Source organism: Eulemur rufifrons, chromosome 13 (assembly GCF_041146395.1).
Source record: "Eulemur rufifrons isolate Redbay chromosome 13, OSU_ERuf_1, whole genome shotgun sequence".
In the NCBI taxonomy this organism is placed as follows: domain Eukaryota; kingdom Metazoa; phylum Chordata; class Mammalia; order Primates; family Lemuridae; genus Eulemur; species Eulemur rufifrons.
The window spans coordinates 8,235,335-9,388,767 of record NC_090995.1 but is presented as its reverse complement, the minus strand read 5'-3'; the positions used below and the strand labels follow the sequence as shown (position 1 = coordinate 9,388,767).

Below are 1,153,433 nucleotides of genomic sequence, written 5' to 3'. Positions count from 1 at the left end.
ACACATATGCAGACTATTAAATTTAATTGGATAGAGATTTCAATGTTTCTGAGAGAACATTTTTAAATAAAATAAGTTGGAGTAGAGCCATAAAAAGTAGTCTATTGACCATTTTGGTTAATGGCTGAAGAACACTTATGAACGTTTTAATCTACTGGCTGCTTCCCATGAACTGATAGAACCAGGGTGTTTTTTACACTGTCAGCTAAATGAGCACAGAAGAGTATCTGGAATTTCAACATTATGCATATGCATCAGGTAATTACATAATTGCAGATATGTTGTGTCTGCACACATCAAAAGGTTATGCTTTTAAAATGGAAAAGTGATGTCAAAAAGCAGAAGTCACAGGCTTATGTGATGATATTTATCTTCATCAGCCTAAATTTTAAGTATTTTTGATAAGCCACTGTACACCCTGGCTTGCACCAAAACCAATACCAAGAAAACTCACAAATGGTAGTTTAAATGCTACATCAGCTTTTAAAACATTCTAATGCAGCAGATCAAGATGACTGATAATCTTTACAGGTTATTCCAAATTTTATTAAATAGCATATGGGGAATAAGAGCCACAGTGATATTTTATTATTGAGATGTATCAATCAGGACACTTTGGACTTACTTTAAAGAAAATAAGTTAGTAGAACTTTAAATTCAGAAAAATAGTAATAAGAATGTAAATAAAAGAGTTCAAGACTTAGATTCTGCTATTTTTAAAATATTTGAGCCAAAGATAATTAAATGTAATTATAGTAGGAGGAGAGACAGGTTCCAGACAAAAGAAGCACTCTAAGAATATAAGACTATTTCTGTTCAGAAGGAGCTTTTTTCCCCCCAAATAAAGTCTTTTCCCACAGTGACCCCAATTTGATTCCCTCCAACATTAGTGAATGTAAGACCACTGGGGTTACGGTTAAGGACACCAAACATTTTGTCAGGTCTAAAAATCTTAAGCAATAAAAATTGTTAACAGTTTTTAAATTTACATATTTATGTATAGCTTCAATTAATCTTTAAGTATATAATTATCAGTAATAATTATTAATCTTTAGAAAGAACTAGTGCCCTGCAGCCCACAGTGGTTTTTTTTTTTTTTTTTGAGACAGAGTCTCACTCTGTTGCCCAGGCTAGAGTGAGTGCCGTGGCGTCAGCCTAGCTCACAGCAACCTCAGACTCCTGGGCTCAAGCGATCCTACTGCCTCAGCCTCCCGTGTAGCTGGGACTACAGACATGCGCCACCATGCCCGGCTAATTTTTTCTATATATATATATTTAGCTGTCTATATAATTTCTTTCTATTTTTAGTAGAGATGGGGTCTCGCTCTTGCTCAGGCTGGTCTCGAACTCCTGAGCTCGAACGATCCGCCCACCTCGGCCTCCCAGAGTGCTAGGATTACAGGCGTGAGCCACCGCACCCGGCCTGCCCACAGTGTTTTAATGCTTTTGTTTCTCTTTCTCTTTTTGATAAAATAAGACTACAGACAGTCTCAAAACATTGAATCTCTTTGACATCCAGGAGCTGGAATGCTGAGTAGAAAAAAGAGAGAGAGAGAGAGAGAGAGAGAGAGAAAGAGAATATGATAACATGGAATAATCAGAAAGGTTGAGCACCTCACAAAGAAACAGACTGTATACACTAGGAGTACATATGTCTTGCATTGTTTCCTATTTAGCTGACAAACATCAGGCTCAAGACAATGCTTCTCTGGTACCATAGCTTATTTTCTCTCTGCCTCCTTTTCCTTCTTTCTTCTTTCTCCACTTCCTCAACTGGGTTATAGTATCATAGTGTGCTGAATTTACAGCTAATATCTTAGGTATATTTTATTTTACTTTAAAACCTGACCAGTATCATTGAAAATTAATATAATAATCCTAGGGCATGCATTCAGCAGCAAGGCCTAAAAATAGGAGATATAAGATCAGGATTCAGTTCTCCTAATTTTTTAAAAATGTATATTATGGACCTAGACAAACCAACCACCCTTCTTTAAGTATCAGTTTACTGCCCTTCCTAAAACAAAAGAACAAAAGGCAACAACAGCAAAAATAGAATCTAGTTCATATTTCTATGGCCTACTTTACATTGGTTATATAATATATACATTTAAATTTATGCTACTCTGGCTTATATAGACATTTTCAAATATGCAACTGACTTCTCAGTAAGGAAATGCAGTAAGGAAGTGAAGAGAAACTTGTGGTTTCATATAGTGGGGTTTTCCACTATATGAATCATCCTGAAATAAAGGAGAATTAGAACATAAACATTGATCCCTGCACCAATTAAATTACTGCAGGTATCATTTTAATCATTAAATATATTTTTTAATTATAGTTGTCCATGTTTTCTTTTTGACCTCTCAGAATGTGTGAACCAAGTGGATAAACCAAGTCAATTAATAATACATTCACCTGAAAGAGCTGAAAAGAAAAGCATTCTTTTAGTTACCGGGGTAGCTTTTATATTATTTATATTATTCACGCTTCTCCAGTCCACCTTTGAAAGGAGTGTACGACGTAGGCATGTATTTAATTCTGTCCTATCTCAAATCTGCCTTAGTGCAAACTAAACCTGTTATACAGAAGTGGTTATTTGTTAGCCTCCTCAGTGGGAAAGATTTTGTGTTAATAATTAAACAGTACAATTACAATGTGATTAAAAAGAAAACTTTATAGGAGACAGCATGAATAAATTACATCTGTTTATTACTTTCTTTACTAAACAATGGTCACATGAGAAAAATGTGTGTAAGAATGGGTTTGCCATAAATATGTGAATAAATACTGAATTTCAGCCTTTAAGATCCTCCCTTTGAAAAAAAGCTAAGAGATAGCTAAGAAAAACCTTTAACTGACAAAACTCTATAAGACATTTTCTTCTATACTTTATCTGACATATTATTCTTTCAGTAGTGACTTAGTAAACAGGGACCATAGATTATTGACATTTTTTCTTGCCTACAAAGCCCTTGTATTTCCTTTAAAGTATGCAGAATACCCAGATTTTCAGAGTACATCACATACGTGTGGAAGAAGTGGTGCTGTATTTCATAGGCAGGAATTAAAAAAAAAAACAAAAAAACTAAAATAGCTTGTAGTTAAAGAAATGGAGCTGGCTCAAGGCAGAGAACGTCACATTGGAGGTCCCCAGGCACAGGTGAGCTCTCGCACAGCCATCAGAAGGCAGCAGGTTGATGGAGCTCTGCTGTTGAAGGATGAGAGTGTATCTTAAGGTTGACAGAAGGACATCGTTAGTGGTGGTGATGGGAGGTGTGCTGATAGACTCTAACTAGCTGGTTGCTAGCAGGTTGGAAACAAAAGGGAGGTCACATCTATTTAGCAGCTAAAATGTGCTAATACCAAATGAGGTGCTTAGTCGCTATAACCACCTCTGCATGTGGTAAGTGCTTAAACCTCAGAGAAGCAGTTAATTCTCTCTCTTTAATTTACCAGCCTCCACTTGAAACCCAACTTTAGCCATATATTTAATGCCATGTTTGTGGGAAATGTGTTTTCTCCCTTTGTGAAACAGAATCAATCTATTTCTTCCCGAGAGAGTGACATTTCATCACCCCGGTGTTGTTAGGTTTATGATTGGGATTATGATTATTATTCTCATTTGCCTTGGAGGCTTTGTGCTTCCAAAGCCTTTACAGCAAATCCCCTGTCCACGTACAAAGGTCCACTGATAACCAGTTCTCCAACCCTTTATCACATGGTCCTGGAGAAACTTTTTGATATTTCTTATCAGCGCACGGTCTTAAGTTGTTTTTATTCTACACGGAGTAGACGCAGGCCACACAGAAACACATTTTATTTCAATTAGTAATTATATATGAGTCAGCTTTATAAATTTGGTGTCTAAAATTAATACTTTGGTCAAGACTGTGGGTTATTCTCTGTGTCCTCCTGTTTTTTAATTTCAAAAACTGATAGAAATTACTAAAAGAGGGGGAATATCATTGTCTAATGTCTAAGAATTTATGTATACTTTCTTTTAAAGAAGTATAAGGGCCTTCTAGGCAAGAAAAAATGTCAGTAATCTAAGGTCCTTGTTTACTAAGTCACTATGGACAGAATAATATATAAAGAATAGAAGAAAATGTTTTATGGAGTTTTGTCAGTAATAAGTTTTCCTTAAATACGTCTTGATGTCTTTTAGCTTTTTAAAAAATTTAACATTCAATTAATATTTATTTTAGCTCCTAATACCTCAAGGTGATACACTATGTGTATTTGAAATATTAATATTTCAAAATATTATATACTTCCTCTTTGCCAAGCATTGTATTGTGTTTTCCATATAATAGCTCATTATTCATCAAATAACCCCACAAGAAAATTATTACTCTTATTTCTATTTTATTGAGGGAAATTGAGAGACAGATTAACTAATTTACCCAAAATCACACAACTTATAAATAAATTACCCCAAATTTGGACACAAGTATTATTAACTCGAGATGTTTTACTTTTTAGTTTTAAAAATGAATCTACTCTCTTCATTTATTGATATATATCTCCAGATTCTCTGGAAAAGTTTTCTCTATTTCTACTTTATTAAAAAAAGATTTAGAATTGTAATAAACCAAAACCAAATCAAATTAAATAAACACAGAACCTAAATCATATTCAGTGCTGATGTAATTTAATTATTTGATATACTTTCTTTGGTAAGTGGTTTAAGAGGTCATTTACTTGTTCTAAAAACAAATAAAAAACACACATTCCATGCTATTTGGGAAACAGAGCAAAAGTTCACATTAACACAAACCAGGACCAGCTATATTATTAGTAAAGTTTGTGCCTACTGCAAAATGAACATATGGAGTCCCTTTTCAAAAATTATTAAGAATTCTGAGATGGAGACAGCTGAATATTAAATCAAATGCACTGCAGAGGTCACACTTTCATGAAGCAGGCCCTGTCAGGAAACCTACATTGGTCATTGAAGACCTTTGGCCTGATTTGCCATCTCCTGACATGTGAGCCAGAAAAGACTCCTGGGGGACACAAGAGGCCATGAGGATGGACTTTTAAGGCTTTACTACTCCAAGTACCTCCTCCATTTCCTGTTTTTGTTTTGAGTTTTTTGCTTCACATTTTTACTTGAAAAAATAGGGTTTTCAATACACAGCAAGACTAGTATGGACAATAAATCTTGTCTCTGGTGCTAACTTGCTGCCCCAATGGGATTACAAGTTGATTTCTAATACCACAGCTGGAAGGTTGCACTCATTTAGGATGGTCAGAATTTTGCAAAGCTACAAGGACTGTGACTTTACAAGCAAAGCAAGTGTGTGCCAACTTTTCTATTATATGGCAGTGTTATGGGTACCCTGCACACATCCCCTAATCAAAACTGAGAAGATGGTATTTGTGGGATCATGTATTGCAAGCAAGACTAAATCAGGTGACTTCTAAGATCCCTATGGTGGCCATAAGATTCTGTGCCTCTGAAAGAGGAGAATATTAGATGAGAAGTGAGAATCACACTCCTGTGACAAAAAGATGTTGAACGTGTGTCCTTGATTCTAGACTTTGAGTGGGTGGATAGACTATGTCCCAATTTCTTCCAAATTAGGAAATAAAGATGGAGATAAAAATACTACATGCATTGCTGACAGAGTAAAGTTGTGAATGAGCCTGGACTGCTGTTCGAACTCCCCTTTCCCAGTTACACTCACACCTCCAGCCACACCCAGAGCATTTGAACAAATGCTGCTTCCCCCAGAGGGTGCTCTTAGGGAAGGAAGCAAGAAAAGATCTCGAGCTTCCTGCAGAGGAGCTGATCTGAAGATGAGAAACTAGGAAGGGCTAAACAAGCACTCTTGTCTCTGGAAAAGTAAGGAAGAAGGGTTGAAAAATGAGTAGAAATTACATTCTAATTATTCCAAGAGGGCAAAGTTCCTACATTGTTAGTTCACAGAAATGTCAGGAAAACTCACACACACCCCCAAAAAACCCCTTTCCACCTTGTAACTATACCAAGGTTTAAGTAATTTTGCATTGGAATCATGATAATCTCATGGACCTAAACCCATAGCTACTTGGCACCAACAAGAAGTACTGTGCTACCTTGGATACGTGTGTTAGATGTGATAAGTTGCAATAACACCGGGACAAGGATCCAAGCTTTGCAATTAAACTAACCCGGGTCTGAAACCTGGCTCTGCCATCGATCAGCTGTGTGGTACTGTGCATGTTATTACACATCCTCTTAGGTCTCAGTGTCTTTATCTTCAGCAGTAGAATAAAATTTAATTGTGCAAATTAACATAACAAGAATACATTTTCAATAACTTCTCTGTTATGGTTTGAACGTATGTGTCTCCCCAAAATTCATGTTGGAAGCTAATTCCCAAGGTGATGATATTAAGAAGTGGGGCCTTTGAGAGGTAATCCAGTGAATTGAATTGAATTGAATTGAATTAGTGCCATTATAAAGGGGCCCTATAGAGTTGCCTCGCCTCTTTGGCATGTGAGGACAGAGCCAGAAGGTGCCATCTATGAGAAATGGGGCCTTACCTTACCAGATGTCAAATCTCCTGGCACTGTAGTCATGGACATCTCAGCCTCTAGAATAAGAAATAAATTGTTGTTGCTTATGAGCCACCCAGTTTATGGTATTTGGTTAAAGCAGCACAGACAGACTCGGATACACTCCCTTCCTCACTCTCAGTCTGCTACTTCATATTCCACCTACTGAGATTACTCTTCAAATTTATCCCATAGCCATTTTCAAAATAAATGACAGTATTTCCAATTTCATAAATTATGAAGAAAATTAAGGAGGGGAAAGGTTTTCGGAGCTGTATGTCAGAAGACAGCACAAAGACCAAATGTGTATCTCACAGTATCACAAAACCCAAATGGCTCCACGCCACCCCTACACTAAAGACTTGAGGTGCTATCTTCAATTCAGTGTGATTTATATGTGCTGATTTTTCTTTGTATCAAGTTTATTGTATCAATCAATAAATATATTATCCATTGTTGTGAAAGTCAAAAATGTTATCGCCTTAGTGAATATATTTAGACTATTTTTTTTACCAAATACTTAATCAGATATATAATCCTAATTGATTCTAGAGCATATTGGTTAAAATAATTTTCCATATTTTTTTATTCAAAGACCTCATGACTAATTTCTAAGGTTTCTTTTTCCCAGAACTTAACAAACATTTATACTTCCTGCTCAGATTCAATTAAAAGTACTAAACAGTAAGGAAGTTTTTATGGCTATTAAATTAAAAAAAATAGAAGACAAAATTAGTATTTATCAAAACATGTCTCTGAATTATATACAACAAACAGCAATTTATATGGTAGAATTTGCATTTGACTTTAAAAATAGAACCTTGTGATTTACATAAAGCAAAATTTAATAAAACAAAGTAACCTATACACAGTGAGTGAGTATGATACTGTTTCCCTTTTCCTCACCACCCATTTTGGTAAAACAGGGAGAAAGGGCATACAGGAGACAGAGAAAAGGGAAAGACCTTTTCTTTTGTTTTAGCAACAAGGAAAATAAGACTACTTCCTGCCCTCATTCATATACAGTTATGTTTATGAATACATATGGCCAATAAAGAAATAGTGTTGCATTTTCTGTATTACCTTATTATTAAATGCTTGGTTCTTCATTGAAAATCACTTTTTTTGTGTTAAGAAGTTTGGGTCAGGTAGATTTAGGTGTCTTCAGTGACAGTTTCCAACACTATACAGTTGCTTGAAGGGAAGGAATGTACACAACTGACAGCAAGTACAACCAGGAAACACAGGGAGAACGTGTGTCACCACCATCCTGAAGAGCCTCTGTGAATGGCAGTGATGAACCTATAAAATACGAACAAAGCAGAGTCCTTATTCTCTAGTTAACGTAGCAGTAAATAACAGAGGCTTTTCTTTAGAAAAACCTTTGATAGGTGATCTGGAATTCTTCATACAAATTCAAGTATGTTTGAAAGCTCTTAAAGGGTTCATGTGAAATAATGAGAAAGCTGTAATTCCACAATCTGGAAAAACCTTGTGTAAATTAAACAGAACATTGTGCTTTGTGTTCTTTCTTTACTCAATCATATTCAGCTTCTGAAGGGTGGGGGGAAGGGTTGAATGGCAAAAGAAGGATAAAAATGCCTTGGTCTACTTGTCCACACCTCATTGATCCTTCAGGATGTTCACAGTAATACATTTATATCCTTGTCCTTGGCTTCATATGCATCCACAGAAGCTCGAAGTCATCCTGGTAATCGTAATTAAGAACTCTTCAAAAATATTTTCTGTTTTACCCTTCATCTAACTGAAGCCCTTGCTTTTAAATTTGCAAACAAAAATTTTACCTAGTAAAATGTGTCTGTAATGAAAGGAAAATGCAGTTTGTAAAGGGAAAAGCTGAAATCCCCCCTTTTTTTGACAAAATAAGTTAAGACAGAAGGCAGTATCATACAAGATGTACTAAGGCAGAAATTTTGACATACTTGCAATTATTTTGAAAATTCCAGCATGGAATAGCTTCAGGGTGAGTTGAATAATGGAAGTAAGCAAAGAGAGATAAATGATAAATAGTGTTTGTTTTGGGGAAAGACAAGAAAACAAAAAGTTTTGCAAACAAATTTAATTTAAAAATTAAAGTTCTTAACATGCTCAGGCTTATCATTTTAAGTAACAAGAAATAAATATATTCTAATAGAATGATAGAAAATTAGATACACACATACATATACAGACAGACAGCATGGTCAGTCACAGCCAAATGTTCTGCAATGGAAAAGGGAGAAAAATTTAGGGACTGGAGTCTGAACAAGGTAACATTTTATTGATTTTTTTTCCTATTGATGACCTACAAACAAATATATCTACGCTAGGTTTCCAAGAAGAAAAATAATTATTGCTTTGTAATAGTTGTAAAGTGGCAAAATTAATAATAAAACCACCTTACTGGGATTAAAAAGCCTCTGCTTCTGCTTCTCTCTTTGATTTGAAACAATGCACAAATTACTAAGGCTTTCTGCCATACAAGTGCCTCATTATGAAATTGATAATATTGACTTTCTTGCAGAGACTGAGACAATTAATGAGATAATAATCCTGATTCTAACATTAAGATAAAAGTCAGAAAAATGCCACATTACTTACTATAATGAGGAGCAAAATGCCGGTCCTAAAAAGGAAGTAAAATTGCTTTTGCTCAACTAAATGCAAGACCACTGACCTATCATCTAAAAATCTCCCCAAGCTCATACAACTGTGGTATTACTATTATTTTTACCAGAAATTCCCTGTACAATTTATTATCCTTTTTTATGAGACAAGGTAAATTAAAACCCAAGCACATGCAAAGCTATTTAATGATCACATACCTTCAACTAAGCATTCCTCATCACAAAAAGATCATTATTATATTACTTGTAATCTCACGTGTGCCTGATCATTCTACCACCATTTAATACACCACTGCCAGTGGTTATTGACAGGTAAATGACCACAGTGTCATAATTTTCTTCTGAATAAATAAATAATAACAGTAATAACTAACACTGAAGTGTCTGGCATATAGCATACATTCTCAAAGTATTGGCTGTTACACATGCCAGGCACTGTTCTTAATGTTTTACATATATTCTCTTATCGAATCTTCCAACAACTCTCTATGGGAAGTGCTCTATTATTACATTTTACCGATGAGTAAGCTAAGACATAGAGATGTCAAGTCACTTGACCAAGGTCACCCAAGTGACTACTAGAGCCAAGATTTGAACCTAGGTCATCTGGCTACAGAATTTGGGCTCTTGATGACCACTTTTTACTGCCTTTGTCAAAAATACAACATAGAATTGGATGCAACATCTTAATGTAATCTGTTAAATTCTAAGAAAAATGATCAAATGTTGAAAATGCAAATTGAGAAAAACAATGATAATTCATGAACTATGTAATATTTTCTTTGTTAAAGGTGGTAAAGTTCTAATAGTGCACCCAAATAATTTTTCTTTAACACAATTATGTAATTGGATAGGGACCAAAAATGTCCTTTAAATTCTGAATGAACTCATCTCCCCTTGCCTCCCAGTATGGTTGGGGGAAGGCACCTCTAACTCATAAATCAATCCACAAGTATGTATTGAGCATCTACACTGAACCAGGAACTGGAGAAGTCAAGCCAATACCTTAGGGTCTGCTTCTAAGCAAGTTTGGGATTGGCATGCAAAGTCTAGGTTTCACAGCTATTATACTTCAGAGATCTAAATAAAGATCAGTTGCCCACATGTGGACTTACATGTAATGAAGACAGAAAGGAAAACAGAGGAACTCTTGAATTGGGTTGCAATTTCCCATCTCTATCCAGTTATCAAGTTCTTTATAATCCAGCGCTTATGGAAACTTACCCCAAATTTCTTTTTGGCAGCCTATTTACAGAAAACTGCATGGCCTCGTAGTCAGATAAAATGATCTCAGATTTGGCTTCCCCATTTCCTATTTCTGTGTCATTGAGTGAGTAAAATAACCTTCATCTCAAAAATATAACTAATAATGATAAAATATCCCACCTGGGTGTTTTCAGAATGGGTAAGAAAGCACATGCAGTTAGCCCAGCGAGTATCAGCCCCTCCCCTACCTAAATATTTCAACATAGAATTTAAGACGTATTGATGGAAATTTTATATATTTTGAAAGAAATATCTTTTTCATGCAGAGGTCCAAGGAATAAAAGATGTGAGAAAAATCGAGAAGAAGAATCAGTGCAGGGAGAGAGCAGTCAGTTTTCTATTCTGGGATCAGCGAGAGAGGGGAATTAATAGTCTCTTCTGCATTGTGTTTTTGCAGAAGAAATACTTAGCATAAAAATTGTCTGGATTAAGGCAGATATAGGGCTTCCCTTAGGTGACTCTCGTGCAGAACTAGTTGAGTGGTCTTGGGGGCCCCAAATTCTCAGGAGATTAAGCCAGTGGAAATAGGCCTGATCAGGCACTGGTTATCTCTTTGTACCCAGGAAGACAAGCCGTATTCACAGTAATGCCATTTCTGATGACGTTTATTTTTTCCAGTTTTACTTGAAATTGATTTAAGTAACAAAGTGATAATCATGGGCATGTGCCAAGGGATCTTCATATCCAGGAAGAAAAATGTAAAAGCTTAGCCACAGCTGATGTTCAGCTTGGGGATTTAGGGAAAATCTGTGACACATTGCTTGTGAGGATGACTTCCATTCTGTGGCAGCCAGCATCTGTGATCGCATTTGAATGCAAACACCTGTAACATTTGGAAGGGTCTTTAATGCCAGCTTTCCCTGGGATAGAAACTATTAAAATCAAGTGAACTCATATTTTCCTTACCTTTCAAATTTAAGTCTTCCTTAAGGGAAAAAAAGGGGTGGGGGCATGGAGATTGTTTATTCCTTCCCATCTGTTATTGTTTTTGCCTGAAGGCCTGACTGCCTCCCAACTCCCTATAAACAAAAGGGTATTTTATTGACCAATTCATTTTCAATGAGATTTTAAAAGGCATTAAGCAATCAATTCTCAAATAGTGTCCACTTTGGGTCTCTCATTCACTCTCTTGCCTGAGAAAAAACCGAAAGCAATAGGTTTTTTGTTTGTTTGTTTGTTTGAGTCATAGTCCCACTCTGTCATCCTGGCTAGAGTGCCATGGCGTCAGCCTAGCTCACAGCAACCTCAAACTCCTGGGCTCAAGCAATCCTTCTGCCTCAGCCTCCCGAATAGCTGGGACTACAGCCATGCCCAGCTAATTTCTTCTATATATTTTTTTAGTTGTCCAGCTAATTTCTTTCTATTTTTTAGTAGACACGGGTCTCGCTCTTGCTTAGGCTGGTCTCGAACTCCTGAGCTCAAACAATCTGCCCGCCTCAGCCTCCCTGAGTGCTAGGATTATAGGCATGAGCCACCGCGCCCAGCCTGAAAGCAATAGTTATGTAAAAAAAAATTCACTCAAAGAGTGAAGTGTTGCTTCATGTGTTGATATTTAACACTATCACCAATCAAGTATAAGATTCTTGAATAATGTATCCCATACTGGAAGGTTTTGCTTTTTGTTTAACTTCCTTCCCCCCCCCCCCCCCCCCGTTTCCCTTTTTGGGAACAATATTTTAAATTTTAAAACGATTAAGTTTTATTTACTCTTATATATGTTGCCATGAATTCCTTGGAGAAAACCTAATGCAAAATCTCACAAAGAAATTAAAATGTTTACAGTGGTAGTTACAGAGGCAAAAGAATAACTTGCTCAAATACTACTGTTTCTTTTAGCTTATATCTTCCTTTCAATGACAATGATATTTTGACAGTCAGGGTCTTTTATTGTAAGCACCTGAGAGTAAACTTTGTATTGTTAAATTTCATTTCTCTTTGCTGTAAAATGCTTTATGAAAGAAAATAATGGTTTTTATTTTTCATTACCTTTCTAGTTCACCTCGAGGTATCTGAATGATAAAAGATACTTAATCACTTATTAAAGATTAACTTCAAATTCTAATTCCTGTATGTTTCCACAAAAATACATCATATTCTTGAATTTTACTGCTATGTAATATTGCTACCATATTATCATAGTCTTCATTAATGCAAAATTGCCTTCACCCCCTCTCCATATTTCTTTTTGCTGGAGACTAATGTAAAATTGCAGTTCATTAATTACACCAGCATAAAAATCCTTGTTAATTTGATTACTTCATGCATTTATCTATGAACCTCCCCTTTCTTGATTTTTCTCCCCTGATCTAGTTATGTTTATTTCTTATTGCCCTCATTTATCTTATCATTTTTATGCAACTGAAATCAATTTTTTAAAGTAGAACTGGGTGTATCTGTACTTGAGATCATAAAAACCTGATGTGCTGCAGGTGCTTAGATCAGAAATAATCATATTCAGTAGCATCCGTAATATTCCAAGGTGTATTTAAGGACTGAGTGGAGTAAAAAGGAAGATTTCAGGATACGACATGTACCTAAAACTCAGACTGGAACCCAAATACCATGTTGACAACACAGACAGCCAAATCATCAAGAAAAAGGGGGAAAAAAATCAATAAACTGCCTATTCAGGCACACGAAGACCTTACAGCTAGAATATTGGACAGATATTTCCCTTTCAACTAGTTTTTGAGGTTTTTTATGTTTTTTGTTTTGTATTGTTTGGAGATTTGGCACTACTTTTATATATTAAATATTATATAAACCTCATATGAAGAGAAAGCCTTGCCTAGAGAATTGATGAATCAACGAATGATAAAACATTACAGTAAGATTCTTTACAAACCACGTTAGGTTATCTTACTGACATTATTAACTGCTCTATTTTACAAAACAATAACAAAATATTTTATGAAGTCTTTTAATGGGTTGTTTTAGGAAAATAAGAGATGACTGACATTACTCCTTAGGAATACTTTACCATCCCTAGCCAGACACTTTGACTTTTGGGGGTTCCCAGTAAATGGGTGACTATGACATGCATTGACACTTCCTCCTGACACTTCCGTTTCTTGGCAAACTTCCCCTCTCAAACCTTCTGCCCTTCCTACAAAGCCCCTGCCAATGACCCCCTATGAGAGAGTTATTTCTAGGTTTGGGGAAAATTAAAACTTTTCTAGGTAAATACTTTCTTTCTACCTTCATTTATTTCACCCCATTTTATTTTACAGGTAATATAGTTTTTTTTCTGAAAATGCATTAATAATAAAAGTCAAATGTGTCTGTCACTTCAAAGTCCACAAAATGATTTGTTTGAATTAATGACGCCAGCTAGCCTGAAGTAAATCTTCTCATTGTTTGAATAGCCCTCTTATGATTTGTTTACATTTACATTTTCACATAGGAAGTATCTTTCTGGATCTAGAAGATCCTCTAAATGGCTATAATCTATAGATGCCTTCTCTACTACATTTTCCCATCAAAACTAGGTTTAAATGAAGCTCCGGGCCACCTTTAGTGGACAAAATCACAGTTATGAAATTTAAGATCTATATCAACTTCCAAAGGGTATAGTAATGAGAAAAGAAAGTGTTACTGTGATGGTGGTTGTTGTTATTGTAAATAATAACTAACATTTACATAGCATTTTGTAGTTTTGAATGTGCTGGCATGCCAATTGCCTTACTAAATGAGACAAATGAGGAAATTCACAGTTCATAATTTCAACTCATGAATGAGATAGTTTAATTTTTTCCTTCTCATTACCAGACCTGAGGAGCATGTCTATCAGGTTCACGTTCATTATCTGTGAGGATTTCAAATGCCGCTGAAACGGGTTACTGAAGTGAAGAAGAATGACGTACTGTCAAGCTGTGGGATTAGAAAATAGAAAATGATTTTGGCAACATTTTAAGTCTCGAGAAATTGCAGGACAGCAATAGATATACTAAAGAAAGAAGGTAGAATACAATTAACCCTTATAAAGCAAATAAATAGCATTAGTGCATTAGAATAATAAATTAAAGTATTTATACCCCTTTAGAAATTGCATGGTAGAGAAACGTGTCTTGAAAGCATTTACATAGATATAAGGATTTGATCTGAGCTCCTTAAGGGAAAGGAGCTCAAGTCAGATACATGATGGAAGAAATCACTTTGTCTACCAATACCAGCTAAAGTTAATTTGGTGCTTCCTGTTAAATAAAGCCCATCGTTATATATTTTCTCCCTCTCTAATTTAAAATATCTGCTATCTCACCGTACAATTAAAATTTATTATATTATTCCAGTATCAATAACTGAGAGATAAATCTTTATGTAACTGGAAAATGCGACATCCTCCTCGAATCTTCCACACCCCCTCCAACCCCAAACCCAGGTGATCGAAGAATGTGAGATGGAGATCTTGGAATTCTGAGATAAGTTCTCAGAATATGCAAAAAGTCTGCTGAATGTGGAGGTAGGGACCAGAGAGAACTGAGTAGCTAAGAAAATGGAGGATTGTTTTCGTTTGCTTTTGCCTCTGAGTGAGGTAAAGAAGGGAAGGAACAGGGAAGAAAAGAGAAAGGGGGCGAACAGCAGCAGAAAGAGGTAAGAAGGAAGTGGAATAGAATGGTGGGAAGCTAACGTGTGAGTCTGGAAATGTCTAAACAGATTTTAAGAAAACGCTATTTCACATTTAGTTTGTTTTGCAGCAGCGTATTTTCCAAGCCCCCAACTTTTAGTGATCTGTTATACACACAAAGGTTTCCCACGTGCTCATCTGAGTATGCGTGCTGTGTGTACAGGATGTCTACAAAATAAGAAAAAGCGACAGTTAGAAACCGACAGATGCATGTATTTTAAAAGAATAATTTAGAACATGAGTAACAGTAAGTATGCCAAAGAAAAACTGCAAAAGTCACAAAGTTAAATATTATGTAATTTAATGCTCTCCGGGTGCTGGCCCCCTACGGAAAAGAGCAGCATTAGACTTCGAGTTTCTAAGGGAAAACCAGATTATCATGACAGGGTAACCCTCCCTGTTGAATACTAGATAAGATTGGCTGATAAGCCAGGGTTAAAATGTTTTGCACTTTCAATACCCTCACCAGAATTTGCCAGAATTTCTCTGCATTCACAAGGGCCAGGGTTTGGGGCTGTGGGCGGGTGGGGGGAGTGCCTGTCTCAGGCTGAGGCAAGTAGGCTGGCTAAGTTTCCAGGATTACTTCCGGCAAACAAGCGTCACTTTTAGTGATTTACTTCAGTGTCGCTGTTGATCCAGACATGGAATCCAGCTTTTTTCTTCCATGTTCTTAAATACAGTGAGGCACTAACTAATAAAAAGTGGCCAGTTCTGAGTAGTCTTTACGTGGTACTTAGAAATGCATTTTCACTAAAAAGGCCTAAAAAAGCCAAATAGATCATTGTTTAATGATAGGATTTCTTCCACTTTGACAGCTGTAGAGTAGAATGAGAATAAAGAGAAGGGAATTTACAAAGCTGAAAACTATTTTATCTATTTATAATACCAACCCCATTGATAGTCAAATAAGTTTTTGATTCTTATCCACATGACTTGTCACTAGATTTCTATCAATAAAGAAAAATATTAGGCCGGGCGCGGTGGCTCACGCCTGTAATCCTAGCACTCTGGGAGGCCGAGGTGGGCGGATCGTTTGAGCTCAGGAGTTCGAGACCAGCCTGAGCAAGAGCGAGACCCCATCTCTACTAAAAATAGAAAGAAATTATATGGACAGCTAAAAATATATATAGAAAAAATTAGCCGGGCATGGTGGTGCATGCCTGTAGTCCCAACTACTCGGGAGGCTGAGACAGGAGGATCCCTTGAGCTCAGGAGTTTGAGGTTGCTGTGAGCTAGGCTGACGCCATGGCACTCACTCTAGCCTGGGCAACAAAGTGAGACTCTGTCTCAAAAAAAAAAAAAAAGAAAAAGAAAAATATTAAACACGTGTTATAGGCCGGGCGAGGTGGCTCACGCCTGTAATCCCAGCACTCTGGGAGGCCGAGGTGGGAGGATTGCTCGAGGTCAGGAGTTCGAGACCAACCTGAGCAAGAGTGAGACCCCGTCTCTACTAAAAAATAGAAAGAAATGATTTGGACAGCTAAAAATATATATATAGAAAAAATTAGCCGGGCATGGTGGCACATGCCTGTAGTCCCAGCTACTCGGGAGGCTGAGGCAGGAGGATCACTTGAGCCCAGGAGTTGGAGGTTGCTGTGAGCTAGGCTGACGCCACGGCACTCTAGCCCGGGTGACAGAGTGAGACTCTGTCTCAAAAAAAAAAAAAAAACATGTATTATAACTTTTTTGTTCTATCCATGGATTTGGGAATCATTACCTGTGAGTTACTCTAAATGTAGATTTTTAAAACAAACAAAAGCCTATGGATAGTCTCTTGACTATTATTTATTTCTAATTTTATTCTGTATCGAGAGGAGTTGGGTTGTAGAGGGAGGACTCCTCTAGCTAGTTCGAAAATAAGAGGACTTTTTCCTGGCTATTAAATGGCTCATAAAATTTTGGGGAATGTTAAAAGAAACTGCCTCATGACTGAACTTTGAGCAATGAGTCCTAAAGTCAGACAGCTTCCAGGGAAGGGTCCTAAAGCCCCACAGTAGAACTGGACCACTCAGGAGTCTGCTGACCCAGAAATTATGGGAACCTGTGGAATCTGGAAGTTGACTGGTAAATAAGAAGCTATTGCTAACAGCTTCTGGCTCCAAAACACACCGCTATTACTACAATAGGCACAAATGAAATGAATGCTTTCTGCTTGGTTCCTCTTCATATATGTCTCTCTTCCAATTCCAGGTGAGGACGGTGCATCTCTTCGGTGCAAATTAAATCATGGAGGGAAACCTCAGGGAGTCTGATAAATGTGGTCTTTACTTTCCAGCTTCTGCACACTTGAAAGAGGATGGAATGCATTTTTGAGTAAGCCACTTCATGCTATTGGCTACATATTCGTCATGATTGTGGCCTCAGGGAGTTAATTCAGTAATATATTCTATTAATTAAAATATTTAGAATAACCAGTATTTATGAATAAAACATGAGAATAAAATTTTAAAATCCTTACTAATATAGGAAAGAATAGCATGCATACTTGTATACCATAGATTTATAGTTCTCAATTAGTACTGCACACCCTCTACAGGGACATCTGAATATATGTGGGGATGTTGTTGGTATCACAATGACTGCTGAATGCTATGAGGAGTTAGGGGACAAGGGCCAGAAATAGTAAATTCTTCAGTAAATGGGACACAAGATAAAATTTACACAATGAAGAATTGTCTCACTGCAAATATAGCACCCCTATTGAGAGCTATTAACATAGGTAATCTCTAAATAATTTCAATAACTCACATTCTCATCAGAAAAATGTACTGAAATAAATCGTCTATTTTGTTTTTTATACTCTTTTAATGGAAGGGCACATACCCAGATGAAAGTTAATATGGAAATAGGTTAAAAAGGAGGAGGAACTAAAGAGATTACTATTTTATGAACAAAAGAAACATTTGACTTTACTATGTAGTGGTTTTCGAAGTATGTTCAGCCAACCAGCAGCATGAGCATCATCTGGGGACTTGTTAGAAATGCAAACTCTCTGGTAGGACATCAGACTTATTGCATCAGGGACTCTGGCTTTGTGCCCAGGTGGTTGTGATATACTTTAAGTTTCGACGCCTGCTGGTTTTGATGTACTTTTAGTGTTGATGACTGCTGGAATAAAAAGCATCAAGGAGTGAGTGTTGTAAAAGTTTGGTGTCATTAGGGAATTCAAGTCTTCATCTGTGAAGAGTGTGTTCAAAGGAAAGGAACATTTTGTATGAAATTAGCCTGCACTGAGAAGATCTTTGGTCCCTCTAATAATTATTCCTCCTAGGCATGCTGGCCAAGGAGATTTGGGGAAGAATAGATTTAAGACATAAGCCACACTAGGGAAATGCAACAGAGTAAATCAGAAATGGAGTGAATTGGTTTTCCATGTCTGCTGTAAAAAAATAATCACAACCTTAAGGGTACAACTTAATTATCTCACAGTTTCTGTAGATCAGAAGTCTAACAATAGGTCTCACCAGGCTAAAATCAAGGTGTCATTAGGGCTACATTCCTTATGGGAGGCTCTGGAGAGGAATCTATTAATACTTGTAAGCTCATTCATGTTTTTAGCCAAATTTATTTCCTTAAGGGTGTAGGACTGAGATCTCCATTTCCCTGCTAGCGTCAGTAGTAAGGCACCCTTGACTCCTAGAGGCCTCTCTCTAGCTCATGAATACAGCCCCCCACAATAAATCCTTCTCACACTCAGAATCTCTGACTTCTCCTGTCTTTCTTCCTACTCTGTCTTCCACTATATCTGTCTGGCTTCACTCACAGGAAGTTCTCTGCTTTTAAAAGATCCTGTGATTAGACTGGGCTGACCTGAATAATCCAGGTTAATCTTCCTAAAGTCCGTAACTTTAATTACATCTGCAAAAATCCCTTTTACCATGTAATATAATATATTCACAGGTTCCAGGGATTAGGGCATGAACGTCTTTGAAGAGCCATGATTTAGCCTATCATATTAAGGTATGAATTAATATATTCATACCTTCACTCACAGCATGAACTGCTTGGCTCTGAACTGTAAAACAATGAAGGCTGTAATTCCTCACTTCAAACATATTATAAGCAGATGAAGGAGTCAGAGAGAGGCACCATATCTTACTTATGAACTCACCAGTAATAGTAATTTCTAAATGTCCTATAAGATTTTTGTTGATATTTAATATTATATTAAATCATAACAAGAATCTCAGGCTCTAGAACTTTAACAGCAAGTATTCACCTCTTGGAAAATGTATCTACTCATTTGGGAGGACGCTTGGTAGAAGTTTAGTCTCCAGGCCAGATAGCAGCAGAGGACAAGGATTCCCAATGATTAAGCCAAAATGGGAGTCCAGATCCTCAAAGGGGACTAGTATCATGAGTGAAACTAGCGAGAACCTGGAAAGAGAGACTCATGTAGGAACATAGTGAAAGAACTCAATCAATTACAGTAGAAAAAAGGATGAGGACACCAGGATTTGGGGGACCCATGCACAGGGATTTCCCTTCTGTGGTTCTGAGTGCTGAGTCTGACTGGTTGCAAGCAGAGTTGGGGAAACAACCTGGGAGGACACTGGTCCTCACTGGGATGCTGAAAACCCTGTGTGTTTAGTAGCAATGGAAGCCTGGATGTCAGTACTTGCCACAGTGGCTCTACAGCAGGAGAGGACTAGTCCTGGGTGCTCTGTCAGGAGGCCATGACCTCACAGGACATGACAGTCCTTGGTTATTCTCTCTCTGTGTGAGTTTGGCAATTCTCTGTCAACCTTAAAGTTTTTCTCCGTATTTTAGATAAAAGGTGTAAAGATGAGTAAAACAGTATGACAGGTGGTAATGAAGACTAAGAATTTAAGGTCTGGGATACAGAAGATATATTTGGAAACTATATTATGTCACCTGGGACAACACCAAAATTGTTGAATTCAGTTTTCTTGTTTGTGGGCTTAAATATATTATATTGACTCATTTTCCTTCCTTTCCTCCTAAAGCATGTTAATAGGGGTTGCATTCAGACTTTTTACAATAATACATTAGAGAAGAAATTATGAGAATAGGAATCTTTAAATGTTTTTAATATTTAGTAAATAGAACAAAGTAAATAGAAGATATATATGCCAAACCCCAGCTCCACCCACAAAATGGGACATTACATAGGCAAACAAATAGAAATTGCCATTGTGTAAGTCCTAGACTCCAAATCTACCTCTCTCATTAAAGTAAAAACACAACAGAAAGAGATAAAAGATTTATCATATTCATATAGGCAAATCTTTACTATTAATATAAAATAAGAGAAATGAGAGAACCAAAGCAGACCTTTTAGGAGAGCCTCTGATTCAGGAAACAGCACCCAGAACCTTCTGAGAAATAAACGTAAAAGAGATCAGGTGATCGGGAAGCCCATAATGTTCTGAGTGTTCGGAGGAATTGCCTTTAAGATTTTTAAAAGTCACAGTTATCAGTTTTGAGGCTTTTTCCCTAACGAATGAGCTTGACTTTTAAAGAGCCACTGGCATGTATGTATATGGTTTATGGCTTCTACTTCAATTTTTTTTTTATTAAAAATGCCCTGGGAAAAGCAGTGAGGAGCTTGTACCAATCTATAATAAATGGACTCGAGTAACCGAAAATCACCCGTCAGTAGGGCATTATCTAACCCTAAAGCTGAGGCTCCAATTCCCTCTGCCTTTGGGGGTCAGATCTCACCTCCAATTGTATTCATGGCTGCCATGCATGATGCAGGGCCAATAATATCTGGCTGTTCTGATGCTCTATTTAATTGTGTATGTTCACATTATGGCTTTATTGCCGGTTGGATTCTGAACCTTTATGATATTATTGGGGAGGGGAGCATAAGATCATAGATAAAAGAGACAGGGTTTTATGCCTGGGTCTTTGCCTCATTCCAGATGTGACCTTGCATAAATTAATCACCTTTCCTCTGATGTAGCTAGAACTGCAACCTGTACTGGTTTGTGGCAAAGCTAACCGTGGGTGATTTCAACATAAAGTGTAGGGTGCATATAATGGGTTGTATTTTCCTGTAAATCTTATCTAGATTAATTTTTGCCTCCTAAGACCACAGAGAAGAGAAACTTCCAAAAATTCTTACAGAGCACTTGTGTTAAAAGTGTAATGTTGCTCTGGAAATGCTAACGAACGATAATAACTATCAGAAAAGAGCTTCATTGAGGGACTAATAGCTCACTGCAGGCAAAACTGAGCACATTCTTTTAGTTGTGCTAATATTATACAGAAGAAATAAGCAAAATTTTTTAAGATGATAATGTTTTATTCAGCAGCCTCACTGGCATTATTCTCCCGGGTCTTCTCATCCGAGATTGCTTCTACTAATTGCTTTAACATTTTCCAACAAGTGCATTTCTCAGCCAAGAATGCCCAGCGTCCAAATTACTGGTGTTTCGGGCAGGTGGGGCACAGCTGCATGAGACATAAAATCACAGCTGGAATCTGCTCTACTTTGTCTAAATCTATATATTTTATCTTAAAGGAGGATTCTTTTTTTTTTTTGTTTTTTTTGTTTTTTTTTTTTTTGAGACAGAGTCTCACTCTGTTGCCCAGGCTAGAGTGAGTGCCGTGGCGTTAGCCTAGCTCACAGCAACCTCAAACTCCTGAGCTCAAGCGATCCTCCTGTCTCAGCCTCCCGAGTAGCTGGGACTACAGGCATGCACCACCATGCCCGGCTAATTTTTTCTATATATATTTTTAACTGTCCATATAACTTCTTTCTATTTTTAGTAGAGATGGGGTCTCACTCTTGCTCAGGCTGGTCTCGAACTCCTGAGCTCAAACGATCCGCCCACCTCGGCCTCCCAGAGTGCTAGGATTACAGGCGTGAGCCACCGCGCCCGGCCTAAGGAGGATTCTTAAACCTGAAAAGATGACCATACTAATGCTTTAGGAAAATTATCCAACATTTCCAACTTTTTCTACCCTTTTAAATGAATACCTAAAAAGTTATACTACAGTCTCACTATTACTAAGGGTTGGTGTTCCTTCTACAATGTACAAATTACAGGAATTTTACTTTTTTTAAAATTTATTTTAATTAGTTTATTTGATCACCCATCATAGACAATCTACCATTTGATAAACCTGAATGCTGTAATAGTGGCAAAGTAAGGTTATATGTTTCCACGTATTGTCTCTAATACAGCAAAGCCATGCCTGAATAACGTTTATTCTCAAAGGGGGGGTGAAAATTATTTAAAAAGCACATTTAATAAAAATAGTGTATAACTTTACTTCTTTTAGATTCATAAGAAAATTATACATACAAATAATAAATCAATTAAGCTATTTTATTAAGTAGTAACCTGATTTACAATAATTTTTTTGCCAAAAACACTTGGCTCGAGACTTATTCAAAAATCCCATTTTCCCAGGAGTTAAAGCAAAGGATCCAGACAGGCATGTTGATTTTATTTAGTTTTCAGACAGAGAAAAGTATTTATGAAAAGGAATTTAAGGAAAAGTTCTTTCTCTTGGCATTTGTCAGTTTCTTTGTTTATTCCAACTTGTTCTCTCTCCTTACTGGGGCTCTTTCTTTCACTGTCCTATTTTTCTACCAGAAAAGGCTCATGGAAAGGATAATTAACATTTTCAAGTGGATATAAAGCATTGGTTTCCTATTATATAAATAAAGGCATTCTAGTTCTAAAATTCTGTAAGTAAATGCTGTTATGTTTAATTCTACTCAATTCGAAGGCAGGAATAGAAAGAAAGGCCTTAACATGTTATTGAAGATCGTTGCTGCCAATAATCTATGGAAGAGATAAAATACTGTTTAAAATTTTTTAAAAGCAAATTTAGATATTTTAAAATATTAATGAGCACCCTTTACATGGTGCAGCCAATGAAAGTTTGTGAATCTGCTATTTACTCAATCTTCTCACTACCTTTCTATTACACATGATATACACATCTAGCGTTACTTGCCATTGCACTAACACTGATGAGAGGTGTCGGTTATTTACAATTAAACTCTTTCTTCATTATAAAAGGCAAAGGTCCATCTCTCAATCTTTCCCTCTCTCTGTGTGTCTCTCTTTCTCTGCCTCTTAAATGACATTCGTCTTTTGCTTAATGGATTTCCTTGGAATATATCACTGTCATGGCTGGATGTTTGTGTTCCCCCAAAATTAAAATGTTGAAGCCCTAACTTCCCATGTTCTGTTATTTCAAGATGGTATGTTTGAGAAGTAATTAGGGTTAAATAAAGTCATAAGGGTGGGGCCCTTATGATAGGATTAGTGCACTTAGAAGCAGCACTAGAGAGCTTGTACAAAAGGCAGCAGTCTACAAGCCACGCTCTCACCAGGCCTGAGCATCATGGCACCCTGATCTTAGACTTCCCAGCCTACAAAACTGAGAAAATAAATTTCTTTTATTTAAGCCATACAGTCTATGGTATTGAGCTGACAAATACAATCACGACGTCCATTAAATACATGTGACAAGAACATACTAAATCGAAGCAGCTTTCTTTACCAAACCTCCCTGGCTAAAGTCACAATTCAATAACTCAGTGATTTCATTTTTCTGTGAATTTACTTAGCTATAATATTTTAACATGAGACAATGGTGTCTTGCAAATATTGCCAATTGTTTTAATAAAAAATATTCAGAAAGATGCAGACTCTTGCAAATGTATTCTAAAAAGTAGAAAAGGGAAAAATTTCTAAAGAAGTTGGTGGTAAGAAAATCTAGAACTGGAAATTTGCTTCTTGTTTCTAGACTATAAAAGATACCATGCAAAACTCTGCTTTTTCTTTTTTTAAAAAAAAAACTATGCCTGTATTCTTTTTATTAGTGCTATAAAACTGTTCATTACTTTGCAAATTGACTATACTGTTCATTACTAAGTGAAATAATAAATAGAAACAATGAAAAGAACAAGTTGCCTAATAAGGATAATTTATTTGCATCTAGAGAATTTATTATGCTTTCAAGCATTGCTATTCTTGTTGAGCAGCATTTACCTCCTTGTAGCTGAGACAAGCTTACAATTTTTTAATTAGAGGAAACTAGCAATTTTACCATTTCAGCTAGATTATAATATTTAATCTTGTTTTTTCTGCCACAAAGCTCTAGCTCCTAGTCTGTTATATCTATCATTGGAATGGTCATGTAATGGGCAAAAAATAAACATGTTTTCATATATGTGCAACTCTGTGTAAATTTTTTTTTACAGTGTTGCAATGAATCTCATGTTAGCGTCTAAAAGAAATTTAACTAGGCTAGTTGAATACACAGAGCAGATTAGGATGGACCTCATTTATTTAACATAGGCATGAAAAATTGAAAATGTCTTTTAAATTACCCAATACAGAACGAAAGAACATATTACTAGGAAATTTTTAATATGATATATAACCCATTGACATTTTAGTTAATATTAAGTCTGTATGTCATAGATAGGCACATCATAAATGAACACAGGTTAAAATAGAATGTTGGCTATTAGCAAATGCTATGAAAAATAAATACCAGTTTATTAATTATAATTCAATGTAAATAATTTAATTCTAAAACCTAAATATGTTTGATTTATTAAACTACATGTTTTCATAGAAAACCTTTTATCAAGTCTGTGTCCCAATAAACATGCAATTTCTCAATAATTTGATCATGAGAAATACAAAAATTTTCTTTTGTTAATATTATTGCTTCTAATATAGCATGATTTAATAAATACAGAGATAAAATAATTGCTATTGTCTTGGCCTTCATTAAAGGTAAAATTACAGCAAAATTTAGACTTCTGAAAAAGGAAGAGCTGTAAATTGATGGAATTCTGGATTATGAGAAATAATTTAAAGGATTACAGTTTTATTATGTTCACATAGATATCAAAAGTAGGTTAACAAAGTGATATCAAATAAATGACCTGAGAAGAACTGACAATAGATAAAAGAGAATGATTTATACAGTTTCTGATTTATCATTGCTTATTAATTATTAATGCTATCTTTAGATTTTATTCTCTTAACTAGTTTAGACACGCTCCTTGCAAACACTATTATCAAGGCTTAATTTTTTTAAGCTATCTGTATAGCCAGGGGTTAGAAAGTTCTAAGGGAAGAAAATGAGACTCTTTAAATTCCACCCTCAAAACCAGCTTCTTCTGACAGCATAAATGAGAACATGTTATTCTTGTTTTCCCTAGGAATAAAAGAAATTTTCTGGTAACTGATGTAGGAGCTTACAAGGCATATATATACTTGATATAAGTAAAAGCTATAATCCAGATAATATGTACAATTTCCAGTAAAGACCTAGGAAACTTATTGTGGCTAATCTAAATATTGCCTAGAATATATAAATGACATTTAACTTAACACCATGCTTTGTAATCTTTTTTTTAAATTTTGAGATTGACACAAGGAGATCTATACAAGGCTTAACACTGTCTAGTACCTATTTTCTCCCTAAGACTTAAGTAAAAGGTGCATTCATTCATTAGTTTAATAAAAATGTAATGAAAGCCGACTTTGTGTCAGGCACTAAGCTAAGTGCTGAGTATACAATTCAAAATAGACACAGTCCTCATCCTCGTGGTACATAGACTTAAATAGAAAAGCTGGATACTAAACAACTTACAATGCAAATAACTCATCACAATTGTTGCAATGCTATGAAAGAAAAAATAAAGAATGAGAAAAATGTTGGGGAAATGATTGACAGAGTGGGCAGAACCGGTTCCTGGAGGACTTTGCCATGATCTTGACCCTTTACCCAATTTATGGCCACACTTCATACCACCACTAACTGGTGCCTCTCCTCTCTGTCCAGATTTCTTCCTTCTTCCTAAACTTCACCCAAGTTCTTATTCGAACCCTGAACCTCTCTCTTGCCTGGCATATTGCCATGGCCTCCAAACTGCCCTTCCATTTTCCACTTTTTATCCTTATACCATCTGTTCTTCACACAACAGCCAGGTCACCTTAGTTCCTTGATTAAAATCCCTGAGGAGCTTTCTGTTAAATTCTGAGTCAATCTTTGTCTCAAACAATTTTCAACAAATGTTATCTTTGCTTGTCTTGGTTTGTTTTATGCTGGCCTTTGAAAATTCACAATAGTTTAAAAACTATGAAAGGGTATTATGTATGGGACAAATTATTATTATATGCTTGTCTTTTTGAAAAAAGCTCTCAAATGAACAATATTTTTAAAGAAAACAGCAAAAGAAAAAAGAAAGTTTATTTTAAGCCAGAAAAAAATAAACACTTTATATGAACCACCTGGTTAAACAACAGCTGTAACAATAGCAGGGAAATAAAAGTAAAAACTTTGTTCTATTGAACTTCACATTCTATTATTCCAAGTTAGTATTTGCGCTGACGCCCTGAAGTACAGACCTCTGAGCTCCTGGTTTGAGAGAAGGTACCCTCAGCACTTCACAGATCCATGGTGAGGTGCTCATTCAATGATAAGAAGTGAACACATCTATTCCACCTTCTTGTTTCATAAAAGAAGACAAACTATCTCTTTGCTGTGACTTGAACTGTGAAAGGGAATCTCATTTGCTTAAATATATCTCTCTCAAGAACAAACTAAATGCCAGAATACCAAAAAGTAGAGAAAAAGGATGCATTCATTGGATTTCTGAAGATTTTGTTTTATTATTAAGAGTCATTGGTTAATATAGAGATGTCTTTTAGGAAATAAAATACCTTAATCTTCCATCATCCAGTGTGTGTGTGTGTGTGTGTGTGTGTGTGTGTGTTGTTACAATTCTGCATTCTGTAAAAATGATACACATGTTCAATATCTGAAGGAGAGAGTACCTGGAAGGAGGATAAGGAATATAGTTTCTATAAGTTGAGGATCTTACAGAATCTTAATGAGGTGGTCATTAGAGGTACACATTTCCTGCCCTCCACTTCCTGGACACCCTGTAGAGTTGCATTTCTTGTGCCCCTAATAGTTGGGCAAACCCAATGATCAGTTCTAGCCAAAGAATGTGAATGAAAATAATGCATGCCACTGTTGTTCCATGAAAGGCCCTCTGTTGTCCTTTTTCCCTCTGACATGGTCATGTGATGTCCAGCAGGTGGCTGCTCTGACTCTGCTCTGGGTCTCCCAGATCATTCTCCAAGGACATACACCTTGGAAGAAAAATAAACCTTTTTGGTTTAAGCCATTATGATTTTGAGTTTATTATGCAAAATAACCTAGCCCAACCTTATTAATATATCTAATCACACTTTAATAATTTCACAATCTTGCTTAGGGCCTGACTTATCTATAAGCCATGAATATTTAGTCAAACTGTGTATGTTTTATTTCATATGGAAATATAAAATGATGAAGCCACTTTATACACGTATATTCCTTAATAATTTTCAAAATATTTTACATGAATTATCTGATTTATTTTATAAAACAAGCTTCCTAGAAAACCTGAGTACATTTTATTACTATCACTGTTGATGACCAAGTAATCAAGGTTAAGAATGGTCAAGTAGTTTGTTATTTAGTAGTTGAGCCAAGACTTAAATACTCGGGTGTATGATAATTTGTTCTTCATTTCCCTCTACCACTCTTCTTTTCCCAAATCATCATAGACATTCTGAATACTCAAAAGGTCTAAGCCGTGTGCAATGAGAAAGTTAACAGGCCACTCCTATAATGGGAAGTAACAGAAACTAAAAGAGAAATGTCCTCCATCAGAATGAAACCCATGACCACGGAGGACCTTAATTACAGAGCTTTGCTAAGAGAGCCAGGATCCCTACACGTATTAAAGATACATAGCCATTGATTTTGTGCAAGAGAAAACTAGTAACAAATTATGCATATGTTTAATAACCTTTTATCAAAGAATTATGGAAAAACCATCAATAATGTTAGATATTCACCAAAAAATAGTGCTATATATTTTCTTGAAATTAAGAATATGGAAACCAGTGTACTGCAATGAAATCGAGGTACCTGGTTTTATAATTTTTATTGGGAGTCATTGAAATAACTAATATTTATAAACATTCTCTATATTTCTGGGAATCTTAAGAGGATTCTTGGAAAATAGTAAATAATTCTTGAACACTAGTAAATAATTGCCAAATAGAATGCAGGTGGGATGAAGAAAGCAATAGGAAGAATTACAAAAGCACAATATAAGTATTTATTATTAAAAAGATTAAAAGAGGCAAAAGCATAAATATAATGAACTCCTGGGCATCCCTTAACATTTAAACTACTATCGATACTGTGTAAATTTTGCTTACATAAATGCTTAACACTTGGTGTTCTTAGGAAATGCTTCCTGGATTTGAAGAAAAATCTTCTATCTTTTGTCTTAAGAAGGAATCTGTCAAATGTTCTTAGAAATGCAGTGGCACTTCTGCAAGCAAACCTCCCCCATCTTCACATCTAGCCAAGTGTGAATCACAGAGCCTGCAAGTGTGACTTCCATCACAGTGGAAATAAGGAATAAATGAGGCTATTAAATGTAAACTCTCTTAAATGAACCACTTCAACATTCTCCTCTTCAAAGACAATCTTAGTTTTTGACACAGCCAAGCTTATTTTTATAAATGGCATTTCTTTGGGCTACCTCAATTTTAATATCAATTTAAGATTCAAGATAAACTAGTATCTCATTTGTCGTATTTTCGTAGTAAATATGAATTATGCACATGGACTATTTAAATATTGGTGTTTCTTCACAGAATTTAGAGTACAGTCTTGTACACAAAAGTTGCTCAAAAGCCTCTTTGATATAATTGTTCCATGCCATCAATTACCTAGGTATGTATGTATACAGAATAAGAAAATTTTCCATCTGAAGGGATTTAGAAATATTTTATTAATGTTAGAAACCTATACTCTTGAAATCAAGGAAAAGTTCTAGCCCTATGTCTGCACCTGTTCCTTTATGGATCAGAAAAGAAATAACTAATACTTTCAGGTTTCAGGAGATAAAGAATAGGATTTTCCCCATGTCAGCAGGAATAAGCTGTAAGAATCTGTAACTCTTATATTAGCTCTTTGTTCTGTTTCCCAGCTATTAAGGGCCCCTTCAGCACATCTGATTAGTTATATTTTTTAAAAGTCAGGCAATTTACACCTGTGATATCATAAATCCCTTGAGGCTAATGGGCCTGAAGTCCTTGGGATATTAAGGATTCTCTAGGGTAGGGGTCCCTAAACTATCATGAGTTGTGTAATTATTTCATTATATATTACAATGTAATAATAATAGAAATAAAGTGCACAATAAATGTAATGCACTTCAATCATCCTGAAACCATCCTCCCCCACCCCAGTCCATGGAAAAATTGTCTTCCATGAAAACAGTCCCTATTTCCCAAAAGGTTGGGGACCGCTGCTCTAGGATATGGGTAGGAAGGGGATTGAATGCAATCTGTATGGCCATAATTCAACACAGTTGCACTTTTTAGCAATGCTTAGGGTTTATGTGAGTGTTCCATTGAGGGGAATAGGTTCTCAAGTACATACATCAGTGAGAACTGGAGGCTCGTAGGGTGTGATTACAAAAGACAAAATTTCTGAAAGCTTTGCTTTGGCTAAATTTTCAGCCAACCTGAGTAGAGTTTTTATTTTATCCCATGAAAACAATTGGTGACCACCAATGGGAAAAGAGTCTTTGTGAGTATTAGCACATAGGCCATACAGAGATGTTTAAAGAAATGATCTTATGTACACCCATGTCCAATAAGAAGGCTAGTTTATGTCACAGTGTCAACAGTTGAGGAGGAAATCCGGAAGAAGACTGTGGCATGGGACTGATAGAGAGTATTAGAACACTGAGTAAAAAGAAAGTGTCTCTGTGAGTTAAAAAAAAAAAAAAAAATCTAGTTGATTCAAGTAACGGAATACCCTCATTCTTTTTAATTTAATGGCTCTAACGCATTTATTTCCATGGTTTACCAGTGTGTTGAAGAATGCTGAAGAGAACATAAAAATCACAACAAATATTTCAGAAGTTGTTGTTATGTTTCACAGACATGCAGAGAAGGAATTTGAAATAACAACTAGTTTCTCAAACTTTTAATTTATCCTTCTTCCTAGGAGGTGATTAACACCTTAAGTATAGCAATAAAATACGGATAGAATAAAAAGGTAGATTCTTAGTTTTTATTCTTCTCACAGTAGATGCGGGTTTTGTTTTCCTTTGTTTATAGAGTTATTAAAAGCAATAAAATATCATCAGCATCCATTGTGTTCATCACTGGCAAAGCTACCATAAACTTTACCTTAATTAAAAAGCAGTTGCTCGATTTTCTATGTCAGTGAACAAAAACGCCCAGATAATGAAATTTATGTTTAATCTATCCTTCTAGATTATATGGTATCTCAGTCATAAGGGAAGCAAAGAGCGGTGGATAAGGAATAAGAAGATCTGGGTTTCAATTCTTTTCTGCCACTTCCCCTATTACTGGGACCTTGGGCAATGTAGAATCAAGGCTCTTTGCCCGCAGTGTCAGAATAAAGGTCTTTTCTGGTTCTATGAACTACTAAGATGCTAACCAAGTGACTATGAATATTTTAACCTATGCCATGGAAGAGAAATGACAGGAAGTTATGGGTCCTTATACAGGAAGATGTAACAGACAGCAGGGTTAAAAAGAGACATGCTTGTATGTGTTACATCCCACGTAGATGAAGACATGGGCTTAAAAATTCCACCCTCTCTTTCTTTACTCATTTAGAATTTGAACTTATCCCTGAATCGTGTGGTTTCAGAGCCAGTTACTTGAAAGAAATTACAGAAACGGCAAATCTTTGAGACCCAGATTATCTAGTTACGTAGCATCTTTTAGAGTTTTGGAGTGAGGAGAAGTGAAGCATTTTGTATGCTACCACTTAGGTTCACCCTCATAGAGGTATAACTCTTCCTCCTGGGAAGTAATTTGGCATCTAGAGTTAGGAGAAAAGGAATATGAAGTTTATTTGTGTTCCGTTTACTATAGGGAGGACAAGGATTTTTCGATGCAAAGTGATGTTGTTCATGTGCCCCTTCCCTGCTGTCCTCCCCTTGTAATAATCCCAACCTGCTCAGATCGTCAAGAAAATAAAGCTACGATTTGGATTGAAAAGTTTGGAGAATGCCAGACAACTGTAATTTTTCAGAATAACTGTTACTTCTGTATACAACTCTTTCTCCTTTGAGAAAGGAATGAAATAATTTTGGTTCCTTGTGTCTTTATTGCATTGATGATCACATCTTGGACAAAGATCTTGAGACCAAGAAATGAAACGAATGAAAATAAGGTACCAGAATTGACATTTAGAGCCATAGGAATACATTTTTCTTTGTTTTTTTTTTTTTTTTTTTTTGAAAAGGCAAATTTTTTTTGATGCTCAGCGACATTGATCAGTCTGAGTTATAACCATTTTATTTATAATTAGATGAACTAACATCTATTCAGTATTTGTGTCAAGAAACAGTAGCTTCATTAAATCCTCATAACAACTCTATGAAGCAGTTATTACCACTACCCCTGATTTTTGAAATGAAGAAATGGAGAAAGGTTAAATCACTCATCAAAGGTCACAGAGTTAAAATATGCTGTAGGGAGGTGGGTAGGACAAAAATCTCTATCAGATGCCAATGCCTCCCACAATTTCATACCAATCTGCTTCCTATCAAGCTGCCTTCCAGGAGTTGATACAAAATTTTTAACATCATGTTTCATGTTTACTTATCCCCACATTTATATTGATATTTGAAAATAAAAAAATACCCATTATACCCATTCTGCCAATGGGTATAACTGTTAGGATAATAGAAGTTATGGTGAGGCACTCGCAGCATAATCACAAATAAGATTGACCCAAGAAGAGTTCAATTCAGAAAATTCAAATAAAACTGCTATATTAGCCATCTGCATTCTTGAAAAATCAAGATGGCATTCTTAAAAGTGTGAGTTTATGTTATAAAGACAGATCTGAGGATCACCGCAGAGACGATACCGTTTGTGTGCATCATCTGCCACACGGAGACGTAAATGGTTGATCCTATTTGGAGAAAGATTGTGGGAACAGAATAGGGGTGCTAAAGCCATGGGAGCAAAAGAAATAGACAATCTCAAAAACAAACCTCAGCATAGCATCTACTCACTGCCCTGGGAGGAATGAATCTTTGCTAAGCGGATTCAAGTGTGAGGGTTTTCTTGGCAAGTATCTCTCTCTCATAAATGAAAACAACTCAAGCTACCTTAGTTAAAAGTCACTTAAGACAAACTGATTTATTCAGATGCCAAGCTCACTGCTGTGGTTGGCCAATTTAAGTATTCTGGTCAGCTTGATGGCTATAAAGTAGTGGATTAATGCCCTGGTTTACATACCAATCTCTGTATGCTAGTGAATATAGGTCTATTTCTATAAATTAGAGAAAGAGAGTTCTTCTTTCTCGTTCTGCAGGTCAAATCCTCAATATGGCAAACCCACCAGAGTTAAAGGCTAATTTCTGGGAACTTCTTGAACTTCCAGGCACCTATCTCCACAGTACCCTTCTTTCACCAGATTTTTCACATTTTTTAAAGATTTCTATAATTTGCACATGTCTTGATAGCTATATTATTGGTACAAAGTAACCATTTGGTAGAAGTTGCTTGCTAACATATTTTGAGCCCTTAACTCTTCCTTAAATCATCTATTCATTTGTTTTAAGAGCTTCTCTCTTAACATCCTCTAATCTCACCTGCCTGAGGCATGTAGTAACTAGGAAGAAAAGAATTCTGCAAAATTTTTGTTTACATATATTTCTAAGTAGGATGTATGCGCAGTGTGACGCAGAACAGAAAAAAAGATTTAGTGAATTTGAGACTTTCAAACTCACTTTATAATTCTGTTCATATTAATGATCATGACTCTTTACACTCTAGCCTGGGGAACAGAGTGAGACTCTGTCTCAAAAAAAAAAAAAAAAAAATGGTATGGTAGAAATATAAGTTTGGTAACTACTATCTTTGAATGATGTAAAAACTCTAGGTATTGGGAGAAGCAGGACTCTGTTTAATTTACTTGTGTTTCTCCACACTGGAATTTACTCTTGTCTTATACACTAGCAATCTCTGTAGAGGAAGCTAAGCAAAGGCTTTGCAAACTGAAACCTACCTGGACAGGACTGAGAGCAGGGATCTTTGAGCACTCATGTCTTGTAGCTTTACTCTCCTGGTATACAGTTGTCTCCTCCTGCTGGCCTCTGCCACCCTCCCTTTCTCCATCCACTCCCCTCTCTTATGTGAGCCACAGATGGAAAAGGCATGGCTCACTAATGCTCTGCTCTCACTAGCTCATGTCTGCCACATTCAAAGGGACCCTTAGTTCTACCCTGCTAACAATGTGCTTCGTTTAAAGACTCCTGTGACTGGCGGTAGCCCACGGCTTCATCTCCCATTCCCCATAACCCTATTCCCTAGTTGTTGCTCAGTATTCAGTTAGGCAGTTCAACATAAATGTCAGTGTGCTCCTACAGGTACAGAATATGTTACGCCATTCCACAGTAAATGAGCCCCGGCTGTCCATTGGTAGCTATTTCCTTTTACCGAAGTGAAAAATAATACACACATATATACATGCAAAACTGTACCCTTGTGAAACCTCTGAAGGAAATACAAAGAGGAAGAGACATGAGAGTATTTCCAGAAGAGGCACTTGACGAAGAAGCAGAAGTATCAGCTCTACACAGTAAAATACTCAGGAGGAAGGAGGGTGGCTTATTTCAGAATCCTTCAAGCCATGGAATCCTCAATTAGTTGGTGATCAGTACAGAAATGACTAGAAATGCACTTGAGTTTGACTAAAATAGATTGCCTGAGAGAATCTGGAAGTTGAGAAGTTTCCTGCTAGGTAACACATCACAAGGCCCCTTGGACTTGGCCTGGCTTATTCGAGTCCATTGTAATCAGTAATTCTGTATTTTTTTTTTTTAAAAAAAGATGTCATTTGTCAAGTTACAAGTATTGGTCAAACCAAAGGCACACAAAAACTATTTATCAAAAGAAAACAGTTTTTGAATTTTCCTATCAGACGTCAAAACACAATTTACTAGAACACATTGAAGAACACAAGTATCTTAAAACATTTCTACCTTTTTTCAAGTTTAGCTATGTTATTGGACTTGTCATCACATTGGCTTTTTTTTTTTTTTTCACATTTCTGTCAGATGACTTCTCCTGCATGTCTCAAGAAGCCAGGTGACAACCAAAGAATAAAGAAGTGAGGGTGTTTGAAAGATAATCTAGACGTATTTTAACTCTTGAGTGGCTCTGTAACAGCAAAAGCAGAACAAAACAAAGAAGCATGCCGAATGTATAAAATGGTTTTAAAGTATCTTTTTTTCAATGATTTCATTTTAATCTCCTAACCCTGCAAGATTTTATTATTTTATTGTGCACAGGAAAAAACTAGACAAGAAAATAAAGAGGTTTGGCCACTGCCACAGCCCGCTCAGTAGATGAACAGACAAAGCCTAGAGAGAAACCAAATGTCTTGCAAGATACTAAGTCCTTTTTGTCTCCTCTTCTCTCCCTTGGATATAGAAAACCTGCAATTCCGGTAGCTGATCATAAAAGTGAAGAAGATAAGTTAATACAAGATGTTTTCTCAGTAAATAGAACTGTGTGCTCACATCACTAAAGATGAGGCTTTTCACAAAGAATGAAAGGTCTAAGTCTCTTAATGCCATCCGGAGGTTCAGATTAATTACCCTTTCAGTCAAGGTCACTGACAGTGTAAAGAATTTTCAGGCCCCCTAGAGCCAAGTGTTATCTTTCTCATACAGCAGCCATGGATGCTTAAGTAAATCAATACATGGCAATTAGCAGGTAATAGGCATGATTTTTAAGTAGAAATAAGATGTGATGATCTTGCTGTAGTACACATATGGCTAGCCATGAGTGAACCACTGCTGCTATCTTGCTGTTGTAATAAAATATCCATTTCAACATAGAGAGTAAAAGGGTTATCAAAAATAAAAAAAAAAAATCTGTACATGAAATTTCCAAATTCTGCTGGTTTTAAAAAATTATTTAAGGGGCATTTTATATATTCTTGGAACAGCATGCCTCTAGACAATGAGGATTTTCTAATAGTGTATTTTTTTTTATAATAGATTTCATTTTTTTAAGAAAAGTCTTCAGTTCACAGAAAGTACAGAGCTCCCATATGCTCTCTCCCTACACACACACACATACACACACACAGTTTCCCTACTATTAACATCTTGCATTAGTGCAGTATGCTTGTTACATTTGATGAATCAAAACTGATATGCTATTATTAACTAAAGTCCATGGTTTACATCAGGGTTCATTCTGTATTGTACAGTTTTATGAGTTTAGACAAATGCATAATGCCATACACCTGCCATTACACTGTCATTACAGAGAATACTTACACTGCCCTAAAAACTCCCTTTTGCCTCCACCCTAAATAAGTAATTCTATGATGTTGCATTTTTATGTATGAAACTCCGATGTGATTGTATTTTTGACCATAAAATTCTACTTTATGGGTATTTCAAGATTGATTTAGGAGCTAGAATAGCATGATTCTTCTTCTTAGAACACATTTAGCATTCGTTCATTATTCATCAATTTTATTAATTTTTTGTGGGTACCACTGTAACCAAGTAAGGATTTAAGACCTTATTCTTAACATTAAAAACGTGTAATTTAATTTAAATGAATAAATGAATGGATAAAAAGTTAAACACAAGGAATCACATGGCAGGCTGGAAGGCAGTAGGATTAAGTGCTCGATGAGTGACGCCATTGAAACTGGGGACGTGCTCCATGGTGCTTCATACACGAGGGCATAAGGTTAAGAGAAAGGCTAAGTGGATTAGGAGGGTTTTGGGAAGGAGTGGGATACAGGCAGGGTAAGAAAAGGAAGAACATTCGAGGCAGGTGGAAGAGCTGGTCAAGCACTCTAGGCAGGGGGAGTTTGTACGCTCAGCCTCTGTGCTCCTCTTGGAGCACAGGTAGTTTCTGAGGCTATGTTTGGTCCCATCTGCCCACATCGCTCACTGGGAACTTTAAGAACCTGGCAAAATAACATAAGGAGATGGTTAAAAGTCTGTATTGTGATCCCAGGACACAAGCTGCTTGTGTTCTGCCCCTTTATAAAATTACACTTCATGTGAGTGAGAGAAAGAGAGCCCCAAAGTTTGGCATTCGTCATCGTGCTGGGGCAGAGATTGTAGCTGTCTTTGCAGTGAAGTTGGAATAGAGTAGCAGAGACTGGGGAGAGATGACTATACACGTACTGTGTTTGCCTGAATCAGATGGAAAATGCTCATAGTTACTTAATGATTTCACTTACACTCAAAAATATAGTCTTCAGTATCTATCCCATTGCCTGGTCCTAGTTGGACAAAGGAAAAATCAATCGTCCAAAATTCTCTATGTCAACTTGTAGGAAATATTACAAATTATTACCATTTCTGAAATTCTTTGTATCTAAATCGAGATATCACAAACATAAAACATTTGTGGATGACCAGGTATCATAGAATCATTAAACCACGGAACATTAGAAAATAAGTAGAAAAGTACGTTAGTCTTGTTCCCTTTACCTACACATACAATTTGTTCTCTATCAGAGCACGTTCAAATAATTTTTTCAGAAATATAAGCATTCAGTATCAAATATTTACAAAATGTTAGTAACTAGGGATTAATTGAGTTCTACTGACATTACCACAGAAACTCAAAATCAGGTCAACCAAAAAAATTTAGTCATTATCACAATCCCTTTTTTTTTTTTTTTTTTTTTACATCTGATTAGAATATGACCAGGTCATAGACACTCAGGTATTTTTCAGCAAATACTATTTAAACATTTTGATCTGTGAAAATGCAAGATAAGCTCTTTTCTTTAATGTATTTTGATTTCTTTGAAGTGTTCATTTCTTAGGTAGAATACATTTCCTGGAAATACTTTTAAACCGTTCTTGAGGTAGAGTCCTTTGTTTTTCTATGGGGTGAGGACGTTGATTTATAGTCGTTTTCACACTGTCTCTTTAAATTTTTATATTCTCAACCTGCAAAGAATGAACTTTCAGCAAAAGCAAGTATGTCAGTAGGAAAACTCACAGTGATTGTTCTCTGCTGGAAGGATTAAATAAATGTAGACTTCCAAGCAGGCTTAGGCAGTGAACTGTAAAAGACAAGGAGAATGTGAGGGTAAAAAAATCTATCTTCCATCACCAACTGATTGTGTTGCCAATGGCATACTCTGGAGTAGCAATGAGATTAGCTTTCCCTTTCTCTGCCTCTCCAGTAGCTGAGAGTTGAAGGCTTCTGCACCAACACCTACTGACAAATAAAGGCACTGCTTACTGTTAGTAACAGGATAAGGCATGTAACCTAAGAGGCTGGCCACTGCCTGTTAGCTCTTCTAACTTGAGGGTTCCTTATAACTTGTAATACCTGCCTTGCGGGTTTCTCACTGAAAATCTAACAAGAGAATATTTATAGAATATTTATAGAAGTATTTTGTAAACACTATATAAATGTCAGTATGCATAACATTCTCCCAGGAAGTACATATATACATACACTGTAATCTAAATCAATTTTTTGATTTAGACATATATATACACATACATACCTACAGTGTAATGTAAATCAATTTTTTCTATTCACAGCAAAATCATTTTTAAGAACTGTTGTCTAATAATAAATAATTCTGTGAACCCATATTGTGCTTGTCCTCTTATGTCCTCTGAAAACATTTTATAATCAAATAAAATTAAAATTTGTCTTTAACACCCCAGTTCTTTAACTGAACTAAGCTCTTTAATAGGTTTATGCCTCATTCGTTTCTTAAAATAATCAAGAGACATAGGTATCATTATTTTAATTAACAAATGAGAAAACGAAATGCCAGAGGCTTTCTTTGAATTCTTAAAAATCATATTCCTGATTCAGACATGAGAGGAGAAACACAAAATGAAGGATACACACCTTTAGATTTATGATAGCTGAAATCATAAGCTGATGGTTGAGACAGGCATAAGAATTTAATTGACAGGTAGGTGTTTGTACCCTCATCTGTAGATGAGGAAATTGAAGGTAGGGCGTTACAGTAATTTGACCAAGTTGAAGATGAGAACAAAGACTTGCAATCAGATACGCTTGAGCTAGAGTTTGTGATATTTCCATTCATTTGTTTTTCGAAAATATTTCTAGAGCACCCTCTAAGATATAGAATTCCTGAACAAATTCCCATAGCTACTGCTACCATGAAGTTTACAGCTGAGGGAGAAACAGAAAATCTTGTAATCAAACAAGGAAATGAAACTGACTTATCATTCCAGTTTCAGCAAAATCCTTCTCTGGAGTAGCACCCTCTTCTCAATAGTCTGCATCACAACACCCTATTGTACTTTCCTCGTGGCACTTATTTTTTTGTTGAATTGCTTTTTTATATATTTATTACATATATTTCCACTAGAACAGAAGCCCCTGAGAGCAGGAATCTTATGTAATTGACAGTTGCTCCTCAGGGCCTGGAATTAGGTCTGTTTGTCCCATAATTTAATTACTCGTTAAATGTTTGTTGAAGGAAGAGAAGGAGGAAGAAGGACTCCTGAGGGGAAGTACAGAGTGCTATGAGAATGTATTTTACCTGATATGAGAAATTGGAGGTATTGGAAGAAGATTTGAATTGCACATCTGAAGAATGGATGAGGTTCTAAAGGAGTGTATGTGTGTGTGTGTGTGTGTGTATGTTTGTGTGTGTCTGCACACGCATGCATGTGTTGGGAAAGGGGGGGCAGCAACAAACTTCAGGTAGGGAGGAGTGTGTGCAAAGGCCTGTAGTAGGACAGGACATGCCAAATATGAAGAAAGGAGAGAAGGCAGCAGAAAGAGCCAGGGGCAGCTTAGTGCCACATGTGGCAGGCTTGTGCGAAAGGCTGAGTGTTAGGGAAAGCATTAGGGCAGAGCCCAAGTGTCCTCATGTCAGTCCTCTCTGCACAGGAGCCATAATAATGTCTAAATAATTACTAGAAAGGGTTACCTCCCTATGACCACAAATCTTACACTAATTTCTGAGCACTTTTACATTATGCAATAAATTCCTACAATAAACCTCAAATTCTAGATTATGTTTTGAACCATAAAGATAAGGAGATAGACATCCCCGCATGGCTTCCTTTTCATTTTTGAATCAAGAATAATATCCTGAAGAGTATAATTAACTATTTTCATTTGAATACATCTATCGGAACATTCTCAGGAGTTTCAAAGAATGCAGGAAAACTGGAAATAGGTAAATATTGGAATAAGAACATCCGGTACCTACAAGGTAAAAGTAGAATTGGATCTCATTATACAATATAAAAAGGATTACAAGACACACAGCACAAAGGAGGTCTGTGTCTTTTCTTTTGATGTGTCTGTGTAGTGAAACTGCAATTAGTGGTATTAGCAGTTGCATGTGTAGCTCAAAGGGGCTTGATGCAAGATTGCAGCAGGATACAAAATGGTACAAGCAAAATTCCATTCTCATTACCAACATATACTTTTATTGTATCCTGTAGATAGCATAATTTTTCTGTTATCAGAATTTCTCCAACCCATTACATCCCAAATGCAATTATAAATGAATTATAAATTCCCCCAAGCTGATAAAAAAATCAAATGTAGAAAACTGATTTGAAGTCAAGGAGGGGGTTAGACAGTAAATGGTGGTCAAGCTGTATGTGGAATTCATCTGCTTTTATGGTTCCAAGTGTGAACTACAATAAAATCTTAAGGCTCCCCCACCTACCGCTGACTGAATGGACCCCCTCTTGTCCAAGGGGATATCCTAAAACTAAATTGCTTGCCAGGAGGAGGAGGTCAGACATGCCTTATCATGCCCCCTCCCTTCTTGGAGACATCCTTTGTAACCCATTAGCAGGCCTAAGGGTAGGCCAGACAAACTTGCAGGTCTTCAATGTGCACAACACATGTATGTCCAGTGGCTTGTCTCAGTTAACAGAGCTGCTTATGTTAAAACATTCCAAGCCTTTAGACAAAGGTTCATGTCTTCAACCAATTACTAGTCAAAGAATCTTTAAACCCACAAATAACTTGTAAGCCCCTGCTTCAAGATGGCCCATCTTTTGGGGCCAAACCCATGTATGCCTTCCATGTATTGATTTATGATTTTACCTGTAATTCCTGTTCCCCCAAAATGTTTTAAACCAAACTGTAACCCAACCACAGCCAAGTCCACTTGCTCAAGGCTGCTTGGGCATGGCTCCAGGTCATGGTCCACAAATTTAGCTCAGAATAAACTTTAAAATTATTTTACAGAGTTTGACTTCTTTTCCATTGACATGAGGAAGACATACTTAAAGACAAATACTCTCTCTTCTGACACCAAAGGATCTCTTATTTTAATTGAGTTTATCTAATTTTATACAAAGATACTAATTTTATATGAAGATACTAATTTTATAACAAGATTTTTTTAAGGCAATCCCTTAAATTTTGCAATCTGGCATTCATGTCCTCCTTCCTATATTGATTTCTGTAGCATTTTTCTAGCATTAACCTGTTTTTAACACTCTTGGATTTGCTTAGCTCTGTAGAACTCACATGTATGTTAACATCTATTACACACATTCAAAGATACTTAACTATTTAAATTGATACGTATACCCTGTGTATATATTAATAATACGTGTATAAATAGCCAAATGGTTCTTTATGCCAAGAATGTACTTTTATGCACATATCACCATACACAAATAAGGCTTTTTAATTACAAGCAAATATGTTAAATATATCATAGTATTTATGCTATTTATCTTCCTTAAAAAGTATTTGACTAATCTTCTAAGTTAAATTGCCTAGATTGAGTCAGTTTCTATGCTTTTCTACATTTGATGGCTATTGTTCTGTCACAGAATAAAGTAATAAATTTATTTTCATCCTCTACATGATTTTTTGCATTCATTATGTAATATACAATGAACTTTAATTCATGTTAATAATTCTGCTGAGACTATCATGGTGAAATAGGTATTAACTTGAACATTGTATCGCCTTTTTCTTCTAAGGAGTTACTTGGTTTAATATATGAAATGATGTCACAGATTCACTCACACTACAATTTAAATGTAAAGCAAAAATATAATCTGCTTATTTTGTCTATTACCAGTCTAAAATTAAAAGCCCAGAATTTCTGGGTAGTAGGGGGGGGAAGTGTCCAATTTGTTTTAAACATAATTTGAGCAAAAACATAGTCTCTTTATGTAATGCTTAGTCTCTTTAGATAGAAATTCTCGGACTTTCAGACTAAATTGACCTCTCCTCTCTGAGATAGTACTTAGCTTCAAAGAAAAGTGGACCCAGGACCTGCCATGGTTTCCAGGAGGTGCCCAGCCTTGTCCCTGCTTACCTGGGGGCTGTGTAGCCAGCCCCTGGTTGAACTTCTTACCATGCCATCAAGTTTGGCTCTCATCCTCTTTTCAGCATTCTCAACTAGGAGCCAGCTAAGAACCTTACATTTTGGGGGTAGGTGGAGAATGTAAAAAGAGCAGATCCTGAAGGCAGAAAATGCCTGAGAACTGAGAAATATAATAGATGGAAACTCCACCAGACTTACACTGCTAAATCTGCACGTTCCCCTTCCTTTGCACCTGGCCTTTTTTTTTTTATCTCTTATTTCTCGCAGCAATGGTCTGGTAACTTTAGCATATATTAGAATCACAATGGGCTTGTGAAAACTCTAGATTGCAGGTTCCTTTTGTTTTCTGTGTCTAGGAATTTGCTTATTCTAGGTACCTCCCTTAAGTGGAATCATACAATATTTGTTCTGCTTGTTTCATTTAGCATAATGCTTTCAAGGTTCATCCAGGTTATAGCATTTCATTCCAGGTATTTCATTCCTTTTTAAGGCTGAATAATATTTCATTGTTTATATATACAACTTTTTTGTTTTTGCCACATTCATCAACAGATGAATGTGGGTTGTTTTCGTCTTTTGGCTATTGTGAATAATCCTGCTATGAACATTGTTGTATAATATCTGTTTGAGTCCCTGTTTTTGATTTTTTGGGGCATATAGCAAGAAGTGGAATTGCTGGAATAACAACTATATTTTAAATAATAGCAATACATAATATTTATTTTATTCAGAATGTTCACTATTAGAGAGTATAGTTCTCATTACATACAAAATTATATTTATTTAATACATCTACTTTTATTTATTAAATATGTGACACTCTGCTAAGTATTTTACATTCATTATGTTTTAGGTAATTATTGGCAGATAGTAAATACAAATTAAATGGTAGTAATTGATATGTACTATAATTTTTTTTTTTTTTTTTTGAAACAGTCTTGCTCTGTTGCCTGGGCTAGAGTGCCTATAATTATCTCAGTGAATGCTCACAGTAAGCCCTGAAGAAGGGATGTAAATATTTTTATACTATATTTATTAAATGGAAAAGCTGAGGCGTAGAGAGGTTAATAGTTTAAGGTTGCAAACATCAAAAGTAGTAGAGCCAGGCTTAGCAACTAGAAATGTTTGTCTCAAAGACTGTTCTCTGAATTATCACTCTATCTTACATTTAGAGAACTGTTAGACTTTCAGCCATATATTTACAGACTCATATTTACCTTTAAAAATGTACTTAATTACTTTTAAGAGTATAATTCCCAAATGGGAAATTTGTGGAGTTTTTGACATTCAATTTGTGTGTTTGTTTGCTTTATTTGGTTTTTTTTTGCAGCATATTCAGATATCTAATGAAAATATCAGTCAAGTAAATTATTTTAGTATAAGCATTTGACACAGTAGTGACGTTTTTCCTATATGTCCTCTAATTCCATGAAGAAACAAGAAATATAGGGCTGGCATAAGATGTGTATATTTTTCATTTTTACGTATGTGGGAACTGAAAGCAAATTAATTTTCTGCCTCAGATTTTTTTTGCTCCGTAAACACTATAGCATTTTAGAGTTTTTAGGCCATTTCCCAGAAATATTATTTTCTTTAGAATAAGTAGAAAGTTATTTGAAAATACTTTATCTTCCTTTTCAGAAACTGAATGCATATTTATCAGATAGTCAATTCTGTTTACACATTGGAAATTTTATTTTAAATCAAAATAAATAGAAAAATATTTTAACTTTGCTTTTAGCACAGTTATTTAAGACTTACTTGCTTATAATTATTTTAAGATAAAAGTATGTCACATGGTTAATAATGCATGTTCGTTTCTTAGTTTTTTTTTTATGGTTAGTCTGATGATAGATTTATAGGCAAATGATCATGCACAAAAAGTTAGTTTAACAAAAAAATCTTTTTAAAAAGTGTTTCTCTACACTATAATAGCTAAAAACTACATTGAGAAAAATGCGCAAAATATTCAAATAGTAGTTACCTTTTATTCTATTGATTTTTACATTTTTGTTAGAGCGGTTCTAGAAAGTGACATAGATATCTGTCTGAAGAAATGAAATTAAATCAAGGGGAAACCTTTCTAGGTTACATTGCTTTCATATTACATTAAATTTGGATTGTAATCTTTGGTCAGAATACTAGTTTTGCTAGCAGTTCCTTAATAAAATTTTCTTGTACTATTATTTATTCTTTTTTAAAAACCATCACATTTTTACCTGAACGTGGTTTGACTATATGAAATGAATATATGAATATGACAACTAAAATATGCTTGAGATTCTCTAAAAATTTATCAGTCTTCAAGGCATAAGAAACAAATGTCATAACTTAATGATATTATTAAGTGTATACAATCAAAACTGAAATGCTTAGCTTCTAAGCACAGCTTCACTTGAAATTGCTAAGTAAACTTGGTTTACATACATGTCAATACTTCTCACTCCAGGTTGATGATTTTGAACAGTTATTTTTTCAAATGAATTTTTCAAATTTGTCTCTCCAGAACATTATATAGATTGAATATTCTTTGTAGAAAATAGGTAAAATTTAAACCAGGAATATTTACAAAATTAGATAGCTGATTTAACGTCTAATTATTTTTATATGAACTTGGTTTATTCATATGCCATACAATATACTATGAAAGAAGCTTTATAAGAAAAGAAGGGATTATGTGAAATAATATTATGGTCAGATGAAGGAAAGATTTGATCATAAAGTTGTTCAATGTGTTATAATTTCCTATTCAAAAGAGAAGATGCACCAAACATTATGTAGAATTTTTCCTACGTGCTTTTTATATAAGAATATGTATGTCAGAAGAAGCTCATTTTTACTTAAAAAGTAAGACATGATTGTACTAAGTATGATAAGCATCTAAGATCTGGTATAATTTTCTTTTTAGGTTCCTGGAATCCATTGATGGAATGGCAAGAAAGTATACTACCTTCTTCTTTCCCTTGCTGCTCAAATACTAAACTTTGTTACTATGCTGCCTTATACCTCTCAAGTACTGTTAGAACAATTACAGGTCACCCAGTTACCTAAGAGTATTTTGAGAATCCATTTAATGTCTATGCCAGTGATGGAGTCGTAGAGGTGCTGGAGTTCTCTTGTACAAGTGATGATAAGATTTATTTTTATGTGGATCTTAGATGCCTTTTAGATAATAACAACTTCCAGGCGCTATCACTGCAACTCAGTGAGTTAAAGATTCTCTTGACCAGTTCTCTCACACAGCTTACCCTCCCTCCACTCCACTCTTAAAATGACCTGAGTTATTCAAGAAGGCTGTCAGGACCTTGGTGGAGATCTAATAAATAACAATTTGCAGGGAATCTGAATATATTGATAAGAAAGAGGAAGGCAGATGGAGAAGAATGGATCAGCTTTATTACGGAATTTACTACTTTACGCTAAATTAGAGAATGTACTCAGCGTTAAGAGCCGACTGAGCTCCTAATCAAACCCTAAATTTGAACAGACCTAAGCACTTAGTTCTGCATAAGACTTATGGCTTGGAAGTACCAAGGAGAATTTGTGCTATCTGTTGATACCGGCCTTCAGAGTAAACAAGGGAGGAGCTGATTTGAGCAGAGCATGCTCAATTTGTTTTTCTCAGATTAACCTGTCAGTTGAATCACACCCTTTCCCTTGGGGCAGAATGAATTCAGATTTCTCAATATGGAAAGACAGGAGAGGGGTATGGATGAAGTGTTCTCTCCTAACAATGTTATTTGAATGATTTTCAGAGAGGCAACTGCAATGTCATGGAACATATACACTGGATTCTTGAATCAAGAGACCTCAGTGAGAGTTTGGTTCTGCCGTTTAGATGCTATTTTACCTTCAAGATGTAAAAACTAATCAAGCTCTAGTTTTCTCATTTTTAAATAATGAATAGTAATAATAATAATAAAAGTACCTAGCTTTCAGAGTTATTTTAAGGGTTAAATTAAATCATGCATGAGAAAATGCATGAAACTGAAATATTAGTATTATGTTATTAAATGGTATAGGTCAACCAATGGTTATTGAACACTGGGCTAAGCATTGGAGATATAAAGATGAATAAGACATAGGTTTCGACCTTGAGTCTCATGTAAGAAATAAAAATATAAACAGATCATTTCAGGAAAATGGAACTAAGCCTGACTGCTTATGGGTGCACTGACTGAAATCTCATTCTTTAAAAGCTCAATGGAAATATTTAAGTCTCTCACTAATTTTAATACAGATCACATGAATCTATCAAATAAACAGCAGCTAAGCTTTACGTCCATGGCTCTCTTCCTATACTTACCTTCCTCCTCTAACTTACATTTATATGAATATAAATTCTGGAAAACCAAACATTGTGCAAACTAGGTCATGTCATGTGGTGGTAACATTGGACTGATCCACATGAGGCTGTATATTGTGAAAAACTAGGGAGCACATCATGGGATCAGCAAGCTTATAGAACAGGATTGACATCTAGGATGAAAGCCAAAGCCAAGAGATTGTTCCCAGTATAATAGGAGCTGTAAAAATGCAAAAGGCAGAATCTGTGCAGTAGTCCAGCATCAAAACCAAATACAGACTAAAAATCAGGAAAACAAATAGGAACTATAGACTTACAGAAGAGAGTTAATTCCTTGAACTGAGATAGTCGCATCTATCCCACTTCCTAAAAGGAGATCTTTCTTATGCAGGCAGCTGAAAATACTGGTCAGCCTATTTTTTTTCCAAATATCTCTTATTTCTTTAAATTGTAATAAATTATACATAAAATTTATTATTTTAACCACTTAAGTGTACAATTCAATGACATTAGCACACTGACAACATTGTATAACCATCACCACCATTCATTGCCAGAGTTTTTTCATAAAATAGAAACTCCATACCCATTAAAGGATAACTTCTATTCCTCCCTTTTGCCAGCCCTTAGTTACCTCTATTCTAGTTTCTGTCTCTAAATTTGTCTATTCTTGTTACCAAATATGAGTGGAATCATACAATATTTGTTCTTTTATGTCTGGCTTATTTTACTTAACATGTTTTCAAGGTTCATCTGTGGGTAGCATTGATCAGATTTTATTACTTTTTAAGGCAGAATAATACTCCATTGTATGCATATACCACTCCCCCCCCCACACACACACACAGTCATCTGTTGAGGGGCATTTGTGTTGTTTCCACCTTTTGGTTGTCGTGCATAATGTTGCTATGAACATTGGTGTGCAAATGTCTATTGAACCCCTGCTTTCAATTCTTTTGAATATTCAACCAGAAAGTGTAATTGCTGGATCTTATGGCAACTCCATGTTTTATTTTTAGAGGAACTCCCACACTGTTTCTACAACAACTACACCATTTTACATTCCCACCAGGGATGCATAAGAGTTCCAATTTCCCCACATCCTCGTCAGCACTTATTACATTCTGGTTTTTGTTTTGTTTTGCTTTTGATTATAGTCATCCTAATGGATATGAAAAGGCATGTGGTTTTGATTTGTATTTCCCTAATGATGTTGAGCAATTTTTCATGTGGTTATTAGCTATTCACATATCTTCTTCAGAGAAATATCTACTCAAGTCTTTTGCCCATTTTAAAATTGAGTTTGTTGTTGTTGTTGAGTTGTAGGAGTTCCTTATATATTCTGGAAAATAATCCTTTACTAGATGTATTATTTGCAAATATTTTCTCTCTTTGTGGGTTGTCTTTTCACTCTTGATGGTGTCCTTTGAAACAGAAATGTTTTAATTTTGATGAAGTGCAATTTATCTACATTTCCTTTTGTTGCCTGTGCATTTGGTGTTATAGCCAAGAAATCATTGCCAGACTACTTTATAAAACCAGAAAACAAGAAATAAATACTGGAACGATGCCCAATTAGCTTTTATATTAGTTGTTGTTCATTTTTATTTTTCATTTTATGAAGTAAAATAAGAGAAAATGGGATGGTGAACATTTACTGAGACTTAGCTAAACATACTTTTCTTATTGCATACAAAATTGTTACTAAACTCTGTTCTCTATTGCCATGCAAAAAAAATTGTTACTAAAAATATTTAAAGCATTAATAAAGAATATGCCTAATATTGTCACTGTGCTATCCTAAATAAAAAAGATAAACTGTCTCTTCCCATTGAAAACTTGAAATAGAAATTTTTCATAACTCATGAAATGCTACAATGCCTAGTTTGGTTGCAGTGATACATGAAAAAAACTGATATTATTACCGATAGGGAAAAATGGGCAAATGTCTTTCTTCTCATAGCTCAGTGTAATTTACAGGTTAATTGTGCATCACAAACACAAAGTATTTAGATTGGAGAGTTGCTTTATCTATATTGCGATTGATCTAAATTCACATGAAGAAAAAAGGCACTAATTTGAGGGCAAAGAGGTGTCAGAAATGATATATAGATTTCATAGAGTGTCAGGAAATGGACATCACTATCTCATAGCTTTAATGAACACTAAGATGAAATTCTGAAGGAACTAGGCTACAAAATAATCATTTCACAGAAGCAAAATATTGACATAAAACCAATATATCTTGTTCTTAAATGAATTGTACAGATGAATCACGGAGATTATGCAATATCATTGCTATGAGCAAGATGGTCTAACTAAACCTGTCTCCTAAGGGTATCAAAGCCTCCTTTTGCACTTTAAAAGTACTTTAAATTCCCCAAGACAAGAACCTGAAATAAGCTAGAATCACTCTCCCAAGCAGAATATAAAAGTCACCCATCTGTTTTAGACAACTGACCTCCGTATTTACATACCCAAAATTACCTGCTTAGAAAACCATCTGGATAGGGTTGCACTGTCCTTGTTCACCAGAATTTGTGTTAAGAGGGCTAGAAGCCACCAACAAAAAAGTGAATCAGATCAAGTAAGAGACAGGGGAAGGAATATAGATTCACATGTTCTTACCAAAAAATTAGAGTACATAACAAAGATTAATGTTTCAACATGAAAGAAAATTTGAGGTGTTGTTATCAGTCATCACAATAAGGGCAAATATCTGATGCAACAATGGACCCAGGCAGTGATATTGAAAGGTGGGATTTGGGTGGCAGAGGAAACTGGTATACCTCTTGCATATTTTTTAAAAAGCATCCATTTCAGTTGACATACATAGCTTGACAGCACAAAAGAAAATGTTTTGTGTTGTTCCCTCTTTGTATCCCTGCATGTATGTGATCTTAGTAAAGAAATTACAATAGATTAGACCCAAATATACAGGATTTTTCTTTATTAGTTTCTTCTGCAACCTTTTTGAGAGGTACTGCTTAGATGAAGAGTAAATTATTTCTTTCAACACTTCATTTCTCAAAAAATATTTTCCTCATTTTCCATCAATGAATAGGAGTGCCTAGAAGTTAACCTATTCCAGGCTAACGCTGCCTTCTTCAGATACATCAGGAAATTCACTCAAGTAGGTTTTCCCTGAAAGCGCCAACTCTCAGGCATATTCCTCCTACAGGGTTTTTAATTGAGAGAATATTTTCCCAGGCACTTTGGCATGGTTGTGGGTTTTATTTTATTCAAAATGACATCTAGTCCCTGTCATAATCTGAACTGTGGCAGGGCAGAGTAGGAGATGGGTGATCTATGGGGATGGTGATTATTCATAACTGCTGTGTTGAGGGATAGAATAAAGAAATGCTTTTTCCAGTACTCAAAAAATGACACTTTCTTAACTGAAAGTGATTTTATATTTCAAAGTTGTTTCCTCTCTATAAATACGATTTTCTGGTGACTCATCACATTTCAGTTTCTATCGTACTTCTGAAATTCAGGTAGATTCCTGAGTATTAGCTTTGGATCCCACACCCACGCCCCTAAAAAGGAAAAACCCAAATAGATATAAAGAAAAAAAAAATGGCAGCCTAAATAAAAATCAGTAGTATATAAGAAATGCAATGAAAATTCCCCGTGAGATATCTTTATATTTTATGGAAAAATATAAAAATCACTCTCACAGGCCACACTAAAAAATAGAGTTCAGTCCAGTTAAGTGCACTGGCACACACACTGTTCCATTTTCCTGAACTGTGTCATCTCTGGGCCTGGAAAATAGCACCGATATTAACCATACATGTGCTTCAAGCATTATTCTGACTAGCTGGGGAGGGTCTGACGAAACCAAGGGGTTTATCAAAATGGTGGAACAAATTACTTCAACATTGCCATTATCTGGCGGAGCAGGGCAGGGGTTAATCTACTGCACTGATGACTAACATTCAGCTGCGCAGGCATCAAATAACTCTGCGCAGTATTGTTAAAGGTCTTCCTGGCTCAAAGGTGTATTTGTTCTGAAAGGGTTTGCCTTTATTTGGTTGAGGGTAGAGGGTTTGGTTGTTGACCAGGTTGAGGTCACAGGGTGAGATTAGGTATTTGGAAGGAATACATATTTTGATTTCATTATTGAGGAGGTAAAAAAACCTGCAAACAGAGAAGGCCAGTCTGACTCCAACTCTTACTATCTATTGTTTTCCCTTATCCACTTCTTTTTAAAACAAAACAAAATCTTTGCACTATTTTAGGAAGTCCACTAATGCTTCAATCAATTACAATCTTTTCCTATTTACACTCTAGTCAGAGGGATGGTTGGGCGAGGGTGTGAGATAAGTCTTTCTTTCTAGCATCTTTGGAAGCCATCCAAATTTGTCAGTTGCCAATTTTCAGCCCTTTATCTAACGAGATGTGGTGGTCACAGCTGATTCTCAGGGCACACGTGAAATCTATGATAAACTGGAAAATCATTTAGCATCCTGGGAAACAGACGAAATTTGCAGAGGCATTTGTCATTGCCTTGACATTGACTTATAGTGTTTAGCATGGTACACTGTCAGGTTTTTTTTTTTTTTTAAGTGAATATTTAACAATGCTTGTGCTCTTTTTGCAAAGTGCTTTGGGGCAAGAAAGGAAAGAGGCAAATAGTAAGCAGAGTGCATCTCGATGGGGGAGGCTCTCTTGCAGGCTGTGAGGATTCAGACGGGATGCACAGGAAGCCCTCACCGAAAAGGCAGCATCTGAGTAAGCACCTATCTTAGTCTGTGCTGCTGTAACAGAATACCTGAGACTGGGTAATTTATAAACAAAAGGACTTATTTCTCAAAGTTCCAGAGGCTGGGAATTGCAAGATGAAGGCATTGGCAGGTCCAGTTTTCTGGTGAGGGCTGCATAGTCTAGAGAGGAGGAATGTTGTGTGATCGCACAGCATACCTGCGTGGAAGACAGAAGGTGATCTAGCTGAATCCTGTATGAAGCCTCTTTTATAAGGATGTTAATCCCATTTATGAGGCAGGAGCCATCATGGCCTAATCACCTCTTAAAAGCCCCACCTCTCAACACCATCACATCGGTAATACCCGGTAATACCGGAATTTTGGAAGGGATATATTTAAACCATAGAGCATTCTACCCCTTGCCCCCAAAATTCATGTCCTTCTTACATGCAAAATATATTCATTCCATCCCATAGCCCCCAAAGTCTTAAGTCCTTCTGGTAAGAATTCAAAAGTCTAAAGTCCAGACTCTCATCTAAATCAAATGCAGGTGAGGCTCTAGGCATGATTGATTCTTATGCAAATTTCCCTCCAGGTGTGAGCCTGTGAAACCAAACAAGTTATGTGCTTCCAAAATGCAATGGTGGGATAGGCACAAGATAGACGTTTCAACTCCAAAAAGGGAGAAATAGGAAAGAATAAAGGAGTAACTGATCCCAAGTCAGTCCAAAACCCAACAGAGCAAACAACATTAAATGTAAGGACTTGAGAACAATCTCTGACTCCATGTCTCGCCTTCCAGATGCAGTGGGGCAGAGGTTGTGTTCCCCAGGCTCCAGGCAGCCCCACTCCCACTCCTGTAGCTTTTCTAGGCACACCCACACAGCTCTGTGGGGTGGAATTGTGTACCTGAAGTTCTCCGAGGCTGGCATTGCATCCTGGTGGCTCTACAGATCCGGGGCGTTGGGGGACAGCCCTGCCCCCATGACTTCACTAGGCATTGCCCTTGTAGGGGCCCTCTGTGGCAGCCCAGGCCTGTGGTAGTCTTTGTCTGGGCCCTCAGGCTGTACAGGACATTCTTTGAAATCTAGGTGGAAGTAGCCAAGCCTCCACAGCACTTGTACTCTGCACAGTTAGCACTACCACAAGGATGTCACCAAGGCTCACCATTTGTGCATTCTGGAGTGGCGGCTCTAGCTACACCTGGACCACCTGAGCCATAGCTGAGGTCTGTGCTAGAATATGTATGTGGGAAGGAGAGACTTGAAGCCCTGGGCAGTGAGCCCTGAGGTCCCACAGGTGCCCTGGGTCCCTCCCTTGGAAGCATTCTGCCCTCAAGGCCCTGGCACTCTAGGCCTGTGATCGGGGCAGCCTAGATCTTCAGAACGGCTTCAGGGTCTTTCTCCCATTGTCTTGAGGAACAGCACCTGACTTGGAGTCATACTAATCTTATCAAACAGTTTCTTGGCCACACCCTTGCTTTTCTCTCCTAAACACACTTGTTTATTTTTTCCATGGCCAGGCTGAGAATTTCTAAATCATTATGTTTTGTTTCCCATTTTATTATAAATTCTTTTCTTTAGATCATTTCTTTCTTCTCATATTTTATAATAAGCAGTTAAGAGAACCCTCCCAGCACCCTGAACACTTTACTGCTTGAAGATTTCTTCCACCAAATATCCTACACCTCATCACTCCTAAGTTTTGCTTTCCACAAAGTCCTAGAACAAGGACATAATTCACTAGATTTCTTTGCCATTTTAATACAAGGATGGCCTTTCCTCCAGTTTCCAATACCTTTTTCCTCACTTCTGTCTGAGACCTCAACAGAATAGTCATCACTGTCCATATTTCTACCAAAATTCTATTCATAACCATTTAGATAATCACTAAGAACAGTGAAGATCTCCTCCTCTCCTGAGACCTCACTAGAATCACACTTAATACTGTGTTCATGGCAATACAAACTTTTTTCTGCATTGACTTCAAAAATGTTTCATCCTCTACTCATTATCCAGTTGCAAAGCTGCTTCTGCATTTTTAGGTGTTTGTTACAGCAACACTCCAACCCTCTGGTACCAATTTCTGTCTTAGTTCATGAGCACTGCTATGACAGAATACTACTGACTCAGTATTTTATTAAGAACAGAAAATTCTGGGAAGTCCCAGAACAAGGGAGTGGCAGAAACTGCTGTCTGGTTAGGGCTGCTCCCTCCTTCCAGTATGGCGCCATGGTGCTGCGTCCTCCAGCTGTACCTGGCCCCCCACTGAACAAATTTCAATGACCCCTATATAATCCTCTCCTTTAACTAACTTCTTGGCCTTTTGGGTTGTTTCCCAGAAATGTTGACACCAAGATTCATCATCCCCCACAACCTGCCCCCATGCATGCAGCAGCCCCTTGTCAGTTACACCACAACTTGCCCCATGGCACATGGCCCCTCCTTGAAGAGCCTATGATCTCCATTAGAGGGATGGATTTGAGGCAGCTTCTCCAGTTCTCCCAACAAGACATCTGTCCTGTTAAAAATTCCTTTCCTCCTTGGCACTCCTTGTTGTCTCAATACTTGGATGGTTGTGCAATGAGCAACTGGACCTAGGCTGAAACCTGCTTGCAATTTCGACAACACAGAGAAGAGGAATGCTGTGTCCCCATATGACAGAAGGTGGAAGGGCAAGCTAGCAGAGAGCTGCATGAAGCCTCTTTCATTAGGGTCTTAATCCCATTCATGAGAGGAGTCATCATGGCACCTCTTAAGAACCCCACCTCTCAACACCATCAAATTGGCAACACCTGAAGTTTAGAAGGGACACATTCAAATCATTACCTGAAGGAGGTAAGGGAGCAACATTAGGGATTTCTAGGAGAGGACCCTTGCAGAAAGAGGACTGTTCCAAGGAAAAATGCGCTAAAATAGGACTACTCCAGACATCAGTGTTGTACCGCAGAGTCAGGATGGATGAGATCAGAGAAGTAAGAGGGGCTACATGCGGCAGACTTGTGCATCATTAAGGAACAATTGGAGGATTTGCAACAAAGGAGTGACGTTATTTGACCAATATTTTAACACATTTGCTCTGTATGCTTTGTCGTGAAGTAAACTGCTAAAGACGGAGCAAAGAAACCAGTCAGGAGATTATTGCAATAATTAATAGTTCTTTTAAAAGATGAGATTTACACACATAAAAGTAATAGAAACGAATGCAAAGAAGAATAATTATTGCCACATAATCATTCTTTTAATCATTGCAAAGGATTGCTCAGCACTACCAAAATTATTTCACACTTTTCCTTCTTTCCCTAAGCCTGAAATTTCTATCATACTCCACTGTATAGCGAACAGAAAAAAATTGCCTCCAACTTTGTGAAAAATGTTCATTTATTTTTTCAATAAAAATTTATTGAGCATCAAGTATGTGCCAGGCATAAAGATAGTCACCAGAGATATAAAAATGAATAACAAAAAGCTTTTTCTTCAAAACTCTCACCATCTCATGAGAAAAACAGAAATATAGAAGATTTATAGATATAATACAATTTAGAAACACAATGCCAGATATGTACCCAGGGTATTATAGAAGCACAGAGTAAGTATATATAGAGTATGGATACATATTTTAGTCCAGAATGTTAGGAAAACTTTCTGGGTATTGTTCCTGGTAGTTTTAACTCTCCTCAAACCCTGATCCTCACACCCTTAGACATAGAGGAGCTGTATACCCAGTGCAATGGTTAATTCTGGGTGTCAACCTGATGGTATTAAGAACTGGTAAGCATTAGTTCTGGCTGTTTCCGTGTGGATGTTTCCTGAGGAGACAGGCACATGAGTCTGTGGACTGAATGGGGAAGATCCACTCCACATGCAGGTCGGCACCATTGAATCATCTGGGAGCCCAGATAGAACCAAAAAAGGAAGAGGAAAGGAGATGTCCTCTCTCTCTACTAGAGCTGGGACATTTTTCTTCTCTTCCCTTGGACATCAGAACTCCAGGAACTCCAGCCTTTGAACTCCAAGATTTATACCAGCACCACCACCCCCGCCCAGATGGTCAGGTCTTAGGCCTCAGACTGAGAATTACACCATCAACTTCCCTCTTTTTGTGGCTTTTGGACTTGGTCTGAGCCATGCTTCTGGTCTCCCAGGGTCTCCAGCTTGCAGATGGCCTATGGTGGGGCTTCTCAGTGTCTATAATCATGTGAGCCCATTTCCCTTAATAAATGCCCCTTCATCTGTCTATCTATATCTGTATATACCCTATATTCTATTGGTCTGTCTCTCTGGTGAACTCTAATGTACCCAGGAAACAGTTTTCAGAGACCTGATGAAATTGACTTTTCTGTAGTTCGCCAAGATTCATTTTAAAATACATTTAAACATGCAAACAACTTCAAAATATCTAATCATCGTATATTTAATTCTATTTTTCCCTCTTGCCTTCATGCCACCAGGATCCCTTGTAAAAACAGAAAGTCTGCAGCAATGTCTATGTACATCCATCCCTCAATCCATTTCTGGAAACCATCCAAATTTGTCTTTATAATGACAGTTTGCTGCTTCTAAATGATATGGTCATAGCTGATTTTCAACATCACTCACAAAAACCTATGAGAGACTGGAAAATCAAGCAGTGTTTTTGGGAAAAGAAATCACATTTGCAACCACAATCATTAGTAGAAGGTTCACCAAAAGGAAGAAATGGTAGTAACATGGTTTTTTGTCTCTATCTATCAGGTGAATACCATAGACATACTGGGTTTTGCTTTCAGCCTGGCATTTGACAGATACCTCACCTAAATCTAGTTTGGTAATTATATTCAACTGTATTAATTGGATAACATCAACTTGGAAGGTGATAGTCTTAATCCCATGCCACAAAATTCTCAATTTGGCTTTTTCATTCTTATATGAATAATGTTTAAGAGACCTTTTCAAAGTACCTGCCACATATACTAATTGCTTGGTAATGCACAAAAATATGACATTATAACAGTATCAAATTACATATGGCACAAAATGGGGATCTTACTTAAATTAAAACACCTATGATTAATCTGGATAGTTTAAAAGAATGGTACAAATTCTGTATAAATAAGTTCTAAACCCATATTAAAAAATCAATAGAAAAAAAAAAGTGGAAGAAGAGGATTTCTTGGCAGAAACAGCTAACTATTGCTCGTTTGCCCTTCCAAATTTCTCACAGAAACTCTTCAAGAAGGACACAAGAAGAACAAAGTTGTAGCAGCACTGGGAACTAGGTATGCTAATCAAGTTGTATCAAAATCCTGAAATACAACAGAAAGAATAAGCATGCAGTTGGCCAGAAGAGAGTTCCACCCACTCCAAGCTCAGCCTCTATCTCAGCAACACGCATCAGACATCATTGAACACATAGTTGTTGAACATATACTATGTTCTACGAGCAAGCCAAACTATAATTTGTAGGAGAAAAAGCATAGTTTTTACTTAGTACTTAGAAGGGACATCTACCCAAGCTTAGGGGAGTTAAGAGAGATGATTTTGGATATGATATGTGATGATTTGATAGGAGCTGACCAGGATCTAGCTGGTGGTGTGTGTTTGTGTTTAGTGGTGTCTGTAGTATAGTCTAGTCAGATGAGGGGATTGGGAAAGATGGTGAAGAGGTTTTAAGTCTGAGTGAGCAGCATGTACAAAAACTTGGAAGAAAAGGACTACAAGAAGTTTGTGGAATTATCAGTAGGTCCATGTGGGCTGAGAGTACAGTCCACTAGGACAGTAGTGAATAATGAAGCTACAGTGATCATAATCAGAGACCAACTTTAAAGGTCTTCTATGCCATTCTGACAAGTTTAGACTTTAGGCTTCATTTTAATGGGAAGCCGTCAAAAAGGTTTTAATCAGGGAGTGATGTGATTATATTTGCATTATTAGAAAAGTAGTTACACAGTGGATGATGGATTGGCCGAGAGGAAGACTAGTCTGAGAGACACTAGTTAGGAGGGTGTGGAAGACATGTATGCTAGCAGTAGTTGTGATCTAAACTAAGGTAAATGATTGAGATTAACAAATATATTAAAGAGATTTTAAATAGAAATGACAGTATTCAGAGAAAATACATTAAAAATAGAATAATTAGTTCTTGTCAGTCAATTGAAATAAGATATCAGGAAGAAAGATTCGATTAAAATGATGTCAGGTCTTTTGACTTGGGTAAATGAGTGGACTACATCAGCTTTTCAGATCAGCAGGAGTATATTTGGAGGCGGAATGGGAGGAATGGCAAATTTAGTTTCAAATATATTCAGTGTGAAATGCCTGAAGGACATCCAAGTAGAGACCTCCTCTGATAAGTTACACAGATGGATCTGGGATGTGGAAATGGTGTAGAGTAAGATTTAAAACTATGGAAATGGATGAAATCACGCAGGGTGAGCAGGAAAAGTGCTATGAGAAAAAGGCTGACGTCTTTGAAAAACATGTAAGGATGTAGCAGAACAGGAACGTATATTGAGACTGGGTCGGTGTAGCCAGAAAGGTAAATATAAACCAGATTATGGCAAAACAGAAGCCAAGGATTTTAAACAGTGTATAGCTACTATAAAATCATGATTTACTATGAATGAGTTAGTATTTATGAAGCACACAGGACAATGCCTGACCTATGGTAGGTTCTCTATAAATGACATCAAATGCTTCTGAGAAATTAAGGGAATTAAGTAAATGTAACTAAAATATTCCTCAACACCACAATCCATCAGTGAAGATGGAGACACTGTCTTATTCTGTTTGTGCTGATATAACAAAATACCTGACACTGGTAATTTATAAGCAGTGGAAACATATTTCTTACAGTTAGGAAGCTGGGAAGTCCAAGATCAAGGCACTGGCATTTGGTGTCTGGGGAGGGACTACTTACTGGGTCCTCACATGTAGAAGGCAGAAAGGCAAAATAAATAAATAAATAAAAAGCCTAAGTTAGTTCCCTCTAGCCCTTTTATAAGGTACTAATCCCTTCACGAGGACAGAGCCCTCATGACTTAATCACTTCCCCAAAGGCCCCACCTTTTAATACCACCACAATGGGATTACGTTTCAACATGAATTTTGAAAGAGACACATTTAAACCATAGCAGACATATTAGCAATGATACCACATCTCTTCCTTTTGTCTGCATCTGAACATGAGTTTCAGGGACAGGTCCTGGAATATCCCTCTCAAGCACTGCTCAAGTCTTTCAGCTCCAGAAACTGTGTGGCACATTCCCTTGGTAGCCACTCCTATTTTGACTTCTTCCTATCAATGTCCTCTATGTAAGAAAGTACCTCACTAGCACCACTATTAAGTGGGCCAGCTGTGTGAATCCAATACCTTGCTGTTTCCAAATGATCACAGATGGAACAGTCATTGAAATAATAAAATACTATTTGAACTCACTGAGAAAGATGGCAGGACTTAGCTAGGAGAAGAAGGTGGTGTCAGGTTCATGGTAACATTAGCAAATAAAAGTAAGTGACTACAGGCTGGCAGACCATGGTGATGTGGGATATAGGGTTGCAAAGATGGAGAGCAGGAGTAGCAAAGGCACGGAGGGTTTGACATAAAGGGGAAGACAAATCATCTGGAAGCCATGCTGTGAATGAAGAGGCTAAGTTGACTCCCACTCCCAAGACTGAAATGTGTAGAGCACGCGAGAAGGATCATCAATGGAAAGAGTGCCTTCAGGACTGAACCAAGTTTTAGCCAAGACAGGAATAACACATGCTACAAAGAGACTGAAAATACAGAGGAATTTGCTTACCATGCAGAAAGCCAGAGGGCACAAAGGGGGGTGGGGCAGGAATATTGGGAGAACAGAGCTGCAAGCCCATGGGCTAGAGGTGGGAAGAAGAGGGCTGTATGGGTTGAAATTAACAGAAGGTGGGAAGCTCGAGCAGCTGACCTAGGAAGAGAGTGCACTAGCTTCTCATGAAATAGACATCTGTGGCATAGTTTGATTCTCCTCCCAAGAGGGCAGTGACAAAGTGGACAGTCACAATCTCTCCTTCCCTCAAACTGTAAGATTTGTTCTGAGGTTGTCAGAGTCATTTTGCACCCTTCCCAGAATCTCTCTCAGGTTGTGAGGCTGAGGTTGCTTCATTTGTCCATCCACAGTTGCAACTGGGCAAGGGAGTACCAAGAGGCTCCCAAACAGATCACCTCGGTGTCACACGTTACTGTCAGAGAACAGTCCATCTCCTCTTGCAGATCAGCACCATTATGCCTGCCAAGGTGCTGATTACCTGGATAAAATTTAGGTACACTGACTTTACACTTTCTGTCTTGGAGTGTGCTCCCTGTTTACTCAAGGCATTCTCTGCCAAGAACAGAGCAAATATTAACCTATGTTGTTAAATTTCATTTCCAATTTTGCTTCCATCATCCTAGATAGAGCAGAGTTTCTCAGCAACAACACTATTCACATTTGGGGCTGGATAATTCTTTGTTATTGTGGGGGGCTGTCTTATGCAATGTATGATGTCTAACAGCACCCCTGAACTCTATCAAGCATACTAGGAGCATGCCTTGAGTGTGACAACCAAAAATGTCTCCAGATATTACCAAACATCCTCTGGGGAATAACATTGTCCCAATTGAGAACCACTGTCCTATTTATATGTGTGTGTGTATGTGTTTATTACATATATATATTTTTATACACATATAAATAAAAAATAATTAAGGATGGAAATGCAAACTTGGATATTATATATAATAAATTAAAGGGATATTATATGAGGCACATTAGGATCTTATGGATTTTTCTCAGCACATTCATTTTCTTTTATTACAAAAAAAGATATCTGTGAGTACCAAAAATTGTGAAAACCATATTTGGAGAAATCACAAAATCATCACAAAGACATGCCCCCTCCCCACACACACGCTGATGATTTTTTTTCTCTTGCATTTTAGCTTCAACCTTTATTAATCATTTTAAGTAGCTTTGCATTACTATCCCTTTGCATTACTTAAAATTATTACATAGATTCTTTGATTTGTTTTTTTTACATAACTTGATTACAATACTTTCAATAGAAGTGTTGAGCACTAATTCACGAAAATTATTAACTCTCGAGATTGAATGACTTATTCAAAAACACTAAAGCATCAACATTATGGAGGCAGGGGGAGGTGGGAAGAAAAGGTGGGCAAAGAAGAAGATTATAAAATATGTTCCCTGTCCCCTGCTTAATGGCAACCATTCCTGGAAAAATGGCAGAGAAAGGAAGAATCCCTAAGTCACAGCCTCACTTGATTTTAGAATCCAATTGACACTAAAAATTAAGTACCTGAATTTAAAAAAATTATGAAATATAATGAACTTCACAAATAGGAAATACAGTGCAATGATTAAGAGCGTAAAATTTGGAATCAGACAGACTTGTATTCAGTTCCATTTACTAGCTGTGGGCCTTGAGCAAGTTCTTTAAACTGTTTTCTCAACTATAAAATGGAAATATCATCAAATGTACTTCATAGATTTATGTTCTGAGTAAATGAAGCAACACATATAAATTACTTGCCATAGTGCTTGTCAAACAAGAAGCACTCAGGAAGTTTTTGTTGTTTTTATTATTATGTAATAATTGGTTATGTAAGTCTATATATGGAGCAGGGATAAAAACTGTGCAGTGGAAACACAAAGAAATGATAAATGCTTGAGGTGATGCCCCAATTACCCTGATTTGATCATTACATGTTATATGTTTGCATCACAATTTCACATGAATCCCATAAATATATACAACTATTATGTATCTATAATAATTAAAAATACAAGAAATTCTAAAAACCTGTGAAATGGATACATAAAAAATATGTGTGATAAATGCATTCACTTTGCTGTTTTTGTTAGACAAAGTTTCTCAATTGGGAAAATTTTTTTTTTTAATTTTTTTTATTTTTATTTTTATTTTTATTTTTTGTTTGTTTTTCAGCTCATTATGGGGGTACAAAAGATCAGGCTATATACATTGCCCATGCCTCCCCATCCCCCCCCCCCCCCGAGTCTGAGCTTCAGTTGTGTCCATTCCCTAGACAGTGCACATCACACTCATCATGTAGGTGTGCACCCCTCCCCTCCCCCCACCCCATCCCCCCCAGTCAGAACTTCAAGCGTGTCCATTCAATTGGGAAAATTTTGATGGAGAAACATAGGCTGTGGAAATAGACTTCAGAGTGGGTTAGCTTCAGATTGAACTCTCAGGGATTATTTATACTCACGGTTGTGAAAGGGTCTCTGTCTTCACTTGCACTTCACCCTGTTAAAAGTTTGAAACGGAGTGTATTTTCCTCAGTTTGCCTGAATTTAATCTGTACCTAAAATAGTAAAAAAAAAAAAAAAAAAAAGAAAGAAAGAAAAAGAAAGGAAGAAAGAAAAAGAAGGTAATGAAATTATTTTATGTAAGGGCAGGTGCTTCATAGTTATATGTACTGTATAGATAATTTATGCCAAGCTCAGAAATTTAATATACAAATAAAACAATAATCATATTGATTTAATATAATCTATAGTAGAGGTAAAATTAATTTTACTTGGAAGAGATGTGAGGAAAATATAATTAATTTAATGGACTTCTCATGAACTTCAATAAACCATAAATAAATATAATATCTTATGTAGAAAAATGGAAAAGTCTGGTATGAACAATGTTATTTTCTTTGCAAACACTAGCCAGTTAAACTGAAATAAAAAACATGCATAATATAAAAGTTCATATTATATAATATGGTATATTCTGTATTTTAATATCTCCAAATTTAGGTTTTCACAATTATAATTTCATATATATTTGCTAAATATCTTGATTCATATAATTATACCTATTCAGTAATTCAGAAAATTATATTTATAGACTGAAATTTAAAGCAGAAAAACAATAAATATAATTATAATAGTTATTGACAAAAGACAATAAAAATGTAGAGATAGATCTTACTTCCCGGTTCTGTCATGAATGTTACCCTTGAAGATCCCCAATATTGACTGCTAATCTTGCTTGATATAATGTGTCTCAAAATTTTTACAAAGGGAGAGATCTGGGGAAGTTTTGGTTTGGAAGTAAGAGTAGACTGGGCCCTCCTTAGAATGGAATTCCTAAGAGAAGCAGGCCCAATTGTTCCATTCCATCACAGAATCTGAAGTGGGGAAGGTGCCATTTCTATTTCTAGTGATGTGTTCTGGTGGGTGGAGGGCAAATATTGAGAATTATATCTTGAATCTACACACTGGCGCCTAGGTTGCAGCAAGAGACTTAAGTACTGAAGTTAACAGAGAACAGGAGTCAAATGAGGAGGACTACGAGAGCTGAAACGCTCAGAGCAAGCAGAGGAGAGTGGACAAGGGAGGTGGTACAGCTTACACTTAGAGGTGGAGTGTTGATTCCTGGGAGGGGAGCGGGGGGTTCTGTCCATTCTCTGCAAACCCCATAAGCATGACAGACCATAAAGGAGCCATACTGGAAGAGTCATGAAACCATATCTTACCAAACGAAAAAACCAAACACCTCATGAACTGCTATTTACTCAACTTCTCATTTATTTCATTCATTCATTCATTCACTTTTATTCATTTGCTCACCAAATGCATCAAACTCCCACTAGGTGCATGTAACAGATCTTTCTAACTGGCTTGAATGCCTTAGCCCCACAGGAAGCACAAGTCCATTTGATATCTAGGATAGCAGATAATTAAACTCTTTTATCTATGTTTTTCCAAGGTCTTACAGTTCCTGTAGTGCTAATAAAGGAATTATATTTGCACAAAACTCCCAGGGTTTTCCTAAGAGACTTTGACTACTAAGTAGGATTTAAGAAGAGCATTGCTATAGATTGTTTTCCAGTATTCATTAGAACAGAGAGCCCAAGAGTAACTCTAGTGAGTAGATATGATTCTGTACAAATCTGGGTTATATTTTTATCCAGAGATGATTTTTCAGATGTTTCATTAGAAGGAAGTTTAGGTTAGGACATACTATGGGAACAACGGAGTACCAGGAAGTGAGGGGTAAATAAGAGGGAGAGATTTGCAACAACGTGGATGGAATTAGAGAACATAATGTTAAGTGAAATAGGGCAAGCACCAAAAGACAAATCTCACATATTCTCACTCATATGTGGCACCTAAATATTAAAAACAATTGATCTCATGGAGACAGAGAGTAGAATGATGGTTACCACAGGCTGGGAAGGATAGTGAGGAGGGGGGAGATAAAGTGGGGATGGTTAATGGGTGCAAAAATATAGTTATATAGTTAGAGAGAATGAACAATGTTTTATAGCACAACAAAGTGACTGTATTCAACAATGAGGTAGAGTATACTTGAATATAACTAAAAGAGTGGAATTGGGGCCGGCCGCGGTGGCTCACACCTGTAATCCTAGCACTCTGGGAGGCCGAGGCGGGCGGATTGTTTGAGCTCAGGAGTTCGAGACCAGCCTGAAAAAGAGCGAGACCCCGTCTCTACTAAAAATAGAAAGAAATTATATGGACAGCTAAAAATATATAGAAAAATTAGCCGGGCATGGTGGCACAGGCCTGTAGTCCCAGCTACTCGGGAGGCTGAGACAGGAGGATCGCTTGAGCCCAGGAGTCTGAGGTTGCTGTGAGCTAGGCTGACGCCACAGCACTCTAGCCCGGGCGACAGAGCGAGACTCTGTCTCAAAAAAAAAAAAAAAAAAAAAAAAAAAAAGAAAGAGTGGAATTGGAATCTTCCTATACAAAGAAATGATAAACTCCTGAGGTGATGGTGATAAGGAAGACCCCCATCTATTACCTCGTGCATTAGCCACCTGAGACCCCACCCCTCAGACCACCCCAACCTAATAAAAGTGGGGAAAATCGGGTAGACGGGGCTCAGAATTTGGTGGAGACTCCTGTGAACCCAGCCCCGCAAATAAACCTTGATTCTCCGACTCTCCATGTGCCACTCGGTTTGTCCTCGGCCACCTGCTGTAACACTTGCTATAAGATTTTGGTTCTCTGACCAGGAAGACTGACCTCGCTGGCCCCTTGAAGCCTCCGGTTCCAGGACGGGCGCAGCCACCGGCGGGACCTCGGCAACAGAAGCGAAATGGCGCCAACCGCCATTTTGTGGAATATCTTCTCTCCTCAGGAACTCCTAGCGGCCGCGGGGTCCCAAACTCGCCCAGACACGCCGGAGGGAGGGACAAGTCAAATCAAGTCCAGAGGCATCGGACCAGGTAAGGTCCCGGGACCCATCCTAGTCAGGCCTGTCAGAGGACGGAAGGGGAGCTTGATCACCTCCTGAGTGCAGGGAATTCCCAGTGCGGGAATGTGTGACCTCGGCCTGGGTGACTGAGTGAGTGAAGAGTGACTGTTTGTGGTTCCACGGCTATGGCTACAGAACCTCAGTTGGTCCTTACCTGAGGTTCTGTGGCGGCGGCGTACGGCATAACAGTGATTCACGCCCCTGAAGGGAGCGCCCCGGGGGTTTATACGCGCACACCTTCGCCAAGACGAGCCTAAGTTCTCCCGAGGGACGCAGCCAGGCGGACACCTGAGAGAACCCCGCCTCTGTCTGTTAAGCTGCGACACCGTTCAAGGGTCTAGGGTCTAGGATGGGTAGCCTAGATTCTAAGCCTACCATCCTTAAATGCATGTTAAAGAACTTTAAGAAGGGTTTCATGGGAGATTACGGCGTCACACTGAGTCCCAGCAGACTTAGGGCCCTCTGTGAACGCGAATGGCCTGCATTCGGGGTCGACTGGCCCGTGACAGGAACCTTAGACCTCCCCACCAGGAGAGCAGGTGGAGAGTCGTGACTGGGACTCCCGGCCACCCCAACCAATTCCCTTACATTGATTCATGGCCAGAGATTACTCAGACCCTGCCCCCTTGGGTCCCGTTCTGTGCTAATAAGGGACAGAGCAGGGTTTTTGTGGCCCAAAGGACCAGAGGCTTCAAACTGTCCAAACCCGTCTATCAGGAAGCTCCTGAAGAGGAGCCACCACCGCCACCCTACAACCCTACCGTGACACCCCCTGAAGTGCCCCTGAATCCACCAGACACCCTGACACCGTCAGTCTCCCCGCCGCCAGTTCCGGACCAACCAGGTGCCGACACTCCCATCACCCGCCGGCTACGGTCAGCTCAGGCCCCAACTCAGGTCCTCCAGATGCCCCTGCGTGAGGTGCGATGCCCGACACAGGTTACGGAGGACGGGTCCGTTCCGCCAGGGCAGCCAGTCCTTACTACCAGCCCTTCTCCACCACTGACCTTCTGAACTGGAAGCCCAGATCACCTTCCACCCGAAGGGACCATGAGCTTCACGCTCCGCACCCCAGGGACTCTCATAATGGCGGTCACACTGCCCTGGGAATCGGAATGGAAGCTATATGACGAGGCCAAAGAGGAGCAGAACCCGCCTGACTTCCCGCAGGATTTTCCACCGGTATGGGAGGAGGACACCCCCCCCCCCCATGGAGGTGAAACAGGGAGCCCAACCTACCAGAAGACAGTACCCCATCCCCAAGGAGGCTCGAGAGGGAATTCAGGAACACATTGATAGGTTCAAGCGGGAGGGCATTTTGGTGGAGTGCCAATCCCCATGGAACACTCGCCTCCTGCTGTAACACTTGCTGTAACGATGGATACCCCAACTATCCTGATTTGATTCATTCACATTGTACGCCTGTATCAAAACATCACATGTACCGTAGAAAGATATACAACTGCTATGTACCCATAATAACTAAAAATAAAAAAAAAAAATTTTAAATACCAAACAAACAAGCCACAATAGGGCTAGTCTGTGACCCTCCTAGCCTGAAACACATCAATGCATAATACTGGAGGAGGTATTATATGTAATAGAGTCTGTTAGATTATAAGACCCCTGGAAAATCACTACCTGCAGGTTTTCCTGCTCCTTTGACCGGGATGCCTAATTTGTAGTGTGCTTACATCAAGTAAATGATCAGAAATCAGTAGTGAAGGTTTCTAGTGTTCTTGTTTTTCTTTTTAGGTTAACTCCTATTCAGTTCCGATTTAGCTCTTTGTAGGATTTATGTTTGTAAGCTATTTAGGAAAAAGAAAAGGGATTAAAAAAGAAGGTGAAAGAAGCAAAGTGGTGGAAACTGTGAGGCCTTATAGAAACATATAAAACTAGATGTCATGATAAATAGTGATTAAAAGAGAGAGAGCGCAAAGGAGATAAAGAAAACAAAGAATGATGATGTGATAGTGAATCAGCCCAGCGGTGAGAGATGGAGCTAGGAGAGAGATAAGGGAACTGATTGAGATCTGAAAAGTCACTTTTATCTGCTTTGAATTCTCTAATTTTTCCATTCAATGAGGACTGCCTTACAGTTTTGTAAAATTTGTTGAGTTTGGCAAATATTTCAAACAAGGATGGCCAGATACAGTATGCAAGGTCACCTTTCACATACTCTATGCTGACTGCTGAAATTAGCTGGAATGCTGATAATAGCATAGCAGTTTCTAGGATTGACAGAGGCTCTACAATTACCATTTTTTTTCTAACAAAGCCCTAGTTTGCTGATGTTCAGACCAGTGAAAAAAGAAATTTATCCTTTTCTAATTTAGATGACAACTGTGCCATTGAATGGAAATGTAGGTTTCTTTTGTCTTTTTAAAAAATGTATATGTAGGTTAATTTCCTGCTTAATCTTTATGCTATGCATATACCTTTCAAAAATTAAATCAGCAAAGTATCAAAACAGCTTCATTGTTTGTTTGCCATCAACACTCATTAAACTAGGAAAAAACCCCAGAAATATAGTATTTTGGGTATATGGTTAGTAAAATTTTTATGATAAACACTTGGTTGGTAATAGTCTGACTTACATAATCAGCCTAGTGAAATTTCTGGCCTTTGCATTTTTGTACAATTTTACTATAGTGTGATTCAAGTGATAACTATTGACAACTCTAAGAACCAGCGTGGGTTTCATCCTGGTTGTTTGCCTTTTCACTGCTCCTAAAATTAGCTAATCTTAGCCATACTTGATCCCAACCAAGTTTGGCATGAGGCTGCATCTTTTGCATTTGAATCTTACTTCTGTAGATTTCTTAACCCCTTTGAACCTCCATTTTGCATCTATGAGATATAAGTAATAGTATCTCTTACACCTGGCTGCTGAGATTGATGGAAAAACATATACTAGCTCCTTTTCTGAATCAAGCACACATAGCTAACACATACACTCCACTATTATTTCCCAATTTTTAGTTCTAGTAATTTCCCTGAAGCCACTGTCTGGGAAAATGAAGCAAAAAACTTCTGGAAGAAATGATCATTTTTCTTTAGAGTTTTATGCTAGCTTATAAATTTTGTAAAGCAAAGTGACATAAAATAGCAAAACACTTATACTATAGTATTTAGAAAGAAATAAATGCAGCAATAGATATATAAGAAAGCAATAATAATATCATCATTATTATAAATAGCTGTAATTATCTTCTGTTGAAGGCAAAAAGTGAGTCACATGCAAATAGCAAGCTCCATCTCCACACACAGCCTCACACATACACACACACACACACACACACACACACACTGAGCTGTCTCCACAGGGTTACTTCCATCTCAGCTTTTACACATGCCTTTTAGGAAACATGTAAAATGTTGCTGATTGTTAAACAGGTCTTATTGAAATTCAACATGACCTATCGGCGTTAATGCAGAAAGAGCTTTGGACTATAAGTTAAAGGGAACTTCCTGCGTTTAAAAAATGTGCACATATTTATACCAGACTTGAGAAGAATGAACTGACATCATATATATCTTGCAAAAAAAGAATAGTAGAAACCACTTAAAATTCCACTTGTGCTCTCAGGAATACAATTTATTCTGGCAGGATTCTGTGGCCCTCATTTATTGTAATAGCCACAAATTCACTCCATGTTTTCATCATGGATGTCTCTTCTTTAAGCCTTTATATTTAAAATGTATTTTAATATTTTACCTTTAATTGTGATGAAATTTTAACTCAATACTATATTAATTCCAAAATCTTCCTAAGGGCAGCTGCTTACTTCTCTGCAATTTGTAGCCTTTTAAACCTACTCAGATCAGCTTTAAAATACATAACTATACAGCTTTAAAAATCATTTGCAATAATAATATTTCTGTCTCATGTTTTAGATATACATGTAGCAACATTCAAACTACATCACTAATATTATTTGGGATGAATTTCAAAAACTACATTACTACTCAACTTTTTTACTTTAATAGTGTCACCATAGAGATCACACAGTGGATTTCCCCCCTCCCTGCCAGGCCAGTTTTTAAATTCAAAAGCTAGTAGTATTAAAAAGCTTTTGGGGGTTGAGAGGACAACTGGATATGTAGAAAGAACATAGGACTAAACAGAAACTCCAGCAGAGAGAAAACACCTCCTGTGTATCACAAATAAACAGTGCATGATCTCATTTGTACCTCAGTACAACCCACTAAAACCTGTGTTTAAAAAACAATGAAGGACTTTCACTGTAATACTATGGAATTCATTGTGGCTATTTTGATATTTATGGCAATTTCAGTTGGGATGTGTGTGTGTGTATATATATATATATAAAGTTAGAAGCTTCTCTATCTACATGTATTGTGTTTGCATGGGGGTAAAACAGCTGTTATTTAAGATAGGGAGCTTTAACAGCATACAGTGATATGTGAAAAATGGAATTATTTTTCTTTTCTTGGCTTCAAATAGAGTCAAAAGACTTTATGATAAGCAGATTTTTAAACAAAGAATTATGAATATGAAGGCATATGTAGGAAACATTTTCTTTTAGATCCCCTTTTAATGTTTCAAATTGGCTTTTATTTCCTAGTCATTTCTATGATATTTACATTCAGGTAGCTGACTCAGCAAAGGGGTTATTAGAACAGACTAGTAATGGAAATGATTTGCTCAGGGACCCCTGGCAGTGAAAGCTTCAGTGCAGTGGTGCCCTGCTAAATGATTTGCATGCTGGTGGCGTGAGGATATAACAGTTTTGTGTTCTCTATTTTCCCCCACCTCCTACTTCGGTTCCTGAAGATGGAAATAGACTCATTGAAACTTACTACTGAGTTAGAGAATTATTAGTTTTCACATAAACACTTTAAGCTTCTATGGGACAATATTTTCCAGCTTATATAAAAATCCAGGAATAGTCTCCTCCCTGTCTTTGACATAAAAATTTTGTAGAATTTTTAATATTGTCAATGATGTCAGAGTGTGCAGCGAGCATATTCTGGGACATTATAGATATTTTGGATTAAAAGGAAATGTTTCGTTCTAACATCAATAATAAACATGTCAATTAAATAGAAAGTAGTCACTGAGCCATAAAAGGGAAAACAAATGAAAGCACAAAATAAATTCTTCGAGCATTTTCCTTCCTCTAGATTGCTGAACTCCAGACACACATTGGCCTACTCTCTGCTCCTTCTGTATAGGAGGATATTTGATTTTTTCCCACTTTAGGGTCTTTGCACTAGCTATGTAACTGGCTAGCTTATCATTCAGACGTCAGGTTAGATATACTTTCAAAGAAGGTCCTCTCCTAGCACATCCCAACCAAAGAAGCCACCTAATCACGCGCCGAGTATCATTTTGAATTCTTGTTCTCAGACCATTTATTGTTTTATGAAATTATCTTATTTATGCATTTATTGACCCATTTGTTTTTGTAGTTGGTTTTTTTTTTTTTTTTTTTTTTTTGAGACAGGGTCTCACTCTGTTGTCTGCCTAGAGTGCAGTGGCATGATCATAGCTCACTTTAAACTCCTGGGCTCAAGCGATCCTCCTGCCTCTGCCTCCCGAGTAGCTGAGACTAGAGGCATGCCCCACCATGCCCGGCTAATTTTTTCTATATATTTTTAGTCGTCCAGCTAATTTCTTTCTATTTTTTAAGTAGAGATGGGGGGGGGTCCTCGCTCTTGCTCAGGCTGGTCTCGAACTCCTGACCTCAAATGATCCACCGGCTTCAGCTTCCCAGAGTGCTAGGATTACAGGTGTGAGCCACTGTGTCTGGCCTCAAAATGTATTCATTTCAATTAAGACATTTGAAGAAATAGTATAGTATCTACCATGTGAGAAAGACCTCGATTGAAGGCAGTCATTATAATTATGGTAAAGAAGAGAAAGAAATATTAATAGAAGTGGGAAGGATGATGACAAGGGGAAGAAAAGAAACAGGAGTCCCACTAGGAAGAGAAGACAGAGAAGAAACTATTGATGATGTAGAAAACAAAGGAGAAATATTTACCTTTAGAAACATTTGATCAACATTTTATTTAAAATCAAAGGATCCTTTTCTCAGAAAAGTATTATATGTATTTGTATTTGTATACTGCCATATATTATGCAAAAAATTAAATGCCTGCAATTATCTGAATTAAAAATCTACAAACACCTGAAAATGTTTAACAGTTAAGGGGAAAAAATCTTCTAGAGCTGTGTCCCCAAAATGTGTGCACAGTAATATGATTCTATAGGTTTTATAGAATACTAAGTGCAAGAACATTTAGGGGCGTAAATTCATGCAGATTGTTGAGGCATAACTTGCTATTGCCCTGGAGATGTAAAATCACTCTCGTTTTTAATTTATTTTTTCTAATGAACACATACTTAATATGGTAGCACATTCTACGTGCTTCAGCACTTATGTCACCTTTTAAAAAAAAATGTTTTCCAAGAAGTAGTTAATCGTCTGGGCTCTAGGCATACCTTTCCTAGGAAAACATTGAAAATTAACACAAAAAGAACACAGATGTGACTTCATTAGAAGAAAAATACCAAATTGAATAGATAACACAAGAAGCACAGACTCATGCTCTGAATTGGAAGAACAGGTGAATCATGTTAGTGCAAATACAGCATTAATCTGGACATTACAAGGAAAGAAGTTACTTTTCATAGGTAATCTAATGCTATAGCTGTATAATCTGATTTTATCAAGGTATGTTATTTCTAAAAGATCAAAGTTAATGCATAAGCCTTAAAAATTTCGATATGGATCTCTTTTAAACAGATCTTCACTGCTTATAATCAATGTCCCTTTGTGTTTACAGACAAAAGATATAGGCCTTTAGAGATTTTATAACTTATAAAAAAATAACAAAAAACCCGAACATCTATCTCTCTTTAGATAAATCTTTGGGAAAAGAAATTTCCCAAGTGTGTACTTGCTCTAAGCAGTCAGTAACACCCTGACCTATATTTTGAGGCTGCCGTTTTATGCAGGATATGGATAAAAATAGTACTGCCTGGAAATTTTTATGACATAAAACTATTGAATGAACTATGCATTTTAGCATAACCATTTGAATTCAGGAAGAATATCCTGGAAGAAATTCAATTTAAACTTGCTGGTTGTTGTTCAAATCTACTTCTAATTGTTGTCTTCCCTGAGTAGTAGCCCCAGGGTTTGCACCAAATACATAACTTAAACAAGTTTTCCAGTATACAATGCTTCTGCCAAGCAGCACATCATATTCTTTATTTAGGCATTTTACTCGAACCTAGGATTTAAAAACAGAAAAAATAATGCTTTTGCTATCAGCAACTAAATACAAAGTTAAATAGATAGAAGGTGACTAGAAAGTTATGTGCCTCTTTTTCCATATATTGAATTTCAAGGAAAAAAAAAAGAGAAATTATAGAACTGTTATTTTTTTTTTTTACTTTTATGGATCTAAAGAATATATAGCCACTGTGTTATTTTTCATGAGCAGAGATTCTCAAATATATAAGTGGCATAAATATTTTTCATTGTGTCCACATAAATCTGCAAAACATTGAAGACTTCTGCGTGAACAATCTCATCTTATTTTAGATTAGTAATAAAAATAAAAATTTGTAGATTAAAGACTGCCTTGCAAATTTAATGTTCATTTAAATAACATTCCCAAATGCAGATGTACTTTTAAATTATTTGGATATTAAAACATTAACAAGTGTTTGTTAAACTGAAAAAAAGTGAATAGATATACTGCCACTTGTCTAACGAAGTTTAAATAGTCAAGCAAGACATATTTTTTAGAACTCAGACCAGATATCACACCTGTTGGGAATCCTTTCTTGACAATTTACCCCTTAAGTTTGCATTATCTATACCTCTGTTATATAAATATTTGATTTTGCATCTATTGTAGTATTTACACAATTTTAGTTATTGCCTGTTTATTTATCCATCTTTCCTATTCTCACCTTTTTATTCTATTTTTTTATCTCAGTGGTTTAGCACTCTGCCTAGCATATTGCCAATGTTTAATAGAAGTTTGTGAATATTGCATTATTCACCTTTGTATCTAGCACCTGGTACATAGTAGTCATTCAATAACTGTTTGCAGACTGTGATGGTTAATTTTATGTCTCAACTTGACTGGGCTCAGGGATGCACCAACAGCTGGTAAGACATTATTCTGGATGTGTCTATGCAGGTGTTTCTGTAAAAGACTCGCATTTGAATCAGTACTCTGAGTAAAGTTCGTCCTCAACAATGTAGGCAGGCATCATCCAACCCATTGAGAGCCTGAATAGAACAAAAAGGCTGAGGAAGGGTGAAATCCCTCTCCCTGTTTCAGCTGGGACATCCATCTTCTCCTGACCTTGGATATCAGCACTCCTGGTTCTCAGGCCTTCAGACTCAGACTGGGACTTACACCATCACTTCATGCGCTTCTCGGTTCTCAGGCCTTTGAACTCAGACTGATTACGCCACCAGCATCTCTCGTTATTCAGCTTGCAGGTGGCAGAGGATGGAATTTCTCGGCCGCTATAATAGATGAGGCAATTTCCATAATAAATCTCTCTCTCTCTCTCTCACTCTCTTTCTGTATATGTGTGTATATATATCCTATATATGTATATATTCATATATATCCTATCAATATATATTATTCATATGTATCCTGTATATTAACATATGATGAATATTTATATGTTTGTGTGTGTGTGTATAAATCCTATATGTATACATCTATGTGTATACATATAGTCATGTGTCACTTAACAATAGGAATGTTCTGAAAAATGCATCATTCAGCAATTTCATCTATCTTCAAACATCATAGTGTACTTACACTATGATGCATATACCTACACTATGATGCATATACCTAAATGTATTACTATATACCCAGATGGTATAGCCTACTACATGCCAAGGCAATGTGGTATAGTCTATTGCTCCTAGACTGCAAACCTGCATAGCATGTTACTGTACTGAATACTGTAGGCAATTGTAACACAATGGTAAGTACTCATGTATCTAAACATATTTAAACATACAAAAAGCTTAGAAAAAATACAGTATAAAATAGGATAAAACATGGCACATCTGTACAGGGCACTCACCATGAATGGAGCTTGTAGGACTGGAAGTCCCTCTGGGTAGGTCTTTAGAGTGGTGACTAAATGTGAAAGCCTAGAACACTACTGTACCCTACTGTAGACTTATAGATATCGAACACTTAGACCTCCCTGAATTTATAAAAAAAAAAATTCTCTCTTCATTAATAAATTAACCTTAGCTACTGTAATTTTTTTTACTTCATAAACTTCTTTATTTTTTAACTTTTTGAATCTTTTATAATAACACGCCTTAAAACACACATTATATAGCCATACAAAAATATTTCCTTTCTTTATATTCTTATTCTATAAGCTTTTTTCTATTTAAAAATTTTCTATTTAAAACTTCTTGTTACAAACTAAAACACAACACACACACATTTCCCCAGGCCTAAGCGGGGTCAGGATCACCAATGTCACCATCCTCAGCTTATGGCTTGTCCCAGTGGAAGGTCTTTGGGGCAGCAACAGGCATGTCATCTCCTATGATAACAATGACTTCTTCTGGAATACCTCCTGAAGGTCCTGCCTTAGGCTGTTTTACAGTTAATTTTTTTTTGGTAAGTAGAAGGAGTACTCTCTGAAATAACAGTAAAAGGTACATATAAATAAATATAAATACCTAAATCAATAACATAGTTGCATATTATCATTATCAAGCATTATGTACAGTACATAAGTGTATGTGCTATACTGTTATACAGCTGGCAGCACAGTAGGTTTGTTTACACCAGCATTGCTGCAAACATATGAGTAATGTGCTGTGGTACATTACAATGGCTATGAGGAATTTTTTAGCTACATTATAATCTTATGGGACCAGTGTTGTATATGTGGTTCATCATCAACCAAAACGTTGTTATGCAGTGTGCAACTCCTTTCAATCTATCAGCAGCAGAGACCAACACTGAGCCCCTGATATGGCATCGTTCGTTCCTTGGGGTGACCAACCAGCTACCTAGTGGCAGGTTGATTACATTGGATTGCTTCCACCATGGAAGGTGCAGTGTTTTGTCCTTACTGAATAGACACTCTGAATATGGATTTGCCTTCTCTGCAATGTTTCTGCTAAAAATACCACCCATTGACATAGAGGATGCTTTATCCACTGTCATGGAATTCCACACAGGATTGCTTCTGATAAAAAAAATTCACTTCGCAGCAAAAGCAATTGGCAATAAGCCTGTGCTCATGAAATTCACTGGTCTTGCCATGTCCCCCACCATCCTGAAGCATCTGGTTTGACAGAACAGTGGAATGGCCTTTTGAAGATTCAGTTACAGGGCCACCTGGTGCAATACCTTGCAGGGCTGGGACAAGGTTCTCCAGAAGGTTGTATATGCTCTGAATCATCATTCAATATACGGTGCTGTTTTTCTGATAGCTTGGATTCACAGGTCCAGGAATGACGGGGAAAACGGAAGTGGCACCACTCACTGTTACTCCTAGAGATCTTCTAGCACAAAATTTGCTTCTTATTCCAGAGATTTTATGTTGTGCTGGCCTAGAGTTCTTAATTCCAGGGGAAGGAATGCTTCCAGCAGGAGACACAACAATAATTCCATTGACCTGGTAGTTTAGACTGCTACTGGATCAGTTTAGGCTTCTCATGCTTCTGAGTAAACAGATCTAGAAGAGAGATATGGTATTGGCTGGGTTGATTAATCTGGACTACCAAGGGAAATTGGACTATTAGTCCACAATGGAGGTAAGGAGGTATATGTTTGAAATACAGGAGATCCCTTAGCACATCTCTTAATAGTATCATGCCCTGTGATTAAAGTCAATGAAAAAGTACAGTCCAGGTAGGACTACCAGTGGCCCCTAACATTATTTCTTGGTCTGTGTGTGAGGGTGTTTCTGGAAGAGATTAGCACTTAAATCAGTGCACTGAGTAAAGATCACCCTCACCAACATGGGCAGGCATCATTCAATCTGGTAAGGCCCCAAATAAAACAAAAAAGAGGAAGAAGGGTAAAATCACTCTGTCTTTGAACTGGAACATCTATCCTGCCCTTGGACATGGAGTGCTCTTGGTTTTCAGGTCTTCAGACTTGGACTGAATTACATCATCAACTTTCCTGCTTCTCCAAGTTTACAGATGGCGGATCATGGGACTTCTTGGCCTCCATAATCCTGTGAGCCAATTACCATAATAAATCTTCTCAGATATATACATATCTGTATCTATATCTATATATAGATATAGACATATAGCTATATCTCCTATTGGTTCTGTTTCTCTGAATCCATAGACTGAATGGATAAATGAATGGATGCCATCTGCTTTTAGAATCTCTGTAAATATACATTTGTCAGTTACCACATGACTCATAAACACTGAGATTTATTAGAAAAAAAATCACATACAAAAATCTTTTTAAAATTTGTTAGAAATGGTGAGAGTTTATTTTTGCTTTTCAGAAAAGTCAGTGAAGATAGTTTGAAACTCTCTCTGTGTTTCTGTCATAATTCCTGTACGTGCTTCTATCATTGACTATATGGTTTTGTGCTTTTGTCAGTGATTTATCCTTCATTTAACAGATATTTATTGAGGGTCACTGTGTGCAAGAAACTCTTCTATGCATAGGAAAAAACCCAGAAATATCCTTGTGGTCAGTATCTTTCATATTAGTGGGGGAAAAGGACAATAAACAAGAATAAATACATAGAATATGCAGCATCTTAGATAATGATAAGTGCCAGGGAAAAATAAAGCAGGGAATGGGGCTTGGAAGTATATGTGAGTATGTGTGTGGGGTGAGCTTACTATTTTAGGTGCATGGCCAGAGAAGACATCAATGAAGTGACATTTAAGCAAAGTCAAAAAGAAAGGAAGGACCTCTGCATGTAGCTAGGAAGAGAATCTACAGAGAGAACGGTAACAATAAATAGTAGTGGGGGGGGGAGGGGGTCATGGAATGCAGACCCATGGTCCATTCTAATGGCTTGTACTCTCAGTGAGATGGGATGTCGTTAGAGATTTTAAGCAGTGGCCTGATGTGACTTAGATTTTAACATGATAACTCTGCCTGCTGAGTTGAAAGTATACTGTAAGGGTAGATGCAGAAATCGGTTATAAGCCTATTGCAATAAAGTAGGATGATGGTGACTTAGACTAGGTGGTAACAGTGGCATTTTTGAGAAGTGGTTGTATTCTGTATATAATGTGAAGATAATGCGAACAAGTTTTGCTGGCACATTAGATGCACATTGAAAGAGAAAAAGAAAAGCTAAGCATGACTTACAGGTCTTCAACACAAACAATTAGAGGAATAGAGTTGCCATTGACTGAGGGGGAAGATCATATAAAGAACAGGTTTTCAGGGGAATTCCAGATGGCTTTGTATATGTTAAGTTTGAGATACTTCTATGTACAAGCAGAGATGTCAAGTGGGCAGTTAGACACGAGTTAGGAGTTCAGGACTAGAGACACAAACTTGGATGTCATCACCATTCAGATAGTGTCAGAACTCTGAGCCTAAATGGGCTCATCAAAGAAATGAGTAGTAGATAGAAAACAGAAGTTTAAATCTTGAGTCTTAGAATATTCCAAATTTAGAGGCCATGGATGTGAGTCAAATCCAGCAAAGGTGACTAGAAAGTAGATAAGAGTTAGGTGTAAAACCAGGGACCTGTGGAGTTCCAGAAGCCTAAAATGGAAGAAATGTTTCAAATAGGAGATAACCAAAATTGTCAGGTTAATTTGTGACATAATCACTTTTGGATCTTTTCTTTCCTTTCTATCTACATCCAATCCTCGGTACTCCTTTGGCTCCTTAGAAATATATCTGTGTGAGTGCTTGTTTCGTCAGAGAAGCAGAACTAATATAAGTATATAGAATAAAGGATTTATTACAGGGATTGGACCTTGTGCAATTGTAGGGGCTTGGAAGATGTCTATGGAAGTTTGTTGCTACTGTAACTAATGGTGGGTTTAAATCCACTTATATCAACAGAATTCGTAATTGTGAAGAAAAACTGTCTGTGGACAGAGGACTAGCTGGGACAAAGTGGATATTTTGGATGCCAAAAGACAATCTCTACCTACATCTGTCTCCAGCCACCTGCCACCTCAACAATACAAGTGATGAGCAGAAGTACATGTCACTCTTCACAATGGAGATTCTCACACATTTGCACATGCACGTTCTCATAGGATAAAAAAGGAGATCTTGCAGGAGCTGAGGGAGCTTCAGGCACAGCTGCTGCCGCAAACCAACAAGGTGAACTAGCAGATCAACAACAAAAAGCATGAACAGAAAGAGCACCTGGGTCCCTATGCTGACCTTCTGCGTGTGATAAAGCTGTTGCTTTATTTCTTTCTTTCAAATTTCTCAGCCTTCTATTCTGGCTAACCCTAATGTAGAACCACACAAGAAAGGTAATTCTAGGAAGCACTGTTTCAGTTTTATAAGAAAACATTACAAAATCACTCCAATCCAGAATACAGCAAAGTAAAGCGAGGACTAACGATTGAGTCAACTATTGCAATTGTTTGTTGTAGTATGTCTATCATTGAATTGTGGTTTCCTGGAAGGCAAGGGGTAACTGCTTATATATCTTTTGTAAGATGTATAAGCAGTTCTCATTGTATACTGCAATGACTGTCTCAATGGTAATAATTTTTCCTCACCTTCATATCCCTACTATTTGGCTTGTTCAATATTTTCAATACAAATTTATTGAACGACCAAGGTCTCTTCAAATTTTACTTTTCTATAATTGTAAGGAAGGATGTTTTGTAGATACCAAACAACATGAGATTGGTGAGAAATTAACAGTTAATATAGATCTTGAAATAATTCTCATGTATCATGGTAGTGAGTATGCTCCTCCAGTATGTTTAGACTGATCCTCAGTCCATCACTTTTGTCTTGGTTTTCTAGGAAAAGAATAATTAATATATCACTTGTGTTTAAATTTTCTTAAATATATAGCATAACTACATAAATGATTATGCTTTATATAAGAATTCACTGCATCCAGGACTACTTGTGGGGTTATTTCATGTAAATTTGGGGCTGTTTTTCATCTGTCTCATTTTAATCATTTTAGGTTTTTGTTCAGTATTTAATTCCTATGATTCAAGCTTGTACCAGAAGCAACCAATGCACCAAAATTTCATGTTATTTTTCAGAGATATGACATTTTATTGGCTGGGACTTCCAATCATACAATCATATTTGGAAAGGGTGAGGAAAACTAACAACTTTTAATTAGTCAAAAAGGTAAACATAGTCATATAAAGTACCTTATCTCATTCCCTACATCAGTTGAAACTCTGTGGGACACTTGAGTTTATTTTATGATCTCTTCTATCCTCGTAAGTCTTGACCTACTATGCTGTTGCAACAATTGCTTCTTATGTTGCACCATTGCTTCTTATGACTGAAATATTACTTGGTTGAGTTGATCCAGTAATGCCTGCAACACTTACATTTATATTTATTATTTTTATTTCAGCATATTATGGGGGTACAAATGTTTAACTTACATGTATTGCCTTTGCCACACCCGAGTCAGGGCTTCAAGTGTGTCCATCCCCCAGACGGTGCACACCGCACCCATTCAGTGTGAATATACTCATTCCCTCCTACCCACTCCACCTGCCTGACACCAGATTAATGTTATTACTATATGTGCACATAAGTGTTGATCAGTTAATACCAATTTGATAGTGAGTACATATGGTGCTTGTTTTTCCATTCTTGTGATACTTCACTTAGTAGAATGGGCTCCAGTTCTATCCAGGATAATATAAGAGATGCTAGATCACCATTGTTTTTTGTGGCTGAGTAGAACTCCATGGCATACATATACCACACTTTATTAACCCACTTACATATTAATGGGCACTTGGGTTGTTTCCACATCTTTGCAATTGTGAATTGTTCCACTATAAACATTCTAGTGCAGATGTCTATTTTATAGAATGTCTTTTTTCCCTTTTGGTAGATGCCCAGTAATAGTATTGCTGGATCAAATGGTAGTTCTACTTTTAGCTCTTTGAGGTATTTCCATATTGCTTTCCACAGAGGTTGTACTAGTTTGCAGTCTCACCAGCAGTGTATGAGTGTTCCTATCTCTTTGCATCCATGCCAATATTTATTGTTTTGGAACTTTTTGATAAAAGCCATTCTCACTGGAGTTAAGTGATATCTCATTGTGGCTTTGATTTGCATTTCCCTGATGATTAGAGATGTTGAGCATTTTTTTCATGTTTGTTGGCCATTAGTTTATCTTCTTTTGAAAATTTCTGTTCATGTCCTTTGCCCACTTTTTAATGGGGTTGTTTGATTTTTTTCTTGCTGATTTTCCTGAGTTCTGTATAGATTCTAATTATCAGCCCTTTATCAGATGTGTAGCATGTGAATATTTTCTCCCATTCTGTAGGTTTTATGTTTGCTCTCATAATAGTTTCCTTGGCTTACAGAAGCTTTTTAATTTGATCAGGTCCCATTTATTTATTTTTGTTATTGCTGTAATTGCCTTTGGGATCTTCTTCATAAATTCTTTCCCTAGGTCAATGTCTATAAGAATTTTACCAACATTGTCTTCTAGAATTCTTATAGTTTCATGCCTTAGATTTAAGTCTGTTACCCACCATGAGTTGATTTTTGTGAGAGGTGAGAGGTGAGTGGTGCAGATCCTGTTTCAGTCTTCTGCATGTGGCTATCCAATTTTCCCAGCACCATTTATTGAATAAGGATTCTTTTCCCCAGTGTATAGTTTTGTCTGCTTTGTCAAAGATCATATACAATATGAGGATGGTTTTATATTTGGGATCTCTGTACTGATGATATGATCTTATATCTAGAAAACACCACAGATTCTTCCATAAGACTACTAGAATTAATAAACAAATTCAGCAAAGTCTCAGGTTACAAAATCAAAGTACAGACATCAGTAGTATTCCTATATGCCAACAACAGTCAAACTGAGAACCAAATCAAAGACTCAATACCCTTCACAATAGCAACAGAGAAAATAAAGTACCTAGGAATACATTTAACTAGGGAGGTGAAAGACCTCTACCTGGAGAAGTATGAAACACTGAGGAAGGAAATAACAGAGGATGTAAACAGGTAGAAAACTATACCGTGCCATAGGTCAGCAGAATCAACATTGTTAAAATGTCTCTACTACCCAAAGTGATCTGCAGATTCAATGCAATTCCTATTAAAATACCACCATCATTTTTCGCAGATCTAGAAAAAATAATTCTATGCTTTGTATGGAACCAAAGAAGACCCAATATAGCAAAAGCAATCTTAAGCAACAAGAACAAATTGGGAGGCATCAATTTACCAGACTTCAAGTTATAATACAATGCTATAGTAATTAAAACAGCCTGGTACTGGCACAGAACAGAGACATAGACCAATGGAACTGAGAACCCAGATATAAAACCAATCTCATGTAGCCAACTACTCTTTGACAAAGCAGACAAAAACATACACTTATATTTAAATCCCACTAGAGACACATTATTTTTCTTTTTTTTTTTTATTTTTTTATTTTTTAAAAAATTTTTTTTTGAGACAGAGTCTCGCTTTGTTGCCCAGGCTAGAGTGAGTGCCGTGGCATCAGCCTAGCTCACAGCAACCTCAAACTCCTGGGCTTAAGTGATCCTACTGCCTTAGCCTCCCAGGTAGCTGGGACTACAGGCATGCGCCACCATGCCCGGCTAATTTTTTCTATATATATTTTAGTTGGCCAGATAATTTCTTTCTATTTTTAGTAGAGACGGGGTCTCGCTCTTGCTCAGGCTGGTCTCAAACTCCTGACCTTGAGCGATCCACCCGCCTCGGCCTCCCAGAGTGCTAGGATTACAGGCATGAGCCACCACGCCCGGCCGAGACACATTATTTTTCATTATTCATTCTGAAAGATTATCAGAGACAAAAGATTATCAATAGTTTGAAGAAAAAGCTCTCAAAGGAATAATGAACAATAATGTGTCTCTATTGCATTCAATTTTTAGGAAACGATATAAACAGTAAATCCACAGTGACATACTCCACTCCTTATTTCACTTGTGTACCCATTATTTTGTTTCTACTAGGCACTGGGCATATAATGATGAGCAAATCAGTCATGGGCCCACCATTGGCTGATAGTCTAGTAGGATTTAAAGACTTAATGGAAAAGACATTTCTAATAGGCAGACTTCTGTGATGACCCCTAATAACCCTCACCCTTGTATAATGCCCTCATTTTCAATATAGTAAGAACCTGTGAATATAGTGGATATTATTAGCATGATTAGGTTATGCTGTATGACATGGTTGACCTTAAGACAGGGAGATTATCTGCTGCATGGGCTTAACATAATCACATGACCCCTTTAAAAGCAGAGAATTTTCTCTGGTTGGTGGAAGAAGAGCATGTAAAAGATTTGGAACATGAGGATTTGAAGCTGCTATTGTTGGCTGGAGACCTCAGTGGTACGACTTCTGGGAACTGAATTTTGCCAACAAGAATGAGCTCTGAAGTAGATTTGTGCCCCAGATCCTCTAGATAGGAACTCATCCTAGATTTCAGGCTTGTGATGTTGAGCAGAGAATAAGCCACACCTTGCTGGACTTCTGACCTACAAAACTGTGATCTAGTAAAGTGGCATTTATTTTTAAGCCATTATGTTTGTGGTAATTTGTTATACAGCAGTAGAAAATTATACAGCTTGTCTCTGTTCCACATGGTTGGCTGGAGTCCATAGATTGGGAGCTGGAGGATCTACTTCTGACATGGAGCACCTACATGGCTGGAAAAATGGTGCTCATTGTATGTGGGGTGCTCAGGAGTGGAGGCATCAGTTCCTCTCCATGTGGGACTTTACACAGGCTTTGACTTCCCTACAGCAGGAGCCTAGGTTCCAAGAATAAGAGTCCCAAGACAACAAGGAGAAAGCCAATGGTAATTTTATGACCTACCCTAGGAAACTACCTAACACCATTTTTACCATTTTCTATTGGTTGAGGCCATCACAAAGGTCTGCTAATGTTTAAGATGAAGTGACATAACTTTTACTGTTCAATCAGGATTTTCGACATCAACATTTAAGAAGGGCATGGGATGGGATATTTGTGACAGCCATATTTGAAACATACAGTTACATGCTGATTTAATGACTCACTCCTATCTTGATATCCATTTTGTTTTTAAAAATGGTAACATTTGAAGGAAAGTTGGAAATGATGACAGTGCAAAGAAAAGCATGGTTATACCCCAATGGTAGGTTAGGGATATGAATGTGTTTGAATACATAATGTATATATACATAATAAATCCCATAATAACAAATGTCAAATACACCTGCTAACTTTAACATTAACTTAAATTTTGAGAAAACATCCAAGATGTTAAAAACAGGCAGTGAGAATAAAAATTAAGATCTATTTGAATATAAATGTGCTATTTTAACCTCAGTTGACTTGAATAACTTGAGATATACCACTTGTGTTTCTTGAACATTCATTCGATATAGGTAGCATTAACAATAGTCACATTTCAAACATTGCATATTTTGATTTGTTTGATATGTGAATGCTAAGAAACTAGAAAACTATTATTCACCCAGTTAGAAAATGTAGGCAACTTTTCCATTATAGAGGTAAGTATATGATTTAGGCTTATTTTTGCCAGCAAGTGAATAAAGTTCAATTTTTTAAAAATTTACAGAATATAATGGTAGGTAAATAAAAAGCGATATAATTATTCCTCAGCAGATCTAGATTGCATCAAAACATACAAATTATTCTTCCTCATCTTCTATACTTGGATGATTAAAAAATAATTGAATCTCATTACTGAGTGAACCAGACATAAGGAAAACACACTTCAATTCATAAAAGCATACGCATTCATTACTGAAGTTAAAATTTTGGTCAAATTATGTGTAGATTTGTCAAAATAAAAATGACTTTCATTTTCCATAACTTCATAAGCCTAGAATTTCACAATAAAAGAGAAGCTTTATATAAATGACAAAACCTAGGAAATGCATTTTTCACATTTTAATTACAATTCACATGTCTGTATCTCCTGCTGTGATGTTTTGTTAAAAAGAGATTTCATTTGTGAAACTGCCAGTATAGAAACTGACAGATGGTAAGACCAGTTTCCAACCTGCTGTAGTACTGGTTTAATATGGTTTAGATTATTCTATTAGCATTGTTTATTTTTACTATATATCTAAGTAGTACCATAATACTATTATAGTTTTGTTTTATTTCTTCTATTGTTATAATTAGATCTATTTATTTGAATTATACCCAGATTTAGTGTTAGTTTCAGATTTTATGAATATACTACTTTTAGGGATGATTTAACTGATGCTTTATTTTAAAATATGTCAAGTCTTATTTGTTTTAATGAATTGCCCACAACCACATAAATGCCTGGGGACAATCATAACAGAACAACTCAAAAGTCCAATTAAAAAAAAGTCACTTTGATGTATATAACCCATAGACATCAACAAATTAACCAATGAATTGGGTTAATTTTAAAAAAAATATTGTAATCAGAAAAAAACAAGTACAGTAGTCCTCCCCTTATCCACTGTTGTGCTTTCGGTGGTTTCAGTCACTTGCGGTCAGTTGCAGTCTGAAAATGTTAAAGGGAAAATTCCAGAAATAAACAATTCATAAGTGTTGAATTGTGCACCTTCCTGCTCCATATTGCTGGGGACGTGAGTCATCCCATTGCCAGCATATCCACATCATATATACTACCTGGTCCTTAGTCACTTAGTAGCCCTCTCGGTCGTCAGATCAGAAAAAACAAAATATATCAGGTTCTGCACTATTTGTGGTTTTAGGCATCCAGTGGGAGTCTTTGAATGTATCCCCTGAGGATAAGAGGGGGCTACTGTATTCAGATATGCAAATTATCTTATGTGAAGGCAAGAAATCCTGAAGTCATGTTCCCAAAGACCTCATCAGTCACAATTCAAAATAGAGACAAAGATAAGAAAATTGTCTACAAAAACCAGTTTCTAATGGTGAATCTGTTTATAAAGATTCTCCTGTTTTATGTTAATAAGCATTATTTTAATATATCAATAGTTTACCTCCCTTTAAAAAACAGGCACAAATTTGAAGAACATTAATGTTGTTAGCGCTCTCCTTTTTTTTCACCATTTCAACTTCAGTTCCTTAAACTGGGTAGTCTTCCCTGGAAATTCAGGGTTACTTCAGTTGCTGGGTAAGAGATGCCTCTACACATCCTCTACTTTCTATCCTCTCAGCCCACTAAATGGACTTAGAATTATATCACTTGTAAACCTGGGACATGGGAGCTCAGATACAAAGACAGTGGCTTACATTCACTTTAATAGACTTGCTCCCATGTGTGCCCTACAGGATGAATCCTAGGTGTCTTTTGTAGTTGCCAGATCAAAGACAGCTCATGCAGTGAGTGTTTTGACCCAGTCACCTGGGTTTAGCTTCTGCCTAAGTTTCCACATGAATAGACCCTGCTGTCCTGCCACTGGGCAGAATTCCTGCTGCAAAGAGACAATTTATAAAGCATAGTTACCACTAACAGATTTCTGAAAAATAATTCTATCTAAATTCTTGTCTACTGTGCCTTGTCTATCTAGAAGGTTGCCCCAATTAAGATAGTATTCTCCATTAAGATTGAGTTTTTCTCTGTTCCCTGGGCCCAGGGCTGCAGCTGAGTCCATCTGCACTTCTCCTATCTCACACTTTATCATTTGTCACTGGTCTTGAACTAAGTGTCAGTTTCAGCCTTGATCTCAATTAACTGTTCTTGTTGCTCTGAGGTACCTATAATGCCACTTTCATGTTGCAAAAGCATCAGGAAAGGATAATTTACCTTTTAGTAATATGGAAGAAATCCAAAATGCTAATACCATATTTATAATATTTTCTTACATTTCTTTTATACCATTAGTCTAAATCAAAGGGGGGAAGTAGTTGTCATACAACTTTTTTCATAATGATTGAATAATCATGATAGAGTATGAAGTAAATAAATCAAAGAACAATAAAACAGCTAGGAAAGAAAAAAATAAGTGCAAGGTTTAAATTTTCAATGATATTTCATCTACAAACATTGTTTTGCAAATGTATTAAAGTTAATTCACTTTCTAAAATGCTGGAAAAACAAATTATCTCCCTTTCCTTTCCTTGGCTCTAATTTTACTTTTTAGGTACCACTACTGAGGAATTTCTAATTTGGCTCATCACTTCAGTGGGAATTCAGTGCACATAAGGGGCACATATGTAATTGGCAACCTAATTTTTCTGCTTTCATCAAATGGTGCAATGCCAAATCTTCATTGAACTTGCCAGTTAAATGCATTTGGGAACCAAACAGCAGCAAGCATACAAGAGATGAAAATGAACAAATTGGAAAGAGTCATTAACTTTCTGTTTTCCTATCACAACAAAAATTCTATCACTGAAAGTGTTGCAAAGTGGGGAATTCTACTTGAAACATTAAACAATCTTAAAAGAGAATAATTCATTTACTTAACTTCTAAAATGTTGTTCATTATAATTTATAAATGGGGTTTCTAGTGCAGATTTTTTTTCGAGGAAAATACAAAATAGCTAAAATGAATCAACTTTTTACAAGTGTGTTTTAGGTTACATATTTTCATATGTCTTTCTGGTCTATTGCATATGAATTCTAATCTTTATTTGGAAAGCAAATTTGTGAGAAAATTAAGCAAGAAATGTTAGCTATATTTAATACCTTAATGAATAAAGGCAATTGACAGATTGTCATGGTTCTCACTAATTATGAATGCAATTGAGAGTGTAAAAATTACAATCAGTTGTGGTTACCAAAGATGCCCTTGAAATATCTGGTCTAATACATAATTTTCAAGTATGCAATATAGAGTCATAATCAAATTATCATTATTGATGAAAATTAAACACAAAACCAGGGCAATGAAAGCACCAAAAACTTGTTCAATATGAGCATTGTCTTTCAAGACAGACAGAACTTACTAAATGTCTATTTATAGCACCTAAACCTCATATTTGTCCACTGGATACAAATCTTCAATAATGTATTTTCTACAAAATTTCTTTTTGCAATGACAGCAGGTTTCTTTCAGTAAGAACTGTGGAGAAAAATTTTCTAACTTTTTCTATCCATGAGTCCAAGTATGTTAAGACTTTTAAAATCCTTGCCTAGCCCTAAAAATTTAACATTTTGTAAACCGCTCCTGCATTGTACAAGGAAGGAGGGAGGTAGAAGAAAAATGCCAAAGGATTATAGATCAGCTTATTTCATAATAATTGAAAGCTCTAAGGAAATTCCTAAGATTTTTAAGTAAGCCAGGAGTACTGCATGGAAAGTAGCAGGGGCAGGAGAGTAAGACAGACAGGTAGAGTTCCAGCTATATCACTTATTCTTTGTATGATCTTAGGTTAACTACTTACCCTCCCAAAATTGACTTTCCTGATTTCATGGGCACACTCTAAATCCCCAAATCCTTTGTTAGTATATCCATTTTCCAATGCTTAAAGGAGCTATAATATCCCATATTTATACTTCATTGATATCCACTGGTCCCAAATTTGCTGCCCTTTCTTTCCAGTATCACTTTTTTTACACACTCCCATTAATATTTGTTCTAGCTAGTGTGCTTACATCATTTTTAATGGATGCTAAATTATGTGTATGAGACATGGAAGAATTAAGGCAGAGGAACGTCAATGTGAAAAAGGTAAAATACATGGAGCATCGATTATGTGCTGACATAGGGCAAAACCCTGAAGCTGTAGCAATGATCATGAGCCATGGGAGAAGATGTGAAAACTGAATCGTCAACCTTGCTGCCTCCTGTCTAGCCTCCTAAATGTTACCTTTCTTTTGTCACATTTATGATAAAAGGAGTTTTCTACAGTTGTCCTCCCAAAGCAGAGTTGTCATCCAGTTAGAACACACATCAACCATTAAGATTCAAATAGTACACCTTACTTTCATCCTCCATATAGCCACATTTCAGAAGTCATATTGTGGCCAGTTAGATTACATACAACACACACACACACACACACACACACATATACACACGCACACACAACCTTGAGAGAAGTGTAGATTGCTTGAATCCTGGAAGCTGTCTCTCAATACAGCACTGCACCAGGTCCCAAAGATCTTGTAAGCTGGGCAGGAGGCTAGAAAGGGGATAGATAAGGGGAGGTGAAGTCAGGTGCACAAACTTAACTTTGGGGATGCATTATCTACCTAGAAATTGTCCTATATTCTACCAGAATGGATTTAAAAACTGGTGTGCACACACACAAAAACAGAGTTAAATGCACTCCATTTGTTGTACTGTCTGCTAAAGGCATAAATATACAGGGGTAGAGATAAAGAAGGGGATGGATGGGAAAGAGTTCAGGACCCAGTGCAAACCTGAAAGGAAATGAGGCAGTGCAAGGGTCTGAGAGGATCAAGGGAAAATAAATTATGTAAGCAACAGCACCATGCATCAGAAGTCTTTTCCATCTCTAAACTGGCAAATTTTCCCCAGGGGGCCATCAGTCAAATGATGTCAAATTGGTAGCTGGTCGTGTTTGTAACGCCCGTATTGTGTAGGACCTTCTGTGTAGGGACACAAGTTCCATTCTTGGTCATACTCGCAATGCTTCCATTATCTTACAGAAGAACTGATTGCTGCAAATGGTTCCTGGGAGGTGTGACCTGCTTAAAGAAAAGCAGCCAGGTTTCCCTCCTCGCTCCTGTGGAAGGAAGAGACTTGTCAAGATGTGAATTGAGTAGGTGAGAAGGAAGAGCGGAGAAAGAACCTCATAATTTCCTCCCTTGGAGGTGGAAGGCAAGGAAGAGAGCATCGCAAGCTTGGAGAGGAAAGAGACATAGTGCATTTCCAGCGGTCACTTCGCTTCTCTTCAGACTCCCCCTATTCTCTCGTCTTGACCTGCCAACGCACTTGGAGTCGACGTACGCGCAAGGATGGGCTAGGAAAGCCAAGTCAGCACGGTGGACTACTGCGTCCCCTAAAACGAAAACTCAGCAGCCGGCCAGCACCGGGGCGCGCGCGTCAATGCCCGAGGATGCGTGCGCGGCAGCCTCGGCGCAGTTGGCCGGGAGCCGCCCTCGAAGCCGCCCCGCCCCAGCCCCCCCGCCCCCCCATAAAGGCCGCGCTCGTCCCCGCCCTCCTCACAGCCCGGGAGCGCGGCCTGCCGGGGAGGTGGCTCCTGCGCTCCCCGCACAGTCACAGTCCGCGCACTCACACACTTGGAAGCGCCTCCCCGCGGCCCTCCTCTGCCCTCCTCTTGCTCTGCTCTGCTTTTCCTCACCACAGACAGTCGCGGACCTACCGCCGATCCGCCTCCCTCTCTCTCTCAACATGACTGACTGGGAAGCGGTGGCTCCGGCAGAGCCGCTCTGCTGGCGCAGGCGGGAGGAGCAGGAGGATTATTAAATAACGCAGCTCGACTCCGCGCCGCTGGGAGTGGAGAGAAGGAGCCCAACAGCCACGAAGGGGAGGACGGGCAGAGAAGGGGGACCAGGAAGGACACCCCCGTGCCCCGAAGACACAAATCCCCGAGTGCCCGGGAGGAGCCTTCACGAGCGGCGGGGAACCCTCCAGGTAGTAACGCCCCCCGGTGCCCCCGCGCCCGGCGGGTCGCGCGTCGCGTGGCCGCTGCGCCCGGGCCGGCCCCCCGGCGGGCGCGGGGATGACCGCCCGGCAGGTGACCGCGCCGTGCCTGGGCCGCGCGGGAGCAGCCCCCGCCCAGGCCCGGGGCGCCGGCCGTGGGCCCGGCGTGCTCAGCGCAAGGACCTGGCCTTGCGGGCGGGGCGGGAAGGACGCGGAGGGGCTCGCCCGCCACCGGCCCGCGACTCCCGCTGCTCTGCGTGGCCATTTCCTCCGCGTTCCTGTGAGGTTTATGCCCCGCGGCCGCGGCCGCCGCTCCAGGGCGATGCGGAGCGCGGCCAGTCGGGGAGGCAAGAGTTGGCGAAGGCTTCGTGCCGCCGCTCTTCCCGGCCGCTCGCGTCCCGCAGGTAGGGGCGGCCCGCAGCGCTGGCGCCCCGGGCTGCGGTGCTGGGGCGGGGACGGCGGCGCAGGGGGGAGGGGAGGCGGGGAGGGGGGCGGGGAGCCTGAGGGTCCCTGAGGAGCCGCAGTGCCCGGACCGGGACCGCCTCTCGCCTCCGGCTGCCTGTCCTCTGGCGCTGGCTTCCTGGATCGGGAGCGAGACCTTACCCTGAGGCAGCAGGAACAGCGGCGACTTGGAGTGAACACATTGCTTTGTGGTGGCGCGTCAAGGGCTCCAGGGGTGTGTGTGTGTCTGTGTGTGTGTCTCTCTGTGTGTGTTCGTGTGTGATCGCGCTTGGGACTCGTCGACGCGTGGGTTCACCTGAGCAGAAAGTCAGCCTGGAGCTGAAACCGCAGGTGGCCCCCTGGCCCCTTCACCGTTTGGCCCGTGTCCCAGGGATTCGTACACACGGTGCCAGCAAGGGGTAGGGGTGACGGAGGGATTTGTGAATGGTGCTTCGCTGTGCGTGGAGGCTGAGCCTTGCTGATGTAAAGGAGGAGGTATCCAGAGTGAGAAGAAAGGCTATTTATGGCAAAGAGTTGTGAGATTTCTTGGGGTTTCCTTCGGTGTATCCTGGGCTGCGCGCGCTCTCTTTCCTCTGCCCTTTCTCGGAATTAGAAGCAATTCAGCTTTTTTCTCCCTCGCGTGGAACCTGGAATAGGAAATGAAGTGAGAAAATTACTCTTATTGTTACAAGTAGGAAAAAAAAAATGCTTCTTAGAAGTTACACATTCCTTGCTTTTTAATGTTATTATGGCCCCATTTTTCCATTCCTCTTACCTCTTCGGGCCCTCAACAGGAATTACAGGACAGGAAATACCTACTTGGTTTCAACTGCTTTCATTTTTGAAATCTTTATAATGAATACCTTCCTACTGAAATATGACACACAAGTCTCCCTTTCCCCCTCCCCCCGGCTATTAAAAATAATGTACACACATAATTTAAAGCCGGTTTTATTAAAAGCCTTGAGGAGGACAGAGAAGAAGGCACCTAGGTGGGTCTATTACTACTGATTCTTTAAAAACTGGTTGTTAAGAAAAGACCTAAAACACTGTTAATCTAGGTTACAGCATAATTTGTTTTGGTTTCCCTTTTTGTTCACTTTGTAACAGGTACAAATTCCAAAGACATAACTTGAAGCTTCGAGATGACTTAGGGATGGTGCAAATTAACGTTTGTCCTTAAAAGTAGCAACCTGTGCTTTTATAGAACCGATGATGGGATTGTGATAGTAGAATAGTGTCCTTAATCTATTAAACGGAGATGTCTGAAAACGCCCACCAACACAATGTTTTTAAAACATTAAAATTCCATGTTGTAACTACGCTTTGAATAATCTCACAGAGAAGAAAGAAAATTAAACTGGTCAACCTGTTGTCCGAGTAATTTGTCTTCGTTTCATATTAATTAAGAAGTTCCTTATTTTGATGAAAACAAACTGTTTTTCCTCCAACTTGAACATTTCCTTAACATGCCTGTTCATTTGAAAGGCATAGTGGAGTTAAGGATTTGATCTTATGATTTAGTTAGATTCATACTAGTTTAAAATACATTTTCAACATTAGCTCATGTGCAGCTTTTTATGTTAGCTTGGAACTTAGATGGAGAACCCCATTCATTGGAATGTAGAGATAATGGGGAATTAAAAAATGTAACTGATGGACAGTAACATTGCAATTGTTTAAAGTTGTATTTATGAGTATTTTGTTCTTCAACACTGTCAGCCAATCAGCAACTATTTATTATATAAAAATATCATACCATAGAATGTTAGTTTACATCAAACTCATGAAGTAGAAAATGAAAAATTTATTATATTTTTACAATAGTTATTCAACTTTGTACTGAATTTCATTACTCATCACAATGTTCATAATAAAAGGTCTATCATGTGCAAAGTACTGTCTAGACATTGTGGAGGAACACGAGATTCCCTTGTTCCCTATTTTTCAAGAACTTACTTGCCAGTTGAGAGGAATCTGATGCTCGTACTTGAACATAGAGTTAACAACCCATGACAATGAAAGATTACATGTTTAATGAGTACTACAGGAGTTCAGAGCTTGACAGTTAACATTTCATACTGGATTTTGTTTGAAAAGGCTTTGGGGGTAGGTAAGACTGGCTTGGTCTTGATCTTAAAGGATAAGTAGGATTAGTAGATTGTTAGTTTGTGGGTAAGAAGAAATACAAAATATAAGATGCAAGTCTCCTGGAATTGTAGAAAAGAAGACGCAAGGGAAGGTAAGTTTGCTTTGAAATAGATTGAGGTATTGTACAGAGTGCAGGGTGAGTCTGGTTTTGATGTTTATCATTCTGTACATTCTGTTCTTGAAGTTCATTGTCAGTATTTTTGCACCTGAGAAGACAAATCTTTAACTTTATATTGCCTTTTAATAAACAGTATGTACTTGTACTACTATAATAGTACAATAGAGTACGTATAGAGAATATGTACTCTAAATATTTAAATATAGACACATCACACTAAGGTGTTGAGTTTGGTATTAATAACAAGATGGTGCATGTGCAATCTCTTTACAGCAAGGTGTTTTGAGTACTTCCTTAATCAAACCTTTTTATGTTTGCTCTAAAGAAGTAGCGTAACATGTCCAACAACAGTATTAATTTAGCATTCAAGCATTCATTGAATGCTTAACATTTTATTCTTCATGTAAAATGTGTAACCCATTAAATGTTTTCTATAATATTTTTATTTTAAGGTTGCTAGATTTATTAGATATAATAGATTAGATTTTATTTTATTTATTGTGTGCATCCATGTAATAGTTCATCTGTCCTTAAATTATTTGCCATGAATATAGAGCTATGATACTAGGCTAGTGGGGGAACTTTTTAGAATTGTAGCAAAAATTTTAAGGGTATTTTAACTATCTTCTGATAAGTAACTTGTATTAATAATAAGAGCATGACTTGTCTCTAAGTATTCTAAACTTATTTTTTCTTTGTATGTATACTTGTTATTTGTTTTTGGACAAACACAAAACTATTTAAAATGTATTTCTTCATTTCAGTAGCAAAAGGGAAAATATCTGAATTGACTTTAAGCCTGTCTATTCAATATGACACCCCAGAAGTATGTTATGGTGACAGTAAAGAAATTGTACAAATATTAGATATGACTTCCAATAAATAAGCAAATGGAATTCTCTCAGATCAGTAGAAGTAAAATATTTTCATACATATATTTTGTTGACAGTGAATAGATAAGAGTTACTACAAAAGTGAAAGCCTATTAAGGCACCAATTTCATATTCCTGCAAGAATGGAGTGATTTCCAATGCAGTAAGGGTACAAACCAGCCTATCTGTTAATTGGTCCCTTTTGAGTTTGGTTTTTGCCTATGTGTCACAGGTGTATCATTTTGATAGTGTAACCTCGCCTACTGTATGACTGACAGTGTCTGTATGATTTCCCTATTGGGTAGTGACAAAATCTGTTTACTTTATATTGAGGACATGTACTTCTGTCTGCAATAATATCTTCACTATGCAACAGTGTCAGTTAACAATAAAACATGGAGTCTGGGGTGGGAGAAGAAGTGAGAAAAGATGAGGAGATTGAGGAAAAAACACTATAACAAAAGAAACATGTTTTACTATGAAGGTTAAACTAAATACAGAAATGTAAAGCTGACCATTTTAAACTGCAATTGGTGCAGTACCAAGATATTGTTATCAGTCTTATTTTAGACAACCGTATTGCATTTCAAGTTGTTTTCATGTTGGCTAAATAAAAAAAAAAAAGTGGTGGTCGGAAATGTTTACTGGGGTCTTTGATATGATATTAAAAATTGTTAAAAGATTTGTGCTTAAATCATTGACAAATGAAGTTGTTTGGCCAAATTCCTGGCCCTACCTCTAGATTTACTTAAAATATGGCTTTTGGTTTTGCTTTACATTACATTAACAATTTAAAAATTTTAGTTAAACTAATTAAAATTTTTAAAGTTTTTAACTATGCTTTGATACAAAATACAATCCAAAGGTATTTTACAAAGAAACATTTTGTTACTTAATGGCAAATACTTAACCCAGAGCAGTGGTTCTCAGAGCAGCAACACTAGCACCTGTGAACTTCTTAAAATGTCAAATCTGGAGCCCAGCCATGGAATGAATCAAAAACTCTGGGGTGGTGATTTCTTTTTTCTTTTTTCTTTTTTTTGAGACAGAGTCTTACTCTGTTGCCCTGGGTAGAGTGCAGTGGCATCATCACAGCTCACTGCAACCTCAAACTCCTGGGCTCAAGCGATCCTCCTGCCTCGGCCTCTGGAGTAGGTGCATGCCATGATGCCTGGCTAATTTTTCTATTTTTTGTAGATATGGGGTCTTGATCTTGCTCAGGCTGGTCTTGAACTCCTGAATTCAAGTGATTCTCGGGCTCCTAGAGTGATAGGATTATAGGCGTGAGTCACCACACCCAGCTTCTATGTGATTCTTATGGACTCTAAAATTAAAGAACCACTGACCTAAAGTATTTTAGAGTGATATTTGAAGGCTGTGTCTTCTTCTGTTTTGTATCTAAGTACTTTCCTCAACTGGTAGTAAACTTAGGTTTAACTATTTAGTCTTGGAAAATATTACACTATCAAAAGATTTTCAACTTAACTGTGTTTTTTGACCACATTTTAAGTGAGTTTTCAATTCCGTTGCACACAATTGTTGTTGGTTGGGGAGGGAATACATGAGAATTTAACTGGGCAGTAATGACCCCAAGCTGGACCTGATTGGTAGTCATTTATATAGGAATATGGAATACACTGGTGCATTAAAATAAAAGTTGAGCATTTTCTGTTTAGTCTTGTTGACTTTTATGTGATGTTTTTGGTCTTGGCATGTAGTAGTCATCTTTTTCTGTGTTAAGTTTACAGTTATTTTAACTGTATAATAATAGCATCACACATGTGGAATGTTCTCAAAGTCTAACTGCTGAAATACACTTTAGATCACAGCTCTACATCTTTCAAGATTACAGAAAATGTGTTCACATTCTGTGCCTCTTTTAGTACCACTATCCCTCTCCTTCTTCCCCCAAACTTTGCTTCTCTATTTCAGGTATGAACTCAGTCTTCGCTTCCCTAAGGATAGCTTTATTGGCTGCCTTTGCTATATCAGTTGGCTTATTATATACAGTTTTAGTTCCATATTCCTCTACCTTGTGGTACTTCCTGAAATTTTAATTTTACATGTATTTGTGTGATTGGTTCAATATTGCTTCATCAGGGTTAGCAGTACCCAGCATGTATTACATTAGATTAGATAAATATTGCTTAAAAAATGTATGAATAAATGACTAAGCATCTATGCCTTCATTCTAAGGATTTTTTATTTTTTCCAGAGAAAGACGCTTTAAGAAGCTTTAAAAATAAGGGGATTACTAGAATATTTGTAAACATAAGTATTTTTTTCTATGTTGCAAATGATGATATTTTATTAACAACAATAGCAGTGTCTATAATGTGCTGAACACGTCTTACATCGTAAGCACTTCATATATGTTATGCTATGTAATTCTTCTAACATTGTAAAGTTGGTTTTATGGTTATATTAAAGATGAAGAAACTGAGTCTCTGTTCTATGGTCTGCCAAACTATCTAGACCAAACATTGTAATTTTTTTTTATTACAGTGGTGCAAAAATTATGAATCCAGTAGGCAGAGAAAGTTTGAAGGAGGAATATATGTCTTCTCTTTATTCCTAATTTAGCTCAGGACCTAGCAGCAATATCTGTGCATTGCTTCTCTTTTGCCATCATCTTCAGTGATGCTGCTGTTGCTTCTTGGGTCATTGGAATAGATGATGGAGGACTTGCAAGGCTGGTACTTCCATGTTTTCATTTCCAGTACTGATACTGTATACCCTCAGTACCCTTCAGTCACAGTTCTCTTACCCCATGTTGTCAGAATCTCTCAATTCTGTAATAAGAATTTAAGACATAGCCAACTATAATTTTGCAAATGCATGCCTTTACATACAAAGAATGCTCAAACATTAAATATTCTACTACATATTTGGAGATGTGCAGCTTATCTTCTGGAAAGGTTCACAAAGAGCTTTGAGCACCTTGCTCAAAAGTTGGTGTTAGGTGTAAGCTATGAATCCAGCTTTCTTCCCATGCAAAGGAAACATGTCCCTGTGTACTATCGAACTTAATTTAGTTTCTATTGACTTGCAATCTTTACATCATCTATTTAAATGTAGGGTTACTCAACGTTTGAGTGTTTGTAGCAAGGGAAATATCTACAGGCTGATTTCTTAAAAGTCCATGGACAGAGAGTTGAATTTGGTTATTTTGAAGCCCTTGACTAGACTAATTGTATAACATTATATATTTTACAATGCATTTAAATCAGTCACTAACATAAATAAAATTAGGTGCATAATGTCAAGGAGAAAAAAGCAATTTTTTTTTTTTAAAACTAAGTATTTCACTTCTGGCCTATTTTGTAGCTTTTGTGAAAGTCTGTTTCTGTTATTGGGACTACTGAATCATCAACTTGAGTCTCAGCCATGCCGCTGATTCAGGAGCATTCCTTTTATGTGGTGGGAAGATTGACTGGTTTCTAGCACAGCACAAGCAACCTTTGATAGTCAGCTGTAATATTATAGCATAATTCTAGTAATTAGGCTTCTTGCTTATATAATTGAACTGATTTCTTACCCAATATTTTCTCTTGTATCTTAATAAATAACTCAATCTCAACATTTCTCCCAGCATTTGAGCAAGGCCTTTCTTTTTTCTTTTTTTAAAGGCATCTAACTAGCTTACCCAGGCTGGTCTTGAACTCCTAGGCTTAAGTGATTCTCCCGCATTGGCCCCCCAGAGTGCTAGGATTACAGATAGGAGCCACTGCACCCAGCCCACCAAGGCCTTTCTGTTGACAGAGTTTTCTATATTTCTGTAAAGACTGGGATCCTGCCTCTGAAACCATCTCATTTCCTGAGCCATTTTATCTGCTAGCAGACTCCCCAAAATAACACCTACTTTTCTGGATCTCTAAACATTGCCAGCTGTTAGAGGTATGCTTCATTTTAATCCTTACTCTTGGACTTCCGTGATACCAACTACTTATGGCATATTGCCATGCCCCCAAATGCTCAGGCTGATCGAACTTCTTGGGAGTATTCACAGCTGTGCCTCTATAGTACTTCCTGGACTATAGTGTAAGTCTAGTACCAGATTATGATGATCACCAGACTGTCTTATTTTGCTGCATATAACCTTTCCTTACTTGGCTGTGTCCCACTATAGAGCTACTCATTCATCATCATTGATAACAAACATTTTGCAAATGTTTGTTACAAATAAGTCAATCAGTTTCAAAAAGAATGGATCTCCTGTTTGTCTAATCTTGAAGTATAAATTGTAGATAACTTTTGTTTGCTGAACAGCTTAATCTGCAATAAATGAAATACATGTTGTTCCATGTCTTGTTTGATGCCCAGATGTGATACGTGTATACAAATATGTGCACAGTGTGAGTATGAATTCTTTAGAATTTGCCTATTTCTCTTTTTCTAGTCATTTATTAATTTCAAGATGATCTGGCTCTTCTGCATTAGACTTCATAATGTTATTTGAATATTGTATGTTTAGAATGTAGAACAGCTGAAGAAATACATTCCAGACAGTGAGGTGCCTTCTCTAATTTTCCCTATTTATTAATGAAACTTAGCACTATTCCTGTGCTCAAGAAGTGTTTGTTAAGCCAATTGTACTACCTTATTTCAATCTTTACGAGAGTATCAGTGATATATTTTCCTTACTAACCAAAGTCAGACTAAATTGTCATATTTACATACCTGTTCAGTGAAGTTAGCTCTTTCTTGGAAATAGTTAAGTATTGTGATTCTCTTAATGAGTTTTTACTGTGTGTGTTGGAGGTGGTGGTTGTTTTTTGCAAAAATAGCAAACAATGTACTATAAACCTTTATCACATTTCCAAATAAAACCAAACCAAACATGTATTAGAGGCATGGCAAAAATAAATGCAAATGTAAGCGTTAACATTCTAATTATTCCTTTAGAAACTTATTTTTATGTGTGTTTAGTTTTGTTTATTTCAGATTTATAAATTACCAGCACATTAAGTATGAATATATGAAATGTACTGAGTGCACCTTTATAGTATACAACACTTTTCAAGACATTTAGGAAAAGCTTGAAGGGAGGAAGGCATCCCAGAAACATCAGATGAGAAGGTTAGGAAAAGGAAGAAAGTACCTCTAAACCAAACTCACATTGAATCTTAGAAATGCAGACTAAGGGTAACTTATTGTAGGTAAAGTTTCCATATATTTTATAGATAACAAAACCAATAGGTTTTTACACTAAGATTCATAAATTTTGAAGGAATGTTACCTATTAGACAGATAGCTCAAGAATAGTTGTTTTTTTGGTGTTTAATATTGTACTCATGCAATAGACTGAAGAATACTAAAAGTATTCATTAATAAATGAGTTCTGTAAAAATTAAAATGTAACTCCTCTAAGATTAATTTTAAAAATAAAGTATAGATTACTAAATTGGGCCGTTGAAGAAAACATTTCACATTTGCATGCAAGCATATACACTTTTATTAATAGCAACATTATGACTAAAATTGACTTTGAGGTATTTCTTGCAGTGTACCTCAAGGTGTAAATATAGTAGTGTTGGGGAGATAGCTTCTTCATCAGCAGCAGTGCTGTTTCTAGAAGGGTGAAGGATCCTGCAGTGGGAAGGTCTAAGGTGATTACAGGGACAGGGTAATATGAAGCCCAAGGTCTGCTTGGAACACAGTGGGGATAAAGATCCCAGAGCACTAACTATCCAGAGAAGAAAAGGAAGGAATTGCCTCCCAGAATGTTTCTGAGGAGAGCCAGGTTCATTAAATGGTGATACAGAAAGCAGCCTCAGAGGTCTAATGCAGGAAATAAATGGATGAGCTATGTTAGAAGCCAAAGGGTTTTAATTTGAATATAAAACAGATCGGCAGATTTGAAATTCTGGAGATCCTCTAATCCCTCTTCCAATCTGCTAGACCTCAGTCTGTACAGTCACTTTGATACAAGGGAGCTATCCAGGGTACTAAATCCTGTTGCCCTCTCTTGCAAAAGTGCAAAATATATTGTTTTAATGGTAATCTTAGAGTCGCTGTTGCAGATGCTACATCACTTACTTGGAGTTATTAACCTACCATCATTTGGTTTATTCGGGTGGGTCCTTCAAGGCTCCATTCAAAGGTAAATTTGAAGCCCAGGTCAATCTCATGAAAGAAGCCTGTTCTGATTTCCAGTAACAGCCTGTGTATATCACTATCGAATCTTCATTTAAAGAATCATTATTCACTATGTGTTTGTACTTCTTGCCCACTAGATTGTGAGCTCTATAAGGGCAGGGATTTTTAAAATTTTATTTTCTTTCTCCACCAGCTGATCTAAATCAGAGATGTGAAGATCATCAGTTAACGAGAAATGAATGAATAAATGCACTACTGCTTAAGAATGACCTGGATTTTGTCCATGTCATGTGAGCTACTTCCAGGGCAAGTCACGGTCCTGAATAATACCTAGGCTCACTTTGAATATTCCCTTCCCTGCCTATTTCATAGGCTGAAAATTTCTTCTTAATTTGGAACTGAATAACCTATAATGTCTAAAAGTCTTAAAGGAAAATGAAAGGACTGTAGGAACTGTGGCATTTAAAACACGTGCATTTGGGGATTAGTGAGGTCTAAGGAAGCAAGAAGCAGTGACGTAGGCTTATTTGGCAAACGGAGGTCAAAGGAAGTGTCTGTTTTGTTACTTCCTCAAAGCAGAATCAGGAATATGCACTTCCACATTCACTTTCGAAGGCCTCTGGAATATGGCATTTTCTCCTACTTCTTACAGCCCAGAGTCACATTTTGAAATGTTCACAAATCTGAGGTCATGTAAGACTGGCAGAATTCTTTCATTCAGCCCACAAATGTTACTAAGCCTTGTATACATCGGTTAATGAGACAGGTACATTTCCTGTCCTTCTAAAGCTTAGAATTTATTTCCTGGTTGCAGAACCTATATAAGCATGGTCTTTGGTGAGGATGGAAGTTGGTGGACTTCTTTTTGTTTCTTCTTGCAGCCACATTTGTGACTTGCTAGCTTGCCACACAGAGTGAGTGTGCTTGTTTCTAGCACTCTACCTCTCACACATATCGTGGCCCTGAATTTCCGACGTGGCCATAAAGGGACTATGTCATCATTAAAAAAATCTTTTATTTACATGTAAGACATTCTGTCACCAGTGATGTTAAATTGTATGCCTTTGTAAATCTTCTTTGAAAGAAGAAAGTAATGTAGTTCACACTCCCATAAAAAATCAGTACATATTATTGAATTAAAAATTTTTGCTGGAATGTTTTTTGACACTAAGTCAAACTTGTATCAATCTTTGTTACGTGTGTTTGTACAAACACACACAGGTATATAATAATTGATTTCTTATTAAATCTCTCTTGTATTACTTTCTTCTAATAATGTAGGTAGTTTTAGCGTATTTTTTTTTAGGAGGAAGGGTTAGGCGTTAGTGTTATCCAGAGAAACAGAACCAATAGGAGATAGATGTGTGTGTGTATATATATTAATATATATAATCTATTTACCTATCAAAGATTTATGTTAAGGAACTGGCTCGCATGGCTGAAGTCTGTGGAGCTGACTGGCAGGATGGAACTCAGGCAGGATTTTTATGTTACAGTCTTGATGCAGAATACCTTCTTCTCCAGGAAACTTTAGTTTATGTTCTTGAGGCCTTCAACTGATTGGGTGAGAATCAGCAACATTATCAAGGGCAATCTGTTTTGCTTAAAGCATTATAGATATTAATCACCTCTACAGAATACTCTCACAGCAATATCTAGAGCCATGTTTGATCAACGAACTTGGCACCATAGCCTGGCCAAGTTGACACATAAAATTAACCATCACAGGGGGTGAAGGGTAATATGTTAACAAGCCCCTTCTGGTTTACCTGATATGTAGGTGTATACATATTTTTCCTTTGGCCAGAGATATTTTAGCATTGGTCAGTTATTGGCATCTGTAGACACAAGTCATCATTCATTTGTTCTTTATTCATTTATTAAGCATGTGATATGTGTAAGAGAGAATGATATGCAAATGAATAATTTGAAGAAAATGAATGACAGAGGCCATATCTTCTAAGTGTGTTAACTCTAGTGGAAGAACCACAAATGTCTTGGATACATGTATGGTAAATAAATTTGTGGAATCAAAATGTGCATTTTTCAACTTTGCCAATTAAATGTCATTTTTCCCATGAGCTACCAAAAAAACTTATGTCAAGTGTTAATATGCCAAGTTATTATGCTTATGAGTTTAAAGATGAGTCATATGTAAAATTGGATTATGAAGGGTATACTTACTCACTGCAGGTCAACTTTATTTGGACAATGTTGGCTATGCATACATTTATTTTAGCACATTAAAGAATTTGTATCTGTGTTTTACCTGTGCAAAGTTGATTCAGAGAGGTCTGCCAAGTGGACTGTCATGTTTTTTGATAGTCTTCTTATTTATGTAGCATAGCGCAATAAATATTGTATTTATTAACTCTTAATGAGTGTTTTTAATGACGCTTTCGTATTTCGAAACTATGGTTTGTTTCTATTTTCTTATTCAATGAACATAGAATTGTCTGCCTGGCTTTTGAGGCCCTTTGTAAGCTCGCCATGCTTTGTTAATCCAAACATAGATCTTCTATTTTCTTAAGGTCATATAACTCAGAGCACACCCATTATACACGTTTAATCCTTTCTGTTTTATGCAAATCTCAGCGTTATAGGCCTAACTCCATGAGACCTTCCATGATGACTTTAACCCTCCTGGGGAGTTTCCTTTGCAGCACTCTGAGTTGTAAGTAATACCTAGTTGGCACCAGACAATTAAGGAGAGTCTGTTCTGCTACAAAGCATTTTTCTGTAATGTGCATTAGCTCCTACATGATGGGTAAATAGGGGAATTATGTTAGTAAAATGTGGAAGTTGTTTCATGTGTGATTTTTTTTCTCCAGCATATTTGTACTTAACTTCACCAAATCACTACAGCTGAATGCAAAGTATACTAATAGAGGGATATCGTATCGTTTATTTACCCCATAATCTGTTACTGGTGTGGTGAGGCCACAATTTTAGCTTATTGTATGTATGATTTTTCTTGATCTGTGCAGCCACAGCTATCCTCACCTTTTTTTTTTTTAAAGGAAAATGTTTATGTATTTTCTGTATTAAGAATTTTACATGTCCTTTTAGGTATATATGATTCTTATAAAAATTGTTATGTTTTTGGTTAGCACTTTGTGTTATAAGTTGCATAGATTTTGAATATTTTTGCTACAACTCTCTTTTTGGTATAAGCTCGGTTATATTTATTGTTCAGTTTTTCAGAAGGAGAGAACACCTAATTGCAATAGCAGTAATTAAACAAATTCACTTCATATCACTTGATATTTATTCAACATCTACTATGTGTCACTCACTAGTACTAATGTTGATTGTATGAAAAGTGAGCAAGGCTTACGTTTTTGTACACTGAACCATCTAATCAAAAATCCTAAAGGGTGGTAGTTGTATTTCTTAGCTCAGTTTAAGGGGAGGAAGAAAGACAATAAGTAACTGACTTTCTTGCATGTTTTTCCCTCTGCCTGTAATGCTTTCCTGTTCCTGTCTTATTTAACTCATTTCTTCCCAAGCTTCACAACTCAACTCGTTCATCACTTCTTCATGCTATTTTAAGCTCTCATAGCAGCACGCACTGTGCACTTTTATTTCATAGCACTTAAGATAGCTGTAATTTTACAATTATTTATGAGATTATTTAAATAATATCTTCCTTCTTAGAGTGTAAGCCCCAAGAGAGCAGAGATCATGTTTATTTTTTCTCACCATTGTGTTTCCATTTCCTAGCAAGCACACGTACAGGCATTAATGTACATTATAAATGTATTATATATATTGTATATACATGTATGGAAATGTCAGGTAGTCAGTATATTTTAGGTGAATGAATGGATTAATGAATAAATTAATTTTCCTTTAGTTATTTATTTTTTAACAACTGAATCTTGAATATGCTTGCTAGAATCAGTCATTTTTTCCTGTCCACATCTCTTTTGTTATCATCACATTTCCTGGTCTGTGTACCTAGTGCTCGTAAGGCCACTTCAGCACTCAAGCTACAAGATATCTTTTTTAAGCGTGAAAGATATAAACTACTTGTCGGGTTACTCCATCTATTGTTTGTTCTCCCAAAACACAACAGTTGGCTTTGGATCTTGAAATTTTATTTTAGAATAGCTCACAGCTTTCCTGAACTTGCTCCCAGGCCTTGCTTGTTTAAGTTACAGCTAGGCGATGTTCAGATTCTTGCTAGGGCAACTGGATTGTAGAAGGAAAACTTTACTATTCACTGGATTAATTATAATCTCAAATCTTGTGGATGATATCTTTGTTTCCCATTAAATATGACATGTAGGTGATGAGATTATTTTAAGTGAAACATCATTAAGTCAAGTACTTGTGGATGAACGTATACCTATTGTAACATTCATGCCACCACCCACTGTTAACAATTGCTTCACTGCCACTGCCTTGGATATAAATTACCTGGAGGTGTTGTGAATGTGGACCAGATTTACTTAGTGTATCTAGTGAATAGCTGAGTAAACTCTTCTTTCAGTAGTGGGGAAAAATAAAAGTGATAAAGTAGTGGAATATAATTAGGGCATATATAGTCATTTCATACATGAAATATCAACTGGATTCTATGTGACCTTGGTGATTTATATTATTTAGAGAATACAGAATAATGATCACATAGTATTTTACACTTTTTATATACCTCAATTACATGCAACCAATTTCAGATATTCAGACTAGTAGTATATTTTACTAGATTATGTAGTAATCGTTGAATAATATGCCTATGGAAAAATTTCATTTAAAGTATTTTATTCTAATGCTTAGTTTCCTCTTTGTGAATTCAAATGCCCTATTTATTCATTTTGGTCGGTTGTATATTTTTTGTATTAGCCAATAATTAAACGGTTATCTAATTTTCTAAAATCCAACCAAAGATATCTAAACCCATCTAAACCCAACCCATCTAACGAATTACTGCTGAGTAATATTTCTACACCATTTTAGTACCATTATTGTTTTTATTTCAGTAAAGAGGCTACTTTCTGGCTAAATATGGTTTAATTTTGATAAGAAATGTTTGATGGCCGATAAACTTCCAGATATCAAGTAATATTATAAAAAGTCAAATAATTTATTTCTATTTGCTTAATAGATGACATTTGAAATGCTAATCCTATTCTTGTATTACCTTCTACCTTTAATATATTCTAATCTCATAGGCCCCAATTAGATTTCAAATCAAAATCTCAGAGAAATAGAGCACTTTTCCAATTTAACAAACAAAATAACATCATATTTTATGCATAGGGTAACTCCAACTAAGTGATTGTGGAATGCTACACAATCAAAATAATACTTAAATAATTAGTTACATTATTAACTAAAAGTAGGAAAGGTAAAAAAAAAAATGGTAATCTTGTCTGCCTTTTTGTCATATGTTATTGCCTTTAAAATAAAATTTCATTGTTATGTCAGTGTGCTTTTCAGTTTTATGCTCTGCATTCATTGTTAGGTTCACGTTGTCCATAGTGCTGGACTGAGTCACTGTATTTAATATTCCAATATGTATTGTACTGAAAATGATTTTGTTTTTTAAATTCACATCTATGTATATAGGAAGTGACTATAGATGTCTAAACTATAGAGGAATATGCAATCATTTTTAAAGATCATTTCATAGATTTTGTATTGTTTTGACTATGTTAATACATTTTCTACCTGTGAAATGTCATGTAATGAGAATTATAATTTTTCTTTTACTATGTCTTCATTCTTTGGAATTTTTAAACTCTGGAGCAAAAACTCAGCATCTTTGTCTAATATGTGCAATAAAAACAAGAAATAAAATTTTACAGATTGTGAAATTTTAAAATAAGACTAGGATTATCATCTTATGCTGTTCCATGTACTCGAGTATAGACATTGTTTTAGGATGCATGTTTCCTGTAACATTGACAGATGAAAGAGCTGATAGATTTCTTAAAATGATCTGTGAACTACTAGTGTGTAGTTTAAGAGTTGGCATTTGCTGCAAGCTAGCTATTATTAAGTATCTCTGAATAACACTCTTATCTCCCCAAAACTTAAAAAAGAAAATAAACTTTAAATTGGAAAAAATGTTTCCAGGTAAAATATTCAGCCGGACGTGGTGGCTCACGCTTTTAATCCCAGCTACTCGGGAGGCTGGAGGATAGATAGCTTGAGCCCAGGAAGGAGCTGTGGTCACACCACTGCACTCCAGGTTGTGCGACACAGTGGGACCCTGTATCTGGAAAAAAACAGAAGTTAAATATTCAGCAAAAGTAGTGAACAAGAATTAGCGAGATAAGTACTGATTTGGTAACCTTCCCATTTTTAAAATTCTTTTATTCCTAGTCTTTTGAAAAGTAGGACCAAATTTATATAGCACAGATGTAGAATTTTAACCCGCATCTACAGTGAAAGCATAGAAGATCAGAGGAATATTTTAATATGTAAGTTCTCTTTAAGTTTTTATAGAGTGTAAAATAATACTTTACCCACATTATACTTTTTCTTGTGTTAAAATTTAACAAACGTAAAGGGTCTGATCTTTAGATCAACTATTTCTTTGTTAAAATAATCTGTTTTACGGTGCATTTTATCTCTGAATTAGCCTGGAAAAACAGTTTCCATGATTCTAAATACTGGCAAGTTCGGTCTGGCAGCTTTTACTTGGTTCAAAGAGTAGATCACAATAAAGATGGCAGTTAAATAATAAAAAAGGGGTGGTTGTTGGAAGATTTAGTTTAGTATTGATAATTCTATTAACTTTTAAACTGTTATTGAAATTGGCTAAGATAAACAAGTGTAATTTTATATGAGCCAATTTTGATGTAACCAGATAAAGTTCATAAAATACTCTAATAGTTGGTCATTATTTATCCAAATAATGTATATCTTTTACAACAGCATATTTTTGAAAATATTTCACTAGAAGATGAGCAATTTTCCTTAACTTGGGGGTGTGGCACTACTTTGGCCATGCTCTGATGTATTTGACTTTTGTCAAATCAGCATCGATGCTCCTAATAGTCTCTGAAAACACATATTATTTCCCTTTTAAGACATCATGATAGCCTTATAAAAGTAATTAACATATACGATTAAATATTCATTTTCATGATCTCAATAATTTATGAAGTTAAACCACAATGTTTCTTTTGAGTGTCTTCAGGCTACTACTTGTACTTTGGTTATTTTATTTATTTATTTGCTTACTTGTGTTATTCATTCATTCAGTGATTTATTTATTCACTTTTGTTTTTATTTACTTTTACTACTTTGTTTAAGTACTTAACAGTTACTGAGTACTTTCTGTGTGGAAGGCATTTTACTGACTGTTCAACTCTAGTGATCTCATTTTATTCTGACAACAACCCTGTGAGATAGGTTGTTTTTAATTCCGATTTTTGTTTGTAAAAATAGAGGCACAGAAAAATTTATCGACTTGTCAATGATTACACAGTTTGTATGTGGTGGAGTAAGTTGTTATTTTAGTTTTATCTTAATATAACTGTGTGTTATATCAAATAAAGTGTTCCATTATAAATGGGACTTTATAAATCATGAGTTATTTCTGGTTTAATAAAATATGCATCTAGTGGCTACAGATATAAAAGTAATATGGCAATGTTTAAGTACGTAACAGGCTACTATGGAGTAGTTTGAAAACATAATTTTATGAAATACATAAATGTTAATTATGCCTCAAAGCTACTAGCATTTGAACAAATCAGTGTACTGAAAGCAGGAGGCTTAAATCCTAGAACATATTCATGGTGAAACTGTTTCGGGTTGGAAATAAGATTAATATATCAATAAATATAAACATTTAAAATAATTTTCGTATTTATATTCTAAAACAGAAATGCCATTCCATTGGCTATATGAATGTGCCAACATTTAAAAGAAAAAATAAGATTGTGAACTTAATAAAGGTTAGAATGTGATTAATTTGGATCCAGACAATTTATTTGAGGATCATAATTTAATTTTTGTGTTACAGGTACCTTTTTGGAGGTAAGGAAATTAGTGGCCTCTTTTTTTCCCTCCCAAATAAGCATGTGTCCATAAGCAAAGTAATAGTGTTTTTAAGTTCTTGTAGTTTTTGGATCCCCTAGTGTCCATGGATTTATTTTGGAGAACCCAGTACTAGTCTCTTGAAAATATTCAATCATGAAAAAAAAATATGTACAAATCTTTTGCATTAAGTTAGTACACCTGGATTGAAAACACTGTAAAACAAAAAGTGCACAAAGGAATGTATATGCTTTAGAAATTAGTAGAAAATGGTAGTGCAGAGTTGATACAGATGTGATCTTGGTCATAGAATAGAGAGGGCTTTTTAGTTGGAGAGAAGGATCAGAGTGAGGTAGGAATTTATCTACCTGCAGTAACAACACAACCACAACATTGCTTAGGAGAAGCTTTAGAGTCTGTAAATTGCTTTGCCAAACTCTATCTCATTGGAAGCTCACTGGGCAGTTATTTTGATTTCAGTTACAGTGGACAAACCTGAGGATTGAAAATTAAATGTTTTCCCTCTGATCTCACTGTTAATTAGTGCTTCTGGCTTTAGATAAATTATTTTTTCCTCTCACATTCCGTGGGGCTGTCACGCTGAATGTTTAACACAAATGCATCGGTATGTCTGCTTCCCTCCTGGAAGGCATAGGCATAGGAATATTGTCTTTTAATATCTTGAGTTATTTTTCTTAATGCCTTGTTTTGCAAGTAGATCATACCCTTAATAAAACACGCGAGGACTGACTTGTATTTTAGAACGTGAAAGGTATTTTGGCTTTGCTAGAACTTTATCCATGCTTCTTAGGACATCTGTTTCAGAAATCCTGTGACATTTATAATTGCAGGTAATTGCCAATACTGACCCAGCTTTTAGTATTTACCAGCTACTGTTTAAGAATTTTATACATAATAACTCATTTATGATAATACAGTGAAGTAGGTGATATTTTCCTTGTTTTGCAGATGAGGATATTGAGAGAGAGATATGTTAAGTAAATAGCCCAAGTTCACAGAGAACGTAGTAGAGCAGAGACCAATCTATGCAGTAGAGCTTTAACCACTTTGTTGTATAGACATGAAGCCTAATCAAAGTTTTCTTCATTAACATTTGCATATTTTGTGGTTGTTGTTAGGCAAAGCCATTTGGTGGCCCTATCAAAAATGGTGGAAATCTAATATTGGTGAAATTGACCACTTCTGTTTCATTGGTAATTAAAGAATGTGCTTGACTTTTATATTGAAGGCAGTGCCATTAACCCAGCATCAACTGGGAAATTACTTAAAGCAGTTGGACTAGTCTGAGGTTCCTCTTAGTCAATCTCAGTATTCAGTTAGTCTTAAAAAAATGTGTTCATCTTTGAGAGAAGGGAAGGAACTAATTAAAATTAGAAATATAATTATAAGTATCCTTGGCCACTATATGACAATTTTGGAACAACCGTTTATAATGAACTACTAAACCATGAAATGTCTTTAGGTCGTATTTTGAAAATCAGACTTGTTCTTAGGTGAAAATTTTATTACAAATCTGATCTTGAAATTATTTAGAACTTTGCTTAAGATATTTAGTGATGCAGGAAAAATAGAAACATCCGATAAAGGATAAAAAGACCAACATGTATTTTCCTATTCAAGTCAGGTTTGCATTATATTTAACAGCAATCATTTAATGTTTTTCAGAGTAAAATAGTTAGGAACTTTATACACAGGACAAAACATAAGGAAGTCAGAAATCATCAGTGACTTTTCCCGAGCTGTGCAGTTGACCATTGAACTACACAGGCTTGAACTGCGTGGGTCCACTTGTACACGGATTTTTTCAGTAAATACAGTGGGCCTTCTGTATCTGCGGGTACCACATCTGCAACCAAACGCTGATTGCCACTCTTCCCAGGATGTGAAACCCACACACAGGGAGGGCTGGATTTTCCTATCTGTGGGTTCTGCAGGGCCAATTGTGGAGACTCGAGTCTGCTGGGGTTTTGGTATCCTCGGGAGTCCTGGAACCAATATCCCCTGGATACCAAGAGACGGCTGAATTCAGTTTTCCAAAGGAGTACATGTCAATCTTAGTCTGAGTTTTACATTTATTTTTCTGTTCTTTTTGAATAGGGACCCCATAGGAATATCAGTTGCAGTTGCAGATGTGGGAAAAAAGTGGGGTTTCACACATTTGTGGTAATTTGCTGCCTAGTGATTAGGAGAGGCACATACTACTAATCCTGCCTCTTGCCACTTCAAGTAAAAGAGATGCATGATTTGTGACTCTTGTATGGGTGGAGACTCAGCTTTTTTTTTTTTTTAAAAAGATCGTTACTAGCTCATGAAGAATTCTGAATATAAAAACATTTATTTGTACTTGTACCTCATTCATCTTCTTCACTCTGGTCAATGTCCTAAGTGTAATAAGCAGTATGTTATTGAAACCAGTATTGGCCACTGTGATCTTTTCATGTATAAGACACTGTAATTATTAAAAAGAAAGACCAATATTGCTAAGAAAGCCAACTTTATCTCAATATCTTTATGGAAAACACATTTGGTGCAGTGCACTAGGTTTGGTATTTATATATAGATAGCTTTAATAATCAGTTTGTCTATTTAAGGATTTAATATTAATATATCCAATGTTTCTTATTTTGATATTATTTTATTGTTTTGTGGTTGGAGTTTATTTAAAATATTATTATTAAAATCTTTTTGAATAGATTGTTATTTTTTTTCCCCTTCCTTAGAAAAGTAAAGCATTTGATTTAATAAAAGGTTCCACAGCCATGCTCTGGCTTGACAAAGGCTTGCTTGGTTGATTAGCATGAATGAGAATATGAAAGATTTAAAGCAAAGCTGTCAAAGCAATTAGAACTAAAGTCCTCCTATCACTGAATAATGAAAATCCGTGCCTGGAACACTTTCAAATGTACCTAAGAAAATCATACTTATGCAAAATGAAATGAGAGTGAATAAAAGAAATGGAATAATAAAAGCCAATAGAGGTAAAATTGTCCAGGTAGCATTTTAATATATTCTTGCTGCTATATTTTAGATTTATGAAAGAACATCATGATACAGGGTTTCTGCTGAAAGATATATTTATAATTTTCAATTTAGGAATTATTTATTTAGATATATTATGTTCAATATCCAGTTAGTTGAAAAATGTTTAACTTTGAAGTCATTTCTGTAAAATCTACCATTTAAAATTTTTTCCTTATAATTTAACTTTTAAGTCAATCATTTAAAATGGAATATAGATATTGAAGCTACAAAGGAGATTACTAGACATGTAGTATTTAATATATACCTTTTCTCTTACTGCTTTTTATATCTTAAAAATCTGGACTATATTGATAGAGTGTCAGACTATTTTGTGTGATTAAGAAGATTCGTGGTACAAAATATACAATTGGAGAGGAAACCCAGATAACCATTTTATATTCTTAGTAAAACATAATTGATTCTACGAGATAATTACATCAATAGATTTTTTCCATTTATTCAGTTATTTAGTGATTCAGTTATTTATTCTTGTTGTTCATTTTTTTTTTTTTTTTGAGACAGGGTCTCAGTCTGTCATCCAGGCTGGAGTGCAGTGGTGTGATCATAGTTCACTGCAGCCTCAAACTCCTGGGCTCAAGGAATCCTCTTGCCTCAGCCTCCCAAGTAGCTGGGACTGCAGGAGTGACTCACCACACCTGGCCCAGTTATTTGGTACTAAATAGTTATTTATCCAATCTTTACAGTGTACATTTACATTATATTTACATGTCTATTTACATTTATAATACATTGTGAAAGATACCAAGATGAATCGGGCATCAAACTAGCATTAAAGGGCTTGTAGTCTAAGGCAGTAGCTGTGACAAATACTCTATATTCCCTAGTGCATTAAATAGGTAGAATATAAATAACATAGAAATGCCTATAAAAAGCTGTGTGATTTTAAAGAAGAGATTATCTTGAACCGTATTAAGTAGAGGAATCACTATTGAAGAAGTTATGTTTGAATTTGGTCCTGAAGTATGCGTATGCACATCAATTTAAAATATTTTCGACTGCAAGTAATCCAAATCAAAGTATCTTAGACAACACAGGGGATTTATTGGCTCATATAACTAAGAGGGTTCATATGGAGAGCAGTGAACAGACACAGTTCATTCAGAGCTGCTCCTCTATTTCTCCAGGCTCATCCCTGGAGCTGCAAATGGAGCTTGATTTTCCCTTAATATTCAGCTGCATGGGGGAGAGTTTTGGGTTACTGCAGTGAGCATGCATGTACTGTTGGAGATGGGAAAGGGAGAATGGGTCCATTTATAAATAGGCTGTGATTTAGACGTTTAGCTATCAGGAAGGACATTCCAGCACAGTGGGTCGTGTTAACATGTGAAGGAAGGAGAATATAATGTGCATGAGAGCAGTGATTATTGCCATTTGGCTGAGGTGGAGAAAGCCCAAAGGGAAGTTGTTGGAAATAACATCAGAAGAGTAAATTGGTATCAGAGGGTGGAATACCTCTTGAAAGCCAGGAAGTGAAATTTGGGATTTACTTTGTAGCTGATGGGAGGTGCTCAATGTTTTGAGTAGTAGACTAACACGCTGTTAGGATCTGAATTTGTCAGTGCCAGGTTTTATGAAAGAGTTATTGCAGGTGGATCGTGATTTTTGGCTTCAGCACCTGGTTGAATGGTGACATCATATTCTGACATGGGGAAGGGGAAGAGAAGCGATTTGTGAATGTCTAACTTAGTGTGTAGGACAGATGGTTGTTTCTTTACTAGAAAGAGGAAACACAATAAGCAAAAATTTGGGGTATGGAGAGATGAGAGTCAATATTCAGATATATGGAATTAGCTCTTCGTGGATCTTTTGCATGGTAACTCCTTAGGAATTTAATTTTTCAAAGCTTTATATCTTACAGGTGAATAATGTAATACAGAATGTAGTAACTTACCCAACTTACATTGTTTTACATTTTGGAATGAGTTTTCACATCCAGTTCTTTTGACTTTAAGCTCAATATTCTGTCCATTTTAACATAGCCACATCCATGCTTGAAATACAGATTGATATGTTTTGCCAGAATAATAATTGATGCCTAACATTTATTGAGGGTTGTTTTATTTCAGGCTGGGCAAAGACATTTTTACTTTTATTAATAATATTTGGTTGATAAATATGATAATTAAAATCTGATGTTACTAAATATTTACAACATGACTTTTCACTGTGTCAAGCAATTTGAATATATTATAAACTGTGCTTTTGATAATCACAATCCTATGGTAGGTAGTGTTGTTATTTTCATTTTATAGATTGAAAGGGCTGTGTAACGTGCCTAAGATTGCACAGCCTGATGGGGCAGAGCAGGATTTGAATCCATAGTCGTTGTTGCACTCAACCAGTGCACATTGCCACCTTCAAAGGAAGTCCTAAAAAGGGTGTCTGGGCATGGTGGACGAAAGGGGGTAACCTAGAAACAGTCGCACTTGGGAATTAGACATATGAGACTGGGAGTCCATCTACAGGTTAGGGATCCTGCGGCCTTCTAATTTCAAGATTGTTCTTTTGTAAGCACCAAAGGAGGCAAGAAAAGCTTCATCTTTCTCTGCTGTACCCCTTTTAATAAAAGGATTTGTCCTGTAAAATTTGGATTCAGTCAAAGGGCCGCACTTAAGGACCTAGAAGGCCACAAATGGCCTTAAGGCTGCAGGTCCCCCACCTCTGGTTGGGAATCGAAGCCATGAGTTAGGGTTTTATTTACAAGGGAGGGGGAGATCAGAGAAAGAGAAGAGAAGAGGGCTAGAGTCAGAATCTGGGTGCCAATGAATAAGAATGAACAACCATGAAAGTGGGACTATTAGGAGAGTTCCGTGACAAAGAATGCAATGTAGATGAGATTTTCAAAACAAAGAAGGTGGCCAAATTCTTCAGGGCAAAAGAAGAGTCCATTAGACTTGGTGACTAGAAGGTCTTTGGAGGCCTCTTGGGAGACCAGTTTGTATCAAGGGACAGTTACAGAAGGCATTGGAAATAGAGTTAATGAATGAATGCAATGGCAGTTTATAGTTGGAGAGAGAGAACATTGGAGAGGGAAATCTTGAAGAATCATGGGGTAGATAAAATAAGTAATGAAGCCTGGTATTGGAGGCTGTGGAATGACATAGAATGAAAAGCTCTAGTGAGAAAACTAACTCTATGAAGGAAGACTAAAGAGAAGAGTGAAGATTGATGAAGGTTGTTAGAAAAACAGCACAACTACAGTAACATGAAATTGGAAACAATGTTATTATTTATCTCTGTGCTCTCAGTCAAGTCTGTGACTAAGTCATCAGTGTGTTTTTGTGGGATGTTTTTGCCAAATGCCACATATACCATAATTAATAAATTCCCTAGAAACAAAGATTTTTTAAGATTCAAACCCAGCTGCCAAAAAGATAAGCTACCAGAATTAGAAATCATGCAAAATAAAACTGCCTCCTCATGCAGATGCTTGATAAAAATGTACAACCTATTATGTTGTGTCCTAAGTGAATGTAAAGAGAGAGGTGAACTTACTCTGTGTAAACTTGTGAAGTCTTTAAATTTACTCTCCTGTGTTTGCTCATCATGTGTGCTTTTCCTTCTTGCTGAAGACCTTTGGTTGGGTTCTTCCAAGTATACAGCATCTGCCTTCTCTTTTTACCCTGGTTCGTGCAAAAGAACAGCAGATTGCCTAGTAAGTTTACACTACAGTTTATTATTAATAGTTTAGGTAACTGGTTAACATTTAGCACTAAGTATGTCCCAGGAACTGATCCCTGTGAGTTAGATGTAATTTTTAGCCATATGTTGCAGGTGAGGGACTGATATAAATTACATACTTGTGGATGATTAACACTTTGCATTTTGCTATAATTAAACAAAAACATTATCATAATCACTGTAAAACTTTTTAACTATGTGAAAGTGAAGGGCTACCTTTTGTAAAATACAGTTTTTCAAGCAAGTACAGACATGTTGCTCTACAACATTGGAAAGAAAGGCTATGTCTGTGTATATATACATCAGGTCTACTCTCCTGGCTCAGAAAGTAAAATACAAACAAACTGGTGGGAGGTAGAGTTGATCAAGTGGGAAAGGGATAGGAAGGTGTGAGACAGCTTCTTTCAGATTGACCCTCTTTTTGACTTGGGAAGCTCATTTTTACTGCTACCCTCTCACTGAACTGTCTGTTGACAAACTGCCTTCCCCATTTCCTCCTGAGTGCAAAACAGAAAACCTTCCCTTTATAAACTTGCTTTCTCTTATTCTATTCCTAAATTGTAAGGTTGACATTTCATGTGTTTTACATGCTCTGTCACAGTAAGTGCTAACGTTTCATTAATTTTTAATAATTGTAACAGTAAAATTCATGTATATGTGTATGCACACACATGCATTTGTCATCTGTCATTTCTGCATCTGATAATGACATAGTGACATTTTTAGCAGATAAATATTTCAAAATTTAGTCTTAATGCTTGTATTTATCCCTTTTTACATAAAAGTTAATACCAATGGATTAAGTGTATTTCAGTTAGAGAAGAATTTCTAAAACTTATGCTTTATTTAAATGAGGGTTTCAGCACTCTAAACAGTATTCTAGAAATCTAAAAAAAAAGTTAAGACATCAAAACCTAACAGTGGTAGGAAGTGACTTGAGCCATGACAACAAGAGGGTCAGATGAGTCATAAATAAGTTAAATTAATTCAGAAGCAGCAGGGTCCCACAAAGATGTGGTTACTACCTTTTGATCTGTGACAAAAAACAATTCCTTTTGTTCTTCCATGGTATATAGCGATAGCCTTATGAGATTTTTATCAACTGAATTTACAATATTCAGTGTTTGAATATAAAAGTAAGAGGAACCATGTTCTTAAAAAATGGTGGATTAGAGTCTGCCAGAAACAGTGGCTTAGATAAGTGTATTAATATTTCAGATCACTAGAGAATCAGTTGAATAAATCTAAAATAATTTGTATCTTTGCCTAGGGAGTAAGAAACCATGGAAATTATTCAGATTATGTTACAATTCCAAGATTATTTTTATTCATGTGTTCATTTGGTTTTATCATATTTTTATAGATTTCAAAAGAAGAGATGCACATGATTTTTACTTTTCAAATTATTTGACACAGTTTAATTATGGTTGTTCACTTACATTTACATAAAATCATCTTTAAATGTATTTTCTTACACATTGATATTTACATTTTTCTGACATTGTTTATGGTGTAAAATGTCTGTTAGGCCCATTTATTCCAGAGTCTCGTTTAAGTCCAGTGTTGTTTTATTTATTTTCTGTTGGATGATCTGTCTCATTCTGTCTGTGGCGTGTTGAAGTCCCTGGCAATTACAGTGCTGCTCTTTATCCCTTTGCTTAGATCTGTGATAGATTTATCAGGACTTAGCTCCATCATAAATTGAGAAGTAGCTGTAATAGGAAAACTTAAATAGCTACATTCGGAAAAAAAATAAGTAAGGAATCCGAGATTATAAGACAGTATACTATATACTTGATACAGCAATTTTTGGAAATGGCACCCTCATGGAGGCATTTTTTTTAGATTATTAAAAGTTTGTAGCATTTCTTTAATCAATTAATGGGAGATTTTGGACTCTTTGCATAATATCTGTATTAGTAAAATGCGTATGTATGTTTAAGGAATATTATTCAATTAAGCTTTCCTTCTGTGATTTCTAAACTAATTTTTACAATAATAATGAATTGCAGCAAAAACAGGTCTAAGCAACAATACTAAATTGCATTAGTATAGTCAAATTTCAGGTCTTTTTCTTGCAATGTTGAAAGAATTCACTTATGTAAATACTCATTGTATATTAACTTGATTTAAATAATACATAATTAACCTGCATACATTGTGTAATTAATTTACCAGTGTTTAAGCAATTTAGGATGATATTCTTGGACTGAGGCTATATCCTTTTTTATGCAGGTTTTTTTTTTTTTTTGGTCATATTTTTATTCTTGAGACAATTGCTTATTGGAAACATCAATTTAATGAAATTTGTAGACTTTAGTCAAACATAACTTTATGTTATATTATCTTTTTATGTATATTTTTATTGGTAGTCACATAAGTAACTTCACCTTGCATTGTAAAACCAGGTAAAATAATATAATTTTGGAGTGCCATATTTGAATGTGAAAAGTATTTAAAAACTCAAAGAGTTGCAGAGATGCTGAATATTAATGTATCAACAAGTTAATCATTTAAAAATATCTGTATCTCATTTTAAGTATATAGTTGCTTCCTAAGTATTTTTTTCAATCACAACTGTTAGAAATGAATTAATTTTAAGGATACTATTATAAAGGTAAGAATGCACAATTAATTTAAGAAATTTACAAGAATATTGTCAGTAAGGTTTAACTTGTTATTCTATCCATGGCTAAGGAAATATTATGCACACAATAATGAGTAGTCATTAATGCCAAAAGATAATGAGAAGTATGGTATGGGACAGTTTTAATTGAGATATGACAAAACCAAGTTACTGTCAGGAAGAAATGGGATATCATTTGAAAAACTGTGCCACTGCCATTATAAATCATCATGTTGCTGAAATGCATAAATTTTAAAGGTCCGTCTGTACCACAATAAAAGTTCAAATGTGGAGCATGAGAACAGCTTCTTCCATTCTCAGCACATACTCAACATTTCTTCCTTCCTTGTTAGTTAGCCTTGGCCTGTGTGTCCTTACTTGTTGATTTCTATGGATGTGAGTCACTGGGTTCCCAGATGTACTTTTCTAATGTCCCTCTCATGCTTTATTCTTAGTTCTAAGCATAAACCCTTTCATGTAATTTTCCAGGCTGAGGCCCCTATGACAATCCGCTTATCCTGAACACCCTCTCCTTTCCTCTTCTCCTCTATCCTCCGTATTCTCTCTGTCCTCATGAAGTTTTCATGTCTACTAGCGGGATAACTACTCTATCCCCCTATATTAGTCTATTTGTGCATATGAATAGAAAATTTTCAAAAAAGATATACAAATGGCCAAGAAACATATGAAAAAAGGGCCAACATTACTAATCATCAGAGAAATATAAATTAAAACCATAGTGAGATACCATCTTACACCAGTCTAAATGGCCATTATGAAAAAGTCAGAAAGCAATGGATATTGGCGAGGTTGTGGAGAAAAGGGAACACTTATAATCCTAAGTGTCCATCAACCAATTTTTGGATAAAGACATAATTCCACGATCCCCTGTGGAATACTACTCAGCCATAAAAAGGAATGAAATCGTATCTTTTGGAGCAACATGGATGAACCTAGAGGCCATTATCTTAAGTGAAATAACTCAGAAATAGTCAACTACTGCATGTTCTCACAAGTTGGAGCTAAATAGTGAGTACATGTGGACACAGAGAGTGGAATAATAGACACTGGGGACTCAAAAGGGGAGGAGAGTGGGATGGTGGGATGAGAAATTACCTAGTGGGTACTACATACACTAATTGGGTGATGGTTACGCAAAAAGCCCAGATTCCACTACTATGGAATATACCCATGTAACAAAATGCACTCATACCCCCTAAATCTATAATGATAATAATAAAAGATAAAATATAAAAAGAAGTTCCTACTAAAATTTAAATTCTCATTCCAAATTGCCCACATGAAAAGAGTGTAAATATTCATAATGTAATGTAACCATTTACTACTATTAAACACTCTCTCATCATTTTCTTGCTTATTATATATCCTTTTTCTTAAATGCCTTTTAATTGCACACTTATTAATTTGGATTGCTTTTTGTGATCTGCCAGAGTAACTTCCAAATAATAAAGATGTTTTAAGTTAAAAACACTTTAGGAGTTTTTCTGCATTTAGAAACAAATTCTACTGTGTAAGTCCCTTGAAGTCAGTTATAATTATTACAGTCTGTGGGGATTAGTGCATTGTAAGGAGATTACTGGGCTTCTTTACTTAGCAGCACAATGAGCAAGGGTGCATTTTGAGAATATAGAGCAGTCCATGTCAGAGTTGTACGATTAGAAGAGTTCTGGACAAACGTGTTATGTTCCAGCACCCTCTTTAAAAAACAACATCAAACCAATACATTTTCATTGAGTACTATTCTGTTTATACTCTTTGCTCTAAGGGATAGAGAGTACAAAAATATAAGAAATGATTTTCAATCTAAAGAATTCTGTAATCGTTTTGAGGAAGGGACGTGTTCATGTTGCTGTAAGCATTTTATAGATTTATCTTATTAGCATTATTTTAATAATGCAGGCAGAGAAACTAAGAATCAGACAAGTCTCATAATCGCTGAAAATTGTACAGGTAGATAGTGACACATTGGGATTCAGATTTTTCTCTCTGGGTGAAAAGGTCATGCTCTTTCCTCACGTCAAATCAACTGGGTAAAAAAAAAAGATCATAAAAAAAACACTTATGTGATGACGACTTCAGCTGTGAGTATAGTCTAGAACTGCTCTAGAAGAACTCAAGGAGGGCTAAAGTAACCTATGACGGGCTTCATGGAGGAGGTGAGGCTTGGGTTGTATTTTGAAGAAGAGTAGGACAAATATATACCCAGAGAAAGTTGTAATAAAAGAGAAGGAATTGGTATACAGGCATATAAATGGGCTATATAGTTTAAATGAGGAAGCCAAAAAGTGGCTTTCTGTCATTATATGGTAGACCAGATTCGTTTAGTAATATCTTGGAAATAAGATTGGATTGAGCATAGTTATATTAGCTACATGGATTGATTATACACTAGCTATGGGTATAGCTAAATATTTTAAATATACTAATTCATTTAATTTCTAGAGCAACCGTATCAGAAGTGTGCTATAATTAATTCCATTTTATGAATGAGGAAATGGATTGTGCAGAGAGATTAAACAGCTTTTCCCAAGAACTTCTAACTGTAAATGTGGAAAACTGAATTCAAATTCAGATATTCTAGGTCTAGATGCTATACTCTTAACCCCTATACTGTCCAGTGCTCTGGTAAAATGAGATAATATTATGTACACCCTTGAAAGTCATGTGTATAGGTAGCTACATTTGGAACAGGAATATGGAATAATGACCTAAGATTGAAATGATATGTAGCCCTGGTAGGGCTGGAGTTAGATAGTGGGCGGTGTGTGTGGTAAAATTGGAGAATAAGATTGTAAAATCTGAAATAATTTGTGGTCAGTTGTAAATATTGAAAATGAGGTAAATATTAAAATTAGCATGGAGTTTTAGACTCTAGTGATTGGGATAGTGCTAGTGAGTGTCAATTATAGATAGGCAGGTTGGTTTTTAAGACTCTGTTTGGAAGGGCGAGTGGTGAACTCAGTTTTCCCATGCTGGATTTGAGCCGGCTGTGAAGCATCAAGATTGACACCCAGGAGGCATAAATATTTAAGTGCATAAAAAGTTGCTGAAGAAATGCTACAAAAAGTGGGTTCCATGGACCATTGTGGTCCACAGGTTGTTTCCTGTCGGAATTAAGAGTAATTCGTGTTTGTTTTATTTTACAAAAGTATTGTGAAATAAATCTTCAATTGGGGTTTTAAAAAACTGGTTCTTTAGGATATTTTGAGAAACATTGTTCTGAATGGTTACATCCCTTCAATGTAATGACCAATCGGTATAAAGTTCATACAGACAGATTGAGGCAAGTTCCAGCATTTTAGCGTCCAGTTAGGTTGAATTCACTTTATTCACTTTTGTCCCCTCCAATGCCCCCTCCCAGATAAGTAGGAGCCTGGGTCTGGGATCTTGCCCTGGAGTGCAGTGTCTAGGAGTTGCAGACAAGTAATGGCACAGGGCATTACTTTCCTGCAATATGTGATTAAGGTGAGCCATCCAAGAGACACAATCCTGTAATGAAACCAAAATTCAGAGAAATCATATCACTGTCATCATTCCATAAAGGCTAGGCCCAAGGCTAAAGGTTAAAAGTAAAGAATAGGAAGATAATCATTTTTCCCTTGGTTTGAGAAAACAGATAAAGTCATTTTCATAGGTCATGTAGGGATTGCTATGGTCAGTTATGAATTCTTTAGGCACATTGACTGGACCTGAATAATTATAGTCTGGCAGATATCAGATCTGATTAACTTACCCTCAACAGGAAGAGGGCTTGGTTTATATTTTTAAATTTTACCTGTACCATTGCTATACTTCCTGAGAATTCTCAGGCTATTTTGTAGGATTTTTTTCTTCTTATCCAACTCGGAGGAAATATATCTACATACTTTAACTATTTCCTAGTCAAAGCAGCTGATAGATTTGTTTAATATCTAAAGTTTCTCTGTAAACCTGAGTAAGGAAGCAAGAAGAGGTGGGTACAGAGAATGTCTTCTAAATTAGTTCATGTGATACGATATGATTCAATTTGCATAAAATTCTAGAAAATGAAACTAATTTATAATGGTAAAAAGCAAATCAGTGGTTCCTTGGGGAAGGAGTTGGATGTGTGCTGGCCAGAAGGGATGAGAAAGAGAAATTACATAAAGAATGAGGAAATTTTTAAAGCTGATAGATATGTTCATTTTCTTGATTGTGGTGATGGTTTTACAGATCCTTATACAGGTTGAGTATCCCTAATCTGAAAATTTGAAATCCTAAATGCTCCAAAATCCAAAAGTTTTTGAGCTGGCATGACACTGAAAGGAAATGATCATTGGTGCAGTTTGGATTTTGAAATTTTGAAATGGGGTGCTCAACCAGGAAGTATAATGCATATATTCCAAAATCTGAAAAAATCAAAAATCTAAAACATGTCTGATACCAAGCATTTCGGCTAGGCGATACTCGACCTGTAGAAGTAAAAATTTATCAATTACTATTTAAAATTTTTAAATATACAGCTTATTGTATGTCAGTTATCTTTTTTTAAGAAGCTAAAAAAAGGATACAGTCAAATGATATTTGCCAAATGAAAGGTAGGCACAGTAAGTGCAGTAGTTATTTAGAAAAAAGAGTGTGAGAGAGAAATAGAGAATTATGAATTACTTTCAGCTAAGGAAAGCTATACAAAGGAGATAGGATGTGTGTTAGAGCTTAAAGGTAAGTATTTAGTTAGGTAGGTGAAAGATGAATGGGGGTGGGTATAACATAAATAGAGTTATCGAAATGCATATAATCATAGATTTTCATGGATTGAAGAGGCTGTGACCTCAACTAGAGTGATCCCAACAAGTGTTGGAAAGAGGTAGACAAGAGGGGTGAGATAAGTGGGAACTTCTGAGGGACATCTTAAGGGGTCTTGCTGGTATATGTGATAAGGATGCTTGGATTGTCAGAACAGATGAGTTCTCTGAGTGAAGGAGCTTGATGCCAGAAGATCAGAGGGCACCAATCTGTCTTCATTAATTCAGATTAAATGAATTCAGGAAAAAGAGTTCTAAAGATAGAAAAGGAGTAGTCATAGTGTCAAATCGGCCAGTTGAGAGAAGAGCTTTAGACCCAAGGATCCAGTTTTTGAAACTTCAGCAGAGAAGTCCTGGAGAAAAGGAAGAATGAAAGGACCATGGCTTATTAATGAGAAGATGTTGGTTTCTTAAGTAAACATAATGAATATGTCTCTACTGGAAAGAGTATTGAACATAACCAGTTATCAAGAGGCCTTCTAACAATGTATGCAGGGAAAGGAATTCTGTTTTGAGGTTGATTATTTCCTATGAGGGATATTTCTCGAGGGCAAATTTGGCCTGATACTGATTTTTTTTCCCCATAAAAAGTTTGCTAACTTTTGAACCAACTGTGGGTATCCTGAAACACTGAGGACTCCTAGAACCATTCTAAGTGCTACTGATGCTGTGATAGATCCAGAATTATTTTGTTATCTTTGAACTTTAGAATGAGGAATATGTTGGAGACCTTAAGATTGGGAGGAACCTCCTAGGGAGGCCCACATTTTTCCTTTTGTGTTTTAGTGGGAACCAGGCAATTCTGAAGAATATAATAAATCAAACGTAGTTTAGACCACTGTGTTGTTCTCTGGGTACAGATGAGTTAGGCTGCTGTAAGTCACTTTCCCCTATTTCACAGAAGAGTAACCTGCTGTTGATAAATGAATTAGCATTACTTTATGAGCAAAACATGAGCAGAGGAGTTGCAAAGTTGTATTGGTCGATGAAGGTGACAGACTGAAGTGACAGACTTTACCAGCAGTGTATGAAAAGTGCCCTCTGGTAAAATTTACCATGATGTTTTCAGATGAACTGTGCATCCAGGACACATGGATGATGACAAGATCATGAATATCATCTCTCAATATGAAAGGCATGAAATGTGCACAGCTATCAAAGAGCAGTTCATTTTAAGATAAGCCATATTTTCCCGTAGTTGCAGGGCAAGGGAGGAAAAGATAGTTTATAAAGGGAATGAAGACGTTGATCTCTGACAGCTGATCTTTTCAATCTTTGTGAAAATACCCGCTATAGCAGCAACAGCAACGGACCTAGTGATTTCCCTTTTTATTTGAATGGTTCCTCAGACATTTAAAGTGCTTTTAGCATGGGGAGGAATGGACTGGCCTTTCAGCTTTGTCTCTAGATCTCTAATTAGGGGTGGGTAGCCTCTGTTTGGGGAGTCAGTGATCATCATTTCAGATGTGGGGAATACGGTTCATGGGATAGACTTAGAGACTGTCCTTCTGAATATGTTGTAAGTCTTACCAAAGAGGTCACTGAGATTCATCCACATTTTATTCCTCTCATGTAAAGACAAACCTCTTCAAAACATCACCCACCACACCAGGAAAAATCACTCTACGGTTGGAGGCTCAACCCATCTTTGCATTTGTAAGCCTAGAATTGAGGGAGTCTTCCCAAGACTAGCTCTTTTGGTACATTTTTCAGTATAAACAAAATGCTAAAACCATAAAATATCTCATAGCATGTCATGAACTATTTTGTATTTCAAGGAGGATGCACAGCTCTGGTTATTCCAGACATGCTTTATTTACATGGTCAGGGCCAGCCTGGCAATATAGGTTGGGTATCCTTAATCCAAAAATCCGAAATCCAAAATGCTCCAAATTCCAAAACTTCTTGAGTACCCACAGGATACTCAAAGGAAACGCTCAATGGAACGTTTCAGATTTTGGATTTTTAGATTTGGGATGCTCACCCAGGAAATATAATGCAAATATTACAATATCTAAAAAAATCTGAAACCCAAAACACGTCTGGTCCTAAGCATTTCAGGTGAGGGATACACAGCCTGCAGCACTGGTTGCCTAAATGGAAATGTAGAGCTATTAATTTTTTGGAATGCCTTATTTTACTTTGGAAGTAAAACTTGTAGTGTGCTTGAGCCCAAAATGCAGCAATTTAATATGACAAAATGAATTTAGAACATAAACAAGAAAGTATCCCTAGGATTTTGCAAAATTTGAATTTCAGGGTTGTTTTTGGCTTTAAAATGAAACTTATTGAAAGTATAGTAAAAATAGAGTAACTGGCAGGAAAATGAAATAGCATTAGTAAATGGAAACACTTTGACTGTGATAGAAATTTTTTTTCTATTTTACCTCCTCCTGTTTTTATGACAGTGTTTTAACCAGGCATTTTATGTTGGCTTTCTTTGAAAGATCAAATATTTGATGTTAATTTTTGTTTGAAGTAGTGAAGGCTTTGCTGGAAAACTGTAGGTTCAAAATGTGACATTTATTATAGTATTATATGTCCTTACTGAGGAAAATTGAATATAAATAAGCGTTAATGAGTATCCAGCTTGTCCTATGAAGCATAATTCATTCTCATTCAATAAAGGAGAAAAACAGGTGGTGGGAAGATAAACTATACCAGATGAGCATTCTGCACTTATGAAATGACAACAATAGTAAGGTAACAATAATGCATCCTTGCAAGACAATTGGAATTCTTTCAAGGCTCGTGGAATGATCATTTTGCTCCTAAGGAGAGAAGTCTATGGTAATTAAATTATGTGCATATAAAGCATGTTTGTATTTTTCAATGACATTCTATATGATATGCTCCCCAAATGTGAAATTATTTGATAAATGAATAAATGTTAATCTTTAGCACCACCTAAGTAAGCATTGAATGCTCAGGTTGTTTTTTCTCACCATTTATCCTGAAGGAGAAACTTACACATACACCTGCTCACAAATACACACACCACACATCCTCAGGGAGATTGTTTCTTGGTTTCTGTAGGTCATCAGACTTCTGGTGATGCTGGTGTAAGCACTGATTCCTGTTAGTTTTACAGAGCCGATTCTTTGTTTTATAAAGAAGATAGTACCCTGGGACGCTGTAGGAACAGTCAGATCAAGTAATCAGTTTTCTTTCCTTGAATAAATTAATTGAGTGAAAACTCTTGCCATGATATGTTTAAGAAGGAAAAAGTAAAGTTAAAATAGAATAAAATGGATATAGCCCAGACCGATAACCTAAGAGTAGGATCTGGAGTAAATAAATAGGTAACATGGCAGGAATTGAAAGTTAACTACGTGTCCCCACCATGTGCAAGATATTTTCTGAAATATAACTAGAAGTATTTTAACCATTTCCTCTGAGCGGTTCTAGACATGAGTGTCCAGTAACTTCCTTTGAATTGCTCTTCCATAGTCTGGTGTTTTTATTAGAAATTATTTCCTGATGTTTAAACTAATTTTCCCTCACCCAATTTAAACTCTATTACTTCTAGCTAGTATAATTGCAAACATACTAAAGAACCTTTCCTGGTTTTGTTTCTCTGCAGATCTGAAAGCTTCATTGTTTTGTACCTGTTGTTATTATTATTATTATTATTATTATTTTTTTTTTGAGACAGAGTCTCACTCTGTTGCCCGGGCTAGAGTGAGTGCCGTGGCGTCAGCCTAGCTCACAGCAACCTCAAACTCCTGGGCTCAAGCGATCCTCCTGCCTCAGCCTCCCGAGTAGCTGGGACTACAGGCATGCACCACCATGCCCGGCTAATTTTTTGTATATATATATTTTAGTTGTCCATATAATTTCTTTCTATTTTTAGTAGAGACGGGGTCTCACTCTTGCTCAGGCTGGTCTCGAACTCCTGACCTCGAGCGATCCACCCGCCTCGGCCTCCCAGAGTGCTAGGATTACAGACGTGAGCCACCGCGCCCGGCCATTATTATTATTATTATTTTTTTGGTAAAGCGTATTTAAAAGGAATAGGCAATTAGACAAGTTGAAACACTCCTTCCTAATATATGATATAAAAATTAAAAGAAAGAAAATTTTTAAAAAAGCAGGCTAAATTCTTATGGCTACAGACTTTTTTCCTATGAACATATTTGATTTTCTAAAACACAAAAATTGCAGTTATACTAGTCTTGCTTATGTGGTTATATGTATATAATTAGTAGTAGTGGTATATTTTTCTTTTGTTACGTTTAGTGGAGAAAAGATAACTAAAGATAGTTTTTAGACATTTTACAAGCCTTCTAATTGTGGATATATTTTTTAGAGTTGGAATAAACTTTCTCAAGTATCATAAGACAACTGTCAAAATTAAGAATAAACAGACAGGCTGGGCACGGTGGCTCACTCCTGTAATCCTAGAACTTTGGGAGGCCAAGGCAGGAGGATCACTTGAGGCCGGGAGTTTGAAGTTGCAGTGAGCTATGATGATGCCATTGCACTCCAGCCTGGGCAAGAGTGAGACCCTGTCTCAGGAAAAAAAAAAAAGAATAAAGAGACAACTGTTTATCTCCTTTCTAACACTCTTCCTTCTGTGTCCTCATTATTAAGAGTCAGCCACCTTCTTAAAAGACCTGTTTTGAAACACAGGGTTAACATATCCTTTCAGTCACCTACACTCTCACCATCGTATGAACCAGCACAGCATCACTCCTGTTAAGGTTTCAGAACCTGAGAAAGGGAATACTGAATACATAGGTATTCAGTAAACACTTCATGGCTTTGTCAACAAATAAAACTTAAAAATGAACTTCATATAAAAGGCATGTTGACAGCTAGGCTATGTGGGTTTGAATAGTTACTCTATTGTTTACTAGCTGGCTATTCTTGTGCAAGTTACTTAGCCAATCTGCCTCAATGTCTTTGATTATGTAATGAGCATAACAACAATCTCTACTTCGTATGTTGTCATGAGGGTCAAGTGAATTGATACACGTACAAAACACTTAGAAAATTTCCTGGTACATAGTGAACATTTAATAATAATTGGCCAGTGGTGGCAGTAATATAATTGTAATTCATAAAAATGTAAATTTATTTTTTTCACCAAGGGAAAATATGTGCAATGTGATATACAAAAGTTAATACAAAAATAGTCAAGTTTTGATACAGGCAACAACATAAACTTGAGAACATTATGCTAATGGAAATAAGCCAGACACAAAAGACATCGGTATCTCTTCACTCATCTTCCATCTTTGCTTTTGCTTCCCATTTGCAACCCATCTCAAGAGCGAACAATGAAAGGAAATGGGTAGAAAGAATATGTAAGAAAGACACAGGAAAAAGAAGGAAGAGAAAAAGTAAAGTAGTGAGACAGAGGAGGAGATGCAGGGGGGGTTAATTTGCTTTTTCCGTGGCTCCAGTGAACTCTTCAGTTTTATTTTCCTGGTTTGAAACTTCAGAGTGCAGGTTTCTGATTAAAAAATTAAATTTCCCAGTTAATTGCAGTTCTCATCAAGTTATGAATTGGAAGACCCTGTGATAGCTTCCAGATTTACTGACAAAAGAAAGAGCGGGGCTGATAGAGCGAACACTCAGAGCTGGTTGCCTTTATCCATCTTTTTCTACTTCACCCGGTCCTCTCAGAGTGAAAGGAAGGAGAAATCCATAAAAGAAGTCATTTGGTGAACATCTGAGGGTGGGACTTAGAAAAGATGGGTGTCGGAGTGGGTCACAGGATTTGGGATTAAGAGGTTTTATGACAATAACTGGTTGGTTTACATAGAGGCTGTGGGCACAGTCTGTTAATTTGCATAGAGGAAAAGAAGAATGATGATTTGATACTCAGATACTTTTTGGAAAAAAGAATTTTTATTTTAATGCTAGAAAAATATTAAAGATACCTTTAATTATTTACTACAATACATTGATATTGGCCTGATATTTATTCTTTAAACTTGGGGTGGCATTGAACTGCTTTTGTCTAATTATTTTAAATTACGACTTCTTGTACTTTGGAAAGAAAGGGTTATGGTTTTAAAACACTAGAATATATTTGTCTTTGATTTGATTCATTTTACTTGACCTAAAAGAAATAGAAATCAGATTATGTATGATTATGATGAATGGAATTTTCTAGGAAGGAAAATTGGTTCAATCAAGCAATTATTGTTTTTCATTGTTGTTAGCCTGGTAGAAATAGGACGGGTCTTTCTGCTGTTCTGTACTTATGTCTTTCAGGATGTTATAGTCAATTCGCTTTACCCAGAGGTGAAGGAGATGGTTCAGGCTAAGTTATTATACTATCAGAGAGTTATATGTGGATACTGTTAAGAGTCTTTGGTAAAAATCAGTGTCTGAGACTAATTTTTCAGGAAAAGATTTGACTAATTGTTAAAGCTTCTTTTATTTAGACAATTTCAGATAATTGTGTATCACTGGATAATTTTTGGTAAACGTTGTTCATCTCTATTTTGGGAAGGAAGACTTGAAGAAACAATATACTCTCAGAGGAAAGATTGACTTTTGAAAAAGTAAATCCACACCTAATACTTTGATGAAATATATACCTAACTAATATCTTTATCCTGAAAGAAAATTTCATTCTTCATTGACATGTGAATGGAAGAACATATTTTTAAAAGGGTTTAATAAGAAAATATACTACCTTGCTTTTTTAGACTGATGTTTGCTTTAATAAAAGTTACATTTAGTTAAATTGTATTTGTTTTTAAATGAATTGTTTTTGAAATGAAGGAAATCCACTTGTAATTAGAAAGAAAAATAATTTATTTTTCTTCTCCCTTTTTTCTAAGTTTTATATCCTCAATTTTCTTCATTAGTATAATGGTATAAGGAGAAACATATACAGTATGATTTTTCTATATATTATCATTCTGAAATATTATTGGTGGACCTTGAGGAAATGTTTAAATAATGATATCTAAGATGATGCTGAATTAAATATTCATTATTCTCTATAAGCAAAATTACAAGATAGATGAAATTTGTCTTAATTTCCCTTGTTATCTTTCCTCCCATTTGTATAACTCCTGTGACCCCATGACCTTCAAACACACACACACACACACAAACACACACACACACACACACACACACACACAAACACTACCCTATATTCCTGTCTTAACCATCTAGTGGGGACAATAACTAATCTCATACTACAGGTGTAACCTGATAAAAGTTTAGGTACAAAGTCTATGATGACTTATTTGCATTTTATAAAAGGAAAAGGGTGGGAAGGTTGGAAGATGAAATAGGAATCATAATCTCATAGTGAATTTACCTCTGGGTGGAGACCTTTCCATATTGCTCACTTTCCCTGCCAAGGACAGTGCTGCTTTCCTGCAACACACACACACACACACACACACACAGACACACACACATACATGTGTGACATGTGTGTTATATTGGAATGAATAATAAATAATAAATTTCTATTATAGTATCTCCAAAAAGGTATTCATCCAGCTGTACAACTATTCTGACTTGAGCTTCCCCCCCCCCGCCCCAACTAGATTTTTAACCCTCAAAGGCAGTCATAAAGACAACACTAGGAATCACTGTAAATTAAATTCTCTTCTCTTGTCACAGTGGGGCCGTGTCAAGGACAATTGCACTTCACTGCAAAAAATATAATTGAAGGCTGCTTTCGTAAACATTTGAGTGAAATTCCTTTTCAGAGTAATTAATTGTGTGTTAATTTGAGAAACTTCATTTAGATTTTATCTATATGATCATTTGCTAGATAAGGGTGGACAAATCAATAATTAATACTATAAAATTGTAGATATGTGTTTGTGCCTCCCTCTACAAAAGAGAAACAGTATTGTGGAAGCATCATGAAGCTTATCTGAATGGAAATATCTCCCCAGTGGCTACTGTGTGCCTGAAATATCCAGCACTTGTCTAGAAATAACACATAGGGGAAGAGATCCTATTAAATATGAATGTATTTTTTGAAACTAGTAAGACATTTAGCCATGGTTATAAAATAACAGGTTTGTGTGCCTATTTGATTATTACATTAGTTGATTGTCACGTTACAAAGTAGACAACACAACACTGACGGCATAAGAAATGGGGCAATAAAGATTTTATCTGAAGCAAAACAAAGTGCTGCCCAATCCTACAGCATGTTGGTCAGGAACCCCTGTTGGGAGTTGACAGAAAGATTTGTGCCAAGGAGCAAGTTTCCAGTTGATACGAAAATGATCTGTAGGAATGGCTCAAGCTCTGACTTTGACTTCTGAAAATTTTTCTTTGGAGATTCAGTACTCCTTGTACCCAGTGTCTGTTTTTTTGAAGGTGCTATTAAATCCTGGAAGTTCGAGAAACTGTCAATAGAAACTCTGACAGATAATATTCTGAGGAGACAGTGCAAAAGACTGAAGACTTAGTAGTAGTTTGTTGAAGCTTTTTATTAATTGAGTAATAGTGAAAGTTTTCTATGTTTTTGACACCCAGCTCTAATTAACTGCTAGAGAAATCAAAACTGTATAATTGTTCTGAACTGAAGCAGCCTGCTTAAGTTCTTGCTCAGCCCGCTGCTGACAGTTTGACATACCTGGCGTGGTCTTGGAAGGCCTGGGATGAGAAATGTAAACATTGAAACAAGGAAGCACAGTATGGTGATTATCTGAGTGTAGTTGGGTGGAAGCAGAGTGAGGGCAGAGGAAGGGGAGCAGAGGAAACGCAACCTCAGATGCCCGAGGGAATGAATGATGTGCTTCATGTGCCAGGCTGAAATGATAGTTCCTGCTGCAGTTCAGGATTTTCCACGTAGTTTGAGACAAAAGAAATCAACCATTCCAGTGTCTATGCCAAAACTTCCTGACTCCCTAGGGTTTGACAAGAATTTAGATGACCTTGACCTAGGGAGTAGGAATGAGGATAATCAGCATCAGTCTTTAACCGAGGGGAGGACAGTGTTCCCACCAGAGTCACTCACCGCCGGATGTGGCAGTCAGTAGTATTGGGTGAAGGACTGACCCAAAAGGAGTGTAAGAAGACACTTCCCATGTTCACGTAGGTTCAGATTAGGGATCTCCAAGTTTTTGTGAGGACAAATTGCTTTTTATTTCCCTGAACCTTGATTTTCAACATGCATTCGTTCCACAAATGTTTTCTAAGGACCTTCTATGATTATGACTGATGTTTTTTCCCCGTGGAAGCTTGCTATCGTATAGTTAAAATCTGTGGTAGCTGCTGGAAGGTAAAAGAGTAAACATAGCCTCATCATGTCTCCCCTAGTTGAGTGCCAGAAAGGCAAACGTGAGAAACTTGAGCATGTAATTTTTAAATTTTGATTTTGATACACACCTTGAAAAAGAAGTGGGATGTACGGTGTGGGTATATGCTGAGCAGAGGAGTGAGTTTGCGTCGTGGTTGGGGAAAGCGTCTCAGAGGATAGGACATTTGAAACCTAAAGGAAGTGTGGGTGCTGGTTAAAAAGTATCAAGGAGGAAGTGCTGATGGAAAACATGTGCCACTGTTGTCTGTGCCGCCTTCCTATACTCCCTTTATTGAGCTGAGGGACTCAGTAAAGCTTAGGAGGGACCATGTGCAATAATGTCCCCCAGTCATCAAGCAAAGTATCAGTTTTGCTTAATGGATTATACCTGCTATAGTATATAAATCTCCCTAATGAAAATGTCTAAAATGACATGATTTTTTGACAATTGAATGTGTAATTCAATTTAAAATATTTACCTCTGCTCTCTACAACAATTTCAAGGAAGTGAAGCATTATGATTAGTGGAAGAAATTTTGTTTTCATAAAGGATTACTGCATTCCTCATCAGAAACCAACCTAACGCCGATAACACGGGTGCTTTTTTGATGGCAGGTGCTAATGTGTTAGCTAAACTGAATTGCGGTTCGAATTGTGCCACATTAGTTTCCTCCCAATTAAGCATTTTCATGTTGAATTACAAAATTGCCCACTTTCAAGGAATAATGCATTCCACAGCTCTCAACTGTCTTACGTGTCTAAGAGTAGAATAGGCCAATGAATTAGATTTTCATCACAAAGAAATCATCTAGTATCTGCTGTCTTCAGGCAGGTATTGTCATCTCTACTTTAGAGATGAGGCAGCTAAAAGGTTAAAGGACTTGTTCAAGGTCCTACAGCACATTTGATGTTTTTATATAACCTTTCTTTCATAAATTAGAAGTGCTTACTGCCTCCCTCAAGGGATATGCGCCAGGTTGTTACTGTTACACCCCTGTGGGGTAACATTAAGTCCTTTCTACAGGTCTTGCAGGAAGTCGGTGGCACAGCTGCGTACAGAACCTAAGGTGTGTAACTCTGGGTGACTTTTTGCACTCCACCCTTAGGAGCAATAGCAAATACTATGACTCATTTTATACAAATCAGTGTCTTTCTGAAGCCTTAAAGAGAGAAGAGGTGTCACAGTTCATAAAATATGAATTAGAAACCATGAATGAGTAAAGTGCTTCCCAGTATTGAGAACAGTTGAAGTATTTATCATTTAACAATATAATGATACTGAATAATGAAATGTATACTTATAACTATCATTGGGAAATCCCCATGGTGAACATTCTTGAAAGCCTTAATAGAAATGTGGTTTCTTTAATGGTATCTCCTTTAACCTAAGAATATCTACTTTGTCTTCAGGTTAGAATATAGGTAAAACTGCAAAGTTTACTTTTTTCCCTTTCTATTTTTGCTGTTTTTACTCCTCTCATCCTCTGTGCTTTGTATCCTTAAACCACTACTTTGCTGCATGAGATTCCCCCATTTCCCCCCTGAACCATACCAGAAGCCTCTTTTGTGTGGCAGCCTAGATAAAGTGTACAAGCTAAGCACCTACCCTTCCTTTGTATCTCTTTCTGCATCCTTTTTTCCTTGCCACTTTGCTCTGATAATCTGATAAATTAATATTCCTTACGGTTTTAAGGACTGCTAATAGGTTAATGCATCTTAATGACTGTTAATGGCTTAATCTGCTACACCTCCTGGGTAAAATATTTGCATTTTAAAAGAGCTTTTAGAATCATAACCTTATTTAAAGAAATGACTCAGTGTGGGAATCAAAAACCTGTTGACAAATTACTTAGGACAAATACCATGTTATTTTTTTTTTCACATTTTAACATCCCTAAGAACAAGGATACATTAAAATTGGTGTGATAAGGAAACACTGTCATAAATTGATCGGAGCCGGTTTTTTTTTTATTCTTAGTGATGCATAAAATAATTATGACATCTTAAATTTGATAAAATACAGTAACTTTTTTTTTCTTTTTGCCACCCTTCATACCATACATGTGGTAAATGCCTCCCTTATCACAGTTCACTCACACACACACAAACTCAGTCCTGCACAAACCAAATATTCATAAATAAACACATATCCCTGCACCACCGAACCATTGGCATTCTCTAATTAGCTGCTGTGAAAGCTTCAATTAAAATTTTAGGTTTTTTTTCCCTTTGACCATATTGAAGAATGCTTCATAAACTTGGATTAAGACATTTCTAAGAAATCTGCACTGGAAATGACATTCTATTTATAACATCTTATTTTAAGAAAATGTCATTTATAATACTTTGGTCCCTCTTATTCTGTCTCACTTTGCTTTAACAGAGAGTGATAAATATGAGTAAATACCACAGATTAATACAGTGTCTTGAAGGACTGGCGATCTTTTTAAAGATGAAAAGGTTTTGTATGTGTAATTACCGATCATGTGATACACTATTTCAAATAAAAGAGTTAGTGTCGTCCTTTCTTTTGGGAAGACATTAGAAACAATTGCAGAATAAAAAGCAAGCTCATCAACAACAAAAAATCAGTCAGAAAATTGGCTAAAATTCAGCTCTTTGTGCACTTGAGACTGAAAGCCATGGCTGAAAGAAAGCTCTCCAATTTTCTACCATGTAAATCTATTGCTTCCTTTTAGATTGGTTTACTCTTTTGAAGCAGTTAAGTGGTAGTATTTCTTGGCAAAAGGAACATTTATTTAAATAATTCTTTGCAAATTCCGTTTATTTATTCTTCCCACCATTGCCCACCCTTATTACCAGATCCCACTCCTGCGTGGGTTATGAGCTATGGACACTAATGTATATTCCTTCGGGGTATCTTTTAATGTAGTTTTTATTTAAGTTCAAAATTGGCATAGTGGATTAGAGATTTTTTTAAAAAAAATATAGTAACAGTTATAGCTTCACTGTTTGACAATCAGTATGTATTTTTCAGTATTCCTTGTGAGTGAACAGGGTTTTCATTTAACTTCTATCATCGTAGGCTTATATTTAGAAGTTTTCCAAGAGTTTGAAAGTAAGGTTGGATTTTGCAAGGCCCCTTTTACGTATACACTTAGGAGATTGCAAAATAAATGGTGAAATTTGAAAATATTGAGACCTGTTATTTTCATGGACTTCTTAGCATGCATGGCACTTAGTAAAATTAAAAGCTATAGTTCTGTGAAAGGTTAATATTAATCCATTAGCTGCTTCTTTATATCTTAACCTGGATTAGTATTTTTCAGATTAATAATCTTCGAAGAGAAGCGACACGAGTAAGAAATAGGATAGAAGACTCTTACCCTGGGAGCACAGAAAGCCTGATGAACCTGTGTTGATAACTGATGGCAAGAGAAGGTTGCCACACATAAATAAAGAGGATTTGAGGGGATGCAGATACAGAAAACAAATTTAACCTTCTTTACGTTTTTGCCTGGGGGTAGCCCAGGGGCTTTGAAAATGAAATGGCTGGCCTGTGGCAGACAGCAGTGCTGCAAAAATTAGCATCATTTTTACATCCACGTCTGTACCTTTTGAACCCTTTGACTGCATTTTCCTGTGAAACGAAGTCCTTTAGCTGCCATGTTGTCACAGGGAGGAAAGAGGTGTGTATTTAGAAGGTACCCACAGAGGCCTGTCAGACCAAGGATCTGTGAAATACGGTTTTGTCAAGAAAGGCACCTGTGAGTCTATTACAAGTACAATACAATGTAGTCTGTAATGAATCTCCATCCCTAGAGAGCTCTAAATATAGAATAGAGAGCCAGGTCTTTGGATGGTTTAAGCATTAAACTGCCTAAAGGAAAGGATCTCCTCAGATGACCTCTCAGTGCCCCTTGCAGCTCTGTAATTCCAAGTTTGAGACAGTTGCATATGAAGTGCATGGAACATGTGAATGTATGCAAGTGTGCTTAGTGTGCATAGATAGATATGTGTGTATCTATATGTGTATATATATAAATGTGCATACCAGAGTAACATTATTTATGTTTAATATTTTTAACATTCCTTTTTTCTTACTCTGCTGTCCTGTACAGAATTTATTTTCTTTGTCTCTCCCCATATATTTGCTTTATACACAAAAATACATACATATCTACTTTTGCAGCTGGATGGCCAACATATGCAGTTCATAAAGGTTTAGTTTCCTCATTGAATATCCTTACAATTTTATCCCTGATATTTTCCTAACAGAGAGCTGTGTGTGTTGGTTTACTTTTAAATATGGTTGGCAGGGGGTGAAAGGCATATTTGCAATATAGTATGAGTTTTGTTGTTTACCAGGAGAAAGAAATGTAAAGCATATAATTCAGTTTGTTGACCCATGGTATTTACAGATATCAGTAGAGAATGAAAAGGTGGGATGGAATCAACATGTATTTGTATTTTGTTATTATTTGTGGAACAATAAAAGGTATTCTGGTCTAGTCTTTCTGAATGGAGGCTTGAGACTGCAGAGGATTAAACATTTATGCATTGCGATTTGGCTCTAATGCTTAATAGCTGCAGTTGGTCAAGAAGCTGAAGCACAGAAGTACCATGTTACTTATCAAGCACATCTGGAATAATGAATACAACCATTGAGCTCTGGGTGAGACACTAACTAGAGAAAGGACTCCTCCCCCAAAATAAATATGAACATTCTCAACCATATTTGCATTCAGGATGAAAAGCAATCTGTTCTATTGTGAGTCCTGTGGCAGTCATGGTGGGGAAAATCCATAGTGCTGTATGTTACTGTTTTAAGACCCACCACAGTAGCTGTTTCTTGATAATGAAATTATCCACAAAGAACCTGGTGGTCATGGTCAGAACAGGGATTTCATCAGGATTCAGATAATTGCTTACAGATCTTTGCTACTTTTTAATTTACACGTGAAAGGACAAATCATTTTCGTTTTTCAGCTTTCCAGAATTCTTCTTCACATTTTAACACCACAAGGACTATTCATAGATTTGTACATATGTGTGTGTAATGTGAGCTTGATAATAAACATAAATTTACAAATTTTAAAGGACAGGCAATTCTTGGCCACTTGCTCCCAGATAATGGTGATAGTATTTCACTTATCCCAAACCCTGCATTTGTTGCCTTTGCCAAATTGCCATCTGGTTACTCTGTCCTCCCTAGTCAGCTCTCTTATGTGATTAGGAAGGAGCTCTTCTTTGGGCAAGATGCTAGGTGCAGCTGTTAATTGGAGCCAACGATTTCTTCCCAGTACTTGGAACAAAATGATTATTATCAGCAGCAATTAAATAGAAAATTTGAAACTCTGCTCCTGTGACATAAAAATATTACCAGAAATAAAAACTTAATGTTTATGTAGCTACTACAAATTGAAAAAGAGCACCAAGTTTAGGCTCTGTTCTTAAAAAAAATCGGAAGAATCTAATGAGAATTGAGCATTATATCTAAAAATATTTAAGGAACTTTGCCTTACCTTTTAATTTCTGGTTTCCCTTTGGACTAGCCTGTCTGAGTGATTATTTATGTTCATAATGTGCTAAGTTGTTTTAGGGGTTATAGAAACATTGGAGGACAGGACTAGCCAAACTCTCGCAGTGCAAGAATCTCTAAAAAAGAGACTGCCAGATGATGCTTAGAGCAGAAGAATTGGTGAGTCTTGTTTCTCTTTGTGTCTCTGCCTATTCCTTAACTGCATTGTGACAATCTGCGTGTGGGTGGGCATAAAGTCTGGTGTGAAGCCCACTCACCAGTTCATAGGAAGAATGAGCTAGATGGTCAGAGAGAGGGTTTTTGACCCAATGCCTAATGCCAAGCTGGCCTGGATTGCCTGGTCTTTTTATGGCCAAGATCATTTAATGTGTGAACAAGACATGGAAACTGACGTTTAACTCACAGTGACTCGACTCACTTAGGAAAAGGGTCCCTGCAATGTGTAGGTTCTGGATAATCAGATATCTCCTATTAGTAGAGGGAGCTATAAGGAGACAGGGAGAAGGGCTTGATGGTATTTCCTTCAACAGTCTCTTCCCTTGAGGAGGAGAAATTCTTTCTTATAGAAAGTACAAACATGAGGCAAAAGAGTTTATCACAATTATTTTCCCTGTATTTAAGAAATCTACAGTTTCTATGGTGAATCCATAGCAATGAGAACAAAGTAGTAATAATAAAACAGTACCCAACAGTAAGGAATAAAGTGTTAAATTATGACTTTTAGAAAGGGAGTATTTTCTACTATACTTTGTAGACATTCCATTGAATTGGGTTATATAAAAGGTCCTGTCCCCTTACCCAGTACTTACCAAAACCACTACCACCAGTACCAACAAAAAGATTCCACATTAATTATAAAAGTTTAAAAATGACAAAATGGAGAGAATATGAGATAAAAATAGAAGGCACATCTCTTTAATTTTTTATTTTGTTTTTATTTTGAGAAGCACTATTATAGCAGTGGTGGAGAATTTCAGCTTGAGAGCTGTAAAGTCCTGGATTTGAATCCCACCATTGCTACACAGTAGTTGTAAAAGATACTCAGCTTCATTGAGACTATTTTCTTATGTGACAAATGGGGATAATAATAGTAATTATCTATTAGGATGGTTGTGAAGAAAAATACGCAAAGCAACTAGTACATAGTTCCTGGCCCATAACAGCTGATAATTTAAGGTTATTTATATTGCACTCCTTGTATTGGATGAAACGCAATAGATAAAAGTAAAATTCCTCTTTTGAATGGGAGGTGATTTGCTAAGAATGAAGTTAGCAAATATTTCTTTAAAAAGTGTTTTGTTTGTAGAGGATCAGGTTTAAATAGAAGGTGGTAGGGACAATTTAAAAAAGTATGCCACCAGTATTTTCCCTTGTGTCATGGAAGTATGTAGACATACTACATCTATAAAATAAAAACAGGAGCAGAAGCAATTTTTCTTTCCAGAGAACAGCTTGTGCACCACATATAACTGAATCTTAAAATAAATTTTATTAGGATGTCTATTATCACCTCAGCATGCAAGTGACACCCCATTGAGAATTTCAGGAGCAATTCCTGTGCATTGAGAGCAGCAATATATAGTTGTTTTTCTAATATCTGTGATTTGTTTATTTTTGAAAAAGTAAAATCTAATATTCTTAAACTGCATGTATAGTAACTGAATACATGATTTTGGACAATTAGACTGATTCTGAGAGTCATATAAGAGACCCAATTTCCTATAGACACCTTGAAGGCAAGACCAGGTTTTTCTTGTTCACAGACAAACCTCAGGTGTGTAACAGATGCTTAGCACATAGTTGGTGTTCAATAAATATACAGAGTTGCTAAATGAGTGAGAAATCTATGCTCTTAGTGCAATGTACTACTCAGAGGGCCATATTCTAGTATAGTTGGGAAGGATCTTGAATTTGGAGTTGAGGAACTATGAATACAAGAGAGGGTATCTTGGAGACAGTATTCTGTTTATGGAGTTGTTTTGTGGATTAAGTAAGGTAATAATAGAGATGAAATCATTTGGGAAACTGTAAAATTGTGATACATATTCTTGAAAGTTATTACTTCATTTGATCTCCTTAATTACCTAGTTCTTTTATCTCATCTGTACCTGTACTCCCTTGGATGCAATATAAGAAAGCCATTTAAACATTATTTTTGGACTATAACATTAATAATTCCAGTTAGTTTAAAATATAGGTCATTAAAAAGCTTAGAACACTTTTTACCTGCAGGAAGACATTTGTATATTCTTAACGTGTACCTCGTTTGATAAAAAGGATAGAAAACATGAGAAAAAAAATGTATGAAGAAAATGTCCATTGATGTATTCAATAAATTCTGCAAGTCTAGTGCCTAGAACAAGAAAGCTAAAGGAAAAAGTATGCACTAGAAGTTGTGAAATCAGGGCTTAGATTTTATTCTCTGTTTTACATATTAGATGGGCATGATGGACGTTTTTAAATAATTTAATCATTTGTAAACTTAGTAAACATTCAGTCATTCAATTCAAAATTTATGAAGTTCTTTTGCAATATGTTGATGTATTAATTTGGGCTGTCTTTGTAGGCCCAGTGGATTGATAGTAAGACAAGAGCTGCCTGATTTTTAGTCTAGAATGGTTATATTATGGCTAGAAGGCAATAGTTTGGAAAAAATAGCCTAGTTTAGAATTCCAGCCCACTTAACCTATTTGTAGCTTAATTTCATACAGCTTATTTAACGTAAGCTCAATTTTTTCATCTGTAAAGTAGGTATACTATTGTCTGCCATACTGCTCTTATGAAGATTAAATGAAATTATGATTGGAGGGCATTTGTTACAGTGTACAGCATGTACACCATGCTCAGTGACTGGCAGCTCTTGTTATTTATGTACTCTGAACTTTACCACTGTTAATTATCTATGTTATATATGTTAAGTACACTCTGTCTTATTTACCATATTTCAATGATGAAGAGGTTTGGACTTCATAGTGTTCTGTATTTTCTCCAGCTTTAAAACATACGATTCTTTAAAGTCTGAATTTTGTTAAATAGTTGTACTGTGTGTATACAAATTTGGCCGTGTAAATATGGAACTTAGTGAACTACAGAAAATCTGATCTCATTTTTGCAGTTTTAATTGATGCAAGTAATTTACCACCTGTCAATCCTTGTGGATAGCTAGAAAGCCAAAGATAATAGATTGTTTAAATGAAAGCACACTTTGTTTTTCAAAAATTGAAAAAAAAAAGAAAAAACCACAGAAGCTGTGAGTGACTAAACTAAGAATAAATCAGTAAAACACTTAACATAAGAGGAAGTAATTAGTGTAGTCTTAGTATAGTCATTGTAACTCGCTTACTCTTCTGAAGAAAATTCAAAAATAGTTTACTGAAAGCGTACTAAGTTCTGTGAGTTTCAGAAACATAGGAATATTCTTTTTTTTATTTCAGGAAATTATGGAGGTATAAACATTTTGGTTACATGTTATGACTTTGTACCTTTTACAATAGCCTCAAAGAAAATCAAATATCTAGGTATATATTTAACGAAAGAAGTGAGAGACATATACAGGGAGAACTACAAAACACTAAGAAAAGAAACTGTAGAAGATGTAAACAGATGGAAAAAATCTACCTTGCACATGGATTGGTAGAATCAACATTGTTAAAATAGCCATACTACCTAAAGTGATCTGCAGAATTAATGCATTCCCTATCAGAGTACCATCATCATTCTTTACAGATCTAGAAAAAATAATTCTACACTTTATATGGAACTGTAGAAAAACTCATATAGCCAAAGCAATCTTAAGCAAAAAGATCAAACTGTGAGGTATAAGTCTACCACACTTCAAGCTGTACTAGAAGGCTCTAGTAACTAAAGCAGTATGGTACTTGCACAAGAATAGAGGCATAGATCTTTGGAACAGGACTGAGAATCCAAAGATGAAACCATCCTCATATTGTCATCTAATCTTTGACAAAGGAAATATTCTGATGTAAACTACATGAACAGTTGAAATGAAGGCATTGGCTTGGATTGTCTTTGTTATCGCCTTAACTTACCTTAGGAGCATGCCTGTCATACTTTAATAAAAGGGAAGATTTAAAAAATTAATTTATCCAAAGGAATTCAAAACTTATGTTCACACAAAAAATTGCACACGGATGTTTATAGCAGCTTTTTTCATAATTGCCAAAACTTGGAAGCAATCAAGATGTCCTTTAGTAAGATTACATGCCATACATACAGACAATGGAATATTATTCAGCACCCCCCCCCCCAAAAAAAGAATGATCAAGCCATGAAAAGGTTTGGAGGAAAGTAAATGCGTCTTAAGTCAAAGTAGCCAATCTGGAAAGGCTACACACTGTATGACTTCAACTGTATGACATTCTAGAGAAAGGTAAAATTGTGGAGATAGTAAAAAGTTCAGTGGTTTCTAGGGGCTAGGGGGGAGAAGGGGATGAATAAGTGGAACACATGAGTATTTTTAGGGTGATGAAACTACTCTGATACTATAATGATGGATACATGTCATTATAAATTTGTCCAAACACATAAAATGTGCAATACCAGGAATGAATCCTAATGAAAATTATGGACTTTGGGTTATAATGATGTGTGCAAGTAGGCTATACTTGCAGGAAGTATATGGGAAGTCTCTGTAACTTATGCTGAATTTTGCAGTAAATATAAAACTGCTCTAACAAAGTCTATTGAAAATAATTATCATATCAAAAAAGATGTAATTCTCTCTGCCTAGAAATTACATATTTGGCATTTTTTCCTGAGGAAATGAGTATGTGAGCTGACAAGGATGTTTATTTCAACACAATGGATAATATAAAAATGTTGGAAATAACCAAAATATCCAGCAATATGGGCACTGCTTCAGTAAGTTCTATCTATATGCAAGTATTCAAAATAATGTTGTAGAGGTCTGGTTTGAGGCAAACCCTGTTAGTTGGTTGCCTAATGTCTTTCCTGTCTTCTGCTATGCTAACAGAACCTAGTTATTGTTCATGGCAGCAGTGTTCACTCCTCCAGGCACAAAATCATGACAATCCTGCTTCCACTTTCCCAGCTTCCTTTGCGCCTAGGAGTGGTGGGTGTGATCTAGTTCTGATCAATGAGATGTAAGTGGAAGTCTGCTGGGGGGTGAGGGGAGGGCAGATTTTGAGAAAGTTTTTGCTTTCCTAAAAAACGGGACAAATATTGTTGATATCAGCAATCATCTGCAGACCTTATGTTAAGTGAGAAAAAATAACTATTGTCAAGCAAGAGTTTGCATACAAGAGTTAAGCATACAAAAAGACATTTATAATTGGAGATTCCAACGGTTTTAGGAGCTGCTTGCCAGGAACCGGAGGCAGAGACAAATATATATTTATTGTATCACAATAACATATAGATTTGGTGCTATATAGGAATAGGAATAGAAACACATTTTTAAAAAGCTGTGTATATCATGATGAAATGTTTCTTGATCCTTGCTGTTGCAAATTGAAACCTTATGTTGGGTTGAACATGAAATTTCTGGTGAACTTCATCTTGGTGAATTTCAACTCTGGAAGGATTCAGCTTTTGCAGAAAACTTCAATTTACCTATCTATTGTCAGCACTAAAAAGGATACTTATTGACCTTTAAATTTCAAAAGAACTATTTCGAATCAATTTTGTAGGAGACCTTTTCATGGCACTGTACAAACCCATCAGTCCAAAAGTACTCCTGCTTTGAAAAAAGTCATGAAGAATCAATAAAAGTTCTTTTGAGAAATCTCTATCTGCAAGGCTTTGCATGAACAGGATAGTTTTGCTAGTATAAATGTTTTAAAGCCTTTCAGATTATTCAGATCTTTCATTCATTGTGACTCTATATGGGCTAAACATCGTTTTTGGCTGCAACTTAAAACCCGTTTTTTCAACAGATTTATCTGTCACTTATAAAATAACAAATTGTCAGTCTTTTTACTAATCTCTTTACCTGTCTGCTATAAATTTTTCAAGTGTCTGAGATTGTCCCGATCTTTTGTAAGAAATCCATTGCTGTATCCAGCTGAAATCAGTAACAGGTTTACACATATTGATTTTGAAATAGATTTGTGATTTGGATCTTTTCTGTTTTCTTCTTCTGAAATATCTACATTTAAAATACTTTTTAAAAAGGTGTTATAACAGAATATTAAATTAAAATATCATGGACCAAACTCATAAATATTTTAGCATTTTATTCATGTCAGAACAGCAGAATTGATCTATAGGCTGTATTGGGCTTCAATTTGTTATTTCCTTTTTCTCTAAATAAAGAACACCTAAAACTTGTGGAAATATTTGCTGAAAATCCTGTTTAATCATTTAATTATCCCCTTTGTTTTTCCAGAAAATATTATCTAACATCTAATGAAAGTCACTCTGTAATTGCTAACATTGTAATGATTTTGTTGAAATGAAATAATTTTTAACGGCAATAAAACAAATTATTTTTATCATTAAAAATTTACACAAACCCAACTGTATATAGCTAACACTTTCAGCCCTCTTCTTTGCCTCTCTTCTCAAGGAAAGTAAAACTGACGGAAGAAAAAAAGATGTATGGAGGGAGACTTTAGGTAATCAGTGTTTAATTCATCCAGTATAGAATCCTTCTTCAGAACCATAGGATCATCAAGTCCTGGTACTTATAAAATGACTGAGCTTGAGTTACAATGGATTTTGTGGGTTTTTTTTTCCCCACACTTGTTTATGGTAATTATAATAGTTACCACGTGTTGAAAACGTTGATATACAAGTCTCCTTACAGATAATATTTCTAATGCTCACAAAAGTTGATGTCTGCTTCTCACAGAAAAGCAATCCTACATGCACTTAAGAAATTTGCCCAATATTGCATAGCAAGTAAGTGGAAGAATTAGCGTTCAAATTCATGGTGTCTGACTCCCATGCAGTATTTTCCCCATTATACTAATGCTGTCTGTATTCCTGCCCTGGAGATGTGAGCACACACACACACACACACACACACACGCAACACATGCACACATACAAATACACACGCGTACACACACACACACACACACTTTTTCTCTGACTGCTGGTGGGCTTAATTCTTTGCACCCAGTTCCCTAAAAACTGAAGCCGTGGTGGCATATTGTGGTACATGTCTCGGGACCATCCCACATCTAAAATATTTTCTCAAAGTAAACAGAATCTCCCTGTCCCATATTTAATTCCTTCTGAGACTGCTCCCTAATTTCTGTGTAGGATTATATAATTAATAAGGGGTTACTATATTATTTTTCCTAGATATCAGGTCACTATTTTCAGTGGAATCTTTAATGCTTTAACCTAGAATAACTGGGCATACAAATATCTTGATACCTACTAGAGATCTTTTAAAATTAGAGGATTCTTTCAGCCACTAGAAAAATCTCATAAGCAGCAGCAAAAGCCCACTTACGAACAAGGGCCTTTGTAGAGCTTTCAACACATATTGCTATAAAGTAATGGTAATTTCTTAGGAAACAGATATGATTACAGTTCATCACTAGCCTAAAAGTAGATCAGTGTACTAATAAAAATTAACTTGACATGGCAAGATTTTTAAAAACATAGTAGTATATTACCAAGAGACCTGATAAAGATAACCTACTAGATCATTTTACATATATAATATATATAATAGATTGCCTACTAATCTACCTTAGCATCTTTAAAAACAGTCGACTTTTGTTTTTTTATAGGTCATTATTCCAGGATTTGTATGGCTCCTACTATGTGCCTCATACTATGGTACTTTCTATAAATGTAGAGATGAATAGGAAATGCTTTCTGTCCTCAAGAATTTCAGTCTGTGGGGAAAATCAGCAGCAAATTTTTTATTTTACGTTTATGGTAAAATATAACATATATACAGATTTCCCAAAGGAATACTTCCAAATGTTTTCAAAATAGAGTCCATAACTCCTTCTAAACCGTGTCTGTAAATGTGAGAAGGGGATTAGACAAATATTCCTCAATTTTTCTCAATAAGTCAATTTTTTTTTGATACAGTCTCACTCTATCACCCAGGCTAGAGTGCCGTGGCATCAGCCTAGCTCACAGCAACCTCAAAGTCTTAGGCTCAAAGGATCCTCCTGCCTCAGCCTGCTGAGTAGCTGGGACTACAGGTGCGCACCACCACGCCTGGATAATTTTTTCTATTTTTTGGTAGAGATGGAGTCCCACTCTTGCTCAGGGTTCAGGCTGGTCTCAAACTCCAGACCTCAAGAGATCTTCCCACCTTGGCTTCACAGAGTGCCAGGATTACAGGTGTGAGCCACTGCCCTGGCCTCAATAAGTCAATTCTTAAAGTGCATGATACATATGCAAATAAAGTTGCAGAAGCAGGTTTTGCTATGCCATCCCCTTACTATACCTAAGGTAAATTTACAAAATAAACTCTAATTTGAGAGTCAACTTACCAATTACAATAACTAATTCAATTTCTACTTGATATAATAAATCAAAGTGTATTTATTTATTTATGTTAATATTATGGAAACTTTTCTAGGTTCTATGTAGTTTGTAGACACTTGCCCTAAAAGAACATGCTGCAGAGATAAGTTAAAGAAAGTAGCACAAGATATTATGTAATTAGCACAAGATATTATATAATTGAGGAGAATGAATAGTATAGGCCAGAGTTATTCCATAGAAATATAATGTGAGCCACATGTATGATTTTATAGTAGTCACATTTAAAAAAGTTAAAATAAACAGGTAAAATTAATTTTATTAATAAATTTATTGAACCCAATACATCTAGAAAATAATTTCAGCATATAATCAGCATAAAATTATTGAGCCATTTAAGTTTCTTGTACTAAATGTTTGAAATTGGTGTGTATTTGCACTTACAGCACTTTTTAATTTGAACTAGACACATTGTAAGCGTCAATAGCCATGTGTGGCTAGTGGCTACTGTACTGAACAGTTCAAGATTAAAGTTAGAATTACAGTTGTTCTGATCAAATACAGAAGAAGTGTATAGAATCTGTAACACTTGTTCTGGGTCATGAAAGTTTAGCAAAATTTATGTAGATGGAAGGAAAGAATTTATAATAGTAAGGAGGAATGCCATTACTTGAAACTCAATTTACTGAAAATGATCATAATATTTCTATCAAGTTACCAGTTTATAATATGCTCCAGGTTACTATTAAGGAATTATATACTTATAATTAAGGGATTATATACTTATAATTTAAGGAGTGTATAATACTGAATTTGTTATTCTGACTATTTTTGTAAGGATATTGGACAAAACCAAAAGGTTATTCTGGAGTATTTCTAAAAAGGTGTTCAGGAGAACAGTAATGTTTCAAGATATGTGAAAATAGAACTCTTTGGTTTAAATGTGTCAAAAGCTACATAACCCTGCTTGGTGATTCACAGTAAGCCCTGACATACTTACTACATTTTCTTCTATGTCTTATAAATAAACCTTTTTAGTTTTGCTTATTCCATTTTTCCCAAACTTGCCAGAATAAGGGTACTATTTTCACAGTACTCCCGTTAACACCCGTGGATCTGGTACCTCACAAAACATATGCCTGAAAAACTGCTCTAATGTATTTTGTATTTTCACAAGTCTGTGTAAGATGTATTTGAAGAGTGTTTTATCATTACTTCTAGAATTTAGGAATACTTTTTAATTCTATCTTTTTGATTACATGGTCTGCCACATTTAGTTAGATGATGACATTTATTCATTTATTCACTTCAAATTACTACCTATCCTCTCATTTATGGAAATGCATTTTTTGTGAACCACAGCTGCTTATGTGATTTCTAATGATGCATATAAATTGATAAATGATAGGCACAGTACGCTATACCTCGTTAAATATTCTTTAGTTAAAAAGTCCGGGAATATTTGCAATCTGTATTTGATTATCCACTGATTTTTATCTGATTTTCAGAAAGTTATAGGAGACTGTAAATTTTTCATCATTAGTTTTTTTAAAAAAATGTATAATTACTTAACACTCACAAATGTTATGCCTACAACTTGTCTCCACAAACAACTACGATTTCTATAGATATTCTTAAAGTAGACATAGATGATAATTTGCCACCTGACTCTACTTTTAAATATTTAGTTATTTATGATAAAGTAATTGATTATTCTTTCTTACTTACTGTTCTTGGTGGGCTCTGTAGTGACAATAAGTGAAAATATTTGCCAGACATCAGTTTTAGGTGTCTTATTTTTGCCTTTTCAGAAGATGCCTAGAGGTCTGCTTGTGCATAAGAAATGGAGCCAGTGAGTATTTGGACAGAGTCTTCTGTTCTTTACTGCCTCCCTTCATTGGGTAAAGAAGCTATAAAGGATGCTCCACTGAAAGAGGTAGCTGTGTGGGTACAGAAAGGACCAGTGCTAAATGTTCTGTTCATGGGAGCCAACCGAGGGGCAGCCCTAGCCAAGATTTGCCTTTGGAACACCCTCATTTGAAGTACTAGCATTGGTAGGGATCTGGGCAAATGAACCCAAGGTTTAGCAAGGAGCAGCAGAGTAGGGCAGGTGATGGAGAGGTAGAATCCAACAGCACTGAGCTGTTCTAGGGTTAAGGAGGAGAGGTAGTGGCCTGATCACACTTTTGAACTGCATGTCTGGAACGACCAGAGAGGCCCATGAGGCAAAACCCCCCAGGCTTTAAAGTATAATACTGGATAACTCATGATCTAATGAGTGAGACCCCAAGATGGTTCTAATTTTATTTGAGAATAATGGGATGTATAACAACATATTTTCTGTGTCTAGGGTTAAACTTTGAATTTTAGTTTTCCTTTACTTCTGCTCAGATTAAATCCTTGGGACTTCCTCTCCAAACTAAATTTCTTTGAATCATTAAGCTCATTGTGTGTGTTTGCCTGCTGTTCTGTTTTTTTTTTCTTTTTTTAATTTTAAAGAAACTTTTTACTGTTTTAAATTATTAATTGCATTAAGAATTAATCTTTATCAATCACTTTTAAAGGCCTGCCCTATTTCATTTTATTTTTTTTCTCTCTAAGATTGAATCAGACCATATTATTCTATGTTTTTGTTTTTTTTTTTTTTGGTTTGTGCAGTAGTTTCCTCAGTTGTAATTCTACGTAGTAAGTTTTGTCTTGCAATTCAAATTGCTGCACTATTGCACTGTTTGGGGGATGGACACACTTGTAGCTCTGACTGGGGCGGGGCAAAGGCAATATATGTATCCTAAACATTTGTACTCCCATAATATTCTGAAATAAAAAAAATAAAAAATAAAATTGCTGTACCTATTCTATCTCAGTACCTTGCTGCTTTACTATGCTCTAATGTTACCATAGTACAGTCGTGGACTTCCTGCCTACTACTCTCGAGGAGAATCCCTCCTTTGCCCTTCCATGCTCTGTTTATACTCTTTTGACTGGTGCAAGAAACAGCTATGTAGGTGAAAGGTCTTTTGTTAAAAAGAAGGAAATTCAGCAGCTATTTCCCCTTTCCTTTTTTGACCTGCATCTGCAGGCCAGTGTTTGATGTCTGGATCTTTTCTGTTACATGGTTTTAAAAGAAATAAGAATTGTTTCACAGAACTTAACTTTGAAAAATCTGCCCCAAAAGAATTAAAAAGTAATGGTTTAAAATTGACTGTGCATATATCATGTGTTGTTTCTTAAAATGAGGTTATGAAGTTTAAGCAGTTGCATTCCTCTGGATTGATTCTAGCTGGTTGCTGTTGTGAGTTTCAGGTATTCTCCTGTCATTTCTTTTCTTTTTTTTTTTTGAGACAGAGTCTCACTCTGTTGCCCAGGCTAGAGTGAGTGCTGTGGCGTCAGCCTAGCTCACAGCAACCTCAAACTCCTGAGCTCAAGGGATCCTTCTGCCTCAGCCTCCTGAGTAGCTGGGACTACAGGCATGCACCACCATGCCCGGCTAATTTTTTCTATATATATTTTTAGCTGTCCATATAATTTTTTTTCTATTTTTAGTAGAGATGGGGTCTCGCTCTTGTTCAGGCTGGTCTTGAACTCCTGAGCTCAAACGATCCGCCCACCTCGGCCTCCCAGAGTGCTAGGATTACAGGCGTGCGCCACCGCGCCGGCCCTCCTATCATTTCTAATAAAATTAAAGGCACAGAGATGGCAAAACTCTCAATGATGTATGGTATTGTTACTCAGTTAGTTAATGGTCAAAAGGTATAGGATATAAAAATAAAAGTTATGTGTGGTTAGATGTCTGCTATGAATTGAATTTAGCAGAGAAGTGAAATTCAAATACCATTGATATTGTGAAAACAAACCAGTTGGTTTCACATAAATAATACTTAAATGAAGCCGATCAGAATCTTTCATGATCTTCATAAATACGTAATGAGAAATATCTATGTGCATGTATGAACAATAGCATAGTTTTCTTTCCCAAGTTTTCTTTTCATAAATTCAGTCACTATTATAATAAATATTTAAGTATGTTCTAGAACTGAAATATTTTACTCTAAATTTTAATTGTCATTGACCGCTGTTAAAATAATTCTGTTTTTCTTAATTATACTTTTGTTACGTGATTTAATTAGCATTATAATAATTATGTTGTCTTATGGGAGATATATTTTTTTATTTATTTCAGTTGTTTTGTGTGTATTCTCACACATTCAACATTTTACATTTCTCTTAAATGGTCTGCAATAATCAGAGCATCTTGTATTTAAGATATGCACATTAGAGTTCTATGTACCATTTTAACAGAGATTTCTGTTGCTATAGTAAAAGAAGTTTTAAAAATAAAACATGAAATAAGACATTAAACTTACTGTGAGTCAATCTGACTTTAATTATCTAGTCATATGCAACTATCTACATAGGCAGGGCAAGTGATAACTTTGTAGTGTCTTGATTTCCATAGGAGTAGTTTACTCTGCATGGGCTGGGAGTGGAGGTGGAACTTTCATGAAAAACTAAAAGTGATAAGAAAACCTGACACTTCTGAACAAGTTAACAAAGATGAGTATGCCTAGAGTAGAGGGTGTCTGTACATGTGCTTGTATGGTATTAGAGATGGGGAAGGGGATTATGTTGGTAAGTTATGAGATTGTTGCTCAAAGCCTTTAATGCCCTCTGAAAGGGTTTGGAATTTGGCCCAAGGTCAAGGAGAAGTTATTAAAGGGTTTAAGAAAAGGAGTGAAGTTGACATTTTAGAAGGCTGTTACTTGCTCCAGGGCAAAGAATGGAAGTCAAAAGACCACAGACAGAGAGACAAGCTAGAAATTATGTCAACAACCTAGGTGAGAATTATGGTAACGTGAATTAGGGATATGGAAAATAGGGGTAAGGAAAAATGAAGTATTTAAGGAGGAAAAATCTACGGGATGCATTGACTGATTTGTCGGGGGTTGGTGAGAAGGAAGACGATGTCATGGCTTATTCCTGTGTTTTGGGCCTTAAAAACATGGTAGAACATATAGGAAGAGGAGTAAGTTGGGAAAGAAAAGATTGATTGTGTTATCAAGTTATTTTTTAGATTGGACATCCGGTTTATGTATATTAAACAGGCATGCCTTAAATATTTAACTATCTTGAAAGGGGTTAGGGGTTATTTTTCACATGACGTACTTTTTATATTATTCATTCTCTCCATTCCAATTATTATACATATGTAGATGCCTGAAAATCTGCATTCTCAGTCTGAGTCACTCACCTGAACTCCAAACCCAAATATACTTAACTACCTCACTTGTGAGTTTAAATTTATTTTCCATAAAAATCATGCCTTGCTATTCATTGTAAATAGAAGTGGAGAATTTAGATCCCACTACTTATATAAGGCATATGGAATTATTATTCAGTTTTATATACTGAGAAACATAATTATTTTGGGGTAAGGTTTGTGATTGTACTGGTTTTGGTGTCATTTTCTATCTAAAACAACACCTTCTAAGTACCACATGCTCAAATAAATAGTTACTGCATTAAATGCTAGATAGAAGTAAGTCTGAATCTTCAAATTGAGGAAATGGATCGATGGGAAGCCAGCAAAATAATGGCAAATAAGTGAAATATTACTAAATATTTATATGGTGTGCTATTTTTTTTGTCTGAAGATTACTAAAACCATGTAGAGCAGTCCCTCCTTGTCTGCAGTTTCACCTTCTGTGGTTTCAGTTACCTTCCAAAAAGATGTGTGCAGTACAGTAAAATATTTTGAAAGAGAAAGAACACATTCACATATGCTTTATTGCAGTATATTGTTATGATTGCTATATTTTGTTATTGTTGTTTATCTTTTACTGTGCCTCATTTATAAATTAAACTTTATCATACATGTGTATGTATAGGACAAGACGTGGTATATGTAGGATTTGATACAAGCCTTAGTTTCAGGCATCTAGTGGGGGTCTTGGAATGTATCCCCTGTGGATAAGGGGGAACCGCTGAATTCAAAACATTTAATTTCATCACTTTAACGCTTAAACATCTAAAGCAAAATAAGTGAAACTGAGCAGCTCTGGGCCTTGTTCTCCCATGATCTATTTTTTTGACTTTGTCACCCATGTGATTTTTTCCCCCCTGCACATCAATATATGTTTACATTTCTTCTTGATTTTCTTTTGCTTTGGGGAGAAAATATAGATAAATTTAAAGATATTTAAAGTGCTACATCTTTTTCAGTGACTTTAGCTGTCATTCTTAGAAAGATTTTAATAAAAAGGATTTCTGTCAACACAAAACAGAAATCACGTTTGATGGGCTCCACATAGATGAGGAATATATCCTGTCTGAAAAAAAAAAAATTCAACACATCTGGCATGTTTTCTGTACTTTGTATCCATCTCTGCTCGCCAATCTTGTGCATTTGGACAAGGGCGACATTGATGAATCACTTTAATTTACCAGGCAACGAACAGTTTGCTGAAGCTATCTGTAGGAGCCAGCCAGAGCTGGTCCTGATCATTTCAGATATGTGTATTGTTTAAAGAAATGTAACCAATCAGAAGCAATTTAGATGTATCTTTGCACCAAAAATATATAGTAATCCATATTTTATTAGCTTCTGGATTTTTATTTTTCTTTCATTTCCGTCTCTGTTTTTTAATGAAAAAAAATCAATACTTATATAAATACATGCTAATTTAGCTGTTTGTCAAAATTGTGGTATAATTTGGCGTTTTGTGAGTTTGGAGGATCATTTAAAATTAAATTTGTATAAGCAGGAATTGATTTTTAGAAAACAGTGTTATCTTTAGGCCATTTAATAAGCAAGAAATCATTATTTTGACAATAGTAAGTTGTGATATCAATTTTTCATTTAGATAATTTCAACCCTAGATGGGGAACAGGCAATAGAATACATGAACTCCCAAAGTATTACATAATTTTAGTGAAAATACGCCTATAGTGGTATAAGAAGAGATAATCTTGGGAACACTGTGGAGAGAGAAGGTGTAAAATGAAGAGGTCATGTTCTCTTTATATGCAGAGGGAAGTTATATCTATCTATTGGAAATGCATTCAGAGCTAACATTGTATTTAGGTAGACTAAATAGCTTGTCCATGATTATGTGGTACTACTGTATTTCTAGAGCACCTACCATCTGCCAAGACCTGTACCAGACATTTTTCACATGTAGGCAGTGAACTAGACAGCATATTATAACACACAAGAATTGTCCTCCAAATGCCTTCTATTGTCATTTTGTTGATACCTGAAATTACTGATCAAACCTCAAAACTTAAAACTTATGTCACTATTAAAATATACATGTATCTCTATTTTTTAAAAAAATATTTATTCCTGGGAGGACTTATTTCTTGAGTCTTCCTAATTCTCTACCCTATGATGTGAATGATTATCATATAACCTCTACTGTAAGCGGACTTTGACAGAGGAGGTAAGAATGAGTTTAGAGGCTTTGACTATTTGAACTGAGCTGACACAGGACAAGAACTAAGAGCCAAGGTAAAATTAAAACTGTTTATTTGTTTTACCTGCATTACGTATAGAGTGAGACTGGTTCTGACTGCTTTTAATATGGTTAATTTAATAAAATATTGCTTATATATTAGAAAAATCAAGTCCACAATTAAAAATCTAAGTTACTTTTTTCTTTGTAATATTCTAAGAATGACTCATATGTTTTCACTCTGTAATAGTAGTGCAAGCATCATCGAAGAGTGAATTTCTCAGGCTCATGTAACGAAGCAAGCCGGTGCAGGGGAATGATTTCTGGGGTAGGGATGTCCATGAGAAATAATCTTGAATTAACAGAAAAAGTTGTGAATAGCTTTGTTTATGAAACTCCCTAAATCAGAGAAGTCTGATGTGCATGTTCACATTTTACGCCACACCCCTGTGTGCCATGGTGGAAAGTGGTCACGTCTTTGTGGGAAGAAAAAGTCACAGAAACCTGGTGTATGCACTAAGGAAAGAATGGATGTGTGCATTCAGTAGGTTTTTTGAGCTTAAAAAAAAATTTACAAAGCATATTCTAAGCATTATCTATGACATCGCAATCTTGACTTTTTTTGTTAAGGGAACTTCCTGGTTGTATGAACAATCTCTCAGAAGTCCATGAAAGCTTTAAACTTCATCTCCTTTCATTATTTAGGCCTGTGGGCTTGAGATGGGAGTAGTTGGTGGTGCTAAAAAATACATAAAATTTTATTTAAATTAGCATAATTATAATTTTTTTAAGAAGTGAGTTTGGCCACTGTGTTGTTGCCCTAGTATGATTTCTCTTTCGTAGGCAGTTTCCCTCCAAATGACCCAATGCCACGCTTGGGTAATAGAGGTCAGGGTGAAAAGGCAGGACCACAGGTAGAGTATAAGCTGGATCCGTGATAGATAAGGTGACTGTACAAAAAGGAACATTTGAGAATGAAAGGGAACACTGTTAATAGTGATTGAATAACATGTATAAACTAGGAGTGTCCCAAGTAAACTGGGACATATGGTTGTTACCCTAATTATAGAATTAATATAATTATTGAGGCAATGCTAGATGATTAAGGCTCCTTTTACTGAGAGTCAGAGGTCAGGTGAATGACTAGGAAACCTTCTTTAAAGGCATAGGGTCAGGCAGACATACCCCATATTTGGACAGTGACATATTTAGGTGAGATCTTCCTGGGGCCTTTTGTCCTTACATGGGTATCTTAGTTCTCATTGGCATATTAAAAAAGATACGTGGATAAAAGAATTGGAATTTAAAATATACTTTGATGCATTCCAATCCTTTGTGCTCTTATAATGAATTTTCCTTACTTTTCTCTCATCCCATAATTCATGCCACCACATTTGAACATTTCTCGTTGTTGTTAGTAGGAGTTACGTGCATAGTTCACAGGATGAATTGTTTTAATAGCGTTGCTTCTGTTCACAGGCAAGTTTGGACTTGGCTGGATTTAGGAGTTGCTTTGAAAATTTGGCTTAGCATATTGTTTCCAAATGAAAACGTGGGGAGTAGAATAAGGGAACAAATCACACGACTCATGCATGTGTATTTTATATTTGTATTTTTTGTTATTTAAATTTTGAAGTGCTTTTTTGTCCCTTAGTACTTATTACAACATTTTTTTTAATATTTGCTTTTTCTTGTTTTCAGTATATATTTTTCATATTCATATTTGCATGAATATCTTATTTCATATTGGAACTCCTATAAACACAAGCTCTCTCTGATTTCTTTTAATTCAAAATGTATTGAGTTAATTGTAGATTTGTATGTAGTTGGTACATGTACAGTAACAACTACAGTTTCTTCCAATGCTAATATCTTGCAAAATTATGGTACAATATTGCATGCAAGGTATCCACATTGATATAATCCACCAAACATATTTAGATTTCAACAGTTTTTCATGTATTCCTTTGTGTGTTATGTGCACCTATTTATAGTTCTATACAGTTTTTCATATATGTGGTTTCATGTATCCACCACCCCAGTCAAGATACTGGACAATTCTGGCACCACAGGGGTTCTCCTATTTCCTTTATATAACTGCACCCACCTCTCTTCTGTTCCCCACCCCAAATCCCATGAAATCACTGATATGTTCTCCATTTTTAAAATTTTGTCATTTCAAAAATGTTATACAAATGGAATGGTACAGTATGTAACTTGTTTTGATTGGTATTCCTTATCTGTTTTAAACAATATATATTTTTTCACTGAGGATTATGGTCATAATACTGTAAAAATGTGATAAAAGACAATGTTGATTTCACTATTAGAGATATAGATTATAAGTAGTACTTCTTTACATTTTAACATATATGGCAATAACTATTATTTGTATTAATGGAGGGAGCTGAAAGCCAATTAAGTGGTTAGGAATTCTACAGAATACAAACAAGAAATATGTAACTGTGGGTCACATTAATACTGATTGCATTGATTCTTTTTTTTTTTTTTTGAGACAGAGTCTTGCTCTGTTGCCTGGGCTAGAGTGCCGTGGCATCAGCCTAGCTCACAGCAACCTCCAACTCCTAGACTCAAATGATCTTCCTGCCTCAGCCTCCCGAGTTGCTGGGACTATAGGCATGTGCCACCATGCCCGGATAATTTTTTCTATTTTTAGTAGAGACGGCGGTGGGGGGTGGGGGGGGGTGTGTCTCACTCTTGCTCAGGCTGGTCTCGAACTCCTGACCTCAGGCACCTCCTGCCTTGGCCTCCCAGAATGCTAGGATTACAGGTGTGAGCCACTGTGCCTGGCCTGCATTGATTCTTAATATGGATGAATCATGTGGACATTGATCATTGGACTGTAATATGGATCACCTGTTCTCAAGGGTGTCACAAGTGAGTGAGAAAAAGGTGGATTTGGAATCAAAATGCCTAGTAATTTGCATTATCTTGAGCCTACATTGTGACCTTGAAGGACCCTTACTGAAGAGAATGTAATAAAGGTATATACTATTAATGCAGTGATTTTAGTGAAATGATGTTTGATCTAGAAGAAACCATAAAACTTAAAAAAACTCTGTACTGCATTGAATATGATACAGGTTAAAGAAATTTGTTCAGTTGCAGGCCCAAATTATGGGATGAGATTTTTAAATGTGGTTTCTTAGCTTGTTTGTCCTGTGAGAAAGGAAATAAATAAAATTAATATTCTTGACAATTAGACCTTCATGACTTCATGAAGTTAGATATTGTCTTGTTCGTCTTTGTATTCTCAATACTTAGCTAGATAAAACCTGTTCAGGAAATATGTGTTCAGAAACTTGGGAAGTTGCTTACTTGTGTATTATCCTAGTATCTTTTTAATAAGTCAATATTTTCTTCATGCGTTAGTAAGAGATTGGTTGGAATTCAAATCTTACTTAGAAGGGATTTTCTATTTACGTGTGTATAGAACCCAGCTAATCAATCTGAGTTCATAGTTAGAATTCCAACTTAGAGAAAAGGCAGACTCCTGAGGTTGGCATATTACAAAAGGATCTCTAGAGTTTGCATGTTGTTCACTTTTTTCCATTGCCTCTTTCTATTCTCATTGCTTTGTGGGATGTCAGTATCACCTGACAAACATTTGAAGTCATTTAAAAGATATTGTTATAAAACAGCAGTTGTAATGGATTGCTCAGGGTATTGCATTGTACAAGGAAAATAGGCTTCAGTTGAAAACTTCTGGCTCAGCTGAAAGTGGGTTTGTGGTAGGAAGTCTTTTAGATAGTTTCTTAATCATCTGTGTTTACCATTTGTTATCTGGTCTGTTGTAACAAGTTTTTTCTTTCAATTCCCTAAGTATTTTATTGACTATTATAAATAAATGATTATAGCATAGAGCACACGTAATTATTAATAAACACACAGCATGTTTTATTTCACACTTGGTTTAAGATATATTCTGTGGAGGAAGGGATTTTTGTCTGTCTCACAGTTGTGTGTAATGTTTGACACATATTAGACAGTTAAAACAGATTTTTTTTGAATAAATGAATGATAGTATTTGTCATGTGTATGCCTAAAAATGACGCAGAGGGGTGTTGCTGGTTCCAGTACTGGAAGAGCTCCACAAAGGCAAGTTGTGGGATTAAAATGAGCCCAATCCTTATTGGTATACTTCCAGATCACTCTGAATTTTCCAGTAACACCAGGGGCTTCTAATCGGTGGCTTGTATACCCTGGCAGCTCTCAGTGGTTCAGAATTTAGCGCCTTCTCTCTCTCATATAGATAACTTCCTCATCATAAGACAGGTCCATGAGATTCTGACAAATTTGGTTCAACTCATTCTGTTTCCACCTTTCGAATAACTAACCTTTTTTGAATCTCATACTTGCGTAAAGATAAGAAAAAAAAAAGGAAAAAAAAAAAAAGCAACTAAACTATACACCTTTACTCTAGATAGGACAGATTTCTATAGATCCATTACCTCATTAGAGTCTGAAAGTTAGATATTATTTTATTCTCTATTTGGTGGTTTAGAAAATAGAGCCTTAAAAAGAGGCTATGAAACTAGGCCAGTGTCGTACATCTCGTAAATGCTGGACCTCGTCTTTGTTCTTGTAGCAGTAAGACCCTAAAGCTATACAGCTAGGTTATTGCTGGATGAATCTCTCTTACCTTTGGTATAAAGCCTACTTTCTCTGTCTGGGCCATGTCTACTTTTTGCTCTATTTCTTTTTTCCTCATTTCTGTCTCTTCTCGGTCCCTGGAGACTGATGCTTTAGATGTGCTATTGGTTTGATAACGGCTTTGCCTCAGTGGTGGATTAAAGTTTGCCATAGACGCTTTGCTGCTTCTCTCATCAAGAAGTGGAGTCTACTTTTCCTCCTCTTGAATCCAGGAGTTTGATTTGTAACTTGCTTTTACCAGTACAGGGTAGCGTACGTAATGCCATGCCAATTATGGGCCTTGGCTTTAAGAGCACTGGCAGCTACCACCTTCACTCTCTTAGACCTCTGAGCCATCATATAAAGTGGTTGGCTTCCCTAATATAGATTCTGCGAGGAGGGCAGGAGAGGTGGCTAGTTAGCCTGCGGTTATTCCAGCTATTTCAGCTGAAGCACCAGGTACGTGAGCGGAGCCCCTTTGGATTTCGGTGCCAACTGAGCGTCCAGAAGACTGCTGCTGCATGAACGGTCTGCGTGAGATCAACAGAAAAGTCAGCCAGCTGAGCCTCACTCAGCTCAAAGAGTCGTAAGCAGATAAACAGTTGTTTTAAGCCACTAAATTTTGGGGTGTTTTTGTTAAGTAAAAACTGATATCTGAAATACCCACTGATTTCCAAATTTACTTTGTCTTTGTATACTGAAGACCTGATAATTAGTTGCTATCACCTCTATGCCCATCCCCGAATATTAGGACCTCAGGCAAGGTGAGGTTCTAGTTTCTCTAGAAAAGGGAAAAAGATTTAAGGGAGATGGGCTATTAAAACTGGACAAATGAAGATCTAAGCGGTGTAAGAAAATTAATTTCAACTATCTGAAATTGGCTGCTTTGGTAAGAGGAATACAGTTGGTTTTGAGAATTCAAGCAATGGAAAGATAAAACATGATCAGAACCCACATATGAATAAACGTGTTTAACTTCAACGTGTTGAAGCTGTCTTCACAAAGGTGCTTTGGCTTTTCCACCTTGCTGAGATGTGTGGCCACCATCGAGGTGTGCTTCTTGGTCTCTCTTCAAGAAAGAACTTGTTCTTAGCTGTGAGGAGTCCAGTCAACTGACAGGTCTTAGTGGCAGGACCTTTAGATTCCTTTGCGGCATTCAACCATGTTTTTCCAGATCGTCTCCCAGCTGATGACGGACATGATAGGACACTAGGGACCTGGCCATTTCTGCCAATGCAGGACTCTCTTGACAGACTGTGTTTGTGCTGGAGCTGCACATTAGATTGGCAGAGTTTGTGAGATCTGCCTTGTTCTCCATGTCCAATTCTTCTTATCCTTTTTCTTTTGACAAGGATCAGATCTGCCTTGCCGTCTGAAGGCTTTCCCTGCATTATCTTTTTCCTTCCTCTTTACCTTTCCCCTCAATAATTATCTTGTATTCCTAACTCTGACTCAGTATCTGCTTTTGATGGTACCTGAGCAAGATGCATGTGAGGGAACTAAACTGACAGATGGGTTAGATTAAAAGAGTTTTACATTCTCTTCCAACTCTGCAGTCCTATATTATTATGGTTTGCAGCCTGATCTCTCCTAAGCAGCATTGGATAATTATTTTACAACAATTCTAAGAAAACCTAGTGAGGTTTCCTACATGAGATGCCTTTTGAGGCAGAGAAGATCTCTGTCTAAATCACAAACTTTGGAAAATCTGTATTTTCTTCATAATTGTTTGAAAGATGCATTCGTACTGTGGTCCTTAGTGTTTATTTCACTTGCTAATATTTGTAACTATCTAGGGTCATTTGAATCTGCCAAACTCAGCACAAAAAGATGGAACTACATCAGAGTCTAGTGAAAGATGTCTATTTAAATTAAGGTCTTTGCTGCATACATGTTTTCTGAGCGGATAGCGCTAACACTGAAGATGATTGTAGAAAGAGGAGTAGAAAAACTATCATCTATGGTTCTATTTATTATAACTTGGAAATAATTTTTTATTTTGTTCTACTATTAATATGTATCTTATTAATATGAATGATGTACCCAGATTGTGCATAATTAGCACTTAACAAATAAATAAATAATAATAATCAGTTTTGAAATATGGACACTATTAAATTATGCATCTCTTAGAATATATTCTTTCTAGAAGAGATTAAAATGTGCTGAAATTTACTTTTTAATCTTGTCATGAAGTTTTTAAAGGTTTTTTTAATTTTATGCTTATATGAGTGGAAAACAAATACCTACTTCGAAGGTTTGCAGTTAGAAAATCAGAAAATACGGTATCAAGTTAGCCAGTGATTCCTAGACCTCTTGTGTTCACCCAGTGGGTAAAACTAGGGCAAAAATAACATCTAAAAGATAACATTTCTCTGTGGCTGTGCATAGTCCAACCTCTCTGATGTTCTCTTGAAATAACTTCTGGAGTCCCTCGGTGTATTGTGTGAGATCTGGTAGTAAGAAATACCCCTCATGGCACACAGAGTTTTTTATTTGCCCTCCTATTTTTTAAAACTGATCTTTACTGAGCCCCTACTATCTGTGAGATACTATGCTGAATTCTTTATTTAAATTATCTCATAATTATCACAAGTCATATTAGATAGAGACTACTATTATTTCCATTTTACACACAAGACATCTGAGGCATAGAGAGGTTAAATAATTTGACCGATGTCACCATAGCTCACTTTAAAAAATTATTTAAAGTATTAAATGGCCGTGACTGGTTTGACCCATTGCCATCATGACTGTGTTACCTGGACTCTTCTATCCTCCTACTTCCTTTGCTGGGCTCTCGTTCGCTGAGAGCCAGAAGTGCCGCTGGTTGGTGCAGAAGACACTGCTGCTGGTGCAGCGTCTCCTGTTGTCTGCCGTGTCTGTTGTTGCCATCGAGACCCAGGCTCTGAGTGCTCAAGGTGCAGAGAGCTGATGTACAAAGAGTTAAAGGAACGCTTGCGGCTGCCAAATGTGTGGTTATCACTAGCTACACTGCTGCTGTCATTAGTGCTGCCGCCAACACTGCCAGCCCTGATGTTCCCAGTGCCAGTGCTGCTGATGCCTTGGGCTCTCCGGGTCCCAGGGTAATGCTGTAGACAAGCAGCTTCTTTTAAGATTTTACTTGCTCATTACCTGTAGATCCTTTGCCTTAGGACTCAGGCTTAAATCCATTGAGCCTGGGATAGAAGACAATAAGTGGTATGTTTTATCTTCCCTAGCATCTGGGACAATTGACCTTGAACCAACCATGTGCACCTCAATTCTCTTTTCCCTTCTTCCCTAGAGATTTCTTTTCCCAGAGGCTCTTTCTTGCCTCATGCAATGATGCCCCACTAGCCCTGGAAACAGGAACATAAACACGTGAACTCTGGAACGAAAATAATTTAGTCAGAATGGGGAAGCCCCACTACACTACGTTAGCTATTTTAGTTTGAAAGGAATAATTAAAAGCAGTTAAATTTCATAATCATGAATACATGTGAATGTACGTTTATCTGTATAAGAATTGAATCATGGTAATTATTAAAGAATTACTATGTAAGTGTCAATAACTTAGGTATCAACCAGGAGTGGTTTCAATGGGGTTTTGTAAAAAAATAATTACTAGAGCTAAAAAAGTCAAATATTTCTTTGAAGCCCTATCAATAATTCATCCACCTCATATCAAAGGGCTTATAGGGAAAGGTGATTTCTTTTTTCCTTTTGCTTCCAACGCTAACTAACAAGAAGGGCAATGGGTGTCAAAGCTGGAAAATAAGGAAATAACATGAAAATTTGCAACCTCTGCTCATAATAAAGAACATGCAAAATAAGAAATTTTCAACTGGAGGAAAAGAATGTCATATTGTTGAATTCTTTATTGTCTTAATTGAAAGCAAAAAGCTGTTTGAAATTTTTAATTGAGAAAAGCAGATGGGGGGAAAAGAGCTCTAAATTCTATGCCAGACACCTTGTGCTTAAATTGTTTACCAGTAAGTAGTCTAGCAGGGAAGACACGAAGAGTTGTATCAAGATCTCGGTCAAGATCCTCTGCATCAGGACTGTGTTTCTTCTCTAAGGGCAAAGCCATCAATTGTCTTGTTGGAGTATAATAAAAGTTTATATTTCCATCCCACTTGCAATAATACAATTGAGACTTTTGTGTTTTGTTTTCTTAAATTAAGAATATAAGGATTAGTAAATAATATGAAATATATGCATTTTGAACAGGGTGATCTTCTTGATCTGTCAAATGTATGTAGAATGAATTTACATCCAGGAGTCTTTTTTTTTTTTTTGTTTTTTAGTAAATTGCATAAGGAATATAATTTTATTTAACAAATATAAATATGTGAATTTTGGAATGTATTTATATATTTAAAGTTATCCTAACATGTTAGATGGTAGTGTATTCTGTGTGTGAATGTGTCCTGTATGTGTGTGTATTTCACATGCACTTTCTTTTTAATTAATGTTTTTCTTAATTTTAAAGTTAGAGTGAAAGAAAAATATGTTAGCATATGATGCATAAAAAATGTTTTTGTGTTTAAACATTTATACATAGGCATGTGTTTTGTTATTTTGTGAGCTACATGCCAGAGTATATTGCAAAGAACTCTATATATGGATAACATAACAATGAGAAAGCAGTGCAGAGAGAAATTAAATATAGTTAACTGACATTTTTGATCCTCCTTCATTTTCAGTTTTTAATGGGAATTCATGCCTCTTGTCTTTACATGAAGATGTTAATGTTCTCTTAATGTAGTTGAAATCGTAGAGTAAGGGCTTTTAAGTTTGCAGGATGACAAATGGTATTTATAGATATTAGTGTTTATGAGTACTTAGTATCCTCTCTATCATCTGCACTTAATGTTTTCATTTCATTTTAACAGTATGTGCAAGAAATGTTTGTGTTGTGCTTAGAGTTCTTTTCCTAGTTTTTTTTTTTTAATGCTCTACACCTGTTTAGGCAGATGAGGTTTGAAAGTAGTTGAATTTAGAGTTCCTGTTTGAGCAGACTGGTGGGAGTATTTCTCAACAGCTTTTTCAAAGAATTACTAATTACTTTAATAAATAGTATAAAAATCAATTTTAATATTTACTGTACAGACCATAGAAAACTTCAGTTCATGAGTTCTCAGAAAATTAAAACAAGAAAAAACAATGATTAGTAAAATGAGCAATTAAAACCATAAACTATTTAGGTAGTCTCTGGAAATGGAAGGCTCACAACCTATATTTGAAGTCAGTATGCTAATTCTGAACTGAATTCTACCACAGGGTGGATTTTTTTTTTAATGTCTGAATTTATTAACCTGTGAAAGGAAAACTTTAAATTGAAAATAATGACAGCACCTTAATTATGGTGATTTTATTGAAAGCTTACTACCATAATAATAAGACGCATTCTAGGTTTCCAGAGCAGTGGCAGCTGTCAAACACCAATGTTTTTCCTTGAGAATAGGTTTAGCGTAGCATGTTTTTCAAGGACAAGTTGCTCAGCTATTGTCTCAGTGAGTACTGCTAGTTAATATTCAACAGTTCCTTAATCAAAATTGTGTGTCCTGCTCCCTAGAGTGTTTGTGAAAGTGATTGTATGTTTATCAGAACCTTCAACAGCAGAAACAGAGTATTCCTCCTGGTCGAAGTGCTGGTAATGAGAACCTGTATTACCCCAGGATGCTGATAAGAAAAGGAAAATGCTGTCAAAATACATTGTTTGTAAAAAAATAATTACTATCGCTCAAAAAGTGAAACCTTTCTTTGAAGCCCTTGTACTTTATATAACTTCAGCTGTTTATCCCAGATAATGGGGCGGCAGGGGTGTGGTGACATCCAGCTATCCACTCCAGGAGTGGCGTGCCAGTGATCAAGTAGTCTGGGGCTCTATTAATCATTGCTTCTGTTGGATGGCTGATTAAGGTTCTTCACAACATGTTTCCTCTAGATTACAAAAAGTTCTTAATGAAGTAAAGCTTGGGGGGCATTAGAGAGCTCAGTCTGGCATTGTACCAATGGTGTTGGAAGGTCACATGGGAGAAACAAGCTTTGCCAAAAGTAAAATAATGCAACAGCTAACATTTTCCATGAAATATTCTGCCTAGGATGCAGGTTTTATTACTGATTTTGTTTTTAACCCCAAACTATTTTATGCTGCCACATGATACTGCCCTGGAAGCAGAGCTGACCTGGTTGGATGTGATTTTTTTCTACCATGCGTACCTACCATTTCCTAACTCTCCGCCCACTCATATACACACACACACACACACACACACACCCTGAAATAATCAAGAATACATTGTTTGAACAATATAGTCCGTGTAATACTATAAAGAATGTTTATTTTTGGATTTTATTTTGTGTGTAGTGGGAGCTCCATGAGGAGTGAAGTCTTCTGAAAACAGTCCTTTTGAATTATTCTGTTGATGGATTTCCTCTAGAATTAGAGCATTCAATAATAAAAACATATTTTGAGGAGTTTTTCACATGAGAAAAAGCACACTTTGGACATCAATTAGGAAAATGCATGTACATCCCATAGTAGTTAATCTTTGTAAATAACACCAATTTTGAAGGCCATAGCCCCTGGCTATTGATCACTTCAGTGACACTGAGACATGTACTGCACTTTATGCATTAATCTTTGACATTGAAAGATGAACACATTAATGTAAAAAATTGCTGCTATATATTTTAAACTTAAGCCATACTATTTGCTAATATTCAAAATAACTTACTAATTTGATATTATATGCAGTCAATTGATTTTGCCTTTTAAATGAATTGATCCATTCAATGTTTTTATTTGTTCTTAGTTGAACCTTGTAAGTAATTCTTTTTTTTTCTCAGAATATTACAGAGGTGCAAATGTTTTGGTTACATAAATTGCTTTTGTACTGTTTGAGTCAAAGTTGTAAGTGTGCCCATCCCTCAGAGACTGTGCATTGTACCCATTAGGTGTGAATTTACCCATCCCCTCCTCCCCGCTCCCACCCACTTGATTTACGATGAATGTTATTTCCATATGTGCACATAAATGTTCATCGATTAGTTCCAATTTAATGGTGAGTACATGGGCTGTTTGTTTTTCCATTCTTGTGATACTTCACTTAGAAGAATGGTCTCCAGTTCCATACAAGTATTTCAAAATGTGAATCACAATCAGATGGATTTGATAACAGGTTTTGGAAGAATTGTGCTTTGGAAAGGTTATTACCAGGCTGACGCTACAAGATTGGCAAGGAACCACACACTCTGATCTCCCACATGTCTGAGGCAGAGCTCTACTGAATGTCCTCATACCTCCGCCAAAATCACTGACCCCAGTGCCACCAGAAACCCTGAAAGAGCCCCTTCCTCCTGCAGTGTCCTTCCAGCTTCCTCTACTGGGAAAGCTCAGCATCATACTCATTGTAAAGGAGAAATGCTTAAAGGAATTCCCTCTGTGATTATAGGGTGTATATTTATTGGAGGGTGCATTTGGAGCTAGGAGGCAATTAATTTATGACTGGCACACACTGCCTTACATATAGACACTGGATATAGCTAATATTATGGCAAAACTGACAGTTCCGATTGCCTTAAGAGTGTCATGTTGTTTTCAGGTACACTAATTTTAGCCTCTTGTATTTGTCTATCTTGATTTGTCTACCTTGCTTTTTTGGTAGCTGAGCTTAGGACTATGCTTATTTTTCACTGTATCTTTCACACACACCACCCATAGCTCTCTGCAGTGGGAATGAAAGCTGGTCTGTATATGTCACTGTAAATACATTAAGTATTTAGGTGAGCAGCCTCAGTCGAAGGAACTCATTGAGTATCAGTAGATTCTAATCTAAGAAGAACCATTCAGATTGCTTTTCTAAGCAAGTGAGGACACTGTTTACCCTTAGAGTCTGCACTAGAAATAGCACACAGTGTATTTGGCAAAGCATAGGGCAATATTGATTTTGGGCACTGAGGAACACGCAAGTGCATAGATAAATTTGTTACTAGTCAGTCGTTTTTGGGTTTTTTTTCCCCCTCTGCTATTAGTACAACCATTATTGTGGTTTAGGAAGGAAAAAGTTATTATTAGTGACTACTTTCTGGTGTTCTATAGGTGCTATCATTTACATTCATACTCATACACTGTTTTAATCGTGTATCAGTGAGTTGTTAAATTTTATGTATTAGGTGTATATAAGAAATGGGTTTACAGATGCACAGGTGTCAGTATGGTGTTTAAAAAGATATGTATTAATTAATAATTCCTTGATAAGCCTGGTTATTATGAACTATTAGTAACAGCTAGGCGCTAAATCATTCAGGATATTTATGCATATTGTTGCTTTGACAGTTATCGCTGGCAAGCACATTTTTTTTTCCTAGCAGCCAGGACATAGACAGTTTTGTTATAAATAGCTTATTTTACATATGACTTATTCTTTCTTTCTTAAAGGAAAAAAAAAGCCTTTGGTGGACATAATTGCTTTACAATTTGCTTTGGATTTGTACTCTTTTCTTAGGGTGCTTTATTTTTTCTCCTTAGGTAAGAGAAGGAAAGGGGGAGATTATTTTATAACACATGCTTAAAAAAATTCCAACATGAATAAGCCCAACTGATAAATTGTTCACAGTTGCATTTTTAAAAAAGTATTGCAGGAACATGAACATTGAGAAACTCATGTTTAAGCACAAATGGTTTGTTTGTAGTGTGGAAAACAGCTGATGCTATAAAAACCATCCATAAAATGGTGATGATCCGCATCTATAAAATGAGTAATGGAATGATCATAAGAAATATGTTTTGGCATGAAGCCATTTTCTAAGAATCTTCTAACATACAGGTAAAATCTACTAATCCTGTATTTAAGACCTATCAATGAATTTATCTTCATCTACTGTGAATATAACAAAGCATTAATGTTGTAGTGGAACAAGGAGTAATATTAGATATAATTCCCAACTTTAATGAACTTTAAAGCTTTTCAACTATAAATACATTGTTTTTACTGCAGTACCAAGAAATGTACAAAATAATTGTCAAAAGTAGGTAACCCATTTCGAAGAAAAAAAGTATATGTAAGAGATAAGGAATGATAGATAATAAATGAGTGTATGAAAAAGAGACTAAAAGGCTGGAAAAGAACATGGACCTAGTCAATGATATGTGGTAAATTATCAATTAACAGTTTAGCCACAAAATGCATTTCCTTGGCTCTGTGAAATTTAAGCTTGAAAACAAACAATAAGTTTGTTCTTTCCTTTTATTATAAAAGGTAGCATGGAATTAGAGAGAGCATTTATTGGGTGTCCACTAGGTACGTGTTTGATGTGTACAGAATTGGCTGTCTTAACTCATCCTTACTCTAGTCCCCTAAGATATATATCATTCAGGACTCTCATGAGTTTTAAACGGAATTTCAGACACAATGTGAGACTTGCCTAAGGTCACATAGCTCAAAGTGATGAACAGAGATACAAATCCTGGCTTGCACACCCCCCAAACGTAGGCCCTTTCTACTACACAGTGTGGCTTCTAAAAGTTAAAAATAGTTTAATAATTTGGTTCTTCAGGTGTTAGGGACTCGATAATTTTATCAGCTAACTTCCCTGTTGAATTTAAAGACTGAAAATTCAGCTAGTAATTCCTATTAGATATATGATTACTCAACTTTTACTATGATTTTCCCTGAAGTACATACATAGGTGAAAACTCAATGGGATATAAATAAGCAGAGTGAATACAGTATAATTTTTAAAAAAATCGTTTACTTTTCTTACAAGTGGGAACCTTCTTTCTGCTATTGTGGCCTTCACTGGTATTTTCGTGTTTCCCTCTTGATTTGTATAACAAAAATTAAGTGTGCTCATTTCAACTTTGTGCTTTATTTATAGATTATTATTTATTTAACATTGCTTCTTAACTATTACAGTAATGAAAACGATAATTATTGTCACAACAGTGAGTAATCAAATTTCCCTTTTATTTTCTAGTAACACATTATACCAATGAATATGTTGAGTATTTTGAGGATTACTTATTATACCTCTCCAATTAGAAAATAAGTTTATTAAAGGTTGTATTATCATTTTCTCTTAATGAGAGAGGCTGTATACAGAGGTTATTTAATAAATATCATAGATTAAACATCTGATTATTCTGAGTAGAGAGAGAATTAAGAAATAAGGTTTCACAAATGTAACAAGACGCTTAATGGACTCATGGAATTTGCAAACTTCTTGCCAAGATTAGTCTGTTATGGTAATATGCAAATTTACTAGTTTAGAATAAGAAATATTACATACTTATCAATAAAAGCCTTGACAAATATACAGCATTAGAAAAATAATCATCACACTTTTTATACTGAACCGGTGTGATACCATCAGGCAGAGGTTAAACATTTTATCAGTAAGATCCAGAAATGTGTAAATTCTAAAAGTTGCTTAGAAACATGATTAGAGGCATCATGGACAAGTGAATAGAGAATGAGCTTTAGAGTCACATGACCTGGGTTTGAATTCCAGCTCTATCATTAGCTCTGTGAGTTTAGCCAAGTTGAGTAATTTCATTAGCTGTGTTTCTTCACCTACAAAATTAAAATAACAACATCTCTTCATGCATGTAAAGCTTCTGTGAGGATTAACTGTAACAACACATGAAAAAGTATCTGGCATGAAGAAAATGCTCAACAAATGTAGCTACTTTTAATATTTTTATAGATATCCAAGTGGTATATTTGGTGCAGATTATGTGCTGAATATTATTATTGAATTTTGTGGGGAGAAAAATCAGGGGGATTTAAAACGTCATAAAAGGCCTAATTTTTCTCTATTTTAAATTGTGAATAGCATTTTGAAAAATAATTTTTATTCTGTTTTTGGGGTAAACATGTGCCATGCCTTTTAGTTTTTGAGAAAATGTAGCCAGATTTTTTTGTTATCGTTCTTTCATGGTGTAATTAGTTTCCTCATTTGAAAGGGTCAGGCTACTGGCGGCTGACCCTTTCTCTAAGCTAATGAGAGTGCTAGGATCTTTAACCAGCTTCTTTTTTTTAGCTTCCTTCTTGTAAGTCATAGAGTTCAGGAAAAAGACATTCTTGTTGAGTTGGGTTTATCGCATGCTCTTACAACAGCCCATTCACTGTTAGTTGAGAATGAACTACAGAGCTTTTATTTGTATGTCTTGTAAAAATGAGAGCAACTGTATAAAAATAGCCATTGTGTCTGAAAGTAACATTTATGTTTTATTTTCAAGTGGCCATATGGATCCGTATGTGAAGACTTTCTAGTTGAAACAGTTGTTTAGTGTTGCTGATTTTGGCCCTATTACCGAATTCCTTAAGGCCAATTTCATATACTCTCTCCTTCCCCTTCTGGTGTTTGTGAAACAAAAGGGTAAAAAGGACAATTGCAGTGATGCTGTTCAGTTCTGGAATGCTCAGCTTCTCTGTCTAATTGAGATGTCCCTGAACACATTATAAAATATTTGCATCCACAAGGAATCTATAGCCTAAGAAAATCGGACAAAATAAGTAGCTTTCCCTTTTGTTTTCTCCTTAGGGAATGAACACAAACAGAAATTATAGCCAAGATAATTAATATTGTTCTCTAAATATTCAGTCATCTTGAAATAGTTGACCCTGTCACAGGAGGAAGCATTACTATTAGAATTACAAGCCAGTGGATCAACTGACATCCTGTGGTTGATTGTGTATTGGTGTTTGAAGGAAAAAAACCTTGTGTTAAGCATCTGCAATTTTACGGTTGTATTTCATACATTACTATTTTGATTTTCAGTGACTTTTTGTGCTTAAAAATAATGTGTGTGTGTGTATGTGTATCCTCATTTTATACATGAGGTAATTAAAATTCAGACAAGTGCAATTTTTTTTTCAAGGTCATACAGTTGAAAAGTGGCAAAATCAAATTTCAACCCAGTTTAGTCTGATTCCAAATCCTAGTCTTTGCTGGCAAATGCCTTTGTTTTCTGTACGTGATTATAATTCTTAGTGCCTTGCTGACTAAAATACAGAGTTTGCTCATTTTTACACACTCTTATTTTTATAAGGGATACAAACAAAAACACTGTAGTTAATTCTTTACTAACAATGGTCTATTATAAGAACATGTAATAAACTCAACCCAACAAGAATGTCTTTTCCTGGAACTCTTTTTCTCTTGTTCTCAATAAAAATTCATTAATTTCTCAAAATATTTATTGAGTCTCTCCTGGTGCTTAGTATTCTAGTCTCTGGGTACAGCAGTGAACAAGATGGCACAATCTTTGCTTTTAAATGAAATTTATTTTCTAATTGGGAAAGATACCTGTAACCTGTTGGGAAAACAAGCAATAAAAATATTTTGTAATGTGCAGAATATTGGAATGAGGGGATTTGACTGAGAGTGACTAAGCAGCCTCTTTGGGTGGGGTCATCAGAGAAGGTCTCCCTGTGTAGGTGATATTTAAAGCTGACGTTTCATTGGCCAAAAGAGTCAGTCACATGACAACTGACAGTGGGGAAGGGATGGTTAATGAGGGCAAGGGACCTGAATGTGCCTGGACAGTAATGAGTAAAAGGCAGAGTAGTGGGCCATGAGGTCAGAAGGTAGGTCTGGGTCAGATGCTATATGAGGTAGGACAAACATGAAGGTAATACTTTTGGGCAAAAATGAAAGCAGAGATCCCAGAGAGGAGATAATGTGCTGTCGCCAGGTGAGAGAAGAAGCTTCATGGCTTCAGTTGCAGTGGGTTGGATGTGGGTGGTCAGTGAGAAGTGGAATCCTGAATAGTTCCTTGATTTTCATTGAATATACTGGAGAATGATGGCGTACATTATTTATAAAGGGAGACAAGAGGTAGAACAGATTTGATGGTGCCTGAGGAATTCAGGATTTTGTTTGGGTTCTTTCCACATCTTTGCAATTGTGAATTTTGCTGCTATAAATAAACATTTGAGTGCAGGTGTCTTTTTCTATAGAATGTCTTTTTTTCCTTTGGGTAAATACCCAGTTGTGGAATTGCTGGACCAAGTGATAGTTCTTTTATTTCTTTGAAGTATGTGCATACTACTTTCCATGGAGGTTGTACTAGTTTGCAGTCCCACCAACAGTGTATGAGTGTTCTTATCTCTCCACATGAATGCCAACATTTGTTGTCTTGGGACTTTTTGATAAAAGCCATTCTCACTGGAGTTAAGTGATATCTTCATTGTGGTTTTGATTTGCATTTCCCTGATGATAGACATGTTGAGAATTTTTTCATATGTTTCTTGGCCATTAGTCTATCTTTTTTGAAAAGTTTGTGTTCCTGTCTTTTGCCCACTTTTTAATGGGGTTGTTTGATATTTTTCCTGATGATTTGCTTGAATTCATTATAGATTCTAGTTATCAGCCCTTTATTGGATGTATAGCATGCAAATATTTTCTCCCATTCTGTATGTTGTCTATTTGCTCTAATGATTGTTTTCTTGGCTGTGCAGAAGCTTTTTAATTTGATCAGGTCCCATTTATTTTTCTTGTTGCTGTGATTACTTTTGGGGTCTTCTTCATAAATTCTTTGCCTAGCCCGATGTCTATAAGAGTTTTTCCAACATTTTTTTCTAGAACTCTTATAGTTTCATGCATTAGGTTTAAGTCTGTTATCCATCATGAGTTGATTTTTGTGAATGGTGAGAGATGTGGATCCTGTTTCAGTCTTCAACATGTGCCTATCCAATTTTCCCAGCACCATTTATTGAATAGGGATTCTTTTCCCCAGTGTATGTTTTTGTCTGCTTTGTCAAAGATCATATAGCAATATGAGGATGGTTTTATATTTAGGTTCTGTGTTCTGATCCATTGGTCTATGTCTCTGTTCTTGTGCTAGTACCATGCTGTTTTGGTTACTGTAGCCTGAAGTATAGCTTGAAATCTGGAAAATCGATGCCTCCTAATTTGTTCTTTTTGCTAAGGTTGCTTTGGCTATATGGGATCTTCTCTGGTTCCATACGAAGTGTAGAATTATTTTTTCTAGATCTGTGAAAAATGATGTTGGTATTTTAATAGGGATTGCATTGACTCTGTAGATCACTTTGGGTAGTAAAGATTCTGCCAATGTTGATTCTGCCCATCCATTATCATAGTATGTTTTTCCATCTGTTTACTTCCTCTGCTATTTCCTTCCTCAGTATTTTGTAGTTCTCCCTGCAGAGGTCTTTCACCTCCTTAGTTAAATATATTCCTAGGTATTTTATTTTCTTTGTTGCTCTGTGAAAGGTATTGAGTCTTTGATTTGCTTCTCAGTTTGACTGTTGTTGGCATATATGAATGCTACTGATTGGTGTACATTGATTTTTTGTAACCTGAGACTTTGCTCAATTTATTTATTAATTCCAGGAGTCTCTTGGTAGAATCTTTGGGTTTTCTAGAAATAAAATCTTATCATCAGCAAAGAATGATAATTTGACCTCTTCTGGCCCTGTTTGAGTACCCTTGATTTCCTTCTCTTGTCTGATTGCTCTGGCTAGGACTTTCAGCACTGGGTTGAATAGAAATGGTGATAGTGGGCAACCTTGTCTGGTTCCAGTTCTAAGTGGGAATGTTTTCAGTATTTCCCCATTCAGTATGATGTTGGCTGTGGGTTTGTCATGTATGGCTTTTATCATTTTGAGGTGAGTCCTGGCTGTGTGGCTGTTTTGTTCAGTGTTATCATAAAAGTGTGCTGAATTTTGTCAAATGCTTTTTCAGTGTCTATTGAAAGGATCATATGGTCTTTGTTTTTACTTCTATTTATGTGGTGAGTTATATTTCACATATGTTAACCTTTTAATTTACCGCATCTAGTTCTTTACATTTCTTCCTGTTGTTACCATCTGGTGTCATTTTATTACTACAGTACCACTCTTCTCCCACTCATTTCCTTTCTGTTATTATAAATATATTACATTTGATATGTCATAGGCCCAACCCTATTGTTATATACATATTATTTTATATTATTGCTTTTAAAATCAACTAGCAAATAAAGGAGATGAAATCTGTTTTAGTTTTCTACATAATTACCTTTCCTGGCATGTATTGCTTTTTTGTGGGGTTCAGATTATTGTTGGGTCTCACCTGCTTTCAGCCTGAAGAACTTCTTTTAGTATTTCTTGAAAGGCAAATATGCTGGCAATGAATTTTCTGAGTTTTTGTTAATCTGAGAATTCTGTATTTATCATCATTTTTGAAAGATTAATTTGCTGAATGTGAGATACTTGACTGACATCTTTTTCCTTTCAATACTTTGAATACATGATCCCACTTTCTCATATTCTCCTTTTTTTTTGATGAAAAGTCAGTTATTCTTATTGGGGATATCCACTGGATTTCAACATGAAAATATTTAATTTAGTATTATTGGTATCCTCAAAAAGTTTGGAAATGTAGCTTATAGATGAAATTTGGAGGTCTGCAGCCATATTACACTTTAAGCAAATCAAATCTATAAAAATTTTATTAAAGTAGATACATTTATGAATTTTTATTAATTTAAAAAATAAGGAATCCTCAGAGTTACTTCAAGTGGATTCCTCCCATAGTGTTCTTAATGTTTACTTTCATTTACTAAAATTTGTGTATGTTTATAAAAAAGTATATATTGATACATAGATACTTTATGAACATATTTTTCTTATCTATATTTATTCTGCCTCTACCAGTAAGGGCCTTCTTTTTCATTGAAATGATAGAGTTTTCCAAAGCATAAGTCAAACAAAATTTATACTAGTGCTTTTCATCAGCAATTAACAATCCATTTAATTTAATAAATACAATCTCCAGTCCTTTTTCAAATACCATCAGAATTTCCATTTATTAATTTACAAGGAAATTATAACAATTACATAGACATAACTATTTGAATCATCATAACCATTACATATTTTTTTCTCATTAGAGAGATCTACATGGGAAGCAAATTGACAATTAGAAGGTTGCTTGGTGACCATGGAGTCTGAACAGTAGTTACTCTTTTATAATTCATATGATTAACGGTGTCAAGCCATTTTGTTTTGCCTGTCTTTTTGCATTGTCACTGTCTCTGCTATATGGTTAATAAATTTGAATCAATTTATAGGAATAGAGTCTATTATAAATTAGGGAATTTCGAATATAAAATAGTAATTCTAAAAATTTAGGATATACAAATTGACAGTGGTAAATGCAAAATTTAGACATTTACAAAAATATTTTGCAAAGTTAGCATTTGCAGTTTCTAACAATTTTCAAATCTCTATTTTTAAAATGAGCTTTACAAAAACCACTGATTGCAGAATATACATCCAGCTTTTATGTGCAATCTATTACACTGAAATTATAACTGTTGCCAATTATCCAAAGAGAAGTAAAGAGTACAGTTAAAGTAAGAGAAGTCTTTATAAAATAGATACCAATCACCAGGGTACAAGCATGATAATATTTAATGTTCATTTTCAGTGTTTGAGATACTGTTCATTTTACCTGTGTAATGTTGCCCAATTGTCATAATCAGAAGGAACTTGTCACTCATTTTATAGGTGAAATGCAAGTTCTAGATGTTTATGCAACTTATCTAAGTTTGTACAGCTAGTTAATGATGGAACTGTGGCTGTTACCCCTGCAGCCTATCTGGAATTCACACTCTTATTCTGCCATATTACATACACAAATCTGCAAAGATTTTTCTTCATCTTTTTTTGTTAGCTCATGTTCCCCATATTTGAAAAACATGCTTATTGACCCTGTTCCACATCCACCTGGAATTCTTTCTGATCTTTTAACCTGGTTATTTGTAATGCTGGAGGAGCCCATTCCTATAGTCCTCATTCATGTTCAAAAATTTTCAGCAGACTTCGTGGCCCAACCCATTCAGTCTATTGCAAAAATATGTAATGTGCAAGATGGTTAAGATGAAGAAGGATATAGGAGGCCAAAACATATTGTGCCAGGCATGTTCTATTCTAATGCTTTGTATATGTTATCGTATATCATAGCTCAAGGCAACGTCAAACTAATAGGGTCAAGCGACCTTTTGCCTCAGTATCCTTAGTAGCTGAGACTACGGGCACGTAGCACCATGTCTGGCTAATTTTTTTTCTATTTTTTTGTAGCAGTGGGGTCTCTCTATGTTCAGGCTGGTCTTGAACTCCTGGGCTCAAGGGATCCTGCTACTTCCACTTCCCAGAGTGTCGCGCCGCAGTTGCCAGCAAGTACGACACGACCAGTTGGAGTTCTTCCAACAGTAGTTTAATGAGGCACCTACAAACGTTACATGGCGAGAGACCTCGAACAGGAAATGCAAGCTGCTTTTATAGCCCCGGATAGGTGTGTCCCACAAGCGTGTCCCACAGGGATAGGTGGAGGGCCTGACTATGCATGTCCTGGGCGGATACACTAGGAGGCCTAGACCGCTCCCCACAGCTCCCCCTTTTGTTTTTGCCTCATGGTGAACGGAAGCCCCAGTCCGGATCTAGGGTCACAGTTCACCAAGGGGCGTATGGTCACCACTCTTCAGTGCAATGAGCGAGAGCTCATGAAGGTGCAAGGGCTGACCACAAAACAGGGGTCGCGCGCCCTTCCCGGTGCAATGGGGACAAGCCCTCGGGGTGCAAGGGCCACGCCATGCTGTCAAGGGGAAAAGCGGTAGTTGCGTCCGTATGTAACATGCTTATCCACACTCCAGGAGGAGAGCCCTCATGAAGGGCAGCAAAGGCTTGAGCCATGACCACTCGATCCCTTTGTTGCTGCCAACGGACACGCATGAGCATCCAGAACACGAGGCCAAAAGCAAGACATCCCAGCAGGCCCAGGGATCCAAGACCTGCCCATTCCCGAACCCCGTGTAGAAGCGACAAAAAGGTGGGGAGGAGGCCATCAGTAAGCATAGGATCTAACCGGGTAGAATTAATATGGGTGATTTCTAGTTGTAACTGAGTGGCTAGCTTGGAGAAATTGGCAGACCAAGAGCCCTGTAACAGCCGAGAAAGCTCTTTAGAGAGATTGGCCGCCTGGGAAAGGTTAGAATATGGGATCGAAGTAATACACAATCCCGGCAGTCGTCGCTCGCAACCAAGCTGGGCGAGCTGTACCAAACTGTCCACCTGTTCTTGAACCAAGTCCACACGTTGATTTAGGAGCATAATCCCTCCCGCCAGGTGTGAGTTGATAGAGCTTTGTGTGTCCAAGGCAGTTGCTACTGTTGCTGACAGGTTATTTAGGACCTGTGCCGTTTGTACGGTGCCCGCCGCCGCGATCGAAGCGGCGGTAAGGGCCGCAGCGGAGGCCGCTGCAATAGCAAAGACAAGAGCTGTCACGCCAAAGTCCCTACGATGTCGAAAGAGAACCAACGAATCCGGTGCGTCAACCGGCCAGGGGACGTACCGGGGCATGCGTGCAACCACGGCCATCCTGTGTTCTGAGGCATTCCAGCAACGTGTATACGTGCAGTTTACGGTTGAGCAGTTAAGGGTGGCCGTATGGTTTTCCAGGCGGGCCACAATCCAGATGAATGGAGGCCAGAGACAAACAGGCGTGGGACCGAAGGTCACGTTGGAAAACTGAGCGCCTGACGCAGCGGTCTCAAATGTTCACAGTTTTGTGTAACGCAGGCCACATCCCTGTCACAAAAGTCCCATTAGCAAAGGTCCCGTTGCGGGGACGCGGCCGGTCCACCCAAGCACCCGTCTGGTTGGCAAGAAGTATACAGGACAGGTTGCCGTTAGTCGGGATAATGGTAGTAAAGCACAAGGACCCAGCAAGGATATAGGATTCATTGCCGGGAACCGCTCCAGACTCGTTGGACCACGGGAGGTAGGGAAGTCCTAGGGAAGCATTGGTAATAAAGAACCGGGGGAATATCTGCGAATCATGAGACACCGGCAGGGGTCTCGGGAATACAGGCAGGATGGCCCAACGACGTTTTGCCCTGGACAGCACTCCCAGGGCGAGGAGGGTCATGGTCAGGGAAAGCAGAATCCGCCACAACAGCATCGTCGTCAGGAGCCGGCTAGGAAGCAGCAGGATGACTGAGGCGTCGCGTGAGGCGTGTCGGAACCCAGATAGGGTCCGGGGCGTCCTGTGGAAAAACACAAACAGCTCCCCTGGATCTGCTGAGAATCAGATCCGGTCCTTTCCATTGATTACAAAGCACATCTTTCCACATCACCCGCTCGGAAAGGGGGGGGCCAGGATCCACATGGCGATCTGCCGCCGAGCGACCACGGTCATCCAGCAGCAAAAAATTTAAAGTATATAGAGTAAGAGATAGGGCAGATTTGGGAGACCTGCCACCGCCCAAAGCCCCAGCCTCCCCCTTTTGTTTTTGTAAGTAGACTTTGATTGTGCCATGGGCGCGTTCTACAATGCCCTGGGCCTGGGGGTTATAGGGCAAGCCAGTGCGATGGGTAACGCCGAGACGGCGGCAAAATTGTTGAAAGGCCCGGGAAGTATAGGCCGGGCCGTTATCAGTCTTAAGGACCTCAGGCTTGCCCCAGGCAGCCCATGCTTCTAGACAGTGAGTGACGACATGACAGGCGCGCTCTCCAGCTAAAGGAGTGGCGTGGATAACCCCAGAACAGGTGTCTACGGACACATGAACATAAGACAACTTACCAAACATGGGAATGTGAGTGACGTCCATCTGCCACACCTGGAGAGGCCGAAGGCCCCGCGGGTTGACGCCCACGGAAGGTTGTGAGCGGAAAGGTGCACAGTCCGCACACTGGAGGACCACTTCCCGTGCAGAGGCGCGGGGGAGACCAAATTTAAGGCGTAAAGTACAAGCTGGGACATGGTACAACGAATGGAAGTTGCGGGCACTTTCCAAAGGAGAAGCAAGCCAACATAATTTCGTGGCCCGATCCGCCAGGGCATTGCCGGCAGCCATAGGTCCAGGCAAGAGCGAGTGGGCCCGAATATGAGTGATAAAGAACCTCGCACTGCGCGAGTGGATGGCTGACCGGACAGCACAGAATAAAGAGAATACCGTGCTCCGTGGGTTCAAGGCGTGAGACACCTCCAACAACCGAACAGCCTGAACGACATAGACAGAATCAGAGACAATGTTGAGTGGTCCTGGGAAAGTACGGAGGACCAACTCAACGATGGCACATTCCACATGCTGAGGGGAAGAGTAAGGAAAAGAAGCGGTGAAGGCCTGGCCATTGACAACATAACTACCCGTACTATTAGAGGACCCATCAGTATAAACTGTAGTAGCATTGGGAAGAGGGTCAGAAGACGTGACACGGGGGAAGATAATCTGATGTCGCAGAGCAAACTGAAGAAGAGGGTGCTTGGGGAAATGATCGTCTATAACACCAGAAAAAGAGCATCGAAGGACTGCCCAACTGTCTACCGAGGCACAGAGAATCTGTACTTGAGCTCTAGTATAGGGGCAATGGAGAACAGAAGGATGGGCCCCAAAATGAGTTAAGGAGAGTTTAAGCGCAGACAACGCGAGATCAGCAACCGCGGTAGGATAGTGCTCAATGGCCCGTCGCGGAGAGGTATGCGCGTGAATCCAGAGCAGAGGGCCCTCCTGCCAAAGAACTGCAGTAGGTGTCTCCAAAGAGGGCAAAAGGCAAAGAGAAAAAGGCTGATCAGGCTGGATCCGAACCAACTGGGCGTGCTGTATCGCCTCCTCGACCAGCCGAAGGGCCTGTCGTGCGTACCTCCCCCGCCATCAACTGGTGGGGGAGGGGCGGAGGCATACGGAGGCGGGCGATAACGCTCCGCCTCATACGCCGCCGCCGCCTCCTCCAAGTCCGCCTTATCGGCCGGAGAAAGCTCCGCCTCCCTCTCGCGAGACGAGGAAGAAGAGCGGGACAAAGAAGAGGAAGAAGAAGAAGAAGAAGACAGACGGAGGGCGGCCATTTTACAAGCCACGTCCTCCCTAGATAACGGGCCGGGCAACGGGCGTCCCCGTCACCTTCCTGAGCGCCCTCCCTTGCGGGCGGCTCCCCGCTTTTCTTCCGACCGGGTTCTTGAACGCCCCGGCCGGTCCGGACCACCCTTATCCCTTTCTGACATACTATCTTGATAGTCACTCAGAGCTTGCTGCCCCTGCTGCACTTGAATACTACAAGGAGAGTCCTCTAGGCAGGTGCGCACCAATGCCCAAATAGGAAGGACGCACTCTCGAAGGGGCCCAGTAGCACGGGCACAGCGAAGGTCCTTCTCTAATTTATCCCAGCTCGGAACGGTGAAAGAGCCCGAGTGGAGAAACCATGGTGCCACACGATCTACTTCCTGCATAAAATGCCGTAAGACACGCTCGGGGATTTTCAACTCTCGTGCAGCCAAAAGCTCCTGTAGAGCACGGAGCAGCTGGGCGCTCGGGGAATTTCCCATAGTGAAGCACGATCAAAGGTGGGGGTCCAACTCTACCTCTACTACTGCGGTTCTGAACTCACCTCTAATGAGGTTGTCTCCGCCTGGTGCGAGAGTTCCCGGGTTTCGGCACCACTTGTCGCGCCGCAGTTGCCAGCAAGTACGACACGACCAGTTGGAGTTCTTCCAACAGTAGTTTAATGAGGCACCTACAAACGTTACATGGCGAGAGACCTCGAACAGGAAATGCAAGCTGCTTTTATAGCCCCGGATAGGTGTGTCCCACAAGCGTGTCCCACAGGGATAGGTGGAGGGCCTGACTATGCATGTCCTGGGCGGATACACTAGGAGGCCTAGACCGCTCCCCACACCAGAGTGCTGGGATTATAGGCATGAGCCACTGTGTACCACCGTGCTTGTTCTCAAGCTTTAACCTTTTGAATGAATTTCAAGATGAATCTTTACAGCAAAAACCTACTTTGATGGAAGGTTATTTTAACATTTAAAATAAAATATATTTGCATATATACATATATATGCATATCAAAGTTAGATGACAATAATGATTTATCACATATGTAAATAGTAACCTGATGAGTTTGTGGAGATTAAATTTCATCAGTGTAAAAGTAGGATTTGTTACAATTTTTTCTTGAATTTAATGATATAGAAACTAAAATGGGTAATTGTGTGAGTACATCAAAATCATTTAAAAGACATTTCTGTCCATATTGCTGTATTTTTTAAAATGCCAATGAAAGAAACTACCAAAAATTGTAATCAGATATTCTATATTTTCCTATTAGGTTATGTTTAGGGTTATTATAAGATGAAATGTGTCACTGTAAGTGTAATGAGGAGGAGATATTTCATACTTAAGTGCTGAATACAGTTGTTTTACTCTACGAAATATTAATTGCATGATCTTAAGGATAAGAATCTCTTTTATAGTACTTCCATAAGAGAAATAAATTGGTCATCATTGTATTTCATTTTCTTGATTAAATAGATACATAGAAGAAAATGCACTGCCATCTTCTGACAGTCACATTCTGGGGCTCTGATTAAATAGTTCTATTATAATCTTACAGCATTTTTAGGTTTTTAAATACAGGTCTAATTTTATTGTAGCCTTCGAATATTTTGCAGCAACTTGGTTGGCTGTTCAGCATCCCTGGATCTGGGGACCCTGAGACTTTCCCATTCAGATTTAAATGATTTCACTTACAACCTTAGATAACTGTTTAAAAATTCAGTCTCTTGATAAAACGGCTCTAATAAATAGCATAATCATTATAATAGAACTGACAAGAACTACCATCATTCATCTTAAAATTCCAAAATTTCAGGTTATATTTTTTAATATAAAAGTATTGAAATAGGTTTTTAGGTTCTAAAACCCAATTAACCTACCCTCCCTCCTTCCTTCCTTCCTTCTTTCTGCCCTTTCTAATTGTCATTAGAGAACTGAAATTGAATGTCAATGTGGCTAAGAAAACTCATGAAATATTTTTCTCTGCATTATTGATATTAATATTATAAATTATTGTTCCTTTGAAGTATGAATGCTATTTTTATCTATGTATTTCAAAAACATTTTAAAATTGAGGTATTTAATTTGAGAAAACATTTTCCTTTAGAGACTTGATGGACATTAATGAAGTTTTGATGTGAACTCACAAAACCCAAATTATGTAAGTTAATATACTGACAGCAAAATCAATTACCACATGGCAGTATGTCCTGAACATTTATAACTTTGCTTTGCTATTGAAAAACACATTCTGAAGTTAAGCTCACAACTGAGGAATACTTTCCCTACTTCAGGAGCCAACCTAGTAGAAGTAGTGGTTTCCTCCTCTGCACCAAGTCAGAGCAACAGGAGGAAGACAAGAAAGCAAGAAGGTGGGAAGCAGAAATCAAGAGGCTATAAATCAGACCTAACTTAGATCCTTGGTTATCGTGCATATAAATTCCCCAACTATTCTTCTGCAAGGAAAGTTACCAGTGTGTCTCCTTGCCAAATCAGAAAATTAGACTAAGAAAAGAAATCCCATATTCTCCTGACACATGAGGAGGAGAATGTCTTTAACTCATTAGTTTAAATATTTTATCACATTCATTGAAGATCCATTGGAACACTTTCAATAATAGGGTCATGTTTCAGCTTAGATTATTATTTTAGTAGTTCCATTCTTTTTGCTTTGTAAATCACATGTTCACAGTACACAGCCCAACATTCATTCATGAATAAAGTTATTTGAAATGAAACAGGTCAAAAATATTTGAAATCATACTGCTGTTTACATATGTCTATACTGCTTTCCAACTTGAAAAGTATTCCCAACACAATGGTCTTATTTGTTTACTAAACAAACTCATCCTTGTTGTAGTACAGATGTTAGGAATTTCTTGCATATTTTATATATTCTTTTAACTAGTGCTGAATTGAGTTATATAGCACCCCACCCTTGACCAGGCCTGGGCAGTGTTCTTTATTTATCACCTGATGAGAAGATAGACATAAAACTATACTCATTTGTAGTACAGCAATTCATAAGAATGAATCACTGACATTCTGAAGTCTATTTTTATTTAATTTTTTTATTATGGTGTTGGGAAGTCTGAAAACTATGGTTGGTAACTAGCCCTTTTAAAATATATGTGTAGGTTTCTTGTACTTTTTTACATTTACAACTACTTCGTAATCCTGAAGTTTTAAATTTGAACATAAGTAGAATTGTGTAACTAAGGCAGCATTAGTTTACTTAATCAAAAAAATCCAACCTGAGTCACCATGGGGATGCCCATGATTGACTTGCCTGTTTGGCTGCATTTCACTCTCACACATTGTCATGGGATAAAAACACTACATTTTCTAAACTGAATTTTCAAAAAAGCACTAAGGATGACTGAGCGAAGCATTCTGTTATCAATACTGCTGTGCTCAGATATACTAGCATGTGAAATCTGCATTTATGTCTGCAATTTTGGAGAACTAAGTACCATATGGTATCTTGGTTTTATACTTCCTGAATCAGCTTAATTGCATCTGCATGCCAATGAGACTTGCGTATACATGTTTGAGTGCTTTTTAGTTGTTGATATTTTGCTATAAAGCTTTTACTCCAGTTTCACTAAAAGCATTTTTAACTATACTTGGTTTATAAACAGGTTATCGTCTTATATTAATATATAGTATATTCTATACTATGTTATTTCTTACTATGATAGGAGCACTATTTGGTGTGTCTGTATTTCTTAGTGCTTATTAAGTAAAAATGATCTAGAAAGTATCTAATCCCTCTGTAAGCTAAGTTAAATTATGTATTTATATATATGTATACATATTTTATTATTTCTATTAGTTAATTTCTGTAATGCAATGTAGAATATGAATGAACTTTTAACTTGTTAGCATTAATATTTTTAAAACATTTTAAGTGGTTAGATAAATGTGTGTAAATATAGAACTGAAACTTGAGATTTACACACATTGAAATAATTGATGTTTAAGATGCTCATCTTATCCACATTACTGTATCAGCAGAGTTCAATTACAAATCCCTAAATATTATCAGTTAACAAACCTCATCAGTTAACAGTGTCCTCATTAGGTTACTGTAGCAAGGCTGAGATCCTTATGAGCTCCTTGGATATGATTCTTTAAGGAGTTGCATAATTCATGCAGGAGACCTTTATGGGTCACCAAATTTCACAAGAGTCAGATGAAGGTCCATTACTCTGTTCAGTCCACTCTTAGATCCTTTTGATGCTGATAAGAGTTTTCTAAACAGAATAAAGGAATAGGTGAGTGCTAAGTGATCAAAGTTACATCAAAGCATTTGGTATAAGGAAATAAAATGATGGTCATACAGCATTAATGTAGGTTTGCTTTCTCCTGCTTTGAAAATAAATGGCTTTGTTTTACCTGGATCTTTATTTCCGATATATTTCTTCCATGCAATCTCCCTGTATGGAACAGTGAGGGACCATTACCTAGTGATAACATGTTACTCTACCCACATTATCTTTTAAGTAAACTTCTTGGTGAGTCATCTTTCTCACAGAAACCCTAATACTTCATGGTATTTTGTGATTTAAAAGTATTACATCATTGGTGTGGTTTTAAGATAGATCCCATAGCACTGTTTTGAATGATTATGTGGTATTAAATACTACTACATACTCTATTAAATAGAATTTATAAAATTTAAAAACATCACTTAGGGTTCTTCCATTAATAAAAGTTCCAGAAACTGGGTTGTCCAAAATAAGAGGCATTTAATGCTATCAAGTTACTATTTAGGAGCAAACTGTGTTGGTTACTTTTACAATGATATAGAATAAGATTGTTACTTTTAACAGCAAATGATTGAAACTTCCTACATGTTTTATAATAGGAGAAACCTTACGTAATTTATAGTAACTCCTTTTAAGAAATACTACTCAACTGTTAAAACTTCTATGAAAAGTTGATAATATGTGACAGATTGCTTATAAAGATGCAATATTGTATTTGTACTTTATCTCAATGATGTAAAAATTTCTTAAAAAGATACAGACACTCCTCACTGCTTTGCATTATTACTATGTTACCTGACACTTGTGAGAGTTAAGCACCACAGAACCATGCAAAATGAGGGTGCAGTTCCCATAAGAACATGTTTCACTTAACATAGTACCATGCAAAGTAAAATATCCCTGCATTTAAAAATAAACTTAAATAGTACATTGATGGGATTAGGTTATTTTCATTTTTTTGTATTTTCCTGTATTCTTCATTTCTCCCAAATTTTTTAACCTCAAGATGAGAAATAAACTTATTTTTAAAGGGTATATTTTAGGAACACTTTGCTTTCAGTATGAAAAAGACATTACTTATGAGTCAATATTTAACCATAATTTAAGACTTTGGGTGTCTGTTTTTCATTTATCTATTCCATAATGACTTTACCATTATGATGACCATTTTGAGTAGCACTTCTCCCAGACAAAACTATCAACAAACCAACAACAATATTAAAAGACCAAAAACTAACCCAACAGAAAAACCCTAGGCATTTTCTTTGATTCCTGTCTTTCTCTCACTGCTCTCATTCCATCCATCAGCAATTCTTATTGGTGTTCCCCTCACAGGAACCAAGTTTGCTATCTTGTTTATCTGCACTGTGTCCGTCCCAGCCAAACCATCATCACCTCTCCTTTGATTATTGCAATAGCTTCCTAACTGGCTGGCTACTCTTGCAATTCATCCTCTACAAAGAGGCTTTCTCTCTTAATTTAGCTCTCTGATGGCTTTTCCTAGCAGCTAGAATAAAATCCGAGCATATTACCGTGGCCTTCGAGGCCCTCTAAGATCTGGTCCTCCACCTTTCTGACCTGCCTCATCTCATATGCTCATCCCCTTGACTCACATTGTTACTGGGATAGATTTGCACTCGAGGTTGCCTCTGCTGGAAGTGTTCTTGTCACTGATCTTCATTCAGCTTATCACCGCCCCCAGACTTGTCCCTTCACTCTTTATCTCATTACGGTGATTAATTTTCACATGGCATATATCACTGTCGAGATCGTCTAACATGTTTATGTGATTTCTTGTTTATAGTCTGCCTCCCTCGCTGGAATACTCCACCAGAAAAAGAACCCAGCCTCTCTTGCTTGTTCTCTCCTGTGTGCTCTGTGCCTGGAAGAGAGTAGGGCTCCCATTTTTGAATTATTTGAGAATTCACTGGGCACTTTGCTTATGCTAGGGCAATGGTATTGAGACTCTAGTTTAATAACCAGGGTCCCAGGACTCCCCCTGCCCTACATAGGCATGGATACCTTTAAGAGAACTAATTCTCAATCCTTAACTTTTTTTTTTTTTTTTTTTTTTTTTGAGACAGAGTCTCACTCTGTTGCCCAGGCTAGAGTGAGTGCCGTGGCGTCAGCCTAGCTCACAGCAACCTCAAACTCCTGGGCTCAAGCGATCCTCCTGTCTCAGCCTCCCGAGTAGCTGGGACTACAGGCATGCACCACCATGCCCGGCTAATTTTTTCTATATATATATTTTAGCTGTCCATATAATTTCTTTCTATTTTTAGTAGAGATGGGGTCTCGCTCTTGCTCAGGCTGGTCTCGAACTCCTGAGCTCAAACGATCCGCCCACCTCGGCCTCCCAGAGTGCTAGGATTACAGGCGTGAGCCACCGCGCCCGGCCCTCAATCCTTAACTTTTATTTGTGATTTTCCATACAACTTCCTTGCTTCAGTTCATCTTCCTCATGTTGCCTTTCATAGCCTCCAACTTTACAGAAAAAAAAAAAAAAAAAAAAAGCAAACCTATGCTGAATCTTTTTAGGATGCATTGTTTAGCCTCTAAAAACCTCCAGGGTATCAGTCAAAGGATTACCTAATCAATTAATCAAAGGGAGTCCTTTGAGTAATTCCTAAAAAATATTGGAGACTGCAGTGCCTTGCTTCATAGAGGCAATATTCTGGCAAGTCATTCTCTCATTTCCTTCCTCCTCCTTCTCTCCTTTTTCTTTGAGATTCCAGAAGTGAGAAAGTAAGAATGGTGATCTGGGGTATTAACAGGTTTATTTGATGCTTCCTTCTGAAGAAGAATCTTCACTGGCTGATTGTTTTTGACAGTGAAGATTGCCTTTGCCAAGTAGATGATAATGACAGACGTTTACATGTATTTGTCTTAAATCTAATGAGCTAAATATGAGGCTTGACAATATTGATGAAAATATATTTTAAGCACATTTAGTGTATATAACCTTCCAGAAAAATACACCTTTTGCCATATAAGCTTATGGAAAATTTGTCAGTGGTTAACTTTTAAGGGTTCTAGAGATTATATAGATTTTCAAAGTTATTTTAGTAAAAAAGAAGTTTGAAATTATTGTGCTAGATAATGTGAGCAGCATAAAATTGTCCAAAACATCTCAGTATAAAATACACTTGAATAGAAGAAAACTAAGAAGAGAGATCATCTTTCAGATAGAATGATCAGGTACCTCCAACTTTCTTCATTTCCAGACTAGCAGTACTGTTTTTTACCCTAAGGACTTGTGCATGGATTGTTTTCTCTTTATCCAAATCCATATTAACTTGTAGCTCATATAGAAGTGAATAAGCCTAATAAAAAAAAAATCTGGAAAGGGTGGCACTTCAGTAGTTTTCCACACTATTTAGTCAAGCATTTGATGTCTCAAGTAGAAAAGTTGGATTCACTTTACATAACTTTGTAATCATAAAAAATAACTACCTTTATTGTGTGTTTCTCTTGTGTTGGACACAGGTTCAAGCACTTACCCCATTTAATTCTCATAATAGTTAAATCTCGGCCGGGCGCGGTGGCTCACGCCTGTAATCCTAGCACTCTGGGAGGCCGAGGTGGGCGGATCGTTTGAGCTCAGGAGTTCGAGACCAGCCTGAGCAAGAGCGAGACCCCATCTCTACTAAAAATAGAAAGAAATTATATGGACAGCTAAAAATATATATATAGAAAAAATTAGCCGGGCATGGTGGTGCATGCCTGTAGTCCCAGCTACTCGGGAGGCTGAGACAGGAGGATCGCTTGAGCTCAGGAGTTTGAGGTTGCTGTGAGCTAGGCTAACGCCACGGCACTCACTCTAGCCTGGGCAACAGAGTGAGACTCTGTCTCAAAAAAAAAAAAAAAAAAAAAAAATAGTTAAATCTCTTTTGGTAGGTGCTATGTATGTCTCTATTTCACACAGAATAAAATTGAAGCCCAGAGGAAGATTAAAGTACTTTAGCTTATCCACAATTGTGAGGGCAGAAACCAAAATATTAATACAAACCCAGAAAATGTGGCTTCAGAATTTTTAACCCACATATTATACATGACAATACCAGAATGCCATCCTAGGTGTTCAGAAAAAAACTTAAAAAAATAAATATATATATATTTTTGAGACAACTTTGACCCTTGTTCTGTAATTATTCCTTTATATTGTTAAACATATTTATATATAGTATATGTTATAGTCTATGAAATATATACATAGGGGTCCTATACCAGCATGTGGTTTTTCTATAAGCAAAGCAAATAAGGTCTCTTTTAGGTTCTTCTTCCAGTTTCTGGGATGCTTTTGTTTATTGTATGATGTTCTTTCTCCATTCTGTTCAAGCTAAAGTGTCTGTTTTTTAATTTGAAGTCTTTATTATGGATCACAAAATGTTCTTAGATCCTGCTTACATGCTTGTTTAGTATTCCCTCTTGGGCATGAAACTGTTAGCATAGGGAAGTCTGTAGGATGGTACAAATGTCTCTCTCTCTCTTTCTCTCTGTTAAACTCAACTGCATTCCTTGCTAGTAGTTACATGTGTTTTCCCTGTGGAATTAATATTTCCTGTGAACCATAGTGATTGGCGAGTCATTTAAAACTCTTCTTTATTACCTGGCAATGGATCTGTCATTAGAATACTAACTTGGAATGCTAAGCCACTTCCAATTAAACATTCCTAGAGCAGCAATAGCGTTAGGAATATGATTATGTACCATTATATCATATTATTGTCATTGTTGTATATGTAATAGGAGGATATCTCTTTTGTGCATTGAGGCAGAGTGCTATAATTTCAAAATTTGTCTTTAGCATCAGCAAGGCCTGGGTTCAAATCTTAGCTTTACCTTTCTAACCCTAAATTTATTTATCTGATAAAAATAATTATAGTTATTTACAGATTTGTTAGGAGGATTAAATCAGAAAACTTATGTACTTGTTAAATATGAGGTCACCTCTTTCAGTGAATTTGTGACTAAGTTTAAAAAAAGCCACAGAAATAAAAAAGAGAGAAAACTCATTATGTTATTGTAGTTCCATAAAAATAAATTTTATTTCAAAGCTATAAAAAATGGAAACAATATTAAATACAATGATATGTCAGATACTTACAGAACATGTTTACATGGTTTTGTTTGTTTGAAATAAGGACATGTCCCTGGCAGTGAGAGTCTCTGCTTTTGATTGGATTAGATTTAATTACATTATCAGGAACACTGTGTTCTATAAATGTTAGTGCAGCTACTCTTTGTATGTCTTTGAATGAAGTACTTGGTCAATCTGGGTTTCAGTTTCTTCATCCTCAAAAAGAGGTCCACCTCCAAATAAAATAGTCTATGAAATAGTTGTTCACCAAGGCAGAACTCCTTAAAATGTTCCAAGATGCAAAGTCTCCATCTAGTGGCCACCCAGGTCATAAACACCCAGGTCTTTCTCCCATGAATTCTTTCTTACTATTCTATCAGGTTAACAGTATGTACTCAGTGTAGACTCACTATCAGTCAGTCATTCTTTATAGTAGTCTTTGACCACTATAGTCTCACAAAAAGACAATTTATTGTGTTTATTAACAAAGTTTAAGAGTTTTTTAAATAAAAAGTAATCAAATGAGCTGACTTTATTATATCCCCTTGATTATAATCTATGTTAGCAATTCTTCTTAAAAATAAATAAATTTTAAAGTCAAAGAGAAAATAGATAAGAAAATATTCTCCCATTTATTTAGTAAATTTCATTTTAAAATAAAATTTATGAATTACAAGCCACAAAATTAAATAACAAAAGAAATGTAAGAAAATATGTGTATGATTTACTCAACTTATTGATTACATAAGCAAATACAGTGTAAGGAGAAGAAATTTGTCATCGTATTTCTCATTTGTCATGTAACAGATAGACTGCATTCCCAGATGTACTTTTACTATCTTTTCTATCTTTTTGCTCTTTTTCTCTCTTTTTTCTAAAATACACTACATCTGTGTCTTTGTGATAATAGTTTATAGAACATTATTTGCACCTTTCTGTCTATGAAAGTATACTAAATATAGTTTGTTATTAACTTTGAAGTAGAAAAATGGTATTCAGATACTTGTATGTAATTGTGTATGTGTATACATGTATGTTTGCATATGTGTATGTGTCCTAAATTTCACAGACTGTATGCATGTGTTTTAATACATTAGAGTGTATGCCTGTAATCCTAGCACTCTGGGAGGCCGAGGCGGGTGAATCACTCGGGGTCAGGAGTTCTAGACCGAGTGAGCAAGAGCGAGACCCTGTCTCTGCTAAAAATAGAAAGAAATTATCTGGCCAACTAAAAATATATATAGAAAAAATTAGCCGGGCATGGTGGCGCATGCCTGTAGTCCCAGCTACTCAGGAGGCTGAGGCAGGAGGATCGCTTTTAAGCCCAGGAGTTTGAGGTTGCTGTGAGCTAGGCTGACGCCACGGCACTCACTCCAGCCTGGGCAACAAAGAGAGACTCTCTCACTCAAAAAAAAAAAAAAAAAAAATCGGAGTGACTCACAGAATTCATCTAACAAGTTCTCTAATCTTGTGAGTAAGAAAACAGAATTCAAGAGAAATAATACCCACACATAGATTGTAAAACAGTGTTATTAGTGACTATGATCATTATGTTAATATGTTGAGTTGAAAGATAACATTTTAAAAAAGGACAAATGCAAGATTCTGTTTTTAAAATGATTCTGACAGAATTGGTACACAATGCCAGTACACAACAGAATGGAATTGATACATTATTTAGCATGCCGCAGTCAGCATCATAAAGGAGACAACTGCTACCGTTTTTATAACAGAAGCAAGGCTGCAGTGATGTGCGGATATACTCATATCTTTTGCGGATATACTCATATCTTTTTTCCTTTTACCAGACCAATACTGACTTTCAGTGATATTGATTTAACATTTGCATTTGAACTGCAGCATACGCTGAAAATGTTGAATTCTGGATCACTGCCTATACTGATTTGTCTTGTCAGGTGTCTATATTACTGACTGTACATACAAAGACACAAACATAATTATAAATCTTCAATGTAGCCACCTTTTAATTTATTCTCCTAATATATATTATGATTTATAATTAAAAAATTTTTTTCCTCAGGTTTCGGTATTCATTCTCTATTGATATAAGGTAGTGTTTTTCCTTTCCTTGTTTATATTTGTATCTGTGACCATTAGCTATTCTATGGAATATATTAAATAAAATTAAAAAAATGAACTGATGGATATTTACAACTTACAACTGGAATAAAATACGCTACCATCTTTATACACCTTTTGCAATAATATGTTTCCTATAAGGCAGTGCAGTTTACTTTAGACATATGTTCATTGGGTTGTTTCAAAAACAAGGATAAGAAACTATTAGAAAATAAATAATGAATTTGAATTGATATATATGAATCTGAATTCCTTTAACATATGGAATTATATTTTATAAGTGAAAACCTAAAAACACTCTTATTTTTAGTATTCTAATTGTTTCAAACTTGCAAGGTAACAGTTGGAGTCTTCCTTAATTCAAAAGGCAATTTACTTTAATCAGATACTAATTGCTTTAATAAAGTTATAATTTGCAAGTGTCTTTGAAAACATTATTTTCCATTTAAGGACTTCGTGAAATTTTTAATAATTAAATGCCCAGTAAAAGTTGCAATAAAAATTGACTTTATTGTCAAAAAGAAAGATCTCCTACACCCTCTGCTGATATGTACCTGTAACTGCAGATTATGTCTTCTTGGCCCTTTATTTTTAGTGAAGAAAATAAAAATTTAAGGCATATCCAGTCATTTTAATATTTAGTAGACAAATGAACCATTATAGATGTCCAAAAAAAGCATGCATTTTGTTTATGTGTCGTTGGCTTAAAAATTAATTGAAAATACAAACTGACATGTCTGCTTAGTGAAAGTCATAATGCACGTTTCCAAATCATCGTATCACCCAAATTTGTTAGCCAACATATAAAAAGTCTTTGGTGGTTTAATATTTGTAATATGGAAATATTAAAACATTAAAAAGGTTGTGAAAAACCTGGAGTGAATTACTTGTGTCTGACCTCTCATTGAAAACATTTTAGATGAATTACCATGTTGTTAGGAAAAAAATTGACTTTTCTTTACTGTTTTTTTAAAGAGTAAGGAAATAGCTTTCGATAATGAAACTGAATAGAATTTGAGCTACTAGAAAAGCAAATCTGAATTCATAGACAGATATAATTTGGACTGAGTCATACAAAATATAAATTTCAGTGTCAAAGATATAGTTTAATGAAAAATAAAAAGTCTTTATATTATTTTAAGAATTCTTAGCACTTCTGTATGTTTTGTTTAAATATTCTATGTTAAAAATATGAAAAAAGCAATTATTAAAAGACTGTAATTGGTGTTTGTATTTTGTCGTACTTGGTAAAATTATTATTAGAAAATGCATTTTCCCACATGCCCAGTTTCCTTCTACTTCCCACAGGCAACCACTGTTATTAATTTTTGTGTATCCTCCAAGTTGCTTTTAACACATTTATATGCATATGTCTACATCCTTCTACATTATGTAATTTTTTGTTAGGCTGTATATTTTATACCTCTTAATTTGATTTTTTTTAGTTTTAATCATGCAAATAATTCATGAATTCATTCTGAGGAAGCTAAAACTTCATATTGCTTATAACACTAAGTCCACGTTGACAACAACCCCCAAGACAAAGGCATTCTTTCCGGATAACCACTGTTAACATTTTGATGTACATCCTTCTAGATTTTTTCCTATGTATTTATACACATGAGTCTTCAGAATATTTCATATACAGATTATTTCATAATACATTTGTAATTGGCATAAAATGTATACAATAAAGCATATCATTTAGCAGTTAGTTTTTATATACTACATGCCTTAGAAATGTTATAGCTGAAAATAGTATCTTATATTTTTTTCTGATTATTAATGGCATTGATTGTTCATATGTTGATTAATTTTTTTATGTTTCCCCCTCTATGAATTTTCTGTTTATATTCCTTGCTCGCTTTTATCCTTTGTGTTTTCTATTTCTTACTGGCTTATAGGAGTTCTTTCTATATTCCCTGATCACCCACTTGGTCCTGATCAGTCATCCTTTAAATAAATGTCTCTCATATTCTCTTCACTGACTCTACTGGTAGAAGTGGCCCTTGTCAGTATTGTGGGAGTGATTTAGCTGTTGTAAATGCCTCCAGTACTTCCCCATTCATTTAAGAGAAAACAATAAAATGTTTTGGAAATGCATTTAAAGACCAATTACAACATAGTTAGTTAAAGGAAAAGAATGTTGATGTGTAAAGAGGTCTTTCTAATAGAAAGAGCTGGGACCCAAAGGCTTTCCAGCTGAGCTCTAAGCACCTAAACAGGTGTGAGCCTCCTTTAAATCAGGGGTTCAATGACGTAACTAGATAAGACTGGGAAATTACTACAAGCTATTATCCTACTTAATTAGGGTAAGAAACGATCAAGGTCCTTTGATATATTTACTTTCTTAATGTTGAAAATTATTATCTCGAAATATTTCGTTTTTGTGAATTTTCTTTCTTGCATTTTCACAACGTATATAGAACATTTTCTTTTTAGTATGGTCACTTAGGCTCTACCAGGTTATTTCTGAAATCTGTTCTAAGAATAGGGCTGGGACCAGATTTAACTTATGCAACATTTCCTTCAAACCCTTTAAATAATATCATTTATTTATAAATTCCAATAAAAATGCAAACATAGGGAAGTTTCATCACAATTGTATATTTTACAATTAGTAAATCAAAGTTGATCTTTTCCATTAAGAAGCTTAAGATAAAATAGTAAATTCAGATAAATAAATGGATGCTTATGATGTAAGCATTAATGTTATGTTTTCATTAAGTATTTAGGAGGAAGAGTTACTATTGTAATTTTTTTCTGAAATTATTTTATTAGTTAAAGTCTTTGAGTAACTCACTAAAGAGATATGGAACTTAGCCATTCTTTTATTTTTAATGCTGATCCAAATGCAGGAAAAAAAAAGGCCAAGAAATATTTCAGTATAATGATTGTTAATATCCTGACATTAAATGCATTGAAGTCTACAGGTTCACAACCAGCTACAAATGATTATGGTTGACAATGCTCTAATTAGTGCAAAATTCTTCAGTAGGCACCAACTGGAAATAAATGTTGTGTATAAATGAAAAAAAAAAATCACAGCCGAGAATGATGTTAATTAAAACATTTTATAAAGTAAAATCATGAAAAAATGTATTATTCATTGTATCCACTTTGGAAATTCTAAGCTGTGAGGAATGTGAGACATTCTTGTGAAAATTTCAAGAGCTAAAATGTTTCTGTTTATATTTTAAGCTTTCTTAAACCAAAGCCTTATAAGAATACTGAAATGTTTTGGGAGTGGTTCACATATAGTTTGATTTAAGCTCAAATTCATGTGGAGAAAAGGACACTCTTGCACATTATTGGCAGGAATGTAAATTACTACAGCCATTATGGAAAACAGTAAGGAGGTTCCTCAGAAAACTAAAAATAGAATTACTATATGATCCAGCAATTCTACTTCTGGGAATATATCCAAAGGAATTGAAATCACTATGTCAAAGAGATATCAGCACTCTTATGAATATTGTGGTGTTTTCACTTTAGCCAAGATATAGAACAGACCTAAGAGTCCATCAGTTGATGAATGGATAAAGAAAATATGTTTTACTTCCATCTGTGTGAAATGTAGTGTAAATCAAGCAGGTGGGAGGGGGAAGGAGAGGATGTGTAAAATCAAAACTAACGGGTACAATGTACTTTTTGGATGATGGACACACTTATAACTTTGACCCAAGCAGGACAAAAGCAATCCATGCAACCAAACCATTTGTACCCCTGTAATATTCTGAAAAAAGATTAATACCAATAACATAATAGTAAAACAGCCTAATATTTATAAGAGTCAGTTATGCTTCTATTTCACACTTAAGTCTCATGGCTAGCCTGAGAGATAGATACTGTTATTATTCTCATTATGCTGTTTTACAAATGAAAAACCTGTGCACAGAGAGATTAAGTAGTCGATAGATGTTTAAATATATGGTAGATTTGAACCCAGGCATTCAGGTTCTAGAGTGCAAGTAATTAATCTCCACTACCTACTGCTCCTCATCTAATTGCTCCATATATTTTAGTTATTTAGGGGAGCAGAAGGCAGAGAACAGAACCAGTGACTAGTTAGGTGCTTTTTTGTTTGTAAAATGGTTTGAATATGACTAGATTAATATGTGTTTTAATACTTTCCTGAAGTAAAGTTAATCTCCTGTGTACATGAGTCATTATCTTTGCTAAAAAATGTGTATGCTGGGTACCGTTTCAGCATTGGCATATTCATTAAATTCAAGATACGTTTTGGGGGGATGAGATATGATGCTTCCCACCATTTTCCGTTGGCAAAGTACAGGGTGACACAGCTTTCCCATAGCTGCATCAGGAAAAAGGTATTTGGATGCATAAAAAATCCAAACTTCAAAATTAACAAGGAAGGTTTTCCAAAGACAGTTCCATTTCCAAATTACCGCATTAAAGCCAAAGATAGATCCAGCTGCTCTTCTCAGCTGTATGCTCTGGTAGCAACCATTCAGGAGCAGTGGAAACATATTGGAGAAACACTTAAAACAATCCCTGAAAAGAACCATCATCTATTGGTTTGCAAACAAAGCAGACTGCCAAATCCACACTAAATGAAAAATTAAAAAAAAAATGTGGTATATATGCACAATGGAATACTAATTTGCTTTAAAAAAGAATGAAATTTTGTCATTTGTGCCAACATGGATGAACCTGGAGGACATTAGGCTCAGTGAAATAAGCCAGGCACAGAAAGACCGATACTACATGATCTCACTTAGATGTGTGATCTAAAAAAGTAGAACTCATAGCAGTAGAGAGTAGAATGGTGGTTATCAGAGTCCAGGGACAAGGGTAATGGAGAGATGTTGCTCAAAGGCTGCAAAGTTTAGTTAGACAGGAAGAATAAGTTTTAGAGATTTATTGCACAGCTTGGTGACTATAATTGATAATATATATTTCAAAATTGATAAAAGAGTAGATTGATTACATGTTCTCTTCACAAAAAGTGATATGTATGTGACGTGATGGTTAATTAGCTTGATTTAATAATTCTACGATGTAAGCATATATTAAGACATCATATTGTACCCATGAATATACACAATCATTATTTGTGTGTTAAAAATAAAATCAATTTAAAAAGTTAACCCAAATTCAATGATTGCAATTAAAATTACCTAATAAAAATCTTAAAATGCAAATCTGTTGGATTTTATATTTTTTGGAGCGCAATATCATATATTTATGGATGCATAGCTGAAAGAAAATATTTTCCATTTTTATCACATATTTCTTCAAGGAAATGAAAGTACTTTATTTGATCGATTCTCATAAGGACAATAAAATGGAGGATATGTGATTTTATGTAGTATTTATTAGTGTTTAGTCAGGTAGTTTGGGTTGCAGAAGCTATTATAACATGAAGCAGAGTCTGATTCAAGTTGAAAAAGGGGGAGTGGACATTACAGTTGAAGGATTAAATGAAACCTAAAAATAAAACAAAACAGGAACAAAATCAGGTGATTTAAATCACTGATTTTTAAAAATCAGTGAAAAATAGCAGTCACCAAAATAGTCAGATTGGCTGTACAACTAGGAATCCCTGAAGTGGAAGCTTGTCTGGACCTTCAGCTTAGTGAAAGCAGTATGTTCCATGCTGGTTATAGCTGAACCAGTAGTTAGATACCGCCTAGTTTCTTATTTCTACTTTACTCTTGTTGGCTGAGTGACATTAGGCAAGTTCCCTTACGGCTGTATGTCCATAGAGATATTACCTACTTCTAGAGTCATAAGCAGTAAAACAGATAATCTGTGGAAAAGTATTAATATTTGGTGTATCACAGTTGGTGAACTGTAGCTGCCACTTTCTATACCTCTCCTCTTCCTCCTACTTCTTTATCATCGGCACCCTGAGTACACTGACATTAATATGGTTTATAAATCTTCTATGCTTCTGATTCTCTCAGTATGTGTTCTCACTTCTCTCCAGATTACCGATTAATTTAGCTTTCATTCCAGTCTGTTCTTCACTGCATAGCTGTGGTTCCTTCTTAAGTTTAGCTTGTTTATAATCCTACTCTGTATCATTTGTGATTTAGTTTCTTCTGCCACTAATTATGTCTGAGCTTCCCCAATCAAACTCCAAAGAAAAGAATCTGTCCCAATTGGTTTATCTTCCGAGTGGAGATTTTAGCTTCAGGCCATACATTGTCTGTGATTCTGTTAAGCTCAGGTCAATAACTTTTTGAGTCACATGGTGTTAAACATGATTGCATCTGGTGGTCTCCAACAGGGGCAGTTGGGGGGCATTTACCCAGAGAGCAGTGATCATGGCTGTCATGTGGCTATTACATCTAAATACATAAACATGAAAAGATTAAACAACTTACCAAAAAAAAAAAAAAAACTTACCAAAATCATAAATCCAGTTATACATAGTAAGGCTGGGTCTTAAATAATGATCTTGTGTTTCCCAGCCCAACACTTTTGAATAGATTTTAAATATTTTTGGTAATTTTGAAATTTTGGCATCATTATAAAATTTTTATGCAAATTATTGAATCATTTTGCAACTTAAAAATTCAAAAAATCCTTATTAGAATTTTAGCATATATTGTTCTAGTAGAAACTGAATTCTGTGCTATGTTTTGCAAAAAAACATTTTGCTTTAAAATGTCTTATTTATCAATGGATTCTATTGACTCATTCCTTTTGCTTTAACTCTCCTCAGGCTGCTAAGTTGGCTATCACAGCACAAGCCTCGGAGTCCCGATGGGGGACTCAGGATCAAGACGATCTACCTTGGTCTCCCGGTTGCCAATATTCAGAAGAAGTATTAGCAGAAGACATGATTCTCTTCCTTCTTCACCTTCTTCCAGTAATACAGTTGGCGTCCACAGTTCCTCTCCTTCCAGTACTAACTCAAGCTCAGGTAGTACAGGTAAACGCAGGAGCATATTCCGTACGCCTTCCATTAGCTTCCACCATAAGAAGGGGAGCGAACCTAAGCAAGAACCTACCAGCCAGAACCTTAGTATTTCGAATGGTGCTCAACCTGGTCACAGCAACATGCAGAAACTGAGTTTGGAAGAGCATATTAAAACCAGGGGAAGACATTCTGTTGGTTTTAGTAGTTCACGAAATAAGAAGATAACAAGATCATTGACAGAGGATTTTGAAAGGGAAAAGGAGCACTCAACTAATAAGAATGTCTTTATAAATTGTCTGAGTTCTGGCAAAAGTGAGGGGGATGATTCCGGATTCACAGAAGAACAAACTCGCCGTTCTGTTAAGGAGTCAACAAGGAAGCTACTCCCTAAATCTTTTTCATCTCACTATAAATTTTCAAAGCCAGTTGTGCAGAGCCAATCCATTTCATTGGTACAACAGTCCCAATTCTCATTGGAAATTACACAGTACCAAGAGAGAGAACCTGTAATGGTAAGAGCTTCTCCACCATGTTCTGTGGACGTAACAGAACGGGCTGGAAGCTCTTTGCAATCTCCTCTGCTTTCTGCTGATCTTACCACAGCTCAGACACCTTCAGAATTTTTAGCCTTGACTGAAGATTCTGTGTCTGAAACGGATGCATTTCCTAAAAGTGGAAGCATAGCATCCCACTGTGACAACTTTGGCCACAATGATTCTACCTCTCAGATCTCTCCCAATCCTGCTGCTGTTACAAAGACAATAGAACTTATGGGAACCGTTCCCTGTGCAATTATGTCTCCTGGGAAATACAGGTTAGAAGGTCGTTGTAGCACTGAATCTAATTCCTCGCCAGAAACCTCTGCTGCTAATCAGAAGGAAGTGTTATTGCAAATCACTGAACTACCTGTTACGAATATGAGCAACTCAGAGACTAACCCACCAGCAGATTCTGAAAGAGAAGGAAATATGGCATTACAAAACGGTGGAACAATGCTGGGGACATGCTCCCCAAGAAAACTTGGGTTTTGTGAGCAACATAAAGCAATAGCTGAACGTGTTAAAGGGATCCCTCCTATTTCAGATTCAAAGATAATACCCTACTGTGGTGATCATCATATTTTTAACAAAACATCATGTGGATATGAAGCAAATCCTGCCAAAGGTATGCTGATTTTCTTTGTATAATAAAGGGTATGAATTAATTTTCATTAAAATGTATTCAATATTCTTATTCCATCTCATGCATGGAGCCCACATTTTCCTTATTTTTCACTCTCTGCATTCTTTCCTGTTTATAATTTGTTTTAAATATTTCTACTGCTTGATTTTATACTTACCTCAATTACATTATGCTGACAAGGTAATTTAGCCATATTATTTATTTTTCTTAGTTATGTTACCCAGATTCTGACCCTCAGAAGAAAATGGAAGGAAACTAATTCTATTTGCAATGTGACTTTTTCTATAATAAGGATTATCTTTTTTAGAGTTCATTATGGAGGTATTTTGGTATTTCATGTAATGTAATTGATATATTCCAGCCAAAATCACTGTAAAAATTGGTATAATTCAATCCCATGTCCTATGTTAACAAAGCTTTTGTTATTACATAAAAATCCATGTTTCAGCATACATAATTCCTATCTCTAGATGCAACAGAATTTCAAGCTTTAAAAATACTGTCCTTGGAAGCTGGAGAACTGGGTTCCAACCTTGCCTCTGACATTAACTGGCTGTGTAACTTTGGACACCTTCTCTTTGATTTAAAAGAAAGGTGGAGTGTGTGTGAATTACTCTAATCTGGCTCCAGAAAACTACCTTTATTTAACATAAAATTCAGTTTAGGAAAATTGTTGAATATGTACCACCTACTGGACTATGTTAGACATTTCTTTTTATTCTTTTTTCTCTACTATCATTACCGCCACAACTGCTGCTACTGCTACTGCTACTAATTTTCCCAACTTTAAAAACAATTATTATGTCCTAGATACTATTCTATGTACTTTGCATACATTTACTAAAAAGTGATTAAAATTACTACTATTATGTTGCAAGCTCTTTTACAGGAAAAGAAAATTGGAGCACAGATAAGTTATTTGTCCACAGTCACAGGGTTAATGTGTGATTGATTGGGTTACAAATCCTGAGGGGTAGCCTTGTGTGTTTCCCATTTTACACATTTGAAAACTGAGGCTAAAGAAATCATACAGCTGGTAAGTAGCACACCCAAATTACAGCTGTCTGAATCCAAAGCTCGGGCTCTTCATAACATGCTTTACTACATGTCATGATCTAAAATATTAAATAAAATTCATAATAAATCAAATGATGTATTACTATGTCAAGAGTCATAGGGTTATATAATCCCTCCATAAACATATCAATGTTAACCTTTTAAATGCATCATTTAATTCTCCTGCTGTCTTAGTATTTTTCACATTTGATACAAGATCACTTTTATGTACCTGACTATTTTTTTTCATTTTTTAAACTTGGTAGTCTGTTCGTGCTCTTGGCTTTAGTCATACCTGCTTAACTTCTTTACCTATAATTATGAGAATGTAATGATAATGATAATCATGTGGATAAAGTTTACTGCTTTTGTACATTTAATATGTGCCCAAAAATGTGCTAAGAAATTTACCTGCACTATTTTATATAATCCTTACAAAAATTTTGCATGACTGTTATTAATAACTAAACTGCAAGATTAAGTTAAATAACTTTACGGTCACATCATTAGCAAACGGTGGACTTCAGATTGGAATTCAGGCAGTTTTTTAAAAAAATGGCACAGAAAAGGATAGAAATGTAATTATCCTTATATATCCAATTCTTACTTAGCAATGATGACTTGCTTTGTGTTTAATTGAATACTATATATTTTTATTCCTATGGAACTGGGCAGTGACCAGCAATTATCTTGGTGACTATTAATCTGTTGGCCGAGATCCTAATTGTGAGGCATTAATACATTAATTTCACAGATTTGACAATGCATTGCCTGTTCCTGGATAAATATGCTGGTAATACCAACAAGGAAAAGATGACAGGATGCTATCCTTTATTTTGTGAGAATATTCTTGTGCTATTCATAAGGATTTTATAATTTAGAAGTTCAAAATTTTAAAACCAGCTAAGTAAATGTATTTTAAGCAAGAGACAGTTGCTATACACACTAAATTCCACAATACTAAATTTATTTTGTATTTGTTATGAAACATTTAAATGAATACTTAATACACATCCACATGTATTAAGTACAATCATAGCACTAAAGCTATTTAAAAAGAACTGCTATATATTGGAGTAATAGGTTCTGGATAGTCTTTTAACTAGTAGAGGAGCCTAAATAGGACAATTCAGTCATTGGCTCCCTCATTCATTCATTCAACAAGTATTTATTGCTTTAGCACTGTTTTTGACACTAGGGATATAGCATTGAACAAAACAGTGCTAAATCCCCATATTCATGAAGCGTATTTTCTACAGAGGATACTCAGACAATTAACATGCAATTAAATAAAATAAGTATCAGATGGTGATAACTGCTGAGGCTAAATTTAAAGCAGAATAAAGGTTTCAGAGGTGGGAGGTGGGATTGCAGTTTGCAGTTTTAAATATGGTGAGGAGGGTGGTACCCAAGGTAACGTGTTAGCAGAGATTTGAATGGCATTTAGGGAGTGAGCCATACAGACCTTTGAGAGAAGTATATGAGTGCAAAGGTCATGGGTCACAGGCTGTGGGACTGGAGCATGCCTGCAATGTTCCAGGAACAGCACGCGGTCCCGTGTGGCATGAGTAGAGTGGAGGAAGGGGAGGGCAGAAGATGAGGTTGGAACAGTGAATAGGTAAACAGGGTGGCCCCCTCTCCCTGGAGTGAGGACAGAGAGATTGGTCATATCATGAGAAACCTATTAGGCCACTTGAAAGACATCAGCTTTCTGACTAGAGGGGTGATTGGTAGTGATGGATCTCACTTGTGTTTTAAGTATATCATTCTGACCACCATGTGGAGAGTAGATTGTGTGTTGTGGTGGTGAAAAGGCAGGTGGAGTATACGGAGGTGGGAGAATTGTAGCAAGAATTGCCCTAACCCAGGCAAGCGTGGCTGGGAATTGGTCCAGAATCTCAGTGGGGGAGGTGGTGAGAAGTGATCAGATGCTGTATACAATTTGAAGGAAATGAGGACAGGATTTGTTTATATGATTAATGCGAACTATGAGGAAGCCCCAAGGCTGAATCCAATAATTCTGGGCTGCAAAACCATTAAGCAAACCAAACTGCCACTATAAATTTAAAAGTTTTCTTGTGATAGAGAAGTTTTGAATGACACTAGAAGTTTTCCATTCTCTTTCAATGGAACGTTTATAAAAAACCACGTTTACATATTTACGTTAATTTTCTATTTATTTCTCTCTTAATAGTTCTTGCCAGTAGCCTCAGTCCGTATCGTGAAGGAAGATTTATAGAGCGGCGACTGCGGTCCTCATCAGAAGGAACTGCAGGGAGCAGCAGAATGATTTTGAAACCAAAAGATGGAAATGTAGAAGAAGTTAGCAGTTTAAGAAAGCAAAGAGCGGGCTCTTCGTCTTCAAAAATGAACAGTATGGTAAGTATATATGTCTGTCTGTAATAAAATGAAATCCATGTGTGTCTGGCATAATCATGACTTTTGTGAAATGAACAGAGACTGAAGGATGGACTCCTCATATTTTAAGGGAAAAATTGGTCTTGATATAGTTGATGTCACAAGTCAGAGGGGCTGATTTTTCACGTGAGATTCTCATGGGTCAGGACAAATAAGAGTGTGCCATGACAGCTACCCTTAGTTCCTGGGTATCCTAAGGTCTTCTAGAACAAGACCCTGAAATACACAAGCTAAGATAAACACTGATCGGGGGATCACCCACTGTCATTTCACACCACCTGTCCATCCTACAGTCCTCCAGAAAGTGTCCCTGTATAAACCACAGTTATGCCTGAGGCTGTCCTACTCTTAGACTTTTTAGTGGTCCTTACTCTGGCTGTGCCTCCGTAGTGCCCCTCCACGCAGGGTGAGGAGCGGGTATGGAGCCCGTGGGGGCCAATGTGAGATGCCCACCCGAAGCTTAAACACATTGGAGGTAACCGAGTTACCAGATTGCTGGTCCAAACTGCAGAGCCTGCTTTTAGGTTGAGGTTAGGGGTGGGGTGTGTGTAGGGAGGTGGGGTCTGGGCTTGCACTTGTGGGCTGGGGTCTCATAAAGCCAGGTGTCTGAATTTCCCTCATAGTGTGAGATGGAGCAAGGGCTGTGGAGAGATGAGGGGAGGACTGCAGCCCAGGGCCCACGAGGCCTCAGTTCTCACAATTATTAGACTGGGCTCACCGTTTGGAGACCCTTTTGCTTACTTTCTCACAAATGTGTCCTTTTTTTTAGCAGTATATTTCACTACTATTATTGACAAATGTTTCTTTAAAATAAATCATCTGTCTACCTACCCACCCACGTATTCATGGATATATGTGTAACATGCTCAAAAGTAAATCACTTGTGCTACCTCTATGTATTTTAGATAATTAGGATTCAGATGAAAATCGTAGATCATTGAGATCTGATAATTATATCGTGAAGACGCCTTAACTTAGTAAGGTAACATTGTGTGATAGCAAAACCATTGTGCTTAAAGTCAGAAGTTCTGGCCATTTTTCTGGCTTGGTCATTTCTTAATCTTGAGCAAATCGGTAACTAGAAAACAACAAATGACAATGGGCTGCCTCTTTCCATTATACTAAAAAATGATGGTGTGTGTGTTTACTTTGCACATATAGAAAGATATATTTCATCTCTCTTTTGTATGTTAAAATATTATATCATTATTATTGCAGTTGGTATTTTTAGTCAAAGTATGATAATATGTTAAATAAGACTATCAACTGATTCAACATTAAAAGGACTAATGACATATGAAACATTTCTCATCACAAAATTTTCATTATTTCTTCAAAGAGAGGTGCTAATATTAATAGTTGCGCACTATTCAACTTGCTCAAAGTCAGGCCTTTTACATATTCTTTTATATCTCTTGTGTTTTTCCTATTTATTTACATTAAATGTAAAATGTGCATTACATTTACATTACAAAATTATTATTACAGAATTTATTTACATTATTTACATTTAATTTAAATAATTCTAATTGTAACATCACAAAATGACTCTTCTTGTCAGATCGACTTTCAGGATTTAAAACTTCAAATGTCAAAACACAAAAAAGTGATTTTGTTCCTTTATTTGAGGCCTATGTATAAATTTTTGGAAGCGTCCTTGTAGTGCTATAGTTCTTCCACTAGATGGCAGCATGACACCGTTGGTGTCGTGGTGAAACGGCTATCAAGGTTGGAGGGGAAACTTGAAAAAAATACTGCCCATGTTCCTGGATTTACAGATGAAACTTTTTGAAATAATACTGAAACTTTTGAATTTCCAAAAGAGTCCTACCAAATTTCCTTCACGATTTTACTGTTTTCCTTTGGGTTTTGCAAGTTATATCTCATTTCTTCAGTTACTTTATAGTTTAATTGTCAATATAAAATGTATGAAACATATTCTTTAAATTTTAGCCATGTAAGGAAGAAATGCAAGGATTCTTTAGGTGATTCTAGATATATGTGAAACAAGTAACATATATTTAGGAAACTGTGGCTGTATGTGTGAAAAGTGACACATTTTCTATATTATTCTTCCAAAATAATTTAAGCAACTGTATGTGTTTAAGGCTACATCCATGGTTCAGTTATTCTTTTCTTTTAGAGTAATAATTAATTGTAACATGTATTTTTGATGTTTATTTGAACTAAGGAACTAATTTTTTAATTTTTAATTTTTAAATATTATGAGTACATATAGTTGTATATATGTATGGGGTATATGAGATGTTTTGAAACAGGCATACAATGTGTATAATCAAACGAAGGGAATTGGGGTATTCGTCACCTCGAGCATTTATCATTTAATTGTGTTGGAAACATTACAATTTCGCTCCTTTAGTTATTTTAAAATACATAATAACGTTGTTGGCTATAGTCACCCTGTTGTACTATCAAATATTGGATCTTGTTCATTTTATCTAACTATATTTTTGTACCCATAAACCATCCACACTTTATCTCATTGTTCCCTGTTACCCTTTCCAGCTCCTGGTAACCATTGTTCTACTTTCTGTCTCCATGAGATCACTTGTAGTAATTTTTTAGCTTCCATATGTGAGTGAGAACATGCAAAATTTGTCTTTCTTCACTTAACATAATGTTTTTCAGTTTTATCCATGTTGTTGCAAATGACAGGATTTTATTTTTTTTTATGGGTGCATAATAATCCATTGTGTAGAGATACCATATTTTCTTTATCCATTCAGCCATTGGTGCACAAGTAGGTTAACTCCAAATCTAGGCTATTGTGAATAATTTTATAATAAACATGGGAGTGTTAGCTATCTCTTCAGGATATTGATTTCTTTTCTTTTGGATATATAACTGGCAGTGAGATTGTTGAGTTGTGTGGTAGTTCTATTTTTAGTTTTTTGAGGAACCTCCAAACTCTTCACTGTAATGATTGTACCAATTTACATTCCCAGTAATAGTGCACAAGAGTTCCCCTTTCTCCATATCCTTGACATCATTTGTTATTGCCTGTCTTTTAGACAAAATCCATTTTAACCGGGTTGAGAAGATACCATATCTCACTGTAGTTTTGATTTGCATGTCTCTGATAATTACCGATGTTGAGTGTTTTTACATATACCTGGTGGCCACTTTTATGTCTTCTTTTGAGAAATGTCTCTTCAGATCTTTCACCCATGTTTTAATCCAGAATTATTTGATTTTTTTCTGTTGATTAATTGGAGCTTCTTATATATTCTAGTTATTAATCTCTTGTCAGGTGGCTAGTTTGCAAATATTTTCTACCATTATGTGAGTTGTCTCTTCACGTTGTTGGTTGTTTCCTTTGCTCAGCAGAAGCTTTTTAGCTTGATGTGATCCCACCTATTTTTGCTTTGGTTGCCTGTGCCTTTGAGGTATTACTCAAGAAATCTTTGCCCATACCAATGGCGTGGAGTGTTTCCTCAATGTTTTCTTCTGGTAGCTTCATGATTGAATGCATTTTGATTTGATTTTTGTATATGGTGAGAGATAGGGGTCTAGTTTCATTCTTTTGCATATGGATATCCTCACCCTCTTCCCTTGCTCCCACTTCTGTCTCCATAATCCCTTATACCCCTCTGTGTGACCATGTATACTCAGCGTATGGCTCCCACTTAAAAGTGAGTATGTAGGATATTTCCATTCCTGAGTTGCTTCCCTTAAAATAATGGGTTCCAGTTCTATTAAGTTGCTACAAAAGACATTACTTCATTCTTCTTTATGGCTTAGATGTACTCCATGATATTTATGTATGTATACACACACACACACACACACACACACCACTTTTTCTTTATCTACTCATCAGTTTATGGGCATTTAGGTTGATTCCAAATATTTGCATTTGTGGATTCTGTGTCTTTTGATATAATGACTTCTTTTCCTTTGGGTAGATACACAGTAGTGGGATTGCTAAATTGAATGGTAGATCTAATTTTCATTCCTTGAGGAATCTCAGTACTGTTTTCCATAGTTTACATTCCCACCACAGTGACTAAGCATTCCCTTTTCACCACATCTGTACCAACATCTCTTGTTTTTTGACTTTTTCATCATGGCCATTCTGACAGGTGTAAGGGAGTATCTCATTTTGGTTTTAATTTGCATTTCCCTTATGATTAATGTTGAGTATTTTTTCATATGGTTGTTGGTCATTTGTGTATCTTTTTTTGAAAATGTCTATTCCTATTGTCCATTTTTAAGGAGGTTATTTATTTTTTTCTTACTGATTTGTTTGAATTCCTTGTAGATTCTGGCAGGTGTAGACCCAGATGTATTTGGTGATCACTAATAGCTACCATGGTCAATTTTAACCATGGTCATTGTAGTTGGAAAAGATAAAAATATCTTTCAAGTTTTGTTCTTTGGAATGTGCTCTCTTCCTTACTTAAAGGCCTTAAGATGTGTATCTTAAATGAACTAAGTTTATTTTTTTGCTTGACTCAAGGAATCTCTACTATATTTACAAGAATTTATTTTTATTCCATTAAGCAGTTGGTTTTAAAAGTTTTGTTATCTTTAGATTACTTAGCAAATGCATGCACAAAATTGCCCGGAACTATTTGTGCTAAGTGATTCTGACAGTTTATGTCATTTATGGCCAGTTTTACTGTGACACAGCTTTATATCTCTTATTTGCAGCTTGGCACCGTGCAGCCTTTGTGTACAAACTATGAGTGGCACAGTAAAAACATAAGCTGTAGGACTTCTTTGGTAGAAGAACAGACCCAATTTATATCTGATTATAAAAGTAGCATCTCATGTTATATTTTAACTTTTGGTATGTTTCACTCCAGAATTTGGATAGTCTGGAGTATAAACTAGTTAAGATGTATAAATTAATTAAGCCTTATATGAGATAACCAAGTACTTTGCTGTGCAATTCAGTTTTCTTTTGGGACGACTGTTTTCTCATTCATTGGCTTATCCTTTATTCATTATAATTCTTCATCCATTTATCCATTCATTAATTCATGCACACTGTGTGTCAATAAATATTTATTCAGAACCGATTCTGAAGAAGCAAAGATGGAAGAGATAGCTCTGGAGGATTTTTGAGTCCCAGAAGGACAGACATTAAGGTTGAACATGATTTTGTTAATACAACAGATTTCACCATTTTGATAATCTTTAAATTTAGAATGGGTGGTGCATACTTGGTTGTGATTTTGATCATTGATATCCAAAGTTAAGAGGATTTAAAATGGGAACATGGACTCCTGTTTTCCCAATTTATCTGTACCTTGTATCACATATTCAATTGACATTATTAAATATATACATAACCTTCTTGTGTCTTTTGTGTATTTCTCCCACTGAGGCCCAACTGATAGTGCTGAGCAGGTGTGTTAAGAGGCAGTTGGGACAGTAACGAAGAAGGTACAAAATGAATCTCAGGATTAATGTTCAAAAAATCGGTAGCAGAACATCCCATCTTTACAAGCCACCAGGCCAAAGAGTTCTCTAGCCTTATGTGGTATATGCACCTTCATACTTCCATTTTATGGCATGAAAGTTGTTAAAGTTTGAAATTAAGAGAAAAAGATGATGATTAGAAAATATGATTCACACAGTTTCTCATCTTGATTCTGAAATCCTTAATGAGACTTTCCAATATGTTAATGGCCTTTTGGAGGTTAAATAATGATTGCAACTTTTGGTGTAACTCATTCTTGATAAAATTAAAGCAAATACCATTGCTTGGTACAGGGAAATTTAGTGAGAAAAGGAAGCCAGTAATGTTTTTAAGGAAATGGAGTCACGCCAATCATTCTCCTCAATTCTTATATATTTTAAGAAGAAAAATCACAGAAATTATATTTGTTGATAATTGGCATAATTTTAGATTGATAGCTCTAATCCATAATGCCTTCATTGGCTTTTCTAGTTATAGTACACTTAATACTATACTATACATTTCCTCTGAATGCTTTTCTATATTGTATTACATATATAGCACCCACCTCATAGTAATTTGACTGTGTTTCATTTTACCTGCTAGACTTAAGTCTTGTAAGTGGAAGAAATTGTGTATATACTGGCATTTCTTGTAGTAATTCATATGGCGCCTCGTGTAGAAATAGACATCTAATAATTATGAATGAAATAAAGATAAAATTCCTGGTTAGGAAGTAATATATGTTTATATAGCAGTGAATTAAGGCTTCTAATACAATCATTGTGTGTGGTGTGTTTATGTACATTTTTGACATTTTAATTTATTATACAAATGTACAGATTTTTTATAATGCATTATTTGATAAAACTCTGGTTTGATGCTAACTCCTCGAGCAGGAAGGCCATACCAATTATGGCATCATTCCAGTAGAAGCATAATTCATTTTAGGATTATCAACTTTTTGGAATGATTTTCAAGGATCATACCAGCACAGTAGTTAAGGACTGCGCATACGATAAGTATAAGAAATGGTCAATTATTTGTGATATTTATTGGAGAACTCATTAAAAAAATATAAATTCTTGGTCAAATATGTGTAAGGTGAGATTTTAAAACTCCCCTGCATATTTTGTCTAGTCCAATTTACTTCATTTCTTGTAAGCTTGTGGATTCAAAGTTGCCTTTAAAATCAGGGTTGGATAAAATATTCCATTCATTTATTTCTAATTTTTAGAATATGTCATTTTCATTTAGAAGCTGTCATAATTTTTATGTTCATTTTTCAAAATTCTAAATAAAACTATACATATATGTAGTTAAGTATATGTCTTAAAGTCATCTTAAATGACTTTAAGATCAGTTTGAGTATGTAGAATTGGAGTATCATCCTTATGACTGTTTCTCTTCATACAGTTCACATGAGAATGTGCTTAGCACCTACTTTTTTCTTTCTGTGGTTACATTATTAAACTGAATATAAATAATCATGTGGTAACAATAGCAATATTTAATAATATTTGTTAAAAACTTCATTAAAAACTGTACTTATTGTTATTTATCAAGAAAATAATTTAAAATGACAGCAGTAAAGGAGAATTAAAGATTTTTTCCTAACCATACTAATCTAGGATACCCTTTAGCTGGATATATCCCTTTAAAATTAAGAAATTAGAAAATGAGGTTGTTTACCATTTATCCTTGGGGTTCTATTATCTTCAGTTTATCTCTGACTTTTCTGTGAGGTGACAATTGCTTTATGCCTTTTTTCTAGGTAACCTCGTGGGCCGGTACAGCTTTCATAGCATAAGAGAGAATATTTATTGATTTGGGATCCCTGACAGTTCTCTGACTGTCCAAATAAGTATACAATCTATAATCTACAATTGTTTTACCTTGAGTAAAATAACTACCTTTTTTAAGTCAGGGGATAATCATTGGAATCTGAAGTTTTTATGTTTTTCTAGCTAGATAATGGAAAAAAATTATTTTTATGGAGTTATTCTGTTATTTTGAAATTTAAATACAACTCATTAAGTTAATATTAACAAATTAAATAAAACAAATTCTGACTTCCAAGGTCAAGAAATAGATTACTACTGAAGAATTATGTTGAATATTGGGCATTATAATTTGTAGAAAAATATGAATATATAAATACATTCTTACGATTTTTAAATATAAAATCAAGACAAACATTTATAAGTAACTCAAAAACCGTCATATTTGCAATGTCAGGGTAAAAAGGTATGATTTACAAATGTATCATGCATATGCAATCTCACAGTCTTCCTATGTGATGACATTTTTGTTTCAACTGCTCATTCCTAACTTTCAGTATCTGTCATTTTATCATTTCTATAATCTAATTCAGTGATCATTTTACTCTAATGTGAAAAGTTTTCTCTGAAATGCCTCTTTTGTTTATATCTTCTATTATTCTTAACTTGATACATCCAACTTGAAATAACCTATGTACCTATTCTTTTAGTTCCCTCTGTTAAGTTCTTTACTGTATATATATGTAACTACCTACAAAATTATGATTTTCATACTCAACTAGTTGTCTTCAACATCACTCAATGATTAGTTTATGTGTCAAGGAGAAACACAAAGGATTTTATTGTCAAGAGAGATTGACGTAAGTCAGAACTCTTACTAGGTACAGAGAGACACAGGTGGAGCAGGAAATGATCTAAAATACCTCCCCAGCTCCCCAGGCCCTTTCTTTCTGTATCTGATGGACCCCGGCCCAGATTGTTGGAAGAGGCTTGGCTTGTTGGATGTATACATTCCCTCATTTACACAGAAGGAGCCATCTCAATATGAAACATCTCCATTTTATACTCAGTTATATATAACACAGATGGACATTTTCCAGGGAGCCATATCCCATACATTTCTAGATTCCAGCTTTATTTTTCATAAACAATCCTACATAATTAGACATATTCTGCTAAAAGCAGTGCATAAATAAACTCTCCCTCTAGTAAAAACCAAGTAGTTTGCCAGTTTGTTTGCTAGCAAGTCTGTATGTTTACAAGGAGATTAAACCAGCTACAGGTCATCTGCTTTCTTACTTTCCAGGAGACGTGCAGCATTTCCCCCATATCACTGGGAAAATGGGTCACATACCAGCTGCTTAGCTTTGAACAGCGAGTGTGAACTTTAAACACTCTCCGCAAACTATTCTGTTCTTGCACCCTCCTCCCCCCACATTCATATTTTTACACATCCATCCTTCATTTCCTCTGATCTTAGAGAAATGTTTGTTCCTTCATTCTAAAAAGAGAGATATTTCTCCAAGTCATTCTGATTTCAGCTCCTCACCTACTTTAGAACAGTGCTTTATCAGTGTATGTCTTTTATCTTTCTTTAGTTTCTTCTCCATCTCTTCATTGCTATCAGTGGGCAATACTGCCAAGTTTTCAATCTTTAAGGAAAACAAACAAAAAATAACTTTTTCTGTATCCTTCCTGCTCCTGAAGTTCTCCATCTTTTTCCCCACAAGGCAAACAGTCCTGACTCTTGCCATATTCCTGCTGTAATACACAGTTTCTCAACATCCACATTATTGACATTTTTGTCCTACATAATTCCTTGCTAGGGGGAGTGTCTTGTACATTGTAGGATGTTTAATAGCATCCGTGATCCCCATCCACTAAATGCCAGTGGGACCCACATGCTGTGATACCTAAAAATATCTCTAGACAGTGGCAAATATTCCCTGGCAGACAAAAATTGCCCCCAGTTGAAAACTAAAGCCATCAGTGACTTTGCCAATTTTCATTTTTTTCAATCTTCATTTATTCTTGACTTCTCTTTAACATCTAACTCCGTTGAGGACTTTGTTTGTATACTTTTCTCTTCTTTTTGCAATGGTATTTCTCCTCTGGTTATTTTTCTCTTTGTCTCCTGCCAGACTCCTTGGCAGGCTGCTGCTTTGCACACATATTTTAAACACAGCTATTCTTTAACATTGGGTCCTAGACCCTCTTGCATTTTCATTTACAAGTCCTGCCTGAAAACAAGATGCAGGGGAAGTTATAGTGTATTCCAAACAAAAAGGCTGGGAATTTTTATTACGGCAGAAATCTGACAAAATCAAATAGGTATGGAAAATTACTATAGATTAGATTTATGGAAATAGAATGAGGTCTTATGAAAAATTTATTTGCATGAGGAGAATAGCTAAAACTCTGAGGGTGATTATCTTTGGAGTGGGTGTAGAGAAATATTCAGTGATTTTGTCCTAAGTAATTTTTATTACTTAATGGCTTCTCTCTCTCTGTTTTTTCCCTGTCTGTATTACTATTCTCATTTTTGTTTTTATATATGTATATTTCAGCCTCCTTTTAAAATACTCCTTTTAAAATACAGCATGCCCCTCTCTGTGTCCGAGGTTACATTAATGGAGAAGCAGCAATCATATCATTTAAAATAGGACGTCCCCTATTAGAATCAGTGTAATAAATTGCAATACTAATTTCTACCCTCATTGCTGTCACTCAGCATTGTTATTGTTTTTTCAACTTGACGGCAGCTTAAGTGGAGCAAAGGACAGACAGTGGCAACAGTTGCGGGCATTTTGCAAGCAGCATGTGTTTGATGTTGCAGGGAACTTGGCAACTACCAGAGGAGCACACATTGCCCACTTGTGCCCTCCACTGTGGCCTCTGCACCTGCTGTTTCTGCTTTGCCTCCTTCAGAGCCTCCCAGGGCTCAGGCCTCAGGCTGGCTCTGGTCCAAGAGGAACTTGTGGTGTGCAGAGATTGTGTGTCGGGGAGAAGGAGGACGTTTTATGCGTGACTTTCGGAAGTGAAAAAAATCTATAAAATACTTTTAGTTCCTAAAAATTAAAAAAAAAATAATACAGTAATAAAAATTTCATAAATTAGTTATATTAATTCTCTGTAAGGGTAATGTGCTATTTACTTGATTTGTCATTTGGTTATTTTTTAGAAACTCATAAACATTTTTCAAAATCAATATATATTGCTTAGGGAAAAAATAATTGGGTAGAACAACTAAGATATGAATACTCTACTGTATTTATATTACACTTAGAAAGCTTACTCAACCCAGTTATTCCCTGATTTTGGGAGAAAAGCATCTGCCCTTAAGACAGGTATCTTGGCTGTTTAAAGAGAAATTTAATTTGCATGTTTGGTTTCTTACATTAAAAAGCAAGTTTAACCATTGTAGACATTTATATGGACACTTACATAACTCATTATGTAATACCTTACCAATAAACAATAAATTACTAATGTAAAAGTATCTTTTGTTAATTTTTAAGATAATGCTATGCAAAATAGTAATTGGCAATAACTTAAAAGACAAAAAACATAATGTTGAAGAAAATCAATTATAGATTATTTATTTTCCTTTAAAAATAAATTTTGAATTTAGTGTATTTAGTAGTACTAGTTAGTCCTATGGTAATTTAAGATCTCTAAACTTTTGTGAGAGAAACTTTTATAACACACTCAAGTTTTTACACTTGTCTTTCTTACTTTTCTTCATTCTGTTCGAAGAATGCCTCTGCCATTAGGATATTCAGCTTCAATATTTAAGCTACGTGAGATTTGAGCTAGAGGGTAACCAGCTGTCAGATAATTCATATCATGTATTAGGCACTGGTTGGGATGAGACAGTATATCTCAGCGGGCTGTTGCTTTCAGCAGATTTATGTTCCAAAGTGTGGATACATTAATACAAATAATGATTTTCAGTGAAAAGGAGATCAGCCACCTAGCTATGGTTCATGAATCACAGTGATTTTCTCTCTTTCTCTCTCTTTTATTTCTTAATAATAATAAGTGTATAGAAAGTATCACTGAGCCAAGTGGGTATCAGAGTACGCTGATACTAAAGCTTTCACTTGACCCAGCAGTCCACTGGAAGTAGCGGTAGCTGAGAAAAAAAGAACTGAGGCGTAGATGCTGGGCTCACATTTAAAAAAAGAGAAAGGAACTATTAATGCGTGCTCTTCTCTAATAGCATTTATCTCTCTAGGAAGTCCTGCATGACAAAAGGGAGTTGGGATGCCATTAAGTTTTATGAAGTGATACTATGATTTCTTCAAGGGAACTTACTGTTACACAGCTGGAAGCCTGTAAGGTCTGTTGACTAAAGAAGTTCAAAGGTAGCCACTGTTGTTCAGTATATAGTTTTGCCTTGTATTTTTTGATTCAGTGCAGTGGGGTTGAACACAAAAGATGCTAGACTCTTCAGCTTTTCATGATTCTCTCCTTGTCATAAGTAGACTGTTAGGTAACTTTCCGGGAATCGGAACAATTGATCCATACAAATGATTTCTACAGAAATTGTTTTTTTGTTTTTGTAAAACAACAACTTAGAATAAAGTGATTTCCCAATGTCAGCACTATAGCTTTGTTAAAACTTCTTATAGTCTTAAAATGAGAATATTTTTACCATAAAATAACAGATTATTCTGGTTCCATAAGCAAGGCTATTTTACTAGAGCAATAGATAAAAGCTTCACTAAAATATACTTCTTTTTTTTTTTTTTTTTTTTTAAACCAAAACAGGATTGCATAATAAAATAGCAGTAGAATTGCTCAGGATAAAGTAGTGGCCCAGACTGAAGAAAAATTAAAAAGATAATTTTATTACATGGACTAATGACTAAGTAAAGTGAATTCTCAGTTCAACTTAGTGCTAGCTATGTGCCCAGCCCATGCGTTAGGCTCTGTTTGACAGGATGGGGTTGATATGGTCAGCAGGAAAAGATGGTCTCTTTACTCATGGCAGCTGAGTTAGATGGTGTTAAGAGAAAAATAAAAGAAAGTCTTGATTTTCAAAACTTAGATTTTCTGCTAGGGTCATAGCATACTTACATTCAGAAAAGAGAGGTTCCTTACCCACAAGAACACCTAACTAGGTAAGAAATTACTGGTTCTGGATTCTGACTATTACAGATCTAAGTAATCAAATAGTGAACAGCCCACTACCAACTTTGAAAAATAGAAGTGAGGGGATATAATTAGCTTTTTATTGCTGGTGAGGTAGAGCAAAGGTTTAAGTAAAATGAGTTCAATCCATTTCTTCAGTGACCCTTGTGGACTATCTACCTTCAGCTAGAAATTGGGCTAGGCATTATGTGTTTAAAGAAATGTGAAAATGTAAAACAGCTTTTTTTTTTTTTAAGGTTACATCGTATCTTTGTTCACCTAATCTCTCTCCATAAATTGCCAAACCCACAAAACCAAACTTATAGAAATTAGCACTCAGATAAGTAAAATGGGCTGTCTTTCTCTCTGTTTTTATTTCCTCCCTTCTATCTCTTTTTTTCGCCTCTTCTTAGTTTCAACTCACTTCTCAAAAATAAATATATTTGAAGTTTTTTTCCTTTTTTGAAGTGGGCACTTATTGCTGTAAACTTTCCTCTTAGTACTGCTTTTTCTGTATCCCATAGGTTTTGATAGGTTGTGTGTTTATTTTCATTCATTTCAAGAAATCTTTTAATTTCCTTTTTAATCTCTTTATTGGCCTACTTACTGGTCATTCAGGATCATATTGTTAAATTTCCATGAGTTTGTATAGTTTCCAATGTTCCTCTTATTATTGATTTCTAGTTTTATTCCATTGTATTTGGAAAAAATACTTTATATGATTTCAATTTTTTTGGAATTTTTAAGACTTGTTTTGTGGCCTAACATATGGTCTCTCCTTGAGAATGATCCATGAGCTGAGGAGAAAAACGTGTATTCTGCAGCTGTTGGATGAAATGTATTAGGTCCATTTGGTCTGTAGCGCAGATTAAGTCCTGATTTGATTGTTACACGTTGTATGCCTATGTCAAAACATCACAGGTACCCTGTAAATGTATACAACTACTTTGTACCCATAATAATTAATAATAAAAATTTTTTTAAAATAAAAAGACCACGACTCAGAATAGCAAAACAGTTGTATATTAATACTATTAGATTCAAGAGAGCAGGTGTTGCTTCTTCTACTGTTCCTTCACATGAATCTTTTACTTAAAAATAAAAATTAACCGTATTTACTTTTTTGCTTTATAGAACCAGCATCACTTTAGTTACAACATATCACTTAAAATTTACTAAATACCTTCTATTTTTATTTTATAATAATTTCCTGTTTAATGAAAGTGAGAATTGTACAAAAAACTCTTATATGTCCTTTACATAGATCACAAATTGCTAATCTTTACCACATTTTCTTTCTCTCTCTCTTCTCTCTTGGATGTGTTCCAAGACCTAGAGTGAATGTCCGAAACCTTACATGATACCAAACTCTATACATATTATGTTTTTCTGAGACATACACACTGGTGATAAAGTTTTATATAAATTAGGTACAGTAAGAGATTAACAGCAATGACTAACAATGAAATAGAACAATTATAACAATAAACTATAACAAAAGTTACGTGAGTGTGGTATCTCTCCCTCTCAAAATATCTCATTGTCCTGTACTCACCTATTTTGGAACGTGGTTGACTGCGGGTAACTGAAACTGGAAAGTGAAACCCCAAATAAAGGGAGGACCACTGTAGTTAGAAGGACAGACATGTACGAGTGGTAAATTCTTGAGTGTTCACAAAAGCTTTCATAGAGGAGGTAGTATCTTCATAAGAGAACTGCTGTAAAGTATAATTTTTAAAAGTTGAAACTGGGACTTTTAGACACATGTCAAAGACTTATTTAACTAATTAATTCATAAAGAATGAATAAAAATGAAAGCTGGGTCAGAGTGTTTGAGAAACTGAATATTTATAAGAAGCTTAAGAAAGAAGTATTAAGATAATATTCTTAGTTTGGTTATAGAACTGGGATGTCTTACAAGGCAATAAACCATAATCTTTGGGATTTTCTTTTTTCTACTAAACGATGTGTATCTCTGTTTGTGACAAATCTACAACCTACCCAGAATAACTTCACAGAGTCTGAGCCCTTAACTAATAGCAAATAACACAATCAAAAGTGGGACACTCTCATCGAATATTAAATAATCTGTTAGTATGATAATGAAAAGACAGGTATTCATCCTCTCGGAATTATTCCTACTATTTGGATAATTTTTCTTAACATTGTTCTCTTTGATCTCAAGTATTTTCCAAATACTATAACATTATTGTATATTATTATATGATAAATACATTACTATATTCTATTTGGTGTATATAATGATTATATGAGGTTATAATTGATCTCAGAAAAAGGCTGATTCTGTTTTGTATTATGGCCTAATTATTTACATTTTGGCAGCAAGAGATGTTAATTAATTGCATGTGCCTCCTTGAGCATATAGTATTGAGTAACTATTGTCTGGAAATGTCATTAAGAAATACAGGAATAGGTTTTTTAAAAGCACTATTACTTGCTTTTCATTCCTGAGGCTAAGAAACTAAGCTTGTCTCTTCATGAGATTTCATTCAGCTATAAATTTGGTGAATTCCATTTTTCTGAAGTCTCTACAATTTGCTAAGGTCCCTGCCCTTCCAGGAAGTAGCTATATTTAAGAGTACAGTTCTTCCCATGAGACTTTGAGAATGTATTTTTTGAGGACCCAGTTTCTGGCTTATGCCTATTCAGCTCTCGAAGAGCTGCTATGCTTTTCAATGGGGAAAAAATTTTAACTGATTTGAGCTCCCAAATTGTCAAAAGACTAACAGGCAGAAAACAAAAACAACATAATAAATCAGATTCTCTGTTGTTTTTTTACTTGCTCGAAAATAGATCTCCATCATCAACCCAATAGAGATAATCAAATAACCAGACCATTGAATTAGATACTTCACAAATAGGGAATAATTAATTGGTCATGTAAAACTGGATTCACGTATACACAGGTGCTTTCTTCAGCATGTGGTTGAGACTGGCCTAGGTTCAAGCTTAGTAGTGGTCCCTTGCCTGGCTGTGGAAAGCAACACAGCCGAAGCCATGACTTTTACATACTATTCTCTCAACTCTACAGTTGTAACTGGCTTAGTGGTTCAAGACAAGACACAGACTCAACAGCCTTGAGGTAGGTTTGTTGGATAGACAAGAAACAGACAGAATAATAGAATTGATCAGAAGCTAAAACAAACAAACAAAAACCCCCAAACAAATGAAGAAATAAAACCATGCAAAATCAGAAGAAAGTAAAAACAAACAGAAAGTCAGCAGAGATAAAATGCTATTACCGTTTGAAAGTGACTTTGGGATCCAAGAAGGGACATGCCTGGTCTTTCCCAGACAGTGAAGTGACTTTTCCAGCAATGCAGTTTAATTGGTTCTAGCATGTGAGATTATTTCAGTATCTCACTGGGTTCACCAAAACTGTCCAAGTATAATTTTCCAAAAGTTTAAAACATGATTTTGTACAATTATAGATTAGATAAGAATCAGAGATTTACTCAACTCCTTACTAGGAGAACTTACATAATGGTAATATGGTTCAAAGAGCATTGAGGAACTGGGTGTCTCTAGCAATTTAATAGAATAATATTGCAAAATTGGATACAAAACTGGCTAATGTCCTACAGAGCAATAATCCATTCCCAGACAAAAGCATTTGTATCGCCATTGGATGCAAATATATAAATTACCATGTAACTTCACTGAGTCAGAGCCCTTACAGTAAATAGCAAAATCAAACAATGATATAATCTCCTACAGAATTCAGTAATCCTTGGGAGAGGCTTTTAAACAATGCTTCGGTATGTAGTCCTAGAGCAATTTATGAGTAATTGCGTTAATGGATGAAACATTTCAGTAAGGCAGGAGTGTTGGACAAGAGATGAGGTGCTATGATAGAAAGGGTTAAGGAAAAGGGAAGAACCAGGTCAGAGAGAATCATGTATTATGTAATGAGAATTTTGGTAGGAAGTCAGGAGCCATTGATAGTTTTAAGCAGCACAGTGGCATAAAAAGATATGCCTTTTGGAACTATTCACTTAGTTTTAAATGGATTAACTGAATTCATTAGGTGGCTGTAAGTTACAGTAATGAATGTCTTACATGAAAAAAATGACAGTGTTCTTTAATTATTGTGTGTACGAAAAATAGTGTATTGCTTTTTTGTTGACATTTGAGATAAACTTTTATATTTCAATTTGGTTGAGACATTTTTCTGCTAAATTAAAACTCTTCTCTCAGCACTCAAAGTTTCATTTTATTTATTCCATTATGCATTGTTTTACTTTCTCTTGTTCTTGAAAATTGTGACATTATGTATTTAAAAGCTTTCCTATTAATAAATAGTTACTGAATAATGATGGATTTATCAATTAAACCCCTTATGGAGAATAACAACAATGGTATTCCTAAGAAAAAGAAATCATTTATAAAGTGCCATAATTTATTAGTAACTGGAGCCAACACAGCCTAATTTATGAACAGCACATTCTCTGGCCAAGCCACTTTTTCCCTTACTAACCAAACTGTCAACCTGTAAAATGTCCACATAATATTGCAGACCCGGTGTTATGAAAGGTGATACAAGATAATAGGAGAAATTTATAAAACAGAAAATCTTATTTGTAGGCAGTGATGGTTGTGAGTATAGTGATTGATACTCTGATTGCATTGTAAGTAGCAGTGGGTTTTTTTTTTCTGTTCTTTGTGTTTTGACTGTGTGTTCATTCTGGAATCAACTACCTTCCTCAAACTATATATTTTTTTTGTCTAAAAGTGGTAGACATGACTGAACAAACAGCCAGAGATACAATCTGTGTGACCTGATTGTAAGATTCTCTTCTAATCAAAATATGTCATGACTCAGAAAGAAAAATTAAGTATCACATAGGCTTCTTCACTGATAGAAAAGAAAGTGCCACACTTTTTTTCTAGACCATTTCCCAAATCACTTCAGGGAGTGAATTTAAAGATGCCAGACTAATAAATTAATGATGGGTGGATTAGAAATGAGAAATACAAACATGTCTGAAAAGAGGTAATGATCATATCTAAGCCTGCATGTTGTGTCAAGTATTGATTATGAGGAGACTTTACGTTTTGCCTGATACCTAATATCATACGCTTTCTGTGACTATTTCACTTTTGATTTTCACGACTCAATATTTTATAACCTTTTATTCTTCTCCTTTTTGAACCCTTTTCGAAGAAAATTTTTTTTGTTTGTTTTTGTCTTTTTTTTTTTTTTTTTCCAGATAATTTCTTTCTATTTTAAGTAGAGACGAGGTCTCGCTCTTGCTCAGGCTGGTCTCGAACTCCTGACCTCGAGCAATCCACCCGCCTCGGCCTCCCAGAGTGCTAGGATTACAGGCGTGAGCCACCGCGCCCGGCCGAAGAAAATATTTATTCCATAAATGTCTTCGTAGTCAGGGATAGAAAAGCTGGAAAGTTAATATTTAGTGGGAGTTTGTTACATATCAGGGATTACATAATGGGGGAAATATTATTTCATGTATATAACTCTTCTTAAGAAGAAATATTCTCACTAAAAAACTCTGTTCACTTTTATTAAGTGGATGTAGTCCTTAAAATTTTCTTTCTCCTATTGAACTAAATCCTACCTCCCTGTAACTTGTGCATTGTTCTCTGATGCTATGCATAATTCTAGTCCTTTAGATATATAAAACTTGTAAAAAATATTTATGGCTTTTTAAAAATGAGGATGCTAAAAACTTGCATATTCTTTTAATATTCAGAACCCTTACTGTTTCTATTTCACAGACAGTCTATTTTTGGGAAATAATCTTTAAAAACATGTAACATTCATTGAAAAATCATGTGTTTGTACCCTGAGTAGAGAGTGATAATTAATTCTCTTTTCTAGACATTGGACCCTAGATTTTCTTTAAATCGAAAAATTACTTATTTTATTTCCTTCAAAGAGATGTTGAGCTTGGCTACAAAATTTTTCACAGAATGATTATTTTGGCTGTTGCCTAGATTAATTTGACTGACAATTATATGTTTTGAGTTAAAGGACCAAAGAAGCAGTAGTAGATTTATTTATTTCAGTGGTTTGTATTTTGTTAAAGATATCTCCTTAGGATAACTGATACGTGCAACAATATTTTAGATTACAAACTTAGGATTCTGCATGTGTCATATAAGAAAGTCTAAAATAAGTAACAACACTTGTGACCAACTTGAATTAATAATTCTGTGTTTTCAATAACAGAATGTTATTTAATCTCAACCAGTTTTCATCTCTGTTCTTAATTTGAAGTGATTGGTTTTAAGTAAGAATGGGAACAGCCTGTTAAAGACTTCGAGAACATTTAGTAAATTTCTGATTGCCCTTATCATTATGCAAGGAGGGTTACATTATCCTGATCCCTGTCCTTGAGGACATGTATCTTAGATTTATGTCTGAGTAGCTATATTTATTAGGGGAGTTTACTTTTGCTTGTATTGATAGGAAGGTAGTAATTTCTGGTGACGCTGATGTGTGTGTTCTCTGTTAAAGTAAATCTATTATGGAAAAAGACACATTTATAAAACAAGTGAATTTGGTGGGTTTTTTTTTTTTCATAAAATTTATTATAAATACCCTCAATAGCAAATCCCTCTTTTGCATTCATTAGCAATAATAACTGATATTTATTAAGGGACATCTACCTGAAGGCCTGAGTGTCAAAAGTGAATCCAACATAAATGGTTTATTGCTATAATATTACAAAATGCAAGACATGTACTACCTGGCCCAGAAAATAATAGAAAGTGGAAAGAAAATAGAACTTGGAATCAGAAAACCTGGATTTAACAAGATCATCACGTTCTTAGATTTTTCAGGTGTCTTTAATGTGTATTTTACATAGTAGTTGTGGAGATTAAATGGAGCTTCAATTAAAATTGAGAAATTTTTCATGAAAACTGATAGCCAAGTTCTCTCTGTGTGTGTGTGTGCGTGCGTGTGTGTGTGTGTGTGTGTGTGTGAGAGATCTTCACAGGGAAGCCTGTTTTCAAGATCTCGGAGCACTACTTCTGTCATTATCGTTGGCAGAGAGGTTCAGCCATGGCAGCCAGCAGCCTTGAGTAGCGATGGGCTTCCCAGGAGCCAAGCCAGCAGCCAGGATTGTGAGCCATCTTTTTTTCCAGCATATAATAAAACCAGACCTCTGGTTCGTAAAAGTGTTACACTGAAAAATACAAAGTTCAAAGACTGAAGCCCAAGGAGCCTTGAGACTTCTGTTACCTTCGACTTAGAAAATGTGGTGAACCTGCAGTGACATTGAGATATCTTGTCCGGTCCTCACAAAGCAACCATCTCTGTGACTAACTTTGCTTGTAACAGAAGCAGTAGAACCTGCATATGTGTTCCCTGGCTCTTCCAGCGTACCCGTCCCCCTGCACCCCTGTGGATTATGCCTGTGAGGGGTGGGGGGAATAAAGGAAGTAAGGATTGCATGGACAGGTAAGCTGAACCGAGATGCAGTGGGAACAGCGCCTCAACTGATCCTACAGTGATCTCTCAAACGGGGGGTGGGGGGTGGGGTCTTCATATTTGTCCTCAATTGGGGTAAGAGGAAGCATTCTTTACACCTCCACATTGACCAATGAATGCAGGCTGCTCTGAGAGGCGGCTGTACCCTGGGCAAGGCAACAAGGGCTGACACCTGAGGCCAAGTCCTGGCGAGGGATGTAGTTGAGGGATGTCAGCTGTTAAAATGCAGCAACGGCGGGGGAAGGTGTGTTTCGGTTCGGACGTGGGGATCCGAAAGGTATCCTACTTCAGCCGTCTTCACAAAAAGCCCGTGAGTTAGACGTTATTATATTCTATATTTTACAAATGAGGAAACTGAGGTATGTAGTTATTAATACTGATAAATATTAGAAAGAAATCAGCTGGACAACTAAAAATATATACAAAAAATTAGCCAGGCATGGTGGCGCATGCCTGTAGTCCCAGCTACTCGGGAGGCTGAGGCAGGAGGATCGCTTGAGCCCAGGAGTTTGAGGTTGCTGTGAGCTAGGCTGATGCCATGGCACTCTAGCCCCAGCAACAGAGTGAGACTCTGTCAAAAAAAAAAAAAAAAACCAAAAACAAAAAAACCTGATAAATATGCTACTATAGTGGTTTTTCATATATTTCTTTTCAGGATCCCTTGATATTCTTAAAAATTACGGAGGACAAAAAAGAACTTTTGTTTTTGAGGGTTGTATCAATAACTATTTATCTTATTAGTAATTGAAAAAGACATTTGAAAACCAGTAAATCATCTTCAAATCACCATAATGAACCTATGATACGTTAAATACAATAACTTTATGAAAAATATCTATATGTTCCCCAAACAAAAGAATTGCTTTACATTTTTTTTGCAAATGTCCTTATTGTCTGGCTTAAGAGAGGACAGCTGGCATCTTTTACCTGTTTCTGCATTCAGTCCCTTGCGACACGTTGTTTTGTGAAGAGCAATGCACAGATATGTAGCTGGAAAAAGGTAGCTCCTTAAAGTTTAGTTGAATGTGGATCTGAAAGCATATCAGTGACCTTTTCATACTCTGAAATAGATGATGTTGCCGATATTCATATTGTACTCTTAGAAGCCCCTTTCCACTCATTGGTCTTAAAACGTGTCACATTCACTTCTGGTTTGGGGATTAGTTCCATCTTGTTATCCTCCCCTACCAGCGTCTCATGCTTCCCTCTTCACTTGCCCTTTTCTGCTTATTCTCGAACGTGTCATTCAAGTTCTCTTTCTCATGTGAGTATTTTTCCCTTCTTGAGTATTCCAGCTTTGACTGATACAAACCTCTGTTTTGGTCAAATGGTTTTCTGATTGCTTTTTTTTTTTTTCTCTCTTGTTGTCTACCTACCATTTTTTTTAACCCTTTGCTTGTGCTTTTCATCATCTTCAGTTGCATTAGTGACTAATTTTAAACAAAAACAAGAATTGAAAAATGGAAGTTCCTAGCAATGTTCGTTCGTTGACAGCTTACACGGGAAAAAGAAGCAAAACTGCAAAGTAAAGTATACCATCCTCTGTTATGAAGTAGAGATATTTCAACCTGATCACCCCGAGCTTGAGTCTCGTTGATTGCTATATCCCCAGCACAGTGCATAAGCATAGTGGAGTATTCAGTTAACTAATGTTTGTTGAGCTTAACTTAATTGACGACTTTCTGGCTCTGCATTTTCATTTATATGAGACCTGCAGAATCTGGCTGGTTTTCACCACGGCGGCCACGTGTGCAGCCCACCTCCGTGGCTGCGTTCCTGCCGTGGCCCCCCAGCAGCTTACTTGGTCTGTTCTCAGCAGAGCTGCTCGAGTGATCCTTTTACTAGCTGCATTAAATTATGTTATGTTTATTCTTAACACTTTCCAATGGCTTCCCACTCACCTAAAGAAAAGGCAAAGGTCTGACAATGGCCTTTCCCTAAAAGATTCAGTTCCTGGCTTTTACGTGCCAATTTTCTTCTCGATTTTACTTTTTGTTCTCTCATCTTCCCCCTCTGTCCTCCTTAATTTTTCTCCACCTTGTCAAGTGATTTCCCACCTCAGTGTCTTTGCACTTGGAATTCCTGCTGCTTGGAAGACCTTCCCTCCAGATTTCTGCATGGCGCCCTCCTGAATTTCCTTGGTGTTTCTGCTCAAGTGTCACCTTATCATTATGCCCTCCCCAACTAGTGTCTGTAAAACAGCAACCACTTTTTTATCCTCTGGTATCCCTTTTACCTGCTTCATTTCTCTCAATAACACTTAACACCCTTTTATATATTATATATTTGTTTACTTGTTTATTGTTGGGCTCACCCAGTACTGGAATAAAAGATCTTTTAAGGCATGGACTTTATATATATATGTGTGTGTGTGTGTATATATATTTATTTGTATTGAAACATCCCCAAGGCCTTGAACAGGGCTTTATGCAAAGAAGACATGGAATACATATTAAAATCATAGAAGAAAAAATTAATAATTGAGACAAAGAATTACCAATTTGTACTAACCTTCTGTTATTTTATACTTTCTCCTCAATGACAATTAAATAATCCATCTACTACTACATTTTTCCCCTAATACTTCAAATAGTTTTATGCCACTGGCATAGGACCTTGCTAAAAGAGGCTTTTCATAAAGCTCTAAGTTACATATTAATTTCTCTTTTGGCCTCACAGTGGGAGAATGAATTATTGTAAGTGGTAGAGAGACTTTTTTTTTTTAAATTCTTAAAATATACATCCTAATGCATGATTGTGAGGCCCCAAAAGTATTTGTGTCTTCTAAAACATTGATTTACATTTATCCTCAAACACTAAAAGCAAGGGGGAAGTTCACTCCTTTGTTCTTTCATAGGAAATTTTTGTGTAATGGGAGACTTTTGTTTCTAAAAAAAGTACCCAGAGAAAGCTGCACTACTACTCAAATTGTTTCTGTCAAACCGAATTTCATTTGTGAATTTGTGTCAGTTAAAACATTGAGAAATCAGACATTTTGGCATAGTTTTTGGATTCAAAGGAAATTATAATTATAGCAGTTATAAAGCAATGAAAAAGTTAAAAACTGTTGAATGAGCTATGGTGCTTATTGCATAATTTGTAATTTTAGACTCTCAGTAATTCAATTAATTTAATATGACAACTTTTCTGTGTTTTACAACTTGGCAATTTCTAGAACTTTAATAGGTTTTCCCTCTTGTATTTCTAATCATTCCCATATGATTCACAAGTCTTGGAAATATTAATATTCAGAGTACAGTTTTCATTAATTTAAAATTTCATTGTTAATTGTAGTTATTCACCTTTTTAGAGAGTTATAGATAATCCAGCCTAGTGGCATTTGTCAAAATGAGCGTTCATGTCATCTTGGATTTAGGTACTAAGCTGGAACGTTGAAAATTTGACCTAATGATTGGATATGTTTAGTAACAATAAAGTCTTACACAAATTTATAATGTATGTTCAATGCACCTTATAACATATGGGTTGAAAAGTGCTCAAGGCATGAATATCAATAATGGGTTTACATTATAAAGAGAGCTATGATAAAATGTGGGAGAAATTGAAATTGTTCCAAATAGAAGATAATTTTAAGAGCTGTTGCTGTCATTATAGGAATGATAATTTTATGCTCATTTTGAAAATCACTTCATTTAATAGATCAGCTGAAAGATCTATTTCCTCATATATAAGTTTTTAACAAAACATCTTTACTGCCACATCTTGAAGTGAAATCAGGGAAAGTGTTGTTTGAGGAAGTGCTTAGCTCTGTGATTTTATGAGAGTTTTATTATCTTCTTCCTGGATGAAAAATATCTCTTGTTTGTAATTATCTTTAACATTAATTTGAAAAGGTTTAGAAAATATATAAATCAGATTATGATATCTAACCATTAGTAACACAGCAAGTGAATTTCTGACTCTCTAAAGTTTATAAATCCACATGGAGCATTTTCCAGTATAATATTCTTTTGGTAAAACTATAAAGAGAACTAAAATTAATTTTTATATTATCCTCAAGGACTCCAAATATTACACTTCTTATTTTATTTCTTTTTACTAGTTCAGACAGGTCAAATAAAATAACCAATCTTGAATGATATTTATTTACCAATTTCATTTACATTTATACTACATTGTATTTTATGGTCAATGGATAAAAGGTTTAGCTTGTTAGCATGGCTATTAAGCTGTTTGGGCATTAAATCTAGTTTCCTTTTTTATTCTAGGCTCAATCTTATTTATTTATTTAACACCAAATAAAGTTAATAAATAGTTTTTCATATGGGAATCATTTATTTTGACCTGAATCTGCTTTAATCGTGGAGATTAAATGAGACTGTCAAGTAATGGACATGAAAGAACCTTGGGGTATCTTGTACCGTATTCTCTTACAGAATGTTTAAATTATATGCATAGAAAAAGCAATAAACCTCTATCAATTAATAGATATAAATGTTGGAACCCAGGGATTTAGTGGCTTAGATGGCATTAATCTATTCTTCTCATGACCGCCTTCCCTTGAGGTACTAAAAATCTGCATCAGCTTTACTGCTCAGAAAGAATTATAAGAGACCCACTAGCAAAGTAAGGTAGCCAATTATTTTCTTCTAAATGCAGACGTTATAAAAAATCCGAATTTAAGATAGGAGATTTGAAAGGGAGCAGTATACCAGGAGAACATGTTTATTTTGTAGTTTCTTTAGTGCAAGAAAGATAACACTGAGCTGAAAATGGGTGAGAGCAATGTAATTGATCTTGACATCTAATACTTTTGTGGAAACGGAGAGACTTGTTACCCCTGCATATACGAGGTCTTCACACTTGCATTATTCTGGCCAGGAATTTCACATCTCTCATCCTCTTGCTCTCTGTAGCTCAGGGTGGCTTAAACATTGACTAGTCTCACCTTTTACCCCATCCTCTGTTCTCAGCAGGTAATCCTGCCTACCTTTCTTTATGCAGAGAAAATGGAAACTAGGAGAACTGAACTCATTCAATTTCCCATGCTACTTCCTACTTCCCACATACACATTTCTATATTTTTGCATTGAATATCATTTCATTTCATTCTTGAAGGAAAGTTCATTAGTTAAGAATCTCGATTGCAAGTGAAAGAAACACAGCACTGAGTACCCTCTCTCACCCTACTTCTCATTTCCCTTCATAATCAATCACCCCGAAAGAGTAGTCAAAATTTTCTCTCACTTTCTCACCACCTGCTAAGTTTCCTATACTCTAGCACCTGGTGAAACTGCTCATGTTAAGGATGTCCATAGTTTCCTCATTGTTACCATCCGTGGACTTCTCCTCTGTCTCTGTCATTTTATGTTACTGATTATTTCTTTATTCTTAAAGCAAACTTTTTGGCTTCTAGACCATTGCATTTTTTTTTTCTTATCCTTGTATTCATTTCTTCTCAGTCTTGTTTGTTAATGTATTTTCCTTAAGTATTGATGTTCTCTAGATATTTGTTCTGGGCACCTCTCTTCTTTTTCAATGTATTTTCTCCTAAGTGATTTAATCCACTTCAAATATTAATTGATGGCAATAAAATCTCTTTCTTCAGGTCAACCTCTTTATCTGCATGACTTGCAGGCATGTCATCTTTATTATGTTCAAAATTGGCCACCTTTTTGTTCTGTAAACTCTCTTTTCTTCCTGTACTCTTGGGGCCTTTATCAGCTCGCTTATCAAAGTCATTTCTCATACCTTTTTATTAATATTATAAAGTCCTATATACAGCTTCTTAATTAATACTCCAGTCTGTCGTCCCTACTTTCTCACTGTCATTACCTGAATTCAGGGCCCATTGTTTAAAAGCTGGGTAATTGCAGTTAGCTTTCAAACTAGACTGTATTCTTAAGTCTTGATGGACTTTAATATTTTCTCACATTGTTGTCATAGAATCTTTTGTAACACAAAGTGTGTCGTGTTACTTTTCTGCAATTTAAAGGCAGTCAAAATAAAATCCAAAGTCTTTAGGAGACCCTTTAGAATGTAATAATTGCCTTCATCTCTGTCCTCACATCCAAATATTTTCACTTTTACTACTTACGTGAGAACCATACCCAGCCGAATTATTCAAAGCCAAATTAATTTAATTTAACCTTGCATTCATTTATCTCCATCTAAAATATTCTTGACATACAAATAATTTGCCACTTAATATCATATATGAAGATTTAACTCATGAGACTTCCCTCAAAGTACTCTGTTCTATGCATGTTGCTATCATCGTTATCACACTTATTTGAATTTATTTGCATAATGTTCATCTTTTTCATTGGTTTCTCATCTTTTTTACTGGTTTAGTGGTACAACATAAATATAAAGACTATATCGTACAGACGCTTCTCGACTTACAATGGAATTATGTCCCAATAAACCCATCATAAGTAAAAAATATCATGAGTTGAAAATGCATTTACTATCCTGATGAACCCATTATAAAGTTGGAAACCTTTCAAGTGGAGCCATTATAGTTGCAGATGTTGCTTGACTTATGATGAGATTATATCCTGATAAATCCATGATAAAGTTAAAAAAATGTTAGTTGAACTATCATTAGGTTGGCGGCCATCTGTACTTATCCATCTGCCCTGTGCCAAACATGGTAACTTGTGTCTAATAGAGTTTCAATAAACATTTGAATGAATGTTCTAATAGATATAACCAAATAAGTCCAAAATGGGGGTAATTTCAAAAGACAACTTGTGTATATTAAATATGCTGAGTTATTTTTGCAGAATTTATTTTCTGTGAGACCACTTTCTCATTGTATATGAAATATTAAATATATACAAATTCAGTCTCCTCATAACATTTATTTGGCCAACTTCAGTGAGTCCACGATTCCCACCTCTCGCTGTCTGTTCTTAATGCCAAAAAATGAAGAGAGAAAAAAAAGATAAAAACCATGCATTCTCCCTTAGAAGTCATTGGCACTATCAAATGTTTTATTGGCAGAACCGAATATAATTTTACCAGTGATAGTGACGTTTAAAAGAGTATACGTGTAAACTGGCTTTAAAAAAGAAGAGTTAGCAGATATATATGTGTAGAAATGTAATGGGAGAATCACAGAGGCTGAAGTCATTGATTGCCTTCTTCCTGATAAAGTATTTGAATAGAAGAAACAAAAAGAGATCGAGTTAGCTCCCAAACCACAGGGGGTACTACATGTGTTTTTGCCGTTTTAATACTTTAGAATTGAAAAATTTTAAGAAAAGTGTATCATTTGTGGTGGTGAATGCTAAACAAAGAATACCTTTACCAAAAAAGTTTTTTTGGGTGCTGATGGTAATCCTTCCCAGTGTGATACTTTATAATACAAATTTTAGGTACTTGTTGGTTAGTCTCAGGATGAGAATTGTATTGTTCCTGTTTGGAAATGTGCAGTATGAAGACTTCCAAATACATAAAGTTTCTAGTACAGGAAATACAATTAACTCTGGTTGAGAGAGTGACTCTCAATCTTATAATAAACAAACACCAGTATTTACTGAGCTCATGCTAAAGGTACTGAGAGAAAAACCATGAGCAACACATCTGGCCCTGATACCCACCAGCATCAGTTCTCTTATGGATTAATTTAATGCTTCCTGTAGGATCTTTCCACGTCTCTCTGACCATCTTCCAAACTATATTTCAGACAGAGCAATTATTATAAAATACAATCTTCTATCATTCCCATGATTAAATTATTTCAGAGATTAACCATTACTCTTAAACAGAAAAAAAATTGGCCTCTACCTGTCTTTGTAATCTCTTTCCATATTACTGCCCCCCCTTTCTTCCTCTTGTTTCCAACGACATTTTCTTTCCTTAGTTTATTCACATATTTTTCTTTTTTCTGCCATAGAACCTGTGCACATGCTATTTTCTCAGTATAAAATGCTTTTTAAATATTTTAATGAAGGTAAAAAATAATCCAAATAATGGATGCCACTTAGACCAATGGTGATAGAACATGTTACATAAAGAATCCTTTATAAAATTTATAGAAATGTTATGCCGTAAGAATTTCTTGCACAAATGTAAATAGACACACTATGATCATAAAGTATATTTAACACTGTACATTTAATCCAGATTTTATACAATTCAATTAGTAATATATTTCTTAAGCACTTATCATACAGAAGTCTCTACTACAGTAAAATTACAGGAATTTGTATTCATTTTGTTTTGTGGCATTTTATATAATTATGTGATATTTCAATGACAGCTAGATTAAGTGTCAGTGAATGCTTACATTACACTCAACATAATTCCACTTAAGTACAAGATTTAATTTGAATACTAAACCTGAAAGCTTTTTACCTTGGAATGCTTTCCATGATCAAGGAATGCTTCATTTTTTATTTGTCTACATTTGAGAAGAGCTTTGAAGTACTTGATGAAATTTTATTTGACTGCATCAATATGGTCATATTTTACTGTTATTCAAAAATGTGTGTGTGTGTGTGTGTGTGTGTGTGTGTCTGTGTATGTGTATGTCTATGTCTATGTTTGTGGCATACCTTCCTTCCTGGAAGGAAGTGGGAAGAGAAGTTTCTCCTGGTGCCCAGCGGCTAAATTAGGTGTCTTCTTCTATGTTCCTCTTCCGTTAATTCACAGTACCTTCGCTGGTATCCCTTACCAGAATGTCTGATGATAATTAATATTTCCTCTGTTTCTGAAACAGGTCTACATATTGTAGGCTACCAATAACTGTTAAACAATCACAGATGGTGTTAGTCAAGCAACAAAAATTGCTCTGGGGAGTGGTAAGCTAAACAAATTAAATTTTATTTTAAAAAAACACAGATATTTAATTTCTGTAGCTTTACAAAATATTTTAATAGCTCTTAAAAGAGCACCCCTTTCTAGTTACTGTAGCTTTGTATGTTTTAAAATCTGATGGAATTAGTACCCCTTTATTATTCTTCCATTTTTAAAGTGTCCTGGCTTATCTTACTTGTTCATTTTCTCCTAAGTGCTATAAATCATCCGTTATAATTCTTTTTAAAATCCCCTAATATTTTATTACAATGCAATAAATTTTCAGATTAACTTGAGGATTTTGACATCTTTATGAAACTAATTATTTTTATTGGGGAATATGGTCTACTATTCATTTCTTCGGGATTTGTGTGCCTCAAGATCTTTTCAAATTTTCTATGAAATCATCCTGCATGATTAGGTACAATTCCTTATGCATCTTCTATTATTGGAGCTATTATAAATGGGGGCTTTATTTCCATTATACATTTTAAATAGTTTTGTTAGAATATAAAAATCCAATTAATTTACTTCTGTATATAAATATTATTCTTGTCATATAAATTAAATTCTCTCTTGTTTTTATTTTTGTTTCATTACTTTTCAAATGATTCTCTTCATATGTTCAACACATAAAATGAAATATGAGTTACTATCCCTATTTTCAGATGAGAAAATTCATGTTTCAGAGACGATAAAATATTATAACTTGAAGTTCACACACACCCCTGCTAAGTGGGGAAGCTGCCGTGGGAAGCTAGAAGACGCCAAAGCCCATCTTCCTTCCATTATGCCATGGCAGATGGTGAAGAATATGCATAGATGGAATATTCTTTTTAATCTATAATTATATGTTTTACAACATTATTGAAAGAAAATCACCTTGGTTCTTGGAATCTGTTCAGATGCTGATTTAGTGCCACTTGTGGTGGTATATACTGACTTCTGCACTTGCTGAACCAATTGGAAAGAAAAGGTTTCCAAGGACCTTATGGCTGCCAAAGGGCTTCTGTGAATTATTGTAAATATAAATTATCCCCTTGCCAGGATACAGAGATTACTTTCATGTTAGAAATAGTCAAATGTGAATTGGCTCATTTGGTAGGCATTTGTGAGTAGTCCATTGTCTTAATTGGCCAACTACAAGTCATTATATTTAGATATTTTCAGCTATATCATTTGATTCATTGGACATCGTGTGTCTTTATAAAAATATATAATTAACAAGAACCCTTTTGTAATTATCCTGACAAATTTCCCTATTTCTTTCAATAAAATGAACAATTTGCCCAATTTAAAGTATATCAAAGACAGTATACACATCTATTGTATGGTTAGATTTTTTTTAGTATCTGTGTAGGTTTACTATTTTATAACTGCTAGTATTTTAAGTTTTACAACATTTCTTCTGTCCCACAACTTATATACAGGGTTCAACTTTCCTTTAAAAAACAATTAATTATTAATTTTAAGAACTAATGATTTGATTGTGATTGCAGTATTTGCAGTTATTTCACATTGATAAATATTGAAATAATTGTATTTATGGAATTTTTTGAAATAGATAACTATATGTGTTTTAGGTAAAAATTAAACGTGTAAACACAGCCTCTTGATTAATAGCTAGTATTTGGGAATCAGAATACCCTGCCTTAAACATTTATTAGCTATGTGACTGCATAATATCAAGTTAAAATGTCTAAACCTCATTTTCTTTATCTGCAAAATCAGGATAGTACCTACTTCATATATTTGAAGTAGGAATTAAATGAGATAATTAATAAATTTAAATTCTATAGGGAGACAGTAAATTTTACCTTCTATCTTTGCTTTTGTTGGATTTCAATATTATTAAAACATCTATTTATCCAATACAGATACCACACACACTCATACATTATATATGTAAATTTTTTTCATTTCTTTAATTATGGTAATATTTTAGAAGAGAAATTAAATAATATCTAGTCTAGCAGAAAAGATAAATGAAGCTATGATATTTATATCATAACCCATGAAGATTCTCTGTATTACAGATTTTGAAAATTCTGAGAAATTAAGGAAGAAATAAAGTGAGCTGGTAAAAATAAGTTAATATAGAAACAGACCTGCAGAAAACATTCCCCTTGACCAAATCTATTTGGAAGATTCAAGTATATTATAAAATTGCTTTTTAAGAGTTTGTTAAAATGGCAACACCTATCCCTTTTACCCTGATGGTAAATAATTTGGGGTGGATTCAATTTTTTTTTTTTTGCTTTTTTCATGAAACTTTAATTGCAGAATTTCAGTGCTATATTGAAAAATATATGTAAAACGTTACTTAATAATCACCTCTGAGATGGTATAAAATTATTTTTATATATGCTTGAAGATAGGTATAGGCCACTTATCAAAGGAGCTTGGATTTAGTATTCTGCACAGTTAGTCTTATTGTGGTCCACTGGGTGGCAGTATTGCACTTAGTAAAGTCAGTCTTGGTGGGTGATTCTTATACTTGGTTTCCTGTGTAATAGTGTCAATAAGCAGTTCCATTAAAACATAAATTATGAGAGACTTGTTTTCTGTTAATACCTAAATGGTTATGACTCACAAATATTTTGTGTGGAGGAACCAAATGGAACATCGTAAATGGTTACATGTTAGAGAAAAGGTATTCTTGAGAGATGAAGAAATCATGGTTTTCCAAGATTTAAGATTAATGACTCTGAAAGATTTTAGCCTTTATCATTTTTAATAATATTTTCACTTATAGAAAAAGGTAACCAGGGACTTCATAAATGAGAATGTGCATTCATTGGTTAATAAGTCAAGCAACAACCCTAAAATTTTATGAATCATGGTGTGTGCCACAAAAAGAATTGACTCTTTAATGGCAGGATAAATGTTTCTGCTTCTGTCCTATCGATAAGATTTAGAAGGTCAATCAAAACTCTCAGGTCAGCTTCATCACTAGCAGTCAAGAGCAAAAGGGCATTGCCTGCTTCTCAGTATGGTGATATTTTTGTATTCCTGAACATTTGTTTATTTTTGTGTGGTACACATTTACATTGCCTCGACTTGAGCTTCAGATTAAAAAATGAAGGTTCACATTCCATGTAGTCAAAGTGCTTCTATCTCAAGTCAGAAAACCTCACCAGGTTTAATATCCTCCACCACCATTAACCAGCTGTGCATGACTCTGACTGGATGACTTAACCACATTTCCCTCACCTGAAATCTGAAATTATTGATATTAGTTAAAACATGGAAAGTACTTAGAAACAGTACCTAGTACAAAATAGCTATCAATTAATGTCAGTTATTTTCTTTTTTCTAATCTAAACAGAATGTGTCCAATACTTGAGAATTAATTGTGAACTAGTACATTGAAAATATATCTTAAATACATTTTAGTAAAAAAAAGATTAAACTGATATTTCATGTTGAATGCCTGATGTATTATATTTATAATACAAAATATGAGTTATATTATTAAAATGTAGGCTATTTGGTGTTTTATGCAGAAGATTAGATTTAGGTAAGAAATAAATTTGAAGGCTTCATAACAGCAAAAATGAGCTTAGTCGAATGTCAATAATTTGAGTTAATAATTACAAACAAGTAACAGGCATTATCATTCTTGATTCTCTTGGCTGGGATGCAGGTTATGAGTGCTTCATCACAATTATTAACAAATATTTATTGATTACTTCATAAAGCACTTAGATCATTGTAGAGGATGCTGAGAATTATAAATGATCATTTCATCCATAAAGTACTCAGAATATAGCTGGAGATATGTTCTGTAAAATTCATGACAAAAGTGAAATAAAAGGGGATGACAGTAATTTGGTGTCACATGGCATCTTGCGTTCAGTTGCCAAATGAGCATCAGAAGGCATGAAGTATTACGAATTCAGAGAGGAGATATGACAGGCCTAAGTGCTGCTGAAACAGATTAATGGGAGAGATTATGCTGCTGCAGTTGAGCCTGAATAATGAGTAGGTTTTGCATAGGAATAACAGAAAGAAAAGACCATCCAGAGAGAGGAGTATTAGTCCACGTTACTCAAAAGGGAGAGTAATACTAACGAAGCAGTTTTGAATCATAGTGTATGACAATGCTTTAAAAAGTGTAAACCACTATAAAAAATTATAGCTATGTATTGTGGGAAAGAATTATTAAATTCTGTAGACTATATCTCCTTTATTTATTTGCTAGCCCTAGTAGTTTAGATACTGAGCCTATAACCTCGAGAACATGGTGTATAGGGTAAATAAGTCTTCAGCTACAGTTTTGTGGTAGATAACTTGTGCACTTAGATAATCAAAAAGCATCCACATGTGCAGGGTATGTTTGTTCTCTAAAGCAGAAAACTTGGAAATACAGAGGCTTCATCATTCTTTCACAGTCTTTTGTGTGGTGAGGTTCAGGAGTCCGTTCTGCGGAGAGGAGCTCCCTCATGACTGTGTTTCCGTCAGCATCCCTCTTCCTACCCGATAACGGTCAACATAATTACCATACAGAAAAGACTGTATACCTTCCGATATAAATTGTGCATTTTCAGTGCAGTAATCAAGAACAATAGTTAGGTTTGTTTACAGTGCTCTTTCATCACAGCATTTTCATTTACTCTAAGACTATATTCAAGAGAAACAAAATAGAATGATTTTTGCTATATTAGTTAAGATAAGTCTATAGGATGGCATATCCATAGTTCATTCTGTGCAGGTGAAGGCTTCAAAAAACCTGCAGGGTGACACGATCTCAACATACGTTGAATCTAATTTTCTTAAAATGAATCCAATGCAGATTTCTTAAAACATGACAGTCTATACTTTTCATTTCCAAAGACAGGCACTCTTCAAACATATACAATGCTTTCTATATTAGTAGGAAAATAGTTTATGATAGTAATTAAAAGTAAATTATTAAAATTATAGCTTTGAATTGTGGCTTTACCATTCTAAGATGTATCACACAATTAAGTCTCAGTTTCATCTGCAAAGCAGAAGTAATGTGTGTGTGAAAAATGTGTTTGTGCATTCAGAAGGATTAAATGAGATAATAACTATTAACAGCTTTAATATTAACTCGCATTTCAGCACATGGTGATTATTAGCAACCATTGGGGGGTGGTACAGTTTCTGTGACTCTCCATGGTGGCTTCTGCTCCACCTCTCCATCTCTTTTCCCACCTGCTCTACAATATCTAACTGAAATAAACCTACAGCTTGTTTTCTTCTATTTGTCCTCTTTGACTATTACTCTTAGAATTTTGGATTATGTCCAAGTGGGACAAGACATAATTAGAATGTCTTAGAATGATTTAGAATAAACTCTTCATTAATCAGTGTTAGAGTGGGGCCAGATGATGTTGGGAGACAGTTCTTCATGCGTCTCTGTGTTTCTGCAGGTCTTGTGAGCACAGGTACTGACTGCCTTTGATTTCCAGTGATCTTTTCAAGGAAGTTTGTATAGGAATGGTCTGTCTTGGAAGACAGTGTTATTGACTTGAACAAAGAGCAAGTTGTTTTTTACTCTCTACTATTATAATGTCTCCTCTGGGGCAAAGGTCAGACAGGCTTACTTTCCATTTCAGAAGGTTCAGGTTCTCTAAGCTTAGGATTCCTCTAGTTCCATGTGTCCTACTGTGTATCTGTGGGTATCGTCTGATCCTTTTTGTGTCACCTTAAAGAGAATTGGGGCTCAGAGAACCTATGCAAATGCTGACACTCTAGTTATTACTGTTGCCATGAGTAATAAAGTTCTTTGATTCTGACCAAAGGATCTTGTGTCTTATGTCACCATTCATGAAAGTAAATTTGGACAGATAATACCAACATCTATAGTTAAAGCTCATACCCTTTACAATTCTTGACAGGGAATGAAAGAGTTTTCATGAGAAACAACCCAGAATGCCAAAATGCCATGCAGAAGGTTTTAAATATAAACTTATACAGTTAAAATTCTATTGAAAATTAAAGAAAATATTTAGTGGTTTTTTTTTTTCCTGGATATCACCAAAAATGTAAAAATGGTTGAGAAGCATTAACGGACACATAAATTGTTTGATTTACAGAGACCAAAGGCTAGGTGTTATTGAGAATGATCACACATTGCTCTCTAGCTCTTAATTAAAATCTATTTTTTCACACATTGCTCTCTAGCTCTTAATTAAAATCTATTTTATTCACAACGAGAATATTAGAATCATAGAATGGGACAAAGTTAGTTAGAAAACAGTCACAGCTACATGTTCCCTAAAATTTTCTTTTCTATTCTTGTTTTGAGACAGAGTCTCGCTTTGTCACCCTGGCTAGAGGGTAATGGCGTCATCGTAGCTCACTGCAACCTCAAACTCCTGGGCTCAAGAGATCCTCCTGCCTCAGTCTCCCCAGTAGCTGTTACTACAGGCTGTGCGCCATGATACCTTATCCTATTTCTGGTAGAGATGAGGTCTTGCTCTTGCTCAGGCTGGTCTCAAACTCCTGAGCTCAAGCAATCCTCTTGCCTTGGCCTCCCAGAATCTAAGATGCAGGTGTGAGCCACCACACCTGGCCAGAATTTTCTTATCTTTTCCACTGGTTTCTCCACTTTCCCCACTCTGATTCTGCAAGGATATCACCATGGCCACAGGCATCCCTCTGTGGTTTTGGTCCTCAGTCTGCTCTGCTTTGACTTGCCAAGAGCTTTTGGTAAAGTAGAGAGCCATCACTCTATGGGCTACAGTCTGCTTGCAATGGACCAGGCTTTCCTCTGCAGTTAACACAGCATGACATCAATAGTTTCTTACAAGGGATGCTTTCTAAGTGCTGTGAGCAAATTTATTTTGTCTATCTGTGTATTTATAGATTTGCTCCTGGATAATTGCAAATTGAGTAAATTTTTATTATTAGAGTGAATATGGATCTAAGTATTTATTTATTAAACACTGACTGTTATACTGGCTATGACACTGACCTTAGGGGTATCATCATTAATCCACAAGATAATTCTATTATCCCTATTTTGCATATGAAAAAACTTGCCTAAGATTACATGGTAAATATATGGCAAAGCTGGGACTCAGGATAAGCCAAATAGGCAAAAGAACATAAAGTTAAAATGGCTCCAGTGCCTGTTTTCCAGTTTTCAATAAATTTTAGATCACTTCCCTTTGCCAGTTTCTAATCAAGCATTTTACATAGTTATTTTGTAGTCATAAGATTTTATCTCTTTAAATAAACAGTAAGCACCCCAGTAGCAGGAATACTGCTTGTATTAATACTAGTTATGTATTAAATTTGTTGATTTTTTCATTTTTGTATTGCTAATCCTGACGGGATAATAGTAGACTTTTCGACATATAATAGGTTCTCCAGAAATGCATGAATGAATATCACCATGACACCTGAAGTACACCAAATTTGTTGGGGTTTCTTCTTGTTTTATATTTTCTAACTTTAAGTACACTCATGTTTGAGAGTTTTATTCCAAAAAGACTCCTTACCCAGATGCAACTTTGCTTGCCGACTGTGATTTGGCAAATGTAGACTTTCAAGTGCAGAAAGGAAAAAAAGTCTTAAGATTATTTAATAACAGCATGTACCTTGCAAAGAAGCAAAAGAAAATTGTTAAATGAAACAAACAAAAAAGAAATCATTTTGTTCGTATATAACCTACAATTTTAAACTTAAAATATCTCATAATTTTGTTTTGCGGTAATTGTGTCCATTCCAATCACTCTTTTTTATGGCAGAGCCCTTCTGTAGTGGTCTAGGATTGCCAGCTAGAGTGTGGAAAAATTCTCTGTAAATACATGTTCATTCTACAAAAAGATGGAATAATATTTGTAATGTAAAATTATTTCCACAGTCACTTTATATGTATGCTATTGTGATGTCCCTTAAAAACAAGTTAGGGACCCACTTCTGTTTGTTATTTTTTTAAAATTAGCACTTGCTGTTTTAAAATTTGCTTTTTATAAACTTAGTTTCATTGTTGGAAAGCGAGTGAAAGAATAAAGGTAGGAAATCTTGCCTTAGTAAATTGGATTTATGAAGTCTCATGTAATATGGTGGGAGGAAAGAGCTTTCTACTCAAACTAAAAATAAATAATCTCTGGTCAACACCTACATTTTTAACTTTAAATAGATAATAAAATACATTTCTGGGGACTAAAGAGGGATGCGGAAAGTAGAATACTCAACCTTTTCAGATTGTCTGTTTCTTTCCCCCAAATTCAGGTAATCCTCTATCTTTCTGTACTCATATTGTCACTAGCCCAATCCTTTTTCTTGCCAAGGATGAACTTTACTGTCTTTAGTGAGAAAAATGTGATGATTTTATGAATTACCAATGAAAATAAAAGATTGGGAACCATTAAAATAGGTGCTGCTCTCATTTTAGAAGATAGAATAAAATTGCAATATATAAAACATGATATTTAACTTATTAATTGGTGAAAACAGAAGCTCTGGGATAAAATGTAAAGCCAAATATGTATTTACCAAAAATCTGCTTAAACATTATATAGGGTATATATGGTAAGAGCATTAAATCAGTTTTATGTTTAAAAATATCCAGTTAATTCTACTTTAAATTGAATTTTTTATTACTGTCTATTCAGCTCTGATTCAGAGGGTGGAAATTATTAATGTTTTGTGCCTACCATATTGATTGCTATGTAGAAAACAGTTGGTTTGAGAGTGTAAATATTAAACAAAGTAAAAGGCGATTAATGACTGAAAGTACAAAGATCTCCAACTTGCAGCTCACATTGAGAAGAAAAAAATAAAAGAAAATCTTCCTTAACAGTCAAAATAAAATTTTGAAAATATCTAACAAAAAAGTTAAAAAATTTTTTTAAGTCATTTCGTATAGACTGAGCATTCTATGGCAGTAATTAATGGTGTAATAAATGACCCAATGATGGCTATTTTTAAGAAACGCTATCCAAAATTCCAAATGTCAGACTTTTGAAGCGATGCTATGATCAGTTAAATTGAAACTGTTTTTAATCTTTGACATTTAGTGTACACTTAAGCATACAGTTAATAGTGATATGTGAAAAATGATTCTAGGTGAGTCTCAATTGATTTTGATTGATGTGAATGTTTAACGCAGGATATATAAGATTAATGCAGAATTGAATGATCAACATAATATTCATATTTTCATAACATTTGATTTGACAGCCGCAATACATGTTGGGTATTTGTGTGTGTATCCTGTGCTATTATAATATATATGTGTGAGTATGTATATATGTACATATGCACACACATATATGCACAGACATTTGTAGTATGATACTTCCATTTATTTCCGAATTTCTACGTGAAGTAGGAAAAAATATACAGACTTCAAAGATCATAGTTTAAAAAAATTGTGATCTTTTTAAACAATTATGTTCATGTAGGATAATTTAAAAGTTGATGTGTAGCAGTCACTTAATGGACTGCTTTATAGGATCCCGTTTGATGCTCCAGGCTATAAGGTAAAAACTGAATAGGCAAAGAATTCTTCAACAAAGACAACCCTTTGAATGCTTATCATTTTGAAATACTTGAAGAATCAGAAAACCATAAATATATAAGCAACTGCTGGATTGCGAGTCAAAGTCTGAGCAAGTTGCAAGAAGGAAGGTGATTGCATCATTTAAACCGTGTTTAAATACATGTTTAAATATTCTTGCTATTAATAGACAATCATAACTGATAAATGTGTGATACGGCACAGACATCTGCCCTCACTGACCTGTAAGTTACTTTGGCTGCTTTTCCTGGCCAGGTGTGCTTGTATCCTTTTTCACATCTCCATGCTGGGTTTCCTACACACATCTGCACATTCTGTGAAGATGTCAATCTCCCCACATGTGAGTAGATTTTAAAATTAAGGTTATAGGGAAAGGAGGGTAGCTTTCTAGGGCTTCTAACTAAGATCTTAAAGTCCATAAAAAGTATATTCATTTTCACTTATTTCTAGAAAATTAAATACAAATGGTAGGCTGCATTTTTACATTGAGCAAACTAAAGACTCAGGAATAGGTCATAGTGAACTCAAATTAAAAATAAATGAATTCACATATTTTCATATGCTTTTGGTCATCTACATTTCTCAGTTTTAAGAGTATAGTTGAACATTATTCATAATTTGGCATGTTTTGCATATCTTTTGTGGGAGAAAATCACAAGGTTTGCAAGGTTTGTATTTTCTTTTCTAGCCTATTATACACGTTCTTTTATGAAAGCCTGTTTTAAATGATCCTTTCAAAGGGTAAAAGCTTTTCAGGGTTTTTTTTGGTATGAAAGATATTTAAAAGCTATACTTTATGCACATGGCATTTTAATCATGATTGCACAGGATTTTGCAGATTTAAAGCTTCTACTGTTTTTTATTGTTATTATATATTTCCTTTTCCCTTTGAAGTATGTGAAATTGCGGGAGGTGGAATATTTAATTTTGACTATGAATTATTTATATTTATCTCTCAGAATTAACATTGGTTTAAATGGCTTAACATTTTTCTGTAGTGATTCTTAGATTTTCTAATGCAACTCATAAAGCTACACATTTCTTAGCTGGCTACAAAACTTGATGAATTAGCAGCTACAAGCTATCACAGGAAACAAACCCAGAGCTTGCCAATAAATAACTGTCTAATTTTAATCTGATTTTCTAGCATCATATAAAGTACAGCTGCATATAGTTTTGTATGTTGTGTGATCATATCTACTTTTTAGGGAGATGGTGGAAGCAAATGAATCCAGTTAATCTCCTTGAAGTACTCCTGCTTCAAGAAATCCATTATCTCTCTGGAAAATAATTATTATAGTGTTTTCTTTTTTTAAAAAAAAGTTTGAAGCGTAGATATAATATGTCTTTCAGGAAATAACACTTTTGATTCTATATTTCATAATTGTACTCTCATTTATAATTGATGTGAATAAAATTTGTTTGCAACTATATTGCTATGCCTTAAAATATCACATATTTTGCACATTTTACTTAACTTTATATTTAAATAGTGAGATAACATCATTATTCAAAATGTGAATGGGAGTTTATATGTACTGAAAATAAATAATAACCGATTCCCTGAAGACTAGTAATTAGCCAAAGAAAAAACATTTATGAAAGAGGTTAATGTAAAAGCACCATGGCAACAAAAATACTGTTGTTTTTATTCTCAACATTATGTTTGGGAATAATTTGGAACTACAGGAGGTCTTAGGGATCATCTAGTTCAACCTATATTTAACGTGAACAGACCTGATTAATAGCATCATAAACTGAAACCAGTGTTAGGATCAGGGACATATCACAGGTCAAATGATAACAAGAATTTCCTTGCTGATAATTATTTGATGAGAGCCATGTGAAAAACTGTCCTTAGAAGATTGCATGTGTCAATCTACTGTAAACAAAAGTGATTGGCCTGGAAAAATATGAATGTGAGTCGAATTAATTTAGAATACTGAATTAGAATAAATGGTTTGTGGCTGAGTAGAACTCCATGGTATACATACACCACATTTTATTAATCCACTCGTGTATTGATGGGCACTTGGGTTGTTTCCATATCTTTGCAATTGTGAATTGTGCTGCTATTCACATTCTAGTGCAGATGTGTTTTTTATAGAACATCTTTTTTTCCTTTGGGTAGATGCCCAGTAGTGGGATCGCTAGATCAAATGGCAGTTCTACTTTTAGCTCTTTGAGGTATCTCTATATTGCTTTCCACAGAGGTTGCACTAGTTTGCAGTCCCACCAGCAGTGTATGAGTGTTCCTATCTCTGCATACACGCCAACATTTATTGTTTTGGAACTTTTTGATAAAAGCCATTCTCACTGGAGTTAAGTGATATCTCATTGTGGTTTTGATTTGCATTTCCCTGATGATTAGAATTGTTAAGCATTTTTTTCATATGTTGGTTGGCCATTAGTCTGTCCTGTTGTGAAAAGTTTCTGTTTATTCCTTTGCCCACCTTTTAATGGGGTTGTTTGAGTTTTTTCTTGCTGATTTTCCTGAGTTCTATGTAGATTCTAGTTATCAGCCTTTTATCAGATGTGTAACGTGAATATTTTCTCCCATTCTATAGGTTGCCTGTTTGCTCTCGTGATAGTTTCTTTGGCTGTGCAGAAGCTTTTTAATTTGATCAGGTCTCATTTATTTATTTTTGTTGTTGCTCTGATTGCCTTTGTGGTCTTCCTCCTAAATTCTTTGCATAGCCCAATGTCTATAAGAGTTTTTCCAACATTTTCTTCTACAATACTTACAGTTTCATGCCTTAAGTCTGTTATTTACCGTGAAAAGATTTTTGTGAGAGGTGAAAGGTGCGGATTCTGTTTCAGTCTTCTACATGTGGCTATCCAATTTTCCTAGCACCATTTATTGAATAAGGATTCTTTTCCCCAGTGTATGTTTTTGTCTGCTTTGTCAGATATTAGATGGCTATATGAGGATGGTTTTATATCTGGGTTTTTAGTTCTGTTCCATTGGTCTATGTCTGTGTTCTTGTGCCAGTACCATGCTGTTTTAGTTACTATAGCCTTGTAGTATAGCTTGAAGTCTAGTAAATTGATGCCTCCCAATTTGTTCTTTTTGCTTAAGATTGCTTTTGCCATGTGGGGTCTTCTCTGGTTCCATATGAAGCATAGAATTATTTTTTTCTAGATCTGCAAAAAATGATGTTGGTATTTTAACAGGGATTGCACTGAATCTGTAGATCACTTTGGGTAGTATAGATATTTTAACAATGTTGATTCTGCCGACCCATGAGCATGGTATGGTTTTCCACCTGTTTACTTCCTCTGCTATTTCCTTCCTCAGTGTTTCCTAGTTCTCCCTGTAGAGGTCTTTCACTTCCTTAGTTAAATATATTCCTAGGTATTTTATTTTCCTTGTTGCTATTGTGAAGGGTACTGAGTCTTTGATTTGGTTCTCAGTTTGACTGTTGTTGGCATATAGGAATACTACTGATGTCTGTACTTTGATTTTGTAACCTGAGACTTTGCTGAATTTGTTTATTAATTCTAGTAGTCTCATGGCAGAATCTTTGGGGTTTTCTAGATATAAGATCATATTGTCAGCATAGAGCAATAGTTTTACCCGTTTTTCCCCCATTTGGATGCCCCTGATTTCCTCCTCTTCTCTGATTGCTCTGCCTAGGACTTCCAGCACTATCTCGAATACAAGTGGTGATAGAGGGCAACCACAAAAAACAATGGTGATCTAGCACCTCTTGTATTATCCTGGATAGAGCTGAAGCCCATTCTACTAAGTGAAGTATCACAAGAATGGAAAAACAAGTACCACATGTACTCATCATTAAATTGGTACTAATCGATCCACACTTAAGTGCACATATGGGAAGTAACACTCATGGGGTGTCAGGCAGGTGGGAGTGGGGAGGAAGGGATGGGTATATTCACACCTAATGGGTGTTGTGCGCACCATCTGGGGGATGAACACACTTGAGGCTGTGACTTGGGTGGGGCACAGATTACAATATATGTAACCTAAACATCTGTACTCCCATAATATGCTGAAATAAAAAATAGAATAAACTGTTCACCCTAAAATATATATTTAAAAGAGAAAATAGAAAATTATAAAAATCAGTCTAAAAGTGTGTTTATATATTACCCATACATATGAGTCTCTGAAAGCGAATATTTTGTTCAACTACTAATCAATAATCATTTGGAACTCTGTGGGTATGCTTGAGCTCTTTAATTGCCATGTACTTTTTTAGAGTACAAAGGACTGAGGGGCTTAGTTTCTGCCATCAGGGAGCTCAAAAATCTTCCTGGGAAAAAAGGAAATATAAAAATTAAACCAAAGTAAAAACTTAATCTGTGGCTTATATGACCACATCATTCTGTGGTCTAGACTAGATAATTTGTTCAGTAAAAGTTTGAAAATGGAGTAACTCACTTTGAATAGAGCAATAAGAGAAAGTTAAAACTTTGAGCAGCAATGAAATAGTAGCTAATGGGAGAAGAAGGCAATATTGTGAGAAGGAGGTTATGAGTGGAGCACAGAAGTGGAAATGTCTAAGTGATACTGGAGCATGGTGTGAGGTGTTTTATAGGTCATTTTGAAAAGCTAGATTGAGGTTATATTTTATAGGTTTTTGAATGCTATGTCGAAGCCTGAGAATCAATCCTTCATTTTATTATAAGATATTACAAATTTTTTACAGAAGAGAAGTGATACGATTAATCTGATGCTTAAATGACATTCATCTGATGGTAGTATGCAGCACACACTAAAGAAATGAAAGAAAAAAGGAGAGGCAAACTACTGCATTACCCAAGGCATGAGATGATAAGGACCTTAACTTTATTTTTTTTTTAATATTTTAAATTGACACAAAATAATGGTACATATTTATAGGGTACATAGTGATGATGCGATACATATAATGTATAGTGATTAGATCAGAATAATTAGCATATCCATTTTCTCAAACATTTATCATTTCTTTGTGTCGGGAACATTCGCTATCCTCTTTTCAGCGATTTGAAACTATATAATCTATTATTGTTAACTATAGTCATCCTGTAGTGCTATAGAACATTAGAATTTATTTCTCCTAGCCCACTGTAATTTTGTACCAAACTTTAAGTCTCAGTACTGTTTATGCATCCAACTATCCATCTGTCCATTCAACACAAAGATGTTGAGAGTCAACTGAGTTTTAGGTAATGTGCTGGATCAAACAGGACTCAAGCAGGTATCCTGTGCTCAATTCACCCCTAGTTTGCTTATGTATAATGTGTATGTGTGTGTGTGTGTGTTTATATGGGTGGTATGTAGTGAAGGGAGAATAGACATATAAGGTGAAAATTATCCTGTATTACTCTAAGTGACACGATAGGGTTATGTTTGCTCATAAAGACCCATAATCACCATGATTAAGAAGAATTTTATAGAAATGATGCTTGATGAACAACAACAACAACAACAAAAAATCACCGTGTTGACAAACATATTGGAAGCAGTGGAATTAGTGTGTGCAAAATATAGTACTGGAGAGTTGCATACTTGCCAAACTAGATATGGTGAAATATGGTTGGAACAAGTGAATATTTAGTGAAATAGTAAGTCATGCCACTAGAAATAGTTGTACTCTTTGAAAGTACCAATACATTGCTGTGTATACTGTTTTACCAGAAATGTAACTCTCTGCTGGGTGAGATGACTCATGCCTGTAGTCCTAGCTCAATCCCTTCAGCCCAGAAGTTCGAGTCCATCCTGGAAAACAGCAAGAAGACCCTGTCTCAAAAAAAAAAAAAAAAAAAAAAAAACCCAGAAAAAGAAATGTAACTCTGTTATTTTTCTTTTTAATCGGGTCATTTATTTTGTCATTAGTGACTGTAAGAATTGTAATTACACCTGTATTTTTCAAAGTGTGAAATAATGGTACAATGGATGCATATTTTATTGAGAACATTCTGGTACTTTGATGGGAGATGATTCTCAATGGGTTTGTAGCATTTTTCCAAGTCTCATGATTAAAGTAACTGTCTTTGGTACGGACTGTCTTTTCAAGGATATTTGTACAGAGAAAGTCTTAGAAGATATATTATCTCCCTTTGAAACAAAGGGCAGGCATGTTTACTACCCATTGTAAATTATTTGAGTTTATAAGCTCAGGGTTCTTCTCTTGTAATGCAACACCCTGCATGTATAGATGTCCTCCTTTGCGTTTCCCTATGGGAATTAGGTCTCTGAACTGGCAAAGAAAATATTGATATTGTAGATACTCCTATAGCTATAACATAGTCCTTTTCCTCTGATCCAGGAGTCTTGTGGCTTCTGCCAACATGCACGAAACTGTGTCAGGCTAACTTGTTAGCTTGCAAGTAAGGAAAAATCTTACGTCCTTTATAGTTCTTGACAGTTTTGGCTTTGAAGATGGGATGCTTACAGATACTTTATTTCTGAAAGAGGATAGATGAGAGCCTCATGGGTGAATTACCAGGATTTGAGGAAAGTCTATAGGAATTGGCAGCAAACGTGTTGAGCAGATCAATGGTCAACCGGGCAATAAATTATCCTCCACTTCATTGCTCTTTAATGAGCAGGAATTGGAAAGCTGGTAGCAGATTGAGTACTGGCAAGTAGGTGTAAAGAGATATGCTTGAACAGTGCTGGGGTTGTTGCAAATGCTCTTCGTTTTGGGGGGGGGGAGTGTGATTCTCTTGATCAAATTGAACTGTGGGAATTTGGGCAAGGTTTGCAGTGGAGCAAGGAATCTAAAGTGATATAGTGCGTCAGGTCCTTTGTGAAAATTCCATGTACTGTTTTTGTTGCTGTAACTTATGAATATATAGTAGAAAATTCATGTGTTTGTTATATGCTTATACTTCCCTGTCCAATAAGTGCCCAGGAGAAATCTCCCAATCACTAATAGTACGTAGAGTAAGGTTAGGTTGGGGACACCCTTGGGGTCCTACAACCTAATGACTCTTTCATGCTATAATCGCTGTTATTATTTTGTCAACTGGAATCTCTGGTAAAGGGAAACAACGTCCTCTGATAGGTACCCCTTGGGGTTTTGGACTTGCTGCCACTTATATAACTACCAGGAACTCCTTTAGAGAAACAGCTATTAGGTTGCCACTTGGCTCTTGTTAAAACTCAATGTCTGACTCTTGAAGGCCTTGTGATTCTGTGGCCTGATACTCCCATTTTGGGGTAGATCAACTCAACTCAATGACTAGCTAGATGGGAAGGATCCAGTAAGTCTTGCTTGCCAAATGGAAATGTTACATTGAGGAATGCAGCTGCTCTGGCCCCAGAGGCATCTCAGCTTTGAATGAAAAAGTGCCAGTTATCTCTTGGAAGGAGACTTTATGCCTCATTTCCACTAGCTGATGCAAATCTCCTAACTCAGTGAGGCCTTTGATTCGCAAAGTGAATCAAAGTGCCTGGGCCTGAGTCAGTGATGATCGGGCTTAGTTGAAACCCAGTACTGCCTGCTGGGCTGCAGAAGCTATAGAAACTCTGCACCAGCTATGCAAAGCCAAAAATGCACATGGTTGCTTTGCACAATGGGCAGATCTCAAGACTGTTGTCATAGCTCTGGCCAATAATATTTTTGATGAAGATTGTTAGATTTTTTACTGACCCTTTGGCAGTTCCAAGTAGCTTAACTAATCTGCCATTTGGAAAACCAAAGATGCATAAATTAAAGATAGCTTCTCTGGGGCCATGAAGAGTGGAGACGATTTGCAGCTGCTGATCAAGCTATTGGGCTCACTCATGTAGATACCCACAGTACAGGCCTCTTTCCTGGTAAGACCAACTGGAATCAAGGTGCTGTTCCAGGTTGCCGCCATTTCTGGATCCATCATTTTACCGGACGTGGAAGCACATCGACCGTCACAGACTAGCCACAAAGTGAAGGACCCTTGGTTTTTTATGAGGAGGCTGCCACTGCATGCAAGACTTGGACTCCTGCCAAAGTTAATGTGCTTTTCTTGCATGGTGTGGGAGGTCCCATTGGACAAGGCATTGCCCCCCCATTTCTGGGGCATTGACTACGTTGGACCATTGACTTCCTTTCATGGCTCTCAGTGGTACCTCACTGCTGGTGACATTTTTTCAGATTACAATGTTGTTGCAGTTCAATCAGCTGACTTTGGCCACACATTTATGGCTCCTGCAACTAATTGTCATCATGTATTTTGCTTTCCAGACTTTTGCAGTCTGACTTTAGTGCTTCTCTTATTATAAAAGTCAGAAAAAATGGGCTGATAGTTAAGGTATTTAATGAAACACACTCCCTACCATCCACAGGTATCTGTTATTGAGCTTTGGAATGGCCTCCACAATAATCAACTCAAAAACATTTCTAATGCTACTCCTTTTACTTCTTCCTGTTCAATAATCTTATAAGGAAGTTTGGTCATTGAGTTCAGCTGTCCCAGTTTGGCAACCTCAGTTTGGCCTGGTTGGTCTACTCTCTGAGTACTGTCTCTGCCAAAATCGGGAGTAAAGGAATCGAATTTAATTTTATTTCATCCACTTGGATTCTTTTGTCGATTGACAAGCTCCTAGATTGATTGAGTACACTGCTCTCTAATTGACCACCCCCCTCCACCCCCCCCCAGAAAGATCCACGTGAACCAACGTGGGTGTTACAATGGGTCTGTGTAGGATTTAGGAAAATGCCTTTGCCTTTTTCCACCTGTTACTTCCAGATGAGAAGGCTAGGCAGCAGTTGGGGATGACTGGAGAGAAAAAAGTAAAGCATAGCTACTAGAATGGGACATGTGAATTTTATGGCAGTAGAGCAACAACAACTCTAGAACGTGGAGAGAGAACAACTTGGACTCTAAGAGGTATGAGGGGAGGAAGGGCCATTAACGATCCTTGCTTTTCAGAACCACACCCAGATCCTCATGGAGGAAAAGACTCTGTTGTGGGGTCAAAGTACTGCAATATCCTTAAATTTAAGGGAATGCTGGGTCCACCATGCCCCACCAGATGGCTCTGACCATGATGTGATAATCATTCTCCTTAACCTTACTGAGAAGTCTGTTGGAGAGAGCTGGGATGGGCCCAGATTTTGCACCTCCCGTGCAAAACATGTGGCAAACTTCTGGATGTCTTCCGTACCCTGATTTCAGCAGCTGTCTCTCAGTCATTTTGTAGGGCAGACAAATGCCACCTACCTGGTGGCATGGACATCAAGACAGGTTGGACTGATTTTCCCCAGGAAGTCCCTCCAAAAACAAGGACTAGATTTAGTTATTTAAATTTAACCCAGTAAGGCTTGCCAGCCAGCTGGGACGGCACGTTAGAGGCACTGCCAACCTGTGTACCCCCACTTGGGGAGGAACAAAATTATAAAAACACTTTTGTCTCAGAGGCATCATTTATGGCCCTGGGGCTGTATATTTTGTGTAGAAGCCAGGAATTAATTTGACTCCTTTCTGAAAGCGCAGTTGTATGCATTATAGTGGTGATCATAAAAGACCTTCAGGTGTTTAAGGAAACCTCTCCCGTAGATTGTATGGCCCTCAGATGACTGCAGAGATCACTCCAAATTAGCTGCCTGTGGTTACTCAGGGGATTTTCTTGGAAGTATAAATTGTTTGTGAATCCTATATGGAGTTATCCTTAAACTGGGATTCGCCAATTTGAAACTATGGTACAAAATTTCTCCCTGCCTTCAGCTGAAGAAATCAATGAGATAGCTTTGGGCTCTGAAAGACATTCAGGTAAGCCTCAACTAACTGGCCAGGGTAGTTATAGATGAAAGATTTGCCTTGGACATTCTCCTTTCCTGCCAAAGCTGAGTCTATGCAATTTCTAATACTTCTTGCTGTACCTGGATTAATGCTTTGGGTCACATGGAAAGGTCAATAAAGAACGCCACCTGACTTTCTAAGGCAGTCCCTGATGGGTTATAGGATTTGTTCAGCTGTTTGTGTCTGGAACCCTTGAGCGGATTGAACGGTTGAGTTCAATATTCCTGTTGCTGCTCAGGGTCCTATTGTTAGTAGCCTTAATTAAATGCTTTATGGGACAAATTGAGTGGATTTAGTCCCAGCCTGTGTCAGTCAGGTTAATAAGAGTGGTTGATGGGGTGGTGTAACCATGGGAAAATGTCCCGAAAGTTAAGATGTTACGGAAGAGAGTTGGATATTGTTAAGACACAAATTTCCATGGATTTCTCATAATTATGCACTCACAGAATACATTTTTTAAGGATATTTGTATGGTGAACAGACTTGGAAGGTATAGTGCCTCCCTCCAGAATGAACAGCTAGTGTGCTTACTGCTCATAATCAGAGGTTTGCATTCCACCTGCACTGCACATGCAGGGCTTGTCTCCTGTACCACAACCCAGAGCGTGTGCAAATATTTCCTGGCTCTTTGTGTTGACCTCTGGGAACTCAGGGAACTGGCACAAAAAAATGCTGTCACTCTGGCCAATGTTATTGGTGTAAGAATTTTGTGTGTGTGTCGTGTCTTATTCTAGAATACACAAAACTGTGGTAAATTAACAGCTTATAGAGGGGGTAAAATTTCAGACACTTCACATACACTTCTTCATAGACACATTATTTTTGAAGTTATAAAATATTAATGTGGTGTTAAAGCTAATTTTCAGAGAGGGGATTCAATTCCACCAACATTTAAGACTAGGAAATAAAATCTCATTTTTTTGAAATTTAGCTCCATAAAATGCGTTGCTATTTAAAATCTGAACATGTGCCAAGCTATCAGTCAACACTGTATAACACCAGGATAATTAGGTAGAAGTGCTAAATAAATTGTGTATAATCTGTGTAGCAGAATCCTAAATCATTCTAATGGAAAATGGATTATACTAACATATGTAAATACAAAAGAACAGTGGTCTCCAAGGAAAATATCAGTAGCACATCAGAATCTGTTAATTTGTTGAAGAAATAACATTGTAGCAGGAACCAAACCAAATAACCAAAAATTCATGCCCTACTTTTTTTTTTTTTCCCTGAGACAAGGTCTTACTCTGTTGCCAGGTGTCATCGTAGCTCACTGCAACCTCAAATTCCTGGGCTCAAGTGATGCTCCAGGCTCAGCTTCAGAGTAGCTGGAACCACAGGTGTGCGCCACCAGGCCTAGCTAATTTTTGGTAGAGGCAGGGTGTTGCTGTTGCCCACTTTTTAGCAATGAAAATATTGCTAAAGTTGTAATACTAGGACTTACATTAACCAACTTGTGAATATCATGTTCTTCTAAGGTTTAGGAAACCCAATGTAACTCAATGTAAAATTTCATAATAGATCTGATTGTAACTAAGATGAGCATTTTTACAGAGATTAACAAAATATGGAGAATCTTCATAAAGGGCATAGAACATTAGTTGGACCTTGATGGAAGTGTAAATAGAAGAGAAATTTGGATAAATTTGCAACTTTGAAAAAGACAGGAAATGTCAAGGAAATTTAAAAGGTTAGAATTATTTTAAAAAACATTGTCAAGCAGCACAGAAAAGTATCATTTTATGTGAAACAAATTACAGATAGGGAAAGCAGATGATCATGGATGATTTGGTCAAATTTACCCTTACGTTAAAGAAAAAGGAATTATAGCCCAGATAGGTTAGTTAATTTGTTTGAGATTCCATAGAAAATAGTAAAAGTGGAAGCATAGCTTTTTGGGAAGGTATAAGGAAACCAGTTTAGACTTCTCTTTCAAAACTATCCATGCTCACTTATGGTCAGACATCTAGTAAAATGCTAGTAACCTTGAAAAAAATAGCTCTTAGTATTTAAGAGAATTATCTTCAATATCACCAACCATGCATGTGTGCGAACATACACATGTTAAGGGAAGCTTAGTGGGGAAAATTTTATGTTTCAGGCAAAATCTTGGTTCTGATGCTTTCTTGTGTTATGGGCTTAGCCAAGCTATTTAATCTTTCTAACCTTCGAGTTTTTCATCCATAAAACAATATATGCCTTTCTGGGTGTAGGATCCATTGAGAAAATATTTTTCTTACAAAGCGTTTTTGGCAGAACAGGCAGGGTGATTTTCCTAAAATGAATACCTGGGCATGTCACATTCCAGTGATTTCTAAACACTTTGCCAGCCTGAAAGGTGTCATATGACCTGGACCTTGCCTTCCTCTCTAACCTCCCCTTGTATCACTCTGCCTGTCCTCTATGCTCCAACCATTCCAGTCTTCTCCCCGCCCCAATAAGGGACCAAGCTCACAGCCACTTTAGATGATTTGCAGCTGCTGTTTTCTCTGTTGGGAATATTTTTCCTTCTGATTTTCAAATGCCTGCTTCTTAACATTTTTAGCCCAAATGACACTTTTAGAAAGGCTTTCCCCACCCACCTAATATAAAGTAGCTGCCTCCTGCAACTAGTATTATATTAATCTTTTAAATAAAATACAGCATTTATCAGTAGCTAAAATTGTCTTATTTATTTGTTTGTATATTTGTTTATTGTCTAGACTAGGAAACTTTTTTCTGCTGTCCATTGTTCAGAAATTAGATAAATTGGCATTTGGTAAGCATTCAATAAATACTGTTGAATAAGAGAATAAATTGATTTTTGTTACCAGAATTAGGCATTCAATGTGGAAAATTGGGGGAAAAGATAGAGAAAATACCCAATAAAGCTGTAACCTGGACAATATATATAACGTTTTGGTTATTTTAACATTATGTTACCTTAGGAGATCATTTGTTTATTATTGTTTAAAAATAAATATTGATTTAAAAAAATTAAACACTATGATACTTCCTACTTGTAGATACAGCTTTGGAATCTAACGAAGTAGAGAATGACTCATTTCTCTTTTGTATTTAGGCTTAAATAATTTAAGATGAAATTAGAGCAAAGCTATGCAGAGTCTATGGAAGCACAGTGTATGTGTAGTGAAGAATTTGCCATTTCTCCCGAAGAGGTCTATTTTTTGCCCTCCTCTTCTGGGAGGTAACGCACATCATACCTGATGGGAGTATCTTTGTTTAGAATGGAGCCTGGCCACAGTGGATCTTAGGGTGGGCTCGCCACACACGATAGTCTTAGAGTACGGGCTGGCCAAGTCAGAAAGACCAACCATCTAATTTAGGGTGGAGGTTTTGGGTTGTGCACTATCAGTCAACCTAGAGGCTGAGAGTAGCCCCAGAGGCAATTAATCACATTTGTGTAAGGAAGCCCCGGGAAAAACTCTGGAGTGTAAAGCTTGGGCAAGCTTCCCTTTTTGGCAGCGCTCCATGTGTATCGTTGTACATCAATGCCAGGAGGGTAATGCATCCTGAGCACAACAGAAGCTTTATATTTGAATTCTCTCAGTCTCTACCCTATGCATCTCTTCCATTGGTTGATTTCTGACCTCTACCCTTTCCCCGTAATAAACCACGACTATAATAGCTTTCAGTGAGTTCTGTGAGTCCTTTAGTGAATTAATGTATTGGAGGGTGGTTGTGTGAATGCTCCAAACTTGCTGTTGGTTTCAGAAGCAAGGGCAGTCTTGGAAACTGCTCTCAGACTTCGTGGTTTGGCTAGCTCTGGCCAGTGTATCATCGTGGGAAAGAAGCTCTTAGTTGTCTTACGAATTTTTAACATTTCGGACTTGGACGGGTTGCAGAGAATACATATTACAACATTTCATTCCATGGAAGAGCATCTGGGAGTTTATGATTTGCTTCAGTTAACGAGCTGGTTTGGTGGCTCGATCAAGGTTAGAAAGCAGGTTTATCCATCCCAGTATTTTGGGTTTCCCACTATATACTGTGTTATTTGACACAGATTGATATAAGTATCATTTGAATGTATTTGATTTCTATTTTAAAAATATTATAATGATTAACTTACAAATCAGTAAGATGTTCCATCAATCTCATAGTATTCTAAACCTAGGATAAAATCTGTATCTTGATTACAGGAAAAGTATCCATGCCATGCCTAAAAATACACTTTTTTTTTTTTTTACTGCAGCAGCTATCTTTACCAAGACGGTAATGATTTTGCTTTATGTTAATCATGGTGACTGGTTTAACAAGCTTACATATTAGGTTCCCTTTGGCAAATTCTGATTCAGCATATAATGAAATAGTAAAGTGATAGGAGACCCATACTATTTTCAGAATTACACCGATAATGGTGAAAAATAAGTATTTTCAGTAAGGCTGCAATGACAACTTTGGGGAGAAAAAGGCATAACTCAGAAATTCTAAGACAACCAAGGTAATGTAAGACTGGCAATTAAAAGTCCTTAAATATTCCTCTGTGTTACACATGAGTACTTTTTCTGGATAATACACTTTTATCAAAACATCTAATAGTTTTTAAAAATTGATGAAGAAAGATTTGTTCTTCATTGAAATAATTTGGTAACAGGACATCTTATTTCCAGATAATTAATTGAGATACTATTATATAATAACATGATAATGAAATATTAGTTAAATGAGATATTATTTTTCTGTATATTATAGTGATACAACACTGAAGATTCTGAAAGCACAAGAACTGTCTGCTCAGATGCAGCAGAGAGAGTGAGATAGTCATAAATGTTTTCAGGACTTCTTTAGTAGGAAGTACAGTGAATAGTCCATATTTACCTCTGGGCAAATATATTCTGCTTAATATAGTACAGTTGGTGATCTTATGTTCCATGAAGCCCAGCACATACTGCACATAAAAGGCAGTTTTTTAGAGAAAAGCTCTTTAACTTTCCTATCATTATCACACAGCATATTTAAAGCACCTATAAGTAGTGTTGTAAAAAAAAAAAAAAGCCTTTCATATAATAAAGTATAGATACATTACCTTGTATTTGCTCTTCAAGCATTTGAGGAACTCAGTAAGGTGCAATGAAGAATATGTAAATGGAAATTTTAGAAAACAATATATTTTGTTAAAGTTTGCAGGAGTCAATTTTGAACAGGTAGATGGAGATCAGATTGCAGGGTTTTGAGTGACAAGGGATTTAGTATTTTAGTATTCTATAGAACATGCCATTGACATCGTTTTGTGTATTAGGCAAAGAGGGAATATATACAAATGAATACTTTAATGAGAGTAGTCTCAGGGTAGTGTGTAGAAAGAATTATGCATTAGCGTTGACAAACTGGAATGTTTGTTGGCAAAAGGGTGACAGAGACACCGATTAGGATATAATGAAGTAGACTTCATAACTGGAATGTTTAATTCCCCTAGTACACAAAGAAGAATGAAGGTTAGAGATAATGACCTTTCCCAAGTATTTTTTAAAAATACTGGAGTTCCAAATATTTTAATTGTCTTATTGTTTTCCCCATTTTCATGTTCATCACCCATCAGTTACCCTCCGTGTAATCATGGTATTTTATGGAGAAATGTTGGTTTTAATGTTGGTTTTGTTGGAATTAAGACTATTTGATGAAGAATATTTAAGTGTTGCTTTATTAATGGTGACAAAAACTGATGTAGTCAGGTTTAGAGTCAAGGACATGGTGTCTGTGACATTGGTTTTACTTTGTCATGAAAACGGAACCCCAAAAGACATCATTTTTGTTTTTTTCTCTAATATTTTAAATGATGTTAAGAAAATTACCATAAATTTTTAGATAAACAGCAATCATTAAATTTTTAATTTTGAATTATTAAAGTTTTCTAATTGTGTAAGATATTTACACTCTCTAGTTTTCTATTTTTATTATTTAATAACATTTAATTTATTCCTATGCATAGATTAAAATAAAAATGTTTAAAGTTTAATTTTAAATTTTGTATGAATTCAGATATTGGTTTAAATTGATATAAAATGTTATATGAATCCATATAAATGTTAACTTTTTAAAAACAGTGAAATATTATGGCATATAATATTGCTATTAATATCTTTTATACTATAACATTGTTTTAGTATTTTAATATTATGCTACTCAGAATAACTCATGGAGTCATCTACCTTTTATTAGTATAAGAGCTAGAATTAGCAACTCTGAACATAGCTTTTAGAATCATATTTTGCTAAATATTTCACATTTAAATACAAAAAATGCACAATAATCAAAACTGATATTCTCCTTTGCACACATTTACAATGACAATATATTATTTTGATGAATAACATAAGATCTCCATTCATATTTTCAAAGTGTATGTTTTGGCCTTGTGGTGGGAAGCCTTCTGGGTAAGGGTTGATAGAATTAAGACACATTTTTGAAAATATTTACTAAAAATATATTGAGATATACAAAACCGTAAGAAATACTTTGTAGCTGCCGTGCTGAAAGTCGAAGGTAATTCTATCCTAAGGACTGAGTATTCTTTCTTAACCCAATCTGGAAATCACAACCAAATAACTATTCTCGGAGCAGTAATTATATAATAAAATATTGCCATGCTATTGCTCTTTCCAAACAACAGCAGTGAAATCACCTTATTAAAAATATGTACATTGCATATATATTATTTTCTCTTCTCTACTCCATATGTAGGTATCTGCAGCTCAACTTTTAACAAACTATATGTACCCAGTCTATTCCATGCCCTGTCTTTGATGATGTCACTTTGATGATCTTGTCACATGTACATCCCTTAGTTTTTGCAGTTTGTCTTTCTGGGATAATATTTACTTAAAGATCCTTACCAAGTTCACTATATCTTATTTCCCCAAGTAAAAATGCAGATATTATTAATTGTAAGACAAGTCTCAGAATGTATTTTTAGACTCACATGTGGAAATTTGACTGAGGGTCTTCACAATAACTTACTATGTCATCATTTCTTGATAAAAAAAGTGTTTGAGTCAATCTATAGAAACTTCTATGATTAGAAAAATGGAGAAAGAAATGTATATTGCAGCAGCACCTGATCATACTGTAGGGTGACTAGAAGGGGAATGCAGACTAGACTGTAATTGTGTTATTAATTTGAATAATTCACTCTTCACTTTTAGACCAAGTAATAATCAGAGCAGTTATACCATGCCAGCTCACTAATACATAAACAACTACTGATGCCCAGAACAACACGTCAGATCTTGCCTTTTATTTTAAACCTATTTGGATAGTCTTTTGACTAAAATATAATGGTATAGAAATACAATTAATAACTTCTTAGTAATGCCACAATTAATGACTATCTTAATAATTTCATCATCTGTTTTTGATGGAATTCTTTCTTTTATAAAGCAGTATTTCCTTGTGTAGTGACATGTCTCAGTTTCCTTTATTTTCAGCAGTATCATACTTGTTATCTATATTGCAATAAAGAGATAAATGAGGCTAATGAGTTCTTTTCGAACAGGCTTTATGGAATGGTTACATCTTAATGGAGTGATTAGAGATATTTTTCTCAACTTTGTAGCTTCAGAAATTCAATTTTATTATACCAGCCAATAGGAACCAGGCTCTGGAAAATTGATTGACACTAACCAAACACATTAGACTGATTTGTTAAATGATAATACTTATTTTATTTATTTATAAAAACAGATTAGTATTTCTTTACTAGAATACAGTTACCTATGAGACCTGTGAGGAAAGAAACCATGCCTGTTAGGTTCATTGTTATATCCCTAGTGCTTAGAAAATTAATTTTTAATTACCTCGCTAGTAATTATTTAGTTTATTCTTAATGGCTCTTGATATCAAGTCATTTGGGAGATTACATGAGTGATCAGTATTGCTAAAAGATTTTTAAATGACTGCTTAGAGAATACTTAGTAATATTTGTGTTTGGGTTAATGTGCAGTTTACTAATCTTATGACTTTAGTTAATAGTTAGTATTTCTTCACAGTTAAACAATCAACTCTTCTCAAAATATCCACATTAAGTCTTACATACCAATAATTTGAAATATTCATTAAATAAAATTTTGATAACCTTTAAATACTGGTTTAAATTTTATATAAGCAAATTCTTCCCCATGTATACTTAAAATACTAAGTCTAACATATCAATATATCTTAAATGCTTTAATCACTTTTATTTTTTCCTTTTATAAATGTGTTTTTTTTTATGATTCTATGATATTTTTAAATACACAAATAAAAATTGTATGGATGTCTAATATGTAATGTGATGTTTTGATGTATGCATACATTAGGAGATAAATCATATCCATTTTATTGGATAAGATAAATGATAAATTATTTCTACTTATTCCACTTAATTAACATATCGTCACCTCACATACTATATTTTGTGGTGAAAACATTTTACTCTTTTAGCAATTTTCAAGTATACAATACATTATTATTTACAATAGTCACCCTAATGTACAGCAGATCTCTGTAACTTATTTATCTTGTCTGACTGAAACTTTGTACCCTTTGACCAGCATCTTCCCATTCCACAGAGACCCAAGCCTCTGGTAACCACCATTCTACTTTCTGCTTCTATGAGTTCAACATTTTTAGATTTCCACGTGTAAGTGAGATCATGCAGTATTTGTTTTTCTGTGCCTGGTTTATTTCACTTAGCAAAATATCCTCCACATTCATTCATGTTGTCGAAAATGACACAGTGTTTCCTCCTTTTAGCCACAATTAAAGAAGAAAATTGTACATATTACAATGATGCCAAACCAAATCTATTGCTTCTTGGAATTTTTTATTGGACTGATAATTTTAAAGCCCATAAAAATTAAATAATTTCTGGGATTCAGTTGATACTTTTCGTTTCTGATCTTGAGTTCTTTCTGCTTCATGGCTTCTGCATGTAAATATTTCCTTAGTTCTTCAGTGTTTTGGCTGCTAACTATTGGTTTTGCTTTTCCTTCAGGATGTTTTGAATAATTTGGGTTCTTGTGAACTGGATGAAGATGATCTAATGCTTGATCTAGAATTTTTAGAGGAACAGAATCTTCATCCTCCTGGTAAGTGTTGAACAAATGCATAATATCATACAACTCTGATCTTGGTCAATCAGCTTTCATTGATAAGCTGAATACTGAGGCTGCCTGCAGTCTTTTCAGTCCTCAGTTTTTATAGTCTATGTGCCAGGAACATGCTCGGTACCCTGGATACATGATTCTGGTGTCTTAAATAATTTTAAAGTCCATTATGGAAATATAAATCCAATTAGAAGATAATTATAAAATAAAAAACTATTAAATAAGAATCCTTCCAAAGAAGGAAATATTCTAATTGAATACTTAATAATAAAAAAATTCACATTTTCTTTTTTATGGAAGAAAACAATGATTACAATCTCCTTATTCATTTATTTTATATAACCAAATGGAAGTTGTGTGGATCTAGATTTACGTTCCAAATCTTAGCCACTTCAATAATAACTACATAGGTTAATGTTGATGCAGTAAAGTTGACCTCAAAATTAATAATTACCAAGAGCAACCACATAAACACACACATGTAGAGTTATAGTATGAAATAAATAAATCTGTGTTAATGAATTAATGAGGGAGCTCAGCATATTTGTAATAGTTTAAATTTATATTAAATTATAAAATGTCATGTTTCCAAATTCTAAAATAACGCTCTTTGAAGTACATTATAGGAATTATTTGTTCATTCAAATTTAGATATTTGACAGCAAAAGTAACCTTTTACATTTAGTTTTTTGTTGCTAATAATATTAGGCTTCAGCACAGTCATTTTCAAGTAGAAATAGCGTTCAACTAGACCTACAGCATAAATTTAAGAAAATCAGCCCCGGGGGTGTTAGTGTTCTTATTTTTAACTTGTAGAAGTTAGATATAATCTCTACAGTTATTTTCAGCTTTAACATTTGATGATGAATTTTTGTTTATGCAGTATATTTATATCATAGATAATATCATATTAGCAATTATCAGAAGAAGGCAATAATGATATTTATATTTTATTACACTTTATTTTAGTCTAATGTTTAGCGAGAACTTGCTTTTTAAATTTTTTTTAGTTGAATACCAATTTAGGAAAAAATTTCTTAGGACATTCTTCCTGCAGTTGATTTGACAGATATTCTTTTAAAAATGTAGGTTTTTCTTACTTTTATGCAAATAGCTTCTACAATTATGTAGTTCATGTGTATTTGTCTTAAAAGAGTTATATATGCTAAGAATATGAACAGGTGTATCCTTTTGAAGGTAAATTTGTCAATATCTAAAAAACGATTTACCGTTAGATTCAACAATCCAACTTCTAGATATCTAAGCTTATGATACTGGCAAAATACAAAATAATGTATGCTTATATATAATTATTCATTGCAAAATATTAGTAATAGCAAAGTATTGGAAGCACTTCAAATATTCACCCGTAGGACACAGTGAATATATAATGGTGTATTAGGAATGAGGAAGGTGTCAACATCTTCTGTGGCATGATTGTAAGGATACATTGTTGATGGAGAACTTTACAAAGATGGAATAGACTGGGAATATCGAAACTCACTGATCAATCTCCTAGCATCACTAAAAGTGTAATAAATAGGTATTTAGTTCCTCTTGATGCAATGCTGAGTGAAATACACAGCACCACCTCTGAAGTGTTCTTGCTCCCTGCCCTCCTTCCCACCCCCTTCCTGTAAGTACTGAAATCCACTCAAGTAGATTGAACTTTGATTTTATAGGAAATATAAGTGGGCAGAGAGAAAATATTAAATGGCATGCAAGACTGTTGGCAACCAAATATAGGATGTGGACAATTCCACAGGAAAAGTGGTCTGGTTTCTTCAACAGATTAAATGACATGGTAAAAGGGGACTGGTGAAAGTTGTAGGTTAAAAAAGGCAAATGCATTTGGCATCCTTGTTGGTTTAATTATTTAAAAATTTATAATGTCTTTCTATTAAGTTGTTTCTGAGTTAATCAGAGGAATTTTAAGATTGACTGAATTATTACAGAATTATAGTTTATTTTGTTGGGTGTTGAAATGGTATTTTGTTTCGTTTTTTTAAGGAAAACTCTAGAGATGTGCGTGGTTGGAACAATATGATATTTGGAATTTGCTTTAATGAACAAGTATGGAAGAAGCAATAGTTGAAACAAATTGGACAAATTGTTGAAAATCACCAAAGCTGGGCAATAGATGCATAGGATGAAAGGGTCATGGAATAATTATAATATTCTTTCTATTTTTGTATATTTTTGATTTTCAAAATAAAAATGAAACAAAGTCATAAAATTTAAAAAACTACAATAAATGCAGCATTCTAAATTTTGTTTGGTAGTCAACCATGATGAAACGCAAAGAATGATTTAAAAATCTATGGACTTAACCCCAGTGTATTTGCTTGGGGAGAAAAATTAACCTCTTTAAACTTTAATTTCTCTTTAATAAAGTAATAATGGTACCACATACTTCATTAGTTTATTTAAACAAAAAATGATATAATAAATGCTATAAATCTTCTAAATTCACTTCAAGGTTTAGGTTGCTTGGTTAAAGCCAAAAGTAGGTTACCTTATCAATCAACTGCGTTATACAAATTGTTCATTAGACAGTGTTAGTTTGCATATTTGAAGTGCAGTTCTGATAGATGAAATATTACTTAGAGTGACTTGGGTTTGTTTAATGTCACTTAATAAAATGCCTTTTTAAAACCAATTTCACTTTAGATGCCACATTATGTGATTTTAGAAAAGCAGCAAATAAATGTTTATGTACATTAGCTGAGAAAAAAACCTTCTGGTTGAATTGGTTTTACACAATTTATTTTCTTTATTATTCAACATAATTAAAGGTCTTCTGAGATTATAAGAAGCTCATTATTGATAATTGATAAAAAGCTCATAAATGTTAAATGCTCTAAAATGTAGGTTTTAGTAAAAGAAAAGTGATTTTCAAAAGTCTGAAAACTAAAATAATGATACCATTAAATTCTACTGCTTATATTACTGGAAATCATTAAAGTATTTAAAAAAAAACCTTCGTTAAGACAAAGCACATCAATTTTTGGCTATAGAGGCTTAGTAAAGCAAAATTTAGAGAAGTTTATAGTAAGGCTTAGTATAATGGCCAAATGAACTTTTTAAAAGACCATAGAAGTACTTTTGTTTTAAAAATATTAAGTATACATTTGTAGTAATTGTTGTTCATAAAATTTATAAATTTCATTCAGCTTAACCTATAAGTAATAATGATTAGAGTTGCAAAGACTGGAGGAATCACCATGTGTAGAAAGCATACTGATTCTGCTGTGTAACTTGCACACATAGTAGATACTCAATTGATATCTATTAATGTGATTTTATTTAAAACATAGACATCTTTGGACATACATATAATGAATAAAAAGGAATTTAAAAATTTTTTTAAAAAATTAGTAAATTTTAATCCTGTTTTTTTTTTCTTCCCAGAAAATCAAATACCTTTAAAATTAAGACATCTATTTTACTGGGCAGAGTTCAAAAATCAATAATTAGAACATTCCTATTCATTTGTTCAAAATTTATATATTACAGACTGCTCATATTGAGTCATTTAATATGCAAAGAGACATTTTAAAGGATAATAGAATGCATAATAAATTTACATGTGCTAGTATTCATGCACTATTAATCGTTGTTGGTTTGTGTACTACTTGCAGTATGAGCAATAAGAGCTCAGCCATGTCAACCAGGCCAAGTCAAATGTCAGAACAGCACAAACAAAAGGGAAAAAGTCAATCTGAGTTGTGTGGTTCAAGGTCTGTGTCACAGAAGTGCTGATAAAAGTAGACATTTAGGTATTTACCCGTATATTCTATCATGTTGTTGTTGAATTTTGTGCCTATGACTACATTTACCTTGGTAAAAATACCTATCATTGTAGTCATAATAGTTCTGGACATCTTTTAACATAGTTTTAAATTATCTCTTTTAGCCCATTTTCCTCTTTTGTAAAATAGCAATAACTTGGCAATACCTATTGCCAAGTACCATCCTATTTAATTGAATGACATATTTGTATGCAAAGTTCCTTTCATAGTTGCCTAGAATAGAGTAGTAGCCCAGTACACATTGGTTACTTCTTGAAATTCTGGACAGTTTTAATTCCCCGTTAAAAGACATTGTCCTATCATTGGTTATTTTTCATACATATTAATTTCCGCATGATTCATCACTACTATAGATTATTTTTAAATGTACTTTCTGATCTAAATTTTATTAAATTATGCTAAACATTTTAAGAGATGGTTTGCTAGTACTAAATATTCAAAAAATACATTTGTTTGTGTTAAAGCCAATACATTTAAATTCATGAAAACATCTTTTCTCTGGATATTAGTCAAATGTCCAAAATACCACAACATATTTAACATAGCAATCTGAGAAAGAATAAATTCCTCTTTTAAATACATTAAAACTCATTAACCCAAATCATTAATGTTCAAAGGGAAGGCTAGGCTGTTACTTTGTATTAACTTTGATCTTTATACAATTTGCAGATGAGTTATTTATTTGAAAATATATTTTACTTATTTAGCATTCTTTGATAAAAAGAATGTAAAGGCATTTGTATGATAGAGTGAAGGAATTTTATTTATTTTTTGTTATTTATTTTGGATGTTAGATCTAAAAACACCTAGGGCAGTATCTCTTGGTATATGTCCAAATGCAAATGGGGAAGTAATGGCCCAGTGATATCAATTAGGAATTAATTAGGTAGTTGCTAAATTATTTTGAGTTTGATGAACAAGCAGTACAAAAATCTGCAGTGAGTTAGGAACTCCTCCTGTGCCTATTAATTAAGGAGGTAATTTTTGTTATTAATTTTTAATGGATAATAGCACAGCAGAGCTAAGACGAAACCCTAGTGGTTTTGCTAATATGAATGGTAATGTACAAAGAATTGCAACAACATTCACACAGGGAAAATTATAAAAATCAACTGTAAGTTTCTACAAGCTCTGATATGTCTGGGTCAGAAGAAGTGTGTGTAAGGTATCGTCAATCTGATTGTATAAAGCTAAGAAACATGCCAACTAATTTTGGAAGTATAAGGATAGTAGTTAAAAATAAAGACTCTGGACTTAGCTCTCAGCCACCAAGCAGGCTATATAAACTTGAGAAAATTATTTAATCTTTTCTAACTTTCGTTTCTTTATGTGGTAATGGGGGTAATGATAGTGTCCACCTCATAAGCTTTTGGAGGAATAATAACTTAATGCATAGTAGATACTCAGTCTCTTGTCTGGCATAGAATATGTTTTTAAGAACTATAGCTGATGTCACTTAAAAATATACATAATAAAATATGATGTACCTGAGGATCCATAAGAATCTGATCCTGACAAGTTTAGTGACCTTTCTAGTCTATGTTAGTCAAAGATCTAAAAAATGAATCATATTTTAAGCATAGAATGTCTCCAATTTTGAGAATAAAATGCCACAAACATGCAATTAATTTTGTGTCATTTATTTCTAAGCTTACAAAATTACAGCATAACATAAAATAATAGAATAATACATAATATTTATTCAGTCTAGGTACCAGTTAATGAGGTAAATAATACCGCTTTCTCATTTGAGAATATTGGAGATTTGACTGATAAACTATTACAGACAGTCGATAGCCCAGCTGGGCTCAAAGTATTTCTGACTCTGAGGCGCTGTGATTAATCATTATGATTCTCTTGACTAATAAAAATAATTCATATGAAATTTTAAAATCACAGGTACACTGAAGCTTTTGTTTCAAATTGGTCTTTTTTCTATTAGTTTTTTAGTTACGGGCATCATTTAATATATGTTTGCCTTTGACTCAATCCAAGAAGCTGTGATTAACTTACATTTATTTACTGAAGCATCTGCATCGTGACAAGCACTGCTCTAGGCACTTAGTGCTTTCTGTTTTTGCTTTCTTTTTAAGCTATTGTTTATAAGCATTTTGGATTATCTCATTTAATCCTTAGAGTAACTCTCTCAGGAAGTATTACTGTCCACTCTTTATGGATGAATAAATGGAAACTAAGAAAAGCATTGTTATTTTCCTAGGATTGTAGATCTAGGAAGTGGGAGAACTAGGGTTTAAATGATACCTTTGTGACTCTGGTACCTACTTACTGTTTCCGGTATACACAGCTCTCAATGATGTTTAGTTACTAGAAGGAGCAGTTGTAATAGAGGAGCAAATGTTCTCTTACCATATACTATTTTGATAATACTATAGTAAGGATTCTGTTGTGACATTAGTTGTCAATTTGTGTGTTTCAGCAGCTGGTTCTATTACTCTTCATTTCTGCTTTAGAAGGATTAGGGTACCTGTTATGGGCTTGGTTGCCATTAGGTGGCAATCTTGCTCTGATAATGATGATAGCAACCGTATTATAAATTTGTATTCAGCTTTATAGTTTACAAGGCATTTCAAATGTGTTATCTCATCAAATTATTGCAATAACACTCTGAAATAGGTGTTAATATATCCCAAGGACAGTGGAGGCAGCGAATACTCTGGTTGAAAAACTTATTCAGCCAATATTAACCCAGATCTTAACATTTTAAATGACAGGTTCTTTTCACTGTCTTTCTAGATCTTGCTGTTTCTAATTTTACATACAATTCTAATATATTTGGTTACATATTTTCCAAGGCCAATGAAAATTATAGGAACATCTTAGAAGAGGAGTGAGAGGTGACTTCAAGTAGACATGCTGACTGTGGTGGAAAATAAGGACTATTAGCCAGAAAGCAAAGGAGAAGACAAAAAAGGTTTGAAAAGTAGAGAAAGTCATACAGCAGAACAGTGTGAGGTAATTTCATGTCGGAACAAACATCTTTATCCATAGCAGCAGGGAATGAGGCATTACTGTATTGAAAGGTATTACTCCATTGCTTTTTAAAAATTACTCTTATAGCTCTGAATCATCAAGAGAAATACATTCTGCATACTGTGATAAGACGGGAAGCTATATAATTCACTTTGGAAATATATCTATATAAGCTTTTACTTATTCTTTAATATAATAAATGAAAAAAAAAACCCTGAATTCTTCATAAACTTGATCCACAAAGTATCATTTTATAAGGACTCCACATTGCAAAAATTTGAATGTACTTTAAACTACTTTTTTTATATACTTTGTACATTTTTCGCCATATAACTTCCCGAGGTTCTTGCAGGAGACTAACTAGACATAAGAATAGCCATGTGAAAGAGTTTACTAATATGTTATTCTTGAAAAAGCAGTGATTTATCTATCGTCCACTGACAGAGTATGGGAATCATGATATCACTTAAACATAAGACCATATTATGAGTAATAACTATCTTAAAGGATAGACATTTCAAAATTTTAATGGTTTTTATGTATTGCTTTTTGCTTGACCAATTCACTGATTGCCCAATTGATTAATTCATGAATTTGATACTTTGTTTTCAATTTCCATTTTTAAAATATCAAACTCATTATTTAAAATAGCAACATTTACCTTGGTGCATTCTTTTCAGTATTCAGTTCATTCTGTGTTAAGTGGTGCACTTAAGTGACAGGATAATGTCCTAACTGGAAGAGAATATCTGAAGTAGGAGCCCCTCCTGCTTCTACTCTCCGTGAATATTCACAGTTTTAAATATCTCGTTCAAGGTCACACAGTTAGTTTGCAGTAGACAGGTGCCTCTTAAGAAATTGACTAGCTACATGTAATAAGCATGACTGCAATTGATTATTTTATTTTTTATGGTAGTTGCCAACAGAGTAAATCATTTTTATTTGCTGATTTAGAAGTGCCTCTATTTGGCCTTTCAGACTTTGCTGTATTTCAAGAGGATTACTTCAACTACAGGGAAGGCTTTTTTAGATGGAAGAGTTTTCAAACTATAATGAAAAATAGCTGTAAAATGTTTATGCATTCTGAACTAATTTAATATTAAGTGACAATAATTTTAATGAAGTCATAGTATTTACTTGTAACCTGCTATTGTGGTATTTCCTACTGTCATAAACTCTCTTCTGCACAAAAGGGCAGTCAGTGGCCCAAGTTCATTAGAGGATGCGGTCAAAAGAAAAGACTTCTTTCATTCAGCATGGTTTTCTGGAGCAATTATAAAGAAAATGTGTGTCTCACTATAAAATTTCATGGCCTCTTACAATTATGTGGTGACATCTCCATACAATTGCTTGAATAATGCCAGCAACATCAGCTGTCACTATCAGAAGGAGCAAGTAATTAAGAAAGGAAATGCTGGTCTTTATTCTAAGGAAATAGAATATTTATGTATTTAAATTTTTTCACGAACAAGAAAAATAACCACTGACATGAAACATAACTTTCTATGGTGCCTGAGGCAGAAAAGAGAGAAATAATAATCAACATTCACACAATTACAACAAATTAAATTATAATTGTACATACTAAAAACAATTACAGACTTTCTCTTCCTTGGACTATAAAGTTTTAATAGTATAATTTTATCAGGTGCTATGATAGCATCTGCTTCTCCATCCATCTTATTAATCAAAATTTATTAATCAAAATTTATAAAAATTTACAGTGGGATTGGGAATCTCTTATTCTCATCAGGGACACCTTTTCTATACCCATATATTGTAGTGTGCTAGGATAAGTTAAATAAAGCGAAGTCTTGCCTGGATAGCAGAATGTTAGTAGATCTGATTGAAGCCACGATATTATTATAGTCTCAAATGCTGGTGTCCCAAATTTTTTAGTTCATTGCTTGCTGAGATGAGGGAAAACACCACTTTGACTGAACGCTGGTTGTTTTCTAGAAGAGAAAGAACAAAGTAGGATTTACTGAGAATTTGAATATGGTTTAAATCATACCTTTCAATTTGGGTACTTGATCAGGATAGGGTAAGAATTATATGATATAATGGCTTGGGGGTTGTAGGGTTGGTGGAAACAGCAAGGTGAGGATTTTAACATGAAGGGTTCAATGATTCTTAGGACATGAACTCTCTGTTTATGCTTCTATTGAAGAATTGATGGGCCCTGTGATGTAAAACAAAGTTATTTGGAATAATTAGGGTATGCCCAAAAGACAATGAAATAGTAAATTAACATTAAAGTTGACAGTCAGATGTTTGTGGGTTGGTGGTTTGGGGCCTCAATCTCCCTGTTGAGGGAGACAGAAAGACCATTTTTAACTAGGGACACAGATATTCACTACTATTGGAGGTGTCACAATTGCATATCAAATTTTCGGGTGCGGTTATCTCATACATCCATAAAAGTCAGGTTTTCCTCTTGAATGTCCTTTTCTTTCCTGGATCACTTGGTTGGGCAGCAGCTGTGTGACATCATTTTAAGACTCTGGAGATCGCACCTCTAAGCATCATAACATAGGTAGAAGGATTATGATCAGGGTTTGTGTCCACTCAGCCAGCAGCCAAGAGCATCCAGATTATACAACAGAATACATCTCAACCCCATTCTGCAGAGTCCACAGAACCAGGTATGGAGTTCTTAGCCAAATTACCAAATTACCTAGTAATTGTCTGACACCTTTGTTTTTTTAGGCAGGATATTTTGGGTAGCGCCATAGAAACATCTTTGGCCTATGTCTCCAATGAATATTCTGAACAACGTTTAAATGGAAAGAAATCTATTCCAAACTAAAATATTTCAAAACTTTGTCCCACATACAATATACTTTCAACACCCTCAAAGTTACAGGATACATAGAAACATTATCTGAATGATAGGTTAAATCAGCTTGTCACTGTAAATTTGTCAATGTTTGAATATGATGACTTGGAAAGTCTATTTTATAATATTTTTACCTTGTGAGATTTTGTCTGCTTATTAAACATTACTCACATGTACTGAAAAATCTATGCTTTTTTTGGATATCTTGGCATCAACGGTAACTTGAATGTAGAGCATTCATAGATAAGAAAATTATTAAAATATATATTAGTTGGGGAAAATAATTATAAAAGTATTCTAATGAAAATGGACATAGAGGTTATCATCGGTTTTACCACATGGTTCATTTTGATAACAGATGTCAGTGATTTAAAGTTTCATATCAGTTTACATTTTAATATCTCTGATATTTAGCATTGATTGACAGAATTTTTCTTCCTTTAAAGAGGTACATAAAATGTTTTAAAGCTTTGTTAAGTGACTATGACTATAGGTTGTATACTACAAGACCCTTCTATGACATCTTTTAAAAAAAGTTTGTGATTGATTATATCAAACAGCTATAGTCAAAAGCTATGGTGATTATTTTTATTAAACATTATCACACACCCAATGAAAAGAAAACTACAATTTAAATAAAATTTTAAGCAAGGATATTTCTTTAGCTACTCTATGATCTTCAGGGAATATACACATGATCAAATCTAGATCTGAAATTTCAAGTGTATTTGAAATTTTACTTTAATTATATTCTGTAATATATATTTATATGTGATAACTTTGAGCTTAGAGGCATGGTGAGATTTTTGTTATTCTAGAATAAAGCAAGCTATACTCTTAATGATTAGAATGCAATTTTAATCAGCCTCATTTTGTAAGCTAGCGTTTATTATGGCCATCAGGAACAGAAACTCATTTCTATAAGTGGCATACCTGTGGTTTAGTTATATTAGCCAGATCTTTTAGTATTGACTTGGTCCTGCCTGACACATTTTGCATATATGATGCCCATAGGTTCTAAATGAAGTAAATGTTACAGACGGATGTGGTAATCTAACTTTAATTTTTCATTTTCTACCTTTATATTTTCAATAATCTTGTGGAAATGAATATGTTTGCTAAAAATGCAAAAGCTTTAGACTATTGTGAAAATGCAGAATTGTTTTATTTGGAAGAATTTTAAAGCTGAATCTATCCTTTACATTTACCCCTTCTACATCACCATCTTTCTCTGACCTGTCTCTTTCTCTAACAACATAAAAAAAAAAATAATTTGGTACATTTAGTGGGTAACAGAATTGTGTAGGAAAATACACACAGTGGACCATTGAACAATGGGGGTTAGGGGCACTGATCCCTCACACAGTTGAAAATTTATGTGTAACTTTTGACTCCCTAAAAACTTAAATACTAATAGCCTACCATTGACCCAGAGCATTAACGATAACACAAATAGTAAATTAACACATATTTTGCATGTCATGTGTATTATATACTGTATTCTTACAATAAAGTAAGCTAGAGAAAAGAAAATGTTATTAAGAATATTATAAGAAAGAGAAAGTATATTTACTCTTCATTAAGTGGAAGTGGATCATCCTAAAGGTCTTCATTTTCATTGTCTTCACATGGAATAGGCTGAGAAGGAGGAGAAAGAGAAGGGGTTGGTCTTGCTTTTTCAGGGGCGGCAAAGGTAGAAGAAAATCCACATATAAGTGGATCTGTGCAGTTTAAATCTGTGTTGTTCAAGGGTCACCTGTATTTATTTTTGATATAGTGAAAAATTAAGTATGAAAATCAAAACGTCAAAATCATTTCATAAATGAATCTCTTAGGCAATGGTTAACCAAGTTTGCAGCCAAAGATTGTATTTTCATAGAAGAAATACTTTATGACATGTCTTACATATATTGACTTTAGGAGATGCTTTCTGTTTATCTGTAAGCACTTTTATGGACTTACCTCAGGCCTTTATACTTATCGTCACACATTTAATAATAAGTGTAGCTTTGGATGTGGTCTGGTTTGAATATGTTCCCTCCAAAGTTCAGGTGTTGCCAATGTGATGGTTTTAAAAGGTGGGGCCTTAAAAAGATGCTTAGGCCATGAGGGCTCCTCCCTGGTTAATGGCATTAAGGAGCTTATAAAAGAGCTTCATGTAGCAGCATTATGTTAGCTTGCTCTAGCTTACCATTCTACCTTCTGCCATGTATGGGTGCGGCAAGAAGGAACTAACCAGGTGAAAAGCTGGTGCCTTGATCTTGGACTTTCCAGACTCCAAAACTGTGAGAAGTAAACAGCCCAGTCTCAGTATCCTGCTGTAGCCGCACAAAATGGACTAAGACAGGATGTCCGCATAGGAATACCACTCATCCCATGATAGATGCTGTTTAGCTTAGAATTTGCAAAATTAGACAGGTGCTAAACATGATTTCAATCTTTCTCCCTATAAATAAAGCCATCGGAAAACTGTATCTCTTGAAAATTTAAGAATTAATAACAAAAATGTAACATTCTGTGGTTATGGAAGAATAAAACCAAATCTGTGGATAAATATCATTCAGAAACATTTACAAAGACGTGAATTTGTGTGTAACATAAACAGTAAATTAAATTGAACTTTATTTGTGTTTTCAGTGTTTTATTTTCTATATTATAAATAAGTAGAGTTCAATGAATAGGTTTATTACAACACTCTCATAGACTGTAGTAAGGAAAGGCATGTACCCTGTTCTTATATACATGCTACGTGCTTTTTTTGCTTACAGAAGAGATAGTTTTATGGGGAGGTGATGAGGGGCAGAGAGAGAGAGAGAGAGAGACAGAGAGAATGAGAGAGAATTAAGCAATTAAAAAAGTAATTTATAAGTCAATCATAAATATATAATGATAAAAACATTTATCTTATAAAATAATTAGAATACAATTCAGTGATCTGTAAGAATGTTTGGAAACCCCTGAGAATTGTTATAGATCATGAGTTACATCAAACGTATTTTATGAAGAAAACAAAATATATATAATTTATGTATCCTTCTCTTTAACCATTCCATGTGTGTTACAAAGTAAATTCCATTTATCAGAGATTTGCTGAAGTATTAAATATTTTATCAAAGTGCCTTTGGATAAAGAAAAATAATACACTCACTATCGTTTTCTCAATTGCTTTAGAGAAGTAAAAGTTAGTACATTAAAAATGTAAGTACTTACATAAAAAGTAAGTGGTGTAAATAAACCTATAGGTTAAATTGATAATAAATTCTTTTCTTTTATTGGAAGTAAATATCTTTAAAAGTATTCATTAAAAATTGCCATTTGCTCCAAATAAATTGTATACACACTCCAAATAAATTGTATACTATATATAGTCCATCCTAAAGGAGGAGGAGTATGACTTTTCACCCCAAAAGTATGGGTTGTGCATAGTGACTTCCTTCTAAGAGTACAGTATGGTGAGGGGGGAAAGTGTAGGGGTATAGTGGAAAAATCTGACAATCACTGTCCATGTGACAGAATGTCATGAAAATGATACTTTGTCTCTATAGTCCTCCTCCTAAAACCTATAACCCTAGTTTAATTATTAAAAAAAAAAAAAAAAACCTCAGATAAATTTCAATGGAGTAGCAGTCTATAGTATACCAGACCAGTACTCCTCAAAATTGGCAAGATCATCAGAAATAAGAAAAGTCTGAGAAACTGTCACAGCCAAGAGGCGCCTAAGGAGATGTGACAATTAAATGTAATTTTGTATCCTGGTTGGCATCCTGGAACAGAAAAGGGACATTAGATAAAAACTAAGGACATCTGAATAAACTGTGACTTTGGGTTAATAATAATAATGTATCAGTACCGGTTCATTAATTGTAACAAATGTACCATACTATATTGTAAGCTGTTAATAATCAGGCACACTCGGGGCTGGAGGTTTTATAGAGAAACCCCCTGTATTATCTGCTCAACTTTTCCGTAAGGTTAAGACTGTTCTAAAAGTAAAGTCTATTAATAAATAGAAAATAATAATGCTTTCAAAATTATTTTAGTGTTCACTGACAAAGAAATTAGGGTCAAAAGTGAAATATTGATGGCAAAAGATGTAACCACATTGCCACCGGGGATGTCTTTACATTATCGTTAGGACACTGGATCATTGGTTTATGTGCAGAGCTGTTGTGACGGCACAGTTCTGTTGAAAATCCACCAGAAGACAGGCATTTGCATTAGTACACTATCTGCACATGTGAAATGTGAGAAAATTTCCCATGTAATCTTTGCAATGATGTGTAATGTGAGATTTAAAAAATTAAGGGTCTAAGTCTTTGCATTTAAAGAAAATATAATACTATTATAGCTTATTCCTTTTGTTCCCAAGAATAGTAGGACAGTATTTCTGAAGAAGGTTTGAAATAACAACTAGCATTTGGAAAATATTGTCAGAAAACTATGTGTACACTGTGTCAAACTGCTTGGTGACAGTGTTAGAGACAGGTATTAGTCCAGTTTATATTTTAAATGACTTAAGCAGATGAAAATATACAGCTCAGAAGCTGTAAAGTGAAAAATTATTCTGACAATACAAAACAACAATATATCATGCTGGTAAAGATTATGTGGCTTATCAAAACTTAAGCAACAAAGGTTACTCTTACGTTTGGCAAATATATGATTTGAATGGTTTATGTATTCATTTCAATTTTTAACTCATTAGTTGGAATGAAGATCGTAGAGGTCAGAATAAATAAAGTCTTCATCATTTTAGAATTATTGTTTTGTGTTTCACATCATTTCAGCAGACATTATGTGTTTAGCAAAGATCTATACTAAGTTTCATGTGCAGTTCTTAAAATGAAGCAAGCCTCATGTTTGCCTGTAAGGGATTTAAGATACAATAGTTAAGACAGGAAAATAAATCAATCACTATATGAGAACCAAATAACTTTCTGTGAAAGCGTAAGGAAGGAATGGTCAGTGCTGATATCTGGGGACAGATAGTATCAGGAAATCTCCAGTCTTTACGGACCAAGTCTTGAAAACGAAATGGGATATTCACGGGAAGAAGAAGGTGTGTGTAGTAGCTGCAGCAAATGCCTTCCAAATAGTTCAGGCCCTCAGCATATTTTAGTAAAATTTAAATACTGGTAGTGATTATCATTTAATTATACTTTACACCTGGTAAACTTCCAAAGGTTTCAATCAGCGTTTTCTTTTTTGTATAAATTAATGCGATTGCAGTTAAAATTTGTACTTATTTTATCTAAAAAATGAATTTGGTAAGTTATGAAAGGGAATATTTATGTATCAAATTATATCTAACATTTGAATTTCTGTTTCAGAGATATTCTCAGATAAAAAAAACACCCATGATTGCACCTATACAAAATGGTGAAAAATGTAAAAAGGAGGTAAAAATCATTGTGACAATGTCACCATTCATTTTCAAGGAGATTTCTACTTTTGCAAGTGTAGAGTTTGTATGCATTTAAAACTCTAATACAAACTCTGAGTGAAATTCATCAAAAGGGAAATCAATCTATATTGTCTTAGTGCTCTTAAAAGCATATGTAAATTACAGTACATCACATAGCGAATTCCAATTTTATTGACAGTTCTTACTGCCTCTCAGGGATTTCAATGTTTAAATATTTTAGCAGCCACACTGGTAAATGTTTCAGGACTGTCAAAGCTTCAGAAGTATAGCAAAACTCACCTGCTGTGAAAGCCATACAGGAAACTTTTTTCAAGATTTTTCTTTTCTAACAGAAAAATATGTATTCCTATGTTTATGTATTCACTCTCTACCTTTTTCCTGCAAGAGATTTAATTAGCCCTGTAATAAATGCGTGTGGGTGTGCAGTGTGTGAGTGCGCGATTACTGACTAATGAATAACAAGGTGATCATTTGTACCTGGCACATTGCTTTTGGAAAACTTCATTAAGAGAACATTTGTCCGAGCTAGAGAAGGATTTGAAAATATTTTTAATACATCTGTGATAATGAGAACAAGTTTAACCAGTGGCAGGGGCTCAAGTGTCTGAGTGAGCATTATAAAATATCAGGAATGGAAGTAATGTTTTTTCATCCTTTATTATATGTATAAATCTAAATATATGCTAAGTAAAATTGGGTAAAGATGATCTCTATTTTGTAGAAGAAAAGGAAGAAGATAAATTTGACAGCAGATTGTAAGTAGAAATAAATTAGAACTCATGGAATTAGTTTTAATTTTAAGGAATTACGTTTGTGGACTTTTAACTATCTTTAATGATGGCCTAAAAGAGGAGGATGCTTAAATTTTAATAACTTAAATTTTCTAGGGGGTAGTTGCTAAAAGGTGGGTGTAAAAGTTATAAAATTGAGAGAAAGAACCCCTTTGAGCTAATTTTTCTCAGGCTAAACACAAAATTTTTTAAAAGGTAAAACTGATCGTTTGTTTTTAATTTCACAGGAGGCTCATTTAGTAGAGGGTTCATTTTTCATTTTAGATCCTCACTTGGCCCAAAGGAAGTAATGTTTCTAGAATATATATAAAGACTTTAAGTTCACTCGAAACTCTACTCTTCAAGAAAGTAAGTACAAATAGAGGAAGAAATGGATCACAACCTTAAGAATCTGAGAAATGTCTAAATGAATAGATACAGCTAGTTGGAGAGCATAAGAGCATCATGAGCAAAGCCTTCTGTGGCTAAATAGCACAAGAGAGCAAGTCTCAAAACTGCAACTCATAAAGGAAATGTTGCATAACTGATGTTAGTGAATCATTTGATACAGTTTATAAAAAAAATAAAAATAAGAAAAAAACCAAAAAACAACAGCAAACTAAAACCTTTCCTTTTAGAAATTTTTCAAGTTGACGTGGCTATAGCTGTACTCAGATAAATCTGATGGTGGGACCTTAATCTAAGCGTATAAATAAAGAGCACTGTCACTACAATAAAGAAACATCAGATCTACTCCTAACCGCTCAGTTTGGGAAGAGAAGTTAACCTTTACTTGAAATCTCAGCTATTAGCGAAGTTACAGTTGTATTGTACCGACTAACTTTGCAGAGGAATTAGTATGGTTAGAAAGAATGTTTAAAATAAAGCCACATGATTCGTCTTTAGAATGCATTCTATAAATCTAGGAAAATTCCCCAAATGCCTGTAAGAATAGTACAGTGAAGAGTCTTAGCACGGGGAAAGTCGTCTAGCACTGATAGCTCAATAAATAATAAAGTAATGAAATCCTATGTCAGTTTTCTACTCACTGTGTCTTGCAATGTTTCATGTTTTAAATCCCAGCAATTTACTGGCAATTAAATGAAGATGGAAAATTTAGAAATTCTTCTTTCTGTACCTAGGAGAATGTACAAAAAGTGAAATGGTAGTGGCTTGTTGCTTTTTATTAGTGTAGTCCTCATGTTTGCTCAGTATTCATAGATCTTCATAGTTTTATTTAATATTGTTGGGTTATTGAATGCTCCATCTCAGCACTTGTGATCTGATTGAAATAATGAGCATGTGCTCTTTAAAGAGTAACTTTAATAAATCAGTTCACAAACTTTGTAAACTTAACTAGTCACTTAACTGCATTTTAATTTTTTTCAGGACGGTAACCATAATACATGCCTAAATGACAAGATATTTCCTTTTTTTTCCTTTTAAGAGACAGGGTCTCACTATGTTGCCCAGCCTGGCCTCAAAAATTAAAATAAAAAATTTTAATGTCTATCATATCTTAGCAAAGTGCCTCACACAATATATATGAAATAATAATTTATTAAATTAATGATATCTGAGTGGTATGGAATAATTTGTTAAATATTACTAAGTATTTTTTGAAAGAAATTAGTGGACTACATAGCAAGTTAGGTGGCCTGATTTCCAGAGCCAGGATATTTACAATAAGACTATAGTCTTATCAAAAATAAGGTGCAATAATTTGTTCAAAAATTTGCTTAATATGGAACCGTTGATGGTTTTCTGTCTTTTCTTATAATGTCTTAATTTACATTCTTTTACATAAAAATTATGCTCTAATTTCCTAGGAGAGTACAGATAATAAAATTTTGGGATGAAAGGGTGTTCATAATTTTGATTCTTGAATATATATTGGCATATTGTATATGACAAGAGGATTAGATAAAATTATAAGTCCACAACTGCATATGAGAGGAACCATTTTACCACATTCTTTTAGGATTGTTATTATTTTTAAGTTTTTGTCATTTTGATAGTTCAAAAGATTTATATTATTTGAGTTTACAGCTTTCTACTCAAAATTATGGTTGATTTCTTTTGTTTGTATTTATCTTCTTGTCTCTTTTGAATTCTATTTATCTTTTATATCTGTCAGATTATTCTTAGTTTATCTCTGGTGATGTCAGATCATGGAGGAGTTTTCTCATTCCTTTCTCTTTATTTTGTTCTTTTAAATTAAGCAAACATGATATTTGATTTTTATATGAAAAAATATTTCAAATGGGTAGACAATAGTAGAATAATTTACTGCTAGCCTCTAGTATTTCAATAATTCTAACCTGCCCTCCTTTTAATTGACAAGCTAAGTTTTTAACCCTTTCCTATGTCTAGATATACTTAGACCCTGGAAAATGGGGCCATAATCTTCACCAGGCTCATAGCCTCTATTTGATGGTAACATTTCCAAGTCTTTAGAACATGCTCTGGCTTCATTGGGAGCCACAGCAACTCCTGGAACCCAACTGATTGTGAGTAGTAATACCTGAATAGCCTCAATCCATTCTCATTCCTTCCTCTTCTTCGTTTTCATTTTATTCTTTTCATATAAGCAAAAGTAATTTTCACCCTTCAAATCTAATATTAAAACAACATTAAAAACCTCTAAATGAGCACATAATGCTACAGTTTTCTCAACTTAGGTTTCGTTATTGTGAAGAAGCAAGGCAAATAGTAAATTTGTATTGTGAAGAACAAGGAGAAAATTAAATTTGCTAATATTTTTGTCAGAAAATTTTCTACTGACTTTTGTAAACTTCTGTTCATTTAATAATAATAACTTAAATGGAGATTTAAAAATATTTCTTAATATTTATATTAGGCCATTCAATTCAAAATTAATTTACTTCTTAGAAAAGTGAAAATATAAGATATAGGAACCGAAAGCCATGTTTCTCCAAGAAAAGCTTTATCTTTGGAAACATCTCATCTCTTAAAATTTAGACCTTGTGATTATGTATCTTGAAAGAAACTGAATGAATTAACTCCAGTATAGTGCTCCTTCTGTTGATAAATTCTGTAGAATGTTTATCTCATGAGTGAAAGAATGATAGAATAATAAGATTACAAAGTGCTACCCTACCACTAGTTCAATAAAGATTATTCCTTTGCCCACCACCCAAATAGTGTTCATTGGTAGTCTTTTGCCCGTCCCCTCCTCCCCCTTCCTCCTTTCCCTCCTCTCCTCCCCCCTTCCTCCTGGTTGATTTCCACTGAGTTTTACTTCAGGGGAAATCGCCTGGAACTCAAGCATTACAAAAGCAATCCATGTAACCTGAAACATTTGTACCCCCTTAATATTTTGAAATTAAAAAAAATAGGTCAGATGGCTTTTTCAGAAAAAAAATTTAAAAATATAACAGTATAATACAATTATGGAAATGAAAAAGAAAACAAAAAACAAAATAAACATAAAAGGAGCATTCCTTTGGCTTGTAACTAAGTTTGAATCTCTGTAAGAGGTTGGAAGACATTTAGCGATGGCAAATTAACAGTGTTTTACTTGTGCTGATTTATGTACATTATTAATATGGCAGTATTTCAAGTTAACTGTTTTCCACCTAATCTGTGTAATACGTGGCTGCCTAAGGTAATGATACTTAAAATTTCAATCAGCATTAAAGTTTACGTCTGGGTAATAGATGATACAGAATAGTATATTTAAAGTATTCCTTGTTGATGAATGCCTTAAAAGAGCATAGATTTTTATTTTCAATCCACATATATTGGATGTTAAATTACTGGGAACCTATACTACAAGGGCTACATTAATTTTTAACTTGCCCAATTTTAACTGCTTTCTTCAGTTTAAATGGATTATAATATTCCCAACTTAAGTCAAAATATTTAATACAAAAATTTCAATGTCCACAATAATATAGATTACTAGAAAATTATATTTTCACATACAAATATAATATACTTGACACAGACCAAAATTAAACTCAGATTAAAGCTCATAATAGAAGAGTTCATAGCAATCCTTACAAATAAGATTGTGTTCTTACTTACATATACTAGCATAATCAGTTACATTAAGTGAGATGTCATATCTTGATTAATGGCATTATTAACCAAGAGTAAATGAAAATATCTTTTTCTAGAATTTAATTTGGCATGTCTTTTAAGGAAATCTAACAGACAAAATTCTGAATAAAATGCAAATACTTATACATTTGTCGATATGAATCTTCAGCAGAAAACTAACTATGGCTAAAGCTAGAAAACACAATTAGATTCAGGTTAGCAATGATTTGAATATTATGAATACAAGGAACATTTTTGAATACCACTTGTATTTCAAACCCAAAAGCAGAGCCATAATAAGAGTGTACAGCTGGAAGAGAATTAAAAATCATCTGATTTTTAGTCTTTAGTATGTGAGATGAAGAAATTGAGAGTTAAAATCAGATCTATTTATTATATAACAAATTTCCTGACTCTGTATCTAGTATGTTAATACCACAAAAAATTGATTAATCTGATACTTCCAATTCTATACATAGCTTCAGAATTATGTAATAGTAAATATATATAATGTATAATTATTCACATATGCATTTTAGTAATATATATTAGTAATATACATACTGGCATATATTATATTAGCCTTTAGAATTAAGGGAAATATTATTTTATAGGATGAATAGCCTTCAAAGTAGAAACAGAAAGAGGAACAGTTCTTATTTTAATTTTTTGTTAGATTTGGAGATTTAATTGATACACATATATGTGCAAATGTATATATAATATGTTTATGTGTATATATATATATAATCTATATAGTGAATAATATAATTATATGTATTTATGTAGATATATATTTTCATCTCTTGAGTGATAGTTGTCCTTCATCAACACAGACAGAGATAGTATGATGAAATCAACATACAGAGATTGGAAGCAGAATACTTAAATTTAAATTCTCCTGTTTACTTACTAGCTGGATGTCTTTAAAATATTGGTTAGTATCCATGAATCCATTTTTCTTTCTTGTTTTGTACAATGGGAATACTAAAATCAAATTTGCTGGTTTGGGGAAGGTTTGAGATAATGCATATAATGTGGCCAGCACAGTCATTTCAGGCTGTTCAGTTGCTACCATGAGATACTTCAGCACGTTGAGGCCAGTGGCCTCTCAGTTTGTATCTCAACACAGTAGTGCCGATGTATAATACTAACATGATTAAAAACTGAACAATATAATACTACTGATTACTTGGGTACATAATTATTAGAAATGAAATTATAATATTAGTGTAAATGAAATGATCCTTGGATCTTCAATAGCCAGATGTCTAATTTAGATAATTGCAATTTGAATTTTTATCAGCAATACATAAAAATATGGACTTGGAGATCAGAGAGGCTTGGTTTAACAAGCTGTATTAGTCACTTAATAGCTGTATGAACATTTTGATTACAGCTCTATGCTTCTGTAAAATATAATAATACTTTTCTGAAAAAGTTATTGTGAGATTAATGAAATAATAGCACATTTAAAAAACTTATTTCTGTGCTTGGTACAGAAAAGTTAATAAACATTAGGTGTTGTTTTATAATGGCAGTTATTTTATTACTCAGCAGTGGCGTTTTTCATTTCTCTAAAGAAACCAAATGTGACCTTTGCACAGTTTTAGAAATATGAGAGTTAAGGGTAACAGGATAGACAGCAATGCTTTCAGAGCAAAATATATAATATAAGCCACAGATTCATTGGTATTAACATGGTGAAACAATCAGCAGAATCATTTATTTCAAGGGTCATCACATATCAGTTGGGATCCTTTCAAAGTCTGATTCATTCATTATTTCATAGCTTTAGTTTTGCTGTTACGCTGCCAAACATTAAGCAATTTCTATATACTCTAGGAGTACAAACTTATAAATGGCATTGGTAGTTCGCCCAAACAAACCTAAAACCAAAACCAGATTAGTACTATATCAAGGCAATAATGACAAGAGACAAATTTAGGAAAGCAAAAGGAAATGCTAAGTTATGCACGTGGTAAGATACTGGTAAAATTAATTTATTTTAATGGAAAAAGCATAAAGTCTAATCTAAAACATGCGAATAGACACACAAAGATTTATTGAAGGAAAACAAGATATTTCATGGTAGGTCACCATCCTTGGCATTAATCAAGATTGATGGTATCATTAAAGAAAAAGTTGCAGATTCCTATCATATCTACTATCTTTCTGTCTATCTACTTACTGTCAAAGAACATCATTGCACTTTGGTCCTGAATCATTATGAAAAGGGTTACTTGAACACAAGCACTGGGATACTGCCCCAGTCTATCTGGTTATAGAGACTGCGACTAAGGGACCGATGGGAGGGCAGTGTGGATACTGTGGACAGAGGGGTGATTCGCATCCCGGGTGGACTGGAGCAGGACAGCACAAGATTTCATCGTGCTACTCAGAATGTCGTGCAATTTAAAACTTACAAATTGTTTATTTCTGGAATTTTTCATTTAATATTTTTAGACCATGGTAACTGAAACTATGGAAAGCCTAACTGTGGGTAAGAGGGACGACTACATAAGAGTAGAACATATGGCATTATTTTGCTTTACTGAAGGACAAAATATATCTTATGTAAATATTTTTCATTGGCTTCATTTCTATAATAAAAATATAAAAATATGATTTTTATACCCTTAACAAATATTGAATGAAGTCATCAGGTGAGAGTAATTTATCCAAAAACACCTTACTCAATGCCTAATGTACTAAGTGCTGTTTTAGCCCCTGCCTTCATGAAGTTTAAATCCCAGAAAAAAGGGGAGGTAATTGATACTTTATAATAAATGCCTACGTATACGTATAGACTATACAAACAGAGTATAGACACATAAAAACAAAATCTTTGGGAACATTAAAGTTTATTATAATGAGTTTTTTAGGGTATCTGTGCTGGTAATATGTTTAATATTATTTAGAGCATAGAATTTGTGAATTAGTATTATGGGACAGCTCTCAGTTGGTGAGGACGGAGGGGATGGAGTGAAGAATACTCTAAAGTTCTTAACACAGAAAATGCTCACATTGCTTCTTATCTATAGAATTTCCTGCTTCCTTTTACGTTTTGTGATCCTGGCAAAGTGGGATGGAATTATATTGGCACAGTAAGGCAAAATAAGTTACTTTAAAAGCGGGGATCAATGTATGAGACAATTCAGTACTATGACCGGAGAAAGCATTCTTCATGCTTTAGTAGTGTCTTACTGTCATCCTTTGTTCTTTTTCACCCTGTCAAAGAAAGATAAGTAAGGGGAAAGCAAGAATGTACCCACCCATTTGAAACATTGGCCCTAGGCTACTTCCATAGCAATTTAACAAACCTAGCATTTTTCTCACAACTATTTTTAGTTAGCTTTATAGCTGTTCAGAGTTGTTTTTGCCAACTTATCAAAAATGCCACATCTTTCAAATTCCTTAAGCATTTTAGCATGCATTATTTAATAAAGACACATCTTAGCTTTTGTTTGTTAGTATTTGTACCCGCCATAGTAAATGGTGGTGCTGCCATTACTGTGGTGGTTCATGCCCTATGATGACACATTAAACCAGTATTATTAATGACATTTTGTGATAATAATATATCTCCTGTTTTATTTCATGTTGTCACAAAGATAGCACTGATAATCCAAGACAGAAATAGTCTATGCATCAAAGTTTGAATTAGAATAGTAAAAACTCATATTTTATATATAATATATATTTGAAAAATACCTTTATCAAAAGGGTGAAAAATTATGAGCAGCTATAGTTTCTCAACCCACATTTAACTGAAAATAAAAAAAAAGAACACATGTTCTTTTAAGCAGTTTCTCAGGTTCTACAAATATAATTTACAATGAATGCTTGCCATTTATCATATTGGAATCTAGTAGTACAGTTCCAAACTGATATTTATAGATACTTGGTATTCATTTTGAAGCTGATAAGTAATGATCATTACAGATAAAAATCATCCTTTAAGGAAAAAAATTAGACTACAGACTAGTCATTTATGAAACTGCACATAGAAAAATTATGAGAAAGACTTGGGCTGTCTTGAAAGAGCAAGCCTGTAGAAAGAGCTATTAGGTCTTCAACTTAAGGATGTCGATGAGAACTCAGTACACATCAGAGCTCATGAAACTGGATTATCCAAGGCGTAGTTCCCTAGCATTGTTTTCATACCAAGATTCTGAAACTTCATGAATCCAAATTATTGGATTCATGTCAAAGGATTTGAATATTAACCAGTCATACTAAAGAGCTTTTCAAAGAGTGATGCTTTCTCCGAGAAGAGGTCAGCAGATTTTTGGAAATGGTATTTCAATGGATGTTTAAGGAAGAGTTTGTGATTACAGTAATTATCTCAAGATCTTTGTCAACTGGGAAGCTTCGGTTCAACCTGGGATATGAATTAAATTATGCTCATGTCTTATTTAGATGTTCATACATAATTACTGTACACTGCAGTGACATAAAATGTAGACATAACTTCTATACCATCCAGGGAGGCTAGTGGGGCTTTAGGAAAGGGCTAGTTTTAATGTAGGAGATGATCCTTCAGAATTTAGAGATTTGTTAGCAAACTATGAAAGTTAGTATCCTTTCAATAACTAACCCTTTGGGGAGAGACGTAAAAGAAATCAAGAGAAGTTTAATATTGTTGGTGCTATCATTGTTTTTGTTTCCTTCCCTTTCCCTCTTAGATTGTTTGGGATTCCTATGGTTATATTGGGCTGTTACAGTTCCTTGTCACATTTGGTTGAATGCACACAGTGTTGCTATGTATCTTGACTTGACTATGTGTTTCTGTAGCCTTTTATTTTACTCACTGAACTAGCAGCAAATATTACTCAGGATTAGCTCCTCTGGAAATTTAGTATTTATTTATGAATTGAGAACTTGTGGTCCTACAGGATGAAATACCAACAACTTGTCTTGATATTTATGGTTCGGAATAACTTGGCCCCATTAACCTATACGATGGCACTTCCTGCTTTTCCCCAAGTGTTTCATGTGAAATGGGATAGAAGAAGGTAAAGGGAAGACAATTGGTATTTTTGGCAATTTAGGATCTATTCCAACCATAGCAAGGGGCGAGCAAACTAGAAGCATTAGTTGCAGTATATTTGAGATCTTTGTGTGACTTAAATCATTTGAACTTATACACTTTGCACATTTCCTTGTGATTTGTGATTTATATTTAAGAGTCTGAAGAGTGAATGTTTTTTAAGGAGACAATTGAATAATTTATTTAACTTCTTAAAAGTTAAGATATATATCCTTGATATATCTAATGTAATTTATTCAACAAAAATTTATAATTAATTTCATGCTTTTTCGTTTTATTCTGGTCAGCCCAAGAAGGTAGTGTAAGAAAGGGGCACAGAAAAGGTAGAAGGAGAAGAAAGGAGGAGGAGAGGAGAGAGAGATTTATTTTTCATATGATGATATTGGCTATATATTATGTTTGAAGTAAAAGGAGATATCTTAAGGACAAATATAAATATAGTTGAACCTTGAACAACACTGGTTTGAACTGCATGGATCCACTTATATGCAGATTTTTTCAATCAAAGTTATACCGAGTGTGCCTGCCTCTCCTGCCTTCCCTTCCACCTCTTCCACCTCTTCTGCCTCTGCCACCCCTGACACAGCGAGACCAACCCCTCCTCTTCCTCCTCTTCCTCCGCCTACTCAATGTGCAGACAAGGATGAAGACCTTTACAGTGATACACTTCCACTTAATAAATAGTAAATACATTTTCTCTTCCTTTTATTTTCTTAAATGTTTCAGTGTTCTGGATTCTAGGAAATTAGATGAAAACAATGTTAGGTTAAGCGTTATTTAAATAATACAGACCTCGTCATGTATGTTTTCCAAGAATGTTGTTTTCCCATACAACTATGATTTCATCTTATGCTGGGACAATTCATATAGTATTGTTTTGAGTGGAGAGCAGATACTTATTTGTCTGTATTTGCTATAGCAAAATTGCTCCAAGGATAGCTCCAGGGTGCTTTCGAAGTTTGAAATTAGAAATGTAACTGGAAAAGTCAGTACATTTATCAGACTGGATTTTTTTCCTCTAGGTGAATTGGCTATATAAATATGTGTGTGTGTGTGTGTGTGTGTGTGTGTACACACTCACACACATTGCTGCTTCTATTTTCTGTTTCTGTGGTATGAAGATGTAGACAACTACTGAATGAGAATTTTAACTATCAATCCATAAACTCCCTGTACATATAACATGTGGACAAGTCTTTGTGGCACTTATGTCACAATTTTTTTTCTTGTATCATTTAGGTAAAAAATTTAATGAAAATCTGTCCAGTGGGCTCAGAATATATTTCTTTTGTTAATTATAACTGCTTTTAACAAGTGTATTGTTTGTTGCTGTGTAACAGATTTTCCTATAACATAGTTGCTTTTTAAACATGATTCGTCTCTTCTAATTTTGGGGTCAGGAATTCAAACAGGGTGTGGCCTGGTGAATTTTCTTCTGCTCTCTGGTGTTTCAGGCCTCAGCTAGGAGACAAAGCTTTTTCACTCACGTTCTTGGTGCCTTTTGATGGCTGCTAGCTGAGGGCCTTCAAGGGACTGTCAAGGACAGGACATGCATTCGGACTTGGCTTCCTCACAGGGTGCCAGCTGGCTCCCAGCAGCAAGTGTCTCGGGAGAGCCAGAAAGAAGGCTCAGTTTTTTTATGGTCTTAGCCTTGAAAGCCACACACGGTCACTTCCACCACATTCTTTTAGTCAAGGCAATCACAAAGGTCCCCACAGGTTCAAAAGGAGACCCTGCCACTCTAGTGGAATGTCAGACACAAGCAGGATGGAATATATATCGGTGCAGGCATCTTTAGCAAATACAGTCTCCACAATGCCAGTGTCAAAATGGAAAGTTCTAATGAACACAGTATATACCTTCTACATGAATTACGCAGAAGTAGTGGACCACAGATGATGATGCCATTCTAATGTTATGTATGGAATTTGTGTCCATGCTAGACTTCACAGACCTGCAGTGCTGCTAAAGTTCCCATACTCAGCTTTCTGCAGAAGCTTGGAAAACGCCTAACCTAGGGTTTGTGCTCTAAGTGCTGACTGTGCCGATGAAGAAATGCTGATAAGTTTTTATTATCTAATTTATCAGAAAGAGATAATTTTTATTGACTCTATTTTTTCTGATCCTATCTATATTATATGTGTACATAAAATGTATATATATGTGTGTTTGTAATATGTAGTAATACATGCTGCATAAAATATACAGTATTATATGTGTATTTAATGTATACACATACATACACACACACACACACATACACATACAACTCTGTACAATCTACTTTTAAGTACACTAAAAGCTTAAGTCACATTCAGAAGAATGGAGCCATAATGACAAGGTAGTAAACTTTCCAGCCTTAAATCTATTGAAGCATGACCTAAATGGCCTGACTCAACATCTGTAAGAGATATTTGGAAGGGGAGAGGATAGTAGTAGGAACCATATAGATTCAGTCATTAGATGGGAGTTGGGACTGAAACTCTTAAGATCCCTTTATTTAATTATTAATATTAGTAAAAGTAATCATTTAGTCCTTCCCCTAAAATTACCATTACATTAGTTTGTTAGGGCTGCCATAACAAAGTACCACAGTCTAGGTAGCTTAAACAATAAAACTTTTATTTTCTCACAGTTCAGGAGGCTGGAAGTTCAAATTCAAGGTGTCGGCAGGGTTGGTTTCTTCTGAGGCCTTTCTTTTTAATTTATCTCTATGTCTTCCCATGTTCTTCCCACGTTCTTCCCACCATGTGTGTCTGAGTCTTAATCTCTTCTTTTTATAAGGACACCAGTCATATTGGTTTAGGGCCCACCCTAATGACCTCATTTTTAACCCAGTTATCTCTTTAAAGACCCTATCTCCAAATCTACCCACATTCTGAGGTACTGAGAATTAAGACTTAAAGAGATGAATTTTTGGGTAGACATAATTCAGTCCATAATAGCTGTCAAATAATATTTTCTGTTTATTAAAATAAAATAGCACTTTATCTGTAAATTTCTTTCTCTGTAGTTAGTAGGGGCTTTATAAATGTTTGTTTCCTGTTCGACATTCAAGGAAGCCATTGGCTATTTCAGCTTACATTTTAGTGCCACCGATAACATCTGTGCCTGCCCCAAACATACTAAAGTGTTCCAATAAAGAGTTCCAATAATAAAGTAAGTAACCTTACAAACAGAATTCATGCCTTTTTCTATTTTTCTCTGTCACTTGTGAGATTTCAATTTCATTCTAGAAAAAAAATTGCACCATAAAAGGTTTGTGAAAAGAACTATTCAAAAGCTAAGGCAAGAAAAAAAAAAATCAAGATTAAATCGTTAAAAACATGCCCTTTCAAGGAATAAAATTTTATAATAAACCTGGTAACCATCCAAACATGTGTTACAAGATGTAGAGCTACTATTGGTACACAGCAACAAAAGTACCAGAATTTGGATCTTGAGAGATAAGCCTGACTAAATTTAATGTTTTCTTTCACATTTTATATTTTTGTCCAAGTTACCAGGATATAGTTATTTTCATGTCTATTTTTGTATTTTTTTCCTCTAAGAAGGTTTTACTTTAGGATATTAACAGTTTCTATGCAATTCCTTCACATCTTTAAAAAAAAAATTCTCAAGGTGACATTAGCCATGACCAATAGGGTTGCATAAATTATTTTTAAATTTGTTATTATTTTAATTGTATTCTAATTAATTTGAAGGTCTTTGCTTTTTTGTGGCCATTTCTTCTCTCTCATCCATCTTTACTTTCACTCTATTTTCTGGTTTTGTAATATATTGAGAATTGTATTTCATCTTAATAAAGGAAACAAGTGCATATGGACAGTGACTATGGATTTGAAATAGAAGTGTTAACATTTCTGAATACTCTGACTGGACTTTTTCTTCTTTTCCAGGACACTGCTGCTTCCAGTAAGATAAAACTTTCACCCTTTCTCACTTCCTTTGTTTCAGTAGTGTTGTCATGGTCTCACCTGGTCTTGTTCCCATAGTTAGACATTGCCCAGGCTATTTTTAATATAAAGCTGATCATGTTGCTGTCTTGTTTAATGATTGATATCAATTCTCATTAACTTCAAGACCAAATACTAATGTTTGAGGAGTTGTTCAGCAGGTCCTTAAGGTAATGGCAGTAACACATGTAGCTCCACCTCAGTCTTCCTCAACTTTCTTGTGTCTTGTCCAGGACCCGACCACACCGAATTATTTGCGTTTCTCAAAATACATAACATTTTCTCATATCTCAAGGCCTTGTAGCACACTCTTTCCTCTGCTTGGCTAGCATCTCTTCTTTTCCCCAATGCCTCACTTCATTTTTTTCAATCTCTCATTTATTTAACAAGCATTATCGCCTGCCTCCTTTATGCCTGGCACCCTGCTGTGTAACGGGAGTGAACAAGACAGCAGCAGTGCTAACCCTGCTGATTACCTTACCTGGATGGCTCCTATAACTACATTTCCTATATGGTATTGTCCCCCTCTACACTTGAAGTTAGTGCATGGCAAATATTTTCTCTTTTATCTTCATCAGTCCAATACCTATTATGGTGCCTGGATATGGAATAGTTCAATGAATGCTAATAGGGAATGAATATGTGTGTTTGCTTTTGTTCAATGTGTGCTATTTATGGTTATGATGCAATGACTTTTATTTGCTTATTTTTTAATTCCCCTTTCAATTTTGGCTTAGTATTATTTCATCAAGATCCTTTGTATAAGTACTGGATTAATGATGTTAATTCAAAGGAAATATTTAGAGGTTCACCACAACTAGTATTTAATACCAAAATGTCATTGTTGACTGGTAGATTTATCAATCACAGAAACAGAAGCAGTAGGAGATGTACAGAAGTTTTTATAACAAGAAATTGACTTACGTGATTGCAGGGACTGGCTAGGCAAACCCAAAATCTGTAGAGCTGATCTTCAGGTAGAGAAGGATGAAACTTTTGGCTACAGTGGGATTTTTATCTCCAGGAAGTCTCAGCTCTGCCCTTAAGCCTTTATTAACTGATTTACTCAGGACCATTCAGATTATCTGGGTTAATATTCCTTACTTAAAGTCAACTGATTATGAGTTCTAATTATTACTATATAGAAGATACTTTCACAGCAACATTTGGATTAGTGTTTGAATAACTGAGACCTATAGCCTAGCCAAGTTGATGTATCAAAATATGATTATACCTGTGAGTAGCCACTGCATCCAGCCTGGGCAACATAGTGAGACCCCATCTCTTAAAAAAAATTTTAAATCCCATAAAAACCAGTTATAAATAATATTTGCTAATATTTTAAAAGCTTTTACCATTTCCCTGACATACTAAGCACTTTACATGAATTAATTAATTTAATCATCACAACAACCCAAGTGCACGATATTATTATATTTCACTGATGGAAAAACAACTACAAAGAGAGGTAAATTTGATATGAGAATCTATTCCAAAAGATCTACATCATACAAAAGCACGTATTTTTGTCATTTATATTCATTGGTATATATCTCAAGCACCTAGAACAGTGCTAGACAAAGAAAAACAACAGAAGTTGATTATAAATATATATATATGTGTATATATATATGCTTTCTAAATTATATATCTTCCTTTGCCACAGATAAATGTGGCAGGTTTCATCTTACCACTTGCCACTCATTCTCCAGTGGAGCAATAGGAGAAGAGTTGTAGTAAGTCGTTTTGAAAGACAGATCTTAGAATGCAAAGCATTTGTACGATGCCTCAGAGTGTGTTATGTCGGGAGGCAAATTGCTTAATGGTTACACAGTTTTCTCAGGGTAAAGATTTCAGTTACAGGAATATTATTGAATAGAAGCAATTGAAAAAGATAAACTGTTATTTACTCTATTACTTTAGAACACTTGATATATTTGAATAAGAATCAGCATGAAGTATGCTCAATAGCACAAGAACTAGAGGCAAATTGAGTGAATTCTGGTTTTGCTACTCCCAGGTTGTGTGACCTTGGAGAGTGTACAATGGGAGTAACAGTTGTACTTAGGCTGTAGAATTTTTCTGTAGGGTAAAGACAATACAGTGACTGTAAATCACTGTGTACTTAGTACCCAGTATTGTGTCTATCATGTAATGTCATTTAAGTGTTTGTTAAATAAATAAGTTACTTTTTTCTAGGTTAAGGTTTACCAGTAGAAAGTCACATGGTAAATACATGGATCTTAGATATTCAGAAAGGAAAATGGAAAAATGAACACTCTACCAAGTCAAAGCAAATTTTTTTTCTTTTAAGGTTACAGTTTCCTCATTGATAGTAAGCTGTTCTGGTGAATTGAAGTGACAACTTCAAGTGTAACAAATACATATATATGAAATATATATTTTTAAAGTATCAATACACACTATTATTCATAAGATAACTGAACTCTAGACATCTAGTAATTTGAATGTTTTAATTTTTCAGGAAAGAGATAAATGCCTTTCCTAATAAATCTTTCACATTTTTTTCAAATTTATTAAAATATAAAATATACTGCTTTCTTAATGCTTTAGGGTTGACTTTATAAATTAAAAAATCAAACAAAAATAGAAGTATAGTAATTAAATAAAATCATTTTGATATATAACAAACTGGAGAAAATGAATTATTTAAAATTTCAGTGTTTAGCTTTTGAATCGCAATGTATTATGAATCTGAAAGAAATATTTGGGAGAACACAGCAATAATGGAAGATCATTCCATGTAATAGCATATTCTTTGTGGTTTAATCAAAGGTTACTTGACAAAGTCAGACTACTCAGTTTTAAGCCTGAGAGTGATTTCTACTCTGCCCCGAGATTTGCAGATTTCTGACTAAGTGGTCTCTAGAAGGTTCAGTCATTTTCGGTGTTCATATATTTATAACTACCTAGAAATAAATGAGACTAGTGCTTAGAACCAAACCTAAGGATTGTGACTATCAGATGTTTGTCCTCCTTTTTCAATCCCTATTTGTATAATCTCATAATTAAATGTCAGTTTCACAAGTGTGAATCATTCTTTCCTTATTAAGAGATGGTTGCCGACAACTGACTTGTAGGTGCAGTTCTGGTAGTTCCACAGGTGACCTGCTCACAATGTTCTGATTAGTGACCCCAATCTTGGCAAAAAAGCCTCATCTGTCTCGAAAGAAATGGGGACTTTAATTTTCCAGTCAGCCTTGCTCTGACAGGCCTCTGACAGAGGCCTATGATGGAATGTTCTGCACTTCCTGCAATATGTTAGCCACAAAAATTCTTTTCACAGAAGAGCACATTTAAAATTTGTAGGTTAGCATCTCAAATTGCTGTTTGCATCTATAGTTAGAAGTAATAGTGAAAAATGTATTGATTTTTCAACCGTTGGGTGCTGCAAACCTACTTGAATATGAACTACCTTCACGCTGGCTCTTGTTTTATACATTGTTGTGTAATAATTGCTATTTCATAAATTCACCTTTTTAAAATTGAAAAATGAATAACACTTTGTACATTATTAAAACTAGCTTTATAAGTACAATTAAATAATAGAGTAATTGAAAGTTGGGCAGTTCTGTTTGTTTCACTCTCTGCTTTTTCCTAAAGGTGCAGTTTTCCCTGTTTTTAGAGTTCAATCTGAATAGTGAACCATTTGAGTTTGATGTGATTTGGAAAGTACAGAAATTATCCTTACCTCAGACCAGAGTTCCTACAATTTTGACTGTGCCTAAACTTGTCACTATGATTCAATCACCTAGATGACAAGCTAAAAGCCTATACTAGCATGTAAACGCATTAATTTAATGGGAATCTATGAAATGAGTGTCATTCTTTTAACAGTTGTGAAATGATTAATCAGCTATATTAGTCATTTACAATACCTTCTGTAAAAGAGCTTTCTTTTTTGGGGAGATGAGGAGAGGCATTCAGAAAATGAAATGAAATTTAATTCAATTAAATCAACAAAATAGTTTTCCTGAAGGAAATTCAAGAAATTCCACTATTTTCAAGGCAATGTCAGTATTCCACACATTTGTTCATCTACTCTGTTTTATGACTATATATTGACATATGTTTTATCTTTTCTGTTTTTGAAAGTAAGAGAAGATCACTATGGGAAATTTGGAAAATATGAAGACAATAAAGAAAAAAATGAAATCCGTTGTCAAATAACCCAAACTTTAACTCCTGTAATAATTTTAATACACTTATATTTAATATCAGAAAATCTTACTGATTTTTACTTTTCATTCAACATAATTTATTATTTTTAAATGTTTTCCATAGTTATTGGGCCATTAATTTTCTAATTATTTTAGTAAATTATTTATTTCAAAAATTCTCTGTGTCATTGAATATTTAGTATAATGCATGACTTTGAACATAATATTCCTTTTTAAATTTGGAATTTAATTTAAAGCTTAAGTATGGGTAGTGTGTTTATGCCCCATTTCTCATCTCTAATTTTGAATGTTTTAATTGTCCTTTGAATTAATCATTTTTCAAATTAATGTGGCCTTTGAAAAGCCAGTATATTATATTATTTATTGATTCTATGTATTTTTGTTTATGTTATTTCTTTTGTGTGAAATTTTTTCTCTTAATTTCTTTTGGTCAGTTTTGTTTTTCTTTTTCTAATAGCCTAAGTTAATAATTTAGTAATTTTTCCTACTTTTTGGGCTATAAAAACATTCTACCCTTGTGATTTCAGGAATTTAAGGGTTTATCATATTTTATCCAAAGGAAAGTATTGGAATGCACTTAATTTTTTTATGGTGTATTATATAAGAAATCTTTCTCAATCTTGAGAAACATTTTCATTCCTATTTCTTATAAAGTTCAATATATTTAGCAAACCATATAAAATTATCTTACTCTAGTCGTCTTTTTAGAAAATTTGTCTATTTAATTCTACAAATGTGAAAAACATGGACTCATAATGTCCCATAAAATTTGTATATTGTTTTCCTCTTATATCTCTAACACGTTTAAAAAATGTACTCATTGCCTTATTAATGAGGTAATAAGGTAGAGAATTATGTTGGCTAACAATAATGATTCTCACTTTATTTCCATTAATTTTTGTAGTCTAATTTCCTTTCCGAGTCTAGCAATAATTTAGCTATTTGTTTCAGGAATATTAAATTTTTCTGTGTCTTAAATAGGAATTTGTAAGATGGGTGTCAGGGATATTAAATAAATATCATTTTAAAATATGGCTTTCCCTGGTTCCCACTGACATTCATATTCTTTTATAAAATGCTCAAGGACAGTGAAAGTTTATGATCTTTCCTTAAAAAGCAAATGTTTAAGCCCTGCTAACTTTTGAGGTCTTTTTGATGAACTTAACTTTTAGTCTGGATCATCAAGATTTATTTTAATGGGAAATATAATATTTTCTCCTTCAGTTAGTAATATTCATATCATTCTCCCAAGGTAATTTATACATTTATGTAACATTCAACATCTTGTAACTAAATTGCTCTACAGAGTAGTTTATGTCATGGCCATTGTATTAATACTGTAAGATTCTGATTCACTTTTTACGTGGGGCTTTGGTTTTGAAGAATATCATTTGTCAGAATATAGTGATCACATAAATATCAACTACTTCTATGGACAGAGAAGTTCTGTCTCTTCTCAGTGACAGCTTGCTAAGGTTTCTTTTATTTCTTTTATTTTCTGCCTGAGACTGAAGGACAGCCTAGGCAGGATCTTTGTTTTAAAAAGTTTGTATTCCCTTTTATTGCTCCATTTCATCTTTTGTGAAGTTATAACTTCTCCATTCTTTATTTGCCTAATTTGCATTTATTATTCTAAATCTCTTCTTATAATAAATGAAATTTAAAGATATTAAAACTTGTGTGTAATTTAATTTCAGCTAAATATAAAAGCTCAGTCCTTAACATGGCACTCTCAATGATAAATCATTAGACAGGCCCATTAATTGTTACTTTTATTGTTTAACAAGGGCCTTATTCTTTCATTCGTTTAATTATTCATTGTTTTTTACTTTCAATACTTTTGAGTGCAATTTCAATTGTTCTGTTTCTAGATCATAAATATTAAATAATGATTCTCAAAGTACCTCGTGTAAAAACAAATGTCTTCTATTTTTCAACTTTTTTGGCTTAGTTGGCATTATTTCCCTGCTTACTGCTCTTTTCCTTTTTAGAAGTAACTTAGCTCCAATTTCCCTCATAAAGTTCTAGATAAATCCTTTCACCTGATCTGGTCAGAGGCTTGTTGTCCTAATATTTAGGAAGTATCTCTCAAAGAAGAAATCAAAGCTTCATTGGAAACTTGGGTCAGGGAATTTTTTTTTCCCCACAGTAGAATCTTTTTAATCTTAGAACATACCAGTAGTTCAGAAAATATTTAATGAATAAATGAATATTATCTCAGAGGTATGAATCAATAATGTTCCTCTTAGTCTGTATTTTCATTAGTAATATTTAAGGCAACAGTGGAAGTTTAAAAATGTAATAGAGTTTTCTGTTCCCAGCTATGGTGGAATTGTTTGGTATAGACACAAAGCTCATGCCAAGAAGCAGAGAAAGTTAAATTAAAAAAAAACAACCAAACAAATATCTGTTTCATGGCACTGGAGAGATAATGGAGAAACCATGAACCCTCCTCCTTGACACACTAATTTTTTATCTTTTGAGTGCCAGATTGTTTTAAATTCAGCTCTGCTTTTAGTGGCCATTTATTTTATATCTTAGACTCTAGCCTTGACCAGATTAATAAATCAGTAAATATTGTAAGGGGGGAACTGAAAAACATTGGGTTTTTATCTGACACCGCTTTCTCTTTGGGATCGTGGCCCCACACTTTTTGGCTGATTTGTACGCCCTGTTGTATCTTTGTCTTCTCTTTTATTAATGTATGCTCTCCTCTTTATTATTGCCTCTTTCTGCACTGGAGAAGAGGTTAATTTGTTACCCCCCACTCCTTAGTTCTTCAAGTAATTATGAACATTTAATTCTTAATCATTCAGTGAATATCAGCTTTCATTTATATTCAATTCAAATGTACACTGAATAGGCCGGGCGCGGGCGCGGTGGCTCACGCCTGTAATCCTAGCACTCTGGGAGGCCGAGGCGGGTGGATCGCTCAAGGTCAGGAGTTCGAGACCAGCCTGAGCAAGAGCGAGACCCCGTCTCTACTAAAAATAGAAAGAAATTATATGGACAACTAAAAATATATATATAGAAAAATTAGCCGGGCATAGTGGCGCATGCCTGTAGTCCCAGCTACTCGGGAGGCTGAGGCAGGAGGATCGCTTGAGCCCAGGAGTTTGAGGTTGCTGTGAGCTAGGCTGACGCCACGGCACTCACTCTAGCCTGGGCAACAAAGTGAGACTCTGTCTCAAAAAAAAAAAAAACAAACAAAAAAAACAAATGTACACTGAATATATACTGTATATATTTGATTTCATTAGTTATCAAGAGTATATCAATTAAAGCTACAATGCCATACCACTATATACTTAAAGGCATGGCTGTGGTAGGCAAAATTCTAAGATGGCATATAACTACAGCCATTGTTTAAGTCCCTTTACTGGGAAGATGATAGGACATCACTACTGTGATTATGTTAAATTAGGTGGCAGAAGGGATTTTCCATGTGTAATTAAGGTTATCAATCAGTCAATTGAGTTAATCAAAAAGGAGATAATCCAGGTGTCCCTAAGCTAATCATATGAGCCCTTGAAAAGCAGGGAGGGTTTGTTTGTTTGTTTGTTTTCCCAATTGGTAGCAGAAAAAGAAAAAAAAAATCAGATTTGGAGCATGAGAGGGCTTCGATGTGAGGGATGATCTCCATTGTTGAGATGGGTGGGCTGTGGCCCTGGCAGCTCACAGTGGTCCGTAGCCAACAGCCAGCACAGTAGAGCAGACTTGAGTCCCACTGCTGGCAGGAAGTAAATTCTGCTAACAACCTGAGTAAGTTTAGAAGTGGATTCTCCACACAGAGGCACTAGATGAGAGCCTGGTTGTGCTGACACCTTGATGTTGGCCTTGTAAGACCGTAATCAGAGAACTAGGTGAGCCCACCTGGACTGCTCATCCACAGAACTGTGAGAAAATAAATGGGTGTTGTTTTAAGCTGCTGAGTTTGTGTTAATTTGTTATGCAGCAACAGAAAATTAATACAATGTTAAAATTTTAATAAGAAAAAAACTGACAAAACCAAGTGTTGGTGTGGATGTGGAACAACTGAAATTCTCTGTTGGTGGTCATGCAAATTAATGGAGTTAATACTGTCAGTTCAGAATACCATTTGGCAGTTTCTACCAAAGCACAACATAGAACATATGAACTTATTTTAGGGACAAGTACAGTTCTCTAGATAGTTTTTTAATACAAATATATTTGTACATATATTAAAAAGTATAAGAATGTTCATAGACAACTGAAATAGCCCAAACTGGAAATACCCTGTGTCTATTACCAATAAAATATACAAATAAATTGTGATATAATAACCCAATGGAAAGCTACACAGTTATAAGAATGAACCAGCTACTGCTATACATGGGTGAATCCTACAAACATATATTGAGTGAAATAAGACACACATAAAAGACTAGGCTCTCAAAAGAGTATGATCCTATTTGTATATAAAGGTCAAAAATAGCCAAAATTTATCACATATATATCTAACATATGTGATAATAATAGTTAAATTTTGAGGCTACAGTAGTGTTTGGGATGGGGTACCACAGGAGATTTTAGGGTGCTGGTAATGTATTACTTATTGATCTTAATACTGATTTTAAGCAGGTGTGTTCATGTTGCAAAGATTTCATTTTACTGTAAAGGTATGGCTTGCACACTTTTCATTCTCCAGTGAAAAGCTTTTTTAAAAACAGACTGTAAAGTGTTTCTGCTGTGGGCTTAAAAAAAAGAAAAATTGCCCGAGGTCATACAGCTAGGGAGTGTGAGTGGAAAGACTTAGGGCGGAAAGCGATACTTAAGGATAATTTAATAATTAATGCTTTAATTGAATTTTATCTTTTATTTGACTGAAAATAGAAAAGGGGAAAAAGGATAAGTGAGAAGAGCCCATAAATAATTTTGACATTTACAATTAATTTTTTTAAAAAACAGTTTGCCGGGAGGATTCATACCATTCTGTAGTCTCGTGTGCCGCTGTAGTTCTCACTCCTCTGGAACCAACAATAGAAATGAAGAAAAGAGAAGAACCAAAATTTCCTGAGCCTTCCAAACAGTAAGTGGTTCATTTAATTTTTCAGGGCCTTTTAAAATCAATTAGGTAACTGATCAGAATTATATTGCTCATAAATTGTGAATTATAATAAATGTGCTAGTAGTAGTATAAAAAGAGCAGAAAATTTTTTTTTAACATTTTAAAAAATCAGTCTATTTCATATTGTCTCAATGAATAACTTCTGTGTCTCCTAATTTCATGTGTTTGAACCATTTTTCATTCAAGTTTCATTTCGTTACCTTAACTTAAGGACTCGGGTAAGTAGGCTGATACACTTTATTTCCTTAACACTGTGATTGTGGATACACTGTTTTTGGAGTGCTTATCGTATAGGTTTAGGCTTTTTCTAAAATGGAATCCATTTTTAATATAAAATTTTGAGCCTAAAGTTGGTTTGCATTTTTATAAGGAATATCGTATTATTTTAAAATATTTTTATTAAATTACCACAAATTAAAACTTTACATTATTTAATGTTTCCATATTTTTTGCTATTTAAACAGTTCAAGCTTTCATTTAAATTTAAATTTGATCTTATATTAAGTAAATTATAGAGTTCTATTCTCATAACAGCCAAAGAGACTTAATTTCATGATAACAAATACAAGATACATAGACTTGAAATATTAAATAAACTAGGTTTATTTCTAGTTATACATTAAATACATGAAAAGGAAAAACCTCCTGATGATTTTTCAAAGAAAATAGTACCATACCTGATTTAAGGTCTCAGATTGGATACTATGGGATATATAAGGTGCTACCAAGGATCGTGTGCTGACCACCACATGAACAAGCTGGGATATACCTTGATGCAAATTTTTTTTTTTTAGTGGCAAGATAGTTTTTAAATTTTAATTTTAATTATTTTGAGTACATTCTCCATGGTATTACATTGTATTATATTTTGCTTCTTGCATGTCTTTCTATGGGATAAAAAGTTCTTAAAGACAGAGTTTCCTGGAATATGACCATTTTGGTAGTCTTTGTGAAATCAATAATAAGAAAAACCTTTAATGTTACATTCGATAATGTTGACTTCAAATGGAGCAATGTATGTATTTGATTGCATGAAGATATTCGGTATTAATATTCTCATTATAGCGGAGAGAAACTCTCTCCAATTCAGAAAGTAATGATTGTAATTCAGTTTCAAGACAATCTAAAAGTGAAAACAATTTAACTGTTCTTAATACAGTCTAATTTTTAGGTTCCGAAAGCCATCTTTTATCTAATAGAAGGAATATTACATTTGTTTGTCAATTGAATTATATTAGAAAGCTCAAATGTGTTTCCCTGCTATATGTGTATAAAACTTTCCTCATCCATTAATTAGGGTGATAATACCACCCTTACTGTATTATGTAAAATGATGTTGGTAAAGGATCTGAAATCTAATAATGTATGAAGTGCTAATTATGTTACACTTTCCATAGATTCAACTATCAACATATGGATAACTTATAGATATATTAAAATTATTTTTTTTCCTAAAGGTGCTTCTGAATGCAAGGCTAATATTTAAAGTTGTTGATCAGACTTAGAGTCTCATACAGGTTTTGTATCCCTTATCTGAAATGCTTGGGACCAGAAGTGTTTTGGGTTTCAGATTTTTTTTTCATATTTTGTAATATTTGCATTATATCAGTTAAGCTTCCCAAATCCAAAAATCTGAAACTTGAAATACTCCAGTGAGCATTTGCTTTGAACATCATGCTCACACTCAAAAAATTGTGGATTTTGAGGCATTTCACTTTTCAGATTTTCAGATTTGGGCTGCTCAACCTGTATGTCTAAAACCAATTAAAAATATCCTCTGGCCTTAAATTCTCAATTCTTTCTAACTTCCATATTTAAGTAAAGCTACCATCATTTTTCTTTTCTTAAAATCTTGTTGTTTCTTTCCTCACATCTCATATGCAATTAGTTATCAATTACTTGATTAATATCTCCATTATATCTTTATGACCATTTTAGCTGACCTGGAAGGCATATACATCTTATGTTCTAAATTCTTCTAACACGTATCTTCTGCTGTGATCTTAATGATGTCATCTATCAAATGAAAATTACGTATGCCCTACATACCTCATGCTGTTATTTTGAGAATTAAATAATAGGTGTGAATATATGGCCAAGTTATAAAGACAGTGATTCACTCAAAACTCTTTATTTGCCAATGAGAGAAGTCCATAGCAAACTGGTTTCCGAAAAATTAAGCATGGTGGCAGTTACTGGTTCATGTAATTAAAAAAATATAAGGGTAGAAATTTCCTCAAGTATAGTTGAGTCTGGTCCTCAAAAGATTTCATCAAGTGTCGTTCTTTCTGTATGCATCTCTTTGCTTTCCCGAGCGGAGTTTCTGTTTCCTGGGAGGTTTCTTTAGTGGTGACATTGGTGCATTGGTGCAAGCTGGTGCTGTACCTCCTGAAACTTAGATGTAGTCAGGGAAACAGACAGCAGTTGATTAATTTCAAAAACAAATGCAAAATTGTGACAATGGCTATAATAGAGAGTTATATCTCATTATAAGGGCTTATAGTAAGGGATTTTAATGTAGCCAAGGAGGTCAAGGAAATTTCCCTGGGTAAGTGACTCTTGAGCCAACATCTGAAGGATATTAGTTAATGAAAAAGCACAGGAAGAACATTCTAGCAAAGAGAATAGCTTGTTAAAGTACTCTGTGATGGTGGGTGGGAACATGGAAAAATTGAAAGAAGGCTGGTGGGAAGAAAAGGAAGTCAAAGCATGTTTTTAAGCAGGGCCCAGGTGACATGATCAGATTTGCCTTTTGAAAACTTTCTCCTGGTTTGATAGAGAACAAATTGGGTGTGGTGGGGGCAGTGTGAGATGGAGCCAACTTGAGAGAGCCAAATTGTCAGCATTTCACCCCAACTCCTGGTGGAGTGACTTCACATGAAAAGTTTGAAATCAGCCACCGGGGGTAGGGGGCATTCTATTTATACTATAGAAATTGGCAAATTCTATAAATCAGCACTTTCCCCCTCCCCCAGAGAGCTAGTTGTTAACTATCAGCACATCACTAAATGGAGGACAGATTTAGTGGCTGTAGTGAGACCATTGGGTGATTGCTGATAGTACCTTGGACTAGAGTACTGGCATTAGTGATGGTGAGATGTGAAAAGAGAACTAAGTCAATATATATTTAGGAACCTTGGCAAATTAAATATAGTTATTAAACTAGTAGCTTATATTACTAAGTACTTGCAGTAAAGATGAAGATGAGATATCCATATTACTAGTTGTAATTAAGATAAAATGTGTAATATGTGACAATCCTAACATTATGTTGAATTAGTAATAATTAAATGAATGAGGAGTCTTGGTATTCTTTTAATTTATATTGAGTATTATTCATGGAACTATATAAATGGGACACACACACTCACACATTTAAATAAATGCATTTTGCATAGAATTCTTTTCTGAATCACTGTCATTGATTCTTGCTGAATATAAGTAAATATTTGCACGCACTGTAAGTAAATTCCACTTAGGTCTTTCTGTAAATTCTTATGATTCTTACTAACAATTTTCCTTCATTTACTCTCCACCACTTCGTGCCTTAAAACGCTTCCATTTAAAGAAAAAAAAATCTGGTACCGAGGCCTGGATAGGTTAAATATCAGGAAACTACTTTGAGTATGAAACAGTGCTCTTCCCCATGCAGATTTTCAAAAGAAACAGAAACCATTTCATGATGTTGGTCAATTCAAGGGTGGAAACAACTGTCAGCAGAGAGAAGTAAGGAGATAAAATTTCTATGGGAAGAGCTGTTGCCTAAATATAAAAGTCCCTTCCACAGCTTTTGGAGGAGGTTGCAAAGGGAGCTTTCTAACCACAAGCCTAATAGGGGATTTTTAAAGGAATCGTTCAGGGTTTCAAATGTGTGCTCTGCAGTTGGAAACGCAAGGGACAGATAGATGTTGATTCTGGCCTGAGAACCTGAAGCAGACCTGCCCAGAAAATCTAGAGGGTGAAGAAAGGCTTGCCCACTGCCAAAGCAGCACCATCTTGAACTCTAGAGCTGCTGTTAAGGGGGCTGCAGTGTTTCTGTGAGGAGAATGAAGAGACCCAGAAAAGAGAGGCGAAGGATTTCCACCCACCCATGACTGGGGAACTGCCAAGAATACTGGCCTGCAGAGAGACCTCTGAAGAGACACTTTCATGCCCATTCGCTAGTCCCTGAAGCCAGGCAAGATCTCATTAAAACTCCTTTGATCACTTAGGCCGGCCAGGTCCTGGATGTGTAGGAGGAGTCCAGGGTGGAAAGAATAAGGAGGCAGGTTACATGTCTTGTCAATTAAGCTGTATCAACTGATATCACTTGTGGGACAATTCATTGCCATTATCCTTTCGTGTTTTATATTATCTCTATTCAACTTATTGGAAGATGTGGGCTCATCATTCATTGGTTTGCTTTATGAAATTGGGACAGGACAAGGCTTTTTGGTTTTCTGAACCCTGGTTCTCTTACCTGTAAAACAAACATTAGCAACACAGACAAATTCTAATAAGCAAAAGTCTAGGAATCCATGTTGTAAAATGTGAAGGAGCAATACTTTTCTTCTTTGCTTTATAGAGATATCTAAAATAAACATTCATTAACATTCTCAAATCTCTTTGAATTAAAGGATCTCCATGATTGATGGAAAAATCAAGGTACCTGTAGACTAATTGACTCCTATGTGCTCCTGTAACACCTGGTCACGTCTATTATGGTACTTCTTAAAATTATAATTGCCTATATTTTTCACTCTCGCACCAGACTTTAAAGAGAGGTATGTTTTGAGGACAGGTGTTTTCTGTCAATCTTTTTTTTTTTAATTTCCCGTGCTTAGCACAAAATTTTATATATTGTGGACATTACATAATTATCTGGATAATTATTTGTTGAATTTATAAATGTATTGTTTAAAATTATCCATTTATTTGTTCAATAACACTGATATAGGTCATATCAGGTGTCATGCACTGTCCTCAGCTTTATAAATATTAACTCAATTCATCCTCCTCACATTATGGGCTGGTATATCCCCCAGTCACAGCTCTGGCAACAAAGGCATTGGAGATTAAGTAACTTGTCCATGATTAACACTCTTAAAAGAGAACATATTGTACTTTCTTTTAAGCTACTTTAATTACTAAATTTAGAATCTGACACACTATGCAATCATTCTTTTTTTTAAATATGGTTCTTTTTGTAGGCTTTTACAACCTAAAAAATACGAATGTGATTATAAACCAATAATGCCAAAGCTGATTAGCATTTGAAAATCAACAGAATGAATAGAAGAACTTGAGTAACAAAATTCTTCACTGTCGATTATCACAATTAATCAGTACCTCTTCATTTATGCATATATTTCTTCTCAAGTGAGCCAAAAAGAAAACTGTTTTTTCCATGCTTCTGTCCTACTTAATGTCCGTCATTTTACTAGCTATTTTTTACGACTTTTTTGTTGGTTTCTTTCTTTTACATTTCTTTGGAAAATAACCTTTATTAAGCTCATGTCAATAAGGCTAAAATTACACATTTTTCAGGGAATAAAGAGACAGATATGAATTTAGAGAACTAGTAGAAGATGGAAAAAATAAACAGTTTTTCTCCCAAGCAATGCATCCATTCAAAATGTCACATGCATTATGAAATACTATAATACAGTACACCAAAATACAGTATCATTAAAAGAATTTAGATACATTATTGTAACTTTTACTTTTTTTACATAATATAATTTAGTGTTTTCCTTGTAATTTGGGACCAGAAATAATGACATGTGCATGGTTCTGTGTGGGTATAAAAGTCATAATGAAGAGCTACAAGGAACATATGTATTATACAAAGACAGATTATGGTATAAGGAGTGATTTTATAACAGCCAATGGATGTAGTAGGCTTCTTGTCACTGAAAAGTTTATGTGACTATCATACAAGCATAATGTAGGTGGATTCAAACATTGTAGAGCTAATGGGACCCAAGAATCTTTAAAATCCCTTCCAATCCAAAGAATCTGTTCCTAACCAGGTCAAATGCACTTCATTGTTGTTGTTTTATTGTTAAAATCAAAATATTTTCAGTCTCTTTGATTTAAAAAATGTTATATTTAGTTAATGACAATTAAGATATAACTTGATTGATTACAAAAAGATTGTCCCCCATAATATGCTGAAATGAAAAATAATAAGTAAATAAATAAAAAATTAAAAAAACATTGTACAGCTATAAGGTGATTTTTATTTTTTTTAATCTAAACTAAGGTATAAGAAAAAATTTGTAAAGGGTGTTTTTTTTGTATCAGTTATTTTATTTGTATTTTCTGTGTGTTTAAGTTATTCTGTATCAGTTATAATGTCACCCCTGATTGATTTTTTTTTTTCCTACTCTTATTGGGAAGAGTTTTTGTTTTTGATTTAGTCTATTAGGATGGTTGAATATTTAAAAAGAAAAATCAATGTTGCACTTTTGGGATTTCTGATAAATTAGTGTGGTGCCAAATTTCTGTGTTCTCTGTAAAATATTAGTATTATGTGGTACTTCTTTATGTCAGTAGTTTACATAAATCTACTTTTAGTGTCAAATAGTTCATTATACTTTACTAAATTTAATTAAATTATAGTCTTCTCTTATGTGGATGTCAAGAAATTAGTAAAATTCTAAAATGTCAAGGATTCGTCATTTTAGAATTTAAATAAACAGCCATACCATGTCGTGGAGAGAACATAAATAAAATATATAAATTGGGATCATGTCCCTAGCTCTCTCATAATCTATATGTCTCACCTTAAGTAAATCATTTGATCTTTGTGTTCTTTAGTTAAAACCTCTTTAAAATGAAGCATTTAAAATAAATATTTTCTGAGGTCCTATAATCTCTTACTTTGACCATGTGTTGCTTTTTGAACATTTCTTTATGCTATATGATTTCAAAATATTTGATAAAATGAGGAATAAGAATTATTTGTGAATTTACAATAATTTTCTATTTTAAATGTTTTTGTGATTTAGAAGCCATTCTATTATGTTTACATCAAGCTATAAACTCTAATGTCTTCTGAACAAAAACCTGTCACATTGCAAATGTAAATTGAAACATTTTTCCTCTCTTAGTAACACATCATATTTCAACATGTTTTATTTTTTGTGTTCCAATCATAAACTGATTAACTGAATAATGTCAAGGACTGAGTTAAGTGTGTGACTGCCAAGAGTCAATATTAGACAAATAAAATGCACTGAGTTTTACGTTGATACTTTTCTTGTCCTAAGGGTATTATTTCTATTTCATTACAAATAACTATGGAAATAACCCCATGGACTCGATCATCCACTCTGAATGGGGTAATGTAGTAACACTAGAGAGTAAGCTCCTTTTTTTTTATTTCCCATTTTACCATTTGGAATTCAGATATTTCAAGAGAAACTGGCCGGGCGTGGTGGCTCACGCCTGTAATCCTAGCACTCTGGGAGGCCGAGGTGGGCGGATCGTTTGAGCTCAGGAGTTCGAGACCAGCCTGAGCAAGAGCGAGACCCCATCTCTACTAAAAATAGAAAGAAATTATATGGACAGCTAAAAATATATATAAAAAATTAGCCGGGCATGGTGGTGCATGCCCGTAGTCCCAACTACTCGGGAGGCTGAGACAGGAGGATCCCTTGAGCTCAGGAGTTTGAGGTTGCTGTGAGCTAGGCTGACGCCATGGCACTCACTCGAGCCTGGGCAACAAAGTGAGATTCTGTCTCAAAAAAAAAAAAAAAAAAAAAAAAAAAAAAAAAAAAAAGAGAAACATGTTGGGTAGCTAAAAAAATCATAACAAAATTATTGCATTATATTGAACTGTGTGCACATACTTAATCATTTAATTAGAATAAGAAACACAGTATAAAGCATTTTACAAATGAGTGAAAGTTTACTTTCAGAAAATTGATAATGTCAGAAAAATTTGAATGGAACCATCTTAGTGATATTAAAGACAGAAATTTTATGATTTAAATGTAATGTAGTTTCCATATATTTCAGATCATTAATTACCTGGCAGTTTAAATTTTTTGTGTGATAAATATCTACCATTTCAATTTGAAACTGAATACTTGATTAAATTTTACGGTTATAAGATTAATGTGCCACAAAGAAATATTTTTCTCCTTGCTATAGAAAGAAAAAAAAAAATAAGCAAGTAAAAACTTGTTATACCTACTTTACTATCATCCCAATTATTGATCATATTTCCTCCCCTACTTGTAGTTGATTTTGAGAGGAAAAGAAGTTATTAGAAACTACTTAATACTCCCTGAAAGAAACTGGACATGATTTATTTTCCTCAGTTGCACCAACAAGGGGGACTGGGAATGGTACAACAGCAACGGAACATTACAACTTCTTTTGCAGTTTTTATCTTCTTGGCACGGCTGAAATAGCTGTAAAAGGGCTTTGTTGATCTAGAAGCCCTGGAGAGTATTCTGTAACTACTCAGTGCACCATTGAGAGTGAACTGAGAGCAAAATGGAAGTGAAAAGCAAACTGTGTGCATTTTCAGGTGGTATTGAACACACTGTTCTCTAACCAATTTTCTTCAGAAACTTGGTTGAATTGATGCAACTATTCATGGAGGGTGTTCTGTGTCGCAACAGTAAGGACAAAGTTTGGTTTTTGTTTTACTGCTGTATCTTCCTACTATTAACACGATGGATGATTTCTAGTGCCAGGAGAAATTACTTAAGTTTTAAGGTCAGAGACACTCATGTGCATTTCCTGTTTATCGGTACTCTTTTATATTATAAATGGCAGATACCCAACTCAAAAAGATATTAATATTAAGGATCTTCCCCAAAGAAGTAGACTCACAGAGATTTAGAATGTAAATTTCTTCAGGCAACATTTCTTATATTTTTCTTCTGTAGATATTTTGTATATGTGTGATTATTTTGTACCACTGGGAAGAATACTGTTGTCAAAACAGGTGTTGTGTATACTTTATAAATTAGATTCAGTTGGCACAAAAATAACTCATTGTTGCAATTTCAGGTTTCATAAATATACCTGCTCTTGTTAAATTCATAGATACTAAGCATTAATCTGTGATCCTGTTCAAAATACAAGTATTAATAAAAAATCTCATATTAAGATTACACTGTAATTTTATATCAATAATGGTGGTATTTAACATTTATAAATGTTACGTTACAAACTAGCATTTCTACTTTATATGTGTAGCCCTGTTACCTCATAATAACAACAAAATTTTTCAAAAAACATATTAAAACCACTCATTGAGATATATATATGTTAATCTGAAAGCAGGAATTTATCAAGTGTAAATATTATGTCTAAACAATTTAAATTGAGAAAATGATAACAAATGTAAACTGTTTATTCACAGGAAACTACGTGACCATGTTTGTGATGAAAATTTGAAGAATAAGTTTAATAAGGTTTCACTGTATTGGCTCATGGAAATTGTATGTAAGAGTGAACCATGTGCTGTTTTCTATACCATTTACACCCTTACACTAAAGGGGAGTTTGTTTGGAAGCTGCAAGAATTTAATTTCAGGGTAGAACCAGTCAACAGTTTTATCAAAGTATTGAATGATGTATGAATCCTCCTTTTTAAAATTGTGATGAAATGCTGCAACTGCTGTAGAAAACAACGTGGTGGTCCCTCAAAAAATTGAACATAGAATAATATATGATCTAGCAATTCCACTTCTAGTTCCACTTCTGGTTATATATTCAAAAGAATTGCAAGCAGAGACTTGAACAGATATTTGTACCTTCACGTTTAGAGCAGTATCACAATAGCCAAAAGATAGAAGCAAACCAAGTGTCCATCACAGTATACAAATACAATGAAATATGATTTGGCTTTGAAAAGGAAGGAGATACGGAAGAAGGCAGGCACTGTTCCTCTTATTCACTGGTGCATTTGAAAGGCTTTGTATATAGTGCCAGATTCTAGAAGGGGCTCAGTAAACATGCATGGAGTGAATGGCTGAAAGAATGAGTAACTAATCTAGTATTTCAAGAGTTGTAGTAGAGATGTTGACACTTAGGAGAAAGGCTTCTTACAAGGAGTGACATTTGAACAGTCTTGAATGTTCATAAGAGTTCACCACACAGAAAAAAATGGGAAAGTTGGGCCTTCGGAGATCACACATTCCCTGTCCCTGAATGACCATTTGTGAGAAAATTTAAAATGGGTGGTTGTACTAGGTGATCATTTAAATCCTGTATTCCCATATTTTTAAGTTAAGAAGTCTCATGTATATATAAAGATGATATGTATAAGAAAAAGCCTCAGTATGAATCTAGTAAATATGGGGACCAAAATTTTGCAAGAAATGGTGAGAAAATATTTAGATAACTGGAAATGAGACAACATGAAGATAATTTGTTTACCTTATATTTTATAACATTTAGGTTATAATTATAACTTTGAGAAAGGTACAAAATAGGATTCTAGCTCTCAAGATATGATATCCTTCATTTCAGTTTCAAATAATGATGTTAAACAGGGTCATTTTCATAAGAATATACCAGGATTTCTTTGAGCTTCTGAATAGCCTTTTAAAATCATCAATTAACGTAAAAATCATCTTTCAAGCACCTTGTGCTGAGGATGGGGATAGGGATGGCAGGAAAGGCTTGAGGAAGGATTGATTTTATAAGCAGTCAGTTCACTAGTGAATATTGTAGTGTATGGCAAATTTTACTTCTCTACACAGAATCATAAATATAGCGTCTTGGATAATACATACCAGAATAATGAGACTGCCTTCTACTTTATTGAGTTTGGAATTAATAATTAATGATATGGGTAGATAATTCTCTGAATTCATGATTAGGTTTTCTCTGATAACAAAAGCCATTTTTCAACTTTTATTTCTTTCAAGGAGCATACTCCCTTGATTCATGTTTCAGTGTATTACACGGGGTCGTTAACACCAACATACCAGAAGAAGATAAAGAGAAAATATTTCCACATAGAGAAGTGGAATATGACCTCAGGTATTAAAAATGAATTCCAACATCTTGGATCTCAATCTTATAAGTTGAAAACCTTCTTATTTTGAGCTGCAAGTGAGAACTAGTGTGCTATTTTAAGATTTATCCTTTCTAGACAGGTTTAGGAAGTATATAGGACAGTGTTAAAGAGCTCAGTCTTTCTTAGGAGTCAGCATTCTTATAGTATCAATTGAAAGCTGGCTGATCTTGGGCAAAGTGGGAAATCGTTAACAAATTGGACTCCACTTACAGATTCTTGTTTTATTTCTTGCAAGTTAGATGACCTTTCAAACTTGAGCAAACTACACAATCTCTCTGAATCTCAGCGGTTTATACATTTGGAAATTTGTGCTTAGTTTGTCGGCTTCATTAGAGGGATAAAAACAAGTGGCTGCACAGATTAAAGTGTATAGTCAGTGGTCAATAAATAGTGGCTAGAAATTTTATGAAAGACTACCTGCTTTTCTCAAATAAAAGTTAAAATAAAATTCTATTAAATCAACTCCCTGCACCTTAATACCAATGGTTCCAATTCCAACCTACTTTTAGAACAGTTCCTGCCATAGACAGACGTAGCATTCCATATTTTATTAGTATTTTAATAATTTATATAATTATCTTTTATTGTTTGAATGAATTAGAATTTTAGTATGAGGACTAAAACATTTAGAATAATTACTCATATAAAATGTTATTTTTGCTCAAGCATTGCAGGGCATATATTTGAATACCAGTTTAATATGAGATTAATGTTGTGTAAACATCAATGTACCTTCTTTGTTTCATGGTTGCTTATTCTGGAGCTTCAGATATAAAGGAAAAATCCTCATATTATTTTTGAAATGGAATTAAATCTTTTGAGATTTCCACAAATTTGTTTTCAAATTGTATTAATTCTTAATTCAATATGTATTAAAATTAAACAATAATATAATTTCTCTATTTTACTGTGAAAGGACTATTTGGCCTTAGAATCATATTCAAATAATATTTGTACCTATTAAGGAAAATGTGTTGCATTTCATTTTGAAGGAAGCCTTCAGTAATCTGATACATTGTTGTAATAGCCTGGATCTCTGTGTGGATGACTAGATAAACATGGATATTCATTTCAAGATAGGTACTGATGCATAATTTAAGATGTATCTGGTTTTTATATGGATTAAGTTTTGTATTTTGGTATAGGCATTTTGCTGTATCTCATGAGGTTGTACAGAGAGGTTTCTAGTTTCTAAAAAACTTGCCTAATTTGTACCTGCTCATTCCTGCACTCATTAACTTTGAAAATTTCTATTTTTCTCTATTGATTGCAAAATCATATCATTTATATCAAATAGAGTATCCCTTGACCACTATTATTATTTATCTCACTTGCTTTGAGCCTTCACTTAGAAAATTCTTAATGTAATTGTTAATGAATGAACCCAGTCGTGATCTGTGGTAGTTTATATGTATATATTCTTATAGATAGGGGTGTATAAATGTATATATCTGTTTAGATATGTTATAGGTAGCTAGAGATAAAGATAGATTTAGAGATACAGATAGAAATAGAAATACATGTAGAGATTTTAAATAGGGGTGGAAAATAAGACAAAAATGCAAGATGCATTCCATAGTTTTTATGGTCTAGGATAGTCAATTTAAACTATATGGAATTTATCAAATATGGAATATAATGATAAATTAAGGTCACAGGAATGGTCACCAATATTTGTTGAATGGTTTTCTGCATTAGGCATGATAATAGGCACTTTTAAATCAAGACACTAATACTGCAAAAGGAAACGTTTTCCTTACCATGACATGATGAAGTGAATTCAAACCATCAAAAATTATCTAACTTCTCTGAGCCTTGGTTCTCTAAAATGGTGAAGAAGAATTTCATGCAAGTGCTAGACCCTCCAAAACTATTTGTTGAGATACTCCCATTAGTGTCTCTTCATCTTTCTTAACCCTCCAGGTAAAATTGCTCTCCTTTTCTGCTTCTACAAAGCTGGGATCTTATCTCTATAATCCACTTATAACTTGTCTTACAATCTCATTTGCATGTCTGCTTACAAACAAAAGGATGTTTTATTCAACTTCTACCCTCTGTACCTTGCTCAGCCCTAGCACCTGTAGTTGCCCAGTAAATGCTTCTTGAATTAGTGTATGAGTACAAGAAGCAAAGTTCTAAATTTTCTAGTTTTCCTTCTGAGTATATGGGTTATCTGTATCAAGAAAGAGATCATTCCTAAAAGGATAGCGTTAATCTAAAGCAAGCCAGTGATCATTTAAAAACATCATTTTTGAAGCATTCATGTAGTTAGTTTCCATGTAGTCAGAAGAAAGTGGAGTTTAGAAAATATTTTTTCATGTCATAAACAAAATTCTGGTGAAAAAACATAAGTAAATTTTAATAAGCTTAATAAGTAAAGTTTATAAGTAAAATAAAAACTACTCATGTTTTTCTTATTGAGTTTTTGGAACTTCATTAAGCACTATTATGCTTGGCTTACATTTCAGCTTACATTTTTTTATTCATGTAAATACATGTGTCTCAGGCCGGGCGCGGTGGCTCACGCCTGTAATCCTAGCACTCTGGGAGGCCGAGATGGGCGGATCGTTTGAGCTCAGGAGTTCGAGACCAGCCTGAGCAAGAGCGAGACCCCATCTCTACTAAAAATAGAAAGAAATTATATGGACAGCTAAAAAATATATATAGAAAAAATTAGCCGGGCATGGTGGTGCATGCCTGTAGTCCCAGCTACTCGGGAGGTTGAGACAGGAGGATCGCTTGAGCTCAGGAGTTTGAGGTTGCTGTGAGCTAGGCTAACGCCACGGCACTCACTCTAGCCTGGGCAACAGAGTGAGACTCTGTCTCAAAAAAAAAAAAAAATAAAATAAATAAATAAATACATGTGTCTCAGTACTTAAATATGAACTTTGAAAAATAACAAGCATTGTTAAACATTGTTAAACTAAGTAATGGGTTACATTCTGTATTCTATATTTCATTCAAGTTGCTTTTCATTTTGGACACTATGTATTTTTTTCTAGCTTATATACAAATAATTTAATTCTGTTCCGAACAAGTAGAGGGATAGGTTTGGTTGACGTGCTCTCTTTTCAGTTCTCTTGTCCTTTAAAGAAAATCCTTAAGTAGTTATTGTATGATTTGACTGTCTCTCTTTGATGGGGAATTTTGACATCTATCAAGGAAAATTGAAGAATTAAATGAAGCGTAAAGGAATGTGGTTTTGTACATAGAAATAAAATCCAAGCATGAAAGAACACACTAGTTTTGTTCTCAACACTGATCGCTATTTGCTAAAACAGCAGTGATTATCTCTTTCTTGTATCCCAGAGCAGTAAAATCATAATGGCTCAGAACAGGCTGGAAAAAAAAAAAAAAGGCATGTTTTAAGTTGTACCATTATTCCTTATGACCCTTTCTTCATCCCTTAAAAATGGGAAAGAGAATAAGAGGCATATGAGGAAGAAAGAAGAAAATAAGAATGATAGAGGATTTATACAGTCTAAGCAGTATCCAAATACTGTTTGGATGAAACAGTAGAAAAATGTACATCTATCTAATTTCCAACTGTGATAGTTAATCTCTGAGATTTTTTGATTTATTTTTCTTGCATGGAGAATTGCCACATAATTTCTTTCTGGTAAACAGAAATAGAGATAGAAATACATGTATACATCTTCTATAGGGGTAAAAGAAAAGACAAAAATACAAGCATTCCATAGTTTTTATGGTCTTTAATGGTCAATTTAAACTGTACAGCAGTTATCCAATACGGAATAGTGGAGAGAAAGAGATAAAAGGTGTGTTTTTGTATATATCCAGTCCCATCCTTTTCTAATCAAGGTAGGACTATTCCCTATCTGGCCACATCTCTTCAGGGCCTCTAAACTGTGAAAGCCAGGAGCTAATGCAAAGGCTAATTTTCAATGATTACTTAAGATTATCTTCAGTTGTGCCAGCATTCATTTCCACAGAAAACCTGCTTTTAAAAGACGATTTCCCTTTTTTAGAACAAACATTTGAAAACTCATTGAGAAAAAAATATAGCCAATTTTATTTTCCATGGATAAAAATAAAAATCTCTGAAAAGAAAGAATTTAATAAATGTAATAGACAATCTAATGTGTCTGCATAGAAATATATTAGGGCTTAAATGTTAATTCATTTGTGAATTTGACTTCATTTTGTATTTTTAGTGTTTAATATATTTAATTGATTATCTTTGGGTTGAGTGACTGTGAAAGTAATGGATACACAAAAATTTTAGGATTTTAGAAAACGTTATTATAAAGGACACTGAAATTGTTTCTCTCAAAAAAGCAGTTGTTGTCCTGGGAAATGGAAGCAACAAACATGAGTAGAAGAATGAAATTGTCCAGGTGTTAACTAATAATATCTGATAAAGGAGTAACAGGATTTGGCTATTCAGTCTGTCTGTCTATATACGTATCTATAAACCCATTTATCTTATCTTACATATTATTCAGCAATCTTGTTTATTAAAATTAAAGTTCTTTTTCTGCATTTTTTTTTAGTGAGACCTCACAGATCTTTTTCCTTATTCTAGATGAAACTCATTATGCTTATTTTAGTTCCTTCTCCCACATTTGAAATCATTTAAATCTTCTCAACATAAGAAGTTTCTAACCTGTTAATAAGCATTCAAGCCTACCCTCTCTCAAGAAAGGGACACATTCTAAATGTTTCCTTTTGTCTTCCTATTGAAAATTATTCTGAGCTTCACTATAATGATGAGACATCTAGGGAATGGTGATTGAATAGCTTTGTCAGTTATTTCTTGATCACTTCCATCATTAATTAGTTCCATTATAGTATCAGATATAAAGAAGACAGTTTTGCAACTTCATTACTGGTAACTGGGGGATCTATCTTAATTATAATATTCTTATATATTCAAAACATAGAGCTGATTTTAACAGAATTAAGCACTTATGCTCATTGACTATAGAAATAACTTTATCGTAGCCGTTGTCTTATTATCTCAAATATTAATACCATAATTAATGGGTTACTTGATTTCTTGATATTTGCTAAACAACCTTATTAAAATAGCATTGGCATTTATTAATTTAATATATTGCTATTTTAAGGAAAGTTTGCATTTTAAAATATTTTGTTATGCATATGTGTGTGTAAATAAATAAATATATGTATGTGTATGTATGCACACACACACACATTTAATAAATTTAAAGGATTAAGTGTCTAGTGGGAATCCCAATCATAGAGGAATCTGGGAAATTATACGTTTTTGCTCTTGCATGTTTGCATATGTGTGTGCATGAGTGAGCAGGTGTGCATGTGTGCTTATAACAAGAGACATGTTAATGACATACTTTTTCGTAGCATAAAGTAGCTACGTGTTTCATTTAACATCTAAACAGAAGGCCAACTTTTACTCTACACTGCCTTTCTAGAAGGTTTATGTATATGAAGGGCAGGGATTCTTCTGTTAATTAATACTATTCCAGGAGACTTTCAGTCTCTATAGTACCTAGGAAGAGGAATAAAAATCAAGGAATTACAAGAGCGGTGCATTGTTACATACCCTTTAAGAAGAGCTTTCTGAAATTTGCTGTCATTTGCCAACTGCACATCATAATAAGAGAGCTTCACTGATTAAAATAGGGGATTTAATTGTATTTCGCTTCACTACACCTGTGAGCCTTTTTTTGTTTTTTTCTATTATGGCTGTGCATAACTTGATTTGCCTCAAGCTAAGTACCATCTTTAACCTGACAGAGTAAACCTTTGATTTAGGACAGTTTTAGAGATTAACCTTTCCATTTTGCCTTGTTCCTGGCCACTGATTTCTTGACGATGGTACTCAAACATTATTACCACAATTATTTCCTGATTGTTTTCCTCATTTATTAGTTCCAGTTCTATCCTAAATTACTTTAGGATGCTGACTAGATACATAACGGGCTCAGTTATGAAACCTTCACTACTGATAGCTGGGTGGGCTGGCCTAACATTGATCAGCATGCTTGAATATTTAAAATATGTGCTTTATAGATCTAAATATCAAGGTTATATCTATTAATATGTATACTGAGTAGAGAAATAATTTTGTTTTAGCAATTGTTTTGCTATCTCAAAAATCATAACTAAATGTTTATGGGACATAGAGATTAAATCTGTATCTAAAGGCAATTAATGTCCTACATCTGTAGTAATGTCAGATTTTCATGGTTTATTAATCTCACAGTATGCCAGAATTTAAACATTTCTCCTTTAGATGTGCTCATTCACATTGGAACATAATATATGATATTAAAGGAGTTCTTAAAGGACAAACGCAGGCAAAAATAAATGAAATGGAATAAATATATCCTAGGATATGAAGCAAAATACTCCATTACCAATAATGTCATGCATTTTGAAACGTTATGTTTACTCTATTCTTTTAGGTATTTATTGCTTTTTAACCTTCCCTGAAATGAGATCGAGATCAATGAAAGTACTAAATGGTTTCTAAATAGCCAAAATATATGAAAATATTTTTGTATTCTAGGATGAGATGTTTCTTTTAATGAACTCTTTGATATTTAGTAATTGATATTGTCTTCTAAGTTTCTATCACATAAACAAATTATAGAGTAGAAACTATTATTTTTTTTATGTATCTTGTCTTTTATTTTAAGCGCTTTGAAAATGCATCTCAGCTGGTATAATCACATATGTGACAGAAAAATGAGAAGTTATAACTAGGCAAGTCCTGGACTTCAACGTTGTCTGTTCCAGCTTTTCCATGACACTCTTCCTGTTGTCTTGAACTCCTGAGCTCCAGCGATCCTCCCTCCTCGGCCTCCCAGAGTGCTAGGATTACAGGCGTGAGCCACCGCGCCCAGCCTTCCTGTTGTCATTGTTGCCTTATACCCTCTTTTACCCCAAAGAACATTCCTATTGCAACAATATAGAGGAGATGATTTGGAGAAATACAGGAGATGAAGAGTCTGAGCTGTACTGCTGTCATGAGCAGCCTTAAAAACTTGCTCTCCGCCAATATCCTGTAGCCAGGGTTATGTTGGAAGTTGTAGCACTATGTCCAGAGAGGTTCCAGGGACAGCAAGAGCAGTGCTGAGGCCCGGCCATCAGGGAAATCCTCTGGGTCTTGGTGGTGGTGAGTGAGAGTTGATAGTGAGTCACAGCCAAGTCAGCAGCAGGTGCTGGCCCAGACCGGAAATGACCAGTCGGACAAAGGAAATTGATGCAGGGAAAGGAGGCTGTGAGCCATTGCAGTTCAATGACCATATCCTGGAGCATTCCAGGATGAAGAGATAGGGAGATGAGGGAAAATGAGAAAGGAGACTGAGGAGTAGCCGCCAGTGGTATGGGAGAGAATTCTAGTAAATCAGGAAGCAAAATCTTCAACAATTGGGAAGGTGTGAGGAACATGCTAGAGGACGGCAAAGATGAGCAGTTCTTGGTGTAATCTGTTGACAAGAGACTTAAGGCTGGGGGTGGATTATAGAGGAAAGAGTGGGGATAATCTGAAAAATACAAAAGAAGCAAGAAGGGTACCTGTGCTGCCTACATGCTCAGGGCACATAGGTGTATGGTAGAGAAAACAGCCACCATTTGCGAGAAAAGTGGGAGAAGCTGTGACTTCAAGGGAGAGACAGATTTTAGCTGTAGCTAATAGACAAGACAATTGACAAGGGAGAAGGTGAAATTTTTGCAGACGACTGATGTGGAATTTCAGAAGAGAGCATGAAAGGGTTTTGAAATTGAGCAAGGCATTGGGGATTTTTTAAGTAATAGATTCCTTTATAAATGTCTTGAAATTAGATAAATATGTTGCAGTAATGATGGACTAAGATGGTATATATTTTCTAGTAAAATCTATTTATTTTCAATGATTAAAGATAAATTTGATAAAGGCATTGCCTTTGGTCTTCATTTTATTGTGTATGGAATTAATCACACATTGTTTTCTATTATGTATTTATTTTGATAACTATAGAATACAGATATATAATGATATAGCTCATATAAAAATTTTAATAGATTATTTCTATAGAATGATATGGGGTCGTAGTTTAGAAACATTTAAACCTTTGTAACCGTATGTATGATTATATTAACATATGACAGTTATGTGAATACATAATTCATAGTTAATTTCTGCAGTTATAAATATATCCATAGCAGAAAAGAGGCAAAATGCAAAGTATGAAATTTAAAAAGAAAACTGGTTTATGCAGTGACATTTAAAATCCTTACTGATTTATTTGGACATACTATAGTCAGATTTTCCACTTCATAAATAATATCTTGACTGGCTTGTGATGTTTACAATTTTATGCACCATATATAATGAATCATCATTATTTTCTTAATAAATTTGACTACTTTTTAAGGTTCTGTATAGCTTCATATATATTATGAGAAAGAGTGGGTTACTGGATTAGTGCTGATCTAGTGATGTTGATATTATTTTATATAAATCTTTTTTCTCTCTGCAGAGAAGTCTCCTTAGATTTAGTTTTTATTGTGTCTTCCTTGTTGTCTGTACTGCTTACATATCATCATCATCATCATCATCATATTTGTACAGCACTTACCAAATCCAGACCCTTAAATCTAAGCACTATACAGATGTTACCTTGTTCAAGTCTCACGACAAGTACATGTGATAATATGTTCTATTATTACCTCATTTATATAAGTGGAGGCAAAAATTGAGGATTAGAGATGGTGAGTGACTTGGTTAAGGTCACAGAATAGCGTATGGCAGAACTAGATTCAAACTCTGGAGTCAGGCTCCAAAGGCCAAGTTTTGGACTATCCTGCCTCTAGGGGGCACATGGCTGATAAATAGTTTGTACTCCATAGTGGTGAAAGAATGAATGTTTATTGGATTGATACTTTCTCACTCGAAAACCATGCTTTTTCTGTGACACCAGGTTGTCTATTATAAATTATAAATAATTGTTAAAGCAAAGTCAACATCTTCCTAGAATAGTGATAGAAAACAAAAAGAAAAAAAGTAATATGAATAAGGGAAGTAGTTTTAAACACTTCTTAATTTATATATCACCTCTGTGGTATATAAGTTAAATTATATTGAGTAACCTTGTTTTTTGATGATAATGGTTTTAAATCTTTTAAGTGGGGTTAACTCATACAACTAAAATATGTTTTAAAATAGATTTTGTCATAGAGTTGCCACCAATTTGGTTTTACTTCCTAATGGGTAGAAGCTTAATTTTATCCTCAATCTGGATTTATGAAGAGATTCGGTACTTACTTCCAACAACTGGTTTCTAATAAGGGAGCATGTAATTTATTACTAGAGACTAGAAAGTATATGTTTGAAATGTATAGTTGAAAACAACTCTTGATATTTAAACTTCATCACATAAAAATATGAAATCCGGCCGGGCGCGGTGGCTCAAGCCTGTAATCCTAGCACTCTGGGAGGCCGAGGCAGGCGGATCATTTGAGCTCAGGAGTTTGAAACCAGCCTGAGCAAGAGCGAGACCTCGTCTCTACTAAAAAATAAAAAGAAATTATCTGGACAACTAAAAATATATAGAAAAAATTAGCCAGGCATGGTGGCGCATGCCTGTAGGCCCAGTTACTTGGGAGGCTGAGGCAGAAGGATTGCTTGAGCCCAGGAGTTTGAGGTTGCTGTGAGCTACGCTGATGCCACGGCACTCTAGCTAGGGTGACAGAGCGGGACTCTGCCTCAAAAAAAAAAAAAAAAAAAGTGAAATCCATTATTTTCTATTAGGATATTAACAGTAGAGCTTTAAACATCTTTAGTAATGACTTCAGTTCCATAATCAGTCCATTAACTACAAGATAACTGTCATGAACTCAAATAAGTGTACATAATGATCGGTGAGTACTTCCACTCAGGCATCCATGTACTTGGGAGGGTGAAGCACCTTTCCATCTGTAATTTGTAATAACACAGCGGCTGTAATAAGTCCTGACTAGGAAATATTAATGAACACAGGTGACTTTGTACTGACTTAAGGAGTTAGGGTAGAAAATTTCATCTTAAACTTTTCATAGTTTGTAGCATTTCAAGCTATAATGTTTTTGCCATGTGAAAATCATTTATATATTCTTAATATTATATTATGTTTTAAACTTACAAAGCCTAAGAATTTATATAAAGATGTATAAATAAAATTGTTTCTATTTACACATTCTCTGATAATGGGCTTCAAATGTGTTTATATAGCAGATAATATTTAGGCTGAAAAAGAGGAAATTTGTTTCCCATGAATAGCGTTTCTTTTCACTTAAGAAAGTATGATCAGTAGAATTATGTTGTGAAATATTTTCTTAGAGGCATGGGCAGAATTTGTAATTTAAATTTGTGGTGAAAAAATTTTTATCTATTTATTTTTAAATTTGGAACTAATTTTCTTTCTTTTTTGGATTGGGCTTTCTCTTTGTAGATAACTTCTAAAATCTCCATTCATTCTATCTTTCATTTGCTAGACATTCTTCTACCTCCTGATAATATAGCTTTATATTAAAAAGAAAGGCAAAGTCTCCTCTCTCATGAAGCTTATAGGAATCAAGAATGAGAAATAATAAAGCAAATAAACATATTTTGATGTTGCTGTTATAAATATGTATCAGAAGAAAATTTTAAATGATACGGTTGATACAGGGTTATGTTAGTCTAATAATTTAGAACTCAGGATTTGATTAAATTGATGCAAGTTGAAACTTGACGTTTGTAATACGTATTAGCTGAATCTCCAAAGCAAGTGTTAAATAGGGAATGATAAAAACAATGAAATATTTTCAAAGTGATATTAATACATTATAGTATGGGCCGGGCGCGGTGGCTCACGCCTTTAATCCTAGCACTCTGGGAGGCCCAGATGGGAAATTTGCTTGAGCTCAGTAAGTTCCAGACCAGCCTGAGCAAGAGCAAGACCCTGTCTCTACTAAAAATAGAAAAAAATAGCTGGGTGTGGTGGTGCACGCCTGTAGTCCCAGCTCCTCGGGAGGCTGAGGCAGAAGGCTTGCTTGAGCCCAGGAGTTTGAGGTTTCTGTGAGCTAAGCTGACGCTGCGGCACTCTAGCCCAGGCAACAGAGCAAGACTGTGTCTCAAAAAAAAAAAAAGTATGAGTTTCTTATTACACATTCCTTATTTCTAAAATTGAGACTGATTTTATGAAATAAAATTGAGAAAAATAATGTAACTCCACTAATTGTAATTATGATGACTAATACTTACTAAATTTTGGTTTTCCCAGAATCAGATTTACAATATTGGTTTTAATACTGAGATGCTGTTGGTAGCATGTTTATCAAACTATACCAGATGTTAAGGAGTTATATAACTGTTGGACTAATGCTTTGGAACCAAAACATCATTTACCTTTCATTAATGTTTCATTATCTCAGAACATCTCTGTTTTACCAATAACTGATAGATTCAGAAAAGATTAAAATAATTTTAACTTTTATCCTATTTAAAAACTAGGTCTTCATTGAAGTGAAAACTGTGCTTTCGTCTAAAAATGTGTGGTGCAGTGCTTGTAACATGAACTTTGAAATTGGACTCTCTTAGATATAAATTTTTGTACCAACACACATAGCATTTTAAGCTTCTCAAAGGTCCATTTTCTTAATAAGATAGAGATATTTAACGTTATTTACCTCATAAAGTGATATTGTATGCGATAATCTATGTTAACCTATAACAACAGTGCTAAACACAAAATAAGCCCTTAATCAAATGCTAGTTATTATTTCTATAGTTATTTTATTTTTTTGTATCATTATTCTAATATAATTATATAGTATGAAAATTATAATCATATAAAATTGCAAAAATACTAAGAAAACATATGCTTTTTATAATGGAATTTTTATCAGTAAATTAGTTCCTATTACATAGGTAACATGGAATCAATCTCCTGTCACGTAAAAGGAGCTTGTGGATGTTAATGTCATCAGAACCTCAGTTAATCGGTTCTCAGTTGGTTTTACTGTGTTTAAGCATGTAGTTCCAGCTTCTTGTTGGCTTCCTTCTTTAAACTCTAAGGTCCTTCAAGACCTTAAATGTGGACGTCCCAATATTTAGCATATTTCCTCTTACATATGAATGAATTAATAAATTCATCAACACTATTTTAACATAAAAAAGCCTCACTCTTTAATGGTAGATAAAATGTGCTATGTTCTTTCATGAAGGGTACTGCATAGTGTATCTTAAAAAAAAAAAAAAAATTGGACACAAGGGAAAGAAGAAACAAATGGTCTAAAAACAATGTATACTGAAATAGATAAGTGAAGCCAGGTGTGGTGGTATGTCCCTGTAGTCCCAGCTACTCAGGAGGCTGAGATTGCAGAATCACTTGAGCACAGGAGTTTGAGGCCAGACTGGGCAACATAGAGAGACCCCATCTCTAGAAAATAAATAAATAAATAAAAATAGGTAAGTGAGTAAAACATATGACTCAGTTTTACCTTGCAGTGGGAGGAGGAATGTGAAGCCTTCCAGGTAGATTTAGCATAATTACTTATAATCACTGACATTTTTCATTTAAAAAAAATGTGAAAAGCACTCTAGGAATTGATTCTTCTTAGACTTAATTCAGGTTGAAAAACAGAAGCTCGGTTTCCTCTCTGATTCTCTTTGCTTTTAGCAGAAGAAAATTCTTTTCCTCTAACGTTCCCAATCTGTTGTTATCACTATCTAATGTATATGTATCCCAATACCATATTGGTTATGTTATATATCAAATATATATGTATACCAACAACAGACTAAAAATATTGTTTAGCAAAAAATTCATGACCTAACAAACTAGTAAGAAAAAAGGAAAGAATGACAAAAGGACCAACTGTGAAGAATATGGTTATGATCACACATGTGTTTGTCGGTAAGGGCAAGGTAAAGCTTTGAGATTTAAGAGTTCACAAAACTAGTGAAAAAGTGTGGGAATTTGGGACTATTAATGTGATGAAAGAAGACACACTTACCTGCATTTTCACCCTTGGCGTTCACCACCCACAGGCTTTTTGTCTTCAAGAACAGGGTAAGTCTTCTGAGACATAACTGTCCACTTGAGAGCAGGATGTATGCAATGCTCATTGCAGCAGGGAAAAGAAAGTGGTAACTATAAAACTAAATTGTAGTCATGAAGAGCAAATAGATGGAAGCTCATTTCTCTCTGCAGGTTAGAGATAGAAACACTGCAGGATTTATTTTGTAGGCTGAGCAGCCTTTTTTTCTTTCCTTTTGCCCTAGATATAATGGGAAAAAGAAAACATCAACTTATTTTCTTTCATTCTTTCTTCTTGTTTTTTTTTTTTTGCAAATATGACTCTTCTTTTCACATATGAGTTTTGGGACTTTCTGAAACAGGGGTAATTAATTTAAGCCTAAGAGAATATTGGTCAAGATAGCATTGAAAATGGAAATCACTCCCTATTTCTTGAAATTTTCTCCTATTAAGAATGTCAGGCCAAGCTGATTGGTGCTCCGTTTCAGTCTTCTTCATTGACTCCTTTTTCTGTTTCACTTTTTAAATGTTGGCTGTCTGAAATGGAAGTCATCGTTGTGCAATCTCTAAACACTCTGCTTGGGTTCCCTAATCAATTATTTTGATTTAAATGCTCTCTAATGAAAACGCCAACATCTGTTCCAATTTCTATCCTTGAGCTTCAGAACCTTATTTCCAGTTTTCTGCATGTACAGAAATGTAATTCCCGAATTGATTTTCTAGTCAATTCCATACAGTTCCTCCTCCTCCTGTATTCCCAGTCATAGTTAATAATGTCATCATCTGACCAATCTCCCAAGCTAAAAATCTACAGGCTTCTTTCTTATTCCCACACCTCAGCCTATAAATCTCCAAATTCTGCAGGTTTCATTTGTTATAGAACATTTCTCTTCTAAGCAAACTCCTTATGTGCCACAGCTTTAGGTCACACATTCTTCATTTTCCACTGATATTATCGAACAGTCTCCTACCTGAGCTTCATGCCACCTTTCTTAACCTTCAGGAGTTCATCATCTATATTGGTATGAGTTATCTGTTAAAATCTATTTTGATTCCATTGTTGTTCTACTAAACCATCAGCACACAGCTCCACTGACTATGGGCTCCACTCAAAACATAATTACCCTCCTATATCTAGACCTGAATTTACTCTCTAGCATCATTTATGACCGTTTCCCACTAGAGATGTGATATCCCATGATCCTGTACAGGAATTTCTTTTCATTTTCTTAGATCCCATCTCAGGGGTCTTTGCCCATGTTTTTCTTTCTTTATGAATTTTTTTTTTTAAATTTTAAATGACCAGCAAACTTTAAGACCCAGCATAAATATTACCTCTTCTGTGAAAACTTCATCTGTAAAGACTTTCTGTGATGTCAAAGTCTCAGAAGACTGTGAAGACTTTCCTCACATTACTCTTGTCTTTTGTGCTCCATTTCAGAACATAACACACATGTTATAATTTGTGTTTGTAAATGTTCACTATAAGAAAAAAATTTTTTCTGATGATGAGAATTATGCCTTTCTACTCCCTTTATATAACATAGTGCCTGTTTCAAAGTAGGCATTGATTAAATATGAATTGAATGATTACCTTCTATTTCTGCCATAAATGAAGTCTCTTAGTAGGAGTGGTTTACAAACTCTATGATATTGTTGGCTATTTGCTTTAACCTATTCTAATTTTAAATCTAATAATCATTTACCCTCACCTTCAGCTTTGTGCCTGCTCCTAGCTGTATAGCCAACCTGTCATTAGATTAGAGACATTAAAAGAATCTTCAGGTCAGCAGTATATTAGTTTGGGGTTAAGAATGGAAGAATCAAATTATTATTGACTGCTATTTTAAGCCAGGTACAATACTAAATATTTTAAGAACTTACCCACTAACTCTTATAACAGAACTATGAAATAACCAATATACCTGTTTTACTAATGAAGAAAATGAGAAATTGAGTAAGTGGTTCAAGTTTATATGCTAATAACTGACATGGCTGGGAATCAGACTCATATTAATCTGATACCAAAGATGTCAGTAGGATAGACAGTTCACCAATTTAAAATTGTGTCTGGTTGTATTGTGACTTCATACATAATTGAATTAACTAGGCTCTTGCTTTCTTCCCTGATAGCTTTTATTCTATTTCAATGTCACCTCTTATAATTAGAATTGATTAGTTGGCAAATAAAGGATGATATTTTCAAATCTTCTCTTACATGTAATATATATAACCACATATGTACAGTGACTGTGTGTACAACTCTATTAATTGAACCAGAAATAGCATTGCATTTGAAAATGTAAGTTATTGTTTTTGTCAGTTTTGGTGGTGTATAGAAGTAAAATAAAATGTCCAAGTTCTGTGATTCAGGAACTTTAAGTTCCAGACTAGATAGTATTGTTACTAGCAAATCAGTTTCATCATCTGTAAAGATGATTTTTGTGATTCTCCAAACTCTAAATTTTCATGGATTTGAAAGTATGAGTACTTTCCAAACGTTTGTGGAAAGGTTGAGAAAAAAGGAATATCTGAAAAAAATCACTATAAAATGCAAATAGTCATTAGAGACTTCTCATGAAATTCATTCTGTATACAATATTAAGCTAAAGATGTCACTATTTGAATAGCATATCCTGTGTTCATGGAGTTGAACACGTAGGTGGAGAGATGGAACATATTTCTAGGGTATAACTAGAATTCTAATAATTCTAATATATTTAGAATAATTATAAATATTATTTGTAATGTTCTAAGTCTAAGCTTAACACAACCAGGTGAAGAAAGCAGCATTTATTTATGAGAGTAGGAGAAGAGCATTTCAGACTGGGATAAAACTAGGAAGAAATTCTGAGAATGGATTAACTTTGTTTTTATCTTTTGTCTGAATTCCTTAAGGATGGGAATATTTCTTTCCTTTTAAGGATACCATAGGAACATGATCAGAAATAAGCTTAGTTGTGGGAAACAACATATTCTTATACCGATAAGGAAAATTTCACGCCTATTTTCTAGGGAGATAAGACTGAAGTATTACCACAGCAAGCCGCCATGTTAGCAGCCGATGGTGAAGCCACGGGGCAAACAGCTGGAGCAGAGCTGGCAGAAAAACAGTGGGATGTAGCTTCCAAAAATACAAGCACATTGTGTTGAATTCTTGCCTTCCTCTCTATGAAGATTAAAATTTTTAATACTACAAAAATCAGACAAATGAAATTTAGTTCCCTTTTTGTCACATGCACTTTTTGTTCCTAAATTCCTTTAATTCTCTAATTTTTGTCATTTTTTATTTTTATCATATAATAATTGCCAATATTGAGTATCTAGCTAGAGTGACAGAAAGGACAGTGAAAGCAAGAAAAAAAATATGAAACTTAATCTCCTCATTTAAAATTGTGCAAATGACTAAAACATTCTACCATAAGAACCCTCCTATCAGCAATGCTAGACAGTTAATATTAAAATACTGTTTTTAAGATTAAGGTTCTTTCTGGTTCTTGAACACTACATATATTTTTAATCCTAAAATATTTTATATCTAGATAAGATCAGTGTATCTAATATTAATTATCAAGATCAAAATGAATATCTTTCAAAAATAGAGTGTACCATTAAATGCAATTGTATCTATTGATTTAAAATTTGTTTAGGAGGAGGAAAAGCCCAAATAATTTTGTGCACGTGTCTCTGTTTTATTTAAAAAAACCAAAGGTAAAAGAAATATTCAATTTCACTTAATAAATATACATGAGCTTCTCTTATATGCAGCTCAGACAAGATAGGAAGAAATAATTTTTATTGAAAAGGAAGCAAATACCATCAGAGGTAAAAAAAAAAAACACACACACACTAGTTTCATATTTAAATAAAAACAGTACTTAAAATCAGTTATAAGATGTTTGCTGTTTTAATTGTTCAAATTATTGACTCCTTTTTATCTTTCCTAGGTGATTTAATGAAATAATGATCAATTTCTGAAAATACTTTTATTTATTATAAAAGATAGCTAAATGTTTTGGAGAATATTTTCATATATAATTCTGATCTGTTTAAAAAATTAATCTTTGTAAACTTAGATTTTTTAAAGGTTCCAAAGTTCTTAGATGAAATCGGTAGATTTTGGCAATTATATGTACCATTATTAGTATTGCCTTAAGTTCATCATAACAAACCAAAACAAAAAAATTATCAAAGTATAATTTGAAATATTATTACATAATAATTATTTTTAGTCAAATAATAATTTGAGTATTATTGTACTTTCTTATTGTAATAACCTACATTTTGTATCTTCATTTCAAAATTATCGTGCCTAGGCCGGGAGCAGTGGTTCACACCTATAATACTAGCACTTTGGGAGGCCAAGGCAGGGAGATCACTTGAAGTCAGGAGTTTGAGACCAGGCTGAGCAACATAGCAAGAGCCTGTCTCTACAAAAAAATAGAAAAATTAGCCAGGCGTGGTGGCACACACCTGTAGTCTCAGCTACTCAGGAGGCTGAGGCAGGAGAGTCGCTTGAGCCCAGGCATTTGAGGTTGCTATGAGCTATGATAATGCCACTGCACTCCAGAGCTTGGGCAACAAAGCAAGACCCTGTCTCCAAAAATCAAAACAAAACCCCCCAAAACAAAATTATTATGCCTGTGATCATTTTCAGATTTTTTGTGCCCTCTGTTTCTTAATGATTAAATCATCATCCAACTACATTTACTTTTTATGTTCATGACATGTGTGTTATTACATAGCAATCTAATGTATATAATTTTATCTTTCAGTGTTTTAGTTAAGATACCTATTTAGTTGAAAAATTTCTGTTGATAATTTTTCTTGTAATAGCTATAGTTTCCCACTTGTTGAAAGTTACTTAATATATGGGCCGGGCGCGGTGGCTCATGCCTGTAATCCTAGCACTCTGGGAGGCCGAGGTGGGCGGATCGTTTGAGCTCAGGAGTTCGAGACCAGCCTGAGCAAGAACGAGACCCCATCTCTACTAAAAATAGAAAGAAATTATATAGACAGCTAAAAATATATATAGAAAAAATTAGCCAGGCATGGTGGCACATGCCTGTAGTCCCAGCTACTCAGGAGGCTGAGACAGGAGGATCCCTTGAGCTCAGGAGTTTGAGGTTGCAGTGAGCTGGGCTGATGCCATGGCACTCTAGCCTGGGCAACAGAGTGAGACTCTGTCTCACAAAAAAAAAAAAAAAAAAAAAAAAAGTTACTTAATATATGCCTTTGATAGAAATATATCTTCTTGTGTATATTGAGAAGATATAATTTTCTTAAACCCAAAGAGGAGGAAATGCTGCCTTGACCCTTCCCAGATTCTCTCTTTACTTCTAATATACACTCTGATCTTGTGATTCTGGACCACCTTCCTTATCTTGGTGCATTATATATAACAAGAGATTGGTTTGACTCCAGCCGGATTTGAATCACAGCTCTCTTACTTGGTAGCTCAAGGGACTTAACTGCCCTGAACCCAGTGTTCTCAATTTTGATATGTAAGTAGCAGCATAAGGCTTTTTGACAATTGAATTGGAGAAGTAATACAATAATATCATACCAATGCACCTTTTATATAATGTTTTTATTAAATATATTAAGTGATGTTATTAATTACAATATTTGCCAATTTTAACATAAATTAGGACAATTTCCTACCAGCACATATTTTCCCTTTGAGGAAATGAAGACTCATTAGACTTTTGGTATAAAGAAATTTATATTAGCTAAAATTAAGTCAAAGCTAGACTAGTAGATACGGTTTGCAGAAAGCATATCATTTAAATTATTAACATAAAAGACTGATTTTTATTTTAAATTTGCTCTTATGTATATATTTGTTATATTAAATATCTTTATCTATCGTGACTTCTATGAAGTGCACATAAAGTACGGAATTTTAAATTTTGTAGGTATTGTATTTCAATAAATTGATGCTATTGCTTAAGTAGCAATGAAGAATATAGATAATAGTTTGTAAAGCTCTACATAAAATATATAAGTTTTAGAAGGAACATACTATTCTCCATTTATTTATTTATCACTATATTAAATCTTTTTGCTGACAGCATAGAGGAAATTATAATGATTTAAAGAGTGAATATTTATCAGTATTTGACAGAGAAGGAAAATGATGGTAACATGCAAACAGTTATTTATAACAAAATTTAACTTAAAAGTGACAGTTGCTCTGTATTTGATTTATGTGTATATTCTAGGTAGTAGAACAGAATTCCTGAGTCCATTGGGTCCCCTTTTAAGCAGATTTTTGCAATATGAAAATACACATTTTGGGTGTGAAATTATGGAAATGCAGATGAGGAAATAGTTGTGTGGCAGGTTTTGCAGATTTTTTTCTTTCTGCCCCATTTAGTTAAATGATAGTCTATGATTTTTAATATTGACATTAAATTTTCATTTGACCTTTTCATATTCTGTAATTGACACCAACTAGTTTTTCTTTGCTGTGCTGTAAATAAAAGTCTACACTACATAGAATCTAAATAGAACACAAACAAATATGATCCAGGTACCTAATTAATAAGGAAGATTCTGGATTTTGTGTTGCCATGCCTTGGTGGAGTCAGTTTGATGTAGAACTTTATCTTTAGCAGTGCAGTTTTAGAAATTTGATTTTTTTCCAGTTACTCATGAGTATTCTGGGTTAGAATTCATTTACTCCAACTAAAAATCAAAGAATTTTTACTATTATTTCCTTCATGATCAACAAGTTTAAGTGAAGAGATGCTGTTTATTTCTGCTATTTTCCATTGATTGTAAAAGTAAATTTGTCTGTTAAACATGCCGGTATGTTCTATTACCTAATGATTTCTTTCTAGTCACCTGATGAAGTAAATTTGCTTGAAATTTTGTGTATGCATAAATGTTGTTAAATGCAACTTGTTTATTCTAAATGGAGTATAGGGAAGTTTTACAGGCATATTAAGTCCTCTTGTCTGTATTTGCTTGTACACAATTATTTTTTATGTTATATTTTTCATTGCTTTGTTAAATGACTGGTGAAATGAGACTTTCAACATGTCCCTTGAAGAGAAATTACAGGAATTTGGTGACATGATGAAAATAAAGCTTTTTTAGGGGAGTGGGGGAGACAGGGATCTTGCTGTGTTGCCCAGGCTAGTCACAAACTCCTAGCTTCAGGTTGTCCTCCCACTTCAGCTTCCCAAATATCTGAGATTACTGGCATGAGCTACTATGTCTGTAATATGCCTGGCCTATAAAGCTGTTTTTGACAGTAAAATCAATTTTCCCTTTTTTGAAATTTAAATGATTATTGTCCAGTTACATTTGCCCATCATCCACATTTTTGAATGCAGTAGAACTACCTCTCCTTTTCTACATACTTTTACAACATTTTTAAATGTTAAACTTACATTTATTTATAATACACTTTTCAATCCTTAGGTTTTAGTTACATACAATCAACAATGGAAACGGTTGTTAGAATCATGCCTCATGTGACTAATGGTTGAGAAAGGATTTGTAGAGTCTTTGTGTTTGTGTACTTTTGTTCTCAACATAATGATTTGTATAACAGCTAAACATTGTCGACAGATGTCTGCTGTTTGATTTTAAAACTTGTGATGAATTCTTCTTGTTGATTAAATTAACATTTAATAAGCATCTTGTATAAGTCACTCTCAGGCATGAGATGAGAAAACAGAAATAATACATATAATCCTCTTACTTTTTTTTTTTTATTTTTTTTTTTGGAGACAGAGTCTCACTCTGTTGCCCAGGCTAGAGTGAGTGCCGTGGTGTCAGCCTAACTCACAGCAACCTCAAACTCCTGAGCTCAAGCGATCCTCCTGCCTCAGCCTCCCGAGTAGCTGGGACTACAGGCATGCACCACCATGCCCGGCTAATTTTTTCTATATATATTTTTAGCTGTCCATATAATTTCTTTCTATTTTTAGTAGAGATGTGGTCTCGCTCTTGCTCAGGCTGGTCTCGAACTCCTGAGCTCAAACGATCCGCCCACCTCGGCCTCCCAGAGTGCTAGGATTACAGGCGTGAGCCACCGCGCCCGGCCTAATCCTCTTACTTTTAAATGTATACAGTCTAATGACAGTCTAGTAACTTCCAGATCTTAGGCTGTAGTACGTGTATCTACACTTTGTGTCTCTGGGGCAATTTGGTCTTGTATTCACTACGTTTTAATGGATTAATGATCCACTATTGTTGTTGCCCAATACTCTCTTGTTAAGAATAGTATACAGAAACCAATTGTTTTTACAGATAAGAGTATGAATCTGCTGTTTATTTTTGTCATTAGCTTGTTATCAACATTTAAAAAAATATGGATGATGTTAAGATATATCCAATTTTTGAAAATAATGACATAAATTTTAAGTCCTTTTCAGCTCTTCTATTTAGAGTTCTTCTGGGCCCATAACATTCATGGTAGGTGTACTTTATGTTATTGAACTTTCCTAAAACTCAGTAGAAATAAAACTGATAGTTCTTTAGATGTAGAAAAAATATTACAAACTACCACATGGTGACTCACTTTTTTTCTTTTAAGGAACATGGCATTGTCAAGGAAAGGGGGAAGATAATGTATTATCCCTCAAACCACTCAGGAGTTTACAACATTCAGCAGCCATATTTATTTTATGTATATGTAAATATATATATAGATAGATATGGTTATAGATATCTCCTCTAAATCTAGAGAAGATCTGACCTGTTCTCATATAATTTTACCTCCTCTTTAATGTGCATGGGAATATATTCTATGCATTAAGATTAAAAGCCCAAATGAACAATATTCTGTAAATAAATTTTAGGAAAACACATAGCAATTCATTGAACACATACTACGTGACAGATTCTGGAGATGCCTACAGGAATAAAGGCATGATCTCTTAAAGTATGGAGCAGAAAGCAAATTGGGGAAATGCAGAACAGAATTAAACCAAGCTGTTAATCATTTCTACTAAAAATATTAATCATTCTAATAGTTTCCATAGACTATTGATGTTGTGAACTAAATTACAATCTTAAGCTCCCCACAGCTGACTAGATAGACCCCCTCTTGGCCAAGAGGGTACCCTAAAACTGAGTTGCTGGCCTTGAGAAGGGAGGTCAGACAGGACTCATCATGCCCCCCTCCTTTCTTGGAGACATCCTTTGTAAGTCATTAACAGGCCTAAGGCTGTGCAAGACAAACCTGGAGGTCCTCAATTTATATAACAAATCACTGAATCTGGTATATGGCGGGTGGCTTGTCTCTGATTAACAGACTTCCTTATCTTAACTTAAAACATTCCAAGGCTTTAGACAAAGCTTCATTTCTTTAACCAATTATAAATCAAAGCGTCTTTAAACCCACCTATAACCTGTAAACTCTCCCTCCCCCTTTGAGATGTCCCACCTTTTTGGGCCAAACCAGTGTATGCCTTCCATAATTTGTATAATTCCTGTATCCCTGAAATCTATAAAACCAAACTATAACCCAACCACAGCGAGTTCACTTGCTCAAGGCTTTCTGGGCACAGCTCTGGTCTTCAAATTGGGTTCAGAACAAACCTCTTTAAGTTATAGTACAGAGTTTGGCTTCTTTTCTGTTGACAATGACAATGAAATTGAGCCCAAATTTGTGCTCCTAATCAGAAGAAAAATGAAAATACCGTGAGAAGCAAATATTTTACTTAAAATTTTACTTAAATGATTGTCCTTAAAAACAGTGTGTATAGTTTACCTTAATTAGTAATTGGCTGAAAATTAGTGCCAATTTTAGTTCATGTTTATTTATTAGCCGTGTAACATCTGTGAATTAGTTTTATCTGAATTGAAATCTTTTCAGAAAAAAACGTAGGCTTTTTCTGTTTCTGTTTTTGTCTTTGTTTTTCCCCAAGGAGTCATAGTAGAAAGGGAAAGACATAAATATGCAAAAGAAACGACATTTTCCAAATATCCTTTTCTCCCAATATAAATACATTCATTGTTAATTTTTTTAAGTTGCGTTGCATTTTGAAGACTTTAAAATCTCAAAAATGGGTATTTACTTCCCCAGAAATTTCTTCATTGGGTTTAATAAAATCCTCAGTGCATTTCATATGCTGCAGGTTTCCTTTTTCTAGGAAAAAATAAAACAAGTTTTCTACTTTTAAAATTACAAGCTCTTACTCACCAGGTGTCTTTTTTATTAGTTTATGTGGCTCTGAGCCTGAATATTTATTTCACAAGTCCACTAAATCAGTAAGAAGAGGGGGAATACTTTCGTTGCACCTTTCAATGTAGATTATTTAAAGGATAATTACTGCTTCAATGGTAATGTAGAGTCAGAATAGTCAGGATACCCTGGCTGATTTGGAACTGAGATTAAATTACGTTGGAACAGAGAGCTATTTTGTACTCAAATGTATGATACTGTTACATAGCACCACTGAAAATTCTGTGAAAAACTAGACTGGACTGTGTGTTTCTTCACCCACAAACACACACACATATGTACATATATTTTGCCAGCTGAATCTTTCACAAGTCAGCTACCTAGTTTTCTTATTAAATTTTACTCAAATATTACCAAATAAGGAATCTGTTACCATAGTCTATGTAAATACAGACTTTAAATAGTTGGTATTATATGATTCAGAAAGCATTGCACTGGCATTATGGTTAGATTGAAAACACGTTTACAGTAACACAATGTGAAAACTAAATTCTTAGACTGTGATTTTAGAAGGTTTGGAGGGGAAGCAAGATAGCTGACATTAGTCTCCAGACCCTCTCAGAAGGAAGGAAAAGATTTAGATGGAATGAACATAGCCCAGGTGTAATTCTGAGGGAAAAGTGCCAGAACCTACCAGAGATTCCATGGGAAGAAGTTGAGAGCAGAGTAAGATGGACAAAGAGTTCATCAGAGATTAACTCCTAAGGAATTTGGAGCCCCGTGGAAAGGGTAGGTGGGGCGTTTGTTTTTCCTCCCCTCACACCTATGGCAATCTGCAGCCTCCTGAACTGCCAGAGAGTTCTCTCCCCTCACAGACCCAAAACCTGCTGCCACCAGTGAACTGGGAGCTTCTGGAGAGCAGAGCACTGGACTGCCAGCCCCCTGAGTCACCCTTCTTCACCACAGACCCCAGCCGAGGGGGCAGGCGCCATACTGCTTTTCCACCCAATGTGTGCCTTTGTCCTGCTCAGGGAGCTTCAGCCCTTCAGGTTTCTGGTCACTGGACCCCACAGAAACATCTCCCACCACCTGCCCAAACTACAGTGGCCACAGGGGGCCAGTGGATCCCAGGGGAACTGTGTGATCACAGAGCTTGGTCATTCAGGGCAGGCTGCCTTCAGGAGAGAGGAGAGTGCAGCAAACCAGGGGGCCCCCCAGGACAAAGGGGGCCAGAGCACCAGCTCTCCTCCATTCAGACTCTTTTCCTCCTCCTCCTCCTCCCCTCTCCCACCCTCAGCTGCTGGTGCATCCATGGCAGTTCCCACATGAGTTGGCACAGCTGCTCCAGGGGATGATTGAGCCTGAGCTCTCAGGAGCTGCTGCTTCCCCTCTGTTGGTGTGCCCACTGCACCAAGGCTTCCACAGAGAGTGAGACTCATACCTTTCCTCTTAAAGACCTGCAGTGGAACAAGGGGTGCCCAGACTGTGAGCTCCCTGCCCGCCAGCCCTCCCTGGTGCTGCCCACCTGGCTGGTATGCAGAAGCAGGGGATACCCTGAAGCAGAGGGGCATACAGCCTGTTTGAGATCTCTAAGGGTAACTCGGGACCAACACACTTCTCCCTGGCACAGTCAGGGGTTGAATTTGGGGGACCAGGGGACAGGCCCTCAGGCCAGATCCTGTACTCCCATGACTCAAGCTTGTCTCTTCAGTGCACAGAAGAGAGATTTGTGAACTAATCTTGGGAGGTGAGGGAGCCCATGCAGGCAGAACTGAAAGGAAAGTGTGGTGTGGGTCTGAGCCATTGGGAAGACGTAACCTAACGTTGAAAAATAGTATTATGCAATAGGTTTTCCTGATAAAATAAGTATAAAACATATATTTCAGGTTCATGAGTTCTTAAATTTAATAACTTGCACTTCATATTTATTCAAAACACCTTAAATAGATTTTATATGACATGGAGACAGAAAAGTAGATAAGGACTATTTTAAAAATTTTTTCTCTAATAGGAAAGGTCTGCATTTTTGTTCATTATCATGAGTGGATAATGGGATTAATGCTCAACATCTCTCCAAAGAAAGGTCAGCATGCCTGTTTAATAGCATTACTTATTTCAAAGGCTGTAATAGACAACAGCAGAACCCATGCTTGCAAATTACTTCATTTTTATGTAGTTAATATTTTGATGACATGGGAAAAGACTCCCATGGAGAAGAGACCAAAGAAAGCCATTTCCACAGGTTTTAATTAGGCTATTATTTTTCATTCACTCTGCTCATGGGAATCCACTTACCATATTACAGATCCTCAAAACTAAGGGAATCAAAAACATGCAAATATTCTTTAAAATCCATTGAAAAGTGGATGAATAAATAAGAATGCAATATGAGAATATAATTGCAGGGATATTAGCATCAATATTTTCTCATTCCAAATATTACTGTCTGGTTATAATCCTCTTCATTCCCCTTGGGAAATTTTTAAATTGATATATTTGTATTAATTTTTAGATCTAGCTGTATGCATAAGTGAAGTTACAGAACAGTATAGCTAAGAGCTTAGGATATCATGGACTTTCAGCAGACCTGGGTTCCAACACCTACTCTGTTGCCTCCCAGCTCTTGAGCCTTAGGCAAGTTGGGTAACTATTAAGAGTTTTAGTTTACATATATGTAAAACAGAAACAACAATAATGGCATTATTCTAAGAATTACATAATATAATGATTTATAGTGTGTAGCACAGTGGCTGGAATTTTAGTAAGCAATCAATAAGCTTTTGTTTTGTGGTTAGGAGATTATGATCGTGCTTAGCAGAGGTTCAAACTCTTGAAATACTCTTCTCTCAGTTTTCTAAAATCCTGCACTTAAATTTTTCACCAAACCCACTAATTGAAATTTCACCATTTATTGATTCATTGGATTAGAAAATTTCTTTGCCCCTGTAACCAAGGGAGAGTTGTAGATACTGGTCATTCACTTCTTTGATCCTGGTAAGAAGCTGTGGTTAGGGAAGTGAAGAGGGAAATGAAGAGGGTGAAAAGAAAATAACTGGAAGAAAAGGCATGTTGAAATTTCTGGATGTTAAAGCAGGCAGCCAGAGAACAACATGAGTAAAATAAGAAATTGAAGAAAGTCTGAGAACAAAAGTCAAGTGTGAGACTCTCTCTCTACCTTTCTCTACTACTTATGAAAATCATAACTTTGGTTAAATTAATTTTCTTACCTTTAAAGCCAGCTTTTCTCTGCCTTTGCCACGGGATACCGAGAGATTGTAGAGAGTACATGTTCAAGATTCAGATGGCTAGGTTTTCAAATCCTATCTCAAACCCTATAAATTGTCTGATCTAGAGAAAATTATGTGACAACTATGAATTCAAATTTCCCAATCTGTAATATGGTGAAAGTTTGTAGTAACTCAAAGGAATTAAGTTCAGCAAAGACACATAGCAAATTACATGGCACATAGGAAGTCTTCTACAGATGTTAGCTGCTGTGTATATGTAGCTAACATCTTCCCTCTCTCACTCTCTCAAAAAAAAAAATATATATATAGCAGCTAATGCCTATATATACATATGCATATATGATTTATAAATGTTATCTTACACACATAAAAATTATTTTCAAAACCGGCACCGTCCTTTATTTGTGGATACAAATAAATGTTTTTCTGTTGTACCACAAATCCTTTTCCTGGAAATGGTCTTTTATATGATCAACAACACTGTCATTTATCTCATGTGCATACTCTCAACTTTGTTACTTAATTTTTCATTCCATACCATTTATTTTTTTAAAAATTGAGAATCAGGATATTTCTCAATTTACTTTCTGGTTTTGTATGATTTCATGAAGTTGTCACATCTACAAATTATTATATAATTTGCTTCATTAGTAATACTGTCCTATGACTCAATATCTCAATCATATTTTGTAACCATTTCTTTAAAACACTGATTTGTGAAGAAAGAACTATCCAGAGAGAAACTAGATTAAAAAGCAAAAAAAATTCAGAAAGCCTTTTGATAAGGAGTACCAGTTATTTGTTCAAAATTGAAAGAAAAAGAAACAGTCGTCAAAATGACCAAGGATAATATAGCCTCAGACTTCGCTTTGTTACCTAATGACACCATTTAGGATGGACTGTCAGATCCCATTAGGTTTACTGATATATTCTGTAGTTCAGATGAAAATGGAGTTTTCACTCAGCAGGAAGAAGTGAGAAGTGCACTTATTCTAGTCAGGCTCGGAGATGTTATTCTTTTTCCGTTGTTGCTATGGGATAACAATTGCATCAATGATAGGAAAGCTATCCAGCTAAGCTTCATGCCCCACAATCAAGTGGTTTTGATGCAAATAAGGCTCATTCACTTAGGGTTCTCAGTTGTGACAAACTGTAAATCAAATCAGAATTGAAGTGCAAGTGTTTATGGTAGGTAAAAGTGGGGAAAAGCGTTTATCTTTTAGTAGGTTTAAGGGTTATTTTGCTTAAGTGTAAAGTCCTTTATAATATTTACTGCAAAACAAAAGTATGAATATTATTTTCAATAATTCTAAAAGGCAGTTTTCAGTACCACTGAAGTCTTAATGGCGTTTTTATTAAAACAATATCATGATGCAAGGAAGCCTATGTTACTGTATTTGGGATCGTATGTTTTGCTAGTATATGTGAACAGATCCCTGAAAATAGCATGTTTTTTTCTTTCTGTTTGGAATTGAGGTTGGCCTGGAGAATGAGGAAAAGGAATTTGCTAAAATTGTTTGCACTTTTAAAAAATGTTATGTTGTACGTAATCATGTTTAATTCAAAATTCTTACTTTTAAAAATCCGATTCATGGAAACATTGGCATTTAGGGCCCTTGTATTTACCTGACTGACGTTTGTTGGTAATACAAGTCTGTCACACTAAAGAATTGGAAACTGAAGGGTTTTCATACCAGATCAAAAGCAATTGCCCATGTTTCATATTATCGTGTCATTTGTTCACATTTCCTTCGGTGGTTGTTGAATAGAAATTATAATAGCTAAATATAGAGAGACCTTCCATGGAGCTGAAAGAACAGACACCAACCTAAAAACACACTGAGATACTATAAAAATCTTAACCACGTGTATCTAAATTTTCACTCTTCATTGCTAGGTGCAATTTGAGAACAGGTCTTTCCTATACAGGAAGACGTTTGGAATATGCAGATGAGCACTGAAGCCTGTTTTTGAAAAACAGTCATACTGTGCTAGCTTGTACTTACAAATGTTTCTACATGGGAATTAGATTTGGAAAATTTAGCAACCAGTGAAAATAAGCATTTTGAAACCTTGTGGGTGATAGTTTTGGTTTGTTTTTAATTAAATCTGAAGAGACTGCACAGGATGTTACCCAGTAAATAGGTGCTGTCATCTTAAATTGCCAGGCGCCCCATGACAGAGTTTGTTACTGCAGAGCTCTGGACCTTCACACCACAAAATGAGTTTGCTTATCAGGCATGCAGTGCACTGTTTGTGTGTCTCACAAGGATATCTGGTATTACGCTTCTTTAACTCCACCTATAGGCCTCTTCGCTGCGGTTTCAAGATAGTGTCTTATGTCACTTGAAGCCATTTTCAAACTAGCCATTTACTTACTCTTAGAATGAATTTGTGATTTAATAAATCTTTCTGAAGATGAGTGATGGGTAATTGGTCAGAGACGGTTAAGATTAGTGTTAAACCATTGAGTTAGAAATTATGAAAGGGTCTGAGCCTTCACACCACATTGAGCCGCTCTCAGTTTCACAGATATTAACAGAAAGATACAAGACATCTGGGTCACAGACGAAAGAGTTCCTTACAGTAAAAGCAAGCAGCCAGGGGCTGTTCTCTTAGCCACAATTCCCAGGGGGCTATGTGTTGAGGGCCGGGCAATGCCTGCACATGTGGGGAGGGTATATTACAGAAGAACCCTGAGATTAGGAGGTTCTGTCTTTTATAGAAGCTGTTGACATCCTCTATGCTGGCGAAAAACATTATTAGCCTGTGCAAAATTGGGGAGCAACCCACAAGATCATCCTCGCTTTTGGCATCAGTTATGAGGCCGGGTATCTACCTTCAGTTTGATAATTCACTGGATGGACTCACAGAACCCACTACAAGCTGTTATATTCATGGTTATGGTTTATTATGATGAAAGAATCCAGATTAAAGTCAGCCGCAAGAAGAGATGCATGTGGCAAAGTCCAGGAATGTTTCAAGAGAGGAGCTTTGGATTCTGCTCTCCCAGTGGAATTACGGACACTGCTGGTTTTCCCTGCAGCCCTGTACAACAGTATGAGTGGAATATTACCGAGCCTGGGAAGCTCACCTCGGCTTTGGCGTCTAGAGTTTCTATGGAGGCTGTTAGGTAAGCACACTCTGCTGCCGATGTGGCCAGTCTTAGTCTCCAGCCCCTTCACAGGGCGAGAGTTGAAACTGGGTGACCCAAGAACCCCACCTCAAATCACATCTGGTATGACAGTTTCTACCCTAAACCCTATTGTTAGACTATCTGGTAGCACCCAAGGCCGTCAGGCAAACAGAGACACTCCTCCCAGGCATGACATTCCAAAGGCTTAGAGACCTTGCAGAAGCCAAGGATAAAGGCCAGGTATCTCTTTGGGCAAGGTTACGTTTGTTTACAACAGTTCTTGGAATATAAACTAATCTCTTATTTGTTTACTACAGTTCTTGGAATATAAGCAGATCTTTTAGGGGAAGGGAGGAAGGTGACTTTATCTTTACTATTTCCATCTTTCCAGAGCTGTCTGCTTATATAAACTTCTCTGAAAAAAATTCTGGAGCTAATTGGCTGTTAATGCCTACATGTATAGATTCATGGAGGATGGTCTGCCAACATCTAGGTATTGCTTTGCATTTGATAAAACTCATCTTTGGAGATTCCCGATCTCCAATTTCTTATACTTCAGGGGGACTAGAGCCCTTCTCACCAAGCTGTATTAATTAAACCTAGAGAAAATGACCAATTTATTTTAATTAACCTCCATGTTGGTAATAAAGAAAGTCTTCCACGTTGGGAGGGTCTCTGACATTTTTTATGCATAGAGATAGGTAGCTTGACTAAACTTTAGGAAGCTTTTGATGGGAAGAGAGATCACAGACTACCTATGTGTGATAGCAGTTTCATGGTGGCATTATTGAAATTTGTTTCTGTTTTTTCCTCCTAAAAAAACAGTGTGATTCTCCAATGGCTATAGAATTAACAAAACCCCATGATTCAGAATTTAAAGAGATAATTTCGTGTGTTCCTTAAAATTTTATCCCATTGTTGAGAATAACAGAATCCCTTTTACCTCCCCAACCCCGTAGCTGGAAATGAGAGGATAGGTACTCCTCGTTGCCTCCAGATGTTCCTTTCTGACAACTACTATCCCCCATTTCTTTTATTATACTTATATTTTTGGCCATGACTTTTACCCCTCCAAAACCCACCATCCCTTTAGGAACTCCCACTGATCAACAAGGGAAAAGTGTCTAATACTCTTTTCTATCTATTTGGCTCATGTACCTTTCCTTGATATCCCAGAGTTAAGGTTGAAACATTAAAAATTTTTTTTCTGAAAGCTATGGCAGCTTTTCCAAACTATTTTTCCTGAAATATGAGTTCTTAAAAAAAAAAAAAAAAAAAAAAAGATTTCACTGTCAAGTACATTTCGAAAGTGTTGTAAACAGCATTTTCCTCTAGGGAAATTGAAAATACACATTATGCATAAAAGGCGATAGCAAAATCCTGCAGCAAAATCTGGACAGGAGAATAACAATAAAAAAATAAACACAGAGTATAACATGCAACGAATACATTTCCTTATAAGATATGGTTTCCCCCTATGGCATCAGATCTGAGTTTCAAGGGCTGCTCTTTGTGTGAAAGAGCTCTTTCTTGGCTTTAATACCGAGAAGCATGGCTGAAATAGTTTGACAACTTAAGGTCTAGACCTGAGAAAGTGAAGCTCATAGAAACAGGTTATTTCCTCTCCTGCTTACCTAATACTTCCTTCTAAGTTCTTCTTCTTGTCTGTGAATACTGGTGTGACTGGACCTACTGGGGAAGAATAAGTCCCTCCTCAGGCTGTGGCTTTGCTCTATGACTGCAAAGGGATGCCAAATTCAGTGTAACAATGACTGCATAATTCTTGCACAAAATGCAGTAACTAGAGCAGGGAGCACGTGATAGAGACACCAGTGTTCCCATTTCATTGTATACAATTGATATTTTTTAGGTATAGCTTCTGCGTAACTCGGGTCAGATTTTTCTGCTCTGAATCATGGATGGATGAATTGTTTCTTTTCTAGACATGCCCTACTATGCTTGGAAATGCCTTAGTATGCTAATGTTATATATATAGCACAACTAAAGTCAAAGCAGGATTATTTAGTGGAAAATCATTTCAATTCCTTATTTTCTATAAAACTTGTTATGTATTTTTACTTAGAAAATGACTTTTTAATAAAAAAAATTTCCTATAAAAGATATTGATTTTTTTTTAAATGAAAACAGTATGTTCCAACATTTTTTCCATTTCTTTGAGAGCCTAGCATTCTCCAAATACAAAAATCATCTACCTGAGGAACTTGAAATTCCTGAGAAGACTTAGAGGGGGTATATATATATAAATATACCATAATATGTCAATGTATAGTCATTCTTTTTCAGGTTTACTTTATTTTTTATTCATTTTTAAAACAACTTTTTACTCTTTATCAACTGGAGCACACTGCATTTAATTTTCAAAAGTATTTCCATTGCCTAATTAATTTATAAATCCAATGCTTCCTAAGTGTATGTTGCATACTTGAGGCTGTCATGTTTTGATTTGAACATGACATGAGCTTTAGTAGATTTGTCAGAATAATTATTAAAACATTTGATCTACATTTCATACTTGAAAGGTCAGAAATATAAAACATACATTTTCTGATAAATTTATATGCGTTTTAAAGAAATTAATCTCATGGTATTTAGGGCTTCAGGGCATGATGTTTTTTGTCTATGCCCATTTTGTTAAGCACTGCCAATAGAAGTCTATAATGTGACAATTTTACTAGCAAAAGACAAAGGATAGTTGTGTATTTTACAAAGTTTTCAAAATTGTTAATAATACTCTTTTGAAAGTGTTCCTATTATTAATAGAAATGTTTATACTTTATTTTATAATAAATTGTCTATTTCTTCACAATTTTTATCAAGGAAAACATTGCTATTTGCCAAGGCCAAAGAGAAATATGTTACATGAACATTTTCATAACTATTCACTTTCATTTTTCATTGACATTTTATTTTTAGTCTCATAGTCAAGTTCTTCTAGCTGAACTCTCTTGTGGACTCAATAAACACATATCATTCGTGAGAAATGAGAAAAAGTAAAAACATATTTTGTGTCTTATTCTTTGAAAGACTCTAGAAGTTGGAATTCTGACTTAGAGAAAGTATTCAGGAAGTAAGAACATTTTAAGGAAAATATCCTAGTTCTTTCTCTAAGATATACCTCTGCTAAACATTATTAGATATACTTTCACTGATCTTAATTTAGAGGATGATTTCAAATTAAGGATGACTTGCTAGACAGAAGATAATTTGGCTCTAAATTTTGTGTGGCTTTACAAATTGACTTCAATTCAGAGGAAAAGAATTCGTGAAAGGTTTACTCCATGCTGTTTGATTTATATAGCAGTGGCAAAATACGCCTAACTGGTGTGTTTTTAGGAAGATCTGTTTGCTAAGTTATTCTTTGTTAAACTAATTTCCAAATAATAAGGTTATCTCCTAGAATACTTATAATTGACATTTTAGCCAAAATTTCACCGAAATGAGCTAAAGAACAAGGCTAAGGCTTAAATTGGCACTTGGGGCATGTTCTTACTTCTCCGGAAGTAAGACCAAGGGCAATCACTCTGGGATGTTATTTGCATTACAGAACAGAAATGATCCTATAATGGTCATAAAGAGGACTGTTAGGAAGGCTAGGTCTGTATCTATCTCTTCGAGAACAAAACCCTGATACTACACAGGACTCTTAGGCAGCTAAAGAAAAGCAAGGTGGATCACTTAATTAGCAGTCACGAACTCCACTTCAGGGTCAGGCTTCAACGGTCCATCCGAAGCAACCCTATCAAGTGCCCTTTTTGTCATCCTCCAGCCCCCAATTCAGTCTTTTAGGACTTGCCTGTTTGTCACATGTGAGCAGGCTCACACATCTCCCCCCTGGTACAAGCAGTGTTATTTTCACCAACAATTTCAAAGGACAGAAAGAAAGGGAGCTTGGCACCTGGTCAGAGCCCCTGGTACTGGTGATTCTGAGAGTGGAGAGAGAGCAGGAATTCTGAACATCAAGATGTTAATTGAGTTGTGTTTCTAATCACAAAATATTTGTAAACTCCAAAAGTTCTTAAAAAATGAAAAGAAATACTAACTTTAAGGAAAAAGGACTAAATAAAGACAAGTTGATAAATTACTTATTTTTTATTTTTTTGTATTTTTTGGTTCTTATTTTTAATAATTAAATACATATTATGGCTTTAATGCATTAGACTATTAACAGAATATCTCTAGGTGATCAGGCTTATGTCTTGCTAATCATCTATTGTCCGCTAAGGAAGGAAGACCAAGTTAATTCCAAATTTGGGAAATAATTAATGCATTTGAACTAGCTAAAAAGTCTTATTTTACTCTGTTGTATCAATATCTTTACTTGATGCTTACTCTGCACATCTATTAGAACACTCTAATCAGAAAAAGTTATTGTATAGTGCAAAGAATTGGATTTCCAGATAGAATTTCAACTACTTCTTCATTCATTAACGATCTCTGAACTGCATTGTCTAATCTGCAAAATGATAAAAAACCAACCAAACAAAGTTACTATCTCACGGAGATGGTGTTCACACCCCAGATCATGAAATAAAATGACATAATTTAGCAGCGTGGTGTTACACACCTGTAGTCTCAGCTACTCAGGAGGCTGAGGCAGGAGGATCACTTGAGGCCAGGAGTTCCAAGCCAGCTTGGGCAACATAGTGAGACCACATCTCATTATAATAACAAAAATAATTTTAAAAGTAACATAATTTAAAACATTTTAAAACAAAAGTGCTCTAGATGTACTAGGCATTATTTCCAAAATTTTTATTTATTTTCCACATGTCATAATGTTCAACACAGCATGAACGGTATAAAGCAGCAAATTGGAGAAATTTAATGAAATATTAGTTCATTACTCAGGAAAGTCAGCAAGAAAAAAATCAAGCAACCCTATCAAAAAGTGTGCAGATGACATGAATAGAAACTTCTTGAAAGAAGATATAAGAATGGCTAACAAACATATGAAAAAATGCTCAACATCCCTAATCATCAGAGAAATGCAAATCAAAACCACAATGAGATATCACTTAACCCCAGTGAGAATGGCCTTTATCAAAAAAACCCAAAACAACACATGTTGGCGTGGGTGTGGAGAGACAGGAACACTCATACACTGCTGGTGGGACTGCAAACTAGTGCAACCCCTGTGGAAAGCATTATGGAGGTATCTTAAACAGATTCAAGTAGACCTGCCATTTGACCCAGCAATCCCATTATTGGGCATATACCCAAAGGAAAAAAGGTCATTCTGCAACAAAGACACATGTACCCGAATGTTTATAGCAGCACAATTCACAATAGCAAAGATGTGGAAACAACCCAAATGCCCATCAATACATGATTGGATTAGCAAGCTGTGGTATATGTATACCATGGAATATTACTCAGCTATAAGGAATAATGAAGGTATGACATCTCTATGGTTCTCCTGGAGAGAGTTGGAACCCATTATATTAAGTGAAGTATCCCAAGAATGGAAAAACAAGCATCACATGTACTCACCAGAAAATTGGTTTCCCTGAACATCACCTAAATACACATCTGGGAACGACACCAATTGGACATCAGACTGAGGTGGGGGGTGGGGAGGGGATGGGGGTATGCCTACACAATGAGTGCATTGCGCACCGTTTGGGGAATGGTAACACTTGAAGGTGCTGACTCGGGAAGGGGGGGTGGGGAAGGGAGGGATATATACCTACATGATGGGTGCAACGCGCACGACCTGGGGAACAGACACGTCTGGAGCTCTGATTTGGGGGGAAAGGCGGTACATGGGCAACGTATGTAACCTGCAATTCTGTATCCCCCATAACAATAAGATGAAATAAAAAAAAAAAGAAATATTAGTTCATTAATAACAGAACATTAATAATAAAGAAATGTTCAAATAAATTATAATCCATCCAAAATGTGTGATAATGTGCACTCACACCTAAAGAGTACAATGCACACTATCTGGGTGAAGGGCACACTTATTACTTTGGCTCAAATTGTATAAAAGCAAATTATGTAAACAAAACATGTGAACCCCTGTAATATTCTGAAATAAAAAAAAATTAGGAAGACTTTTATTTATTACCACTGGATAATGTCCATGATATGTTGTGAAATTAAAATTAAACTTGGGAACTCGGAAGCATAGATGCTAATGGAGTGATTATTTTGCAATAAAAATTGAATTTACTTTAATAAAAATATTTAATGAATTTCAAAGTACAATCATACAGTTGGGGGATATCAATTATATATGGGCACATCTGGATTCCTACATTGTTCCTCTGCTTTTGTGCATGGGGGACAGGGAACAGCTCACATATGAGATTATATTGCTGTTACCTTATGTGTACCAGCCAACTAAAAGCAATCCCCAAAAGACAGGAGATGAAGTATAATGGAGAATCCTCAAATTTTAAGGAAGTCCTTAAAAGCATTCCAGTGTTTAAGGGAACTTATCTTTCTGTAAACTAATGTAGATTTTTCTTTCCTTAGCACAATAGCTAAAGGGCCTGACTTGTCAGGATATCTTGTTTCTACTGGAGATATTTGGGAAGGAGAATCTGATGCTGTTTATGCTACTGATCCCTTTAGCACCCAGGAGGGTACGAAGGCCAGCACCTTCAAGTTAGTGAAGATGAGACGAGAGCCAACTCCTAATGAATATTTTCTTGAATCTGGCTGTAACAGGAGTGTTCTAAAACCTGATAAACACTTCAGTTACATCAAGGACTTTTATATTCCCTTCTTTATTATACCAGATGTATGCTGCCAAGTTAAGTAATTACTGTGTTCTCAGTGGGAAGTTTGCTAAAGGGTACTTTTGACTCAAAAACACGATAACCAAAAAATCCCATTTTTTTTTTTTTTTTACTTTTGGGGATTTTATTTTCACAAATGTGAAATAATGTATAAAGTTTTTTAAAAAATTTACATAGTAGCATTCATACAGGAACATTTTTTGATGTAGTACAGATATAGCACCCAGAAACTTGCCAGGAGGAGACTTTGCCTGAATGTTTTCAACTTAGATAACACAGTAGTAGAACGAAATTATCCACAGACACACGCTTTGGCAGCCAATTACTTTTCTTTTATCTTCTGTTAAAAATAATCAGTTACTTTTATTTGTGTTTAATATTTTGAGATTCATTTTCCTCATTTATAAATGATAATTTACAGCTCATTATTTTGACCAGCAGTTTTTGCTATTTGTGATTAAATTCCTATGAGAACTTGCCTGATATAAGATTGTGTTCCTTCCAGTTTCAAATAATTCTTCAATTTTAATTTCACCTTTGCAAATGTCAGAATGATATGAATATGAGAAAACAGATGAGGGGCATACTTAGAAAAATATATGTAAATGATGGTATCTTTATTATTACTTAATACTAAATACTAATTATTATTTGAAGCAAATTAGTAGTCATCAAATTCACTAATTGAAGTCCTGTTTACACTTCATTTGGTAATAATAATCACTAGCTTAAGATATTGCTTTAAATGTTTGTTAATACAGATGAATAAGAAGGAAATGATTTATTTTCAAGGTTGTGAACATCACACATCTTATATTTTTCTGTACAGACCATTGGTTACACAAGCATTTTACTTGAGAAAGCAATTTTAGATTTATATTAAAGTTTAAACCTCCAAATTTATTTACTAGTATTTTACCAGTTGGCATCCATAATGTAGACAGTTCAAGTTCTTAATAATAATACATATGCAATTAAATACAAATAGGAGATAGACAACAGAAATCTGTGTCTGATATGCCAAAATGTTAAACCACTCATAGGGAGGAAAAAAAATTTATGTTTGTTACTATTCATCTGGAGGATGGGGCTTATCTATTAGGCCAGTGGGTCACCTTTTATTAATTATTCCTTATTTTAACAATATATTCTGGGTTCTAATTCCAGAGATAGCGAATACCACATAGGAAATTTATCAGAAAGTGCTTTGGGGATCGCCATCTGTGGCATGAAAGGGAAATGGCAGGATTAGGCAGAGGAGGAGAGCTCTGAAGCTAGGATAGGACGGGGTGTGAGGAGGGGGTCCGGCTTTATACCCCCACTTGCCTTGAGCAGTGATGGAATCTGGCTGCTCTTGGGATAGGAACTCTCTTCAGCTGATTTGGAAAAGGGCTGACAGCTGAAGCTTTTTTTTATCAGCAGTATTGCCTTTCACTGTGCAAGTAATATAGCCTGCAATACCATATCCTAGCATAATAAGAATTTGTACCTTGTATCTTATAGTTGGTGGTTTGCTTGACCTCCATTCTCAAATATAGACTGGCTGTATTTTGTGTCTTCTTTTGGGAGAGAGGTGGGGAAAACCGAGGGGGAATAATAGGCCACCGTCTTCCACAAAGCCGAGACCAAGGGGGTATCTCTGCATCTAAATACGCTCTAACTCCAAAGCCCTGAACACCCTAGATCAGGTTGAGAAAATGGATAAGAAATAATCAGAAATTTCTGGAACTGTAGCCACTCTGTTGGAAATGCCAGCCAGACACAGAGCTCAGAATTGCCTTATCAATATTCAGTCTGGACCGTGCAACTTTACCAGTTGGCTTCAAATTGCCCAGTCCAGACAGGGATGAACCCTGATGGGCTGGCTGCACAATTAATTAATGTTTTTAATTTTGTTTTACAGGGATTGTTATCCATGTTTTACTGCCCATGATAAAGATGATGTGCTTACTTTGCACCAATGTCATCTTTGTGGGCCCTAATGGTACTTTGTGTGTATTTTAAACTATTAATTAAATTTATGATGTATTAGAAATTATTCCTTTATTCATTCCTCTTATTATATGAATGTCTTTCTCATATAATTTCAAGTTATTTAACACCTTTACTTTGAACAATATTAACAATAATATTTTAAATTTCTAGCTACTTTATCAGAATATCTGATATTCTTTTTTATAAGGTGATTCTTTCAACAAGAGCTTATTTAGATAAAGACTGAAACTGTTATTAATCTGGCTTAATTCTAGCCATTGAAGATTACTTCTGGTTGTTTAAAAAGCCTTAAGAAAGATAAAATGAGGCTGACCTCAAATCAGCCGGCAGGTGACTTTACAAGTAACCAGGAATTGATCAGTTGCTCAATGTCATTTAATCATAATATGTTCATTGATTTAATGTTAATAATATGTTCTCACTGGGTATTTCTTCTCATTTACAGTTTTATCACATTGATATAAAAATAGCAGAAGATCTGTTTCAGAAACCCACAGCACTGCACTTTCCATGAGATAATGTACAGTTAATCTGACACCTTTCATAGATCTGTCCAGAAATCTCTCGTATTCTCCTGATCCTTTTCTATCTCCTGCATCAAGTCTCAAATAATGTCTATATCACAGAACTCTTAGTGGCCTTCCAAAATTACTAATTTAAAAGATACTCACCAAGACTCTGTCCGAGAAGGAAATAGCTTATTCATGGATCCTTTCATTGGTTTATGGATCCAAGGCGCCCCAGAGAGTATCACAAATCTTCAAGATGTCCCAAGTGTTAACTTTAATGTTTGCACCTTTAATTTAGCTGAAAGATGTGTAAAATCTCATACAGTCAAATAGCTCCCTCTTGGCTGAACATATAAAATTGGGATTAAAGAATGCTATTACAATAGATATCAATCATAACTTATGCTCGGTAATTTATTTATGAATCTATATTTTAAGATTATACAGTGTGAAAGAGCAATTGATTTTTTTCTCCCCCATAGGGCTTATTTGCTGCCAAATCCTAGTTGTACAAAGATGGCCTTGGATATCCAGAATTCTCCTCTGGGTTTCTCTGCTATTTTCAGTTGTATAGCCATTAAAATCTGTTCATCAAGTAACCTCTTGCCACCACATATAGCAGGGGGGCAGTTATAAGTACATGTCTGTCTCTAAAAATAATATCTGCCTATTTATCCAGCTCGTTATAGGACTTTATTTTTACTTTACTATTCCAAAATTGGAAAATGATATTAATAATAAAGGTCAGTATACATTGGGAGGGATTTCAATATAAAGATCAATTTAAAATCAAACTGTTTCTCATGTGTTAGGTGCTTCACTGGTTTCTGCTAAAGCTGTTATTCAGCGTTGCTAATGACACTGACACATTCCCTATTTGTCACTCATCGGTTTGGTTTAATATCCACCCCCTCCAAAAAAGCTAATTCTGAATATTACACATATTAAGCAGATTAAAAGTCAAAGGGAAAACACATGGTGAATCATATTTTAGTGTTGTGAGTTCCATCAAAAACTTCTTTATATTCCTCACCTATTTGCAAAAGAAATTGAGTAAAGTTAAAACAAGATAGATATATTTTTAAAAAGAAGTGAGGCATGAAGATAGTTTTTAAAGTTTGAAAGGGTATTGATAAATTTATGCCAAATCCAAGGCAAAGATAATTTCTTATAATATTTAAATTTCAATTGCATTTAATTTAGTACTATAAAAACAAATATTGTAGTTGAATTTAATGTCCTTCTAAATTTCTCTGAAAATTGACCATTTGTAAAAATTGTTTATTGCTCTTGGCACTTTGTAATTTTATTTTACTTCATTTTTAAATTCTGTTATTTTATTTTTATTTATTTACTGTGTACAACATGATGTTATGAGGTATATGTACATTCTGTAATGGCTAAATCTGGCTAACTAACATATGCATTACCTCACATGGTTATCATTTTTGTGTTTAGAACACTTTTCAGTCACTCTCATAGTATGTTCCAAGAATACAATATATTATTAACTATAGTCACTATGTTGTACAATAGATCTGTTGAAATTATTCCTCCTGTCAAACTGAAATTTTGTATCCTTTGACCAAAATCTCTTCTCTCACCCCCAAACACCCCAGCCCTTGGTAACCACCATTTTACTTTATACTTTTATGTGGAAAACATTTTCAGATTCCATATATAGGTGAGATTACACAGTACTTGTGTACATAGAGCCAACTCATTTCACTTAACATGATGTCCTCCATGTTCATCCATGTTGTCACAAAAATAGAATTTCATTCTTTTTCATGGGTGGTTATTCATTTTGTGTTTATACCACATTTTCTTTGTCCATTCATCTATTGTGGCACACGTGGGTTGATTTCATATCTTAACTATTGTGATTAATACTAAGTTCATGTCCCTTAGGTATATTCCCTGTGGTGGGATTTCTGGATTATTTGGTAGTTTTATTTTTATTTTTTTGAGGAATGTCCTTACTGTTTTCCATACTGTTGTTCCAATCTCAGTGGAGAAGCTTTCAGTTGTTCTCTATTCAATATGATGTTAGTGGTGGGATTGTATTCTGTACCTAATTTGTTGCAGCTTTTATCGTGAAAGGATTTGGAATTTTGTCAAATGCTTTTTCTACATTTATTGAAATGATCATATGTTTTTTCTCCCTCATTATGTTAATGTGTGTCATATTTATTGATTTACATATGTTAAAATATCCTTGCATATATGGGATGAATCACACTTGATCATGGTGAATGATCTTTTTAATGTGTTTCTTTTTTTATAGTCTCTTTATCTGGCTTTGGTATCAGGGTAATGCTGGCCTCATAAAATGAGTCTGGAAATATTTTATCCTCTTCATTTTTTGGATGAGTTTGAGAAGAATTGGTATTAGTTTTTCAAACATATTGCATTAGGATTAAGTTTCCAACACATGAAGTTAGGGGTGCACATTCAAACCATACCACCAGCCATGCTATTAGCATGTGAAATTGCATCACTGTAATACATACCTCATCCAAACTCCAAATGTCCTCAATGTTACATAAACCTTTATGTATCTAATCATTTTTCTCTTTTACCTTATAGAATAATGCAAATACTTACTTTCCTCAAACACCCTTTTCCCTGTTTCTCATCTCACTCTCAATCCTTGTGTATTTGGAAATGTCCCCATTCTACTTCCATATTTAATGAATAGTTTGGCAGAAAATGTTTTTCTTAAGAATTTTTAAATTGTCAACAAGTTGTCAGTTATAATTTAGGTTTTTCTACTCCAGCATTGATTCTCACAGAGCTTTCTGCTTGTGGATTTTTGCACTAATGAATTGTTATTCTCTATGTTTACTTCTTTGTCTCTCCAATTTTTAGGTGAGTAGTTTGCCATTTAGCCTCACTTCTCTGATAGATCCAAAAAGAGTTGTTTATTTTTGAGCTTTCCATTTATTTGTAGGATGAAGTGATGACTCCCAAGCTCTTGTTGGTCTAGAATCCAAAATTCTAATATTTACTATTAAAATATTTTTTTATTATATTTTCAAAACTTCCTCTGAACCCTCAGATGCTAATACATGGAGATCATTTTCTGGGTTACTTATGTTTCCGCAGAGAAGAATTAACTATTTAATTTGAAAAAATTTTTTTTTAATTTTACGTAGGTGCATCGAAGACTTTATGACTTTCATGATATATAATGAGCTATCACTTGCTCTATTTAATAATGTCACTGCCCTCAATAACAATAATATTTATTAATTTATGTAAAGCTGCATATTTCCAAAATACTTTTAATATTTTTATAACTAGGAAGAACTATGATATAGTAGACAGGCCACTGACTTAGAGTATGTCAAATGTGGATTAAACGTGTGTTACTATTTACATTTAACAATATATTGAGACTAAATACCCTCTCCTACAATATGTGAATAAAAGAAAGAAATTACTTTGAGGACTTGTAAGAATTGAGTTTATATATAGAGATCATTATATTCTAGATATTGTATATTATACTTTTATATTTCACCCATAAATATTGCCACAAACTAAGTGGCTTAAAACAATGCAAATTTATTATCTTGATCTATTATAGGTCAGAATTTTAACACAGATCTGAACTGGGCCAAAATCAAAGAGTCAGCAGGACTCCTTTTCTTTCTAGGGAATTTAGGGGAGAGTCTATTTGTTGCCTTTTTCAGCTTCTAGAGGCCACCTGCATTTCTTGTCTCTGTGGTCCCCAATCTGGGGCTGGGCCATTGCTGGGCCTCACATCATTGCCTGAGCTCCGCCTCCCCCATCGCTGGTATCATTGCCTGAGCTCTGCCCCCTGCCCCCTGTCCCCTCTCCTCGCCCTCCACCCGCCCCAGTCCATGGAAAAATTGTCTTCCGTGAAACTGATCCCTGGTGCCAAAAAGGTTAGGGACCAATGTGCCTTGTCTCATGGCCTTCTTCTGCCATCTTTAAAGCCAACAAAGGCAGAGTCGGGTCCTTGTCATATTAGATCACTCTGATCCTACTCTTTACCTGTTTTTCCATATTTAAAGACTCATGATTACATTGGACATCTTTGGATAATGTAATCTCCCTTCTCAAATTCAGCTGATCACTAACCTCAATTGCACCTGCAACCTTAATTCCTTTTTGCCATGTAACACCATAAAATATTTACAAATTCCAGGTATTAGGATATGTACATATTTGGGGGTCCATTGTTCTGTCTACCACAAATATCTAAAAGAAAATCCTGACATGGACAATCAATAAATGGAAATTATTACTATTTGTTCAATAAAATATTTAGTAAGTAATTAACTTTATAGATATTATCTAACTTGGAGGAACCCTTGAAGTAGGCATGGCAAGTATTATTCTAGCTTTCCAAACATTTCAACCGATTTATGACGTTGGTATTAACAATATGGGACTGCAAACCATAATCCTCTCTACATACTTCGAGTGCTTATAAAATTTTTAAGTATTTTATCTATGATTGCTTCTTTACTAAATGGAAAGCTAATTTATTCAAGGGTTTTTGTCAAGAGAATAAACAATATCCTTGATCATTAAAATTATTTATACTTTTAAAGTGTAAAACTAAAAAGGGTAATGCTTATTTTGAATATTAGGTCACATAGAAGATTATTTTTTTTTTACATGCTAAGTTACAAGCTTACCATTGTTCAAATCGTCTTGTTTTTTGCAACGAAACTGAGATAGTCAAACTAATATTTTCCAGGGGTTTGTTTGCTTGTGTTTACTGCAGACCTCGCAGGTCTACAAGTATTCTTATAATCAACAGAGTTGTTTTGAGCAATGCGAGGTGATAACTCTACATAAGTGTTCTCTGATCTAACATTTTTTTCCTTTGGGAACAATTATTCTACAAAATGACAAAGTGATAAGGGCAAAAATCTAGTTACCAATGACATAAAATTACTCCTTTATTTCAGAGTTGGGATTCGTGATCTTATTAATGGCTTGAAAATGCATGACAAGCTTTTCCATTTAGACAATTAACATATTAATCCACTTCATGTGGTATCCATCCGCTCATATATAATTTTTTCAAAAAGGTTATCCATACCTCTTTGCATTAATGGCCCATAGCTATTTTCAAAAGCAGTGTATGATTACTAGATGGCATAAAATACGAATATAAACACATTGGAGGCGTTATTGGCCTTCAGAAATGAGAATTCACAGGCAAATCTTTCTGTAAATCTCTGAAACTTAGATAGTTAGGGATAGTATTGGGGTAATTCATTTTCCAACTCAATTCATTCCATGCCTGGCCTTTTGTACAGTTTGGGAAATCAAGACTTTTTGTGGAGACTGGAGGGTAATTTCCTTCATAGCAAAGAAGGATTTTCAGAAAAAGATAACTAAGATCATATATAGTTCTAACGAATTATTATACAGCTCTTTTTTCATCTTCCCTTTTGTTAGCAAAATGCATACTTAATAGTAAGGGAAAATAAAAAAGAAGAAAAGGTTCACCCCTTGGCAGTTTAAAAAAAAATTAATGATGTTTATGCAACAAATAAAATCAGGTTTGCTTTGTCTCACTTATATTTCCTGATTATTGGTGATCAGGAGAGGCTGAGTTGCATTACTTTTCAAAATATAGAAATATGAATATATAAAAATACATACGCATACATGTATAATTGTGCCAGTGGATATTGTAAATTATATATCTGTGCAGTTAATGGATTATTTCTGAACCTGAAGTACCACAGGTCAATTCCAGGTTCTCCTCTTTACTAATTATGTGACCTCAGGAAAATTATTTAACCTTTCTGTATCTTGTTTTTCTCATGTATAAATTGTGAGGTGGTGTCATCCAGAGAAGCTCATCTCTAACTCTTAGTGTCCAGGGTTTTTATTGGGGGTCAGATATGTAGGTAGGCAGTGGCTGTGTGACTTACCTTGGCTATTCAGCTGCCTTTAGCTCTCCCAAGAGCAAAAATAAGCTTCACTATATAAATCACATTGTTAACGTCAACTGTCTGATCAAACTGGTACTTGTGGCCCATGGCCCTGAGCATACAAAACACACTTCTCAGGCAGAGTATTCCAAGGACTCACAGCTCATCTTCCCCTAGGAGGTAGCCAAAGGCCTTCCTAGAAATATGTAGGATTTGAGCAACTCAGGCCTGTTGAGTTAACCCTTCCTTCTTCACAAGACCCCTAAATAAATACTTCTCAATTCTTTATTTTGTAAGTTATATCTCAAAACAGTTGAACAGAGGCATAGGTATTTGTTAAAAACTATTTAATTTTTTTTTTTTTTGCTACTACTATAACACTTATTTTAGCCTCTGTCAGTGAAAAGAGCCAAAGTGTATTTCTTTCATTTGAAAATGCATTTGATTTAAATTGGGAATTAAGATTTAGAACTGGATACCCTGCTTAATAGAATCCATGGGGAAAAGTGAGTTCTGATTAATTATGCATTTTATTTACCAAGGGTTAACTAGAAAGACCTTTGCATTTATAATACTTCCTTGTTGAAAATAATTCCAAAATATTTTAGAGTTATTTTATAACCTGGAAAAATCTGTTTTACTATCTTATACAGTAAATTGAGTATTTTCTGTCTGCAAATTTTAATTCAAACAGCTACAAAATATGGAACAAAAATGGGTAAATGAGTATGTAGTAAGTAATTTAATTTATAATGCTAAATTACAGATTGTAGTACCTCAAAATTATCCCCGTCAACTATTATTAGAATAGCAGATAGGGATGAATCAACACTAATCTCCAAAGATAGTGGTTAAAGAAAAGTCTTTAAACAATTTAGTTATGAAATGAGCACCCATAAAAGATAGATTATAATCCTTCATGCAAGGAGAAAAAGTCTTTTAATAGGCCCAGTTTATTTTTCTTTGGGACATTCAATAGGAAGATAGAATGATGATAATCATTGTGAGAAAGAAAGAAATGAAGGGTTATTAAGGATCTGTTTGATTAGGTTCTATTTAATGAAAGTTTATACACAGTAAAGAAGTGTGTGTGTCTGTGTGAAATACATGTATTGCACGGTTCTCATGAATGAATTATTTAATTAACATCTGAAAATTTGTCAAGAATTATTTTGGGGAAAGTCCCTTTAGTGGAAATAACTTAGGTTTTGAAAATAGAAACTCTGAGTCCCATGTCTGTCTTCTGCTCTCTGTGTGACCCTGATCAAAATATTTGTCTCTTTTTTGACCACAGTATTTTGTACCTCAGTTTTCTCATCTATAGAGTTGAGTTTAGGTACGGCAGCGGAAGGAATTCCTTGTGTTTAATTCTGGAATTTAGAAATGCATTGTTGTATTTGCCTTCCCTGATGGACAGTCAGGGCCAGGCTGCCAAAAACTACATTTGCATGGGGACTATTCAGTCCCTTGAGAGAGAACTGATAAATGAAGACGGAATCAGACAAAAAACCTTCACATCAGTGCAACACATCGACGTTTGGTGGGAAAGGAATGATTTTTTATGGAATTTTGGCAACAGTGGAGCAACGCTTTGTGTGTGTGGTGGGGGTACTTTGGCAGTACCTGGCGGGGTAAATACTATCATAGGAGGATTGGTTGATGAATTTACTGAGCTGAGTAGTTTTTCTTTTCCTTTTAATGTATAGGAATTCCAATGATTTCCTTAAAAATTTAGGGGAGGAGGAATTGCTGAATCTGGATTTCTGCATTCATTGGTAGCACTAGAGTATATAAAAACATAGGCTGCATGGGACTAGATTACTGCTCACATGATTAGTATTACTCCTTGACAGGAGTTTCTGTTGTTCTGTTCTCTTAGCTATGGACCACGTGATCAGATAACTGATTCAAATGTGGCGATAGTCTGTATGAGATGTGAATATTTCAAGAAGCTCTTTCAGGTATTATGTTCGTGATAATGTTTGTACTTTAAAACATCAAGAATGAAGCCAGAAAATTGATTCAATTACCGGTTAATTCATGCTTGAGAACAAGTACAATTTTTGTGGGGTCTATGAGAAGTTGACTAATATTATAAACTCAGCTACTTTTAACTCTTGAGGAATTTCTTAGCTTGATATGCTAATCTGTAATGTTCTTAAGAATCATTATTAATGACATCTGATAGTTCCCAAATACATTCAGTTGGTTTTATCTGCACTGAATTTATTTTTCATTGTGGTTAATAGATCCTGTTTACCTTTATTATAGCTCATATTAACCTTACCTACTATACTTACTCTGATCAGTTTTTTTGTGATTCAGTTAATTATATTACTTTCACATTTTAAAATTTGTAAATATGTTATTTGCGTTAATGTATACTTCGGTGAATTCTTTATATGCCCCCAAATCCTTTTTTATAGATATTAAAAAAGGAGAATATACTTTCTGTCAAGCGTGCTAAAATGTTAACCTATCTTAGTGATGACTGAACCTTTAAATAATTTTTTTGCAGAGAAATATCCTGAGTATTGATTTTCAGCCAAGCTTGTCTCTATCTCAAAGGTCACAATTTTCAAATGAGAGCACCTTTTTATGTGGCTTTGCAGCACATGTTTTTAGTTTCAGCTAAATATTTAATATAAGAGGTTAAGAATCAATCATGGATAAACATATTCAAAGATAAAAACCAGATTTCTTTTTTCAAATATCAAAAGACAGTCTTGTAAATGTTAAATAAAATTATTTTAGGAACAAAAGGTAATTCATGTTCTCTTTGGAATAGGTAGCAATTTAATTTTAATCGGAATATATTATTTTCATTATTAGTATCTAATAATATAAAACATACAATATAAGACAAAAAAGTTGTTTCAAGATTATAATTGTGTAAATAGAGCCAAACGTCACCGTGGTATGTGGAATTCTAAGATGGTCACCAAGGTCCCCACCCGCTGGTGTATATACCTTATATAGGACCCTATATGATGGCTTTCACTCTCCATGATCAAGTAATAAAGGTAAAGGGATTTTGCATACGTAATTGATCTCCCAGATCATGGACCTTAATATAGAGAGATTACCCAGTTTTGCCTTATACTCAGGAGAACTTTTAAGTCTGGGTCCAGAGTTCACAGAAAGATAAAGTCAGAGATTCCAAGCATGAAGATGGGACATGCCTTTGCCAGCTAGAACGGCCACATGGCACAAATGAAAGTGGCCTCTAGTTGCTAAGAGCCGGTAAGGCAATGAGGACCTCAGTTTCTTCAACCTTAAGGACGTTAACTCTGCCAACAAAAGGATGAGTTTGGGAGTGAATTTTTTACCCAGAAACTGTACAAGAGAACTGCACCCACCTGACACTTTAATTTGGGCCTTATGTGTGACAGTCTTCTGACTTACAGAATTGTTAACTAAAACACGAGTGTGGTTTAAGGTGCTAATCTTGTCGTGATTTGTTTTGTAGCAATAGAAAACTAATACACTTAGCATAAATTCATCCAGGAAAATATGCCATGTAACATAGTATTTAATAATATATTTTAATATAAAAACTAAATATCCAGTTAATTGGAACTATATTCAAAATAATATATCAGACTATGAAGTATGTATTTAAGTATATTCTAGGTTTTTTAAATATGATCTTCAAAACAAATTATAAACATTCTTCAAATTATGATAAAATCCTCTGTGTACAGTAAAACTCCCAATAATTCAACATTATAATTAAACTTTGATTGAACTATAACCTCCTTTGTAAAAAAAAAATAATTAAAATCACAATAGCAAGAAAGGCTTCTTTAAAAAATTTTTTTGAGACAGAGTGTTACTCTGTTGTCCTGGGTAGAGTGCAGTGGCATCATCGTAACTCATTGCAACCTCAAACTCCTAAGCTCAGGCAATCTTCTTGCCTCAGCTTCTTGAGTAGCTGGGACTACAGGCATCTGCCATGATGCCCATAGAATAGAAATACAGAATATAGAATAGAAATAGAAATAGTTTTTCCATTATTAGTAGACATGGGGTCTTCCTTTTGCTCAGGCTGGTCTCTAACTCCTGAGCTCAAGCTCTCCTCCTGCCTGGACCTCCCAGCAAGAAGGCTAAGATGTTTGTTTTTTTAATTGCTTGTGTGAAAATTTGCTTCACTATGTTCTAAAATGCTTTCTAGTTCTTGTAAATCTAATTAATTAATATTATATTAGGAGTTATCATTAGTCTATAACTTGAATTTTTAAAAGTATATTTCAATAATTATTAATATAGAATTTTGTAACTATGTTGAATGACTTTTCTTCCATTTAATGCTGACTAATGAAGCATAGACATGTTTAAAAAATAGTCATTTAAGTAATATAAGGATATTTGACTAAAAATGTTAATGGCAAAGCAATGATTTATCAGCCCTGATATTTCTATACTTACATAACTGCCAGTAGCATGTTAGTTCCAACTGAAATTCTGATTAAATATTTAATGATATAATATATATTCTATATTTATGGTCTATTATATATCAGTGCTACATTATCTCACTTATATCTCAAAGTAACATCTTGAAGCTTTCTTTTATTATTATAATTTACAAATGAAAAATAAGTGAAGTTCATTAGGAATAATGTCCACTTAGATGTCCCATGTGCATCTGAAACCTAACCATTTAGAAGATAAATGTTGGTAAAGAGTAAGTTTAACTTAAGTCTATTCTGCTTTGCTAGAATATAATTGTGAAAAAGTTGAAAACATGACCCTCATAAATATAAATGAACAAAGTCAGTGATTTTATTTAACTAATTAATTAATAGAGGAATCAGAAAATGCTAAAACCGGTTCAAAGAATTATTTTAAGTACTGAGATTAGTAGTCAGTCAGGGAACATTGAGAACAATTTGCTAATAGACGTAAAATTGCTTCATATTCTCCAGGGCTGTGAACTATAACATTTGAGGTTATTCCTTCCACCATCTGAAAATCAATCACATCTGTACTGGACATATCATTTTTATAGATTGCTATGGACAAGAATCAATTGCTTTGCTTTCAGAAAAGAATCACTTGCATTATCAGTTTTCCACAAATTAATTTCACAAATTGTTTATGCATAAATTTCATAGAATCAGGAAGTTTTCCAGAAACCTTATTAGCATTGCTAATGCAATGCTGTGGCAGGCAGAATAACGTCCTTGCAAAATATCCCTGCCCTAACTCCCAGAACCTATTGATATGTTACCATCCCTGTTAAAAGGGACTTGGCAGATGTCATTAAGTTAAAGATCTTCAGATAGGGGGATTGGCAGATGTCATTAAGTTAAAGATCTTCGGATAGGGGGATTATCCTGATTATCTGGGTGGGCTTAGTATATTCGCGAGGGTCATTAAATATGAAATGGAGAGGCAGAAGAAAAGTCAGTGCCAGAGTGATACAATGTGAGGAGAACTCAGGTGCCATTGCTGGCTTTGACAATGGAAGGGGGCCGTGAGCCAAGAAATGTGGGAAGCTTCCAGAAGTTCAAAAAGGCCAGGAAATGGGGTTATCTCGTATAGTCTCCAAAAAGGAATATAGCCCTGCTGTCACCTTGATTTTAGACCGATGAGACCTCTGTCAGACTTTTGATTTACGGAACTGTAAGATAATATATCTGTGTTATTTTAAACCAAGTTTGTAATAGTAATCTGTTGCAGCAACTATATTAATACAAATGCCTAACATAGAGTATATCATCCTTAAATAATTGTTGAATGGGCAAATTATTTAGGATTGAATAAATATAACTTGTGCAGGACATGTAGCTAATAAGCAGTGAATCTGGATTAAGACTTGCGTGCCTTTCCTCACAACCTGTGCCTTTACCACGTCAATTCCTCTATTTCTTACATAAATAGTATCCTTTAAATTATTTCCTTAGACTATTTTTCTTTTTTTCTTTTTTTTTTTTTTTTGAGACAGAGTCTCACTCTGTTGCCCAGGCTAGAGTGAGTGCCGTGGCGTCAGCCTAGCTCACAGCAACCTCAAACTCCTGGGCTCAAGCGATCCTCCTGTCTCAGCCTCCCGAGTAGCTGGGACTACAGGCATGCACCACCATGCCCGGCTAATTTTTTCTATATATATTTTTAGCTGTCCATATAATTTCTTTCTATTTTTTAGTAGAGATGGGGTCTCGCTCTTGCTCAGGCTGGTCTCGAACTTCTGAGCTCAAACGATCCGCCCACCTCGGCCTCCCAGAGTGCTAGGATTATAGGCGTGAGCCACCGTGCCCGGCCAGACTATTTTTCTTGAAAGATAGCACATAAAAACATGTGGAAAACTGTAGATTACCAAGCATTCATTCTCATAAGCCAATGGTGTATAGTCAATATTATTGTTAATTGTTTAGTTTTAATGCAATGAAAAAAAATCAATTATAGGCTTACCTTGGAGTGTTGCAAGTTTGGTAACAGACTACTGCCATAAAAGTGAATATCACAATACAAAGCAAGTCACACAAATTTTTTGGTTTCCCAGTGCATATAAGAATTATTTTTATACTATAGTCTATTAAGTGTGCAATAGCATTGTATCTAAAAAAATGTACAGACCTTAATTCAAAAATACTTTATTGCTAAAATATGTTATCAGTCATCTGAGCCCTCAAGTAGTCATAAACTTTTTGCTGGTTGGGGGTCTCATGTTGACGTTGATAGCTGTTGAGTGACCAGGATGGTGGCTACTGAAGGTTGGGGTAACTGTGGCAGTTTCTTAAAATGAGATAACAACGTAGTTTGCCACATTGATCAACTCTTCATTTCACATAAGATTACTGTGTTGCATGTGCTGCTTTTTAGTAGCATGTTACCCACTGTAGAACTTCTTTCAAAATTGAGGTTTGAAGATGCTATGAACATTGTTGAAATGACAACTGAGAATTTAGAGTACGACATAAACTTAGTTGATAAGGTAGGGGCAGGTTTTGACTGCCATGCAAACAGGCAGAATCCATATCATGCTATTCCAGTTTAGTTGAAATGAACACAGTTTCTATCCATGCAGTAGCTTATAATCTATTATAGATTGGTACAATATGGCAAATATACCAATAATTGAAATATCGGGAAAGTATACTAAAGAAGAATGAATGTACAAAGATGTGAGTCAAAGGGAGAAATTATTCAGTTGGGTAGACTAGGAAAGCATTTATTAAACTTAGAATGGTCAACAAGGTGGGAGTCAAATCTGAAGGATTTGGGGAAGGAGGGAGTAAGGCTCTCACATTCATCCCTTCATATTTATCCATACTACCACTTCCTAATTTTAGCCCTTTTGGGCTCATTCCTGGACTAGTTCACTGGCCTCCTAACTGATATCTGGCCCTAAATATCTACTCCCTTTATGCCCCAAAATTACTCATCTTAGAATATATCTTCACTTGTATTGCTTCCCTGAACACAAAATTCCAATAGCTTCCTAACAAAGGAGTATTAATATTTAGTTGTGCTAAAATGTTTTAATCTATTTTTGCCCAGGCGTCAATGGTCAGTCTTCAAGGTTCAGAATAAAGTGCCTCACTCTTATTTAATTCTCCTTTGCTAGTCATAGACAAAGGCAAATGTGATCGCCATCTTCTAAACTCCTGAAAGCAATTGCTTCGAATCACTGTAATTATTATCTCAAACTGCCCAAAACTATCATTTTTAGCTCATCTCCTTATGATGTAATATCTAAATGGCAAAGACTATGATATGTGTATATATCCACACTACTAAAATAGCGCTTTATCCATTGTAGGTATTCAATAAACTTTAATTCAAATGTTGAGTTTAAGCCTTAGCTTTACATCTTCTTTGGATTACTGCATTCAGTTAATGGTTTCTTTACTACATTTCTATCACAAGTTGAAAATGTAAAGCTAATGCATGCATTGCTGTTGTCAAAAAGTGTATGCATTTGTGATTTTTTTTTCTTTTTTAAATATATAGATTTATTAGATTGAAAAAGAGTTGCGTGTACCAGGGAAAGGTTCTTGATGATAGGGACATATCTTAAAATATGACAAATATTTTTTGACAACTTGGATTTTAATAATTTCCAAAATAGAGGGAAAATAGGCCAATATAACAGAAATTAGACATATATTTAAATTCATGGAATGTTCAAATAGTTCACATTATGATGAAGGCACATATTGCTATTTTGTAATATTATACAGACCCATTCATACATTAATTAAAATCTTGCTCTTCTGTGAGTTCCTCATAAGAAGCTCTGACTTGTTCCTCCCATTGTTCATCAAATATTCAACAGAGACTAGCTGCAAGAAGATATGATTACTCTAAGTTCTTTATGTTTACAAAATGTTGTGCAGCCTCTTTTAGGGCATTCTAAAAAATATTATCATACCCTATCTAAACTAGAAAATTTCTGTCAAAATAAGTGAAGTGTGGTTGACAGAAAAGAGTTCTCATTATGCATATTTGTTCATATTTTCCTTCTTTTGAAGTACTTTAGATTACTGGAATAGTTCCATTATAAATTAACCAGGTTGTGTTGTGTCTGTAATCTCCTTACTCCGTAGTGAAAACATTGTATTTGAACTCACACATTATGTTCTAATTGCAGGCATTAGGATCATTTATCCTCATGGTGATGCTTGGAAGTTTGATTATGTAATAGACCTTTTTGGAACTATTAGACTTTGAATCAAAAGACTTTGGTGTCTTTCTGTGTTCATTTAACAGCTTTAACAATATTTGCAGGGATGCACAGAAAAACAGTTACATGTACACGTGTGTGTGTTGGGGGGTGAACATGTGAAATACTCTACAGCAATTGCATTTAAATTTGTGATCCCACATCCCTTGTTACGAAGTGTATATTCTGCAGATATATTTATGTTAATGGTTAAATCACTCAGGTAAAATTGAACATATTTATAAAATTCTTATTCTAAATATATGAATTCTGGATTAACTTTATTATCTATTTGAAACCTCTGAAAATATTTGGACTTAAAAGTTTATATTCTGGCCGGGCGCGGTGGCTCACGCCTGTAATCCTAGCACTCTGGGAGGCCGAGGTGGGCGGATCGTTTGAGCTCAGAAGTTCGAGACCAGCCTGAGCAAGAGCGAGACCCTATCTCTACTAAAAATAGAAAGAAATTATATGGACAGCTAAAAATATATATAGAAAAAAAATTAGCCGGGCATGGTGGTGCATGCCTGTAGTCCCAGCTACTCGGGAGGCTGAGACAGGAGGATCGCTTGAGCTCAGGAGTTTGAGGTTGCTGTGAGCTAGGCTAACGCCACGGCACTCACTCTAGCCTGGGCAACAGAGTGAGACTCTGTCTCAAAAAAAAAAAAAAAAAAAAAAAAGTTTATATTCTTAGTTTGGGCTTCTGGGACATAATTTAAACGATTAATTTCACCAAGGAATAAAGAAAGTATAAACATTTGTTGGCTTTCAAAATTTAAACACCGCTGTGAAATTATTAGGTTTTTCTTGTCTCTGGTTTTAATTAGTAGCTTAAAATATTATGAAATGAGAGAACTATATGTTTCAATTTTTCGTATTAATACTATACTTGAAACTTTCCTTTGTACCCCTGAACCAGGCCTAGTTTTCTCTTTGAATTGAAACGTTCATTTCACAAAAATTAAAGAACAGTAAGGAACCTGGTATATTTTGATTAGACTATTCGGGCAGAACATGTCTTCCACGGAGTGGTGTGTTACAACAGAATTTATGTGGAAAGAGAGAATAAACTTCTAAACACTCATATGTTGAGAAAAACGCTTGACAAATTTTAGTGTTCATACAAATCACTTGAAGAGTTTGGTAAAGTACTGATTGACTCTTGGATCCCACTTCCAGAGGTTCTGATTCATTTAGTGGGGTCTGAGCATTTGAATTTCTAAAATGTTCTCAGACGATGCTGTTGCAAATGGTCTGTGGAGCACATTTTGAAAAGCACTTACATAGACTCAATTTGGAAAAAAAAAACTATTTCCCATTTTAAAAATCAAACTAGAAGAATTAAAATAAAGATTAAAATATGCATATTAAAACTAAAAGCAAATTAAAAATTAAAATTAATAACTAAAAGTCTAGTTGAAAATATGTAGAATCATTTATGTTAATTATATATAGTGGGAAATATTCTTATTTATTCAATTAAGAATGGTATTAAATGTTTTTCCAGAGTTTTTTTCATATCCAATTTTCATTATGGTGAAGTAAACATAAAGGATATAGATGTTGTATAGGTGTTAATGTATAGGACAGGCACCAAAAAGGAAATAATTTTTTCATATAGCTTTTAAGCTTGTTTCTATATTGACTATATATAGCTATAAAACACATCCCAGTCATGAGTCTACTTGAGTTTTCCTAGGACAATTTAAAGTGTCAGTTCAATAAACTAGCTCAGGTACATAGTTTACTGCTTTAGAAGTTCCTAGTGACAGTCAAGTACAATCAATATGAAGAAATAAGAGAAGGGTTCAATGCTCCTGTTACTGGTAAGTTCAAGAATATATCCACATAAGAAATAGTTGCTAAACCAGATATTTTTCTTTACCAGGAAAAAGAAAACTTAAAAGCCTAAATAATAATTTATATGTCATTTTAAATGATTAAGATCTGCCATAAGATCATTGCAAAGAAAATAACAATTTCAGAAAAGACCATGATTTTAAGAAATGTCAAGGGTATTGCAGTAATAGAATCTATAATAAATACAGACTGAAATAGTGAACCATGGACCTCAGATATTATCAAGGAAAGACAATAGAAAGAACAAATAATTTTCTATAGGCATTAAAAACTTACAGTTAAAAAGTTTTCAGTGTTTTTATGGTTTATTTTTTAATCATTCTCAGTCATATGATTTGTGTTAGCTGAATCTATTAAGTTACAAAATTCAGACTAAAATAAAATAAAACTAAACTACAATAAAAATAAAATGCAATGGCTATTTATATAGAAAAGTCAATTCTATCTTCTGATTGGTTTACTTAGCAAATATACCCATGGAATTTGTAAAGTTGAAATCAAGATTCATAGCACTCTGGATAAGCTGTAAAAATAACTGCAACAGAAAAATCAAAGATGAACTTGAATAAATCAAATTCTTATTATGATTAATTCATGTCTCTTGATCATTTTAAACTTAAGTGAATGGTATTATGAGTTCCCAACTGAACTTCTTCCATTCTATAACTATATTTACCATGTATTTTGTCTTACTAAATGTCACGCGTTACTTTTTATTTATGCAGCTTTATTAAGATGTCATGGGCATAAAATAAACTTCATAAATTTAAAATATACATTATAAGTTTTGACATAGGTATAGACTCATGAAACAATCTCCAAGATTGAAATAATGAACATAACACCTCCAAGAATTTTCTTTAAACATTTTTTAGTATATTTTACTGTATATTTGAGGTTCACAACATAATATTAATATTCTGAAATTCATATATATAGTAACATGGTTACTATAGTGAATCAAATTAACATATTTATAGTCTTGCATGGTTTCTTTTTTGTGTGACAAGAGCAGCTAAAATATGCTCATTTTACAAAATCCCTAGTACAATCCAGTTTTCATTAACTATTGACTTCATGTTGCACATTAGATCTTGAGACTTATTCATTCTATATACTGCTACTTTGTATCTTTTTACATGCATCTCACCATTTCCTCAACTCCCCAGTAGGGATCACTGTTTTATTCTCTATCTCTGTAGATTTGACCTCTATGTTTTTCAGATTCCACATCTTAATGCAATATTTCTTTCTGTATCTGGCTTATTTCACTTAGCATAATGTCTTCCAGGTCCATCTATGTTGTTGGAAATGGCAGTATCTCATTCATTTTTAAGGCTGAGTAATATTCCATTTTATTTCTTCATCTGTTGATGGACATTTAGGTTGTTTTCATATCTTAGTAATTGTGAATAATACTGCAGTGAACATGGGAGTGCAGATATATCTTTAGGGGATGGTGATTTCATCTTCTTTGGGTATATGCCTGGTTCACATGGTCATTCTATTTTTAATTTCTTTAGATAACTCTGTACTGTTTTCTATAATGACTACACCAATCTATTTTACCACCAACAGTGTACAATGGTTCCCTTTTCTGTACACCCTCACCAACATTTGTTATCTTTTGTATTTTTGATAATGGCTATTCTAACAGTTGTGAGGTGGTATCTCATGGTGGTTTTAATTTGCATTTCCCTGATGATTAACAGTGTTGAACACTTTATCATACACCTGTTGGCCATTTTTGTGTCTTCTTTGAAGAAATGTCTATTCAGATCCTTTGCCCATTTTTTTAACTGGGTAATTTGTTTTTCTGCTATTCAGTTGTAAGAGTTCTCTGTAAATTTTAGATATTAACCTTTTATCATATATGTGGTTTGCAACTATTTTTCTCAGGCCATTTGTTGCCTTTTAATTTTGTTAATTGTTTTTTTTGTTGTGCAGAAGCTTTTTAGTTACATGTTGTCCTTTGTATTTATTTTTGATTTTTAGCCTGAACCAAAAAACCAGTCAGCCAAAGATATCCAGAAAATCAGTCGTCATCAGGGAGCTTTTCTCTTATGTTTTCTTCTAGGAGTTTTATAGTCTAAGGTCTTATATTTAGGCCTTTCATCCATTTTCAGTTGATTTTTATATATGATATAAAAGTTCAGTTTCATTCTTTTGCATCTGAAAATCCAGTTTTCCTGGCACCATTTGTTGAAGAGAATACATTTTTTCTTACTGTTTCTTCTTGGTGCCTTTGCCAAAAATTAGTGTATAGTGTATGTTTGGATTTATTTCTGTTCCATTGGTCTATGTTTCTGTTTTTATTCCAGTACCATCTGTTTTGATTGGGGTTGTTTTATAGTATAATTTTAAATCAAGAAATGTAATGCCATCAACTTTTTCTTTTTCAGAATTGCTTTGGCTATTAAGGGATTTTTTTTTTTGTGGTTGCATACAAATTTTAAGGTTTTTTTTTATTTGTGTGAAGAATGCCATTGGAATTTTGATAAGGATTGCATTGAATCAGTATATTTCGTAGGGTATTATATATATTTTGATGATATTAATTCTTCCAATCCATGAACACAGGATATCTTTCCATTTATTTGTGTCTTCTTTAATTTCTTTTATCAGTGTTTTATAATTTTCAGTCTACAAAATTTCAGCTCCTTTTTAAAATTTATTCCTAAGTATTTTATTTTATTTTTGATGCTACGTGAACATGGTTGCAAAAATCCTCAATAAAATTTGTAAATGAAATTTTTAAAAATTCTTTTTCAGCTGTGTCATTATTTGTATAGAGTAATGCCACTGATTTTTGAACATTGATTTTATATTCTGCAGCTCTACTGTATTCATTTATTAGTTCTAAGAGTTTTTCTGTGGAATCTTTGAGGTTTTCTACATTATAGGATCATGGCATCTGCATATAGAGATAATTTTACTTCTTTCTTGGTTTGGATGACTTTTATTTCTTTTTCTTGTCTGATTGCTCTTTCTTGTACTTCTAGTAGTACGCTAAATTGAAGTGGTGAGAGTGGGCATCCTTGCCTTGTACCAGATCCTAATGAAAAAGTTTTCATTTGTTCCCCATTGATTATGATGTTAACTATTGGTTTTTTAGTAAATGTCTTGTATTATGTTGATGAACTTTCATTCTATGCCAAAATTGTTGAGAGTTTTTTTTAACAAGAAAGAATTTTGAACCCTACCAAATGCTTTCATTGCATCAATTAAGATGATCATGTGATTTTACTTTTCATTTTGTTAATGTGACATATCGCATTGAAATTGATTTGCATATGTTAAACAAGAATTACATGCCAGGAATAAATCCCACTTGGTCGTGATGTATCATCTTTTAGATGTGTTGTTGAATTTGGTTTGCTAAATTTCATTGAGGATTTTTGCATCCATGTTTATCAGAGAAATTGGCCTGTAGTTTTCTTTTCTTATAGTATCTTTGTCTAGCTTAGATATCAGGGTAATGCTGGCCTTGTAAAATGTGTTTTTATGTATTCCTTCTAGCTCTAATTTTTTGGAAGAGTTTTAAAAGAATTGGCAATGATTCTTTGAAAGTTTAGTAAAATTCAGCTGTGAAGAAATCTGGTCCTGAGCTTTTCCTTGTTGGAAGGTTTTAAATTTCTCCTTTAATCTCTTCTTTGTTATTGGTCTGTTCAGGCTTTCCATTTCTTCCTGACTTAATCTTAGTTAGTTATATTTTTCTAAGAATTTATCCATTTCCTCTAAGTTATCCAATCTGTTGGCATATAATTATTCATAATAGTCTCTTATGATCCTTTTTATTTCTGAGGCATCTGTTTTAAATTCTCCACTTTCATTTCCTATTTTATTTTATTTATTTGAATCTTCTCGGGTGCAGTTGCTCTCCTTGGCTGAAGCTTCAATTCTGCGAGGCTGGTTGTGGGGAGCCTAGGCACCAGGTTTGTTGGGGAGGAGGTGGACGGAAGCATAACTGCTTTGCTGGGCCTAGGCTCTGAGCAGAGGCAAAGAAGGATGTGGTGTGCGGTAGCCAGTGTGATCAGGCAGACAGAGTGCCTCCAAAACAGTTTGTTCTCAGGGCTAGGAAGCTGTAGCATTTTGCTTGGGGCTACCTTGTGTGGGAGTGTGGTGCAATGAAGACAGAGCCTCAGGGATGAAGGAATGTAGTGGCTACTGGCACCCTGAGCAGGAGGCACTCTAGCAGGGGCTCCAGTTTCTGGTTTAAAACTATGCAGTGCAATAGCATCTTGGGTCATGGGGTGCGGGGCACAATGTGGGCTCCTTCTCTGGAGGAGTGCATTGGTGTGAACTCTAGGGAGCTCGCTAAGCTGGGCTCAGGGCCTGTGAGGACCACAGGATTGGAGGGCTGGAGAGTAGCAAAGATTGCATATGTCTACAGTGGGGATGAGGGCTACTGGGGGTTTCTTGCTTACCTTTTCCTCACACAGAGAAGCCCCCTTTAGGTTCTGAGGCAATCAGGACATGGGGGATGGGGTGGCACAGGCAAGGTGGTTGCTCCATTATCTATGTGACTTTCCTGAGTTTCTGTGCTCCACAGGCTTCCTCCACTCACTCCCTGTACTCCAGCACTCTCCTTTAGTCAGTTTGGTTGGAATGTAATTGCTTATTTATTACTTTGATCCTTTTTTGTGGGAGAGTCATGAGCATTAGGCACTTCCACTTGGCCATTTTGTTGATAAGTGTCCCAGAATTTTCTTGTGCTGTTTGTAAACCTCCTCCTAGTTCCTCCTTTTGTCATCCCAGGCAACCACTGTTATGCTTTCTGTCACTATGCATTGCATTTTCTACAATTTTATATAAATGGAAACATTTATATACATACAGTATGTAGTCTGTCTGGTTTTTTTCACTCAAGATAATTATTTTGACATTCCTATATACTGCAGTGTGTATCAATAGTCCATTCATTATAATTTTTGAGCAGTATTCCCTTGTGTGGATAAAACTCAGCTTATTCATTCACCTGCTGATGGAAGTGTGGGTTGTTTTTATTTAAATAGTTTGAGGTCAATGCACATAAAGCTTCTATGTACATGAATGTAAATATATACATATGTACTTATTTATTTTGGGTAAATGCCTAGGACTACAATCATATGGTCAGGGCAGATTTGAATATTTAAGACACTGCCAAACTGTTTTTCAAAGTGGTTGTACCATCTTACATTCCCACCAGCAGCATATGAGAGATTTCCTACCCAACACTTGGTATAGCAAGTCTTTTTAATTTTAGCCTTTCTAATTTGTGTGTAGTAGTATTTCTTTGTGGTTTTAATTTGCATTTCCCTACTGTTGAACACTTTCTCTGAGCTTTTTGCCATATGTGTATTTCTTTGATGAAGTGTCTGTGCAAATCTTTTACCCATTTGGAAAAATATTTTTACTGATATTTTAGAGTTCTTTAGGTATTCTGGATACATGTCATTTATCAGGTGTATGCTTTGCAAATATTTTATTCCAGAATGTGGCTAATCTTCACATTCTCTGAACACTTACTTTTGAAGATAAAAAGTTTTTAATTTTTATAAAATTCAGTTAATCAATTTTTGCTATGGATTGAGATTGAAATTTTGTTACAGAATCTGAGGAATATCTCCCTAGTCTAATGTCACCATGTTTTTTCTGTTTCCTTTTTGAAGTTTTATAGTTTTAAGCTTTACAGTTAGGTATATATATTTTTTTATTTTTTATTTTTGGTTCATTTTTCTATACAATGTGAAATATGGTAAAAAGTCCTTTCTTTTTTGTATATTTGATTGTTTCACAACCATCTGTTGAAAATTATCCTTTCTTCAATAATTGTTTTTTCGCCTTTCTTAAAAATTAGTTCTCACAAATGTGGGTGTATTTATGGACTCTATATAATACTCCTCCTTTATCTGAAGGATACATTCCAAGACCCCCAGTAGTCCCCTGTATCCACAAATAGTACCAAACCCTACATATACTATATTTTTTCCTACCAGTGATAAAGTTTAATTTACAAATTGGGTACAGCAAGATATGAACAACTAATAATAAAATAGAGCAATCACAACAATATGCTGTAAAGTTATATGAATGCACTCTCTTTCTTTCTCTCAAAATGTCTTATTGTACTGTACTAACCCTTCTTTTTCTTATGATGATGTGAGGTGGTAAAATGCCTATGTGATAAGATGAAATGAGGTGAATGATATGGGCATTTTGACATAATGGAAATTTTCAGAAATAAATGATTCATAATTTTAAATGGTGTGCTGTTCTGAGTAGTGTGATGAAATCTCACACTATCCCTCTTCTTCCCACCTACATTGCCATTAGTTACTTAGGAGTCATCTGGGTATGAGAACAACTGTTGTGGTATTGTAGTGCTTGTGTTTAAGTAACCCTGATTTTACTTATTAATGCCCCAAAGCACAAGAGTAGTAATGTCATATTTTTAGACTGTGGTTGACACACAGGTAACTGAAACCATGGAAAGCAAAACTACAGAAAAGGGGAAACTACTGTATTCTGTCCCATAATTTATTTGTCTGTCTTTATGCCAGTATTATACAACATTATACACTGATTGTTATAGCTTAACAATAGTCTTGAAATGAAGTAACACTAGTTTTTCACATCTGTGATTCTTTTTCAAAGTCATTTTGGCTATTTGGTGTTCTTTAAATTCCTTTTTTATTTTTGAATCGATTGGTCAATCTCCACACAAATTCTGCTAGGATTTTGATTGAGATTACATTTAATTATAGATGAATTTGGGAAAAATTGTTATCTTGACAATATTGAGTCTTCCTATTCATTAACATAGCATATCTATTTAAGTGTAATTTATATAAGAAGTGTTTTATAGTTTTCAGTGTGCCGGTCGTTCACATTTTTGTCAGATTTTTTCTGATGTATGTGATCTTTTTCATGCTATTGTTAGTGGTATTATTTTATTTCAAGCTCTAATTTTTTGTTGCTAGAATACAGAATACAATTAAATTTTGTATATTGATCTTGTATCCTACGACCTTGCTAAACTCACTTACCTTACTAGTTCTAGTAATTTCAGATTTTTTAAAACAGTTATGTCATCTGCAAATAAAAACAGAAGACACATTTTGCTTATTTCTTTCCAAACTAGATTGTGTCTAAGTTTTATTCTTGCCTTATTTCTTAGGCTAGAATCTTCAATAAAATTTTGAGCAGCAGTGGTAAGAATAGACATGCTTGTTTTGTTCCTAATCTTTGGAGTAAATATATATATATATATATATATATATATTAGATTTTGGGGGGGGGCGGGGGGAGAAAGAGTCTCACCCTGTCACCCTGGGTAGAGTGCTGTGGTGTCAGCCTAGCTCACAGCAACCTCAAACTCCTGGGCTCCAGTGATCATCCTGCCTCAGCCTCCCAAGTAGCTGGGATTACAGGCATGTGCCACCGTGCCTGGCTAATTTTTTTATTTTTTTTAGTGGAAATGGGGTCTCACTCTTGTTCAGGCTGGTCTTGAACTCCTGAGCTCAAGCGATCCTCCCACCTTAGCCTCCCCAAGTGCTAGGATTACAGGTGTGAGCCACTACACCGGCCATAATTTTTAGATATACTTTATCAGTAAGTTCCTTTCTGATCCTAGTTTACTGAGACTTTTTACCAGGAATGTATGTTGAAATAAGCCAATGCATTCTCTGCCTCTCTCTCTTCTTCTCCCAGCTGTAGTGTTTATCAATTTTATTAATCGTCTCAAAGAAGCAACTTTTGGTTACATTTACTCTCTCTACTTGTTGTCTGCTATCTATTTCCATTCTCACGTACACTATTTCTTTTCTTTTACTTGCATTAGATTTGATCTGTTCTTCTTTTTTCAGTTTCATAAGATGGAAACTGGATGTTTTTATTCAAGACCTTTTCTTTTCTTTATCTCTCTGTCTTTCTAATATAGATGTTTAGTGTTGTAAATTTCTCCCCAGGATTGCTTTTGAAACATCCCACAAAGTTTTATTTGTTGTGTTTTTATTTTAATTCAGTTCAGTATACTTTCCACTTTCCATTTTTATTTCATGTTTGACCCGTGGGTTATTTTAAAGTATGTTATTTGTTTTCCCAACATTTCGAGATTATCCAGAGATTTTTTTCTATTATTGATTTTTATTTTAATTCCATTTGTTCTGAGAACATAGTTTAAAATTTTTTGTCCTCTCCAACTAACAACCCCTTTTATCAATATGAAACAAATTTCTTAATATCTGGTATCATTCCCTGAAATCTATTTTGGCTATTATTGATATAGCCTCATATGCTTTCTTTTGCTTAGAATTTGCATTGTATATATTCTTTCATCATTTTATCTTTAATCTATGACTTATATTTTAAGGTTTTTTTATAGGCACCATATAGTTAGATCTTGTCACATGATTAAACTTGACAATCTCTGCCTTATAATCGGGCTATTTTACTGACCCAATTTCAATCCTTGTACATTAATCTTGTTAATTTTAATGCATGCCTGGCATTCCATTATATTGTCAGTTGGCCAAGTAGTTTCTAAGCAGCAAGCAACTGCTAGGCTAGCTCACCACATTTTCATGGATTTGGCTGATAAAGAAACAATAAGCCCAAGTAGAGTGAGACAGTTTATTAATTATGACAAAGAAAACAACATAATCTTTAGGTTTGCATTGGTTCTCCTGCTTCCCCTTCCCCAAGTCCCATGGGAGCAATTTGGAAAAGAGTGCAGATGAATACTGTGCACTTAGAATTCTTTGTCACAGAGGAGGAGCACCCTAATCTTATAAGGAGACTGATAACAAACCTTCCCAGGTTTGCCACACAGGGAAATTTCATCTTTATTACCCTGTTCAGCAAACAAATCTGACCTTTCTCCTGGAGGGAGACACTATCTTTATCATTCTGGAAGGCCCCTGGGGAGGAGAGGGAGACTTTAGCTTTAGTACCCTGGAAGGTAAACAAATCTGTTCCCTGTCACGGAGAAGCTTTGACAAAGCTGTCAATGCCCTTTGTTCAGAGGTTGTGCAGAAATGGCAAACTCACTGGGAATTATCTCCCTATATAGAGGTATCAGTTAGAGTTCTGTCAGAAAAATAGAAGCCACTCTGAGTATTTTAAGTGAGAAAAGATTTAATGCAAGAAATTAGAGGCATATGCAATGGTTGGAAGGGCAAGGCTGGCAAATGTTAGAGAGGTTCATTACTTGCTAATCAGGAGATCTGGAAGTGCAGGCAGAGCAGGTAAGCTGATGCAGCAGGTCTCTGCTGCCTGTGGGATAAAAGTGTTTAATTCTCAGGAGGATGCCTGAAAGCTGTTGGCAAAACGCCAGGTCCTCAGCCTGCTGTCTGCCAATGCCCTTGTTCCTGTCCTCAGCAGTGCCAGAGAATAATGGCTTATCTTACTCTTCCGTAGTCCAGATCTCACTCAAGTGATTTTTATTGGCACAATCTGCTGGCACTCTGGAATTGGAGAAGGATGGTTCCCAGGCTCTTCCCCTGTATTTTAGGAGAGAGTCTAGATGATGGGCTGTGATGCTGAATTTGCAGACAATCTGTCAGAGTCTTTATTAATGCAATTCCTAATAGTTTTTCTCTTACCAACAATACTTTTGTAAATAACCTTGTACATCTATCTCCCTTTTGGCACATGGGAAAGGATTTCCACTGGATAGATTCCAACCTAGCAATGTAATGGTTCACAGTGTGTGCCTATCTTACGTTTTGATAGATGACACCAAATTACTCTGCAATAGCAGTTGCTTTCCAGGGAGCAACTGCAGGAGAATGGAGGGGAAAAAAAAGCCTGTTTGCAGATGATTTAGGAGCAGAAGTTGGGACCCAAGTCTCCTTCATGGACGTTGATTCAGTGCCTTTACGTGGTTACTCTGGGGCAATGGGAGGGAAGAAGAAAGTGTGGTGGCCTCTTGATACCTTATTATAAGACCTAACATCTAACATTGATGCTTTAACCACTGAGAAGGAAAGAAGAATTAAAAGATGGAATGTCTGCTCTGACAGACATTATGCCAACAGCTTTCACTTGAATTTTCCAAGTTAATTGTCAATGTAAATCTATGAAATAGGTATATTATTCTCACGATCTTATCTGATGAACTACAGGCAGTCCCCAGTTACGGACAACCCAACATTCGGCATTCTGTGCTTACAAATGGGCTGTCAGTCCTCCCCATAAGTATAATTTATAATTAAATAGTTAAATTAATAATTCAGAAACTAGTTTCTTCTGCATGTATAAACAAACCCGCATGATGTAAGCGGTTCATCTGCGGAGCATCTTTATGCCAGCGGTTGGTCTCATTGTTTGTATGGTCGCTTATGTACAGCATCACTTTCGTCTTAACTTTTTAATTCAATTTTCCGAGTCTGTGACGATGTCTTATGACCCTTCTTAAAAAGTGAAAGTCCACTGCAAGTCCAGGTCAGCCTGCAGTGGAGAGAAAGGTGATTACAGTGGAAATGGAGGTAAAAATAATTAAGTGTTCAGAGAAAGGCCAGACACCATCATTCACTGGGAAATTATGAGGCTTCAGTTGCTCAACTATCGGAACAATTATCAAGGATAGAGTGAGAATAATGGAACATGGAAAAGGCAGTGCTCCAATGAAAGCATCAGTTATTACTAAGCAGCATAGTGGATTAATTATTGAAATGGAAAGGTTATTACTGATTTGGTTAGAAGATCAAAATAAGTATAACATTCCTATTAGCCTAGTGTCAGTGCAGGAAAAGGCTCGAAGTATTTTCAACAGTTTAGAAGCTGTGTGTGTAGAAAGTGAAGGTAGTTGTGATGAAGAACTTTGTTGCAAGTAAAGCTTGGTCTAATTGTTTTAAAAATAGGGCAAATATACATAATATTAAGTTTCAAGGGGAGGCAGCCAGTGCCGATTTAGCTGCAGCAACTGAATTTCCTGAAATGTTGAAGAAAATTATTAAGGAGGGAGTAGTTATTTGCCAGAACAAATATTTAGCTTAGGTGAGAGTAGATTGTTCTGGGAAAAAAAAAAAATGCCCGAAAAAACTTAAATCTCAAAAGGAAAAAAAAGTGTCCCAGGGTACAAAGCAGCATGGAACAGACTAACCTTATTTCTTGGGGGGGTGGTTTCCATTTTATTTTATCATTGACCCAAGGATCATTCAGCAGCAGGTTGTGTAATTTCTATGACTTTGTGTAGATTTGAATGTTTCTCTTGGAATTGATTTCTAGTTTTAATTTGCTGAGACTTGTTTCATGGCCTGAGATATGATCAATCTTGGAAAATGTCCCTTGTGGTGATGTGAAGAATGAATATTCAGTAATTTGGGGGTAGAATATTCTGTAAATGTCTGTTAAATCCATTTGTTTTAGAGTCCCTTTTAAGTAAAGTGTTTCTTTATTTAATTTATGTTTCAGTGATCTGTCCAGGTTTTTCAGTGGGTGCTGAAGTCCCTGGCAATTATGATACTACTATTTATTTCTTTACTTTATTCTAGTATAATTTGCTTTATGAATCTGACAGCTCTTGTGTTAGTTGCTTATATATTTAGGATTGTTATGTCTTCTTGTTAAATTGCTCCCTTTCTCATTATATAATGACTGCCTTTGTATTTTTTTACCATTTTTTTAAATTTTATTTTTACCATTGTTGATTTAGAGTCTATTTTATCTTATATGATAATGGCTACAGTTGCTGTCTTTTGCTTTCCATTTGCATGGAATTTTTTTCCCCATCCCTCTGCCTTGAGTCTGTGAGAGTCCTTGTGAGTTCGATGTGTTTTTTGTAGACAGTATATTCTAAGAGTGTGTTTTTTCCATCCATTCAGCCACTATGTCTTTTAAGTGTTAATATTGATACATGAGATACTGTTCTCTTCATCATGTTGGATGATACCTTGTTATTCTGTTCTCCCTCTTGCGTGATTGTTTTGTTAGAGCTCTGAGTTTTACCTTTTGGGTGTTTTTACACTGGTGGGTATTTATATTTCTATTCCATGTATAAGAGTTTTTAGCATTTCCGGTAGGGGGCAGGTTTAGTAATGACAAATTCCATTAGTGTTTGCTTGTCTGGAAAAGTCTTTATTTCTCTATCATTCACGAAACTTAGTTTTGCAGGACATAAAATTTTTGGCTGGAAGTTGTTCAGTCTAAGAAGACTAAATGGGGCCCCACTTCCTTCTGGCTTGTAAGGTCTCTGCTGAGAAGTCTGCTGTTATCTGATGGGTTTTCCTTTGTAGGTTAGTTGTTGCCTTCATCTTGCAGCTTGTAGAATTTTCTCCTTCATTTTGACTTTGGACAGGTTGATTATTACTATGTATCTGGAAGATGTCCTATTTGCTATGAATCTTCAATGACCATGTTGTATCTGGATATCTGAATCTCTGGTGATACCAGGGAAGTTTTCCTCAATAATTCCTTCAAATAGATTTTCTATGCTTTGTCCTTTTTCTTTTTTGCCTCTCAGGAATACCTGTATTTCTTATATTGGCCAGTTTTGTATAGTGTCATACTTCTCTAAGTGATCTTTCTTCATTATTCATTTTTTTTTTTTTTTTTTTTTTTTGCACCTACAACTGACTGGTTGGCTGGGTTAGGTCAAAAGTCTTACATTTCAAGCTCTGAGATTCTTTCTTCTGTTTTGTCTAGCCTATTGTTGAAGCTTTCTGCTGTATTTTGAAAATCTCTAATTGACTCTTTCATTTCCTTAAGTTCTGTTATATCTTTTCACATGTTATCTATCTCTTTAGTGATTGTTTCATTTTTTTCACTCATCTCTTGAAACATTTTATTGGCTTCTTTTGGTGGGTTTTCAACTTTCTCTTTAATCCCATTCATCTTATTTGCCATCCATATTCTGAATTCCATCTCTGATATTTCAACAATTTCCATTAGGTTGGGGTTCATTGCTGGAGACCTATTGTGATCCTTTGGGGTTGTTGAAACCGCTTGTTTTTTTACGTTGTCAGAGTTCTTTTTCTGCCTCCTTTTCTTTTCTCAGCTCAAGACAGATAAACTTGCAGTGCACCTATTCTCTGCTGGGAACTCTCCTATTTACTGTAAAGAAGGAGAGGTTTCTGAATGATGCACAGGCATCCTACTCTGGAGGATTGACTTGGCCCAAGATGGATGGATGCACTATGAGCATTTAACACTGTTGTTCTTTATCTGCTTCCTCACCATTGCCCTGCGGTCATCACTGGCATTGCAGAATATGTGAATCCCACACTTAGTCCTTTTCAGCAGGGACAGTTGTCAGCCTTAGCCAGCTTGAGAGCTGCTCCACTCAGATCTGTAGGTAGCGGTGTTTGTCAACCTGTGCTGACTTGAGCACAACCCTGCTCACCAGGGGACAGATTGAGTGCAACCCCTTCCATGCCCTCAGACAGCAGCATTTGTTTGCTGGGCGCAGGCTTAAGTGCAGCCCCACCCAATTGTTGGCCCATCCTGGTTCTGCAGCAGCAGTGGGGGCATGTGGCTTCTGCCTACTGGACTCACAAGTGTGCCCAGCGCTCTCACTCCCTCCCTGCCCCCAGACCGGCAGGGGCAATGAAAAGGCAGTAGCAACAGGTCTGACCTCTCAATAGAGGCAGCACTCTGAGTCTAAAGTTTTTGCAATGGTGTCAGCTGCAGTATCCAGGGTTTTTGAGCCAGTGGGTCATTGCTGTCTCAGATAGCTCCCTATATCGCTCTTGCAGCCTTCTGTAGTGGAGGGTCCGTCCCACAGGTCAAATAGCAATGATCATGGGGGGAGTGTGGAGCCTCAGGATTCTCCCCTCTGTCTTCCCCATGTTTGCACTCTTCCCTGTGTACATCCAAACTACAGAGCAGATCGCCTCACTTCCTTGTCCTTCACTTTGGGTACTTCCTATCGCCTCTCCTTTGATTCACAATGCTCTCTCTTAGATGATTGATCTGAAAACGGATATCCATTAGCCACCTTCAGTGCTCCCCACGAGAGTGGCATGTGCAGGCTGCTTCTACTGCATCGTCTTATATTTATTATTTATATCTCATGCTATGATATTCTTTGACGAAAGTTGACAATGACCCTTTCTCCTGATCCTTTTTAATGACCCATCAATCCCCCCTGCAAGTCTGAAGTATCAAGACTTGAAAGAAGTAAGCCTAAAATATTTTATTTTTAGTTGCTTAGCAAATGCCATATTCCTTGTCTCTCTTCTCCCTTTAAAAGAAGGAAGTGTGAATTGGAACATGTCCTAGTTTCTCCTTTCCTTTGTTGGTATTCAAGTTTAGAATTATGCATATGATTCAATTCAACTAGATTGCATATCCAAACACAGGATTATTAAGAAATCACATACAATCACATACAATCACATATAATTCACTTGATTCCTAAATTTTAAAGTCATAAACACTTGATCAAATTTAAAGGTTTGCATTTTTTGTTGTTGTTTAAAATACTCTAATTTGGAGTGTTTCAGCATAACACCATCATTTTTTGGTTACCATATTTCTTCTATTTTCAATTATTTGTAATAGTGTCATTTTCCTCACAACTGAACCTTAAAATGTTGCTTGGTTTGTCATGATGTTTTCCTTTGACACATAATCCCAATTAACTAATACACATGACAGAAAAAAATATGAAGAGCTTCTCCTTGTGTTTCCCTTCAAGAAGAGAAGACAGTCTCTTTTTCTCTCTTCCTGTTTTGTACTTCTCATCTCAGTTATAGTTAATGTCAAGGAAAAAAACAAGTGTTTATCTGTTTTATATTCATTTCATAAACTAAATTATGAAGATTGAAATTATACTTTTTATTGTAGATTCTATAGTTGTGCCATTATGGAAATGCACAAAATATTTTGTAAAGAGTGTCTTATAGTTTTATTTTTCTTTATTTTAGAAGAGCAGAGAAATTTTAGTGAGACAGAATTTGGTAAAATGAAACTGAGATTTGTTTATGTGGTTACACTGCAAATTATTCTACTGGATCTTATGTGTTTTGAATATTAAGAGCATTATTACTTACTGAACTATTCCAGGTAAATGCTTTTAGATTTTATTACTCATTTTCCTGTGAAATAGCTATTTTTTAAAATAACTATATGGATTCTAGTGCTGTTAAAATTATCTGTAGGCATATAGTAATACATATAAACATTATATGAGGCATTTATTTATAAAGCACATAGTACAGAGTCTGAGACACAGTAGGAATTAAAGAACAGTTATTTGTTATTATAATTATTTTATTATGAAATATTTTGCAGACACGGAAAATTTGATTTTTTTTTTTACTTAGGGAAAGTTCTTTATATTTTAATAAGTAATATCAACATAAGGTATTTCCTAAGAGTATGTGGTCAGAGACACAGGACTGTATTACTCCGTATAGCAGTAGCTAGAGGATCAGTATTTTCTTCAGGAGGTTCTCAAGCTTTAATTAACATAGGGTGATGCAAAAACCTAGGTGACTTCTGCAAACACAGTGAGTTGTGTTACAAGAGGCTGACCTTAGGGAAATTTGATCTTTCATAACGAGCAGTAGCCATGCCTGCCCTTTGTTGCAGAGGGAGCCACCATCTCAAGTTTTTAAGGCTGTAAGCCAACCGATTCTTTGCTATTAAAAAAATACGTTGTATCTTTCAAGGCTGATTGCTATACAAACATTCATTTTTGCAAAGATATTCGGAAAAGAAGGGCGGTCACTATATTTGGAGGGAAAAAAAAATCTTACCAACTTTTACAAGTTACCTGTCACATGATCGTATATTCACTGTGTAAGGAAAGAGAGGAAGAGGCATCAAATTTTCTGTTGTCAGCATTTAGGGTTACAGTTTCTATGAGTAAGGAGTTTGAGCAAGGATTAGCTGAGTCCTCTATTCAGCATCTCACAGGTTGCCAATCATGGTTTTGGCCAGGCCAGGGTGTTATCTGAGGCTCCTCATCCAAGCTTGAATTATCATTGGCAGAATTCATTTCCATCTGCAGAACTCATGGAAGCTTCAGCTTCAAGGCCAGAAGGCTCATAGCTCTCTGATGCTTTTTCTTCTTGTAAAGAGTCTTCTGATTGGGTCAGGAGAATCCAGGATAAACTAGGTTTTAAAAATTATTATTAACTTAAAGACAACTGATTATCAAGCTAATCACATAATATCCCATCAAATTCAGTTTCCATACACAATCAAAGGGAGGAGAATATACAAGGTATGTACACCAGGGAGTGGAATCTTAGAGGCCATTTCAGAGTTCTTCCCACTATAGTAATACATATACACATTATCATTAAAATATCTACAATTAATGGATAATATTAATAAAATAAGATGAGATACAGGCTTAATTAAAAACTACATAAATGTTATGTTTCTATTAAACTCCTGATATATATACTAATGTGATCTAGAAAATAATATGTTCTTCCATCCTATTCAGCCTCTCCAATTTCCTTTATCCTTATTTTATTTCACTTGATTCCTGATCTCTCTGCTTCTGTAGAAAAGTTTTTAATATGGGCATTCTATGCAGTCCATTGTTTAAGAACTTTAGTCTGTGTTATAATAAAGGAAATAGTTCACTTTCCAGTCTTATATCTCTATACATGTATCTTCACTCCATGATTTTCTCCATGTGTTCTCTCTGTATGTGATTCTCTCCCCACTTCACCTCATTTGTTCTGATAGCATCATATTAAAATCCAACACTTATATCAAACTCTACCGCTTACAAGATAGAATCCTTGATTCCTGTAGTTATCTGTAATAACTGGATCTTGTTATGTTCATTGCACTTGGCTATAATAAGTTATGATCAATTTTCTTTATTTTGCCGTATATTTATGCTTAGATATTTGTTATAACTGCATCATGTCCCTTTTTCCAGGCTTAATATGATTTAAATTGTTTCATTTTTTTCTTTACTATAGTTGGTATTACTTGGTGTGTGTGTGTGTGTGTGTGTATATATATATATATGTTTTATAAGTGAATTCGGATGATCATGACATGTTGCTAAAAAGAATCATATGCCAGTTATATTTAAATACTGGTATGAAATTTTGTAGTCTGTCACATAAAGAGTATACCCACACTGCTATGTCAAAAAAAAGAAGTCTATATAGTTTTCCTTTTGATAGAAAGAGAAAAACATGTTCTGGAACAAGAAATAAAATATTCCATTTAAAGATAATACCCCAACCTTCAATCTGCAGTGGAAACACTCGGCAAAACTATTTTCGAAGGAAAACTATAGGGCATTATATCAGCATATGGCATATGAAGCTTTACAGCCTACATATATTGCCCGATTAGGATATTTACTAGGCACGGGATATTTATATCTCTAAGCAAGCTAGATACCTAGTTATCTAGCTGTCTTAGAGCTGTTTTGTGTGGGCATACACTCAGAAAATATTTATGAGTAAAAATAGATTAGGCTACTGAATTTAGTCAAATGCAACCCATTTAGTCAAATGTGTGCTTAGTAACCAGTGACATATTAGAGTCATTGGCTTCAAAATGTTCAACTCATGTTTTAAATTATTTCACCCTTCACATGAATGACATGGGATTCATATTGCCTAGTGTGATTTGAGTTACAGAAGAAAAAGTCATATTTACTCATATAGAATATCAGTTTGCATATGTGATTTCAGGAAACTGTAATCATAAAAGTTCCCAAGGAACCTGCCATTCCTCTGAATCAGAAATTCTACTGCTCTTCTAATGTCCAATCTTCTTACCCTCTAGTGTCCAAGGTTCCTATCTTAAACATCTGGGGACAACATTTGTGAATGCCTATCAACTACTGCTTTAGGATGATTGCTTACACATATTCATATGTGTATAGATAAATATATTTAATATGATATAAATATTTTAAGTGTTTTTGATTTTAGGGCTAACATCTTGATGTTGTTGATCTACTTGGGTTGCTAGAACAGAAATTTTAGGCTTCTTATGGTGCCACTAATGAATGATCTGCATTTGAAACTGTGAAAATATTTAGAAGTCAAACCAATAATTACTCTAAGCAATATAACAATATATTTTATCTGTTAATATTATTTTGAACATATTTTTTGATAAAAAGTTACCCACTTTTGCAAGCAAATAATACCCCATTCATTAATATGCATTGAACAAGTAGAGCCAGACTGTATAGACAGACTGACCTGTATCATATTATAATAAAGAGATAAGGAAAAATTGAACCTCAAAACAATGGCTTCAGTTAATATTCTTAATAAACAAACAGATAGTTAATATTGACAGAACTACAGAAAAAAAATGAAGCTATGTCACCTTTCTTTAATGATTGGATTATTTCGGTGGCTAATGTTACATTCTAGTCTCTTTTTTGTTATATATGGGTGCTAAGATATAAATTCAGCACATCTTTTTTGATGCATGAACCAGAGGTCAAAGGCACAGTGGTTTATCCCTTTGATGCCTTAATATCCCTATAAGATCATTAGGATTTATTCAAATCTCAAGTGGTTGCACAGAGAGAATAAAATGATCCCAGGAGTAGAAGATATTCATTCACCAATGCCTAGGCTGCCCAGTGTTTGAAAACTAAAACCAGATTTTTTTCTAAAATGGAAGTTCTTATATGATTAGTATATTTCATTTTTGTGTTTGTTCATTACTAAGCAAAGCCTCATAGGGACATTTTTATAATATCCTTTCATCTGAAGAAAACTATGACTTCCTGTCCATTTACTACATATGTATTTAAAATAATACATACAGCCTATTTCTTTGATACAAAAAACCGCCCACATAGCATGAAAAGAGTCTTCAGTATCTTAACCGGAAGAGACATTTGGCCTCCTAAATATAATTAGCATTTATTATAGAATAGAAACTTTTACACAGATATCAAATACTCAAGTTTTTCCTGACTTTTCACACTCTTTCTCAATACATATCTTTTCTTTCTTTTCTTCCTTTCTTTTTTCTTTTATTTTCTATTAGGTGATAGTTAGATAGATAAGCCAATTTCAAATATTTCAGTTGCTAGCTCAATAAAAGTGCAACTCAAAATTACTGAGTTCATTTACAAATAATATGTTTTAAATCTTAAAACTACATTAAAACAAAAAATATATTATTTAGGCCCACATTAAAGTTTGGTTAATCTCAAGGTAAAATTTTGGCTTATAGAAAACTTTTTAGAGGGAATCCGGGACAAAAAAGGTGGAATACCAAATAGATTATTATGTTTTTTAATGATATAGAAAGTGTATTCTGAAGTTCCTGTTGATAATTTAGTAGGAGAATATAGTTGGAGAATAGGGGATAGTCTATCATTTAAAAGATGAGATAATCACAGAAAACAACCATCAATTTTTGCCCCTCTAATGAATGAAGAAAGAAAATGAGTTAATGTCAGTTTATAGGAGCTACCAATGAAAAGAAACTTAGCATAACATAAAACTTCTAAGATTTATGATGCATGTAACTCCATTTTTAAAGCAGGGTAATTCCACATTAAAACAAAGCTCGTATAACTTTCTAATGCTGACCTTCAGGCCACTTTATTCTCCCTGGTGGAAAGAGGTCAGTCTTAAAACAGCTTATGTATTTTTCCTTCCAAATGCAGGAGAAACTTGTAGACAGAATATATGGCTCCCTATTTAGTAGGATTTGAGAAACCAAATGCCGCAAAATGTCTGTTTTTAGCAGACACTGTCCTCTAAACGTTTGTGTGTGGTGTCATTCCTTTTGGATAAGAAGTAATCTGTTAAAATGTCATACCAGTGCATTATCAGAGGCCAGCATATTAGCTGGATTAATTACATAAGCGGGGTCACTGTGGTGAGGGCCAGGACACAGCACTGGTGTGTTTTGACAGAGAAGTTACAGAAAGCAATTGGCCCCTGACTTAGAAAGAATAAAACAAAATATAGTGTCCCAGTGATGAATTCTGAATATCAGGGAACAATAATACTCTAAAGCAAACCTGGAGAACACAGAAAGGGGCATGACAGGACTATACCAAAGGCTGTAAGGGCACTGGAAGAACCTTATACTGCATTTCACACTTTGATCTTAGGCATGCCCAAAAGTATAACATAGAGTTCTTTGATACAAGTCCCAGAAACCTACTTTTGCTCACTTCATGAAAAAAATTTGAGCTGTTTATTGGAAAGCTATACAGTAGCCCACAGTAACAAAGAAAAAGTCAAACAGGGCTCAAGTCAAGAAAAAACAAGGCTATCTCTGAACTGAGATATAAGCAAGGGCAGCAATATAATTGTGGGGTCCAGTGCAAAATGAAAATGCAAGAGTGTTCAGAAATTATTGAGAATTTCAAGATGGAGACAGCAGAATATTACATCTAATGTAGGATCCTTCTAAGAGCTGGGCCTTCTGTGATTGCACAGGTCACAAGTCCGTGAATCTGGCTGTGGGTAGCAGGAACGAAAGGATAAGCTCTTCAGGACTCCACTAGTACAATAAGTCAGCCACTATGTTCTCTGTCCTTGTGCTGTGTTCCTCAAGATGCACATTTCTGAGAACCAAATTATGTAAGCCAAGCTCAAGTCCCATGACTACACAGGGCAAGACTGTGTGGGGCCTGTTTAGTGTCCCATCAAGACTGCATGCAGTTGCAGAGGAGAGGAGGGACTTTCTCAAGGGAAGGCAAACACACCATTAATAAGGAAAGGTGAGAATTTCTTCATGTGCAGGAAAAAGAAAAACAACAGATGTTTGCATAAAAAGAACAAAATAAGAATCCTTTTATATACTACTATGAAGTAGGCTTCTAAGAAGTTGCCCCTAAGAACATGAATAGTTTATTTAACAGTACTCCAATAACACCTCCAACTGGGTCACAGCCACTTGGGTTTAAATACAGGCATACCTCATTTTATTGCACTTTGCTTTACTGTGCTTCACAGATATTGTGTATTTTTAGAAATTGAAGGATTGTGGCAACCCTGCCTTGAGTAAATCTATTGGTGCCGTTTTCCAACAGCATATGCTCACTTCGTGTCTCTGTGTCACATTTTGATCATTTATGCAACATTTCAGACTTTTTCATTATTATATCTGTTAGGGTGATCTGTGATCACTAATCTTTGATGTTACTATTTTAATTGTTTAGAGATGCCACAGACCATGCCCATATAAAACGGCAAACTGAATCAATAAATACGTCATGTATTCTGACTGCTCCACCCACTGACCATTCCCCTGTTTTTCTCCCTCTCCTCTGGCCTCTCTGTTCCCTAAGACAAAAAAGTATTGAAATTTGTTTGGCTAACACCCCTACAGTGGCCGCTAAGTGTTCAAGTGAAAGGAAGAGTTGCATTTCTCTCACTTTAAATCAAAAGCTAAAAATGATTAAACTTGGTGAGGAAGGCATGTAGAAAGCAAATATAGGCCGAAAGCTAGGCCTCTCTTTTGTGCCAGTTGATCAAGTTGTGAATGTACGAAGGAAAAGTTCTTGAGAGAAATTAAAAGTGCTACTGCAGTTGAACACAAATGTTAAGAAAGTGAAACAGCCTTATGACTGATACAGAGAAAGTTTTAGTGGTCTGGATAGATCAAATCAGCCATAACATTTCCTTAAACTAAAGCTTAATGCAGAGCAAAGCCCTAGTTTTCTTAAATTCTATGAAGGCCAAGAGAGGTGAGGAAGCTGCAGAAAAAAGATTTGAAGCTAGCAGAGGTTGGTTCATGAGATTCAAGGAAAGAAACCATCTCCATTAAGTGCTGAGATAGAAGCTGCAAAAAGTTATCCAGAAGGTCTAGCTAAGACCATTGATGAAGGTAGCTACACTAAACAGATTCTCAATGTAGAGGAAACAACCTTCTATTAGAAGATGCCATCTAGGACTTTCATAGCTAGAGAAGACTTGTCAATGTCTGGCTTCAAAGCCAATGCTCATTTACTATTCTGAAAATCCCAGGGCCCTTTAGAATTATTCTAAATTTACTCTGCCTGTACTCAGTAAAAGGAACAACAAAGCCTGGATGACAGGACATCTGTTTACAGCATGGTTTGCTGAATATTTTCAGCCAACTCTTGAGACTTAAGGCTCAGACAAAAAGATTCCTCTCAAAACACTAGTTTATTGACAATGCCCCTCGTTACCCAAGACCTCTGATGGAGATGTACAAGGAGATTAATGCTGTTTTCATGCCTGCTAGTAAAACATTCATTCCGCAGCCCGTGGATCAAGGAGTAATTTTGACTTTCAAGTCTTAATATTTAAGAAATACATTTCATAAGCCTATTGTTGCCATCGTCATTCAGCTGATGGATATGGGCAAAGCAAATTGAAAAGCTTATGGAAAGGGTTCACCATTTTAGATGCCAGTAAGGGCATTCATAATTTATGGCAGAAGGTCAAAGTATCAACAACATTAGCTGGGCACGGTGGCTTGCACCTGTAATCCCAGCTACTCAGGAGGTTGAGGCAGGAGGATCACTGGTGCCCAAGAATTAGAAGCTGCTGTGAGGTATGATCACACCACTGTACTACATCTTGGGTGACAAAGTGAGACCCCCTCTCTAAGTTTCTAATAAAAAAAAATTAACAGTAGTTTGGAAGAAGTTGATTCCAACCCTCATAGGTGACCTTGAGGGGTTCAGGACTTCAGAGGAGACTTAACAGCAGATGTGGTGGAAATAGCAAGAGAATTAGAATCAGAAGTGGAGCCTGAAGATGGGACTGAATTGGTGCAATTTCATGATTAAACTTTCATGGCTAAGGAGCTGCTTCTTACGGATGGGCAAAGAAAGTGTGCTCTTCAGATGCAGTCTACTCCTGTTGAAGATGCTGTGAATATTATTGAATTGACCACCAAAGATTTAGAAAATTACATAAAGTGAGTTGATAAAGCAGAGGCAGGGTTGGATTGACTGAGGAGAGGGACTGACTCCCATTTTGAAAGAAGTTCTCTGGGTAAAATGGTATCAAACAGCATTATACACTACAGAGAAATTTTTCATGAAGGGAGTAATGGATGTGGCAAACTTCATTTTTGTCCAATTTTAAGACGTTGCCGCAGCCACCCCAACCTTCAGTAACGACCACCCTGATCAGTCTGCAGCCATCAACATCAAGCAAGGACCCTCCTTAAGTAAAAAGATTCCAGTTTGCTGAAGGCTCAGATGATCATTAGCATTTTTTAGCAATATTGTATTTTTTAATTAAAGCATATACATTTTTTAGGCATAATGCTACTGCTTATTTAAGAGACTACAGCATAGTGTAAACATTACTTTTATATGCATTGGGAAACTAAAAAATTATGACTTTATTGTGATATTTGCTCTACTGTGGTAGTCTGGAACTGAATCAGCAATATCTCTGAGGTATGCCTGTATACCAAAATTGTTAACATTAGTGATTCTAGGAGATGTTTAAAAAGTAAAATAGTTTTCAGTTACATTTTCCAATAAGTTACACTCTTCTAACAAACTATTAGAGACTAAGAGAAAACATGTTTTTAGATGTAAAGGAAATAAAAAGATTATAGAAGTTACCCTGAGGCAAAATCAGCCTGTATTTTCTCATCAGTATGTTTTTATGACTTTTTAAGAGTCTGGCTTACTGAGCTCATTGAAGATTTTGCCAAGCAGCTGATTCTGAAGGGAAAGGTCAGGACACATACTCTGGAGCCAGCAGCCTCTTTGTGTTTAAAGCCCAGTGTTGTTATTCAGATCCCATGCAATTCTGGGCCTTAGGAAAATATTAATATCATAATAGACCATCAAAATATCTTAAAAGGTGACATAATTTAAGGTGTACTTGGGACTCACTCCCATGTTTATTGTAGCAATAATAACAATAGCAAGATTTGGAATCAACCTAAGCGTCTTTCAGTGGGTGAATGGATAAAGAAAATGTGGTCCATGTTCACAGTGGGATATTATGTAGCCATAAAAAAGAATGAAATCCTGTCATTTGCCACAACATGGGTGGAACTGGAGAACATTATGTTAGGTGAAATAAGCCAAGCACAGAAAGACAAATCCACATGTTCTCATTCATATGTGGGAGCTAAATATAATATTAAAACAATTAATCTCATAGAGACAGAGAATAGAATGATGGTTACCAGAAGCTGGGGAAGGTAGTGAGAGAGGAGGAAAAGACGAGGCTGATTAATGGGTACAAAAATATAGTTAGTTAGATAGAATGAACAATATTTGATAGCATAACAAAGTGACTATAGTCAACAATGTTATGGTATACTTTAAAATTGCTATTAATAAAAGAGTGGAATTGGAATGTTCCTAACACAAAAGAAATGATAAATGGCTGGTGATGGGTATCTCAATTACAAGGATTTGATTATATTGCACCTTGTATGCTTGTATCAAACCATCACATATAACCTATAAATATATACAGTAAAAGACTTTTAAAAGGACAAAAAGAGAAAATAATTTATTCTTTTTAGACATCAAAAAGTACATATATAACAAACTATACTGTCATTTGGGGAATACTTGTTTTAGGAATGAAACTTGATTTCTTTTTGAGGAATTTTTTTTTTTTTTGTTATCCTTTCTAAATGGGTAGTTGTCTGTGGAGAGGTAAAAGCAAAATGGAGGTTATGTTTTATAGCTCTTCTTTGGTTCTGTTAAGAAAAGGACTGGGTATATTCTTTTTCATCCTCATCTCTGTTTCAAAGACAATTGAGCATTGATACCAATCTGTGTTTCTGCTGCTTGTGTAAAAGAGAAACCATCCTATGCCACCAGCAACCACTGTTATCTGGTTTTAAATGTCAAGTACCCTTCAGCATAGATAGAAAGAGACTGAGATAACATACAAAGAGGAATATATTGGAGCTGAAAGATAAAGTCCAACCATCCTATGTGTCTGTGTCCTCAAAACAGGAGTTAGGAAAAGATTCATCAACAGAAACCTAAAACATTTTGCAGCTTCTAACTTATCTAACCTGGCGATTTATAGCCACATTTAATGTTTATATGTGTGATTGTAGTATTTGTCTATGTTGGTGCTATAGTGATGAATAATGGAAAGGTAATTCAGCTACTTTACACTGAGTCACTTAAATCAGTTCAGCTATGACACTCTGTCTTTGTGTCATCCTTTTCAAGGTCTAGCCTCGGATTGCCCTACTAGCCTCAAGGATCTTTTGTTTGTTCCTTGCAACAGATATTTACTTTGACGTTTCTATGATGTATAATTATGTATAAACCATGTTATATGCTTTTAATTGACACAAATAATCTGATCTGTTCTTTATAATGAAGCCCAGTGGGTTCTCCATTTTAGAGAAAGGATGGACAATCTATTTCAAAGAGATTGAGGATAGACACGCTTTTATTGTCCATTTACAGTTAACTTTGTCATTGTTTACAAAATAACTACATTTTTATAATCAGCACTATTTGATGCTTCTACATGTTCACAGTCTGCTTCTTTCTATCCTGTCTATTAATATAATATTTGGCATTGAGATTTTAAATACAGCACCTTTTTTGAGGCAATTTTGTTATAAGCAACCCAGACATCTTCTTACGAAATTATTTATGACAATATTTCACAAATCTAATTTTTAAAGACATTACTAGGTGTTATGAGTGCTCAGTAAACATTTATTGAGAGTGAGTGAATGAATGAGTGTTCAAATGAGCTTAAGAAATACAGAGAAAGTTAACAGAATTCTTAACCAGGATATTTCAGGTATTATTATGTTAACACTACACCATGAGCTCCTAAGGACTTAAACATATTTTAAAAAGATATTTGATGATTAATGTATTGTTAAAAAATTATATGTATATTTTTATATTCCCCAAATCAACACCTGTTTTTTTTATATCACATGAGAATAATCTATTATAGAATTGGGTTTGCAGGGCCAGCTGTGTTTTATTTAACGTGCATTGCCACTGCACTTTGAACTAGCCATCAATAGCCTGCACTATAGCTTTGTAATCCAAACTAAAGTATCTCTAGGTTTGATAAACTGAACTATAGTTCATTGTATATTATCAATAGTACGATTGAGTCTTGAAATATCTTAAACACTGATATAATTAGGTCTGGTAAATTTAATTTAAAAATTGTTTTCAATTTATTAATTTTCAGCTGCTTTCTCATTTTACTTAGTCTTACTTCAGGCAAAATGTTGTAATTCCTTCAGTACTCCTGATTTCAAAAGCCTCTCAATTTCTAGGTTAAGGGCTTTGGGACAGCTATTGCCTAGAGCCTAATTTTGTGCTTTTTATTTAGTAGGAAAAATCTTCAAAATAAGTGGGAAACTATACAATGTTTTCTGTATTAAACAGAAAAGCTATTCTTACTCAAGCAATTGAGTCTTCACTACAGCTTTGTTTTACATAAAGTATTTCTCCCTGAGAATAAGAACCTCACTCCTGAGGAGGGGCTGGTTTTAAACTCAGAGGCTGTGAAAATGCGCGGGGTACTTTGTCCTCATGAAACAATTTGATATCTATGTTCTTACTCCATCCTGGTTTTCTTTGTTATGATCATTATTATTTCTGCCATTTTCATTCTACTTGTTGGTAATTTCTTCTTTATCTACCCCTAATGCACTGAGCCAGAATATTTTACTACCTTGAATAGCTTTGCTTTTGGTGAGGCTTCAGAGATAAATTCAAAAAGCACTCCAGGACATATTGTTATATGTAAATTTGCTACTTAGGATTAATAAGGCAGAATTCTTAGCACATGTGTTTGGTGTATGTGAAATTGCCATATATTCATTCACTCAAAAAATATTTATTGAGAGATAGCCAAGAGCTAAACATTTGGAAATACAAAGATTACCAAAAGAGGGTCTTCCACTATCAGAGTGGACAGTGATGTGAAGGGGATAGATTGGACTATGATAAGTACAATAATGGAGGTTTTTATAGGGCATTACTGGAGGAATGGGAAGAAGCAACTAACTAGTGCTGTCTAAGGTAGGAAGAAGGTTTGGAGAGGAGTTCCTGGCTGAGGTGTTGGTGCATTAGTCCAGTCTTAACAGATGAGTATAAATTAGCCACCTAGATTTTGTACTATATCATAAATTCACATACATCTAGGGAAAAAAACCTATGGCCAGTTAAGTGTGAGAAGATGTGTCTAACCTATTCTGCTATTACACCGTATGTTTTGTTTGGGTAAACTAAATGCATGGCAAAGCAATACAAGGTTATGACACAATGGGCTGGAGATAGAGCCCTGAAATTCATATGTTTAAAAGTAACCTAGATGATTTTTTTTTTGTGTGTGTATAGTGGGTCTGTCACAGCATTTGGCGATCCCTGATTTTGTGTGATATGGAAACTTTTTCTAATTCAAAATGAATATAAATCATTACAAATCCTTTTCTTACTCAGTTCAGGAATGGAAGGTATGAAATTTGGTTGGGAAGATTGATGTAGGTTTTATTAATCTTTCTCAAATTGATAAAGTTCTGTGGCTCTAAAGATCTACTCAAAGGCATAATTCTCCAACTCTTTTCGTTTTGAAAGGTGTTGAAAATTTTAGTTTCCTAGCCACCTTGTATTATGCCATTAGTACCAAGTTACAGAGCAAGAACTGATTTTCTTTTTGGAAACATTATTTCCTAGATTATAACTTTATGGCTAACACTTATCTCATTTAGATTACCACATGCTGAGTATTAAAAGTGAAGGGCATAGAACTATCTCCTAAAACTAAATAGTTGCCTGTAGGGTGTATAATTTAAGCATATCATTGATGGTATATATTATATCAGAATTTCATTTTGAGACAACTTTAAGAATAGCTTATTTTCATATATTGTAATTGACTCCAGCTGCTTATATTTATAAAACATTGTCTTATAACTTTATTCCAGCTTATAAAGGTTACTTAAATACCTAATTTGCTAAGTGAAGATATTCTGTAGTTTTTTTCTTAAGACATTCTAGTATAACACAAACTGTTAGTAGCCAATATGTATATACAGTAACCTATTCTTTATAATTTTTCTTATAAATTATATCTAAAAATCTCATTATGTGCACTTCTTAAAGGGCCATAAAAAGAAAATTTTACATACCAGCTCTTAAAACAATAACATTAGGTTCTAACTATTTTATGTGGTAATGAAATAGGATGGATTTTATGGCAGTAGTTTGGTTCTGAAAGATTAATCAAATTTCCTACATGATATGGAACTGAAGTAAGCAAGACACTGGTATTTTTGTGGCTTATTATTCTGGTATTGAAAGGAAGAGGGCAAACAACAAGTGGCACTGAAAATACATTTATTTCCAAGAATATAATTTCTATCTCTATAAATTATAATTCTCACCTTACTGATTCTATTACACTGAAAGTATGAAACATTGTAGAAAAGTTCATAATAGGTAAATCATATTAGAGCTGGAGTTTGTGACTTTTTTAAAAAAGTATTTTTTTCCAAAACAAAAATAAAATGAATAATGAATTCTCCCACATATTTATTAAAATTGCTTCAAGTTATTTATAATGTATAAGAAAAACAACAAATATACTTAACAGGTAACTATAAAATATGCATCATAGGTAACTATAAAAAATGCCCAGTGTCTAAAATATATTTATAGAATACTATTGTCAACCAAAATATTAACAAGATTAAAATAATATAGTAAAACTCTTTCTCCTTTTTAGATAGTTTTCATCTTTATAAATGCATTTGAAAGTAAATGTAGCAATAAGTTACTACAATGGAACTGAACTTTCAGCAATTTTTAAACGCTGTTCTGTATCATAGTGAGATAATTATTCCTCAGAGATCAGACCTTGTTCTACTCTAATTTACGTTTTTCGTGTAGTTTAAAATCTCCCAAATAAAATCACTATTCCATAGAATGATAGATGAAAAAGTGGGAAAATTTTTCTGATCCCCACAAAAGAGAAATGTGCAATTTGAAAAATGTTGAATATAAAATGTGCCAGCGCATCAGAGAATTTATGTTGTTTATGTGATGAATTGCATGAAAGACAAGAGAGAAAGAATTTTAGGGTTTTTAAAAAATATTTGTTTGGTATCTATTAGACATAGGAAGAACAGCCAGCCCGTGAGATTTTCCAAGTTGAGAACCATTTCTATAATATCAGGGGACAATAAATAAGAGTTTCACTTATTCCCATGTATATGAAATGTCTTTGATGATTTTATGGTCTTAACTTTCTGTCAGTTTTAGTGCTCTGGAAAAGAAACCCAGTGGGACTATTAATTCAATCATAGCATAATTAAAAGCCCACAATACCTACATTTAAATAGTACAAAGTGAAAAATACATAGATGTGCACAAACAGATTTGGTGTGCATATTGCATATATGGAATTTTTCCATAAACAATAATTTTCGTCATTCTTTGTTCAACCTTATTGTGCTTTCATCTCTACATTCATTAATTCTAATTCTTGTCATACGTGAAATCCTCTTTAACCTGGATCTCAACTCACATGTGAAAACTGTAAGGTTTTTGAATGAGCGCGCCAGAGAAAGAAAGACGAGCAGAATTGAAAGGGTTAAGCAACGAGGCTTTATTGGAGCGCTCCTGGGTTAGGTTCACTGGTCCTGAGAGAGGGGGCCCGAGAAGTCACCCCACCCAGAAGTTTTGAGTGGGTTTATATATGTGTTTTAGGGCTGGGGGTGGGAGTTTCTTTGGCGGAAAGATTTAGGGCGGGGAGAGCAAGGAATTTTCCCTTGCAGTTTTAGGGCAGGTGTGGAGAAATAGGAGGGGCTGGTGGTATGGGTGGACTCCAGGAACCATGAAGGACTCCAGGAGCCCAGACCCTTGTCAGGGTAACCATCCAGGTGTGGTTATTCTTTTAACTCAGCTGGGCCGAGCAGGCGTTGTTCTCAGCAGGTCTGCAGGTCTCCTGGGCTTTTTCTTTTTTTTCATTAGGGAGGGGAGGTGTGCCTGCCACCAGCCTTACAAAAACAAAAGTAGAACATGGGAAAGAAAAATGCTCATGACGTTAATAGCATGGAGAAAAGCTACCGAACATAGACAATCAAGTCAGCCTGTCCTTCTTAAGACTAAGCAAGAACTTGCAAAGTTTGTATGAGCAGATTTGTACTCATTAAATATTTACTTTCTCGGCCAGGTGCGCTGGCTCACGCCTGTAATCCCGACACTCTAGAAGGCCGAGGCTGGTGGATACTTTGAGCTCAGGAGTTCGAGACCAACCTGAGCAAAAGCGAGACACCCCCCCCCCCCCCCCCCCCCCCCCCCCGTCTCTACTAAAAATAGAAAGAAATTATCTGGACAACTAAAAATATATAGAAAAAGATTGGCTGGGTGTGGTGGCTCATGCCTGTAGTTCCAGCTACTAGGGAGGCTGAGGCAGGAAGATCGCTTGAGCCCAGGAGTTGGAGGTTGCTGTGAGCTAGGCTGACGCCACAGCACTCACTCTAGCCCGGGGAGAAAGAAGACTATGTCTCTAAAAAAAAAAAAAAAAAAAAATTTACTTTCTCTAAAATTTTGAACAAGGAAGCCATAACTAGTTTCGGTTAGTAGTGGGAGTCCTTGCTGTTTAATTTCCTAAATTGTAACTTAATAATATTTTACTGTTCCAGCTTCAGTGAAATTAGAATAGGTTAATAAGGTATATTTAAAATTTTAACCATATTAAAAGATGGTATAATATAGAGAAAAGAACATTGGACTGAAAGTCAGTAGACCAGGCCAGAATTTTACACCTTCTGTGTGACACAGAAAATTAATTTAGGCTTGAGTTTCCTTATATTAAATGGGTATGTGAAGCTAGATGGACTATAATAATCTTTCCGCACTAAATTTAATTATTCTAATGACTTGAATATCACGTGGAGGGGCGGGGCAAGATGGCGGAGGAGCAAAGTCGCCAGCCAGCGTGTCTCCACAAGAAAGGTAGATTTTTAGAAGAAAGTGAAAAAAAAATAAACAGGCAGACAAACATAGAGCTGATGGGGGTCGGCAGGAAGGGTGCCTAAAACTACAGGAGACTCCACAGGAAGCGGTTGCGGAGGAGAACTGGAAGGAGAAAGGCCCAGAGGCTTGGAGACCAGCGCCTAGGGTAAGTGGAGCGGCTAAATTTCCCTCCCTCGCGTCTCGGACTGCTGTGGGCTCCAGAGCGGTTGGGGACACCTGATAACACCAGCCCAGAGACGGCCACCCCCAGTGAGCGGTGAGCCTCTTGCGGACCCTGCAGGGCGCCAGGCCCCCAGCTCCGTCAGGCACCCCCGGCCCTCAGACCCAGCCCACGGGCAGGCGCCATATTGCTTCAGTCTCCCCTCCCCCTCCTTCCCCGGCGCTGACGAGAGAGACGATTTAGCCACCACCCGGAGGCGTCTGCAGCGAACGGGACTTTCGTTTTGGGGCCCTACAGTGGACTGAGGGGTGCTCGGACTGTGAGCTCCTCGCCTGGGGACTCCAGGAGAGCGGGGCAAATCCCGAGGTGGAGAGACATCGATCCAGCATGGGCGCCCTGTGGGTGAGGTGAGACCAGCACTCCTCCCCCTGGCAGGCTCAGGGATTGATCTCCGGGGCCCAGGGGACAGGGGGGACAGGCCTGCAGACCAGACTCCTACACCCAGGTCTCAGTCACATTGCCCGGGGGCACAGAAGGGATATTTGTGAAGGAGCCTACTGAGGTGTGTGTGCCTCCGGGGGCAGCTCCGCGTGCCTGAGGGGTGGCCGTCCTCCCACGGGAGGATTGTGGGCCTGGCTCAGGCTGCGACCCTGGGCAGGGACCCTCCCGCCGGCGTCACAGCCAGGGCAGATCTACTGGCTTGAGGTCCTGCCTGCCGGCAGAGAGGGGGAGAAACCAGGTAGTGGGGGACGGTGGACAGGAGCGAGGCCTGCTCCTGACTGCATGACTCAGCCCCACCCCCACACGCAGACTTTTCAGCTGAGTGGGGCCATTCCAGCCCCTCCCTGGCAGCTTTGCCCAGAAGCAGAGAACAAACCTTTGACCCGGCTAACAGCATTTGTGGAGCTTGAGGACAGGCTCAGCCCCGCACCTGCTCCCCATCTAGGTAGAGAATAAGGAGCACCTGGAAGTCCCAAGCCCCACCCACCACCTGAGGCACTAGGGTGCCTCTCCAGAGAAACTAGAGCTGGTTACGGGACCCAAAAACAACACCGCAGCTTGCTCCTTCCTCCCAGCAAGCACAACCTGACAGGGAGATCAATTTGCATCCCCTTTTACTGCATCTACTGACTCGTCATACAGGGTGTGCTCAAATCTCACCAACGAACACCACCTGCTGGCTCACAGACTACACAGGGCTTGTCAATGTCCAAATGAGAATCTAAAGGTAAGAATCAACAGCTGATCTGAGATGGGAAGGAATCAGTTAGGCTGATGGTAACTGAAGGCTACAGTATCTAAAGCAGCATGGCACTAGAACATAGACGGAACAGTGGAACAGAACTGGGAACCCGTATAAAAAACCATCCTCATATTGCCGTCTAATCTTTGACAAAGCAGACAAAAACATACACTGGGCAAAAGAATCCTTATTCAATAAATGGTGCTGGGAAAATTCGATAGCAACATGTAGAAGACTGAAACGGGATCCGCACCTTTTACCTCTCACAAAAATCAACTCCTGGTGGCTAACAGACTTAAACCTAAGGCATGAAACTATAAGAATTCTAGAAGAAAATGTTGGAAAAACTCTTATAGACATTGGCCTATGGGAAGAATTTATGAAGAAGACCCCAAAGGCAATCACAGCAACAACAAATATAAATAAATGGGACCTTATCAAATTAAAAAGCTTCTGCACAGCCAAGGAAACTATCATGAGAGCAACAGACAACCTACAGAATGGGAGAAAATATTCATGTTACACATGTGATAAAGGGCTGATAACTAGAATCTATATAGAACTCAGAAAATCAACAAGAAAAAAATCAAACAACCCTATCAAAAAGTGGGCAAAGGACGTGAACAGAAACTTTTCAAAAAAAGATAGCCTGATGGCCAACAAAAATATAAAAAAATGCTCATCTCTAATCCTCAGGGAAATGCAAATAAAACCACAATGAGGTATCACTTAACTCCAGTGAGAATAGCCTTAATCAGAAATTCCCAAAACAATAGATGTCTGCATGGATGCAGAGAGATAGGAACACTCATAACATTGCTGGTGGGATTGCAAACTAGTGCAACCTCTGTGGAAAGCAATATGGAGATACCTCAAAGAGCTAAATGTAGAACTACCATTTGATCCATCAATCCCATTACTGGGCATCTACCCAAAAGAACAAAAGGCATTCTATAAAAAAGACATCTGCACTAGAATGTTTATAGCAGCACAATTCACAATTGCAAAGATGTGGAAACAACCCAAGTGCCCATCAATAGATGAGTGGATTAATAAAATGTGGTATATGTATACCATGCAGTTCTACTCAGCCACAAAAAACAATGGTGATCTAGTACCTCTTGTATTATCCTGGATAGAGCTGGAACCCATTCTACTAAGTATCCCAAGAATGGAAAAATGAGCATCATATGTACTCATCAAATTTGTTTTAATTGATCAACACTTAAATACACATATAGTGATAACATTCATATGGTGTTAGTCAAATGGGAGGGGGGAGGAAGGGATGAGTTTATACACACCTAATGGATGAGATGAGCACTCTCTTGAGGGATGGACACGATTGAAGCTCTGGGCAAAGGCAGTATACATAACCTAAACCTAAACATTTGTATCCCCATAATATGCTGAAATTAAAAAAAAAGAATATCACATAAGATTGTGCATGGTCTTGTGGTACATTAGTGAACAAGGATTACAAGTACTGTTCCTATAACCTTGAACCATGCTAGTCTGAAATATAGAAACAAATACACAATATTGTTATACCACCCTTATTTCTTGATTTAATGTCCTTCTTATTGGCTATATCCTTGAGCAGTTTTGCTGGTTAGAATGTTGTCATCTTCAAGTAAAGGAAAAGCCTAAGTCAAGAAGAAATCCAGAGATAGGTAATCTCCAGAGTTGGCTGATTAAAAGGAGCAATGTCACCCACAGGGAGGCAGGTCTACTCAATATTTTTGCACTTCAATTTTCCCCCGGCTGACTCTCTTCATATTTGTGGGATATATCAACTGTTACAAACAATACATTAAGACAAAACAGCATCCAAAGGATGACAACTATCATTTTCCTGTTGCTTTCTTTACTGGAGGGGAAATATGAAGCCTCCCCGCAAACTTGCAGCCTCCCACCAGACTTCTTATTTCTCTTAGCCCTAGGAGAACCAGCATTTGAACAAATCAGGAAGTTTTGTTTTGCTTTTTAAAGAAGCAGGAAGGAGGTATAAATGAACAGTGGGCAGGCAGTGAACAATATCTGCCCATAATAATTCTTCCAGAAATGCTATCAATTGGTTCTAGAGTTTTCCATTTGGTTCTTTTTTTATAGTGTCCGTTTCTTTGCGGAGACTTACCATTTTTTAAAGACTTGGGACATAATTAAAATTGCTGCTTAAAATCCTTTCTGCTAATTTCAATATAGGCATCACCACATAGTTTCTGTGAATTGTTTTTCTGCTTTTTTGCATGTCTACTCATTTAAATAGTTGCCAGATATTAAGGATGAAATATTTTTGAGTCTGTATTTTATTATCCTCCTTTAGAGAAAGAATGGGGTTATTCTCGCAGGATGTTACTGATAATTTACCAATAGATTTGGTTGGTTTTTTGAGGCTTTTTAAAAGTTTGGAACTCTTATGTCTGCCAGCACTATGAGGCCTCTTTGTCAGTGGCAGATACTCTCATAGAAGTAGGCATTATCTGCATAGGCATAGAAGTTGCTGTAGCCTTTGTTTTTACAAACCCCATCCAAGTTCAACATCCTGAAACCACCACAATAGAAATTTGTATAATTATTGCTGTTTTTTCTCATTTGGCACCTGAAGTTCATCTGTCTTGTCCTTTTAGCACAGCAATACGTTTAGCAATAAATGTGATTATAACCTCTGTAGTACTTATTTGTATTTGGAGCATGAGATGAAATGTAGATCAGCTCAGTCCAGTGTGTTCCCAGAAGCCCCCCTTAGTTTTTTTAACTATATCTATGATAAGTGCTACAAAGGGAGGCTTATCACAGAAAAGAGGGCCCTGTGTATTTTCAAAGGGTGGGGTACCAGATGCAAAGGTTTCCCTAAAGAGGTGATATATTCTATCTAAGGGGAGATGTGAAGGTAGTTAAGGGACACTTTTTATGCGACATGCAAAGGCCCTGAGGCAGGGTGGAGCTTGGCACATTTCAGGGCCTGAATAAAGGCCCATGTGTTTGGAACTCAACATGGATTTAGATGTTATGAGATGAGATTTGGTGAGGCAGACGGAGGCTAAATCATGAAAGACCTTGTCAGCTATGTCGAGATATTTGGATTCTATCTTGCCTTTCCCTATATCACAGATCGTGGCAAAATAACTCGTCACACGTAAATTCTTACCTAAATGTAAAGTGTTAAGTTCTTATAACCATTATACTATTATAAAGGGAAATGCTGGTTCCATGCCTTCAAGAAATATGACTAAATATCCAGTATAGAACAAATTGAGATACAAGTTTTTCCTAAAATAACACTTTCAGACAATCTATTTTGAAAGGAAACATGGAAAACAATATATAGCTTATTTACCATCAGTAACCTTTTCGTGAGTAGTTTCTTAAACAGAAAGTTTTGGTGAGGTTCTGGGAATGCCAGTTCATTAATATAGATTTATATCATTGTGCCTGTCTTAGAATTATTCTAGCTATGATTAAACTCACCATAAATAACCTGGACCTTTTTAAAATGAGGTTTAAATAACAGTAAGTTTCCCAAGTTAAGGTTTAAAAAAATTATTATTTTCTGCAAATCTACTTAATGAAGCTTTGGAAGATAGTCATGTGCTTATTTATTATACTGGACAAATAGAAGCTGCTTTTGCTTTTCTGTGCCTTGGAAATTTGGTTCAGAAATCAGTCACATTATAAAGTGTGTCATTGAGATGCCTTTTGGCCATAAACATCCCCTACAGTGAAAGATATCAGTGCCCTGAATGAGGAAGGGTTTATGTGACAGATAAGGGGATCAATGCTATGCATCTGACATGAGCTTGTATTTTGTTAGTTATTTTCACCATTATATCAGGAAGTTTTCAAATGATTTGAAGAGTGCATGTGGGTGGGAAGAACATTTCTCACTATCAAAATGATGCTGCTAATTATAACTAAATGAGAAAAAATTATGAAAATACTTTTATTTTCTCTCTCTGCTAAGGAAAAATTCTTTAACCATTCTGTAGTTTTATATCAAAATGTATGTTTTCCCATTAAGCTTGTCTGTCATACTGAAAATAGAATTATAGCTGAACTTTTGAACTAGCTTGGTAGAAAATTCCTTTCACACGAAGGATCCCAGTGACAATAGTGCAAAGCCAATTCACCATGGTATAACACTTTAGGTTAAATGTTTTAAGAACTAGTTGAAAGTCTCAAATCCTCTAATCTTTCAAGAATATATTTAACGTCATATTTATGAGTTTTGCTATTAATTTTACATAGAACTATTATTTTGGTACTTATGGATGGAGAAAGGTTTCTAAGTCTCGATTCTGCTTTGTCTAAATGTCACTAAATTTTAAATTATAAAAACTTGGTCAGCATTCATAAGCAACAAGGCATGTGTAAATATTACAGAGCAATTTTGAAGATTCATAGGAGTTGACAAGGAGAGGGTGAACTGTATATAAATGTGCTCAGTGGAGATTACATTGTCTTTGTTTTTTGTTTACAATAGTTATGGTGATTAATGAACCACTGTATCCAGCTTCAATATCATACTTTTTTTTTTTTTTTTTTGCCAAGTTAAGGGACTGTCTTTTGTGATATAAAGCACATTTGTTCAGTTCCCTGAAACTATAATTCACAGAGTTGGCAGAGAGAGTTATATATCCCAAAGTGCATGAATTGTATTATCTAGTGTACCCTGCTAAATGCAGGAACATGAGAGTACCTGAATCTTGTTCTGCTCTCACTGGCCTTTTTATGGGTTGTCTGCACTAGAGGAAATCATGGCTTTACATTAGAGACTTTTCTTCTTTTTTCTTGTCAACCGCAGGCATATTTTTAGGTGAATCTACTCAAAGACACTTGGGTATTTTGGGCCCAATAATATCTATTGTTAAAAACATTAATGTTTAAAATATGGAACAATTATAAACCATAGGCACCAACAAATCAGAAGGACAGTGGCCATAAACATAAAACAGGATGACTGTGCTGGCCTTGGCAGCTGAGTGGCGAGTGGCTCTGTTAAGTCCCTTTGCTAACTGCCTCAGCCTAATTAAGAAGGGTTTTGGTTACTGCAACCTTGTAGCAGATCTCTTTTTTAATGTAGAAGTAAAATGTTTTAAGAGAGATTGTTTTTTTCATATGTGAAAGAATATTAGTTATTATGTTTCGGTATCGACTATTAAGAAGTTAATAACTGTGGTGAGTCTCTTGAGGTCACTGACAGAATCCTATTAATCTCTGCAACTTTAGCCACTGTTGCTCTTCTGGGTACAATGTGGATGTTCTCAATAATTGTGAAAAATGCCATCATTCTCTTTGTGTAATTAAGAGTAGATCCAAATTATTGATGTGTAAAACAAATGGCTAATTTTATCTTCTAAATGCATTTCTGTTTATGGCCCATCTTAACTGTTTGAAAATGACAGAGATACTTAAATTTGTAAATGGCAAGTTATAATCTTCAAAGCTTTAGTAAATTCCTGAAATATAGTCTTAGAACTTCACAGCAGCATGGTTCCTGAAAGTTGGGTCAGTCCTCACAGATGTTTAGATCCATGGTTGGACAGTTTTAAAGAATCAGCAAGCTGATTAAAAGCAATTATAGAAATGTTTGTTTAATTATTTTATTGTAAGAGTGCTGGAAAACTTGGAACCATGGGCGGTAGCCCTACAAGACATTAACAATTCACCATGCAGAAAAATTTCTCTGTGTAAATGAGAGTTGTATGCATAGATTATTATAAAGAATTGTGTTTTATTTATTCATTCACTCATTATCATATTTATTTAATCAATTTCAGGTATATAATTATTTACTGAGTCAGACTAATATGTGCCAAACATGAGGCTAGTTCACAACTTAAACCTGATATATCTTTGAAAATTCTATTATAATTAAAATAGTACTGTAACTTATTATATACTTGCTGTGTCTTCTAATTTTTATACTCTATTTTATTCTTCTTGGTCTTAGAAAAAATGGACATAGAAGGCATTAGCATATTAATAAAATAGAAACCTTTAAGAATGTTTGTATAGTTAACGACAGTTGTGTATAGTATAATTAAAATGATTCATTTATATCAGATAAATATATATTTTAAGGTGAAAACAATGATTCTTGGTATAACTGTAAGTATGTTGTTTTCGTTCATTTGCTTGTTTTTCACATGAGATGTAGCATCGGGTACTGGTTTAAGCCTAGTATACATTGCCAGCATTCAAATCTCAGCAATATCTCTTCTTGGCTGTGTGACCATTGGAAAGTTACTTAACCTCTCTGACTCAAACACCTCAACTGAGAAATGGGGATTATAATAGTACCAACCTAAAAGTGTTGTTTTGAGCATTGAATTTACATGTACATACATATAGAGTCTGTACAAGGCTGCCTGAGGTACAATAGGTACAGTATAAATATTGACCTTATATGTACACACATTGTGTGTTAGTAGGGAAAAGAATCTCATATTGCAGAAGTGCTTTTAGTTAGTTCATTTCAGGTCCACTTTTTATTAGCTCTTTATATCTGAGAAAAGTTACTTATCTGTGCCTCAGTTTCCTTATGTAATATGAAGATGCTCATTCTATCTACCTCCTTAACTTATTCAAGGTTTGAATGAATTAACACACATGAAATGGTTAGCACAGTACTTGGCCAATAATCGGTCCTCAAAAAGTCTTGGCCATGATTATTTATTATTTCATTAGAGATATAAAATGGGGGTAGTAATTACTATCTTACTCCAAAAGATAATTGTGATCAATAACTATTCCTGTGAAGACAAGTAAGCAATTGAATATAATCCAAAGTATGTTTTCTTTATTATCCAGTGATTTATAAATAAAATTATACTGTTTGAATAATCAATCAGATTTGAGAATTAATTAAGATATATTTTCTTATTTGTATCTTTGCCTGACCTTAGTGGCACGTACCAGCACATTTCATTGTTTTTCCTTAATTCAAGTTGGTAAAGAATCTCGTCATATAATTTAGAAAATTATGTATGTGTATATGTATTATTTATATGTATATAAATATGGTATTGAAATTCAGCACAAGTCCTAACCTATTTTTAATAAATATTCTGAACTATGTTATAATATTACAATTGTTATATAGGTCCCTTGGTTTTAACAAATGGAAACAAATTTATACAAACATTAAAAAAAGACAACTGTGATAGTCTTTTTTTGTATGATTTTTAGATCTGCCTTATTTTTGCTTTTTGAAAATTGTCAATCTTAGCCTTTTTTCACAGGTGTCTTCAGTATGAGTTATGTTAAATGCTTTTCAAAATGCATTATTTTCAAATAATAGCTGATTTTCAACTAAATCAAAATTAATGTGAGTGTTTTATTTTTGCATTCATTACTATCCTAAATATTTAACCATTATATGATAAGCATGTGTAGGGGAAGAAAAGTTTTCTTTTTATCCTACCCATTTTAGATTCATCTTGGACTGGGGTTTTCTAAATTAGGCTGGCAAGAGACAGATTAACAAGAGAAAAACAAACATAATTTTATAAACATGTATATCCTGGACACACACAGGAGCACTCAGTGATGAGTAACTCAAAGGGGTGGTCAGAACTTGGGCTCATGTAGCATCTCAACAAATAAATCTTTAGAGAAGTGACAAAATGAAGGAAACTAAAGATGGAAATCAGAGGACTAGAGGAAAGAGACATGAGTTTATTCTGGGTACTTATATGCGAAGTACCGGTGGGGGTAGGCGGGGCAGTTCCTCACAGGGCACCCAGAAATAGCAAGTGGTTATACAGGCAAGCACAAAGGAAGAAACATTAACTTGGGGATGCTGTGGGGGTAGGGCAGTCTTCTGTAAAGGTCAGCATGTTCTCAGTCAGGTCCGTGGGTGTGAGGGGTTTAGGTGGGTGGTGGTGGTGCTGGCCAGGCTCCTGGGGCTTTCTTTGTTTTTAACTCTTTTGGCTTCCTCCAGCAGGATTGGGGCCGGGATCTCCAATTACCCAACACAGACTTTGAGTTTTTAGGTTGGCAAGTTGTAGGAAGATAAATATATGGAGGAAGAGTGGGAGATGAGGGCTGTTCAGTGAGGTTTGTTATATGGCTTTCCTTGGGTAATGTCACCCAGCTGATAAGGACCTAAAATTGTCTCCTGGCTTAACTTCTGTCCTTCCTGGTAGAGAGGGAAGAAGGAACATCTTTGTAAACTGATGTTTGCTTTTAGGCAAATAGAGGGAGGGCAGGGAGCTTTTCTTGTGTAGTCTTTTCAATTGCCTTCAGCTCAAAATGATACTATGCCCCCGAGGCCTATTTTGGTGGGCCATAATCTACCTCCCTTCACATGCTAATTACATAAGAAGTGCATCTTTCATTTATTTAACTTTTTTTTTTACATGAACTAGTATGTATACTGCCTTTCTGAATCACTAAAATGATCATTGATTGCTTTCGTAATTTAATAAATAATTACCAAATTTATTTTCTCTTAACTTTTTGCTTCTTAATCTTTTCTTTCCAGTTAATTTTTAAGCATATTATCAGAAACCCTAGATATGAACTTTGTCTTTTATCGATTTTTGTTGACTTTAAACATTTTAAAAGAGTTAAATAAGTATCATGTATAAATGAAATGCTAATTGGGGAAAGATTATAATCTAAAACAGTAATGGTCATTGAATCTTGCCACAAAATATAAAGTTGACTCAATTTATAATTTCTACAGAAGGTCTGAGAATTTTCAAAGACAAATATGAGGAAGTGATGAGGTTCATAAGCAATTTTTCTATTGTACTAGTAACATTGATAAACAGCTTCAGAAATACTGCCCTAAGCATGCTGCGTTGTAATTTTTGTTCATTTTTTTTTTTTCTTATTAGGAACCTTTCCCTGAAATTAACAAAAGACGTCGATCAGGAAGCCAGGTGTTCCCATATCAGCCGAATGCCCAGCAGTCCATCTGCAGATTGGCCCCTGCAAAGTGTGGAAGAAAACGGAGGCATAGATTCTCTGCCGTTCAGACTGATGTTACAGGACTGCACAGCAGTCAAGACGTTATTATTAAAGATGAAGAGAGTTCTTCAAGAGGTAAGGGTTTACTCTAAGATTAATGACTTTCAGTGCTGGTAGACAGTGAAGTCTGCAGACCTGGTTAGATCCTGCTCTGTTCGTAATTAACCGTATGATGCTGGTTGGTATCTTCTTGGAGCTTAGCTTTAATCACATGTCAAATGAAGGGTTTGGGGTCCTGGTATGGAAGGTACTCTTCAGCTGTAAAATTCTAACATTTTATGAATGAATGGAAAAAAAAATTGATTTCAAGCTTTCCCCTATTTGTCAGGTAAGGAAGAATGGGCATCAGCTATTAAGTTATGTTTAAATGTTGTTATACAGCTTTTGAGAGACCTGCTAAATATACTTCACATTAATGATACTGGGACTTTATTTATATGATACCGTACAAGTAGTTTCTTTAGTCATTTTTGTTCCAATAATAACCAGTCCAGCAAAATTCAAACTGAAGGTTTGAATGATTTTGCCTGATGAATACAATGCCTTCCTCACAGCCTGTGCTTAGTTAGTCAAATAGTGAGCTAGTAAGGAAAATATACAATGAGATCCTTCCGTTTATGCCCAGAAATCAGCCATTCTTTAGGACTCAAGTATGTTATGATTTGATTTTTATAATTACAATTATTATTTTCTTTGGGGGATTTCTATAAAAAGTGTACATGCTAATATTACTTCATAGATATGAAAGTTAGGATCAGAAATACTAAATGACTTTTTTCTAGTATCTGTGAATTCAGAAAAACAGCCTGAGATTTGTGACTCCAAGTTCAGTGACTTTTTATTATATCCCATTATCTCTCAATAGATTTCTCTTTATTGATACAAGATATTAATAAATAGTGTGAGAAAAAATATTATTATTTGGAATGAATAGTATCATGACTATGTTTTAGTGATGATTTTTGTTTTGTTAACACTTTGACAATAATAATAATGCTAAAAGCTATCGATGGAGGCCAGAATTCAATCAGGACAAAGAAAGGCAATTTAAGAGAAATGATTGCCATAGACTATGGGGGACATCAGTTCATGGGTTCTCACCAATTGTTACAAACAAAAACTAGAAGAGATCTTCTCTGTATTCGAGTCCAATTTATCTCACTGGGGCAGTCTTTGTGTCTAGATCTTATATGATCTAGTATGCTAGATTGGTAACCTTATACCTGATCACTATCAGAATTTCAAGAATTACATGAGCTGGCAATTAAGCAAAGACATAAACATAAATTATTTAAATTTAAAATTAAACAGATCATATTTTTAGGGGTAATCAGTACTCAAAATATATTTCCTAATTATTGTACTATTACCTATAATTGTTAGTTTCCTTACATCTTTTAGATTTATATAGTAGAAGTAAAATATAATAGCTACTGTGCATATTTCCAAATTGTAGATTCACTTATGTCATTTTGAAAACTCAAAATCAGCCATGTGGGAGTATTTATGCCACAGAAATTGGCAAACACAGAAAAGTAGGGCTTTTTATTTTTGGCAAGCCTCTTGTTAAATATTTACCAGCATACCACTACATGTATGACCACATGATTTCTGTACTGACATCATAAATATGTTCCTGCAAATGAATGGATAAGTTAGAATCTTCCTGATCCTTGGCTTACCATGCAGTTGGAGCCTCTTTGAACAAGGCAAACTTAATTTTCTGACATTAGAAGATATTAATCTCAAAGTTTATAACATTCAACTATTTAGCTTTCCCTCTCTCTTTTGTCTAGATTTTAATAAAAGATCAGTTCAAGTAAAAGGGAGGTAGGAAGAACTGATAGCAAGTGTCAAGAGGCTTTCGTAGGGTACCTAATTTTATAATTTTAAAATATTCAGTGATCTTCACTATAGATTTAATATTCAAAATATATTGAGATTTTTTTTTTATGCTCTCATCTGTTTTTCTTCATTAATAGTTGAAGAAACTGAAAAGAATTGATCTTTAAAGCTCATGTAGAATGAGCAATAATTATATATGTTTTTATGGCCCATTCATAAAGCAGGGGGTCTTTATTGTCAACAAGGAATGGCAATATTATTATATGATTAGCATATACAACTGTTCTAGTAGTAGGATGCATAATAGATGCCTTTAAAAAATGTCTATTGAAATGTTCTTTGAGCTGGGAATTTTCAAACTACAATTCACATTTTATTATTAAATTTGAGTTTAAATACCAACTAATCAGATTAATAATGTCTTAACATAGAAAAAGTGTTTATTCCTATTTTATTATAAACTTATTTTATGAGGCACAGTAGTTCAACTTTTGTTCACAAATTATACTTTAACTATAGGAAATCCAATTATCTGATTTTTAAGCTCTTTAATCAATGGCAGGTCTTTGATGTTCCACAGCCCAAATATTTGTATCAACTACATAGGCCTGTAAAATTATATTGATTCTCAAGTTAATAGTTTTTTGATTTTCACTTATGGGCTATTTTGTTAGAATTGATTCATTTCACTGTATCAGCATATTTTTGTTTATTTGTTTATTATTTTCTACTGGAAAGCGTTTCTGTGAATATAACTTTCTTAAATTCTTTTGGGTTGCCTGTGAACCTTATTTGGGATTCACTCCATTAGACAGCCCCTTTAAGCTTTTAAAATTTTAATAGTTTGAGAAGTTTCATGGGGCATATTCTAAAACCTTAAACACTCCCCTTCTGTCTGAGTGAACCAGGCACTCTGCAGCACCACCCTTTATCTTTTAGGCTAGCTCTATATCCATTAAATCGATTTGTAAGGTAATAATACTTTTACATCTGGACTGGTGTGGTAGCTGCACAGGCTTGCCTGTTTATGAAAACTCATCAAATTATGCACTGAAGACGGCGACGCAAGAAATGTCATCACACAACTGTCAGCACCACTGTCAATGCTTCTATTTATGAAATTTTTGTTTTTCCTTTGTAAGACCTATAAAAGAACTATGACTATTTATCATACAAAGTTAGAATACTGCTATCAATTCCTACAAGTTGTTATAATAGCTTAATTTTCTCCTCACTTTTAGAATAACATAAAAAAAATCAACAGTACAACACCATCTTCATATACACCAATGAATCCCATTGTATATACTCCCTGAAGAAACCTCTGGTTTAGATAATGGCATATCTTGGATTCACTGAGGACTGATAGGTTTCTTATAAGATTTTTCTGTCTGTATGAGGCTTAGCTTTTTATGAGGCTATAAAACTTGATCTTGAAAATAGATAAGGAGGGGAGAAAAGTATAATTCCATGACTCTTTTGCTATGTAAGTAATTAGTTTCAACAATCCGTTGAGAGAGACTAGAGAAAGTGGAGAAAAATTCTTTTCTAATTCCATTCTCATTTTACTTAGAAAAATCAATGGGAAGAAGTATATTAGAGTGATAAAGACCACAGGTGTTTGGAATCGGACATCTAGGCGTATATCACATTTCTACCACTTAATATAATAGCTACTACAAGTTGATAAAGGTTTTTAAGTCTCTATTTCATCATATGTAATATTAGTAACTACCTCATAGGGTTATTTGGATAATTAAATAATGAAATGTGTATAACAGTTATCACAGTGGGAGTGTGAGGTAAGCACCCATGAACATGAGCTACTGCAATGATCTTATTTGTGTGATAATTACTGACTTTGTCAAACTGAGTGTAAAATATTTGAGATTTCTTCAACACTTGGGAATATAACAGTAAATGCTCTTTTATAGCATAACATGTATGCATTGAATCATAATTTAGTATTAATTGTTAAGGCTGTGCTAGCTGAAATTAAAAGTGGACGCATTGTTGCCATTTATGTTTTTCTGGGTTTATTCAATTATGTCAGCACATTTGACCTAACATTCCTTGGCAAAAGCCTTACTACATGTCAATTGAATTTACTGTTTATGGCCAACATTTAATAAGGTTGTTCCACAAGTAGGAATGTAATATCTTCAGGACAGCCTTTAATAGCTTTTTTAATAACAGTAGAAGAAAACAAAACAAAAAAAAATAAAAAATAAAATGTCATCTACTGTGAGCTCAAAAATAAGGTTGTTCCAGGTGAGAATTCATGGTGACAGATCAGAGCGGTGACAGTTGAGATAGAGAGAAGGCAAGAGATGTGTGGTGTGTTTTGAAAGTAATGTCTATAGTACCTACTGGTGAATTGGAATAGAGTAATGATAGAGAAAAAACAAGAATAACTCTGAAAGTTGTGACTTGAGTAGCAGACAAATATTATTGTCATTTTCTGAGCCTGGGAATACTAGGAGAGGAGTTACCTATGTGAGGCAGAAGGAAACAAGAGTTCTGTTTTGGACAGGTAAAGGTTGAGATGCTTATTTAAACATTCAAGTGTATGCATCAGGTAGAAATCTGAATTTAAATGTCTGCCTATCCAGAAAGATCAAGGCTAGAAATATAGATTGAGTATTCATGATCATATAGATTCTGTTTAAAGCTGTTGAACAGAGAATTTGTATTTAAAACCAGGGTAGGATGCCCCAATATTTAATGATCAGAATAATCAAGAAGAGTGTCCGGTGAGCTAGGAATAACAGTAAGAGTGTACTGTCTGTCAAGAAGCCAAGAGAAAATATTGCTTTGGTAAGGTCAATTTGGGAAGGTGCTGAGAAGCAAGTAGAATAAGAAATGATAAGTAATCAATAGAAATTAATAATCATTTGACAGTCCTTTGACGTTAATTCCAAAAGTATAGTACCTAGGCTTTAGGAATTTCAGTATGTAAAACAACCAATTCAAAGTGTTAATTTGCAACGCCAAAGCCTAGAATAGAAATAGTAATTTCCAGCAGGTTCTAAGTTGTTAAATTACTGGTCCATTCCTTTACAAAACATTGGTCTATGAATGTGAAGGATATTAAAATGAATAATACATATCTGGAGTTTTAAAAATATGCTTTAAAGTAAGACATGTCTTAGTTTTGGAAGGACATTATAGATTTTATTAGGTTAATCAAGAATGATAATCAAAAGTTCATTTTACATAGAATAGCTTCTCTGTTGAGGTATTATCTTCATTTAATAAGTATTACTTATATTACTTAAGGCTATTACTTATGCTGCAGAGGAAATCTAGCAGAGTGATCACAAGATACAGGTATTAGAACAGACTGCTTAGATTTGAATTTAAGCTCTCACTCACACTTAGTGAGTGCTTCTGGTTTGGGGCAAGGTGTTTAATCTCTGTGAAAATCTGGTCCCTTCCAGAAGTAAATGTACTAGGTAAGTGCATGTTCAAAACTACTAGATAATTTCAAGATTTCTCCAGTGTTTGTACTAAATTACTCTCTCAGTATAGTATATTCCTCTAAAAGTATGTTTTATGTTAATATACCTCGTATCCTACAAATAATATTTTGAGCACAAAAATCAGGTCACAGATAAATTCATACAGAATATAGAGTTCAAAAATATGTAAACTTAATATGTTATTAAGGAATAGACATGTGTATAGTAAGACCATCAGAAAAAAATAAGAAAAAAGTAAGGAAATGCTAAACACAATATTCAGCATAAGATTATCTGTGTAGTGAGTAGAAGGTATGTATAATTAGAAAAGGGCACACAGAGGTTTTTGTAGGTATCATTTATTTTATATTCACAGTATATTTTCTTAAACATGTCTTTCAAAATCATTATGTATACAAAATATTTTCTTATATATGTGAAATATATTAAAAACTCCATCTTTCCAAATTGTACTCTGAGTGGCTCCCTGTCCAGCAACTCTATTCCCTACAACTATTTTTTTCTATATTTCTACACCTGTGAAAGGGGTAGAAATATTTTGCCTAATTCTTTGCTGTTAAGTGTATCTTGATACTTAATTGTTGTCAAAATAAAAATGGAGAGGGATCAAGATAAACAAGTGTATGCTCGTCAGCCAGAGATTTCTTTCCTGTTATGTGTACTTGCATTATCTGCTAGTCATGTGTCTTATTTGATAGTTTATGAGAAAACAAAATGCAGCCCACAGTATTAACAGTAAATGCTACCCTCATTGTACCTAACTGCTGTGGTAATCTGCCTATTTGTGTTATAATCATATTCAATAATTAATCAAATAAGCACTAATGTGGTTTTGTTATGCATGTCTGACTTTCAATTTTCTTCATGAATCCAGCATTAATGTTTTGGTTGTAATACAACTCACACACTTTTGTGTAATTCAGTGGGCTAAATCTGGCATCAAGAATTTCGAGCTGCAACTTAAAAGATATACAGCAGATGGCACCCTACAGGAGTTCCAAGGAATACTTTTGAGTGATCAATGCTTCTGGTGGGAGAAGGAGGGAGACAGAAGAGAACCATTTAGGCAAATGATTTTGTGAAAAGGTTGCAATTGTGTTCCTCTGAGACACATTTTCACTGAAATTGTGTTTTGTTTCTGTTTGAAAATCAGAATCAAAGGCATATTTAACTACAGTGAAAATGCCTATTTTTAATCACAAAGTCTAGAAAATATGATGTTACAAATTTAGATAACATAAGGCAATTGCTCAGGAGTAATATAAACCTTAGAGTATTCACATGCTTACAGATAAGCAAAGCAGTGTTTTAGCATCTAATGACTCATTTAACTGGAGGGCAGCTCTATCTTAAATACATCTTTTTAATCTTGAGGAAAATGAAAACTTGAGGAAATTAACTGTTGACTTTAGGTTTGCTAATAAAAATACAGATATTCATTATTTCAAATATTGTATTTTTAAATATGTTCTTTTCTGTTGTTTTTTTTTTTTGAAAGTAAATGTGTACAGTACATATGGGGAGCAGCTATTGATATATTAATAATAGAAATGACTCAATTTATGTTTATGATATATATGTGTAAAAGTAAATACATCCATTTGCCTTGTTCTCTTTGATTAGATGGGCTTCTGGGCAGAGGGGGAGAAGTCAAGAGTTTAAAAAAAAGGATAATGATTTATTGGGAAAGAGTCATTTCCCTTATCCTGAATGGTCTACGTTAGGGGTCAGCAAATATTTTCTGTCAAGGCCAGTTAGTAAATATTTTAGGTTTTCCTGGTCATATATTTTTCGTATTTCAACAACTCAAATAAGCTGTTGTAGTGAGAAAGCAGCTAGATTACATGAATGAATGGGAATTACTGGTTCCCATAAAACTTTGTTTTCAAAAACAAGCAATAGGCCAGATTCAGAATTTGTCCTGGGCCTGTCATCCTGTGCTATTTCAGAGAGAGGTGATTAAAGTACCGTGAGGAGGCATCGTACCGTTAAGAGCATTAGTTTTGAAGGCCAGAATATATAGTCTAATTCCATTCCATTACTAGCTGAATGACCCTAGGCAAGTTAATTAAATTCCGTGCCTCTATTTTTTTGTTATTGGGATGAGGATAATAATATTGACATATCACTTAGGTTTGTTCAGAACGTTACATGTATTAATATACTTAAAATTCATGGAACAGTGTTGGACACACAGCAAATGTATCAGTTATTGTTTTATTATTATCACAAAATCTGAGGGCTGCTAGTGAAATAGCATGGATTTGCCATTAGACAAACATGAATTCAAGTCTTATATCTACAACAATTTAGCAATGTTATTTTATTCAAGTTTATTTAATTTCTTTGGTGCACCGCAGGTTTATTTATATATAATAAGAGGATAAAAATCTGTGTAAATTTTATTTTAAAGGTTAGATTTAATTTGTATCTAGCAAGGGAGAGGTTCCCATCTCTTTCCTCCTGCTACCCCTTTAAAAAAAATCTCATTCTAGCATTAATTTTAAACTTGTTGCCTAGGTTGGGTTTTGATCCTCAGCTTGATAGTACACACATGATTCTTATTTCCTTTAGAACTGGTCCTTGATTTTAGTATTTCTATTTCTTTCGTGTTCCAGAGCTGAAGTTTGGCCCATAAGGCCCACGTTTGTTGCAGAAATTCTTTTGCTAGTTCACAGAATTTCTAAATACAGGTTCAGTATTCCTTATGCAAAATCAACTTAATACCAGAAGTGTTTCAGATTTCAGATATTTTTGGATTTTGGAATATTTGTGCATATGTAATGAAATATCTTGGGGATGGGACCCAAGTCTAAACTCTGAATTCATTTGTGTTTCATATACACCTTAGAGACTGAAGTTAATTTTATACAATATTTTAAATAATTTTGTGCATGAAATAAAGTTGGTGTTAAGTACTTATGTGTGGATTTTAGAGCATTTTCGATGTCAGATTTTCAGATTAGGGATGTTCAATGTGTCCTGCTTATATCTACCTTTCCGAGTCTCTGATCAAATTGCATGGCTTTATACCACGTTTTGGGTAGGATATCAGTGAATTAACAGTATGTCCAAATATAATATCTACATTTACCTTGGTTTTAAAATCTTTCCAAAACTTTGTTTTGTTTTTGTTTTTTAAGAAATATTCATAAATGTTTGCTGAAATAGAGATATATTTTAAAATTCTTTTCTTGCAAGGAATTCTATGTTACAGAAATGATATTGTTAGCTTCTATTTGCATCTAAATGTAATTTTCATTCATCTACATCTTTCCCTAAACAATTCTGCTTTCCCTCAATGTGTACTTACTAATTTTCAAGGTGGTACTTTCTCTAGCTATGGAGAGATTTACCACTTAAGGATTTAAAACATTATTTTAACCATGTATTCACAAATGAAATTTTATTTTAATTTACTATTGTTTAATTATATTTATTTCTTATTTAGGGCTTTATGAAAAGCTCACGGTCAGCATATTGTTATTTTTCATTTAACTCTTGGACCATGTTATTGACACATGGTTATAAAAATATACTTTGATAAGGTGTGATTGAATTCAGTACCTACTAAAATTCGATGTTCCAATATGTTCTTATTGCTTTTAAAATTAAGGCTGTTTTGATTCTCAGGATGATTTTCTAAAATTGGAAGGCTTCCTCATTTATTACACATACTTGACAAAAAAATAATATGTATATATTATTATAGTAAGAAATATCCTTGCTAGGGCTATGTCAGATTTAAATACCACTGGAGAGATAATTACAAACTGTAAACATTCTTCAATTGTTTCTTCTGGACATTTCTCTTTACTTAGTTAACATCCAGTGCTATTCATCTTACTGGAAAATTATTTAATATCTACCAAAGTTACATTTTTCCCTCAAGGAACCCTCAGAAGAAGAAATAACTTTTTATTTCTTTCTTCTTTGGACCACGGGCCAAAAAACTGTTGGGGAAAGAAATCGAGCAGACAACATCTACATCTCTGTGCGTACAGCAAATACAGGAATTTGTGTTGAAAGATAATCTTACTTAAGTGTGGATTTGAGAATATGGTAATGTTAGAGAATGAAAGAGATGCCAGGATTCCTGATGTGCTTGTGTGTATGTGTGTGTGTGTGAACACGTGTACATGTGCACAAGTGCTTATGTACGTTGGAATTGTTGGGTGTATGTATTTGTATACGTGGGGGCTGGGAGACAGTTAGAAGTGTTCTCAAGGTGTTAAATCTATAGTTGACATCTATTTGCTTCCTCCCTGTCAGATTAGATTTGGCTCCATAAAAATACACACCCAGCCTTGAAGAGACTAGCAGGATGCTCACATCAGGACATATGTCTGCATTCAACGTTGCTTCTGAGCCGTTTCTTGGTGTTCGTCTTGTCAGCTCTTACTCGCTTTTCTTCCCTGTGTCTACTGAACTGTTTGTCTGCTTTTAGGCTCATCCTCCTTTGTTTCCTGTGTGCTGATTTAATTTCTTCCTCTCAGCAGTAAAGCAACGAATAGATTACTCTAATGACCCATCTCTCCCTGTCCCTTGTGTTATCCCTATGATATTTTATATCTTTTTACTACGTTAAGGTAGTAAAATTTTGGCTTGTTTGGCCAGAGCAAAAGTGGCCTGGTTTCCACCTAAATCTCCTTATACATATCATATTATAAGGAGAATTAATTTTTCTTAACCCCACCATTCCTGTAACTGCTCACAGTAGTTTAACTGCCATTTTCCTAATTATAAGCTTCTGTGAGGAGATTTTACTATGTATAAAGTGAGCCAAGATGACCACCTGCTACAAGCACCATGGCACTTTTTCCCTTTATAATTTTTGAGAGTGAGACAAGGATGGAGTAAATCATGTTTAAGTAGTATTTTTTTGTTTCTTTAATAGACACATATGGTTAGGTTAATCATTTTTAACAGGGCTTTCTAGATGTCAATCAACTATTGTCCAATTTAGCAGTTGTTGTTATTTCAAACTTCTGAGTCTGCCTTGAAAATTAAAACATAAAACTAGGAACACAAACTATCATAGCTTTTTTCACTAAGGTATTTGTAAAATAAGTAATATGAGTGAAATGAAGTGAATATTCAGTAATCAAAAATTCATTGTGAAGTATGGGATCTATTTTTAATAATTTAAAAGTTAGTATTGATATTCTCTAATTTATGTAAAATATTTCTTTAAAAGTAAAAGTGATTGTAGAACGAGATATAGGAAAACAAAAGAGCAAATTCTAAAAATAGTTTATTTTATACTTGGTTAGGACAAGTTCAAATGGACTTAAGTCATTTGTCCTAAGAGTTTAGGAAATGAAAATAGTTCAATATAATAAGAAATCCAGATGAGAAGGCAACCTAATCAAATAGTAAGTAATAACCATTGATATTTGGCACAGAATAGGTGTTATTTTTGTAAAGAAAAAAAAAGTGTTTATGCCTGAGTTTAGAATCTAAATGAGGAGAAATTAGCAGATTAAAACACATTTAAAATGTGATAGTTTATACATTGTTTTAATTGTGATTCTATTTATTAAGGATTTTTTTTATTCACTAAGTACCTGAGTTTTATGTTTATTTTTTATGTTCAATATTAGAATATAATGTGCATTTATTTTATAGGCTCCTTACTGTAATTATGTAGATTAAATTTAGACATAAACTTATAGTTCAGTTTATCAATGAATGTGCATTGAGTAACAATCTGGCTACAAAAAAGAAAGAATGAATGAAAGGAAAGAAATAAATGAAATAAAGGGAAGGAGGGAGAATGGGGTGAGGAGAGAGGAAGCATGGATTTATCCTCAAGAAATAAGTGCATGTTTCATGTATTCAAAAAATAAAGTCAAACTTAGAGCTTGAAATTTCTATAGTTGTAGAGCATAGAGGAAAAGATAGATCCAAGATAGATCCAACTAGCTGTTACGGAATGAATTGGTTTTTTCCCCAAAATTAATACGTTCAAGTCCTAACCTCCACTGTAACTGTATTTGTGTGTTTGGAGATAGGATCTTTAAAGAGGTAATTAAAGTTAGAAGAGGTCACCAGGGTGGGGCTCTAGTCCAATATGATTGACGTCCTTATAAGAAGAGAGCAACAGAGAAAAAGTCAACTGCGGACACAGTGAGAAGGCACCGTGTGAAAGCCTGGGGAGAAAGGCCTCAGGAGAAACCAAACCTTCCGACTTTTACCCTTCAGAACTTGGAGAAACTAGATTTCTGTTGTTTAAGCCACCCGGTCTGTGATACTTTGTTATAGCAGCCCTAGAAAAGTAATGTATCAGCTATCATCTCAAATGGAATAAAAAGAACCAAGCCAAACGCAGATTTTATACAGGGAACCTGAGAGCTTCGTCTGTTGTACTAATACAGAGAAGACCACCAAGAGAGTGACACAGTGTTATAGCATTGATCACAGAGCAAAAGCTGCTGCTTGTTTTTGCACATTGGTCTGTGCACATGGCAATAAGACTGGACAGCACTGCATTGATAATAAGAAAGTGGCAATGCTCCTTGAAGGTTTTCACTATTAGAATTGCCAAGAGGTTAAGTGTTTTATGCTATTTTTTGTGTGCAGAACCAAGTTGTGAAAATGGCAGTCCTATCTAGAAATTAATCTGCTGTCAGTATGTAGAATATATTGGAGTAGAGTTTGTTCAGGGGAATGAAGATCAGCTTAGACTGATCCAGGTGTGAGGTAGTAAGAGTGTGGAGTGGGGCAGTGCTAATGTGTATCTAAGAAAAGAGAGAAAGCTGAAGATTATATCAAAATTGGAAATGAGATTAATGACTGTTTTGGACAGAATGTATCCCCCCAAAATTCACACATTAAACAACTAATCCTCATTGTGACTGTATATGGAGATAGAGTTTGTGAGGAGGTTAAAAAAAAAAAAAAAAGGTTAAATAAGATCATAAAGAAGGAACCTCAATTTGATAGAGCGGGTGTTCTTATAAGAAGAGGAAGAGACACAAGAGTTCTCACCCTCTGACATATGAGGACACAGTGAGAAGGCACCATCTGCAGCCAGGAAAGGAGCCCTCCTCAAGAATTGAATCTTCCAGCCTCTTGATCTTGGACTTCCCAGCCTCCAGAACTGTGAGAAATAAGTATCTGTTGTTTAAGCCATCCAGTGTATGATGTTTTGTTATAGTAGCCCAGACCGAGACAGAGTGGTTAGGTACTTAGAAGCTAGGATTTTAATCAAGGCACTCTGAGCCTCAGAACTCATGTTTGTGATCACTGCATTATGCTAACTGTCCAAAAAAAAAAAAAAAGTATAGATTTGGTGAAAATAAAGAGTCAAGAAAGTTAAAAAGGGAATAACTTTTTTAAACAAAAAGGGAGAGGATTGTCATATTTTCTGCAGAAGTAAGGCTAATAAAAAAAAGAGCTTATTGAATTAGATTGGAAATGAGGTCCTTGATTAATAAAAGGAACCTATTAAGATAATGACAGGATAGGTTGGATGCATTAGAAGTCTTTATCCTAAGACTTATAAAGACTTTGGATAAAATTTATGGTCATAAAAGGAATGTGATGAATAGAAACAAGTAATTCTAAAAACAAAACAAAACAAAATTGTTGTGGAAGGAGAAGGGAAGATAATTGGTAAGTGAAAAAGGGCACCTCTGGTCCGGTCTCTTCAACTGCTATGTACTCTTAAATGTCACCCGACGTCACACTTAGCATGTTCATAAATAGTGCTTCTTAGTATCCATTTTCCCTTTCCCTAAATACCTACATGTTATTTTCACCCCTGTTTTCCTAAATACCAAGAAAAAACTTGGGCCCTACCATGACACAGCTTTCTTCTTAGCCAGTGTATCACTGAGTCCTGTTCTTTCTCCACAATCTTTTTTCTACCTCATCATTTGCTCTCCATTTCTATAACCAATGTTTTAGTGCAAGTTTTTATTTCTTTTAAATATATGAAATACTACAACAGTCTCAAGCAAAGCAGTACCATGAAATGTTTAAGAGCATTAAGCTATGAAGTCACACAGACTTTGGATAGAATCCCATCCCTGACATATGCATACTAAGTGCCTTTGGGAAGTTATTTAATGTCTTCAAATCTGTTTCCTCATTTGTAGAGTGAAGGATTGAATAATAATGGTACGTGTGGGAAGGACTCTTGCAGAGAGAGGGAGAGAAGGAGAGAAACTAGTATCTTCCTCCTTTCTCTTCACTAATCTACCCATATCTATTTCATCATGTTATTTTCTTCAGAAAATTACAGCAACTTCCTATTTCATAGAGAACAAAGTAAAATTCCTCACCCTTTATTCAAAGCTCTTCGTAATCTGGTTATCCAGCCTTATCTCCCAGTTACTGTCTCTGCACTGCTCTGGTCAGTGTGCCCGTTTCATTATTCTCTAGATATGCCATGCTGATTTCTTAACTGCAAAGTCTTGTACATTTTATTCCTTAAGGCTTGGCATGCCCTTCTACCCCTACTTTGTCTATGTATATCCTTAACCTCAAATTTCACCTCTTTAATAAGCCTTCCATGATGTTCTTATTGTCTTTTATGTGCATTCAATCATTCACATCACTGGACTATTATTTACTTTTTAAAATCAATGCATGCATTCCCAGCTAGAGACCAGATCCTTGTTTCCTTTGTATTTCTCAGAGTGCCTAGCATGATCATGGGTAAAGGGGAACTGACTAAAAATTCTTCAGCGCATTAGGTGAGTATGTGGACATTGCAGAGAGAAAGAACACAATTTTATGGTCTGAATAAATGTCTTAAATTTGCTTTTATAATTTCAACTGAGGTGATAGCACAAGTGGCTAGTGAGTACTTGTTTCATATCAAACTGATTCCTGATTTCTAGGTTTTATAAGAGAAAGGATATCATATTCATTCATTTATGAATTTTATTTCTTTAAGATATATTTTAGCACTATTTTAATTTAAAAAAAGAAAAATGAAAGCCTGAAAGCCTTTAATAAACATAATGAAAAAAGCAAATTGATACACATGTGCATGGATTGAATATTAAGATATTAAATTTTGTATAATTATTTTAAATATTAAACCAGCAGGAAAATTGACACTCATAGAAACCATTATGCCAATGGACCTAAATGGGATATTTACACACACACACACACACACACACACACACACATTCAATGAATAGATACATTGAGAGCCTTCTGTGTGCCAGGAACATGATAAAATAAAAATGAAAATGAAATCAAATAAGTTGCTTTTTAGGTAGACACAACTCAAGTAGTAAAGATGTAGGTACATATTTGGATGGAAGAAGTTTGTTGGGGAACACTTCTCCATTTCATTGCTGGTAAAGGCTTTTATTCCAGACTATCTTTTTAAAGTTTGTATGGAAAATAGCTTGGAAGAGACAGATAATGTCTCCCTCTATGGCAGAGGACAAATTCAAAAGATGTCTCCCTGTAAGACAATGTTTGGGCAGGTTTACTAGCAACACCTTTAAAAGATTACAGTTCCTAAGCTTGAGGTTCTTTAGCTGTGACATAATCTCAGTGTGTGCCCTGTCCACCTGCATTGCTTCACATAGCCCATGAATGTGGGGAGGTGGGAGGTGGGGTGGACAAGGAGAACTGATAAAAACATTGAGCTCATTCTGCCTGCTGTATCCTGAGTAATAATGTCCCTGTGTGTCTGACCCAGGATGTCTCAAGTCTTCAGCTAGCATTCATGAAACTGTGGAATGCTAATTTATTTATAAGTATTGAGTAAAACCTCAGACCCTTATTTTCAAAGTTCATATATAACATTTCTCCCTTTTAAGAGTAATTTACAAATAAATTTACTTCCTAAATAAATAGTGTGGTAAATTAAATTCAAAATATTTAGAATTGTATGCTTTACATCTTTCAGGATGATTAAGCATACAGTAAAATAATGCAATCACATATCACTGCTAGAATCAAGACTCCCTAGTTCTGTGGTGTCCTTTGTAAGAATGTTTCATGTGACTGTAAAAATAGTACTAAAATAGTACATTATCAGATTCATCAGCACTTTTCTGCTGCAAATATGGGCTATTACTTTTGATGTAGAGAATTGGTGGTCTGTTTGCATGCATGCATTATAAGTCTTTCAACTGCCATATATTTAACAAACCACCTGCTTGTTTTCTGAAATAGATTTCTTTGGAAATAAAAGTTCCTATATCTAAATAAATTAATCTTACTTTCAATTTCCAGTCGTCAAAACTGTGCAGTTTGTGTGTGTGTGTGCTTATTTTTACTTTTTAATGATAATAGATTATATCCTCTGTAAAGAAAAGCAAATTGCAAAATAGTGAATATAGAATAACACAATTTTTACAAAAAGTGGATCTTTATATGCCTGTACATTTGTATATGAGAAAGACTGTACCTTAAACTGGTATCATATGTTACCTAAGCAAGACTAGAGGAATAGAGGGAGATTGTTTACTCTATGTTGATGTATTTCCTTTCACATTGTGGTTTTGTGCTAAATAATGTGAAGTAATAAAGTATTCTTAATGAAACAAACAAATATTGAAGAAACAGAATTAAAACTATATATTAATATAAATATTCATATCAATATTTATATTAATAACATTACAATAGGGATAGCCATTCTTAAGCTTGAATAAAATTTTGAAATTATTTCTATAATTATTTCCTTATTTTTCATAATTTCTATGAGTTTCCAGTAAATTCATCTACCACTGTACCTATTTTGTATTTTATATAACATGAGACATCTTGATGCTCTATTTTCCCAAATAATATTTTTCAATATTTTTTTAATATTTAAAATATTAGACATACATTTTAAATTAATGCACTTTGGATTTTAAATATGCATTGCTTATTTACTGTATTACATAGCATTGTGAATTTTTGGAAATCTGCTCCCATCTTTTCTTTCATAAAAGCTAGTTTCTGAGACGGATTTCCCATTCATTCATATATTTGTTCAAAATCATGTATTTAGCCCTTTATCGTATGCCTTACTCCCTCTCAGTGCCTTGAGATTATTCATACCTCTGTAAGTCAAAGAGTCACACCCAACTTAAGCTTCTTTGGCAACCGATCACCCTACAAAACTAGGAAGTATAAGATAGAGTGTGGTATTCTTACCTGAAAAGACATTTAGAAGGGATACTTGCCATATCATAGATTTTCACTGAATGCATAGGGGTAGAGAGGAGGAAGATAAATACGGTAGAGATTGATTCTTATCTTCAGAAATTTTAGTTCATTTTAGTAGATAAATAAAGCAGTGCAGTCATTTATAATGAAATATTATCAAAAAAACATTTTGGATATTTAAATTTTGATTGATTATATTGGCAAATTGTTTATATTTTGAAATGAGTTTGACTTCGTACAGACTTCTGTGCTTGAAGATGGCATTAATATCACTGTAGAAAAAAAGTGTGCTTAATGTTTTGCTTGGTAATTTTTATCCATGTAAGTATAGGAATTTTAGCTTTGTACTTCTCAGGTCAGATCCATCAGGTTCAATAAAGAATGCAATGATTCTCTGTTTATCTGTGCTGTGGATAGTTAATCATAATAAAGTTTTACAATAGGATGCTCAGATCAGATATTCTTTACCTGAAAAGTCCTGGTTTGATGAGGTGAAAGACGCATTTTATGAACAAATTTCTATAGCACATTTTGTGGTGTGCTTCATGGCATGACATTAATACTCGAGTGTTTTCATGGCTTTTGATAACTATTCGTTGTGTGGTAAAAGAGAACTTTGGACAGTTTTTAATTCTATTTTCTTACACGTTGAAACAAAAACATTCTATTTTCTAATTTCTACCTTTCTTTTCCATACCATAAGGGCAACATGTCCCTCATTCCTACTCTCTCTTTCTCTCTCATATTTGAAGTACATTTGTGAAAGTGAAGATGAGTAAGATCGTTTAGACTAGAAATTCAGAACAGAACTAGTCTGGCCTAGGTCTTTCTGGAACAATCCACAGTGTTCTTAGATTGGTCCTGATGGTGTGGGGATTTTTTAAATAGTTTTCAATTTAGTGTTTCCCTGTGTCCTGGTTTGGGTAGTGTTAATAGTATCTTTAAATTTTTTTAGGGTTGCCAAAATATAGCTTGAATAAATATGTATGAGTGTTTGCTCAGTATTTAAATGAAAATGAAGAATAGATAGTATTAAACACTTGGATCCAAATAGAAGCATTATTAATCTTATATTATCTGATAACCTTAAACATTAAAATAGTATGCCTTAAATTCATGAAAATCAAAGGCATAGCAAACATCGTCAGAATACATATGACAATATATTCTAAGAGATTTTGCATAGTTATATTCTTAGCTTTTCTTTTACTAACGTCTGCCTCCTAAGTATAATTTGCCTTCTTTTCTTATCCTTTACCTCAATATATATATATATATATATATATATTTTTTTTAACTTCAATATATTACTGGTGTACAAATGTTTTGGCTACATGGATTACTTTTGTACTGCTTGAGGCAAAGTTAACAAGCGTACCCATCACCCAGTTAGTGTGCATTGTACCCATTAGGTATGATTTCACCCATCCCGTCCTCCCCCCTCCCACATGCCTGATTTCCATTGAGTTTTACATCCATCTGTGCATATGAGTGCTGATTGGTTAGTTCCAATTTAGTAGTTTGTACATGTGGTATTTGTTTATCCATTATTCTGATACTTCACTGAGGAGATGGTCTTTAGTTCCATCCAAATTGTTACAAAAGGAATTCCCTTTTTTTATGGCTGAGTTAGAACTCCATAGTGTACACACACACACACACACACACACGCACACACACACGCACACACCACATTTTACTAACCCACTCATGAATTGATGGGCACTTGGGTTGATTCCACATCTTCATGGTTGTGAATTACACTGCAATAAGCATCGAGTGCAAGTGTCTTTTTGATAAAATGACTTTTTTTCCTTTGGGTAAGACCACGTAGTGAGATTGATAGGTCTACTTTTAGTTCTTTGAGGAATCTCCATAATATTTTCCATAGAGGTTGTACTAGTTTGCAGTCCTACCAACAGTGTATAAGTGTTCCTTTCTCTCCATATCCACAGAAGCATCTGCTGTTTTGCAACTTTTTGATAAAAGCCATTTTCACTGGGGTTAGGTGATATGTCAATGTGGTTTTGATTTGCATTTCCCTGAGGATTAGTGACATTGAGCATTTTTTCATATGTTCATTGGCCATTAGTCTATCTTCTCTTGAAAATCTTCTGTTCGTATCTTTCGCCCACTTTTTAATGGGGTTGTTTGATTTTTTTCTCGCTTATTTGCTGAGTTCTTTGTAGATTCTGGTTATTAGCCATTTACTGGATATATAGCATGTGAATATTTTCTCCCATTCTGTAGGTTGTCTGTTTGCTCTATTGATTATTTCCTTAGCTATGCAGAAGCTTTTCAATTTAATCAAGTCCCATTTATTGATTGTAGCTATTTCTGTGATTGCCACTGAGGTCTTCTTCATAAATTTTTTGTCTAGGACGCTCTGTAGAAGAGTTTTTCCAACATTTTCTTCTAGAATTCTAATGGTTTTATGTCTTAGGTTTAAGTCTGTTATTCATCTTGAATTAATTTTAGTGAGTAGAGAGTGGTATGGATCCTATTTCTATTTTCTATATGTGTCTATACAATTTTCCCAGCATCGCTTATTGAATAGGGTTTCTTTTTCCTAACATATACTGTTGTCTGCTTTGTCAAAGATCAAATGGCAATTTGTAGGTGGTTTTATATCTGGGTTCTCTATTCTGTTCAATTGGTCTATGTTTCTATTTTTGTGCCAGTACCATACTGTTTTGATTACTATAACCTTGTAGTACAGCTTTAAGTCTGGTAAGGCAATGCCTCCAAATTTGTCAGGGTGACATGAACCTCATAGATTACAGGAATATTGCAGACTATGGAGTCGTGATAAATAGGGGCTAGCACTGATTGCCCTATCAAATGCTGAAGAAAGAGGTACCTCCAACTTAGAGAACTCAGCAGAATGCAAGTGTTTCTAGTGAATCCAGGTTCCAGACAGGTCAAACATTGGACTGAGTGATCTCTCAAAAAGCTCATGATGTTAAGAAGTTTGTTAAAAATGGAATAGACTTTCTAGGGGGAAGTAGAAAATTTGGGAGGGAGAGAAACAATCGGGGGAATGGATCAGAAGAAGGAATTCAAAGAGCATCGTGAACATGGGAGCATCAGAGAGAGATGACAGAAAGCGGGGAAAGGCAAAGTGGATTGAGTTTGCCACGTATTTGTGAATAAAATAAGAAATCACATAATCCCTTGGAAGTGCATGCATTTCTTTCAGGAGCTATCAAGTCAGTGGTCTGCAAAGGGAGTCCTGTAGCTGAGAGCTGCATGGTCTTCAGTGGTGAGTGACAGAGCTGACTGTGACTTCTGGAGCACATGTGGGCCAAGTCAACCACTTATTGCCTGAGTTACTTGCTATGTCTTGTGAGAGTCAGTACACCATAGGGGTTGAGAATACAAACTAAGGCACTCAGGTGCATGAGTTCCAGTCCTGGCCTTCTGACTTTGAACAAGTTAGTTAAAATGTCTGTGCTTCAGATTCTTAAGCTGTGAAGTGAAAATGATAACATTAATGGCTATTTCATTGCGTGGTTGTGAAGATTGAATGAGTATATGGCTCATTATAAGCATTGATAACTGTTAGCTATTATTAGTTCATGGCACGGCTACTATTTTTTTTTTTTTAACCTACTTACAAGAAATTTAAGTATTACAGACCATGCAAAGCAAATAAACAGTTTTCAGACTGGAGATCTGTGTTAAACTTAATAATTTTATGTATGTCATTTTGGTCCAATTGTGCTACTTACAAAACACAGTATTAACCTTAAGAGAGGTAGGTATTACTGCCTGTGTGTTATGGAAGGGCTTTGTCAGCATAGTTGATGGGAAAATAGGTTACAGTATTAAGTGATTTTAGTGGATCTAAAGATGCCAATCCTAGTAATGTAAACTTGCCTGATGGATTATTTTTCCTTTAATAAAAAGAGCCATAATCTTCTAGAAGTAATGTTCTTGAGAAATGTATCTGTCACTAAGAACAAAGGAGGTCAAATGATTTTTCTAGGTATAGTAGTCACAATAAATATCTACTGTCACCTGTAGGGAAGCAGAAGAAATATACTGTCACTTCTGCTATTGGAAAACTGTCCATCTCTTTTCTAGCGCTCTCCTCCAAGCACCCTTCAGTAGGGAATTACCTGTGTACAACTCAATTTGCAGCAGAGTAAAAACTTTTTACAATAAAGAGCCATCTCCTAACATGCTACCCATTTAGTTCAAACTGTACAATTGATAATGCAAAACCACTTACATGCTCATTTCTGTGCTCTATGAGTTGGTTATATCATAGAATTCATTCTAATTTGTTATTTTATGAAGAAAATATTTGAAATGCATTAAAGTATTATGTTCTGAACGTGGATTAAAAAATCATTTACAGTGGATATGAGATTAAATGTGTTTTCAAATACATCTTGATTAAAATAGTTAAATTCATAGAATGAAAAGCTTTTAAAGAATATTGATTTCAGATACTAAGTAATCGTTTGCTAATTGTTGTTTTGGGAATTTTCTAGGTCAACTTTTTGTAATCATTACTAGAATATTAATACTATCACTTCAGCATAATTTGATTAGACTGCTAGTTATTTTAAAAAATTGATATGTGTAAGGCACTTCGTTAACCATTTTAGAGAACGTTAAAATTACTCCATTTAGTTCTTGCCTTAGGGCACTAATACAAGTAAGGGGGTGAATCACGTACACATGTAATTGTTGCACAAGGTACAGTATAATAAGGGCCTTCAGGGAAAAGCACAGCAGAATGGAGGTCAAGACGGGAGAGATTACCAGAAGTTGGCAATCAAAACTCTCTTTTTACATTGCAGGTAGACAATGGAAATATTAAGTGGAAAATGAGGTATTGAATATACAATATAATTATAATATCGTAAACTCTAATCATGAGTATTTTTATAAACACATACATACAAGTAGAAAATATAGGAAAGAAATGCCTAAAAGCATAATGATGATCATCTTCCTTCTCCTCCACCTCTCCCTTCTCCTTTTCCTCTTCTTTTTCTTTTGAATTTCTCAAAATCTCTATAATAATTTTATTTTTCTCTTAAAATGAAAAATGTGATTAAAATATATGGCCAGATATCAATAGAAAATCTGAAGCCATGAGACCAATAAGAAAAGAATATGAGGAAATTTCTAAGCATATGTTCAAGTATAAATTTTATACTTTGCTCTCTTATACGTCAAAACAGATAAAACCCATTACATACCTGGTTTCAAAATAAGCAATAACTAGTCCTTAAGTAAAAAGGACTTGACAGCACCATTTGTCAGGCATAATTCATCGTAAATTTGCTTGGTAATTGGGGTGACCATCTGTGTTAACTAATTGGCTTTATCCAGAGGAGAAACAAACTTCTCATATTCTCATGACCGGAGGTAGTTTTGCAACTTGGAGAACTTGGAGCAAAGTGCTCAAGGAAGTAAGGTTCCTACCTTCCCACAGAAGCTGGGAGATAGAGAGGGTGCCAGCTCCCTTGATGTTTACATTTCGAAGAGATGATTTCCAGATCCTTGAGAAAAACATTCCTAGGTCACAGTGCTGACAAAAGGCTTACTTAGCTTTCAAAAGGATGTATGCATATTTCCTAGAGAGGACAAAGTACTTAGAAATTGCAAGTTTTCTAAGAAAATGTAGAGGAGGGAAATCTTTTTTTTTTTTTTTTTTGATAGAATTGAGCTTCTTAATTTTTATTTGTCCTTACACTGCTCATGTTGGAGTTCCTTAGCCCCCACAGGAAACATTTATTTATGACACAGTTACATAGTTTGAAATTCCATAGCAGATTTTACCTTGTCTGCCTGCATGCGTCTTGTTAGATGCATCTTGTTGCATAATGAAGGGACAATTGTCAAGTCTGACCATGAGAGAAGAGATAATACTCATAAAAAGCAGATGGAGAAGTTTTAAATGAAGAAGAAAGAGGGCAGAAAATAGAGGAAGTAGGTAGTCAGGAGCCTTTTCTAATAGGAAAAACCAGTCCTACCACTTTGGTGACTTTTGAGGGCATCATTTTATTACCACACAAAAATCATAATTGACCCTTAAAAATATATCTTTATGATCACTAAGAAATTGTTTAATACATTTAATCCACAGACAGTCTTGAGGTTGCTTTGAGGTCACATTCTTGTTATGCTTAAGTATCTTGAATGATGCCCTTTGCCAATGTCTCCTTCAGGTTCTCTCCTTCCTCGCAGCCTGTAAGAAAGTGTGCACATTTTCTGCTTGTGAGTGGTTGCTGGTTTTTATAAGTGTTATAGGAGGAGAACACATTATTGAGCTCAAGGGTAATTCACTCCTTAAGAAACAACGAACTCTGACCCAGGATGAAAGTGAAGAGCGATTGCATTTTATAAACAGCATATTATTGTCTCCCATTATTATGGCTATTTTTCAGTGGGTTGTTGAGTAAATGTAGCATATTCTTAGTAAATATGGGTGTCCGATCTCTGAAATTAGACTGCCTGGCTTCAGATCTCAGCTCTGCCATTTACTACAAAGAGTGTGACCTTGAACAATTTATTTCAACTTCTCTTATTTCAGTTTCCTCATTGATAAATGGTGAATATTAATAGTGCTTACCTCATAGGGTTGTGATGAGGATTAAATGAGTTTTCAGAGCGCGCACGCGAGCGCTGTGAAAAAGGTTGTCAAAACAGACCAACAAATACAAACTATTATTTATAAACTATTATATTACTTATAATTCAAAGCTTACTTCAACCTAGAGGCAATCCTTGCTTTATTTAAGAAAAAAATAATGCATGTTTTTTATTATATATAGAGAGTGTGCTCACTAAGGATGCAAGAAAAAATAAGTTGTACATTGCCATGTATTCAGTAAATGTTTAATGTATAGCTGATTGTAGTTAAGTTTATTTTGTAGATTCATAAAATATTAGTTTGAAATCATATAGGTATATTTTTCTAGTTTAATTATGTTGAACTCAAGTTTTGATGTCTAATCTTAGTGTATATCTTTATGATTAGACCAAATTTTTTAGCCTTTACTGACATATTTCAATCTTAATGATGCATTTGATGACTTTGTGTTAATACACATAATCTAATGTATGATAATATGTGTGTTTATATCTTATCCCACATGGTGACAGGTGTTTATTTGTGTACTGAATTAAGAAATGACAGTTGCACAAACTTCTCAGAACTCAGAAAAGTAATATATTTTTACATTTTCTTTGGGTGTTACAATCTTGGGAAATAAAGGAAAGGGAAGAAAAATAAAAATATTTTTAGTTTTCAAATATTGCCTCAAGATTGCTGGTTCTAGACTAAAAAAAAAGTTTTATTTCTTGTATTTTTATATTTTACTAAACTACCAGTGCTACAAGTTGTTGAAAAAGTGTAAAGCAAGGTTTCTTCTATCTCCTTTGATGTCTTAAATTACATTCTCACTCTGATTTGACAAACTTGGAGTAGGTAAATCACCTTAGATAATGCTTCCTAGAATGAGTTTAAAAACAAGTCTGCTTTATACTTTAAATTCTAATAATTCTGTTTATATTGATTACATCATAAATTGTGCCTGTGCTGAAAATAACAACCATTAGACTTAAACTTTATCATTGGCTTAATTATATCCTTTGCAGAGCTTAATTTTTGTTTGTTTGTTTTGTTTTTAGAGACAGGGTTTTACTCTGTTGCCCAGGCTAGGGTACAGCAGCCTAACCATAGCTCACTGCAAACTAGAACTTCTAGGCTCAAGCTTTCTTGTGGCGTCAGCCTCCTGAATCACTGGGATTATAAGTGTGAGCCACAGCACCCAGCAAAAAGTAATTTTTCATGTATAAAATGACAACAGGTGCTTTTTACCAGACATAGTAAATCTTGTCCTGATAAATGCCCTGTTTTTTTTTTCCCATATCTTAACATTTTATGGAATTTTTTCTCCGAGGGATTTCTGTTAATAACAGATAAACACAAACTCTCAGTGGTTTAGCATAATAAAAGTTAACTTCTTGCTTTGCTGCATACCAATTATGTAGCCAGGGCTCTGTTCCATAAAGTCACACAAGGTCCCAGGCTATTGAAGGTACCATATATCTTGTAGCTACAGTTTCTTTGTCACCACAGCTGTGAAAGATAGCCTATGTTGGGCTCATGCCTATTTTTCTGTGCTTTGTCCCAGAAGGTGCATACTTTATTTTTGATCACAGCCCTGCTGCCAGAACTAGTCCCATAACCCACCTAATTGAGTGGGATGGGAAAAGCATCTCTCCCTTTTCCTGAGAGAAAAAAGTACTTATTGGTGAGCGCTAGTAATCTTTACCAAGATCCGTAGCTCTTTTTGCCTTGAACATATGTAGCAGTTTGTGTAAATTCTCAGAATTTGGTGACTACATGAGTGTTACTGTATACTTTTATTAATCACTAAATAGGTTTAAGTTTATAATTAAATTTCATTATTAATTTTTGAAAGCATTTTTATTAATTTTTTATAGTTTGACAGCAAAATACAATCTTTTCAAGTTACTTTTGAACATGAAATTACAATAAATGGCTGCATTCCCTAATGGCAATCATACTGCTCTAAGTTAATCCATATTTTACATACCTCTCTATAAATCATAGTTTAGTTAAATAGCAAAATGGTGAATTGCCTTTCATTAATTAGAGTCATTTTAAATTGCAATTTAAAAAAAATCTTACCAGTTGCTAAATAACCTCATTAAGAAAAAACTTGCAAGGGGAATTAACAATTTATACAATGAAAATGGTTTTAAAACAGAGAAGCTCTAATTAAATTGCTTTGGAAGCAACATCTTTTTATTCATCAAGTATATGTATTTAAAACTATTTTCTGCTGTAATGATCAATTATGCTTTTTTTTATTTTTAAGTGGTTAAAAAGAAAAGAGTATACCTATTAAGTCAAGAGAAAAGTAGTATATCTCTAAAATGGAGAATTTGGGGTTTTGCTAAAATTAATAAAAAAGATAATGTCTCAAGTATTAAACTAATGAGGGATGTTATGTCTGATAATAGTGTGAAATTGTTTTGTGAGCCATGTTTCTTTGACTGAAAAAGGAATGGAACAAAATAATTGCCATCTTTTTTCAATCTTTTCCTCTAATACATTTCTAAGTCTTCAGAGGTTAATAGCAATTATACAAAAAATACTTTCTTATAGTTTGGAGCCTGTCATGTTTTGTTTTGTTTTATTTGTACTCTAGAGAATGCTCTGAGTTTGATTGATTCAGTTATTATGTTTTGAATTAACAGCTTCACATCATCTTCCAAATTTAAAATAATGTCTTATATCATTGTCAAAATTAGGAAACTAGTTATCGTTACAATTTTGTGTAATAAGGGACTGCATCTATGTTGTTTCACTTTATTTTGGGATGTAATAGTTTTCTTTGAGAAAATGTATGTGAGAAAGAATAATGGGCAATAGAATCAGAGGGACTTAAGTTTGAAACGGAAGTTTTCTTTGACTTCTTTGAGATTTAATCTTATTTTTTCCAAAATAAGTTTGTAAATATACCTACTTAAAAAATAACGTCCTATTCATTTTTTTTATCCTTACTGTTTAAACCTTGTGTTTATTCAAGTTTATAAATTCTTAGAGCTAGAAGGAATTTTTGAAATCCTGTGATTTCTTTACACTTTATATTTTAAATTATGCTTAGCAATTGTTTTTGATAAATGTATGCTTTCTGGTTGAGAATTGAAGAATCCAGGGGAAAATAGAAAACAATAAAATGGGTGGGCTAGAGTTATTAATATTATTAGTTTTATAGAGAGTAATAAGCAGTTATGGTTGTATTTGAAATTTGGACACAATTTTCTACTCACTGCTAATCTACTGTATAATGTAGGATGTTTTGATCTGCAAGTCACAGAAAACCTCAGCTCAAGCCTACTTAAATAATATCTCCAACCCGTGGTCCCAAGTTAGGATGAGCTCCGGGCACATACATAGTCATATCATCCAGAACTCAGGATCTTTCCAACAGTTTGTCTTGTGATTGCTGGTGATAGCATCAACTTCAGGCTAGAACGAGATGGCAGCAGCATTTCTAAGCTATACCCCCAGACATAGCCACATTCTAAAAAGATGAGATGTTCCTCTTTCTGTTTTCTTATTGTGATTGAGGAAAATATCCCAAGAGACCCCAGTCGATTTTTCAGAATTATCTCATTCCTACAAAAAAATACTAGAAAGCAGAATAAAGTTAATATTCATTTAGATATATAATGGATATTATTAGGGCATCCATCAAAAACAACACCATATGCCACACTTTTAGATACTCAGCATATAAAGACACATTCTCCCCATCCATGGACATTTAAAAAAAATTGTCCATGTTCATCAAATATATTCGTATCTTTTTCAGAATGAGACAACACAAAGACTCATACAATTACTAAAGCAAGTTCAGGGTACTGTGTTAAGTGAAGTCCTTTCCATCAATTCAGAATCTAACTGTTTATGGTTTCGCGAAAGAGTTTTTCACTCTCTGCCCAAGGTAGACAATTTCTGATAAGTGGAAAATAGGAAAGAACACTACCATAAAAACTCTCATTCAAAAAAATAGGAAAACAAAACACAGTGGTACTGATTTATAGCATGTTTCATATTCTGCTGGAAAATAATAGTGAGTATTTTTAGTTTGGTAGTTGACTAAATTCCTTGTTCTGCAAATCTGAGAGCTCTGTTTGCCAGGAACAGGGCGGTGATGGCTGTGGTGGGGTAACAGAGTTACTTTAGTATTGTATGTAGTTCCCTTAAAACCTTAAAAATTTTGTTGGCTTCTAACTCATTGGTGTTCAGCTCCATGGACTGGTAAGTTAGCCAGAGAGCTGGCTCAACAAGTTATTTATCCAGAAGTTAAGTCCTAGCCACAGGCCCCAGAGCCCTTCCACCCCTCTTTCTCAATTTTGATGGCCTCTACCAGGAAGGGACTCAAAAGAAGAGCCTGAGTGGGAAGACACACATACCATATTTCCTTTCTGTATGCATTTTACAAACAAGATTGTCGTCTTTTACTAGGTGAATAATCCTTATCTAGAGATGTTTGCTGGAAGTTTGGGGTTATAGATTTCTTTTTACTTTAATCAAATATTCTGCTCCATCTCCATTTTCCCTGTCTGTTCTTGCATTACCCATGGAAAATTTGGTTTTTCCAGCCCCCAAAATTCCAAATTATTGGAAACTAAAGCAGTTTAGATTACCATCCATAAACATGAAGAAACTCTCTAAGCAGAATGGTATTTTATTCTTTCTCTGCTTTCTAGTACATAGAGTTGAGCCCAGGCATAACTCTTCCTTAGTATTTAACTGAGAGCTGCAAGAAGTATCCAAAACACCAACCTTCTAAAAATTTCCTATCACTTCCCCAAATAGGCAGACATTTAGCCAAATGCTTCAAAACCACACAAGAATGGTGATTAACCACTAAGCTTAGAAGAGTGGAGTAGATCCTCCTTACCCTTGCTTTTCTCTGCTCTTCTACCAGTTCAATATTTTAAAGTCTGTTTCTTGTGGCAGCTCATTTCTGCTGGCAGATTTGGTATTAGGATGCTTGTGTCAACAAGTAACTAAAAACATTAACTAACCCACTTTACCAAAAAAAGGAAACTATGCCATATAACTGAATGTAGTGGGGTCCTATGTGCCACGATCAAGGTTCGGTTCCACTCTAATTTTCTTTGCGGCTGCCTTTTTCCAGACTGATAGGAGAATAGCTTCAGCTCTTTAAGGCAAGATATTTACAATGGGTAGGAAAGAAAAAAAGGAATTTTTTCTTTCCAGGTGTCTTAGATATGAGCATATTTTTCACAGAAGCACTTCAAAATTCTCCTTAATATAAAATTCTTTAAGTCACTTGTTTTTTTTAATGGCAACAACTTAAAGAAAAAGCTTTTAAGTTCAATAAATGGAATAAATAATATTTCATCTTCATATTGTATTTCTCATCCTCTCATCTTTTCATTCTGGAAAATTTCCAGGAGACTCTTCAGAAATGTCATTACATGGCGAGCTAGGGTTTGTTTACATGGTTGTTCACAGGAAAAAAAAAAAATGGACACGTGATGCTCTTTAGACTTCAACCACTGTTTTTCACCTGACTGAAAGTCACTAAGCATCTTGTTTGCATAATCTTGTTGTTCATTTGTTCTGAGTTTTGTTCAGGAACCAGGAAAGCTTGATATTCATAAACATTTTTTTAAATAAAAAATATATGTTATTAGTGTACATGTTTCTGAGATGGTGATGTAAGCCCAAATAGCAAAAAGCGCTAGCAAATGTTAGATAGTCTCAGCTCTAGAGGCTACCTGCAGGCCAGGTGTTAAGGGCATCTGTATACTTCCTCAGAGAACCAGAGGCCAGGGACAGTCACCCAAGACACTGTTTCTGTTCCCACTCTCAATACCCATTTCATACTCTTGTGTGTTCTGTATCCTTTGCTAAATAATTTCTGAATCTCTTAGTGTGTGTGTGTGTGTGTGCATGAATGTGTGTATGGTCTTTTCCTGAAAATCCAGGAAACACACACAAACACTGTACATGAAACTTCTGTGAAACAATCTAATAATATATACCACCTAATGGTACAAGTGTTCTTTTAAAAATATTTTTCTATCTAGGTTACTCCTTAAATGGTTGTCATAGTGCTAGACAGTTGTTTCCCTACCAAAACTCAGTACCCTAATAAACATACGGAATTAGAAAATTGCAATAAATGTCAGCCTCTCAAATGAATGAAGAAGACCCATTAAAATTTTCAGGTAAATAAACTAGTTAATCCCTATGCTGGATGATGTCTTATGGTGGCATTTATGTGTCTACTGTGAGCCTGTTCTCACAGCATTTAAATTATTTTATTCGTACACTGAGACAAAGAAAATGCTTGACAAACCCACTTAACTGATGAATCTGTGGAAATTTTAAACACTTTAAATGAAATATCTACTTTGCCTAGGCAGGTGTTTATAAAATTATCATCTGATAAATCAGTTGTGCTTTGGGATTCTGAGACATCTCAAGGCTCAGTATAAATGTATGGTATTATTTTTTTACTCAAATGCATATCTGAAAATATTTTTAAATTTCCATGCTACAAAGTTACTGAAATTGCTTTAGAAGATAGTTATTGTGCATATATACGGGCCAAGAAACATAAAGCAAACCTGAGACGTATTTTGAGTTAAAACAGTCATATGCATACAAGTGGACTCTGGTAAGATCACACATTTACCTAAACATTTAGAAATGGCAGTTCTTCTTAATTTGTACTCAATTCTGTTTTCAAAGCCTTGTGATATTTTAATCTTTGGAAATGTTGAAGATGTATGAGTTCAAACCTGAAGACATTTTCTCTCTGTCTTTTAGCATTCAAATTAATGCAGGGAACAGAGAATTAGTTCTGGAGCAGGGAAAGCAAGTTCCACGCCCTCTGGGGATGACTGAACAAATTATTTAGAATTCTGAATGCTCTTGGGCATTCAGTAGGTCGAAATTTAAGTCTTGAAGGCAAACAATGAGAAGTCAAATTGCTGGAAGCTCACCATGTGTAAAAAACAATCCTTTATACTACCCAACACATCTGGTTATGATATATTAGTTGTTGGATAAAAACAGAAGATTTATTTTTAAACCATTCATTAGTATAGATAAAATTGAACTAAAATTCCAAACACTTAATTTAAATATAATTCACTTATCACTCATGCAGCACTTGCTCTATGCCAGGGACTAGATTTGGTGCTGAGATCTCAAAAATAATTAGTTATGCTACCCTGATTCAAGGAGTGCCATAGATTGGATGCTCCAATATGTGGACCCTGTACTTAACAGTCAGGTCTAAGTGATTAATATTACGTAAGTGCTCCCAGGAGAATGCAGTAAGGGAGTGAGAAAACAGGAAATGGAAGACAAAGAAGCCAGGCAATGGAGAGATTTTGATTGAAGTTCCAGACACAGCCTGATCCTGTGGGAAGCTCTGGAGGGCAAATTACTCCTTGGAGTTTGTCCTGACTCTTGGTAAAGGAACAAGGCTTTTCCACTCCTGTTATCCAGCATGGAAGGCAGCGGAGGTAAGGAAGTGTGGTAGTGTTGTCCACACACACATCAGCACCTCCTACAGGTGAGAAGGCTCCAGTGCTCACAGCAGTCCTCTGAAGGAGGGATTCCAAAGGCTTAAGCCTTGAGAAACAAAGCAGGCATAAACTTGGGCAAGACATACCCAGAGCTGGCTAAAGCATAGTAGTCACTGCTGGTGCCCCACACAGAAACAGTATGTGTGGAACACCAGCAGCGGCTGCTATCAGAAATTCGTGTTCTGGAAGGCTTAAAAATGTTAGCACAATAAATGCAAGTTCATATTGATGTTGAAGGCACAATACTCAGTAAGGAGTTTGGGTAACTCTCTGGGTGGTAGGGATGGAAGTCAAGGAACACTTGAGTAGAAAGACAAAAGAATTGAAGAGAACAACTAAATGCTAATCTGCTTGCCACTATAAGCTAAGTGTTAAAAGTGTGAGTATGGTTTGAATGTCAATGCTTCTTTATGGGAGAAGTAATATTTCGCTCACTCCTTAGAGGAAAGTTTCCCATGGTCAGTTTCTTGTGTTTTCTTCTCAAGTCCTGAATTGTCCCACTGAGAGAATTAATTGATGTCCTCTACAACTTATTAAAAATTCTGTCATAGAGAAATCTGTTGTCTTGCATGTCATGTTTCTACAGGTTTTATAAATTCATGTTGGTCTTCTGCTTCTATCTAATTTCCTCATCATTTCTTCCAAAGTGTATTTCTCCTGCCCAGTCAATAAGACCATATTCTTTCCTCATGCATGAGCCATACTATCATCACCATTTCATCCTCTTCCAGCAGCCATAAAACACCTTAATTTTAATTGTATCCTTAATTTTTTTTTATGAATCTCTCTAGGCTAATATGCATGATTTAGTTCCCTAGAATGACATTTGGGATTGAAATCCCTGACTTCCTAATAAAATGACGTCACACAGACTATGACCCCAGAATATGAAGTTACATGTTTTTTTTTTTCTGTAACTTCCTATTTTTTACTTCAAGGCATCTGACTTAAACACTAAAGTGAGACGTATAATACCACTTATTTAGTGTAACTTTTAACACTATGCTAGCCTCTGCAAGTTTCGATTCTCCCATTTAGAAAGCAGAGGTAATAGTAGTTCATATCTAATATTGTTGCTGTGAGTGTTAAATACATGCTCAGTGCAGTATCTGAGACATGGTAGATCCTTAGTAGATAATAGCAACTATTATCTAATAATAGCAACTAATAATAAAAATAATAATATAGAGGGCTTCAAGTTTATTGGTGAAATAGATACACTACTCATATAATTTTATTAAATCTTTGCATATGGTTTATACATATATACACAAAACTGCAAAATCTTACTCAAAGGATATGCCTCTCTTACAGATATATATGCATCCTACAATTTAAATACTCTAGGTTATTTTATTCTTAAAGCCAATCACCACTTAGACTAGTAGTTCTCAAACCGTGTTCTAAAAAATTCTTATATCAAGTTAAATGTTTTTTTTTTTGAGACAGAGTCTCACTCTGTTGCCCAGGCTAGAGTGAGTGCCGTGGCGTCAGCCTAGCTCACAGCAACCTCAAACTCCTGAGCTCAAGCGATCCTCCTGTCTCAGCCTCCCGAGTAGCTGGGACTACAGGCATGCACCACCATGCCCGGCTAATTTTTTCTATATATATTTTTAGCTGTCCATATAATTTCTTTCTATTTTTAGTAGAGGTGGGGTCTCGCTCTTGCTCAGGCTGGTCTCGAACTCCTGAGCTCAAATGATCCTCCCACCTCGGCCTCCCAGAGTGCTAGGATTACAGGCGTGAGCCACCGCGCCCGGCCTTCAAGTTAAATGTTAATGGGAGAATGTTATGGGGAGAATACACTAAATATAGCTAAATAAAAGTTTTTAAAAATACTGCAATTATCTTTTTACAATTTATGTTACATATACAAATATATGAGAAATACCAAACATATTTATAAAGTTTTTGTGATTGTGAAAAAATTGCTTTAATAAGATATTTGTCATTTACATTGTCATCATATAGTTAAAGCTAAATTACTTGAAACATTAAGCAATTATGTTTAATTTTTTCTATTTTTTTGATTCCTAGATAGTTTTGCCAACTATCTGTCCAATAGCTCGTCTGTGTTATATGCCTTAACTTACAACTTTACATGTGTTTGTCATTTTACTAAACATTTTTTATTAAATATGATGAGCAAAATGCTGCTCATTTCTAACTTCTAACTTCAAATAAATTTGCTTTAATCCAGCAACACATTTATCTCATTGTGTTCCATTGATGCATTATATTTCAAAAAATTTTACATGGTCAAATACATTTGGAACAGCCTGGATCAAAAGGAAGAAGTAAGGAGGGGATTTTGCTAAAGGCATGATGACAGCAGGAACATGAAGGGACACTGGACAGAGTGGCAGTAATTCAAACTACAGTCTTAGCATAACAAAACACGAGAGTAGTTAATGCTTATAATGCTATTCCTGTGTCATACGTTAGTATTAGCTGTGGTCCAGTATACCCAAGTAAGGCAGAAGTGTATGTCATGGATTTTAGAATAATGTTTATGTACCATAGAATTTTTAAAGGAAATTTTGGCATTGAAATGGGAAATTCATTTACCTTGAAAAATGTAAAATGCCTCATTCTATAAGAGGTTGGTTAAATACAATGCTTTGTTAATGCTGAAGTATGAATTCTACTTGATGAATGACCATCTTTATTAACCATTTCAATTAGCTGACATAATTAGAATAATGCAATACCATGAACACATTAAATTAACCAAAATTGGTTTTTTAATAGGTATGTCCAGACTTTAACACTGTCCATCATAAATTACTATAATATTTCATTTTCTTTTAGTCCTTTAACACCAAAGGGCCATATCAAATAAGAGTATCAAACTAAACTTAAATTTAAAAGTTGTATTTTATTTTGCTCTTTTTTTCGTTCAAATATAAGGGATGACCTTTTGACTCTCAAAGTTATTCTTTGACATTTTTCTCATTTTAAATGCATGTTCTTTATTCTTTCTAAAGATGTTTGTCTATTTGTAGGAAGAAATTAAAGAAACTAATACTATATCAGAAAGATGGACACAGATTCTTTATGTCCGAGTCAGGGCTGAAGCTCAGTATAATGGGGCTTGCAGGGATGAGGCTGATGGTGAGGGTCGGGCTCACTAAATTTTAATGTCTTCACAAAAGCCTGAGTCTTCCACTTCCCTCATTAAAGGCAACTAAATTTTATTCAGTGCTTACTAAGTGGAAGTTATTGTTCTCAAAGCAGAACTTTACATGTATAAACTAATTCAATTTTCATAAAAATATCATGACAAAAAACCATAAGATCAAGCTTTAAAATGATTGTTTCCGTTTAACAGATGTGATGGTGGTTTATAGTGATGGTTTAAAATAATTGTTACCCCAAATTCATATGTTCTCTTTTACTCTTCCCAACTACAAATTAGAATTGGATTATCTAGATTATGAAAAAAAGGAAAGTGATTGTAAAACTAGATTTTTATTTCATTCAGGAAAGGAAAGTTATTAGCAGGATAAAACTAGTCGAGAGAAAATTTCATTGAGGTGGTAAAGACAGGAAAAGGATGTGAATGTATGATAAAAGGTGGAATATGCTTGATGATCTTGGAAAAGTGTCCTATTGATTGTTCAGTTGACAGGTCAGGTCAGGTGTTATGTGACAGGCTCTTGTCAAGGCTTCAACTAATTAATTGTGTAACCTCTGAAAAACTCCCCAGGCCTCAGTTTTCTAAAAAATAAGGTATGAGTCTAAATTCCTTCTAATTCTCTAATTTCTGTGATTCTCTGTTGTTATGTTACCAAAAATAAACCGCAGCCAACCAATTCATTGTCAAATGCATGTTTTGCAAAATGAATAGCTATTATGAGGAGCAAAGAGGAAATAAAGAGAGCACAGAAAGAAAGAAGGGGCAGAGAGGGAGGAAGGAAGGAGTGGGGAGAAAAATCTCTATCCTTCAGTTTGCAATTTAGTTGTCAGAAGAAGGGGACACTCATGTTAAAAACGTCATGAAAATTTATTTCATAACAATGAGAGGGCCATGGTGATTTAGAAATTTATATTTATACTAATAGTCTTAACCAGGACAAATGACCTGAAAGAGAGTAATGCCTACTGTGGTATGTAAAGAACTCTGGACCAAGAGTCCAAAAATTTGAAACAAATCCCAATTTTGCTACATCATCCTTATAGAATAGAAATAGTAATAATTATTGAACACCTATCATGAGTTAGGAACTTTGCTCACTGCTTTATATATTTTAATAATCGTCATCAGTTCTAATGTACCAAAGTTGGAGATTTCAAGTTTTAATAATTAATTGAAAAGCACAACTTACTTGTTTTCCTCATAGAATAATTGTATTTGTGTTCTGAGCTGTTCATGAGTTCTTATATTCAGGAGGCTAGAGAAGTTGAGTGAGAAGTTATTTAACATTGGCTAGGCGGCTGATTTACTTAGTCTGCAGCATCATGGTAACTGTCCTTGCTTAATTGGGAGAAAAAGTCTTGGGAGACTTAATTGGGAGAGAAATGTAGCAAAGGGAGCATTAGCATCTTTCCTTTGTGTTCACACTAGCTTTCTGTGCCAGTGGAATGTTTTGCGCCGTAGACAAACCGAACGTGTGTTCAAAGTGTTCTATTCTTTGGGGGCATAGAAAATGGTCTTATGTTTATTTGTTGTTGTTATTTTCTTCAAGAAAATTTCCAGAGATGAGAATAACTCCCGAAATCTTTTTTCAATCTTACAAAGAATCAGAGCACTTATTAAATGTGCCAACCTCTGCCAAATGTTCTTTCAGTATAAGCAGCTCCATTAAACCAGTGCATTTGGCACTCTCTCATCTCATGTTGTGCGTGTGTGTGTTTTAATTTATGAAACCAATTTAAACACTGCATTCTTAAAAAGCTGGCTACAATCCTCAATTTTTCAGAGAAGAAAAGATGTTTAGAAATCATTATTATATCACCAAATCTGAATGCCAATGAGCTACAATTTACCAATAACATACCTTCTTTATTAATGTTGCCTTCTTTTGCTTTCATAGGGCATGTAGGGAGATAGGCCAGAAGTGGAAAAAAAAAATAGATATGTTCTTCAAATCAAGAATTTGTTATTTCTACACACTTTGGCAATCACTGGGGAACTGAAAGATGTATAATTGAAAAAGAAATTAAAATGTTAAATTCAAGGACACAGTGCTTTGAATAAAAGCCTCAGATAATGTGAACCTGATGAGTTCTGCAGTTATAAATGAAAGATCTGGCAGAAATGATGGATTTTGTGACTTGTGAGACTAAAGATGTTTTAAAATGCATCTAGTACCATGCAGTATTATAAAGTATTACAGTTTAAACCAAATCATTGACCTGTAGAAATTAGATGATAAAATCTACTTTTATTGCACGTTTTCAATTTACAAGATGTTACATGAGAGTCCTAGAACTTGAAATTAAAACAAATCTTAAAAGCTGTCTTGACTAGTTTACTCTTTGGGTAGATATTATTACTTGAGGTGTCAGAGAATGTTAGATTTAGAAATGAGTAAGGTACTCCTTTAGGTGAATCTCGATAGCTTTTAAATGTCAGAAGAAAAAACAAATTGTCTCTTTAGTACATTTTGTTTTATTGCAGTTACTGATATTATTAAACCAAATATTTATATTTTGATGCACTAGTAGTGATGTTTACATTTTTTCAGGGAATTTTTGTCACATTGTTGCACAAGATTTTCATCATAACTTTGAGTGCAAGCATTCTCAGTATTATATGCATGTAGTTATATTACGATTATTTATTTAGAAATAGATACGGCACAAAAGATCTAGAAAACTGTAGGATAGATAATAAATTCAATACTACTTAAATTTATTCAATTATTAATTTGTTTAATAATTAAAATTCTGTACTTTCTTGAAATAAATATTCTTATTAAAAACTCATTGGTTACTTAGCACCAAATATAAACCTGATATCCAGCTATAAGTTTGAATTTATAGACAGTGAACATTAAAGCTGGATTAACATCATGCTGATTTTATTTTTCATTTCCTTTTAATTGAAAATAAAGCATGCCACCAGTCAGTGAATAATATCCGCAGATATATGCACCTGTGTTTTGTGGCTGAATTTATTTACATTCACATTAACTGATTATCTTCTGCCAAGCAATTCCTCATTCACCAATTATAGATAAAAAATGTCTCATTGCATTTGTCATATTTATCAGTTTGAATGACAAGATGACTATTCTAAGTGCTGGTATTTTATTTTTTTAAAGCTAAGAGAAAGCTACTTAATTCTTGTTGAGCCAAAACTAACCAAAATAAGAGCTTTCCAAAGTAAACACTTGGTTTTGTTGTTAACCCAATTATATAAATTCAACTGTATAATAAACCATAATTGAAGAATGATGGTAGTTTCTGTGATAGAAAGATAAAAAGCACATGAACCTATTCTAAAGTTGGCTTACCATCTTAGCAGACAGACACATAAACAAATCATTTCAATATAGCATGATAATCACTAAACTTTAACGCTTATTTAGCACTTTATGTGTGCCAGCTCTGTTTTTACTAGTTTTGCCTCATTTATTCCTTCCAACAACCTTTAACAGTGGGTTCTATTACTCTCTCCATTTTACAGAACTAAAAACACTGCCTGGAGGGGACATGTAACTTGCCAAAAGTCACACAATTAGTGAAGTTGCCAAGCTGAGATCTGAAACCAAACAGCCTTGAGACTCAGAAAAAAGAGTTCTACACAGTGTTCATTTGTGACAGAGAGGGGACGGCTGAATTGCAGTTGGAAAAATGAGTAGGAATGGACTAGTTAAGGGCTGCACAGCAGCAGGAAAGGAAGTGGACAGACATGGGAGGAGGGATGAGAAGCATTAAAGAGCTTTCTGGAATAAGACGAGGTTAGTGAACTCTGTGAGTCCAGTGCATGGATGCAGGGAACAAAGCAGGTTCTCATTACCGCAGCCAGATTTCTGAAAGAGAGTCTGCAGACTGTCTGAAGAATGAAGCCCTTGGATACCTGTTGAAAATACTGATTCCTAGACCGTGTCATAGACCTACTGAGTCAGAATCTCTGCACTGGCACCCCAAAATGAGCATTTTAATAGAGCGTGTCAAATAACTAACTGCTCTGCATCAGAAGTTTCAGGATCCTGTACAAGATTGTGAAGTTCAAGATGAAAAGTGTTAGGAGATGAGGCCAAGTAGGTAGATAAGGACTAGATCGTAGTAAGACTTTTGAATTATTGTCTTTCTGATCATGTCATTTCACATAACATAAAAACATTCAAAATACACAGTAAATATAAACAGAGGTTAAAAACACAGGAATAAAATAAGCAGTCCAACAGACAAAAATAAAATATTTATTGTCCAGATCTTTACTTCATTTATCGCCTAACGAAATCGTAGGAAAATACCAATTTTTACCTACTCTTTTATTGGGAATACTACATTTCTTTTCCCCAATCATTCTAGTCCATTTATTTGCTACTTGAGTAAATCCTTACCTCTGTAGGGAATCTTTTAAAAGATGTAACCAAGTTTGACATTCACTCATTCTGTTAACATGCTGATTCCGAATGACAGTAGCAAATAAGTAGATGACCTGAGGTATGTTTTAGAAAAGGAGTGTAAATAAAAGGAGAACAATTGATTGACAGGTATTTTTTCCTGTATCTACTGTGTGCACGCCTTTTTATCCTGTACTCTGAGGAATACATGTATAAGATGTGTAATACTAGCTCCATAAAGAGCTTGAAATCTAGAAAGAAAATAAGATACGAACACACACAAAAATGTAATAAAGGGTGGAACATTTTAAGAGCTCCAGAGATGTGCAGAAGATGCAGAGGTGTCCAGTAAAATGCAGAATTATTTACTGTTGAAGGCATTAGGCAAGTTTTCATGGAGAATTGGACATTTGAACTTGGTTGTAAATGATGAATGGGATCTTGGTATTAAGGTTACTAGAGAAAAGTATTTTCAAATGCAAAGGTGGAGAGATCATTGTGACTAAAAGCAAGTAAGTGTGGTGAGGAGAATTGTAGTTATTAACAAAAAGATTTTCGGAAAACAGCTGATAATTGTTTGTCTTGAGAGTTGGGCTCAGGTAAATGAGGGTGATAAGAATTAAAAGAGAAGGTTGTTCCCAGTTTGAGGGACTGAATGTCTGCCTAAAGGGTGTGGAACTTATTCATGGTCCTAAGTGTAACTTTGAAATCTCTCAGCAAAGGAGGGGCATGAAGAACCATGTTTCAGAAAGATCTGATGTCCAGGTGTGAGAAGGATTAGAGAGGAGGGAGACTGAGTCAGGCTGACCTTTTAAGACACCATAGCGCAGACAAGGATTATGAAGTTTTCAATCCGGTCTGTAGTGCAGTGTAGAGATGGGAACTTGGAGAATGATGGGGTTTGCAAAGCAAGCCCTATTTAGAAATTAATCTTTTCCATGCATTTTGTGATTATTTCTTTCTAGAAAGTGATTTATTAACTTTGCCAATTTCTGTGATATAAATGATCTTTCTGTGGCTAATTTTAAGCTGTCAATGTGATGTAACTGAACTCAAATTTGGGAAATGGTGGCCGGAAAAGTTCTCTACTAGCTTAAGTCTGGCCGGTTAGAGGCCTGTGAATTAACTGACAACAGACAGACTAATAGGAGCAAAGTTTATTACACATGAGAGGACACTGAGTAGTGAGGAGCTCACTGAATAGCCAGGGGTGACAGTTTATGTAACAACTCAACAAGAAAGGGAGGCAGTTCAGAGCTTCAGTGGGAAAGCATGAAAGGTTCTATGAACTTTTTGATGCTAATGGGCAGCGGAATTTGTACTTCCCTGAGCTAAGGGTTAGTCTTCCACCAAACAAGAAGCTCCCTCAGGGAGAGGCTCAATGGCAGCCTTTCTTTTGGGAGGCTCTGCTGAAGTATAAATAATATTTTAATAGGTATTTGCTGATTGTTAAGAAGTTTTCAGTTTAAAGTAATTTTCGTACCACTTTGGTGAGCTATTAATATTAATCGCTTCAGGAGGAGATGAACTAAATACATTCAAAGGCACCCTGGCAAAGCAGCTCCTGCTTTTCACTGCATGGATCTGCTATGATCTGAATGTTTATATCCCTCCGAAATTCATCCATACATTGAAATCTAATCACCAGTGTGATTGCAGTAGGATGTGGGGCCTTTGGGAGGTGATTAGGTCATGAGGTTGGAGCCCCAGGAAGCTGCCTAGTCCTTTCCACCACATGACGAAACAGCTAGAAAGCACTATCTATAGCCAGAAAACAGGCCCACATCAGACACTGAATCTGCCAGTGCCTTGATTTTGGACTTCCCAGCCCTTCAGTACTGTGAAAAATAAATTTCGGTTGTTTAAAAGCTACCTAGTTTAGGATATTTTGTTCTAACAACCCAAATGGAGTAAGACAGAATACCTCTTCAAAATTGTTTTTTCACATGAGGAATTAAATTATTTAAAAACCAACAAAGAAACAAACAAAAATACAACAAAACTTAAAGGTACCCTTAACGATTGTGATTTGTGCAAAGTGGAAGGGATGACACCTTTGGTAATCAGGATTCAACTATTAGGACTGGAGAGATTCTGGTGACTACTACAGATTTTCTTGATAGCCCAAGGAAGTTTGGACTAGGACAAAGTAGAGGAAATGAAGTAAACTGTACATTGCCCTCCTAAGATTAGAGTGTCTACTAGAGCAAAACAAAATTTTGACAATGGGTGTAAAGTTGAAGTAAATACTATTTTATCTGCTCATTTCCTTGCATGGCTTTCATTTGTTGTAAATTGATTAGGTTGTCTTAGGTATATTTGTCACAAAATGTGCTAAACCTCTTGTCATTTTTGAGGTTTAAAAAAACCACTGTCTTTCCTACCTCCCTAATAATTCTTGGCTTGAAGCTCATGCCATCAAACTATACTACTGACTACCTTCTTCAGTGCAGTGTTCATCAGAACCCCAGTACACTTCTCTCCATCCTTTGAAGATCGTAGATCCTTACTCATTTGCTTTTGAAATAGTCCTTATTACTACAAGATTATCCTTGCCTCACCTTGGATCTCAGTATTTTCAACTCCTGTTTTTCCTAAGATCTAGCTGTTGATCCTGTCTCAGCCAGTACATCCAAGTGCTGGTATATCTGCAGTCTGTCTCTACTATCATGTCCACTTGGAATTTCAAACTTAACTTGAACAAACTGGATTAATGATTTTCACTCCAGTTATATTCCTTCTGCAGTCTTCCCTATCCCATTAAATCCCTAATCTGTTTGTTTGCCCAGGCAACACCTTGGAAATCATCTTTGACTTCACTTTTCTTATGTAACGCATCTTCAAACCATCAGAAAATTCTGCGATTTCTGTCTTAAAAATATATACAGTATTCAACCAATTTTTAGTACCTTCACTGCTAAGAATTTTGTCCAAACAACTATCTCTCAACATGTTATAATCACCTTCTAAGTTGTCTTTTAGCTTCCATACTTGCCCTTCTGCAGTCTCTTTTTATTAACATAGCCTTTGCTGTATTTTATTCGTTACAACTGAGTTATAAAATCCAGCCCACTCTGAAGAGGATGGGATTACAGAAGAGTGCAAATACAAGTGTAACAGAGGGAATGGCCTGGAAAAAAAGCAGCAAAAGATGTTTTCTGTCTCTTTATAACTTCCCCCCCTTTTTTTGGAATTGAGGCCTATAATCCCTGCCTGGGGCAGGTGGTCCGGAGGGGCAGGGGAATGTCTTTTGTTCTCTGTGTTACAGGAGGTGGCTCAACTGAACTGTGGCTCCATTGGATATGATGAGTGGGCCTCCCAGGTAGGCAGAGGTCGCAGGCTTTGTCTTCAGCAGAGTTGGGACAATTAGAATCCTTAATGACAGTAGCCTAGAACTGAGGACCCTCCCTTTAAAAACTCTACATTTCTGCTTATTATAGAAATTTGGATTTGGAGATTATAGTCTGCCATTTTCCTCCTTTGCTGGCAAAGTAATAAACTTCTCTTTACTTCTCCTCAAACCATTTGTTCGTGTTCTTGCGATGTGGCTTTGAGGACAAGTGCTGAGCTTTTGGTAACACCAGGAGCCAGAGAACACCAGTAACATCCTAGAAGCTGCCTACCTCAGGAAACTTAGCTATTTGTAATTACTAGTCCTGACTGTCAGAATTTAAAGCTAAAAGCTTACTTGCAGTCTGTAGCAGACAGAACACAGCTGTCTTTCAGTTTAAAAGCTGCCAATATTATCCTACCTTTCAACACTAAAACAGCCCAAGAATGGAAAGACACTCTTTCCTTCTAGTTCAGTACTATATCAGCCAAACCTGTTCATGAAAAAATAGATCTATGTATGTAGTTCAAGGTCAACCAGCTGTACTTTGTACCTACAGAGGCCTTGGTCTCTGTGTTTTAGCTCAGGCTACCCCTGGTGTTTGTCTATTCTGAGGTTGTTAGGACCCAGAGGCTTTGCTGAGGCCAGTTCATCCCACAAGCCATCACTTCAGTCTCACTAGAGCAAGTAAAAATAGCTCCTTTCCTGAGGGAAAAGCCTTGCTAAGCTGCAGACAACCTTCCAGGTTAAGCCCTCTTAAGATCTGAGGCTTTCTCAGACCTTAGTAGTAAAAAGCCAGCTGCACAGCTGCTGAGCAGAACACATGTTCTCTGCATGTGATTCTGCCAGCAAAAGAAAGAGGAATGAGGCTTAACCAAGCACACCGAGTTCATCCATCCCAAATTTATCAGCAAGAAAAGTGATCCTTTCTTTGCTAGGGAGAGAAGCTGCAAGTGTCACAAGAGTAGAGCTGCTTCTACATAGAAGGAAGCACCAGGGATGAGGAATAAGGGTCCCTATCAAACCTCAAAATCTTCTAAATATTTTCTTTGTTTTATAATTTTATGATTTTTTTTAATATGTAAAAAAAATTTTAACATAGTCACATGTGTCAATCTTTGACTTTATGATTTATTTATGTTTATGTTTACAAGCCCCTCCATTCTATAATAACTGATAGGTAATGTTTACTTATATGTTCTTCAAGTGCTTATTGTGGGTTGATTTTATAGTTAGCGCTTTAATCCATTTAGAGTTTGTTTTAATGCAATTTAAGCATCTGGTATTTTTCCCCCTAATAATTAACCCATTGGCAAATCATAGCCTATTAAATAACCTGGTATTTAACCTGATATTTCTCTTTGCCTTTTGAAGGCACAATAAACTCTCAAATTTCTCAGGTGGTAGTAAAAATTAATATTTTAGACTTGAGGGGAAATTGATAATATATGTGAATTTATTCAGTTATGTGCATAGTGTTTAACTGAGACTTTATAACTCTATGAATGTGTTTAAAGAAATAATCACATACCTGTTTTAAGAATGTCATCATGGCATTAATTATACCAAAAAATATAGAAATACAAAAATGTCTAAAATTAGGGGCCTGGCAGGATGAAAAGATTATACTTATATGATGGAATTTTATGCATTCATCATAATGTGAACTGAAGGAGTGTATTTGATGTGAGAAAAATTCTGAGAATATAGTTAGGTGCAAAATTCAGGTACAATGTAGTAGATGGCAGAACAGAGAAATTTTCCTGGAAATAGGTGTTGTACCTTTTGAATTTTAGACTATATGAGTGTGTTATTTAGTCAAAAGTAAATAAAAATATATACTAAATTAAAAAAGTAGTAAATATACTTTTATATCCAGGCATTTTTGTGATAGAATATCATGATGCTCCTAATTCAAAAATACATAATCTGAGTCTTCAAGAATTTAGAAATTAATTTAAAAAATTATTGTCTTGCTATCATATAAATACTGCTAACTTCTCAGCCTAGAATAAAGTAGTAGCATGATCGTCTACTTTTGTCAGCCAATTCTAAATTTTTGGTTTTATAATTGGCAACTTCTCAACCATAGTGCTTATTCCTATATAATCATATGCTGTATAATGACATATGACTGTGTTAGAAAGAATGCTTAAATCGTAGGCCTACTGTTTATTGAAAATTATTTGGCCATGTAGAGCTGGATTATCAGTATGTCAAATATTTCCTTAGGACTTGGTTTCTTTCTCTGTTTCCTGGATTGGCCATGTGTTGGATTTACTCCGAGGGCTGTTGCATCTACTCTGCAGCAGCGTTAGCTGAATGAGAGCATCCCTTTCTCAGCATTCCAAAGCAATTCCCAGATTGAGCTTCATTTAAATAATTAGGCTCTTGTGTCTGTTTCTTTTTTTTTTCCTTCTTGTAAGAAAGGTTGACTAGGTCTCGATTATATGCTCACACCTATTTCGAGGGTATTGGACAAGCACTGCTCAAAACAAGTAGATTGACAGTTGAGAAATCACTCCCCAAAGAAAACAAAAATGTTATTAACACAGTAAAATGAATTGGATACTAGGAAAGCAAAAACAGCAGATATAAACATTAAGAAGGTGCTATAAAGAACAAAGGTTGCATTTTCATTTGGAGAAAACAGGACCAGTAAAAGATGGGACCCCACCCAAAGTACAAAGAGCTTGTCGTGATTTAGAGATTGAACTCAATTTCCTATGGCTCTCATTTTGATTTACTGCTAAAACAGCAAAGTAGGCATGAGGTATACACCACTTAAGGAATAAACTGAGTAGAATCAGCTCGCCCCTCGCTCCCCTTTTTCCTCACAGAAGCACGTTTGAAATTCAGTGGTCAGCACCATGGGGTGTTCTGCTCTGTAATGTGGTTTCTGAGTGGTTCTCTTCATCAAAAGGGAAGAGCTCAAATAGGTTACCACCCTGAGTAATTGTGCCAAGTTCAGTTTCTGTTATTAGTTAATATGGCCAATATCTGACAAAGCTCAGCCAATTACTCATTTAACTATTTGCAGTCATCCCCACAAAACCTTCTCATCCCTATGTGAATTGATATAATTTAATCCCTGATGTTTCAGTCAGTAATAGTGGTCTGTATAATACCGTATTTTTCCTGTACCTTTTCTGTGTTTAGATACACAGATACTTACCACTGTGTTACAATTGCCTATGAAGCGGTCCCCACCATTTTTGGCACCAGGAGCCGGTTTCATGGAAGACAATTTTTCCATAGACCGGGGAGTTGGGGTGGGGGGGATGGTTTTAGGATGATTCTAGTGCATTACATTTATTCACAGTCAAAGCTCTCTGCTAATGATAACCTGTATTTGCAGCCGCTCCCTAGCACTAGCATCACTGCCTCAGCTGCTCCTCAGGTCATCAGGCATTAGATTCTCATAAGGAGTGTGCAACCTAGATCCCTCACACGCGCAGTTTACAGTAGGGTTCGCACTCCTATGAGAATCTAATGCCGCCACTAATCCGACAGGAGGCGGAGCTTCCTTAGCTCACCTGCCACTCACCTCCTGCTGTGCAGCCCAGTTCCTAACAGGCCAAGGACCACTACTGGTCCCCACCCGGGGTTTGGGGACCACAGGCCTACAGTATTCAATAATGTAGCATGCTGTACAGATTTGCAGCCTAAGAGCAATAGGCTATACCATGTAATCTAGGTAAGTAGTAGGCTATACCATCTAGATTTGTGTACGTACACTCTATGATGTTTGCACAATGATGAAAGCATGTACCCGTACATTTCTCAGAACATATTTTCATCTTTAAGTGACACACGGAAGTTGCTGGGCCAACAGCAAGGCTAACCATGCTTTATCAGCAGGATGAATCATGGCAAAACTTAAAATCTAAGGGTAGAGAACTCTACTCTTTACTCAGTACTTGTTGAATGGCTGAATAAATAAATGACCGAATTTTCACAGAAAATTGGAATATCTAAAAAAAGGAAAACATTTTAATGAAAAATAGCCCATCAAAATTATCTTATGTACTTTCTCAATAATAATACCACTGATTATCAAAGCAGCAATACACTATAACATTTTCTACATAATTTTAGAACTATGAGAATACATCCTCAAATTAGAGTTAACACATTTAGGTGAGCATTTAATTTTATTATACCTAGAGAATCATTATTAAATTTACCATAGTGGCTTAAAAATTTTAAATATTTCACTTACACTTAAATCTTTTTATGTACTCAAAATATTTGAGCCCAGCTGATCATGTTTCACTTCAAGAAATCCTTGTAAATAAACTTTAATCCCATAGACCAGATCCATTAATTATGCTTTCAGGGGAGGTATAATTAATGGGTCTGTACTATGGAATTATGGCATTCAGTAAATATTAATAGTGCAGACTTTTTCTGCCAAGCACCTTAGCAGTACCCAAACAAATAGATCATTTTATATGGCTGAAGCTTTCCTTCACCGTTCCCATATGGAACATGAAAAGCATGCAAAACAATTTAACGTCAGCTTTTCAGTGAGATCTTCATAAAAGATTAAAGATTCCTTGGTGGAGAGGTTATGCATCCTAATAAAATGGTCTGTCAAAATTTATTTGTATGAAAGTTTTAAAAGTCCGGTTACAAGGTTAGAAGCTATGAGTAAAATGATTATATGTGTTATAATCATGAATATTCCTGGTTATATTGCTCATGAAGAATATTTTTTAAATAAACTTTTTTATTTTCGAATAGTTTCAGATTTACAGGAAAGTTGTAGAGATAGTACAGACACCTCCTGTATATCCTGTACTTAGTTTCTCCCAATGTTATCATCCAAACCTCAGCAGAGTACATTTGTCACAACTTAAGAAACCAACATTGGTACATTATTATTAACTAACCTGGGAAATGTATTCAGATTTCACCAGTTTTTTTTCTAATGCCCTTTTTGTTATTTCAGGATCACATCCAGGATACTTCATTATAATTGCTCATCTTGTCATCCTAGCATGTGGTCTGTGAAAGTTTCTCAGACTTTCCTTTTCCTTCATAGCTTTGAGAGTATTAGGGAGAACTGGTCAGATTTTTTGCAGAATGTCCCTCAATTTGAGTTTGTCTGATGTTTTTCTCATGATCAGGCTGTGGTTATTGATTTTGGGGAGGAAGACCATAGACATGAAGTACCCCTGTCATCACTTTATATCCAGGGTACATGCTGTCCACGTGATGTTAACCTTGATCACTTGGCTGAGGTCGTGTTTGCCACGTTTCTCTTCTGCTGTCAAGATAACGTTTTCCCCTTTTCATGCTTTACTTTTTGGAGGCAAATCACTAAATGTAGCCTGAGAGTAGAGATGAGGTGTTAAGTTTTATCTCTTGAAGAGAGGGAGTATCTACACAAATTATTTGAAGTCTTTCTGTAAAAGGATTTGTCTCTTCTGCCCAATATTTATTTGTGTGATCATTTTTAAAAAATACTTTGAGTTTTTCTTTAATGCCACATTATTTGGTTTGTTGCTCAAATTGTTCCAGCTTTGGCATGTGCAAGCTCTTTCATGTTAACGTCTTTGTATCTTTGGTGTACCCCCATCCTTTTGTTTTCTGAGCACTTCCTTCATTTCTGGCTCCAGGATCAGCTTGGATATCTTGTACATTTCTTGCCCCATCCTGACTTGGAGTCAGTCATTTCTCTAAGGGCCCCTAGTACCTTTGTTAGCAAAAAACCAAGATCTAGGAGCTGGATATTAATAAAGAATATTTTATTGAATAAATGAACACATTTTCTCTAGAACCAGAGGGAAAAACATACTATGGTTTATATAATATTCATAAACTATTTCTAATATTTGTAAAAATACTGTCTCATTCATGGATTAAGAAGTAACTCTAATTTATGAATTAAGAATATTTCAAAACTTAATTTTAGTTTCAAATTTTATGCTATTATGCAAATGGCTGACTTGGAAATTATACACACAGGACATTGATGGTGTCAACTGACAGATCATTTATAAATTAATTGAGAGTTCCTCATTTCTGCATGTCAAAAGGAAAAACAGAATACTATGTTTCTCATGCTATTAAAATAAGCACAAATTTATATTTATCAATAGTAAGTATAATAGTAGGAGGTTAAGAGAAGATGTGATACTCAAAATGTCAATGCTCTTTTCTGATTTAGTATTATCTCTTACCTTTGAAGTGTCCTGCTATTTTAGTGGCAGTGTGATGAACGTCAAAGCCCTCTACTGTGCACTTTGCCCATTGTCAGTTAAGCAGGTCTTTTATTGTGAACCAACCATTTCCAAAGTCTCTGAAATGTATCAAACTCAGACGAATCCATAATTCTAACAAAACATTTTATGAAGAAAAATATGGAGTAACATATAGAGTTAACTTTTAAAAACATCAAATGCAACTTATGAAGTTTTTTTTATTAATTGGTATTTAGATATACAGTTGTGTCACTATTGCTACAGTTGAATGAAAGGGTAAATGGATTAAAATATGAAATACAGATAAGACCTATTTCCAAAGGGTTTATAGTAATATTTTGTCTCAAAGAATAAACAAAATGGGATGACACGTAAATTGCAAATCACTGAAAAGCAAATGAGAGAACAATAAGATAAAAATGAAGATACTTTTATTTAATTTTTTGCTATGTATTTCTCAACTTGATAATTAAGTGCCGTTCATCAGATATTGTCATATAAGATTGATTTGTTTTTTAAAAACATTTGTCTCAAGATTTCCTAAGAGCAATAGAATTAAAGTGTCACACTACAAGATGGATTTGAAGGTTAAAGGTAGGACATGCTTTTCCCTAAGAATGACATTGAAAGAATCAGTGTTATGTGACTCAAAGTTTGAATCTGCTTTCTACAGTCCTTTGAATTACATTTATTTCTGGGAAGTTGTAGAACACCTCGCCTTTAAAGAAGTTTACCATGAATCTTAATTTTGAGTTTAGGTTCTTATGGAAGTTATAAACCTTCACTGGCAAGAATATGATCCATGCTTTTAAATTTTCACAACCAAATGTCACTTCTGTCTTCTCAATATGTAATTTTAAGGGCATGATACTTTATAATAAGCTATGCCGACTATCAGTACTATAGACAAATATAAGATAATCCAACCATTCTCTTACTTTCTTGAATTCTCATGAGAAATCTAACATTGAGAGAAGCTTGAATCTTTTTTTCTGTGATATTTTACTCTCTGCATTAAAGTTTCACTCATTTCTTATGTTAGAATCCTGTAGTAAATTAGTTTGTAAGACAAGCTAGTTTCTCTGTTAAATAATCAGATAGTGAGTCAGCAATTCATATTTTCTGGTTTTGATAAAACAAATGGCCTAGAACTCTGGATAAATTTAGAAATTGAATTCAGTAACTAATTCACCTCAATTATCTGGTGCATATATTTTCCTGCTTCCTTTAAGAGATTATTGTTCAGTTTTTGCTTCATTTCCTCCTTTAGGCATTTTAACTCAATGTGTACATACAGCCTTATATCAGTGTCTAAAATAGGTGTGGTACATGTTATATGAAAAGTATACTGAATAGCTTTAGTTTCCATGTTTATATTTCTCATCCTTGGTTTTTGGATTAAACTGTCAGTAGTAGTCCCATCTCAATGGATATTTAAAATGTATCCAGCTTATTGTACACTGAATAAAATGAATTGAAAATAATCTTTGAGTAGAAAGAGACTTTAAGAATGTGTAGCAGTTGTAGCATCTATTCTTGGAATGTGTTCTTCTATTGGAACTTGAGTCAAGTAAGCCAAACTTGTCTAATTATTCCCTTAATCAAGATAAAAATTAATTCTTTTGCTTTAATCTTTATTGCAGAATTTTCTGTATTTGTGTGCATGCATATTTGGAAAACAAGCTGAAAACTGTAGGTGTGCATCCTTTTCAGTGTTCTATTTGCTTATCTGCTTTTATGACAGAATTCCTCTGAAAGAATGGGTTAAAAATATCATAACAATCTTCTGTGCCTACCTATTGTCAACGTCTTTTTCTTGCTTTTAGAAAAGTAAATTAATGATGACCTTTTAACCCATAACTCTTTTTTCAGGCTAATCTCTTAAAAAGTTTTAATTGATGTTTTTAAAGGACTACAAGAACAGCATTAGCAACATTAAAATAATTCTCTTCTATTTATGTAAATCTTTTGTCTTTAAATTTTTTGTTGAACAGAATGTAAGAAAAGTTATAAAATATCAGGGGTTATGAATTTAGAAATTTTAAAAATTTAATGTATCTTCAATTGTGTATTAATGGCAGATGTGTTTACATAATTTAAAGAACTGGGTGCAATAATTTAAGTCTCCATAGAAGAAAGAAAATGTAATACTTGTTTGAAAATCAGTCTTAAAGACATTGAAATATCAACATAATAAATCATTATAGATATAGTTTAATTTTCAAAGAAAAGGTAAAAATATAAATTCAGCAAAACTAATGCTAATACTACCCTAACACAAAAGATGGCCATTATATTTAATAAAATGCACTTAAAGTGTACGTGGAGAGTAATAATTTGACTAATTTCCCCGATAACTATTTATTTCTATATAAGAAATGATTCATTACATAATCATGATTTGAATTTTTCTATGTCCACATTCTATTTTTTTATTCTAATAAGGAAAATATTTTGAATTAGGAAAAATAAAAATGACTATAAAAAGATGCCTTTTTAATTCAGTTTTTTTTTTTTTTTTTTTTTGCAGAGTGCAGATATGAGCCCAGCAAGCAGCACAACTTCACTTCCTGTTAGTCCTCTTACTGAAGAGCCAGTGCCTTTCAAGGTAAAATTAAGCAAACAAAAAATAATTATTTATAATAAATAGCTCAAATTAGATATTTTATGCATAGATGGTGAGGTGAACGGCTTTAAACTTTAAGGACCTGACTGCAAATGTTAAAATAATTTTCTTTTGGTTCCATTGTCACTCTCTTGCTAACTAAAGGTAAAGGTCTAGAACAAAAATTACTACTCTATGGAACAATTTTTTGCCTTACGTGTAAGAGATGGGGATTTTATTGTAATAGTTTGATTCACTTGAATTAGAGGTTCCAGATATTTTGTTTATATTAAGTTATAGGTTTAGAAAGAATCATTTATTTAGTGGTTAAATTTTTATTAGCTAGTTCAATAATTTCATGCTAGGTCACCAGTAATTAATGATGCAATCCCCACAAAATAATAGCGAAAATTAAGAATTCAAATATGGAATAATTCCCCCAAACACTTTATATTTAATAAGCATGTAAATAAGTATTTAAGTGGTACAACTACTGCCATTCTTCAGTTTGGGAGGCTTATATAGATTACAAATATGAAGAAGTTTTGTTTTGTCAGTTAAGATTAAATGTTTCTCTTTAAACTAAAACTTGTAGATCAGCTATTTTACGTTTGTACCAGGGATTTTTAGATCATTAGAATTATTATATATAAAAGCAATCCTTAAGATCATGAGGAAAAAACTTTAGAAAGTTGGGATGATGCACTTAAGTGCACCACTTTCAATATAGTTTTGTTCAAAGACAGATGAACATTTGGAGGTTTGTTATAACTTTCATGATTGGTGTATTTGATGATAAAATTGTAATTCTTTGGGGATTTTTTTCTTTTTCCTATAAGGACTATATATTATTCAACTTTGTATTGCTTACACCTAGTACAGTGGCTGGCATGGATTACCATATACATATTTGCTATGTTGTTGAAATAAAAATTATTAAAAGGCAATGAATTCCATTAAGAATATATAGTTTTGTAATTATGGACTTGTTTTGCTTAATGATAGGCAAATATTTATTAAAAGCTCATATCTATACCAGAGAATTGATAAATACTGAGCAATATTTTGATTTCATTATTTATTGAGAAATATTTCCTTTTTTATTACACAACAAAATGAGAAAATAATACTTATGCTGTCAAATTTAGTGTTACTTGATATTTCTACTTGATGGTATATGGGACAAAATTTACAGAAGCATATCTTTAACAAGACTTTAATTGAATTCTCAAAACTTCAGCAGAAACTATTTTCTCTTTTTAATATATTGATAATGACTACAGTCTTTTAAAATTAATGTATTTTTTAAAAGAGGTTATAAAAGGTCAGATATATTCAGAATATGCTGACATAAAGGTAATATAAATATAATTATTGAAGTTTCTCTGATGGGTTCTAAGAGATCACTATTGCTTTTTGGTTAATGTAAGTCAGTTTATAGGCACTTAAAACTTCCAAGTGCTTATAATATGTAATATAGACTTTCGATGGCCAATATAGTTATTTTAAGTGTCTCTTGATTTACTTCTTTTGAGAAAGGAATATTATTTACATTTTTCCAAAATAATATCATCTCGCTAGTGTTTAAAAGTACCTAAAGTTTGAAATTATGAAATAAAACTCCAGTATTTGCTTCTTTTCTTTTTAGTTTGTAAATTGTCATCATGTAAATGAATAATAGAGTACTTATTTATCTTTATATAAACACAAAATACATAGCAAGTATTTTGAGCAGTATCTTCACAGGATAGTGCATTATGACCTCAGAAATGTGTTGCAAAGTATTTAGCACATAGAAGACAGTTAAGTTTTCTTATAACCATATCCTGAAAAAAAACTGGTAATTTATATGTATCTTAAACTTTGACTAAAATATTTAATTAACAAGGGAACTAGAAAAAATGGTCGTTCTTTCTTCTTATTCCCGGTGAATGTGGCCTGCTCTTTCGTGTTTGAATATGATTAGTCTGTTTACCTTGCCTTCCTTTTCGGAAAGGTACTGATTCCAGCACTCAACCCTGTCACCATCCACTCCAGTATTAGAAGAACAAGGCCATCAGAGATAAGGGTGGGTGGCTGGCTGAGGGAGTTGATTTTTCGTTTTCTCCTGGGGAGTAATTAGGTTACTAAAACCAAAATCAACCAAGAAAATGGTTGATTTTGGGAGCTCTCAGAACTGCTGGAGGAAGATACCTTGTTTGAGGTCATGTATTTATCAAGGTGAATACCCTCCTTTAAACATTATCTTTGGAATGACATTCATATTAAGTTGATTTTAGCCATACTGTTTGAAATAATGACAAATGGTGTGTTTAAAACAAACAAATAAACAAAAAACTAGTAGGCCAGGTGTGGTGGCTTATGACTGAAATCCTAGCACTTTAGGAGGCTGAGGCAGGAAAATCAATGGCCTGAGTCCAGGAACCAGCCTGAGCAAGAGCAATACCCCTTCTCTACCAAAAAAAAAAAAAAAAAAAAAAAATTAGCCAGTCATGCTGACATGTGCCTGTAGTCTTAACTACTTGGAAGGCTGAGGCAAGAGGACTGCTAGAGGCCCGGAGTTGGAGGTTGCTGTGATGATGCCACTGCACTCTAGCTCTGGAGATAGAGCAAGACATTGTCTCAAAAAAAAAAAAAAAAATTAATAATTATTTTCCCACTAATATCTATACCTGTATTCTTGACTTGAACGTTAGATGAGAAATTCGCTATTGTTAGGAATGTATCACAATAAGAGCTATTACATTAAATATGGAAAAAAATCGGATGGCATCCTAAGGAGTATCCCAAGGCCTTTAGAGAGACAATTAAATCTTTTTTGCGACCAGATGTTTCTTTTTCTCAAAAAGGCAGTGTTTTCCAACTTTATTAGTATTGGAATTTTTCAAATTAAACAAAACCAGATCTGCACTGAAAGATAGTCTGAGCCCCAAATGCATACTCAGTTCTTTATTACCCCAATTCTACTGTTGCGTTTCCACGAAACTCGTGCTTACTGTTTAAAACCCATTGCTGTAGTGTTTTGTTTGGTTTAGCTAGTTGTTCGAAAATAAGGACATTTCCCACAAAAATCCATGCAGTCTTGTTTTAAACAATTGGGAGATCTGGGAACTCTGCACATCTCTTTTCATATAGAACTCTTTGACCAGAGACGAGCAGGGTTTCTCCATATGGACTGGGCACGGGAACTCCAGTCACCACAGGCATCACCATCTCCTACTGCACTTATGCCAGACCATCAAAGCATTTGAGTATATTCCTTCCTAGAAGATAATGCATGATGCACAATCTCCCACATATGCTACGTGTAATAAACTTACAGATTTCCTGGTCAGTCTCTTGGTACTGATAAATTTCTAGGATCCCAAATTCTTATAATTTTGCAGACTATTGTTACGGCCATGTACTTGGAAATAAAAAGAAAATGTATAGTCTTTTTGTAAAGTAGAGTATTCAGTATTACATCAAGGTGTCGCTGTGTTGTTCAGCATGGTCTGGAACTCCTGACCTCAAGCGATCGATCCTCCCATCTTTGCCTCCCAAAGTGTTAGGATTACAGGCGTGAGCCACCACACCCAGCCCCTGCAAACTTTCTGTTTAGATTTATAAATACTGCCTTTCTTGAGATTTTTCATAGCCAATCCCTGGAAGTTTTAGATACAGACTCATTTCTCCAAATTGGAAATCTTGAAAGCTGTCTGCATCATTAAAGTATTAATCATCAATACACAGGATTATTATCATATTTTATAGATAAGAAAATAGAAACTTGGAATAGTTAAGCTATTCTGACTAGAGATGCTGGCAAATGGCTTGACTGGCATTCTAACCCAGGTCTTTAAAATTCTCAAGACTGTGGTTTTAACTACTATACTACAGAGAGTCTACAGTGTTTTTATTTTAACCACGATTCTGATTGTCCATTTATCTTATATAACCGAGGAAGGGTAAAGATAGAAATAGAGGTAGAGGCAGAGGGAGAGAGTGAAGAGGAGAAGATGGAAGTGGAGGGAAGAGAGAAATGAAAAAAAAAAAAAAAAAGAAAAAATAAGAAAGCATCCCTCTATTATTAGGTTTGGCATCTATTGAGATCAAAACTCTACTGGAGTTATGTATTTCTTTCATTAACAAATATAAAAATTTGGAGCATATCTTCGCAATTCCAGAATGAACATTATCTAGGATAATAGTTAGTTTTCATTAGTGCTGGCAAAATACTTTGCCTTAGCTAGTTTAAATAGAAAGGATTTTGTTATGGAATATTTGATGGCTTACTGCAGCAGTCCCCAACCTTTTTGGCACCAGGGAATGTTTTCATGGAAGACAATTTTTCCATGGATCGAGGGGGGGTGGAGGAATGGTTTCAGAATGATTCAAGCACGTTACTTTTATTGTATACTTTATTTCTATTATTATTACATTGTAATATATAATGAAATAATTATACAACTCTCCATAGGTTGGGGGCCCCTGGCTCACAGAATTTCTTGGAAGGTCAGCAAACCATGCACAGATATATAGAGACAAACTACCAGGCAAGATTCCTGCTTGGAGGGGATAGGCTATAGTGCCACATTGAAAGCAATAAAATGTAAAAGGGATGGGGTTATGAAATTTTCAGCGTTCAGTGTAGAGAATTTAATTTAATGTACTTGTTTGCAGTAGTATACCCCCATTCTCAGGTTTGCCTGTTTCTTTAGTCCAGAGTTTACCTAATTTGCTGCTGTCTCTTCTCAAAGTGCTCATAGACATGACAAGGAACTTCTTACCTTAAAATGTTCCTTTCTTTCATTCTACTTTCTGTTTATATAGATAGGGATATATAACTTTTATATTCATTTTTAAAAAGAACTTTGAAGAATAGTTCTATGTTAAAAGCAAGCTGAATACTGCACACATGGTTATAAAACATAATAAATAGTAAATATTCAATTTTATATGAATATTGGTGAATAAATGCCTGCATCTGCTTAGCTTAACAGGACCAAATGGCATTAGTATTATGAATTTTGTTTTAAGTTTTTTTTCTTTCCTTGTCACGTAGACACTAATCATTAAGTGTTTAAGAAGATATCTTGTTAAAGAATTTGGCATTATCTCTTCTTTGAAATATGTCTGAATAAAGCCCTGGCTATGAGGGAGGTATCAGAACTTTGTTAGTAATCTTTATTGTATTATGGGAAACATACTGGAAATAACTTTTTTAATTCCATTTGGTTCATGCAAACATTGGCTGAAAGATTTAGTGAAGTTCTGCAAAAATTGGTGCATAAACTCAGATATGCAAAGAGATTCACATGTTCTAAAATTATCTTTAAGAGAAGAATATGAAGTACACATACAAAGAAGTAAGACATATCCATGAGCCACATGGTTTAATATCATTGCTTTACAGTCTTTTAGGTTACTTTTAATGCTTTAGTTAAAAATACAGAATGAGATTTATTAATATACACAAAATTCAGTTTTCAGCGAATAATTAGGTTATTAGCTACATAATTTAATACATTTTAGTTGGTAAAAACAGTTTAACTGGTTACAGCTGCTTCTAAAATAGCTTTACATTCATTTAGATTTAAATTACCTGTTGACTTGAGTAAGTAATTATAATTTTGTCCTAGCACCATGTAACATATGGTGTTTACATTCTTCTCAAAAGCTCCTTGAGGGAAAGAAGTGTACTGAAACAGCAATACAAATAGTGATTTAAGGAAGCAATGAAAAATATTTACAAAGACTAATGGCCGTTAATAGGATATTAAATAGTTTAAAGTATTTGAATCTGTCTTATTGAATGATTGATTTATGAGATTGTATTTTCGATTGTTTGCTTTGTGTTGGTGTCTTGATGTGTAATCTATTCATTTTGTGTGATGTGTTTTCTTAATAGAGGTTTTTAAAATTTATTCTTATAGAATTCATTTTATTTTTTTATTTTAATTTTAATTTCAACATATTACATGGGTACAACTGTTTAGGTTACCTATATTGTCTTTACCCTGCTAGAGTCAGAGCTTCAAGCGTGTCCATCCCCCAGATGGTGCACACTGCACCTACTAGGTGTGAATAAACCCATCTCCTCCTCCTCACTCCCACCTTCCCAAAAGCCAATAAATGTTACTACTACGTGTGCACATAAGTGTTGACCAGTTAATACCAATTTGATGGTGAGTGCATGTGGTGCTTGTTTTTCCATTCTTGTGATACTTTTAAAGCTATGTGTTCCTCTTTCTGAATAACAAAGCATTACTTTACATCTTTGTTTATATTTTAGACTTCAACTTACAAATAACCTAACAGATTTTTTAAAAATAAAAATATAGGACATAAAATCTGTTTTAAGACACTAAAAGTTATAAATCTATTCAATATGCTAGTATATGTAGGTGTGCTTTTAAAGTGTACCGTGTTCCCAGTTTTTACTCAGAAGTTATCTCTGTTTGGAGTGTTGCCCCTGCTAATCCACAAGCCTCTTTGAACACTTGCTTTTATCTAAAAGGTTAATGTATGGAGCTTTAATGTATGGAGCACTTCCAATGGGCTAGACACATTTTATTGTGCTTTACATGTTTTTCTCCAGAAAACTTTACAACAGCCCCATGAGTTAAGCTAGGGATTTTTCATCCCATTTTTTTATAAGAAGGTATGGAGACTCAAAGACGTTAACATGTCCAGGATGCTTTTAATAAATGTCAAAGCTGTACTGATTACAAAACTCATGCTTTTGACTAATATACTATGCTACTTCTCTATTAACATACATGTAGTTCTTCTTATATTGAAAAGTGAATTCTTCTGTTTTTAGTAGACTAATTTGTTACTCATTTTACCTTGGAATTTAAGAAATACTGTCTTCTGAATTCACAGAAGATGAGAGTCTTTCCTCCCTAACTTCATCTAGATTGCTTCCCGAGGCCTAGGTAAACAGGAACCTAAGTCATGTTAACAGCCTACCTTTGAATCAGCATAGGTAGGTAATAGTTACAATTTTATTTTTTAACATTTTGATGCTCTAATTTCTAAGGAGTCCTTTTCCAAACAGTGGGGTTGGTTTTCTTCCTGGGAGGTGAAAGTTTTGGAGGTTGATCTCAAGTGAGATGAACCAATATGTAAATATCATATTGCCTCCATCTCAGTCCTCCCCCTGCAGCCTCTTTTCTTCTCCAGATATAGTCACTTCCTGGGTGATTTCATAGCATCTAAAACCAATGCTTCTCAGTTATTTTATCAGTCCCAGATTCCTCTGAGTTCTAGACCTCTATATACAAATGTCTACTCATCTCCACCTGGATGGCTACTGGGTATGTCCAAATTGACAGAATCATTCAAAACTTTTGATTCTCCTGCTATTTACACCCACCTCACTGTGTTAAATCTATTTGTCTCCAAATCTCCTTCCTAATCTCAATAAATGGTTTCGTTGAACCCCTTCATTGTGTAAAAATGAAACATTTTTTTTTCCCTCAATCTTTATAAGTTCTTAGTTGGAATGTACTCCTGTAACAAAAGATAGATTAACAAGAGAAAAACAGTGCATTAACATGTACTGAGCACATGATGCGGGAGAAACTTCAACAAAAAGTAACTCAAAGCAGTGGTCTAGAACTCTGGATTATATAATATCAACGATGTAGACTAATATGATTGTAGTTGACAGGACAAAGAAATGATAAGACAAAGGAAAGAGGTTCTAGGTTTCTAAGGGCCAGAGACTATGAGAAGGTGAATAAGGTCCGGTTTGTTGGCAGATTCCTCTGTTGCCTCTCTGAGCTGATAAAAGTCTAGAGTTGTCTGCAGTAAAGGAGAATTTGTATCCTGCCTTTAGTCAGAAAAGGAGGAGGGTAGAGAGAGCTTTTCCTCCATTTGCCTTTAGCTAAAAATAATTTTATGTCAAAGAGGAATATTTTGAGGTAACATATTCTGGTTTTCTTTAGTTGCTCGGGCCAGAAATTAAAAAAAAATAGAGAAAAGAAAAAAGAAAAGAATAGAAATTCGTCCTTGATTTTCCTCATTCCTTCCCACACTCATTCCATCAGCAATTCTTTGCGCTCTGCCTTGAAAACATATAAATACATTCCAAATCTGTCCATTTCTTCCACATACACTACCATCATCATCATCTTGCACGCAGACCACTGCAGTGGTTTCTTACCCGTCTTTCTGTTTCCACTCTTGTCTCCCCTATAATCCATTTTCCTCATTGGAGCCAGAGTTGATCTTTTTAAAAAATAAATTGAACTGTGCCATAACCCTGTTTAAAATGCTTCAGTGCCTTCACATCAAACTCACGATTAAAGTGAAACAACTTGCCAAGGCCTTACATGTTCTAGCCTGTGGCAGCTTTTCCAATATTATTAACGTCTCCAGTTTCTCTCATGTCTTTTCTAGATCTGGCAGTGCTGACGTTCATGTTGTTACTTCAAATATGCTAAGTTCTCTCCCTCCTCAGGATGGTCACACTTTTTCTTTTGTCTACATTTTCCTTTCCCCAGATTGCTATGATAATATAGCTCATTCTATCACTGCCTTTACGAATCTGCAATGATATCAGCTTATCAAAGGGAAAAGACTTTCCTAACTACTGTCCTAAAATAGTTGTCATATGCAGCGGCTTTTCCTGCTTTATTTTTCTTCATGGTATTTATTATATTTTATAGAACAAAACCTTTGTAACCTGACATTTCATCGTATGCACGTGCTTACATGGGTAGGGACTTATTCATCAATATTTCTCTAGCTCATGCAACAATGACTGTAACAGAATATACATTTGCTAAAAGATACTGCTACTTCACGTTATTTTATTTTAATACATATATTTATATGTATATAATGTACACATTTGCCTAAGTGTGTATATGTGTGGCTGTCATATACAGAGGATTAAGGACTTAATAGAATTGTTTATATTAATAAAAATCATGAAACTATGCTGTTCTGTGATAATGAGTTATCTTGTCAAAACAGAATTTATTCTGTTCATAAATTTATTGTGATTCAGTCCCTGTCTTTATCCAATTTACACAGGTAACATAGAATTGGCCAGACAATTGTGTGTCATTCAAGGTACAGCCTGTTCCAGGAAAAAGAAAGTTGAGTTTTAGGTTGGTGCAACCCATTACGGTGAGGTCATTCAACATTCAGCTCAAAACGAGTCTCCTTCCTTGTATACTCATTGTTTCTCTTAACTGCTTTTTTCTGCCTTGAAATCTTGCTAGCATTTTTGGTACCTTGTTTTAGTAGAAATGGCTTTCAGCTGAAAAAAATAAAGCAAATAGAATAACAAAACCAGAAAACAAAATAACAGTGATTTAAACACTGTTAGATTTAATCTTACACATGAAATAGATCTGAAGGTAGGCAGTCCGGAGGGGTCAGGGCTGCTCCTGGAAGTTGCTGGTCACCCCGACTCCTGTTATCATTCACTCTGCTTTCTTCGTCTCCTGCTTCTGTGTCAGAGGCCACATCATAGTCTAACACTCCTAATGGCGCTCCTGCCATCACAGTGCTCCATGTATTAGCAGGGAGGAAATGGGGAAGGAAAAAAGCAAAGTACTTGCTGGCTGAACTCCTTTATATAAGGAGCCACCTTAGAAACCCCGCACACTTCTGCTTATGCCCCATTGGCCAAATCTCACTGCAGAGAGGGCTGGAAAGTGTAATGTGTTATTTGGATACATTGCTACCCCAAGCAACATCAGGGTTGTGTAACAGAGGAACAGGTAGATATCGATAAACGAATAATAGTCAAGGCCAAATATATCTCTTAGTTTTTTTTTTTATAGAACTCATTCTACTATTGCTATAGTTATTGTCATATGTTTATTTTTCCATATTTGCTTTATACCACTCCTACCCCCATACATCACATTACTGTACTTTCTGTATCTGCCTTCCCACCTAGAAGTGTCTTTTACACAATAGTCAGTCAGTAAATACTTGTTAAATTTGGATTCGAATGACTCAAACCTATTAGCTCGATTTCATTAGCTCTTTATTCTGGCAGATGCTAAAAGGCTGAAGAAGCGTTGTCTATTATATCCTCCACATTTTTACAGATACTTTGAAAACAAGAAAAATGAACGTGTTCTGTTTAATACTATACTATTACATATACATGGCCAAATTGTACACCTACATTTTAAAGAAAGCTCAACTGAGGTATCAGCAGAGTTGGAAAGGAACTATTATCAATGCAAACACAGCCTGCTATGGTTTGCATTAAATAAAATAAATGAAAAACTCGATCCTCCTACAGGAATTGTGAATAAAAGGACCATCAGTTACCTTATGTTAAAGTTAAGCACAGGGAAAAATCTAGCAATACTTTCTCCTTTGGCTAAATTATTTGTAATAAGGAATTTGTAGTTCTGAAATACTTTTGCTGTTTTACTCAAAATGTTTCCACTTTACCTAAAAACCTAGCTTTGGAAAATGTTTACTATAAAATCATTTACTTTCTTTTCAAATGCCAAACACCATCTCATGGTTTGTGTAATTTTGCAGTTATTTTCATGACCCTAACTTTTGTCTCTATATTCAACCCTTAAACAAAAAATACAAGCAACTTTTTAACATTTTTAGAAATGACTCTTGGAGAATGATATGCATGAAAATAATCAACTTAAGTTTTTAAATTGAAGTTTGCTAGTAAGAAAGTTTTTTCCAGTGTCTTAGTTTCCCAGCTCTCTATAGATTTGTGTTTTATGACATTGTATAATATATATGCTTATTAGTGACAACTTTATGTCATGTGCCAAATAGCCTCTAATTTTAATTTTGAGGTACTTGTGACACAAACGCACATTAATTCTCTTATAGTTTTCTTAGAACACTTGAAAAGATATGAAAATTTTGTTCCTAGTTCTTGTTATGGCAAATTGTGAAAATGTGAATTGCTAGAGGACAAGATCCACATACATATACTTTTTTTGTACCCATTAAAATACCTAGCAAAGTGCTTTGCATGTTTTAGATTTTTGTAAATTACTTATTGAATAAAAGTACTTCTTAAGTTTCATTAAGCACTTCTTGAAAGTACAGTAGAACATTAGGTTAAAATAATGAAATAAGGAGCCCAGAGGAGGCTTATATGTACTTTTCCCACTGATATGAATATATTATTGAAACTGAAAATAAATTTATGAAAGCTGAGATTTAACCCAGGTTAATACTTTAAGTAATTTGAGGGTAACTTTCTTTTCCTCTTTCATAATAAGAAAAAAAAGTAATTTCCCTTCCTATAAAAACATTTCCCATGGTTTCTTATTATTTCATCCCACTTTTAAAGTGGATTCAGGTAAGAGGTTGGCAAAGGACAAAATTGCAACAAATTCGTTTTGAAGATCTTAACTGGCTTTTATTTGTGATTCCAGAATCGGGCAACACCTCCTTCTATAGAGTAGAATGAATGTTCAGTGAACTGAGGAAAGGAGGTTCATTTTATAAACAGAAAAGGGCTCAGGAAAGCAGAAACAAAAAACAAAAAGCAAATTGGTTGTTTCAAAGTGACTTTCCTTGAAAAGGTTAAAGCAGAGAGGACTTCCTCAGTATGCCAGCTAAAATTGCCTTGTTCGGGATTTGGCTATCGCTTTGGGAAAAACACTCCCCAAACTGTGCTTTCCTCTAAACTCTGCAACAATCAACACCGGAGAGGACTTCTGTGACCAAACGTGGGGTTTTTCGCCACACATCAAGCAGCAGACACCAGCTGGGTGTCCTCTAATTCATTTCTGACACTGTCTACCTGGAGATACTGTCAGATCCTACAGAATGTGGTGGGCTCAGTCCCTGAGATCGCCCCCCGTCCAGACATCAGCTGCAAGTCCAGGCCTCTGGAGGTTCTGACTGACAGGCTTCAAGTTGGGGTTCCCACTATCCCCTACCTCTTTGGGTTCTATTAATTTGCTGGAGCAGCTTTCAGAACTCAGGGAAACATGTTTACTGATTTATGATAACACAAATTACAAAGGATACAAGTGAAGTGATACATAGGGCAAGGTATTGGGGAAGGGGCACGGAGCTTCCTTGCCCTCCCTGGGCACCTAACCCTCCAGGAATCTCGTGTTCAGCTATCTGGAAGCTCTCCAAACCCCATCCTCTTGGGGTTTTATGGAGTCTTCATTCCCTAGGCATAATTGACAAGTGTGTGTAAATCTGGCTGGACACAAAGCACATGATCTAAACCCAGCAAGACAAGACTTGTCTGTTCAGATTCTTCCTGGCCTCTCTGTGTCACATTCCTTTCTCCAGGAAATGGAGCTGGCCCTTCCCGGAAATGAGGGTCTTTTGACCCACAGTCAAATTAGAGTCCTGCCTTGGGCAGGTGAAAGGAGGACAGGAGAAAGTCAGAGAGAGAGAGAGAGAGAGAGAGAGATTGATTGATTCTATCTCCTGAGGCCTGAAGCACCTCAACATTATAACAATGACTATGGGAGGTATGAAACTTTATAGGAACTGTGGTTGAAAACACTCACACATGCACACACACGTATATATAAAATAACACCACAGCTATTATCTCTCACTCTCCTGATTTCTCTAAGATAAACAACTTAGTTTCACTTTGATGATGTGGAACTTTAGCATCCATTGGGTTTGGTTTGTTGCAGCAGGTACAGGAGCTCAGTCTGAACAAACAGCCTCCTATAAATTTTATTTAGCAAGGTAATAAGGCCTTGGTTTTAAGTAGTGCTCCGGAATCTTAGACACTTAATCCATTGAACCAAGGGAGCACATAGGTGCCAGATTCCATGTGGGCAAAGGATCCACATCGAGGTGCTAGTTACAGAGCTAGCTGCAAGGGGAATTCCAGGTGCATAAGCAAGAGAACGGCAGCTGGTGCTTCTCACTGTTTTAACAGTGGTGAGCTGAGCCAGGGAGATCATTAAAGAGACTGGAGTTTTTCATTTTAAATCCCAATATTTCCTTTTACATTTAAATGTGGTTTAAAACATAAAGTAGGCAAAGCTCAAAGTGGGAAAAAGAACTGCTGAGTTGTATGGTAGTCCCTGTTTCTCACATCAAGAACCAGCCTCTTTTGCTCCTGCCTTTAAGAGGAAAAGAACTGAATTCTATTTTTGTAGTCAAAACAATAAAGTTGTGAAATGAAAAATATTATAGCAGCTTTTACCTTTGGTACGCTAATGAAGAAATTGCTTGGAAATTTAAGACATCATTTTTTAAATAAAAAACTTAAGACTTTTATATTTAGGGAAAAAATAAAGTGGTTACCATCCAAATATCCAAATACATTGGTAAGTGATAATTTCTTTGGAAATAAAATGAACAGATTGAATTCTGTAAATATATAATTTAGATAGCAGTCACGAAATTTATTGTACATATCACACTTAATTTTGTTTCTAAAATAAACAATTTAGCTTTACTATGGTGCAAAACCAAATGTGATTTTTAAGTGTATGTATTTTCCAATATTTGGTCAATGATGTTACATTACTATGTTCAAATCAACAGATATGTACCCATCCCTCTAACCACAGGGTATTGTGTGAGATCCCATAAAGGATGTTAAAATGAGAAAGATAATAGATGCTGTTTTTTAAGAGATTAAAATATAGTATGTTGAACAGAAAAATAACACAGAAATACTATACTAGGATGGCTAAAATACTGAACCTAAGAGAAGTTCATATTGTTTCATGGTGATGATTAAGGAGGACAAACTGCCAGGAGCAAGAACTTAATGATATTTTAGACTGTTATATCTGAATTTTCCCCATTTTGTCATGTTCTTTTAGTACCATCTTACACCCTCCCTCCAATCCCTTTTCTCTTAAATCCTTTTTTGTCTTCTGTCCTAGAACATCTTGCACCTCCTCTTAAGCTTTCTGTGTGACAAAAGCTTAGTCATCCCTAAAATCAAAGATCCATTATCAAATTCTCTTAGTATTATTTTCAGACGCTAACATTTCCTTCCAAGTAGTTGAGCATATCTTTCTTTTGTGTAAATCCTCTTTATCCTTCAAAATAAACTCAATTATGACACTAAATTCGTACGATTTTTTAACTGTTCCTCCAATGGACTGTAATTGATCTGAAGGCAAGTATGATGTCTTATTTACCTTTGAATCCATTGTGCATATTGCATTATTTATAGTGATTAATCAATAATAGACTTTCAATAAAGCTCACTGAATATAGAGGATAACTAGAAAATTGCATTCATTGTTTTCCAAGATGTAGGGAATAGGGGGAAAAACCCCACAAAACTCAAAGCTACCTCAGTAAAAGTGACTTGATTTTGTAAATAAAACAGGGGATTAAGGAGGAAATAAAACAGTATTGGAAGCAAAATAGCCAGAACCAGTGATGCGCTGGTAAATGTTTAATAATCAGCTCTTTGAAAAGGAAACAAACAAACAGATTTGTAGCATTTGCCAATTTTTGTGGTGTCGTTGTTCCACCATGGCCAATTTCAAGCTACCAAGACAAGTCCCTGAACTTGGAGTTGGGAAATGAGAAGCACAATCAGCTCTTGCAAACTTGTGCAAGGGAACTCCAGCAGAGAACTCATGGGACCTGGAAAATAAATCATCCATCCCTTTTAGTACTTCACTGTGGTTCCAGGGTCTGATACCTGTTGGCCACCATAGTAGTTTGCCATCTTCCTGACTCTTCTGTGCCACCTGTTCTTTTCTTTTTATCCTCCAGCATATTATGGAGCTACAGATGTTTAGGTTACATGTATTGCCTTTGTCCCACCTGAGTCAGAGCTACAAGTGTGTCCATCCTCCAGATGGTGCGCATTGCACCCATTAGGTTTAAACATATCCATCTCCTCTCCCCACCCCCCATCTGCCCCGCACCCAGTGAATGTTACTACTTTATGTGCACATAAGTGTTGATCAGTTAATACCAATTTGATGGTGAGTACATGTGGTGCTTGCTTTTCCATTCTTGTGATACTGCACTTAGTAGAATGGGCTCCAGCTCTACCCAGGATAATACAAGAGGTGCTAGATCACCACTGTTTGATGTGGCTGAGTAGAGCTCCATGGTATACATATGCCACATTTTATTAATCCACTTATAGATTGGTGGGCACTTGGGTTGTTTCCACATCTTTGCAATTGTGAATTGTGCTGCTATAAACATTCTAGTGCAGATGTCTTTTTTATAGAATGTCTTTTTTTCCTTTGGGTAGATGCCCAGTAGTGGGATTGTTGGATCAAACGGTAGTTCTACTTTTAGTTCTTTGAGGTATCTTCGTATTACTTTCCACAGGGGTTGTACTAGTTTGCAGTCCCACCAGCAGTGCGTTCTTTATCTGCTTTTCTTTCTCTGCTATTGCCTAACTTCTCTCAACTTCCTTTGTTTCCAGCTGGTAACTTCTGCCCCAGGTTGGCTTCACATAATTCCTACCACGTCTGTCTTCTGTTCACTGATATCTGTATGCCTTTCTGCCACCTAATGTCTACTGTCCTCTCTGCCATATACATTTAGGATGGTTGATATTCAAAGTTGTTGAGAGGAATATTTATCGATGTGGCAAGTTACTATCTTATATAAAATGCCAGAGTTAGTGCTCTCGTTTACAGCCTTTTTCTTTTTTTTTTGCTTGCTTCTCTTTTTTATTGTGGTAAAATACACATAACATAAAATTTACCATCCTGGTCATTTTTAAGTGTACAGTTCAGTGGCATATATTCACATTGTGTAACCATCACCACCATCCATCCACAAAACTCCTCTTATCTTGCAAAACTTAAACTCTGTACCAATGAAACAATAACACCCATTTCACCCAACCCCCATACCCTGGCAACCACTGTTCCTACTTTTTGTTTCTATGAATTTGACTGCTATAGGTACTTCATGTAAGTAAAATTGTATAGTATTTGTCCTTTTGTAACTGGCTTATTTTACTTGACATAATGTTTGTAAGGTTTATCCATGTTGTAGCATGTATAAGAATTTCCTTCTTTTCTAGGCTGAATAATCTTTTGTGTAAATATACCACATTCAGTTTATCCATTCATCCACTGATGAACATTTGAGTTGTTTCCACCTTTTGACTATTGTGAATAGTGCTGTATGAATATGAGTGTACAAATACCTGTTCAAGTTCCTGCTTCCAATTCTTTTGGGCGTTTACCCAGAAGTGGAATTGCTGGATCATATGGCAATTCTACTGTTAATTTTTTGAGGAAATTTCCATAGCAGCTGCCCCAGTTTACTTTCCTGCCAGCAGTGCACAGGGTTCCAGCTTCTCCACATCCTTACAACACTTGTTTTCTTTTTCTTTTCTTTTTAAAAATGTAATAGCCATCCTAATGGGTGCAAAGTAGCATCCCATTGTGGTTTTGCTTTGCATTTCCCTAATGAATACTTATGTTGAGCATCTTTTCATGTGTTTGTTGGCCATTTGTATATCTTCTTAGGAGACATATCTATACAAGTCCCTTACCCATTTTTAAATAGGAGTGTTTTCTTTTTGCTGTTGAGTTCCAGGAGTTCTGCATATATTCTGGATATTAACCTCTTATCAGATACATGATGTGCAAATATTTTCTTCCATTCCATGGGTTGCCTTTTCACTCTGTTGATTGTGTTCTTGCCCAACTTACTTTTGACAAAGATGCAAAAGCAATTTGATGGAGGAAAGGTGGACTTTTCAACAAATGATGCTGAAGCTTTTCAACATTCATAGGAGAAAAAAGAAAAAAGAGAAAGAACTTCCACCTAAGTCTTACAATAACTTGAAATAGATTACAGGCTAAAATTTTAAATGTAAAACTGTAAAACTTTTGAAAAACAAGAGAAAAATTTTGAGATCTAGGCCTAGGCAAGGAGTTCTTAGACTTGACACAAAAAGAAAAACTGATAAATTGGACTTCAAAATTTAAAGCTATTGCCCCAAATTCAGTGATAGATTTCATTTGCAATATTATTCAAATATTATTTTCTCAAAGAAAATAATGCAACCTAGGGGCCTCATTGCCAGAGAAAGGAATTACAAAGGAAACAACCATAACCTGCAGCTTTTTGTCCAAACAAAATGCCTGAAGGCGCAGATGACAATTTGAACAAACATAACAGCAGTTTAAGGAGGCTGAGGGTCGATTACAGTCATTCTAGAACTAACTAAATATATTGTAACTAAAACTATAAGGCAACAGAAAGAGAAGATATTCTCTTTCAAGGCCTGAATTAGTGACCTGAAATATCAAAAAAAGGAAATAAATCAAAGCAGAGGAAAAACAACACAGCAACAAAAAGGATGAAAACCATAAGAAAAAATTGAAGAGATTTGGAGAATAAATTCAGGAGACATAACTTGCAGTAGTAGAGTTTCCAGACTGAGGAAAAGGAAGAGATAGAAGAGAGATAGTAACTATTTGATAATTGAAAAAAAAAAATTACCCTTGAGCTAAAGAATGACTCAGGTCTGCAGATGGAAAGCACTCACTGAGTTCTCGGAAAGGTCATGCATCTAAGGGATCCATGCATAAAGAGATGCTTGATACATGAATCACCAAATGGGTAAATAAATGTGATTCTCTTAAAATAGAAAAAGTTGCTTACATTTTTGTTATACAAACACAAAAAAAGAAATGATTCTTCAGAAAGTATATAAGATATAAATAAAATATCAAATTGTAGACACATTCACTTATTTCTTAGAGGATTTTGTAGCATACTGTTATTCAAATATACTATTTTATGGAGACACAAGGAATATTATGATTAGAGTTTTAGTTCAGAATCAACATATTATTCAATAAAGTTTCCAGTCACGTCATAAAAATCTGAGAGGAAATGTGACAAACTTCAGTTCGCTTACTATTTATTATAAAAATTAAGACCACTTTTTGATAGGTGATAGATAAAAGATAAACTAAATGTATGCTTATTATTTATTGATGACTGCTCTCTATATGCTAATAGGTAAAATTTCTCGCCAAAATGTCAGATATAATTTACATTCACTACTGGAACAAAATACAAATATTCCAGTGTCATTGGAAAAACTGACAAGGAATTATAACTTTCTTACGGTATATCATTCAATCACCAGACTACTCTCATGCTTGAAAATGTTTCCATGCATGGGCTTATGTTATTATAGTATCAAACATTTGAGTTGTGGTGTAGCGGATAAAAAGAAGCTTCAAATCATTCTCTAATCTCAAGAACATCCTGGCAGAGTTACTGTGACTTGTCTGTTAAAATTGATTTCCTCTTAAAGAAAAATAGGCATTTCCTATTCTGTTAAAAAATGATTTTATCTATTAAATGTCTTTTCTTGTGAAGATCCTTTCCTTTTATGTTCCAGAAGGAAAAACATCCTTTTTCCTCCCGAGTTTTTTATATCCTATTTTATTAATACTCACTAATCAATAATCTATCTGTATTGCAAACAGAATGAAATATAATCCAAAAAAGTAGTGTTTAAACATGAATACAAAATGGGCATTTTTTTTTTGCAATTCAAGGAATAATTCATGTTTAAGTACTATTTAACATTATATTACATAAACCTGTTTTTTTCTTTTTGTGTATATAATATTTTAAAAATATCAACATTGGTCTCATAGTTTTATAACCAGATTTTTCATTCAATAATTTATCATAAATACTTTACATAAGATCAAAATATTTCACAATAATTTTTAATGACAGCATAGTGTAATGAACCGTCTAATGATAGGCATTTTGGTTTTCCAGTTTCTTTTGGTCACACACAACTATGTTATGAATAGTGCTGTTTAGTTTTTTTGTGTGTATTTTTAGGTTTATTTCATATAAATTCTCTTTTAATATTTTGATCAGAATTTTTAAAATTTCAAAATATTAAGATAGTACAAATGTTTTTGTTACATGGATATCTTTTATAATGCTTTAGTCAGGAATATAAGTGTGCCCATCCACTGAATAGTGTTCGTTGTACCTGTTAGGTGGGTTTTTATTCCTCCTCTCCTCTCCTTTCTTGCTTCTTGGTTTCCAAAGATTTTTTACTTCTTCCTGTGCCCATTTGTGGCAATCATTTTTAATATTACTGATTGTCCTTATCTTAATTCACATCATAAGTATTGTTAGATTTTATGATGCTTTTTGCCTTTAGTAAAAGCAATAGGTGGCAGCCTTCTATGCTAAATCAAAAAATCAGAATATTTGCAATATAGCTTAGAAGACTACTGGGGAAACTTAGGCAAGCAACTTTCTTTGGAACATTAAAAATACTTGTGGTTTTAGGCTGCGGTGCTTTGTTGTGGCTATTATTGTTAGTGATGATGGCTAGGTTTACTCATTTTTGTTGTTTAATAAGGAATAGAAAGATACATTTAAATTCCTTCCCACCTCATTCTCAATATTTTTAAGATTAGCCTTTATCCAACCTAGATGTTATCACATTGAATGGAACAAATAATTGTTTGTCTTTTGTGCATTTGTTGCATAAAGATAGCATACCGGACTATAATGCTTTTTAATTAGAATATTTCCAGTAAAAAAAAAAAAACAAAACATACAGTCATGTATTGATGGACACTTGGGTTGTTTCCACATCTTTTCAATTGTGAATTGTGCTGCTATAAACATTCTAGTGCAGATGTCTTTTTTACAGAATGTCTTCTGTTCCTTTGGGTAGGTGTCCAGTAATGGGATTGCTGGGTCAAATGGCATGAGTGAATTAATAAAATGTGGTATATGTATACCATGGAGTTCTACTCAGCCACAAAAAGCAATGGTGAGCTAGCATCTGTTTTGTTATCCTAGATAGAGCTGGAGCCCATTCCACTAAGTGAAGTATCACAAGAATGGAAAAACTAGCACCACATGTACTCACCATCAAATTGATATTAACTGACTTATCTGACCAACTCTTAAGTGCACAGGTAGTAGTAAACATTCATCGAGTGTCGGGCAGTTAGGAGGGTGGAGAAGGGGATGAATATATTCACACCTAACGCGTAACGGTGCACACCGTCTGAGGGATGGACATGCTTGAAGCTCTGACTCCGGTGGGGCAAAGGCCATATATATAACCTAAACATTTGCACCCCCATAATGTGCTGAAATAAATAAATAAATAAATAAAATGCGGTATACATACATACAGTAGAATATTATTCAGTCATAAAAAAGAAAGAAATACTGTCACTTGCCAACATGGATGAACCTGAAGGACATTATGCTATGTGAAATAAAGCAGACGCAGAAAGGCAAATACTAAATGATCTCATATATATGGAATCTAAAAAAGGTCAAACTCACAGAAGCAGAGAGTGAGAGAGTGGTTTCCATGGGCTAGGGGGTAAGGGAAATGGGGTAGGTGTTGGTCAAAAGCTACAAAATTTCAGTTTTAAGATGAATAAGTTCTGGGACTCTAATGCATGGCATGGTGACTATAGTTAACAATACTGTATTGTTTACTTGAAATTTGATAAGAAAGTAGATTTTAAGTGTCTTCAACACACACACACACACACAAATGGTAACTATGGGTGGTGATTGATGTGTTAATTAACTTGACTGTGGTAATCATTATACAGTGCATAAGTATGTCAAATCATCACCTTGTATACCTTGAATATATACAATTTTTATCTGCTAATTAAATATTTTAAAATAAAAAATAAGCACTCTGTGAGGCAAAAAAGATACAATACGGGGGAGGCCAGAAATTGCAGTTCCCACCCAAAATTGCAACAGTATTATTTCTGTAGTAGCAGAAGAGTAATTAGAATGTGTTGAGTTCATAGCTCACATATTTAGAGGAATGCCTTTGAATAGTAAAAGAACATACTCATAAAAGTAAACATTAGATTGAGTAGTCAGAAACTTCAACATGCTGTCAATATATGTAAAAATGTAATGATATTCATTTCTTGATCAGTGAAATGAGAATTGTGCGTCTTAGACAGCACTTAAGATATGGTGAAGTGCAATTTGCTAAGTTATGAATGCTATGAGTGCCTGAGAGTGAGATAGCATAGGGGCACATCATTTTTAATTTATTTTCCAGTTAGCCCATGAGATTGAACTTTCAGTACTCATGTAAGGCCAAAATCTTAATTATGAAATGACTGTAAGGTTAATTTTTGACCTCAAGTTAAAAAAATATTAAGAGCATTAAAATTGAGTATTTTTGTTAATCAGAACTTACCAAAAAAGCCCAATTCCTATTTAATAGATTTGTAATTTCTTCATTTATCTCTCATCTGAAATATGTTTTATGCTTGGATTTGCTTCCTTAAGGTTGTGACTTGATTTTTCTATTTGCTCTAAGTCATCTATAGGTGTATTTTTCCTTGGGGATAGTGATGGTTAAGAAATACTACATCAAGTATTATTACTTTATTAGAAAACTTAGTTACTAACATTTTCATGATAATATGAGCCATAGAAAATTTTCATTGAGATTTATTGGATAAATCTAACATATTTAAACCTTTTGCCATAATTATGAGTCTAGCATCTTGCATGCCATGACAGTATTTTGAAGTACTATATTTCACAGTCTCCTTCACAAAAATAGTTGATCTGATAAATTCCTTTTTGCTAGATTCTGTCATGTCCATCTTTTAATACCCTCCTTGTTCATTATTGAGTGCCGTTAGCCATACTGCCTAATGAAAGGTACCTCACATCAAGTCTGATTACTGCTCTAATGTTTTCCAGACGTGCTTGGTGATGAGCCTGGCATATGAAACAATTTCCTACAGTAATAAAACTAATTAAAGTAGGCAGTCATCCATATACCACTTTCTAATGAATTATAATAAGCTCATTAATCTCACCCACTCTTATTCCAAAAAGTCTAAAGATAGGTCCTGTACATAAAAGTAAAAATCCTCAGCTTAAAATGAACAACTATCACAGACTTTGTGGATTTAAGTTAAAAAATTATAAATTGCTAGCCAATGCTTTACATTAAATAAGTAGCTTCTAAACTCTGCCCAGATTCTTTATTGACAAGAACTCTACTTGTGTTCTCCTATAATTGATGTAACAAGGAAAAAATGATGTGTTGTAAAATAATAACTCTTCAGTACCTCAAAGATGAAAATTGAATAAACTTACTTACATTTCCTCATATATACATCATATAAGAGTGCTGAATTGAATACTTGAGATCAAGTGATAAAAATACAGCCTGTTTTCTCTCTAGAGAGGGATAGAGTATCTTCTCAAAATGTCAAAACATAATAATATTCTTTTGTTAACTGTTCCCCAGCTTTGTGAGGTACCTGATCAAGCAATGTAAGAATTATTATTCCATTCAATTACAAGTATTTGGCAATGTAGACCTATTGTTCTAGAGATAATCTTACCATAAAAGAGATATGGCTGTTAAATGTAATTGTTAAATGTAAAACATGGAGAGACAGTTTTTGAACTACACATGTTAATAGTAAGGAAAGACAATTTGAGGAAAGTTTATTTTATCTTCATTATAACTTGATTTTTAAAAAGTGTAGCAGTTTTCATTTTGAAGTTCATTGTTACTATGACACAACTATGGATCTCTCGCTTTAGGAGTGAATTATAAATATGTATATTTCAAAACAGAGTGGTGATAATTGGTTAACTGCAAATAGGCAGACACATTTTAACTTGTGGAATGAACATATTCAAAATTCTTATCAACATTCATGAATTTTTAGCCAATATTTCATACTCTTTGGAGGGGAAGAGATTGGATATTTGGTACAGAATATTTTCTTTTATAAAACAGTTGTTTAAAAATCTGACAGCTTTCGCAGGTGGATACTTTTACTACACCTGTCACCAAGCAAAATGTCTCCCAGTGAAGAATCAGCTATAACTACAGCAGTCAGTTGTCATCGTATGTGAAGGAGAGCTGGTTCCATGCTGTGAACAGGAATTAGGGGACCAGACTTTGGTATAGGATTCTCCATCATCCAGTTGTATGGCCTCGAGAAAGTAATTTACACAGCTTCTGGTTCAGTATCTTTATTTGTAAAATGAGGGGGCTGGGTTAGTGCAGCCTATCCCAAAATTTGGAAAGTGCCAGACACTAAATTTGATGTCTTAAATAAATTTTGAAAGCAATTTTATAAAATTATATTAATTAAACAATTTCCCTTTTTAATTCCAGTTCAGTTCTCCTAAAATCAAGGAGGTAAGTTTTATGCTATAAATCCTGAATTGACAAAACTGGTAGATCACCTTGTAGTTACTAAGAGACAAGGGATATGTCACTGAACAGAAGAATTTTGAATGTTAGTCTTCTAATTAAAAGAAGTGGAGTTTCTTAAAATTTATCTAAAAGATAATAGGAAAATACACAAAGGCCTTAGGAAAATTTTCAGTTTTAGTTGACTTTGTTTTGAACAGAAATTCTCATTTGAAAAAGACTTGCTCCAATTAGTAGATCTAATTAATGGCACCTATTAAAAGCTAGCTATCCATTGAATAAACTTTGATAATAGACTTTAATGTTAATAGGAAACATGGCTCATCATTATAACACTCAACATTTATTTAATGCTTATTAACTAATATTTATCAAGTCCTTGGAAGTCAGGCACTGTTTCTAAATTCTTGACATATATTAACACGTATTAGTGTTCATCATACAGGTTAACAACAACCATATTAAATATGCACTACTGTGTTCCTCACTTTACATTTGATGAAACTGAAATGCCAAGAGACTTGAGAAATTTGAGAAAGGTCAGATAGCTTATGAATGACGAAGTTTTTAAATTCTGTGCGTACCCATTACGCTATGCATTTCTATTTCTTAGCTGTTCCCTATCCCACACCACCCCCAGTAGTCTTTAATTAACTTAGTCCTCTCAGTTCCTAACTGTAAGCTTGTTTCTTTCAACATTATATTCTTAATATCTGCCACAAGGTAGGCACTCAGAAAGTATTTGCTGAATAAATGTATGAATTAATTAATCAATCTGTGCTATAAAACAGACAACTTAGAAAATGCCTCTAAACATAACTGGTTAGACTCTCAGATCTCACACCCACCACTTCCTATCCCCCTCCCTGTCTTAGTTTTCTTCTGGTGATCGGTTACCAAATCTGTTATTAATCATCAATAATCTGGAACTAGAAAAATGTGCTTTGATGTCAGAATGCATAGGCTCAAAACTCTGCTACTTGTCTCAGTTCACATACTTAACTGTGTGCAACTTTGAAAGATATATTTAAATTTTTCAGAGTTTTGGTTTTCTTATCTGTACAATATAGATATTAATATCTATTGTAACAACTCAAGAGAAGTGTGGCATTAACTAAATTCAATGTGTTTAAAATAACTAGGAATGCTTGACATATTGTAGATGTGTTATGAAAGAGGCAAGATGGCATCATATTGAAATAGCTAGAAATAAAAGCAAAATAGACCAAATGCTATTGCTGGGTAGTTCTGGGAGATTAGCTGCAATATTTACACATCTAAAGCATTAGTTTCTCAATGTTTAATCACAAAATACAAGTTCTTATTCTTAACTCCAAGATATTGTAAGGGTTAAACGAGATAATTTGTACAGAATACCTGATATACAGTTTAAACCAAATAAATATTAGCTGATGCTGTTTGTACTACTTACCTTTTTAAAAAAATGTTCTCATACTCATTTGATTTAATATCTGGAGGGATAAAAGAAGACAATTCAATGCCTCATGACGGAATACGTTTATTAGACTATTTTTCTGTAGTTCTCTCAAAAAATATAACCACTTCTTTTGCCCGTAACCATATAACTCAAATTATATTATCTTGAACACTATGCTTCTTAAAGTTACTACTGCAAGAAGTAGAAAATTCAGGCCTAACAAAAGCTAATTTGTTGAGTCTGTATTTTACAGACCAGTGGCAATACGAAGACTATGATAGGGAGAAGATTTATACTGTACCCTTGTATTCATAAGACCCTGACTAGAAAGAAACACAATTCAAGCATTTGAAAATTATATTGGAAAAGATTAATTTGAAAGTAGAAGGTGCGTGAGTGTGTGGATAAATGTATCTCTTGTTGGATGATGGCAAGTGAACCTTGCTGTGAATATATCTAAGAAGCAAAATTTATTGTAACCAAGTTCTCCATTAAATAGCAGTATTTTATTGGGGATGCACTCGCTAAAAAAAAACTAAACCAAACCAATAACAAACATATTAAAAAAGAAAATACATCATTTTCCAAACCAACCCTCAAGAGATTACATATTTTTCCTATATCCTGCTGTGTGTTTGAGGAGGGAACTTTTTTTTCCACTGAAGCAAATGAACTGCTTGTGGGATACCATGTTTAAACTAGAGGGAACCATCAAGATTCCTGATCCCTCAGAAATAAGGGCTAAAGGTTTTCGGCTGACTTTTAAAAACTCGTTATTTGAATTAATTTGCTATTATGTCTTTCAAAATCAGGTATATTAATAGCTTGGTAAAAATTATTTCAGAGTGTAGTTGAGAATTATCTAGACTACTTAGAATAAAATCTATAATTCAGGGCCACTACTATCCACCTAGGTAAATATACTATCGTCTCCTTCCTTTAATATTATAATAGCCTACTAGGTAGTATTCTCACTTCCTCTCTTATAACCTTATCTGCTCTCATTTCCCTCAATCTGTTCTTCCTTCCATATTTATACAATTATGCAGTATTCCTGCTAAAAAGTCTTTATTGCTTCATTCATTCCCCATATCCTTAAGATAAAGTCTAAGAAGCACACGTATTTTACAACATTTCAATTGTGATTTTGTCCCTTGTTTTTCATATTTCATATATACTAAATATCTTTTATTCCTTTGAACTGTCCATGCTCTCTCTTACACATATGATTGCCTTAATTCAGGTGTATTTTCTTCCTCTTCTTTCACAGAGAAATCATACTGATCTTTTGGATCTCAGCTTAAACATGACTTCATAAAAAAAGACTATGTTGGGTTTTCCTAGAACATAATAATTCTCTTACATAACACTATCCATACTTTAAAAACATGTGTCTCTTGTGCTAAAAAAGTATAAACGTTCTTTTACCTCTTTTGCGCTGCTGTATTCTGCGCCTTTTGCTCAATGGCCAGCATTGAACATTCACTTATTTCTAAATGTATTGCTGAATGAAAGTAATTTAAAATAATGAGATTTATAAGAGTGCAGGGTTATACCAGACTTTCCCTAAGGGTTATGCGTATGTCCTTACAATGTCATACTCTGTAGCAGTCACCCATTGATCCCCTCCCCACACAGACATTCTTGGCACTGAGCTAACCAGCTGAAAAATACCTGATATTAAACTCGGGCTTGGTCATGTGACCCAATCCTGGCCAACGGGCCAGAGGAAAGAATCTGCACTGGATGCAAAACATACGTGTGAGGAGAAAGTGTCCTTCCCAATATTAAATGCAGTTGACTGAGAACGTGCTTTTGGAATCTGTGTTTGCCTTCCTTACAACTATGAAAGGTCAAGCCTGAGAACAGATGCCAGTCCATTGAGGATGAGTCAGAATAAAACAGATGATATCTGGGCCTTGGATGATGTCATTGTGCTGCTAAATTAACTGAGCCTGGCGCCACGTACCTCTGGTCATCTTATTAAATGAGATAATAAATATCTTTTCTACTTAAGCCACTTATAAATATGTTTTTTATTTATTGTCAAAAGAACTTTCACTGATACAGATGCCCTCAGGACTTGAACTTGCTGAGTTCCTGCCATGTAGTTAGGCAGCGTCATCTGTTGGCAGGAACCCTACCTAGGTGGTCCACTTCTCAGTGAGGACACGTTTCGTCTCTAATTTTTGTGTTTCCCTTTTCCAAAAGGGAAATGGGCTAGAATTCCAAAAAAGTCAGTCTAAACGTCACTGTCCTTTTATGCTTCCCATCTGAATTATTTCTAAGAATATTTAAGGTTCATTAATGATCCCCAAAATAATTCAATCAAAATGCTGAGGTGGTAGAAGAAGTACAAGCATGGTCGCTTATTTTTATTGTGTTCACAGGCCGCGTGTGCTAGGGAATTCTGAAAACTTTCCCTGACTGATGTCAAATTGAGATCAGGAGTTAAGGAGGACAAGATTATCCACCAAGACTTATTCAGAAGTTGAATATGGGAGGCAGTAGAGAAAAGACTTTCCCATCCAGTTCTCTGCATCTGAAAGAAAAAGGGGCAGGCAAAGGACAGTAGGCTTTTCCATATCATTGGACATCCATTCAAATGATTCTCTTAAAATAATGATGAGCTAGGAAGGCTCTGTAAGCAAGACAGAGGTTCCTTGCTACAGGAATACGCCCGTTTTATTTATTGACATACTTTTTAAAGGTAACCTAAATTCGCTGAAGTATCAATATTTCTGTATATGTGTGATCTTCAAAAGACCATAAACCCTCAGAATGGAGAATAGAAAGAGTATTCCCTGTAACACTTTTGTCCTCTACAGAAACAGACACTGTGCTGAGCTCAAAGAATAGTTAGTTATTCAGCAACCATGAATGTGTAAACCTCTTTCGTAGTGTAGGTGTAACTGTGGGATCTTGGTTACTGGGGCTTTTCTGAGTTACTTTCCTATGAAATCTTAGTAATGCTACTTAACTCATAGGGTTTCTGTAAAATGAAATTTAATGAAATGACAGACATAAAGCCCGTAGAACTGAGTGGGCAATCTTTTCTTAGTTGACAGGAAGTTAAACTTGGAATATTTTTTTCTGATAAAATGTGAAATATATAGATGAGTTAAATTGCTTTCCTTGTAAAACTAAAAACAATGGTTTTTATAGTTTTTTCCTGTGTTCTTTTAAAAATATCTTCACACGTATTATGTAATCTTGACCTTAGATATTAAGGAAAATACAAATTTCTGTGTTTTTCTCAGTTTTGTATAGCTGTTGTCTGTAAGTACGAAGCCATGTTCTTGTTATTGAAATATTATCTTTTATTTTAGCTTTTTTGATAACTTTTATGTTTGCCTTGAGCAAGTCACTTATCTTTTCTATTTTCTATTTCCATTTACTTATGAAAGACAATAATGATGATGGTGATGTCCTTACAAAAAAGGATAAAATCACATTGAGAAGAATGTTGAAAACCAAAGCAATGTGTTAAATGCCAGATATGACAACAAAGATAAGATGAAGAACATTTTTATTATAAAGTATTCTTCTAAATGATTTTAGTATTATGAAAGGTAATAAAAAATATTTCCTGATAAATGTTTTCTTGAGTTTTCAGGGTTGAATTGTCCAGGATAAGAAAAAAAAAAACCCATAGTCTTGATTAAATAGCACATTTCCTGGTCTGCCTTCTCTGAATTGTTAATCAGAATACCACTGGGAGGCAGCTAGTGGCATCATTGATGGAATATATTTGTGGACAAAATATCATCCCTTAAGGAATTTTGGACTAATCTAAGGGAATCAAAATCAATTTTAACTTCAAATTTCAGCCTAATTTTTCATCTAAAGCCGTAAAGGCACAGAAGACAATGGATGACTCGTATATCCATTCATTTCAGTTAATATTTATTGAACTCTTCCTCTGTGAAAATTACTGGACTAGGTGATTTGAGATGTACAAAGATAAAATATGACTTCTATCCTCAAAGAGCTTATCATTAATAGGGAAGCTAAAAAATATACATAAATAAATCTATTTAGGTTCTATTAGTGAATGCTAAGTCAAAGGCAGAGAGAGTAGTTATGAATAATTTTAACTAGATGTAAAGGCCTGAATTAAGGCAGTGGCAAGGGGAAATGATGAAAAGGAATGGCTTAGAATTCTGGGTTAGAAAGAGGATTGTCTGTCAGTTGGAGTTGGAATGTGAGAGAAGGTAAAAATTTGAAGACGGATTTCTGGTTTCAGTTGCAACAAGTAAAGTAGCTTGGATGTCATTACTCCTGTTCTTAAAATTAAAAAAAAAAAAAAAAAAGCTGAAGAAACTGAAAGTCAACAACTGTTTTTCGACCGGTCAGAGAAATAAGGCCACAGAACAAACTGCCACCCCCAAATCTGTAGAGACAGGAGAATACAGAGACCCGTAGCTGAGTTCAGGTTACCTGCAGCAGAAGCCACTGAAACAATGATCTGGTTAGGGCCACTTACGTGGTGGTAATTTGATGAATAGCTGGAGGCTAAGTGTGGACTAGCTTGAGAGTAAGAAACTCCCGGGGGCTGCGTTCTTAGGGAAGCCTCTACACTTTAATCCCACCAGGTTCTCATAGTGAAGAACCAAGAAAAATCCCCTTGTGTCTTTGGCAGGGATAGGGAAAAGTAACCATTTGAAATCTGCCGAGAACATGCTTCATAATAAAGGATTGAGTACTCTGTAGGAGAAAAGACTGACAAAGCCTTATCTCCCCAAGGAGGAAGGGTACTTACTCAATCCCAGCCCTCTCTAACCTTCCTGTCTCATCTAAAGGGGGGAAACAAAACGAAGCATGATGCTTAATTTTAGGTTTCAGCTTGATGCACTAACACTTGTGAAGGACACAACCCAGGGACACAGACCCACTAAAAGACTGAGATTTAGTAAGATTCTAGAATGCTTTCCTTTCCCAGCTCCACCACCACATCAACAGGACTCCAATACAGTGACAGTGTATTCTAACTGAAAGAGCTTCAAGGCATGGACTACATCTAAGAAGGACTTCTTAGGATAACCCAGAGACCACAGGGGAGACAAAAATAGGACAATAGAGGAATTTGAAGACTCTGTCATCTACAGATTACGGCAAATATCAACCAGCCCAATTTCTAGCAAGATCAACATGAAGCCTGACAGTATTTACCTCAGTTATTATCACTCAACAGATCATGTCCAGCTTTACAAAAAAAAAAAAAAAAAAGCAAACAAACTAACCACGCTAAAAGGCAGATAAGAGAGACACAGTCTGAAAAAACGGCAAGCAGCAGAACCAGATTCCGATATGGCACAGATTTTGGAAGTATCAGGCAGGGACTTTATAATGAATATATAAAGGCATCTAATAGAAAAAATAAGCAACATGCAAGAACAAATAGGGAATGTAAGCAGAAAGATGGAAACTCTAAGAAGGAACCAAAAAGAAAGGCTAGAAATTGAAAACACTGTAACAGAAATTAAATATTTGATGGCTCATCAGTAGACTAGACACTGTTGAGGAAAGAATCAGTGTTCTCAAAGATATGTTAATAGAAACCTTCCTGCCAAAATGCAAAGAGAAAAAGGAATTTAAAAAAACCCAGAATATCCAAGAATTCTGGGATAATTTCAAAAAGTGCAATATCAACATAATTGAATACTAGAAAAAGGAATGAGAATAGAGCAGAAGAAATGTTTGAAGTGATAATGGTCAAGTATTTTTCAAAATTAATTACAGACACCTATTGCAAATCTAGGATATTCAGAGAACGCTAAGCAAGATAAATACCAAAAATCACACTATGCACATGTTAAAGTTGCAGAAAACCAAAGAGAAAATCTAAAAAAAAAAAAAAAAAAGAAAATGCTTTACCTGTAGAGAAACAAGGATAAGAACTAGAGAGAACTTCTTGTCATAAACCATGCCAGTAAGACAGTGGAGTGAAAGAAAAGTGTTAAAAGAAGTTGAGGATGAATCAGATTTCTCTATTAATTTAAGCACCGATGATGTTAACTGTATTAATTGATCAACACTTATGTGCACATATGGTAGTAACATTCATCAGGTGTCAGGCGGGGGGTGGGGAGGGGATGGGTATATTCACACCTAATGGGTGCAGTGCACACTGTCTGGGGGATGGACATCCTGGTAGCTCTGACTTGGGTGGGGCAGAGACAATATATGTAACCTAAACATTGGTACCCCCGTAATACACTGAAATAAAAAAAAGGAAAAAGAAACCAGAAGTGTAGGAGAAATAGCCTGTTGCTGCCTGCAGTGAAGACTTGAGCTTTGAAGACTTGAATCTGACATACATTGAATATACCAAGTCCAGGTCTCCAGGAGCAGGTAAAAATTCAGCACTGGATTTCAGAAGGTGGAGAGGATTAATGATAAATATTATTGCAATATTAATTATAGGTGGTTGTTAATACAATAAATTGCTGAGGTGAAACATTGAAGGGGGAATTGGGGAGAACATAGGACAGAAACCTGAGAACTACTAACTTTTAAAGGACAGGTGAAGGGAAAAAAATGCTAGTCAAAGAATTTGGAAAAGATCCGAACAGTTTAATAGGAGGAACTGAAAGTACAGAAGCCCAGGAGAAAGAGATGTTTTAAAGAAATGATTTTGTATTACCAAATCAAAAGCATAGATCAATTTGAGGACCAAAAAAAAAAAGGCTTTCTACTTAACACTGATGAGAAGAGTTAAGTGACTGGAGTGGAAACTAGCTTTCAGAGATGGCAATATTGAACAACTATTTGTTATTTATTTATGGTGGGCTAAATTGCAAATGCGACTGTGTATTCTGTAAATGCATTTCCTCTTCCAAGAATCTCATTAATAAAAGAAGGAGAGAGTCAGGAACAGAACTCAGAATCACAAAATTTTTGTTGTTATTTGTTGCTGTTATGTTTGTTTTAGGAAAGATAGGAACTTAAGCCAGTTTAAAGACTGAGATAATTAGTAGAGAGGAAATAAACTAAGAGGTACTTAAATTTAGAAGACTTTGCTCTCATACTAGCATTCTCAGTATTAGTGAACAAGCGTTTAACCTTGCCCATACTGCTCATGATTATATATACGACTAACTAGCTGAATAATTCTTGGAAAACCTGTCTTTTCCCACATCATCCCTGGTAATGGAAAGTGTTTGCCATGTGAGAACAATATATGGCACATTCTGATTACAATAAGGAAACATCTACCAGTTATAAATACATATGCTCATTTTATATATTTTGGTAATTGTTCCTTTATTCAATTGATTTTCTATAACAGTATGTTCCAAAAAGTGAGGTTACAAGGATGAAAATTATGGGTTTTAATTCATATCTCCAACTGGTTTTCATAAACCTGGAGCTGTGTAATGGGAAAGGGGAGGGTGATTGTAAATCTTTGAAATGGTTCCCAGATGATTTAGGTAAAGTCTGCATCACCCCCTGCTGAAAACTACCTATGTAATCTGTTACGCATGTACCTCAATATTGGCTTCTTTCACTACAGTTGACCCTTGAACAATGTGGGGGTTAGGGGCTCTAAAAGAGAATGATAATTTTCTGGGCAAACTCTGTGTATTTTACCTCTAGTAAATACAGTAACATAACCATTAAAAACATCATAAAATATTATGCCTTTTTTAGTTTTAAACAGTGTTCATAGAAAAAAAGCACACTTGTAAATCAATGGAATGTTAGTGCCTCTCTTAATTGAGCATTTAAAGACAGCTCTACAATCGTTTTTTAATTAAATGTTTATAAAAAGGAAATTTTATAGCATCATGTAGCATTTATTAATATTAAAATGGTTTATAGAATATTTTTAATTATTTTAAACTAAATATTAATTAAAGTTATGCTTTTATCAACCTTGTTTTCAATATCTGAAAAGTAGTTCCTCCCATGGAATTGTTTGGATGATTATATGGCTGCACTACTTTATTTCACTAGCTACCCAGATGTTGCAGACAGCATTGCTACTTTAAAGTTAAGTCAGCATAAGAATTATGTGAGGTCACTTATTTAGGTAGAGCTGCAAAATATATAGTCAATTATTTCACATTCTTGTGTTTTCTGATCTCTGCCCTGCTGTCTTCCCCACCAAATTCCTTTTTTCTTTCTTCTCTTTTTTTCACTTGCTCATAACATTCTGTCCTGTTTGCTCTTACTGAGTTGTCTGTTTCCTTTAATTTTTAATCTTTTAAACTTTGCATTTATTATTTTTTTTTTTTTATTTTTTTTTTTTTTTGTTGAGACAGCGTCTCACTTTGTTGCCAAGGCTAGAGTGAGTGCCGTGGCGTCAGCTTAGCTCACAGCAACCTCAGACTCCTCGGCTTAAGCGATCCTACTGCCTCAGCCTCCCGAGTAGCTGGGACTACAGGCATGCGCCACTATGCCCGGCTAATTTTTTCTATATAGATTTTTAGTTGTCCATATAATGTCTTTCTATTTTTAGTAGAGACGGGGTCTCGCTCAGGCTGGTTTCGAACTCCTGACCTTGAGCAATCCACCCGCCTCGGCCTCCCAGAGTGCTAGGATTACAGGCGTGAGCCACCACGCCCGGCCTAAACTTTGCATTTATAAGAATAAGGAAACGGCTTGTAATTCATAAAGTCATGCCCTCCAGAGAGAAGACCAGAAGTCAAAAATAGAAAGTCATGATGACTCAATAAAAATTTGGTGTGTTTTTGTAACTAGAAACTGAGACTTATGTTCATAATTTTATCTGAGGAATTATTAGGGAGGTTTGTGAGAATTAGAAATTACTATTTGATTTTTTGTTTGCATTTTAGCATAAGATCATATCATGTTCAAGGTGATTTATCGATTCTGCTTGTCTTTTTGACATATGATTTCTATTCACATAGTAGTCTTAAACAAGAGGTGATTGTAATTACAGGCAAAATATATTATAAAATGCATTGAACTGAAGTCAAGAAACTAATGTAGGAAAAGTTACCTAAATTTATGAGTATCTGGCTCTAACTTTCCAAGTTTATAAAATAAAAGTAAAGGAATAAAATAACTTGAAATTTTTATATCTGCATTTTATATTCTCTAGTAGGTTATATAAGAACATAAATATTCCTGATATTCTTCAAAGGCATTATTTAAAAACCATTCAAAATATAACTGCGATCACAAAAATCAAAAATTAAATCACAAAATATTTTGTTTTAGAAATTAGCTGTATACATTTTTATACTATAATAGGTCATAATTTCCCCCGAGTCCAACTATAATAATTTAGAGTTTGTCCGTATGTTCTTGTGATCTCTGTAACAAATTATCCCAAAACTTAGTGGCTTAAAACCATAATTTTATTACACTCACAATTCTGTGTTAAGTCAAGAACTTGGAAATGATTCAGCTAGACAGTTCTACAGTCTGGTTTTTCAGGCAGTTAGAGTGAGATGTTAGTTGGGGCTTCAGTCACCTGAAGATTCCACTAGACTGGATGTCCAAGGTGGCTCATTCTCATGGCTGGCAATTGATGCTGAGTGTCTTTTGGGAGCTCATATAGAGTTGTCAATGAAAGCACCTCGTGATTTGTGTTTCTCAGCATGGTTGATGGGTTCTTTTTGCAAAGGAATAACTCGAAAGGGAGCATTCTAAGAAACCATTGTGGAAGCCGAAAAGGCCTTTCCTGACTTATCCCTGAAAGTCCTGCAATTAACTCCTTCATATTCTATTGGGCATGCAAGTCAGTAAGACCAGCCCAAATCCAAGGAGAGGAGCATTAGACTCCAGTTTTCAACAGGAATACTAACAAAGGATTTACATCCGTCTTTAATCTGCCATATTGAGTTCCATATTTATGAATAATTACTGAATTAGGATACAATAGAATTGAATTTCAGTCCTAAAAATTAATTACACTTGAATGAGAAACAAAGACTGTCATAATTATTGAATTATATGTTTTCCTATCTATGAGTAACGTACATTTAAAAAGCACAAGCTTAAGTTGGTTACATTAGCCTAAAGGTTAATGAAATAACCTTACTTTATAACGAAGAATATCAAAAAATCTGTTAATTCTACACATCAGTATGTTCCTAACTCAACAGGTGGTTCTGCCAAGTATGTTCTAAAATTTTGCAAATACAATGAGAATTTGAGGAATATTGCTATTACCCCTCATCTGAGAGTGTCATTCAGGGGCTTCCATTTTGCATGTTAGACAGATACTTATGTGAGTGTTGTACTTATGTACAACAACCAAAAGTGAAATGCGGGGCAGCTGAAATCTATTTGTGAAGTCATTCATAGAGAAGGCTACATCATCTTCTGATGGCACACAGTAAATCTTTAATATATGTTATTCCATAAATACATGCAAATATATTAGCTTCTACCAGTTTAAAGCTGTAAGATTGTGAACTTCTTGAAAAATTTCCCCAGGCATAAAGTCTGAGAATTTTTAAGATGAGCATAGTTTTGGAAAACCAAACTTCTTTATTATTCCTAGTAGCCACAATATAGGCAGATCTTCCATTTTAAACTATTTAATCAACAAAATGATAATTAATACAAAAATACTGTTGATAATTAATCAACAAAAAAAAAATTGTAATGGATACAGGCTCTGAGATTCTATTTCAATAACGATTCACTGCCCAGGTGCCAGGAGTGCGGTTAGCGGACTTTGTCAAGCTGTTAGCTCCTTCAGGGTCTGCTTCTGCTTTCTAGCTGAAGTCCAGTCCTCACTGGTGGTCTAAAATAATGATTGAGCAAGGTAGTGGTGGCTGAGATCTAGCTGTACTTGAGGCACTCCCAACCAATGCCTAAACAGGGAGTAGTACACAGCCTATACGCTTTCCCTCAATAAGAGATTCCTCCAAAAGGAAATCTTGGCTCTGGAGCTCCTCGTTTAGCTGGCAGAGAATTTGTCAATATGAATCATGGTCCTACAGTCCCTTTCCCAATCCTGATTCTTCCCCTTCTCTTTCATATTTCCTTTGCTTCCCCTTCTCCAATAAACCTATTGCACCCTTAACTCCATCTCAGTATTTGATCCCTAGAGAACCAACCTGTGACAACATGTTATTTTATGAAGAGAGTTAACTTTCCTTGACTGAGATATTATGTAAGACTGGGAAATTTAAATACTAATACAATACAGTTTTTGTCATCAGGTAGTTTATAGTAGTTTTGTATCATCATCAAGCTCCATAGAAATTTCCATGGGGCTCAAAGAAGTTAAGTAACTAACACAGAACCACATGGCTAGTTAGTTGCAGTATCAGTGATTTGATCCTATATATCTGTCTGATTCTAAGAAACATGATTATTCTCTTACCTACTTCCTAAGTGTGCTAATTTTTCCTTTGCAATGTAGAGGAAGAAGAAATGTTTGCCATTAACAGTAATATTTATTAATAATCTAGGATATAACTATTAAAAATGGGAACGTAAATATTAAAAACAATGAGTACAAACTCTATCCATAAAATCCGTGATGTGGGGAAGAAATAGGAGTACTACAACAGAGAAGGAGCAGACAGATAATTAGCATCTCCCTCTCAGTCAAGGTGGTTGTCAGCAAATGAAAAGAGATGTTAATAAATTAGAACTATACATTCTGCATTGCTCAGTGTAGAGGAAGTAGAAATTATTAAGACCATGAGGACTATCGTAAATAAGTATTCTGTTTTCCCTAAGCCTTTGTCAGTTTTCTTCCTTGTCAGCTCACATAAGGGTGGCAGATTTCAGAGAAAGTGGGATTCTCCTAATGTTTATACTGTTCACTTGGTCATTTTAAAGGAAGGAAACATGAATTTGAGCATCTTATATTTGCTAATTATTATCTTTGGTGCTAATGAAATAGAGTCTGTATGCTCAAGTATGGAAAGAAAACTAGTTCAATGAGGCTGGGGAACAAACAAACAACACTTAAGTGTTATATGGAATGAGGTATGGATGTGGAGGTGTGGTTTAGGAGTATCCCTAAAGGGATATGTAACTCAGCCAACAAGGGAAACTTCCTAGTGAGATAAGGAGTTGTTCTTGAGATGTGCCTTAGAGCATGAGATGTTGTGAGGGATAGAGGGATGCAATGGGTGGAAGGTAGTAAAATCCAGAAATGTGCATGTGTAGAGTGAGGAGCCCTGAAACAACTTTGCATTTCAGCTCTGTAGGAGTGAGCAACAGTTGTAAGGAGATTGAAAGTCAAAAACTTTGTAGTTCCAAAACGAGGCAAGTAACAGATATTGAAAGGCACCATATACTATGCTAAAGAGTTTTGACTTTTCTTCTTGAAGGAGTTGATTATCTGATAAATTAGGAAGTGATAGAATTAATTCTCACGAAAATTTGTGGCAGATGGGAAAAGTGATGGAGATAGAGATAGGGAAATCTGCTTGAGAGACTTAAAGAAATTTGGGTAAGAAGCAGTGAGCACCTAGAGTAAGTCAATGTGGAAAAGAGTCCAAGAAGTATTAAAGAAGAAGAGATTAAAGAATTTGGTATTAGATTTGGTTCAAAGTGAGTAGGAGCTGAGGGTCTAGGATGGTTCCTGATTATTATTTTAGGAAATAGGAAGATAATGAGGGAAGTAGGAGAAGCGAAGTCTCAGGGTGAGGGAAGAGGATGTTGAGCTGAATGTTGAGTTGGAATGTCTGTGAGACAATGCTGAGTCTATACATTAATATGTTCAGTAAGTAGTTGTACTTAGGAGTACTTGGAAGACAGATAATTCTAAAGTAAGTAGTTGTATCTGGAAGTTACCAGCATAGAGTAGTAGAGGCCATGGATATGCGTATATTGTGTACATAGAGGTTGTGGCTAAGAGTATCTGCAGAGTAAGAAGATGATATGCCCAAAGATTGAGCTCTAGAGAAAGGGACAGTGTTACAGGGACATCATTAAAGATGAAGATTGTAACATCACCAGTGGTTTAAGAATTAATATTTAATGATAGCATGGGGACAAATGGTAGATACAGTATCTTTTGTAATGTATAGTTATTTTTAGTCCACCTATTATGTGTGCGCAAGAATGGGAGGAATGAATTTAGGATGGTTCCTTGGTTTCTCTCTTAGGCAACAAAATGGAGAAAGGGATACCAAAAAAAAACCAAAAGAACTATGTATGAAAAAAAATGTGTGTGTGTCTGTGTGTGGTGTGTATCATGTATAGCATAAAACATATTTTGAATATAACTTTTTTAAAACAGAATATATTATGAATAATATCACACTGTAGAGGAAATTTGAGTTTCATTAGTCAGATGCAATTATCTCCCACTGTGTGAAGCTGACTTTCCTTATCAAGAGCAAAGTGAAAGGGCTAAGCCTATTATGCCGTCTCTTTGATGTTTTTATAGGATATAATGAAAGATGAATGCTCCATGCTCAAGCTGCAGCTGAAAGAGAAGGATGAACTCATTTCCCAACTTCAGGAAGAGCTGGTAAGTGATAACAATACTTGGCCCACATGGTGTACTTTCCTTGCAAGGTTATTTGTTATAGACCCTTATTTATTAACACTAATAGTATTAATTATTTATAAATGCTATCAATGATCGAATCTGATTATCCATTTTATAATCTTATGTCATGAAGACTGCAGATCTTTCACAAGCTGAAAAATAGAATGTTTTAATATATGTGGAAATTTATGTAATTCTGGAAACATATCACTAAACCAGGGTTAAACACTTCGCTTTATCTATCAAAAATCTTCAAGGCTAAAGCCACATTATATTTTGTAAAGTGTGTGATTTAACTCCATAATGCTATACCTACAGATACAATCATATAATACAAAGCAAAGTCATTAATAATCTGGAAAATAAAATAGATTTTATATTTTATTTTCATAAAGCTACCAAAATATGTTAATTTGATGAGCCTTTTTGTTAATCTATTATATAATTCCCAAATAATGTGAAAATTATAGAACAACATGAAATGTATATATAGTTTATGCTTTCAGTGTGTGGCTTTTTTATGTGACATAATAGTGTAAGGAATCACACTTTCATAACATGAAAATACATTTGGTAGGTAAGAGCAGTGGGCATGATTTTTCTACATGTGTATTTTCAGTTTATATATGTATATTAGAGTATTTTACAATAAAACGTGCACTCTGGATATAAATAAAAATGATAATACTGTAAAGAATTGATAAAAGGAGTAAGAAGGGAGTTTTTAATTCATCAAAGTTTTTACAATACCAGTAGAATAAAGCAATAACTATACAATAAAAGAGATGCTGACTCATTATCAAGATCAAGAAACATCCTAGTCAGAAATATTTTTTATGATTATTTCATTTTAAAAATGGTGTGTTAGGTAATTATTAAATACAGCTTAATGACCAAACTTCATAGACCATTAAGCTTCTGAGATTTCCTAACATATTAGTGAGATATCAGATGAATTTAGAGCATATTTTATTGATTCTTGACAACTGACAATGTTTTCACTGAAACTTGATCTTTATTTAGACTGTGTTCTATTGTTGATGCAAATTCTTGGTCCCATAAACATATTATTGTGACTTTAGGAGAAGGTCTAGTCCTTAAAATAGCAATAGTGTTACAGACAGAGGGAACATGTCTTATATTCTTGGCAATAACCTTTTATAAATACATAAGTAATGTATATTCATAGTATAAATTTTACATATTACATAATGAAAACATTTCTATCTTTAATGTAGCCCTCTAAATATATATTATATAATAGAGCTTTGTTTATGTGGCATACAGAAATATCTTTGAGTTGAATAAATATCATGTATAGATATTTATTAAAGAATGGATAGAATCATCAGTTTTAACACAGCAGAATATCTATTCATTCACTTTGTCAGAGAGTGCTTATTTTGGATAATTAACTTAGAAAGAAGTATTCATTTTTCGCCTTAGCAATAGCTGTGATCATATTTAAAACATGGCAAACACAAGAAATGAGACTTTCATTTGTTGAATGAAATGAGAAAGAAAACAACTACTTCCAGAGCCAGGACTGCATAGTTATAATTAAAGTAATTCAGCACCCCTCCCTCCAAAAAAAGTCCTCTGTTGGCTGGCTTACTACTAAAATGAGACGCAAGTTGTGTGTGTTTTTCTTTTCTTGAAATTTGAATTACCCGAGTTGGCTATTTTACCTCTAAAATGTCCCAGGTAACGATCAAGGTACCATTTTAATTTTGTGCTATGTAGTTTGCATAATCATCTTGAATGTGTCAACACAGGAAAAATGCTAACTTTTGAAAATACAGTTTGTTTTATTCGTTAAAGAGGACTGTGGCTGAGGAGGAAAATACATAAGTGATGATTTAAGAATTTCAGGGAGAAGAAACGGTGTTAAAAAGAAAAAGGCATCATTCAAACTCGATTTGGAGCATAGGTGAGGGATGACAATCACATGGGACAGTACAAACCCCTTGGATCCATGGGAAATTTTGATTCTAGCACTTCTGGTCTTGGCAATATGAAACTTGTGACATTTTGACAAGGTGGAGGTTAAACTTTACATTTATACTTTATCTTCCTAATTTTAAAAATATCAAGAAATTTTAGAAACCAGTTTAGTTCTACCCTATTATATACTATAGATTCATAATCTGTAATAATTTATAACTTAGTTTTCTGTTATTTCTCATAAGTCTCTAATTTCTTGACCACTGTTATAATCACAAGCAATTTTATCCATATGTATTTTGTAGAGCAAATTTAGATATAATTATACCAAGAAAGGCTTTGTACCCAAAATTAATAATTAAGAAAGTTTTACCTTTTGTAGTTATTTGTTTACTTATTTAGCCTCACCATGATAGGTTCAGGTGTTGTAAAAAGTAGTCAGGAGTGGGGTGCAGTTGCGGCAAAAGAAATGTTTTTAAATGCAAGAAACACTTTTCCTCTTCTAAGGGCACTAATCCCATCATAAGGGCCTCACCATCATCAAAACCCACCATCTCCCAAAGTCCCCATCTTCAAATACCATCACATCACGGGGCTTCAGCATATGAATTGGGGAGGAGGCACACAATTCATTCCATAGCAAGTACAATGAGGGACGGAGTTCTATTATATTTCTTTTTCAAGAACTCAATGCACCTTTCAGAAATTATCATTCTTTTTCTACTCTGTGAATTCAAAATTGTTACCTTGGTTCAACTCTTCTTTCCTGCTGGGTTGGTAGATTTTAGAAAGCATAAATATTCTAAGAAACTCAAAATAATAATTTTGATTTTAGATTATATATTAATATTTGAGCAAACTATCCACATTATTAACTGCTTTTCTAATGTGAATGTATTTCATAGACACACTTTTAATTTATCCCTTCCTGCTCTCTTTAAAAAGAAGCCAATAAGCAGTTTGTACTCTTAGGAACAATTTCAAGAAATCTGAAATTATTATTCCTGAAATTTATATGCATTATTTATCTTGGTTAGCTTCACTATTTTTAACGATTTTAAAAAAAAAGCATTTAAAATTATTTTCTGATGTCAAAAGGAGTATTAAATGTTAGAATATTAGAGTGTCCTGGGATTGTGTATGTGGTAGGGCAACTAATTGGATAAAACAAGAAATATACTCTAGAACCAGGAGTTTATGGTATGGTAAAAAGAAGGAACTGGTTCACAGCATGAGACATCTACTCCCAACTGTTTTATAATAGAATAAAATCTCTGCATTAAATAAGAAATAGACCAAAGGAAGGATTTATTCCCTTTATCTTCCTGTGGCCTTACCTTTCTTTACTTGAGGAGGACAGTGAGTCAATATAGTGATTTGAAAAATCAGGATATGAGTTTTTAGCTCTACCTCTAACCTTAATTGCCCGGGTGACCAGGTTTAGGTATTTTTCTCTTTGGAGACGTTAGTTTCTTCAGCTGTCAAATAATATTACCATATGCCTTATTTCATGCAACTATACCAAAATACCACAGACAGGGTAATTTATAAAAAACAGAAATTTATTTCTCACCGTTCTGGAGGCTGAGAAGTCCAGTATCAAGGTGCTGGTAGATTAGGGCCCAGTCTGTCTGCTTCTAAGATGGTACCTTGAATGCTGCATCCTCCAGAGGGGAGGAATGTTTTGTACCCACATGGCAGAAGGACAAAAGAGTGCAAACCCACCATTTTTATAGTGGCATTAACCCATTCATGAGGGCAGAGCCTGCTTGACCTAAACATCTCTCAGTAGGCTCCACCTCCCAATGGTATTTGGGATTAAGTTTCTAACACATGACTTTTGGGGGGACACATTCAGATCATATAGTACTATAACATTAAAAATATTTTAACAAGGCCGGGCGAGGTGGCTTACTCCTGTAATCCTAGCACTCTGGGAGGCCGAGGTGGGCGGATTGTTTGAGCTCATGAGTTCGAGACCGAGACCAGCCTGAGCAAGAGCGAGACCCCGTCTCTACTAAAAATAGAAAGAAATTATCTGGCCAACTAAAAAAAAAAAAAAAGATATATATATATATATATATATATATATATATATAAAAAATTAGCCGAGCGTGGTGGTGCATGCCTGTAGTCCCAGCTACTTGGGAGGCTGAGGCAGGAGGATTGCTTGAGCCCAGGAGTTTGAGGTTGCTGTGAGCTAGGCTGACGCCAGGACACTCTAGCCTGGGCAGAGCTAGACTTTGTCTTTAAAAAAAAAAAAAAAAAAAAAAAAAAAAAATTTTAACAAGTTACATATTTATCAATAGTGAGTTTGCTAAATAAATTACAGTATATTTATATTATATAACCATATTATATATTATATAATTTATTACATATATTTATATAGCTATATTATTAAATTATGAAGTGGGACAAAAAGCAGATTTTAGTATTGCATATAGGAAGTCTAGAATAATTAATAGTATTTATATTTATGTTCAGTTTCTGTTTTATATAATTTGGTAGTGTGCCATTTTAAATAACTGATATCACTTTTATAATCAGAAGACAGTCAGACACATCTCTTTGGAAAGCAAATGAAGAATTTAGATAAGTTTAGTGATTTTTGCCATATGATCTGTATGTATTGGGGGAAAAAGAGTATTCGAGAAAACTTGTGGATTTCCATTCCCCACCCACTTAATGATAATAGTTCTAATTTTCATATCATTAAATATTACATCATCACTTTAATAACTAAGCAGTTATTTATTGCTTACCATTTTTCTCCATAAGATTTTATTTGACAAAAATCCACAGCTGAGAATAAGATTAAACCAAAAAAATGGCAAGATGATTGCTAAGAAGTGTTGTGAGTTATTAGAACAGAGTAGGAAATGAGATGAAAAGCTGCGACATATACCTCGATGGGAATTATTCAACACTGTGTTGATTAGAGAGGATATTAGCTAATTGAGGGCATGGAAGAGAACCAACATTCAGAATCAGGAATGGTAGGAAGGTTTTTTTGATAATTAAATATTTGGATATATATTTTTATGTATAAGTTTGTATACTTTGTAGAATATATTAAACTTTTCGAATATTGGGAATATAACTCTTCTACCCAGCACGAAGATTTAGGGATTTCACTAATAGACTTCATTTAAATATTTAATGCATAGGTGAAGCTTTAGACCTTAAGTCTAAACATAATAGCTAAAAGTATGCATAGTTAATCAGAATCAATTATAATAATTAAAGGTATTATAAATATTTGCATCTTAAATTTAACTATTTAATTTTAATGATATAAAACAGAGAAATATATTTTTTTCACTTCTGAGGAAGTTTTAGTGTCTTTTTCTCAGCTATTTAATGAAGATCACCTTGAAGAATTTTATTGCTCATATGAAACTGAGGGGCATTGTAAATATTATCTTCATGTGGCTAAAATAAATCCGAGAGATTTGTCATAAATGTTGATGGTGAAATGTAGCCTTATGTTTTGGGGTGATGGATATATTCTTGTAAATGATTATTAATCTTGTAAGTGGTTCCAAAAATCTTATAAATGGTTTCACACTATGGGTGAAAAGTATGCCCCATACGATATCAGAAATTAAATAAAGTGTATTTGGTATTTGTTAATGGATTGATTCAAAATATTATAAAGTAAGTTAAAGTTAATTTATAAATGAAAAAAATAGTAACTTTAGTTAGTCCTATGACTGTGAAGAATGAAATTTGATTGGCCTAAAAGGGGGCAGTATACCATGCTATGAATTTACTGTTTTGTTTTGCCAGTTATCTGGATGCCTATTACATATACTCACTCTGTCAAGAATATTAAATGAATTTGGATGAATGATCACATTAGCAAAAGTGAATTATCAGCAATTTATGATTCTGAACTTTTAGGATTTCTACCACTCAGACCTTTCTCTTTGGATCCTTTTATTCATTTTCTAGCTATTTGAGAAAAAAGCATCAGATACAGCTTTTTGCAGTGTATTTCTTTAAAAACATATTTCTACTTAAAAGGCCAGTTTAAATGGGTCAGCCAAAAACAAAGTAAATTATCTGTAAAAGTAAGATCATTTACCCCTGTGTAAAAATAAACAAACACCTTAATACAGCCCTCATTAAAATAATAATAAAAACCCAAAATAAAAACACTTCCCATGGTTGCTTTAAGTTCCTGTGTTTACTAACATAACATTGTCAGAGCTAGTGAAAGCTATCAGTTACCACCCCATCTTTCCAAGTTAAGCAGTCAGGGGACAGAAATACTAATTGTAGAGGTAATGTGTGACTATTACCACAGGCCAAAATTTAAAAAATGTCAGTGGCATTTTTTTGTGCGTCTGAATTCTAGATAACCTAGAGTTAGTTGAGCTTTACATTTTACACAGATACTTTTCTTCACACACTTAAAAAAAATTTCACTTACCACATTTTTACACTAAGTCTTTAATAAACAGTTCATTTTTAAATGGAACTAACTAGGAGACCATCCAGTTATAGAGTTGACATGTAAAACAGGGATTCAGCTACAAGTTGTCATTTTGAGAGTTAAGTTTGTTAACAGTTCAGAATCTTTCAACTGGCTTTAAACTGTTTTTGTTTCTAACCTTTGTGGTACTACATATTAATGTATTCAAAAATAGATTCAGAGTAAGCACCGAGAACATGATTATTGTGAGGATGAAGAAATGGAACTTGAATTACTTAAGTTCTGTAATTTAATGTAACTATTTGGAGTATTTATTTGTATTTAAGATTTAAAACAAAAGAATAGTGTATGAACTGTGAGGTATCTATTTTGGGGGGATACTTAAAAAGTTCAGTTTATACATTAAAAATTTTACTGAATTTCAATATCTTCAGAGCTAAAGTTTATTTTTTGTTTTAAAATATTAATTTTACTTTTTAAAATAAATACACTAATTAAAAAATTAATGTTATATCAGGGGCATGATTTAGTAGTTGCCTACATTGTATCTTTCACATGGGCTTGTTTTATTAAAGAAGTATTATGTTTATTAAAACTGACTTATTCTTTGACATGATCATATTTACAAAGTTCATTAAAACAAAACTTAGCTGCATGCCTTTTCTGGCCATTACTAATGTTAATTTAATGCCATGGTTATTACTTAATCCTGTTTTTCTTATAGAAGCAGAAAGTGTTAAAAATCACCTGTTCCAGGTGGCCAATAGAGTAGGTACATCATTGAGTTGAACACTTTTTCTCCTGTAATGTAAAGATTAACTCAAGAAAGCCAGGTCACATAAAGGAAGTTAAAAAAATTATATCTTTGTTTGTGTTATTCAATCTTCTTTTTTGCCACTCAAAACAAATATTGAAAATTATATTCTTACTTGAGTGCAAGTAAACATATAAGCACTTGTTTTTCCCCAGCACTTTAAAGTGCCATTTACTTTACTTAAATATAAGCCAAACTCTCAGTTCATTTGTTAACACCTGAATAGCAAAGTATGGGGCTGCATAAAGGCACTTGTACAATTGATGATTTTTGAAAAATTGAAGGCAATTGAAGAAAAGAGTAGCATTACCAGTAATCAGGTTGCTATGCATAATAAAAAAGGGGGAGCTAAAAATAAAAGACTCTGACTATGAAATAACATATGGCTAAATAGCACTTTATCAAAAATCTAAAGAGATGAATAATTTTGATTTGATTTTAAAATATATTCAGAATTCAAATTGAATAAAATTGTGTGCCCTTGATGCTTTAATAACAGAATAATTCCTACATGATAAGAGAAACATTCTTTGTGCATGAAAATCATATTGAGAATTCATCTTAAATAATTCCCTGCTTGCTCTATGTTCTATTATAATTTATGATATTATTTCATGCTAGTCATTTTAAGATAGAATATTACAGCCCCATGGATGATTTACATAAGAACAGACAGGTGTAAGTACTTTGGAATCCTCTTTCTTTCTCATATTTAGGAAACATTAGGAACAGAAAAGAAATAGATTAGGTGTACTTAAACATTATTAAAGTGTCAGGCTACTTTCCTTCTTTTTTCAGGAGAATTAATTGCATATATTCCAGAAAAAGCTTATCTCAGCAGTAATTACTCTCCTAGTCAGCTCTGTGAGACAGATATACAGTGTGAATGTGACAATATCCTATGATACATAATGGGGGTTAGCTTCCAGTTCTTTATATACTCCAGTACCCTGATGAAGAGCTGCCAAAAAAGATACAATCTTTAATATTCAGTGGCATTTGCTGTAGCAATCCTACATATTTTTTATATCTTTATCACAAAGTGTTGTCATATTGCAGTATGGCATGGATATAAGGAAGTAATTGTTGTACAGTTTAAATGCTAGCAGGAAGGTGTTTTGCCTTAAAAAAAAAATGCAGCCATATTGTGACCAAATTAGGCATGTCGCTGAAATTAATTTATATAAAAATGGTTGAACATTTTGGATATTTTAAATTTATTCTATAAGATATGGCATATAATTTGCAAACTATCTTCTTTCTTTTATTATTTCTTTTGTCATACCAGTCAAGATTCTAGTGCTTAGAGTAATTTACCAAACACAACTATGAAACTATTAGTCAAGTAGACATAATGATAACCAAAAAATTAGAGTTAGAAAAAGAAATGCAAACTATGTTCCTGAATTATTGAGGAAGTTAACAATAGGCAAAAGGGAAGTGTATGTGTGTGCATATATGTGGATGCGTGTGTTCTTAAAAAACAAAATTAAAACAAATTTAGCTTAAACATCTAATGGGTTTTTATTAGCAATTCATGAATCATGCAGCATCTCATCTAAAGAGTTAGAAAAGATGCTTCTGTGGGCATGACAGACCAAGTGGTTCTTATAAGGTAGCTTGAGCAGGAACAAGGAAACAGGAAAATACGTACATCGAATTGGTTAACATCAGATTACTCCAGGTTACTTTCCTTGTAAGGGTTAAAACAGAGGAGACTTCCTTATGTCAGTTAAAACTGGCTTGTTTGGGAATCTGGCTATCATTCCCCCCCCCCCCGCCCCGATTTCTTAGAAGGTCAGATAAATAACTTATTTTCAGTTTGGTGATGTGGAACTTTAACATGAGTGACGGCATTTTGGTTTAGTCTGTTGGAGCCCAGTGCATGAGCTCGGTCCAAGACGATGGTCCTCTATTTTATTTCTACTTCACAGTAGATTATCTTTGAAAATTTAAAAGCCAGTCTGAACCTGGAACTTTGACTGAAGCAAAGGTTAACAAGATAAAAGAGTGGAGTGGTCTCTATCCTCAAGAAACAGACATTCAAGTAAGGGAGACAGGCATGAACACATAACTTTAATAATAATAGCCATTATTTACCCGGTCCCTACTCTTTGACAGGTACTCTGATGAATGCTTTAGGTTTATTATTGCCTTTAATTTTTATAATAAAATTGAGAAATAAATACTATTCTCAGTTCATCCATCATACAACTAAAATTCAGAGGGATTAAGTGATTTGTTCAAGTCTGCATAATAAATCATAGATTTAGGACTCCATGACCATGTTGTTTACTACGTCTAACATATTTATGAATTACAAAGAGATTAGTTCTATAAAATAGGATGACACAGCTCACTTTTGCTACATAGCAATACCACAATAAAAATGATAGCTACTACTTAGTGATTGCTTGCCAAGTGCCTGGTAGTAGCAGTCAGAGTTGGATGGTCAGGGCAGGAACTCCAGTGATAACAAAACAGAAATCTTACTTCAGAGGAATCGCCTACAGCAACTTCCCGCAGCCTTAGAGGTGAACATGGTGGCCCTCATCAGAAAGGGTATAGGATAGGACATCATGGGCACATTTCATGTCATTTCTCTTACTGTATCTTATTTCATAGACACTCTTTATATCTGGGGTAAACACATTAGTACTTGTAAAATCATGGCTTAGCATTATCAGAGACAGGAAGAAAGAACTTTTTAAGTATCTTTTCTAAAAGCTGTATAAGGGAGGGAAGAATTTCCCTGTCCCCTTGGAGAGCTCAATAATTGAGTCTATGAAATAAACTGACAACAGGCAGATTAACAAGAGAAAAGGTATACAAATTTATTATATGCCTGGGGGCATCACAGGAAAGAAAACTGAATACCCAAAAACCCAGTACGATTTAGAAGCTTATATGCCTTCCTTATAGGGGAAAGACTGGGGGGGGGGATTGTAGGCAACTTAGGGGAGAGTAAATGATTTTGAGGGACAGATAAGTTGTCCCTTAGAAGAATGGAGGATAGTTTGTGACGAAGTTTTTCTGGGTATGGTGCTGACTTCTGGTCTTCCTGTCCCATTATAAAAGTTAATCTTCCCCGCTTAAAGGAAACCCCAGCAAGAAGATTAGTGACAACTGAGTTTCTTTTGGAGGATCTATCTTTAGGCAGTTAGGAGGAGCTCAGAGAAACCTCTCCCTGCACCCACCTCACTCAAGTAACCTCAGTTTGAAGTAATCAGCATATTTTGAGCTGGCATTTCCTGAACTCCTTCAGTTAAGAAAGCAAAGTTTTTTAAATGATTGTAAATATAACTATATGTTTATAATGTGTGAATATAATATCTATATACTCATACATATGTTTATTTCATATCACCAATAAATCTCCTATAGTCAGCCAAATGCAGAGCGAGGGAATTGTCAAAAATGAGAAAGACCACTAAATCCAAGCAAACAGCAGCAAATATCCGCTATCTTCTGCTGACCAAATATTTTACTCAGTTGACGAACAAGACGTGAATGAATAGGTTAGAAATGCCTTTTAAAAATTTAGTTCCGTCTCGCTTTACAGCTTCTTGACAGAGCTATTCCTGGGACTATTTTAGTTTCTGTAAGAGATAAGGAAAATTTGACCAGTTTGTGGTTCCTGTGAAGAAGCTTGTGTTTAAGTGTTTTTCCTGTGTGTTCGTTTTTCTCACTCTAATGTGGCTTTACCTTTATTTGTTTTTTTCCTCTCATTGATAAGCTCCTTAATGATGTGGGCCTTATCATCCTATATGCTCAGCATATAATAAAGCAGGTATTGAGTAAATGTTTGTAGGCATGAATACAATTTATATTGATTGTATTTGTTAGGGAAACCATTAGAGAATAAAGACTGTGAGTTTTGCTATATAATTTCCTCCAGGAGGTTCTGGATACCAAACAAGCCAGGAATGGGGATATGAAACTAGGGAACTTAAATGCAAAATGAGTATCACCATAAATAATGACAAGAAAAATGACAGAGGAAAATAGAAATATAAAATGAGCCAAAGTCTAGAAATCAAGAGAAATTAGAGAAGCAAAAAGGAAAGGGCAAAGCCAAAATTGTTTCTAATGTAAAATGAGATTAATCAAAGACAAATCAAAGAAAAACTAAGGAAACAACATTCAACAAGACAATGAAAAATTCTCAAAAATCTAGGTAGTGCCAGTATCATCTGCTTCTCTTCATTTCACAAGAAAAAACATTTGATGAAATAATACAATTTGAAAGTTCTCTTAAAAACATGTTTGAGATAAAATGGTCTATAATGTGAACAATTAGTCATAGAAAATAACTATGGGTAGGAAGTTTGATACTGGAGAAAGAACAGCTGCACTATAAAAAGTACGAATGGAAGAGTAAAACTAAATTTATAATGACAAACATATTCAGAACCTATATTCATGCAAATACAAAAAGTTGAGAAGTATAGGAGGCAAATAAGTGCCTATACTATGTGTCAATATTATGCTTGGAGATTTGCTTATGTGTCTTATCTCCCCCTCAGTCATACTTTGTTCTTTTATACTTGAGGAAGCCAAGGCTCTAGGATGCTAAAAAAAATTGCTCCAAGTTACAGAACTACAAAATGATATTTGATGAATCTGTGCACATATAAATTAAATTTGACTGTGTTTGCTATGGAGAATCAAAAAGTGCTTCACTGGAAAGTTCCTTAACTCAAATTATAATATTCCCCACTGTTTAGAGCATGCACAGACTTATAGAGTGTCAGGCTGAAGGGAACAAAGGAAACAGAGACTTTGTCAACTTTATAGTTACAGGTATTTCTAAGCTATTGAAGCTTATGGAACTTGATTTCTTTGGAATGATAGGTTCTTAAAATTCTTATGTAATAATAATTTCCCAGGCACAATTGCCAATATTTTTGTTACTGAATTCCCAATCCCTAGTACATTTTGCAGTTTTGGGTTTTTTACACAGCCAGCCAAGATTAACTAGAATCAGTTAAAGGCTCCCAGGGTTTGAGGCTGCCAAACCCACCCTTCCTTTTTTCTCAGTTGTATAATTTTTATCAGTTATCCTCAGTCTGTGAGCAAACTACCTTGGCTACTATTAAAAAATTACTATTAAAAAAATTGACATATGAATTTTTATAATAAATGCTGAGGAGTAGAACACATCTAACACCAAGGTAATAGATGTCTAATTCATATAAGCCCCCTTCCCACTGTCCTCCCTGGTTCACGTTAGTCTTTAATCACTTATGCAGCAGTATTCCAGTTACTGTTTCAACAATTCTGTGCATTATATCAGTTTTACCATCATTCTTGATGCATTGCAAAAAGGGAAATTGAAGTTCAGCTCAATGACAGACTTTCCCATCAGCTAACAAGCAACAGGACAGTGACTGAGGATGCTTTTGGGTGGTCCTACCCTGCCTTTGCTGAAAATGTCTTCATGCTTGATATGCAAAGAGATGCCACATATGGAGTAGGATTGAATCAATTGAAAAGTTAGGATTGAAACAATTGAGAAGATATTTAATTATTGATTTTTACTTCTTTGTTGATCTGACCTTTTAAATTAAAAAAAGAGCTACTGTATTCATAATTCTCTATTATTTCGCACACTGAGGTCTTGTTATAAGAAAACTGTATCATAATATAATTCCCCATGGATGAGGTCTACATATTTTTTCTTCCTCTGAACTTTGTGATGATAGGCATATTTGTTTTAGCGAAAACAGATAAGCTGTTAGGAAGATGACAATATGCTTGTTACACTGCTCAAGATTGGCTACATAATTTGTTTGAGTTATCTCCATTATGTTGCAAAAGGCAGACGCTTGGCAAGTTTAATGCCATCCATATGATGTAATCGAACTTAAGGTTGGACGAGCAGCCCTTTATTTCATCCTTGAAACCTTATGAACACAACTGTCATTACATCAACAACAAATGCTGCTTAAAGAATGTTCACTATTTGCATATCATAGGTTTCTTTTTTTGCAAAAAATAATACTCGACTAAATGTTAGATAATATTTATTTTAGAATATATTTTTGAAAACTTTTTTAATGAAAGCTATCTAGTGGTAGAAAAGGGAAGAAATGTATTACTCCTTATTTCACTGCTCCAGTGTAAGCAGTTTGGATATTCTCAGATGCCCCCCTCAATTTTTATATCGTTGAAATGATAACTATATATTTTGTACTTTGCTTTTTTATAATTATATATCACACATATCTTATATGTCTAATTATTTTCTTAAAATAAATTCTCAGAAGTAAAATTACTGGAGTAAAGGGCAATACAATATTTTCACAAGCATCAGATATTACTATTTAACTCCTTTTTCCTAGTTTAATGATGTAAGTGAATATTTACTAGTAGTAGACAATGGACAATATTAAGACAAGCATATATTTAATGGATTCCTTTCCTGAAACAACATGAAATTTCATTGTCTTTATTTTTAAAGTATTCTCTTCCTACTAGACATGTCTGCAAATGAATAGAAAATTCTTGATTTAGTTGCATATATCAGCTATATATATAAATACAAATAAAACGTATGAGAACACAACCAAAATTATGACAGTTTTTTTGAGCCACAGTTAATGGGCAAGCTACATAAAAAAATGAAGCCTCATTGTTTTATAATGTGTAAAAAAAAAAGTGTCTGCTTCTTAGAAAACTAAAGAAGTTAAGCATCTTAATTGCTTTGAGTTGATTTGTTTTGTTTGCTGATTTCTCTCTTACTATGTATACTGAACTATGGTTAGCAAAGTGCACCATCTTAGAGATTCATAAAGAAAAGAAGTAGTGCCTTATGGGAACATATATATCTATCACTAAGCAAATAATCATTGTTCTTTTTGTCAGTTCCAAAACCCACAAACATTTTCTGTATTCTTAATTAGAAGCATTTGATGATTAAAAATTCACACCAAAGGACACTAACAAGGCCAGTGTTTCTCAACACTTCACAAGTTTGTCCTTCTAGAACTAAATAGTGTGTACTCTTTGAGTAAAATATCATGGAACGATAAAATTGCACTTTATAGCTTTCTTCCATAGAAAAAATACTAAACTTGCTTTTATAAAAAATAAATTTTCCTATGTATAAATGGGAGGACCCATACCTGATAAACTAATATATTTTATCCTGTTTATATTCCACTTATAAAAGAACAGAAAGATATTACACAGTTAGTATAATTTTTAAAGGCAGTATTTTAAAGTTATTTTAATTTCAAAGCAATATTTTATAGTATAATTTTAATGACTGTTTCATTACTTGGGGCTTTTCTAATAACCTAATGGGCTTATCTTAGTTTGTTCATGCTGCTGTAGCAAAGGACCTAAGACTGGGAAATTTATAAATAATAGAAATTTAATTCTCACAGTTTTAGAGGGCAGGAAGTCCAAGATCAAGGTGCCAGCAGGTTGACTATTTGGTGAGGGCCCTGTCTCTGCTTCCAAGATGACGCCTTGTTGTCCTGCTGTGTCCTCACATGGCAGAAGGGACAGAAGTGGCCTACTTCATTCTCTCCAGCCCTTTGATAAGGGACTAATCCCATTCATGACAGCAGAGACCTCATGGCCTAATCCCTTCCTAACGCCCCACCTCTTCATACCTTAGTACTGAAGATTAAGTCTCACCATGAATTTGGGAGGGGACACAAACGTTCAAACCATAGCAAGACTAGTTCCTCCTTCTCTACTACAAGGACGGTGTCAAGTAGTCTCTAAAATTATAAAGAATAATAACTCTTATGCCTACTCCTTGAGTCTTTTTTTTTTTTTTTTGGCAATAAGAGACCTATGATAAGGTATTTTGCATAAATACATTTCATTTGTTTACTGCCACCCAGCCTCTAGGACTAAGAACCAGTATGTAATATAGTACATGACCCAGAAGCACTCTAATATTTGTTTAATGGATAAATGAATATATTATTCTTACTAGGCCAAATACATTTCTAATTTCTCGATTGAAATAAACAAATGAATCCTTCTGCTGTGGTTTGAATGTAACCCCCTAAAGTTCATGTGTTGAAAACTTAATTCCCAATGTGACTTTGTTGGGAGGTGAGGCCTAATAAGAGGTCACTGGGTCATGAGAGTGGAGCCCTCCTGAATGGATGGCTGTCATTGCCAGGAGTGAGTGAGTTATTCTGAGGGTGGGTTGTTATAAAGCAAATCTGGCCCCTGGTGCCTCTCTCTGTATCCTGCACTGGTTTCCCCCTTCTGCCGTGGGATGACCCCACCAGATGCGGGTGCCGTCCTCTCAGACTTTGCAGCCTCTGGAAGCATGAGCCAAATAAACTGCTTTTTATAAATTACCCAGTCTGTTATATTCTGTTATAGCAACAGAAAATGAGCAAGATATCTTCAATGTGTTGTATATGTAACTTTAAATGAATTTTGGTATGTTTTTACAGTTTAAAGGAAGTCCTTTACAAAATGCCTGTCAATTAGCCGTCATGGAAGTCTCAAGCCTATTTCCCTTCTCAGTATTCATAAGGTGATTATTAATGATCAGGGTAAAATCCAAAGTGAATAATTTATTTCTTGCTAAGAATCAACTTTTTAAAGTCGTTGGGGTTTCACACATGATTCTCAATGGGTAAGTTGAATATTGGCACCTCAGTAAGTTGAATAAATAATTGATAATTAAACATCGCATTGATACCAGATGCTGCTTGAATTAATAGCTTCACTATAATGTTCCTTTTCCTGTTAATATTCCTTGGCTAATTATAGTGCAGAGGAAAAAAGTTAATTCCATTCGAGGAGTACTAGTGAATAGTTCTCAGGTGTTTATTACTAACAAAAATTCAAAACTTTTTCTAAAGTAAACATGATATGCTACGTTTTCAACTGTTTCCAATATTTATTTTACTTTATTTTAAAGTGTCCCTTTCATTTCCATCTACCAACATTTTTGAGAAAGATTTTATCTTTTTCCAAACTAGTGCAACTGCTTACAGCTTCATAGTTGAACTTCTGAATGCAATATTGGACATATTTGCCACTTCACATTTGAAGCCTCTTCCAAGGTGTGCAGTACTTACTACCTGAAACCATGCAGCCAACCTGCAGGACTCTAATCCCAGTTCGGTGATGTGATTAGAATTACTGTGTGTTGCTACGTGGGATTTGCCCACTGAGCATATTTTATTTAAGTCTGGTTGCAAGACATTTCCTTTTTTATTTCTTCATACATCATTGATAACATCTAAACGCCTTGTCAGTGGCACCTGGAACTCTCATCAAAGATGACAGCTTAGGAAAATAATTTTCCCAGAGAGACATATCCAACTAGAATATGGTTTTAATTTTGCCAGGTTGAAATAGATTACGCTAGATTGTTTTAATTCTATGCAGGACATCTGGGGAACTTTTGCTGCAATCTAGATAATCTCATGCCATTGTGAAATGTTTGCTTTATTACAAGGAACACAATTTCTGGGACATGATAGTGCATGTTTCTTAATTTTCTAGTGACTCAATTAAGTCTAGGATGCAATGATAGAGACACCAGTTTTTAAAACTGGTTATCTCATATATGACTCAAGGGTACTTCAGGATTTGAGGGAACCATTCCCATTTTGGTTATATTCGCCATATTTTGAGATATTTAGACCTCTGTTCTAACCTGGCATGAGATTTCTTATACATGTGCAAATTGTATGGCACTGTTGGGTAAAAATATTCCGAGATAAAACTAAAGTTGACAAATAGAGTTTCTGTCCATCCACATCCATGTGCTACATTCCCTCAACTTTTTGATGTTGATGACTAGAAACATGATCAGCATGCACACAGAACAGAAATTAGGCCAAGCTAACCTTTGGGTCTGTCATCCTGATGAATGAGTATTAGTCAAGTGTCAGAAACCGTACAAAGGCTTTTGTATACAGTTTAAAATGGATGAGCAGACACATATTCTCTGACCTCCTCAACTCTTCCTCGCTTTGTAAGGCATCTCTTCCTCCTCTGCCCTCTCTGACTTGCTCTTGCAGTTTCTGGTGGACAGTTAAGACATAGGGACAAATCCTGATTCTAGGAGGTAAACTTACTGTGAAAATAATGAAGTTTATGTTTAAGTTCATGGACCTTCGCCTATACTCATCCCTTCCAAGACTCTGAATTTTCTCTTAGGAAATTGCAGCATGAAGCAGCAGCTATAGCCACACACGGGTGTAATAATGGGCCACAGAGCCCTAATTTGCATCCTAAACTGGGTGGGATCATTAGGATGTCAGCACTATCTTCATATCCCTCAGGACTCTCAGAGATAACGTTCCTCTGGTGGACCTCATCAAATGTCCATGTCCTATCTTTGGCCCCACAGAGAAAGAACTGAATGAGATGTTGCTCTGTTCTCTAGTCCAGATCGTCATAACCAAGACAGCAAGGTCCCTTGGCCCCCATTCTTCCCAAGAAACAAGAAACTTGACTGAACAAAGATGTACTTGTGTGACTTTAGCAGTGATCAGATGTGACACTGAAAAAAACTTTTTTACCCTACTGATAATAACGATAATATTTGATCAACCATGCCACACTGAATTATCTTTCTATTTATCTCTACTGAAAATATTATAAAAATCATTGCCATATGAAAAAGTAATCAAAGCATATGAAGCCAAAAATAAAGGAAAAGCAGTATTATAGATACATAACATTCAGTTAGCCATAAAAATAAATATGCTTTTTAATTAAAATTTTTGTTATTTCTCAAATTTGTCAGCTTTAAATAATTTGTGATTATTTTTCTTTCATTCTTAATAGATATGCATCTATCAAAAACAAAAATACAAAATATATGAGCACAAAGGCCCGAGTCTATAGAGAGAGATTGAGTAAACATACTTAAATTACTCATAATGAAGAATTTTAGTTTCTCATTATTCTCAATAAATTTTATGTCCTCCTCTTTTTTTGGTTTAGTTAGTTAGAATTAAAATATTGGTTTTCCTGTCATTTGTTGTACATCTTTCTGCAAATTTCTTCACCAGTTTCTTCATCTACATAATGAGGATTATCATACCTACCTCATCATATGACTGTGAGTGTTAAGCAAAATGTTTTTGAAATGCTTAATGCAATGCTTGCATAAAAATAAATAATAGGTGGTGGGAAAGTCTAGGTTGCGGTTGCTAGCTAAGTAAAGTATCAAAAATCAGGAAATAGCACTGTAATATTCTGAGACGCTGGAAGAGTTCAGGAGGAAGAACAGTTTTGAAAAGCTCAATTCAGATTTGTATGTTAAATTATATTAAATTGAGGTGCCCATGGGACATGTAAGGGGAAGTAGGTGTTAGATATTTGGATTGTAAATCTGAAAGTCAGCAGAGAATTACAGAGATAAAAGTTTTTTAGTCATCAGTGTTATCAGAAATAGTTGTAAGCATGAGTAAGTATGAAATGGCATGAGGACAATGATTAAGGCAAGAAGAGCGTAGATTTGAGGATAAATCCCTGACAGTAATGATATTTAATGCTTATTTTTTGGAAATATTGTAAGGTATAGGAAAATTATGTATTAAAATGCTTTGCATAATTCCCAGTGCATAGTAGATATTCAGTACACTGTATTGCTTATTTTCATTAATTTAAACAATTCAATAAATAAAAGAGAAAAACTTAATCTTTTTAGTCTATCAATTTAAAGTAAGACTTCTAAATTTTGAAATAATGTTGCATATGGGGTGTGTGTATATATATACACATGAAAATAAATAGTATAAGTGAAGATATTTTTAAAATTGAAGAACATGAGTGATTTTCCTAGCTAATAGGGTCTTCATGGAATACTTTCGTTATTAGAATAGACTGATACCATAAGCTTTCTTATTGTAATTGTTTTAAAATATTTCAGTGGTACAGTTTAATTTAGGGTTCTGATAATTAAATACATATTTGAATTTAATTCGTATGAACTGCTCAATCATTTTTAAACTGTATGTCTTCTATATCACTAATTGTTTAGAGAAATATTATGATCTTTGTCTAAGAGAGAGTCTATTATTTAGATTGGGACTCTAAAAAAACACAGAAGCAATTAATATCATATATAATAAATTTCTCAGTAATCCTATCACATACCTCAAAAGATCTGTTCATCAAACATGTGTATGGCTATAATTTTATTAAGCAGAGCATGTTTAAATAAACAAACGTGTGTGAGATTTTCATACAGTTTCAGCACAAGTTCTGAAACAATTGAAAAATAAATGTGGGATAGAGCCTTCCACATGCCTTAGATCTGTAGAGTATATGCTCACCAGACTTGCTATAGGCTTATTGCTGCATCACACCCGTTAAGACCCTAAAGTGGGACCACAAAGAGAGATGACTTGCTTCTAGAAGGCAGGTCCTAAGCCCTGCACCAAGTGTGTTTATACTGAAAGAGGAACAAGAAGAGAAGGCCCACATCTACAGATCAGGTTATTGCAAAAGAGGGACTATTAGAAGTAGTATTCATATTTAATTGTTTAACCTAATTTCACCAATTAAATCAGAGACTTCTGTTGTTGAAGCATAGATGTAGTGGAGAGAACAAAAGCTGGAAATTCTCCTACCAGTCTTCCAAAAGGATAGAAGTTCATACTTGAAAATTTAAGATAAGAACACTAGAATAGAAAGAAAATGGTTTCCCCAAAGGGAAGTATAAATTAAAGAGCAATATATAAGTTGTTTCTTTATTCTCCTATTTTATAATCATTAGTCGATACTCTGGTCTCTGAGTTAGTGGGTTAGATTGAAATTAATTATAATAAATTAATATAATGATGTAATAATATAAAAGCAATATATAATACAAATAAATACGATATGGCATATATTCTTTAAAGATAGATATCCTTTTGATCTTTAATACTTTAGTAACTTGAGATTTATTATCTTTTTAGATCTGTTATTAAAATGATCATTATTTATTTAAGTTCAGTAGATGAGAGAATCCTTTATTTTACTAGAGAGAAAAAAATTTAAATCATTCCACCAACATCTAATATTAAATGTGTGTGGGTAGAGAAGAATGAGGAGAAAGGTTGTATCTTAATTTAGAATTAGAAAGGAGACAAAATAACCATTTTCTATTACAAAAGAGGTCGACTCTGTGACATTAATTTCACCATGGGAAATCTATAATCTTCATTTTAGAGAAATTAATTGGTAGCAGTACTATTTATGAAGTGCTGTGTGCTCAAATCCTTGAAGAACTTTCCTACATCATGATTAGCCTAAGATGTCTAGCCTGGAGTGTTTCACATTTTTCTAGCTTTGTGATTACATCCTCCCACTAGGTCTCTAATGAACTGAAGTAGACTGCCCTGAATTTCAGCAAACTCAGGAGTAAGGTTTTATGAGTATTAAAAAAAATAATTTAAAATGTCAATATTCACAATGTTTCATAGTTCATATATTTTATGTCTTCACTTAGTATAGTGCCTGTGCGTATAGCTTAAAGCACATCAACAAAGGGACAACACTATATTGCAAAAGATGCACCCTCATCCATGAAAACTGTAAAGCCTTTCACATTTTTTAAAATAGATACAACCCCATCAGCAAGCCGCTGTGAATTTTCCTGGCGGTTGTGTTATTTCTCATCAGAGAGTAAATTCTTTTCAGGTTGGCGAAATGGCATCTGGGTTAATAAGAAAGAAGAAAAAAAAAAAAAATCAACCCCTTAAAAAAAAAAACTTCTAAAAATGACAAATAAACAGTGAGCACTATGCTGCTGTATTATAGTTATATAAGGTAGGCAGATTACCTAAGATTCCCTACAGTTCTAAAATGGACCATGCCCCTGACATGTCCTCATTGAGATTTTACCTGTATCCTACAGATACTGAGTCAGCAGCTAGAGTAAATTGTCACAAAATGATGCTTTTCCTCTCCTTTGGCAGATAAGATCAGCATCTGAAAATCTCTGTAGCCAATGTATAAACTAAGAATGACACATCTTCTCAAAAATAAGGTTTATTATTAAAATACTAGTTCGTGATTTAGATATTTCATTCCTAAGAAAAGAAATGAGGAATATGTTTGGGGGCAAGGGTGGAAATAAGCATAAAAGACAATGCTTAATAAAGAAGAAAATACTTTGTATGGATTCCCTGAAAAAGTCTGGGTCAGGAAACATTTTGTATTAGAATTTAGGATTGTAATTTTCTCCTCTGTGTATGCTTCTGACTATTCTGTAGAATTCAGCTGGGCTGAATTTTATTACATTATAAATCAAGGTGAAGATGTATTATCCCTATTTTGAGGGTTGCCTTGGTACTCTGGAATTGTGTCTGGCTCTCATTATTCCTAAGAATAATCCAAACTCTTAAGTAGAAAGACCGTGGTTTCTCTTGCCAGTTAGTTCTTAAGAGTTGGTCGGTAGATAAGAACTTAGGCAGGAATCACAAATAGAAACTTCTTGTATTTACTCTACATTATTGCTGTCTGTCTCTTTTGTATTTGCTCTCTCCTGGATGTTGTCCTATGTAATGATTTCTTTTTTCACATTAAAAAATAATGCTTGACATTAGTGAGTGTCCAGTGAATGTTAATTACTCCATCCCTCTAGCCTTTATTGGACTAATTTATTAGTTAACATAGATTATTTCTTCTTACCAGCTTATTATTTAAAACGTCTTTAAATAAATTTATTTTGAAAGAAATAATATATTTCTCCTATCTTTTAAAGTAATAATTGTTTATTAAATTATTAATATAATGCCATTAAAACGCTGGGTATTTTTTCTCTGCCAGGAACATGCTACACTGAAAATGTTTTTAGTATTCTCAAGTTCTCATTCCTTGATTGGGTTAGTTCTGTGCCCATCTCTTGCTTGTTGGGCCATATCGGGGAGAGAGTGAGTAATTAGGAAACTAGCAGGTACATGGATGCAAAATAGGTACAGAAATGGTGAACCCAGGGATGAACAAACATCTGGATTGTACAGTCTATCTTCAGGTAAAGCGCTGTAGTCTGAAAGAAGGGAGGGAGAACTCTGACGATGCTGAACAGGGCTTGGCTTTGGATGTGCAGAGAAAGAGACTGTTGGGAACTGGCCTGAGGCATCTGATCAGTAAAGAGAACCATCAGAAAATGAAGTAGCAAATAGCAAGAAATGGGCTCAACTTCAGGGAAAATAGGCTCTACAGGAAAGGGATGGACAACAAGGATGCAGTCACAGATAAGGTGCAGACAGATTCTCAGGAATTAGTGCCCAAAAGAAATGGGTCATTCCAATAACTCCCATGTTTAGGGTATCTACATTCCAGTATGCCCAAAACAATGCCAGTTAACAAAGTCATTCTTCCATCATTAGTAGTTAGTCCCCTTTCTCACTCTCAAAAATGTATAATTTTCGTAATAAATTCTATGCTTGCTTTGTACAATACTCAAAAAATGTGTGTGAGGAGGCTTTTCCTTAAAAGAATTATGAAATTGCTTTTGAGTTGGGTGAACCTCTGAAGACTGTTTCTGTGGGGTCGTTTGCAGCTGCACTGGATGGTTTAAGATCCAACTTTCCACCATCAATTATTTGCATGACTTTGAGCAAGTTACATAATATCTCAATTCTTCAGTTTTCTCATCTGCAATATAAAGGTAATAATAGTGTCTGCATTATAAAGCTGTGGGGAGGCTTAAATGAGTCAATGGGGAAAAATTATTTATAACGGTGGCAATTGGCTGCCAAAGTGGTCCCTCCTCTCTGCTTCCAGGAAATATGTTTCCTGCCGATTTTCAAGTGTTCTTTGATCTGCTGGATTACAGTTTGGCTACAAGAGAAACTGGTAATACACTAAGAGTCAGGCCTAAATTAGTCTAAAGCACTGTTCAAATGCAAAGTATTATTAGCCTGTATTATATCTTAAGAGTTTTTGATACCATTTTGCTTTTAATATTAATACTTCAGAATATGATTTTAAAATTTTAAGATTTGATCTATTCTTAAGATTAGTACTTTGTCTTAATATCAAAATGTGTTCTAGAGAATCATATATGTAATGCAATGTAGATTTTTCTCATTTTAATAAAATGAGAAATACAACATAAACAAAATCATTTTTTTCATCCTTTCCTCCAACTTTTGCTGTTTTTTCCATATACCCTTTGTTGTATATCTGGTCAAGCCACTTGGTACAAAAATTTTTTTAAAACGACTCGTTGAGATTTCTTGACAATTTGAATATATTGCAGGAGAGTACAAGTTATAGTCCTTTTTCTAGTTTTACAAGTTTCTTTATAATTATTACTGTAATCCTTTAGGAAAATTTAACTATCTGATAAGTTTGAGCCTATTAACATCACTCAGTCTCTTAAAGCTTAAAGGTAACAATATATAATGTATTCTTTTACGTTTTTAAGTCTCTTGAGGCTTAGCCAAACCATTCAAGATCTTGTGAATTTTTCAAGCACTCTATGACCTCATATATTATTACACATTAGATGTTCTACAAGATATTATTATAAATCATGCCACCATTCCAATCTGCTTCCCGTAATATATATTTATGTCGTGATATATGTAGCAACTGGATATTACTAAACTAACACTATACTTCAGAGTTCTTAAATTATATTTGCTTCATCATGCATGATAAAAAATAATTTCTAAGCTGAGGGCATTAACTCCCTCACTGCTCTCCAGCCACATCGGTCTTCTTAGTCTTCCTTGAAAACACAGAACATGTTGCTTCCTTGAGGTTCTTTGCCTTAGCTACCTTATCAGACTGGAACATTGTTCCCGCAGTTTTTCATGTGGTTACTACCTCCCCTCCTTCAATACTTTGCTCAAATGCCACCTTCTCCATTTTCCCTACTCTACTCTATTTGCAACCTGCCCCCACATCATATGCTCTATCCCCATTACCCTGCTTTCTTTTTTTGCATAGCATTTGTTACCTTCTAATACATGATATTGTTTAATTATTTATATGTCTGTCATCAACATCTGTCCATCCCAGCCAATATGTAAGTGACATGACGCAGAGGTTTTCTTTGCTCGGCAAGATATCCATAGTTTGTAGACAAAGGGGTAGTAATTTTTTTCTATAAAGGTCCAGGTAGTATAATACATATTTAGGCTTCACAGGCCGTATATTCTCTGTCTCAATTAAACTTTGCCATTGTGGCCTGAAAGCAGCAGCAGACAACATGTAAATGAATGAGTGTGGCTGTGTTCCAATAAAACACTGTTTAAAAACCCAGAAACCAAGAATATTTAACATGTGAGCACAAATTACTTAAGTTCGTCTCTTCTCCCACTCTAAAATTGCTTATCATTTCTTTTCAACTAAAATGTTTACTCTGACCTTACTGCCCATATTAAACGAAAGAGTTCCTGATGCCATTAAAACTGCAGTCAATGCTTGTGTATGACAGAGTGACTGGGATATAGTAGTTACTAGAATCAAAACTGGGAGTAAAAGCCTGTCCCAGGCCAGAGGGCAGCAAAACCCTGCCTTCAGGATTAATATTATATAAATTTATTAGTGTTTATTTTTAAATTTAATTCCTGAACGAAAAAGTAGTTTTTCAACGTTTTAAAAGATCATGATTCCTATAGTGTTTAATATTCTTTCTTATTTTAACTGTTAGAATAACAGATTTTCTTATTTCTCAAGTTAGATGTAAACTTGAAATGATGGCGGCGGACTTGTAACTTTTCATCCCCACTCTGTAGCACATTTCTAAGCTGCTACTCAAATGCAGAAGAGTTAGTGTTGTCATGCTGTGTCTACTTACAGGTATTATTTATGAGTGTTACTGATCATAAATGCTCAATGTGAAAAAAAATGAAGGAAAGTAGGTATGTCTAATCATAGTAGAACACTGTGAGTTTATTCTAGAATGACCTGAAAAGTGACTCAATCACCTAAAAATAAAAATCAGTTCATGGTCTCATACATAAATGCCCTTTGAAATTCATTGCATTGTTGTTTCTGATAACCCTCAGAATATTTCTTCATTGCCCAAGAATTTTAAGGTGATTGTTTGCTCAGTCTAAATAGAGATATGTGTGTTTATGTATAGAATGTCTTCACAAATGAGAGTAAAATTTGCCCATCTTAAAGAAAGAAAATGCATCAAAGTATAATCATGAGAGGTAGGAAAAGTTTAGGGAGATTATCCATCCTCACAGAATCTATTTACTGTCCTTGGAATAAATTAATCTTTATAGAAATTTTTTAAAATACTGTTATAGGGACCTGGCTATCAAAGTAATTAATTTTTATTAATACATAATTGCACATATCAGTGGACCACATGTGATATTTTGATATATGAGTACGATGCTTAATGATCAAATCAGGGTAATTGGGATATCCATTACCTCACACATTTATCATTTCTTTGTGTTGAAACATTCCAAATCTTCTCATCTAGCTGTTTTGAAATATACAATAAATTATTGATAACCATAGTCACCCTACTGTGCAATTGAACACTAGAATTTAGTCTTTCTGCGTAATTGTTATTTTTGTACCCATTAATTAACTTGTTTTCATCCCTCCCCACAACATTTCCTGGCCTTTGTTAACCATCAATTCTTCTCTCTACCTTGATGAGATCAACTTTTTTAGTTCCCACATATGAGTGAGAACATGTGATATTTGTCTTTCTGTGCTCAGCTTATTTTACTTAACATGATTCCCTCTAGGTTCAGATCACATTTTATTTATCCCTTCATCCATTGATTGACACTTTGTCTGACTCCACATCTTGACTATTGAGAATGGTGCTGTGATAAAGATGGGAGTGCAGATAATATCTTGATTATTTTCTATCACATCAGTGAAAGATGTATTTGTTAGCTCTCTTTTCTCAGGTGAGTATGTAAGGGTATGAATGAGTATGAATGAATTATATTACATTAAATTAGATAATTTGGTGTTTTGACATAAATCCTTTAGAGTGATTTTATTTTGATATATTTGCATTTGAATAATAAATAATTTTTCTGAAATAATATGACTGCTATGAATTAATTTGATTTAATGCTCTATAATGGGGTATCTTTATTGCTTGGAAACTTATTTCCACATTTTGTGACGTACTTTTACATTTAACTAAATTGATTATTCATGTCTTCTTAGCAGCTATTACAGAAGTTTTATTCATTCATTTAATTATTCATTTATTTGCCAACACTTATTGAATGTTTACTTCGTGTCAGGCCTTAGTAATCAAAGGAAGATTCTAACTGAAGCCATTATAGTCTTGTGGGACGTACACATATGTATTAGTAAATAGTGATTTCAGTTCTATCTGAGGAATGCTGGGGAAGGAGTATGCATGGACATGCCATCAATGGAGCACTAATCTGTCCTGTGACAGTGTCCCCTTGGTTCTGATAGGGAGACATTGACCTTTCCACTTAGCATCTTCATCTGGATCTTGACCTTGCTTCTTACAGCTTTTATTACTTTACTTATTTTAAAGATGTTTACAAGGTGGTTATGAAATTAAACAGCATGTTTCTAGACAGCTAGATTGCTCTTTAAGTTTTGGGCACTGTAAATCTCTAAGTTGAACATGTTTCTTGTAAAAGTTTGATCAATAGCAAAAATGTGCAGCCATTTAGTAATTGTACATAACTATATGGACACCTTTTTTGTGTATCATGTTACTCCTCATTTTTTGATTTGCCTAACCATTACTTCCTTTCCCCAAAACATTCATATATTAGTTTTATCCTTTAACCTATATGTAAACTTCCAATCCTTTATGAAAGCCTGTCAGTCACCATCCAGCCAAAACATAGACATCATGCAGTAATTTGAATAGGAAAAGCTTAATATAAAAAATTATTAACTATATCAATAGTTTCAGATAATGCAGCATTAACTAGTACATAATAAAGAGAAGTCCAAAGAATATAGATATAACAGGTATAAGGAGCAGCCACTACTCCTAGGACTGAGATGAAATAACCACAGAAGAATCCACCCAAATAAAGGCTGAGATCTAGACCTTGGTTCACTGGAAGATAGAGAAGTCACTGTGGTACTGCACTGGCAGAATTTATTTTTTCTTTTTCTTATTTTAATTTTATTTTATTGAGACAGAGTCTCTGTTGCCCTGAGTAGAGTGCCCATGGCGTCAGCCTAGCTCACAGCAACCTCAAACTCCTGGGCTCAAGGGATCCTCCTGCCTCAGCCTCCCAAATAGCTGGGACTATAGACATGTGCCACCATGCCTGGCTAATTTTTTCTATTATTAGTAGAGACAGTATCTCACTCTTGCTCAGGCTGGTCTTGAACTCCTCACCTTAAGCAATCCTCCCGCCTTGGCCTCCCAGAGTGCTAGGATTACAGGCGTGAGCCTCTGCGCCCAGCCTGCACTTGCAGAATTTACTAGAAGTCTTTCGTCTGGTACTTGCTGGAAATCTACCCTGTTCAGTACTGGGGAATGTTGTTCATGTGGACATACCTTGATGTCCACAGTCTTCTACAAGGCTACCTAAGCAGGTTCTTGGAGGAAGCTTCTGGCCACTGAGTGCTGCTGGCAATCACGCACTGCAGGAACTGTGTGGTGAGGAAGCCTAGTGCTGAAGAAGCTGTTCACATTCCAGACCTGTTGAGAGAGCACATTGGAGCCAGGAAGAAAAACCCCTTTCTCTTACAATGTCTCTATAGCGCCCTCTACTGACAAAGCGTAATATCATGCTAGCTGGCAGAGGAGAATGCTGCATTTTTGCAGAGCAGAAAATGAAAGATAAATTTGAAATTGAGAGGACAATTAATTGATAACTGGCACCAAATCCTTGTTACACACAAATCACTAATTATGTCATTGCTTTAATTTGACAATATGTGATTTGCAGAATCACAAAGATTTTGTGTATAATAAAACCGATAATCTTATTGTAGAACAGTTTATAGATATGATGATTCAAAGCTCTCTTTAGGTAGGCCCCATCACTTGCCTAAAGGCTATTGATTTGAGAAGGACCTTAAGCTTCTTTCAAGATCAAACAACTGCAGTTACACAGTGGTTTAGGATGACTGCACAGGAGCAAGAAATAAAGTATGAAAGAAGTACAAGGTTTAAACCTATGTACTATTAAAACAGCAGAAAGAACAGCAAAAAACAAACATATAAAAACCTGGGGTCCCTCTTCTGTCTCTGTTCGTATCCTACTAATTTACTGCCTGCTCCTTCTCTATAGGGATAACTTATTTTGATGGATATAGCAAAGAACGAAAGTTTGTGTACGGAATGAATGATTTTTTTTATGACAATACCTTTCAAAGGTCATTTTATCGTAATACATCATTCATTTTCAAGAATTTGTTAATAAAAACAAAAGTATTAGAAAAATGAATTTAATGAACCAAAGCATTGCTGCTATAATTTGTTTTAATTAATAAAAGTACAATAAATCAGATAAAATGTAAGTATAAACAAAATTATAATTAAAAATACAATTTAACATTTAAGCTAAGAGTTATTTTTTTGTGATCAATAAGTTATTGAGTTTTATGCAAAACTCAATATACAAACTGAGTTTTCTGTATGCTTTTGTTTTAACCTTTGTTTGTAAAACACATTTTTAGTTATACAAGTCAATACCTATAAAGATCATATTTCAGTAGATAAACATTTTATTTATGAAAATGAAAACAACTGGAAAATTAACATATTGGTCTAATCTAAAAGACTGAAGAAAAATAACAAACATAAATAAACTTGGAAAAGTTCTGAGGAATAATACATAGTATTTCTGATCTCTTGTGTTTTATTTCACATTTCATAAATAGCAATCACCACATAGTACACCTTTTATGGTTGTCCAGGAGATAAAACTAATTCAGTTTGTAGAAAACATGTTTACTCATGAAATTTAAAGAAATATACGTATAACAGTGAACCATGGGAAGGAAGGGATGCAGCCAGCCCACTTCCTCCACTTACACAAACAAGTAAACTCCCTCATCTATGATGTATCTGTTAGCACTTACTACCTGCATGTCAAAAGGAGAGTTCAGAGAATTACACAGTGTGGCCCTTGACCACATTGAATTATATGGCCACAAAAAGTATGGCATCCTGCCATTTGCAACAACGTGGAAGGAACTGGAAAACATTATGTTAAGTGAAATTGCCCAAGCACAGAAAGACAAATCTCGCGTGTTCTCACTCATACATGGGTGCTAAATATTAAAAACAATTGGTCTTACGGAGACACAGAGTACAATGACAGTTGGGAAGGGGAGTGAGGGGGGCGAATGAAGTGGGGATAGTTAATGGGTACAAAAAATATAGTTAGATAGAATGAACAATATTTAATAGCACAATGAAGTGACTATAATCAACAATAATTTAGGGTATACTTTAAAATAACTAAAAGAGTAGAACTGAAATATTGCTAACATAAAGAAATGACAAATTCCTGAGGTGATGGATACCCCAATTATCTTGCTTTGATTAATTCACATTGTATGCCTGTATCAAAACATCACATGTACCCTATAAAGATATACAACTATTGTGTACCCATAATAATTAAAAAGAAAAGAAGGAAAAAAGAGAAACAAAAAAATTTTCAAAAAGGGGAAAATAAATTTGAATTAGTATTTATTTCAGTTTAACAAATGCATATTGAGCTCCTGATACATTCTTGTTAATTGTCTTGATGCAAAAATGTATGAGATATGGTCCAAATATCTACAGAAATAGTACTTGACTTTCAGATGTCATAGTAATGAAATATCTCATGGATATGTTGGGATCTAATTTGGATCTGGGGGAAAGGCTAATCATTAGTTACATAATTAGAAGAAGAGCCAGATTGGGTTAATAGTGTTAACTGGCATACAAATTCAAAAGGATGTTCAGGGAATTTGAAGAAAACCAGCTGGAATGAAAATCCTGGATAAGGATAATAAGCTGGAAATGGGCATTGTCCATGCTGGAATTAGAAGACTAGATTTACTAAAGTAGTTGTTCCACTCAAATTCTAAAAGGGAATATTTAAAGTGATTGTTGCTTTGTCATTCCTCAGATCAGGTCTTAGAAGTGATTATCCACTCTGTGTCTAAAGTCATTGTTTACATTGCTATTTTATCTTAGGAATGCATGTGCTACCTACTGCCAGGAAACTGTAAAGATTTTTAAAGTCCACTACACAATGCTTCAGCTAAGACACTTTTCTGAGTTCTCTTTCCTGACCTATGGTTCAAGGACTCAACTAGCTTTCCTATCCTCCAGGTGCTCTATGCCTTGAGATAGTTCCTTTGCCACACTTAATGGTATAGGTGGATACAGCCTCTTTACCTTACCCCTTTTCTTCGTGGCCTCAACAAGAGCACTCAGAATTTTTTTTTTAATTTAAAATGTATTGATATTCAGTATGAGATTGTTCCTATTCCCTCTAGGCCACTAGATGACCAATCAAAATCCAAATGGATGACTACATTCTCTCAAGGTCTCATATCACCACTTTGCCTTTACAATTAATACTACCATACTCTGGTTTCTCTTCAGATCGTATAAATCTTTCGCCTTTTACAATTAATACTACCACTGCACACTCTACCATTAGTGGAGACTAAGAATAAAAAAATAAGAGTTTGGGAGCCCTACTAATATGTGTTCAATCTATTTCTTTATTTTTATTTTTGTGATAAGTCTAGCTTGGGGTATGAATATAGAACTAGTAAACAAATATTTTGTTTATTATGTCACTTCCTCTAGTAAGAATTAAAGCCAAAGGAAAAATCTGAAAAAATTTTTGAATATTAAATCTTATAGCTAGTTTCCACTAACTTTTTTCTGCATTTTTACATGGTGCAATCATTATTAATAGAGTTTTTCACTAATTTTTACTTAAAATTATTTTTCCACCACCTTTTAACCCCTAAAATATATTAGGAAAAAAAATTCTTTTTTTTTTTTTTTTTTTTCCCTTGGAGAGATGTTTTTTTTTTTTTTTTTCTTTTTCCTTTGAGACATGGTCTTGCTCTGTCATCCAGGCTGGTGTGCAGTGGCATCATCATAGCTCACTGCGACCTCAAACTCTTGAGCTCAAGCAATCCTCCTGCCTCAGCCTCATGAGTAGCTGGGACTACAGGTCTATGCCACTATGCCTAACTAATTTTTTGTATGAAGGAGGTCTTACTATGTTGCTCAGGCTGGTCTCGAACTCCTGGCCTCAAGCATTCCTCCGCCTCAGCCTTCCAAAGTGCTAGGATGACAGGTGTGAGCCACCGTGCCCAACCAGATCTGATGTTTTAATAATTAATACCCTTATGTTTTCCCGTTCCTTCACTATCAATTAGATGTCTCTTTATTAACTCTAGATCTTAATATGGTAAGAAACAATTATTTGAGAGTACTTCATGTAAAAGAAAAGGCAATGTCTTTGGAGTCCCACAGACTTTAGCATTATTAGCTGTGGTATTTTAAATATTTCTTTATTTTTTGCCTCAGTGTCTTCATCTATTACATGGGAATAATAGCACATTCATTCACTCATTCATTCCTTCATTTTTTTAGCAACTAATGTGTGTAGTTCAGCATACAGCCAATGAAGAGAAAAGATAAAACACAATCAATATATTTAAGGGACTCACATTTCTACTTCTCAAATTAAATTACATAACTTATTCAAAATATTAATTCTATACACTCAACTCAATTTCGTTATTTACTTTGTCTTCCTTTTCTTTCTTTATCCAATGCTGATTATAAATTGCAGCTCCTTGCTGATTGACCTCAACACATGGGTCGTGTTCTCATGGGATAAATGAGGTAGCTTCCTTGTTGTGTTTTGTTTGTGATCATTTCTAATCTACAATACATTTTGTTTCCTTAGAAAATGTTACTGCTGCAGCCATTATTTTGCAGACTAATTTACAAGAGAGCTTTATATGTGGAAAAACCCATAAATATTAACTTTTAAAAATTAACTTTAAAAATTTTGTTTAAATTTAAAAATCTTTATATCCACTGCTAGTCTCACTTAAACAATATGTAAAATGATATTGAAGTTTCAAAAACACATGTGGCAATTAAGATGGATTTTGTAGGGAATGAAATGTGTCTGATATGTTAATCTGTTCCTCTGGGGTAAAGCATGCTATGTTTTATAACTTAGTATAATTATGGAAATAAGCATCTTCCCAGATGTAAATGCAGCATGGTGTAGCAAAAGAATTCTGGACTAGAAATAGAGTGTTAAGCTCTATGCCCATTTGTAACTCATGTTAGCTTATTAGCTTGTGACTCAGGGGAATTTACTTTATCTCATTTTCCTCTACTTCCATCTGTAAAATGGAAATAATAGCATCTCTGGATGCTTCAAAGAGGTGTTATAACAATCAAATGAAATAATATATCAAAGCATACTCTGATATTTATAAAATGCCATAACATTTTGTCAGTATCAGATTCCAAATCTCTATGTCGGGAAGGCTTAGAAGTTGCAGTCTGGTTGGAAATAGATTCTAGGGGACTCATTTAGGTTTGGAATTTTTTTTTTTTTTAAGACCATAATGTTTTTGGTCTCAGACTTGTTTTTGTCTTCTCTTATCTATGTCTATTTGGAAAATGGTTTAAAGCTACCCCGATCAACATGCTGTTTTTTACTTAGATTTTATATTTGTTTGGGAAGCTTACAGTGAGGATGGAATTCTGGGGGATAATCTGTATTAGTTATCGCTACTTTTGTAACAAATTACCCTAAACTTGGTGGCTTTCAACAACATTTATTATCTCACAGTTTCTGTGAATTAGGAATCTAGAAGTACCTTAGCTGAGTCCTTTGGTGCAGAATCTCTCATAAAGTTACAGCCTAGTAAAGCCTAAGAGGGGGACCACCCATTTCCACCCTCAGGCATGTGGATTTGGGCAGGATTTCGTTTCTTGCTGGTTATTGAATTGAAGCGACGTTTCCTTCCTAGCTGTTGACTTTCTTGCCACATTGGCCTCTCCATAGGGCAGCTGAGAAAATGGCAGCTTACTTAATCTAAGCGAGGACAAGAGAAGAGTTTAGAAAATGAGAGCAAGACAGAAGTCACAGTATTTTATGACGTAATCTCAGAAATGAAACCCCATCACTTTGTATTCTGTACTCTATTCTTTAGAAGCAAGTCACTGAATCCATCACATACGCAGGAAAGGTATTCACATAAAGAGCATGAATATCAGAGAGCTCTTTTAGTGGCTGCCTGCCACATCAGCTGATGTAGATCATGATTTTTAACTGCTTTTCCTCAACTGCTGTCATCATCCCAGTCACAGGATATTTTTCTTCTTATATTTCTACACTGGGTCTAACTTTGAGAATAGGGTAAATGGGGAGATGTAGGTAAAAGGATACAAACTACTAAATATAGAGAATGAATAATTCAAAAGATGTAATGTACAAGGATAGTTTATATATAGTGTATTCAGGATACAGTCTGTTGTATTCAGGATTTTTGCTAAATGTGTAGACTATAGCTGCTCTTGCCACTAGGGGTAAAGAGGGTAACCATATGAAAATGATGGATATATTAATTTGTTCCATCAAGAGTAGCCATTTTACTATACATATCTTATAACACCATGTTATATACCTTAAATATATACAATAGAATTTATTAAAAAATTAAAAGAACAAAAAATTGGGCAAAGGATAGGAACAGATATTTTTCAAAAGAAGACATACAAATGGCCAAAAAGCAAATGAAAAAGTGCTCAACATCACTGATCATCAGAGAAATGGAAAACTTTAAAACCACAGTGAGATACTATCTTATGCCAATCGGAGTGGCTATTACTAAAACATCAAAAAACAGCAGATATGGCAAAGATGTACAGAAAGGGAAAGCTTTCGATATTAGCACTGTTGGTGGGAATGTACATTAGTACTTCCTCTATAGAAATCAGTATTGAGATTTCTCAATGAACTAAAAATAGAACTACCATTCAATCCAGCAATCCCACTGCTGGATATCTATCCAAAGGAAAAATATCACTATATAACTTACAATATTTTATGTAATGCAAGTACTCTATAGAATTGATATAACTGGTACACTTTACTTAGGAAATGATTCTGCCCTTCACATTTTGCTTATCCTTTTCTACTAGAAAAGAAAAGATAGGAAAAGAAAAGAAAGAAAGAGAGAAAGGAAGAAAGAGAAAGGAAGAGCTGTCAGAAATAGTGATTTAATAGCTTGTGAGTAAAAGGCAACTACATACAGCTCTTGAGAAATAGCTGAGAGATCAAAAGATAGTTTGAAGTATTTTGGTGGTTTTCATAAAGTTATGGCACCTACTTGACATTTATACCTTAAATTAAAAGAGAAATGTAAAAAATGAAAAGGGAATGTCTAATTTTACTAGTCTAATGTTTGAAGTGAGAGAATTGACCAGTGACAAGGACAAAATTATATATAACACAGAGAAACTAAGCCAATTCATGTCTTATTCCTGGTACACACACTGTTGTTGTGACTCCATGGAATTAACTTCATTTCTCTTTTTCTTAATTTCATTTGTAAATTCAGTCTCAAGGAAAAATATATGAAAATATAATTTTAGTTCTTATGAACAAAGTTGATGCATTTCACATTGTCTGTGAAAAAATTATTGTCCACTCAAGAGAAGTACAAATGTTTAAGGTATATTGACTGCATATCTAATGACTTTACCTTTCAAAATTATAATACAACTGCAGTTATCCCTTTCTTTATGGGAAAAGGCTCTTTCCTGAGTGAGGCTTTATGATCCACAATATACTGAAAAAAATTTCAAGGAGTTCTGGTTTATGTAAATCAGGGGAATGCATTTAATTGTTTGCCTTGGAACATTTGTTTATGTAATGGTTGTTTTTGTGCTAATAAAAAAATAATTCCGTATTCTTCATAAAATCTGAACTTCAATTTTTTATTTTCCTTGGATATTATGGTTGATATAACTACGTATTCGTAGCAACAGTTCACAAATCATTGCTGTTTTTTTACCACATTATATGACACAAGTATAACTTAATCCAAAATTCATTAATGGATTGAATTAAGGGTACAAAGCCAGATGCTACTATTAAACACATGTTGCTTTCCTAGAATCTGAACATGTTTAATGCTTGTAATAAGGTTAGAAACTAAAGTGAAATAATGTTGTATCTTTGCCCTTATTGACATAATTTGTTTTGTTAAACAGATCTTATTTCCTATAAAATCTTAGTCCTCAAACAGGTATGACTTCACCGAGATAGTTGTATTTAAAAATATGATATATTTTTAATAAAACAGATTTGAATTTGAACAATAAATGCTAGTAGGTTTGAGGCAAGAAACTATGAAACTTTCGGTCAAACTTAAAAAGTTTTGGGCATCAAAGATTACTACCAATAAAGTGAAGACAACCAACAGAATATGAGAAAATATTTGCAAATAAAACATTTGATAAGGGACATATATCCAGAATACACAAAAATTCTTACAATTTGACAATTAAAAGATAAATAACCCAGTGTAAAAATAGACCTAGAATCTGAATAGACATTTCTCATGAGAAGATATACAAATGGACAATAAACACAAGAAAAACGATTAACATCAGTAGTCATTACAGAAATGCAAATCAAAAGCACAATGAGATACCACTTGATAGCCACTAGGATGGCTATAATCAAAAAGACAGAAAAAAAAAATTTGGCAAGGATATGGAGAACTCACAATACTCCTACCTTGCTGTGGAGGATGTAAAATGGTGCAGCTGCTTTGGAAAAAGTTTCACGGTTTCTGAAAGTGTTAAATATAGAGTTAAATCTGTTGTGTGAAACTCCTTGGTCTATACCCAAGAGAACTGAAAATACTATTTCCACCAAAAACCTGTATGTGATGTTCGTAGCAACATTATTCGTAATAGCCCAAAATGGAAATAATCCAAATGTTCATCTGTTGATCAACAGATAAACAAAATTTGATATATTCATAAAGTAGAATGTTATTCAGCCAAGTGATAAAGTACTAATACTGGATGAAACTTGAAAACAAGCTAAGTGAGAGAAGGCAGAGAGAAAAGGTCATATATTGTATGAGTCCATTTATATGAAATCTCCAGAGTAGGCAAATCTATACAGATGGAAAGTAGATTAGTACTTGCCAGAAAATAAATGAGGGAGGGGGAAATGATGGCTAATGAGTATGGAGTGCTTTTTTCTAAGGTGAAGAAAATGTTCTGGAATTACATAGTGGTGATGGTTGCACAACTCTGACTATACTAAAAACCACTGGATTGTACACTTTGAGAGGGTAAATTTTATGGTATATGAATTATAGCTCAATGAAACTTATAAAAATAATAAAAATCAACAAATAGGACTTATGAATTGAGATATGTACTATTCAGTGAATAAACAATACACAGTATTTCATGGAGATCTACTTCAGAAAATAATTTTGGTTGGATTTTTCAGAAGTAGGAAAAAAATGCAAACCTTTGAGTTTTCAGATTTAGAACTGAATGAAGAGTATCTACTAATGATATGAAAAGTTACAAAACTTGAACTAAATCAAACAGCCAGTGCTAAGCACTGAGGGACATAATGTGTATTTAAATTAGTCCCTTAAGGATTTTCAGCTTATGATTCTAATGAGTAAATTTCAAAAGCAATAACACATATTATGTATGATGATTAATGTCTCAGTGATATAGACAAGCAGCTATAGAATTATACTTGTTCCATGTAAATAACTTGAGATGTTATATTTTGGGATAAATAATCCGTAAATACACATTTAAGAAGCTTTGGAGTTGGCATATTTTAAAAAGTTGCCATTATAACAGAATAAATAGGCTGTTGCCTACTCGCTTTTAATGATAATGTAACTTTTGCTTGATGAAGTTGAAGAAGGTATGAAAAATGAACCATTTAAGCAAATGGCAATGAGAAAACATATATTAATTTTTTAAGAATTATCACAACTTGATTAACTCAGAATTTCCAATAATCATCGTGGTAAATTTGAGTGTCTTTAAACTTTTTAGTGTACTTTGTGAATGTCATGTCTCATTTGACCTTCACAAACTCTGTGATTTAGGGCATCTATCGTTCATCTGTACTTATGGGTGAGGAAATAGAGAAAATTAGATTAAATGTAATATTTCATAGTTGAATGATTTCTTAGACAGCCACAGATCCTGATACAGCAATCTGAACTTTTTTTTTTTTTTCCTGTTAGAATAATGTTGATTGAGCAGTGGTATTGATGGGATGGGGGTGGTGGGTGGGGGATTGATAGTGATGGGAGACTAATAGGAAAAACAATTTGATAAAGAAACGTGTTTGAGTTCATTTTTTACAGACTAGGAGAAAGTAGTTCAAAATCTAACATGTGAAAAATTAAAAGTATAAATAATTTAGAGAACAATTGTTACATATATTTCTGAACATATTACGTATATTAACTCAATCTATTCTCACAAGATTTTTGTGAGGTAAGATTTAGTTATTTGTTAAAAAACTCAGGAGGTTCTCAGCACAAAAATATATGTTAGCAATTAGATTGTGTAACCATATGTACTTAAAAAGTGTCTGGGCTGCTGCTATATCCCCAAGACTAGTAAATATTAATACTTGTGTAAGTTACAATAGAAACGACACACCATATGGTCCTTCCTTCTCAAATGAAAGTGAGTTATTCTCTAATGAAGCATTTCAGTAAAGCAGTTTGGCCATTTCCCAAATAAATCATAATTCATCATTTCTTTTTAGTAATGACAGCTGATCAAATGGTGGCCCTGGAGTTTGATTTTCCCTCTCCTGCCTTATGTAAATGTAAATCTAACTCTACCTTTTAAGATACCAAGATTTCACAATGTAGTGCCCTTAGCTAGTTCCACAAAGCGTGAGATAGTGAGATAACTCTTACCATCTCAAGATATGAAGCTTTACGTTACTCCAAGGCAAGTTTTCCTGAAGCTCCTTCTACCTTCAGAATGGAAATAGGATAATGCAATATGAGGACACAAAAGCTGTTGTTTCGTGACTGAAGTTGCAAGATAGAGATGAGCCTTGATATTCTGTGTTATGTAGCTGAGCTCCAAGAAAACAAAATTACTACTCAACGTATCATGAGCTCAGTATACTGGCCTGCTTTGGAAACGGTGCTACCGTTTGCCCCATCAATGGCTTCTCTCTTTTTTATCAATAAACTTTAGATTTAGAAATAGAAACTTGACACTTAATTCCCAGCCCTTATTTCAAGAGCACAATATTTTTTGCCTTTTAAGGGATTACCTGATGTAACATTTTCCCTTATTTTATTTTTTACGGAAATTATTTATTAACATTTTATTTTGTGAGGTACAAATAGTGAGCTCCTAAAATATTTAAACATACATCCTTAAAAATTATTAACATCTTTTTCTTGTGAGGTACTTCCTGAAATTTTCAAAGATACGTTATGCACAGAATAATTATTTTATTCTGCCTTGCCAGTTGAATAACCATTTTCTTTCACAACTCATTAACTGCTAATATAAGAATAAATGTGATCATATATATTCCCATTATATACCTTTTTCCTTCCCTTATCCTTCATTTTTCTTTACATTTTTTTTTACAGCAAACTGAATTCTTTAAAGATCTTTAACACTTTAGTATAATTATAATTTTTGTTAAATGTTAGCTGTTGTAACTATCCCAAATAATCCTCTATGTTTGGGTATTATAACATACTAAATCAGAAAAAAAGAACGAATAAAAAAAAAAAAACCAGAAAAAGAAAGAAAGGAGAAGGAAATAAGAAGGGAGGGAGGAGAGGAAGAAAGATTTGTTAAATCTTCATTTCTTAAAACTTGATACCTATATTTTTCTTACTCTGATTGGGAGAATTGTAATTCCATATAACAGTACTTTGTCATCTAAGCACCAATGAAAGCCCTTTATTTTAGCACTTAGGTGATCCAGAGAATCTCATCTGGACCAGATTTCTTCCTGGCTTATTTAATTTTGCCTATTGCCTTTTGTGATTTCTTTCTACCGCTGTGTGTGCTGGGATATCACTTTTCTCGTATCAGGGCTCTTTGTCTCCATTTTCTCCTTGTGAACTTACTCATAGTTCTCCCCACTAATATTTTCACAGGCTGGCATCGTCCACATTTCCCACAAACCGTTATCTGCTTGCTTCAGTGTGTGTGCTCCTCGCAGTCCATCTTTTTCCTAACGTGTGTGCTCTGTACTTGCTTTCTAGATGCCTCTGGGATAATCACAGTCTTTTATTTTCCATTCTTTTTCAGAGAAGAAAGAATTTTGATTTAGGTTCTGCTGTGGTTTGAATGTGTCCCCCAAAGTTCATGTGTTGGAAACTTAATCTTCAGTTCAACAGTGTGGAGAGGTGGCACCTTTACAAGGTGATTAGGTCAAAAGGGCTCTGTCCTCATAAATGGGTTAAAGTCATTGTCACAGGAGTGCGTTTGTTATCTCCAGTAGGTTTATTACAAAAGCGAGTTTATTTTTTAGCTACAGTAAACTATGAAATCTTGTAAAGTAGACGTTATTTTATAGACAGAGTAATTGCAATACAGACTAGTATTACAGTATTACTAGTATTGCCCCAGGATATACAAGTGTACTGCTACAAACAGGCTAGGATGTCTCTTCTGATGCTCACTCAGAAACAAAATGCCTTTGCTATAGTTATAAAAAGGATAGAGAAGGAGGAAGATAATATCAAAAATTCTCTTTAGAATTTACTGTAAGGTTATTTCATTTCAACTTGGCGTAGTTTTATTTAGTCAGAGATGACCTTTTTGAGCAGTGAAAAGACAATTTTGCCTTCAATTGAACATTAATTCATACTAATTAAAATTTAGGAAGTCGTGTGAGGACAGCAGCTGAGCAAACATGACATATCTGTGGAGATTTTTAAATGTGTACCTGCAGACTCCAATATCTCTGATATCTTTGCCCTCCTCATTGTTGATTTCCTATTAGTTATGCAAACATTATGGTTAAAACTTAGTCTCTCATACAATAATCCAGACAGCTAGTGGACATACATACATCAATAGGGTAATTCATAATATCTTTCTAGCATCATATCATCCTATTTTTTTGCCCATTTACAAACTCTTATGATCATTTCAATATCAAACACATTATAAATCATATATTTATTTAAACTCCTAGAGAATAATTAAAACAACAATGATGAAATTTTATCTTCTAGATTTTCTTTAGTTTCTTATCCCCCTCTATACCCATGCTTACATTTTTACTCTCCATGCTTTTTCCCTTAGCCCTCCCTTTCCTCTTCTCCTTGCCAATGCCTAGTACCACGAACCTTATAAAACTACTTAAAATTAGAAATCATTTACTAATGTGACTAATTTTCTTTGAGGAAATATTTGAGCATATTATAAATGAGTTAGTAGTTGAAGTAATGAAGCAAATTACAGAAGCAAAGCAACATTAATCTTATTTTACAAAGGATTTTAGTCACTTCCCAGAACAGGATGTCTGCCATGAAAGAAAATTTAACACAGAAGAGCAACGAGATTGTTTGTATAGGTATTAGCTAAAATCTTCACTCACAATTTGGGAATTAATTATTGATCATGGTGGCGCATGCCTGTAGTCCCAGCTACTCGGGAGGCTGAGGCAGTAGGATCGCTTAAGCCTAGGAGTTTGAGGTTGCTGTGAGCTAGGCTGACGCCACGACACTCAATCTAGCCTGGGCAACAAAGCGAGACTCTGTCTCAAAAAAAAAAAAAAAAAAAAAAAAAAGAGACAGTTAATATTATAAGTTGATAACAGGAAATGGCTGTGAAGCAGTCTTGTTTGTTTTTCCCTTCCCCCCCCCCTTTTTTGTGATGCTGACTTTATCAGAGTCCTTGGAATTTAGTCTGGTGAGAACTGGAGCCCCCTGCTGTCCACTTAGGACTGTTCAAGGCTGTTAAACAAACAAACAAACAAACAAAAACTCAAATAAAACAGCTTTAATCTTAAAGACAATGAGTTGAGTCCCAGGTGGTTAATCAAACAAGGAACTATTGTACTGAGATCTTTCCCTTCAAAAGGGCAATTTTGTGTTGTGAGTTTATTCCTTACTTTCTGTTAGATGATTTATTTTTCTCAAGTAGATACTTTGTTAGCCAGGCAGTCCTATCAGACCTGGGTAGCCTTATCTCCAGCCATTCATCCCCACGCACACTGCACTCTTACAACTCCACAGTAGGGAATAAGGAAGACTAATTAAAGCTAGTTGTCTTTGAGACATTTATAAATAAACCCTTTTAATTTAACAAATTAAAACTAATGCATTTCTTTCTTTTTTTTTTTTTTTTTGAGACAGAGTCTCACTCTGTTGCCCGGGCTAGAGTGAGTGCCGTGGCGTCAGTCTAGCTCACAGCAACCTCAAACTCCTGGGCTTAAGCGATCCTCCTGCCTCAGCCTCCCGAGTAGCTGGGACTACAGGCATGCGCCACCATGCCCGGCTAATTTTTTGTATATATATATTTTAGTTGTCCATATAATTTCTTTCTATTTTTAGTAGAGACGGGGTCTCACTCTTGCTCAGGCTGGTCTTGAACTCCTGACCTCGAGCGATCCACCCGCTTCGGCCTCCCAGAGTGCTAGGATTACAGGCGTGAGCCACCGCGCCCGGCCAAAACTAATGCATTTCTTAAGTGATAATTTTTCTTATTATAACTCATAGAAATATAAAAGTATTTGTACTCCAAATGACCAATCAAAATTGATATTTTTATTTTGAAAACTAAAGACATTTCTGTTTTTAGTCATATTTTGTATTTTAGCTATCTATTGTAATTATTTAAATTTTGCAAAATTTTTATTTTTATATTTAACTTAAAACATACCTAATTTTCAAATATTTTTATGCAGTTTGTTAATATTTATGTTATTTATCAGGATGCTATTTTTTAGCTGTTCTTTCCTGGGAAACTTTAGGGGGCTGTGAAACAAACATTACCATAGTGGTTAAGAACATTTTTCCAAGTAGATCTGTCCAAATAGATCTAAGTTGGAATCATGGCATTAGCATTACTAGCAGAGTGACCCTAGCAAAATACTTAAATCCCATGAATTGCACGTGAAAAATGGTGATAATGATATCTACCATATTTATGGTGTTATCGTGAAGCTTAAATGAGTTGATAAATGTAGTTAATTCTCATACATTTAAGTTTTTATCAATGATTATTATTGTTGTGTAAGCTTATAAAATGTTTATAAATCAATATTTTATTTGCTTAGACTGGGGAGAAATATGAACATTTGAAATAAAGAGTCAACCTTGTAAAACAGAAGCATATCCAATGCTATTGAAATAGTATTAAAAAATAGAACCGACTCAAATTGTCTTTTTTTATGAGCATCTATTTAAATGATGCATCAGAAATAGAATGAGAAGTTTCGCCATTAGAAATTCAGGTACATATTTTGAAAAACTATATATATCTTTGATGAATGTTGACAAAAGCAAGTTGGTAAAAGCTAAGATGTTACCTGAGATCTGAAATGTTTAAAATATAAAGATATAATGGCACATTTCTGGTTGGTACCATTTTTAGAATACACATCATAATAATGAGGTCCATTACATATTGACAATTTGTGTGTTTATATATGTGCCAAATACACACACACGCACACACACACATTGAACTAGTACAATGTCTTTTGAATTATGTTGCAGGTATATAAAAGCTTTCCCAGGTGCCTGGGTGAAACAATGTTCTTCATTTTACAGTATACTTTACAAGAATAAGAATATGCCTGTTTACTTTGTTATTTCCTGTTCAGGGCACATGTAATCACTTTGGATAATGACAATCATAATAGTAATATTTATAGCAGCTGATATTTATTGAGCACTTATGTACCAATGATAATCTTAAAATTCTTTAATTTAGGAAAAAATGTAATTTTTGTAGTCACCCTATGGAATATAAACTATTACTGTCACCATTTTGTAGAGGGGGAAAAAGGCTAAATAATCTGCTCTAGAACTGATTTAAATATAGCGACCCTGTAATTTTTCTTTCAAAACAGCCTTAAATGTATTACAAATATTCATTGATTTCTCCTTTTCTAAAAATAGGCTCTTAATGTCCTCTATATGAAAGGCAGCAAGGCATGTGGAAATTATTGTATTCTATATCTTTTTCTAAATTCAAGGAGGCGTTTTTGGCTGGTTTTAAACCAGCCTCCCTATTGCTATGTATTGGAATATGTACAGTATATTGCTATGTATTGGAAAATTAAGTGTGCATTTGAGTTTTAATGAGCAGATAAAAGCATGGAACTTTATATAGTGAATTAATGAACGAATAGAACCATGGAGTTAGCAACTTTTTACCTTTAGACTTTCATGTTAATCTTAGAGAGATTATGGGTATAGATGCTTAACCGAGCATGTCACTTCATTCGGAAGTGACTGAAATTTTACAATAACAATGTAGTATATATTTGTATTTTTGGATGATATACTAAAAATACCCTCATTAAGAAAAAATCGAATTAATATTTTACATATCAATTTCTGTGGGTTTATTCATGGGTAAAAAGTTTGATCAGTACGATACCATCTCTATAAAATCTTAAGTAATTATTACAGCCTTCACTGAGCTTTCTTTCTTATGATTTAGCAAATAATTTTATGGTTGCATAGTTATACTAATCATTATTGTTTTACTTGTGATATTTTTGCCTCTTCAACAAGATTGAATACTGCTGAAGTACAACAGTGTGAATGTTTTTTGTCTGTCCCATGGGGCTTAAGTAAATCCTCAACACATAGTAGATGTTCAATAATTTCTTCTCAGTTAATTCAAACTGTAAACAACAGCTCTTGATTATAATCTTTGTAGCTATACCCTTGCTGTAGCTCTTCAGTGTAATATAATTAGTAATGTCTGAAATTTTGACAAATATTAAAACAAGATATCCATCGTTAAATATTTGCTATGATTTCTAAATTCTCCAACTAGGACTCAAATTTGCTTAAAAGATTTCATCCAATATGTCTCTGATTTTTATTTTGGATGTTCAATTCATGTTAATACCAAATGAAAATCTTTAAAATGGTATTTACCTTTAAAATCCCATGCAAATCTCTAATTATAAAACAATAATATTCTGATGCTCAGATCATTTCTTTTATTTTATTAGACTCTGCATGACTTATTATGCCCGTTTGACCAATAGTCTTGCTGAATATGCACAGATCGTGTTAAATGCTAAGAGTATCTAAGCAACTAAACATTACCTGCCAAAATTTATATATATTTATATGTATATATTTAATGCAAACATTAATTTATATATACCTGCCAAAATTTTTATATATGTGTGTGTATATGTATAAATACATTTTTGAGAAAAAAGGCTATGGAATTGTTATAGCAAACATTAGGGGACAAACAGCTAATATTGAGCGAAAAATTGGAGTGCCTTGACCTTCTCGTACTGGTTCTGTTACTCACTTTGCCCCTAATAGTGACAGATGGTATTCATAGTCCCAATGGACTATTCTCATATTTTAGATTTATCGAGATGCATTATTTAATAACTGTCTTTTATTTTGAAAAGTGTAAGCAAACAATTATATGTAGCAGTATGCTACTAAATGTGTTAATAATTTTACCTTTCAACCTTTCCTTCTTTAATCTGTTTTCAAGGTGAAAAATAATACTGGAGTAGTGAAAAGTGAATGATTCCTTCACATTTGACTTTCCTTCCATCTTCAACTTAAAAAGTTAACTATGTACCTCATCAGAGGCATTGAATAATATTTCCTTCTACCTAAAATTGCTGTGGATGCATTTCTTTCCTCTTAAACTTCCAGTTATCTCTAGGCACAGCTTTAGGTAATATTTTAAAAGTTACAAAAATATTTTCTTATGATTTGATTACATAAATCCTTTATCTACAAATACAAATCATTCAAGGGTTTGTATTTGAAGTATTTTAAAATAAGCAATATAAAGCTAGTTGCCATGTAGCAAACCTCTAAACTTATTTAAAATGTTCCTTTTTTCCTTATTACAAAAATATTTTAGGTCTTTAAACTGTAGAAGAAGTTTTTCTTCCCATAAAGAAATTTCACCGTGAGGTTTCTATTTAGATGCTAGTCTTGTGGATGGGGCATTGGTCCAGGTCGTCAAATGGTCTACATGTCAACAGCTACTGTTTCCCCACCTGCACTGCCCCCAACCCAAACAAGAGAATGTGAGAAAGTAACTTAATTTTCCTAAGTATCTTTCTCTGAAAATGACATAAACAATAAATTCAACAAATGGATGTAGATGACTTTGGTATTTATATGCTTATTTTCTTTAAAGGAAATACTTGTTATTTTTTTCTTTGCATCTTGTTTAGTAACTTAGAAAACCCAATGTCCGTCTTAAACAAAGCAAAACTATGTATTTATCTCTATCTCTCTATCTAGTATTTTCTCAACTTCTTGAGTTCTCTAATGATGTATGGCATGGAGCAGCCTTTATCAGCTGGGCCACTTGAACAATTATGTGTTGTGCATCACATCGAACAAAGAAAAGGGGACATGATAAATGAGTGTCATCTTGTTTTGGTGGTTATTTAATGTCTCCACTTTCATACAATGAGAAATTTGATAAACAGAGTTGAGCCTCATGGCTAATGACATTTCCAAATTTTAAAGCATCTGTAAATAATGGAGAAACTTCATTATAAACAATAGAGGCTAAAACAAAGAACCTCTCTTCTGACACATGAGAACAAATGACTTCATATCTCATCTATATTTAGAGAATGATGTTGAAGTCTATTCATTTATCCTCTGATACTCATTTTTGGATAAACGATGGTGCTCTTTGAAAACCTGAAGTCCAAATGGCTTAATACGATAAAATATGTGACATTTTATAGGTATTTTGTAATAAGTCTTGTATGTCACTGTAGTGCAGTTACATACAATATCAGTTATTCCCTAAGGTATTATATAGTTGTAGATCATAAACTTTTAGCTTAAATTAAACATCACAGCTGGTTGCTTTAATTTGATGCATTATGCCACAAATGTTTCAACAGCTTGACTAAAATGAGCCATACTGCAGATTCAAAAAAAGAGCGAAGGTCAATGCACATGAAGCCTAGTCATTTGCAGATTTTCTTTGGGCATATTAAAAAGCATTCTGCAGAATATAGTTTAATGGAATATAACCAAACAAAATTAAAGAAAACTGAGGAGACTATTGCGTTGGTGTTTCACTTATGAAAGGCAATACTATAAATTCTTAATCTCATGGCAGTGTTTACAATAGCACATTTTAAAATTCATGAAAATTGTGCTTTGAGAATGTTGTTTACTTCTTTCATTATGGTAGCTCTGCCTGCCTCTTTTCAAACTTAAAACATCATTAAATCTGCAAAGGAAGGCATTTCACAGAGAAGAAAGATAAATATGATTTGCCCTCATTCTTACCCTCTACCTAGGAAGGTTTTTTCCCTCTTCAATTAGAAGACCAGAAAAGCTGTCTTTTCACTCATTGTATTTGCACTCCAAAAGTCTTTAGCTAAAAGTATTGATAATAATTCCACTAAGATTATCATTCATCATAATAAAAACCCAATATTAAGACTATTGTAACTCCAAGGGAATTCTTTCAGCTCATAGCAATTAGCCCTAAATATTAATATTATTGTTGAAGCCATTCATAAACTAAAATAATTCTAAGATCAGAAAATAGTCTCCTAAATCATGTGCTCACAATGCAACAGAGGTAGAAGAAATTAGTGCGAGAGATTAATACTCCGATATTTTAAGATTAAAAAAATTGTAAGGAGGTACTTATTAGTCATAAAATCATAGAATTTCAAAACAGAATGAGAACCGGAAGATCTCTGAGAGTTTGCTCTCAACACCATCTATTTAATCATCTCTCTTTAGCCACTATTTTAAATATTCTTATTCCGTTCAGCACACTTCAATCATTATCTCCTATTAGAGTCAGCCTAAGTCATTTCAATCAAAATTAACTATAAATGTAATAATGTATCTACAAGACTTGATTATTATGGGATTTCAGTTATGGAATTTCTTTTATCTTATGTTAGGATTTTTTAACAGGCAGAATATAGTCTTCTCTGTCTCATGTATCTATCATTCATCTTTCCTTTAGGTCTCTGTTCCTCTATGTATTAATTAGTATATATTGAGGTTAATTACATCGTCATTTTAATCGAACACTTTGTTTTTTTCTTTACAATCGAGGAAGCTAAGTTTTAGAAAGTTTAAGTGTCTTTTCTAAACACAATAAACTAGTATTATTTCCAGGACCAAGGTCCTATTTCTGGCTCACCATACGTAAGTGCCTAATGAAGTGTAGGTAAAAAACTTGCTCTGCTTAAAGTTTATGACAGAGTCAGAGTTTGGAACTACTTCAAGTTTCCAATTGCTCAGTGCAGCCTTCACTGCCCTTTGGAGCAAAAAACATGCGCTAATCTTCTTATCTCTTATCTTTTCCCAGCCCTCCTGTGGACAAGTATTTCTGGAATTGATTTCAGTGGCAGTAGTAATCTGCCTCACCTCATCTTCCCTGTTACTTGAAGAAAAGTATAACCAATTAAAAATAATATGGCATTAACATTAGAGAAACCTGGCTGTAATCTTGGTTATGTTTCCTAACTTTGTATTCTATATTCCTATTTGCAAATTGGGTGAACTGATACTGACGTCGTAAGTGTTACTGCAAGGAATAAATGAGACAATTTAAAAATGGCAGCTAAGAAAGACCCTGGCACAGAGAATTTGCTAGATAAAAAGAAATCTGCTTTCCTCCTTACTCCTCTGCTAAATATACCCAGATAATTTTGGATAAAGAGATATAAGGAATGGAGAACAGAAAAAAAGTAAAAGAGACAAAACATACCCAGTAATTTGAGTCTAAGCTTTACTCAATTTTGTCTCTTACATGTGGTCTTTCTTTAACTATTTTAGTTCCTGTGAAATAAAATATCAATTACTACCCAAATTATACATGGGCGAGGGGGACCTTTGGTGTGAACAATTCAAGCTTCAGTTTTTTCAGATGTAATATGTGTATTATTGTGGGGGATAAACAAAAGAAATTGTTGGTTTATTGTGTTCCTTTTCATTCTCTTTGCTGTTATGTCAGAAAATCACAGTGATCCCTTGTTAAACTAACCCTCATCATCATAGACTCTTTATCTTCAATGACCTTCACCTTCACTCAGCCACAGCTGTAGATTCAAAAAGTCTGAGTGTTACCATAACATGTGGACCATGCTACACAGAAAACTTAGATACTAAAATCCTGCTCTATAACCATGAGCTCCTGTCCTTCTAGTTCTTCCATAGCCATTCACAATGCATTGTAGTCCCTGGTTCCTATCAGCTTCTCTCATTCTATTTCTTATTTTGGCCTTTTTTTTTCATTTCCTACCAAGTCTAATCATTTTTATCAACATCCTTCATTCATTTGTACCTCGATTTGGGTACACTGTACAGACACATTCAGCAAACGTCACTTTTAGGTCAATAAGGCAATCCACTTTTCGTGCTCCACTCCTGGGGAATTGACAGATGCTACATGGAACAATATACTTGGAGATTAGACTTGTCTACATTGCATGGTCTAAAATATCAGTTAGAGCTCCATGTTGTTGCATATTCTCATAGGCCCACCCTGAAAGTCTTTACACTTTAGTTATCGGTGGGTCCCTCTTGGCTCCATGCCCTTGCATAAATTAAAACCGCTCTCAAGTTATTAATCTCTCATTAATGGAGGGGCACATATACTCTAGAGGTGGATATTCTGGGTTTGAATCTCAGTTATGCCACTTACTAGTCTGTGACATTGGATAAGATATTTAAATCTGTGCTTCCTATGTCTTATGCGATAATTAGAATAATACACAATAATTGTTGTGAGAATTAAATGAACTAATAATTTTGAAGCATTTAAGATAGCTCCTGTCACATATTTATTACCATACAGGTTTCTGCTATTATTGGCATTTGCTTACAAGTGAAATGGCCATGTCATTTCCTTTAAGCCATAACCACAAATTATGCTTTCAAAAACTACTCTTCTTCCAAATAATCCTCAATGACATTACTTCCAGGGGTTTTGCTCCCTATGTAACACTTTTCTATTCTGAGCATTCAGTGTGTTTGAACATTTTTCCCATCATATAACTTCACTGCTAATCCTTCATTGGCATGACATTGCAAATTCCCAGGTGTGTGATCATCCCAGTTTGAAAGAATTAAAATATTCTCTCATATTTTCATTTTATTTGACTTGTCATCATCTAAATGAAATGAATAATGTGGGAATTTCAGGTCAGGAAAAGGTGATGGTTGAGGGAATTTTAGCAGTGGGCAGGGGACTTCCAGATCACAATGTACTGGCCATCATTGAGGTCAGCTGTGGTCTTAGATGTGCAGTAAAAGATACTGATGACACAGATGAAGGTTCTGTGAACTATTAGCCAAGGGAACTTCTGCAAGGGCTGTTGGTAAGGGACCTCAATATCAACAGCCATAATGTGCTTTTTGGAACTTCTTTAAAGCAAAATGGTAACAAACATATTCCATTATTGTGGATTTAAATGTGGTAGTAAACGGTATAAAAATATTTCAAAGGAAGCATTGCCATATATCCATAGGATACCAGAAATTTTTAATGGTTCTATTTTTATTTTAAGATTAGACATTTTATAGTCTTATATTTTGTCATGACTCTTGTTATATTATTTCTATGTTTTATTTCCAAAATATGAATATTCACTGAAGACAGTACATTTAAATTCAGTTCAGTTCCCACTAATATTTATTTAGGTACCACAATGTACCTAAACATATATTCCAACACTATTCCACACAGGAATAGTGTGTTTGGAATATATATATAAACAGTGATATGATGAGGGGGAGGAAAGGAATTCGGTCTACCCTCAGAGCAAGTGAAAAAAGTCCGAGGTATGTTTCAGGCAGAATGAACAGCAAATGTACATGGTCCTAAAATAGCCAGATATACATAGGCAACTAAAAATAATTCAGTGTTAATTGAGAGAAGCGTGAAGTGGAGAGTGGCAGAGACGAAGCTGGGTGAGAGGCAGGTGCCAGTTAGCAGAGAGCCTTCTGTCATTCTGTCACTGTGAGGTCCTTGGCTTCATGCTGTGGAAACTACTAATATTTGAAGCCACTTCCGTTTTCAGATGGGTTATATCTGAAGGGTATAGGTTGGAATTAAACATAATGAGGTTGCGATGATACAGAAAGTTGACAAGGGCCTGAAAAGGAGTGTTGGACACAAGGAAAGAAGGAGAGAGGGAAATATGTTAGGAATTGTATGAGAGTAAAAACCATCAGAGCTGGGTGACTAATTAGAGAGGGATGTAAGGTGACCTCTAATCTAAGGTGACTGAGTGACATATGAAGCCATTCTGATATTCAGAAATTAGGAAGACTCAGGAAGGGGATGGTGGCAGCTGATGAGTTAATTACGTTCATTTTTAAGCCTCTGAGAGACCTCCAGTTAGCTATATCCAAATGCAGATAGTCACAGTTGACTGGCTGTGGAGAGGTCAGTACAATGGATTTGGGAGTTGTAAACCCACACGTGGTACCAGAACCATGCAAAGATAATCAGAAAGGATTTTGCATAGCATAGTGTTTGGCTTATAGTAAGTTCTATAAAATTATGTATTGAAAAATTAAAGCAAGTTGTAATGTGAATCAAGAATATGTGCAAAATAGCACCATTTAGGGGCAACAGGAAGCACAGATGGACAAGGGAGGGTATATGTATATATATACACCCACACAATATGGTGTAATTTATGCAAATATCTGTGTTCATGTATATATTTAGTAAAATTATAAAAGAATCCAGGGAGAGTATCAAATTAGTGATTAACTCTAGAGAGGTAAATTGGAGAGTTGTATGGAGGACTTTGAACCATCTCTAATTATTTGTTTCTGTTAAAAAAAAATCCAAAAGCAACAAGAAAACCCTTAAAATTTGACAAGCCTGCTTAGTGACTCCTTAACTATTTTAAAATGCATTTCTGTGTGCTTGAAATGTTTTCTTATAACTTTTATTTAAGAGTATCTGGAAGATGTAGAATAGAATTAATATTAATAAATGTGAACTACACTTCAGAAGGTAAAAAAATGAACAGAAACTCAAGTCAAGGAGAGATTTTTTTTTTTAAATAAAAATAAGAGAGACCAACATTTTATAGATTGAAGAAAAGGTCGTACATAAAGGACAGTTTTTGAAATACAGGCAATAGAGGATATCTCAACAATATAGTTGTAAAATAAAAAATGAGAAAATTCATATCATCTTGTATGATGTTTGTCCTTCAAATTCCATTACAATAGAGTTAGAACTTTTACATTTTAATATATGCCTTCTCCTACTAAAAGCATAAACTCATTTTATCTAGTTCTGCATTGTAATAAAGAACTAAGGATAATGTTATACTTCTTAGGTGACATCATTCAAGAAATTATAGTAAGACAAAGTCACATAACCTTTTTTTCTAGAGGAAATCAGTGATCATAAGACTCTTTCACAGACTGTAGTGCATTTATATATTTTAAAGCATCATCACATGTTTGCAGTACTCTTGTTAATACAATATTATCACCAAAACAAACTGGAGACAGAACACCTGCTGAAAGGAAAAGAAAGGAAAATGTGTTATCCAACATATATAATTTTGCATTTCTAAATAGTGAAGACTGTTGAAAAGATGATATAATTGAAGTTATAGAAATGTTGCAGGATGGAAATAGAGAATTTATAATTTGTAATATAGAATTTCTGAATGACTTCAATAATTGATATCCTAGGTAAAATATAATTGCTTTGACCTGCCCTGTATAACACCTACTGTGATTCTGTGAATTGGAAATTCTTTTTAAGATTTTGGGCAATTTGGCTGAAAGTACCTTTTAATTTTTTTGAGTTCATCCTGTGTTTGGAGATGTTTCTCCATTTGGTCCTTAGACAATACAGAATTTTTTTTTTTGAAATTCATTTTCAGCCATCATGTCATTACTTAATGTGGTAGAACAATAATAATGTTGAGGAAAAGATGACAATGACAGGAGATGAGAAAAATTATGATCAGTGGCAATAGAAGGCATTACAACCATCTCCTGAGTGACAGAAAGTCTCCTAATGAAATGCTGAATTTATTGAATACATAAATCACACCATCAACTGTTAGGGCAAATATGTCAAATTAGGGAGAATTCAGCTGCTATTATTACTAATCCCAGTAGCAAAAATCCCATGTTATTCTTTTCATTCCAAATATTCTCTCCCTGATTCTTTTACTCATTTTCTTTTTTCAGTCCTGCCCCTGACACCTCTGTGTCTTGGGTCAGTCTTCCATCTTGGGCAGCACGCCTTGAAGTCTCTCTCAGCTCCTGCCCCCAAGAGCTACTCCTCACAACTGTTTTACAGTGACCTCCTCCCCCTACAGTGACCTCCTCCCCCTTGCATTAGCAAAGGTTTCAAATGTGGACCCATCTTCCTAGACGGATGATTGGTATCTCAAAAGTGCTGGCTGCTGTTCCCACAGCACTGGGATTCAAATTCTGAGGGTAGGCATGATTCTCTTATCTTGAGAAACCAAGCTGGAGCTATCTTTGGGATATGAACTAGGCAAAAATAACCCATGGCATCTCCCAGCTGGCAGAGATGGCCTCCTGTTAACCCCCATGTCATCTTCAGTTCTGTCTTTCAGGCATCAGTTTTCTGATTCAGCTTTAGTCTTGTCTTTTCATGGAAAAAATTCATCTCATTGTTCTCAAATACAGTAATTACCAGTCTAAGTGAGCTACCTCCCCCAGAAATGCCTGTCACAGTTTCGATGAATTTTAAACACCATGGGGGGAGAAATTTCTCTTTGCAGATATTTCTGAAATGATAACACACAGTTGTCTTCTTATGTTAATTTCTAAGATCGTTATCTCTGAGTTGCAAGCTCTAAGATTGGTAATAATCACTAGTTATTAGTAAACACTATAACAACAACATATATGGAACATTTATCATGTACTAGATGTTCTTATTTAATACTCAGAACAATTCTATGATGTACTATATGATTATCCTCATTTTACTTATCAGAAAGTTGAGCTGCAAAGAAGTTTGTAAATTTGCCCAAGGTTATCTGACAAAGAAAAAATAGACCTGCAGAACTCTCATTCTTATTTATAATATAATTACCATTATAAAGAACAGTCCTTAAAAAGTTTTGTGTTTATTGAATTGAAAATGTGATTATTGAACTCATTGTAATCCTCGTGAAGTCCAAAATTTCTAAGCTTTCTCCAGCCGAATTACTGCTTCTGTTTTTGAGCATCGAACAGAAATCACACACATCACAACTACTTAAGAAAGCAAGACCAATAGACGACCAGATCAAAACATTTAAATACAAGAAGTTATAAAAGGTGGGTTATACATACACAGATACAAACATCCCTTAATGGTGAAGGATATAAAACTTACAAAAATGGTTATACCAAGGCAGGATACAATGAAGGTGGAGTTAGGTACTTTCCATATTCAGGGCACCAAGAAGAATTATACTGGTTGAGGATACCACCAGCAGGGAATAAAGATTCCACAAGAAATAAAAACTCAACTTTGCCATTCGTAAGGGTATGGGCGGGGAGAGAGAGAGGTGCTATGTCCTGAATTACCCCTGCCGGACTTTCAGCAGACCCTGGTTCCTTGTTCACTTTTTCGCTGTGTGCAAGAAGTTGTGCAAAATGACTTCAATACATTCTTCTAACTGGATAAATTAAAGGTTAAATTCCTGCATAGTTGGTTCTAGAGATCAGTCCAGCTTAAAGTCCATCCTTGCACCATTTCTCTCATTGTGAAAAAAAATTATAAATTAACGCATGCAGGAACCCCCGCACATTCCATTTTCCAGAATATGCAGAAGATACTATCAAGTCCAATTTTTTAAAAAAGACGCATCAATTAGAATCAACAATAAGAGATAGCCCGATGCAGCCCTTAAAGATGCATTCGGAATTTAGAATGATGAGAAAAGCAGATGTCCAGTGTGGGCAATGGAGAAGAAGTTGTAAAGAGCCAATGTAAAAATAAAATGAGGAGGTAAATTAATTTAGGAGTAAATTGAGGTCATATAGTTACAGACTTTGGAAGAACACAGGATACATAATTATATAGATGATAGTAAATATGCTGCCATACTTATGTACAGTTTTCTTTATTGTCTTCAAAAGAATTTAATGCTATTGTACATTAATACTTGATTACAGTTGAAAAAGTAAACGTTCAGTTGTAGTTTCAATGAAAAACAGCACATGTGGGTATGTAAAAACTATATTAAAGAGGAAAACAATTTTACATCGCTAATTCATCACACCATTACTGATTTATATATTTTACTCTTTATACTTTAATATTAAGTGCCCTTTCTTGATTTAGATATACTTTGAAAGAACAAGAGGAGAAAGAGTAGTGAATAAGAAGGCAATAAAAAGAAATTCAGGGACATGATCCTATCTTTCTGTTTTCTGAAAGTATAATGGAGACTTAGCCCTGTCTTACAGTTTTGTTGTATATTACCCCATTTTATAATCTCTGTTGCTTACCACAAGAATCTGTCTCTGGCACTATTTTAAAGTAAGTAAAATAAAATATTTAATGCTTGTATTTCAACTAAATAAGTAAAAAAAAATCACTTTTAACTTTGAGGTATGTTTTACCATTTCTGTATATCTTTTCATTGAAAATCAAGTCACGTTTCTTGAAAATGGGCATGGATTTCCAAGTGGAAAAAAAAATGTGGTTTTTAAATGAAAAGTAGTAAAGAGAGAAAAAGAAACAGAATAGACTTTTCAATTTTCTATCCAATATAATGTCTCTTGATATTACTGTAGCATTAGTAAATATTTTTAACTCCATATTAAGCAATTATTTGTTTCTCCCTTTCATGGTCAGTAGATATTTATAAAATATTTATAAAATATTTTCATTATCACTTGATTAATTTCATGCATGAACTATTACAAATATTTGTAAACATCAAATTGTGTAGTGTCACATAGCAGTGTCATATATTATTTTTCTCAGATAGTCTGATTTACTGAAGTATCTAATCAATATTCCACAAAAGTAAAAGAACAGAAAAAATTCAAGATATGCAAAAAATTTACATCAATGTCACCTGGGAAAGACAGTCACCGGCAATCAAGGATCAGTATAATGCTAATTTAAAGTATAAGTTGAAATGACTTTTCCCCTTATGGTTTTACTTTTACTCTTGAAATGCAGGGTATGTCAGAATCTGCCAAGTCAGAGAATTAAAAAGCCTTAATTATCTGCTGGGAGTAATAAATGTATGCAATGTTAAAGCACTTAATAATTATGAGTCCCGCTTCCCTTACTGGCTCACTCTCTCCTATTCATCCTTCTCCCACCCAGGTTAAGTAATTTAGATGAACCTGATCACTGTTTCTTCACAGCAGTGAGCCCTTATTCAGATGATTAATTTATATGAACCTAGAACTTTCTTCAGTACTTCTCAAAAACAAGAATGGGGAGGGACAAACGCATCAGGGACACTGTTAGAGAAAATTCTTTTTTTAAAAAAAATAAATTTTGCAGCATTGTACACAATAGCCAAGATACAGAAACAACTTAAGTGTCTCTGTATGTATGAATGAAGAAACTGTGATTCACACACACACACAGAGAGGAATATTATTCAGCCTTAAAAAAGAGGACCCTGCCATTTGCCACAACATGGATGAAACTGGAGGATAATATGCTAAGTGGTGTGATCCATTTTAATATGATACTTGTGTATATATTTGTGCAAATAAAATGTTTCCAAGTTTTCTTTAAAAACTCACTTCTTCAAAGTCAGTTGTTCTTTATTTGAAATGAGTACCTGAGAGTGTGAATAACGTCAATAAAATATGAAAAGTACATAGGCCCAAGAAAGGACTTGTAAATAGCTTAAATGTATTAATGATGGTCAAGAGCAAATATTACAGTATAAAGAAACCCATTATAATATTTTCTTTTATGCGTAATAGCAAACTTTATGTTGAATAGTGAACTTCTAATCTTTTTAAAATTAGAAAACGTCAAAACTGCCTCTAAGTACTCTTGTGATGAAACCTTTTTAAATAATAAATGCACAAAATAGTGATTATAAGAAACAATCAATGTCAGGTTATTAATTTAAATAGAACATTATCATTGAAAATGACCTGACATAAAGTGGGGGGAGACTTGGATTCTGGGCTTTGTTTGTCATTTCCTAGATAGTGTCTCTGAGAAATGTATATTACCTCCCTGGGCTGCAGATTCCTTCTACCTTGCTTCAAGGATTAGACTCTACTGAATCCTTTCCATGTATGTTGTAGGAGGTGCAGCCAATGCTCTGTTTATATCCCCTGATATTCTTTTACATTTTCTTTTTATTTCTCTTTCAGGTTTTTATTTAATAGCCAGCTCTATTTAGAGAGCATTTTTCCATTCTTTTTTTTTTTTTTTTTTTTTCTTCTTTTATTTCATAGTATTACAGGGGTACAAACACTGTAGTTACATAAATTGTTTTTGCATTGCCCAAGTCAGAGCTACAAGCTTGCCTATTCCCCAGACAGCATGTACTGCACCCATTAGGTGTGAGTTTACCCATCCCCTCCTCCCCTCTCCCAGCTGCCCAATAACCAATGAATGCTATTTCCATACATGCTTTTAAGTTTTGATCGATTAGTACCAATTTAATGGTGAGTAAAAGTGGTGTTTGTTTTTCCATTCTTGCGGTACTTCACTTAGGAGAATGGGCTCCAGCTCCATCCAGGATAATACAAGAGATATTACTTCACCATTTTTTTTTTAATAGCCAAGTAGTACTCCACGGTATACATATACCACATTTTATTAATCCACTCACGGATTGATGGGCACTTGGGTTGTTTCCACATCTTTGCAATTGTGAATTGTGCTGCTGTAAACATTCCAGTGCACATGTCTTTTTCACAGAATGTCTTTTGTTCTTTTGGGTAGATGCCCAGTAATGGGATTGCTAGATCAAACGGTAGTTCTACTTGTAGCTCTTTGAGGTATGTCCATATTACTTTCCACAGAGATTGTGCTAGTTTGCAGTCCCACCAGCAGTGTCTGAGTGTTCCTATCTCTCTGCATCCACGCCAACATTTATTGTTTTGGGACTTTTTGATAAAGGCTATTCTCACTGGAGTTAAGTGATATCTCGTGGTTTTGATCTGCATTTCCCTGATGATTAGAGATGTTGAGCATTTTTTCATGTTTGTTGGCCATTAGTTTATCTTCTTTTGGAAAGTTCTGTTCATGTCCTTTGTCCACTTTTTGATAGGGATGTTTGATGTTTTTCTTGCTTGTTTTCCTGAGTTCTATATATATTCTAGTTATCGGCCCTTTATTGGATGTGTAATATGAGTATTTTCTCCCATTCTGTAGGTTGTCTGTTTGCTCTCATAATAGTTTCCTTGGCTGTGCAGAAGCTTTTTAATTTGATCAGGCCCCATTTATTTTGTTGTTGCTGTGATTGCCTTTTGGGTCTTCTTCATAAATTCTTTCCTTAGGCCAATGTCTATAAGAGGTTTTCCAACATTTTCTTTTAGAATTCTTATTGTATCGTGCCTTAAGTCTGTTATCCACTGTGAGCTGATTTTTTTTTTTTTCCTTTCAGTAGATGCTCACTAATAGGATTGCTGGATCAAATGGTAGTTCTACTTTTAATTCTTGGAGGTATTTTCAAATTACTCTCCGTATTGGTTGTACTAGTTTGTAGTCCCACCAGCAGTGGGTGAGTGTTACTATCTCTCCACATCCACACCAACATTTTTGTTTTGGGACTTTTTGATAAAAGCCATTCTCACTGGAGTTAAATGATATCTTGTTGTGACTTTGATTTGCATTTCCCTGATGATTAGAGATGTTGAGCATTTTTTCATGTTTGCTGGCCATTAGTCTGTCTTCTTTTGAAAAGTTTTTGTTCATGTCCTTTGCCCACTTTAATGGGGTTCTAGATAAAAAGGATATTAATAAATAGCTAATCAAACATTTATATGATTTCAATGTTAAGTAAACTCAAAGATTAATTTTATTTTGTGTTTTCATTTACTTTTTAGTTTAAAATAATGTTTTTAAAATAAAATGCTATGCGTATAGTATTGGTATTCATAATGCACATATATGTATATAGTCTTTAAAAGTTACTTACAAAGCTTTAAAGGTACTTATTTATGGAAGTAGATGTGTTGTTTAACAACACAAGAAATTACTTTGATAAAGACTAACTGTGGATTTAATCAAATCAGCTGAATGATAATACTGATTCTTCTTGAGACCAGAATATTTCTGAGAAAATGGATTGCTTTGATATATGCCAGTATATCAAAATACTTTTTTTTCCCTCAACTGGCAAATGAAATAAGAAAAATCAGCACAACTGCTAAACCTGGCATTTATTTTTTCTATTTTACCAATTATATCCCTTGAATTCAACCTAAGAGTGAGGCTTTCATTTGTCTGGGGAAAAAAAAGAAGTGTAAAGTTAACAGTTCATTCGCTCTTATTTTGCAAGATATTTTTCTTTTACTGATCGGTAATTTCAAATATTGCTCTAAAGTTTTACTGTTTTGCATGTATCATTTGACAGTTCCTTAAAGAAGTTAATTGCTGCCTAAAAATGTAATAGCAACAAGATCTATACTAGAGAGTGGTCTACACCACTACACTGGCCTCATTCCTGCCGTAATGGCAAAGTGCAGTGGCAAACTATATTTTCCCTACCATCTTCATTTTATTCCATGTAACTTCTTTTATTAATGTACGTCACCTAGCAAACTGAAATGAAAATTTACTTGTTTCTTTTATCTTATTAAACATCATAGTCTTAGATTTTAAATAAAATCATCTAAAAATGTATTTCATTATTGGCCTTGTAAAACCTGAAGATGGAAACTGATACATAGGAGTAGAGGTTTGTTTGTTTTTTTAGGCTAATTTTATTATTGTTTTTCTTAAGTTAAGGAACACATATATGATAATGTATACTACTTCTGAAATGCTTCAATTACTTTATCTTCCATACTACAAAAGAAACACATTTGAATACATCATGTCTTTTGTTCTCACTACTTCCCACTGTATTACTAACACCTTGAATGTGACTTCTGGTTGCACGAATAAACTTTTTATTTAATTAATTAATTTATCATCATGTATATTAATTTTAAGTATTTGATTATTTATATTAATAATGCACTTCAGAGAGCATTGATTTTATTCAGTTCATTGTATATTTTTTGGAATAATAGTAGTTCTCAGCAGTCTAGTTATTTTGGCCTGTGAGCTCATATTACCTAAGGAATATTGGCTTTTTGGTCTTGCAGAAGGACCAAAGGCCAGACCATAGTCATTGTCAGTCTGGGTAGTTCAAGGTGTGTGTATGTGTGGGGTAGGGCACAGAGCATAGGCTTTCTGATAGAAAGTACTACAGACCACCAACCAGAGGTATCACTTGATTTTACAACAACCAAACACGAAATATCTGCTCAAGATTTCAGCCCTAAAACATCTGGAAGTAGAGCATAAGGGGAGGGAAGTTTTGCAAGGTTGTAGCCCATAAACCCCAGGGGTTCGATTTGAAAAGTACAGGACTGAATGCCCAAAGCATGTCAGCCCCACTTGCTTTCACCCCACCCAACAAAACTCGTGCCCACACAGATGCCCACAACTGTGGTTTGAGGAAAAGGGGATAGACAAGGACAGTCCAAAGGCAAGGAGGTGGGGGACTGGGTGAGAAGAGCTAAGGCAGAATTTGTCCTTCTGATTCCTTTTCTTGCTTCTCTTTGCCCTAAGCTGTGGCCCCTCACTCCCCACACAGAGAAATTTAAAATCAGCTTCTTACTGTTTTTGTTGTTGTTGTTAGATTTTGAATTCTCTCTTTATCTCCTTATTGTGCCCTCAGCACCAGTTTTAGAGGTAGTAACCAGCAACTCATGCAAGTTGGATTATCTTGTTGAACAGCTGAACTCTTGCACGTAGGTGTGGTAAATTTATATCTATATACAAGATGTATTATTTAGGTGAAGAATTTCTATTCAGTGGTTTATAATTCTTCCTAATGGTTTCCTCTTTTAAATTGTTGGCATTTTTTTTTATTTTGTTATTTTATTATTTTACATATACTGACTTTATATCTAGATAGTATTGTTGTAGTGTTGAAAATCTATGTTTGTTTTACAGTGAAAAAATTCTCCACCTAAAATGAAAATAGATGTTCTGAAATATGACCTTATAAATATTCTTTGAAAGGACACTTCATGAAGTGTGAAAATGCCAAGTACCAGCTAATAAATCTTTGTGAAAATTTCTATTTGTATGTAATTTTTAGGTAACTCACAAATTTGAAACATGGAATAATGAAATAACATGTGGTGAGACTTCTGAAATCTCATCCAAAATTGTGTTCTTTCATGAATACAATTGAATACTGCCAAATATTACTTCTTTTATAGCTTAAGTAGTCTCCATGCAGTATTTTAATGGACTAAACTGCCCTATCACATTTTAAAAAGACAACTAATACTTGCTTAAATTTCAGTTAACTTTGTTTATTACCCTTTGTCCCCAAAACAACTCGTCTGTCTCAAGAAACACTGACTGTACTAATAGCTGCCTCCCTCTCTGTCTCCTCCACTCTGCCTCCCCTTTTCCATTCACCCTTCTTAGCCGGCTTCTCCTATTTGTTTTTTGCCTTTTCCTACCATTATTTCTTTCCGCCCTCTTCTCCACGCTTTATTTTCTTCCTTCATTATCAAGTAGTAATGGTACCATTTCTCATACTTACAAGTACCAAGGATGGTTCTGTCCATCATTCATTAGATGCTTTCCATGTGCTAAACATTGTTGTGCACTGTTTTTTACCATATGAGAAATTATAGTTGACAGTGTTTGGGATTCAATGGGAAGTTCAATTCAATTGGTGTGTGGTTTGATTAAAATTATGCTCCCACAGCTTTGAAATTATATTAAAATTAGTGGACTAATTAATTTAGACTAATAAAGATAAATTTTAAAAACTCTGGAATTGTGTGTGTACACTTTTAATAAAATGCATGTCCTTTCTTTCTATGTATCTCTGTCCCTAGTTTTATTTAAATATGGAGAAAAATTATGATACTTCAGGTATCAGTATTTCAAATAGAGTTGAAAATAACACTAAAATTAAATTGTTTATAAATTTCTTTAATAGAATTATTACTTTTAAAAATATTCTGGCTGTAGTTTTTCCTTTGTGTTAGAACAGCAACCAAAAACATGATACTTCATAATAAACTCAGCAGATGTTATCATATACAACAGTGATGTTTAGGGGTGCCTGAAAATTGTCCTTGTGGAGACAATTAGTTAATAATAAAGGCAAATCTAAAATTCCCTTTAAGTAGGCAGATATTTCGCTCAGTGATAGGCTGTCAAAGATAAATTCATTATAATGAAATTCTGTATTAAAATTGTTTTATAATAGATTGAAAACATTAGACTGAGCCCAAACTAGGTTCTATCTAAGAATAAATGGGAGTCACAAGGTTTGCTTTGCTCAGCTCTTTCAAAGAGAATAAAAATACAGAAAACCATTTCCATTGTAATTGCAGGAATCAAACTAGTTTTACTTTATAGATTCAAAATGAAGTGAAATGTATAAAATCATTTACATTTAAGTAACAAGAATCAAGATCCTGAGCCAAGTGAAGAAGAAAGGAGAGGAGACATAGTTTAGGCTTCTTGTGAAATATAATAAAAAACAAAGACACTTTAAGAGAGCTTATCAGATTCCTTAAACAGAAAGTAACAATTTTTTTCTGGGGTTTACAGTTTCCTGGGGAGTGGTACACAAGTTGCCAGTGACCAGAACATGAAGAACTAAATGAGTAATGCTGAAGAATTTTAAACATACCTCGAATTTGTGAGGAACCAGTTTAGGGTGATCTGATTCTATTTTAGAAAGACAAGTTTAGCTACAGTGTGATGCATATATTAAGTGAAACAAAACTGGAGGTTAGAGTACTGGTAAAAGTTATTTCAGTGATTCTGGAGAAAAAGTACCAGAGTCTGGAGTAAACACTGGCAGTTAAAATAGAGGAGAAGAGACAGATCTAAAAGTTATGTAAGAAGAATTCTTTGGATTTGTGATGAACGTGGGAAGCCAAGCATACAGGATGACAGGTAGGGTCTGTATTAGGACAGTCTGTGACAACAGTGCCTTTCACTGGTGCAGGGACTCTAAAAGAAGAAAAAATATTAAAAGATGACAAGTTTTGCTTAGAATACGCTGCAATTATAATGCATGAGACACACCTCTGCTATATCTCTGATCTGCGTGAGCGTAAACTTGACTATTGCTTCTTCACAAACTTACTACTTTTGACTCAAGTACTGCCAAAAAGATTGACTTATTTTTCTTATTCGTTGTACCAAAATTGCCAGAAATATTTGCTAATCCAATTGGGAAAAGAGTCCACTCACTGAAAACCAGTGAGCCATGACAGTGTGATTATATTGTGCTGCCTGGCAGCTCCGGCAGGAGTCTTCTGGCTAAAGTGGAGAAAAGGTGACGTTCCCAGGAAAGCATGAGTGTGTCAGGAGAGCAATAGGACAGTTGGGCAGAAAAGGAGCTTGCATGCAACCGTCTGAAAAATGAGCACATTCATGTAAAGATTCGTTGTGTTCTTAGCCCAGTTACTAGCAGTATTTGTAACATTCAGCCACTTAACGATCTCATATGACTCGTATCACCACATACCTGCTTGGATGTGTTACAGTTATTTCACTTTTTAATGTGCTCATTATCTCCCATTCATCCTTATTCTCAATCATCCTGCTTCTTGATCTCCCACTCACTCCTGTCTCCCATTGATCCTCCTTCTCCTGCGGTGTTTACCGTATCAGAAATGCCACCACCAGCCTCCCAGTTGCCCAGAAGAGAAACTTGGGAGTTGTTTTTGCCTTTTCATTTTGCCTAAACCTACCCATACAATTAATTACTGATTTTTAAATCTAGCTGTTCGTTTGAGTCTGGAAAATAGATAGAACTCTATCCCTCTTGTCAAAAGCATTTCTTCTAAACTTTTGTATTAGCCTCCAAATTCTATTCTTCTCCTGTCTTTCCTGACTCCATTTTTGTCTCCATACAGTAACCAGAATGATTTAGCCTGTAAACCCCACCCTGACCATCAAATATAAGAGGCATCTTTATGTCATTCTCTCTCCTAGCTTCCTATTATATCACTTATTAAAATTTGTGATTTTATATCTATTGGTTATTTTTTCGTGTTAGAAGCCTGTCTCCCCTATAAGCTAGAAGCAATGAAACAGGGAGGAACATGTCCTTTTTTTGTATCAATCTCTATGTAATGAGATGAGAGCATTGTGTGTAGCCCTCTATACATCCCACTCTCTTTTGCACGGAGGCTGCGCCTCTCTTGCTAGCTGCATAGTGGAGTTGTGTCCTACTCAGGAGTTGGACTCTAAAAAGGCTCCTTGTGAACAATTAGCCAAAATTGTCATAGGAATAGTTTTGTGCAAAATATGCAAAAATACACAATATTTATTTTAAAAAATAACATTTTATTGTAGTTCTCATTATACCGAGAGAAAAAGTGCGCATAGTTTAATTTGCACAGTTAAAGGTACTATAATTACTGATGGATGAATCAGTAAATTGTAGATACTCATTAAATATTTGTTGGAATCAAGTCTAGCTTCAACTGTCTTTGCCTGCCATTTCTGTTTAAAAGATAAATAAATAAACATCCAAAGCAATTGAGTAATTCCGCTAGTCACATATGATCCTTTCAGGTTCTCTGCTTTATTAGATTTTGCTATTCAGACAATATATATGGGGTTTTATTTTATTTGGTATTTTCGCTTATGAGTGTACTGAAGGGAAATTGAAGGATAATGCATTTAATGGCATTCAGAATTTCTTGGGTTTGTCACTCAAGTTTGATCTGTGTATGCAGTTTGTCTGGTGACGTTTGATTCATGGCATCCATCGTTTTCTAGCCGATTGTCAACCTGTAATCTTTGCTGACTCTGCGAGTGTTTCGTGATCTTCTTGTCTCCCTTACGTTTGTGTTTCTGGAATGCTGTCATCAGCATATTACTGCTAATGACTGGCTGCCTTGAAGACTTTTGTGTCACTTCATAATTTATTATAAGTATTTTTATATACATTGGAATTAAATCAATACCATAAAATAAAATTCTCACAATCCATTAAAATGAATCTTTTCTTCAAAACAGGCAACTCATTTTTAAACCATGGTGATAAAGTGAGCATGATATTATATCCTGATCTTCCCCAATAAAAATTTCAAGCAAGAAAAATCTGGAGGAATTTTTGCTATATTTTCAAGATGTCAATCTTAGTATTGCAGGCAGGTTTCTGTTTTTAGTGATACAGGGTTTTTTTTTAATATGAACAATTCTCAAGGTTGAATTAAGGATTTATGGCTGTTGTATTAGTTAATGCTATTTTAACTCTCCTAGATCTTCCCAATACCTATGTTGAAACCTCATTATTCCAAATCTCTTCTGCGTGTGTGTGTGTATATGTGTATGTGTATCTTCAGGTTTAAAAAAGGACAAGAAAGAACACCTTTCTTTGTCCTCCTAAATTAAGAATTAATTGCAAAATAGAAGATGCAGAGAAACTGAACTCTCATACAATGCTATCCAAACTTGGATTTGAATGCATTCATGTGAGCTTCCAGTACATTCTTCTCTGAACTGAAGTGACCTATTGGAGTTGCTGACACAATGGGAAAATTGCAGACCTCTCCCACAGAGCAAAAGCCTGTAAGCTTATGCCTAGACAAGCTGAGGTTTCTTCCTTTGTACAACAGTCATGCCAATAAGAAGCGGAGCATATTTCTTTATCCCAAGGTCTCCTACCAGTTTGTAGATGAAGAGGAGTGAATGAGAGACAGAAAAAGAAACCATAAGAGTACTTCTAGCAGAAGTCTCCTCATGTAATGTGGGCCAGCAGAATGGAGAACCGCCCGACAAATAGAATGTGGGTGTTTAGACCAGGATTCTGCTAGTGAGGGAATGTTTGGGACTTGATGTATCAAAAAATTCTCTGGACTTATTTTGTCTAGAAGAAACATTGACATTAATTATTTTTCCCTAATTACTTCCATTGGATGAATCATCTCATGAATTTCTCGCTTGCAATATAAAATTAAGGCATGAGTGAGAATGGCATACGCAAGATTTTTTTGAAAAAAAGAAATCCTTATCTGCACGTGAAAAATAACATTTTTCACTTGATGGTACAGCATCAATTTCTCAGACATATGTTTGATTTTTTGCTTTTTCTTTAATATCTTCTCTTTTCTGTCCATACCGCCTTTCTTCTCCCTTTCTTTTATCTTAAAGCATTTTTGCAGGTTAGAATTACTAGGAAAACCCCTTAGTTCATATTTCATTTCCAATCTGTCCCTACTTAAATTTATATACCATACAAATGCCAGAGATTTTGCTAGACTTGTCATGCCATCAATATTAACTTCCATATAGCATATGTTTCTGGAGAATGTCAAGTTCACAAGCTGGTCTCCAGTGCCACTCAAACCTTATACATATTCTCTCGTTCACCTGCTTCCTCATTTATTATGAAAAGTATTGAGCACCTATAATGTGCCAAAAACTGCATAAGGCAATGTCGAGTCAATGTGGCTCAAGATAGACATGGTCCTTGCTGTAAGGAACTTAAATGCTAATGCAGAAAGCAGACCAAATGTAGGCAGACAAATAAAAGAAATGTCAGTTGAAATGAAAGACATTTAGTAAAAAAGAGATTAAGAAAGAGAATTACCTAGAGATGAGAATCTACTTTAAAAAGGATACCTCTACCACAGTAACACTTAACATGCTCAAGATTCCAGATGGAGGGAATAGTATATTCAAAGTTCCTCACGTGGTAAAAGTCTTGATTCATTCAAGCAACTGAAAGAAGACGAGGAGAGTAATGTTTGCAGCTGCAAGAGGGATATGGTATGAAGTTTAGATAAGGCCTATGTGAGGTTGGGACTGTACGTCATAGGAAAAGGTTTAATTTTTATTATAGAGACCAGAACTGTGCAATAGAAGTATAAAACAAGCAACAAGTGGTAGATATTTGTGTAAGCTAATATTTTAAATTCATTTTATTTAGCTTAATATATCCAAAATAGTATGATTTTAAGATTCAAAAATTATTAGTGAGATATTTTCTTAATGAGATTTTTTTTGTACTAATTCTTCAAATCCAGTGTATATTACACTTAAACACATCTCAGTTAGGACTAGGCACATTTCAAGCACATGTGGCTAGTGACTCCCATATGGAAGGGGAAACTATTGAAGGGTTTAAGCAGGAGAGTGATAGGATCCAAATTCATTTTTATGTTACTTTCCTGTTATTTATATACTAGAAAATATGGAGCAGAAAATGCATGGATGAAGACAGGAAAACCAGTCTGGAGGCCGTATTATTAATAGTTTCCTGTGGCTGCTATAACTAAACACCTGAACTGGCTGACTTAAACAGCAGCAATATATTCTCTCATAGTTCTGGAGCCCAGAAGTCTGAAATCTAGGTATCGGTGGGAACATATTCCCTTTTGAAGACTCTAGAGAAGGATCCTTCCTGGCCTCTTCTAGCTTCTGGCGGTTGCTGGCAATTCTTGAAGTTACTTGGCTTGTAGATGCATCATTCTAAGCTTTGCTGCTGTTTGCACATGGCCTTCTCGCCTGTGTATCTGTGTAGTTGTGCCCAATGCCCGTTTTCTATAAGGACACCAGTCATACTGGATTTACAGCCCATCCTAATCCAGTATAATGTCATTTTATGAATAATTTGATTATGTCTGAAAAGACCCTATTTTCTAATAGTGTCACATTTATAAGCTCCAGGTAGACATGAATTGGGGCTAAGGGGGAGGTACGCTATTCAATCAGTACAGAGGCTACTGGAGTAACAGGTGGTGGTCGTCTGCACACCTATGCTCTTAACGCCCCTGCTCACTCCTAGGTAGTGGACTGGGGTAATAGCAGTGGCTGTGGATATGAAATGAGGAAGTCATTGTGAAATCAATTTTAGAGATGTAATTAACTGATACCTCGAATGTGAGAGGGGCAAAGCTAACACAATCTGGGCGATATTTTTTTTTTTTTTTATCACAACTTCCCTTAGGCCCTTCCTGATCAGTCACTGAAGGCCCAGTGTTTTTACCCTGGAAACTGATGTCCCTGGCTTCTAGAGGATCTAACTCAAAGACATCACTTTCATGTTCTTCTTTATGAGGATTTTCATAATTAGCTCCACCTTACTGATAAGAGCATTAAACTACACAAAGTGGATTAGCCTGTCATAAGCACTAAAGAAATCAAATACATACTTAAGTCACCGTTAGTGAAACTTTGCTTCTATTTATATATAGTGCAATGTGCTCTTTGAAAAAAATCTTGGAACTAGAATAGTAATGTTAGCATTGAAATAGAAGTCGATCCTCATTAAAAACAAAAACAAAACAAAATTCCATATGCTTTTCATGTGGAATACAGCATAAAGTTATCTGGGTAAAAGTGTCCCTAGTGATTAAAGTCTTTAAAGATAATAGCCTTTCCCATTCACAGTGTTGAGCAATCTATTTCTTTCTTAAATGGAATGGCCGAAACTCTTCATAAATCTAGTTATATTTTTAGTTTGTACAATCTCTGTTAGGTACTCAGTTCCATAACTTTAAAACATGCAGTGTAATGATTTAAATCTTCTTAAATTCTTGTAAAAATCACCTGCAATCTACTCTCAATGTGGTGAGGGAGGCTGGAGGATGTCAGGGAGTTTTCTGGTTCGGGTATTGAAAAATTGGATGAAAATAAATGTTATCCAGATGTTTATTGATTTACAGAAATTTCCTCTTTCTGTTTGTCTTTACACCTTTGACCCATTTTTTAAACATATAAATCTAAAATAAATCCTCTATTCTTTTGTCCTTTCTGCAAATTTTTAAAACCTCACATTGCTTTTTCTGAGGTGCAGTGACCAAAAAACTGAAAGAATCTCAGTAACAGGCCAGCTATTGATACTAAAACTGGTGAGTCCCAGGCCAAGAATATGAATGGGGGCTATGCTATTTTAAGTAGACTTTGTGTTCTTCTTACATTTAAAAAAAAATCATTTCTACTGAATTAATTTCTAATAAATTTTGACTCTTTTTCAAACTTTGTTTTGCAAATTCTGGATAACAACACAAATATTTATTTTTTCCTTCAGCCTCAAGATGCATATTGAATAACAATATGTAATCACTGTCTATATATATATTTCCTATACCATCATCTGTTAATTTTATTAATATATGTACATTTCCTTTTATTATAAATTTTAAAGCAAACTACTGCAAATAGTCCCTCATGTTCTATTTTTTGAAAGTTCATATCCTTTTCATCTTGTTGATGAAATTTCACCAACTTCTATGTAGGTAAATAAAATAATAAGATACATTGGCTAAATTTCTTGAGATTATTATTTTTATTTCAGGTTAGTTTACTGCACGTAGTTTTATATGCATAATTTCTTTAATAGCTGGAATAAAAGATAACAGAAATTAGTATCTAAGCTAAAAATGAATCATGTAGATTAGTAAACTGCCAGAATTTTATATATTGTTTGTGAGTGGTTTGTTAATCACAGAGTATCCAATAACAATACATAAATACAAATATGTTCTAAGATAAGTATAAACAATTGTCAATTCCTGAACTTCCTTAGGCACTTGAGGCTTCATTTTAAAAACCTTTTGTATTGGCTTTGTTGTGACTTTATCTTGTCTTTCATTTTTACCACATTTCCTCCTCTTCTGCTTCCTCAATGGCATGGACTTCCATGTGCACACATGAAAATGCAAAAACGTGCACATATTAGTGGTACTTATTATATCTTTTATGTTCAGACATTCAAGAGATACGTATTTTTGAGTAATGAAATTTAAAAATCCTAAAAGAAATTAGGAACTTCCCTTTTTATATAGCCAGCATATACTGTGGAGTCAGTTCTACAAATGTCCAATGTGTGAAACATTCATAGTACGAAAAGTGTTTCTTTTCTGTATTCCAATAAGCCAAACTAAATTATGCTTACCTAAATTATGTGTATACTTTGTTAACATCTCAGATAATCTTGCAAATCTCAGGCAGCACTGAAGGAAAGAGGAATAAGGAGGGCAGGGAAAGCGAGAAGAGAGTAGGAGAAAGCAGTGGGAAACAGGGGAGGTGAGGATGGAAGAGTTTTGTGTAGCAGGATTTCTTGGGAGTGAAGTTCTTGATAACCACTGTCAATCCTGGGAAAAGAGTGATTAAATCACAGTTTTTATCATTCGGGTATTTTATTAAGCATGCAAAAGAAAAGAAAATGAAAGAAATTCTCCTCTACAGCAAGTTGAGTGGAAAAGGAAGTCTAGTGAAATCACGTGAAATTCTTTGGAAACTTTCTTAAGTTACTTAAACTTCCTAAACTTATATTGTTCACATTTAAAATGTGTGGTAATCATAATAAAAATCCAAAGATGAGATGGGGTCATGCGAGTACAGTACTCTTGGCTGTGCCAGGCACACGGTAAACACATTACATAATAATTAAGCTCAAGATCTCATTTTAAGTGAAACATTTAGGATTGAGAAGGGGACACCGCAGCCAGAGCCCAGTCAAATTAGTTGACTGAGAATTAATAATTTTGCATTTGAAATATGAAATCCCATAGTTCATTCATGTATTAACTCCCTTAGTTATCACAGGATTGGATTAGTGTCAGTCCCTTAAAGTACAGATTCCTAAGCGTATAGGGGTTCCCTAAGAGAATTAAGAAGTATAAAAACATTAAAATAAACTATTAATAGAATCTACTGGGTGATGTCACCTATTGAAAGTATTTTTTATTTTAAATATAAATGCTCTGAAACTAGATCAGCAAAACCATATCATTTTGGTTATCAAAAAAAAAAAGAGCTAACAGAAAACATAGTATAAGCATTCGATTCGGTCTTGTATTTAAGCAAATCATGTCTCTAGCGTTCAACTCTGGTTCTGACTCAGTGGCTCCTGTACTAGAAGAAAAGATGCCTAAGGTGGGATAGTTGTTATTTGAAAATTACAGCTCTAAATATTTAAGCAGATTTGAAATGCACCAACAGAGCAAAGTGTATACAAGCAGAGGACTGTGGATTGCACACTAATCAAATTTTATTTATTAAGTGGAGAAAATTAATATAGAAGTATATGACTCACCAACAATGTGTATTTTTTTTTTTTTCAGGAAAAAGTCCGGCATTTACAGAAGGCTTTTGCCTCCAGAGTAGATAAGTCCACACAGACTGAACTTCTAAGCTATGATGTAAGTAGCTATGTAAAACCATTTTTATCTTCTTTATTGGTATTCAGACCTCCAACAGCTTATTTACTTCTGCTGTGCTGTGTCCATGCATTGATTTAATAGGATTTAGTGGTGCACCATTCATCTTTTGCTCTTAAACAATCCCCAAATACCTTCCGGAACTAAAAAAGATAATTACAGGCACCAACTAGCATACCAATGTCTTATTAATTTTTTTAAAACCAGCAACTCTAATACAGTCTTCTGAATTAGTGAATTTGCAGACGTGGAAAATACATCTTAGAATACTAGGGCAATTTATTTTTAAGAAAGGCTAATTTATTTATTAACAGTTTAATAAAGTTATTGCATTTGCAATCACCAAGGGCCAAGCACATCATTTTTACATACAGGCACTTAAAAGGAAACACAATTTGTTAAGAAAATTTACAATAACATTTTAGCTCTTGGGTTTCGGTGGAGACAGCAGAAAGTAATTTAATTGAACGTTAGTATTTTTTTCTTCGTGTGAAATAATTGTTGAGCTGTCAAAATAGAATTGTAAAACATGTTTTAATATAATATTGATTCTAGTGACACTGAATGATTTGGGAAAACTTTGATACATACATATATATATATATATATATATACACACATACACATACACACACACACACACACACACACACACCTATTTTTCCTTAATCACAGGTATGAAATTTTCACTTTTCCTAAGTTCATGACTGTAAATTTCCCCTTGATAAAAAAAAAAAATGATCTTCATCTTGTATCTAACATTTGTAAGAACCCTATCTTCTAGTTAAAAACATTTGTTAATAATTTTTAGCACTTTTCTTGACAGAAGAGATAAGTTTTATGAACATGTATGTTAAAATATATTTTTATCTGCATGTCCTCATATTGAATAACATAAATGTAGATGTTATTTTTGCATTGTCTTGCAAACTATATTAATATATTTAATATAAAACTACTCATCTCTATTAAGAAATAAACTAAAGTTTTGAATTGTAGCACAAATTGTTTTTAGGTGTTTATATACATGATTTTTTTAACTTAAAAAACCACTAAAAACTACGTATTTTTTAAAAGTTTTTATTATATTTAATATATGTTTATTCTAAGTACCTAAATATTCTAGATATCAATCTTGAGACTAAAATACTTCTTTGATAACAGCATTATATATTATTTAAATGATGTTAATACTTATTTCTAAAAAGAAATAATTTTTATGAAACTCAAAGAGGATTTGCCAAAAGTGATTTCAATAGTTATCTCTTTTGTAGGATTTTTTTCCTGTTTTAAATTTTTTTAATACAAAAATATATGTATATCTGTCCCTAGGACTTTGATATACATATATGCAAAAATATATGTATATCAATCTCTAGGATATAAGCAATATACCTATTTTACAAACAGTAACCTATGTATTTATAAGTCTGCAAGCCTGAGACTTGTTCAATAAGAGTAATAAAACCATATTTCTCATTAAATCGTTTTCCAACATAACATACAGCACAGGTACTACAAGTTACCTTAGAAACCATATACCTCAATTTTTAAATAAGTTATCTGAATTTCAGAAAAGTGTAGTTGCTTTTTCACTGCCACATGATCTTTGTGGAAGTCTAGTCTTATTAAAAGTATTGTGCTCTTAAAACAAGGAAAAGGGAAAACACACATTTGGACTCAAATATTCCATTTTATTCAATTTAAAGAATGATGTTTGGGAGACAGAAATCTAACTCTCTGAATGACTGAACATAAATATAAAATTTGAGACTTTTATGTAACATTATTAGTTCTATGTAGTGTTATTAGTGACGTCTTGAGAGAATTGGTTACTGAGGAATGCTGTACCTCTAGGGAAATAACTAAGCTATGTAGAGTTATTCTAACAAAAGAGCTACTAGCAGCCTCATGTGAATTTGCCTATCTGTGTCTCATAATTTTCTTATTTCTACAAATTTCTTATATTGCTGTTATTTAGTTCTCTAAACATACAAATAAAAATAAAAATGAAGCCATGCACATCGTTAATCCTCACTAAATCATCATTGTTCCTACCTTGTTTTCATATGTGACAGTGATAGTTTAATGAATTTTATTTGGTACTGAGTCCTTACAAGTCAAGTGTTTGTTATGACTTGGGTAGTTCTTAATATAGAATAATACTCTATTCTAAATATTTCATGTTTCATATTTCCTGGTGATATATTGTAATCTACAATCATCAGTATCAGCAAATTAATTCCTAAAATATGCATATAGAAGTTGATGAAAGTAACTAGATGTAACTATAGTAATAAACTTTAGGACATTTTACACGTGAAAGAGTTGGGGGGGATATTTTAAATAAACAAATCAGAAGTAAGAAAGACATTTTAAGTATGAAATACATAATTGTTTGGAAACATTCATCATGTTATAATTTCTTTATGATCAGGAGATATTTTCTATATTTTTCAATATTTATAAATATTTTCATAGTTTTATATGCAGTAAGAATTGTTTATTTTTCTTCAATTTACAATATATTTTGTTTTTTGTTCTTAGGAAATACAGTTTTACATTATTTTAAATTTCATAAATATGTTATATACACACATTTATCTATTTATAATTTGCAAATAGTGTTTATCAGAGAAAAAGTAAAATCTTGTAGAAATCTTGCACGTTATGGATGATTCTTATATTCTGTTGCTTTCTTTCTAAAGCTGTTAATATTAGCCACAAATTATTCTTTACAAATCATTATAGATCATGTTTTCTTGGTATGAATGTCAGAATATATGATACTACAAGTCACTGTTAATATAATTTCCTTGAAAAGATAACTGTTGCTGCACATTTTGCTTAAGATAGAATCCCCAGAAAACATTAATTATAATAAAATCTATTAAAAATCTACTACAATGAAATAGTTTAAAGGTTTGTACAGCAAACTACTTCTATCTGGTAACAGATTTGTCAAGAGACTTGAAGCTAATGTTAGTGTGCAATGTGTGCTCTGATTTCTAAGGCACATTGCGAGAATTTTTAAAAATAAATTCAGAGTGTCTCAGCACAGGACTATAAACACAATAGTTATTGTGACGAGGGAGATTGTTAAATAAATGATGAATGTGTCTTAAAGAATCAATGCTAATTTAACCTCTTCCACCTTCCTCTGTCTGCACAGGATTAGTTTATTGAAAGATCAAAGAATAATTTCTTAGGTGTCACCTGTGTTATTAAAACAGGCTAGAAATGAATAGATGTGGTCAAGTAGCAATGTTGCCCATTACAAAATTATATGAAGAGGTAGGGAGGTTTTTTCTAATTATATCTACTATATAAATAGATGCTTCAATATAGCATATATGCTGTCTATAAATATTTTATAGCTTGAACTGCAAAGAGCATTTTGATTAAAATATTTGCGAGTGAATAGCCAAAACACTGTGAAGATCTTAAATTTTGACAGTGAGAAAATTCAGGTACTTTCATTAATTTGACATGTTTATGGACAGCTTGTTTTTTGAACTTCGTTTTTATGTTCTCCAGAAGATTGTCTTTTTAAATGTAGTTGATTGACTTTAAAGATGTATATTTTCCTTTCAAGTAGTGGCTGAAATTGACTGAGAGTAGTCAACAGTATTTCTAAATTTCTTACAGAGACAAATGCACTAAAATTTTAAGTAAAGAAGGTTCTTTCATCGGCATGTTTTTTAAACTTACTGAGAAGTATTTATTAGTCTTGAACTTGCAATTTTTTTCATATTTTCTTTAAGAGTTTTGAAGTTACATATTTTATAAAATTCTAAACTATTATTAATTACTGATAATCTAATATCAGTAGGAGTTTTCATTTGGCTATTTAAAATTAACTGTATCATCACACGTATTTTGTCTCATTCATGTTGGAATAAGGCATAAATCAGTTTGGTCATGGATGCTCATACTACTGTTTGTTTTTCAAATGTTTTAACACACTTTCCAAATTTTGCGATTTGCTTTATAAGTGCAATTTTCTACTTATATGCCAGGAAAATAATAATACTATTTGGATTATGAATACACATCTTGAAAAAACTTTCTCAGTGAAATTATCTCTGTATTTCACACTCTTCTGCTACTTTTCTTAGATTTAATTTTGGTGGTGTTCCTGGCCCGGTTAGTGTGCAGGGAGTTCTAAAAAGCATGAAAATAGTTCATCAGGCCATATTCACATAAGAATAAGAATAGTTCGTTTTTACTGTAATTGTTCTGTTAGCTATTAGAGCAGAAAAGTTTTTTGTGCTATGCTAATATATTATGTCAGCCTGTGGTATAAGCTCAATTCAAATAACTGAGTATCAGTTAAGACTGTCTCATCCAGCTGCTCGTAAACTGTAGTTTCTTAAAGCTTTCTGTTTCACTTCCATTCATTGTTTTCATCTTTCTTAAATTCAGTACTTCTTTGCATGTGTGAATGTGCCGGACATTTATTCGAAAAAAATTCTTTCTCATCACATACTTCCTGTGTTTATACTAGCATTATCTCAGATATTTCTGTTTATTTTTTACAAATTAAGAAACATGCAGGTTTAAAAACTGAGTTATATACTCTAGGTTTTCTTATGAATTATAATTTTTCATATCACATTAAAGATAACTTCCGGACAAGCTTAAAACATGGAAAACATGACCATCATCCCCAGGTGCTCATTAGCGTTTATTGGCGGAGTCACAGCTTATCCAGTGGTGTGGTCCTAAGAACATCACTTTTGAAACTCCATCCATGCGTTCATTCAACAAATGTTGTTAATACTAAGTGTCCTCTAGGAGCCAGGCTCCATTCTAGGTTCTTGGGTTACATCCTTTAACCAAACAAAAATACTCCTGCATAGAGCTTGCAGTTGGTGAGGGCATACTTAGAATAAACAGCAAGCATAATAAATAAGCAAATGGTATAATGAATTAGAAAGTGGGAAGAGCAATGTAAAAAAGAAAAATAGCACAGGGAAAGGATAGTTCTAAGGGTATGGGGTAGGGGTCAGGACTATGATCAGACATTTTAAACAGGGTGATCTGGGTCAGTCTAAGGTTGAGATGTGAGACCTAAAGGAGGTGGAGGTGAAAATTACACTCAGGCAAAAATCCTTGTGATGTGTTCCTTGAAAACCCCTTGAAGACTTCTCAGTCAGTAAGAACAATTTGCTTTGTTTTTGCTGGTGCTCTCAATAAGAAAAATCAGCTTAATTTAGAGGTCATGCAGTATGAAAAAATCCATTCTGTACAATGAAACCTAGAGTCAGACCCATTGCATCAAGAGACTAGAGGAACACAGTCTACCTGAGAGAACAGAAGACATAGGCCTCCCATATCATAGTGACCTACCATACGCACTGAGAAGAAGGCTGGGTAAAATCAACCACATCACAGAAATTACATGGGCTGGGCTGGGCTTGGCTTGGCTTGGCTTTGCTTTGCTTTTCGTTCCTTTTCTTTTCTTTCTTTCTTTCTTCTTTATGGCTTGCATTTGCCCACCATCTTCTTTCTATATATACCATTCTTCTTCCAGAGCAGGCACAGTCAGATTTATATGCTTTAAATGTATAATTAGACTTCACTGTATATGAGCATATCTTGTTTATCAGAGAAGGTGGGCCAATGAACATGAACAAATACAAGAAACAGTCAGTGATTACTTGGTGAAAAAAATAAACTAAAGGACTCATGTTGTTTTTATAATTCTAAAAGTCTGTAACAACTTAGTACACATTATTTTATTCACAAAAACATATAAATGTGGATATTGCTATACTACATTATTTTTCTATATTACTTTTTAATATCCATGAAGTCTTTTAAAATGACTACTTTGTGTCTTTTAGAATGAAGTATGAAATACAAATCAGCATAGACAACCAGCGATTTTAAAACATAAGTGCCAACATGCAGTTGTTTTTATAGCCTCGGTATTGAATGATTCTTTCTAAAATCCTTAATCTTTGTCTAGGAGCCAGATCCTTCCTGGACTGCCTCCAAGTCTTTAATTCTGTGATGACTACATAGAATTAGTATAGGTTAACCGACAACCCTTTTGTTAAGAGAATTTGTGGTTGAGATCCTTATGGGGAAAATAGCAAGTCTAGCTGGCAGCTATGAAAGTTCTTATAATTATAAAAATATTCATTAAAATAAAACAATGAAAGAGCACATGGGGGAGAGGAGGGAGAATGCAGAGTTGCTTGTCAAAGGTAAAAAGTTTCATTTAGACCTGAAAAATAAGTTCTGAGATTTATTGCACAGCAGAGTGACTATAGTTAATAATAATGTATTGTGTATTTCAAGATAACTGAGAGTAAATTTATGATGCATTATGCAATTGCAACTAATTATTATACTTTGTATGAAGTTAAGTCCTAAGACTTTGTCCAGGTTCTTGTTTAAAATAAATCTTTGTGGACATATTGTATATTAACTCATTTCTATCAAAATACTGCTTTCCTTTGTTGTGGTCTATGATCAGGAAAAATCTGCACATTTATCCTTGAGATATATATTATATATATATATATATATATCCTAGAAATACATATAAATATCCTTGAAATAGATATCCTTGAAATACGTATCACCTTGAAATATATTTGTCATTGAAATATATATATCCTTGAAATATATGTGGACACACACCAAAATGGTCTTCAACGATGCACATATATACTCATACACAGACAAACTGTATAACATAGTTACAAAAACAATCTATGTTTGCTATATTGTTCTTATTATGGAAGTTAGGATTAGATGCAAGTCTATTAATTTTTGTGCGTATACAATAAAAATTAATGGAAATAATGTCTTATTAACTTTTCAAATGGTTATGGGCATATTTATGGCCCAACTTTATTATACTCAGTATAAATTAATATCAAAATAGTTTCTTTTCAAGGTAATAGCTCCTAGAAGGACTAATTTTTGAATAGGCAGAAATCATAAGACCATATATATTCTAAAACAGTAATGATAATTTTTGCCATAAGATAGATATGACAGCATTTTCTTTTTTACACAACACTAGCCCTTGACTTTTCATTTATATCATGGTTGAGCCTTAGTTTCACTAGGCTGTCAGATTTCATTAATTAAATTACTTCATTCTTCACCTTAGTTTTCTTGTGAGACATGCTATTCTCTTTGACAATTCTACTTGTACTTGATTTAGATACACAAAAGGGGAAAATATCTATCGAGAACATTAGTTCTCATAATAGTCTTTGTCCATCAATAAGTTTTTCAGCTGCTTGATTTATGCTTTGGGACTTGAGAATACCTGGATCATACCTTTTGCCAGTGAAAGAACTAATATTGATTTTAGGAGAAAAAAATACATTGAAATGTTGAGATGAATAGTGTTTCAAAGTAAAGATGTAAAGTTATTTTATAACTAGTCAATAACCATAGAGAACCAAAGTAAAAAAAAAAAAAAAAAAAAAAACTTCCATAAATATTTGGCTTCATAAAAAACCAGCAAAGGAATAGGAGTTTTCAGAGTATCGCATTAGGAACTTTTCTAAAAGAGAGCCACATGTATCATTAACCTTATGCTCTATAAAGTAAGAATACCAGGAAATTATACTCTTTTGTGATGCCACATTGTTAAGACGGTAATTAGAATTTCAAATTCAAAAAGCTGAATTACTGTAGAAAAAATTTATACCAAAAAGAGTATAATTTAAAGAGTCAAAGTTCTATACATATCAGAATTACTTCATACTTGTCACTATTTTATGAGTTTTGCATTTATAAATGGATTTATAGATTTGGATTTAATCTGTCAATTTAGAGGAAATTTTGTTTACCATATGGTCTAATATAGAGTCATTTTCAGAAATAAAAATACTTTAAACAGGTTTAGCATTTTGTTGCATCGGAAAAGTATATACTGAATATTGATGAAGTATTCATTTTCTAAAACTAATAAAGAGCTAATGTAGAATTGGAATGATTTTGTTTTTCAACTTTTTAGATTATATTAATATTAATTTAATATTGTTCCAAAAATGCTACTTAGAAGTCTTTAAAGTTTATGGGAACATTGATATAAACCCTAACTGAGTCTGAAAAGATGAACTTTTCTTCTTTGCGGGAGCTTCAGTACTATAATAGGAAACTAAAAGGAATTTATGTCAATCATAAAAATACACAAAAATTACTTGGTATGAGTGCATTGTTTTCTATGCTTTTGAAAGTTTTTTCTCCCCATCTTGGTTTTATCATACATTAAAAAAATATAAATGCTGAATCATTATCTATAAATATATTACATATATATAACATGTGTATCCATATATATTTTTAGCATTTCAAAAATAATGAGTATTATTTTACTGGAATATTAATAAATCCATATTACTTTATAAGTTAAATGATTACATATCATTCAATCATGAACATTTTTAACAGTTTTTACATCTCTTTAAAAATTTTTTTCCCATTAAAGGGCAGCACTGTCATATGGCACATCCACTATAAAGGAAAATATTGAAAAACTGAACAAAATTATATATGGTTTTATCCTACACCTAGTAATTCTAGCTCTAGATGTTTACCCTGAACATACACTTCCACATACACTAAACAAAATCCCTATTAGCCTTTCCTTTACGATCATTTTTTGTAATAGCTAAAAATGATAAACAACACAAATGTCCATTAATAGAGAGCTGTTTCATAATGATTCTTTGACAAAATGGAGGGCTACACAGCCAAAAACAAAAACAAAAACAAACACGAGGGAAAGTCAGTGTTCTGATATGGAGAAATCTCTAGACTGTATTGATAAGTGAAAGCAAGTTGTGAAGCAGTTACATAATATTCTTTTTTATAATATTTATGTATGCACAGAAGACAGAAAAAAGATATAATAGTGCATCTGTACGGGGAGTAAGAGAGCAGTGTAGAATAGCATGTAAGAGGTAATGTGATATTTGTTTTGAATAAATCTTTTATTTAATAATATAGTTTTCATAGAAAAATAGAAAACTAAAGATTAAAATCCACTTGAAATAGATAAACTTAACTGTACATCAAATTGGTATCATAACCACAGAGAAAGATACATTTTTAAAGAGTGATTTGGATTCATTTCTCTGGTTATACATCCTTATTGGCTTATAGTCTAAACAAAGAGATTTTGCTGGGGAAAAAAGTCTAAAACGTCACTCAGTGACGTTACTACTCTCGTAATAATTTGGAAACTATTTATGTGTTTTATAAAATTCAACAAATAATTATATATAATGTTGCTAGTAACCAAGTTATTTCAAAATGAGAAAATGGAAATATAACTATGAAAATAAAAAGTCAATACAAGAACCCTGTAATGTTATATTCAAATGGAAAATATCAATATAAACTAATATAAAGAATATTTCCTAGCTCTGTCCAGTGAAAGAGTATAAATCAATAGACAAAAACATCTAATCTGAAACCTTTCAAGCTTATAGGCTTACCTTTCAGTGTACGGGAAGCACAAGAGGCAGATGGATAAGTAAAACAATGCCAACAATCAGAAAAATTCCAAATTTGCAGTATTCTATGAGACAACATACCTGGTACCCTTAAGAAAGTTGTGTTAAAAATTAGAGGACTATTTTGATTAAAGAAACTACAGAGACATAACAAAAACTGTAGTGCATACATTAATGCACATGCACATACACACCTTGCTATGAAAATAAACTTCATTATGTATATATAGTGAGGTAAGAGAAGCACGAGAGAAAGAGAATCACAAAAGCAGGGATGGCAACTCAATTACTAACTCTAGTAACATCCATGCAGGTGTTCATGGTACAGATCTTTTTTCTGTATGCTTAGAAGTTTTCTCAATGAAGAGAAAGCCTCCCCAATTTTAAAAAATTAGATGCAAAAAGATTTAAATGACATTACATTCAAATATAATTTGTGGTCCAGGACTGTATCTTGGGCTGAGCAGTCCAGCAGTTAACATGTACTTGAGGGACTCTTGAGAAAATTCCAATAAGGATTGCTATTAGATAAGATGAAAACTTACTTACATGGACAGTTAGAGATTATTAATGGAAAAAAAGAAAGACATCAAGTATAGTAGCGTAAAGAACAGAATGTACTGTGTAGTTTCATTTTGGTAAAAAAAAAAAATACGTATGTGAAAATGAATACACAGAGGTTAATATAGTGATTATCTCTGGTTGATAGGAATGTGGCTTTTTATTTCCTTATCTCTTTTGTTTCATTCTGCAATAAATATGCATACCTTTATGATAAAATGTAATTTCAATGCAGAGACATTATTTTAAAAACCACTCTGCATTGCTATAGTGAATATGAAATTGTTTATATAATGCATTTAATTTTTATTCAAGACCCACTTCCATTAAAAATAAAATAACTTGGAAATTTTTGAGAAAACAAAGTATTTATTGGTACTTTTCTTCTAAAATATAATTATTAAAAATAACTGTTAAATACTAGAGACCTTTTACTTTCTAATTTGAAAATATAGTGAATGTCTTATATTTTAAAGCCTAAGATGATTAATCCATTTTGTAACTGATTTTCCTAATTTATAATATCCCTGGTGTGGTTAATCATAAAAACTAATCCTATCTTTCAAATTATTGTTGTCACTACAGAGTAGTCATGGGAATTCTTTATTCTCATTAGTTGAACTTTAATATTTCCTTGCAGTCCTCTTCATGTCCTACCAGCTAAAAATGCCATGGAAGTATTGAGGTTTTTTGTCTTCTTTACATAGTAAATACTAGATATTATAAACTTTTACGGAAAGAGTAATGTTAGTGTCATATATTTTAGTTACATTTGTATCTCTAATGGTACTATTATGGTATTTTTTACCTCTATTTTACTAACCTTGTTTTTGGAATATTAAAAGGTAGGTCTGGGTTAGAGTTTTGTTAAAGATATGAATGTTAGGAGCCTTAAAATAAATACACTAGAAAGGAGAATTCTAGATTTATAATATACATAAAATAAAGTATAATAATATATTCCCTCTATCTTTTCACATTCATTCAACCAGCATTTGTGGAATAGGTACTGAACACTAGGCATCTTCTTAATGTTTATTTATTGATCTTAATGATTTTGTAGAGTTTTATTTATTTTTAAAGCCATATTTGGTTGACAAATAAATATCTGCCTCTATGTGTAACATACAGTTATAGTCCTGAGGTTCCTTTCATCACGCGGTATTTCACCCTTATGCATTTCTTTATACAGTCATATATATATATATATATATATATATATATATATCTCAAACAAACAAACAAAGAGTTATTCCAGACACTGAGATTGTAGCAATGGCAGCAAACAGACATGTTTTCTGTCTTTATAAACCTCAAATTCTAGTGGGTAAAGACAGACAATAAATTAGAAATCAAAGAAATAAACAAGAGAATTTCACATAGTGATAAGGGCGTGAAGGATATGACAAGAAAGATGAAATTAAGAGAAACCAGGTAAAGGGAAGGGGCTTGTGCCTAGAAAAGAGCCATCAAGAAGACCCTTCTGAGAATATTGCATTTGAGCTGGAACTCAAGTGATGAGTCAACTGTACACAGAACCAGAACAAACATCTTGACAGGGAAAATCATAACATCAAGGACAGTCACCTTTTAAGACTGCTGAGTTCTTCAGGACTTCCTCATGTTGGTTTTGGTCTTGCCATCTTACGTTTAGGATCTACACATTCTAATCTATACACCACCACACATAAATTTGCAAAAAAAATAAAATAAAATAAAACCCACAAATCCTCAGCTTACATTGTGTTGTATTTGTAATTTAAAACAGACACACAAACACACACACACACACACACACACACACACACACTGGCTCACTAAGGCTTTTGGGATAAAAATCCACATTTCCCAAACCAGCATCCATGGCTGCCAAAATTTTATCCTTCTCTATTTTATTCCATCTAAACTGATCCACTACAAATTTCCATTTCTTATTACTGTTGTTTAGGTTTTATTTATTTATTTATTTTTTTAACAGTTTTATCTGGAATATCCCTCTCCAAAAAGATACCTTTCTAGGCCAATCTCCAATTCCGTATCCTTGATGTGACCACCCAAAGAGGAAGTGGTTTCTCTTTCTGTAGAACTCCTTCAGCAGTTATGAATTCTATTTAACCTACCTTCTTGCAATTATCAATCTCATATATTGTTATCAGTTCTATATATTGACCTATATGTGCTATAAATTAACCTATAATCTATCATCTTGTAATACGGCTCATCTTTTCCTATATTCATGTATATTGGTTTAATTAAAATTCTGCATTACTTGGGAGCAGGTGCCATGTACTGTATTTCTTGGATATTATTTTCTTTTTATAAGTATGACGAGCACAAAATGGAGTTCATTTTTAAAAAAAGGGTGAGATATTTGGAAATGTTTAATTTATTATCACTTAAAATTGCAATAAAGTTTAGAGATTAAAAAGTAATAATAATAATTGCTGCAGATTGACAAAGTTTTGTTGGAGCCTTATGTTCAGTCCTTTATATGATGACTATGGTTTACAGAAATATCAGGAGAGCCAGGTGAGATTTACTTAGTACTTAATTATTTAATTTTCTTGCAGTTTTTAACTTGAGGAATGCGTAAAGAGTTGCATCAAACTTATTTTTATAACTCTTCTTCTAACACCAAGGAAATAAAATCTTGCTAATTAATCTTCTCTCTTTCATCTTATGTTTGGTAGTGAAACATATTTAATTGGAAGTTGGGAGCCAGTAAGCATTACTAATACAAATACTTCACAAATGTTAATAACAATTTTTGACTTAGAAAATCATAAATGAAACAGCTTTATGTTTGTCTGAATTCTCTTTTAAGTGTTTAAACATTTTAAGTTTTCATATTAAGTAAAATTTCATTTCATTTTATTAATTTCATTCATTTTTTTTTCTTTTTGTCTTCTTCTTTTCAAGGCCCTGTGGAATCCTACATGCACTGAAGGTTTATTTAAAACAGTACATAAGCCAACCTAAGTTAAATCATTATTTGACCATAAGAAATGCAAAGTAAAATCAGTTTTTCCATCATTCCATATGTAACTGTTTCTCAGAGTATGTAATACAGAAATGTTTTCATTGCAAATACTTCACATATTTTGCATTTGAAATCAATCACATAAAATATTGGTGAATGAATATTCAGCTAGCATATTTGTGCTTTATTATTGTATTTTTAAAGCAAAATGACTTTTATTTAAAAATTTTCTCTAAATGCAAATATTCTAAAATGTAATATTCCACTTGGCAGTACCATTTTTTGTTCAGTCTTTTCATCTGTATCATTTGTCACTCTGGTTATAGTCTTCATTTAATTTCATTACATATTCTATGTGCATTAGATAAATTTGAATACAGTGCCTTTAGTTTCGTCCATCTTAGTGGGACAGTTCCTATGGAAGAACTAAATTATCTATAACCTTTTCTCCCTTGCATCAAGATCAAAAGATGAAAGCAGTATGTCTTCAAATAGAATAAATAATGAAGTGTCTTATTCTAACTACAGAAAGTAAAATTCCTATTGATATCCTTAAATAGTTGAAGAAAGTTTACCGGATATTGACCTCATATTAAAGAAAGTTTCTTGAGTGTGTCATAAAAGGAGACTTCTGTATGTCCTGTTTATTGCCTTCCTATAATAGCTCACTTTAGTTATCAAATGGCCGGGTGGCTCCAAGGCATTTCCGCATATTGTAGTTTATTGCAAGGATAAGTGACAGAGATAGCCCAAAAGAATGGCTCAGTGTTGTGGCAGGGATGGGGGCAATAGAAAAGCCATAGAGCTAAGAAGAGGACAGCAGGTTTTATCGAGTTCTCTATATTGTACAAACAGGTAATGAAGTAATCATGGTTAATGGTGGTAACATGCAGAAATATGTTATAGAATTTATTAAATTATTTGAATCATTATGTAATTATATAATGTGAATAATAAATGTTGGGTATAAGCCATAGTATTAAAATAAAATTATAAATATATTTATTTATACAAAAGCATTGTATGTGCCCTTATTGATTTTGCCCCTTAAAATGCCTTTTTAATGATCCAAGATAGAAAAATATTTTTTGTTTCTCTAACAGTTTTCCAGAGTTTATATTTTTATCCTGTTCTTATTTCTTTTGTCTTATTTTGTATCTGAAACTTTAAATACAGATAATGCGAAACTCCATCCCTTTAAAATAAAGCACTTTCCTGGTAAAGATTTTTTTCAGTGTGAATGGTCAGTACTGTATTATTTGAAAAAGCAAGAATTTAAAGATATTTTCACTAGGCTACAAGGACAAAAACTTGTAATACCAACTGGAGTAGGTCGATAAAGAAAGATACTTTTTTCCTTAAAAGCAATGTAACAGAAACTCTCACCTCAGACAAAAAAGTCACCTACCTCAAAAGGTACAATTTTATAATTGCTCTTTGACGCCAGCAACCCTTCTTTCTTTCTTTCCTCCCTCCCTTTCTCCCTCCCTCCCTTCCTTCCTTCCTTCCCTGCCTGCCTGCCTGCCTGCCTTCCTTCCTTCCTTCCTTTTTCTTTCTCTCTCTCCCTTTCTTTTTCTTTTTTCTCTCTTTTTCTTTCTTTTCCTTCTTTCTTTTTTTCCTTCCTTCCTTCCTTCCTTCCTTCCTTCCTTCCTTCCTTCCTTCCTTCCGGAACCAATTCTGAATATACATCAGTGATCATGTTTGCATGTCATTAATTGTAGTTTCAAGGGGAAATATTTTCAGACTGTCTCACAAATGCTTATTATACAATTTGTTAATTTAATTATTAAAATTATTTGCCAATATTTGGATACATTAAAAGTGAATTAAATATAGAGATTAATGTGAGTGTTGCTATTGTATTTCGGAAAATGTGTGAGAACCGTTGTAATTATTGTACTATATTGCAGAGTGTAAAAAAGTCTATGGTTGATAATTATTTCCTAAAAGAGAGACAAGAGGCATCAGTATTTATTGATCCAAGGAAACATTATTCTCTACTCTTATGCAAGCATGTTTGTCCAAAATGCTCTCACAGTCACTAACTCAAAATAAAAGATGGGGGAAAACCTGATTGTCTCTATCTTCTAAATAAGAAAACTAGAATTTGAAGAGACTGAGTGATTTTTCTCAAATTCATATGACTTTGTTAAGAAAAAATAAAGCCATAGATTGTGCCCAGGTGTTCCAGATGAGAAGTCAGGGTTTTGTTTTGTTGTTGTTTTTTTTCCTGATTCCAAAAGGCTGGTGGGTTGCATGATTGCAGAACTTAATACAAAGTATGCATTGATTGCATGCATAAATATATAATTACATATTATATATACATTTATATTATTAAGATTGAAATTTTTAAATATTCCTTATGAACTAGGAATAATTGCAATGATAAAAATATATTATGCAAATGCTACCTACTATGCCTAAGATGTATATTTGAGTTAAGGAAATTATTTTATGATAATGAGAATTATTTATTCAAATATATAGAAGTACTTGGAAAACCATGGATACTTTTGCTGTGTACTTTAACAACTATTAACATGTTTTATTTATATTTCAAATCATTTTGAAAATTTAATTTGTTATGTCCTGAAATATATATATTAAGTGTTCTTACATATTTTTAAATGTAGGCAGTTATCATTTTCATTTTTATGACAATAGCTGTGTTTTAAATGATGTTTTAATGAAGAATCTAAAGTCATATATGTTATACACATATGGTTTTATTATGACATACATAAAAACTTCCTAAAGTTTTCAAAATTGAATCATTTTTCTTAATTACCTAAATTTGACATTGTCTAAATATTTGTTCATTTATAAAACAAAATGCCCTTCCTTTCCCATAGTTAACTTGTGGCTAGGAGGAGGAATGTCCAAATTTAACAAAAAGATGTTTTTCATGTTGTGTTTTTTGCTTATTTCTCCTTATAGGTCTCTCCAAATAGGGTTCTATTCTAATTTTTCATGTATAATCGCTCTCTATCTTACTTGTTACGTTTTTTGGTAATAGTAATCACCAGTATGATATGTTGGCACCTTAGAAAAACCAAAACAGTAATATTAACTCATATGTTGTCAAACATGTCCGTTTCATTTGATATATTTAGTCAAAACTAGTCCACTTGTGAACTATATATATATATATATATATATATATCTTGCATTGAAAAGAACCATTTTTATTTGTATTAATAAACCTTAAAAATGTTAGAGTGTCCTATGTCTTCCTAATGACATCTGTTGGATATCTGAATCTGCGTAATGGAGAAGAATAAGATAGGCTGTAAAATGGGGGAAAGAAGAGAGATGTAAGCTTTTTTCTTATTTTCTCTTTTATCCCAAACAAAACATCCTGAGTATATCTATTGGGTACTTTCTTACCTCTGTTTTGTGAAGGATTTTTTCTACTTTTTTGTTTTCTCCTTTGAATGCTGTGTGGATGTACATATGAGAAGTTGGTGAACGATAACAAAATATTTTCTGATGACTCTTTTTACTATTTGAAAGCTGTTTGTATTCTGAGTTTGTAAGCATCATGGTCAGATTATATGTACACAAACGTGTACATACATCAGAAATGATAGTTTACTCATTTTAAAGTTATCTTTTTTAAAAAAAATGAACTTGATAAGAAGGAGATAATTTGTAGGTAGTATCGGCATTCTTTGGAAGAAAGGGTAAGAGTTTCCTGACTCCAAGGAAAAGCAAAGACAAGTGAATGGTAATTTGATTCTGCTAGAGAAAGCAATTATAACAGCAAAGGTAAAATGATTGCTGCCATACTTCTCTCTAAGATTTAGTTTTGTTTTTAAAGTTTCTTTATTTTAAAAAATGTAAGACTCAAAAAATGAAGGAGATATTCCTTCACTTCTGTAAGGAAAAATAGCCAGTGACTGAAACTTTGATGAACAGTCTGGAAGGTGTATGTACTTGAATACAACGGTCTGGGAGAGTGAATAACTGGCATGGCTTCATACTCAGGCTCTTCGTAGAAGTATCTTCTTAATAAGGCTGGCAAGATTTCTGACCTGGGAAGAAATTCCTGTGTACCTTTTACACTAAGTATACCAGAGTAAACTTGAAAGAACAAGTAAGTTTGACAATAAATATGCTATACAAATTTTAATTTTCTTTACCTCATGGTTTATACATTTCTTAAAAAGATACTGTGTTAGTATAAATTTAGGCTTTTTTTTTTTTTTTGAGACAGAGTCTCGCTCTGTTGCCCAGGCTAGAGTGAGTGCCGTGACGTCAGCCTAGCTCACAGCAACCTCAAACTCCTGAGCTCAAGCAATCCTCCTGTCTCAGCCTCCCGAGTAGCTGGGACTACAGGCATGGACCACCATGCCCGGCTAATTTTTTCTATATATATTTTTTAGCTGTCCATATAATTTCTTTCTATTTTTAGTAGAGATGGGGTCTCGCTCTTGCTCAGGCAGGTCTCGAACTCCTGAGCTCAAACGATCCGCCCACCTCGGCCTCCCAGAGTGCTAGGATTACAGGCATGAGCCACCGCGCCCGGCCTAAATTTAGGCTTTAATTTATATTCTTGGTATAATCTTTATAAAACATCATCTTATGATTTATGTTTTTGGAGATCTCTAACATCTGACTGCCATCTGGTTGTAGTCACATGAATTTTAAGAATAGGATCCTGAAAATTAATGACTAGTCTCTTGAAAACCACCCTATCCATTTCAGTAAGGCACATGCAACATGAGTAAAACATTATATAGTTTACTAATAATACATACATTCTATATATTATTGTTCTTCTAATGCTTTGTTATCAGAACGTAAGCTTTAGAAAGCAAATAATTGATTTTTTAATTGATTTAAAAAGTGAAAAGCATCTAGTAGAATGCTATGTGTCCACTGGAATTTTATTGTTGGTTTTTAATTAAAAAAATAATCTCATGCCTGGTGAGCTAGCAAAAAGGATCAAATTTCAAAATTAGATGCACACAAATCAGAGATCTTACCCAATATCAAGCTTTACAAATCCTTGCAATGATACTGACACTTAGGAAGCTCAAGTGGAACAGGAATAGGTCTGACACATACAGGGCAGCTCTCCAAGGCCTTTTATCCTACGTTGAACATCCACTCTGATCCAGAGTCAAAGATCAGATCCCCAAGTGCGGTTTTGTGGGATTACCTCACACAGCAGAGGGATTGTTTCATATCTCTATTTCATATCCCAACAATGTGATGTTTTCTGGGGAGCCATGCTCATAAATCCATAGATTCTAAGTTCATTTACTCAAATCAGTCCTTAACCAGGGACATGCTACTAAAATGTAAGGACCCTCCTTCTACCAAATATTATTAGTCTGTTTATCTGAAGGACTAGTTTTCATGTTGACAAAGGCATTAGAGCAGGTTACCTCCCTTCTTTTCTTTTCCCTGAAGACAAATCAGTTGCTTTAACTCCTTTCTCTCTGCCCACTCCATTTCCACCAATCACTCTGAGAATGCCATTCTGTTGGAAAGGAACAGTAAATCTAGTGTTCTGGATTTTTCATTTCTCTTTCGTTGTAAAGAAAACGCTTTATAGAAAATGTTTATCTGATCGAAACTGCGGTTATTTTTTTATTTCTCTTCTGTGTTTTGAATGTTTGAAAATAGAGTTTGAAGCAAGAGTTAGGAGATTGCTTTTCTTGATGATTATCTTTTATTTCCTTTTATTTTTCACTTAAGGCAAACTTTGAAGAATTGCAACTTTTGAAGGACAAGAATATAGTGATTGAATTGGGAAAAAAGTAAAACTCAAAATTTTTCTGGATGTGTGCCATTTGATACTACAGAAAGTTATTTAAATATATATCATATCTTAAATTTAAAAAATTTAAATAATCTTTTCCATTTGCTATTGATGCAGAATTACTTCTACTGGAGTAATAATCATTCAGCTTATTGGAATAGAATATGTTACTTTATTATGTTTCCTTCTTTCAGTTATATACTTTATTACATATTTTATTGAATATGAAATGCCTTGTCTCAAGATAATGCAGATGTAGTTTTATTTAGCTAATTTTTAAAGCTCTCTATTGTTTTATATTTCATTTTCTTCTTGGTATGTATCAAAAGTACAGAACAATTCCCACGAGAGAAAACACAGACGAAAACCTGAATCCAGTATTCGCAGTCTGATTTATCTGTTCTCCTGCTGTTCCACAAACAGACTGTGTTATTTCTACCCTCAAGTCTCAGGGCTGTTACTCACATCAGTCCGTGAACCTAGAGTGCTATTTCGTCTTTCTTAGCTTGTTCATATAAAGAGAAAACCAAATTCCATAGGCCCCACCCCCCATCAACATGTACCCTGGCTTCTCCAGGTATTAATGTAATTGCACTCCCTTTTCTCTAAATCACTCTGAAGTTCAACAATAGCTAACATTTTTGACTCTTACTTATGTCCGTTGCTGTTCTAAAAGTTTTACATGTTTTAATACTCACAAAAGCTATGATATACCTATTACTATTTAATACCATTTTGCAAGAGGGGAAACTGAAATATAGAAAGTTATATAACTTTCCCCAAATTACACAGCTGGTAAGAATATAAATCAGATATTTTGTGCAAATAAACTGGAAAATGTGGAGGAAATGGACAAATTCTTAGAAACACACAGCCTCTCTGGGCTCAATCAAGAATAAATAGAATTCCTGAACAGACTAATATCAAGTACCAAAATTAAACAGTAATAAAAAAATCTTCCTAAAAAGAAAAGTCCCAGACCAGATGGTTTCACACCTGGATTTTACCAGACCTACAAGGAAGAACTGGTGCCTATCCTGCAGAAATTATTGTACAATATACAGAAGGAAGGAATCCTCCCCAACACATTTTATGAAGCCAACATCACCCTGATACCAAAATCAGGAAAGGACGCAACCAAAAAAGAAAACTATAGACCAATATCCCTTATGAATATAGATGCAAAAATTCTTAACAAAATCCTAATAAACCGAATTCAGGTGCTTTTGAAAAAAGTAATACATCATGACCAAGTGGGCTTCATCGCAGAGATGCAGAGATGATTCAACATGCACAAATCTATAAATGTAATTCACCACATAAATAGAAGCAAATATAAAGACTATATGATCCTCTCAATAGATGCAAGAAAAGCATTCAACAAAATTCAACACCCTTTTATGATAAGGATGCTTAACAAAATAGGCATAGATGGAACTTGCCTAAAAATGCAACAAGCCATATATGACAAATCCACAGCCAACATCATACTAAGTAGAGAAAAATTGAAAGCATTTCCACTGAGAACTGTAACCAGACAAGGTTGCCCTCTATCACCACTTCTGTTCAACATAATGTTGGAAGTCCTAGATAGAGCAGTCAGACCAGAGAAGGAAATCAAGGGCATCCAAATGGGGCCAGAAGAGGTTAAACTATTACCCTTTGCTGACAATCCGATCTTATATCTAGAAAACCACAAAGATTCTGCCATGAGACTACTGGAATTGATAAACAAATTCAGCAAAGTCTCAGGTTACAAAATCAATGTACAGAAATCAGTAGCATTCCTATACGTCAACAACAGACAAACTGAGAACCAAATCAAAGACTCAATATCCTTCACAATAGCAACAAAGAAAAGAAAATACCTAGGAATATATTTAAGGAGGTAAAAGACCTCTACATGGAGAACTATGAAACACTGAGGAGGGAAATAACAAAGGATGTAAACAGGTGGAAAACCATACCCTGCTCCTGGGTCGGCAGAATCAACATTGTTAAAATGTCTGTACAACCCAAAGTTATCTACAGATTCAATGTAATCGCTATTAAAATACCAACATCATTTTTTGCAGATGTAGAAAAAAAATTCTGTGCTTCATATGGAACCAGAGAAGACCCCGTATAGCAAAAGCAATCTTAAGCAAAAAGAACAAATTGGGAGGGATCAATTTACCAGACTTCAAGCTATACTCTAAGGCTATAGTAACTAAGATAGCATGGTACTGGCACAAGAACAGAGACATAGACAAATGGAACATCCTCATATAGCCACCTAATATTTGACAAAGCAGACAAAAAACATACACTGGGGAAAAGAATCCTTATTCAATAAATGGTGCTGGAAAAACTGGATAGCCACATGTAGAAGACTGAATGGGACTTGATCAAATTAAAAAAGCTTCTGCACAGCCAAGGAAACAATCATGACCACAAACAGGTAACCTACAGAATGGGAGAAAATATTCATGTTACACATCCGATAAAGGGCTGATAAGTAGAATCTATATAGAACTCAGGAAAATCAGTAAGGAAAAAAATCAAACAACCCTATCAAAAAGTGTGCAAAGGACATGAACAGAACTTTTCAGAAGAAGATAGACTAATGGCCAACAAACATGAAAAAATGCTCAACATCTCTAATCATCAGGGAAATGTAGATCAAAACCACAATGAGATATCACTTAACTCCAGTAGGAATGGCCTTTATGAAAAAGTCCCCAAACAGTAAATGTTGGTGTGGATGTAGAGAGATAGGAACACTCGTACACTGCAGGTGGGACTGCAAACTAGTGCAACCTCTGTGGAAAGCAATATGGAGATACCTCAAAGAGGTACAAGTAGAACTGCCATTTGATCCAGCAATCCCATTACTGGGCATCTACCCAAAAGAACAAAAGACATTCTATAAAAAAGACATCTGCACTAGAATGTTTATAGAAGAACAATTCACAATTGAAAAGACATGGAAACAACCAATGCCCATCAAAACATGAGTGGATCAATCAAATGTAGTATATGTATACCATGGAGTTCTACTCAACCACAAAAAACAATGGTGATCTAGCCCCTCTTGTATTATCCTGGATGGAGCTGGAGCCCATTCTACTAAGTGCAGTATCCCAAGAATGGAAAAACAAACACCACATGTATTCACCATCAAATTGGTATTAACTGATCAACACTTAAGTGCGCATATAGTAATAACATTCATCGGGTGTCAAGCAAATTGGCGGGGAGGAGGGGATGGGTATATACACACCTAATGGGTGAGGTGCGCACTGTCTGGGGGATGGACATACTTGAAGTTCTGTCTCAGGTGGGGCAAGGGCAGTACATGTAACCTGAACATTTGTACCCCCATAATATGCTGAAATAAAAAAATTAAAAAAAAAAGAATAAAGATATCACATATACATCAGCCTGGGGTATGCCATTTTTAAAAAATATAAACTAAAATTCTAATGAGATAACTTTTTGTCTTTGATTTTTGTAATCATAAGTAAGCACACTAATATTATAAGTATGAGAAAATCCAAGATACTGTAGTCCTTCTGGGTGGAGAGAATGATAATACTGTTTATTAGGTGCTGTTATGTGCCAAGCAGCTTTCTGAGTGCTTTATGTGTGTTGACTTATGTAATTTTATAAACACCAACAAACACCCAGGAGAGATCCTGTTGTTATTCTCATTTTATAGAGGAGAAATTAAGGCATAGAAAGGTTACGTAAGAGTCATATCAAACAAATGATGACAGAGGTGGAGTATGAATCTAAACAGTCTTGATTCCAGAATTTACACCCTTTACCATTACCCTACATCTGCTCCCCCCACCCATAAAACAGAATAAACTATACCCATATCAGTCAGATCAGGCTAGGTAATGCTGCAGAAACAACAATCCTCAAAAGTTATGACTTAAACAACAAATATTTCTTTCTATGCTATGTCTCTATTGCTGGTCATCAGGCAACATTCCTCCGTGTTCCTTCACTTTAGTATGTAGGCTGGTGCAGCAATCTTCATCTCTTATGTTGCAGTCTCTGAGCGAATGAGAAAATGTCACAAAGTGTTCAAGGGGTCTAAAATTTCCACACAGAAGGAATGCATAATACTTATATTTTACTGGTCAAAACAAAGCAAGTCATATGCTGACAGCTAACTAACTTCAGAGAGCAGGGAAGAGCAAATCAGCATATGCCCTGAGTGGGAAAACTAAATATAGGGGGCTTAAAAGCATCAATGTCTACTATTGTAATCTTTTTTTTCCCTAGGAATTAATATGGTATAAATTAAAATGTGAATATTATCATTTGGTGTATATATACTGTATTACTGACGTGAAGATACTTTGATTCCATCACAGTTATTTTGGTAAAAGATGATTCAGAATTTTGTCAAACCTGTAAGTTAATACTCCTCCTTAAAATGTCATGCGTACATAATGCTGTATCAATTTTTGACAGATGATATAAACATATTATTTATACCATATTCTCCAGCTCTGTTTCTGTAGCTCAACTAGATTTTCAAATATTTATAGTGTTCTAAAAAAATTTCTGCTTGTAATCAGCAGACTACAGGATTGTCTAGAATTGATTGATATTAGCACAGTCCTATCCCAGCTTATTTTACCTGTTTTTTAAAAAAGTGATCATACTTGATGATATAGGATCTAAGCATCATTATTGTGCTTGTCAGAGTAATTCATGGTGACAGTGTTATTTCAACATTACTCTTTAGTCATTTTCCTCCTTACAACCTCATCATGAAGTGCAGTTTTCCTCTCTCAGTATCTCTAGAGATTTTCAGTGACAAGTATAATAACTTAAATGTGTGAAGAAGAATGACTTTCTTGTTCCCAAACAATATGCTTTGCTTGATCCAGAAATAGATAATTTGCATCAACTGAAACGAGTAGGTATCGTAATTTTTTCTCCCCACTACTTTGTTGTTAAACCTTCCCATATCATCTCCTAAATCATGCGTTATATTTTCAAACTTTATGATATAAAATACGTTCACCTTTTATTCCCACATTACACAATTTACATTGATACTTGAGAAAATTGTCTGTTGGAATTTTAATTTGTAATCAAAGTAAAGCTGCATATTTCTGCATGCCTTTTGTTCACTGTTGAATGTGAAGTGAAATCCTTGGTAGTATTTACTTCTGGTCCATAATTAGCCTATTCCTACTGTATTAATTAATTCAAACTATTTTCATTGTAAGTAAAATAGGTAAACATTCATTATATCAAGATGAAGGTTAACATTACCCCAAATCTATCATTTTTCTTTAATTATAATCTAAATCTAAATGTATGTAGCTATATATGCACACATGTATGAAATTAAGGTCCTCATTTTTTAGACTGATCTTTTCCAAATTCATTTTCAGAATACAGAAAATAATTATGTAAGTTGGAAGAGAACATTAATCAGAATGTTAGAGATACACATTTTATTGTGTTCTCAATATTTTCTTTGCATTTATACTTTTTCTATGTTTATATCACACAAGATGAAAAAATGTACAAATACCAGAAGTATTATAAGCTTATGTGTTGTCATGATTTCAAATCTTGTCAATTGAATTTTTGAATAAATACACAAATTATGAGAAGATATCAATTCCCACTGTTTGGCAGTTTAATTTTCTAAGTTTAAAAAACATTGTGTGTGACATCCTGAAGCATTTATATGCATTATAAAATGCATATTTTATATGCATTTCATGCATTATTAAAAAATAGAAATAGGTAAAATATTCAGAATATTAGGTTCCATGTAATTTTATTTCTCAACCAGACTTTTCTAAGATATCATGATATGTATGGATACATGTTATTTTTATTTAATTATTATTCAGGAAATGTATACTGAACACTTAGACTGTGTTGGGTCTTCAGGCTATAAAGCCATATAACACCACATACTGACCAAACCACAGAGAAGTAGAGTCTAGCAAGATGTATCAACATAATCACAATGCATTTTAATGTTATTATAATTACCATAACAAAAATATTTCTGACATAAAAATATAATTTCAGGAACATAGTGTATTTTAGTGCAATTTAAGATAAACTTTCAGCTCTTTGAATGTTAGGGTTATGTTATGTATTTGTATAGAGAAAGAGAAGAGATGCTAATATATTAAGTACCTCTGGAATACAAGACACAGTCACACCTGGTGCTTTTCAATATGTTCTGTTCACTTTTCTGGTTTCTTTTATTAGTTTTTGTAGCAAGAAAATACACATTTAATGTCTATCTTTATGTGAGCAAACATGCTGCATAGCAACCTAATTTAATCCTTTCTGTTCCATCAAATATTTGAAAATTATGGCCAGGTGTGATGGTTCATGCCTATAATCCTAGCACTTTGGGAGGCCGAGGCGGGAGGATGACCCGAAGCCAGGAATTTAAGACCAATCTGGGCAGCATTGTGAGACTCCGTCTCTACAAAAAAGTAGAAAAATTAGCTGAGCATGGTGGTGCTCACCTGTAATCCTAGGTACTTGGGAGGCTGAAATGGGAGCCCAGGCATTCAAGATTACAGTGAACTATGATCATGCCACTGCACGCCACCCTGGGCTAACAGAGTGAGACCCCTGTCTCTAAAAAATAAAAATAAAAGAATTTCTTAATTGCTTTAAGAATAAAGCACTCATAAAATATGACTGGACAGCATAAAAACACATAAAAAGTAAATATTTAGCTTGAAGGAATATGATAGCTTCAGACTGGTAAAATATATTCATTTCTAATAAATCAGAAGATAATGTAAATAGAGGTGGGTAAGGTGTGGTCACAATTACTCTATTGTCACCACCAGGGTCAGAGGCAGCACTATATAAGAACTCAAAATTACAGCTAGACGGGAGGAATAAATTTTAGTGTTCTATACCACTGTCTGATGACTATAGTTAACAATAATATATGGTTTCAAATAGCTAGAAGGAGGGTATTGAATGTTCCCAACACAAAAATGTAATAAATGTTTGAGATGATGGATATGCTAATTACACTGAATCTGATCACTATACATTATATGTATCAAAACACCACTGTGTACCCTGTAAATATGTATAATTATCACGTGTCAGTTAAAAATTTCAGTTGGTAATTAAATGTCTCTGGAGTTACATGTTTTGTTCCATGTGCTATGGTTAGGAAAACAAATCATTACAGTGCAGTGAAATAAGTGCCATGTTTTTCATATGTTCATTCATTCATTCATTCAACAAAATGTGTATTGAGTAACTGTTATACACCAGGTACTTGTGTAGGTGCTGGGCATACGCAGTAAGAAAAATAATTAATATTCCCTACCTATGGCATTTACATCTCATTTAATAGCCATAACTACTTTAAATAATAGGCCTTAACATTATCCCTACTGTACAGATGAAAATATGGAGATTTAGAAAGGATAAATAACTTGCCTGATGTTACAATAAATGCTCAGTGTCCTCAGTCTGCCAACAGAGAGCAAGCCCTTTATCGTCATAGCACACCCTCTACCAGGTATGGTGATAGGTGAGCAGTGATTATCTGTATCTGAAAGGTGAACAGCTGGGGTGATGTTTCTTACATTGCTAGGCAGATAGGGATAGAGATGGTTGTTGGGGAAGAACTACAGTGGTTAATATCAACTCTCTGACCAGGATTCCCAATTAAAACTATATGTTAATAAAAAGAGAAAGTGAAATGAAAAAGCCAATAGACAACTTTAATAACATTTTGATGGCTGTATATTATAGACTGAAGTCTGCAGAAAATAAATGTCTCTGAATTTCATTTTATCATATTGCCTCTACATTTTTGAGCTATCACACTAAGCTCTTTTAAATTTAATTTTTTTTTCTTGAGACTAACTAAACTTGATGGAGACTGAAATGTATTTTTATTACTGAGTACTTCTGTTGAAGACCTGAATCAACAAAGAACAAAACTGAATTATAGTGCTGCATTCTAATACCGAACCTACTAATCAAATATAGACGCTCAAAAAATGTTGATTAGCATAGCTATAGACATCTGATTCAAAAAGGTAAAATGGAAATCATCTCTATTTTCTGTGCAGTCTTTTGTTTAACTGTAGGGCCAAAAGGTATGCATTCACTGCCCTTTAACAAGCATACGTAGCATCTGAAGCATCAAAGTTTCAGCCTGCATAGCCTAGTTATCTTGGATACGGAGATAACCACTTTTAGTGGACTCCAGGGTACTCATGAAAACATTATCATTAAACAGTGGAGTCTCTATTTGTTTATCGTACATGTAATTGAAACAGAGCTATCATGCTACTCTGGTGTTCTCTTCTGCCCTGTACTTCCTGGGAGCCATGTGTTACATTTCTACGTTTCACAAATATGTTTAGCATCATTAATCACAAACTAGTGTGAGATCTCTCCTTATCACTGATTTTCACTCAATAATCATTTATTGGGCACCATGTACTTGAGACAGGCCCTTTTGTAAACAGAGGTAAAGGGAGTATTATACTAGAGTTTTTGCTCCAAATTGGTAGAGGTTAAGAGGATAAAGAAGTTTTATCTCACTAATAAATCCCTGAGTGTGATTTCTCAGGAATGTTGACATCATGAATCTTAAGGCTCACACCTCATGTGCAGGGGTTAATGAGCCAGTGACTTATTTCCCAGTGGTTGTGGATTTGCTTACCTGTTTACCAAAGTACAGAGAAAATGACAGCATGCACTTAACACACAGCTTTTGATCTAAACTCTTACCCAAGAAGAGGTAATAAAAGTTACTTTAAAAAATTATTCAGTAGCAGAATACTTCCTCAAGGAATTCCTTTGATAAGAGAAATCTTTGGGCCCAAAAAGAAAAAAAAAAAAAATGCAGTTAAGGGCATCACTCCCTTTTTTAATAGAGAATATTTTTTAAAAGTAGGGGGATTTTTTTTTTCAATTACCTTTCTTCCTTTTGTATTATAAAATATCTTGTGAGACAGAAAGAATACTGAAAATGTGGGGAAAGTATTCTCCTATGTAAGTTTCTTTAAATTCTACTATTTGCAACATGTTCTGTGGAAGCTCACAAGGTCTTGTTAGAATTTCAACATGATAAAAAATGTAGGAAATGTATTTTTTAAATATTAATAAAGAGATGTTATTAAAAACTACGTTTTATTTTAACTTTTGGCATATCCTCAAAGAGAAATAGAATTTAATGTTTAGCTTCCTAGAGACATATTTAAAGATTTTCAGTGAGCATGGGTAATTGTAGTGTATTCTGGATGCTTCTAAATTCTTTAAGTGTGGTTTTCATTATTGCAAGTAGAAAGCTAGATTTTTCTAAGGAGTAGATGCTGAGGTGATTATTATGTGTGAACTCTAATATTTAGGTTACCTTTTCCAATCGTAGTAGCCAAACTTTTTATTATAAATAGGGAGTTTTCTGAATGCTAATTTTACATGCATATGTATATATAAAAGACCTTTCTTTTCTCTTCTCACTATACTATCATGAACAGGGATAAAATACTAACTGAACTATCAATTTGGATGGAATGTTAAGAAAAACCAAAATTAAGTAATATTCCCAGAAAATTCACTGGTAAAGGAGCCTTTTGTGGAGGCATATATCAACAGAGACAATTGAAAGCATTTTCTTATTGTTGACTTAGTTTGAAAATATTTTCTGGAAGGTGGCAGAGTAAATGCATGAAAAGAAAATATTAAGTCAAACTGTACAAAAGGAGAGATAGGAAAAAATAATATCTAAATAACTCATGCTAATTCTTTTTATTACCATCTTTAGAGCAGTGATACTCAATTGGAGGCATCCCCTCCCCCCACCCAACTCCCAGGGAACCAAGGGCGATGTCTGGAGATACAGTTAGGAGGTGGTACTGACACTTAGTGGGAAGAGGCCAGAGATGCTGCCTAATATCCCATAATGCACCAGATGGCTCCCCTGAGCAAAAGATTATCCAGCCCAACACATTAGTGGTGCCAACGCAGAGAAACCCTACTCTAGCTGGTAGGTGTTAACGATGTTGAAATCTTTATTTGTAACTTAAAAATGTTGTCTAGCACTTTTCAGGAAAATAACAAAGGGACATCTTTGCTAACTCTTAGCATTCGTTTTTGCCTGAGGAAACATCATAATGTCATAATCTTAGACACTTCATTTCTCTAGTACCCTTGCTACAGATAACCCAGGACTGAGTCTCTCTTCCTCAAGGTGGTAGCCTATCATATTCTCCAACATTACCTCTGAACAGTTCTACTTGCAGCCCCTCACTTTCCTGTGACAACGTTTGAATCAAGTTATTAGTAAATGCACATATGTACATAGAAAATTTTGTATTGACTCTCATTTTCTGGTGCTTGACTAAATAATTAGTATAGGTTTTAGTGAGTTATTTGCAGTTGGAAAGCTTTAAATAAAAAGAAACAGACTCTTTTTTAAAATATCATATTATAAATCCACATAACTTTTCCAGTAATCTCCATAGCAATAAGAGAAAATTATAAAGCTCAAAAGAGTTGTCATAACAGAAGAGGTTCTTAAATTTTTCTTCAATTACACTCCATGTTGCCTCTTAGAAAAGTAGCATCTAGCTTCTGTTATGCTAACCAATTTGGTAAATGTTTGTTCATTTATATTGATAAATACTTCTATTAAGTCAGTCATGATTTTTGCAACTATCTCTTTATAGATATATTTTATAGGCCTCATTTGAAAGTGTATACTTTCTATAAATTTTATTTACTATTCACTTATTTAATATGCAACTACGTGAAACAAAATTTTATGCTATATTTGAAGCATGAAATGTAAAATATATCTTGCATGCTTCAAAGTGAAAGGATTCTAGAGAACTGATAATAAAACCTCTGTATATTCTTTCTTTCAGAACCATATTTTTATTATAACAAGAACACCTTAGTAAAGATTTTTATTTGTTTTGAATTTTATCAATAAATTAGTCAATTTTATAATTCAATTTATTCAGCTTTTTATTTACACATTAGTGACAGTTTTTGATGGGGAACGCAGGTTCAGGAGAGTATTTACCTGTGCTATGAAGGAGAAAGGAGCTTTTAAGCAAACGAGAGCCACCAAATGAAGCAGTCACAGCAGTCAGTAGGATAGCACACGGGAAGTCCCCTCATGGTGTAGATACCATGAACATTTTTGTAGATGCATTAACTAAGGCTAAGAGAAGAAAAGCAATTTATTCTCAGTCCCAGAAATGATGAATGAAAGTAACTAGATTTGAGTTGAGGCTTATCTTTGTCTACCTTCAGCCTAGCATAATCTTGACTTCTTCCTGAGAACTGACCAAAGTTAGGTAGTTATATTTTAGAAAATGAATGTAAGTCCAAATATTTCTTAAAACAGAGACTTTAAAAAAAAAAATTAGTGACTTAGTAAGCTCAGGCTGCTATATTAAAATATAAAAAACTGAGAGGCTTGAACAACAAACATTTATATCTCACAGTTCTAGAGACTGGGAAGTTCAAGATCAAGATGCTGGCAAATTTGTTATCTGGTAAGGGCTCTTATCCTGGTTCGCAGATGGCTACCCTTTTTGCTGTGTCCTCACATAAGATAGAGCACCAGCCTCCCCTCTTCTTACAAGGGCACTAAATCCATCATAGAATGGCTGCCTTTAAGACTTCATCTAAATCTAATTACCTCTCGAATGTTCTGTCTGCAAATATCATTACGTTGGGGATTAGGATTTCAACATATGAATTTGGGAAGGAACACAAGCATTTGGTTCATAGCAAATGCATAAATTAGCAGGATTTTTCAATATTATCAGGTGTAATTGGAGATTTTAACCAAGGCTTAATCTGGGACCAGAATGTGAAATCTAATACTACCATAGAATGCTAGATGAGATCCAATAGAGTGGGGAAGGGGGAGTGCTGACATTTCCTCTTCCATGTTTGAACAAGTAAATGATAATGTGTAAACCAAAGAATACTATAAAATTTGGTAAATTACAGCATGCTAAAATAAAAGTGCTTTGAAATAAGCAAACTGCTATCATGAGAGAAAGTAAAATTCAGCCAACAGGTGCTACCACAAAGGAGAAAAAAGGGTCATTCCTTTGAACGTAGGTGGCTAAAAGAGTGAGAAAAGATCTTCTCTAATAGGACTTCTGTAAGTACCGGAGTCTTGAGACCCTAAAGCCAAAACAAAACAAAGCAAAACAAAAAACAAAAAATGAGCAGAGACCTTAGAAGCAGACCAAGAAACCCACACTCACTTGCACCCTCAGGCTGAGAATCCAATTGATACTTACAGAAGTGCGTCTTAGTGCATCTCCCCAGGTTTTCTGTGACCTCAATCAATCTTCCTCTCCTTAGACCTGCTCATTTACCAGTCAGCAGCATGACTTATGTTGTGCATATTTATTCTACCCTGCCTCCAGCAGAGAGACTCGAATACATTCTCTCATGAATCACTATCATAACCTTTTAACAGTGGGAGTATATCAAAATAAAAGCAATTCCATTTGAATTCCATTTTTGCCCTTGGATAAATGTAATCAATAATTAAGGTGTCAGATTTTTATACACGGCATCTCATGTTGTTTTTAATGATTATTTATTTACAAGTCATTCTCTCCTTGACTAAAAACCATGTTTCTACTACCTCAAATTCCCAAAGTCTAATCTTATTTTTTCTCTTTACATACTAAAGAGATTTTTTAAAGCAGGAGCTCCATTATTTTGTGAAATTCACTATAAATAATTTGTGTGGAGAACTGGATATGTGGCCTCCAAAGTCTCTTCTGTCACTGAAATTCTGTGATCCTCTGCCTAAATCTTCCTGGAACTCTCTCCAGAAGTGTTTATTATTAGAAATACCCGAAGAGTCCTGTTTTAGTACTGTTTACCAATCATATAGAGCCCTAAGGAGCCTAGCCTAATAAGGTTTTGGTGGATTCAAGCAAGAATAACAATGCAAAAGTATTTAAGGAAAGAAATAACTTACAAATACCAAAAATGAAACAAAAAGAGCATCAAAGAAATGGAATAGAAATTGTGTGTTTGGGCTATTAGACATTCTTTTCTCATATACTTATTCTTTAATATGTTGCCTAATAAAATTTAACACCCAGGCGTTTTCTTTTAGAGAATATTTCATCTTACTGTATACTATTCATTTCCTTTAGAGGAGTATCTATAACACTCACTTGTTTACTACATAGTTTGGCACCTAATCACACACTGTTTATGTGATTCTCTAAATGCATGTCTCCTTGAGAGATTTCAGATAATTCAGTTCACTAAAGTACTGGTTTTTCTCTTTTTGTATCAGCAACAGTATTGAAGTAATCATTATTATACTTCTTAGTATAGCTGACAGTCCTGGGCACAATGACTTGCTCATAATAAATTCCGATATTGATTGAGTTAATGAATAAATGAATAAGTACTTGCTGAGTTGAAATAAAATTAAATATACATGCTGAAGAAGAATTACTATTGATAGGAAGCATTGAAACAATTTTTGTGGGCTAAGCTGTTCAAATGCCATTCATCCTTAGGTGTGCGTTATTGAGAAAGTACTATGTGCCAAGTACTGTGTTAAGAACTTTACTTATATCATCACACTTAATCTTCACAATAACCATAAGGAGATAATGGGTCATAATTCCTTCATTTGCAAGTGGTGGGAAACTCAAATCAAATGGGCTTGAACAACAGGGGATGGTATGATTTGATTCTGGGCCCACATAAACAATGATCTGTCTCCTAGCTCTACATTAGCCAGGTAGGATCCTGGTCATGTCTTTTGCAGCTTCAGAATTTCCACTCTTGGTTTCAAGATGACTGTAGTTACGGAGAAACAACCTTACACCTTCAAAACACCAGAAATGCTGGAAAGTTTTATACTGAGGAGTCTAAGCAAATGTCTCTCCAGATGAGCTATGTCCCCTTGCCTGGACCAATCACTGTAACCGGGAGGGTAGAGTATGGTTTAAGCTAATCAGGATTCCTTGAAATGGAGTGGTGTCAAATCAACCTGGAATCATAAAGACTGAGGGAGGAAATAAATTGACAGAAATATGAGGTATGGTTATTAAAGAATATGGAAATGGACACTAGAATGCAAAATAAAATAAAACCACTGTATCCATTACCTCTGTTGTAAAGATAAAGAAAAAAGCTGCAAACGGTTAATGTCACTTTCCCCAAATCACCCAGTTAATGCTGGTAGAATCCTCATTTGGTATCAGGTATGTCTCCAACACCAGCATGATATACCGTCTCCCCTAAATATTTATTCACTGTCTTTAGTTCTTCAATCCACTACCCCAAAAATGCTTCTAATACTGTTGTTCTTTGTTTTGTTTGTTTGTTTGTTTTTGTTTTTTGCCAATGAAAGATTAACCTGTAGACTCTTAGTATTAGTAATAAATATATTGTCTTTTTATTATACAACATCATCAGAATGACAGGTCTCTATGCTGCCATTCATTTCTATTTAATTAATAAAATTTTAAATCACTGGCTAATTTTTCTTCTAGCAGCTAATGCCCACTCACACTTTAGGAATGTGTTGATTAAAGAAAACAGTGAAGAGAAAAGAAAAAGAGAATGACTTGTCCAATTAACAGTGACAGAAAATTTTTAGGAGATATATTTATGACAGCAAAAAATATTAGCTCAATTAACCAATGCATTCAGTGTAGGATTTGTTTTTTATTCAATAATTTTTGCGATAAGTCCATAGTCCATAGTTTAAGAGCATTAAATAGATCAGTTAGTCCATTCTATGTGAATATTATTAATATTTTTGCATTCTGATAACCCATACCTGAAAAACAAACTATTCGTTAGCAGTACTAACTGAATATATAAAATGAATTGATTAGTACATGTAAAAAGAGTCATAAAACTTTATCAGCTTAATTTCAGTCATGTTAAATATATCTTAATTTTGTGATTCAAAGAGTGTGTATTGAGGAGGCCATTTTTCATAACGCAAATTAGACTTATTAAAACCAAAGATGTTTCCTTCGTCTAATACTTACCACTAATTCCAGAGAGAATTTTTAAATCAATTTTCAGTAACCTTTTAGAGTCTTTTACAGCTTTTTCTGGCTTTTTCTCTAACCTTTACTAGAGAAAGTTTGCTTCACTGATGTTTTGCATCCAAGACTAGTTTTAACCTTGATGTTATTAATACATGCTAATATTTATGAATATTTCTATTTGAGTAGAAGTGTAAGTTAAGGTAGTCTCAAACTTTGAATGTCCTTAATTATATAACAGAATTTAAAATGCCTGATAATTTCTGAAACAAAATGTTAAAGAAAAGTGTATTTGAATCTGTATTTAAATATTTTCTGTGCCTAGATCAAATAGAGAGAGGATCCCTAAATCAAGGAAGCCTGCCGAGCCAAGTGAATCAGGGAGAGGCTGAAGTCATCAGACTTACAGGGTAAATAGCTCAGTCAGTCACCAAACCACAAGGGCTAAAGCTCTCACTAAAAATCTGAGGAACTGAGTTAACCAAGATGTTTGAATTGGTCTTGTGTAAAACCTGGCTACAGAAGGATTAGCACTTTTTAACATAGGAAGGTAGCTAAATTTAAAATGCAAGGGAAAAATCATAAATCACTGGCATGATTATATTTACAATTTTGATTTTGTTACAAAATATTTATCAAAGTCCCCATAACGAGACAATCAGGGAATCCTGTAGACCATGTGATGCTGGATTATTAAGCTTGCTCAGTAAGGGAGAGCACTCACCTTAAGAAAGGGACAGTTATGGAAGAGTTACATAGGGCTCGTGGGACTGGGCTTAATAACAGCGTTGTTTGAGGACAGATGGTGGTAAATGAGGTCTAGACAGGGATTGGTCAGAATTTGTAAATTAGATGAATGCTGCAACTATCCATAGTCTTAAATCTGGAACACAAGAGCCCATGCACTCTATGGAGCTATCTGCTAAATCAGTTTGTGATTGTATCTAGAAAAACATGTGTGAATGAGCTGGTGCTAAAAGATTTTAAGCTTAGGTAGTTTGGCAGGACATAGTCTTTACAGTTTCTCTGTTTTGCAAATCATAGTAGAAATTTGTGGTTTGTCTTTAATTTCTTGTCTAATACTCAGAATAGTGCTTTCTCATTTTCAGTGTACTCTTTGTCTACAGCCATTTGATAGCATTTTGGCAAGGTCTTTTGTTCTCATTGAAATATTTTATAATTTACCAAAAAGTCCAACTAAACCATTATATTCTTTATTGCTTTTGGCTAGTGACTGTTATGTCTTGTTCTAGACTTGCCTTTTCATGTAAGTCTTAACTCCAAGCACACTTACCTGTTCAAAATATACCATAGTATAATTTCTAAATAAATACTTTTCAAATGTAACTTCCTGTAATGTTTTGAGATTTTCAAATTTTGGCCAGTTTCTTAAATATATACTTCTTTTACCAAAGTATTCATTCATATTTAGGACTACTAAAATTGCTAGATAATTTGGGAGAAAACAAGCATTGACTTTTTATTAATTTTTATTAAACATGTATTTCTTATTGTGTGAAATCACCATGAATTATTTTATTTTTAGCACTAAACTTAAAAATATGTTGTACATGAGTCATAGCAGCTTGCTTTGGATTTGCTCCATAGATCTCTGAAGACACAAATTCATTCTCCTCTGCTGTTAATTATACTACAGACGAAAAGCTTGATAAGTACTACAATAACAAAATCGTATTATTAAAGGAAAATTTATTTATATAACCTTTATAAGGTTTAATATTTTCTAATGTTTTAAATATTCAGGTTTGATAATTTTCACAATCTAGCCACTATTTTATTAGATTTTATTAGAAAGAGGGTATTCTGCATAAAATCAGAACTAAAATCCACATTTTGTGATTTGGAATAAAGACAAAATTAGAAGTCATGGCCTTGACATTTCATTAGTTCATGATATTAATAATTTTTGTCCTTATCCTGCCAGTTTAACTTGCTCAATAGATAGTCATATCTCTGTGAAATGCCAGCAAGGAATTTTGATTATAATAAACAAATTACTGCTGGTGTTAGTGGCCATATTTTTGTCTATAAGAGACAACAACAAAGTGATACTTACAAAATTTATGTTACTGTGTTATGGGAGGGGTGCATTGATAATTTATGCTTAAACATTTGTTTTTAAGAAATATAAACTACAAACATGTATAATATTATGATAGATTTGATGGCTAATTTGTTGCATTTCCAACATTGCAGCTCACACATATGTCTATTTGTTACTCATTTTAACTTCAAGTTTTAAGTTTTGACAATAAATGGGGAATTAAAAGATGTTCCAATAAATAAACAACTTAATAAGATTCTCCTACAAGATTTGGCTGGTCAGTGGCCTGTTTTTTGTTATTGTTGTCATTGTTTTTGTTTTTCTTTCCCTTCCTGAAAGCAAATTAGTAGATAGCTGTGGCAATACACAGCATCTCTAAGTTGGAAAATGAAATATTGTACTCTGGGATAATGCATATTCTATAAATTTACCAAGGCTTTCATTTAGCAATCCATGATACTGTAACTCAAAAATTCCATACAATTTGCTAAGGTTTTGAATAATTTTAAGTTGACTATTTTGAGAAAGATCCTAAAATTCTGAGGATATGAAATCATCTTTATAACTCAACAACATTTTCCTGTTCCTTCAAAAGAGATTTTATACCTGGTAATGGGGAGGAATCATGGAATCTGTGTGTGTGTGTCTTTCATTCTCCTCTTGAATATTCCAGTAAATGTAAACCTAAGCCTCCCCATTATGGAACAGCTTGAGTTGCTGGGCAACATCAGTAAGAGTATTTGTGCATCTTTGTCTACCACTTATATGCCCTTCAACAGACTGATGAAACACAACTAGGGTATAATATTTTGAAGGAAAATGAAAATCTGTGTACCCCCACTTAAAATACATTCTATTGATCTCTACCCAGAGCATTTGAAAAGATGGGAAAACCAAGCCATTTGGGAAAGTTTGAAAGAATAATAGTTTCATTTTGATGGGTGAATTATTGAGGGAATTTCTAATCTAAGGGTAAAGAAAAGACTGACTCTAATGCAAAAACTAATGTCTAGAGTAAGATGAGTGAGCTTCCTTTTGAAGGGTAGCAGGAAAAATGACTAGGAATTTCAGATACATAGGACTAAAAATGGAGATGTTTCCCATTCTTAAGTTTATTTTCAATCTCTGGGTTAGAACCTCTGACATTAGTATTATAAAAGCTTCCCAGGTGATTTTATTCTCTAGCAGTGTTGGAAACCACTAAACTGGAAAAACAAGTGTTAGATTTGCCAGCAGGCAAGAATATAGAGATAGGGAGATAAAGAAAGAAAGGGAGAGAGAATGAGAGATGGGGGCAGAAATGATCTGGAAATGTGTATTATAAAACGTTGATATCAGATATCATGTGGTTCTAGCACTTGGTTATTGTTTTTTAGGACTTTAAGTGACCTAGAGTACCAAGAGGATATCTTGACCCTGAGATTTTTAAACCCAGATGAGATCTTGAAACATAAATGAGCTTTAGAGATTGTGCAACAGTATCAGATGGATCCTTATCTGTCATATAATGCCTGCTGCATATTGAATGTTTTAATTATTCCTTTGTTTAAATTAAGCAAATCTCTACAATATAGTTTAAAAGAATGTTTTCAAGTGGAGAGCAGAGCATAGTAATTACCAAGTTTCCAGGAGACAGTTCCAGCTACAAGATATAGGAACACCACCCTGACAGGGGCCTGAACTCTGTACCGCGTAGGCATCAATGATATGAATTGTACCCACTGGGTCAAATTGTACCACAAAGTAACACATGTTCTTCTTAAAATATAATATGCATAACCAAACATAATATTTCAAGTTCAATTTGGCCATTTCAGGGAATAGAGACTTGCCTTTCTTGATCTGGACATCCTAGCTCTTAGTACAGACAGCTCTTAGTGCTGCCAGAGATTTCATTAGCACTTCTGGCTGCATTATCAGACTCTGCAATCACTTTGAGCTTGCAGTGAATACTCCTCAGGGAGTGTTTCTGGAAAGCATGTCTAGGTTGCTCTTGTTTCAGAGTCAGATGGAGCGCTCTGCAGGTCCAGATTCAGAAATGCTGAATCAAAATCTTCCTGAGAGTAGGGCTAAGAATATATCAGTGCAACACATTGCCAAGGTCTTTCTAAAATGCCCTAAGATTTCTAACAGGACTTAGGTTTCTCTGAAACAATGAGAGGGGCTGATACCACCTATAAATATGTAGATTTGAGATGAATTGGGCATTTATGGAAAAACAAGAATATTAGAGACAGACTTGGGTCTGGGGTTGAATCTGAGACTAGGTAGTGGTGGTGGCATTTTAAAATTTCACATTCTAAATTTTCATGATTTAACTACCTATTCTCTAAATCAGTGTTTCTTAAATTTTAGTGTAATCGGATCACAATAAACTTGCAGAATTCCAGGCTCCACTGACAAGAACTATAACTTTTTAGGCAGAGTTTGGGGTCCAGGAATTGCCCTTTTAACAAGCACTCAGATAGTTTTGGAGGAAATAATCCCCAGGCTGAAGTCTCCTTTGGATCCTGTACTTTTATCTCTTCCAGGATATTCTTCCTTTTAGGTTTTCTGTTTTTATTTTATTTTATTTTTTAGTTTTTAAAGTTTCAGAATATTAAGGGGGTACAAATGTTTTTCTTACATGGATATCTCTTTACATGATTGTTCAGCCTTTTTTATTCTCTTCTCTGCCTCTTTGAATGACTGAGTTAGCTGGAGAACCTTATCTTCAAGCTCTGAGATTCTGTCTATCGTTGGTTAAATTTGTTGCAAAAGCTTTCTGGTGTGTTTTGAAATTCCCTAAATGTCTCTTTTATTTCTTTAAGTTCTATTGTATTATTTCTTACATTGTCTTGCTCTTTAGTGAATTTTTCATTAATTTCCTGATATATTTTTTGCCTTCTTTTTGTTTTCAATTTTCTCTTCAGTTCCATTCACCTTATTTGCCATCCATATTCTGGATTTCATTTCTGTCATTCCGGCAATTTCCTTGCTGTTGGAGCCCACTACTGTAGCTCCATTGTGATGCTATTGGGGGTGTCAAACTGTTCTGTTTTTTTCATGTTTTTTTGCTGGTTTCTTCTCATCTGAAATGTCTTTTCTCAGCTCAGGGCTAATAGGTTTGCAGGGCACCTGTTCTCTGCTGGGAACTTTTCTTAATTAGAAGAATGAGAGGTCCCTAGGTGGTGCTTTTTCCAACCTTGAAATGTTGACGCAGCAAAGGAGGGGCATGTGCACTAAAAACCTGTAGTGCAGCTCTTCTGATTTGTCCTGTTCACCTGTGATTGCTCCAGTTCAAGCCTGTGCTGTATGATCTTTGTGCTGCGCATTAGGTTGTTCCCCAGATCACTGTAAGAAGTTTGAGTTGAAGGCTGGGTTAGATCTTCTCCACGGAGGCTGCCATTATGGGGATTGCTCTGCCCAGGATCTCCCTGCAGAGGTGACAGTGGAAGCCGGGTGAAGCTATCTAGGTAGTGGTCGTGGGTTCCTGGGCTGTGGACGTTTGCCCAAACCAGGTCCAGGTGTAATGGCAGCTCGAGGCTAGCGTGGTCCCTGTTGGGGCTCTGGTCCTTGGGGTGATTCTGCCAGCCCTGCAGCAGTGGTGGAGACTCAGGGGTGAGGTCTTGGGGTCCAGGTGCAGCACTGGAATCTCGGGGAGTGGTGTCCTATGCCTGGCAGGAGCTCAGTAGGCTTAGGCAGGAGGATTGCTTAAGTCCGGGATTTCAAGGCTGTAATGCACATAGATTGTGCCAATGAATAGCCACTGCACTCCAGCCTGGGCAACACAACAAGGCCCCATCTCTACAAAAAATGAAAAGAAAACAGAAAATGCATTTAATATGCCTAACTACCAAACATCATAGCTTAGCCTAGCCTACCATAAATGTGCTCAGAACCCTTATATTAGCCTACAGTTGGGCAAAATTATCTAACACAAAGCCCATGTTATAACAAAGTGTTGAATATCTCGTGTAGTTTATTGAATATTGTAGTGAAAATGAAAAGCATAATGGTTGAATGGGTACTCAAAGTATGGATTCTACTAAATGTGCATCGTAAAGTTGAAAACTTATAAGTTGAATCATCATAATTAGAGACCATCTGTATCTGTTATTTCACCAGCTTTACAAAATTCTTGGGTCTGCTTTCAATTCTATTAGTTTGGTAGAAAAATTTATCCAAGGTCTATAAAGTAGAGCTGGGATTGAAAGCAGTTCTGCCTAACTTCGGAGTTCATAGTTTTGGCCAATATGCTATATACATGCTTTCCAGCTATATGCATTTATTGCTCAAGTTGTTGTACCTTTGAGTATGTTGTTTCTGTTTGTGAAATGGCCTCTTCCTTTGGTGATGTATTAATCTGAGAAGTCAGATCATATAGCTCCACTAGAATATAGTTATATTTTATGTCATTCAGCTATCTTATATATCCAGGCTTCTGCTTCTAATGGCTTTTCTAAATGCAGTTATTATCAAGTAATGTTTACTGCTTGGCAACAGTGTGCTAGACACAGAGCAGAGCATATTATCTGCCATGTTCCCCATTCTGCACTTTCATCCACAAATCTTTTTGCATTTCACAAACATGAATTTCCCAACCATCCCATGAGGTAAATGAATGTTTATTATCCACATTTTACAGATGCATAAAGTTAGACATAGACTAATTAAATAAGTTCTTCAAGGACAGACAGTGAGTTGACTGGAAAATCAAGGTTAGCAGTGAACATTCTTGATCCCTGCCTCTAAAAGAATGAGTGGTGTCTTAAGTTGGTTTCACTATATATAGTGAAGCTTTCATGATATATTCTCCATTAATTGCACAGAAGAATTCATAGTAACTTGATATTCGACCTTTAAATATGTATACAATTTGTGTCCATTGGCTTCTGTGGGAGATGTAAAATTGAAGCTGAAGACAGAATTTAGCCCAAAGTAATTATATCTTCCTGTAGAGATTCTGGTAATTATGTATGAAGATTTTTTTCACTATATAATTTAAAGGTTTTTATTTAGTAATGTAGCTGTAATTTAGCATATAGAAAGAAGTAAACAGCTAATTAAACTGAGATTACTTTCTACTCACAGCCAACATTTAGAACACAGTTATTATTACAAAATTGTTTAAATTTATATTACTGTTTATGAATATGAACTCAAACCAAAATGCATAGCATAATAACATAATTAAGAAAGACTATTATTTCAGTGTGTTGCCATTCAAAGAACCAAATTAAAACTATACATTCACCATTTCACCAAGTGGTAGATTTTTAGACCCATAAAAGATCCTTATTTCAATTGTAGCATCATGTCTGACCCTTAAACAAGAAAATACATTTTTCTGATTCTTCTTTTATTCTTATTTTTTAAATGTTAAATTGATTTAACAAAAAATACATATAAATTGTATATAATTTTCAATTTGTTCAGATTTTGAGATTTTATTGAATCTATATTTAAATTTAGATGCATGGTTTATGGTCAAAATCATTATGATAGAAGTATTCTTTTATAGCACCTCTTGTATTTTCCTAGAAAGAGTTGGAACCCATTCTACAAGATCTATCTGTAAGATTTCTTGTTAATACCTGCCAATTCTGTTTTGTAGATGCTTGTCTTAGAAAGGTAGACATTAGATACAAGAGGGCTATTTGGAAAGTATCCATCCAGCCATTGTTAATATAATGAGAATGGATACATGGCTGGATACTTTGTAGACAGCCCTCATAAATTTCTGTAGTGAATAATATTGTTAGCTATGGGCTTTTCAACTTTCTGTTCAGCACAAGGACCTATAGAGCATTGGTTGGGACAAGGTACCTTAATAAATTTGCTGGGCTATACCATTTAAATATTAACTTCCTAAGACAGCTGCTCCATTAATGTGAGTAGATGATATTAATACTTTAATTTATTCTTACTTCTGAAGGCTTTCTACTTATTTGCAAGTACCAGTGGACCCTGTCATGGAGAAGAAAATAAAAACACATTGAAATAGTACAGCTGGCAGTGTGATTATTTTGTATTCTAATTGAATAGCTAAGGGAGAATTATATGACTTTCATCCATTGGGCTAAAACTTAAATCATTCTACCAGTAAAATTCCTCTTAATGATTTACCAAAGTTTTCATCACCAAATTTTCACACCAAACTTTCTCCCCTTTCTCACCCTACCAAACCCTGGAAAATAGTATTTTATTCTCCATTCTAAAATTTTGTCATTTCAAAAATGTTACAGAAATGGAATCATATATTATATAATCTTTTGAGACTAGGGCTTTCTCATAATAAATTTATTCTTGAGCATTGTTACATGCACTTATATGATAGATTTTATATTTATGCTGCTAGATTTTTCTGCAGCTCTCTTGCCACATATTAGAGTTCCTGTATAATTTCTCTTTACTAAATACAAATCATAACACTTTGGTAAATTTTCTTATGACATATAAAGGAAAATTTTACTAACATGTTGCTATAATTGTTCAGTTTACTGGAAATTATGAACTACGTATATGATAATCTTAATTTTCCTTATCTAAGACAAGCATCTACAAAACAGAATTGGCAGGTATTAACAAGAAATCTTATATTCTCATTCCTGAAGAATACCTTTTGCTAAACTGCTAAGGAAATTTCTCCGTTGGAAATTTTATGAAGGCTACACTGAGAGAAAATATGCTATAGCTTTATAATGAAGACAGAAATGATTTTTCATTGGACTATTGCTTACAGTGATGCCTGATAAAAGCTGAGAGCATAATATCAAAGTCCAGCTCTGAAAAGGCATTTCTGCTCATGTGATCTTAGCACCCAGCTTAAAACCATAGAATATGCTCACTGTAATTTACCCAATTAAATAGTTATTTATTAAGACTAAAAACTTGCTTTAATCTATTTAAACACTCTTCTGGTATTTTTTAATTTTTTTATGATCAGTTGTTCAATTTTCCACAGATTTTTCTCCTCTCAAAAAAAGCATTCCATACTAGACTATTTCACACATTTTCTTTAAATCATCTCCCCAACATGTGAAATTGTATTTACTTTTTTTGTGTTATATACCTTTCTTAGGGGACTTATGCTTTATTTTTATACCAATTTGCAAGGATAAAAATGATTAGCAGAACATACATTAAAACCTATAATTAATTGCTCTGAAAGTAAACTTTAAATTTTTACAAATAGTGTTATTATTTGGACATTATATTTTAAAAGCTTAAGTCAACTTTTCATAAATTGACATCCATAAATCTATTTAACATTACACAGAAGATTCTTACCTTTCCCCTGACTCTTTGTTTATTTATTTACTTTTTAACAAATTCTTACTTTTCTCAGCCTTAAAGTGGATTCTTCAGGGAGACCTTCCCACTTTGGACGAGTCCTCCCTGCTGTATACTCTTCTAATAGCACCGTGTACTACCAATCTCATAGTTCTGAAATATTTTATTGTACTTAGATGTTTAACATATGTTTTGCATCTATGATTTAAACTCTGTGATGACAGAGTTTCAAATGTCTTCTTCAGCTCTCAGTCTCAGGGCTTAGAAGCCAGAGGCTGGCACATAATGGATATGCAACAAATACTTGCTGAATACATACATGAATAAAATCATTAGTGTCTGGTAAGAATGATTATGACTGATATCATTGGTATAAAATAGAAAACCAAAGGAAACTTTTTAGAGTCTTTCAAAAGTGTGTCTGTAGTTTATTACTTCTTATTCATTCTCCAGATGTTTATTTTGTGCTTAGATTTTCTTAAAACATTGTAGTAGTTAGTGGGCATATCAAGGTGAATAAAAGACAGTCTGTGACTTAAAAGAATTAACATTCCCTTCATGGAGACAGACACCTGTCCAAATAACTATAAGAGAGTCATAAATCCCATAATAGACACATAAGCATTGTTAAAGGACTGACACCTCACAGAGGAGGTGATGTGGAATGGGACAATGATCTAAAATATTTGACTTTATTTTTTTTCAGTCCAAATATAAAATAAACAGAGAGACAAATAATCATTTCCTGCTCATTGCTGCCATGTGATAACATGGAGCAGATTTTTAATTGTTTAAGGGATGCTTTTATTATTGTTACTGACTTTGAAGATGTTTATACAGCAAAAGTTCCTTCTGGTTTTCCTATTCCTTCTGGGTTTCCTATGGCAATACAATGACAAAAGACGGATAAGCAAATGATGTTTTCCTGTAATACTGCTTTCTCAACATTTCTTCTGTTTTCATGAGCTTCGGCTCTTTTGCCTTTCTAAGTCAAATACCATCCACACTGCTCTAGTATATCCATGAAGATAAGGGGACAGAGATGATGACGCCTGCTAAGAACTGCATTCAATAATAAATGGAGCTTGAACCATTACAATTTTTTGAAAACTGCTAAGGTCAAAGTCCTGGGTTCAATAATTTTTGATCAGTTTTTTTTTATATTTATAGGACTACAATAAAAAGTAGCATCATTTACAATAATGACAATGGTTTAGTGTAAGGGTGATTTAATGTAGAATACAACTGTCGCCACCGTCAGATGAAAAATTTTCAGACAAATTGAGAAGATAGATCAGAAGTATATAAATGATGGCACATTTTGACAGCTCATTTAAAATATATAGTGTTGGTATTTTATTACTAAAAGATTGGGAATAAGAAATTATTTCCTTCTCATAGTGATAAAGATACAAACATCTAATAAGTAGCTGCATTCCTTTTTTAAAATTTATGTTTCAATTTACTTCACAACTTAATGACAGTTACATATTTTCAGTTTCCTAAACTTCCCCCCCAAAAATAATGGTAAATTCTTTTTCACAATTCTTTGTCCCTTCTCTCTGAAAAGTTAGAAGTCCATGATGTTTGGTGAATATTTGTTCATGTCATTCCCACGTTAATCATAAATACCAGGAAGCTTTTCTTATAATATGAGAAATGCTAATCTTAAATATGATGTTTTTAATAATACATATGATCATATTTAATATCCACTAAAGCACTTATTTTCAATTATCTATGTTTCTTATAAAGCTTATATAGTATTTTTATGAATACAATTCTATATATGAATCTATTTCATTTTTCAGTTTTAAAGTGAGGTCATTACAACTCTGACATCAAATTAATGCTTAAAAAGAGCCTCTTTTAGTAAAAAGGTAAAAATTAATAAATTACTATGAAATCATTTTAACTTTTCCATAATGTAATCAAGTGTGTATTCACAAAATTCTTTTTTTCGGTGTAGTTACTTTCTTGAATTTTATGTGCCTGTCAAATGAAAATAATGTTGTACTAGACTTAGAAACTTTCCCCAAAGGCACCTGAATATGTGATTTTTGTATTTAACACTGAGCTGCCGGGGCTACGAGTGTTAGACAAATATAATCTTAATGAAAAATTTTTGATAGGTGCTTCTGAACACTCAAAATCTCTACGTACGAAAGCTTCTTTAATATTCCTAGATTTCATGTTTAAGCACTGCCTGAATTTGCTTATGAATAAAAATGTTTTGTCTTTGGTATTAACATTTTATGTATTTCTGAGTAATTTATTTATCCAGTAATAGGTATTATTTCTAGGCTCTGTAGAGCTTTATTGGGGTTTATGAAACAGAGTCATAGAGATGCTATTTCAGGTCTTGCCTCCAAGATCTCGGGCTCTCATTCCGCATTAGCACAAGGGGCAGTGCGAGGATACTCACTGTGAGAAGGGCTTTGAGGCAGAAGCATAAAATGAATAGGGAGAACATTGTCTGGGACACTTATTTCCAAATTCAGTCTGAACATTATACATTGACATCTTGGTATGTTTAACTCTAGCATCACCCCGGGGAAATACATTTCTTGTCCACCTTTATCCATATTTCTATTCAATGACCCTGAACACCACTCTGAACACCCTTGACTTGTGCCAAGAGTTAACACAAGATTTCCTTCCATCGAACTATTGCTCTGACCACTAAGGACAGGTCCCGCCATCAGATGAAAGAATAATATACTGATAGCATTACAGTGTGAAGTTGTGTCTATTTAGTCTTCAGGAAAAACTATGGTTCTACTCAGTATACTAAGGCCACTTCCCATTTTATTGTATTTTACATATCATGAAGCACTTTTACACACACACTCAACTCAAAATAGAATTTCACAATTTTATGAGATGAGAATGAAATTTCACATTGTTAAATATCCAAATCACTTCTAGGCCTGCAACCTGGAGTCATTTATTTTTATTGTGGTAAAAAGCACATAATATAAAATCCACCCTATTAAAAATGTTTAAATGTACAATACAGTAATGTTAACTATATGCACATTGTTGTACAGCATATCTCTAGAATTTTCCATCTTGCATGACTGAAACTCTATACCCATTGCACAGCAATTCCCTGTTTCTCCATTCAAGCCCCTGGCAATTACCATTTTACTTTCTGCTTCTCTTTACTTTGACTGCTTTAAATACCTCCTGCAAGTGGAATCATGCAGTATATATTCTTCTGTGATTGTTTATTTCACTTAGTATAATGTCCCCAAGGTGTATTCATGCTGTAGCATGGGTAATAGTGCATCGTACGTATGTATCATATTTTCTTTATGCACTCAACTGCTGTTGAACATTTAGGTTTTCTCTACTCTGCTGTAGTGAATGATCTGCAATGAATGGAAGAGTGAAAATATCTCTCTAAGAAGTGGTTTTCATTTCTTTTGGATGAATTCCCAGAAGTAGGATTGCTAGATTATATGGTAGTTCTATTTTTAATTGTTTGAGGAGCCTAAACACTGTTTTTCCTACCATTTTACATTCTCACCAACAGTGCAGAAGCATTCCAATTTCTCAACATCCTCAAGACTTCTTATTTTCTGTTTCTTTGATAATGGCCATCCAAAAGCATATAAGGTGATATCTTATTGTGATTTTGATTACATTTCCCTGACATTGAGCATTTTTTCACATACCATTTGTGTGTTTCTTTTGGAGAAATACCTATTCAAGTCTTTGCCCGTTTTTAAATTTTTTTTTGTTATTTTATTGTCGCAATTCCTTATATATTTTTTATATTGACCCCTTAATAGATATATGGTTTGCAAATTCTCCCATTCCTTAGTTTGCCTTTTCACTCTGTTGTTTCTTTTCCTGTGCAGAAGCTTTGTAGTTTGATGTAATCCAATTTGTCTGTTTTTGCTTTTGCTGCTTATGTGTTTGGTGCCATATCTGGGAAATCATTGCCAAAACCAATGCTATGTAGCTGTTCCATTATGTACTGTTCAAAACCTTTTGTTTTATCTTATTTTTAATTTACATATAATAATTGCACATATTTATGGGTACAATTGTGATGTTACAATACATGTATACATTATATAATGATCAGATCAGGGTAATTAGCAAATCCATCACCTCAAACATTTATCATTTCTTTGAGATGAGAACATTTAGAATTCTCTTTTCCAGCTATTTTAAAATACTCAATATATTATTATTAATGCTTTGCTCCCTGCTATGCAATAGAACACCAAAATTCATTCCTTCTAAGTGTAACTCTGTACCTGTTGACCAGCCTCTCTTCCTACCATCAATCCCCTCTACCGTCCCAGCCTCTGCTGACCGTTTTTCTGCTCTTTGCTTCTATGAGATCAACTTTTTTGATTCCAGTTATGAATGAGATCATGCATGATTTACATTCCTGTCTCTGGCTTATTTCATTTAACCAATGCCCTCCAGGTTCATCCATGTTGTTGCAAATGGCAAGATTTCATTTTTTTGATGGTTGAGTAGCGTTCCATTGTGTAAATACACCACATTTTCTTTATCCATTTATCTGTTGATGGACACTTAGGCTATTCCATATCTTGGCTATTGTGAATAGTGGTGCAATGAACGTGAGAATGGAGATAGCACTTCGACATACTGATTTCATGTCCTTTGGATATATACTCAGTAGTGGGATTGCTGTATCATATGCTAGTTCTATTTTAAAATCTTTGAGGAAACTTCATACTACTTTCCATAATGACTGTACCAAATTGTACTAATTTACATTTTCCCTAACAGTGTATGGAAATTCCCTTTCCTCCACATCCTTGTCAGCACTTATTTTGTCTTTTCATTCTTTTTTGTTTTGTTTGGTTTGGTTTTTTTTAGAGAAGGGGGTCTCACTGTCTTTCCCAGGCTCATCTCGAACTTTTCACATCAAGTGATTCTCCTGGCTCAGCCTAACAAGTAGCTGGGATTACTGGTGTGAACTACCATGCCTGAATATTTAAGTCTTTAATCCATTTTATGTTGATTTTTGTATATAATGAGAGAGAAGGGTCTAATTTCATTCTTTTGCATGTGTATAACCAATTTTCCCAGCACCATTTATGGAAAAGACAGTACTTTCTTCAATGTGTGCTCTTGTTCTCTTTGTTTAAAATCAGTTGCCTGTAGATGCATGGATTTATTTCCGGGCTCTATTCTGTTCCATTGCTCTGTGTATCCGTTTTTATGCCATTACCATGCTTTTGGTTACTATAGCTTTGTACTATATTTAAAGTCATCTAGACTGATGGCTCTAGTTTTGCTCTTTTTGTTCAGGACTGCTTTGACTATTTGGGGTCTTTTGTAGTTCCACATGAAGTTTAGGATTTTTTTCTATTTCTTTGAAGAATCCCATTGGGTTTCTGATAGAAATTGCATTGAATTGGTAGATTGCTTTAGGTGGCAGAGACAATTTAACAATATTAATGTTTCCAATCCATAAATACTTGGTATCTTTCCATTTATTTGTGTTCTCTTCAATTTTTTCATGAGTGTTGTATACTTTATAGCATAGAGATCTTTCACCTTCTTGGTAAAATTTATTCTCGGGCATTTTTTTTTTTTTTTTTTGAAACTGTTGTAAATGGAATTGTTTTTTTGATTTCTTTTTTGGATAGTTCACTGTTACCCTATAGAAGTGCTACTAATTTTTGTATGTTGATTTTGTATCCTGAAACTTTACTGAATTTCATTCATTCAATTTATTTTGTTCATTTTCTTTGGCCATATTTTCATGTTTCTTTGTATAGGAATCTGAATTTTTTTTAAAAGCTATCTCTCAATCTTTATGGACTGGTGTCCTCTCAAACCTTTTTGTGGATACGTCTTTACTTGTGTGTGTAAATCCCCAATTAGAGAGCTTTTGTTGGTGTCTTTTTCAGGGTCTCATAGGCTGTAGTTCCCTTGTCTATCTGTCTGCCATACCACAGATTTTTACAGCTGCCATAAGCCACTCGGATAGTTTTTGTTCTCAGTGTCACCTCGGCATCTAGAGTATGTTGGGTCCCATCGGCCTTCTTAGTTGGACAGGACAGAAGTCAGTCTTTCTCTCCTGTAGCCTTCTGTGAAGAGAAAATATTAGAAACCCACTACCCTCTTACTTTCCCTGCTAAGGGAGAAACAGCCAAGCTATATGATTCTCTGTCTGCTGCTGCACGATGGTTCTCTGAAGAAGCAGCAAGCCACTGAGCTCTTTTTTGTTCTCAGTGGTCCTCAGGAATCTAGAGCAAGCCAGATATTATGAGTGCTCTGAGACAGGCAATACAGAACCAGTCCCTCCGTAAGCCTCCATGTAAAGTTAGAGTGTTGGATTCATACTTGACTCTTCCCTTTATTTTCCAAGGAAGAAGGCATTGAGCTGTATCAGCCTCTGATTGCTGTACCATGTATCTGTGGAGCAGCAGTAAGCCACCCAGGTTTCATTTCTTCTCAGTGGCTCCTAGGCATCTAGAATATGCCCCCGTTCCATTAGTGCTCTGAGTCAGATGAGACAGAAACTAGTCCCTCAGGCACCCCCCAAAATGTCAAAATGTTGGATGCACACTTGCCCTCTTTCTCTTCATAAGGAGAAGCCAGGACTTGGGGATTTTCGCCTGCTTTGTCTGTGATGAGTTTGGAGAATTGAGTAACAAGGAGTAAGTGTAATTTTATTCAAAGTGTCATTTTGTTCTTGTGGATTCTAACATGGTGTACCCTGTTCTATCAGTGCTTAGATTCAGACAGGACAGAAATCAGTCCCTCAGGTGTCTGGACACCAGATATATGTTCCAGGCTTATCTTTACTTCTCTAGGAAGAATTCAGGAATTGGCAGTCTCCTCCCAGTTGTGCAGTACTGTGTGTAGGAAGAAGCTGTGGTGAATGAATGGCATGAGTTTTCCTACCGGCTTCAATGTGGCTGGTTTCACATTCACCTAGGGTATAGGAGCCTATTAACTGGTTTCTGGATTTGTCACAGAGGGAATTGGTTTATGTAATGTTGTTGAGTGGGTTTCACTATTAGGGAAGGAAGGTCTGGGGCTTCCTATTTTGCCATGTTACTGATGTCACCCCTAGGATCTTTTAAAAGGAAGGTAATTCTGCAAGAGGAAGAAGTGATTATCATTAATGCAGTATCTCCTTATTGAGAGGTAAATACAGTTTGCCTCCAAGAGTTTAAGTAAATTGCCCAATATCACACAAGCTACAAAGCCTAGGAGAAAATGGAGTTATATTAATAAAATGTAAAACAGTGAAATAAAACACTTGTGTGACTCTCATCAACTCACACCCTCCTCCAGAACCATGTAAAGTCACCAACATAGTTTTCCAGAATCTCAGAGTTTATCCTACATGTGTTCACCAACAATTTTTCTCATCTGTCCTGTGGCATTCCTTGTTTTCCTTCTTTCTTTTTGTAACTCCCTATGACAATTCTGTGAGTAAAAGGTTGTGAATCCAATCTGAAGTCTATGCTGCCAGTTTAAAAAACCAAACACTTAACAAGAGTCAATTCTGTTATATCTTTCATGACTATATAAGCCAGAATGTTGCTTACTGGTTATGGAAGTAGATTTTTAGGAAAAACTCTTTGGCGAGCTTTACTATTTTTTTACAGACTTTTCTGTACCTTTTATGGACATGGGAGATGGATTTGGTGCTTATTAGTGTTGCTGATCTATTTCAAGAGTCAGAAATCTATAGCTATCTTTTTAATTTAGATTAAAGCTACCAAATATTGCTATGTGAAAATAATAAAATAAAAACTTATAAAAACCAGTTCTGATTGGTTTGATAAAACCATAAGTGCTATCAGCTTTTTCTCTGCAATTCATTTATTGTTTCTCCTACTGTCAGGGTACTTTTGGTCACTTTTACTGCTTATATTTCTCTGAACTGACTACTTTCTCTTGCAAATTTGTGCTATAAAAGATAGCTATGTTTTATAGCACAAAGAATATTGTGCTATATTCTTTAAATGTTATATTCTATTATAGTTCTATTCTGGAAACATTAAGCATTTTATTATCTAATGAATTCTTCTGAGAGCTAAGCAGCTAATCTTATAATATTCTTACCTGAAGCAGTTATACTCACTGCATGATGCAACATTTTCTTGCTGTATGTTTAACAAAGCCAGATTCTCATCTTTTGACGAAGTCAAAACAAATGTAAACATACATTTAAAAACATTAGTAAGTATGTACTTCACACATAATCTGAAATGACAGGTTAAAATCAAATACTTGGCTTGATTTTTGCTAAAAATAACAAATACTACAAAGACATATGGTGGAGGGTTTTTTTTCCTGTTCTGAAAAATTTGGATCACCATACAAAGATAATTAAATTCTGTTCATGGGGGACTGAAAGGTGACAAATTGACATTGAAAAGTTCAGGTTTGGAGAGAATTAAACCCATAGTTTATTTCAGTAGAAATTATGAAGATAAATTACTCTTCAAAATTTTTTATTGTTTATTTTTTTTTAATGTACAGTACAAATGCAAACTTGCTGTATACCTCATTGGCCCAGATAAAGCACTTTCTGAGGAAAATTAATAATCTGTACTTGTTTCTATCCTGTATTTATTACATGATGCTAGTCTGTACAATACCTCATGTTACCATTATGTAATTTGAGTATGATAATGTTGCAAAAAAGTTATATTTTTATTTTTAAAAAACGTGCTATTACCTTCAAGTGAAGTGGATTCCATATAAGCAAAGCTCTATCTTCTCAATTAGATTAGTAAAAGAAAGGTTATATTGGAAAAGTAATGCTTAATGAAAAATTTTAATTAGCTCTACTGCTTTACAAGTATTCATTTTTTACCAATTGTTTTAACTAATCTGCTACTCTGATTAGCTGCTATTTCTGTCCATCACAAGGAGTTAAAGTCCTAATAATTTAAGCAAACAGAAAGAAGAAAAGAAGGAAATTAATTTTGACAAAGAGCCTGAATAATCCATAAACCAGATGGTTTGGGGTGTGAAATTGTAAAAGTTTTGTAAATTTTTTAATATAAATGATATCATTATTTAAGTTGTGGGTGTTAATTTTTCACAGGTTCATTTTAATATAGTTTATTATTACCAAAATTGATATTTATGTTTAAAAGAATATAATATTTAAATTTCTATAAACATGTACCTATCATGAAGTCTATACACATATTAGTAGTTAATTTGCAATACAAATATTGCTTTTATTTATGCAAAAACATTAATCTTTAAGTTTTAGATCAAGTATATTAAAATCAATTCAGTAATAATTAGAGAATAATCTTCAGTTTCAGTGTCTGAAAAGGTTCAAATTCAGTTCCTATATTTGTTGTTTTCTAGACTGTTAAAATATTTTGAATTTCACATTTATAGGAACCTTACAGCTATTAAAATATAGAATGTTAAGGATTAAGTTTAATAGCATTTTCTTAAAGATGAAAATTTTCTATAGGCTTGGTACTTGATTTACTAAGATTTCATTTAAAACAGCTTATGTTTGTTTATACCTCTAAGAATACTTATTACTGAATAGATTTCTTATTTGAGTCAAGAGTCCTTTGCCTACATTCATGCAGTTTACACAAGTTATTGGCTTTAAGCAATAGGAAATGTTCACAGGGCTAAATGATGTTGCTTCTTTCCAAAGTGTATGAGAAGAGAAAAAAAGCATTAAATAAGGGAGGCCTAGGAAAGTCAGTAAAGCACATTTTGGGAGCTTCTGTGAAATGGCATCAACCAGGAATTTGTGTAAGTGAAGTTTGCCACATACTCTGACCTTTGCTATGTCCTAAGGCCAGCACTGTCTTGTTATTAACTTTATGTTTAAAAAATATATCTATTTTGATCATGGATAACATGCAGCTATGAAGAGTAAGTTTTGTCCTGTGGTGTCTTAAGACTCTAGGTCACTGAGATTGGGAGATGTTTAATAATCTTTTATAGGAACATTTTGAAGAACCATTAGAATGGTGATTTGATTCTGAATTTGGATAAGAAGAAGAGAAAATAATGAGTCCCATTTAGAAAGTCCTCAGTACATAAAACATACAGAGTCATCACATAACTCTGTGTTTTTTCTCTGGGCAATTTCATTCACAACTGTGGTTTTAGTTACAAGTTAATACTTCTTACAATCCCTTCACCTGTTTCTTTGTCTTTGGCTTCTACCATGAGCTTCAGACTTGCTTTTTCTTGCTTACAGTGTATCATAAACTAAGTTCATCTTTCCCAAAACAAAACTTCACTTTCTCTAGTATTTCCTTTCTTAATAAATGGTACCACGGAAGCCACAAAGCCATCGTCCTCCCTCTTCTTTCCTTCCTTTAAATTAGTTATCAAATCCTATGAAATTTATCTCCAAATATGTGGATAATCTTCATCTCTCATTTGGATTACTGGGCTTTCTAAATTATCTCTTTATCTCCAATGTTGATGCCATAATCCAACCTCTTTCATAGGCAGAGTCATCTTAACTAAAATGTATATTTGGTCATATCATTCCCTAGTTGAAAGTCCTTAATGGCTTTCCATAACCCTTAGGATAACGTCTTTCTCCTTGACATGTTTATCAGATCTTTCATAAAGTGGCATCTGCTCATCTCACCCTTTGGCTTCATGTCTTGTGACTCTTCTAGTATGCTAAATTCTTGCTCTACTGGTTTTTGTTATAAATTCACTTTTTCTCATGCTCACCCCCCACCTCCCTCTTGATACATTACTTTATAATCTCTATTTTCATCTAAGCCAACCCATACTTATTCTGTGGTTGTAAATTAAATGTTACTTCCATCAGGACGTCTCCTTGATTCCTGCCATTGTTGGATGCCTTACTCTTGTGTTCTTACAGCATCCTGTAGTTCCCCTATGATCATGCTCATCAGATATTGTTATGATAATGACTTGTTTAATTGTCTGTTTTTCCTCCTACACTGCTCTGTGGGAGAGCATAGATCAAGTCTACTTTCTTTATTTCCACCATTTAGTGCTTTTTCGACATTGCCTCTTAATAAATGATCATTAAAGGAATGACTAGAATGTTGTGAGTTCAAAATTGATATGATAATGGATATTTTTATTTTTACTATTTGAAATACTGGTTTTCTCTCCGTGTGCTTTTTCAAGATGCTACCTTCCAGTGTTTTTTTCCCATTTGCTTGAACAAGGTCTTTGCTTATACCCCTATAAATAAATCTATTTATGAATTGATTTACAAAATCAATTTTAGACTGAGTCTTTCACCTGAAATGTTCCACATTGTCTGTGTCCAAATTTCAAGCCTAATATTCATGTGTTCTGTGTAAAGCTATTTAGAATTTATATTAGTTAATGTTTAATTTTTCATTACAGAAGACATGATCATTTCTTACTGATTTGAAAATCACAAATCATTTTAGCTTACTCTATGGTAATTCTTCATTAGAGTTGTCTTTAGTGATTGTGAAGTTTCTTTAATATCAAGAGCGTAGAAAGCAACATTATCAGCTTTGTGCTGGGCTTTCAAAGTCCAGATGATGATTTAAAGGACAAATGAGGTAAACTCTGTGCCTCAAGTTATGGTTAATAATGTACACACCCAGCTTTTCTTTTCTTTCACAAGCAGATTTGCATCTTTTGCTTACCACTGGAGACAGTAATCAATAATGATGAATAATAATATATGTAACTCATTCAGAAGAGGCATATTACATGGACTTTAGAAGTAAATTACATGAAAATCCCCCCTGAAATACCACAGGAGTCATTGATGAATAGGATCCTTAGAGCGTAGTACATGCCAGACTAGCTTTAGACAGCATAATGGTTTTGCCCATAAGTAAATAAGTAAATCTTTGTCATCACACACTGCTATTTTTTTAGACTTGCTCTTCAATTATGGGCAACTGTGTACAAATATGGTACATTCATCTAATAGCCTTCAAAGAAGAAAGAACATACATGCTTTCAAACTGATAGTATGTTTTAAAATAGAAATTGTCATGAATTTTAATTGGAGCAAATTTCATCAGAGCTCCCATTTATCAACAGTAAAAATTATAATGTATCTGCAGTTTCTTTGGGGGGAAAAAAGGAATAGGAAAGCCAAAATTAAAAATTATAAGAAGATTCACTTTGAAAGTAAATGTTTACTTAAGACAGAGTTTTGTCTGTATTTAGAGTTCAAATGTAAACGTTCATATAAAACTAGAAGTGATATAAGCTCAATATCATAGATGTTGCAACAGACCCACATCCCTTGCAAAGTTGTATACACTTATTTCTTGAATGATATGTGACCTTTTGATAAGTATTCTGTATCATTGATAAGTGCCTTTAATAAACATTATGCCACTCTTTAAAAGCACATACCTTGACAACTTTATAAGATCAAGAAAATATATATAACCAAAATATATTGGTGTTAGATCAATCATAATATTTCCCAATTTGTCATAAGAAAAAAGTATTCAAGTTGCTTATGTTTTCTTTGTTCTTGTTTTATCTTTTTTTTTCCTGCTTGGAAAATATTTAATCCTTATTTAAATGTGATCTATTACACATTATATATAATGGAAAGGTTAAAAAACTTACTGTTTTAAGTAACCCAAACTGCTAGTTATATTTCTTTACATCCTTAAGAAAATGAGATTCTCCCAAGTTGGTATCTTAAAGATAGGTTTTTACAGGTAACACCTTTCCATTATGAGATTGTGCCAGTAAGAAACAATTGATATTTGAAATTAAATACCTACATGGATAAGAGGAAGAATTCGCAAGGTTGGCTTTTAACCTCATTGGCAATTTTAAAATTCTCATCATATGTTGAATCAAATCTGTAATTTTACTTCTTTTCCTTATCTCCTTTTCTTTCTTCCGCAATGAATTCTAAGTCAGTGATAGAAGGAAAGAAATTTCATGACGTATTTTGCAAAGAGCCTGAGATGGTAATTTCCATGAGATAATACTTTCCATGAGATAAGATATGTGATAAAAACCAAGAACTGTTGCTACACATTGTTTTTATACAAACAATTTTAGAAATGACAGACTTTGAAAAATGCAGACACTGATCTTAGATTATTTATATAAACCATAAATATTTCAAACTGATCTTTAGATAGTAATCTTGATTTAAAAAGTAGTTTACTAATTTGCAGTGACAAAGTGTAAATTTGTAATACAATTGTTCAGTGTACATATTTTTGTAAAGCAGAAATGAGTCAAAGCATAATTATTTTTCCCTTTTTAGAAACACATTGTTTTGTGTCTTCTTTTTCGGAAGACATATTTTATGATTTCCTCTTAGTTTAATGAAGCTTAGGCTGAACCATTCAGCCTCAACACTTCAGTTACTCAACACTTGTGTACTGACCATCTACTGTGTTCCAGAAACTGTAAGAGACACAGGAGCAAATGATGTACAATAAATCTTCTCTAAACTAGTACACAAAAATTCAGCATCATAAGACACCCAGCTGGTGGGAGCAATGACAACATTCTAAAAGGCAAACATGGAAGCTAGACTGAATGTTTTAAAGATTTGATATGAATCCTTACTTGGTTTCAGTTAATATGTATTATATATGTATATGCATAACACACATAGAGACAAAAATACAACATATAGAAGTAAGGTATATTTCAAATGATTGAATTGTCTAACCCTTGTAATTTCACGTGAGTACTGTCAAAATCAGCATATATTGGGTCATTTAATCCAATATTTCTCAAAATGTGACCCACAAAATGTTTGTCGCTAGTACAAAATGTCTTCATTTGTTTTCTGTTGCTTATAACAGAATACCTGAAACCAGGTAATTTATAAGAAATAGAATTTATTTCTTCGAGTTCTGGAGGCTGTTAAGTCCAAGGTCAAGGGGGCTCATCTGCTGAGGGGGCTGAGTGTGCTAACTCTCTAGCTCAGGGCTCTCTGCCTCTTCTTATAAAGCCCCCAGTTCCTCTCTTGTGGAAACCCATTAATCCATTAACTCATTAATTTGTTAATCGATGAATGGATTAATCCATTCTTGAGGGCAGAGCCCCTATGATCCAATCTCCTCTTAAAGGCCCCACCTCTTAATACTGCTGCCACTGGGGGTTAAGTTTCAACATGAGTCTTGGAGTGGACAGACGAACCATAGCAAGTATAGAATTTGAAACTAAGGGGTTTACAAACTTTTACAAAAATTTTATAAAATAATTTTGTTTCAAATCTAATAGTAAAAAAAAAAACTTCCATTTTGTATGTTTTTGCTATTCAATTTTATTTCTAGAATTGATTTGTATTGTGTTTTCCAAAACATTGATCTATGACGGATTAAAAAGATTTTTAAAAGTGTTAAGATGCACGGATTTATTTAAGTTGTAAATAAGAATTCCAATGAAAGAGCACTATAAAACCTGTGAATACTAAAATTCTTTCTTAACTGCTGTCAAAATTTTCGCTAAAGAGTTTCAATTCTTAAATATTGTTTAGTGGATTGAGATAATCAACCTTAATCAACCTTAACCAAAAATAAATAAGGTACTTGACTTATTTCAGTTCTGTTATGAAAAATAAGGCTAATAAATGGAAATTATATTTGATAAGAGTTGCATCTCTTATTTCTGTTGAGATTTATAGGCATAATGAAAACTGTAGATTCTTGAATATAGTATTTATTAGTAATTCTCTTTTATCTAAATTACCATACAATCATATAAGTAAAACTCATGTTAAAAGAGAACAAGTGTGTTTTTATTTGTCAGTGCAAAGGAATCTGTCAATTTCAATATATGTTTAAGAGAGAACAAAAATTTTTAAGGTGAAATGTTGCCATCCAGTAGTCACAGCTTTTTATAATGTCTTTGCAGAAACATTTGCATTCTGAACATCTTACAGTCTTGCTCTAACAGACTCAAATGTTTTCCAGAACATATTTGTCTCTTGTAATTTGTGTTTTCTATGGCTAAGTCTAAGAGTTTAAAATATAGAAGATAGAATAATAGTTGAAGAAGCGGCATTCTTCTAGCTGTCTCTCATCAACTCTTACAGAACCTTCAGTTCTTTAAAGTCACACTTTCTTATTTCTGAGACTCTTCAGGGACTATCTCATATATTCTTAGAAATACATGTAGAATTTTCTATTTTCACTTCATTCCTTTTTTTTTTTTTTTTTTAAATTTAAGTAACATCAACATACCATTCCATTCATTCATTCTCTCTCCAATATCTACTCTGGCACTTTGAGATGATGTTAGAAGCTGAGACTTCAGGAGCACTTGAAAGTTGAAAATTCCTGTGAAGGTGCATTTTTATTCTACTGTTGCTGCTGTAGTCACAGTAGCAGGTCAGTACTGGCTGACGTCATTTTGTGGCAAAGCTGAACCTCCCTGAAACTTCTCTCCTCGGCAAGAACTAGCACACAGTGCCAAAGACAGCAAGGTGTTTTGCATACAGGATTACCACCCCAGTGCTCTCAGCTAAAAATGTGGAATTCCTTTCTCTGTGTATCACATGGTTGCAGTGGACCCCAAACTCTGTGTTTTCTGCTTTTAGTAGCTAAGGTCTTGGAGTTAAAGTTCTCCTTCACTTTTTATTTTACTGTGTGTGTGTAGGTATATGTTTGGTTTTCATTTTCTTTGTTTCCCTGTTTATTTCGCAACTTTCATGCTCCTAGAAACCCAGCCTGGGCTCCCTGAAGATTAGGCTGGGTGAAGAGATATGAACAATCTGAATTACCAACATGATAGGATCACTTCCTGGGGCATTTTCACTGCTGCATGCTTGTGCTTTGACTTTCTGATGATTTTTCTGGTTACCGTTATATAAATTGGCCGTGGAAGGCCAAACACATTCTGCTGCTTAGGGTGTTCATGGATTTGGCACCAGATGGAATTGTTACACAGCAAGCATTTCTTAGAACACCATTTGCCGAATGGGATGTACATGACACCTCAAACTTGCTTTGTACTCTGCACTACATAAATATAAAATTAAAGATAATCATAAATTTTTGGCATTACTCCTTTTTTCTTCTGCATTAGTCTTTTTTCTCATATACCCATTGCTCGGGTCTCCTGTTATGTTTTCTCCTCAGTGAAGAAAGATAGAACAATCTGAAGTATTCAGCCTTAATGCATCGAAGCTTTAAAGAAGCTGTAATCGAACTCACGCTTTAAGTTATTTTTTGAAATTGCCTTTACTGTTTGTCTAAGTGTTAGTGGATTTTCAACATTTCCTGAAACTACGTTTTCTTGCTGTTTTCTTTATACTCATAATCTTGTGGGTCAGCATCATGGGGTGTCCCAAAAGTCTCCATGCTAGTATGCAGTGGGTGACCAGAGCAATAGTTTTACAGTTGACAGAGCTAATAGGTACAGTTTTAAATTAAGTTTAAAATTCTGTACTGCCTTGTCATTTTTAAAAACAAAATTACGAACAAGGGAAGCTTATTTTCTGTTAGTGTTGTTACTAGAAGAGTTCTTAAAGAAATGCTCTTGGCAACTCCCCCTATAAAACTATGCAGGATCAGAGAAGGCTGTCAGATAAAATACGAGATGCCCCAAATTGAAGTTGAATTTCAGATAAATGAGTAATTTTTAGTATAAATATGTCCCCAGTATTGCATGGGACATATTTACGGTAAAAAAATTCACTGTTTATCTGAAATTCAAATTTAACTTTATATCCTCTATTTATATTTACTGGACTGATAACCCTAAAACCAGGACCAAGGAAGATAATCACGGAAGTGATGACTGATGAACTTAGTTAATTAGCTTAATTCTTAACTTTATTCTTTATGAAAATAGAAATTATTTTCGAGATATCATAATAGGTCATGCATATGCAGAAAAAAAGGCATGTTTAAGTGTCTTTTTGCTCTGGTTATTAGTAGATCAGTAAAGACAGTATGTCTATTGAAAAAGACTTCTTTTGCAGATAAACTGATGAAGTAAAATGTCTTCTTAGGGTATAATATATATAGTTTGGAGTGCCTGTCCTACCCACAGCCCCATTTTTTACCCTGAAGGTATGATAAGCTTAGGTTGTAGTGTTACAATATTTATAATTCTTCCTCCCCACTCTGAATACAATATTCTCATTTAGACCCTGCTAGTGGATCAGGGTGCACATCTAATTTCAGTGGGGCAGATTGCCCTCTGAGTTTGCCATTGGGTTAGTGTGAGCCACAGCCTATTTTCTTTGGGGATCACACCTTACATTGAGTCCTGGCTAGAGTTGTTAATATATATGTCAAAACCACATATAAGCTAAAATTGTAGAGAGGCAGAAACAACTGTATTGTTAGAGGTAGCTCGAATATCTGTTCTTTGTAACTCTATTAAAATGTAATTCTGCTGAATATCCTCCAATTATCATAATTCTATTCATTCTAATTAGAACAGGAAAAAAGAAGACTAGGTAGGTAAGAGAAAGTACTATATGTAAAAATTCAGCTGCATCACATTATTGATTTATTAGCATAAACCCTATAATTATAATTGAATATGCTAGTATTTGTAATAACTTCTTGTAACTTCCAACTTCTATATTTGTTTATCTAAAATTTATATGTAGATGTGTTTATATGTGTATATATATATAATACAGACACATTTATATGCAGGTATACAGTGTATTTCTATGATAATAATCTTGTATTTTTAAAATTAAATATTTGCTATGTTTACCAGCATAGAGGGCTCTTCTTCTCCATTAGCAGAAATAAAATATACTGCCCCTATATATTGGAGTCTCAAGTTGGCTGGAGTATGGAGCTGATGAAATGGAATTATAGTTAATAAGGACAAGTGTTGCCTTTGAAATGATCACGTTTAAGGGGAAAATGTTACTGGATTAGCACACTTTACTACTGGTGCAAAATAATGCAAAGAACACACCATATTGCCATTAGACTAGTTATTTGCTAACAGAAAGTAAAGTAGCTCTATTATCTATGAACATTGGTAGTAACACTCACCGAGCATCCCAGTAAATACCATTTTGAACAAAAGAGAGCATGATACATAACTATTTAGCAATGCCATCTTATTGAGTCTCATAATGCTCCACTAAAATACAAAAGTAATCTACTTTTTTCTTTAGTGCTTGTTAACAGTTCCCTGATTATTCATGTGTCCAGAAAAAAATTAATGCTTGAAGCCCTAAACCTGGTGAATATAATGAGCGTGGTTCCCCATGGATCTGAAAAATTAGATTGTTGGTTTGAGACAGATGCAGCCGTAACCAAAGGGAATGCTTTTGCATCCACATCACATTGTAGCAGGAACATCATTTAGAAGCTTTAATACATATTAATACTATGTTCAAGACAATTATAAGCTCCAGTAAACAAACAATAAAGATCCAGGAGAAGAATGAAGTTACTTTGCACTAAAATCTCCACTGAAGATAGTCATAGTCATGCAATAATTCCCTAATTAATTTTAGTATATGAACTAGAATAAAACCTTATGTAAATGAACTGAAATATATTCAAAACAAGGTCAGGAAAAGGAGTACAGAGCCATCCTCTTCATAGTACAAAGCAAATTAAATGACTGTGAATCTGCTAGTCATAGTTTTCCCATTTTTCTCATTAGATTGCTATAGTACTCTCAAAAGTTATTACCTTAGAATTTTAATTGACCCATCTCAGTAATTGTAATAGGATATTTATCATAGAGGATTTTTAAACGTAAAAATACCTGAAAATGCTTAAGATATTTGTCAAGTCATATACAATGGCAAAACTATGCTGCAAGAGTTCATTTTGAAACAAGTGGGCATGTGTCATACTAGATATTAAGAATAATCCACCCAGATACTTTGAAAAGCAAGGGGAAGGTATTCTCTATTTAATTAATTTTTACTACATGCTTACTATATGCTAGTCATCCAAGGCCCTTATAACAATCATGAGAGTTATCCTCATTTTACAAACAGGTGTGCACATGACCTGTCCTAATCTGGTCATGATTTGGGAATATAAAGTCATACGACTAATAATCATAAAAGTCAGAGTTAGAACTTCCCAACCTGTTCCTTAATAGTTGTACAATCTTAGATAGGTTATTTAATCTCGGTTTGCCTCAGTTTCCTATTCTATAAAATAAAAATAATAATTGAATTTACTTCAATGGGTTGTCCTGATGATTAAATCAATCAATAAATATAAGGCATTTAGAACATTACTTGGCACATAATAAGTTCTATTTAAGTGTATAAATCTCTAGCTCCATGTTTGTTTTACTACACCACATAGAAACTAGACATTGAATTCACACTAACAATGTGCAGACTTTTGTACCACTAAAATATTATTGTTTTATATTGATTTATGGATTGCTTTCTGTAATATTAACTATATTTATGCACTTGATATTTATTATCTATTAATCTCATTAATTAAAAAATAATGGAAACAAGCTATAAGTGACATAATCATAATTATCATTGTACAATCATTATTGTTACCTCTTCTTTTAAAACACTAAATAGAAGCCATTAAGTGTGCTAAGCAACTTCTTCGGGAACATATGCATAATTGCAGAATTGGGAATTGAAATTCATGAATTTAAAAATAAAAAGCCAGAAAGCCACATTATCAGCATACTAAGAAAAAGAAAGAAGGAAATTTCAAAATTAGTTGAAAAGGTTAGTTGAGATACCAGCACTGTCCAGCTGGACATTTGGCAATGATAGAAATAGTCTATGCTGTATCCAATACGAAAGCCACAAGAACACATGGCTGTTAAGCATTTGAAATGTGGGTATGTGACTAAGGGACTACATTTTTTATCTTACTGTATTTTAATTTAAATTTTAGTAACTACATGTGGTTATTGGCTAGCACAGCTCTGGACAGGCAGCAAAATAGGGCTGATGCCAGGCTAGAGGCTGAGAGAGCTGTGGAGGCAGGACTCATGATAGAGGGTCCTTGGTTCTTTATTTTTGTGGGAAGGAAATGACCTTCTGAATCTAAGAAGGAAAAGGGAACAGCAATTTGAGTAAATGAAAACCAAAATAGGAAGAATTTGCAGAAGTCTCAAACTGATCGCCTTTGGGCCATACTGGGTGCATTAAAAAGTGGAAGATGTATATAAAGACTTCAACTTCCAGCTTCTCTAGGGGAAAAAAAAAGGTATATATGGAGCAAATTAAGACCAGTTTCTTTGAGCATATTTTTTTCGTCTATAAAAGCAAAAGCTGGATGAAAAGACATCATTCCATTCTGAAAGTCTATTTTATGATTACATATTATTCTGTTAGACATGTTTTTATTTTTGTATCTGTCTAGCACGCTTGGTTACAATAATTATCTAATATCTTTAAGGTCACACCTTCCATCTTCAGAAAGTTCAGTTAGTTTCACACTATTGACTAGCCAGCTATCTCATAAATATTTGCCTGTGCATACAGGGAAAATAAGAAGCAAAATTATATTTCTATTGAGAATGTACATTTCTTCTGGGAATAGTGAAGTTGCAGATCTCTTTCACTATGGCTCATTATTGTGATCTTCACATATAGACAGTGTATGAAATAACTTGAATTATTGCGGATGTCACTCCCTGGAAGAGTTTAATTTTGTCATAAAATGTGTAATTAATTTTTCACATACTGTTTACAGCCCTAAGCTGTACAAGTATGTTAGGTTATCTTGGAATAAATAATTCTTCTGATACAGTGGCATAGGATACTCTCTTTGTCCTATGTGGATGAGTACCTTACCCCTATACAGTAGCTTACCTACTGGGTCTACTGTAGCACCAGGAAAAGACATGTGTTTGACAATAAATATTTAGTTAATGAAAGGATTTTATTTTCAAGGTGTTTATTCCCTCTGGTTACTGATTTGTAACAAGGATTTGCAAATGCTTAGTCAATAAAAGCTCCCTGGGACTCAGAAACAATGTCTGCAAAATGCATAATAAATGTCAAACCTCTTATATAAAAATTGTCTAAGTTTCATGCTGTTTGGTTTGACTATATTTTTCTGTGGGGTGTTTAGAAATTTTGAGCTGTTGAAGTCTTTTTGATCACTTTGTGGATAATTTCAGCCTTATTTTTTTTTCTTTAGGATTACTTGATTTTTCTGAGAATTAAATCTTTTTTTGGAATCACACAAATTCTATAAGGATTTAAAATGTCACAGGTTGTTTATAGCACTATTTGAAAATTATTACATTATAGCATACATTTTGATGATGCATAATATCAAGTAAATGACATGAATCATTAAAACATACAAATCTGTGCTGTAAAACTTGATCTTTCACTACAGATTCATTCTTGTGTCAGATCTTTTTTCCTAATGTTATTTTATATTGACAAATTTTACATTCTAAGTAACAGTGATTATTTCTGAGCCATAAATATTTTTGAAGCTAAGTTATTTTGTCACTTCAATCAGTTCTGACTTCATACTCCTACATTTATACCTTATATTCTGGAACAGTATTTGTTACAAAGCAGTTGTCTAAAAATGGAAGAAAAGAAAATGTATGTTACCTTTGTATAGCTCCTTATATTGTTTTAATATTTTACTTTCATAAATTCCCTAACCTTTATTTATATTGTTTACATCTTATAAATTTCCTCAAAGAATATTTTAATATGCATTTTTGAATATCGACAATATTTTTGATGTCTGACAATACTAGAATAATGTCTGACCCATCTACATTCTATAATGCTAAGACAAAGAGTTCAAGAAAAATTAAGGCATCATTTTTCCTCTCAATAACAGTCTAGTGGAAATTAAAACCTAAGTGAAGACTATAAAACGGAGAAAAAGAAAACTAAATACATCACAGTGTTGTAAGGCAGCCCAAGCAGCATGCAAAATTGCAGAAAAGGGAAAGATTTATCTTGATTTTGACAAGCAGGAAAGATTTTGAGGGCAAGTGGCATTCATGTCAGAATTCATGTAATGTATAGGAATTAGATAGATAAGAAGCAACACAGACCAAGAAGGTAGGTTAGAGTCAACTTCTAGATGTCTTAAGTAATAACTGGATTTTTTCTGCAGGAAATAGGAAGATACTGAAGATTTTTAATTTACAGGGAACAGTGATTATATTTCTTAATTGTCATCAAGGGCTATAATTCTCAAATGTTAGCATGCAGCAGAATCACCTGGAAGACATTGTACAACACAGAGTACTTGGCCCTCCCGCCAGGTTTCTGATTCCGTAAGTCATGAGTGAGGCCGGAAAATTTGTTTTTCTAACTAATTCCCAGATGATGCCAATGCAGGTAGCTTGGGGCCACACTTGCTGATCCTCTGTTCTACAGCAAACCTTTTCCTCTAGTAGTTCCCTCTGCCTCCCAGGTAAGGGAGTCAAATAATACTGAACTTTTCTTTTTTAGCAGCTAACTCGAAATGTATATTGAAACACCCAGTGAGAGACAGACCTAGGAGAAAATATATACAAATACACAAAATTAAACCTTTAATTAAGTAAATGACAGTAACTAAAGTAAGAAATACTGGAAACTATAGATAATAGTATTCTCCTTATATTAAGTATCAGTAACAGTCCTGGCAAGAAACAGAATACATACAGATCGTTGAAATAAAGATATTTTAATGAAGGTACAGTTACAGAGATGTGGACAGAGTTGAGGCAGCTGGAAGCTGATGTCACCCCTAGGTGCCAAAGGGTAGGAGTGAGTAGTATAATCAGAGCCCATGCAGAGCTGGAGCCGTGAAGGACAGGCTGACTAGCGGGAAGGAGTTGAAGTTTTCTTACAGGGATGCAGACACTGCCAGAGAAATACTGAGACAGGGAAGGGGGTGGAAAGAATTACCCCAGCTTCTGTCTCCCCTTGCACTCCAGTCTCCTGCTGGTCCCTCCTTCTGTCTGAAACCAAGCTGAAGCCAGTGTGCAAGTGTGTATCAGGGTGAGGCAGCCAGTATAGTCAATGTCTGGGGCCACAGATAACTTCTTGGAAGAGTGAAGATTTAGGCAGGGACTTCATTCTGCTTTTCTTCTTGTTCATTTTAAGCCTTGCTCCCAGTTTGCTGCTCGAGCTGTCATCACCTGTCATTTCTATTCTGTGCTTTTAATTTGGATTGCAACAGGCTGAGCATCAGGCAGAATGGAGATGAGATGAGCAGTCTAATTGCTAGGGACTCAAGAGTGGTTTTAGAGCCTCGTTATCAGTTGGGCAAAAAAAGTTCAGATATTCCTGCTACAGCAGAACCTTAAGCAGAAGTACATATAACTGAAAAGCGCTGTTAAAGCCTATTGTTTGCTCTGAATATAAGGAATATAATGATTGCCCAATTCAAGCTGCACAGGGACAATTTGCTCTTTCTTTTTGAATTGACGTCTAAGGCCCTGGGGCTGCTGTATAAATACCAAGAAGGCAATGAGAGCTTAGTTGCTCTACCATCCAAGAGGAAGGGCCCTTTAGAATTGGTTTTAAATACCTAAAGGTAGTTCAGTGTGATAAATACCAGCACTGTTTTATAATTCTTCACAAACAAGCAATTGCCTTTACTGTCTCAATCATTTCAGGATCTCATCTTGTAGTCTCCCCAGAATTACTGAAGCAAGAGCAGAGGAAGAATTCATTGCCTAGTGATAGCAATAAATGATGTCTGACATTCAAGATGATAGGAGGATCCCAGTTGTCTTCTTAGCACTTTTCAATATGCGCCCTCAGTATCAGGCAAACTAAGTAAATCGTTTTTCACCCAAAATGCCACGTTTAACTCCCTCTGCACTTTTGCTCCTGCAATTTGTTTTGCTGAAACTATCTTTTTAAATTCTGTTTGTTGAAAGATGTGAAGTTTCATCTCAAGTACTAATCTTTCCATGGTCCTTCATCGATTCTTCCAACATGAAGCTTAAACTACCCAGAGCACAATTTGTTAATTTTAAGCCACTTTATCCTTCCTTCTATTATGGTTAAAAATAATAACAATTTTATACCTTTAATTTGAAGCACTTTTTATCATGATTTGCAGTGAATTATAGAGAAATATTTGTATGGGCCTTGGCCATGGAATATCTCAATAGCTGTATGAATTTCCATAAGTTACTTAATTTAGAGTCATTTTTATCACTCTAGTTTCATCCGCAAAATGATTACTATCTAACTTACCTATGTGTTATGCTGAGGTTCAAATGTCTAAAGGATGATGAAAATAAGCAAATTGAAAAGCAGACTATAAATGCTAACTATAATTCTTTGTTATTATTTTGTGTCTTTTACGTGGTAGGAAATAAAAAGTTTGTATTATATTGAAGTATATTGGAATTTCACAGAAATCTACATTGGAATTAAAATCCTAATTCTCTTGAGTGCATAAAGAAGAGAGAGGGAAAAAAATATCTTCAAAAAGCCAGAGCAAAACACATATGCATATATGTGCGTGTACATACATGTATGTGAGGCTTTTTCCAAAAAAAAGTTTTTAAAATATTTTGTAAAAATGCACAAGAAGAAATATCAAAGTGTACTAACAGAAGAATAAGACTTAAAGAAATGAGGCACTGAGGTCAGAGGTAAAATAAGAAATGGAAGTGGTTTATAGTAAGAATTCCAAATTAGTATACTACAAATTGCCCTAAGAACCTCATCTCTTGCTGGAATTAGGCCACAATGTTAGTACTAAACATACTGAACATTTTAAAACCTGAAACAAAGCTTTAATTTAGGTCTAGGACCCACCAAAATATTGTGAGAGTCACACATAAGAGAAAAAAAATAAGATGAATTGATCAGGAGAAGTACAGCTATTTCTGGAACTGAGTTGAGCTTTAAAAAAATTAATCTTTTGGCCTCTTTAAGAAAATGATTTACCTTAAATAGGGTGAACAGTGACAGTCTTAGATGCAGTTGGGTATCTCCCTCCAGGAAAGTGAAGAGCATCCTGCCAAACCATGGCTCTGCAATCTTACACCACAGCGGGTTATTATCATTGAAATACGTGACTTTCTCAGCGTGGCTTAATCAAAAGACACAGACAAATATCCAAGGAAAGAAGGAATTATGTATTTTTCAGAAAATCCACCATAAGTTTTGTTGCTCTAAACTGAGCTTTTGATAACTACCATCAAGTGTTTAACGTGAGGGGAAGTGTCCTTGCCAGCAGAAAGATCTAAGGCCACTTGATTTAACAGTCAGTTAAGCGGGAGCTACAATTGATAGGTTCTGATAGATGCCTGCATTAAAGTCCATTACAGCTCTTAAAATCAAGGGGGAAGATTGATTTCAATATAGTAAAGAAGGGATTCTGTAAATACCGGGAAAAATTCACATCAAACTGTTAACCGGATTATCTCTGTGGTGTGGGATTGTTGGGATGAAAGGGGCTATAAGGTATTTTTCTTATTTACATATTTCATACTTTTAAGATTTTTTTTACTGTGTAATGTGTCACTTTAATCTTTTTTAAAAAAGCTTCTAGAATCCCACACCAAATCAAAACAAAAAACGATAATGTTGGGTTTTCTGAACAGCCGACTCAGTGTCTGATAGAGAACTTCATATTCTCATAGATCAGTGGTTCCCAAACTGTTGATTACAACTCACTCTTAAAATGCCATAAAATAGCTATTTGATGATTAGAAAATTTTGGAAATGCATCCTGTATATCATCTTCTTGGTAATTTACAGTATACATGATTATGTTAAACTTTTAAAGTCTGGTAGTAAAGAGGTATTTTGGATTTTAACTCACAGAGTTGGAAGATCCCTCTCCTAAGAGGCACCTGTAAATACGTGTGTGTAAGTGGATGTTTGGTTGTCACAGATTGGATAGACATTATTGATAGTGAGCTGGGACCAGGGATGCTAAAAGTACTACAGTATATAAGACAGTTTCACAAAACAAAAATATCAAACTGCTTAAAATACCAAAGTTGCCTCATTGAAAATTACATTTTTAACAAGCTTATTTGATATGAAACAGTATTTTTTTAGCATTCTTATTTACATAACATAGAATGGTGATTGTTCCAAAATCAATATTTTTAAAGCTATATATTTCAATGTATACCTCCCCTTTTGATATTCTGCTAAGTATCTTAAAGATATATTAAAACTAATGTGTCCAAAATAGAACACCAGGTTTATACTCCCTGCCAAAACTCCTCCTTCCCCAAATCAAGATTTTTTTCATCTTGGTAATGGGGCTACCACCCATTCATTTGTTCAAGACAGAAGTCATGAGCCAAAATTTTTGTTGTTCCAACTGCAAAATATATTTGACTGATTTTATTTCCCAAATCATGAATGGTAAAAACCTAAAGCAAGGGTATAATATAAACATAAAATCAGAAATATTATAAATAGAGACTTTTTTCTTTAAAGGAGAAGAAAAAATTAGAATGAAAAAAAAAAGAGTTAGAAAAATGAAGACAAAAATATAAAGAAATGGAGGGTGAACTAAAGTTGGAAAATAAACTGTTACCTGAACTACTTAGAAAAGCCAGCCAAGTGGTGGTGTTTCTTCATCCTCTTCCCTTACTGGTTTTCTCACACACACACACACACACACACACACACTCTCACAAGGATGTTCCTTTGCTCAGAGTCAGGCTGCTGGCCTCACCTGGGTTCTGTGACCCTGAACATAAAGTAGCAGATGCAGGGCCGTCTTTGGTAAGCAGGAGTCACTCAGCAAAGTCTTTCCCTACCCTGCTCCTCTAAGAAATCGCAGATGTAGCTGAAGCAAATTAAACTTCTGGGATTAGAGGCAAAAGTGATCTATCTGCTGATGGATTTTATTTATTTTTAATTGCGTTCCACTTTCACCTTTGTTTTAGCACCAATCTTTTCTTATCAAATACCTTGTTTTCAGTTCCCACTTGTCTCTCTTCTTTCTCCTGTCTGCTTTCTAATCCCCTTTTTCTCTTAACCTATTTTAATACTTTTGGGATGCTTTGTTGTATTTTCCATGAAAATGGAAAGAAAGAAAACTCCATGGAAAAAGATTTGTGCGTTTATTTTAAAATGTATACATTTATAAATCCTTTAATCCATTCCTTTATTTTTTTAAAAGTAATATTTGATGGAAATAAATGTCATGTATTGAATACCTATGTTTAGCAGAAAAATAGAAATTTTAGAATATTATTTTTACAGTGAATCCATTTTTGTGAAATATGTATACATGGTGACAGAAATTTCTCTGGAGAGTGAAAATAAGAAAAATTTTGTTTTTAAACCATTCTGTATACATATCACATTTACAATGAATATATGTTACTTTTGTAGTATGAAGATAAATTAATATGTTTCAGCTCTTGATTTGGGGACCCGACAGTCATATCATAGGGATAATGTCATTTGAAAGGTACTCTGTCCACAGCGGGTTCTTCACCAGCCAGGCAAAGAAGGCCCAACACTAGCATTGGCACAACAAGAGGATTTACTGCCTCTATGTGCACGAGCAGTACAGATTGTCCCTGTAAAACACCTGAAGTTTATTGCTGGTGTAATAAATTTTCATTACATTTCACTTATAGTAAAGGAATATATAGTCAAGTCTAAAACATTGCTCATTTGAATCCTCTGTAAATGAAAGATGACACAGTATGTCCTGAGGTACTTGAAAAGTATATATAATTAAAGGAGATCATGTTTTAAGTGAGAGGTTGAAAAGAGTAGCTAGTGTTCTTTAGCCAAGACTATGAATATGCAATTAGCAAAAGATTTAAAAGTACAGGGAAAAAAAAAAAAATCTCATGTCAATAGAGTAAAATTCTTAAAAATATGTCTTTGATTCCAGAGGTAGTTCAAGTAATTTCTTATCCTCATTAAGTGGGATGAATAAAGAACAAAATACTATAAGCAATTAATTATAATGAAATAAAGATGATCGTGGATCCTGGACCTGATTTTCCAACTGAAGTGTTTCTTTTTTCTGTTTTTTTTTTTTGAGGCAAATTCCAGCTCTGTCACCCTGGCTAGAGTGCCATGGCATCAGCCTAACTCACAAGCAACCTCAAACTCCTGGGCTCAAGCAATCCTTCTGCCTCAGCCTCTCAAGTAGCTGGGACTACAGGCATGCGCCACCATACCCAGCTAATTTTTTCTATATATTTTTAGTTGTCCAGCTAATTTCTTTTAATTTTTTAGTAGAGATGGGGTCTCGTTCTTACTCAGGCTGGTTTCGAACTCCTGAGCTCAAACGATCCTCCCGCCTCGGCCTCCCAGAGTGCTAGGATTACAGGCGTGAGACACTGTGCCCGGCTGAAGTATTTCTTTTAATCATGGATTAGCATTTGATTTGGTTTGAGCATTGCTGGATTAGCCCACATAATGGAAGACAAATTCATCCTTGCATATTTCCCTCTGTTTATTCTAAGTTTATTGTACTGATTCTACCTTATGTCTCTTTGCTCAAATAATAGTCTGAAATGAAAATGTACATGACATAGGAAGCATGTTCTTCTAAGAGGGTGAAGGGAAAGAGAGGATTTCAATATCTTGCAGTGGTCAGGAAGAGAACATAGTGGAACCAAAACTAGGGCTGCCCAAAAGGCACCCCTGAAGAAATGTTAGGTTGATCAGTGAACCATAAACAGACTAGTTTTAGAACACTTGCAGCTTTAAAAATTATAATTTCTCAGTTCCATCCAAGAGTAATTTCCATATTCTTTAAGCCCAGCATAGGATCCTATTCTATGCAAAAGTTATATTAGTATATGATCTTCTGTTTTTTCTTATTATGTGTTCTGGGCATCTCTCCAATACCAGTAAATTAATCCTACCTTTTTTATTCTAATACCTGTATAGTATAATATCCAAGTATATGCAAATAGTAAAATTGTATTTGACACTTCCCTTATTCTTGAGGATTTAGGTTGTTTCCATTTGGTTATTATTTTTTTAAATGCTGCAAAAAAAATATTTTTTGTATGTATGCATACATACATATATACATATATATTCATGACATGCATATACAGAGATATGTACTTATTAATATCTGAAATGTGTATATGTGCACACTTAAGTATTATATCTGTAAAGAAAATTCTTAAATGTAGAATTATATATGTGTGTATATATAATATACATATACAAAGTATGTGCATATATGTACATACACAAACCTATATTTGAGCAATTGCATTTATAAGGACAATTATTAAAAGTAGAAATACTGTGCTGAAGGGTATGCATATTTTAAAATGTGGCAAATATTTACATAGTCAATTTATTTTGTCATCTATGTTTATTGTCATACATAGAAAGACCTACTTTACTCCAAGATTTAAAAAAAAAAAAAGTTTTGTCTTGTTTTAATATTTTATGACTTCAACTTTTATGTTTGATTCTTTGATGCAGGCTGAATTTATAGTGAAGAAAAGAATAAGGGAGGAATACAAATTTATAGTGAGAAAATCAAGGCTTAAATAGTTAAATACCACTTGCTCATGGTCATGGTTCTCCACATATCTAGGCCAATGGTAGACATAAATGCTGTGTGTGAGAATATCTTAAACACAAATGACATACTTAAAAAAATTATATTAATATTTCTCACGAAATTTCCATGTTCTAAATATTTCTGTTCATTTTTCTAGAACTTTAATCAAAAGAAACTTTGAAACAAATTTTAAAGAGAAACTTACTTTGGAATTAATGATTTTTGAGACAAAATAGTACAGTAATACCCAAATAATAATGTTCAATAAAGGAGTCAAATATAACTGATGATTTGACTCTCCAGAAAGAGCCAATATCTTGTATCACATACTCTATACTTATAATACTAAACCATATTGAAAATATTAGCAGTCTAGAATCCAGAGGAGGCAAAGGCATCCTAAGGAGCAAAGAGAGTGATAAACAATGTTTGAAACTTTTGCACAAAAGTGAACGGCTAGTCCAGTAGAATGAAAAAAGCCAAGTTTTCCAAATAGAAGACACAACATATTCAGGAGAAACTAATTTCCTGTGTAGGGAGAAACAGAATTCATAGGAGAATATAACATTAGGGACCCAGGATAGAGCCAGATTTACTGTTAGTTTTGTACTGTCCAGTGCGGAGCTCCTAAAGGTATTTGAAGAGGTGAGAGACATACTTTAAAAAACATTATATTTATATGAGCAGAATAAGATGTTATGGTGCGGTTCAAACATAAAGAGTGATGAAAATTAGAAAGTTGAAAAGCAGACTGTAAATGTTAATTACAATTCCCTATTGTTATTTTTAGTGTCTTTTACATGATAGGAAATAAAAAATGTTTGCATTATATTGAACTAAATTGGAAGTGCACAGAAATCTATACTGGAATTAAAAATCATTAATTTTTAAATCTTTAAAAACTAAGTATCAAATGGACTAGGGAAGGGGAACTAGGAAAGCAATGGACTTTGTTACAGAATTTTTCTTTTGTATAATATAATCAATCCATGCCATGGGTCCGAAGCTCTCATCACTACTTTAGAAGGTTTTTATGCTTATCCTTTGAATTTAATTTAAAGCATTGCTTCTTTGCACTTTCTGCCACACATTGTTCATTTTGGTCAGTAATGGGTCAATAGCCTTAAAAATGGTGAGAAAATCTTATTCTATGTTCTTCTAAATTAGTATTCCACCCTCTATGAACTAGCATTGCTTTGTTGCTTACATTGGAGAAAGAAACTCTGAAAAATATTCTCTTCATTTCTGATACTTCTAATTACGGAAGTAACATGCATCACTTGGAGATAATTAGAAGCAAAGAATCCCCATGACTTTAGACAACAGATCCCCAGATATGGACGATGATACATCGCTCGCAGTACTTGAGTTTGACATGACAGCTACCAGGTGTTACAGACTTACTTGTTTTTAAAGTAAAAGAAAAAAATATTCTAAGCACCTTCACAAATGAAGCAGAACAGATTCTTCCAGCATAAAATGCCTGGCTTACATTTCAACAAATAAATTCCAGCTGTTTTAACTAAAGAACAAACAACCTGTTTCCGTACACATGAATTATAATGTTCCCAAATCTTCTGTTCTCAAATATCACTCACATGCGCCTCAGGTACTTGAGAAACAGGGTGGATTCTTGCCAAGCTCCTGAGGATGAGCAGACATTGTTTGACTGATTGAAATCCTCACATCTGAGGTCCACTTGTTAGTTTTTTGTTTGTTAGAAAATATGCTTTTGAAACTAGCCGTGGTCTTTTTGATATGTTCATTGACCTTTTTCATTCAGTTATAGAATCTAAACTGGGCTAAAGAAAAAATACTGCCTTCATTTTCATGGTGGTTTTTGTTTGCTTTTACAAAAATGCTTCTTTTAATGTAAAATGAATTAGATGTCTCCTTATTTGGTTTATCAAAGTATGCCTGTGCATGTATTAATGCGGATACAGATACAGATACAGCACCTGACACATAAGTGATCATCATGTGAATAAGTGCTGTTTTTCTTGCATATAATTCTCCCGGTCTGTAATGCCGTTTTATATCTCTTAATTAAAGAGTTTATCATATGTGTATCATGCATTGCTTAGGCCGTATGTTTGTTTTGCAACCTTCAGTGTCTTATTCAGAAAAGAACTTTATTTGCTCTACCTCTTGAAGTGAAGCATGTGCTAGTCTATATTATTCTTTATTGGATGTGTCTAGATTGTAAACAGGGAAGACAGAGGGCTATGTCTTATGTATATAAACCTAGAACAATTTCCTGTAGCTAGGAGACAACCAGCTATTGTTGACAATAATACGCTTACAAAGACACTTGAAATTATCCTACCACTTACAAATTCTGCAGGGACACTGACCCAGACTCTTTTGAACTTCTATGTGAGTCTAGTAAAATCTCTGAGTAAATTTTCAAAATTTAGTTGCTAAAATAGTTCATATTAATATATGAAAATATGTTCTTAAATATTACACACTTCATGAAATAAATAAAAAATGCTTTTTGTTTGATATAATCCCAAGTGTATTAGAAAAGATTTGACACTTTTTTGTAAATTTCATACATATTCAAAATTGAATTACTGTTTTTAAAACAGAGATATTGTTTACATAAGCTATTTTTACAATATCCCTTAAAAACATTCTATTTCATTTTTATTCATACAAAGTATCAAATCAAAGCTTCATTATGATGGCAATATTTGGTGCACCTCTATGCTATAATCCTCCATAATATCCAAGTATCCAAAATTATAATGAGATCCTTTGATAGATTTATTTCCTTTAAAACATCCAATAAAATAGCTTTTTATATGTTGCATCTTTCTCCAATTTGTTTCCATTATATAGTTAGACAAGATAAAAAATAATGTGCAACTTTGGATATAATAAAAACAGATAATTTGTGAAGAGATAACTAGTCTGTCTAAATTTTTTAACTATTTTGATGATTTTTAATTGCAGTCCAAAGTTAATTTTGTCACCCTTGAGTATTTAAATACAGTAGTCTGTAACTAAGATGTGGTGTTCTAAATGTAACAAATTAAATTTTCTGTGCATGCATGTATGATTTTCATTTTTACAAAACTGTTCCACTTTCTATGGCTTCATGATATTAACAGCTTTTCTTTTATTTTCAGTAATTATCCAAAATTAAATTAAAAAATGTTTAGCTTTAATTAGAACTATTTTTCCCTATTTGGATTTTGAAACACCATTTATTTTCTGTCTTTTTTCATTTTCTTTACTTGAATGGTAGGATTCAAATCTAAAAATCATGCTCCTGTACTCAAAAAGGAAAGGTTTATTTCTCATTCACATTCAGTCCACTATGGATGAACCCAATCTCCTCCATATTATAGCTATGACACTGGTACAAGTAGCGTCTAAAGTTTTTTGGTACAAGAAAAGGGGAAGGTGTTACGTTTTTAAATGCCAAGGCTAAGAATTGTGTACATCATTTCCACCTACTGGACAGAACTCAGTCACATGGCCCCAATGAACTGCAAGGAATGCTGGGAAGTAGGAGAAAGCAGAAGCCTCAGTAATCTTAGAGATCATTGAAAAGTAAAGTGAGAGTTGAAGTGAGTTGATTTTTACCATTTAATTTTAGATTTAAGTTCCTGTTTGATATCAAAAGGATATATACATAACACAATCATATATATAACAAGTATATATTCATCTAAATGATATTTATCTAGCTTCTGTATCACCCCTTTAAATACCTATTTATTTAAATATATCTGTAAAGAAATTAAATGTGAAATGGTGAAAAATAATGCTCCAGCTCTCCAGCTTTCTAAACCAGAATAAACAAACCATATATCTTGACTCAGCTTAATCAGCAAAACACATTAAAAGCACTATTTGTGGCAAATTGCCTATTCCCTCTCCTACTCACTTCTGACGTTCTACCAATTGTATTTTATCCTTGATGACTCTTAATTCTTGGCTCTGCTTTCTATATATGACCCCACTCCTGCTCCTCTACGATTAGTATTGGCGTTTAGAATTCAGATTCCCTCTGTGAACTTGATTCAGTACTAAGATTAATGAGATTTCAGATTTTGATGGAAAATCACCAATTCTGGTTCCTCTGAGGCCATTTTCAGATTTGTGCTGTTGTTCAGTGAAAGGTATTTAGGTATATTTTGAAAAGGTATTGAAATTTTATTTAAACCATACATATTCTCCAGAAAAAAAGCTCAGCTCCTCAGGAATCTTAAAATATCTTGAAGTAACATGTATCAGTTTTTTTCTCTTCAATTCCTCTAAATCAAACTTTTAGCAAGCAACATGTATGTGTTATTTTTTATACTAAACAGAACGCTCTCATCTTCCTCTGTGAGGGTAAACTAATTGTTATATAAACTCCATCTCAACATAAATTTTTATGAATAAACTTCTGTTGTTCCCTGAGCCCTGACTGAAAGATCACTCTTATAAAAAATTCCTAATGGTATAATGCCAGATATTGTGTAGCTATTTAAGAAATTTCTTTATATTTTCATGAATATTAATTTCCTTCCAAATAATTAAGGTAACTGCCAAAATGACTTAGTCAGAAAGACAGATAGCAGTCATTATACCATTTTACGTATGAACTAGGCATCACACAAGATTTTAAAATATATAATACCAATAGCAACTAAACATTCAAATTTTCCTCCCTCCATTTATTTTCCTCAGACATTTAAAAATATATTTCTCTTTTTTTCCTTTTTGCTCCTCGATTTGCTATTAATTGCAACAAAAAACCTCTTCCGATTTAGGGAAAGATACAGTATTCAACTATCGAATAATGTGTTTTTGTTTAAAAGATGTTTCAAAAGGAGGACCTTAAATATAATTGCAACTAAAGTATAATTTCTATTATTTGATGGTGGAGAGTCTGTATTCTCATGGATGGGCTACAACATGAGAGGGGGCTTATAATGAATTTCATATGTACAATTGTACATAATTATTTAATAAGTGATATTCCACTGAAGAGCATGATTAAACACTCTCCTTCACTCTTGTGATGGGCATGGCTTCCAGAAACCCCACTCATGATGAAATACTTCTGCATTACTAAAATTTACTGGCAGTCTAAAATAGAATCATTTGTGAAATAAGCTTATATTGAGCAGAGATTCTCAATATAATAGTAATTATGCATTCCAAACTCTCTAAATGAATTTCAAGTATGCACTGCTCTATGGTCACAGGAAGATCATATAATGGGCTTCCTTATAACTCTCCATGAGTTCATTCCATGCTTAATGATCCATTAGTGGTGCAATAAGGGCTTAGACAAAAACTATTGATGATAAAATTCTAATATTAAGCTAAAGTCTGGGATATTTAAGGCTCTTAACATACCTAAAGGATAATTTTAAAAGACTAATAATTGGCCTTAGGAGTCACAAGAGTAAAGACATGAGCGCTGCAATAATTTTTCTTAATATTAACTAGGAGTGACTGTCATTAATATTTATCCATTTAATAAACAAACTTTTAATTGAGAGGGAAAGTTGACACAATAAGGAGTATGGATATATTTTATCAATCCTGATATATTAGTCAGTTTCCACAGTTTAACCAAGGTGAAAGCACCATGAATTTTTGCAACAGTAATAATAGAGTAGTACAGTAACTGGATCTGTATATTATATAGATTATTATAATTTATAATAATTATAAACTGAATAATAAGGCAACTAGTTGGGTACATTCAATGCACCTGTTTGAATCCTTTGCATACTACATCCTCTGAACTTTTACCAATCATGAAGCCAAAAATTAGAATAATTTACCCAATGTTACATAACAAACAAATGGTGAAATCCAGAGTTTAGCCATGGCCATCCAATTCTAGAACCTGAATTTAGTTGAAGGTAGTGGAGATAAAGGATAACAAACACATACAAAAAAAGGTTTTTCTATTTTCAAAGACATTCTGATTATTTGCTTGGTGGTATTTCTTTTTTCTTATCTATATTATTTTTAGATGAGTAAAGAGCCAGATTAAACAAAATAAATAAAAGTAATCTCAAGACTGAGGCAGAAGTATAAATTGTTGAGAGAACAGTAACCAAATTGTGTCATTCTTTGTGAGTAAAGCAAATTTAATCACATCTCTGCACAAATGACCCGAAGAACTGAAGTATCAGCACTGAATCATTGCAAATGAGAAATGTCCACTCTGGGTAAATGAATAACAAGTATCAATTTAATGCAATTTTATAAAGTACTTCTCTTAAAGAAACAGAAAAAAGAAGCATTAGAAATATTTTCCAAATCTGTATTTCCACCATAACTTCACGAGCTTTAATGGATAGAACACAGAATCAGTTATCAGAAGTCTGGGGCACTGACCTAGGATACTACTCATTTGCTCTTTGACCTAGTCAGACTAGTCACCTCTCTAAACTTTAGTATCTGCCTTTCATTGGAAAATTATTAGGCTCTTAGTTTCTGTTTTACCTAGTTCATGGGCTTGTTTTCACAATCTCGTGTGGTATTTTATACGCACACATTTTTGTGTGTTTGTGTATACATGTTTAGGAATGTATACCTATTTAGAGATGTATGTATGTAATTAAAAACAAAAAACACATACACTAAATGATTTAATAACCTGTTCCTTTTTCTTTGTGTAAATTGTTTAAGTCCATTTAAAATAGTATGTACACTGAAGTAATGCATTTCATTGCCACAACCCATTGTATTAGTAGAATAAATTTTGTGTTTATGCAAATTAATATTAGTAAGGAACAAAGACACATACTTAGTACAATCATTCTGTCAATCTAATTAGCTTTGCTTTGTTTCCACTAGTCTAGCAGTACCTTCTTTGGAAGGAAGCCTGAAGAAGTATGGTAGGAAGTCAGAATGAAAGATAAAGCAGCAGAGGTCAGACCGGATAAGACAGTAACTTGTGCTTTATCTTCTGAGTCTCTGTGAATCCCATTTGGTTTCATAGCACAGATGACTGTGAGCCTCTTCTTTCAAGGTTCTGCGCCTCCTTTTTGAACAGCCATCTCCTTGAAAACAAACAAGAAATTCGAAATAATCCCCGAATTGCTACCATTTCATTCCTTTTTAGTAATAATATTTTCAAACAGGAGGAAAAAACATGGGGCTATTTTTTGATAGTTGATGATATTCTCTAGCTTTGTGCTCTTTTGGAATTTCATACCATATAGGAGTATTTCCTTTTGGGTACATGTAGCGTGCAAGATTCATACATAAACAAGAAAATTTCAAGATTTAGCAGTGCTATTTCGCATATTTCTGAGAATAGAGGTGCTTGCAAAAAAACTTTTGAAACACAGAGGCACAGGGCTAATATCTATAATATGCCAAGATCTCTTGCCAATAAATTATCTTGTATTTTCTCATAGAAGATTGTAAAATATTTTCAGAGGACTCGAAGAAAATAGAATTGCATGTCTTTTCCTATTAACTTAATGCCTTCGCTAAGGTAGATTTTGTAGATTTTTAAATGTAATTATCAGGCTATAATATTAATTCAGAAGATGCCAAGGAGACAAAGCAATTAGTGCAAATCATATCAAAAAACAATCAAACACATTCAAATGGAAAATGAATATAGATATTCAAACTTACTAGTTTTAAGAATATAACTAACACAGAGTTACTGCTTTGTAGCCATTAAACAAACAAAAAAACTAGTAACATCAGTTGCTGGCTGGGATACTTGAAAATGCATATATTGCTGGTAGAAGAAATATGAATTTTTACATCATTTTTAAAAGCATTCAGTCAACATCTACTAAAATTAAAATATAAATGGTCTTTGACCTGACAACCTTTTGCTGGAAATCCATCATGCAGCTGTAAAACCATCAGTGCTTAAAGATACATTTACAGTTACTTATTTGCAACATGGTTATAAATACTAAAAATGTACTGATGGTCCACTGATATTAGAAAAGCTGGGTAAATTGTGATGCATTCACACCATGGGATATAATGCAGTCTTAAAAGGAAGAAAGGAAGGAAAGCAGGCAGACATGCAGTTAGTTTTCTGAAGAATAAGCATTTTTCAATAAGAGATTTGTGTATATACACCAGATAATATTGCTTGATAGATTCTATGTCATGACTTTGGAGTGAATATTTTGATTTATGCATTATGTCACAAATGTTGCTTCATTCTGTGCAAATGTTAAAAGGGCAGTTTTTACAAATTTAAGACACAGCAAAACAATTGTCAATGGTGGTAATATTTTACCAGAGATGCTATCTTCTAAATTAATATTATAGTTGGATAATCACATTTTAAAATCTACCTCAGTAAAGGTATTAAGTTCATAGAAAAAACATACAATTCTATTTTCTTCATGTTTCATCTGAAAATATAAAAAGATATTTTGTGTGAGAAAATATAAGAAAATTATTTGAAATAACTTCTTGATATAGTTGTTATGGAACACTAGTTTTGGGGGTTTTGTAAAAAAAGGTAAAATGCCTTATAGGTGATTACAATTCTAAAAGATACATATTGAATAAAGCAGGGATATAATACTTCATTTTAGCAATTAATATGCTATTGTGGAATAAACCAGATGGGTTAACATGGCAGAATTGATTAAAATAATATTTTTTTCCATTAGAGAATGGGAAATCTCAAGTTATTGGATTGTCCCTAAAGGAAAGGTTACAGGGATATCAAGAAAAAAATTACATACTAAAGGAAAAGTACTATATGATACAATAAAAGCTTGAGTTACATCAACATTCTGGTGATGTGGAGCTAAATTTTGCAATGCAGCAATATATGAAGAATGCTAAAACAAAGGAGGTATAAACTGAAATCCAAAAAAAAAATTTTTTAATTTATTTTAGCACTCAAGTCTACCATATAATGCCTCAATTAAGATTTCATGCACAATTTCTGACCTTGTGTATTTGGAAGTTATTATCATGCAGCATGCTTTTTCCATGCTCCCAAAAGCAAATTTTAAAAATTTATGTATATTCTGTAGGTAGTCAAAATTTTTGATTATACATTTTCATTTAATTCAATATTTAAATTCTATTTATAATATATACTTTTCTATTACCAAAACCACTGAAAATATAGTAATATATTTTGTAATCATATGTGTTAAAACTTATAAGTTAGAAATCTAGAAAAAGTAGCAAGTATAATAAACACACTAGCCCTCAGTGCCTACTAGTTATTCCAAAGAAAGAAATGCTTTTCAAGTAATGTAATCCTGAATTATCTAATTATATGGATGATAAATATAAAATCAATAAATGAATATAGTCACACATTCATTCCACCCCCAACAATGCACTAGTTTATGAAAATAAGTTTTCCCTAACCACTTATAGAAGTTTTGAAACTATTTTTTCATAATCGGCATTACTTATAACAATGCTAAATTTAACAAAAAGTTTATCAAATTTAACTTGATAAAAGCATTTCTGCATGGGGTTCTGCATGGGGATCATCTCCTGAAGTCTAGATATATACTGCTTAAATGTAGCTTGATTCAAATAGAGTAATTATAATAGCTAAAGGAGTAGATGGAAAGCATTTTTTTTTTGGATATTTTACTTTATATTGTTTCTCTCAGCCAGACCTTTAAAATGAGCTGGAAAGCAAATGAATCAAAGTTAATATCTTAAGTTACAGCCTCACAGACTCATTTTATATTGACTCTGATACTACAAATGCAGGTATTAGGAAAGTAGGAAGCTTTGTGTATACTCTAACCATGATGGAAGGTCATAAAACCCACCCATCTGCCATCTTCTGGCCAAAATGCCATTTTTACAAAATATTGGTATGTTCTAAACTTTTTAAACGTCATCGTTATATCTACATGGTTAACACATGTTAAGTTTCTTATCTATCACCCTGCCAAAAAAAAAAATTTAGGAAAATATCTGGTTTTCTCACTGGATAAAATTGGAAAATTTCTTAGGCTTTTGATTCTTGTTAGATAACCTGTACTTATTCTTTAATAGTAACTTACATAAAGCTTTATAAAAATATATAATCCATTGTGTTTATTATACTTATATTTGGACATAAAGCATTATTTGAGCATGTGTGTGACCTAGAAGTTGAAATAATGTAGCTTCCACTGCACACTTTGCTATCTGTTTCCTTAGACACTATGGTAGCAAAGGGTACAAAAAACTTCTAGAGATAACATTTAAAGGAAAGGCTATTTGTGCCATTTCACATAAACATATATCTCTGTCTATAGATAAAGATACAGATAGATGTCTAATATGATACTGTGAGAACAGCTATTAATATTTTATCCTTTCTATGTAAACAAATTGATTTAATGTATTTACTCTATTCAAGACAGTATTGAACAAATATTATTTTGATTATCAAGTCTTCAAAGCTCCTTTAGATACCTGAGATTATATCGTTACATAGTGCATGATTTTTAAAATCTCTGAAACTTTATAAGATGGTAATAGCCTATTTACATAGCTTAAAATATTTAAAGTATATTGAATTGGTGGTTAAGCTATGTAGGTGGTCTTCTCTGGCAGGATGTTTGGTATACATAAATCCTTAAAATAATGGAAAATAAGCCAAGCTGAAGTGGAATCAGAATGACTATTTACACAAAATAGTTTTCAGTTTCTACAATGATATTGGAACAAAAGTAGTTTGAGAATAAATTTAGAACAAAAGATGCCCTTGAAAAAAATCTTAATCTTTTGGAAAAAGTTTTTCCTAATTGTGAATATGACTAAGAATAATGAAGTCCCGTAAGTATGATGAACAAAAATTTCTGTACACACCTGCTATCACTATCAGCAGCAGGACAATTCTTTCTAGCCTGAATTTATTGATTTTTACATATGTAAGTAGAGTAGGAAGCAATTATAAAAGGTATCTTCTCAAACCTTGCTAGCCCATTTTGAAATGAGAATTGCGTGCAATGATTGTATAGTTTTGGCAAACTATAACAGAAAATGCTATCGCAAATATAGATATCTCTTAAACCCGGGGTTTCCTGGCTGGTCCTTTAAATCACCTAAAAGTCCCTGAACCAGAGGAGAAAAGGCATGCAACCAGGAGGGAGAGATGCAACAGTGGCTGCCAACCTCTGGGTCTGCAGCTCCATTATCAGGAGCAGCAATCAGCTATCAGAGTGCAGATCCCTAATATTTGGAGGACAAGATCCTTTTTGTCCACCATGGCTCCTATAAGCTGTGTGCAAGCTGCTGCGGGAACATATGCGTGGCTGCCTGACACAAGGATGGGGTAGGGTGGGTGATGGGTAGTTATTGCTAAGTTAAGAGCTGAGATTGACTAAAATTAAGTGTGCAGGCCTTCCCTGGGAAAGTAAAAGCCTTCAATACACTCCAGAGTTCCAAAATAGCTACATCAGACAGATTCTGCCAGTGTAACTGTCTAGGTGTGCTGAAAGATTCCCTGTGTTTCCTACTCCTTTATTTTTCCAGAATCTTCCTCTCTGCTTTTTTTTTTTAATGGAGAGGTTTTATGCTAATAGCATCAGAGAAAAAGAAAGGAGGATCACATAATTAGAAAATAATTGGAAAGTTACAAAGTTATAACCAAATAAAAAATAAATTCAGAAGTAGTTGTTTCTGAACTTCATTGAAAGGTAAATGGAGTTTAAAAGGCTCCTCTTTGCTCAAGGCTGCTCTTTATTAATGTGTAGGTAATTGTTGAATCTCTCCAAGAACAATCTTAACAACTCTCTATATTGTCATTTCGTAGACCTATCTAAATTTAAGCTTAGGTAGATTTAGATTGAGAGTGACTATCAGTATAAGAGTAATTATAAAATGACTATCATTTTATTCAGTCAAAATTACTAGATCATATGTATGAATCTGTATGTTTCTATTTCTTTCCCAACTCCTCAAAACAGCCCTAATGTGGTTAATTTCGCAAGTAAACTGATTGCCATATTACCTTATGTAAGTTTATCATCGTTATTCATTAATAAATGGCCAATGTAGCATTCATGCCAAATTTGTTTGATTGTAGCACCCACACCTCCCTTTCTGCTTCATGTCAAAAACAAGATTTTTAAAATTCTCTTTCTTCACAAGCCCAAGCTGTTCCCCTTGTATTTTTTTCTGCTCAGTAGCTACCATGATCTGGTATTAAGACAGGTATCTCTCATTTCCAGATAAAATTCTTAATTTTTAAAAAATCATAACATTATTCATTTTATTCCAGAATCCCAATCTTGTATTATTTTATTTACTTAAAAATAATGGTGTCACCCACATCTTCAGAAGTCTTATTGTGTTATTCTATTCTCTGGCCCTCTAGCTGTAGAAAGGATATTTTTCTCCATCCTTTCTGGAAGTCTCCTTTGCTCCAGGCTTCAGAATCCCTAAACTTAACATGTTAGGTTATGAAAAACTTTCAAGTACAATTTGTTTTTTTTCTTATCTTGTAGATAAAAATAACTAAAGCTTATACAGTTTATGTAACTTGCTCAGGGTGACGTAGCTCTTATGAAGGATCTGAGCATTGAATTCATGGCCTTCCTCAAACATACAGCATTGTTTGCGATGAGGAATTAGGAAGGTTGATCCATCATAATATGCATCCTGTTCTATAATTCCTACAATCTTTTTTGCCCCCCAATACAGGATACCAAAACCATTTCTCATGCAAAAAGAAGAAATGTAGTAGTAGTATAATAGAAACTAATACGTGGTTTTTAAGGGAAAAAAAGTCATGGAATTTAAAAGAATATTATATTGCTTTGGCAGTATTTTAAGATTGTCAAACAGCCATCCTTGATAACACTTTTATTTTGTGCCACATTCTAATTTGGTTTATATTCTCTCCGTATTGTTCATAGCAATTACCTAAACCTCACCAGTTCTTGACTTCATATATAATGAAAAGAGGTTTTTTGTTTTGTTTTGTTTTGTTTTTAACTAAATCATTTAAGGTGGAGTGTGTGTGTTATTGTTTTATGTTTTTTATTTTATTAAAGAAAGATTTGATTTGTGTACTTTATTAAGGTAAAATGTATGTCTCTACAGTACCAATCTGAACTTTGAATACTACATTTCTTTATTATTGTAATGGTTTAATAATAGCTATGAGTAGTTGGTATAGCAATATTTCAGTGTGAAATTTGATTGATTAGGTATAAGTATATTCTTTGTTTTTAAAATAAAAGCAGCACAACAGGAATTTTGTTAGCAAGCTAGACAAAAGAATAACTCAGAGGTTCATAGCTAGAAAAAAAACACACAAAATACCTAAACATTTTATAATTTCATTAGAAGCCCATCAGTCATAGTTCTATTTTATGTGACTACTTTCCAGTTTTTAGAAAAACTTAATTCCACTTGACATGAATCTGTATCTGGCACGTTTTTCTTGAAGACTTTCATACAAGATGTGACCAGTACTATGCTGAAATATGTTTGTATGCATTAAGACAATCATGATTTTCACAAAGTTCTGTGTAACAGACCTCTAAAAACCTTCTCATTAGTCTGGGTAGTGACAGGTTCATGCCGACCTCTCTATCACTGCTGAAATGCCAAAAATAGTAATTGCTTTTTTCTCTAGGATCAATTCTCTTGTCATAGTTCAGGCTGCTGAGCAATCATTCAATCAGTCTTTTAGTCATGGTCCTTTAGCAAACTCCTTTTTCCTCCTGCTGGGATCAGTGTTCGATTCAGGAGAGTTTACTAACATTTTGTTAGCTCTGAAAATTTTCTCCTTTTATTCAATATACTAAAAATTCATGAAGTATTATAATATTAATAGAAAATACTTCACCAACTATTATTATGGTATTAAAACTGACATCCTTTCCTGCAATTTAATTGAGAAGCAGTGGGCATTATCAAGCGTAGATAAGTAAATGACAAAACGTATTTTTTAGAAAATACTGATAATTCTTAGCCTTAATAAACAGAAATAATTGGCTAGTCCTTTTTCAAAACATAATTGTTTTCTTTACCCAGGGTCAAACTGGGATAATTTAATGAGTAATATAAATAAAGACACTCCTTAAAAGTAGAAGAATGTATTTTCAAAGCTGCAAAGATAAAATGCAGTCTTGACATTTGAATTTATCTATCCATTGGGAAATTCTCTGAAGCAAGTTCTTTCAAAATGTCATTGAATAAGTTCTTAACCTCTCCAGCTTTTTCCACTACTTAGCTGTTGTACTTCATCTATTCTGCCTCTTATGTTGCATCCAAGCTACAGTTCTTCTCAGGGTTGGTTGCTTTATTCTCTAAAATTTGGTTTTCTGAACCCAAATCTCAATGCTAGACTTTGTGCCCTCATCCAAATACTTAATGTGTTTTCCAGTTCAGTAATTTCAGTGGGGTTGGTGACAGCGTAAATATTAATATATATGCTAACAGCTGGTATGTTTTAATAGGAAAATATTCAACTTTATTGACCATAATTTTTTATAATAATTTTTAATATATTCTCCCTCAGTGACTTTGTTTTCCTCTTGCAAAGTAAATATGGAAATGTTTTGAAATGTCCTATTTTCAGAAAAGGTCCGGTTACATTGCTGGTTGTTGCTGTAAAAAATAAAATTCTGTAATTTTTATTCCTAAATTTTTCTACATGAAAAACAATACTCAGGCATATTTTTTTACCATTTTAGTTTGCACAGGCATGATTGTTAGTGAAAATGAACTTAAATCTGATTATTTTTTTGCTCATATTTCTAAATAATGACTTTACAATGTATTATAGTTTATAGATTGCAATACACACTGACAAACATCATCCCATTAGATATTCATAAGTTTCTAATATCCTTAGGGCTCATATGGCAAATGAGAAAATATTGTGAGGTTAAATGACTTATGCAAGGCTGTATCAGTGCAGATACTTTCAACTGCAAATAACAAAAACCCAACTCAAACTTACATAAACAGTAAAGAAATTCATGAGCTCACATGAGAGAGAAGGCAGGTTTCAAGGCAAACTTATTCCAGTGGCTCCAGCTCTGGATGCAGTTCCCTGGGATTTTCTTGGTCCTCTCCATCATGTTTTTTTGTGTTATAAAAAAATAGGCTGAGAATAAAATAACTACAGGAGATACTGTCTTTAGATTTCTTTGAGGAAATGTCCAGCTAGGAGGGAGATCATCTCTTTCTGTGGCTAATTTAAGATTAAATTCAAATTTCCCAGAAGCTAAAACAAGGTCTTCATTTCATCCTGTTGCCCTAATTTGGTGTCATGCTCACTTCTGATCTAATTCATATTGACAGAGGTGTGTCGTTCATTGATAAGTTCTTCAACTACTTCATAACAATTATTATAATTCAAACAATAAGCAAATATTTGTGTGTGCAATTAGCTGTTTAGTTTCTTTTACCTGTGTTAGAATATAAGCTCCTTAGGGTAGGGGCTTTGCCTAGTTTGTTCCTCAGTGTAGCACAGCATATAGACGAGTCCCTTGAACATAGTAGGTATTTGATAAATATTTAGTTATTGCGTGAATTAGAGGGGAGGAAAGTTCATGTAACTAGTTTTGTATGGAAGTTGGTATTTTATTTAGATGGAGTGGGGACTCCAATCTTCTGAGGGCAAAATTTACTATGGAAAATATTTAAGTTATTATTCTTATCATGCAGGATCTTAGTACTTTTCTGTCCTCTCTGTTCCTCTAGTCTTTTACTGCCAATGTACCAGACATAAATAAACCATATTTACTCGTTAACAAAACCAGGTTGTAAATATTGTCTCATCTTTTTCTCAAATTAACTGCAGTTTGCCAGAAGTTTAGTAACCTCAGATTAAACTTTGTCTTCCCATTAATTATCCAGGTCACTCCATAGTTTATTGCCCTAAAAGGGATGAATGTGGTTTCCTCACCCAGGTACAGGAACACTAGAATTCCTCCTGTCATCCATGCTAACTATTCCTGCTGTCTTGCAGTGTCTGTCATTGACACGCAGTTACATACAGTCTGGCAGACCTTGATGTTGCCTTTCTGATCTGCCCCCTTGTACCGGCTCACTCTGTCCCTCAAGGATGGTGATACCCAACTTCAGGACTCATCTCAGATGAAGGCTTCCCAGATCTTGTCTTCTCCTGTTACAATTCTTGGTTCTAACTTTCTTCAGTGGCTGCAGTTGTTTCCCTGGATCCAGGTGGTCTCTGGTGTGCTGGTTTGGACTGGCTGAGGAGTCTACCACATCAAAGCACTTTGCTTCTTTTCTTGAGCTGACTCATATCTACAAATAGATTAGACAATGATTAACATTTTAGTCCTCAAAACACAAGCAATCCATGTATGCTGTTTTCTGTGAAGTTTGTTCATCCCAGAGCAAACTTCGATTACTCTGTTGGCCCTTGACGCACCATTTGGACATCTCTATATTTTAGAAAGATGATTCTTTTGTCATCTCTCTCACTAAAGAAGAGAAAAAGAAAACAACTCACAAATATAATTTCTGGCATAGTGACCCAAATATTAAGTACCCCTTAATATTGTTGGACTTTAGTTTTTGTTGTTGTTTTATATGTACTGATTTATGTAGGCATGACAAGGGAATCTTGAAAAGCAAAATTCCAGGAGTGATCATTGATTTCTTTGGACCTAGTTTAGTACTCTGTTAGATTATACTGACAGATCAAATAATATTCATGTTCATATTATTTTAAAAATGTTATAACAATGAAAAATTGGTTCTAGCTATGACATGGATAGTCACACTCAGTTAAAACAGAAAATAGTGAAATTTTGTGTCCCAAACCAAAGCAGAGGGAGAGGAAGATGCTATAGTGTTAGTCTGGAGGACTGTGCTACAGCAGTGCCTATATACTTACTCTGCTGCGTCGTCAGTAGATGGAGACAGGGACCTGTCACAGCATTGCAAAATTTCAATTGCCTCATCTGTAAATATGGAGCAATAATATCTAATCTCTAAGATGACACATAGGATTAAATAAGCTAAGGCATGTGATGCATGTATCAGTTTGGTACCTGGCTCGCAACGTACACTTAATAAAAGTTAGTATAATTTCTATTATGATTATTATTCTCTAACACACTTATTTAGAGATGAAAAATAAAGAAATTCCTACCTGGTAATTATCAAACTTTTTTCACTTGAATTAGATGCTTTCTGAAGAGGCTTGCTGGTGCATTAAAAAAAAAAGTTGTTCAGAATTTATTTTCTTACTCTTTACTGGGCACCATGGCTCATTCTTGTAATCTCAGCACTTTGGGAGGCTGAGTTGAGAGGATCGCTTGAGGCTAGTAGTTTGGGAGTAGCCTGGGCGACGTATCTACAACAAATAGAAAAATTAGCCAGGCGTAGGAGTATATGCCTGTAGTTCTAGCTACTTGCTACTTGGCAGGCTAAGGCAGGAGGATCACTTGAGCCCAGGAGTTCATGGCTGCAGTGAGCTTTGATCCCACCACTGCACTCCAGTCTGGGCAATGACAAAGTAAGACCCTGTCTTAAAAAAAATAAAAGAAAAGCATTTTATTTTCTTACTCTTGAGCAGATGCTAATTTCTGATCTTCCTTGTTTTTTCCAAAGTAAAGGTACAAGCCTATATAGTTCTAACCAAGCATGGAGCTAACAGTTGAATGGAACTACAACATTTTCTGATTCTTCTTTTGGGTTTAAGTCTAAAACCTAGAATAGAGAGGAAAGAAATTCTAATTAATGTCTCAATGTCTTATGTCTGGGAAGTGGTGGGATGTGGTAAGTTGATCATAAAATCCATTGATACCTTCTTTTTACCACATTATCTTTCCATTATCTTACAAAATACAACCTAATCTTTTTAAAAATAACATTTTTCTTATCTTTTCATTTGTGCTCCCTTCTTTTAACTAGGCAAAGGAATGTTTAAACTATGCCATTATTGGGAGCAAGTTGGAATTTGCTGACAGAAGAATGAAAGGTTGGAAAACATAGGGGAAAATTAATTTTTCTGTGTAACAGTGGGTTAGTCATCTGTAATAATAGTATCCCAGTGAGTGGAAGAAGTTTGCCAAAAGAAGTAATAAAGCAATATCTACGTAGTTTCCTCCTACATCATGAGTCCCTAGAATACCCAGGTGTTTGGTGATTTGCTAGAAGGACTCACAGAACTCCGAGGCATTGTACTCTCACCATGGTTTATTGCAGTGATAGAATACACAACAGGATCAGCAGGGGAAAAGAAACATCTGGCAGAGTCTGGACGAATCCATGCACAGGATTCGGAAAATCCTTCCTCTCAGGAGGGGCCACACAGGATGTGTTCCTTCTCCCAGACACTAAATTCAGCAACACATATGCAATGTTTATGCCAAGGAAAGTCTGGTATTGATTAAAAGTGCAAGGATTTTGTTGAGGACTTGTTATACAGGCACTCTTTGCCTGCGTGATCCGCCACAATGATAGAAATTCCAGGCTCTCAGGAGGAAAGCAGGTGTTTACCATAAATTAGGCTGCTACAGCCAATTCAGTGCCCCAGGCAATCAAAACAGCCTTATCAGTTCTAAATAGAGAACTTCAAAAGCCAAGTTCCTGGATACCAGCCAAGAACAAGCACTGCAAGCAGGTCCTTCTAGAGAGTAGTGTTAGACTTGCTATGTTAACTTTCTCTTGTACATTTTTAAATGCCAGTATGTGGGAGACAGTGGAACACAGCAGAATTTTGAAACAGGGTACACAATTACTAATACAGTAAGAGAAAGAGCACCCAAAATGGTAGTAGTCTTCTCTTATCCTAATAGTCTAAGCCTTGGTTTTCAAAATTTTCTTCATAATTTCACTTATATTGTAAAGACAGTAAAAATCAAGATGTTTAAATGTAACTGAAGAACACTCAATTATTAAGATATGTTTGACAGTTCTGTTAGCACAGTCAAAAAAAATTACTGTTATTGTAAACCAAAGGCCATAGTGGTCTTAGGCCATGTTAAATGCTGTAATATACATATTCAAAGGATTAAGGAAGTATAAAGAAAGGGAATGTGAATTCTCTTCAAGAAGATTTAAGAAAGCTCCAGAAAGAACTGACATTTGAACTCCATCCTGAAAAATTTCTGTGGTAGAGATGGTACAAAGACATTCTTGTTAGTGGGAACAAATATAAAAAGCTATGAATATACTGAATATTGGGAAATACTGAGTATTTTGCTATAATACAGTGTGACTCGTGGATATACAGGATTATATAATTAATATAATGTTATAAGTTATATTCATATTGCAATATTAATTATTATGTTATTATAAATGAGATCAGAATTGGAAATGAGCCAAGGCTACAAAGGTTTTTTTAATTACATACCATAAAGATTGGTTTACCTGTTTTTTATCAAAAAATAGAAACCATTTCCTTGGATATTAACAGCAAACTATTTCTTAAAATGTTGGAAAATAATGTGATAACACTTGTTTATTTTCAGTAGCAGTGAATTTGATTTTTTTCCTTATTATTTCTAGAATAAAAAACAATAAAAAATATTAGGAATACCTGATCTTCTTATTCTGGTATTTTTAAACAAATTCCTAGAGGAGTTGTATTCCATTTATTAATAAAGATCTTCCAACTTCATTGAATTTAGATTATTATCTGATACACATATGGGTAGAAATTATAAATAATTTTTCACTTAATCATAGTGAAAAATTTGTAGTAATTGTTTTGGAACTCATAGTTGAATTTGGCTTCCTACATTAATATGACTGAATTAAAATGTTAGGAAAACACTTGTATATTCAATATGTACTAATTTATTCTAAGTGCTAAGTGCTAAGTGTACTTATATCCATAAAAATGAAATAATATGAAGTGAGCAATTACTGTATTATTCATCCACTTTAATTAAAATTCTCTTTGCATTTTATACCTAATTTGTAGTATTTTATATTTTTCCATCAGGTTTTTTCTGATTCCCTTCAGTTGGAGTGAGATGTGCTTGGGATGCCATAGAAATAATTCAGACCTAGGACACAAGGAGATCACTTTTTTGAGGACATTATTTATGTAAACTATTTTTTAAAATATCCAAGAGTGACCAAAATGGGTCACATTCTACAAATAATAGATTTGGGTTTTGAAACAAATGTGCATACTTTCCTCCTTAAAATCCGTGCCACTCTGAGGAAAAGCTAATTATCTTAAGGCTCTGAGTCGACTGTTGCCAAATGGCCTCACAGTTAGGGACAGAAGAGAAATGAAGCACAGAGCAGTAAACCTTGGGGATTCACCTGGCCTCCTTTGCAGCCAAGATCATTCCTATGGTGTCAGACAACAATTAAAATATCTGAAATTGAAGGTGACTCAGAAAAGGGCAAACTGAAAAGTATAACTCTCTCAAACAGGACATCTACGTCACAGTAAAAGAATAACCAAAGCCTAGTGAAGGAGTAAGGAGAAAGGGGTATTTCCGAAAGCAGATGTGAATAGATAATGATCCTTCTGCATATGTGAGGAAGTAGAACAAATACTGGCATCATATAACTAGGGATCTTCGCCACCGAGCTGTATAATCTTGAGAAATCATATTCCCTATTTCTAGGTCTGTTTCCTCACACAATAAGAGAAGTGGGATAAATGATCTCTGAACCTGTTTTTTACTGCTAGCATTCTATGTCATTATGTAAAAGGATATATTTGTAAAGTAGTTGAGGGTAAGCAACATGAGAAAGACCTTTTCGGTCTTGGCCCAGCAGATAGAATAGATTCTATTGTCAGGTTCAAGTTTGTTTTCCCTGGTTCTTGGTTCTCAGTACCGAAGAGTGGTTACTGGTACCCAGTGGACAAGTGGACGGAATGAATGAGCAAGCCAAAGAGGAATAAGCAAGTTAAACAGGAAGATTTATTAAGCACAGAACGTCCTGGAGAGGGGATGGGTCTTTCTCCGGGAGTGAAGACCCTGTGGAAAACCCACTGGGGGGCAGAGGTGGTGAAACCACAATGCAGCCACATCATAAGGTTACACTTGATCACCCTTCTCCTGCTAGTGTGTATGCTTTGTGCAGGGGACAGTCACTTAACCATAACTTCCTGTTGTGGTGATTAATCACTCCTTTCTTATTGTTTGATCCCATGGAGTCTTTTGTTTAATCTTGCTTAATCGACCACTGCTGGGCGTGGGAAGCTCCGCCTCTGACACACCTGCTTGCTGAGGTGTCCTCGCCTAACTGCACCTAACACTATCCCACGGTAGGCTCTCAAAACAAAACTTGTTGAGTAAGCCAGAAAATAAAAGTAAAGGGTTACTGGGTTGGTAAAACGACTTAGTGGAAGGATAGCATGTAGTGAGGCAAACATGTTAAGACATTTCTCCTTTAAAGTAAATTGCAGCCTTGGTGATGGCTGAGCAGGTAGGTGGGAAGGGAGTCTCAAAGTTTCTCATAGGTTTGGAGAAGGTTTCCTGATTGGAAAAGCTATAAAGTTGTTTGACGTTCTTAATACTGAAGAACACTGTTTCTGACTGGTTCTCTTCCATAAAAAAGGTAACTCTACATCTCCAAGCCATGGTCAGGTTACTCTTATATTTCATGAGAAACAGTGCCTAACTTTTGCAGGGATTTTCTTTCAAGTTAAGTAAACCAGAGAATATTATCATTAGAGTTAGTACACACATTTAATTTCAAGATCTGTCATTCCAACTGGTAAATCCTGGCTAACCCTTGCCAAATAGAGTTGGAGAATTTATTTACTTAGTTTCTTCTTACCGTAACAAATAAATGTACTAGTTTGAGTGGACACCTAATAATAGCAAATTGTGTATTTAAAACATCACCTGACTTTTAAAAACTGTTATTACCAGATGGGAATAATTAAAATATACCCATTAGTTGTAACAATCTATTCTTGATCTTCATTAGTTTCCTAGAGGAATTCAGTTTCTAGAAATTCATGATGCAAATGGAGTTAAATTGGAGTAGATACTATAGGGAAATAAAAATTGTCATTCTATTTTCAGATAGGTCTTTGGTTCCAAAAGGACATTAAATTACTTTATGGGACATCGATCTGTCAAAATTATGGAACATTGATCTGTCAGATAAAAATTTAAGCCATGGTGCATTTTCTGACTTTCAGTCTGAGACTACACATTTATTTTTCTGTTCTGTTTTGCTGTTCCTAGAAATTAATAATGACAGAAATAAACACATTTAATAAAGTAAGATCTGCTGCAGTGGATTTTAACACAATCTGATTTATTTGTTTAATGTTGAGTTTCAATACAGTTGTTCAGACAATATATAGTTGTACATTATGAATACTACATTTAAGAGTGGAAACTTTAAATGGATATACTGAAAGCAATGTCAATTTATAAGGTAATAATTATTAAAAATATAAAATATCTACAGCAAAGGTTAAATAATGCATTCCTGTGCTGGTTCTAGTTACTTGTTTAATATTTTGGAGAGCTCTTAAAAGCATTGCAGGAAATTTTTAAAGAAAAGCATTGGCACTTTAGTTTGATTTAGGCAGTGCCACAACCATTAATATACTTAGTGGAAGTTGTTTAGATAAAAAAACGCAAATATTGAGAGATTTTAAAAAATTAATTTTCTAAAAGAAAATAAAATCATAGAATTATAAAGCCAAAGGAGATATTCAAGACTACCTAGTTTAACTTTCTAATTTTCCTGAAAAAGAAATGTAATCTCAGAGATTTAGGTGAGTTGCCCAAGGTCAGTGAGACAAAGAAACAAAAATTGGTCATTTCACGTTTCTTCTGAATGAATTTGAATTGTGAATGTTATAGTCAATATATTAATAGCATGTTTATTTTAAAAAAGAATAAATATCTATTTTATAAGAATTATAGAGGCTTATTCATTCAGTTCATTTAATAAATATTTATTTATTTATTGACCTACTAAGTGTCAGATACTGTTCTATATACTTGGGATATAAAATTTTACAAGACAGACATGGCACTTACTGTTATGTACTTACATTCTGCTACACAAAATAATATATAAGTACACAAAAGTAAATATATAAGAAAAATATATTTTAGTGGTAAATCCAGAGCAGAAAATTAAAATTGGATGATGTGACAATAAGCAAGCTGATGTCTATTTTATATTCATTGCTCATGGAAGTCCTTCACCACAGGAAATTTAAATTGAGATTTGAAGGACAAGGGGATAACCCTGTAACCCCGTGAAAGTTGTATGGAGAGATCATCATTACAGGGAACAGCTGGTACAAAATCTCTAGAGTAGGAAAGATTCATTTTAAAGCAATGTTGAGAGCAAATTTAAAATTTCTGACCATGAATTTAAACACAGTTCAGTTATTTGTAACTCTCTTTCTCCAGCTACAAATAATTAGTTATTAGAAATAGTTATAATTTATATAGTCATCTTGAGTTTAGGCTTTAATAGGGAAGTACAACACAGGAAGAAACGATCCAAAGAGTTGAAAATTTTTGCGTCAACCTGATGTTAATCATGAACCTTAGTTCTAAACTGAAAAATTTTTTCAAACAAGAAAACGAGAGGGAAACTAGGTGAGAAAGTGGTAGGCTCAAGCCATAGAAGATCTCCATGAGTTTGAAGAATTTTGGGATGAAAATTTTAGATTAATAGTGGGAAACTCCCAAAAGCATTTGAGCATTTTTGTTAGTTGTCATAAACAGTAACTCTGAACATCACTTGCAAGCCTTTATTAGCCATACACATTCAAAGAAAGCTTTTGGGGAAAATGAGCTATCTTTAAAAATGTATCTGTTATGTGCTCTAAGGTACTTCTTATGGAAAGGTGACACTTAAAGTAGGTAAAACTTGTATTCAAAGTACTTCATTATGTGTTTTTGGGCAAATTCTTCTAATTGTATCCTCCAATGGTTTTTATCTCAAGAATAATGGTCCTTTCAATTCCCTGAATTCAATATGTTCAAGAGTCTTTTAAACTTCACTAGCTTGAATGCCTAAACTTACCCAAATTTGTTTGTATACAAGTATGGGTGAGCCAATATGTTGGCATGGATGGAAACACCATGTTAAGTGAAATAAGCCAGGAACAGAAACTTAAAAAGCCACATGTTCTCACTCATATGTGAAAAAATTTGATCTCATAGAAGTAAAAAGTAGGACAGAGGATACTAGAGGCTGGGAAAGGTAAGGGGAAGGGCAAGATTTATTAAAGGATACAAATAACAAAATTACATCCAGACAGGAGGAATGAGTTCATTGTTCTATACCACTGCAGGATGACTATGGTTAACAGTAATATGTTATATAGTTCAAGTAACTGGAAAGAGAATATTGAATGTTCCCAACAAAGAAATGATAAAAGTTTGAGATGATGAATTGCTAATCACTCTAATCTAATCACTATACGTTTTTTATATATATATGTTGAGACATTGCTATATACTCCATGAATATGTACACTTATTATTTGTGAATTAAAAAAGTGAAATTTAAAAAAGAAAAAAGAAGAAATGACATGATTAAAGAAAGCAAAAGCCAGATAATGAGAAAAAACATCTATTAAGGAGATGGCAACTTATTCTAGAATAAAAATGGCAACTTCAGAATATAGCAACTTTAAGTACAATAGATAGCATTATACTAGAAATTTCAAACTCTCCTAAAAACTTGCTTTTTTTTTTTTTTATGAGAAAAAGCTTCTTTTTTTGACTGTATCAATGGTGACAAAAAGTCTTTACATGACTACTGGAGAATAAAAGGATGGTGGACTTTTTTGGTTTGAAATTATTTTAATAGCTAAAATAAGTATCTTTCCCATAAGATCAAACATGCACACACATGCTCATGTACTATAGTATTTGAAAGTTAGGAGTCTTAGGGTGTGTTTTCTAGAACAGTTGTTTGCTTAGCTATAAATAAGTGATAAATAAATAAAATAAATGATACAACCTATTTCACTTATAAGGTATGGAAGTCACAGTACTCAAAATAATATAAAGATTTTAAATTTATGTGGCATGTTAAATGATTTTTAAAAGTGTTCCTAGAAGTGAAGTAGGCAGTAGACCACAATATTAAATAGAGGGACAAAAGTAGGGCTCCCTGAAAAAGTGAGATATAAGCAAAAATTTGAGAAGCATGAGAGTCGGCCATCCAGATATCTAGATGAAGATAGTTCCAGGTAGAATGAACATGTAGTGCAAACACCTAGGGTGCAAGAGTGGCTGGCATGTTAAGAACTGTCAAGAGAGACAGATGTTGCAAGGGAGTGACAGAGATGGAGTATAGGAAGAGACAGGTTTGGAGGTGATAGAGATACAGACAATAGATTGATAAGTAAATAACCATAATCTATTATTTAATAATTCTCTCTCTTGAACTACTTTAGTACATACTCTCTTTTTGTGTCCCTTGCTAAAAATATAAAAGATAGCTTAGTAGATAGACTATTTCAATAAATTTGGTATCACCAAGGAATGGTTATTCAGATAGTAAAATAATTGATTATGATATCCCATGTCACACATTAGGCACTAATTCTGTTCTTACATGTTTAAATTCACTGTTAGACTGTTTACTACCATGATTGAATGCTAAAGTAATACACCTTTCATCGACAATATTTAGTGTTACTTGTTTTCTGAAACTGTATCTTTGACTTCCTATTTAAGAATTTGATTAACAATTTTAAGTTGTCAGAAATAATACCACGTAAAATATTGGTAGAAATTCTATATTGTTGATTAGTTTCCTATTTGAAATAGAAATGACCACCCAGAACATCAGAAACACTAGAAATAATCCAGTTTCAGGATGAACTTTACTGTATCAAACCTCATAAAATATGAGGACACAAGTCCCTGGAGCAGAAAGAATTTAACTTATGCAATACTCAGATAAGAACTGCTTGAAGACTTGGGGCATGGAAGTGTTATACTAGTTTAATATTTTGGTTAGCCTAGAGCAGCGATAATCATAGACAAACTCTATGAAATGTAATTTGTGCCCATACAGTAACATTAATTTTCTTTTAATCTTTGTCTGCCCCAAGAAATATTTCAATTGAATTTCACATTTCTTTCCAAGGAATCAAGGCCTCTGGAATCCAATGTCATTTCCTTTAACTTTTTTTTCCCACAGTTATTTCCAAATCCTAAATGAATTCAAAACCAGTAATTTATTATCTTGCATTTGCTTCTTCAGTATGTAAAAATGACATGGTTTAGGTTTATCCCTTGAACTTTAATATAAATTTGGAATTAAGCATAGTCATTTAATGTTATTCATTTATTAAATAGATATTTATCTAATTTATATTAGATATTCATCTCAGTATGCAAAAAAATATAGTTTCCTTTGGAGGTAGTATGTGTGGTGGTTGCAAAAGTAGCTCTGTAATCAAATCCTCTGGGTTCAACATTCAACTGTACTTCCTTTAAGCTGTGTCTTCTTGGGCAAGTTAATTAACCTCTCATCGCCTCAATTTTCCTATGACAAAAATGAGTATTAATGGCACCTGCAGCATAATGTAATTGCGAGGAATAAAAAAAAAATGTCATGTAATGTGCTTTGCATAGTGCCTGCCATCTATTTAAAACTAGAAATGTAAATATTTTTGTTATACACATATGTGTACATTTAGAAATATCCTGTGGCATGATTATAATGTTACTTAAGACAATATATGAGGATTTTTCATTTTTAAAAAGACTTAGCAGTGAATAGTTAAGTGCCTTAAAATAATGATAAACATTTGTTTTTGAAAAGGGAGATGAAGAGCAATTCAAAGTTCCCAGTGAATAGATAATAAATATCATGGTATGGACCAGGGGTGGGGAACCTGCGGCCTTAAGGCCACAAATGTCCTTCTAAGTCCTTAAGTTTGGCCTTTGGACTGAATCCAAATTAATTTTGCAGAACAAATTCTTTTATTTTTATAATACATTTTTGTTCATCTTTTGTATTTTAATTTTATTTTTAAAATGAATATATTTAAAATACCAAAGAATAAAATAAGTTTCATTGAAATGATCCTCCCAGATTGACCAGCACAATTAGAACATTAGTAAGCCATACAGGCTAAATTGACAGCTGCTACACTTACGATTTAGTTCTAACTTCCCCCACGTGACTGGCACCACTACGGCACGAGGCTGGTTGGTGAAAGTTTATGGGGGTCGAGTATACCAGTCTGTTATTACCTTTTGACAGTGGTGCACTGTGTTTCTGTTTGAAGTGGAATTTGTGAATAGTTGCACAGCTCAACAGTATTTTTAAATTCTATCTGCTTTACAGCACATCATGTCAAAGAAGACCAAGAGAACGCTGAAGGAAGAAAAAATATTTTTTTTTCAGAATAGTACAGGTGTACAAATGTTTTGGTTACATGGATTGTTTTTGTACAGCTGTAAAATTGAAATAATTTATAGGAATAAATGAACAAATGCATATGAAACATAGCACAGTGCCTACTCCATAGTTAACTGCAATATGTATTTATTTTTATTAATAATTTAAGATGCTGCTGCTCTTGTCAGTGTTATCCAAATGAAAAACCTCACTATTACAGTTATTTTTATAACTGTAATTTATAATAACTAATATTTTTGAGTGTTTTCTATGCACTAAGTAATATTACATGTTATAACAAAATAGTGATTCTCTCACTGAGTTGAGATTAAAATGATCTTCCAGTTGTCTGTTTTATTTTGAACTGATTTCTTTAGACAAGACACAATAGTTTGGGGCTTATGGCCCCAAAGAATAAGAGTTTCTGTGAAACACTTCTGCCTTCCCTGCTTCTGTCACACTTCTTCTTAAATAGGGGCATCATATTAAGAAGGAAAGCACACTGTTGGAGAATGAAGATAATGTGTAACCCTATGTGTCTTGGTTAAACTATCAATAAAATGATGGTGGTGGTGGATAGGGGAAGGATATAAAGAGTTGTAATGGATGATCTCTGTAGAGCTTTGAAATATAATATTTTTGTCATGTTTTAATTTTAAGACAGATCAGTTTTCTTACAGGTCCTTGTTATGCATCTATCTTGTATGACCTCTCAGTGAAACTAATGAAACTACTCAAGAAGTTACCAAATTCCAGCAAGCTTGAACACAGCTTGATACACATATTGCTAGCCTTATTTGGTCCCTAAGTTGTGGTGATATTACACAGAAATGCTACATTCCTATGGAAATCTCCTTTCAATAATTCACATTGCTAATTCTGTTCTTCGTAAAATTTAATTATCTGGATGGCCCTCGTGTTCATCTATATTCAGTTCTTCTATGTTAAATGAATTATTTTTCTTTATTTCAAAACTCTTGCACTAGTACTAATTATTATTTACTTTTTCTTTGCCAACACTAATATATTTTGGTTTTCTTTTCCAGGGTTTAAACTTGAAAAGACTGGAGGCAGTACAAGGAGGGAGAGAGGTAAGAATGTTTAAGGAATTAGGGATAAGGAAAAAGAGAGAACATGGTTACAGTGATATGCTGATGGTGATTGATGATAATTACATTGATAATGGTGATGGGGATGTGTTGAGAGGAATTGTGTGTACATATAGTCTCATTCACTCTGGTCAAAGAAACACATGTTTATGTAAATGTATTATTTGCGCTTTTTCCTCTGAAGCTGAAGAAAACATTAAATATTTCTGGTTAGGCAAGCATTGTTTCTGTTAAAATAGGTTTCTATAGCAGCAGGGTCCTCTAGGAAGGAGGGGGCAGAAAATCCTTTTAAGCAAATATTACAATCCAATATTCAAAACAATTTACTGGGAAATTAGCAAAATTCTAACAATGCAGATATTTTATGACATCCGGGATTCTTCATTCTCCGATCAAAGGCCATTGTCATATACTACCAGGTTGGTATGCCTTATTAGATAGTGTGACGTTGCTCTGGTAAGGGTAATGATTTTAAAACTTCTTGAATTAATTGTCTATCCCAGATATTTTATAAAGAGGAAAAGCTTTTAATAGCTCAAAACATAATACCATATCATGTAATTATATACATTATTATTTTCTAATTCTAACTGAATGTGAAGACTTAACATTACTTAAAATTCTTTACATGCTGAATGTGTAAATGCTGTACTTATTCTGTGATCCAGGTTGCTGGGAAGGGTGGAATATTTAATTCAGTAAATCAATACTTTCTTATTGCACAGCAAGTAATTTCATTTTTGGTGATACATAATAATTTTGGGGCAAAAGTGAAGGTATTTTGTCTTACAAAATGAAAAAATAAATCATACTCTCCTCTCTATTTGTAGCCTCTCTCTGTAGAAACATTTCTTCCCTATTAAATAAGTGGTGTTTGCCAACTTTCCTTGCTGTTTTAATTTCCAGGTGTAAGTTTTTAGTGGTTGACATTTTAGTTTCTAGTGACTTTGTCATCTAGGACCTCTTTTCCTTTTCTTAGCTATTTTCCATCTAGAAGAATCTATTCTTTTTGAGGGAAACATAATAGTTGGCACACATCGGCAGAAGAGCTGGAGAGGGAGAAATATAGATAAATGTTCAGATATTTTTCAAGTTGTAGGAGAGCAAGATAATAAGAACATGGTTGTTAGTATAACTGGGAAAAAAATATGCACTCTGTAAGGAAGATCTCAGAGCCTTTTATGGTTTTGTGAGAGTAACTGCTTTCACTCAGACATGGCGAAAATGGATCTACCTAGAGAAAGAGCCAAACTCATCACCTCCTAAGTGAAAGTTCACACCCAAGCAGTACTGCCACAATTTATGTCTGATGATTTGGTTCTTTTAGGAAAGTACCATGTGGAGTTACTCAGCTTCTCGCTGCTGCTTCCTAGTCCAATAGCAAGTATACATCAAAAGAAGGAAAACTTAAATCCATACAATGACATTGCTAAACAGTGGCAAAATTCTTCATTTATTTTATTAAGATTTTGTAGTTTTTCATGTTATCTTTAAGAGCATAATGCTTGTTTTTTATCAAAAACAGTGGCTGTTAAATTTTATTGCTTATTTTCTCATTTCCTCTGGTTTTATTTTTATTAGAAATGCACTTATAGGTAAGGTACTTGGTGATAATGTGTTTTTGAATTAAAAAAATTATTTTTCTTGAAACTATTTTGTGGTTCCTGTGAAGGTCAACATTTTAATGGCTTACAATTTAATGTATATATTTGCATAGAGAGACAACTTTGATTTGGACCTTCTTAAGGTTAGTGGAATAATTGTGAACAAGGTAAGATCAAACAATTAATTATAGTCCAGTAATATCTTTTCTACTTAACATCTCCAGTTCCTGAATGGAAAATATATGTTCACTGTTAAAATTCAAAACAACTACTTTACTTCCTCTTGGGGAAACCCTGGGTTACTTGGGTACACTTTAGTTCAATCTAACCACTTACCCTAGCTTTTCTCCTAACTATGAAACCTAATACATTTTACAATAAGAAACTTTAGGGAAGTATAAGATAATTAGGTGAAGTATGTTGTAAAGACTGTTCTGTCAAGTCTCAGGGGTAGATGACCTGTAAACAAAGAGTACAATTACAATGTTAAGAACCTTGGGATATCTCTTGCTTAAGAAATGTGACATGTATCTCTCTGATTCCTATTTCCTGTGTCCACGTGTGCCTTACAAAGATGTACAAAGTACTTCTGGTTATGTTAAACTGAAATGTGTGGGTTTACAAAGCTCTTTACTCCATTTTCTTAGAATTTCTCATTGCAACGCTATTATGATTGATAATGATTAAATGACAATGACTACTTTTTGAGACAAATTAATTTGTCTTAGTTCAAAAGACAGATATTCCCAGTAGGTGTTGATGGATGTAATACTAAGGGCCTATTACCAAATATTTATAAGAAGGTTTAAGAAGAGTCATTTAAAATGTCCTATTTGCTTATTAAGGTAATGACAACAGTTACAGTATGCATGGAAAATTGAAGTAGGCAGTAATATGCTATTTAGCTAAGTGGTAAATACTATTAAAAAGCTAATTGCTAGACAGGAAGGCCAAATCTGAGACTACATGCTGTATAAAAACATAAATTAAGAAGGAGTGATTAAAATATAAATTACTTTTCTGAAGGAAATAGAGATGGGTAGTGCCTAAATTGCTAAAATGTGAAATATTTGAAATACATATTAGCTGTATAAAAAACCTCCAGTTATTTTAGTATTTTTGCATATTTATACATGCATATTGTATGTATAAGTTGAGGTGGCTGGTTGTAATAAATAGTAACGACCTTGTTTAAAAAGGGAGATTGGTGGAATTCTGTATAAAATGTGATAATTTAACAGCTATTTCTAACTAAGTGTAAACAAACATTCTTCCTCCAGTGGGATCTTGCAACTCATAGAAAAATCTTAGTGAAAATTCATTGGGTGACAGACATAGATAAATCATTATATTTTTTTTCTTTAAAAAATTTCTGCTTTCCCATAGAGTGCTTTTATTATTAAATGTGCATAAAACCAAGTTACTATCAGTTTTCTTAAAAGATTTTAAAATACCTTTTGTTATTTTAAATAATATTATATTTTCCCAAAATACAGTTTTTGTTAACTTATTAAGGATTCACCTGTGTGTGTGTATCTGTATCTGTGTACACACTGATTTTAAATGGCAGATTGTCTTGACTTTTACCCTACCTCAAAAATGCCCCACCATCAATATTCTGAATATCCTGTATCACAGGTCTAAAAACACATGATAAGTGACTTCATATCATGAATGAAGGGAACTAATTATTATGGTAGAATCTCTAAATCAGGATTAAACATTTAGCTTCTGAAATTTTACTGAATGTGGTAAGCCAATGTGAAAGGCAATGGTTATTGGAACTTTTGGATTGTGGCTCTTACTAGAAATTACAGAACCACAGAGGTTATGCAAATAAAGCGCGAGTGTGTAGTCATCAAGGATCACTTTCATATAATTTGCATGACTCAGATGTCCCAAAGTGATGAACAAAATAAGCACAAATCATGTTGCAATTCTTCATCTGGAATTCAAAGACAAGATCAATGTTGGTACATCTGAATATTTTAAATACATTGTTATATACTCATAAAACTGATTATAAATATGCTTCTTAAACATTAGAAATGAAAGTAATACTTTAAATAATTTCTGGAAGTATTCATTAGAAATATGACCAAAAAAATTATAGACAGATTTATCCCTTTACTAAAAAAAAATTCCCAGGTGTGTTTTAGAAATTTTTCAGTTGATACTTGGCCATGCAATCGATATTAAAACAATTCCACTTTTACTTGTAGGATTGCAAGTACAGATAGAACCTAATAGATCCACAGTTAAGAAAAAAGTGGACATTTCAAATTATTAATTAGCTGACTTATTTATGCATCATTCTCAAGAAAATCATGAGCATGTCTTATAATCTGTCTTCTGTTTTGCAGTCTAGAATACTTCTCTAACATTCTCTGTTGAATTACAGTGTTCCAATCCTCTATTTTCTTTGCTGAAAACCATAGATGGGAAATTATGTGTGATATGAGCCTCTGAGACTTAAAGAAACATAATCAGAGAGATTTGAAAAAGCGTAGATTGAAAATCAGTTTACTTAAATACTGTATGACCATTCCTAGTTTATATTTATATGCATTAATTATTTAAAATACTACTTCGAGATTTTCTATTTATGTAAAGTGTCATTTGAATATATAATATTCTAAAGAAAGTATTTTAATCTAATAGTGGATTTTATGCTTTTGCTAATAGACTTGGACAGACTTTGCATTGTTTATTTCTTGACAAATTACATATTTATATTTGAAATTGAAAGTCATTCAAAATTTGATCTCCAAGAGGAAGAAAATTTAGAGAATGTGAGAAATTACATTATGAATTTCAAAATAATTTGTCTACTTGGAATATTAGTACAAGCATGATTTTAAGTGGAACAAAATAAAAATCACCATTGATTTATCCTTCCAAGTATAACTTCGTTAGAATTATGAAGCAGACCACTTTAGGACTAGGTTGTTGCTTGAGTTAAGAAAACTGACTTTTCCCATGTCCGACAGATCACTGGAGAGAATTGTTTTTTAAAGGGATAAAAGAATAATATTATGCAGCTTCTAAGAATAGAGCTAAAACTGAAAAGCGTGTACTGTTCTTGGAAATAGGAGTCAGAAAAAAGTTTTGAAGGATATTGTTCTTCTAAGGTCTAATATTTTAAATAATTTTGAAATTATAGAAGATAACTATACTTCTTTTATAGCTTTGTACATTAAATAAAAAGTCTTCCACAAGAAAGATCGTCATTGTAGTAATCTTTAATAATCTTTCTTCAAAACTTGCTTTTATATTTGTGTGTTTTCTTTATTGTCTAATATTCAGAATATAGTACTTTGAGTTTTTCATTATTGTTCAACTTTAGGCATACCATTCTTGGTTGCTGTAGAGTTTAGTAGAACAAAAGATTATTATATAACATCAGTGATGACAAGTTCTTTGAAAATATATATTGACTAATATTCTTCTTTAAGTTATAAAAGCTAAGACAGAAATACCTCTTTCATTTTAACTAGACATTTTCAATGTTTCAGTGCCTATAGTTTGCCACTAAGACGTATGTGATTTACAGCATGAATTTGAGATCAAGAGACCTTTTAAGGACTCAGTAAAAAATAAAATATACCTATTTTTTTTCCCTTCTCGGAATTGATAGGCAATAAAGGAAGTAAAGGATCTTTGTGCTTATAAATCAATATTTAATTGAAAGACTTAGACTTTATAAGACTATAATAATTGTTCCTATTTCAAAAGGTTATTGAAAGGATAAAATGAGTTAATATATATAAAGCTCTTTCAGTGGTGTCTGATAGGAAGCACCCAGTATATTGCAACAGTTACTGTTATTTACATCAATAGCTCCTCCTTTCATCTTTTCTTCTGTCAGAGATAGTTTGAGTGTCACATTATCAGGAGATTTTACTGTTTGTGCTGATTAGTCTATACCATGAGAATCAATGATATCCTACGGCAACCCTGACTCTTAAAGGATTTTACATTCCAAATTAGTTCTGAGGTGGCAATTTCCAAGTAGGGCAGTAAAATCTACTTGGGATCCATTGTTTAACCCCAAAGATCCTTATTTCTATATCTTATTACAAATGAGAGAACATATTATTTACCTTTTTCATTTTTCTTATGCTATTGTTTATAGAGTGCTCAGTGCCTAAGGCCTATAGCTTTTACAGATTGTTTTTCTCATCCTTTATATTTTCTATGTAATCTTCAGGTTGGATTTTGAAGATCTCTTCTATGATTATAAACCACTGACATTCCAAGATATCACCTAAAAGAAACCTGTTGATGAAGCAAAACTATGCTTATTAGATCTACTTTGATAAGAAAGAACATAATCTTAGTATGTGTCAAATGGGAAAAAAAAAAAAAGCAGAAGTGAACACAGTTTAATTTTTTTCTCTTTCTTTTGGAAACATTTGACTCATTGTCTGGATTAGATATAGGCCGAGAATAGGCACATAGTGACAGTATTTTTCAAAAGAGGCAGTAAATAGAAAGAGGAAGAGAGAGGAAGGGAAACAAGTGAGGGGAAGCCAGCTTCTGACAGATAGGAAATCACTGTGGAAGGACAAAACAAGCCTTAAATATGGGAAACCATTACACACATACACATGCATGCACAGAAAGTTACACAAAAGAATATTTACAACAGAATTAAACAATGATTTGAACCCTAGTCAATTCCGTCAAGTAACAGTCCAACAGTCTTGTTGCCTTGATACAGTTCCCCAGAATGGACACTGCAATTTCAGATCATACTGCCAGTTAGAGACATAGGCACATGACTTAGTATAAAAAGTAAGCAGGAGTTTGACCTAGATCGCCAAACAGACTGAGAACACCACATGATTTTGCCTGGGTAACCTCCTGTCTTAAGAACCTGGCCTAAGATCAAGTTGGGGGCCTGGCAAACACTCCACCTCCAAGCAAAATGAAACTAAGTGGGACAAACAAAGACAAGATTGAGGAAAGTCTTTATACAGTTTTGAAAAGCTTATCCAAATAAAGTTTGTCTAAGGTCTGGCAAGAACTTGTCAACTCATGAGTTCTTAGAATTAAATCTCCTCTTAATGACTCACAACAGGGAGTGACAAAAACAAACATCAGTGTTATGCATAACAAAGCAGGGTTTTCATCAAGGATAAGAGTTTTCAAAGTTGGTTAGGTAATCAAAGGATTACTAAAAAGCATACTCATTCCTAAAAGTGGAAGCTTTGCCTTTCGGAGACTGACAAAAATAAATTAAAAGTTTAGATCCAAAGCAGGATTTACCTCACTGTTGAAGTCAGCGAGACCCCTGAATGGGACACCTCAGTGGCCTCAGAGAAATATGTTTCAGATAGAGGACCTTGAGTAGGCTGCAGAGGGATCTCAATTGAACTTTATTGTATCTCCACAATCTTTGACTGTTGATGCCACAAAAGAACATAGAGAAAAAAAATCTATTGCTCAAACAAAGCTAAGTTTGTAAGACCTAATGCAATAAAAAAAAAAAAAAAAGCGTACTACATTAACAAAGTTTTTGTAGGCCTCTAAATGGAGAATTTAGGGGAGGGTATTTACAGGATGTTAAAGTTCAGGCTGGGTTATGTAAAGGCAGGTTTTGCAAGGTAAGGAAGAGGTAGAGATTAAGCAGATTTTATGACATTGTTTGTACAACAAGGTAAAATGACCGGAGTTTGTGACTTCAGGGTTCTGAAAGGCAACATATATTCCTTATGAGTCTTCTAAGAAATATCTGGATGTAAGTAAGGATTTGTAATTTGAAAGTGGACTTTACAAACAGGTGAGGGCCAGTAAGAATTACAGTTGACTTTCTAATCAATGTAAACTTAGGTTTCTGTCTTTACAAGGAACATACATTATTTTTAGAATCAGTTAAACCCTGGATATATTTTCATTTGAAAAAAGCAAAAACATATTATGATATTTATTTCACTCCCTTATGTATTTACTTGAAATCATATTCTTAAACAGACTTACAGAATTTTTATTTGCGTATGCAACTGATTTTGCAGTTATTTTTTACCCTTAAACTATGACAATTAATGTAAAGGAAAATACTGCTCCAGATGGTTGAACTGATTCAGCCTGCTTTCATCAGGGAAGTATTTATTCATATCTAAATGGGTTGAACTCTTATGATTCCCTTCTTAATTGCAAATAGAAGCTAATTGCCACCTCAAAAATATACAGAAGAAAATAAACATTTTCATTATTTTGATACTTATCCATATCTTAGTAAGGGATTTTTTTCCTGTTTTGATTTATATTTTCATGTGGAACAAATAATCCCCATTTGAACTATCTAAATTTTTAATTATTGGCTTTGCTGACTGATGTATTCAATTCCTGTAAACCCACAATAGGAACAAATTGCTCCTCTTCTCTGGAGAACTTTGCTGCCCTCATTCTCTCAGTTTGGAAATATTAAGTTATTAAATAAGAAATGTCTGATTTCCTTAAGTACTAAGTTTGACAGTTGGTATCTCTGACATTTCTCTTTGACCTGTGATTCCCAAACCCTGGGCCATGGACCAATACCAGTCAGTGGACGGTTAGGAACCAGGCTGCACAGCAGGAAGGGAGTGGTAGGTGAGCATCGGGTGAGGCAGTGAAACTTCATCTGCATTTACAGTCTCTCCCTATCACTTGCATCACCGCATAAGCTCTGCCTCTTGTCAGATCAGCAGTGGCATTAGATTCTCATAGGAAGCTTAGAATTATTTTTTCTAGCTCTGCAAAAAATGATGCTAGTGCTTTAATAGGGATTGCATTGATCTGTAGATCATGTTGGGTAGTGTAGATGTTTTAACAATATTGATTCTGCTGATCCATGACCATGGTATGGTTTTCCATCTGTTTACCTCCTCTGCTATTTCCTTCCTCAGTGTTTCATAGTTCTCCCTGTACAAGGCTTTCACCCCCTTAGTTAAATATATCCCTAGGTATTTTATTTTCTTTGTTGTTATTGTGAAAGTTATTGAGTCTTTGATTTGGTTGTCAGTTTGACTGTTGTTGGCATATAGGAATGATACTGAGTTGTGTACATTGATTTTGTAACGTGAGACTTTGCTGAATTTGTTTATCAATTCCAGTAGTCTCCTGGCAGAATCTTTGGGGTTTTCTAGATGTAAGATCATATCGTCAGGAAAGAGCGATAGTTTGACCTCTTCTGGCCCCATTTGGATGCCCTTGATTTCCTTCTCTTGTCTAATTGCTCTGACTAGGACTTCCAGCACTATGTTGAATAGAAGTGGTGATAGAGGGCAACCTTGTCTGGTTCCAGTTCTAAGCAGGAATGCTTATGTAAAAATAAATTCAAATGTAGATTTACATTCTAGAAGCCTGGAATTTTAAAATTTAACACATTTGTTGAAATGTATGTAGTCAATTTCAGGACTCTGTGCATACTGTATACAACCTGTTAGCTTCAGAAATGGTTCTTTATCCATTTCTTGTTTCCAGTTGTGGCCTATCAAAGACAGTTGTTTTCTCCTCTGACAAGTTACATTTAGTAACTGTGATGGTTAATTTTAGGTGTCAACTGGACTGGATTAAGGAATACCAAGATAGCTGGTTAAGCATTATTTTAGGGTATTTCTGTAAGGGTGTTTCTGGAAGAGAGTGGTGTTTGAATCAGGAAACTGGGTAAAGAACATCTGCCCTTACCCAGTGTAGGTGGGCACCATCCAGTTGGCTGAAGACCTAGGCAGAACAAAAAACTAGAGGAAAGGCAAATTTGCTTTTTCTCTCTTGTGGAGCTGGGGCACCCTTCTCCTGCCCTTGGACATGAGAACTCCAGGTTCTCCAGCACTTGGACCCTGGGACTTGCACCAGTTCCATCATTAGGCATTTATCTTTGGGCTGAGAATTACATCATCTGCTTTTGGAATTGGATTGAGCCATGCTATTGGCTTCCCTGGTTCTCCAACTTGCATATGGCCTATAATGGAACTTTTTACACTCCATAATCTCTTGAGATAATGTCCCTAATATATCCCTAATATATCCCTAATTTATCTATCATCTAATCTATCTATCTATCTCCTGTTGGTTCTGTCTCTCCCGAGAACCTGACTAATATAGTAACTTATTAGCTCTAGTGTACTTTCTAGAAGTAAAAGTCACAAAAATTATCAAGTAAGTAGTACCTAGTAAAACAAAATGTCCAAAGGGTAGAGCGGTCAAAAGCCTCAAGTAAAGCAAATCATCTTCCAATTTTGCCTTGAAAAGGATATTACTAATCTTATAAATGGATTTAAATGGAATAACATAGGTGATAGTCATGTTGAAAATAATCTTTCAAGAATTGACATAAAGAAAATAAATGTGGAAAGTGTATTTAACAACCTGGCGAGTGAAAGGAAATTAAAAGAACAATGAGGTTCCACCTGTGATGTTGGCCCGGTTGCCTAACCTTTTTGTACTTCAATTGTTTCTTCATTGTAAAAAATACGATTAGTAGCTATACCTTACCTTATAGGATTGTTGTGAATAGAAAAATGAAATTGCATATAAAAATAATGACCTCAATGTCTTGTGCCAATAAAAATACTAATTAAGAAAGTTTTTAATACTGTTATTTGTTACCTTGAATTAATAAGATAGTAGACATTTTACTCCCTAAGTATAAAGCTACTTAACCAGTGAAAATTCACTCTTCATTCATTCCTTCTGCCTTTCATGTTTTTAATTAATATATATTGGGTTCATTTATAATTATATATAGAAGGAAAGTTAGTCGGTATATTTAATTTATTACCAGTATATCCTACTTAAAGATACAAATGCTAATACTGGTCGGACACATCTTAGGTGAATTTGAGTTCTAAAAACGTGAAATAGTGACAAAAAAATAAATATTTACAAAGCCTTATTTTATGGGAAAAATTTTTTTAATGTGGTTGAATTTTTTTAATTTGACAAATTTCATAATTTCAAAGCTGATGATCCAGGTGAATTTTAAAGTAAGTTTATGCTATTCTGTGATGGGGCTAATTCACCTGGTTAAATTACCCATTTTCCTTCGTCAGGATTAAATTATGCAATGTCTTCAGACACTCATCACTTTTATCTAATGTGAGAACCCTGCACTATAATTCTCAGTTGAATAAATAAGGTTGATTCAGGTGTAGAGAAGATTAACTGAGTGCTTGAAGTTGTATAATACATGTAGATTTAGTATATGACTTTTAAAATGACATAGTTAACTGGCATTTAGACTAATGTGTGATAACTAAGGAAAGATACTCTTTAAAGTGACACAAAAGTCACTTTATATGTGATGCATAAATATAAAGACCAAGAGACTGAGCATTAACATACAGAAAATATTAGTCATGAGGCAATAAAATTAATTGATAGAACAAGTATTTTTTATAGTTTCTACTAACATAATGAGAGGTGGAAGAAAAGGGAATAATTTGAATTCTAAAAATAAAGATTTTGTGTATTTTAGGACGTCATAAATTTGTAAGTGTTAAGTATCATGAATAACTCTTCTTTTCCAACCTGACAATACTACCAGTGTAGAGTTAATATCCTAAATTTGTGAGGTAGTCTGTGATAATAAAACATCAAACCAACTGGGCTCTTTTCCCAGGAATCATCGAAGCAAAAAATACATGTATCAGGAGTGAGGAAAAGAGGAAAAAAAGAGAAAAAGGAAGACAATAAAACAAACAAACAAACAAAAAAAAACGGAAGAAAACTGGATGGCTAAATTTAAGGGAGAAGTAGAAAAACTGTCCATTTTATATGCAGGCAAATAAAATTTCCCCTCTAACCCAGGAAGGACTACACTTAAAACATAAACCAGAGTTTTAAATTACGAGAGGAAAATTCAAATACACCTTAATTCATGGAACAGTGGAAGAAGCACTTTATAGCTCTACTTTTAAACCTTAAAGTCAGCTTAAACATGTTTTTAAAAGTTATGATCTGGTATTGCTGAGATATTCCTATCACCATGCTATTTCCAAAACCATTTTGTGGGCTAAACATGTGTCTGTAATTTACTTTGGGACTGTTCTGAACAAATTGAGGGTAAATCCAGTTTTTATCTGGGGCCTGCTCACGAAATAATGATGTTTCTCAAGGTTCTGACCTTGTTTCTTAGCCTTTCCTCTTTTGACACATGTTCTTGGTGTGTGTCTGTGTTTGTGTGTGTGTGTATCTCATCCCTTCAGTGGTTGTAAAGTTTGCCTGTGTACTGATGGTCCTTAAGTCTTTATCTCCAATATAGGTCTGTTTCCACACCTCTATGTTTGTTTACTTATTGGCTATTTCTGCTGAAGTATTCTATAAGTTTTGAAAATATGTACAAAGACAATGCATTCATAATTTTTTATTTTTCCTCTTTCCTTCCCCATTAACAAGTTTCTTCTGCCCAGTTTTCTATTTCTTTTCATGGCATTAACTGTCACTCATTCCAGAACACACGTAACCAACCTCACTCTTTCTCTATATGCTCCACACTCTCAAGGTCAGTATTCAGTCTCCACTTCAGAAATGTCTCTCGCTTATATTTCCTCCCACCTATCTCAGTTCCTACTGAGTGAGTTTGGATCTTCATCATCTCTCAAGGAAATTATATAATGACTTCTTAATTGTTTCTCCAGCCTCTGTTCTTTCCCATCTCCGATTTGTCTTCCATGTTGTTACCTGAATATAGTTATGAGACTTATTGCTTAAGAATGGTACTACCTTCCTGTCACATAAAGATAAGGGGTAAGTTCTTTAGTCCATCAACCAAGTCTTTAGCAAATAGACCTTAACTTACCATTTTAGAAATATCTGAATTTCCTCATCTCGTCTCCAGCTAAACCATTAATGAGGGCATTTTATTCTTCCTTTAAGACTCAGTGCAAATAGCATCTCCTCCAGCAGGATAAGTTACCTGTTCAATGGCACATTTGTACTTTTTCTTACTGCTGTTGTAGAAACTATTACATTTTTTAATGGTAATTGGGTTATCTCTGTCTGGCATACTAAATCCAGAGTTTCTCTAAGGTAGGTATTGTGTCTTTTACATCTTTTCAATGCTCAGAACTTGACTTAAGAGCCTAGAGCACAGGAGATGTTTAATACACATTCGTTGATGGAATGAATGCATGACATTGTGTTGGAGGCTCTGTGAGTTACAAGAGTGGCCTTCTTGAGATTTGCAAGAGTTACCACTAGATGTCACTAGCACATTTCTCATGGTAACTTCTAAGGCAAGGAGATCTAATCTCTGCTGAGCACCTACTATGTGCAAAGCCCTTTTTAATAATTCTCCAAAGTAGGTATTATTATCATAAATCCACCCTGGAAATGTGCTTAGAATGATTAAGTGCAGCTAGTATGTCATAGAGGTGGGATTAAAATTTCTGCCATCAAAGCCTGTGGTTTTCCCACAATGCCAGCCACGTTCTGTTTCTTTTGTGATGCTTGAGACTTTGACCTCCACATGATAAATAGCATATGCCACCTTTTCTAACAGATTAAATATTCGTTGAGAAAATAAGCTATTACTGAGCTAGCTAGGCACTTGCTAAGACCCTGTGAGTTAAAAGTCAATGACTTTGTTTCTATAAGTTTCTACTAAATAATAAGCACATGACTATATAGAGAAATCTTTTTAATTAAATAAGAATATAGGTTTTGAACCAGAGCAGATAGATTTCTATTATATTCTCATTTATTTATATGTTTTTAGTTAGCATTTGATGTCTACTGCTCATAAGATGATATACTTGTTAATTAGGGCTGTGCACATGGATAGAATACAGTCCCTATCTTCAAGCAACTTATAAACCTGTAAAACCTCCTTGATTAAATGTTGAACATCATGACAGTCTTACTGGGTGTGGGGGGGGGGGTATTTACTCTGAGACTTTGGACTCCAAGTAGCATCTTTAGATACTAATCTCTTTGAAAATGTGACTTCATCTATTCTCGGATCTTAAATATTCAGAAGCACAGCCCTAAGAGTATGCCGAAAGTCCACTATATTCCTGCTCTTCACTCTGGATGTCATATTATATTTTTAGACCTATTTCTGTCTTTGGAGCATCCCAAGCAAGACCCAGAAGTTGAGGAGAAGGCTCTCTGTAGAAGCTCTTTTAAATTAGAAGAAATAGTTGTAAGAAAGTACAATGAAATGATGCTTAGGCCTGAATGCATGTATTTGAATGAACCCCATAAGTGCTTTTCTGCCGTGCAGATGGTGGCACAAAAGCAGTCAAACATTATACCAGTGAAAGAAAGATGAAGGAGAGGGAGGTGGCTCCTGCGTCTCCTTAAATTTTCAGCTTCTCTTCAATTTAGTCAATTTCAATATTATACCGGACCGGACTTTCTGCCAACCTCAGTGATTATTGGTATTTTTTCTTCTGCTCTTGTTAATTATTTAAAGGTGTTAAACACCATCAACTAATTAGAAATTGTAAATATACAACTATATACAGCATGATAATTTTCTCTGCTGATTTTAAAATGTAAGGAATTAATGTAGTCATGAAAACAGTTTATCTTCCTCTCTTAATATTTTATACATGGGGTGAGTTTGTATTTTATGTGAAATTAAGTTATATAAATTTGAAAATGAGCAATATGAAAAAAATAATACATTTTGCAATTTCTTTCAAAACTTAGAAGTAATTTGAACTTCCAATATTAAAAATTCATAAACTATAGCATAATCTCAGAGTTGAAGGGCCAATTGAATAATAGATTATGTTATTTGTACAAAGGGATGTGTTTTTAGAAAGTATGCCAAAATATCCATCAACTTTGTCAATATTTACATTGAATTACAAAAGTTTTAAATTAAATGAGAGCATTAGCAACATGTTTCTCAAATAAAATGTGGCCAGTTTGTACTCCATTCTGATCAGAAAACATCAACTTTTTTTTTCTTGATACTGATAAAATGTAGATAAATGCTTTCTGTATATATGCCTTCCACCTTTTTCTTTATACTTTTGCCTAGCACAGGGTACATACCAAAAAGAAAATTCATTGGAATGTTGAATGCATGAATAAATGAATAGCTGGTTAAATCAAGAAGGCTGGAAGAAGATTTATTGATCACTCAGTGGCTTCCTCCTCCTGCTTCCCTGCCCATCCCTGGCATTTTGCACAGAGAAACCGTCATAAAAACTCCAGGAATCCATAGTGCACAGGTTGTAAATGCTGATTTAGTACAACAGAGACAGGACAGCCTCGTAATGAAAGACCATGCTCTATTGAGCCAGAATACTCTGGAACAAATCCTAGCTAGGTCACTTGCTAGCTCTTGTAATAACAACAGAAAAGTATTTGAAACAGTAATGTGCCTCAGTTTTCTCAAACTTAGAATGGGGGATAATAGTGGTAGCTACTCTATAGGGTTATTGTGAAGATTAAATGAGCTGCAACAGTGGTCCCCAGCCTTTTTGGCACCAGGGACCGGTTTCATGGAAGACAGTTTTTCCACGGATGTTGGGAGGGGGGTGGCGCACCGTGGGGAGCACTGTGGACTTCTGTGACCCTATCCTAGGCTGGTACCAGTCCATGGCCCAGGGGTTGGGGACTCAGAGCTAGAATGTGCAAAGCCCTTAGAACAGTACATAACATTGTAAATGCTTTAGAGATGCTTGTTGCTGTTGCTGCTATTGTTTTTGTTATTAATGAAAATTGCAACTCAGAGAGATAAGAGACAAACCACTCAATAGGTTTCCTGGTTTTGTCACCATGTGATAAACAAAACACAGGGGTGCTTTTTTAAATCTCAACCTTCATGAAGCATTAGATTCACTGAGTGGGAAGTTTGGAATTTTTTTTTTTTCACTTCATAATTCTAAGGGAAAAAATGAGTCAAAAAAAGATTTTATCTAAACATAAATAAGTTAGACTAGTGTGTTGGGGCGGGGGGTGGGGGGGGTGAAGCTTTTCATGTTGGAAGGCTGCATTAGTTTAGCTGTAATCAAATAAGGCCACATTCAAGAAACTTCAGTTAGATATACTTAAAAATGTATATTATTTGGTAAAATTACGACTACTTAATTTCAAAAAATGAAAACTGTTAATATTTGTTAATTTTAAAGTTAACCTTTTAATGACTTTGTTGTGTCTGCTTTTTGTTTGAAAGTATTTGAATATTTGGTTGCAGCATGGAGGTCTGCAGCTTCAGTTGATCCTGTAGATGGGTATCAGTCATTTGTGACCTGCAGGGTGTCTTGATTGGGGTTAGGTAGGAGAATATAGATTCGCAGCAATAAGTAGTTGAAAAGCAAGAAAGCATTTTTCAAGCATGTTGCAGAAGGCATGATAGTCTACTACATTTCTCCGTATTTCAATTGGATCTTTCTTAGCATCAGACAATGACTTTAAAATGTTATCTACTGGAAACTCAATCAATTCCATCTGTAGTTCTTTAGGTACCTTGGTGATATCAACTAGGTGAGGCTGAAATGCTAATTTGAGTGTGATGTCATGATTCGCAAAGTTAGTGAACCTTTCATTGTATTCTCCAATTAATAGATCTATAACAGCTCCGTATTCTTCAAATGATTCACATATATCATCCTGCTCATCAATGACCTTTGCTAACTGGGGAAAATGTTCATCTGAAATTTTCTTTTGAAGTGCTTGAAAAAAGGTAGCTTTTTTCAAAATGCTGGTGTTTTTTTTTGTTTTTTTGCCAGGTATCATATCTAGACGTAGTTTTACCTTGCAAAAAAATATTCAAGTCGTTTTGATTGGACATGATGTCACACAGAAATGCTGCATTCCTACAGAACTCGTCTTTCAATAATTCACGTTGCTGATTCTGTTCTTCATAGAATTTAACTATCTGTTCCCACAGAAATAAAAATTTGACTAACACCTGACCCTATGATAGCCAGTGTACTTTAGAATGATAAGGCAAATCCACACTGAATACCTCATTGTTCAACTTTAGTATGTTATGAAACTGGCTATGCCATGTTGCATTTGCAGGAATATAGTTAATACAACACTTATAACTTGTGGCAAAGTGTCACTTAAAATAGTAACTTTAGCACAGAGATTTTGCTGATGTAAAATATAATGAAAATAAATAGGAGCATCTGGATCTGTTAATACTTCTTATTTCTATCAGTTGAGTAAACCATTTGTATTTTCCTGTTATGGAAGGTGCACCATCTGTACGTACACTCGCTAAATTTACCAAATTGAGTCTAACTTCGTGGTACTTATCTTGAAAGTTGTCGAAGATACCCCATCTTCTGTTTGCAAGAGTGCCCAAAGCGAGTAGCTCTTGGTAGCATTGAAAATCTTCTGTTATGATCTGAATGAAGTACAAAACTTGCACTGAGTAGTGTCAGTTGATTCAGCCAAAGTGATTGAATGATATATATTTTCCTTTTGAAGTATTGCATGAAGTTGTTCTGTTAAGTTGAAGGCTAATTGATGCTACCAGTGAATTATGTTTCTCCTTGAAAGAGGCAGTTGTTTGTACTTTGAAACATTATTGGGGTCTAGGCATCCTACAACTTCGACAATGCATTCTTTCATAATTTCTGTATCACTGAATGGCTTCCCTTTTCCCCTGAGTATATAAGCTCCTTTATAAGTTGCTTCAGTTATTCCCAGGTCTTATTGCTGCTTGAAAGAATTATCGTTGCTTTTGCTTTTCATTTTTTAATTTCTGCAATACCACCTTTCATGACTCTCTCTCTAATTTAAAATATCTGTGGTCCTTATGAATGTTATAATGCTGATGAGCATTGAATTTCTTTAATGTTGATATTGCAGTATCACAAAGCAAGCAAATTGTCTTATCTTTAGCAGAAACAAGATAATATTGCAATTCCCAATTCTCGTTAAAAAATTTGTTTTCTCCCTTCAGCATTCTCTTGGGCTTCTTTGACGTGATGGGCTGTTAAGCAGATAGAATTTAAAAATACTGTAGAGCTGTGCAGTATTCACAAATTCCGCTTCAAACAGAATCACAGTGCACCGTTGTCAAAAGGTGATAACAGATTGGTGTACTCTACCCCCGTAGACGCTCTCCAGCCGGCCTTGTGTGCTAGTGGTGCCAATCAGGTGGGGGAAGTTAGAACTAAATCATGAGCGTAGCAGCTGTCAATTTAGCCCTTGTGGCTTACTAATGTTCTAATTGTGCTAGTCAATCTGGGAAGATTATTTTGTTGAAACTTATTTTATTCTTTGGTACTTTAAGTAAGTTCATTTTAAAAATAAGATAAAAATATAACAGATGAAAAAAATGTATTAATAAACATAAAAGGATTTGTTCTATAAAATTTGGATTCAGTCAAAAGGCCGTACTTAAGGACCTGGAAGGTCACATGTGGACGTAAGGCCACAGGTTCCCCACCCCTGGACTAGTGATTTTTAAAAGTTTGTCATATTTAGTTAGCTATTTTAATATAGTCAAGTTTTTATATTTGCTTTCTTTAAAGAAAAAAAAAATTTGATTACAAAGCCTGCTTTTGAGTTTCTCAATGAATCATACCTAAAGAAATCTCCATTCAAGTTATGAGCCTTAAAGAAGGCACCACCTGACAGCAGAATTTTCTAATTGCTGGTAAAAAGCTAAACAGAAACAATCAGCCTTTAGTGCTAAGCTTGCAAATGGAAATAAAAAGGTAGCAATCATTACAACCACATCCATTGATTTATATAAATATTGGTTACATATAAATGGGACTTGAGGCTTAGCAGGGCTAGAAAACAATTTGAGATTATGAATATGATTGGTTTTTTTTTTTTTTTTTTTTTTTTTTTTTTGAGACAGAGTCTGGCTTTGTTGCCCTGGCTAGAGTGAGTGCCGTGGCGTTAGCCTAGCTCACAGCAACCTCAAACTCCTGAGCTCAAGCGATCCTCCTGTCTCAGCCTCCCGAGTAGCTGGGACTACAGGCATGCACCACCATGCCCGGCTAATTTTTTCTATATATATTTTTAGCTGTCCATATAATTTCTTTCTATTTTTAGTAGAGATGGGGTCTCGCTCTTGCTCAGGCTGGTCTCGAACTCCTGAGCTCAAACGATCCGCCCACCTCGGCCTCCCAGAGTGCTAGGATTACAGGCGTGAGCCACCGCGCCCGGCTGAATATGATTGTTGAATGTGAGAGCTTCGTGAAGCATCATAGTGTTATGTCTGAATCCAGTCTGTCTGGGTTCAAAGCAGGATTTCATCTCTTATTAGGTGTTGACCTTAAGCAAGCTATTTAGCTTTATGCTTCACATTCCTGGTCTAGTACTTATCTCAGGGTTATTATAGATTAAACAGATTATATTTACAAAATTCTTAGAATACACCTGATGTAGATTAAGTGCTTGTTAAGTGATAAAGTAGAAGTACTTTATTACACATCCAATTCAGTGGAGTCTGTAAGAAGAGACCAAAACCTTTTTTTTAAAGGTATAGTAGTGATTCAACAGGTGTTTCATACAGGGTTACAAAGTCAAAGCCCTGAAAGGCAACTCAGTGTTTTAACTTTGCATTGTAAATGGTAATTTTATGTATCCCCAAACAACCAGCACCATACAGCAGAAAAAAAATGATTAAGAACATCAGTTTTGTGGTATCAACTGCAAAACTCAACCACACTTGAAACATCCTTGCTTTGCTACTCATTAGTTACATGGCCTTGGATAACTCACTTATATTATTTAAACCTGTTTTCTTATTTTAGTTCATGGGCAAGCACTTAAAAATATTGTTTGTAATTTTGATCATCCTTATTTACTTTCTAGCAAAATTCAGTGGCTTCTTTTCTCTTGTTCAAGTGATTAAGTCTTGACATCTTTGGTATTTCAAAATACAGGACTAAAATCTGTTGTAAATTGTTTTATATTTATATAGCTCTAAATCTTATCATCTGTGTTAGCAAAACATTAACATTATGTATTTCCAATAAACATTTGATTTTCTTGTTGGTATATCCTCAAATTAATATTTTCTTCTAATCATTGACACTATGTTAAGGCAAGATGCATGCAATTGTATGTAGATACAGGTACTCTAAGAAAAAAGTACACATTTGAGAAAATATTAATTAACAGTATATCTCTTTTTCTTTTTTGTGGTAATTTGTTTATGGAAGAAGTAACAGCTGTAGAACTGTAGTTATAGAGACTGATCTTAAAGTTTCTTTTAGATTGGGTAACTTCATAGGAAACTAAAGCACTGAATGGAAAATAAACTTTTATGGGTAAACACCTTTTTTATATATCCCCAAAGAATGCCTTCTGTTTATATGAACAAAGGCTTCATTCATAATTACACTCCAGTGCTCTTCTGACTGTTTTGCATAATATCTAACTTGCAACTTTCTCATTGATATAAGTGGTAGGCTGTGTCATTTTGAAAATGAGTATTATGATCAACTCTTTCTAGTAGTTTTTATAGATATTTCCTGTAATGAAATTTAAGTAAATTGTTCAAATTTAGAAACCTTGATGATGCAGCTTCATTTCCTCCACAGGCAGTCTAGGTAAGGAAAATCTACTTTAGGATTCTCAGTGAATGTGCCAGTCAGTGTTTAAAAGATAACTTAAATTTCCCTTTTTAAAAGAGTTGGGAAAGAGTGAGTTATTGAAGTTGCAATCTGCAGTTTTGATATTCGTGTATAAAAAGGGGCAGATGTTCTTTTCTGGTAAATCATTCCCATAATACATTTACCCTGTATTCAGAGATGAATATGCTTACTGCTAAGTCCTGGCAGAGGTTTCAGGAAAACATTGATTAAACTCCATTGGTGAACAAAGAAGAGAAAAGATTAGTCATTTAGAATGCAGTGTTATTCTTTCAACCTTTCTTTAGCTTCTCCTTTCTTGCAAACTTTGTTTGATTCATAGTATTAAGCCTAAAATGAACTGTCATTCTTAATGTTATTTGCAGACAATAAAAATTATATATATGTATATATAAAATACACACAGGAATACAGGAATGCTCTCAGGGATTTGATACAAGCAAATCCCTGAGAACATTGCTAGACCACATTTTTAACATTAATCTTCACTCATATTTACAGAATTCTCATAGCCTTTATATACTACATTTCTTTGAGATGTTAAAAAGAGGACAAAAAATAGTTAATAGATTCTAAATATACTTTTATAATCAAAATAAATAGTTGATTGTGTCAATTTTTCAAACTGGAATTCTAGATGTAGGTTAAGAAATCATTTGTACTGATTAGCTGTGTATAAATAGAAAAAAAAAATTAAATACGTGAATGTTTACTATAAATATATGTAAACATATATAGTGGACTGGTAGGACTTTCTTCAAAGTTTATAGAGATTGGTAGATTAATAAGTAAGCAGGCACGTGATGGGTAGGTAGATACATGAATAGATAATGGTCAAAATTATGAATAGGATATATTGCATATATGTGCATTTTATATTTATAAATATGTGTGCATAGCAGGCATAGTTTTACAAAAGAATTCCTAGTTACTGTATGATGAAAATAAACAGTTGAGAGGATTGGGACAATTTGGAAAATTTAGAATTTCCAAACTTTATGGAGTTTATAGATTATTTAGTTTCACCTTCATATTATAGTTTCAAAGATAATAAAACTGACTTGTACAACTGAGTTATATGTAGTGACTAAAATAGTTTAAACTTGGTTTTAATATAGGGATATTAAATAAGAGAGAGTGGGGGATAGAGAGGAGGATATTCATATTATTTAATAATTGCATAATAATTTGTATATCATATTCAAGGGTGAATGACAATACAAGTGTCCATTCATTAGTTCAGTATTAAGTTCTTGCTATGATCAAAGAACCCTATAAGAGTTAAGTAAACTTTGGAACATGATTCTTGACTAGAAAAGGCACAGTTGGAGCAAAATGTGGCCGTGGTTTTTGGAGGTAGGAGGTAATTGCATAAGACAAAGGAAAAGAGAGTTCCACTATATAATTGCCTATGTAGTCTTATATCAACATGATGATAATGGATATTGAAAGACAACAAGGTCAGAGTCAATATGAAGGATGATTGGACACATCTTAGAGACTAACTCAGTGTTACTTGAAAGGAAAAAGCAAAGATTATTGCAAGGTTTTAGGTCTGAGAGAAAAGGCTAACTATATGACAAGTTATAAGGAAGCTGAGAGGAAAGCTGAAATGTGGGATGATAGTTTAGTTTTAAACTTTTTTTTAGTGATAACAAGGTGAATACTTGTGAAAATTCTCACTGCTTAGTTCATGAAAGGAATCTGTGTCAGGAGACAGAACAATCTGAGGGACAGTCTAGGGATGTCATCTGCAGACAGGGGCTAGTTTAATCCGGGGGGGAAATGAGGTCTTCAAGGTGTAGAAAAAAAACTAACCAGATCACAATGGGTGGGATCTTGACTGTATTTACAGTCAGGGATGAGCAAGAAGAGGAACCTGAGACGGAGGTAGAAAAATAACACCCATAAACAAACAAAAGAGAACCAGTAGCAATCAGAGGAAGTGTTTCAAGAAATAGGGACTAACAAGTTGTCTTGTAAAGGAAAGCATGAGTACCTGAAAACACCTGTTCTGTTTTTTTATTCTAAATAAACTCTCTCTCTCTCTCTCTCTCTCTCTCATATTCTGACTTGGAAAACAGTCATACAGAAATGGGTGTTTAATAAAAGCACTTTGATAGATTCCATTTGAAGACTTGGGCTTCCTAAAACTAAATTCTTACCTGTATTACATAAACTGTGTGCCAACATCTTTTGTTCTCCTGTGAGGACTTTAAATATTTGTCCTTACCCCTACACCCCATTGGAGATTTATGTTACCGTCAAGCTCAGTGATGCAAACTATTTCCTGTAACCTTTTTCCTACTATTACCAATTCCATGATTGGCTTCATGGTGGCAAAATAACAATGAAAAATGACTTTGTTCCTAGTCCACATTCCAGAATATTAATAATACTGCTAATATAGATTTGTCAAAGTTCTAACACTTCCAGCCGAGTTTACCATTAAGAATGTATCCACTATGTCAGCTAAAGAAATTAGCTAAGAGGAAAGTGATCCTATTTTCTCCCTTTTATAGTAGAATTGTGTGGCTACTAACTAGTTTTATTATTTTAAAGACAGATAACACCCCGTATAAATAAAGTGAAAATATTTTACTTGTGTTATATGCCATGTCCCTAATAATCGAATGAAAATATCTTTTCCAGATTTTTAAAATATGTGCTATTAATTTATTATCTAGTTATGAATATGGATTTTGAGCCAAAATATACTTATTTTTAAACTTTTAGATGAATCTACATTTATTTAAAAAATAAAATATTTCCTTTAAGAAAGGAAAGTACTTTCTTTAAAAACAGTTAATTTGAGCCAGCAATACAATTTATTTTTATTGATTGAGAAAATTTTGCTTATAGTATCCACTCCATCTAAAATAATTTCTAACAAAATAGTGTTATTTCATGACATTTTTCAAACATGCTGCTTTGGTACTTGAAATGGAATGTGGATTCTGAGTGATTAAACTTGTTTCAGGAAAAGATATGTGTCTTTAATAGTTATTATGGCAAGTGAGCCCTGACTGGTCAAGATTGGGATAAAAAATTCAATAGTAAATAGCAATGGGTCCCTTGACTCTATCACTGAATCTTCGCCTGATATCTATTAATTTTGCAGACTTCTAGATACAAAAATAATTATTGATCAAACTTAAGATAATTTACTATTGATACTTGAGCTTAATGGTCAATATTTCTTTGAAAGTATGTAATTCATTACTCATATATAATATATTTCAGCAACCTGACAATTTGTTTCTGACTCTTCCCCATATTTTGATGTCTCAGTAATATGCAACCTGAAAAACAATAGGCAAATATCAAATATATTTTCTCTTAAACATGATTCTCAAAAAAATACAATTTTTAAAATGACACAAACAACCAAAAGTAGAAGGAGAAAACCTATCAAATACTGATCTAAGGCAAGTGAAAAACCACAGCCCATCAATATAAACATGGATCATATTCGCCTGGAAATGTTTTTTGCTCTCTCATTCCTAAAATATAATAGCATATTTAACTCATTATCAAGGTCAAAGAGAAAGAACAGTTTTCTGTGTGCTTGCCTCTGACTTAGTCTGTATAAAAAAGAGAGCACAGGCCGGGCGCGGTGGCTCACGCCTGTAATCCTAGCACTCTGGGAGGCCGAGGTGGGCGGATTGTTTGAGCTCAGGAGTTCGAGACCAGCCTGAGCAAGAGCGAGACCCCACCTCTACTAAAAATACAAAGAAATTATATGGACAGCTAAAAATATATATAGAAAAAATTAGCCGGGCATGGTGGCACATGCCTGTAGTCCCAGCTACTCGGGAGGCTGAGACAGGAGGATCGCTTGAGCTCAGGAGTTTGAGGTTGCTGTGAGCTAGGCTGACGCCACGGCACTCACTCTAGCCTGGGCAACAGAGTGAGACTCTTGTCTCAAAAAAAAAAAAAGAGAAAGCACATATATTAATAAAAAGAATGAAGAGCTGACCACAATGCCTGCCTCTCCTGAAGGCTCACAGCCACCAAATACAGGCCTGATCTGGACATGTGAGCAAACAAATCTTATAGTGAAGGAAGACTGTGGTGTTCATTAACATTTTAGAATATACAGTTTTAATTTCTGAATCAAGGCTATTACATTGCTTCAAATGACTTTATTTAAATGTGAGCAGAGAATTCATGGGACCTTGAACAAATCGCATATAAGGCAAAAGACTGCTATTTCATTGAAAAAAATATTAAAGAAACAGTGGGATAAAATTATAGTTGGACCTTTATTATGCTACAATCGTGCTTATTCAACAATAACTTTTTTAAAAGCAAGTATATTTTATTTCAGCTATTTTATTATCTTTGTTCCAAGGAACATACCCATAAAGTTTATTAACAAATTGATTTTCTTTCAAATAGCATAGTTTTCATTAAATATTTCACATCTTGTCTCATTACTCACTTTGCCATTTGATTAGTTAGATTCATTACAGCACTGTATCTTAGAAATATTTTTCATTCAAGGAAATGCTCTTGATAAAATATACAAAAGAATCACTAAGATATTTACCCAAGTATTTTAATTCTTTTTTCCAATCTAAACACTTTTCAGGGAATCAAAACTTTGTCATGAATATAATAGTTTTACTAACAAATATAGGACGTTATTCAATATAAAATGAGGTAATCATCCTTGTTTTTAATTGAGTGGTTAAGACATTTAAAGGTCCCATGGTACAGATGCTAAAAGCATGGAGCCAAACAACCTGGGATCTAACTCAAAATTGGGCACAGACTAGGCACCCCCTAAATATTTCTCAATTTTGTAAATCCTACGTTTGACTCTGGGCAAGTTGCTTAACCTCTCAGGGACTCAGTTTTCTTACCATTTACTGCATTTATATGAATAAAGACTTTCTTTTAGAATAACTATACAACACCCCTGATTTTAATTCCTTATAGTTGATTTTGTATTAGTTGAAGGGAGTTTAAATTCAGGTATTTAATTTTGGCACTGTACCAATTTTAAAAAAGAGTACCTTAGAATTTTCTGTGTCACTGAGACAGATTTATATATTTATGAAATTAAAGTCAGTGTTTTGGAGCTAACATTGATACAGTGTCAACCTAATTTAATTGAGTCCAGAACTAGTGTGCTGGCCTTTCCTCAGTATTTTTGCCATCCATTCTTTTGTTCATCTAATTATACACCATTATAGAGAGCTCATATTCACTATGAGCAGTACACACCAGGATAAATTAAGTTCAGTGATAGAATTGCTTTGTATGATGGCATCTGTCTTTTTCATGACGTCTATGGGTTTCATTGCTGGAATTGACTAAAATATAAAACTGATATCACTATAAAGTAAAATTAATGCATCTTTTCTTGATGCACATGCTCCATATTAATTGTTAGTGCAATTTTTTCCTTTTTAATACACATCTAGGAACGACACCAATCGGATATCAGACTGAGGTGGGGGGTGGGGGAGGGGATGGATGTATGCCTACCAATGAGTGCATTGCACACCCTTTGGGGAATGGTAACGCTTGAAGGTGCTGACTCGGGAAGGGGGGTGGGGAAGGGAGGGATCTATACCTACATGATGGGTGCAACGCGCACTATCTGGGGAACAGACACGCCTGGAGCTCTGACTTGGGGAGAAAGGCGGTACATGGACAACGTATAAATGTTGTTAAACTGTACAAGAATATTCCTGTCTCAAAAAATTTCAGATATTGTCAATAGTTCTCTTCAGAAGGGAGCTATAGCTATTCAACTGAAAATAGTATAACTATAACAACATAGGAAATACTGTATTGTTTATTTTAAAAACTCTGGTTTAAAAATTAATGATGCATATTTTTTCCAATGAATGGATCTCATTCTACTGACCTGAATATATAATTTCTCATACCTACATGCCTTTACACATGCTGCTATTATCTCTGCCCAAAGTGCAGTGCATTTTTCCTCACCCCATGAACATTTTCCATCTGGCTAACTCTGAGGAATACTTTAAGACTTGCCTCAAGCTTTACCATCTCCCTCTTCCCATTCAGACTGACTTAGCTGCTGCTCCTGTGTGTTCCCAACTCTACTGTATTCTGGTCTCAATCATGGTACCTGCTACAAAGTATAAAAGTCTCTGATTTCATCCATTATCTTTTCACAATTTGATACCCTTCAAATACATGGACCATGTCTTATTCATTTTTATATCCCAGCACCCAGAGCAATGTTTGCCATTGAGGTAGACACGTTATTAAATGTGTTTGAAAGGGTGAATGAACGAATCAACAAAAATTTTCATGGTTGTTTTATTAAATCTCAGTAACCAGAGCTGGGGAGTATTGCATGAAGTTAAGCACCATGAGCTGAGAGTCACTCTTTTTCCTAGGTGAATTTAAATTTTATGTTATTGAAGCTTGATCTCCTTTAAACTTTTTCACTGACATATCTTGAAAAAGAGAACAGTGTCTTTTACACTGCTATTTTCCTTTGAACTTTCTTTTTCTATATGCTACTTGTTTTTAAGTAAAAGCAATCTATCTTAACATACCATGTTAACTTCTTGGAAGTAAGCCCTATATGGATTATAAATGCAAATAGAAATAAACTTATAATTTTATTTCTTCTATACTATAAAACTATTACATGTATTAATACTTGCTTCTACTTCAATCAACTTATCAAATTTAAATATATCTATTAGATATTTTTAAAAATGTATTGCATCAAGAATTATCAAATAATTACTATTTGTGTACTATTGATGTGGCATATCATGTGTAATAATGTATATCTAGGGAGTAAGTTCTCATTAAAAATAGCTTATATGTAGAGGCTTGCTTTACAGTCAAATCTAATATAATTGCTCCTAAAAACATATCTCATGTTAATTTTACTGTTATTAGTATGGAAGACTTTTATAAGCATTGCATATCAAGAATTTCTATAGTACATAGTAAAATTTATCCCTCATTGGAGATCCAATTAAAAATAAGCAGTATATGATAAGTTAAGAGGTATGTGTTTTGCAAGAGGACTTTTTTTTGCTTTAAAAGATATTTCTCACTTATCTAGTTTCCCTAGTGCCTTTATAATACACCTAGATTTAAGAAAAATGCCATATATGAAAATTTTATAAATTCATCTGTTATATCATTAAGATGTATGGTTAAACGTTGCCCAAGGGATTCACCCAGAATAGGTTATTTTATAGTTTACAAATAAATATGAGTTAGAAAAAGGGTATACATTTTAAACTTTAGCCCAGAAAAATAAGAACCAATATACATAATCATAAAATTAAAAAAAAAAAAATCTACCTACGTAGACCAAAAAAAAAAAAAAAGTCTACTTAACCCAGGCATGAGAATTAGCTCTTTTAAAACTATTTCAATTTCAGAGGCCCAATAAATCACAAGAGGCCTAATGAAAGTCTGGGTTTAGGCCCAGAATATATTAAATATATCTTCTTTTTTTTTTTTTTTTTTTTTTTGAGACAGAGTCTCACTCTGTTGCCCAGGCTAGAGTGAGTGCCGTGGCGTTAGCCTAGCTCACAGCAACCTCAAACTCCTGGGCTCAAGCGATCCTACTGCCTCAGCCTCCCGAGTAGCTGGGACTACAGGCATGTGCCACCATGCCCGGCTAATTTTTTCTATATATATTTAGCTGTCTATATAATTTCTTTCTATTTTTAGTAGAGATGGGGTCTCGCTCTTGCTCAGGCTGGTCTCGAACTCCTGAGCTCAAACGATCCGCCCACCTCGGCCTCCCAGAGTGCTAGGATTACAGGCGTGAGCCACCGCGCCCGGCCTAAATATATCTTCTTTTTAAAAAAATTTTGCTTTCATGGAAATTTTAGACAGTGAATAGACTGAAAGTATGTTCCAATATACGGGCATTTGATATGTACCCACTGATTTTGCTCGTAGGAGAAAAAACCGGTAGATAAATTAGAGTGAGACTTATGTACATTTTTCTATCTAAAATAAATTTTCCATATATAATGGTTTAAAATTATCATTTTCTAATAATAAAAGTAATATAAATTCATTGTTATATATTTAGGAAACATATAAAATTTAAAACCCAAATACCTCTGTTAAGTCTCTGATGAGTTAAGAGGCTACTTTCTATTTTCCTAATTTATTTACACGAGAAAATTTACAAATTTAGAAGAGGAAACACAACCATGACCTCAACATACATAACCATCCTAATCACTGTCTATCTTTCAGCGTTTTTCCTTTTATACTTTTTTCTTTCTGTCTATGTGTGTGTATAGCACAGGCTCATAATATTTGGATTTTTATGCTTTTACAGTGACAAGAATTGCCAAGCATGTGTCAGTGTCCACATCAGATTAATAAAAATATTTCTGTAGCTTATTTATTATAAAATAACTTAGATAATCATAAAAGCCAAATCAGAGAATGTTGCAAGCATGAAATTAAGTGGTCCTAAAATAAGATGAAATGCATGCCATTTGATTTAAGAGATAGTCATAATTTATAATGGTAGAGTGCAAACTATTTAAAGATGCTTTACATATTCTGTTAACGGACAGACAAGATGAAAACAGATGTTTTCGTGTGAAATTTTATTGAAGAAAGGTTGAATCAATTGAGATAAGAGCAATTATTCTGTCACAAATTTGCAATTATCAAATATGCTGTATTCGTTTACTAGGTAGCACTATGTACTTAACAGCCAAGTACTCAACACAAATATGGACTATGATAAGGTAAAAAATAAATCTGGGATTGAAAATACAGTGCGTGTATGCAGAAACTTGAAGTGGACAAAAAAGGCTTTTCAGAGTATACTTTTGTTGTCACCCAGAAAGCGAATAGAGTCATGAAAGCAGTGCTGTCTGAGAAGATGCCTTATGACAGAGATCATTTATTCTCAGTTTGGAAAGAGCTCTTTGTAATTGACTCGGTCCCTGTTTCTGTCATCATCCCCTGGATAGTACAAGTCGAACCATGTGTCATATCACACAGGGTATAATCAGAGAAGTATGGTTGACCAAAGAGTTATGGTGCTTTAATATTTGAATCTGCAAATAATCTACGAATCCTTTATTCCTCTTAGAAATTACTAGGGACACCATAGGGATAAAATAAGTCTAAGCAGTATGTGAGATAGAATTGAGAGATCCCGAAAAATAAAAACATAATCAGTTTTACTATTGAGGTGATTGTGCTTCCTTCTATTTCAAAACAGGTTCCTGTAACTGCAGAGACCAGGTGCCAAATAATTGCCCCCCTCCCCCATCGTTTGTCATTCTGCTGCAGGTGCATTTCCTCAGAAAGGCCATGAGCTTAAGTATTATCATTCACTCAGAGATCAATTTTTTTTTGACAGCAAAATGTTGCCGGCACAAATTTGCATTTGCAGCATGGCAATTTTTAAAAATTCTATGAATTGGAGATTTTTAGTGCCCTTGCTGCTTCTTTGACTACCTTTACTACCTTTTATACTTGTTGCTCCTGAAAAAAAGAAAAAAGACAAAGTTCCTTTGTTATACAGTTGTATTTATTTTGTAAAATTGCTTTGAAGTTAATAAAATATTTTTCAACTCAGGATACTTCTACTTCCTGGGCGGTTATCAAGGATGGACTGACTGGTCATGGTTAATGGAAGAATTAGGCAAATTTATTTGTTTCAGCCAAGCAAATAGTTATTGCATGCCTACTAGATGTAAGGCATTGTTACAGATGGAATGGAATATAGATGGGCCTCAAATAGCAAAAATGATACCACGTTTGGACAAAAATAAGGTCGCATTGGTGTAGTTGCCCAAATTTCGATTGCATTTAAAACACTCCCAAACCCTCAGGCCTTTTGAAAAGTCCCCCTATAAAATATTTCTGGCAGGCCCTGGAGGAGAGTCTAAAATGTTCAACCATGAATCTGGACCTTCTCGATGTCACCTTGCACTTAAATGTACTTGGACCCAGTCCTACGTATTTCCTCCTGAATCTGTTCCTTCAGTTTCTGCCTCTAACCCTGCTCTCTGCAGTGTCAACAAAAATAAAAACAAGTATACCAAATCTATTATGTCTTTTTATAAGCCTTAGAGCTTCCTTCATTTCACGTAGCTATTATATTCAATTTTATTCTCTCCTCCAGGTTTTGGTTTTTTTTTTTTTTTTTTTTTTTTTTTTTTTTTTTTTTGAGACAGAGTCTCGCTCTGTTGCCCAGGCTAGAGTGCTGTGGCATCAGCCTAGCTCACAGCAACCTCGAACTCCTGGGCTCAAGCGATCTTCCTGCCTCAGCCTCCCGAGCAGCTGGGACTACAGGCATGTGCCACCATGCCTGGCTAATTTTTCTGTATATATTTTTAGCTGTCCATATAATTTCTTTCTATTTTTAGTAGAGACAGGGTCTCGCTCTTGCTCAGGCTGGTCTCGAACTCCTGAGCTCAAACAATGCTCCCGCCTTGGCCTCCCAGAGTGCTAGGATTACAGGCATGTGAGCCACTGCGCCCAGCCCTCTCCACCAATTTTAAAAAGAAATAATTGGCACAGTTTCTAAAGATGGGCAGATGTTAACTCCATTTTATCAGTTACTTCTTGAATTTTTCTTCAGGCTCAACCAGCCCCACTAAACAAAAAGAATTTATAATCTAGTGGTCTAATTAGGGAAGATACCATATTGCAAGCATGTGATTGCTAAGATAAAACATAAGTAATTTGTTCTGGAGATTAAAAACAAAAAAAAAAAAACAGGAAATGATGATTGGTCCTAATACTAAGGGCCAAATAAGTCTTGGAGTGGGGCAAGTGAGTATTCCACTCTCAATCCTTCTATCTCTCATCTTGACCTAGAATAGGTATCCTAAAATCACTTTTCAATACATTAATTCATAAAAATATGTATATAAATAGTAAGTTTCCCAAGCTTAGAAGAATTCTGTTTTGTCTGTTTTCTGAATATAATGAATATTTAATATTTAAACCGTGAAAAATTATTACAAGATGATACCTAGAAAAATGAAAAGTGTGTATTTATTCAAACTTTGCCCCATGGGAAATACCACATATGATTAATAAGGATAGGTTTTGTCTATTCAAAAAACTATTGCTTCATTTGGAGTATTGTGTTTTAATTTTACAAAATTAATTGTGAATTTTGGTTCTTATTTTTTGCCATTGTCTGTCAAATGACACAGTGTAGTAAAAACTGAGGTTTCACTTTTGCATATTTGTTGGCTATAATCCATAAGTTTGTATAGAAATACTTTGATTTTATAAGTAAAAAAAATGAAATTTGGTGGTTTTACTTAATACTAAAAATCCTGACTAGAGAGAGAATTCAAAAATTCACTTTATATAGTGATGATGCAGGTACTAATAAAAATTCTTTTTTGAGCATATCATATTATTTTTCTCATTGTAAAGAAGTGGTAATTAACTTTGGTTGTAGATATTTTGTGTGACATACAGTAATTGTCATTGGAATGCATTTAGAAAGGGCTTCAACTCATACCTATGGTGTTGGAGAACTACTGAAAGTGAGCCATTGCTAAGAAAGATTGCTGAGCATTCTACTGGCAGTTTATCACAGTTATATGCAACCTTTTCAATTTGGGAAATAGTTTTTTATTTTATCCTAGACTGTATTATGGGTAATTATTTTTCCACTCTCCAACTCACACCTCTTTGGTTTTAATGTCTATTAAAACATATTTTCCTTTATAACCCCCTCTAATATATTGATTTCCTTTCATTAGTAACCAAATATAGATTTATATACACTATTAGATTTCTCATAAAGCCTCTCATCACCTTCATGGACACATAATGTATCCTAAATATTGAATTAAAGGCAAGGAGCTTCCTTTGCTTTTTAAAATTATTAATGAACTTTAATCAAGCTTGCTTTTCCCTTTGCTTCTTTATTTTCTTTTTCCTTTCCTTTTTCTTCCCTTCCTTTTTTACTTCCTTTCTTTTATCCTCCAGTCTTCTTTTATTTATTCCTAAATTGTACTGTTTTAACTCTTATGCCCTTTTATCCCATTTGATGTAAACAGAAATAATAGATATATTTAAATAAATCAAATAAAATGCAAAACTTTTTTTCATTGTTCATGTCTAATTCCTTTATGAAACATTTGTGGTAACATGTATATTTTTGTGTATTAACGTATTCATGTATGATCACTATCCTGGAATTCAAGGACAATGAAATTGAGTTTTAGTTCTTCCAAATGATTTTCTACACGTTATTTATTTTCCTCATATCTTTTTTTCTAAAATTTCAGAATGTGGTTAATAAAATCAGTTTCTTCTTTTTGCAAGAGGATCATATCTATTACAGTGATTACTATAAACTTATTATAAAAATGTAGTATGTTTTGACTGTGCACAGCGACCATTAGTTCATTATAAATTAATGAGATTACGTTTAGTAATCCTTGTAATAGTCAAGAAGCCAAAATTCAGAGGTCTCCAAAACTTCATAGCCAAGCTCATTAGGATTCTATGTTTTCATCAAGTTCTTTCCCACATTAAATTGCCAATTAATGGAAGCAATACTCAGGCAAGCTAATGATACCCAGAATTCACCAATAGATGTCTGATGCCTCCGCCCTTTTCCTATTCAATTTACAAGGGTCTGTCATTAAAAATGTTTCAGTACCTTATAAAAAAATTCAATTCAAATACATAAACCTATCATGGCATGGTAATACATATTTTATCTTGTCACTCTGAGTCTGTTCATATATATTTTATTAGCAGTTTGTTCCAATTAGTTGTAAGATTGAAGCACTTTTAAGAATACAAATATAAAATTTCATGTATGCAAAAATCTGTATCATAAATCTCTAGTGGATTCTACTCTTTTTAAAAACTTTTTGTTTTTTAAAATCAATATTCTATAAAGTGGTAGTCTTGGGAAAGGAAAGTGATTGGGAGAAGTATTTAAGTAAAAATTACTAGTAAAGAGATATCTTTAAAAGTCTCTTTTAAAACTAGCTATTATGTAAAGAATATCTTAGGGGACATGGCCAGAAATGCAGATAAATAGCTAGGTTTGGGGATTAAAAAAATTATAAAAGGAAAATGATCCAAACACTATTAATTGTCTATTTCATGCTTAGCATTGTTCTACATGCTTGCTCAGAACAGCCATTTGAGAAGAATTGATTTTCCTCAATTTGTGCAAGTAGCAAATTAGCACAAGAGACTTTATTATTTCTAATGCATTGTCTGAGATTTGCATTTTCCTTCTAGCAGATAATGAACAATGACAAAAAAAGAGGGAGTAGGATGCAGAGAAGGGTACACAAGCATATCCACTGTAGTTGGGATCTTTGCAGGAGTAGAGCTGGAATCCTGAAGTGTTCTGATTAATAAAAACTATCTTTTGAGACCCCCCCAGCAAAAGTTATATAAAATATCACCAATATTTGAGGTAACATTTAAGAGTAGAGTTGATAAATGCAATCTAAAAAATTATAGTTAGGAAATTGCATTAAGCCAGACACTTACCTAGTGTTTAGTATAGATTTGTGGTGAGCAAAAAGAATAGTGATTAACAATAAGGGCAGTGCCAATTGATTCCCTGAAACTGTGTTGTATAAATTTGCTAGGTACTGTTTTTCAGCAGGTCCATCGAGACCAGTTTGCTTTACAGCTTCTTGAAATTTTGAAAAAGGAGAAAGTACTTGTTCATGAGAAAAAGTTAAATGAGAAGAAATTACATACACCCTGGGAATAAGTAAAATATTTCTTGCTGAATTTTGTTAAAATGAGATAACTATGATTAGATAGATCCTTCATATATGCACAGAAATAATGAAAACTGAACTACACCATTTGATATTTGAAAATATAGTATAATTATGGGGAAAATATAATAGAAAAGGAGAAAATTAAATGACTTTAATTCACTTTTGGTGTGTTTGTTATAGCTGTATAAGCTATACTTGAAATATTAAATATGTTTAAATTTTAAAATATTAATTTATTAGTGATATTTAATAAAGGTCTTTCAAAACTTCAATAATAATATTTTCTAAGTTCTTACTCTCTGAGATTTAGAATGATAATATTTAAAAGCTATGTTTTATAAATTACTCCACAAATTTTAATATTACAATATATATTTACATTTCCTTTGTTAGAGTCTATAAAAAGTACAAAGCACAATCTTCACCTTCTAAAATTCCAGTAAGTAATAATTCATCATGTTTCACTAAGGAGGGAATTTTGAATACTCCATACAGTCTGTACCTTTCTCCTAAAGAAAATTAATTACCCAATTGGAATGACACTACTTTTGGAAATAAAAGTTAGGAGCTGCAGATCATGTTTTAACATTGATTGCCTTGAATAGCTAAACTCCATTCCCATATGATATTCTAGTGTAGCCTGTTATTCAGGAAGCCTTCTAATTTTGATTTTATTCCTTCTCAAATAATTTAAATGAAAATCAGAAAATATATCATAAAATAGTTAAACGTATTCATGACAGAAATGTAGTATCTGTCAGGAGAGACAAAATGGTACACTTAAAATACTAAACATGTTATTTAAAGGAATATTTTAAGGTTTAACAACTTTGGTAAATTCCTAGGCAGTACATTTTCACATATAACTACTTCATTTCTTAAAACATAATGTTTTCTAATACCCTGTATACATTTTATTTAGTGGATACAGAGTTTATTTGAGGACACAAAGTAAAGTATATCTACCTGGAATTCAGGGTTGTTTTAATTGCCTGGTAAAGATTCAAGTAAAGATAATTCTTACATCAGTGATGGGACACTGTATCTTACCGGGCAGTCTAATCCATTTTTATATACCTTTAATTACTTTAAGGTACTCTCTTCAACTGAGACTCATTTATTCATTGAACAAAGGTTTATTGAGCTCTTAAGATATACAAGGCACACAGTTCTGAGAGCTGGAATTCTATTAATGAGCCACATAGACTGAAGTCCTGCCCTTAAGAAGCTTGACTATAGCACAAATAGATATTTTGTAAGTCATTCTTTCTTTTAACCAGTATTTCTTGAAAGCCTATTGTCAGGCATTTTACATATATATATATATTTATTATATATTATATGTATTATATTTTTAAGGATATATGTACCTTTAAAAGACAGAAAGAAGTAAATAAACAAGCAACTATACTTTTAAGACAAATACCAGATAATAATAAGGACTTTGGAGAAAAATCAAAATTGGGTCATATAAAAATTTTGATTGCTGATTTTTATTTTAATTGATTTTTTTTTTTTTTTGGTATTTCTCTGTTTTAGGTACAGTTCTAAGTGCTCATTTATTTTATTCTTTTAACTGCTGTAGGTACTATGGTAACACAATCCCCAATTTACAGTTGAGGAAATAAGGGCACAGAGAGAGACATAACCTGCCCCAGATCACATAGCTATTAATATTAAATAGAATTCAGTCCTAAGCAGTTTGGTACCAGAGCCCATGTTTAGTATAAAAACAACATATAACTTTGTGGCATCAAAAAATAAATCCTAAAATCTAGAGGCTTCAAATGATATCTCATGATCTTGAGGACTGGGCATGCTAAGTTTGAGATGCGTACTGGATATCCATTTAGAGATGTCAAACAGAACTTTGGAAACATGAGCCTGTAGTTCATTTGAGACATTAGATATAAGATAGATACATTTTGGGATCTGAACATGTAGAGAGGGTTAGCTCTCCTGCCCATTTTCATCTAATGACACTAATTTTGTTTTGTAGGTGATATAGAACAAAATATCTCTCTATTCTACTTGCTACACCTTTGTGTATTGAAAATATGTAATTATGTTTCGCTTTATTTCTATTAGTCTCTTGGTGAAACTATCAAACAAAATTGGTAAAATAGAAAGGGGAACAAGACATTAAAGGGAAAGGAAAATGATAAACATTTTTAAAAAATCAACATGTACAGTTTAGAATGGATGACAGTTTTCTATTAAAGAAAATTCAAAAACAAGAATGATTTCTGTGATTGGTTAGAATCATAGAAACTTGTGTTTAAAAGCATCCATAAAAATTAGACACATAGTAAGACATTTTTAATATTATTAAATTGTTAATATTTTAAAGATGTGGTAATAAAAATGTTTTTAAGACCTCTGTCTTTTAGAAATAATGCTGAAATATTTATGGATGAGTTAATGTAATGTCTAGGGCTTGCTTCAAAATATAAGGAGTAGGTAGTAGATCTAGGTGTAGAATATTGTTCCTGAATTGATAATTGTTGAAGCTGGGTGACGGACAAAAAAAGATTTATTATACTCTTCTACTATTATATGCACTTGGAGCTTTCCATTTTAAGAATCAAAAATAGATTACAATACAAATAAAGCATTGAAAAAATGAAATCATCCTTGGGCACTATGGTCAGATTAACCATTAGATGCTATTTCTGCTTCACAAAACCACTGTTACATCATCATTTACTCTCTCCTTTACTTTGTCTTTTAATGAAAAATTTCCTACTTATTCGTACAATTGTTCTGATACTTGGAAATTTACTTTTTTATGTTGTCATAAATGGTGTCTCCCCCAAATCTCACATTTATTCCCCTTTTTCTCAAGGCATTTTTAGAGTCATCAAAAGAATACATTTTAATTTAAGAAAAGCTTTAAAATATTCTGAAATAATGAGCAATGGTGAGGGTCCAACAGAGATGACTAATCATAAATAAAAGCTATCCAACAGGACCTCCTTCATCTTTCTGAATCGAAATCCATAAATCAACCTGCATTTGCACCCATTTTCTGTCTTCCCTCCTGTTGAATGCAAGGCATACTCCCACTCTTGTCAAAACAGTTTCTTCACTCATGCCCTAGATGTCATTTGCTGCCTGCTTCTCTGGGATGTCTTTGGTTTTCATTTCTCCTCCTGCATCATCCCCTTATCCCTTCTATTGATTTCTTCCCATCAAGACATACTCTTATAGCACTAATAGAAAAGAAAGAAGTCTTTCCTCATCTCTGTATTTTCTTCCACCTACTAACTTACCGATAGTTAATTTACTCTTCCTTTATATTGATCTGGCTTCTGTTTCAATCTTTTATTGTAGTGGACTCTTTCAAGAAAGTTCAGTCTATGCTGGAGAGTCTTGCCCAGTTAATCTGTTGCCAGCTCTGGCCACACTCTTTCCAACCTCACTCTACTTCTCTTATAACTTTGCCCTGTAGAAAAATAAACTACTTTAGGCACAGTGGTCCCCAATTTATCTGTTTTTGTTAATATATTGAGCAGCCAAAATTTTTGTTGTTGTTGCTCAAAACCTCTTATTCAGCAAAAGTACTAATAGTCATCTCAAGAAAATGTTGAGGAAGAAAATGCTTAATACTATAAGTGGAAATTAATAAGTATTAAAATACTTTTGGTTTTCCTCTTCTTTTCCAAATGAGTCCAACAGCTTTATAATACAAAGCATTGCTCTTCACCTAACTATATGTTATTCTATTGTATTTACTAGGGTTATCATATTTCCAATACTGATTTTATTTAATTTCTGTTAGGATTTAAATGTGTTACCTGGCCTTTAAGGAAAACAGATGCTTTCTTTTTGTACCTTGGTATGCAAAATGCAGAAATCTTAAACTGTCTGAACATCAAATACAATCTGATTCAACAAGTGAGAGCATGCTTCATTTATATTTATATCTCCATCTATATGGTAATATCAGGATAGCACTTAGAGAGCCTACTCCCACTTGGCTGGGTCTTGTCTTTCCAGCATTTGTAACTTTTATTGCAAATGAAATGTCAAACCTGATGGCCTAAGCATAGCACCCAATCTGGGAACCCCATCTCCCTGGCATGTGCGTGTTCTTCCTTACAGGTAGCATAATAAGCAGTCAAACATCTTTTTGATTGTCCAGGCTCCTTTTTCAAAGTCTCCTTAAATTCAGTAGAGAACAGGCAAAGGAGATCTCCAAAAGTTATTAGATTAAAGCATTTTTTTCAGGCAATAGGAGGATCTTATTATTCACTTCTACTCGAATTGGTACTAAATTACAGAGCAGGAGTTGAAAGCAATACATTCCACTTCTCAGAAAGCCAGATTTGGTAAGATGCAATGTTGATTCTGATACTTACATCTAATGAGCCTACTGTCTTTGTGAAATAAAAGGATTTGTACTAGATGAGGTGAAATTTCACGGTTTTAGATTTAGGAGCACCAGTGTTGAATGCTTGTCACTCAAAGCAGCAAAGGAACTGTGTTTTGCACTTTCAAATCACTGAATATTCATCAGTTAATATTAAATATGCCATTTGAAGGTTAAAATATATTAATACCAATAGTGCCATTTTATACTCTCTCTCTGCCTAATTATATTTTTACGTAATGAGCATTACCCTTGCTGCCACCAAGCACCCTAAAAGGCAGTATCCTTTTGAGGCTCAGTGGAAAAGAGATGGTAGTAGTGAATCCTTTCTCAGAAAAATCAATAATCATTGCTCTAGAACTATTGTCTTCAAATTTACTCACTTTCTCCCTACTTCATAAACTTTTTCTTCCTGTTATTGTTAAAGGAAATTCTGTTCTAATATCATAATATCATATGCTACATCTTCTCTACCGTATGGACCATAGTAAAATTTTGTGGTCAGTTTACCAAAATTGTCCTATGATGGGAAAATTTGGGAATTTAAAGCGCTCTCTCGCGCGCGCTCTCTCGCGCGCGCTCTCTCTCTCTCTCTCTCCCCCCCCCACCTCTGTAACTGAGACACATACATACAAACACATAGCTTTTCAAGACTTTAGTTTTGTTCATTAAGGGTCTCAGTAATTTCAATTTGCACCTCAAAGTGGAAAAGTAACACCCTTATTCCTGTGATTCACGTGGGATACTAAATATCAATGAAACAATAATAGGAGAGTCACAAGACGGTTAGGACCCAGGTGTTACTAGGGACAAAATCGCACTGGCTTGCTATCCCAAAAATATCGCTACCTTTAAATGTGTTCCCAGGACTATAGCTTTTAACTTTTCCCATTGCCTTCTCATTCTCCCACCCTACGCCTTCATGCAATTTAAGCTTTCAGTAGCACAGCTCAGATCATATTTCTTCCCTTCTTAAGATTTTCAGTGATTTCCTATTGCCTGTTAAATTAAGGATTTATCTGAATTTTAGCATTTGAGATGTCACTAACTTGCCCCTGACTAGCTTCAATTTTGTCTTTTTCCCACATGTTCCCTGGGCGGCCTCAGCATCTTACACTTTCACTCTTTGGATAATACTGTTTCCTCTGATTAGAATGAGCCCTCTTATAACTCTGCCTGTCAAAATCTCAGCCATTTTTAATGCATATATTAAATCATTGCCATGATGACAACTTTTGATCCCACTGAAATGGAAACCATATTAGTTCTTTCATTCTATGCTCTATCTTGACACTTGTCTTGCTCTCCCATATTCTTGTCATCATGTATTTTGATAGGAACTATATTCCAAAATTAGAAAACACCAATCCTAAAAAATAATAATAATGTTGTGCTTGTGAGTAGTGCATAGCACATTCTCTTTTAAAATAAAATTGAGAACTTAAAATATTAGTTACTAATATGAATATTATTGGATCACAGTTGAGAAACATTATTTGTCCCCTAAGAGTGGAAGAATTCTTCCAATTAAAATTCTCTTCTAATTGAGGACAAATATATTCCTCTCATTCTTTAGTAGTTTGTCATAAAAAATTGTACAGCAGATAATTTTTAAAAATTAGAAGCAATAAATATGTTCAGAAGTTTTATGTTGTCTGTGAATAAAAACATAATTTTAAATACAACTGAGAAAATTTTTGAGGAAATTTAATCAAATTCTAAGAGATTCTTAATACCATAAGAATTATGGTATTATTTGATTATTATATCATCATGATTTTTTGGCAACTATATTAAAGCTAAAACTTTGAGATTTTTTTAAAGCTACAATTTTATTATGGAGATCAAATAAAGATGTAAAGCAATCTCTAATAATTAAATATAATAATGAAATTTGGTTGTATTTAAATCATAAATGATTTTGGCAAGGGACATATTGGTTCACACAAACATTATCATCAAATTTTAAAAATTCAAATTTTGCTTATCATATGAGTTGTCATTCATTCATTTATTCATTAATTCAGCAAATATTTGTTGTCTGTATGCTAGTCACTGTGCTGTATATTGGTGATAAAAAAGTGATCAAAATAGACATGTTCTTTGCTGTTACCCAAATGTTCATTTAAAACTGATGTTAGTTGATTTAATGAAGAATATTGCCCAGAAAATTTTTCGTTAGGCCATGAGTAAATAATTGACATCTTATAAGCACCTAATTTTTTAAAATAGGCCTTCATACAATAATGTACCAAGCATACTTAATAATCATTCTGATTTATAAGTCAGTGTTATGAAGCAGAGTAGTATGTTGAGTTATTTTTAACAATTTTTTTTCCTCTTCATTTTGTGGCATGTTGCTACCAGTGTAAAGTTACATGAGAATATATTTTCCATGAAAATATAGTCTGTTAATTTTTTTAACAGAAAACCTAGCTCCATGTAATGAGAATTTTGATTAACAGGAAACTTTATATGAAAACATAAATTAATGCTTTCATTTCTTTGCTTTATTATTATTTTTTATTTCCTTTAGTTTCACTTCTTCACTCTACCAGGCAGAAATATTTCTTTAGAACCTGAAAAACATTTCTTTATAATAAATAGCAAAGTAAACATTATTTTTCAACTTGCTAGTTTTGAATAATTTCTGTTGGAATTTGCAAAGACAAGATGAAATGTTAAAGCAGATAAAATTATAGATATTAAGTGGTACACATAAAAGATGACAGAAAATAAAATGCAGTAGTGTTAAAAATACTAGTATGGCATGTTAAGCTAGTGTTTACCCCCAAAGTACAAATATGAATGTTGATAAAATATAAATTATCTCATATGTGAATGTATTTTTGCCATTACTTGTTATTTACTGATATTCTATTTATTATGTCTCAGATTTGAATAAGTATAAAAATTAAATATATGACAAGATTTGGTGTGCTCAAAATTAATAACTGGTATATTTCATTCATTCATTTTAATTGATTTGGAAAATATGATAGTTGCCAATGTTGTATTTATTAAACACAAAGCAATCTGTATCATAAAACTCACTTTATGTAAACATTTAAACTGAATTATGATTACATATGCATTTTGTGGACAGTTTGATTACATTTTCAATTATTTGACTGTTCACTTAATGTTTACAGGTGAAAGGGTGAACTGAGGAAATTGTGATTTGTGGAATATATTAGGTTATTAAGTATGGAATGTCCAATTTCCTAAGGTGCTAAGTTTGACAGTTCATATCTCTGATATTTCACTTTGACACTTCTTGTTTGTTTTTTTTTTATTGTGAAGGTACATCCTCATTCTTTCAAATACATGTTTTGGCTTGTGATTATCTTTCAAATTTTTCTAGAGCCATTTTTTTGAAACCATAGATAAGTAAAAAATTTGTGTTATTTTTGATTATGAGTTCCATTGTGGAACCAGTGCTGCACAGACAGCTTGAAATATCAACGAAGTGTTTGGGAAGGATGTGGCTAATGAATGCACAGTACATCGATGGTTTGAGAAGTTCCCTTCTAGTGATTTTAGTCTTGAAAATGAGCCATATAGGTGACCTGAGACCAAGGTGGATAATGATGAGCTGAAAGCTGTAGTGGAAGCAGATTCATCTCAACCCATGTGTGAATTAGCAGCAAGGTTTGACATCACTATTGCAACAATATTGGACCATTTAAAACCAAATGGGCAAGATATAGAAGCTGGATAGATTGGTCCACATGAATTAAACAAGCATCAGAAGACAAATCGTCCCGAAGCTGGCTGTTCTTTAATGTCATGACATAAAGGCAACCCATTTCTATACCATGTTGTTACATGTGATGAAAAATGGAGTCTTCTTTTTTTTTTTAATTTCAGAATATTATGGGAGTACACACATTTTGCTTACATAATTTGCTTTTGTACAGTTTAAGTCGAAGTTATTAATCTAAGTGTGCCCTTCACCCAGATAGTGTGTGTTTTACCTGTTAGGTGTCAATTTACCATCCCCTGGCTCCCACCTCCATGATTTCCATTGAGGTTTACTTCCATACGTGCACATAGTGTTGATCGATTAGTTCCAATTTAGTATAGAATATGTGTGATGTTTGTTTTCTAATTCTTGGGATACTTCCCTTAGAAGGATGGTCTTCAGTTCCATCTAGGTTGTTATGAAAGATATTAGATTGCCATTTTTAGGGCTGAGTAGTACTCCATGGTATGCATATACCACATTTTATTAATCCACTCATGTATTGATGGGCACTTAGGTTGTTTCCACATCTTCACAACTTTGAATTGTGCTGCAATAAACATTCCAGCACAAGTGTCTTTTTAATGAAATATCTTGAACTATAAGAATTCTAGAAGAAAATGTTGGAAAAACTCTTATAGATATCAGCCTAGGCAAAGAATTTATGAAGAATACCTCAAAGCAATCACAGCAACAGCAAAAATAAATAAACAGGACCTGATCAAATTAAAAAGTTTCTGCACAGCCAAGGACCCTATCAATAGAGCAAATAGACAACCTACAAAGTGGGAGAAAATATTTGCATGTTATTCATCTGATAAAGGTCTGATAAACCAGAATCTACAAAGAACTCAAGCAAATCAGCAAGAAAAAATCAAACAACCCCATTAAAAAGTGGCAAAAGATGTGAACAGAAATTTTTTCAAATGAAGATAGACTGATGGCCAACAAACACATGAAAAAATTTTCAGCGTCTCTAATCATCAGGGAAATGCAAATCAAAACCACCTAACAGTGAGATAATCACCTAACTCCAGTGAGAGTGGCTCTTATCAAAAAGTCCCCAAATAGCAGATGCTGGTGTGGATGCAGAGAGAAAGGAACACTTACACACTTTTGGTGGGACTGCAAACTAGGACAACCTATATGGAAAGTAGTATGGAGATACCTCAAAGAACTAAAAGTAGACCTACCATTTGATCCAGCAATTCCACTACTAGGCGTTTACCCAGAGGAAATGGATTCTTTTTGACAATCACAAGCATTTGGCAAAATGGTTGGGTAAAGATGAAGTGCCCAAACACTCTCAAAAACCAAATATTCATCAAAAAAATTAATGGTGTCTGTTTGGTGGTCCAGCACTTGTATTATCCACTATAGCTTCATGAAACCTGGTCAATCAATCGCTGCAGATGTCTACTGCAACCAAGTGGATGAAATGATGAGGATGCTTGTGATTAAGCAACTGAGATTGGTCAGTAGAGACAGGCCAATCCTCTTGCAAGACCACATGTTGCAAAAAACAATACTGCTCAAACTGTAGAGGCTGGGCTTGGGTACTCTCTGTCATCCACTCTATTCACCAGGCCGTGCCCCAACTGACTACCACTTCTTCCAGGCTTTGGACCACTTCTTGCAAGGAAAAATATTCAGTTCTCAACAAGCTCTAGAAAACACTTTTCACGATCTCATCGCCACTTGCTCTCCAGGCTTCTTTGCTGATGGCATAAACAAGCTACCATTAAGATGGCAAAAGTGTGTTGATAGTTTAGGCACATACTTTGATTAATTGTACCGGTTCTTGCTGAAGATATAATAAACTAAACTTTTGATGTGAAATTGGACATTTCATATTGAATCACCTAATACATGATTTGCCTAAATTCGTTTGCTTATGTGGAGTCTAGGCTGGAATTTGAGTCTTTTTCTACCTTGTCATATTGATCATCATGTGTCTAATAACACAGTGTCACCTAAAAATAAATGATATGCTTTCATAAACAAATTATGGCTGCTTTTCTTATAAACTTAGCTGTTCACATGGGTGCTGCAGCATGTACTGGTAGTTGCCTGTCCTATTTCTTGCTTGCTAAACCTCAATTGTATTGATAAAGTCCATATGCTTAATTAAAAATAGCATCCTAAACCTCCCTTTCGGGTAGTTTTTGTATGTTTCACTGCTAAAATGCTGGTTAAATATAAGTTGAGAGTTTGTTTTAAAAAATGCAGAGTTGACTGAGCTGTCTCCTTTTTGACTTTCACTGACAGACATAAAAACTGATGGTTCCACAAGCTGCAGGAACCATCTTAAAACTTAGAAAACTGGGAGAATCTAAAAGGCCTGTACCCAGACATCTTAAGTCATTGCTTTAGACTTGATGCTTGCTTTCTGACTTAAGGTTATGTTAGAGAAAAAAAAAATACCTTTATTATATGTGTGATGCCCTGTTATTTGCATATTTTGTTACATCAAGACAAACTCAATCCTTAAATGCAGGTGTATAGTTACAGGTGCGTGGTGTGCGTGCACTCTATGTAAATCTAAGAAAAAGGAGCAAGAAAAGTATATACCAATGCAGCAAAAAAGTGCAGAGAGAAAAACACACGCAGAAGAACTTGTGCCTCTGCCTACAAACACATGACTGTGATACTTACTACTAAAATGAGAAGAATGCTGGGTAACTCTTAATAGAAAGAGGGAGATGTTAAGTCTCATTTTAGGTATGAAATTATCTTGATTGAGATAGAGTCTGATTTAAGAAAGCTTTAGGTTTTGAACCACTTTTAACAGTTTATCTAAATTGATATTTTAAGTTTATTATTCATATTTGTTTTTACAAATAGAAGTAACTCAAAACCATTTTTTCCTAATGAAGTTTTAGTACATACTCACTGTGAAGATTATACACTCACACTGATCTTTATTGGTGAGCTGGGGAGATTCATACCACCTAACTGTTCCCTGATTTTACAGTGTAAGCCTAGAACCTACCAACCCACAAGCAACTCATGATATTCTGGTCCAGGAAAGGAATAACCATTTCCTAAGGTGGCTGCCAGTGTCATACAGTTTTTGGACATAATTTAAGGTCATACAATCTTTTACTGTCTTCCTAGGCACAGCCCAGCCTCATGCCCTTGGATTCCATACCTGAGCAAAATGAGAAGCGTCTGGCCACCTGGCCTTTCCTGATTCATTAATGTTCTGAGTACCACCATACAAAACACATACATGTTGTAGTCTTTGCAAGAATGAGTCTCAAATATATTTAAGTCTGGTACGAACTTCCCCCCTTCCCAAAATAGTATAAAATGTCTTTGCAATATAATCAATATTATAACTTACTGTCACATATTCACAAAGGACTCTGAAGGTTACAGTTAGAAAGAAATCCTAAATATGGACATATATTGTATTAGATATTTTTCATCTTTAAATATTTGCCTTTTTCATCTGATAGGAAAATATAACTGGATATTTCAGTAGCAAAATTATGCCTAGAAATCTAGTTATTGTTTACACAAGTTCAACTAATTGTTTGGTATAAATAATTACTTAGCAAATGATATCAGCAAACATCTGTTTGCTTAATTTTAGAGAGGTTTCTCTTGAGTAGTCTAGCTTCCAAAATTAATACTGAAACTTGGCTGAGTCACAAAGTAAGCAAAATAAACATTCATTGATTCGGAAGTCACAGAAGTATTTCGGAAGTGGACTTTTAACTAATTGTCAGCTTAACTTATTTTATACCTACTCAACTTACAAACATACATAGTATCCTGCAATTTCTGTTTTCACAGCTTTGTCTAAACTATCATAGTACCCCAGGCCTCACACAATTTGATTTCACTGAGCTCAGTTTTTCTTTCCAAGCAATACAACACTTGTCTGTACTATTTTTTTTTTACGTAAATTATATATCTCATGTAAAAGAGTGAAATACCTAGGCAAAATCCAAAGTGATATTCACCTGACAATACGATATAATAAAATAATCTAAAATACATAATTATTTTGTTAACCTATGAATCATAAAACTGTCTCCATGAAAAATAATAATTTTGGATAGGACAGGTTTAATACACTTTAATATTTTTTATTATTTCAATCCATTTAAGTTTTTATGATGTTTTCCTTAAAATTTCAAGGTTAACCTTTGCTTCTTGGTACATGTTTTTTTTCCCTAAAGATATTCTCATCTTCTTTACAGTCAATAAAATAAAAATTCCTAGGTTCTGCTATTTTACATTTCAAAGCACCTTGCATTGTTTTACCTAACTTTTATAACAACCCATTGATATAAATTGATGCTATTTTAAAATGTCATGTGAAATGAAGTAGCAATACAAAAAAAAAAAATCCATGACCGTCACAGTGCCATATCCTATATTATTAATAAATTTGAGCTTTGAAACCAGAATCTAGATTCTATCATCTGATTTCATTGTTTAGTCACTTAAAGAGTCAAAATAATCTGGAAGAGTAGGGATACAATTTTGTTCAACTAGAGTGTTGGGTACGAAATAAGGAAAAGCTTAACAATTATACTAGGTCTTAATGGAATTATCCATATGGACATGGATATGTCCTCTAGGAGAAGGGAAGAGCATGAGTGAAGGCCCAAGAACCTGAAAACTCAGGGAAATGTTGCTTAGTCCATGTGGCTTGTCTATAGGTTGGTTCAGGTGGGAAAATTGGGACATGAGGCTATAAAGCCATGCTGTGGCTAGCTTTCCACCGACCTGGCAAACAATGACTGATAGTCCTTCAAACCATCTCGTGTACCATATGCTTTCCTGAGCACTCTATGCATGATCATTTAGTTATTGCAGCATCCTAGTCTTCTGTTATCAACAGACATATAACACACGAAGCAGAAGCAATGTTCCTACACTTCAGGGCTACTTTATTTTCATCCAGGGATGTTGCTTCTAGAAGAGCAGTGGGAGATGAAGAAAATAAAATCTTTACATGACACAACTTTGTTTGGTCTGGGCCTAGTGCAATTTTTGATAATAAATATGCCATGTTAATTTATAAAAGCAAAAATTTTGCTAATCTAGCCTAATATATAAAAACATACAAAACATACTGATATCCAAAAATATATTTAAAATACAAAAGTTAAAAAACGATATTTTATCTTTAAATCTCCAGAATGCCTTTTGCATGTTTTTAATAATACATTTGACTTAATATTTTTGCCTAATCTAATAATAAATTTAGGTTATTGAAAAAACATAGTGATTAAATAAGAAAGAGCATCTGATCTACATTTACCTTTTGGCCTTGTTCATCCTCAAAATAAAATGTTCATGAGATGAACGTACATTTATTGACTTGTGACTGTTTAAAGAGCTCTGCTAAGTAATTGTATATGATTCTAAGATGAAAATTTTGATAAATTTATTTTGAGTGACTTTAAAGTAATTGAGGGAATGTTTACCCAAATGACTCCAGTCCTGTAGACAACAGAAATTAATAAAAAAAGATTCTGGAGAAAATTTAGAAAAGTGATAAGAGGATTTCAGAAGCATTCACAGTTTTTACTACACTCCAGAAAAAGACTCTGGAGTGTACACATTCCTACTCTCTCTAAGAAGACTAGAATTTATCTACTTTATGGCTCTATTCCTGAGTACTTGGGAAGTTACTTCTACTTTCGCTTCTTATTTCAACATTTTGCTTCTTCACTCAAACAGGATGAAAAAAGAAAGAGCAAGTGAGAGAAATAATTCAATGTAGAGGTACCCAATAAACTTATGTTACATTATTTCTCCAACAAACTTTAAATTAATTAGAGTAAATTAGAGCAAAAAGTAAAGCTAAATATACATTTGATTTTGTTAATTATTCAACAGTCTTAAAATTATAGAGTTTTTATTACTGTATTTGAATAAACTTTCCTTTCATAATTACACAGATCTGTTGAAGATAAACTATTAATAGAAGTAAGAATAAACAAGAAGAAACTATCTCTAATGCCCAATATATCCCCCTCTAACCGAAGGGCTCTTGATGCTTAAGAATTAGAAAAGGGTAAAACTAATGAAAATTTTTAGCAGTAAAGTGACATCAGTGTGAAAATCTGTTTAACCTAGTGAGTTAAATCAACCAACTCCTTAAATAACATAGTCTATTTTGGTTCACACTCTTGTCTTTTCTTCTTGATTTTTAAACATAGTTTGAAGGCTATACTGTTCATGTTTTGGGGCATTTATTAATGTTTAATGTTGTCATGACATTGATAAAATCAGATCACCCAAGTTAATGTTATAGTTCTTCAGGTATTCACTCATTTCAGACATTTATTAAGCACCTCTTCTGAGGTAGGCTCTGTGCTAGTTTTCTTATCTAATACACATCTGCAAGTTTATTTTCACCTGTATGATATTAGTAATACGCTTTTAAACCTGGAAAGAATTTTTAAAATTATAGTCTAAATGAAATTTCTCATTTTGCTTATAAAAAAGTAACTAAATAAAGTATCAGAGAACATAAATGGTTTTCCCAGAGGGTTGATTGATATACAAACCCTCTGAAATAAAAATAAGTTATGGACATATAGGTATAAAGAAATTTGCCTATTTCCATAAAATCAAAATAAAGTTAACTCGAGTAGGCAAAGGAAGTAAAATTGCATGTAGTATAGATGGTTTTGAATCATGAGAACAGTTTTTTTCCTAATTTGTTAAAGGTTGCTATGATAGATAGTTATCCTCATAATTTCCCAATAGAATTATCTTAATATATTTACAGGAGTTCCAGAAATTCAAAGATTAGAAGAAAATTGTTTAGTTAAGCTTCAAAAAGGAACAAATATAAATTATATTTATAAAAAAATTATAAATATGAAGAACATCCACCATAGTTTTTTAGCAGTATTTGTCAAGTAGTATAAACTTTGCATACAACTCACTTTTCTCCTATTTCAAGTGCTTTATAAACTTTGAAAATGCTCTTGTTTTAATACTTCAATTACAGCACTTACCAATGTTTATTTTCTTCTCCATTTTCAGAAAACATTATTATAACAATACTACATCAGGTTTATTAGTAGAAGTCATTTTTTTCAGTGTTGATGTTAAGGTGATTTAGTTTTCTTGGACAACTGTATCCTAAATACATGCTAAAGTAAATTATTGAAAACCTTCCACTACTTTGATTATTTTATTTTGCCAAATACTCTTAAAGTTGAAAGAAGATCTTGTTTAGAGGAACTGAGTGCAAATATGATAAGGTTGGCCTGTTACAAGTATTATATATTTGCTAATGTTTGGTAAATTGTTGTTATTATGCTTTTCATAATTAGTGATAAATATTTTTAAATGCCTTTTAGTGTACCCTGGACTTAGAGTAGAATAGCGGCAGGGACTTAGTCGTGTTCACTGGTGTATCCTAGCTCATTATCTGGATATCCATTGAGCTGGATATTCTGGAAATAATATTACTTGAACAAATAAATAATCTGACTACTCCTATGCTTAGTGCATTTGTGATTCAAGCATTATACTTAGACTGAGAAAATACAGACCCAGCAAAATATTAACTGGGTTGCATGCCTATCAGAACAATCTTTATGGTACCCATTGTTGGTAACATTATGATATTTAGAGCTAGCATGCCTATCTGTATATATTCCTAAAAGGGAAATCTGTCACTCTAACCATGACAGGAAAACTCTAGAAATTACCAGAGTATAGAGTTATAGATGAAACTAATTCTAATCTGTTAGAATTTCACTTTTCTGGAAGGTCTCTACAAATCTCCCAAATTGTGCACATGATGATTTTAGATTGATAGGTGGGGTCTCTAGAGTAATTTAAGTATTAATGAATTTTTTTAAAATAAACATTTTGATACTTAGCAGGTAAAAGGTAGCTCTGAAAACTTACAATAGCCTTAGTTCAATAATAAGGTCATTCATTACAATTTGTCTTTATCATCAAAAATTGTTTATGATTATAACTGTTTGCTTTTATTCACTTGAATTAGGTAGAATCTCAGTATTTCAAGAGGCAGTGTGCCCTGGATTTAAAAATCAGGTTTAGAGCACATGGATGTACTTATTTTGATGCTGCTGTATTCATTCTTAATTAGGACAGGAGATGCTGAAAATTTACTTAGTGATAAAGCTAATAATTCTCCTCCTGTAGCATCTGGTCTCAGGTGGCCTGGAGTCATTGTCTAACCTGAATTTGGGAATAGTTGAGAAAGTTGTTTGGTATGACCTCATTTGAATTAACAGTCATTGATATAGCAAGTCTCTTTAAATTTATCCAGAAATTGTCTGAATATCCTAGTGTCCTTGGCCCAGTATTTCTGTGAATCAAAATGAAATATCTGAGGGCAACAAAGAAATATAGTTTGGTTACTTCTGCTTATTTTCTATTTCAATTTATAATTTCTTAACCAAGATCTCACACACACACACACACACACACACACACAAACTGACAATTTATAGATATATGGATCTTTTAAAATTTAAACATAAATTGAACATTTGTCATTTGAATTTTAAGTTTTGATAAATATGTTAACATTCAAATTGAAATGAGAGGTTTTATTTATTTTTTAATTTAAATTATTTTGATTAGTAAAACTAGGATTATTCCTTATAGCAGCAGAAGATTCTGGTACAAGGATTGTAAGGGCAGGTCACTGAGTAGCTGATGCAGCCAGCTCGTGTTGCAGTACCTGTCTAGTCCTGCAGGTATTTCTCTGGCACCCACTGTTCAGATCTCTGACCCCGGCCAGGCCTTAGCCTTCATTTACTAGGTGCCTGCGCTCCCTGATTTCCTTATCCTAAGCCAGATTCTCTTCGTGCCCATTGGTTCCTATCAGGCATCTGTTTCCTACACCAGGATCTCCTGGGTAGCTAGGGTGTACAAGAGGTATAATTTTAGGGAAACCTCCCTAGTTAGATACAACATTACATGTTATCTGGTTTTACTTCCAGTTATCAGGTTTCTCTAAAACAGAGTTTTAGTCACCCTGGGGACTAGGATCATCTTGTCCCTACTCTATTCTCTTCCACTTCTCTGCAAGCTCCTTCAAACACCAAAGTGGCTTTTCCTCTTCCCATGTGGCAAAAACTCACTTATCTTATAGATCCTATCTTCTATCCTTTCTGTATTGTGCCCTATAGTAAAACTGTAAATGCAGACATCTAAGCCTTGCTTTTGATATGTAAAGTGAATTTTTTGAACTTAAGAATTCTTTTTTTATTCTTCTTCACAAAGCCTGACTTTCAAGATGAGGCCTTTTAAGAACTTTACAAAAGAATCTAAATTGAAACGCAAGGCTAAGCAATGACCTCTCTGTTTGAAACTGCATTTGTATACCCCACCTACAGAAATGAATACCATCGAGTTAAAGGGTAGGGAGTTGTTGGTCAATATAATTTACAGGGAGTATATGGTTTCAGAATCATATTCCCTCTAAATGTCTTTTATTTTACTTTATTATTTTATCCTTAAAAGGAATCTTGGAATTAGATAAAAATTTGAATACTAATTTAGGATACTTAGGAAGACTTCACTACCTTAGTTTTCTGATCTGCAAAATGTCAATAACAATGCCTCCCTGGTTGTTATCAGGATTAAATGAGTTAATCAGAATAATGTCTGAAACATAAAACATATGCTGTTAACATTACAATTTGGATAGATTGTAAAATCTAATAATTAATAGTGTTGCTGGATGAGTAAAGGTAAATATGGATAAATCCAAGCATCATATTTAGCATTTAGAAAGCTCTCTAAGGAAGTTAATTACCTTTACCTTTCTCTTGTTTTCCTTCCTTTTCAAAGCCTTACCTCTGCTCTGAATTGCGTGATTTCCTGACTCCTACATAGGCCCAGTGTCATTAAATATCTATTATTTCTGTTGGGTCTTTCGGTTTCTCACTTTCCACTGACTCTTTATTCTTATATTTAAATCTCATCTGTTCTAAAGAAATTGCTTATTTCTGGTTCAAACTTTTTTCTTTCTGGTACCAAACTCTTGGAAACATGTTGGACATTTGTATTCTTGTAACTGTCCAGTCTTTGAACCTACTTACTAACATTGCAGAATTACCTTACTTTATGAATCTTGGTAAAAGATGCTCTGTCTCATAGAGCAGTTGTACTCAACCTTTTTGGCACCTGGGACCCGTTTCATGGAAGACAATTTTTCAGTGTACCAGAGTGGGGGGGGGAGGGGATGGTTTCAGTATGATTCAAGCGCATTACATTTATTGTGCAAACCTCTCTGCTAATGACAGTCTGTATTTGCAGCTGCTCTCCAGCGCTAGCATCACTGTCTCAGCTCTACCTCAGATCATCAGGCATTAGATTCTCATAAGGAGCAGGAACCTAGAACCATCGCATGCACTGTTTACAGTAGGGTTCATGCTCCTATGAGATTCTAATGCCACTGCTGATCCGACAGGAGGAGGAGCTTATGCGTTGATACAAGCAATGGGGAGCAGCTGCAAATACAGATAAAGCTTCTCTCACTCACTTGTCACTCACCTCCTGCTGTGCAGCCTGGTTCCTCACAGGCCATGGACGAGGACTGATTGGAGACCTGGGGGTTGGTGACTGCAGTCTTAGAGCATCTCTCATTTTCACTAGAAAAGCTGAAAATGCCAGATACTCCCTTCCCTAGCTTTCTTTCCTACTTCTAGGCTATCTATGCTAAGGGAGCTATTAACACTTGACCTTGATGTAAATGTTTAAGCAATTCGGAATATTGAAATATTTTCAGTCAATTACTGAAAATAGAGACCGAATTTTTTAAAAATGTGTGAGTGGGAGGTGACTGTCATTGGATGTGCTTTGTCAAAGCTAGTGTGGTCAACACTAAAATGCTTTACAAATGTTCGAGAGCTTTCCTTGGTAATTTCTCCCTTGTATAGAAGTCGAATATATAAAGTACTAAAGGCATCTGAAAAGCTACAGTGCTGTCTTAGAGACATGCCAGGAGTAGGGAGGTAACCAGCTTTTCCTAACTTTATAGGAAATTGGGGGGGGCAGTGTTATGACATTACAGAACCTTCCTCAGGGTCTACTTGAGAATAGTAATATTACCTACAAGTAAGAGATGGAAGAAATTGATTTCATGGGAAGGTATATTCTGAAATCAGAAGATGCTTAACATGCTTAGAATTACTGTTACCCTGTGCTCTGCTCGAGAGATTTTCATAATGCTTCGATGCTAGTTATTCTCATTAGTTAAAAAAAAAAACTACTTTAAATCTTCATACTTAAGAAAAAATATTCAGAGATTGTCTCTCTCTTATATCTGTCTCTCAAATCTGTCTTTGGGGATCACTGAGGGTCACAGCCACACGGTCTTCAGGCCCAGTGCTCTCCGCTGCAGTCTGACTTTGCCCTTCAGTGATTCACCCCATTCCGCCTCCTACAACCCTTCAGTAACTCCCTCTTGCACCAAAGACAACCTCCAGCTCTTTAAATGGACCCCCAAAGATTCTGCATTTCTCTTTTCCCTCATTTCTAGCCCAACAAGGTCAATGCAGCTGCAGGATGGATTTACCAATTTTCTAAATTCACCAAATTGCCTATTTATTCAAAATGTAAAGATATTTTCTTGATTATAGTGAATGATGTATTCAACATGGAAGAATAAAAAAAAAAAGTTCAATTTGTTAAAAAAAAATTAAAAAATAAACCAGGGATCAGAGTTTGGATTTGTTTCTCTAAAAAAGCACATTCTTTTTATGAATATATTCTTTGTAAAAAGGAAGGCAAGCAGGAGAAAGGTAATCAACTTCTGTAGAGAAAAGTCTGAAGGGTCTGACACCACTTGCCCACATGCTACTAATCTATCTATTAGGCATCACGGTAAGCTTTGTAAATAACTGCTAGAAATGAGACATTGGTAAGTATATAAATTTGGTAAGTTGATCATTTGCTGATTTGTTCCTTTCAGTGATTGCTGATTTTGTGAGGAGGCTCTTAGTGCATTGAGCTAGAACCATCTAATTTAAGTCAATCTCACCCTTCCCTTATTATTCTAACCATACTCAACTCTTTTTGGCTCCTCTAATTAGCATTTATTTTTACTTAGGAGAGTATGTAAGTATTTCCTATTATCTAGAATCTACTTCCTCTCACTATTCCACAGACTAAGCATTCTTACTCTTCAGGCATAGGCTTAAAAGTCAGTTCTCTGGGAAGACTACTTTGGCTCCTGTATTGGTCAGGGATCTTAGTTCCAAAAGAGAAATCTACTTTAACAATTTTACACCGAAATGGGTCTATTAGAGTAGTGGTAACCCTTAAAAATGTAGGATTAGCTGAAGTAACTGACTCTAGACTGTTATTAAAATTTTATTTGGGCCAGGCACAGTGGCTCATGCCTGTAATCATAACACTCTGGGAGGCTGAGGTGGGAAGATCACTTGAGGTCAGGAGTTTGAGACCAGCCTGAGCAAGAGTGAGACCCCGTCTCTATTAAAAAAGAAAAAATTAGCTGGGCGTGGTGCTGGGCACCTGTACTCCCAGCTGCTCAGGAGGCTGAGGCAGGAGGATCCCTTGAGCCCAGGAGTTTGAGGTTGCTGTGGGCCAGGCTGATACCACGGCACTCTAGCCCAGGTGACAGAATGAGACTCTGTCTCAAAAAAAGAAAATATTTGAAAATAACTTGCTTTTGCAACTAAATAAACATTTTTATGATTTTGACTAAAAATAAAATGCAACACTGAAAGACTTATACATAGACATAACATTTCTTCATTTTTCTTAATCTAGCATTCTTAATCTATTAAATTTTTCACACAGATAAAACAATACTCATTTGGTATATAAAAATGTTTTAAAATTAGCTGTGGTTAAGAGACCATTTACTTTGAAATTGAATGTGTAAATATTGCTGATAATGGGATTTGAACACACTCTTAAAAAGGTTTTTGAGATATTCTGAATATACTTGATAGAATTTAGTAATTAAATATCCCTTCAATATTAAATTAAAATTTAAATTGAAATCTTTAGCTAACAGTTCTGCTCGTTAAAAAGTACTTAGGCCACATACTGTCTATAGAATGCACATACACATTGTTTCAGGAGGAAACATATGACCTCAATTATTACTAATATCAGTTTCTTTATTTGATATATCTTAAACATCACTGGAAACACTTATAAACATGATCTTTAATTACAGACATTTCATGCCTCTTTAACCTAGGGCAGTAAAAATTAAGTACATTTTATATGAGTGATGTTAAAAACAACTGGGGAAAAGAACCCTCATCTTTTCTATGCTAATTGATGATCGGAAATAGAAGGCAGTCATAGTTTTATTCCTAAATTTTCACTGACGCTTTTCTTATATAAAAATCTATATCTGATTATTTTCTTCTCCTTCCTGCCTCCCTCTCTCCCTCCATCCTCTCCCTGCATTCTACCAATACCTCTTAGGTTCTCTATTTTTTGTCATTTCTAGGCTCTAAAGATATAACAATATATATTTTTTGAAGGATCATTAGGCATTTCAGTCATTCATTCAACAAACATTTACTGAGCAGAGCTCGGTACCAGGCACTGTGAAAAGTACTGGGAATAAAGCAAAGAACAAGATCAAAAGGAGCCCAGGCAATAAAGATAGTCTTTAGATAAGGAATAAAAGTAAAATAATATCTTACGATGTAAGAGCTGCAAAGAGCCAAGGGAAAATAGAGCAAAGATCCCTAACCTAATATAGGCATCAAGTAAAGTACCTTGTAGAAGTTATGTGTAACCTGAAATCTGAAAATATAGATGAATCAGGAATGTTCTGGGGAAGTGAACAACGTATATGAAAGCTTGGAAGGAAGAGAAAGCACTGTCCACTGAATAAGCAGAAGACTTTTACTATGGCTTTGTAACGGAATGCTCCTTGAAGGCTAAATTGTATATTTTTGTGTTTGCTCCATCAAGAGAAGAGAAGACTTGTTGGTTTATAATCATATCCATCCAGGTAGTCAGTAGTTATTCTTGGATAGTTAAGAACATTCTTATCTCTAATGAGTAAGTCGGTTTTTGTGTTTGGCCGATGCAATTAGCCTTCTATGCCTGAAAGGTGCTAAAAAGTGAGGAAAGTGTTTTTCACAGATGGGATTCTTATAGAGGATGACCATACAAGTGCTTCAAAATCTAGAGCCTTATGTCTAGTAACACAGGTCAGTCAAGAAGGCTTGAACAGACACAGATGTACAGGGAGAGCAGAAAAGAGCTAGGAGTAGGAAAACGAGATAGATAAACACAGGCACAAGGGAAGGGTTCAAAGATAAAACCATTCTGATGGGCAGAGCCAGGGGCTGAGGGGCCCTCTATCACTTATTTATTTAAACAGTATATTGAGGAACTATATACTTTGTACCAGACCTCTTATAAGTGCTGAGAATACAGCACTGAATAAAACAAACAAAATTCCTGTCCTCATAGAGCTTAATTACATTCTAGTTAAAGGGAACAGATAAACAAATTCACATATAATCTAATATGAGGCGGTTAAAAGTGCAACAATTCAAATAAATCAGAGTGAGCTGACAGAGAATGAGTGGGGTGAGAGTGAGGCTGAAAGGAATCTTGGAGAAGCATGTTCCAGACAGAGGGAATAATAATTGCAAAGATCTTGAGGCAAGATTGTGCTTGGTATTTTCAAGGAACTCCAAGAAGGGCTTATGGCAAGAGTGGGGAGAAAAAGCAGGAAATGATGATGGAATTTAGCTATCATCCAATGTATGAGGCACCTTGTAGATCCAAAAAAGAGCGTTGTCTTTTATTCAAGTTGTTATTAATCTCTAGCCCTCCCTCTTCTTCCCCTTCCCTTTCTGAACATTTCAGTACTAAAGGCTTTTGGGGGATGGGCCCAGAGCAATGTAGGCACATGCTCCTGGGGGAGTGGGCCATGGTGGATCAGAGCAGGTGTAGGAGCTTAAACAGGACCCAGAGAATGTTCCCAATAGGAGCACTGAATAATGTGGGGTATCCTAGGCCAAGTGAGATGAGAAAGATGGGAGGAGTAGTATACGGGAACCTACATGGGGTAAGGAACCCAAAGTGAAGAAAGGGGATTCCGTGTGAAGTGAAGTGATGGCCCCATGTGGGATGTCAGAGCCCAGAGTGGTGTGGAAGGGGCAGCAGAAGCAAAGGCAGATTTATTACAGAGGGGCATTAATACAATAAGTAAATGTAGTGAGGATAATGGGAACCAGATTTCTCTCTGTTGGAATTAGATATAAGTGTGAATTCATGGTTTTTAATAAGTATAAGTATATGTTAAAATATTACGTAGATGTAAGAGAGAGAGAGAGAGAGTGTGTGTGTGTATGTGTGTGTAAATACACCTACACACATATATTCTCTATTTCTATCCACTGAGAATGGTTGAGAGTAGCAACACCTCAGTAGCAATGAGCACATCTAGCATCCAGATCTTAGCTTCTAAATGCCATTTTCTACTAAAAGAAACAAGGGCTTTTTAGAGAAATAGTTTATTCTAGGTCTGGGGCAGGGGAAGTACAAGATGAGTCTAGAGTATCTTATTTTGCCACCAAGCAAAGAAATGTGCCAAGGGTGATGGTGACATATGAAATGTCACAGAAACCTGCTTGAAAATCTCCCATTTGTAAGCACCCAAGTAAGTGCTATTTATATATTACAACTCACTGAAGAAATAGCAAATCATGGATCCATACTGCTGTAAATTAAAAGTTTGATGAGAGATGGCATATTTACACAGTTTCAAAGTATCTCCCCATAAAACACGTCATTGCAAGGATAAAAATAGAAACTGTACCATGAGTAAGTTAATCAAATAATCAAAGTAACATCATTGGTGATGGGACAAATCAAAATTATATATTACCTGACTGGGTGCAGGCGACAGCATGCTGTCACTTCTGTAATATTCCTTCCATAAAAGCATAATGTGAATGTGCAGAAACAGAGTTAAAACCCTAATAAAGCGACATTCCATAAAATAACTTCAAAACCTTCCAAAGTGTTGAGGATGTGAAAGTCAAGAAAAAAGAAAAAGAAAAAACTGAGAACCATAGTAGACAGAAGAAAACAAAAGAGACGTGAAAATTAAATCCAATACGGTTTCCTTAGATGAATCCTGTTGCTAGAAGAACATTATTTAAACAATTGGTGAAACTTGAATGAGGTCTATAGATTAGATGGTAGTAATGTCAATGCCACATTAGTTCCTGATATTGATGATTATATTGTTTTTTTAATTTTTTTTTTAATTTCAGCATATTACAGGGGTACAAATGTTTAGGTTACATGTATTGCTTTCTGATTACACAAGAGAATGTCTCTTTTTTTAAGTATTCAGATGTAATGGGGTATCAGGTAGGTTAGCATCTTATTTTAAAATGTTTTAGGAAAAATATTATTGTTAGTATGGAACTTGAACATTTTACATAAATTTAAGCTTGTTTCAAATTGAAGAAAAAAGGATGAATTGTAATGGGAAGCGACTGGGGAGTTTGTTCAGGTGATTCAATGATCTTTCTTATGTTTGAAAAGAAACAATGGCTGCTGGGTAGACAAGATGCTTGGAGCAAAGATAGAGAATAGAAAATGTCAAAAAGAGAAGTTGAGATGCCATTGCAATAATTCAGAGGAAGACAATAGTGGCTGGAACTAGAGATGTAATGAAGGAGGTGGTATGAAGTGACTGGATTGAGTTATATTTTTAAATAATAACCTACAAAACTTACTGAAGGTGGAGTATGTAAAAAGACAAAAATTTTAGGATGACTTTAAAGTTGGAGGCAATGATTGCTAGGGCTATCTTTAATCTATGCATTTTCCTCTTCTGGTACCACAGCATCCATGTCTTGATGGTATGATAATACTGCAACAATATTCTGAAAATTCTTAAAAAATGGACAAATGAACTGGTCATGATTTATAAGACTATGTCTTTTGCAAAAGCTTCAACAATTATATTGCTATTTATATTCTGTCAATAAGAGTGTGGGAAGCAGTGTTGCATAGTGACTGGAGTAAGTACTATGGTGTTGGGCAGAATAGGTTCTAGGTTTAGCTTGGCCAATTATAATTTTGGACAAGTTACTTAAACTCTAGAAACTCAGTATCCTCATGTATAAAATGGAGATTAATAATAATATCTACTTGATAGAATTGTGTAAGGATTAATTGAAAATGTGAAATGATTAGTAATTAGCATTGAGCTAAATATTATTATTGTAGTCACTATTATTAGCAGTAAATGGTGACAGAAGAAGCATTGTGTGCCAGCTCCAAAGATCTCTAATAGATTCCTTTTTTAGTTTAGAAAAATTATTAGTTTAAAACAATGTGTGAAAGAGAAATAGAAGAAATATATAAATAGCTAACAAGGATTATCTTTGAAATTGTGGCAATAGCTAATAGTTTTTTTCCCCAAATCTCATAAATCAGGCACATTTCCCACATAGTTTGCTTGTATTCAAAAGATGAAGAAAAGTATTTAAAAATTTTAATACTACCTTGGTCCAGGAAAATTACCTCATCAATGTTTGTAAAATTTTAGAAACCAGCATTTGGTACAATATTCGCTCAAGAGAGGTGAATGTTCCTGTTGCTTAGAACAGAACATACTTTTTTCAAGGCCTTCCTTCCTAATCCAATTTTATATTCTCGCTTTAGTATGCCTAATCATTATGCTAGGGCTCGTTTGAAAACAGTTGTTCTTAATTGTAAAATTGAACTGCGCCCCATTAAGCTCTTGCCTAGCTGCTTTTGAGATCCTTGGTGGTTTGGAATGTGGGGATGCATCCACATTCTCTCTCTGCCAGACCTTTTTATCTCTCCTCTCTAATGCTGTCCCTTCAGTGTTTCAGCTGCTAAGTGGTTCTAGCGTATGTCTGATATAATTTCCTAATGACTGATGCATTGTTCTCACTGCTGATACGTCAGCAGGAATGCCACCTGTGTCTGAGAATTCAGAACCAACAGGACGGTATATTTTAATGATGCAAGAGGGAAAATGTAGAATTAAATAGAAAAGAGCATTCCAGTTTTGTCTATTAACTTCTAATATTCAATTTTGCAGCAACTGTAACTGTAAAAAAAAGTGCAAGTTATATGAGCTTTGTTTTAATTAACTCACAAAGAGATTTGAAATGTTTTTTATGAATGGTTTTAAAAAATGCAATGTTTCAACTTTTGATATGGATATCTGTACATTTATTTAGTCACTGAATATTTGTGAATGCCTACTATGTTCTAGGCACTTGTCTGGGTACTGGGGGAAACAAAGATATAGTCCCAGTCTCAGGGAACCTATAGTCTGGTTTTTAGAGTACAGTTTGATCTCATTAGGTCTCCCAGCTTCAATAATACCAAGTTGTTTTATGATGAAATAGTAGAAAGAGTTAGTGTTTACATCCACTCAGGTTAAAATTCTGAATGAAATGCTTGTTAAGGAATGACATATCTTTATGTAGACATTGCATCTGGGGCAAGCTTCTAGAAATCCACAAGACTTTTATGAGGAGAAGAAGGGCCTTGTGGATGCACTAGATCCAAAGATCAACCTTCAAAATCAAGACAGTGAGAAGATTGCAGGATTGATTTACAAGTTGGGTTCACAAAACTGAATTTAACACCAAAGCCATTGCAGCAATGGGCACATAGGGTCTTTTAATAAAGTCAGGACACTCAAGTTTCTAAACCTAGAAATTGAGCTTTACCCTAATTCTGCTTGTCACTTTTGAGCTGGTATATCATGCCAACTCTACCCTCTGGATCACCACATTGTTATGGATTCTTCCATGGAAAAGCTCTAAATATTTAGCACCGTACCTGTTATGTTGTCTCATGTAGCAACCTTTGTGTTTCTACGGAGATGCCAGACAGGGTTTGTCTGTCTGAGTTTAAACAAGACCTTTCCTCCACTTAGAGAACTAGATCTTGTTTGTGGGTTGACTATGGGTCTTTCCCTCAGGATTAGAAAAGAGGACATAAATTTCACTCTTATGCCTTTAGCCTCACTCTTGTCACCCCCAAATTGCCAGAGGTATTACAGAAGAACATGTGACGAGACTGGAGTCAGTAAGGGATCACACTTAAGTTTGTTTTTATTCAAATTATCCTATCTGTCTAGTCAATTTATTAAATAATGGCTATCACCCATTCATAATCTTGATTCATTCCACAGACATAAAAGCACTTAGCTACATATTTAATGATATTGCAATATATTTTTGTTGTAGGTTATTACTGGAGATTAAATAATTATAAAAATCGTAGCCAACATTCTATATCTGAATATTCAGTTAATTTCAGTGCCCTTCCCCTATAAAGAGATCATCAACCAATTAAAATGGTTCTTGTCCTACTTTATTATTCTCTAACATATTAGTTTATTATCGTTTATTGTCATCACATCCTTTAATGCTAGCTGAAATTATCTTATTTCTCTCCTTATTTATCTTTGTCTGCTTTCACTAGAGTAGAAGCTACTTGTGAGCAGAGATTTTGTCTTTCTTGTTCACATTGAAACAACTGTGGGTAAAATGGTACCTGGAAGATAGCATACTCACTATGTTCAATAAGTCAAAAAGTCTTAGTAAAGTTAGCATTAGTATCTGTCATTTATGTCTGTGTTACTGGAAGAAATTCATATAGATAGAAATGTATAGAGAGAGTGATTCTCATACTTTGGTCAATGTTTTTCTTTTTTTTGAATCTAATTTTTTCAAGCCAAGAGAATCTTTCTTGATACATAAATTTACCCCAAACCTCACATATAAATCAGTTAAGACTAGAATTATTCTGGTCAAAGTGTGAATGGTAGATTCACAATTTGGCCCTTTTGACCACTTCACTCCTGAGTCACTTTGGGGAACAGCATAGAGTTTAATGAAGCTGTTTGAAATCCACTAGGCTTTTTAAAATGTGGGATAAAGGAGAAGGGTGACAGATAAATTAGTATGACACCCAGGTAGAGTATTTTAATGACTCTCACATCATTTGTTAGAAATTGCTTTTAAATGTCATAAATTGAGAAGCAAGTTTTTGTTTTGTTTTTCGAGTAACAATTACCTCTGGAAATGTATGCTAGTTCCTTGCATGCCACTCTGCTCACTGAAAAGGTGACAATGACCTGACAGATGTGACAAGGTATTCATTTTGCCTAAATGATCACATAGTTAATGGAATATTTAAAAATTGATTTTTATGATTAGGTGATTAACAAGAACAATTCCTTAAAATATGCTATTTGCTAACAGATAGAATACAATGGAGGTTTGGAATAGTTATCTTCTGTGTCAAAAACAGAATGACAACTCAAAAACATCTAAAAATAAATGGGGTGTTTTAGAGGGAATTGGCATAAGAGATTGTCTTTTGGTAAGTAGTTTACTGTTCAGTAAGCAATTCACTAGTCCCACAACTGCAGCAGTGTCTCTCTTTTTTTATTTTTGGCCTACTTCACATAGCCCCCCAAGCAATCTCCCTAAAGGATGTGCTGAAAATAGATTTGCTAAGAGAGTAGATTTTAGGTGCACTTATTACAAAAAAAAAAAAAAAAAAAGGGAAAGAAAAGAAAAAGGTAACTATATGAGGTGATGGATATGTTCATTTGTTTGACTGTAGTAATCCTTTCACCATATATATGTATATTAAAACATAATGTTGTACACCTTAAATATATACAATTTAAAAAACAAATTAAAAAGAACAAAAAAGATCAAAGAATGACATGTTAAGTCAAGTATTCACTTTCTGAGGGGCTAGATGTTTGCTAGTGGCTATGGTCCACGACAGCAGCGGTGGTAATCTCACAAGAATCTGCATCATCTGCCCTACTTGTATCTGTTCTCCTGTTCAGCACCTGATCTACTTTAGATTTGCTTCTTCCACAGTTCTATATCTTCCTTTCTTTCATAATGATTAACACTTACATCTATTGAGCAACTGGAGGCTGAGTAGCATAAATGCTAATCAGATAGACCATTACTTCTCCATCATAAACCAGGTTCCCACATAAGCCCAGGTTTCTTTAATGTGCTCTCTGAACAGTTTCATTGGTGCCTCTATTTATCCCTCCAATTATACCATAGTGTGAGTTATTATAGAGCTGTTCAATAAATATGAGTATGTATCAACCTGATAGAGCTCAAAAAAGTTACATAATGGTTTATACAGTACACTATCATTTCAATAAATTTTAATTTATGCAAAAAAATCTTAACATATTATTTACAAATAAATGTATATATAATTAAAACAGTGGTTCTCAAAGGAAGGTCCAAGAACTCCTGGAGCTCATGAGATCCCCTTAGGAGGTCTGAAGAATCCTTTTTCCAGCTAGATATCTGTGCCAGGCCAGATTTTCTTCACAATTTTCAACTAAAACCATATATCACAACAGACTAAATGCAGAAGCAAGTATGAGAGTCCTGCTTTCTTGTATTTAGCCAGACATTTAAAATGTTTTTAAAAATGTAAAACTATAAAAAATAATTATTGTTTCTAAAATATTATTTATGGTACCATGTTATTGGTTTGTTACTTTATATATTTATTTTAAATTCATAAATATATTTTCTCAGTTTTAATTTCTAATATGGCAAGTATAAATAAATATAACCAACATAAACTAAAAGTCTTCAGACTCCTTAATAATTTTAAGTGAATAAAGGAGTCTGGGTGCAAAAAGTTGAAGAACTAATATATTAAAAAATAAAAAAATATAGACTGGAAGGATACAAACCAAATTGCTAACAATGACTTTTTCAGGGGTGAGAGGGAGGGATTCCTGGAATTGATAATGAAAATAAGAGAAAAATCAATTTTATCAATTATTTTTTATTTCTTTATGAAAAATAAAGAATGACAAAACAGAAATATTTGCTAAATCCAGCTAATGTTTTTGTAGGAGGGGTGTTTGCTGTATTAATTTTTGACTTGATTGTTTTAAAACACTTCTTTTTACAAAATTGATGTTAGAACTAGTCCCTTTCCCTAAAGTACTCATAACCTGGATGATATATATCTTTAGAAAGTTTTCTTTTGCGCAAATACCCTGTGGTTAATCAACGTGTTCCTAATGTACACCTGTCTGGGTGGAACTGGTCCCGGTGACCTCAGCTCTATTGCTAAGGGTAACCAGTGAATATCTGTGACCATGAGTCAATACCTACTCATTCCTTTTTGTTTTTTCATATTAATAATATGTTCGATTTTAAGGACTACCCTGTTTTAAAATGAGAAACTATCAGCAATATTTATTATTAAAGCAATAAAATATACTTTTTAAGTAAGAATTATGTTTCAGTTTCTGGTGTAATACTGTGAAAATATGTGAACAAAGTTGATTTTAGTAGCCTAGCAATAGTATGTCAGTTTGAGTTAGGTAATTTTTATCTAAGGCATTATGCATATTTTAGGAAATTGAGAGCATTCCATATCCAATTAGGCAACAAAAAGCTTAGTAGAATAGGCTAATGATAAATCACATTGAATCACTATTGGTGTGGCAAATGCAAGAAGTCTGCAGTGTGAGCAGCATGCAGCTGCCAATCTCTGCTGACTGAGGAGAAGTAAAGTCTAAAATAACACACTTCACACAAAAAAACCTGTGTTACATTGAGATTTCAAAGTAAAATTGGAAGGAAGACTGCTAGTGGGCAATATGTCCTTGACCTCAGACCTCTATCAAAAAAAACCCTTAACACAAAAAAATCTGCAAAAGGGAACTCAAATCATGAAACATAAGTATATTATTTATAGATATGTTTTAAATTCTATAATTTAAACAAAAAAATACTGTTTAGAGCATGCAGAGAAAATTCTTCAGTCATCCATCTGAGTGGACAAAAATGGTATTAGTCTTAAACTTCTTCCTAGTGACATTCAATTCTAGAATTTTACAGAGTTTTGAAAATTTGATTTGATCATTTTGAACCTAAACATTCATTCAAGTCCTAAAGTAACAGGCAAAGTTTTTGAACATTAAAAGGTTCAAGGAAATCTTTACCGCAGAGGATGGCAGACTAGAAGCAGCCTGTATGCATGCCTCTCTCAAGGAGAGGAAGGAAAGTTGAAGACAGAGGCCTGCCTACGGATGGCTCATCTCAGAAAGAACATTTGTAAAACCCCAGAGAAAGGATATGTGACAGGACACTCAAAGTGAAGAAGATGACAGCGCAATTCATTTGTCAGGATCAAAGGAATCTGTGGGAAAGCATTCACACACAGGAAAGAGCAGGAGGCTCTTTCCCCACTCTCACCCCACAGGCACTGTGGCCCAAGTTGTGAGGGGGCTTCCTCCACCGCCACAGACCTCTGGACAGTTGGGGGAGCTCAGAGTCTGTGCGACATTGCACTGGAGAGCAGGAACAGCAGGGATCTGGTGGCTGCCAATCCCAGGTCTCTGCAGCTGATGCCATCCTGTGCTCTCAGGTGCACAGTGCCAGGTCTGCTTGGGACTTGACTTTTTATTAAAAAAGACAGTAGCCTTTTTATTGCTTCTGCAGGGCCAGGGAGGGAGCAGGCACAGCAGACACTTCCCTGTGCCTGGGAGCCGATTGCCCTTCCCCCAGTGTGGGATCTGAGCAAAGGAGGTGCCTCAGGTGCCACACCCACTACCTTGGAGGCCTTGGGAAGCCACCTCAGTGGGACTTAGGCAGGAAGAAAACCCTTGCACTGCTCTGCCTCTGCAGTCCCCAGCTCTGGGTCCGAGGATATTGCTGCATCCAGGCCTGAGCCTCTGCCCCTATGGCTCCAGAGCTTCTGCTGGGCATGTGACACTGCTCCTGAGATTCCAGCACTGTGCCTGAACCCCAAGATCTCACCGTTGAGTCTCCACCACTGCCTCTGGCCTAGCAGACCCACCCCAAAGTCCAACACTCTGCCAGGGAACCCCCAGCCATGAGCCACCATTACACCTGGACCTGGTTTGAGCAAATGCCCATTGCCTGGTCACCTACAACCACTGCCTAGATAGCCTCACCCAGCTGCCACTGTCACCTCTGCAGGGAGACCCTGGGCAGGGCAATCCTCCACAATGCTTGCCTCCATGGAAAAGGTCTCACCTGGCCCCCAACTCAAACTTCCAACAATGATGTGGGGAGCAACGCACCACCTCTCTTGAAGATCATCCAGCACTGGCATGAACTGTGGCAATTACAGGGGAATGGGACATAACAGAACAGCTGCACCACAGTGTGCCCGCCCCTCCCCTACCAGGTCAACATTCCAGAATAGGATACAAAAGCACCATCTAGGGACCTCCCCTTCTCCTAACTAAGCAAAAGAGCTCCCAGCAAAGGAAAACAGGTATCTGCAAACCTATTAACCCTGAGCTGAGAGAAGAGGATTCCCATGAGAAGAAACCAGCCAAAAGAACTCTGGCAACATGAAAAAACAAAACAGTTCAGCACCCCCAAAGGATCACAGTGGAGCTACAGCAGTGAACTCTGACCACAGGAAATTGTTGAAATGACAGAAATGGAATTCAGAATGTGGATGGCAAATAAGATGAATGGAATTGAAAAAAAAGTTGAAAACCAACAAAAAGAAGCCAACAAAAATATTTCAAGAAATCAATGAAAAAGTAGCTTAAGAACTAGACAACATAAGAAAGGATATAATAAAGTTTAAAGAAATGAAAGAGTCATTTAGGGAATTTCAAAGCACAGTGGAAAGCTTCAATAACAGACTAAACCAAGGAGAGTAATGTCAGAGCTTAAAGATCGAAGACAAGCCTCTTGAGCTAAGACAGTCATTCAGAGAGACAGAAAAGAGAATAAAAAATACTGAGCAGTCACTTTCAGAAATAAAGCACTATGTGAAGTGAACTCATATACAAATTATATGTATCCCTGAGGAAGAAGAAAGAGCAAAAAGCATGGAAAATCTATTCAAAGAAATTATTTAGTAAAATTTTCTTGATATTGCCAGAGATTCAGACATCCAGATAGAAGATGGCCATTGAATACCAGGAAGATTCATAGCAAATAAGACATCTCTGAAACACACAGTCATCGACAAGGCCAAAGTCAAAATGAAGGAGAAAATTCTATAAGTAGCAAAATGAAAGAAACAACTAACTTACAAAGGAAAATCCATCAGGCTAACTGCAGGCTTCTCAGCAGAGACCTTATAAGCCAGAAGGGAGAGGGGGCCCATCTTCAGTCTTCTTAAACAGAACAACTACCATTGTGAATTTTGTATCTCACAAAACTAAGTTTCATAACTGACAGAAAAATTAAGTCTTTTCCAGACAAGCAAACACTGAGGGAATTTGTCTCAACCAGACCTGCCCTACAGGAAATACTCAGAACTGCATTCTACATGGATCAGCACGATAGACACCCACCAGTGTAAAATCACCTAAAAGCTAAAGCTCACAGCTCATATAAATCAATAGCACAAGAGGGAAAACAAAGCAATAAGGTATTACCCAACATGATGAACAGAACAGCATCCTGCATATCAGTTCTATCACTCAACATGAACAGTCTGAATGCCCCACTTAAAACACTTAGGCTGGCTCATTGCATGAAAAAACATAACCCAAATATGTGCTGTCTCCAGGAAACACATCTAACACAGAAGGACTCACTCAGACTCAAGGTGAAGGGATAAACAACAAAAAAAACTTCACACAAACAGAAACCAAAAGAGAACAGATGTAGCCATTCTCATATCAGATAAAATTGACTTTAAACCAACAATGGTAAAGAAAGACAAAGACTGTCATTATATAATGGTAAAGGGAGAAATTTAACAAGAAGACATAACAATCCTAAATATATATGCACCTAACACAGGAGCTCCCAGATCATAAAGCAAGTTCTACCAGATCTAAGCAAAGAGATAAACAGTAGCATCATAATTGCCAGCGACTTCAACACCCCATTATCAAAGCTATACAGATCATCCAAGTCGAAAATAAATGAAGAATCACTGGAATCAAATGAGACTCTTGAAGAAATTGAATGAACAGACATTTACAGAACATTCTACCCCAAAACTACTGAATATACAGTCTTCTCACTTACACATGGCACATTGTCCAAGATTGATCATCTCTTAGGCCACAAAACATATCTCAACAGATTCAAAACAATCAAAATCACACTATGTATCTTCTCAGGCCACAGTAGAATAAAACTAGAAATCAATTCCAAGAGAAACACTCAAATCTATGCAAAGTCATGGAAATTTAACAGCCTCCTACTGAACAATTACTGGGTTAACAATGAAATCATGATGGAAATCAAAAGATTCCTCAAACTGAACGACAAAGGGGACACAAGCTATCAAAATCTATGGAATTCAGCAAAATCAGTACTAAGGGGAAATCTTTACCACGAGTTGAAATGAAAGTTCTGGAGAATAAACTTCAGCCAACCAAGAGATAGAGAAACTATACCAAATTACCAAATAAATTACACAGAGATTGAATCCATTTAACAGTAGAGCACGAATCACAACAAATGTGTGTTTATAAAATACTCATAAATATACAGATACTTTAGTGAAAACATTATACCACTTACAAGATTTTGGAGAAGAAAGGATGAAGAAACTGGGAGGTCTTTTTTATAACAAAAATAAATAACTGGATAGGTGAAATGTTAGAGTTACGAGTTTGCTTCCAGATATAAGGTAAACACTAAGAAAAACTAAAACCATGTGGATGATGGGGTACAAGAGAATAGAATGATTGGAGATATATTAACACTAATCAATTAGAAGTATTTTAATGGCTCACTGTAGAAATTTTAAAAATCACTTAAGAAGTACCAAATTAATCATATTATTAATATATACATGATGTATAACTATCTATCTGTGTTCTTAAGGGTGAAGGAAAAAAACTCCAAGCAAAGCAAAGTGAAACAAGCACAGCCCCGTGAGGTGAAAGATAATAAAATATTTTTAAAAGCATTAAAATGGAAATATTGTTAAAGATTTAATGTTAAAAAATTTTACATAGGTAAATGAGTAAGACCCTTAATCAAAAGATGGTTGTTATGAAGTCACAAGTTAAAACACAATTATAACTTGTTTACGATACACAGAAGGACAGTCAAGTGAACAAAAATCATGATCAAAGTCATCAGTTTTCAAAGACAACCTATGAAATAAACAATGAAATTTTACCTTATATCCATCAGATTGGCAAAAAATTAGAGGAATCTTGAGGTTGATATTAATATCATATTAATATGTTGTTAGGGTGCAAAAAAAGTGAAACACACATATATTTCTGGTAAGAATATAAGTTGTTTTAGCCTTGTTGGAAAAATTCTGTCAACATCTATATAAAATAAAATATTTGATTTAGCAATCCTATTCTTGGAAATCTTTATCAGAATTAAAGGTACTAATATGTAAGGATATGTGTACAAGGGTATTTATTGTGGCATTAATCATACTGGCAAACATAAAATAAAAGAAAACAATATGATTGGCCATTAAAAGGGATATAGCTGATTAAAAGATGGCTTATCACCACAATGGAATATTATTCACTAATATTTCAAAAATTAATTTATAGGCATGTCAACTGAGTGAAGATTTCCATGAGATATTTTGTGTGAAAATCTAAAAAAAAAAAAGTATAGGATGATTCCATTTATAATGGCCAAAAATTTTAAGAACCATATATGTATGTATGTATATGTATACACATGTGGGTACATAGATATATGTGATAAAGAGAGGCAGGCATAGACATGTCAACTGAGTGAAGATTTCCATGAGATATTTTGTGTGAAAATCTAAAAAAAAAAAAAAGTATAGGATGATTCCATTTATAATACAATGGCCAAAAATTTTAAGAACCATATATGTATGTATGTATATGTATATACATGTGTGGGTACATAGATATATATGATAAAGAGAGGCAGGCAGAGAATGAACATGTTTGCATAATACTGAGTAATATGGAAGAAAATACAGGATACACGTAGGTTGTTCATGTGTGTGACCTATTAAAGGGTATGGAAGGTGTTATAGATGGAATTTATTATGGGGAGAAGATAGCTCACAGGAGATGCAATTAAAAACAAAAAGATAAAGACTCTCCTTTAAGAAACATTCTGTAGGACATAATTTCATTTATTCATATAAAGGTATATATGTTTAGGTATATCTATATTTAACATTAAACAAGAAGTCAAGACTTCCTATTTCAATATCAGGCACTGTTGAATCTAGAGCAAATGGATTTGGGATTTTACAAATGGATCTTAGATATGTCAAACTTTGCCAACTTCACTCACAATTAAAAGTAAATGACAGTAAATCTGGACAGAAATATCACTTTAGTTCAGGTTATCAAAAACTAAACATTTTGATAAGTTACTGTTTTGTCAAGAATATGGAAGACGCTGACTGAGGTTTAAATTGGTACAACTTCTTCAGAGGGCAATTTAAGAATATTTTTTAAAATTAAAATTGTACCTATCCTTCAACTCAGCAATTACACTTCTAAGACTTTATACTTCAGGGACAGTTTCACACCTGTGAAATAATGTATATAAGAATAGTCAGCGTGATGTTTATCTGCAATAGTGAAAGCTTGGAAATAATCACACTGTCCATTGACAGGAGAATGTTTCCATAAATTATGTTAAAATCTCTACAGTCGGATGCATTGCAGTCTTGGAACAAATCAGGGGAACCATATGTATTGAAATGGAACTATCCTTAGGATATATTAAATGGAAAAGGTACAAAATAGCATATATAATATGCTATCATTTGGATAGAAATGAAAATGCAAATATATGAAAATGAAAATATGCTTATAATAACTGGTTGCTAGGATAAGGGACTTTTTTGGCTAGGAAACAAAAGTAGAAAAGCAACCTATTTTTCATGGCATACATTTTTATGACTATTAAATTTTATTTTATTTTATTTTATTTATTTATTTATTTTTTTGAGTCTGACTCTATTGCCCGGGCTAGAATGCCTTGGCGTCAGCCTAGCTCACAGCAACCTCAAACTCACGGGCTCAAGCAGTCCTCCTGCCTCAGCTCCCGAGTAGTTGGGACTACAGGCATGTGCCACTATGCCTGGCTCACTTTTTCTATATATTTTTAGTTGTACGGTTAATTTCTTTCTATTTTTTAGTAGAGTCGGGGGTCTCGCTGTTGCTCAGGCTGGTCTTGAACTCCTGACCTCAAGCAATCCTCCCATCTCAGCCTTTCAGAGTGCTAGGATTACAGGCGTGAGCCACCGCGCCCGGCTGACTGTTAAATTTTGTATCATGAACCCATAATAACTTACTTAGAATGCAAATAAAATAATTTTATTCAAAAATTATTGTTATATTTAACAGTGTATCTCTATGTATATTCCAACATTTGAATATTTTTCAGAGCTGGCCCTTTTAAGAAAGGATTGTTTTTCAGTGGACTTTTATTCAGTGTTAGAAAATTGAGGTAGGGCTCTATTACTGATATGGGAAAAAAGATACAGAGGGTGTGTGTGCTTTCATCCTCTGTGAAAATGTGAACATATAAATGGGTATATTATCATAAAAAATTCAAGAAAGATACTCAGGAAAGCATTAACAATGGCAAACTGCTTTTGGGATTGAAGAGATTGGAGAGAGACATTTATTAGTTACTTTATATCCTGTTGTTTGAATTTTTAAAATACGTGCATGTCTTGGTTTTATGAAAGAAAAGAATGAAGGAAGGAAAGAAGAGAGCAAGGGAAGGAGGGAGGATAAGAAAATTTGGGATTGATGGAGGGAGACATTTATTAGTTACTTTATATCCTGTTGTTTGAATTTTTAAAATATGTGCATGTCTTGGTTTTATGAAAGAAAAGAAGGAAGGAAGGAAACAAGGGAAGAAGAGAGCAAGAGAAGGAGGATAAGAAAATATTCTACACCAAAACAATGAGCAAGTACTTTTCTCCAAGATACCAGACTTATGAAGGAGTCTAATTTGCACTAAGTATTGATCAAGGTCTCTCAGAAGTCTTTGTTAAAGAAACAAAATCATTTTAATAAAAATGTACCATAGAGATAACACCTTTGGAAGGTGAAGTGAAAGTGAAAGACCTAATGAAATAATAATTTGCAGATATATACTCTCACTAAAGGACGTCTCCTTGGAATGCAAGTAGAGTTGCTAAGCGTGAATTTTATTTAAGTTATTGAATGGAATGCATTTCTCAAGTCTCTCAAGCATAAAACCTAATGCCTAATTTAAAGGATAAGTTTCTGTAAAATGCTGATTAGGTCATTACCAAAATAAACCATTAAAATGCTATTAAGGTTTTTCTGTTTGCTAACTTTCCCTCTCAAAACATTGAACGGTATTGTCTTATAGAAAAGTTGATAATTTGAATCCCAGTTTTTTATTCAAGTACTAAAATCAAAGTCTATCCTACAAGCTAAACAAAAGAAAACTCTGAAAATATATCTCCGGTCTCAACAGATGGTCTATTTAGTATATAAATTCAGTTTAATGACCAGCATGCATCATTTAAAGTACATTTTAAGGATTTTTTTTCACATTCTTTTATAGATGCAACATTTGGCATCTACAAATGTATAAAAAAAATACAAGTCTTCAAAAAATTCATAAGTTAGTAAAATTATTCCTAATATATTCAAAATAAACTGTGTCAGTTACTTACATTTTGAGTTTATCATTTTCTTCTGTCAGGCATTCAATGAACTTTTCTAGAATGCAAACATAGTATGTTTTCTCATTTTATGTCCCTAAAAAAATATTTTCCAACAGTAGACAACAAGTATAGACATTGCAGGCATTATATAAGGTGGCAAAGCAGAAATGAAAATCCAAAAGAAAATGGGAAATACCTTGAATTTTCAATTATGTAAAATCCACCTGTCAGAAGTGCCCTGGGAGTTTCACCGTAGCATTAGTTTTCCAGTCAGGTCTTCCTTGTTCGCTCCGGTCTCATCTTTCTTCTTCCATTAGCTTTGATAAACAAGAATTGCAAACGTTTAAAATTCAATCTTGCCATTCAACATTTACTCTGATTCTTATGTAATTCTTTGAAGATACTCATCAATTTGCTTCTTTTCCCCTTCTTATTCTGCCAGGGCACTAATAGATGTTTCAATTAAAAATAAATCCTAGGGTCTGAGCAGATAGCTTAATTAGAGGTTAACTAACAAAAACCAATGCTCTTAACTCCAGAGCAGGGATTGTGGAATGACCTAAAAGCCAGAAATAGTTAGATTTTTCAGGATGCAGGATGGATTTTATCTAATTAGAAAGTATAAACTAAATTTGAACACTGTAAAATAATTTGTGGGCTATGAGACTATACAATTATTTAGGCATAACTTGTACTTTTTACCATTTATAATTCCAGGTGGAACTTTGAGAATTTATAGAGAGAAAATTAAAATATTTATTTTAATGATACTATATTTTGAAAAAATCTAATCTGTCTTCTCCCATTTTTCCTTCAAATTTGTGAAAGCCTTAAATATTTTCCCTGTAAGGTTCTCACTTTTTTTAAGAGCGTATTTATTTTTAATTGAAAAATAATAATTGTACATATTCATGGAATACATAGTGATGTTTTGATACAATGTATAGTGGTTGTCAGATTAAGGTAATATTCATCATCTCAAACATTTATAGTTTTTTTATATTGGAAACTCTTAATATCCTCCTTCCAGCTATTTGAAACTATATAATATATTATTGATAAGTATAGTTGTCGTATAGTGTTATGGAACACTAGAGTCCTCCCTTTTTGAGTCTGGATGTTTCTGGTTCCTCCAATACTCAGTTGCCATGGTTTCTAGACCTTTTACCCTGCATCTTTAGAAACTCTCCTATTATCAGTGCCCCTGTTAAATTATGGCACAAGGAATTCAATCATTTGTGGTATAATTATTTCATAATTTTGTATAATTAGTCTATTCCTTTGAGAGGCAATATATAGTTGAGAGGTTTAGAGCACAAACTTTCGAGTCAGGCTTCGAATTTTGGTTCCATTATTTCTAGCTTTGTTTTATCACTCTGCAAAATGAAAAAAAAAGAAAAAGCCTTTGTGATGCAACATGTCAAACACTTAGAACGATATCTAGTATGTAATAAAGCACTGTAGAAATCCTTATGTTCATCTTTTGTCTAAGATACTCTATTCTTAAAATCTACGTTAAAATAATGATACTTGATTTCCCTCTCTTGGGAGAGAGGTATACACATCAAATTCATATTGATTTATAATATACTTGTAATAAATAAGGTAAAATTCTTAGCACATTTTTGCATAAATTACTAGTAATCCAAGGACACAAGAGTTCTTGAATACATATTGAAGTTGTATTTCTTGATGTACTCAAAAGAAATAGAAAACTTCCAATCTACATTCCCTTGCAATCTAGGAGGTATTTTAGTTCTAGCCTAGATTTGACACTTATCAATTCTTATATTTTAGTAAAACTGTGGACAAAGTTTTATTTTATTTGCTCTTGTTTGTCTAGCACCATTATATCTTTGTGATAGATTGGATTTAAATTGGGACAAAAATCAACGTATCTTTTTATAGTTTAAAACAAAGTTTCATGTCCTGTACTTATCCAAAGTAGGGCAGCCTCATTTTTGTTTAATAGGAGACAGGCCTGGTGTAGAAACTATACTGAGGTCATTTGAGAGTGATTGGGTCAATTAGAAGACATTCTTTTGAATTCTGTGTGAATGTGTGTTCATTTATGACTTGGTAATATTTAAGTATAGCAAATAAATATAATTATGTTTTCCATAAGTATAGAATGATAAGAAATATCAGAAAAGAGATTGATTAAGGTGCTGCTAGATCAAAATATAATTGAACTTTATGGTAAATGAATCATATCACTATTAATAGGATGATTACTTCTGCTGCCATGACAGCAATTGTCTTCTTTAATTGAGTTAGACATATTTTGATTGGTATTATTAAACCAAGAATCAAAATTATCAAAGTTGGTTAACAGTATTTTCTAAAATGGTATTTAGAGGGGTTGAGAATTGATGCAGGTACTCCTCCAAGTATTATAACATACACAGCTATTACAAATATCCCATAGGTAGAATTAGCAAATTTCATACTAGTTTGACTTTGTCCAAATGGCTTACTCTCATCTATCTCAGCCTCATTTTACATACAGAAAGTACTCTCACCTAGTGACTGTGTGGGTAAATGTTAGCCTATGTACCTTCCTTTAATTTCTCTTTCGTACTGTCTCTATCACCATCACTTTTTTATTATTATCTTTTCTTCCTCTCCTGTTTGATCATTCTGTTTATTCAGTTCTACCTCAGGAAATATATTTCATACATGAAGACAAAACTCTACACAAGTGGCATCCTTTTCCTTTGTAAAAATCTTGATGTAGACCATGGCATGAACATATGGATTGTTCTCCATGAAAAAGCGAAGTGAAATAATTGTCTAAAATGGAAATGCCAGTCTCTGACATTCAGTACTAGACTTATTTTAAACATTGTGATGTGCATAAATATCATTTGGAGAGCATGTGGCAATGCAGACACAATGGATCCTACCTTAAGTGACTTTGGTTCTATGAGTCTGGAGGAATCTGGCAACCTTCATTGTAAACAGCATATCCAGAGTTCCAATTCATTGTCACGCAGGTAGCTCTGGCCTTCTCTAAGGAAAACCAAGCCCTGGAATTAGCCCTGGCTTGATGAACTTGCCGTCACATACAATGACAGCTAGGGAATTGCGCTTACTGACTATGCTAGAGTAGCGATCTGGGGAATGATGGCAATGCTTCTCCAAGTCTTTATGTTCTTGGGTCTTTGTGGATTAGGAATATCCAGCAGTTGAGTCAGAAGTTTGAAAACTGAGGCAATTGTAGCCCTTTAAATTGCTCTGTATATTTCACAGACTATTGAGTCTGTGTACACAGAAAGCACCGAAGTATTTCTAAGCTAAGGGAGCCAAGAGGATGCAAATGTTCATTCTTAGTATTACATAAATATCTCATCATTAATAATAGGCTTGATAAATGATAGAACAATGAAGCTTCTGAAGAGCATACTCCACTTGATGAGTTTAGTGAATTCCCAGACATTTTCATTGATTGAGTTTCTTAGTGCATTTCTGGCGTGAAGTCTAGATACTACTTCAGCCATATATATGATGTACCTTTTCCTGAAGAGTTAGGAAAAATATACCATGTAAACATGTGCCTTTTAGGAAGTGAGATTCATCAACAATAAATGGCAAACCAATAAAGAATCTAAAATATTTGTAATTAAGTTCTTGCCCATAAGATAAAGGGACATGGTGCATTCATGAGATTCTTTGTTAAGGCATATTGGTTTGGTCTGAAGATACTTTCCTTTCAGAAATGAGGATTATAAAGCACTTGCGAGTTGAAGATAAGAGGTCAAGAAGTTTCTATAGCTCTGTGTATATGAAATTAAAAGCATATCTGCTACTAAAGTACCATACCAAACTAGAAACTTAAAATCAAGTGTTTAAAAGCAGTTTAAAATAAAATCAAGAATCCACAAAGCCAGGTAGTTATTGTAAATCTAGCAATTAAAATACAGAAGTGAACCTTGTAACATGCAGTTTGTTCAAAAAGTTGTTTAGCATTTATTGCCAACTTTCATGACTAATGATCACTTGTGCTCATTTTCTGGCCATGCATGTGTATGAAAAGCTATAATAAAAGGTTTTTGCAGAGTAGAAAAACAGTGCTGTTAACTGTTCTTTTATCTTTAGTAGGGGCAAAGGTAAGAAAGAATATAAGGAAGTTCTTCTATAATAATTGGAGATATTTATTAGATTTGGATATTGAGAGAGAGAGAGAGAGATGTCAAGTTAAAACAGGTGCATTTCATTAGTCAGAAATTAAAATTAGAAGAGCAAAGCCTCAGTTAGGGGATTTCCCTGTATGGCCACTCATGTCCCGGTTCAGATCCTCCAATTCGTAAGTATTCTCAGCTAATTTTTGGTGATTAATTAATGATAACCGAATTCACAAGCAATTCTAAATCAGAGTGATAACTTAGTAACTCTCGAAGAGACATATTAATGCAAGGAAAAGCAGAGCACTTGCCCCCTGTTTTAGCACATTTATCTCTATAGAAAAGCGTATTTGGTGATAACTGAGTTACCATATGGACAAGTAATTAGGTGAACTTTAAAGCTAATACACTGAGCTACGAAAACCTCACGACTCCATCTCCACTACAGGTGTATAATTACAAAATAAACTAGAATTCCTTATCAACTACTCACGGAGCCATCCCCTGTCAATAGTATTCTCTTATGGCTTCCCTTTTTCCAACTTTCACTCAGACAGTTATTGAAAATATGTTTCAGATATGGTAATGCAGTTTATTACATTAATTTTTCTTTACATTTTGATGAGAGTAATCAGGTATATCATCCTTTCTGCCATTGTGTAAGTGGCGACCCTTTCTTCTGCAGCCGTCCTTCTCTAATTCAAGCTGGATTCTCTAGGGGGCTTATTCCAGATTTGGTTGTTCTGTTGAGGGGATCAGAGACGATATTCTGAGAAATGCTGCCCTAAGGAATTCTGTAGATAATTAATCTCATCCACAATATGTGATGTTACAACTTGAAGTCTGAGATTTGTCAACATCCCTCTGAAGGCTGTCTTGGAAGTGAATTTTTTTTTAAATGTAGTTTACTCATGGATAAAAATGACTTAAATGAAGCCAAAACTTCAAAGTTTAAACAAGTTACATGATTAATTTCGTCTCTAGACAAGTAAAAAGCCAAAGTCAATCAAATAGCTATTCTCCTACTATGAACACAGCTTGGTATTTAGTTCTTAGCCTGGAAATGTGTTTATATCGTTAAATCAGCTTCACAATTTAGGAACTAGCTTTATAAACCATTGAGTCCAAACATATCTCTTATGGAAGAGGGAAGCAAGTGATTTTCCACAGTGACGCAATTATCCCAGCTGTATCTGAATCCAAATCTCATGATGCTCAGTCCAGTAATTTTTCAAATGTGACCAACGAAGGAGCCACATGGAAAAGTATAAAAAATGCCAAACTATTTTGAAATCTAAATGTAGTTTTAAACTGACAAAGTATCACAGTTTTTGTATTGATCCCCTTTCCTAAGATAGCTTCAGCATAGAAATACTAAATGTACTTTTTATGTCCGAATTTTAGAAACTTGTCCATTAAAAACAATCATAATTTATTTCACTAAAGACAGAGAAATTCAGAAAGATGAATAAATGATAAAATGACTTAAGGAGACAAAAAAGTTGTTATATACTATATTGAGTTGAGTTTTATAGAAATAAGCATATTTACTGCAATCTTATCTAAAACTATTGGAGAAATTTAGCTAAAATAATTTACATGTTGCTTATTTATGTTTGCTATTTATCAAATCAAAATATCATATTGTATGCATTGAGAATAGGTGAGCTGGACTTTGAGGCCAGGGAAATGGGATACTGTATTTTAAATTTTATTTGCTACCTAGTAAATGATGACACCTTAGTATGTATATATTGATATGGTTAATGCATAAATAAAATTGTAGGACCTACTGCAGATTTTTAAGAGACAAAACATATACAAATACTTGAATTTTAATAGTTTATATGTAGTACATATTATTTGAAAAGGAGAGGTAATAATTGACATGGAAGTTTAAAGAATAAGGGAAGGCTACCAACTTGCCAGAAATTGGGAAAGTTTTATGAAAGCAGTGGGTATAAGGTAGATTAAAATCTAGGTTGTATTTATATAAAGGAGTGAATAATCCATATCTCAATTGTACCTTTACAGTGTCACTAATATGAGCAAGGCTACACATATTAGGCCCAATTTTATAGGACTTTGAATTCTGGGTTAAGGATTTTTACCTTTATTCTTGAACGTTTTTATTTGGACTGAGACATGATATTCATTCATATAAAATTACAACTGAATCTGTTTTAAATTCAAAGATTTTACTCTCTTTGTAGGTTATAAGCCCATCATATTTATCTTACAATCAATAATCTTTTTTCACTATAACAAAATCAATGAATATCTTGTTTCCATCCTTTCTTTCCTGATTATTTTTGTACCTGTCAGTTCTTGTACATAAATCAATTTATTTATAGTTTGATATAAATTAGAATGCTTTTTCTGGTGTTTAAGAAAAGATATGTAGACATATCTTAATCAGTGAAAGAAATGTTACTGCTTTATTTCTAATTGATCTCTGAAAACCAATGAATTTGAGAAAGCATTACCAAAGATAAGATTTACCTTAATATATCTTGTTTTACCTACCCCTGCCCAAGTCCTGTCATGCAGACAGAAATTTGCTCAAAATATATAACTGCTTGAGGGCCAGGAATTTGAGACCAGCCTGACCAACATAGCGAGAACCCATCTCTACAAAAAATAAAAAAATTAGCCCTGTGTGCTGGCCCACACCTGGAGTCCCAGATACTGGGGAGGCTAAGGCAGAAGGATCACTTGAACCCAGGAGTTTGAGAGGTGGCAGTGAGCTATGATGTTGCCACTGCACTATAGTCAGGGTGACAAAATGAGACTGTCTAAAAAAAAAAAAGAAATAAAGGACAGTGCTTCTCTCACCTAGTGGGGCAGGCAGAGTTTAAGATGGGCCCCTCAACGACCCATTCCTTATACCATTCCCCTCTTTTGGAGTGTGGACAGGCCCTGTGAATGTATTGGTATCTCACCCCCACCATTGGCACACTAATCAGTTGACTGTGAAGTAATCAGAACAGACATGATTCTGGGTGAGCCTGACCCAAACAGAAAAACTGTTAAAAAAGACAAGGCCCTGCCTAAAAGCAGAGATTCAAAGCCTAAGAAGGTTGATGGAGGGACCACAAGGCAAGAACCTGAGAGTGGTATGTTGGAGCTGAGAGCAGTCCTTGGACAACAGATAGAAAAGATATGGTGACCTCAGTCATGTGACTGCAAGAAAATGAATTTTTCCAAATGCCTGAGGATGCATATGCACCTTGATATTACCTGAACAAGTCCTGGCCACGTTTGTGTATCATACTGTCAAGTTAGAGCTTCCTTAGTTCTCTGGTAGGTTACAGAGGTTGACCTGGGAGGAATTTTCTCACTACTTATATAATATTTCGTAAGCCTTACAATGATTAATAATTCTGAGAAGCCATATCTATACCCAAAATGATGGCTCTCAGCAAAATTTCAGAGATACAGGTGAAAAATCAGTGCTTCTGACAATATATGTTTATAAATGAGTATTATTAATAATTACAAGTCCTGAATTCTGAATGGTCATCTAAAACTTTACATCAAGAAGAAAATTATTAAAAATTCAGATGGAATGGCATTTTACAAGATTTTCAATATTGGAAACTTTTGTCATAAGTAAAATATAATATTAATACATATATGATTCATTGTAGTTTCTATTTTAGAACTTTCTAATCTGTCATTATGAGATATTATTATCTGTCTTGCTCCCATGGTTTTCTGTGCATTTCACTGACTAAAATAATGAACATAAGAGAAAAAAAAATCAATTTGTAAAGAGAGTCAGAACACACACAGAGAATAATTTTACTAATATTATCTTCATGATAAACATATCAAATTGATTATAATAAAGCAGTGTGGCCTTGTCACTGATTTAGAAAACATTTGGAGTATATTCATTTTTTCTCTCTTGTCTAATAGCTAATGCCATGCACCTGTTTTAGAATACTAGAAGATTTAAATCTGTACTTATAAAACCTTTTATAAATTTTTGTTTTAATTACTATTATAACTATACAGTGTTCTCATTGGCTTTAATTTAATCTCTATAATTTGTCTCCACATTTTGCTTTCTAAATTTTATTTACACATCAATGTTCCTTTTACATTTTAAAACAGGGTGCAGATTAACTCAAGTATTATACCAGAATGTATTGGAGCTCTAGCATGTGTTAGGTATTGTACTAGATAGTGGATATATTGTACTGAAAATGCATAATCTATAGCATTATGTATATTTTATCCTGAAAAAAATTATCTCTGTATATATGTATGTTTCTGCATATATTACATGCATACACATACAATACATATTCACGTGAATACATGTGTGTATGTATGTGTATCTGTGTTCATGTGTATGTGTTTGTGTGTGTGTGTGTGTGTGTGTGTGTGTATGCAATTCTGCATCTTGATAAGTAATGTTAAAAAAAAGAGTGAAGTTGATGAAAGACAGTTAATCAAAGTGGAAACTAATTTAGATTAAATGGTAGATGGTAAGGGCATATCTCTAAGCAGAGGTAAAAATTTAAGATGGAACCAGGCAGAGAAATGTGTTTGGGACAGAAGAAATGGAATGTGCCAAGATTCTGAGATGAGAAACCCTTGGAACTTAGAACAATGTCCAGTGTGATTAAAGGGTATTAGTGAGCAACAGAATACCAGGAAATGGATTTGGAGAGGTAGACAACCCCACTTATTGAGAACTCAGTGTACCTGTTATGGAATTTAAAGTTTTAGAAGTTTTCTTTTCAGCATTGCACAAGAACAAATACTAAAATGACTGTGATTTGATCTTCGGCTATCTGGTAATTACTTTCACCTGAGTTTACGTCTAAAATTCATTGTTATGGTTTTCTACACAGACGTTACATCTTTCACAAAGGTGGATTGAATTTAATCACAATATAGGTCACGCAAAGCAAGTAGAGATCATCATTGAAATTTTTATATAAATCTGAAACTATTCTAAAAACATTTATTTAAAAATTCAGGATGTAGTTTTATATTTTTTCTAAAATTTGAAGGTTTGATTTGGCTGACATTTTAAGCCATTTCTACGTTTGTAGTTGTCACATACTTTGGAAGACTATGACAGTACTATTATTGCAAACATGGGAAAGAAAATGTCCTTCTTTTCATTTTCTCAATAATTTAAGTTTTACTTACTAACGGGGATTGTGGGAAATGTTATAAAAGAAAATATGTTCCCACTTTAATCTTAGAAAGTCTCAAGCTAGAAGTGTTGGGTGAACCGTAGAGTTCTAAGAGTCACTTTCTGTGACCATTTCTAGAAGGTTTGCTTTTTTGGGCCACCTGCCTTTCAGTATTGCCTCACTTTCTGTTTCCAAAGGGATAAGACCTTTATCCCACCTCACACTTAACACTGTGAGCAGACCAGTGAGCATATTCTAGGTTTTATTCCAGACATCTCTTCTTTCTTTTCTTCAAAAATCAATTTTCATGTTTGCCAGGAAGTCTTTCCTGAATCCTACAGTTGAACTCTTACACTTTCTGCTATCTTGGTAGTTTCTACATAATCAACATTCATTAAGTAAGCAAATATTTATTGAGCTTCTGCTGGGTATCACATACTCAATATGCTGGGCATCTGTTCATTGCTTCTCAGCTAGAACTGTCAGCTCCTTGAGGACAGAGAGCATTTCCTATTAATCTTACCGCCCGCCCCCCCCCCCCCAGGATTTGGCAGAGTTCTTGGCATGTAGTAAGTGTTCTGGGGGCGAGGGGGAAAGGTCGTGGTTGGGAATAAAGAACAGCTTTTTCAGAATGCAAGATGTTAAAAACTAAAATTTCTTTCAGGGATTTATTCATTTATATCATTCCATGACACAATTTCTTTCAGATTGATTTTTCTTAAACTCTTTGTCCTTAGAAATGCCCTCTTCTGATTCCCTTAGGCCCTTGAGATGAACTTGCCTTATATGATAGAAAAATAAAATGGTTGCCCAGACCTTTCACATATGCCTGAGAATTGATTAGTAATACAGATTCTTCCTATCATCTTTCCAGATGGCCTGAGGAAACAAAAAACAAAACAAAAACCAGAAATTCCGCACTTCTTTTGTTAAATAAATTGGATTTTTTGCTTCTTAAAGGTAGTTTACAACAAATTCCACTCTGTATTTGATTCTATGGAGCACTTCTATTATAGAAGTATGTGTACATATCTGTGTTTGTTGATATGTACTAAACAGAGTTGAACAGAATTATGAAATAAAATTACAAGTTAAAATATGATTTTCTTCATATTTCCTCTATAATGTTACAGATATTATAATTGTCTGTGTGAAGTAGAGAAATGACGAGGCAAATAGGAATTCATTCATTTGAATTACCCAAAATTCAGAATTGTGTTTTAGGCATGCAAGCAGATTTGAAAACAATTCCTGATACTTTGTAGTCTGGCTGTGTAAAAGATTCTTCCCACATATGGCAAGCTAAGCATTGCTCACATCCTAGATATTTAAGTGATGTCTTTTTTTCTTCTTGTTCAATTCTCAGTGTATCTTCCAAAGTGGTAAAATTGAACTTAAAGAAATAAAAAAAGCATTGCAAACCTATATTGGTAAATGGTGCTCTAAATTGTTACTGTTGCTTTTCCTCCCAAATTTCTAATACACTATTGTGTTTAAAAGGAAAAAAAAAAAAAAAAAGCAGTATCAAGTGGACCATCAGCAGGATACTTCAAAATTGCATTAATAATTGGGAAAAATTTAAATTAAAATGTGTGATATCTCATTAATTATTACAACCATAGTGACATAGAGACCTAACTGTTCTGAGCATAATGTTGAGAATTTTATATAGATTTACTCCATACACTTTCCCAACAAACCTCTGAAGTAGGTACACTCATTATCATCACTGAAACAAAGAGAATTTGTCAAAAGTCACTATCTGTGTCTGCTCGAGCTGCTATAGCAAACATCATACACTAGGTAGCTTAAACACCACAAATTTATCTCTCACAGTCATGGGAGCCACAAGTCCAATATCAGGGTGCCAGCACGGTCAGATTCTAGTGAGGGCCCTCCTGGTATCCATAGTGCCACCTTCTTGCTGTATCTTCACCTGGTGAAGAGAGAGAGCATCCGTCTCACGTCTGTTATTATCCTGCCACTAATTCCATCCATGAGGGCTCTAACCTCATGCCCTAACTACTTCCCAAAAGCTCCACTTCCAGATACCAAAACAATGGGGACAAGGGCTTCAATACATGAATTTTGGGGAAGGGGACACAAACATTCAGTCCATAGTAGTCACACAGCTAATATTGAAGGCAGAATTCGACCCTGAAAGTTTGATTCAGAGCCCCTGGTGTTGGACACCACGCTGTACTTCTTCAAGGGATAGAGATGGTCATATAATTGTCTGGTGTGTGTGCGTATCATTAAATAATCTGCCCAGTATGTTTTGTGCCTATGCATTTGTAGGCTCTCACATTAATGTTTTGTAATATTCAAAATTAGAGATTATGTCCAATTATTTAATTTATATTTACACATAAACTTTCTAAATTATATTTGTTGATTTAATTTGATTAAAATTATGGAATATTACATACATATAATATGGTCATACGTCAATATGTATAATATTCAAGCATAAGGGTCATATTTTTAATTGTAATTTATGAGAGTTTTTCATATAGTTGCTATCAAATCAGCTTCTTCTCCTAATTTGTTTTTATATTAATGACAACATACTTTTTCAAAAGTCACGAGGTTCATTGTTCAAAATTATATTTGACCTCACTCTTTTCCTTGCAACCAAATCTAACCAATCAGACTCTTATCAATTATCTTTTCTGAATTTTACGATATATCCCTTTTGTACTGTCACTCCCAAATTTCAGGTCCTTATTGCCTGCAATGTGTTTTAACTTTCCTTCTCAGCCTCACTTACCCTTCCTCCTATCTATACCTTATGCTTCAGCCAAATCGTAGTTTATTCTCCAAATATTCACCTTGTTTCTCAATATTCTGCCTTTGTTCAAGCCAAACCATCTCCTTATATTTTACATTTCTTACCATTCTTTGCCAAAATCTTCTTCTTTGAAGATTTTACTTACACTGCATTTTATAAAAACAAAAAAATGGAACTTGGCTTAATAAGACCAATTATAATTAGCCATTCTTGATCTGCTATTCATTTTCCAGCAAGATGGGTTCTTCTCCAAACAATAACTGCATGAACCATTTCCTCATTTCATCTAGTTTGCTTCTCTTTCTTGACTATGTTACCTAATAGGAAAGCTTTTATCACTTCCTTACACATTAGATATTGGATCATTTTTATTGTCTTTCTCCTCTCACGAGAATCCACAATAATATCCATGAGCACATAGAATTTTTTCTGTTCACTGCTGAATCTTCAGCTCCCCCAAACTGTGCCTCGCATGGAGTACAGTGAATGGGTGTTGAGTAAATAAACATCAGTCAGAAATAAATCTTGAATCTTGTACCATTTTACAACTCTTCACATAACTTAGCTGCATCGTTATTTTGGCATTTTTATGCTAGACTAAAAGAGGGGATTTTCATGTTCTTCACCTCTTCTGCACATAATTAAAATAAACTTTTTGTGTTGTAACTGTACGATGATCTTAAGTTTATATTTGGGTATTTGTGAAGAAAATATTCAGTATATTCTGAATCAGAGTGGTTTATCTTAGTATTAAATGCCTGCTGCAGAAAAGGGTATGCAAATGTTTCTTCTATTAATACGTGAGCTGCAAATATGCCAAGAGACCACAAATAAAATATTTAGTGTTAACTTGAAGATGGAAACTCTGAGAAATATTTGTGGAAAGAAAATATTTAAGCATTTAACTGGAGGCTGTTCACCATTGTTAATTTTGCTTTAGTGAGGTACTGTTTTAAAAAAAAATGCTTGAGAGGTGAGATTTTCAGTGAGAAATGCAACATGATACCCAATATTCTTAACTATATAAGTATCAATTATCATTTTATTTATTTTATGTTGGAAAAAATGCTGTGGTTGTTCAGTTAATTTCACTACTTTAGATTTCACTAATTCAGAATTTGTGATCATTTAGAGTTAGCTGAGTAGAAATATATATTCTCACAATGTGAGAATCCAAGGTAAACCATATACAAAATTGTAACCCACTAAAAATTACTTAAGGTAACCATTTTAAAAACTTTGAGTAACTAATATTTTGTGTGCAGTGAGAGAAAATAGGATGCAATTTTTAAGAATTTGTCAGCAGCATTTCCAGATAGTATCTTTGGTACAGAACACCCTCTTTCTGGAAGGAGCACATATCTTTCCCAGTGTTGTGGTTCATATGTCTTTTTTGCTTGATATATGAAAACACATTATCAAATGAGTTAATATCAATTTTTAACATTTAATAATAATATTTAATAATAACTTGAATTTGTGAAGTACCTTTTTTTTAAAATTGGTCTCTCATATTACCTCATTTGATTGATTGTCACAGCAATGTTGTGACACAAAGTATGTGTTAGCATCTTTGTGTTTAAGGTAAGGTTATTGAAGCTCAAAGATCTTGTAATTATTCAGGATCACACATATAATCAGTTGTGGATATAAGTGAGTCACCTCAGAATTTTTTATTGGCTACTTATTAGATGTCAGGTCCTAAGCTAAAATGCAAAAATAAATCCATCATGCTCATTTATATATTCTTACTAAATACTGGACATGAATATTAATGTTTCACAAATTTAATTAATTTACAGGTGAAAAAATAAAGCAGAGAGAATTTACGTAACTTGTCTAGGGTGACCAATGTATTGAAGGTAGGTTCAGGATAAGAAGTCATGTGTTCTTAATTACAATACTGTGTTTCTTCCATTCCATAAGTCTATGAAAGAGAAATCTCAGAGGTATTACTCAAAATGGCTTTAAATTTTGATAAAAGTATGCAAGTGAAATCTAAATTTAAATTTGCTACAAAAATAATTACACATTATAAATAAGAAAGAGATTTGGGAAAACATTTTTAAAAAAATAAGTAAAAATATAAGGATAATTGAAAAACAGAATAACATTACTGAAAATAATCAAGATGGAAGCAAGATTCAAAAGCATTGTTATAGAATTGAAATGCTCCGTATGAATGTTATCTTGACGATACATATTCAAGGGACTTGGTAAATTCCTTGCGTTATTCCTTTCTTTAAAAACAAAAACCTTGGTTCCGTGATTTTGTTTTAATGAAATACTTTGTATGAAACGAGATGCATATTTGTTCTCAAAGCATTTATGTGAGCCTGTTTTCTGACATTCATTTTCCTTATATTCTTAAAAGAAGCTGGGATAGTCATGAAAGGATATGAGCTCATACAAACATGAACAAGACCTAGGTTTTCTTACAAAAGAGTGTTTGTTCAACTTAGTAGCATTTGGGGAAAGAAGCAGTTGCAAAAAGATTAAAAACAAAGAACAAGGAGAGCTGAATGTTCAAATACATTTATACTTGTATGTGTATTATTGTCTGTCAGATTCACAGAGGCACAAACTTCAAAATTAATTCAATGCACAGCAGGATTAACTTCCAGGGTTGCTGTGGATATACAGCTAGCTGCTTACGACCTCAGATCCTATAGACTATTACTTTTAATCACCTTGGTGAGGTAACACTTTCACTTTAAAAATAAAAGCACACTGAGTAAGCTTAAAGGCTGTAAAAAATATGCAATAGAAAGCCAGGGAGAAAAAGAGGTCAATAATTATCCAACAGCGTAACACCCTGTTCCCCATGTGTCACTCTCTCATATACACATACGCTCCCATACATGGGCTTGGAGAAAGGGAAAAATGTGCTCTACCTTACACTCTACCTAAGTGGAATTAGTCATACAAGTAATAACTACTATTTTATAGGTGTTGTGCTAGATCTTACATTAATCCTCTTAACAGCCCTTAAGGGGAGGTCTGCTAATATCCTACTATGTGGATGAAAGCAACTGAGCCTTAGAGAGATGAGTTGGCAGAGAGAGAATTCCACTCTGAGTCCAAATATACGCTCGAAGCTACTGTGCTATGGAAGATGGTCCCTTGTTAAAAATCAGTTTTCAAAACTTATACAGCTCATAGTTCTACTTAGGTTTGAGTCACCTTGCGGCAAAAGACTCTCAAGAGTGATAGACACTTTACAGGACTTACAGCGCAATGGTCATCAAATTTTGCTAAATGTTGGAACCGATTAATTACTTAGGAAGTTTTTAAAAATCCCCATGCCTGGGCCACACCCCATACCAATTAAATCAGAACTGTTGGTGAAGGTCCCAGGCATGAGCATTTTTTTGTAATTTTCCAGATGATACTAAAATACAGCCACACTTGAGAGCCAGTGTTCTAAATGCCTGGCTCCCCAGCACCGGTGCTTGTGCAGTCTTCCCGTCACTCCCCAGGAGTCACCCAGTCTCTACCCAACACCCTGGGCAGTAGCGTTAGCTGTCAATCAAGTACTTAGGTTAATCCAAATCTGTCGATTTTCCTCTTCCAGCCTTTGGTCCTTGCCCTGCTTTGTTAGGATAATACAATTTTGGTATGTGTTTTATAATTGGCAAAACTTCAGTAGTCAGTTTTATAGTACCCAGAGTCTTCCCGTCTCCTGAGTAACCTCTTTATTGTTTTAACTGCTTCTCTTATGACATTAATTTAAGTCTCTACATTATCTCAGTAGCTTTCTTCTGAACGGACTAGTTGTCAGTATGATACGAAAGAATCTGGATTTTGGACTCATCATGCCTTTAGTTTACATTTAATATCTGCCCTGTACTTACTAATCTTGTGAACTTGAACAAACTATTAAATTTTCTCAGCGTCTCTTTAACCTCAAAAACTGTAACTTTGGTGACTATTAAACAAGATATGCAGAAGAGGAGTAAGATTTTTAGAAGCTCTGAACACTGAAAACTGCCGTGTCTTATACACCCCACATATATAATTCAAACAAAAACAGCGCTAAAATGGACTTTAAGAACAGGATGATAAGAATCTAATTAACTTACAGTTTTTATCTATACTATGTTGCTTTTTTAAATTATTAAATAGCAAGTGTACTATTTTTTAAGTACATAGGCCCGTTTTTTTGGTGTCTTTATTTTGCTAGTGCCCGAAAAATATGCTTAACCTGCTCTGAACGCAACTGTGCAGATCTGAGAGTAGCACAGAAATGTTTGACTTTAGGCAAGTCATTCAACTTCTTTCACAAGCTTTAATTTCCTGGATTGTAAAATGAAGATAATAATTGCCCTGGAAGATTATTGTGAAAATTAAAATAATACATAAAAAATACTTATAAGTTATCAAAAATGGCATGTACAGTGTGTGGTTAAAAAAATGGGACTGGTGCCAAACTGTTCAGATTCAAATCTTAATTTACAGGTTGTGGCTCTGAAACCTTGGGCAAATTATGTGATGTCTTTATGTCTCAGTTTGCTTCTTGGAAAATAGGGATAAAAATACATCTACCTAGTAAGTTTCTTGTGAGCTTACAATAATTAATGCTTATAATACACTTAGCACAAAATAAGTTCTCAATAAATGTTAAGTGTCATTATTACAATAATAATAATTTTTGTTAGACATGAAAATGTCTGGCACCCGGTAGACATTCAAGGTGTGGTGCCATAATTTTCTTTTCTTTTAAATTAACACATTACTGAAATATAGAACAGTGCCTGAAAATTGTGGGTACTCAATAAATATATGTTGAATGAATGAGTGAATGAATGTAGCCTGACCATAAGGTATAGAAAGAGATTCTAACTTTATATCTTTCTTCATTATAGGTATAGATTCATATTCCTAATTAGTGTACCCTAAAAATGCATACATATCCCATTCTTATCAAATGACCAAAATTCCAATTAAATTTTAAATTTTTTAAAATTAGAAAGCTCCTTAATTATTTATTATTGGTTTCCAGCCACACTTAATGGCATTCTTACTACATCTGAATAGGCAATACTGTAGGAGAAAACTTTAAAAAACATTTCAAATCTAACTCAACATTATACACGAGAAGGATAATTAAATTTCAATCTCTGTGATTTAAACTTGAGTCCCTTATTACACGAAGAAAAACAAACAAACAAACAAAACTTCAGAGACACTTAATTGTTCAGCTTAGCTCTGTTTAACACATCCTGAATCCCATTACCTTCAAATTTACTTGGCCTAGTAACTATTAACACTTAGGCTTTCTCCAAGTCATTTAACCATTCTGGGCCTTAGCCTTACCATCTATAAAACAGGAATAAAATTACCCAGGTGGTGGGAATTTTGTGAGACATAAATAAAATGGCATCTGTGGAAATATACTGAAATATACAGACATATATGACAACTGTGTGTGTAGTCAGATTTGCTGCTTGCTCAAGCATATCCTAGGGAAAAAAGCTTTCAAAGGAGCTATTCCTAATATTCAGAGATTTCCCTCAATAAATTTAACTGAACATTTTGACAGTCACTATTTTAGAATGCTTATTTTGCTAGAAATATAACTAGTATGAGAATAAAGTGCTTACATTTTCTAGTTGCTATAGGTCAGAAGAGGTTAATTTTAATTGCAATATTCTGCACTTAAATTTTTGTAGCCTACTGCCAAATTTTAAAATTCGAGTTTATTCATTTTATTTTATCTGCCTACTGTATGATCTCAAATTATTGATTTTCCTAAATATATATCACTTGAAAGTTATATTACTAAATGAGCACACAGAATGCAAATTCAGAGGACACTGAGTTCTATAAAATAACTGACCCACGTTTTCCTAGCTATTATCCTAGCACACGTCTCTGACAGAGTCCTTTTTCTAAGTCTAAATTTGCTTTCACTTTCCTACTTCATAAGCCAAGATGACATTTGACATATATTGAAAGTATGTTAAATATTAGGCATTAGAAGAATTGAAAGCTAATATCCATAAGAAGAAAATAGAAAACCTGGGGTAGGTTAGTCTAAAAAGCAAAGTTTGATAGAAAAATAATGTTAATAATCATTAAAATTGGAAAATCATTTTTAACTAAATAAATACTGGAAAAATTCTCTTGGTTCAGTATTAGGAGTTTCTAAAGAAAAACGCTCCACTTTTTCTTTACCTTAATATGTATGAAATATAAGCATAATGATATATTTTTAAAAAATCTGTGTTTGTCAAAATAAAAGGACAACTTGAGGTCCCCTTCAATGCCATTTGTTTCCCAAGAATATTGCTTATTTCCAAGGCAGACAATATTTTAATTTTTTAATGTGGACAAGTAAACAGGGAAATGATTATATTACCATGTAACCAAACTATAAATATGTGCCTTACTGACTTTTAACAAATCACCAGGATGAAAAACTAGTGATGAGTAAGCACAAGACTCTCTTATAATTTTCCTAAAGCACATTTATATTGCACTAATTAAATGTCTTCCTCAAGAGATCACAAATTATTTTTTATTAACAAAGAACTATAAATAAAAAGAATGGGGGGGCATGGGCAATATATATAACCTGAACTTTTGTACCCCCATAATAAGCTGAAATAAAAAAAAAAGAAAGAAAAAGAGCTGTTCTCTTTGTTTTTTTGTTTCAGTGTTTCCATAATTTTATCATTTTAATGCATAATGAATGGGAAGAGAATGGTTGCTTGCACAGTAAATAAATTGTGGTTGTAGTTACCATTAGGTATATAGTCTGTAATCTTTCTAGTTTAATATTTTAAAGATATAGAGCATTTTCTCAATGACAAATGGCTTTGTAGTATTGTTTAACTAAAAGCATTCCAAATTAGTTTATCCTTTACTAAATAGAGCGTTTTCTGAAAAGAATAATTTTACTGAAATATTATAGAGATTATAATATTTATCTGAATGTATGACTACTCAATGTACTTGTAGTATTCTTTTCCTGTATTTGTTTTTCTCAGTGTTTTTTAGCTAAAATGACTAAAGACACAATTAGTGTTAATTGTGCCTGAGCTGATTTTTCTCAATATTGATCTTACTAAGCCACAAGAAAGAAATGTCAGATGTAATTTAAAGACTTTTTTTTAGAGATTTAACTAGAATTTTCCGTAGCTACTGACTTCAACTATTAACCCAGTAGAGAAATAGTACTTATCAAATACTAAAATTCAATATCAGTTTTTAAAATCATTCTTTGGAATTGTGATTAATTTAGAACTTTTTTTTTTTTTTTTTTTTTGAGACAGAGTCTCACTCTGTTGCCCAGGCTAGAGTGAGTGCCGTGGTGTCTGCCTAGCTGACAGCAACCTCAAACTCCTGGGCTCAAGGGATCCTCCTGTCTCAGCCTCCCGAGTAGCTGGGACTACAGGCATGCACTACCATGCCTGGCTAATTTTTTCTATATATATTTTTAGCTGTCCATATAATTTCTTTCTATTTTTAGTAGAGATGGGGTCTCGCTCTTGCTCAGGCTGGTCTCGAACTCCTGAGCTCAAACGATCTGCCCACCTCGGCCTCCCAGAGTGCTAGGATTACAGGCGTGAGCCACCACGCCCGGCCTAGAACTTTTTAAATAAAAATAAATCATTATCTATTGAATATTCAAATTAAAAATTAAATTGAAGATTAAACTACTGAATAAATAATGATTTATATAATTATAAACTATTGTGTATTGATGTACACAAAAGCCCCATTAATCTAGCAACACAAGGGTCTGAGGTACTGTGAATTAGGGGAATTTTCCAGATAACTGAATATTATCATATAAATATCAGAAAATTAATTTTTATTAGTATATTTGCCTATCAAACATTATGCCTATATTAAAAATGAGTTATGAACAAAATTTTACATTGATTTGATCATTCCAGATCATAGGAAGACTCCACTTAACCTACTCACTGGATTAATTCAAACGCCAAACGCACTCTGCAAAGCTATGATGCTGAAAGTGATGGGCACCTCTCCCATTAACCTGTTCACCTCTGATCCATGAGGTTTTTCCCCTATGCCTCTTTATTCTAGTTGTAATGGATATTTTAAACATTGTTATTAGGTAAACTAGTTCAATTTTAGGTAAACAGATTAAAATGGGCAAGTGAAAAGAATGAGCAAAACCAAGTTGAATGCTTTAGAAACTATTTTAAACACTGAAAATATTGGGAAAATGAGTAAACGTATAGAAGGAATCAAAATTTAGATTACTTTGCAAGAAATTTTAAGCTCTAAGGCCACTTTAACTTAAACTGAAATTTCAGGAAAGTGCAACACCATGGACTATGCAAGAAAGAGGAAGGAAACATGCAGTAAGATCCTAATTCAGAGATGGCCTTCGTCTCATGCTAAAATATGGACTTCCACACATTTTAGGTTAAAATAAAATGTTTTGCATAAAGAAATACATTTTTTTTTTTTTTATCATTCCTGGCTTTACAGACTTTCTCCAGTAGTTACCCGGCTGGTTTGGATATGCCAAATGAGAGGGTCTTTTATTATATGTTCTGGCCCAGGAAGGCTATATTCTTTAGCTATGGTATAGTGCTACAATGCAATATCTCTTTTATTTCTTATGTTCATTCCTCTTTCGAGTTCACATTTCTCTCTTGATTCTGAATATTTTGCATGCCTGATTCCAGATAATTGGAACATTATTGCACCTTCAATATACAAATTTACACAGATGCAGTTCAAATTTAACCCATCAAGACATACATAAACTTTGCAGAATTATTTTCTTTCTCCCTACATCGCACAATCTACATATTTTTCCAGTTCCTATTTTATTTAACAGCCAGTCTGAATGTTATTTGGCAAAGTGATATGTAAATTTAAAGAAGTAGGTAAAGGCAGGCTTGTAGTAAACCTGAGGATCAAGCAAAGGTTTTTGAATTTTGCCATTATTGGGGGGGGCATTATTGACAGGTATTTGTATATAAGAGGTGTGTGTTTTATAATAACTAAATTCACCTCTTAGTTCTTTGTTTTCTATTACTTTTGAGGGGTCCTTTTTGCTTCTGTATTTCTTCTATAAAGGAAAGTGTATCGTAATCATAATTTATCATAATTGGTACATCTGTGTCAAATAGAAAAAAATTATGTTTAAAGAGAACGTTTATCTCTGCCTCTACCAAAAAAAAATTAATAGACTGTGCTCAGTATTAGTTTATTTTTCCTGCTTCTGTAGTGTGAAGAGTACTGACATTTAAAAGACTTCAATTTCTATTGATAATGAATGCACAGCCAGAGAGGAGAACTCTAAGATAATTAGAAGGATGCATGTCAAGTCTTTCAGGCCCTAATATTAATACACAGTGCATGCTGTTTCTTATTGTTGCAAATGTCAACCTTCTTTTTGATAAGTGTCTTTTGGGAAATGGTTCACTCCATTTCAAAAGGATATAATAAAAGGAAAGGGCTTAGGGCAATATTTAAGCAATGAAAGAAACACAGGACATTTATGACTAGCTGCGAGGAACTGATTGCCTTTGGCTGTGCCTTGGGAAATCCCCAGGAAGTACAGTAAGTTGTGATTACTATTATAAGTTAAAATGATATAAAGCATGCAGAGGAATTTGTATTTTCCTTCTGGGTGATACTGCATTTCATATTCTCCGTGTACCATCAAAGTTCATGCCCACCTCCTGTATTTCTTACAAAGCACTAGGAGAAGATGCATTACTGGAAATTGCAGGAGAATAACTTTCAACAGGGTCAATTTAAGGAAAGAAAAAAGAATGTAAAGCTAAGTCTCTCTAAGACAACTTACTGTATGCTTTCACATACAATTAAATGTCTTTCTTAAAACTAGCACTGTTTTAACATTATTGATATATAGAAATTTGTACTGAGAACGTTTAAGGTGTGTGTGGTAAATTTTTACTATGTGCGTAATTATGTTAAATAACATTAGAGGTAGCTAAAAAAGAAAGGCATGCATTTAATTTTATCAGTGCATTTTTCCAGTGGTCATTTTCTTAATCATAATGTTTAGATCTAGCAGCATTATTTAAGGGCTCTAATGTGATTCATCATTACCCTTATAGGTTTTCATTTTTAAATTTCTACTAGGCTGTTGAGAAAATAAAGAAAATTGTCTCACATAACTGTTATCTATCTACCTATCTATCCATCTCTTTCTGGTAGTTAAGAGATGTAACACCAAATCCTACTCACTCTGTTGTCTCAGTTGTAATTGCATTATCTTCCAATTTAAGACATGGCTGAAGAATTATCCTTGAAATAAGGTTTGTAGAAATTCAGACTGATTATCATTATTTTTTGTCATGTAAAGATAACAAACTAGATACCAAAAATGTAGTTTATTTAAAGGCACTTTTGCCTGGCAAGTTCTGTACACTACCTGGTTTGATTAATGAGCAAGTGACTTTATCACTGTGTGTCAACCAAGGTGGCCGGTCAAGGGCATGCATTGAGGCAGATGGGTCTATGTTCCAAGAGGAATTTTAAGAGAGATCACATTTTAATGTGTTTAATTTGAGCACTTTAATGAAGGGTTAAAATAAATATCAAACAAGAATCTAAGCACAAAATTAGTAGTCATTTCTTATATAATTTAGGTACCTAAAATACACACACCTGAATAGTTTCCAACTTCAAGGAACTGCCAAGCATTTTACAGACTGCATATTTCCTGAACTATTAACCCATGTCTTTTAATTAACCCTTGAGGATAGTGCTGGGTGGTAGGTATATAAATACTTGAAACATCACTCTCTTAGGTTTAAATAGAAATTCTCCCAAAAAGCATTAAGGAACATAAGGTATTGATGTCTTTATCAGAACTGTCTTGTCATTATTTAAAATCATATCATTCTAGAACATTTAAAATGGTTATATTAACTAAATCATACTGTTTCCACTTGTAGACACCATGATGGGAAGGAAATAAAATTTTCCTTATTTGAGAGTGATCATTTTAGAAGTTGGGCATTCCTCTGTAAATGCTGAAATCTTAGCTCTATCCTCTTGAACAAATCATTGTTTTTAACACATTAACTGCCATGTGAGTTGTATTTAACTCACTCTAGTTTTGAGACCGGGGCTTCGTGAAGCGTATATACCTCACACATCTCTTTACTTTGGGAGCATATAAGTCATGCACAGAAAACAATGAAAAATAACACATTTTTCAATAAATCAGAAAGGATCATTTTGTTTTCCTAGTTTTTATGCTATTTTCATGATAAAACACCATGGCCCTAAGGAAAAAAAATTTTTCTAATGTGACAGGCAATGTAGTAAACTATTTCAATATCAGGAGAACTGTAACTTTCTGAGGGGCTGATACAGTACAATTAAAACTCTAATTTTCTAAAAATTTCATATCCCCTTAGTTACTAATTATGTAATTTTTAATAATCTTGCAGCTTTTTAATCTCTTATCTGCAATTCTGTGATCCAAAACGCAAATAAGCAAACAGAATGCCCCGAAAACTTAAAGTTCTTTTATGAATTATTTGGTAGCCAAATATGACCTGATTGGAATTAAAAAGAAGCTATTTACAGTTTTTTAAAATCACAGTGGAGTTATATTTTTGCTGCAGAGATATTAATGTCTTTGATTACTCCAGCTGTAAACTTAGCTAAGGGTTTTATTTTGTAAATTCTGAATAATTCTGGTTTCTGAAAACCACTTGGCCCCAGGCTTTTGGATAAAGGGCTCCTTAAGAGTTTCTTGTATTCATATTTCCATTCCGTGTCTAGCACTGTTTTGCTTTTTGGTGTGTGTGCCTGGGGCCAGTGAAGAAATGCTGAATTCTTATTCAATTATAGCAGAGATATTATTTTTAAAATTTTCCCAGGTAAAAATGGTGTTGACTCTCACCCTCACAAGATTGTATATTATTCTTTTCTACTCCATTTTCTGAACTATACCTGCAATCTTTTTATTACTAAATACTTTCAGAGGAGTAGGAAGGTATTGAGGAGGCTCATCACATTATTTTGTGCTTTTTAAGGCATTTATTGCCTTTCTTTTATGGATTTCTGGTTTTCATATTTGTTCCCTATTACAGAATCATGGGCTTATTTCAGTTTTTATTTACAACGAAGGTGATTTATAATGAAAATTACCATACCCACATCATTCACAGAACAGCCTCTCATAGTTTAATAGTGTGGCTCTGTCCTCATATTTACCTTGATTATAGAGGCTCAGCATGTGTTAGGTAAACCCCTGGAATGTGGGAGCTGAAGGAACTAAGTTCTAGGCCTGTCAGTGCCACTTTCGGGCTTTGTAGCTATGGAAATTTATTGTAGTATTTCTTTCTATTTTCCCATTTGTAGGAATGGAAAAGATACCATATAATATGGAGGTGATATCACATGCTTTAAGAAATGGTGTCATTGGTGATATACATATGAAATAAGTATATGGTGTGCTATAAGGCATTATAAAAATATTAGTTAAATAACTGAAATGATATCCATTAACTATGCTCTTTGTGTAGAGGGGAAAAAGCCCAGAGTGGAGTAGTTCTCTGCTTGCTGAAATTAAATTGGACACTGGCGTGTTCTTTATCGTGGCTTGGACGGACAAGTTATATCCCTTGATTTGGATATATTAATATGTTAAATTTTTTTTTTTTTTTTTTTTTTTTTTTTTTTGAGACAGAGTCTCACTTTGTTGCCCAGGCTAGAGTGAGTGCCGTGGTGTCTGCCTAGCTCACAGCAACCTCAAACTCCTGAGCTCAAGGGATCCTCCTGTGTCAGTCTCCCGAGTAGTTGGGACTACAGGCATGCACCACCATGCCCGGCTAATTTTTTCTATATATATATTTTTAGCTGTCCATATAATTTCTTTCTAATTTTAGTAGAGATGGGGTCTCGCTCTTGCTCAGGCTGGTCTCGAACTCCTGAGCTCAAACGATCCGCCCACCTCGGCCTCCCAGAGTGCTAGGATTACAGGCGTGAGCCACCGCGCCCGGCCTTAATATGTTAAATGTTGTTCATTGTTATTTTAATTGATAGTCTCAAGTTATAGATAGACTTTTTAAAATCAACTTTTTAGAAAGAAAATGGTTTAGAATAAAAATGATGTGGGAAATGGGAATCTAGACTTAGTCATCATATCTCCCTAAATATATATTTTAACTGTTTATAAGTTGTTTATGCCAGGCAGTTTTCCTAAGGACAGTAAATTTTTAGCAATTATTAGGCTCCTTGTAGTAGTATCTGATTGTTAGCTACCCCAAGCCAAGTATTGCTTGGAAAAAAATAGTCATGTTTACTCTCCTTTATTTTTAACTGATATACATATATTAGTTTATAAAGTCTGGTTTAAATAAATGCATATTTTGGAAATGCACTATCATGGATTTGATATTTTATGAAAAATGATAAATTTATATACATTTGGTCTTTATGCTGACATGTGATGGCATTTTTAATTGTAAATATTCCATTGAGCATAAACATATAACTAAATTAATGACTGACAGTGTAATGAAAAATACAGATGCAAAAGTCACCTGTAAAAAGTACAGTCAAAAGGAAACTTAATTAACACAGAAATAGGTACCTGGAAAGGAGAAATGTGATATGGGAAGACAACCCAGAATATGTAGACACATGGCATGAGGTTTTTTATTGGAATGAAATAAGTAAAATGCAATAAATGTTTTTTGGTACTAGTTAGATTAAAATTTAAAGCCAAGGTCTCCTCCATCAAAATTCTATTGAGCTATTCTGGATTTATGTAATTGTGACCTCCCCATGAATTATCTCAACAACGTGAAATTTTAGAAATTAGGAGACTACCTTCTCTAATCAAGACATTATAAATATATTACTTTCCTATATTTAAAATTTTGCCTCAATAATATGTTTCTGGTTTATTATAGAAATGAATTTGACTCTTCATCTCTCATGAAGATGAGTCCTAACATATTGAGGGCCTTGGAAATACTTTTCAAATAAACAGGAAAATTAATGTGATTTTTATTTTCTCTTCTAAGATTTAAAAATAGAGCTTTAAAACAATATTAGTTTTTTTTTTTTCGTTTTTAGTTTTTTGCTACTTGGAATTGAGGTAACACATTAAAAGCTCTAAAGGTTAAAAAAACTGAATAAATTTGTCACAAATAATGATAACCTTTTTTTTTTTTAAATCGACCTTGTGTAGTAAATCTTGTGCTCTAGAGTCAAGTAAACCTGCGTGTGCATATTCTAGTTTAGAATCTTCCAGATTTAGGCAGATGCCCCCTCTGATCTAGAGGCTCCTTGAATTTCTTTCCATCTGAATAGTATAGGTATAACTTTGTTCCATCTCAAATATAATGCTGGGACAGTACTTAGACGTTACCTTCCTTGATTTCTTCCCTTAACCTCAAATTTGAAAACATCAGTGTATTGAAGATTCTATCTTGCATAGTTCAATGCTTGTTGGATGTAAATGGCTGATAGAGTTGGTGCTCACAGTCTACACTCGCATCTCCACAGCACTTACTGAGGACTGTGATTTCTTCTAAGCAAAGGTTGCATGCAATCCTTTGATCAAGTTTACTCACAAACCACTATTCAGAGCAAAATTTATTTAAGCCTACTCCAGGCAAATTCCAATAGACGATAGCCAAAAGGACATGCTTCTCCCTAAATAGATTAGAGATACAAACATCTTCTTAGACACAGGAAATTTAAGCAGGGGATTGCATGCCTTATTTTTCAACCTTCAGTGCAGGCATACAAATATTTCACAAGTTAAGTTCCCTCTTTAGTATACCTTTATACGACTAAGGCCTTACTATCAGCATTTGATATTCTTTATTAGAAGCAAAATTCATTAAATGCTAGCAGTAAAGATTATTTTCTGGATCCCTCATTTTAACTATTTAGCCTTAAAAACTTGAATGGTTTCTTAACTTATTCTAAACCAAATCTAAAGTTACCTAATCAATTCTAAACAGGATTTTCTCATCAGCAAAAAAGGAAATAATAAATAAAAGTAAAAAATGATAACTACCTCAGGGACTGTTGTGGGAACTATATGAGTTAATGTTTTTCACGTGCTAAGCATAAGAACTTCACAGAGTAAATGCTCAATAAATATTAATCTTTTTCAAATATCGTCCTTTGTAAGTTATTATATTTGTAATTAACTATTGATTTTCACAGAGATTTTATTTACTCAGTGTTTTAAAACATCTCCTTTGAGTGTGTTATAACGTAATTTTGTGACAAAGGTCATTGCCGGTAATAAAAAATATATATTTAAATTGCACTACGTGTTTGTACAGAGCTGTGCTAACTGGAGGGATATAGCAAGTACTCAGAATATAATCATTCTAACCTTGGTGTCTACCATATACAATTAATATTTTCATTTAACAACTTTTTCCCTTTTCTAATCATGCTGCTTTTCGGTGATCAACTTTTATTGATTGCACAGATTGGGGCCATGTTTTTGAAGTCTTTATTTATGGTTTTTTATAGTGTTTGAGGTAGAAAAAGAAAAGAGCAACTAATAGTGCACTGCTTGGTTTAAAAGACTTTGAGAAAACGTTTGCATCAGCTAAGGAATTGGTGCAAGGGAACCTACTTTTTAAGGAGGCCACTTCATAAATATCATGTGTGTTCTACTTTTCACAAAACTTCCTTCCTGTCAAATTTAAATGTTCTCATCTTTTTCTGTAATTTTTATTTATTTTCTTGTTTTGGTGTATTATATATACATATATTCTACTTAATTTCCTACAAATATTACTTTAATATTAATATATATTTGTCTGCCAAATACAGTAACTCGAAAGACCTTATTTGATAAAAGCAGCTGCTTAAACCATCTTTATTTATTTAGTATCTTTTCATTTTCTTTATTCATTTCTCCACCATATCTAGTGTTACTAATGCTGACATCATGTGCTCCAAAAAAAAAAAAAAATGTGTTTTATTTACAGGGCACAGCTTATGGAAGTGCTCCTGTACCTTCTCGCAGGCAATTATGTGAGTCTCTTCAATTCAGCTCTGTGTTGTAAACATGACTATGTGTTACTGTGCTGTAGCATGGCATGCTGATTGAGACCAAATGCCTAAAGGTCAATATGCAATCCCCAGTGTTGTATATTACCTGTAAGTGTGTGTAGTAAATGGTTCCCTTTGCCTCTTCCTTATCTGTTTGTCATTATCCAGTACATTTAAGAAAACTGCATTGCAATGTGGCCAAGTGCGTTGAGACTGCAGTAATGGCTCAAAGTCTGGGGCAAAGACAGAAGTGGCTCTTATTTAAGCTTATTTTCATTTAGCAACAACGATAGCACTTTCTCTATCAACTGAATCAGTTAAGCTTTCTTAAATCTAACTTCTTTTACTTACTTGTTCGAAGACTTCTTATATCATCATGCACAGTTGTGCTTTTGCCACAGCTAATGAGGCCTTTCCTAAAAAAGGGATATTCATTAAAAGAAATCCTCCTTCTAGTGAATTTAAAGCAAACTGGACTTTCTAACCACATTGGTTTATCTGTAAGTCATCATATTTAGAAAATTGAAATTAATGTATGAATTTTTGGATAGAAATCCCAGATTTTACAACCTTGCTCAGCTGTAGATAAGTATATGCACGTGACCTATCACAGGATTAGAGTTTAATAAAAATAAATAAATAAAGCAGTCAATAAATATATGTACCTCGGCAGAGTCAGGTACCTGTATTTCAGTTCAGGGGATTGAGAGTTCCGTGACAGCTTGTCTGCTGTAACATGAACTTTTTGTCCATGAGACATATATATTTGAATTTAATATGTAGAATCTCCAAAGTGCCATCAGACTTTGAGAAAGAGCTATTTTCATTGCCCATTCCATCTGTGTCTTTCCTCTTTTCCCACGCCAGCATTCATCAGATAATCATGGTTGTTTACCTCCATTGCAGACTGCTACAGCAATACACTCATGTGATTCCAATCGTTGTGCCTGGCAATAAATGCCAAACAGATTCATCTTAATATGATGTTAAAGGTGATTCAAAGGTGCAGTCCTATTTGCATAATGCTTCTCTCCACTCTTGGCAGAAGAAACATGATTTGATGACATTCACTGAGAAGGATCTGTGAATTGATTTTACAAATGCAGTACTTTGAACCATTATAAAGCTGCCCAAACAACAAACAAAAACATGCACTTTGCTAGCTCCTTTCTCCTGAAAGAATTGTGAAGGTTTAGATACTTATGAATAAAGTTGCAGCAGAAAGAAATGCTAATGTGAACAGAAGATGGGATTTAGATATATTAAAAGTCCACCTAAAGTTAAATACTCGTCCACAGGTCTTGAAATTATCCTTTGTTGGTATTTCTTTTTATTGCTCTTACTATCATCTAAATTTCTAACATACATTGAAGTTACAATTTCTTTTATTTAGGTATTAATACAGTATTAATTGACACCACCTGAAAACTGTAGCAAGAACTTTAATAAGAAATATTTTGTTTTTAGATTTGCTTCTTTTTAAAGGGAAAAATCAAAATTGTATGTAAGTTTATTGCATTCAAGATAGAGGACTGTTGTTATGGAGATAAGATATTGTTACTAGAAATTTTGAGCAAAGTAAATTTATTATACGTGCCATGAAGTCATAAATTGAACTATAAAAATTATGGAAGTATTATCCTCAGTTTGAATTAAACTTCTCGTTTTCATAAAATCAAAGTCTGTAACATAAAAAAAAACTACTGGATATTTGAAACTTCACATCATTGGTTCCGGTTAAATGAGTTAATCATTAAAAACAAAAGAAAAAATAAAAGGATGTATGATTTCTTTAAGTCTGAGGATCTTAAATTGAAATATATATCAATATGTATCACCATAAAATGAATGTTACCCTCTTAAACATGCGGAGTTGGAAATAGTAAGCATCTAAGGCTCATGAATTTAGAATGCTAATTATTACATTTCCTTTTGGTCAAGTGCAAGTCTTAGAATCTATGAATTCAACATTAATAGAGTCTCCTTAAGTATTTTTAATTGTGCTTATCAAAGATATTATGTAGAAAGACTAAATGGTTTATTCTACATATGAGCATCAGAATATTGATATTAAACATCTTCTACTCTATTCCCTAATATCGATGCCTACTAGACATTTACAGTTGTTTGTTTATTCTAGTTTTTCTTCCCCCATTTTTAACTATGTCAGAAGCCGTGACTAATATTTTCCTGAAGTTACAACTAACTAAAGTTTTAGTCTTTTTTTTTCTTGTATTCAGTATTAAGGACTTCCTTGTTTTATGGCAATCAATTTAACTGTTTCGAAAGTATATCTAGCTAAACAAATTTAACAGTAGCTCAAAACAGAATCTACCTACAAAGAGGTAGTGCTTAGGTGATGAGGTAATCAGTAAGGCTGTGAATTTACAATGACAGGATTCACATCTCCATCTTGGGAGACCCTGTGTAGCCTTGAAATAATAGGCCCACTCAGGTATCTTAATTCATTCTAATAATTGATCAAAATTAAATTGGAAATAATGTAGATTTTGTTAATATTTTTCACTTTCAAAGAAAATGTTTGAAGAATGATTAACTAACTTGGAGAGTGGAAAGTTATTTGAATGCTAATCCTACCTTTTTTATTTAAATGCTAAAAGGATATATCATTTATTCAAATAACGATGACTTTCTTAATTTCCTGTGGGTTTCTGTTTTTAAAATTGTGATCACTTTCAGTGAGTGAAGCTCTATCAAACCTTGGTGTGACTATATAAATTTGGTCAGAATTAAGTTGTATAACATTTGAATAATTTTGCAAAGACTTGACCCATAGAATTCTGTCCCAATGATTCAAAGTGTAAGTACTGATTTCAAATTGGTTATTGTTTCCCATTTTGAGACAAAAATAACTATTTTAAGAGTTCCAAATTACAGAAATGTGTTTCTAACAAACATGTCTTATCTTTTTCAAAAGACTATTCTAAAATGTAATCAACTGATTCTAAAATTTAAAAAAAGCCTAAATATATTTTCTCTAAAAAACTGTGAACACCAAGTTTTGTGATGCATATAACACTTCCAAAACAATTTGGTTAAAATAATTAAATATAGGTGCTTTGCTTTACTATTTCATAGCATGACTTTATTATTTCCTAATTTGTGAATGAAAGGAGCATCAAATGTTTGTAAGCAGTCTTTTCAAAGGCAGTTATCTAATTCAGGCAGTCATTCCTCATACAGTTGCATGTCAACCTGACTGAACTGACTATACGTGACAATAATACTGCCTTCCAATTCAGAATCAGGTAGCACTTCTCTTCATAGCTGCTTTTTTTTAGTATTATTATTCTGGAAATGGTTCATAGTGATAGAGCATCACAGTTATCCTATGTGCACTTTGGTGCTAAGCATCATACCATTAATCAGCCTGCCAGCGTTTTCACATACATCTCAGTAACTGGATATTAATAGCCATTTTCGAAATGACTTGAGTATGTTTCATATTAGGACATTTTACAGGGAAAAAAAAGTCCAAAGTGAAATAAAAATCTTTAACCTAGAGATTTTATAGTAACTAAATAAAGATTTATGTCTGCAAGTACAACGCTCTATCAAAGTATTTGCATGGTGGTGTGAGTTTTAGAAATAAAATATTGAAGTAATTCCTCAAAATCTTCATTTGAAATAAGGTTCAAATTTAAACAAATTTTCAACAAACTTCAAAGATGGTAAAGTGACTGATTCTGAGGAATAGATTCCACAGAGATTCTGTAAGAGGAGAGAGAGGGGTAGGAATGGGGAAGGAAACAGACAGGAGAAGGGAGAAAGCAGATACAGAAAAATGGGAGTTAATATGTAACTTCTTTGTACTTACCACTCGAAAACGAACGATTCCACTTTTCAGTTTCTTTGCTCGTTTCTATCTCCCTTCATATTGCATTCCTTTTACCTCCCTCTGTCCCTCACCCCCTACACCTTCTTTCTCCACATGACACAGTGATTCTGGAGTTTAGATTTGGAGGCCAATATGCATTAAATCAAAGATGTTTTTCCATAAATAATTCTTAGAGTTTCTCTTGGGTCCCTTTCCTTGGTTGATTAAAAAGACATCCATCTAGCCAAGTGCTAAGAGGTCATATGCAGAATGAATAGGTAAAAGAATGAAAAATTAATAACTGAATTTTTGAAAATCTTTACCGGCTGGGAAAACAGAAATAGACGTTCCCTTCCTATTGTATTGCTGGTTTTTATTTTTCAGTATTTAGTATCTGTACTGATCAAATTTACCGTCATTATCTCATTTATTCAGTTTTGAGATATTTGTCACTGCACCTGGAAAATCACCTGGCCTAGTGGAAGGGGGAGATAAGGAAATCAGTAATCATTGCCTTGAATATTAAGCCACAGAATAGAAACATAAATGAGCTGAGATTGTAGCAACTGGAGGGTCAGCTCATATGCCCTGGGGGCATATGAGTGTTTTTGAAATGGCAATGATAATCAAGGTGCTTGAAAAATGATAGAAATAACTCTTTTATCTTTCACAAATCGTTATTTTTCACAAGACATATTATAAAAGAGAATGTAGATTTCTGTCCACATTCATACTTTTGATTCACTTATTAAGCAGGCTTTTAAGGTGTAACTCAGAATGTACTTGGCACTGTAAGATAAGCCACTAAAATTTTATTTGATTTTCAACTTGATAAGGTCAAGAATTTAACAGAGCAATTTTCTTTTTTTTTTTTTTTTGTTTTTTTTTTTTGTTGAGACAGAGTCTCACTTTGTTGCCCAGGCTAGAGTGAGTGCCGTGGCGTCAGCTTAGCTCACAGCAACCTCAGACTCCTCGGCTTAAGCGATCCTACTGCCTCAGCCTCCCGAGTAGCTGGGACTACAGGCATGCGCCACTATGCCCGGCTAATTTTTTCTATATAGATTTTTAGTTGTCCATATAATGTCTTTCTATTTTTAGTAGAGACGGGGTCTCGCTCAGGCTGGTCTCGAACTCCTGACCTTGAGCAATCCACCCGCCTCGGCCTCCCAGAGTGCTAGGATTACAGGCGTGAGCCACCGCGCCCGGCCAACAGAGCAATTTTCAATACAGTATTTCAAAGTAATAGAAAACTAGTAAGTAAAAAATTTACATGTTGATTTCTGCTTCAATAATACTAACAAGGTGAATCCATGATATACTACTATATTGCTGAAATGTAAACTTAGTAATTAAATGTCTGTACTTTAACACAATGTTCAAAGTACACTATAAATGTATTATATACATTTTATTCTATTTGTGATATTACTAGCACATGGTTAGTTAGCACTCAATTTATTTATTATAATTATCTACATTCTTAATTTCTAAATGAGAGAAATTAAAGAGATTATTATTCCATATTTGGAATTGAGGCATGTTACTTTGACTATTAAACTATCTTTAAATAGTTCAAAATAAAATTGAGCTTTGTCATATCACTATAGACAGTAAAACTGAATAGTTTTTGCTTTTGAATCTCCATTTCAGTTACTCTGATTAAATTCAATTCTATTTTTTCTTTGACTTAGTAAAAAGAAGTAGCAGAATATATAGAACTGATCCAATACTTTCAAATACTTACACTATTAAAATATTTATTTGGGATATATATATATACCCTACTTTGGAAAATGACAGGACTGGGCATGTGTGATGGCCAACGATACTGTCCTCATTTTTACATATGACAAAATTGAGGCAGCAGAGAGGCCAAAATCACATAGCCAGTTATTCATGGAGCTGAGATTTGTTCCATGTAGTTTGTCTCAAGTCTGAGGTATAATGCTTTTCTAAAATGGGGCAATTATAAGTCAAGAGTATAATAAGTAAAAAAAGAAAAGATGGTTTTATATACCTGAAATTAACAACGCATGTGGCTTAAGTTTTCTGGCAGCCAAAGAAAAGAAGAAAGTTCATTTTGTTAAAAAAAAAAAAAAAAATTTCTCTAAGTTTTTCCACAGAACACTACTCTTTTAAAGATATACATTTAAAGAAGAGGAGAAGAGGTTAGGGTCAAATTACTTCAGGGAATTCTATATACTGTTATTTTACCCTCCTAGAGATTAAATGTATGGGAACATGATAAAGTCTTAAAAATTTTCTGGTGTAGAGAGACATGTTTAACTCTCTCTCTACATATACATTTATATATCTTATATTTTATATAAATATATATTTAAATAGTTATATATAACTATATATAGTTTACATGTTAACTAGAAATAGTTAACATACAGTTCATATGTATGTAACAGTTACCCAGGACCTACAAAATAAAAAAATGTTGTAGGTGGGGCTCAGCAGTCCACATTCTGACATGACCTCTAGGTAATTCTGATACATGCTAGATTTTGACAACTACTGTTTTAAGTAAAAGAACAGCGGTTAAAGACTTACTAATATACTAAAATGTTTATGCCCTTAAGAGTGAGGTATGCACTGAATGTAGTGAGATCATAGTGAATTAAAGCATATTTGTTCTTAATATACTATACATTGCCAAGTATGTACAAATGCCATGTCTGTAGATTGTTAGGTTAAGCTGTGTTTTAAGAAGCACAAACAATATCACTTGAGAAATTATTATTTGATACCATTTAATAGTGGTCCAACTATACCTTTGTGGTAGTCATAATAAGAATAGCTGACACACATACAACACTTAGCATGAGTCAAGCACTGCTCTGAGCACCACTCGTATACTAATTTATTTGATACTCACCTATGGGATAGCTGTCATTTTATTATAGGCCCCTTTTTGCCGATGACAAAGGAGAGGCGGTGACAGACCTGAGATTTCAAAGCTAACTAGTTTAACTCCAGAGTCTGTTATTTGGCACCAACCATCTGGGTAAGAAAGAAAACAGTACTACAAAAATATTTTCATACTCTTTGCATCTTTTTAGAAAAGTAAAAGACTGATTTTGTTCTTTTATGTACATGTTCTAAATCGGAAAATTCATAACATTTATAAAAATCACAATAAAAATATTTTACATGGATTTTTTTTCTCCCTAATGTTTTAAAAATATAGATGATGGTCCTCATAATATTGCTGAAAAGTGTTACTAAATTAAAATTGGATTTAAAATCATACTGCGTTAAAGGATCCTTGCTTTAAATGAACCACTTGCTACTTTGGTATCTAATTTCCAGGGGAAGACACAGTGATAGAAGTAATAGAGAAACACAAAGGAGACAAAACAAATCATGCCAAGTTAGGAGCTCAGGATAAAGTAATGCTTTCCCTTGGTATAGCTTTCACCTTCTCTTGAAGTAATGGACCATTTTGTTGCCTTGACTTTGGAATAAAGTTTTAAGACTCAGGAAGTCAATAATCGTTTTGAAAGAGAGAATTAATGAGTCTTTCAGTGTAACCAATTTCAGTGATATCAGTGGGACCTATTATAAAATTATTACAAACAATATTTATATGACCACACATGTGAACTGTAACTATTTGCAATTTTATTTTTCTGTTATCTGCTGTGTGAACAGCTTTCTGATAATGGGAATTTTATAAAAATGGTTTATTAAATGTCTAGTTTTGGTATCTACTCATTATTTTAGATAAATTGCAACTCTGCATAAGACTTGAAGGCACCATTTTTTAGTGCCAAGGAAATAAAGTAATGTACGTTCATGGCAGTGAAAATGAAGCCACTATCAGTTCTGTTAGGGAGATAATATATAAAAGAGTTAATTGCTTTCAGAGACAGAGACATCTGTGCCTCAGGTAGATACTAATTTAATGGTGTTGCGTAAAACATAGCTAATTATTCAAAAACAAAAAATGAATTACTCCAATATTTTTATAATAATGGTTTCCCCCAGCCTATGTGTAGAGGGGTACTGTTGAAAAAATACCTTTGATTTTATGTATCTCTAAGAATGCTGATATTTTCAAACTCTTTCTGAAAGATTATAACTAAGTACTAATGATAACTGAAAAAGAAAAATGAGAAAAGTAATTGAGAAAGAAAAATGAGAAAAGTTATAAACAGTGTTAAGAAGATGATTGTTACAAGAATTGTTTATAACCAAAGAGAATTTTCAAAGTTATACATCATGAATGATATAAAATATATTTGGTAACTAGGTTAACATAGTCTCTTTGATTCAAACCATGCCCAAGTCAGTGTTCAGAATATATTCCAGAATTTTATTTTTATCATTGCTTGCGTAGGTAATTTTTAAAGGGTTAGGCTTTAGGGAAGCTTTTAAAAAGTATACAGTTGCTACTCTCTTTGGCCTAAAACAAAAGCAAGATTAGATTTAGCTGAGGATAAATACTTTCATATGATATTATTAGCAATACTAGAGTAAGATGGTTTTGCATGGTGTTTGTATTTATCCACATCATGCGTACTTAATGTACACAATATACAGATGGATATTGACAAATATGCTATTACTATTACTAGATAAGTAATATGTAAAAGTTATGCAGGGTATGGAAAAACGTCATAATTATCTGATTATCTAACATCTGTATGTGTTCGTTATAAATGTTTTCCTTTAATATAGATAGTATATGTGTTCTGATTACAACATTGCCTACTGCAATAATAGAAAATCTGTCTTTCCTTTTGAATTTATAATAATGGCACAGTTTCTTTTTTAAAACTGAGATATTAAAAAGGGAATTAATACATGAATTAGCTACTATGACTGTTATCTATGCCAGGTAGATAAAAATGTGTTCAAAGAATTTTGATGCTGAGTTTACAAAAGAAAATAATTTCTGTTTTCCCTTATAAATAGATGGTTTTGTAGGGAGTTATTATTTAACTGAATTTATATATTAAAATGTATTTTTACAAAATAGAACTGAAGGACATATGAAGAAAGAACTTTGTACTTTCCTGTGGATAAAAACTGAAATGTGTTTTTCTCTTTGCAAACCTATGTCCTTTAGTGGCAACTGTCTTAACTCTTTCAAATTCTACTGTATATTTAGAGAAAGAATCACATTCACTGATGGGTAAGAATCAGCTCAAAGCAGAGAACCTAGGCTTAGATTGTAGCACACACAACAACAACAAAAAGGAATAAAAAGTAAATGCAGGGCCAACAATGATGAGGCAAACAGGCTCTGTGAACGGTGAAAATCAATGCAGTAAAAATGGACCACTTTCTTCCCATTGATTTTTCTCCTTTGCTTGTTTCTTGAACTGGATTCAATTACTCAATTACTCTATGATTTCCCTTCCTCCCTCCCTTCCTTCTTCCTTCCTTCCTCCTTCCTTCCCTCCCTTTTCTCCCTTTCTCCTTTTTATTTCTTTCTTATATGGTACTATGAAACACATTGTTTAATAAAACACAGTTCGCTCAAAGGACAGTAGTGTCCCTGTCACAACCAAATTTGAGTCACCAATCCTGACCTCCTCCCAGACTCTGGGCATATATGGAATTGCCAGACTGATATCTTCATGTGAACATAGATGTAATCATGTAAAATTATGAGGAAGAAAATGACACCCTCAATATTAACCTTTGAACATATCCACCCACCACCCCTTAGTTCACCTCAGTAGATGACAACCAATTTTCAAGCCAAAGAAAACTTGCAGAATTCTTAGATTCCTCTTTTTTCCTTCACCCCAGTGTTTATTTAAAGCAGCAAATCCTGTTAGCTCTATCTTCAGAAGACAGTCTAAGTTTCTTCCACTCATGTTTATTTCTACTGTGACCTCCGTAATCCAAGCCAGCATCCTTTCTTATTTCTATAATCACTTCCTGACTGATCATCTATTTTCCACTCCTGTTTTCCTCCAAATATAATCTCCACAGGGCAGGGGAATTATATTTTTTAAAATATAAATCAGATCAGATAAGCCTTCTACATAAACTTTCTCTATTTGAAGTTCTCCTATGGCTTATTTATTGTGATATAAATCCAATCTTCTTATAATGGCTTAAAGGGCCTTATTATTCTAGAATGGCCTTTATTATTTCTCTGACTTCCAACCACTTTCTCTTCTGTCTGCTATTTCATTCCTGCCACACTGGACTGATTTCTAGACTTTCTTATCCCTTAAAACTTTGCATTTGCTATTCTGTCTGCCTAGGATGTTTTCCCCCCAGATCTTTTTTTGTCATTACTATGCCAGTGCAAATTTTGCACTTCATTTTTTTTTCTACAGCATTTATCAATATCTGAAATTATTTTTTACCAAATTATTTAATTTCTTGTTTATTGCCCTAACTAGGGTATAAACTCTATGAAAACAGATGTTTTCAAGTTTATTCATCAACATATATTCAGTGCCAAGACACCACTAAGTGTATTGTATTATAATTGCCTACTATTGTTTTTCCCAACATTAATTTGACAAATCAGTTAAGAAAAGGTGACATAAAATGAAAATAAATATTAAAACATAAATGAAGAAAATGGAACAAGAGTGTATTCTCTTACAATTGTAATTTATGTAGGAGGATTTTATAAAATGACAGATATTCCCTGAAAGAAAATGTGAGGTTTCTTCTTGGCTTGAGATTTAATACTAGTTAAAAAAAAAAAAAAAAAAAAAAAGAACTATTTAAAAGGTAAAATACCTACAAAAAAATCTCTATTTTTAATATTATGTTTACTCACATTTAAGGGAAAGAAAGTTTGAATTGGGTCAATATTCTGTTGACTAGGAGTTCAAGGCATTTGTCTTAAATTTTCCTTTCTAATGAATTACCTTTTGCTACATTTGCCGACTTTAACTTTATCAGGCTAATTTAAATTATCTGGCCTAATATGCATATCTATGTTTTGTGAGCTATATCCCTTGATTCAACATTTCATACACCCCAGATCATCAAAAATGTCTTACCTTAGCAATGCAATATTGGTTCAAGGACTTAGTAATCTAGTTTAATTTGCACATTTTCACACATCACATACTTTCCTTTTCTATAATGGAGGGCAGCCAGAATTTAATTAGATCACAGAGTTCACACCACAGGATATACTGTCTTTTAATTAGTAGCATATATTGTTTCAGATGTTTACCTAGACACACCATTAACACATTATGCATGAATCACACAAGCCCAGAATGGTACTGGAAACATATTTATTTATTTATTGTTTTCATTTATAAAAGTACATATGCATTTAAGTTATTGGGGGATATAAAAAGAATATTATTTAAATTAATTGTCTTTTAGAGCTAATACTAAAGTGGAATATACAATTGCATGGTGAAATATATGCTTCTCTTAGGACTTATTTTTCAGTTGCAGAAAGCCAGGCAAAATTCTGTCATTTTCTTACCTCTGAGCTGGATTATCTTTCTTTGTTTCGATGAGGCATCATGGTTGACTTATTTTTAATGCTGTATAAAGTATATGAAATCTCAAATATATAGGAATAATTTGGATCTTTTCACTGCTTCTACAAAAAAATTAACAGAAATTTTTTGATTTAGGTAGAAATATCCATGTAGGTATGTATGCCTTATTTCTCAGGATCTAAGAACTTCTTTTTAAGTTATTAGATTGTTTATAAGATTACTCAAAAGTTTGTTTTTACATATAAAGCAAGGCTATCACATTTTAACATTCCATTCTTTTTATAAAATGAGAAAAAAGTTTTGCAATGAAAGCCCCTAAACATTTCTGTAACCAAAATAAAATGAATATAACAACAAATGGAATAATTTGGTATGCAAACTAATTGTGGAAAAGTTCAAAAGCCATCCTCTACTAGTGTAAAATGCAGAGATTTCTTTTATAAAATATATATTGTAACTTTGCATGTCTCAACTTGGACTTAACTGCAAAACATGAAAATACAAATGATTTGAGACACTGTTACATAGGAAGACCATAACGATGTAATCAGTATTTTGGACATTGTGTAAAATATTTCCCAAACTGTAATACATGATTTGTTTGTGGTTTTAAATTTATTTTTGGTCTTCTGCTCATAAATCATTTGAAAGTAGACCAGTTAAATTAATTATTTTTGTTTTCTTTGGGAGGTATTTGTGTGTGTATGTGTACATATGTGCTTACTGAAAACAAAACAGAGAAAAAAAGGAACCATAACAGAAAGTTTTTATAGGGATGTTACTACCAACCTTTCATGTATGAATACTCTTCTCTTCTCTTTTCTTTCTTTCTTTCTTTCTTTCCTTTCTTCTTTCTTTCTTTCTTTCTTTGTTTTTGTAGAGAAATTTTTAATAGCTATTAATCAGTTCAAGAATGCTTCCTTCCACAATAGGTAGGAAAAGATGAGGCCACTAAAAAAAAGTCCTCAAGTTTCTGTTTCAGCTACTTGGATTGTATTTGAAAAGTTAAAGTGCTTTAGATTTTTATTTTGTTTTGGTTTAGTTTTCTCTGAAACAGAATTTTTTTTAAAGGAAAATAAAGTTAATCCATGCTGCTTGTTTTTATGCGTTTGCTTTCATTTAGTATAATTCATTTTTGAAAGCATAAGAAAACTAAATAACAGCTTTTTTAGTGACTCTTCTAAGTCTCTAATTTGTCAGCTTCCCTTTTACTAGCATGTAACAATAATAAAAGCTTCCATTTGCAAGTAGAAGCCCCCACCTAAATACCTAAATACAGCTGGAAACAAAACTAAAATGCTTGTCCAAATCTTTGTCAATATTATACTATATTTCAATGTTTTAGAAAAATTTTAATGTTCTATCATTCTCAGGATGAAATATAAGTTTGCCATTTTCCATGTAGCAGAGGTACAATACTAATGCAGCTAGTAATTTGACTGTTGAGTCAATTCTTACAGAACTTTTTAGTTAGATGAGTTATTTATTCATTTTTTTCCTGCTGTGCTCTGAGCAAGACATTGCATTTTATTAAAGGCAAATAATGACTGAGATGGCAGTGTCATCTAAAAGAACAAACAATTTGTAATAGTAATTAAAAGAGAACACAATTATTCTTAGTTGAAATAATTTAGAACTAATGATTTTTCTTTAGAGTATGATGCTCTATAAGGCTTCGAAATTTCATTCTTAAATGAGCATCACAACAATCTATATTTTTTCAAATGAATACGATATTAGAAACTCAGTGATTTATCAAAGAGCACACTGTTTTATCCATCATGTGTCAACTCTTAATAAAACAGTTTTGCATTTGCTTAGAGTTTATGACCATTTAACTTCTCTATGTAGTGATTCTTCATGAAAAAAACAAAATCAGAAACACTATAAGGAAGGAATCTGAACAGATCTAATATATAGCCAAGTCAATGTAACCCTACATGGGTCTTATTTCTTGTTGCTACTTCCTTTCAAGCACCTTTTCTACAATGCCCCCCTCTTTTTTTTTTTTTTTTTGATCAGTCCCTAAAGGAGTACTTTTTAACCCTTATGCCATAGATTAAATGGGTTTTGTAAACCAACTGCTTCTGTCCTGTTACATCATAGGCAAACTGTTAAATTTATTTTTGCTACAACTTGGTACGCATGTACCATGTCTCTGACATTTCTTAGATGAAACATTTTGCTGAGTGGATTCTGTGATGTGCTAAAGCATGGCACAATTTACAATGACTAAGAGCAAAATGGAAGAATAATCTCGTGTCTACTGGAATGTGAATAGCCTTTGCCTTCAGAGAATAGGAAAGAGCGGTTCATTGCTGAAGGGCAACTAAGAAAAGTATGGATGCTTGAATTGAAACCATGAGTTATTTTTGTATAATACCATTGTATTGTGATCATGGTTAACTATAGTATTGTTTTGGGCCTTTAAATTCATCAAGAGTGCTATTAAAAATATTAATCATTGATACCCCCATTTAAGGGGCCCAAGTGGCAATGACAGGCTATAATCCCCTCTGTCTTTAGACAGCCCAGTAGAGCACAGTGTAATTGTACATTTTCCTCAGGATATGAGGGCTAGGAGTTGCTTTTAGCCAATGAGATCTGGGTGTCTGACTGCTGAACACTCTCTATTTGTAGATGTTAGCTCCCTGCATTGCTAAGGTCTTGGATAAGAATCATTCCTGCCCTAATCTGAGTTCAGTGCACTCTTATTTCCAAAAACACACCCCCTTTCAGTGGGTATGTATACATTTGAAAGTGTGGGGATGAACACGAAGAGGTTTTACACCACTGCACTGTGCATGTCCTGTATGGTTCACTGTGTGCTGAGCAGGGACCTCTCCGTGTGTATTTTGGTGAGTGTTTCATCTCCTAATGATTGACAAAATGTTTGCAAGTGACAGTGCTGACCCTGCCCTAAAGGCACAAAGGGGGAGAGTATCAGGCTGGATATTAAAAGTTTTAGCTTACTTGGAGGTACTTTGAAGAAAATGTTCCGGAAAATAGAAGATAAAGATCCATAAATAATTAGGAATCAGTGGAAGTCTTCGCCATTATAAAGGATTTCATAAACACACGACTAGATTGGAGAGATTTGCAAATGTTTTTATGGACATTATCTGCAGTGTTTTCTGGGCGTACTGTGACCTCAGGGGATTAGCAGAAAGTGGAAGAGTATTTGCTAAAGTGTTAAGTCTGATGTGCCACCCATTCCCACAGAGACTATGCTTTAACAACTTATTTATTCAGTGCATTCTCAGTTCTGAAAAAAATGCATCCTTGCTGTTGCATAGACATGTACATATTTGAAAGTGTACGTGAACAGAGTTTGAGAATTACTGGCTCAGGACATTCAAATTGTCATTTGTATATTTTTATAAGGAATGTCAATCAAACATTGAGTGGAATGGGGTAAAGATAATTAGCCAACAGTAATGTGTGGCTGAGTTCATGGCATTATAAAATATAAGAAAAATACTTTAGGAGTCCAAGAATTTTTTAACATAGAAGCAAGCAAATACATGTATAAAACATAATTTAGCAAAATGTGTTTTCTTAGGTCTACAGATGGATAATTTAAGCTTATTTTTAATAAAATGGAAATTTATTGAGATCATTTGTACATAGTCAAAAAAATGACAATTTCTCAGGCTGTTGGGTCAAACCCTACGGGAAGGTGAGCAACTCGGGTTTTTTAGGACACTTTATTTAGTTGTTCTCAATGTCATGCTGAGTTCTACCCTTCTCATGTATTACTCTACGACATTTTCTCCTCCTCCTTTTTAAAAATAGCAACATATTTCTCAAATATGAAAAGTGAATATTTTAAATGTCATCCATCCTTTTTAGCTGACTGCTCTAGTCTAATTCTATAATTACTTGTCCAGACATTAGAGTGCAAGTGTCTGGTTGGTTTGGTATACTTTTCTCCTAATGGCAAAGCTAATATTGGTTAAGACAGGGGTCCCCAACCTATGGTGAGTTGTATAATTATTTCATTATGTATTACAATATAATAATAAAGAAATAAATTACACAATAAATGTAATGCGCTTGAATCATCCCAAAACCATCCCCCACCTCCCCGGTCTGTGGAAAAATTGTCTTCCATGAAAACGGTCCCTGGTGCCAAAAAGGTTGGGGACCACTGTGTTAATACATCTATTTAAAATAAAACCAACAAGAAAAATCATCAAAGAGGCCTCTGATGACTGTGTAAAAACTGTGTGTGTGTGTGTGTGTGTGTGTGTGAGAGACAGAGAGAGAGAGAGTGCTCATATGTAAGCTCAAGTGAATGAAATCCTAGGCAGATTTCATAAAAGAAAAAAAATATGCAATACATAACTGTTTGCTGGTATATTGATGTTCCCAGAAAATCTTTATCAAAATTTAATGACCCTAAAGGTGAATATTGATTTTCCTTTCTCCTCAGACAATATTTCATTTGTGATATTGACTTGCCACAAATGAATGTTTGCTTAGGATACAGCGTTACATTTTACAAAGTGATACTACACAAAAGGCTTGCAGCTCTTCGACCCTTCAAGGAACAACAAAGGAACTCATAGCTCGCAGTGGAATGTAACACCACAGTGAACCCATCCTGTTTTTTACTCTTTCTTTTATATAAATGTATAAAAGAAATAATATAAGAGTTTGTTTATTTATTTATTTATGTAAAGGTCTGAGCATTAGAGCCCCTTAACGTCTTGCTAGTTTGAATTTGAGTTTGGAAGAAGGATAGGTTACGTATCGGTAGTTGGCTAAGGCTACCAAAACAAAAGGTCACAAACCGGTAGCTTAACCAAGGAAAATTTATTATCTCCCTGTTCTAGGGGCTAGAGGTCCAAGACTAAGGTGTTGGCAGGGACATGTTTCCTCTGAAGGCTCTAGGGAAGGATGTATTCCAGGTCTCTGTCTCTCTCTAAATTTCCTCTTTTTATTAGGATACCAGTCATATAGGAGCCCACCCTCCTACAGTCTCAAGTGGCAGCTTAGCTATTTTTAGCTACATCCTTTGTTCCTTACTCCACTGATCTGACCTGAGTCCTTTTAACTGCAACATTGGCCTGATCTGCTAACCAGTGTGCTCACCTGCCCTATTGTGCTTTCTTCCATCACTTCTAGCAGAGTCTTCTCCCTAACGAACATGGCTGTCTTCATGGGCATGACCATTCCAAGTTCTCTCATTTCTAGCTCTAGTCTTCTCACTTCCCCCTGAATTCTAAGCTCTAATTCTGGCATCAGAGTTAGAGAGCACTGCTTGATTAAACTATTTAACATAACTATTTCTATCTTGAATATTACTATTACTTTTATATAACTGTTACATAGTATTTGGGGTTTTTTGTTTGTTTGTTTTTGCTTTTGGTAGAGACAGGATATCACTCTGTTGCTCAGCTGGTCTCAAACTCCTGGGCTCTTGCAATCCTCCCGCCTTGGCCTCCCAAAGTTCTGGGATTACAGGCGTGAGACAACCCACTCGGCCTGTTACATGATTTCTTGAAATGATATATTTATAGAAGAAGATAGGGTTCATCCAACAGATGTCAAAATCTTGTCTTAAAATATTTGCCCATCTGTAGCTTTGATTAGAAATTCTCCACTCTCTAGCTTTCAGGACCTTTAAGTACTTGCTGAAAAGCTGTGCATGTGCATACTCTATTCAGTAAAGTGGTCTGCAAACTTAGGTATCAAACCTTCACTTATCTGGAGTTGTTTTCTACTGCCACTGGCAAGAGCTAAAAGAGTTACAATATTCAATACTTTTCTGCCAGAAAAGTACTAAAGACTTTTTGTTGTTGATGCTAAATGTAGACCTTTTAACACAGATTTTTTTTTCCTAATATTAGACTGCATTGGGACAATATTTTCCACAACAGCAACAACAAGGTTACTTATTTCATTCTTTCATTAAACATGGCTGTTACATTTGTGCAATTATTATCAAAATTCTCTCATGGAAGCAAATGTGATCTTAATGTACTTACCTCTGAGTTCATTTCTTTTACCCAAAGTAGCTGTCTAAATTTCTGGCAAAAGGTTTTTAAAATTAAATCTATAAAATCATAAACTCACATCCAAATGGTTATACTGACTGGTCTATGGCTCTTAAAGCCAGTGCTTCGTGTCCACGCGGTGAATTCAGCATAAATATTTGTAATACCTTATAAACAGAAATACTGGTTACTGTCTTATTACAATCAATGAAGATGGATATCCTTCTAATAAATTTTCCCTTTGTCAATTAATGCAGAAAACACATTCATTTTATGAAAGCATGGGTTGTCACTCAAAAGTACTACTCACTTTCTCTTCTCATTGCCAATTGTTATAATTCTGATCAGTAACCTTTGTGTAAGAGGACTGATGATCAAGTTTTGTAGGAATGAAAGTAAAGGGGAAATGATTTTGATTTTTAAAACATAGAAAAACCAAAGACATCAAACATGTCAAACTTCCAACACTGAAACAACTTTGGTTTAAGTAGTAGAACGCAGGTTATAACAAATATACAAATGTATAGTGTGGTACATTTTCTAGGTGCACAGTAAGTCCTCTCTAAAAATGATTAACAGTAATCAATAGCTAAATAATATTAGAAAAAGGATGACTGTATTATTATACAAGAGTTATATATAGTAATACTGATTGCCACAAGTAGTACTGATTTATCTAACAGGACTTATAAGTATAAAAGGATATCAAGGAGAAAGAGGCAGAGATTTGAAAGTGGTGGCGGGAGTGATGAGAGGTGTATTAATTTTGCCTGGAAGTCAGCTGAGTGAATAATTTAAACTAGAGATATATACTAAATATTTGTGATAAGCTAGACACTATAGAAATTCCTAGGAATATATTGGTAAACAAAACTCAGCCGCATCTATGCTTTCATGAAACATACAAACTACTGGGGAAAATTAATATTATTCAAATAATATAAAAATGAACCCATGAGTAAACACTAAAATAGGTGCTCTCAAATAGAAAGGGCCTAAAATATACACTGCAAGCCAGTGGGCTTTAAACTTGGATTCCATACCCCCTACAAGAATTTTGAAAAATTATGTACCTGTTCACATATGTTTAACTTGACATCTACATTTTTCATTATAAATTTCATATAGTTGTAAAGGCAGCTGATTCCAGCATGTGGGAAATCTTGACTAATAAAAAATGTTATATCTCTCTGAAAATCATAATTATTTGACACCTTTTCCAACATTAAAAAAATATAAGCCTGCTCTTCTTTAACATTTGAAAAATATACACCTTTCCTTTTTACTCTTTGAACTGATATTTCTGTTCCATGACATTTAAAGATTTTTATCCAAGTATAACACCTTTTTATACTTACCATTCTTACCTACCAATACACATATATGAAAATTTTAAAATCTTTTACCATGTTCATAAGACACTAAATACTTAAACACAGTTTTCTATACTGACTTACCAATTCAATTAAAATTTTTATGCAATTAGTTGTAACATGTTATGATTAATTTATTTTTTGGTCTTATTACTAGCTCCAAGATTTACGATGAGTTAAGTACTCCTTTCTTTTTGAAAGGCTTCACCCTGACTTCCTTGGCCCTTCTCTCTTTAGGGGCGCATTCTATCACTTATTTCTGAATCTCTTAGTTCCTGATCCACTATTTACTTGGCTTCGGTTCCTACCTCTAAGACTGATACTCCCAAGATTTCAAAATGCTTTTGTGGTTGTTTCCTATGATAGTGGCATCTGATAAATGATACCTTTCTCTATCCATGCCCTTTTGCAATGTAATGTTGTTGCTCCATCATTCCCTTGAATCTTTTTGGGCCCTGTGACTTGCTAAGACCATTAAAAAGTGGCAGATGTGACACTACACGTAGTTTAGAGCCTTGGCCTTAAGAGATACGGTAGATTCCACTTCTGACTCTTGGGATTCTGCCTTGAGTCCACTATATACGAGGAAGCTGTTCTGGAGAATGCAAGGCCATGTGAAAGAGAGAAACCAGGCCAAGGCCCCACACCCATGATGGAGACCGTTTTGTACTTTGCACTTCAGCCAAACTTAATGAAACTGCATGGGTGAGTCCAGATGAGACAAGTGGAAGAACTGCCTAGGCAATCTGCAGAATTGTGAGAAATAATAAATCACTGTATTAAGCCACCAAGTTTAAAGTGGCTATGTAGCAACAGGTGATTGAGATATATTAGGAAAACCCCAACTTTGCATCTCTTTTCATTGCATGTAGTTACCTACTGGACAATTCTCAGATGACCAAGAGGTATTTCAGTATCAACATTTCAAAACTAAATTTATTATTTTGTAGCTTCTCCTTTCTATTCTATAAATCAATGCCTATTTCCTTTGCACTTTCTCCTATGTTTGTAAATAACACACCCGCATACCCAGTTGTCATAGCCAGCAACACCGGAGTTATCCATATTGTTTTCTCCTCTCAAACTCTGTCTTCTCACCAGATGACTGTGGTCCATTGACTCTACCTTCCTAACATCTCCCTAATCTGTTCTCTTCTCCAGTTTTGCTTTGACGTAGTTCCTTCTTTCCTCATGTCGTCCTTAAACTTTGCACTGTTCTTCTGTTGGCCTCTCTTGTTATAGAACCAGACAATCCCTCTTTTGTATTCCTGTAAGATTAACTTTTCTAAAATGCAAACTACTTATAATCATTTTACTTAATTGATTAAGACATCAATTAAGTTTGACTTAATGACTCACCATTGCCTACAGAAGTAAGTCTAACTTCTTCATCAAGACAAAGACTCTCTGATCTATCCCAGACTCGTCTCCAGCTTCCTCCCTCCACTGCTGACTCTGTGGGACCCAGGCGGGACTTTTCCTCCAGATATCCTCAGGGCTAACTTTCTCATTTCTTTGAAATCTTTGTTCAAATGTCACCTTCTCAATGAAGTAATGACCCTATGTAAAATTACAAGCCACATCCTCCCTATTCTTCTTTACCTTGTCTCATTCTTTATTATATCTATTGTTTATTTTCTATTCCTTTTTCCCACCAATAACCACTCTAGGAGAGTGGGACTTGCTGTTTTGTTCCCTGAAGTTTCTCAAGTTTTGCCAAGAAAAGGACCTAAAACATAGCTTCCAAGACTCAATAAACATTTGGCAGCAAAGTACATAAGAGTGTATGTGTGTGTGCACGCAAAATCTGAGCTCTAACTCAAGCTCCTAACAGAAGCCAATCTTGTAATGGAAAGCAACTTGGGAGAGACTTCTGAAAAAATGTTGGCCTTAGTACTTAGCAACCCTTTGAACTTGACATGAGCTTTCCCAGAACAGCATATTTAATAACAAGCCTGGAGAGGAGGCTTCATTCAGACAAGTGAAAGAACTGGAGGCTTACTAAAAATTATAATATATGCAAAGGCAGAGTGAGAGCTGCTAATAAGATCCAATGTGAGAGCATCCAGCACACCTACAATGCTTTGCTCCACTCGGATTGGGGAAGGGGGGTGAACTTAATGAAATGGTTCTCATTCCATAGGAGGATGGTTGGCCGGAGTTTTCAAAAGATAGAGTTTTTTGTTGACAGAAAGTGAAACCTACAGGTGTCCTACTGGTGGCTTCATCATCCACCGCCGCTGGTCATTCTACATGGCCCACACCCTGGGGGGATTTATGAAGCCCTCTGTAGGAAGGAATAAGGCTCCGTGTGATGTGAGGGGCACAACCTTAGCTGCAATACATTCAGGAAACAAAGGACTCCTGATACTTCAATAGGGAATTGTTTTACCCTCAGACTGGCTGAGAATTTTAGGAGGTCCCTGATATTTATATTTTATATTCTACTCTCAGAATAAAAGCAAATAATTTATATAAGTCTGTAAAGTTTCACTGTTTTCTAATAGTTGTTTCCATTAAAAATTACTTAGAGCATCGTCATACCTTAACTGTTCTTATTTACTAATTGGGTCTGAATAGATAATGAGATATTGGAAAGAACTTGAGTTTGAGCGTAATTCTTGGATTTATATTGTGATTCTGCCAGTTACCAATAGTATGAAAAGGGGAGAGAGAGATTTTTTTCATAGATTCAATTATCTCATGAGTAAAATGGGGGTAATATTAACCAAATAAGATTGTTGTAAGGCTCAAATGAGGACTTGTGTGAATGCTCCAGTTTCTTATAGGAGCTCAATAACTATTTTTCGTTCTTAGAATTGTGTATGTTACTACTTTAGAGAAGAAATAGAAGTGAGATTGAGTATCTTTGTTATTCTCTATGCCATAACTTTAAAATTTTTGTTTCTGTCTAAATGTTCAAACACATTGAATATTCAAGTTAGTGGTTTTCTTCTGTCATTTACTAAGTTCTCGAGTCCTTAACTGTCTTCTAGGTTTTACTCTAGACGTGGAATACATAGCTGCCTTCTCAGCCATCAGTTTGTGCACATCGCCCCTCAGTGTTTAAAAATTTCACAAAGGGAGAAAGATGAGGTGCTGTCATGCATTGTGTTGACCAGAGGGAATACGCCACACTGGTAACAGATGCTTCTCAGAGATTTCATAACTGTCAGGAAGACGACTTTAGGATTCCTCTAGTGTCTCATTTTCAGTAATTTCCTAAACTTGTTTTTTGCTATAAAACATTAGAACAGAAGATACTGGCTTCTGGATAAGTTTTTCTAAAGTGGAAAAATAAAATCAGATGATGCATAAGTTTACATGAAAAGTGCTACAGAGAATAGAAGATCATCTGGGAAGCAGCATAAGTTAAAAAACAAAACCTGCTTTTTAAAATTATTCTCAAATTTTCACATTATTCTCAAATCAGATGTGATTTGACCATGCTCCCCAGGGAATGAACTGCCTATCATCTAAAGCAGAATGAACTCTGGAGCTCCAGGAGTTGCAGATAAATTTATGAAAGGAAATCTCTGTGTTCATCGAGAGAGTATTACCAATCCGAATGTTCTATTGTTTCCAAATGAAAGACGACAGTGTTCATTATGTGTGAAAATCTGGTCTGGCCTATAGAATTTGACAAAGTGACTTTGGCATTCCCTCATGGAACATTTTTATGGATAAGAATCTGCCCTTATGTGAAAAGAAGTAAAGAAGAGATGTCACAACGGAGCAAAAGGAAACATTGATCTATAAAACTCAATCCAGGGTTCTCCGTTCCCCACGTAGCCTTCTGGTCTCCCTGTGTGTATGTACATCAGGTTTCTCTAATGCTGAGAAGCTCCATTTGTTTACCCACCTGCCAGCTGCTTCCCTGATGCTCTAATATCCCACTCACTAGTCATAGGAGGATAGGAACAGCCAGAAGTACAGAAGTCCCCCTCATCCATGGTTTTACTTTCTGCAGTGTCAGTTGCCCATGATCAACTATGACTCAAAATATTAAATGGAAAATTCCAGAAATAAACAATATGTTTTAAATTGTGCCCTGTTTGGAGTACCGTGATGAAATCTCTAGCTGTCCTGCTTTGTCTAGCCCCGGACCTGAATAACCCCGTTGTCCAGCATGTCCATCTGAGTCACTTAGCAGCTGTCTCAGTTATCCGATCAATTGTTATCCTATAGCGGTGCTTGTGGTCAAGTCATCCTTATTTTACTTAATAATGTCCCCAAAGCTCATGAGTAGTGATGCTGGCAATTCAGATATGCCAAAGAGAATCTGTGAAGCGCTCCCTTTAAGTGAAAAGGTGGAAGTTCCTGACTTAAGGAAAGGAAAAAAATCGTATGCTAAGATTGCCAAGATCTACAGTAAGAATGAATGGTCAGACGTCCATGAACTTGTGAAGAAGGAGAAAGAAATTCATGCTAGTTTGGCTGTTACACCTCAAACTGCCCCCTAGGTAAACGGGGGCTATTGCATATGGGCCAGGGCCACTGATTTTATTAGGCATGATTGTGCATAATTATGTCAGACAAACATAATTCTGATAAAGGTCTTTTTCCTAATATAAAGACTATCTTTTGATATATAGCTATTTATAAGAAACACCACAGCAATTACCTTGCTTTTCTCATTATTTATGATAGCTTGTGCTGTTGGTTCTCAAACTTAAGAAGACGAGTACTGTCATTTCCTTTCAAACAGCTTGTTAAGAAGGCTGTTCTTTGTCTGTGGCTCGCTAGAGTGCAGTATTTAATATTTAAATGCACTGTAAAATGAACACTTTCTGTACACCAGCTGACAGGTGATGACATAAAAATGGAAGGATTTTCACATTTGCGAATGAATCACCTGATTTAGTAAAATAAAGAAAGCACAGTTTCCATTCTTATCTCTAGCCCATCTTTTCAGTACAATTGGTTTTTATTGCTTAGTAAATTTGCCTTCTTGAAAGATAATAGTCAAATTCAGTTTACACTAAAATCAAGGTCAATTTTCCACTATTAATAAGCAGGAAAATGAAAGGTTGAATTGTGCAGTCATGATTTTTAAAATCTTGATAGACTGAAGGAAAAACAGAAATGAATTCAGTCTGAAAATTTAAAACAATCTTTGTTACTGTGATTTTTTTTTTTTTAACCTTGTCTTGTATTTCGGAATTAGTTTCAGTTCAAACCTCTTCCTTTTTTATTTTATAGGTCAGCCTCAGGGAAGTTAATTAATTTGATCAGGGACCCTGAATTAGTTAGTAGAAGATGGTGGACTTGATTCTTGTTTCCATACATGTTTCTACACTAAACAATCTTATTCCTTGTAGGCTCAAATAGGAATGCTATGATAATAACAACTTAACACTTTTTCTTAGTAATATTACTCTGATTTATTTATTGGTGAATTATGCCATTGTTATTATCAATCATGAATGAGAGACTGTCTATATAATTTTAAATCATTTAAGACCTTACAGCTTGAGTGGCCAAAACATATTCCATGGCCTGCATTTAATAGAAGAAACATTTTTTAAAGGCTTAATACCCATACCATTTGGAAAGTAGAAATTACAAGAAAAGTGCTGATTACAGCTTGACCTAAGCAATCTTGGATTTCTTAAAAAGAAAGTGTATTCAAAAGCAACCGTTTTGCCTTATTACTTGTGTTATTTGAAATCAACCAGTTAAACTTATTTTCTTTATTGTTCATAAAACACTCTCCTTTTTCTTGTGAAATAGATCCATTTAGCTTTCAACAGAAGCTTGGATTTTTCTTTTTTTAAATTTTTTAAATGAAATCAAGTTCAGACTTAGTTCCCCAAACATATTATCTTCCTTCCCAGAGCAGACAGAACCTTTGAGCATGAATGTCCTTCCAGCCTTTCTCAAAGTCTTTGGTGGTAAACATGGTTATCACTTCTTCGAAGAATCCTTCCAAGATCTCCCTGACCAGTCCAGTTCCTATTTTGCTCTCTTATCCCACCAACTATTTCCACAGTGAAAGTTTTTATTTTGCAAGTACAACGTTTGTGATGTCATTTGATTAAGATCCATTTCCCTCACAAAAATAGACTTTTGCTAAGGATAGGAAATGTTGATTTTTATTCACTATTTTCCTTACCATTATGGGATAAATCAGGGAGGATTCAAAATAGGCACTGAATGAATATTGGATGAATGAATGAATTATTTAAAATGCTGCCGAGTACAGAATCATTTATAGAAAAAAAAATGCTTTTCCAATATTGTTTTGCCTTTAGCGTGGTTACAAATCTATTGAACTATATTGATATGAGCAAAGAAAAATGTAACTTATTCTTTTTATTTATCTTACCATTATTCTGATATTCTTCAAGAATCTCTCCCCTCACTGATTTGCCCCTGGGTTGAGGAGAGTGGCTCAATTTAATTTTTCTTGTAATTTCATTCCATTTCGGTAATTCAATCAATTTTAGATCTCTGAGTCTCTGTAGATTTCAGCCCTTCCCCATTTCCTATATAAGTTGATTCCCAAGTGTTTGTTACAAGTTAATATGATTTTTAAAAGAAAATATGAAAATGTGAAGAATTTATTGATAAAATGACTACTTCTAAAAACAATTCCTAAGTTATACTGTAAACTCCTAAAGTGCAGGGGCTCATGTCTTATTTTGTTTATTTTTGTTTTCCGATGCTCTAACACAGTAACTAGCACATAGTACTTGCTCAATAAAAATTTGTTAAATACGTAAATTTAAAACAAATTATATTAATTGAATGAAAGAAAAACATGAATATTTATAAGTTTCTGCAGAAATTATATGTTTAACCACTGTTTAGAAAACAAATGTAAAATTATATTTGTTTATAAAATATAGAATTTGTAAAAAAAAAAAAATATATATATCTGAAAACCTTTCTGATATCTGCAGTAGATATGAGGCCTAGTAAACATGCCAAATGAGTAAAAGACAATTCAGGTAATATCCAAGATTGCAAGTCTCATTGTATTATATAAGAAAAGGGGCTCTTTGATCCATTAAACTGTAAGATAGAAGTATAAATAGGGGTAGGTAAGAGATTGGAATCCAAAGCGGTCTTTCAGCATGATGTCAGCAAATGAAAATCAGTAAAATAGGGTTCTATTTTCTCTTTTAAAATACATAAAGATCTACAGAGAGAAGAGCTCAGAATTTAGTTGGAGAACTAGGTTTAAGTACCAATCATTAATAGCCAAACCTGTAAAAGAGGAATATCCCTTAGACTTGAGTAGGCATTTGGGGGCTGGCCTGACACATAGCCAAAAGGAAAAAAATCCAGTGAGGCTGGAAGGGCAAAGTACCTGGCAACCGTGAGGACAGGTGTTTGATGACAGTCCAGGTTGCCTTTTCAATGCAGATAAACAGATGGTGTCTGTTATGAATAGATGAAGAACAGGGGTTCTCAAGCTTTAGGGTGCATCACCCAGAAAGCTTATTTAAAATACAGAGTCACAGGACTCGTCCCTAGAGTTTCTGATTGTGCAGGTGTAGGTTATGCCCAAGACTCTGTATTTTTAACTAGCACCCAAGGAAATTCTGATGCCCTGACCCTTTTTCAAAACACACTAAAGATCTAATGAACATTATTTTTTTTAAGTAAATTGAACTTTTACTAATGAATGATTACCTAATATACTTATACACTTAGTGATATAAATAGAACTCTTTCAAATTAAGGAAATGTTATATCCTTCTATATTTAGGACACATTTAGAATCATACATTAAGATACTTAGCTAGGTTTAAACTTTGAACCATTTTTCTTTAAAAAACACAAACCAAATTATCCTTCATTTAAACTTCCAACAATCTAAAAAATCTAGGTTTTTTTTTCAGCACCTCATTTTGGTTATTTTGACATAAATTTTCTGACCATAACAAGCAAGTCCTTGCCAGTGCAATGGCCTATGGGTTTATAGCCCCAAGAGGTATTCCTTGCATGGAATTCGCTTTCCCCGAGACTGGAACTCCTTGCCACACTAACATCCTGCCTTAGTGGCTGGGGTACTTCCTTTCTGTTTCTGCTTGTCAGAGAGCTTGCACTAGATGACCTGGATTGTGCACAATTTTATCTTTCATGTTCCCCATAATCATGCATTGGACACTCAGTAAATGCATTCTGAATAAATGAATGAATTTTTACATATAGCAATATCAAGATTTCACTAATGATAATTTAGACTTCTTAAAGATTGTTGTTAAAGCTGGAGATTATAAAGTAATTTAATCAACTACCCTCAGTTTACAGTGAAAGCAACTGAAGTAGAGAGATGTGACTAAGATAACTGTCTAAATCAGGACTCTTGAATTTGTCCATACAGTATTTTGTTTTGCATTTAACTGTTCTGCGTCTAAAATTCTATTATTTTATTCTCATATTATTTAATAGGTTTACTTTCTTCATAGTTTGGAGAATATCAGTCTGCAGGGTCTAGTTCATGTTAATTTACTGTTCATCAGCGGGTCAAGATGACTTGTTTATTGTGCTCAGCAAAGGGTTTAGAATACTGTCTGCATACAATATATTTGTTCACATGAGCAAAATGTTGGGGACAAGTTTTGAAAACGTTTGATCTTTTAAATTTAAATTTCTAGAAAAATTTAAAAAATAAGTTTAAAGAAAATATTACATAGAGTAATATTCTTTTATTCAGAAATATAATTGTTAACAATGGTCTTCTCCTTCTGTCTACTTGTTTTACCAATATAGTAGGTGGTGCTTGTCATCATGGTCATATGATATGGCTTTGGCACATCCCAGCCTTTACTATGGATTCTAGACAGAAAGAAAGAGGGTTCCCCTGGGAGGTTGAGGCCAGAAGATCACTTGAGCTCTGGAGTTCGGGACCAGCCTAGCAAGAGTGAGACTCCATCTCTACTAAAAATAGAAAAATTAGCTTGGCATGGTGGCATGCACCTGTAGTCCCAGCTACTCAGAAGGCTGAGGCAGGAGAATCGCTTGAGCCCAGGAGTTTGAGATTGCTGTGAGCTAGGCTGACGCCACGGCACTCTACTCAGGGCAATGGAGTGAGACTCTGTCTCAAAAAAAAAAAAAAAAAAAAAAAAGAGAGAGAAGGTTCCAAGGTTTTTCTCTCACAGAAGATTTACGTATTAATAAAAAATGAAGCCATTTGACAGGGAGTAGATTTTTTTTTAGCTGGTACATTGTGACCCTGAAAAAAAAAATCGTGATTCTCTCTGTTAGCAGGAAAGGAAAACAGGTACCAGATAGGCAGCCAGAGTAGCTGCCACAGGGAATAACTAGATGAAGAATGGAAAAGACCAAATAAACATGAGCCTTGGGTCAAGGTTAATAGCGCTGCAGATTTTCAACACAAAGATCAAATCTCAGCAGCAAAATTCTGGTGAAATAAAAGTCCCTTCTTTCATCCCTTGCTACTCTCCCAAAACTGCACAAAGCTTCCCAGACTCTGACTTGACTTCTTGCCATGTGACTAATACGTGAACCAATTCACTTTTCGTCACTTTTATACTGTTACAGTTCCAGTATCAACATACATGACAGGAGTCTACTCCACCTTCATAGCAAAGAAAAAGAGTTTGAAAAGTATAATTAAATATTTATTGCCTACAGTGGTATTTTCTCAGAACAAAAAATGTATAGTTTTAGTTAGCGAAATGAAAATGTTTATTCATTGATTAGAAATTTGTGAATCAAACTAGAAATGAATGTCTATTTTTGAAATTTCTAGATTTTCCTTTGAGTAAGTTTGATTTTAATTTAAAATTGTTAAATTTGCTTTTCTGAGTTTTGAATTCTAGAACTTCTGAATTGAGACTATATAATAAATATGTACATCTAAGATATTTTTGTAAAACCCCATTCAGTAAAGTGACAAGGCCTAGATTGATTAAATTAACATAAATAGATAAAAGTAGAAATGAATTCTCTTGTTACAGCCACAGAGATATTTTCTGAACCACTTGGATTTTATTATAGATTTTAGTGAAAATTATCTGAATTATTTGTATGGAATAGTTAAAAGTGAGAGTTCAGTTAAATATACATGTGGGTGGAGGACCCTATCAAATAAAATAATACATTTTTGACTACTGGGCATGTAGACATAATCCACATTAATTTTATTTTATATTTTACTGTGAAAGAATATACTTACCTCTATTTCAACTTACATGGTATAATTCTGGTTTCACATCACATGCAACTCTAATTTATCTTTCATACAAAGAATGGTAATTAAAATACCTGTGAAAATGAATAAATTGAAATATAAAGAAAAAATATTTTGGATACTGACCTTATATCCAGCAATCTTGCTAAGCAATGTTAATAATTTTTTAACAATCATATTATCTACAAATAATGACAATTCCCATCTTCTGATGCTCTTTACTAATTTTCTTATATAATTTACTTACTGTAATTCACAATATAATGTGAATAGAAATAGTGCAGGAATATATTTCTCATTCCTCAAAGGAAATGCTTTTAAAATATCACCATTAAGTGTGATGTTTGCCATATTATTTAGTTTTGTGAGTGCCTTAGGTTGGGCTGCTAAAATTGCTTGCTTTAAACAGCAGATATTTATTTGTCATAGTTCTAGGAATGGGAAGTCCAAGATCAGGGTACGAGCAGAAGCAGCATTTGGTGAGGACCCTCTTCCTGACTGGCAGGTAGCTGCCTTCTTGCTGTGTTCTCACAGGGCAATGTCAGAGAGAGAGAGGTTATTTCTCTTGTGTTATTTCTTATCAGGGCACTAATCCCATCCATGAAGGCTCCTCATGACCTAATCACCTCCCAAAGGCCTCATCTTTAAATATTTTTGCTAAAAAAAATTGTTGATGATATTCTTTATGTTTTTACTCCTTGCTACATTTATAGTTACTTACATCCTCCTTCCAGTTCCTAATGTTGTTTATGTTTGGCTTCTCTCTTTTGTTCTTAATTCTTTTTTCCCCAGAGGCTTGTTAATTTTATTAGTTATTTTACTTTATTGCCCTTCCTTTGTTTTTGCTTTCATTAATTTATCCTGTTAAGAGTTTTATTTTCTCTCTGCTGTGTTCTTTGAGTTTATTATTCTGTTTTTTCCTAACTTCTTATTTTAGGTTTTTAATCCATTAATTTTTAGCCAATATGTCAGGTTTCAGTCTGAAACAGGTTCTTGGCGCAACCATGGCCGAAGAGTGACCGGATGCACCAAAGTAAGGCAAGCACAAAAATGAGGTTTATGGAGGAGAGAAAGACAGGATTATAGGGCAAGAGCAAGATATAGGTTTACAGAGCATGATACATGCACCACAGATGACTACTGGACCCGTTGTCACAGCTAAGGGAGAGAGCAAAAGGAAGGGTGCAAAAAGAGACTTCGTTATGGTCTGTGTCTTGTTTTATAGTGCCCAGATTGGGACCTTCCTCATGGTTCAAAGGTCACCATAGAACCACTTTGATTGGACAGTTGGGAGTTGCATGACCCGTCTTACTACACATGCAGGTTGTTCTAGGTCAATTTCTGACTCTGTGGTATCTGTGCTGCTTGGCCCGTGGGCTACAGAGTCCTCTGCATTCTTTTGTAGCTGGCGTGCTGTTATGATTGGCAGATTCATAGGGTATTCCCTCTTCCCCCAGGTAGGGCCATAGCTCAGGGCAGGATCAATATGGGGCAATTGCACAAAGGCAGAGCGCCCATTTTCATCCCTAGGAGACCAGGAATCCCTTGCTAACTACCTAATATTTCATTTTTTTCCTAATTTAATTCTTTAAGTCTATTTCTTTCATCTAAATTCTACTTTGACTGCATTTACAGGTTGATAAGTTGATAAGCAGTATTTTCATTATCATCGAGAGCTAAAAATCTTATAGCTTGCAGGACAGTTATTCATTTCAAAGTACATTTAATTTTTTTCTGTTACTTGTCTTTTTTTGGTTATTGATGATTAGGAGGTAGTAGAAAATATGGGATTGAAATTACAAAGATTAATACTGAAGAGAATATTAGTCTCTCATCTCCTCTGGAGGTCATTTTCCTTAAATATAAAGTGAGGAAGTTTGATTGGGTTGCTTCCAAGATCCCTTTCCCTTCTAATATTCTATGAATCATGTATAGTAGCCTTTCCTTATCTTCATTGAATATGTTCCAAGACCCCCAGTGGATGCCTGAGAATAATACTCGAAGAGCTGATACTTAAAGTCATGGAGTGATTACACTGATCACTATGGCAAACGTGGAGTGAGAAAAGCCAAGCGTGACTATTTAAAGTGTCTTGGGAAATTTTCTACTCATCTCTGTCTTTTTTTCCCCCAATTTGCAGAAGTTTCTCTTATTACTCCCTTAAATCATTAAGATAACCCTGTAGCTGAGCTAAGAGAGAATTATCTGTCTTCTCCTTGGGGAAGCTGTCAGGTCAGCAGTTTTCTGTTCTGGGTTCTTGGTGTTCTCTTGGCCAAAGAATGACCAGACACACCAAAAGCAAGGCAAATGGGAAACGAAGTTTATTGAGGAAGAGAAAGATAGGTTTATAGAGCAAGAGCAAGACACATTTGTCACAGACAGCGAATAGCCCCCCTGTCATAACAAGAGGCTCTGGTTATTCTCTGGGGTCCTCTTTTATGCTGTCTGGATTGGGTCCTCCTCATGGTTCAGATGTCACCACGGAACCGTTCTGATGGACAGTTAATGAAATAATTAGCCTTAGGTTACTCTAGGTCACTTTCTAGATCCTGTTGTGCCTGGGCTGCTGGGGCTGGGGAATGCCCTGCATTCTTTTGCAGATTAGCAGGGGCTCCTCCTTCCCCCAGGTATGGCAGTTGCTGGGGGCAGGATTAAGGTGGGGCAGCACCAAGACTGGGCACCCACCGTTGTTTTTCTTCCCCAGCTGGGGCAATTGCTCAAGGCAGCACCAAGGCGAGGTCCCCGCTTTTGTCCCCAGAAGAGCTGGATTTTCCCCACTATCTGCCTAACAATGCCACATGCAATTTGTTTAAAAGTCTAACTTCTCTAGAAATAGAAACCTTAAACTTAAACCTTAAACTCTTGGCCAGGCAAGCTGGTGGCTCACACCTATAATCCTAGCACTTTGGGAGGCCAAGGGGGGAGGATCGCTTGAGGCCAGGAGTTTGAGACCAGCTTGGACAACATAGAGAGATCCTATCTCTACAAATAATAATTTAAAAAAAAATTAGCTAGGAGTGATGGCTTATGCCTGTAGTGCCAGCTACTTGGGAGGCTGAGTAAGAAGGATCACTTCAGCCCAGGAATTCAGAGTTAACAGTGAGCTATGATCATGCCACCATCTTCTAGCCTGGACAATGGAGCAAGACTCTGTCTCCAAAAAAAAAAAACCGGTTTTCATCATCTTTTCAGTTTTTCAATTTAAAATATCTCCATTGCAATAAAATCAAAGAGATAACTTGCCCTAGAGAAATGCCTGTTCCAGCTTTTAGTACTTTTATTTTCTGTAACCAGTATCCTGCCCATTAGGTACAGGCTTTCACTCCCACGTTACGGTAGTCCCCACTTGAGACCTACCTCATCTGTGGCTTTACTTTCTAAGGTTTCAGTTACCTGTGGTCAACTGCAGTCCAAAAATATTAAATGGGAAATTCCAGAAATAAATAATTTGTAAGTTTTAAATGGCATGCCATTCTGAGTAATGTAATAAATTTCATCCAGGCTTGGACAGCTTATTGTCCAGCTTATTCATGTTATATGCACAGCCTTCCTTTTATTGTACAGGAAAAACATAGTGTGTATAGAATGTAGTACTATCCTCAGTTTCAAGCATCTGTTGGGGGTCTTGGAACATCTTCATCACAGATAAGGATGCATAAGATGTTAGAAATGGAAGAGATCTTGGAAGCCATCCAGTCCAACCTCTTTATTTTGTATTTGAGAAAAATGACATCCAGAGAATTGAGTAACAGTTACATTTCTCGTTGCTATTTCTTCATTAGCATTGTCTGATCTACTTTCCTCCAGTGTTACATCTTACTGTGGACACTTAGTTTTGTTTTTTTCATTATATGAAATGCAAATATGATTATCACATTGTAATTCTGGACCCATCGTGTCTCATGTAGGAAAACCCTAAGTATCTACAAAGGCCTGCAAGACTTGGCCCCTCCCTGTCCTTCCAGCCTTATCCTGTTTCAGTCTTTTCCTGGCTCCCAGCTCTGCCATAATGAGCTTTTCCTTCCTGACGGTTGCCTGCTTCAAGACATCTACATTTGTACTCCTTCACTTTTCCTTCCTAGTTAATTCCTATTTGATTTTCAGATCCCAGTACTTTGGCAGTTTCTTAAGAAAATCTTCCTTCACCTCCCTGACTCTGTCATCCACCCTTTATAAATTTGCATAAAATAATGGAAACAAAATACCCACAGGGTTTTTTTTTTTTAATTTGCATGTTTATTTTCACATTTAAAAATTATGATTATTTGGTAAATACAGTGCCTCCCCGCTAGGCTATAAGGTCCATCATCACAGGGATAGCATATCTTTATAACAAGCCTGCCTTTAAGCCATCTGACACAAGGTACTTGTTTACAAATAAGTATTGCCAGGCTAGACTTGAAACGAAGTATGCCAACTGCAAGTCCTGTATCTTTCAAATGTATCACTGTGTATCATCGATAGAAACTTTTTGCAATATAATTCTCACAAAGTTATTTTCATCTCCATCAAAATTAGCAAATACATATAAATACTTTAATGAATTTTGAACAACCTGAAGTCAATAAAAATGAATGATAATAGGCCATTAGATTCTCATTAAGTTATTGAAAGCTTGCTAACTTCTAAAAATGTACTATATTGGTTTATTTGACATGGTTTCTTTGTGTTGAAACCAGTTAGAGTGCTCATTAAAAACTAATTTCAAATTGTAATTAATCTTATTTTCTGATTCAGTGCTATTGTTTTAGAAATAATATAATTATTTAGAGCATGATTAAAAAATTCTTAAAACAAAATCATGTTTTCCTTGGTAATCAAAATACAATTTTCTTCTTTTAATGTGGAAAGCACTGCTTACATTGATAATATTATCACTCTCATTATCAACATTATTGAGTGCTTGCAGGCCCCATGGGGAAATGTATCAGAGTGGAAAAATTTTGGATGTAAATAGTAAATTCAAGGAAGCCACTTAGGACCAAGATAGATACAAGAATTAATACACTAAATAATGAAAAATTGCCATCGTCATCTAACAGGTCTACAATTCTCTAGTTTCTAGCTCTTTTTATTTTTTTATATACAATAGATATATGTAACGGATTGCATATGTTCCAGTAAAAAGAACTAGAGACACAGCTTATTTCAAGTGTAAAGATGTATTATAATGCTAAAGAAGGAGATAAGAAATAAGAGGTTAGAGTATTAGCAGTTGTAACATCCATCAGAATCAAAAGTAGCTCTAATAGGTAAACTACAAGTCTGTGGGATGTCAGTAATTCCCTATACTGCCGATTCATTTCACAGTTACATTGTCTACTATCCTGCTGCTAAATATTCAAGTGGAATGTGAACCCACATTTTATATAATAAAGCCTTGATATTCTCCCTGTAAAGTCTTAAATAAAACTTTATTTCTTGGGGGAGGCACTGTGCTCTATTAAAAATGGCAATATAATTAACATTATTCCACATTATGCATAAAAGTTTATTAAGTTCCATGTCCCAAATTAAAACTTCATTTTCAAAACTACTGGAGAAGAACAAACTTAACTCTCATGAGAGAATGTTTCTACTTGCTCTTATGTTAGATTTTTATGCTTATGAACATCTAAACATCCATTCTTGTCACAAAGGCAATCTTCACTGAACATCTGCAGAAACATTTGGAATGCTATTGTTATGAGAGGAATTGTCCAAGTGAGCATGTTTTTATAACACACCATTATGGTTGGATTGATAGTCCTGAAAAAAAGAATCCTGAATACAGTATAATGCACTGTCTTAATCATCTGCCACTGTATATCAGATAAAATGACTTGTTTATCATAGAATTCTTCAAAATTGAAATGTGGTTGTCTTCTAGAGTTGCAAATGTTATGTCACCTGAAAAATTATTCCTTTGCAATCAACTTATTTGCTGAGAAAAGCATTATAAACTCTGGTAGGGACTCTAGCTATCTGTAAAACACTCTTTTAAAAAAAATGGAATATACTATTTCATTTGTATTTTTAAGGCAAGAATCATGTTTCCATTACGTTCTTTTGCTGTCCCTTCCTCTCTCTCCATTATATAGGGCTAAAACATAACGTTGGATTTTCATTTTTAAACATATCTGCACATTATGTTGCACCTCCTACTTCCCTGGATTATGGCTTTGCATTCTGGAAGTGGAATAAAATAGATTACTTCTTGTGGGTGCAGTATACAATCACATATGCACTATTAAATGAATAATGGTGGGACCATTAAAATCAATATGTAATATAATTGTTTTCATAAGTAAAAAATATAGTCTATATTTGTATAATCTGTTAAAGTAATTTATAATTTTATAAAACTAATTAAAATGATTAAAGAAATTTATAGTTTTAAAAATTGACTTAAAAAACTGATTAAAACACTGATAGTTAGGAGCTGAGTTCTGATATTATGGGGTGGAGGGTATGTGAATAACAAAGAGCAAGGCAGAATCACTTTTTTAGATTGAGTTAGACTTGAGTGATTACATTAAAATAGATGTAAAATTGGCTTTTAAAACAGATTAAATGGCAGTCTTTCTGTTTTTAAAATAAATTTTTGTCACAATAGAAGTAAAACAATTACTGAGAAATGATTAATATGTTTTAGAAAATGGACATGATCTAAGCACTAAAAAGCAGCTAAAGAGTTAAATCAAACAACTTAGGAACTTAAAATAGTTACATTAAGAAATTCAATGTTATTTGTAAACATTGACATATTTACATAAATTGAGCAATGATGTTTAATCATTCCACGAGATCTTGAGAACTTTAATTCTATAATAATTAATATCAAAATCATGGATTTGCCTTGTAGATGGCCAGTCTGTTTTACTTCCTTATTTATTTTCTTTCTAAGCAAATCTCACTTGCTCATAGCTTCTCAAACCCAGGTTTTTATTCAGCATCACACACTTTCTCAATTTCATATGTTTCTTGTGGGTACTTGTGTCTGGATCTTTATATCCATAGTATTTTATCTAGGTGTGTTCCCTAATTCATTAAAAAATTTATCAAAATATTCAATAAATGTCTACTACATATTTACTGTGTGTAAATTTATTGCACATTTCGTAGTGACAGACAGAGAGACATGAAGAAGGCAGGTGCTGTTATCCTAATAAGGCAGATAAGAGAAGAAAACACAAACTCACACATACATGTGCATATACGTACACACATGAGAAAAATCTTAAAACATGATGATAGAGAACTCTTTGCTGATCAGAGAAATATATTTAATATATACATATGCATTATTTAGCACATTTTGTAATGTGCTGTGTTTGTACATTGATCTCTACCGTTAAGTGGGTAATTGTCATGTACAAGTGTATTTTCATGTGGGTATGGATGTTTAGTTGAGTGGGACAGTTTCTGTTTCCAATTGTATGTCTATCTATGTTGGTCTTTGTATGCTGAAACCATAGTTTCATGTGAAAAATTCACTTGATGAAGAAAATACATTATATAGGTAGGTAAAAACTAGCATAAGCTGGAATTGAAGAGTGTGAAATAAAAAATCTTCAACGTTTTCATGTCTTGAATTCTGCTCTGAGGGTTTTCTTACTGAGATAAAGTGAGGCTTCTAGGTTTTTTTTTTAATTAATGACTACTGTTATTCTGAGTAAAATTAATACAATAAGCATTTGTAAGTTTCTGAGTTGGCACATTTCAGCCTGGAGCCTGGAGTCTCCAAGTTCTAGATAGGTTCAAAGTGTTCTGAGCCAATGGGAAACTAGTCCCTGGCATAAGGAAGGGAAAGATCTGGAAAGCTGAAAAGGACCCACAGCATGAAACTGAGCCCAAAATGTGCTTTCTGTTTCCCCAACCAACCCCCTGTGAACTTGCCCACCCTGTCACAGACTAGGGAGGTGGCGAACAGCAAACCTCCTTTATCCCCACTGCCAGCCCTGCCTTTTATCCCCTGGAGCTTATCGTTCAAGGAAGAGGAAACATCAGGAAAAGTAGCCCTGAAAGAGGTGATAGAGGGCCAACAGACTGAGCATTTTCTCAAGGGCATGAATGAAATAAGTCACTATTGTATTGGGAAGAATGAATCAGAGTTGGAGAAGGGGACCTTTTTCTCACGGAAAGTGGAAGGGAAATCCTTTCCCTTCTCTGCATGTAGAACAGGCACAATAATAATCATCCAAAACAGGAGTGAAGAGAGAAAACATGAAGACGTCTTCCAGTCGAGTTGATTTCCTGTTTATAGGAAAAGTCAGGGAAAGATTTCAAGTGAAGACGGCATGCATTGGGGCTGAGTGTTATGGTGAGCAATGGTGTAATTTCTTTAGCAGGATCACAAAGAAACAAGGATGCAAACTATTTAAATCATGTTGACTAGGAGTTGATTCAAAGTTAAAGGAAACAAGAAAGATTGTCGGTGTGTGCCCATCACTGCCAATGTTAAAGAGCAATTTGAATTATGTGTATATTTACATTTTAAAGACATGCCTCATGTAAAGAATCAGAAAATCATTTTGTGGCCATATTTTACTTGCCATTTGCTGCACTTTCCTTTATTTTTTTCTACTTCTTGTGTTCATAGTTTTGGTTGCAAATCGAAAATGAAAAATTCAGCAAAGCCTTACTTTTGTATGATATACTGAGGAGAAAGGAGAAGGGTGTGTGTATATAGTAAGAGGAAAGCAGATTTAAAACTCAATTGTAATGATGTTTGTGTCTATACACATTCATTAACTGTTGTTGATAAGACAATCTCTATCTCATCAAGCTACATTTCAATATATACGACCCAAAGTAGTTATATATGCATGTTGTTTCCTTGCGCTGTGCATATATAATAGCAGTTACTCTACTTTGATTCAGAGTATCTTTGAAAATTAGAATCCATTTTTAACCACTGTCAAAATTTTATGAGATGCAAGTATTAAATATTCTATAATGCTATAAATCGTATAGTATTGCCTGATAAAGTCACTTATCTTTAACACTTATTAATTCACAAGAAGATGTAAGCCTAGTATTTGCCATACTGTCTTTTTCTTGAATATATTGCTATAACTGGAGGCATAATACATGCAAGAAATATCTTTGGTAAAATGTCCTTTATACATAGTGAAGATCAGAACTTTCACTGTAGGAAATTTGGAAAAGAACAACTTTTCAGAAAAAAATATGTGAAGTAAAGGGCTCAATGCCTAAAATGATTGATACTGTCATATGTGTGTGTGTACACATATATATACACACACACATATATATAGGCTTTAAGTATTAGTTGAATAACTATTTACCAATATTTACCCTTATTAGAATTTACTCTAATTGACTCAAACTGAAATGTCTTAAATTATATTTTAATTAAAATTTTTTATCCAATTAAAATGAATATCTGTCTTCAACATAATGTTAAATTTGACTGCCCTTCACATTTCTACCTTCAGAGAAAGGCATTATTAATGGGTAGGTAATTTAGTACTTTGTGTTGATGTACTTATCGAGCAATATCTATAAATACCTCCCTTTATTAAATATGTGAATTCGTCCCTTTGTTAAAATGTAAAAATATACAAATGCATACAGAATAAACTTCAAAAAGAAAGAATCAGTTTTAGACCTTTTCTATATAAATTGTTACACAGTTACATTGATGGCCATGATAATGACAGTTCCTCAAAAGACACAGTAGATCTCAGTTTTTCCAATAGCTGCTAATTGTACTAAAGTCTGCACATTTTCAGGAAAAGTCAAGTTTCCATTATTAGTGCAATTTTCATAATTTCAGAGAGAGAAATTAATCCATCTTTCTTTAAAAATTTAAACAAGGGTTTTGAGTGAGTTTAATTGAACTGAATAGAGGTTTGAATAATACTTATTTATAATATTAATAGAATGCACAAATATCCACTATAGTTTTCTAATATATCTCATACATATTGTAGCCAAGTAATATACAAGAGCAGCATGTTACCATCTTATACCAACAGCTGTATCAGGTAGAATCAGCCCTGTCTAGTTCTTTAATTTAAATTGGAATATTTATTATAATAGAAGATCTGGCCTTTTAAGAAGTGGGTTTGAATGTCGCCTGGCTGCTGCTCAGCCATTGTGTGAACCATGGGCTCAACCTCTTTATCTGACTCTTAATGACTGTGACCAGTTTGTCTGCCTGTCCTCTGAACTTGTCCTGTTCCTAGTTTCTCCTCTGGGTTATGTCGGGACCTGTATCTGGACTCTGAGCTCTGGCCAGGTGAACTTGGATAAAACACTTTGGTCCTGTTTCTTCACGGCTTTTCCCTCCCAAATGTAGCTGTGACCCAGACAGTCTCAAGAACTAGGGCTACTTTGTGGACACTTCTGGGGAGAAGATTAGGCCTTCTTGTACAGTTACCAATGTATGAGTGTTTGATAACTTAAAAAATTAAATTAGTCGTGGTGGCAATATTAGGGGTTTTTAAAGATTTTATTATGCTTATTTTAAGTTTTTTCATTGTTTAAAAGTTAAATTACATAGGAGGGTGATGTGTGTGGCAGTGGAGGTGGGGGAAATAGTATTTTCAGTGTTTTGGGTCCAACCTTGTATGTTCCTAACCATATATAATGCCTTTGTCCTTTTCTTCTTATAAAATCTCTTGAGAATAGCCCTGATCAGGTTAAAGATTACTTAGCCCTCTTGGATTTGAACTCTGGCTCCTCCTTTAGGTAGATAATCTTATTATCCAGATGAGCTTTTTAAATCTCACCTAGATTGTGCACTTCGTTTCTCTCTGGCCTGGCTATACCAAAGAGCCGTACAGCCATGGCTCTGCTGTTTGTCATTACATTGGGACAGTTGTTCCAAAAGCTAAGCTGAGAATGTAAGACTTTGTATTAATGATAAGCCTGTAAAATACAGAAGAATCCTCTGTGGAGGCCTCATGAGGAGAATATAACAATATGCAATGGAAAATCATACTCTTTTAGATTCCTAAGCCATGTCACTGAAGTACACAGGACTGTCCCTAGGGGTGTGACTTTGGAAGTTAAGGAATAAACTCACTAATTCTTGAAGACTCAAGTGCCATTGTGGGATATTTTTTAGATATTAGGTGAGGGCAATGAAAATAATGTGATATTTAATAAATGGGTTATACAAACAAGTTTACCTGAAAACATTGTAATGCATAGATAGAACTAAGAAGAAAGCACAAATTTTAAAATTTCTTTTATTTTTATTTTTATTGTTTTGAGATAGAGTCTCACTCTGTTGCCAGGGCTAGAGTGCTGTGGCCTCAGCCTAGCTCACAGCAACCTCAAACTCCTGGGCTCAAGCGATCCTCCTGCCTCAGCCTCCCGAGTAGCTGGGACTACAGGCTCTTGCCACAACACTCAGCTAATTTTTTCTGTTTTTTTCCATTTTAGTAGAGATGGGTTAGATTTCTTAAAATGTCTTAAAATAAGATATAAAACATAATTGCAGTCAATGAAATAAAATACACTTAAAATGTAAGCTTATACATAAAATTGCTTGTTTGCAGGTAAGAATTAGAAAAAAACACTCTGTGCATTAAGTAATTTAAAAGATTTTACACAGATGTGGAACCTAATTATGTGGTTTTCCAATATCTCTCTGGTTAAATGTTAATAGCATATTTCCAAAAGTGAAGGCTAGAAAACTGAAATCCATAAAAGTTCCTTGTGATGCCCACATGCTGGTATATTTTTCCCTGTAATTACATGTTTTTATCTGTTCTAAACAAAACACAAACTTTTAAAATGCCACTTAGCAGTCTTTTGAAAAGCAGGCAGTTGGCGAAAAATACTGCATTTATTTGAAGAGCACTGTTCCTTTACCATTCAATTTTTCTTCTGCCTTCCCTATCATATCACATAATGAATTTGAAATCTATCTTTTTATTTTTCTGATTTGGACTCTGTTAGTGCTTCACAACCCAGGTAATGTAATAAGTTTCTGGTACGCTGGTCTTAGCAAGATCATGTCGTGAAAAGGCTAAATTAAAATAATGTGTTGTAAGTTGATTTCTTTTCTGTATAGTTGCATTTTTTCAATTTTATGAATAGTTCCAAATTGTTATTTTATGAAAAATGCTAAATTGGTAACTCTCTAAATCTTTAAAGAAAAAGTGGAGTAAACACTTGTGTATAAAATCATTGAAAAATGACTGAACCCATGAGAAAAATTAAACCTTTTTATTTTATGTTTAAATATCTATCGTTTTTTTCCTCTCAAAGATTCAAAATTGATTTATTTTATTATTCTACTACCTTAGTTTGAAAATAATTTTAAAACCAGTAATTACTGAATGTTATGTGTCAGGTCATGTATTCCATGCTTTATATTCCTTATAATTTACAACTTCAAAAAATCAACAAGATATGTTTATATTTCACTTTACAAATGAGGGACCTGAATTTGTAAAGCGTAAGGAACTTGACAAAGTCAACACCTTATAACTCTTAGAGTTAGAAATTAAATCCAGTTACCACTCCAGTTCCTATATTTTACCTACTAAATAATTTTTCCTCTTGTACTGTCAAATGCTTATTTCTGTTTTTTAAGGTATCTATCCAAGTGGTCAGTTATTTCTAAAAGGATTGTATTAAATCATTATTAAGATTATAATGTAAAATTTTTTTGTAGGTTTCCATGTAATGAAACATTTTAGATAGGTAATGTTTCATGTGATTTTAGTCTATCAGTCATGGCTGTTGAACCAGATTGGTTCCAACATTTATCTAGCTGACTCCTATCAATAGTCTGGCATATAGAATTATATCTGATTGCTAAAATAATTTTGGTATAGGAAATTTCAAATTACGTCAAGTAAGTGTATCTTTGCTTTAAGAAGTCTTTATGTCCTGGGAAGGGGAAAATTAAATAAAAGATAAAATCATTAAGAATTTGGGGAGGCCACGGTGGGAGGATGGGTTAAGGCCAAGGAGTTTAAGACCAGCCTGAGCAATATAGTGAGACCCCACCTCTGCAAAAAAAATAAAAAAGTTAGCCAGATATGGTGGTACACACCTGTAGCCCCAGCTACGTGGGAGGCTGAGGCAGGCACATGGCTTGAGCCCAGGATTTTGAGATTGCACTGAGGTATGATGACACCACTATACTCTAGCCTGGGCAACAGAGTAAGACACTGTCTCAAAAAAAAAAAATCATTACCAATGGTTACTAAGTCAGTTTTTAGCACTTTTCATATTGGTAGACACTTAATTGGTATGTAAAAAATATATTAAATTAATGAACACATTAATTAATTTAAAATATTCCTGTGTAGAGCCTCTTTTTATTTTTGATTATTTATGAATTTTTGGTTTCGAGTCACTGTTTTTTTTGTAAGTGGAAGAAAAACCAACCCATAGTTGCTTAATCAGAGTTAATTTTGGGAGTAGAGCTGACTCCTGGAGGTGAATTTAGAAATAAACAGAGCTCTCAATTTTTGACATCTCCTCATAGCTTATGCCACTCTCTGCTGTATTTGACTTCAGTCTTTAGCTTTGCATGGTAACAAGATCACAGCTGCGGTTGCAACACCCTACATCCTGTCAGCGTTCAAACAAAAGGTCAGTACCACTTTCTTCTCTCCCAAAATATTCCACAGAAGACTCATGGGGCACTTTTGGTCCTGGTGGAGAAAATACAGTAGTCTCCCCTTATCTACAGGGAACACATTCTAAGCCCCCAGTGGCTGCCTAAAACCATACATAGTACCAAACCCTATGCATACTATAGTTTTTCCTATACATGCATATCTATGACAAAGTTTAATTTATAAATTAGGCACAGTAAGAGATTAGCAATAACTAATATTAAAATAGAACAATTATAATCATATACTGTAATAAAAGTTATATGAATGACTCTTTCAAAACATTTCAGTGTACTGTATAGTGAGTAACTGAAACGGTGGGGGGGGGACTGCAGATAAAGAAAGACTATTGTATACACCAATGAATCAATCACTGTAGCCAAGAAAATAGTCCTGAAGTAAGTATAAATGAATTCCATTAATTGCATTAAATTGAATGTGAAGAAAATGTTTTCCCCCAGAGAGAAACTCAGATGGTTTCATAAAGGAGAATTGAAGACTGGTTAACAAAATCATTTGCTGTAGCCTTCAAGAAGAATCTGTATAACTATCTTACTTTGGGTGCTATATTTTATGCACAAAACACTTTTATAGTGTCAGAAAATTATGTATTCATATTAAAGAGAAAAAGTCCCTCTTAAAGTGTTTTTAATTTGGTAAATTGTTAATTTATACATGCTATCGTCTATCATACTTTGATAATGTGTTATTAAGAATTATAACATAATGGTGTCCTAATTAAATGAAGAGTATACAGTGTATACATCTGTTTTCATTGTTAGTTTGTATTTCTTTTTGTAATTCTAAGTTACCTTTCCATTGGCTGCACAGGAATTTCTGTATCAATTCACAGTAGGTAGCAGAATATTAAATTGGGGAAACTTAGTGGAATAGAGCCTGATCAGTCTAAATTTCCTTAAGTATTTCTGCATGGATTTTATATTGTACAATTAATATATTTTTTTAAAAGCCATTTAGCTTTTATCAGTTACTCAGAATCTGTTGGCCTAGTTTCAAAACTTGGTTTCCTGAGCATAATGGACATAATTGAAACCCTTGTTAAGTTTTTCCATTTTAATGATAATATTAAATGACTTGTGGAGTAGCATGGTAAATTTGCTGCGCAGATCTCAAAGGGCTAGGCCATGATTTCATTTTGCTGTCTTCTACTATTTTATTCACAACATTTAGAAAGTTTATTAAAATGATTTTAGTCTTTTGACTTTGTTTTCAGATCATTGCTTTCTGTGGTGACTTGGGTTTTTATTTTATTTTCATAATTTTCTCTTTATAATTGAAAGCTAAAAAAAGGGGACCATAGAGAATGAAAAACAGAAATGCCCTGATTAATTCTGTGATTTTGCTCTTCCAAACTATGGATTGAATAAAACAATATAGAGTCTTATGCTTGGAACTACAAAAAGCTTTGATTTTTTTAAAAAGTTCTAATTATTAGTTTCAAAATATAACTAACTGCAATTAATGTTAAAAGTAATTTTAATGTGTTTCTAGTGGAAAAAATTGAATACAATTAAGTATACACTAACATTTAGAATAAAATGATAGTTATTGAATATATTTCTTTTACTTGGAAATTATAAAGACTTTTACTAGGAATTTTGGCATTGTGTGTCTTTATCAAATTATTTTTAATAATTTTGTACTTCTCCATTAATCGTTACCATATATATAAGTAGTAAAGGGCACAGAGTCAGAGGAAAGGATACAATTAAATATATAATATACACAGTCACCCTTTTTACTACATAAAAGTGAGTAGGCTGAAAATCCAAAGACTACGAAGCTTCCTGGGTTAATTTATCTGAAGATACATAAGATGGATTTCTGGAAAAAGAAAGTATCATAAACTTTATTATTATTTTTAATGCAATCACTTTTCGTACTCATTAATAAATTGTCCAGTGTTATTTCTGAGATCTTATAGACACTATCCCAAGTGCCCAACACAATGTCTTATTTGGTGCTCACAATATCCTTGTAGGGTCAATAGGAACGTCCCATTTTACAGATGAGGTATTAGGTCATAGAGTAAGTAGTTTGCTTAAGGTCACATGAGAATTGGAGTCAGATTGTTATGAATGCTAAAGCTTGCTCTTTAGTCTATACTGATCCATATTATCTCCAAATGTCTCCAAAATCTAAATCTCTATGTACGTAATTTCTTTTGTGAAATACAAATATTAAGTAAAAATGTAAACTTCATATTTTTAGGTATTGTAGACATTTATAAGGAGAAATGTTACGACTTAAAATGGAGGAAAAGACTAACACAAAAACTTAAGCTGTAAAAGAGGAAAAAATGAGGCAAATTTGATTCTCATCTTTAAAATATGATATAAAGCTACAACCATTCTGGGAAATTCAATGAAAAATATCTATTAAATATGAAGATTTTTTAATTCTTAGTATTGAAAGATTTATTATTACTAGAGTGAAAGAAAAATAATGACACAGGAAAATTTAATAGAAATACCTAAAACTTATGAGGGTTAACTCTGAGTCAAGTACCACCGTAGGCATTTCTTGTGTATTGACATTTTTAATATTCACAGCAACATTATAAGATAGTTAATATCATACTCATTTCTAGATGAGGAAATTAAAACCTAGAGAGGTTTACTAAGTTGACAAGGTCCTGCAGTTAGGTCAGTGGCAGAGCTAGAATTTAAACCCGAACTGCCTCACAGCTAGACACATTATTACTTTATAATGCTATAAAGTGTGTGCTCATATGCTGATAATTCACCAAAATATAGGAATTGAAGTACTGGTTTTCTCAAAGCATTAAACCTGTTGAAGTTTCTCAGATTATTCCATGTATATTATAAATGAGACACTAACTTTTGTTTCTTTTACTCGTTGGCATATCATGTTCCTTATATTTTTCTCCATAAAAACAAAATGAAACAAAAGGTACGGTATTCAGTGTCTAATTTTGCATTAGTACTTCTAAAATGTATCAGTTACATGTATGTTGTACCCCTATTGCCAGGCATAGTTATATAAACTTTCCCTAGACACGTTCCCCACTGATAAATGTATTTGTCTTTTCACTTGTTTTATTTGATTTACATGCAGAAGAATCATGTGATTCATCCTTTTCCTTAGGAATATTTATGTTGTCGTTTAAACATCTTGGTTAATTCACTACTTTATCTGAGCAAAAAAGTTAAATTTATTATACTTTTATATGTAAGCAAGTAAATGACATTCTAGTGCTAGGAAGTCAACAAAAGTCAGTAAAAATACTGAATTTTGAATTAGTTAAAATTCATGTGATAATACAATTTATATACATTTTATAAATTTGTAATAAAATATTTACTATTGCCTACTTTGTAATAACAAAGAAAACAAATAATAAAGATTAACACTTTTTTCTCTTTTGCCAAATTTTTACTGAAAATTTCCTTATCCTACATTTCAGCACTGGGAACAACACTTCAGACATACTATGTGCGCAACACATTTTTTTTTAAAAAAAAACTTAAATTTTATTTAATTCTATGATAGAAAAACCTTTTGTCATTAACTTAAAATAAAATTCCACTTTATCTGCATGCCAGCTTTTTCTGCTTTAGCTAAATGTATTCCTTTTGCTCAGCAAACTAATATTAATACAAATTTATTCATGCATCAGAAAAAACATTTGAGCAAAACAGTAGAAATAAACCAACTAGACAATGATACACCATTTTATAGAATATATTTTTTAGAGATAAAAGCAAATATTTCTTGTGCTAATCTCTATAATGTCCCAAGTGTGGGATCATTAATTTGGATTGTGGCAAAGATGGCTGTGGTTTCTCTGAATTTAAGGGATGCTGATGTACGGAGACTATGATTTCCTTTAATATAGTACCTATTATTTCTTCTGTCAGATCTTCTGATCTGTTATTTCTTCTGATAAAGTTTTACTGTGGAAACCATAGGTCTTTAACACCTTAGCACATTCAACTTCCTACTCTAACAAAGAGAGAGGAGACACTAGACTAAGCCCTCTATCAGGCAATAAGATCAATCTAAAATTTAATAATACTGGCCTGTTTTCATAGTATTTACTTTTTATGATTATAGTCTATTTATGGCAAGTGATACTGATTTTGCATTTATGGTAGTGAAATGATACTTCCTCTTCAAATACATTTAAATTAAAATTTGAGTTTATTTTAAGAAATGTAAAAGTAAATAATAGGTAGTACAATGATACGTTATTTGAAGGTGATATATGGAAGATTGAGGTTTGGGAATATGTTGAAACCTAATCCCTAATGCAATAGTATTAAGAGGTGGAGGCTTTAGGAGGTAAATTGGTCTTGAAGGCTCCACTCTCGGGAATGGGATTAGTGGCCTTATAAAAGAGACCTGAGAGAGTTTGGCTGCCCCTTCCTCCATGTAAGGACACATGCACGGCGCAATCTGTGAGGAGCAAAGCCCTCAACTGACACCAAATGTGGCAGCACCTTGATTTAGATTTTCCAGGGTCCAGAACTGTGAGGAAGATTTGTTATTATGTTACCTAGTCTAAGTTATTTTGTTATAGCAGCCCTAATAAACTAAGACATCAGTGCAGTAATTATGAAAAATATCTGCACTCCATAATCTAGAACATAATAATGCTTTCCTTCAATTACTGATAAGGAAAGAAAAGGTAACTGTGATGTAAAAGCATATATGTAGTAACAGATATGCTTATAAGTGGTGTAGAATATTGAAAAATTCACCATTCTCTTGAATAAACAAACCATCCTATGGAAAAATAACAAAATATTTAGCTACAGTTACTTGTAGAAGTTGGTAATTTTTTTTTTTAGTTTTCTTTGCTTTTGTTAGCTTTTTAACATCAAACTTACGAGCCCACAAAGGAAAACAGAAGAGGAAAAAAGTGATTCCTTTGAAGAGATAGTGAATGGAATTTAAATTTTCTTGAATGACAGTAAAACTGCTATCTGGGGAAAACTGCTTCAAAAGTAAATGTAATCACAGAGACACTAGGGAAAAGTTAGATATACATAAGCTTCTAAGTGAAATTAATATTGGGGGATAAAAATAGAGTACTCAAAATAAATTATAAAGTTAAATAATTAAAAATTTGAGATGATCACACAAAGGAAGAAGTCTCATGTAATTAGACTTCGTAAATGTTTATGGGTAATATGTATGTGCTAACTTAAACAGAAAGGATTAATTAACAATGTAATATCTCTGAACATGGAAAATAAATTAACTGAAGCTTTTAAAATATTATATATGCTATGTTCCTGGCAGTTACTACTTTCTTTATTGTTCCCTGGGAACAATCTTTTTTGACAATATGACTATTTTAAAGATTCTTGAAAATCTTTATGGCAATGTGACTATTTTAAAGTATAAATTATTTTCAATAAAGAAATGTTTATTAAGATAGAGTAGTATAATGAATTAGACTCTTATTTTTTAAGTAATAGATTTTATTTTTGAACAGTTTAAAAAATGAGCAAAAAGTTCAGTTTCCCTATGTCCCCTTAACATCTCCTACAGTTTCTCCAATTATTAACATCTTGCATTAGTGTAGTACCTTTGTTACAGTTGATGAACCAGCATCAATACATTGTTATTAACCAAAGTCCATAACTTACATTAGGGATCACTCTTTGCTTTGTACATTCTATGGGTTTTGAAATGTATAATACTGTGTATCTGCTCTCATCATAGTATTATACCAAACAGTTTCACGTTCCTAAACCACCCTGTGTTCTCCTATTCATCCCTCTCTCCTTCCTCACACACCTTTAGCAACCACTGATCATTTTACTGCTTCCATAGTTTGCATTTTCCAAAATGCTGTATCGTTGAGGTCATAGAGTGTGTAGCCTTTTCAGATTGGATTCCTTCACTTAGCAATATGCATTTAAGGTACCTGCATGTCATACTGGGGCTTTGATAGCTCATTTCTTTTTATCATTGAATAATATTCCATTGTACGGATACACCAGTTTTGTTCATCCATTCACCTATTCCAGGACATCTTGGATGGTTCTGAATTTTGGAAATTGTGAACAAACCTGCTGTGAATATCCATGTGTGGGCTTTGGTTTGGACATAAATTTTCAATTTATATGGGTAAATACCAGACAGCACAATTACTGGATTATAAGTTAAGGGTACATTTAACTTTGTAAAAAATTACCAAACTCTCTTCTAAATTGGCTGTACTCTTTTTTAATATCCACTAGCAATGAGTGGGATCTCCTGTTGCTCCACATTTTTACCAGCATTTGATGTCAGTGTTTTGGATTTTAATGATTCTAATATGTCTGAAATGGTATCTCCTTGTTTTAATTTGAAATTCCCTAATGACATACGAGGTTGAGTATTTTTTTGCATGCTTATTTAACATCTGTATATCTGTTTTGGTGAGGTGTCTATTGAGACTTTGTGCCATTTTTAAATTGTATTGTTTATTTCTTATTATTGAGTTTTAGAAGATTTTTACATATTTTGGATACCAGTCCATTATCAGGCATATGTTTTGAAAATATCTTCTCCCAGTCTGTAGCTTATCTTTTCATTCTCTTTACTGTGCCTTTGGCAGAGAAAAAGTTTTTAGTTTTAATGAAGTACATTATTCTACAGATGAAGATACTAAAGTTAAAAGAGTTAAGTAACTCACCTAGTTACAACATTAGAAATTTCCATAGCTGGGACTCAGACTCATTTGCATCTCACCTCTCAAATCCATGCTATTTTTAAGGAAAAATAACATTCATTATGATTAATCATATAGTGGCACCATAGAGTTTGAGATTTTAAATTGAAAGAGTATTTAGAAATCCTGAGTTTTACAGTTGACTGTGTTATGCAATTGATGGGTGAGAAAGACACTTCTCTCAAAAGTCTGCACAATGAGCATACTAATGCCATTTTTCTTCCAAATTTGTTTTTATAAACAATTGAATAAATGCATATACAAATAATATGAAAAATGATCTAAAAAATTATTTAAACTCAGTAGACATTAAGGCAGCTCTTATTAAGTGCTATTCACTGCTTTATGTACTTGGTATAAAACTGAAATAGTATAGAGATAAACTTTCAAACAGAAAAAAAAAATGGGGGTATACACATTTGCAAGAAGAAAATTGGCATGTCAGAGCTCCATGCAGGTTTAATAAATGTAGTAGACATCTACAATTTTTGTACACTAAGTCACCCTCCTGGCAAGATACCCATCTCTTCCCCTATCCTCTCATCCTCTGGCTCCAGGGAAGGCACTATAACTCAGGCTCAGCCCATAAGAGGGTCATGACCACAATAACTGATTTAGAAGCTGGGTTATGATACAAGCCTTCTTTTAAGTCAGTTGCTGGAGAGGGAGAGAGAGAGATTGTTAATATTTAAGGTTATAGAAGAGCTGGGTATTTTGAATATGCCAGGAAGACTGATTTAAATAGTGTGCCTATATAAATTAATTTAAGATGAAAAGCTAAGCCTGGAGTTGATGTGATGCTTTAGCTTTCTTGAGATGGTCAGTACTTAAACAAGGTCTTGAAGAGCAAAACCTAGACAGATGAAACCAAATCTTATCACAGAGAAGGGAGTAAATGGCCTTTATTGATAGTCTAGCAAATACCAGACAGGAAACAAATATTTTACATATACATTTTATTAGCTTAAGGAGGAAATTACTTATATTGTTCTTGGTCTTTAACTTCATGGAAACATATATTAAAATATTCATTAAATTTAAAAAGTTTAAGGAATTTTGATATCTTTCATGGTCTAGCACAAATAATGAGGACAAGTGAAGTGATGTGAATTTTATTTTAGGAAGAAAATATCAGGAGGAGGAAAAAAAGATGGATTGGAGGCATGAGAGATTAGAACAAACACCACCAGCTAGAAACTTTTAATTTAATTTAATTTGGGGGGACAGCAAAAGACTATATTGTTGAGGTGCGAAATGATTAGAATCTTAATTGACATAAAAGCAATGAGAAAGGATGAAAGTAAGGAAGATCTGACAGACATTGTATAGAAAGAATTGACAAGAATTGACGATATGAAGGAGATGAAGTAGTCAACAGGTTTCCGTTGAATTTGGGAGAGTGTAGGATTTATTAACAGAGTCGGTAAGTAGAGAAGAAGGATGATACTAGTGGATAAAAGGGATTTTTATGAGAACATTAATTTAATTATAAGATATGTATGAGGTAACGGAAGTGTTTTTGCTGTGAAGATCTGCAATTGCTCATGCATTATTTCAAAAAATATTTATTGAGCACCTAATTATGAGCCAAGTACCACTAGACTAATTTCCTGCTTTTGCGGACCTCATATTGTTGTAGTCATGGGATGCAGAGAACAAACAATTGAGTGTATACACTACATAAGTTGGTAAAAAAAAAATTTGCAAAGAAAAATAAAGCAAGGAATTTGGGGGCTATTTTACAATCCTGGTTAGGGAAAGTCTCTCTGAGCAGCTATCTGAAGAAATTGAGGGAGTGAGCCATAGGGATATCTGGGGAAAGAGAATTTCAGTCAAGGAAAGAAAACAGCAAAGGCCCTGGGGTTGGGGGCAAAGGACATATTTGAGAAACAGCCAGGGACCAAATGTGGCTGCAGTGAAGTAATCTAGGGAAGATGAGGTCAGAGAGGTTGAATGCCTTGAAAATTCTAGACAGGGGGTTCAGAAAACGATCTTGGGGATTACTGCAGAGATTGTCATTGTTTTCTAGAAACACGTCTTCCGTTTTTCTGTAGTGGTAGATACTTTAGCTGAGCCTAATGATTACCTTGAGGCTAAGTATGGCCATGAGAGTGGAGACATTGGGGCTGAAAGCTCACATATGGTATTGATGGTCTGTGTCATTTGCCCTTCTCTTTTTGTTCTTTTCTCCATAATATTGTGCAAGTGTGATAACTATCATTTTAGACAACTAACACAAGGAATTCTCTTTGACAGGAAAAAAAAAAAAAAAAGGTATCTCTGAGCCCAGGTGCTTGAAGACTTTTTTGAGCACAGCTGCCTTGCTGATTTATATACGTGTGTGAGAGAAACATGTATTATTTAAAGCCCTCATTATTTCGTGTTTTCTGTTACTCACAGTTTACCTCCGTAATAATTAATGCAGGAATCATGGTTGCAAAGGCTATCGGAGCTAAGGCTGTCTGAGTTTGCGTAATCACCTACAGAGAGCTTATGGAGTAAGATAGGCCTAGAATAGAAACTCTAGAGGCACACAGAGCCCAGAATACGTTTTCCTCCTCCTCCTCCTCTTTCTTTTTATAGGTGAAATCTGCCAAATTCTCCAAGACTCAGCTCAGATGTAACTCTCTTTGTAAAACTACTAGTAATAAAAACTCATCCCATTTCTTTAAATAATCAGAATTGATTATTTGTTTTGCCGTGTTCTTCCTGTACTCTAACTCTTATTTAATTTTGCCTCATGCTGTATTCAGTTCTGTCCATGCACCACTCTGTGAATACAATGTGAACTCCTGAAAGAGCCTGCTAGCCTCATCATTTAAAAAAACAAACAAACAGTTTCAGACCCTTGTCACACCTATCCTGCATTCCTGCCTCAGACTCCCAAGAGATCTTCATTTGCCTCATAAGCTCTTCTGTTACTGGCCACAAGATACTCCTCTACTTTTCCTACAAATTTTCATCCATGGGTCATTCCCTCCAAGAAACCAAGGTAGATAAAATATCTCTTCCTGACCCGATATTTCTAGCATAATGCTATTAAGAGTCTGTAAAATCATTGAAGACTGCTAGTTTACCTGTAGCAGAGTGACTTACTCTCAATACATTTCTGTCTAATTGAATTGGAAGTAGAAGCCATCTAGATTGATTGAAGCATAAGATATAGGGTGTGTGTGTGTGTGTGCGTGTGTGTGTGCGAATGACAAAAAATATGAGGGAGAGAAGACATGAAATATGAAGGTGCCAAAAATAACTAAGGAAAACGCTGGTGAAACAGCTGATTCAGTAACTAAACTGATTTGTCAAGGAATGAATCAAAGACAAGGAGAAGGCAGCTGCTTCTGTGACAGTGTCCTCTATTTCTCCCGTTTTCCTTCTATCCATCTTTAATTAAGTGAAGCTGTATAAAAATATCACATAGCTGTGTCTGACGGATAGTTAGGGCTCAAAAAAATATCCCCAATTAAAATGAGATTTTGGAAAACAACTCTCGAAAGATATTTGTATCATTCCTTTTGATTAAAGAAGTCAATGATCCTATTAAATAGATTAGATATATGAACATCAATATTCTGTGGTCAAAATCTTATTGCTGTACTCTTTTAAATGGCAGGAGTATTTTTTTTTTTCAGGTCGGAAAAAATTCTTTTTCCACTTTAGGGATAAATGACTTTTTAGTTTGGGGTTTATATGACTTTAGATGAAAACTGAGTGTCACAAAAAGAGATTCTAACTGTAGCACATTGATTTGGCTCCTAGTCTATTGTATTGATTATACTTTATAGTCTCCTTGATGGCTCAGCACATTTTGGTACAATATTGACAAAATTTAACTCCATGGATTCCAGGATGCACATGACCTTTTCAGAAAGTATATATTATCATAAGAACTAAAAAGAACTGAATGATATTACAGAGAGCTTGAATACTAAACATTCAACTGCAAAACAGCTATTCCTGTAAAGTCTTTCAATAATTATACTTTGGTTTATGTTTTTAACCTTGTTTGAAATAGTATACATAAGCTAATTTTCTTTAGTTTGGAATGCAAAGTTAGCCTCATTTTTATTTGAGGTATGAAAACTCTTTCATAAATATTTTAACTTAGATTTATAAAACCTTTTTATTGGAAATACGCACTAGATTTTTAAGTTTTAATAATTTACGTAACCCAAAAAGTTGCTCCAAAGGAAAGGAACATTAGTGATTTCATTTAACGTGTTCCTAACTGTATGTTATATGAAGAATTCATTCTCATATTTAGTCTAGAAAGATTTTTAACAGGAGTTGCTGAGTTAATATCTTTAAATATTTCATTAGATCTTTCTTTTTCTAGTACAGAAGATCCATAATTTAGGTTATTAATCTGTGGCTACCTGTCCTTTGTCAAAGGATTAATTATTTTCTATTATTCATTGCATTTCCCCCCAGTTTTGAAGATATTTATCATAAAGTTGTGAATCTGAGATAAGTTTAAAGGCATCAAATTATGAAGTTTAATTTTCCCAACTGTCACCATTAACGAAGTTTTTTCCTGTGATGTGCCTTCTTTGATCTTTCTTAAGAATCAAGATTGTATGAAGAGATAGAGATGGCCATGCACCAATGTCACCAGAATAGCCTCTAACTACTTGTAAAGTTAACCTGGGATCCACAGTATAGGTGACAAATGACAAATAATATCATTAGGACATATATTAAATAGTGCACCCTACTTCTACCAACATTATTTTCATAGTTCAGTGTTTGAGGCAAGTTTAGGTAAATTTGCATTTCTGATAAACAGACTTTCAAGAATATTAGTATTTTAGTTGTTTGGGAGTGGCATTCAGTGCTTTCCCACATATGTATTATTGGGTCATTGGGGAAATATTACCGTAACATATAAATAGACTGACAGGAGGTAAGCAGTAAATACATCCAAACTTGTTCATTTTCTAATTCAGCAAACTAGTAGGTAAGTTCCAAGAGAGAAAGGATTATGTTTCTTACTATTTCACTAATACAATGAAGAACTCATTGAGTAACAAATAAATACCTGTCAAACCATTAATGAATACAAGAGGCAGGGTGAGAGGTTGGCTGGCTATCACATTAGATATTATTGGATAGTTATAGACTGATTTTGACATTGTTGGTTTATTGCATTCATTTGGTTTTGTTTATTGTCAGAAATCTCATAACAGTGTGTTACCTCTCTATCAAATATATCATGAAATACCTGGACATTTTGAATTATCTTTCCAGAATGCAAATTTGAAGTATTAATTTTAATAATATATTACATTTTGTATCTTTCATAGAATATTATACAAAGTAGGTGATTTTTTTTAAATTTTAAAAAAATGGACCGGGCACGGTGGCTCACGCCTGTAATCCTAGCACTCTGGGAGGCTGAGGTGGGAGGATCGCTTGAGCTCAGGCATTCAAGACCAGCCTGAGCAAGAGTGAGACCCCGTTTGTACTAAAAATAGAAAAAAATTAGCCAAACAACTAAAAATAGAAAAAATTACCCAGGCATGGTGGCGGGTGCTTGCAGTCCCAGCTACCCGGCAGGCTGAGGCAGGAGGATCTCTTGAGCCCAGGAGTTTGAGGTTGCTGTGAGCTAGGCTGACGCCATGGCACTCTGGCCCAGGCAAGAGAGTGAGGCTCTGTCTCAAAAAAAAAAAAATATATATTTATATGTATATATATATATATATAAAAAATATTTAAAGAGTGTCTTGACAAACTGGCAATCAGTGTGTTTTGGTTCAGTAGAATGGAATTAGAATTAGACTCTTTATAGCAGAACACATAACGCATATATTTATTAATCAATTGCCAAGTGAGTAATTTGTAAAGAAATATTGGTTTGATGATATATTTATTTTAAGCAATTAAATTATTCTTTCCTTATCTAATGCATGCACAAAACATTGGCAGGGTTTGTACTGTCAGTCACTTTGCATGGGGCCACTTTGTGACATGGGTGGTGTGGGGAGATTGGAGAGGGAGCTCCATGACCCTAAAACTATAATCAACATAGGGAGCTAATGTTTTCAATGGATAGGTCCATGTTTTAGACATGAGTGGATCATCCAGTGTGTACAACAGTGCCTAGACTGTGGGAAGATCCCAATGGATATGCAACTGGTATAAAAGATTAATGTAAAATTAAGGGATGATAAATCTTTGTATATGCATCAGTTGGCTTCAGCAGTTATCAATTCATGGCCAATAATATTTTTGCTAAACTGCCACCTATTCTTTCGGCTAAGACTTTGAAAACAAATCCTGATATTGTATCATTTATCTGTACATAGTTTAGTGTGCATCTTTAAACAGAAATCACAATACTGTTATCACACAAAAATAATAATAATTTCAACACCATCAAATATTCAGTCAGGATCCACATTTCTCAAATGTCTTATTCTTTTATCAGTAAGTTTAACTCACATTCCAAATAGAGCCCATTGAAATTGATTAGTATGTGTCTTAAATCTCTCAGTAGATTTTCCTCTCTCATGATTGTTGGCTTTTTAAATGAACAGAAGTAGCATATGAGTGAGTGAGAATGTGTGTGTGTGTGCGTGCGCGTGCGTACATGTATATGCTACACCATAAGTTCATAATGATACACTGAATTCAAATTTAGAATTACAGGGTTTTAACATAATCTTATTGAATTTGCATTTCCATCTCCTTTCTCTCATGCTGGAAATTCTAGTTCTTAATAATACTGCACCATTACTTTATCTTGTACTATATAAAAAAGTAGTTTTGGTATACATGATCAATATCACAATACACAATATGATCACCAAATATAGTTTATAAATTTTATTTGCTTTTGCACTCATTTTGAAATTGAAATTCATATATTAACACAACAGGCTAATTTGCAGTAATCATAATGTCAAAAAAGTCAAAATATGAAGTACACATATTAATTGTAATCTTTAGGTTGTAAGAATGAGACTGACAGAAATTTCCTGGAAAGAAAGGATGGTTGTTTTGGTAAGGTACAAAGGTGATGGCAATGGAACTAGAGCCTAGGCAATTCTTGGGATTGTTCTTTCTCTAAATTTTTTTTTAGCATTTTTCTGGAGTCTCTGGAATTCTCTTTTCATATTTGCCCTCTTCTCTTTGGGCTTGCCTTTTATAGTTTCTGCTCGCTATAATTTTGTCTAATATAGGGGACATCATGGCCACTTTCACATGTTATTATAGCATGGATTTTCATCTTTACCTTCCACTATCAATGGCTTCCCTCTCTCGATACTTCCTGGTCCTCAGGCTTTGCTTACCAGCTGCCTCCTGTATTGCGTATCCTTGGGTCACATGTCAACCATCCATCCCAGCCATTCACCTGTAGGGCATCACCTGGAACGGCTCCTTAGGTGGTAGTTGTGGTTATTTTAAAAAGAGTTCTGCATGTGGCAGACATTCTAAAGAAAGATCTGGCAAGTTTAGCATACTTTCAGGAAATGTTTTCAATAACAAACACATCTTACTTTTTTGAGTGGGCTTGGATAGCGTTTATTCTTAGCCTCTGTTATTACACAAAAATACATGGGAATAAATGCAGTATGTACAATTTTCTTATGTGGATATTTGGTAAAGAAATAATGACAGTGTTTTTCCATGGGTGGATGAATTTTAAGGAAATAATTTTGTAACTTACATAAAGTAATTTTTTTTTATTGCTGCCATTCCCTTCTATTTTCTCCCTAGGATGTCAGATGAGATAAATAAAACTTTTATGCCAAGCATGTGGTCAGATCCATAACTTACATTGAGTTCTGTTCTTGTTCAAAGCAGCAAATATTAAATTCAGTGTTCTCAAATATTTACTCACAGTAATATGCTCCATTTGGTCTGCACTGTGATTTTTGGCTCCTACTTAATAATAGTTATATGCCCTTTAGCAAATACAACAGCAGGAAGACCATAATGTTCAAAACAACAGACTGGTTAAATGTGTAGTGAATGTTTTCTTTCCTCTTCGCCTTTACCAGTTTAATATTTTCTTCTGGAATTCCTGGCAGATTTACACATTTCTACTGCTTAAAATTATACGTTCTAGTTGTTTCTTTTCTTTTAAAAACACATAAGATATATGTTTTATGATCAAGCTTTTATCACGATTTTTATTTATCTATTTAAACTTTATTGACCTATATTGTCTTCTAGATTCAAAACTGCCATACGCTTTTACTGATCAAGTATTTATGATTAAAATATTTTAGTTTGGTAGTGATTTCATTTACCTTAATTAGCCTTATACTGGAGAGAAAAAGGAGAATGACACTATAGTTCACAAAATCTTCCCTGTAAAATCAGTTCCTATTGTTTTCAGAACAATGATTTTACTCTGTTGGGAGTTCAGCTAAGTTGTCAACATAATAAAAATATGGCATCAATTAATTCTTGAAGTGGAAAGGAAGCATGAAGAGGCATTATTGATGAGGAGATGACTCCTCAATCCTGCTGTGGTAGGAAACATAGACTGCTTCTGTGAAAGATTGTTTTACTTGTTCCCAACAGTTCTCTTATTTTCTTATGGGAAGTCTTTCACATTCATCATCACGTGATTTTTTGTTTTGTAGACAAAGTTTTTATCCCTGTCCTTTTAATTTTGGCCTTGGCTCTGTAAGCCAGTTTGGCCAATGGAATGTGAGTGGATGTGATTTATGTCACATCTCAGCAGAAGTGTTAATGTGCATTGCTGGGTGCTTCCAGTTCTTCTGTTCTTTTCCCTCTACTTTGAATATGCAATATTTCCAAGAGAATTGTTCCTTTAGAATGCATAATGAAACAAGGCAACATGTGGATCAGAGATGCAGCAGACAACTTCAGTTTCCAGCATGTAATTAACACCAGAGAGAAATACGTGCTATTGTAAGCTACTGAGGTTCTGGGATGTCTGTTTACTTGAGCAAAGCTGAGTAATATAATTCCTCATTCTTCCAATTTGTAGGAATTTTTGATTAATTCTTTCTTTGTTTTCTTTGTCTCCAGAATTTTAGTTTGAGGTTTCAAGTTCCTATAAGTTCTTTAACTTTCTTTTTATAGTGTATTTTCCACAAGGTAGTTTGTTAATAAGTGTTTTAGGAGTTAAAGACATAATGACTAGATGGAAGACTAGCTATCAATTAGATAATTAAACCCTTCAAGTTAAAGAATATATTATCCAGGTCAAAAGTACCTCATAATGATCACTTTGATTTGTAGTTTTTGAACTTTGGATTTCTAAACAATTACTTCTGAAATATACTATAGTTATCATGGTTTCTTAAAATGGATATCAGGTTATTTAACCGTGTAGACCACATGCTCAATCAATGCCTGTTAAATTCTAATGAATTTGGGGATATAAAACTTTAAATATTCAAGTTACTTCTGTATAAAGTCTACATTTATAAAGAATGACTGGGAAAAATTGTTTTGTAGTTATTGAATATTTTATTAAATACCATTTGATAGAATCATAATAAACAAATTGCCAATATCCAAAGAATTAGCATGAAATAAACACATGCTTTACTCAGTGAACCAGAAAATGTAATTAAGAAATATAGGAACCGAAGCTCAACTATACCAAAACCCAAAAGTGGTGTTTCTTGTGCTCTTATAACAGAGTTAATAATTTTCATTCTTAACAATCTCTACTTCCAAGTAATTTGGAGTCCTATAAATCAAAATATACTAGTTACCTCATATTTACAAAATTTCTTCTGTAGATTAAAGAAGAAACTTCTCCTTGTGACCAGCACCATAAAATTTTTTACCCTAGCACGTAAGGCTAATGCTTCTGATATCAAGAGTTTTTAAAAAGAGGAAGAATAGAGGGACTAAAAGAAGGTTTGGAAATATCCATAATTCCATAATGCAAGGGCTAGTTTTACTTTTCTCCTCAAAGAGGTACAGGTTTATTTGCACCCACTAAGTTTTCTACAATAAACCAACATGTTTTACAAAAATAGATAAATTCATTTAAAATTACCTTTGACATATTTCTAAATGTATCTCTATATTTGCATGGCTTTTGATCAATTAAGCCATTGATTAAAAGTATAATTATTTCTCTCTCTATGTTTCTACAAAACAAGCTTGAACATCCTTTCTTATCATATTGTTTTTACTTGGAGAGAGGGTAACCAACATGCACTAGAGGTTTAGTCTTCTAATCTAACATGTACAGCATATGCAACGTTAACCATAACTAGGATAATTTCAAGCCACAGTGTATCAGCAGAAGAACACCCTGATTTGTCTCTCTCTTCTACTTACCCATATCCTATAGCCTTCTGTCAGACCAATTAGAATTAGTTCCCAGTGCCAGATACATTTTGATTTAGGTTCTTTTGCCTTTTCTAATAATACATTATAAATATATGGCTCTTTACTGATACTGTATTACCTCCTTTCCTCTTTGTTAATGATACTGCTCTTTTAAAAAAAAAATGTAGTTTTGGCTTATCATAATTCTCTACATAGCTATACTGGTATAAACAGAAAAAGTAATCACATAAAAACTTATAACAGTTACCTCTGATATGGCTAACAACATTCAAAACCCGTATTTCAATTCATTTAATTAGCTACCCATAATAGGTCCATGGAATATAATGATAAAACATTATAAAGACGTGACTTATGTCCTCTGCTTGGAGGGCACCCATGGATAGCAGTGCCTAAATTTGAACATGTAAACTCTGAATAAGAGACAAGCCCCCACAAGCATGACCGTGAAGTGGAACAGTAAAGCCATCTGTCAATATGAAGTCATGGAGTGCTGAATCTGTTTCTAGAAAATCTTCCTCTTAAATGAAATTCCGGTATATTAATGAAGCAGTCTTCGTTAGGATTCGGATCCTCAGGTAAAGAGAGAATAAATACATTAAAGCTTGAGAAAGACAACTGCAGAAAGTATTGGTTTGCCTTTCTGATCTGCAGGCAAAAACATTGATATCTTTTGTACTTCTACCTTAAGACTTTCATTGTTTGCTATTTGGAACTTTCCATAAATTCATGTTGAAAAAAATAGGGGTTTTTTTTGAGGCAAATAGGAAAAAATTATTATAAGCCACATCCTTCCCAGTGAACCCAACATTATTATTCAGTTACACTCATACTTCATTTTATTGTACTTTGCTTTATTGCATTTTTTGTTTGTTTGTTTTACATATTGAAGGTGTGTGGCAACCCTGAATCTGGCAAGTCTATCAGGGCCATTTCTCCACAGCAGGTGCTCATTTCAAGTCTCTGTATCAAATTTTGGTAATTCTTGCAATATTTTATTTTTTTTCATTATTATATCTGCTCTGGTGAGCTGTTATCAGTGATCTTTGATGTTACTATTGTAATCCTTTTGGACACCACAAAATGTAACCATATAAGATGACAAAAATAGATAAATGTGTGTTCTGACTGCTCCACCACTGACCAGCCATTCTCGCTGCCCCCCCCCTTTCTCTCTCTGTCTGTCTTTCTCTCTCTCCTTGAGTGTCCTTATTCCCTGAGGTGCAACAATATTGAATTAATAACCCTGCAATGGCCTCTAAGTGTTCAAGTGGAAGGGATAGTCACATTTCTCACTTTAAATCCAAAAGCTAGAAATGATTAAGTGAGAAAGGTGTATCAAAAGCCAAAATAGGCCAAAATCTAAGCTTCTTGGGCAAAACAGCGAAGTTGGGAATGCAAAGGAAAAGTTCTTGAAAGAAATTAAAACTGCTATTGTAGCAAATACACAAATGATAAGAAAGAGAAACAGCCTTATTGCTGATATGGAGAAAGTTTTAATAGTCAGAATAGGAGATCAAATGAGCCACAACATTCCTGTAAATCAAAGCTTAATCCAGAGCAAGACCTTAACTCTCTCCAGTTCTATCAAGGCTGAAAGAGGTGAGAAGCTACAGAAGAAAAGTTGGAAGTTAGCAGAGGTTGGTTCATGAGTTTGAAGAAAATAAGCCATCTTCATAACACAAAAGTGCAAGGTGAAACAGCAGCTGCTGGTGTAGAAGCTGTCGCAAGTTATCCAAAAGGCCTACCTAAGAAAATTGATGAAGATGGCTACAATAAACCACAGATTTCAGTGTAAACAAAACAGCCTTCTACTGGAAGAAGATGACATTTAGGATTTTCATAGCTATAGAGAAATCAATGCCTGGCTTCAAAGCTAGTGTAACTGGTGACTTTAAGTTGAAGCCAGTGTTCATTTACCATTTTGAAAATCCTAGGGCCTTTAAGAATTATACTGAATCCACTCTGCCTGTGCAGAACAACAAAGCCTGGATGACAGCACATCTATTTACAGCATGGATACTGAATATTTAAAGCCCACTGTTGAGACCTGTTGCTCAGGGAAAAAAAATTATTTCCAGATATTACTGGCAATATTGACAATGCGCCTAGTTGCCCAAGAGCTCTGATGGAGAGCTACAAGGAAATTAATGTTGTTTTCATTCCTGCTAACACAACATCAGAGATCAAGGAGTAATTTTGACTTTCAAGTTTTATTATTTAAGAAATACATTTTGTAAGGCTATAGCTGCGATAGTGCTTCCTTTGATTAATCTGGGAAAAGTGAATTGAAAACCTCTGGAAAGGCTTTGCATTCTACATGCCATCAACAACATTTATGATGTATGTGAGGAGGTCAAAATGTAAACATTAATAGGAGTATAGAAGAAGTTGATTCCAATCTTCACAGATACCTTTAAGGGAGTCAGTTCTTCAGGGAAGGAAGTAATTGCGGATATGGTGTAAATAGGAAGAGAACTAGAATTATTAATTAAATAGAAGTGCAGCCTAAAGATGTTACTAAATTGCTGCAATCTCGTGATAAAACTTGAGTGGATGAGGTGTTGCTTCTTACGGATGAGCAAAGACAATGGTTTCTTGATATGAAACCCACTGGTGAAGATACTGTGAATATTGTCGACATGACAACAAAGGATTTAGAATATTCTATAAACCTAGTTGATAAAACAGTGGCAGAGTTTGAGAGAATGAACTCCAATTTTGAAAGAAGTTCTACTCTGGGTAAATGTTATCAAATGACATCACATGCTAAAGAGAAGTATTTCATGAAAGGAAGATTCAATTGATGTGGCATATTTCCCTGTCTTTATTTTAAGAAATTGCCATAGCCACCCTGATTTTAAGAAATTACCTCAGCAACCACCACCTTGATCTGTCAGCAGCCATCAGCATTGAGGCAAGAACTTCCACCAGCAAAATGATTCCAACTTTCTGAAGTCTTAGATGATTGTTAGCATTTTATAGCAATAAATTATTAATTAAGGTATGTACATTGTTTTTTAGGTATAGTGCTATTGAACTATAGAGATTACAGTATAGTGTAAACATAATTTTTATATGTACTGGGAAACCAAAAAAAATTACGTGACTTATTTTATTATAATACTCACTTTAGTATAGTGATCTGGAACCAAACTTGTGGTATCTTTGATGTATTCCTGTATTGTGAATTAAGTGCAAAGGCCAATAAGTTGGTAATTGTTTAATAAAGTCCTTACACATTTTAAAGACATGTTCTTAATGGGAGGTATCCCAATAGCTCATTGTTCAAGCTTTCCTAACCATTTCTCTTAATGTTATCTTATCTCAAATTTTTTTCAGGAAGATCTTAAGGTGAAAATTAAATTAAAACAATGTGATGCCAAATATGAGATATCTTCTTGTACCTTAGGCAAACATCTTTTCAACACCTCAAAATTGAAGCAAATTGTTTAAATTTTTGCTTCTCAATAAATTTCGCTGGAACTATTCTATGACATAAATAATAGTGAAAGTTTAAAAGGAGTAAGGACAAATAGTTCAATCTTATCCTTTAGGAAAAACTATAGCTACTTTTGTGCTACAACGTTGAGTGGTTACAAAAGAAACCATATGGCTTCCAAAGCCTAAAATAGTTACTATGTTTCTGTGTTGCAGAAAAAGTTTTCTAATCCCCATTAAACTTTATTTGTTCCTATTTGAAGATGGGAGGGATAAGATTAAAATACATAAAAAGAAGATCTAGGAATATAGCCTGAATATTTCTTTTTGTTACATTGTAAGGAATTGTTGCCATCTTGAGCAACAACCGTTAGGCAACAAACAAAGTGACTTTCATTTGTATAAATCACAAAGAGTACAGATACCTTTAATGGATCTCAGTATATTAGACTCAATTTGAAAATGCCAACGCTGCTGTTGAAAGATTGTTGGGGATGGGTGAGTAGACCTGCAGTTTCTGTTAAAGTACAGCTTTGGCTCCACGGTGGCTAATCTATTCCTGTTCTAGTTGCTGCAGCTAAAGTCATTTTTTTGTTTTGTTTTGTTTTGTTTAAGTCTCCGACTGCTACATAATGAATGTTTGTCCTAAATATTGCTGGTTAATTTAGTCTTCTGTTGTAGGAGAGGATTCCAATGAGTCACTGTAAATAAAAAACATGAAATTGGATCTTTACCAGAGGACATAAAACATAAAACCTAGGTCTATGAAATCTGTGTAGTTTGGCTGAGTGAAGCCATGGTTGGTATAAATATATTGCAGATAAATGAGTTTACGTTTTTGGAAAACTGTTATAGTAACTAAAGGAAACAATTAGAATATTTAAAGAAACAAGGATAAGTGAGTGTTTTCCTTATTTATTTCATGAGATTAAAATGTAGTATGATATTAAGTTAGATTTTTCAAAAGCATTTCTGAAATGATTTGAAATAATCAAAAATCCTCTTTTAAAAAATAAATGCTGTTAGGATATCAGGTTGTCATTTAGAATAAGATAAAATTAGTTATATTACTCACACCATGTACATGAATAAACTAAAAATGGCTCAGAGAATTAAATGTAAACAATAAAACTTTTAAGTTCTAGAAGAAAATAAGGGTATATTTCTATATAATCTCAGTGTAGGGAAATGCTTTCTAAATTGACTCAAAAATGTCAGCTTCCACTAGTCATGAGAGATATAGTGATCATGTTCACATTTAGTATTTTATTTTTAAAACCTATTTCTTCTATTCTTACGTGGTACGCCTGGACCTCATTGATGACCATTTTCTGAACCCTATCTAGTTCCATTAAGTTCTTCCCTACCTGATCACTCTGAGTTTTAGAAGGCTTTTTACATCAAATATCTTCTTTATTTTTTTTTTTTTTTACTACAGCTTCCATCAACTCACATTCACGTGTATCTGTAGATGTCAGATATGAATATGGTAAAATAAGTATCTCTTTAACTGTTTTTCTGTATCAGCAAAGTGAAAGAGAGACTGTGGAGGATTTTTCAGAGCATTCATATTTTAAAAATTATTCCTTGCCATAATCTTGTTCCCAGACGATTATAGCTCAGCCATCTCCTTTCTTGTCATTTTAAGATTTATCTTGTTTTTTCTAATTTAAGTATTTATATTTGTGGAAATATTAATATTTAAGACAAATGATGATTTAGAAGTTAAACTACTGCTAATATTAATATATTAACTTTATACCTATTATTTGTCTCATTAAATTGAGGAAATAAAAAGAAAATCATTCATAAGGTAACATAGTAATTTAAAAGTGCACCTAAAATTAGGTGCTAAGTTCTCTACCTGTTTTTTCCACTGAATAATTTATCAACATGTTTATTTTCAATGACATAAATTTATTACATTACCAAGAATTATTTATATTAAATTTATTAGTCCATTAAAGAAACATGAAAGATGCCTGGTAATTTCATTTTAGCAAATAAAGGTGGGATTATCCTACTAATTAAAAAATTAAACATTTATTTTATGATTTATGCTTAAATTAAAATTAAAATGATATATTTTGGTTTTATCCTGTATATTTCCTAAATTCCATCTACAAAATTCTTCTAATATAAACTTCCTATTCTAATTTTCTAATCCAATTGCACTATATTATCTCTTATGGGAGTTGAACAGTAAACAAATTTTTACTCATGTTACAATTGGCTGTCAATTGTATGTCTCATAGTTGAGCATGTCTCATGGTTTCCTTCATTAGTTTCATTAGTTCAAAGCAGAAACCATATACACACATAGTCTATATACTTTTTTGAAAACTGTATCAGTATATACGTTGGTTTTGAATGATCTGCACGATTGCCTTGGTGTGTCGTCGATGATCCCACACTCTAAGTTCAATGAAGTCGGGGGCTTTGTGTGTCTGGTTCATCCCTATGTCCTCAGCATCAGTTAAGTGAATTCTGTTCTGGCATATTGGTGATGACATATGTTAAGTGGTTGCATATATACATATGGTTTTGCTTGTACCAGTGTATGTTTATACATTACATGAAATCAATATAAATATATCGATGAAAATAATTTCATTGAATTCATTCAATGCTTGTAATGTTCTCTTTATTTTCCTTTCAAGGGCACATCTAGATGTTCCATCTAGTCATCCAGTTAAGATTTACCAAAGTGATATACAATGATTAATATGATTAATGCACAAAAGTTGGGGACAGTTCTTAAAATATTTGTTTATTATTTATATTTTACTGAGTTATTTGTAATTTCTAGGAAGAGGGAAATTAATATAGAAAGCTGCAAACAAAAAAGTATGATCAGTGAATGAATAATTAGTGCTGTTTAACTTGTTTTCAGGAGCTGGTTTCTTGAATCAAAACTGTATTATTTTGCATCTCAGGATAAAAATATTTAAAAAATTGATATATTATCAAAGATTTAGGATTTCAGAACTGGAAACAGCAGGATATTTCTATTAATGCATTTTTTCTCCCTGATATTAAAAAATGTAATAGCCAAATATTAATACTCTCATCTTCCTCAGTGTACAGATACCAAAACAAATTAGCAGTTTGAAACACACACACACACACACACACACACACACTATACAAATAAATGTATTTTCTTTGTTTTTCTTTGTGATGTTTATTTCTTTTCTACTTGAACTAGGACATAAGGAATAACTTCAAATTGTATTAAATCTCAGAATTAATTTTATAAAGATTGTGTGGTCGAGCTCAAGATGAAACTATTGAGGATAATATGACTAATTCATATATCTCTATATAGCAGTGATGTTTCGAATGATAATTCTATACTTGTCTTTGGGTTTTTCATTTAGAGTCATATTAACCCATTGCATCCTTGCACAGTTATTACATTATTACGTATGAAGGGATTAAGTTTTCTGACTACTGATTAAAATTTGGAAATTTAGAAATGATGCCCTTATATTTATTCATGTGTAGAGAGGTGGAAATGGTAATAATCTGATAACGTCTTATTTTTTTAAAGGTCACCATGGTTTAAATGAGGGTTTGCCATATTTTTGTGATATATTGTGAAGCAGAAATAGAATAGACCGGTGGTCCTCAAATTTGAGGGCATCAGAATCACCTGTGGGACTTGTTTAAAGTGCTAGAGATTACTAGGCCCCACCCTTAGAATTTATGATAAACAAGTCTAAAATAGGGCTGAGGGTGTGCATTGTTAACAACTTCTCAGGTGTAGCTGATGCTGGTAGTTTGGGATGATCGCACTTTGTAAAGCAATGGAGTAATTGATAATGTACAATTTTCTAATAAAAAGAACACAAACTTATTTCTGCCCAGCAAATCTGAGTCATGAATAGGGCTGACAGCCTTGTATATTCACATTAAAAGAAATTAATCACTATATCTAGGTATCGATATTATTGGTATTAAGTAACACATGATAGAGACACTTGTCTTGATTTTAAAATAATTGACAAAATTAGGAAAAATATCCCAAATAACTGGATTCTTTTCCAGAAAAAAAGGACTATTTTTTGCACCATGCATGAAAATCAAAGAATGCAAGTAAAAATTAAAATCTATATTGAGTGCCTTTGTTGAACTAAAACAGGTATTTTAAAGTGTTTAAGTGCCCATGATGGGATATTTAAATAGAAATCTGTAATTATTTTGACTGCATTATATTTTGCAATGAAAGCCACCTTTAAGAATCTGAACTCATAAAACTCTCATCTCAAAGTAATTTTAACACAAATAGATATTCATTGTCAATCTTAAATGTATTAGAGAAAATTAATTTGTGTTGGTAAAATTTAAGTGAGTGTGCTTTTGCAAACACCTGAGTGCTATTCAGCTTAATTGGGTTATAGCTCATGCTGATTGTGTTTTTTCCCCTGCTGTATCTAATTTCTGTTTTTTTCCCCAATATTTTATTGTTTGGTTTTGGTTTTGAAGGTGTATGGAAATTAAAGAACTCTAATTTTTTAAGAGCCCTAAAGGGAAGTATGCTTTTGTGTTAGTCATTCCTGTGAACACCTGTGCACTATTGAATTTAATTGGGTTACAGCTGGTGCAGAGAGAGTCAACTAAATGAGGTTTGCAGACTGACTAGAAACTTGACATTGCGTGTCATTGCTTTTTTTCCTTTGTTTTTTCTTTCTATATATTTGCAATATGCTTGGATCTGAACGATTTTGAAGGCAAATTGATCTATGATACTTCATGATGGTTATCTCAGAAAAAGTGTACTTCCATTATAAGTTCTTGCAATCCCTCAGAATAAGGTGATCCTAACCTCAGAAGCCATCTGGTCTACTTGTTGCCAGTAATTCAAGAAGATTTAATATAATACTGCAGTTAGATTTTGAGAGGCTAGCCATACAATAATATGAGGGTTTTCAGAGGGAAAAAAACAAAACATTGAAATCAAAAGTGTAGTAAATCATTAAATATTATAGCTACTACCAGCAAAGTAAATGAGGGTACACTGTATGTATGGAAAGGTAATTATTTTTAAATATCTCAATACCGTCATTAGAGTGAGTTCCTCAATATGGCTAAAAAGAATAATCTATTTCAGATCATTTGTTAAGTAGACCAATTTGGCAATTTCTTTAGAAAGATTTAAGGAGGCTCTGTAGTTTTCTCGAGCCAATATCATAGTCGGTTAACTGTAAATTAGTTCAACAATTAAATATTGACTATGTAAAGACCATCTGAGAACTAGGAGTAGGTAGCACTAGAGTGATACTTGATAGCAACAAACATTAGAATCATTAATTAGATCACATTTATAGAAAACTATATTCCTTATTTCAGAGGGATTTGAAAATTTAATACGATTGAATGTTCTAAATCTATTTTCCATGACAAAACAATAAAAACACTAGCTTAAATTAATGAAATATAATATAAAAGAGTACCTGAGGTATTCAGTCAGTAAAGTCATTTCTAACACATTAACTAAAAAGCACCTATACTTACTGTTGTGCTACTTTAAATCTATAATACAAAACAATAAGAAATAGAATTTTTTATTTCACTGCTTTTTTCCCTTGCAAATTAAACTCTAATGAGTGACCTATATTTTTTCACATCCTCTGTGATGAATTAAGCAAGCTGGATATATTAAGAGATAAAGAAAATGACTTTAAATTGAATAAGGCTATTAAAAATAGGCATTACAAAAGAATAAATGAAAGAGTGGTAGTAATATCACTTCCCTAACATTCTTGTTCTGTGATTAAGCCAGTATTTTATCATTTTGTAAGAGAAAACTCTCAAAATTATATGGGCCATGCATATAGGTCAAATTATACAGCCTGGTTTTCTTTGAGCACTTGTCAGATCAGCAAAGCTTTAGGAAGACTGCTTGCTCTCAGGCACTCTCAGTAAAACTGGGCATCTGTGTTGATCATCTATATCAGCAAAATGTAATACCAAACGTATATAGAGACAATGACAAACACTATGCTGGTGGCCTCACTTTATATTACACATTCCCCCATCCCCAAGTAGGGAAATGACTGTATATTTTTTCTATTTTTATTTTTTCAAAAATTTAGAATTTTTAAAATTTTTTTCCTTTACATGTGTATATTGTATAGTGGTGAAATCTGGGCTTTTGGTGTACTTGTCACTGGAGTCATGTACATCGCGTACCCCATAGGTAATTTTTCATCCCTCATTCTCACCCACCTGTGAGTCTCTAATGTCCATTATACCACTCTGTGTGCCGTTATGTAGCCATAGTATAGCTGCTACTTATAAGTGAGAACATGCACCGTTTCTTTTTCTGAGTTATTAAATACTTCACTTAGTAAATTGGATGGCCTCCAGTTCCTTCTGAGTTACTGTAAAAGACATTATTTCATTCTTTTTTGTGGCTGAGTAGTATTCCATGGTATATGTGTGTGTGTGGTGTGTGTATATACATACCCCCATGGTATGTTTTTTGAGGGTTTTTATTATGAAGGGATGCTGGATTTTATTGAATGCTTTTTCTGTATCTGTTATATACATACACACACCACATTTTCTTTATCCACTCATCAGATGATGAATACTTTGTTTGATTCCACATTATTGCAATTGTGACATGTGCTATGATAAACATACAAGTGCACGTATTTTCTTTGATACAATGATTTCTTTTCCTCTGGGTAGATACCCAATAGCAGGATTGCAGGATCTAATAGCAGTTCTACCTTTAGTTATTTGAGAAATCTCCATATCATCTTCCATACAGATTTACTAATTTACATTCCCACCAACAATGTATAAGTGCTCCCTTTTAAGTGCATTCATGCCAACATCTGTTTTTTGACTTTTTAATGGTAGCCATTTTGACTGCAGTAAGGTGATATCTCATTGTGGTTGTATTTTGCATTTCCCTGTTGATTAGTGATGCTGAACTTTTTTATTTATATGTTTGTTGGCCATCTGTATATCTTCTTTTGAAAAATGCTTGTTCATGTAATCTGCCTACTTTTTAATGGTGTTGCTTGTTTTTTTCCTTTCTGAGTTGTTTGAGTTCTTTGTAGATTCTGGATATTAGTCCATTGTCAGACATCTAGTTTGCAAATATTTTCTGCCATTCTGCAGGTTATACATTTACTACACTTTTTTTTTTTTTTTTTTTTTTTGCTGTGCAGAAGTTTTTTAGTTTAATTAAATTCCATTTGTCGATTTTTGTTGTTATTGCATTTGCTTTTGGGGTCTTAGTCATGAATTATTTGCCTAGGCCAATGTCCAGAAGAGTTATTCCTAAGATTTCTTCTAGGATTTATATTGTTTCAGGTATGACAGTTAAGTCTTTAATCTGTCTTGAATTAACTTTCATATATGGTGAGAGATAGGAATCCAGTATCACTCTGCTACTCGTGGCTATCCAATTTTCACAGCCCCATTTATTGAAAAGGGTATGCTTTCCCAGTGCTTGTTTTTGTTTGTGTTATCAAAAATCATTTGGTTGTAGGTATATGGCTTTATTTCTGGATTCTCTATTCTGTTCCACAGGTGTATGTGTCTACTTTTATGGTAGTATTATGCTGTTTTGTTTATTATAGCATTGTAGTATAATTTGAAGTCGAGTGATGTGATGCCTCCAGTTTTGTTTGTTTGTTTGTTTTTTGCTTAGGATTGCTTTGTCTGTTTGGGCTCTTTTTTGGTTCCATATGAATTTTAAAATTGTTTTTTTGTAATTTTGTGAAAAATGACATTGATATTTTGATAGGAATTGCATGGAATCTGTAGATTGCTTTGGGAAGTATAATCATTCTAAGAACATTGATCCTTCCAATCTAGGAGCATAGGAGGTTTTTCTATTTGTTTGTGTCATCTATGATTCCTTTCTTTGCAGTTTTCCTTGTACGAATCTTTTGCCTTCTTGGTTAAATTTATTCATGGATATTTTTCTTTTCTTTGCAGCTATTGTAAATGAGATTGTGTTTCCGAGTTGGTTCTCAACTTGGTCCTTTTTAGTGTATAGAAATGTTGACTTTTGTACATTGATTTTATAATCTGAGACCTTGCTTAATTCATTTATCAAATCTTTGAGTCATTTAGGGTAGCCCTTAGAGTTTTGTAGGTATAAGTCATGTCATCAGCAAATAGACATAATTTCATTGCTTTTTTTTTTTTTTTCTAATTTGAATGTCCTTTATTTCTTTACATTTCCTGATTGGTCTAGGTAGGACTTCCAGTAATATATTGAGTAGAAGTGGTGAAAGATGGGATCCTTGTCTTCTTCCAATTCTTATGGGGAATGCTTTCAACTTTTCCCTTTCTGTATGCTGTTGACTATGATTTTGTCATACATAGCTTTTATTATTTTGAGGCATGTTCCCCCATGGTATGTTTTTTGAGGGTTTTTATTATGAAGGGATGCTGGATTTTATTGAATGCTTTTTCTGTATCTGTTAAAATGATCATGATCATATAGTTCTTGTTTTTAATTCTGCTTATGTGGTGAATCATATTTATTAACTTGCATAAGTTGAACTATCCTTGTATTCCTGGAATGAACCCCAATTTATCATGGTGAATTATACTTTTGGCATGCTATTTGATTCATTTTGCTAGTATTTTGTTGAGGGTTTTTGTGACCATGTTCATGAGACATTTTGGTCTGTAGTTTTCTTTCTCTCTTTTTTTCTTTTTTTGTTATGTCCTTTCCTGGCTTTGGTATCAAGATAATACTGGCTTTGTAGAATGGGTTAAGGAAGATTCCCTCTTTCTTGGTCTTTTGGAACAGTTTCAGTAGGATTGACACCAATTCTTCTTTGTACATCTGGCAGAATTCAATTGTAAATCCATCTGGTACTGAAATTATTTTTGTTGGAAGATTTTTTTATTACTGATTCAATCTCACTACTCATTACTAGTCTATGCAAGATGAGCTCCAGAATTTTTGTTTTTTCCTTTAAGACATCATCTCTTTGATAAATTTCTCATTCATATCCTAAATTGATTTTCTGATTTCTGAGTTTAGATTTCTCTTGTATCTCATTTAGCTTCCTTAGAATCAATATTTGGAATTCTTTATCTGGCAATATGAGGAATTCTTTTTGATTGGTAAATGTTGCTGGACAATTGTTGTGGTCCTTTGGTGGTGTTGTAATTCCTTATTTTTTCATGTTTCCTATGTCCTTCTGTTGATATCTGCACATCTGATGTAATAATCACTGTTCCAATTTTTTGAAATTGCTTTCCAAGGGGATATTTTTTTTCGTTGAATGTGTATATGTTGGTGGTTGAGTAGGACACTATGGCTTTGATTGTGGGTGCCTGCAGTAGTATGATCTTTGTATGATATCTCTAGCAGTACACAGTGTCATTGGTATCTATGATTTCCTTGATGGCTTAGGGGGCAGTTACTAGTTGAGGCTGTGGTGAAGTTTTGCTGGGGACTTGAGCAACAAATGAGGTAGTCTTTGGGCCCCAGTGGTGAGAGCAGTGGGCTGAGTATGCCAGTTTTAGGCCCCAGGGCAGCTTACAGTAACAACATTGTTCTCATGTCCTGGAGGACCAATTCTTGGGCCTTTGGGTGGCTTGCTCAGAGACTAGTAGTTGGAGTAGAGGTCCAGGTGTGTGGGCAGGTTCTCAGTCCACTGAACAACTGGCATCATGTGGGAGGTGGCAATAGCAGTGGTGGAGCCACCCCCTAGGACCCAAGTGGTTTGTGTTGGTGTTACTGGTAGCTGTCATGGATTTAGTATTGTAGGCCCTAGTCCCACAACTGTCTATAATAGGGTGCTGGGTATTTCCCTAAGTGTGTTTAGGAGAGGTTGGTTTCCCCTGTCCCTTTTTGGCTGGGTGGTGGCTGTAGTCATGTGACCTTGAACTCCACCTGAGGGCAGGGCATGGTTCATTATTAAACTCTGAATATGGCTTCAGCTCTGGTCTTGAGATCAAAGGGAGCAGGTTCCCTTTCAGAAAAGCAGTATGGGCAAGAAACTTTGGGGAGTGCAGTCCATTCATATCTGTCTCACAGGAGCCCATAGTGGGAATTGTCCTAGTTGTGTATAGGAGAACGTGGGCTCCCTGTCCCTTCTCAGCTTGGCACTATCTGCAGCTGCAATCATCCTGGACTCAACCTGAGGGCAGGGTGCTACCCAGCTTTAAACTCCCAGAATGGTACCTTGGACCTGTGACCAGAGAGGGTGGGGCTCATTACCCGGCAAGCAGCATGGCAAGATGCTGGGGGACTTCAGTCTGCTCATATCTTGGTCTCACAGCAGCTCATAGCAGGTTGGTGGGAATTGTCCTCTGTGTGTGTAGGGGAGCTTGGGTTTCCCTGTCCCTTCTCAATTAGGTGGGGCTGCAACTTGGTCAGCCCAAACTCAGCCTGAGGGCGAGGCATTTCCTGGCTTTTAATTCCCAAAATGGCATGTTGGGTCCGTAGCCAGAGAGGGTAGGCTCTTCTCAGTCAAGCTGCTCTAGCAGGACACTGTGGGGAGTGCAGTTTGCTCGAGTCTTTGTCCCATAGCAGCAGGCTGTGGGATGGTGGGCACCATTCCAGGTATGAACTGGATAGCCTGATTTCCTTGCCTTTCCCCAGCCTGGCAGGGGCTGCAACTACATCTGCCCAAACTCAAACTGAGGGCAGGGTGCAGCCCAGTGTCAGTCTCTCAAAATGGCACCGTGGACCTGTGCCTAGAAATGTTGGGACCCCACCAAGGTAGGCAGTATGGGCAAGAAACTATGGAAAATGCTGTCTGCTCATATCTCAGTCTCAACAGCAGCCCACAGCAGGGTTATGGGGACCTTCACAGTGGCTGCAGTTCCCCAGTATCAGGCTCTCAAAATGGCGCCCTGGGATGCCTGTGGCATTCTACATTGGTTCCCTTTCTGAAGCTATGTCTCTGTGCAATCTCTAAGCAGATCCCTATGTTAGGCCTGAGACCTTCATGGGTCAGGGGGTTCTCTTGTAGCCAAGAGTGTAAAAACTCATCTTGGAAAGGGAGCCCTGGGGGCTTCTCTGTTATCATTTCCATGCATCCAGGAGCTTCTCTCAGCTTTTAACCAGTCTTCAATTGGGAAAGTTGCCCTGGATCCTCTCCTTACCCACTTTTTGGTGCTTCCCATTGTTTTCTTGGTGAATCCTAGTACTCTCTCCTAGGCAGTCTCTTCAAAATGTGAGAATCTGTTTACTATTCTGGTTCTTCCCTATAGAGGAGGCACATAATACTACCTGTGTCTAGTTGGCCATCTTGATCCGAGGTGACTGTATTAAACAAGTGCAGCCATTATGAGAGTACAAACTCAGAGCGCCTGTTATTTGTTGGTACAGAAAGTTCAACTACTTTCCAAATGCAGCCCAATAGAGTGTGTAGAGCTGCTAACCAGAAGCTTCTTGAAAATAAGATGGCTTTGTGGATTGGGGTGGGTATAAGTAGGGACAACTGAAAGCTTTGGGAGGTCCACAGGATGAATTATATAAAACAAGGTGGATCATTCAGTTTGCCCTGTATCACTAAGATTAGCATGTTTATCCAGATTTTGGGGGGAGGAAAGTAAAAATAGAGTGTTTTGTATATCACAGGAATCTTATTCATTTTATGTTCATGAAAAGATGTTGGAGGATTTAAGGAATGCTAAATAAGGAATGGTTAAAAGAGAGAGAGAAAAATTGTTTGGATACTCTTTTCCAAAAAGAAGTAATTTGGCTTCATGGGGCTCAAGACTCTGTCTCAAGTTTCTACTTTGGTAAAATTCAACTCCTCTTACTCCAACTTCACAGATCTCAAGCTTTTCCAAATGTTATAAACAGCTATTGAATGGAGCTAGTTATTTTTACACAGGATGAAATAAAAATAATCCATGTTTGCTACTCTCCTTCCCTTGCTTCTTCTTGCTCCCCATATCCATGTATTAATTTCTAGAGTAATTTAGCCATTGAAACTAAGACCTAACACTTGAAATAAACATGAATTATTTACAAAACCCGTTGTTTTTTTACACATTGCCTAAGGCAACTAACTGGGTTGTATGAACTTTATCCAGGTATTATTGACCTGTTTTATGTTACTCCAAGAAAGTTTGTGATTATTATATGAAGGCAACCACTATGTGAGCAAATGTGGTTCTTAAAATTATTTCTGAAATGAAGAAAATGTTGTTCACACAAACTGTAATAAATGTATTTTAGCTGTGGGTTAAATTGCAAAATGATCTTGGAAAGAAATTTAAGCCTAATGGCTGTGTCTAAACTGTTAAGTTTTAGACTCTAGAACTTGCTAAACTATTAGTTATGTATTTATGAGATCTGCTGTAATAGTAACATTTTAAATGCAAATGTACATTTAGTTGAATTTTCTTTTTTTGGCAACTTGTACTAGAATGTACCTACAATCTCAGTGAGCTGGTCAAATGAGGAGAGCATTTGGCTTAGAAAGGTATTATTCATCTCTAAACAATAATGATGCAGACAATTGTACTGTGTTGTCATAATTGAACTTACCCAGCCATATGTTACATGCCCTGAGGAAACAATCACATAAAAATTTTAAACTATAATTTACTGATTCTGATATTTTGCTTGAGAAGATAGGCTTTTTCAAGTGCTCCAAGGGAAATAAAAATATTAAAGAGGTTTCATTTGACATCTAACCATGAGATTCAATAGTTCATAAATCAAAAAAAATTAAGCTAATTTTATGTCAAGGACTGTGGCAAATGAGCACCTGTGGAGACAAGGTAAAGCCTGGTGAGCCAGAGTCATCTCTGTCAACACACATACGAATTGTAAAGGACCATTGACATTCAAACTGAAAGCCTCACAGGCACCTCTAACTCTGAACCCAAATGTGGCTCCCCTTCACAATTGCATTTCCACTTAACCAGGCAACCAAGCTAGAGAGGAGCATCCTTGACATCTGCCTCTGTATTGCTTATCCTCTATGCTAAAATCTAGCTACCAGCAGTATCATTTTAAATTGCTAAACATTTCTTGAAATTGTCCTCGTTTTATATTCCATTTGTCAGTGATTTCTTCTTAGGTCTTTATTGAATTATTTACTTCTGCATTAACAAATCTACAGTAAGTAATAGTATGTATCACTTCTGTGCTAATTGCATGATGAAGAGAGAACATAGTCTTAGGCAGTTTATTTCTGGGGGTGGGTTCCACTGACACCCACACTCACACCCACCGCTGCACCCCCAAATATCTAACCAGATAATGACATATAGGGATAAAATCTGTAATAAGTGGTATACATAAGAAGATATGCCTGAAAAAGCCTTTGTCCTGGACTCTTTATCCTCACTTCTTCATGTATCTATCTTCTGCCTGGCTTAGATGCCACTTTCTCTGAGGCTCTCTACTATTCCATGTGCCTGGGCAACCCACCCATACTATATTGTTTTTTACACATTTTCTACTTTTTCATTTCATTGTAAGTCTACACACCCCCACTGGATTAGTTATATAGTTATTTTTCTGGTTATCTACTTTCTTCCTGTCAAACTACAAGTTCCTTAAAGACAGATAACTTGCCTGGGTTATTTATTGAATTTTTAGGTGTTAAGAAAATATTGTTAGAATGAGGTAGTACAACTCTCCCTGGGTATTGTATGGAAGGCTTCATTGAGGATGTGAACTCCTCAATAGAAATTAAATTAGAAACACATTTTAATGGAAATTCAATTTTTAACAGAATTAGAAATGTTGCAGATAGAAAGATGGCAGTAGAGAGTGGAAGCAAATGTGATGGTGTGAACAATGGAAATAACAAGACTCAAGTGCACAATTCCTATCACTTATTGCCTATGCTATTTGTTTCACCCTTTTAAAAACTGGATTTTGACATAGAGGACTACTTGATTATCTTCTCTTTTTCAGACTACATAAATTCATCTTTCATCTTTCTCTTAAACATTTTTCCCATCCCATCAATCATTTTGTTGATCTCACTAATTTCTATATCTCTATCTTTAAAAAGTAAGTCATATTAAGTGCTGAAGTTAAGTAGTACTAAGAAGGGCTCAGATTCAAAGCATCTCATTTCCTCCCATAAGCATCTTTCAAAATGTAAAGTGAAATTACATAATAGACTTTTAGGAAATTCATGTTTTGCATTGTTTTCATACCCCTTCTTCTTTGACATGACCTATAGATTACTTAATATGTCTGTATTCTGTAGATAATTTATCATCTAGGCTGCATCATTTTGAGCAATTATTTGTCCTTAAAATCACAAGACATTCATTTATATTTCATGTTATATATGATGCAGATAATTATACTCATTAACAGTAGCTAAAATATTTATAATTGTACTAGCTTTTGAAAAACTATTTGTAGTGTCTTTTGTGATACCCTTCTCAAAACGTAACCACAAGGCATATGCTTTAGAGAATTTTCATAATTATCATGTATATAGCATCTCTATCTAGAAAAACAAAATATCAACTGCTTATGAAGTACATGTTTTGAACGTATTACAATAATTCAGTTACACAGTGTTTAATTTTCAAAGTCTAGGACTGTACTTTTCTATCCCCCTGAGTTGGTCTTTTGACTTCTTTGTGGCCTAGGAAAAAAGAGAGAAATGGCACATGACCAAGTGATTTAGACTGTTGCTTTTCATGACACTAAAAATATAATATCATTTATTTGGTTACAGTTGCAGAATAAACCCAGTTCAAAGTCAAGGACTATTTACAGTTATTTATAATTATTATACATTGAGATAGACAAAGGAAATGAAGAGGGGAGAGAAGTAATAGATGGAGAGTGATTACTGTGATTCAGACATCAGGCTGGCTATTTTTTGTAATCTCCTTTAATACACTTGCCCATCCAAGGGAACGCTCATTTCTTTGTTTTCATTTGATTTTCAAAGACATTCAGTTTTTTAGTACTAATAACAAGAAAATAAAATAACTAATAGTTACTAAATACCTAATTGAATATTATAAATTATACATTTGTGTGTTGTGAGATATATGTATGTATACTCTTGCCTACCCAACAAATCCTCAGGAGGCAGATGAAATTATTAACATAGGTATTAATGAGAAAGCTCCAAATCAGAGAAATTTAGTAACTTGTCCAAGTTAATAGATTTAATAAGTCAAATAACTGCATCTTTCTTACTGCAAAGCTCACACTGCTTCCACTATACCATATTGTTTTCTCACATTTTGATTAATTTATCTTTTCATTTGTTTCTTAAGATGCACTATGGTATCTTTATTATTAATAGCCATTTTGTAAATTGTTTCAATATTTTGTCTGATTTTTAAAGTTGCTTAATGTGTATTCATTATCCTTGGGTCTCATCTTGTTGTAAATAAGCAATTCCACAAATACACTCTCATAAACTCTAGAGTTGATAGTGACAGTAGTAGTTACAGTGTTTTATGTAATGATGTATCACTTGCATTGTTTTAAATACAGCTTATGGTATATTCATGATTTTTTTCCTGGTACATGAATAAATAACTTCGAATTTATGCTTACATTGATAAAAACTTCTTCATTATGTATCATTCTGTGTAAATGAAATATTCCACTTTTATTATGTTGTTATCCACATTTATCTGATTTGACCTATGCCAATAAAATCCAAGGCGCTACATAGAATAAATTTCCTAGTCCCCCAATTTTTTATTCATGGTATTATTATCCACAGAATTATTAATGAAAAAACACCCTTTGTTTATTTGAATATTCTCCTAACATGGCACTTTGAAGATGTCTTTTATTTGATACTCACATTTCGTACGTAATGTTGCAAAGCAGACATTCCTCCCTGTAAGTGTTATTTATCGATGCTTAGAGCTTCAATGAATTATTCAGCCCCTTTACCCTTCTTGCTTTGCTGCACACCTATTGAGTTTTCAGAGTAGTTTCATATCAATAAATTTGTTCTTGCTTTGCAGCTCCAATTTCATGCTTGGCCTTTTCTAAGTGACATACAAGAAAAATAAATAACGAGAAGGAATAAAATAAGTATACAAATTACTTTAAATAACTCAATATCCAAATCATTAAAGCTCTCAAAGGTTTTCAAAATTAAGACATGAAAACAAGTCTGCAGAAACAGGCTACATGCAAATGGAATTTGCAAAACCTTGTCTTGTTAACATGTAATCTATAGAGTGACATGTGTTTATGGACATGTATCCAGAGTTGAAATGAACTCTTGATGAATAAGTCCCTGAGAGTTCAAGGACTCACTGCCACCTTTTATCTCCTATTGTCACATGCACATAGGGAGGTAGACAACAAAAGAATGAAAAGGCTGTCCTAGTCCATTTGCCTTGCTATAAAGGAATTCCGGAGGCTGTGTAATTTATAAAGCAAAGAGGTTTATTTGGCTCACAGAGCTGCAGGCTGTACAAGAAGCGTCATCCCAGCATCTGCTTGTGTTGAGGGCTTTAGGCTGCTTCCACTCTGTCTGCACAGAGATCACATGGTAGGAGAGGAGGCAAGAAAGAGCAGGAAGGTACCAGGCTGTTTCCAACAACCAACTCTCAAGGGAACTCTCTTGGGAACTAATAGAGTGACAACTGGCTCAGTACCTTGAGAAGAGTACCATGTCATTCATGAGAGATCCACTCCCACGACCCAGACACCTCCCATTAGGTCCCACCTTTAACATTGGAAATGAAATTTTAACATGAGGCTTAGAGGGTCAAATATTCAAACTATAACAATTGCTAATCATGCCTAACTGAGCAGACAATTCTAAGAAAATGGCAATGTGACGTAAAAACCCAGCAGCCTCCATATTTCTAGTTCCTGTGTAAAGAAAACCACTTATGCTTTTTAAACCAACTTCAAATAATTGGTTATCAAATCTAGAAAATTTATTTTCATTGATAAGAAAATAACAGCATGTTTTTTATCATGATAGATAAAGTTATTTTAATATGAAGAAAACCACCATTCATATCTTCCAGCAAATGTTAAAGTCTGTGAGTAAAAATATGCTCTATTTCCAGTTGAGTCTATTTGGATTTCAGTGAGAAAATATATTCTCTCTTAATGTGTTAGATTTATTGATGATAATGTTTCTCTCCTTTTAAAAATATTACACCAAGTATAAATAATTAAAGATTTTCAAAGAATGTGTTTCCACCCATCTACCTAAGCATTTGATTTTCACCAAATGCATATTATTTTAGATATCTCAGATCTTAAAAAACGAAAAAAAAAAAAAAACAGACTTCCTATCTCTAAAATTCTCGTAATTTAGTAAGGAGACACAGATACTAAAAAAGGATTATTGAATGATTCAGGCATTATAAGTATCTTCAATAGTTCATTTAAAATATTCTCTTAAGGGACTGCCAACATTTTCAACAGAAACAATGTTTTATGTTTGTTTCAAAGTGTGTTAGCACATATGTTATTTTTGTACTGACTTTTTTTCAAAATCTGGACTAAATTCCCCTTTCTATTACAGTAGGAAGGTTTATGCATGTGAAATTAGGCAATTTTTAGTTTTTAAGATATCCTTACACACATACCATCTAATTTAGCCCACTCACCAATTATTACCTGTAAATAGGTCAACATGTGGAGAATACAGAACAAAATAGGTTTTTTAAATTCCTTGAGGTTGGTCTTTTCCATTATCTTGTTTAATTTAGTGCTCACGATTTCTTCTTGAAATCAATATTATCATCTCTATTTTACAGATGAAGAAACATGTCTTGGTTTGTGTTTCCCTTGAAGATGACCCTAAGATAGAGTTCAGTTCAAGTACTTTATCTGGGAGGTGATCTCCAGAAATGTCAGTAGAATAGTGGGGAAGTGGAAGTGGAAGAGGGAAGGAGAGTTGTGATGAGTGAGTTATCAAGCCACTTACCACTGTAGATAATTAGAATTCAGTCCTACCAGAGTGAGGAACTCTAGGTGATGGTGTGTGGAGGAGGCCTCAGAGCGATCTCATTTGAGGGGCTGGCGGGTTGGAGAATTTACCCACCAATTCCATTTGTCTCTGGTTCCTTGCTGTTTGAGTGAGTGCTGTTGATGTCCCAGCACTTGCAGCTTGTCTAGCTCAGGAGCTGATGGTGCTCCAGGCCAGGACAAAAGCCCTCACGCCAAAAGTGCTATAAGAATCCTTCAGCACAGAAGTGGATGGGTAGAGTACCATTTAATAATTTTCATGGCCTGTCTCTAGGTGATTTATAATTTCCGTATGCCTTCTATTTATGAACAGCATCTTATTTAACATTCAGATAGAAAGAAAGAAAAATATTTTGTCTGTCTATGGAAATAGTAAAATATAATGAAAAACACTTTTCTTGTAACCCTGCAATTTAGCCTAGTTCCATTTACTGTCAATTATAGAAGAATACTACATCTCATGAAGAAAGATTAAATTGTGTATCCAGTACCAAGCCACTTGGCTGTATCACCCAGCTTTTTGCCATTTTGTGATGACTTATTTGCCTACACATAGGCATGTATATTGTAACTAATCTTTTAAAATATTTTTACCATTTCTGTTTTTGGTATTGAATTCTTGGATTTAATACTTCAATTGCTTTGGTTTAAAGTTTTGAATTTCTTTTTAAATTGTATTTACCTGCAATCTAACATAGGTATTTGTGGCCATCTAAATATTTTCTCTCATTGTTTGTTTTGCTTCTGGGGCATTTAATAATTTTCATAGACTGTCTGTAGGTGATTTATAATTTCTATATGCCTTCTATTTATGAATATCAGTTTATTTAACCTTCAGATATTAATAGAAACAAAGAAAAATATTATATACAACAATGGCAAAATGATCCAACTGTTAAGGTAGCAGATATAATCTGTTTTTATGTTTTTGAAGTTATTGCTTTAGGATTAGACATGATGAGTCTCACAGGAATAAATCAACCATAGCTACTCTTGTATTGTATCTAGAACAGTAGTAACAATGGGTGTCATCAGATCAGAGCTGGATATTCATAGCTCACAGACTCTATGTCTTTTCCTGGCACTTTTTTTTTTTTACTGTGGGGCAGAACAATTTCCATCCATGCATTATAGTCCATTCTGACAAAGCAGTCACCTGAAACTTAGACAAATGCTATTCCTACAGCCATTCTCTAGATTTGTATAAAAACACCCAAATACATTGGCAAAGACAAAAAAAATCATCTACAGTCGTGAATCTGAGTAACCTTTTTTTCATCATCAATAAGGATTAAATAGTCTTCCTAATGAACTCTTCACTAGGAAAAATTAAGCGGCTCATCTTTGATGTAGATGTTTATTTGAATGATTTTAATTACCATTTAACATGACTTTATATTGTCCAATTTATTCTTAATATCTTATAACCTTGATTTACATAGTTTTTGCTGTTCTATTTACCTCCATTCATTGTAGGTCATTAATGAGATTTAATTTACACTGACATTTCCAGTGAAACTTATTTTTGTATTCTTTTTCCAGATTGACATGTTTCTATAGTTTTCCAAATTTTCTTTTTAAGCCAACAAAGTTCTCTTTCCGTCTCCATATGTTCTATTTTACAAAACATTCAAAAATCATTTCAAAAACCTTTATTCCAGTTACAAATACAGCATTTTATTCTTCCCATGTAATACTGTTTATACATTCATAATTTTGTAACAATCTAAAGTATGATATAATCAGTGAATATTACTCCTAAAGTAAAACAATTATTATTATTATTATTATTTTTGAGACAGTGTCTTACTCTGTCTTCCTGAGTAAAGTGCCGTGGTGTCAGCCTAGCTCACAGCAACCTCAAACTCCTGGGCTCCAGCAATCCTCCTGCCTCAGTCTCCCCGGTAACTGGGACTACAGGCATGCGCCACCATGCCCGGCTAATTTTTCTATTTTTAGTAGAGACGGGATCTCATTCTTGCTCTTAATAGTCATATCAGTATAACTGAAAGTCGTTTAGTATATATTTTCTAAATGCCTACAAAATTAACATATTAAGAATAAAATCCTTTTCTTTGAAGAATTCCCATAGCTTTATAAGAAAGGAGAAAATATAGCAAATGAATCAACATTTTTACTCAGTAGTTGTTTTGTTTTGTTCAATCATTGGAATTTATCAATATCTCTTCTATTTCCAAAAAATTAACTGGTCTAAAGCTTTGTGAGAAATCTCGCTGTCATTCCTACTGAATAATTGGATTAAATTTTAGAGGAGGAAGACACTTTGAGTTTCACTTCTTATATCATATTCAAACCTAAAAATTTTTCCCCATTTAAAATATTAAATACTGCCTTTCTACTATTTTTATCATGCATGTAATAACTTGAAGGGCAATATGAGCTGACAAGGGAATACAGAATGAAATTTACTCACATCATTGTTTGATCTACTATGAAAAAATTTTAAAGGCTTCTTTTATGTTTGCTGCCTTGAAACACTTGAATGAACCTCATGAAAGATGTACTGGGCACGTATGCTTTTATGTTTTGGTTTCTTGAATCTTTTGAAAGCTGGAGAACCTATTTTTATAAAAGGACTTTCTCAGGTATCAAGTACCCAACCATGTCAGAGATAATAACTACAATTCCTTGAGAAACTTAAATATTCTCTGCCTTATTTTATTACGACAAAACATTTTTCATGGCAGATGAAATAAAGTAATGCATTAGAGGCATCAAAGGTAACCAGGATGTATAGTTTTATTGTTCCTTTCCTGTAATTTATTTTATTTATTCCTGTGGGTTGTGATTCAATAAAACATCAATTTATTAATTATTCTGATATTTTAAAACACAGTTTCTTAATAAATCTTCTATAGGCACAACACTAACAGGCATGATTTAAGATAATATTCAATCACTAAATAAAATCAATACCATTTAATTCATTTTGAAAATAATGTATATCCAGAAATTAGAGTTTTACTTATCTAAGTAATAATATGCTGAATAGTATATTGTTTGGTATATGAGGTCACTTCATCAAAAATTGAGATGATTTTAGTTGTGTGAAATTAATAATCTATTTAATTTTACATAATTCTGTGAATTTTGCTGTAATATAGATTTCTGACCTTGCTGTCTGATCATTCTCTTTTTGGGTTCTTAAATTTTTAAAAATATTTTTTCAAAATGTTTTGATGTGGAAGGGTAAGAGCTGTATCTAGAGAAAAAAGACATGGATATAGTTAATCCTCACTCATACACCAATTATTTATAACACATTAAGTCCATTTGATATGGCTGTATTATTTGATTTCCTAAGCCATTTCTACCTCTAGAATTTTTGATAAGGTTTTACTACCCTTCTCAAGAATCTGTAGCAGCTTCCCATTTCTCCTTATGTAATTCAATATATATGTCTAATTTTCTGTAACCTGATTTACATGCTCAATTGTATAATTTACATACCTTGTATAGTGTTTATTTTAGTACCAAACATATAATTATGATTTTTTTCTTTCCCCTGACAAGGTTGTGAGTCTTTCATGCTTTTGCGAATAAGAGTTTTCATTTATTTATTTTTGTCCTCCCACCACTAATATTGGGGCTACTGGCACAATAAAAATGCTTTGAAAGAATATGGCAGCCAGATCTGAGAGGCAGTTGGAAGGACAGAGGACTTTTAGAAGCCATTTCAGTGTCAACTTTTTATCATCTATGATTTTCAGATTAATAAAGACAATATATTTGTGGTTGTGGCTACTAAAAATTCACCAGAAATTATTACAACATTTCACCTATTCTTTTATTCTAGAAAACATAACAGTTTTAATTGGAGTTGTAATGAACATGTTCTTTTTATTCTATTGGATAAACGTGCTAGAATATCTTATTGTTTTCCTAAAAGAAAAAAAAAAAATAGTAGGTCTGGTTGATGATGGAGAAAGAACATGGGCATCATTAGGGACCAGATAATCAGAGGTCTGTCTAGCAAAAACACGTGTAAGTGAACCATAATATTTCCTATTATACAAAGAATAGGCTTGAAACTAATTTCTAATGTATAACTTGAGAAGCCAAGGAATGCATTTTACAGATAATGCCATAAATAATAGAGACATTTAGCCTTTAGAATTGAAAGCAGTTACTTGTGCTTTCTTTGAAAGTTTCCTCCATTCACTTATTTTACTTGCATTTTTAAATACAAATGTGCATATTAAAAAATTCTTCTCATCTCTTTCAAAGCAATTCTATGACAATGAAAGAAAATGTATGCAACTCAACCAAGTAGTGTTCCTTGAGTGCCTATTTTGTGCACTGTTCTTGCTAAATTTAGAGGAGAGAGCTGGCAGAGAGAGATCATATATAAGAGAATGAGATACGGTCTGGTCACCTGAAAGTCTGCAATACAGTGGAAGACACAGGAAACCTATGTAGGGAAAAAATGGCAAAGAGTACATAACACTATACTAATAAGTACTAAATATTTTGATACACTGTAAACTATGCACTCATCAAGACTGAGAATTTTTTTCATCTTTAAATCTTCTCTTTTAGGTGCTCAGTAAATATTTGTTCAAAGGATGAACGAATAAGAACATAATGCTTTTAAGAGTGGGCTGTAAAACACTCAGAGAGGGCTTCACGAACTGAGCAGATCCTAAAAGAAGCCTTGAGGAATATGCGAAATCCCAGTTAGTTTCTGGACTGTTCTCACACAATTTACCACTACCATTCTAGTCAAACCTTCTATATCTAGGTCAATAGTCATCTCAACTGTATGGAGTAATTTTGTTATGTTCCCACACAAAATTATCCACACCCTCCTCACTCTTTTACAACCACTCAAGCAATTTCACATTTATCAACATTTCTAGCTGTGTGCACTCTATGCCTCAGTGTTCTCATTAGTAACATAATAGTTTCTATCTCACAGGATTATTGTATTACCAGTTTCTATAACTAAAGTATTTAGAACAGTGTTTGGCACGTAGTAATTGCTGGAGAACTGCTAGCTTTTAGCATAATAATGTTTTATTTTTGAGGGGCTAATATTATGAAATGCTCATTCACAGAAAAAATATGCTGTATTTCCACAGAGGTAAATATAATCTCTTTTCAGAGTATAGGCGATTAATAGCTATTGTTGAATTGCTGTGACTACGTAGAGAAAGAAATGTTTCAGATAGGAGAAACAGAAGAAATCACCACAGGAGTTGATAAATCATTTTCTGAGCTTATTTTTATGCATGCGTGATTATGATTAAACTTTCATACTATAGTCTTGTTTATCAAAATCAGATTTTAATATGATTCATATCAGCTAAATTCTTTATTTTTAAGTTACTTTGACTTGAATTAGGCATTCTGATTTAAACATACCTATTTATAGAAACTATCCTATGTATATATGAAGTATATGTAAGTAATTTATAGATTATAGATTTAAGAACTTAATTTGTTTCTAATGACTGTATTTTAAGTTAGAAACCCTAGAAAAGACACTGTGAATTTCAAATACCCTGGCTTAACAGAAAAAGGATAGTTGACATGTTTGAATGAACTTACTTTACCTCATACTTCCCCCACCCCAATTTTAGACCTAATGGAGACTTTACACATTTTTACCTTGGAAAACAACATTGTAGCAAATAGTTCCAGAATCCAGGCTTTTAATCACCATGCTAACCATCTTTATTCATATAAAAAATAGATAAGAAACATAGAGGTTTAGGCCGGGCGCGGTGGCTCACGCCTGTAATCCTAGCACTCTGGGAGGCCGAGGTGGGCGGATTGTTTGAGCTCAGGAGTTCGAGACCAGCCTGAGCAAGAGCGAGACCCCATCTCTACTAAAAATAGAAAGAAATTATATGGACAGCTAAAAATATATATAGAAAAAATTAGCCGGGCATGGTGGTGCATGCCTGTAGTCCCAGCTACTCGGGAGGCTGAGACAGGAGGATCGCTTGAGCTCAGGAGTTTGAGGTTGCTGTGAGCTAGGCTGACGCCACGGCACTCACTCTAGCCTGGGCAACAGAGTGAGACTCTGTCTCAAAAAAAAAAAAAAAAAAAAAAAAAGAAACATAGAGGTTTAAGTTGTTTTTCTATGAATGGTCAAAGAAAAACAAAACCACATTTATCTAATAAACTTACACTTTAAAGTAAGCACTATTCAGATGGAACACATTTATTGCTCTAAGGGGATAGGTACAAAGTGAATAAAATTTCCCCACAACACATCCTACTGTTGTGTTCTGAAAAGTTATTAGTCACTTTCTTCAATGTGCGATTCACCAAGTTTATAACATCATGTGAGATGCTTTTTTCAAAAGTTTACATTTGAGCATTCTTACCTTTCAACACAGTAAGTGCACCCCAAATCTGAGTGGGATTTTGTGTCAAGAAGTACAAATCTGTGTGATCTTGAGTAAGTTAGCCAATTGAGAATTGAGTTTTCCTATCTGTAAAATGACCCGATTCAGTTGAATACATTTGAAACTGATTTTACATCAGTTTAGGATATACAATGGAAGTAGCACAGAATAGCATTAAAAAACGTTCAGGCTTTCAGGCAGAGGGCCAGATTCTGACTTTTACTTTAGTGTAAAACACTGATAAATGAAAAAATAAGTGGATAGAGTATTTGGGAACGTTCAGATTGTCTAAAGGGTGAAGAAAGGGGGCAGTGTCTCACAGGAAGATGAAAACTGTCTTCATCTGTTCAATTCAAAAAGCAATAATTTATTGTATACCTAGAATGCACCAAGCACTGAGGATAACAAAATAGATAAGGCACTCCCCTTCCTTGATGTAGTAAGTACTATTTTTGATAAAATTACATTAATAAGGTGGACTCTGTTTAGATACATGCACATCATTTTTAAGTGTGGTTCTCATTTGACACTTACAGGCATCCAGCAATCTGAATACTGTTTCCATTGAGTCTGACAGCAAATTCCATAAATCTATTTTATTGATAAAATGCATTATAAATTTAAATCAGCCTATGCATATAAACTCAAAAATGTAGGGGAAATGTACAAGTTCCTGGAAACACACAACTTCCCTAGACTCAATCAGGAAGAAATAGAACTCTTGAATGACCAATAACAAGCAACAAGATTGAAGCAGTAATGAAAAATCTTCCAATAAAAAACAGCCGCAGACAAGGTGGATTCCCAGGAAAGTTTTACCAAACCTACAAAGAAGAGCTGGTACCCATACTGCAGAAATTATTCTACAACATTGAGAAGGGGGAAATTATCCCCAGCTTATTCTATGAAGCCATTATCACCTTGATACCAAAGCCAGGAAGGACACAACAAAAAAAGAAAACTACAGACCCATATCCCTTATGAAAATAGAGGTAAAAATCCTCAATAAAATACTAGCAAACCGAATTCATCAGCACATCAAAAAAATAATCCACCATGACCAAGAGGGCTTCATCCTAGTGATGCAAGGGTGGTTCAACATATGTAAATCAATAAATGTGATTCACCCCATAAAGAGAAACAAAAACAAAGATCATATAATCATCTCAATAGATGAAGGAAAACATACAACAGAATTCAGCACCCTTTCGTAATAAAAACCCTCAACAAACTTGGCATAGAAGAAACATGTCTCAAGATTATAAAAGCCATATATGAAAAACCTACAGCCAACATCATCCTGAATGGAGAAAAGTTGAAAGCATTCCCCTTAAGAGCCAGAACAAGACAAGGGTACCCACCGTCACCACCTCTATTCAACATAGTGCTGTAAGTCCTAGCCAGAGCAATCAGGCTATAGAAAGAAATAAAGGGTATCCAAATGAGAAAAGAGGAGGTCAAACTATTCCTTTTTCCTGACAATATGATCTTATATCTAGAAAAACCCCAAAGACTCCGCCAAGAGACTCCCGGAATTGATAAATAAATTCAGCAAAGTCAGATCATAAAATTAATATACACAAATCAGTAGCATTCCTATACACCAATGACAGTTAAGCTGAGAGTCAAATCAGAGTCATTATCACTCACAGTAGCTACAAAGAAAATAAAATACCTAGGGATGTACTTAACCAAGTAAGTGAAAGACCTCTACGAGGAGAACTACAAAACCACTGCGGAAAGAAATTGCAAACAACACAAACAAATGGAAAAACATATCATGCACATGGATTGGTAGAATCAACATTGTGAAAACGTTTCATTACTTTCCAATGATACTGGATTTGGTGATATTTGACACCTGATAAGATTTTGTTTATCTTGCTATAAAAATAGGCTAATAAAGTAGATTTCAACAGAGCTTATGGTCTTGGCTTTCGAATTTTAAAGCCACATAAAAATCCACATCCATCCACTTACAATATTATATCTTTATGATTTTTCATAAGCAATATTGCTTTCAGTTTGGTATTAGATATTTTGAGAAACTATAATTTTACACATTGTATTTTTCTAAAATGAAATAGAGTTAAACACATTGTCATTTTTTATGGACATTTATTCTACAAATGCAAAAATGTCATGGATGAGTGAAAAAAATTGAGTCCCTATAATATGCCTAATACAGATGCTTTGCTTTCAGAAAATTAAACATCCTAAAATTGGTGTCCTTTACTGATTAGAATTATAGAGTTTAAAATAAGACTGTGATCCTCAGAGGATAATTGGACCACTCAGATTGTAGTACATCACCACTGATGGTTTAGGTGCAGTCCAAATTTGATTTTCTTCATCAACTCCTGTTTTCAGATTTCTCATCAAACTCTCTAATTGTGTATTCAAACCCACCCTTCATGCTCTGTGTGTAACTATGAATAATATACTATTTTTAATATTCAGGAGTACAGTTTCTACTCCTTTTTTCACTTATGTTTTTAGATTTATATGTACTGCTATTGTATAATTCTCTCCTTTTGATTCATTATTGTATTTTACTATTGTTTGGAATTCCATCTATGAAAAAACACTTAAGTATTTATCACCCGATTGTCTAGTTATTATTTGTCAAAATCTTTAAAAATGCAAACAATGTTGTAATCAACATCCTCCTATTTATATCTCTTTATATGTTCTAGGTTTTCTGCAGTTTCCTGAAGACTTTTCACCTTTATAAATTATAAAAAGATGAAAAGCAAAAGGATAATTCTAAGGAAAACTTATTTCCCCACCAAGGCATGAATACACAAAACATTAATTGATCTTATTTCAAATTAAAGAGTTACTGACAATATTGATTCTATTATTATTATAAGGCTTCTCCTTATCAATCTATTATTTCATTTTTTCTATACCAACACAGAATAAAATGATCATATTACTTTTTAATCCTTTCCTTATTTCCCCCTTAAAAATTTTAGATTTCATTGTGTTCTGGTAGAGTCTTAATTTCAGATGTTCTCCTGATAGTTTGTAATGTCTGTATCCATATCTCTTCTTAGTTTAGGTATATTTGAAAGGATCTTGAAAAATTATAGATTTTATGATGGGATAATTATATTTTGATTTTTTAAAAAGGTAATTAAAAGAGTACTGTAATAGTATTTAGCTACTAACACATTTGTTTTTAAGAGTGTATAAAAATGTCATTTGACAACAAAAGAAACATTTTTTTAAGAACCTAGTATCTGTCAAAGTCTGTGTTACCATTAATATTATCTATTCACCTAAATGTACTAATTATCTGGATCAATATAGTATGACATTGTAGATTAAGAAACTAAGAATGAGGAAGTAAAAATTTGGTAAATATGTTGAAAAAAATCTGAGAGCAAAATTCCTAGCTGCCATGTGTTTGTTGATTTTTAACAATAAAGCTAAAACTTTATTGCACATGATATATATACTGATATCAACCTGTTTTATACTCATGTTCTCATGAATAAAAGTCCAAGTGTAGGAAGATTATATTTCCAGCTGGAAATGTATTAATTACCATTGAATTTAATTTTATTGTTTATAGCCTTAGTTATATGTATTTTTTTTCCTTTGGCATGCTTTGAAAAAATAATTAAGATAGATATTCTATACTAGAAATTTATCATTATACAACGTTCCATATTAGGCAAAATACATATATTTAAGGTATACAACGAATACCTCATATACATATTTTCACTGCACTATCAATTTATAAGACGGTGCAATAAAGAGAATTACATGTGATATATTGTCCCTCATTCAATTTTGCGTTACTTTTTCTTTTCAATTAATATACACAGTTAAAACACAAGAGTACTATGTTAATGGTGAGGTTTTTGATGGGGTCTGATAAAAATTTTCCTCAGTCTTAGAGTGGCATCTGTTTGTAACAGAGTTGAAACGGAAAACCAGAGAACATGAGACTCTGATATGCACCAATGTGTAAAGCTGAGTAGCCACTTAAAACAAGTAGCATAAGCTCAATTGTTTCATTGTTCGTTAGAAGGAATTCTTCAACATAAACCTAACACCGCATATTTTATGCAAGTGTTCTAAAATATAAAAAATGTCTAATGATGTAATCAATAGCAGTAAAGCAAATGGATACAAGATTTATGAGTAAACTGAGCACAAATCTTTTAAGTGTGGATTCTCTCTCTCTCTTTTTTTTTTTAAGCTAATGGTCCATTGTTTGTAAAATGCCAAATGAAGAGGAAAATGTTTGTTTGTAGTTTGTTGTCCTTGTCCTTGTTTGTTCTCATCAGTAGTGGTTCTCAATTAATCAACGAGGCCAGTTACTAAAATTCAGCTGCCTTCATACTGTTTTAACTCAAGTGGAAACTTCCTCATGCCGGATTTTCCATCCGACCAATTCCATTCAATATGTTGTGCTCTAGGTTGTTCTTTGGTATAAACCCCAGTATTATAGGAAATAAAGCGTGAAGCTATTTCTAAATATATAAATATAAATTCTTTAAAAAGTATTTTTCTTTATATGCTTCATATTTTAGAGGTCTTTTCTGCTTCTGAAGTCACTTCTAGTAAATGATAACAATCTCCCCTCTGCTTCAACACAAAATCATTCCACTTGGGCTTTCCTGGCTTTTTACTGCAATGCCCTTTCAGGATTTTTTTTTTTATAGAGGTGAAATATTTAAGAGATTTCATCTATTCTTATAATTTTATTATACGGTGGTATTGCTACGAGTTCCACTCATATTTTGCAACAGTTTTTATGTTGAGAATAAATGAAAAGTGAGATTTTTTTGTTCAACTGTTGGGAGTAGTAGTTCCTTTTTCCCTCAAACATGGCTAGCCTTTCCCTTTCTCTCCCACCCAAATAGTAAAGGAACTTTCTCCCAAGCAGTCAGGCTGGACTGATATGGGGGTCGTGAAGAGTGAGAGAAATGTTGAGACTAGAGATGGCACATTTTGTATTTTATGAAAATGTTAAGGTCAAATACTGATGTTTTCTTAATCAATCTCTCTGTTTTTGTTACCCTCCTCTCTCACTCTCATTTTACATCTAATGTCTTTGTTTCTATCTCCCTATCTTGCTATCTATCATCTATCATGTGTCTATCTCGATCATGTATCTTTCAATTTAACTATCTAGTTTTCATTTAGCACACATTACCCTAACGTTTGCCAGAGAACCTTCTATTAACAAGAGACCAGCCTACCTTGGGGAAGAATATAGCACAATGGTATCATAATAACATTATACTATCTTTGATTGGATGCCACTTCAAAAATAGTGGGTTTTTTTTTTTTTCTTGTCTTTATCTAATATGTGTAAGTTACTTATCTACCACCTGGCATTCTGATAAAAGAGTTATAGTAGAATTGATTCTTAATACTGACAATTATACATGTCATTATTGTTATTCTTTTTGAAGTGGACAGAATGTATTCATATATCGTAAATAAGAAAAATAAAACATACACAATTGATGCACTGTTTTAGTAAGGAGAAGCACTTCATTTTGACCTTGCTATCTTTTGTATTTCATTTTTGTATTGTTTTAATCCTTACTGAGAATAGCACTAGGGTTATACTTTGTCTACGTGTTTGATTTCGATTTTGAGGGGAAGGATAATGACTTTTCTTTCCTCATATTTTTTTTGCCAGATGGTAAGGATAGGATTGTAGCAGACTAAGTCACATCAAGCCGTGGCCAAAAGCAAGTCTGTTGCTGAGGAAACATTGATTGTAATTAAGCAAAAGCCCATCTCTTCAGACATTTTGAACTACCAAGTTTTCTAGACAGTGAGAATTAACCATTTATATGTCAGAAGATTTATATATTGTAAGAGTATATTTTAGAAATACTAGATTATTTGTTTTCATATTATAATAGTTTTGCATATTTATTATAGAAACTTTAAAAAATTCAGACAATTTTAAAAAGACATTTTTTAAAAGTCTATAATCCCCAGGGAAATACATAGCAGCTAATGAGATTCTGCTGTTTTCCTTTCAGTTCTTTGTGGAGTGTGTGTGTGTGTAACAATGTATATGTAATATATATGTAATTAATAAGTTGTATAAATATATATTCATAAAATAGTCTTGCATTCTTTTCACTTGATATTATATTTTAAGTATTTGTTGTATTCTGAAAATATTTGACAATATAATTTTACTAATTTTATGATGAATAGCTGTATAAAATATGTTTCTTACTTTTGGATATTTAGGTTATTTCTAATTTGGGGTTATGTTTATAGCAGCTATTTATTATAAAATATATTTAGAAATATGTAGAATTTTTTCTTAAATTCAGGTTTAATTTTTTTCTTGATGCAGTTTAATTAAAACTATGAGTAGAGATGGAGTATCATATGAAATAAATGTCCCCTCCCCCTAAATCAAGTGTAGCTGGACTACATTGGTTGGTGTGCCTTTAGCACAAGTACGTGTGCTTTCCAACAATGCTTGACTTGTAGCATCAGGGGCTTTCTCACCTCTTCCTACCTTGCATTCATTTTCCTGAGTTCAGATGTCTAAAGCTTGCTAGGAAAATCTTTTAAAATCCCAAAGAGACAGTTACAGAGTGTTAAGAAGTCCAGTGACTTTTAAGGCTACACATGATACTGCGGTGCCAGAGGTTTTCTGCTTCATGCCATAGAACATAGTGCTTTTGTCTTCTTTTACTCTTTATAGTTGATTCTCTGCTTTTCTTCTGTCAGTGATTAGTGCTCCTTGTCTTCTGCTCCTTGCCCTGTCACCCTTCTTAGTGTTGGCTTTGTCACTGTTTACCTTACCCCTCCAAACCTGCTATTTCTCCTCTCTTCCTCATTTTTATTGGTAATTCAAATGTCTCCCTCTTTTGAAGCTGCTCCCAGAACAGAATAAATCACTTCCTCTTCCATGTGCCTGTCACACTTCTTTTATAGCAATGTTGCTGAAAACAATGATGTGCAGGTTTGTGCTGAAATTTGAATTTTTTGAAAAATAAGGACAGAGAAATGAGTTTTCCATGAAACACAAAAATATGCTTCTTGACTAGGACTATTGTTTTTATGGCTTGGCATATTTTAGAAAACAATAGTCCCATTCATGAGGGCTCCACCCTCATGACCTAATCACCTTCCAAAAGGTCCACCTCCTAACACCATCAATTTGGGGGTTATGATTTCAATATATGAATTTTTAGGGGCCACAAATATTAAGACTATAGCATGAGGCCAAATTAGACCTATATCAAAGGTCACTGTGAACCTGTCTAACAAAGTTTAAAAGCTAGTTTTAAAAGGATCACACTGTTTCCAAGTAACTGAGTTGCAAACCACGATAAATTTGAAAAATATTTAAAGGGTTACTCCTATCAGAAAAAAACCCAAAGGCCAGCAACATATCAGATAAATATTACCAGACATGCAAAGGAGCAGGAAACTAGAACCAATAATAAGGGAAAAAATTAATCAATAGAAGCATCGAGAAATAACACATATAAAAGAATAAGCAGGAAAAGGCATTAAAAGATCCATTATATTCTCCATATTCAAGGAGGTGGAGGAAAGCATGAGCCTGGTAAGAGCTATGAAACATAAAAAAACACCTAAATTGAACTGCTAAAGCTGAACAATACGATATTTGAGATGAAAAATACATTGGATGGGGTTAACCATAGATTAGACACTGCAGAATAAAAGATAATAGAATTTAAAAATAAAACTTAAGTAGTAAGTACTTGAAATAGAAAAGCAAAGTTCCAGTTTAGTATTAAGTATTAGTAAGAAGTGAACATTTCTGATTAACCTGGGTGGAGCTGGTTCAGTGCGGTTTAAAAGAGATATTCTGAACTGAACCAATAACAATTTCTTAGTTGTATTTCTTAAGACTTCTCCCCCCTTTGTTAATAAGGGTTAAACTCAGAACATTCTCTATATTCTACGATGTATGCATAGTAAGTATTTGCATGTCATTATGGAGTGTTGGCTTAGATGTTCTCAACAAATTCTGGAAAATAACTTCTATGGCAAGAGCCCCCAAAATGGTAATCCATTGTCATAGTATAAAACTTGACACATAGATGTCCTCTCTTGCCAGCACAGTTAAAATAAAGTTGAGTTTGAATGCCTTCCAGTTGGGCATGACTTCAATTATAAATTCCAGAATACCCAGCCTCTGTAATAATTTGAATTTGTGACTCCAGCCTTTTGAGAAAGTTTTACAAAGTTTTCGGAATTGCACAAGCCCCACTCGACTATGACAGTTAAAGGAAAAAGCAAGTAAGAATTGCCATTTATGTAATTTTGTCTTCATAAGGCTAATTTACATTGGATATACTATACCAGAAATATTAAGAAATATTCATATAGGTGTTCAACAGCAAAGCATGTATGTCAAGCAAATCTAAGTCACTATATCTTTGTCACTCCAGAAATGATGAAGCCATAGTGATAACATAAAAAGGTAAATAATTGAACATTGTCTTCCAAATGTGCTGAGAATCTGTAGAAGCTAAATTTAGAAAATTAAATTCATACTTCTTAAAACAACTGAATGAATTCCTTCATTTTATAGTCACAGCAGGTTCACTGTTTGACCTGTAAAGGTAATAAAGACTGGAGACCTCACCTTGTTCTTGACAAGCTCTGTTGAGCCCTTCCTTTGCAGCTGAAGCTGAAGAGTATTCCTAATATTTTTTCTAGCTCATTTTCTTGCAAATGAAATTTCTGCCTTGCTTTGTCCTTAGTTATGGAAAGAAGATCACTAACCCCAGGTAACTGTTGCTGAATCCAGATTTAATTGTTCACATAATCCTCAAACCTTCTCAGATCAAATGTCCTTTGTACTTTGAATTTGAGCAACATTTAGATTATTCCCTTTTACAAGAAGTTGCCTCATTTCATTATGTGTCACTTCACTGGGTTTCATATTTCATAATTTATTCAGCTAAAGCAAATTTGCTTAAGAGTAAGGGATTTGAACCCACTATTGGGTATGATTTCTACATGATTATTTGATCATTTAGAGTTGTGTTTGATAATATTTCATGGTGATTCCGCAAGTTTGGTAAATAACTATCCCTATACTTCCGAGCATTTGGGGGTTTTATTTCTTTTTCTGGTGAAATTAGTGTTCTGCAAAGTAGAAGAGCCAGGAACAAGTCCTCAATCCACCTTATAACATTGTCTACTTGAGAAAGTCGTCATGTTCATTTATGGGTGATTTGTTTTGCTCCATTGTATTTTGAATTCTACTTTCAACCAGGTCACACGTATGTCAGGCTACAGAAGGTCTCTCAAGACTGTTTCCTATGAAATGGAGTGGTCCCTTTTTATTTTCCTGTTACAAGTGTTTATATTTCCTAGAGCACTTATTTTCTCCTAAAGAAAATTTTACGTCCATTTCAATGTCTTGCCACCTCTCCTTTGCCAGGCTTACTGGCTTTTAAACCTAAGACTTTGGTGCATGTAAAATCAATGATGTGTACTAAGTCTTCCATCTATTCCAGATAAATTGCATCCACTACTTCAGCTTTACTTACCTGCTCAATACTATCGTCCAAGGAACCCAAGCATATCTGGCAGGTGTTATATATCTTGGTGGCGTCTGTGCTGATTTTCCAGTGTAGGCAGGTGAGTCCATACCAGGCTTTGAAGAAATTAAATGGAAGAAAACACATGTGTTTTATTCTTATATTAGTCTGATTGTTGGTCATTTATGAAACTAATAACTCGTGGGTACACAAATGGATGTGCAAATGGAAGGAAAGACTCACATAGTTAATGAGACACACTTTGTGTCTAGTACTCCAAGTAGGTATGTTTACAGTGACTCACAGATGTTGATAGGAATAAGCATCACTGTAACCACATTCTGTACTGTTTTTTAACTTGACATTTATGGGCTCCAGAACTTTAACATCCACGGTTTAATATTCAGAGGTAATCAAGAATGTGGAGCTATTTTTAATAGTGTTTATATTTGTTTCCGATGGCTGCTATAACAAATTGCCACAAATTTGGTGGCTTAAAACAATACACATTTATTCTCTTACAGTTCTGGAGCTCAGAAATCTGAAATCAGTTTCACTGGGCTAAGATAAAGGTGTTTACGGTTCTGTGCTCCCTCAGAGGCTCTTAGGGGAGAATCAGTTCCCTTACCTTCTCCAGCTTCTAGAGCTGTGTTCCTTCCTCCATCTTAAAGCCAGCAGTATTTCATTTTGTTTCAATAGTCCTTGCTCTCTGCTTCTGTGATCAAATTTCCCTCTTCCCTCCCTTTATAGGAACACATGTTGGTTACGTTTAGGGTGACCTGGATAATCCAGGAGAATCTCCCCATCTTCAGATCTTTATATTAATCACATCTTCAAAGTCCCTTTGGCCAAAAAAAGTAACATTCACAGGTTCCCAGGATTAGGATATGGATGTCTTTGGGGGCCATTAGTCAGCCTACCACAGTGTCTGAACCAGGTCTTTAACTCAGGATCTTATTTTATTTTTTTAAAGTGAAGCTATTCATTGTGAATCATTAAGTTCGCACTGTGAAAAAAAGACCATGCAGTTTATTGAAGAGTTAATTTAAATATATTTATATATGTGTCAGCTATCAACATTAAGGTGTTCTTCTGGTAAAAAAAAATATATATATAAATAAAAAGGAAAAGGAAAAAAATTAAAATGTTCTGGTGTTAATTTCAAAATCTCCTCCCTAAGAAGCTGATCTTAGCCATGGTAGACATAGAAAATTCCCTTGTCCTATATCACTTCTTTTAGCATCTTCATTTTGAAATGTTCACAGGCGTATTTGTCTCCAGTGGCAGTTTCAATTAGTATAGTAATTTTCAGAATTCCTTTATTTGTTTAAGTCTTAACTTTAAGGAGAATATTTGCCAGTGACTTCTACTTTTTCCAACTATTTCATTTTTAAATGTAAAATGTAATTGCTAGATTGTGCTCTGTATGTCGATCAAAAAGATAAAAATGTCTAGGTTACATACAAAAATTTGAGCATGATAAAAATTAGTGGAGAGGAAGTGGGAAAATATTCCACATAAAAATAACAACATTGAGTGGAGGTGAAAGAAAGTTCCTGTGTCATCTACCATGGGACCTAACTTCCAGAAAACTGAATCAGGAGTCCCCTCATTCTCCCATAGTACTTACTTAGCATTCTGGAGTCATTTGTTTGTCTCCCTGCTATGATCCAAATGTTGTTTTCTTCCCAAAATTCATATGTTGGAACCTCATATCCAATGTGATAGCATTAAGAAGTGAGGCCTTTAGGGAAGTGATTAAGTTACAAGGGCTCAACCCTCATGAATATGATTTGTGCTTTTATAAAAGATATTGAAGGGGGTGCCCTCGCCTCTTCTGCTCTGTGCGGACAGGCAACAGGTGCCATCTTGGAAGCAAAAAGGAATCCCTCATTCGACACCAAATCTGCTGGAACCTTGATCCTGGACTTTCCAATCACCAGAATTGTGAGAAACAAGTTACTACTGTTTATAAATTACCCAGTCTAAAGTATTTTGTTATAGCAGCCTGAACGGAATAAGACCCACCCCACCAGACAAACGGCATAATTATGCCTTTTCTTTGTAATTCGCATTCCCAGCACTTGTCTGGAATTTAATTGCATTGCATACATTTGAAGCCAGTTGAAGGCAATTGTATTGGCTTGAATATTAGGATGTGATATATGCATTTGATCAGAGTAAAAATGCATGTAAGCAGAGGACTGGGTAGAAAGGCATATAAAAATAGGAATGGCTCACATTATTGAGATCTTTTAAAGTCAAGAGGGAAAATTTTATATGCAAACCTTATTAAGAATGAACAGCAAAGGGGAATTTAAAGTTAGGGAGATTAAACTAGAAAAGTTATTTCTGTAATTCTCACTTAAGATAATGAGAATCTCAGTCATGGTTGTCTTAGTTTGGGCTGCTGCAATAGAGATCAATAGAATAGGTGGCTTATAAACAACAGAAATTTATTTCTCACAGTTCCAGAGGCCAGAAGTCTGAGTGCCAGAAATGATCAGGTTTTGGTGAGGGCTTTCTTCTGGGTTGCAGATTACTGACTTCTTGTTGTATCCTCATATGGTGGAAAGACAGATAACTAGCTCTCTGGCCTCATTTATAAAGGTAGTAGTCTCCTTCATGAGGAATCCACCCTCGTGACTTAATCACCCCCCAAAGGCCTCACTTCCAAATACCATCACATTGGGACTGGGGTTTCAACATATGAATTTTGGAGGGACACAAACATTCAGACCATTGCGATGGTTAAATCAGTAAATTTGAAGGAAAAAAGCAAAAGAGGCAGGTGGGTGAAAGAGAAAAAGGAAATTTCAAAGGAGAAATGGCTAGGATAATATTGCCAACTGTACCTTTTAATGTATTTGCCTAAAAGCTTGTTATGTACTTTCTAACTGTATTTATTATTCAGTTTGAAAGCAGCATTTCTAATTTTATTCTTTGTTTTTGAAGTTTTTCCATGTCTTGAAGTAGTCATTCTGAAAACTAAGTTTTTAAAATTATATTTTAAGCAATATTTCTGCTATTTTATTTATTCCAAGTCAAACAATTCCAAGTTATGCCAGGCAAATCACCATTTAGACATACTTTCTATATTTATAAATTGTAGCTCTAATATCATTTCCTCTGTTGTTTTAGGAATATATTTAATTTGGTCAGGAAGCAAATCCACTCAAATACTAATATTGACATGTTTAGTACACTCGATAAATGTTATCTTGTTTGTTAATCTGGATAAATTAAAATATTCATTGCTACCAATCTCTCTTTGTAAAAATGTCATTTTATTAATTTAGTCTTTCTTGGTCCAAGTAATTCTTTCTTGTCATACATCTATATCATCATCCCTGTGCTAAAATTAAAGGATAAATAATTTATTTAATTCAAGAAATATTTGTTGAACACCTATGTGTCTAACATCAAAAGGAGTACACAGTATATTAGTTTTAATATTTTTATTTTCTTTCAATATTTGGAGTCTCCCAAATCTTCCTTTTCCCAAAGAATGGCTAGATGTCTCCCTTCTTTCTCCTGCTATACCTAAATATCAATTGAATATTTCTACTCATGATTTCTCTAGTCTACTGTAAAGAAACTGCATGACTAAATTGTACAAATATATTTAATCAGTCTCTTAGTTTATTTTGGCTGACATATGTTTCATCCTTATAAATATTTTTTCTAACTTGATTATCATAGTTTAGGAATATCTTCAACTTCTATTTTTGTTTTGTTCCAACACAGAAGATACTTACTTTAAAATGAATTATTTGATTTAAGGAATTTTTTGTATTACAATTTCTATAACATGTTACTTTTAAAGTAATCATTGATTATTTTTTACCACTCTTTCAACCAAAAAGTGTAGTGTCTTCTGTAAGCAACCTTTATCATCCAAAGGACACTGATATTAAAGAATGAAAGCACATTAATTCGTAAGTTATTTGCTGTATATTAGGAAAAACTAAAATTTGAGATGAAATGATCTATATTAGACACAAGTGGATGGTATAGAATGTCAGACTATGAAATCATTTGTTACTTTCAATGAATATTTATGTAACGCAATAGTGACTTTATATAGTGGTCTGCTTTCCAGGTTGCTGTGCTTTTGCTTTTGCTACCTGCGCTTTTAAGGTCTTATTCAAGAAATCTTTGCTCAAACCAGTGTCCTAAAGTATTTCCCCAGTATTTTCTTCTAGTAGTTTCATAGTTCTAGGTATTCAAGTTAAATCTTTAATCCATTTTGAGTTAATTTTGTATAGGGTTAGAGATAGGGGTCTAATTTCATTCTTTTGCATGTGAATACCCAGTTTTCCCAACACTGTTTATTGAAGAGACTTTCCTTTCCCCAATGGATGTTCTTGGTGCCTTTGTTGACAATGAGTTGGCTATAAATGTATAAAATTATTTCTGGATTCTCTACTCTGTTTTATTGGACAATGTGTCGGTCTTTATGCCAGTACCGTGCATGCTGTTTTGGTTACTATAGTGTTGTAGTATATTTGGAAATCAGATAGTGTTATGCCTACAGCTTTGTTCTTTTTACTCAGAATTGCTTTGACTATTTGGGGTTTTTTGTGGTTCCATATGAATTTTAGAAATGATTTTTTAAATTCTGTGAAAAATTTCATTGGTATTTTGATAGAGTTGCATTGAATCTCTGGATTTCTTTGGGGATATGGCTATTTTAACAATATGAATTCTTCCAATCTAAGAACATGGGTATTTTTTCCTTTTTTTTTTCTGTATTCTCTTAAATTTCTTTCATCAGCGTTTTACAGTTTTTATTGTAGACATTTTTCACTTCTTTGGCTAAATTTATTTTTAAGTTTCTTTTGGTAGTTATTTTAAATGGGACTTTTAAAAAATTATTTTTCAGATTGCTCACTATTGGCATATAGAAATGCTACTGATTTTCATATGTTGATTTTATATCCTGCAACTTAACTGAATTTGTTTTGAGATTGTTTTTGAAGTGATAATGGCATTTAAAAAATAAAGGACACTCTCTCTTTACTTTCAAAGTAAATTTAATTTTATTAATTAATTTTATTAGGTTATTATAAATATTTATTGAACAAATGTAAAATCAAAATATAACAATGAAATTTATGATTTTTACCTAAGAGTTTTTTATGAGACACAATATATAATGTTTCTTTAGATTAAAAAATAAATTTTATTAATTGAAAAATTCCATATAACAATTTGATTTATACCAATTTGTTTATAAAGTCCTATTCTTTTACAATTTTTGTTTTTTAACAGAAATGTTATAGTGAAAGAAGCACCAGGGAGAAACAAATGTTAGAATTATAATTATTTCTATTATTTAGTTATTTGTTGATTAGCATGTGAAATGGAGGCTCAAGAGTTTGTAGATGCACAATCATTACTGAAAAATTAGGATTATGCTTAACAGGAGTGTAGGGGTGTGTGCACATGCGCACTCAAGCGTGTTTGAGAACAGGATGGATACAAACAAAACTGGCAATATCCTGGCTCCTAATAAGCGGAGACAGAAAAGTAATATCAGGTATGTGAAGACTATCGTATAACACAGGATTAGATAACCATAGAGCTGTAATATCCTTGGATCTCTGACATAGTTCCTGGATTTATTAGTGCTAGGCAGGGAGATGGAGTAACAGATACAAGGATGAATATATAGAGATTATGGTAACAGGTGCTTGGCTGCTGGGTTCCACCAGCAAATTATAATCAAAAGTTCTCAGGGCAGAAATGGTGACTTCCTTCTGCTACCATAGAGGTGACTCTGTCTTTAAGACCAATGTACAATTTGTAATCTCTCTATACCAGAGGATTCTATTTCAAGAACTGCCCTTTGTTCTAACATCAGTCTTCTTAATTTTTGTTTTTCATTGTAGTTATTCCAGTTTATAACATTCAGTTTTTTGCTTGCTTATGGGATTATTTTACACTTGGATACCTGGATACAATAGCAAAGCTGTGGTGAGAAACAGCTCCTCAGCCTGCTTGTTACTTGTGATCCTCATTGACTAGGAAAAGGGCCTCAGGGATATAAAAGCCACAGCGGCTCAGCCGCTGCAATGGCAAGCAGAGCATTTTTTAGGGAAACATGTAGCCCTCCTTTACATTATCTCAAGGGTAGAGTAAGCATCAAGTGATAGAAGATCGCACTGCAAGAGCATTTGACTGAGCAGTAAAAATCAGGGTCAGCTTCTACAGGGCAGTGCAAGCACCATCTGTAACTTGTCGTTTAGATTTGCAAATGAAAAAACATATAATTTTTTCTATCGTCATTTTTAGTTGATGTAAATAAATAAAATATGGCTGTTGCAAGTTTAAAGAAGGAATCAGAATATTTAAGAGACAGACTATTCAAGATAAATGAATTCTCAGATTGAACATACACTTCATTTATGAAGACACAGCTCTTACTATTTATATGTACTTTGTCTGCCAGATGGTGCTTAACGTCCTCCCTGTCCCTAAGCCTGCATCTTCTTGGATCTCTAACTTATGGGAGGAGTTGACAATCGAACAATAGAATGGGGTGGTTTGTTTCTCAAATTATTTTGTAATATTTAAAAAGGCCAAAGACCTTAATTTTTGTGTCTTAGGTGGTTTTTAAATCTCTTAATTATTGAGAAAAAAAATGATAGAAAAGGAAAGTGATGCTTTGGAACACACATGCTTAAAAGGCTGTTGTGAAAATTAAATAAGATAAGCAAACATATAAAGTGTCTACTTCGTAGTGTATACTCCATTAATGGCCTTTTGCTTCTCTCTTGGAAAAAAATCAACTGAGAAGTCCAATAGTGTGAAAAATCCATCATGATACTTGAACTAATGTCCAATTGGATTGAACATTCATAAAATGGATTAGAAGGTTTAAAGTGTTACAGCGAATAGTCATATATGAGATGAAAAATGGAGAAGCAGGAAGGAGCTATAGAAATTGCACAGTTGAATTTTGTAAATTGCACTATTTGTATCCACATTTTCTAACCCATTATCTTTCTTCCTCACACATGTACTACCTACAAAAACCTCTTCTCTTTATCATTTGCTTTTGGTCTAAAATCATGTCTGATTACCTGGATTTCTTGGAAAGGAGAGAATACAAAGTCCCCCATTGCTCCTTGCCTAAGCACTTACAACTGGGAGTGCTTGGTGATGACTGAAACTCAATATCTGCATTAGCATACATGAACTTTTTAACATCCCTCACCCTCCCCAAACACACACACACATCTTAGATCCTTATCATAGCAAAGGGGTGTATTTGTCACTCACTCACATCTAAGAATAATGAGGATTATTAGGCATGGTTTAGGCTGCAGTGGTCCCCAACATTTTTGGCACCAGGGACCCGTTTCATGGAAGACAATTTTTCCACAAATCGGGAGCAGGGATTGGGGGGTGAGGAGGGTAGGTGGTAGGGAGGAGGAGGCAGAGCTCAGGCGGTGATGCAAGTGCTGGGAGAGGCTCTAAGTAGAGATGAAAGCTTCCCTCCCAGCCTGCTGCTCACCTCCTGCTGTGCAGCCTGTTCTTAAGTTTCATGGAAGACAATTTTTCTGGGAGTGTTCCTTCTATTTAGCGGCTCCATTAACATCTAAGATTTCAAAGTCTCCTGTTGGATTTTCTGCATCCATCCAGCAGATGAAGTTAAGAGAAAATATGTAGAGAATTGAAGTGTAGGTTTTATGGGTCTGGAGGTGACAGTCACTGTGCCCACATTTTATTGGCCAAAACTCATTCACATGCCTGCAGCAATGTGCAACAAAGGTTAAAAAATATAGTGTAGCCCTGTGCCCGGCAAGAAAAGAAACTGGTTTTTGCATGTCTGGAAGCTGGAGTCTGGCTAGTCCCTGCCATGATGATGATGGTGATGTTGATGATTGCTGGGTTTGGAATAATCATCTATATTCATTTTACTCTTAATGTGCACCCGAGCTATTCTGGATCAGAGATGAGTTAGTCATAATATTTACATAATAATAACTATGCTGAGGCTCTTTACCCCAGTGTTTGCTCCTAGACCACACAATGAAAGCCAGGTGGTAAAATCTGTGTGAGTGACCTCACCTTCCATAGGTGTGGAGGTGAAGGCAAATGGATTTTAACTGCCTATAGAAAATGGTAGCTGCTTCCACCACAAATCCCAAAAGGAGAGAGAAAAAGTTCTGTTCATCGGAGATGGGAAGAAAAGGAAAATACGTTCTTCTTAAACCTTTGGATTGTAAATCTGTCCAAAGGACAGATGAACCCCATTGTCTCTGGCTTTTATGACCTTTATGGCTTTTAGAAATGTCTCCAAGGTCCATGGTTCTCAGTTTCTCTTGAAGTGTAAACACAAACCTCCTTGAGTTAGGTGTATATTTTTTAGTTCTCTCACTATCATATAGTTGTAAAGTTTATGCCCAAAGACTAGCTCACAGCCCAAGATCTCAAGGTTTCAGCATAATTTATTTAACCAGTATGTTACTGGAACACTGACAATGATGATGATAATAGCTAGTATTTATTGAGCACTTTCCATCTGTCAGAAAGTATTCTCAGTGTTTTACTTACAGTTTGTAGAATCTCATTGATCTCCACAACCTAGTGAGGATACTACTGCTTGAATTCAATTTTACCCATGAGAAATCAGAGATACAAAGAAGTCAGTAAAGCCCCTATGGTTGTACTAGTAGAAAGTGGCACAAATGGAATTTGAATACAAGTCGTTTGATCCTAGACTGTGCTAAATATATGCTTTATTAAGAAAAAAAAAAGTACAGTAGTGATACAACTAATGACCTTTGCATTGCTAAACCCCTTCCCATGAAGTCCTTCTGTTACTCCTATATTAGGATTCTTGACCAACACCCCTCATTTGGAGCAGCTGCACTTCTGTGGATTTCTGCGAAGCTCTTTTTTCTGCAAATGCTCTTTATCATCAGACAATATAAACGTGTTTATTTACAATTAGAAAAGAAGTAACATTGAGTCAGAAATTATGTTTTGTTGTTGGGTCCCCTAAAGCATAGCCCAGTAATGTTCAAAAGAGTAGTTCTTTATACCTATTTTTGTACAAATGATTAAGAACATGTTCTCAGCACATGTATAGCAGATCCCTAATAAGTAGTAGGAACCACCCCTCCTTCCTCTTGGGGACCATAGCACATTTGTAGAATGAACCAAGGGAGAAGTCAGTAACTGGTGAAAATATTTCATTAGAGCTCTTTTATCAGCTATTTAATTTGCCTCAACATAAATTATAATTCCAGGCACCTATGGATGCTAACTGAAATAAAAGTATACTCCTGATAAGGAACAGAAGGATATAGAGGAGAGCAGACAGTATATAAGAGTAAAAATTTTTTTCAGAGTAATATAAATGTAAATTTCAATTAATCATCCCCTAATTGTCATGAATTCTGAAATAATAAAAATCCTGAAAAAAATGAGATTTTTATACCCTGAGATTGAAAGAGAAATTTTCAACTGACCTAGTTTCCTCTGTGTCAGACAGTTTAAATCCTTCTTCATAATTTTTTATTCAAATACAAGTCATTATATTTTGTATATATTAGATATAAAAACTGTTTTCTGAAACTTTACATTTTGTTTTTGCTAAACATTTCTATAATGTAAAGGAAAAAATACGGAGTTAATAAATGCTTATGACTGTGGGGATAGTTTATTTGATGAAAGAGAGGTAATCATGGTGGTAAAGTTTGTTAGTAACCCAACAAATGAGGATCTTTTTAAAAAAATTTTGGCTATACATATGTTCCTATAATATTTAAAAATTTCCATTTAGAGCTTGCATTAATCATAAAAATTATTATTTATTAATCTAATTTATAGATGTGATCCATGGGGGAGGTGCAACTATGCTTTAGGTACTAGAAACATCAGAAAAACAAAATGTTGTATTAAAGTATTAATAAATCTCAAAAGTTCAGCAATTAACTCATATCTCAGTGGTAACACTAAGGCTATTATAAATATTTCCATAAAATTTTGAAAGGCATGTAAAAGGATCAAAATTCAATCTCTTATTTAAATAAATTATCCAATATCAGAAATTTTTCTTTTCTTAAAATTGACTGTTCAGAATAGTTTATTATTTTATTAGAAGGGTCAAAAGGTAAAAGAGAGTAATGTAGAATTAATTTATAATTTGAAAGATTCAGTGAAGATTTGTCTAAATGGTGTATTATAGATTTCAAATCTTTCAGAAGGTACCCATGTCTTTAGGCAAGATAAATTTTATATCATGAAAATTCTAATTATAAACCTGACATTTCAGCTGAGAAATTTCACTGGCTCACTATAAAATAAGGTAACAATAAGACATATAATACTTTAAAAATCACTTCAATAGAACATAGCTTTCAAAAATGTTCTGACTCTAGGAAAAGATGCACTGCATACAATATTTTTGCCTAATAATGCTAGTAAGATCTTTGGTTCAGCCTAAGTAGTCTTTTGGAACCCTGTCACCCAGTGCGTGTCCATTCTGTTTCTTGTCTTAGGGCACCTAAACACTGGCAAGTATATTTTCCTCTGTTGTCCTTTACATTGACTTGATGTGTCAGTTTACTTAAAAGGTTAGGACCAAGGAGATTCATACCACTCTAGACTAAAGCCTAGGGAACTTTTCTAGATTGACCCATTAATAGATCAAATACTCAACACTCTTTGTACAAATGCTTAACTAGCTATCACGCCCTTACATGGATTGACTCAACCATAATTCTGCTTGCTGCTGAAACATTGAATCTATGATATTTATCAAGTGTAAGTATCTAGAAGTCACATTAAAAGAAGAAACAAAGTTCATTTTGTGTGTTTTGGAAGACAGTAGTGACTCTTAGGTGCCTTTTACTGTGTGGTACAATCCTGGAAGATGTTTAGCAATTAAGACTGTTAAATTGAACGTTGAATTTGCAGTGAAGTTATGGACACATCCCTAAGGCATTGTATAGATTGTAGACATTCAGCATTTTGTTTCACATTTAAGATTTCTAAAAATGTTTTCAAAGCTAGTATGGTAATAGAGAAGGTATATAAATCTTTTGTAGGTGGGAATAATGCCATTCTCCCTTTTTTCCCTAAATACTCTCTCTTCAAATGTAATTGACCTGTTTTCATTTTATTAATAATATTTACACTGTATAAGGCTAAAATGGTAAAAAAAAAAAAAAAAATCAAAATCAAGGAGATTCTGTCAGTATCTCTTTATTATTCGTAACAGACTGGGGATGGCAAATAGATTTTATCTCTCATACCTGTTCTGAGAGAATAGTAATGGTTACCTGGAGGGCTGTGTAAGGAGGAATCTTGGGTTGAATATGATCTCAGAAGAGAGAATAATTAATAAGCTGTATCTCCTATGAGTCCTTGGTATTTACCATCTGCTATTAAATCCTTGGTTTTTGCAAGGGATATTCATAAACCCCCTGCAAATCTCCATATTCAAATAAAAACATATAATTCCCTCTTTCCCCAAAAAGTATGTGTGCATAGACAAATAAAGAAAAAGTAGTACTGATATATGAGTACTAGTCCATTTGCTTTGTTCATTCATGGGCTAACAAACTCACTCCTGCATATTCTAATGTATGTGATTCAAATTTGGGCCTCAGGAAAATTACAAATTACCTTCATGGACTTTCAAGTTGAAAGTCCAACTCTTAAATGTGTAGATGCCAAGAGACTACTTCTATCACTAGACTACTTATATAACTCGTGTTCCAAGTGACCTCTACAGTGCCCTGGAATAAAGCTCTCTTTATTTTAATATGCTGTCCAAGTCAACAATATTTGCTTAAAAAACTAAATCATATGACTAATTGGGCCGAAATCTTTCCACTGAGGAAAAATAAAGCACCTTACTGCTACCGTAAATAGAGTACATTGCTCTAGTGCACCGCCTTGTCAGTGCACAACAAAATGACCAGTGGGGTGAGTATTAGGAGTGAATGTAAAATATAATGCATCACAAGAAGACTTTTAGTAGCCTCTTCATGGAATTTGAAGGATATTAATGTCATTAGGAGAAATGACTATATCATGGAAACCTTATCCAATAGCTTTACCAGTGGTGTAATTTACCCAAATGAGCTGCTGGATTCAGAATGTGCACAGACGGCTGACACAGCCAGACCTACACCTAGGAGATGAGATCATTCAGGTTCACTGCGACCCAGCCACACTGGATGGGTCCGGATGTGCTGCACTCACAGTTGTCATGAGGTAATATAGATAGGCTATTGAGACAGCCGCGGTGACCCCCTCCCCTGAGCCACGGTCTGCTTGTTTTGCTGCATGTAGTAAACAACTCTCACTAGAATTTGCAGCACTTGGTATTGGTAGTCTATTCTTCTCCTTTCATACTGATGGAGGAGACTAGTGAAGGTACCCGAAACATTAAGAACACTTTGCATGTAGTATTTATCATTTTTTTTTTTTACATGTGTGGCACAATGATACATTTTTTTTCCATGTTGCTCTAAAAACATCTCATGATTTTATTTAACAAAATCCTCAGTAAAGAATTACCAGGTGTCATTTTGGAATTCAGTTGGCACACGTGCAAGCAGCGACCTGTTTTTCATTGTTTTTTAAATGACTCAGAGCTTCTGTTTACCTAGGAAATTTCCAATTCACTTGTACTTCATCAGTTTTTGACTTTGCCAACTGGTGAGCTTTCATTTTACAGCTTCCTTGAAGCTTTCTTGAGACAGGCTATTATGATAGCATCTCTTAGTGCTACATTATGACAAGCTTCCAAGACAGTTGTAAAACAATTAAAACTTCCACTAAAATATCTTGGCTAGGATTGATATTAACAAGAACAAAAAGGGAAATCAAGAGTCTAAAATGTTCCTACTTGAATCTGTGTTACTTCGTAAAGATTTTAGATTTTTTTCTATCCAGACCATAGGTTTTGGGATAGCAGAGAAGCCATTCGGTAGGAACCCTCTGATCCTTTATATTTGGACCCATGAGAAAGTATGCAAGCCTTTTTATGTCACATGATATTTTGATATTTCCAAACCCAACTTGTAGATGTAAATAAAATCTGAATTTTTTTTAACTAAAAAATGGTTGCTCATAATTAGAAAATGGCAAGTTTTGTGTTTGGGGGAAAATCTTTTTCTGTAATGATGACTGACATCTTGGTATTGTCATATTTGTGACTAGTACCAAAGCGCTCTCATAGGCACAATCTGTTCAACTGGCTCTGCCGGAGTTTTTTTGGGTCCTGGAACAATGTAAGAGACAGAGTTGGGTCTAGTTGACAGAATCTTAGGAGATTGTATTGACTACATTTTTTTCTTTTTTTTTTAAACAGTGTCACAGACACAAGCCATACTCTGTGACAAGCCTTAACTAGAGGAAGAAACTTTCACAAAAAATCATTAGATGGGTACTTTACCTTCACATGTTCTTTCCTCTTTATCCATCATGTAACTGTTTACATCACGTAATAGTCAGCTAGAACCATCAATAAAAGAAGCAGATAGGTAGATTACTGATGAATGACTTTTCTGGAATTATATTTCCTTCCATGACCATCTCTGATCTGTGTTATTCCCAGTTAAGTTGTGGTTACTACCAACTCCAAATTCCTCATAATATTTTATATTCTCTGTTCTGCCAAAGCCTGGTGTTATATGGTATTAGGGGAAATATAATTCTTTGCTTCAACCAGCTCCAGACAAAATCTGCAGAGCTTCTCTTGAGATGAGCAGACATGAAATGTGGGGAAAGTAATTATTCACCGTAAACAGTTTTAACTAGTGGAAAAAATAACATAAAAAGGCCACACACTTCGGAAAAGCAATATTATCGAAGCTTCAGGGTAGGGCATACAAAGAAAAAAACAAAACAAAATCTGTTATTTCCATAAAGCTCAGTGACTAGCACAGTTGATATCGTTTCTTTTATAGCATTTGCTTTTAAGTCCTCCTCAGTAGAAATCACAAAATAGCAGAAATCAAGTACTGGTTTCTTTAGTCAGAGATTGTGAGTTTGTACCTCATTTAGTCTGGGATGTCTCAATCATGGTGGTGTTTTAGAAGGACCATGTTATAGTGGAAGAATAAGATTTTTGTAGCCAACAGACCTAGATTAAATTCCAGCCCTACAAATCACCAGATCTTTGACATTGGACAATTTAGCTAACCTTTAGATTTTCAGTCTCCTTATTTGTAAAACTGAGCTCGTGAGGCATACTCCTTAGGCTCGCAGCGAGAATAAATTAAGAGTTTTTGAAGAACCTAGCCCAATGCCTGACACATAGCCAGCACTCCTAAAATCATGGCTATTATTTTTAGTATTAGTATGAGACTCGGAAACTATGGACCTATTATCTCATTTGCCTGGTTTTATTTCATACTTGTATCTTCATCCTGAGATAGCTGATTAAACATACAGACTTACACCTTCCACGTGTATTTTAATCAACTGATAGAGTTTCTTTCTTTGTTAATCAACTTCAAAGAAATTATTCTGAAAAGCAGTTATTATTCTCTCAAATGACATTCCCAAAGCATTTTTAGAGAATATAATTCATATATTTATGTCAAAACTAGTGTTATGTACTTCTTTAATTAAGTTTCTTCAATGTGCCAGATTTTCAGAATAATGCATAACAAATGCTCTAAGTGCTGTCCTTTGTATGTTCAGTCTAATTTCCTTGAGTGGCCTCATCAAAAATTTGGTGATTTTTACACAGTAAAACTAAAATTAGAATTTAAACGTTGTCATCAAGATTCAATTCGTGATAAGAAGGAAAAACTTTGTGTGCTGCTGCCTCATGTAACATGTGTTTTCCTTTCTCCTTATGTAATACCACAAAACAGATTAAAATCTTTGTCCAAAAGATCACAAATAATATAAATCCCTCCAGACTAGAGAAGAAAAATGGATAATAATGGCCAGTTAATTATTCTTCCTTTTCTGGTGTTACATAATATACAACATGTATTTAATAAATATGGCATTTTAACACTCTGATATGGATATAGAATTTTTAGTTTATAAATCCTTATTATACAAATCATTTTATTCTACCCTTAAAACAAACTTGTATGGGATAATTACTATATCCATTTTTTTAAATGGAAAAGTAAGGCCAATGAGGAATACCAGTTGCAAAGCAGGGTCTGATACTAGGTCTCGTGGACATTTTGCCACACCAGGCTGCTTCTTGAGGGGATAGTTGCGATCTGTGAACACCGTCTTTATTTTGAGGGGGTTCTCCACAGTATCTTTTCTTTCTTTCTCAGTCTTCTTGTGGTTAAACTAAGGCACACACATATATGAATGCAAACATGCACACACACACACACACACACACCCACCCACCCACGTGTATAGTCTCCAAAGATGAAGGACAAAAGCATAGAATGTACTAATGTGGTTCAAAATAAAATTTGCACCTTCAGTTTTATCCTTGTGTCCTTGTAATTCCATGTCTGTCTGTGTATTTATAACTTGTATAGAACATGTAGCTAATGTTGAGTATTGGGTAATAAGGGTTAGTGTTTTGTATTGTCTCATTTTTTGTGGAAGTCAGGGTTGGGAGGAAGATGAGAGAGCCTCATATAAAGAAACAATTATTCATAGACTTGCAGTAGTGACACCTTGCTACTGATGACACATCTGTTGTCCGGTATAATTGTCATTCCTTTTTAAGTGATCTATTTTTTTAACCATGTTATTTGTATGTATGTGCGTGATGTGCATTAATTTTACTTTGCTATTCCTACCTATGGCTAGGCCTTCTCCTTCCACCCTGAGCCATCACTATTTCTTTGTAAAATGGGCGTAGTAAATAAGAAGTGCTGTTACTTCAGATGCTTAGTTGAGGATTGCAATAGACTAGACATCGAAGAGATTTGTAAATTTTAATGTGATTTTAAGCAGATAAGAGCTTGATATGGTATGAAGGCATGCATTTTAATGTTGGAGTCAAAGGTACCAAACAATTTACTACCAAAACCTCAAACTTGTTATTTAAACTCTTAACCTCGCTCCCTCATGAATAAAATGGGAGTAACAGTACCTTCTAATAGGGTTATGTATACCTAAAGTTTTAAATAAGATGTATCAAGAATCACAGTGCCTTGAAGTTAATTTAGTAAAAGTTGTTTTTCCCCCTACTTTTTTTCTTTCTTCTATGTAAGGGACCATGTATTAATTCTACCCCATATAACAAATTTTGGGTATCTTAATGTAAAAATATTTACTGAATGAACTACAATTATTATCAAATATCTAAAATATTTACATAAAAAGTTTAAAGGACTATTTATAGCTCCTAATATACAAAGAAAAATAAAATAAACATTATGACTGGAAGAACAAGTAGTATATGGATATGCTATGCAGGCGGACTACTTAATTTAGTAAACTAATTAAAGTATGTGACATATTTCAATCCGGTGTCAAGGAGATGTTTATCAGAAATTTGAGATTAATTGAATATTACTTATGCAAATTTTCTGAGCATTGATTAACTTTTAAATGAGAAGTAGCAGTCATATGTAGCTAGACACATATATAAAAATGCATAGATTCAAAATTAAATTTCTGAAAAATAAAATACATTTTATATATGTATAAAAAACCTATGTCACTTTTTTTGATACACATAGCTGAGTTTATTGTTTACCTTTGTGAAGGAGACCACCACCTCAATCTGTCACATAATTTTTAAAATTGATACGTAATAGTTGCATGTATTTATGGAGTATACATGACATTTTGATACATGCATACAATGTGTGATGATCAAATCAGGGCAATTGAGTTATTCATCACCTCAAACATTTATCATTTCTTTGTGATGGGAACATTCCAAATCTTCTCTTTTAGATATTTTGAAGAGAATTTATAATTCATAGTTAATAAATTTTTACTAGCTATAGTCACCCTCCTGTGCTATTGAACACTGAAGCTTATTCCTTTAATCTGGCTATGTTTTTGTACCATTACCTAACTTCTCTTCATCACCCTTACTCCCTATACTTCCCAGCTTCTAGTAACCTTCATTCTACTCACTACCTCCATGAGACTTCTTTTTTTGGCTCCTGCATATGATGAGAACATGCAATATTTGTCTTTCTGCGCTGTACTTATTTCACTTAACCTAATGTCCTCCAGTTTCATTCATGTTGCTGCAAGTGTCAGAATTTCATTTTTTTAATGGCTGAATAATATATGGTTGGGTTGACCATATAGATGACATTATTTATATTTCTATAACTACTTTATATATGCCACGAGGTACCTGCTTATTCATTCAAATTCTAGAGATTGTGTTTAATATAAAATTTAGGAAAAATATAAAAAGATGCATTAAATACTCTATATTAAGCTTTGTAGGTTTGTAATTTATACTTTATAATCTCTTATGTAAACTGAGTTATTAGTATGAACCCAAACACACTTTGGCAATCTATGATTGTGACTTTTTAATGATGAAGCAAATGTGGGTAAGTTTAATGTAGTAGCACACTTGCAAATAGGAAGTTTCACTAGTTATTAGAGGGATAAATTATTATGTACAAAAGTTCAAATATAATAAAATGAATATCGCAACTTAAGGATACATTGTGAAATGATAAAATCAACATCAGTGAAATAAAAACATTTTGTTAAATGTTTTCTAACACTATTTACTATAAAAAACCTGAATGTCATTGAGATTACTGAGATTGACGCCAATCTTCGTTTTTGTCTCTCTCTGTTCTGTGTACGGAAATGTTTCAGGTTTATGCACTTTGTTTTGCAAGAGCATTTCACAAATCCCTGCCCAGTTCCAAAAGATTACTGATTAGTAGAAGACTTAAGTCATATTTTTTTATCTTTTTAAATGTCACATAAGTTAAGGAGATGTTTTGCCATGTTGGAATCTGCGGTCTAGAGCACACTGCTTTAAAATGCCATTTCTAATGCTAAATGATACAATCTGACACTTCTTACTTCTCAGGAAACTGTTAATATGCTATAAGTGTTTTCTCAATCATTGAATTCAAAAACAAGTACTCAATCTGTAGATCATTGTTCTTCTGGGAGTACATTTTTGTCAGGTGATACTTTTCTCTTAGGGTGACTGTGTGTGAGAGAGAGAGAGCGTGCAAGAGGAAGAGAGATTAGCCATCATCTCTCTAATTTTCTTTCTTTTTTACCACAAAAAAAGAAATTGCATTTAGTAACCATTCGTTCTTTTCTTTCCTTCCTCACTTTTCCTTTATATGTGAACAAAGTATCATTTATATGGTCCAAATATTAAGCATTGTGACATGCAGTATTTGAATGATTTAGAGTCGGAAATGATAGGGTATGTTAGCTTGCCAGGACCGCCATAACGAAGTACCACCAGTCGGGTTGTTAAACAACAAAAATTTATTTTCTCACAGTTCTCAAGGTTAGAAGTCCAAGACCAAGGTGTCAGCAGTTTTGCCTTTCCCTTGGCTTGTAGATGGCTACTTTCTCTGTGTCCTCACATGACCTTTCCTCTGTGTGCATGCATATTTGGTGTCTCTTTTTATATCCAAATTTCCTCTTCTTCTTTTTTTTTTCTTTTCTTTTTTGAGATAGAGTCTTGCTCTGTCAGCTGGGCTAGAATGCCCTGGCATCAGCCTAGCTCACCCTGGGCTCCAGTGATCCTCCTACCTTAGCCTCCTGAGTAGCTGGGACTACAAGCACTCACCACGATTCCCAGCTGATTTTTCTACTTCTGTTAGTAGAGATGGGGGTCTCACTCTTGTTCAGGCTGGTCTCGAACTCCTGGCCTCAAGCAATCCCAGAGTGCTAGTATTACAGGCCTCACCGTTCCTCTTCTTATCTGACACAAACCAGATTGGTTTAGGGCTCACCCTAAAGGCGTCATTTTAACTTAATAACTTCTTTAAAGTCTCTGTCTCCAAATACTGTCAGGTTCTGAGGTGCTGGAGGTTAGGGCTACAATAGAAGAATTTTAGGAGGACATAATTCAGCCCATAATATGATGATTGCAAGCTATTCCACAGAATAGAATTAGGCAGAACTCTAAAAATAAAATTATTTTTAAAATAAATTACTTAAAATTATTTTTAAAATTAAAACATTATAATGGGAGAGTTTAGTCATTGCCACAAGCAGCTACCTTCCAAACCCTAAATATGTGAGAAGATAAAGAATTTGAGGATTCCTCAAAAGCATATCATAGTGACCCAGGTAGCATCTTGGGAGAGTGTCACTGTATCAACAAATCTACATCTATAGCCTAGTAAATCGTGTAACACTCCATCTGCCTAAAAAAAAAAGAAAATGTGTTGGCAGAGGGTCCTGATGGTTTATACAGAGGCTGGAGAAAAGCAGCCAAAGGGTAAGAATTTGATGTTAAATTTCCAGCAGTGTCTTGCGTGAAGGTATTGTTAAATTCTCCAGCAGTGTCTTGCATGAAGGTATTGTTAAATTCTCCAGCAGTGTCTTGCATGAAGGTATTGTTAAATTCTCCAGCTACTAGCAAAATACGTCCTATCGTACAGATCTGACTTAATTCATTAAGCCTCCCTGAAGTCAGTTGGATTGCAATATTATTGTCCTCTTTTGTTATACTCGGACTCCATTTTTGTCAAGAGCAATTTATTCTGAAATTCCACTTCTCCTACATCCTAACATTGAGAACTTCGTAAAGAAAAATATTTTGGTTTTAGGGGAGGATAGTCCCAAATTGTAAATGAAAAGATTGGCTTTCTGGTTTGTTTAACAATTTAACGTGAGCTCCCAGATAATCTTGCCTAAGCTGTCAGCCAATCTCCTTGGGACCTTCCCATTGTGCGTGTGACTTCAACTTCAGCACACTCCTTTAACAAATACTACAGAATCTTAGTCTTCCTAGTCTGTAAAAAAGTTTTACATTGTTGAATTCATAAATTTCACCGGCTGTTTTTAATTTACTTTTCTTTCAATCCTTTGGGCATTTTTTGACAAACTGAAAAACAGTGATTCAGCTTAGTCAAGCTTGTCCGTCCTTCAGAACTGCTGCTAACTCTATTCTTAGATTTTTTTTCAAAACTCAACTTCTTTACATATTCCAAGCTAAATGTCAACTGTTCCGATTTTCCTGACCAGTGTTGTTAAAATGACCACTCACTCCCATCCTCAGTCACTACTGCATAGAGAAATGGCTGACCCTACTTGGAGTCAGTGAATATTTATCGAATGAACAAAATCAACAAATCAGTGATTCAATCTTGGCTTCTATAGAATATTTGAAGAATGGAAATTTTTAATACTAATCTATGACTTTTCATGTTTTAAGTAAACATTGCCTAAAAGTTGTAGACAATCCCTGGCTAAACGTTTTCCTATAATGTACATGAGTTCATACTGTCTTCTATTTGAAAACAAGTGATTCTTACCTTTCAAGAAGTTCATTGTCAATGATTTACTTCAGTGATTCTCAAAGCATGGTCTCCAAAGCAGCATCATTAGCATTACATGGAAAACTATTATTTAATAAAATGCAAATTTGAACCCCTATCCAAGAAACACTAAATCAGAAACTCTGTGAGTGGGGTCCAATTGTTTGTGTTTTAACAGACTTTCTAGGTGGCTCTTTTGTCAACCACTGACTTAATCAAAAATCTAAATTGACACTGCTACTAGAATTGAAATAGTAGTATTGTCATTTGAATATATTTGGATTTCTTTAGTAATTTTGGAACCTATTGATATAATTGTAGAAAATCAATCTTCTATTACTTCTGATTTATAATTCCATTCGTAGTCTTGGCGTCTCACTGATCCAAGAGCCCTATACCTAATTTCTCAGCTAAAAGTCAATGTAGACTTGGATTCATTTCCTACTACATGGATAAAAAGCTATTTCCCATTACATTTCTTTGGTATGGGACAGGGAAAAAATGAATAGGAAATGACAATAACCCAGTACCAATTTATCAACCTTACTGTCATTTCTTAAATATCATTTTCACAAATATGTTATTATAGAGCTCTGGTAGAGGACAAAGCGATGATTTGGCAAGCTCCAAAAAGACTCTCAAATGTCGGGGAAAATATTTTGTTCCAGAATTATGACAGATTTATGCTATGAATAAATGTTTGAAATTTGGATAATATATGTCACCCTTCTTTTGTGGCATCAAGATAATAGAATTATAAGAAAGGAACTTCATTGTTTTTACACTATGACAAAAATATGGGCCTATATTGAAAAGGGAAAAAAGTAGCATATATTATTGAGGAAGCAGGAACCCGTGATTGAATACCATCCTGCCTTTTATCTCCATCTGTAGTGAACTCACTTGTACTCTTCTTGCCCTACAAACGGAACTGCAATCTGCAATGCAGTTATTACCTAACCTTTGCAAGCTGCCTGTGTTGTCAAAACATTTCTGTTCCGTAACATACTATACTAAAAGAAGATAGTTACTAACACATTCAAGCACATCTTTCTAATTCAGGCAGAAATTCCTGCCTCTTAACACAGTGTATTAGTTTCACTTCATATATTTTCACTGTATCTTTATCTTCTAATGAAAATGGTAAAGTAAAAAATCAAAATAGCAATGATTGAAATCATTTGGGAATAAATACGAGGACCACTGTATCTTAAATACCCCAAAAAAAGACAAATAGGAATTTCTTTTTGATTATGTATGTATATATACATATATACACAGAAACATATTATCTTTTTAAAATGATTAAATTAAGGTTCTCAGTATGTAGGGAAACAGAATTTATGGGAAAAATACGGAATTTAAAAAAATTGTAGAATATAAGCTATCCTTTGGACTTTGTGTGCATTCCAATTCAACTATAATTATTAAGAATTACATTTTCCACTGGATAGTCCTAGAAATTTCTTACTAAAATATTAATAATATATGTTAAAAGTGTGTTTACTATGAAGAAATTATATTTTATAATTTTTTAATATTTGATATTTTGCAACATCAATTTTATCAAAATTTATTTCCTTCAAATTACTTCTAAATTATGGGTTATCTACCTAGAAGTCTGAACATAATTGCATCCTCCATCTAAGCAAACAATTGACATGTACTGCTGTTGATTAAAGCATAAATTTAATGCATATTGAAATAATGACTTTGTTATAGAAACATTTTTGAAACATCATAATGACCTTTAAAACTTTTGACCTTCAAAGAATGAGCTACTCCAGATATCAACTAATACCAGAATTTAATTAGTCATATTTAATTTCTCAAATCCAAAAAATCTACAACAGAAAAAATAATTTTACAGGGTGATCACTACAGTTGGCCCTTCATATCCACGGGTTCTGCAACTGTGGATTCAACCAACTACAGATCAAAAATATGTGGAAAAGAAAAGAACAATATGACAATAAAAAATACAAATTTTAACAATACAGCACAACTATTTGCAGAGCATTTACATTTTATTAGGTATTATAAGTAATCTAAAGTTGATTTAAAGTATATGGCAGGATGTCCATAGATTATATGCAAATACCATGCATATATACCACTGAGGGCTTGAGTATCCTCAGATTTTGGAATTGGGTAAGGATCATGGATTCAATCAATTGTCCCAGGATACTGAAGAATGTCTGTATTTCATGGTAATTATAAATATTTTAATATTATACTCTTAGATTTTTTTCCCCATGTGAGTTGATTATAAATATATAATGTTAGTGTAGAGGTTATTCACATTTTAATGGCATATTGACCATTAATACAGAAGTTCTATTAATTTAAAAAGAGAATAAGTACATTTTCTTACAAAATAAGTGCAGAATACATTTATGCCTTGGGGATAGTAACCAAAAAAGTAGGATTTATTTACATTGGGGCAAACTAAGATAATATTAAATTCTCTATTATATTAGAGATAGAGGTTTTTATTTTTGACTTTTTTTGGTACTTTATGTTTAAAATACCTCAAGCCTTGGGAAACATGAATCAAGAGGCAGCAGGGAGGATGTACAGTCTACTAATAAGGCATCCTGTGAACCCAAGGAAAATTAATTTGCACAATTCTTACTGCTATTTTGTTGTAGAAAATATTTTATGTATGTAAATAAATATGGTCTAAGTGTCATGATGCGGAGCAATAGAGAAAAATGTTATTTGTACCTTTTCAAATAAAGTTTTCTTTAAGAAATAGTTAACAATGGACAGGTTGTAGCCAGGGATTGGTTGATTCACTATAGACTGTTTAAGTTAACCAGAATGGTTATTTACCTAATTTGATTTCCATTCTTATCTCTAATTCTTTGTAGTTGCTCAGGCAAACGAAGAACGGAGCTACACAGTTACTCAATATAACATTATGTAACTCTAAAATTTTCCACTATTTTAATCTTCTCTAAATGGTATTCATTCATACTCATTCATTCCTTGAATGTCACTAAATTTTGATATTAGTTACAATGTAAATTCTATTCTTATGTTTGTTGATTATGTCATGATTAAAACAAGGTGACTATTTTTCACATATAGTCTTGTGAAATTGTTTTAAATATGCACAGATTTGACATGGTACAAACATCACATATTTGGGACGCTCTGAGAAGCTATGTCTTTAGTCAGCCATTTTGGCTCACTCTCCATTTATAATTTTAAAGGCATATCTCTTAATCTAATACTTATGGAAATGGATTAGGGAAAATTCTATGATTTTTTTTTGAAACTGTGTCTCACCATGTTGCCCAGCCTAGAGTACAGTAGTGTCCTCCTAGCTCACGGCAGCATCAAACTCCTGAACTTGGGATCCTCCTGCCTCAGCCTTCCAAGTACGTGGTACTATAGGGTTATACCACCATGCCCAGCTAATTTGAAATTTTTTGTAGAAATGAGGTCTCGCTGTGTTGTTCAGGCTTGATTTTTATTTTGTCAAAAGCAGTTGATTTTCAAAGAAGAGATAATCATTTTAAAAATGTCTTATTACTTTTTTTGTGGAGACATATGGCTTAATATTATATTTCTAGGCAGCATTCCATAAGGAGGTCCTCCTTACTCAAAGTGTTTAAGGCTCAGGTTCCAAATGCGCGTGCCATATTCTGTCTTGGCTTATTGGCTGAATTAACTTGTCTGTGTTTCGGTTTTCTCTTAATGCCAGCAAAATGTGGGGAATTAAATTAAATGAGTATGGATGTTTGCAGCCTATTGTGTAGTGATTGTGGAATAAAGAAAAAAATTACCTGTTTTGTGTGCTTTGTTTTGTAGTTACGATTAGAATAGCAATCAGATATGGTCTGCCAGTGCCTGATATCTACATATAGCACTACTTGAATGAGTTTGTTCATGATACAGAATGGTGGAAAGAAAATAATTAAGTGAAAATAATGCAAAGATATGAAATGCAAACTGGATGTGTTTTCCATATATTGTTGATTCCTATACATAGTTAAGACTAAGAAACTGGTAAAAACCATTATTCTGAAAGAATTATCTTTGCTTTGGTCCAGATATTGCTTCTTTGATGTTTCTGGTTGTAATAATCTTATTTTATACCCCATACCTTTCTTGTACTGTGCTCTTAGATCTTGAACCTTATTTTATTTTATCAAGACCATATTACCCATAAATAATTATTTTTTACTTCTTGCTCAAAATTCAGACTAAAAGGAGAGGGAAAGACTCATTATTAACTGTACCACTAAGGTTTTGCGTGCTTTTATTGTGTTTTGCAAAATTTTGTCACTTAATCCTTATAATCAGGTATACATCTTGTTTCTGTATTTTTAGAGTCATACAATTTTTCTTTCTCTAATCCTAGTTCACTTTTGATGTTCTTCTCTATGTTGTTTCTGTACCTGTATTATTTCCCACACCACTTCAAAGCAAATTCTCTTAATTTTGTTGAGTGAATAATTTCCTTATATGCATGGACTTAAGATGCATTCTTAGGCATCTATAAAATATCTATTAGAGTGTTTATTTTATCCCAGAGTAAAACTCCCCTCCTGCCAAAAAAAAAAAATTAAAAAAGGAAGAAGAGAAAGAAAACAAATGCAAAGAAAACAACAAAAACAGAAAAATTGAAAGTTTCAATACATACCAAATCTAGCTTTTGGCAGGTCTGAAAGCCACATCTAGTAGCTAACATCTCAGTGGACTGCCGCAAGTCTTGGATGCTAAATGGTGTATGTGTGACACAGCCTTGTTCACAAGTTATCTTGCCCAATTTCTTGTCTTGTTTTTGGCAGAAAAACATTTGCTGTTTCATAGCTATCTGCTAGAAGACGTTTATTTCACTGATACTAGTCAGATTCATTGTGACAAGAAACTTTGTTGCCATATATATGGATTTTTGCTGTCAGAGTTGACTTTGTGTGTTCATATATAATGGATATATGTTTTATATATATAATTAATATATGAAATATATGTGTATATATAAAATAGACATTTATTCCTAACATAATATACATATATACAGTCAAAACTGCTATCTTTCAAGATGCTAAACAAGAGTCTAAGAAACCATATAATTTATAACTTCTTTTATTTTGTGACAGACATTTCAGCTATATCATTGGAGATAAACTATTTTCTCAGTTATTTTCAAAAGTATTTCATTTGAAAATAATTCAGTTAGCCAAATCCTTAGGGAATAAACTTCTATATTTATATTAAAGCATATTTAAGTGTTCAAAAGTTTTAAATTTAGCAGTATTTTCTTTCAAAACATCATTAAATAAATTTCTGTATTTACTATTAAAAATGAGTAAGAATTATAAACAAAGAATAAAAGTTGTTTTGGTGATTCATTAGGTAAGAAATTAACTTTTTTAACACCCCAAACAGATCCTCACTATGTAAGTCCCATTTTCTTTCTCTCTCTTTCTCATCTGTCTCTATCAGTCTAGTCATCTATTTTCCATCTATCTAAAGAAAATAGTCTCACTTATAACTTTGTTTATGGCATTGACTTCATATATATTATAACTAATTTGAAAGAATTTTTCATAAACTTCTTTTGGTATTTCTACTTTTAAGAAAAGAAAAATTAACATTTGCTCCTATAGAAATTAATATACTAAGAAAGATAAGAGTACATGAAATTAAAATTTTTAAGTGTCCATTTTAATAGGAAAAATATAATAAGTTAAGCTGTTTTAAGGACAGTGCACCAGGCCCAGTCTGTAAATTTTCACAGAGGAGATAAGTCCTGAGCAACATTCTGAAGCAACTCCATGGTATATTGAGGGAAGTATGAATATAACATAATGGAAATGGCTGTAGAAGGGCAAGAGTTAGAGCATGAAAGATCTTGTATGTTCTACTAACTGAGTTGGACTTTTAGTTGGTGGAGAATTGTAAAAAAAAAAAAAAAAAAAAAAAAATTAAGCAGGAAAGTGCTATGATAAGAATTTTAGTAAGAAAGAGGTCTTTTTAGATAATATCAAAGATGACTCCCAGACCAGGTGAGGGGAGATCAGGGTGAGATGGAAATTATAGTATGTCTTTCAATTTAAAAGAATTAACAACTGAGGAGAGATGGCAGAGATTTATGTTTAGCTAAAATTGCTAAATGACTTCCATAACTTTCTATTTTATTTTTTATAAGTAGTAACAGAGATTGTCATAAATGATTAAAATTTATTTTTAATGAAGATTATGAAGTCTTTTGAATCAGCTATTTGTTAATATAACAGATTCATTTATAACATTTTTATGATATATAAAGCAATATGATCTCAGTAAAATATCTGAAAGAATGATATAAATACATCTTATTTACTCCAGTAATTTCAATTTTGTGAGTCTTTCATCCAATTATCACTTAGATAGCAATTTCATTATTTCACAGAAATATTTTTCTCCAAAACATATTGTCTCATTATGTGTCAGGATTATGTTCAATGAGTGAAACTGTAAATGTTAAAATCAAATATTAATTTTATCAATATTTCTTTATTCTCATTACCTCCTTTTTACACAAAATGGTGAAGAAATTTAAAAATTACTATAAATTTAAATAAAGCTCCTAATTTTTTCTTTTTAATATTATTCCAGTGAGTACTAGGTAAAATTCATTCAAAATACTATAGGCTTATAAAGTTTTGACTTCAAGCATGACAATTTAAATCCTACAGAGCTTAGCAAATAAGTAAATTTGTATAAATCTTTTATTTTTTTAAAAAGTGCATTAAGTTATGCTTTAAGCTATGATACTTAGACAATGTAAGAAACATTCACAAGTCACTCTAATCTCCCGTCCTTAGACAAAGAACAGACTGCAGAATTCCTGAGAAACTCCAAGTGTAAGTGGCAACAGATGCTAATTTTATTTTCCTTTGGAAACAACCCAAAATGCAGTGCTTCAGACTTTTTATTCATGGCTCACACCTAGGAATAAAGGAAGGGATGAAACAAAATAAAATAAAAACAGAATCATTAAACTTATTGAAATGTAGGGCTTTGGTCTTTGAGGGAAAGGGCTTTGTGTATTGTGTTTGTATCAGTAGTTCAACAGCTTAGAATTAATAAGGTTAAAAAACACATTTTTTACTTTAAGGACCTTATGGTATAAGATGCCATATATCACAGTTATCAAAATATTTAATATGCTTTATGTTGTACATATATGTATAGCGATCCGGAAAGTATCCAGCTGTGTAACTATTCTTGTTATACTAACAATGGCTGGATACTTTCAAGACTGCCCTTGTATATATTCAATTCAAATATATATTCCAAACTGAATGTATATGAAAAGCCCATGTGAAGCATGCACTTTTCAGGAGGGAGGTAGAAAACAATAAGTTGCATAAACTTGTCTATGTCCTTTTCCATTCTGACAGTCCTTACTGCTATTCTTCTTTCTGTACTTAGAATCAAACTTGATCTCTCCACAGATGGTCTTAGTGACAGCATACTAGTATTATACTAATTAAAAACACATGCTCTGCAGTTAAATTGCCTGGGCTTAAATCCCAGATTTGCATTTACTCACTATTTTGTGTTTGATCAAGTTTCTTACCTTCTTTGAGGCTTTAGGTTACTCCTCTGAATTATGGTTAAAATAAGAATAGTTACCTCATGGAGTGGTTTTGAAAATTAAATGAAATAAAGTGTTTAGAACAGTGCCTTAATAAGATGCTAAGTCTATATCTACATGCTATTAACAAACCTTCGTACACTTCTGATATTACTGGTTTACTTTTTTATAATTAAAAGTCCTGTTATAGCTAAGATGTCCACAAATTTATTTTCAGGAAGCAGAAATAAATATCCAGCACTGGTAAAGAGTGAAAATAGACAAATTAAATTTTAATAAAATAAAAATTCCTGTGTTATAAGTAATGGTTTCCATTTCATATAAAAGAGTTAACTTTGATTCTTCTGATTATGAAATGATAACCAACTATGGCTTTACAACAGTTTTTGAAGGATGCTATAATAAAGGATTTTTTTTAAAAGGAGCTACTCTACTGTGTTTAGTTATCTATGTTAATTATTAGGAGATGTTAAAGCTAAAGAACATGCACATTAGAATTGACATTAGGATAAGATAGGTTTTTTTCTCAGTTTGGCTTTGTTTTTTAGCAAAACAAAACAGATGTACAGGATTCATTATTACATCAACATTTAAAAATTCTTAATGAAAGGACCAGGAACTGACATTTAATATTTATGGGAAAACTGTGTGAATTTTTCCTTAACCTCTAGAAGTGTCTTTCCCCCACAATCCATCCTGCCTCTAATATATGAAAAAGGTAACTTAAGTATCGAGTATTACACTTTTTGTGTGAATTACTGCAATTAACTGTGCATCTCCAAGCAACAAATAGGCATTATGCAAAACCATTGTGAACAGATGATACATTAAGGAACACAACACTGCAGTGCATGCGGCCCTTGATGCTGAGAAATACAGCAGTTGAGATGGAATATGCAAATGGAAAATCAACCCAAGGTCAGACTTACAAAGGCAAAATGACAATTCTTTGCTGGTTTCAAAATGGGAAATCCATTTCTACTGCACAATAAAGTTAAAGAAAATTAGTAAAAGAAAATTTAGATATTTCACTCCTCCTTGCTTCTTTAGCTGGAAAATAATTCAGTGATTCTTGCCACTTCGGAGAAAAGGAGGAATTAGTTACTCTGTATATTATCTCTCTGGGATAACTGTACACTTTTATTTCCTAACATTTTATCCCCTTATATTTACTCTAATGAGAGGAAATGGTATAGGGTTGATAGAACATTACTCCAGAAGTTATCTATGGTCTCTGTTCTATTAATATTTATGCTTTTATTACTGTATGGGTGACTTTGAGAAAGTAGATTTTTCTTCACTTCTGTTTCTCTATCATAAATAAATATAATGATAATTGATAAATATCATTATGCATTTAATTTCCTGGAGGAATAAAAAGATTAAGAAGTGATTAATAGATTTAATTAGCTAAGTAAATTTTATAGTTTTATTTCTCTATCTTTTTCTTTTATGGGCATCTCTGGTGCAGAGGGGTCATCTGATGATAGTTCTTGGCACACTATCCTCATACCTCCTTTTTCTTACTCCTTTTCCACCTTAATCATCACTTCTTTTTTAATGCACTTTTCTAACAAGTTTGATATATGTACTTTTATGAATATGTATCAAATAAAATATGTCCCATTAAATAAGTCATCTGTGTTTAATTTATATAGCCATGACTCAGTTATATATATGATATTAGTTATACATGCTACCATGTACAATATACATTGTACATATCCAGTGTAATTTACTTATTTGTAATGTTAATGTTGCCTCCAACTCCTCTAGATTATCTCCAATTCTCTGTTACTGCAAACAAAGCTAAAACAAAACATACTGGTGTATGTACCCTTTTGTACTTACAGAGGAATTTCTCTAGTATTTATTTATTTATTTATTTTCAGAATATTACGGGGGTGCAAATGTTTTGGTTACATGAATTGCTTTTGTACTGACTGAGTCAAAGTTATAAGTGTGTCCATCACCAAGATAGTGTGCATTGTACCCATTAGGTGTGAATTCACCCATCCTTTTCTCACCACTCGCACTTGCTTGATTTCTGAGTTTGATTTCCATATATGCACAAATATTTATCGATTAGGTCCAATTTAGTAATGAGTTCATGTGGATTTTGTTTTTCCATTCTTGCAATACTTCACTTAAAAGAATGGTCTTCAGTTCCATCCAGGTTGTTACAAAAGGCATCAGATCACCATTTTTTATGGCTGAGTAGTACTCCATGGTATACATATACCACATTTTATTAATCCACTCATGTATTGATAGGCACTTGGTTTGTTTCCACATCTTTCTAGTTGTGAATAGTGCTGCTGTAAATATTCAAGTACATGTGTCTTTTTTATAAAATATCTTTTTTTTCCTTTGGGTAAATACCCAATAGTGGGATTGCTAGGTCAAATGATAGGTCTACTTTCAGTTCTTTGAGGTATCTCCATATTACTTTTCATAGAGGTTGTACTACTTTAAGTCCCCCCAACAGTGTGTAAGTGTTACCTTCTCTCAGCATCCATACCATCATCTCTTTTGAGGGGACTTTTTGATAAAAGCCATTCTCACTGGAGTTAGGTGATATCTCACTGTGGTTTTGATTTGCATTTTCCTGATGAATAGTGATGTTGAACATTTTTTCGTGTGCTTATTGTCCATTAGTCTATCTTGTTTTGAAAAGCTTCTGTTCATGTCTTTTTTGGTCCACTTTTTAATGGGTTGTGTGATGTTATCTTGCTGATTTGCTTGAGTTCTTTGTAGATTCTGGTTATTAGCCCTTTACTGGATATATAACATGCAAATATTTTCTCCCACTCTATAGGTTGTCTACTCACTCTACTGATTGTCTCCTTGGCTGTGCAGAAGCTTTTTAATTTAATCAGGCCTCATTTATTTATTTTTGTTGTTGCTGCAATTGCCTTTGGGGTCTTCATAAATTCTTTGCCTAGACCAATATCTATAAGAATTTTTCCAATCTCTTCTTCTACAATTCTTGTAGTTCCACACCTTGGGTTTAAGTCTGTTATCCATCGTGAATTAGTTTTTGTGAATGGTTAAAGGTGCAGATCTTGTTTCAGTCTTCTGTATTTGGCTATCCAATTTTCCTAGCACTATTTATGGAATAGGAATTCTTTTTCCCAGTGTATGTTTTTGTCTGCTTTGTCAAAGATCAGATGGCATTCTGATGATGTTTTTATATATGGGTTCTCTGTTCTGATCCATTGGTCTAGGTCTCTATTCTTGTGCCAGTACCATGCTGTTTTGGTTACTATAGCCTTGTAGTATAGCTTGAAGTTTCGCAGAGTGATACTTCCTGATTTGTTTTTTTTTTTGCTTAAGGTTGCTTTGTCTATTCAGGGTCTTTTCTGGTTCCATACAAAGCATAGAATTATTTTTTCTAGACCTGCAAAAAATGATGTTGGTACTTTAATGGGGATTGTATCGACTCTTTAAATCACTTTGGGTAGTATAGACATTTTAACAATTTTGATTCTGCTGATCCATGAGCATGATATGTTCTTCCATTTGTTTACATCCTTTGCGATTTCCTTCCTCAGTGTTTTGTATTTCTCCCTGTAGCAGGCTTCCACCTCCTTAATTAAATATATTCCTAAGTAATTTATTTTCTCTAGTGCGAAACTCATGAATTGAATGGTGAGGTCAAAGGATATGTTTCATTTCATTGTTTCCTTATATTTCAACATATACCTAATTTAATAGAATTGCTCTAAAGTTTCGTTTATGGAGGCAGTTTGTATCCACCAATTTAAAGAATTAATATTTCTTTTGTTCTGAGCATTGTATAATTATATACTTTTATCATTTTACTTATTTCTTATCGATATCTGTAACTTCTCCCTTCATAAAAATTGTATTTTTACTTCTTTCCTGCACTCTTCTCGTTTTTTATGCCCATACCTCAGCTTCTGACAATTTATTCTTTTCTGTAGTTTTGTTATACCTTTAACTTTTTAAATCTTTTGTTTTAGAGAACAAGAGCAAAAACAACTTACTAAATTATATATTTATATGAGAACTCAGTTTGGAAATGTCATACAAGAAACATGAAAAATTAAAACACATGAGAATCTCATTTTTATACAGTCAAGCAGGTACAACCCCTGTTATGTACATATTTTACTCTTTTTCTTCCGTTCTGTTTTTTTTTTTTTTTTTTTTAAGAGATGGGGTCTTGCTCTGTTACTCAGGCTAGAGTATGACAGCCCAATTATAGCTCACTATAACTTTAAACTCTTGAATTCAAGTGATCCTCCTGCCTTAGACTCCCAAGTAGCAAGGACTATAGGCATGCACCACCATGGCTGGCTAATTTTTTAATTTTTTTGGTAGAAAGTCTCTGTATGTTACCCAGGCTGGTCTTTGCACTCTTGGTCTCAAGGGAGCCTCCCACCTTAGCCTTCCAAAGTGCTGGAATCACAGGCATGAGCCACTATGCTCACTCCTACAAACACATTTTCAAGATAAATAGTAACTAGTTCTCAAGTAAGAGCACTTGAGAGCACCATTTGTCATATACTGTTCATCCTAGATTCACCTGGTAATTGGGGTGAACATTTGTGTTAATTGGCTTTACATAAAGGAAACAAATAAAAGTTATTATCTTTATGATAAGACATAGCTTTTTTTTTTTTTTTTTTTTTTTGACAGAGTCTTGCTCTGTTGCCCAGGCTAGAGTGCTATGGCGTCAACCTACTTCACAGCAACCTCAAACTCCTGGGCTCAAGTGATTCTCCTGCCTCAGGCTCCCAAGTAGCTGGGACTACAGGCACATGCCACCACACCTAGATAATTTTTTCTATTTTTAAGAGAGAGAGGGTCTGGCTCTTGCTGAGGCTGGTCTTGAACTCCTGACCTCAAGCAAACCTCCCACCTCGACCTCCCAGAGTGCTAGGATTAGAGGTGGCAGCCACCACGCCCAGGCCAATAAGAGATAGTTTTGCAACTTAGAACAGGGCATACACCAAAGTTAGGCTTCTCTATTCCCACAGAAACTGGTACATATTCCCATAGAATCTGGTACATCTCCTTTGATGTTTACAGTTCAAAGTAATGACTGCCAGGTCCTTGAGAAAAACATTTCTAGGTCATGAGGCTGACAAAAGGCCTATCTACTTTTCGAAAAGATTTATATACATTTCAAAGAGAGGAGAAAATACTTACAAGTTTTCTAAAGTAAATGCTCTAAGAAAAGGGAGGAAGAAGATGTCTCTTCCCTTATGTCATCATAAAGAATTAAGCCTCTTATTTACTTATTTACTTATTAAGCCTATTAACTATGTTTTAAAATGTGGAAGCACCAGGTACTAATTGTGCTTTCTAATCTTATCAATCTATTCACTCTTTCCCCCCTCAAATTTAAAATTTCCCAAATTGAGAGAATAAAATGAAACATAATAGGATTTATAGGTCTTATCTGAGACAAAATTAGGCTTATGATATCTACTAACAATGTTTGAGCGTGTGTTAATTATAATGCTGGTTTTTAATTCATAAAAAACAAAAAGCATTTGTAGATGAACAATATTATAGAGGTTTCATTATACCATCACTTAATGACATATGGTTTTATTAATAATTCTATTTATATTCTCATTATTAAAATTGTCTTTAAGGAAAGATGACAAATCTATTATCACTTTTGAATTTTGCTTACCAATTTTTACTTCAAAATCAGTGTTTCTTATGTTTCCTATTACTTATTTTAATAATTTAGAAAATAGACCATTATGGATATAAATGAAATAAAACATGACTAGATATGAATATATTTTAAAACTCTTTAAAAATCAAAATAATCATATTGACAAGAAATGTTCACCTCAGTAATGAACCAAGTGAATAAATTATTAGTGTGCCATATGATTTTTCACATTTATTTCCTTTGTGTACTTGATATCTTCTTAAACCTATCAAATTATTTTATTCTCAATAAAAAGAATCAAATTATTATTGATTTAAATGGAAATTAAAATGGTATTAATGCCCTTTTAATAACATTTAAAAATATTCTTTATTGCAATATAATTCACATACCAGCAATTTTACTCTTTTAAAATGTACAATTAAATTGTTTTCAGTATATTCACAGAGTTGACCAACCATCCCTGTTGTCTAATTCAGAACGTTTTCAATGCTCTATTGCTAATCCCACTAGCAGTCACTTTCTATTCTCTACTTTCCCAGCCTCTGGCAGCCACTAATCTACTTTCTGTCTCAATGAATTTGTGGATTCTGGACATTCATGTAAATAGAGACAGAGAGTATGTGGTCTTTTGTGACTGACTTCTTTCATTTAGCGTAATATTTTCAAGATTCATTCATGGTGTGGCATACATCAGTGCTTCATTTCCTTTTATTGCTGATAAAATTAAATAGCATTGGATATAACATTTTATGTACCATTCCTCTACTGATGAGCCTTTCGACTATTTCCACTTTTAAATATTTTGAAAAATGTTCCTGAGTACATTTGTGTAGAGATTTTTATGCAGATATATCTTTTCATGTATCCTGGCTATATAACAGTGGATACCTACAATCCTATGTTAACTTTATGTGTTCATCCATTACTGACTTCTTTTGTGATAAGTAGGTACTTTCTAGTGTACAAATTTGTTTCCTTTGTGTCTTTTATTATATAAATTTTTTGAGATATTTTCTAAGTGGTTACCCTAGTGATTACACTTCACTTTCACCATGTTATTCAGATTAATTCCAAATTAAATTCAATAGTATACAAAACTTTGTTTCAATATAGCTGTCTCTTCCCCTCCTTAGTGTTCTTTTTGTCATACAGATTACATCTTTGTATATTATAATCTATCAATTTTGTTTTATAATAATTGCTTTTTGCAATTATCTTTTGAGTTAGGCATGAAAAGAAAAGATTTAAGGCAAAATACATTTTTACTTAGTTTTCTACTAATATTCACCTATACAGTTACCTTGACTAGTGTTTTTTATTTCTTCATGGGGAATCAAGTTACTGTTAGTGTCTGTTTATTTTAACCTAAAGGACTCCCTTTATTTCTTATAAGACAGGTCTGCTAGTAACAAAGCCCCCACTTTTTTCCTTCAAATCTGAAATGTCTTAATTTCTATTTTATGTTTTTTGCTCCCTTTTCATTTATAAGAGTTCTGTGTAACAATTTTGTGGAGTTATGACAACTATGAATTATTAGTTGAAAAATACTGCTCTAGATTTATTTTAAATGTGAAATATTTTAAAGGTTAGAATGGCAAAAACACCTATTTAACATCAGCGGCCATATTTAACAGAAGCAAATCTAGCATCTGAAGAACTTCTATGCTTTAAAATATGCTTTTGCATTACTTTATTTCATCTTTAAAAACACCTCTGGGAAGAAACAAGACGTGTGTCAGTGGAAGATCAGTACTGAAAAGTAAGTTTCCCTGTCATCCATTTGGTAATTTGTTTAAATTGAGTTTCACCTCAAGGTCAGATGACTCTTAAACTGTGAAATGTTTCCACTACATTGAAGATATAATTTTAGAAATTCTAAGTATTTCTGAGAGGGCCCTTCATTTGTGACATTGTTAATGATGGTGCTTATGACATCTCTTTTTTTAAGGAATATTTTCAATTACTATGCTCATCTTGCTTTTAGTAATACAATTGCTATAAATTAATTGTAATTAAAAATAAAAAGAAATTTTAATTCTTCAGAATAAAAATGAAAACAGATTTTCTTAGTTAAGAAGGATAAATATACAAGTTTGCTAACCAAGATATAGTTTAGCAAGAGGGTGTGGCTAACTCCTAGTATTTACTGAACATCTGTAAAATACTTGGAGATTTTTTTTCCCCCAGGTTTTAGTAAGTAAGAATCTGGTAATTATCTCAATTTGGTATTAATTGGTGGTAATTTGCTGGTAATAACCGAGCGATTGTGCCTAGTGGAGGAAGATATCAAAAGAGAATGAGAGGAGGGAACCATGTAATACTAGCTCTTAGATTGTGTGAATGAACACGTCCCAAGAGGAAACAAGTTGTTTGCTACAGCAATTAGCCAAGAATGATCACACCACAGGAAACAAGTATCCCACTTGGGTTCTGTCATTAACTAAAAAGCATGAAAAAAGCAAAAAGCAAGGCACTGTCTTAGATAAAGGGTATGGTTATGTTGTCTTCCTACTAAGGATAAGAAAAAGTTCTATTCTTATCACATACAGACAGTCACAGGGTCTCTGGTGATGCTCTTCTGATCAGGGAGCATGAAGAGTTTCTTGACAGAATACATGAATTATTTTCTTTGGGAAATTGGGCAGTTTCAGATTTCAGTAAGGCAGAAAAAATAAGTATAGGGTCTGGAGAGTGGATCAAAAGAGCAAAAAAGGAATAAAGAAGGAAAAAAATGTTCTACTTTAAAGATCTCTAACAGGTTTGAGACTCTTCACACTGAGGGAAGATCTGGAGCTGATGGAGAAACTCCAAGTTTGAGGGAGTTAGGTTAATTGAAAGAAGAAATGTACAGGAGAATCTACAGATGTGACAAAGAAATAAAAGGAGGAGAGGGAGTGTATTTTTGGAGATACAAAAAGAAAAAGGCTTCTCCTACAGAGGGAGAAACGAGCTAATACGGGTTTCGATGGAAGGAAGATCCTTAAGATTTATTATGTAATCGTCTACCATATGAAAACAATGGTATATAGACAAGACACAGACATTAAGGAGGTCTGTATTTTCCTAAGATTATTTTCTGGGGTACGACACACTTTCTATACCTGCTGACTGATATCTACACTGACATTTAATTCACACTGATTACAAACTATGTATGGGAAATTGTTTTATACTGGAGACACTGTCTATTATATCTCATTTTATAGTTCATTTTTCCTCTTGCTCTGTAAGCTAATCATTTTCTTTACATGTGGTGAACCTACTGGTCCCCCAGGTACCTCCTCCTGTCATTAGTGTAAGATCTTCAGATCATATTTATCTCCATTAGAACTCTTGGTGTCTAACTCTGAATACAATCATCCTCTTATCCTACCACTTTCTTCTTTGTAAATATGCAGCCTCAACTTATGTAGTCTAATATTGTGCACCCTGCTCTTCAGATCATACACTGTCTTGAAAAGGAAATATCCTATCCTCTTTCTCACCTGGGGAAAACCAACCCCTTACAGACAGTCATTAGGCCAGCTCTGAGTCTAGCCAACCCCAACTTTAATCATGTCAAAAGAAGTAATGGACGTAATAGAGTTAAAGCACAGTAAGAGGACAGCAGAGGGAAACAATGGATTGATATTGGGATAATCAGTGGTAATTTGTGAGCTGATCTTTATAAGATGAGTAGGACATTGACCTATATGTAAAGAAAAAATTGTATTTTAGGAAGATGGACTTATTAAAATTCTCTAGGTCTTTTTAATTTTTTTTTTATTTCAGCATATTATGGGGGTACAAATGTTTAGGTTTATCTTTAGAAACTTCCTACTCTAACTTTTGGTTTCCAATGTTCTAATTCCCAGTGATTGTCCAGCATTCTTAATGGTGATGCCCATTTTGAAGATCTTATTCTTAGCTCTGCTTCACCATAAGAATAGATTTGTATTTTACTTCACATTTTCTCAGTACTATATGCTAGGTTACGGTGGTTCTCTTGATGACAGTGATGGCATATGGGTACATATTTTACATCTCTATATCTAGTACAATAATGAGCACATATTAGACACAATTGTTTTTGTTGAATGAAAAAAGGAAAATAATGAACATTAGACATAAAAGGTTAGTTCTTTACTGTGCAGTAGTAATTCACCTGTTCCTCTTGAATACTCCCTTCTTCTGAATAAGGTTTGCTATCTCTACATTGCTGTCTACTCTGCTCAGGAGTTGGAAAGTGCCTGTAAAGATAATACAGTGTTAATAAGTACATCATTCATAGAATGCTATGCAGAGTGGAAAGAGTATCTGTGTGTAAAACACCAATCACCTTCCTAGGCCTTCTGGGACACAGAGAGAAAAACCACATCAGAACTGAAGGCTGTAATTAATAGCTCTAACTAGGAGGGCCAATCCAAAGTGAAAAAAATTTATATTCTGAAATAGAAGTATTGTTACTAATTAAAATGTGATTAATCTTGTTTCTCAAAGCTTTACTAATATCACAGATTTTGATCAAATTATTCCCTCGAATTACTCCCTTGACAGTGAGTTCTAATTAATGACATTGGCATACCTATAGATTAAATTAGTTTCAGGTATATGAAGGAAAATTCTGAATAGATCCACTTCAATAGCCGTGATATTAAAGTAGACTCCTCTTTTATTTTTAAGCAAAAGTAACGGTAGAAGGGCATTTATTGATATGTATTTTTTTTAGCATTTTGTTCTCCTACCTTCTGTAGCCATAGGAGTAATTTTAGTTCCAGCAAGACCTATGTAGAGCAAAAGGGAATTCCAGGTAAACTGTTGATTCTAAGCTATCAGTTGTAATCTTCTTTATCATATTTTGATGACTTAAGTAGAAATTGATTTCATTGGTCTGCTTTCACATATTTAAATTTTTTCTTTATTACTTATCCATTTTTTTATACTCTCTTCACCTCCTTTGTCGTAACAGGGGGAATCATGTAGAAGCCATCCGACAACATGGTCACTATTTATTGTAAAAAATCAAGTTGCTTTTTCTTTTTGTTTTTTTTACATGTGTCTGAGACTGCCTTTTATGGTAACCTCTTAAACAGCTCATTAGATTGAGTAGTTGCCAGAGAGATCTAATCTGTGTCTTCTCCCCTTCTCAGGAAGTCTTTCTTTGATTTCTTTTGACCAGCTGAGGAAAGTTAATAGATTTTTGTCTGTGTATGTTCTCTCCTTTATCGTATCTCTGATAAATGCTCTGATCATTAGTATTGACAGAACAGGTTGTAGATATTAACTAGAATCCACATCAGAGGACAGACGCAGGAAATTTATTTACTTTCTGAAAGTATATTACATCTCTTCCCTGAAGCAATTTCATATCCCAGGAGTGTTTCTTTTCATTATGAACTATTTCCATATGTGCTGAACACTGAAAGTTGTATAGATTAGTCAGAAAGGAAAAGTAGCTCAGGAAGCAAATGCTTTATTTTTAAATTATGGAGGTACCATACTTGAATATTATTCTTAATCCAAATGATTCACTGAATCACTAATGGACAAGTAATATATGTAATGATAGTAATGAACAAGGGAAGTGATTAATAAAAGTGCCTTGAGTCTCAAAAAAAAAGATATGTCCCTTTATTAAAAACATATATTCAATAACATAAAAATAATATGTCAGCACATAACTATCAGTCAACATGTTTTAACTCATAATATTTAGACTATATTTATATAATGTATGAATGTCATGATTAAACAATTTATGTGTTATTGGAAAATAAATTTTAGCTTTAGCCTAAAAATTAATGCATATTTTAAGATTTTACAGATAATTTATTACAGTCAATCCCAATCTGTTATATTATTACAAGCAACAAACAGTAACAATGAATAAACAAACCAACTCTTAGTTCTTATAAATTATCCAATGACACTTGTATTTTTGGTTTTCATCATGTATTCCCACTTTTTCTATACTATGTGCAATTCTGCTCTAATATTTAATTGGGCTTTATTTTAATACATATGTAGATTGTCCGTTTACTCATACTTTGAAAGAATAGTTGTTGATTTTCTATTTTTGACATGAAAATATAACCATGTTACTAAAAGATAATGCTACAACAAGTCACTTTAATCAATTTATTCAAGATAATGTATAACTCAAACTAACAGCTATTTCCATGCTGGTTAAATTTCCAGTTATTCTTCAATGAAATCAAACCAGCTTAGAAATTGTTCTGTGTCCTTTACTTACCTCTCCTATTTGAGTTTAGTTATGTTTCATATAGACAAGTTGTAATACTGTGGCATTACTAAAAATAAATAAGAATTATGCAAAAAGTACATTAATTATTTCCCAGGCAAGCTTATTGTTAGATATTATATTATTACAATTTTTTTCTCATTTGTAGATTGTTGGCCTGTACAACTATTTACCTATGGAGAAAAAAAAGAAATGCAATCTGCTGCAAAGAACTTGTATTTTGGTTCCAAATCCTTTATTAATTCAATTTAAAAATTATATTTATCTATTGAAGAGGTAGTTAGTATTTTAAGAGGCCATAAAAATATTAAAAAGGTGACTAAGACATTTCCTATTTAATGTATACAGGTAGTAATTAGGCTAAGACATTGCTAAAAATAATTCCAGTATAGTAAGATATATACAAAATTCAAGGAAATTCTCTGACTTGAGCAGGGCAAAGGCAATATATGTAACCTAAACATTTGTATCCCTAAAATATGCTAAAAAAAAGAAAAAAGTGTAAAAAGAAAAAAAGGAAATTCTGCTTAATCCAAAAGACTGAGGATATATTTAATTATATAAATTGCTTAAAAGGTAATAACTGGAGAATTTATTCATAACATCTATCTGATATTAATCACATATCAAATGTTAATTTTCCTGATGCCTAAAATATGCCAAGTATGTAGTTGGCATACAGTTGGAATATAGTAGTTGGAGTTTTTATAAGCCATGTGGAAGTGGCTAGTCTTATAGTTTCAGTGGGGTGAGTTTTTCATTTTATTTGCTTTTGGAGTTCAAAGGTTAAGGAAAAAAGAATAATGTAAGACAATCCCAAAATATAACACAAACCTACTAAAGCTTTGAAAAGTGAGCATTCGGTGAAAAGGAAAGGTATTTAAACTAACTTACAGACATTAAGTGTAGTAGTGAAATGTTACTACATGTCTTGGTCCATTCCCTCTGCTATAACACCATACCACAGACTTGGTAATTTATAAAAATAGAAATTCATTGCTCACAGTTCTAGAGGCTGAGAAGTCCAAGATAAATCAGCAGATTCAGTGTCTGCTACGGTCTCACTCTCTTCTTCCAAGGTGGCACCCTATTGCTGGGTCCTCACATTGCATAAGGGGGGAAGGAGCTTTCCCTTGCAGCCTCTTTTACAATGGCACTAATCCCATTAATGAGATCTCTGGTCTCATGACCTAAAGGCCCTACCTCTTAATGCAATTCCACTGGGATTTGGGCATCAACATATGAATTTTGGGGGTGCATAAATATTCAGACTATAATACTTCATGTCAAAGTTATCTAATAAACAAGCATTCTCATACAGTTTACAATACAGCAGAGAAAATAAGTTGAAAACACTAATGGCAAATGAGTTCACAGCAGCACCAAAGGTGTCATGAAGCAGAACACAATTTATTGCACGTGAATGACACAGTTAAAAGTAGGAGTTTAGAAAATTTGGCTGAGGTGGTTAATCTAGGTTACAATGAGAAAGTAGTATTTCAGATTCACCCCCCCTCATTTCTATGTAAAGTTAAAAAATACATATGTAGTTTTAAAACTTTTTCAATGATCATATATCTTTCACTGTCTGTTTTCTTTGCCCAGCTTATCTTTTCTCTTCCATCATCTTTCCCACCCTAGCACAGGTCCTGTGTTGTAAAATATTCTGCTTCAGTAAATATTTAGGAATTATATATGTCCAAAAATTCTTAAGCCAATGGCTTATAATACCCGGAGTTTCTTATCACTATGCTATAACTCAAGACAAAAGTCAAGAAACTTAAACTTTTCAATTGTCTATAAAAGTGAATTGAAAACTCAGGGGATCAGCTGAAAACATCACTGGGCTTCACATTGAAAGTGGATTTTGGTTTCCATATGCTATAACACATTATAAAGGGAAGGCTTCAGGTATTGTTGTCTGTCTGTCTTTAAAAGTAAAATTTTAGGTACAGCTCTAACTAGAAGCAGTGGGATTAAAAATGATCCCATTTAAATGGATAATCCTGTGATTCTCTAACGGTTAGGAATTATTTGTCTAGCTTTAAGTATAGTCTGAGTAGTTACTATATACAGAACAGACCTCCTTGATTATTATTTCATCTGCACTATCATTAAGCAATTATGATATATTCTTAAGTTAATTGAAGTCATTTCTAGATTGAGAATAAGTAAGTAAAGTTAAAAAAGGCAAAGTAATTTGCAAAGCAGAAATCTGTATAATCAGTGGATATATTTATTGTTAGCATATCTTTCATTATCCTCCTCAGTGAAGTATAACAAGAATGGAAAAACAAACACCCCATGTACTTACTGTTAAATTGGAACTAACGGATCAGGACTCATGTGCATAGATGGAAGTAAAACTCAACAGAAATCATGCAGGTGAGAGGAGGGAGGAGGGGATGAGTGAAATCTACCTAATGGGTACAATGTACACTATCTGGGTGATGAGCACACTTAAAACTTTGACTCAAACAGTACAAAAGCAATGCATGTAGCCAAACCATATGTACCCCTGTAATATTCTGAATTTTCCTTAAAAAGTTACTCTTTCCAAGAGGATTACAGTTATATTTTCATCTCCATTTATGGAAGTATCCCATATAGAGATTACTTAGAAAATATCAAAGCTTTGATGACTATTAAAAAGAAGCATGCATTAAAGTTTACTTTATAAACCATTACATTGAAATTCAGATCATAGAATTTATCTCAATTCCTTCGTTTCTAAGCTAATATTTGCAGTGATTTTCTCATCATTCGAAAAACATTATTATCATCCTATTATATGCTATACATTAGGTATTAAGTATACCAAGATTAATGCAGTTAAATATATTCAGGTTAATGCAGGGGTAATAAATTATTATTTAGACAATTTAATCAATGTATACTAGAAAACCTGGATAGTTAATTCTACCTCACTACTTTTTCTTCATGGGATTACTTTAGACTATTCAGTATAGCATTATTTCAACTTCTCACCTAATTTTAGTGACAAAAGGTTGGAAATATGAATACTTTAACATGTATGAATTAAACAAATTTCTTCTCATTTTATAGGTAATGAGAGTCTCAATTACAGTATAAAATAAGCCATAAATTTTCATATGATTATGGAATCTCATATACACTTTGGAAGAAGCTTTGGAGTGTATTTTATCCGACCTTATGAAGTATGTTGGAGTTTCTTTATTCTCGTACATGGGGATAAGGATGCAGTGAGGAGGTTTATTTAGGTAGTTGAAATATGGATGAAAGAAGGGCCAGAAAAGTGAATGAGAATAGGTTTAGATGACAAATAGCTCTTCCTCTCAATTTTGTAGAAGGCTGGCTATGACTATTGGTATAAGCCAGGATAAGTCAAATAATCAAACATAAAAATTGCAGTGACTTTAGAATAAATTGCTGGGCACTTGAATTTGAAAGGCCTTTTGTTTGATTTAATGCAGTTGAGTACTGTGTGTATATCAAGAAAGATGAAGAAAACATCACATGGTATTTTGTAAGGTAATTATCTCCACATTTTCCAATTAGTGATTTTTAGGTGACTAAAAAAAGATGAGTTAAAAATTATTATTCATTTGGTTTTCAATTATACCATGATGATTTTTGTTGTAGCATTGAAATTTTAGAAGGTTCTTCAGTAAGATACATAGTTTATTTCTCTGCTTGTGTTGCAAATAGATGTGTGAATCATTTTCCCCTAGAGACCCTGTTTTGTGTAAAAAGAGTGCTTTCCTTCAAGATAATTTCCTACTCAAAATTGAATGGTAACTGTAGGTTATCTTTAGGGTTAAAGCAAATTTATTGGGCTAACATTGCATTCAAGGCAACCACAGTCTACTCCCAGCCACTTATTCAAAACTTATTTAAATTTGAAATAAATTCCCATTGGCCACTACTGTTGGCCTATTTTCAGTTTTTCCAAATTGCTAGGCATCTATCTATCTATTAATTTACCAGACTTCAAACTATACTACAAGGCTGTGGTTACTAAAACTGCCTGGTATTGGCACAAGTGCAGGGACACAGACCAGTGGAACAGAATCGAGAATCCAGATATAAAACCATCCTCACATAGCCATCTAATCTTTGACAAAGCAGACAAAAACATACTCTGGGGAAAAGAATCCTTATTCAATAAACAGTGCTGGGAAAACTGGATAGCCACATATAGAAGACTGAAACAGGACCCACACCTTTCATCTCTCACAAAAATCAAATCACAGTGGATAAGAGACTTAAACCTTAGGAGTGAAACTATTAGAATTCTAGAAGAAAATGTGGGAAAGACTCTTACAGACATTGGCCTAGGCAAAGAATTTATGAAGAAGACCCCAAAGGCAATCACAGCAACAATAAAAATAAATGGGACCTGATTAAATTAAAAAGCTTCTGCACACCAAAGAAACTGTCACGAGAGTAAATAGACAACTTACAGAATGGGAAAAAAATCTTTGCATGCTACATCCGATAAAGGACTGATTACTAGAATCTATTTAGAACTCAGGAAAAACAGCAAGAAAAAATCAACCCTATCAAAAAGTGGGCAAAGGACATGAACAGAAATTTTTCAAAAGAAGACAGAAGAATGGCTAACAAACATGAAAAAATGCTCAACATCTCCAATCATCAGGGAAACGCAAATCAAAACCACAATGAGATATCACTTAACTCCAGTGAGAATGGCCTTTATCAAAAAGTCCCATAACGGCCGGGCGCGGTGGCTCACGCCTGTAATCCTAGCACTCTGGGAGGCCGAGGCGGGTGGATTGCTCAAGGTCAGGAGTTCGAGACCAGCCTGAGCGAGACCCCGTCTCTACTAAAAATAGAAAGACATTATATGGACAACTAAAAATCTATATAGAAAAAATTAGCCGGGCATAGTGGCGCATGCCTGTAGTCCCAGCTACTTGGGAGGCTGAGGCAGTAGGATCGCTTAAGCCCAGGAGTCTGAGGTTGCTGTGAGCTAAGCTGACGCCACGGCACTCACTCTAGCCTGGGCAACAAAGTGAGACTCTGTCTCAACAAAAAAAAAAAAAAAAAAAAAAAAGTCCCATAACAACAAATTTTGGCGGATGCAGAGAGACAGGAACACTCATACACTGCTGGTGGGACTGCAAACTAGTGCAACCTCTGTGGAAAGCAAAATGGAGATATCGTAAACAGATTCAAGTAGACCTACCATTTGATCCAGCAATCTCATTATTGGGCATCTACCCAAAAGAACAGAAGACATTCTATAACAAAGATATCTGCACCCAAATGTTTATAGCAGCACAATCCACAATCGTGAAGATGTGGAAACAACCCAAGTGCCCATCAATACATGAGTGGATTAGTAAAATGTGGTACATGTATACCATGGAGTACTACTCAGCTATAAGAAACAATGGTGATATAGCACCTCTTGTATTTTCCTGCAAAGAGTTAGAACCCATTCTACTAAGTGAAGTATCCCGAGAATGGAAAAATAAGCACCATATGTACTCACCATAACATTGGTTTCACTGATCATCACCTAAAAACACATTTGGGAATAACATTGATAGGGTGTCAGGCAGATGTGGGTGGGGGAGGGGATGGGTGCATACATACATAATGAGTGGGATGTGCACTGTCTAGGGGCTGGACACATTTGAAGCTCTGACTCGGGGCGGGGGGGCAAGGGCAATATACATTGTGTACCCCCACAATATGCTGAAATAAAAAAAAAAAAAGAACTCTTCTATCCAGTGGACATTGTAGTCATAGTATTGCTGCTTATGAATTTTCAAGGGATTATACAAATATTTAATGTCTGAAAACGAACTTCAGACTCAAAAACAAGAACATAAAACTATATAAAAACCCAAACTTAACACTTAAATAAATGTATTTTGAAGCTCCAAAATTCCAGGTTGTCTCTCTCCTGGCCTATAGCAATAGCCTACTGATTCCTTGTTCTTATTCCTACCTGCTATATCCTCCGTAGCGAAGTCAAAGTCACTTTTTCAAAGTGTTGTGTCTTATCCATTGCTATTCTATTTAAAATTATCCTATACTTTAATGCAGTTAAATTTGAAAATAATCATTACCATTACGCTACATGATCTGGCTGTGAATACTTTCCTGACCTCTTTTCTACGGTTTTTCTTCATTCTCTCCTCTGCAGACACACTGGGTTTCCTGTAATGACTGTGAGGTCCTTTTATAGATACTGTTAGTTTTTCCTGAGTTTCGCTATCCTGCTATCTTTATCTGGCTACCTCTACTCATGATTTAAGTTTCAGGTTAAAATGTATTTCTTTTACTACTCAACTAGATCAGCTTTCAAACCCTCATCAAGGCATTCTCTACCTCATGCTTATTAATTTTTTCATAGCCTTTAGCAATACAGGAATATGTGTACTTACGGCTGAGTTTCAGTCTCCTTTACATAGAATGTAAACTCCATTGGGGGGTAAAGCTTCACCTTCTTCACTGTTGCATCATGAATGGCTAGAATAGTGCCTGGAATTTAGCGGCAGTTCAATAAATATTTTTTTCTCTAAAAAGTTAACAAATAAAAATGGATTTTAAATTCAGAACAGAGGATTAAAGTTATTTCTGCTGCTAAGACTTTTTTTTTTTTTGAGTGTATATATATAGCTGTCACATATCCACTTCGAAAATTCTCAAAATGAGCATTCCGCTGAATACATAAACCTTAGAGACGTTTCTTCTATGCGGTGTACCATGAGTATAATTTAATTGTATATTTGGTAAAATTATTTTTATGGCCATATTTATTTATGTCTGATTATATGGTTCTACATCTTATTTTATCTGACTTCATTGATGCAGTTTCACAGTTTATTCAGGACAGTTTATCTCATGTGTATAAGGGAACTGGTAATTCAGTGAGAATTGTATTGTGTTGATGCTTTTACAGATATCTAGAAAATAGGGTTAATGTAACTTCAATCACATTTTATCATGATTCTTTTCTTCTGTCTGCCACTGAGGTTCAAAATCTTGGGTTTGATTCTTGCTACTAGAAATTTTTAAGATACTGCAAAGTTAAGGTATCATCGTTTTCCTGAGATTTTTTTTCTAAACTGTATAATACTTTAGAATAGATTTTTTTCCTAAAGTATACTTTTTCAAAGTTATGAACTCTTTCCTGTCTTTAAAATTGGATTATTGTAATGCTGCCCTTAAAAGTTCCTAAAGTAGATCTTATATAACTTCTTTTGTAGTCTGTATTAAATATCATTGTTTCCAGTGTATTCTGCGCCAAGCTGTTGTTTGTGCCCTACATAGAATAAGGGTTTATCTTCTTTCCATGCTCCACCTCTTGCAAAGAGAGCAGCTGTTGTCTTGTAAAAGACTGCCAAATTTAAATTCTAAGCACTTGGAGGCAGGACAGGCCCTAGTAAAGACCTTCATTTTCTAAAATTCTATGCCTAAATGGGCTAGAAAAAAACTAGTTAATACTAAGTGTGGCATGAGTCTTGCATCAAACTTATTTTACTTGGATAGGCTATTAACTATTTTTCCCAAAGCACAAATATACTAAGTAAAACTCTGTTAATTGCACTGCACTTCATGCATATAGAGTCATACATAAAGGTTTGATTTAGAGGTTTCTGGGAGACCAGAGTTCAGAGGTCTCCTCTGAGTAAGTTCAGGGCATACTAATTCCATTTGTGGGAGCAGCACATATACAGCTCTAATGCTTCAGTGTGCTTCTCTCCACACAAAAATGTACAGTTACTTGCAAGTATAAGGGTTTACTTGTAAATATACATACTTATTGATGCACATAGGTGTGTCTTTTTTGTGAAAATTTTTTTGACATTCAATTACATTTCAAATACATGAGCATAATATAGCTTTCTTGATAATAGAAACAAGGTCATAGTTTCGGTTATGTGTAAAGTTAATACCTGTAGTAAACACCCTTTATGCACTTTATATAGGTCACTTAATCTCTATATTTTGGGAAACAAGGATTAGCCATAATTAATAGTAAGAAACAAAATCTCAGATACTTTTCATAGTTTATCCCAAGTTTCATAGTAGAAGTAATCTACCGCCAAAATTATAATCCAGGATTATCTAATTTCAAGTGTATGCTGTTTCTACTATGTTAATTGCCTGTCAATAAATGATAGTGCATTTGATGTATACTAGTGTACATAAATTACATAGTTTCTTATCCCCTAATAGAAGCCCCAAATCCATCAGTATTTCTTAGAATGACAGTTTTCATTAAACCCTAAGATCTTCTTTAAAGTAACTAAGGGTTATATTTCCTAGTTTGTATGAATATGGTCCTAATTAATTAACTACCAATGAAATATATTTAATACATTGTATGCATGCGCATTATATACTTACAAAATAAAGTCTCCGTAAAAGCAAGTGCACAGTACGTAATATTATGTGAACCCCAAAAATGCTTTGAAAGAAAAGTTAGGACATGAACCCTTAAAGAAAAGTATAAATTAAAATTCTATCTATTAAGAGTTTTCAGAAGGACACTATGAATTATCAAGTGAACTTACAATGTAAGAGCTCTATGATGGCTACAAAATTTAGCAGCTAAGATGTAATGTGTTCATGGGCATTTTTAAAAATCCAATTTATAGACTTCAAAGTGAAGACTCTTATATATAAAGTCCTCAGCTAGAACATATTTTCAATTAAATATCTTTTATTATGAAATGTATACTGTCTGAGTATTGAAAACTTGCTAAGTATTTAATCCAGTCCACATATCATTACTCTACTTCTAAAAGAATCTTTATATTCAAATACAGAACATGTTAAATATTCTGCTAAGAAATGAATACTAAAGAGGAAGTAATTTTGCTTCCCCATAAAGATTAATTCAAACTTACTTCCTGTTATCCATATGCCTACTTTAAAGACAGAAAAACTGACGATTATATGCCTGCCATTTACTCAAATACTGCAGAGCACATGTTTTCAATTACACTTTGCAATGTAATCAGTTTATGTGCTGTGTCCTTTATGTCCTTTATTTTCTCTACAGCTGCTTTGCAAAAGTAAAAATCTGGAAACTACTCAGAAATCTAAGAAAATGAATATTATTTTATCATAAACTTACTCCAATTGCAAATATAGTCTTAGTATGACAAAGACATTTTATATAATTTCATTGAGATCATGAACTGATTAATAGTCAAGGAAAATGAAAAGGTTGAAGAATTACAGATATTTTCCCTCTTCTCACTTCATACATGTAGGTAAAGAACAATTGCTGATTCTTCTCTGCAAAGATGGCATAAGAAAAATGGGGGAAAGTAAATACTAGAAATGATTTATGAAAAATATTATAACAGTTATACTCTAGAATATATTTTTCAAATAAAAAGTGAAATCTCTTCTTCCCAAAATCTACATATCCCACAATCAGAATTTTACTTCAGCAGAAGCTGCATCCACATTAGCATTTCAATGGTGGCATATTTTCATTGTACTATTCAAATCACTTTAATCTCCCTCTTTATTTTGGCAAGGAGAGCATCAAATTAAGTGGGACTGATACTTTCTACAAAATTCATACAGCTTAAAGAAAATGTCAAGATAGAGTCAATGTAAATAGTTTATTACGTATTTCTTTGATTCCTAAAGAATGACTACACTGCTTGGAAACCTTAAATGGATCCTTGTACTTACTGAACAAAGGCTCTACTAAATATCACACACGTGTGCTACTTTACAATCTCACCAACAGCTCTCCTTTACCATAACCCAGTCTTTCCAATTCAAAATATGCTATACCTGTATGGATAATCGATGTTTCTTAAACAGGTCTTGCATTCTGTCACTTTATTTCAAGCTTTTCATCACGATGCTACTAGCTCCACACGGAAATTATCTCTCCATTCTCCATTCATCTGAATTTTAGCCATTACCAACACTTCATATGATACTTTCCATAAAGTTTTTTAGATCGTACTCCCTAAACCTATTGGAAGCATTATTACCCACCTCTATATCTTCAGGACACCTCTTTTTATTATTATAGCCATTGTTAACCTTCCTCATATTTTCCCTCAGAAATACTTGTCTCTCCTTTAAAGTTTGGGCTACTTGAAGGCAGAGGCTTTGCCTCAGTCATCCTTGTATTCTTCCAGCCTTCACAATGTTGCAGACTGTTGCAGCTTCTAAATGACTACTTCATTTAAATTTTAAATAATTTTCTTAGGAGTCGAGATTAGGCTACCTTTCTTATTGCGAATAGTTTTAACATTATAAAAAGCACTGCTTTTTAAATAAGTGCCCAGATGTTGAGCATCTGGACCCTCTGTGGTCAAAACAGTTGAAGTAACCCAAGTGCCCTGCCAATTGGAATAATTTCTATAAAGAACTGCATTGTTGACCTCATTCTTAGTGTATTTTGTCAAGTTTAGTGGACAAAAATAGCTACATTATACTGTGACAACTCTTTTCATATTTAAACTTGGTAACTGATCTAGTTGAGAAAAGACTAGGCAGAAAATCACAATATAGTAAGATAATTTCTATACTTTTTTGTGGACTACCTTGAGAACACTTAGGCAGGACACTTAACCTGAATTTGTGCGGTGAGGAAAGGCTTACTGGAATAAATGACAGTTGTGCTACAACTTTAAGGATAAATAAAAGTCAGTTAAGTGAAGGAGGTCTAACGAAAGTCACTAGCAGAGGGGGAAAAAAAGTAAGAGAACACGCTATGGCCTAGGAAATAGAAGATATCAGCATGACTGGAATCTAGAATATGAAAGTAGCAGGCATGACAAAGAAGGCAATACGGATGTTGAAGGGCCTTTCAACCATTTTAAGGAGTTTAAACTTTAATCTAAAAGCAATGAGAGACACTGAAGCTTCCAAGGAAATGAAATGATTAAAATTATTTTCTAAAAATCACCTTAGGCTGCACTATAGATAACAAGTGGATCAAGAGGGTTAAGGATGAGGCAAGGGTGAGAAAGATGTAGTTAGCACTAATCTTGGTCTGGGTAGTGGAAGAGGCCAGGAGATAGAAAGTGTTAGAGTGATTATATAAGTGAACAGGTATACTAGATAGGAATGGGAAGTTACGGATGACTCCCAGTAGTGTAACTTTTGCACCTGGGAAGATGATGTTGCCATCCAGTTGATAAAGCCAGAAATGCAGCAATAGAACAGTTTAGGGGCAAGAAAATAATTTCAGTTTTGGACCTACTGAGGTTTATGCAGATTTCAGGAAAGCAAAAACATGTGGGTCTAGAAATTAGCTAAGAGGTCTATGAGCAGCCATACCAGATGTCAGAGTTACCCATATATAAAACTTAAGTAAATCCTGAAGCACACCAACATGGAAGGGCTAAGAAGGGCAGGGAATCCCAGAAGATAAAGACTTGCCAGAGACCTAGGAGGAATTCCAGGGGAGTGTGGTTTCATGAAAGCCAAGAAGAAAATCAACTGAAGAAGGATGAAATATTTCTAGGAATTCCGAGGCCATTTGAAGATGAATTCAGATTGCTGTGATTTAAGAAATGAATAGAAGATGGGAATCGCAGGTATATTCTGACTTATTCATCAATTTGTACTATTTATATTCCAGTGACCTTTTGCTCCTGAGTGAATTATAGCTTAGGACCCTTATTCAAGAACCATGAATTCTAAGCCTACTTAGACACTGTATGCTGAGAACCAAAGGAAAATTGAGTATGTGCATTATTTAGTGCAGCCATTTTCATAGTAGGATGTCCCATGCAGACTGTTTTAGATAATGCTTACAGTGACAGCTAATAATAGAATTACTTTGAAATGGCAAATACTTGACATTCAAAATGGCATTATAATGGTTTTAATTTAAATATTTTAAAAAGCAAATATTTGACATGAAGAATTTTCAGGAAATGAAACAATGTTATTAACATAGTTATGAGACAATCTACATGAAGATGTTTGGGAGTTGAGCAAATTATAGAACAGGAATGAGTTTTCAAATAAGCTTGCTGAATTGATAATGTTCATGCCTAACTCAATATCTATTAATATATAGAGAGAAGCAATAAGAAAAGTATTAATTCTAAATCTGAACAGACCAATAACAAGTAGGAAGTTTGAATCAGTAATAAAAAAAAAATTCCCATCAAAAACATTTACAGTAGAATTAATGCCAATCCTCTCAAACTCTTCCAAAAAATTAAAGAGGAGGAAACACTTCCAAACTCATTTTAGGAGGCCAGCATTACCCTGATACCAAAGCCAACAAGGGCAGTACAAGAAAAGAAAATTTAGGGCCAATATGACTGATAAAATAGATGTAAACATTCCCAACAAAATATTAGTAAACTGAATTCAACAACACATTGCATACACCACAATCATGTGGAATGTATCCATGAGATGCAAGGATGGTTTAACATACACAAATCAATAAACATGATCTACCATATTAATATAATGAAGGATAAAATCGTATGATCATCTCAATAGATGCAGAAAAAGCATTTGACAAAATTCAACATTATTTCATAAGAACTCTCAATAAATTACGTAAAGTGTTGTATACATATTGTGTTGTATCTAAACACTCACTATAAAGGTGATATATGACAATCGTACAGCCGACATTATACTCAATGGTGAAAAGCTGAAAGCATTCCCTCTAAGATTAAACAAACAAGACAAGGATGACAACTCTTGTCACCGCTATTCAACATAGTACTGTAGATCCTAACCAGAGCAGTTACATAAGAAAAACAAATGAAAGCCATCCAAATGAAAAGGAAGAAGAAAAATTATCTCCATTGACAACTGTCAGGATCTTATACCTAGAGAACTATAAAGACTCCACAAAAAACTGTTAGAACTAATAAACAAATTCAATAAAGATGCAGGATGTAAAATCAGCATACAAAAATCAGTTGTGTTTTAATACAATATCATTGAAGTATTTGAAAAATAAATTGAGAAAACAATCCATTTACAATTGCATTGAAAAGAATGAAATACTTTGGCACAAATTTAACTAAGCAAGTAAAAGTTCTGGCCACTGAAAACAGTAAAATATTGATGAAAGAAATTGAAGAATACACAAATAAATAGAACAATATCCCATGTTCATGGATTGAAAGAATTAATGTTGTCAAAATGCCCATACTACCCAAAGTGATCTACTAAATCTCTATCAAAATTCCAATGACATTTTTCACAGAAATAGAAAAAAATCCAAAAATTTAAGGAATCACAAAAGATGATGAATAGCTAAAAGAATCTTGAGGAAGAAGAACAAAGCTGGAGGCATCACACATCTTAATTTCAAATTCTATTACAACGGTTCAGTAATCAAGACTATATGGTAGTGGCATAAAAATGGATGCATTGACCAATGGAACATAATAGAAAGCCCGGAAGCAAACTCATTTATATAGGGTCAGCTAATCTGAGACAAATGCACTAAAAATACATAATGGGGAAAGGACAGTCTCTTCAATAAATAGTGTGGAAACACTGGATATCAATGTGCAAAAAAATTAAATAGGACCCATATTTTGTCTACACCTTAGACAAAAATCAGTTCCACATGGATTAACAACTTAAACATAATATCTAAAACTATAAACCTCCTAAGATATAACATAGGAGAAGAGTTCATTGATATTGACCTTGGCAATGATTTTTTTGATATGACACCAAAACACAAGCAACAAAAGCAAAAATTAACAAATGGGACTACATCAAACTAAAATGTTCTTTAAATGAAAGGAAACAAAATGACAAAACAACCCATAGAATTGGAGAAAATGTTTGCAAACCCTAAGTCCAGTAAGGAGTTAAAATCCAAAACTACATAAGGAACTCAACCTAATAGTTAGAACACAATTAATCTGGTTAAAAATAGGTAAAAGACCTGCATAGTCATTTCTCTAAATAAGACATACAGTTGGCCCACAGGTATATGAAAAAAATGCTCAGCTCCACTAATCATCAGGGAAAAGCAAATCAAAACCACAATGAGATACCACCTCATATCTGTTAGAATGGCTACTACCAAAAAGACAAAAGGTTACACAGTTGACAAGGGTATAGAGAAAGGGAACCCTTGTACATTGTTGGTAAAATATAAATTGGGTTATCCATTATAGAAAACAGTATAAAGATTCCTCAAAAAACTAAAAATAGAACTTACATATGATCCAGAAATCCCACTTCTGGATATACATCCAAAGGAAATGAAATCAATATGCTAAAGAGATATCTGCACTCCCATGTTAATTGCAATGTTATCCACAGTAACCAAGATATAGAAACTACCTAAATGTCTATAAATGGATACATAGGTAAAGAAATGTGATATCTGTCTATCTATGCATTTGTCTGTATGTATATAATGGAATATTATTCAGTCTTAAAAAGGAAGAGTATCTTGCCATTGGTACCAACATAGATGAACATAGAGAGCATTATGCTAAGTGAAATAAGGCAGACATAGAAGGAAAGAATACTTCATGATCTCATTTATATGTGGAATCTACAAAATTTGATCTCATGAAAACAGAGAAAATCTGAAAATTTTCAGATTTTGAACATTGTAGATTGTGGATTTTGGGGTTAGGGAGGCTCAACTTGTATTTTCATCACACATAAAACATGGAAACTACTGGAAGGGATGTATATATTCATTACCTTGTTGTGGTAATCATTTCACAATGTACATGTATATCAAAACATCACATTGTATACCTCAAATATGCTCAATTTTTGTTTTCAAGTATACTTGATAAAGCTGGGCAAAAAGTCATAATTTTGCTCCTTGGAGTGGAGCCTTCCAGATAACTTTACTAGATAGCTCACTTAACATACTCTAGGAGACTTAGAAAAGCATGATAAAATGATCTATAGAAATCTGACATTTACTGCAGGCCTTTACACCTTTTTTAAAAAATGTGAGTAATCCTCTGAGATTATCTGCTTAGCTCAAAGTCAGGACAGTTTATGAATATCTCGCTTGTGAGGCATTAGATATTGTGTCCATGCTAAGCCACAAGTTAGACATTGGGGGGCACAAAGATGTTTGATATTTGAAAGCGCTCAGAAGAAGAAGGGGAGGAAAGATCGGTATTTCCAGAGATACTACGATAACGGCCAAGAAGTCTAAATCACACTAAAATTACTTTTAAAAGTGATCTTAAAGATTCAATAATTTTTCCAACAAGGCAGAGGAAAAAAATGCCTCAGAAGGCACAATTCACTCTAGCATATATTTTACCACCAGGAGGAATAAAATTAATTCCAATGAATATTATTGAATCAATGAAATTATCAAACTGAATGGAACATCAAAAAAGATAACATATCTAACCATGTTTAAGGACCGTCTAAGGGTCCTGTAGAAACATCTTCAATGTATTCTGACCTGACACTTCTTTAAGTGATACTTGAGAATATTTGAATATTGCATTTCACTCAAAATGTTGAGTCCCTAAGCAATTGAACCTGCTGCTGCCTTTTATTTCAGAAACATACTTCTTTCAACCATGTGTCACAAAAATAAAACTTCAAATGACTTAGGCAATAGTTAGTATTTTATCTTTTATTATATGCATGTTTTGCCTTTTTGGTACTCACATTCACTTGTCTAAGACAAAATTATCTGTTGGAACTGTGGGTGGTTTTTCTTTTCTTTTCTTTTTAATTTCAGCTTCTTATGGGGGTACATAAGTTCAGGTTACATACATTGCCCATGTACTGCCCATCCCCCCGAGTCAGAGTTTCAAGCGTGGGTGGTTTTTCTGATTAAAAGATAACAAAATAAAACAAAGCTCTTTGACATTCTATGTTAGTATCAGAAATGTCATTTATACTAAAACCTGCAAGTTAAGCAGGTTTGCTAGAAGCCTCCTTTAAAAGATTGTGGCTCCCCAAGTATGATGCAAACCTACTGTGTATACAAAATCCACCTGGGTTACTTGCATGGCCCCTCTGTGACTGGGAGCACAGGGAACCAATGCACACATAAAGCTTATGGTTCCATGGGTAATAAAGTGCCCAGGTCCCAATCTCAGAATCTCATGTCTACTCTCAACATTCATGACACTGTGGTGGGCCAACTTGTCCTCTTGCAAGCAAGGTAAACTCGCAAACCCTTTGAAAGCACTGATACCAGGAAATTGAAGTCTAACCTGCTTCTTAGGTTATTACATAAATTTAATTTCTTTTTAATCAGTTAAGTGAGTCATAGAATACCTTTACTTTAATGAGAAACACTGCATCCTGATGGTTAAAATGGGGCTAATATAGTCTGGAATATTATTTCTCACAATTTGTGGAAATATTTTTTATTTCGTCATATTTTCTGAGGAATTTCTCTTTCCCCATTGTGTTACCAAAATTGATTATTCTGCAGCTGGCAATGATTATATGGATTAATAGAAACCCGAAGATAAGTGTGTTTATTTTGTTATATATTTTATATGCAAATGAGTAATGTACAGACTAATTCCCAGTGGTGGTGATAGTATATTTGAATATGTGTGTATGTCTGTCTGTGGATCTCTCCATCCATCAGTATCTGTATATATCTATAATGTTTGGATAATATAAATCAGAAGAATCACTAAATGCTTCATAGTTAAAATCTGAGTTATGAAAATATGTCTAAAATGTTTCCTGCACCCGGTTGTTACCCACCTTAATACACACTTTTCTTCCTTGCATGGCTCTATTCTTTTCTGATCTTTTCCACCGAGTCCATGACGATGTACCGTGCTCTGCTAGTGTTTTGGAATACATATTAAAAAAGAATTATGATCCTTTCCCTCAGATAGCTCATGATATGTAATGGTAACTATGGGATAAAAACATAACCAACAGGCAAACTTTAACTACAGCATTATGAGTACGTGTTAACTGTAAAGCGAAGGCATATTTCCACAGAAAAGGGTTTCTCAGAGAATGTGTTAGAATATACAGAGTGGCTCCCGTAAGGAAGGGATCAATAAAGTATGATGTGGTATTAGGCTAGTGAAATACAGCAAGAGCAATGAAGTAATTTGTATTTTCCTAATCCCTAAATAGCCTTACTCAATGAAAGAAAAACTGAAATACCTTTTCTGCAATGGCTAATACCACATGTGCAAAGGTGAAAGAATGTAGCATGTATAGGCTTAACCGTGACAAGTGGTCATGAAAAGCTGAATTTTAAAATTATTTTTACTTTTTCTTTGTAAATAATTTTAACCTATGATAAATTGCAAGAAAAGTATCTGTGTTTCTGAAAATTCTTCATTTTGATGGAGAAATGACCCTTTAGCTCCAAAGTAGCAGGATGAGTTCCCAGCTTCATACAGACACAGTGATGAGGGATAGAAGTAATAACTGTAGCCAAATTTGCTGGATATATTTGCACATTGGGAATAACAGAAAAAGCTTCTTATTACAGGCAGACAGTTATCAGCTTGAGGATAGCAATGATGTACTGCAGGTTACTGCAGAGCAAGGTGAAGAAAAATTCAGTAATTTCCTTTGTAATGCTGCACATTTAATCTTTCATAATTTTGACATAGTTTTACTTTATTAATCACAGGATTTAACATATCTATGAAAATGTTACTTTGGTGAAATATTAGATATCCGTACTTTCGTTGTAGACATCAGGTTCCTTCTCACTATGATGACATTCTTATACACGATATCCATCACCCTTTTAATTACTATGTGCCAAGCACTATGCGAAGCACATTCCATATAGTATCTCATTTGGTTATTTAATCTTTTCTAACAATAAGGGTTTTTATGTGGGGATGGGTCTAAGAAAAGCCTGATGTCTGAATGTGATGAGAGATGTTTTGGCTGGAAAATTTACCTGTGATTTCATCTAGTCTTATTGTGGAAATAGGAATAGTCTGGAATGTTTTACATCAATTGCTCGTACCCGGTCAACAGACAGGGACATGGCCTGAACCTTCAAAACAGTGATTAAGGAATTATATCAAAACTCATATGATAAAGGCAAAGCCGAGATTCTAGACCTCATTCAAGGGACTTGAAGACGGAGAAGTCTGCACCTCTGGTAGAATACATTACTTTTCTCACTCTGAACAACTCCCTTGGTAACTGGGTTTCATATCTTTGCCATTATAGATGGTTCATTTTTATTTCTTCCTATCTTTTCTTAAAATTACATAATCATCCTTTTGTGACAACCATATATATACTCACTTTACAGATGAGGAAAACCAAGCTCAGCATTGTTATTTACTCAATATTATGCAGCCTTTAAGTGAATAAGATAGGATACAAATCAATAACTATGTCTGCAAGTACAAATTCTTAACTAGTATGTTTCACCACTAAAATTATCTGTTAGCCAGAGGGAAACCTTCCACAGATAAGGACTTTACCCACAGACCTCCTGGACAATTGTGTAAAAGCAAATAAAGAGTTGCTATTTAAACACATCCGACTACATAATCATACTGAATTAATTAGTAAGTAGAGAATAAAAGGAAACACAGAATGGCGAGTCCTTCTAATTTGTTCCTTTTCAGTCTGTTTCATCGCTAGTGGCATTAGATAAGCAAGCACCAGTTGCTGGCTCTTTCCCATAGTGGTGTTTTACTTTATGTGCATTCTTTTCTTGCTCTGTGTTTTTGGTGTAACAAATTTTGCCAGAAGGGCAGCATTTGTTGATCAATAGGAACAGACTCAGGTTGTTGGAAAAAAATTGTGGTCATGCTTCAGGTGCAGCCCAAAATCAATAAGCAAGAGTGCTTCTTAACAGAGTAAAATGAAGAGCAATTACTTACTGCAGCTAAATGACATCCTGTGTTGGATCATTGTCTATGCTGGATGCTGAGAGGCACCAAACTGAGGGGCTGCAGGACAAGCAGTTGACATGGTTACCAATGGAGCATGCCAAGGAGATGACTTCACCTGAATTGGTAAACGAGATCTGTAGTTACAAAAACTGTCAGAGTCAGGAAAATGTTTCATTCTTGAGTTCATGAGTGAATTTAAAAAAAATTGTTAGCAGAAATAATGCTACTTCTTTGGGTTAGGAGTCAGAGACTTAACTATAATTAGCTAGAGGACATCTAGTTTATTGATCAATCTATCTATCCCTGATAAGATTATTCACATAAGGGAAACATTTCTCTCAAAGTAAGCTACTTGTCTTTGAGTCATATAGGATGGGTATCATAATTCAAGAATTCTGAGCCCAACACTAGAACTACTGAATCAGTTTCTGTAGTCCCAGAAATATTTATTTCAGCTAGTCATAATTTTTATGTACAACAAACTTTGAAAATTAATTTTTAAGATTTCATATAAAGACAGCAAAAGGAATGCTTGAACATAACTAATCCCATACTATATATTATTGTGTGGTTAATGTAAGCTTAAACTACGTATAAAAGCCACCACTAATATACAGTTGGAATCTCTAATAAATTTCTCATATTTATTAAAGAATTTGTAAATATTTAAAGTCAGGAATAGGCTTTTACACTGGGATTCCTTTTCTTTTTCCATTATTTGGGTTCTGCAGAGCAATTTTGTTAATGTGCTCCTCACTTTTGTAACCCAATATCTGGTTTTACTTATTGCTTTCTTATATCATTAGCATACATTTTTCTATTTAAATATATTCAAAATGCCTACTTTGTATAACAACTTAAAATCAATTTAATATAAAGAACATTTCTTTCCTTCTAATATGCTGAACAAAAAAATGATTGGCCCTAAATATGTATTAACTATAATAGAATTGGCTTTCTCTCTTTAAATTCTTCTTGTCCAGCTTCTATAAGCTGTATTTACCTTCTTGTGGTTCTGCAGGAATTATATCTGAGCCATGTAAATGGAAGGAGTGTTTCCTTCCACTTTTAGGTAGGTGGTGCTACTGATTGAAGTGATCCAAGTTAAAACCAGGTATACCCAAAAATAGGGTGCCTTGGAGGCTAGCCCTAAACCTTTTCAGTATGGGCAGCAATTGCTTGGTTGAATGGGGAGAGCTTACTATTTAATCACCTCGTATCTATTAGCATGTTCTGCATTATACTTTCAGATCCACATTTATTTGGGACATGTGTTAGTCTACTCTGTATAAGGACTCAAGGAAATTTTGCATAGAATCCCTTGGCTTTTGAAAATAAAAGACGAAACATCTTGATCACTGAGATAATTTTAATGATTCACTTTTAAGCATCTTGTTTAAATACGGTGGTAGGGTTTTTGCTTTTTCATAAGGTCTTGCCTTCTTGTGGTTTATGCTAAGTAGTATAAAACTTAAGCTGGTTTTATGTAAGAACTATGCAACTATACACAGTTTAAAGCGTTCGTTATTCTGATAGACCACAGTTATCTCCTGTGAGGTAGACAAAGGAGAGATGCAAAAGTTTCACATGCACTCTGCTTTTAAAGACTGCTGTAACTTTATAGAGATCTTCAGCTCTCAGGGATGAACTTGAAAAGGACCTGGCCTGGGGCCAGGTGAGGTGAGGACTAAAGAATGTACAATATGATTTTTTAAAAACATTCTGAATATCAGAATGCCGTAAAATTTTATTTGTTTCCTTACAGAATGTTCACAGCATGCTTTGCTAGCAATGCCGCATGCTTTTAAAATTGAGCTACTGTGTAGTAAAATGAAATCCTGCAAAACAGTAGGTACTGGGAAAACTGGTGACCTCTTTATTCTTTCTTCATTCAACAAATAAAAATCCAGCAAATGCCACGATCAGAGCTCCCATGATCCCCTTTCTCCTGTGGAGTTCTGTTCGAGGGGCTGGAGGCATAATTCCACCACTCATCCCAATGCCTGGTCAGATTCTCAGTTTTCAGAGAAAAAATAAATTTCAAGAGAAAATTTTAAGGCTCTTTGGGCCAGATGTATTAGATTGTCTATGAAGAGGCAAGAATTTTGAGACCCATTTGGATGAGTACAGAAAAATCACTCTCACTGAGGTAGTATAAATGTTTTTATGGAAGAGTTTATTGCATACTGGCAAAGTCCCGAGAAATATGATCCAGTCAAAAAGACCCTGATGCTGGGCAGTAGATTGTTTTTCTTTTCATAGAAAAGTCTACATAAAAATATCCTAGAGAAAATGTAGACACAATATTTGCTTCAAAATATTTCACTTGTTCATATTCCTGGGAAATACAACTAAATTTTTGTTCTTACATAAATCCTGAAAAAAATATATTATTACCTTTGGTCTTGAAATATGTAGATTATAAATGCAACATATGCTAATATTTTTTACCATGTACAATTAAAATACATCAATTTTAATGTCCATGTTTTTCTCTATGTTTTTACCTGTACTTTAAATGTACAAATATTAAGTTAATAAAAATTTTTGTTTCAGGTTTTGCATTTTTCAAAGCTTTAAAAATTTTCTGCTTTTCTATTATGTGAAACATTTAAATTCTAATAATGTAGAATTTTAAATATAACCACTGTTTGTGACACATGCCTTCTTTTATCCTTAACAAGTTTATACATTCTGAAGCACCTTAAACATTTTTACCTTAGACTGATTAATTTTCAGTTATCTAATTAACCTTTCTAAAATACTGCTTTGTCATGTCATTTTGCCTCATCATAAACTTTCAAAAGATCTTCATTTGATTTAAAATTCCAAACTTTTAAGATTAGCAGCCAAAACTTACACAACACAGACAACCTACATATATGATATTCTCTTGCTCCATCTGTATGTGAACATCCTACTCCACCTTAGGAAGAAAGCCTAAAACCAACAGTTCCCAAATTGGCCTCGTAAATATGTATCTACTCCTTATTTACTATGCCCCGGTGCTTTCCTGAATTTTTAATAATCCAAATTATGCTTATTCTGGAGAATTTCATTGAGATCACAACTCCATACTTGATCTTTTTCTCTTATTCCCATTCTACTCAATCCCTTCCTTTTTTCACTCATGTTCAACAACTGCTTACCAAACGCTTCGCATGAGGAGCTCTGCTAGGTGCTGGGCTAGGTGCCATGAACAATTTGACACAATTCTTGCATCACAGAGCTTACAGTCTAAATGACATTAAACACAATAAATGCACAATATATGTATGCATACATACATTAAGACAATTGCTATACAGAAAAATTGTAAGTTGTTTTTGTGTTAGCAGAGTTTAAAAATATTATAACTTGGTTTCAAAAGGCTTAAAAATGTTCTGGGGACTGAGTTATAGCTGTCACACAAAAATGAAGTGAAGAATATTCCCAGGCAAAGGCTAAAAAATAAAGGACCTAAAGGACCTAAGGAAGGAGATTTCGCTCCATGTTTAAGAAACTCAAAAGCGACCAGTGTCAGGCCAGACACAGTGGCTCACGCCTGTAATCCTAGCACTCTGGGAGACCAAGGCGGGTGGATCACTCAAGGTCAGGAGTTCGAGACCAGCCTGAGCAAGAGTGAGACTCCCGTCTCTACTAAAAATAGAAAGAAATTATCTGGCCAACTAAAATATATATAGAAAAAATTAGCCAGGCATGGTGGCGCATACCTGTAGTCCCAGCTACCCGGGAGGCTGAGGCAGGAGGATCGCTTAAGCCCAAGAGTTTGAGGTTGCTGTGAGCTAGGCTGATGCCATGGCACTCACTCTAGCCTGGGCAACAGAGTGAGACTCTGTCTCAAAAAAAAAAAAAAAAGAGACCAGTGTTGCTAGAAACTCAGTAATTGAGGGGCAAATTTCCCTAGAAGAAATGAAAGAGGTAGATGGGGCTAGATCATTTAGGATCATGTAGACCATTACAAGAATTTGAGTCTTCTTAAAATTCGCTAGAAAGATACTAAAGAAAAATAAGGTCATTGGTATGATTCAATTTGCATTAAAAAAGACTTCTATAGTTCTGTTGTGGTATGTGTGTGAAGGTGAAGGAGAGCGGATCTAGCAATTCTGGCGTAAGATAATGGTGTCTTGAACTAGAGGAATGATAATGAAGAGTAGGCAGGATGAAGGTAGAATCAAGGTGAAATAGTGATGGATTGAAGGTAGAAAATGAAAGAGAGAAAACTATCAAGGACAATTCTAGATTTTCTCTGAGGTCTCCATTCATTCATTTGTTCAACAAATATTACTGAAATCAAGAGAGAAACCAGAAATGATGCAATTATTATCAATTCAGTTAGGGAAGAATAAGATTGAGATACCTGTAGTATAGCCATGGAGGTATATATAGGAGTAAAACTCTGAAAAGAAGATTAGATTAAGTCATAAATTTAAGAGTGGTTCACATAAAGTCATGGGAATGGATGAGATCTCCTAGGGAGAGTGAAATGAATCCGGACCATGATATGGGGGAGACCCAAACATTTAGTTGGAAAGTGCCCAGCAAAGAAATTGAGTAGTTGTGACCAGAAAAATAGAAGGACAACCAGGAGCCTAGGATGTTACAAATAGGAAAGGATGATGGAATTGAAAATAAGTGTGGTTAACTCCATCCACACGCTTCCTAATGCAAAAGAATGTGTGAACTGATAAGTATCCATTTTACTTAACAACTTAGAGGTATATAGAGGAAACAAAAGCTAAAACCAAATAAAGCAATCTGGTCTTGACTAAGACTTTCATATTGTTTTAGTGACTTAATTTTACTTTTATTTATACTAGGTTAGTTCCTTAAGTGAAGGCAAAAATTCTTGGGGTAAGATTGTATATTTTTATATCCTTGAATCCCCCATTGTATTTATTATATTGAGTGTGGGTTCTCCATAATAATGGATGGATGAATAAATGAATAAAACAATAAATGGTGTAGTGAGACAGAATCAAAGAGAATGAAAAATATTAACAATGCTAGTATGAGAAATGACTTATGTCTTTTATTAGGATGAGTTTTAGATTTTGACACTCCTCAGACACCTCTCCCCCAACAGCGATTTGCAGGAAATTGCTCAGAATATTTAACATAGCACATAATCTAATCAGTTGGTTTCTTGAAGAACTCATTTGCTACCTACACTAGCATCTGGCAAACTGTCTTCATATCAGAGTGGAAAAAAACTACTACCTCTACGGCCAGGATATGTACTCATCTCAACCTTATAATTCTAACATCTGGACCTTCAAACATAGCCTGTATTGAAATGCAAGAGACATTACCTCTACACCTCTATAGCAAGGGAAGAGTTTTAACTTCTGCCAACATCTTGTTACCATGTCTTCCCTTTTGCCCTCAATGTATTGTAGCACAACACAGCTAACAAAGGTCAGTACATACCTGTGCAGACTTTGTCAAAGCACACTTATCCCTTAGCTAAAATATAGCATAATGGCTGGCATATATAATTAAATATTCCAATACAAGTCCTTTTGGACATGGTTTTTCTTAGAAATGCATATCTTTGCAAAAGAAAGCATTTTGCAGGAAAAAAATGCATATCTCGTGTCTTTGTGTTAAAATGAAAGTTGATGGGTTCTGCGTGGAAACATTAAACAGTGCTTCGGGAAATCTTGAACTGGTTGTTCCCTCTGCCATTAACAACCTTTATAATCTAGGGCAAGTCATTTATTCACTCTGGCCACAGTTTCCTTATAAAATCAAGGGATTAAAATATACTAACCTCACAGTCTCCATTGCATCTTGAATTCTTTAATATTAAATCAAAAAATGAAAATATTTTCAGTGAGCAAGAAGTTAGGATATTTGGAATTAATAAAATAATTGACATTAATAAAATCAATAAAAATAATTGATTTTTTTAGATCTTAGCAATTTTTAAGTTTCATCTGACTCTCATTATATTTTGTGCTTTGTTGATTTTTTTCTATTTAAAAATCAATTTTAGATCTTTTTAAGGATGACTAACTTTGAAGCTGGTGGCCCATCTGTTTCTCTTTGTTAGCAGACTTCTTGAGGCTACTCTGAGTTTGTAAAGAAAATGATTTGCTTTGATAAAGCTTTTCAAAAGAAAAAAAATAGCCTCAGAATTTCTTTTTACATGCTGTAGTAAGTGTTTCTAACACCCATAAACTCACCCTAAGTAGGAAAAAATGGTTATTTGAAAAACTGCTATTATTAAATAAACTTCTTATCTCTGAGGCTCAACTTTTTACACAGTAAAGAATGTATTTTTGAAATTCTATGTGTCTTTAAAAATTGGTTGTAACTTGTAGGTAATGACATCCTAACTGCAACTTTTTATACAGTAATTAATTCCCTGCTGTGTCTTATTCCTTATTTATATTATATGAAAGCATTTCAGAAGATTAGGTGGATATTACTTCATCTCAATTTCCAAACCATTCTGTATACTTTATATTTCCATTCACGCCTGTAAATTCTTTGAAGGACTTTTAAAAAGTATCATGTCACCAGAGCATCATGCAGAGAATGTAACTTCTAGTTCTTTGTCACATCACTGCCTTGAACATTTCCCCTGAATTTCTTTAAATGACATTTGGTCTACCCTAAATTGTGTATTTTACTGAAGGAAAACATAGCCAAGGGTAATACAAAATGGCTGGCAACCTAAAAGTCACACTTGAAGTATAACTAACGCTAAAAATACTTAAATTCAAATAAGGAAAGAATATTGTGAAAAAAGGGTCATTTAATTCAGGAAGACCCTTAACTGATTTGTTATCCTTGGGCCAATAGTTCTTTCATGCAAACTACTTTCACTGTTATTCTGGGAGACAGGGTCAACTTCCTACATCCCTTTTCTTCGACATCATTCTTACCTACTTACAAATTGCTTACACCTTCTGAAATTTTCCCACTTCCTAAGATTCCTTTCAAGCGTCTTTCTTTGAGAGTAATCTGATTCATACAAACGTTTAAATGACTAATAACTTACAATGTTATACTTCTGTAAAGGTATCTGGTAGCAAGATCTGCATGGTGCTCAGATATATTTTGCCTAATAAACTGAATCCAGATCACTAAGCCAAGAATATTTAATAAACCTAAACAAACTGATACAAAAGTAGGATTTTAATATCAATAAAACAATTGGGCATGGTATTTATTTAATTTTTTTGATGGAGAGACAGTATAGTATATAGGATTTGAAATTCAAAGACCTTATGTTACTATGTGAGTAATCTTAAGTCAATTGTTATAAAGAGTTTCAGCTTTCCATCTATAAAATGAAGCAAAGCATTCAGAACCAGTTTTAACGTACATTTAAAAGGATAAATTGGGATAGGTGATGTGGAAGCAATTTGTAAGATTTTTAAAATACTACAGATGGGATTCTATAATTATATTTATTATTTGTAGCATCTTCCAAATTACACCATGTATTTAATATAATGTATTATCTTTATTCAGTGGGTCAAGCTTTTTCCTAAAAGTGGCTTGCATTACATTATACTGATATAAAACAACAGATGAACAGTATGAAATTGCTGTATTTTTATTCCACTGCCTTTCTCATGTTGTCTTTTAAATTAGGTAAATAATGTTTTACTTTTAGAAGTTTCCAAGAGGAGCATATAGGGTAAAATTACTCATGAGATAGAATCATTTAAGCAAGGATTTTAGTGCTCACATTATTTAATCATGGTAATAAGGACTAGAAAACAAGAGGAATAAAAAGTAAGCTAGATTCGTAATCAATTTTTTATATACAGTATCTACATTTATTCATTTATTAGATCCAAGGAATATTTCTACATCACAAAGCCATAGCAATTGGCCATAAAGCCTACGAATCATTCACACAAAGGCTTTATGCAAATTTAAGAATTTTTTGAGGTTGCTTTTTGAATACTACTTTTATTCAAGAAACATTTTACTATCTAATATGTGCTAGATATTGGGCATCCAGGTGTCTAGACAAGAGACTCATTTTTCATGTTGTTGTTGTAGTAAGTCACTACCATTTATTCATTACTGCTCATTCCTATACAAAAACATAACAATTATTTTCTACTTATTTCCTTTATGCATATGAATGTAGCTTAAACCCTCATTCATCCTTTCATTTAGAAATCACACTTTTCTGGAATATCAGTTGTGCAGAATTATACTTTCTTAGATTTCTTCTGAATAAAAGGAAATTTCACACTCCTTTTATTGCTATTATAAACAATAATTGTCTAAAATTCTCTATTTAAGTCACTTTTTAACTAAGGAGAAATGCACAGAGTAGGTCACCATGTAAAACACACACACACACACACACACACACACACACGGTTTAAAGATAACACATTATTGTTCACAGGATTTATTGCTGCCTAGAGTTCTCTAATTATAAACAGAACAGTCAAGCATATATCTAGTGGCTTCAGAGAACTGGTGCATGTTTTCACTTTTCTCATGAAGAGAGCAAGATGCTGTGATTTTTCTCTCTTGAGATCTCTGCCTTTGGCTGGCCTTATTAGCATTCACCTTGCTTATCTTGTGTGCGTCTTGTAACCCTGGTTGAATCCCAAATGCCCACCAGGAGAATTTAGTATCCCCTAGAGAATTTAGGAGAGAGGTTGTTCCAGAAGAAGTAATTTAACTCCAGACAATTTTCTCCATTCTACCCCTCTTGGTAATGTATGTACTCTGGAAAAAACAGATCTTGTCTGCCAGAACCTTTGAATGTTTTCTTTTGTTTTTTGATTATTACTTAAACTTATTACAGGGCTTTCTGCTTGCAAAGCAGTAACTACTTCTGTATACAATCTGTCTGTGGTAGAGGGTTTCCTAGATCTGTAGCAAAACTTTCCATCACTGAAAACGGAGTCCACATCTAAGAATACAGAGACGGCAGAGGTGCCAAAACCTTCTGCAGAGCTATGTCCTATATTCATAACTGCTTTAGAAATTCTGTTTCTTAATGATGACAGGAAAAAGGCAGTCTGTTATTTATAAATGTGGTTTGAGTCTACACTGACACATCAATGGTTGTTAAATAAAAGGCACATTTCAGGTATACCTATTTATTTCCCATCAACCCATTACGTGGTGAAAAATCAAAAGGAGCATTTGTTTTTTAAATACTTTGTAAATGCTTCTAATTTCTATTAGTACATTGAATTGGTTTAGTAAAAGGGATAATATTTTTTTTCCAGTTTTTCTTAGTGACTTTAATTATAAATCTGCATGTTCTTAAAAAAAATGGGAAACCAGAAAGCAACAGTCTAGTAGTACAAAAATACACAACTAGAAGAGATTACCACCAACTAGATCTGACAACTAAATCCCATCCAGGATTCTGAAAAAAACACATTTAGACAAAGTACTAAATCACTGGCTCTTATATCACCAAGGATGTTTATTACCAAGGATGTTTATCACCTACAAAAACACTTCCAAATTACACATGGCTAGATCACCCTGAAAAACTAAAGTCAATGAGCCTGGAGTTAGGCTGCGTATATTTTGAAGATCTCTACAATCAACATCATTCCTAACTAAGCAGCAGGATTTCCCATTCACATATGGGTTTGAGTGTGAGCCACTACTAACTGCGGTCTAATATGGTACAGATGCCACTTACAGATCACATGATTTTTTCAAGGCTCTCTAAGATACCCAAACATATGAATGGTACATACAGGATAGCTATGTCTCGTAAAACTAAAGTTTCTCTGGCTAATTTTGTTTCCAACTTTCTGCTTAAGACATGGAGGTCAGAAGCAACCCACAAAGAACTGAGAACCACAGACCAAGTTAAATATTCTTGAAAGCATTATGAGCCAATTATAATCCTTAGACGTTTCCCTTATGTTATCACAAAGTATTAATAGTGACTTCTGGTGAACACCCGTAGTCAACGTTGTTCTGTGACTGTTAGTATTACAATCAACTCAAGAAGATGAAGACAACTAGCTAATGTGACCTATAATTTTAGAAATTACAGAAGCTTCAGAACTTCCAAATAGCCACAATGAATTCCAGGTTTTAACAATCTCCATGTTCCAAATATTCTACAAGCCGTAAAATTGTGCTCAGGACTTCTGGCTAAAGTAATTGCCAGTTTGTAAGGCAAGGATAACTCCCCGATGAAGTCAACTTTATTTGAGGTTCTGTATCATTCCTCTGTTAGCCACGTTATACCTACCATAACCAATTGTCCTTTTTACAGAAACTCTTCCAATTTAAGACTCCAAGTTGTATACTGCCCAAAAGGCCCATGTAAGCGTCCATTTATAAAAGCAGTATAACTGACATACCGTATTGCTTCTAAATGGGATAATATTTTCAAATTTAGTGACTGTAAAGGCCCAGAAGAGTGACAGACAAGTTAAGCATTATATGTCTTTGTAAAATAAATAAAAATTATAAAGGCTTACTTTTGCTCTCATAATGACTATAAATGATGAAAATATAGCAATTTGTGTATAATGGCTTTTCTTTCTTGAGATGTACTACATTGGTCACTTTTATCTGTCTAATTTAGGAAAACATTATAGTTTAGAATAGTGGTTCTCAACTGGGGGCAATTTTGCCATCATCTCCCCTGCCCCCAGGGACATTTGGCAATGTCTGGAGACATTTTTGGTTGTCACACTCGGTACAGACTCCTCCGGCATCTATAAGTACAGGCCAAGGATGCTGCTAAACATCCTGCGATAGACAGGACGGCCCCCTAAAACAAGGCAATTATTAATAAATACTTCAACATACACCACATAAATAGAAGCAAAAATAAAGACCATATGATCCTCTCAATAGATGCAGAAAAAGCATTTGACAAAATTCAACACCCTTTTATGATAAGAACACTTAAGAAAATAGGCATAGATGGGGCCTATCTAAAAATGATACAAGCCATATATGACAAACCCACAGCCAACATCATACTGAATGGGGAAAAATTGAAAGCATTCCCACTTAGAACTGGAACCAGACAGGGCTGCCCACTGTCCCCATTACTTTTCAACATAGTATTGGAAGTCCTTGCGAGAGCAATCAGGCAAGAGAGCAGAATCAAGGGTGTCCAAATGGGGACAGAAGAGATCAAACTCTCACTCTTTGCTGATTATATATTATATCTAGAAAACCCCAAGGATTCAATCAAGAGACTCCTGGAATTGATCAATGAATTCAGTAAAGTCTCAGGATACAAAATCAATACCCACATATCAGAGGCATTCATATATGCCAATAACAGTCAAACAGAGAACCAAATTAAGGACTCAATACCCTTCACAATAGCAACAAAGAAAATAAAATACCTAGGAATGTATTTAACTAAGGAGGTAAAGGACCTCTACAGGAAGAACTATGAAACACTGAGGAAAGAAATTGCAGAGCATGTAAACAGGTGGAAACCATACCATGCTCATGGATCAGAAGAATCAACATTGTTGAAATGTCTATACTTCCCAAAGTGATCTTACAGATTCAATGCAATCCCTATTAAATTATCAACATCATTTTTCACAGATATAGAAAAAATAATTTTATGCTTTGTATGGAACCAGAGAAGACCCCGTTTAGCAAAAGCAATTTTAGGCAATAAGAACAAAATGGGAGGTATTAATTTACCAGACTTCAAACTATACTACAAGGCTATGGTTATTAAAACTGCCTGGTATTGGCACAAGTGCAGGGACACAGACCAGTGGAACAGAACAGAAAATCCAGATATAAAACCATCTTCATATAGCCATCTAATCTTTGACAAAGCAGACAAAACATACTTTGGGGAAAAGAATCCTTATTGAATAAATGGTGCTGGGAAAATTGGATAGCCACATGTAGAAGACTGAAACAGGACCCACAGCTTTCACCTCTCACAAAAATCAAATTATGGTGGATAACAGACTTAAACCTTAGGTGTGAAACTATTAGAATTCTAGAAAAAAATGTGGGAAAGACTCTTACAGACATTGGCCTAGGCAAAGGATAATATCTTGCTATTACTATTAGAGAACAAAAACTTATTTTTTAATGAATTAGAGAATATTCTGTGCCCTCTCTTTTTCATTTCAGAATCCAAAATCTTTATATAAATGGAACTTAAAGAGGCTGAATTAAAGATATTTTAATGGGAGTATTTTCATAGCCCTGGTTTGTGGCCAAAGATGTGTGTATCTATCTTTTATGTTTACACAATGAGTAAAAATAGATTAAAAACTGCTTTTCTACAATATCACCCTTTCATTAATTTTCTACATATTTACAAAATGTACTTAAAGAGACTTGTTTTCGCTTGCTTTGATATATAATGCTACAGATATCATATCATATTGCTTTGGTGGTTCCAAAAGGTTTGTTATTTCCTCTGGGTATTTGTTGCAATTACATCATATATCTTGTTTCCTTATTGAGAAGGTACAACTAAAGGGGAGTTGGGGTTACAAAACATCTTTGAAACACTGACATGTCCCTTGCAAAAAGGCACTCTCAACTTCTTTCAAAAATGAAGCAAAATTTCTATGTCCAGTGCTTGGTTGTTTAAGACCTAGGTTACATATCAATCTATATAGGCCAAATTAATCAATCCATCAGTGAGAGAAAACTATCAATGGAAAGAACTTTCCATATTAGATAAGCCATTTCAATAAGGAAAGGAATCATGGTAATTCTTTTCTGGACCGTGTAAATATTGATGGAGTTCTTAGTAAATGCCAGGCACTGGTAAGCGCTGTTGAATTCAGCACTGAACAAGACAGGCAAAGTCCCTGCCCCTATGAAACTTATATTCTAGCTGGCCTTGGTATGGTAATGGGTAGGGAGAAAAGTGTCTATTCTGGAGAATAAAATATGCCTTATTCTTGCATTACTTATTTTACTTAATTTAGAGGGCTCTTTAATGGGAAACCATGAACTTACCTAGAAAGCATGGTTCTCAGTGTGAATTATCCACTCAAAAATTACTACCTAGCTTCTGCTACAAGAACTCTGACCAATGATAATACTGGTTCACTTTAACATAACTTAATATTTGTCTCTTCTTTCATTTGATTCAAATTATAATGTTGATATTTTTATTAGTTTTTAAAATTTTTCTTAGATATTATTTAACATTAGTTTGTTTCTAAATGTAATACAATTTTTAGCTATCTATTGGAAATTGTGTCAAGTTTCTTTATTCCTTTAAAATAATTTTTTAAAAAATAAACAATTTTTTATAAAATAAAGAATATTTGCAAAAAAAGACTTTTCAAGTCAAAGCAAATAATCATGTGCTGAGTTCTAATCTATGCAAGGAATTAGCAAAGAAAATTCTTGCTTTATAACATTTTTGGAAATTATTACTATTTTTTTTACAAAGAAAAAGAGAAAAATTTCAGAAGAAAACGATGAAACATTTTTAAACACTCATTAATTAATTGGTGGTTGAAATACTGTTCCTCTTCCCCATGAATTCCATCATGTCATCTAGCCTTAATGAAAACTGGACTATATATATTGGCATGTTATCGTATTTCTATTTTTGTCCAATTAAAAGATAATTTTTAGCATACTATTATATAATCTCTAAAATTAGGATTCATTTTACAATCAATGCTTTCAACCAAATTGCAGTGGTAATGTAATTTACATTGTTTGAGCAAGTGTGGATTTTCTCATAGTTTTATACTGTCTTTTATTTTTAGTTGTGTTATATGCAATTTTCGTGCTATATGTGTTGTTACCATTTAAAAATATTTTCACAAATCTTATTATGCTTTGGTATTATGACAAAAGTTATTTTGTATACAGAAATTTGAGGAAAAAAAGAATCAAGGTGTAATTTTAATATCAATGAAACAAATATTTGTAATAGGATTGCCTTCAATTCCATACTCTTTTCTTAAGAGTTTCTCAAAAACCAAATGGTTTATAAAGTCTAAAGAGGGAATATATCTATGTTCAGATGAAACTGAATTATTGAGATAAATGCGAAAGGACTACCAAATACCAAGCAAGGAAACTGAAGACAAAAGAAACTGTAGTGAGAGGCTGGTATGACTGATTAATGGATCACTCAGATTGAAATAAGAGAATGTGGTTTGTTTATTTGTTTTAAATTAGCATCGTGTGTTTTGTTTGCTTCTTTTCCTTTTTTATTGATATGTAAAATAATCATGTGTATTAAAAATCAGTGGCATCTTGTATTCTATGAAATGCAGGCCATATGCACCTGTGAAGGAATGAGAGTAGAGAATTATAGGGAAAGAAAGAACTGGCTATATTATAATGTGCCCACTTGACTGATTAATCACTACGTTTTCCATCCTTTCATCCTCTACTAGGAACTTGGTGGATAAGTAATAAACTAGCTGATTAATGACTAAATTATCCAAAAATCAACATAATTATATGAATTTGGGGAAACAATTCTGATTTTTTAGAAAGGCGTGTCTAGGCATGTGCACTGAAAAGTCCCTTCAGGCTTGTAATCCCCGAGAGCTTCAGAAGTAACCAACATCAACTGATATCATGATGAGGAAGTTATTTATTTTTCCTTTAGGCCAAGGAAACCAAATCCAGAGCGAGATATATATATATATATATATGGGTATATCTATGCCAAAATATATTTTAAGATTTTCAATCAAGGAGATATTTCCTATGTTTTCTTGAGCATGTTCCATGGTACATAACCATGTAGAATAACATATATGTTCTAAACTTAGAATTTTAGGTCTGGATGGGAATTGAATGATTGCTATGGTTTCTTTAAGATATAATTTCTATCGTCTTCTATTGTAGTCATCTCATTCAGAAACTGAAGCCCAGAAACATAAATTTATCCATGCAATGTAACACATTTCAAGAGTGGCACAGCCAAGATTAGAATCTTTTGGCTCAAGTTTCAGTTGGATCCATTAGGCTGAATTGTCCCATAATATATTAAACACACAAATAGGATAATTAACATAGTAGATGCTGTGTTGCACCTCCTACTTCTCCCTCCCTTCACCTCAAACACGTGCACTTTCAGGACTGAAGCCTTCATTTTCCTAGTTGCTGAATATATGGGCAACTGATAGTTCTCAAATAAACTCCTCTGCAAGGATTTCCCTTTGGGGGAGCGGGGGAGGGGGGCGGATAGCCTCCTCACCTAAGGTTACGGCTCTTTCCAGTGTCTGTCAATGTCTGATAACTAGATGATGGAAGGGTCTAAGATTCCCTACCACTTGACTGAATTGTAGACAGCTGTGAAGAGCCATCCCAAATTGAAACAGTTTAATTGTATAGTATTTAATTTCTCCCTCTGCCTGACTCTGCTTTCTTCATTCCCTGTAGGTGCTGGCCTGGAACATTCCCCAAATAACTTACGAATATCTGTCTCAGAGTCTATGTTCTGGGGAACCAAACTACAACAATAAACATAAATTTACTTGAATTTTCTGGAGAAAATGACTTTCCTTTTTAGAGTAGCAATAGAAGTGTTCCAAAGTAACTTAGGTTCTAAGGGATGAAATAAGCATCTATCAAAGTAATTTCAAGGTCTGTTGGTCACTTTATATTGCTATTGTGATTATTATTGTTGTCAAGATAACTATGTTCCAGGTATAATGTTAGACATTTTATAGACAGTGGTTCATCAAATATTTCTCACAGATGACAAAATTAGAGACTTAGGAGGTTAAATAACTTGTCATGGTCACTCAGCTAGAAAGTACTGATTGTGGTTGATTCTCCCATTAAACTTCGAACTGTCTACAAGTAGGATCTCGGACGTTTATAAACAGCACTATTTCCATCATGTATGCAGCACCTTGTCCTCAGTGCTCAATAAATATTTGTCACATAAATAAATAAATCCATATATATCTGACCCCAAATCCATGTCATTAACCTCTGCACTATGCAACCTCCCATGTACACTATGAGCTCTGGAGTTAACAGTGAACATCACAAAGAACTTATAAAAACCCTCTGAGATGTCAAAAGCAAACTATGCCAAAGAAACAGGAATAGGCTATTTGAATATGTATTTTTCCTCAAAAATTGGAAGTGACATCCTTCATTTTGTTTCTTTTAATGGTAGACCCACATGTGCCTTCTTGGTACCAGACATTACACTAGGGAAGTGCTGAGGCTGCCTTTGGGATTGAGTTATTTGATCCTTTTCAACATCTGTTTATTAAAATTGTATATTCAATTTAATGTAATATCCCAGGAGCATTAATGATCATAAAAGGGAAACAATTAATAAGCCTACAAAGGTAATATTAATATTAAAGAAGTGGAAATGAAGTCTCTACTCACCTTCTCTACTTTCCTAAGCACCACCTGCTGAAATACAAATAAAAAAGAAACATTACCACTGATATTATCATCATGGATTTACTAATGTCTCTTTTGTCCCAGACCAATTTTTTCCACAATATTTCACAAGCAGCACCCATGATATGTCGAACATTTGGCTGCAGATATTAAACGCCAGGTTTATTTGGGGATTGGTTGGTAACAGATTCAAGAGTTAAACATCTCATGTAAAGTTACAGAGATGGAGAGATAATAAAAGCTCACATTTCCAAATAGGTCCAAGACCTAGAGTGTTGAAAAAGGGCCAAGAAGAAGAAAGGAAGCCAGAAAAGTTCCTGAATGATGAAAATTAAATCAAAATAGTTTATTCCTTTTACTTCTTTCTTTCTTTTTTTTTTTTTTTGCCATTATTTCAGAGTTTTACAGGGATACACATGTTTTGGTTACATAATTTGCTTCTGTACAGTTTGAGTGAAAGTTACAAGTTTGCCTTTCACCCAGATAGTGTGCACTGTACCTGTTAGGTTTGAATTTACCCATCCCCTCCTCCTCCTCCACCTGCTTTTTTTCCGTTGACTTTTACTTCATTATATCCACATAAGTGTTGATCGATTAGTTCCAATTTAACATTGAGTATATGTGGTGTTTGTTTTTCTATTCTTGCTATCACTTCACTTAGAAGAATGGTCTCCAGTTCTATCCAGGTTGTTACAAAAGATAGTAGATCACCATTTTTTATGGCTGAGTAGTACTCCATGGTATACATATACCACATTTTATTAATCCACTAATGTGTTGATGGGCACTTGGGTTGTATCCACATCTTCGCAATTGTGAATTGTGCTGCTATAAACATTCAAGTGCAACTGTCTTTTTTATAAAATGTCTTTTTTTCCTTTGGGTAAATACCTAGTCATAGGATTGCTGCATCAAATGGTAGGTCTACTTTTATTTCTTTGAAGTATCTCCATACTCCTTTTTCATAGCGGTTGTACTAATTCGCAGTCCCACCAACAGTATGTAAGTGTTCCTTTCTCTCCACATCCACATCATCATTGGTTGTTTTGGGAATTTTTGATAAGAGCCATTCTCACTGAAGTTAGGTGATATCTCATTGTAGTTTTGATTTGCATTTCCCTGATGATTAGAGATGTTGAACATTTTTTCATGTGTTTGTTGGCCATTAGTCTGTCTTCATTTGAAAAGTTTATGTTCATGTCTTTTGTCCACTTTGTAGTGGGGGTTGTTTGGTTTTTTCTGGCTGGTTTGCTTGAGTTCTTTGTAGATTCTGTTTATCATCCCTTTATCAGATGTACAGCATACAAATATTTTCTCTCACTCTGTAGGTTGTCTGTTTGCTCTATTGATTGTGTCCTTGGCTGTGCAGAAGCTTTTTAATTTGATCAAATCCCCTTTATTTATTGTGGTTGTTGCTGTGATTGCTTTGGGGGTCTTCTTCATAAAATCTTTGCCTAGGCTGATATCTGTAAGAGTTTTTGAAACATCTTCTTCTAGAATTCTTATAGTTTCATACATTAGGTTTAAGTCTGTTATCCATGATGAGTTGATTTTTGTGAGAGGTGAGAGGTGTGGATCCTATTTCAGTCTTCTACATGTGGCTCTCCAGTTTTCCCAGCACCATTCATTGAATAGTGATTCTTTTCCCAGTGTGTGTTTTTGTCTGCTTTGTCAAAGCAGACAATGGCAATATGAGGGTGGTTTCATATCTGGGTTCTCTGTTCTGATCCATAGATCTATGTCTCTGTTTTTGTGCCTGTACCATGCTGTTTTGGTTACTATAGCCTTGTAGTATAGCTTGAAGGCTGTTAAAGTGTATGCCTCCCAATTTGTTCTTATTACATAAGGCTGCATTGGCTATTTGAGGTCTTTTCTGGTTCCATAAAAAGCACAGAACTATTTTTTCCAGATCTGCGAAAAATGATGTTGCATGGATCAGCAGAATCAACACTGTTAAAATGTCTATACTACCCAAAGTGATTTACAGATTCAATGCAATCCCCATTAAAATACCTTTTACTTCTAAGCAAGTTTCCAAGGCATGTCTTTTAAGTCTTTCAATGCTTCCTTTGTACCCCAGGTCACCAGCCTGGCTGTCTCTATTCTAAATCTATGGAAAAGTTAAAATGGCAAATTCAAAGTTGTGGAGGGAGTCTGCTACAAGTAGCACATAATAAAATAAATAAGGATAAGGATGACACAGCAAACATCAAGACAGTAAAAAAGAAAAGGCTGAGCAATATACTTAAATCTGAACTCACTGGATATAGAATCCCTTTAGTAGACCTTAGTTTTACAGAAAAGAAAAGCAGGGAGATTCATTTTAGCAATGATAATCTTGAAACATCAAGTAAAATTACAATACTGTTCTGCATGTAATTTATTTTAGAAAACTATGATATATTTTTAAAAAATTCCCTTGGAAATACTGAAGGAAGAAGGAACTGGTGGTTAATCGAGCAGACTGCCTGTTTTACACTGGTTGGAGAGTAAAAAACACCTCCTTGTGCTTCAGTTTTCCAGTTTGTATAGCAGGGATGAGAGAAGCTACCTCACAAGACTCTTGTGAGAATTGAATATGTAAGAGAACTAGCAGATTGCTTGCAATATAATATATACTCAATAAATATGTATTATTATCTCAAAGAGATAAAATATATTCAGAAAACATTTATTTAAAGGATAATATGTACCAGGCAGTTGGGTCAGGAGGATAGAGTAGATGCTACGAGAAGTGGATGACTTGAGGTTGCATTTTGGCAGTACAATAGCTAGAACTTGATTTTAAGGAGTATGAGGAAAAGAGAAAAAAATAATGATTTTCAGGTATTGGCCTGACAGTGGTATCATTTACCAAGAAGGAGAATAGTTGGGGAAGAATGGGTTTCAAAATTGAAAATCAAGTTTTGTTTTGTTTTGTTTTGGTTTGGTTTGAATTTATATGAAATTAGTGATGTGTGTCAAAAAACAAAGTGATGGTAGCTGAATAAGCAAATTGGGACTCTAGGTAGAAATTACGTTTAGAGATGTGGTCTTCTAAGAAATAGTGAAAAGATGGATATTTAAAACTGTACATTGTTTAGATTTCAAGTAAGCAGAAATTTTCACTGGTTCCTTCAACATGGGTTGTACCAGGCTGCTGCTATCTCTATAATTCTTTCTTCTCCCTTACCTGTTTCTCTTCACTGTTATCCTTCTTTGTAGCAACAACAAATCCTTCACTTTTTGCAACTAGAAAACGAAGCCAGCTTAGTCTTAGTTTCTACCTTGATGTATTTTCCCACACCAACACAGTGCTCTCTTTAGGAGGAATTTTGGTCCCAGCTTGTAATCTTTGCTTCCTCACAGCATGATTCGATGAGCCATGTCTTGTTTCTATCACTAGAGGATAAAGTTCTTGTGAGTAAGAAGGTAGCATGTACATGTGGACCTGATTTTCATTTATAAATTGTATCCAATAATTAAAACGAACCACATACTGAAAATTTAATCTAAGTGCTCTGTTGTTCTTTTAAGGTCATTGAATACACTTGGATGTTTGTAATTCTTTAAAGTTCTCATTTACCATTGTGGTGATACAAATCACAATATTGATAATTCTTCTAACTCTCTGGGCATATATTTAAGCAAATATAGCATATTAAACCAACAAAATATAATGGCCTCATATATTGGTATTCATTACTTATGAAAATCATCTATATTTTCAAATAAAACTATAGAATTCAAATTTAGGAAATTTAGATAAACAAATATCAAAATGCCTTTTAGAATCAATTAAGCATTTAAACATTCCTGTGTAGTAGTATTACACTGGAAAATTTAATCTCATGGAAGTTTTATTTAGGGGTTTGCGCACAACTGTATAAAAACCACTCTATTCTATGTATGCTATGAATGTGTTTTTTAAAGACATCTTTTCTTTTCTGTGTCTTACTGTAGGCTACATATCGAAATCGAATTGTGAGCCAAAATCTCAGCACAAGGGACAGAAGAGCAATGCATACTCCCACCGAGGACCGTTTTAGGTACTCAGCAGCTGACCAGACGAGCCCCTACAAAAACAAAACATGTCAACTCTCAAGTCTATGTTTAAGTAATTTCTTGAAGGACAAGGAACTAGCAGAAGTTATCAAACATTCAAGAGGAACTTATGAAACCCTTACTTCAGAGGTTACACAAAACTTACGTGCCACTGTTGGACAGAGCTCTCTGAAGCCAACAGCTAAGACAGAAGGGCTTTCCACGTTCTTAGAGAAACCAAAGGACCAAGTTGCTGTGGCCCGACAGCATTCGACCTTTACAGGCAGGTTTGGACAGCCACCGAGAGGGCCGATCTCTTTACACATGTATAGCAGGAAGAATGTTTTTCTCCATCACAATTTACACACCACTGAGTTGCAGACTCTAGGTCAGCAGGACGGGTAATTAAATCACCCTATTCCTGTCTCTGGGTAGGATAAAAGTGGTTAGTGTTTCTCGTGCATAGTTCATATTAAAATTGTCATGTACTTTTTATTACATTTTATTTTTAGTCATAAGCAAAGACTTGTGGACATTTTTTAAGAGTCAGGGTTCGAGCATGTTAATTGAATTAGGTTGAATTGCCTTGAAGACTTTATATATGTGTGTAATAAATGGGACCATCTTGCTGGTTTATATAGTCCATAATTTATTTTTTATCTCTATCATTACTGGTATGTATTGAGGTTTCAGAAGGTAATATCAAATAGCAATCTGTTCACTCTGTTAATGGTGTTACTGTAAAAATAGATCTGAGGAATAAATAGGTAAAGGAAGTGTAAAGAATATTAAATTACATAGCTAATAGAAGAAGAATACAAGAGGAATTTTAAAGTCTTATATTTGGTGGTGTACTTATTTGAAGAATGAAGCTTGCTAGCATGTAACCTAGAGATGTGTCTGTCTCTATTACATACATTCAAGCTTATCTTGTGATACTTACTATGAAGGGGGGAAAGGCTGTTTCTTTTATCCTTTAAACGTTTAGTTCACACCAGTTCACAAAGGATTTCAGACAGAGTAATTGCTAGGCAAATAGAGAATGACAGCTCTGATCTTTGAAAAATTTTGCTTTCAGTTTTTTCTGTTGATGTTGAAGTACGAAGACATAACATGGTGATGTGGTAAAGGTGGCTGAAGTTTGTCAAATGACACTTAAAAATGACATGCTATGTTCTATGTTCTTTGAGTCACTGTCATGGCAATATTAGCATATTTTTCAAAATTTAGAGGATGGAACATTCTAAGAAAAATATTCTTTTACTTTAGTTATATTTTTAAAGGTTCATTTATTTTTCAATGAACATCCAATTTCAGTTTATACATATCAACCTACATCTATGACTTTATCAATTGAGGAACAGAAGGTGAATTTTTTGGTAGCCAGAATACAATACTCTGACTATACAGTCACCTTGATTTAAGATGTAATGTAAAATATATATGAAGTTTGGCAATTTGATCTTAGAAATAAACTTCTAACAGGAATATTTAAAACTCATTTGATGGCAAATATTTCTCTTTGACAAATAAGATCTAATATGTTGTTTACTTAAGTGCACATGAGATAGATCAATAAATCTATCCATTTATTGATAATTTCTTCAGGTTTAATAACAAAGCAGTGTCAAACAGTATCAGTAAGTACAAAAATAAATAATTTTTAAAGGATTAGTAGGAATTAAGGCTGCAGTTTTTCTTACACAAATATCAGAGCTGGTAACTATATCCACATTAGGCATAGTCCATGAAAATTGAAACTGTCATACCTACTGCATGATCTGTTTTTCTTGCATTCTCTAAAAGACAGGATCCATCTGTGTGTACAAATGAGATGAATAAAGGGAAATTGAGATAGCAGTTTTAGCATGGCATCCAACTAACCTGCTTAAATTAAGGCTATGTGCAAAACGCATCTCCTATTATAAAAATGTATTTGAGCTCAATGCTTTGGGGAAAATCCATTTGATTCCTCCCCTCCCCTCACAGCTTTAACTACTGAACTTTTATAAATTTTCAAACTTTGAGGAGAATTGATAAAGTAAGGAGTCTAGTGGATATGTTGTACTTATAATTTTGATTTTCCAAAGGAACACACATGTGCATCAAGACAAACATTTGCCAAATGTTTTCTTTCTTTGTGTGTTTGTAATTCTGCCAAGAGAACAATACACACTGCAATTTGCTTGACTTAATGAGACTGCTATCTAAAATTCTCACCATACTTCAGAAGCTATAGTGTTCATGCAGATATAAATTTTGGGTTAGGCAATATTTTAAAATGATAGAAAAATATATTAATTGTGGAATTTAGCTTGGTTTAGTCCTGAAATTTGGTGTGTGTTGCTAGAGTATTTTAAATTTGTAAATAATAAGCATGATAAAATAATCAAGGATTTTTTCCCAGGATATGAAGGACTATGTATCACAAATAATGTTTTTGATTTGGACTTTTGGAGTTTATAGTTTTGTTTTCCTAGAAGATAGACTTTTGAATTATACTTTATAAAAAAATAATCTATTTAAGAAAATCTGTCATTTAATAGACGTTTTAAGAGATGTTTTAAACACTAGTATTTTCTTGAAAAATCTTTTTTAAAGCTGAATCATTCAAAAAGAAAACCTGGATTAAACTGTTCGATTTTAAAAGGAAGGGTATTTTTTGGAAATATCATCTTAAAGCTGTTTTGTATCAGTATTTTCAGCATTGTTATAATATTATTTGTAATACTAAGTGTAACTCAGGCCTGGAGAAGGTGTCAGCCCACTATGCTAATGTACATCAGTAACTGTAAAACAGGGGTCCTTTGTAAGTTCCTCTTGTGTATATATAGTAACTCATAACAATGGCATGTGGGCATTCTTTCAGTGAATTGATTTCTTTGTACTAAAATCTCTAGTTTTCTAAGACAGTTCCATGTATAAAAATAATTTATACATTTCTCCAAGGCGGTACATATCCAAAGACATGACACCAGGGGGAAAAAGTGCTTGTTTTTCTGATGGAAGCAGTGGTCTTTTATTTTCTTTCCTCTTTCTTCTGTGCATGTGTATGTGTAGCTAAACCTAAATGACCCTGTAAAATTTCTGCTGCAAATTGTCTCTTCTGAATTTAAAATGTGTTTTAAAGACTCCTAGGAAGAGATATTCCTTGAAGAAAAGCTGTTTCCACCTGAAATAAACTGTTCCCATTTTTATAATTATTGGAACATGAAACTGTATTTCTATGAACTCAATGATTTTTTCCCAAATAATTTTATATGCCAACAGAGCCACCATGAAACTCTGGATTATCTCTCAAATTAATTTTACTTCTTTGGAGAACCTTAGTCTTTGTCCAAATGACAACATGAAACTATTGCTGCAAAAACTAAAAGTTTGAATCTACCAGTATCAATATGCTCAGGGTAAGAACCTAGAGCCACATGTTATTCAAGTTATTTTTGTTATCTGTTGATTGAGATATAAATATTATAGTAAATCAATAGTCAATATTAAATATCTATAGGCATACACATAGTTACATAACTTAAAATTTTTGCACCTATTTTCATGATTAATCTGGGTTCATGACCTGTGTTTTACTCCTTATATTTTCTAAGATTTAAGCCTAGCCCATTGTCATCATTTTCTGAGTATTTAGCTCTTGTTGAATTCAAAGGAAATTTCACATTTTGTTTTGTTTTCTTTGGTTTGTGTGTCTAATAGAAATAATATCCACCCACCCACCCACCCCAAAGTTATCTTTTTTTTTATTATGTATTTAAGGAACATGTCCCTGAGATAAATGATCACATTTCACTAGCCCTCCCAGGAACTTTCTTAGTAATTTAGTTGTTGATTATTAGTTAGTTGATTAGCTTAGTAACTTAACTGCTGCTTAATAACTTAGCAGGTTATTGAATGGTGAATACTATTTCTCCACAACATTGGTCATTACCTCCTTCTCATTATCAAAAAATAGTAATCCAGAGCAGTGGGTAACTTGGAATACTGGTCATAATCTTAAAATTATAATCTCATAATTATAATCTCAATTTTGTCACAATTTTTCACTTTCAGAACTTTACATTCTGAACAGCTATAGAAGTAGAAAGCACTCTAAAATGCTCTTAAGACTCCATGGAACCAAATATAGATGAAAGTGGAAAAGAAAGGGGGACAGGCAAAGGTGATGGCTATGATTGTCATCCCTGTGACTGAATCACATGGCCCCTGGCCAGAAGCTTTTCCCTCGCTGATACATCTTAAATCAGCATTGATTCATTTATACCAGGATTTTGATTGCATTCAAAGACTTGATTCCATTTAAGCATTATTATCTGTTCCTTTTATGTGTTTTCATGCATATATATATATATATATATATACCACACGCGAAATATATATATATATTATAAGAAATATTTCAGTTACACATGATATTATTTGGAAATTTGCTCCTCCTGGCATTTAAACCTTTAAAAAATTTCTTGTTTTTTCCCATGTGCTAACTTTGTCATGCCAACTCTGAGCTATATCTAATCACATGGCAGTGATGACAGAAAATATAAACCAGTTTTGTTTCTTATAAAATCTGATTCCAAACTGGTCACTACAAAAACCTGAATTGCACTGTAGTGTAAAAGCAAACAGCCAGCTAACCAACCAACCAAAGAGGCCTGCTCCCCTAATAATATACATCACCATTGCCAAATTTTTATTTTTCAAATCTTGTTCTGTGCCAACTTGTTCCACCAAAGGTCAGAACTACAAACATATCCAGAAACTATTTATTTACAATATATTTGATCTTGCTAAGAACCCAGTTCTATTTCCAAGGAATGCAGCTCAAAAGCAAAAAGTTAAAATATATTACCCTATAGTTGTATTAGCTATGGAAAAGAATGAAGGCAGTCTACCCTGTTTAAAATCTGGAGAATTTACCACAAAAATTAAGGCACAATAAAAAATCCTCAAATAATACACAGTAGATTTCTTCCATTTGAATAAGTAATCTAGAATGTGGGATAACATGGTTCTTTCTAGAGCATTTTCATTGTAGCCTCATGAACTTCTCCAATTTAATATAACATACATATTTATTCTTCTTGAATGTGAAATCCAAGTAAAGGAGCCTCCTTCCTTTTATTATTCTTTCCAAACATTACCTCTTTTGCTTTAATAAGCTCAGGTTGCTATAACAAAATACCATAGACTCAGTGGCTTAAACAACAGGCATTTTTTTCTCACAGTTCTGGAGGCTGGTAAGTCCAAGATTAAGGTGCTGGCAGAAGCAGTTCCCGCTGAGGGTCTGCATTGCAGCTTGCATAGTGGAGAAAGAGCTCTGGTTTCTTCTTTTCATAGGGACACTAATCTCATCATGGGAGCTCCACTCTCATGGCTTCATTCAAACCTGCTTGCCTCCCAGGGCCCCCATCTTTAAACACTACCACATTTAGGGTTAGGCCTTCAACATATGAATTTTGCGGGACACAAAACTCCCATTCATAGCACTCAGTTTCAGCTCACAACAAGCTAGTCAGGTAGTTATTGTTTTACTCTTTCATAGATTAGTCCAGAGAGGTTAAGTAAATTGCCAAAATCACACAGCATGTATGATTAATTACACTGGATTCTGTACCCCTTTATCCTTCTATTTATAGCATGCTTATCCAGAGTAGGCTCTCTCCTAAGGAGGCAGTGATCAAACAAACATGTGCTTTCTCAATCTTCTTTACTCCTAAAACTCCATTGCTATTTCTAGGGAAGAAAATCCAAGCAATGCCCTATTTAGGAAACCAGAGTACTTTCATCAGAAGTATTTTTAGGATAATTATTGATGTTTAGGTCAATAATTATAGAATTCTGAGAGGAAAGCTCTCCTTCTATTTCAAAATTACCTCCTAGAAAAACTGACATCCTAATTTTCTTTTCTTGAAAGCAGTTGGGAAAATACTAAGAAATAATTTCATGTTATATTTTCTAAAGCAGAGGACCAATTAAGTGTCTAATGAAGGGAAAACATACAATAGATAAAAAATAATCTAGTTCTCAGATTATACTATTATTTTTTGTCTTTCATTTCTGAGGATATTGATATAGGCATCATCAAATTGATATGTTTATATTGCCTTATATACATTTAAAAAACAAGATCTTTACAAAAATGTTTTAGATAGTTCTATCTAGGAACAAAAATAACAGCTGACTTAAAATTTGCTTAAACATTCACAAGGAGTTGAAAATGAATGGGAAATGTATTCTTAGATATATAAGTCTAAGATTATTAACATTTACAACACTGTTTTCTATTATTCATCTCAAACTCAAAATTCAGTGAGAAAAATAATAAATAAAACATTACCCTTGAAATTACGAATTTTGGTAATATTGAATGCAATAGTATAATTTCTTTTGTGGCTCTTAATTTCCCAATAAGGTCAGTGATTTTATTTAATGAAAATTTCTCAAGTTGACTAATATTCTAAGAAAAGATTGCTACATTTAAGCATTGTGATTAGAAAAATATGCACATTTCATGCACATAATAAATTTTAAAACAACAAATCAGTTGTGTGGTACCTGACTGCTTTCAATATGACATTAATTTGTCTTGAAACTGTCTTAGTGATGGATTGACTTACACATGTATTCACACTGGGCATAAAGCATTGTGATTTATTTCTAGGTTCTTGAGAGTTGTGACAATTGGGAAAAGACAGATCAGCCCCTTATTTAATCAGCCAGTTGACCTGCCTTATGTTTCTACTTTGTTTGCTACCAATTTTCTTGATTTCTGATGCGCAGCAATAACATGCAATACCCCAAGGACTACTAGGGGACTACACTGCTATATTTAATTTTGGTAGTTGTGTAGAATCTCTTCATTCTAGGCTATACTCTTTTTATATCCATTGTTTACAACTGGTCACAATTAAAAATATATCTCACAATATTTTGAGTTTATATTTTAGGAAATCCTATTTGTCCTACGTGTTTTGTAACAACACAAAAAATATAAAATCCCTCTCTAAGTTCTCTCTCACACACACACACACATATACACACATTTGGAGTTTTTAAAATGGATAGAAGCTGGATGATTGAGAATAGTTACTCAAGCATTAGAAACAGTATGTATCTATGTATCCATTTGACATCTATACCAATCAGTAGAGAAGAAGAGACATTTTATAATGCTTCCTATGATGCCTTGAAAATATACTCCATAATTTTAATAGAATATTTAAGCTTGTCAAGTGTTTATATAGCCTCACAACTTCAGAGTAAATGGTGTTCTGCTGTGTAGTTTTATATAACGCAATTTCAAAGTACTGAAATAAAACAATATGATATATTTTATAATTTATATGTAATGTGACCCTATGGTTGAAGATTCAATCCGTTTTCCTGATCACAGAAAGAGTTTCCCTTTGACTCTAAACTCTATTTTCTACAAAGAATGTCTAGAAGCTCTGTATTGATTTTTTTTTTATTAAATTACTGAAGGTATTAAATTTTAAGGATTATTTTGAAGACTTTATAAGAACTCATATACTCTATTTCTAGATTCTCTTGGTAATCTTTTAAAAATCTTTTGGTTATGATTATAATCAATCAGAGCTTTCTTGTGGAGGAATTATGTAGACATTTCTCTCAAATTTCAATTGTAAAACAATAATTTTTCAAAAATATTTAAATAGAATATTGACATATCCTCATATTTAACCTTATTCTAAATAACCCTTATATGTTTCATGGGAATACTTTCTTAACCTCTCTAATATAGCAAATGCTTTGACATTTGTACAGACATAGGAAAACTAGATTAAATGAATAGAAGTGACACAAGTGAATATTATAGTTTAAGGGAGATTTAAAAATGTAATCACTTTTCAGAAGTTATCTGTGAAAAGTGGGAACCAATTTTTATATGGAAAGTTAATTTATTAGTTTAGACAAGTGCGCTACTTGATTTGGTTTCATTTGTAGACCTACACTGAATTTCACAACATTTAAAAGCACTACTTAGAATACACTGGTAGTCATATGAGCAATACAATGAAACAAAAATCATAACAAAATGATGTAAGAGGTGCTTTTGCTTTCTGTGATTCACTGTTCAAAACTGATTTTTGAGTTTTTTTTTGTTTGTTTTTCATGTTATGGGTTTTTATACATGAAAAATGAAATATTTAAGTAAAGGTTAACTTTACAAACTGTCTTGTACCACAGTTTGGACCCAACATTACATATTTTCTATTAAAGAAGAGCTGGAAAGAAAGAGGAATATACATATAAATCTAGTCTTGAATTCTAGTAAACTGTAAAAATGACCAAATCCTGAAAATTTGAGCTGGTGCCATGTTTCAATTAAATGGTTGATTTTTAAGAGTCTATACTGGATACATTAGGTCAGATGCCGGTAGGACTTTTATCTTCACACAAACAAAACAGATGGCTTAAGATTGTGCCCTGACAGCTTTTAAACTCAAACAAATACCACTTAAGACAAGTACATTTGATAAAGCTGTAGCACCATCTCACCAGCCATAATAACTGCTTTGCATCGAAGTTCTACCTTGAAGATATTTATTGTTAAAGACAATATGACTTGTTTACAGAGGCTTCCATGTTGCTAAACACCACAAATTTAAGTATTTCAAACAATATATTGAAGGATTATCATGCATGTGGAAACTAAAATGCAGACTAGCGTTTTATAATAATCACCTCAGAATAGATCTTGGCCAGTAAGATCATAATAGGACATGCAGAAATTAAAGGAATAGTTTAATATATACCTGAATCATAATGTAAAGTCAGAGAGCCAATCAAAATATGCTACCACGGAAGAGGAAAAAATGCTCCTCTTTAAGAGAAATCCCTAGAAAATTACTAGAAATTCTGTAATCTTTGAAATTTTCAAATTCTTCATATCTTTTTTTAGGATACCATGATCTAAACACTGTTTTGATAATGGACAAATTTATACAAAGACTTCTGAAATTCCCAGATTCTTTTTTAAAAAAAGGGAAATCTAATCTTTAGTGTCAATCTCCTAGGTTACTATATCACATTTCATTGATGTTTAATCTTGTGGAAGATAAGGTTATGTCTAAACGTGATTAGTCTACCATATGTTTAAAACAAATATTTCAAGCTTTTAGAAAGCTATTTATTTTTTTACGTTTTGTTCCTCACACACAAACCACTGCTTTCTGTGCTAAAACTGCTTCATTATCTATTAAAAACAAAATTCATGAGAATGCTTGTTAAAATGTCAATAACTTATTGACTTTTAAGACTGCAGTGGTTAAAAGAATGAACAGAAGCCACTGCCTTTTACCAGTATGCTACGCTTAGCTAACAGAGGTGGCAGAGAGATGCCGCATGTTTAACAACTAAGTATATTATATAGAGAATAGGGATAAATACAAATGCCTGAAGTCTTTGCTATTTATTTTATTATATTGTATTTTAAAGAGTCAAGATGTTGCAGTTCTATCTTTCTAATAATTTCTTAATGAGACATCAGTGTTATAAATTACTGCACATTAAGCTTTCATTCAATGTGTGCATGAAAAGTTTAAAACTTAAATTAGCAATAATAAATTCTGAATTTTCTACTGGCAGTTGAGATAGTGAAAGATCTAATCCATGCTTTGGGCAGGTAAAATAATAATTGAACATAGGATTTAAAATTAATAGGGTAAAGTCATTCAGAAGAGTTATCTACACTATAAAGTACTCTCTTTTTTTAGAAAAAAAAGTTAAGGACAACTTTAGTATTCCCAAATAAAACCATTCTGTTAACTTTATTACATTACATGCATAATCAACTCTGTTAGTGCATTTATGCAGCCCACATATATGTTGGTTACCTACCATCTGCCAAATAGTGTGCTCTGCACTTAAAATGCAAAAATAGAATGTTGTTACCCATGTTCGTGGTATGACAGGTGAGATATATATGTGTATTTGTTTATGTGCATATATATACATACATATATTATATATAATTTATTCATATAAAACAGTGAATAGAAGCACTATCTGTAGTAACCTGAAATAGATTTTTCTTAATTGCAATGTTTAACAAGTACTGAGTTATGTTCTATATAGGGAGGCGTTATATTAATTTCTTTACATGGGTTTTATTATTTAATCTCACAATAAGCCTATGGGTAGACATTCCTATTATTATTCCTATTTTACCTTTGAGAGCAATAAAAATTAGGAACTTGTCTCAAGTCACATAGCCAGTAAGATGCCTAGGTGCTATTATATCACACAGTGCTGTTCTATATAAACCCAGAACAGTTAAAAATTATTTCTTCTGTAGTTATTAAGAAATGTTTGTAAATAATCTATGCAGTCATCTTGTATTTAAAGCAGTTTTGAGATTAAAAAAATAGGGTCAATATAAATTAACCTAATGATAGCTTATGTACTACCTTAGAAAACATGGACGTTGACCACGGACTTTGGAATGACAGAGTAGTAACTCTGAATCTCAGCTGTATAATTTACTGGGTATGTAATCATGGCAAAATTGTTGATTTCTCTAAATCTTAAATTTTCTCACATGTGAAAATGTGTAATAACTCCTACCACAAAAATTTATTTTAAAGATTAAATTAGATAATATATATGAAAGAACCTATACAAATAGCTTGCATATATCATTTAAGATCCTTCTGATTCATTTTGTCTACTATAGTTGTCTTCAATATCAACATGGGCTGTTGGGAAATTAGAAAAGCGCATAACTTTGGAAATTCTTACAAATCAGCCTCACCAGGCACTATGTTTCTTTATATATTTGAAGTATTACCACTGTGAATAAATGTGCAAGATTTTCATGGTATTCTCCAACTGACTCCTGGAAGCAACAAAGAGATTTTTCAAGGTATTTGCTGAAGATATGGTTCATAGGAGTGAAAGGAAGGAGAGTGTTAGGGGTATAGTTGCTGGACCAATTCACTTATAATAAAATTATTCTGACTACAGAGCTACCCCTTTAATACTGGAACAATTACTTAATAAATTATACAATTATTCTAGAAATTTAAGAAAACCTCAAATCTACCAAGAACAACTTATAAGATCATTATAGACTTATTTCTAAAACTAGATAAGAACAATATATAAAGAGAAAGTTTATATATTGATCCATTTCACTAATGAACAAAGAAGGAAAAATGTCAAATAAAATATTAAACAACTGAACCAACATTAAACAAAATATATCATAATCATGTAGAGCTCATACCAAGAATTCAAAGATAACATAAAAATCAAGGTTATCCATGATAAAAAAAAAAACATTTAAAGGAAAAAAATCATATAATTATTTCAATTGATGGCTAAAAAAAGCCCTTGATAATGAATAACCCATATTTATGCTAAAAACCATAGCTAACTCAGAATTGATGTAATTTGTAAAGGTCATCTACCAAAAACCTACCTTGAAATACAATATACACCATACTTAGTTTAGCTACAATTTATAAAGATCTTGGAAATCATTATTCCCATCTTTACAACAGAAGAAACTCAAGCATCTGAAAATCAATGGCTTTTCTTGGACCCAGGGCTAGGTACCTAGGTTGCAAAGCAAGCAACAACCCTGAAATATGGAAAAAGTCAAACCCAAAAATCATAGCCTAGATGCCCTTACCTGGAGCAGACATAAGTTAGGGAGACATAAACTGGTAGAAACACTTAAATAGTAGTTTTAATGAATTGCTGGAGTTTTATCGTGAACTAGCATAACAGTGAGAAACCCATGGGGATCACAGTCCTGTGAGGCTCCCACACTTTTGTGGATTTTACCTGCAAGAAACCCATCAGCTTTGCATGGCAAAGATCCAAGAATAATTTCTTCCTATGTGTGTCTGGGGAAGAAGAGTAACCATTGTAAAATATGCCCAGAGCATTCTCCTACAAAAACCTACTCTTCAAGGAAAAGACAGTTTACTGGAAATTTATTGCATCTGAGGGAAGGTCATTTCTCTTACTCCAGCTCTCTGTAGCCCTTCTATCTTACTTAAAGGGTCAAGAGAAGCTGAGACAAACTTGTGAAGGTTAAGACCTAGGGACAAAGGACTGAGACTTTATCATAATATTATAGAAGGCTTTCTCTTTTTCACAATTTACCACTATATCAACAGGGCTCCAATACAGCTGTGAATTACAGCTGAAATTTGTGTAAGATTCGAATCTTTGAAGACAAGTACTTAGGGAAGTGAAAGTTAACAAACGAGACCAAAAGAAGGACACTAGAGGAATTTGAAGCCTCTGGTATCTGCAGATATAGAAAACAATAAACACAGACCAACTCCTAGCCAGAGTATCTATCACACTATTTACTTCAATTCTTCTAATCTGATACATCACATTTAATTTTCAACAAAAAATTAGGCATGCTTAAAGGTAAGAAAAAAGCACAGTCTGAAAAAACAAAGCATCACAATAAGACTCAGATATAACACAGATTTTGGAATTATCAGCCAGGGAATTTTAAAAAACTGACCAATAGGTAAAAGGCTCTAATGGGATAAATAGACAATAGTGTTTCTCAGTTGCTGTCATCACTGTGCATGCTAGTATCACACAGCATGTGATGTTAAAAAAAAATCTGCATTTTTTATCAATCACTACCTCTTGAAGAATCATTACTGACATCTCACAGAACTCTAGGATTCTGTGGAAAGTCAGTTGAGAAGCAAGCACTGGAAAAGCACACAAGATTTGGTGTTCTTTGCCTAGATCACCTTACATGTGTAAAGGGTTTTCTTTGCCGTCTTCTTTTCCTCATTATGCTCACTCTTTTTCCTCTGTCACTGTCGCCTCCCTTGAAACTTTGCTCCTACATCCTTCAGTATTATTAAAAAGTCTAAAATGATTGCTTAAACAGTTCAGATGAGGAACAGATGCTGGACTTGGCATAACCCTTAGAAATTCTTGATGATTAGTTACATTAACAATACTGTAAATGTAAGGATATTCACTGTAAATGGGAGAATTTGTTAGGCACTTATGATGACAGCTCTTAAACAAAATGTCATATTAGGGTGTGTTTATGCTAAGTGAAGGACATTATAATGATCAGACTGAAAGACTTTAGGTATTAGAGATTCAAACATGTACTTAATGGGTTTTCATAGAATGTCTACTTAGTGGCAGACACTATTTTAAGCCCTGGGATATATGGTAATGGATGGGAGGCTACTATCAAATTCCCTTCTCTCAAGGAGCTTTCACTCCAGAAATGCAGGAATATCTACATAGTACTTTCTTTCATTGAGAAGTGTCCTTTCGTAAGCCCAACAGGATTTTCAAGTTGTCTTTTCTTCCTTGTAGCAGGCCAAGGGACTTATCCTATTTTCCTCCCTCTCATTTGGTTTCTCAAGAATTGTGCCCTTTTCCGTTCAATTTAGCTGCAAAAAGGAATGTAATCTCGTATCAATGCCCATTTTCTTCTGACCTTAATTTAAATATTTGAGATTCTTTAAGTTTTGGTCTTTTGATGGTATTCCATAAGGAGGAGGAGACAGTAAACATGATTTATTAGTGAGATAAAATGAGCTACTTTAAAAAATAAATTCCAAGATTTCAGTAGCTTATTTCTTGCTCATGTAAGGAACAGAACAGTAGCCCCCCAAAATGTATGCCTTACTTCCAATGACTGATTCAGAGAACGAGGCTCTTTTCACATAGTGGCTCTACTATATGGTCATACATACTGTGATGATTAAATTTATGTGTCCTCCTGAGTGGGCCATGGGTGCATGGACTAAACATTATTTCTGGGTTTTTCTATGGAAATGTTTTCAGATGAGATTAGCATTTAAATACATGGATTCAGTAAATTACCCTCCCCACTGTAGGTGAGCATTATCCAGTCTATTGAAGACCTGAATAAAAAACAAAAGGTGAAGAAAGAAGGAATTTGTATCTTTTAACTGTGTGGTATATATAAAGCTCTGTTCTAGGTACTCTTACTTTACAATAAAGCCCATATTAAAGCCTAATAGCTCTATGAAGTTGTTACCATTATAATTTTTGCTTTAATTTAATAAAAACTGAGAATCAGACAGTTTGTAAAAAGTCAAAGTAACCTTACCTCTATTGGTGTGGGTTATTTGGGGGGCCATGTCAAGTGTCCCTGAGTAAAAATGTCAAGTGTCCTGTGTTAAAGCAGCATTATCTAACCATTCTCTGGATCCAGGAAATATGCAAATTGTTTTTTAAAGAAAACGTTTCTTAACTAAAGTACAGAAATTTAATGGGTCTTCTATCATAGAGAGACATTTTAAGACTAAACAAAGACAAATAGGCAACTGAAAATACAAAATACTTTTTTAATAATTAGGACTGCCTTGTGAGATAGTGGTTCTCAAGAATGAAGTTAATCAAATATAAGCTTAGAAGATATTATAGAAAAGAATTCCAGTAGCCTGAGTTGTTGATCATTTATGGCTTCTTCTAAACTCAATATTCAACAATTATAAAAATATTGCCTCAAATTAAAATTTGTAATGAGCATTTCACAAAGGCTTAGTTCTTTGTAGAACATGGATTTTGTGATGAATGCCAAGACATATCTTGAAGAAATTCTACCACTCATAGTTAACATTTGTTAAAAAAAAATTGCATTGGGTACCTACTATGTGCTAGCCACTGATTATCAGTACTGCTACTACTTTGCAGATTAAGACTGATAAAATTCCACACAGAAACTATATTTTATTGAAAGAAAAACTAACAAACAAATAAAAAAAAATCCAGGGTATAATAAATTATATAAAGAAAAAGAAAGCATAGAATAATGGAAGATATTGATGACTTTTATAGAGTGAAAGTATCCTTTTGGGAAGAAGATAGATGAGCAATGATCTGAATAGAGCAATGTAGCAAACCGTGAGAACACGTGGAGGAAGAGCTTCCCATGAAGAAGGAAGAAACGGGATAGAAACCCTGAAGATACAAACAATTTGATGTGTCTGAGGAGGGGTAAAAATACTATTGTGGGAGGAGCAGAATACTTCTGGGAGAGATATAGGAGAGAAATTCATAGAGGTGGGTGGGGCAAGATTCTGTAGGGTCTTCAAGCACATGGTAAGGAGTTTGAATTTTATTCTGTTGTGTAGGTGTCTTAGGAGTGACAGAGATACCATAGTAGACTGGTGCCTAGACCTGGCCAAGGCTGACCAAGATAGATAAGAAGTCCCTCTGCAGAGCTCTGGAGAGTTAGGGAGGCCCCTGGGGAGAGCTGAGAGAATAAAATAGGGAGTTTGTATACTTCAGGGACCACAGTGCCACCACTGTATGCAATGGATCCTGTTGGCAAGTGGCCACCTTCTACCTTTATAGTGACACAGCCCTAACATAAAAGGGCAAAATGGGCTCAGCTCAGTTCACAGTGCTAGGAGCTGTCCCGCTGGCAGTAGAGGATGCTATGACCCATAAATTCCATCAGATGCACATTTTTACAGATTCCTGGGCCATGGCCAACCAGCTGGGCTGGCAACATGGTCAGGCCAATGGCTATGTGACTCTTAAATTTCAGGGACAGCTGCTGTGGAACATGCTTGTCTGGGTCAAATTAGCAGAGGTCCCAGTCACCCTACAGGTGACTCAATTCTTGACACATTCATGGGACAACACGATGGAGACTGTTTTTAACTGCATGCAGCCTAATCCAGGTTACTCTCTGCTCTGGCCTCCATGCTGAGCCCAGCCAACAGGCCCCTGATAGTCTCCCTCCAGTAGATCAGGGAGCCACCCACCAGGCTCCCCATACTTCCCAGGGCCTTGGTAATATCCCCCTTCCTTCCAGTGTTCCAGGCTCACAAAGCCCATATTCCTTAGGTACTGGAAGAATGGTGCCAATAAGCCTCAGGCCATGGGGGCACTTTAGCCACTGAAGAGTATGCCAAGTGCCACCAGGTGCCTCTTTAGCCCTGACCAAGCAAGTGCTGCTTAACTGCAAATGCTGCACCATTACTAAATGCTGGTGCATGGCCAACCATTTTTCCCTGGAGTGATCACCCTTTCAGCAGATGGCAGTTTGATTTCACTGGGTGTCTCCCACCCACGACGGGCACATTCTACTGAGCAACAATGCACATTGGTATTGTCACTGGACTTCTGTTGGCTTCTCTGGACAACTCAGCATAATGAGTTCTTGCTTTCTTTGACATTTTGGACCACCTGATATCATTGATTCAGGTCAGGGCTCCAACTTCATGGCTGTGGTGACCCAGGAAGGGGCATCACAACACAGGGTACTGTGGAACTTTCATTTCACCTGTTACCCTCAAGTTGCTTATCTCACAGAATGGCACAATGGCCTCCTAAAGTCATTATCCCTAAAGTTGTATTGTGGCTCATGCACATCCAGGTGGGACAAGCTCCTTCCAAAGTACTAACCCTTCTCACCTCTTGACCCTATGGCCACCATTCTCCTCATTGTAATTGGGTCAGACCCACCATGGTGCCCACGCTGGTGATTATGGAACAGTCAGTCCCTTGGGATAACATCATTTACACTTTTTTTTCCAATAATGCTGACTCCCCATACTGTTACAAGATGTAGATTGTCTTGCCAGCAAATATTTACTGGTGACCTGATTAGAAATGGTCATTAAGTTATGATTCATTGGTGATTGACAGGTTCATCCCTCTGGCAACAAGCAGGCACACAAAGCTTTTGCTAGACCATACTTGATAACTACTTGACATGCAGCTTCAAGAAGAAGCTCTGGTTTTTTACTAGTTTTGAAGGTTGGCTAATATCTCCCACTCAGCCCTCCATGCAGGAAGTAGAGATTATTACTCTGGGTCCATGGAAGGCACAGTCTGGTCACTAGACAAGAAGAAGCACTCACATTAGTGGACATCGACAACATCAGGTGATGACCACACGAAAGTACCATTATCGAGTGTGTTTTATGCCAAAGGTGGAGGAAGACACTGATACAATGTTGGTAAGATCTGTCTCTATAATTAATGTCAACATGGTAGCACCAGTAAAAAGCCAAAAGTTATAAGATGTCAGTACTTTTGATGGCTGGCCCTGCTAGGTATCTCACTTGCCATGTGGATTATGGGGCTGCTGTTGGAACCTGGACCCAGCAACCTAGAGAACTGCTGGAACAGAACTGCCTTGGTCAGAAATTGTACCCCAGGCTAGAAAACCTGGGCGTGCTGAAAAGCCATGCTAGAAGTGCTGCACCCCAGATGCCACCAGAATGGGATCTAAAACAGGCAATTCAAACCTTATATACCAAATAGGTCCAATGGCACCAGTGCTTGAACACCACCAGGCCCTCCACAGCCACAGATCAAATTTTAATGATGGACAGATGGTTTTCTGGATGCCGAGGCTTTAATCTGAATTGATTAATGATGTTTTGCAGCACAAAAACAGAATGGGTCCTAAAGTGTTTGAGCCTAACATGCACAGAAAGCATTCAATATTTATAACAGGCTCTAGAGGAATAGATATGTGCCTCCAATTTGTACTATTTGTGGATGGAAACATTCTAGTCCACCTTGGAAAGCATCACTCAAACTTTCTCTTAATGCTCCCTTGAAGACCCACAAGAGGAATTTTACTGAGTCTTGTAGTTTCCCTACAATGCCGTAAAGTCAGGCATTGTAGGGAAACTCTGAAAAGGGCCTCACATATTTACATTAGTCAACAAAATGGCCAGACTCTTTACTTCCCTTCTTAGGTGTCCACCTGGGAAGGCTAATCCCATAAGGATGGCTGCTCCCTCAAAAGACAGCAGTCCAGCCCAAGAGGTCATTGAGGGAAACAGTGATCTCACCATAACTGGGGACACCAATAAATCTCATCGTGATCATGAGCTCACCACCACACTGTCTCTCTTGACTGCTATAGAGGATGTGGACTTCGACACTTCCAGGATACAGTGCTCACTTATGTCCAGTTCTCTGACCCTTTCAATGCTGCTTCCCTTAGCTCATGGTTTGCTGAGCACCCCACAGAATGCCCTATAGAATGGTATTGTGTGGCGATCATGATTTGCCTTTAGTTTAACCTCAGTAGCTACAGCCAATACTGCAAGAAAACCACAATACCCAGGTTAGATTGTGAGGCTGCCCTACAAGTTATGCAAAAATAATGAATGAGAGAGTCCCATCTAACACTGTAATCTAATCAGGTCTCTCAGTAATGTCACTGTCCTTCCTAACTGGAGAAATATGTATGTACTGGAGTGTACTTTGTGTGCAAAAAGGCTGGTTCCATTTTAACCATGACTGGTCACTGGAGGTTACCATAACCAGAAACCTTTCCTACTTGCAGACACCACCACTTCTCATTTTACTTCCACACCTACGTCAACTCAATTCCTCTAGGCAACTACTAAACCCTCAGAACTTAAAATCATTAGCAACGTCCCAATTCCCCGCAAAAGCCCAAATATGTTCATATACTGGACTGGGCTTGGTGCACAATTCCCTAAATGCCAAAGTCGTGGGGTCTGCCACATGATAGAAACTCACTACTTTCCCAGGGTGACAGACTAGCCCACTGATTTGGCACAGTTACCCCCCATTACAAGACTAGAGACACCTCATTTCTCTTGAAGATTAAGGGAGATTCTTCATCTCTCACTCAGTTGCTACAACTTCTTCACAATCCAATGCCTTCTACCTTCAAACAAAGATAAAATGATGGTCCTCAGAACCTGTAACAGTGGTATAGCATGACTATCCTTATGAGTGCTTTGACTGGCTGGCTAGCATGTTTGGGTTCAGTAATCTCACCGTAGGGTATTTATTGCCTCAAAAGTAACTACATTCATCTCTCTTTTCTCCGAACCTGATCTCATTTACCTTATCATGAGGAAGAGGAAGATGATGGTGAGTGGTACATTTTTAAACATATACCATTCTCCCTAGGACTTCTCCTCCAAATAATCCGGAAAATACCACATGTAGTAAAGCCTGAACACCCCAAGCAGACAGTGTTCATCTCCATAATTCTGGGTACAGGGCAGCTTATAAGCCTGACTAGTATTGGTTTTGGTACAACATCTTTGAACACACAACACCAGGCTATACAGGCTAATACCACTATCACTACCATCATGTCATCCTCTCTGAGAGACCGCCTAGAGACATTAAGTTTTTTTTTTACTATTGAAGATAGTAAGAAGAAAGAAAGGAAGAAAGAGAAAGAAGGGAGAAAAAGAAGAGTATCAAATGTGATAATGTCTGTAATTAGGGATTAGAGGAGGAGGAAGAGTTATTTCAAAGACTCAGTAAAATGGAAGCAGGAATCATGACAGGGAAAGGGTATTATTGTTAGAGAAAAAAATATCTTCACATGTGACTATTGTGGGGGCAAAGGAAGACGTAAGTGTATTTGTCGCCTACAATGGGATGACCCTATAGACTTATTGTGCAAATTGGTACATTTTTGAGAGTCAAAGGAGATACAAAATAATAGCATACTAATTGATCTACAACAGCTATAAAGTAGTATTGTCTCTGGAATGCTGGACATACAGTCACTCTGGATAAGGGGATTGAACTGGCAGGGGTGGAGGCACAATTACAGGCTATATAGTTGCTAACAGGACAGTAAGCACTGTGAACTCAGAGAAGGGAGGAGAAAATGAAATCAAGGGCACACACAGAGTAGTTAGCTTTACTAAGAAAGGGGAGTGTTCTTCCCAAACATCAATAGCCAAGTTAGAGTAGCAACACAATGGCCCAGAGGCATTTTTAAAAGGAAAGAGGGCACAGGCAGACTTCTCTTTAAAGAGTGTCAGTCCTTTTAGTACAGTAGGCAGGAAGGTCACCTAATAAAAGTGAAAGGTGGAGTTGGGGATTTGAAAATTACAGGAAGCTTTTCAAAGGACCACTCTTGGAAATGGTGCAGGAAGTCAATCTACATTAAACGCAAAGATGACCAAGCAGGATCAAGGTCCCACTCAGGTGTCCAACTCTCCAGAAGGTTAAATAAATCTCATAACGGCTACCATGTACCAAATGTTTACTATATGATCTACACTAAGCACTTTACATGAATGACTTCATCTTTTTCCTCATAATCACATCATTTCATTGAAAGGCAATAATTAAAACAGGTCCTTTTTAAAAGTTCCTGAAACTGTTTCATTTTTATTTCTGCATATTATAGGGGTACAAATGTTTAGGTTACATATGTTGTCCTTGCCACCCCCTGTGCCCTCCAAGTCAGAGTTTCAAGTGTGTCCATCCCCCATACAGTATGCATCACACTCATTATGTATGTACACACCCATCCCCTCCTCCACCCTCCCATCTACCTGATGCCCGATAAATGTTATTCCTATATATGCTCTTAGGTGTTGATCATTGAAACCAATTTGATGGTGAGTACATGTGGTGCTTATTTTTCCATTCTTGGCATACTTCACTTAGTAGAATGGGTTCCAGCTCTATTCAGGAAAATACAAGAGGTGCTATATCACCATTATTTCTTACAGCTGAGTAGTACTCCATGTTATACATATACCACATTTTATTAATCCACTCATGGATTGATGGGAACTTGGATTGTTTCCTCATCTTTGCAATTGTGATTTGTGCTGCTATAAACATTCAAGTGCAGATGTCTTTTTTATAGAATGTCTTCTATTCTTTTGGGTAGATGCCCAGTAATGGGACTGCTGGATCAAATAGTAGATCTACTTGTATCTGTTTAAGGTATCTCCATATTGCTTTCCACAGAGGTTGCACTAGTTTGCAGTCCCACCAGCAGTGTATGAGTGTTCCTATCTCTCTGCATCCACACCAACATTTATTGTTTTGGGACTTTTTGGTAAAGGCCATTCTTACTGGAGTTAAGTGATATCTCATTGTGGTTTTGATTTGCATTTCCCTCATTATCAGAGATGTTGAGCATTTTTTCACATTTTTGTTGGTCATTATTCTGTCTTCTTTTGAAAAGTTTCTGTTCATGTCCTTTGCCCACTTTTTGATACGGTTGTTTGATTTTTTCTTGCCGATTTTCCCGAGTTCTATATAGGTTCTAGTTATCAGCCCTTTATCAGATGTGTAGCCTGCAAAAATTTTCTCCCATTCTGTAGGTTGTCTGTTTGCTCTTGTGACAGTTTCTTTGGCTGTGCAGAAGCTTTTTTAATTTGATCAGGTCCCATTTATTTATTTTTATTATTGCTGTGATTGCCTTAGGGGTCTTGTTCATAAATTCTTTGCCTAGGCCAATGTCTATAAGAGTTTTTCCAACATTTTCTTCTATAATTCTAATAATTTCACACCTTAGGTTTAAGTCTGTTACTCACCGTGAGTTGATTTTTGTGAGAGGTGAAAGGTGTGGGATCCTGTTTCAGTCTTCTACATGTGTCTATCCAGTTTTCCCAGCACCATTTATTGAATAAGGATTCTTTTCCCCAGAGTATGTTTTTGTCTGCTTTGTCAAAGGTTAGATGGCTATTTGAGAATGGTTTTATATCTGGGTTCTCAGTTCTGTTCCACTGCTCAATGTCCCTGTTTTTGTGCCAGTACCAAGCTGTTTTAATTACTATAGCCTTGTAGTATAGTTTGAAGTCTGGTAATTGATGCCTCCCATTTTGTTTTTATTGCCTAGGATTGCTTTTGATATATGGGGTCTTCTCTGGTTCCATACAAAGCATAAAATTATTTTTTCTATATCTGTGAAAAATGATGCATTGCATTGCATCTGTAGATCACTTTGGGTAGTACAGACATTTTAACAATGTTGATTCTGCCGACCCAAAAGCATGGTATGGTTTTTCCGCCTGTTTACGTCCTCTGCTATTTCCTTCCTCAGTGTTTCATAGTTCTCCTTGTAGAGTTCTTTTTTACCTCCCTAGTTAAATATATCCCTAGGTACTTTATTTTCTTTGTTGCTATTGTGAAAGGTATTGAGTCTTTGATTTGGTTCTCAGTTTGACTGTTACTGGTGCACATGAATGCCTCTGATTTTTGTGTATTGATTTTGTATCCTGAGACTTTACTGAATTCATTTATCAATTCCAGGGGTCTCTTGGTTGAATCCTTGGGGTTTTCTAGATATAATATCATATCATCAGCAAAGAATGAGAGTTTGATCTCTTCTGCCCCCATGTGGATGCCCTTAATTCTGCTCTCTTGTCTAATTGCTCTAGCAAGGACTTCCAGCACTATGTTGAATATAAGTGGAGATAGTGGTCCACCTTGTCTGGTTCCAGTTCTAAGTGGGAATGCTTTCAATTTTTCCTCATTCAGTATGATGTTGGCTGTGGGTTTGTCATATATGGCTTGTATCATTTTTAGGAAAGCCCCAGAATGACCTCATTTTTATCTCAAAACAATCCTATGAGGTAGATGTTATCCCCATTTTCCAAGTGAAGATACTGAGGCACACAGGGTTTAAGTAATAAATCATCTAAGATCTCACAGCTAAGATGTAAAGAATCATGATTTAAATTTAGCCAATCTGGCTTCAGAGACCAAGGTCTTGACTACTTAGCACGTTGCCTCTTAGGGTTAATGTTAACTGTGTTTTGCGACCATAAAATAGATTTCAGAGTGGTATTCATTCTTGGAAGCAAGTAAAAGGGTTTTACAAGATTACACGCATATCCAGGGAAATCCAAATATTTTCCAAATGGAAATCCATGCTCAGGGTAAATGTGTCTCACTGGCTGCATTGTTGAGGCTCCACCATGATCTGAAATGATGCTGTCATTTGATGCCAAGCGGGATGTAGTCAGACTGTTGCAGGAAGGTTTATACTACGTTGGCCTATAGTTCTAAAGATGAAAAGATGATTTGAGTCTGTAGGGTATCATTTACTACTGTGGTATTTTCAGCATTTCAAAGAATATCAATCAGGAATCCTTGAAAGCTGAAATGTGTTTTCCTGAAGTGAGTAAGCTGGTATAATAATTCTTAAATCCTTTGTTGTTGTGGAGGAAGTTTCCACGGGTTTTCATCATAAAAAATATTTTATGCTACAGCTACCAAAAAACCCTATCAATCTAAGATCTAGCATTAGTTTTTTTATAGTTTGGTTGCTAGGTAATAAACGCACACTGAAAAATGCAGTTTGAGGAGGAAAATGCCTCAATAAAGAGAATTCCCGTAAGGTTTGGGATGACAATCTCACTAATACTTCACATTAGAAAAAATCAAGCACGGGAGTTTCTAAGAAAACTACAAAATTTGCCACAGCTTTCAAGAAAAGTAATTTTTAGCATCTTCAGATTTCTTTTTTCCAGTGCCTTGTACAGTGTTTTTCCTATAATATGTGTTCTATAAATAATTATCAAATCAATCTGTGATTTAATAAATAAATAAATTCTGTCTGTTCCTATTCTGTAAGTTCTAAACCATATGTGGAATACATATGGACTACTAAATGAATATGATTTTTGTAGTGGTGGTATTCTGTTTTCATAAATCTTTCTTCACAATAAAATTTAAAGATTTATGGATGGCTGATGAGATTATATGTATTTATTTGATATTAATATTTACATCTGAAAGTAGTATATTTTCATACATAAATACTGTTAGTCATCAGATGGTCAGGTAAGCTCTGAAATATTAATAACTTTCCAGAAAAATAATACCTCAGGTCAAATTTTAATTTAAAAAAATACTGTATTCTGTAAATGACAGAATTTAAGAGGTCATTAGTAAAATGTGGTATAAAAAACAGGTTTCAAAATCAAATATCCATAGGCATCTGGAAGTAACATAATGAGCGAAAGGACTGGGTGAGGGAAAATGGTCTTTCAGTGTCAAGTGCAGGTGAGGATGTGGAGCAACAGGGACTCTGATTCCTTGGCAATGGGAAGGCAAAATGGTGTAGCCACTTCGGAAGGCAATTTGATAGTTTCTTGCAAAACTAAACATACACTTACCATATGATCCCGCAATTGAGCTCCTTGGTATTTACCCAAATGAGTTGAACACTTACATTCACAAAAAACTCTGTCATGAATTTTTATAGCAATTTGATTCATAATTGTCAAAACTTGGAAGCAAACAAGATGTCTTCGAATTGGTGAATGGATAAACAAAATATGGTACATCTGTACACTGGAATATTATTCAGTGATAAAAGAAATGAGCTATCAAGTCACAAAAGGATATGGAGGAAATTTAAATACATATTGCTAAGTGAAAGAAGCCAAGCAGAAAAACCTACTCACTCTGTCATTCCCACTATATGACATTCTGAAAAACACAAAACTGTGGAAACAATGAAAAGATCAGTGGTTTGAGGGGAGGGAGAGAAATGAATAGGTGGAGCACAGGGAATTTTTAGAGCAGGGAAACTATTCTGTATAATACAGTATAATGGTGGATACATGTCATAATACATTTATCAAAACCCATGGAATGTACACCACAAAGTGTGAACCCTAATGTACACTATGGACTTTAGTTAACAATAATATATAGATATTGTTTAACCAATTGTAATAAATGTACCACACTAATGCAAGATGTTAATGATTACAGCAACTGGGGAGGGAGGGATATATATTTCTGTACTTTTTTGATCAATTTTTCTATAAATTTTAAATTGCTTAAAAATAAACAATTTATTTTTTAAAAAATATGGCATTCAAGCAAAAACTTGCATCAAGTTGGGCAGTACGTCTTTGAAATATTTACAATTCCCCTATTTTAAGGATAATTCCTTTTTTTGATAAAGAAAATTTGTTTTCTCAAACAAGAAAACATATTTAAAACACTGAGCCAAATTTTACAAATTTATGAGGTAGACAATAAAATATTCATGTCTTATGTTGAAATAACACATGGAATTTCAGAATTAAAATGTATTTACTTATAATTTATTAAAGTATTTCTATCATAGCCTAGTATAACAGGTCGGAAAAATATAAGATTAGCTCATTATAAGTGATGGAAACATGTAGCTTGATAGATAATAGTTAGGTCCATATTCGACTGAGATACATAGTGTGTATACATGTATAGGAAATAGATATGTAACATACTGTGTAGTAATTAATGCCCATAAAGACAGCTAATCTATTTCCTCAATTATAAGACACATTTATTTCATATTTTAATATCTCTAAAATTAGAATGTATCTTTAAATTAATCTCAATTTAAATAAATTTTGGTGATCATAACATTGAAAAGATTGTGTGCGTATAATGTTTTGGCTTGAGTTTAGTTTACTTGAAACAATTTCTATAATCTAAGTTTCAAGTTCTATTTTAAGAGATGAAAGATCAATATCCAGTTAGGAAAGAATATTGCAATTCACTTATAAATTTTAGAGGCATACAGGATGAGAGAATAGAAATAAGGAGTATGTATGGATGTGGAGATAACTTCCCTGATTTTTAGCTGATCTCTACCTTTTTCCTTTTAAGGATAATTGCTACATATAAAGCATCGTACTAATTCATAGGCTAATTTTTAAAGGAAATAGCCTTGATTCTTGTTTTAAAGAAGTTTAGAGTCCATTGACACAAGAAGAACACAGGACATATTATATAACATCTGACCTCTTACTACATAAACTTGAGACTTTCCACTGTATACACAGATAAGTGTTAAAGTTTGTATTTATTTTTCGTGTAACTTGGAAGTATTGATATAGGGATATGTATGAGAGGAAAGGGAATATAAAACAAAAACTTATAAAGATTAGAGAGATTCAATTTTGTCATTAAGGAGAATAGAAGGTGTTCCAAGTTGAAGAAATGTCTTATATGCTTGAGATACAGAGATTGGATTCTGTGTTTTAAAATATGATTTAAAAAGTCTAGTCCTCAACAGTAAGATACTTTATGAACCAGTTTACTGAATGCCAACAAAATGGAAGACGTGCCTGTATACGTGATATGCTCAATATTTGAACCTTAGTAGCTTCCCTTAATAACCAACGAATTATTTTCCCAGTACGGTATTTCTACAACCCTCAAATAGGCCTACTTATTCACAATGAAATATTTTAAAAATCAGCAATATGATGCCTACAACTTCTTCCTCTAGCACCAGCCATTCAGAGTATGTCACCAGGTTAAATTAATTTTATTATTATTTTCAATCCTCGTAAGACTTTGCTGATTAGCATGGAGCACTTTAAAATTAAACAAAAATAATTAAAAATCTTCAAAAAATACCATATAGAATTTTTTTCTAATGAAATATTTTTTGAAGTATATAATACATGGTATGGCCTTATTTAAAAGCAATGACAATTTTAATATGCCAATATATTTGAAAAAGATGACCTTACCTTTTTTTTCACAAACTTTGAACCAAATTGCCTGATTGAAATCTTGGCTTCCCCAACTTAATGGCATAGGTAGAAACATAGACTATCTCCGCCTACATTCACCCTCTGTAAAATGGAGATAGTAATATGTAGATTTAAGTGAGAAAATATTTGTAAGGTGTTTGTGCCAGGCTACGTTGGCAGGAATAAATGAAATTTTAAAACAAATTTAGAAAATCATCACTAATGCACATAGACACGTGAAATGGAGAACAAAATTACAATGCTATTTAAATGAAATACCATTAAAAAGTAAAACTTCAATATTGATACTCTATTATTTTTAATTAAAACATTTCCTGTAATAGGTAAAATAATTACATATAAAAGCCATTAGAAGAATAAAAGGACATATAGGAATTACGGTTAGTCAAGAAAGGACTGAGTGGGAGGTAGCTTTAAAACTCAACATTGCATTGTTTGTTTGATTTATGAGGTCCGGGTGGATCTGATTCCATCAACTGTAATGGAATGTGGAACTAAGACTGGGAGGGGTCAAAGAGTAAAATGGAATGTTAAAGATTTTCACAATTTGTGTAATAGAGTATCAGTAGCATATGTAAATGAGATTACATTATGACTTGGGTCTTACCTTGATAACGTAAACTAAATGGCTAAAACATTTAGTTTTCCAGATCATGCAGTGAGGCTCATCTTCATGTGCTCATGCACTCCAGCATCAAGTGAAGAAAGTAGCATCTGGAAACGTTCACATGCCAGTGAGTTACAAACAAATCTGTTCAGAGCTTTGAAACCCCATGTCTTTTAACAAACAAACCAACTTTACCAATATGCATCTGATCATGTCATATAGGAGAAGCATTTGTACGTATCTAACATCAAATGTTATAATTTGACAGTTATTTTCCTATTTCAGAGATACAGACATTTTTCTTTAAACTATTAAGGAAGATAACCAGGTCCCTGGGCAGTGTGCGCTGCAAGAGATGGGAGAGACAAAGACACGGGCACAAAAAGTAAGGTGAAAGGGTGTGGGGAAGTCAGGGGACCACCAGCATTCCCCTGAGCCAGGTGGTACTGACTGAAATCTAGCACTTGTTTTTATTCTTTTTCATGCTATAGATTACAATGATTTCACGTGAAAAGCTCGTGGGTTACAATGTGTAGAAGTTTCAAGTCTCCCCTAAAAGTCACAAGATGCCTTAGCTAATTATTCTTTTATCTACAGAAGCAGGAACACATAGCTCGTTACTAAGCACAACTACACCTTAAGGTATGTATAGATAGTATCTCTGAACTCAGCAGCTGTAGCCCAGTCGACTGAGGAACCAAGAGTTTAGTACTTCTTATTGGAAGGTTAGCTCCCCATTAACTGAGGCATTCCACTGAGAAAGAGGAGGGAAGGAACTCAACGTGGTGTTTTTTAAGAATTGGAGCCTGACGTCCCTTCTCCCAGGCTGATACTGTGCAATCTTTCTCTACAACCATGGGTGGCTTTCATGTCAAGCAACTCCGTGGCTTTTCAGGCATGAGGCCCCTCAGGCTTTAAGGTGGGAGTCTGCTTTGCTGTACTCCCAGATTGCTGGAATGTCCCCCAAACTAGGCAGTTAACTTCTGCCTCTAGCTCTGGCTCCTGCTAAGGCAGCATTCCTTCACCTTCTCTCCTCCCATAGCCTCAGAAATGGGGTCCCTGAGTCCCAGCGGTCTTATCCCCATAAGCTTAGACTTAGAAATAATCAATTTCTCTTTGAATTCAGCAAGAGGGAAAAAAGAATGGTTTTAATAAAATCAGTGTGTCTCTTAACAATCAGGCATCCTCTAGAATGTATACATCCACTCCCAGAGTAGGATTCTGCTAGAGGACAGACACCTGATACATCTTTACAGAACAAAAATTCAAAGATTAGATTAGTTTCCTCTTACCAACGCTTGCTCAAGTGGGCTGCTTAGCACTTGGGAGAAGTGGGGTACTATGTAGATTTGCTTGGCATCCATGTGCATTATGGGGAGCAGTCGTCTATTTTACAGCCGCATAAAACAGTACATAGATTTCATGATGCAGAAAAGCAGTGGTGTATTCCTCATTTTCCATCATGTAAATTTTTACTGAACAGACTTGCATGAGGAGTTACCTTCCCTTTAAAACACAAATGAAAATGCCATCATTATTCACTTTTCTGCTTCTAAGCCTTTGCTTCTAAGAAGCAAACACTTAAGGAGAAAAGAGAGAAGAAAATTTTTTAGGGCAAAATTTCTAGGCAGCGTACAGCTAATTTTAAATGCTGCAAGAGTAAGGTTTATAGCAAAAATAGAAAAAGCTGGTATAATTTAAAAATAGATTCTTCATTCAAAAATGAAGAGAGAAAAAAAATTCCTTCACTCTACAAACTAAGAATTATGTATAAACAATAGTATAATCAAACCATACTCAGCCTGTAAAGAAAGTTCATACTTTAAAATCCAAGTAAAACTTCACAAAAGAATTAGAAAATATTTTCCCCATAAGCAATAAACAGAAATAATGTGAAAAATGAAAGGAAATCCAATTGTCTAATGTATTAACTAAAATGCTCTTTTTACTTATATTATCAACTCTGATTACTGTTTTACATGAACTCCTGTCCATCATTAGAGTCATTAATAATGGTGTGTAAATGAATCTGATTTTCAGAATTATGTTAGAATTTCAGTTACATTTCCTAACAGGATGAAATCTTCATAATATCTGTAATTAAAATAAGGCACTTTTTAAAATCCATGACTTTGATTAGAGTGTTTGAAATATATTTGGAAGATAACATATTACATGCATGAAAGTTTGACTTTTATATACCAACACAGTATGTGATCATTGACAAAAGGGTCCAACCAAAAATGTGCAGTTATAGGATGTAGACCACAGAATGATCCCATTTGGGCTACATTTTCAAAGAATTTGAAATTTGTAAAGAATTTGTGTCAAAACTTGAAGAATATTTAAGATATGACAAAAATGAGAGAGGGTCATTCAGAGAATAAAACATTTCTGGGATTTAAGCTATAGCAGTGTTTCTCAAACTTGGCACTATTAACATTTGTTATTAACTATTAACAAAATAATTCTTTGTTGTGGGTGGCTGTCCTGTGCATTGTAGGATATTTAACTGCATTCTTGTATTATACCTGCTAGGTGCCATTAGCACACCTCATCCCCTATGGTGATGAGTAAAATGGTCTCCAAATGTTGCCAATGTCCCTGTGGGGAGACGAGGGTAAAAATCAGCCCTGGTTTAGAATTTTTGAGTAAGAGGCAGACAGAGTTACATAAAGGGATAAAGACTAAGGGAACCAAAACTGATGCACCAATGTTAAGAGAAAATTATAAAGGGCCTAGATATCAGGCTAAGGAATTTACTAATCTTACAGACACTTAAAGAATCCTGAAGGTTTCTAAGTAATAGATAACATAGCTATCATTAAGCTCTAAGAACATAAAATTTGCACTTATGTGCATAATGGCATATTGCAGGGATAATCGAATAGGCAGAGAGATCAACGAGAGCTTTGTACCTCTCACAAGCCTATCTGATCAGATTCCAAATAATGGTGATTGAGATGCTCAATGGGTTTATAAATCTGAGGACATTCGGAATCACTCGTAAATAGTGTAAACCACACATGGTGAACATACACGTATGCAAGTTCTGCTGAATATGCACTACAATAAAAGCTTTTAAAAGGTATGAATGAGCCCATTTCCTGATGGTAGAATACTTAAAACAATATTAAGTGTGGTTAATAACTACCCTGCAAAGGGGAAAATTATTCCCGGGGCTACATCTGTTCTAGGGTCCCCTGGGTGTCCCAGTCCCACATACATCATAAGCTGCATCATCATCTGACAACGGTTTCTCCACTTGAGTCTCATTCCTTTTCCTATAATATAGTTTATCAGTAAAACAAGTGCTAAAATATACAGAGAAAGAATTATGTAGTTAAATTAGATATATTAAATTCTGATTTTGAGTCAGACAGATGGAATTTTTACATTCAATGTATCTTTTGCAGATTTAGTCTGAGATCATGGTTCACTTTTTTTTTTAAGTAGGACATATGAATCAAGTACCAAATGTAAAGTTTTGTCAAATACAAATTAATGTTCTTCATTATCTTACTCTTATAGTTCATTAAATGCTAACAAGAAAAACCTGCCAGTTGTTATTGGTATGATTTTATGTATATGAGAAATCAAACGTTGCTCTTTATATGAAATCAACTAAAATGTCCAATACAGAAATAAGTTAAAAATGACTAAGCTCTATTATACTTTTCTAAAGACAAGTTCAGCATGACATTTGCTTTTCCTTTTTTATACCCATAATATGGAGAGGGATGCACTTTAACTAAGGCAAGTACTGTTTTGACTTTTAAAATGTGTGTTACTCCAACTCATCTTTGACACTTTTGTGTATTATCAAAGAACTAGGGAGAAATGTTGTCTAGCAGTGCAGACATAAATATGCAGTATAATTATGGGGTAAATTTACATTTTTGGATTCAAGTAAAATTATTCAGAGGCACTTCTTTCTGGCCTTCACTGCTAACAATACTCAATTCCTATCTTGAGAAACACTTTTCTTTTCTTTGTAACTCCTTATAGAATAAGACTAGCAATTTATACATTTTTTTCTAAATTCATATTATCTTTTCATGAAACTCATATTTCACAAATGGCTTGAATCCATTCACATTTGGGGATACTCAACACTTATAATTGTAACTGAGAACTTCCTCTTAAATTTATCCTGTCCTCTTCATTCATCCATTCATCGACATCCACCCATGTAACATTTACTGAATGTCTACTTTGCACCAGGCACCATTCCAGGTGCATGGAATTTATGACAGAACAACACAAAGAGCTCAGCCCTGAGGGAGCTTACATTCTAGTTAATAGGAAACAGACCAAAAAAAAGCATAATAAATAATAAAATGATAAAGTGTGTAGAAGATGGTAAGTTCTACAAAAAATGTGTAAGTTGAGCAGATCAAGTGTGTTTATAAGTTCTGTGTGGGCAGAACAGATGCAGTATAAGGGTAGGGCTCACAGAGAGGTAAAATTTGAGCAAAGACTTGAAGGAGGTGTGGGAGTTGGCCAAACAGCTATTTGGGGAAAGAGCATTCCAGGCACAGAGGAAGGCTGGAGCCTAGTCCTGAAGACAGGAGCTTACTTGGCATGTTCCAGGAAGTGGTTCAAGGCCAATGTGGCTGCAATGTAGAGAGCTAAGAAGAAAAATGTAGAGAAATTAGAGAAGTCATGGGAGCACAGGTCACCTAAGGACTTAGAGGACATTCTAGGAACTTTAGATTCTGCTTGTAAGGAAATGGTCAAACACTGTAGCTTTTAGCAGATGAGTGCCATGAGCTTACTTACAGTTTCAAAAGGATTACTTTCATTTCGCTGTTAAAAATATGTTGTAGTAGTAGCAAGGATAGACATATGAAAACAAATAAGAAGCCTATTACATTTTTTTAAAGTATGAGATTATGTTGGTTCCACCAAGATAAAAGGAGTACAAGATGTGTGAACTGGCCAAACTCTGGATGCATTTCAGTGGTGAAACCAATGGTACTTCTTGGGAGTTCCTGATAGAAGGATGATTCCAAAGTCATCAGTCTGGAAGAACAGAGTTACAATTTATGAGATGGGGAGGCTGCAGGAGAAACAGATTTTAGGGGAGGGAGGTGGAAGAGAAAAAGCTGTAGCTTGCTTTTCAAACTGAGGTTCCAGTAAATATATAGGAGATGTCTAGTAGGCAGCTGGATATATGAGTCTGGAGATCATGAGATAGATCTGGGATATGGATATAAAATTAGGAATTAATGCATAAGATGGCATATAAAGCTAAAAGACCAGATGAGATCAGCAATAGATGATCATAGATAAAAAATAGTAAAAGACCACGGACTGACCCTTGAGGTATTCTATGAATACATTCAAATCACTTGTCCTCAAAGGATAAGAGAAGAAACCACCAAAGCAGATTGAGAAGGAGCAACCAGTGAGACAGGAGAAAAAACAGCCAAATATGACATCTGAGGCCACTAGTGGACTTTCTCAATAAGGAGGAAATGACTATCTGTTTCAAATGCTGCTTTTAGGTCAAGTATGATGAGGAATATAAATTGAACATTGGATTTAGCATTGAGATTACAGGTGACTTCAATGACAGTCAACTCTAAGAACCTCTTCCTGCCCTTTCTACTTTCTGCCAATTCATTCCCATAAATCTTCCATTTATGATTACTGGTAGTTAATTTTTCCTCATGTTTTGAATTGCAAAAGGAGTACATATTTTTATTGACTTAAACATGAAAATAAGACATATAAATGATAATAACATTTATCCCCACACAAACATCCGATAACTTTGAGGAATCTTATATTAAAATCTTGGAGGGTGATCTTTCACTTCATTCTTCATGCTATGTCAAATAGAAAAACATGGCCAGGCGCAGTGGCTCACGCCTATAATCCTAGCACTCTGGGAGGCCAAGGCGGGCAGATCCTTTGAGCTCAGGAGTTCGAGACCAGCCTGAGCAAGAGCGAGACCCCATCTCTACTAAAAAATAAAAACAAATTAGCTGGACAACTAAAAAACATATAGAAAAAATTAGCCAGGCATGGTGGCGCATGCCTGTAGTCCCAGCCACTTGGGAGGCTGAGACAGGAGCATCTTGCTGTGAGCAAGGCTGATACCACGGCACTCTAGCCCGGGTGACACAGCAGGACTCTGCCTCAAAAAAAAAAAAATAGAAAAACATAAAATTATATGAATTTAAGGGTCAGGTTTTTTGTTTGCTTTGACAAAAATGGATCTTAATTATCTTAATTTAAAGATAAATATGTATTTATTTAATTACTTTTAATAGTTGCATCTACACTGCTTAATATCTCTGAATCACAATTTAATCAATCTTTTCTGAACTGATAGACATTTAGTTATGTCTAGTTTTTGTCACTATAGATAACACTACAACATAAAAATTATTGTTCAATTATCCTCATATATTAATACTTTAGTTTCTATTGGATACCTTCTCAAAAGTGGAATTCAGAGTGAAAACCTGTATATATTTCAAAATTTAATGAATATTGTTATGTTCCTGCTTTTAATTCCTGTTTATTTATCTTATCTTTAATAGTATTAGATGGTATTAGTTTAGTTTAATTTAGTATTGTTTTGGTGTTTTCTAATCTGAAAGATGCACATATTAATTGTTTTTACAATTTGCATTTCTCTGAATAGCAATTAGGGCAAGCAACATAGAATAAGTTAATAGCAATTCGGTTTTATACTTCTCCAAATTATGTGTTCTTTATCTTTGCTTATTTAATTATTTTTGTATTATCCTGGAAAGTATTTTTTTCATATAAAATTTTCATTCTTTTTATCTCTTCTACGTATGTACTTATATCTTCTCAATCAATCCTAGGACTGTATAATTTTGCTTCTTTTTATTTCCCCTTAATCAGGCTTTCCCAGGATTGATCTACTGTTACTTGTTTCTAAGAAAGAGCTTTTACTCTAATTTAGTATTTGATTGTCACAACAGGATGGTACTATGCTTGGCAGTAAAACAGACATAGTTGAAGTAATAGTTTCCTTACGGGAAAAGAAGCTCAGACTTGGGGGTATGGGGAGGCATGGGCAATATATATAACCTGAACTTTTGTACTCCCATAATGAGCTGAAATTAAAAAAAAAAAAAAAAAGGTAAGTACGTAAATAGGAGACAACACTGCATGCTCACACGCAGAGATATAAGCTTACCATTTTTTTCAAAGTTTCCCCATAGAGGAACAGAACTACTCAGGAAGGAGGAAACACCCAAGAAGAGAGACTCCACTTGCCACACTGGAAGAAGTTTGTGTATCTCCTAGCTCCATGATCTTCAATTTAGCAAACCAAACTCTACTGGAGACTGGAGACCGGCTACCTGTCCTCATGATCAGGTACAACACACGTGTCAACACATCCCAGAGTCTCGAGTCTTGATTACACAACTGGACCAAAAATTTCTCAGTTTTGCCAGATTTTGTTTTTATTTTATTTTATTTATATGTATATATATATTTTTAATTTTCAATCTGATTTCTACTTCTATTCCCCTTCCCTGTTTAAGTACCCACTCTCAAGTATTAAATATGTTTCCAGTAGTGACAAATAACTTTCCCCCATATCTTCTTGCACACTTTTTTCTATTAACTAACAAAATAATTGTCTCAAAATTTTAGTATGGTTTGTACATAACCAGATTTTTATGACTCTAGGTTATGGCAATGTGACTAGGTTTTTGCCAGTGAAATGTGAATGTAAGTAATATGTGAGACTTTCACATCACTTATTTAAAAGAAACGTGCTTACCTTTTGCTTCCACTTTTTCCATGTTGTGGTCATCAGCCATCTTCAGTGATGATGATAACATCTACACTACAGGATGACAAAGCATAAGATAAGGAAATTTTGGTGGCTGCAACAGAAATATTTTTTTGGCACTGCATTGCCTATCTACCTCTATATAATAATCTCAATTATTATGTATCAATAAAAAAAGAAAAAAAAGAATAATCTCAAGACAAAACAAACAAACCAAAATGCTTCTAACTTGTTTTTAGCAACTATGCTTTGGAGTCTTTTCACCACAATAGACTATGCAAAGATCTGACAAACATTTTTCATAAAAGGCCAGAGAGTAAACATATTAAGCACTGCAGGCCATATAGTCTCCGTGGTAACTACACGACTCTGCCCAACTCTATCCCTTTAGAGCAAAAGGAGACATAGGCAATACATGAATGGATGTACACCAATAGATGTGTTCCAATAAAACTTTATTCTTAAAAAAAGGTGACTGGTCAGGACCACGAGCATAGTTTGCTGTTTCCTGATACAGTCTGTGACATAAATAATACAATCTTCTTGGTTACACATATGTTTTATAAATATATTTTTGTGTGAACATAAATTTGTTTTAATGTACATAAATTGTACTCAAAATATCATTTAAAAACATTTGTGTCATACTGTGTATTTAAGATTAATGTTGTAATTTATATATTCTGATTACTTCTAATTGTTTCCTGGATTTCAACTATAATAATCAATTTAGAGTCAATTGATATGGTAATATATTGAGTCTTCTGATATGCAAAAATAGTATAACTCTCTCTCTCCATTTATTTAGGTCCTATTTAGTTTTCTTTTGGAAAAAAACTATCATTTTTAGATAATTTTTTGTGTATAATGTGAATTACATATCCAACTTTATACTTTTGCATGTTGACATCCAGTGGTCCCAGCATCGTTTTTGAAAAGACTATTCCTTCTTCATTCAATTTTTTTAGAAACATTATTTAATATTAATTTATCATAAATGTAAGGGTTTATTTCCAGAGTGTCAATTATATTCCCTTGATCTTTATATCTGTCCAATGACAGTACCATGCTGTCCTATTAACCATAACTTTGTAGTAAAGTTTTGAAATTGGGAAGTTTGAGTCGTTCAAATTTGCTTTTCTTTTTCAAGATTGCTTTGCCTTTTCTATATCCCTTGAATTTTCATGTGAATAATATGATCAACTTTCCAATTTCTGCAAAAAATGGCATCTTGCAGTTTGATAGGGATACATGGAGACTGTATCAATTTGAGTACTGGTATCTTGACAGTGAATATTCTAATCTATGAATATGCAATGTCTTTCCATTAATTTATGTCTTTAATTTCTTTCAACAAGATATTATAGTTTTCATTATAGAAGATTTTTTCATAATTTTATTTCTAACTATTTGAATATTTTGATACTATTATAAATGGAATTGTTTTCTTAATTTTATTTTTGGATTATTTATTGCTAATGTACAGAAATAAATTGACTTTTGTATATTGACCTTGTATCCCACAGCTTTGCTAAACTTATTTATTAATTCTAATAGGATTTTGTAAAGAATATTTAGGATTTTCTATATAAAAAATCATGTTGATATCACTAAAGACGGTTTTACTTGTTCCTTTCCAATCACCTCCATTACCATGTTGAATAGAAGCAGTGAGAGTGGATAATTTTGTCTTATCCCTGATCTTGGAGGGAAAGCATTCAGCCTTTCACCATTAAGAAAGATGTTGGCCGGGCACGGTGGCTCACGCCTGTAATCCTAGCACTTTGGGAGGCCGAGGTGGGCGGATCGTTTGAGCTCAGGAGTTCGAGACCAGCCTGAGCAAGAGCGAGACCCCATCTCTACTAAAAAATAGAAAGAAATTATATGGACAGCTAAAAATATATACACATAGAAAAAAAAAAAATTAGCCGGGCATGGTGGTGCATGCCTGTAGTCCCAACTACTCGGGAGGCTGAGACAGGAGGATCCCTTGAGCTCAGGAGTTTGAGGTTGCTGTGAGCTAGGCTGATGCCACGGCACTCACTCTAGCCTGGGCAACAAAGTGAGACTCTGTCTCAAAAAAAAAAAAAGAAAGATGTTAGCTGTGAGTTCTTTGTGGAAGTACCTTATCAGGTTGGGGAAGTTTCCTTCTATTTTTACTATCTTGAGTGCTTCCATCATTAAAGAAGGTGGTAATTTATCAAATGATTTTCTGAGTCTATTAAGATGATAACATGTTTTCTAATTTTTATATGAATATGGTGAATAACATAATTAAACTTTGTGCTACCTTTGCATTCCTAGAACGTTTTACTTCGTGTATTTTGAAGTTGTGTAATCAAGCATATAAATATTTAGGATTATCGTGTCTTCCTTCTGTCCCTCTTGACTTCTGGAAATGTTCCTTACTCTGAAATTTAATCTGCCTGATATTAATATAGGCAGCTTTTTTATGATTGGTGTTTCAGCAGAATGTATTTTTAATACCCTTATCCTTAACTATAATTTTAGATTGATTATAAGTTGATGTGAAAATTTTTTTAGTTTTCTAATGAGTGACAGAAGGGCATTCCTCTGGCTGTTCACAGTGAAGAATGGCTCTCAAGCTTATAAATTTGTGTCCCTATTGTTTATAGTTTCCTTTGTCTTTGTGAATTTATGGCCTTGATAATATCTTTTCTGTTATTTTAGTAGGGTTTCAGGAAACACTTGAAGTTAATTCATGTGTTCAACCCCAATTCTTATCTGGAATTCTCATGGTTTTGGAAATTATGTAACTTTTTGTGTTTTACTTTCCTCAGCAGCAAAATGCAGTAAGAATAGTCTCTGGCTCTCAAGATTGTTGTCATGAATGTGTAAATGTATGCCCAGCACTCAGTGCCAGGCATGCAGTATTATATAAATGGTTTTATTAACATCAGCAAAACAAAATTATTGTTTTTTTTTAAAAAAAAGTATATTTATCTCCTTGAGCGAAGAAGTCGCTTTCTATCATGTAAATGTATTCTTTAAATTTATAACTTAAACATGTTTAGTATCTAGCTATATATTAATGGAGGAAGCCTCCTGTACATACTTGTCTTCATGTTTGCTTCTGTGATAGGCTTTGAGCTATTAAGGACAAAGCATTGGTTCTTGTTTATGTATTATCTATATAGTACCTATGTTAGAGTAAGCTTTCAGGAAACAGTTGAAGTTGTGTGACTCTATACTTCTTTGTCATTATGGAGAACCACCTCTAAGTCTACTCTGTCATTCTGGATAGGCTAACAACAAGTACAAGTATCAGTGGCTCGTACACCAAACATTCACATCTCACTCACCCAACGTGTCGATATTGGGCTGGGTGTGGCTCTGCTACACTGTTGTGCTCACTGTGGGAGAAGGAGAATGGAGCAGGCTCTATCTGGGACATTGCTGGTCTCAAGGGAAAGGGAAAAGAGATCATTCCAAAGCACTCACTCTTTTAAAACTTCTTGCTTGGAACTGAAACACATCACTTCCACCAACATGTGTTGCTCAAGGAAAGTCACAAAGGCATTTTTTATATCAATGGGAAGGTATATATAATCCTCTTGCAGGGAGAGGCAGAGAAAAATTTGAACAGAAATACAATCACCATTTCCACCAAACCCTACTCTCGAACCATTCCTATAAACTAAATATAATTTGTATTACCTTTAGCTATAATAAATTGCATTATACACATGTTTTCTAAGGTGGTGTATAATTTTATTTGTCTTAAATATATATTTTTGAAATTTCAGTTGGGGGTGGTAATACTAGTTTTATTATCCTTCAATTTGATAGCAAACCAAACGCCCTGCAGACAAAGTACTGCTTTAGTCGTCTGTTCTTATTTAGAAGCCCATTTATTTCCTTATCATTTAGTTGCCTTCTTTAGAACTTTTCTTAGTTCTTGTAATTTTTCAGGGTTATAGCATGAGAATTGCATAATCCTTGCAGGTGCAAATACATATTATGTGCTCCAGAGTAGGAGAAGTTTCTATTAGCTTGTCTAATAACCTCTACCATTAAACTCTTAAAATTCTTTTTATTGTGGTAGGAAAATTTAACATTAGATCCTCTCTCTTAACAAATTTTTAAGTGTACAATACAGTATCATTGGCTATAGGCAAAACGTTGCATAGCGTATCTCTAGAACTTACCTTGTTTAACTGAGAGTTTATGCTCATTAATTAGTAACTTCCTTTTTTATAATTCATGGTCACATAATTTTTTCTCATGAAAGAGAACTTAGAGATTCTTAGATCAATATCTGGATTCCTAAAAGATAGGACCAAACAAAAAAAAAATATTAAAAAGTATGTTGTTGGAAGGGAAATGAAAGTTCTCAAATGAAGTGCCATGCATTTTTTTAGTGTGGGGTTCATCTACTTTATTTCTTTACTGTGGGTCAGCTATACTCTCACCCTTTCCATGATTTTGTGAGGCAATACAGTTTTAGTCCTCTAAGTTCCTTCATGAGATGGCTATTACATGGAAAACAGTAATCATTATTGAAATTACATCTGTAGCTCTTCATCAAAAGACAATTTAAAAATAAGGCTCTCATTTCCATATTTCTCAGCATAACATTTTTTTTCCTTCTGTTTAGCCTCACATTCTGAGTTTACCTTTTGTATCATAATAGTGCTTTCATTTACTCCTTAAGTGGTTAAAGTAGTCTTTATTAGTGCATATGTAAATTTTATAAGATTATTTTTCACTTATTAGCAATGGACCTTAGGCAAACCACTTAAAAATATTTGTGCCTCAGTTTCCTCTTTTGATAAATGAGGGTAAATAGTACTTACCTCAGAAAATTGTGGGGAGATTAAGTAAAAGGGCATACATAAAGTACTTAAAATTGTGCCTGGCACACGGTAAATACTCAAAAATGTTAGCTATCATCTGTATTACTGTCATAATCTTTGTTATTATTCCTTAAGATATTTTGCTCCTTCTTGTTCTGCTCCCAACTTCTTCCTGTGGAATTTTTGGTACATTCTGGCACTTTTACCTCAGAGTTACACCTGGACTATGGTTTTTTGTTTGTTTGTTTTTCCCACCTAAAACTTTTTCTTCTTTCTGAGAAGATCTGGTGACCAACGTCTCTAGTCCTCACTCTCTAGTTTCAATAAACCTTTTCAGTTAGGAAATACACAGACTACCTGTAAGAGAAATACTACGCATTTTATAACCATTACATTGTTTTTGATCTCAAAGAAGGCATGCATTTTGTTATTTTCCTTTTTTATTTTATTTTCTGGATGTCAGTACCCATCAAAATGGTGAAACTCAGAAACTGTAGTAATGGAAGGAAAAATGACTTGATCAAACATGAGTCTGGATATAAACGAAGCATATTTTGCTAAATTTTCAAGGCATATGTTGCTCGGTTAAAAAAGAATTGGATGAGTGAGTAGAACAAAAAAAAATAAAATCTAGATTTGTTTCTTTGTTTTAAAATCATAAAAATCATCATATTAGAAATATTTTAGGTGAATAAAAATCCATATACAGTTTAAAAGTGTGTTGATATTTAAATATTCATGTATTTTTATAAAGTTTATTCACTTACATATAATACACACTCCTCAGAATAACAAATAAACTGAACACATTTAAAGCCCTAAAGATATTTAGGCAAAGTAAACACAGTACAGCAGTTCTTTAAGGGTTGGAAAAATAGAGTAAGATAGAAGCTTATCTCATGTGGTAATATATGAATCTCTAGAATATTGTTAACACTTAGAAGTTTTTAAATAAAACTTGAACTTTAGAATTATTTTATATTTACAAAAAAAGTAGACTATATACTACAGTTTTCATATATCTCACAGTTATTAATTTCTTACATTAGTACAGTACATTTGTCGCAATTAATGAAGCAATATTGATCCATTATTATTAAATAAGGCCTTATTTAAATTAGATTTCCTTACTTTTTACCTAACATCTTTTTCTGTTCTAGGATATAATTCAGGATACAATGATATATTTAGTTGTTTATGTCTCCTTAAGTCATAGCAAATTTCTCAGGCTTTCCTTGTTTTTGATAACTTTGACAGTTCTGCTATTTTACTGATGAGTAGACTAGAGTTATCAGTCTCTGTGAGGAAGACCACAGAGGTAAAACACCACTCTGAGCACATCATACCAAAGGTGTTTACTATCAAGATGACTTATCACTGTTAATGTTAACCTACATCACCTATAGGTAATGTCTGTTGGATTTCTCCACAATAATGTTACTCTCCTCCACTTTATGTACTGTACTCTTTGGAGGGAAGCAACCACGTGCAGCCCAGCTTAAAATGTGTAGTTATCCTTCATTTCCTTCAGGGCAGAATATCTCCCTACAGTACTTGGAATTCTTCTGCACAGGAGATTTGTCTCTTCTCTCATTTATTTACTTGCTTGATCACTTATTTATGTCAGTATGAGTATTTCTTTTAGACATCGTGTTATAATCCAACACTACTTCTACTCCAGCCCATTACCACATGGACCATTCTGTCCTACTCTCCTTGCTCATGTGTAACCTCACACTGAAATGGGGAGAAACTGCCATCAATTTACTTAAATTCCAGTACACATGTAGAGTGGTTTCAGAATTGTTAACAAATGTCGTCATGGAAAATAATTTTTATCAATCAGAATGTAGTTAATATGTGCAGGTTTTTTTTTTTTCCTTTAGTCTTCGAAGTGTCCATTCATCTCCAAGTTCAGCACCTTTCTCTCACATCCCTTTCAGTGAAGTTGTCTCATAAATTTCTCTTACAGTTAGATTCTTTTTTGTAGTCAGCATTTCATTCTGAGATTCCCTGTCCCCTTAAATAATTTTTAAAATTTGCATACATTAAAATTTGCTCTTAGTGCTATGAAGTTCTAAGGGTCTTGACAAATTTATAGTATCAGGTATCCATCATCATTGTATCATACAAAATAACTTTATTGCTCTAAAATTTTCCCAGTTTTCATTTACTCACTCCTCCCAAAAAACTCCTGGTAACCATAATTCTATCTACCATGTGTACAATTTTTGCTTTTCCAAAATGTCATATAATCATGCAATAGTCTGTTCAGAATGGCTTCTTTCACTTTGCAATATGCACTTAAGGTCCATCCATGTCTTGCGTGGGTTGTATACATAAATTTTTACATAAATAGGACAGTAAATGTGTTTTCTGCAACTTTTCTTTGATTGTTAAAATTCTGTATTAAAGACTATTCCATGTCTCTAACACATGGATCATTTCATTTTTCAATTTCAGTGTAGTATCTTCCAGAGAATGGATAATCTGCTTTACTTAAACATTCCCTTATTAATGTTTCTTATTTTTTGTTCTTAGAAATAGGTCTTTCACTGAGCTGCTGTTCAGCTTTGAATTTGTATATTCATGCAATTATTTTTATAGAATAGATAGCATGGAGCATAAAAGCTGTCCCATCTGAATGGAAGCAGCTGTTGACGTAGGCAGCTCAGCCAGCTCTTACAATCTTTGCCCACACTAAAAGAAGGCTTCACCTCATGGCCAAGGCGGCCAACCTCAGATGCAGGGCGTGGAAAGCAGAGCTCTGCTGGACTTCTGCTCACACTAGCCTCCTGAGCAAGGTGCATTACCAGAGTGATCAACCTGCTTGAATCTAGCTTTGCTTTAGGCAAAGCTGTCCAGGTCCTCTCCCTCCAATAAGTATGGTGGAAATGATTTACTTTTTGAAGGAAACTAGAGGATAATTTACGCATATTTGGAAAAATAAAAGAGAAGGAAGAAAGGCAAGTACATAAAAATTCAGAGATAATTTTTCCGAGACCCTCAACGCCTTGGAGTCTCCTCAAAAGGCAGAAGGGCTTTCCTGAGGTGGACTGGTTTCCTTGTTTATCTAACACTGAAGATTAAGTGCAGCACCTGTCTCCTTTCAATTCAAGAGAGCACCTTTATTTCCTATGGTCCTTGTTTATTCTCCACAGTGGAGTAGTACAGGATATTCTGTTTTTGTTAAATCATTCTTTTTCAATATTCATAACACCTTTTGATATTAATTCCTTTTTTAAGGTCAAAAATGTGTATTCTACCATATACCAGAAAATTGTCATTTCTATGTATTTATTTCATTTACTTTATTAGTTTTCCAACTATACTAAACTCCCTTCCTAATCCCATTCCTATCTTCTCCCATCCTACCTCTATAATTTTATTTGTACATATGTATTTCTGAAAAACATATGTTGCTGTTTTTATGCTGTAAATCTTGTTGCCTAACTTTTGTATTCAACATGATGTTATTGAGCTCAATTAATCTGATTATATGTAAATCTAGCTCCTTCCTTTAAACTGACGTAGAAACAAATACGTATATATGTACAAAATCTTATATATATATATGTATATATATATATGTCATTCGTATTAAGGCTTTTACTTATCTATTCTTCCAGTACTAGATTTCCTGTGTGTTTCTACCCTGAGGAGTATATTAATTCCTTGTAGAATTCATCTCCTTATAGTACTTCCTCTCCTGGGATGCCCTTTCTTTGCATGGTTAGCTTTCTTACTCTAGAGATATCACTTCCCAAACTGAGAAAACACATCTCTACAGAGATCCCTGGGGAATGTATGCACAACAAAAAGAGAAAGCACACGCTCTCCAGAATAAACCATTCCCACCTAAGATCCCTGCCCTTGGGCGCCATTTTTGAATCCACATTCAAAATTTTCATAACTAGACCCTGAATCCCCCATATAAACTCTCAAATCCTTCACCTAGGATTATTCATTTGTAGCACTTTCAGTAATACTGCCAGAATAACCCTTACGCCACTGAATCAGCTCCATTTTATCATACTATGTTTTTCCTTAAGGGACTGGCTACCCTTTTGTTTTGTGACCATCTCTCTTCCTGATATTTTATTGCTGCATTTCAGCAGCTTGCCACTGCAAAGAATTAGTAATACTGATTTTTCATGCTTTGGCTGATTACAATGATCAACCTGAAAAATCAATTATTTTTCTTTAATATATTGTTCTTAAGCTCAGACAGTGGGAGTCAATGTTGGCTGCTGCCTCATATCCACCCACTCTGGGCATCTAGCTTTGAGTTCAGGTACACTGCAATTGTATCACCTCAACAGCTCGCACATTTGGGGGACTATTAGGCACTGAGCTCTAATCTGTGTATCCGCCAAATTTGACAATTGTATGATGATAATGAAATCATGGACTGAGGTCACTGGCAACAATGTGTTAACACACAATGCTTTTTAAAATTAAGAAAAACCTACACTTTTAACTTTAGAATCTATAGGAAATACTCTCCATTTAAAGGGAGATAAAGATGTAAAATCTTACCTGTTCAGTTTCTCACTTAAGCATCAGAATAGAAGGACAGAGATAAGGCATATAGAGAATCAACAAGTAATTTAGCTCCTTCACCAGTTTCCATGACAACCCTACTACATGAAACTAAAAAGAAAATGCATTCAAAAAATTCAAGCTTTGCCTTGGCCTTGATCATTGACACTTTCAACATTACTGTCTTCAATACAATATGTATAGCAACCAAATGCATATACTACATATGATTTTGACATTAAATATAGAGAATTTTATGAACTTTAATGCATGGTAGTCAGTATATATAGTAAGAAGGAAAAAAACAAATTTTCTTTTTAAAAGTTAACTCAAAAAATTATGAACTCTTACATATTTGACAATGACTGCAATGAAATTGTTCATAAATTCCTAGTTTAAAAAGGATTTACACAGACTTTGTTCCATCTGTTCTTACACAAAATGTCTTTCATGCCATTCCCCTGGAATTTCTTTACTGACCCTGAGTCACTGAAGATGAATGATGCGTCCAGGTTGCCCCAACAGAGTCAATAGCAGCCTTAAAATCCTTCAGAATGCATCCTCTGGGACCCTGAGCCTTGAAAATAAAGATGCACTTTGAGATGTAGAGTCCTTGTGGCTCTGAAAGAGAAAAGGTAATCCTGTTGTCAGCACTCAATCCTCAGACTGCAGACCTCTAATGTACACATACAAACACATACACCTGGTTCCTCTGTTACAGAAATGTCTATAGTTCTACAGCACAATGCTGTCTGGGGTCAGTTTCCCCAAATGATATTTTCCTGTCATATGCATTGGAGACAATTAATATGCTTAACTGGTTTCTGGCTTCTCAATCCAGACCCCTGATAATACTTGAAGTGTTTAAATGGGCATTTTCTTTATAGAATCATAGGATTTGATTTTCCAAATATTTGACTTTTTTCCTACACATTTTGAGTACTTATTATTAGATTTGACTTTATCCTTCTGTTTGAATTTATTCTCAGCATTTATTTAATCATTCTTAATAAAATGCACATGAACATATATTTATTGTCAGGCCCTAGAGAGGGAGTTGTGGATAAGATATGGTCCTTGCCGCTAATTGATTTATGTTTAGAGTTTTGGAGAAAAACAATTTACACCAGGGATGCCAGGAAAGGCTTCTGGGAACTGTTATTTCTGAGCTAATTTTTTTCTGGGGAAGGAGGAATTATCTACTTAAAGAATTGAAAAGAAAATATTTTTGGCAGAAGAAATCTCAGGTGCGAGAGAGTGGTAGTCTAAAAGATTGGCAGATACAGAGAACTAGAAAGATTATCAGTTAAATATGGGATAGACTTGAGAGCAGGGGCAAATGAAGCTAAAAATTATGGTAGGTAATGAAAACCATGGGGCACTGTTGTGAAATTTTATGCAAATATTTATGACTATATTTGCATGTGATAATTTGCATATAATAAAGAGTAGAAAACAGCATGGCAAGAGACATTTTGGAAGCCACTGGAGTCGGTTTTAATAATTATATAAGAATTTATAAAGACCTTAATACATCTAGTATAAGTAGGAATGAGAAGAGAATAGGATATCTTTAAGATGTATTAATAAGTAGGTTATTTCTATAGCATTTCTGTAACTTTTTATTCTGTAAAAATTTTAGACATATAGCAGTATTTCAAAGATAGTACAGAGAGTCCCTGAATACCTTTCACCCAACTTCCTCCCAATTTTAACATTTTTATGTAATCAATTTTACATAATCAATTACTTAAAATCATCAAAACTAAGAAATTAACATTGGTATAACATTCTTAACTAAACTATTGAGTTTATTAAAATTTCTTCAGTTTTTCCATTAATATACATTTTGTTTTCCAGGATCCAATCCAAGACACTCATTCAGTTTAGTTGTCATACCTCCTTAGTCACTTCCCATCTGTGACACTTCTACATTCTTTGTCTTATATGACCGTGACACGTTTGAAGACTACCAAGTTAGGTTTTTGTAGAATATCACTCAATATATATTTATCAGATGTTTTCTCATGATTAGACTGATGCTCTGGAATTCAGGGAAGAAATAGTACAGAGGTGAATTGTCCTTCTCATAGCATATCAGGGAGTACAAAATGCCAATGTCAATATTGATGACACTGATTGTGATCATTTGGCTAAGGTGCTGTCTTCAATGTTTCTCCACTGGAGAGTTACTTTTTTCCCCTTTTTAAAAGTCTATTTGTTAGAAGTCTGTCACTAAGTATACCCCTCACTGGAGCGGAGAGAAATACTCCTAGTGAAATAATGGAGCATAAGAAAGAATGTGAGGGGGATTTCTCCAGGAAAAAGGAAAAGTAATGTTGAGTACTTAATACTCTGCTTATAAATTTGAAAATTAAATTTTGCAGTAGAAATATCATAGAACTGTTGAAGATTTGTGAAAAAAATCATGATATGCACATAGAATATTAGAGATATCACAAATCTGAAAAAATATGAGAGAAAGGAAACAAAGCCAATGTAAGTTACTTGGCTCAGCAAAGTTCAGTATTTATATAGTCAAAATAATGTGACTACCTCTGTTAGTGATTCAACCAACATTTTTATAAAACTGCATTGAAGACTGGGGAATAGAAAGTGGAAGGTGAGGAGAATAAGGGTGTTAAATCCTGAACTATTATAATGGAAAACAAACCGGTAAGTAAAATTGACAAACACGAATGTAGCAATGTAGTCATATTACTTATGCTTAATAGAGTTATCACATGAAATGCTTTAATGAGCAGACAAGGAAGAAAAGAGCTTCTGTGAAGCAAGACTCAGTGTGCAGAATGATAGAGCAAAGAAATGCATCATATAATAAACTTTATAATACTAGCTCATTTTCTTTAAATGTGGAATTACATCATTTTATAAATACTAAAACTATAAGAAAATGAAATTACATAATACCATATTTAATATATTATTATTACCTCATGTTTTTGATGAAAAACTGAGGACAACTAAATCACACGGCTAATAGGAGGTTTGGTCAGGGTTGGTTCCTTATAGATGCTCTGAGGCTCTGGTTCCCTGCCTTTCTCGTAGGTTCTGGTGGCTACTGGCAATCCTTGGCATTTCTTGGCTTACAGAGAGACACATCACTCAAATCTCTGCCTCAGTCTTCACATCACATCCCATTCTGTGTCACTCTGTTGACTTCTCTTCCAACTTGTTTATGTAAGAAAAATAATAGTGGATGAGAGATACCAAGTTGTTCTTGGAAGATTAAAATAATCCAACTAACAGTAACTAAGGCCAAAAAAAAATAAATCTTATGTACTAGCAGAAGTAGGTAATGATAAGAAGAGCTTATTCACCCCACAGAGTACTGGAAAGAAAAGCAAAGGACGTTAAAGTGTTAGGTACCAAAGGGAATTTGTTAAAAGGACTCACCTGGTTAGTCCAGGATGCTCTCATCTCAAGATCATCAATTCTATTACAACTCAAAGACACTTCCCCAAATAAACTCACATTGACAGCTTCCACATGAACATATCTTTTGGGTGGCTACCATTCAACCCACTATAGTGTTTAAATCTTATTTTTACACCCTTGTCTTTGTAGAGTTGTCTGTGTTGATGGATACTGCTACTGAGCTAATTGAGTTTCTTCACATGTATTCATTATTTAATAATTGCAGTTAGTATATTTTCCCCCAAAATATAGGAGCCAGTACTGTGTTTGAGAACAGGTACATTTAGAGTCTTTATAATTTTATTTTAGAGTTCAAAGAAGGCCATGTGATTTCATTGTCAATGGGATAGTCTCTCCTTTGAATTAAAGAGTTAAGAAAAACATGTGTTATTTATAGTTCCCCACTGCCTTCTCATGTGGGTAGGGCCTAAAAATCCAGAGGACCCTTTGATGAATAGTGTAATGTTTCTGAATATGTGCATTTTGGAGAAACAGGACAGTAAAATTATTTCCTTATAAAAGAAAGAGAGGCACAGCAGAGGATCAAAGAAAATAAAGAGCAAGGAATGGTGAAAAATCAATACTGCATATACAAAGAGGCAGGTGGAGAATGCCATATTTGTAGGCATTTAGGTTTTTGGAGTGGAATTATGTCAAGAGAGAGTTACAGAAATTCTATGTCAATGGAAGAAGTGGTGTAAGTTGCCTTACTTTCAAATCTTTAGTTCAATCTATATTTGTCACTATTGCTTTACAGGATACATTATTTTAAAGCAATGTGATGAAGGGCTGATTTCTGCTTCAAAGTTGGTTTGGAAGAAAAATAGAGGCTGCCTATGGGACACAGATTACATTCAATATTATAGTTTATATTTTCTATAGATGGGTAGATAAATGCAGTCAGTTGTTTTACCTGTAAGATCTGATTTTGGTATTGAAGGCATATTCATGCTCTTAACAGGGATAAAATGGAGGGAGCGGAGAGTAAAAAATAATGAGTCATCTCATGGCATAATTGGATATTTTGTCCAGTTATTCTTGGAAAATATTGTTATGAATATCAAACCACCATATTGTATATTGTGTTATTCACCTCTCTAGTATAATTCCTTACAACTATGAAGATCAGTGTATATTCAGTGATTAAATAACAGACATAATAAGGGTAACTTCTATCTCTTAAAATTGCAATATTATGTGTCAGTCCTTATGGAGTACTAAAACTATATCTTTTGATTAAAATAAACCATAAGGGAAATCTGTAAGTTCTACAAAATGTATGTTAGGGACATTAGGAGGCTCTTGAAAAGTCTGAGTCTTTGATATAACAAAACATTTTCTTGTTTCCTCTGACTCTAAACTAATATCACAAATAATTAACTTAAATATGGTATGTGACAAAGTATAATAAAGAAAGTTTGTAGTTTATTAATAAAAAAAAATTAGCTACATTGAAAGAAAAGTACAACTGGGAATAATAGTTGCCAACTTGTGACTCCTGGAATATTTTATTCCTCAAGTCCTGTTTATTCAAAGTAGCCAACCATGATTGTGTTAAGGGTGACTTACTTGTGGTTACTTAACAAGTACATTTAATTGAATACATTTAACCTTCATTTAATTGAGTCTGATACTGACCCTTCTACTTAATAAATTGTATGCTCTTGCCAGGTTATATAACACCTCTGGATCTCAATGTACTTGTCTATATAATGGGAGTGGTAATCACATGAGGTTTTCTAAGGAATTGATTAGAGATGAGGTGAAAACAACAGAATTTTGACTAGTAGAAATTATAAACATGAAAAAAGGCAACAATAATAAAACATGTGAATTACTCTGATGTAGAATATACAAGACCAAACTCTACAAAGGGACTTCTAATCCAGACTTGGGAATTTCCTTAAAAGAAGAGAAACCTCAGAATGTTTCTTTAAGAATCTAACAATTAAATGAGTAAAATGAGGTGGAAGTCACCTGATTAAAAACTTACTTATGAGGATAAAGTCAGAGGAAATGTCAAAGTAAGCAGCTCCAAGAACATGGCTCTCCACAGAACATGAAGCAATCAAGCAAACACTGTCAGAATCAACTTTGTCAGAACTTTGGAAAACGGCCAGAGATTTTCAGCAACCCAAGCAAATGCCAAGTCGAGAAAACACATCTTTAAAAAGATAGGAAGGCCTTGTGTGTTTTTATTTGCCCCCATCCTGTCAGTCCTTAGCTCAGTGACGGTCTTGAAGATGGCATCCTGTGTTCCTAGTATTAGCCCCTGGTCTCAGGTTCCAGAGAGAGCAGAGCAGACTTTATTCACAAAAAATTGTGTTTGTTCATACTAACCTGCTTGAGGGCTATCTGAAGGACTGATGCAAGGTGCTTGTCTGTGTTTTGCCTAACTAGTAACTATGGGCATAAAAGCTGTGGGCATTCCTCAGAAAGGTTGTAAAACCAAGGAACAATCCACAGCCACCTGGGGCAAAAGATTATAGCTGAGCCATACTAGAGTGTTAAAGGTTTGGGAGGAAAACTAGGGAGAGAGCTTCCTTGGGTAGTTGTGGCATTTAAAGTGCTCATGTTTATTTGGGATTTTAAAACACTCTACACATGCTAAGAATAGGATATAGACTCAGAAAATACTCAGAAGACCTTATGGTTTCATGTTGGCCTGAACTCTAGGCTCAGAGCAAGCCTGGCTAAGCACTGAAGGAGTGTTCCAGCACAGAACCCATATTCAAAGACTGGGAGAAGTTTTTCCTTTTTTTTTTTTTTCTTTTATTCTCTCTCACTCTCATTCTCATCTTGCTCTCCCTTTTGCTCTCACTTTCTCTTTCTTTGGCTCCTTCTTTTCAAGGAAGTCACTGTCAAAACATTACTCAAACACAGGCTAAAAGAAAAGAGACTTCAAAGATGACACATGCCAAAAAAAATACAGACTTTACAAAAATATCTTAGAAAAGTCAATAAAAACACAACTATAGCCTACAGCAAGCAATATGGCATTTAAAAAAATATTAAGTGTGCAAAGAAAACAAAAAGCATAGTCTACTTATATAAGAAATGAACAGAAATTTCCCGAGGAAGAGGAAGCATAGATATTAGGCTTACTAGACAAATACTTTAAACAAACTGCCTTAAATATGCTCAAAGACCTAAAAAGCAACTATGAAAACAGAGCTAAAGAAAATCAGGAAAATTATTTATGAATCAAATAAGAATATTGGTACAATTATAGACACTATAAAAAGGAACAAGACAGAAGTTTCACAGCTAAAAAGCAGAATAACTAAAATGCATATTTTGGCAGGCAGAACAAATAATAAATGAAGTTGAATATAGCACAATTGAAATAATCCTGTCTGAGGAGTAGAAAGAAAACAAAATGGATAAAACTGAGTAGAGCCAGTTTAATCTATGAGATGCCACCAACAGGATAAAAATATACATATGGGAATTCCAAAAGAAGAAGAGAGAAAAGAGGAAAGAGAAGATTTGAAGAAATATGGCAGAAAACTTTATCAATTTGGTGAAAGATATAAATCTACACATCTATTGAGGCTCAGCAAACTCCAAGTAAAATAAACTCAGAGATTTACACCAAGACACAGTCTACTTAGCTTTTCCAAACACACAGAGAATCTTGAAAGCAGCAGGAGATAAGCAACTTGTCATGTACAAGCAATCTGCACAGCTGATTTCTCATGTGAAATCATGAAAACCAGAAGGTAGAGGATGATATATTTAAAGTGCTAAAAGAAAAACAACAACAAAAAACACTCAACAAATAATTCTGTATCTGGCAAAACTACCCTTCAAAAATGAGGAAAATGAAGGCATTGCTAGATAAACAAAATATGACACAGTTTATTAACTGTAGTCCTGACCCAAAAGAAATGTTAAGGGGAATCTTTCCGGTTGAAAGGACACCAGACAATAACTCAAAGCTGTATGAAGAAACCAAGAGCTCCAGGAAAGGTAATTAGATTGGCAAATATAAAGCCTATATTGTTTCATTTTTGGTTTGTAACTCTAATTTTGTTTTCTACATGATTTAAAAGACAAGTGCATATAAATAATTATAGCATTATGTTATTGGACACACAATATAAACATGTCTGTGATAACAACAACATAAAGAGAGGGGAGAAAGGAGCTGTATAAAAGCAGACTTTTGTATGTTATTAATGTTATCAAATTAAATGCAATTGGTAAAAATTTGCAATGTTAAATGAAATCTCCATGGTAAACACAAATAAATTATTTTAAAATATACACAAAAAATGAGAGGAAACTAGGATTCTTCTTTACAAAAAAATGAGATGAACCCAAAAGGAAGCAATAATGTAGAAAATGATGAACAAAAGGGGTATGAATGACATACAGAAAACTAACAGTAAAATAGCAGTAGTAACTACTTCCTTAACAGTAGTTACTATGAGTATAAATGGATTAAATTTACCAAAGTGCAGTTTGGCAGAATGTTGGTAGAATGATAACAAAAGGAAGACCCAATCATATGCTGCCTGCAAGAGACTCCCTTCAGATTCAAAGGAACAAATAGGTTGAAAGTGAAAGTTACTATTTCATTTCATGGAAATAGTAACTAAAAAACAAAGATGAACCCTGGTGACTATGCTAACAACAAACAAAATAAACTTTCAGTCAAAAACTATCACAAGAAATAAAGAATTAAAACATATATTGATAGAATGGGCAATTCATCAAGAAGATATAACAAATATATGTAGCAACATGTAGAATCTCAAAATATATGAAGCAAACATTGAATTTAAGTGAAAAATAGGTAGTTCGACAATAATAGGTTGAGACTTCACTACACTTTAAATAATGAATAGACATCTAGGCAGAATTTCAATAAAGAAATATGGCATTGAACAACACCATAAACTAATGAGCCCCTAACAGACATATCTAGGACACCCCACCCAGCAGAATACGCATTCTCTTCAAGTGCCCTTTATACATTCTCAAGGATAAAACATATATTAGGTCACAACAAAAGTCTTAATAAATCCTAAAATATTAAAATAATACAGAGTATTTTCAACAACAATAAACTAAAGCAAGAAACCAATAATAGAAGAAAAACAAAATTTCATAAATATGTAGAAATTAAATACCACACTGTTAAACATGCAATGAGTCAAAGAAAAAAAGTACACGTGAAAATAATTAAAGATAAATAAAAATAACAACACAACGTAAGAAATTTAGGGGATGCAATGAAGGCAGTACTCAAAAGGAATTTTACAATTGCAAATACCTACATATAAACAGAAGAAAGCTCTCAAATCAATGGCTTAAGTCTATACCTTTAAGAACTAGAAAAGGAAGGGCAAACTAAAACCAAAGCTAACAGAAGAATGGAAATAAAAAAGATCAGATCAGTGATAAATGAAACAGAAAATGTAAAAACAATAGAGACAATCAAAGAAATCAAAAGTTGAGTCTTTGACAAGATCAAAAACAGATAAAGAAAATAAAGTATATACAGATAATGAAATGTTATTCAGCAATAAAAATGAACAAAATTCTGACATAGAGTACAACGTAGATATACTTTGAAAATATTGTGCTAAGTGAAATAAGCCAGACATAAAAAGACAAATATTATATGATTTCACTTACATAAATTATGTAGAATAGGTTAAATTCATAGAAAGTAAATTAGATGCTATTAGAAGTTTGGAAGAGGGTGGAATGGTGATTTTGCACTTAATGGATACAGAGTTTCTATTTGGAGTCATGAAATATTTTTGGAAAAAGTGATAATGATTGCATAACATTGTGAATAGAATTAATGCCACTGAATTTTACACATAAAATGGCAAAAATGACGTTTACTTAGTTATTTTATATAAAATAACTAACAAAATATGCCCATCAAGCCTGGCCAATGAATCAATTCTTAATTGCAAGGGCTGGATTCAGAACTCAAGCTTCAAGGAAATTGCAAGTGCCATATATGGTGTGAATGTGTACTCCAAATTTTATGTGCTGGAAACTTAATTCCCAAATTCATATGTTGATAGTACTTGGTGGTAAAGCCTTTGGGAGATAATTGGAATTACATAAAGTCGTCAGGGTGGGGCCTCAATGATGAGTCTTTTGGCTTTATAAGAAGAAAAGAAGGCCGGGCGCGGTGGCTCACGCCTGTAATCCTAGCACTCTGGGAGGCCGAGGCGGGTGGATCGCTCGAGGTCAGGAGTTCAAGACCAGCCTGAGCAAGAGTGAGACCCCATCTCTACTAAAAATAGAAAGAAATTATATGGACAACTAAAATATATATATATACAAAAAAAAAAATTAGCCGGGCATGGTGGCGCATGCCTGTAGTCCCAGCTACTCGGGAGGCTGAGGCAGTAGGATCGCTTAAGCCCAGGAGTTTGAGGTTGCTGTGAGCTAGGCTGACGCCACGGCACTCACTCTAGCCCGGGCAACAGAGTGAGATTCTGTCTCAAAAAAAAAAAAAAAAAAAAAAGAAGAAGAAAAGAAGTGAACTAGGTGAGCACATTCTTGTCATTTTGCCATGTGATGCCCTCCACACCATGTTATGACACATCAAGAACACCCACACCAGATGCTGGCACCATACTCTTGAACTTCTCAGCCTCCAGAACTATAGGGAATACATTTGTTTTTAATAAATTACCCAGTCTAAGGCATTTTGTTATAGCAACAGAAAATGAACTAAGATAACGAGTTTACCCACCACATAGAAAAAGTGCAAATTTTGCATTTGTTTACCATTTCTTTAACATGATTTAGGACTGACTGTTTTTTCTTTTCTTTTCTTTTAGTTTCCTAGCCACTAGACAACCAGGGAAAGACTGACTGATTTTGATAACAGAAATTCTTTAAGTCAAAGAGCAAGACAGAACTCCATAATTGATCAGTCTGGACTTGAAACTGAAGGTCTACTGGACTTAAAGATATTACATATACTGAAGGGGAGCTTTAACAATTCAGAGATGCAAAATTTCTTTTTTTAGTGGGTAACATGTACGATTTTTCGTTTTTTGTTTGTTTAACATGGCAATACCCATTTGAATGTATTAAATCCTATCCTAGGAATCCAACTCAACATAAAAACTTGAGCAATATTCTGTAATTAGACTTCTAAGCTCTGATTATCTTTGGAGCACTGTCTATAGTTTAGATGTATCCTCTCTAAATTCCTACTCCTATTCAAGGAAAAGATTTATGAAAGTCTAAATTCAAATGCATTATCCTTATTGCTTATTAATCTGCCTATCTACCCATCACTCCAAAAAATTCTGATCTGCAAAATGCATTAACACCAAAATTTTATCACCACAGCTTCTTCTGTCATGCAGTCTAAATCATTCATAGTCATTTTGATTATTATTGGTTTAAGATGAGGCTGGGATAATTTGAATATCTATAATATTTTCTTACACAGATAATAAGAACCACTGAAATCACTGAAATGGTGTCAGGGAAAGTGTCTTAAGCTCCATTAATAAATGCAGTTCTATTATTGCTATTGTTGATATACGTTAAATATGTTTTGAATGAATAATGTTCTTATATACCTTTGATGTGTATGAGTGTTTTTGTGTGTGTGTGTTACAATGCAAACCCTTCTGTATTTCAAGGGTGACTATCTGAGGGTCAATCAGGTATATTCTCAGAATACTTAAGGCCTTTTGTCCGCCTACTTTTCATTCTATGTAAGGTTTGGAAACTTTGATGAATTATTATCTTCACTAAATCGTGTGTCATCACAAATGGAATCTTTAGTATTAGTGTGTTAGCCATTGACCCTGAAATTATGCTGTATGTGCATTTCCAAGAAATACAGTTACACTGTTATTTGGCATTTTAAGCTTTCAAACAGGAATGATAAAGTTATGTAGAAAAAAGCCTTTTCTTTGGCCTTCTTGCCACTGAAATTTCAATTGCAACATGGACTTGGCATGTATTTTTAAAAGATTTCCCCATAAGATGGCTCAGAGGACTATCGTGATAATATTATAATGCATCCATATTTCTTACCATCAACTTTACCTATTAAAAATTTACTTTAAACTCAGATAAAGTAAGAGAAGAAAAGAGAAAGATGAGGGTTGAGAGAAACAGAAAATATTAAAAATATAATATTAAATCAAAAACTTTTACAGAAGGTTACATTCATATGGGAAATGAAAATGACAATGATATTTAAACAAAATTGCATGTGAAGATAATGTACATGTGAAACTACTTATGTTTCCTTTCTTTCTACAAATCTTTAAAGAAAAGCTCATAGAAGATTATGTAAGAAAAACATTGTCTTTCATCACTTAATATTTTCTGGCTTTTAAACTGTCTTACTTATTCAATCTTCATCTAAGGCAAAATTCTAGGTGTAATATTTGTCATAGAATTTATAATCCAACTTTAAACGTTAAAGTATTTTTGACATGTCATGATGAAACAAAATATATGAGATTAGACATAAAATTTCAAAATGTTATTACTACCATAAGCGTATAAAGTTTGAACATAATATATATTTAGTATAGAAATAATGAAATTCAGGCTATGGTTGAATTATTTTGAGTCGGAAAACCCCCAAAAGTATTATATATAGATTTTCTTTCTTAGTTGATAAACAGTTACATAGTTACATAGTAAATTATGATAACAGAGAAGGAGTTGGAACTATAGCAAAGGAAAGGTAAAGTGAAATAGTTTTTCCACGGTCTTAGAGTGAGCTTTTATTGTTTGTTGTTTTTTGTTTTGTTTTGTTTTGTTTGTTTGTTTTTAGTATACATCTCTGCCTTATCACAAAGCATTCACAATTAGATGCCCCGCTTGAAGTCTGAAACAAGCAGGAAATTAAAAGAAAACATAACTACACTACTTTATCCACATGGGAATTTTTCATAGATTGCATTTATGCATGAGAAGACAAGGTTGTGGACAATTGTTAATTCATCAGACAGCTCACGTCAAAAGCTCTTGAAGGAAGTGGAACTGTTGCAGGTTTGTGGAGGACAATCTGTATCCTCATGACTAGTAATATGAACTGGTAATTAAACTTAGGATAAAACAGATTGTCTTCAGTACTTCTTAGTTTTGGGTAAGAGAGAATGAGACACAGAAAATGGACTTCTGATGGATTAAAGACAAAAATGGAAGGTAAACCTACAAAGTTAATGAAGAAACTTTAGGGGAACATCTTTGTGACCTAGAGTGGGAAATAACTTCAAAAATTAAATTCCAGAAATAAATCATAAGGAAGGAAATATAAACAAGAACTTAATTACATCAAATTAAGGTTTATATTCAACACAGCATACCACAGACACATTTATTTGGCAGATGAGCAACCGGGTGATGATATTTGCAATGTCTGAAACTGAGAGTATTTGTGTTGCTTGCTTCTACAAATCAACTAGAAAAAAATCAAGTCTGTCAGAAAAATTGGAAAAGATTAGAAACAGTTAATTTAGAGAACAATCTTGAAGGCTAACGTGCATATAAAGATATCCTCAAATTCATTGTCAGTTAAATCTATAATGAGATTTTGTTTCATGTGTATTAGATGGAAATGAATTAGAGAGCTGGATAATGCCAAATATCAGTGAATATATGGGAATATAGGAAGTCTGTTGTGCTGCTGGCAAGAGTAGAGATTGGTGCAGCCGTTCTGGAGAACTAAAAAAAGTGAGTAATACAAACTAAGCATTCACATATCCTATGACACAGAATTCTACTCTTGGGTATATCTCCCAAGAAATTGTCACACAGGGTGCACATCTTATCATTGTGGTGGAAATACAATCAATAAATGTGGCCATCCATGGGAGAGTGGTGAGATAAAATGTGGGGGATGGGGAAATTTGAAGTTTTAGATAGATGTACACATGGCTCCAGCTGTGAATATTAAAAGGATCCTATTTAGTTAAAGAAACAAAAAAGCGATGAGATGCATAATCAATTCCATGTACTTAAAAGTACATCTGTACCAAACAACACTATTTGGTTTATAAGGACATACATAACAAATATCATGGGGCAACACATTAGATTAGATGAGGTTATCTATTGGCATGAGTCCTTAAACATATTTCTATTAGCTGAATTAATGTTCATGTCACCTAATCCAATTTAAAGTTTATTTGATAATCAATAAATGTAAAGGTCTGATTCTATTAGCAGCATATCTGCTCTATTATGGATCCCATTTAGTTTCTTACATAACTAATAATTTTTATTGTATACTAGATATGGTGAAAGATATATTATAAAAACTGGATTTTGTTATCCTCCTCTGAGAAGTATTAACTTTTCTTTTAAGACTGAGTTAATTTCACTGGGCTCAATTTCTAAACTCTCTCTCTCCATGAAGTGGGCAGCAGCTGAAATCGCCACTGAATTCTTTAAGCTACCCAGCTAAAGTTAATAATAGGCCTCTGGTGAAAAGCTTTGTATAGAATGTCAAATCTATAGATTAGCCAAGTATTTGGATGAAATTTATACCCAGATATCTGGGGTCATCCTTTCGGTAGCTCTGTCCTTTCTGGTATATTTTATTCACATTCCAGCTACTCAGGCAACAGTAACCTCCATCCATTGTTTCCAAGTCAGTAATAATGTGGCTTTTTTCTTTAGTTCCAGTTGAGCCGTGAAGAATAAGGACACCCCAAGCAAAGAGCTCCACAAATACAAATTTCACTTGATTCAAATATTCTAAGATTCAGCTCACGTTCAGTTCTGCCTATTTACCCTTCAGTGCCTTCAAGTATTTTTAAAAAATCTATTGTCCAGATTTTATAATTTCCATTTATGGAGAAGTTACTCCAGTACAAACTATTCTTGGTACCCAATAAATAAACTGGTTAATATAGATATGAGCAAACATTTCCAGAAAGCATTAAAAATAATTTTTCTGCTTGAGGATATATCTATTGTAACTTCCAAAGATTATCTGCATCACGAGAAATTTCATTTTGATAATTTTTAATACCCTGATGCAAATCTAATGAGATAAACTATCAAGATAAATTGTTAAATGATGTGGATAAAATCTGCAATCTAAACTTTTTAACATGGCAAGGTCCCTTTTAATAAGGCTGATCTCTTTTTCTAATCTCAAATTCAGCCTGATACTCTACATTCCAGCCACATGGACTAAAGGGCTTTGTGTATTCCCCAAACACCAGGCTTCTGATTCCTCAAAGGTACCGTATTTTCTGTAACTTATTATACATCCTTATGTATGTGTAGAAGTAAACATACAGTTTTCTCTTCTGTTGGTCAGGAAAAGTCAAAGAAATAAATGTAATTACTCTTCACTTCACTTATCAAACTTGCATTGCTCTTCAGGGTTGTCCTTAGATTGCACATCTTGTGGGAGCCTGTCCTAACGTTTTAAGACAATATTCATGGTCCCATATGGCCCTCTTTCCATCTGTCAACTTAGCCCATGCTACATGTTATCACAATCATTGTACTTACCTTCAAAGTGGAGTGGAAATGCAGCAAATATTCCTTGTTCACTGATGTAGCTGCAGAAATCTGTACAAACGATACATGTCTATGGAGAGAATGAACAAATAGATGAATGATGAATAAATGACATTTTATAGCTTTCAAAAAGAAACTCCTTTAGGAAAAGGAGTTGCACGGAGATTGCAGAGGGAGTGGAAATTTTGGGGTTACAAAACATTCCTCCAAGTACATTGTGTAGGTAGGTACTTCTTCACCTTGCCCATAAATCTCACCCTGGTTTGAAAGACAGTACAGAAAAGGAAATAACCATTTATGTACTAATTATTAGATGCAATGAACTAATTTTTTGATTTGATGATTCAAACTCTTTTAAGCAATACTAATACAACGGGATAAAATGTCTCAACCAGTCTGTTATGAACCCATAAATCTATCATAATGATTAGAAAGGTGATATGTATCTCACTAAGGTTCCTGAGCCATTATTTCATCAATTCTCTCAATATTAAAGCCACTTGAATCTGAGAAACAAAGGATAAGGAAACTCTGAAGAACAAAATGTGGGATAGGAAATAGATTAACACTCCTGTGAATGAAATAGATGATTTCTTTCAAAGCAAAAATCTTTTCACTTCACTTAATTTAAAATTCAAATTGATTTTCAATAGAGTTTAATGAGAGCACAGAAGTAATATTATAATTAAGTTAATATATAATAAACAGTGCTGCCTGATGTGCATCGCTCTGTAATTCATTTATTCAAGAGTAAATATATAACACAGTGTAGGGGTTTTTCATATAAAATTATGTCTTATACTAGAATTTTAAAAATGAAAAATGATTAAAATTGATTTTATATAAGGACCATCCTATATACTCTCTCTGAGCTTATAGATAAGGTGGAGGCCTGGAATGACAAAAATCAAAACTGCACACTTTCAAAGTGAAAGTGTTTCATTTAAATTTTCATTAAGAGGTTTTTTGTTTTTTGTTTTTTTTTTTTAATTTCACTTTGGGAAGTTGGGGCAGGAGGATTACTTGAGGCCAGGAGTTGGAGACAAGACTGGGCAACTGTCTGTGTCCTCATCTCTCCAAAAATTTTTAAAATTAGCCAGGCATGGTGGCGTGTGTCTGTAGTAGGAGACTACTTGGGAGACTGAGGCAGGAGGATCACCTGAGCCCAGGAGCTTGAGGTTACAGTGAGCTATGATGTTGCCACTATAATCTGGGCTACTGAGCAAGACTCTGCCTCTAAAAAAATTTTTTTTAATTAAAAATGTAAAGCCTAATGTTTTATAGCTACCACTCATATTAGCTTCTTACTTGCTTTTATAGTTTTCTAACATATCTTAGCGTAATTATTGAAGGTCAATAAACTTAAATATCCTAAATATCCTCAGTAATATTAAATAGATATTGTGTGACAGCATAGAGAAAAATCTTTATTAAATTCAATCTAAAAGAAATTAATGAAAATCCTGATATTTTGAATAATTCCATTAGATCTATAATAGTTTCTAAGAAGGAATCAAAGGGTCAATTCAAAATATCTTTGTATTAGTCATCTATTCTGTATGACAAGTACCACAAAGTTAGGAGCTTAAGACAACACCCATTTATTATCTCAAAGTCCAGGAGGGCAGAAGACAAAGATAACAACTGGGATCTCTGCTCCTTTTTTCACAATGCTGGAAATCGAAGTGTTGGCAGGATGGGCTTGTCTCTGGAGGCTCTGGGAAAGAATCCCTTTTCAGGCTCATTTCATTTAAGTTATTGGCAGAATTCAGTTCTACGACTTGTGGGAGTGAAGTTCCTCTTTTCTTACTGTCTGCCAGAGACTGCTCTTATCTCTTAGTAGCCACTTTCTAGTTCTTGCACATGGTTCCTCCATCACAACTCCAGCAACAGCATGTCAATCTCAAGCTTCCCCTTTCTCTGATTTCCTCTTTTCCTACTATACAGAGAAAATTCTCTGCTTTTAAGGCATTCATGGAATTTGATTAAATCCACCTGACAAAAAATAGTATCTTTAAACTAAATTGATCAGTAATGCTAATTAACTTTGCAAAGTCCCTTTTTCCATGCAATGTGACATATTCCCAAGTCATAAAATATCATATTCCCAGTCCCTAGTGTTAGGCTGGGAAATATTGTGGGTCCATTTTTATAGTTCTGTCTACCATACTCATTTAGAAAAAATAAAACGTATTTTTAGATTCATGCCAACAAAATATGCAAATTCTATAAATTTTCCCTTAAAATCTAAAAAAGACTTTTCTTTTTATTTAGTTGTTAGTTTTAAAGAGCTAAGTTTCATATAATTTGTTCTGCTAAGGGATTCATTTCAAAAGAATAGTCATTCACGTAAATTAATAGCTCATGGTTTTGAAGTTTCTTACCTAAAGATAGCAGCAGAAAAACAATGATGAGCAAATTGTCGAGACAGGAAAGTTAGATCACCATTCTCATATAAATTAGGGAATACCTCCAAAACACAGGCTGCATTATGTTTCTAGGCACCAGAGAAATCAAGGGAACCAGCAACAGTGTCAGATAATCCCACGCAGATTTGTTGTGCAAGATGTTTCCTGACTGATTGCATCCCTGGGAGTGTATTTGATTATATTGCTAGTATTTCAACTGTAAACAAATACTTGTGCTGTTATCTGTAATACACCTCTAAGAGATACGATAGCTAAGTCTACATAACTTTTTTTTTTTTAATGGGTCAAGCTTTACCAGTAATTTCAGACATTGGTAGAGGCAGTGTCTTTTTTCTGATATTTAGATGTTGCATTAACCTGAAAAAAAAAATCTAACAAAACCTAAGAGCTAATATGATTGCAATGGCAGTGATGAAAAGGTCTCATAAATTAAGTGTCATTTCTGTGGATGTAAACTGCTAAGGTGTGGAGGATTATCTATAAACTAATAGGAAATGCAGCATTTAAGCCAATGTCTATCATATAGTATTTGTGTTCTTAATAGCAGGCTAATATACCTTAATATTACATGAATCATAATTTCAAAGAGTATGTTCAAAGTCAACATTACAGTCAGATATTCAATTTGATACCACACTTCTTAGCTATAACTTTTCTTTTACCTGTTGAATTCTTCTTCTAATTAAAAAAAATATGGTGGATGCCCTTAAACACATGCAACTGAAAGGATTAAAAATGAGTTGTTGTAAGACAATACCTGTTGCACGCAGCAGGGTTATCACAGATGCTTTCCTGAGGCAACTGCACCATGGCCCTTACTGTTGCGAAGACCTTTTAGAAACGACAGAGATGGGAGTCCCTGTCTTTGATCCAAGACATGTCTGAACCAATCTCAGAAGGCAGCATTACTTCCAAGGGAAACTAGTGATTTTTCAGGAGCCAGATATAAGGCTCTGAAGTACTCAGATTCATCCCTGCCTGATTCATTTCCAGGAGGCAGAGAAAGGGACATAATCCTGACTGAATTTTACAGAGGTTAATAAAGTGCAAGGCGCATAGTGGACATACAGTTAATATTAGATATTTATTGACTGAGAATCAGGCCATCTTTTTAACTGAATAGACTAAAGCAATGTTTAATTATCACACTCGCCATATCCAATAAAAATAGAAATCATTAGAGAGGGACCTACTAAAGTATCATTAAGAGTAAAACTAGTTGTGAGGGATAAGCGAGATAGAACTTATTGATTTAAAGTTATTATTTCAAAAAATTCAAAATTACGTATCTGACAAGAACGGGGAGAAACAAATAATAACAATGAATGCAAAATTTTTACTGTGTTTTAAGATTAGAGAACATGAATTTTGCTTTGAATGAATTATACAAATTCATTATTTTTATGATGCTTATGATGTTTAAAACTCACAAAGTTGTCATAAATAGTTGAATGATCAAGGTATTTAGAATTTCTCTGAATTTCTCTGTCTTAAGTTTGTTGACCTGTGTCATTCCTAATGTACTAACTGTGATATAGGCACTTTATTTAAATATGGCAACATTCGTCTTAGAAGGGTCATCCAATAACATGGCTAACAGCAGCAATAAAGCACGTATTTCTTCATCCTGCTGTATCTACTGTTTCTGAGATATTGAAAATATGTGTGATTTTCGGCCAGCTATGAAGCATTTAAGACACTGAAGACCATTAAAGGATTATAAGTGGTAGACTGCAGTAATACCTTTCATTAGTTTCCATTTGTTGGATGCCCTGTTATCCGTAAATGATTTTAGTGGCTCAAAGGTAACATTAGTGCCAGTAGGTAAAAACCTTTTAAGGGGACTGACTGGCCTCCAGACCACAGGGAAATACTTCCATTTCTAATTTTTCTTTATAAGTTAAGCTTATATTTTGTTTTTACCATCAGCCCATTTAGCATTTAGGTTTTCTTATGTTTGACTTATATTAATAGTACAATATTTTGATTTAAAATCATTTTCAGCTATTGAAAACTATTTTCCATGCCAATAAATTAAGTCCGATATAATGGTGAAAACTGAGAAGAATCTGGATAGAATGTGAAAAGCTCTTGGCTCACTAAAGTTAGCAACAGTTGAGGGTAGAAAGGCAATGGGTCAGGGTCAAATGTTTAGGCTCTGAGTAGACCTGCTGAAGAGGAACTAATTCAATCATTAAATTTGAGTAATACTAGGTAATGCATCTTTGGCTGTATATTTACTCATGTATTTATTCAAAAATACAAAGCCAGGTGGTAGGCAATGAAGTTGCAGGGGTAAGGAAAGAGAGTCTACATTCTGAATAAGAATTGGAAAATTAACAAATGAAGAAAGTAATGGAGTGGTGTTTGCTGTAACAAAGAAGAAGATTGGGAGATTATTGGTTAAAAAATATGTTGCTAGAAAGAGAACTCATCTCTTCCTAGCAAGAGAGAGTTATTTAGAGAAATCCTATCTGAGGACATAGTATTTAATTTGAAACTTGAAGAAAGAAAAGACAGTCATAGTAAGGGTAGGGAAACAAGCTTTTTCAAAGAGAACAGTGAATGTGTGAAAAGATTAAGGCTTTTGAAGAAATGGAAGAAGACTAGAGAGACTGGAACTTCAGAAGAAATGAGGCCAGAGGGAAAATATAAAGTAGGGCCTTGAAGGCCACTGTAAGGAATTTGGATGTTAATCTAAATGCAATCAGAAGCCACAGACAATTATTACCTACATCTTTCTGTTGGAAATGAGTAAACACTGAATTGGATGGGAGACAATGGACAAGCAGGAGACAACAGGCTGTCGCATAGGCCAGGGAAGGAACAGGAAGGAACACTGACAGCATAGAGTTGAGTTAACAATCTCCATTGGAGATTGGCAAATGTGGATGGATTTGTCATATAATTTGGAAGGTGAATCAAAAGAATTTACCATTGATATGGAGGATGAGGAGAAAGCAGAAAACAAGAACGTCTCACAACCTCGCTCAAGCAATTGCATGTCTGAAGAGGAATTTACCAAGACTGGGAAAAATGCTGTCAGTTTCTGTAATAATTGACGTTAATACACTGAAGTTACCTGACCATTAGAAATCATAAGGATACTCTCATAAGGAAAGGGAAATATTTCCTTTTGTTATAAGCATTTCATTATCTATATTGTCACAAGTGTTTGAATATGCATTATCTGCTACATACAGTTATTACTCATTTTTCAGTCTTTTATGAACTAATGAACTAATTTCTTTTTAATTTTAGAAATGAGGGCTCTCTCTGTTTCCCAGGCTAGAGTGCAGCGGCTATTTGCAGGTGCAGTGATAGTACACTACAGCCTTGAACTCCCCCAGATTCAGGTGATCCTCCTACTTCAGCCTCCCAAGCTGCTGAGACTATGGGCACATGCCAGTGCTCCTGGCCAAACTCATTATTTTTTAAATATGATAAAAAGCTGATATAAAATAAATGTGTGAGCTGTGAATGTCAAAAGACAAATTCATACCTGCTTCACACCTATTTCACAGTTACTCTATTTTTCTCACAAGTATGAAGAAGACTCTTGATATTCATTGTGTTGTGGTTAGGATAAAATTATTGAAACTGCTCACAAGCCTTGACAATATCAAGAATCACAGAGTTAAAAATCATGAGAAATACATTATACTGACAAGATATTTAAAGCAAAAACATAAGGAAGACAGCAACTGGTGTCAAAATTTAACTATTTATTTTACAATTCTCCATCTATTTGATCTAGCCTCCAAATGGCTCAATAATCCTCACCTGGTATCCACACCCTTGGACAATTATTCTGCTCCCACATTGTGTAGGGACTGGTCTCTATGACCAATAGAATATGCCAGAAGTGATAGTATGTAACTTTTGTGGGTAAGTCATTGAAGAAATGGCAGCTTTTTCCTCTCTGTTGGATCAGAAGTTCTGGGGAAAGCTAGATACCATGTAGGAAGAAATCCACATTGTGAGGGACTGAGGTTTCTCCAGAACAGCCAATGAGGGAGGAGGGCATCCTACTAACAGCCATGTAAGTAGAAAGGGGATCCTCCTGCCTTCAGAAGACTGCAGCCAACATTTGGACCAAAACCTCATGAGAAACTAATTATCAACTAGGCTGCTTCCAAATATCTGGCATACAGTAGCTGTATGATAATAAATGTTTGCTGTTTTAAGCCACAAAGTGTTTTGGTATAGTTTGTAGCATAGCAATAGGAAACTAATATATTATTTTTTCTAAAGAATATAAGAAATACATTTCACAAATCTGTGATGGTTTTTATATCTTGGAGTAACTTATCAAAGGAACAATTAATATGTTTTTAAGATTCAATTATTGTTGAAGTTATGTTTCAGTATGTCCTTTGTTTCTCTCTGAGTCTTCCTATTAATTCCTGATTTTGTTATGGTATATATTTAGGGGAAGATAAGGGATCCATGAAGTTATGCTCACTGATGAAAATTCACCTTTGATGAGGGACTGATGAAGTTTTCCAGGAAGGATGTATTAAGACTTTCAATAGGATGTCTGCAGTTACAATGATGAAAAGATAAAGTAAAGGAAAGTGCAGCTTAGACTCAAGTGTCATAGTCCTAAATGACTTATTAAGGAAATTTAAGAATAGGGGTATGGGGTGTAGGGAAGAAATGAGCAATAAGCAAAAATTGTAAAGCAGTATTATGGACTGTACGATTCTGTCCCCCCAAAATTCACATGTGGAGCCCCTAACCCCCTTTAGGATAGTATCAGGAGGCAAGGCTGCTGGGAGGTAATTAGGTCATGAGGGTGGAGCTCTCATGATCACCCTGGGGGTGGAATTAGTGCCCTTATAGGCAGAGGCACAAGAGAACTTGCTTCTTCTCTCTCTGTTCTTCAAGGGAGGGCACAGCAGGACGATGGCCATTTGCAAACCAGGAGGAAGGCCCTCAGCAAGCCCACCTGTGCCGGCACCTTGATCTTGGACTTCCCAGGCTCCAGAATGGTGAGAAATAAATTTCTGTTGTTTAAGCTACCCAGTTTGCAGTATATTTGTTATAGCAGTGTGAACTAAGATTGGCAGCATTCAGAAAGAGTGTCTGCTATCACCGGGTCTGTAAGATGATCTGTGGAGAAAATTTTAAAAAATCACAATGAACATTTGCACAGAATAAAAAGAAACAGATATAAAAAACCTATTTACCTTACTTTAACGCACTTTATTAGTCAGCTTAGGGCTGCCATAATGAAGTACCACAGATTGGGCAGCTTAAAGAACAAATTTATTTTCTCACAGCTCTGGTGGGTCATAGTCCAATGACAAGGTGTTGGCAGATTGGGTTTCTCTCGAGGCCTTTCTTCTTGGCTTGCAGATGACCATCTTCTTGCTGGGTCCACACATAGCCTTGTCTTTGTGCTTGAACCTCCATGGTGTCTTTCTCCCTCCCCACCCCCCACCCTCTCTCTCTCTCTCTCTCTTTTCTTATAAAGACACCAGTTAGATTGGATTAGTGTTTACCCACAAGACCTCACTTAACCTTAGTCACCTCTTTAAAGGCTCTATCTCCGAATAAAGTCACTTTCTGAGGTACTGACAATTAGGCCTTTAATATATAGATTTTAGAGGGATACAATTTAGCCCATAACACCCACCTTTCTTGAAATGATGTTACTGTAATAATCTTTACTGATATCTAAGGGCATCCCTGATATCTAAGAATTCATTATATTAGTCCCCAAAACTGGGCTGCTAGGGAAACAGGAGTAATCCTCACACTAAAATATTCTCTAATAAATTGATGACCTAAAATGAATGTCTACTCTACCAGCCTGCACTGCTCACCAGGAGAATGTATCTCTGCCCATCATGATCAACTGTCTGGTCCCTATTCCAGTGACTGCACAGTCCAGAAAACAGAATTCACTGTGCTCATTTCAAACAGGCGGAATTCAATGCAGAGAAATATTTCCAACACTGTTGAAAACATTATAAAGACAAAGGCATAGAGAAGGGTTTCTGGAGAAGCAAAAAGAAAGAAAAGGTAATATTGAGAAACTCTTGCCGCTCCCATTCTGGAACCCATAAGCCTGCAACTGCTGCTGTATTGGGAAACATTGTCACTTTTGGTTTTGGGTCCACCCAAAAAAAGTGCAGCAATGGCCAGGGCTGGAAGTGTGGACGACTGTTCTGTCTCTGGTCAGGATGTAGGAATCCATAACTATCTTACCCCTGCTGCCACAAGGCAACCTTCAGCAACTCATACTTGCAGACACATTCTACAGAAGTTTCCCTCTTCCTACCACCTTGTGATTTCCTATCGCTATTTCCTACCGGCAGTGCCCAAAGGAAGTCCCCTAGCACGGGAGCCTGGGAAATACAGTTTGAGACTCCTAGCCCACCAGTTTGAAGTTAAGCAACAACAGATAAATAACTAGCAAGGTAGCAGCACAGTCTACAGCCGGTTGCACTGTACACTTAAACAAAACAAGTACAGAGAAATCACTGCAAACAAATTGAAAATGTTACAAATGATGCAATGATCGATTTAAATATCAAAAGATTAAGAGATCACTAAAAATTGAATTAGTTTTCAGATATTTTTGCAAAATGATCTTTAAAATTTTTTATGAAAGTCAAATATGAAGTTCGGGATGTGATATGAATGTCATATTTTTCTAAAATTAACACACTGTAATAATAACTTAAGTTTTGTAAACAGATAATGCTCTTTACTGATTTTCATTATTTTTCATCTTATTTTATAAGATAAATGCAAATCAAAATATTAAAATAATTTACTGTGAAATTGAAATTTTTTTCTAAATGGATTTATTTAAAGCATACTTATTCTGCAACCAACTTTACTCAGGTAATGGAAAACTTTGGTAATTCCTATCAACATACTAGTACAAAACCACTTTTCTACAAAACATATTTTGGGGAACATTGGTGTAACAATAAAAGTTGGAATTGAAAAAAATGACTTTTTTTTATAAGCTTGAGAAATTTACTTTGCTTTATGCTTTATGATTGATGTGAATTTTCAAGATACTGATTCAGAAGTGTGTGATTAGGTACAGTAGTTTTGGAAGGCTAAAATATAAACTGTACAACTTGTGTGTTCCTTTTCTAGCCTATGATTCTCATATATACACTATGGGTTTTAGTTCAATATTCGTGTATTTGTTGCTTATGAGTTCCTACAGCTCTGAACTCCCACGATTTAAAGTTAGCCTAGAGTATATTTTGAAGCAATAAAATAGTGTTTTATTGAGGGTCTGTTCTTATCTTATGTATTTCACTAAATCCACATGATTTCTTTTACTTTTTTTCTATATTGCTAAGGGAGGGAGGCAGATGGTTAAGCAAATGCCTCAAGCATGTTAAAATTAAACCTGACATTTCTGATTACCTTGGCAGATACTGCCATTGATTTACCACAATGTAATTTTGTGAGGAATGATTTTAATTTTTTTTTTACTTTTATGTAAAAGTTAGTGTTAAGAATAAAAGTTATACAAGAAAATATATTTATATTATGACATATCTGTTACCTATATATATGCTTCTTAAAGGCCATACTATTTAAAATTATGAAACTATTTGATGAGTTATAATTCAGGGTCTTAAGGAAAATTAATAATTTCATAAACTTACTGTTATCACTTTTATAAAATTATTAGTGAAAATTCATGTGGAGCCAAATTTCTGAGCTGCGACCTTTTTAATGCTCAAATATAAGAATGGTCTCTTAGGGGTTTCATTTCTGAAACTATGACTAAGCCGTGGTTGGTTGTGCCAAGTGACTCAATCATAGAAAGAGTATTTAGGATGCATGTGGTGATCCATCTGGGCAAGTGACCTAGAGAAAGAAAGAAATTTGCTCATCTCTACAGCGTCTACTTGGGAAGTAGTTTTTTTGTTTGTTTGTTTTGTCATTTTTGTTGGTTTTTTTGTTGTTGTTGTTGTTTTTGTTTTGTTTTGTTTTCCTGCTTTCACAAACTCACTGTTTCCTGGGAGGAACACATGGACAACCTTATTTTTATATTAACTGGAAGAGTACCATAGCCATTCTGAAACTTTGCTGAGAAGAGAAATAATTAAGCATTGGACCATAATTTGAAATATGCCTTATTTGTAAGAAAATAAACTGGTTCATCCTGTGATGACTAGTAGAATTACAGTTAACTGGACCAACTTTTACAAGGAAAATCCCTGTGCTTGCTAACTGACTAGTGAGTGCCTTTCTAATCCCCTAAATATTGGAATTTTGAGATAAGATGGTAGCATTAACACATTTTGAAACCTAACAATCCGCTTCAAACATATTCAGAAGAGGTAAAAATTAAAAAATAAAATTAAGATACATGTGTATGTGTAAAAAGAAGATAAACACCTCCATAAACATATTAAAAGGAATCCCAGACTCTACGTTGGCACTGAACTCACTAGGTGCTCTAAAGGCTAGTATAAGGTTTCTGTGGCTAAGTGAATCCTGGGATCAAATATATACCATCAGTGTCAGAAAAAAGACTCTGAGCTCCATCTTTGAGGCAGAGAGTGCAGATATGATGATTCTTAATCATGAACAGGAAAAAAAAAAGTCTCCACCCATTCACCTAGGATTCTGCAGAAAATTGACAGTTGCTTACATCCACAAAAAAAAACAAAAATGTACACATTAAAGATTAGAAACGGAGCCAGTCTCTGGCCTGAACCTGTTAATACAAGACTTATTTTAGAGACATGAATTCCAAAGACCTTGGCATGAAGTAACTGATAAAAACAGTTGAAAAGAGAATAGAAATCTCTTCATACAAGTTTGCATCTCAAATAGAAATTACAAAATGCATAAAGAAATACTATGCATGAAATAAAAATCCAAGATTACAAAACAGGAAACAATACATATAAGGAAATAGAATATAGAAATAGAAATAACGGAAATTAAATTATGATTAGAATTTCCAAATTATAGGTTGAAATAATATCTATTAAAGGTTTTGAGTTAACAAGGAGTCAAGTTTTAAAAAGAAGCATTATCTACAAATAATGAAAATGTAGTAACTGGAATGATGGAATAAATGATAATCTTAACAAACCGAAAAGAGGATATCAACAAAAAATAGAAATTAGATTACTATCTGCATGCAAAGTGGAGAAATATGATAAGGAAAATACAGGAAAGTAGGGAAGAAGTTATAGACAGGGAAGATAATCCAAGTATCTCTAATCAATGATTGTAAGGATTTTCCAAAGGAAATCAAAGAGAGAATGAAGGAGGAAAAATAGTTTACAAAATGACTGAAAAATTTCTGGAACTAAATAAAGAACATGATTCTCAAAACTAAAAAAAAAAAAAATACTCGGTGTTCAGTATGATTAAAAAATAACTTGAGACTAACAGCAGAATGATAGTTATTGAATCTCATGATACTCCCCTACAAAACAGAGCAAGTAGAGCTCACAGACAACCTCTGCAACACAACTAAATGACACAATGTTATAATGAACACCAAAATAGAAGTGGGTAGTGTCAGACCACATTTATGAATATTAGCAAGATCTTGATAGTGTCAGCAATTAAGTAGAAAAAAATGGAGAGAGATCAAAAGTACTTCTGATGTCACTGAAAACTAGAGACCCTGTTCTGAGCTGAAATGTATGCCCTCAAAAAGATAATGTTGAAGCCCTAACCTAGTACCTCAAAATGTGACCCTATTTGGAAATCAAAGGTAATTTGATTACTTTCACAGAGGTAATCATATTAAAACGTGGTCATTAGGGTAAACCGTAATCCAATGTGAAATTGGTGTTCTTATAAAACGAAAAGTTTGGACACAGAGACAGAACCCACAGACAGGGACAATGCCATGTGAAATATAAAGATTGGGATGATGTATTTACAAGCCAAGGAAATCTCAATATGGCCAGAAAACCGCCTGAAGGTAAGAGAAAGTCATCGAACAGATTCTGCCTCATAACCCTCAGAAGGAACCAACCCTGGCCATACCTTAATCTCAGAGATCTAGTTTCCAGAACCATGAAACAATACTAAATTTGTGTTGTTTAAGGCACTCAGTTTTTGGCACTTTGTTACGGCAGCAAATTAGCAAAAAAAGATAACAAATTGCTAATGAGTACTTAGGCCAACACTGAGGACTTCCCTCCTTGGCATGGAATGCTCAGAGTCAATCTGAGAACAGCTTCTGAGTAAAAGAGGGGGCTTTGCAGACTCCGATTTGCAGGCAAATGCAAAGGGACCACTAAAACATCATCCGAATCAAGTGATCTCTGTCTCTGTGGAAAATCTTCACCCTAAGAGAAAAACCAGCCATGTGGCTCATTCTCTTAATGTTTCCAGTTTTATATTTCCATCCTTGTAATTCTGCCAAAAGTTCTGGTGGCTTATATCTGTCCTGTAACAGCAGCCATGCTCGATTAAGTGAGGATTCGCAGACTCTACTTGCATCAAGAATTGGCAAGTGCCCCCCAAAGAAAAAACATATGCAGAATTTCAAATCAACTCTTTTTATCCTTCTGCTTTAGTAATACTGGCCTTTCTAGTTCTCTCTGCTTGAACAGCTTTCTGAGGCCTATAAATGGGTGGGTTTTCAAAAAAATATTAACCTATTTTTTTTTTTGAAATATATGCTATTACTTTGTTTTTTCTTTTTAAAACATTTTGTTATGGAAATTTAAAAACATACACAAAAGTCAAAAGAATCATACGATAATCCCCTTTCAGTCATCACACTGCTCCATCAGTCCAGCCTGCAGCCAGTCACGTTCCACTCACTCCCTTCCCACTCTCCTCACACCGCCCAACCCTACTCTCCACTCTTTCTTTCCCTAAGCCTGGATTATTTTGAAGGAAATTTCAGCCATCAGATCATTTTATCCCACAAGTACTTTGGTAAGACAAAGCTAGGAGAATTTCAGGGCTTCCTTATTAAAGCAGAATTGAGGAAATGGAAAGTGGAGAAAGTCTAGCTGGCAGGAACAAGAGAAGAATGAAGTGAAATCTACTAATGAGCCATGCAGGTCTTCCTCTTGAGTTTTCAAAGACACCATTCTCCCATGCCCAGAAGGCCACTCCCCACCAAACCACAAACCTTCTTCTATCTAGCCACAACTGAGCTTCTACCCACATATTGATAATGTTGTAGCTGTCTTCTTTTTTTTTTTTTTTCCGATTATTAGTTTCTTTTTTTTTGTTAGATACAGTATGTCCTCATAATGTATACATTATTTCTTGTACAATGATATGAAATAATATGGGAAATATTCATGATAAATTATTAAGTGAACAGTGCAAGTTAAAAACAACAGTTTCATATTTTTTTCCCCACCCCTCCTTTCCCGAGTCAGCACCTTCAAGTGTTACCACTCCCCAAACGGTGCACAATGCACTCATTGTGTAGGCATACCCCCATCCCCTCCCCCACTTAACCTATTGAATTATTGATGATAGAGGTGTTTATTTACTTTGAATTATTCTATCCTACTCAAAAGTAGACATTAGTGTTACCTTAAGTTGAAACCAATAAGATAGATTACAATGTGACGTCTAGACATTGTTCCTCTCAATCTCTCTTTCTCATACATATAAATATATATAATTTATAACATATATATTTTATATATACATATATATTGCTTTTCAGATCTGGTAGGAAGCATTAAATATGAAGTATGACTTGCATATATTTATATAGATCTCTGTGAAAATTAATACAATGAAGTTTCTAGAACATAAATACTGTTTTCAGTACTGTATCCTAAAAGGGTTTCAAGTCAGTTACACAATTTATACATGTATCGTTTCCTCCTTTCCTCCTGTATTTAGTTTATAGTCCTCTATCTCTCTCAAGAATCATGACTGTACACTACAAATCTCCTTAAAATAGATAAGGTTAAAGTGTTTCTTAGAATTTGTTCATTTAGATTTATCTTAGGGAGAAGAGAGATGGGAATCTGCAGGTTCTTACTAACATGAGGTAACCCTGCTGATCTACATGCATTTGAGGTGGTCCTAGATTCCATGGTTATATTTCATATTGGTAGTTTATGTTAAAAGCTTAATTAACATGCTTTATGAGAAGAAGAAAATGGATTTTACTTTAAAATATCTTGAGAACTGAGTATATTCCAGAAATTATTTGGGCTAGTTTACAGTATCCAAAAGATCTGCAGCAATCCAATTTGCCCATGCCTTTCTATACTAAATATGTGAAATTCTCAAGAACTCATAAAAATGTAAAACCAACTATTGACAGTTCTTACTTCGTTTCCAGACTTGGAAAATATATGATGTTTTCCCTCAATTTTTCTAAAGTTTAGATTCAAGAGGTGAATCCACGTTCATTATGAAATAAATTACCATAAGTGAAAAGAGAAGAAGGCACTCCCCTGCTCCCCAACCTCGTCCTCCACGATACTACGCAATTATACATGCTTTTCTCCTGAAATTTATTTTAATGGACCACAGTTTAGTTCCAGGCAAAGACTGCCTAGCAATACAAAAGAAAGCATACACTGTTCGTTTCCTAATTCAATCTATTGTTATATATTTTTTCTTTTTATCTGTTAATAAGAAATTCATTGCAGTACAACATTTACTACTTACAAACAGTCATATTAGCAATTCAGTTAAATGTTTTATAAATTGTTTGGGTTCGTAAATAGGATTGTTTTCCACATGTTATACGATAGGTTTAGTACATAATACTCATGAACAACAAAATGAGTTCGGTGACTAATTCCCTTTTCTACTAACAGTCTGGAAAATTTCCCATAAATTTTATTTGTGTTCTTCTGTTTGCGGCAACCATCTGCTTAGCCTTCATACCATTTTGTGCTCCAGCCAGGATAACATTAAAATTGATACAAGTATCTACTATAAAAAAACCAACACTGATAATTGGAGAGAAGAATGTAGTGTGCAACATTGTGTTGTGTCCAGCACCTTCATTCTAACACTGTCTCAACTGAAACATAATCTAACAGTTGCTGAGAAAAATTAGTTTATAAAGAGAGTGTTTAAATATAATAAAATGATGTTGAAAACATAGAAATATTTTATTAAGTGAAAAGGTTAGCAATTAAAAGCTTTATAATAAAAATATTCCTTTTGAATTGAGAAAAACAAAGTTAACTCATATTTTTTATCACTTGTACAGACATAAGATTCTAAAGAAATATTATTTAATAACAAACCTTGAACTACACAGGTCTTTTCTATCAAAGGTTTTAGTGATCTCAGTAGATTGTGACTCTAGTTCACGGTCACAGGGAAAATGTGAGTTTATCATTTTTTTTTAATAGTAAAGGGGAGGAAAATAGCAAGAAAATGGTGACTTGTGAAGAATTTATAACATGTTGTATCAAATTATTTGAAAATAGAAGAAAAAATTCTGACATCCACTGGAAGATAAAATTAAAATTGTATCAGTCTCTAAAATGAAATTTATTTCTGCCTTTTCTCATCACCTAGATTTAAGTATAGTTAATGAAAGTCAAAACCAAACAAAATTAGCTCTTCCTCTAGCATCATTCTTTAAGGAAAGTTGCCTGATAATACTCACTTGAGACTGGTCATTTCAGTATAGCTGTCACCTATTTTCAGACATAGTAAATAATTCTCTCAACTCCCATAAAATAGGAAATGATCATTCATATTTTATTTGGCATCATTGCTATAAAACTACATAAGAACCACCTCTCATAATAATTGATAGAGAAGCATTTGAAATGACTATTAAAATCACAGATTTTAAATACACGGGAAGGCAACCCTGTAGTTTGTGGTGTATACAGTGAAAATGATGACTTATTATTTATGGTCAAAAACAATAGCAAAAAACTAATTGCATCATACTGCTTAACTGAAGTTTTAGTTTTTGTAAGAATTTTATACATTTCAGGCATGTGAGCTTTTATTTTTTTAAAAACTACAGTAATTCCTCACTTAATGTTGCCCATAGGTTCTTACAAATTGCGACTTTAAGAGAAATGATGCATAACAAACAATTTTACCATAGGCTAGTTGAAATAGACAAGAGTTAACTTCCTACAGCATATTTATTATCATGTAAACTTCACCAAACTTCTAAAAATAAAGACCCAAAACACGTGTAATATTATACATTGAAATGAATGTGAGATAGAAACACATTTCAGAAAGATTAATAAGATAATTATTTTTGCAGGGAAAACGCTTCCACAATCAGCAGGATGTAGAAAATGCTTTCCAAGAGTTTACCGAATCCTGAAGTATGGATTTTTACGCTACAGGAATAAACAAACTTATTTCTCATTGGCAAAAATGTGTTGATTGTAATGGTCCCTATTTTGAATAATAAACATGTGTCTGAGTCTAGTTATAACAATTTAAAATTCACGGTCCAAAACCGCAATTACTTTTGCACCAACCTAATAGTTTGCCACATCCCTTTAAAGATGATTTTTAACGATTAGACATCCATATGGAACCAGCCCTTCTACTAAACCATTTTCCCTAATAATAATCTTGCCAGGTTTAACTTCTTTCTCTTCTTATTGGTTTGCTCCTGAGATTTTAAGTTTCCATATACAGTCTAATTTACAGGAAAAAATTGAAGTTCAATATTTTGTCTTATAATTCAATGTAGTAGTCATAGTTTGCGAGGAGAAAGACCAAATCTTTCCAATTTCCATATACCATCAAAAATGCCATCCAACTGCTTCATTGTTATAACATTTATATATGTATATTATATAACATACATCATCGGCAAATATATGTACAATGTTTAGAAATGTATATAGGAATATCAGTACATGTAAAATACATATACAAATATAGATCTTGTATACATATTTATATAAAACAGAAGGTATGCATCAGGAAAATTCCCACTGTATTTGGGTGTGTTTTATTTTGACTATAAATTCTTAACAGACCTTATGTATGCCTTGAAGGTTCTTTATGCTCCTTTTATTTATAATCTGGACTGAACGAAGACATAAAGTGCCTGCCCCATGACTCCTTTCCGTGACCCCCAACTTGATGACAGTTTATAGGGAGATGACGATTCCCAAGTGGGAAGTACACTTGGGCCTCATCTTTCAAACCACATGGAAATGTAAAAAAGAGAAAGAATGAGATTCAAAGGTCACATGAAGAGAATGAATATCCCCATCCAGCCCCTATTATAATAACTTTTCTCCTTCCCCTTAAGGGTCTGTTCCATATTACGGTAGGCCAAATGTCATTTTTTTATGGCTCCATATAGTTCTTTACTAGTACTAATGATTCTTATTTTGAATGATGAAGTGCAACACATAGTGTGGGCTCTTAATTCACTCTACTAATTGAAGTGTGTGATCAAATAATTATTCTTCACAGCACCATTCAAAAGTATGTCCTAACCTAGAAAATAGCTACTTATCATGAATAAAATAGGAACATTGTTGTTTAGATCTTGAAAAAAATTGAGATTTCTATAAAATAAAGAATATAAGCCAGGCATGGTGGCTCACACCTATAATCCTAGCACATTGGGAGGCTATGGATGGAGGATAGCTTGAGACCAGCCTGAGCAACATGGTGAGATCCCATCTCTACAAAAAAAAAAGAAAAATTAACTGGGAGTGGTGGCTCATGCCTATAGTCCCAGCTATTAATACTTGGAAGACTGAGGCAGGAGGATTGCTTGAGCCCAGGAGTTTGAGGTTGCAATGAGCTATGATGACACCACTGCACTCTAGCCTGCACAATAGAGCAAGACCCTGTCTCAAAAAAGGAAGAAAGAAATTACATCTAAGCACTCAAAAAGTTTGTGTGATTTGTGATGCCTAATATTACATACTAGAAATTCTGTGTCAACTGCTTAAAAAGCACACGCATTAGTAATATAATTACAGAGATTGATGAACAATAGTGTTGAAATTCAAAGCATAATTGCAAATTGATGAAATTTGGGACTATGTGTCTCTCTTTTTTTTTTTTTTTTTTTTTTCTGAGACAGAGTCTTACTCAGTCACCCTAGTTAGAGTGCAGTGGCGTCATCATAGCTCACTGCAGCCTCAAACTCCTCAGCGATCTTCCTGCCTTAGCCTCCTGAGTAGCTGGGACTACAAGTGCACGCCATGACACCTGGCTAATTTTTTCTATTTTTAGTAGACACATGGGTCTAGCTCTTGCTCAGGCTGGTCTAGAACTCCTGACCTCAAATGATCCTCCTGCCTTGGCCTCCCAGAATGCTAGGATTACAGGAGTGAGCCACTGCACTCAGCCAGTGAATGTGTTTCTTAAACTAATATGAATAAACATACTCATTTCAATGTATTAATATAATGTGATTAGACTGGGGGAACAAAGAAAAATAGAGAAAAGGAGTGAATTGGAAAAGTCTCTTCAATAAGCTCAGTTTCATCATCTGTCAAATGGAGATACTGAACTAAATATTTTCCATGATTTCTTTCAGAACTGAAATTCTTTGAGTGTTTTTATTTTTTAAATTTGTTTCTGAGTGGCTATTGAGTGTTACGGAATACAATTTCTTCATGCAGCACAGTCTATGAATAAAAGGCTGGGTTGTTGCTAAGCAGAAGTAAAGGCTGTATAAAGTGTCTCAATAAAGAGATATTTGATTCACCTAATAAATTTTGATACTGCTGATTGTTTTAATTTCTAAGGTCATTTTAATACATACCTAAAAAGGTCACAATTAAATCTTTGATCTTTTCTCTTAATGTTAACTTTTATAAATTCAGATCTAGCCAGAAAATGTCACATTTTCCTTGCAATTCATATATTAACCAGAACTACTAGAATGTCTATGAGAAATAATACGAATTCTTAGAAATTCTTTCCAAGTAGTACAATTTTAGTGAATAAATAGATCAAATCTATTTCCTTCTCTTGCTGACAAGAGTTGTTACCAGAATTTTCAGTGAATGAAAATTATGGCCATACTATCTGGAATAGGTACAATTTCTAGGAAACTCCAAAAATTCTGGGCAGCGTGTATGAATTTAAGGAGAATTTCTTTTTCTTAATGATAAGCAATTCTTGTCTTGCTTCAATCGATAAAATCACCATGTCCAAATGATTAAAGAAAATTTGATGCTTTCTTAAGTACCTCTATTATGTTGAAAATTTCTTCTCTACTACTATTCAGTCATACCCAAAATGGGGAAGATTTCTACAACCTCTGTGAATCATAAATATGTTATGAATTCAAGATATCATTATTAAGAATAGAATGATTCCAAGACAGAACATATACTTAGTAATCATTTATCCATCTTTGAATTAGACTAAATTATTTTTTGATTCAGCATTTTTTTTCTGATTTAAATTGTATCCTTAGTTAAATATGTATCTAAGTATTATATGTTAGAACATTTGTAGGTCATACACTTTAAAATCTTCTTTCTTTTATTGCATTGACTATCAAAAGTGAATGAGAAAAAGAGGGTTTTATTTCTTTGTATATGTGAGTCTATATGTGAGTACATGAATAAAAGTATGTAAGTAATAGAATGCAAGATTCGAGATCATACTACTATGACATGGCTATGGTAGCTTTCTCCATGATATGGCATTAACAAAATATTTTTATTTTCTTTTTTCAAACAGAGACATTTACTACTTTATGTAGCCTCTGTGTAAGTATAATCAAGGTTTACATTTTAAAGTATTTAGTACTGACTTATTTAGTTTAATAATAAGGTTTTATTTTTTTTTTCACCAATGAATTCCTCCCTTTCTCTCCTAACTATTGGAACAATGTGTTGGATGTAAGAATGTTGGATGTCATGAGAGTCATTTTCAAGTCACCATAATCGATAACACGCTCCTGATCACTTGGACAAAAGATCTCAGATTAAGGCTTTGGGCGCTTTGTTGAGCAACATAGAGTCCAGTGGAATTGAGAAGACGGGGAAGTTGAGAGATCTGAGTGTATGGTGAAAAGTGGATATCGTTCTTTATCAGGGAGGAGTATAAAATTCTGGAGACTTAGAATGTGATACTGCAAAATGAGTTATGCTTTTTGATTTACAAAAGCTAAGTAAACATGAAGCCAAATGCTATGAATAGCCATGTTTAAGTGCAGATCATTAAAATGATCATAGTGAACCTAGAAATTATTTAAGAATAAAAAGTAAAATAAAATAACTGGCTTAATCAATACATCACGTGAACCATCACTGAAGTAATAAATTGAATAAAGGTTGACCTTGGACTGAGTCCATGTTAATATGAAGACATAGCTAAAATATCTTACTATCTTTTGGGCTATTTCTATGGGTTCAAACCTAGATTTTATGTTCTATTTCCAACACTTGTGATGACATGACTGTGCTAATTAAGGCAGTGATACATTTCTAAATGAATTTGGCATCCCACTAATTAAATTAGGAAAAGGTTGACTTTTAATATCAGGCTATATATCTATATCCAAAAGCTAACAATCACTTTTGCTTTTCGCCATAATGAGCTAATAGGTATCAGATTAACCTTGTCATTTTAAAAAGGTAGAGAACTGGATAAGAGATAAAACAATAATTTTTAAATTTGGGGCAACAGACATCATTCTTTGAGAAAATGGAAAGAAATGAGCATTAGCTTGTTGCCTAAAAGAGTGGTCCTGGTCAGTGTCGCAGGGAGAGGGAACCCAAACAGATCACAGCAGTCTCCGTTAGGGAGGAAACAGAGTTCAAAATTCAAGAGGCCAACACAGGTAAAAGTTGCAGGGCACAGTACTGGAGGGGAAAGAGAGAGAGAGAGGAGAGAGATCCAAGAAGCTCAGAGTGTTTTCCTCAAGTCTTCAGTTGAGTGCTGATCAGTATGTTCATGGGGAAAAATTGCCAAGTATAAATGTTATAAACAAAGACCTAAGTTTCCAAAGTAAGAAATTAGAAAAAAAAGAAAAACAAATTAAAACTAAAGTAAGCAGAAGAATTTTAATGGTAAAATAACATAAAAAGAAGTGTAACATTTTAATATAGAAATAAGCTATTCTACTCATATTTAAAACAATAATTTTATTATCCTTATGTCATAATCATTTGACTGTCATATTTTCTGAATTTGAGTTATTATGTATTAATCATTAATTGACCTTGTTTTTCTGATCTTCATCACTTTTTCGTCCTCTTTGAACTCTAGAAACTTCAGGTTTATATTTTTACTATGATTATCTATGAAAACCTGCTTTTCTTATGACATATTGAAATATAATAAATATAGGTATTTGTTAAAATAAATTGTTTTGTTTAGGAAAGTAATACGAAACTTTCCCTCAAATTTATAATATAGAATAGCTTATTTCTATATTAAAAATGTTACTTTATCAGCACTTTATTTTCAAAATACTGAAATTTCTTTCTGTTTAAAATGTATGAAATGTCACTAGTCAATGCATTTATAAATTTAGTATTTTTGATAGGTCAAGATATTGGATCCTTTAAATATATTTATTGGCTGTCAAGTATATATTTGTGGTAGCATCTACAAAGCTTGATTGTTATACGGAAGCCTTTATTGACATACAAAATAATTCAGATTTCAGTTGTTATCACCGATTGATATTAAATTACTTTATTGAAAAAATTTAATACCTTGATATTCATTTTACACTGTATGATCTTTAGTTGATCCATTTGAGAATAAAATTGTACCTAAGGAATATTTTACACTTATTTTTATGTGGATGGATTTTGTTCTTTTATAAACAAAGATGTATAGTGACTCATGTAGGTTTCAGAGAATTGATTCCAAGGACCCTATAGATATGCATATAAAGACTTAAAAATGAGATGTGAATAAAGAGATATTTTTAAGATGTAGAAGAAATGTGAATTCAGTTCAGAAATAATAAATGGCAATTTATGGAGTACTCTAGATACCATCTTAATTAGAAATAAATGTTTTATACAAATAATGAGACTGGCATGTGGCAAAAACATGTTTCCTTCTTAATTGCTTGGCTTTCCTTTTAATTGAGTTTTGAAATTGTTTAATGATACAAGCAAGAAATTTTATATACTCAACACTTGAGAACAGACCCAGATTGCATTTTGTATATTCAATGAACATGATGAGGATTTCGGTTTGTCAAAGTAGAAATCAAGTTAATCGAATGCTGAAATAAAGTGAATCATCTCTTAAATTTATGCTGTGCTATTGTGAGATTTAAAAGAAATAAATTGTGAAAATTTCTTGATGCTGTGTCTGACACATAGTAGGGGCTTACTATCAAAAAATATATTACTATAAACATAATCATTCAACAAAATTTATTCTCTTTTAATATACAGAATCATGTTCTTGAGAAAAATAAATAAATCAAGGTTTTCTCATCTTAATCTTGAGTATGTTTTGAGTAGTTCTCTAAAACATCTAGCAGACAAATTTTACTTTATTCTTCTACCTAAACACTCCTATCTCCATAATTTATCCCCACCACATCAAAGCAAACTAATCCCCTTTTCTCTCTTTTTCTTAGTACTATGTACACTCTGCTTTGTTACTGACAATTTCAGTTTTAATTCCCGCTCAGTTTTTTAATTTAATGTTTTGTCATGACCAAATATAGTTCTCCCAGAATTGTATCACAGTCAATTAGATCACAGCCTTTTCTTTCTATTTCTACTATTCTATATTCTGAAAAGCCACCTTAATATCTGATTTGCTTAGTTTTTCTATCACCTTCAGTCAAATTTAATTTATTTACAGGAATACTTTAATTTAGTATTCTTTGCAGATACTGAATTCTTTGCAAATTGAAGGTTTGTGGCAAGATGTATTGAGCAAGTCTACTGGCCATCATTTTTCCAACAGCATGTGTTCACTTCATGTCTCTGTGTCACATTTTGGTAATTCTCACAGTATGTCAAACTTTTGCATTATTATTATATATGTTATGGTGATCTGTTATCAGATGTTAATATTGTAATTGTTTTGGAACTTCACAGAGCACACTGATATAAGACAACAAACTTAATCAAAAATGTTATATGTGTTCTGACTGCTCCACTGATCAGCTGATCCTCCAGCTCTCTTTTTCTCCGTCTTCCCTATTCCCTGAGACAGAATATTGAAATGAAGCCAAATAATAATTCTACAATGGCCTATAAGTGTTCAAGTGAAAAGAAGAGGCATATATCTCTCACTTTGAATCAAAAAGTTAAAATGATTAAGCTTAGTGAAGAAGGCATGTCAAAAACCAAGAAAAGCCAAAACCTATACCTCTTGTACCCAATAGTTAGCTAAATTGTGATTAGCAAACAAAATGTCTTGAAGGAAATTTAAAATTCCACTCCAGTGAACACAAGAATAAGAGAGAAAAACAGTTTTATTGTTGATATGGAGAAAGTTTTAGTGGTCTGGATAGATCAAATTAGCCACAACATACCCTTAAGTCAAACCTAATCCAGAGAAAGGCCCTAAATCTCTTCAATTCTATGAAGACTGAGTGTGGTTCAGAAGCTACAGAAGAAAAGTTTGATGCTAGGAGAGTTTGGTTCATGAGACTTCAAGACAGAAATCATTTCCATAACATAAAGTGCAAGGCGAAGGCAAGTGCTGACGTAGAAGCTGTAGCAAGTGATCCAGAAGAAATAGCTAAGATAATTGATGAAGGCAGCAACACTAAACAACAGATTTTCAATGCAGACCAAGCAGCTTTATTATGGAAGAAGATGCTATCTAGGACTTTTGTAGCTAGAGAGGAAAAGTCAATGTCTGGCTTCAAATAACAGGCTGACTCTCTTGTTAGGGGTAATGTAGCTGATGACTAAATTGAAGCCAAAGCTCATTTACCACTCTGAAAATCCTAGATCCCTTAAGATTTATGTTAAATCTACTCTGCCTGTGCTCTATAAATGGAACAACAAAGCCTGGATGACAGCACATCCGATTACAGGATGGTTTACGGGGTATTTTAAGCCCACTGTTGAGACCTAGTGGACAGAAAACAAGATTCCTTTCAAAATATTACTACTCACTGACAGTACACCCGGTCATTCAAGAGCTCTGGTGAAGTACAAGGAGATTAATATTGTTTCCATGCCTGCTAACACAATATCTACTCTGCATCCCATAGATCAAAGAGTAATTACAGTTTTCAAGTCTTATTATTTAAGAAATACATTTCATTAAACTGCTATAGACAGTGATTCCTCTGATGGATGTGGTCAAAGTACACTGAAATCCTTCTGGAAAGGATTCACCATTCTATATGTTACTGAGAACATTCGTGATTCATGGGAGGAGGTCAAAATATCAACATTAACAGGAGTTTGGAAGAAGTTGATTCTGCAATTCATGGCTAACTTTGAGAGGTCCAGGACCAGTGGAAAAAGTATGCGCAGATGTGGTGAAAATAATAAGAGACGCGAATTAGGAGCAGAGCCAGAAAATGTGCCTGGATTTTCTGCAATCTCATGATAAAACTTTCATGAATGAGGCATTATTTCTTATGAATGAAAAAGGAAAGCCGTTTCTTGAGATAGAATGTATACCTGGTAAAGATCCAGGGAACATTACTGAAATGGTAACAAAGGATGTAGAATATTACATAAACTTAGCTAAGACAGCAGTTGCAGGATTTCAGATGACTGACTCCAATTTTGAAAGTCCTAAATGGGTAAAATGTGATCAAACAGCATTACAAGCTACAGAGAAATCTTCTGTGAAAGGAAGAGTCAATCAACACAGCAAACCTAATTCTTTTCTCATTGTAAGAAATTGCCAAAGTCACCCAACTTTTAGCAAACACCACCCTGATCAGTCAACAGCCATCAACATTGAGGCAGGCACTCTGCCCACAAAAGATTATGACTTACTTAAGGTTCAGATGATCGTTAGCCTCTTTTATTAATCAAGTCTTTTTAATTAAAGTATGTATATTTCTTAGACATAATTCTATTATGCACTTCATGGACTACAGTGTAGTGTAATCATAAATTTTAAATGCAGGGATAAACCAAGATATTTGTGTGACTTGCTTTACTGCAATATTCACTTTAAAACAGTATTTTGGAACTAATCTTGCAATATCTCTAAGGTATGCCTGTATTTAACTGATTAATATTTATTAAGTGCCTTCTATATGCCCTTGAGATGCATCAGTGAACATAATAGACAAAATATTTTGCACGGGAATAACTTCCATTCTTGTGGGGGTGTGGGAGATAGATAATAAACAATAAACATAAAAATAAATTATAATGAGTGTTAAAATGTATAATTCCTATAAAAGAGAGGAAAGGGGATGGAAGTGGATCAGTACGGAGTGCAAATTTAAATTTGAATGAAATGGTCAGGATAGGACTTATTGAGCAAAGGGTAACAGGGCAAAGATAAAAGTGTTAGCCCCTTGGATATTTTGGGGAAGAGCATTTCATGTAAAAAAAAAAAAAAAAAAAGAATCAGGTTAAAGTTTTTGAGAAACATGAGAGGGAGGGTAAGCCAGAGACATAACATTGGCCAAGTCTTGCACAGGAAGGCCACATATATTAGATATTGCTTTTACATGGAGCAAAGAAGAGTTACTGGAAGATTTTGAGAAGAGCAGTCTTAAGATCTGAATTTCATTTTGGAAGAATAGTTCTTTTTGCTATATTGAGAATAGAAAACACTGGGGGTGGAATGGGATGGCAAGGAAGGAAAACGCCCAAACTTTCTATTTTATTTATTTTCATTTTATGTCCATATAATTAGTGTCATAATATATTCACTCTGCATTTCATACTTTATAGTTTTTAGAATACTAAAACTCAAGTTATATTTTAATGTCTTTACCTCTTGCCAGTATTTGTAATTCCAACATCCATTTCAATAATCTATTACACATCAAGGATACTTAACTGCTTTTCCTCCGTTGATATTTATCACATTCCACTCTGGCCATACCCTAAATACTAGCAACACAGAGCATATCCCACCTTTGAGATATTCAATTTGGTCCAACACTTCTCCTCTTAAAATTTCTTGTCTCACTTTCCAAAATTAACACAGGTTTTTTGGATTAATTTATCAGAACTTTGACTTATATTTGCTAATTTCACCAAGACTATTAATTTTTTCTAGCATTGTGAAATTACACCTTAGTATGCATGCCAGATTCAGCTACAGCAGACACATTCTTAGTATCATCTTTGTCAATTTATTAAGGAATTTCCCTGCTTGCAATCCTTTCCCTTCTGTTCAACTTATCAGTCCCTCAAAGCCATGTTTTACCTTCTTCATGAAGTTTTCTTTAACCCTTCCAGTCAACATAGGTATCTTTTCTTCTTCTGTCAAGAAAATTACTTAACTTGTATTTAATGAGTAATAACAAAGTTTCTGGCATTTTACCAAGTTTGGGGGAGGAGTCCAGCTTGAATCACTAATGAATGTGTTATTACAAACTAGGGACTCAGAAGGAAAAAGGACATAATAAAATAACATGTAGCCCAAGTACCTGACCTAAACTCACCTAAGAGGGACATTGGAGTTATTTAGACAAATGAGGTAAGAGATCAACATGGCATTCCCATCTGGTCTTAATCATCACTATGTTCAAAATACATTAGGCTTTTGCTTAGAGTCAATTCAATATCTTATTTTTTTATTGCTTCTGTTAAATGTTAAATGTCTGTTTTTTGTTTGTTTATTCTTCTCCAAAGTCTCTTTGGTGGTAATGTCCATGTCTCACATATTTTTTAAATTAAACTAAATTTTCTTTTAATTTTCTAATTGACACATAATGATTGTACATAATTATAGGGTATGGTGTGATATTTTGATACTTGTAAACAATATGAAATGATCAAATCAAGGTAATTAACATATTCATCATTTCAAACGTCTTTTTGTTGGAAACATTCAAAATCTTCTCTATTTGAAAATATAGAAAAAGTATTATTAATTATAGTCACCCTATAATGATATAGAACCTAGAATTTATTCCTCCTATCAACCTGTAATTTTTTATCTGTTAATCTCTCTCTTCCTATCCCCTCTCCTTCCTACCCTTCCCAGCCTCTAGTTACCATTATTCTACTCACTACATCTCTTAGATCAGTTTATTTAGTTTCCACATGTGATCATGGAACATGATAACTTTTTTCTGTCCTGGCTTATTTTAGTTACCATAATGTCCTCTAGGATCACCCATGTTACTGCAAATGACAGGTTTCATTCTTTTTATGGCTGAATAGTATTTCATTGTGTATATATATCACATTTTTTAATGCATTCATCTGTTGATGGGCACTTAGGCTTATTCCTTATCTTGGCTATGGTGAATAGTGCTGCAATAAACATGGGAATGCAGATGTCTCTTCAATATCCTGATTTCCTTTTCTTTTGACACATATACCCAGTTGTGGGATTGCCTAATCATATGGTAGTTGTATTTTTAGCTTTTTGAGGAAACTCCATACTGTTTTCCATAATTACTATACTAATTCATATTCCCATCAATAGTGCCTAAGATTTACCTTCTCTCTGCATCCTCACTAGTATTAAATTAATAAAATTAATAGGGATAAAATACTATGCATCATCTTGAAAAAAATGATTCTGATACAGAAAATCTAAACATTTAATATTCTATCTTTTCAATATGTAAAAAGTATGTGGACATATGGGCATGGCCAAAAACTGAAATGAAGTATAGAAAGTAGAAATATGATTTGTAAAAGGGATGAGTTTATTAGTGACTTTTTTGTATAGTTTTTTAGTAATATGTGGGTAACGATATTTAAGAACAGTAGGTAAATATCTTAAATTTACATAGTTATATGATATTGGTTAATCAGGGGATGAACATGCATATTTAAATATCTAGAATGGGCCGGGCGCAGTGGCTCACGCCTGTAATCCTAGCACTCTGGGAGGCCGAGGCGGGTGGATCGCTCGAGGTCAGGAGTTCGAGACCAGCCTGAGCAAGAGCGAGACCCTGTCTCTACTAAAAATAGAAAGAAATTATATGGACAACTAAAATATATATATACAAAAAATTAGCCGGGCATGGTGGCGCATGCCTGTAGTCCCAGCTACTCGGGAGGCTGAGGCAGTAGGATCGCTTAAGCCCAGGAGTTTGAGGTTGCTGTGAGCTAGACTGACGCCACGGCACTCACTCTAGCCCGGGCAACAGAGTGAGACTCTGTCTCAAAAAAAAAAAAAAAAAAAAAAAAAAAAAAAATCTAGAATGGACTACATCCAACATATGCCTCTCCCTTTCCATAAATAATTTTTAAAATTTTTACTATGAGGCCGGGCACGGTGGCGCACGCCTGTAATCCTAGCACTCTGGGAGGCCGAGGTGGGCGGATCGTTTGAGCTCAGGAGTTCGAGACCAGCCTGAGCAAGAGCGAGACCCCATCTCTACTAAAAATAGAAAGAAATTATATGGACAGCTAAAAATATATATAGAAAAAATTAGCCGGGCATGGTGGCACATGCCTGTAGTCCCAGCTACTCGGGAGGCTGAGGCAGTAGGATTGCTTAAGCCCAGGAGTTTGAGGTTGCTGTGAGCTAGGCTGACGCCACGGCACTCACTCTAGCCCGGGCAACAAAGCAAGACTCTGTCTCAAAAAAAAAAAAAAAAAAATTTTACTATGATATATAGCATAAGCCCAAATCCTGTCTTCCTACATTTTATTCTTTTGCTTCCATTATAAAGGATGCTCTTATCTGCAGATTACCCATTGTATATTTCAACTGCTCATAGCCTGACATACATCTTTGGTGGGGTCTTCCTCATGTCATATGCAGGTTTTACAAAATGCTCTAAACTTAATTGGTAAGTTCACTCTTTTTGACACTTCTACCATGTGTGAAAAAATTTCTAACATTATTTTCCCTTTAAGGATTAAAATTACTGTGTAATTATTTTGATAGTTTTGTATACTTTTAGAATCAGCAATGCTAAATTCTGTTTACAGACTATTTACGAAGAATAGTGTGAAATCTCCATACCAGCTGCAATATATTGTTAAGCTCTCCAAAGAACACTTCCTATTATTTTTCTCTCTGTGTCATTGTCTTTCTTTCCTCCTGTGGTTTTATATCAGGCTACATTTGTTTTCTGGAGGGAAAATGATGATCATATCTCTCGTAATTCTCAAGTTTTTCAAATGAAAATGGATATATAACTCTTACGTTATCTTTAATTCTATCTGTATTTGGAACAAAATGCTATTAGATTAGCATCGGAAAATAATTTTAAAATGCATCCCTTTATTGTCTAGGAATATTTCTTTGATATAAAACTGCACTTCCTAATAAAATTTTATAGCAAATAAGAAATTTAACTTGAACATATTTATACTTTTCCTTATCCTATTTCTTCTCTATTAAAGGATTTCAAATTTAACCTCTTATTCACCTGACCTTTCTTTGAAATATGAAAATTACTTTATACACTTCCTTTTTAGTTCATTAAAATGTTTTGTTGGTATTGGTGCAAAGCCTCAACACAAGATAATACTGCATATTAATTTCTATCAGATACTGCTTTTGATTTTTGTAATCAAGATATCATCTCAATGTATAAATTGTACCCACTAGATAACAGTGTAAATATATAATCTTTAATAATTTATATTCTATTATTGGGTTTCAGTATGTTAGTAATGCAACCAGGGATGTATAACGTTTCTGTGTGAGCAGGGGAAGACTTTGCTTTGTAACGTCTTCTATTTCTAAAACTTCCTCTAGAGTATTTTGCCCCACAGTTTCCTGAGGCTCCAGCCATTTGTTAAGGCATTAGTGGCCATGCTGATTAACACATGACTTTGCTATCATGACTACATGGAATTGGATCAGAAGAGAGCAACAGTCTCAAGGAAGGATCACCCAAATGTTGGTCAAAGGACTTTATCAAATTTCTTAATGTATTTTGTATTTCAAAATTGCTGAAAGAGTAGATTTTAAGTGTTCTCTCCACAAAATAGGAGTAGGTGAGATGATGGATATGTTAAGTAGTTTGATTTAAACGTTCCACAATGTATACATATATCAAAACATCGTAGTATACTCCATAAATATATACAATTATTATTTGTCAGTTAAAATAAATATAAAACATTCTTAGTGATGAATGGTTTAGCTGACATGGAAGAGAAGACGAAATCAAACCTGTAAGATTTTTTCAGTGGGTAATTTGAAAGTGTTATACAAAACCAGTGTTTACTAGTAGCTGCCTAAGCTGAAAGACAGGGGAAAAAATAAAACATCAAGAACTACATGGAGAAAAAAAGAACAAAATTCATAATACTAATATTAACACTCCTACCATTACTACTACTATTACTAATGAATATAAATAACTGGTGGATAGCAACAGATGTGTAGAAGGGGAAGGCAAATAATGTAAATGATGCAATTCTAAACTGAAAAAGGAATTCTTACTCCTGATTTCTTATCAAGACCATATTACAGGACATTCAGGTTCCTAGAGCAGCCTTAGACCTCTGAATGACCTCTGGTCTCCATCATTCTGGTTTATATGGGACATTACTCTTTTGCAATTTGAATACCATTTGGGTAACCTGGATTCCCAGGAAGCCTGGTTATAACAACAAGATTCACTTTCTCCTTATTTCCTTGTGTATTTTTCAAACAACTCCCTTTTTCTAATCTAAATAAACTGGGTGACTAAAAAACATAATATAGAATTCAGTTAATCTAAGAAGGAGAGGTAACATGTTTTTAAGTGTCTTTTTGGTCCTTTGTTAAAAGCGTTAGTAATATAGGTAACTGGCTCATTTGTGTCATTGGTAAATCATGTTAATTTATTTGAATAGACCACTATTTAGTTATCCACATTCAGGCTAATAAACTATCCCCTCCCTTTCTTTTTCTTTTAAAATAATGCTACTATGAACGTGAACATTTTGGTATATGTCCCTGTGACTATGAGGAAGAATTTCTCAAGGATATAAGAAATGCTGAATCATGGATTTTGCAAATTCTCAACTTAGATATTGCTTTCCAAAGTGCATCAAGGTGCATTCCTTCTCCATTTCCAGCAGTATATAAACCTTCCCTCTTCTGCTTTCTTCTAATTTTCACACTTGCAATTATCTACTAGTGTAAGGGACATGAAACATTAAGCGCATTTAATTTGCATTCCCTTGAGATTTGGAGAAGTTGAGGATCTCTGTAATTATTACCCATCTATATTTCTTCATTTGTGAGTTGACTATTTATTCTATAGGCTTTGCTTGTTTGTCAGAACACTTGTTCTGATTGAGGGCCCTTTTACTTTAATTTTTAATGGACTATAGAAATGATCCCTGAAAGTATAGTCTTACTTTAATTTTTAAATTTGAGGATCATATCGTATGCCATACTATCACTACATTTTAAATCTCACAACTGTATAAATTCAGACTTATGCTTTATAAATTTTTAGGCAGGTATCTTCATCTCCCACTCAGAGCCTAGTCTCAGACAAGTAAGATCTTTGTCATCTCTGCTGGCAGGTTGACGTGTCCTAGTTCGCCTTGGTAAACTTGGAAGGTCCTAGTTTGTGCAACGCATCAAAGTTCCAGCTACTCAACCTGTTTGCCTCAGGGATTTACCTCCTTCCCCCCACGTCTGCTAAAGCACTCACCTTCAGGTCACAGAATTTGACAAATGCCTGAATTCCCTTTAACTTCAGTAGCAGCTTACTACTAGGACACGCTTTGTCTGTTAATTTAAGAAATACACTCCACAAAAAATAAAGAAAAAGGAAGAAGAAAATTTTTTAAAAAACTAATGGGGAGCTCTGGTTATATGGGTGATGCCTGACAAACAAAATGAAAGAAAACAAAAACATACAAACAAAAAACACCTGCAGAAAAAACTGTAAACACCAGAATGAGAAAGACTTTGGTCTTTGGCTTTAGCACCCACGGTGTCTTCCTTAGTGTCTTCCAGAAATTTTGCCTAGTCAATATTGAGAAAACCCTTCCTAATTTTGACTGAGATGTGAAAACTGCCTTCTGAGTGTTCTGTACCTGCCGTAACAACGGATTACCTACAATTTCAAGTGAAGATCTGTAATTAAGTCTCTGTTATCACTATGTAATTTCATCCAGTATGTTTCATCTGAAACTTCACAAACACAAGCCTCTAGGATTCTACACAGAATGCTGTGTCCTCCCTGACTACAGCCCCTTTATGTGTATTCTCAGCTTCCATGGCCTCTGCTTTACTTTACCAGTTACCACTGCCCTAATCTCTTCAGTTTTTCAGAAATTTATTGAAAGATCTATATACTGCTGCTTGTTCAATCTTCTTATTCTCTTCATGTTTGTGGTATTTCATTTTTTTTTCTTAATTATCAGTCAAATGGAGGTTTGTGGGAGAGGAAGTAGGTAAACCCATGTGCTATGGTTACCATCTTATAAAAAAAGTTCTACTAAGTAATTGTTTACAAGTCTTAATATGTTTTTAGACGTAGAGCGCAATATTGATAAAGTAGTGATCCAGGTGTGTACTCTGTTAACTTAGAAATTTAATTCCTCTTCTAGATGGACAGCTACTTTCTAAGATTCATGAAGGACTGCCAGGCCTGGTATTTCGAGAAATATATTAGTCATCAGAAGATTACATCAGATCTCCTATTTTGCTAGTATTGGCATATTACTCTACTTCATTTTTGTTATCATTATGTGGGCTGAACAAAACATGTCTACAAGTATCCAGAATGCATAATTTTTTAGGATCTTTCTTTTAGATAATATTTTACTTAATTATTAAAAAATCTTGAGAACTAATTGTTATTCTCCACATTTATAGATGAGTTAATTGAAGAGGTTTAATAAGGTTAATTAGGTACCAAATGCTACAGAGGACTTGAGTCTTCTTTTAAGTCCAAGTTATGTGACAACAAAGCCCCATACTCCGAAGAACAGAACATGTTGTAGCTAAGTAGGCAATAAATATAAGAAGCCATACAGTTATCTCACTAAATGGAAATGTCGTCCTATAGTTTCTGTGAAAATGCCATGTACGTTTTCAAAACATATGTTGATTTGGGGAAGTCTGAAGATTATCTCCCCTTCTTCGTCTTCAAATAACCTGGAAGAGGAGCCAATACAAACTGCCTTCAGCCTTAATCTCCTACTCATTACTCAGGGTCTCGCAATTTGATTTCATCTCTACCAACACTACTCAAAACAAGATCAAGAGTAATATTTAAAGAGGCATTTTATTTTTATATGCAGCATATGGAAATTATTTCTCATTAGACATTTCATAAACGTAGTTAATAATGAATACACTGTTTGCCAAATGAAATTGTGTTAGTGTGTGTGTACCCTGTTCTTACATATAGGGCTTTAATGAATCATAGTCAACAAAGCAAGAACAATTTGAAATATTTAGTTGCAGATATTCTTTATTATTCCCAAGAGATATCAACTGTTAGTAAAATTTTTGCTACTTAAGGTTCTATGATATTAAATATTTTGTTTTATGATTGTTTATATGTATAAGCCATGTTTCTATTTTTCTTCAAACAAATTTGAATTTTTGATGAATACTGCATTAAAACCCATTCATTTCATATATTCTAATTAATTCAAATAATTATTTGACCAGAAATTAGAAATTAGTTTTTAACTTAATTATCAAATATGTTTATATATATTTATGTTTACATTATATGTATGTGTGTACACACATGTATGGATATATAGGCATATAATTTAAAATATATCCATTTTTCTTACTAAACATGTCACAGAAAATAAATCTATGAAAGATACATCATCTGTCTTTAGGATTACTGCCCAGATGTCCTGACTAATATCTATAGTGCAGTATTACCTTGTTTCACACTTATATTAATTTTTCTCATAGCAGAGTCTTTGGAAACATAACTCACATCTTGTCACTCCTCTGCTTGCCATCTTTGAATAGCATTCAGTCAAACTAAGCATAAAAATACAAAGCCTCCACTGGCCTACCTGGCCTTAGATAAATCTTGGTTTTACCTTTTTCTCCAACTCATCTTTTAGTAATTTCTCTTTCCTCATGGCATTCCAACCACAGTGACAGTATTGTCATCCATGCAAAAACCTACATTGGGCCTTCAGCACTCACTATTCTCTCTAACTGAAATTACTGTGACCCAGATCTTTGCCTCAAGGCAAACCTCAAACCTTCCCAAACAAAGCACCCTATTTTATTTTTATCTTAATACATTACTGATTTTTTTTGTTTCTAATGTCTTCTGAACTCTTATCTCTACATGTTTTTTTTTCTTTTTGTTTAAAAATATAGTGTAGAAAAGCATACGAATCTCAGTGCAGAGCTCGATCAATTTACAAAGTGAACATATCCATCTAACCCCATCTAGATGAAGATAGTGGACATTATCACCACTCCAGATATCCTGCTCATTCCCTCTCCCTGTCTGTTCCTCCTAAAGACAAACACTGTCTGACTTTTACCTCCATGGATTTGATTTCCTCATTTTAACTTTAAATTAATGAATTATACATTATGCGGTATTTTGTACCCGACTTTAAAAAATTATTGTGGTAAAAAACATATAACATGAAATCTGAATTTATCAATTCCAGTAGTCCCTTGGCAGAATCTCTGGGGTTTTCTAGATATAAGATCATATCATCAGAAAAGAGTGCTAGTTTGATCTCTTCTGCCCCCAGGTGGATGCCCTTGATTTCCTTCTCTTGTCTGATTGCTCCAGCCAGGATTTCCAGCACTACCCTGAACAGAAGTGGTAAGACAGGGCAACCTTGTCTGGTTCCAGTTCTAACTGGGCATGTCCCAAAACAACAGATGCTGGCTAGGATGAGGAGAGAAAGGTACACTTACACACTGTTGGTGGGACCGCAAACTAGTACAACCTCTATGCAAAGTAGTATGGAGATACCTCAAAGGACTAAAAGTAGAACTACCATTTGATTCAGCAATCCCACTACTGAGTATCTACCCAAACGAGAAAAAAGATATTCAACAAAATGACATCTGCCTTAGAATGTTTATACAAGCACAATTCACAATTGCAAAGATGTGGAAACAACCCAAGTGCCCATCAATACCTGAGTGGAGTAATAAAATGTGGTGTATGTATACCATGGAGTATTACTCAGCTATAAGAAATAATGGTGATATAGAATCTCTTATGTTCTCCTGGATAGAGCTGGAAACCATTCTACTAAGTGAAGTATCCAAAGAATGGAAAAATAAGCACCACATGTACTCACCATCAATAACGGTGATATAGAATCTCTTATTTTCTCCTGGAAAGAGCTGGAACCCATTCTACTAAGTGAAGTATCTCAAGAATGGAAAAATAAGCACCATATATACTCACCAGCAAATTGGTTTCCCTGATCATCACCTAAGTGCACATTTGGGAATAACACTAATCGGTGTGGGGCAGATGTGGTGGGGGGAGGGGATGGGTGTATACCTACATAATGAGTGCAATGCGCACCATCTGGGGAATGGACATGCTTGAAGCTCTGACTGGGGCGGCGGGGGCGGGGGAGGGGGGGCGGAAAGGGCAATATACATAGCCTTAACTTTTGTACCTCTATAATATGCTGAAATAAAATAAATAAATAAATAAATATCATTGCAGAAAATACCCCACACTAATTGACAGTGCATTTAACAAAATACATATCATTCTATTGAAAACTCTCAGGTATATGGGAACTTCTTAAACTAGACAAAGGGAAGCTAGAGAAAATGTTTAGGTTTTCTTTCTTTTAAATTCTTAATTATGAAAAAGTACATGATTTCCTAACAAATTCAGGAATAAGGAAAGGATGACTGTTCTTAACACTTCTACTCAACATTGTACTTGTACCTCTAGCAGTGAAATAATGTACGTAAAATAAAAGTCATCAATAATGGGAAGGAATAAGACCTAGCCATACACTGGACAACTCATGTCATTAAACACGTGCAAAATATCTGAACAAACACTTCATTAAAGGAGATAACATGAATCGCAAATGAGCACATAAAAGACATTCCACACCATTAGTCATTAAGAAAATGCCATTTAAAACCACAGTGAGATACCACTATTGTGTACACGGTAAGATGGATATAATTAAAAAGTCCTCTATGCAAGAGTATTTTACTGCTGGTGGGAATGTAAAATGTTATAATTTGTATAAACAATTTCACAGTGTCTTAAAATTTTAAATATAGGTCCTAGTCATTCAAGTCCAAGGTATTTACTCAAAATAAGTAAAAGCATATGTCTGTATAATTTTTCATACATATTTATAGAATTCTTATTAGTAATAGCCCCAAACTGCTAACACAGTCAAAATATCCATGAATAAGTCAATGGACAAGCAAATAATGGTAGATCTATACTCTTCAGCAATAAAAAGACTGGGCTATTATAATACACTCAACAGCATGGATGAGTCTCAAAATAAGTACTTTGAGTGAAAGTAGCTAGACAAGAAAGTGTACACTTTATGCTTTCATTTATATAAAATTTTAAAATATTCAAACTAATCTATAGTGAGAGAAAGTAGGTCAATTGTTGTCTGGCAATGGGTATGGGTTTGGGGAGATTACAAGCACAGGATTACAAAAGAGCACTTTAGGGTGTGATGGATGTAATCATTATGTTGATTGTGGTGGTAGTTTCAAGGCATACACATATATCAAAACTTGGCAAATTCTGTAATTTAAACAATAAGAGTGATTTGTATATCAATTTTACCTCAAATTTTACTTTAACTTTATATAATTCATGAATGAAATGCTGCTTACATTCCTTGTACAACATAGTTTTTTAAACATAGTATTTATATTAATTTTATAGGATAAAAAATTAATCTGTACAAATAAAGCATAAGCTATTAATTAACTCTGTGGAACAGCATAATGGAACAGTAGGAAAAAATAGGCAATTCTGATTGGCAGGATTTATACTAATTAGGAAATAGCATGCCACTTTCAGAGAAACATAGGTATCAAGTACTAATATGTATTACTATGTGCTGCTAGATGAATGAAGCATTTAGAATATTTTAACTATGTATGTTATTTAAGATCCCCAAGTTTATCAATATATGTTATTAGAAACTGATATTCCATACATTTTTATGATATTCTGAGTATATCTTAAACAAGCCCCCAAAAGTGCCTGGCACATGGAAGACATTCAATAAATATTTATTGAATAAATATGGATGGAAGCCTTTAAAAATCACTTTGAAATGTATAATTAACTCTTAAAATGTGATAGTTTAATTCCAACTAGAATGAACATTTTTGTATAGGCTAACTATTCAAAAGCTACATCTTGAGTTACCTACGATAGATTATTTCCTGCTTGCCTAAAAATATGATTTCTTGTTCTCCCATCCAGAGCTTGTCTCTTTAATTTTCCCTTGAGTCTGAATAATGTTTAGTGATGGTATTTTGACTACCTCCCTGGGCACCCTATTTGATTGCCTCATTGACCTCATGACTAAGAATTTGTTCATCTTATCTAGCTCAAGCATTCTTTCTTCATGTTTCAGGCCATTACTTCTTGTCTTACCATCTTTAACTATCTTGAGTAATTCATCCCCTCAGGAATTTTTAGCTATCCATACATATAAAAAGAAAAAGGCATATCTCATTGTCTGACAGTTTGTGAAAATTGAGACAACTATATTCTAGAGATAGCAATACTCTAGGGCATGCAGACAGAGCTGTGGTGAAGGAAAAACTTCCTGGTTTGCTGAGTGAGGAAAGGTCACTAAGCTTTTATGTGGATGGCTCCCTGAAACCACTGTTCATTTACCAAGCACGTAATTTTTTGATTTGTGATCTTGGCTCTTATTTCATATATGCCCCTTTGAAATGTGTCCATATGTATTTATGCTTCTGTTTAAACAATGGTAACAAAACAAGGGAAAGAGGGTGAGGAGTATCAGAAAAAATTTCTTGTCAAAATATTGTCATTTTGTGACTACTTCTCCATTGTTTCGATTTTCTGTATTTCAAAGAATTGTTTTGTGGATCTTAGTAAATTCAAGAGGTCATACTAATTGAAACACATACCCACTGGAAAATATCTTAGCTTGGGAAGTTTTGTGATTCCCTCCACAGAGTTTCAGTGGATGCCAAGCACTTTTGAGCAGTTTCCAAATATGAAAGATGAAGAAAATATTATCCTCACTGAAACCAACATAAATGTATTTCTTGGTATAAAATACCTGTTCCTAGAAGTTTGAGCTTTAAATCATCTAAACCCCCTTGCTCATCAAGTTTCACTTCGAGGACCCCATCACGTAGTACACCCAAATCTACAGTGTGAGAAACTCTGTCCAATTTCAACCAGTTCCCTGACTTCTAAGACCCACTTTCAAAATCATCCATCTCAGGTCCTAAAATTATAAGAACTATTCTCTAAAGTGGCAAATAAACATAGGAAAAGGTGCTCAACATCACACATTATTAAGCAACTGCAAATTAAACAATGAGAAGACACTACACATCTTTTAGAATGACAAAATTTTAAACCATTTCTACAGCTGTAAATACAAAATTTTGGTGAGGATGTGAAACTACAGAGAATTCTCCTTCATTGCTGATGAGAATGCCAAATCGTTAAGCCAGGTTGGAAAATAGTTTAGCAGTTTCTTACAAAGCTGAGCATAGTCTTACTGTACAATCCAGGTATTTTGCTCCTAGGCATTTACCCAATAAGTTAAAAACATATGTCCACACACAAGAAACTGTACATAAATGTTTAAGGCAGCTTTGTTTATAATTTCCCAAAACTGGGTCAACAAAGATTTCCTTCAAAGGTTCGTGCAGAAACAAACTGTGGTACATCTATACAATGGAATATTACTTAGCAATAAAAACAGCCTCAAGCCACAAAAAAACATGAAAGAAGATTAAATGAAAATCACTAAATGAAAGGAGCCAGTTTGAAAAGGCTACATTCTGTATGATTCCAACTATATGAAATTCTGGAAACAGCAAATCTACAGAGAGAATAAAAAGACCAGTGTTTGCCACGGGAGCAGGGAGTAGTGTGAAGAGGTGGAGAACAGGGATTTTTAGAGCAGTGAAACTATTATGTTTGATATTGTATCAGTGAATACATGACATTATGCATTTGTCAAAATCCATAGAACTTGACAACACAAAGAGTGAAACTTAATAAAAATTATGAACTTTAGTTAAAAATAATGGATCAATATTGGTTTGTTAACTGTAGCAAAGTACTACATTAAAGCAAGATTAATAATAGAGAAACTGTGCAGGGCAAGGGCCCATATGGGAGATATCTATACTATCTACTCAATTTTTCTGTAAAGCTAAAATGTTCTAAAAAATAAAGTTGATTATCTGTTGTTTGACATTCTATAATAAAGACATCTGCACTCGAATGTTTTTTGCAACACAATTTACAATTGCAGAGATGTGGAAACAACCCAAATGCCCATCAATACATGAGTGGATTAATAAAATGTGGTATATGTATACCATGGAATACTACTCAACTACAAAAAACAATGTCAATCTAGCACCTCTTATACAGTTAGGTGAAAGAATCAGGATTTGAATTCATGTAGCTGGCAGTCTCTTCCTACTGCCTCTCATGAGGGATTTAATATTCTAGATATAATCCATTTAGAGAGGATTCTACCCATAAAATGATTCATGTACTATTTAAAATTCTATTTACTGTATGCCAAATTAAAACCACTAACTTGCAAAAAAATTTAAGTTGATTATTTAAAAAAATCTACAAGTGGCCAGGCGCGATGGCTCACGCCTGTAATCCTAGCACTTTGGGAGGCCGAGGTGGGCGGATCGTTTGAGCTCAGGAGTTCGAGACCAGTCTGAGCAAGAGCGAGACCCCACCTCTACTAAAAATAGAAAGAAATTATATGGACAGCTAAAAATATATATAGAAAAAATTAGCCGGGCATGGTGGCGCATGCCTGTAGTCCCAGCTACTCGGGAGGCTGAGACAGGAGGATCGCTTGAGCTCAGGAGTTTGAGGTTGCTGTGAGCTAGGCTGACGCCACGGCACTCACTCTAGCCTGGGCAACAGAGTGAGACTCTGTCTCAAAAAAAAAAAAAAAAAAAAAAAATCTACAAATGATCACTTAGAATGACAGAATTGAAGTAACTCAATTTATTTTCTTTGTCTTTACAATCACTGTTTATTTTGAAAGTCCTACTTAAAAGAAAACACACACACACAAACCTAGGTCAGAGTGCAGCAGTCTAGGTGGATTATTTAGCCCTAAGTTATCTTTCCTCTAAGTTATCTTTCAAGTAGAATGCAATGTTTATTAAAAGATAAGTACTAATGCTGTGCTAGTTTGAAATATATATACATACATACCCAAATGTGTAATATTGCATTTAATATCAATAATATCCATATTATAAAAAATATTTAGAAATTAAGTATAATATTAAATACAAAATAAATGTACATATGTGAACATAAAAATATATGCATACATAAAACAGTAGTAAGTACAGCAATTGGTTTAATTAGAACTTGGATCACAATGATTTCAGTTTTGGGGAATGAGTATTATCACTGAAAATGATTGGAATCACTGATGATAATAAAAAACAACCAACTTTTAGTAGGGTTATTATTGATTTTAAATTCTCTCAGACAATACAGTCCCTTTACTTCAGTATACAACTGTTTTAATCGAATTTCTGTAATAGCCACAAATTGTTCTGAGAGCAACCAATAATAATAATAATAATAATAAATGAAGGAATTAGTTTCAGCATTTTAAAAAATCTATTAAGGCAGTTCAAAGGAATTTTAACTAAGGATTTTGGAATTTTAACTAAGTTCTCTGGCCAAGCTTTCTAGTTTTATTAACTCATTGGCTGGTAGCTAGAACTAATTGATAGACTTAGCAATGTAAACTTCATCACTTGAGGCAGCACTCAGGGAATACCTGACTGTGTAAATAGAGTACTTGATTAAGTTGTAGAGCTCCAGGAAACAGCCTGGACTCTGATTACGTAAATATAACAGATGGCTAAGCGAATGCTGTGCTGTACTAAGACTAGGTTTATTGTAGTAATCTATGTTTATACTGAAGATTTAGGAAGCAGGGTATCCAACTTTTCAAAGCCAAACCAGGTATTGACAATGTCGTTCTGTCACGGAAATTATTTTAAAATGGTTTGGATTTTTTTTCAAATTAAAATCCTTTGTAAAAAACCACAGTTTATCTGTTCACAATGGTTTTGTTATATTTAAAAAAAAAAAAAAGATATTCTCTGAAGAAATTTGTGGAAAAAATGGCTCAGATCCAGTCATTTATTGAGGGTTATGCCACTTCATAGATAACAGAATTAGTAAATAATTCTCATGGAAAAAACAACTTATCAATGAATATTCTTTGAGATTTAGATACTATGTATGCTCTTATTTAATCTTCATTTCAATGTTATAATTAGGTGCACATAATTCTCAATTAAACTGAGGAAAACTAAGATTAAAATAGAAAAAATATATATGAGAAAAGAAACCAAAGCAATACTGGTACACTAAAGATACACTGGAAGAGTTGTGATAAAGACTAGGGCTTGTTGCCCACTTGAATGCCCTCAGAGAGTCTAAATATAATCCAACAGGTAGAATAAAAGTCTTAAAAACTATCCTAAAACTCAGGCTTGTACCTACTGCAGGTTATAGTTGCCTATCACTGTTTAAGCAGGTAATCTTTATAAGATGCAGTAATGGGCTGGGAAAAAGAACTATATGTCTCAGTGTCATTCATTCTAATATATACATATTAAACATTAACTTTGGGTAGTCAATGGTCTCTGGACACATAAACCATGTAGTCTAAGACAGGATTCTCCAAATTTACCTGATAAGAAGGTATAGCAAGTTCGCTTGTTAAAAACAGATTGTTCAACACTTCAGTGCACATATAGTAACAGCATTCATTGGGTGTCAGGCAGGTGGGAGGAGCGAGGAGGGAATCAGTATATTCACACCTAATGGGTGCTCTATGCACCTTCTGGGGATGGACATGCTTGAAGCTCTGATTCGAGTAGGGCAAAGGCAATATATGTAACCTAAACATTTGTACCCCCGTAATATGCTAAAATTAAAAAAAACCAGATTGTTAAATTGTCTCCTGGAGAGTATAATTTAAATTTTCAAAAAAGGTACAGGAAACCACATTTTCAATAAGCACCTCACTTGACTGTTATCCAGTGTGTATGGAAATCCTGAACTGGTGGACTTTAAAATAACTTATAGTTAAGATCTGAAGTATAATTTCTTAAACCAGGAATTGTACAGGATGTTCCAAAAGTCACCAAGCATAGAAAAAATGGGAAATTGTAGCTAAATGTACCTTTATTTACAAAATATTCATTGTAAAATTTTACAAAGTTTTTCCTTTGTATGGAGACTTTTGGGACACCCTGTATTTAAAAAGCTATTGGAGAGAAAGCAAATTAAAAAGATGCCATTGTTTCTTTTTGAAATTTTCTCTTATTTGGTATCTATAGATGATTACATTGTTCATTTTTAATAATCAAATTGTTTTGAGATTTTTGCAAGGTATACGATTCTCCTTTCTAATGTAATAAAGAAATTCCTGCTGAAAGTATTGCTATCTGGTGTTAACATTTAATAATATAACCAAAGGTCCAGATTGCTACCTAAGACTACGCCTAAGAGGGTATAGGAGGTAGGGCCTCATAGAAAGTTTCTGCTTCCACCAAGTTACACTATTTATCTTCTTGGATACATACAAAATCATATGCTGAGAAAGGTGGGATAGCTTTGCTTTGCAATGGTGATAGTGGTAGTACAACTGAGGTGGCAAAAAGATGTATATGTGCACACATATATACACATAGATACGTGTGTGTATACTCATATATATGCACATACGTGTACCCAGTAAGATTTGTTTTCAATTGTAGCTTCCTGGTCATCCAAAGTGTAATCATTTTTCATCAAGAAATTGATAAATAACTGTTATTATACCACAAAGGTAAGTTGATTTTGCTGACATTTTTCTCTTTCATTTATCAAAAAAAGGAAATAAAAACCTAATGATATCTTTAACTGTTGTCTAGTAGTCAGACGATCTATAAGAGACATTTCATATCTTATATGAAAAAAATGCTCTAAGGTAATAGATCACATCTAATGTTATTATATATGGTTGGCAGTCAATACAGCTGTCTAAAATAATTATTGTAACAGATGAGAGATTGTCTCATATATAGTCTTATAAACTAGACTCATAGAACTTAAGAATCTAATCCCCTACTGTGTAACTTCTTCAGTAAACACATTCTAAGCAAGCTCTTTATTTAATCTACTCTACCAAAATATTGTCTAGCATTTTTGTCTAATAGAAAATACAGAAATATATAATTTTTAGGAAAATAATGCATCAGTAAACTTTTAAGTTTTGTATCATACATTTGTTTATCAGTAAAGGAGCCTCAAAATTCCTTATTGATATAGTTATAAAGGAGAGTAAAATATTTTTTTAAAAAAGACAAGGTCAACATTTTTACTTTACTGTTACGTAAAGTAACTGAGTACAAAGAAAGCAAATTTCCTATTTATAATAAAGAAAATCAGCAAGTAAAATTTACCAGACAGGAAATCTACAATCTAAATTTTAAAAATTTAAATTAAAAATTTTTTTTTTTTTTTTTTTTTTTTTGTTGAGACAGAGTCTCACTTTGTTGCCCAGGCTAGAGTGAGTGCCGTGGCGTCAGCCTAGCTCACAGCAACCTCAGACTCCTCGGCTTAAGCGATCCTACTGCCTCAGCCTCCCGAGTAGCTAGGACTACAGGCATGCGCCACTATGCCCGGCTAATTTTTTCTATATAGATTTTTAGTTGTCCATATAATGTCTTTCTATTTTTAGTAGAGACGGGGTCTCGCTCAGGCTGGTCTCGAACTCCTGACCTTGAGCAATCCACCCGCCTCGGCCTCCCAGAGTGCTAGGATTACAGGCGTGAGCCACCGCGCCCGGCCTAAATTAAAAATTTTGTGCCTAGAAATAATTACAACTAAATTTATAAATTGCAGTTCCCCTAGGTTTCAATAGTGTGGTGATAAGACTCAAATGTTTTAAAAAATGAGCTATCTATTTTTACCAGACTTTCTTAATTATTGCGTTGGTTATGAAAAATATTTTCAGCCATTAAAACAGTGAAGTCATGAAAAGAATAAACAAATTAATTTTATGAGAAAAAATAAATCACTATGTAATATCATGGATTTAACAGATAACCACAGAAGTTGAAGGCAAACATAGAAACTGAGGTCAGAAGAAAGGGGACTGACATGTAGAATTAGTAACAGGAAAATTTTTGAACACTGGAGTCACACTGGCTCTAACTTATGTTTCCTTCTTTCTCCTTTAAAAAGAACATGAAAAAAAAATAATTTGAGTTTCCACCTGATCTTTCTTATAGTTTGGAAAGTATGTTACCTTGATTACAATGTAAAATTATAGTAGAGAATACTAGCTTTGCTGAAATGCCACTGTGGGTTTCTGAAGGAGACAGTTTTTTTTTCCTGCTTTTCTGTACCATTAAATAGGTTCTTACTGGAGAAATCATTACAGAAATCCTTGAAGCACAAGAACTCTTAAAATGCTGAAAGAATTACAGCATTGATCATGCAAGAGTTTGGGAAAATAAAATTTCCTTAGATTGTAGTTATTTTTTTAAAGTGTAACCTTAAATCCACTTGAGCTGGCTAAATATACTGAAAGAGGAATAGGTCATAAGGATATTTAATGTTGCTATTAAAATTTTGAAAAAAAATGCCTAAATGGAACCTATAAAACTTCAGAAAAATGGAAATTTCAGAGTGACTATTCATTCTGAATTAACCATGGTATTTGCATTTTAGAAGTAGCACCTTTTTGAAGTGAATATTAATATCTTTTCCAAGTGGCTGAAGAAAGCTGGCCCTCTATGCAGTTCTAGTCCTTAATCATATATTTAAGGGTCATCAAAAAATGTTTTCACAAAATATCTGGATGTTGTTCTCTAGACTATTTTTAGTTTGGACTTCAATTTTGTAGAATTGGATCACATAGTCATCCAGAATTCGTGTGTAGCAATCAGTGTGGGCACTCCACTCATATCCCCTCAACACATTGTAGTTCTTGTTAATAGCTTCCCTCTGAAAGCACCTGTTACACTATGCATGACGGCATGTTCTGGCTATAGGAACACAGAAAAAAATACGTCAGTTGGTAATGAACGTAGAGTTCTAGAGAGTAGACAGAATGGAATTCTAGAATTTTATCAATCACCAGCCATATTCAACAAGGGCACCTTTATTGAGGAATACTAGTGTATTCATAACCTCCAGGACCTGCAGCTTCCCAATTACTAAGACTTACTAAACTCCTATCTGTGTTGGGTTGGGATAGGGTAGTGGTGTAAGGGAATACACTAGATTATTCAAGTAGCTCAAGATCTTGAAAAAAATACAGAGGCAGTGGTTTTTACAAGAATCAAGTATGGGATGACGACTATTTTAACTACTGTAGTGGGAGAAAAAAATAGGCTCAGATGAGCCAAATATCAACTCAAGGTGCAGTGTGAAAACCAGAAGGCCTCCATGACAGCACTTAAAATGAATCTGCAGCGAGAGGGGAGACTGTATTGAAAATCATGCCCAAGATTTGATTTGATTATAACAGTGGTAGAGTTACAAAAGAAACTACATTGCCAGCCTGAGCAAGTGTACCATGCTAAAGCCCAGGCCTTGTAGGGAAGGAATAGTGTCCTGAGACCAGAATGGATATTAGAGTACAAACAATTAATAATCTTGAACACCCAGGGACCTCTATAAAGAATCTGGTCCATAAAAAGAGGTGCTCTTACACTTGTAAGAGAGAAGCTCACTTTCATTAACTGAAAAGTGTGAAGTGGGCTAATGAGAGGTGATTTTAGCACACAATGATGCTTGCTTTCTTCAACATCTGCCATCCTCTACACTCCCTGCTTTTAGATCAATGACTAAGGTCAGTTATCAACGTGGTCCTGCCAAGAAGAGAAACAGATTAGTCACAAAGAGAGAGCTAGAACCTGATTAATATGTCCTCACAAGAGAGCGCACATGGCAGTGGATATTGAGGAGGTAGGAGCAGAGGGGCAGAATATATCCCTACATAGAGAAAAGTTTAATAGCATGAACATACTGTTTTGTGACTCAATGTACAACATTTCTGGCAAGGATTCCTAGAGCTGCCCTAATACACTAGAAGAATTATCCGCAAAAACTGGAAACGTCGATGTTCAGTAAATTAAGCGAGACACCATAACTGTCTCAGTAGCATATTGAGGAAAAGGTCAAATAGTTCCTAGGATAGGGCATGCTCAAGTGGATCTGTTAAGTAAGACCAAAGAATGCACTAGCTAACTATGATCTCTGGGAAGATCAAAGAGAAATCGCTTTCACTAAAGTGGTAAGGAATGTTCTAATGTAGGTTTTACCATCACTGAGACATTCTGCAATGACTGTCTTTGTGAGAGCAAGGTTGATGTTAAAAGGCGCTGCTATCATAATGGGTTCTGTGGTTTCCATTGTGGATGACACATTCAGAAATAACAGAGGTCAAGGAGTAACATTTAACCATCACAAGCAAGACCTGTGTAGTTGCTGCATGGGCAGCAATGATGGAATGGCAAGCAGGTGGTCTTGATCCTCAGGGATTTTAGGTGATGGCTAATCCACCATGGTGCTTCTAAGGATACATTAAATGAATATTTAATGAGGGTACTGCTTGATTTACACAACTAAAAATAATCAAAAGCAGATGAGCACAAGGCTTATGGCAGTCAGAAAATCACTGTTCCCTAAGAGAGTTTTTAGATCTGTGCATGGTCCCAGACCCGGAGCCCAACAATAGAAGATGAGGTAAAAGCAGTGGTGAGTATAGATAGTAGTAAGTATTTAAATTACCGGACTAGGGAAAGGAGAATTCTCAGATCATTCAAAAGCCATCTGATATGGGTTGTGTTCTGACACTGAAACCAGAAGATACAACGTACTATCAAGACCTCAGATAAGACGTGAGGTTATATAAATGGAGTTCTGGCAAAAGTCCATTTCACTCTGTCTCCAGTGGGTCCATGGAACAACTCTGCAGACATTTCCCAGTTTCTGGAGTACATCATTATAAAATACATACTTAATAGCTGGCATTATCACATCAGTTCCCTGACCTACGCATTAATAAGCATTGTGATTGGGAAGACCAAGCAGAGTCACATGAAACTGCCTACCCATGCAATCTCCAGCCAGGACTGTAAATAACAAGCAATATAGCATCCTGGCTGGAATGGGAAAGATTAGTACTACTCTCAAAGACCCAAATAATACAAAGTCAGTTGTCTTCTTCATATTTCCATTTAATTAATTGGCCTGAGCAAAAACCAGATTCACCAAGTAAATGTATGGTGGAATTATATAAATTTAAACAAGTGGTAACCCTAATTGCAGCTGCTGTGATGAATATGGCTTCTTTACTAGAATAATCAATACAACTTCTAGTTATTGGTATGAATCTATTTAGTGAACACTTTTTTATTTTTAATATGCATCATGAAAAGCATCAAAAACTGTGTGAATCTTTCTAAGAAGAGTAGTAGTACACAGCAGTGATTACGTTAATAAATGCATAGGTCTGTGGAATTAGAAGTGGTACCTTTCTTCTAAGTAAGCACAATAGTGAGGAATGCACCTTGTCCACCTCACTATAGTATTATATAAATCTTTTTGATTTACAAATTTTGACTGATCACAACCTTGAAGAAACAGTGAGAGAAAAGAAGGAATTTAATGTGGCACATACGTGTACTGGAGAGGTGCAGGAAGTGGACCATAGCAGATGCTACTGGTACTGACTCATATCCCCCCAGTGTTCAGTGCTCACTGTTTTTTGGAAGTTGGTGGCTTCTCACTGCAGCACCTTGTAACTCTCTGCCTCAGGGATTTCTCTAGATACACGAGGAGGATTTGTTGCATATGGTACCGCCCTGTTTTAGAGGAATAAATGATTTTGATTGCAACCCTCTACCAATGACAACCAAGTGTATACAGTCCACCTTGGGACAATTTGGAACAACTCTGAGGTATGTTCTTCTCCATGAAGTAGCCAGTGGGACTAACAGTTTTCCACAGAGGTAACCTACCCATTACAACATCTGTTTTGGTTAATTTTCCTTCCTTCTACTTTCCCATTCTCATGCTAGTGCTTCTTGGAATTTCCTCCTAAATGAACAATGTCTCCTCAAATCTTAGACTTAAGGTCTCCTTTTGGAAAAAGTTAATTTAAGAATCCATGTATATCCTATTTTATATTTATTCTATGTACTTATATTATCAATATTAATATCCATAAACACACAACACAGAAGCTACCGGCCTGGTGCTATCTTGGAATAAACTCTAAAAAGCAAAGCTGGTATGTGCCCATTTCATACAACAGTGATAATAACTTGCAATACCTTTTCTGCCAACCTCAACTTTTGCTTCTTCATAGCAGAGATAATCCAAATGCAGCATTATCATTTATCTAATTTTTAAAATGCTTTATTTGATATGCCTATGTTTGTGTTCAATTTTATTATTAAATAAAAACACATCACGTCTTTTCATGTCTTTCCAAAAGTCCCCAAACAACAAATGTTGGCATGGATGCGGCAAGATAGGAACACTCATACACTGCTGGTGGGACTGTGAACTAGTATGACCTCTATGGAAAGCAGTATGGAGATAACTCAAAGAACTAAAAGTAGAACTACCATTTGATCCAGTAATCCTACTACTGGGTATCTATCCAAAGAAAAAAGAAATTCTTTAAAAAAGGTATCTGCACTAGAATGTTTATAGCAGCACAATTCACAATTGCAAAGATGTGGAAACAGGCCAAGTGCCCGTCAATTCATGAGTGGATTAATAAAATGTGGTATATGTATACCATGGAGTGCTACTCAACCATAAAAAAGTGGTGAACTAATACCTCTTGTATTAACCTCAATGGAACTGGAGCCCATTCTTGTAAGTATCACAAGAATGGAAAAACAAACACCACAGGTACCCACCATTAAATTGGAACTAATCAATCAACACTTATGTGCACATATAGAAATAACATTCATCAGAAATCAAGCAGGTGGGAGGGGGGAGGAGGGGATGCGTAAAGTCACACCTAATGGGTACAATGCACACTATCTGGGGGATGGGCACACTTTGACCTAAACAGCACCAAAGCAATTTATGTAACAAAAACGTTGTACCCCCTAATATTCTGAAATAAAACAAAATAAAACATATCATGTTATAGGGAATCTTTGTGAAATTGCTTTTTCACTAAATATTATTAAAATTTAATTATATTAATATTACTCTGTTGTAGTTCTAATTAATTAAATTTCCCTTTCTGGCTAGGTAATATTCTACTATTTGAATATACCACAATTGATCTATTTTCCTGTTATGCACTTTGAGTATTTAGGTTATTTTCTACTGTGAATGTTTTTGTTTTGAATATTCTTGTTCATGTTTCCTAGGATACAAGTAAAAACAAATTATTGAATATATGACTAGGAGTCAAATGTCAGTTAACAGGAAACTTGATTATTCAACTTCATAAATAAATATTTTTCTGAAATAATTGTATAAATTTATATTAACAAATATCAATTTATAAGAGATACTGTTAATCCTCATTCTTGAGAACACTTAATTTTGTCAGATTTCTTAACTTTGACCAATCCACTATGTTGAGAATTATATCTTAACTTTTTTTCTTTAAGTTTTGGTATATCATTTCTAAAAAATTTCAGTAGACTCAGGGGGTACCTGTGTTTTCGTTACATGGATAAATTGTATAATGCTATATACAAATTGTATAATGCTGAAGTCAGGGCTTTTAGTGTACCCATCAACAGAATAGTGTACATTGTACTTGATAGATTTTTATCACTTACCCCCAGTAGCACATTCCACCCTTCTTAGTTTTCAATGTCCATTATACCACTTTATAACAATATACTCCTTGTTTGGCCCCATTTATAAGTGAGAATATGTGATATTTGCTTTTCCATTCCTAACATACTTCACTTAGGATAATGGTCTCCAGTTCCATCTAAGTTGCTGCAAAAATCATTATTTCATTTCTTTTTTATGGCTGAGTAGTACTCTATGGTGTGTGTGTGTTTGTGTGTGTGTGTACACACACTCTACATTTTCTATATCCACTTTTCAGCTGATGGGCACTTAGGTTAATTCCATATCTTGCCAATTGTGAATTGTGCTGAGATAAACATAACGGTCCAGGTGTCTTCTTTATAAAATGACTTATTTTACCTTGAGTAGATACCCAGTAGTGGGCTTGCTGGATTGAATAATAGGTCTACATTTATTTCTTTGAGAAATCTCCAATCTCTTTTCCATAGAGGTTATACTAGTTTACATTTCCACCAACAGTGTCTAAGTATTTCCTTTCACTACATCCTCACCAATATCTATTGTTTTTTGACTTTTTAATAATGGCCAGTCTGACAGGGATAAAGTGGTATCTCACTGTGGTTTTAATTTGCATTTCCCTAATGATTAGTGATGTTGAATATTTTGTCATAGGTTAGTTGGCCATTCAACTATCTCCTTGTGAAAAAGAAATGTGTGTCTTTTGCCCACTTTTTGCTGGGTTATTTGCTTTTGTCTTGCTTATATTTTTGAGTTGTTTCTAGATACTGGATATTAGTCCTTTATTAGATGTACAGTTTGTGAATATTTTTTTCTCAGTCTTTAGATTGTCTCTTTACTCTGTGGATTGTTTCCTTTCTTGTGCAGAATCTTTTTAGTTTAATTAAATCCCATTTATTTATTGTTGTTTCTGTATTTGCTTTTGGTGACTTAACTCATAAATTCTTTGCCTAGGCCAATGTCCAGAAGAATTTTCCCTACATTTTATTATAGAATTTTTATGCTATCTGGTCTTACGTTAAACTATATTTTCTTTGGCTCATAACCTATTTGAATTGCTCAAACTCTATGTAATTTTTATGTCATAGAGAAGTACAGGCCTTTCAAAATTACAGAAGCATGACAAAGCTAAGAGAATAATCTGGTCTGGATGCCCAGTTACAAAGAGACAAGAAGATTAACTGGTGGTATATACTATGCTCTATGAGAAAAGTACGTTATTAGCACAGATTGTTAGTGGCACAGGTATAAAATGTGTAATGAAAATGGGAAACAGAGTGAAAAGAAGAAATCAAGGTAAAGGAAATGCAAATGATGAAAGAGGTTGGACACATTAGGAAGGTGCATTCTTCAGGTAGGAGTGAAATTTTTATCTAATTCCTTTCACTCTTTCTCTTTTACGAACTTGTACTGGAAGGTGTTATAACACACCTACTACTATACCTTATCTGAAACCCGTGGGGCTAGGGGTTAGATGTGCTCCGTATTTAAAAATTTTTCAGATATTTAAAGGTGCATACATTTTATATTTCATAGCACCTCCAGCTGAGTCCAGCAGCACCTCCCAGTGAGACACAGTGATATTACTCCAGGAAAATATAAGCATATTCATACTTGTTAAGACTTATAAAAAATTAAAAATGGATTTATTTCACTTTCAGTTTGGTTTTACTCCCATGCAAGTTCAGGTCATCTCAGATCAGTTTAGGTGCCCAATTAGTTTTAATAAAATCAATTGTTAGAACTTTTTGGATTTTGTTTTTTTTGTTCTTTTTTTTTTAGATTATGACTATGGCTTTGCACTGTTGTTGTAACAGCTATCAGTAATAATATATTTGTGAGAGAGTATGGACTTAAATGCTTGCTATTAATCAGGTACTTTGTAAGTAGTAGCAGCAAACCCTTACTGTAGTTAACCAAGTATGGTTCAACTAAGATCATAAAAATATTTTAAAATAGGCTTCATTGGTCTCTATCTAGAATCATATTAATTCTAGGATTTTTTGCACAACTTTAAATCAAGAAAATGTGTGGTAATGAAATTGAGGATTATTTAGAAGTAACTTTCATTGGTAGACATAAAATTTATTAGTGAAATCATACATACATTTTCACTTTTGTTAGAATTTTATGAATAAAATGTTTGGTTCTATTTAAGCAACATAGATGCATTTATACATTGTATTAATTTTGTACTTAGTATTAAGTAAGTGCTTTTTAAAAACCCACTCTGACAGCCAGTTTATACCTATAAAACCTGAGCATGATTTTCTTGTGCAAAAAATATATAGGTCTAACATATATTAAGTTGGAAAATGGAACACAATAAATTGCCTGGTCCAGAGACTTACTGAAAGTAATATTTCTTCAAATTATTCTACTTTTCCCAAGACTTAAAAGGATTTACACAGTGTAGAATATGTTTATAGCTGAACATATAGAACAGACAATAAGTAGACGACAATAAAATAGGAGTCTATATTTTAATTTCACAATTTAAGTAAAAAGAATATGAAGTAAGATCATGGGCATTAACCTAATTATTTGTTCCTCTGCCAGAGCTATCTTGTTTTTTTAAGTTTAACACCGCTGCTATCAAAAGGCTTATTCTCATAGCTAAATAGTCAATTAATTTTTTGGAGAGGATAAACAGATAGGAGAGAATTACTATAGTTTTTAAGCAATCTAAGCATTAACTTATCCGCGTATTACTTCAGTTCCTCAAATTCATGTGAATTCACTTATTTATATAGATGCAAGAATGTGGTTATATTGATTCTACAACTGACCATTAAAGTCATTCTTAAAAGTTTGCACATTCTTCTAAAAATTAAAAATAGAAATACCATGTGACCCAGCAACCCCACTTATGGGTATTTATGCAAAAGAATTGAATTCAGGTATGTCAAGGAGATACTAGCACTTCCATGTTCATTACAGCACTACTCACAATAGTCAAGATGAGGAAACAGACTAAATGTCCAACAATGGATGAATGGATTTATAAATGTGGTCTATACATACAATGGAATATTATTCAGCCTTTAGAAAGAAGGAAACCCTTCAGTATGTGAAAAGATGAATGAACTTTGAGGATATTATGCTCAGTGAAATAAGCCAGTTACAGGAGGACAAATACTGCATGATTCCACTTATAGGAAATATCAAAATAGTCCAACTTATAGAAACAAGTAATGGAATGGTGGTTGCCAGGAGCTGGGGGCATAGGGAAATGGGGGTTGCTAATCAATGGGTATAAAATGTCAGTTATGCAAGAAGAATAAGTTTTAGAGGTCTGCTATACAGTATCATGCATATAGATAACAATGCTGTATTATGAAATCTGCTAAGAAGGTAGATCTCATGTTAAGTGTTATCATAAAAAATTCTTTAAAAAATAATAGGTCAGCATAATTATTAACGTTCTCAATTATTCACACACATAATAGTGATAAGTAAAAATGTAAACAAGTAAGGAAAAAAGAAATGAGTGACATAATTTAATGTGTCACATAGTGATGTGTGAATTATACAGAGCAGCGATTAGTTCATGCACCCAGTCACAGGCAAAGATGCTCTAGGCCTGTGCTACCCGGAGTAGCTGCTGCTACTGCTGCATCTTCATCTAGAAAGGTAGGCATGAAAATGATGTGTTCCCAACGTATTACCTATAAACATACAGGATTCATGGATAATTTGAAAATAGGTTGTTCCACAGCATTATATTGATCTTTTACATCCTGTCCATTATTTTTAGTGCAAAGGGTGATTTTTTATTGATTTGATTGTTTTACAAACAATTATATTTGAAATCATATGTAAAGTAATATAAAGGGTTATATTATTTATTTTGGAAAGTAGATCTTTAGGAGAAAATGGTTGATGTCAATAACAATTTAGTTGAGAATTACAGTTATTAAATCATTTCATATAACATGCACTTAATTGTGTTTAAAATATTATGTGATCTTTGAATATTTTAAGACTCAAATAAGACTAAAGAAAGAAGCTGGAACAATAAATAAGAATTCAAGAAAATTAAAATTTAAAGAAAATGCCAGTGAGTTTGATTTGACTTTAGACATATTTTTCCACAAATTTTAAAACTTTAGATTAATTTTTTAAATGCTACAGAGTAATTTTGTAATGTAATTTCAACAAATACATACAATTAAAGTCCAACTAGATTCTGTAAGACAAGTACAATTACATAACTTAAAAAAAGAAACTTCCTAATGACTTTTTTGGGTTTTTTATACTTAAATTCAACAATACATATAATTTTGTTAATTGTGCCATTTCTGATAATTTACAGATGTCTTTGTTATTAGATCTCAATTAAATCTATGTCTCACATAAATACACATTATTAGAATGAAAAATGACATATCTCACTCCCCTACTAAATGCTGTACTTCATGTCCTCAGCTTTCTGTTTTGTCTGAAGACATTTTAAATAGATTCCAAAGAAAAATAGGGATATAAGTGGGAGATTATATAAAAAAAGATGAAAAATAACAGTGGGCTATGATAGTTTGTATTTTTTTTGAATTAACGTTATAATTTTTTTTATTTCAACTTATTATGGGGGTACAAAAGTTTAGGTTATGTATATTGCCCATGCCTCCTTACTCCCTCCAATAGTTTGTATTTTTTAATTCTTTATAATATGATTTATCATCTTTTTTCATCTACTTGAAATTATTCAAACTAGAACATAGCAATGAAAATCACCCACTTCCAAAATGTGAGTCACCAAATCAGTTCGTCCTAGGAGCATAATTTTGTGAAAACTTCTATTTGTGGTTACTAAGAAAAACATTTTTTATGATTCATTTCCTCATGTGCTTAATACTATAATGAAAATATAACGGTTTCTGTGGCTTTTGCTGCTATTCCCTGGACATTGTTAATAGTGATTTTATGGATATTGTTCGCTGTTACAGAACTTTTAAAAGCACATTATTTTTTATTTGCAAGAGTATTTTTGATGTCATAGCTATACAGAGAAACGGCTGTTAAGATAAGCCATTGCCCCTTTACCTCTGCGAATTGGCTGCTGTGTCCAATATAACTCTTTTCTGAGATACCCACATAGTTGAAGTTTTTATAGATGAGGTATTGTTAATCTTTCTTATTGTATCAGTATACTAAGTTCAGCAATCAGAAAAAAATTTCATCAGTAAAGGAGCACTGTGATAAAAGCTCAGTATTCAGCACATTTTTCCCCCATTTTTGAGAAGTGACATTTTACGCGTAGGTGCCAAAAGTGAATTGGGGTAGGGAAAGTGGGAACATTTCAAATTTATAGTTACTACACAGAGATTGTAAAAATTATGATCTGACTGGAAAACAATTTTGTGTCACCTCCCAAAGAACGAGGGACTTGCAGGAATCTTGGCTCTGTCACTTACTGTAACCTTGACATTATCTTATGTCTCTAAGTTTTATTTTCCTCATTTATAATATGGTTTACTACTAATACAACTCATGTACATTTATCAAGATTAAATAAGAAAATACTTGCTAAATGCTTAATATAGATCTTGCCATATAGTATGTACTCAGAAAATGTTAATTATATATGTAACTATATAACACAAAATATATACTATATATATCTAATAAAATGTTAGTTATTAACCTTATTATCATTATCTGTTGTCCTTTTATAATGCATAGCCCATATTCTTGGATCCTTGACTTTGAATAATCCTTTGTCAGATGACATGGGCTTTCTCAGTAACTGGTGTTCTCTGAAAGTGTCTTTCCAATTCAGCGAAGATTCATAAAAAGAAGTTTTCTCTTACAGAAATTACTTATTTTACAATTAACAAAAGGGGATGAGTTGTTTCTGAAATTCACCTTCCTGCCCCTGGTAGGCAGGAGATCCTATTGTAAAGAAATAAATCACCCACAGATGCTTATATTTAAGCATCTAAGGAAAGTGAATCTCTCATTCCTTAGAATTGTTTTCTTTTGTTTTTGCTTTAGATCAATAGAAGAAAGATTGAAAGAAGGTATTTGGGGACTGAGAGAAAATATGAATTATTTGTGTTAGTACTTCACTTCCAGTCTATAAATTTGTGGCTAACATCATTAAAAAACAAACTCATGAGAAGACCAAAACGCTTGCTTAGAGATGTCTTAGGATGACATAACATTATATTTTTGTACCATTTTGTAACCTTCATAGTGTTATATTTTTATTCTATAAGTACCACACATACCAGGTCATCTGTTCTGAGAAAACAATGGTCATAAAAATATTGCTATTGCCACATTTTATCCTACCTGACGTGTGCTATTGATCAGATTCTAGTCCACGATACAGTAGCTCTCCAGAAGCATGACAGGCATAATCATGAATTTTAGTATGGGTTATAAAGGGATACTATATAAACATCTCACTCAAAAATTGTTTCGCAACGATATATATCTTTGGTGTAAGCGCTTACATAACACTTTCCCATTTCAGCTGTTACTGTCTTTTCAGGGTTCTGGGTCAAGTACTGAAATCTGTGGTGATAAAACCTTAACTCCTATTACTCTGTGAAAGGCTAGTGTCATTACTTACATTGTTAAATTGTTTTTAACCCTAAATAAACTGAATTGTGCCCCAGAAAGAAATATGGTTCAATGTCAAATTTATTTGTTTAACCAACTCAGACTTGCAAGAACAATTTTAGCTTTGGCTTTATAAAATCTAGATAAAGGAAAACACTATGAATAATAGGTTAAAAAATTATTATACTTAGATCAAACAGGACTATAAAATTTTATATAAATTATATTTGGGAATGAAACAAGTCAAACTGAGTATACTTTAGTGCTCTGAAAGTTTGACATATTTTTCTCATAACTATTGGTAGGATACCTTTTTTATTGTTTTGTTTTGATTTGGTTTGGTGTTCAGTAAGATCCCAGTTCTAATACAAATTTCTATATTTTAGAAGGTCACATGGTTACACAGACAGCATATACTGTTGAATGCACTGGTAACTTAGAAGCTTTCTCCCCACCCATTAAACTCACTCCAGAGACTTAAGCCTGAGCATTGTACAGACTCTTCCTCCTCAATGTTCCCACCTTCTCTTCTTAAACAAATGTCAGATCAGCATTGCAGTCTTGGTGCTCTCTGCCTAGTCCTGCTCTTCCTCTCCTCTATCCTACACAGCAATGTTCCCGAATAAATCTCCTTCAAGTCCAATCTTGTGCTCCTGTCTGCTACATGGAAGACCTGAGATGATGCGGTGGCTTAATTATTTTTATGGATATTAGAGATAGTCTCACACTGGTGGAATCAGTGGTAATTGAGAAATGTGGTCTGGCTAAAATATTAAATGCTTTTCCTATTCTGTGAATAGAGTATAAGAGTTTCTGCTGCTAGGAATGGTAAAGAAACACTGAAGATCAACCTGATTACAGGTAACAGATAGAAAAATTAGACAAAATTTGAAGGGAAAAATCTGAAGACATCAAAAATTATTTAAAATCAACATTTTTTTATTTCAGCCTATTATAGGGGTACAAATGTTTAGGTTACATATATTGCTTTTGCCCCACCCGAGCCAGAGCTTCAACCATGTCTATCCTCCATACAGTGTGCACCATGTCCATTACGTGTGTATATACCCATCATCTTCTCTCCCCCCATCTGCCCGACACCCCATGAATGTTGCTACTATATGTGCACTTAAGTGTTGACCAGTTAACTCCAATCTGATGGTGAGTACATATGGTGTTTGTTTTTTCCATTGTTTTGATACTTCACTTAGTTGAATAGGCTCCAGCTTTATACAGGATAATACAAGAGATGCTAGATCACCATTGCTTTTTGTGGCTGAGTAGAACACTCAATTGTATACATATACCACATTTTATTAATCCACTTGTGCATTGATGGGCACTTGGGTTGTTTCCACAACTTTGCAATTGTGAATTGTGCTGCTATAAACATTCGAGTGCAGATGTCTTTTTTATAGAATGTCTTTTGTTCTTTTGGGTAGATGCCCAGTAATGGGATTGCTGGATCAAAGGGTAGTTCTACTTGTAGCTCTTTGAGATATCTCCATATTACTTTCCACAGAGGTTATACTAGTTTGCAGTCCCACCAGCAGTGTATGAGTGTTCCTGTCTCTCCGCATCCACGCCAACATTTATTGTTATGGAACTTTTTGATAAAGGCCATTCTCACTGGAGTTAAGTGATACCACATTGCAGTTTTGATTTGCATTTCCCTGATGATCAGAGATGTTGAACATTTTTTCATACGTCTGTTGGCCATTAGTCTATCTTCTTTTGAAAAGTTTCTGCTCATGTCCTTTGCCCACTTTTTAATGTTTGATTTTGTCTTGCTGATTTTGCTTAGTTCTATATAGACTCTAGTTATCAGCCCTTTATTGGATGGGTAGCATGCAAATATTTTTTCCCATTCTATAAGTTGTCTGTTTGCTCTCATGATAGTTTCCTTGGCTGTGCAGAAGCTATTTAATTTGATCAGGTCCCATTTAATTATTTTTGTTGTTGCTGTGATTATCTTTGTGGTCTTCTTCATAAATTCAACTCATAGTGGGTAACAGACTTAAACCTAAGGCACGAAACTATAAGAATTCTAGAAGAAAATGCTGGAAAAACTCTTAAAAATCAATGAGTTGTAAGACCAGATCCAGAGAAAAAAAGAACAGATGTAAGCTCAACATTCTGAGTATTTTTCTAACAGAGGCATTTCAGTTTTGTAGATAAAGAAGGACAGTGAACTAAAGGTTGGGATATACTCTCACAAACAACCTACTCAATTTTCAAGCTGAATACTGCTTTTATTAAAAGTTCAAAATTCACCTTTTTATTACAATGTTTGATAATTGTGTAAATTTGGGCAAGCTATTTTACCTACCTAAATTTTCTCACTGTAAAATGAGTATAGCACTAACACACTACCTCATAAGTGTACCTTAAGAATTTATTCAGTTGATATTTGTAATGACATTGGGCAGAAGACTGTCCAATACATGATAAACACTAAGAGTTTATTAGATATAAAGTAAATGAAATGCACACACATATACAACATTGCCTAGAAGACACCATTTGATTTAAAGCCTGTAATTATTTTTACAAAATAAAAAATGCTTCTCTCAAGTGACTTGTGAGGTTCACCTACAAAACTTCATCAATATTTAGTCTTTAGTAGAAAGTATAAAATGTAGAGATTCTATTAATATTCTGCAACATATATTTGAGAACAATTATTTCTAAATTTATGACTAAATTCATTGTCTGAAGTACTGCATCAGAAATTTTACTTAGTGGTAAATATTACAAACAAACATTTCAAGTGGTTGCTTATTAATTCACATGTTTAAATATATACATTTTATAATACAAATTTAGCTATAATATGATTAAGTAATTATGGAATGTGACTTGATTATCCTAACACCTTTGTTGTTACTGAATTTGGAACTAGAATCTTTCTGGAAATCTAACTATACTTTGGACAAAAATGCTTTACCTTGCCATACAGGCACATTACATGGACTGATTTTGTACATTCTTTACTAAAGCAATGTGTGAAAAATCTCATAATGCCTACATGTTTTTTTCTACTAAAACAATTATAATATTGCTTTGATAATGGATGGTTGTGTAAGACTGCAGCAGTCTAACTGCAGTAGAACAGAAGGTATGTGGCATGTTTCAGTTTTAAAATGTCATAAAATATCTGTAATGTATTTCTTGTAATTATCTTATTAAGTCTGTATTAATATCTCCATTATGCAAATGATGCATAAAGAAATTACATAATTTAAAGAAATTGAAAAAAGTCTGAATCACAAAACAAAAAGGAGTGATTATGGTGTTTTTATGGTTTACCACTCTAAGCTTCATTATTTATTAATTAGTAGTGTTGAACTGAGGTAGTTCTTTTCCTAAGATGAAAAGTAATTATTTATGACATTATTAGTTGTCTAAATGCTATCTAGATGGATGCTCCATTTCATACTGAAACTAATTTTCAAACTATTTGCAGGATTCTCAGAAATCATAGTTGAGTTCTATCTACACACCATATCTGGTCAGCTGCCTGTGATTTCCTAGCCTGTTGGCACTGACAATTTGGAACAGCTTGTATTTCAAATCACTCAGGCACTTAATAGCTAATAAATGTTTACACTGGGAACAAAATGGAGACGAAGACAATTTCTGAAGGACAACATCAGTTTGTAAACCAGCCTTGGACATTACCCAGGAATGGTGGCTTCGTTTTTTATTATTAGTTTTACTCTTTCTGTGGCTGACACCAAGTTTTCAAACAGCCTCACTTTTTATACTAGTCTGGTCATTTGCAAAAAAAAATCTTTGATATCATAGTTTTGACAAATCAAAACCATTTAAAGACATAAAATTTCTTATATATTTGTACAATTTATTTATATCTCCCTTTATCTATGCCCTCAGAGAGGTGCCTCCTACACTGATTCTGGGCATAGCCATGCAGTTTGCTTTGGCTAATAGGAAAGCAGCAAATGTGATAAAAGCACAGGCTAGAAAAGTGCTTAGCTTTGGGATTTGCCCAGTGGTACTACTGAAATATTCTTCCCCAGGGTAGCCCATTGCCTGATGAAAAGCAATGATCATGCCACTCCCATCACCCCAACTAATATGCATCCCCAATTCCCAGACGTAAGAATGAGGCCATGCTAGATCAATCAGCACTAGGTTCCCTGCAGCTGACTACAGATGCATAGGCAAACCTTGTTGAAATCAGCAGAGCATGGCCTACCATCAGCAAAACAGTCCAGACCACACAGAGACACGTGGAAACCAATAGTGTTTGTGTTAATACACTGGATTTTAAAGGGTTTTATTAATGCAGCTAAAACTAATTGATAAACATAGTTTGTACGGTCCATTATAAAAATGTTTTACTCATTGGGCCTATTTTCAAAGGCCCAAAGCAAATGTTTACTAATAAATGCTTTGAATAGTGGTATCTAGAGAATTTGTTGGGCTTTTTATTTTATTTTCTTTGGTAGTAAATAGATTGGAACTCCATGTAGAATCTTTTGCTCAGAATTATGAAAGCCAGCAGGAAATTTTGAAATCATGCTTTTAAAGGTCACCACTTGTCACCATAATAAAATACATGAAATACACTAATGATGCTTAACAGTCAAAGCAAAGGTGTGTATATGCGCTTCTATATTCCTTCACCTAATACAGTGTTTTAGTTTTGCTGAAATTTTTAAGCAATTTAAAATTTTTCATCTATTTCTATATATGACCATTTTATTTCATAAATTTTCCATCTATCACCATTTTCACTGATTTTCCCTGGGTCTGAGAGGAAGAGGTGAGTTATTCACAGAAAATGTTGATAGTAGTTTATTGACAGAGATTCACTTCTCTTTTTAAATTACTTTGTGGGATAAATTTATCAAGTTTCTTTTTATAATGGCAAAGAAAGAAACAAAGCCACACTTAATGATGAGCACACAATTAAGTTTGAAGATTTGATTGAACATTTGTAGGTTTAATTATATTTTATAAAAATATAGGTATTATGCCACAATATCAAATAGCAAAAGAATTAACCCTTTATTGGTATACAATAACAATGTTATTATTTATTAATACCTTAATTTCACTAACTTTAAAAAACACAAAGTGTACTGGTAGAATATAAGAAGTCAAATGTGGTGAGGTAGTGGACGTTAGCTATAATCTAAATGGGTTTCGAGGCCAACTATACATCCTGAGAATATATATCGAATATATGCATAAAATTAAGCCATATTTCTAAGGACCCAAATGGTTAACGGTTTCCAATATAATCTTTATGTCTTCATTTTCAAAATTTTACTCATCTGTCACTTTCTAGCCAAGTAAGAAAAGTAGGAAATAAGTCTAGGAACTCATACCATGAGGCCAAAAAAAAAAAAAAAAGTGATAAATTGATTTCACTAAAATAATTTTAAATCTGTGAATTATTTAAAAGGTGAAACTGAAATCTTAGAGTATTTTGAACACCATAAAATGTCCACTATTCTACACTTTCCAAATTTTGTGAAACTCACTTACATATTTATTATTCAACAGGAAAATTCTATAGACAAAACTGCACATTATCCCAGCTCTTTTTTCATATATCTTTGAAATTTAATACTCAAAACACAATCACCCTCTATAGTCACCAAAATGGCTATAGGGGAAAAATATATTAATTAATTATTAATGAATTAATGAATATAGAAATCAAGTCTTTCAAAATCATGTATAATCCCCAAAACAATTATGTTTGCCTTTGGATGGCAAAAAATTTTCAAACATTTAAATTTGTCACTGACAGTACAGATATAAATACATATGAGCAAAATACATAATGTGTATGGAAAAAATAATTAATAACATTATGATTCAAGTAATCAAATATGTGAAAACTTTAATGCTTCTCTTAAAATTTCATGTGACTAATTTCCTCCTTTGTCCTCTCACAGTATCTTGTAGCCACATCTATTATACCCTTTAACATTATAATGAAATAATTTCAGTTAATATTTATGTCCTCTCTTTGATGTGACCTCCTTGAGGGTCAGATCTATTTCTTGTTTTATTGTTTTATCCCTGTATCTGGCACAGGAACTTGAAATCAGTTGATGCTTTAAAAATGGTTCTCAGTGAATTAATGCTACCCTGTCAATTTTCTGGGATTTGAAAAACTATTCTTTTCATTTCCACCTTAAATCTACCACTCATTTTCCAGAGGCTGGAGGCATCCCTCCCTACACTGTTTATGGCAGAAGGTGAAGATCTAGTTGAAAAGAGCAGATAGAGGCTAAAAAAATAAGGAAGTAACTGGCAATGAAAGAAATGGAAAGGCAGTCCAAATTAAAGAATTGAGTACTAGCACCAGGATCTTGTGTTGTAAAAAGTTTCTGGGTTTATGGGCCTGTTCATTGCATGGCATACAATAGTAAAATAAGCAGGCCTTCTTGCTGGGTGTGTTTACTCTGATATTGTTGTTAGCTAATATAAAACATAGTTGATGAAAATAGTAATATTTTTAGATAAACTAATATAATGCAAGTAAATGGAGACTTGACCTAAATAACTCCAGTGTTACTATAGCTATTCTAAAATATTCCCAATGCATAGTCCTCAAAAAGTTGATACTAGTCATGTGAAATTCTCATGAATCACTGGTGAATATTCATGAAATATTCATTGACCTAAGTTTATAAGCATTCACTGAAATTCACAAATTAGGGTGCTTATAGACAATCTATCAAATCTGAAAACATAAAAAGACACATTTTATGTACATGTGGGTTCACGTGTCCTATTTGAAAAGTGAATTTTTATGAACTTTAATGCCGTAGGCTATCCAAAATAACTAATTCTGACTATGTTATGTTCCTGAATCTCTGTGAATAATGTCAATGGCATTTACTTGTACCAAAATAATATGTAATTTAATGACAGGAAAGTACATTTAGGTATTTGCATTCTGTAGAAATACTCAGTTAACTAAGCCAATGTACTAAAGGTCTTGTTAACAGGGGACATTTGCTAAAATAAAGAAAAAAAAAATAAGAAAGAATAAGTATTTGGTCCAAGAAAAATTTTGTAATCTAGGTTTATTTTGTTGTTTAGTCTTTGTTTTATTTGTGCATTTGATGATGTCTCTTAATTGCTAATTACTTTCCTAATTGTATGCATTATTCTTTCCTTCACTTTTTGCTTTTTTGGCCTGTACTAGAGAGAACATTTAGCACCTTGCTACATTTCTTACTCCAGTTTCACATACTAGAATAAGTAAACGCCACACAAGAAATCACACCTTTTATCTGTGTTCCTAATTTATATTTGATCATATAAATAAATAATTATTATTATTTATTTATTTTTAAATTTACAAGCAGGATAATCTAATTTATTGTTAGACAAAATAGGTGAACAAATGCAGTCCAATTCAGTGAATATTCATGGAGGATCTACACTGGATAAATTGTATGAAGTTGTAAGTATACAAAATTTCTCTGATGTTATTAGAATTTCTTTGGTAGTGGAAATAATAGTTTGCAATTAGTGGAAAATAAGAAGTATGAAAATTAAATTTTAGATGATGAGTTGTGTCTCACTAAACCTTCAGGAGAGTGCTTCTTCCTTCAGAATTGATTGAGCAAAAAGATTTCTTACTGCCACAAGTCTTCCCGCAAGAGTAGAGAAGGCAAGGAACAGTGTTCTATGATGTTGACTCCAGTCAAAATGTCTTGAACCATCAGTGCAGGGCTACTTAGGTTAGAAGCAAAAGCCATTATATTTTATAAATTTTGACATGTGCACTATAATGTACACATCCTATACTCATGTCTTTTCAGCCAGAAACAATTGTTTTCCTGTCAAACGCTTCAAAAAGATTCATTGTTTACTTTCTAGAGAAGACTGAAGCTTGACCTTGGGCTATCAGTTCCTAAACATTTCTGCTACAAGGCTCACAAAATAAATGTCTCTGCAAAATTCAAGTTCCAAACTCTAACAGACATCACCTGCTTTTCAGTCTCTATTTTAAAAAATTAATTTCAACAACATTGAAAGCATAATGAAACATAACCAAGTTCTGATTTTATAAAGTATCTTTTCTCATTATAAAAAACCAAATAGAAAATTCACATCTCATTACAAGGCACAAGTAGAAGGGTGTAAAGAGACTGGTAGCATTAATGGGATAGCATGTCAGGGACATATTTCTCCTTCTGCTTAAAGATACAATTAGGAATTAATTCACCAGTCACTTAATGTAGTTAAGAGATTCCATGTATGTGATTTTGTGAAACTCCAAATGAGAACAATTTATAGAATGAAATGTCATTCATTTAAAATTTTCAACTGGTGTTCAATTACATTTCAAATGTTGTTTGCATCAGAAATACATCATTTAATTTTACATTGATTTTTTTCTTAACAGAATCAACCATATGTTGTCACTAAAAAAATTTAAAAATAGAAGAGTAAAATCAAGAGAGAAGACCAACAAAAGTCACCATCTTTTGCTTATTCTTTGTTTTTACATATTTGTAGCCTTCCAAATATTTGTTTATTAATTTTATACTTCAATTATTAAAAATTCATTTTTAAGAAACCAAAGGGTTTTATAAATTCTATCAGTTGCCAAATATATTAATATATTGAGCATGAAGTTTAGGAAGTTTTCCATAGAATAATTCATAGCATAGGGAAGAATTAGGGATGTGAGTAAGGGATATTCCTAACCTATAAGAAGGAAACCCTTTCCAGTACTGTGTAATTGATCCGAGAGAGACAGCTCAAGAAGTGAGAAAATAGAATAAAGGCAGGAGATGAGATTCAGATAGCCTGGAATTTCTCACCGTTGGGGCAAACTTTAGGAAACAGGAATTGTAGAGTCAACCTGTTGTATTTGAGGAATCCTGCTTTCTAAGGCACAGGAGAAGAAATTGTGTATGCACAGTGCACTAACATGATGTTTGGGAAGTATGTTAGCAATGTCTGGTAGGTGGCACAGATGCTGCTTATCTTGCAGGAAGAACTGGTCTAGAAGAGGACTGGGCAAATGAAAAGGAAGGATAAAGATTCTAGAGACTAAGGCAGAGCTCATCAACCTCAGAAAGAGATGCCATTACTTTATCCTAAAACAACAGGTAGGACATCATGCACAATTATTAATATCAGACCAAGGGAGCCAGACCAGTTATACTCCAACAAAAAGCAGGGGGGACTTGAGGACAGGCCACGATCTATCAACATTCCCTGTATCTTTCCCAGTTTCCCCCCTTGTGCCCCATCTTCCCCACCACAGAACTATAGAAAACTTTTATGACTAGACACAGTCTTAGAGGAGGGAGGAGATATCAAACCTTAGAATGGGGAAGAAAAGCCCTGTATGTAGATGGTCTTTTCAACTTAATTAGTATTTACCTGAATGTAAGTTAGAAGTAAAATTAATTTACAAGTTTAAGTTACCTTTCTCCCTCCATTTTCCTGTGCAAGTCTGGATCCAAAGCCAGGATCAAAATGAAGATTCTGAGAATGAAATGAAAGTGAAACACTGAATATAAAGTTACTTTTTTTTTTTTATTTTTGTTTGTTTTTCAGCTCATTAAGGGGGTACAAAAGATCAGGCTATATACATTGCCCATGCCTCCCCATCCCCCCGAGTCTGAGCTTTAGTTGTGTCCATTCCCTAGACAGTGCACATCACTCTCATCATATAGGTGTGCACTCCTCCCCTCCTCCCACCCCATCCCCCCCAGTCAGAACTTCAATCGTGTCCATTCCCCAGGCAGTGCATATCGCACTCATCAAGTAGGTATACACCCATCCCTTCCACCCAGCCCCGACCTCTGTCCAATACCCAATTGGTGTGAATCCCAAATGTGCACTCAGGGAAATCAGTTTGCTGGTGAGTACATGTGGTGCTTGTTTTTCCATTCTTGGGATACTTCACTTAATAGAATGGGTTCCAGCTCACTCCAGGAGAACCAAAGAGATGCCATATCGCCATCATCTCTAATAGCTGAGTAATATTCCATGGTATACATATATCACATTTTGCTAATCCATTCATGAATCGATGGGCATTTGGGTTGTTTCCACATCTTTGCGATTGTGAATTGTGCTGCTATAAACATTCGGGTGCAGGTGTCTCTTTTATAGAATGACTTTTGTTCTTCTGGGTAGATGCCCAGTAATGGGATTGCTGGATCGAATGGTAGGTCTACTTGAATCTGTTTAAGGTATCTCCACATTGCTTTCCACAGGGGCTGCACTAGTTACTTATTTTTTACACATCTGAATTTATTGTGCAAATTTCAAACCCGTGGCACGTTTTAAAGTAAAATGAATGAACGTTTATAACTGTAAAAGATAAACTTGCTTATTTTTTATTTAATGCAACAGCATAATTTTGCAGACAGCCATCAGCATTGTTACATGTCTCAATAATTTGTTCCTTTTTAATGCTGGACAGTATCCCATGATATGGACATGCCACTGTTTGTTTAGTCTTTTACGATTTGAATCACACCTGTCTTGTTTCCAGTTTTTGCCTATGTGAATAATTTATAAGACTCAAAATGAGCAAGAGAGTCTATTTTATGTACCCATATTTTTCAATTAACATACTTTTATTTTTAGAGAGGTTTATAGAAGAATTGTACAGAGGGTTCCCATATTCCCCTCTCCCCACCATCCCAAAGATTTCTATTCTTAACATATTCAATAAACACTCATTTATTACAACTGATGAGCCAATATTGACACATTATTATTTGCTAGAGTCCCTGGTTTACTTTAGAGTTTGTTCTTTGGGTTGTACATTCTATAGGCATTAACAGTATAATGGTGTATGTCCACTGTTATAGTAACACACAGAATTATTTCCTTGCCCTCAAATTCCCCTATGCTCAAATCTATTAATTCTTCCTTTCCTTCCTCCCAGTGAAACCCAGGCAACCAATGATCTTTATCCCATAATTTTGCCCTTTGTTAAGTGTCAAATAGTTGGAATCATACATTATGGAGTAGCTTTTTTCAGTTAGCAATATGCATTTATTGTTCCTTCATGTCTTTTTATGGCTTGATAGGTCATTTCCTTTTATCATCAAATAATATTCAATTTTGTGTATGGACCATAGTTTATCCATTCACCTACTGAAGAACACCTTAGTCATTTCCAAGTTTTGGCAATTATAAATAAAGCTGCCGTAAACATTGATGTGCAGGTTTTTGTGAAGACATGTCTTCAACTCATTTCTGTAAATACCAACGTGTGAAATTTCTGGATCATATGATAAGAGTAGGTTTAGCTTTATAAGAAACCACCAAACTGTCTTCCAAAGTGGCCATACCATTTTGCATCCCCACCAGCAACATAGTGAGAGTTTCTGTTATTCCACATTCTCCTCAATATTTGGTATTGTTAGTATTTGGGATTTTAGCCATTTTAAGAGTCGATTTATTACTATTTTCCCTTACTGTGTTCTTTCTTATTTCCTGTTCTTTATAGTTCCCTTCTCATCTCTCTTTCCTGTTTAGAGAATTTCCTTTAGCCCCTCATTTAGGGTAGCTCTATAGGTGAAAAATATTCTTAGTTTTTCTTCAACTGAGAATGTCTTGATTTCATCTTCATTCCTAAGGTCTATTTTCACTAGAAATAGGATTCTGGGTAAACAGCTTTTTTTCTTTCAGCACCTTTACAAAATGCGTGCCACTTCCTTTTGGTCTCTGCAGGCCTAAGGAGAAACCCACTGTGATTCAAATCATTTTCCCCTATAAATAAGACTCCGTTTCTCTTTCACTACTTTAAAATTTTTTCTTTGTGTTTCGTTTACAGAAGTTTATGATGTGTCTTGGTATCGATTTGTTTGGTTTTATCCTCTCTGGAGCTTGCTTAACTTCTTGAACCTGTAGGTTTATTTTTTTGCCAGATTTGTGGAGTTTTCAAATACTATTTCTGTAAGTATCTTTTTCTGCCCCATTCTCTTTCTCCTCTCCTTCTGGGATATGATGACATGAATATTTGATCCTTTGTTATAGTCCCAGAAGTTCTTTTAAAATTCAGTCTATCTTTTCTCTGTTTCTAGGATTGGACAATTTTAATAGTTCTATCTCCCAGTTCATTGATTCTTTTCTCCAAGTTGCTGACCATCAACTGAGCTTTATTTTCAGTTCTAAAGTGTCCATTTGGTTTATATTTTATTTCTTTGCTGAGATTGTATATTTCTTTCTGCAGCTTTTTAAATGTTGTTTCAAGCACTTTTGTAATTGCTCCTAGAATCACTTTTATGATGGCTGCTTTGAACTCTTTGTCAGATCATTCTGACATCTCTGTCATCTCAATATTGGCATCTATTGACTGTCTCTTTTCCATTCAGTTTGAGATTTTCCTATGTCTAGATATAATGTTTCTTTTTTATTGTCACTTGAAGATTTGGTGCATTATGTTGTAAGATTCTGGCTCTCTTCTTCATAATTCTCTGCTTCATAATTTTCCTCTGTGTGGTCCCTGGCAGACTCAAGCACTTCTCTCTATGATATATACCTGAGCTGTGTCTCCTCTCCCCTCTCCTTGAACTGAAACCCTACCTTCCTTCTGGGTCAGTCCAGCAAGGGACATCTCTAGTCAGCCATCATTGCCTACCCCCTAGACTAGTCTTTTTAATCTTCTAATAAATTGAAGGTCTTTGTTCACTCAACAAATATTCACTGACCAAAAATTTTCAATGTTTTCTAACTCTAAATTATAACTTTCTATGAAGAATTAATTAAATCATACTCTTTGCTATTAGCCGTAACAAATCTGTTCTAAATCAACCTAAACAATATAAATTTCTGCAAGCATTTATTTATAGCAATTTCTTTGTCCAGAACATATTCCTATCTTTCAAAGATATTAATGACATGGGCCCCTAGAAGATAGGTAGAATATCAATATGTTTTTCAAGAAAGAAATTAATGTGATATTGAGACTATTTGAAAATTATGATTTAACTTTTTGAGAAAAGTGTAAATGGAGGTGTAAAATAATTAAGTCATATGTCAGGTTTATTCTATTCACGTGGTGACATTGGTTACTGACTGTATTATCGTAACATAACACATTTACAGTAATACCAGTGCACCATTCTGATGAAATTCATACGGTGACTGATAGTGTCCAAGAATATTGGAAACAGAAATGACTTTTTTAAATGCACATTTATTTGGTGTATCAAAGATATTTGTTTTGTTTAACAAAACTGCCACAACCAAGGTATATTTTCTTTTTTCTTTTGCATTTTTTGCTAATTTCTTACTTTGGTGATTATATTAAGTACTTTGCAAGGTGCTGCCTTGTTAAACATTTTTAATTAATCACATAAAACCCTGCCTGGAATAAATATATTAATACCTCAAGTCATAACAAATTAATATATTCAGTGCCCCTGTAATACCTACTATACCTTAACAAGTGCTCCTTGGCAATTTATTGAAAATTAGTTAAGTGTTGCCAAAAGAAGGCAAAAAAAACTCAACTAGAAGAGTACATGTAATTATTATGATTTTTATGTAAATATACAGTACATATAATTGGATAAGGAGGACATGTTATAAATTTGATCAGCTGAATTATTCTTAAAATTTATATATGAAATATCAAATAAGACAACACTGCTAGTTATGTATTAAATAAGTTTTGTGAGTACTTGAAGTCATATTTTCTTAATGTACTTTTCAATTACTATCGTTAAGACATTCAAAAATTCTATTAACATCATTGTCATTGTTTAAAAGATTGAAATAGGTGGATTTTTTTTGTATTTCTTTTTTATTTATTATTTCGGAATATTATGGGTTTTTGGTTTTTTTTAGTGACCTATAATTTCTCCTTTTTCTGAAACTTTATCTCTCTTGTAGCCTCACAGTTACCATTCGGTCTTGCCTTCCTTTGTCTCATCCAAAATATACATATTTGCACCATATTTTCTGAACAATGGACAATGCACGTAGAGCAAAGAATTTAGTTAATGCATTTGTTCTAACTCAAAGTATAAGTGAAATTTAAACACGTCTTTTTTATATAGCCTTTATAGAATAATACTGAAGTTGTTGATTAGAAACACTGGTAGGCCTATGGGAGAGATGTTCTAAACTAGTGTGTCCAAAAATCCTACACAATAAGTTAATCTAATCCTATGTGACAAGCACCAGGCTAAGTGCTTTACGAGAAAAGAAAATATTGTATTTAATTTTTATGTAACTCCTATGAGATTTATCCTACTATAACTATTATTAAATATGAATAGAAGCAGAAGAACTGACAAATAATTACTAGGTGTAAATATTGAGCCTCAGAATGATTAAGTTAGTCACTCAAGGACATGTATTTATTAAGTGATAGATTTGGGATTTGAACTCAGGTAGTCAGAGCACAAAGATAAAGTACTTGGGCAGCTGGCAATAATTGGTCCTGGCATTCTATTTAAAAAAAAGATAAATTAATCACAATGCCTAATTCCTCAAGTAAAACTAGGTTGAAAGCCACCTACTGTGCCTAAGTATAAGAACAGCCTGCATCCTGATGGTTATTAAACTGATAGCTTTTAAGTAGAAGTGAAATAATGGCCAAGCTATGACTACCCATGGATAACATTCCAAATTTTGTCTTTACAGACTCTTCCTTTCTTTCCAATGTTTGTCTACATTAAGTTTAGGAATAGCTTTTAAACTTAAATCAAAGATAGATAATAGGAAGGTTTGGGGCTGGAAATGCTTTGCAAGATTGTAGAAAAATATATTTTAGAAACAGAAGATAAACATGCAGTAAGATCAGCTAGGGCTCTTGTTCTTATATTCACCAGTTTATTCACAGCCATAAGCTTATTTTGACACCATGTAAACTTGTCATTAAACAATGCATATACTGTATAGCTTTTGCCTTCTTCAAAGGAATGTCTGTATACAACTGATACTTTAAATACTAGGAGTTAACTTTTCACAGTTCCCCATAAAACTCTCACATTGAATGTTTACCATGGTTTGGGGTTTTTTGGGGGTTTTTTTGCTATTTTTATCCTTAAGTAGAAGGGAATATTTTGAAATAAAAAAAATTTACATGAATATGAGACTATTTTATATTTATTTCTACTTATATACCTATATAATTTTAAGAATTACCACGTACCTAGCACTGTTACATACAAAAAATGATGCAGAAAAAATATATAAATAATGTGAAAATGTGTAATGTCTGATAAATATATGGTTTTTTTTAGTATTTATTAGTGTTAAGCTGTTGTGTTAAGATAGCTACAGAATTTCATTCTAGCTATCTTAAGAAAAGGAGAATCTGTTTCAGGATATTAGAAGATATTAGTAGAATATTTTATGGATATATGAATGTGGATTACTGAAGGATAGCAAAAGTCTTCAGAAATTATTGAGGAACTGACAAGGGGGGTACACTAGGTTGAGCTTCAGGAACAACCACCCAAATCATACCAAGGAACCTGTATGCCAAGGAAGTTTCCCTTAAGATCATAAACTTGTAAGCTCTAGAACCACATTTACATTGTCACTACTGGAACGCTGCCAAAATAAAAGTCCACCATGATTAGTAAATCACAGAGCTATAGAGAATCAGTATATCATCATGATGAAAAAAAAATTGCAGTTTCTGCTCTTTTCTTCAGAAGTATACTGTACCTATTACAATCTGCACCAGCAAAATTGGTATTTGTACCTTGTCTATACACCTGGGGAGTCAGTTACTGAACTATCGAACAACTGCTGATGTCGTTGCATAAACTATCAAATGTCTTAATGCCCACATTTGCCAGGTGAATAGCAAAAGAAGCTTCCATATGGCCTGCATCTCATATGCATCTTCCAATATTTTTGAGCACATATGATTAGCCAAATCTAAGTCATATCTAGAAACTGAAATTCAAATGGGTTTAAAATGTTCAGTTTTTATTTTTTCAGCTTCTGTATTATAGGAAAGCAAGCTAGAGGAGGAAAGAATAGATGTTGAATGATTAACATGGAACATACATTCTGTGTTACTAAATGATGAATTACACAGATAATATCTTCATCATTTAGGTGCTGATATCTTTCAAATCTGTATTCTAGTATATTTTGTTTTTCCAAGTTTCCTGCCATTGACTCTACATCAGTTAGAATGTTTCCAGCTGCAAAGAAACAAAATACTATATTAAAGGTGACTTAATGTGGATAATCATTGCAGATTATCACAGAAAAAGAAACTCAGAGTCAGAGCAGTTTCAGTGTTGTTGAAGTAGTTCAAACGTGTTATTAAAAGCTCTTCTTTCTTTATGTTCCATCATCTCAGAGTGTTGATTTTTGATTCTCAGGCTTGTCCTTTATAATCTGAAGATAGGAGATGCATGTTCACGTAACACTTGTTGCAAAGACAGGAAGTTGAAGGCAGCTTCTCCTCACATTACTCTTTATGCAATGGAGCGAGTCTTCCCGTGAAACCCACAGCAGTTTGCCTTTGAGAGGACTGAGTGTAATGTCAGGACACTCCTATAGAAACACTCGGAAAGAAGGAAAGACTTTACCAGCACATAAGACGAGCCAAGGAATTCCACGAAGGCATTTCAAAATCTACCAACTAGGTCAGAATTACTTGTCTTCTGTCCCCACCAACCCTGCTCCTTTCCTTCAGCATCTACTTCTGCGAATGGTAGGTACCCTCATCTATTCAGTCTCCTAAGCCATTTCATCCTCTGCCCTACTACTCAAATTCAATTGATCAAAAAATCCTGTCTCTTTTACTTCTTAATACATCTCAAATCCATTTCTTTCTTCCTATTTTCAATGCCTTGGCTGTGGGTTTGAGTCTCATCACTGTATTACAGTTCATATAAACATGTCGTGCGCAGTGCTCACACCAGGGTCTTAATCCTTTTCATTGTAGGAATGATTTTATGAAATGAAAGTTTTGTTTTAACATTTTCCTCCTTAAAGATTGTACTAGTTTGTCATCGCTTTTAGCATGACATGTAGATCAATATCTTCACGCAGAGTCCTTTATCTGACTATTGCTGCCTGTAGGCCTTTGTATCATGCTGTTTTTCTGAGTGCAATTCATACTCTAGTCATATGAAATTTTATAGTGTCACCTAAATTTTTCACCTCCATGGTTCTGAATACGTTAACCACTCCTTATAAAACTTCTCTCCCCCACTCTCTTTCTTCTGCAATGTTTGCTCTTTAAGCCTGTTTTTCACTCCTGCAAGAATTATTTCTTAACCTACAAATTATAAATTGGGCATTCTGTTCTCCCACTGTATCCTTGGCATGCATTAGTTGTAGAATTTTTCATATTGTCTTATGATTTTTCTCTATATGTGTTTTCAATATCACTGAGTAACCTTGGGAATAAGGAAGGTACATATTTTCATTTATTCAGAACTAATGAATTAATTCAGCATACTGCCATGGGAGACTACTAGGTCACAGTTCAGAGGAGAATGAGGTGGAGACCTGCAGAGTATGTGAGTTGAGAAGAGATATGAGATTCCAGATAGAGCAAAGCAACTACAGTTCGGAGGAGAGAACTGGAGAGAAGAGAAACTCTGGAGATTCGCAGAGGCTCCCTACTGAATATTTTGGTGAATATGATGAGCATGTGAATTTGAGGGAACACCCAGATAAAGAAGTGCCCAGTGTTCACACAGGGCTGGAAAACCTCATAATTGGATAAACTATAAAAATGTGTCTTACTTCTGCAGTGGGGCATAATTAGCCCTATACTGAGCAATATCTTAGAAGTTATACCAGAAAAGATCAAACTATTTCTAAATCTCTAAACTGTATCCCCGCCCCCGCAAGAATATTTACTAGAATACAAATACATCCTATTTCTAACAAGGTAAAATATGGAATAATTGGAATCCAATAAAAAATATCAGACGTACAAAAATGCAGGAAAATACTAGATATAATGAGAAAATCAATCAATTAGAAACAACCCAGAAATGTAAAAAAGTAAATTGAAGAACACCACAAATGGTGACTTCATGAGTAAGATGTAAGATTTTTTCTTATTATTTAATCTTTATAAAACATTAACTGTTTAAACAAAAATTATAGCAATGTAGTCTGGGGTTCATAACTTACATATAAGTAATAATAACACAAAGATTGGGAGTACAGAAATAGAAATATACAGTTTTAATATTGTTATAGTATACAGGCTAACTAGTATGCATTAACTAGTAGATAGTGGTAATTTAAAGATATATGTTATAAACACTTAAACAACTACTCACATAATAAAAGGTCGAGTTAGAGAGACAAAAACAGCAAAGAGAAAAAACACAAATTAATCCAAAGGGAGGGAGAAAAACAGGAGAAAGTTAAAAAAAAATCAGATGGCTCAAGTATACACCAATAGCTGGATGATAAATTTAAACCAAACCATACCAATAATCACATACAATATAAGTGGTGTCAGTATCCCCAATTAAGGGCAGAGATATGTTATGTATAAAAGCAATACCCACCTAAATGCTGTGTCCAAGAAATGCACTTCATATATAAAGAAACAGACTAAAAATAGATTGAAGAAAAAACATGCAAATGCTAATCAAAAGAGTGCTGCAGTGGCTATCTTAATATAAGAAAAGTAAATTTCAGAGCAAAGGACTGCATGAGGGATAAAGCAAGTCATCTGATACTGATACAGTGATAAAATTCCACCCAACGACAGCAGGATACACCTTTATAAGCAGTCACTGAACATTTACCAAGATCTACCATGTTCTGGGTCATAAACTCATCAACAGCATCTAATGATCATAAATGTGTACACCTAATAACAGAGCTGCAAAATCTGTTATAACTGCAAATAGAAATATATGAGTCCACAAAGATATTAATATCTTTTTATCAATATTTGATAAAAGCAGACAGAAAATCAGTAAGTATATGGAAGATTTCAGCCACACTGTGATCAAGCCTGATATAATTGATATTTGTAAAACATTTCAGCCAACAAGAGCAGGTTATAAGCATTCACTGAACATTTATCAAGATTCACCATATTCTGGGTCATAAAATGAGTCTCAATAAATTTATAAGGATTCCAGTCATACAAATTATGTTCTCCAATCGCTAGTGAAATATATTAGAAATCAACAGCAGAAAAAATTTTTGAAAATCTTCAAATGTTTAGAAACTAAATAATATACCCTTCAGTCATAGAAGAAATCAAAAGAAAAAGTAGAATACATTTTGAATGAATTGAAAATAAAATCATAACCTATCATAATTTGTAGGTTACTATTAAAAAAGTAGTTGGGAGAAATATATACAGTACTAAAGGCCTATAAAGTAAGAAAAGTCTCCAAGTAATGATCTAACTAGAATTAGGTAAAATAAAAAAATCAAAATCAAGTAAATAGAAGAAAAGGAATAATAAAGATCAAAGCAAATATCAGTAACATAGGAAAAAAAAAGAAAAATAGAGAAAAATCTATGCAACCAAAAACTAGTTCTTTGAGAAGATCAGTAAAATTGATAAACTTCAAGCCAGAATCATCAGGAAAAAAAGAAAGGACAATGCTTACCAATATTGGGAATAAAAGAAGTGATATAACTACTAACTCTACAGACATTAAAAAGGCAAAAAAGAAATATAAACAATTTTAACATAATAAATTTGACAACTTGGGTGAAAAGAACAAATTCTTTGAAAGACACAAAAGCAAAAAAAAAAAAAAATGGGTAGTCTAAATTAAGATAATCAAATTTATAGTTAAAATCTTCCCCAGAATGGCTTCACTATTGGGTTCTATCAAATATTTAAGGAAGAAAAAATAAAATTATACACAAACTCTTCTGGAAAATTGAAGAGGTTGGAATATTTCCCAACTCAATTCTTAAAGCCAGCATTATACCGATATTAACACCATAGAAAGATATTCCAAGTAAAGAGAACCACATGCCAGTATCTCTCCTGAAGATAGATGGAAAGGGCAATTATCATTAACAATAATTTATCATGTATTTGAAAATAACTAGTAGAGTGGAATTGGAATGTTCCTGACACAAAGAAATATGACAAGCATGTAAGGTGATGGATATCCCAGTTACTCTGATTTGATCATTACACATTGTATGCTTGTATCAAAATATCAATGTACCCAATAAGTATGTGCAACTGTTCTGTATCCATAAAAAGTAAAAATTAAAAATTAAAAAAATATATTTAAAGATTCTAAATAAAATTTTAGCAATTAGAATTCAACATATGTGAAAGAGATAATAACATTGTGACTCAGTGTGGATTATTCCACAGATAAAGGCTTGTTCAACAATTAAAATTATCAATTAATATAATCCATCATAATAACAAACTAAAAGAGAGAATATAAGGATTTATCCAAGTCTAGCACTGATTCCTAACAAAACCCAGCAATCCAAAAATATAAGGGAACTGTCTAAACTGACAAAGAATAGCTACAAAAAAACTGCTACTGACAACTCCATATATAATAGCGGAAGTCTGAATATTTTCCTATAATATAAAAAGCAAATTGGGGATATCCACTCTTACCACTTCTATTTAGCATTATATATACTGAAGATCCTAGCCAGTTCAATGGGCAAGAAAAGAGTTAAAAAGCGTACAGATTGGAAAAACAACAGGAAAATTTTATTTATTTATATTCTACATGATTACATAGAAAATTTGCTTGAATCTGCAAAATATCTACCAGAACTAACACATTTAGCAAGGTTGCAGGGTACAAGATATGAAAATCAATTGCATTTTAATATAATAGCAAAAAGGAATTTAAAATTGATTTGAAATAGTATATTTCCAATATCATCAATATAATGAAACATTTAAATTATTATAAAAGTTGTGAAAGATGTGGGCCCTGAAAACTACAAACTATTGCTGAGAATATTTTTAAACTATCTAAATAAAGGTAGATACATATCATGCTCCTACGGCAGAAGATCCAGTATTTTTAAGATATCAACTCTGACCAGACCAGCCACCCCAAAATACCACCATTTAAACAGAATTCTAGGAAATGCAAACTGATGTGCTGTGAAGGTAGATTGGTGGTTACCCTGGGCTAAGTAGAAGAAGAGGGAGGAAAAAGGTGGCAAGGAAGGATTGCAAAAGGACATCAGGAAGCGTTTCGGATGGTGGATATTTTCATTATCCTGATTGTGGTGATTGATCTATAGACGTAAACATATGTAAAAGTCAGCAAATTATAGAGTTTAAAATGTACAGTTTATTGTATGTCAATTATAGCATAATTAAGCTATCACAAATAAATAGAATAAAATAAAAATCTGAAAACACATACTTTTAATTCCGTTTTCTTTAAAAGCCTATTCAGTTGATGAGACACTGTCCCTTTCATATTCACCTAATATTTAAGGCTACATAGATATAACGAGAAATCAGGTAATTTTACTAATTATTATAATGAAATCTGCTCAAAATAATTTTTTAAACACTGAGATGGGGACTTTGGAAATTAAGCTGCTTTAAAACCTTTCAAAAAATTGTATTTTTTTAGTCCCCTCTGAACTTCAATTCATAATCCACACTCACCGATCACTGAATAATTTATTAAATTCAAAAGCCATGGTTGTTTGTTTGTTTGTTTGTTTGTGTTTTGGTTACTCTCATCTCACATATCCTTATTCAGTAAATTTCATGTAAAAATAAAGCAGCAAACAGCGGTGGTAGCTAATCACGGACCCCTTGAGCCTCTCCCCAGGATTTATGTCCTCAGGGAATTAGGAGTCAGTAAGTATTTCTTAGAGGATGCATTTCTATAATAAATATTTACAAAAATATATTTATATTGTGTTGACAATATGGCTCAATGATTCATTTTATTTTATGTTTTCCTGGCTCTTCCTTTCTGGTAATTGTTACTATGGGAGTCTCGCAGATATAGGCCTTGTGTGCTCCATTCTTCTAATGCCATATCTTGTTGCCTTGAGAAATGTATCTCTTAATGCCCCAAATTTGGCCTTTCTATTTGAACTTATTTCCTGAATTACCCCTACTTTTTATTCCCAATTTCTTGTATCCATCTTTTCAGGTGCTTTATGTACTGACCTCACTGTTCAATCCACCATTATATTTTCATCCCATTCCAGAATGCTACATATCTTCCTGTCTCTCATAGTGTAACTCTAGCTCAGTACCCTCATGAATAGCTTTGAATACTGTCTCTCTTGGTTTATTTGGTACCCTCCTTTCCAGATATATTGCTTCAAGGAGCATTTCCTTAATATATACATCTTGGCCTTACTGATCCATCCAGAGGTTCTACTTAACTTCCGCTTTCCGTGATAACAATGAAAGTCTAGAAACTTGAAGTAAGCATTGTCTCCAGAATCCCTCCTGCTCTATGTTTAACCACAACCTAAAATACGTCCATTTTTCCTCCTCAGTATCTCTGGGTTTAGTCCCTAGATCAAACTCTTCTTACCTAACACCTGTTACCACAATTTCTGTCTTTGCAGCCATCTCATACAATCCCTATTCCAAAAAACAAAAACAAAAACAAAACTGCCTTATTAATATGATAAAATACCAAAGGTGTCATGGTAAGCCCCAAATGAAGAACATACATATTATTCTCTAACACTGATTATAGAAAGACTAAATTTTTCAGTGTAATTATCAGGATCCTTCATGATCTAGAGTCATATTACCCAAATAATTTTATTCTATTTCTAATGCCAATTACCTGAATCCAGCAAGTTTAGATTTTCCCTCTATCCTTGCCATCATGCATTTATCAGTACACATACATAGACATTCCAGACATGTTTGTTTTGGATGCATGTCTTTACTCTCGCCTGAGTCATATGTACACTTTGAAGCTTACATCATATTCAACCTCCCATTTCAAGTGTTCCTGTAAGTCTATTATCTGATGTTGCCTGGTCACGTAAGTTATTCAATCAACAGTGAAGTGTGCTTAGAGAAATTAACTGTCCTCTTACAAATTTTCTACATGTTTTCTTTCTTACATGTAGCACTTTAATATTTACTGTTCTGTTCTCTAATTGTACTTATATATTATTTAACACTTTATTATAGTATAAAAATGATAGGTAAACCTGTGTTGTTAATTGGAATATTTATATCTCATGTCTGTATGTTTTATAATACTCATTTAAAAATGTGAGTATTGTAACTTTTGAAAACTGTATTAATGTGTATATTATCTTACACACATTTTTTTTTTTGTCTCTGAAAAGAAAATGGTTAACTTTAGCCTCTTATTCTGTCCTTTTTTATGTAGAAGACACGTGGATGATATTGACCAGATCTTGTAAACATGCTGATATTATTTGCTAGCCAAGGACATGGAGGTTCCTATCTAAAAATGCTCTTTTAGAAGGATATATACCTGGTCTTACCTATATACCTAGAAAACTTATTATATACAAATCTATATTTATTGGGTTACAGTGTATGGCTGGCTGAAAAATTAGAAGTATAATGTATTTTTCTATATATGTGTAACTAAGGAATTATAGACTAGTGAGTCCTTAAAACAAAATGGCTTCCTTTATAAACAATGTAACAATGTTTCTGCATACACTGTTTAGAACTTGCCTATCTAAATCCAAAATCAATCTATAACACAGAATAACGAACATTTTTTGGAAGAGGTATTTGACGGATTGGCACACTTTCAGGAAAAAAAAATGCTACAACTGTATTTAATTTTATCTTCTATCCTTGAAATCATTAGTAAAGTTTGGTGTTGGGTAACATGTTTCATTTTCATAAATCACTGTGCCAACTCAACCCTTTATATTAACACAGCCTCACTATGCATACCATAGTTTGGATATACAGAACAAATTCAGAAATACTTAGATATTCATGGTATTATAATCTGAGATCAAAAAAGAGCATCCACTTCTTTTCCCAATATTACAGGCAATAGATATCCTTATATATACAGATGTGACACAATTTAATTTATAGCAAAAAAGTATATAATGCAGTATAAAGTATTTATAGCCTTTTACATGTAATTAACAGCACAGTTTTAAAACTGGGTGATGTTTTATACCCTGATATGTCACATATGATGCAAATATTTACTATGGTTAAAATTTTATTAATAAAATAATTCTAACCTTAAGATTATTTCTAAAATAAGTAATTTATATTTAGTACACCACTAATCTAAGCTCACTATCTTTCTGTGGTACTTGTTTTGGTGTATGACAAATATCTTTTTTTTTTTTTTTCTCATGCTTTTTTTAATAGAAAGTTCCAATACCTAGGATTCTAGGAATTTTGTGTCATTTTGGTTCAATGCTATTCTGGATTCTAATATAATGGTGTGAAGTTTGATGCTGTTTGAAGAAGCTGAGGTTCATCTTGTGTGATGCTTTGAAAATGAGAAGAAAGGCCTTTCCTATATTTAGAAATGTCCTGGCAATGAGCAAAGGGTAAAGAAAATCACTGCAGAATTCTGTTTGTTCAATTCAAAAGGCAGTCTGCTATTTTATGGGCCATTTTTATTCTTTGACTGGCTTCCCTGGAGAGATTCAAATAAAGAGGTTTGAAATATACCAGGTTGAAAGGCTGAATATGTCAAGAGTATGGATCACTGAAGCAAGATCTTCATCTTGCAGCTTAATTTTCTGGCTGGAGCACTTTACAAATGAACAGAGACATTCATGGTTGCTGCTGATGCCTCAGACTCCAGGAACATCAATGAGTCTCCAAGGGATTTAAAATATTTTACCACATTGAACATCAATGGCAAAACTTCTTTTTAGCAGAACAGATGCTAAAAACCTTACCAAAATTTCAAATCCCTCCTTTCAATAATATCTGTTTTTTATACCCTGTGGCATGAACCAAGGCAAGCAAGTTGTAAACAGATTTTCTTGAATATTTTATGAAGCAGGGAAATCAGCAGTTTTATTATGCAATATACACCTAAAATAGGCAATATTGAGCTGTGTATCCTTTGAATATTTCTACTTCTGTAATTTTTTTAATGCCATTAATTCTTTTGTGGTCTCTTGAGCAGAAAGCACAAGCGGTGAACTCTGTGGTGCTTAGTATTAAGTAAGCATAAACTATAGTTATTTGTAAAGATACAAAATACTTTTTAAGCAAAATTCATTGATTAACAATAAATGTATTTTCCAACCCTACCACCATGACTCTGGAATAGGATAGAGTAAATTTGAAGTACAATGTAGGAAATTTAAAGGACTTAGATTCAGAGGAGTGTTTTCATTCTTCTCCCACTAAAAAAATAATTACTCTGGAAAAGATGCGGGGCATGAGTAGTTTACTACCATGGTAGGTTCAAAGAATAATCCTCCCAACCAGAATGATGTCCTACTTGCAAAGAAAGGAATTACTAGGCTTTGTCAGGCAAATCCCTTTGAATTTTAGAAATTAGGTTTAAATAAATCCATTAAAAATAAATATAACCCCATAGACAGAGATATGAGAATGGATGATGACCCACTAGATATGGGAAACTGCATACAAATAAAATTTTGATAGAATTATCACAAAATACCTTGTGAGAGTCAAAGAGTGAGTCATCTAAAAAATGAACATGGCTGCACAGTAAGCTGTTTGCAGAGCTCAGATATAAAAATGGCATGGACAAAGTATAAGAGGAAGAACACAAAGCCAAAAAAATGAATTTTTAAATAATGAACAACTTCTAATAACGATGTCAAGTAGACTAAAGGTAAAACAAGAGATAAAAACAGAAGACTGATAGAAAATTGTTAGAAGAACAAGCATAAGAAAGGACAACTCTGTTTATCAGGAGTAAATAGCAAAATGTTGACAAGGACAGATTGAGAAAGTAGAAGGCTGTTAATATTTTCCCCACTATATGGATTATCATTTTAACATAGATTTTATATGCAAATTTATATATTTTATCTATATTGTGCATATACTATATTCTAGAAAACAGAGATTCTATCTGGGAAAGATAATGTTCAACCAAACTGAAAAAAATAGAATAAACGTAAATAAAATAATTAAAATTTAACTTTGATGAGTAGTTACAGAACACATAACAACCTCTCAAGATTATCATTCATTATTACTATATTATTATTTACAGCCAACATCTATTCAGTATTATCATTTCCCCTAAACTGTAGTATTATTCAGTCTGAAGTCAAAGGCCCGAGAACTAGGTGAGCTGACAGTGTAAATCCCAGTCCAAGGGCCAGAGTCGAAGAGGTATGTTCCAGATGAAGCAGGGAAGCAGGCAAGCAGGGGAAAAAAGAGTAAATTCCTCCTTCCCCTGACTATTCTACTTAGGCCCTCAAGGAATCAGATGATGCCCACTCACAGCTGGGGGGAAGAGGGCGAGCAATGGACTTTACTGAGTCCAGCGATTCAAACCTAATCTCATCTAGAAGCACCATCATAACCACACCCAGAAAGGTCTAATCTGAGCACCCCATGGCTAACCAAAAGTTGCACATAAAATTAACCATCACAGTGAATGAATGTTAGCCCCACGGAAAGGTGGATATTTATTTTCTATCTAAAATGCATTTATTCCCACTCTCCATATAAAGAAAAAAAAATCTATTGAGATGTCTGCCTCCCGGTATAAAAGTTAACTGAAATAGGTTACATAGTCCTTCACATTTATGGGGCAGGTATCTGATCTAGCTTGGCAATGGTTGCTCGAACTCAGTATTATGAAACTTGAACAAGGTTTTGAATCATATAAGACAAAGAGATATTCATTTATGATTGTAATATATACCCCAGCAGCAGTAAGCAGCACCAGAATATTCAGTGGGGACAACAGCAGCAAATCATCATTCTAACCAGGGTATTCCAGTGGCCTGACCTTGGCTCCTGTTCCTGCTTCCCTTCCAGCTTCCCATGGATCCTTTGAATTACTAGGTATTCCTTCAGTATCAATTCACAATTGCAAAACTATGGAATCAACTCAGTGCCCATGAATTCGAGAGTTGATAAAGAATATCCATGGAGTGCTACTCAACCTTAAAAAGAAATGAAATTATGTCTTTTGTAGAAACTGGGATGGAAATGAAGACCATTATTATAAGTGAAGTATCTCAGGAATAGAAAAACCAATACCACACATTCTCACTTACAAGTGGGACCTAAATGAGGGATATATATGGTCATAAAGTAGTATAATGGACATTGAAAACTATGGAGGAGGAGGGTGACTGGGGGACTAAAAATCTACCTATCAGGTACAATGTACACTATTCTCGTGATGGGTACACTCAAAGCCCTGACTTGACCACAATACATCCATGTAACCAAAAACACTTATACCTCCTAAATCTATTAAAATTAAAAAGAAAAAGAAAAAGTAAATCTATTCTTCTTAAATTATCCAGCATCAATTACTTTTTTCTGTAATTGTAAAAATAAGTAATTTAAAATCTAAGCTTTAGAACTCTTATTTTGAGCCTTAAAGGAATGTAATTATGGGACTTGAGGCACATGACAAGGAGCTATAACCTAGACAGGTGTAACCTTTGTTTCTCTGATTATAGATTAGCCTTCTTCCTTCTCTACATTGTTTTATAAAATTTTATAGGCCGGGCGCGGTGGCTCACGCCTGTAATCCTAGCACTCTGGGAGGCCGAGGTGGGCGGATCGTTTGAGCTCAGGAGTTCGAGACCAGCCTGAGCAAGAGCGAGACCCCATCTCTACTAAAAAATAGAAAGAAATTATATGGACAGCTAAAAATATATATAGAAAAAATTAGCCGGGCATGGTGGTGCATGCCTGTAGTCCCAGCTACTCGGGAGGCTGAGACAGGAGGATCGCTTGAGCTCAGGAGTTTGAGGTTGCTGTGAGCTAGGCTGACGCCACGGCACTCACTCTAGCCTGGGCAACAGAGTGAGACTCTGTCTCAAAAAAAAAAAAAAAAAAAAAAATTTTATAAATAGCTAAAAGGTGACAGGAAAGACCCCTTCCTTTTTCATTGTTGATCTTCATTGTAGATTAGCTTTCCTCTTATCTTTCTCACATAAAGACTTCATCACTATGACATTGTCTTAAGACAGTATATTTAATATAACTATTTTAAATTAGAAAACATAAAACCAAGTTATACAAAAAAGAAAACAAATTATAACTAATTAAGTTGTTATAACTCCTAAATCAGGCTTGTATAAAAAAATATAATTGTACTAACCTTCTTCGTTTTCTGCCAATATATAAAAAAACCTTAACTTTTAATTTTAGAACCCTGACCCCATTTCTCTGGAATCTATGTCTCCCAAATGGCCATTCCCAACTTTTCATTTAAACTCTTTAAGCCTAGATTCTAATCCTTTCAATTATTTCAAATTGACACAATCCAGAACTCATATTGATATACACATATTTGAAAAATAATGAAAATACATACGCAAACTCAACCTTTCTAAGTAAAAACTCACATACTATCAACATAGTAGCTTACATGCAACAAGACCTTATGCTTTTAGCTGATCGAAGAATTAATACAAAGAAAAAAATGTAATGTATCTTATAGACAGTAGAGTGAAAATGTAGTATGTGTTAATAAAAGTCGATATCCAGGAAATACATAGTAGTACTACTAAGGAGTTCAGATTAGTATCACTTATTTAAGATAAGAACATCACATTTTAAACAGTGCATCCTGGTGTATAACTCGATGTACTGTGTGTGGTTTTAAGACAAAAAAAAAAACATGATCAGAGATTAGAAATCGTAGGCCTGAAGATTTCAGTTAAATGCCACACCAAATATTTAAGTTTTTCAGAAATGGAATTATCTCACTTGGGAGACTGCAGTGAAAAGAGACTTCGTAATAGATCTTATTCCCATATTGAACACTTATTGCCTATGTGATTTTCAGCAAATAATTTTTCTAAGACATAGTGCCTTCATTTATGTAATAAAAAAAAACTGTAAGACAAGAATCAGTCTTATTGTTTTAGTGGTTTTCTCATCTATGAATTGAAGAAATATTGGATACATGCTCACTCTATTTATTTGTGTAAGAGTTTTTAATTTAAAAAAAATTATCCTTCAGCCAAGCACGGTGGCTCACACCTGTAATTCCAGCACTTTGGGATGTTGAGTTGGGAGAATCCCATCAGGCCAGTACTTCAAGAGTGACCTGGGCACCATAGCAAGACTCTGGCTCTACAAAAATTAGCCAGGCATGACAGTATACCTCTGAAGTTACAGCTTGGGAGGCTGAAGCAGTTGGATCACTTGAACCCAGGAGTTCAAGACTACAGTGAGCTATGATCATGCCACTGCTCTCCAGCCTGGGCAACAGAGTGAGAACTTGTCCAAAAAAAAAAAAAAAAAAAAACCCTTGCCAGTAAGATATCCAAATACACTCATCTTCTGAAGCCACTTCAGCTGTGTAGCCTAAAAAGTATACCTTGTGAGCTGTTTGCGTCCAGGCATGAATTTTCTTTGTTCCTAGAGTAAGTTATAAACAGCAAAAGAATTTTACTTCTACCGCATCTCAGATTCTCTATTTATTTATTTATTTATTTATTATTTCAGCATATACAGGGGTACAAATGTGTAGGTTACACACATTGCTTTTGCCCTGCCCAAGTAGGAGCGTCAAGCATGTCCATCCCCCAGACGGTACACACCACACCCATTAGGTATGAATATACCCAATGCCCTCCCTCCCACCTTCCACCTGACCTGACACCGAATGAATGTTACTATTATGTGTACACATAAGTATTGATCAGTTAATACCAAGTCCATGGTGAATATATGTGGTGCATATTTATCCATTCTTGGCTTACTTCCCTTAGTAGAATGGGCTCCAGCTCTATCCAGGATGATACAAGAGGTGCTAGAGCACCACTGTTTTTGTGGCTGAGTAATACTCCATGGTATACATATACCATATTTTATTAATCCACTCATGTATTGATGGGCACTTGGGTTGTTTCCACATCTTTGCAATTATGAATTGTGTTGCTATACACATTCAAGTCCAGATGTCTTTTTTATATAATGTCTTTTTTTTTCCCCTTTGGGTAGATGTCCAGGAATGGGATTGCTGGATCAAAGGGTAGTTCTACTTGTAGCTCTTTGAGGTATCTCCATACTGCTTTCCACAGAGGTTGTACTAGTTTGCAGTCCCACCAGTAGTGTATGAGTGTTCCTATCTCTCCACATCCATGCCAACATTTATTGTTTGGGGACTTTTTGATAAAACCCATTCTCACTGGAATTAAGTGATATCTCATTATGGGTTTGATTTGCATTTCCCTGATGATTAGAGATGTTAAGCATTTTTTCATACGTTTCTTGGCCATCAGTCTATCTTCTTTTGCAAAGTTTCTGTTCATGTCCTTTGCCCACTTTTTAATGGGGTTGTTTGGTTTTTTCCTTGCTGATTTGCCTGAGTTCTGTATAGATTTTTGTCAGCCCTTTATTGGATGTATAGCATGTGAATATTTTCTCCCATTCTGTAGGTTGTCTTTTGCACTCATGATAGTTTCCTTGGCTATGCAGAAGCTTTTTAATTTGTTCAGGATGTTTTTTATTTCTGATTCTGTGTTTTTGTTTGTATTTCTTGTTTCCAGCCAAGTTAATTTTGGTTCTAGCCTGAATATGTCTTCCCCATTGGTTACAGCACTGTTTGGGAATTAGATTTTATTTTATGATCATTCTGTTGTTTCTGTTGAGTGAAAGCAGGGATCTACTTTTTTGTCAGGTGAGAGATGACTGAGAATTCAGTTTGTTAATCTTTTTGTCATCTGCCTTTCTATGTACTAGATCACTTACAAAGATGGTCGCCAACAATTTCCCTATCCCTATACCTTCATGCTATTTCTTTCTTCAAAAAGCAGAGCCCTTTTACTAATTATTTTTTTCTTTAGTCTGGGCTGCTCTCATGATTTGCTTTAACCAATAGCATGTGCAAGAGCAACAATACACCAATTCCAGGTCAAGTCTGTGTGATATTTGACAGCTTCCACCTTTGTTACATTGTAGCTATAATCCAACATTTAAGAAGTCAAATCACACTGCTAGTGTGAAAAGTACCAGACTACATTTGGTTGAGTCATCTAGCTTAGGCACCAGAAATGTGAGTCAAGGCATCCTGTACATTCAAGCCCCAGCCAAATTTCCAATAAATGTAATCTTATATGTGACCCCAGACAACAAAGGGACCATGAAAAGAGTAATGAGGGCAACCACTACTGACATTAATATCATAATGGATATATGGAAATTTTGTCATTATTAATACATTTTTCCTTCTGTTTTTCTCATAATCTTGTTTTTTAATTTCATATTCTAAATGATTTCATTAAATATTTTCCATTTGTGTTTGAATAGCTAAATTAATTTCAGTATAAGTATGCAAGATAGAGGTAGACACATCTCTTGTGTTTTATAAAGAGACTTTTTTAATTTCTAATGAGAATTTCCTTTTTGTTCTTTAAAAAAAAAGGAAATTTATGTTTCTATGTCTGCATTTTTGAGCATTAAAATTATGTGCTTTCAAGAATTCACACATGGAAAAATTAGGCCTGAAATAATTGTGTCAATTTACAAATGTTCCATTTGAAATCTTAAGTAGCATTATTTTTGTAAAAATAATTTCATCCTTAATTCACTGTAGACATTAGAGATACCAAATGTCTGATGGACACAGTTTTTGCATAATAAGATCATCAACTATGCATTTACTCTGGTATACTAATAGTAAACGTTTTTATACGCCTGTCAGTTTCTAATAAACACTTCCATTCTCCTGGGTTGTGATGAGCATATTCAATAATACGGTTGAAGAAGGTGTTTGCTTCCCATTTATTGTGGATTTCTTTCCTTTCTAAATAATGTATCAGAATTTCTTTATAATACTTAATTCTCATTACAGTTCATGTGATCTATATTTGTCTCTTAAATCAGATATCAGTCATGAACACTCCCTTTGATCAAAGAAACAGACAAGACTGATTTTTAATGTGGAATACACTGCATTTCCACAGGGAGGCATCAGTCTTCTGATCTGTTTATTTGATTGTTTTAGCCCTTAACCAGAAAACATCTGGGAAGGTAAGCCACTGTTGTAGCACTTAATGTAGAAATTTCTGGGTTTTTTAAGTTTCTTCTCATTCCAATTTTGAAAAAAATCATTACTTTCTCTGGAGAGGAAAGATAAGCCTATTACTATTAGGAAAGCATGACTACACATTGTGAATTTTTAAAATATTGATCACAAATCTCAACATGAATGTAGATGCCTACACTATTAGAATAGTTTTATTTGATTTTGCTTTTCTCCACCCTCCCCATTTTAATTTTAGGTTACGTCAACCAGATAGTGAGAAAGGCTGAAATTTTCACTTAGGTACTTTTTATCGACATTGAAAACTAACAGAAGATTGACTGATATTCTGCTATAAGAGCAAATGCATATTTATACATATAAATCAGTAGTGTTTTGTATATTTATATTACATTTGTGTGTAAATTTATGGCCTTAAATGTATTAATCTTTACCTGATATCTTTCTATATCTATTTATCTATCCATATCCATATTTTATGTATAGACACATGCACACACTCCCAATATTCCTTTTTATGTATATGTAAAATTACTAAATATAAGGCACCCAATTATACTATAAAACCATGCCCTAGATGTCTTTATTTTACATTATTTAATCATTATTTAACAATCATTCTTTTATACATACATATATATTTTTGTTTAGCATACTTATGTACATATGCATATGTATGTATGTATGTGTCTATGTGTATATACATACATACATATATATATCTAAGCCTGCTTGACACAAACAACTTGCTTAGATTCATAGCTATGGCCAAAGAATGATTTTTCATAACTTTTCTGATTTTGGTAGCACATTCCCCAATGACTCTATTATTAGTTCCACTGGGACCAATTTAAAACTATCCAACCATATTCTCATGTATTGAATAAGGCTATATATCATTGTTTAAATGCACTACTCAAAAATTTGCAACCCAAAGAGAAAACATAGAAATATTTGGTAAACAAAAAAAAATCTACTTCCCCAACCAATACTCTTTACAAAGTTTTAGAAACAATTTCTTATTTCTAATTTATTTATGATGTTTAAGTTATTATGAAACAGGAGTCAGAAATTTAATTTATATGTTTTACATTTTTCCCTTGAGAAATACTTAATATTTGTACCATGTGAGATATTCTACTACAGTAAACTGAAAGAAAAGGAAAGAGAGGTTATATTTACTATGCATGTCCTATCATATTCATGTTATTGTGTTAATGCATTTATATACCTAAAACCCTTGGCTCACAACAATACTATGAATTATTCGTATTTTTTAGCAATGGCGGAAATTTCAATGTTATTCAAATCACTTCCTCACTCCAAAAATTGCAATATCCTCATAAACATAACTTGCTCATTCTCACCTATTCATATCTTTATATAATTATTGCCTTATGCAATTTATATGCACATACTCCTTTATATACTTTAGCAATTATTTAATGACCATGTATTCTATGCTAAAATGCCAGAACTTCATGCAGCTGCCAACTTTGTATAGTGTTGCATAAATATTACTCCAATTTCATTCTCTGTCCCATTTAATTTTGTCCATACTACTTTCTGGAGTTATACTGATGCTATGTATTCTTTTCATTTTATGCTTTTACTGTGTGTCCTCCACAATGGACTGCAAGCAACCTCACAACAGGGACTATGTATAATTCACTGATGTGTATCGAGTGACTAAAACTATGCTTTGAACACAGTAAGATTAATGAAATATTTCTGACTGACAGGATGAATAAAGGAGTGTGTAAATGAGTCCTAGGAACTGTGATAAATGAAGTTAGATTGTCTTTAACTCTGTAATGGTGTCTTGCTACCAGCTGGTAGACAGCAATTCTCAGGGGCTCAAATTGCATAAACCCAGAAAGTTTTAAATTAAAGGTCACCATCTGGAATAAGATCCACACATACTTAGTTCCAAAACACTGGTTTAGTGGAATCATAACATTCCAGAGCCTTTCACTAATTCTCGAAATTGTTTATTTACCAAAAATTAGAAGTTGTCATTGGAGACTTGTAAAAGGTCATTAGCTCCATCTTATCTTAATTCAAGACTGTGTCAAACCAGAATCATGCTCTGACTATAAATGACCAAATTATGTGTGAATATAAAGTATAATCACACAAATTTTTAAAAATCAGAATGTAATAAAGAAAATTTTTTATGTAGTTGTAGTGTTAAACACTTATAATGAACATACAAGTAAGCAAAATTAAATTATTTAATGAAATAGCAACATACAGGGCCTACATTACCTAATAATATATGATGTGCACCAAAATTCATTATGTCACTTAACTATATTGTATATAATTTATATTATATTTATGTAATACTATACTATTATTAAATTGCCATAACACATACTGTCTCAGTTAATTCTCACATGAACACTTCAAACTACACGTGGCAGATATTGTGCTATTTTGTAATAGAGAAAATCAGTTTTAGAAATATAAAGTTACTTTTTTGATTCATTCTTTGACATGTTAATTGAATGCTTACCAGGTGCCAGGCGGTAAGCAAAACAGACATATTTGCTCCTACCATAGAACATTTAAGCTATGATAGAAACACATTCATCAATGACACAAAGCTTTTTTAAACTATATGACAAAAATACTGTACTAAATTCCATACAATTTGGGGAAACTTATCTCACCTGAGAGTTCAGGAAATTCTTTCTTGAGGAAGTGATATTTGAGCTTAAACCTAAATAATGAGTAGAAATTACCTGGGAAGAAACGAGTTTAATGATTATTCACTCAGTCCTGAGCTGTTTCAAATACTCTAACATGGAAGAGAGATGGGACTAGAATCTAATTCTTTTAAATTGTAATTCAATATTCTTATACTACAACAAAAGGAGTGGTTATAATTCATTTTCTGAGAAAATAAACAAACTAATCAAGAAGGCAGATACTGTTCCATATTAATTAAGATACAGGTCTGGCTACTGTAACAAATAAGAAATAACACTGGCAGAAGGCAGAGCATTTCACAAGTTGTGCCATGAGACACTCACATGCCACTGATAGCTGAAACCACTGGGCCTGTCACTTTATTTATTTACACAGCGTGCTATACAAATAGCATTTTCTAAGTGTTCCATAATGTAAAAAATATTGTGAAACATTGGCTTAAACACGATGGAGATTTATTTAGCTCTTAAGTAACAATCTAAGCATGATCAGTTCAGGGCTATTATTACAGCATCACTCTGGAGCCCATTCTTCTAAGCGCAGTATCACAAGAATGGAAAAACAAACACCACACACACTCACCATCAAATTGGAACTAATCAATCAACATTTATGTGCACATATGAAAATAACATTAATCAGAAATCAAGCAGGTGGGAGCAGGAAGGAGGGGATGAGTAAATTCATACCTAACGGGTACAATGCACACTATCTGTGAGATGGGCACACTTTGACTCAAACAGTACCAAAGCAGTTTATGTAGCCAAAACATTTGTACCCCCCAATATTCTGAAATAAACTAAAAAAAAAGAATTACTGAGTGATTTCTAAGCGTCAGCACCTTTCTAAATATAGATACACCAGTGAACAAAATTAAAATGTCTACACTTGTGTTTACATTCCAATAGAGAAGACAGGCAATAAATGAACACACCAAAAATAGTATATTAATCAATATTTTACAAGATCATAAATACCATGAAAAAATAAAAGTGAAGGAGATTGGTAGTAGAAAGCTAGTAAATATTTTAAAACCGGCTCTGAAAAAATTTCCTGATTTATAGTGTTTTCCAATTTCTATGGAGTAAATACTTTCAATAGGGCAAATTTCAATATGGTCTATCTTGGTGAATTTCCCATGTAAACTTAAGGAAAATGTATATTTTGTTGTAGGTGGATGAAGTTTTCTGTGTCACTTAATCCTATTGATTGATACTGCTATTAAAGTTAGCTATATCCTTATTGATCTTCGGCTTCACTGAACTGCAGAAAGAGAGATGTTGAAGTCTCCAGCTCCAATAGTGAATTCTTATCCTTTTCCTTTCAATTCTTTTTCACATATTTTGACACTGTTGTTAGCTGCAAACAAGTTTAAGATTTCTATGCCTTTTTTAGAGATTTGACACCTTCATCATTATCTAATGCCACTTTTGATTGCTAATAATCTTCCTTTCTGAAGTCTGCTTTATCTGAATTTTTTGGTTTCCTTCTCCTACCTTTTGTTCTGTCTTCTCTGATTTAGTTGAACATTTTATATAGTTGATTTAATCTCTATCTTAATATATCAATGAAACTTATATTACAAAAATTTTAGCATTTTTCTCTCGAATTTGCAATATAAATTTTAACTAATGTAGACCTATTTTAAACTAACATTGTTCCTATTCATGTGTAGTGTAGTTATTTCATAAGAGTGTATTCACACTCTATTTTTATTGGTATTTTTTCCTGCTATTTCCAACAAATTTGACTTTGTATTTCCTGAAATTACATTGTTAGGTTCATAAGGATTTACCACTAATAGGTTTTTGGTAGACATTTCTCTATATAGAGTATCATTTTGGAACAATTAAATATACCTTACATTTTACTTTTTTTAACCAAAATAACTACCTTATAAGGGAAATTTATCCTATTTCAATTTAATAAATATCATATGTTCTAATAGCACTGTCATATTGTTTTATATTTTCTATTTATTATGCTTTCTTTTCTCCTTTCTCTCATTGCGTTAATATTGAGTTTATCTTGGTTTTTGTTTGTTTTTTTCTAGGGTTTTGAAAGCTATACCTGTATCTCTGTTATTTAGTAGACAATTGTGTGCCATTGCTATATTTAAACTGTTTTTTTATTATAATAAGAATGCCATATCTACAGGATCTTCATCATTAATGAGACACAACTTATAGTAAGTCAGAATATTTCCTTGATGTTATCTAGAATTTAAATTCCAAGATTTCATCACTTTTATTGGCTACTTTGCATTTTGTAGGAAGAATTCCTTAATCATACTAAGTTTCACAGCTACCTCACCAGTGTTTCAGGACTGACTATATGCTTTATTGATTCCTTTTTCATATTGGTTGTGTGTGTTTGTGTGTGAGAGAAAGATATCTATATTTTATTCCTTTTATCTCCAGTAATTACTTCAGAATATGGATGATGTTCTTGATTGCTAAACATTTTCAGTTTTTTACTGTCCCAAATAGTCTTTATTATTCCTTTGCACTTTATTTATTTTTTTTATTTTTTTTTATTTTTTTTTTTTTTGAGACAGAGTCTCACTCTGTTGCCCAGGCTAGAGTGAGTGCCGTGGCGTCAGCCTAGCTCATAGCAACCTCAAACTCCTGAGCTCAAGCGATCCTCCTGTCTCAGCCTCCCGAGTAGCTGGGACTACAGGCATGCACCACCATGCCCGGCTAATTTTTTCTATATATATTTTTAGCTGTCCATATCATTTCTTTCTATTTTTAGTAGAGATGGGGTCTCGCTCTTGCTCAGGCTGGTCTCGAACTCCTGAGCTCAAACGATCCGCCCACCTCGGCCTCCCAGAGTGCTAGGATTACAGGCGTGAGCCACTGCGCCCGGCCTCCTTTGCACTTTAATGATCATTTTTCTAGACCCAGAATTCTAGGTGTAAAAAGTGTATTTTCTCCGAACTTTTAGAGTGCTCCTCATACAATATTTGAGGGCAATCTAATACTTTTTGTTGGTGGTGGTAGTCTTTTTGTTTTCCTCTCAACTTTTTATTTTCATTTTCTCTGAGTGTTCCAAACTTTTATCAGGTATTTCTAAGTATAGTGTTTATATATTTATTCCTCTTGAACAAGTCTTTCAATTGAAACACATGAAAATATTTTTTTCCTATTATTGCTTTGACTATTTACTTCTTTATCTCTGTTATTGGTTTTAGAAGTTCTATTACAAAGATGCTCTACTCCACACTCTACCCAGAGTACACCTAACTTGTTACTCATAACTTTTTACTTTTTTGTTTGTTTCACACAACATGGTGGAGAAGATCTTTCATCTTTCAGCTCAGTAATTTATTCTTTAATAATACTAAAATTTTGCTTATCTGTTACATCATTATTGTAGCAGTTTTAATCCTAATTGCAGAGAGCTGTTTCTTTTTTATAGCAAAAACTGCAATTTGTTATTTGTTTATGGATCCAATATATTTGTGAATGTTTCCTATAAAAACTATTTTGTTTTCTGAACTTCGTTGAAAATTAATATTCTACTGTATTAAGAAATTGATGATCTTTAATTTTTTTTCTTAAATGTTTGAACATTCTTAGTTGTATACTCATTCTTAACAAGAGAATAAGCTATTCAATATCAGACATAAACCCCCATCTAAGTAAATAACCTTTTTCTTTGTATGAATAGCAAAAATATTTAATGATCAGTATACTAGTAAATAAGTATATGAATCAATATATATCAAAATTTATATACAAGCCTTTTAATTTTTAAATAAACTATATATAAGTACATATTACATTATTCAACCTGTTTTTTAAAGTGAAAAAATTGTGAAAGTTTTTAAAGTAACAAAAATGTAGAACAAATCATTAATAAAATTGATTTTTATGAATTGTTGTTATAAGCTTATTTAGAGTGTGTGTGTGTGTGTGTGTAGCTAATTAATGTCTTCATCTGTGCAATATTTGGTATAAGGGACTATATGAAATGCTTCCAATAACTTCCTCATTGAGAGTTATTAGGTTACTTGTGGTCTAAAAATGTAGAGAATTTTTCTTAATATCAATGATAATGTTAATAGTACTGAATCATCTTTCAGATTCTGCTTAATTTAACAGCAATTACATTAAAATGTTCTACCCAGTCTGTGATTTTTTTTTATTATGTTCAGTATCTCTATTATTGAAAAAGTGATGAAAGTAGTTTATTGCATTGCCATGTTTAATTGCATGAAACCGAATCCTACAGAGACAGTGACACATGACATTTAAGAGACTGGACTCTGTTATCAGGCTGCCTATATTTGAATTCCAGCTCTAAAACTTATCTTTAAAGTCATATCTTTGTACCTCAATTACTTTACCTATAAATGGGGATGATATAAAATTATAGTATTCTTATTTGATATAAAGTTATTATAGTGTCTTTCATAAAGGAAATGCTCTGCAAAAATTAGCTATTCCTTGTATAAGTAAAATTAAAATTTGGGAATTTCAATGGTTTTACCAAACAAACTACACTAAGTAGAGGCAAAATTGAATAGGAATAATGAAGAGGAAAAGCCACAATCTGAGAATCCTCTGGAACCTGAATACACATAGGAGTTACCATTTCCTTTGAGTCCTCTCTTGTACTCTAAGGATGTTACTGTGTTGATAGATTTAATAGGGCTTTGTCACTGCTTTTTCATCTCTGCTTTATTCTCTCTGAATCTCTCAGTTTTTTTTCAAATAGTTATGTAAGAATGACTTCAGAACAGCATTAGCCAGCAGTAGCAGCCACATATATGAGGGCTATTAGAGTCCTAGGCATCGCCATTTGTTTCCTAGATGGCAAAACTTTGGAAAGGTTGTAAGTGATCCTGTTAAAGGCTGAGTTCACTCTAGCTATAGTATTATAGGCCAGGATATGGTAACTATCATAGACATGAGCTGGATGGAAGAAAAACTTTTGGTGCCTTCCTGGGATTTTCAGTGTCAAAGTGGCATCTAAGTGGGGCATGGTTCAAACTTCTAAGGTCCCTGGAAGAAGGCATGATAAGAGTGGGGAGGAGGGGATGGGTAAATTCACACCTAACAGGTACAATGCACTTATAACTTCGATGAAAACTATGCAAAAACAAATTATGTAACCAAAACATGTGCACCCCCACAATATTCTGAAATAAATTAAAGAGAGATACATAGAGAGGAAAAATGCACCAGGAATGGATGATTGCCAGTATACTAATTTCAAGGGTCTCCTTTCATATGCCAGTTCCAGCCACATCACTGCAAAGACACAAATCAATACAGTATCTATTCTGGGTTGTCAAGTTGTTATAATTTCCGATTCTAGCATTTGCTATTGATTCTTTCTTAGAGTTTCCATCTTTCTGCTTACATTACTCATCTTTTCTTTCATATTGCCTACTTTTCACTTTAGAGTGTTTAGCATATTAATCATAGTTATTTTAAATTCCTTATATGATCATTTCAAATTCTTGATGGTAGCTGAATCTGATTCTTACTTTGCCTCTCAGGCTGTAGTTCTTGCCTTTTAGTATGCCTTGTAATTTTTTATTCAAAGTCAGATATGATATACTAGTAAAAAGAACTGAGGCAAATTTACTTTTAGTGTGAATTTTTATGTTTATCTGCTTGGTAATAAGGCTATGTTTACTCTTTGCTCTATCTGTGGTATCAAAAGCTAAAATTTTCTCTAGTGACCTTGTTTTTGCCTTCTCTTTTGTCTTTGGGTTTTCCTAGAACCCAGTTAATGTGGTCTGACACTTGCTGTTCTTTTAGCTGTAGTTCCCTGTTAATATAAAAGAACCGTATTAGTGTATTGGTAAAGTAGGAGGAGATTGGAAGCAATATATAGTCATATGATTAGGTCTCAGGCTTTTAGTGAGCCTATGTCCCTGTGCTATGACTTTGACAGGTACTTCTCAGCTTGTAGGTAGAGTGCTCTGGAAGTATTTCAAATAGTTATTTTTCCCCTCCCTTTGTCAGAAGCATGAGGGAATTTTTCCTTCTCTCTTTACACAGAGAACCTGGTGGGGTTCTCAAAGGTAAAATTTATTAAAGTGTAGAAGTGTAGAGCTTCTCTAATGCCGAGCTCCCAAGAGCTTTTATCTCTCAAGTTGGTCCCCGTTCAGTCTTCAGCCACTGATCCATTACCTTTTAAGTGTTCCTGCCAGACTCCAACAATGGTCTCTCTTCACTCTAAGGTGTGATTCTCTGTGTTCACCTGTCTCTCCAATTTTCAGGGTAGTGTCCTGTAATATCAATTCTCTGATGAATCTGAAAAGAGCTGTTTGTTTTTTTGTTTTTTTTTTTTTTTAGTTTGTTCAACTTTTTACATGTTATGAGCATAGGAAGGACAACTTTCAAGTTCTTTAGATGGTGGACCAGAAACTGAAAATGTCCTAAGGTTTCTCTCTTTTATTTTTGGCATCTCAACTTCATTTAAATTACTTATATACATACATAGAACAAGTATGAAAACATAAATAGTTAGTGAAACATATAAATTTCAGGCCAGTGTTTGTGCATGGAAGGGCAGAAGGAACTGGAATCTGGAAGGCTTCAATTATAACTGTAATGCTTCATGTCTTAAAAATAACAAAAATATCTGAAACCAAATATTAACATTTGTTAGCTCTTCGTCATGAGAATATAAATGTTTGTTTATTCTTTCTATTATTTACTATTTTCAAAATAATCTATATTAAAATAATTTAAAATATTAAATAATTGAGATGAAGCTAAGAGTTACAGTTGTAACTAAATGTGTGTGTAGTACAAATCACATTGCAAAAAAATTGCTGAACTTTGAAAAAGTTATTTTTAAAAGAAAAGCCTCTAAAAATAACTGAAAAATTAATTTTAAGAAGACAAAGACAAAAATAATAAATAAAATTTGTGTTCTAATTTAATTTTTTATGAGAGATGTTAACCACGCATGTTTCTTTGACTAGTTAGGTGGATCAATCTTTCAATTACAATGGTTTTATTCATTTATTCCTGGAGAAATGCAACTTTGCCTAGGGATGTCTTTCTCCTTTATATTAAAGGTTAAGAGAAAAGGAAGCAAAAAAACAAAATGAAAACTTTATGTTGTCACGGTTATCTCAATAACTAACTACAAGTACATACATTTTGTTTATATACTTATTCACATTCTCCAGTCAAATGACAGAGTTATCAAATGAATTTTTTTTAAAAAAAACTGATTGTGCACTGCCTACAAGAGACTCACCTGAGCTACTCATAGACTGAAAGTGAAGGGATGAAAAATATTTCGTGCAAATGGAACCTAAAGCAAGCAGATACAGCTGTACTTATATCCGACAAAATAACTTTAAGTCAAAAACTGTAACAAGAGACAAAGAAGGTCATTATATAATGATGAAGGGGTCAATTCACCAAAAGGATATGAGAATTATAAATATATATGCACCCAACATCTGAACAACTATGTATATAAAGCAAATATTAACAGATCTGAAAGGAGGAATTGACAGCACTCCAATAACAGTAGGGGGCTCCAACTATTTTCAATAATGAATAGATTATCCAGACAGAAAATCAATAAGGAAACAACATTGGACTGGAACTAAACTTTAGAATAGATGGACCTAAGAGATATACCCAGAACATTTCATTTAACATCAACAGAATATACATTCTTCTCAAGTGCACGTGAAATATTTTCCAGGATAAATCACAGGTAGGGTCACCAAACAACTCTTAACAAATTTAAGAAGGTTGAAATAATATCAAGCATATTTTCCACCTCAATTTTATAAAACTAGCAATCAAAAACAGGAGGAAAATTTGAAAATTCAAAAATATAAGGAAATTAAACAACGTCCTCCTGAGCAACCAACAGGTCAATGAATAAATCAAATGAGAATTAAAAAAACATCTTTAGACAGAAAAAAAAATTGAAAGACAGCACACTAAAACTTATGAAACACAGCAAAAACGTCCTAAGAGGGAGGTTTATTGTGATAAATGCTTACACTAAGAAAAATGAAAGATCTCAAACAACCTAACTTTACATTTTAAGAAGCTACAAAGAGAAGAAAAAACTAAGCCCAAAATTAGAAGAAAGAAAATAAAGATCAGCGCAGACATTAATGAAATAGAAGCTAAAAACAATAACAAGAACAATGAACTAAGAAGTCATTTTTTACAATGATACACAAAATTAATACATCTTTAGTGAGACTAAGAAAGAAAGAGAGAAGACCAATAGAATCAGAAATGAAATAAGAGACTTTATGACTGATACCACAGAAACAGAGAGGATCATAAGAAACTATTCTGAATAATTATACTCCAATAAATTGAATAACCTAAAATGAATAATTTTATAAACACACAACCTACCGAGAATGAAGCATGAAAAAACAGAAAATCTGAAAAGACCAATAATGAACAAAGAGTTTGAATCAGTGATCAAAAATCTCCCAATTAAGAAAAGTCCAAGACCAGATGGCTTTACTGATGACTCCTACCAAATATTTTTAAAAGAATTAATACCAATCCTTCTCTAACTCTTCCAAGAAATTGAAGAGGAGGAAACACTTCTAAACTCATTTTATGAGGCCAATATTATCCTGATACCAAAGTCAGACACAAACTTTATAGTACCTTTATAAAGTGGAAACAGAAGTTCAGTTCCTATTAGCATCATTTCCCATGCAGGTATTAAACAGAATCTTAGAAATCAAATATTTACAAACATTGAGGAACCTGTAGTATAACATGGCTTGTGAGAAATTCGCAGAGAGTCACACAGAGACACACACACAATATTGAAAACTGTAGTTCTAAAGAAAAATTCTAAAGAAGTAAAACTCTGCTTACAATACTAGCAATATTTCACATTTCACACACAAAAAAATCACAAAATATTGATGTCCATAGAATGATAGTTTCTATAAAACCATATTGCTTGTTATGGGTTATAATTCAATTTCATACTTACAATACCCAGTATTCAGATTTTTAGTAGGCTAAAACAAAGAAACCATGTGCTAATAGATTTTCTAGTTTTATGCATTATTACACAGAAAACCTATATGTGGCTTTAGAACTGTGGTATTTTTATCTTCATTAGTTTTTATAAATATTTCTAAATCTTAAGGCCAATTTTTATCGTATCTTAAGTTCAAGATATCAGTTTCAGCCCTCCTCCAGCAAAGGATTGTATTCCTAAGGCCATGGCCTAGAAATGGGTCTTAAGATATTTTTTTAAAAACAAAATTAAAGCTCTACTTATCCTTTCCACATTTTTGCTCAGGAATAAATGTCTTTTCCCTGTATTTTCTTTTGGAACCATACCCAATGATGCCTTAGGTTCATGTGTTAAACAAGATGCTACTGGGAAAAACAAGCAACACTTTATCCATAGCCCATGCCCCCATGATGTTCATCAGTTTAAGGGAGACATGACTTGTATATGAAATTTGGATATGGAGGGTCAAAATGATAAATTCTGTATTAAAGTATCTTATACAGGTAAATGAAATAGGAATTCAGAATAGGGATGAAGAAGGCAAAGACGCTGGAAGGGAATAGAGAACAAGGCAATCAGACTGATTATGAAATAAAAGCCATACTGTTAAGTCATGGAAAAAAAAAATTAGAGGTACAAGGAAAGAAGCAGGTATATTATAGAGTTCCTATTACGTGATCATCCTCATAAAAATACAATGCAAAGATGTGGCCAGGGGAGATAATGCTTAAGTGGCTAAGTGAAAATAGCCTTTCTCATATTAAGAACTGCTTATAAATTTTCTGCCATCAGTTTAAATGCACTAAAGATATTTATTTTCCCCTTATCTCCTTTTTATGAAATTTCCAGATATAATCATTGTCACTGAGACTAAAAAAAACTCTAAGAAATCTGTAATATTTATTGCTTATTACTCAATTATTGGATATTTCTGTCTTTGTATATATTTTTTCCTATTGTAGCAACCCTTAAAGTTTATATTCCTTTTTTTAGTTATTCAATTTTTGTTCTATTTTCCTATTTCACTGAATAGTTAGTGTTAAGAATGTGCTTGCAACACTCATCACACAAAGACTAAGATATAAATAGGGCAGCTTTAAATTCAGTGAAAAATATGGCAAATATGTAAGCATTCCTATATTCATGAAAAGCTAATATATGTCTCGCTCATTCACTCTCTGCTACTTTAAATGGCTGATTTTGACAACCGTATGTTGTTTTTTTTTATGTTTTACATGCTGACTATTACTGGACGCTGAACAAGTCTTTTGCAGTTTACAGCCTATAAATTGGTTGTATGTTACAGAGAAATAAACTGTAAAATGTCTCCTGTGTGTACCTGTTCATTGAGCCAATACCTTGCCTTATGGTCATGCCCACATTCAATAATCATCATTATGGAAATAACAATGCTTGCCTGTTTCAACCTGTAGTATCAACAGATGCTAAGAGTACTAGAAATCACACAGGCTTTCAAGCATACTTTTCTTAGACTGAGTGACTGACTGCTTTTGACATGGGGAATACATTTATGAGTGTATTTTCATTCTTTTCCCCACCTGTTTCAAGTCTTCAAAGAGCTCAAACTCCTGCTCCATAATTTTAGTGCTTCAATATGGTCTTCTTTATGTCCTTTTCTTTTATCTACTGCTCAGAAGAACTTACCAAAAACTTTAGGAGAGGTATGAAAAAGTCATAAAATCTCTGCAACACTCTGGGATGACACCATCCAAGAACCATAGAGCTGGAAAAATGGCAAAAAAGCCTTTTTTTCAGAGAACTTGGCTTTTAGGATTTTGGTGGTATTGGCTAAATACATTCCTAAGTCTTAATTTCATCCACAGTTATTCAGATATATATGTATTTTTAAAAGGTCTGAGGGAAGAGAAGAACTAAATTACTACCAACTTTTGAGCAAATATTATGTGTCATCTATTTTTTCTATTTAAAAGTTAGCTTGCATTTTATAGCGTTTATATCAATGGAATTGTACACATGTAGTTTTGGAAGGGGACTGGCTTCTGTCACATAGCATAATTGAGATTATGCATCCATTTTGTTTATGTATCAATAAATTGGCTTTATTGCTAATTAGAAATCGATTGTATGAATATATTAAAATTTGTGTATCCATTCACCTGTTGAGAGGGCTTTTTTCAGTTTTGAGTTATTACAAATAAAGGTGCTATGTATATACATACTCATTTATTCGTATGGACATATGCTGTCATTAGTAAATATCTAGCAGCGGAACAGCTGAGTAATATGGTAGGTGTAAGTTTAACTTTAAAAGAAACTGTCAATGTATTTTCCAAAGTGGTTATACCAATTTACCTTTCCATAAGCAGTGCATAAAATTTCTAAATGTTCTACAATCTCACCAACACTTGATAAAGTCAGTCTTTTTAAATTTTAGCCATTCTAATAGGTCTGTAGTGGTGTATCAGTGTGATTAAAATTTGCATTTTCCTAATGACTAACAAAGCTATCATTTCATGGACTTCATTGGTAAACTATTTGTTTGAATAATTTGCCCATTTTTAAAATTTAGTTTTTTTGTTTTCTTATTACATTTTGAGAGTTCTTTATTTGTCACATATTTTTCCACATCTGTGGCTTGTTGCATTCCTTTAACAATGTCTTTCAAAGAGCAGAAGCTTTTAATTTTGATAAAGTCAAATTTAACATTTTTCTCTTTGGGTCATATATTTGGTACCATATCTAAGAAATATTTTGCCTGACTCAAAGTGACAATTATTACGGTTACCCAAATTGGAAGAGAGGAGGTCCAACTATCTTTCTGCACTTACAAAATATTACCTTTTAAATCTACACCTATTATTTAAAATCTGTGATTGTTAATTGTATTTGTCAACTTGACTGGACCATGTGGTGCCCAAGTAATTAATAAAACATTATTTCTGCATGTGTCTGTGAGGGTGTTTCTGGATGAGATTAGCATTTGTGTCAGTAAACTGAGTAAAGCAAGTGGGTGCCTCTAATGCGTGTCGGGGGGCGGGGGGATCTTCAAATCCCTTTTGGAACTGAGTATAGCAAACAACTAACTTTTCTGGGTCTCTAGCTTTCAAATGGCAGATCATGGGACTTCTCAGCCTCCATAACTGCATGATCCAATTCCTTATAATAAATTTCTTCATATTGGTTCTTTCACTCTGGAGGTCTGTGACTAATATAGATTTTGGTACCTAGAGTAGTCCTGTAAGAACAGAATTTTAAGGATAATTTTACTGAATTGGTTCTGGGATTTCTGAAATTGGGACACTAATCTGATTAGACTTATAGAAACTCATGTGTCTATTTCCAGTAGTAAAGAGAGCATTGAGTTTCCATGGTGGGATCTGACAATGAAAATCTGACAAAATACCTCCATTGGATAATCTGCTAATCAAACATTTATAAGAAGCAAAGGGCTGGGTGACTGTGTATATGATACTTTATAACATTTTTTAGAAAACTAACACATATAATGAGGTTGGCTGGATGTTTCTAATGGACACAGTGATGACAAAAAAGAATAAACCTAGGGATTCAAATTCCTAACTAAAGTGCTCCATAAATGACCTAAAAGTTTCTGTGTCCTAACGGAGACCTTAATCTCCTGCATCCACAGGGCTGAGATTGCTGAAAATTAAGCACAGAATCTTACCCTTCCACTGGCTGAATTACAATGCAAGTTGAACTCTCAGCCTCAGAGTGTATACTGTTAAAGTGAGGACATTGATTGAGAAAGAATGTGATTCTGTGAGTTGGGATGGGGATTTGTGGGAAGACTCTCATGGAGCTGGGACATTGAACCCCTAAATTGTAAGTCATCTTTGCCAGTGGAAGCAACCTCCTTACCTCCAGTACAAGATTCTTCCCCTGCTCCAGTCGTATTGGCCTCTCCAGCCTTGTCTAAGGGGTTTAACCTTGCATTACCTGAGGATACTGTAATGGACTTCTTTGAGGCTTTTATATTTCCACTGATGCCCTAAACATGAGGTCCAAAGTATAACATATGAGGTGGTGTAATAGACTCCAAAATAGCTACTTCATTTTTTTAACTTATACAAACAGAAATCATGGGAACAGATAATAAAGATGTAGGATAATGGTGGAAAGAACATAAAGTTGTATCAGGACAAATTTATGAATATGGGCTCATTAAGCAGAGATTCTGCATTTAATGGTTCAGCTTGGGGAATTAGAAAGAGCTCCAAGTGTTTGGTTGGTTGGCTGAAACATAGACCAAAATGTGACCCATAGTGAGCAAATTTGAAATGTTAGACCTGCCTTGTTTTGTGTAGAGGAAGAGATTCAGAAGCTTAGGAAGCTTGGAATGTTAGAGTGGATTTGTCCTTGAAGACCTATGCACCCAAATTGAGAGGCTCCAGAAAATATAACTATACTGTGAGAAATAAATTTGTGAAGGGGGTCCTGGCATCCTTGAAGAGCTCTATGATTACTCCTATCTGTAGGCCAGACCTTACAGTGGAAACTACAGCCACTGAATTGGGAGATCTAAATGCAGTGGGAGTAGTTGGTTATGAGCGTTGTTGGGGCCAATTACTGGTACTCAACTGCCAAAAGAAAGGTAGACGTGGTTACTGTAATGAACAGCAGAGGCAAAGCAGCAATCAGAATAGTCTTACTTGTGCAGACTATGCCTTAACAAATTGTTCATGGTGTTCCTAAAAGTGAAATAGATAGGAAGCCTACTAAATTCCTACTTGATCTGTAAAAGTAGAAGAGTTCCAGATCAAGTGAGAAAAGTCTAATCTGAATCACAAAAACAGAGAGATATGGCACCTCAATCAATTCTCAGACTTGGACCAGACTCCTTGAATGCTAGGTTCCCTTGAAAAAGGACCCTGGTATACTACCCAGAATTTATATTGTTAACCTTAATCCTTACCCAAATGGACCTAAGGCCTTTTACCACTGTACCTATTCATTGGGGAAAATAAAATACTTCAGAACTTTCAGGGACTTCTGGACACTGGCTCTAAACTGACACTGATTCCAGGAGACCCAAAATGTCACTGCTGTCCATGTGAGTAAGGGCTTATGAAGTTCAGCTAATCAATAAAGTTTTACCTTAAATCTGTCTTACAGAGAGCACATTGGGTCCCTGAATCCATCCTGTGATTATTTCCCCAGTCCCACAATGCAAAATTGGAATAAATATTTTCAGCCTCTGTCAGAACCTCCACATTTGTTGCATTATCTATGGAATGAGGGAAATTATGGTGGGAAAGGCCAAATGGAAGCCACTAGACCTGCCTCTACCTAGGAAAGCATTAAATCCAAAGTAACACAGTTCATAATTTACAATGTTTTAACTTATGACTTTTTTACTTTATGATGGATTTATCAGGATATAACCCCATCATTAGTTGAGGAAAATCTGTACTGTATTCTGGAAAGAACTGTAAATATTAGTGTCACCATCAAGGAGTCAAGGGATGCAGGGTGGTGATTCCCACTTCAGCCCCATTCAACTTGCCTATTTGGCCTTTGGAGAAGAAAAATGGATCTTGAAAAGTGACAGTAGATTATTATAAACTTAACCAAGTAGTATCTTCAATTGGAGCTTCTGTACCAGAAGTGATTTCATTGCTTGAGAAGATTAACACATTCTCTGGGACCTGGTATGCAGCTATTAATCTGGCAAGTATTTTTTCTTGATACCTCTTTCGGTAGTACTGTTTACAAGGCCCAACAGAGCAGTTTGCTTTCAGCTGGCAAAGCCAGAGACATACCTTAACTTTCCTACATCAGGAGCATATCAACTCCCCTGCCCTATGTCTTAATTTAGTTTGAAGGGATCTTGGGCACTTTTTTCCCTTCCACAAGACATCATCCTAGTTCATTCCATCGGTAACACTGCTGTGCTGTGAGCAAGAGGTATCAAATACTCTAGACTTATTTTTAAGATATTTCATGTCAGAAGATGGAAAATAATTCTGACTAATATTAAGGGCCTAAACCACAGTTAAATTTCTAGGGATCCAATAGTGTGGGCATATCAAGATACCCCTTCTAAGGTGAGGGATAAGCTATAGTCAAAAAGGAGACACAATGCTTAGTGGATCTTTTTGAATTTTGGAAGCAATGTATTTCTTATTTAGGTGTGTCACTCCATTTACCGCATGACCAGGTAAATGAGTGTGTTGGCCCATTTACCAAGTGGTCTGAAAAGCTGCTAGTTTTGCATGATGTTGAGAACAACAGAAAGATCTGCAACAGGTCCAGGCAGCTCTGCAAGCAGCTCTGCCACTTGGGCTGTATGATATAGCAGATCTAATGGTGTTTGAAGTGACTATGAATGATAGGGATACGTTTTGGAGACTTTGACAGGCTCTTACAGGTGAATCACAATGCAGGCTCTTTGCATTACAGAACAAAGCCTTCCCATCCTCCACAGACAACTATGCTCTTTTTGAGAAACAACTCTTGACCTGTTGTTGGAGCTTAGTATACACTGAATGCTTAACCACAGGCCTTCAAGTTACCACATAACCTGAGCTACTCATCTTGACCTGGGCATTATCTAAGCCACCAGGACATAAAGTTCTGGGCACACACAGCAACACTCCATCAAATGTAAGTGGCATACACATGATTGGGCCCAAGCATGCTCTGAAGGCCCAAGTAAGTTACATGAATAAATGGCCCACATACCCACGGTCCCCACTCCTACTCTGCCTTCTCTCTCCTGGCCTGTACCTATGGCTTCACTGGGGTGTTTTCTAGGATCAGCTGACAACGGAAGAGAAGATTCAGGCCTGGTTTACAGGTGGCTCTGCATGACATGCAGGTACCATTTGAAGTGCACAGCAGTAGCACTAGACCCCCTTTTCTGGGAAACTAATGGTAGCCATCATCAAATATGATACAAATGTAGCAGGGTAATATTTTGAGGCTTCAATTTGGCATTTACCTTTTCCCCCATTCTTTCTGAGGGCTTATTTATTTATTTAGTCACAGCAAAAGGCAAGAAAACAGTATTTTCATTTCAAAGGCCATAACTTTTGAGTGTTACAACCCTAAATCCTCAATAATTTAGAAATTAAATTTTTGTTATTTGTGATTTAGAAAACTCAATGGACAATCAGAATTAATTTTTATGATGCTTCTTGCTACCTCACTTCCTCCACCACCCATGAGAGTAAAGTTAACCCAAAAAGGTAAAAGAGGACGAAATAAAGCAAGAGTTTAGATGCTGGTAATTCATAGAAGGGGCTTTTTTTACTCCTATGTACAAATTCTGGGGTGAAGATGGAAGCAATAGATAAAGTTTAGTTTGGGAAATTCAAAAAGTGGTTCAGTTAGGGCTCACTGAATCAGAGTCCTCCCCTTCCTAGACCAGCGTAAGAGTATAAGAAATTTCCGCGTGAGCTCTATAGTTGGTCAGCTCTGAGGCAACTTGATAGAAACCCTGGTTGCATCCATCATGAATCATGCAGCCAAAAAATGTTTTCCTCTGCAGCTAAAAGCAGCATAAATAGGGCACTATAATCTGGCAGATGGGGAAGGGTCTTGTGACAAGTTGAAGCAATGTGTCAAAATGAACCAATGACCTTTGTGGACCCACCACCAATAAGTGGAAATGAATGGGGACTTCATGGTAGAAACCATCATAAAAACATGGTTATGACCTTTGTTAGATATATCTCACCCTCCCAAACATTGGCCTTGGTCTTGGCCTTAATTAACTCCCTAAGAGAAGCAACTTTATGAACTGAGGTGAAAAACAACTTACTAAAATTTAATTTTTAGCATCTGGTAGAACAGAGGTTCAAAATTGAGTTTAATCACAAAAAAAGTCATATTCCTCATACATAAGAGTTATGACTCAAGAATTTTGGCCCTTACACTGATAAAAATCACTACTACTTAATGAGTATTATCTCAGTTTTTTTAACAGTAAGGCACATTCTAAAAATGTCTTTCCTAGAGCTATTGTTTTTAATGACAGACCCAGTTCACTCTGATGATAAAAGTTGGTACACCCTCTTACAGTTACTTAACACCCTACAACTCTGATCAACATTGAATTAACTGTTCTTATACCTAGCAGTTGTACATCTAGCAAGTTAAGATGTCTAGTCATACCATAATGAACTTAATAGTCATGTTTCCTATCTCTTAAAGCCACGTCCCATTAGCAAGAGATTTATGATTTCCCAGCATAGTTGGTAACAATTTTATCTCTATAAAGCAAAAGACAATAATATGCTAGAGGTATTCAATGTAAAATAAATAATAATATTGAAGGCTTTATCATGTCTTGGGTTATCCTCTGCCTTCAAAAAATTAATTAGCCCCCCAGGCTTAAGTAGATTTTAAATTTCTGAAGAGGGCATTGGACAGAGAGGAGAGATGTTAAAATGATCACTTCTTTCCCTAAGGCATCCCCTAAAGGGCTGCTTGAAATGGGAAATGTGCTCGCTCAAGGCTGGGCCTGGTAAGAACTAACAGAAACCACACCACATTCAGCTCTGACTTCTACAGTATTTTTCTAAAACATGAATTCGACCTCGAGACTTGCCAAAAGGCATAAATAAGTTTTACGGTTTTGACCTTAGCTAACTGAGGAGCAACCAGATAAGCTGGCATCGAAGAAAATTTGCTTTTATTTTAGAAATGTTTCCTTCATGCTTATAAAATCTAAAGGTAGGTTGAGGGAGGGTAGGGATGGGGCAGCCCAAAGATAAACAGCATAGATCATGGGTGATTACCTCTCTCTCAATAAACTGGTAAAACTGCTGAGGAGAAATCATATATTGAAAACAGAAGGAAAAAAAATGTTTCTATGCATCTCATCATTTGTGTATATTTTTCTGTCTCTTGAGTGTGTGTGAGTGTGTGGGTGTGTGTATGAATGTTTAAATCACTGCATTTAGACTAAAATTAAAAAAAAAAAAAGAAAGAAATGTTAAGCCTCTCAGATATAAAAATGATCCCTAGGTATTTTTCTTGACCCTGCAAAAGTAAAAAAGCATGAAATAGTCTTGCCAAGAGGAACAGATGTTTCTGTTGTATATTTCTTACTCCCTGGGCATGTTTGAGAATTCTAAATATAAACGTTCAAACAGACAGGGTGCAAACACACAGGAAGTTTGGGGGAGTGTGAGGATTCGTTTAGGCGATTCAATCTGATTCACAACTTTGCACATGAATCAAAAATCAGGCAAATTGGAAAAAGGAAGGTTTAGCCATATTAACATGTGTACAGCATACATCTTAAAAAGAAAGCAAATCCAGACAGCTGGCCAATTTCATTACTAACTTAAACTACATAAAGAATAAATAGGCACAATTTTCAAAGACTTACACATACTGTTAGTTTTACATGATCATTTCAATGCCTTTATATGACAGAGTTAGTTAATGGGGTCACATACATAAACATCTATGTTTTTTGCATATTTAGTACAGTTTTACATATTAGAAAATAACAATCTCTCAGCCAAAGTGGTAGGAGGATCAGAATAAGTATTCTGACTAACGCACAACTTGGCATATAGTTGTCTAATATTCAATATAGTCTAATAATCTAAGTTTTCTGATCAGCATGCTATGAGACCCAAATTAAACTCTGAACCTGCAAGAGTAGGAACTACAACCTTCATTCCCATGTTTAGTTGATCTCCCTGATATATAGAATAAACAATCTTCTTTACAATGGTAATATATCACAAAAAATATGTTTTTATTACACACACACAAGTCTTTAAAGAAGTAAAAAGAAAATATCCCCTGACCTCAACTCCTTCAAAACCAAAAGTATTCTTTGTAGCAAACAACTATGTCAAATTTGATAATTGTATATTTGATAACATTCTTCAATAAAACAAATAGATATTTTGGAGTATATTTTGTGACTTTATTTCTGATAGTTTCCTCATAGGCTAGAATGTTTGTGTTGTACTATTTGGAATTTTAAGGCCTTAATAATTCATTTCTTTACTTTTTAGGTTAAACCTAGAATTGCTTTTAAGGTTAAAAAAAAAATGTCTTTGCTTTTAGGTATTTTTTTTTAGCCTAAGTAAAATAGAAGATGTTTACCCATTCTCCAGCTTCTGTTTAGTGTTGGTTGAAAATGGTTTACATCTACCCCTTTCTTTGGAGAATTTTTCAGCACATGGCTGAAAAGGAGCCACCTTTTCAAGAGAATTTACATTCTTCCTTAGCCACCCCTTCACCAAGGGCACTCCACTGTCAATCGCTGACTGAACCAAGAACACAAAAGGTCACCATGATTCCCTGTTTTAGTAGGGGGGAGTCAGATATTAAAAGTTAGCCGTCTTACGGTTGATCCATCATAGTCACAAATTCTGTTCAGTGATCATGTCCATGGTTACTGACTATGACATCAAAATAGATATATTTAATGATTGGGAGAATCTTTACTTTGGTTACTTAGCGTACACTCTATAAGCAGAATTTTAATAGCTGTGCCAGGTGTGGTATCTGATCTGCCAGATGCAGTGTCATATTTGAAATGGATTAACCAAGCCTCTGGTACGTGCAGCAATTTGATTTGTCTAATGCTTTTTTATTTTCCCAATAAGCTTAGGAAGGAGAAACAGAAGCTGGTGATATTCACAAGGGATGGACAAGACTATACATTGACTGTCTTGGTCTAAGAATGTGTTTATTCTCCTGCTCCTGTTCTGTCATCCTGACATTCTTCAGAGCATCACATTAGTCCACAATGTTGATAATGTTAACTGGACCCAAATGGCAAAAAATCGGCAAATTCTCTGGATTACTTGGTAAGCCCAAGCCCATATGGGAACTGAGAATGGGAGATGAACCCTACAAAGATTCAAAGGCATGTCAAAAAAGGAACTTTTTAGTGGGTCTAGTGTGTTAGGGCTTGCCAGGGCATCTTAGCCCATAAAAAAAGATCTTGTACCTTGTAGCACCTACCACTAAAAAGAAGCAGAACACTTGGTAGTTATCTTAAGATCTTGGAGTCAGCATATCCCACACTTTGGAATACTGCTACAACCTATTTATCAGATAATTCTAATCTACTAGTTAAAGTTGGCTGCAAAGGAGGAGGGGGAAGCATTCTGTATCAAGCCGAAGTCCAAGCTGTGAACAAGCAGCATTGGTGCTAGGGCAACAGGACCTGGCAGAACACGTAGTACTAGATGTGTTCTTGGTAGGAAAAAAAAAAAAAAAAAAAAAAATCCGCAATGCCATGTAGAACCTCTGGAAAAATTCAATGTGAAAATTGCAAGTCAGAACACAGACCCATACGGTTCTGAAGAAAGGACTTACTGTCTGCAGCAAAGAGCTATAACCCTTTGAGAAGTAGTCTGTAAGGGGAGAAGGCTAGAATGATTTATGTTGTAATGCATTAGTGTATGAGACATCAGAATGAACTCAACCTTAGCTTAATCTAGGTAGATATACATATGGGCATAGTTGCACATATGTATAAATACTCCAGTTAGGAAACACATATAGATTTCCTTGCTGTGTCAGCCAAGAGGACCTAGAAACAATGACACTGCATTGTTGGCACACCTAGAACACAGATATTGATTTCTAATACCATTCTCCATAAAAAAGGAACTAAAGCTTCTTGGAGAAATGGTTGGTTCCAGGACTGTGGCAAGAAATATATGATATGATCTTTGAGTATCTTGTGCCCCCAAATAAAGAAATGCTAAAAACAAAACAAAACCCACAATGATGGGGATATGCCAAAGAGACACAGTTGCCAACTGAAAGAGCCACCAATGGCCAAAGCTGGAACAATTTTATCAATAAAATAAAATACTTATAATCTAAAGTATATAATACATATACACAAAGCCATAGAGATATAAATAAATGAGAAAAAAGAGGAAAATCTCCTATACAGAAGAATTCAAATAATTTATGTAGATACTCTGCCCTCCAGGAGATGGAGTATGTTCCCTACTCCTTAAGAGTGCAATGTACATAGTGCTTTCTTTTCAAATAGTAAAGTATGAAAAGATAACAAGTTTGCAGTGGAAAAACATAACAAACACTATCTTAGCCAAGTGACTAAGGTTAACATCAACAGCGATAAGTCATATTAATACAATATGATATCATACCTATGATATGGTATAATATAATACCTGTGATGTGATGAAATACTATTTTACCTCGCTGGTATTCCTAAAAAAAAAAAAAAAAAAACCACATAAGTTCTGTCTAATCATAAAAAAAAAAAAAAATCAAACAAACCCCAGCTGAGAGATATTTTACAAAATATCTAACCAGCACTATTAACTGTCAAGGCCATCAAAAACAAAGAATATTTGAGAAACTGTCACGGCCAGTGTGAGCCCAGGGAGATGTGACAACTAAATGTAATGTGGTATCCTAGATGGGATCCTGGAACAGAAAAAGAGTATTTGGTAAAAACTAAGGAAATCGGAATAAATTAAAGACTTTATGTAACAAAAATATATCAATACTGGCTTCATTAGTTGTAACAAATCTACCATATCAATATAAGATGTTAATAATAGGGGAAACTGGGTCTGGCATCTATAAGAACCCTTTGTGCTATTTTTGCAATTTTTCTGTAAATTTAAAACTTCTCTAAAATAAAAAGATTTTTGTTATTTTTATTTTTAAGCAGTTTCTGATATGTTGCTAATGTTAAGATTGAGCATCAGATTATAACACATCAAATAAATATGTAGACAGACTTGTTATTAGGATCTAGGTACTGCTGGTTCCAACAAATGTTAAGGTCAGATGGTCCCAGAAGCAAACTTTAAATTGGAAGCAATATGCTTTCAAGTGACCTATCCAAGTCCAGAAGGTATGTGTGAACTCCCCAAGCAGGTAGACCAAGACCTCTGTCTCACCCACACTTTTCCTCATATGGGTTTCCTAGATCCTGTTTATAAAGTAAGTGCCATTTGGATTTATGAATGCAAGCAAAAAAAATGTGCTGCAGCTTCTCTGCAGCTTAACTAAGTGGTTGCTGTGAAAGACAATGGTAAGAAGAAACCCACCCAATGGGCAGAGCTTAGGCGAGTGCACCCTGTAATACATATTTGGTATGGAGAGAGAGGAGGCCTGAGTTAAAGATATACAGAGACTCACAGACAGTACAAAATGGTTTCGTTGGCTGGTCAGTTGGAACAAAGTAGGATATTTGTATCACACATTAATATCCATCAGAGCGCACTCCCTGCAAAAGGAATGCTAAAAAATACAGGGGGCATAACTGCACGGTCAGTAGATATAATCCAGCCTCTGTCCTCAGCTACCCCAGTGATTGTAAAATTGATTTTGAACTGAGAAGCCTTGGTTGCAGAGATGGAAGCATGGCGTATCTTAATAGCTAATGTTGACGGTGAATTTCTAATTCACAAACAACAGAGACCAACACTGAGCCTCATTACAGAACCTTCCTCAAGCAGACCACCACCTATTTTGTGGAAAAATGATTTTCCTGGATCTGTTCAACCATGAAAAAAGGAAAATTATTCATATTGACTAGGACCGACATTTACTTCAATTATGGATTTACCTTCCCTGGTCACAGTGCCTCATCCAACACTACTATCACAGATCTCAAGAGATGTCTAATCTACTGCCATGGGACATTGCCTCAGACCATGAGACTCACTTTATTGCAAAGAAGTTTCCTCAGTAGGTATATGACCACAAAACCCATGGGTCCTACCTCATACAACACCATTCCTAAGCTACCAGCCTGATACAGCAAAGAAAGAGTCTTTCTGAGATAAGGTATATGCTTGGCAGTAACACCTGGAAAGCACATGGTACCCTACTTCAGGATGCAAAAACTCTTTAAATCAATGACTATTTTATGGTATTCTGTCTTTAATAAGTAAAATATATGAGTTGAAGAATGTAGGGGTAAAAGTAGGGATGGTCCTCCTCACTGTCATTCCTAGTTACCCCCTGAAGAAATGTGCGCTTCTTTTCCCTACAACTTTGGGTTTAGAGAGCTTAAATGCCTTTGCTTCCTGAGAAAGTAATGCCTCCACAAGAGGATACAGTTAGTGTCCAACTAAACTTAAGGCTACAGCTACAGACTAGATAATGTAGGCTCCTTGTGCCAGTTGATCAACAAAGAAAAAGATGACCTTGTTAGCAGAGATCATTGATCTTGATCCTTATGAAGAAATCGGGCTGTTCTATTACATAATGGGGACAAGGAGGAATATATCTGGCACTTAAATTATATACTAGGGTGTTTTGTGTTTTTTCCATCCCCAGTTTTAAATATTAAAAGGACGAATACAGAAAGCACAACCTTATAAGGGATTGGTAAGTAGGACCTCAGATCCTTTGCAGATGAGGATCTGAATCACACACCAGGCAAGTCACCTAAATAAGAAGTGAGAAATTTAAAAGAGAAAATGTAGGAGGGAGATAATGAGTGTTCGTTATAGCCACGATACCAACTATAGTTGGTTGACCTCTAACTTCTCAAGCTAAAAAGACTACATCTTTATACTTCAAACAGTACCTCCCTCTGGAGCAAAGCATTGTCATGCTTACCATCCATTATAGAATATTTGTGTTCCCTGAGCTCAGAGATTCTCTCCTGAAAAAACAAGCCACTGCTTGGATAGTTACTGCCTTCATGACATTCATGGAAACTGTAGCTCAAGTGATGGGAGCAAATGTTGAGATCATGGCTATTGTGATCATTATGAGTAATAAACAGTCCTTTTTTCCATAACCCAGGAGTCCTGTGTTTTCTACCAGTATCACTGAAGCTTTGGGGCAATAACCTTAGATCCTACAAATATTAAAAAGATGATAAGAAATTTGATGCCAAAATTTAGGTGAAAATGAATACATTCTTCAAGGAGTGGCTAATACAAGCTTACTTGACAAGAAATGTACATCAAGCATTATAAAATTCATCCATGTAAAAAAAAAAAAAACTTGTATTCCCTTAATATTTTGAAATTAAAAAAAGGAAATACACAACTTGAGTGTGTGATTGATTGATTATTATTATTATTTTATTTATTTTTTTTTTTTAACAGAGTCTTACTCTGTTGCCTGGGCTGGAGTGCTGTGGCGTCAGCCTGGTTCATAGCAACCTCGAACTCCTGGGCTCAAGCAATCCTTCTTCCTCAAACTCCCAAGTAGCTGGGACTACAGGAATGCACCACCATGCCCTGCTAATTTTTTCTATATATTTTTAGTTGTCCATCTAATTTTCTATTTTTAGTAGAGACTGGGTTTTGCTCTTGCTCTTGCTCAGGCTGGTCTTGAACTCCTGAGCTCAAAGGATCCACCCACCTCGGCCTCCCAGAGTGCTAGGATTCCAGGTGTGAGCCACCACACCCAGCCTTGAGTATGTGATTTTAAAAGTCCCAGAAGGCTTCACCTGTAAATGCTTGCAAATGTTTAAGGATAAATAATACCCATGCAATACAAAGTTTTCCAGAGAATAAATAAAGAAGGAAAAGATTCCCATTCATTTTCTGGGACCTCCATGACCCCTGAACTAAGACATGACAAAAATATTACAAAATAAGAAAACTGCAGGTTGTCTTACAGGTTTCCCCCAAATCAGAGCCTGGGATGAGTAACTAAGAGTTTCTGGTTTATTCAGTTGTTTATCCCAATAGGCACAGTGACGGACTCAGAAGTGTGGTTCAAGGAAAAAGGAAAGCCAAAGTGAAGGATGCTGTATTCAGATTGTTTTGTAACAATAGAGGCTCAATGTTGCTTAAAATTTCTGAGAAGTTTATGAAATATAGTATAAAAAAATCTGTCTTCAAGATGAAAGGCCAGGACCTTTATTAATCAACTCTTGATACCCAATTGACGAGGCTCCTCGTACCTTAACTTCTCTACCTTTGGGACTGTGCCTGTGTGGAGGCGGAGTTCACACAGCATGAGGTAAGGCCCTGGGGCCAGGCAAGATGGCTGTGCACTGTAATAAGACTGAGAAGGAAAAGTGACATCATCCTGGGGCAAAAAAATGTGCGCTGCTACCTCTCCCAGGTGAGTGTGAACAGTTCTGATCCCCTTTTCTGAAGGTGACTGCAATAAATGATTTTGCACATCAATAGCCACAATCCAAGTAATAGAGGCTGTATTGCTCAGTTTCAGCAAAGAGGCCACATCCAGCAAAGCAGCTAAAATTGGGGCCACAACTTAATATTCCACCATTTGCCATACTTTGTTTGCTTGTCCCCTCAGGGGATATACAGGTGAATTAAACCAGGATAATGATGGGAATCACCACATCTGCAACCTTTGAGTTTTTGAAGGAGAGATTATTCATGTAATAAATTATCCTAAGATTAAGTATTGATTCTCATTTATCATCTTGGCCTGAATTAGATGCACTTTCTGGGGCTTTTTTTGGACCCTTTCTGACACAGACTCTTACTTCATAGTAACTGGTCTTCCATTTGCTAAATACATCATTCCCAAATAATGATTTAGACCAGGATTCCTGGGGCTCCTCAAGTTCCCCTTATTACCAGGGGACCATGGTAACATCTTTCCTCACTGATATCAATAATTGGATAAGGCTTAGTATCTAATAGCACACTAAATAATTTCATATGCTCGTTTTCCCAAGTGTACAGTTATACTAAATGACAGCAGATTGTTTTGGAGAGTATTTACAATATGTGGTGCTACAAGGTCCTTTGACAAAGGGGTGTGTTCTCCACTTCAACCCCTATGTTCAGGGTTTAAGATAGAGCTCAGATCTTAAAACTGGGTGAGTAACAAAAATTTTCCATTTTGAGAGCTAACAGCAGCCTTATGCTTATCAGCTCTCAATTTTCTTAAAAGTTTACATATGTCAACACCCTATTCATTAGCGCAACTATCTAAAAACAGAATAGTTTATTAACCTTTAACACAGACAAAGCATCTGGATGTCACTCCAACAATGCTGTCTGTTAGGATAATTACATTTTTTAAAAATGAAATTTTACAGAAAAACTCTGGGAAATAATGTAAAGACATGCCTCTCTCACTAAGAATGGGAGAGATGGGTTTTTAATTCCAATTGTATTAATCATGGCATACGTATGCCCTCAAGGAAATGCTTACACAGTGTTGGTTGGAATTGAAAATGAGTACAACCTCTATGGAAAACAGTATGGGGATTTCTCAAAGAACTTAAAGTAGCTCTACAATTTGATCCAGGAATCCCACTATTAGTATCTACTCCAAGGAAAGAAGTCATTTTAGCAAAAAGACACTTTCATTCGAATGTTTATTGCAGCACAATTCACAATTGCATAGATGTGTAATCAACCTAAGTATCCATCAATTCATGAATGGATTAACAAAGTATGGTATATATACATCATGGAGTACTACTGAGCCATAAAAAGAAATTAATTAATGTCTTTTGGAGCAATATGGATCAAACTGGAAAACATTCTCCTAAGTGAAGTATGTCAAGAATGGAAAAATATACACCACTGCACTCTCTAATAATTTAGAACTAATTTATGAGCACACATGGACACAGAGAGAAGTAAAAGTCATTGGAAATCCAGAAAGGGATGGAATTAATATGAGGGGAGGAATGAAAACCTACCTAACAGGTATAATGAACACCATTCAGGTAATGGGCACACTTACATCCTTGACTTAACCATTATAAAATTTATCCATGTAACAAAAACATTTGTACCTGCTTAATATTTTGAAAAAGAAAAAAGCCTAAGGAGGATATTCATGTAATTAACTTGCTATCTAAAGAACCATATTTCAATATCAATAATTATATATGAAAACACTAATGGAAAAGATTAAATAGAGATAATTTCTCTAGCCTGAAAAATGGTCTGTAAAAAACTCACATCAACCATTATGCCTAATAGTGAAAGGAGAAGAAGAGGAAAAAAGATACCTGTTATTATTTCTTCTATTTGACTTTGTACTAGAAATCTTGGCCAAATCAGTAACACACGAAAAAAGAAATTAGCATGTGTATTTGAAAGGAAATATAGTTATTATTTAAAGACAGGAAATTTCCAAGAGAATATAGACAAATTATTTAAAATTTTATAAAATTATCTAGGTTTCATAGTCTGTTTGGGATGCTACACCAAAATACAAAAACTGGGTAACTTATAAATACCAGAAATTTATTTCTCATTGTTCCAGAGGCTGGAGAGTTCAAGACTAAGTCACCAACAGACTCAATGTCCTCTGAAGACACACTTTCTGATTCACAGATGGCACTTTCTCACTCTGTCCTCACATGGCAGAGGAAGCAAATGATTCCCTTGAGCTATTTTGTAAGGGTATGAATCTCATTCATGAGGGTTCTGCACTCATGATCTAATCACATCCCAAAAGGTCTCATCTACTATTAATAATATCATCACCTTGGGGGTGAGGATTTTAACACATTAATTTTGGCAGCACATAAACATTTAGACAATAGCACTAGGAAATACCACTAGGAAAATATACAATGATCAATAACATTTACCCAACAATAATAAAAAAAGAAAATAAATTAAAAAGTAAAAATTCATTTATATTCATAATTAAAAAATTCATTTATATTCATAATAAAAAATTATAAGGCACTTAGGAATAAATCTGTCAAGATAAATTTAAGACCATTTTAAGAAATCAGAAACATTTGTAAAAATAAATTTCATAGATGTTTCATATGAGAAGACTCAAAAAGAATACAGGACTTTCTGGTAAATATGATGGAATTAAACAAGATCATGGAATCTCACCTTTCAAATTCCTAAAAGTTGATCAAAAATATTGAAATTTCAACTGTAAATTTTCTAACTATGAGTAAATATGAAAATGGTACATCTCTGCCCCTGTTCAATGAATAAGTAACCATATAAATTTTACATTATTAGAAACAGATCTGAAAGTATTGAATTTTTGTATTGGAACCTATTATGCTTACTTAAGAATAAAGTAGATTCACTAATGTGGGAAAATTCAGGAAAATTAAAAAAAGAAAGGAAATTGTACCATATCAATTATTGAAAGAAAATAATTAGATAACTGAGGATGTTCCAAGACCAGAGAGTAGTAGGTTAATTTTTGGTATATATGGTCTGAGTTATTGTTCTATAAATTAGGTGAATCTATACTAATTGGATGGCACTAGGAATGCTAAAAACTACTATTCAATGTATCAACTCTAAATGGAAACATAGAATGGCAATGTTAATTCCCATCTGTTCCTGTCTTGACACCTAAAAGAAGTTTCTGTTTCTTCTGAGATGATCTTATAATAAAAACTATGTTATATTGGAAAAAAAAATAATCCTGGTCCAAGAATGCATTTTGACTTTTTCATTCACCTCACAAAACCCAAAGTTTTTCCAGTGTCCAAGCTTGTACACATGCATCTCCTGATCTTCAGAGAAAGTTTATAAAACTCAGCTCTGGACTAATCTGAATTTCTACAGGAACAGGCTGGGATTTTTTCAGAAAGGCTCATACTCAAGAGAAAACAAATACGATATATGTCCTCCATTGTGCCTTGGACATTATGGTATAAGATCTGAAGACAGCAAACAAAAAGAACATACATAAGGGTATCACAATAAAGTGGACCCACCTAACTAGACTGGCCACGAGTCTAGGAATCCTCTGGATTCCTAGTTAAGAGCTAATAACATCCTTCTTCATTAATCCAGTTTGTCAGGTTTTCAATTTCTTCCAGTAGAAGTCATCTTAACTAATATATCTGGTATGACTGAATGCTACATATCTAGAGATGAAAAAGTTTTGCCTATCATAAGTAAAGTGAAGGGAAAAAAAGAGAATAGAACATTTCATGTTAGACATTAGCAATTATTTACCTAACACTTTAAGATGGTGATTACCAAATTCACTGTCTCCAAAATAAATCCTGAAGTGGGATCAAATTCTATTTGTTCTATTAATCGGTGTCTGATATTTTACCCATCTCATACAAAATTATATTAAGCTGAACCACATGATATCCCATTTCTAAAAATCAAAATGATCAAACATTAATGATTTTATATAGAATAAACATTTATAATCTCAAAGATATGTGTTTAATACTATAAAATTGCATTGTATTATATTTTTCTTTTTTATATCTGTTTTTCTCTATAGCCAACGTGATAGAAACTAGGCAAACAAAAATGAATATGGTCTAATCTCTTCCCTTAAAAATCTTACAACTGATATGTTGTAATTATGAAATATATGAATGAAGTTGTGATTTGACAAATATATGCAGAATGCAAGTGGCTGATACTGGCTTGAAGAGGAGTAAATAAAACAATAAAAATTAAAAGGAGGATCATGGGAAATGAGTAAATCAGTAGTTTATTACTTAGAAATTACTAAGTAATTGCTTTGTAAATAAGAATATCTTCAGCATATTACCCCTCACTTTATAACTAGGATCACATAAGTTCAGAAAAGTACATTTTTATATCTTCAGTCACAAATCATGTAGGACTTTTCCCCCTAATTTTGTACAAGAACAGGATAAAACAGGGTGACAAAGAGATATATAGCAGTTCATCTTGGTCAGGAGACATTTTAACAGTTTATTTTTATGGAGACCATATAGGCACTTTTTCCGGATATAAGTCAAGCAGATAATGTTTATGTAGAGACTGTTTATAAATAGGAGCATCTGGAAGTTCTGTAATGTGGTAGTTATATAAAGAAAATATATAACCCACAATGTTGAGCATCAGTTTACATATAAAAATTGAGCTACAACATTCGTTCATGATAGAGGAAACATTATTCCTTCATTGAGAAAAGTAGAAATTAAACTGTGAAGAAATGTTCTGAACAACTTCCAGATCTAGAAAGAAATGTAAGGTACAATTCAAACTAAAGAACATGCTGTTCATTTTGTTTTCACAAAATGTTATATACTTTTTGTTCCAGAATTTTAAAAAATTATAAAGGCCTCCTGTTAGATTCCTAGACACAGTAAATTCACCGTTGAATTTACTATGCCAGGACAGGGTGGAATATTTGATTTAGATTTCTCCATTATTACATATTTATTGTCTTAAGAACCTTCACATTAAGAACACTGAGGTAAGCATCATATATGCATACTGAAAATATATTTTAAGCAGAAGTGCTTTTTTATAGAATCTCTTTTGTTCTTTTGGGTAGATGCCCAGTAATTGGATTGCTGGATCAAATGGTAGTTCTACGTGTAGCTCTTTGAGATAACTCCATATTGCTTTCCACAGAGGTTGTACTAGTTTGCAGTTTCACCAGCAGTGTATGAGTGTTCCTATCTCTCTGCATCCACACCAACATTTATTGTTTTGGGACTTTTTGATATCTCATTGTGGTTTTGATTTACATTTCCCTGATCATTAGAGTTGTTGATCATTTTTTCATGTGTTTGTTGGCCATTACTCTATCTACTTTTGAAAAGTTCCTGTTGGTGTCCTTTGCCCACTTTTTAATGGGGTCGTTTAATTTTTTTCTTGATGATTTTCCGGAGTTCTATATAGAATCTAGTTATCAGCCCTTTATTGGATGTGTAACATGCTAATATTTTTTCCCATTCAGTAGATTGCCTGTTTGTTCTCGTGATAGTGTCCTTGGCTGTGCAGAAGCTTTTTAATTTGATCAGGTCCCATTTATTTATGTTTGTTGTTGCTGTGATTGCCTTTGGGGTCTTCTTCATAAATTCTTTGCCTAGGCCAATGTCTATTAGAGTTTTTCCAATATTTTTTTCTAGAATTCTTATAGTTTCCTGCCTTAGGTTTAAGTCTGTTATCCATCATGAGTTGATTTTTGTAAGAAGTGAAAGGTGTGGATCCTGTTTCAGTCTTCTACATGTGGCCATCCAGTTTTAATTGGGAGGCACCAATTTACCAGACTTCAAGCTATACTATAAGGCTCTAGTAACTAAAATAGCATGGTACTAGCACAAGAACAGGGACATAGACCAATGGAACAGAACCAAGAACCTAAATATAAAACCACCCTCATATAGCCATCTGATCTTTGATAAAGCAGACAAAAACATACACTGGGGAAAAGAACCCTCATTCAATAAATTACTCTTTTCTCTATTCCATTTTACTTTTCAGAATCTGTAATGAATTTTTTTTTTTTTTTTTTTAGTTTAGCAGATATATTTCTCAGTTCCAAGATTTCTGTTTAATTTTTGGTGTTATTTCAATCCCCTTGTTAAATTTCTCTGATAAATTTCTGAATGGTTTTCTGTGTTATTTTGGAGATCGTTTAGTTTCCTTAAAACTACTATTTTGAGTTCTTGGTCAGATAGCTCACATATTGCTGCCTGTCAGTTACTGGCTTCTTGCTATGTCTATTTGGAGAGATTTGGAGTTTGTTGTTGTTTCTTCTACATGTATGTCTATGTCTTTGCATTGAATGATAAGTTATTTTTTCAAGTCTTCTCTGTCCAGAATGTGGGAATGTGAAAATGTAAAGCCACTTTTGAAAACAATTTGGAAATTTCTCAAAATTTAAACACAGAGTAATCAGGCCCCTAAAACTAAGGTGGGGCCTAAGTACTGTGACTAAGCAGAAATCATGAGAAGAAAGCAGAAGACATGAGATCAGCACATGGAATGGGAATCTCAGCAACAAGTGAGTCTAGGGCTCACACAGAATTTGTAAGATGAAAGACCGTGACATGGGGCATCAGAGGCATCTGGTATAGTCTGTCATAGAAATAAATATTATGACTTAAATGTAATATCATATCTTCCTATAAGATCTTCCATAGAAAAATCATTTCTAAAATACTTGACTATTCTAAATCACCAAGTATATTTTATAACTGTGATGATATGTAATGCTACACAGTTATGAGACAAAATGATGCCTGATATTATTTTTTGACAAAATTGTTTATCTGCTAGTCCTTGAAAATTGCATAGAAACTAATTTTTTTTATCTAGCAACATGAATCAATGCAATGAAAGAGAGTGCTGTAATAATGCTGATGTCAGAAGATAAGATTACACCTACCTTGTAGTCTCTTTTCATGTTATATTAAGAGAGAAGCACAATGTACACAGTGGTCATGGTTTGACCCAAGGAATAATCGAATCTGTGAAATAGTAAAGTGCTTTGTAATAGAGTTTTACTGTAATTGCTTTGTCAGGTTATCAGTCTTGTAGCTCTGCCCTAAATAGAATAAGTTTGTCCTGCTGCTTGCAGGTATAGTGAATTTTGGAAGAATGAGTGTATGTCAGCTAAGGTGGCATTGACCCAAAAGAGTCTGAAACACTGAGCAGATCAAGGAAGGATACTTTTGATTACAGGCTACTGCAGGCAGAATAAGAAATAATCAGGTGAATGGTGTTAATGGGGTGGGGATAAAGGTTAAAAGGAGAAAGGTAACTCCATAAAAAGTTCATCCCGTATTGGTAGTTTTCGACTGAGAAGAAATAAACTAAAAATGCGTTTTTTAAATTTTCCACCAGTTGCTAACAAGGCATGAGAAATCTCTGAGAGTAAGGGAGGTAACCCCTGGAAAGTATTTATAGATTTAGAAAGAAAATAAGGTTAAGTTTCCTTGGATACATAGATTTTTCAGGCCAGATCTAACTTGATCTGAAATAACTTGATTAAGAGAATTTAACTGAATGTTGTCTGCTTCTCTTTCCTAAATCAACCAAAATTATTAGAGGTTTCCAAATTTTAGAAGAGGAAAGAACTCTTGATAATAAGCTCTACATCCACATTTTGATATTATGTCCACTACAACATGTATTTTATGAAGTTAATTATATGATGAATATAATTTACATTGTAAGATAAGTAGTTAAAATATAATTTAACTTACCATAGAAATAAAAGATAAAGTATCTTTTTTCCAGTTTTGTAGCCATTCCCATTTAGAATTAAAATATCTATAAGGGAGATCTGTTAATTCCCCCTTTAATATAGAAACAAGAAAAGAACCCAAACTCTTAAGAATGAACTAGAAAATTACTCTTATAAAATCATAATTTTTCACTTTATGCCAAAATCTGTATTTAATTATCTTTTACATTTTTGAAATTTTTTTTTTTTTTTTTTTTTTTTGAGACAGAGTCTCACTCTGTTGCCCAGGCTAGAGTGCCATGGCGTCAGCCCAGCTCACAGCAACCTCAAACTCCTGGGCTCAAGCAATCCTCCTGCCTCAGCCTCCCAAGTAGCTGAGACTACAGGCATGCTCCACCATGCCCGGCTAATTTTTTCTCTATATACTTTGAGTTGTCCGTATAATTTCTTTCCATATTTTTAGTAGAGACAGGGTCTCGCTCTTGCTCAGGCTGGTCTCGAACTCCAGAGCTCAAAGGATCCACCTGCCTCGGCCTCCCAAAGTGCTAGGATTACAGGCATGAGCCACCGTGCCCGGCCCTGAAATGTGTTTTTTTAAGTTCTTTATTACTACCTCTAAAGAGGTTGTAGTAGTTTTGCTAAATTTGATAAATAGCATTGAGCATTCAAGCATATATTTACATTTATGTGTAGGTACATTTATGATTAGGCTTTCGCTTTCAGACTTCATTCCACATTTAGTTTTTCATTCAGAACCTTCAAGAATTTCATTTGCCCAGGGTAGTGGTTATTAAAATTTAGTATGAGTAAAGATGATTTAGGAACTTAACAGTTGTATTTCTCCACTCCACAGAGAAATGTGGATTTTCTCTGTCATTTGCCTTATCCAATAGGCACCATTTTAGAGGGAAGGAAGCAAAAGAAGTTAAGTAACTGGCCCAAAATTACCTAGATAGTAACTGGGTGAACCAGCGTTTAATCCTAAGCAGTCTGATTTCAAAGTTCGCCATTTTGTGGGGAACTTGCATCCTTCAAGGCCATGTGTTGCCCTCCAAATCCCCACGTTCAGCCCCATGACTGAATCGAAGCTTCACAGAGCAAATCCCAAGAGGATTTGTTCTGTAAAATTTGGATTCAGTCAACAGGCCACACTTAAGGATCCAGAAGGCCAGATGTGGCCCCAAGGCCACAGGTTCCCCACCCTTGCCCCATTTTTCAGGTCTAATTCATAGATGTTAAAATATTACCACTACCATCCAGGGAAGGCGAGATTTTCAAAGATTTCTGTGATTGGTTTGCTGTTATTCTCTACTGTAAGAAATTGTGGATTGTATAAATGAAATCAAATACTGGTAATCAAACTGACAAAGATGAAGACTCAGCACAAGACAACCAAATGTGTAGAACAAAATTAGATGTCATTTAAATACCACTGAGAAACAACTAAGGGGGATTTATTACGTGTGACTTGAAGCACAGGAGAACAGGGGAAGGATAATGTAATAACTATATAAAATTTAAGAGTCAAGGAATATAATGAAGCAAAACTTTTTTTTAGTGAGAATGTATAAAGTAGGAAGAGTAAGAATAACAAGAAAAGGATTTACATTCAAAGAAATTACCAGTCAGAGAATTTTGTCCAGAAAATGGCTCTTAAAGTGAAATTTTTAAAGGTACATTGTTATAGAATTATCAGTCACCATGTCTTAACTACGGTAGCTATATGTATAATGATCCTAAGCAGGTTGCAGATAAGATCTCCATGTTGCAGAGTCCTTGTGATAAATAGTACAAATGTAAATATTGGCACCCCCATAATATCCTGAATTAAAAAAATAAAATAAAATAAAAAATAGTACAAATATAAATATTGGGGGAAAAAACAAATCTCTAAATATGCCACCAACTCTTTATTTATTGAAAGGTTTTCCCTAGTATCATTTAATTAAAATTTATTGACCAATGACAGTATACTATGCAAGGGTTTACATATAATATGTGATACTTTTACATATAATACGTTTCTGTTTGTATTGGTTTACAATTTATAATGAAAAGAAAAATCAAACTTCCAAATTTTATCACAGATGTTTCCAGTGATTCAGAGTAACAACAGTCATACATGTTTCCTAAAGGTTGATTACAACATAGCACTAGGCACCAGTGCCTTGTCTTCAGTTTATACTCCCAATTTCTATATAGAATTATTTAAGCAGTCAAAGTATAAGGGAGAGAATAATGGTATTTTCAGACATGAATCATCTTTAAAATTCACTCAGCTCAGTTCACTCAGCTTCACAAAATGATGAGTAAGCCATGAAATACGATATGAGAGAATTCAGAAAACAAAAGATAAAAAGCACCTTACAGGTGAAGGTGGTAACCTGGATAAATGTGAAAAGTAATCCCAGGATGCCAACTAAGCAGCCCACCTAGAGAACGACCAGCCATATTTAAACATTGGAATCAGAGCAAAATTCATTTGGGTGGTATTGTCTCAGGGAAAAAAAAAAAAAATCAATCAATGAACAAATACACACACACACACAAACACATATTGACATGGAGTGAAGTTTTATGTTTCTTTAGGCAATGAGTGAAAAAATGGAAAATCAAGCCAATCACCTCCCCCCAAAATTCAATTTTTCCAGGACAATTGAAAGTTCTATAGCCATTGAAATTTATTAATTGAACATTAAATCCTCATTTGTGACAAGTTACAATACTATGTACCTTTCATACCAATTCTTATAATTAGCTGCTTCTATATTAGGAAGGCATGAAGAAGGAAAGTGTGAGTATGGGTAGAGAGTATGTGTGACAGGTCTAAATCTTCATCCTCCAATTGTAGAAATGTATTTTATACTCAAACGTCAGGAAATGGCAGCCAAAGTTTATTAGCTACAAATGCAGAAGCATATGAAGGAGAAATAGCTTAAGGAGTTACCAAGTGTTTCCTGAGATTGTAACTAAGAAAATGAAGGAAGAATGAGGCATAAAACTCAGAAGAATGAGTTTTTTTTTTTTTTTTTAGATTATGAAACTACTTAATTTTAAGACTACTGACATATCAATTTAACGAAAAACGCTATAAAATTTAAAACAACCAGAGCAAAATATTAATATATGGTCCATTTACTTCTGTTACCTAAAAGAAAGTAGTGAAGGGTGAAGAAGAGGAATAAATGGCAAATACTTCTCCCAATCACTCCTTTCTATTCTTCCATGAGGAACCTTGAAGTAAACAAAAGACCAAAACTAAGGGCAATTTGGTTATGAGAATCTCATTGTAGCAATGTCATCAAAGCCTTCTTTCTTTGTGTTTTCAATAATCAAATGATCATGTACTGATCATCTAGTGAATGACTGAAAACTCCCTTAAAGAGTAAGCACCGATGCCTTTCATGACTGCCCACATTCTGTTTCTGATACAGCCAGAATCCCCTAATATAACCTTACCTAACTGCTTCTTACTGGTATTTTCCATTAACAATATCTATTTAGCACTTTGCAAAATGAAATTGCTACATGAATAATAGGGACACTCAGTGGGGTGTACTCTTGTATGCATAGATTTTTATCATCATTGTACTCCTGACAGTTGTCTACCAACAGTGAAAGGAACTACATTTTATAGTATCTCTACACCACACATTTAAATATTTTTTCTACAAAGACACATTTTGGATGCAGAGAGAGGAGCAAATTACCAGACTGTCAATTATAGTAATGCTTTTACATAATTGGTGTAAGCTGTAGGTCATAATAATGACTAATCTCCCTCTTGTTATTAATAACATGATGCCAATCAAATTCTATATATGTGGCTTGTGAGGGAGGGAATAAAAATGCACAAACATATTTCACCTATTAAATGTATACCTTGAGCACATAAAACCACGTATATCAGGTCATGTTCCAAACACAGTGATAGTAGGAACCCAACAGTGATAGCCTCCCTTCCAAGACCTTTTTAAAAGATACCATAAATAGAATATGGCATTAATATTTCTATAGAAGAGGTAACTTATGGGTATTTGAGTAATAATTTGTAAAATAATACAGGATAATGCTCAAATGACTATAAGCTGTCCAAAAAAGAATGCACAACGTATTTCTTTAAGGTATGGGAGACAAAGCAACAAATATAAGAATCCATGTTTGCTCATTTCAGCTTGCTGGCATAATTTCACAAAATCCCTGACTCTGTTAAGATGTGCAGCTGTCTGGAAAGTAACTTTAAATACAAAACGGAATAGAGCACATGGCCCCCCAGGTCTTTTACCAGAGTCACAATATTCCTTAAAAGGTAAGTGGAAAAATATCCCATGCTCATAGACTAGAAAAACCAGTATTGTTAAAATGTCTACACTGCACAAAGTGATCTGCAGATTCAATGGAATTCCCATCAAAATACCAACATTATTTTTCACAGAATTAGAAAAAAAACAATTGTAAGTTTTATACAAAATCAAAAAAGAGCCTAAATAGCCAAAACAATCCTAAGCAAAAAGAACAAATTTGGAGGCATGACGTTACTTGATTTCAAATTGTATGACAGGGCTACAGGAACCAAAACAGCACGGTACTGGTATAAAAGTAGATACATAGATAAATGGAACAGGATAGAGAACTCAAAAAAAAAAAAAAAGCCATACACCTACAACCAACTGATCTTTGACAAAACAGACAAAAATATAGGCTGGGGAAAGGATCCCCTTATTCAATAAATTGTTCTTGGAAGATTAGAGAGCCACATGCAGAAGAATGAAACTGGATCCTTCTTTCTCACCATACACAAAAATTAAGATGGATTAAAGACTTAAATGTAAAACCTGACATAATAAAAACCCTAGAAGAAAATTTAGGAAAAACTCTTTTGAACATTGGTGCAGGCAAGGAATTTATAACTAAGATCCCAAAAGCAAATATAGCGAAAGCAAAAAAGATTAGAAAATAAATGGGACTTAATTAAACTAAAAAGTTTTTTGCACACCCAAAGTAATAATCAACAGAGTAAATAGACAACCTACTGAATGGGAAAATATATATATACAAACTATACATCAGACAAAGGACTAATATCCAGAATCTACAAGGAACTCAAAAAAATCAGCAGGAAAAAAACTCAAATAACTCCATTACAACGTGGACAAAAAACAGGAACAGACGTTTTTTCAAAAGGAGATGTACAAATGGCAAAAAAACATGAAAAAATGCTCAGCCTCACTAATTAGCAGGGAAATGCAAATTAAAATCACAATGAGATACCACCTTAGCCTTCTCAGAATGGCAGTTGTTAAAAAGTCAAAAAACATTAGATACTGGCACAGATGCAATGAAAAGGGAACATGTATGCATTCTTGTTGGTAATGTAAATTAGCATAACCACTATGGAAAGCAGTATGGGGATTTCTCAAAGAACTAAAAGTGAATCTACCATTCAATCCAGCAATACCACCACTGTGTATCTACCCAAAGGAAAAGAAGTCATTTTATAAAAACACACTTACACCCCTGTGTTTATTGCATCAAAATTTCACAATTGCAAAGATGTGAAATCCACCAAAGTGCCCACCAACTAATAAGTTGATAAAGAAAATGAGGCATATATATGTGCGTGTATATATATATATATAATATACATATATATGCACCAGGGAATACTACTCTGATTAAAAGAATGAAATAATGTCTTAGTTGGGTTTGGTCATCCACACCTGTAGTCCCAACTACAATATTTGGGACGCTGAGGCAGGAGGATCACTTGAGCCCAGGAGATGAGGTTGTAGTGAGCTATTATTGCACCACTGTACTCTAGCTCCAGCAAGAGAGTGAGACACTGCCTCGAACAAACAATGAAACAAATAAAGAAATAATGTCTTTGCAGCAACTTGGGTGGAATTAGATGCCATTATTCCAAGTGAAGTAACCCAGGAACAAAAAATCAAATACTGTGTGTTCTCACTTATAAGTGAGAAGTAAATGATGGGTGTGCATGGTCATACAGAGTGTTTTAATGGACACTGGAGATTCAGAAGAGGGAGAGTGAGAAGGGTTGCAGGATGAAAACTTACCTATTGGGTACAATTTACACTATTCGGGTGACCAGTAATTTAAAAACCTAGACTTCTCCACTATGCAATTTCATCCATGTAACAAAAAACCACTTGTACCCTCTAAATCCACTTAAATAAAAATGAAGAAAAAAATATAAATGATCCCAGTCCTTGCCTTTTCTTACACATAAGATAATGTCGGCAGGGTTCATGATTATGCTTTCATAATCCATAACCAAATGTACTCTTACCCGAAAACATTGATTCCTCTGTAACGTAACTTGTGAGCAAGTCAGATGTGATTTTTACAGGCACTGAACTCTTACTACCTGTATGTAAGCAAGAGGTGAAATACTCATGTGCAGATTTCAGAGCAGTCTGACAGAACTGCATCCAGGCTATATGCCTCAGTCTACAGTCCTTAGTAAGACTTCTGAGTATAACTAACTTTCATTCTTTAAAAGCTTGAATTTTTTTTTCTTTAGTCAACAGGTGACAGTTTGTTTCCCAGCTTTTAGGACAAGTGTTCTTAATCTGAAGTTCATGGAGTCCAAAGAGTCTTTGGATAGGTTTTCGGGTCCATATACAGAAGTCCATGCATTATGAAAGGGAAAAATTTTACATACATATATTCATATATATGTATACATATATAGTATATGTTATATATATTTCCACAAATCTCAGGATAAAATTAAGCATTTTTTAAATTACAAAGACAAGTAATAAACTATAGTAGTATCAGCAGTGCCTGTGACTTTGTCACTAATAGAAATTACCGATTTTATATATCAAAAAACTTATTTCTCAGATATTTTGAAATATAATTCAGGCTCATTAACACTGTAAAATTATTGTAACTGCTAGGCATACTTCTGGAACTTACTATTTTAGGCATTAATCAAGAAACATGTATCTCAAAAATATTTTCAAAACTATAACTGTTATTTATTTAAATTGAAAATAAATCCAAAAGCTTGGTAAGATTACCAGAGTGTAACACAGACTACCATGGCACAAATATGGTTAAGAATCTCCAGTTAAACTTAGAGGCAAAAATATTCTGCTCGTAAAGTTGTGGATATTTCAGGACTATATACTCAGGTACATCCCAGGAAGTTAGATGTTATTTGGAAATGACTTTGTAGATTTTTTTCTTTTATTTTCTTTTTGTTTCTTAATAGAAGAGAGGAATGCTGGGACATTTGAGAAATGTTTTAGAGCACGTTCAAGTCTAAAGTAGGAATGTGAACAATAAAACTTTTGTAGATCTTTAGGCACTTTAGAGTTGGTGGGGAGGAAGAGAAAGTTTTTTTCCGGACAGATGAAGATAACGGACAGGGATTCTAGTTGTTGTGGGGGACATTCTGACATGATCAGAGTGTGATTTAGCAGTCCATTTTTACTTCATTGATTTTTCACTGGTGATTGAATTGAACTTGCTTGTTCAGAAATTGCCTCTAGCACCTGATTTTTGCTCCATTTTCTTTTGGTTCCTTTTTTTCATCTAAATCATGTCATATTAATCATTGTTGCCATCTAGCAACAGAATATGACACACCTAAGAGAAAAAAGGACTTGGAGACTCAAGGTTTTCTTCAGCCTTAGCCGCTCAGACTTCTGAAAGTCAATAAGAAATCAGTACTTCCCTATTTATGCTTTTGCTCATTTCCTCTTGTATTACAAGTTTTGTTTTTAACAATGTGAGAGTTGAAAGATAAAAATGTTAGATATAAGTTGGAAAGTATTTTTTGTATCCATTCTGAATTTGGTAACTAATTGAAAACACTCAAAGATGCTTGCTGAGTTTACAAATTCCCTATTATCGCTGAGCAAAAGAAATCTAGAAGATCCATTCCTCTTGAAATAATTGCAGTCCTTTTTGTAACATGCCTTTTGTTCTCAATAATTTTAAGAATCTCTTTATCCGCACTCCCCTGAAATTACATGATGAATCGAACTTTATATGTATTTTTCATTAATTGAACTAATTATTTTGTGAGTCCTTTAATCCCGGAAATTTGTTTTTTGTATAACGTTTTGGTAAGCTTTTCAGCTGTTTTTTATAAAACTACCATTAGATATTGGTGTCATTTTAATATCCCAAAGTAAATAGCAGTATTGGTTTGCACAATTCAGGGTATTAAATAGCAGAAACTATAATAACACACAGGACTGACGTTATAGATAATTTAGGTACTAGTTTCCTACTGCTGCTGTAACAAATAACCACAGATTTACTGACTTAAAACAACCCATATTTATTATCTTACAATTCTGGAGGTCAGAGATCTGAAAAGGAATTTTACATAACTGTAGCCAAACTATCAGAAGGGCTGCATTTTGTTTGGAGGCTCCAGAGAAGAATCTGTTACCTTGCCTTTTCTAGCTTTTAGAATTTCTTGGCTTCTGGCGTCTTCCTTTATCACTCCAAACCCTGCTTTCCTCATCACTCCTTTTTCTGCCTCTCTACCCTTCTTGCTTCCTCTTACAAGGACCTTTGTAATTACATTGGGCCCAGCAAGGATATTCAGAATAAAATTTCACCCCAAGGTCCTTAAATTAATCATGTCTGCAAAGTTCCTTTTGTCACTTAAGGCAGTATATTCACAGGCTAGTATTAGAATGTAGAAATCTTTGGGCTGCTAATACTCTGCTTATGCAAAATTTTAAACTGCATTTAAATCAGAAAATTTAAGCAAGATTCTACTTATTCTAAATTATCTAGATACTCTTCTATTTCCTTATCTTTATAGGTCTTAGGAGGCTGACACCTAGAGACCCAGACCAGATTTATCAGGCAAAGGTCCAATGAAATAATATTTGTCTTTACTTGGTAGTATTATTCAATTTTCTGTTCCTTAAAACAGTACACTGAAGTAACTGTATATCAGATTCAGTTTGAGGTGCTAAGGATGCAAATTTAAAAGATATATTATTACACTTAAGACACACATGATTAAATGAAGAATTCAGTTTTATAAACAAAAGTTATGTTGTACTATAATTAATACTGTAAGTATGAACAAGATGAATTGTTAGCCAATTAATTGTTTTGCCTTCTTTCTTTTCATTTTCAATCTTTGTCTATATTAAATTGTATATTCTTCTTTGATAATAACAATTGTTAAAGTGTTTCACACAGAGAATTTATCTTCTTTATATGAAAATGATATATACTAAATAATAGGAACTATTTATTTACCCTGGAATAAAACTTATCTCTATCTCTCATTTAAATATTCACTCACTCTGTGTTAGGGTTAGTGCAACCAAGTTCCATTGTGTTTCATTAGTACTACCCTTGAGATAACAGTGGCTCAAATATCTAGGACATATTAAGAAAGTAGGAGAACTCCCACAGGGAAAGTTAACAGCTTACATATACCTAACTCTCACAATCAACTCAGATGATTGTTGTGTTCCAACCAACTGTACATTTGGCTGAACTGCTGAACACCTGCCCCAGTTTCAATCATCCCTGCTGAGTGTGCCCATGCTTGAATCACTTCACAGATTAATTATTCAATTCCTTAATGTTTGGTCTCCAAAAGCAAGCTTTAAGGATAATGTAAAATTATGCAGATTTGAATAACATCGAAAAATAACTAAATATATAAAATGAATACATTAGAAAACTAAACTTACATTTATAACCTGATAAGTCAGAAAGAAGTGTATTCTGTAATAATTATCAGTTAGGATTATTTGATTGCAAACAGCAGAAACTCATTCTATCCAATCCACGGAAAATGGATACTACGGAGAGGACATTCGAAACACAGAATCCACCAGATGCCAGAAAATAAAACCCAAAATTATGGAAACTAAGATGTCTCTAAGGTGTAGAAAATAGAAACAAAATAACACTCTCCTAGTAGGATGATTATGGTCAGAGTTATACCCTTGAGATGACTGAAAATCAAACTATTTTCAGTTTTGTTGTCATTCTGTTCACTACCCAATTTTCAGAAGTAACAACATATTTGTCTAGCCTAGAAAATATGCCATTGGTTAGTGGCAATGGAGCAAAGAGAAAGTTTTTCTACATGAACTTGGGTATGACACGTAAGAAGTGGATTTTAGACACTGAAAAAATATAAAATATTCACTTCAGACAACATGCACTTCTATTTCTAGTATTACACTCTGCTCAAAGAAAAATTCTATTTATCTATGGTAATAAGCAAATTTTAATTACTTAATATCATTTATAAAGTTTTAAAATATTCTAACATGGCTTCCAGTTTAGGTGTAGAGACATAGTGAACTAAAAAAGAAAAAAGTCCATTCTTACAAAAGAAAAAAACCTAGACATGCAGCAAATTAATGTTTTTGTGTGTGTGCATGAAACTATCAAATAATAGATGTCATGAGACAAATGGCCATCCCAAAGAAAGACAGACACCTGCAGGGACAGACAAGAGCCAAGCATTTGGCTCATCTGAGGAAAAAAAAACCTCTGAATACCGTATAATCTGACGTGAACATTAAACTGGAAATTTTTACAAATTTCTAGAGGATGAGCATAGGCTAGAATAAGAGCAAAAATCTATTGGAGGATGCAATCACAGAGGGGTTCCCACTCTTTTAGAGGCTTTTTGTCTGGACACCTCCAGGCTCTCATAGGGAAGATGAGGGAAAGTGAAGAAAAAGCTCACCTAATGAGAATGAGTACCCAGATTCCTCTCTTACCTTGCAATGGCTCAATCTACAGGGGGAAGAAAACAGTCTGAGGACACTTAAAGAATTCCATCTCAGTTGGAAAAAGGGAACATGACCAAGCCCCAATCTCCCAGTCTATACTGGTTTGTTTGGGCTGCCATAACAAAATATCACATATTAGGTGGCTGTAGCAACATGAATTTAGTTTCCACAGTTCTGGAGGCTAGAAGTTAAAGACCAAAATGTCTGCAGGTTTAGTTTCTTCTGAGGCCTCTTTCCTTAGCTTGCAGATGGATGTCTTATCACTGTGTCCTCACATGGACTTTTCTCTGAGTGTGCACATCCTTGATGTCTCTGTGTGTCCTAGTTTTCTCTTTTTATAAGGACACTAGTTAGCTTGGACTAGAGTCTACCCTAACGGCCTCATTTAACTTAATTAACTCTTTTAAAGGCTTTATTCCAAAGCAGGGGAAAGATGGCTAAATGCAGACACTGGTCACCGTATTGTCTCAGAAAGAAGGAAAAGTTTTAGATGGAAAAAAAACATAGCTCAGTTGTAATTCTGAGAGAAAAGTGTTAGAAGCTATCAGAGATTCCATGGGAAGAAGTTGTGGAGCATAACAAGAAGGAGCAAGGTTTTGTCAGAGCTCAACCCCCAAGAAACTTGGAGTCCTGTGCAAAGGGTAGGTGGAGATTTTCTTCAACTTTCCCTCACACCATTGGTAGTCAGCAGGCTCCCACATCGCTGGAGAGGTTCTCTGTCTTCATAAGCCCCAAAACTGCTGCCACCAATGAACTGGGAGCTTCTTGAAAAGAAAACACCAAGCTGCTAGCCCCCTTTGGGATCATTCCCTGTCACCACAGACCCAAGTTGAGGCAGAGGGTGCCATACTGTTTCTCCACCTATTGTGTGCTTTTGTCCTCCCCAGGGAGCTATGGGATATGATTGATTCTTACCTACAACCACCACCTACTGTCTCAGAGATTAAATAAAGTATCAAATCAAGGACTCAATACCATTCACAATAGCTACTAAGAAAATAAAATACCTAGGAATACACTCAACAAAGGAGATTAAAGACCTCTACAAGGAGAACTACATAACACTGATGAAACAAATTGCAGATGACATAAACAACTGGGAAAAAAAAATCCCCTGCTTATGGATTGGTAGAATCAACATCACTAAAATGTCCAAACTGCCCAAAGTGATTTACAGATTAAACTCAATCCCCGCCAAAATACCAGTATCGTATTTCACAGATCTAGAAAAATAAACCTAGGATTCATTTGAAACTTAAAAAAAAAAAAAAGAGCCTGAATAGTGAAAGCAATCTTAAGTAAAAAGAACAAATCTGGAGGCATCACATTACCTGACTTCAAATTACACTACAAGCTCTAGTAACCAAAACAGCATGGTACTAGCATAAAAGTAACAGCATAGACCAATGGAACAGAATGGAGAACCCAGAAATGAAACCATCTACCTGCAACCAACTAATCTTTGACAAAGCAGACAATAGTATACACTAGGGAAAGGAAACCTTATTCAATAAATCATGCTGGAAAAATTAGAAAACCACATGTAGTGGAATGAAACAGGATCCCTACCTATCGCCATATAAAAAAATTAATTCAAGATGGATAAAAGACTTAAATGTAAAACATGAAACCATAAAAATTCTAGAAAAAAATACAGGAAAAACTCTTTTAGATGTCAGCCTAGACAAAGAATTTATGACTAAGACCCCAAAAGCAAATATACCAACAACAATAAATAAATGAGACTTAATTAAATTAAAAAATATGCACAGCAAAGCAAATAATCAACACAGTGAATAGACAACCTATAGAGTAGGAGAAAACATTCACAAATTATACATATGACAAAGGACTAATATCCACAATCTACAAAGAACTCAAACAAATTTGGAATAAAAAACTAAGAAACAGTTAATAGATAAAGAAGTGAATTAAGGCAACACAATTTTTGTTAATTTTATAAATTGTGAGTGAGAAGGGAAAAGTATAAAGCATGCTCATATAACCAAACTTAAGTTTTTATCAGCTTTAAATAGTATTTTATAAGTAAAACTCTCTTTATGTTAACTCCATGGGTAACCACAAAGAAATTACAGCAGGTACCTATGAGAAAAAGAAGGAAACAATACTTAAAACAATAGAAAACCACTGAACCACAAAGGTAAACAACAGAGGAAGAAGGTAACAAAGAATCTACAAAATAACCAGAACCAGGAAGACGACAAGGATGCCCACTTTCACCACTTTTACTCAACATGGTACTGAAAGTTCTGGCCAGAGAAATTAGATAACAGAATTAAACAAAAAGACATTAAAATTTGAAAGGAGGAACTTAAAGTGTCCTGTTTGTAGATGACATGATTTTATATTTATAGAAAACTCTAAAGACTCCACCAAAAACTGTTAGAACAAATAATTCAGTAAATTTACAGAATATAAAATTAATATACAAAATTCAGTAGTGTTTCTATATACTAATAGTGACCTATGTGAAAAAGAAATTTAAGACAACAGTCCTACTCACAGTTCCTTGGAGTGTAGGTTGTTGCATGGTCTAGAGTGCTGAGGACCCAGCTGCAATAATAAGTCCATACAGCATCACAACACTGCAGCCTTTGGGGTACACATGAAGGGATGGCAGTGGGGTTCCAGGAATGTGGTTATGTAGGGGCTGTTAAGCGACAGAGCAAGATATAATGTGCTGGGGGCAAGGCTCTCAAAATAGCACATGCTGCAGCTGCTTGAATTGTGAGAGACTCAGAACAAACTCCCTCTCTGGAACAATGCCATTATATGGACCTTAGGCAGCTCCCTAAACTAGTCTCAGGGCCTGAAAGAGCTGAGGGGCTCTCCACTAGATATGATTACAGGAGTCAGTGGTGAGAATGTGGACTGCTGGGGATCTCTTTATTACCTTTTACCCCTCGGAAGGGAAAATTTTCTTCTGGCTCTGAGCCAAGCCAGGCAGGGATAGCTATTTTCCTTCCCTCTTCTTCCATTCCCTGTCATTTCTGTGCTGAATTCCAGTGGTCTCTCTTAGTTGATCTATTCACTGTGTGAATATCTACTCACTGTTCTCATCCTTTTTTGAGGACAAAGAAGGTGCCAAGTACCTCAAACAAGCCATCTTGAAGCACCCCTATAAGATGTTGTATGTAAGCCTCATGTTAATCACAATGCAAAAATTTATAGCATGTACAGAGAAGATAAAGAGGAATGGATCAAATCATACAGCTAAAAAAATATATCATATTATAAAGGAAGACAAGAAGAGAGGAACAAAGGAACTACAAAACAGTCAGAAAACAATTAACGAAATAGAAATAGTAAGTCCTTATCAAGAATTACTTTAAATGTAAATGGAGTAAATTTTTCAGTCAAAGAATATAGAATGTCTCGTAGGATTAAAAAAAAGATTCAACTATATGCTGCCTACAAGATATTCACTTCATCTTTAAGAATACACATAGGCTGATATGAATAGAAAAGATATTCCACACAAATGGAAACCGAAAGAGAACAAGGGTATCTATCTATCTTTATCTAATAAAATTGACTTTAAGTCAAAAACTGTCAAAAGAGCCAAAGAAGGTCATTTTCTGATTATAAAAGAGTCAATTCATCAAGAGGATCTAACAATTGTAAATACATATGCACCCAACACTGGAGCAGTTAAATATATAAAATAAATATTAACAGATCTGAAGGGAGAAATAGATTGCAATACAATAATATTATGTGACTCGAATACATCACTTTTAATTTTGGACAGATTATCCCGACAGAAAATTAATAGGGAAACATTGGATTTGAACTATAGTTTAGACCAAATGGACCTAACAGACATATATAGAACATGTCATCCAACAACTGAATACACATTCTTCTCAAGCACACACAGAATGTTCTCCAGGATAGATTATATATAAAGCTTCAAATCAAGTCTTAATAAAATTAAAAAGATTGAAATCACATCAATTATCTTTTCTAAACAAAGTGGGGAAAAATGAGAAATCAAGAACAGAAGGAAAATTGGAAAATCCACAAATATGTGGAAATTAAACAATACCCTCATGAACAACAAATGAGTCAACAAAAAAGATATTAAAAGGGAAACTTGCTAAAATTTTAAGACAAATGGAAATGAAAACACAACATGGGGCTGGGCATGGTGGTTCATGCTTATAATCCTAGCACTTTGGGAGGTCAAAGCAGGAGGACTGTTTGAAGTCAGGAGTTAGAGGTTGCACTGAGCAATGACACCACCACTGGACTTTAGAAATGGCAACAGAGAAAGACCCTGTCTCAAAAAAGAAAAAAGAAATAGAAAAGGAAAGAAAGAACGGTAAAGAAATAAAACAAAAAGAAAAGAAAATACAACACAGCAAAACTTACAGGATGCAGCAAAAGTAGTTCTAAGAAGAGTTTCTTGTGATAAAAGTTCAAACAAAAAGAAAGATCTCAAATAAATAATCTAACTTTAAACCTCATGGAACTAGAAAAGAATATACTAAACTGATATGTAATAGATAGAAGGGAATAAATAAAATTAATGAAATAGAGGCTAGAAAAACAATAAAAAAGGTCAACAAAACTCAGAGCTGATATTTTGAAAAGATAAACAAAATTAACAATCCTCTAGTTAGACTGACTAATTAAAGAGAGAAGGCACAAATAAGTAAAATCAGAAATAAAAGAGGAGACATTGTACCCAATACCTTAGAAATACAAAGGATCATAAATGATTCATGAATTGGTAATCTTGAAGAAATGATTAAATTCCTAGACACACTGAACCTACCAATGCCAAATCATGATGAAATAGAAAATCTTAACAGACTATCAATAAACAAGGAGACTAAATAACTAATGAAAAATTTCCCAACAAACAAAGGCCAGGACCAGATGGCTTCACTGAGTTATACTACCAAACATTTAAAGTAGAATTAATACCAATACCAATTATGCTCAAAGCGTTCAAAAAAATTGAAGAAGAGTGAGTACTTCCAAACTCATTTTATAAGACTACCATTACCCTGATAGCAAAACCAGACAAAGATAGTACAACAAAAGAAAATTACTGGCCCTGATGAACACAGATGAAAAAATCCTGCTGGAAATACCAGCAAACTGAATTCAGTATGTTAAAAGGATCATACACTGTAATCAAGTGTGATTTATTCCAAGGACACAGAGATGTTTCAACATACACAAACCAATCAATGTGATATACCAAATTAACAGAATGAAGGGTAAAAATCCCATATTAATCTTAACTGATGCATAAAAAGCATTTGACAAAATTCAACATCCTTTTATAAGTCTTACCAAACTAGATATAAAAGTAATGTACCTCAACACAACAAAGGGCACCTTAAGTGTTCTTATCACAGACACACACACACACCCCCAGAAATGGTAACCATGTGAGGTAATCAATATGCTAATTTGCTTCATTGTGGTAATCATTACACAACGTATACATGTATCAAGTCATCACATTATATGCCTTAAATATATATAAACTTTGTCATTCATACCTGAAGAAAGATAGATAAAAAAGAAGTTAGTAAGGTAGAAGTAGTAGAATAAGGTCAGAAACTTGGTTACACAAAGATATTAAAATCATCAAATATTGATTAAATGAATATAAAACATGATGTTTCTCATATTAATTTCTCTAAAAGATAGCTGACAGTTAAAGGCAACTGAAGTAATATGTTGTTTTTATAGCGTATGTAAAAATGTCATAAGAAGAGAGACTTCTTAACTATAATTCAAATTCTGAAGCTGTGACAACCTAATGGTATCCCTAAGATGCCAACAATGGGAACATATTCCCATGACATTACTAATTAATTGAAGTTTATAATTTGCCTTGATTTTAAAAACTTTATCCCATTACTTCTTTTCTGTAACATGTCCTCATTCTAATTACATCTTTCACAACGTGCTTGTACAAGTGTGACAAGTGTGAAAGTGAAACAGCACACAGTGAACATTCTTCAACATGTCAAAATTAACAAAGGGTTTCCAAGAATCAACTCTTTTCATTTCCGTATCATGCCTAGTAAGAACACTTTAACCATCTCTGTAAATCAAATAAATAGAGCACTTTATTTATAATGTGTAAAAAACGCTTGTTTAAAAAGTATTAAAAAGGCATCATATAACACAGATTTTAAACAGTTTATTATATTGATCATTTAAAATTGGTTGCAGTCCTTATTTTCCATCCAGTTAGCACACATCTTGATTAATTTGTTCTTTATTGAGAACATAATTATAAAGTAATTATGAAAACTTAAAATGTCATTAACTTTGTCCTCCATGGATTTAGTAGCCTAATAAAACTCATCTAAATTCTTAACTTTCCTTTAAAATCAGTCAACACATAAAAAACTTGTACATACAGTCAGTGGCTTTCATTCTTCTCTTCAAATCATTTCCTCAAAATTATCTTGTCTATTAATTTATCATTTTTCATGTTTCTGTAATCTCTGGTTTTATTAGACATATGACCTGAATTTTTTTCTTTATATTCTATAAGTTTATTATAGAATATGTATTTATTCCTATATACCTATATTTATAATACACACACACACACACACACACACACTCTGTGAAAGTACTAAAAGGAATATAATATGTTTGTCACCAGTAATAGGAAAATTATAACATTGATAGAAAAAAAATTCAGAATATACTTATTCTTCATATATCATATTATTGAATTTAATTCCAGGTTTGGGGCCTTCTTGTTTTTCTCCTCTTCATTTTTTTTATTTAAATATATTCATGAGGTACAAGTTGTTTTTTGTTACATGGATGAATTGCATCTGTGGAGGAATCTAGACCTTTAATATACCATCAACTGAATAGTGTACATTGTGCCCAATAGGTAATTTTTCATCCCACAGCCTTGTGAATCTCTAATGTCCATTAAGTCACTCTGTGACCATGCCATTCATTGTGTAACTCCCATTTCTGAGCAAGAACTTGTGTTATTTAGTGTTTTGTTCCTGAAACACTTCACTTAGAATAATGGCCTCCAGTTCCATCTAAGTTGGTGCAAAGGCACCAATTCATTCTTTTTGATGGCTATTATTTCATAGTATATATACCACAATTTTCTTTAATCACTCATCTATTTGGGGACACTTAGGTTGATTCCATGTCTTTGCAATTATGAATTGCGCTATGATGAACATATGGAGCAGGTGTCTTTTTTAATAAAGTGACTTATTTTCCTTTGGGTAGATATCCAGTAGTGGGATTGGTGGATTGAATGATAGATTAACTTTTAGTTCTTTGTGAAATTTCCCTATTGTTTTCCCTAGAGTCTCTGACAATGCCAGATAAATAATGTGTCTCTACATGTTATTTTCTGTTTTGCCTCTGTACATCTTTTTGATCTCCAACTGCACTACATCATTTGATTCATTTTCATTTACTAATGAAGCTTTTAGTCCATGTTAAAACTTCAAGCCTTTAAAAACTCTTGGTAAGTTTGCTTCACACCAACCTATCTCCAAATTTCCATTTCAAAGTGGCATCCTTGCAATTGCTACGGCATAGTCTGTGCTTGGACTGGCATTAATTTTGGCACAGGCTCACAAACAGTTTCATTTCTGACTGCTCTTAAAAGGTACATTGGTTTTGGGTTTATGTAACCTCTTCTGGCATACCTTTTGTTTTTCTAATAATATTCATCTCAGCCAGGCTTTAAGCTACTGAAACCCTTCTGGGAAGTTTTTGCATTAATTCACAATTTAAAGTAAATTTTATGTTTTACAACTAACATTAAAGATGCTTTGTATGATGCTTTGAAAGTAATGTCATAAAATAGTTATTATATTAAAAAACATGTATATATGGTTTCTCAGGAGATGTACCACTTCTGGAGAGTAAGAAAAGTTAAACAAATGTAAACTAGGTCCAAATCATAAAGTAAAATGTCTATGCACAGAGATAAGAGTGCCCATAAATCCAAAGTGTACAGTTTTCAGTTAGGGAGACACAGAATCCTAACATGTACACATAATTTACAGCTTTAAGTTTTGATTTTTATATACATTTTATTTTTCAACATAAAATGTCTGGCAGAATATATACCTACATCCAAAAAATATTTCTTGAGGGCCTACTATGCTCAGGAATTCTGCTATTTGGAGTGACAGTGCCTTAGACAGACCTGCTTCCACCCTATTGTTGAGCAGTTGCAGGTTGTGCTACACCAAGTAACACAGAATACATCTGCTTCAACAAATATGAGTCATAACGAAATGTCAAGCCAGTGCCAAAGAAGTTTCCCCCATGTTGACAACATAGCCCAAAGTTTTTATTAAAACATAATAGTCAAGGCAACATAACACTGAGAATGACCTACTAAATCATTAATAACTGTGAATAAATGTTATTATAAACTATGATAGTAATCGATTTGTAATTTAAGGCTGATTTTCAATTTTGTTTTAAATTTTTAACCCCTTCAACTGGCATGTCAAAAATGTAACATAGAAACGTCTCAACGTACAAATTTAAAGTTAAGAACTTTCATAAATATGAACTGTGCTCCAGAGCAAAACTCTGTGCTACTTTGCAAACAGGTGGCAGAAGTTCCAACAGAACATTTTAGCTGTGTTCATGTTACTGAATATATTTTTTCTTTATGTTTAATGCTAATATTTGTTAATATTAAATATATCACACTTGCATGAAGCCCTAAGTAATGAAAATATTGAAACTATCTGGTAAGATGATGCATAGATTATTATGGGAAGTAGAAATTAATATAAGAGTACTACGACTATCACTGAGTTCTTAGAGCAATTTTCAACTGGTTCTGTCTAGCCCAACTTCAATCTAGAGATGAGCCTTTCCTCATATGCCAGCAGCACCCAAGATGCTCAGCTCCCTAGTTACTGTTGCATGGTGGGTTACCTACTGGTGATACGCTTTGAGGGGAAGGGTTTGCTCAAGACAGTCTTCACATTCCCCTCAGCTTAAATTTTAAACAGATTTCTTCCTGACTATAGGCTCTTGGCCCTTTTCTTTTTTTTTTTAGAAAACTTGTAACTGTAAATTCCTTCTCTGTTCCTTTGAGATATAAATCTCCCAGCCTCCTGTCAGTTTTACAACCCAGGAAGGTCTTTCTCAAGGACCTGGAAGCCATACCTTTGAAGTGGAATCATCAGGAAAGAGAGCACCCCTAAGTCCCAGTTTCTGTGAGAGGGCAAGCAAAAGCACTTCAAGAAGCACTAATTAGCAAGCACAGATGGCCTAATGACACCGCCCAACCCCACCCCTGCCCCAACATCCTCCAGGACCTTTCCACTAGCTCACCCAGTGCTTAAAACCCTCCTTCCTTTTGTTTTGGCAGAGTTGAGTTCAATGTCTCTCTCCAATTGCAATAGTCTTGACACCTACCGTCATAATCTGGAATAAAATCTTCCTGACTTGTTTAACTTGTCTAATGCAACTTTTCTTTGACAAGTTATGCAGTCTCTAGGGCGCTGATGTCCACACTTCAAACTCTGTGTTTTGTACGTGTGGTAACTGATGATTGATGACCTTTTCTCGGCTATAACCAGAGACAGAGGTTAAGGCTGAGGCATTCGCCATACAGCTAAAAGTCCTTTGTTCAAACCTTTTCTATACAGAGTGGTCATTCAGTCTTTTTCTCTTTTGTCCCTAACCAATATCTGGTCTAGCTTCAGGAAATTAAGGGTATTCATTTCAGGTATGCATCCCAATCATTTTTTCTGGTCCTTAATGAGTGAATACCTTCGTCTGAGCTACTGCTCTCCCAGAGACTGAATTTCATCCCTACTGGAGTTAAATTGAAGATACACCACCACACTAGGGGCACATGTGAAGAAGCCACAGAGTGGAAAACAGGAAAAATATTTTGAGATACACCTCTGCCACAAAGGGGGGAAATAAACTCAAGATGGTAGGAAAACAAGCAAGGGCCGTTCAAGAGAAATGATTTTAAAAGACAAAGTTAATCTACTAAAATTACATTTTTAGCAATTAATGGTAATTATCAAGAGATGAGGAAAAAATTTCCAGTTCGCTTCATTTAGTACCCCAAGTCCACCAGTGCTTTCACTCTCCAACGCTGGGAATAACAATGCCTTGACCTTCCCATTTGGCTTTTCCTCACCACCCTCTTGTTCTCACTTCCTGCATTACCCTCCCTTAAATCCCTGAATATCATAGTCATCATGTCCTTGAAATTACTGTAAACTTTCTTGATTATTTATCACTCCATCCTCTCTTGACAAAATTGAACTCTGGTCAGTGACCTTCTGCTACTTTTCTACCTGAACCCACATATTTGAACCGTTTGGATTAAAAACTCATAGCCATGCTAATTGGTGTCATCTTAAATTCGTGATCATTAATCTCTAGTGAGCCATTAGCGCTCGTCAGCTATCCTACCATATTTCCCCAGTTCTTTAACTTTCCCACTCTTTTATCTAGATCAGTGCCTCTCAAACTTTAATCTGCATATAAATCATCTGAGGATCTTATCAAATGCACAGATTCTGATTCAGTAGGTCTTGGGTGGGATCTGAAATTGTGCATTTTAATCAGCTCCCAGCTGATGAATATGCAGCTGATCTGGGGACCCTTCCCGGAGTAGCTTCCTTCTTATCTCATTCACCTAATGACCTTGTTCATATTTCACTGAGAATCACACAGAACTTCCACAAGGTTATTTCTCTAAAACTACCAATGAACTTGCATCTGTATTCAAGTGCTCCATCTTCCCTCCTCTAGGAATAAAACCTTATGTACCTTTTTTAAGGTCACATCTACCATTTACTCACTGGATCCAACTCCTCATCTACCCAGGGCCACTGCTTCAGTAGTTCACTTCTGTTATTCCCATGTAAACATTTTTTTCACTACATATACAGAATCATTCTCAAATGCATAATAAACATGACATAGTTTATCCCATTTGAAAAAAAAAGCTCATTCTTAATCTCACAGCCTTACCAGTTACTGCCCCTTTTCTCTGTTCTCCCCTCTAGATAAAAACTCCTTGAAAGTGTTGTCTACATATTCTTTTTCTAATTTCTTCCATATCTTTTCTTGTGAATCTACTGAACCAGGTTTTGCAAACATACAAAGGATGGCCACTTTGCTAAATTCAATGACCAAGTTTTAGCACTTATTTTACTTGGTCTAGCACTTGATATAATTGATCATTCTTTTCTTCAATCAAGTTTTCCATTTGGCTCTAGCAACAGCAAGCATTCTCTGTCTGTCTGTCTCTCTCTCTCTCTCTCTCTCTCACACACACACACAATTCTTTCTCATTCTTCCTTTCTTGTTTCTTCTCATGTCTGCAACCACTAAGTCAATGATTCTCAACATTGGCTACCTACTAGAATCACCTGATAATTTTTGTTTTAAACAGATACCTGAGCCTTATCTCCCAAGAGTCTAATTGGTTTGGCATGAAACCTGGGAAAAGGTAATTTTTAATGTCCCCAGGTCTTTCTAATTTGCATCCAGGGTTGGGAACTAATGTACAGCCTTTGTTTGGACCTCTTCTCCATCTAGATTCACTCCTAGGTGATGCCATTTTGAAAAAGGAAACACATGTCTTACCAAGTGTGTTTTACCAAATAAAAACACAGTGCATATAAGAAGGGGGAAACACCCACAAATTTACCAAGGTTACTAAGTTTTCATTAGTCTGTTCACAGTGGGAAGACAACAAATTTCTCAAATGATTATTATATTCACAAAGGTCATGACATATTCAGATATCAGTATATCATAATTCAGGGATTATTTCTTTTTTGTTACAAAGTCTAGATTTATAACAATATTCAAGGTTTTATTATTTTGAGTACCAGAACCAGTTAAGGCAATCCTATTAGTTTTGTTTCAGTCTCAGAGTACACAGACTTGTTTGTTTGTTTTTAAACATGGCAAGTGAAGTGCTTAATTGTAATCAAAGTGGGAAAAAGTCAGTTTTTGCTTCCTTAAGTCTGATAGCTTTAACTATTATCTATGCATAAAATTCTCCGTCTGTACCTCTCACATAGACAACTCCTCTAAATTCTTGACTTGCATGTCCTGCCGCAGACTCAGCATCTACAACTGAATGTCTAACTGTCATTTCAAATTTCACAACATTGCCTCCACCCCTGTTCTTATTCTTCTTCTTTCCTATTTCATTCCATGGCATGCACCATGATTTGACAAACTATTTTTAAATGTTTATTTTCTGTCTCCTCTTCACACTGCCCACACTGGAATGTAAGCTCCACTGAGGGCAGAAACTTTGATTGCTGACAGCATAGTTGTACCTAAACTAGTACCTCCCATACTGTACTGTCTCAATGCATATTTTTTAAATGAATGGATAATTTAGCCTGTGGAGAGAAGACAAGTACCCACAAGTGCTATGGGCCCCATATTAATTCATTAAAAGGCTGAATGGGAATTTATACTTGTTTTGATTCATTTTTTATTGCTGAATTGAACTGCAATATGCAAAAGAATATGAAAAATATTTAAATCGGTCATCTCCCCATTCCAATCATAGCTTTAGTACTACAGCAGTTTATTTATCTTTTGCAAATCACACAAACACACAAACCTTCTTCCTACCCTGTACCCAGCACATACACACACTCACAAAAACATAGAGCCCTCAATGTTTTTGGTAGAGACCTATAATGAATTATCATATAAAGAAAAGAATACTTCAAAGAAGAAGTGGTGCTTTCCTTCCCTTTAGGGTTCTCTTTCATTTACTAACTTCTAACATAATTCTGAAAGGCATCATATTCCATCCCCTTTAACATTGTCCTAAAAACGCTTTCTTTGATTATGCATTGGAAAATGTTCCTGGAGCACAAAAGGTTTGAAAAATGCTTTGGTACACCCTGGCTGTTCTCTTTAGTATTTTCTGGGACCCTTGTTTTAGAGGTGTGATGCTGCCGCTGCTGTCGCTACTGTGCTGGAGTTAAATTGCAAAACGTTTCTGTTTGATGGAATCTTTGCCTGGCCGATAGCTAAAGAAGGCATAGTTCTTCCACTGATGGAGCAAAGGAAGAACCAAGGAGAAATACTGAGGTTTATGCTGAGGCCAAGAGCCCATATGGTCTGCCGGCCAGATTTAAACATGTCTAAATGGAACTGGTAGTGGCACCGACACCATCATACGTGCCAGGGGTGTGTGGTGACTCAAAGAAGGATTCATTCTGCTTGGCAAAAAGCTCTTCCCGGGGAATATGGAAGTAGTTGGCTGCACTGGGGGCAGAGTTTCCAACTGTGAAGACAAGGGACAGCACAGGCAGTATTGACTCTGGCTCCTTTGATGCTTTGGGGTTGGGATAAAGGGGCAAAGGTGGTCCACTTTCTTCCCAAGATGGTAATTTCTTTTAGTGTCTAACAGCCTGCTGCTCCACTTTGCTAAGGTGAGGAAAATCAAGCTCATTGATATTCCTGCCCACAGTACCTTCTGTTATGCCCATGTGGTTTGCTGGCACCAAATCATCTCTGAGAGAAAGCAAAAGACTAAAGTGAATGTTCTGTTAAAGCAACCTGTTTTCTTTTCTACTTTAGTTAGCGCTTTTTAAGCTTTTTATTTCATCCTTATTTCTTGCACATCTAGACATATTTCAGTTTATTTAAGAGAGATTTCAACGTCATTAAAATTTATCTTTCGAAGGTCACAAACCTGTATTGTCAATTCTGTAGTTATGAAGGAATCTGCCTTTAACCTTTCTAATAGATAGTCTGTAAAATCTATAATAGCATACAGGAGGGAGAAAATGCTTTATTCAGCTATATCTTTGAAAAGCAATAATCACTGCTAGCACCATTGATAGTCCATTAAGAGAGATATTTTTCTAAGAGTGAGTAATTCTTTCTACCTAGTAATTTAAATAAGGCTCATGTTTGGAATGACTGATAAAGATTTAGTAAATGCTATGTAATATTTTGTAAAATATTTTTGTTTTAATCACCAATCATAGTTTAAATGTACATTCCCCAAAGGGGTGGGAGAGGGATTAAAGCAGATTATCATTCTCAGATGTGTATCTATCTAAATTTCACAAGGATTTTAATGTAGAAATAAATATATATGTGTATTAAAATAAATGCAACTGAATATCATTCTGGCAGCCAAAGGAGTTACATGCATGCACTATTGAAATTAAAAAGTTAGATTTTAACGTCTAATGTATTTTTAAACATAGCTAACACATAAGAAACCAGCTGAGCTTATTATAGGTCCAGAACCTTCCAAATTAAACAGTGTGTGCTAAAAAAAGAATCTAATCATGCAGACAGGTTTTTTCCCTGTAATCTTATTCAGTAATATTTAATTTCCAACAAATACAGATTGCCAGCTGTTAACAACCTTTTACTGCAAGATGAGGCTAAGAAATTTAATGCCGGTAGTTTTGTGTTTATGACTGATTCCCATAAATTACATACTGGTTATGGTGGAGTATTTGTTAGCATTTTTCTTCCCCTTCAAAATTTATTTCAAATATGAAAAACTGCCTAATTCCCCTAAGAAACAGCATCAGTTGTTATTTTGAGAAACTACTTAGTTTGTTCAGACACCCCCTAGAATCTCTATGAGCAACTAAGTAAAACTAGAATTGCGACACTAAGAAAGAATCTACAACTCTTCAAATACACCATCTTGGTCCATTCTGATCAAATCTAAAACAGGAAATTTTGAGACAGAAGGGAAGCTATTTTTGAATTAATTATCAGAGTCTAGTATGTTTTATTTAATTTAGATAAATAAAACCATAATGCTAGCTAGAAGAGAAAAATTGGAATGTTCATGACATAAAGAAAAAATACATGTTTGAGGTAATGGATATTTCAATTACCTTGATTTGAGTATTACACACATTGTATGCATGTATCAAAATACTACATGTATGCCAAAAATATGTAAATGTTTTTGCTGATATATAATTCAATTATTGTGTATCAGTAAAAAATAAATTTTTAAAACTAATGTTATTAATTCACTTGAGATAGCAGTTTAAAACAAGAACTGACTTGGGGGAAAAAAGAAATGACTAGTCACTTTAAACTAAATCGAAACTGTTATAAATTATCAGCCTGTAAATCTTAAATGGCAGAACTTTGTTATATTTTGTATAGAATTTCCTAGTGAACATTGTTAATTATAGTCTTGTATATTACTAGACATCATTCTAATTTAAATAAACAATTGAACAAATAGCAACAAGTGCACACTTCTATGAATTGACCTTAAGAAAAAAGTATTATAGATATAAGGTAATTCTGATGTTTCATTTAGTCGTGGAAAATACGGAACAATGAAGAAATTAGTTTAATCTGACAAAGAAGGTAGAGTATTGCCAGGTGGCAAACGCACGACTGAGTTCTTAGCTGCATAACCCATCATAACACATTTTTATTCTTTTCAGATGTACGATCTAAAACACTTTGTTAAAATTTATCTTAATAAGGAAACTTCAGCAGTATAATGTAAAATAAAGCATGGTAGTTTAAGGGAGTAGATTACAGTATATTCCAGAATTAGAAATACAGGAAAGCATTTGGGGAAAACAGCACTCATTCAGAACCACTAGGAATGATGTAGAATAAAAGATTTATAAAACAATGCAACTTTACACGATTGTAGCAGGTGAGAAAACAGTCTTGGTTTTGCTATTTTTTATTTGGTACTGTGAAGTCACTGGACAGGCACTCAGAAGGCAAAATGGGGGATAGCAGTGACAACTGGAGCCCCCAAAGAACAAGCTGGAGCTTGTATCTGTCTCTCACTGGAATCCATGATGGTCTCTAGTGATTCTCTTGCCCCATTCACACTAGGATTTGGAGACGTTAAGGCAGAAATCTCAAGACAGCTGGCCATGAGAGCCACTTTTCCAAATCAACAAGGTGAGCCCCAGATTCACAAAGATGAACATTATCTACTTCAACCTCCCAAGAATAAATATGGCCACTGCTTTATTTCTACCTTTCAAATATAGCATACATTTGTCTTATGGCCAATGTTAACCAGAAACATTCTAGGAAATGCAGTTCAGCTTACCCAAACTGACATTAAAAACCACCACACTGTCAAATAGTAATCTCAACAAGGGTTGCAGTTCTCTAAATAAACTTCCACCTTAAAAGTCCTTATGTCCTATCCTGATTCCTTTCTTACAGAATCAGAACCTATTAACAGGTACAGATCATAATGTTGGGCTCAGATAGCTCTAGGGTCGCCAGTAGCTTTAATCACCAATGTGTTGACAGGTTTTTATTGACTCCTAGGGAGTCAGAATCATCAGATGAAAAGACAGTATTTCTTTACTTAGGGACTTGCAGTCTTTCTTGAAAAGTCCTCTGTTTTCTGTTCCTTTTCTCAGAGAATCAAGATTCAAATAAATGATTTTGCTTCTATCTTTATAAGAAAATTTTAGTAAGTAGAGAAGCCAATTTATTAGGTAGCAAATAAATTACCCGTACTTAGCGTTGTGCTTTTCTTTTGGTTATTATCCAATGGCCACTAGATTCTTTTGTTCTTTTCCTGTTGGCACTTAATTTTTATTTCCTTCTACCAAGAAAAGAAAAATAAGAAAATAATAAGAAAAAAACTACAGGATCTTTCTACCATATAGTCTTCATTGATCTGGTCTACTTGTATCATACTTTTTCTCATAAGGATCCAAACTTATCTCCATTTCTGAAGAGATCAACAGCTTTTAGCAAATGCATTCTCAACCCTTTCCAATTTTCAGTAAGCTCTTCCCCACAGGTCTGCTATTTTAACAAAACTCCAGTTTAGATTGCTTCACTGATTGAACTTACTTCTTTAACCTATATTGACTTCTGAACAAATGAAATGAAGACAGATTTGCCTCAGAGGGAATTAGTATAGGGAGAGAGAGTGATTTCCACTTTCCTTCTCGCCTCTTGGGAGCCAACGCTCAGGGCTGTAAACCGTGATGGGTCATCTGAGCAGCGTGTGCCCAGAGTAGCAAGTCTGTGGTAAATGGGAGGGATGAGCTGATCCACTGCTTCCATTAGGCCAAATGGCTTTCTACCAAGACACTGTTTGTTATGGGTGAGCCAAGATCCTTTCCAAGGTCACTTCATGCTATTGACACACTTGGAAAAGGAATTTGGAATACTTAAATTCATTCAATCACATTTCCTCTTTAAAAAGACAAGCCAGCTAAGGTGAATTCACATCAAGGTTACTAACTCAATTTAACTCATAACGAGGCATGAAAATCTCACTATTTTCTGTAATAAGAAATTTGGCCCAAAGAATTCTGAAATTAATAGTAAATGAAAAAATAGTATAGATCCTAGAAGACTTTCTAAGGGGCTAACCTCAAAAGCCTCATAGTCCTCTCCTCAAGAAATTTGTGTAAACATTATCCTAGATATCCACAAATGTACAAACATTCTGCAGGGGTTGCATCAGGTTAGAAGGACAAGGGAAGTTTCACAGACGTTTTGTTCTGAATGAACAGAAACATCTGTGCTAGTGCACAGTTCAGAAATAAATTCCCCTCCAGTATTAATAATTGATTCCAATAAAGTAACAGAGTTATACGTTAACTTTTTAAAATATAGAATTAGATACCAACTTTGTAAAGATATGTTCCTGCAGATGATTGATTTTTATGTCACGGTTTTATGTGCATTACAAAACAAGACATTTTTCTAGGATGTTACCTATTTTTCTTTATCTTCCATTGAATATTTTTCTTGTTCTCAACGTTTTCTTCTTTTTTTTTTTTTTTTTTTTTTGAGACAGAGTCTCACTCTGTTGCCCAGGCTAGAGTGAGTGCCGTGGCATCAGCCTAGCTCACAGCAACCTCAAACTCCTGAGGCTCAAGCGATCCTCCTGTCTCAGCCTCCCGAGTAGCTGGGACTACAGGCATGCGCCACCATGCCCGGCTAATTTTTTCTATATATATATTTTTAGCTGTCCATATAATTTCTTTCTATTTTTAGTAGAGATGGGGTCTCGCTCTTGCTCAGGCTGGTCTCGAACTCCTGAGCTCAAACGATCCGCCCACCTCGGCCTCCCAGAGTGCTAGGATTACAGGCGTGAGCCACCACGCCCGGCCCGTTTTCTTCTTTTATACATGCTTTTTCTCTCTTTTATGTGTCAGTATTTCTTTGGTCCACTTTTATATTACTGTAAATGAATTTTCACTGTTATAATATTTTTCTTTTTTTGCAAATACAAAAGGTATCCTCTATTTTAATACACTTCAAGGTCTGCTATTATGTGACAATTTCCTTTCCCTCCTGTTCCCTATTTCCAACATATAAAACCGCCATTCTGGCACAGATATAAAATTAGTTTTGCTCAATGGATTTCTTGTCATGCATGTGCACAAAGCTTCATTTACCTTCAATTTAGGTTTTTGTTTTCCTCTGGTGACTCATTTTGCTGCATCTGTGTTTATTCTGTAACCTGTGGATAAGGCATGTTTCTCTGGCTGGGAGATGGCTGAGGATGTGCTGTAGGCTGCCATGTGTTAGCAATTCCTATATGCAGTTCAGGAGCGCTCTCTCCTCTGCATCAGATACTACTACTCTTTACGTAACTCCTATGTGGTAGTCAGCTTACATTCTGTTCACTTATCTCAGAGTTTGTTGTTGTTGTTGCTAATTCACTTACTGTATCACAGATGCTTTTCTCATTTTTCCAGAGGTAAATAAATACAAGTTTTCCTGATATATGTCAGATATTTCGTGATGGTTAATGCTTTGCTCTTCTTCCAATGCTAAATTGGTCAACATTCTTTGTTCTCTGTTTTTTTCTAGTCCTTTCTAAAATTTACCCTGTACATTTGGGTCTTTCTCACATATGCAAACCCATCCCAGCTACAAGCTTTTTCAGAAACAGTTCATGGACTATTTTTTTAAAACATGTTTATATTCATAGATTGCTACTTAAATGTACTTGAGATGTTTTTCCTTCCGAATAACTGTCTTATATAACCTGGCTTATAAATTACTGGGTTGTTTTTACTGTTTCTGAAGACCTAAGTCTCACTTTCAGAGTTTATATGGTTAAGATGTAAGGTTAGTACCACAGGGGAAAGCAGCTTATGCAATGAAAGTTTGTAAAGGAAAAAGTTATTAGCCAATTTTGGAGCTTGCTTAAATTTTATGTTTCTGATGTTTGGGAGAGCAAAGAAATTTTAAGATAAGATTTAAATTTTGTATTTAAGCATAGATGGTTACTAAACCATGGTTCACATACAGAAAAGTAAAATTGCTATCCAGTCATGCTGATTGTTTAATAAACTCCCTTTCTTGGCAAGGCTATTTGACCCTGAGCTAATCACAAATTATTCATTGCTTGGAAATATCTCAGAACAACTACAGGGATGTAGAATTGCTTCTACCATGAAACTAGGGTATTGATTCTGTCTCACTGTCACCCTTGTTACAATTTCAAGAGTTCTTTATTCTATCATATGAATAATAATAATTTTTTTAAAAATCCTACTGTGTCAGAACCATGGCACTTCCCTCTATGTTAGATGATAACTGCTGCAGGAATAAACCCAAGAAAGTCCACAAAGACTTAAAAAACTGTATCAATATGGTTGCTGTAGCAAAGAGACACAACCTAAGTGGCTTAAAACAAAAGAAATGTATTCTCACACAGTTCTAGGGGCTAAACATTTGAAATTAAGATGTTGGCAGAAACACACTCCCTCTAAAGTTTCTAGAGAAGGATCCTTTTTTGTCTTTTCCAACTTCTGGTAGCCAGGTATTCTTTGGTTTGTGGCAGCGTAACTCCAGTCTCTGCTTCCATGTTCATGCAACTATCTTTCCTCTGTGTCTGTATGTCTCTGTGTATTCACACAATGTTCTCTCTGTGTGTCCATGGTGTGCCCAAATTTCCCACCTCTTTTAAGAACACCAGCTAAACTGGATTAATGGCCCATCCATCACACTCCAAGATAACCTCATCTTAACTAATTACCTCTGTAACAATCTTATTTCCAAATAGGCCACATTCTGAGCTACTGGGGATTAAGATTTCAACATATCATTTTTGGGGGGCCACAATTCAACCCATACCACACTCTAAAAAGCTTATTTCTTGCTAAGGTAACATGCTGGTTGAACAGGTTGGCAGGGTCATTCTCCACACAGTCTTTTAAGACCAGATTGACAGAACGCCATCATAAAAACATGGTTTTCAAGTTCATCCTAGCATTTATGGTCATGCTAGACCTACAGATTTTTACAAGCCAGATGTTGAAAGGACACCTTAAACTCCTGCTCATAATCCATTGGCTGGAATAAGAAGGAAGCCTGGCAAATGTGGTCTACCTGTGTGTCCAAAATAAAAATAAGAATATGAGATTTTCTGAACAGAAAAGACTATCTCCTCTCTTCTATATAATTGCACTATAGGGGATTTTATGAGAGAAAGTGGATGTTATCCTAGATGATTGGGGTAATCATACCTCGTTTTCCCTAGTATTACCTTGATTTATGGTTATTGTCTCAGAAAAATTACTAATAGCACTTTCCCTTCCTCTCAAAATTGACCTGACTTGGTGATGTGGATAATAATTTATATGGTCATCCTATCAATGAGGACAAATTCCCACAGATAAGAAGGCAAAAGGGAGGAGTCTTCCTTTTTATTAAAAAAAAAATCAAATATGCTTATTAAAAAGAATTCAACTTGCTCCTCAAGGAGAAACATTTTGTTTAATATGTTTCCAATTCTATGAGGATGATATTTGGCAAGTTTCTGGACCCTATGTGTTTAGCATTCTTTAAATCATAATGATTGAAAAGGTGTTTAAGACATTTTAATAAA

General features: G+C 34.4%; 1 protein-coding gene across 1 annotated transcript; it reads left to right on the top strand.

Moving 5' to 3' along the window:
- The first annotated feature begins 194,571 nt into the window (after positions 1 to 194,571).
- On the top strand, positions 194,572 to 938,682 carry CCSER1 (coiled-coil serine rich protein 1). The gene is made up of 10 exons (XM_069485507.1): positions 194,572 to 195,892; positions 199,161 to 199,345; positions 256,187 to 256,280; positions 294,341 to 294,461; positions 401,862 to 402,069; positions 452,184 to 452,261; positions 490,158 to 490,241; positions 560,867 to 560,944; positions 661,807 to 661,851; positions 938,197 to 938,682. Exons 1-10 carry the CDS (start codon positions 194,572 to 194,574, stop codon positions 938,680 to 938,682), a joined length of 2,700 nt encoding a protein of 899 aa, XP_069341608.1.
- The last annotated feature ends 214,751 nt before the right edge of the window (positions 938,683 to 1,153,433 follow it).

Bases quoted from the DNA above. Each gene is read 5' to 3' on its own strand.
- CCSER1 (XM_069485507.1), top strand. From the start codon at position 194,572: ATGGGGGACTCAGGATCAAGACGATCTACCTTGGTCTCCCGGTTGCCA. The intron at 402,070-452,183 runs GTAAGGGTTTAC...TTTTTTTTGCAG, and splicing joins TGAAGAGAGTTCTTCAAGAG to AGTGCAGATATGAGCCCAGC. The intron at 490,242-560,866 runs GTAAGTGATAAC...TTTTTTTTTCAG, and splicing joins CCCAACTTCAGGAAGAGCTG to GAAAAAGTCCGGCATTTACA.